General features: G+C 38.3%; 1 protein-coding gene and 1 pseudogene across 3 annotated transcripts; one reads left to right on the top strand and one right to left on the bottom strand.

Annotated features, from left to right (window-relative positions):
• Positions 1-209605: 209605 nt before the first annotated feature.
• Positions 209606-1131502, bottom strand: GRM7 (glutamate metabotropic receptor 7). Of its 3 annotated transcripts, none has more exons than XM_045989695.1 (11): positions 1130862-1131502; positions 846181-846397; positions 670138-670279; positions 664626-664780; positions 570774-570914; positions 514331-514531; positions 503702-503841; positions 389110-390045; positions 264597-264843; positions 258809-258900; positions 209606-210814 (listed from the first exon to the last, which is right to left on the bottom strand). In XM_045989695.1, the coding sequence occupies exons 1-10, from the start codon at positions 1131378-1131380 to the stop codon at positions 258830-258832; spliced, it is 2769 nt and encodes a 922-aa protein (XP_045845651.1). In that variant the 5' UTR covers positions 1131381-1131502; the 3' UTR covers positions 209606-210814; positions 258809-258829. The 3 variants fall into 3 exon arrangements, with proteins under 3 accessions (XP_045845651.1, XP_045845653.1, XP_045845652.1); XM_045989697.1 differs by lacking the exon at positions 1130862-1131502 and adding an exon at positions 853832-853842; XM_045989696.1 differs by lacking the exon at positions 258809-258900.
• On the top strand, positions 767525-769002 carry LOC123932752 (annotated as a pseudogene).
• Positions 1131503-1153433: the final 21931 nt, after the last annotated feature.

Genomic DNA, 1153433 nt, shown 5'->3' with positions numbered 1-1153433 from the left:
AGTAATGTTCTCAGAAGCCTTAAGCTTTGTATAAAAACATGAAAGTTATACACAAATTTTAATTTTTAGAAATTTAACATGATCTTCAAGATAAGGTCCCCAAAGGAAAAGACATTTCTACTTGACATGAAAACATCCATTTTAAAATAAACAAATCTATATAATGGCTTTAAATGTATATATGTTGTTGCTTCTTTGAATTAAGCATGCTTTAAAAAAATCCATATTGAAATATGAACACTATTGCCAATTACTTGATTCTTTTAATTTTAGAAAAAGTTATTTTCTCTCAGTATGTAAGTTAAATTATCTTACTTCCTAGCTCTCCACTTGAAGGAAATGTGTCTAATTCTCTGCCTTTCAGGTTAACTTCTTGCTGTTCCAGTAATTTCTTAAATAACAGAAGTGACCTGCAATAAGCCCTGAGATATGAGCTATGAGCTTTATAAATATGATCTATACCTTTGTCATTGCTGCTATTCATTGAAGTGCACAAAGCCATAACTTCTCCTTCTCTGACCCAAATCATTCAGTCAGCAAGTCCTGCCAATTTCTCTTTCTTGATGTCTTTCAAATCCATCTCTTTCAATATTTCTTTCCTTCAATCTTTTGTATTACACTGCTGCTCCAAGAATACTTCCAAGGCATTGCTATGCTTTTGTCTCTTCTTTCTAACAAATTTTTAACGACTCACTGTTGTTTTCTGAACCAAGTCTATTTGCACCACCCTCCCATTCCAGAATCCTCCTTCCTACCTCCTAAGCCAAAGATAACAGAAAGCTGGGAACGGAGAATAAAAAAATAAGAGGCAAAGCCTGGTGGGACTTTTTGTGGCTAGTTCAGGTAGTGAAGCTAAATTCCCTCAACCAAATGCAAATAAATCCCATCTGACTTTACCTGTTTTGGGTTGTTACACATTCTCAGTATTATACTCTTCTCTATCAACAGACTGGTCCCTGAAATGATGTCAGCCTCCCAGTAGCTTCTGAATGAGTCCTCACACTGCTTTGTCTCCTTATTTATACTAGATCACACTGCTCTGTTAGGGGATGAATCAGAGGCAAGAGAGAAAGATTTGATTTAAAAGCTTTTCTGCTTCTTCTCTTAACATACCTGGTTCTATAATAAATGTTAGTTTGCATTTGCTCATAAAGATATTTTATGGAGGGGGTGCTCTGCAGTTATTTCATTATTTTCCCAAGTATAGAGAAGATAAATTTTAATCTTTGCTGTTATGAAGTCCTATGTGTACATTTAAAGTTTTTTTAAAGAAAGAAAATGTAAACAAACAGAGATAAATTAATATATAATAGAAAAGAATCAGAGTCAGAAATTGCCCCTGGCATCTGCTTACGGCAGGGAATATATCTGTTTGCTCTGGAGTTACATCCCCCAGCTGGTTCCCAACCCTTCCTCTTGTTTGGGGGTGTGCATAATCACTTTGAAAACAACCGGTTTCTTTCTGGACGTCCCAGCTCCGCTCTCTTGACTTTGTAGTTTACAACTCTTGTGGATCTGATAGTATTTGCTATGGACCCATTCAATAAAGATCTATATCAAGCATCTACTATGTATAAATACTCTCCTAGGTACCAAAAACAAAAGTGAAGATGGTCATGAAAAAGTTTTTAACAGTTTGTTTAAACAACCTCAGTGCTTCTGTGAAAACTGGAGTAGGAATAAAACACTAGCCAAAAATGGAAGAGCCTGCAACATGACACGCAATCAATGCATGAACAGGGCCTTCAGCCCAGGAATGGAATTTATTTACTAGTGCCAATTTTAGGCAGAGAGGCTGTTGTCCAGGTGTCCCTGTAAAGTACAACAATCATTTACTGAGTCCCTACTTTGGACGCAGTGTCATGCTAGATGCTAGAGATATAACTAGGAGCAAGATATAACCCTTCCTTTCCAATGCTCACAGTCTCTTAAATTGTTTGAAGGGAGGAGGAATAGGGCACCTCTATTAACAAATAGATGTGTGGCCCAAGATAGTGTCATCCTCTTTCTGCCTTTCCATTCTTCTCCATCCTTACTTTTGGTGGAGGCGGAGTATCTTTTAGCATAAGAATCCATGGAATTTATCATTTAAGAAGTGATGAATATTTGTACTATTTTTAATCTGATTAATAATAATATTATCAAAACAAATAACAGCTTTTATTGAGCACTATTTACCAGGAACTCCTCTGAATGCTTTGTGTATGGTACGTCGATTATCCTCACAGTTACTCTAGGAAGTATATACTTTTATACTATAGAGATAAGGAAGCTAAGACCTAGGAATGTTAAACAACTTGTTCAATAATTCAAAAGAGAGTTGATCTTGTAAATGTGAGGCTCAACCATTGCCCCCCTCAGATGCCTGAATCCAGAGGTCTTGCTGCTCTGAAACAGAGAGTAAGGGCGCAGTTTGATGAAACTGGGAGCTTGGGTGAGGGCAGATGGGGTGGATTCAAGAAGGGAAGTGAAGGGAGAAGGATTTAGGGGTACTTATTGAAAGTGGGCACTGTCTGGTCTGAAAAGATTCCATGGGAGCAGTAGGAAAACCTTTGATTTAGATGCCAAGTACATTTGAACTTGGCTGGAACAAAGAATTATTTATTTATGGTAGGGATTACCAGTTTATTGTGGGACAAAACTCATATATATATATATATATCATCCAGCATCATAGTTCCAGAAACAGAATTTTTGAGGGAGAGGTATAAAAGGAAATAGCCAGTTTTGCTGATTGACAGTCTGGAGATAGGAAAGGCTTCTTGGTGGAGGTTAAGTTGAATCTTAGAAAGTAAGCAGGTATTTGACAACTCACCCATTCCTGCCCCCCACACCTCTGCCCCCAAAAAAGAGAGGATGAAGAAGGGCATTCCTGGAAAAACAGCACAATGACATAGTAGAAGATAGTCTTCAGAGAAATCACCAGAAATTTAACTTGGCTAGAGTCACCTTGCTGTAATGATGTGGCTCGAGATGTGGCCATGAACTGACAACCTTGTAAGTCATATCTAGAATAGGATATAGGAAACTGTTGAGGATGTCTTAGCAGAGAAGTGACCAGGTCAGGTGTGGTTTGTAAGGTTCACTCTAGCATGATACAGAAGATGGCTGGGCGAAAGATACATATTTCAGCATTGCTCCCAAACCCGCTATCTTTATAGAAATGCTAACTGTAGCTTGTATATCCCTTTAAACATAACCCGGCTGTATCAAAGGAGGAAAAAAGATATCTAACATGTGTTTTTGTGACTTTGAACTTTTCAGGAGAATGACAAACTGTATATTGCTCATGGAGCAGATGGAAGATCACTTGTGGTTTCTATTTACATCTGTGAGAAATCTTGAGGACTGAGTGGTTGGGCAGTACTTCTGTTGGGTGTGCTATAAAAATTCATTGGTCAAATCAAGTCTCTGTGGTGATTATGAAAATAAAATGTGTCACTCTATTTCACCTTTTTATTATTTAATTATGAATTTAATGTTTACTATGTGCTAGATGGATCTTATATTGTGAGAGATGCCAAGAACAATACAAATACTAATACTATTACTAATAATATGATAGTCACCAATATTTATTGAATGATAAATGGAATCAGGCATTTTTGTAGATGCTTTACCTGAATCACCTAGTTTAGTCCTCATGAAAACACTAAAGGTAGATATCATTATTATTTTTGTTATACTCATGAAGAAAAGTACCCAGAGATGCAGTATGAGATTACATAGCTCATTAGAGGTAAAGCTGGGATTTCAAGTTTGTCTGATACCAGAACTTAAGATTTAAAATTTTTTTAAGATTTATTTATTTATTTAAGAGAGAGAGAAAAATCATGAATTTTTAAAATCATAAATTTTTTGAGAGAGAGCAGGGGGAGGGACAGAAAGAGAGAGAGAAGCAGGCTCCCCCTGAGCAGGGAGCCCAAAGCGAGTCTTGATCTCAGGACCCTGGTATCAGGACCTGAGCTGAAGGTAGATGCTTAACAGACAGAGCCACTCAGGCACCCCAGAACTTAAGCTTTTAATGTGATACTCAAGGAATTTAGATTCTAAATGGAGATATGAGCCAACAAAATGGAGAACAATAAAAATGTCACAGGATAGGGGTGCCTGGGTGGCTCAGTGGGTTGAAGCCTCTATCTTTGGCTCAGGTCATGATCTCAGGGTCCTGGGATCGAGCCCTGCATCAGGCTCTCTGCTCAGCAGGGAGCCTGCTTCCCCCTTTCTCTCTGCCTGCCTCTCTCTCTACTTGTGATTTCCCTCTGTGTCAAATAAATAAACAAAATCTTTTTTTAAAAAATGTCACAGGATAGATACAAAATAAGTATAAATGGATCCAGAAAAGCAAGGTAACCATGTTTATTTTGCTAAGGTCCAGGAAAACTTTGTGGGGAGAAAGTGTGTCCTGGATTAGGTTTCTTTAAAAGAAACCCTGAGGTAAGGACTCAAGTATAAGTAATTTATTTGGGAGGTGATCCCAGAAAGCACTGGTAGGGTTGTGGGGAATTGAGAAGAGGAGGGAAGCAATAAAGAACATGACCTAGCACAGGTCACCACTATATTCAACTATAGCTTAATTCCACTGGGAACTCCAGGAGAGAGTATAGAACATGATTCTAAGTTGTACCATCTGCAAAGTAAGGAAGCTGAGGTATTTATGCTCCTGTTTCAATCTTTCAATGACTAAAGGCAGCTCCTAGCTTTGTTAACGCTCTGGAATTTCCAGCCAGTTCCACGCACATGCCCGCAAGGCAGTGAATATCCAGTGGTTGCAGTAAGATGAGGTTGGAATGTTCTGGATTGCTGACTGTGGAGTGTAAGTGGGCCAGACACCAACAGCATCAACTACAGAGTCTGAACTGTGGTCACGCGGTAATGAAAGGAGGCACAAGATATAGTCTTTAGTTTGGTCATCTGTGTGCTCAGCTAAAAATCTGGGGTACTACTTCTGAGGAAGAGGACATAGGTATAGGGAAACAACTCACAGTCTCTACCTTATTGCCCAGAGAGTTGTTCAAAGGAGTTGTAATCTACACAAGTAAGACCAGGGAAGGTTTCCCTGAAGAGTGTTAGCTGAGCTTAGAAAGTTGAAATCAACCAAATATGTTCTGGGGGAGGGGGAGCATGGTAACAGCACTGGCTTTGAGGTTGAGGGGAATGTGGTAAATGGGAAGATCTGAGGTAGGTTGTATCGCAGAAGTGGAGGAGTTAGGGTGAGAAGACGGTATAATGAGGTTGGAGAATAGGGAGGTGGGGTGCCAAGCAGAGCCAAGTTAACATGAACTAGACTGTTAACCTGATGCACTTAAATATCCCCCTCAAATAACATGTTAATTTGACCTAGTTGACTGTCAGGATTATTAGAAGATCATTAAGGAATGCCTCTAGTTTTAGGAACTTCAGGTGTTAGAGCAGATGATGGGTAAGATGTATGGAAGCAGTCTGCCACTCAGTGCCTCTGAAACCATACCAAGTAGGTGGCTACCTGTATTGTCAGGATGTCTTGGGCTATAAAGATACTGCAACTCAAATTGCTTTTAGTAGAAAGTAAGTTTATCTTTCAGATGGAGATAGGTGACCAGGGTCTAGTGATGAGGGATTTGGCTCTTCCTTGCTCTTCTCTTGCTTCTTTCCTCCTCTGTATCAATTTCATTCTCAGCTTGGTTCTCTTCATGGTCATAAGATGGATGCCATCTGTGACTCGGGCCGGGTGCTGCTTTGTTCTCATGGAAGAGAGATAATTCATCTTCCTAATTAAGGGATGAATTTCCTTCCTCAATCTTATTAGACTTCCTTACATGTTAGACCTACCTCTGAACCAATGATGATTACTGAGCGAACTTCCACAGCAGACTGGGGCAAGCTTGAAATCTAATCACCATCAAGGAGGACAGAAATACCACAATTGGCTTAGATTAATCAAAGATGACTTCTGGAGATGTGGGTGGAGTTACAGTCATGGCAGCAAAGTACAGACCTGAAAAAAATAATGATTTTTGAAAGGAAGAAGGGAAGAAAAAATGATGCTGCACTGATCACCAAAAATATCTACTCCACTAAAAATTCCTTCTGTTCTTTAAAATAGCCACAAAAATGTACAGGACCAATAACTGATACATTTCAGAGCATAGCTTTTCTTGAAAATATTCACCTGAGACAACACGGTATTTCAGTTAAAAGCCGAGACTCTGAACTAAACATTTGAGTCCAGATCCATGGTTCACCATTTATCAGATGTATTATTTTAAGAAACTTAAATTCTTGGTTTTTATTATCTGTATATTAGAGACACACAAAAAATCATCTCTATCACAAAGAGTAGTATAGATGTTAAAATTAGATAATATTTTATAAATCTTGGGACAGTGCTTAGCTCACAGTAAAACATCAATAAATTTAAGCTAATATTATTACTCATTTGCTTAGTACAAAATGCTTTTCTGCCAGTTATGTAAAAATAGAGTGAGAACTTGTGATGTGATTGGGAATTTCTGGCTTGAAGTTATCTTTGGGAATTGGTAGAATTGATATGAATTTAATATGTCTCCTTCTAAGTGTCCAGTTTACAAATCTGGGTTTTGAAATGCAATGAAGTCATTAAAAGGAGCTTTCCTGATATGAAAGCATAACCAGGATATTAGTGTTTCCATGTATAGACATTACTGAGTCCCTTCAAGGAACAGATGGACTTAAATATGAATGAATGAAGTGATAACCTAGGTATAATTAGTGGGAAGGGATAATGACACTGTAATTAGACCAGGGATATGAAGAGTTAGAGAAGGCTCCAAACACCTATCTTTCACTGCCCAGAAATCATTATAGGAGGTTGGGGCTTAGGGAATGAAGAGAACTTGCTTCATAAGGATGTTTCCGTTGCTAATGCCAAAACACATCCAGCCATTGTATAGTTTTGCAAATCTCTCTCCTGAGAGAATGAGAAGATAATTTTCAAGGCATCTAAACCCACATAACCACTAAAATGGAAATGAAATTAATGGAATAGTTTTTATATTCCCTTCTATACTCATCTGTAATAAATCATATGAAGCCACAGCTTTTCTGCATTTATCATACCAAGAGTTCCTCTCCTCCTAATGGCTGTACTTCTGTCTTTAAATACTAGAGAAATAGATTAATTGTCTGGAGTCTGGGAAAAGGCTCATAAGTAGCTATCAAAGGATAACGCCTGTGCTGTCCAACTGGCACGTACTAGGACTCTTGGGCAGTAGAAGTATGTTCAGGTAACATAAGTACAGGAACAGACTCATCTGTCTTCCCCACCCATCTCTTTTGTTTTGTTTTTTTGTTTGTTTGTTTTCAGTGTAACAGTACTCATTGTTTTTGCACCACACCCAGTGCTCCATGCAATACGTGCCCTTTCTGTTACCCACCACCTGCTTCCCCAACCTCCCACCACCCCCCCCCCCCGCCCCTTCAAAACCCTCAGGTTGTGTTTCAGAGTCCATAGTCTCTCATGGTTCACTTCCCCTTCCAGTTTCCCTCAACTCCCTCTCCTCTCCATCTCCCCATGACCTCCATGTTATTTGTTACGCTCCACAAATAAGTGAAACCATATGATACTTGACTCTCTGCTTGACTTATTTCACTCAGCATAATCTCTTCCAGTCCCGTCCATGTTGCTACAAAAGTTCCCTCACCCATCTCTTAAAGCACACTGTTCTGTTGTCAACATTGTAAGGAAAACCACACTGAGAGAACATCCCTTGCTTTGTCTTTGCTTTCATAACATATTAAAAACTGAAAGCTGATACATCAGGCAACTCAGGGGCTCTTGAACAAAAGTACATGATGAGTCCAGAAGGAAACAAACAGAAAAACTGTCTCAGAATGCCTACTATTCTTTGAGCTGTTACATTACCTGTTACCTTCAACCTAAAAAGCACGTTGCATATATGAATGTCACGGTCATTCCCCAACCAGAGGGCCAAGGTTAACTCAAACACAAAGGATAAAAGAATTCTCTTGTCCTTCTTAGTCTTTGAAAATGGTTGTGTTTTCCCAAGATTATGCTTTTTTATCTCCAGGGTAGGTGCCCCCTGAGATTGTGGCCTGGTAATACATGAAATCTTAGGATAAAGTTAGATCTGTTTTAGTGGAGCATGTTTTCTACCTGAGGGTTAGTATACCAATTAGGAATACACTGACTATATCAATTAGGAATACAATACATCAATTAGGAATACATTGAATAAATACGTATTAACAAATATATATTTGTTACAAATAACAAAAACAGTGGCTTAAACAAATAACATAATTTGCTTACATAACAAAATCTCTAACATTAGATGCTGCTTTTAGGGACTCACATTTTGTCTGAGATAAAAATGAAACTTTTAAGACCTAGTAGCCTTTTTTTCACCATCTTTTACATATTAGTTTCTGTCTTTTTTTTTTTTGCACCTGGTGTTTCAATACAGCTGCTGTACTTCAAGGGACAAGGCTACCTACAGTGTGGTTGGGCAGTGCTAGTTACCTCTGTCTCCTTTTGAAGCAAAGAAAAATCTCTCCAGGATTCTCTCCCTAAAGATTCCATTTACCCGCAGTTGCTGGAATTGGACAGTACTTTGTCCTTTCATGTAGGGACGGTACCACATCAGAAGTTACAATTGCCTCAATTGGCTTAGATTAGTTATGATCCTGTACTTGGGGTTTATCACATTGTTATCTTGAACAAAATCCTGATTCTGTCAACAAGGAGAAAATGCCTTTTTATAACTCAGTTAGTGAGGTTAACCATAGTCAATATCTGGAATAATTGTAATACTAAAACAAATAAGATATAGTGCATTAAAAACAAAAAATTGCATTAATTTTTTTAAAGATTTTATTTATTTATTTGACAGAGATCACAAGCAGGCAGAGAAGCAGGCAGAAAGAGGGGAAAGCAGGCTCCCTGTTGAGCACAGAGCCTGATGTGGGACTTGATACCAGGACCCTGGGATCATGACCTGAGCTAAAGGCAGAGGCTTTAACCCATCGAGCCACCCAGGCACCCCAAAATTTGCATTAGATTTTAAGACACTCTTTGAAGGCACCCTAGGCTTTCACAGTGTCCTTCAAGGTGGCCATAGCGAGTAACTGACTACCCATGCTCCTCCTCCCATTCACTTTCCACAGAGTAACAGGGAGATCTTTGGAAGGTACAATCTGAATGTGTTTCTCCCTGAATATGTACCTTATTTAGGTACAACCTGAATAAGGTCTCAACAGTGTTGGTACTGTTGGTACATAAGAGTCTAAAGCTCTTAGGATACCATTGAAAACTTTTCAGAGTTTGGTCTCAGACTCCTCCCTAACCCCATTTTTGCCACTCCTCCCATTTGCCTTTGGAACTGCTGCTCTACTTGTTCCATTCTTCAACAGAGCTAAGCAAACTTACGTTTGAACCTGGTACATGGTTCTCTCTGGATAGCTCTATTCCCACCTTCCATATGTCTTTTCCACTGCTAACTCATAGCCATCCTTCCAGCTGTTACTTCCTCTGAGAAGCCTTCCTTGATGGACCTATTAGGTTTGATGACTACTTTTTGTTCCTCTTAAACCCTCTCATTGCATTTAGAGTTCTTTATCAGAATTGCTATAAGTTGTCCAGAATATAGAATTTTTCTATCTTGTTCCCCTTGTTTACTCTTTGATCCTGACTTCCTCCTTATTGCCTAGCACTCAGTAGGAATTCCATAAATATCTTGAGTTTTAGTTGGTTTCGACTTACTTGAAGTTTGTTGAAGACCTTCCAACTCGCTATTGACAGCACACTAATTCTATAAAGGAAGACTCCATCCCTTCCCAAGGATTTTGAACAAAAATCAGATATTAAGGTAAAAAAATATGGTATCAGAAGCAGAAAGGCTTTTGACCAGTTGCCAAATATGATCCCAGGACCCATTTCATCAGGAAGATCTAACAGGTGAGAATTTTATCACAGCTACTCTTAAAAGAACTGCCTTTTTCTTCAATAAGTAAGCCTTTTATTTTGTTTTTGACTTGTTTTGTAAAGGTGTCTGTCATCTCATATTTAAGGACTTACTGATGTTTGTTTTGTTTTCCTCCAAGTTTATAAATGAGAGTGTGGGGCCTAGAATACTTATTAAGTTGGCTTTCCTTCCCTAAATTCTCTGATTCTTCTTGGTGGGTCTTATTACCAGCCATGTCAGGCCAGCCGGAACCGTGTAGCAGAAAAGATGGTACCTGGAAGCCAGGTTTAATACTGATACGTCCAGATTCATTGTTCGTATTTCAGGAGGAAGACAGGCAGAGAAAGTCATCTGAGGTTCAGACCCAGCCACATATAAACCTAGATGCTCCCTTGAGCTCCCAGGTTTATAAATCAGTCAATGTCCTTTTATTTAGGGGTTTTTGAGTTGAGATTCATAAATGAATAGTGAATGCAGGATTTGGCATCAGAAGTATAATGGTTGATTTGCTAAAATTATTAGCATAATCCTTGTAGCCAACAGTAGGAGGAGTTTTTCCCACCTAAATCACAGATTATTCTATTATCAGAGAAGAGGGATAGCATGCCAAGAGACAAAATTAAAAAAAAATAAATAAAAAGGTATCTATTTTGTCCATATCATGGGTCCCTTCATCTCTTCACCATTAGATAAATTTATGAATTGCTTTTATTTCTAAGATTGGAGCATCCTTCAGGATGGAGGAAGTAAACAACTTCTGAAAATTAATTTCCCAGATATCACTTTATCAAGCCAATTTGTTAAAAGTTAATTTTTAATTTTAATTTAAATTCAAAAACATATGAACAAATCAAAATTAACCAAAATACATCATATAATAAATTAGGATTAAAAGACTATTCCCATATCAACACTGAGATTTTAGTTCCAAATGATAAAATATGTTTCTAAATATTATATTTAATAGCCAAAGTTGAACGTATATATTAGAATTGCTGAATGTTTTGTTAAGTTTTTTTTTTCCAAAATTTTTCCATTTTATTTATTTTTTCAGCGTAACAGTATTCATTGTTTTTGCACAACACCCAGTGCTCCATGCAAAACGTGCCCTCCCCATTACCCACCACCTGTTCCCCCAACCTCCCACCCCTGACCCTTCAAAACCCTCAGGTTCTTTTTCAGAGTCCATAGTCTCTTATGGTTCGCGTCCCCTTCCAATTTTTTTTTTGTTTTGTTAAGTTTTATAAAATTACAATAAGTACTGACAAAACCAAATGCTGGCAAGTATGTGGAGCAACAGGAACACTCATTCATTGCTGGTGGGAATGCAAAATTTTACCACTTTTGAAGACAGTTTGGTGGTTTCTTAGAAAACTAAACATATTCTTACTATTTGATCTAGCAGTTGTATTCCTTAATTTTTAGCAAAAGGCGTTGAAAACTTATGTCCACACAAAAATTTGCACACACTTGGGGTGCCTGGGTGGCTCAGTGGGTTAAAGCCTCTGCCTTTGGCTCAGGTCATGATCTCAGGGTCCTGGGATCAAGCCCTGCATCGGGCTCTCTGCTCAGCGGGGAGCCTGGTTCCCCCTCTCTCTGCCTGCCTCTGCCTACTTGTGATCTCTCTCTCTGTCAAATAAATAAATAAAACCTTTAAAAAAATTTGAACACAGATGTTTAGAGCACCTTTTTCAAAATTGCCAAAACTTGAAAGCAACCAAGATGTCTTTCAGTAGATGAATAAGTAGAAAAACTATGGTATATTCAGACAATGGCAGGTCTGAAATGGCTCAGTGGGTGAAGCATCTTCCTTCAGCTCAGGTCAGGATATCCGGGTCCTGGAATGGAGCCCTGTGTCATCAGGCTCTGTGCTCAACATGGAGTCTGCTTCTCCCTCTCCCTGTTCTCTGCCCTGGCTTATGCTCTCTGTCTCTCAAATAAATAAAATCTTTAAAAATATAAAATAATGTAAAAAGCCTAGTACTGTACTTGGTAGTCAGAAATCAATAACATTAAGTGTTACTGTTATAATTATTAGAATCAATATTTATCATTAGTGTAGACTATCACATTGAGTAGCATCACCTAAGTCTTTTAAAAAATATATCTTATTTATAAGACCAGATTAATTAATTTTCATTGGAAAAAATAAGTTACATAACACAAAATTTCTTCTCCTTTCCTCCATTTTTGTAAATGACATCATTATCTACCCATTTATACAAGCTATAAATGTAAGCATTACCCTTAACATTTCATTTTTCCTCACCTCCCTAATTCAGTTAATTGACCAAGTCCTGTCAATTCTACTTTATGAATATCTTTCCATCTCACTGCCACCACCTGTTCCAAAACACCATCTTTTCCCTGGAACCGCTGCAATAGCCTCACAGTTGGTCTCTGCAGTATCCACTCTTCCTGTCCATCTCATATTTCACACAAGAGCCAAAGTGATTCTTTCTTAAAAATGCAGACATGAGGGGAGCCTGCGTGGCTCAGTTGGATGAGCATCTGCTTTTGGCTCAGGTCATGATCCCAGAATCCTGGGATCAAGCCCCACATGGGTTCCTTGCTCATCGGAGAGGCTGTTTTTTCCCTCTCCCTCTTCCTGCTACTCTGCCTACTTGTGCTCACTCTCACTCTCTCTATCAAATAAATAAATAAAAATCTTTAAGAAATGCAGACATGAATAAGCTTCTCTCTAGAGTATATCCTTAAGTGGCTTTCCATTTCATTTTTATCAAGGTTTACAAAGTTCTTTATGAGCATGGGCAGTTCTTCTACTTAAAACTACATTCTAGGTCTACAGGGATGAAAGACTCATCGAGTGTTTCTCTAATTTGCGTTCCCTGGGCTTTGATGCATCTGGCCAAAGTGTCTGGTGTATATCTTGCTTGCCACATGAGGTCATTCTGCCCTTTTCCAAGTGAAACTGCAATCAAAATAAAGTAAACGCAAAGGCCAATCCTGCCCCCTCCCCAAGGTGTTCGAAGAACTCTCACTTCCCTAGAAAGTAGAAATGAGATTATTTGCTTCCACTTATCAAAAGCCCCAAAATGGCTATGTGTCACCATAACTCAGAGGGTGTAAACCTCAGTGTGATTGCAGACTATGTGCCCATTTGAAAACTTTTATCAGCTTCTCTCTATTTTTAAGAGACCAGATAGACTCTGACACAAGACAAATTAAAAATGATTGTTACTCTTGGTTCTATCAGTCAACCCTGTGAATGTGATTCTAGGAGAAACAGGGGTTTCTACTCCCAGATGAGTCCCATTTGTCACAGCACGCAGTTCCAGCGGGTTTGGTGAGCCTGCAAACATTTGTGACTGTAGGCTTTTCTTTTCCCTTAGGCTAGCATGATTTTGTAAATCAACATTGTGGAGCTATAATTCACATACAAAAAATTGTGCAGCCTTTTAGTATGCAGTGTGATGAATTTTGACAAAAGTATACCCTCACGTAACTACCACCACAATAAAATCTGAGACATTTCCATTACTCCCAATGTTCCCTGAGCTCCTTTGTGGTTACCTTTTCCCTCCTCTGCTAAAGATAATCACTAATCTGCTTTCTGTTACTAGAGATAAGTTTTATTTGTTCTAAAATTTTACATGAATAGAACCACATGATATCTACTCTTCTGGATCTGGCTTTCTCTCAATATCGTGTTTTAAAAGTTTATCTATATTGTGTGTGTGTGTGTGTGTGTATCTTTGCATAGTATTCTTTTTTTTAAGATTTTATTTATTTATTTATTTATTTATTTATTTTAAGATTTTATTTATTTATTTGACAGACAGAAATCACAAGTAGGCAGAGAGGCAGGCAGAGAGAGAGGAGGAATCAGGCTTCCTGCTGAGCAGAGAGCCCGATGCGGGGCTCGATCCCAGGACCCTGGGATCATGACCTGAGCTGAAGGCAGAGGCTTTAAACCACTGAGCCACCCAGGCACCCCAAGATTTTATTTATTTATTTGACAGACAGAGATCACAAGTAGGCAGAGAGGCAGGCAGAGAGAGAGGAAGGGAAGCAGGCTCCCCACTGAGCAGAGAGCCCGATGCGGGGCTTGATCCCAGGACCCTGGAATCATGACCTGAGCCGAAGACAGAGGCTTTAACCCACTGAGACACCCAGGCGCCCCTGCATAGTATTCTATAAAGACAACATAGTCTGTTTATCTGTTCTCCTTTTTTTTTTTTCCCATTTTATTTATTTTTTCAGCGTAACAGTATTCATTCTTTTTGCACAACACCCAGTGCTCCATGCAAAACGTGCCCTCCCCATTACCCACCACCTGTTCCCCCAACCTTCCACCCCTGACCCTTCAAAACCCTCAGGTTGCCCCAACCTCCCACCCCTGACCCTTCAAAACCCTCAGGTTGTTTTTCAGAGTCCATAGTCTCTTATGGTTCGCCTCCCCTCCCCAATGTCCATAGCCCGCTCCCCCTCTCCCAATCCCACCTCCCCCAGCAACCCCCAGTTTGTTTTGTGAGATTAAGAGTCATTTATGGTTTGTCTCCCTCCCAATCCCATCTTGTTTCATTTATTCTGTTCTCCTTTTGATGCACGTTTGAGTATATCTAGTTTTTGGCTCTTCTATCGCTTCAGTAAACATTTGTACACTGGACTTTTCTGTGGATATATGTTTTTATTTCTCTTTAGTGAACACCTCACCTAGCTTAACATAATTTTTAAATTTTCCATGATGTTCTTAAAATTAAAAAAAATTCAGTATTTTTATTATGATATTCTAGAGATCTTGTTAGCAGTACTCCCTTTTAACTTGTGTCAATTTAGAACAAAATTTTAAGAAATATTCGAACTTGGGTACATTTAGGTCCGCCAGGTCCTTTGAGGCATAATTAAGTAACTCACATGTTTATTAACAATAGCAAGTAATCTTAAGTCAGCAAATCTGTATCCTATAGTACTTACCAATTGAAGTATATAGTATGAATAATGTCTGTGGGATACATAGAAGGAAAGTCGTTTCTACCATGAAAGACACTACAGTCTAAATGGAAATACTGAATCAATGTTAATCAATCAGAAACTTTGAAATAATGATGAAGTACTGAGTTGAGTGGTACATACAAGCAGTGAATCAGGAGAGTAGAGAGGTTGAAAGATGGATTGTGTTTACCTGGGTTGCAGGTGTAGATTTCAAAATAGGATCATCATAGTGGAAAAGATACCCTAGTCTCTCTCTCTCCAAAGCGTATAGGATTTGCTGATCTGTTTGGTCAGAATTAAGCTGTGTGGGCCTTTGGCCTTGTGGTTACCATGTGACAAAAGGCAAATGTCCACATTTATTTTATTCTTAGTCTATGCAATTGAATGGATAAATGGACATGGGGGTCCCAGGAGGTGGGCCCATCTCTCATCATGTGTATCCTGCAAATATAATTGAGCTTTCTTGGATTTGGGAAGATGTTGTAGTAGAACATGTTTTTCTCTGGAGGTTCCAACTTGGTCTTTATCAGAGACGCTCAATGACTAAGGTAATGTTACCTGATTTGGGTTTATGATTTGCCTTCGGTTTTGCCTTCGGTTTTGCACTTGTCTGCATCTGGATCCTCATTATTGAGGGGTAATGTTTGTCAGGTAGAGTTTAAGTCCTTTGCTGTAATGCATTAATAGGCTACCAAAATACTCACTGCTCAAATCCTGAAATTAAGATAAATATTTTTAGTAAGAAGTTGGAACATACTGTTGGTGTTTCAAACTATGGGAGGTTTAGTTCCACATTTACTTCTCACTGTTTAAGACAGGACTACAAACATAAATAAGTGAAAGATAAAGTTTAGAAATCTTATGGAGTATCTTCGGTCATAGATATTGGTAGCAAATTTCAGATTCCCTGCCTTGAATTTCTTTCTTTCTTTCTTTCTTTCTTCTTTTTCTTTCTTTCTTTTTTTTTTTTTAGTTTTGTTATTTCTGAAAGAGAAACTGAGGGGCAGGTAGGGACATGAGAAGTGGGAAGTTTTAAGGAAACTCATCCCCTGCCCCTTTTGCTCTCTTTCTAATTGAGAAGATCATGTTGCATCTTTTTAAATGAACAAGCAGTTCAAAACAGAACAGTGGGGATATTGTCTCTATTTAGCAATTTCAATCTGAGAGAAAGATAGCAAATGTCTTTCACTTCCTCCTTCCACTTCAATTCATTGCTAATGGCTTATCCAGAGACCTGAGAGGAAAAGGTTAAAAGTGGCCTCCTGTGGAAGGAAAAAAAAAATCATGAAAATTGATTAGTGATTTCTGCCATAGTCTCAATGTGAAAATGTATTGAGATCCATTAGTGAGGTCTGCCAGTGGTGAAGGAGGAGATAATTGTGATGGTGTTGTCACCCTGACCTGAGCCCTCCATCCTGGATGACAAGTTTCCTCTGCAGTCCTCGAAGTCATCTCCCTTTGAAGAACTTCTCAAAAAGCGCTCAAAGTGCAGTGATCATATACTTTCTGAGGGTGTCAGAAGGTTTAAATGCTGGTGGAATTTGGGGGAACCTCAGAGGAAAGCGTATCACAATGCTGGGCAGGTATGACATTCGTTTCATGTCTTGTACTCACTTTCACTGCTGGAGATAATTTGATTTCTCTCTTATGTGCCACAAGAGCAGCAACAATATTGGGTTCAAACAGAACCTTTTTATTCAAAAGCCTCACACTATAATGGGTAGAAACTTGGAAAATGCCTGCAGGAAATTAGCAGCACAAGTTGCTTACTCACTTTCAGCCTATTAAAATCACCCCGAACCTTATAAACTAGAGGATGTTTTCCTCCCAAAGGTCTGCATCTGTGTTGCTCCAGCTCTTAGAAATAATCCAAGAAAAGTAAACTCCGAGTCTGGGGAGACATCAGAAAACTTTCAACCCGGATGCAAAATTCAGTTACCTTCTTTTATTATTTTGTTTCCTTCTGAAGCCCATGGATCATACCACAGTGTTCCTTCTGCAAAACAGTTGAGAATTACCACTAATTGGAACTATTTACATTCAATGCCATCCTGACAGAAGCAGCTTTATTATATTACAGGGGGATGATTAATATATGACAGAGATTAAAGATTGCATCGCAGCAGGTAGGCTTCTTGTCTGATCTGTCATTTCGCTGATTACAAAGGCATGCAAATTATATAAACAGAAAAATTTTACTTTCTTTTATGCTAATTTTAGCTCAGCCCACCTGTGCATTAACTCATTTTCAATTAACTGGTGAAAGGTGGATTCTAATATGTTCACTGAGGTAGATTTCTGCCCTGTTGGCCTACCAGCTCTGATATCAAATGCTATTGTCATTTATCTTTATTTCTTTATTTAGTCTTTATTTCTATAACTTTATTAGTTATAGTCCCATATTTGTTCTTTCTTTCAACATGTTCTTTTTAATTCCTGAAAAGATAAACTTCAAGCAAGTGACTTACATGAACTGTAGTGATCTAAGAGGAGTTGTGCCCGTGTGACTTGCGTAAACTAGGCTTATCTTTTCCTAACAAACTGAGAAAATGAAAGTAATATTGTTGCCTACTTGAATGTTGCAATGTTCAGGCTTCCTAAGCTTGTGTCTGCGTGTCAAGAATCTTTAATGCCTGATATGGTTAGTTGCACATACTATCAATACCTTCCTATGCCTCTGTTATAGGTCAAATGTACATGCAATAAGGATTAACCATTTTAGATTTATTTCCACTGGAGCAGGAATGGAAAAAAAAAGTGCCATCTCAGCTCCTAATTTCAACTGATTGCTGGTGGGTTTCTGGAGTCCTGTGTGACACATAGGACTGGTCTAGGCAAGTAAAAAATGCCGGTGACTTGTAAGAGGGATTGCCACCCTTAAATCGGAATTTGCAGTCTTCTGTTAGGCCTCAAGCTTCTGAGGGCAAAGCTCTGTAACCCGTTTACCTGGCCTCAGTTCCAGGCACACAGCAGCTGCTGTACTTGAAGGTTAAGGGCATTGGGTCTGGAGTCAAACTGGGTTCAGGGGCTGTCCCTATCACTTAAGCTGAGTGACCTTTGTAAGGTTTTTTGGTTTGGTTTGGCTTGGTTTTTGTTTTTTACCTGAGGTTCAGTTTTCTCCCCTACAGAAATGTTGTAAAATGGGTTCTTAATTTGTAGGGTTATAGTGAGGGTAAAATGAAATAATGAGAACATAAGCATCTATGGAGTTTAGCTTAGTACCTGGGACATAGTAAGCGCTTGAGCAGTGCGTGCTGGAGATCATATAAGAAGAACATGTGTTGCTGATCTCTAGTTCAGTATTCATTTCCTTTTAAGAGCAAGGACCCTGAGGGCAAGAAAAAAAAAATAGTCCTGTTGGTTATAAAGTGTTTCAGATCAAAAAATCCTTAACCATTGAGATTTGGGTCGGAGTCGTATTATTCCAGGTTGTTATGATATGTGAGGCCATTTCAGAGACTGGAGCAAGAACAACACAAGGGTGGGCCAACAGGGTTACAAATAAGAACTGACGTCTCTGGGAACAATATCTTCCATGATCATGTATGCCATGATCATGCATATCCTCCTATATGTATTTACAGATGTGATACCAACGCGATACCAGTATTTCTCTCCTTTCTTGGACAACAGAAGTTAGGGCAGGCATGCCAGTGAGGGCTAAAACTACAGGTTCAGGGGCTGTCCCTACTGCCCCCCCCCAAATCACAGGTTACAGACACCCTTTCACCTGGAGGATCCTGCCTCATGCCATGCACTAAGCTTCTGGGTTTTTTTTTTTTTGTTTTGTTTTTTAAGATTTTATTTATTTATCTGACAAACAGATATCACAAGTAGGCAGAGAGATAGGCAGAGATGAGAGGAAGGGAAGCAGGCTCCCCGCTGAGGAGAGAGCCCGACGCGGGGCTCGATCCCAGGACCCCAAGATCATGACCTGAGCGGAAGGCAGAGGCTTAACCCACTGAGCCACCCATGTGCCCCTAAGCTTCTGTTTTATAGACATCATCTTTTTCTTCTCTGCAAACCTGAAGTGGGCACTTGTATCCTCCTCTTAGGAATAGAAAAGCTAAAGCCTAGGATGAGAAGCTATTTTTCCTATCCAAGAACCTATTCTTGCCAAGTTCCAAATGGGTAAGGCTTCCTGCCATGGACATCATGAACCAGCAGGTAGTGAGAGCTCCTGGACTGTCGAAGTGGGAGCTCACAGCAGGTGTCACATCACCAGGCCCTGCCAGCCTTGAAGACAGATAGTTCTTTGCCTGTTTAGGTGTCCTGTGCACAATTTTTTTCACCTAGAATTAGGGGTTAAGTGGATCAGGTAACACTTTAAATCAAGCTATGAACATTTGAGTACAGAACAGTTTTTAAAAGCTTGGTTCTGTCGTTCAGTGTTGGACTTAAGTCAGTGCTTTGCAAACTGTTAGGTGCAGAAGAATCACCTGGCGGGGGTGGGGCTTACTAATGTCCACACTGATTAAGAGGTGGCAGGGCTTAGAAGTCCGTGCCATTCTAAGAAGCTTCCAGGTGATGCTCATCGTGGTAAACAAGGACCACGCTGCCAGTGTCAAGGCTTTAGGCGAGGCTTTCTCGAAGTGCTTTCTGCAGATGACTTACACCAGCATATGCACACGTGAAGAGAATCGGTGTCACGGGGTTTGGCTCGAGACTATTTAATAAGCATCCAGTTGATTCAGCTACATACCAAAGGTCATGACATTAACAATGCCCTGTTTTCCAAACTAGTCCCATCATTAGAATCACTTGTGGGTGAAAAGGCACAGACGCCAAGGCCCCTCTTTCAAGAGACTCAAAGAAGTAAAAGGTGAACCAGAGGATGGGAAGGGAACCTGAGAGACGCCATCAGGAGGCACCTGAGGGCAGCCCTCTGCTACGTCGTCCACTGCGCCTGTGCTGGAAGCTGGTTCACCCTGGAGGACAGGAGGGACCTTCCTGTAGCCTGTCTGAGCTTCAGGAACACAGGAGCAGGTTTCAGACAGGTAAGATGTACACCCCACTGGAGACAGCCATATAGACTCATAACTAGCTTGAGAGTTTCACTGAGGGAATCCCACATTTCTAGAGTATCTAGTGTTTGTCATACTGGTAACCCCTGCCTTGGGTTGTAATTGGCCTGAAACAAACAAATGAACAATCTGCACAAAATGACATAACTGAAAATCACGTTATGAAAATAGAACTTTCACAATATTCCCCTGTGCTCCTGTATCAAGGTTTTTAGTCACTTATAATCTTTTTTTTCCAGTTTTTTTACATGCACACATACACACATATACTTTCCTAATTTTGGTAAAACTGTTATTTCTGAGAAGAGTTCACCTGCTTGCAGGCCAGTGAGCCCCAACAGATAGAAGTTAGTGGAAGTCAAATTTTTATTTAATTTATTTTTTAATTTATTTTCTTTTCTTGTTATGTTAGTCACCATTCAGTACATCATTAGTTTTTGATGCAGTGTTCCAAGGTTCATGTTTACGTATAACACCCAGTGCTCCATGCAATAATGAACCCTCCTTAATACCCATCACCGGGCTCACCCATCCCCGCACCCCCTCCTCTTGAAATAAGTCCAGCGGAGAAAGTCAGTTATCCTATGGAAGTCAGATTTTTGTGCACAGATTAAAGGATAATGGTTTAAAAATAAACGTGGGAATTAATTAGATGAGAGCTGGTGAAAATCCTTCATCTTTTATGCTAATCCCAATCAATTATTGGCCGCCTAGATAACTGTGTGGAAAGGATTGTGAGTTGACAGCATGATTTAGAGTTAAGAGTGCCCAGGTTGTTTCATAACATCCGTCCTGGACTCCCCAGAGAGGACTTGCAACACATTTGCTGGTTAGACGCTCTCGAACTCAATTCCACATAGCACCAGTATTTCGTTCAAAATACCGTATACCACCTGCTTTTTCATCTTGAGGGTGGCTGGTGGCATGAAAACGCAAAACCTTGCTGAGCAATGCCTAGTCCTTTGCTGTTAAGTTTTCTCCTACATCATTTTCATAGCCCAGTTGTATAAGCCAGGGGCGAAAAAACCTTCTATAAACGTCCAGGTAGTAAATATTTTAGGCATTTGGGGCCATATGGTGTCTGTCGCAACTGCTTAACTCACTTTGTAGAAGGAAAGCAGCTGTAGGCAATACAGTGTACACAAATGATGGTCCTGGCTGTGCTCCAGTAAACATTTATGTACAAAAACTAGTGGTGGGCCAGATAAGGCCCATGTACCGCAGTTTGTTGACCGCTGGCATAGAGAATTCTTAGGCAATTGTTACTTTATGGACAGTTGAGAGGGTAGGATTAGGAAATGATAGAGTTGAGTAAGGAGTAATTAAATGCTGTGGGAGTGTTCTGCTGAGAGCATCCTGAAGCTCTCCTTCATGTATGCATATGTTACTACAGATTTCTGTTGCAGTATGAGAATTGCCATGTGGTTTTCTAGATCGGATTTATCGTAAAAAGGCAGTAGTGAAGTGTTCTGGCCTTTGGTTCTGCTGATAGAGTGTTTGCAGCAGACAGCATCAGTGGTATCTGGTGGACACTGAGTGAAGACAGCAAATGGCTTAGCCAGCTATCCCATTCACTATTTTAAAATATTCAGCTTGTGGTGAGTGCTGGGAATTGTGTAAGACCGATGATTCACAGACCTGTACCCCTGAAACAAATAATACTTTATATGTTAATAAAAACAATTGAATTTGTCAGTCAACATTGATTTTGACTTTGACTTACTACAGATGTTTCTCTCCATTGTATTCTTGTTTGGATCTGAATATTTGCAAATATTTAAAACAGAATGCAATTCCTATTTACATATTCTTTTTGTAATATTGCTGGTTTTATTCCCTTAAGTGGTTTACCCCTGGGGTGCTTAGAGTGGTAGTTGTGTTAAATGGTGGGGTTTTGATGACTGCAGTGGCTATTTTTACTGTTTGCTAAGTTCTCAAAACTGACTTTAAAGGAATAATTTTTGATCAACTTCTTAAAAAAAGATCTTGGTGGCTGAGTCTTTTGTGTGTTAGATGGAATTCAAATTGTTTCCGATTTTTTTTCCCCATAATTGCGTTTTAATGGTTCTCTGGATGTTTAGAGGAACAACTCTCTAAAGTCCTGATAGATGAGGGAAGCCATTTTAGGTTTCTAGGTCAACCTTACTGTTGATAAACTTTGTTCAAGCCGAAGGCCTGATTTATGGCCCACCACGCGCACACACTTCGTACAGCTGATGGGGGAGCAGGAGGCTGGCTGAGGACAAAGCAAAAGCTGGCACCTTGCACCCCCTCTCCACCCACTCCCCTCAGTAATATGTGTGACATTCCTCAGGCACCCCTGACTGCCCTAAAAGAAAAACAAATAGTTAACTTGCAGAGATCACAATCCTGCAGATTGTGGAGTCTCCCTTGGTTTACCAATGTCCTAGAGCTTTACGACAAAGAAGCTGTCTTAACAATAGCACAATTTCCAGAGGCAAATAACTCAGTTCCTCAAGCCCTAAATAAAGTTAAATTTCTTCTAAACCCAAATCTCACTAACAAGGACACGTGATAGGAGAAATGTGAAACTTTATCTCTAGATCTCCAAGATAGTGTTGAGAATCATTCCCAAGCATATGGCCCACTGATATACATCTAAAGGGTCTCACAAGAAGATTTTTATTATTGGTAATAAATAACATTTCTCCCAACAATAGCTAGCCCCTCAAGGGCTGGAGACCTTGCTTCCAAAATTCCTTAGAGACTAACATCACCCTCTTTGTTCTCACCTACCCAACTCCTGTGTATATATAATCAGCCACTCCTCAGGATAACACAGCAGCAGCTCTTTCTGCCCACGGGTCCTGTCCCCATGCTTTAATAAACCACCATTTTGCACCAAAGATGTCTCAAGAATTCTTTCTTGGTCATCGGCTCCAGACCTCACCCCACCAAACCTCACCTAGGTTCTAGAACTTCATCACATCTGCTTTGTGAATGGGTAACTTAAAGGAAAACCATCTTGCCCTTGAGATATTGATCAATGCTCCTACCTCTTGCATTCCTTTATGATAAAACTCGTGATTCTTGCTGTCTGCTAATCTGTAATATTTTGAGCTTTTGCAAGAGAGAGAACATATATAACCTTGTAAAAACTGTTCATTCTCCATAACATCTTCTTCCTCGTGAAGAGTGTGTTTTTTGGGCAGCTGTCCTAACTTGGGCTCAAATAAAACTTCCTTTTAGAGATTCTAAAAGGTTTGTTCCATTTGCATTGACATGGGTGGATCTGCACTAGATTACGGGTGAATGCATTGTATTAACGTGTCTGAGGATTTGATGAGGAGGGACTTGTTATTCCTGGTTTTTTTATTAATATTATACATAAAGCTTGGTTTGTCATGCTTCGGGGCCTGGCTCTTGTGAAATGATGATTACAGAGTTTAAGGACTGCAGTAGAACAGAGGAGGGTTCTACCATAGACAGTCTTCCAGATGAATGAGGTCTTGCTTCTTGCCTGGTTGTTGGTTTACAACCCTTTAGGGAATATCCCAGATATAATCTGAAACTGGCCTTCCCTATGCGGAGAGCAGGAAGAGACCCAAGAAGTAGACCAGTCACTTCAGGTGGGTATGTGGCCGTTTTAATAAGCAAAGGAATCTTACATCTGAGGCTTCTCTTGAGCAGCAGGATGAAGGGATCCATGCACCCTCATGCCACATCTTAGAAGTTTACAAAGAGGCACCAACTAGGTTCAGTCCCATATATGTGCAGGTGTTTTCAATGCCACATCACTATCTCAAGGTTCAGTCCTTGGAGCAGCCTCTGGGAATGATCAAGGCAAGTGGAACCCACCTTCCTACGACAGGGAATGAGGAGCTGCTGAATGCCTAGGTCCAGCTCATAGGTCCATCAGTGGTCACAGTATTTCAGACCTCCCCCAACACTGGTCTTATCTCGTGTTCTCCACAGATCCCCCAAGACACCTCCCAGATGACCCAAGTGAGACTGAAGTCTCTATTTGTTACCTTCTTGAATCTACAGCTTCTAAAACAAAGTCCAGTTGGTCAGTTAATAACTGTGTCTTTCATTACTTTTATCCTGACTCTTCCACTCACCTCTCCAACCTCCTTTCCCTACACAGTCCCACTTTGCTGTGATCCTACTACTATCTTTGTCCAGTTAACGTATCCCTAATGATGATGCAAATCTTCACATAAATCAAACTCCCAATTTTGTTTTCTTCTAATTGTTCCATTCTCTGCTGTCCATGAGATTTTGGGACTCAGCAACCATTCCAAAGTTCTAAGTCCCCTTTCTTGCTGATCCATGCATAATTCAGATCCAACATCAATTTTAGAGGAACTTTGGAGATCTAGAAATTCAGAGGAAAATCTCTGTATTTTAAAATTTGACATTTTCCTATGTATTCTTAGTTTTATGAATCCTAAATTTAATAAAGAGCTTTATTCTCCCTTTGGACAACACAAGGATCTTTGGAAGTTTAAATTCTGATCCCCTTTGCAGGGCTTACATACTGTTACTGTTTGGTATTAAAATATTACCTGTTTTAACATTTCAAGGCACTATTACTCATTTACACAGCCATTGCTTATTTGGATTTGTCCACAAAATCATTGGTTTACCCAGCTCACCATTCATTACTTACATCTCAAACTTTTCTGTTTTAATATTTATTTCCCCAGAAGTATGTGTTTTAGAAATTCCTTTAAGAAAGGCTTGTTGTGGTGAACTCTATGTTTTGGTTTATCTAAAAATAACATTTTTATCTTCAGTGAGACTTTTTTGCTGGAGACATAATTCCAATTGACAGCTATTTACTCTAGAACTTTGAACATGTTACTCTACTATAGTCTGGTTTCATTCTTGCCATAAAGAAGTCTTTATTTAGTGCAATTACTATTCTTTTTTTCGGTGATCTTTTTTTTTTTTCTCTCTAGCTTTTTTTTTTTTTTTCTTTACTGTTCTGTAGTTTCACTATAAAATGTGGATTGTCGTTGATTTTTTTTTTTTCCTCAAAACTCCTTGTCCTTCCTGACTCAGCATATTCATGTTTTTCCAATTGTGAAAAATTCTCAGTCATTATCTATCTATCTTGGTGAATAGTCATGTGTAGTTCGAAAATAATCTGCTAAGTGTGCAATGTTCTGTCATGTTTGCTAGGTCAGGTTGGTTGATAGTGTTCGACTCCTCTGAATCACTACTGATTTTTCTGTCTACTTTGTTTACTGATCATTGAGAGAGAAGTGTTCATCTTCAACTATAATTGTAGATGCATCTGTTTCCCCTTTTAGTTGTCTGTTTTTGACATATGTATATTGAAATTCTGTTATTGGGCACATACACATTTAGGATTTTTATGTCTTTTTTCATAAACCAATCCTTTGTATCATTATGAAAACCACTGCTTTTTATCTGGCAATAAACCTTACCCCATAGTTTAATAAATATCTCAAACAGATAATCCAGTTTTCTCATAAGTAGTGTTTGCATCCTCTTCTTCCATTTACTTTTAACCTATCTTACATCTTTATATTTAAAGTGCATTTCATTATTATTATTATTATTATTGTTATTATTACTACTACTACCACTATTATTATTACTTATTTTCCAGTAGCCAACACGTCTGATAGACTGCACGAGGTTGGGACTTGATATAGGTTAGGACAACCTCTCCACTGTTTAGAGTGGCCCAAAGAGTGTGACCAATTTACTAGCTTGATATAATCTCCTTGCTTTGGTGATTAGGAACTTGGCTTGGAGAGAAAAAGGCAGTTGGTCAGGATCACATACCAAGCTGTCACAAACATAAACATAGAATTCAGGTACCTGATGCTCTACTCAGTTATTGTCTTCTGGTCACATTGACTTTGTCTCCTCATTTGCAATGAAACCGAGGTGGTTCCTCAGATATACTGCTTTTGGTTTGATTTCCAAAGAAACATTTCAAGTAAAGGTCAGTAGGATGAGTGCCATTGTTCTGGAGTAGTTGAAAGCTTTTAGTTTTGCCTGCTTCAGTGACTTGCTCATAATATGCAGTCCTTAGTACCAAGTGACTTCTTGTGAACTTCAAAGAATTTAGACAACTCTAAAACCTTTGTAGTGTGCAACTGGGCAGTTCAAAAGCCAAGTGCTCTTTTAAAAGGGTAAGAGAAATCTACCCATGTGCACACTTGCTCTTTGACCTCTTTTGATGTGCCCCCTTTGAGAAAATAGATCTTTTTTGCATTCCAGCCTCTCCATACTGATAGGGCTACAGAAATTTCCCTTGACAATGCCATGCCTCATCACATCCATTTAAAATTACAAAAACACTTTAAAAATTCTTCCTGAACATATAGGGTCTGCAATTTGGTTTGTTTAGGAAAAAAAGTGATAATGATGGAAATACAGAATATTTTTTCCCTTTCGAAGTTGGAATTGTAGATATTCAGGAATCAAGAGAGCTTATTTTGTATTTTGCCTAAATCTGTATGACTATACAGAGCTATAAATAAATATGAATTATGCATACACATGGATTTCAATTGATAGACTGTAAAGTCTTGAAAAGAGCTCAATCATGGAATGAGGGACACCTGATTTCTACTTTTGTCTAACCAACCACTTGACCTTGGGCAAGTCATTTAACTTGCCTGGGTCTCAGTACCTACAACTGTTAAATGTTTGGGATTTCCAGTCTCTGAGATTTCCTTCTTTAGTGTTGTTTCAGTGCCATTTAAATAAAGCCCAACATTTCTTTTTCTTTTGCACAATGATTTATGTAATATACGTGTATATATCTGTAAATTTTTCTCCATGCTGAGATTATGAATTTCGCAGAATCTCCTCTGCTATGATTTTTTTCCTTTGTGCTTTGCAAGTTTTATCCCCTAAATTCAATGCATTCTTTTCATGACTTTATACCCTTTAACTACCTTTACTTTGGGAGTGTGTGTGTGTGTGTGTGTGTGTGTGTGTGTGTGTGTATGATATTGTATATAGATTAGTCTGCATGATGTTCAGAAAACATACTTAATGAGTTTTTTTTTGGGGGGGGGTTGGTATATCATTGGCCTTTCCCAATGAAGCTGACCATGTTGGCCAATTTTCTGTGCATTGCATAAGGGTTCAGTGCCACAGATAAAGTCTGATGATGGGTTATTGCCCACCTGAAATGGGATTTGCTAAAGGAAAAAATATTTCATGTACTTCAAAACAATGGCTTCACTTACCATTTTGAAGGTCAATCATGGTAAGCTTTGAAGTGAACCATGGCTTGAAAGTTGATTCTGCCACAAATTTGCTTTAGATCAAGGAATAGAGACTTGGTAAATATGCTGAGCCATGCCTTTTTTTTAATATGCAAATGAAATAACAGAATCTAATTGTGAATGCAAGGTTAAATGACTTAGAGTATGGTAAAGCCTATCTTATGTCTGGCATATAGCCAGTGCTCCATTTCTTTCCTTTTACACCTTAAAAAAAAAAAAATCAAACATGATTCTGATCATCAATTGTAATGATCAACAAAGCCTTCTTTTTCTTTTTACATGACTTACTACTTCAGGATGATCTGGTTCCTTCTTCTGAAGTGATTATACTGTTCATAGGTACAGGACAGGAAAATCCTCTTGGAATATATCAGTTAAAGAGAATTTGTAGGAAGCATTGGGGATAGCATGCATCTCAACTGTAATAAATATAACTCATTATCACAGGAACTAGAACAATCAGGTGGCCTCTTTATGTCGTCTTCTTGACCAATCACTCTGTTAAAATTTACTTCTTGAGACTGCTCTGTTCTGCTCTTTGCAGATCTTAGATACAATTAACCTTATCTCCTTGACAGACATTCCCTCTCAATTCCCATGACACAATTTCCTGGTTTTTCTCCCACCTTACTGATGTCCACATCCCTTCTTCCTTCCTCTTGTTCCTCTTCTTCCTGCATTCTTTTCCTCTGCCCGACTCTTGAATATTGATGTCTTAAGTATTTGGGTCTAATTTTTCTTTTCTTTTTTTTTTTAAGATTTTTTTTTTTTTTTAATTTGACAGAGAGAGAGATCACAAGTAGGCAGAGAGGCAGGCAGAGAGAGAGAGGAGGAAGCAGGCTCCCCGTGGAGCAGAGAGCCCGATGTGGGGCTCGATCCCAGGACCCTGAGATCATGACCCGAGCCGAAGGCAGCGGCTTAATCCACTGAGCCACCCAGGCGCCCCGGGTCTAATCTTTCTTATTCTCTGAACACAATTTCCCTAAAAGGTTTGACATAGTGTTTTGCACACTGCCTCTCAAATTTTTTTCTATACTCCTTAGTTCTTGAGCTCCAGACCAGTAGTATCTCCAACCTCCTACTTGTTGTGTATACTTGGAGATCTTACAGACCCCTCACATTAACATGGTCAAAATAAATTTTTGGTTGCACAAGTCTATTTCCCCTTTGGAGTTTTTCAAGCCAAGTTTCAAGATAGTTCCTCAAGCCAAGTAGATAAGAATCATTCTTACCATCCTTACTCTTTCCTTCTGTTCACCATCTACTTGTAAGTCATCAATTCCTGTAATGATGCAAACGTGTATTGTGAAGACTTTAACCACTTTTTTTCTCTGTCCTAGTTATTAATCTGGACAAAATTATTGTCTGTCACCTAGAGTTACTATCGCCTCCAAACTTGTCTCCTTATTGCTCTTCTTGTCCTTTCAGCTGTCTATTTTCCATACTTCCTTTACCAGAGTTACAATTTAAGAATGAAAACCTTATCACTCTTATAGTTACAACTCTTCAGTGTCTTCTATTGTTTTGAGAATAGTAACTCAGTTTCTTATTCTTGCACACAAGGTCCAACCTGATAAGATTTCTGCTGACTTCTATAACCTGAAATAAAATGGTTTCTCTCCTTTCTTCACTATAATACTTCGGTCACACTCTGGAGTTTCACTTTGATTTTTTTTTTTTTAATAAGCCATGCTCTTTGAAGTATCAAGACATTTGAATTTGACAGTTTCTCTGTCTTGGATGCTGTCTCCATGGGTCTTTGCAGAGTTGTCTCTTTACATCATATGAGACCATTACAGAAAACTCTGAATACTGAAAGGATATACCAAAAACTAATAAAATGGTTATCTAGAGGAGTAGTCTGAGGGCATAAAGGCATAAATGAAAGTACTCCAAGTTTATTTCTAGTACTTTTACTTTGAAATATGTAAATTTAATAACAGAATTCTGTTAGTGGAAAAATGTAATTCCTGGGGCGCCTGGGTGGCTCAGTGGGTTAAAGCCTCTGCCTTCGGCTCAGGTCATGATCCCAGGGTCCTGGGATCGAGCCCCATATCGGGCTCTCTGCTCAGCGGGGAGCCTGCTTACCCCTCTCTCTCTGCCTGCTTGTCATCTCTGTCTATCAAATAAATAAATAAAATCTCAAAATGTAATTCCTAAAATTAAAAACAAGCAGAAGCTACTAATAATAAATGATGGGAAAATGAGGAAAAAAGCAATTATAAAGGTTTCTACTTCTGAACATGATGTAATAAGGAGGACCAGATTCACTGTGCCACTTTCAGTAATAAGACAGAAGACAAAGAAAACAAAAAACTTGGGAAATGATGGTTTTTAGTCATTGCACAACAGACAGGGCAAGGTTGTGAGGGGAAAAATTGAGGTGAGCCCAACTGCCCATAGGCAGTTTCCAAACAACATCATAAGAGATAGAATTCTGGGAGCCCAAAGAAGCAAGAATTTGTTGGGGGCAGAACACCGTAGATGATAGTGTTAACCAGTGAGAGAACTCTGGTGATTTGCAGAGGCATCCCTTCTGGTCTTTGACTGAGTGCTGGTCTTTTTTCTTTTTTTTTTTTTTTTTTAATGAAGTGTATTTGACCTACAACACCAAATTAATTCCAGGAATACGACACAGTGACTCAACAATTATGTACATTACAACATGCTCACCATAATAAGTGTATTATGGTATTGACTATATTCCCTGTGCTTTACTTTTTGTCACCATGACTTAATTTTGTAACTGGAAGTTTGTGCCTGTTAATCCCTTTGACCTATTTTGCCCACTCCCTGATCCCTCTCCCCTTTGGCAACTACTATTTTGTTCTCTGCACTTATGAGTCTATTTCTCTCTATATTGTTGTTGTTGGTTTGATTGTTAGTTTTGGTTTTCAGACTCCACACATACAAGTGAAGTCCTATGGTATTCGTCTTTCTCTCTTGGCATGCATGAAAGGAAAACTATGGAAGGTCAGGGAGAGAACCACTGGGTGGAGGCAGGATCCATGACTCTCACAGCTGCTTCTAAGTTAGGAATATTTTCTGTCGCAGTAAACAGTTTGGCGAGCCACACAAGTATAACGGGCATTGTTTTGAGTCTTCCAGTTATACACTTAATAGGATGGGATAACTTAGCCCTAGATGAAAGACTGCCTTAGATCGGCCCTAACAAAGGGTAGAGGCAACCTTTAACAGATTAAACTATTTCAAAGTAACTGAGACCTAGAAAACTGTTTATTTAAAGGAATAAAGCTGGATCGGACAACTAACAACACAAAATATCCAATGTTCAGAATCCAATCAAAAATACAAAGCATACAAAATAGCAAGAAAATACAACCTATAACCATGAGAAAAAAAATCTCTTAATTAAAAGAAAAAAACCCAGATGTAACAGATGATATTGCAGGTGATTACAGTTAACTGTGAAAAACCCACACAGATAAAATGATTTTTATTAGATGACTTCAGAATAAATTAATTTAACTACACATCATTAGTAGGGTATTTTTTAAGATTGCTAAACAAACAACTAAAACACCAAACTGGAACACATGAGCAAATGAATCTAAGTAAATATAAAACTGATAATATGTCCACAAAGAGAGACTCTTTCAAGTGATTTCTGATATAATAGTGACTGAGGGACTATATCCTTAGTGAGATTTGGTCTAAAGACCATAACTACAAGGTAATTTTAAAGCAGAGAGCAATTGTGTTTTTAGGAATGTTGGTTTTTGTTATCTTGAAACCATTATATTTAAATTACAGGGTAAAGTAAATAATTATGTTATTATAGTTAGAAACCATAATTTCCAATGCAAGAGAAAAGAGGTACAATTATAAATAACTGTTATGTAAACATTTCAGGGCTTAATTTGACTTAGAAGTTTCAGTATGTACTCATAATTTTGAAAAGATAATTTTGCCATCTCTGCATTGAAAAAGCCTGGAAGCAATAACTTTCTAGGACCAGTGAGCACCTGTGTTTAGTTTTTATTTATTTATTTTTAAAGGTTTTATTCATTTATTTGTCAGGCAGAGATCACAAGTAGGCAGAGAGGCAGGTAGAGAGAGAGGTGGAAGCAGGATCCCTGCTGAGCAGAGAGCCCCATGTGGGGCTCGATCCCAGGACCCTGGGATCATGACCTGAGCTGAAAGCAGAGGCTTTAACCCACTGAGCCATCCAGATGCCCCTAGATTTTATTCTTTAAGTACCATTTCTCAAAAAAAAAAAAAAAAGTACCATTTCTCACTAAAATAATTAAGGCCTTTTTGGAGAAATTGCTGATTTCTGATGGAGAGAAGGCACTACATGTCCCTGGGATGTCACACATGTACTAGAAAGGGGAAAACAAACAAAAAAACTACTATTGTCACTGAAAGGAGCCAGTTTTAGGGGATCTCAGTATTCACAGCAAGAAAACAATAATTTATTATAGCATAATTAATATATACTCATGTAATTACATGAGTCCATAGTCATTCTCAAAAAAAAAGAGAAATCTGAATGAAAGCTAAATAATGACAACAATAAAAGGTAAAGGGGTGTTTATTCTGCCTTTCCTCTGTAAGCTACATGTCAGGAAGATCAAGTAGCTTCCTTTGATAAAAGAAAGCTCTCCTTAGAAGACTGCTTGGCTAATAAATCTAGAAGAAGTAAAAGAAATAGAAAAATGGCCTTTTATTTTTATTTTTTTTAAAGATTTTATTTATTTATTTGACAGAGATCACAAGCAGGCAGAGAAGTAGACAGAGAGAGAGAGAAGGAAGCAGGTTCCCCGCTGAACAGAGAGCCCGATGTGGGGCTCAATCCCAGGACCCTGAGATCATGACCTGAGCTGAAGGCAGAGGCTTTAACTCACTGAGCCACCCAGGCACCCTGGAAAATGGCCTTTTAAAATTATCTTATGAAATAATTGAGTTAGTTAAGGATCATCATTTAAACTGTTTCATCAATGAAAGACTGATAAGAAATTGGATATGTGTGTTGTGTACTATCCTTGGGTATGACCTGCTGGTGCAGGTCAGGAACTGTCACTCTTTGAAGGCAGAATCAGACTGTCACCACCTTAACCCAGGAGGTTTAGGGGTCATCTAGATGTTACCTTCTTTTTGACATGACATAATATGAAGTGCACAATGTACCCTGTTAAGTAGTCTTATCAAAAATGCCTAGCTTGAGGGGCACCTGGATGGCTCAGTGGGTTAAAGCCTCTGCCCTCAGCTCAGGTCATGATCCCAGGGTTCTGGGATCGAGCCCCGCATCGGGCTCTCTGCTTCACGGGGAGCCTGCTTCCTCCTCTCTCTCTGCCTGCCTCTCTGCCTAGTTGTGATTTCTCTCTGTCAAATAAATAAAAATATTAAAAAAAATGCCTAGCTTGAATATAATCAAGCCTTCACACCTAACTTCAAGCTAATATGAACTGTAGCATAAAAAAGAACAAGTTATATAACACTGTGATTAAAAACTTTAAGCAAATCCAGAACTAGCCCAGTATCTTGAGCTAGTCAGTAACCTGGGGGAAAAAACATGGGGGGCAGGGGTGGTGGTGGCAAGTTTCTTCTAGATTACAAAAGATAGAACTTATTGTAAAGATGGGACCTTATTAAAATCTTGTTTTGAACAAACCAGCTCTAATAGGCTTTTGGAGAACAGCTGGATTGAATATGGTGTGGAGTTTGACATTAAGAAATGATCGTTTATGTTTAGTGTATTCATGGTACTGTTTATGTAGAAAAATTCTCAGGTTCTTCCAAGATTAGTTAAGTATTTAAGGGATGAACTAGGTCTGTAAATTACTTTAAAATAAAACCATATTAATAGCATACATGATAAAATATTCTCTCTACTTTGCCGAGCCTTTGAAAAGTTTCTTTATAAATTTTAGAAAAATCTATTATTTTTCATTATCACCCTAGCCAATTGATCCATCATATCACCTCTTTCCTCCATAGCACTAATCAAGTTTGTGAAATATTTTATTTTCTGAGGATTCTTACTTCCCCACTAGAATGTTGTTTTGATCAGAGCAGGGTCTTTCTCTATCAATATTAGCCAATGGAGTCCTGAGAACGGGTCCTGACCCATAATAGGTCTTTTTTTTTTTCCAGTTAATGAGAATAGAAGAAAGAATTATAACTACATAGGTAAGTTAGAGGAAGATGATGGAATGCCATGAAGGGTAATCTATAAGAATTTACCCTTAGTAATCAGGAAATGAAATGCTTCTGGAGATTACTCAGCAGCTCAGTAACATAATCCAAGTTATAACATGATCTTTCCACGCTTGTGAAAGGACTTTGCAATCTTTGATGATTCAGATGCTTTGCAGAGTGAATATGGCAGGCAGACAGTAAGTGTTAAATGTTCATGAATTTCTACCATGGCTTTGTGACTGACATGTAATATTTAATGGGGCCATAGCATTGTGTAGTGATTGACGTAACACATAGCCTAAGTAAATACTAAATTGAAGGGGACTTTTAAATATCCACTTGAAAAGCTGATGTAAGAAACAAATTGTATTTCAACATGAGAACTCCAGGTAGAGTTTCTGAAATTGTTTGCAGGTGTACTAGTCCCTTGAGATCCTTTATTAAGTTTGTGTAGTTGTGAAATGCCATATACTTTACTCCCTCAAAGATACTTTCATTTCTCTTTAGGAATTCTTCTGGGCATCTGTAACTGATTAATCGATTTCTGAATGAGTGCACATGGTCTTCCTGACCCCTTTCATTTCTCTGTACCCCACTTCATCCACCGTCTTTCCTTGAGAAGGCAAATGTGTTCACACTACTAAGGAAAGGGGGTTTTCTGGAATGGAGCTGGTCTTTGTTCAGCAATGTCTGTAACCTCAATAGGGAAGGCTCTATGGCTTGTGGCTAGAAACATCTACAAGTTTTGTCAGTTACTTACCTGAACTGACTTGGACTTCCCCACAGTGTGGTAACATTTGGGTAGCTGGGCATCTTAAATAAGCTCAGGACTCTAATACTTAGTGTTCCGGTGCCCAAGGTAAAAGCTATATAACCTCATGTTAATAATCATATGGTGTTCCCCCATTGTACTTAATTAGTTAAAGCAGCTGCAAGTCTGCCCAGATTCAAGGGTAAGGGACTCAGACTCCACCTCTCAGTGGGGGGAGTATCAAATAATTTGCAACCATATTTTTTAAGTCTTCCATGACTGAGAATACTATCCAGTCAGAAATACTTCACTAGAGGGACTATTTAAAATAATCATGCTTCTTCTCAGGCTTATGCTCAGATGCTGTGAGGCAGAACAAATTCTGCAGGGCTACTGAGCACGTCTTCATTGTTTTACTTCTTGTTCTTCTCATTCCATCTCATACAGTGTATGATAGTATATAAATGTGTTTTCAGGGCACCTGGGTGGCTCAGTGTGTTAAGCCGCTGCCTTCGGCTCAGGTCATGATCTCGGGGTCCTGGGATCGAGTCCCCCATCTGGCTCTCTGCTCAGCAGCAAGCCTGCTTTCCTCTCTCTCTCTCTGCCTGCCTCTCTGTCTACTTGTGATCTCTGTCAAATAAATAGATAAAATCTTTTAAAAAAATAAAAATAAAAATAAATAAATGTGTTTTCATATCTCAGCTAAAAACCTTTTCTGATTGTGCTGTATAGATGTAGATACCCCAAATTCTATAAAATTGAAGAGCTAAATGATTTGTAGATCATTCATAAAATGACCAATGAGTAATGATTCCTCCCAGCTCTAAACTTCAGTGATTCTGAACTCATTTTCTTCAGGACACATTTAGAGTTGATTGTATCAGATCACATAGCCTGGTAGTTGGGCTGTCCATGACCCAGTCATGTCGATTCTGGACTGTTGGCCTCAAGAAGCATGAACAGCAAACAGGGACGTTTCAAATTGTTCCGACACCCGGCCTAGTAAATTAATTATTGAACAGTCACTACCAAATGCTGTTGACATGTGTGCAATTTGACAAGTCTGCTATAACATCCAGCCCTTTCAGGAAAGTAATTCTGTAAGGAAATTGCCTGCAATAGAAGTTATGGGGCTCAGCTGGGTGACAGCCATGTCATGGCAATCAATACAGGAACGAAAAAAGATCAAATATTAATGAAAGATAGATTTATTCATGCACAGGATTGCTACTTTTTTTTTTTTAATGGTATTTTACTTCTACTGTCTACTTTCCAGCCAAGACTGAGTGTTAGCTCATTGACACTGAACTCAAGGTGACATTTCTCATTTCAATTATTTCTTAGAGTGTCTTCCTCCTCCTCTTTCTCCTACCTCTTGTCAAGAATTGCAGGCAACATAATGAAATACTCCATCAACTATGAGTCTACGGTCTAGAAAGGCAGGAGAGAGTTTTATTGAGATTGCTGGATGTAGAATACATCCTAATTTGAAAACCAGCATGAAGCTTGGAGGAGGATCATGGCCTCAGACATAAAAAAAAAAAAAAAAAAAAAAAAGGTATTGAGATAATTTGACCTTAAAAGAAATCTGAATTTCTATTTAGCAAATTAGCTGTTTAGCTAGCTATAAGTTGGAAACTTTCAAGATAAGATTCCTGGGGATGCTTCTCCTACTAGGTAATAATTCTTGCATACTTAGGCCAGATAGTGTTAAATAATCTCTTGTTTTCTGAGGAACTAGTACCCATTTCTAATCATTTATGTTTACAGAACCTCTCAAAGTTTTTCTCCAGATTGATAAGTAGATGCCACTTATCTTTGGAAACATGGAATACCTCTCAATTTTTGTCACTTGATCTATTTGCCAGAGATCTCTAACATTACAGCTTTTATCTTGTTTTGGAATAGATAATATAATTGCTCATTTTGCTCTGGAATACACCAAACATACTCATTCTTTAAGTCTTAAATAATGAAGGATTGTATATTTAATTAATAAAGAATGAATAAAAATTTGGACTGGTCAAGGTTAAGGCATTTTGTTAAACTCAGTCTGAACTCACAAAAATTGGGTTGAAGGCACGAGTGACCAAAAGATACAGGATACCAGGAATATTACAATGGAAAGTTTTTTCAGGTTTTAGGGATCAGGTTTTAGGTAGGACCTAGGATCCAAGGAGTGAGGGGTTAGGAGGAGAGAATTATTCCTCCTTTTTTTCGCCTTCCTTTCCTTCTCCTCCTTTCCCTTTCCCCCTCTATTGTAGACAGAATAATGAACCATCAAAAGTGTTCATATCCAAATCCTCAGACCTATGAATAAATTACCTTACATGGCAAAGAGGACTTTGCACATGCAGTTTAATTACGGATCTTGAAATGCTGTGGAGAGTAGCTTGGATTACCCAGGTGTGCACAATGTAATAACAAGGGTCTTTATAAGAGAGTGACAGGAGGGTCACAGAGAAGGGGAGGTTGAAGTTTTACCATTGCTGGAAGGAGGCCAGGAGCCAAGGAATGAAGACAGTTTCTAAAACTAAAAATGGCAAGGCACAGATTCTACCCCTGAGGTTCCAAAAGAAATGCAACCTTTGCTGGGATCTTAATGTCAATCATGTAAGACACATTTTTGGACTTCTGACCTGCAGAACTATAAGACATACATCTTTTAAGCCCCTGAGTTTGTACTAATTGGTACCTCAGAAATCAGAAATTAATACAACCTCTGTTCCCTTCCTTCTCTCTCAATCACAACTTCTGCTTCCCTTCATCTTCTCCTCCTCTCTTAGTCTTAACCATTTCCTTCCACCAATATTTCTCAAAATACACATTAGTGAAAAAAACAGGGCTTATGTCTATGTGGGATATATGTGAATGGTGGGGTGGGGGAACTATTTTAAAAAGGCAGAAAATGTTAAGTACTTTGTACAATTGCTTTGAAGGCAATAAGCAGGGATCCAGAGGAAATGAGGCTGTGTTTACATGGTAATTGGGGATGGTCTTGTTAAGAAGGTGACCTTTATACAGAGATGCCAAAATTGAAAAGAAGCTACGTGCTCCTTTTGCTAGGAATACACCAAACATATTCATTCTTTAACTAAAGATGATATATTTAATAAAAAATGAATAAAAATTTGGACTGGCCAAGTTGTGTGTGAGAGTTGTGTGTGGGTGGGGGTGAGTACCTTCTGTCCAGATAGTGAGACCAGTAGGAAGCAGGGAAGAGTAGGCAAAGCAGTTGAGGTTGCTTTCTAAGAGTAAGACTTGTCAAACCATAATCATTCTTTTAACCTCACTGAGTAAAAAATCAATACCTTTCATATGTGGGATTTCAAGCTCTCATCTAACATTTAGTTCAAGCTGCCAAGCTTCTTGTTCTTGAAGATATGGAGGGGTTTGATTAATTGGTTTGGCTCCAAGTTCCATCCTACATGGGATAATAATGTCTAGTAACGTAACCCTCTAAAAGCAGCAGAGTGCTGGCTTGGCTGGCTTGGCATTGGAGTCGGTTAAGGAGAATGTAGTTGCTGTGCATGGCCTCTCCTCTCATGTACTCTGCACAATTAGGGACTCAATGGATGGTGCAACTGATTATCTTTTTATCTTCTTTTCACCTTTAAATTTTAGTCCTCATTTGCGTTTGAAGTTTTTAATAGCACAACCTCCAGAAATCTCACCTTCTGTTGATAAGAGCTCTTGTCCCATTTATGGTTCCAGCCAAAAGATACTGAAGCCACTTATCCTTTTCTCCCATGGTGCTCTTAACTCCAGTCCCTGCTAACAGAGAATGAAAGATTGAGGGGTTATCATGGTAATTCAAGTCACAGAATGCTTTCCTTTGTATTATCCTTGCAGGTAACCAAGAGGTAACTTTTGGCTTGGATTTCCTGAATAATTCCCTTAAAATAGTGGAGGTGCCTGGGTGGCTCAGTTGGTTAAGCATCTGCCTTCAGCTCAGGTCAGGATCCCAGGGTCCTGAGATCAAGTCCCACATGGTGGGGTGGGGGATTTCCTGCTCAGCGGGGAGCTGCTTCTTTCCCTCTCCTTCTGCCTGCCACTCTTACTTTTTTTTCTCTCTGTTAAATAAATGAATAAAATCCTTTAAAAAATAATGTATTTGAGGCTTTGACTTATTTTTAAAATAGGTAGTAAAGTATAACACTTATAAATGATAAAAGGAAAAACTGAGATAACAATTGAAAGTAAATCAGGTCATTGGCTATATGATTTTATTACTGACCACTTGCTTTGTTTCTTTTAGCACAACAATCTTGAAATTGTTCTCATTTTTAAATTATCAGTCTTATCCACCCACCCTACTTCTCGACTACTTGTTTTCTCCAACTGCTTTCTCAAAGGTCCCTTAAAATCTTTAAGTAATTAATTCAATAACTTCCTGCTCCTCACTACTTTTTATTTCTCTTAGAGGAAAACATCCCTCTCTTCTTAAAATATTTTTCCAGAATAACTTCTCTGATACTTTAATTATTTGATGATTTTTTGGGGGGGTTCCTTCTTTCTCTCTAAATGTTGCTTCTCTTGGTCTTCAAACTTAGGTACAAAGATGCCACTGGGATCTGCCCTTGGTCATGCTTTCTATATTTTTATATTTTTGACTTGGCAATCTCAGAACATGTCATTTTTCTGTGTGTACCTTCTTTCTAAAGCTAAATTCTGTACGGAGCTGATTTCTAGCTCTGTAATAGAAATCTGCATCCAAGTGTCCATCTGGTGCCTGTTAGGAGCTTGTAAAATCTCTCTGCTGACCATGCTACTCCATGGCTCAGTCTTTTACCCCCCCCCCCCCATAGATCAGGAACATCATGGGGATTAAGTTCTAGGACTCTGAGCACCATGACCTGGTAGTTCTGCCACTGGAGGCCTTTACTACAGTAGTTCTTCTGGATTGATTTTGGGCAGAGTCGCTGGAGGTGATTCCAGGAGTTGTCCAATGTGACTCCGACAGAATTTATTATAAAACTGTGGCCACTCCCAGTGGATATATCACTGTCTTTATAGAGGAAGGTTCAGCCTTACCCAACCCATCCTTATGGAATATGTTTACTCTTTACCTGCTTTACTTCTCTAGCTGCTTTGGGCTGCAGGCTGAGAAAGCATGAAGGAAGTTATGACATGCTCTGTTATTTGCTTTTTTCCTGTATCTTCTCTAATGAATTAAAGAAATGGGACATAGATGTTGTGGACATGGTCCCATGGGGAGTTGGTGGCTCAGTCACCTAGAGGACTTCTAGCTATGCACATTTCAACTGTTTTCTTCAAACCTTTTCTTTCCCAGCTGGCTCTGTAAGTGTGTTCTTTATATTTTCTGGTGATTGCAATCACTGACCATCCAAACACCCAGGTTCTGTATTGTGGAGCTGCTTTTGCTTCTGATTAGAATACTATTGAAATAGCATAGTTACGATAATGAGGGTCTGTTGACCCAGAACTGAAGTCTTGGCTATGGGAATGGGGAGGGAGGGACAAGTACGGAAAATAAATGAATTTGATTCTTTATGAAGAAAAGGTGAAGGAGAGGGTGGAGTCGGATAACAGTAACAGTTAACATTCATCCAACCCTTACTTAGGTGCTGGGCATTATTCCAAGTCCTACCCATCGTATCTCCATTTAGGAGTTGTGAATAGGTTAATATTGAAGTTTGACTGGAACCAGCTGGTGGTACATGTTAGTGCCCTTCAAAGGAAAGTCCACAGATGGGTGTAGGCCCACAAACTGCAATTATCCATGTCACAGTGAACGTATAAAGTTAAAGTAAGGGTAAGGATTAGATGCTTCTATGGAAAATTGATAGAGGGACTGCATATAATAAAAAAAAATTGGGGCTTCTATGTTTTATGCCTTTGCTTTTGTATTTCACATAATTCAGTTCTGGGAGGTGTCAAGCCTTCTTCCCCACTGAATTCAGTTAGTTTGTTTATGTAGAAGTAGTAATATCAGTGATACTACTTCTTGGGTCTCATTTAAATAGTTTTGCCTTAAGCCCTTCTTCTTAGATACCAAATTGTTCCATATTTTTTAAGGGAAATATTCCAGAGAGGTCTGAGAGCTGAGCTGTATAAATGGAAAGGGCCTGTTGAAACTTAACTCATTTTTCGCCCATAAGGAAAGATCACAATCTAATCTGCTTAGAACTGGCAAAGGGGGATGACTTCATCAAGATCCATAGGGAGTACTGATACCACATACGAATCTGCTTACCTCGGTTCAGGACAGTCGAGTCTCCACCTGATGCTCCATAATTGTAGGCCTAATCCATCTGGACTTAGTCCCGGATTAGCTGAAAGGGGCCAGGATGACCCTTAGAGAAAGGAGAGAGTCTAAGAGCTCAAAGTCACAGACTCTAATGATAATAACACCTCATTTCTGTTGAACACTTAGTATACGTGAACAGTTTTCTAAGTTCTCCACCCGTGCCAACGTCTTGAACCTTCACAACAGACTTACGAGGTCATGATACCATGGTCTCTATAGATGAAGAGATTGAGCCACAGAGTTGGAGATGTGTACATCGCCTTTTTTTTTTTCTTCCTCAGTTGAATTATAGCTGACATATAATATTACATTAGTTTTTGGTATAAAACATAATGATAAGTATTTGTATATATTATGACTTTATCACCATAGTAAGTCTACTTAAATTCCATCACCACACATAGTTAGGAAAATTTTTTTTTAAGATGAGAAATTTTAAGACCTATTCTTCAAGCATGTAATTCTTTTTCATTTCATACACGTATCTCTCTCTCTCTCTTTTAAAGATCTTTTATTTATTTGACAGAGAGCAAGACAGTGAGAGAGAATACAAGCAGGGGAAGTAGGAGAAGGAGAACCAGGCTTCCTGCAGAGCAGGAGCCCGATGTGGGTCTCAATCCCAGGACCCTGGATCATGACCTGAGCCGAAGGCAGACGCTTAACAACTGAGCCACCCAGGCACCCCAATACATGTATGTGTACACATGCATACACACACACACACACACACACACACACACACACATATATTTAAAAAAACAGGGTTTCTGAATCAGAAAACAGATGGTTTATTCTTCAGAAAAAATGTCTTAGAACCCGATCCCTGAGCCCAAATCTTCTTGGAGTGATATAGTGAAGGCAGGAGAGGAACCCAGAAATTATGAGACTTGGAGCTTGTTTATGATGGATGGCATATTGGCTGATCCTCCCCACCAGAGAGAGAGAGAGAAACCTTTACTCTGGAACATAAGTAAATATTTCCCAGGAAGCAAAGAGAATGAGATCTATAGCTTCCTGATCTTGGAATGAAAGCCAGTGGCTCTAGGAGAGATAAGACCCTAAATCTCTTTGGAGCAAATACCATTTGTAGCTTCCAAGGGTCTATTTGCCATTAAGTTATCTTTTTCCCATGTTTTCCAGTTTTCAGAAAGTTTAGACCAAGCAAAAACATAAAAATTTTCATGGAACATTAGCTCGCAACAGTATCCATCTGAGACAGAAAGGAGGATTAAAAACATAAAAAGCCTCCCACCCCTGCAAAAAGAGTTTGGAAAGCACTAGCAAGAGTGATGCAAATAAGGAAATCAAAATGTAAAGCCACATTTGGTGAGGCCCAGGTTGAAGAGTTTGGTTGAGATGACCCTTCCTGGAAAGGTCATCCTATAGCTTAGAGGAGAAGGAGAGTTAATGACAAAGTTTTATAAGTCACCGTTAGACTGATATTTGAGACCAAGAGTGGAAGGAATTTCCAGTGGGCAGAGAAGAGAGAGGAAGAGAGAAGAGAGAGAGAACATTAAGAAGTAAAACTTGGCTAAACACTGGGATTTATGGAGGGAAGGGCTGTCTTAGAGGAAATGCTTGGAGGAGGTTATGTTGGGCATCTAGATGGCACCAAAGAGTGGTCTGAGGAAAGACTCTGGGTCAGCTTTAGCCAGGTGCTGCAGAGCAGTCCCCTGCTCTTACCTGGAAGGCCTCTCCCAGACACTTCAGGACACCAGTTACAATCCCCTTGGCCCATTTCTATAAAATCACCTCTCTTTAAAATGTTAAATCTTGGAGCACCTGGGTGTCTCAGAGGGTTAAGCTTCTGCCTTCAGCTCAGGTCATGATCTCAGGGTCCTGGGATCAAGCCCCGCATTGAGCTCCCTGCTCAATGGGGAGCCTGCTTCCCCCTCTCTCTCTGTTTGCCTCTCTGCCTACTTGTGTTCTCTCTCTGAGTGTTAAATAAATAAAATCTTTTGAAAAAATTAAAAAATAATAAAATGTTAAACCTGAAAATGAGATGACAACAGAACTAACATTTGAAAATCTAGAACTTTCTCATAGAAAAGCCAGAAATGTGAACTTCTATCTTCTCTTTCCCACCCTCTCCAAAAAATTCAGCCATATTAGATCTATATTTGTCCTTGTTCTTAGATACAGTTCCATAATCCCCAACATACTAACTAACATACCCTCCCTAGCATTGAGCTCAAACAACAGTTGCCCTTAACCAGTGTAAGCATCAATCTCTTCTCCCCCCTGACTGGTTTTCCTTATTCATTTAATGTTCCAGGTACCTGTACTGCACAATATATTTCCTTAGAAATTTTCTTTTGGAGATAGACTTCTGTATCTTAAAGATGGTCTTCCAAACAAAGTTTGGTGCCAGAAACTGATTCAGCGGAGGGTTTAAAGAGCTGAATTTCAAATGTAAGCTTGACCATGTGCTTGCTGTGGAAGAGAGGGAAACTGATTGCCAGAGCTGATGGCCTCTGCTCAGAATGGTGTATTGTTGTTGGAAAGTGGCTGCCCAGCCAAGCATTACAATTTTGAGCTCCTTTGTATCTAGGTGAGACCATTTTATTTTATGCTGGGAAATAAAATGTGGGAGGCAATGATGCATGTCACATCCTGACCTAGGAAGTTTCTAAAAATAGAGTTTGCTTTCTCCGTCCTTATGGTACCCCTGTGATGTTCTCACAGGACATTTGGCTCCATAGCTGCCTCTAACCTGGATTCCTGAGTTCTTGTTTGAAAAAGAGCCACCCAACAGGGATGGGGATGACTTGATCTGGGATATTTGACTTGGGCTTTACTTCAAAAAGAAGTACGTCCTGAGTATATTAAATTAACAGGATTTTATGATTACCTGATACATTAACCTCTTGACTAAAATGCCTGCTATGTGACCTTTGAATGGGTTAATTTACCTCTCTGTGCCTCAGTTTCCTCAATTATAAAGTAGAGCGGAGACTAGAGAATACCTCACAGAGCTGTGAGAAAGAAGTGGGGATAATTTGTGTAAACATTGAAAGTGCCTGCCACATTGTAGTCACTCAGAAAATAGATGTTGCCATTTGTACCATGGTTAGTCTTGTTAATGGAGCCAAAGGTGGTCTTTATAAAAAATGGGGTTCAGTCTCTTTCTTCTTAATAGATGGTCAGACCACAGGGTCAAATTAGGCAAAACCTAAAATCATCCTCCAGAAATCTGAGTAAAAGTAGAAAATCTACCAAGAAAGTAGAAGATCCTGTTGTCTGTATTCCAGTTTGACAAAATTATCTAGATAATTGGATAGGCCCTTCTTGAAATGACAATTCTAGCATTTCCTTCTTTTTCTTGGGCTGAGTCTATGCAGCCACCAAGCTAATAGCCAATGGTGGAAAATGTGGCAAATCCCACTGCAAAAAGATGCATCAGATCATTGTTTTCACTGTTGGGCCAGCACAGCATCCTGGTGGGGACTGGCTATTGTGTTGACTCTCTCTCAAATATGATCCTCCTTCTAACAGAGGCCTGCATTTATGAGGCAAGGAACTTAGTGCAGAGAACATATTTCTTACTGTGAGACTTGAAGGAGTGTCTGAGCCTCCTTTACTCTGGGTCTCCCACATTCCACCCTGCCCATGGGTGTTGCTGAGGGTTGAGCCATAGAACAGCACTCTGGAAAGCATCGTTGAGCTGGCCTGCCTTTTTGTGATGTGAGAAGACAAAGGAAGAGAGGACATTGGGAATGTTGGAGGGGTCATACCCATGAAACTCCAGTAATTCGTAGGAGACTTTGCTATAAGGCAAAATCTACCAGTTTCCCCCTTTTAAGCTATATCAGAGCGATGTTTGAGCTTTGACCCTCCCTTGTCTGCTCTCTTTCTCTCCTCCACATGTTGATTTGCATCCATATTGCTCCTTCATTAAAAGTGCTTCTCATTGCCTTGACTTAATTTAAACAACAAAACAGCAACAGCTCTGGCTTTACTTAAACTCAAAAGGAACTCTCAATCCATTACTGAATTATTTATTAATAAGACCATGAAGAGGACGCTTCCCCTACATCAGGACCCAAGGCACATCCCCCATGTCCTCTTCCAGCCTCATGCTTGTTCCCTTCCCTACACAGCAGTTCTGGAAGAAGCCTGTCAGCACTGGGAAGGAAACCAAGCAGATAATCAGGAAATCAAGTATTCACCAGGAATGATATTTGGAGTGCAGCAAGTTCAATTTGCCAGAAAATTTGCTTCCCACACTCAGCTTTACCTACAGCACAATGAAATACATTTCAATCTAAATTGCCTCCTAACTCCAATCAGCATTAATTTAATAATACATATTCAACAGATATAAACACTTTAAATGACTGGAAAATGAGTACAGATCCACATGTGTTTATGCTGATATTGGTGCCTAAATACAATATTTATCAGTGATGGCAATGGAATTTTTTTTCCATTTTATTTCCCCCCTCCAAGATGTGAATATAAAATCATTTACAAGCTGCCAAGGGGTGTACATATTGACAGAGCCTTCAGCTACTTTGCTTTGCTTTTCCGTGTGTTTGCTAAGATTTTCTCTGCTGGGCCTCTCTCTCATCTGAGAAATGTCTTCTCTAGTCCAGACACAGTACTACCTCTCTTGGTTGGTGTAGGAGCTCAGAGGTGACATTTCTTCCAATTTTGTAAAAGAAGAGGGGAAACTGATGACGCATTAGCACATAGGCAACAGGACCACAATAAAAGCCTTTAGAACAGAGAACATCTAGATTATTAAACAGATGGGGAGATTGAGCCTCTGAGAAAGACTGAGTGTTTCTTAGAGTGTTAGATAAAGCAAGGACCAGAAAGCAGGCTGCCTGACCTCCAGGTCTCTGGACTTCCCCAAATGCAGTCTCCTACTCTGGGGAAAAATGTAAAGGACTTATAAGTTATATGCAACTGGAATGGCCTTTTTTTTTTTTTTAACTGGTGTTCAAAAAATGGTTTAGCAGCTAAAAAATAATGAAAAGAAAATTTGAGACTTTAATATAAAAGCAAATGGTAGTAACAGTGGAAGGAATTTTACAGTATTAACTCTGTCAAAGGACAGTTTTCAAAATGTTAAAAACATGCCCCTAATACAAATAAAGTATGAACATGTGTCAAGTTGATTTAACTCATTAATAAGGAAACAGATGAGATGATGAAGCTGGTTGCAAGAAGGTTTGAGGAATTGAGCATTGATGGGCATTTAAAAAATGTTAACCTGGGGAGGAGTCAAGATGGCAGAGAAGTAGCAGCTGAGACTACATCAGGTAGCAGGAGATCAGCTAGATAGCTTATCAAACTATTGCAAACACCTACAAATCCAATGGGAGATTGAAGAGAAGAAGAATAGCAATTCTAGAAACAGAAAATCGACCACTTTCTGAAAGGTAGCACCGGCGGAGAAGTGAATCTAAAATGACGGGAAGATAGACTGTGGAGGGAGGGGCCGGCTTCTGGCAAGCGGCAGAGCAACGGAGCACAAAATCAGGACTTTTAAAAGTCTGTTCCACTGAGGGACATTGCTCCAGAGGCTAACCCAGGGTGAAGCCCACGCGGGGTCAGCGTGGCCGCAGGTCCCGCAGGGTCACAGAAGGATCAGGGGTGTTGGAGTGTCGCAGAGCTCGCAGGTATTAGAACGGAGAAGCCGGCTGCAGAGACAGAGCCGAGGACTGAACTCTCAGCTCGGGGTTACCTTGAACAGTCGCAGGCTGGGTGAGCTCGGAGTGCGGCCGGAGGCCGGGGAGATGGGAGTGATTGAGCACTTTTCTCTGAGAGTGCACTGAAGAGTGGGGCCCCAAGCTCTTGGCTCCTCCAGGCCGGAGACTGGGAGGCTGCCAGGCTGCCATTTTCATTACCATCCTCGGGAACTCTACGGAAAGTGTTCAGGGAACAAAAGCTCCCGAAAGCAAATGCAAATGGATTACTTAGCCCAGCCCCTGGTAAGGGTGGTGCAATTCCGCCTCGGGCAAAGACACTTGAGAATCACTACAACAGGCAACGCCCCCAGAAGATCAACAAGAAATCCAGCCAAGACCAAGTTCACCTATCAAGGAAAGCAGTGGAATTCTGGAGGAAGAGAAAGCAAAGCACAGAACTCATGTCTTTCTCCCCATGATTCTTTAGTCTTGCAGTTCATTTAATTTTTTAAATTTTTTTTCTTCTGCTAATTTTATTAACTTTTACCCTTTTCTTTTTTAATGTTTTTTAGCTAGTTTATCTTAACAATACCTTTCAAAAAAAATAATCTATTTTGAACCTTCATTATAGTAGTCATATTTTATCCTTCATTGTATTTAACATTATTTTTTGTATACACATAAGGTTTTTTCTTCTAAAAAATTTGGGGTACAACTTCTTCTAATAGATCAAAATATACCCTAAATCTAGCTCCAGGCTTGTTCTAGTCTCCAGCTCAAGCAAATTCTCTCCACTTTCTTCTTTTTCTCTTTTTTTAATTAATTAATTTATTTGAAGAGATCACAAGTAGGCAGAGAGGCAGGCAGAGAGAGAGAGGAGGAAGCAGCCTCCCTGACGAGCAGAGAGCCTGATGCGAGACTCAATCCCAGGACCCTGAGATCATGACCTGAGCCAAAGGCAGAGGCTTAACCCACTGAGCCACCCAGGCGCCCCTCCACTTTTTTTTCTTTATTCTCCCAACCAACTTACTTTATCAACTCCTTTTTTAGAAATAATATTTTTTCATCTTTATAGGCATATTCCATCACTTCATTGTGTTTATCCTTATATACGTTATTCATTCTTTAAAATTTTGGGAGGTAGTTTCTTCTAAGAGGCCAAAATACTCCCAAAATTAAGTGGGTGACCCTGTTCTAGTCACCAGTCTAATATATGTATTTTTTTTTATGTTTTTTTCTTTCTGAACTTCTTTTTATCCCCATTCCCCCCCCAACCCCCACAATTTGGGGTCTCTTCTGATTTGGTTACAGCGCATTTTCCTGGGGTCTTTGCCACACTTTTAATATTTTATTTGCTCCTTCATATACTCTTATCTGGACAAAATGACAAGGCGGAAAAACTCACCACAAAAAAAAAAGAACAAGAGGCAGTACCGAAGGCTAGGGACCTAATCAATACAGACATTGGTAATATGTTAGATGTAGAGTTCAGAATGATGATTCTTAAGGTTCTAGCCAGGCTCAAAAAAGGCATGGAAGATATTAGGGAAACCATCTCTGGAGATATAAAAGCCCTTTCTGGAGAAATAAAAGAACTAAAATCTAACCAAGTTGAAATAAAAAAAGCTATTAATGAAGTGCAATAAAGAATGGAGGCTCTTACTGTTAGGATAAATGAGGCAGAAGAAAGATTTAGTGATAAAGAAGACCAAATGACAGAGAATAAAGAAGCCGAGCAAAAGAGGGACAAACAGCTACTGGACCATGAGGGGAGAATTTGAGAGATAAGTGACACCATAAGATGAAGCAACATTAGAATAATTGGGATACAGAAGAAGAAGAAAGAGAGAGGGGAGCAGAAGGTCTATTGGAGAGAATTATTGGAGAGAATTTCCCTAATATGGCAAAGGGAACAAGCATCAAAATCCAGGAGGTGCAGAGAACCCTCCTCAAAATCAAAAAGAATAGGTCTATACCTCATCACCTAATAGTAAAATTTACAAGTTGTAGCGACAAAGAGAAAATCCTGAAAGCAGCCTGGGAAAAGAAGTCTGTAACATACAATGGTAAAAATATTAGATTGGCAGAAGACTTCTCCATAGAGACCTGGAAGGCCAGAAAGAACTGGCATGATACATTCAGAGCACTAAATGAGAAAAATATGCAACCAAGAATACTATATCCAGCTAGGCTACCATTGAGAATAAAAGGGGAGATAAAAAGCTTCCAGGACAAACAAAAACTGAAAGAATTTGCAAGCACCAAACCAGCTCTACAGGAAATATTGAAAGGGGTCCTTTAAGCAAAGAGAGACCCTAAAAGTAGTAGATCAGAAAGGAACAGAGACAGTATACAGTAACAGTTACCTTTTAGGCAATACAATGGCACTAAATTCACATCTCTCAATAGTTACCCTGAATGTTAATGGACTAAATGCCCCAATCAAAAGATACAGGGTATCAGAATGGATAAAAAAACAAAACCTATCAATAAGTTGCCTACACGAAACTCATTTTAGACCCGAAGACACCTCCAGATTTAAAGTGAGGGGGTGGAAAACTATTTACCACGCTGATGGACATCAGAAGAAAGCTGGGGTGGCAATCCTTGTATCAGATCAATTATATTTTCAACCAAAGACTATAATAAGAGATGAAGAAGGACACTATATCATACTCAAAGGATCTGTCCAAAAAGATCTAACAATTTTAAATATCTGTGCCCCTAATGTGGGAGCAGCCAACTATATAAAACAATAACAAAATCAAAGAAACACATCCATAATAATACAATAATAGTAGGGTTCTTTAACACTCCCCTCACTGAAAAGGACAGATCATCCAAGCAAAAGACCAACAAGGAAATAAAGGCCTTACATGATACACTGGACCAGATGGACATCACAGATATATTCAGAACATTTCATCCCAAAGCAACAGAATACACATTCTTCTCTAGTGCACATGGAACATTCTCCAGAATAGATCACATCCTGGGTCCTAAATCAGGTCTCAACCTGTATCAAAAGATTAGGATCATTCCCTGCATATTTTCAGACCACAATGCTTTGAAACTAGAACTCAAACACAAGGGGAAATTTGGATAGAACAAAAATACATGGAGACTAAACGGCATTCTTCTAAAGAATGAATGGGACAACAAGGATATTAAAGAAGAATTGAAAAAATTCATGGAAACAAATGATAATGAAAACACAATGGTTCAAAATCTGTGGAACACAGCAAAGGCAGTCCTGAGAGCAAAATATATAGCAGTACAAGCCTTTCTCAAGAAAGAAGAAAGGTCTCAAATACACAACCTAACCCTACACCTAAAAGAGCTAGAGAAAGAACAAGAAAGAAAACCTAAACCCAGCAGGAGAAGAGAAATCATAAAGATCAGAGCAGAAATCAATGAAATAGAAACCAAAAAAACCCAAAAACAAACAAAGAAAAAAAAAACCAATAGAACAAATCAATGAAACTAGGAGCTGGTTTTTTGAAAGAATTAATAAGATTAATAAACCCCTGGCCAGACTTATCAAAAAGAAAAGAGAAAGGACCCAAATAAATAAAATCATGAATGAAAGAGGAGAGATCACCACCAACACCAAAGAAATACAATTATAAGAACATACTATGAGCAACACTATGTCAACAAATTTGACAATCTGGAAGAAATGGATGCATTCCTAGAGACATATAAACAACCACGATTGAACCAGGAAGAAATAGAAAACCTGAACAGACCCATAACCAGTAAGGAGATTGAAACAGTCATCAAAAATCTGCAAACAAAAGCCCAGGGCCAGATGGCTTCCCAGGGAAATTCTACCAAACATTTAAAGAAGAATTAATTCCTATTCTCCTGAAACTGTTCCAAAAAATAGAAATGGAGGAAAAACTTCCAAACTCATTTTATGAGGCCAGCATCACCTTGATCCCAAAACCAGACAAGGATCCCATCAAAAAAGAAAATTACAGACCAATATCCTTGATGAACACAGATGTGAAAATTCTCACCCAAATACTAGCCAGTAGGATTCAACAGTACATTAAAAGGATTATTCACCATGACCAAGTGGGATTTATTCCAGGGCTGCAAGTTTGGTTCAACATCCGCAAATCAATCTATGTGATATAACACATTAATAAAAGAAAGAACAAGAACCATATGATACTCTCAGTAGATGATGAAAAAGCATTTGACAAAGTACAGCATCCCTTCCTGATCAAAACTCTTCAAAGTGTAGGGATAGAGGGCACATACCTCAATATTATCAAAGCCATCTATGAAAAACCCACCGCCAATATCATTCTCAATGGAGAAAAACCTAAAGCTTTTCCGCTAAGGTCAGGAACATGGCAGGGATGTCCATTATCACCACTGCTATTGACATAGTACTGGAAGTCCTAGCCTCAGCAAACAGACAACAAAAAGAAATTAAAGGCATCTAAATCGGCAAGGAAGAAGTCAAACTATCACTCTTTGCAGATGATATGATACTATATGTGGAAAACCCAAAAGACTCCACTCCAAAACTGTTAGAACTGTACAGGAATTTAGTAAAGTGTCAGGATATAAAATCAATGCAGAGAAATCAGTTGCATTTCTCTACACCAACAACAAGACAGAAGAAAGAGAAATTAAGGAGTCAATCCCATTTACAATTGCACCCAAAACTATAAGATACCTAGGAATAAACCTCATCAAAGAGGCTAAGAATCTATACTCAGAAAACTATAAAGTACTCATGAAAGATATTGAGGAAGACACAAAGAAATGGAAGAATATTCCATGCTCCTGGATTGGAAGATCAAATATTGTGAAAATGTCTATGCCACCTAAAGCAATCCACACATTTAATGCAATCCTTATCAAAATACCACCCATTTTTTCCAAAGAAATGGAACAAATAATCCTAAAATTTATATGGAACCAGAAAAAACCTCAAATAGCCAAAGGAATATTGAAAAAGAAAGTCAAAGTTAGTGGCATCACAATTCCGACTTCAAACTCTATTACAAAGCTATTGTCATCAAGACAGTATGGTACTGGCACAAAAACAGACACATAGATCAATGGAACAGAATAGAGAGCCCAGAAATAGACCCTCAACTCTATGGTCAACTAATCTTTGACAAAGCAGGAAAGAATGTCCAATGGAGGAAAGACAGCCTCTTCAGTAAATGGTGATGGGAAAATTGGACAGCCACATGCAGAAAAATGAAATTGGACCACTTCCTTACACCACACACGAAAATAGACTCCAAATGGATGAAGGACCTCAAGATGAGAAAGGAATCCATCAAAATCCTTGAGGAGAACACAGGCAGGAACCTCTTCGACCTCAGTTGCAGTAACATTTTCCTAGGAACATTGCCAAAGGCAAGGAAAGCAAGGGCAAAAATGAACTATTGGGATTTCATCAAGATCAAAAGCTTTTGCACAGCAAAGGAAACAGTTAACCAAAAGACAACTGACAGAATGGGAGAAGATATTTGCAAACGACATATCAGGTAAAGCGCTAGTGTCCAAAATCTATAAGGAACTTAGCAAACTCAACACCCAAAGAACAAACAATCCAATCAAGAAATGGTAAGAGGACATGAACAGACATTTCTGCAAAAAAGACATCCAGATGGCCAACAGACACATGAAAAATCGCTCCACATCACTCACCATCAGGGAAATACAAATCAAAACCACAATGAGATATCACCTCACACCAGTCAGAATGGCTAAAATTAACAAGTCAGGAAATGACAGATGCTGGCGAGGATGCGGAGAAAGGGGAATCCTCCTACACTGTTGGTGGGAATGCAAGCTGGTGCAACCACTCTGGAAAACAGCATGGAGGTTCCTCAAAAAGTTGAAAATAGAGCTACCCTGTGACCCAGCAATTGTATTACTGGGTATTTACCCTAAAGATACAAACGTAGTGATCCGAAGGGGCAGGTACACCCGAATGTTCATAGCAGCAATGTCTACAATAGCCAAACTATGGAAAGAACCTAGATGTCCATCAACAGATGAATGGGTACAGAAGATGTGGTATATATACACAATATTATGCAGGCATCAAAAGAAATGAACTCTTGCCATTTGCAATAATGTGGATGGAACTAGAGGGTATCATGTTTAGTGAAATAAGTCAATCAGAGAAAGACAACTATCATATGATCTCCCTGATATGAGGAAGTGGAGATGCAACATGGGGGGCTTGTAGGAAAAGAATAAATAAAAGAAAAGGGGTAGGAAAAGAATAAATGAAACAAGATGGGATCAGGGGGAGACAAAACATATGTGACTCTTAATCTCACAAAACAAACTGAGGGTTTCTGGGGGGAGGGGTGTTGGGAGAGGGGAGTGGGATTATGGACATTGGGGAGAGTATATGCTATGGTGAGTGCTGTGAGGTGTGTAAACCTGGCGATTCACGGACCTGTACCCCTGGGGATAAAAGTACATTATATGTTTATAAAAAAAAATTAAAAAAAATGTTAACCTACATTTGCTAGGTTGGATGCTAAATTGGTTAAGGTCCAATAAGGTTATAAAACCCTAAAACCTAGGTGTTGGTTTATGTTTATATGGTTAATGTGTAATGTCACCATGCCTGGGCTCAAGTCAAACCAACGAACAATGTCAAAAACAGGTACAATCTTCCAGAGAACTAACCCTTGAGTGGACCTGTTAAGACACATCTCGGTATGCCATTGGTTAAAAATGCCACTGTATCTGCTTATCACCTTAATTTACAGATTGAATGATAAAGCAGATTTCCAAGTTCTGGGTCATCATCACAATAGAACTTCATAATCACTTTTTTTTTTCTTAAATATACATCTTCTACAAGACTGTGCCTGTCCTGATCATTGAATCATTGTCAGCCGACTCAAAGCCTGTGTGGGCTCTTGTATTTGTGCTCTACCTCACTGAGTCCCTACTGCTCCTTCCTCCAACTCATTACTTCTTTCCATTTCCAATGTTAGGCCCACAAGGGATCTTTACACTTGTACAGTTCCTCCTATCATGGATTAATCTAATGATTCTTAAAATCAGAAATGGTCATGCTAGACAAAATTCCATGCCAGTGATAGAAGGGCCACACTCAGAAAGGAAAGACTAAATTTTCCTTGGGCAAGGAAACTGTGGGGAAACGGAAAGTACTCAAACAGTAGAGATCTTACCTTTTCCCTGCCACCAATAAAATTCCCACCCAGCAATAATTGTATCAGAGATTCATGGTTTTGGAAAATACACAAGGATTTGTCATTTTGGGGCCAATGTACCAACCCCAGGTAGCATTGACTCCTTCCCTGCCAGTGCTACACCTTCCTAAGGTATCCTAAAACCACTTGGAAGATTCCCAGCTTTCAGTGAGAAACATAACATGCATTGTTTTTCTTTTAGGGATCTCTGTATTTGTTTTCATGGATATATAATTATTATTAACCATTTGGCCTATTTATTCAGACACACATACTTCAATTGCAATACCAAGTTCTAATATTTTGAGGTTAAAAAAAAGTGGAGCTGACATTTCATCAAATTTCTCATAGGATTTAAGATATGGAACACATTTACTGGGTATAAATAATTAAAGACATTTCTATCTTCAATTGGAGTCAGTAAGTGTAGGATTTTACTTTAAAAATATATCAGAGACATGGAAAGCATGTGAGGCTTGAGGTTAGAAGACCCTGGTTGTCATCTGAAGATTCTTAAAGTAGCTGTGTAGCCTTGGGCTGGCTCTGCAGACCCTGAGTGTGGAAGTAACACTTGCTTGGAACTTTGAGTTACATAGGGAGTTTCTGAAGAGAAGTGTAGGGGCGGGGTGGTAGATGAAAATAGGAACAGCATGGAAACCTCCTTTCCTTTTTCTCAGAGCACAGCTTGTTTGAGTATTTGCACATAATATCTAGAGCGGTAAAACCTATTTCACTGCTTTGTTTTTTTGGTTTTTTTTTTTTTAACATACCTAAAGAATATAGTAATTCTCATTATTAACGGAGTGGCATTTTGATTAATTTGTAAAGGCTGTGGGTGGGCATTGAGTATTAACTCTTAGGGCATGAGTCTTTGCTCTTGCTTTTGGACATGTTACAACCTGCTGAAGGGGATGACCCTATCCCCTTCATTGTGAATTTTGTTAGTTCCTACTCCTAGAGAATCACTGCTATGAGAAAGGGGCTAGGGAGAGGTTCCTGGACTCATCTCAGAAAGCCCTTGAGCCTCCTGGACTGGGTGTAGTATTTGTGCTTGTTTATCAGGAGCCTCCCTATACTTGGGATGCCCAACTCCCCCAGTGGATTAGTTTCCCTTCAGAGAGGCTGTGGGCAGGGGATTGTTGACATACCCTCCAAGATACACACTGTCTCTGTAGCCCTCAGCCTCTGCCCCCACACAGCAGTTGCCCCTGAAGGCCTCTCAGAGCGGGTATTAGAACACAAGAGGCTTCCACCAATGAGTGCATTTTAAACAATCTCCTCAAAGGGCCCAGTGCATTTCCCAGAGATGTGAATGACTCATCTAGCTCAACAACCTGGGACTCACATTTGGTCCAGCAACTTTGGTGTAATTCACCTTTGCCCTGTGTTTCCTGCCATCTGATTACTTCTCTCATTCTGGAGATTCTGCATTCTGGCTCTTGACTAAATTTTGGTACAAATTTTGTCATAAGGTCTCCCACCATTTCTCTATGGCTGCATCTCTTATATGGGTTATCCATATCCTATAAATGGGATTTGTAAACCTTGAGATTTTATAAAGATTTGCACAACATGGCTTGGGAGTTCTATGTTCTTTGAAACTTCCTATGAGAAGTAAACACAAGCTCCCATATAGACCAGAGCTTCCCAAATTATCTATGGGGAAGGGTCAGTTGTATTGTTTTAATTATTTTGAATCCATTGCTGACTAATATATTAAATTTAATAAATTTAAATTTAATTTAAAATGCAATAAAATACATTTTTAAAAATGCAACTGAAAAGATACAAAGGACAAGCTCCCTTTTTATAGTATTAGATTCAACAAGTATAAAATGTGCTCTCAAGTCTCTATTACAGTTTCTGAATGTTTTCGCTCAATTTCAGCACTTACCTTGCTGTGGACCAGAAACCAGCAACTCGGACCAGCTCTGTTGTCCATCCACAGTTTGAGTAGTTCTAAGTGAGAGCATAAGTAGGAAGGTTCTCAACTCAGTGTATGTGGTCCTTTTTGTAGTGGAGGATGAAGACAGTATGTAGCTTCTATGATATTCTCAAAGTTGTGAGTGCCTCCATCCTCCTCATCCCCTCCCAAGAATTTAGGACCATGTATGGAAAGTCTTTTCTATACAACTCCCAGGTAGAAAAATGTTCATAAAAATCTAATCAGTATTTGAGGAGATTTTCTTAACAATGAAGATGAGAGACTTTCACCATCCAAGTCAGTCTTGATGTTAAGTTACTCATCATAGTATCTCTGGTGGACCTGAGATTTTCCTAACTAAACTGGAATTGCCTTATATTACCTTAGGACAAATGGCATAGATAAATGCATCAGGCGTCAGCTTAAAAGCCATGTAAATGAGACAAGCAGGAGTGCAAGTCCAGCAGAGGATAGAAGTCATTCTATGTTTTCCCAGCATGCCAATGTAAGAAGGTTCAAAAAGTATACTTACTGTTTATAGAAGGTCTGTGGAGAAGCTAGGAATGTTAAAATGAACATAAGGAAGCCAATGACTTCAACTAAGTGCCTAAGATAACAACCTAAATACTACATGAAATGAGGGGCAAAAGGGAGGGAGAGGGAGAAGGGAGAAGCAAGAATCTGAGTCTGGCAGAGCAGATGGCCTCAAAAGAGGTGGATTTGAGGAGTCAGTGCTAATCCTGAGGTTCAGAACATTTGCACTCTTAATAGCATCAAAATCAGTTGAATTCTTTTGTTACTCTATGGAGCACTTCTAAGATGAGTAAATTAAGGTATCATAGCATTAACCACCTTAAGTATGTTTTCTCATTGTCTGAAATTACTGCATCAGTCACCAAGATTGCCCCTGGCTTTGTATATAGTTGTGAAAGAGATTGACGTCCGAGATTGGAATTATGTGGACCAATTAGATGGAAAAATAATGCCATTATTTGAAAAAGTCACACAAGAGAAGCTACAGCAAAGCTATACGAGGAAGATTTGGGGACTCAGAGACAATTTTCTAGGTTTGCACATTGTGGAAGAGTCATTTAATGACTCTTTAAACTCTGATTTAATAAGAGTTGAGTAAAATTTAAACTCTGATTAAATAAGTCATTTAATCAGCCTTACTACTTGGCAAAACTTACTAGTACTGGAATACATAATGTCTATCTTGTGAATACCCTCACCAAAATGATAAATCCTTTCTCCAGTTGAGAGCCAGTTTGATACAATTGATGCAGGAAAATGCTATAATAGAATGAAGTGGGTTACATATTACAGTTGCCCATTTTTGTTGGGTATCAAAATTATCTGGGGTACTTGGCAGTAAGATAGATTTCAAGTAATAGCGGGCCCCAAAGGCAGATATTCTGAGCCATCAGACCTGGGAGAACATAAACTGCCTTCACAAACAACACAGGTTGGACTAGAAGACATTTTCAGACCCATACAACTTCTCATTGAATGAATGAGGAAATAGAGACTCCTTAGCTCTATGACCTTGATGAGGTCATTTAAATTCTAAGAGGCAGAACCAAGACTGAAACTCAGGGATCTGGTCCCACCACATACTGCCTTAAAAGTATTTGTGTCTCTGGCTGAATTGTATCCCTGTACGTTACCTTGGAAGCCAACACATCTTTCTCAATTTACAACTAGGAGGGTTTTGCCAAAACTGGGGTTAACTCAAACAAGACAACTTCTTAGATGGTCATTGAGAGTGCTTCTCAAATTCTACCTTCATGGTACCATATGCAGTGACTGCCTTGTATCTCCATAATCTCAAACAGAGCCTGAGAACATAGGGGGCAGACAATCTCTCTTTTTGCTCCAGCTGGGAGATCTGGGAATCACAGAGGAATCAGAAAAACTAGAGTTCATACCCAGTCTTTACCATCATGTGAAGGAAGGTTCAGAACCAGAGCAGTTGTCTCTTGCATCCTTCTAACAGTAATTCTCTGACGCCAACCAGGTGTCCTTTGGCCCCATTCAATTCTAACATTAACCACCCAGAGAGAGCACAGAATCACAAGATGAGGGTTAAGTCCCATGCGACTGCCCCTACTTCAAATGCCAGGCCTAAAGCCCAATATCCCTGACCACCTTGACCTCTGCTTGGCCCACTATAAATTGGGGAGTTCCCATGACCTCCCTTCAGATCTGATAATTCTTTAGAACATCTAACAGAACTCAGAAAAGAGCTCTACTTACCATTATAGTTTAGGATGGGGAGGAATGAGGAGGGGAGGAATGTTCCCATGCCCTCTGCATATATGCCACCATCCCAGCATATCGATGTACTACCAACATGGGTGGTCTCTGAACCTCAGTATTTCAGAGTTTTTATCAAGGTTGCATTGCATAGGCATGATGGGTGAGCTCATGGGTCATGTGATGAAACTCAATCTCTAGCCCCTCTCCCTGGACAGAGACTGGGGGATGGGGCCGAAAGTATAACCTTCTAATAACCTTTGATCTTTCTGGTGACCAGCCCTCAATCAGAGTCTCTCTGGGAGGTCTTCTCATTCACATAAACTCAGGTATGGTCTAATATTTTTTATAAGTAACAAAAGGTACTCCTACCATGCCAGGAATCCTAAGGGTTTTAGAGGCTCTGTACCAGGAACTCTGGACAAAGACCAAAACAGTTTTGTAAGGTTTTTTTGTTTGTTTGTTTGTTTGTTTTCCCCTTACATTACACCTTGCAATTTTGTTTTAAATAAAGATTGCTGTCAGAGAAGACCATTCATCTTACTGACTAATCTGCAACATTGTGAAAGGAGACATTTACTATCTGAGTCTGGACTGCAATATGTAAAAATATTAGAAGTGATTGTGTGCAGTTTGCATTTCTTACATTAAAAAGACAAGAAACAAGATGGCTTTACAGATTATTTTGTAACTGCCTAAATGCTGTTAGGATGTTTAAGGTAGAAAAGATTTAAATAGGATGGTATACTACCTTGTTAGGAATATTAGGCTGCAGTAATAAATAACATCCACTGGCACTTTACAATTTATAATGTACTTTTATGAGCATCATAATAAACTGCTAACATTTATTAAACATATCTTTGGGTCAAACTCTGTGCTAAGTGCTTGTATGCCTGATAACTCTGGCTTTTAGGCTTCATAACTCTATTAGGTAGACACTGTTACAATCTCCATTTTGCTAATGAGGAAACTGAGCTGTACCCAAGGTTAAATAACTTGCTCAAAGTCACAAATTGGCACTAGCATCAGAACTTGAAACCTGGTTCATCTGAGCTTAGAGCCCTGCACTATACTTAATAATCCTTACACTGTAAACTCAAAGTAGAGGAGAGAATCCTGGACTGATAGCTGAGATGGCCTGGGTACTAGACCTTATCACGTAGACTTGTTAGTTGACCTTGGCACTTCCGTTTGTTAACCTCTGATTTCCCCTTTGACCTTGTTGAGTGGGCAGCAAACTGAGGTAGATGCTCTCTGACATTCCACATTTGGCCATTTGGGACCCAATGCCTTGAATTTAGCTTTGGCTCATGTTTGGTCCTTAGCATTTAGAGAAGTGATGTTTTATGAATCTGGGAGTTTGGACTGTGAGGGGCAGCTTCTTTGAGAAATTCCAGGGCCAGTGCCCTTATTTCCTTTTATACTCTAATTCTGGGTTCTAACATACTTAATGCCAACATATTTATTTTCTCTGAATATAAATGAAGGCCATTTCACAGAGCCATATGGACAATGTAAATGCAGATTTAAAGATAAACAGAGTCCTGGGAAAATGCCTTCACAACTCTAGGCTAATATTGCTCTTATTTTTTTTTTATGAATGATTGAAATCTGAGAGCATTGGCAGTCTGCTTTTCCCTCATATTGTAGAGCACATACTTATTCATATGGATCTCAGGTTTTGTTTTCTGGCTCTCTTATTTACCAACAAGGCTGATCTTAGTCAAATGACATGACTGTTTAGAACCTCAATTTTTTTATGTGTCAGAAGACAATAACACCCACTTCGTGGGATTGCCAGGGGGATAAAAGGAAAGCGCCTGAGAATGACTTGCTAAATATTTCTTTTTTGTGGGTGTAAATTAAGTTTGGACCTTTTTGGAGCCCCCTTCCCTGCCCTCTCTCCCCTTTCTCTGCCTGAGCTTGGCAGGCAGACTGTTGGGTTGGAAAGCTTCCTGCTCTCACTCCTGCCTGCCTGTTTTATTTTCAGAACTTCCCCCACACATCTCAGCAGGGTTCCATTTGTAGATGGAAAGGAATATTTTGGAGTTAGGCAGAGAATTCCTCTCAATTCACAGTCTTTATTTCTACCACGGAATTGTTCGCAGAGCCTTGCAGTGGCCTCAGGAATAATACAAAGTCCTCAGGGCCTTGATTAAAGTTGGCACTGAAGCTTTTGTCCTTATAGTCAGTGTGACCTAAGTAGAGCCTCAAGTATAGGACACACATTCCTGTGGGCCTCTGGGACTCTGAATTCCTAAAGGTGTATGTGTTTACTTTGGCAGATAGCAGGAAGCCAGGATTTTGAGAGCTTCCTAATGATTCTTGGAGATACAGTGTGGTCTAGTAAGCATCTGGACCCTGATGACAGACTCCCAGTGTTCAAGCCCAGGCTGCTGCTGACTGGGCTTGCCCAAGGTTGGGCAACTTAAATTTCCTGTGCCTCTGTTTCCTCTTCTGTACAATAGAGATAATAGTAGCTATCTCATAGTGTCATGGTGAGAATGTCCGACATGTATTAAACACCATGTATTTTTTTTTTATTTCATTTCAGTGTAACAGAATTCATTGTTTATGCACCACACCCAGTGTTCCATGCAATATGTGCCCTCCTTAATACCCACCACCTGGCTCCCCCAACCTCCTATCCCCTGCCCCTTCAAAACCCTCAGATTGTTTTTCAGAGTCAATAGTCTCTCATGGTTCATCTCCCCTTCCAATTTCCCTTAACTCCCTTCTCCTCTCCATCTCCCCATGTCCTCCATGTTATTTGTTATGCTCCACAAATAAGTGAGACCATATGATACTTGACTCTCTCTGCTTGACTTATTTTGCTCAGCATAATCTCTTCCAGTCCCATCCATGTTGATACAAACATTGGGTATTCCTCCTTTCTGATGGAGGCATAATACTCCATAGTGTATATGGACCACATCTTCCTTATCCATTCGTCTGTTGAAGGGCATTTTGGTACTTTCCACAGTTTGGCGACCATGGCCATTGCTACTATAAACATTGGGGTACACATGGCTCTTCTTTTCACTACATCTCTATCTTTGGGATAAATACCCAGTCGTGCAATTGCAGGGCCATAGGGAAACTCTATTTTTAATTTCTTGAGGAATCTCCACACTGTTCTCCAGAGTGGCTGCACCAGCTTGTATTCCCACCAACAGTGTAAGAGGGTTCCCCTTTCTCCACATCCTCTCCAACACATGTTGTTTCCTGTCTTGCTAATTTTGGCCATTCTAACTGGTGTAAGCTGGCATTTCAATGTACTTTTGGACTTTTTGTACTTTTGGTTTTAATTTGAATCTCCCTGATGGCTAGTGATGATGAACATTTTTTCATGTGTCTGATAGCCATTTGTATGTCTTCATTGGAGAAGTGTCTGTTCATGTCTTCTGCCCATTTTTTGACATGATTATCTGTTTTGTGTGTGTTGAGTTTGAGTTGTTCTTTATAGATCCTGGATATCAACCTTTTGTCTGTACTGTCATTTGCCAATATCTTCTCCCATTCCGTGGGTTGCCTCTTTGTTTTGTTGACTGTTTCCTTTGCTGTGCAGAAGCTTTTGATCTTGATGAAGTCCCAAAAGTTCATTTTTGCTTTTGTTTCCTTGGCCTTTGGAGACATATCTTGAAAGAAGTTGCTGTGGCTGATATCGAAGAGTTACTGCCTATGTTCTCCTCTAGGATTCTGATGGATTCCTGTCTCACGTTGAGGTCTTTTATCCATTTTGAGTTTATCTTTTTGTACGGTAAACACCATGTATTTTTGTTATTACTTTTAATATTTACATTAATATAATGAATGGAGCCTATTTCCCTATTACTCTTGATATATTACTGTAATGAGGGTAACATTGTCAAGAATCAGGAAACTGTGGGCGCCTGGGTGGCTCAGTGGGTTAAGCCACTGCCTTCAGCTCAGGTCATGATCTCAGGGTCCTGGGATCAAGTCCCACATCGGGCTCTCTGCTCAGCGGAGAGCCTGCTTCCCTTCCTCTCTCTCTGCCTGCTTCTCCTGTGATTTCTCTCTGTCAAATAAATAAATAAAATCTTTAAAAAAAAAAATCAGGAAACTGTGACAATATTAGAGCTTGCAATACTCTGTTTAAGCCAGTTTCTCAAAGGGTGGTGTTAAAAAAGGATTTTGGATGACATAAGGACAGGCTTTATCTTTCTTAATAATTTTGAGCTTATATTAAAAATATTACAATATGTTATATTTTATAAAAAATATTAAAGTATATTTGGGAAAATGTGAAGACCGTATCAAGTTTGTGAGTCCATGGGTTTGCTTGGGATGAGACCAAGACCTGGAGGTGGGAAGATAAAAATCATTATATGTGAGGTACCAGGAAAATTTCCTTTGGAGAATTTCGGCATAGGAGATGTTAATCTGCATATGTGGCTATAAGTGCTTGCAGATCACGAATGCAAGTTGCAAAGGAGGCATGAATTGTCAGTGACTTGAAGTGAAGTGAGATTATAGGTAAGAATTGGTATTTTAAAATAATTTTGAAAAACACTTTGAGAGGAAAAATGTCTTCATATGACTTGAAAATAATAAACGTATTTTTTTTCTTTTTTCTTGCATAGTGTTTCAATGATGATGAACAGTTATTCTTCCCCCAGGCCTGGTTCTTGATTTACTTGATGTGAACCTGACTTGGTAGAGTCCCCTTGATTTCTGCTAAAAGGCTGTTCCTGAGTAGAAATTGCCATTCAAAGGGCGAAATAATGCAGCCGTGACTGACTGATGGCTGAAGAGGGCTTCAGGGAAGAGAGCCCTCTATGTTGATTGCTTGACTTCTACTCATTTCTCTATGGTGGCCCAGTTCTGGGCTCACCCTTTTGTGTTGGAGAAACAGCCATCAAGAAAATTGTATATGTTTCTCCTTTGAGGGCTATGACATAAATAAGGACGATATGAGCGAATCTGAGTTCTATTTTCAGTTCTGTCTCTTTCTAGATGTCTGACTTTGGGTAAGTTTTTTGTGTTATCTGGGATTCCATGCTTAAATAGGATAGTAAAGCCAGCCCAGAGCTCAGAGTCATCCACTGGTTTACCTTGGTTCCAGTTTGGATGGTGGAGACGTTTTTTCTGGTCTGTACTCTGTTTTAAATATGAGGAAATTTCATATGAAACATCTGCAAATCCTGCTTCTGTTTGAAACTTGGACGATCCAATGACTTTGATCTCCTATTTCTACATGGTAGAAATCTACCAGAGCTGAGTCAGCGATGCCCCTTGAGATGTGACTCCCTCATGGTTTCCTCTAGCTCTGTTGGCTTACACCAGCCTCCTGTGTTCATTTGCAGCACGTGCCTTGCCTCCGAAATGTGTCTAACTTCCAGAATTCTCTTTTGGTTGCTCACATGTCTTCATTTCTATTTTCTTGGCTGCTTCAAGAATAAGTAGGGTTTGCCAGATAAGCACTTTCTAGATAAGTCAAGGGCTTTTAATAACGTTTCAGGACTTTCCACATATATGATATTGATCATAGTTATGACTGTGTAACTTATGGTAAGTTTAGCTACATGTTGTTTACTCTTTTAAATCTGGAATAAATCCCCAAATCCTAAAATTGATTTTCTCTTTAAAATCGCTGGCTTTGGGACACTTATGTGGCTCAGTTGGTTAAGAGTCTGCCTTCCACTTAGGTCTTGATCCCAGAGTCCCGGACCGAGCCCCATGTCTTTCCCCTCTCCCCCCACTCATGCTTCTCTCTCATTATCTCTCTCTTAAATAAGTAAATCTTTAAAAATAAGATGACTGGTTTGGGAGCGCCTGGGTGGCTCAGTGGGTTAAAGCCTCTGCCTTCAGCTCAGGTCATGATCCCAGCGTCCTGGGATCAAGCCCCGCATCGGGCTCTCTGCTCAGCAGGGAGCCTGCTTCCTCCTCTCTCTCTGCCTACTTGTGATCTCTGTCTATCAAATAAATAAATAAAATCTTTAAAAAAATAAATAAAATGACTGGTTTTGATGTAACTTGGAAATAAGATCCAAAGTTCCTTTGTTCTCTTAAATTATCAAGGGAATCAGAAATAACTTTAAAACAAGGGCAAAAAAGTCCTGGTGTTCACTATTATTTGCTAATGTATGATCTACCCACCTTTAAAGAGTCCAAAGAAATGTAGTTACTGGGGAAAAAAGAAGAAAACCTAACAGATAAAAAAAATAAAAAGAAGAAGTGCTGATTTAATAATAAGATATTATTATGTATAATAACATAAGCTTTTAAAATTATAATATGAAGAATATAAATTATAATTATATAAAATTATAATATGAAAAAATATAATATGAAGAAGAAATGGAACCCACCATACTTCCAACTCTAATTCTAAAGTTCTGAAATTTTGCCAGCATGCCATATTTTACAAAGTTTTCTTCAGAAATTATTTAACTGTGTTAGGATTTAGAAGGAGAGAGTTAAATGTCTGACAAACTCTCTGATACAACTTTTTTTTATTTTCAAGTGTGATTTCTATAAGCCAGCACAACATTCTTGGAGAGTCCATACAGCTTGGCGGGAAGAATAACTGAATTTGTGTCAAATAGGATCTGGCTCTATGTTCTGGCTCTAAAACTTCCTAGGGTCACCAAAAAAAGTCCATTCTTGAGGCACTCAGAACTTCAGCTTCCTCCTTTGTAAAAAGAGAATAATGGGGCTTATTCATTAATGAGAAGGTCATTAAGACCAAATAAGACAATCTTTCTAAATCAGTATGGTGTCTGGCATAAAATAAACATAAATATTTTTGTGGGTTTTTTTTTTTTTTTTGGTATTGAAAATAATTATTAGTACTTGAATATTCCTTGAATCCTGATAAATCTTGAGAAATGATCTTAGATGTTTTGACTATTGTCTTTTTCATTTGTTTAAGAACAACACATGGTACCCACTGAAAATGGATTAGTGTTTCATTTCCCTCTATTAGTACATCATCAAGATGTATGAGCAGATGTATATTTATCCTGATATCTGAACTACATTTTATCATTTAACGGTTTCACGTATTCTAGAGTGAAAGGTTTTCACATGTACCCACTGCCAATGTTCCTTATTTTGTTGTTGTTGTTATTGTTGTTGTTGTTTACAAGACTGGCTGTTCGCACACAGTCCTGGCAGCATTGGTTGGTATGGTCAGGTGGGGAGAGACATGCAGAGCCTAGTTTCGTTGAGGTTGTTGCTCAAGGAGCCTGTGGTATTGGAAGTTCTTAGGTAGTTGTATGATACCTTGTAAGCAAAAGAGCCTCTTGACTGGGTCTTCTACCTCCTGTCTGGTTGATTTTGGTGTCCAGTAACATGGGATTATCCCCAGTCTTCTGGGTTGGTAAGAGGATTGCGCCCTTGGTAAATCAGTGTGCTATAGCATGAAAGCTGTTAACATCCTTAATGCAAAATGTTGGAAGTCCTTTAAGTAGTGAAATTCAGGGTGCCTGGGTGGCTCAATGGGTTGAGTCCCTGCCTTTGGCTGGGGTCATGATCTCAGGGTCCTGGGAGCAAGACCTGCCTCAGGCTCTCTGCTCAGGGGGGAGCCTGCTTCCCCCCACCCCCTGCCTGCCTCTCTGCTGACTTGTGATCTCTGTCTGTCAAATAAGTTTAAATAAAATCTTTAAAAAAATGAAATTCAGATGTGTTGCTCCCTTTGAGATGTAAGGCACAACACTTCATAGTAGAGGATGCAGAGAAAGGAAACCCAGTTCCAGAGAGAAATACACCAAAGCCCATAAAATTCACTTGAGAGTACATCAAGGCTTTTAACTCCAACCTTTTAAGTTACTGCTTGGTATTGTTCTCAACTTGATTCCTAACTTCCTTAAAGAAGGAGGGAAAAAGAACAGAAAAAAAAGAGTGAAACATTTATAAAGACAGAAGGAATTAATCCCTTCCTGGTTTGGATTTGAAAGAAACACATATTTAAATAATTCCAGTTTTTGTGGAACTATTAAAGATTTCTTTTTCTTTGTTTCTTCCTTTGTTGTTTGAAACTTTTCTTTACAGGTCATCTTACTCGTATTTACTTTTAGCATCAGAGAGCTGGCTATTATTTTGTCTTAATAAAAGGATGCAGCCATTCAACATTATTGTGACATATTGCCTTATTTCCTCCATATTTTTTATGTCTCTTTTTTTTTACACTTGCTTTGTTTTCCTTTTGTTTGCATTTATAAAATTAATACTTTTTATTTCCTGCCAATTTGGGATTTCAAATATATATTTAGTGCTTACCTTAATAGTTTAACAGTTGTATTTATACCAATCTCAGACTTCCTATATTTTTCCCATGCTTAATTTTGAAAATATTTAGACATAGTACAGCTGAAAGAATTTTACAGTGAATATCTGTAAATGCTCTACTGAGATGGTATAATTAATTTTTTCCTGTATTTAATTTATGAATGCCGAAGTTGCTTTTCCAAAACTTCTTTGCTAATGTTTGCAGTAGTATTAGAACATTTTAATTAACTAAAAAAGTACATTCAACCTTTTTAAAGCCCTTCCAGAAATAGAGGTGGTTGAGCTAGTATGACTTACTCATTCAATTTAGAGATGAAAACTTCCATCTAGAAGATCCAGCTTTCTGTCCAGTGATCTCAAAAAGAATTCATTATCTCAACACTGGGCCCTGTGAGCTAGTATCATGTTCTGATAACAGAGAAAGCTCCTCAAAGTTTTACCATATGAAGTTAAATTTGTATGCCAGATACAAATACATGGCATTTGCAGAAAAAAAAAAAGATGGTTGATCTAGATGTTTACTTGGATGAATTTGCCAGAAATTATTAATTTTTAAGTATACTCCCAGATGGTAAAATATCAACCTATTTTTTTGTTTGTTTTTTCTTGGAAATTTCCTCTGTAATAATTTGGAACTGATTTTATTCATTTAATCTCTCCAAAAGGCAACACCATTCGTTATTTAATCAATAACAATAATTTTAAATTACATTATTATTATTATACATATATATATTAATAGATACCTAATTATTCCCAGAACATGGGCCTCATCAAACTAAATCATCCAGTTTCAATATCTTGAAGCACAAACACATATTAATAATAAAACAAAATTAAAATTGTAGGGAACGTGAAGGAAAATGACATGTCACATATTACAAGAAACTTCAAAATATGTATTTTATAATCAAATATTTTGGCAATCTATTGTCAAATGATGACAGAACTATAAAGGAAGGATAAGCTGAGGAAACTTTGTAGATGGCTGTCATAATAAATCATCTGTACTAAAATTAATAAAATACCTAAGGATTTAAAATGTATTATGGATATACAGGAATCTCAAAGCTTTTGATCTGCAAAATCATGACGTATTCCAGATCACCATTCTGGGCCAAAGGTAGACTTGGGTTTTTCCCTATGTGGCCTTCTAACTATTTTGAACATAGCTTATACCATGTCTTTGAGCAATGGCTGGACTTGGCATAAGTATATTCTTTGTCAAAGTCAAAGAAAAAGTGAGAAAACAAGGGACAAATAAAGTATCTGTCTTCCATCCCATTCCTTCTGTCAAATACTGTTGCATTTTTCCCTTATTCTTTACAGTAAAATGCTCAAAGTTATCGTCAATATTCCTTGTCTCTACTTTCTCATCTTGCATTTACTTCTCCTTAACCCATTATTCATCTGGCTTTTGCGTCTTCAACCCCACTGAAACTGGTTTTCTAACTGGCTACCACTTTATCAATTTATAGTTTCCATTTTTAATCTTGTTTGAGCTCTCTGAGGCATTCCACACTGTTTTGTTTTTTTTTTTTTTAAGATTTTATTTATTTATTTGACAGAGAGAGATCACAAGTAGGCAGAGAGGCAGGCAGAGAGAGAGGAGGAAGCAGGCTCCCCACGGAGCAGAGAGCCTGATGTGGGGCTCGATCCTAGGACCCTGAGATCATGACCTGAGCCGAAGGCAGCGGCTTAATCCACTGAGCCACCCAGGCGCCCCGGCATTCCACACTGTTGATAACTACCTTATTTTAAAAATGTCTTCATTTTGGATTCCACATTACTGCCTTTTCTTGGCTTCCTCTAATTCTCTGCCCAGTCCTTCTTATTCTTTTTTTAATTGGCTTTGCTGAACCTTCAATAATGGTTTCCCCTCTGCATTCTGTTTTAGGCTGTCTTCTCAATCAACATTATTATTCTTGAATGAAGTCTTCAATTCTCTCTCTTCTATTGACATTCATTTCTAAATCACCAGCTCCAACTTCTTTCCTCATCTTGAAACCCATATATCCAAAATCCTACTGAAATTAACCATGTATGTGTGCCCGGGACTCCTGAAAATCCATTTGCCCCCAAATGAATTTACCTTCCATTTTCCTTAACCCCGAATCTGCTCTCTCCCTCTGCTTTACCACATGGTCTGTGAGGGAATCTGGGATTTTATGTGTGATTTCTCCCTTTCCTGTTCTCCTCTCACTTTGAATAGATCACTAAGGTCTCTTTACTCTGCTCCCCAAATATATCTTAAATACCTATCAATTCTCAGTCATCAAAATCCCCCTAATTCTCTCCCACTCCTCACCAACATAACGTATTAGTGAAATACTAGTTGACTTACTCCTGAGTCTCCCAACAGTTCTCCAGACTGTGTCCATTGTTGTTGCTGAAGTATAAATCTGATAACTCCCCTTGGCTTGAAATTCTGAAGTGAATGTTCATGGTTCTTGGGCATGTTCTCCCATATGACTTTAGCTCCTGCTTACATTTCCAGCTTATGGTCTACTATTCTGTTGCCCCTTCCCACCACCCCATTTACCATCTAGCTTTTACTCTACCCCTTCTGAATGTAGTTCATACCTGTAAACCTGATGTGGCCTCTTGATCCTCTAGAACTCTGCACATTCTATTCCCTTTTGCCTTGACCATTCCCACTCAAACTAGTTTTTCTCATTCACCATTCTGGTCTTAGTTGGGACATTGCTTGCTTTGGGATGACTTTTCTAGGTTTTCTTTTAAATGTATTTCTGTGTATCCTTGCATATGGCACTTTTCAAATTGTAGAATGTTTCTCTCTTGACTTTTCTGTTACCAACATTTATCATTTTGCTAATAATAAATTTATCGCAGCAGCTATTACTAACATTTACTAAATGCGTCTTTCATGTGAAGCACTGTTTTAAGAGCTTCACATGTTAGTATTAAATGAATTAAATCAACCAATATATGTAATAGCATTATTAAAAATTCTTACAACAATGATGTGTGGCAGATCCTGTTAATAGTATTGGACAGATGGGACAGGTACAGGGAAGTTAAGTTGATTGCCTAGTATTTATAACTAGAAGTGATAACATCAGTATTCAAGCCCAGGCAGCTGGATCTCAGGGCTCACATCTTTAACCTTTGAAGGTTGGAAATTCATATCTTATTTTCACATCTTGAGCGTCTAGCATAGATCATAACACAAGGTAGGTACTCAATTAATATTTGTTGAGAAGAGAAAAAAATGATTGATTAATTGGGCCCTGTGAAGTCATCCAGGGTTTCTGCATAAGTGAAGGAATTACTGCATATAATGTCAGATTGCCTCATGCTACTAGGCTGCTAGGCAAGCACCAGATACTATCGTTTTCCCTTACTTCCTCTACAAAGCATGTATTACCCCATAGGAAGTCAAACAACTCTAACTGCTTGTTGGCAATACTAACTTCTGCCAAATTATGCTCTTGTTTGTGAATCAATGGAATCAAATTTGATTAAATGACACTGAAAGGGGCCCTATTGGACCAGAACCAAGATATATGCAGAAAACAGATATGCATATGATCCCTCTAAGTAAATAGTCTTCATGAATTCACTTAAAATGCTATTGCTGGCATCTTCTCCATTGATCTTTGTCTACTATAGGACACTCATGGTGATATCACGAGAGTTTTGAATCTCCTATTGCCAGCTGCCACCACTTTGAAAATATTTTTACTGTGGCTGGGTGTTTGTTGTTTCTTTAATATGCCAAGTCCTTGCTGGGGACATCTGACTGGGTACCCTAATTCTTGGGTCTTGTCCATTCCTCCCATGTCCCAACTACTATTTTTCTCTTTTGGGGGACTCTCCAAATTTAGAAAAATAATTTAGATGCCTTTTACTCCCATAAAAAATACATAGGTAGAGAGTGTGCATTCTCTAAAATTAGAGGGAAAAAGTGATGTTTTAAGAAATCTTAGCACTGCTACCAGTTCTTACTCATTCTCTTGAAGTTAAGGCATTTAGTCTGAAATAGGCTCAGTATGGGAATCTTCTGTACGAAGTGATCATATTATATTCATTCACCTGTCACGCTTACTAAACAGCTACTATGTGTTGAGTACTACCCTAGGTACATAACGAAAGGAAAGATGGAGCCCCACCTTTCAAAGAACTTACAAATCCTATTAAAACACTAGCAATCACAAGTCAAAAAAGCTAAGCAGAGAACAGAAATTCAGAGTGCAGAGGGCTCGGAAATGCGGAAGGATGATGCGGCAAGGTACCATTCATTATTTTTTGTTTAGGATGATTGGGAGACAAGTTAATAGATTTAGTTTGACAAAGACTTTACAAGCTCATTTTTAGCTTCTTTGCCTCAAGGGAGCTAGCTCACTTTCTTCTCAGCAGGCTGGAAGCCATCTCAGCAGATGATCCTGGGCTGCGTATGCCAGCCACGGAGCATTTGCCTGGCGTGTTTGCATGTGGCTCTGTTCTTGTCCAAGCAGCAGGCTCTCAGTGCAGAGTGGTTTCCAGTGCTCTCCAACAGAGGATGGGGAGGGAGGAGGAATCCATGGGAGGAGATCCAGAAGTGGTTTTCTTTCATTTATGATGCTTTGCAAGCGGGCTTACTGCTTGACAGGGTCCAGAGACAGAACTGTGGGACTGACAGAACCCTAGAAACTCACGGCAATTGTAAAGCCCAGAATAGTACCTACTAGGAGACTTCATTGGCAACTGATCTTCTGAATGTTCTTGAATCTCTAATCATTTTGCTCCCATCTGAAGACAACTAAACGTTTAAATCCAGAAAAATACTGGTCAGTTACTGTCCATGCCTGCTTTCTCAGCATGACCACAGAGTGTCAGTTCCCCAGCTTGTCTCTTGCCTACTCCAGGGGCCTGGGCTATAGGACTTACTGTAGCATTACATTAAACTGCTATTTTTTCCCCTATAGTATCATCATTTGCCTCTGATCCAGGTTCCAGTCATGACCTTTACTGCATAATTTGAGCTCTTCCTTGAACTACTCTGAATTTCAGAGTCTATATGGATAAAATTAGGAGAAAAAATAATGTTCTCTTTGACTGGTGAGGAGATGGAAATTACAGGTGCATAAAAACATTTTGTGAACTACAGTGGCTTTTCGAATATTCATGTTGTAGTTATTATATGACAAAGGTGATATTTAGAAACCTCAGATATTACTAAAGGAAAAAAAATTAAATAGGTGAAAAGAACACAGGCCTCTAAACTATGCTGGGATTTAAACTAGTGTTATCTATAATACGGGAATGGTGATATGTAGGCTACAGGGCTTATGTATGAGGATTAATGAAGTTCAAGATAAGACTGACTATAAATCTCTACTCCCACTCTTTGTGGCTCTAGATAAGTCTGTTAACCTTTCTGAGCCTCTATCCCTTCATTTCAACAAGAAGGATAATACCTATTTTTCATCACTCCAGAAAGTACTAAATAAGATGATTTATAGAATGCATCTGGCCCAAAGTCGACTTTGGATGAATGTGAGCTATGTGTATCTTTCATTGTTATTTATGAGAGGATGAGCATTTCCAGAGTTTTCTGATTGTTCATGGGGAAAAGGGTGATGCAAAATCTCAACTTTCTCCTCCCCCAATTTTAAGGGAATAATTTGTTCTTAGTAAAGTGATAATAGAAAGAAATAGCAGCTTATTATTAATGGAATCTTTTTTTTTTCATTTCATTTTATTTCGTTTCAGTGTTAATGGAATCTTTTTTAGGTAGACTCTCTGAAGAAAGAAAAATTAGATAGAAAACATATCAGTTGGTGGTCTGTTTTGCCACTATTCTTCTAAGTCTCCTGTCAAACTCTTCCCAACTAGCTGATAAATTTTCTTGGTGTTTTTGAGTATTAGTCTAAGATACTATGGTTGCAAGACCCCTTGACAAGCCACTTCCAGGCCTCAGCTCTGACATTTTCTATAGGTTCCCATTAAACCTTCGTGGTTTTTTGTAAACAAATCAAGGCAGTTCAATGACCATTTTCTTCCATCACTTCAATACAAAATAGATGACACCAAGCTTCCAGTGAGCTTTTACCTGCCTTTGGCATCTCTTGTATTTTAGTGTTCAATCTCCTTTTTTGGAATCAGTTTCCTAAACCTTCTGGGACACCATCTTCCTCACTGTGCCCACCTTCCTTGTGCAGGCTTTGACCCTAATGACTTTTGAAAATAGAAAGGCAGGAGAGCAGGCAGGCAGGCTGGCTTCTAGATTCTTCATATGCTGGTATTTTAAAGCACTGCACTGCAAGGGATTTGACTCTATTTGTGTATCTGGCTCTTCCAGTCTCTTTTTACTTACATGCTGTGATTAGAGTGGAAGGTACCTTAAGGTATCTCCTTTCTCTTCCCTTCTTGTCGTTGGTTTTTGAATTTATGCCATTTGTGAGTCATTTCTTTGGAGTCTGCTCTTACCCTCTTCTTTGAAATGTGAACATCACTTCCAGGGGCCTCCTTTTTATAGTGTGTGATTTTTCATGTCCCAGATCTCAGGATATTGCAGCCTCCTTTTTACAACACTTAGTGACTTCTCACTTACAGCAGTGTTTTCAAACTTTTCCTTTATTGTATTTTAGAGGCAGATGTTCTTTTTCAAATGACATCATAGGCAGAAGACCAATTTAAATCATATAAAGGGCTCTTGCTTATGGCAAGGCAGGCATTCTGAGCATTATATGAGAACCCCCAGTCTGTGCCTGGGAATTTTCTGCTTTTAAACTGGTCCTGAGTTGGAACTGATTTTATCGTATTCCTTATTATTAATTATACTCTTATTACACTCAGTTACACTCATTATTAGTCTGTATATGATCTGTTTTTATATCTATAGAGTGATTTTTAGTAATAGAATAAGCACCCACAAACCACCCCAAGCAAACGCTACCCCTTTAACCTGCATTACCCCCATGACGTCCCACCCCACTACAGCCCCTTGTCATTTTAAAACTGAAAAACCAGGAATGCCTGGGTGACTCGGTCAGTTAAGCGTCTGCCTTTAGCTCAGGTCATGATCCCAGGGTTCTAGGATCAAGTTCTGCGTCAGGCTCCCTGCTTAGTGGGGAGGCTGCTTCTCCCTCTCTCTGCTGCTCTCCCTGCTTGTGCACTCACTCTTTCTCTCTCTGACACAAATAAATAAATAAAATATTGGGAGGGAAAAAAACCCTGAAAAATGACCATCCTGAATCTTGGGTTCATCAATTCTTTCCTTTATTCGCGAGTAGCTTTAATGTCTCTCTACACTTCTATAAAATATACTTTTATAAGTTTATAAAACTACAACATATACTTTTAGCTGGTTTTAACATTATAAAAAAGCATCATTTTTTCCCCTTAATATTACATTGCTAAGATTCACCTAGCTTTTCATGTACCCTTTTAGTTCATTTGTTTTGACTACAGCATAATATTCTATTGGGTGAATACTCCATGGTTTATTCTCCTATTCATGGGTGTTTGATGTAGTTCTATATTTACTATGTCATAAGATATAAGACTACTCTACTTTGTATAATATAGTGTTTCTTTAGCTTGGCAATACTGGCATTAGGCCAGATATTTCTCTGGTGTGGGGGCTGTCTTGTGCAGTGTGGGATGTTTGGCAGCATCCTTGGCTTAGACCTACTGCATGCCGGTAGCATCTGCACCCCAGTTGTGACAACGAGAAACAACCTCAGACATTGCCAAATATGCCTTGAGGTGGTGGGCAAAAACATCCCCAAGAAACACTACTTTAGAGGATGAAGCCACGCTAGTTTTTCAAATTACTTAGACTGCTTGATATTCTCACCAGGAATATAAATGAGATCCTATGTCTCTGGACTCTGTGATACTTGGTATCTTTAGACTTCTGAAATTTTGCCAATATTATTAGCATGGCAACTTAACCACAACCATCTATTCTCATTTCCAGCTATTCCCCTAATCCTGTGCTCTAACCAACTAGTCCATTCTTCATTGATTAAATTGGCCTAATACACATGTTTGTTAATCCTGAAAATATTAGCAGGAATTCATGCCAAAGGATAAAGATAGATGTTAGGCATAAGATACCATGGTAGTAAAAATGGGTGTGGTTCCTGCTGTCATTGAGCTTGGCCCTCCAGTGAAGGAAACAGACATGAATGAAATTGCCATCCTGTTCAATAGAAAGGGGCAGGAACGTAGCACTGATATCTTATAATCAGAAGATTTGACCAAGTTAGCGAAGTCAGGAATACCTAAAGGAGTAGAGAGGATTCCTATTTCTAGAGGCCATAGAATGAGGGGATTGTGTTGTGAGGTAAGGCAGGGGATACAGGTGAGAGTCAAACTATATAGGGCCTTGCTGGCCACAAGAAGTGTTTGGATGTCAGATTCATTTGGATAAAAAAACGTGGAAACTTACTTGTGTTCATGTGCTAGGGCTACAAAAACAAATACCACAGAATGGGTGGGTGGCTTAAACAACAGACATTTATTTTCTTACAGTTCTTAGGGCTGAAAGACCAAGATCAAGGTGCCATCAAGAATGACTTGGTTTGCAGATGGCTGCCTTCTTGCTGTACCCATACACAGCCTTTCCTTTGTGTATGTGCACTCCTGATGTCTTTTCCTCTTCTTTATGGATACCATTCATATTCTTCTTATGTGGGAACCCACATTTATGACTTCATTTAATCTTAATTACTTCTCTAAATGGTCTGTTGCCAAATACCATCCCATTGATGGCTGGGCTCCAACTTGTGCATTTGGAAAGGCCACAGTTCAGTCCACAGTACCTTTGAAATATTTCAAATAGAGAAATAAATTGATTAGTTCATTTTAAACGGAGATGACTTCACTGCAATATAGAATGTAAGGCAACTTGAAAGTTTAGTGTGGCGAGGACCAGGATGGTTCTAGGGATTCAGAGAGGTGTTACCATCAGTACTGATCTAGAAGCTAAAGCGGACCTGATGTATTGATGGGACGAGTACCAGGAAAAGGGAGATGATAACAGATCCTGGGTTTCAGGGTTGGTAACTAACTTACAGCATTGACATTCCATGAGTCTGGGAGGTTGGGGAGGAACAGAGAGAGGGCCAGGAACAGGTGTGTTGAGCATGTGTCTGTGATTTGGTTCAAGGAGTGTCTTCTGCCTAGAATGCTTTTATCCCCTTAATCTAGCTTTTCTGGTCCATCTCATGAAATTTTACTCCTCTCTCAAGGCCCACATTATATATTGTTCCTTTTTTCTCTGACCTTTCTTATATTTTCATCTCTTTACCTATCCCCTCCCCACCTTTACACTTAGGACTGTATGTATTTATTACTTGCCTTATCCTAAATGGACTGAACGCACAGTCTTGATGATATCAGAGTGCAGATAGTCTGTTTTGGGATCTCAGTTCCTCCCCAGGTGGAAAGCTCCTCCAATCCAGGACATATGTTTTGTTCATCCTTTTGGTCTAAGAGCTTATTAGTGTCTATTCCAAGGAGGTGAATCAAATGAATTGTTTAGATGTTGTTCTCAGCAAAGGGACAGAACTGATACCAGAACTGTACCAGAACTGATACTGGACAGAAGGGGAAAAGGATGCTCAATGGAGAAATGAGCCCCAGTCACAATCCTACTTGCTGGCATTTATGTATATTCTGGAGTCAGCCCTGGTTTGGTCCTTGCCCTTCTCCTTCCCGTTAGAGGCAAGTGGGTTTAGTGCCTGGAAGGCTTTACCAGGTTGTGTGTGGATCCTTTATTCCTACTCAAATCTATCTGCCTCTACTTTTTCATTCATGCGTCCATTTATCCCTCTACTCATTCATTTACTCATCAATTCATTCAATAATTCAGTCCTCCAGTATTTATTAAATAATAGGCACACTTCTAGAGGCTGGAAATAGAGAAGAGAAAACAAAAATACCAGATGAAAATATCTGCTCTTGGGGGAAAAACCTGCCCTAAACCTGAGCACAGCTTTGTCAGTGATGTCCAGCTGGAGGAAAGTTGAGGTTGTTGGCTTCCTCCTGCTTCTTAGCAACATTTTTAGCAGAAATAGGATGGGGTATGAAGAGAAGAAGTGGTGGGGGTGACTCTGGAAGGAAAAAGAAAATGTAGGTTTCTGGGACTGAGAGAGGGGGATATAGAGTGTCACTGCACGGAGAGGCAAGAACCAGCTATCTGTCCGTTTTGTGACTTTAGTTAAATGACTTTTTCTATTTTTTTTTCTGGTATTTGAGATTCAATCTGTTAAAAAAAAAAGGCAGGTTAGTCCAGATGATTGTAAGGCCCTTTATCCTTTGTAATCTGTGTTACATCTGTGGACACACTGCGAAGCTAAACAAAAAGAAAGTGGATTTACTATGTATATAAACCCACGCATTAGGAAACAATAGGGCCTAGAAATCCTACATAGTCACCATTTATATTAAATTTAAGTGTTTATTTCCAAATAGGTAAATAGCCAGCTTGGTGCTTTGATTAGTCCTATACTCCTAGTCGTTCTCAGCCAGAGCAAAAATCAAATGAAAATTGATCAACTATCTAATATTAAAACAATTAGGTTTTTTTTTAAACATACTGCTGCAATGATGCAATAAAGAGGAGGTATTTGAAATTCATTGCAGCATGAAACTAAATTAAGTAGATAAATGCCTATTTTTTATTTGAACCTATGTAAAGGCTGCTATTTAAGATATTAATTTTTAAATATAAGGGCTGCTGTCAGGGTCCTGACATAAATAGCAAATGTTCAGGGGTAAAAGGAAGCCCCAAATTAGACAAATTTAAATAATCTAGAATCTTCAAAGAAGACATAAATATGCATTTGCTTATATTTTCTGGGAAGTGAGATAAATGCCTCCAAGCTCTAATTCAAGAATGTTGACATTTTCTATCCATTCATGTTAACGCAAATGTAATTTAATACTTTGCCCCTCATAGTATAAATCTCCCCATCTGTTTATTTTACTCACTAATGTTGGTTTCAAAATCATTCCTTCAAAAACAAATACACCAGGTAGCACGCTCCATAATAATTTAGGGGGGAATACCTCTCCGTGCAGAAAATATAATAGAAATAATACACCCTGTAAATCTGTTTCTCGGTGATACATAAGTTGTGATGGGAAACTTCACCCTCGCACTTCATTAAAATAGTTCTTCTTTACCTGACATGACTTATTATGGGCTGGTGCAGTTCCCCAGACCCTGACTTTCTCATCTCCAGAAACACTATTACTTCAGGGTAGACTACAATACTTCATAGATAAATCCTGTGACTAGTAAGGTTAAGATTATTTTGCAAAAAGTGATGAGGTGGGGTGCCTGGGTGGCTCAGTGGGTTAAGCCTCTGCCTTCGGCTCAGGTCATGGTCTCGGGGTCCTGGGATCGAGCCCCACATCGGACCCTCTGCTCGGCAGGGAGCCTGCCTCCCCCTCTCTCTCTGCCTGCCTCTTTGCCTACTTGTGATCTCTCTCTCTGTGAAATAAATAAATAAGATCTTAAAAAAAAAAAGTGAGGAGGAACATCTAACTTCTTGCAGATAACAGAATCTACTTATGCTGGTTTGGCAGAAAGGAAATTACACAGAGCATTAGGAATCTTACAGCACTTCCAGGACCAGGATTGAAGCTTAGAACTATATAACCAAGATCATATGGCCAAGAGAAATGCTCAGTCATAGCAGGGAATGTTCTGAATGAAACCCCTCTCCTGTCCTTTGTTACCCGATACCAGTGATATTGGGGACTTGATCCTAAGCTGCCCTTAGAAGAATGATACATCTTCCCCATCATGCTTGGCAGAAGCTCTCTGCATGCTGTCACCTCATTAAATTGCTCATAATTAGATTGAGTCTCATGGAGGTATCTCAGCCTGACTGATCATAGGTTACCTGCAGAACTCACTGCAAAGGCATCTTGAAAATATCATTCCCTATAGACAGGAAGTCACGTCAGCAAATGGCTACAGTGGGAGCTATAGGAGCCTACCTGCCCTAGGTGAGTGGCTTTACCATCATGTTTGCCTATTTTTAGGTAATTAGGAAAGAATTAGACAAATTTAAATAACATAGCATTTTCAAAGAAGATGGAAGAATGTATTTGTCCATATTCTCTGAGAAATGAGAACCCTTTTCCATCTTAAGGTCCTCTTTTGAAAATCAGAAAATTAGTCCAGGTAAAAAGGAAGACCTTTGACCGTGTTAAACATTATGGTATTTGATAGACTTTGAAAATATTTTTAAATACACTAATAGAGAAAGCACTCACTTCTTAGCACTTACAGGTTCTAGGTCCAGATATTTATTTTCTAGCTAGTAATACTTGACGTTCATCCACTCGACAAATATTTTGAGATCTTTTGCCAGGCACCGTCATTAGATATATACAGATGAACATAACACAGCCTTGTTTACTGGAGAATAAAGTAAATAAATACATATTTATAGACCAGAGTGACACATGTTTAAATATAGGGTAAGCATGGTAGAATGAGAGCTTGCAGGAGATAAATTTTGCAATTTATCTTTGGGTCCTGGGATGACTTCCCAGTCATGTTGGAAGTTATATTTAAGCTGAAACTCAGATGCCAAGCTTGACTAGGAGCTAAGCAAAGTTGGCTTTTGTGCGTGCTATTTCCTCTCTTCAGAACACTCCCAGGGAACAGAAGAGTTCCAAGAGATTAGAAACAGTATATATAGAGCCCCCCTATTAAGAAGAAGTAGAAAGTGTTCAGGGGAAAAGCCAACACTTCTATGTGGGTGGCGTAAAGTGGGCTAAGGAATCAAGAGATTTGTCTGGAAAGGCAGTGGGGCCAGTCCAGGAGGGACCTTGGATGTCAGGTTATAGAGTATACACTATACCAACTATTTAACTTCTCCCAAACCTAACTTTTCTATTAGAGCTCTTTCAAATGAATGGACTGAAAACCACAAAATGAAACAGAGAAAGAACCAGTGAGAGAGATTGAGAGGATTTACTAACTTGTGGGCTAGGGAACATAGCCCACAGGATTTTAGGAATAAATTCCATAAGCAATAGTAAGTGAGCTTTGGCGACTAGAAATGGGATTGGAGATACTCAGGGCATGGATTCATATCTGTTTGTGTCTGTCTCTCTCTCTACCTGTTTCTCACTCTCACTGGTCTCTATTTGGTTTCACTTTTAACGACAGGCTTTTCTCACATGGCACATTAAAAGGGATCCAACACCTGGAAATCACGTGTTTCAGCTTAGAAATCTTATAGGAAAGGGAACCTCATCTCTTTAAGTCAACCCCAGGGTAGCACTCTGATTGACCCAACTTGAGTTATATGCACTTTGGGTTCAATCACTGTTACCAAGGGGATGACCAACCCTAATTGGCTAAACCTGGATTATATGTTTTTCCTGGGGTTGGGTGAGCGCAGTATTTTGTAATTGCTCCATGAGAAAACCCTATTTGATAGTTTCTTTCTCAGTGAATAAATAACATGGCTGTTGAAAGTTCTGTTTTTATATTCTTGTAGCTTATTATCCCCAGCACATAGTAGTAATAAGCTATATATTCTATACGCATATATATAATATTAATATATAAATAATATATACCATATAATATATATAATATTAGTAAGTTATATATATTATATCTACACATATTATGTTTTCAAAATATTTGCTGTGGGAAGATTATACACTTCCTGACCCATTGGTATCATATTTGGCCGTATGATTTGTAGTACTACTCTCTGTGGGAAAATTATATTTCTTCACTTCATTAACATCGTATTTGGAGCAAGGAAGAAATCCTGGTCATTGAAAGCCACTGAAATGGAGTTTGTTACAGTAGCGTAACTAAACCAGACGGTTACACACAACTTCTTTCTTCAAATATTTACATATTAAACCTATGGGAGAACTCCATTGGCTCTGTTGCCCAGACCTTGAGCCAACTGCCATTGCTGGAGGGGACAGAGATATGATTGGCCAGGAAGTAACATGTCCAGTTCATTGACCCACCAGGAAAGGGTTAGTGGTTTCCAGTGTGTTGTGCATAGCGCTCTGTTGGCACCATCGGAAATTATCGTATGGGGAGAAGGGTGTTTGGTTCTCAAAAGGAAAGAAAGAATAGACCGCTAAACACATGTGCCCCCTAGCACTTCATCCTCCCTCATCATTTAAATTCTAGAAAGTTCCCCACCTGTCACAGCTGCTCGTACCTCTGTAATTGTACGTAGAAGGTTGTGGACTGATGTCACTGAAAAGGTTTCTGGGAGTAAAGAGACAGATTACTTTGTCTGGGCTTGGTCTGTCCTGTGTTAAGAGACAGAGTTTATTTTCTACTTCTCCTTCAGGAATCCAGAGCCATCCTGTGCTTCCTCTTTTGATTTATATCAAAGACTAAGTGACTGTTTCATCTTCTTTTGCAAACAAGACTCATCATTACCCATTTCAGTTCCCAGAAGGCTTGATAAAAACTGTAATCTCAAATAGAGCGGCAGATAAAATCCCTTTACCTGCATAAATATTGCTCTGCTTTGTACCCAACCACAGACCTGTTTTACCTTGAGAAGCTCATGAGACTAGACTCAGCTGGGGGAGGGAATGTGTGTTATGTGCACATGTATGACCATCTTGCCTTGGTGACAAGTCTTCTGTTTAGTGACTGTGACTTAGAGAAATATGCCAGACTAATTTGGGGCCACTGGTTTGTGCTGACATGTGTGATCAGTGAGAAATTATATGCCAAACCTATTGAAAACACCATCTGTGATTAAAATCTGGGCCCTTGTAATATATAACTAAGTGAACATCACTATTATCTTGTATTGAAGTCTAACATGTAACATTTCCTCGGGAGCTGCCTTTGGGATTTTAAACCTGAATTGAATTATTACTGGTAAAATAAATCAAGACTTTTTTCCTGCAATTTTTAGCACAGTGTCTACAAGATAAGTCTGTTTTCCCAGCCATGTCATGCTTATTCTTGAGCCTGGATGATCAGATGACAGAATTCTCACTGCTATCCTATATCTAGTCTAGGTTTTTTCTTTCTTTTAAAACTGGTGCGGGAGATGGTAGTGCTTGATTGGCTCAGTCATTTAAGAGTCTGACTTCAGCTCAGGTCATGATCTCAGGGTCCTAGGATCCTGACATAGGGCTCTCTGCTCAGCGGGGAGCCTGCTGTTCCTCTGCCTCTCTCCCTGCTCAGGTGCTTTCTCTCTCTTTCTCTCTCTCAAATAAATAAAATATTTCAAAAAAGTCCTTAATCAAAATTCTAGCTATATCAAGTGTATTACTTACACTAACTTATACACAGGTGATATTGGATATCCCTGCAATATTTCAAAGGGAATCACAGACCCAGTACATAACATCATGGGATGTGTGGCTTCTTCGGTCACCAATCCACCTGACTGTCTAGATGGGAAAGTCAAGAGCCAGGATGTGGAAAGTCACTGGGAGCCAGAACCGGTGCTCCTGTGATAGGACAACTGAGAAGGAAGAGTCTCAGAGTCAGGAAGGACCAGGCTGGACACTGCAGAGGATTCTCCTTTCAATTCCCACCCCAGGGAAGGCAGGAGCTCTCCTCCTCCTATGGACGGGAAAACTCATACGCAGGCAGGTGAAGAAAATTCAAGTTCGGCCTGACCCCAAAGTCCCTGCATAGAACTGATTCTGTGTGAACATGAAGAGCGAAGAAGAAAGGTCATTTTTTTTCTTTCTTAATATTTTATTTATTTGACATAGAGAAATAACAACTAGGCAGAGAGGCAGGCAGAGAGAGAGGAGGAAGCAGGCTCCCTGTGGAGCAGAGAGCCCGATGCGGGGCTCAATCCCAGGACTCTGGGATCATGACCTGAGCCAAAGGCAGAGGCTTTAACCCACTGAGCCACCCAGGCGCCCTGAAGAAAGGTCATTTCTGAAAAGAAGAGGACAAGGAAAGGCCATGCCCATTTCACATCAGACAGTCTGCAGGGGCCAGGGTTCCTGTGCCTGCCCTTCATGTCCCCCTGAACTACTGACCACATGTGCACAGACAAGAATCTCTCATGCACATACTGATGGGGAGAAACTAACACGTGTGAGAAATCGCCCAGCAGCAGAGGCTAGCGAAGTGGGCCGCTGGGAATTCTCTCGCTTGTCTGGAGAGCACCTGAAAAACACGTGTCCTTCCAAGACAACTCTGCAGCCATGAATTTTCTAGGGAATTGTTTCCCCGGGCACATTCCTCAGTTGAAAGGAGTGTGACGTGAGAAAACTTGCAGATCCAAAAGGAGAGAACTGCTGGTGGTGAAGCTGCAGCTCAGAGCCATACCCGATGGGTGTTCCGTGCACAGCCCTACTGAGTCATCCCAGCAACGCTGCCAAGTAGATACTATTTCCAGAGAGGAACTATTCTCCCATTTCACAGAAGCAGATGTCAGGAGGGGAGGTTGCTCACCCCAAATCACTTAACCCAGCAGGCACTAGAACAAGGTTAGAAACATGAAAGCACAGTTCATTTATTCCTCCAGAACTCCAGGAGAAGCTTGACCTAGACTCACAAGCAATGGGAGGCTGGTTCATAAAAAATAAACACAAGCCTAGGACTCCCTATTGATGCTCAGTCTCTGTAAGAACTAAATCTTTCAGCACTGTGTTGCATTTTTACTTATTTTATCTTCCTTGGAAAACTGAGAGATGATAAATACCATAAGTTTTTGCCTGTGCTTATTGGGAATCAGTATAACTGTACATTATTTCACCTATAGATAAACTGAGGTCCAGAGAGAGAGAAAGTTCCTGCATGAGGTGGAACCGTGAATTAGTGATGGTGGAGGTGGCGAAACTGCCCGGTTTCTTTTCCTTCTCTTTCTGCTGCACTGACACCAAAGGGCAGGACTTTTACTGCTGATCCTTGAGAGGAGTTTAGAGGCTTTCATGCTGAGAGAGTCATTCCCTCTTTAATTCTCTTTCGTTCTTTCCCACTCCATCAAGGAGATGGTCTTGATTCAGGGTTAAACTGTTCCTGTGTGAACACTTGCTAATCCTGGTTGAACAGAGACACTGAGCCCCATCAAATTTTGCTCCATTTAATAACATGGGTTTGTTTCCATTGAATTTATTTTCACAGTTGCCTTCCCTGTATGAGAAGTGATACTTCTTTTCATGTTTACAGTAGCTGCATGAAATTCCTTTCCAAAATAAAAATTTTAAGTGCATTGAGTCCAAGGAAGTTAACATTAAGAAGTAGAGGTGGTATAAGGATATGGTAACAACCTAAAATTTCTCCAGAGCTGTCCTTTGGGAAACATGGGGCTGTATTGTCTTGCTTTTCAAATAGACTTCAAAAACAACTGATCACCAGTCCTTACCACTTTTGCATCTATCTTGCTATGTACTTTCTTGAGCCACAGTCAAATTTCTTCCCTGATTGGTTGAATTCTATCCTGTCTTGGGCTGCTTTACATAGTCGTCTTAAGACAACTTGCATCTGCAGGGCAGAACCTTAAACAAGCAAATAAATAAAAAGAAAATCCCAAAACTTCGATATATAATGGTTTTGATTTACTTAAAAAAAAATGTGCACACTCGGTGGAACATCGAGAACAGGAAATTGTGTGAGAAGACTCTTGCTTTCCAAGATCTGGGTTTCTAGAACTTTCAGTCAAAGTTCCTCTTAGCAGTTTTCTGGTCGAGTGGTTCTATTGTTAAGGATAACTGCAAGGAGCAGTGTCCCCAGTCTGGACTACTATCTAGTCTGCCTGAAGCTGTAAGAATGCTTCTCCACCCCTCAGGAAATAGAGGCCGCTCATCTGAATTTAGTAGGAAAAGAGTCTTACTTTGCCCTTTCTATGATAGTAGAACTAGAATAGAGCTTTTAATTAAGCTCACATAGCTAATGCTTCTTGAATGCTTAATGGTCCCATGCTCAGTGGTAAACACTGTATACATTGTTATTTTGTAAAATCCTTTCAACATTTCTATTCCATAGAAGGCTTCTATTCTTATAGCAATGGAAATAAAGGACCGTCTTGCTCATGAAATTTTTCTTCTTGTTTTCCAAAGACCACACCCTTATACATAAAGAATACCAGTTTCTAGATTCTGTGCTGGGAATTCACTCACCAAGCAAATCTAGGTTCTCTCCAGTTAAACAGTTTATTGAGCATTTACTATGTACGAGTAACTGGGATACAGAAAGAAGTCACAAAACCAAACTTCTGGTGATTTCCCAGCTGGTCTAAGACACATGCATGTAAACAGATCCATCATGATACTGATTGGGGCAGGGGAGTGAGCCAATTAGATAGAGGAACCTAGGTTTGAACTTAACTTTGAGGGGAGGAGAAAGCAGATCAGGTAAAAAAAAAAATCTGGGAAAAGCAAAGGTGCCAGCATGTATTGACTTCCCATGTCCAACAGACTTCAGCACTAATAATAGCGATAATAGCCATTTTTTGAATGTCAACTACTTGGTTGGCCTGGCATAAAGGGCATCCTTTAACCTCATTTAAGACTTTAACAACTACAGTTTTTATTACGGTAGTTATTGTCATACCCAGTTTTTATAAGAGGAAACTGAAAGTTGGAATAGGTGAAACAAAGTCGTCATTTGAGAAAGAAGGTACACCTGAGTGTCAGCAGAGGAATAAAGTTTATTTTACTAGAAAGTTGCTGATATGAATGAATGAGAGTAGCTTCTGGAGTGCTCTAAGGAGAGGCATGATGAGGCCATGTCTTGGCTCTCTGGAAAGCAATGCTATGACTATCTGGCATGGGCTTGGAGAGTGGAGAGCAGTAGTATGAATGCTGTGGGATCCCAGAGTAAATAGAAAATGTGAATGGTGAGTGGAAGATCTAAGATCCATGAAGGACACATGGCTCCATGAGAAGTCCGAGGAACTGAACCTTCCTTGAGCCACCACTGCCATTTTAAACCTTGTCATTTCTGTCCTCATGATTCTTGCTGCACTGATAAATCCCCTGCCCTCCATCCCCTGCCTCCTCTGTGCATTCTCCAGACCTCTACCAGCTTATTCTTTTATCATTTTACTTCCCACTGACAGCAACCTGGAGTTTGTACTCATAATACAAATCCTTGGCCCTCTTTCCTTTCGCTATTAAATGTCATTCTCTAGTACATTCTCAAGAAATTTGTTGCTTCTGAACATCTCCCCGCAGTTACCATAGAAACACAAAGTCAAACAAATCTTTAAAAAATTATCATATAATTTTCTCTTATTTCTAAAGAAAAGCTTTTGGTTGCACTTTGCCTTGATTTGACAGACATCATAACCTGTGATTGAAAGTCTAGTCTTTTTAAACTTGCAATTTCCCAGAGGTGATTCCTGTGTTATTGGCAAAGATTGTGAATTAATTTCCATGCATTAGAAAAGAACTATATGACCCATATCCTTCTGACTAATGTATACTTCATCAATAAAATGAGCCGCCCACCTCTGAGGGGTGGCCTTTGGCTTTCTTGCTCACAGCCCAGTACAGGGTAGGTAAATCTACCTAATTCAGGGCAATTATAGGGAACAGGTTTGCCCACAGACTGAAGTCATAGTTTCCAAAGAGCTTTCTCAGCAATAAATTTAATATTCTGATTTCTGTCAGTCTCCTTTGTCTTAATTTTCATTTGGTTCCCATTCTGGTCATTTGCTTTTTTTTTTTTTTTTTTTTCCCCCTGTTTTTGTTTGTTCGTTTTTTTCCCCTACAGGTCCTTTGCTTGCTGATTCCTCTATCTTCTTTACAGGAGGCCTGACCTTTCAAGCTACATTTCCAGCTATGTGGCTAACTCAGAAAAGATAGGCATTCGCAGGGTGTTGGAGGACAAGAAAGGGGCCGGGGGGTGGGGAGCCAGAGCATTTTTTTTTTTTTCTGTCTCTCCCTGCTTAGGGTAGGTGTGTTCCGGAAAGCTCCGGTGTTGCTGCTGGAGGCACCATCCTGCCGGCTCCTCTAACACTGTCTCGGTCCTTGGTCCATCCAGGCCTAGAGGGGTGGGAGCTTCCTGCAGATACTCCTCTCTAAATTGCAAACCCCTTCCACATTGTTGTTTTGTTTTGTTTTTCCCTCTTTTAGATCTCATTACAGCTAATTCCCTACTTTTAGTCCTCTTTGGTAACCTTTTGCGGTTTTGTTTTCCTGCTTGGACTCTGATGCACACAGCTCCATATGCAGAAGGGGGAAAGGGGACTGTGAATGTTTCATTGATCACCTGAAACACCATCAATATACCAGTCCCAGATGACCTCGCTAACTAAATACAATTACAGTCCCTTTCTCACACTGTATAAGTGAGTGGAAAAATGGATCCAATTAATGGCCTAAACACAAAAGTACAAATATAAAAATAGACTATGGAGAGTATTTATGTAATCTCAGTGAAAAGACCTGCAAGTCTTCATTTCATTTACATCTGAAGTGCACTGGGACTTGGTAATGTGTCTGAGAATAGAAACACCACTAGAATTTGAACCCCACAGGAGCAAGAAACTTACTTGTCTCACTTATGGCCATGACTTAAGAAATGAGAAATATTGAGTAGTGTAGTGTTCTAGAGCACTGCCAGCAAATGGCAGAATAAGAATTCAGGTATGGGGTGCCTGGGTAGCTCAGTGGGTTAAGCCTCTGCCTTTGGCTCAGGTCATGATCTCAGGGTCCTGGGATCGAGCCCCGCATCGGGCTCTCTGCTCAGCGGGGAGCCTGCTTCCCCTCCTCCCTCTCTCTGGCTGCCTCTCTTCCTACTTATAATCTCTGTCTGTCAAATAAATAAATGAAATCTTTAAAAAAAAGAATTCAGGTATAGCCGCTTAGCCTCTCAGTTTAGCATCTATCAATAGCATATTCCCAGGGGTTTCAGGTGGCCAGTGCTGAAGGCATGTAGGGTCATAGGATGCAGCACAAAGGCTTAACAATAGTGTAGTCAAGCAGGACTAGTTAGGATGTGGGAGGGTGTCATCACCCGGCACTGAGATGCAGTTGCTCCCTGGGTTTACAAAGCACTCTACTCAGGGAAATGGGACCTCATCACAATTGTTCAATGATACAGTAGAGATGAAGAGACATTAAGGTTGGTCTCACCCAAAATACAAAGTATACCAGAACACAGATGATATATATGTGTGTGTGTGTGTGTGTGTGTGTGTGTGTGTGTGTGTGTGAAGTCAGACTGCGTTCTAATTCATATGATCATAATTTGGCTCTTTCATAGGTTCAGTTATGATACTAGTGAGAAAATAAGAGAAAGATTATCAGCTTAAAAAAAAAAGTGATAACAAAGCCCTCTGGACTTGAGGCAGCACACTAGCTTTTAGTATATTGAAATGTTTCTGTACTGTTACCACCCGTGACCCTCCTCCCAACCATCCTGACTACCTGCCGTGGCCCTGTGCCACCAGTATCCCAAACCCTTGCTCCAGCATCTGTTCTGATGCATTAAGCTTCAGGTTGCATTTGTTTAAAACGGTCAATATTACCCCTGAAAGCATTTTTATAAAAAGCACAGCTAAATAATCAGTGTGTGATAGAAACCTTACCTCCACATGATCACTGACGTTACAGTTTTGCACAAAGAGTATTACGGATTGAGTTTTTTCCCTTCCCCCACCACCACCAAATCTGTACGTTGAAATCCTAATCCCCCCTGTGGCTCTATGTGGAGACAGTGCCTTCAGAAAGCAACTGGGATTAAATGAGTTTATTATGATGGGGTTCTAATCCAATTGGACTGGTGTCTCTATAAGAAGAGGAGACCCCAGGAGTGGGTACACACAGAGAAAAGGCCATGTGAGGGCACAGCAAAAAAGCAGCTTTTTGGAAACCAGGAGGAGAAGAGCTCACCAGAAACTAACCCACCTTGGTCTAGGAATTTCAGGCTCCAAAACCGTCAGAAAATAAATTTCTCATGTTTAAGCGACCCAATCTGTGATACTCTGTTATGGTAGCCCTGGAAGAATAATACAAATAATAATGAATTTCAAAGGGAAAACAAGTTTTCTTTCCATGGCCTAAAAAAAGGCGAAAACCTAGAAAGCAATAGATCAGGATGATCTACCTAACGACACGAAGACCCTGCCAAGGCAGTGCCAGTCCCGGACAGATCTGGTAGTCCGAAGCAGTGGGATGTGAAACACCGGGTCACTAAGTCACGTGTCTGTTGAGTGGGTGATACAGGGCTGCACCCTCAGTACCTGTCTGCCTGCATTCCTCAGGGCCCACAGTCATGAACGTTCAGTGACGGATCTGAGACAGAAAGATCACCTACATATTCCGCTTGAGAGGAGAGGGCCGTCAGTGATTTTCTAATAATAGCCTTTCAGCCTACACTTTAAAATTTAATTCTTGACACTCCAACATGTCTTTAATTTTTTATACTGATTTGGCTTTATGTATGCCAGGTGACACGCAGTAGGCAATATTAATTGGCCTCTTCTCTGGTGCAGTGGCTCAGAATTGCATTCCTTCCTTCAGCCTGAATACAAGTTGTGTATGTAAATATGTAATAATTATATAAATATATAACATATTTATATATAATGTATATATATTGTATGTATTTGTATGTATGTATAGATATTGTTTTGTATACATACTATACATCTTTTTTTAAACACTTTTTTGGGGGCACCTTGGTGGCTCAGTCGGTTAGGTGGCTGCCTTTGGCTCAGGTATATATGTATGTGTGTGTATATATACACACATAAATACATACATACATACATACAGTTTGCAAGTCACTGTGCTGGTTCTGAAATGAATCAAATGCTTGCTTTTCAGTGGGCAGTCTGTATTCTGGGCACTTAAAAGAATTGTTCGAGCTGCCTAAACATTCATCACCCACCCCCACCATGTGTACAACCCCCCCCCCAACTATGGAACAGTACATTCTTCTTATAATGAGACTTTGCTTTTATTTATAAGAGTGTTATGTGAGGGGTACAAATTATTTTCCCATTGCAGGCATCAGAATCTGGATTCTAATGATCAAATTAGAAGTTTACCTAGTTAACTGTGGAACTCTGTAAATATAATAAAAGGACTAGTTGCAAATGGCTGAATCCTTACTAGGGAGTCAAATGCATGTGATACATTATGCAACATGATAATTATTTATCCATGCAAAAAATGAAACATTTACAATTGCCTCCTCGGTAAGAGGTAAAGAAAACTTTTGGCACTGACTAGTGAGAGTCAGGACTGGATTAAATTTTCTTTGTCTTCTATTGTTAACATGCCACTATTCCTCTACTGTTACATTACACCGTTCTTACCCTCTTTTGTAGGCATTCAGCTGTCACATTCTTGAATTGTAAGCCTCCTTTCTTAATCTGTTTATTGAGTTGCCCAAAACATATTTTAAGCATATACTCTGATAACTGTATTGCTCGACAGAGTTCGTTTTTTTCCAGTTGTACACTGTGAAGTACCCACTGCTAGGCGTATATTTTGTGGAAATGGCTTCTTATTCAATTTCTGAGGCAATATGTGAGTTGTGCAAGACACACACGCCAAGGGAATGGTTATGGGCCTGTTTATTATGGTGGAAAGGGTAAGTTGAGATTGGATCTGGGCTTCAAATGTGTCCGTCTTCCCCTCCCCCAGGGTAAAGCACCAAGAAGCATGAAACATACCAGTTGTCATCCTGTCTGGTGGCAGTGATTTATTATAACTGTTTCATGCCCATCCAACATTCACATCTAACAACATGATAATGGTACCACCTATAGTCTATGGTGTAATAGTGCTGGTGCCTATTACTATTGTTGGTGATGCCTGTTATCTTTTAATCCATCAATGGACTTGTGGTTCAATATGTATTATATATATTATATATATAAGAGAGATATTTTCTGATCTCTAGTAGGTGTATAGAGCATCTTCTAGGTGCTGGGCATTGGTACAGATGCTAGAACCAGGGCAGGAGACTAGCAACCAATTGCTGTTCTTGTGGAGCTTACATTAGTGTGGATGTGGATCAGTTTGGCCCTGGAGGAAAAGCAGGGCCAGCTGATGGGAGTGTGTTTAGTGCTCACTTACCAGAAGCAAATGTGGCACCATGTGTTTACAACATGAAGTAAAACTGTAAATTGTGGGATTTAGGACTCAAAGGACTGGTTGAGGGCGGATTCTGGAAACTCTGGCATTGTATGAGTTGTTGGGGCTTCTTTATTTTTAAGCTGTTAATAATTTTTGGTATAATGAGGGAAGAAAGATGGTGACATTAATGGCATTTCCTTGGCCTTGACTTGGGTCGAAATTAGCAGATCAGTCTGATGACTGCCAATAGTTACTACAATTCATCCTTGAGCAATAGCTTACATCTTAATAGACATGACTTCAGGTGTATTTGCATAAAATGAATATTTGTGGCTTTGTGTTTCAAATACATGGTCAAGTAGAAGGCAGAGTTCTGTACTTGGCATTAGTAAAGCAATGTGCTTTATGGTGGATATTCCTGAATTACTGCTATTGAATTAATCTGTTTAAATGAGAACAGCAGGAAAATAAAGCCAAACATTGACAAGAATGTTAGTGTTTGGTTTATTTTGTATATATTTTTATTTTATAAATATAAATATAAGTGTATACATATATCTATGTGTATATATGTATACATATACAACACCATTCTTGTGGATATGCTCTTTGTTTAGTACCCTAAGGAGGCAGTTAGGGTACGTGATTGAAATCTGAAATCTGAACTCAAGTTAAAGCTGTCAATTTCAGAATAAAAAATAATTTAGGTACTTTCCTGGGCAAATTTTTCCTGCACATCGCAGGTTAATGAGTTGAAAAGTGACATATTCAAAATACCTTATCTCCTGTAATAGTACTTCAAATGTTTGGAAACAACTATCATATCTCCTCAAAGCTGTAATGTCAAACTGAAATACAGACACACGATTCACAAATTGAATTGCTGCTGTTTGACTTACCTACACAAGACATCTTGTCGTTAACACAAATCACTGAATATTATCTATTGAGACTCTGGCCTTTTCAGGTGATCCTTGTACTCCACAGAGAGCTATATGAACCCATTTCTAGAACTGTCCAGCTCACTGACATCTCAGTCTAATTTCAGGTTTTGAGCTTGTTTATGGATTTCTTATGGATGCCGTACATTGATGTTGCTTTTCAGTAATAATGATTTATAGTGGGAACATCCCTTTGCCAGGTTGACAGTATTTTGAGAACAGTGAGACCCAAGTCCTTAACTCTGGTGGACAGTAAGGCAGTGATGCAGAGTAAACATGGACTTTGGCAAGAGGGGAGACTAAGGCTAATCAAGGCACATAAACACCTGCTTGTTGTGGAAAGAGCCCGAGATTGATTTCTCCCCAGCTGCACAAAGGCAATTGGGCTGCAATTTTCACACTGTACTTGGTTTGAATTGTTGGGGAAAAATAAAGTTGTGTATTGATTAACATTTGAAAAACCAATTAGTACTTAGTTTGCTTGAAAGACAAAACAAGAGCACAGTGTCAGAACAAGATATAGGTGTTTCCAGGACCAACAAGCACCCCAGGACTCCTAAGTGGGCCCTGAAATTCTGAAGAAGCAGTTTCTGAATGGGGGCTTGATTTCCATCAGAACTCCAGGGCCTGTATTCACACTTTTCAGGGGGTTGGGAGGCACTTGCTGCTTCTTTGTTACCACACTACTATAGAGTTAATGTACTATGAATCTTTTTTTAAACAATACTTTTTTGGGGGACGCCTGGGTCGCTCAGTCAGTTAGGTGGCTGCCTTCAGCTCAGGTCATGATCCCATGGTCCTGGGATCCAGCCCCTTGGTTTCCTTGCTCAGCAGGGAGCCTGCTTCTTCCCTGCTTTCCATTTCCCCTGCTTGTTTGCTTGTGCTCACTCGCTCTCTCTGTGTCAAATAAATAAATAAAATCTTAAAAAAAAAGAAAACCAACAACAACCAAACTTTGTTTTTATTACATGCTTCTTCATAATGCTTTTCCTCTCCTAATTTCTTTCCTAATAGAACGGTGGAGACACAATTGCCATGAACATGCAAAAACATCTGGAAATCAGCCATTTCTAAAATCTACCCCATGAACACTAGTTCCAAGGGATTGACAAGTTTTACGAGGGATAGTTTGTAAGGGCACGTGAGTTGGACAAGTGTTGAATTCACTTACTTTAATAGAGAGCTTGGCGGCAAGACCTAGGAAAACTTTTACTATGCTAATGTAAATGGTGGCTCTCAAAGAAAAAAGAACTGAGAAGAATAGGCTGACCCATTTTTTTCCTTTCTTTCCCCACTTTGTTTGCCTGTCCATCTGTCCATGCATCCATCCATCAAACCAACAAACTTCTCTCATTCAATAAACTGCATGTAAAAGCCTCAAATGGAGCAAGGGACTGAAAAGACTTACTGTGGAATGGAGAAGAGAATGTAAGGTTAGAAGGAAAAGAAACTTGGCCTCATCTTGGAGATTTTTAGGACTTCTAATTTGGGGTTTGCCTTCTTATGTGGAACTTAAGTTTCGTGGGAATATTAAGAGGTATTTTTTCTCTCTCTTTTTTTTCTTTCTTATTTAGATTGTGATGACTTTTTCTTGCACGCACTGTTGAGACTGGAGATTAGAGGAAGTTGAGTGGGCCCAGAGGAGGGAACCTAGGGACTGACTGCCTCTTGTTTCCATGGTGGTTTAGTCAGCAAAATGTGCCAGGTCCTGGGGCATAAAGATGACTAACACATGGTCCTTTGATCACTAATAGAGTCAGGAGACTCTCTGTTGCCCAGCAAGGAGAGCTCAGCAGGGAAGTGAAAGTGATCCAGAGAGAGATCAAGGGCACAGGTGCTAAATATCTCTTTTTATCTCAGCTTGTCAGGGGGCACAAGGGAGGGGGCACCTTATGTTACACAGGTGAGCAAGAGCTACCTGCAAGGATGATAGAATAGTGAATTCTCAGGTCCAGGAGAAAGCTTAGCTGCCCTTCAAGAAAGTTTGGCAAAGGACATGCGCATGGACTCTTAAAAGGGAATGTCTTCAAGTGAAGAATTTAATAGCAATAAACCTGAAAGGGAGGAGTAGGGGCTGGCAAATTGCAAAACACATGAAACTTCACTATTATGAGCTTAAATCACTCAGTAATCCAACTGGCCAGAATCTAAATAAAGGCAGGAATATTAGCTGTTCAACCTAGGGCCTAGAGTTGCCCAAAGACACTCCTCCCTCAGGAGGGAGAAGAGTGGAACCCATCATGGACCAAGATCATTTTCTCCTGCGGAAACACCATGTTCTCTCTAGAATAAGTTGCATGTTGTCCCAACATTTTTTATTTGGTTACTAGCGCAAGAGCGGTGTATATTCGATCTCTCTGAAGAGTTTGGTTTTTGCTGAGTGGTTAATACCTCTGTGTGTCTTGTTGAGATGTGACAGAAATGCCATATTCTGAGCACAGTAGTGGCTGGGGAGAGGGCAGCCCCAAAGGTTTAGGGAGGATACTCTGATTCCAGGATTTGGGACCTTTGGACAGCACTGTGACTGTGGTATCTCTGGGGTTTTAATATGTTTGGGTCCTGGGGCCCTATAAAGCATCTTGGAATGGGTAATCACCTACTTGGTGTTTTTGCAGAGTTGCCAGTAAACTCCTCTTGTCCCTCCATAAATCTCTACTGGCTGAATCTGTAATTCTAGCTTCTCATCTTCATTCTTATAACTCGTGGCTTTGGAACCAGTGACAATGCATGTGGGCCTGGCTCTTGATAGAAAGCTCTTTTACTGGTCCTTCACTACAGAGTAAATGTGCTTCAGAACAATCAGTCCTCCACTCCGTAAACTCTGAATTTGAAAGTACATATTGAGTTTTGTCAGGTACCAGGTTAGGCACTTGAGGAAATGTGGAAAGCCAAAGAGATATAACTCCTGACTTCTTAGAACTTTTTGATTTTAATGACTCTTAAGTTTTCAAAACTGGGGTTGGTAAACTAGAGCCCTTGGTTCAAATCCAGAGGGCTGCTCTTTTTTTTTTTTTTTCTTTTTGGTAAATGAAGTTTTACTGGAACATAGGCACACAGTCCTTCATTTATGTATTTTTGTTTTATTTATGGCTGTTTTTGAACTATAATCGCAGAGTTCAGGTTGTCCTGACAGAAATCACATAACCTGCAAAACCTAAAATATTTATAGAATATTTGACCCTTTCTAGAAAAATCTAGCCCATTCCTATTTTAAAATTCTAGGTATTAGAGTCCCATTCTTAGATTTTTTTTTTCATTCTTAGATATTTTAAATCAGTAGAGCCACAGGCATGTACCTGCAGGCAGGCACAGACCTCTGCTCTACCCATTCTTCCCATGAAGGGTCTCTCTTAGCTCCATACAGGTGCCTTTGGTTTTTCCTTTAGCAGTTTCTCCTCTACTGTCCTCTTCTTTCTAGGGCAGGTGTGGATGTTCCAGTCATCACAGTGTCTGTCCTCTGCAGTTCTCCAATGTCATTTCATCTTGCAACTTCTTCCTCCCCCCTGGTATTAACTATTCTTTGATGATCCGGAAATCTGCATTTTCACCTCTGGTTCATCTCCTCGATTCCTCCCTATATTTCCAGTTGCCTAGATCATAGGGCTCTCTTTACTCAAACTCAGTATGTCTGAAACCAAATTCATCATCATTTCCTCCAAGCCAGCTTAGCCTCTGGACTTGGTGATTTTCTCTTATTGAGAGTATCAGTCTTTCTCTCTGACATCTCAGTCATTAATAATAATGGTCATATTTCTTTCAGATCTTACCTCTTGGTCATAAAAAGCAAATCTAGTTGAAATCAGGACCTAAGGGCAAATAACAAAGGGTGGAGGTTTATGAAAAGTTCACAAAGCTTACCTGATGTATAGACTTTCTTATTTTCCTATGGGAGAGGTAAGAAAAGGAAAGAAATTTACCAGGATCAGGTACCTGCAATGGGTCAGGCACTATGCCAGCCACCTTTTTTATGTAACATACAAAACACTCTGATTAATGCTGTAAGTATTTCTATCATTTTACAGATGAGAAAGCTGAGTCTCACAGATTATCCTTGCAAATGTCACACAGCTAGTGCATGGTGGTACTGGTAGCTTGATATAAGTTTTGAATATGATTTCCCATCCTCTTAAAGTATAGCAAATTGAGCTTCCACTCCTGAAAAATATCTTGGGATTTTATTGAATTGATGTTGGCTAAATTTCCTTTTTTAAGATATATCAGTCAACTGACTATGATATAATCAAGTAAGATTGACTATAGTCAGTATCTGTTCCTCTCTTGCTCCCCACTAAAAGGTAATAATGATGATGGTAACACTAACAACAGTTGACACTTAGAGAATGATACACTGTGTGCTATACCCTACCTAGCACACCGCATGGATATTTGATTTTTGTCTTCACTCCTACCCTGTCATCCTGACTCTTTTGTTATCTCCACTCGACACATAAGGACACTGACGTGTAGAGTGATTTTAATACCTTGCATACAATCACACAGCTACTAAGTGGTTCACACACAGGCAGTTAGACTGCAAAGTTCTTAAGCTTATTGTCTGTAACCGATGGCATGCTGTTACATATTTATCAACTGCCACTATTTTGTGTGATGGTGGAGGGGTGGGGAATTTGTAGCATTTCCCAATTTCTGTGGTGTAAATATCCCCAAGCTGGCTGATTTCAAACTATGTTACTGTGTTGCATCACTGCCTCACAGTATACTTGCTTCATGGTATAGGAATAATTATAGCAATGGGCCTTGTGATTCTGTGTTGACCTGCTCTGCACAGAACCAGATATAGGTACTTTAGTGCATTAGGAAAATTCATTCATTATGCCCAAACGGTTGAAATATTGGTGAAACAGTGCCAAGAGGTTAGAGTGGATAAGAATATTGTAAACTGGGGTGGGGGGGTGGCTTAATATTACAGTGAATGATGAGAGACATTCCAAGAAGTTGAAAGGGTATCCTGGTGCAAAGTCATGAGCAAATGGGAAATGTTTGGGAGGTAGCGAGATCACATTGACTCATCTGGAGCAGAGAGTAGCTTGGGAAGAAGAGTCTAGAAACATTGTTCAAATCATTTAGCCTTTAGTGGGTGGACAGTGGAGATTTCAGCCACTGGTTTCGAGTCTTGAAGGAAATAGTGCCTCAGACACCCAAGACAGTCAGTACCCAGGAATACTGGCATTTAATATTTTTCTGTAGATCATTCTGTGTACTGAGATTTGTAACATTGTTTTCAACCCAAATCCTCATCACAATAGGATTGCTTTTTATGAAGATTTGAATGATACACATTTGAAATTAGCTTAATCAAAAAAAAATTTTAGAGACTCAATGCCCCAAGTTTGATATAAGATATAGCCCAGAATTTTAAAAAATGCAACCTCAAAACTTCAAGGCTGTCAACCCACAGAAAGTGTATACCATGTTAATGTCCTATCTTGTGGGCATAGCTCTTGAGCTGTTGAAATGGAGAAAACTCATTCTCCTTTGTTGGAATTGTGTATCCCTGGTTTCTGTGCACTGAATATTCTGCAAATGATGTAACACTTAGGTTGTAACAGCAGGGATTTTTAAAATACATGGTCTTTATTATATGAAATAACTTTGTCATCTATGTGGCATTATTTATCTGAGCAGTGGAAAATATATCCATAGAATTAGTAGCCCGGGTCTACAAGTTGAATTTGATAAATCAGTAATGATATGAGATTGTTTTGCTAGAGGAATAAACATAACGAGAGATAATGCTAACATGAGTGATAATGCTAAAACAAAACAAAAATGGAATTAGAAAAAATGAACTCATTGTTGCATTTATATTCTGAAAAAATAAATGTAATCCTTCCATATTTGAGTGAAGTGTGATTATGATTATGATTAAGTTATATAATAAAATTTAATTTTGAACAGTAGAATTATGGGTTATGTGAAGGCCTAGGGATGCGTGCCTCCCATATGTGCCCACCATACACATTTGAGTGTTGGATTGCAATGGCTCCCCTAACAGATACCAATCTGTTAAAGATTTTGCCATCTTTCTCACAGTTTCCTTTTCTGCAGCGTAAGGATGAGGAACTTATAAGTGTGTACCTCTATAACACTTGCAAATAAAATGCAGATGTCTATAATGGAAATGTCTGTGGACTTAGTCCATTCGTTTGCCACCTAAAATATCTTTCTGGCATAGATCATCTAATATAAAACTATCCACAGTGTGATGTAGGAAAAATGTTAGGGTTTGAAGCTGATAGCCAGGACAGAATTCTTGAGACATCTTTGGTGCAAAAGGCGATTTTATTAAATCACAGGGGCAGGACCTGTGGGCAGAAAGAGCTGCAATGGGATCAAGAGGAGTGTCCCATTATACGCTTTTTTCAAATTAGGAGGGTGTTAGGGATCACATAAGTCTCTAAGGAATTTGGAATCAAGGTTTCTAGGACTTTGAGTACACTAGATATTGTTGGGAAAAGGTCATTTTTTAAATTAACATATAATATATTCTATGCTTCAGGTCTGTGAATCATCATGCACAGTTCACAGCACTCGCCATAACACATACCCTCTCTAATGTCCATCACCCAGCCACCCTATACCAACCCCAACCCCCCAGCAACCTCTTGTTTATGTCTGAGATTGAGAATCTCTTATGCTTTTTCTCCCTCCCCAGTCCCATCTTGTTTCATTTTTTTCCCTCCCTTCTCCCCATGAGCCCCTGCCCTATCTCCCAAATTTCTCCTATCAGAAAGATCATATGATAATTGTCTTCTCTGACTGACTTATCTTGCTCAGCATAATATCCTCCATTTCCAGCCACACTGTTGCAAAAGGAAAGGTTTCATTTCTTGATGGCTGCATAGTATTCCATTGTATATATATACCACCTCTTCTTTATCTATTCATCTGTTGATGGACATCTAGGTTCTTCCCATGGTTTGGCTATTATGGACATTGCTGCTACAAACTTTTGGGTGCACATGGCCCTTCAGATCACTACATTTGTATCTTTAGGGAAATACCAAGTAGTGTGGTATTTAATTTAATTTTATTTATTTTATTTAATTTATTTAATTTAGTGCTGGGTCATAAGGTAACTCTATTTTCAACTTTTTTGAGGATCCTCCGTATTGTTTTCCAGAGTGGTTGCACTAGCTTGTATTCCCACCAATAGTGTAGGAAGGTTTCGCTTTCTCCTCATCCTCACCAATACCTGTCGTTTCCTGACTTGTTAATTTTAATCGTTTTGACTGGTGTGAAGTGGTATCTCAGTGTGGGTTTGATTTGTATTTCCCTGATACCGACTTATGTTGAGTATTTTTTCATGTGTCTGTTGCCCATTTGGATGTCTTTTTTGCAGAAGTGTCTGTTCATGTCTTCTTCCCATTTCTTGATTGGTTTATTTGCTTTTTGGGGGTTGAGTTTGATAAGTTCTTTATAAATTTTGGATACTAGCACTTCATCTAATATGTCATTTGCAAATATCTTCTCCCATTCTATCAGCTGTCTTTTGCTTTTATTGACTGTTTCCTTGGCAGTGCAAAAGTGTATGATCTTGATGAAATCCCAGTCGTTCATTTTTTGCCCTTGCTTCTCTTGCCTTTGGCGATGTTTCTAGGAAGGAGTTGCTACAGTTGAGGTTGAAAAGGTTGCTGCCAGTGTTCTTCTCAAGGATTTTGATGGATTCCTGTCTCACAGTGAGGTCTTTCATCCATTTTGAGTCTTTTTGTGTGTGGTGTAAGGAAATGGTCCAGTTTCATTCTTCTGCATGTGGCTGTCCAATTTTCTAAACACCATTTGTTGAAGGGACTGTCTTTTTTCCTGCTTTGTCCAAGGTTAGGTGACCAGAACTGAGAGTCTATTTCTGGGCTCTCTATTCTGTTCCATTAATCTATGTGTCTGTTTTTGTGCCAATACCATACTCTCTTGATGATTATAGCTTTGTAATAGAGCTTAAAGTCTGGAATTGTGATGCCACCAACTTTGGTTTCCTCTTTCAACATTCCTCTGGCTATTTGTGGTCTTTGCTGGTTCCATATAAATTTTAGGATTATTTATTCCATTTCTTTGAAAAAATTTGATGGTATTTTGATAAGGATTGCATTAAATGTGTAGATTGCTTTAGGTAGCATAGACATTTTCACAATATTTGTTCTTCCAATCCATGAGCATGGAACGTTTTTCCATTTCTTTGTGTCTTCCTCAATATCTTTCATGAGTACTTTATAGTTTTCTGAGTACAAATTCTTTGCCTCTTTGGTTAGGTTTATTCCTAGGTATCTTATGGTTTTGGGTATTGTAAATGGGATTGACTCTTTAATTTCTCTTTCTTCTGTCTTGCTGTTGGTGTATAGAATTGCAACTGATCCCTGTGCATTGATTTTTACATCCTGACACTTTTCACTGAATTTCTGTATGAGTTCTAGCAGTTTTGGAGTGGAATCTTTTGGGTTTTCTAATAAAGTATCCCATCATCTGCAAAGGGTGAGAGTTTGACTTCTTCCTTGCTGATTTGGATGCCTTTAATTTCTTTTTATTGTCTGATTGCTGAGGCTAGGACTTGTAGTACTATGTTGAATAGCAGTGGTGATAGTGGACATCCCTGCCATGTTCCTCACCTGGGGGGGAAAGTTCTCAGTTTTCCCCCACTGAGAATGATATTCACTGTGGGTTTTTCATAGATGGCTTTTGTGACGTTGAGGTATGTCCCCTTTAACCCTACACTGTGAAGAGTTTTGATCAAGAAAAGATGCTGTACTTTGTCAAATGCTTTTCAGCATCTATTGAGAGTATCATATGGTTCTTTTTTCTTTTATTAATGTATAGCATTGATTGATTTGCAGATGTTGAAACAACTTTGCAGCCCAAGAATAAATCCCACCTGATCAGGGTGAATAATGCTTTTTTTTTTTTTTTTTTTTTTTTTTAAATTTATTTATTTGACAGAGAGAGATCACAAGTAGATAGAGAGGCAGCCAGAGAGAGAGAGAGAGAGGGAAGCAGGCTCCCTGCTGAGCAGAGAGCCTGATGCGGGACTCGATCCCAGGACCCTGAGATCATGACCTGAGCTGAAGGCAGCGGCTTAACCCACTGAGCCACCCAGGCGCCCCTGAATAATGCTTTTAATGTACTGTTGGAGCCTATTGGTTAGTATTTAGGTGAGAATTTTTGCATCCATGTTTATCAAGGATGTTGGTCTGTGATTCTCCTTTGTGATGGACTCTTTGTCTGGTTATGGGATCAAGGTAATGCTGGCCTCATAAATGAGTTTGGAAGTTTCCCTTCCATTTCTATTTTGTGGAACAGTTTCAGGAGAATAAGTATTAATTCTTCTTTAAATGTTTGGTAGAATTTCACTGGGAAGCTCTCTGGCCCTGGGCTCTTGTTTGTTGGGAGATTTTTGATAACTGCTTTAATCTCCTTACTGGTTTTGGATCTGTGCATGTTTTCTATTTCTTTCTGGTTCAGTCTTGGTAGTTTATATTTCTCTAGGAATGCATCCATTTCTTCCACATTGTCAAATTTGCTGGCATATAGTTGCTCATAATATGTTCTTATAATTGTTTGTATTTCTTTGGTGTTGGTTGTGATCTCTCCTCTTTCATTCATGAGTTTATTAATTTGGGTCCCTTCTCTCTTTTTGATAACTCTGGCCAGGGGTTTATCAATTTATTAATGCATTCAAAGAATAAACTCTTAGTTTCATTGATCTGTTATACTGTTCTTTTGATTTCTGTGATGTCCATCTGGTCCAGTGTGTCATTTAAAGCTTTTATTTCTTTGTTGATATTTTGCTTGGCTGGTCTGTCCATTTCAGTGAGGGCATTGTTAAAGTTTCCCACTATTGTATTATTGTCGATGTGTTTCTTTGATTTTGTTGGTAATTGACTTATATAATTTGCTGCTCCCATGTTAGAGGCATAAGTATTTAAAATTGTTAGATCTTGTTAGACCCTTTAAGTATGATATAATATCCTTCCTCATCTCTTATTTTAGTCTTGGGCTCAAAATCTAATTTATCCGATATAAGGATTGCCACCCCAGCTTTCTTTTGATGTCCCCTAGCATGGTAAAGTGTTTTCTACCACCTCACTGTCTTACAGACAGCATATCGATGGGTCTTGTTTTCTATTCTTTCTGATACCCTATGTCTTTTGATTTGGGCATTTAGCCCATTTACATTCAGGGTAACTATTGAAAAATATGAATTTAGTGCCATTGTATTGTCTGTAAGGTGACTGTTACTCTATATTGTCTCTATTCCTTTCTGCTCTGTTACTTTTAGGCTATCTCTTTGCTTAGAGGATCCTTTTCAAGATTTTCTGTAGGGCTCCTTTGGTGTTTGCCAATTTGTTTAGTTTTTGGTTTTCCTGGAAGTTTTTTATTCTCCTTTTATTTTCAATGACAGCCTAGCTGGATATAGTATTCTTTGCTGTGTATTTTTCTCATTTATTGCACTGAATATATCATGGCAGTCCTTTCTGGCCTGCCAAGTCTCTGTGTATAGGTCTGCGGCCAATCTAATATTTCTCCTGTTGTATGTTACAGACCTCTTGTCTCTAGCCACTTTCAGGATTTTCTGTTTGTCTCTGAGACTTGTAAGTTTTACTATTAGATGTCAGGTTGTAGACCAATTTTTATTGACTTTGAGGGGGTTTCTCTGTGCTTCCTGGATTTTGATGCTTGTTCCCTTCACCAAATTAGGGAAATTTTCTGCCATTACTTGCTCTAATATACTTTCTGCCCCTCTTTCTTCTTCTTCTGGGATCCCAAATATTTTAATATTCTTTCATCTTATGTTATCACTTATCTCAAATTCTCCCTTCATGGTCCAGTAGTCATTTGTCTCTCTTTTGCTCAGTGTCTTTATTCTCCATCATTAGGTCTTCTATATCATTAATTCTCTCTTCTGCCTCATTTATCCTAGCAGTAAGAGTCTCCATTTTTTATTGCACCTCATTAATAGCTTTTTTTCCCCCTACCTGGTTATTTTAGTTCTTTTATTTCTCCAGAAAGGGATTCTCTAGTATCTTCAATGCTTTTTTTGAGACTGGCTAGCACCTTGATAATTGTCATTCTGAACTCTAGTTCTGACATCTTACTAATGTCCGTATTGATTAGGTTCCTAGCCGTTGATACTGCCTCTTGTTTTTGGTTTTGATTTTGGATTTAGTTTTTGGTTTTTGGGTTTTTTGTTTTTGTTTTTGTTTTTTTTTTTTTTTTTTGTGGTGAGTTTTCTGCTTTGTCATTTTATTCAGGTAAGACTAGATAAATGAGAGAAAAAATACTAGAAGGGTAGTCATGACCCCAGGAAAATATACACTAACCAAATCAGAAGAGACCCAAAACTGAGGGGAGGAGAGAGGACAAAAGAAAGGACAAAACCAAACAAATATATATATATATATTTGTTGAGAGAGAGAGAGAATGAATTAGACTGGTGAATAGAACGGAGACACACATTGATTTTTGGGTTTATTTTGGTCTGTTAGAAGAAACTGCCTCCCAAAATTTTAAAGAAAGAAAAATTTATGTATATACAAAAATAAGGGTAAACATGATGAAGGGATGAAATATGACTATAAAGATGAAAATTTTAAAAGGTTCTAAAAGAGGAACTGAACGAAGTTGGTTGAACAAGGAAGGAAAAAAAAAAAGAGGAAAGAATGTGATTCAGGCTGGAGAGTAGAACAAAGCCATGTACTAGATTAAGGTTTATTTTGATCTGTTAGAAGAAATTGTATCCCAAAATTTTAAAAAAGAAAAACCTATATGTATACAAAAAATAAGGTTAAATACAATGAAGGGATAGAATATAACAATTAAAGAATTTTTAGAAAGGTATTTTTAAGATAAAATAATTTAAAAAATTATTTTTTAAAATAGGAAAGAGGAAATATTTTTGAAAAATAGAATAAGAAAAAAATTTAAAAATTTAACTTTAAAAGACTAAAGAATCATGGGAAAAGAGCCATGAATTCTATGTGTTGCATTCCACTAGCTCTGGAATTCTGCAGTTCTCATTGATGAGTGAACTTGGTCTTGGCTGGATGTTCTTGCTGATCTTCTGAGGGGCCTGTTGCCATGATTCTCAAATGTCTTTGCCCAAGGCAGAATTGCATCACACTTGCCAGTGGCCAGGCTAAGTAATCTGCTTGGGTTCACTCTCAGTAGCTTTTTTCCCTGAACACTTTCCGTACAGCTTTGGAGGACAAGAATGAAAATGGCAGCCACCAAGTCCTGGCCCAGAGGATCCAAGAGCTCAGGGCCCCACTCCTGAGTGCACTCTCAGAGAAAAGCTGTCAATCACTCCCGTCTACCTGGTCTCTGGCTGTGCTCCAAGCTCACTCAGCCTGTGACTGAGCATTTCTGTCTCTGGCACACAGCCCCGTTTGGAGTCTCCAAACCCAGCAGATTCCTTCAGTGCACACCCATGCCACTCCTACCAGAGGAGAAAGGAGGGGGTCTCCTTGGACCTGCTGCTTGTGGGGTCCCTGCTCAAAGAGCAGTCTATCTTCCCATATTTCTCCTCGATTCACTTCTCCACATGTCCTACCTTCCAGAAGGTGATCACTTTTCTGTTCCTAGAATTGCTGCTCTTCTTCTCTTTAATCTCCTTTTGAGTTTGTAGGTGTTCAGAATGGTTTGATAAGCCTTTTGCCCTTAGGACATTGTCAGCATTGAGGCAATTGAGTCCCTAGAGGAATGTCACTCTGCCTGTTTCAAGGACTTGTCAATAGGCTCTAGGTAGTAAGGAAACTTAATAATTTTTCTTCTGCCTTTGTTTCCCACATCACAATGGGCCAGGGAAGAGTTGGGATTCACACTGAGTTTGCAAGCACCTGCTAATCAGTTCATGGCTCATTCACCTATAGTGTTTCATTCTGGGAAGAGATCCTTGAACAGCAGGGCATTATAAGCCATTCTCTTCCTCTTGTAATTCCTGGCATTCTTTAACTATTAAATATATATTGCCCCGGCTTGTTAAAAACCATAAAATCCAAAGAAACACCATTTCTCCAGACTGAGTGATGGCCTTTTAGAGGGCAATGGTCCTGTCACTTCTACATTTTTGGATCTGTCCCAGAATGTAGCACTCTAGTACCTTCTCAAACACTGAGCACCTGGTGTTCTTCTCTATTAGTTGTAATTTCCCAGATAGAAGAGAAATGCTTACTGGTGTTTTTACTTCTTCACTTAAAACAAACAAACAAACAAAAAAACTATTCTTTTAATAAGCATTTGAATGAATAAGCATTTGAATGAAAGGGTGCTGGCTCACTCAGTGACTAACCGTGATATAGACATCTAAACTCTCTAGACCCGTTTATGCATTTGTAAAATAAGGTGGTAAGACTAGCTATTGCATCCGAGGAAAGTTGGTCTCTAGAGATGCCCTGTGGAGCTCCATCTGCGCAACATTTTCATGAGCCAGGAGGGTGTGGAAGGCGTACTAATCAACATTGCAGAGAACTTGGAGCTGGAAGGCATGGTTACTGTTTGATTGACAAAAGCCATAGACAAAAAGACTGTGGCAGCTTGGAGCAATGGGCTACAGTCCAAAGGTGAATTTTTCCTCTGAATGGCACGCCTTCCGTAGTGATGTAAAACATGTAAAGACAAGACAGGAAGGCTGCAGCTTCAAAACAGTACCTGTAAGTAAGACTTTGGAGAAGTAGGCTACAAGGTTGTATATGATATGGCTTCAATAAAAAAAGCTTAACTTTTGTGAGCACAGATCAAGGACGTGGGGTATGTTCAGATGAAGTCAGTTAATCTCTCTGAAACAGGGCTTCATCTCTAAGGTAGGGATAGTCATAATAAGTACAGTTCAGAAATGTCTCCTGTGAATCTTAAGAACTGTGCTAAGTGCTTTGCCTGGCACATCTCAGTAATCTTCATAAAAGCTCAATGAGAGTTAGGTATTAACAGAATACCTGTTTTATAGATGAAGAAATTGCTACATAGATTACATAGATCATTGTCCAAGGCCTCACACAGGTAGGCAGAGGTAGAGCCAAATGCAGCTCCTTCTGACCCCAAAGCTCAAGCTATAAAGTGTTATTTTCTATTGCTTCCTTCCATACTGTTTAAGGGGCACAGGGCTAATTGTGCCCACATAAATCCTAGCACAGTGCCTTGTGTGAAGGCATATAGTAAATGCTAATATCCTTCCCTTTTGCTCTTTTTCCCTTCTGTCCTGTGCCTTAATGGCTGAGGCCCAACCCAACCCAGCATGTAATTCTGGGGGTTATTCTGAGACTTCAAGGCTAGACCCTCTTCACAGTGGAATAATCATTCCATGACTTTGCCTACCTAGTTTTGTTTTCCTTCCTTTGTCCCATATAAATCTTTTACATTCAGCTGCAGTAGAGGCCATTTAATTACTCATCATCAGGGGCACCTGGGTGGCTCCATCATTAAGCGTCTGCCTTTGGCTCAGGTCATGATCCCAGGGTCCTGGGATGGAGCCCCATATCAGGCTCCCTGCTTGGCAGTGATGGGGTCCGTGATCAAAGGAGCAAGACTGATACAAAGTGAAGGTCAAGCAAAGCTTTATTTTGCACCAGCACTGAGAATCAAACCGACTGGCTGGGGCCATCTCTTACGGAGAGAGCAACGACCCCCAGCCTTACAGGCTAGCTTTTATAGAGCAAAAGGCCATGTGGTTGAGCCTGGCCAATGAGATTGTAACACAACAGAGAAAGTTGTATAGTCATGTTAGGTCACATGCAGGTGGCCAATTGAATTACAATTTACCCTATAGTAACAGTTTGAACTAGCCTATCACTCTAGTCAGAATTAGCTCCCAAAAGGTGGGATTTACATTCTTTGGTGGCTAGGGAGATAGTAGGTGCACTTTACTGATTGGATACCTCCACCTGGCCTGACTCGTCTTTGCATCTGGGCTCTGTTATATCTGCCTGGCCTGACATGTCCTGGTATCTGGGCTCTTTTATCAGGGACTGGTCAGCCATATTTTACTGGTTTCCCAGACTTGTTTCTAAGTAAGTTCCTCTGGGGGGAGGGGGACAGAGTCAATCTAAGTTCACTGCATAAACAACAAGATGGCTGTTTTATGGAGATGGGGTCTCTCTGGCTAAGTAGGCCCTTACAGGCGGGAAGCATGCTTTTCCCTCTCCTACTCCCCCTGCTTGTGTTCTCTCTCTCTTGCTGTGTCTCTTTGTCAAATAAATAAAATCTTCTAAAAAAAAAAAATTACTCGTCATCAGCAGCAGTGCTCACCTCAGCCTCATTCGTACTCAGGGCTTGCTGAGGTGTTTGGAAGGTTTGAATTTGTGTCACTGAAAACATTCCCTGGAGAAGGAATGCTAACAGACAAGTAAACAACCTGAGGAGAAAATAATTCATTTTTAATGCCACAGCAGAGACTCAGGTTGAGCCATCAAGCAGCATTCATGTCCTTGAAGAGGAGATCTGCTTGGGTCTGAGGGGCATGTGTCTTTTTAAGAATTTGTGGCACTACTTATTTTATAGAATTGACAAAATTGGTTTTGTCAGAAACGTGTATTACCCAAATGCCTGAGACACACATAGTTACCAGCAGCTTGATTCTCCCAGAGAGGCAGAAATCGCACTTTCTACTTACTCTTGTTTTAAAAAAAAAAAAAAAAAGTCACAGTCACAGATTGGGTCTGAATCCTGAATCAGTTGTGTTAACACTAACAGAGGTAAGCAAGTATTTGAGGTGTGGCTACACAATAGCCACTCCCTGTTGGAAATATGAGTAGAGCCAAATTTTCTCCAATAGCAGTGGGTTTGCCTTTACCAATTGCGCCCAAGATTGTTCTCTGGATTCAAACCTGGGAATAGATCTGTTGAAATCCCTTAGAAGACCGTGAGTTTCATGACTTGCCAGCTCAGAGGGTGAAAAAAAAAAATGATCTCATTCCCAAACATGGAAAACAAAACAAAACAAAACAAAAAACCCTAACTAAATTCACGTAAAGAAAATGAATTTGAAAAAAATAAAAAATAACCACGTGGTAAAGCAAACAACTATGCCATTATATGTGCCGTTGACCCTTGAACAATATGGGTTTGAACCGCATATGTCCACTTACATGCAGGTTTTTACAGTGGACTGCTGTGAATATATTATCTCTTCTTTATGATTTTCTTAATAATCTTTTCTCTAGCTTACTTCATGGTAAGAATCCAGCATATAATATATATAATGTAAAATATATGTTAATCGACTTTGTTATCAGTAAGACTTCTGGTCAACAGTAGGCTTTAGTAATTAAGCTTTGGGGAGTCACTGTTTAGGTACAGATTTTCCACTCTGCAGGAAGCTGGTGTCCCTAACCCCCTGCATTGTTCAAGGGCCAACAGTATATTAAAAAGACGAGAGGGAGGAAAACTGCAAACTCTTAGCAAGGGTTTTCCTTATGTTCGGAAATGATACATAGCTGAAATTTATTCCCCATATTTTTATTTTCTGAATTTTCTACAATAATAAGAATCTCTTTTATAATCACAAAGCACAAGTGTATTTTGAAAAAGAACTTTCTATTGTGACAGCAATAAGACAGTCCAGAGTATGTTTACCTGCATAGGGCCAGGGAAGTGGCCACAAAGGACCCAGGTGAATTAGATGTCTGCTTTGTCCCCTCTGACCCAGCACTGTCCTTGGAGCAGGAGCAAGATGTTACAAGGATGACTGTGGTTGTATATGCAAAGTCACTTGCCAAAAGATATTTAGGAGTGAAGATTTATTTTTCTTGAATTCTCTGGAGGATATAAAACATGGCCAAGGAAATTTATTAACATTGACCCTGCTTTTTTGAGACAAATCATGGAAATTTTTACGGAAGAAGACTTGTAGGTTTAAAGGAGATAAACTAACATTTACTTTATAGTATCTCTAGTTTGCATGATGTTAGAGATGAATTGCTGAGATTTTGCTCTCATTATAAATGAGTGTTTAACAAACAGGTGTTAAATCTTCATGTTCACTTACTACACTACTCAGTATGTGGATTGCAAAAAAAAACAAAGACCCTTCTTGTGGTTTCTCATAAATGGGTTTGAGAAGTCGAAGAAACCTGAAGAAAATGATATTGCAGTAGGATAGTTGTTATATGGGGGGTGTGCACAAGGAAGGAGTATGGAATTGGCACAGAGGGGGGTCACAGAGGACTATAAACTGTTCTCTCTCATTTGCTCTCTCAGGCTAGTTAACTAATACAGTATTTTTATATTCCTGAATACAACAGGAAAGAGCTTCCTACCAGCCAAACACTGTTCTGTTTTTAACATGAAATATTTGTCTATTACACTCCCCTCCCCATAAAAGCCGGGGAGGGGGCATCTTGTGCTTTTCTGTCCGCATTTTATGGCTGAGGAAATTGGATATAAAAACATTTAGTCATTTGCTTAAAATCACTGAGCTGGTAGGTGGTAAAACTGGGACTCTGATCAGGTCTTTGTCCAGAGTCTACTGTGGCCCCTGTCCTATCTTCCTCCCAGTGGAGAAATGAAGTTTATAGATGACAAGTGGCCATTCCAGGCCTCTCTAAGACCTGGTGTTTATCCTTCTAAATTCAATCTGGTGAAGCAAAGAGAGTGAGTCATGAACCCTCTTTCTCCTTTGACACATGGAATGTTTGCAGTTGGGAGAGAAAAATAATATATCTGTTAGAGATTGTTAAATTCCTGAAATTTTTTTTTTTATTTTTAACTTTATTAAGTTTTGTAAATAGACCAGAAAATAAAAAGGGGAGAAAGAAAGAAAGAACGAAAGAAAGAACGAACTTTTAAAAATCTTTTGGGCCTAATGACAAATCTTGCCACTAGAAGCTGATAGAGCATTTCCCAGGTTTCTGTCCTAATGCAATGGGAGGGAATCAATGTCCTTATGTTCTTACTCATGGGCTGTTAGTTGCCTTTTAAGGTCCCCAGCACATAAGTCATGAGAAGGTGGCGCTTGCTTTCTTTTTCTTCCATGACCTGTCTCTGGCCTGTCATGTGAATTTCAGGCTTCTCGGCCTGGTATTCGTGTAGTCTGCCCCAGATCCTTTGCCACCTCAATTCTAACTTCTCCCACCCTATGCCTTATACCCTCCTGTCACTCTGGCTTTCTTTCTTTCTTTTTTTTTTTTTTTAAAGATTTTATTTATTTATTTGACAGATAGAGATCACAAGTAGCGAGAGAGGCAGGCAGAGAGTGAGAGAGGAGGAAGCAGGCTCCCCGCCAAGCAGAGAGCCCGATGCGGGGCTCGATCCCAGGACCCTGGGATCATGACCTGAGTGAAAGGCAGAGGCTTTAACCCACTGAGCCACCCAGGTGCCCCTCACTCTGGCTTTCTTAATGCCTTTTGCAGGTATGTCCACATAGCCAAGTCTTATCCATCTTTTAAGGTCTTGCTCAGTTACTAATCTCTTCCTTGACCCCAAAGAAAGTTTTCCTTGGAAAGTTTTCTTGTAAGGATTAATATACTGACAAAATCTCACCTCTGAATCACAAAGATGCTGGTGAATATATTTAAGGTGAGGGGCTAAAAAATTTCTTCATGTAAAATGAGAAAAATAGCTCTCAAAATTGTGCATTCACTGTGGTGTTGACATGATAGAAATGTACGTACAGATCACAAGAGATCACAAGAGAACCCAGGAAGACAGAGGCCATCACAGTGGTGAGGTGGTGAGATATATTATTTATTATTTATTTATTATCAATATTATTCATGTGTTAAAAAAAAAACCTGTCATTTTATGATATTCCTTAATACTTCTATGCATGTTTCTTTTTAACCTGCAGTATTATTCATTCCTTCCTCTAGGGGACCTCTCTCCTTTTGCCTGCCTGGCATTTATTTTTCCTTCTGATAAGAACATCTCCCTTTGCCTTTGTGTGAGGTCCTTTCAATTCCATGAGGAGGACTACTAGCCTGTCTCTAGCCCAGGGACAGGTATGTGACTCAGCTCTAGCCCCAGTCAGTGTATGGATTCCACTGGCCTCTGTATTTGGTTCAGGGATATAATTCAAGTGGGTTTGGCAATACTGAGTTCTAATAGTTTCCATGGAACAAGTGGGAAAGAGAAGATCCATTTTCTCAAACTCTCCCACCCCCCCAACTCAGAAACTTTTAAACTTGTAAATATATGAGCCAGAAGCAATCCGTGCTCTATCTTCTGACCGCCACCACAAGAAAGCAGTAAGGAAGGACTACTAATGGATCTAAGGAAAGACCTGAGTCCGTGAGTCTGTAAGTCTTTATGATTCATGTTGTTAAACCTTGAAAGACAAGCTGATCCAATTTGATGGGCCTGAGTAGAGATACTGTAGCCTTGTTCATTACCTCCAAAAAACTTGACCAAGTATCCACATTAAACTTGAAGATGGAAAGTCTGTTGTTGGACAGGGATTGTGGATGTTTTCCCCAGTTGGTAGAACAATTCCTTCAAACCTGATGGTTCTGCAAAATATGGCTCTATGTTCTTCATGGCAATTGGCAGTTTGTTTCTTGCTGAGTAAATGGGGCCGTCTACTTTGACTACAGACTTTTATTTTGCGGCAAGCAGAGGCCTATTTTATCTCAGGAGACGGAGATCCTAGTTTCTCCTCGTTTCACCAAGCCACTTGAAGTTAGTTGTTCAACATCACAGTATTTGTTTCTTTACTGTAAAAATGACAGGATAATGTATCATGGCTTTGGACTCCCTTCTTGCATTAGTACTCTGTGAATCTATATATATGCACTGATTTCCCTGAAGCTGACCAATGTATGGTACATGTCTGAGGGATTGTTACAGCATAATTAACTCACTTTACCACAGTGATGTCTTAAGACTGTCATTGACTCCAAGTTTAAGTTTCACTGTGGGTAGGTGATGAGGGCACAAATCCAGTCCTGGTCAATGAATGTCAGAATCAGGTTTGCTTGCAATCCTCTCTGACCTATGAATCTCTCTCTAACCTGACCCATTGATTCAAAACAGATTTGGTTGTCATCCAGCTTGGCTCATTTTGATTTGCAAAATTTAGTCTGTTTTGGTGTATCTCGGAAGCATCATTTTGACTAATTATTCAGGTTTACTGAATACTTTTACATTGCAATTTTTTTGTCTAAGCCAATACTTAAGAAAATAGTGAGGGGCCAGTTTTTTGTTTGTTTTATTTTAGTTTTGATCTATTATGGACCTAGACTTAGGAAATCATATGCTTGAATGCTGTGGCAATTCCAAATTATGATATATCTTTCTAAATGTATGGTCTCAATTTTGTACATTTTGTTTGTATATATGCATGGATCTGTTACTGAATTTTCTAATTCTGTTCTGCTGGTCTATTTGTATACCCCTGTGCTGATACTGCAGTTTTATAATGAGTGTTCATATCAGCTGACATCCGTCTCCTCTGAGCCAGGCTTTTTGGGAGTTCCAGGGCTATTTTTGGCCCTTTGTGCTTCCTTGTAAACTGTAGAATGACTATGTAAATGTTCACAAAGAATTTAATTTAACTTGCTTTCTAATAATGTGTCTTCTTATCCATGAACATAGTTTATTTTACAAGTTACTTAAACTGAATAAATTTTTATAATTTTCTCCCAAAAAATTCTTGTATATATTTATTTTTATTTGTAGGTGTTTATAAATTTACTACTATTGTAAATGATATCATTAAATATATTAGAAAATATGTTTTCTAACATTTTGTGGCTATTTTATAAGTAAGCAATTGATGATGGTGTATTAATTTATATCCAGCAGCCCTGCTAAACTCATTCTTTAAATAATTTTTCCATGATTTTTTATACAGTTATGATTTGTGAATAATAACTGTTTCTTTCCAATCCTTTTATCTGTTATTTGTTTTCTTGTCTTATTGCAAGTATATTAAAGGATTGTATTAGTTTCTTACAAGTACCACAAATTACTACATTCTAAATGGCTTAAAACAACAGGAATTTATTTTCCCACCAACTAGAGACTAGAAGTCCTTGAGTGTCAGTAGGGTCTCCCTCCGAAGACTCTAGGAAGGAAGTCTTCCTTGCGTCTTCCAATATCTGGTGACCTCAGCACGCCTTGCCTGGTGGCAGCATAACTCTAATCTCTGCTCCTATCTTCACTCGGCTTTCTTTGTGTGCCTTCCTGCATTAATGGATGATTTCTTCCCAAGGTACTTAACTAATTACATCTATAAAGACCTTATATTCAAGGGAGGTCACATTCTGAGATTCTAAGTGAAAATGAATTTTGAGGAGACACTATCAAATCCACTACCAAGATCTTAACTAGGATAAAGAATAGAAGTGGTAGTTAGCATCCTCTTGCATTCATAATTTTTAAGAAAATGCTTTTAATACATCAGAGTTACCATGGTTTATGAATTCTGAAGCACATCACATTTCAACAAGTCCAAAAGGGTCATAAGCCTTACAACCAGTGATCACTATAGTTTAATGTGTAGTAATTTTTTCTTTATTTATAGTACATCTTTTAACAAATGGTATCTTAGATTTAATAGAATGAAAGTTGTTTTGCTTTATATTTGTTTTTAATGTTAACTTTTAGCAGATTGAGAAGTTTGCTTCTGTTTTTAAGGTAGTGATGGGTTTTTGTTTTGTTTTTCCTTTACATCATGAATGGAGGTTGAGTTTTATTGAATGTTTCTTTCCCCCTTCTATTGAAATAAATACATGATCCTTCTTTACTTTGTAAATAGGGTAAATTTTACTAATAGATAATTTAACTTTTTTAAAAAGATTTTTATTTATTTATTTATTTGACAGACAGAGATCACAAGTAGGCAGGGAGGCAGGCAGAGAGAGAAGAGGAAGCAGGTTCTCCGCGGAGCAGAGAGTCCGATGTGGGGCTCGATCCCAGGACCCTGGGATCATGACCTGAGTTGAAGCAGAGGCTTTAACCCACTGAGCCACACAGGTGCCCCAGATAATTTAACTTTAAACTCACTTTGCATTCCCCACTTGACTGTACCCTGTTACCTTTTTATAGGTATTGTTGGCTTCATTTTTGCCAATTATAAAAGTATTTGTAATATGCTCATGAATGAGATTAGCCTGTAATCTTCTTTCCTCATGTTATTCAGGACTGGTTTTATCAAAATTATCCTTGGTCATGATGTATCATCCTATTAATGTGCTAATAAATTCAATTCACTAATATTTTGCTGAGGATTTTTGCATCCATGTTCATCAGGGATATATATTTGGCTTATAGTTTTCTTTTATTGTGTTACCTTCATTTGGCTTTTTTCATTTGGTGATATTGACCTCTTATGTTAAACTTGGAAGTTTCCTCTTCTATCTTTTTGAAAAACTTTAAGAGACATTAATATTAATTCCTCAAATGTTTGGTAGAAGTTGCTTGTGAAATCACCTGCTTTTCTTTGCAGGGAGGGTTTTTTGTTGTCGTTCTTGTGTTTAGTTTTTGTTTGTTTGTTTGTTTGTTTTTAGCAATCCAATCTCCTTGGTTATTGGCTTTCTCAAGATTTCTGTTTCTTCTTGAGTCAGTCTTAGTTGTATGTTTCTAGGACTTTATTTCTTCTAGGTTACTTATTTATTTACTTAAAAATTTTTCTTTATTAGTGAGATCATGTGAGGGAGAGGGAGAGGGAGAAGCAGATTCCCCATTGGGCAGGGAACCATATGCCAAGGGCTTAATCCCAGCATTCTAGGATCATGTCCTGAACCAAGGGCAGATATTTAACTGACTGAAACACCTAGGCACCCCTCTTCAGTTATGTAATTTATTGGTGTATAACAACTGAAATAGTCCATTATGATCTTTTATTTCCATGGTATCAGTTATAATATCTCCTTTTTCTTTACTGATTGCAAATCAAAACCATAATGAGATATTATCTCACACTTGTTAGGATGATTATTACCAAAAAAAGTAACAAATGTTAGCTAGGATATGAGAAAAATAAAACATTTGTACACTGTTAGTAGAAATGTAAATTCATCCAGACACTATGGAAAACCTTACAAAGTTTCCTCAAAAAGCAAAAAGAGAACTACCACATGACTCAACGATCTCACTTTTGTGTATGTATCCAAAGAAAATGAAATCAACATCTCAAAGAGATATCTGCACTCTAATGCTCATTGCAGCATTATTCTCAATAGTGCAAATATGGAACCAACCTAAACATCCATCAGTAAGTGAATAGATAAAGAGAATGGGTTAATGCATGCAATGTAATATTATTCAGCCCCCCCAAAAGAAGGAAATCCTGACATTTGAATAACATGGAAGTTATTACGTCAAGTGAAATAAGTGAGACACAGAAGAACAAATGCTACATGACAGCTCTTAGAGGAGAAATCGAAAATCGTCAGTCTCATAGGAGCAGAGAGTAGAATGGTGGTTGGCAGGGGCTAAGGGAATGAGAAAATGGACAGATACTAGCTGAATGGTACAGAGTTAGATTTATACAATATGAATAAGCCATGGAAATTCATTTACTCTACTTATATGCTGTCTACTGTACAGCATTGAGCCTATAGTTAACAATATTTTATATTTAAAAATTTGCTAAGAGGGTAGACCTTATGTTACAAAACAATGACAATAATAAGAGACTTTTGGTGGTGATGGATATATTGTATAGATTGTGGTGATGGTTTTATGTGTCTGTATTTATCTCAAAACTGATGAAGTTGTAAACATTATATACATATAGCTTTTTACATGCCAATTATACCTCAATGATTTGTTTTTTAATATTAACAAAAATAATTGTCAGTAATGTCAATAATTGTCAATAATTTCACCTTATTCTTGAAAACGTGTGTATGTCTTAGAATTATCAGTACAGGCTTTCATTAAATCTTGCTTATGGATGTACCTTTTTTGTTTTGTGAGAATGTTTAAATTCTTGTTCGGTTTTTGCAACAGATAGAGGAATGTTGAGATCATCTTTTTCTTCTCAATTCACTTTTGTTAAATTAGACTTTTCTAGAAACACGTCTATTTTGTCTGCTTTCAAATAAGATATCATAGAATTGCTCATAAGAATGGTTAGAATTCCTGCTGCGTCTCTAATTAGGCCTCCTTGGTGGCTCCTATACAAATTTTTCTTTTACTTGTTATTATTTATTTTTAGTCAGTTTAACTTTGGTTTTTCACTACTTTGTATCATAATGACCCCAAAAGGAAACCAACTCATTTTCTATTATCTCCATTTCTTTCCTTCTTTCTGTTTAGCCATTAATCCTTTATATTGTTAATATTTTTAGTTATTCTAGTGACTACCTGTGTAATTTTAAGTGATATAAATATTTTACTATTTTTTTCTCTCAAATTTTCATCTGTGCTCGCTCACTGAGAGAGGTTATTGGAGATAAAGGCCCTTCCTTTTGTTCTTAAAATTGCTCCTTACAGGTTAATGACCCTGTCAGTCAGTTAAAATGATTGCTCCTGAATGACAGTCTTTGTCCCCTTCCCCATGTCTCCCTGAAAAGTGGTCCAAATACCCTCTATGCACTGAAGGTTTCCACTTACCCAAAATCAATCTGTATGTAAGTAGAATCTCATTTTGGCAGTGCACTAGCTGTATGACTCACAGCAAGTTTTTCACCTTTGCACTTTGAGGTTACTTATTTGTGAAATGGGAATACAGACAGTCCTACAAGATTGTTGTAAGAGTAAAATTAGGTGACTGTCCTTAATGTACCTAATACTGGCCCTTCATTGCTCAGGATATGTTATTTCCCTAGCCCCCATGATAACTTTTCTTTTACACAGCATGGTACTTTTAATGTTTGAAGATAGTACCAATGACCATGTATCAGTTATCCAGAATTTTCCAACAACTTAGCACATCACCCAAGTTGAAGGAATAAATGGACAGAGGTCTTTTCTCAGCCTATGCACCTATGTTGTAGGAAGTAGAATAAAAATGAATTGATAGAAGCTTTGTGAGAATCCTAATATCTACTTTTTAAAAAAGAATAATGGTTTATCGAGAATAGAATGGTGGATACTAGGGGTTGGGAAAAAAGGGGAGATGTTGGTCAAAGAGTACAAAGTTACAGTTGTTAGTTTCGTTTTCAGGATCTAATGTAAAGTATGGTAATTATAGCTAATAATACTGTATTATATACTGGAAATTACTGAGTAGGTCTTAAATGCTCTCATCACAAAAAAAAGTGATAATTGTGTGACATGATGCACATGTTAGCTAATGTCATGGTGGTTAACTATTTTGCAATATACAAAAGAATAGTTGTCTATAATCTCTTTTGTGTCATAGACCCCTTAGGGAATAAAGTGAAAATCATGGGCCCTATCGTCCCCCGAAACCACATTTGCACAATCTTTTACACAGAATTCTATATTTCATATATCCTTCAAAGTCTACCTGTGAATTGAGGGATAGGAATCTTTCCTTCAAAAAGTACCAGTTTTCGGGGCGCCTGGGTGGCTAAGTGGGTTAAAGCCTCTGCCTTCAGCTCAGGTCATGATCCCAGGGTCCCGGGATCTAGCCTCATATCGGGCTCTCTGCTCTGCAGGGAGCCTGCTTCCTCCTCTCTCTCTGCCTGCCTCTCTGCCTAGTTGTGATTTCTCTCTGTCAAATAAATAAAATATTAAAAAAAAAAGTACCAGTTTTCTTTAAGGTTAGTTGAATGTCATATATTTGACAACACCGATATTTCTATTCCATGCAGACCAATATATCCGGAGTTAGAATATGAGTTTGAAATGGACAGATAGATTTTTTTGACATTGCTATTCTTTTTAGTATCCATCATAATGACCCCAAAAGGAAACCAGAAACAGCTTAAGCGCTTAAATCAGAATGTGAAAGCATTTCTCAACTGTTAGGATTTTCTGAAGAATGTGTCCCCTGTGAAGTCCCAGTGAATCTTACATTGAATGCATTTAAAACTTCAAAACTTTTCCCCTACCCTTTCTTTTCCTTTACATGCCAAGTTATATTGGGATGACTTTGTACAAAAGTAGCGTCTAAGGCAAGAATATGCTTACTGTGTTAGTAATAAGATAAGAGCATGATGCCCTTTATCTTTGTTTCAAGAGCAAATAAGGCTTTGTTAGGCCAAAACATTATGAGAGAATCAAGTATCATATGGTTTCACTTATTTGTGGAGCATAACAAATGACATGGAGGACATTGGGAGATGGAGAAGAGAAGGGAGTTGAGGGAAATTGGAAGGAGAAGTGAACCATGAGAGACTATGGACTCTGAAAAAGAACCTGAGGGTTTTGAAGGAGTGGGGGGGGGGGGGAGGTTGGGGGAACCACGTGGTGGGTAATAGGGAGGGCACATATTGCATGGACCACTGGGTGTTGGGCAAAAACAATAAATACTATTACGCTGAAAAACTAAATAAATAAAAATTTTTAAAAAAATCAAAAGATCGAAAGGTATTATTGCGTTGTCAATAAGAAGACAACCTCTGGTTTCAAAACCAAAATCTAATGCTTGAGCATTGCCTTGCTAGCCGGGTGACTTTAGGTTCATGGCTTAACATGTCCAAGTCTGTTTCCTCATCTGCCAAAGGGGGTTGGAAACACCTGAACTTGCAGGGTGATGTAAGCTTAAAATGAGGCTCTGTGTATTTAAAACACTTACCACATTACATAGCACATAGAAAACACTAGATATTAGCTGATACAGTTTTTGACATTGTTATTGATCATTTGACTAAGGCATCCTCAGATCTCAAGGAAATTGGTTGAGAAAAACCAAGTTGATAAGAAGATAAAAGTGTTAATGTAGGAAATATGCTTATTTTTAGATGCCTGAACAAGAAAACAGGAACACTGCATAAATGAAGTGTTATGGAAGAAAGTCAATAGGATGAAGTGATAAAAGTCACATCATTTCCTGAGGTAGATGAGACAAGAAGGGAGAAGGGTCTTTTTCCTCAAAAGTGAGTGCCAGGAGGCATTTCGGGGCAGGGTCAGCATGGATGGCCCAAGACCTGTCACCATCCATTAGTTTTTCTCAGAACTACTTGAAAAATTCCTACTGTATAATTAGAGTGGCTGTGATAAATGATTTTTAATACCTTCATCAAGATGTGTGCAGTGGTATTTTTCCAAAGATCATTTTTCTGTCATCTTAAGGGGCAAAACCAGCTAGATATATTGGAAAACATAAATGATTCACTAACTCTCAAAGGAGAGTTGAGATAAATATTTATATTGGTCATTTATCATCCATTTAATACTCAGGAGCTACATGTACTATGTTATCTTTTAACTATTCCCACTGGAGTAATTTTTCTTAGCAGCTATAGAGAAGAGGTGGTAATTGCACAGACATTTCTCCATTTTTTTTCCCTCCATTTAAATCCCACATTTGCTGAGCAACTACATCCAGTGTTTCAAGAATGTGTATTGTGTTAATTTATGCACAGTGAGCTTCTTTGCTGTTCACAGATAGATTCTGGGTCTAGTAAGCATACCAAACAGAAAACCGCCTGACCGAGAAAGAATGGCACTTTAGGAGAGTGAGAAATTAATATAGTAGAAATCATAGCATTGGGGTTATAAAAGCCACCTTTGCCCAAGATCAATTATAGATTGAGATAGGCTATAATGGAATGCATACTTACAGGACACCTACAGTGTACTACAGAAAAAGCACATAGTGAAACATTGTCCTTATGTTCAAGTGGGCTATAGTCTAATCAGGGTAAAAAGCTTATAAAGTATGTGAAGTGATAGATAGATGCACAGTAAATAGCTGAAATAGGAAGAACTCCGTTGTCCAGGGGTGGTCACAAAAGTTTCGTAGAGAAGGAGAAACCCAGAAATGTCATTCTCTACACGATGTTACATTGACCTGTCACTTACAGATGTATTCATGATGCTGCATCTCTGTCCAGGGCACACAAGGTTTTAAAAACTTTGAAATTCATACATGAAATTACTTGAATTGAGTCTTACAGAAACTTGAATAGGATTTAGCCAGGTTAAAAAACAAAAAAAAGTTAAAAAGTATGGCATTGCAGGGCATTCCAGGCCAGGACGATGGGGTCAACAAAGGCTTGAAGTTCAGAGATGGCAGAATAAGTAGAGGAAATAAGAAACAGTTCATTGTTCCTGAAGCTTAAAGTATTAGGTGGAGCAGATAAAGCTGCTGATATAGTCATGGCAACATAATGGAGGTCTTTGGGAACCATTGCTTTCGGTGCCCTTCCCCGTGGGTGGCCCACTCCATTGATGCTCATCCACATGGATTATATGGCGAGTGGAAGGTGAACAAGAAGTGAGATAGGCCACATCCGAGAGGAAGATTAAAAGCCATTCTCTGATCCTGCCATCACTTTTCCATCTGCCTCCTATCAGAAGGCAATCCACAACCAACATGTAAATGAACGAGAAAGAGAAGTTTATTGTTGTATGTCATTTGTTTATTGTTTATTGTTGTGGAGTCGTTTGTTAATGTAGCAAAACTTGGCTTAAGCTGATGGTAACAGTCATATTAGACTACCTGACGGGCAGTATAAAGATTTTTGTATTCACATACACACACACTTTTATTGAGTTATAGCATAAGTAGAAATATGTAGAATTCATGAGTACACACTGAGGAATTATAATACAAGAAACATATTCTTATGATGTTTATCCTGATTAAACTGTAGAACATCACCAGGAGTCCAGATATTCTGCATACCTGTCCTTTTCATTAACATCCTCTTCCCTACAGATAACCACTTTCCTGATTTCTGATGCCATGAATTAGATTCAACTACTTATAAATGTGAAACATACATTATATACTCTGCTGTGCCTGGATTCTTTGACTTGGTGTAATGTTGGTGAGACTAATTTCCATTGCATGGTAGGCACTTCATTTTATTGATATATAGTTTACTGTTTTATGAATGTATCACAATTATTTATTCTGTTGATAGGTTGTTTTAACTTTTTGATTATTACAAATAGTGCTGCTATGAATATTCATGGTTTGTGAAAACTTATGTATGCATTTCTTTTATGTATCTACTAAGAAATATCAGAGTATGCCTACGTTCAGTTTTAATAAATACTGCAAAATGGTTTTCCAAAGTGATGGTAAAAATTTGTATTCCAAACAACAAAAGTGTGAGACTTTCAGTTGCTCCAAATCCTTGTCAATATTTGGTATTGGCAGTTTATTGTATTTTTAGTCAAACTGGTAGGTGTAGGAATAGAATTTCTTTTTTTTAAGATTTAATTTATTTACTTGTCAGAGAGAGGGAGAGAAAGAGGGAGAGAGCAAGCACAGGGAGACAGAGTGGCAGGCAGAGGCAGAGGGAGAAGCAGGCTCCCTGCCGAGCAAGGAGCCTGATGTGGGACTCGATCCCAGGATGCTGGGATCATGACCTGAGCCGAAGGCATTCTTTAACCAACTGAGCCACCCAGGAGTCCCTAGGAATAGAATTTTATCTTTGTTTTCATTTTCCTGGAGGCTAGGAAGATTAAGAATATTTTTACATATTTATGTGCATTTGGATCTCTCCTTTTGTGAGGCATATTTTCAAGTCTGTGGTCCATTACTTTATTGGATTTTTAACACATTTGTATTTTTTATAAGAATTTTGTACATATTTTGAAAACAAACTCTTCATCAATTACATGTTTTACATCTTTTCTTAAACTTTGACTTGATTTTTTACTCTCTTAATAGGGATTTCGATAAGTACCAGTTCTAAATTTTAATGTAGTACAATCTACCATTTCTCTCTGTGATTTTGCTTTTGTGTCCTGTATAAGAAATATTTGCCAAGCCCAGTAAGATCATATATATTTTCCTCAATTTATCTCAAATTGATTTTTGTGTATAGAGATAGAAAACTATGTATCCAGGGGTACCTGGGTGACTGTGGGCTAAGAATCTGTCTTCAGCTCAGGTCATGATCCCAGGGCCCTGGGATCAAGCCTGCATCTGGCTCCTTGCTCAGCGGGAAGCTCACTTCTCCCTGTCCCTCTGTCTGCCTCTCCCCCTGTTTGGGCACTCTCCCTCTATATTTCTCCCTCTTTCTCTGTCAGATAAATAAGATCTTTACAAAAGAAAAAAAAAGAAAGAAAGAAAGAAAACTGAATCTAGATTTTTTACTGGCATGGGAATATCTAACTGACCCAGTCATATTTAACCCAAGGGTTATCTTTCTGTCACCTCTCTCTAACAGAGCTACTTTTGTCATAAGTTAAATGTATGGCTATGTATGGATTCATGTCTGCATTCTGATCCATTGGTCTGTTTGTCAACATCGTACCAATTCTGTATCTTAATTATATAAGTTTATAACTCTAGTTATCACTTAGCATAAATCCACCAACTTTATTCTTAAAAACTGTTTGAAACCTGTGGCCATCTATATATCCATATAATGGAATCATTTTTCAGTTTGCATATCCAAACCTGTATTTGCCAAAATGTTATTATAATTGCATTATAACTTATATCAACTGGAGGAGGATTTTCATCATAACAGTATTGAATCTTTCAGTACTTGGTATGGCATATCCCTCCACCTATTTAGACCCTTAATCCTAACAATGTTCATTTTTTTGTTCTGGTTTGATTTGTAGCCATTTTCTATGTAGAGACTGTAATTTTTTTCTTAGACTAACTCTTTGATGAAGAACTCTTTATTATTACAAGATTTTTCAACTTTTTTTTTGTCACTGGTATATAGAAACACACTTAACCACACTTGATATATGTTTCACTCAACATTATTTTTCTGTGCATGTGGGAACACACATAATACTCTTTATCCAGATTCATCTCTTGTTAACATTTTATTTTATTTTATTTATATTTTTTATTTTATTTATTTATATTTTATTTATTTATATTATATTTTATTTTATTTATTTATATTATTTTATTTTATTTTCATTTTCTCTATTTCTCTTCCCTATGTGTATATAACATTTCTGTCTGTTCAAACTGACAATAAGTAGTTCATATCATGGCAATTTAGGTCTGAGTATTTGAGTGTGTATCTCCTATGAATAGACATCATTGTTTTCCCTGAGGACAATAATACGATTATCAACTTTACATCATGTAACCTTGATAGAATATTTTTTAATTTATGGATTGATTCTGATTTTGTGAATTGTTCCAACCAGGTCCTTAATAGCATTTTTTATTCCCCTCCAGCAGAAGATCCAGTCTAATTTCAGGAAAAAAATTTGGCATCCCTGTCTCTCCAGTCCCTTCTAACATGGAATATTTTCATAAAATTTGACTTTTAGGATATTGATAATTTTTAAGGATGTAGTTCTTACTTGAAGCAATAGCATTTCTCATTTTGTGCAGTCTGATTTTTTTTGTGATTTGATTCAGGTTACATAAGAGAAGTTGTGGGCTTCTCACAGTATCACATCTGGAGGCACACCGTGTTCATGTGCCTCTTGCTGGTAATGTTAATTTTGATCATCTTGTCAAGGGCAGGAATGCAGTTTTTCCACAGGAGAGTTACTGGTTTTTCACTTTTAACTACCAAGATTTATTTAGGGAGACACTTTATGGCCATTCAGATATTCCGATCCTTGTCAAAAATTTCCCCTGTGTTTCTAGCCTGAATCAGACCTTGCTGTAAAAGTTGAAAAGTGGTTATTTTTCATTTCTAGCATTTTCTCCATATTTACCAATTAGTGTTTGGTGTTCAACATTCCAGAGTATGAAAGAGCCCTCCCTTCTCCTCCATTTATTTATGCATTAATCTAGATATCTTCATTTAGACTTAAAAATTCTCATTCTTCCATTGGCTTATAATTTATTATTATACTTAATCATTTTGGTACGCAGATTATTCCAGATTTGGTCAGTAGGAGTACCTTCAACCTCTATTTTCAACCCCTAAGCTCCCTGGTGCCCTCTATCAATTGTTTCCTACATCCACAACCTTGAGGTGACAGATGAAAAGAGAAACTCTGCTTCTCTACTTACAGGTAATCATAATTATAATAAAGATGTCTGTTTCCTGGTAAAGTTGAAGGCAAAGCTTATATGTAGTTTGTGTTCTTGATTATTAAAGTCTTTTTTGGTGGGGTATGGGAAAGTTTCCAAATCCAGGAGCTTCCACTTTCCTCCAAATTTGTAGGTACAACATTTAAAATATATTTAATAATGACTATTTTATTTTTCCAACTTTTAATCTATTTTTGTATTTTCTGTACTACGTTTCAAATCACAGTGTTAATTAAGCATGAGCCCTTGTCTCATACAACCCTAAAAATGAAGATGCAAATATTTCCTCATTAAAGTTTCTTGTAGGTTTTTGGTGGATATTCATAATTAGGTCAGTAAAGTATCTGATCCAATTAAGTAGCCATTTGAATTTTGGAGTTCTCTTTCTGGCAATATTATTATTATTATTATTTTCCTGATTTACTCTTTTTTCTAGATATAATTTTACTCAGGTTGTCCATTTCTTCTTTTTCAATGTTAATAAACTTAACTTTTCTAAGATTTTGCCTTTTAATTGAAATGTTCAAACTCCTTCTAAATGTATAATTACTCTCCCCAGGGTTTGTAAATTTATAAGTTTCTTCAAAGAACCAATTTTTTGCTTTATTGATCATTTCTATTGTACTTTCATTTTCTATTTTGTTAATTCCCCCCCTAAAATCTCTTACTTCCTCCATTTCTAATTTCTTGGGTTTCAGTTACTATTTTTTTGTTATTTTTTGAAATGAATGCTCAGCTCCAAAATTTTCAGTCTTTCCTTTTTTTAAAATATATACCTTTACAGTTATAAATATTGTCTGGACCATGTTTTTAACTGAATCCCATAACTTCTGGTTAATTATATATTTGTCATTAAATCCAAAATATTGTCTCATTTACATTACAATTTCTCATGTAAGCCATAGATTTACAAGTGATTAATTTCCAAAGTTGGGGATATTCTAGTTATCTTTTTATTCTTGATTTCTTTTCAGTTACATTGTGGCTAAGACACCTTTTAGTATCACTCAAATTTTTAAAAATTTGTTGCGATTTTCTTTTTGGCATAATATAAGATTGATTTTTGTAAAATATTTACCGTGTTCTTGAAAAAATATGTTCTATGATTGTCCAGTGTAGTATTTTTATATGTCAATTAGGTCAGTTTAGTAATATTATTTTCAAGTATTTATTTTTATATTTTTTTCATATTCTATCAATTACTCAGACAAGCATATTGAAATGTCCATCTCTGATTGCAGATTTGCCCCTTTCTCCTCTAGTTCTGTCAGTTTTTGTTCTTTGTATTTTGAGGTGAGATTGTCACTGCCAAAAAACAACAAGAGAACAATTGTTTTATCATCATTGTGATGATAGTGTATCATCATACACTATCCCCATTGGCTATAATAATATTTTCTAGTCTTAAATTTTATGTGAGGGTAGTTTAAATTCATGAGCCTTCTTTTTGTTAGTAACTTAGTCTGCATAACAAAATACCATAAATTGGGTCTCTTCAAACAATACAACATGACTTGCTCACATTTATGAAAACTGGAAGGCCCAAATCAAGATATCGCTAGGGCTGGTGTTAGGTGAGAGCTCTCGCCTTTCTTACAGTTGGCAGCCTTTTCTCTATGCCCTCGTGTAGCCTTCCCTGGATGCATGTAGCAGAGAGAGCTCTCTCTCTTCCTCTTCTTAAAAGGCCACCACATTAGTAGTGTCAGATTAGTGTCCTACCCTGAGACCTCCTTTAATCTTTAAAGCTCTATAGTTAAAAGCGCTCACATTATGGGTTAGGCTTCAATATTTGAATTTTGTGGGGATAGGATTGAGTCCATAGCAGTTAATTTCATGTAATATAGCATGTTCATGCTTTCATTTCCAAACTTGCAACATCCTTATGTTTATTAAACATCTACTTAAAGAGCAATAGAATTGAATTTTTCAAATCAGTAATATTTAGTCTGGCAGCATTTGTCTTTTTTTGATAAAAGATTTATTTATTCGAGAGAGAGAGAGAGAGAATGAGCAGAAGGGGTAGAGGGAGAAGGAGAGAGAATCCAAAGCAGACACCATACTCAGCATGGATGGAGCCCAAGGCAGAGCTCGATCTCGCAACCCCGAGATGATGGCCTGAGTTGAAACCAAGAGCTGGACAGTTAGGTGACTCCCACCCAGGTGCCCCATTATTTGTCTTTTAACTAAAATATTTAATTTATTTACATTTAAAGTAAGTACTTAGCTATTCATGTAAACCTATAATTTTACCGTTTATTTTCAGTGTTTACCACCTATTTTATATTCCTTTTTTTCTCATTTTGTATTATTCAAGTAGGTTTTTATCATTTTACCTATTTCCCTCACTAGCATATTATGTCATTTGCTATTTTTTAGTAGTAACGCTAGAGTTTAGAATATGTATGCTTGTCTCTTTAAGGTGTGTAAATTGTTATGTTTACCATTTCCTTGGAAATATAAGACCCTTATATTTTAAAGTCATTTAACCCTGCTTGCCTGTTGTGTATTAGTGATTTTAATTTTGTATGTGCATTAAACTCCCCATATTATAGTAGTTTTATAAATTCTTTGTTTCGATTTACTCACTTATTTCTATTTCTGCTTGCCTTCCCATTAGAACAGCCTCTTTAAATATTTCTTTTGGTGTGGGTTTGTCCTTAAGAAATTTCCTCTCTTTGAAAATACTGTTATTTTTTTTCCATTTTTCATGGATATTTTTGTGGGGTATGAAATTGTACTTTGGATGTTATTTCTTTTCACCATTTTGAACATATTGCATTGTCTTCTGACTTCTGTTATTTCTGTTGAAGATCAGCTCCTTTTCTTGTTTGAAGATAATCAGGGTAGTGTTAAGATTAATCTCTTCTTGTTTTCTTTCCTTTCAGTATTTTTACGATGAGGTCCTAAGGGGTGTGTGTGTGTATGTATGTATGTATGTATATGTATGTATACTTTATATACAATACAATATAAATATGCATGTGTGTGTGTGTATATATATATATATACACACATATACATATACATCTATATATTTAGCTTAGTGATTGCACTGATGTTTGAATTTGTGGCTTAATGCCTTTCTTCCATTTTGGAAAATACTTTGTCAATATCAGTTCGTGTATCGTTTCTGCGAAGTTCTCTCTCTTCACTCTTTCTGGGATGTCTAATAACAAATATATTCTACTTTTTCACTGAATCTCAATATGACTTCTACTCTTTTTTCATCTTTAAAAAATCTCCTTATTGTTTTAGTCTTACTATTTCCTACTGACCAACCTCCCAATTTACAAATTCTCTCTTCAGCTGAACTTCAGTTAACACATTTTCAATTGTATGATTTCCATTTGATTTTTTTCCCTTTATTTTATTTTATTTCTTATCGGTGTTCTAGCGTTCATTGTTTATGCACCACACCCAGTGCACCATGCAATACGTGCTATTTGATTTTTTTTTAATAGACTCCAGTTGTCTTCTGAAATTACTCATCATATATTCTAATGTTACGGACTCATAGCTATTTTAAAATTTTTGTCTGATAGCTCCAGTATCCGAGTCTCTTATAAGAGTTTTATTTTATTTTAAATCATTTCTTTTTCTTTTTTTTTTTTTGACATTTAAACTTGACTTCTGTTAAGTTGAATGATACTTTTTTTTTAATTTACTGAATGTCAAATATTGTGTGTGAAGAATTGCAGAGATAGTTCGATGATCTGATGATGTTATCTTCCTTGAGATAAGATTTAACTTGGCTTTTAGCAATCAGTTGAGCTAAGGATATACGTCTTTAATATATTTTGGAGTTGAGTCGATTTCACCTTCTTTTGGTCATGGTGAATGTTAGTCTGTTTCTGCTAAGCCCTTATTTAGTTGGTGTAGTCCTTTCAGATACCCCACCTGAAATGTTTTCTTGTATCTTTCTGTCTCTATTAGTATCTGCTGCTCCGTTATTGACTTGTATACTGCCAAGCTGAACTGGCAAATGCCAGAGGCAACAAGGTGTCTCCAGTGTCAGGTTCATCTCCACGCTTGTCTTCTCTGCAGATCTTGACACCTGCATGTTCACTGCTTTGGCTGTTCTTTAATACCTTCAAATAGATTATTTAAAAAAAAATTTTTTTATCCAGAATTTCTACTTGTTTTCAATGGGATAATTGCTGTATTCCATCCAATCTAGTCTGGTAAAGATGAAAGAATTGCATATCATATTCTTGTGGAGGATTTTAAGCCCATTAATGCTAAGCCCATATCATGCTCTCAGACCATCATTTTAGAAAATATTAAGGATGACAACATTTGGAGCATAAGAGTACAACCAAGATGGGGGTAGAAGCCTTCACAGAAAGTCGCACTGCGTTTAAATTCATCAGAAGTGTTTTTCTTTAAAACAAGTAATTAAAACCATTTACAAAGTGAAATTTCCCTTTATAATTGAATAGTGCCTTATTTTTATCAATCTTGAGGATTTAGATTTTTTTTTTTTTAAGTGAGGCACACCTGTTATTATTCTGCCTATTCTTGGTACCATTCGAGGTTTTAGAAATCTTTTCGAGTAAGCAGAGAGCCTAGTGTTAAAAAAAAATTAAAACAAAATAAAGAATAAAATAAATCCACACAGGCCTGTGAAGATTTTGGAGAACCACATGACTTTCTTTTTTTAAACCAAATGTTCCAGGAAATATCCATTTTTAAAAGATGATTTGCTGACACTTCGAATCTTGAATCCAAGTTGCTGATTCATGCAGTTTGAAGCTCAGAGAATTGCTTAAAGTTATAGCTTCCCAGGAAATAATCATGTTGATGTCAGAGGAAGTTTGTAGAGCTATGAAGAATTGTAATTACATGGTCTGCGGCTATATACTGCAGTCTGATAGATAAAGGACAGATTTTACAATGGGGTTGACAGCCGAGTTGTTATCGATTTTTTGTTTTTAAAGCTAGCAATGATGTATCTCATGCTATAACTTCAGTTCAAACCCACATAAATATGAAATTGCTGAGGTGGGAGTAGGACACAGAGCCATCAGGTTAGAAAATGTAACTGATTATGTAAATCTATAAAAAGTACATCACTGATAGAATAAATTATTTCTTGAGGGCATTTTGTCATGTTTATAAGAAATTTTACCACACTCTGGTATGTGAAGAAAAACACCAGCCAATATATAATGTAGCTATATTATTAAGTCCTATATTGCATCCATCAAAAATATAATCTTTTTTAAATAAATTATTCCATATACCTAATGCCTTTTTAGAATGCTTTACAAGTGTCAAATTGACCATAGTTTATCTATTTCAAGATATATTTTTCAAGCATATTTTTTCCTTTTGTCACATCTTAAATTAGTACCTGGACTTGTCTCTTTTGTAATTTTTTTTTTCTTTTAAGATTTTATTTATTTATTAGAGAGAGAGAAAGAGCAGGGGGAGTGGCAGAAGGAGATGCAGACTCCCTGATAAGCAGGGAGCCTGGGGCTGAGCTTAAGGTGGGGTTCAAAGCAGTGTTCCATTCGAGGACCCAGAGGTCATGCCCTGAGCCTACGGCAAATGCTTAGCTGAATGAGCTATTCAGAGGCCCCTGTAATTATTTATAAATAAATGGTGTTAAATGAATCCTGCCCCACCCATGGAATAAATAAATTTAAAGAGTAAAAGGGAAAGTTTTAATCCTCCCCCCCCCATCACTTTAATTCTATTCATGAATCACCAGGTTGATTATTTTGGTAGGACTTTGAAGTTTAAGAAATTTATGTATGTATGTATGCAATAACATACATAAGCATAAATAAAAGAAGACACCTATCACTTACCCAATGGAAAGTTCATTTTCTATGCTTTGTCCCTTTCTCCTTCCTTAGGTGTAACTATTTAAGGTGAGGGACTGTCAAGCATATATGAAATTACATAATTTTTTTTCATTTTCTATATTACACAGAGAATGTTTTATACTTCTTTGACATACAAATATCTGTGCACAATATATAATATTATTTGGCATAATTTAAGAATTATATAAATGTGATTCTATATGCAACTTGTTCTTTGTTAATATAATTTTGAGATTAATTTATATGGATCGATGTACATTATTAAATTGCCTTATAAGATTAAATTTATGAAAAACAGGAATAGTATGTTTACTTTTGCTTTCCCTTAATTATAGACAATTAGGTTATTTCCAATTTTTTCACTGTTTCAAACTTCAGATAGTGAATATACTTACACAGATCTCCTTGTACACGTGTGTAAATGTGTAAGAATGTCTCAAAGCTATTCATCTAGAAGTGGAATTCAATTAGAAATTGCCAACTTATTCTCTGAAGAGTTGTATAAATTTGTATTCACACTGCTCTGATTTCTCATTTCCCCACATACTCATCAACACACGGCGTTATCTATGGTTAAACAAACAAGCAAACAAAAACAACTTTCAAGGCTTCCCTCATTATGACCATCAAGCAAAACATAAGGACTGGAAAAAAAGCAGTCACATACTTTAAATGTTAAATATTAGGACAAGACCACTCCTTCCCCAAGCATACCACTTCCCCCACATTGGAAATGCAATACCATATCTCTCACTGTTGAACCAAAAGCTAGGCATTGTTGGCCTTCATTCTCCCTGAGGTTATGTAATTTTTCTATGTAGCCTCAATAAATATTTCATCTGGGAATTTATCTAGCCAGTGCCTCCCCAAACTTGTTCAGAATAATAAAGAAATTTCCCTTGAAAAGTAAATTCCATCTGGAAGAAGATATATGCTGTATTCTGAAATTTAACAAGGCTTCTGATAAATTCCACAGTAAGAAAGCCTGTCTAACTGTATTTGACACAACTTTTCCCAATTATTTAAAACCCTAACCTCTACATTCGGAACACACTAGAGAATGCTAACTGAACCCCCCTCAAGCCAGTATTAGCATAGAGTTCCATATTAGAAACTTGGATTCAAATTCAGACTTTTATCATTCTATAATCATAGGCAAGATATTGACTGTTCATGAACATGAACTTTCTCATCCATAAAAGGAATAAAGTCTTCTTTACTGGTTATGAGAACTAATAAACTAGTCTCTACAAAGCAACTATCATGGCCTGGCTCACAATAGGCATTTGGTATATGCAGGGTTACTACTGTGTCTTCAACTCCTTGAGATAGCTTCATACGTTTTATTCTCCATAGTGCAAAGTGCTCATTTTATTCTCTAAATGTACCCCTGTTGTTCATGTCTGGACTCTCTACTGTACATAGGTCAGAATTTAGAAAATCATAATTGTTCATGATTGAGAAAATTATAGTGGTTCATGATTAAATAGACCTCAGTCATAAAAACATTAATCTCAGCCTATCCTAACAGGACAGACTCCAGGCCTTCTTGAATTCGATTTAGCTTCTGAAGTTTTCCTTTTGCTTCCTTACAAGCTGCTTGGTCTACAGCAATGAGGAATGCATGAGATTTTTTTTTTTTTTTTTTAGTTAGTTATTCCTTATTTTTTCAGAGCCTCATAGAACCATCAGGCTCAAAGATTCCTGCTCTGACCTTTTCCATTCCCACAGTGTTAGAGAAGTTGAAATTCAAGAAAGCTATGTGTGAATAGATATGTCAGGGAAGGATAACCAGTCCCACCTGCCTTGTGGCTTACTGCATGGGTCTTTGACAGAGACAGGGTTGGGTTCATATATTGTCCCTTTACAAATGACCCTAAGCAGATTAGTAAACTCTTAGTTTCAATTTCCTTATCTGTAAAATATGTAAAATGATATCATCTACTTCAGTTTGTTCTTGGAGTAATGGGTAAAGAAATACAGCCCCAGGCATGTGAGACGTCTTAACAGATACTCATTTCTTCCCAGAGATGCTTGCTTTGGAATCACCTCCTCTGCTCCAGAGATTGATTGAAACATTACTGTTTTGAAATGTTTATGGAGTTTAAGTTCCGTATCTATACAGTTCTAATTGAAAGAACAGTGCTGCATTGAAGCGAGAAGTGTTTTATGATCACTATCATAAAATGTATCCTCATCTTAATACTGCTTATTCTTAGACCAGCTGAAGGATGAACACATCTTTAGAGGATAAGACTGACCATCAGAGTCCTCCTTTCTCTTGTTAAATAGCTAAAATTTATTGAGCAGCTTCTATGTCCCAGTCACGGAGATAGAAACTTTGTTTGATTATAATTATCATTCCCAATGGTTTTGTAGAAATTAAAATATAGGGAAGATCTTATTATCATGGCACGGTGATGGTGTTTGAAGGAGTGCTTAGTAACCCTAGCACCGCCACATCCTAACATTTATTAAGTGCTTGCTACGTAACCCATGCTGTGATCAGCACCTCACAAGCTTTATTACATTTAACACATTCTAAAACCTGGGTATTTACTATAACCTGTCCTTTACAAATGGGAAAAACCAAGGGCTAGACAATTTATACAGTTGTTTGGTGTCGTATCGTTAGTAAATGTTGAAGCCAGGATTTGAATACCTTTCCCTCTGGACACCATAGCTCATGGTTAGCTGCCTCCTGAGTGTCCTTGAAAGACAGCATCTATATAGTCTTGGTGCTTTTTCCAGTCCTGTATCGAGCGCTTGGTCTCATGAACTTGGTAACTAGCTTCATTTATTCCTGGATGGACTTCCATCTCTCAGGGTATAGTCTTAGTTTAAACAAGATCACAGAGGGTGCCTGGGTGGCTCAGTGGGTTAGGCCTCTGCCTTCGGCTCAGGTCATGATCCCAGGGTCCTGGGATCGAGCCCCGCATCGGGCTTTCTGCTCCGCGGGGAGCCTGCTTCTCCTTCTCCCTCTGCCTGCCTCTCTGCCTACTTGTGATCTCTGTCAAATAAATAAATAAATAAAATCTTTGGGGGGGGGAACAAGATCACAGAATGATGGGTAAGTTAACTCATAAGCAGATGCCAGTTATCTTTCTCTATAGATACACACCTCTGAGACCAAAGTGTTTGGAAGGTTGCTTCACCTCTTGCCAAAAGTGAAGGTTGAGACCCAGTTGGGGGAGTGAGGCCCATGATTTTTGAGGCTAGGGATTGAATGGAGGTGGTGTGATGCATTCTCTATTTAAAAGAGGTAGACTTCTCTCAGGTGGTCAGTTTGGAGTCTGGTTCCCAGGACACAAAGGGCCCCGTGAGCCATCCTTGTTCTCTATTCCAAAGCTGACCGCCTTCTTTTACTGGACATTTCCTTTCATCAGCTAGAATACAACCTCATCTTCAGCTGGGCTAGGTTCTTAGGTTTAAAAGGAAGTACTTTTGCCAAATAATACCAGATATACATTAAATTGCTTGTAAAATATAGTACATACATTTATATATGATATTAGAAGTTAACATAACATCTCTGTTAATCCAGCAGCTTATTTTCCCAATGGAATTGGAACTGATTGTGTTTCTTCATAAAGTAGCAGATGTAGTTAGTGGTTTACCTCTGGGGGCAGGTAATGTAAAAATGAGCAGGAACTGATACTAACTATAGGATTGGCCAATTCGGGGCCTATTGTGTAGTTCTCACTCAGTGGAATGTGTTCATTTGGTGAATTGGCAGGTGGAGAATCACTGCATAATGACTATTGAAGTTCCTCCTCTTCTCTTTTATTCCCTGGAAACTGAGAAATGAATTCTGATTAGCAAAGTATGCAAATAATATCACTTTTCATTTCTCGACTTTCTTCCATTTTGCATCCGTTTTTCAGTTTATCACTTAAAGTTACCATATTTAGTTCCAAATTTTGGAGGAATGTTGAACACTGCCACCCAAGAAATGCTAATGCCCATCTTTGTTATCTCTCTGTTGTAGAAAGGAGAAACTAAAACTGAGATAGTTGCATGACTTGTCCCCATCATTGGCAGGAAGTGGTCATCCCAAGGGTTGATTCCAAAGCCTCTTCTCTTTCCACTGTAATCCCATTTTTCAAATTGTTTTTTTCCAAAGTGCTAAAATATCATGGCTGGGTGCTTACGATTCTCTCTCTCTCTCCCCCTCTGCCCCTCCACCCCCACCCGGCAACCCTTTCTCTCTCTCTCTCTCTCTCTCTCTCTCAAAAAAAGTTTAAAAAATATGGCTTGGCTGACTTGTGCTTTGAGGTCTAGAGGATATGCAGTTATATAGACAGACATTGAGAACTCCCATGTTTTTATATCAAAGTCTCTGTGTTGTATTTGAATGGTATTAGTGTGAATAAATGACAATTTAAATTTCAAAAAGAACAACAGAGATGGACTTAATCTAAAAATGTCTTTTCCTCCAGTGAAAGGTAAATGTAATCATATGAGGTTATGAAAAGAGATGTCCTAAGAGCATTTAAATGAAGAAAAGTGGTAAGCAAATCAGATCTCTTGGCAAGCCCTGTTGTAAAGAATGTCATAATCTTTTGAACCTATATCTCAGCACTAAGTACCACATTCACTTTTTGGATTTGAGTTGTTTTCAGGAAAACAACAGAATAATATTGTAGCAGTTTTATTTCAATTTTAAAATTTGATTTCAGAGTTGGAAAAGTTCTGTTCTAGAAACACAAGTTTGCATAGTCTTCTCTTTATTCGTATTTATGACACTTTGTATAAAATAATTTTCCAACTCAGTTGGAGGAGTTTTATGATTTTTTTAAAACTAAGGTACAAGCATTGGTCATATGTAGGAAATAATGCATACATTTGGTTTAGCAAACATATATATATGCACTTAGTAACACTTAATATGAACTTTGGCAATATTATTAGAACTCATCAATTCTAAAATGTTCTTCTTTTTTCCACATTTCTCCCCACATTTAATCTCTCCAAAATCAGTGTGTAATTCATTCCCATTTTCCATCCTATTGATATATAAAATATCAGTTCCTCCAGCATATTAGAGTCAAAGAAAGGTGGTAACTCATTTCATTTTCAAATTAACCCTTGGAGAATTATTATTGCCCCACTTTTGAGGTGTGAAAACTCAGGCACAAGGATGTCAATGAATTCATGCAAAAACAAATAGCTAATAAGCAGCGAGGTCAGTATTCCCATGAAGATAGTCTAATTAGAGAGAGAATTCCTGCTCTAAACAGTGCAACTGTAATGGCTGCAGCTAAAATGGTATCGATAATGTACAAATTAAAATTTTGCAATGGTTATTACCAAATTGCTACAGCTTAGCAAATTACATACTAAATTGGCTTGATTTCTGATTACTGTCCCTTGCTCTTTTTACCAAATACTGCCACTATATCGTCTTAAGACTGTGGAAGATTGACAAGTGTGCGGAGTACACTGAATTTCAGAAGATGCAACTGGGAATCCAGTTCTTCTAAATCCATAATGTGATGGAAAATGTTCTGTCTTCACCGATGATTAATTTATAATAACTAGGCTCATTTCAGTCCCTCGCTTAGGTTTTTCAGTTTGAGAAGCCAATGGAGTGGATATTACATATAGAAGAAATACAGAAGTCTTTGGAACTATTCCAAAAGGAACACAAAATCTTGAAGACCCACCAGAGAATTTCCAAGGGTGATAGATGTCAAAACTTAGCATCTGTTGTTGAGGACAAAGGGAAAGTTTATAGTTTATTGTAGTGTCTTTGTTTCTTTTTTGTTAGGAATTTCTTGGTTTTAAACAACTGGCCAAGACAGGAGGGCAGAGATTATGGCAGGAGCGAATGTCTTTGGGTCAATAAAGACCATAGAAATGGCTACTGGTATAAAAACTATTGAATGCAAGAACCTATGTTAACTCGGATAATTTACTGAGATAGTGTTTTGGCCCATGGCCATTTGTATAATCTGTAAGAAAAAGGAAATTCTCCTTTTTTGGTCTGTGTGATCTGTGGGTTACATTTTCTTAGATAGTTGCTAGCAAAGGTAACAACATCAGGGCCTGTACTGTTAAAAGAATGTTTGTGATGTTTATTTTTCAATTACTTTGCTACTTTGTATTTTGTCTATTTACTAATACTGCATATAGTTCCTTGAGACTGTTATAAATTAGCTGCAGACATAGCATATCATTTAGTTTTTACTGTGTAACAGACCACCTAAGATTTAATGGCTTTAAAACTATACCTATTTATTTAGTTCATAGCTCTGCAGATTGGCAATTTGGTTTACCTTTAACTGAGTGGTTATTCTGGTTTCACCTGGTTTTGGTTATGTTCCTGTGATTAGCATTGGGTTGGCCTGGGGCTGGCTAATCACAGATAGCCTCAACAATGACAGCTCATCTCTTCTCCCTGTAGTCTCTTTTATTTAAGCAGGTTAGCTTGAAATTTTCCCATGGTAGCTGGACAGGTTTCTAAAAGACTGAGTGAAAGCTTGCAAGTTTCTTTAGGCTTAGCCTTAGATCCTGCACACTGTCATTTCTGCCCCATTGTTTTGACTAAAACCAGTCACAATACCAGACCATAAACAAGGGGAAGGTAAGTTAGACTCCATCTTTTGATGGGAAGAACTGCAAATGCACCCTTGGGAAGTTCAAGGATACAAGAAAGGTTTGAGATGAATGGCCATTTTTGCAATATACCACATTTTGCCTTTCAGCTGTCTTGTAAGCTAATATTCTTTTTTTTTCCCCCTGTTCATTTTTAATACCATTGACGGGTTGATTCTACCACTACATCTACCTTCAGATTTTTTCTTTTCTTTCCTTTTTATTTTTAGGGTGGGGTGTGTGAGGGAGGTTGAAGAACACAAAGGCTGTTGTTTACCGAATGAGCAACACTTTCTGTAATACCTCAATACCTAATGGTGTCTGAGATTATGTGATACCTACAAGAGATCCTACCATAATTTCAGCCCTCTTATTCCAACCCACCATTGTGGCTAGCAGATTAAAGCACTGATTCAAATACAGAACTCTAAAGTAGATCATAGAAAATAAATTCTTGACATAGCAGAGGGATTAGGACCCATAAAATATGAAGGGCAGTGGAAAAAACCTAGTATCTCGTAGTTTAGGCAAAAGGTGTCCCAGATAAAATCCAGTTGTCCCTTGGGGTGCCTGGGTGGCTCAGTTGAGTGTCTGCTTGAGTGTCTGCTTTCAGCTTAGGGATTGAGCCCAGCATTGGGCTCCCTGCTCTAGGGGAAGCCTGCTTATCCCTCTCACTCTGCCCCTCCCTGCTTGTGTTCCCTCTCTCACTGTCTGTCAAATAAGTGAATATAATATGTATTAAAAAAAACCAGTTGTCCCCAGATAAATATTAGGTAAAGAGTAAATTGGTTTTATTTGGCTCCAAAATGCTGAGCTAGTACTAAGAGGTAGAAATTACAAGAGCCAGGTTATGGTTCATTATAGTGAAAAAAATTATTTTAGACTGTTAGGACTTTTCAGAGTTGAAAAGGCTGGTATCAGCTAGTAGTTAACAACTGATTAATCTGGAGTCAGACTGCCTGGGTTCAAGTCCTGTCTCTTGCGCTTCCTACCTGTGATCTTGGAACACTTAATTAACCTTCCTCATGTAAAATATAAGACTAATAAAAGTTTGTACTTTCCTTTTTTTTTGTTTCTACTTAATTTTTAAATTTTTTTAAAAGATTTTATTTATTTATTTGACAGAGATCACAAGTAGGCAGAGAGGCAGGCAGAGAGAGAGAGGAGAAAGCAGGCTCCCTGCTGAGGAGAGAGCCCGATGTGGGGCTCAATCCCAGGAGCCTGAGATCATGACCTGAACTGAAGGCAGAGGCTTAACCCACTGAGCCACTCAGGCGCCCCAATTTTTAAAATTTTTATTTTAAATTGCACTATAGTTAACATACAATGTTATATTAGTTTCAGATGTACAATATAGTGATTCAGCAATTCCATACATCACCAGGTGCTTATCAGGACAAGTATACTCCTTAATCACATGACCTATTTAACCCATCCCCCCACACACATCCCTTCAGGTAATCATCAGTTTGTTTTCTATAGTTAAGAGTCTATTTCTTGTTTGTCTCTTTCTCTCCCTCTTTTTTTTTTCCTTTGCTTGTTTTTGTTTCTTAAATCCCACATACAAGTGGAATCATGTGGTATTTGTCTTTATCTGATTTCACTTAGCAGTATAATCTAGCTCCACCTCCATCCATATCCTTGCAAATGGCAAGAATTCATTCTTTTTTTTTAAGATTTATTTATTTATTTATTCATTCATTCATTCATTTGGCAGACAGAGAGCACAAGCAGGCAGAGAGGCAGGCAGAGAGAGAGGGGGAAGCAGGCTCCCCGCTGAGCAGAGTGCCCGATGTGGGGCTTGATCCCAGGATCCTGAGATCATGATCTGAGCCGAAGGCAAGAGGCTCAACCCACTGAGCCACCCAGGCGCCCCAAGAATTCATTCTTTTTTTATGGATGACTAATATTCTATTGTGTATAAACACCACATCTTTATCCATTTATCTATCCATGGACACTTGGGCTGCTTCCATAATTTGGTTGTTGTAAATAATGCTACAATAAATGGAAGCACATGTATCCTTTTTTTAAAATCTTTTTTTAACATCTTAAGTTTATTTTTTTCAGTGTTCCAAGATTCATTGTTTATGCACCACACCCAGTCCTCCATGCAATACGTGCCCTCCTTAATACCCACCACCAGGCTCACCCATCCTCCCACCCCCATCCCCTCCAAAACCCTCAGTTTGTTTCTCAGAGTCTACAGTCTCTCATGGTTTGTCTCCCCCTCCAATTTACCCCAATTCACTTTTCCTTTCCTTCTCCTAATGTCTTCCATGTTATTCCTGTGTTCCACAAGTAAGTGAAACCATATGATAATTGACTTTCTCTGCTTGACTTATTTCACTCACCATACTCTCCTCCAGTCCCATCCATGTTGATACAGAAGTTGGGTATTTATCCTTTTTGATTGAGGCATAATACTCCATTGCATATATGGACCACATCTTCTTTATCCATTCATCTGTTGAAAGACAGCTTGGCTCTTTCCACAGTTTGGCTATTGTAGCCATTGCTGCTATGAATATTGGGGTTCATTTGCCCCTTCTTTTCACTACATCTGTATCTTTGGGGTAAATACCCAGTAGTGCAATTGCAGGGTCATAGGGAAGCTCTATTATTCATTTCTTAAGGAATCTCCACACTGTTTTCCAAAGTGCAAAACACTTTGGAAAAAAAAAAAAAAGCTGTACCAACTTGCATTCCCACCAACAGTGTAAGAGGGTTCCCCTTTCTCCACATCCTCTTCAACACATGTTCTTTCCTGTACTGTTCATTTTGACCATCCTAACTGGTATCCCTTTCAATTTGTGTTTTTGGTTTTGGGGATAAATGCCTAGTAGTGCAATGTCTGGATCCATAGGGTAGTTCTAGTTATAACTTTTTGAGGAACCTCCATACTATATTCACAGTGGCTGCACCACTTTGCATTCCCACTAAAGTACAGGGGTCTCCTTTTCTCCATATGCTCCAACACTTCTTGTTTCTTATGCCGTTGATTTTAGCCATTCTGACAGGTGTGAAGTGACCTCACATTGTAGTTTTGATTTGCTTTTGCCTGATGATGGGTGATGTTGAGGATCTTTTCATGTGTCTGTTGAGCATCTGGATGTCTTCATTGGAGAAACGTCTGTTCATGACTTCTTCCCATTTTTTTAACTGGATTATTTGGTTTTTTTTCGGTGTTGTATAAGTTCTTTATAAATTTTGGTTACTAACTCTTTAACTTTTTTATTGTTTCCTTTGCAGAAGTTTTTATTTTGATGTAGTCCCAATAGTTTAATTTTGCTTTTATTTCCCTTGCCTTTGGAGACATATCTAGAAAAATGTTGCTACAGCAAGTGCCAGAGAAATTACTACTTGTGTTCTCTTCCAGAATCTTTATGGTTACTGGTCTCATATTTAGGTCTTTAATCTGTTTTGAAAAAGTTTGTATTTTGTAATATTATTATGAAGATCCAATGATAACATATATGGAAGTTCTCATTGTAGTGGTTGGCAATGTAAGTGCTCAAAATGGTTAATAATTAATAAGAAAAATATCTATATGCTTGGAGCTAACTGAAGGCCTCAGTGAACAACACTGAACAATTAGGCAGTAAAGAATACTAGCACTCACATGCTTCCTGGGTAGATGACACCTGTCTGTGCTATTGGAGATTTTCTCCCACCCTGTTAGAATTGCCCCTGGCAATTCAGTAAAAAACCTGCTTTCCCTTCTGTCTATAAAAACACATTACTACTCTTTCAGTCCAGGCCTAATTACCATGGATTGTAACCTTATTTTCTCTTATGGAAATAATCGATAATTCTCAGTGTGCAAAGATATCTACTTCCAACTATGACTTTATCTGAAAAATCATTATTTTAATGATCATACCAGCTTGCTTTCTTCCTTTTTGCCAACATCATTTTTCACAAGACCATTGCTTTAGGTGACTTAGAAAAATCAATTCAAGGGAGAAAATGCAGTGTCCAGAGGAGGCCAGACTAATGGTAGATGGTGCCCAAAGCAAAGGCTTCTGATTACCAATCCACTGAAGTGGGTCTTGGGATTGAAAACAAATCATTCAGCCAATGGCTGTCTTATCAGTTTGTTTGTAAATTGGGTCTTTTCGAGTCACAGGGCATTTTGGAGCTTTAGCTGTACTCCTAATGTGCTTAGGAGACTTGGATGAAAGATGCTGATAGTGTTCCTGGGAGACCAGGTCATTTGAGTGATCACCTGCTGACTTTTGTTAATGTAGGCTAACAATCAGGAGAATTCAGTTGGAGGAAAAAAATCCATTTGCTGTGTCCAGCTACGCTGCTTAGCAGAAACACCTGTGAAAATTCCTACTTGGTACCTGTAAGAAGCTACTATAACAATCCTTTGAATAACAGCTGCTGAGCAAATCATTTATTATAATATTATTACACATAAATACTAATGTATATGATATACTCCATATATACATTATATATATGTATACCCATATGTATAGCACACATATAATTCACACATATGAGTAATATATATAGGAATAAATAAGGTGGAAATCAATTTAAAAGGATGTGAGAAAAACACCATAATTGTTGCGTAATCCTAAAATCCGCTTATCAGAAATAAAACACTAAAATTGAATTGTTTCAAGAACAGTAGCCAAAGTCTTAGATTTTGTAAGCATAACACTTCAATTCTAAGGCAACTCAGTGGGTAGAGCTGCTCTCTAGTACACCTGCATTGATCGTTGTGGTAGCCACTAGTCGTAAAGGGCTACTGAGCACTTTAAAATGTGGCTACTTCAAATTGAGAGGTCCTATAAAGTATAACATGCAGACTGGATTTTGTAGACTTAGTACAAAGATAAGATTGAAAATACCTCATTAATATTTTTATGTTGATTTTGAAGTAATATTTTGGATATATTAGCTTACATAAAAAATTTATATTTCAAAAGATTCTTTTTACTTTTTAATGTGGCTTCCAGAAAATTTGAAATTACATATTTGGCTTACATTTGTGACTCACATTTTCTTTCTTTTGGGCAGTGCTGGACCAGAATATCATTACTCAAAATGATGTCCTCAGACTAGTGACATCAGCATCCCCTGGGAGCTTACTAGAAATGCAGAATCTCCGGCCTTGCCCCAGAACTCTTGAATAGGCATCTTCACTTAACAGGATTCCCAGTTCATTCATATCTACATTAAAATCTGAGAATCAGTGGGCCATGTGTGGTGGAACTAGAGTGAACTGATTAAGAGGAAAGTACCTTGTCTTAACTGTAATGCCATTCTGACTTCAAGTTTCTTTGGTGTGTCTATATTATCATCGTTCAGAGAGGTCTTCCAAGATGCTCTGTCCATGATTTTACAATGGAAATTAATGGGAAAAATGTAACTCAAGTCGCAGAAAATTCACCTTATGATCAATTTTTTAGGAGTAACTCTTTTGGGAAGCAAAACTTTTCTGTAGTTGATGTTGACTTGGTTCTGCATTGTCCTGCTTGGTGGTAATTGAAGAAGGGCAGGACGAGGCCTTCATCCTCACCATTTCTCCCCCTTTCATCTTTAGTCTCAACTCTAAGGTGGGATAGGCTTTCCGTGATGGTACTCTCCATCTTCCTTCCCCCAGTATCTCCCCATCTCATTAACCTGTGCCATTTATGACACTTCTCCCTTGCTGAAATCCATATTACATGCTTACTGTCGCCTCCTCGGTCCACTAGAACACAAATTCCTGAAGGACAAGGAGATTTCCTCATTCATCTCTGTAATGACTCCTGACACCAGCCCCATTCAAGTTAGGCGACACTTCCCAAGTTAAGAGTATAGTCCCCCCCACCTTCCCATCATAACTGCTCCACTGCACATAAAGCTACACGTGTGGCAGTTCTCAGGCCACTTCACTTCTTACCACCTGGCTACAAATTTGAGGGTTCCCACTACCCCCCTCTGGTTTGATAATTCTCTAAATGTGTCACAGAATTCAGGAAGGCAATATACTTAGAGTTTTATTATAGTGAAAGGTTGCAAATTGGAACCAGCCAAAAGAAGAGACACATAGGGTGAAGTCTGAGAGGGCCCCAATTGTGAAGCTTTCATGTCCTTAGGGACAAGTCACTCTTGTGGTACATCGTGTGTGATGGTCTTCAGGGTATCGTGCCAACTAGATACTCTCCTGAGCTTCAGGGTTTGGGGTTTACACTGGGGTTTCATTATGCGGACTATGACAGACTCAGTTGGCCATGAGGTTGGACTCAATCTCTAACTCCTATCTTCTCCCCAGAGGCTGGCTGATATCCCATGGCTCAAAACCTTAATCTTCTAATCACCCTTATCCTGAGTCCTTGTTAGCTTAAACTATCCAGGGTCTCACCATAAGTCACTTTGTTAACATAGAGCCAGGTGTGGTTTATGTGGTTTCATATAGAGCCACGGTTTTAATAAAATACCCTTATTATCTGGGAAATTCCAAGGGTTTAGAAGCTCCGTCTCAGGAACTGAGGACAAAGGCCAGTCGGGTTCTTTATGGCACAGGAACCTCTTAAACCTTAATGTCTCTGGCCGTGCTTGGCAGATGGTGAGGACTCCTTCAATATTTGAATAAATGAGTTTTCAGTGTCTAACATGGAACCTGGCTCTGAGGGCTAATAAAACTTTGTCACTAAAACGGTCATGCTTTTAATTCTTCAGTTAGACATACTGTCTCAGAGTTTGGCCAGAGAGTCAACCTTCTTAGCAAGTAGCCTTCTGAAGCCTCACGGAGGTGCAGCATTGTGAAACAGATTTAATTACAATAATGGAGATGAAGAATATAAACCTTTCACTACTTCTTTTAATGTCGGTGCCTTGTTAATGGAGGGAAATGAGCTCTATAAAATGACTGCAAAATGGTATTTGAGATTTTCTCTTATAATTAATTATTGACAGTTTAAGCTCATTGCACATATTAGGGGGGAAAAACTCCAATTAATTCTTCAAGAACACTCCCATAGGTTAGCTTGTTCTTTTGATGATTCATTTGCTGTCCTTAGAAATAAAACAAAACAAAAAACACTGCTCTGTCAAGAAATTGTTTTTATATACTTTTTTGATTCCAAGATTATTGGTTGGAATAGCTAAAATGCTGCCTCTGTCAGCAGCAGTGAGGAGAGAAAAAAAAAAAAGAAGAAGAAGAAAACAGGAGTTTTCAGTTTAAATAAGATTAAACCAGGCATGAGATTGAATCGGTGGCCTAATGTAGGTTCAGAACCCCTGATGATTTCTGTGAAAATGAAGGAAGTTGGCAGAAACCGAGAGAGGATTTGGAGTACAGGATAGCGTACACTGCGCAGGGACACATAGGCTTGTGGTTTGGGAAGCAAGCTCCCATCTCTTGTGAGTCTAGGTCAAGCTTCTCCTGGAGTTCTGGAGGAATAAATGAACTGTGCTTTCATGTTTCTTTTTTTTTTTTTAAGATTTTATTCATTTTCTACAGAGAGAGAGAGATCACAAGCAGGCAGAGAGACAGGGGGAAGCAGGTTCCCTGCTAAGCAGAGAGCCCGATGCGGGGCTCAATCCCAGAACCCTGAGATCATGACCTGAGCCGAAGGCAGAGGCTTAACCCGCTGAGCCACCCAGGTGCCCCTGCTTTCATGTTTCTAACCTTGTTCTAGTGCCTGCTGGGTTAAGTGATTTGGGGTGAGCAACCTCCCCTCCTGACATCCGCTTCTGTGAAATGGGAGAATAGTTCCTCTCTGGAAATAGTATCTACTTGGCAGCGTTGCTGGGATGACTCAGTAGGGCTGTGCACGGAACGCCCATCGGGTATGGCTCTGAGCTGCAGCTTCACCACCAGCAGTTCTCTCCTTTTGGATCTGCAAGTTTTCTCACGTCACACTCCTTTCAACTGAGGAATGTGCCCGGGGAAACAATTCCCTAGAAAATTCATGGCTGCAGAGTTGTCTTGGAAGGACACGTGTTTTTCAGGTGCTCTCCAGAGAAGCGAGAGAATTCCCAGCGGCCCACTTCGCTAGCCTCTGCTGCTGGGCGATTTCTCACACGTGTTAGTTTCTCCCCATCAGTATGTGCATGAGAGATTCTTGTCTGTGCACATGTGGTCAGTAGTTCAGGGGGGACATGAAGGGCAGGCACAGGAACCCTGGCGCCTGCAGACTGTCTGATGTGAAATGAGCATGGCCTTTCCTTGTCCTCTTCTTTTCAGAAATGACCTTTCTTCTTCGCTCTTCATGTTCACACAGAATCAGTTCTAATCAAGGACTTTGGAGTCAGGCCGAACTTGAATTTTCTTCACCTGCCTGCGTATGAGTTTTCCCATCCATAGGAGGAGGAGAGCTCCTGCCTTCCCTGGGGTGGGAATTGAAAGGAGAATCCTCTGCAGTGTCCAGCCTGGTCCTTCCTGACTCTGAGACTCTTCCTTCTCAGTTGTCCTATCACAGGAGCACCGGTTCTGGCCCCCAGTGACTTTCCACATCCTGGCTCTTGACTTTCCCATCTAGACAGTCAGGTGGATTGGTGACCGAAGAAGCCACACATCCCATGATGTTATGTACTGGGTCTGTGATTCCCTTTGAAATATTGCAGGGACATCCTAATATCACCTGTGTATAAGTCAGTGTAAGTAACATACTAGATATAGCTAGAATTTTGATTAAGGACTTTTCTAAAAAAAGATTTTCTTGATTTATTTGACAGAGCACAAGCAGAGGGAGCAGCAAGCAGAGGGAGAGGGAAAAGCAGGCTCTCTTCTGAGCAGGGAGCCCAATGCAGGACTAGATCCCAGGACCCTGGGATCATGACCTGAGCCAAAGGCAGATGCTTAACTGACCAAGCTACCCAGGCACCCTTTCCTTAAGAATTTAGACTGTAGTGTGGTCAGCTACTAAGTATCGTTACTAGAAAATGTTCTACTCCAAGGATGCCACTATCTTTAGTTCTGAGTAACCCAATATTTTACCAATTGGTCCAATAAATAAATAAATTTATTGGTGGATATAGTTGTTTGTTAATCAACATAATGTTGATAGAAATGAATTCTCCTTTTTAAATTAACAGAATTCTGGGGCACCTGGGTGGTTCAGTGGGTTAAAGGCTCTGCCTTCAGCTCAGGTCATGATCTCAGGGTCCTGGGATTGAGCCCCGCATCACATCGGGCTCCCTGCTCAGCGGGGAGCCTGCTTCCTCCTCTCTCTCTCTGCCTGCCTCTCTGCCTGCTTGTGATGTTTGTCTGTCAAGTAAATTAATAAAATCTTAAAAATAAAATAAACAGAATTTAAATTGTATAGTTTGACTAAAATATCTTATGTATGATATCTATTTTTTATCTCATACTGTGATATTTCACCCAAGGCACACTGCTTATTTACGTTACGTGTATATGCATATGTGTGAGTGTGTGTATGTGTGTACATACAGTCCACCTCTTACAAAGCCAGAGCATAAGAATGTCAGTGAGGCTTGTTTGGATCCTCATTGAATGGCTTGAGGTAATCTGAATATAAACTAGGCATAGATATTAGATAAATATTGCTAGATGTCATAACGGTATTACAGTAAATTTTCTCTAATCCCTCACCTATTAGAGATATCCCTTTTAGTACTTACAAATCAAATGACGTACCTTGTATCTGGGACTTGCTTTTAAAAATTGCAGCCACATCTACCAAGGACAAAAAGAAGAGAGATGACAAAACTTAAAACACCAAATACCTAGGAGGATAGATAAAACAAAATTGACAAAATACAAATAGTTGCTGGCAATGGGCATGTAGGAAATGATTATTCTCTCTTCATTTACATATGTTTTAAAATTTGCATTAAAAATAGTCTAATGGGGAAAAATACTCTCGTGGGGTCTCCAATTTGAATACTTAGGGAAGGTGTGAGAAGCACCTGGTGCAACTCGGCATTTCTGGGTGCTGATGCTGACTTGGGTTATTGTCATGTCTGCTCTTAGTTAACCTTTTGTGAGAACCTCGCGGTTCGGATGTCTAAAACTGCGGTGAGCGGGGCTACGGGAATGTACAGAACAGCTGCGCAAACTAGTCTGGCCTGTTTGCTAACACATTTGTGCTTAGAAATGTGTGAATAAGGCACAATTTGACCTGAGACTTGTTTTTGTTGGAATTTGAAAATGAGGTTATGGGTGGGTAACTGGTGGCCACCCGAAAGAAGACCTCAGAACTGTGTACAGATGGGCTTGTGCCATTTCTCGGCAGCGTTGCTCAGAATGGAGGGGCTGACTTAGAGGGAGCTGAGCCTGAGGAGTTAGCCCCTGTGGCACAGGTCGACAGGGGGCAAGAGAGAGGGAAGGGAGTCATGGGGTCCCACACAGAAGTCACGAGGGAGCACTGCACTGCGACCACGGGTACAGCATGCGCCTGGCTAAGGGAAGTCTAGCCTGTGTGCAAACGGGGGCTCCACAAAAAAGAAGTAAGTTGGGAGGCACTGGGGGGCCAGCCGTGGGTGGATAGCTCAGGTTCAGTAGAAGAGAAGTAAGTGTAAGGCCTCAACAAGACCCAACCCCATCAGGGGAATGCACTTTATTTAGAGAGGAATTCTGCTAGCCAGAGGAATGCAAGCACCCCTCTACCCCTACTCAGTAATGACGTTTAATCATTGAAGGAATTTGTAGGGCATGAAGTGGGAAGGAAAGAGCTAGAACTCATTACTAGAGGGAACAAGGTGAGACTTATGTTCTGGAAATGACAGAAACTCAGTTATCCATGGGTACTCAGGTCAGAATGAATAAAGTATCCTGAACTATGAACCAGGTCTCCTTAGATCCCTCTCTGGCCAATGATCATATTGGTCAGTAGGAATTCAGGGGACCAAAGGGTAAAGCTATTAGGTGGATTCTAATTAGAACTTGCTTCCAGTTGCTTCTCTTCCACAGACCTCTCAGCGTGGCAAAATAATTTGTTGGGATATTACTTTGTGTTTTCTTTCCCTGCAGATTTCATTCTTTCCAGACCTTTTGTTTAATTCTTTTGGCTTGAACAGAGGTTGTGTTAGTAAATGATAGCATACATTTACTTGCCTTTTCCCCTTTCCCTTTGGATTTTTGTTCCCCCTAAAGGCCAAATCATTAAAAAGGTGATGCATTACCAAGGGAGATGTTGCCAAGCTGAAAGGAGAGATGCCTCCAGAGAAAAGAGAGATTAGGGGTCTGCAGAGCCTGTGAGCAGTGGAGACTTATGACTTGCTCCCTGATGTTGCTCTGGGGAGGTAAAAAAGTCTCACCAGGAAAGGCAATTTGGAATAAGCAGAAAAGAATGCTCGGAGACTCCATTGGAAAATTATGCATATCACTTTACAGGTGAAAGTTTGCAACTCAGTAAATTGTAACTAACAATATTGCAAAATAATCCTTGTCTCTATACATGCAAATTCCGTCCAGTGGGATTGTTGCTGGTTTAGATAATGGTATTTGTAGTTCTATCCATGGCGATCGCTGGAGTGTGACATCCTGGTTAGGTCCTTCAAATACGAAGTTCAGTCTGGCACACACGTGTGTATCACACTTTTTACTGATACCAGGAAAGGGAAGTTGCAGAAGGATTTCTGAACAGAGGAGTGACACGATCAGATGTGCACTTCAGGACAGTGCTTCTGCCACATTTTTGTCCATGTCAGTCTACTAAGGATTTTATTAAAATATGTGATCTTCTTCAGATTTCAAAATTTGTAATTTTAACAAAACTTTCAGGTGATGCTGGTATCCACTGTTGGTACCTGGCTCACACTTTTTGTACCAAGGGTTTAAAACAGGGATCTGCAGGTGTGCCTGGGTGGCTCAGTGGGTTAAAGCCTCTGCCTTCGGCTCAGGTCATGATCCCAGGGTCCTGGGATCGAGCCCCCGCATCCCTGCTGAGCAGGGAGCCTGCTTCCCTTCCTCTCTCTCTGCCTGTCTCTCTGCCTACTTGGGATCTCTGTCTGTCAAATAAATAAATAAAATCTTTAAAACAGGGATCTGCAAATTTTTCTGTAAAGGCCAAGAGAGAAAATATTATCAAGTTTGTATACATCACATTTGTTGGTGCTTCACTCTACGATTATAACATTAGAGCAGCTATCAATAATACGAAAATGAATGATTATGGCTGTGTTCTAATAAAACTTTATTTAAAAAAAAATACCCCAGAGTCTGGATTTGGTCCATAGGCAATAGTTTGCCAATCCCTGATTTAGAAATATGATTCTGGCAATACTGTGTAGATGGATTGAAAGGATGGAGGGGAGATAAGAGACAGGCAGCCCAGTTAGTGGAAGAGATTTTGATGGAAGCTGATAAATGCTTAGACTATGGCAGAACTTTGAGAAACCAAAAGCAGGAGTACAATTGATAGGACTTGACCGGGATAGATAAAATGTGCAGAGCTGACCTCAATATTGGATGGGTTTTGGGTCCTCCAGTAATAAAATAAAGTATGACTTTTCAGGGACACATTTTGGGAGGATTCGTTTTTTTGTCTGTTTTGTTTTTTTTCTTAGGATATGACAGCTTTTGTTACTGATGTCCTTGATTTATGAAAGCCCAGACAAATTTAGGTTCCTGTTAATGATGCAAAATTGGGAAAATTTTATATGAGGTTTCAGGTTTTAGGGGGAAAAAATCTCATTTCAATTAAATCTTTCTACTAAAATATGAACAGATTTGTTTTCTGTATTATAGTTTTTAGAGTTAAAGAATTGTATGCCACTTAGAAGTGAGTTTATCACCAGCTCAGTGACCTCTGGTAGGTGATAAGGTATATTCAAGAACAAACAGTATTACATATCTGTAGCAAGTATTTATGATTAAAAAGTGAACTCAACAGGGGCAGCTGAGTGGCTCAGTCAGTTAAGCATCCAACTCCTGATCTCATCTCAGGTCTTGGTCTCAGGGTCATGAGTTTGAGCCCAGCATGGAGCCTACTTAAAAAAAAAAAAAAAAAAAAAAAAAAAAAAGTGAACTCAGCAGACAGATCTCAAGCTTAAGACATGGAGTGTTTTTGGGGGGAGTATAATGCAATGCCCCTAAATTCAGTAATAAAAGAGTTAAATGATATCTCAAAGTAGTGTTGCTCCAATTGAGTTGTATAGAATAGTGAGAAATTAGTCTTGTCAAAAATTCAGGAAGCATTAGTTACCTACTTTCAGCATTCAGAATAAGGGCTTACTGATCCATGATCCAAAACCATTAGGAAACTGATGAAAGTGAAAAATCCCATCATCATATTTAATTTCTAGCTTATCTTCAATATTCTCCAGTTGTCCCTATAACATCTTTTACTGTTTATTGGTTTTAAAATCAGAATCTGATGGTAGTTCTGTTTGCTTGTTACTTCTTGCAGTTCTGTGTTCTCAAAATGGCATCCCTTGGACCTCCAGCACTAGCACCATCGGAGAAGTTGTTAGAAATGCCACTTCTCAGATCTTACTCCAGATCTACCAAATCCAGAACTCTGGAGATGAGACCGAGTACCCGTGGTGGTGATCCTGAGGCGTGCTAATATTTGAAAACCACTGCTTGCATACAGTTTGACTCTCAGTCTTGGTGATAGTATCACCTAGGAATCTTCGAATGAAGACACAATGTCAGTTAGAACCTCTAGGTGTGAAGCTCAGGCATCAGTATCTCTGAAGCCCATCAGGTGTTTCTCCTGTGCAGCCAAGACCCCTCCTTTAGTTTCTTTTGACTTTGAACTGCCTTCTTTTATTTAATGACATTGACTTTATCCTGCTAGGTGTTTTGTAGAAGGGTCTATGGTGTGTATTTGATAGGATGCCTACTTTTTGTAACTTTATTGGTATTCCCATTTCAAAGGAATGAAAGGGATAAATCACATATCTTTTCAAAGGCTTCTAAAAATCGCTTTGGGCTTGCATATTCCTTGTGGTAAAATAGATAATATCACAACCATGTCTTTGGGCTTGTTGTTATTGTTGTTTATTTTCAACCAGGTACATCTCTCTGTTACCTCTTTTCCCTGTCTTTCTCGGCTAGATTATTACCACTCTGGCTTCCAGTGCTATTTTTCATTTTTAAGGTGATTTTTTGTGTGGAACATCTCTTGAGAATTTTGCCCTTCTCTTTCTGGGTTTATCAGCTATCTGCTGATAGCATGGACTCACCCATTTCTCTTACTTTATTTTTCTATTTCACACTGTGTTTTGTTAGAGGATTTCTTTTTAGTATCTCATCTGGCCATCTTGTGTGTCAAGTGGTAGCTTTGTTGTCTTAGATTTTTTTTTTTCCCTCCAGCCAGTCAGTACAGATTTGCTTCAATGCCAGCGCTGAAACCTGTTCTTATGTCATCTGCCTGACAGTTACACTGAGGTTTTGGGGGGGGGTCTTTTCTTTGCTTATTTAGATTTGTAGGGCAAAACCTGTTGACAGTTAAATATGTTTCTGCATTCTCACAGAAATCTCCACCTCTCAACAGATTGACCCACTTTTTTTTAACCCAAGATGCAGTAACTCTATGATGTTACACATGCGTGTTACCTGTATATGAAAATAAATCAAGGCATGTGTTCTACCAGTTTCCATCTACTAATTTAAAGGCAATTGAATATAATGAAGTATTGATGACTCATATGCATACAGAATTATTGTTCAAAAAAGTTTTAAATTCTTTCTTAGTGACAATAAATAGTATTAAAGGATAATTTTCACACACAAAAAAGCAAGCATGAATACAGTAAAGATTTTACTAGTGCATGGTTAGAGAGCGAATCAGACATTTTTTATAATAGGCTCACAGGAGAAGTCTAAGAAGTACACATTTATGTGAAATAGAAGATTGAAAGGAGACTGCAAATGAACACCAAACAGGTTTAGGTTTTTGTGTTTTTGTTTTTTGATCCATGGGAGAAGAATGAAGTCAACTGGACCTGTACCAGACAAAATATTTGCAAGTCCTTGGGTCTGGTTTTTCAACACTACCAGTTATACCTAACTTGCAGAGCTGTAATGAAGCTCAAGGGCAATGAAAGGCTAAAAGCAGATAACCCAAAGGAGTATGCTCAAAACATTGCAGTGTTTTCTATTAGAGCCCAGTAATTTTTTGCAATTCCCAAATGTCCTTACAGAAATAACATTTGTAAAAAGCTTGATGTCCTGTAAAATGCTTACAAATACATGCTTTGGAGAGGCATCTCAAACTTGTGAGACAGCTTGGTGGTATCTTCTCATAGTTGACCTCAGGGAGACAAGCTATGATAGCACATAGTGTGGGACAGGTAGGTAGGTGCTCACAAATCTGTAGCTGTTCTTAGGGATGCAGCGTTGGTGGCGGTTAAGAGCTAGGACTCTAGAATCATGAGGGTTGTGTCTCAATTTTCTCATCTGCACAATGGGGACAAAATAATGCCAGTGTTCTGGAGTTATTATGAGGAGTAAAAGAGCTAATTTGTAGAAGGTGCTGAGGACAGGGACTGGCTCAGTAAATGCTGTCTTTGTTGTTACCATTGCTTGGCATTCACCTGTCAGAGAGGAGGTCCAAAAATGGTGCCTAGATCCTTCGCCGCCAAACCCATGTGCATCCTTTGCAAAGATGATGCATTGTGAAGGGTGACATATTTTCAAATTTGACATTTTTTTCCCCATTTTGGGGATCAAGCTTGTTTGCAGAGAGAAGGTTTCCTATTTGAAGCTGGGAATGTTGAGTGGTACTTGAGTAAATATTCCCCTCTGACTCTCCTTTCATCTTGCAGGTTGCATGAGTACTTGGTTTACTGTAGTCAGCCAAATCTGAGCTATGCTAATGCCCAGTCGTTAGCACTCGGTGTCTGCTTGAATGGAATCCGAAAATAAATATTTCTGAGCTCGCAGGCTGATGCTTCAGTGGCATCAGGAACCTGGCAAGAGGACAACAGAATGCCAGTGTCAGGTCTTGGCTATGAGCCGTAGGAAGTGCTTGCTTACAGCAATTCTATGAAGTGATGGTCATGTCCGTTTATGGATGAGAACAAATGTGGCCCAGGGAATAATTAACTGAGTAACGCTTGGGTTTCAGTGCTGGTCTGACTTTAGTAGATGACTCTCTGGGCTCTCCTGCCTTCTGCTCAGAATCTCAAAATAGTAGATTCCATATAAACTATCATCAATGTGGCTAATAAGGACGAAAGAGTAAGAGACGCATCCAGGAACAGAACCTATTTCCTAGAGTAACAGGCTTAGCTGTTGGCAACGGGGCCAGAGCTTTGGTGAAAGAGTAGACTTTGGTGCTGATCCTTTTAAACATTGAACTGGAGCTCCTGAAATCCTCCTGGATTAGGAATTGACAAGGCTTGGTGTGGTACTAAAACTGGGAGAGGGACCCACATGGCCTCAGCAAAGTTGGTCAGAGAATTGGGAAACTTCTAGAGCCAATCCAGGTAAAATGATAGGAGTGGAGAGTTCATGTGAGTCCCCCGTTCACCCAGCCCCAAGAACAGAGCTCACCAGAGGTCACCACTATGGTGGCAGGAAAGCCCACTAGTATCTTGGCTTTTAGAGCTCTGTTGCTTGCTTCATGGGAGTTTGGGGGCAAAGAAACCAATGTAAGAATTTCTTTTTCTAAAAGAATGTGTTATGCTGTACAGACGTCAGCAGAAAACATTTTCATTATCACAGCTGGGGCTCAAATATGGTGTGTTTTTGATTCCAAACCTGTATGCATCTCCATCCATTCAACATTCTGTCCACCTGTTTAGTTGCCTAGGGCTGCAGTAACAAAATACCACACATAGGCTGGCTTGAAAGACAAATAAACAAAAGTGTGTTCTCCCTGTGGTAGAAGCTAGAAGTCCAAAATCAAAATGTTAGCAGATCCAGACTCCCTTTGAGGGCTGTTGGTGGGGATCAGACTTCTGGAAGCTCCAGACGTTCCTTGGTCTGTGGCAGTACACCTCAATTTATGCATTGTTTCTTTACATTACTACCTTTCCTCTGTGTCCTTGTCTTCACACAGCATTCCTGTGTGTGTGTGTGTGTGTGTGTGTGTGTGTGTGTGTGTGTGTGTCCAGATGTCCCTCTCCTTATAAGGACAGTAATCATATTAGATGAGGGTCCATTCTAATGGCCTCACGTTAACCTGTTACATCAGCAAAGACCCTATTTCCAATTAAGCTTACATTCACAGTTACCTGGGGTTACGACAACAACATACCATTTTGGGAAATAGAGTTTAACCCATAACAACATCTATTCCTTTCTCTGGCTCCCTTTCATTTTCCAGGCCTCGTGTTTTCTCATCTGGTAATTATTTGTTATTTTGTCTGTGCATCCATCCTTCTGATAAAAAAACAAATAAACTAGTGATGGCCTACCATGTGTTAGGCATTGAGCCCACACAGGTGCATGCAAGCACTGGTCCATAAACCCAAAAGAGACACAAAAACAAGTAAACAGATGGATAAAAGAAACTCAAACCGCCCTTAGTATTATGAAGGAAGGAAATAGAGTTGAGGCAGGACAGGAGGTTCTCCAGGGTAGTCTAGGATGGTTTCCTGGAGGAGGTGACAGGTGAAATGAGACTGAAAGGACAGAAGTGATGCCATCCAAAGCCTGAGAAGAGTGAATCTGGCTAAAGAAGAGTGAGAACTAAGGGCCTGAGGCAGGGACCAGCTTGATACATTTGAGGACCAGAGAGGTAAGGAGTGTGGCCTGGGAGTTGGGGTAGGACAAAAGCTTGAGTTGGAGATTCAGGCAGACTACAGATCTTGCAGAGCCATGGAGGGAAATTTGAATTTAAACTTAAATTAGCAGCTGACCTACATCATAAGACCAACAACATGCTAGTAATAATGATGAGAATTTTTTATTATCGGCTATGTGCCAGGTAGGCAACGGAGTACTTCTCACATATCTCCCATATGGCCCCTCATCCTCAACCACAAACCTGCAAAGGAGGTATTTTGAGAATTGTAGGGTGTTGGCCCATGCTTCTCTATACAGAGCACGAGACCTATTCTAGACACAATGCTCGGCCCTTTGGGGATGTGTTGATGGTCCCTGCCCTCACGTTACATACAGTCTAATAAAAACATCTGTCAGTCGGTGACCTACTGGTAGCCTGATGGCACGACAGCAACCTCCTAACCACTCTGGGCTTCACTGTCTTCCGTGTGTCAAGTGGGGAAGTCACAGTCTCCTCCTTACAGGGTTATGGTGAGTGGGAGCCGTCCACAGTGCACACAAGGCGAAAGACAGCAGGACTCTCGGTAAAGCCTGTGCAATGTGAAATGAAAAGCCTGTGCAGAGGAGGGTGAGATGAGCCTTGGAAGAACAGTGGCATTCCTCAGGCAGACCAAGAAGGGGATGACACAATCTGATTGCTATTAAGACTAACACGTTACAATCCTTATTATTAAAATTAAACTTGAGGAACTAGTGTGCCTGCCATGATGGAAAGAGGTTATCTGCTGTAATTTGACTTCTAAACTTTGTATAATCCTTGGTAAGAAGCGTGTTACGACACCCCTTACTGGTCACAATTCTGCATCTAATTTTAGTAAAAATGAGAGGGCTGTAGTAAATAGAGACTCATTCAAGGCTTTCTGTTTCCAAGACTGTAGGGTTGTCTTGTCTTGTCTTTTTCTTTCTTTCTTTCTTTCTTTTTTTTTTAAGGTGTATATCAACTTGCCCTCTAGTGACAGTATTTTGAATTTCACTCAAATTTCAGAAGACAAGTCTCAGGCTGTCCGGCTCCTCCACAAAGTAATTTGCTGTTTATTGGAAGCCTGTTGTGTGTATAACTACCAAAGTGACCTCTGTGAAGCGTCGTTATTGTGGGGCAGTAGGCACCTGCCAGATGGCAATAGGTATCATCACTGGCAGATAAAGACCCGGGACTCTAGGCAAGTTGCTTGCATTCAGGATAGGGTCTCCTCACCCCTGAAATGAGGATCGTGTGTATTTACTTCTGTTTCCCCTACCAGAGTGTGAGCTCTATGAGGGTGGGTGTTTCCCTTGCTTCCCTACCAATCCCCAGAGCACAGAGCAGCACCCCGCGTGTCGGAGACACTTTCTAAGTATGGTGGAAGATGGAATGGGCAGAGAAAAGTCTGAAGATGGAAAGCCATCAGTTACAGAAATCCCTGGTCGTTGGGTCAGGCAGATCATGGGTGCTTCACTGCATGATGGCATCCTTCCTTCTCTGGCTATTATCCCTTCCTTTTTATTTTATCTTAGAGCCCAGGCTACTCCTCTGGGCTGTTTTCTTTGATCTTTCTGAGCAGAAATTTAGAAGAGGAATAGGGAACATAGAGTCGAGGATGGTACTATTTTATGTCTGAAAGACAAGAAGACATTAGTACTCTTCCTTTCTGGTTGATGAAATACTATGTTTAACCCTTTCCTGTAAATAATCATTTATTTATCTCTGTAAGGTGCTTTGCTGCTAAATCATTGGTACGTGGCTCATGAGGAATCCTACAAATTTAACTGCGTCTGTCTCCTATCTTTTCACTGTTCAGCGTAGCTTAACTCAGCAACATCTCAGGCTTTCAGAAAGAATGTTAGCTGTTTTTTTCCCCCTAGTCATCCTATTCATAATTGTTTTCTTCCTTTCACCAAAGATTTACTGCTAACTTATGCTTTGAAGACAGGACCTGGGAGGCCACAGAGATGAAAGAAATGTGATCACACTTTTCCCTGCTGACAGCAGAACGTGCTCATCACTCACACTTGAAAAAGCATCATCATCTTCAAGTGCCTTCTATGAGCATTCAAGCTATGGAATAAGGGTGAGCCAGGAGAGGAAGGAGGCAATTCTTAATGTGCTTTTTAAAGTCTTAAGAGTTGAAATCCTTCTTTAAACAGTCACCCCATTGGAGAGAAGAGAGCATGTCTTTAAAGTTCCTACCCAGCTTCTTAAACCTTTAAGAGTTTTATCACGTCGGGGATGATAGTGAAAAGATACCCTTTGAGAGGTAGGGGTGAAGAATAGATATGGATTTATCCTTTTGCTCCATGACATTCTGCTGTGCAGAAACAAGTAATGCTTCCCAGGGAGCAGAGGAAGAAGTTCAAACTTCTTAACCTTGCGTTTCAAAGTTTCTAGAGCCCAGCACCAATTTGTCTTTTTGAACCTATCTTCTAGTATCCTCTTTATGGTGTTCCAGTCCAACTGTCCTTCCCGCTAGCCTCCAGCTATGCTTTGTGCTTTCAAAATTTAATTACCTTTTTTTTTTTTTTTTTGGTTAGGGAAAGATAGAGTTATAGTTGTTGGAGGAGTGATCTGAAAGTACAAAATAGGAGATAGCATTTTAGTTCTACTCTTGGGAATTAATGCCTCTTGGTAGTTGTCATATTGTTTCTAGTTCCTAAATATGTCCATGTATAATTACTGTGTTTATAACTTTTTAAAAAAAATTACAAAAGTGAGGGGTGCTTGAGTGGCTCAGTGGGTTAAGCCTCTGCCTCTGGCCCAGGTCATGATCCCAAGGTCCTGGGATCCAGCCCTGCATCGGGCTCTCTGCTCAGCAGGGAGCCTGCTTCCCTCTCTCTGCCTGCCTCTCTGCCTACTTGTGATCTCTCTCTGTCAAATAAATAAATAAAATCTTTAAAAAAATCTTTAAAAAATTACAAAATTGATTAATCAGTTAATCAACACTGATTCCCTCTCACCCTCACCAGAAGTAACCTTTGGTTTCATGGCATAAGGTTAACTTTGTACATGGGGTTTTTATACATTTATTTTGGTTAAATAGCATCATCTGATGTGCATTATTCCATAATTTCCTTTTTTTCCTCAACTGTATTTGTCGATGTCTCGCCATGTTTTTCCAAGTAGTTCAAATTCATTGCCATTATTTTCACACTTTTGCAAAGTGGCAGAGAAGATGAATATAGTTTTTCTTACAAATGTGCAAGGATTCTCTTGTGTACCAGAGGTGGTCATTGTATCTATGCAAGTGTTGATGGAACTGCTGACTCTCCCTGTCCCTTTACTCGCTTACTTGCCTGAATAGAGTGAACAAAGAGAAACATTTCTCGGATACTCTCTCTCTTCTCCCTTAAATTTCGCAAGTGTAGGATTCCCTTTATTCTTTTCCTCTCTTGTGGACTCCCAATCTGTGTATCAAGATTCAACTGACATAACATATATTGGATAGTCTTCTCATTTGACATTTATGTTGATTTTGACTATTTTTGCTTTACTCATTCATGTTTCTGCCAGAGTGAGTCGATGACCTTAGAAGGCACATGGCCTGCACACTCCTTTGCAGTCTGTAGAATTCGTCTCTGGTCCATGGTGAGTGCCTCGAAGAGCAAAGTCTAGTCTTTCTTGAAGCTTAGGTACTAAAGTCAATTGAAAAGTGAATATCCAGGATAGTCAAAATCACCCTTGATTTTTTTTAATTGCCCACAATTTGCTAACTCGAAATAAGCTCACTCGGCTATTTTTTTTCCCTACTACATTAAACCCAGTCAACACTTCTTTGTTTGATCAACAGATACAGGCACTGGTCCCCTTGTATGACAAATATACATTGTAATTTTTAAACTTATTTCACCTAGCATGTGACATACACATGTTTCTCTGGGGAGAGGCATGCAGGAAATGTAACTGACAGTGGATACAGTAGATAACCTCTCATCTCATCCTTCTCCTGGGACATTCATGCTTGTGGACCAGAGCAGAAGGAATCACCTGCCTCCCCTTCATCTCTCCCACACCCCAACACACACACATGTACCGGGTATGCTTTGTCTTATGACCTTACCAAAGATGTTAAATAATGCTTGGACGAAGCAGGTATTCAGCACAATGACAGGGGGAAATAAGCTCCTGCTTCCTTGATGAGACCAAATCCAGCAAATAAGGCAATAGGGTAGCTGTTCTGTAATCAATCTCCTAACACTCCCTGGGATTTGACAGAAATAATTAAGTCCCAAACACTTTTCTGAAGGTCATTTATCCTCTGCTGTTGTGGGGACCATTTTATTTCAAAGTTCCTGGATCCAACCCTGGTGGGGAGTTGATAATAGAGGAAAAATTGCCTTGCATATGTACAGGCATAGTCTTCTGTGCCTCAGGCACACATAGACCTAATTTGTTCTCAAAGTACATGAGATTGCTCATTGATTGTTTTAAGACACAGGTTTTATGTTTATTTAGATATGGCAAGGCCCGTAGATGAGGAGATAACACGTTTGAAATGACAGTTTGTTGCTCACAGAGGAGGGGGCACACCAGGCCTTGAGGGTCCACCCAGGGGATGACTGGGAGCGATAGTTCAGGAGGCAGAGGGATTTGGAGAAACTGTGCTGGAGCCTTTACTGAGGTTTTTGTGGGAAGGAAGGAATGAGGCACAATAAGCAAGATTTAAATCGGCTAGGTTGAGTAATTTCAGTGGGCTCTGGAGTATAGAGGTCATACCTAGCAGTCTGACTCCTGCCCTGGGGTAATTATAGCAGGTGGATAGTGGGCAGAGTGTGGTAGCCCGTGAAGGCTGTGGCAGGGGTGCAGGCTCTGGATGGGTTTGTTTGCATATGAAAAGTGAGCTTGCCAGTGAGTTCTTTGCTGTCTTAGGGAATTGCTACCCTGGGAGGGTCAGCAAGGCCCCAGATATAAAAGCATTAGAAAAGAAAGTTTTTAAAAAATGGTTAATACAGTGATGATCTTCGTGGTGGTATTTCCCTGTGTGTGACTTGGTCTCAGGTATCCACACACTGTGTGACCTTCTATGAAGGATACAATGAGCTGCCAACAGGGGAGCAGTGCAAAACGCCACAAGTCTGGATGTCAGTGATATCGACGTGGGAAAAGCTACTGGGGAAGGCAAGCATCCTGAGTCCTACAGGTGTCCTTCAAGTTTACTCCCCTTCCAAACTTTCCCTAAGATGAAACTCTTAAAATGTTGTCCACTGTGTGGGTGGCTCAGTGGGTTAAGAGTCTGCTTTCTGCTCAGGTTATGATTCCAGGGTCATCCCTGCTGGGCAGGGAAGCCTCCTTCTCCCTCTACCACTCGCCCCTGCTCATGATCTCTCTCTCTCTCTTTCTCTCTCTCAAATAAATAAATAAAATCTTTTAAAAAATAAAAAAAGATATGTTATCACTTGCTGCCAGTTTAAGAAAAGCAAACAAAAAAACCCAACCTGGTTTAGTCTGCAAACTTGTGTTATTTTGTTACCCCTCTGTATTAAGATATTTACAGTTTGAATGCAAAACCAAGTGATCTTTGCCCTCAAATTGACTTCCTCTCTTGGGGTCCAGAGATTTGTAAAATGGCATTACCATCTGCCCAGAGAGCAAACACAGTAATTTGGGAAACACCTTTGACCCTTCCACCCTCTCTATTCCTCTTGTGATTCTACATTAAGTCCTATTACTGTCCCTAAGTCTTTCTCTTATCCATATGTCTGTGTCTATTTCTTCTCCACTTCAGGATCACTTCTTTTCTTGTCTGACTCCTTATAGCTTCTTGATAGTCCCTTCTCTTCTCAGGAAAAAGAAAAGAAAGCACAAACCACCAAAATTAGGAATAAAATTAGGACATTACTTTCAACCCTACAGATATTAGTAGAATAAGAAAAATCCTCTGAAGAAGATTGATACTAACAAATTAGACAATTTAGACAAAATAGAAAATTTCCTAGAAAGACACAACTTACCAAAAATATTAAGAAAAAATAGAAAAGCTGAATTGATTCTTATCAAATAAAGGCACTGAATCAGGCGGAAAAGAACCTTTTCACAAATAAAAGTCTAGGACCAGATGGCTTACCTGTTGAAGTCTATCATTTTTTTCTTTCGTAAGGAAGAATCCTAATCCTACACAAGCTTTTTCAGAAAGAAAAAGAGGAGGGAACACTTCTTATCTCCTTGAGAAAGCAAAATTAAGTCATCCCCAGAAAAGAAAGCTGCAGGCCAATATCCCTCGTGAACATAGACAAAAATTCTTTTTTTTTTTAATATTTTATTTATTTGACAGAGAGAAATCACAACTAGGCAGAGAGGCAGGCAGAGAGAGAGGAGGAAGCAGGCTCCCTGCGGAGCAGAGAGCCCGACACGGGGTTCCATCCCAGGACCCTGGAATCATGACCTGAGCTGAAGGCAGAGGCTTTAACCCACTGAGCCACCCAGGCGCCCCTAGACAAAAATTCTTAACAAAATTAGCAAATCACAGCTAGCGATATATAAGAAGGTTTGTATACCATGACTAAATGAGTATATGTAAAGAATATAAGGTTGATTGAACATTTGAAAATTAATTAATGTATTATAGTGTACTGATAAAGAACAGAAACACATAATCTCAATACATACAGAAAAACACTTGAAAAACTAACACCTTTTCATGGTAAGAGGAAAAAAAAATCTCAACAAACTTTGTAGAGAGGTCCTTCAAATTAATAAAGCCTGTCTATGAAAAGACCCTAGCCTACACATTTTTTAATGATAAAAATGGAATCCTTCCCCTTAAGTTCAGAAACAAATAAGGCTGTCCACCCTGACCTCTTCTGCTAAACATTACTGGATCTAGTCAGTGTCAGAGGAAGAAAAAGTAATTAAAGCCATGCAGTTGGGATGAAAACTCCTAAGAAATCTACCAAATGGCTAAATAAGCAAGCTTAACAAGAGAGCAGGATTCTAGATGTGTACACAAAACTACTGTATCTCCATATACCAGCCAAAAATCCAATCTAAAAATGACAACAATTCAATGTGATTATATCAAAATGAACAAAATAAATAACAATGATTTTAACAAAAATAAGTACAAGACCCGTACATTAAAAACTTCAAAACATGGCACGGAGAAATTAAAGAAGAGCTAAATAAAGACATACCATGTTTATGGATCGAAGTACGCGATATTGTTGACATGGCAGTTCCCAAATTTATATGGATGCAGTGCAATCCCTATCAAAATCCTATCAGACTGTTGCTGACTAGATATGTCTTGGAGTTGATTATTTTTGGTTAAATTAACTGGTACCCTGTACACTCATTTGAGAGTAGATTTGAATCCCATATTTCTGTAAGAAAGTTTGTTATATTATTGTTTTAAATATTCATTCTGTCCCATTGTTTGTTTTTTTGTTCTCCTTTAGGATCAATTTAAATATTTAACTTTGTCAACTTGTTATATTTTTGTATTTTTTTTCTCAGCGCAAACGTCAAACTCCTCCCCAAATAGCCTTCCTAACTGGAGTTAGTTGGCCTTAATGTGGACTTGCCTCTGATGTCTCTTTACTTCATTTACATGTTCTTCCTCACTTGTAAATGGCCATCCTAAGGAAAGGTCCCAGGACAGGTAGGGATGATATTTGCCTTTCTTGAAAGTGTTACTCTGCTAGGCCTGCCATAAAAAAAAAAATGCCGTGGAGTGGGTGGCTTAAACCCCAGAGCTTTATTTTCTCATAGTTCTGGAGGCTGAAAGTCCGTCATCAAGGTGTTGGTAAAGGTCCTGTCCCCTGAGGATCCTATCCTCAGCTTGCAGTTGGCTCCCTTCTCACTGTGTCCTCATATGGCTTTTTTGCTTTTTTTTTTTTTTTTTTTTTTTTCATCCCTGGTGTTTCTTCCTTGTCTTCTAAGGACCCTAGTCCTATAGGACTAGGATCCCACTTTTATGACCTCATCTAGTCTTAAATACCTCCTTGAAGGATCTATATCTAAATACAGTCACATGAGGGATTGGGTTTCAATATATGAATTTGGGGGCATATGAACAATTCAGCACATAATACTGAAGATACACCTTTTCCGGTAATACCCCAGTTGTGCTTTTGTCTCTCTTGCTTCTGGGATCAAAAGAACCCTTGAGTGCCTTCTCCTTGCCTTGTTATTCCTCTTAAGGGTTGATCAGCTTTACCCTAAATAGCCAACAGTTACCCTGCTCTTACTGTGCTCTTTTGTGCATCATAAATTCCCAATATGTTAAATCATTTCTGTTACTGTGGTGTTGATTGCTAGCATTTCCTTTGGATTCTTTGTTAATGTTTTCATCTCTCTATTCTCATTCTCCATCTGTTCTCGCATATTGTCTACTTTTTCTATTAGAGCCCTTGTCGTATTCATCAATATTTAAAATTCTCTGATATTTCCAACATCTGTGTCACATCTGAGTCTGATCCTGATGTTTGTTTCATTTTTTCTTGTCTGTTGGCATGCCTTGTCATTTTTTGAAATCCAGACACATTTTATTGAGCACCCGAGATTGAGGGCATTAGATTTCTAATGTGAAGTATCATGTTAATCTGACTGGTTGCAGGGCTGTGTTGAACACTTCTTCACCTTTAGGAGTGCTGGAGGATTGAAGTTCCCCTAGTGTTTTGGTCTTGAGTTTCCCTAAGCCCAGCCCCTCTTTCACCCATAATACACTGTGGTTAAATTAGAGTCCTATTGTTGTGGTAATAAGGTGTGGGGAAAGGGCGGTGTTCTTTGATCTTCTGATGGAATCTATTCTTTCAGTGAGCCAAGGTCCCTGGGCTGTGATTTTCTCAAGGGTCCATTCAGTGATATAGCTCTTATCCCCATCCTACCCCCACTCCCTTCTCTATCTGATAGAGTTCTGCACCAATTTCCTTGAATCTGTGATCCATGTTTACATAAGATTTTTGCCCCTCTAGGTAAGGCAGAATAGCTAGAGGGAACTTGGATGGGAGACATGCCTCTGTCTAAGCTGAAATAAGTTCCCTAAAATCATTTCTCCTCAAGAGTAGGCCTTTTTTTATGGACTCAGAATGATTATTCTTCCTCTCCCTCTGTTGCTTAGCCAGAGAGGATTTCTTGGATCATCACTTGAGAACCTACAGGATTCCAGGAAATAGAGCCCAGGAAGTGTACCTTCCCTCAAGGAATTTAAAAAGTCATAAATAAATGTCTCAGCCCCGATGGCTTCACTGACAAATTCTATTACACATTTGAAAAAGGAATAATAACAATCCTACAGAAAGTCTTAAAGGAAAAAAAGAGAAAGAGAGAGAAGGAAACACTTCCCAACTGTTATTACAATGCCAATATATAGTGAAAAGCTTAGCTTCCAGCAGTTCCTCAACATAATCTTCTGGGCATTTCTACCAGTTTTTGGTGCCAGCAACTTGTGCTTTGGGTGGATAGATCTTAACTGTGGCCCTGGAAATGCACTTGACTCTCCAGATTTCTGGGTGGCGGTTTGCCCTGTAACCTTCGTTCTCTGATGGAACCAAAACAAACCACTGATATTTAATGGATCTAGTTTTCTCCTGCTCTGAGGATGGGAGGGATGACTTCCAAGCTCTTTTCATGCCGCAGCAGACACCAGAAGCCCACATCTATTAAATTCCAACCCAAGAAGTCAGTATATTATAAAGTATATACTTTATAATATAATATATATATTATATTATATATATATATACATATATATATAGTATAATATGAAGTCATCATATTATGATGTCCATTTTACAACTGAGGAAACCGAAACCTTATGTTCAAAGACTATGTCTTTGTCCATGACAACACAGCCAGGCCGAGACAGAGACAAGTTTTAAATTAATTCAACTTATTTTCTTTTACTGTGTAACTCAAATACATTCCTTTCCTTTTACACAAGAGGTTCACTGTATAAATTTCTCCTTTGATCATTGATGCCTATTCAGTGCCCACTTTTTTCTAAAGGAGCAATCAATGGACTAATATTTGTAAATCACTTAATACGGTGCCTGACACAGATTAAATAAATGCTCAATGAATAATATAATATCTGTTGCTTTTACTATTAAATTTATTCCTCATGATGACTCTATGAGGTGAAGTCCTACACTTGCCATTTGGTACTGGAAACAGGTGCCACCCTGGGCATTCTAATACAATTGGGCTGGGGTGCAGCCTGGGTATTACAGTTTTTAACAACTTCCCAGGTAATTCAAGTGTGAAGCCAAGATGAAGAAACACAGCTGTAGAAGGCATGCTGATCAGCTCCAGCTTACTGATACCATAAAAGAGGAAGGGCCTGTGTTAACAGATTGTGTTTTTTTTCTTTCTGTTTTAAAAAAAGGAAGCCGAAAGGTTGAGTTACACTGTGACATTTCCTAATTGGAAGTTGTCTCAAACTTTTTGGAAACCATACACACTCTCCTGGTAATTCATGGTAGACTGATACTTTGCACCCAGTGTGTCTGGGGTCAAGTTGGAAACATCAGTGTTGCCTGACCGGCTGCTGTTTAGATTCCATCAGTGGTTCTCAACGTATGGTGGGTGGGCCAACGGTGTCAATACTACCTGTTAGAAACACAATTTCTCAGACTCAGGCCCAAACCTATGGAATCAGACATTCTAGGGGTAGGTCCAGTACTCACGTTTCAAGCAGCCGTCAAGGTGATGTTGGTGCTTAAGTTCGAGAACCTCTGGATTAGATGACCTTGTCCTTTCCTTCTCCCATTCCGTGGAGAGACCAGATGAGCATAGAGAGCCTATGGAAGACAAGCAAGACAAAACAGAGATCAGAACATTAAGATTCAACTCATCTAGCAGTCCATGGAAATGTGGAGTTGCACAAGAGACAGACTCTTCCTTTAAACCCAGTTTTGGGGCGCCTGGGTGTCTCAGTGGGTTAAGCTTCTGCCTTTGGCTCAGGTCATGCTCTCGGGGTTCTGGGATGAGCCTTGTGTCAGGCTCTTTGCTCAGCGAGGAGCCTGCTTCCCCCTCTCTCTCTGCTCACTTGGGATCTCTCTCCCTGTCAAATGAATAAATAAAATCTTAAAAAAATTAAAATAAAAAATAAACCCAGCTTTGAACCCAAATCAGGGAAAGTTGTGCTGATGTGGTACACTTTAATTTGTTTGGGTCTCACCTCCACTGCTTAAATCTTGACAGACCTTTTAAGTCAGCCTATGTAGGATCTGTATGAAGCTCCTTATCTTTTCAGCTATGTGAACTGAAGGGGGATGGGAGGGCGGTGTGTGACTCTGGTTAGAATAGGAAAAATTATTTATGCCGTAAAGGATGTGAGCCATGGAAAGGTGATTTTACAAGGTGAGTACTAAAATATTGAATGGAAAAGTGATATGGGGCTGTGTACTCCATATCCTTAGTTTTAGCAAATTCAATTCCCAGGTTAAATGCACACACAAATATATACACACACTCCTATAAATAGATGGTGTACATAAATGTGTATGTGGAGAAAGCGTGTGGAATATACTATAAGAATTATGGGCAGTTGATGTAAACTCCTCACTCCAGAAAAAGTTTCAGGGTATGGCATGAAAAGTGCTAATGAAATCCACACAGCAAACAAGAATGTGAATGGGAGAATACTTTGGGGAGATTGCCACTGGCTGTCCATAGCCAGGGGACTGTAGTGGATTGCACATGCTTTAGATTCAGACAGCCTGGGGTTGTCTTCTTCCCTAAAAAGTATTAGGGACTGGTCAGCTTAAGTGTTAGCGATCCTGCTTGAAGATCATTTATTTGGGAAAGACAGAGGCTAGACAAAGAATTCTAGGTGTACAGAGTATTTCTAAAAAGCAAGGTTGCTATGAGATTACATTATAAGGGGGAATGAATTAGGGAGTCTAGAACTCAAGAAAATGGAGTATTAGAGGATGAGTGGGAATTAGCTAGGTTGGCGGCTTTCTACCATTGGAGGTTATCAGACTGTCCTGGAGTACGGGTAGCAACGCAAAAGTCTGACATCCTCCTGTATCCCCACACCCATTGCCTAAGCTCTGGAAACCACCACTCTAAGAAGGCAACAGAATCATTGTGGTGTTACAACTGATTAGTTTCTTAACTGTGATGGTGCATATACAAACCTAAAAAGGGGATAAAATAATATAGAATGGAATACACACACACACAAAGACTAGCAAAACTGGAGAAATCTCAGTAAGGTGGATATTAATATCCTGGGAGTGATAGGTTATACCAGTTATTACAATAGATTGTACATGTTTCCACTGGAGGAAACTGGGTTAAGTACACTGAAGATTTCTGTATTATTTTTTATAATAGCCTGTGAATTTACAATGATTTCAATTTTAAAAATTTACCCCAGGGGCGCCTGGGTGGCTCAGTGGGTTAAAGCCTCTGCCTTCGGCTCAGGTCATGATCTCGGGGTCCTCGAATGGAGCCCTGCATTGGGCTCTCTGCTCAGCAAGAACCCTGCTTCCTCCTCTCTCCCTCTCTGCCTGCTTGCGATCTCTGTCTGTCAGATAAATAAATAAAATCTTAAAAAAAAAATTCACCCCAAATGCACAGGTTCAGTCTTCTCCTATTCCAGTGATGTGGGGTCTCTGTGGTTTGCTGGCTTGTGAGGGAATTCTACTCAACAGAGAAGGAGAGCCACTGAGCTAGGTGATTACTGGTGGGCATGGGGTAGAAGAAAAGCATCCTAGGCAGGAAGCACAGACGAAATAGGACTTGTGAAGCCCAAGGACAAGAACTCGGAAGATTTAAGATGCAGAAAGAAGCCATTATTACTAGAAATTGGCCAGAGGAATAAATTGTAGTCAATTTAGGAGTCTGGTAAACCCTTATGTGGCAATATCAGCCTTTAAAGAGCTTAAAAAAAAAATCTCCATAAGCAGGTCCTCACCCTGGAGATTTCTAATCAGTCGGGTGTCGTGGAGCTAAGGCATCATTTCTTTCTTTCTTTAAAGAAATGTGTCTCTGAGCAGTTTTTGGTTTCCAACAAAATTGAGAAGGAGGCACTAGGATTTCCCATATATCCCTGTCCCCATAAATGCATAGATTTCCCCATTAATAATAGCCCAATTATGTATTATAACCAAAATAGTACTTGATTTTTGTTTTGTGTTTGTGTGGGGTGTTTTTTGTTAATTTTTTTGTTAATTTTTTTTTTCCAAAGATGAACCTATAACATTAACACATCATGAGTATCTGAAGTCCATAGTTTAGTTTTCACTCTTAGTGTTATACAAGCTATGGCTTTGGACAAATGTATGGCATATATTCATCATTATAATATATAGAGTATTTTCACTTCCCTAAAATCTTTGTGCTCTACCTACTCATCACTCCCCACTCCCAACCCCTAGAAATGACTGATACTTGTACTGTCTCCATAGCTTCACCTTTTCTGCAATGTCATATAGTTGAAATCCTATACTGTGCAGTCTTTTCGGATTAGCTTATTTCTCCTGGTAATATGCATTTAAGATTCTTCCGTGTCTTTTCATGACTCGATAGCTGACTCCTTTTTAGCACGAAATAATATTCCATAGACTCTATGTACCACAGTTTATTTAACCATTCACCTAATGAAGAACACTTTGCGTATTTCCAAGCTTGGCCATTATGAATAAAACTTCTGTAAACATCCATGTGCAGCTTTTTATGTGGACACAAGTTTCCAGCTCCTTGAGGTAAATATCAAGGAGTGTGACTGCTAGATTGCATGGTGTAAGAATGTTTAGTTTTGTGAGAAGTCACCGAACGGTCTTCCAGAATTGCTATAACTTTTGGCATTCCCACCACCAGTGAATGGGAGTTACTCTTCCTCCCATCTTCATCATTTGGTGTCAGTGCTGTGGATTTTGGCCTTTCTAGTAGGTGGACAGTGGTGTTTCATTGCTTTATTTTGCATTATCCTAATAACATATGATGTGGAGCATCTTTTCATCTGCTTGTTTACCATCTTCTTTTAGGAGGTGTCTATTAAAGTTTTGGGCTCATTTTTTTTAAACCCAGTTGTTTGTTTCCTTTTTGTTGAGTTTAAGAGATCTTTTTGAGTATTTTGGATACTTTATCAGAGGTTTATTTGATAAACTGTCCTTTATTAGATGTTTATTTTGCAAATATTTTCTTCTAGTCTATGGCTTGTCTTCTAATTCTCTTGGTATGGTCCTTCACAGAACAGAAGTTCTGAATTTTAATGACGTCCAGCCTATCTAATATTTATTTCATGGATCTTGACTTCAGTGTTGTATGTAAAAAGACATCTTTATACCATAGGTCATTTAGATTTTGTCCTACTATACCTCCTAGAAATTTTATAGATTTGAATTTTCACATCTACATTTAAGTGTATAATCCACTTTGAGTTAATTTTTTTGAAGGGTGTAAGGGTTTTTTTCATGTGGATGTCTAGTTGTTCCAACACCATTTGTTAAAGAGAACATCTTTCCTGCGCTGCATTGCTTTTGCTCATTTGTCAAAATATTTTGCTAATTTGACTGTTATTTAAGGGGTCTATTTCTCGGCTCTCCATTTCTGTTCTATTAATTTCCTTTTCTATCTTTCCAACCATACTACATTCCCTTGATTATCGTAGATCAATAGGAAGTCTTAAAGTAGTATCAATCCCCCAACTTTGTTCTTCTTTAATATTTTGTTAGCTATTCTGAGTGTTTTGCCTCTTCATATAAGCTTTAGAATCAGTTTATTGATACCCATGAAATAACTTGCTGGGATTTTTATTGGGATTGCATTGAATCCATAAATTAAGTTGGAAAGAACTGACATTTTGACAATTTTGAGTCTTCCCATCCAGAACAATGAGTGTGGATTTATTTAGTTGTTCTTTGATTCCATTTACTTATTCTTTGATTTCATTAGTCAGATTTTTAGCATTTTTCCTATAGCTCCTGAGCAAATTTTGTTAGATTTATACATAAGTTTTATATTTTTGGTGGTGCTAATGTAAATGATGATTATTTCAAATTCCGCTGTTCATTAGCAAAGCAATTTTGTCTATTAACCTTATGCCCTTCAATCTTGCTATAATTGCTTATTAGTTCCAGAAGTTTTTATGCTGATTCTTTTGGATTTTTTTACCTAGATGATCATGTTACCTGCAGACAACTTTATGATTGATAGTTTTATGCCTTCCTTTCCAATGTGTATACCTTTGATTTCCTTTTCTTACTCAATTAGCAAGAACTTGAAAAGGAATAGTGAGAAGGGAATCCTTGCTTTATACCCGATCTTAGTGGGAAATTTTACTTAATAGTAAATTTCTCAAGATTTCTTCAAGAGATATAGGTCTGCTCAGATAGTCTATTTCTTATGTGTAAGTTTTGGTAGAATGTGTTTTTTAAGGAATTGTACCATTTCATCTAGGTGATCAAATTTATGGGTAGAGCTGTTTATACTACTTTATCCTTTTAGTTTTCACATGTGTATTGGTACCCCCCTACCCACCATTTCATTTCTGATGTTAGTAATTTGTGTCCTCTCTGTTTTTTTCCTTAGCCTGGCCAAAGGCTTATCAATTTTATTGATTTTTTTCAAAACACCAGCTTTGATTTTGCTGATTTTTCTCTACTGATTTCCTGGGTTTTTTTTTTTTTCCTGTTTTTAATTTCATTGATTTCTGCTCTTATTTCTGTTTTTCTGCTTCTTCTGAACTTAATTTGCTCCTCTTTTTCTAATTTCCCAAGATAGAAACTTGGGTTATTGATTTTTAAATATTTTCTAATACATCCATTCAATGTTATAAATGTTCCTCTAAATATTGCTTGTGCTGCATCCCACAAATTTTGATAATTATGTTTTCATTTTCATTTAGTTCAATTTTGAACTTTAAGGTTTTTCTTGAAATTTCTTTTTCCTTTAATCCTCATCACTTAGAAGTGTGTTGTTAAATCTCCAATTGTTTGGGGGATTTTCCAGTTATCTTCCTGTTACTCATTTCTAATTTAATCCTGTTGTGCTCAGAGAGCAGACATTGCATGATTTCTTTTGTTTTCAACTCATTCAGGTGGGTTTTATAATCCAAAATGTGGTGTGTCTTGGTGAATATTCCATGTGAACAAGGAAAACCTGTATTCTGTTGTTGTTGGGTGAAGTATTCTATAGATACCAATTATATCCAGTGGCTTGGTGGTGGTGTTAAGTTCAGTATGTTCTCTCATTTTCTGCCTGCTCGATCTATCCATTTCTGAGAGGTGTTGAAGTCTCCAACGAGGATAGTGGATTTATCTGCTTCTCCTTGAATTTTTTTCAGTTTCTCCAGTAGTTTAATCTCCTCTTATTAGGTGCATGTGAATTAAGAATTATTTTGACTTTGTGGAGAATTGACCCCTTTATCATTATGCAATACCTTTCTTTATCTCTGATAACTATCTTTACTTTTCTTACTTTGCAGTCTGCTCTGCCTATAATTAGCATAACTACTCCTCCTTTCTTTTGATTAATATTATTAATGGTAGAAAAACATAGTATGTTTTTCTTCAACCATTTACTTTTCATCTATATGTGTCTTTATACTTAAAGTGGTTTCTTGTAGACAACGTAGTTGGGTTGTGTATTTTGACCCACTCTGACAATCTCTGTCTTTTAATTGGTGCATTTAGGCCATTGACATGCAAAGTTATTGATACATTTAGAATAATATCTTCCATATTCACTACTGTTTTCTATTTGTTGCCCATATCCTTTGTTCTTAGATGCTCTTCCTTTATACATACATGAATTTTTGACCTATATTAATTTTCTCCTCTCCACGGAACTTTTAGTATTTCTTGCCAATCTACAGGCAACAAATTCTTTCAATTTTTGTCTTTATTTTTTTTCTTCACTTTTGAAGGATAATTTCACAGTTTTCAGAATTCTAGGTTGTTTTGTTTTTGTTTTTTGCTTTCAACACTTTAAATATTTAACTCCATCCTCTTCTTACCTGCATTGTTTCTGAAGAACAATCAGATACAATCCCTGTCTCTATTCTATAGGCAAGTCTTTCTTCCTCTCTGACTCCTTTCAGAATTTTTTCTTTATCTTTGATTTCTGTAGTTTGAAGATGATAGGCCCACATGTAGTTCCTGTTTTTATTTTTGTTTTTCCATTTATCCTGTTAAGTGTTCCTTGAGCTTCTAGGATCAGTGGTAGGTGCCTGATATCAACTTGGGAAATTTTCAGTCATTATTGTTTCAAATATTTCTGTTTCTTTCTTTATGCTTGTGTTCCCATGATGTATATGTTACACATTTTACAATTGCCCCACAGTTCTTGGATATACTGCCATATTTTTTTTGTCATATTTTTGTTCTCCTTGGTTTTCAAGGATTTTTATTTTTTTCTTTATCTTCCAAGTCAGAGATTCGTTATCAGCTTTGTCCTGTCTACTAATAACACCTGTCAGGCATAAAGACATTTTTCATTTGTTACAGTTTTTTTGTGTTTTGTTGTTTGTTTGTTTGTTTTTTTATCTCTAGTATTTCTTTTTGGTTCTCTTTTAGGATTTTCATCTCTCTTCTTGCACTGTCCATCTGTTCTTGTATGTGGTCTATTTTATCCATTAGAGCTCTTAGCGTACTCATCATAGTTGTTTAAAATTTCTGGTCTGAGAATTCCAACATTCCTGCCATGTCTGGTTCTCATGCTTGTTCAGTCTCTTCAAATTGTGTTTTGCCTTTTAGTGTGCCTTGTAATATTTTCTTGGTAGCCAGACATGCTTTAGCAGGTAAAGGGGGACTGCTATAAATAGGCCATAGTAATGTGAAGGTGAGGTGTGTAGTGAAAATAAGTGCTCTATTTTTTTTTTTTTTTTTTAAGATTTTACTTACTTATTTGAGAGAGAGAGAGATCACCAGCAGGGGGAGGGGTAGAGGGAAAGGGGGAGAGAAAACCCCAACCACACTCTCCACTGAGTATGGAGCCAGACCTGAGGCTTGATTCCAGGATCCTGAGATCATGACCTGAGCCTAAATCAAGAGTTGGACGTTCAACTGACTGAGCCATCCAGGCGCCCCAGAAGTGTTCTCTATTCCTATGATTAGATCTCAGACATTTAGTAAGTATATGCCTCTGAACTGTGAACTTGAAAGAATTTTAATTTTTTCTCCCCTCTTAGGTAGAACAGGATAGCTCCAGTGAGCTGAATTTGCTTATTTCTTTTCTCCCCAATGGAGTTAGGCTCTGATAATACTGCAGCAAGTTAGGCTGTGGTTAATTAGATACCCCTGAGGGCAGACATTGTTAAGAAAGCAGAGTGCTCTGGTGCATTCAAAATGTTTCCTTTTCTTCTCCTGCCAGAAGCCTGGGGAGATTTTTTTTTCTCCCCTATTTATTGTGGGAACCTGGCCAAGCTCCTGAAGGTAATTCTTAAACTATTGTATGGGCCCAAATGACTGGCTTTCCCTGAGGTTTTCAACTCTCAGAATTGTCTGCTCTGAACATCCAGCAACCCATCAATTACAGTTCAGGTTTTCTTACCCCAACATCACATTTTTTTTAAAAAAACCCCAGGTCACACTATATTGATCCAGAGTTGAGAACCAATGTAGAAAAGCAATGGAAAGCCAGTGAAAGTTTTAACCAGGGACATGACTTGATCAGACTTTTGTTTTAAAATCCTTCTGGCTCTAGTGAGAAAATGGGTGAAGACGGAGAACAAATGAGGATATAGGAGGGTACTGCCCTTGTCCAGGAAAGTGGATGTAATGGTGTCTTTCAAAAGGGAGTTGAGGGGCTGGGCACCTGGGAGGCTTAGTTGTTACGCATCTGCCTTCGGCTCAGGTCGTGATCTCAGGGTCCTGGGATCCTGCCCCGCATCAGGCCACCTGCTTAGCGGGAACTGGTTCTCCCTCTCCCACTTCCCCTGATTGTGTTTCTTCTCTCACTGTCTCTCTCTCTGTGTGTCATATAAACCAACCAACCAAACAAACAAAAAACACAAAAGGGAAATGAGAAATGAATATGTGAGCTTTAAGCTATATAACTAGAACCACCTAATAATTGATAGGCATGAGAACGCAGGAAAGGAGTTTTTGAGTCCCAGCTGCCAGAGATGGAGGGAAATGTGTGGTTGAGATGGTTCTAAAGTTGGTGGTGGAGCTGGACTTATCGATGAGGAAAAAAAGAAAGATCTACTTGTGAGCAGCCAACGCCACAATCAGACGCTTCTGTATAGCCATAAGCCAAGACAAGTGTTTTAGTAGACTTGAACTGTGCCCAGGGAGAATCCTGAACCTAAAACTTTACCTAGAGTCAAGAAGGGGGTGCAACATGGTGAAAATGCCCTATTAGCCAGGCTCGTTAAGGAGTAGGTTGCCCAGTGAAGTGGAGGGAAGATAACTAGGAAAGGGAAAACTGAAAGGGAAGAGAACTGTGGGGAAGCTAATTGCAATAGGGAAGGTATTAGGTAATTACAGATCAGGATTAGAGTGAGCACAGTGGGACTGCAGTGAAAGGGGGCGGGAGTATCACAAATTAGCTTATCAGGGACAAATCAACAGGACAGGATGGCTGTTTGAAAGTAGAGGGCCATGGACAATAAGGAGGCCCAGAGCAGGAGGGCATAGAATCATGGCAGAAATGGGGCTGAAAACCGTGTGGTAGGTTAGGGAATACCTTTGGGTAGAAAGATGCAGCTGGGATTGGAGCATGTTTAGCTGGAGGTGGTAGTGGGTGAGACAAACTAATGGCCCATTTGAGATAGTGATGGTAGAGAGGATGTATGGGGGTCGTGGCCAAAGGATGTCCTCAACACAATAGCCAAGGCAATCAAGGAGTACATAGGCGAAACTACACTGTTTGCTGTTTGTATTTAGTGTTGGTTTAGGACACCACAAACCCACGTAGGGCAGACTCACCAAGATAAAAATGAACCTTTATTATCAGGCTTCTGAACAGTCCCAGGATGGCAGTTGTTCAAGCAAATAAAAACAGGGGCTGTCATTTATGATGCAGGTCTTCAGTGAAGAAATGTTAAAGCAAATGTCAAAGAACTCTGGATGCTGATGAAAGAGGGGATTCCTGGTTTATGGTGCTGCTTCTCACGTGCTATTAATCATTGTAGCAAAACATGGAGTGTGGCTCTCTGGTTCAGGCATTGGATACGAACTACAGCCTGTAGGCCAAATCCAACACACCCTCTGTTATGGTAAGTTAAGTGTCATCCAACACAGCCCCACCTATTTGTTTTTATATTATGTGTGACTTCTTTTGTGCTGTAACAGCAGAGCTGGTTAGACGCAATGGAGACCATATGGGCCACAAAATTTACAATATTTACCATCTGGCCCTTAGCAGAAAATATTTGCTGACCCTTCCCCGTTTCACCATTGTCTACACCAGTATGTGGCTTGGAGAATCTTCCATAATCCTACCAACTACTACCAATATGCCGGGATCCATCTGTTCATTTTTCCCCACACCAGTATGTGGCTTGGAGAATCTTCCATAATCCTACCAACTACCACCAATATGCCGGGATCCATCTGTTCATTTTTCCCCACACCAGTATGTGGCTTGGAGAATCTTCCATAATCCTACCAACTACCACCAATATGCTGGGATCCATCTGTTCATTTTTCCCCATTTTTCATTACAAAGAATCCCCAGATTCTTTGTAATGAAAAATCTTACTTAATGTGCTATGCAGGTTTAATCTCCCAACCTGTGTTCGAGGAGCAAGCAGCTATCTCCCATCCATTCAAGCTCCCATCCAAGCAGCTTTCACCCATCCATTCTCTTTTTGAAGGGAATTGACCCCAGTCCTTTGCCATTTTTATTAATTTAGAATCAGCTGTTTTAACCATTACAGTTCAGTGTTTGAGGAGAGCGGAGGGACTTAATGTTTTCTCTTGCATAGGAATGTGGAAGGGTTTAATCCCAGAGCTGCTGAGGGAATCAAGACTGAGAAAAAAGGAGGGAAATGCTGAAATAATTTTAGGGAGATTGAGCAAGATTTCTAACCTTTAGAATCATAGGTTTGGATTGAGCCAGACTTCTAATCTGAATCATAGATTCACAATGAATCTAACGATCAGAATCATCAGAATCGTGGCTTTGACGTGACTCCTGTCCATCCTCAGGCCTCTGTGGTTATTAGATAAACAGATAACTTCCTTTGTCATTTAAGTCAGTCCGAACTGGGAACTAGGTTCAGGCAATGTAACGGGTCTGTAGTGACTTGTCCTGACATAGTTACTTGTTGGTTTCCTTAAGTGAGGAGACTTGGGGAGCCACATCCCCTAGTCAGTGGTTAGCAAGGGAATTTATGGCAGCTTCTGCACTTGGAGCCATCCTCACAGTGCTTTTCTTGGGCTCAGCTCTCATGCCATCTTCTCTGGCATCCATCCCATTCTACGAGAAGTTGTTGCTGGCCTACCTCCCCTGTGTCATGGATGCTAGGGCTCTGGTCAGTGTTCGGATGTTTCTCTTGTGTGTTGATCTTGTTGAACAGCTTATTAACAACTTTCACTGTTTAGGAACTTGGTCCTTTCATGTGATTAAGATATATTTGTTGATTTTTTTCTGTGGCTGTAAGGAACAACAATTACACCTGGCACTTTTTGGTAAAAAAGGGACTCTATTATGGAAGCATAGTGGGTAGCTTTTAAGATGGAGGGAAATGCTGAATTACCAGAACTTGGAAAGGACAGGATGCTTGCATCTCTTAGCCTAGTAAGCAGGAATGAGTGGACATGCTCTTTGGGGTCCTGCTACTGATGAGGCCACCCCAACCATCTTGTGCCCTATGCCTTCACTCAAAACCTATGTTCCTAAAAAAAGAGACTCTGGCCCCTTGTGGGTCAGCTCTTGGCTGCAGGAGAACAGGGACTTTAATGGATAGACTCTTCAGGACCATATGCAGTGGGGAATGAATAGCTATTCAAAGGAAAATCATGGTATGACCAGAGGAGGGAGGAAGAAGACCCATAGGAAAATAACAGCTGCCTTTTATAAAACTCGGCTTGGACTCACAGAGGCCATGTTCAGTGACACTTTTATCACTTAAATCGTTTGCAAATCTCAGTGTTCATCTGAGGCCTTGTTAGAACACAGGTGTTTTATTGGCGAAGAAACAGGGGTTCAGGAAGAAACATGCCCTCAAATCATACAAACCATTGAGGTGGGATCCAAATTGAAGTCTGCTGGCCTCCTAAATTTTTGTTACTCATACTTTGTATCATCTCTGATTAACTGGGCTAATTCTATGGATCATATCTTATTAAAGTAATATAGTGTACTTTAATATGGTGACAGTTTTTCCTCCCTTGAACAAAATAAAGTGACATTTCAAAGAGGAGGACTGGTCCCCTAAAGGATAATCACATCACAAATGGCATATTTACTTTTAAAAGTGAATTATACTTTATGGCAATGGCTAAGTTAATGAAATGATTATACTACCAGCTAAGTGGATTTTATTAGCTCATTCTTTTTGCAGGACACCTGAGACTTGACTGGTAGGCAGTGAGAGAATGGATTGCCCAGTGGGAGTCTGAGCCCTGAGCTTGCACTGCCCTGAAACACACCTCTATGTGTTTGACCCCAAATATTTCATTCAAGCGGGTGTTTTGTGTTGCTTTAAAAATTTATGCTTTGATTATTTAACTCAGTGAATCTCAATCTTTATATTACAATCATATGGGGGCCCTAAAAAATGAAATATCTAAGTCCAGCCCCCCCATTTATTAATTGCTCATTTACTTCAAAAAATATATATACTATTCTGGTGTGGAGGTAGCATTGGTAGAGTCTGTAAAGAATGCTTTGCCAGGGATTTGATGTTGGAAGGCATACACCCCTGAATTAGGATCTCCTTGGAAGCAGGCAAAATTAAAAATTTCTCACTTGAATGAACAAGGGAATTGCATATGATTTTGCATTTTCATTGCCCATGCTGTGTATCCATTTTTACTTTTCCTTATCAGCTGGTTCACATGCACTTGACTGTCTTAGGAAAAAGGTCAGAATAGTATGGATTAAGGTTATATAAAGTAGACACGATTAGTCATTGATTATCTGGAGAGGGGGTAAAGTGGGGATCATCCAAAGCTTGAAAGAAGTTAAACATTGTTTCTTAATTTATTAGATACAGAATTGCTGCTTCAGACTGACTAAGCATCCTTGCTAAAGTGCAGATTTCTGGGTCAGAACTTGTAGGGAGAAAGTCCTGAGAATGTGAAGGTTATTCTTATGTCGCCTAAGTTGTGAGAAAACAGTACGTTGAGTCGTATGTTTCTGTTGATGTGTGAATGTTCCTGTGGTGAAGGACATTCACTGTTCAGCTGACAGAGTGTTCCTCTGACATTTATCATGCGTACCTGCACATACGTGTTTACACACGCATGCACTTATAAGTATATTTCATGTGGCCAAGTACAACTGCATGCATAAATTTGTACTTGACATCCCTCTGCTTAGAATAAGATCATTGTGTATCCGATTCTTCTCATAATTCCTGTGTTAGCTCACATGTCACTCCTCCAGGGGCACTTATCTTTACTATCATGGTAGATTTATGGCAAACATTTCCTAAACTTCATTCCTCTTTGTATCTATGCCTTTTGCACAATGACTTTGCAGCTTCTTTGATCAAAAAGTAAAGGCTACTTTCCCTCCCCTTGAATCTGGGATGACTGTGTAAATAAATTGGACCAAGAGTATGCAACCAATATTCCGCTGTACCAGTTACTGACCTTAAGAGCCCTTGCATACTTTTCTTGTTCTCTTGACCCCTGATCCCACCATATGAACAAACCCAGTCCAGCCTCTTTGTTGATGTGATACGTGGTCTGGTCATCGATCTCATCATCCTAAGCTGACAGCTAATGTCCAGATGTAAGAATTGAAGCTATTCCATTCCAGCCAGGCACAAGCTCATCTGTCAACTGACTACAAATTCATAAGTGAACCCAACCTGGATTATTCATACTGGGTCCAGACAAGCAGAACTACTTGCCTTATCCTTCAATTTGCAGGAAATAATAGTTGCTATTTCCAAGATACTATATTAAGAGAAATACTTTCAGGGCACCTGGGTGGCTCAGTCAGTTAAGCATCTGCCTTCAGCTCAAGTCAGATCCCATGGTCCTGGAATTGAGCCCCACACTGGGCTCCCCGCTCAGTGGAAAACCTGCTTCTCCCTCTCCCTCGGCCCCTCTCCACTCCCCACTCATGTTCTCTCTCTCTCTGTCTTGAATAAATAACAAGAGTATTTAAGAGAAATACTTGCTATTTTAAGTTAGTATGTTTTGGGATGCTTTGTTACACAGCAATAGCTAACTGATAAAACCATTTTTTCAAAAGGCCCTGTCTAATTACCTCGCCATGCTGTATATAGTTTTCTGTTTCCTTTTCATTATCTGAAATTAACTGGTTTGTTTTTGCTTCACTTTCTCTATAACAATGTAAATACATTGAGATTAGAGTTTCTTTTTGTTTTGCCTGCTGATGAATCTCTGGTGCTTAGAGCAGTCAGTACCTGGCTGACAGACACTCAGTAAATATTTATTGAATCAACAAATATATTTGATATAGACATCCCTTACAGGTATAGTTTCATAGTCCTATTTTCCTAAGGTTTATTATTAGAGAACGGTAAAATTTACTCTCAGCCCATCTATAATGGGAGCTAGTAGGGTGGGGCAAGTGTTGATGATAAGTTGTTGGAAAATGCTAGCTTGGGAGATTAAATGAGCTGCCATGGGTGCGCAGAGCCTGTCATGATAACAGCAGTGTACTCACATACCTGATATCTCAACTGGGTCATGTCACAATTTGTTTTAGTCCCAAGCTCTGGCTGATGCTTTGGCTGCTGCTGTTAAAACTTGGGAAGTTGGGGAGATTCTGTGAAGATATTATTTCAGACAGGACTTCATATTTTCCAGACAATCCATTATCTGTGACGCTCTGTCCACAGGTAATGTTATTTGCTTTTTGTGCACTGAGAAGGAAATCCCATAGAATGGTTTGCCCTAGGGAAGAATATTAAATGCTGTGGACTGGTTCTGTTCTTTTCTACCGGCTGAATGTTCCTGACATTGTATTTCTTCTTTCTTCTCAATCTTTCATCTTCCAGAAGTGATAAACTGTAGTGGTTGGGAATATTCATTTCAGAAGCTGATTTCCAGGGTTGGCATAGGAGCTCAGGGCTAATCGTCTGTGTGACCTCAAGCAAATCATTTTGAATTTTTGTGCATCATTGAGGTAGGATAGCACCTACCTTGCAGGGCTATTGTAAGAATAAATGATCTAATACATGTACATTTTCTGGGCCAGAATCTAGGAATATAGTAAACACTATGTAAGAATTGACTGGTGATATTATTGCTCCTGACACTCATTGTCAGTCATGTAATCTTGAATGAAGCAGAAAATCCATCTTAGCATCAAAAGTTGGTTATCAGATTCTTACAGTAGGCTCATTAATAATCATTAATTTTAGTAATGATAACAATGGGTGTGATGACTGCTTAACCTCGTAGCAGACTGGGTGCTCATGCACATTTTATTGCCTGTAATCCTTGTCACAATGCTGTGTGGTAGGTATAGCTTATTATCCTTTTATGGGTGAGGACAGTAAAGGATCAGAGAAGTTTAGAACCTTGCCCACGTTTGCATAGATGGTAAGCCAGGGTTCAAGCTTATGCAGGCTGACCCAGTACACCACCCACTTCTAGCTCTGAATACCCATGAGAGAAACAAAATATAGTAAGTTAGAAGTCACTTAACACAAAAGACTGCTCTTCCTGATGGTGTCATTTCTGTAAAGCACTGGAAACATACTTTTGCATCAGGGTCAGGAATTGGTGAACCATTTCCATGTGTGCATTCTCATTCACTGCAGTCCTCCCAACAGTCTTGAGAGCTAAATGGCCTCCATTTTCTAATGTGCTGGGGAGCAGAAGTTGGAGAGACTCTATCATTTCTTTTAAATTCCACAGCACATTAAAAAATGGAGACCATTTGAAGTGACAGCATTTTGACATAATCCAGAAGTCCAAGGCCAAGTCCCACACTCTCTTGACAATGCTATGCTCACGTGATATCACTGACTTACTGATTTGTATTTTTCTAACTTCAGTCTGTGAGGTTTTAGGCATATACTAGAATAGAATTTTATAATTTAGGATAACAGGCATTCTTTAAATGCATAGAGGCTTAAAATAACTATAAATGGATGGATTAAGCTACTTAGAATGACACAATATTTTTGGATATTTTGGAGAAGTCATTGCCTCTATCCAACCAACATTTTATAGGAATTGATTTGTTAAATCTATTAATTCAACAAAATCTTTAGATCCTGAGTCACTTTTTGGTCATAGTGTAATTTTCGCATGGTATAGAGTTTTTTTTTTCTGACAGGTTACTTAAAATAGGTATTAGGTAAAAAAAAATAATTATTAAAACTTTGTAAGATGTACTATTAGATTTTTTTTAACTTAAGACTTTTTAGAGCCTTCAATATGTTAATATGTGCTATGAAACTTCGAAGAGATAAAGCATACAGCCTTGTAAGTGTATTTGGTCATGGAACTCCCCAGAATAGGGGTTGGCAAATTACAGTCCAAGCACCAAATCCAGCTATGACTTGTTTTTGTTTACCCTGTGAGCTAAAAATGTTTTTTACATTTTTAATGAGTTTTTCAAAAATAAATTTAAAAAAAGAATGTGGAACCACTGAATATGGCTTACAAAGCCTAAAGTATCTGTCAAACCAAATGCTGCAACAGCCTTATCCCCCCAAGATGGTCCTCTCCCCTTCCTTTGCCTCTTAAACATGCAGGCAAGTCACCCATCAAATGTGGGTCTGTTCTCCCACTCCTTGAATCTGGACTGGCCTGAGAGTTCTTTGACCTATAGAATGTGACACCCAATGACACGATGGCAGTTTTAGACTGAACCATTAAGAAACTGCAGTTCTTTGGTCTCTTGTAATCCTGAATACCCTCTAGAGTAAAAAAATTCAAGTACCCTCTAGAGAGATCACATTTAGAGGCCCTAAGACTCCTGGGAGAGAGAGAGAGAGAGAGTGGCCTCATTGAACTCAGTCTTCCAGTCATCCCATCAGGGTAACAGGTGTTAGGGAAACCAGCTTACACCCTGCAGACAAGGTCAGAAGTCAGTGGAATATCAACACGGGACACTCGCTGATGTCATGTGGCCGACTGAGCGCTGTCTGAATAGATCCACACAATTAGAGATAAGAAAAAAAATTGATATTTTAAGCTACTAAGCCTGGGGTTAATTTGTTGTACAGCAATAGATGATTGAAACAACTTCACGCTCATCTTCATCATTGCCATCATCATTTTGTAGACAGTCTCCCGGATGGCAGCTCAAGACACTCACTTTGAGAAAATCAGATTTTGGGAGTATAATATCATCTTCACAATTTGGTCTTTTTATTAAATCACACAGGGCTTCTGCAAATAGTGTCAATTAGTGAGGTTTAACCTAGTGATATAATTATTTTTTATCAAATATTATATGCAGAGGACTTTGTCAGGTACGATACACCTGCTGAGAAAAGATAGCAGCCCAAACCTCTGAGCTCTTTAATCTCCTATCACCAACTATATCTTACAGCCTGTACTACTGTCTAGGAGTGGAGATTTCATACAGCTAAACCTCTGCTATCTTAGCTGTAGTAAAATTTCTTTAGGGAGTTATAAGATCGTGTCAGGAGAAAAAAAAAGGATCTTTACCTATGCACCAAAGCCCAGGACATAACAGATGTTCAGTGATAGTATCTTGCGGATGTTCATTTCAAATTCAGGAGGGCATCATTCCTTCACTACTGAATGGTTGCCTTTTTCTCCCTGTTGTTGAGGATTCTGCTGCTCAAGTCCTGTGTCAGCAGCCAGATACTCTGACGGCTTGCTTTAACTTGTCACACTCCTTACTGCAAGTCGTTAATATGCCCACTGTCTACAGAATGCCTCATCTCTTTAGCTGTGCCCATATGCCCTTCCACAGTCTAGTCCCCCATCTTCTGCCTGAAATTTAATGTCACTGATTTCATTTTTCCCAAAACACACTGTGTCTTCTTATATATCGTGCCTTTGCCCATGCTATTCCCTCTTCCCTGAATGCACATCCCTGCTTTTCTGTATAATGCATGTCTTCTCACCACACCATCTCCAACTCTTACCTAATCTCCTTTGGTATGTTTTTCAGATTCTCCAGAAAAAGGACTATCCTGGCATGTATACCTCTGTTACAGTTTTTACCACATTGGTTACAATTTATTTTTCACAGATGAGCTTAGTTTCTCTGAGTCCCAATTTTTTGTTGTTTTGTTTTGTTTTCATCTATGAAATGGGAGTACCTTTTCTCCCTGCAGGCTTACTGTGAAAACTAAACAAGGTGGGGTATAAGTAGGCATCTGGCATATGCTAACAAAAAATATCTCACTGTGAATCTTTGTCTTCACTCTCTGTGTATGGATGATTGCTTTCCCCTTCCCCACCTCCTCCAATATACTCTGAGCTGGTCTCAGGCAGGCAGTGTGCCTCTGGTACAGTCCTATCCACAGTGCCTGGCAAAGACCAGGTGCTTGGTAAGTAAGTGTCATATGTATTGTTCTTACTGGTCTTCTCATTTACCTTGACTAGCTACCATCTTTTGGTTAGAGTAAATAGCCACCTGCAGAGAAAGTACTTTTTAAAAAAAGCATCTGCAAAAGGTCTTTAGTTTTGTGACTTTATGATGTGCAGAAAAAACCATGCGAAGTGTGGTCATTTGCCCATCTCCATTGGTGATGACTCTACCCAAGGCTATTTCTGCTGTAAGTTATATTTTTGTGATGGACACCCAGAGACAAATCTAGATCCAGTTAAGTTGTTCCCCAAAATGACTCAGGGCCCTTCTTGCAACAAAGGAAACACAGAAGATATTATGAACTCACATTGCTTGCCAATGTCAAATATAAGAATCTTCATTTTGATTTGTCATTGCTTGCTGTGTTTCTTCCACCTACATGCTGTATATTAAAACAGCAGATTGAGCTATGGTTCCATTTACAGGTTCCTACCTTCCCAATTGATTGATTTTGAGGTACTAAGTCTTTTTTCTTAATGTAATTTACTGTGAACTCAGCTGAGATTTTGTTTATAACATTTTGTTTTCATTGACATGTGAAATGACTTGGAGTGGATATCCGTGAGAGTCACTTGGTACAAGGTGGACTGGTAGGCAGAAAGCTTGTAGTCTTCGTGGACCTTCTGGTCCCTCCACATCCTTCAGAGAGGTGTGATTGGGCTAGAGCACATCTGGATGTGTCATGTAGCTGTGCAAAGACAGAAGGATCCCACTCCTTGCTATTCTCCCCTTTAATGGGCCAAGAATGATAGGACCAAAGACAATCAAACTGCTTGGACTCTTGGCAGCAGAGGCTTAGGCCCTGGATAGTTAGGCAAGTCCCATGGGATACCAGCTGCACAGCATCTGGAAACATAGGCCAAAATATTCTGCAGTAGGGGGGTTTATTAAAGCAAGATGGCAACTTGATGGCCCACAATCCTGTGGAAAGTTGAATTTGGCTGTGATCCCTCGAGATTTATATCTATAAATCCAAAGCAAGGTGATCAGTGAAACATTTGTAATCCTATAAGCTTTTATTACAAAAATCTATCCAAATGGTCAATATCCAGATGAAAAAATAAGCAATTTAATATTTTATACCCAAAATGGTACTATGATAAGGTACTAGAAAAGTGATAGATTTTAAAAAGAAATCTCAATATTTGAAGCTATCTCTTCCATTTTCAATTATTTTATTTTACCTGTCTATTGTATTGTCTCATTTCTATGATTTTTATGCAATAGTTTATCAGTATGGATTGCTAAATATCTGTATTATAAAGCAGGAAGTTACTTCTAGTAGTAGAACATATATACCTGAAGCACATATTCACATCTATAAATCAGCTAAGAAGATGGCAGGAAAAAGTGCTAGTTCTAAACACAGCGTCTGTAGCAAAAGATATCGGTGTTCTGCCCATATTCTCTGGACTCTGCCATTGTGACAACTCTGGCTGACTTTAGCCATCTGCATCTGGTTCTCTGTGTAAGGAGCTTTTTGTAGTGACTGAGTACATTCTGCTTCTGTGCATGGCAGACAGAAGAACCAGAAAGTAAATGCTTTCCAAGTTCAGTCCCCCACAAATGAGTAACAGAGACACTGTTGCCTCTGTGCTGGGATAATTCTGAGACTCAATTCTACATTGGTGTTGAGTTCACTAGTGAGATAATGTTCTACTTACTTCCGGGGTAACTTTCTTGACATGCCTTCTGCTGTCCACCTGCTTTTCTGTTTCTTTTTTTCCATCCACTACTGAATTTTCTCCCAAATAAATAACTAGTCCTCTTATTATATTCTCAGGATCTGCTGTTGAGGGAAACCAAACCAAGGCACGCTCAGTGAAAAATTTTATCTAAGAGTCCATATTTCTTGGCAGAGAGCCCAGAACCCCCCAAAATTGAGTGGAGAGGTCCCATGAAAAGATGACATGACTAGGATATCAACCTTTAAAGGAAATCAAAGAATTTGTACTGGTGGTACCAATAAACCCCCAATATAGCTAATTCTGAAGCTAGAAACCTTGTGAAATCACCCCCTTTGGAATAGCTTTGCAGATAGTTTCCTTCTCAGGATCAGACTCTAACCCTCTATTGTCTCCTGGGTCTTTCTGGTACCCTGTAGTTGGAAAGCAGGGTAGTACCTTTCCAATACTAAGAAGGTTCAGTCTTAGAGTTTGTACAGCATTTCCTTTCCCTCTTAATCTCTCCTTTTTGTAAAGTACACATGGTGGAAGGAAGGAGGTAAAACAAACATCTTTTAAACAGACCACATGTCTACTATTGGACAAAATTAAAGAATTTTAACTTGCATTTTGGTATTTGAACCTAATGATAGGGATATGGAATTAGAGAAACTCGGTTTTGGGGGGAACCTTGAGGATTCTCTAGTCCAAAGACCCATCTCATAGCTTCAAACATCTCTCAGATGTGCTATTATATAAAATGCAAAAAATAAATATTTCCCGAGTATCTGTTTGAATCAATCAACAGTCCTTCCAACAAACTTGAACATGGCTACTAACTGAGCCATGGTTTCCTTCCAGGGAAATCTTCTCTCCAATCTTCCTTTATCCCAGCCAGCAATACGTCCTTATGTCTCCTATAGGTTCAGTTCATCCATCCTAATTCTACTACTTGAGGCCACCAAAAAAGAGATTCACAACAGAGCCACCCTTCAGGTGCATATCATTTAATCTTCTCTTTTCAAAGACGACATCCATTATATTTTTCAGCTCTTCTTTCAGATAATCTGCTCATGAATCCTGTCTGGTTATCTGCTTATCAATCATTTTCATTGTATCCCTCTAAACAGCCCTCTCCATATTTAATTTTGCCTTAAAGTGAGTCTCCATGTATGAATGGAATATACTAACCAATCCAGTGGTCCAGATGATAACTGAAGTGTGGAAGTCTGTTGAAATCTGCATTGGGCTGCCCCTCTCTTTGTTCTTAGGGTACCAGTTATACAACTGCCTTTTCTAGCAAGCCTCTAAGTAGGTCTAACCATTTGGAAGTTATGAGTCTTACAGGGGGTAGATAGTTATTAGAAACAATCAGATGATGTTCAGAGTTAAGTCTAATTAGTAAGGTGATTAGTAGGAATTTTTGCTAAAAAGATGAGGGTTTATTTAAATGATTGATTTCTTTTTATTTGGAGGTTCTAAAAGGAATTTGTATGCAAAAGCAGACATTGTCCTACCATCTGCCTGGCCCCTTAGAGATGATTAGGAGCTAAAAATGTCAATCTCAGCACATGCCACTTCACTAAGAGTTGTATTACTTTTCATTAAAAAGATACATGGGGCGTCTGCCTGGCTCAGTCTGTAGAGCATGCAACTCTTGACCTTGGGGTTGTGAGTTTGAACCCCATGTTAGGTGTAGAGATTGCTTAAAACCTTTTTAAAAGAAGATGATATGTGCATAAATGAAAGCAGGGTCATGACTCTTACTGAGCTCCCCAAATATCCTGTCATCCCTGTAGAGTCCTCTGGGGTCAGGCATCTGAGTGCATTCAAACAATAAACCCCAGGGTTAATGATTGAGGTGACAAGTGGATTTTATGTCCACAGCCCCTCTCTCTCTAAACCCCCTACTTTCTTTGGGTCAGCCTTTCTATTATTTATAGTGTTGGATGACTGTTAACCAAAATGACTCATTATTTGTCAATTATTCATCATTGTCCATGCTATGTGATGTTTGCTCTTCTTTTGCTAACATGCAAGGAAGACTTATGATTAGCTCTTGGAGGGGTTTCAGACAGAAGAGAATGTATAGAATTGGATCTCGGGGATGAGAAATAGAAAGGCCCCAAGAATAATGCTGGGGTTCTAGCTTGTGATTGGTGGGATCATTCACAGGGAGAGAAAATATTGAAAGACCAAATCCAGGCATGATACTGTTGAGTTTGGTTTTGGATATGTTGCATTTGAGGTGTCTTTGAGAGATCCAAGAAGAAAAATGACAAATGGATTTGAATATGTTCTGAACTTTTGAGGAAATTAGAGATGTTTCTAATTTATTTTCAAATAGGTGATAATGGATATGATAACTTAGAGATAAAATATATAAAAGTGAGGTGAACAAATCTCTTAGGCCAAACCTTAATGAAATCTTGTATTTATTAGCTGGGTAGTAGAAAATGAATTTATAGGGGAAAATTGGTACGTTCAACAAGAAGGGTGGGAAGAAATCCAAGAGTTTACTGTATCATAGAAACTAAGGGGGAAAAAAGTATTTAGAAAATAAAGGACTGGTCAGCATTGATGAGTGTAGCTGAGAAGCCAAGTCAGAGCCTTTGTATTTATTTGGAAGCCTTGGATAAGCTGAATGAGGTCATCCTAGGAGATGAATGAATAATCCCAAGTTTTTGTGTTTGTGAATGTAAACTACTACAGTTCCAAAATTGGCTCTAAAATTTGATCTCAAAGAGAAATTTCCTCGATATTCAGACCTTGGCAATCTCATTTGAATCAAAATGCCAACTACTGTGAATTATTTTGCAGTTAGAGGACTCTTGTTATTTATAAATTATGGTGAATTTAGGAGTTTATGAATTTTCTACCTACCCTTCTCAAATCATGCTTGCCATTCTGCTGCCCAAAAGCTTTCTGAGACTCCCTTTTGTTCACAGTATGGCTACATTTTATAAAATTGTTACCAAGCGGCTGCTCGTGTTCCTTGCATTAGTCCCAGTAGTTCCCCAAATACCCCTTGTGGACAGAGTCATACTATGTTCTCTCATGACTCGGTGCATTTTCTCTTCTAGACCTTTTGCTAGGCATGCATGTTAGTTTTGCATTGTTGCTGTAACAAATTATCAGAAATTTGGTAACTTAAAACAACACAAGTTTGTTGTTTCATAGTTCTGTAGGTCAGAAGCCTGAATACAGCCTGCCACATCTACTCCTCTGCTTAGGCTCTTGAGGCTAAAATCAAGGTTTTGGAAGGGATGCTTTCCATTCTCTGGACTCTGGGATTGAATCACTTACAGGCTCATTCAAAATGTTGGGGAAAGTAATTTCTTTGCAGATGTAGGACGGACGTCTCCATTTTGCCATTTGCATCTTTGTTCCTGGAGGTCACCCACATTTCTTATGCTTCCCTCTGGTCCCCTTCCGGTAATGACAGTGTGAATCTTACTCAAGCTCCAGATCAATCTTCCTCTTCTCTCTTTTCTCTTGGAGTCCAGCCCGAGAAAAAGTCTCTGCTTTTAAGGGTTATTGCGTTTTGATTGAGCCCACCTAGATAACCCAAGCTTGTCTCTTGATTTTGAAGGTCTGCAGACTAAATTGAAAAGTCTTTTTTTTCCAAGTAAAGTAGCATAATTGCACTTGTTGAGGATTAGGATGTGCACATCTGGGTAGGAGGTGTTTTTCTGCCTACACAGCATGCCCATCCTCCTCCTTCTTCACCGGTGTGCTCCTGGGTAACCTTCAAACTCCAGCTAAATGTCATTTCCCTTCTGCACGCTATACTGAAGTTCCTACCTCCAGGAAGAATCAATTATACCTTTTCTGTGTTTCTACAAGCCTTTGGCAATAACTTTTAGTTTTAACATCGTTGCATTGCTGTTGGTGCATTTGCCTCTACCACAAGGCTAGAGAGGTTTAGAAGATAGAAATGATGATTTATTACTCATCTATGTCCCCCTGTTGATAAGTTCAAGCCTATATATGCAGTGAATGCTAACTTCCTTCGAACATGTGGAGTACAACCATATTCTAGAATAACCTGCTTCATTGACCTCTTACCTTTTCATTTTCTCATCTTTCTCTATCTTTACCTTCTCCTTCTTTCTCACAACAGCAAATCACCTGTGAGTGTCCACACTCAGAAAGAAGTGAATCAGTATTGCATTTCCGTCTCAGATTTTATTCAGATCAATATTTTATACCATCCACAGTCCCTATAATTCCAATGATAGAGAACTGGATCTGCAAACATATGTTGAGCATAGATAGAGATAGCTGTGCCTATATTCTCCTTTGAAATATTTGATATTTCAAAAAAACTCACATGATGGGGACGTTTCTGAAGGGGCTCAGAAAATGGATACTCTTAATCAAGCCCCAGAATTTTGGGTCCAGGGCTCTTCTTTCCATATTGCTTCAAAATGTATTATTTTTGAACTATTTTCTTCAGCTTCCAGAGACACCCCACTGAAGTGCCTCCTGTCCTCTCTGTCACTGTGTCATGTCAATTTCAAAGACGGTTTCCCATCTTCCTACCCCTGCTGTGCCTCCTGGCTCCTGGCTGCACGGACTGGACTGAGGAGCGGCCACCTCTCTCCCAGCAAGGACTTAAAGATACGTCTGGTTCTTCATAGTCTCCACACCCCAGTATATCAGATCAGAGTCTCTAGGACAATGGGACTTCATGGATGTTAGGGCAGACTTTGCCAGAAGTGAGAGAGAGGCATACAGTCCAGGCACGAGCCCCCTAGATCTCCTTAGAGAAGCCCTGTGTATGACCTGGAGCATTGTGAATACAGAAAAGAAGTGTCCAAGGGAGAGGGAAAAAAAAAAGAAAAAGAACAGAAGTAGACAGGGAGCAAATTTTTCGTCAAGATATCAGGCAGCAAGCTCCTCCTATTTGAGTTTAGAAAGAGAACTTTGCCTTCGGACTCTCGTAAAAATATTTATTTGCATTTAAATTCTAAACCTCTATAATAGGCAACTTTGAGAACATTTTTTTCCTTTTTTTTTTTTAACATATAAGAAGTCAGATTTTAAAAGATGTTTTTCTTTTAAAATAGTTCAACCGTCCTTGAATTTACATGCAAATTTAGTCATCATCTACACAGCTCGTTCTGTTTTTCATGGTATTGTAGGATCTGCAGGGCCCTCCACGTACCCCCATTTGGAGATGTGTTAATGCAATGTTGCTTACTCACTCTCATTCTCAGATCCTGTTGGTACTTCCCATATCAAAGGATATTCAGGGCAACATTAAAATTTGCCTCGGAAATTGCATTAACTGGCATTTAGGGCTTAAAAGGGAGAGATTAAATTGTTCTATTTTTTAAAAATCTGTGGTATTACTTTGCAAGGAGTACACCTTAAGGGAGGCAGTTTTCATGAGAGGAAGTCCTCCTCCCAAGTAAGCACAAGATCCTGTTGACTAAACTGAGCTTAAGGCGAGAACAGAGAGCAGAAGTCTATAAATTTTATGCTTACTGATGAAATTTCAAAATTGTTTTCTTTTTCACAGCATATGTTCATTTTTATGTGCCATCTTTTGTTATGGGACAATGGCATGCACTGAGGGGACAGGCGGGAGACTGATTCTCACATGTGGTTTGTCATTAATTAGTTGTGTGTGGCCTGGGTTCAGGCACACGCAACTTAATAGTGACAGAGCCAGAACGGGGTTCTCTCTCAGCCTCATTTTTCTTATATGGAAAATGTGTGTAATGTGGGGGTTGGATCAGACAGGGGTCTTGAATATTTATTGTAGCAGACTTTTGTTTCTTTGCCTTTAGTCTCTTCTTTTGTTAGCCCATCCCTGCTTCACAAGAATCTGTGCAGTAACAGTCATGAAACTCAATCACCTACCTTTAAAAATAAAATTTATGTGTACTTGGCTAACTCAGTTGGTAAAGCATGCAACTCTTGATCTCAGGGCCATGAGTTCAAGCCTCACATTGGGTATAGAGAGTACTTTTAAAAAATGCTTCTTAGATCATATCCAATAGTTATCATTGTACCAGCATGACTGTACTCCTGGCTCAGAGACCAAGACGGCTTTTGTATGGGAAGTGAAGATGGCCACAAACTAGGAGGGTGTGGCAGGGTTTGCAGACTATAGTTGAGCCTGAGAGTCTCCTTTCCTACAGTCTATGGCACTTCCATAGGAGGGATTGCAAACACATTAATGCCAAGAAGCCAGTTACCTGGACTTGCCAAGGGGCAAGTGCAGTCTTGTGAGGTTGGATACCTCCAAGGAACTGGGTTATGCAGAAAGAATGGAACATGGTTTCATGAAAGAAGTGGCAGTGTTAATATGAACTCGGGCCATGGAGGACAGTGTAAGAGATAGTGCTGGCTGGAGTTGGGAGGGCTGCATAGTGAAGCAGGCATTCCTGATTTCCGCAGCTGCCTTGGAGAGGCTCCCACCCAGACGTCACCCTGTGTGCTGTGTTCTGTCTCACTTCTTCCCTCATGTTCAAGGACTTACCTCTCACTGTCCAGCTCCTCAGCACACACAACAGACTCTTGAGCGAAAATAATCCCCTTAGGGCTTTCTTGGACTCTTACATGCTCTTTGCAGGCAGGCAGACCTCATTTCGAAGTGCAGCTCTGCCACTGGGCATGTTTTTATCCTATTTCTGGTTTTCTTCATTCACAAGGAGGAAGAAAGGCTGATAAATGCTTACCTGATGCTGGGATTTAGGGCAAGCAAAGCACAGAGATTTCCATTTAATTTATGTCTTAGAAAATCTATGTGGGAGATGCCTGGGTGGCCCAGTCAGTTAAGTGTCTGCCTTTGGTCAGGTCATGATCCCAGGGTCCTGAGATCGAGTCCCACATTGGGCTCCTCACTCAGCAGGGAGCCTGCTTCTCCCCTGCCTGCTGTTCCCCCTGCTCGTCCCTTCACAGTCTCCTTCTCTCTCTGACAAATACATAAATAAAATCTTTTTTAAAAAGATTTAAAAAGAGAAAATCTCTGTAGTAGTAAACATGATTATCTATATCTCACAAATGAGGAAATGTGAGGTTTACTAAGCTTGAGATAATTTATACAAGGTCATACACCAATGGAAGAGTTAGGTACAACCTGAACTCTTGGTTATTGTATTAGTTTCCAATGGCTGCTGTAACAAAATGCCACAAACTGGGTGGCTTAAAACAACAAATTTATCCTTTTTCTGTCCTGGGGGCTGGAAGTCCAAAACTGAGATGTCGACAGGGCCATGCTCCTTCTGAATCCTGTAGAGATAATCCTGCTTTGCCTTTTCTAAATTCTCCTGTGTGCTGGCAATCCTTGGTGTTCCTTGCACTACAGATGTATCACTCCATCTGTGTGTCTTCCGATGTCCTTGTCACAGTCTGTCTGCTCTTTCTTCATCTATTTCCAAAGTGCCCTTTTCTTATAAGGACACCAGGCCTATCGGATTAAGGGTCCACTGCACTCCAGTGTGCCTTCATTTGAACTAATTATATTTGCAATGATGACCCTTTTTCCAAATCAGATCTCGTTCTAGGGTACTGAAGGTTAGGGCTTGAGGACTTCACCCATTTTTGGGAAATACAATTCAACCTGTAATAGTTACAGTGTTGAAACAAATGCCTGTGGGGTCATCATGAGAAAAAAAAATGAAGCAATACATGTCTCCTATCTGGCAGGTAGTAGATCCCAGGAGTTGCTCACTTTTCCAATAAGATGATTTTAGGAGATAATTCATTAATCCAAAACATATATTAAAAAGATATGAATGAGAAGCAAGGTGGCTGACCACTGTGGAAGCAGTTTTTGGGCACAGAGCTTTTTGGATCCTTTAAAAATGTACTGACACCAGAAAATCCATTGCCTGTTTGGTTTTCTCTTCAGTTTAATTAAGGCACTGTAAGATTTGAACTGCAAGCCCATTTCTCTTGTCTTCTTTAATAATTTTCTTGGCAAAATTAAAAAGAGGAAAAACGAGGATGGGAACATGTTTCTTCTACCACATGATGAAATGTTTACATAATCATTCCAGAAGGGGAAGATTTGTAAAAACTAAGGACTCCTATGATCTAGGTTAAGAGTACTGCCACTGTAAAGGAAACATGGTCCAATAATCAAAAAATGATGCCCATATAGTCAAAAATTTTTCACCTGAGTGGTTTCTAAATTACCATGATGAAGGGAAATTGTCCATTTCATTAATTCTTAGAATTTTCTTTCATTTTCCATTTGTTTCCTTCGACCCAAGCTCCTGCACTCCTTCTTTTCTAAATTTCATAATTTCCTTCTCTCCAGGGGTTGGCCTAATGCTTCCTGTCCTCTCCTCCCAGACTTTCCAGGTTTGCTCCTTACTTTTGAGCTTTTGATTCTTCAGATTCTGCATCACAAACTAGCAAAGGCTCATTCTGACAACGACAGGACCATGAGTAAGAGTTGTGGATTAGAAGAAACAAATTGGGCCAAGTCCAAAAGCTTTTTGGTTAGCAAAGAACATGAGAGGATTGGTTAGACTTATTTTGTCTCCTCACATACGACGGTGAATTATTTTGGGGTGGAGATAATGTTAAGCTTGATTCATGTATCAGTCCTGCTAATTTTCCAGGAGGCTGAAAACAGAGACATCTGTGGATTATGAATCTGGTGGCTGTTTGAGTATTTTCTCTATGCAAGGCATGGTGCTAATCACTGGGGAAGTTTCGATACTTGATACACTGGCATAACAACTGCCAAGTCCCAGGCTTGAATGCACAGGGGGTTTCCGGAGCCTCCTGGGTGTGCCAGGGCTCAGAGCTAGCTCAGAGCAAAACGAGACAGGAGCAAATATTGAGGTCAGCTGTGCCACAGTGTGCAGCATTCCCCGTTTAGCCTGAAGGGGCCTGCTTTAGGCTTGGGTCACAGGGTCTTGAGTAAAGTTATAGACTTCGTGAATCATACATTATGAATATCATACATTTTGAAGGAATTATAAAAATATTAGATACTAGAATTAGGTTCTCAATAATTTCAGCTAGCTGGAATAAGATTCAGTTTAAGAAGGATGAGTGTAACTTCATGAGTATAGGTCCAAATAATACTCTAACTCCAGGTCCAGAATAGGGGAGAAGCCACTCATGGAGAGGCAGCCTGAGGGACAATGACAGGAGGTTTCAGTTTGCTGCTGGTCCACCAGTGTTGATTCATCAGTGTGATGGCAGCAGAAATGTAAATAATACCTGAGACGTCCTCAGTGTTTATAGAACTGATAAGTGATTTCTAGAGTATTTTGTTCAGTTATGTTTGTTATGCCTTATGAGATAAAAATTGAAAAAAGTTGGAGCTTGTTTACTGGGAGCATGCTGAGTGGCAGAAACAACATCATGTCTTCTGAAAGAGGGCAGCTTGGCCTGGAGAAAAGAAGACTATCTGCTGGGTGGCCACAGGTCAGAGAGCACAGTTTTTGGCTTTGTGTGGGTCCAGAGGGAAGAACCAATCTACCAATAGTATATGATATAATAATATATAATAATATGATATAATAAGGCAGATTTTAGTTTAGATGACACCATTTAAATATGACTCATATATTAACTAAGATTTTCCTGCCAATTCATGTCATTAGAAGCCCCTTCCTCTGCCTGTGAAAACATAATGTTCTCCCCAAATTTGTATGGCCAGACAGTTCACTTACAAGGCTTTTGTGTTCATAAGACTTGACTGAAGATTTGGAAAGATGAGGAGATTTAAATCACAGCATTTTAAAAATATTTAAAGGTCAGTGTTAGATATTCCTATTTTTAACTGTTCCTAAGTCACTTCCACAACTCAGAATCCAGTTCTCCACCCAGTTGCTTAACATTCTTTTCTTTCCTAGGCTGTTTTTTGTTTGTTTGTTTGTTTGTTTTGTTTTTTGTTTTTGTTTTTGTTTTAACCTCTTTCTCTTCTCATATGAAGTTATATAGCTGTGTTTTTTCTTGTCTTGGCTCCTACTAGCACCTGCCCACAGGGTCATGTCTTTCTTAGGTAAGGGACTTATTAAGTGTCTTAGTCCATTTGGGTTGCTATAACAAGGATAACATAGATTGGGGAGCCTATAAATGATAAAAATTTCCTACAGTTCAAGACTGGCTGCTTCAGTGTCTGGTGAGGTCCCACTTTCTGGTTCAGAGACAGCCATTTTCTTGTTGTGTTCCACATGTTGAAGGAGAGAGACAACTCTCTGGAGTCTCTTTTATACGGAATAGTAATCTCATTCATAAAGGATCCATCCTCATATTCTAACTCCATCCCAAAGTTCACTCCTCCTAATACTATCACATTAGCAATTAGGTTTCAACATGTGAATTTTGAGGGCATACAAATATTCCATCTATAGCCTGGAGATTTGTCTGAACACTGTTCTCTACCTATCAGAACCTCTGATACTAGCTGTTTAGCTAATCCATTGTCTTAGCCCACTCTCTTTGCAAGTTGAATCCCTGTGAGAATGAAGTGGGATACTCAGGAAATACTACCTCCCTTCTGCCAGGTGGTAAGGCTGGTAATCTGTCTGAGTGACTGCCCACCTGGAATCAGGTAGTTGTGCTCCAAGCTTCCACTGTAGCGTGGGACCTGGGTGTTCCCTCAGAAGACCGTTAGTTCTGATAGAGTATCCTCTCATTAGCACTACGTTGGGAATGGCCAGTAATTGTTTGGCGTGGATCCTAAAGCCACATGACAGGAGTCACTCTTAGGTTGATTTCAATTATTCCTTTAATAAGGATGTGTTGGGGCTTCCCACAGCCTTTAATAGTGCTAGAATGCAATATGGAGTGAAATCCAAATTCACACTGTCATGGAAATAAGAGTGTTGCTGCTGTAGACTGAGTGTGTGTATTGCCCCCCAATTATATGTTAAATCCGAGCCCTGAATGTGATGGTATTTGGAGGAGGAGCCTTTGGGAGGTGATTAGATAGGGATGGTAGGACCTTCATGAATGGCATCAGCGTTATAAAAGAGACCACAGGGGGGCGCCTGGGTGGCTCAGTGGGTTAAAACCTCTGCCTTTGGCGCAGGTCATGATCTCAGGGTCCTGGGATCGAGCCCCACATTGGGCTCTCTGCTCAGCGGGGAGCCTGCTTCCCCTCTCTCTCTGCTTGCCTCTCTGCCTGCCTGTGATCTCTGTCTGTTAAATAAATAAAGTCTTTAAAGAAAAAAAAAAAAAAGAGAGACCACAGGGATCTCTCTTGTCCCTTCTCTTCGCAAGCACAGCAGAAAGACAGCTGTCTATCAGCCAGCAGATGGGTCCTCGCCTGGCACCCCACCTTCCCCGCCTTCCAGTGCCATGATCTTGGACTTCCCAACCTTCAGAATAGTGAGAACTAAATTTCTGTTGTTAATACGCTATGTAGTCCATAGTATTTCTGTTACAGTATCCTAAACAGACTAAGACACTATATTGCTAAGGAGGTGTGCATGTGTGTCTTTCTGAAAGAGTTGTGGTAGATACTTGGAGGGAGAGAAACGTCGTAGGTACCTCAACTTCATGGAAGGATCCAGGCTTACATGGCTTCAGATGTTTGTTAAGGCTGTTGTGTCCAGACTCCCCTCTTCTTCCCTATGGGACATGGGATTAAGACCACAATGGCTAATGCTTCTCAGTGTCTGATGTCCTGCTTGTTCTCGGGTCTATGGCTATTTAGTGGTCTGCATTGAAGTTATAATTATAAGTAATAGTTACGCTCACCAAGCTTGCAGGCTGATACACTTGATGGTCTCATCTCTGAGTGTCCTCAGGTGCAGGAATCGTGAACATATTAATAGAGTAGAAGATGACTAGGTTCCTTGGGGAGAAACCCCATCCCTCCCGATAGAAGCATGGCGTAGGCAGCCTCTTCATAATGCAATTCCCAGTGGCAGGTGTTTGAAGAGCTTTGGAATAAAGGTGTGTGGTGAGGTAAAAAGACAAACAGAAACGGAAGGTACCCCTTTGTCTTAGGTAAGCGAAACACATCCAGACAGCTCATCTTGGGTTCCTAGAATGTTTAAAATGGCAGTGTTCTAAACAAGACGAAACCAGAGAGGGAGACAAACCATAGGAGACTCTTAATCTCCGGAAACAAACTTGAGGGTTGCTGGAGGGGAGGGTGGTGGGAGAGAGGGGGTGGCTGGGTGTGGGACACTGTGCTATGGTGAGTGCTGTGAATTGTGTTAGACTGATGAATCACAGGCTTGTACCCCTGAAACAATAATACATTATATGTTAATTTAAAAAAATGGCAGTGTTCTTCGGTGGAAAGAGAGGCAGAGACCTGAGGAAGGGGAGAGGATTTTAAAGATGTATCATTTAGGCTTTGGTACTGAAATCCCTGTATTTTGGTAGAAAAAGACTTAGTCTGGGGACATAGGTGTGCACAACCTCACTGGCCAGGGCTGAAGTTGCGGTTCTAGACGGAGCCCCAGGAATCACTCCCTCACCATGAGTTAATGAACTGTAGGTGCGGGGACTTCCACTTCCATGGCTTCTTCCGAGGCTCTGGGAGGTACCCTCGCAATTTTACATTGAAAATGTGTATTTGTTTTTATAAAGGTCCCTCTTCATAATAAAAGTCAGCATCAGCCCAGCAAAGCATGGAGTGGTCCCTGTTCCAGGGCAATAAGGACCAATAATCTTGCTCCTACCTCTGGTGCCGCTATTGGAGTTAGGAGCTTAAGATCTTTCCTCCACCGTCACAAAGACCACGAAGCAGGACTGAAGCAGGCAGAACTGTGACATGTCCTCGACTCTGAAACTGGCTCTTGGCATCCGGGAAAAGGAGCAACAACTGAAAAGCCATTTATAGAAAATGTGGCGATTCCATAACCTTACTTCCCAATAGAAAAGGCAAATGGAGTAGAAAGATAGCTTTGCTTTCTTTTCCTTTTACCTTTATGAAATGTCCCCTTTTAAGGCAAGACATTTGTATAGGTACCCCAGTTTTCTTTGGGTTAGTTTTGTAAGGCATATCATGTATAGTCATTTTCTACTGCAATTGTAACAAATTACCACAAACTGGGTGGCTCGAAACAACAAAGCTTATTGTCTCACTGTTCTTGAGTCCAGCAGTCTGGAATCACCAGGCTGAAATCAAGGTGTCTGTAGGGCTGCATCCCTTTCAGAGACTCTAGGGGAGAATCCCTTCCTTGCCTGTTCTAACTGCTGCTGGTCACCAGCGTTCCTTGACTCCTGGCTGCATCACCTCCCTTGTCTCCCTGATCATGTGTATTTCTCTTCTCTGTGTATCAAATGTCCCTCAGCTTTCCCTTTAAGATTTTGTTTGTTTGTTTGTTTTGAGAGAGTGAGAGCAAGTGAGCCCAAGCAGGGGGAGGGAGAGGGAGAATCTCAAGCAGTCTCCACACTGAGTATGGAGCCCACCATGAGGCATGGGGCCCAGTGTAGGGCTTGATCTCACGACACTGAGCTCATGACCAGAGCTGAAATTAAGAGTCTTAACTAACTTAACTTAACCAAGTTAAGTTGGTTAACCAACTGAGCCATCCAGGACCCCCTTCCCTTAGGCTTCTTTTTTTTTTTTTTTTTAATATTTTATTTATTTGACAGAGAGAAATCACAACTAGGCAGGGAGGCAGGCAGAGAGAGAGGAGGAAGCAGGCTCCCCGAGGAGCAGAGAGCCCGATGTGGGGCTCGATCCCAGGACCCTGAGATCATGACCTGAGCCGAAGGCAGAGGCTTTAACCCACTGAGCCACCTAGGTGCCCCTAGGCTTCCTTTTATAAGGAGGCATGTTAGGGCACTTTGTGCCCACCCAGATAATATGGGATAATCTATCTCAAAATCCTTAATTTACTCATATCTGCAAACTCTTTTTTTCCAAATAAGGTGACATTTACAGACTCCAGAGATTAGGACCTCTTCTCTTCAGGGCCACCATTCAGTCCATTGCACTATTCTTTGACTTGTAACCTTTCTGTGCCTTCTATTTAAGGTATGTCTCTTATAAGTGATTCTGTTTAAAAAAAAAAATCTGACACTCTGTGTCTTTTCATTTGCGTGCTTGTTTACATTTAACAACGTTGCTGATTTATTTAGGTTTCAAACCACCATCTTACTAGCTGTTTTCTATTTGTCCTACTCTTTTTCTCTTCTTCCTTACCTTCTGGATGGACAAAATATTTTTCCTTATCCATCACATTTCTTTGTCTCAGTCTCGTGTACATGCTTTTAAACTGAGCAAAAAAATTTGCATCCAGACTTTCAGTTGCAAAGGCATCTGGGAAGTGTGTCTTTCAGCTCTTCCACTCTTTGGTGCAGAAGTGTGCGAGGTGGTTGAGGTGGGAAGTCCGCCGTATCCAGCACACCTAGTGAGTTAACAAAGCTGTGATCCTTCCCCCACTTTTCTTTACACATCTTTACAATTCTTTACAATCTTCATTACACAGCATGAGTCCCTCTGTGTGTTCACGGGCTTTCCAGAACAAAATACGGAGCTTGGAGATAATGGGTGCTTGGATATAAGCTTGGGCATGGAACGTGGCCATAAACTTAAACACCATGACACCTTTATATCTTTATAACACTGTAGTAGTTTGTTGAGAGGACTAAACTGAGGAAATGATTTCACAGCTTCTGTCTTGATTTTGGAGGGCTGTCAGAAAGTCTGATAAGGTGATTAATAAATGGGAATCGAGAATACAAATCAGTAAAAGAAATCTGAAAATCTTTTCAGTCAGGTGATACCGGCAAAGATTGATGGAGGGTGTAGTGAAAATGCATTTTTTATTACATCTCTGATTAGTTCTGCCTTCACGGTAGATGGAAACATATCTCCACGATTTGGAATTATACTTTCTTTTTAGTTTTGGTATAAAGCAGATGAGAACGGAATAAAGCAGGGAGGGGCAAAATGAGATACTGGTTTGGTTCTGTTCCAAGTCAGTTTGGCACAGAAATTACAGCCAGAAATGGAGTGTCTCATTATGATTCCTCATGTGCTAGCAACAGAGGCTGAATAGATAATTTGCCTTAAAATACAATCCAGAATGGGAGTGAATGTGGGGACAGTTGCTGCTACCCAGAGAGCAAACAGGCTTCTGCAGCAGCCTAATGATCTATGCAAAATGGTTCGAAGTGGCCCTTGCCAGCCTTGATGTTTGCTGGGCTGAGTTTTAGTTAACCACTCCTCAGGGTGGTGCACATTTAAGTAGGCTTCCAGAGACGGATTTGTGGAGTACTCAACCAGGTGATCTCCTCCAGAATCTGTATATGGTCCTGTCTTTACCCTTACTTGGAACTCTTGGGACAGGTTTTTCAGAATTTAATGTTATGGACAGGTCTCTTAGAAATTTCTTAGTAGTAGTAGTGATTTTGTGTCCTAAACAGTCATCACTATTTGGAAAGAAAGTGCTAGAAAGTAGAACGAGTTTATATGACATCTCCTAGAACATTAGTTTGAGAGATACTGTTTTCTCAGCCAGGATACCTCCCCAGTAAATTATTCCTATTCTCTATTCTGCTTGTTGTTGAAAAGACTGCTTTTCAGAGGAGGCCAAGTCACAAGTTTCTGGCCAAAAAACTATGAGAACTTTGGAGAAGAGTTTCTGTTCCTGAATAAAAAGACATAGCCTCAGGAAGAGGACTGTAGTTTTTTGGTCTTTACTGCTTAATGTATGGATGTAATGCCTGGAGGTACAGTAGCCATTTTGTTAATGTGAGGATGAAAGTCATACATCAAGGTTGGGGGGCAATGTAGGAGAAGACAAAGAATTCAGGTTCTTGATATCATCCTTGATCAACTACAAGAAGCCACAACTGTCTGCCTTCAGACTTCATTTCTTAAGAAAAATAAGTCCCCATATAGTAGTTTTATGTTTGTTGAATTTCTAAATTTTTTGCCCCAGATTCTTCTTCTGTCGTGTGGATCGACTTCAGTGACACAGCTCCTCACCCACTTCTCCCAACACATCCTACCTCCATACTGACATGTACTTGAACCCACTGATAAACCAATACCCTAAGTAAATCAAAATTGTAGTTTAAAAATGTTTAAAACGTTAAACATTTTTGCACATCAGACCTATATTATTTACTTTATGTAACCCTTTGAAAGTACTGGGGAAAATTACAGTGTATTAACAATTAAGGAGTTTCCATATAATCCCAAAGGTGAGTGAAAAATTAGAAACTGTATTTTTAAAAATTCAGTGTAACATTTTGATGCATACATGTTTGGAAGAATTATCACATGAGCTATACTACTTAAGTTCAACAATTTTCATTTTGTTGTATTTGCCACATCACACAACTCTGATACCACTGGGATCTGAGATCCTTTACATGTGACTTATAATAGTTAAGTAAAATTCTGCATTAATAAGTTTTAAGGAATCTTTGAGAAGGAATTGTGTGCAGCTCTACCAGTTTCCCTCCAGAGATACAGACTTGGATGTGTCTAGATGTGAGACTGCTGGGCTTGCAGTAGAACATTGCTTCCGCACATTCTTACACCATTTTGGTCCAGGGGCCTTCTGAGCACAGTTCTTAAAGTATGGTCTATTGTGGTCAGGATCAAGAATGAGAACTGGGTGGAAATGCAGATTCTTTGGTTCCATTTCAGTGCTTCTAAATGAGAGATGCTAGAGTCTGCCCACCAACAAGGCTTTAGCTTTCTCACGAAAGTCTGAGAACTAGTATTTTTGAGAAATCAACTATATAGTATTAGAAGGTGGTGGTTGAGGGCTTGTTATCACACATTCCTTCTTACAGTTGATCTTCTTCAAGATATACCACATGCAATTTTTTTCCCTCTAAAAACACTATCACAAGGGACAATTTGTGACCACAATAGAGATAAAAAAAAAATAATCTTACTGGAGCCAGTGGATCTGTTGTAGACCAAATTCACTGCCATGGTCAGGTCTTTGTGGATGTTGATTACTTCTGTTAGTGTAATTTATCTAATGTACAAAAAAAAAACAACAGAGGAGCAAATTAATGTTTAAACTGCTCCCCCTACATTGCTCATGAACTGAGCAGAAATGTGACACTCCTTTCCTGATATGACAATTTAGGGGAATTCTTGCTGACCTAGCCTTTGTTTTTTACTTTCAAGTTTCTCGCCAAAGACACTGAGGAAATAAACGGTGTGTAATTGTAGTATTCAGTAATATTTATATTCTAATTCTTACAATGTCAGAAGCTTTGGTCTGGAAGCTTTTGTTCAAAATAAGTGTATGTGTATGCCAGGGGGTCATACAAGTCATTCTTAATGTGAAATCAGAGCCTTTGGATGGAGAAAATACAGATGAGTGTGGGAATATGGGGAATATTAAGGAATCTCTGAGAAAGATTCATGCACAGCTCTGCCATTTTCCCTTTGGAGAGATACCCATAGACTCATCCAGATAGGAAATCCTTAAGCTTTATTTTGACCTGTATTCTAAATTTCTTCCATTTAAGAGAGAATGAACAGAAAGTCAATGATATCAGAATGAGATGATTCAGTGAGTCAGGTTAGTGGGACCAACAGTCTCATTGTTCCTGGGATTGGGGGGGGGGGGGTTTCCTGGGATGCTGGACTTTATGTGATAAAACCAGCAAAATCTCAGGCAAAACTAGAATGGTTGGTCACTTTTATCTCTGTCAACTGAGAAAATTCCATAAAAATTGGTGTTTTCTAAATCTTTTATTTCCCTATAATGGGTTCTTGCTGTGAACATAAGGTCCCCCGCCCCAGCAGCCAAGAGAATCTTAACTTTTTGTCATCACCAGATAGTAGCACAGGATTCGTGTTTCTAAGTGAGAACCTCACAGAATATTAGGCTAATGAAACCAAGGTCTGAATCTTAGGAAGGAGCAAAATGTTATCTCTTCCATGGAGGAAAAAGCTGTAGCTTTGACTCTTCATGGATTCTTGATCACAAGGATGGAAGTAAGACTAGAGCAGTTGACTTAATTAGCTCTATGACTCGTGAGTTTTGTCTTCCTGAAATGGGAGTAGAGCCACCCGTCTAATAGAGTTGCAGATCTGAGTGAATGATTACTGATTATACGATGCAGCTTTGCTAACTCTGGAGTCACTGGTGGAGCGTGGCTCATCACATAAGCTACGCAGCACACCACGCAGGTCATTTTTAGGCCTATAGTAGGAAGATTGGGGTCTTAGTTGAGATGATTGTTTGCACATTTGTGTGTAGCCATAAAAGCACTTGAGATAGTTGTCATTGTTGATGCATGAAACACCATCCTTATTGATCCATGCACACTCTTCTTTATGTTTAATAATACAATAAACTACTTGCTAGACTATACACAGGCTAAAACCTCACCATTACTGATAATTCACTTCTCCCTTCTTTCTTATTTCATTCTCCTGTTTCCCTCAGAGGTAACCATGATCCTGAATTTTGTAAATTATCTTGTAGAGCTTCCTTTTTTGTTTTTTTTTTTTTCACTCAATATCATGTTATTAAGATTGATCAAAGTGGTCTCGTGGATTCTCTTGCTGCATAGTGTTCCGTTGTGTGACTGTACTGTGATTTCTTTGTCCATTTTTCTCTCAGTAGACACTGCAGTATTTCCAGAGTTTTGGAATTGTGAACAGGACTTCTATGAACATCCTCTGCGTGTATCCTGGGGTACCTGCAGAAAGATATTTTCTGAGTTGTTATGAGGCGGTGGAGCTGCCAGGCCATAAAGAACATAGATATTCAACTGTGAAGTGGAAATTGTTTGTCCAAGTGGTTGTAGCAGCTAACACTCAAATCAGAAATATATGAGCTCTCCTTTACTCACATTTTCCTGACATTGCCAGTTGGATAGGGTGGGGTGTCAAATGCTCTCACTGTGATCTCAGTTTGCTTGTCTCTGATTACTAAAGAAATTGAGCATCTCTCTCTTTTTCCTCAGTCATGTGATTTCCTTTTCTGTGAAATGTCTGTTCTTTCCACAAGTGAGTTGTCTGTCTTTATCTTACTTGCAGGATACATGTGACTTTTTATTTACATTTATGTGGATTTCACATTATGTGTATGTGTACACTTATTCCTAATACATATTTCTAATATGAATCCTTTGTTGGTTTATGCATTTTACATATCTTCTTACAGATTATTTTTTACCTCCACTTTCTTTACAGTATCTTTTGTTGAACAGTATTCTGGATTTTAATATAATCAAAGTCATTAATTATTTCTTCTATGGTTAGCCCTCTGTTCTTAAGAAATCTTTCCTTACAGCCAAGGTGAGAAAGACACTTCCCTGTATTTTCTCTTAAAGGCCTTTTTTTTTTTTTTTTCCCACTTCTGACACATCCTTAAAATCCATCTTGGATTGATTATGTTGTGTATAATATGTACAAGTGTTCCAGGTTTTTTTTCACAGACATAATGCTTTTTTCATCTCTATGGAAAAGATCCTTTTCTGGGCTATCATTCTGCTCAGTTGGGGGTATGAGCCCTCAGTCTGGTTGTGTGTGCTGGGGACAGGGGGAGGCAGGTGCTATGGTAGGTGGGATGGTTCATCATTCCTAATTCCTAGTATCCATCCAAGTCCTAATCCCTAACATCTGTGTTTCTCTCAAAACCACATTGTAAGGGGATGGGGTTAAAAATACATCAGTATCTAGGTGTCCCTCCAAAATTTGTTTTAATTAGTCTGGGGTGGAGCCTGTGGGTCAGTATTTTTCAAAAGCCCCCAAGGAGGTTCTAGTGTAAATGCAGGGCCCAGAAGAGCTGTTCTATGTTATGTCCAGAAATGATTTCAAGTGGGGAGCCAGCATCATGCTGTGCTACTTTGCCAACTTAGCAGAAACCCCTAGGATGATTTTCAAGCTAACTTTTCTCCCTATAAATCTACCATATCTCATTGCAAAGAAAACAAAAAGTTGAAAAATTTAAGAGTAAAAAATAATTCACAATTGCGTAGCTTAGTTTGTATTTTTCCTTCAAGCTTTATCATGGCATGTATATGTGCATTTATGTGGTTTAGAATCATCTTGAAAATCATTAAGAGCATTTTTCTACAGCATTCTTCTGAATTACTCTTAAAACTGTTTAATAGTCTATCCTATTATAATTATTATGTATTGTTCATACACACTTACCCTGCCCAAATCCTATTTCATTCTGCTTAGGGGCTGATTTTGCTTATGGTGATTGTATTTCTTATTTTGGAGTGAAAAGAAAGCATATTTTGGGCATTGTAAGTTAGCATTTAACAGTTTTGGCTCCAGCATCAATGAGATCTGGGTTCAAACATCACTTACCAATGGCATGACTTTAGGGAAATTTTTCTACCATTCTTTCTTTCCTCTTATTACACATTAACATGAAGATAATGCCAACCTCTCCCACACAGAGATCTATTTAAGATTAAATGAGGTGAATATGAGTTGCTGAACACAGTGCTGAGCACATGCCAAGTATCTGATGAACTTAGCTCTCTGCTAGCTCTATGCACACAATATCTGGTGGTTATCAAGGGCAGCCCTGTCCCCCTTGGCTCAAGGGCCAGTATGATTTGCCTGACCCAGTTTCTCTGGAAGTAAATGTCTACTAGGAGGAAGACAGTCACCACGATGGACTCTGTCATTGTCCAGCTCAATAGCCAGGTGCAGAACAGGCTGGAAAGCTATTTGTTCAAAGGAAAAGGTAAAAATGTATTTTTTTTTACTTATTTTTATTTTACTTATTTTATTGTTACTCTAACAATGGATGCTGCTCACTGACTGGCTGACTCAAAGTTAGAATAATTTCTCCCTAGGATTTTCCTTTATTGTAGTGAATAGGTCCCTGCAGTTGAGAGGCAAATGCAGTTTTGCAACTATGGAACCAGGTGTAAACACAGCTGGGGATCTGCCTGCTTGGATCTCCATATCCTCTTGGAGCCCAGAGGATCATAAAACACAAAGTAACAGCAAGCAAAATAAAGAGTCAGCGTGTCCACATTTTCTAAGCAGAAGAAAGAGTAGTGGGGAAAAAGAAGAAATGCAGTGAGAGAAGACGGATTTGGGTTGGAGTGCTGTACGGTGAATCTGGTTGTTATGTCCTGTTGAAGAGAGCTCACCTCTGCATAGAAGAGCAGCATCTGCACAATGTTGGACACCTCATCGGCAATGCTTGCTTTTTGAGGACAGGAGATTTGCCTTATTACTGCAGTGTCCCCAAGAATTTAGAGCAGTGCCTGGTATATAGCAGGTGCTCAAATGGTTGACTGAATGGTCAACCACTGCCCATTATAACACTCAAGGGACAGTGAAGAGAAAAGAATCTCTTTTCTGAACCAAATTCATATCAGCGGGAAAGACCTGGTGGGGAAAACACCAATGTCACTTGAGCTCATGAGCTGGGGGTAGCAGCCTGCCCACACAGAGCCAGGTGGACGGATGAGGCTTTGGAAAGACAGACTGCAAAATGTCGAAATATAGTCATGAACCCAAGATCAGAACTTGGGAGATGACAGACCCGAGAGCAGCAGAAGACACTCAGAATTCTGAATCTCTGGTCAGGTACCCAGGGAAGGAGAGAAAAATGGTTCCAAGAGACAAATGTGGGTGGGTGAGTAAACTGTCCATTGAGTTGGTTTTCAGCCAATTTATGCAAAAGCTGGAAGGTGGGCAAATGCACCACAAAATAGTGACCTCTAAGAGTAGTATTTGAAGCCTAAAATTCAGAATGCATGCAGGGGTGCAAAATGAGTCAGAGCTGATAAAAGTATCTTTTGCTTTGTTTTAGCCTTTTGTCTGTTCAAAACCAGAACATGAGAAAAGTCCTACAGTCCCTTAGATTTGACCAATGGCTTTCAAAGTATAGTCCTTGGACCAGCAGCATTAGCATCACTTGGAATAGTGTTAGAAATGTCAGTTAGCAGGGGCGCCTGGGTGGCTCAGTGGTTTAAGCCTCTGCCTTCTGCTCAGGTCATGATCTCAGGGTCCTGGGATTGAGCCCCACATCGGGCTCTCTGCTCAGTGGCGAGCCTATTTCTCCCTCTCTCTCTACCTGCCTCTCTGCCTACTTGTGACCTCTCTCTCTGTCAAATAAATAAATAAAATATTTAAAAAAAAATGTCAATTAGCAGCACCCACCCTGGACTACTGCTGAATTTGTAGGAGGAGGGAACGATTTAGCATTTTGTGTTTCAGTAAACCTTCCAGGGAACTCCGATGCTCACTAAATCTCAAGACACACTAGATTAGAACATCAATCCTCCACCCTACACATGGGAAGCTTGAAGAGGAAAAGAAAAAAAAAAAAAAAGTCCCCAAGCTTTACTCCAGAGCAGTTAAAACGGACTCTCTGTGGTGGGCTCTGGCCATGTGTGTATTTTAAAGTCTCTTAGTGAATTGAATGTAAAATCGGGGTCAAGAACCTAACTCCAGTTCAGGTACCAGCAGCGCCATCGTGTCCCCAAGGAGTTTATTAGAAATGCAGAAACTTGGGCCCTTCCTGCTGAAAGAGAATCTACATTTTTAACTAGATCCCAGGTGACTGACTGATAGGCACATTCAAGTCTGGGAAGCACTTGTATAAGATACAAGAGTTAAAGGAGAGAAATCAGGATTCGTATCTTGCCTCCACTTTATTGATTTATTGATTTACTAAAATCCCCTTTTAAAGAAAGGGGGAAAATAGGGGTGCCTGGGTGGCTCAGTGGGTTAAAGCCTCTGCCTTCAGCTCAGGTCATGATCTCAGGGTCCTGGGATCGAGCCCCGCATCGGGCTCTCTGCTGGGCAGGGAGCCTCCTTCCTCCTCTCTCTCTGCCTGCCTCTGCCTGCTTGTGATCTTTGTCAAATAAATAAATAAAATCTTAAAAAAAAAAAAAAAAAGAAAGAAGGGAAAAAATGACCCCAAAAGCCAGGATAAACACATTGACACTTGAGGCACAAAGTAAGGTTTGGAGTCAAAGAAAGGCAGATGTCAGGAATGCCATGTGAAGAGAGAAACAGGTGTTCTGTAAACCTTAGGTGCTTGAATTGCCCATACAACTCTTTTGACAATACTTTGGTTATTTGTTAGCCAATAAAATAAACACAGTAGGACAAAACCAGGGTCAGTAACCATTGGGTGATCCCAGGCCACGGTGTTGAGTTTGGGAGAGTAAAGATATTTGGATTGTGCTGTAGTTTCCAAGGCATGCCCTGTCCTCCCCTCTTCCCTTGAGGAGTCCTGGTGAGTGTGTCCGGAGTCTGGAGGTGGTACACCACAGCCAGAACTTCTGATGGGGAAGACCTTGGGAATAACTTCTGAACTTGATTTGATTCCATGGCAGGGAAGATGAGCAAGGCAATGACTTATTTATTAATAGAGAAACAAAACCCAAAAGCCACTCATGGTTCATGGAGTCTAGGAGTGTTGGTCTCTTAGGTTTTGTGACAAAGTCAGAAATAGTGTGGATACAGTGTGTTGATACTTACAAGCCATGACAAATGTCCCTGGCTCTGGTTCATTTCTTCTTATTTTTTGTTAGCCAAATAACACAGGACGATCATTCCTACAGCTTTGGGGTTTCTTTTTCTTTTTCTTTTTTTTAAGATTTTATTTATTTATTTGACAGACATAGATCACAAGTAGGCAGAGAGGCAGGCAGAGAGAGAGGAGGAAGCAGGCTTCCTTCTGAACAGAGAACCCGATGCTGGGTTTGATCCCAGGACCCTGGATTCGTGACCTGAGCCAAGGCAGAGGCTTTAATCCACTGAACTACCCAGGCGCCCCCTTGCGGGGTTTCTAATTAGAGCAATAACCATACTTCTGTTGACCTAACGCTGATTAATGCACCAAAGTCAGCCTCGTCATGGGTCTCTGGTGGAAACCTCTAAAGCCCTGCTCTGGGCTCTGTCATTTTCCAGAATATGATCACTACCTTGACTGAAAGTTAGTAAAGCAGCATTGATCACTACTATGATGATTGGAAGGGTCGGGAACCAATACAAATATCAGGACCTAACCAGATACTCAACTGAGGGCATGATAAAGCAAATTTTACAAAAACATAATTTATAGAAGAAAAATGTCAAATGAGAAACTGTACAGCAGCGGCAACTGGAGGAGGGGTTGAGGGATTTGAGTCCTTTGGAGCCTGATTGTTTTTGTCTGTGTGAAGTGGTAGCCAACAGTGCGGCCAGGTACCTTAGGCATGAATCACGCTGGCAGCAAAGAAGAGGCGCTTCTTCCCCACCTGGGGAGCCACCCCAGCTCTAGCACCGTTGTAAGTTTTTGTGTTCAGACGAGGTTAGCACGTTTCGATTGTGAAGTTAACATTTGGAGCAAGTTCATATGCAGGGGCCTGATGGATGGAAAGACCTGAATCTCTGTCCTGTTGATGTTATAAGATGAGGACATGAAGGGCCCCAGGAGCCTGTGGGTCTCCTAGGATTACACGGCTGATTCATCCTCCTACATAGGAGTTGTGATTCTGAATCGAGTACCTTCTTGCTGTCTTGTCTCTCTCCCTCCTTCAGATGGAAGTGTTTCTGATGTAGCATATCCAGCCATCCTTCTTGGCTTCCCACTTTCCTAGACTGGTTCCCACTCTGATGAAAAGAAGGACTGCATGGGAGGCATTGTTCTCTCCCTTACCTCAAAGGCAGAGAGTACAAAGGTCAGGTCTCAGCAGTCGCTTCCTCTGGATAACCTGGGTCTTCCCTGCCCTTACAGACCTAGCTCCAGCCCCTCTTTCCACAGACTCTTCCAGTCCTCCCTCTGTGTTCCTCTGTTCTTTACCTTCATCCCTCCATTCTTCCTTTCACTGACTGCTTTAGAAATATTTACGGAATGCCTGCTCCTTGTCACACCTTGGTCGCAGTGCTGGGATAGTACGAGGAACAAAACAGACAGTGTAGCTTTTCTCCTAGTCCTTATTGCTGGAAGGGACCAACAAAGATGAAGAAACAGATAAATAAAGCAAGCGAGTGGATTCCCTGGGATGGGGGGAGGAGGAGGGCTGCTCCGTTAGATGAGCTCCGAAAAGACCTCTGATGGGATGATGTTTAAGAAACTGGAAATACTGAGGCAGTGGGGTCATGTGGCTGCGTGGGGGGAGTTAGTGCTAGGCAAGAGAAGAGGCATTAGCGATGCTCAGTATATTTGAGGAAGAGCAGGGAGACCTGGAGGGGCATTCGTTCTGCTGCCTGCTATTGGTCCATTTTCTATCACGTCTGTCCTAGGGCTATAGATGAACTTCAACTCAGCTACCCTGTTGGGAAGGGAGGTTATGGAAGATGATTAGAACTGTCTTTTGAGGATTGTAAATCAAAGTATATAAAGCATATACGGTAATGCACATGATCTACATAAGGTATATGATGCATATAAAGGAAACGATATGTTAAATGTACAGATACATATATAATGTATATAACGCATATAAATAACAATTCCTTACATAGTGCTGTAGGTTTAACTTTTATCCTTGACATTGTCTTGATCACTGTTAATTTCAATTCTACCCTGAGGATCCAGGGGCGGAGTAAAGGTCCTTGGCAGTAGCTCTTGCCACTCCTCAGTGGAATTGCTTTTGTTATTTCGCTTGCACTCTTGTTCATACATCAGAATCATCGGGAAAGGCCGTTCCGTGATTTCTTGGTGAAACAAATTGTTTCTCCTACGTGGCCAGAAGCCAGCCTGGCTTACCCCATGCACTCTTTTACAGATTGTGTTTGCATGTCTGGAAGGAGAAAGCACTGTGCCCTCCATCTGATTTTTAAGACAAGCTATAACAACCGTGGTGGTACGGATGCTGGCTAACACAGGTGGCAGGTTAACCAGGGCCAGGCAGTGTTCTAAGCCCTTGGCGTGATGTTTTTCCCCTCTTAATCCTCCTAAGTCTTTGAGATACGTCGCAGTATTCCTCTGTTTTCCAGCGGAGGAAATGGAGGATTCAGACTGTGTCTGTAACTTTCCCCCAGGATAGCTAGGAGAAGGAGAGCCAGCTGGCATGCTCGGTTGTTTTGCTCTACTACTTGAAAGTGTTTATAATCCCAAACTCATATGTGCTGTAATTAGCTTTTTATCTCATTGGCCTGTTGTTTGAAGGGTATTTAAGGGATTGGAAAAGGTGAGAGATACTTTAATTTTTCTCAGGTTGATACTGAAATAAGATTTCTAGCTTTGTATACAAATTTCCTGGGCCAAGAGAGCAGCACGAGTTTGGTGGATTCTAGACGCAGTAGAAAATCAGTCACAAGTTGATCCACGATGGGCCATTTAAATCCATTGAAATGGATTTTGGGGTCCTTCCCTTGTGCTGAAGATCGGCATCACCCTCTGCAAATTGATACTCTTCTGTGCTCATGACACCCAAGTGAGTGCGAGTTTATCCATGAGGGGGTTTCTTACATAGGAGTTTGGGGAACCCCAAGTCTTAATCTTGCTATCAACATGGCCACCGTATTTGTTTGGCCGTATAGACAAATGCATTGTTGTAGTACTCTTATTCAGATCTTTTGGTTAAGTTTCACGGAGATATTTATCTTTTCACTCACTTGCCCCCAGATTGTTTATTGAAGCTAATATTCCTTTTTTTTTTCCTCTTCCCTTTGACACTTTTTTTTCATTTCTGCAGTTTTTTATTTTTATTTATTGTTAATTTTTTATTGTTATGTTCAGTTAGGCACACTTTATTTTTGATGGGTAACTTACTGAGTCAGTGTCTGAAGGCTGTCTGGTCTTTGATTTTGAGGAAACAAAATGCATGGGCTTTGTGATATTCCTTTTTTATGAGAGCATTGAGCCCTATAGGTTTATCATTTTAATTTCAGATATAACTTTACTTGTGAGCTAAGGCTTGTTTCTTTAACAAGTTTGGTTGTTTTCAGTATTCCCTGACTTAAGACTTCATGAAATAAGCTGTAACTAAAAGGGGATAAACAACTAAAAATATTTATTTCAGGAAATAAAAAAGTTAACCAAAGTATTTTATTGGTACATTCTTGGACAATATCACAGAATTGAAAGAGAATGGAAAGGGGGAATTTTTCAGCAAGGATGTTTTCCACTAAATTGGCACATAAGCAGCAAGATTAACGAAAGTACTTATTACAAACAGTAAAAAACATACATGCTTTTTTTTTTAAAGTCCTTATCACACTGGTCAGTCATAGAGGGGCATGAACAAAACCTCAAGACATGAAAAATCTGTATTCTTTTCTTCAAATAGCTTAATCATTATTAAAATTATTGCAAAATATCCATCTACCTTAATTAAAATAACAAAAGAGAACACAAATACGAATATTGAACATAAATTATTAACATGTACTGTAAAATACGTTACTGGCATGCATTCCAAAGAGCAAGACCTCTATTCAGTTCAGCCAACACATTCCTTTCACGGGACCTATCCTCATACCAAAGATAGGTGGGGCATACTTTCTCAGCACAGTTTTTGGTCTTTAAATATCGTTTTTGTCTTAAAAAAAATAACATGATTTGCAGTAGAATTATAATTATAATTATACAGTCATTACATACATGGTTTTAATTTTCTTTCTTTCCTTTTTTTTTTTTTTTTTTTTGTCTGCCGAGATCTTTTTAACATTTAACTTGTTGCAAAATTTTCCCACATATTCTGCCGTCTGAGAGAATAGGGCTCTATGGAAACAAGGCATTCAAAAACAAACAGTGAACCGAGGTACGACATCAGATGGCAAAGTGCAAAAGTCCTCACAAACTGTACAGAAAATTTCAAAACCTTGCAGTCTGGAAGTACATACGTAGAAAGACAGGTCAGCCCCAAAACGTTCACTGTGGCTCTCGGTGGTTCATCGTACAGAGCCTGGGTGGGACTTGAGTCTCAACGCTCCCTGTGGCAGGGAAGGTCCAAAATTGCAGCCGAGTTGGCAGTGCTGATACCAGTGACTTATTAAGCCAAGATAAAGTAAGAATATTTCATAAAGCAGCTGTGTAGGACACTTGGATCCTCTAACATTGGTCTCCTGGCTGGGGATGCTCCTCCAGTGATAGGCAGCGGGCAGGACCAAAAGAGTCCTATGCCAGGTTGGGTGACGAAATAACTGAGGGTCTTCCTTCTCCATGGTTCCATGGAATGAAACAGGTTAGATAACCAGGTTATTATAACTGACATACTTCTTTTTTGCAGCAGGGCCTGGAAAAAAAAAAAAATGTAAGAGTGAGTTGTAGCAATCATCTTATTTGCAAAGGTAGAAACAGACTTAGATCTGGATGACTTGGGTGCAATGTCAAGATGGAACCATGCCCCAGTGAGGAACACACATCACTCTGGATTCCTATGATTCTTTCTAAGGTTTTGTCTACTAACATCTGCAGTGCCCAGCAATTCTCAAGCCATCTGTGCTCTCTATTCTGAGATGTCCCCAACCTTCCCCTTTAAGGTTTATAATGGTTAGTAAATTAATTAGTGGATGTTGTGCTTTCTAATCAGCTGACCCTAAGCTGAAAGGGTCCACCCATGTTGCAGTGTATTTTGTTGTGTGATCTTCTCCCAAACCTTCTCATAATAAATGGCCATTGCTTGGGACAGGTCTGTCCTGGGTCACGGCGACTGATTTCAGTTGACTATAGATTAGGTCAACCAGTGCCTTCTTCAGTTCTGATTCACACAATCAAATTACTGGTGACTGACTTGCACAGAGTTATCATCAGTAAGTTATAAATAAGTTATAAATGGTAATTTATCTCACTTAAATCTTACCATGCATACCTTTTTGTTTGTTTTCTTTAAATAATAAATTACTTTTCTATCTGGTACAGTGCTTCTAGAACTCAGCTCTACTCATTCATTCATTCATTCATTCATTCAGCAGATATGCATCAGTTGCCTACCATATGCCAGACATGGGGCTAGGCACTGACGAGCAGATGATGAGCAAGTCAGACCCTTTCCTGTCCTCATGCTGGAAATGACACCAAGATCCTGAAGTATTACACTCTAGCTCTCAATACCAAGTAAAACAATTACTGTGATGTGACATGTTCTTTATTCACTAAATCTTAGTAGTTTTGCATCAGCTTCTGTTGGACACAAAGTAACTGTTAAGTGACATTTACTGATGGCTTATTTTATTTACTGTTTTTTATTCTAAGGAGTATTGTTCATTTACTATAAACAAGTAACAAGAATTCTTCCACACCTCTTAAGTAGGGATTTATATGGGAATTCAGGAGACTGGAGAAGCCACAATAACGTACTAAGAGTTTGTATCTGAACTTTGAGTAGGTAATGCAGCTAGTATATTACAGATACATACATGCATGTGTACACCATACGTAAAGACAGACTTTATTTCCTGGGTTAAAAATTCAGACTCTCCTGGTAAATTCAGATTAGAAGATTCCGACTCATTTCTCTACTAAATCACATTGCATTTATTAACTAAAACGAGGTTAAAGAAACACAGAGGTCCTCTGGAAAATCTAGTCATGAGCTGGGTCATGCTGCATTGTCCTTGATAAATACACGGTGTCAGTAATGCCCCGTTGTTAACAGAGGGCCCCATTGTTAACAGAGCCTTCACTGTCTTCGCTGATCTGCTTGGTTTGAGTATAAGGAGGAAAACTTTCTAAAAATGTTTTCTTTACTCCAAAGTCTACTTATAGTGTCATAGCTAAAAAACTCCAGTAGATAGTTAGAAATAATCACAGCCTGCCTTGTCAAATGGTAGTATAATATTCTCAACAAAAAGGGGAGATCAAAGAAAAAACCCAGAGGTTTAATGACCTAAATATCTGAGTTTACCACTATCATGTAATGATTGTGTGACTGTTATCCATATAAGCATAACTGTCTAGTGAAAAAAGCAAGACATACTTGAAATTCCTCGAAGAGGTTACTTGAAAACACCAATTTCTCCAGAAAAGTCTTCACCAAAAGAATAAGGAAGTTAGAAAATATTGTCCTTAAATTGTAAAGCTGAGCATTGTTTTGCATTAAACCATCATGAAGATGAGCTTATGTTGTAAAAAATTCAAAATGATAATAATAGTAATGGAAATTCACTGATGCTTGGCATGGATTATCTTCTTGTGTTTGTAAGCCTTGAGGTGAATGCTGTTATAATTCCTGCCTTACATAGGACGGGTTCGACGCTCAGAGGGACCAGCATTCTAAACTGGGGCTAATGTTTGAATCTACAGTTTGCTCTGCAGACTACAGTAGGAAGACCATGCTGCAGCTGGACTCACCTGACCCAGGTTCTGATTTAACTCTGTCCACTTATTTGTTTTGTTTTTGTTTTTTTTTTTAAAAGATTTTATTTATTTGTCAGAGAGAGTACACACAAGCAGGCAGAGAGGCAGGCAGAGAGAGAGGAGGAAGCAGGCTCCCTGCCGAGCAAGGAGCCCAATGTGGGACTCGATCCCAGGACCCCAGGATCATGACCTGAGGCGAAGGCAGTGGCTTAACCAACTGAGCCACCCAGGCGTCCCTCTGTCCACTTATTTGAAGTGTGACTTGACTAGTCCAGTGACATTGAACTTCTCTGAGCCTTTGTAGAAATGGTTAGAATATTGTTACCTTGTTGCCTATTAATGGCATAAATGTATGAAATATTTCAGTTTCTCATTTGGCAACATAATGGATAAAGGTATTTTTAAATTACAAAACTCTATACAAATGATTAGCTTCTATTCATGCCATCTTGGCAGAATAGCTGGGGAACTTTGCAGCAAAATGCTAATGGAGTTGTGTAGGTCCTGGAATGGTGATTTATGTTCTTTTCAGAGAAATACCCAATGTATTATAATGTTTATTTTTAAAATGTTCTGGCCCTATGAGTAAATAAGATAAGTACCAGTGGTGTCCGATAATTCCATTTATTTGAATACCAATGCAGTTTATGGCCTAGAAAAGAAAATTGCTTAGCTCAAAATAGTTGTGCAGTGAAACACTTTCTAAGGAAATGTACTTTTAGTATTTTAAAACGGTTAGAACTTTTTCTCTTGTAAAGTTACAAGATTTTCTTGGAAAGTTACAAGGAACATTAAGAATATACGGCAGGGTCCCTATAGAATTTTTAAAAGTTACCTACATCAGAGTTGATGTTTATGATGAGGCAGTATTATGGGTTCTAGTTTTTGGAATGAATACTTTTTCTCCTTTAAAACGTTAGACATTCCATCTTACTCTTGGTGTTTTGTCAAAATCAAAGTGGGCTTGACATTAACTTGAACTACTTGAACTACATTAACTTGAACTACTACAAGTGAACTACTTGTTCTCTCTTTAATTTCTCATGAGTCTTTTTGTTTCACGGAAGTTTAATTTCTCACTGTGTTCCATGGGATACTTAAAACCCAAACTATAGAAGTAAAGAAAAAAATAATAATAAATGGAGAAGAAAAAGAGTCTTATGGATAGTATAAGAAACATTGACTTATGGGAAACGTAAGTAAATAAATATATAATTTTGAATAAGAAAGATTAAATAAGCCTCTTTCTGTACCCATATTTAATTTCTTTATTTTTTACATAATAAAGAACTTGGGTAGTTCACTGACAATATCCATACATTTCTGTGAGATCTTGTTAAAATTTTAAATGCATATGAAAAAAATATATATATCAGTGTATGTATGAAGTGATTCAAATAGCCACAGAAAGTATAGACAATAGTTTATCACAGCCTTGAAAATAGCACATTGATATATTTATATCTTTACTTCAGGTGCCCCTCCACCCACCCACAGAAAAAGCACAATCTAACTTTCCCTACTTCCCCACCCCCACTGCAAGTGCTTCCCTCCTTCTCCCATTGCCGCCTGTTACCCTGATGTGGGCATCTTTTCCAGCGAGGTTCTTGCTGCTACTGTGTGTGTAGCTGCCCGTAAAATATAGAGAGTTTTGCTTTGCGTTTTTTCAGTTGTACAAAAATGGTATCACTGTGCATATCCATTTGCAACCTGGTTTTCATATAACATTGTGGTTTTAATACTTATTTATGTTGATTTGGTAATTGTAATTACTATATAGTTTCCTGTATAAGCTTAGCAAAAGTTTTTAGTTCTTATTTTTAATTGATGGGCCCTACTTACTTTATAATTGTTTTCAATCGCAAACAATGCTGGAATAAATGCAATTTGAAAACTAATATCATTTAGAAAGTTAAATGATAAAAAACTATAAGCTAGAAGAAATTATTTGCAGTATAATTAAGTGACAAAGGATTGTTAAACAGATTTTTTAACGTATACAAACTAATAAATAAGAGATCTAATTTTTTTAAAAAATGAATCAAATGATCTCAAAAAGTAATTTGTAGATTAAAAAAACACTTGAAAAATGCTCAGCTTCAACAATTGGAAAATGCAAATTAAAACAATAAAGGGTCGGCATTTCATGCCTAGCCACTGCAAAATAAAAAATGTATTCGCACTGATACATGTACTAGTGAGGGTGTGAAATGTGGATTCTTAGACCACTCTGGTAAGAGTGGAAGTTGGTATAATCGCCATGTAAGAACCACTTGGAAAGACCTAGAAAAGCGGAGGACACACATAGCGTTCATTGACTGAGCAATTTTGTTTCTACGTATATACCTGACACACATTTTCTCATGTGCACGTGGACATGTGTGGGGCTTCTCAGGGCTATTAACATAATGTCATGCTTTATGATTTTCTAAGAGGGAATTCTCCTATAGCGGGTGGGCGTAAAGTACAAATGAGCAAAGTGGGTCAATGTGAGATACTAAGGAACAGCATGAACCCTGATCCATTGGAAAACACTTGCCCCATGTGACAGCATAATCATCTATAGGATGCTTATCTTAATTTAGTCAGATATTTCGTTTTTTAAAGAGGTTGTTAGGTAAAGTTTCATTTTTTATTCATTTTAAATCTCTTTTCAAAATTTATTTTTCATTTATTGAGCACATATTAGGTATTGAGCTCTCTTCCAGGCATTATAAATGCCTATTTTTTTGTACCAGGTTCAAAATCATATTAAAACCTTGAGCAAGTCAAAGGAAAGAGGCCAGGGACTAGAGGAAGTCTCTGGGCAGCCACTTTGTAACTCACTGACGCTATCTGCATTGTTTTCCAAAACAATAGCCCTCCCCCCTGACCCCTTTTTAGTGGATCCCTTCACACTATACAAGAATGTACTTTTGGTTATTTCTTAAATGTTAGTCCTGCTTATTACTTCCATCCTTTGTAAAGCTTATCAAACTTGGAAACACTGGTTTATTGCCTGATAAAACTTGGCTCAAACTGACTTTTCTATGAACTTATTCTAAGTGGTATCTGTGCCTCCCCTGTCCCCTGCCATTGCTTTCCTGTCAACCATAATTTGCTGTTGTTGCTTAGTTAAAAATACTTTTTTTTTCTTACATTTTATTTATTTGTCTCTCAGAGAGAGAGAGAGAAAGAGAGAATGAGCAGGTGGAGCAACAGGCAGAGGGAGAATCGGGCTCTTCACTGAGTAGGGAACCCAATGTGGGACTCGACCCCAGGAACCTGGGATCATGACCTGGGCTGAAGGCAGGGGACTGAGCCAACCAGGTGTCCCTAAAAATACCTGAAATGGATGAAACTGTTCATATTATAGTTTACAGTTACTAAAACAAAAGGAAATACTTTAAGCTATTATTTCTGTTGTCACTAGCTTGTTTCCTGCTTGTTTGTTTCATTAGTAAATGTCCTTAGCCCATTACTTAAGGGCAAGTAAGTATATGTTACCTTCAATTGTTAATTTCCACTCAGAATTTCAAAAGAGCTAGTAAAATTCCTATACTATGATTTTATCTACATCTTTTTTTAAATGGATTGTCATCTAAAAGTAGCACATTACTCAGCCAAAAAGATGGAAATCCCAAGAATGGAGAATATGATTACCAAAAAATGAGGCATTCACAATTTTGCAAGTTGAACACTGATCTAAGAAAATCTGAGACTTTTCTACAACTTCTCTGTCCCACCTCTAGCTCTACTGCAGCAACTTGTCAGAAGGATGTTGGAGTATTTATCTTTATGTTAGTTAGCTGGACTTCTTGACACAAAGAAATTGGCAGGGGTGAAAATGCAACCAGCTAAATATGTCAGGATTCCACATCACCAGTAATTCTAATCTAGTCACCAAAGATCCAGAATCTGAGTTTCTGTCCATATATCCAACCATCCATCTAATGAAATATTATTTAGCACCTGGTAAAAGCAGTCACTTTAATACATGCTAATCTTGCAAAATAGGCTTGGAAGTTTGCAAGCTGTTTATTCGATTCTCTTTCATTGTAAATATGGATTCTTTGACAACATTTAGAGAAGACTGCCATGTGCCATCAGCAAGGGCTTGGTATTTCCTTTGTTGTTTTTCCTCTGTAACATGATCAGCATAAAGCAGGAGATCATAGGTTAGAATCCCACTGGGAGGAGTCCCCAAACCAAACTGGTACCTTCCCCAACATTGAATGAGGGAGGCTGTTCAATGGGTAACTGGACCAGTCTACCATATTAGCAGACAATATTAATCCGGTTCAAGAAAACAGAGAAGCAACATCCTAGAAATCCTTAGAAAAAGTGTGCAAAGTGTTTGCTCCAATTTCATTAGAAACAAAGATATGAGTTGGGTATAGTCCCTTTTGTTAAGGAATTTGTTTTATAGTTGGGGAGATGATTATAGGGCCTGGGATAAGTGTTTAAAGATATTTGATGAGGGCTAATTAACCCTGTCTTGAATGCGGGTGTTTTGTACTAAGCCTGGGAAGGCTTCTCCATGAAATGGGCACGTCATCTGGATGGCGAATGGGAAAATATAAGAAGGATGCAGGTGGTTTAAAAGTATACCATGTTCATATCAGTGTACAAGGGGAGGGTGTCAGTTCTGGATCTGAAGGTTGATAGGAGGGTCCAGATGATTATTTCAGTAAATATGCATGCTGCCATACCAAATTCAAGACACTGGAGGTAGTGATGAACAAGACACACTCCCTATGGTTATTTAGATTCCTATTTAGATTCCTCAGGTCTCTTGTTAAAGGCCTTGAATGCCAAGGTAGGGCAATGGTGGCTGAGAGGCCGTGGGGAAGCCATCGGTGGTTCTGAAGCTGAATCTTCAACTTGAAGTCCCTCTCTACAATGTTTACTAGCTTTCTCCTAAACTTGTTACCTCCTACTCCTGTTCTGTTTGTAGTTTCTCCAAGTCACTTGATTCAGGGAGCCTTTCCCGACCTCCTCCAGACTAGCGAGGTGTCCCTGCTCTCCTGTCTCATGGCTTCTCTACTTTTCCTTTGCCATATGCTTAGCACAGCCAGGGTGTGCCACTTACTGCTCATCACTCCTGTGTGTCTCAGACCTTAGCAGTGCGGGTGTAAGAATGGAACAGAGCCTTGTTTTCCCTGGTGCTAGTAACTGTGGGATACCAAGTAAGTGTCGGTACTGAAGAATCACTGCAGAGAGGCTTCTGCTCTCTGCAGTCATTGTCCGATCTAGGAGCCTTTTAGGAGAGGAGAGTTCTGATGGCCTCACCTCACCTCCCGCTCCCACCACAGAACATGTGGGAACTTTGTTGGCTTTGTCAAGCTTCCCCTCCCACCCGCCCCCGCTCAATGCCCCACTTGGTGCTATCGTGTACAAAGCTATTGCTCCTTAGATTTCATTTGTAACTTCTAAATCACAGTATTCTGTCTCCCCCTTTGAGAAGCCACAGAGGCCCAAAACAGCCTAGCTAAAATTGAGAAATCAATTTTCAATTGTGCCATGAAAACGGTCAATGAACATTCTAGTGTTTCTTTAAGAAATCTAATTTGTTTTTTAAGACGTAAAGCATCAAGCAGAGGTTTACGTGGTTCTTGGAAGATGTTTTGGAAGCAAATAGACTAGGTCTCTGTTAGGAAACATCTTTAAGCTTGGCCAAGTTAAAATCCGGGTAGCTTGATTGAGGTTGTATATGTTTTGCCCTAGAAACAAAAAGCATGTACTAAATTACTCCATCATAGATTCCTCCTTTTTCTAGTTATACACTTTGCCTGGGCATTGAAAAGCTTTTGTGTATTTCGCAATTTCAGTCTGTTACAGATATGAGCATTCTGGAGCATATTATGGATGCAGTGGTGCCTCCAAGACTGAAGCGGTGCGTGAAAGCCTGTCTTAGGGAAAATGTTACAAATAAGGCAGTAGTGACAAAATAGTAGCAGAGTAGTACTTAGTGTTCCTGGATGAAAAGCTCTAGCTAAAATCCAGGTCTTGCTATTTTGGGGGTAGGACATTCACAGTCCATTCATTCATTTATATTTTCTTTATTCTACCATTACTAAGAGCTTATGGTGTACCAATGGTAGTTTAGTTAAACACCAGTGGCTCAGAGGTAGTGGGTAATAGTCTCTATCTTTGAACAACTCCTGCTTCAGTGCAATTCAGCACATATTTATTGACCACCTACTATGTGTCAAACATACGGCAGGGAAATTTAGCCACATTACAGAGCTGCACAGCCTCTGATTGTATGGTGCTTACATCCTAGTGGAGAGAGAGAGTTAATTTTTTTTTTAAAAGGTAAATGCAGCCAATTCTTGTTATTTGTTGTTATATTCTATAAGGTTGCCATAAACACTGAATTATGGAATACTAAACCATTGCTCCTAGGAGAAATATAAGGTTAGGTTCCTATGAGACTCTGACCACAACATTTTATCAACCAATCAAGACATAACATTGATTTATGTTTGCTTCTGTTTGAAGATGCCTTATTTAATATATATTATTGATTGATATCATTTAACTCCTGGCCAATAGAATTATAATTATAATTCATGCCTGAACAAAGTTAAATAATACATGCATCCTGAATTCAAAAATACTAGATAGCACTGTTGTTTGGGGGCTATTTTAAACAACAAAATCACTGACAAAAACAGAACAATGCAAAACATAGGCATTAAGCAAACTACAAATTCACCCTTAGAGCTAAAACAAAGAAGAGCATCACCTTGTTCACTTTTAGCTAAGATTGTGTGCATTGAATGACTCAAATATTTCCCTGCCCTGAATATGTCTGCAAATGACTCTAAAAGCACAAGTAGTCATTTTGGAATTACATGTCAATTTCAGCAAGTAAGGGAGTTTGGAAGTAGAGAACCTGTGAATAACTAGGTTCACCTCTATGCTGATGTCAGGCAATCACAAACACTATGAAAAAAATGTTGACTAGAGGGTTAGAGGTTAGGCTGAGGTTGCTGTCCTAGGAAAGGTGATAGTTAAGGTCCGGAGAGGATGACATTTGAGCAATGACTTGAAGGGGATGAGAGAGAAACTATGAAAATTCTTGGATCATAGAGTCAATAGAAGGTTCAAAGCCCTGAGGTTGGCATCTGAAAAGCCAGAATGGCTGGAGTAAAGAGAGTGAGCAGAAATGGTAGTCTGCATGAAGAATTCCAACTTGGCAGAAGGCACCATCATAAACTCAAGGAAGGTTTCAAAGTGCAAGGAGTATCCTGAGCAGTTAATTGTGGACATTTCTCTGCCAGGGAAGCCGGAAGTCAAGGGTACAGGTATTGAAGAACATTCCATGTGGAGGACCTGCCACTGGCAAAGGCATGTTTTGTGAAAAGGCTGAGTGTTTGGAGAGAATGGCAAAATGTGCAGAACATTTAAAGAGGACAGGGTTCATGGAGAGAAGAAAGAATGCTGGGGAGGATGATTAGGGAATTTAATCTCCAGCTGGCAAGGGCATTTTATGTTACATGTAGTGTTTTGGTTATGAAGATGAATGGTGAGAATTTCACCAATATTTGAAAGAAGTAGAGAATGTTCTGATAGTTACCTGAAGGATAAGTTGGGGAGAAGAAGTGGATAGTAAGTGCATGCAGGGAGACCAGCCAGGAGTTGATGGAGTGATTAGGATTGTGTTTGTGTTAAGTGGAATTCCAAGACAATATTACAGTGGGGGTTCTAGATGAGGAAGCATCTCAGAGTTCCAGCAGTGCCCTTGCGAACACCTTGTTCTCTTAGGCATGAAAACATGGGAAAGAGCCTTTAAGGCCATTGTCATGGGGAAGTGCCTTGAGGCCAGAGCTATGTTGTTTATTTGACTGATGGATTGATTAATTGATATTTAATTTAGCAGGGAGTGTATGTGACATTGCAGACAGGTGTTGTGAAGTTCAGTTAGGTTGACTTTTAATGTGACTCTAGATCTTAGAGAATCCATGGGGTGCAAAGAGAAGAAACCAGAGAAAACCTGGCCACGGCAAAGGGAAGAGATAAAGACTTAACATTTCCTTCCTTTCTTGAAGTCCAACTCATTTTAACCTGGTAGGCAAAAGACAGAGCCTGAGAACTGAATCTCTGTTCAGGAGGAAGGATGCAGTATTTCATAGGCTGTATGTTTTGGCATACTGGCTTTGGGAGACAGAAGGATTGGAATTTGCTACAGATAACAGAAATCACCTAAAACTTCAGTTTAAAACAAATATAAAGCGAATGTCTACTAAATGTTGAACCCTGGTTGCTGGGGATACAGAGGGAATAAGACATATCCCTGTCCTCAAAGAGGTCTCAGTCTAATAGACCAGATTCCCCTGTGGCTAAATTAGGCATGGACTGTAAAGCTTGAGCATGTAACAGTGAAGTGGCAAACATCGGCTTCCATGATGTATAAAACTCACCAGCTCATATTCAGACCTGAGCCTTTTATGTCAGTTTCAACATTAGAACTTTGTAATGATGGAATGTTCCTTCCTTATTATTAATTTGGCATATTAATTTGCTCACTTATTTAACAGTAGTAAATTTTTGTGAGCAAAGACATTAACATTAAACAACAGTGAATTAATTTCAAGGTTTTTTTGTTGTTTTTTCAAGATAAATAACAAACTTTTAAAAAAGTAAAATAGTAAATTATGTGAATTAATACTAGGAAAATGAGCATTTAAACAAAAAAGTATTAAGAATGTTGATAGAAGATAATAAGGACCAAGCTATATGCACAAAGATGTTCAGGAAGAGGTAAAATAATATTTGCGGTTTTGAAGAATCTAAATCTCAAACTAGACAGGGATTAAATAAATTTTAAAGCATGGGACATTTAAATCTATCAAAGGTAGTGATTATATATTTTTTTGTTTTTTCAGTGTTACGATGGAGCAACTTGGGAAAGCTTAAGCCATAGCATTAATAATGTTTAGCACAAAGAATAGGTTACAGAATTGTGAGAGCTCTGTAATTAAAACAGTGTACTGGGAAGTCTGAAAGAAATGGATCAAATTATTAAAAGCTAAAAGAAAGCTGGTGAACTTTTCAAATATGTCAGTATCATAATGGACAAAAATAAGACGTGGGACTGTTTCAGATTAGAGGAGTCTAGAGAGACAAAAACACTAAATGCAGTGCCTGATCCTTGACTGGACCATGAATTAAAAATAAACAAAACCCAAAAAATATTAGCTGTATTGGGGAAAATGGGAACATTTGAATTTTGACTTTATAGTAAGTAATAACACTGCTTACAAGAGGGAACAGACAAGAGACTTTGTATTCAGATAAAAGATGGAGGGAACAGATGCCTAACCACACCATGCATGAGTAACAATAGTGGCTTCTATTGGAGGTGCTAGAAGAGAATACTGGAAATTGAATATGGCCCAGAGCTAATATAGCAAACTGGTTAACCCTCTGGGCTCTCATGACCAATCCAAGCAACATAGTCTGTGCCCAACCATGGCAGGTGTCTCATGGTTCCATACTTTCCAACCTCAGTGTTCTCTCTAGAAACATTTCTCTTCTCTTCTTTTGTATCGCACATTGCCAATCTGTTACTTTGAATGGGGTGGATTGATAATGACCCTTCAGTATGCAGATTAGTTCAAGGAGCTTAAGATGATTTAACAATCCTGAGATATACCTTTCAAATTCCTGATTTTAAATTGGTGGTTTACAGTCTTTGCTAAAACATTTTCTCTTTGCCATGCTAATGCTTATTGGAACCGTCCACACTGCCTGTTCCTCTTTGTTTTCAAGATCAGACCACTTGTGATGTAAATTAAGGCATTTGGACAGGAGACTGGAATTCTCATCTCTAGAAATCAGCAAGGTCTTGAGGAAATGAGCACTTAGATGGGTTCAAGGCATTGGGTTTGGAGAAACTAGATGGAGGAAATGGAAGGGTGCCTTCTCTCAGGAAAGACTGAGAGACTCTGAAGACTAGAGACCAGGAACTGAATGCTAAATGATGTTAGAGAATTACTGTGACCTTGGTTAGATAATTATATGATGGTAAGGTCGGAGAATGTCTGCATTTTATGATGAGCTAAATTTTTTAGAGTAAAGATTCGTGGTATCTGTAGTTTAAAACGGTTCAAGGCAAAAAGTACATAGGTACAGAGGGAGCAAGTAGGGGAAATACTAGTTGTTCAGCCTTGGTGGTGGCTTATACTACGTTCCTTCCACGTCTCTGAATGTTTGAGAAGTTTTATGATTAAATAGCTTGAGACCTGTCATCTCCAAAGAAAAGTGTATGCATCGCAACTTGTCTGAGAGCTGACCCTACCTTTGTCTCATACCACTTGCCGCCAGGAAGCAGTGCTCTCACGACAGTTTTATATCTCAGAGAAGAGATGAAAACAAATGGCAGTTGTTTCTGTGGCCGGGTATAGAACCCTGATGATCTAATTCAAGAGCAATCATCAAAAGAGCCACAAGAGTGAAAAGTAGAGCAATGGAAAAGATGGACAGATGGCCATACAAGGATAACCACCACTCAAGTTTTATGACCTTGGGCAAGTAACTTTATCTCTCTGGACCTGTTCCGATCTGAAAGATGGACGTAACAATAGTGTCAATGGTGTTAAGAGGATATAAGGTGTTAATACATGTGAGACACTTAGAATGGGATTTAGTATAATTTTAATATAGATTGGCTGTGATCTGGCTTTTCTCTGGATGTGTTTGGAGAATGTCACGCACATAACAGCGACTCGATTGTGTGTGTGCTGCCTTTCTCTTAGATGAAAGGGGGCCTTCCACAGCAGAAGGTCAGGCTCCCTGTAAAATGAAACCAAATTAGCTGTTCGGTGTTTGGATGCTCGTAGGGTGCCAACAACTTTCCTTGAGGAGGTTTAAGGTGTTGTCAGAACACCTAGTGCATTTCTCCATTCATTGACAAAGGAATCTGCCAAGTCACTGTCAACATGTCTCCACTCTCTCCAGCTGTATTGCCATCATTAGCCACTGCTTCATCTCTGCAAAAGTGTATCACCGAGCCCTTGTACTTTGAGAGATTGTGTTAGTCAACGGGAGCCAAAGAGGGAAGCAGGACTTCGGCAGGTTCTATTATGACAAAAATGACAGCTTTTTTTTAACTGTATGGACACACTTGTGCACATAATCAATGGCTGTTGCTACTCCTACATACAGTCCGTGACATCTTTGTGCAATATTGGAACTGGTACTTATTGATTCCAGGAACCTTTCCTGCAGTGCCATTATGTTATTGGCGAAATCAGTTACTAGAGCCTGTAAATGTGCATTTACTTATGTACTGCTTTTCTCTATTTTGATTTACTAATTGGATATCAACTGAGAAGCACATACCAAAGTCATTTAGATGAGCTGAAGTGACTTATCCTCTATTTATTTAGTCCTTAGCTTTGCAGTCAAGATTTGAGTGGTGTCTGTACTGACAAAGCAAATTGAAGACTGGGGCAACTACCAAATCGATTCTGTCAAAAAGACTGAGCCTGAAGCTATCTATGCATGTCTATGATACATGAATGTATAAGCACACTGGGTCCATATGACCCGGGTTGCTTAGCAAACACTTAGCAGTGACCACTCAAATTTCCATATTTTCCAGGGAGCATTTATGTACCCCATACCCAGAACAATCTGTTACATCCCAAGTGCAGTCATACAACTTGATCACAAACAGTGTAGGGTGAATCCTTAACCTCAGCAAACATTGCTGAGATGATGAAACACTATTTTTTTTTTTTTAATTCTCAATAGTTCTTCTTTCCCTGAAGTTAAGAAACATATGGACGTACGAATGCTTGTACTTTGACAGCCGTGTTAGAACTTAAAATGTTCTAGGAACTCTGCTGAGTATTTGGTATTTACAAACCCTTTTAATACTTTCAGCAAACCCTGCAAGACAGATACCAGTATTATCCCTACTTTACCAAAGGACATCTGAGGATTAGACAGATTAACAGACACATCCAATGTCACATCAGATATGGGTTTTGATAAAGCAAGAAAGGAGTAAGAGAGGTGGAGCTAATGTCAAGGGGGCACAGATTATCTCTTATTCAACAAACATTTTCCAGGTGCCTACTATGTACCAGGCAGGGAGGCATAGTCAGCTTCAATAAGTCAGGACAACGTCTCTGTCGCTCACTCTGTTTTACATCTAGCATCTGTCCTGCCTTGGTTTCTTCCCCAGAATTCCATTCTCTAATTCCCATGGATGACTAGCTTGTTGCAGGAGGCGCTGAATCCTGTGAGGTGCTTAGAAAGTCTCAGTGACTAAAGTGGCAGCATGGATGCTTAGGTTCCAGGAGGCTGAGAAGCACTCCTACAGACAGTGAAATACCCTGACAACAAGTCTGGCACGTGATAGCCCTTTGTTCACAATCACCTTCCTTCTCCCCAGAGGAACCAGTGCAGAATAGATACTTTAAGAAAGAAACGCAGTGTTTGTAGGAACTTAGATCTGGAATGGACAATGTGATCCTAATCCATTCTGTATATCTGGAGAAAAGTCTATGGCTGGAAGCAAAGATAAAACAAAACAAAACGAAATAAAACGAAAGTTGACAAATGTCCAGACTTTGCCTTCCCCAAAGAAGGGAAAGGTAGGATCACCCATGTCAGTGATGGGGCAGAGATGTGAATCTGGGTTAAGGAGAGGTCTCTCATGTCACACTTCAGGGATTTAAATCCCAGCTTTGCTCTGTAATCTGTATCTTGTAATATACCCCTAAGCACCAGCTTCCTTGCCTTTCAGTTGTTGGGAAAATCAGGATGGTGGTACTAGGGACAGTGCAGGACACTGAAGAAATTATCATCATCACCTTCCCCCCTCACCCCCAGCCCTAGCACCATTCACCTCCATCTCTTTCACTGTCCAACCAGCATAATTATCATCACTGAAAACTAGTCATCTGAACAAGACAGTGGAATTCAGAAGAATGGTTACATCTAAACTTAGCTGGTTACCTGTTTCACAGGATGAACACATCTCATAGGATGTGATTTAAGCACAAAACGGATATGAGACTTGGAATCGCCAGTTTTGCGATTATGTACTAGAGAGTGGTCAGTTCTGAACTCCAACTTCAGCGCAATCTGTTAGGCTCTTGGGGAAGAACATTCCCGGTCTATATACAGTGTGTAAGGAGATTATATTTTTGCAAAGAAAATAGAGGTGCATAGTTCAAAGGTAGATTTTGGTATCACTTCAGAAAATAAGAATGGTCTCTAGGTAAGAGAGCTTGGCTAAACAGATACTTTAATTTTAATTTAGTCAATGGAGTTTGGCTAAAGAAACAATTTTGGTTAAAGGAATATTTAAATATTTTAAATAAATCTAACTTAATTAAGAAAATTCTTAATATCAGGGCCATCTTAAAAATATGGGTTATTGTGTTGCTACGGAGAATAGCACTCTTGTTCCGACGAATACTTCCAAATAATTACTCTTCTTTAAGATAGTTACAGTCTCCAGGGTTATGTCACCTCAAACTGCCATAATGCGCACACCATTCCATCTCACAACTACCTGCCTCACTGGGAGGGGGTAGAACAGTCAGTAAAGACTTACCAAGTCCCTACTGTAGCTGTCTTCCATTCCAGATTCTAGGGCTGATACAGGTGTACAAACATATGAGATATAACCCTAGCCCTCAAAGAACTTCCAGCCTGGCAGAAAACCTATGAGAATCATGCACACAACAAGGTTGCCAACATTAGCAAAACTGCCACTAAAGGCTGCTGCTCCAAAGTCAGTCATTGCCATCTGTCAGTTTTACATGACCTTCTCCTCAGGGAATTATTTTCTGGAACAGATGTCAATGACATCCTCCCAAATAGGAGGTCCAGACTGTTGGCTTGGCCAGTGGTCCTTGCTCAGGTATCCTCTCTAGGTCTTCTGTGTGAGTAGATGCCTGACTTTTTTCATTTCCATTTCCAGTCCTACTCCTGGGATGCTTTCAGTAAGCTGCTTCAATTCCCAGTTCCCTGGTGTCTAAGTTAATCATTCTCTCTCTTTGTTGGATACCTTGCATTATGCCATTTTCTCAGGTCTGAGCTTTTCTGGAGGCTTGAGATAATTGTTCTCTACTCCTTTTAGCGCTGCCTTGTTCCAAGGCCTTCTTTTTCGTTACCTTCCACCCCCATATGATGATATGAAGATTCTTTTGTCTATTGTAAGAATAATGTACAGAGGAGGGAGTAGAGAATGATCATGTCTCAAGTGCTGCTAGAAACTGCAAAATGAGGGAACAATTTGAAATACTGATTAAAGAGAATTTGCTTAATAATGGTAATGGTTGACATTTATAGTGTGCTTCTGATGCCAGGAAATGGCACCAAGCATTATAGACAGATAATTTTCACCAGTGATCTGTGAAGATGCTTTCATTCTCCCCATTTTGCAGATGGGAAAAGAGAGGCACAGAGAGCTTAAATCTAACTCCCAAGATCACTGAGCTGATAGAGCTAGGTCACCCAACCTGAGAACTCATGTCTGACCCACTGTGAGTCTCTTCTTTATGTAGGAAACTTTGGTCTTGCTCATCTACTTCCTCTTAGAAAATGGAATTATTGCACCTCAGAAGAGTGGAGAAAGTGAACGAGAAAGGTGTGACAACATGTAGGTCCATTCTGCTGACATGCTCTAGCATACTGGGGTGCCACACTGAGGACTAATAAAATGTAGCAGTGGACTGTGAAAAGCTGAGAGGAGATTTCCATCCATAGTAAGCATCCTGGGTAGAATTTGCTGTCGCATATACTCTTCTTTTTCTTCTTGCCTCTGAAAAAGCTCATACCTGGAAAGAGATTCTCTTTTCTGCCTAGCACTGAAGCCCCTTCCCTCCTGTTGCTGATGGACCATTATACCTGATAAGCTGCTAACAGGTGTCCAGGAACAAAGATGTATCAGTTTTTTGGGGGACAAAAATATGATTTATCTTGGGCACTTGTACTTATATCGAGGTTTGCATTTATCCTACTGTAATTTCTGCATTTGGGCAATATATCCATTGCTCTCTAAAGACCCAAACAGGTGATAGATTGAAACATATATTGTGAGAAAATCCTATGGCTGAATGCCTGACTCTTCTTGGTCTCTGAGGGAGAAAAAAATACACCAGTAGTTTCCAGAGCTTCCATAACTGCTAATATAATTTTCTCGTCAACGTGATTTCACCTTTTTAAAACTACAGTCAAGCAAGAGAGCTGTGCTTTGCTTCTGTCTACTGGCAGAGAAATTAGTTTGATTTTGATTTTTTTTTAATCAAAGTTTTAGAGTATTTTCTCTCCATTTTTTTGGGTGATTTCAAAAAAAACCTCAAATTTGACCCATCTTTAAATCATCCATTTTTACATGCGGTGAAAGAATAAGGTTACCTAATCACCGCTTTGAAGAAGAATGGAAAAGAATAATCCATTTTTTGGAAATTAAGATAATCCCAGGAAGATATCCCACATTCTAGACTTCCACACCTGCAAGTATTTTTACAGTTAATGCCAATAGTCAGGAAAATGAACCCAAGGCCATTTCAGAACTCCCACACGACAAGAAGATGAAATAATGCTCAGCGTGCTTCACCAAGTAAACAGAGTGCTATGGTTTTGAAAATAAAAATTTCAACTGTAAAGATGAAACAAAGACATGTTGTCTGATAACCCCAAGTCAACCAGAAAATTCAATAAACTTCGAGGACCAGATTTCCCTGCTCACTGCTTAATTAGTGTTACTGGAATTAGTTTGAGTGAATCTACTTACTTTTCAACCAGCTGTTTAGATATCCTCTAAATACATCTCAAATATCATTTTTTGTAGCAGAGCCAACCATAAAAATAAAATAAACCAGCTGCATCATTCAATCCACAGGATTAGGATGTCCATATGAACTATATTATGTATCCAAGTTGGACTGGGGCCATTAATGTCATTCCATTTCTGCATCCTCTGTGGTACTGTGTGAGCAAATTCTGGCAATCCCTGTTCTTTCCATGCCGTATATTTCCTTTTTTATAAAAGCCTACAGATGTTTCTACTTCTTAATATATGCCCTAGGCTTTGAGATGTTGACATGTAAAGTACTGAGCATTGGTATCACTTTTGCTGGAAATGGAATTGGATAATGGTCAATTTACAGACCCTAATCTTGAAAACTATTATTTTCTCTGTAGGCAAAAGAAATGAAAATGAGGGCAATAAATGTATCCCGGCCCTTGGGTAGTGATGCAATGAGTGTGGGAAATTGCTGGCTAAAGGAGCAGTCATTTTAGAATGTATCCTAAGAAGGAGACAGCTTGTGTGCCAGGAGCAGGATGCAAGTGTACCTGGATATGCCCATCTCCTGTGTCTCTGAACTAGGAAAGCACCCTCTAGTGTGTTAGAAAGCTCTATATTGGCCAAAGCTCCAGACTCTTGAACTAGGCACAGGTTTTCTCAGATGCTCTTGCTCAGAGGGCGTGTGATGGGCTCCTTGGAAGGGAAGAGCCTAGTGGTGCAAGAGAGGGTACTACCAGGGATCAGGGGGAGGAAGGTCGCTATGAAGGGGAACTAGGAAGGGCTGCTGAGTTCCTGTGTTCTCTTTTGCAAGAGTAGCAGAAATGAGCAAAGGAGGACAGGAGACACTCACAAGGTCATGGGAGATGAAGAAGGAATAAAAGAGAAACAAATGACTTTTTTAAAGGAGGAAGGCTGAATTTGTGAGCTTTAAGCTCTGTCTTACTTCTCTGTATATGCAGAATCTGTGTGAGTAGAGTATGAGCGCATCTGTGGAACGAGGCTTTGGGAGTCTGAATCCATGTTCTGCCACTTACTGTGTGACCTTGGCCAGGATGATTAAATTCTCTGTGCTTCAGGTTACTTAACTCTTCAGTAATGATGGTAGAACCTACTCACTGAGTGGTTCCAAGGATTATGTCGGTAAAGTACTTACTAAACACTGACTATGCACTTGCTATGATGTCATCAGGCCTGTTGAGTATTCCTTTGTTCCCTTCTGTGTCTTTTATGGCTTTCTTTTTGTCAGAGAAACAGTTGCAGACATGGTATAGGCATACATTACATAGTGACTAACTGAACATAATAATAATAAAAAAAGAAATAAACTATTTTAATTACAAGAGATGAGCCACCCACTTAATGGGCATTGTGTGATGAATTCCTTTATAAGCTTATTTTGGAGTCATAAGGGATTGCAGAATCCAGGTCTGCTTATTAAGGACTGGACTTTTTAGTTCTAGGATGTTCTTCTTGTATTCCCAACCTTTGGCATGCGTGGTGTTTCATTTTGTAAATTATGCCATAGTGTGGTATTGACTGTTCTGCCTTGGGCAGCTGAAGAGTGGCTCTTAAGCATCCTTTCTACAGAAACAGGTGCTCTGAGAGCTGTGTGTTGTTAGACATGCTTGGATTTCATTCAGATTCAACAGGAAACATATACTGAACATCTAGCATTTGGGTCTGATACTCTGGGAGTGTGTCTCCAGGCTCCTCTCCACCCGATCTCAGTGTACCCCGCATCCTAATAAAGATGTGGACTATTTCTCAACATTGCCCAGAATCACAGACCTAAGAGATAGAGTTTCCAGAAGTTATCAGAAAGATTATCATGCTCTGGGAATGTGCCAGTTTGTATTTTCCTCTTCCCAAGGGCCCACAATGCTCTTCCTCTGTCTCTGGCTTCTCTTACTCTTCTTTCATGTCATCCAGAAAAACTGGACCAAGGGCTGCTGCCCAGGGAGGACAAGAGAGCCAGTTCTATCATAGGTCTCAGGAGAAATACCTTATTTCTTTGTGTTTTCCCCACCCCTAGCCTTGGGGGAAAAAAAAAATCCGTGGGCTTTTACATCAGCTATAACATATGGGTTGGTGATAAAAATCCAGCTAAGAGTAAATAATTCTGTTTTCCTGCTGTTTCGATAAACTATACAAGCATATTTCCCTTAGGGACCTTGCAGGGAGTCTAGATGATCATCATGATGTCTCCATCTCTCTCACTAGCCATCATCTCATTTTAATTCTGAAAAAAAGAAAATATTCTCCTTGCTCTAAAAGATCTCATGGCCTGGCAGTGATCTTTCATCATTCTTATTTAATTTTGGTCAACTAGGTCATGATCTCTATAGAGCAAATAGTATTTTCTTGTTACAGTCCCCAGAGTTCAAGAGCACATAAGACCATCTCTGAGTACAAGTAGTACTGACATTGAATGTGTGGTATATCAGGCTCTGAGACCCTGAAGATGCCTCCTTAGAAATGGATATTGATTATATTTGAGGTGCTGTGATCACTCAATAGATACAGATGCTTAGCTACTCTAGTAAATTACATAATGGCTCTCCTTGAGACTCTTATACCTAAAGAACGGTTTACTGCTCTGTTTACACAGAGCAATTGGGTCATAAGCAACACTTACAGCTGAAGCATTTTATTTGTATCCAGAATTCCTTACACATTCCTCAAAAAATTCCAAAGGAAGGGTATGCAATATTTTGCTAATCCCCTTACATAGAAATTTGTTGTAATGGAATGTTCATTTTAATTTGCAAGGAAATTTATTTTTAAGGAAACAATCTCCTTATAAACAGGTTTATATTTGCTAAGTATTTTTCTTTTCCCGAAAATGATTGTATAGGTCAGTAAGAAAACTACAAGATCAGAACTTGAGGATGGACAACAAAACAAAACAAATGAAAAGCCCATCTAGTGCTTAAAGGCACGGTCAGCAATAGATGGATAGTATGAGTTGCGATCAATGATAAATGCCTCAGCTAGCCATCAGGGTTTAAATACTGAATGTACATCTTCTAATAACACAGTCCCTAGGAAGTTCAAAATACTACATTTGGGGAGGGACTATATTTGACATCCATTTACTTACCACAAACCAGTTGTGATTAAGCAAGTTCACCCCTCCCCCAGCAGAGTGGAGCAAGGGGCCAGCATGTTGGAAATCAGATTGTCTTTAATTCTTAGTTTGCCTGAGTTTGTCATGGTGTTCATTTAAAGTTCTACAGCAGAATATCGGCCTGATCAATGGGAAAGGTGTCCTGTCTCAATGGAGTAGATGCAAAGCACTTTGACCCTTGAATAACCAGTTCAAACTTGACTTAGATACTGGTGGCTAGGGCTGCAAAATTCCCTGTCGGCCCTTCAGTGAGAATCCCTTTAAAGCCCACAGAGGCAGAAGATAAAAGAAATGGGCATTTCTCTCTGAAATTGAAACCCATGTTTATTGTCCAGGGAGAGCCTTGGAAGCCATGTTTTGGGGAAGGAGAAACCTAGGTTCAACCACTGTTTGGCTGGGAAGAGAAGCCACCAGCTGGGTGGCTGTGGATTTGCCACTGGCCTGGGATCGAGGCTGATTGTGCATTTTCCACCTGCAGATCTTCATTGGTGGGAACAAAGCCATGTTCAGTTCCTATGTTCTTCGTCACCACTGCCACTAACGAGCAATGTTTGCTGCGGATTGTGACGGTGTCTCTTTTGGATTTAGGAAGAGATGGACTGAGGTATAGCCTCTCACGGGCCAGCTAGTTCTTCAGTAGAGGAGTTTCATGGGGAGAATTGTGTGTTGGTGGCCCTTGGCTGGTACAACCGGGCTGCTGAGTAGATGTACACACACAAGAATCAGCATGAGGCAGGCTGGGAGAGCAGACTGGTACCGAAGGGCACTTTTCAAACTATGACGTGCCTCTGAATCACCTGCAGATCTTGTTTTAATGTAGATTCTGAGTCACTTAACCTGGGATGGAGCCAAAGTTGATGCATTTCTAACAAGCTCCTGGTGATGCTGCTGTTGCTGGCTCACACATCAAACACTGAGTAGAGCAAGGCATTGGGGGCGTTTCTAGAAATGTACATCCCTGTCGTGTTCTGTTTATCACTCCCGGGCGTGTTGGCACACACAATTAAAAGGAGTGCTGGCACTTTTTCCAAGGCTCATCAAGGTATAAAAGTTGAGATAGGGGCGCCTGGGTGGCTCAGTGGGTTGGGGCCTCTGCCTTCGGTTCAGGTCATGATCCCAGAGTCCTGGGATCGAGCCCCGCATCAGGCTCTCTGCTCCGCGGGGAGCCTGCTTCCTCCTCTCTCTCTGCCTGCCTCTCTGCCTAGTTGTGATTTCTCTCTGTCAAATAAATAAAGTATTAAAAAAAAAAAGTTGAGATAACTGAAATAGACCTGGGTTGGAGTTCGTTCTTCAGTTCGAGATACCGAAATGGTTGCCTCCTTTTCTGTTTTCTGTTCTTTGCTACGTATATTTAAAGATGGCCTGTGCAAACATCTTCTCGCCAAGTCTGGTTTGTATACTAAAGCATTCAAAATAATTCCAAGCTTTCTGAATGACACCATTCAGTTGTGTGTTTTGTTTTGCATTCTGGCTTCATTCACTAAGTAAGGTTGGCAACACATGCTCGTGGAAGCGGGACTCAGAAACTCGGATGGGCATGCTGAGCGGAGACTGGTTTCCCTGCCTTCCAGTTTTGTCACGGAACTGACAACAGAGGCCCCTCTGCCTAATTCCAGGGAAAAAAACAGAGACATTGGGGATGGTTTTTAGAACTCTCCTTCTGTTTGTCCAGACAGGCATCTTCACCAAGTTTTGAGTTTGCTTCCCAGGAACCAGGCACCGGGTCAGGCTGGTGAAAGGTTAACTCACACCACCGCCGGGGAAATAGTATCCATGGTTGGTGCTCCCCACGCAGCCAAGGGACAGACTCCATGTTGACAACTTCCTTTATTTAACAGTTGTAATTATCATCATCCTTTCACACGCAGTACTCAAAGAACTTTACTTGGCATTAATGCCTGCACACTCTCTGAGCCCAGTATTATTTGTCCTATTACACATATGGGAAAACAACAATTAAGATACCGTATTCAATGTCACGGTAGTAATCAGAAGTAAAAGTGGAACTCAGGCTTTTTAAAATGTTGATAATATTATTATCATTACTATTTAGAAATCACACTTTTAAATGCTCCAGAGCTTTGAACTTTTAGACCTGTAACCACTTGGAGTTCCATAGGGGACATGTTAGGGTTAAACTGCATCCCCCTGCCAAAGCTATATCGAAGTCTTAACTCCCAGCACTGTGAATATGACCTTATGGAAATAGGGTTTCGGTGAGGGAGGGACAAAGAAAGAAGGATGAGGGAGAGAAGGGGAGAGGGAGACTGTTCTGTCCTAACAAAAGAGACCTTTATGCAGAGTTCAGCCCAAGAGGTAACTTACTTGGGGGACTAGCATAATGTATCCAATAAATAAATAAATGGTATCAAGTCTAAATACTGTGTAAGTAGTATTTCAGACAATGCTCACACACACACACACACACACACACACACACACGTAAACATGGAAGAATCTATAAGAAAAATATCTTTCATTGTTTTCATATTATAGATGTGAAAATTAAGGTCTAGAGAGGTTAACTTACCCAAAGCCACCCAGATTATGAAAGGTGGAGCCCAGAGTCTCATCTGTCTGGTGCTGCTGCCATTGCCTGTCCCTAGTGTGATGGCCAAGAAGGCCTGTGCTACTTGGGGAGACTGAGGCTATCCTGGAGAGCCTGTAAATCGGAGGCAGAGGAGCTATGGACGCGGTATAGTCTCCTGAGTTTAGTTGTTCCGTTATGTAACTTAAGTAGGTGCAGAAAGAGCAGGAAGTACAGACTGTTTTTTCTCACTGTTTTAATAAGATATTTAAAAGTCTGAGAGTGACTTGTCAGTTTATGCTTTTAACAGTCATAGTCCTTTAGATGGAGTTGATCATTGAAAAGCAGTGAGATTTCACAGTTACCTGTGAGGGTAATGATGACCTTCAGTAGGCGACACCCAGGTGAGGTGTCAAGAGAACCCTGGGAGGGGGGTGCTGTCCCTTTAGCAATAGAGCAGAATGTTTCCCGAACGTCTTCTGTGTCTTTGAGACATCCTGTTTTTGAGAAATCTTATTCCGAATGGCAAGTCAGAGGTAGTTCAGTTAACATCACATGGTTGGTGATACCCTTAGAGACTTAGAGACATAATGTGCCCTGTTCCTACCTGCAGCTCTGACCTCATTCCCTTTCACTCCCCTGCTCCAGTATTATACTACCTTCTTGCCATTCTGGTGTGTGCCAAATTTGCCTTTACCTCAGGGCCTTTGTACTTGCTATATGCACAGTGTACCATTTCTGTCCTTCTGTCTTGAATGTATTCCCAGAGATGTGGCTTATGACTTGTCATCATTTAGCTCCATCTCCATGTCACCTCCTCAGGGATATATTATCTAAAATAGCAACCCTCTATCTCTCTACACCACCATGATGATTTTCTGTAAACATAACCTTTTCTTGCCTTTCTTTTCCACTGAAATGTAAGCTCTGCATGGGTAAGAATTTATCATGGATACTGTTGTGCTTGATACTTAAGAATTGTTCACCAAGAAGGGCCATGTGAGTGAATGAAACTGGGCCACGACATAAAAGTGTGAGAGGGTTCTGTATAGGGCTATGGGTATTCAGGAGGGGCATTCCAGTCTTAGAGAAACTCTCAGGAAGGGTGAGGATCAGTAGAGTACTTGGGCTAAGGTTGATGTTGAGATAAGGGAAGAGGGAGAAATGTTTTTGGAGAGAGGCTGGGACTCTTGAGATACTAAATGTTCAGCACGAATGTGGGGGTAGATTATGATACTGGGGGTTTGGAGAGATGAAACTGGGGCAAGATCTTTCAGGGGCTTTGCCCCCCATGTCGATGAGCCTGGACAAACAGATTCTGGAGTGTGGCAGAAGCTGAGACAAGTGAAGGCAAGAGCTGAGCATCTCCTGATACGTGTTGCTCACCTAGGCAGGGCCAATGTCCCGCCTTTCCCCCACCTTGTCAATACTTAGATAGATGCCGTCTGGCCTGGAATATTCAGTGAAGCCTTGGGTTTAATCTTGTGGGGCTGGGACTCTGGTTGGCTTCCTGATTTACTCCTTGTGACACCTTCTGGCAAGGTCCCAGGAATGTGAGTGACAAGGCAAAATAACACACCCTGAAATTAGCCATAATGAAAATGACTGGTAATCTCTAGCGATTACTCTGTGTGTGAGTGACAGGGTGCCGTTTCTGCGAAACCTTTTGCTGCAGCAAAAATGGGTCCTGTGGGACTTTCAAGTTGGAGATTTGTATATATATATATTTTTTCCAAATGAGAATAGCTTCAAAACTTTGGCATCATGTGTTCTTTCACCCATATAATGAGGCTGATTATGAATATTTAATAAACCTTATGAGGAGATACACTGAACCCCTTTTAAAAATGCAAGCCCAAGTTACAATAGATGCAATAGTATAATTCTTATACGGCAGTGGAGTGGGTCAGCAATTAGATGCCAGGGGTCCTATCCCAGGGCCTGAGTTCTTAGAACATCTACAGGTAACAGGGGAAAGAGGGAGCCAAGGTTAAATGGAGGTGGAGGAACAGCCAATGTGCCTCCTCAGGTGGCATATGGAGAATGAAAGTAGGACCCAGGACGGTCTGACGGCCCACCTGCATTGACACATTGACTGTCCTTTGTCGATGCCAGTTCCCTGTTAGGGAGAAAAGGGGGCTCAGAAATTATGGGGAAATGCCCTTCATCTAAGTTTCTCTAGAGCAATGCAAGGAATTGGAGAAATACTGAGGTGCTTGTTGAAATTAGTTTTCAGATTGTTTGGAACTCTCAGTGGAATGAATACTGCTTAGGAAGCCAAGATAGATGCCGGATGATGGAGAGGCTGCTCTGCTTGAGCCCACATGGCCACTCCCGCCCCCGATCCGCTGGGCCACTTCCTGGTGTCCCTGTGCCATTTTTAGAACACCATTCGTAAACTGGATACATGTACGTGCGTTTGACTTTCAAATTAGATATAATTTTATATATTTATGTGATATTTATATTTTTATTAATATACAACTATATATATATATATAATTTTTTTTTTAATGAGAAAAGAAGTCCAACCTAACTCATACCTGACTCCAAACTAACTCAGATCTGGCTTCAGGTAATTTTTTAGATCCATACCAGGTTACCGAGTGAGCTGGGAGATCTAGCCAACCACAGGATGTCAGGCATCATGCTATCAAAAAGGAATGGTTTCTAACCTCTGTTACTGACATCAGAGTCTCCATCCCGATCATGCCTGTCCTTCTTCCAGGCAAATGCCTTTGCTCCTATGACTGAAAGTTTAGGCTAGGTCTCCATACTCTAAAAGCACCTGTTCCTGTATCTATAAACATAAATGTATTGTACTTAGCTCCTTCCCTCCCTCTTACCTAATAGACTCTGTACTTCTACCATGATAATGCCTCTCAGCCTGTCAGATGCAAATTTCTGTCACCTCCCCCAGGAAGCCTTCTCTGACTACTTCAGGCAGAATTAGGTCTCTTCTCCTCTCTGCCCCTCTAGCACTCTGTGTTTTCCACGCAGTCAGCCTTTCTACCACCTCTTCCACTTTTTACCATATCTGTTTACTCTCTGTAGTATTGATTCACTGATTTCTGCGCATCAACCTTAAAACAATTCACTCAGAAAAAAAAAAAAAGAAAGAAACTAGGCCTCCTTCTGGATAACGATATACCAGAACGCATTGAAAAGTGAAGAAACCAAAATGCACTGAAACAAAAACTAGATATGTGTTGTTAGGATTGAAGATTAAAATGTAAAAATAAAAGAGACTTGGTGAGGGAAATAAAATGATAGAAGAGACTTGTTAATGTCCTGTAAAATCCTATAATTATGTGAAATTAGCCAAGACAAGTGCTCCATGAGATTCCCAATTTGATACATCCCCAAACTTCCACTTTCTGAATTTGGAAGTCAATAACAAGCTTGCTTTACAGAGCGTGGAAAATCAGGAAAATTAAAACCTTTATAGTGATCATGTCTTATCATAGTGCTACAAAGACCATATTTTGCAAAGAATAAAGTTAAATGGTAAGAGGGCCAAACCAGGAATAGATAGCACAGGAATCACTGTCAGAAGCCACTTATAATGGGTCTGTCTTGGAGAGAGAGCCCCTGGGGAATAGAAAAGATAAAGGGGTCTCAGAATTTCTGCAACAGAGAAAGCAAATATCAAATTAGTTCCTGGGAACGCTTTAGAAGCATCTGGCCTAAGTGATTTTGGAAATTTCTGGTGACCATGCTGCTTCTACCATCTGCTGGTATCTTATAAGTAATATTTTCATCTTCCTTTAGAATAGATGGCTTCAATTAAAAAAGTAGTAGATGGAATATCAGCAACAATGCCAACTTAACATGGGGCTAACTTAACATAGTACATAGTACCATCGTTTACACATTATGTCAAGTGTTACCTCCATGGAAACTGCCTGATTTTATTGAATGGCAAAGTATATGTAGGTGTGCCAGTGAAGAAACTGGCCTGCCTCTCCATTTCCTCATGGAGGTTTCCTCAAATATAGGAAGGGAAGTTATTAGGATCTAGCTCATTAACTGACTCAGCCAGAAATGACTCAACCAAGAAACTCATAATTTGGAGAAAGATTAAAACGTTGAATGGGGACCAACTTCCCTTTTAGGTGACGTAAAAAAAAAAAAAATGAATTTTCCCTTAAGTTGACCACAGGGGAGTAGATTGTGAGGGCAATAAGGAAGAACAGATAGAGAAATCTTTAGAAGAAGCTTTCTAACAGATACAAAGCTAGTTCTGGACAAGGTGGAATTTGACCTTGGTTCATTTAATTTGCTGCTTCTAAGAGAAATTGCATATTTCTACAAAGCCCATACTCCACTTCAATGCAATATTGACATTAATTACATTTCTACTGCTTGTGACATAAATCATCAATTTTTTTTATCATTGGCATATTATGCTGTAAAGAATTTAACCTTGTCCAAGAAGAAGTCTAGCCTTGTACTCTTGGTCCCTGGGATGTAACATTTGTTTGCCTTGGTGCCTCGGGTGAACCAGATAGTAACAGTGTGATTTTGGGTGGGGGCTTTGGGTCTTGCATGCCTGGTTGACCTGGAGACTGAGTTCAGTCACATGCACAGTCAACCAATCAATCTTGCAGATAGAATGGAGCCCCAGTAAATTTCTGAACACTGAGGCTTGGATGAGCTTCCTTGATTGACCATACTCTGGGTGTCTTCTCACATATGAATGCCAGAAAAGGAATGCAGGTTGACTCCATGGGGAAAGGACAATGAAAGTTCCAAATGTGGGCCCTTCTTCTGGACTCTGTCTTATGTACCTCTTTTCTTGGCCGACTTTAATCTGTATCCTTTCCCTTTGATAAACTTTCAGTATAACAGCTTTCAGTGAGTCTTTCTAGCAAAGTATCAAATCCAAGGGTGGTTTTGCGAACTCTCTAAGCTTGCAGTTGGTGTCATAACTGGGACGATTTTAAGGACTGCTCCCTTCTAACTTTGTAGCTGACCTAAGCTCATCACACATATAAACTACTTTGACTTCCTGCATGGGGAGGAATTAATTAATTCCTCAAAATTAATTGGCTTTGTGTATTGGAGAAATTGTCTTTTACTTCATAGTACAGATAAATGCACAAGAATAAAATCAACTGAATTTGAGTAAAACGGCTCTGTAAAGGTTAACCAACCTACTTTGTTTTTCCCCATCTGGAGACACAGAAGTCAGTGAGTACGTAGGCAAGAACTGCCATCCGAGTCACCAGAATTTTCCTAAGGGTGGAGAACCAAATCATTACCAGATCCTGTTGCTTTTACCTCTGACATAATTTATCCCTTCCAGTTCTCTCTGCCTCTACTACCCCCTATGTAGTCAAAGTCAACATTATCACCTCAACTTATAAATATCTTCAAGCCAAATTCTGGATGTTTACATACAGCCATTCCCCTACCCAGCTGCTGGAGTGATTTCTTCTAAAAATGTAAATCAGATCATGCTCCTTATTTTCTCACCTCTTTTGCTTAAAACTCTTAAATGGCTTCCTTCTGCTTTTAGAACAGATAAAATGTCTCATTTGTTCTAAAAATATCTGTGGGACTTGACACTTTTCCATCTCTCTTGAACCGTGTACTTCCCCTGGTTCTCTTCCTCTGGTCACACTGGCCTTTGCTCAACCTTTCCTCTTTTCCATGCTTCTGTAACAGGGCCTTTGAACATGCCTTTGCCTAGGTGGATTGCCTGCCATTTTTTGCTTGCTAATGTCCACACGCCCTTCAAGCAAACCTATCTTAAGAAAGCTACTCTAGGGGGCACCTGGGTGGCTCAGTGGGTTAAAGCCTCTGCCTTCGGCTCAGGTCATGATCCCAGGGTCTCGGGATCGAGCCCCGCATCGAACTCTCTGCTTGGCTGGGAGCCTGCTTCCTCCTCTCTCTCTCTCTCTGCCTGCCTCTCTGCCTACTTGTGATCTCTATCTGTCGAACAAATAAATCTTAAAAAAAAAAAAAAAAGAAAGCTACTCCAGGTCTCCATAGTTAAGTTTCATAGCTCCCTATAATTCTTGTTCAGAGTGTTTTCTGTTATCTACTGTTTTATAATCTGTGTCTCTAGTAGACTGAGTTCTTTGAATTTGGGGGGTATCCATGGTACTGCACTTTTGCCAGGAGCCCCTGATCATTTTGGTGTAGGTGGGCTTCAGACTGGACTCTCTTCAGAACGCACTTTTCAGGCAGGATGCTGGCAGCTGTCTCCTTGGGACTGAATATTGGTTGGAATGAGTGACTGCAGAACAAATATAGCCACTCAGGATCATCATTCGCATCCAAGAGGTGCTTGAAGATGTTTTTCCCTAGTGGATTTGTCCTGAGCCACTATTCAGAAAAGTGCCTTGCCTTTGATGTCCAAAATAATGGCATGGGTATGATAATTGGCCATCCTGTTGCCATCATGGGCTCCAGGAATGCAGAGTGTTGTAAGATACTGATCCTTTTAGACCTTGGGACAGCTATTTAAAGCTTGGGACAACCATGTCAGTCATGTCTAGCCACGAGGAGCATTTTCTGGAATCTAGGTCTCCCTTGAAAGCTTCTTAAACAAGAAGGAACTGGTGACTTGTCTGACTGTTTCTGCAGGTGAAGGGCACAATGAATGAGGTCCAGCCCTTGCCATTCTTCCCTGGTACATGGGCAATTAGGTGTTCTCCCAACTGGATATGAGATTCAGTATAGTGTGTGCCACTGCCATGGTGGACAAAGAACCCCACGAGCTTTAAGAAGACTTCACTCATGTGCTCAGAAAGCCAGGCAGTTGGGGAGAGCAGGACAGGATGGCTGAGTGGGCCTCCTGGCAAGTCCACATCCAACTGGTGACCCCATATGTTTGCGTTCACAAAAATAGTGGATACTTTTATCCATTTGTGACTGAGACGCCCTTTCAGTGGCAAACTGTCTCAGCTGCATAACTGCTCTAACAGCACATGTGTACCAGCAAACTAAAGCATCATCATTATGTAAAGCACTTGCAAGAAAAAGCTTGCACTGTATTCAAAATCCATTCACATTGTCGGAGGACATTTTAATACTACTTTTTTTTTTCAATAAAGGAGAAGCTACTGGACTCTTGAAATATAAATCCAAATGCTATGCATTTTTTGAATTATTATAAAAAATGCTGTCAAACTTTGTATCACCTACTTACACAAGTTTTTCTTTTTTTTTTTTTAAAGATTTTATTTATTTATTTGACAGAGAGAGAGAGATCACAAGTAGGCAGAGAGGCAGGCAGAGAGAGAAGAGGAAGCAGGCTCCCTGCGGAGCAGAGAGCCCGATGCGGGGCTCGATCCCAGGACCCCAAGATCATGACCTGAGCCGAAGGCTACGGCCCAATCCACTGAGCCACCCAGGCACCCCCACAAGTTTTTCATTTATGTTCTCTATCAAGAATTTGAAGAGATCATCATCAAACAGTCTCGACTAGAGATACCCACTTCATGCATATAAGTAGATAGGAAATACCTGTTCACAGAATTAAGTCCAAGTTATAAAAAAAAAAAAAAATGAAAATACTAGGTTTTGAAGTTAGATGCAAATTCAGTCTCTTCTATAAAACTTTTAATTATTTGGTAATATCCTTATAAATAACATGTAATTTTTTTCAGCAAGTCTTGCATAGATTTTCCCCATCCCACCCCAAATCCTCGTTTGCCAAGTATGCCTTACCAGTATTATCATTTTCACATGTGCCAAGACATGAAAAAACACTGTTCTAATGGAGAGATGGAATGCATAAACAGTCTATTAACAGTCTTGCTATGTAGTGTGCTGATCAATAGGACCCAGCAGGGATGATGAAGGGGCTAGGTACTGGCTATGAGGAACAAGGAGTATTTATTTTAGAGATAAGAGAATGTAAAATGACAGTTCGGTTTTCTTAACAACAGATTATTGATTATCATTTCTGAAAATGAATTCTCTATACTGCTTCAAGGCAAAGAACTTGGTATAAATTTAGTAAGAAACTGTGTGACCTTGCCCAACTGTGAAACTTCTCTAAGCCTCAGTTTGTGCAGATAGTGGGATCCATCCCAAGGGTCACTGTCACACATAAATGAATCATCTTTAAAAATACTTAGACTGTGTACCTAATAAGCATCTGAAGGAAAAGATTGGGCCATGTGGTAGTTCCTATCACTAGAGGTATTTGAGCGTATTATACATGATCTTATTTTTTAAAAGGCATAGTGGCAATTAGACCTTTAATTAAATGACATTAAGTTTCCTTCCATTGCTGAGACTCCCAGACTGGAAGTAGCAGAACCCACTCTAGAATTAACATTACAGCCCAGGTTGAGGGCCATCCAGAAGAGAAGTCTCAGCATGAGCTCTTTCAGTGGCCCCTCACAAGGATCTCTTGGGTAAGAATATTGGCAAGGACTTACCCTCTTCTCAGAAAAGAACTTCCAGTACCATGCATCAGACTCACCCAGAGGGCTTGTTAAAACATACATTGATAGACCCTGATCCCAGAGTTTCTGATTCAGCCCATCAAGGGTGGGCATGGGGCTACAAGAATCTGCATTTTTAATAAATTCTCAGGTGATGCTGATCCTGCTGGTTCTGGGACCAAATCTGAGAATCTCTGCCGTAGATCAAGGGTTCTCAGCCCTGGCTGCCATTAGACTCACCTGGGGAGCTGTTGGACCACAGCTTCCTAGACCCCATCTGATAAAACTCCACAGAGTGCTGGGTGGTGAGGTCCAGGGTTAAAGGCACTCCAGGTAACTCCACTGGGCAATCAGCGCCGGGAAGTACAGAGTCAGAGTGTCTTTATTTCAGTCGGGGAGCTCAGAGCCCCTTTCACTAGACTTCAGTATTGGATTAGTATTTGTGCTGTTTTTGTTATTATTTTCTCTTTTGAATTTTTTTTTTTTGAAATATCATAGTGACATTTGAAAAACAAGTGTTTTTTACTCTGAGGCTGTTCCAACCATAAGTCACACCCCTTCCTCCTGATTATTCAAGAGCCAACTCACTGTTAGCAATTAGATGAAAATCTACAGTCTGTAATTATGATCAGTATATATGACAGGGCAAACAGGGCCTGAATATTTTATTATTTAACCTTTTATTGCTTGATGTGTTTTCAACCATTGTACTTGCAAGAATAACCTAAAATGATTCACAGGTGAGATGATAACTTGCCATATTTTTATGTTTTCTCCTCAGACTAAAACACCTTCACATAGCAATAGTCAGTTGAATCATAGCAGGTTTTCACGTTCACTAACAATTCAGTGACTGTGTGAGGTTAGCTTAAAATGTTTGCGCCTGGTCAATGCACATCTTTTATAGGGGTTAGGTTTTAAAGTCGACAGGCCTGGTGAAAATTAGGCATGGTTAAAATTTTCCTGCGTCGTCCCTTGAATCCATGATACCTAGAGTGTGGTCCAAAGGTCATCGGCATGGGCATCACCCAGGAGCTTGTTAGAAGCAAGGAGTCTAAGAAACCTTTAGAGTCCACACCAGCATTTTAACAAGATCCTTGGATGATCACATGGACATTAAAATTTGAGAAGCACTGTCTTAAATTATTCATTCATCGCCAAGGCCTGGGACTGCAGAAGCTGAAAAGTCCAGAATTACTTATTTGGATTCTCTCTGCATTTTCGCTGAGGCTTCACTTTTCCCTAGGTGGGGACACCCGTCTCTAGACTGAACAAGAAAAGCAAGGAGAGCAATTTTTCTTTCCTTCTCATCCACCTCTCCTTCTACCTTTTTATTCTATTGGATCCATGTTGTTGAATTAATGTTCCTTGGAAATACATGTATTACAACTTTCATTGTATTTTATACATTAGCTCAAAATTGGACTGCCCATCTAGTGTGCACCAGGAACCACACTATCTACTGAAGCTATTACAGCAGGGAGGAAAAAACCAGCACCCAACTTAATAGACCTTATTTTCAGAAACTGTCCATTTAGAGATGTGATTAACAGTTCTCATCATGTGAGTAATACATGAGTGTGTTCTGAATAACTCAGTGTTTGGTTTCCAGAAAAATTTTAGTGAGGAACCTTTTCTGTTAGGAGTTCCTGTTAACTGACCATCCACATTTGAGGCTGAGAGGGCATTTTCGGAGGGAGGAACCTGCCATCAGTTTAATTAGACTCCTCCTGCAACTCATACAAAGGCCAGAAGGGATGGCTTGACATAAAGGCAACCACATGTCTGAGCTTCCAGACCCAGCCTCCAGGGGCCAAGGAGAATCAACAGTGTGGAGAACCAAAGCATCTTCTGGGAAAGGCTGGGCAGCATGCTAGCAAAGGTCCCATCTGTCACTCTGCCAGATCCTCTCGGTATTACTGTCCTGAGCATGTCTTGGGCTGCTGTCAGCACCAACCCCATGCTCTCCATCAGAGGTCCCCAAACAGTCTAAACAATTTTGTGCTCCTGCTCCTTGGAGGAAAGAGGGGAAAATGCTTCTTTTTCCCTGCCCGCTTCGGAATTTATCAATTGCACGTTCTGGCCGTTTGCCTTCTGTTGATAACATCTTAGTTGGAGAATGCTTTTTTTCACTTCTGAAGGGAAGGAAGGAGTCTCCTATGAGATATGGGCTGATCACCTAATCCTGTGATCTGAATTTCTTCCTGACATCTTAAAACTACTTACATCCATGCTAGATGTTTGCCATCCTTAAAATGCCACAAGGCATTGCTCAGTGTTCTCTTTTCCCAACAATGGCTGGCAGATTTTGGGGTTTGATGTCTTTACATGCCTTTCATCAGTACAGAAACTATACCTCTTCTTGGTTGTTCTTCCCGTACAACGGCTGCTGTTTATTGATTTATTGTGTTTAAATGAGAAATTGCAACTTGCCTCCAAATAAAAGGAACAAAGCACATATTACAGGATATTTATGTCTAAATCTATTTACTATTTATGAAGAATCTAAAAGCTTAGCAGTCTCTTTCATAGACAAACGGTGAAGCTTGAAAAAACTACAGCTGTTTAAAATTTCAAATCATTAGTTGAAAGCCGGATCTAGACTTAAACTTTCTCTTTGAGTACCTCTTTTAAAACAAAGCTGTTGAAGACAATGCGATTATGTCTTTTTCCCACTACAATGCAAGCTGAGGGCCTGATGTTATTCCCAGGAGAACTGCAGACTCGGAGATGCTGGGGTTCCAGTTTCTAGCCTCCAAGCCCTCCCAGCTAGCATTGAGCCCATGGTGAGATGGGCTATGGGGGAGCTTCCTGCCTTGAGTTGAGGGAGAGTCAGACAGTGGTTGGAATGTGCCCTGGCTGAAGCCAGGTCATTCCCCCATTTGAACGCAAGAAGAATCTCTAGGAGGTTCCAAGATAGATCTGATTTTGCCAAAGTCCTGAATGATTGTTTTAAGTTCTGGATTCGAAGGAATACTAATTACTGAATGTTGGGCATAGATCAGACCACAGCCTGGGGACTTAGCTTGTGTCATCTTACCCAACTTCAAAAGAGCCTCATTAATAAGGGGACTCAAATCCTTCCGTTGACAGACATGGCAGCTGGGGTGGGAAGATACTTTTGTCAAAGTAACACTGTGTCTAATTCTGAAGTCCATGACTCTCACTCTAAGGTGTCTTTATTGTCAGAGAGAGATGCACTGTTTTCTTCCCGTAGAATTAGATAACTTCTCACAGGCAATCAAGTTATACCTCTTAAGAGAAATCCATCTTCGAAACTCCGAAGTTCATTAGAAGCTTAGAGCTGCACTAGATTCATGATGGCCACGGCAGTCTTGTAAAGAAAGCTCAGAAAACATTCCTTCCTAATCCTTCCCAGTGACATAATGCACTGAAAGTCAAAACGGGGGATAGAAAAGAAAGCTGATGTTTGACGAACAGATGAAATTATGCAATTAGGCCAGTGTTTATTCACTGCCTGAGGCACAATTCTGAATTAGATCATTTGAGAGCCATCTTTTGTTTTATAACATATTTATTGTAGAATACTTAGAAAGTACGTAGATCTTTCTGGCTTCTAATAAAAGAGCTGCTCTGAACACATACCCATCGGTCTGAAATTTTGCCCATTTAGAGACTTGCAGGGAGAATACTTCGACTGTTTCCACTGTTGCTAAGTGTCTAGTATATCTTGCTGTAGAAATGGCCTCTCTGAAGTTGACATAACTATGTTCGCACTTAACAACATAGAATCTGATACTGGAGCTTCTTAAGAAGACTGACTGGGTGGTCAGTTTTTTCCCTCAGATCCAGAAGTTTTCCTACCTGAAATAAAACTGAGCTTTGAGCTTTCAGGTTAGGGATTGGCTGCATTCCATGGACCACTGGGTGAGACCGTTGCCTCAGCTTTTGGATTGTTCTTACAGATTATCCTTTGGTATCTTTAACTTCAAGATTTTTGAACATATAGTCCATAAAATCAGAGAAAACCTTCTGTTCCTAAGCCAAGAACTCAGAGTGGACATTGTATCTCAAAGAACCTACTGTTGTAATGCTTCTACAGGTTATCTGTTCTGCTGCCCTTCAGTTTAAAAACCCCAAACAGTGCCTTTCTCTCTAAGGATACATGCCCATAACCTTCAGAATAGAATTTGAGGATAGTCACAGTTTTAATATATTTTTTTGTCTTGCTTCATTTTCACACGTCATACTCTTGTCCAGTGGTTTCCAGCTGGGCGAACTGTGCCCTCAGAGAACATTTGGTGATGTGTAGAGACATTTCTGATGGATGTGTACAACCGTAGTATAGAACTACTGGCATCTAGTGGGTAGAGGTCAGGGATGCTGCTAAACGTTCTACAGCACAAAGAACGGCCCCCTGCAACAAAGATTTATTTGGCTCCAAATGTCACTAGAGCCATGGTTGAGAAGCCTTATGGTCTTGCTGTGCTGAAGAATGGCTCTTCCTCAATGTACCTATGTACTGGAAGGCACTACAGTGGTCAGAAGCAGGACCTCTAAGCCCTGATGACTGAGCATATATTCAAGTTCCTCTGTCAGTTGTGTGCTTTTGGGGAAGTCACTTAAAATCACCGTGCCTCACTTTCCTCATCTGAAATATGGGCTTAATGATCCATATACAATAAGGTAATTATAGTAAATGAGTTAATACACGTTAAGAACTTGAAATAGTGGCTTTTACATGGGAGGTAGTCAATACCTGTTACCCAGCCCTGTCACTAATATTGTTGCCACCATTTCACATACTTGGACTTTAATTAGGATGATCCATCTGCATGGAACACCCTTTCCCATGTTGGTTCATTGTTTAAGCCACAGTTAGAATAGCTCCTTGCCATCCATGAGAGCAAATGACTACTTTCCGTCCTCAGGACATACTTCTAGTAATGCATCCATGAATCACATCTGACAAGGAGTCATTCTTCCTTCTCCTTTGGGTTGTGACCTAGGGAGCTGCAGCTAGTTCTATCTGAGTGTTACATGTCCAGTCCCTAACAACAGTAAATATTCCATAAATCATGGCAGTTGGTTTGGGGTCAGGCTCTGTTGACAAGAAGACTAATAGACAAAAGAAATAGTAAACTTATCTTTCTTTTCAGACTTGGTTTAACCTCTTTAATAAGCTTCAGAAGCTTATAAAAAAGAAGCTTGAATTTAAATGGGGACATATGCATTGTCTTTATAACCCACTCATGCAAGACAGAATCCTCTTCCCTCCCATCAGACACAACACACTCCTCTCTAGCCTTGCCAACCTCCTAGCCTTGGAGAGATATCCAGCTTACGTTGTTATCTGGTATTAATACTTCATTACTCCTATAGCTGTCTATCTTTATTTCTGATTCTGGCTTGAGCTGTTTACCTTTCCATAGAAAAGGTGACCGGTGGCTACTCATTGCTGATGATCATCTACAGGTAGGAGGAAAGAGAGGCTTTTGTTGTTGTTGTTTTGTTTTGTTTTCCAGACTGTGCTATAAAAAGGAATCTTCTATAATGAGGGATTTGGGACCCTTCTGCTCTGGCGTAAAAACGCACTTGTTAGTCTAAAGATATTTCAACTCTTTAAAGAGTGATGGGTGTATGTAAAACGGGGTCAGAATGGCTTCCAAAGCTACCTTGTAAAAAAGAGCGAGGATGATGTCGTTCACCCCCATGAGCCACAGGCTGTAGGTCTATAGATGCTGTATGTGCAGGCACAGGGCAAAATAAAACTATAAAATGTTATATATGGGGTAGTTGCTTGTCACAGTTAGTTGATGATGATGCCGTTTTTAAAAATTCTGTGGATTTTTCTTTTTATCTTCTGTACTTCTGGAACATCAACTCATTATACTGTTCTGCAGACAATATTGAGAAATCAATATAATCGATTGTGGGTTTGTTGTTGTTGTTGTTGTTGTTGTTTTCCATTAGACAATATAGAGCTTGTCTGGAAAGTTCAAACCCAGAGGCAGTTTTTGTTTTCCCTCTCCCTTAGGCAGCCATTTTGTATCCTGAGTTCTGGAATGAGCATCCAAGAAGCTAGGAGAGGCCTCTCTTCATTTGCTAGAGCTGCTCTGGGATTTAGTATATTGCATGGGCTCTTGTTCCTAGCTTTCTGTGACAGTTTTGCAGTAAAAGTTCTCTAGAATATAAACTGATAGCAGAGACTCCTTTAGACATGCATAACATCACTAACTGTTCCTCCTTCACATAAAACGTCTGCTTGTTGAAAATGATAGACATCTTCATTTTTTCCTTGTATTTTTTCCTTATTCTCAAACATTCGCAAAGCACCTGCCAGGCAGCGTTTCCAAGGACTAACCAACGGATAGAACAAATCAAGTATCAACATGTGGGACGAATCAATCGTAGGCCATGTCATTCTGGCTCTGATGGGAAAGACCAATCATTTTTCAGCCAACACCAGAATTGCAAAGTTGGGTTATCACAAGTGAAAAGTGTCTGGAAATCTGCTATTTGAGTTTGGGTGAAGGCCTGTGCTCACATGCTTGAATACTTAAGCTGACATTTCTGCTGTGGAGCAACACTGATGTGGCAAAACGAATATGTACATTGCTTCCATTTGGGTGGCGATGAAGATCATCCTCTCCACTGAAACACGTGATGACTGCAGAGTTGCCACCGAGCTTGATTTTCAAGAATTATGCGCAGCTAGAGAATCAATAAATACAGAACATTATAAAAGAATGGGGGAAGCTTCCCACCTGAGAGAAAACCTTTTATGGCAATTTTGTTGTTTTTCTTCACAGTATTTAGTGAATATTCCACAGTGTAAACCACTCTTTACCAGATGCCACACAAAAATGGATTCCAATGCTTTCAGAGAGAGTCTTGAGACTATTTTCACAATCAGTGGAAAGTGCTAAGAACAAATGATATCACTTCTATAAAGGATGTTCCTATGCTCCTTTTTACTTTCTCTAGGCTGCAGTCCAGAGCTCTATCCAAGGGAGATCTTCCAGTGATGATGGCAGTGTTTTGTATCTTTGCCATCTGCTATGGTAGCCATTAGCTATGTGTGCCCACTGAGCACTTGGAAGGTGGCTAGTACAACCGAAGAACAAAGTGACTTTCTCTCATTCTAATTAGCGTACATAGCTCTGTGCAGCTAGTGGCTATCGTATGAACCAACCAGCTACCACTTAGTTGGTGATAGTCATAAAAAGAGTAACATAATTATGGAGTATAATATTATATATCAACCAGTGTATTAAGCATATTACATACACTAAGCCTAATCACAACCTGATGAGGTAGTCACTAAAGTTACATCCTTCTTGTAGGCAAGAAACTGATGCACAGAGAGTAAGCAAGGCCCCTACGTTGCAATCTAGAACAGGGAACAGTTGGATCGGGCATCCAGGAGTAAGTGGCACCCTCATTTTTAACCTGTGACCAGTCTGCCTCTCTTTAAGATCACATTGAATTCATTAACAGCAGTGGTAATTGAAACAATGGTTATCCTGATCTTTTTTGTTACCTGGTTGGGCAGAAAAGCATCAATGAAAATTTTAAAATATTTCATCTCTTTGAAAACTTTTGGGCTAATTAAATTCAGAGGTGACCTACTGAGTAGCTTAGAATTGTTGCATAAAGATGTGTTACCTCACTTTGCCTACAGAAGCCATGACCTGTGGCCCCGTTCAAGAACAAGAAACACTAACACAGCTTCTTATCTGGGGTTGTCATGGAGACTCAGCCTTAAACAAAGATGGTGCTATGTTTTCCGGCTCCAGTAATAGAGCTCAGCAATTGGCTTCGTCTTTATTTAGTTTGTAACACCAGTCTGGAAAACTCTCTCGAGAGGAGACCTTGAAATAGCTTCTCACAGTGCTAGCAGACAGCTAGAGATGATTTCTTGGGAAGATGGTTGATGACATGGTGTGACAAACCTGAGTATTTTTTTTTAAATCAGTCATTTTCATATTCTGGAAAACACTCTGCTGTATAAATGATCACCATCACATCAACACCATATTTTATGTGTTATCATGCAGAGTTTAAAGAGGGGAAAAAAAAAAAAAAAAAAAAAAAGTTCCCAAACCTGGATGTCTGGATGTGTGTCAGAACCCTGGGGAATTTCATGACATTTTGATGAGCACCAGGGGTAGGGAACAAAAGATATAAATTAGACTGAAGTATAAACTGAAATTCATTTCAAAAGATTTCTTCTTGGCAGATTTTCTGCCATAAATAGAATTTTTACATTGATCCTCGGTATTTCCTTAAATATCTTAGTACTAACAGTAATACTTTAATGTAACATTGCCACAGTGGTGACCGTGTTGAAAGTATTTATGGAAAGGAAATATGTGCTGTGTTATGAAATTAAACAGAAACGAGGTGTGTTTAAATGTGGCTTCCCAGTTTCTCTCTTGATAGCGCAGTGAACTTTCGGCTTTAAGACACCGTTGCTCCAGAAATGATCAATACTAAACAGGTCAAAGACAAGACCGGAGATGTATTGATATTTCAATCTGAAAATCCTGCAAGTCTTTCCAGACAAAACTCAGATACAGATGGATTACTTGACACTCTCAAACTTTATTATGTGTGGTACAAAAATAGAATGGGTACAAGAGATCACATGGAAAAGGATCAGATTGGAATCTCCAAATTCTTTCCTAGAGGAAACACAAATAGAAAAATTCAGTTAATGTTAGGGGAACTAATAACAACACCGATGGCTAACATTTGAATAATTATTGTGCCAAACTCTTTTCTTTTCTTTCCTTCTTCTTTTTTTTTTTTTTGAAGTAGGGCCTTGAACTCACAACCCTGAGATCAAGACCTAAGCTGAGATCAAGTGTCGGATGCTTAACCAACTGAGCCACCCAGATGCCCCCAAACTCTATTCTCTTTTATGTAGTTTTCACAACTATGAAAACTAAAAGGTTATATTTTACATATGAGGAAACTGAGGCACAGATGACCTTTTTAAAAGGGTGAGCATTTTGTCCACTTGGCAGAAATGGCAGGGTCTCACACACTGATCCTATTTCACTTTCTTTTACTTTTTTAGGGGAGTCAAGTAGGAGCCCCTACTGATACTGTCATACCTGCCACTTTATCCAGGATGGAATGAGAACCCAATACACAGGGAGGAACTGCCTTTGAAAGGGTCACATCAAAGCAAATCACAGTAGAGATCTCTTTCCCCATTTGCTGCTGTTGATGTCTTTCCTTAAAGAAAAAAAAAAAGTCCCTAGAGATGGGCTAAAGTCTAAAGTCTCCTTTGGTGTCATTTCTCCTGATTTTGGAATATTGAGAAGATAAGGACATTGCTGGTATGTGAGGAGGACCACTGATAGTTAAGCTTGTCCTGGAAATTAGAGAGGGTCTCTTCCTCACATTCCTTGGTAGGTTGGGTAGTCAAGCTTGCTCAGGATACTTAGAAGAATGCAAAACGATACTTGCCTTGGACAACGGCCTGACTGCATGCCCGTGCAGATGGCCACTTGTGGTTGCACTTTTCACCTGAATAGAAACAACAGCTAAAGTCTTAGTCTGGACTTTGGCAAACCACTGCAAATTAAAATGCAAATGAAATTTGCAAACATGGTCAAAATGAGGAAAAGAGAAATTAAGTTCCTAGAATAAAAATCTAGAATTTTTTGTGCCAGCCCTGGGAGGCCAGCTTAATCAAATTTTCAGCTAATGCAGTTGATCATGAGTCCAGTGGCCAGTTTCTTTATAGAGCTTCACTCTGGCAAAAGCAGACAGAGAAGGGGGAGGTGATGAAACTACGGTGGGAATTAACTTTCCACACGTTTGTGCCAGGGAAGTGTCATTTTTTTAATGTGAGCAAAGCCTTTTCTGAGCTTAATTTCACTTGCTGACGTTGTCATAGCACTGAAGGCAGAGGTGGAGTCTCCTTGCAGCCATCATTACCTGACGGCGCGGGATTTTAACTCTATACAGACCGCACTCACAGCCTGGGAGGACCACTAGGCCTTGAGTGTGCTATTCCGTGCATTTCAATGAGTTCTCAAGAGTTAACATTTTCAACTCTGGAAGACCATGTTCTTGGAGGCAAAAACTACAGTCTTTAATTTTTCAGACCACCAAAAGAATCCAAAAATAGGTAAAACACCACCAAATTGTCTTATCATTCGCGGTACCGTGCAGGAAGAAAAAACGAAAGTGGGCCCTTCTCATTTCAAAGTGGCCCTGAACTCATTATGCTTTCTATCTTGAAGCCCTTGAGGGCTTTTAGAATCAACTGATGAGAACAATAAATGTTGATGAGAGAGATTATGCAGACTGAAGTGTTGTGTTCCATCCTATTTAATTTCAGGAATGTTGATTAAACAGGACTCTGGCCAGAAGGCCGTGTTCAGGCATGCACTGTGCCACTGGGCACTGTGCTGCCCTGCTCTGAGCCTCAGTTTCTCCATATGTTAAGTGGGGACAGTAAGTCCTGTCTGAATGGATGGTTGAGCACTTTGTACATCTGTAGCAATAGGGATGATATGGTCCAGTTACTATCCTCTTCAGAAATGATAGTATTATTATTACTAATTATTAAATTGCTACAAAGCACCATGTGAGGTCCTTTGAAGAGTGAGATAAATGAGCCCAGCCCTTCAAGAAAGTTCTATATTTGATATAAGCTTGATAAATACCAACGAAGATCTCTGAGGGGTTTTCTTAATTGATTTTGTTGTAGTATCCTGGCCTTGAAAGGAAACAAAATGTGTTTTCACAAGCAAAGATTAAGGGACTCTGTTCCACTCAGTCATTATTCTGTCACTCAAGACATACCCCAGAATGATTATTTGTACTTAAAATGCTCTTCAGCTTGCGAGCCAGCATGGAGTTACCTGTCGAAGTTAATCATATGGAGTGGTTCATATATCAGGCGGTATGAGCCTATCGGTCCCACGGCAGCCTTGCTGAGTGACTGATAGCCCTCCCTGTCAATTTCACCAAGCTGAAAGACTATCACTGACCCATCAAAAGACCAAAGTGACCCATCTTGGAAACAGAGCTTGTCGTACCTAGAGAAAAGGTTTCCTGACTTCACTGGCAAACTAGATGTCATTTTTTTCCAACTTTGATGGTTTATGGAAACAAAAAATGTAACCACAAAAAGGAGGAGAAAGCAAAGCCAATTAAAATAAAACAAAAAGATGGGCAGGGACTAACAATGCTACGTCATATATGCATAGCCTTTGTAGAGGAAGGCTTTTATTTATAGGATTCCAGGCCATCTTCATGGTATCCCCTGGAGAAAAGCATGCTCCCATCTTCTACAAGGGGAAACCAATGATCACATAGGACAGGACTTATCCAGGATCCCAGAAGGCCATGAGGCGATAAAGCTTATGCTACCTCAAATATTGAGCAGAAACTTGGTGCAGTTTTCCTTATTCTTGGCCAGAGAAAAGCAACAGCATGCTCAAGGTCATAACTAATACTTGGACCAACACTTACAGGAAGAGGGGTTGCTGATTCATATCGTGTTCTTCAAAGGGTTTGAGTCAGCTCAGCAAGAACAGGCTGTGGACAAATTTCCTCAATCCTCTTAGTGCAAGCTGGGGTCCTTGGAGGTTAACTCTGAAAGAAGGCAGAGATATAATGGCATTCAAAACTAATCTTAAACTTGAAAAGAAAAAAAATGAGAATATTCATGTGGATCATAAAGAGAAATAATGATTACCTTTGATTCCTAGAGAAAGTTAATTTAAAATGCATCCAAGTTCCATTGTACAGCCAAAAACAACAAAAGAAAAAAAAACAACAACAAAAAACTCTGCGAAGCTGAGACATGTCTTTAGGAGGCAGAAATAAGAGTCAGCATCACTGTGTCCTGAGAGGATGTGCTTTCACGGTAATTGGGAAGAAGAAAGATTGTAGAGATTAACTGAGTTTGGTTTAGGATACATACTGTTTTCTTTTTAAATGCAAATGATACTTGGGGCCCAAAAGACAAAATCTGTTCCAAATGCCAGTTTCTTTAAAAAAAAAAAAGAAAAAAAGTACTTAATAATCAGAAAACTACCAAATTGATTATGTTTTTGTTTTTACCAAATTAGAAGCTCTAACCACTTAAATCAAGCCTGCACAGGATCCATTTCTAGTGGTAATTCTGAAGTTTCACATACCTTTCGAAAGACAAATAGAATAAATACCCATAGCCCATAAAAGGAAAGAAATCGGCTTGAAACTCAGTTGATTTTATACACAGGGTTAGCGCATCAAAAGAGACCCTGGTTAATTACCTATGTGCAGATGTAGCATTGACCGTCAATTTTAAGAGTTTTATGTAAGAGCCACAACCTAGATTTGAAACTTGTGACATCACGGTCAAAAAATTGCCTTTTCAAGGCAGTCCGCAATTTTTAGAGGTTTTATCTGGAAGACTACAACTCCACTTGCGCAGTCTGTAGATGCAGTATTTTCTTCTTATTAATAAATACTTAATATTTAATGTGTATATACCGTGTTCTAGGTAAGGTTAGGAGGCCTTGGTATGTGAGGTATTATATATACTCCAATCATCTCATGCACATTTTCTGAGAACCTGGTATTTGCCATACCCTGTGTGAAAGGCACAAAGATAAGGTGACTTGGTCCTTCTACACACAGGCCACTTTCCTGCATGTCATCCCCTACAATTATGTGCATCAAAACACAATACTTGAGCCTCACAGAACTGCTTTCTAATCCCAGCATACACCATATCCTTTTGTGCTTCTGGCTCTTTGTGCATACTTGTTTTCTGCCTTGAGTGTCTTTCCTTTATGCTTGCCTGGAGCCCTGCATCTTTTAAGACCAGCTCAAACAAAACCTGCTGGGTAATGCTGTCCACCTGCTGCTTGCTAGCTCCTGGTACAGACCTCGTCTAAGACCTACTCCTGTCACTTTGAACTCTAATTCCTTTCCTTTGAGTCTTCCATAAGATCTGGGCTCCCTGTGGGTATTTTCACTTCTGTCCCCATTCCTAGTCAGTTCAGGGCTGGCCTAAAGGAGTGGTGCTTGACAAACATGTCTTTGATGGACCCAACTTAAGTTCAGAAAGAGTTCATAAAGCCTGCTCGCATGGCGTAGTGCTGGGATAAAATGTAAAACGTAATTGTCATGGCTTTGGGGTACAATGCATATGTTTCTTTAATGCTAAGAAAATTCCAGCCATGTAAATGTTCATCCTGTTCTTTAAGTGGAACTGAAGTTGTAGAACCGAGGTGGCAAATACTGTGTTTTTTTTGAGGATGCTGAGATATCAAACCCCGATGGGAGAAATAATGGTGTTTCACGGAGCTCTTATGTAGAAAGAAATAGGCCAACAAGATTTATAGCTGCATTTATTTCTAAGGTGATTCTATGTCAAAGGTCAGGTAACATATATTCTGTGCTATGCTATACTTACAGAGTGTTTCAAGATGGATTTTAAATTGACGGAGTTTCCGGTTAGCACAGAAATATCACACTGAATGTTAAGGACTAGGGGGAGTCTCAGTATGATACAAAAACGTGGCTTACCCAGTTCTGCAAAGCTTTAAAATGTAAGATAACCCCATTATAGTAATTATAAGAGATGAGATTATTGATTTTTTTACCGTTTAATAAATTAGTGAAATGTCAATAATATTATAACCAATGTGCTTGCTAGGAAGACTGTTCCTTATAAAAACAAGACTCAGGGCTATTACTTGTGAGGCTGAATTAAACTGTTCAAGTTTTAAAATGAGAAGATTGTCCTGTAGCGTGAAAATTTACCTCCTAACAAAGCAACCTGTTTGCTGACCTGGCAATGACTCTAGACTGATTGTGTTTTTGTTGCTTAATTGCATTTTAAAACAAATGTCATTAGATTGATAACCCTCTGCAGAGTTTTAAAATCTACAAACATTCAGACAAGAGACGGCAGGCAGTGCTGATTCAGTGATGTCTGGCCTGTGGTGTCTGTGAGACAGAGCTGTTCAACGGAGGCAGGAGGTGGAGTGCATTTTCAAACCAGGTTAGGTCTGTTCTGCCTGAATTTGAACTTGCTTCCTTCAACCCATACAAGCAGGTGCTTGGTCTGCTTTGTAGATTCCACCTTTGTTGGGGCGTGGTGGCTGAGACTGAATTTCTTGCTAGCTCAGGAGTACAGAAGTTGACTTGAATCTACAAATTGCCCATTACTGTTTTGTCTGCCTACACACGACATAGAAATGGATTTGAATGCACAACTTTACGCGCCTTCCTTCCTTGTTCGAGAGTTGTCCTGTCTTACTGTCACCCGAACACGGTAAATCACTCCCCTCTCTGAGTAAATGTAACTTGGACTAATTTCCCAATTATTTTTTAAGTAGCAGTGTAAGATCATTGTCATTAACTTGGAAAGCCACCTTCCCATTGGCAGAAGAGGAGAGCACCCAGTCAAAATCTTTGAAACAAAAAAAATCCTAGCCAAAAGTTATTTGGAAACAGCACATCCTACAAGTATTTTTTAACTGAAAAATTGACTTAGAACATTTTCACCTTGCATCCTTTAACCCAAAAGGCATCAACTTAGAATGGAGCTAAAGAGAATTTTTAATGGATTGAGATTAAATCTTCCAGGGAAAATTCCCTCTCTTTTATTCTCAGAGAGTCTCATGTAAAAGGATGATTCAAGTGATGAGCTGCAGTGTTTTGACAAGCCCTTGGAGTACAAAACCTTGAAATCTCAATGGAATACCGTTATATATTCGCTGGGAGAAAAGAATGCCCTATTTAAAAACTAGGACAGATCATGTTGATATAGAAAAAGGACATAAGTGTGTGAACAGTATATCCCAAATGAAAGACTGAGTTGCAGGCACCTACCTAAAAATCAACAGGAAATATAATATAAGTGGATTAAAAAACACACACACAGCAATTGTTCTGATAAAAGTTCCATGCTAACAACATAGAAAAGAGGAATACTAGCCCAGGTTAGGAAGCAGTATTTCCCCCTCCCATGGCAGGACCTCTCCACTCTCTCTTGGAATCTTTCTGCAGGTAGGTTTTTCTACTTTCTAAGCACAATAGCAGATTTAAGGGGAATCAAAAGGCAACCTTTTATTCACAACCACCACACAATTTTAATAACTCTATGCCATGTTTTCCACTATTTTCCCACAGTTGGGAATACTTTGACATTCAGCTGGATAGGGATGCTTGTCAATACAAGGGTTCTTTTCCACAGTTTTATACTATTGTATAGGCTAAAGGAGGAAGGTAGTAATAATAAGAATGAGTAACAATAATAATAATAAATTCATACACAGCATATACCTTTTAGTGAGAGCCCCAAATAATAAACATCAGTGAAGAATCAACGATTATTCTTATGTCTGCTCATTCCCATGCCCAGTTCACACATCACACCATTCACCATTTCTCCTTAGTTATTTGTTTTAATGCCTTTGGTATTTATTGGTAATTCCTGGGTTTGACTAATGTTAAACTCATTATAGATTCTTGACACCCTTCATTGAAAATTTCCTTGCTCAGTGACATGACTGAAGTTGGTTCTGTTTCTCTAAGACAGAGCTCCGAGCCACAGTTCATCTTCAACACACTTCAAGCCCATCTAGCACGGCCTTTTCTATTTCTTTACTGTGAAGAAGGGACCGAGACTTTTTTGGGTTTGATATAGTAAGGCCATTCATTGTTTTTTGAACGAATACATTACTGGGAATATACTTACTAGAAATAAAGCTGAACAGATATTTTTGCTAGGTAAACCTCCCCCCTTTGTTCCCTTTAAGTTTCCACATTGCCTTCTAAAACCAGAACAAGACAACATACATTTAAAAATAATCTCTCGCCATCGGTCATTTTAAAGTAGCCCAAATACCAGAGTGACCCACACCAACTTCACCACTGTTGGCTACCTGATTAGAAAAGACAAATGTACACACACCCACATGCATGTTCTCCAGAAAAGAAACCAAGCATGTGACCCATAGCAGCTGTCTGCACTATGCTTAGCAAACAGATCATCTTTGAAAACACGTTTCATCATATAAATAGATTTACAGGTAATCATGCACAGTTTTCACAGAAACACTTCTTTTCTCAGTAGAGACAAGAACATACAAATAAATAAAAATGAGATTGTTTCTTACCTTTTAGAAAGCAGGCAAAAGCTATACTGTTGGTGGGATAGTGTACCAAGTAACAGACTTTTGTACACTCTTTCTTACTGGTGGTATATAGTCTACAGGAAAAGTAAATATATAGGTATGTATAAAATAAATGTATACACAATATTCCTTTATTTTATTTTTTTCCTTTTGGAGAAGAGGCTGCGATAGAGACCATAGACATTATGCTCACTCTTTCAGTACATTCAATAGCCTTTGGTAGACCAGTTCACCACAATTCAGGTACCTCTGAACATGGGAGTGCTGGTGCCTCTTGATTTAAGGCAATTGGGTTTTAGTTGCTAGAGCTGTAGCAGTTGAGGGAACCAGGTCCCAAATAAGTTATCTATCTGGTCAGAACTTTCCTTTCTTCCTTTTGCTATCCCCCCCCTCCTTTTTTCCCCTCCTTAGCCTAGTCCAGCCATGCTGACCAGCCTGCATGGTTAGTCCGGCAGGATGAAACAAATAGCATAATGTTGAGAATGTTAGAGATCCAAATAAATGAAGAAGCAAAACAAAACAAAAACCATAACAAATTAACACAGCACAGGAGCATGTTCCAGAGTTTTCTAGGCATCATTACTTATGTAGGTTTGGTAACTACATCCATTTTCCAGCTATATATATATATATATATATATATATATATATATATATATATATAATCAAATGTCTTCTTATATTAACAGTTCAACTATTTTATCTAGTAATTACCATCTTTGAGAACAGCACAAGTTTTCATGTATGTTTTCCTTATAGTAGGTGCAAAATGGTAGTAAAAAATGAAAAAAAAAAAACACCCAGCATCAGAATACAAACTTATATTTAAAATATATTATTTTAGATACAAATTATTCTTCTAAACTATGCTTCATCATAAAGTGTACTCACAGGTCTAGGGTAGGTCTAGCCTCTATGTCAGTCAGTTAATCATACATTCCCACATCCTAGAAAGAGGGACCCAAGCTGTCCACCTGCCTGACATCTCTAGCTGCTACTGACCTTTCAGAGTCTAAGCTATCTGCAACCCATGCAGGTATTTGAGGACTTTGTCTGCATTACCTGGGGACATTGGCTTAGAAAATGGATGGTAGTTTAGGACAAAAGTAGCTTAGGGCTACTCATCGCTATGCACTGCAATTCTTTATAAGGAGAGCATCTGGCCTGAAGATAATTCAAAGAATATCTTCTGTTTCTAGCCAGTCAAGCTGAGGAGGGCAGCAGTTTTTATCCACCCATCCCAATAAAGACATACTGCCTCAGTTAATACCATTCATCCAATTGGAAAAGGGTCCTAGTGGCCATCGATAAGCATGTCCCAAGCAGAACAGGTCCTCTTATTTATTTGTCATCTACACGTTTGCCATGAACAGACATCCACCAAGTCAGCAATAGAAAGTGTGGGGAAATGTGCTGAATTCAGGATGCAGATGCGAGAACCAGAGCTCGAGGTGCCCTTCTTCTTAGAAAGGAATGTTGAGAAGGCATCATGATGGCCATATCTAAAGCTGTCTGAAGTAGGTCAGGCTCTTCGGAGCCTCTAGCAACAGAAGTCTTGTCTGTATACATAATAGTTCAACAAGTAGCTGAGCTAAGCCCTTAGACGTCCTACTGTTTTTCAATCCCAATACAGCGGCCAACTAGCACTTGCCCAATGCTGAGTATCTAATGCCTGTAGGGTACAGATACATTAAAATTTTAAGATTTACTTTTTGTGCATTCCACATGGAAGTTTTTCTTTTAAGCAATGACATTTTGACAGAAGAAGCAACCTAAGAGAAAAACTGAGCTTCCTGGGGGAAAACTCAGGCAGTGCTGGGAGAGTTGTATTTTCTGCCCATAGTAAGCCAACAAGCAAATTCGTTGTTATGTGGACATGTGGTTGCAGTAGATGAGTAGAAGCGTGCATGCACCAGATGGCAAGCTGCAATGATGGAGCAGAGATGTTAAAAACGAGAACACTCAAGATTGAAATACATTGAGACTAAGTGTTTAGAGCAACAATGAATAAGGGGACACTGGTATTTCATTATTTACTTCAAGCTCATCCTATAAACCCAACTTCCTCTCAGATATCCTTCCTCAGAGAATAGTGTACAGAATTTTCCCTTTGGAAAGGCACATTGCTTTTTTGAATACATAGTGTGTGCTTTTGTTTCTTTTTTCACCAGACAGCTTAATTTCAGCAAATAATTCCTATGTCTCTGCTACCGAAGTTCAGGAATTTGAGAATACTTGAGCTATATTTGGTATCAATAGACTATAGTAATATTCCCTCCAGCAGGTGGTCTTACTATTTATTTTCATGAATTGAATTTTTCATTACTGCTCTTTGCCTACATACATACATTTTTCTGTTACTCAGGACTGATTTTCTGAATAAAATGACTATCTAGGATACCACTATTTCTGGATTAGATGCCCTTCTGGATCATTTGAAATAACTAATTGTATTTTTGTCTGATCTCAAATGTTTCATCCCTTTAAGCTGACTTTATCCCCGGTCACCATCACTGCTAAAACTTTGGGAGACATTTCCAATATGTGTCCTAGATAAAATCCTTGCCTCTTAAGACATATTAATTTCTAGAGATGAGCTTTCTCATAGAGTAGCCACAAACAGAGATGGCTATTTTGAGTGAAATTATTTAAAATAAACAACATTTTTTCCTCAATTAAGTGACCATATTTCAAGTGCTCACTGGCCACATGTGACTAGAACATTTCTACCACTACAGAAGGTTCTTTTGGGCGGATTTTGTTTGGATCAACTCTTTTGATTTTTGAGGGGGACCTTTGGAAGCTGGGTCAACAGAGACGCCAATGTTTGGAGGTACATGAATCTCCTCCTATGGTTAGGCAATTATCTATTCAAATTACTTATGGTATTTTAGGGAGTGTCTACACAAAACCAAACGAACTAAGACAATTTTTAAATTGTTTTGGACTGCTTATAAGACAAAGACTCTATTTGATTTCATTTTTCCCCTGAAATGTTTATTTTTGCTCTGTGTAGACACGAAAATATCATTGACAAAACTCAACAAAACTTTTTCATGGGAAGGTACCAAATGAATTCCAAATGGAATAGTTGTCATGACTGGCATAAATGATAAGTTATATAAAGTTTTGAGTAAGTAAGATGAGGCCTCTACCTGGGCAGCCTTCTTTGAGCTCAAGTTACAGCTATCTTTATGACAACACAGCAATAATAATACATTTCCCAGCACATTTAACTCAAGAGTCTGAAACACACATCATTATATGCCTTATATGCAACCTAAATTATCGGTTGAGGAAGCCAAAAGAGTAATTTCTGTTTTGGAAGTATGATATGACACTTACATTCTAAGGAACAGATCAGCAGAGAGAAGTAGGCGTGGATTTGGGAGTCAGACCTGGGTTTCAGTCCAACCTCTACTGCTAACTAGATGTGTGATTTTGGTAATGGCACTTAATCTCACTACGCCTGGGGTTTCTTCAGTAAAAAGAACAATTCTCTTACAGAGGTACTGTGAGGGTAAGAGATCCTGCACACGAAGCACTTTGGATAATGCCTATTTCAAAGGTTAGCTGATGCAATATTATTAGTAGTATTAGTGTTACTACTAGTACTAGTGTCAGTATTAGTGTTAGTATTAGCATTTTACAACCATTACTGTATCCAAAATAGCTGCTGCAAGGATAGAAACTAATCATTAAAATTAATAATAGTAGAAATGTTGCTTGAAAGCTATTTTTAAGAAGCAAAGTACTGAATTGTCCAAATTCAAAACTTCTAACGTGGTCATTTTTTTTTCAATATGTACAGATTTTTGACCATATGTTCTGCTTATTAATTTTGGGGCATATCTAGTTAAATTCTGTGCACGTGTATGTGCACACATGCTCAGATATAAATGTAAAATAATGGAATGTCTTTAGGATAAAGATTTAATAAAAATGCAAGTCTAGCAAGGGGTCCTAGAATAAAACACTACAGAAGTATAAATGTGCAGGTATATTTATCAACACAAGTATGCATAAAAATAGATGCTTATGCATATATTTTCATGGAAATATTTCTTTTTGGGCATCAGTTGCATCTACCTCCATACAGACCTGAACTCTACCATCACATCCACATAACCAATCACATTCAAATGTACTTTTCTGCCTTTTAAGGGATAAAAAAGCACAGTCACAACTGATATATTATTTTCTAGATGCATAACGGTATGACACACTTATGACATAAATATTTTAAACACGAAGGTGCTGAGCTTTAGGATAGCTCAGTGATTCTAAAAGCCACACAGCTGGGAAGTGGAGTGGTTGGGATTTGAACCCAGGTCTGTCTCAACCCAGAGCCTCTTCCAACATCACGTCAAATACCACAGGATTCACTCTCCACTTTCCCTCCTCTCAATTCACCATTTGCTCTGAAGACACAAGAGCAGAGGCTATACATTCATTCTGTTTCTCCTTTCTTTCGGTGTGGTCTTTGCCCTTCCTCTTGTCTTGTCCCAGAATCCTTTCTATTAAAAGGTCCAAGTGAAGCCCACAATATTATTAACAAGCCTTTGTAACCCTGTCTACGTATTCTCAATGAGTTTCACAATATTCACGCAGCCAACTGCTTAGAAATGGAGAGGAGCCAAGACCATGGATCTTAGCACAGTATTTGTCAGGAACAAACTCTGTTGCCTCCTGCTCTTCAAAGATCTCTTTCTTACTTGCTGAGTATAAAGGATTACCTCAGAGTCTTTAGAGATTCCTTTCTGCTTGGTGAGAAGTCTTTGTCTATGACAAAATGAGTTCATAACTGAAAAATGTCTTGAAGGATTTAATGGATGACCTGAATCCCCCTCTACTTTTTAAAACAAAGTATTATGAACACTCGGATCTGCCACAATGGATTTGGAACTGGTCAACTTGTTCCTAGAAAACAAATCCTGGAAGTAGTGTTTTTAATTTAAAATGCACTCTTATCACCATATTATTAGTAAAATTGACAAGTGGGAATTCTATGTGTTTAACCTCTGGTTAAAGCGGTCTTGTTTCCTTACAAAGTGGGATGTGTATGTCCATCTTTTTGGAGTCATTGGCAGGGGTGACTAGAGGCTACCCAGGAGTTGCAGATATGCAATGTAACATATCAGATATGACATTTCACCTTTAATCTCCTCCCTAATATTCTGTCTTTCGTGGAACAAAACTCTGCTGCGGTGCCACAGTAAATGTTTTTCCATGTGGAGATGTCACGACCATGGTGGTCTTCAGCCTGTATACTTGGGTGTTTTCTTGTTTCTAGAAAGCTTGCTTAGTAAAGAATTATAACTTTCTCTACATTCATGTTCCAGTGTAAAGAAGTTTTGCTTCCTAAGTTATTAAATATTCCAGTTTTATTCACTTTGCTACTTCAATCAGGTGTTAAAGCTTCCCTACTGGGAAGTTGTTCCCCTAACATGAGGAGACCTAGAAAGGTGGGTCACAACCCAACGGGTATGTTTCTGTCAATTGGAGGGTTTGGTACCAATGAGGATGAAGGATGAGATTTCACACTTCAGAAGCAGAGCTTCTAAAAGCTTTTTTCCCACAGGGAGTAAAGTGAAATCAGGCAAGAGTAAGACAAACTCTTAAGAGCAAAGGTTAGCATTCACCCAGGAAACCACTCCATTAAGACAAGAATGGACACCATATCTCTCCAAAGAAAGGCAAACTCATACCACAGTTCCTAGAGCTTCCTGATGTAGGAGGGGAAGTCAAAAAGGAAAGGAAAGTTACTTACTGTTTGGGTCTATGTTTTCACAGAGTTCTGTCTTTGCCTCACCGTTGGGTCTGTCACTGGGTTTGTGTGACAGCCGCGATGACATGGTGGCTGCCGTGACTACCGCCTTGAAGCTTCGCTTCCGCTTCTGGACATTGAGTTCAGGGTGGAAAATGATGATGTACACTTTCGGCATGTATAGCATCCCCAGAGCCACTGACGCACTTAGGTTCATGGAGATTGTAAGTGTGGTAGTTTGTATGTAGAGCTAGGAGACACAACACACAAGACACTATTACAAATAAAATGACTGCAAAGGAAGTCTGAATACTTAACACATGACATCAAGAATGACTTTGGCTAGGAGAGAAAGCATAGCCATCTCTAGGACCTTTTCATTAAGAAAAATAAAAAGGAAGTTGGTGTAATAACTTGGCACATTTATTGGAGATTTTTTGCATATATTAATTGACTGAATGCCTCTGGGTGAATCCGTGTGCATGCCTGCCCTGGAGAAGTCTCCTACATAGGAGTTCATACTGGTAATCAGAGTTGAAGTACTTTTGATCAGAACAAAGATGTGAAAATCACAGAAATCTGTAATCGTGAGTAAGGGTGGTTATTTTTTATTTTCCATATATGCACAGAAGGATTAATACTACATGATTTCTTGCTACGCAAAGACTCTGGGACCTTTGAAAGTTAGGTTAATATATGCCCCTTTTGTTGTATTATTATTATTATTATTATTATTATTACCGTTCACCTTCACCATACCTACAAAGTAGTGAGTAAAGTTGCCCTGAAAAGTAAGCTTTTCTTGCTTAGTTCTGATTTACAAAACACTGATGGCAAGGACCCAAGATCTTGTGATGCTAAGACTCTTTTATGTTGACAAATTGCTAATAGGTCAAAAACATCCTGACATTTGTGTTATTTGTGGTGTGGATGGTGTCTCTATAACTGTCCTTGTCTCCTTTGGCTCCCTTGAAAAATCAGTAAACAACTATTCATTTACTATGCAGTGTGTTAAATCACTGCCTTGGTTATAAACTTGAAAAGATGTTGGTGGAAGGGTGTGGGGAGTTGTAAGATAGTAAGGAGAGAACTACAGACATCTTGCCTTGGTCCAGTTGTGTTTATGAAGTGCCCTCTTTTCTGATCTGGAGTCCCACCCCTATATATTTAGATATGTTTGCCTTTTGCATGACTTCTAAAGGTTGTATTAAATGTGAGGTGATGGATGCGTTAATTAACTTGATGTGGTAATCATTTCTCAACTATACATATATTAAATCATCACATTGTGTGCCTCAAAAAGGATCATGTTGTATGAACCCGAATTATACAGCTTTTGTTAGTCATACCCTGGTAAAGCAATAAATAAATGAATGCATTTGTTCATTCATAAAATTTCAATTACATTAAAAAAATGAATAGATGCCATGGCCTTTTGTGTTAGTGGAAATCCAATGATATATTTATTCAATCATTGTGTTCTATAACTAGGTCATCCCATTGATCAGAGGATGAAATCCCCATCCTTAATGGAGTCTACAAGGTCCCATGTGGTCTACCCACTACCAACTTTTTCAGGCTAATTTGCCACCACTTTTCCCCCACCCTTCTCCCCAGGCCACCATCCATATGGACAGTCCTTTAGGTCTTGAAGATGTTGTGTTCATTCAGCCACAGAACCTTTAATACATGTAATATTACTTTACTTTCATTTACTTCTGTATGGAATGATTTTCCTCTGCTTCTTAGAACATCCATCCTAGGCTGCCCTCACCTACAGCCTCAAGTCTAGGACAGCTTCTTTACTTATACAGAGAACTGTTTTCTTTGTACCATTGGCCTCTGCTTGTAATTATATGCCCTTTTCCCCAATCATTTGGCTATCTCTCTCTGGTTAGGCCAGGAGTACCATGAAGGCAGGAACAAGTGTCTGTGGTATATTGTTGTGTCTGCAGTACTGACAAACAGGAAGCACTTAAATAAACATGATAGAGGAGCTCACTTGTTTGTATAATGGGTGTCGTTTACCTACCTGTGATTCAAACTGGTCTTTCTCTAAACATAGAAAAATCTCATCAGACCTATTGGCTGCCTGGAAATTTCTGTATTGTATTTCAAACTGAGGCTCTGGTGAAGAATTAAGAGAGACTTTGCCACCTCATGTGGAAGGAATGCAGTTTTACAACAAACATTAATTTGAATGTGCATGTCTTTGAATGGTTTTAAGGAGCTGCCAGCGACTAACTGTATATACATAATGAATGTAAAATAGAAAGACAAAACAATATTGAATTAATGATCCTTTTGGTTGTGAATCAGACTGTATTTTAAAAGCTTATCTTTTCCTACTGGAATACTTCTAGACTTTGAACTCCATTCCACCATGCTAACCTACACCATTTAAGCAAGGCTTACCATGTTCACAGGCTTTAAGGACCTAGGCAATGTTGCTTCCTTCCTTCATGATCCCTGCTGTCATCTTACTAATGAGGACTTTGCAAATCATGGTTTAGCAATCCAAAAAAGAAAATGATACAATTTAAATGATAAAATTTAACTTAGGGTTTTGTTCCTGTTTCTCTGTTCATGAGCAAAATTTTACAGTTAAAGAAATCATCCATAGTTTATTTAAACATAACTGTAAATTCTATACCTACATAAGCTTCTGTATGGGTATGTGTCTGTGTGTGTACACACTTTTTCTTAACAAAGACTACTTAGCAATTTAAGACCTCAAAATCTATGAAGTTTATTTTATGGAGTGTCTGATTTCATTATTCTCAAACTGGAGCCCATTGAGACTTGATATTTTGTGTTGAAAGTTTTGCAGTCTCTGGTGACACTTTAGGAGTATGTGAAAACCAACATGAATGCCACTGACCAGATTCCTGCTCCCACATTTCCTCCTTACATTGCATAATGTTTCAGAATGAATGAATGAAGCTAGCCTGAGTTCACTTCCCATTTCCTGTGACCTAGGGCAAAGAATTTAGCCTGTCTATGCCTTAGCTTTTACATCTGTAAATGGGGGTGATAATAACAGTACCTACCTCATAATATTGTGTTGACAAATTAGTTTTTGTAAAGTACTTAGGATCAGACCCAGCAATACTATAAAAGTATTTTTAGATAAGTATATACATCTAAAGATATGCAGGTTTTAGTCTACAGGAATCCCAGAGGTATTGGTTCACAAACATTCAACTCTACCAACCCCCAAAGAGAGGCCCCAAGTCACTGTCTCTTTGGCCTCTGGTGGGAGGCTCATCTTCTTACTGTGTTTATTCCACCATCAACTTTTAGTACATTCCTTTAATAAATTACAACCTATTTTAGTCTTGAGGCTATTCCTATTTTACCTGCTGCTTACTGTAAAATACATTATCCTGTTTATGTAACTTTGGGTATTTGACAATACGTTCTTCATAATTTCTTTAGCAAAGTCAAGGCATTGGTGATCACTGTTGGCCTTTCATCAAGGCATAGAGGCCCTTGACACATAGATCAAGACTCTCCCCAGGGCTGACATACAACTAAACCTCATCCCATTCTGGCTCTCTGAGGATCCTCCCCAGGGGAGCTAAGTCTCCCCACCTTGGCCAATCCTCAATGACTCAGGCCTGTGGGAAGGATGCAGATTGCCTTGGAAATTTCATGTGTTTTTATAATTAAGCCTTAATTTTATCATCACCCTAAATGAATTTCTAGAATCTAGTTTCTGCTCCTTGGTTAAATGTGGATTTTCTTACACCTATCATCTATAATTCAGCTTATATAACCAAACGCATTCAGGCAAAGAATTTACAGTCAAGCCAGGAAAAGTTTTTGCATATATTCTAGAGCAGTGGTTATTTTAAAGTCTAATCCCTGGAAGTTTGGACTATAACTCTTCTCTCTGTCCATCAGCTTCCTCATCTGTAGAATGAAGACAATAATTATTACTACCTCATATGGTGGTTTTGAAGATCTAATAAATATATGAAAAATGCTTAGCATAATGCCTAGGAAAGAAGTACCCATGAAACATTAACCACTTACTATTATAACTACTTTTTATTATAACCACTATTTATATTCTGCTTAATATTTATTTAGATTATGTTGTTGAGGTCTAGATCTCAAGATGAAGGCTCATAACCATTTTCATTTATTTTGAAATTTTTACATATGTCTTATTAATTAACTAGGTTGTAGTGTCTAAAACACCAGACCTAGTCATGTCTGGTCTGGCTGAAATGTACCAGCAGGTATATCGTTAGAGTGTATAGGTATATGCTTAATCTAATGCCAGGCAAAGCCCACCTGAATCTTTTTCATCTTGGTCTAAATTCATTATCAGATAAAATGCTAATCCATATTATGAGATGCCATTATTGTTTCAGAAGATAGTGTAGCACTATGATTACTTGAGTTCTCCTTGTCTAACTTTTTATTGCTAAGATATTAAGAAATTTGAAAAGTGGTCAGATAGTGCTCATGAGCAACTTTGAAATTTGCTAACTCTTCTGTGTAAATTTATTTTGAGAGATTTCAAGGCAAGCTATTAAAATTTGTAATAGTGATAGGCTTCAAACTTTTAACATCACAGCATTTGAGATACTGTCCAAAGAATAATGAGAAAAAGAAAGTAAAAAATTATAGGGCACAAAAGTTGACTAGGAAAAACTCACTTTCAGGTTTTTGAGTTCATTGAAATACTCTCATCATTACTACTGATGTCCTTAGAAGTATATACTACACAAAGGAACTAATACTATATTTATACTAATGAATTACCAGCTTTATCAGTAAAAATACTGTATTAGAAGAAGAGTCCTAGAACTGATGGTGTTAAACTGTAGATATAAGATGAACTTACATTTGAGAATGTAATTTCTTCAAATAAGAACTATTTAAAAAGGTGCCAAACCCATGCTGTAAATTCACGTTTAGTTCTATTTTCTAGACAGACTATGTGAAAGACTTAATTCTCTACTCTTGGTGCTTTCATCCATGTGCTGGTTCTCATTTTTACTGAGATACTACCAAATGCCTGCACCAGCCCAAACACTAAGTACACCATTGTGAAGACAACAGACATTCTCCCTCCATCAGGGAGCCATAGTCTAATGGCATTAGAAAGCCAATCAAGAATGAACTAATGCGGGGTGTCTGGGTGGCTCAGTGGGTTAAAGCCTCTGCCTTCAGCTCAGGTCATGATCCCAGAGTCCTGGGATCGAGCCCCACATCGGGCTCTCTGCTCAGCAGGGAGCCGTTTCCCCCTCTCTCTCTGCCTGCCTCTCTTCCTACTTGTGATCTCTGCCTGTCAAATAAATAAATAAAATCTTTAAAAAAAAAAAAGAATGAACTAATGCAACAACTGTTCACTAAGTCCTTTCCCCACAATGTATATCGTCCCCCATTTTCCCCTCCTCTTGTCCTTTCCTTTGCTGACCTGTTGTGCTTCTGACACCTTGTTTATATTTGATGCGTCATCCAGTGGCCCCTTCTACATAAAGCCTTCCCTATGTCTCCAGTCAGGGCAGTTCCCCTGTTGGCCTTGTCATAGGTACAGCTCCAAAGAGCACTTACCCTGGTCTGCTCAGAAAAGTATAGCCAGTTAGTTGTGCTTTAAGCCTTGTTTTGAAAATGCAAATGCATCCCAAACAGATGGCTAGGTTAGGAAACAATTTAAGTACAATACAAAGCTTGTGCATCTATAAATTTTTTCCCCAAGAAACACTAGATGAACACAATAAACTATATCCAGCTGTACCAAGCTGTGCAGGAACATACAAAAATGCACGCGCGTGCGCACACACACACACACACACCCCTCAAACATCCTTCTTTGTTCCCTTGCACAATTTTACAATAAATCACAAGCAGCAACGCTTCTGGCACTTCCTTCCACGAGCAAAGTTTACCTCCTTTTTCTTAAGGTAAAATGCCATATTCTTTGTAACATTTATGCACTGCTTAGCCATTTAAATTGTATAAAACCATGTCACCATTTTATTAGATTTTTTTAATGTCACTGGTGATGTTTTTGAGTGTTAGGTCCCTAAACCAATTTTTTCCCCATAAATCTTGTATTTTTATTGCACAATTTTCATAACATGGTGATTTTTAGAAGAGAACCGACTGGATAATAAACACAATGTCTGCTAAAAAGTGTATGCTTATTACATTCTGGTTGAAGAAAAAGTTCTATACTTGAAGCAGGCATTAGGTACCATAAATTCTTGGCGTTATGTTGTGTTTTGAGGAAAGCTGTTACTTGTAGTCTGTTAGTTTTATCGCTTTTATTTTTGAAATTATTTCTGTGCTCTGTTTCCTTATTCCTAGAGGGAGATAATAATAGTACCTCTCTTAGCAGGTTGCTGGGACCAAATGGTTGCCATTGTGAAATACATACAAGGGTAATGCATGTAGCAACCACTCAATCAAGTGTATTAGTACCACTGATTTATTAATTGGCTATACCATAAAATAGTTTTCTATGTTGCGTTTCTTCATATTAGTACATTTTGTAACGACAATGTTTCTTATGAAATCTGAATCACAGCCTTTTCAAGGAACAAGCATTTCATTAAGTTTGCTTCTCTTTTGTTTGAAAGTATTCTCAAACTCCTATTTTACCTTTCATTGAATCTTTTATGAGAAATAGTAAATTCTGTGCATTCCCAAATGACAGGTGAAAATTGGGACAAGAAGGCCTTAATGGAGACTTCAAGTGGGAAGGGACAAGTTTTCATAATCCTCACAATATCCCCAACGTCTGTGTAATAAAAATGAAAAATGTGTCTGATGGAGTCCCAGAAAATAGGAAGGATACATTATTCCCTGACAGATGCTTGGAACATTCATATGACTGAATTAAATGAAAGTTCCTGGCAGTTATGACCAGTGTTTACCATCCCTACACCTGTACTCCTTGCTTCCTAATTAGAGGAACCATATCTTCAAGAAGAAAAAATAACATATATTTGAGGACAGGACAGGATGTTTGCAATTGGGACTTCCTCAGTCATCGGGAGGGTCAGTATATTCTTGACTTAGTTATCAAATATTGCATGATGATAAAAGGATTCAGTATAATTATGGGGGAAAACAATTGTTTTTTGGGGTAGAGAGAGTTGCGTCTTATAGAAGAATGATGTAATAGAAAGAGTATGATCTTCGTTATATTAGAACTGATTACAAACCTTGGTCTCAGATTGTTGGTTGGTGACAGTGGGCAAGCTCTTTCACCTCTGGCAAGTGACAGACTCAAAATTCAGACCCTAGCGATTTGTTACCAGAGTCTCTGATATACAACCCCATCAAACTCTACCATTGAGATGTTCTCACCATTTGGAGTTATGTGTGAAAAGTAGTGCACAGTACCTAGAATATGGTGGGTGCTCAGGAAATGCAAGTGTTATACATTACATTTGATGGCCCCATCATCTGTAGATCATTGTCATGCTATTCTCTTTACACTTCCTATCTTTGATGAGGTAATAAAGAGGGAGGGAGGGATGGAGAAAGGGAAATGGGATATACATAAAAAGATACACACACCAAATAGTATAGCCACACTTTGTGGATAGGTGTCTGGCATAGAATTATAAATAATGAAGGCAACCAGACGGCAATTGGACAAAACCTAGTTTTACTGTGTTTTCTTTTTGTCATTAGTATTTCTAGGCAGACATGATATTACATGTACACACAATTACATTCTTTATTTGGATGGACCGAAGACAAGCACTCCAGGTGAATGTAAATCTGTTTCTAAAGTATGAGAAAGTGATTGTGTCATGCTTGAAATAATCTACATCTCAGTTCTTTCCGCTCCTGCGCAGAAGCCTGGTGTTGTGTCTATTCCAGTGGGATGCTATTAGTACAACTGACCACATGCCTGGGAAATTCAGTGTTTGGCTTCCCATGACATCCTCAAGAGCTCCAGGTCACCTCAATCGCCAGTTCTTCCAGGCGGTCACTTCTGATTTTGTTGGGCGTAGGAATTTCTTTCCTCCACCAGTCGACTATCCGACTCCTAAATTTTGATTTCAAGATATTTTTCCTCCATACCTACAAGGCAGATTTGCTCTTTTATATATAGCCAGTGCTGGCACGGTTCACGCTGTTGTGTTATCTAGAAGGATATTTACCATTCCTGCTGGGTTGAGAGTCCCACAACTGTTAGGCCACTGCCTTGCTGTGATATAACATACAAAGGCAAAGTGTTTTCTCCACAGTCAGCCTGGAGAATCACACTTCTGCCAGATTCCATTGGTTCCCTTTGAGCCTTTGGCCACATTCATCAAGAGTAAACTGAAAAGACTTTTTGTAGGAAGCAACCTCAAGTTCTTCCTTATATTATGAAAATGTTGTTTGTACCTTGCTGGGGAATACATCAGGTAAAAGACGATGATATTCTGTATTACTTTGCAAATAAAGTGAATGGATTAACAACAACAGCAAAAATTAAGTCTGGACTTAATGTATTCTTTTTTGTTATTTTTAAAAAAGATTTATTCTATTTTGGTGGGGAGAGGAGTATAGGACAAGGGAGAGGAGACTCTCAAGTAGACTCCCTGCTGAGAGCAGAGCCCAGTGGGGGGGCTTGATCTCATGACCCTAAGATCACGACCTGAGCCAAAATCAAGAGTTGGATGCTCAAGTGACTGAGCCACCCATGTGTCTAAAGTGTCTGTTTCTAAAGTTGTCATTAGGGATACTCCACTTCTGTAAGTGCAAAGCTATCTAATCTTGTCAACTTTTAAAGTCAGCTTTATGGTTCTAAAGAACATCAAGAGATAGAAATCAAATGAAAAAATTGATGTCAAATTAATAGCTGAAAGAAAGAGACGATCTTTGCATTTCCTAGGCATAGTCAATGTGTTTTAAGTTGGAGTTGTAAAGTGTTCATTAAAACTGGACCCCAGAGTGTCATTGACAAGACAAAGTCAGGCTCTTACTAAAATAAAGTGCATTCTTATCTCAGTTGTCAAAGCCACTGACGATGGCTTTCTGTTGAACTTTGACAAGTTCTAATCATCATAATCATACAGTTTTTTCCTTTCTCTTTTTCATTCTGGCTATTATTTCAGTTGATCTTCCCCTGTTCCTTTTGGACCCTATCTTTCCCATCTTGCTGCTGAGTTGTGCTACCTTTCTTTCTGCCCTTGAAATTCATTCCCCCTTCCATTAGCTCATAGCTTTCCATGTATCATTTTTACTCCCCTACTTTTGCCCTGCCCCTAGTGTGGTGGTGTGCACGCGGGTGGATGCAGGCCCCCCGAACTGTTGCTATGCTGGGTAGTGCTCTGTGGCACTCATTAGTGATCATGCCAAGTGCTGTCCCTGGCTGATGGACAAAACACTCCAACAGCTAGAATCTAGTCCAGCGGAATTGCCTGTCCAGAGGTAACTTAGGCTCTGAACTTCTCATCAAGGTCCTCAGCTCTTTAAGCCCATGGTTTAAGCCCCAAAGGAGCAAATAATTGCAATGAAACTTCACTCAGAAAATTGTCAACAAGTATTTGCTCAGACTATGGCCCTAACTGGAACAGTGAGGGCTCTGAGGTTGGGCAGGAAAATAACACCTCTCCTGCCAAGAGAAATGTAATAGTGAAAGGGAGGGAGCCTGGCTGAGGAGTAGGGGCTGAGTGGTTCATGGTTTTAATTCTGACTTCACAGGATCCTTTTGGTTTTGCTTTTGTTTGCAAGGTCTTGTGTCAGGGATCTCAAAACTGCCATTTCCTACCCACTCACTCTCTGAGCCTGTCATCCGACCTCCATCATCCCCTAGTCTGAGTGTGTCCTCTAAACCTTCCCAGACTCTTTGTCAGAAGAGGTTTTTGTTTTGTTTTGTTTTATTCCCAGGTGTCATTTCTTTTTACAATTCAGTGCTAAGGATAGCGCTCTTGGGGGTTTCTGCTGTCCTGCTGCATTTGCTCGACTTTCCATCACATTTGAAGTGAAGATAAAATCCTCAACGTGGCCCAAGGAACTCTGTAGGTGTCCCTTCTGTCTTCCCTCACCTTTTCTAAGTCCTTCAAGTGGGCAATGCTCTGTTTATCCCCAAAGCTTTTGTACATGCTATTCTGTCTGCCTCAGATGCTATTTCCACTTATCTTTACCTAGCTACTTCCTACTTCCTACCTGCCTTTCCTGTCTCAGACTTACTTCTCTGATTCTCAGATGTAAATTTTGACCTCCTTCTCTTGCTGGCATAAAGAATGCATCATACCCCTTCATTACATTAATCATGATTTGTGATTATTCATTCAAGTATTTATTTCCTAAGTATCTTGTCAGTAGACTCCCCCCTGCACCCCCCCCCCCCCCACCACACAACAGTGTGGCCCATACCTTTCAGATTATTGTGTGTAGGTCCTGGAACATAGCACGTCCCTAATTCATAGCAGTTAAACAAAGCAATGAATGGTCCAGGAGATAGATACTGTACAGCCAAGAACAATAAAATGTATGAGCAGTGCACTGGAATCACAGTCAGGAATTTGGCATTTGGATGTAGGCTCTGCTGCTTATTAACAATGGTAGGGGCGGGGCATTTTGAGTACCTCGCTTAGCCTTTCTAAGCTTGAATATTGCTACTTATGATATGAGGTGAATAATGGCAACTACTCTCGCTGTGCCAAGGAAGAAAAGACTTGTAAGTGGTCAGACTTCTTCAACTCTAAAGCCCTGGTCAAAATGCTGTGCTGGTAAAATTTATGTCTGTGTAGCACAGGATAAATTAACCATGTCCAGAGGCTCTTTCTCTCTGAACACTCATAACTACTTCCCATTTTTTCAAGTACTTTTTCCTTTAGCAATTTCAGTGGCTTCACTTCTGGCTCTACTCCTGGACCTGGGGCATTCCTGTGGCCCAGGCATGGTATTCAGAGCTAATAAATAGAGGAGATAAAATATAGAGATAAATTGCCTCATATAATAGGGAGAGAACCAGAATATTTTGTGGAAGTCAGGGAGGAAGAGAACAGTTAGAAGTGAGCAAATCAAAGGCAGGGCCTTCATGCCTGGCATAAGGAACAAATTCAATACATGTTTGATAAATGATATGGTCTTCATTCATTTGACAAATCAAAGTCAAATTCAAAGGCATTTATTCATTTTTATTTTACAGCTCATCATGTCTCCCTGTCTCCTGGCCTCTTTCATATCCCTGAATATGGCATGCTCTAGTCTGCCACAGGGACTTTGCATATGCTTTCCCCTTTTCCTGGAATGTTTCCCCACCCTCACCTACCTTGTTTAATTTATTCTTTAAATCTCCATGCAAGCATCGCTTCTTCAGCTGAGACTTTTCTAACCAAAACTAGGTAATACCATCCTGGCATAAACTCTCAAAGTAATCATACGATTCATAACTTAAATATGTGCATGAGTGTGTGTGTGTGTGTGTGTGTGTGTGTGTGTGTATCTATGTATGATAAATATCTGTCTCCCCCACCAGGAAGCATGTCTGTTTATCTCATATTGTATCCCTGCATAGCACTGTGGTGTGGGGGGGGGCCCATACAAGTGACTTCATTGATACTCACACTGTTAGTGAAGTAAGTCTTAGTGATAAGGAACTAAACAGTGTATTTCCATACCTTCTTCCACAGAGCAGAGTCAAAAGTGATGTTCTCATGGACTTAGACTGCCTGTAAAAAGTACTCTCCTAACTGGCCCAGGGAGGATAGGACTAGATTGTCCTGGGGTTGCCACCATTTCTTAAACCCTCTTCCATGTGTTCACCAATAAATAAATAATTAAGTAGGTAAAGTAATTGCCAATAATGACTCCTTTGGAACCAGAAGTAACGATGAAAATCAACAACCCTGCCCCTTTTGGAAGAATGAGATTTTTTTCTTTCAAAAAGTTTGTACTAACACCCAGGTTAGTACCTAATTGTCTCTTTATAGTGAAAATGAAATGGTTGCTATGACAATGCAGTGAAGAATGCATTTTGTTTTGTTTTGATTGACAAAAAGCTGCTGATTTTGACTTAACTGAGGCCATATATATGCATTTTGGTTTTGCAATTCTGATCCTTCCTGGAAATTTTCAGAAGCAGCACTAAAGATAAGTTAATGAATCCACCTTCTTTAGACAGTGCAAAAGCAATGAAGAGGATAAAAAAGGACAGGTGAGAGATAATATTAGGAGGGAGAAAAGAAAGGACACGGATGGGTTGGGTGGGAGGAAGTGAGAGGAAGTTACAACAAAGGATCATTTTTTTTTGCATTCTACCTCATCTTATGCAAACCCCATCAGAGTACTATCCTAAATTGAATCAACCTTGCACAAACCCTAGATGGAGTCTGATCGCTCCTAAAAAAAAAAAAAAAAAAAAAAAAAAAAAAAATGTTGGCCTCCCTCCCTAAGTAAGAGCAGATTGGCTAAACATTTTTCCAAGAGATTTAAAAAAAAAAATTTAAGGATTTTATTTATTTCTTTAACAGAGAGAGGGAGAGAGATAGGGAGAATCAGGTCCCCCACTAGGCAGGGGGCTGGATGTGGGACTTGATCCCAGGATCATGACCTGAGCCGACCTGGGCCAAATGCAGATGTTCAACCAACTGAGCCACCCAGGTGTCCCTCCAAGAGATCTGAAGTGATATTAGCCCCTTTGGGAGTGCTGGGACCCAGGCATTTATACCAGCTTCATCTCTCCCAATACCAGTGGAGCTCTGATCCTAAGCTAGCTGACCATGCAAAGCCAATCCTTCACCCTGAATTATTTTTATGGTTAAGATTTTCTCTCCAAGCCTCTACCCTGCATTTATTCCTAGTTGGAACTCCTAAACCACCTGTGTAAAATATATATATATACTTGTTTAGAAGGTACAAAAGAGATCCATAAAATGGTTAAGCAACAAGCATGTGAGTAGATAGTTGTCTCTCCACACCCCAAAGTATTGAGATTCGTGTATAATAATTTAAGAAAAAAAATTCTTAACAGTCTTTGTCTCATCTGAGTCTTGAAACCATTCCACAGCTGGATTATAATTCTAAGAAAAATGGATGAAGGAGTCTTAAAACATAATTTTAAAGGCAAATTCTCTCTTCAGTCTTGGCTTATGGAATCACCATATGCTATTTATGGGAAGGAAGATAAGACATGAAAGGTCTTCTCTACAGTTTATTCAATATGCCTACAGAGATTTCAGGCCCACATGTCAGCAGAAGGTTCTGAGAAGGTTATTCTTATTTATATGCAACTAGATGCTTATTGTCTTTAGTGTAGGGATCATCGCCTTTGCGATCCTCTTAGGGCTGATGACACAATCAAGCAGACATCTCAAATAACATTGAAAATGGGGATTTCCCTGCATCTTGCCTTTGCACTAATTTTCCTCATCTCAAAAAGTGTTACCCTCATCGACCTGGTTGCACAAATTGGAACTTTAAAGGTTATTCTTGAATACTTGCATTTCCCTCACATTGTACCATTTATATTCAGGCCATTAGCCAGTTAGCTAATATTATCTGTAAGAGACTTCTTAAATCTTTTCCCTTCTCTTACTCCTGCACTCCCCCACCCCAACTTAAATATGTTTAACCAGTAAACACAACTAAGTACAGAGAAGAGTGGTTACCATTTCTCAGTTATCAAATTTAGCAACGACAACGATGATGGTAAATGAGGATATGATGACACACTTTCACATTGTTCCTGGGGTGCTAGAGTAGTATCCCAACTGGTTTTACTACACCCATTTTTTAAGCTCCCTTTATGCAACTCTGCACAGACTAACCAGAATTATCTTTGTAAGAACTGCAAATCAGCTCACATGGTCTCCTGTAAAACATCTTTCAAAAGACTTTTTCCATTGCCTTATAGTATGGTATCTGGCCTGGGTACATTTCCAATTTGTTAGCTAGTCTATCTTGAATATGATCAATCTACAATGGCATTTTCTTTTATTAACTTATAATGTATTACTCGCTTCAGGGGTATAGGTCTGTAAATCACCAGTCTTACATAATTCACCACACTCACCATAGCACATACCCTCCCCAATGTCCATCACCCAGCCACCCTATACCTCCTCAACCCCCCAGTAACCCTCACATTTTTTCCTGAGATTAAGAATCTCTTGTGGTTCATCTCTGTCCCCCGTCCCATCTTGTTTCATTTTTTCTCTCCCTACCCCTCAAAACCCCGCTACCATGCCTCTCAAATTCTTCATATCAGAGAGGTCATATGACATTTGTCTTTCTCTGATTGACTTATTTCATTGAGCATTATACCCTCTAGTTCTATCCATGTCATTGCAAATGGCAAGATTTGGGGGGTTAAGGATGGCTGCATAGTATTCCATCGTATATATACCATATCTTCTTTAGCTATTTGTCTGTTGATGGACATCTAAGTTCTTTCCATAGTTGGCTATTGTGGACATTGCTGCTATAAAAATTCGGGTGCACGTGCCCCTTCAGATCACTACATTTGTATCTTTAGGGTAAATACCCAGTAGTGTGATTGCTGGGTCATAGGGTAGCTCTATTTTCAACTTTTGGAGGCAACTTCATACTGATTTCCAGAGTGGTTGCACTAGCTTGCATTTCCACCAACAAGGTAGGAGGGTTCCCCTTTCTCCACATCCTTGCCAGCATCTGTCATTCCCTGACTTACTAATTTTAGTCATTCTGACTGGTATGAGGTGGTATCTCACTGCGATTTTGATTTGTATTTCTCTGATGCCGAGTGATGCTGAGCACTTTTTTAAGTGTCTGTTGGCCATTTGGATGTCCTCTTTGCAGAAATGTCTGTTCATGTCTTCTGCCCATTTCTTGATTGGATTATTTGTTCTTTGGGGATTAAGTTTGATAAGTTCTTTATAGATTTTGGATACTAGCCCTTTATCTGATATGTCATTTGCGAATATCTTCTCCCATTCCGTCAGCTGTCTTGTGGTTTTACTGACTGTTTCCTTTGCTGTACAAAAGCTTTTGATCTTGATGAAGTCTCAATAGTTCATTTTTGCCCTTGTTTCCCTTCTCTTAAGTGGTGTTTCTAGGAAGAACTTGCTGCAGCTGAGGTCGAAGAGGTTGCTGCCTGTGTTCTCCTCAAGGATTTTGATAGATTCCTTTCTCACATTGAGATCTTTCATCCATTTTGAGTCTATTTTTGTGTGTGGTATAAGGAAATGGTCCAGTTTCATTTTTCTGCATGTGGCTGTCCAATATTTACAACACCATTTGTTGAAGAGACTGTCTTTTTTTCCATTGGATATTCTTTCCTGCTTTGTCAAAGATTAATTGACCATAGAGTTGAGGGTCTATTTCTAGGCTCTCTATCTGTTCCGTTGATCTATGTGTCTGTTTTTGTGCCATACTCTCTTGATGCTAATAGCTTTATAATAGAGCTTAAAATCTGGAATTGTGAGCCGCCAACTTTGGTTTTCTTTTTCAACATTCCTCTGGCTATTTGGGGTCTTTTCTGGTTCCATATAAATTTTAGGATTATTTGTTCCATTTCTTTGAAAAAAATTGATGGTATTTTGATAGGGACTGCATTAAATGTGCAGATTGCTTTAGGTGGCATAGACATTTTCACAATATTTGGCCTTCCAATCCATGAGCATGGAACATTTTTCCATTTCTTTGTGTCTTCCTCAATTTCTTTCATGAGTACTTTATTGTTTTCTGAGTACAGATTCTTTGCCTCTTTGGTTAGGTTTATTCCTAGGTATCTTATGGTTTGGGGTTCAATTGTAAATGGGATTGACTCCTTAATTTCTCTTTCTTCTGTCTTGCTATTGGTGTATAGAAATGCAACTGATTTCTGTGCATTGATTTTATATCCTGACACTTTACTGAATTCCTGTATGAGTTCTAGCAGTTTTGGCGTGGAATCTTTTAGGTTTTCCACATAAAGTATCCTATCATCTACAAAGAGTGAGAGTTTGACTTCTTCCTTGCTGATTTGGATACCTTTTATTTCTTTTCGTTGTCTGATTGCTGAGGCTAGGACTTCAAGTATTATGTTGAATAGCAGTGGTGATAATGGTCATCCCTGCCATGTTCCTCACCTTAGGGGAAAAGCTCCCAGTTTTTCCCCATTCAGAATGATATTCACTGTGGGTTTTTCATAGATGGCTTTTGTGACATTGAGGTATGTCTCCTCTAACCCTTCACTTTGATCAGTTTTGATCAAGAAAGGATGCTGTACTTTATCAAATGCTTTCAGCATCTATTGAGAGTATCATATGGTTCTTGTTTCTTTTATTAATGTATTGTATCACATTGATTGATTTGCAGATGTTGAACCAACCTTGCAGCCCAGGAATAAATCCCACCTGATCAGGGTGAATAATTCTTTTAATGTACTGTTGGAGCCTATTGGCTAGTATTTTGGTGAGAATTTTTGCATCCATGTTTATCAAGGATATTGGTCTGTAATTCTCCTTTTTTTTTTTTTAAAGATTTATTTATTTGACAGAGAGAAATCACAAGAGAGGCAGGCAGAGAGAGAGGAAGGGAAGCAGGCTCTCCGCTGAGCAGAGAGCCCGATGTGGGACTCGATCCCAGGACCCCGAGATCATGACCTGAGCTGAAGGCAGCGGCTTAACCCACTGAGCCATCCAGGCGCCCAGTAATTCTCCTTTTTGATGGGGTCTTTGTCTGGTTTTGGGATCGAGGTAATGCTGACCTCATAAAATGAGTTTGGAAGTTTCCTTTCCATTTCTATTTTTTGGAAAGTTTCAGGAGAATAGGTATTAATTCGTTAAATGCTTGGTAGAATTCCCCTGGGAAGCCTTCTGGCCCTGGCCTCTTGTTTCTTGGGAGATTTTTGATGACTGCCTCAATCTCCTTTCTGTTTATGGGTCTGTTCAGGTTTCCTATTTCTTCCTGGTTCAATTTTGGTAGTTTACCTGTCTCTAGGAATGCATCCATTACTTCCAGATTGTCAAATTTGCTGGTATATAGTTGCTCATAATATGTTCTTTTAATAGTCTGTATTTCTTTGGTGTTGTTTGTGATCTCTCCTCTTTCATTCATAATTTTATTAATTGGGTCCTTTCTCTTTTCTTTTTGAGAAGTCTGGCCTGGGGATTATCAATCTTATTAATTCTTTCAAAGAACCAGCTCCTAGTTTCATTGATTTGTTCTACTGTTCTTTTGATTTCTATTGCATTGATGAGATATAGATCATTTACCCAATCTTTATTATTTCTTTTCTTCTGCTGGGTTTAGGCTTTCTTTGCTATTCTTTCTCGAGCTCTTTTTGGTGTAAGGTTAGGTTGTGTACTTGAGACCTTTCTTGCTTGTTGTGAAAGGGTTTTATTGCTCTATACTTTCCTCTCAGGACTGTTTTTGCTGTGCCCTAGTGATTTTGATCAGTTGTGTTTTCATTTCCATTTGTTTCCTTGATTTTTTTTTTAATTCTTCTTTAATTTCCTGGTTGACCCATTCATTCTCTAGTAGGATGCTCTTTAGCCTCCATGTATTTGCATTCTTTCCAACTTTCCTCTTGTAGTTGAGTTTTAGTTTCAAAGCATTGTGGTCTGAAAATATGCAGGGAATGATCCCAGTCTTTTGGTACCAGTTGAGACCTGATTTATGACCCCGGATATGATCTGTTCTGGAGAATATTCCATGTGCAATAGAGAAGAATGTGTATTCTGTTGCCTTGGGATGAAATGTTGTGAATATATCTGTGATGCCCATCTGGTCCAGTGTGTCATTTAAAGCCTTTATTTCCTTGTTGATCTGTTCCTTCGATGATCTGCCCATTTCAGTGAGGGGATGTTAAAGTCCCCTACTATTATTGCATTATTGTTGATGTGTTTCTTTGATTTTGTTATTAATTGGTTAAAAAATTGGCTACCCCATGTTAGGGGCATAGATATTTAAAATTGTTAGATCTTGTTGGATAGACCCTGTAGGGATAATATTATATCCTTCCATATCTCTTATTATAGTCTTTGGCTCAATATCTAATTTTTCTGATACAAGGATTGCCACCCTAGCTTTTTTTGGATGTCTATTAGCATGATAAATTGTTTTCCACCCCCGCACTTTAAATCTGGAGATCTTTGGGGCTAAAAGGAGATTTTTGCAGACAGCATATCAATGGGTCTTGTTTTTTCTTGTTTGTTTTTTGTTTTTTAATCCATTCTGATACCCTGTGTCTTTTGATTGGGGCATTTAGCCCATTTACATTCAGGGTAACTACTGAATGATATGAATTTAGTGCCACTGCACTGCCTGTAAGGTGACTGTTACTGCATATTTTCTGTGCAATGATTCCAGAAAAAAATATACAGTAACCAAATCAGAAGAGACAGAAATGGCAGGGGGGGGTGGATAGGGAAAAAAAAGAAGGACTTCTAAGCATTGGCAATTAAAGCCAATGCTTAGAAGAAAGAAGAAGAAAGGAGGAAAAAAAGAAAAAAAATATATGTATATATTAGACTGGTGAATAGGGAGCCACACACTTGATTTTGGGTGTAATTTGATCTGTTAGAAGAAACCTCCTCCCAGAATTTAAAGAAAGATAAACATTTATATATACAAAAGTAAGGGTAAACACAAGGGATGGAATATGATTGTAAAGATGAAAATTTAAAAAGATTCTAAAAAAGGAATTGATAAGATGTTCATTGAAAAAAGAAAAAAAAAGAAAAGAATGTGATCAGGCTGGAGACTAGAACAAAGCCATGTATTAGATTTAGGGTATATTTTGATCTATTAGAAGAAACTGTATCCCACAATTTTAAAGAAATATAAACCTATATGAATACAAAAAATAAGGTTAAATACAATGAAGAGATAGCATATGATGGTAACAATGAAAATTTTAAAAGATTTTTAAAAGGTATTCATAAGATAAAATAGTTTAAAAAAGGTTAACATAGGAAAAGAGGAAAAATTTAAAAACTAGAATAAGAAAAAAGTAAAATTTAAAAAAAAATTTAACTTTGCATGGAGCACTGGGTGTTGTACAAAAACAATGACTACTGTTATGCTGAAAAAATAAATAAATTTAAAAAAAATTTAACTTTGAATTACTAAAGAATCATGGGAAAAGAAGACATGAATTCTATGTGCTGCATTCCACTAGCTCTGGAGTTCAGCAGTAATCACTGATCTGTGAACTTGGTCTTGGCTGGATGTTCTTGCTAATTTTCTGGGGGAGGGGCCTGTTGCTGTGATTCTCAAATGTCTTTGCCTGATGTGGAATTACACCGCCCTTGCCAGCAGCCAGCCTAAGTAATCTGCTTGGGTTCACTCTCAGTAGCTTTTGTTCCTTGAACACTTTCTGTACTGCTTTGGAGGATGGGAATGAAAATCACAGCCTCCTACTATTCGGCCCCATAGGAGCTGAGAGCTCGGGGCCCCTCTCCTCAATGTGCCCTCAGAGAAAAGCAGTCAATCCCTCCCTTCTCCCTCCCTTCCAAAAAGTGGTCGATTTTCTTTTCCTAGAATTGCTGCTCTTCTTCTTTTCAATCTCCTGTTGATTTTGTAGGCTTCAGAATGGTTTGGTGGCTATGTAACTGAACTCCTGGGACCTGATGATATTTAGGTCTCCTTCTCCTCTGCCATCTTGCTCCTCCCCACCCTGGCATTCGTGAGTGCTCCAAGTTCATGTCCAGCAAAAGGACATAACACATACAATTTTCCCTGCCCAGAATTTTGTTTGTTTGCTTATTTATTTATTTATTGCCTGAGTTCTTCACCCAGATAACTCTTAACTCATCTTTTAGGTAACTTCCGTGCATTTCTGACAGACTTTATATGACTACCTGTTGCTCCATGAATGAGTTTTCTCCTTCCATGATGTTCTGTCACTGCAGCCTGTTCTTTTTATTCATTGCATGTATTATAATCAGTAATGATCAACATAATCATGGATTCATTGATCCCAACTCTTAATCTCCTACTAGAATTTAAGCTGATGGCAGGAATACACCTGTCACACACACACACAAAGACTTAAAAATATATTTTTTAATTAATGAAGAAGGATAACAGTTAAAAAATAATCCCAAAGCAAGGCACAAATGTAAGCATCCTAATGAGTAAAACTGTTTTGAAGCTATAAATATATTTTGGGTAGATATTTGTTCTTAGAGTGAATATCCTCAGAGTATTAAATCGGAATCCCAAGTTTCCAGATTATCACAGTAATGAAGTACAAAGCTAGGATGGAAGTTGAGGTCTTTTGATTCTAAAGTGCACTCTACCATATTCACATCCAACTAAAAAGTCTGTTTAATAAAAGAATGGATCATAGAACTGTTTAAGGTTTTATTCTCCAAGGCTTTAATTGCCAATGCTTAGAAAACCAACAGCTCTAACTCTTTCTAAAGGGAACAGACAGAAGCTTCCCATTCTTTTTTTTTTTTTTTAAAGAGGGAGAAGCAGGCCTCCTGCTGAGCAGGGAGCCAGTTGCAGGGCTCAATTCCAGGACCCTGGGATCATGCCCTGAGCTGAAGGCAGAGGCTTAACCCACTGAGCCACCCAGGTGCCCCAGAGGCTTCCCATTCTTTATCACAGATTGCATATTTGTGTGCATTTTATATTTAAGACTATATTCCCCACCAAGAATAATGTGTAAATATCCCCTGCATATGATTGAAACTGTGTCCAACTTCCCTGCCAAATCCAGCTTCTTGTCAAGAGGATGCAGCATTGCTGTTGTTCCTCCAACTGTGCAGACAATTATACCCAAGGAGATGCCCCAAATGAAATGATAAAAGGTTTGCTTGAGCAGGCAGAAAAACAGGATGAAAAATAAGTAATATACAAATAGCATGTAAATATTATCTGAAGCACAAACAGGTTGCAATGTCTGATGAGTCTGCTGACATGTGTTTATTATGTGACTGAGTGATTTGGGAAGGTGCAGAGTAGACCAAGAAAACTGCACAGAGGAGAGGAAGGGAATTATGAGGAAAGGAAACTGGAATTCTTCGATTTTCAGGTAAACACTGAAGGTCCCAGCATCTTTGTTTTTTCTCTTAGTGGTAGGACAGGACTCCTTCTCCCTCCCTTCATTTTCTAACTGTTTAGCATATCATAAGGTGGAATAAATAAAGGGCAGTTAGCAATTCCCCTACAGGCAGGGTGTCTGTGAGTAACAACACAAAGAGATAATGCTAAAAGGAGACCCAGCCCTGCAGTGGGAAAGGTGTGGTCCCTTTAGGGACACAGGGCAAGCATCTGAAACATGGAGTATTCATACCAGAGGACAGGAACCAAGGAGTAACACCTTGGTGTCAGTGAGAAAAGGAATTAGGAAGGGAACAAAAAGGATTTATTCCCATGACCACAAAACAGGCAGTCTTAGGGGTGACCTCCAAAGGAAAGACCTCCCTGTGCCCAGAAGTTGAGGGGATTGGTTAACTAGGAGAGAGGAAACTTTGCTCTGGCTGGGAAATATGACTATAACCTTAGGATATGAACTATCTGTACCCCTCTCTGGACTCTGGGATATTTGGCTGGCTGAATATATAGTGTTTGATAATGAACTATCCCACCTGTTCCTTCCCCTATGAAGCTGTACTACGGGTTATACATACATTGGAGGTATTTTTGGGACAAGCGATCTTACGCTTATGGTTAGAAAAGCGATAGTCGGGGGAGGAGTCAAGATGGCAGAGAAGTAGCAGCCTGAGACTACATCAGGTAGCAGGAGATCAGCTCGATAGCTTATCTAAACATTGCAAACACCTACAAATCCAACGGGAGAGCGAAGAGAAGAAGAACAGCAACTCTAGAAACAGAAAATCAACCACTTTCTGAAAGAACCTGTTTTTATCCCCTTTCTCCCCCCCACAATTTGGGGTCTCTTCTGATTTGGTTACAGCGCATTTTTCTGGGGTCTTTGCCACCCTTTTAGTAGTTTATTTGCTCCTTCATATCCTCTTATCTGGACAAAATGACAAGGTGGAAAAAATCACCACAAACAAAAGAACAAGAGACAGTACCGAAGGCTAGGGACCTAATCAACACAGACATGGGTAATATGTCAGATCAAGAGTTCAGAATGACGATTCTGAACATTCTAGCCGGGCTCGAAAAAGGCATGGAAGATATTAGAGAAACCCTCTCTGGAGATATTAAAGCCCTTTCTGGAGAAATTAAAGAACTAAAATCTAACCAAGTTGAAATCAAAAAAGCTATTAATGAGGTGCAATCAAAAATGGAGGCTCTCACTGCTAGGATAAATGAGGCAGAAGAAAGAATTAGTGATATAGAAGACCAAATGACAGAGAATAAGGAATCCGAGCAAAAGAGAGACAAACAGCTACTGGACCATGAGGGGAGAATTCGAGAGATAAGTGACACCATAAGACGAAACAACATTAGAATAATTGGGATTCCAGAAGAAGAAGAAACAGAGAGGGGAGCAGAAGGTCTATTGGAGAGAATCATTGGAGAGAATTTCCCTAATATGGCAAAGGGAACAAGCATTAAAATCCAGGAGATGCAGAGAACCCCCCTCAAAGTCAACAAGAATAGGTCCACACCCTATCACCTAATAGTAAAATTTACAAGTCTTAGCGACAAAGAGAAAATCCTGAAAGCAGCCCGAGAAAAGACGTCTGTAACATACAATGGTAAAAATATTAGATTGGCGGCAGACTTATCCACAGAGACCTGGCAGGCCAGAAAGAGCTGGCAGGATATATTCAGAGCACTAAACGAGAAAAACATGCAGCCAAGAATACTCTATCCAGCTAGGCTATCATTGAAAATAGAAGGAGAGATCAAAAGCTTCCAGGACAAACAAAAACTGAAAGAATTTGCAAACACCAAACCAGCTCTCCAGGAAATATCGAAAGGGGTCCTCTAAGCAAAGAGAGAGCCTAAAAGTAGTAGATCGGAAAGGTACAGAGACAATAAACAGCAACAGTCACCTTATAGGATAATAATGGCACTAAATTCATATCTCTCAATAGTTACCCTGAATGTTAATGGGCTAAATGCCCCAATCAAAAGACACAGGGTATCAGAATGGATAAAAAAACAAAACCCATCAGTATGTTGCCTACAAGAAACTCATTTTAGACGCGAAGACACCTCCAGATTTAAAGTGAGGGGGTGGAAAACAATTTACCATGCTAATGGGCATCAGAAGAAAGCTGGGGTGGCAATCCTTATATCAGATCAATTAGATTTTAAGCCAAAGACTATAATAAGAGATGAGGAAGGACACTATATCCTACTCAAAGGGTCTGTCCAACAAGAAGATCTAACAATTTTAAATATCTATGCCCCTAACGTGGGAGCAGCGAACTATATAAACCAATTAATAACAAAATTAAAGAAACACGGGGGGAGGAGTCAAGATGGCGGAGAAGTAGCAGCCTGAGACTACATCAGGTAACAGGAGATCAGCTCGATAGCTTATCTAAACATAGCAAACACCTACAAATCCAACGGGAGAGCGAAGAGAAGAAGAACAGCAACTCTAGAAACAGAAAATCAACCACTTTCTGAAAGGTAGGACTGGCGGAGAAGTGAATCTAAAAATATGGGAAGATAGACCGCGGGGGGAGGGGCCGGCTCCCGGCAAGCGGCGGAGCAACGGAGCACAAAATCAGGACTTTTAAAAGTCTGTTCCACTGAGGGACATTGCTCCAGGGGCTAAACTGGGGTGAAGCCCACGCGGGGCCAGCGTGGCCCCAGGCCCCGCAAGGTCACTGAAGGATCGGGGGTGTCAGAGTGTCGGAGAGCTCTCAGGTATTAGAACGGAGAAACCGGCTGCAAAGACAGAGCCGAGGACTGAACTCTCAGCTCGGGGTTACCTTGAACTGGTCGCGGGCTGGGTGAGCTCGGAGCGCGGCTAGAGGCTGGGGATACGGGAGTGATTGGGTGCTGTCCTCTGGGGGCGCACTGAGGAGTGGGGCCCCAGGCTCTCGGCTCCTCCGGGCCGGAGACTGGGAGGCCGCCATTTTCATTCCCATCCTCCGGAACTCTACGGAAAGCGTTCAGGGAACAGAAGCTCCCAAAAGCGAGCCGAGCCGATTACTTAGTCCGGCCGCCGGTAAGGGCGGTGCAATCCCGCCTCCGGCAAAGACACTTCAGAGTCACTACAACAGGCCCCTCCCCCAGAAGGTCAACAAAATATCCAGCCAGGACGAAGTTCATCTATCAAGGAGAAAGCAGATTCAATTCCTAAGACAGCAGAGCAATTCCAGAGGAGGAGAAAGCAAAGCACGGAACTCATGGCTTTCTCCCCATGATTCTTTAGTCTTGCGGCTACTTCAATTTTTTTTTCTTTTTTCAATTTTTTATTTTTTTTTTCTTTTTTCAATTTTTTTTTCTTTTTTCTTTTTTCTTCTTCTGCTAAATTTTTTTAAAAACTTTTACCCTTTTCTTTTTTAACGTTTTTTGACTAGTTCATCTAAATATATATATTTTTTCTTTCTTTTTTATATTTTTTTATTTGTTTTATTTTTTAAATTTTTTTCTTTCTTTTTTTTTTTTTCTTTTTTTTTCAGAACCTGTTTTTTATCCCCTTCCCCCCCCCCCCCCCACAATTTGGGGTCTCTTCTGATTTGGTTACAGCGCATTTTTCCGGGGTCTTTGCCACCCTATTAGTAGTTTATTTGCTCCTTCATATCCTCTTATCTGGACAAAATGACAAGGCGGAAAAAATCACCACAAACAAAAGAACAAGAGACAGTACCGAAGGCTAGGGACCTAATCAACACAGACATTGGTACTATGTCAGATCAAGAGTTCAGAATGACGATTCTGAACATTCTAGCCGGGCTCGAAAAAGGCATGGAAGATATTAGAGAAACCCTCTCTGGAGATATTAAAGCCCTTTCTGGAGAAATTAAAGAACTAAAGTCTAACCAAGTTGAAATAAAAAAAGCTATTAATGAGGTGCAATCAAAAATGGAGGCTCTCACTGCTAGGATCAATGAGGCAGAAGAAAGAATTAGTGATATAGAAGACCAAATGACAGAGAATAAGGAAGCCGAGCAAAAGAGGGACAAACAGCTACTGGACCATGAGGGGAGAATTCGAGAGATAAGTGACACCATAAGACGAAACAACATTAGAATAATTGGGATTCCAGAAGAAGAAGAAACAGAGAGGGGAGCAGAGGGTCTATTGGAGAGAATCATTGGAGAGAATTTCCCTAATATGGCAAAGGGAACAAGCATTAAAATCCAGGAGATGCAGAGAACCCCCCTCAAAGTCAACAAGAATAGGTCCACACCCCGTCACCTAATAGTAAAATTTACAAGTCTTAGTGACAAAGAGAAAATCCTGAAAGCAGCCCGAGAAAAGAAATCAGTAACATACAATGGTAAAAATATTAGATTGGCGGCAGACTTATCCACAGAGACCTGGCAGGCCAGAAAGAGCTGGCATGATATATTCAGAGCACTCAACGAGAAAAACATGCAGCCAAGAATACTCTATCCAGCTAGGCTATCATTGAAAATAGAAGGAGAGATCAAAAGCTTCCAGGACAAACAAAAACTGAAAGAATTTGCAAACACCAAACCAGCTCTCCAGGAAATATTGAAAGGGGTCCTCTAAGCAAAGAGAGAGCCTAAAAGTAGTAGATCAGAAAGGTACAGAGACAATATTCAGTAACAGTCACCTTACAGGCTACTAATGGCACTAAATTCATATCTCTCAATAGTTACCCTGAATGTTAATGGGCTAAATGCCCCAATCAAAAGACACAGGGTATCAGAATGGATAAAAAAACAAAACCCATCAGTATGTTGCCTACAAGAAACTCATTTTAGACGCGAAGACACCTCCAGATTTAAAGTGAGGGGGTGGAAAACAATTTACCATGCTAATGGGCATCAGAAGAAAGCTGGGGTGGCAATCCTTATATCAGATCAATTAGATTTTAAGCCAAAGACTATAATAAGAGATGAGGAAGGACACTATATCCTACTCAAAGGGTCTGTCCAACAAGAAGATCTAACAATTTTAAATATCTATGCCCCTAACGTGGGAGCAGCCAACTATATCAACCAATTAATAACAAAATCAAAGAAACACATCAATAATAATACAATAATAGTAGGGGACTTGAACACTCCCCTCACTGAAATGGACAGATCATCCAAGCAAAAGATCAACAAGGAAATAAAGGCCTTAAATGACACACTGGACCAGATGGACATCACAGATATATTCAGAACATTTCATCCCAAAGCAACAGAATACACATTCTTCTCTAGTGCACATGGAACCTTCTCCAGAATAGATCACATCCTGGGTCACAAATCAGGTCTCAACTGGTATCAAAAGATTAGGATTATTCCCTGCATATTTTCAGACCACAATGCTCTGAAGCTAGAACTCAATCACAAGAGGAAAACTGGAAAGAACCCAAATACATGGAGACTAAACAGCATCCTTCTAAAGAATGAATGGGTCAACCAGGAAATTAAAGAAGAATTGAAAAAATTCATGGAAACAAATGATAATGAAAACACAACAGTTCAAAATCTGTGGGACACAGCAAAGGCAGTCCTGAGAGGAAAATATATAGCGGTACAAGCCTTTCTCAAGAAACAAGAAAGGTCTCAAGTACACAACCTAACCCTACGCGTAAAGGAGCTGGAGAAAGAACAAGAAAGAAACCCTAAACCCAGCAGGAGAAGAGAAATCATAAAGATCAGAGCAGAAATCAATGAAATAGAAACCAAAAAAACAATAGAAAAAATCAATGAAACTAGGAGCTGGTTCTTTGAAAGAATCAATAGGATTGATAAACCCCTGGCCAGACTCATCAAAAAGAAAAGAGAAAGGACCCAAATCAATAAAATCATGAATGAAAGAGGAGAGATCACAACTAACACCAAAGAAATACAGACAATTATAAGAACATACTATGAGCAACTCTACGCCAACAAATTGGACAATCTGGAAGAAATGGATGCATTCCTAGAGACATATAAACTACCACAACTGAACCAGGAAGAAATAGAACACCTGAACAGGCCCATAACCAGTAAGGAGATTGAAACAGTCATCAAAAATCTCCAAACAAACAAAAGCCCAGGGCCAGATGGCTTCCCAGGGGAATTCTACCAAACATTTAAAGAAGAACTCATTCCTATTCTCCTGAAACTGTTCCAAAAAATAGAAATGGAAGGAAAACTTCCAAACTCATTCTATGAGGCCAGCATCACCTTGATCCCAAAACCAGACAAGGATCCCACCAAAAAAGAGAACTACAGTCCAATATCCTTGATGAACACAGATGCAAAAATTCTCGCCAAAATACTAGCCAATAGGATTCAACAGTACATTAAAAGGATTATTCACCACGATCAAGTGGGATTTATTCCAGGGCTGCAGGGTTGGTTCAACATCCGCAAATCAATCAATGTGATAGAACACATTAATAAAAGAAAGAACAAGAACCATATGATACTCTCAATAGATGCTGAAAAAGCATTTGACAAAGTACAGCATCCCTTCCTGATCAAAACTCTTCAAAGTGTAGGGATAGAGGGCACATACCTCAATATTATCAAAGCCATCTATGAAAAACCCACCGCAAATATCATTCTCAATGGAGAAAAACTGAAAGCTTTTCCATTAAGGTCAGGAACACGGCAGGGATGTCCATTATCACCACTGCTATTCAACATAGTATTAGAAGTCCTAGCCTCAGCAATCAGACAACAAAAAGAAATTAAAGGCATCCAAATTGGTAAAGAAGAAGTCAAACTATCACTCTTCGCAGATGATATGATACTATATGTGGAAAACCCAAAAGACTCCACTCCAAAACTGCTACAACTTGTCCAGGAATTCAGTAAAGTGTCAGGATATAAAATCAATGCACAGAAATCAGTTGCATTTCTGTACACCAACAACAAGACTGAAGAAAGAGAAATTAAGGAGTCAATCCCATTCACAATTGTACCCAAAACTATAAGATACCTAGGAATAAACCTAACCAAAGAGACTAAGAATCTATACACAGAAAATTATAAAGTACTCATGAAAGAAATTGAGGAAGACACAAAAAAATGGAAAAATGTTCCATGCTCCTGGATTGGAAGAATAAATATTGTGAAAATGTCTATGCTACCTAAAGCAATCTACACATTTAATGCAATCCCTATCAAAATACCATCCATTTTTTTCAAAGAAATGGAACAAATAATCCTAAAATTTATATGGAACCAGAAAAGACCTCGAATAGCCAAAGGAATATTGAAGAACAAAGCCAAAGTTGGTGGCATCACAATTCCGGACTTCAAGCTCTATTACAAAGCTGTCATCATCAAGACAGCATGGTACTGGCACAAAAACAGACACATAGATCAGTGGAACAGAATAGAGAGCCCAGAAATCGACCCTCAACTCTATGGTCAACTAATCTTCGACAAAGCAGGAAAGAATGTCCAATGGAAAAAAGACAGCCTCTTCAATAAATGGTGCTGGGAAAATTGGACAGCCACATGCAGAAAAATGAAATTGGACCACTTCCTTACACCACACACGAAAATAGACTCCAAATGGATGAAGGACCTCAATGTGAGAAAGGAATCCATCAAAATCCTTGAGGAGAACGCAGGCAGCAACCTCTTCGACCTCAGCCGCAGCAACATCTTCCTAGGAACAACGGCAAAGGCAAGGGAAGCAAGGGCAAAAATGAACTATTGGGATTTCATCAAGATCAAAAGCTTTTGCTCAGCAAAGGAAACAGTTAACAAAACCAAAAGACAGCTGACAGAATGGGAGAAGATATTTGCAAACGACATATCAGATAAAGGGCTAGTATCCAAAATCTGTAAGGAACTTAGCAAACTCAACACCCAAAGAACAAACAATCCAATCAAGAAATGGGCAGAGGACATGAACAGACATTTCTGCAAAGAAGACATCCAGATGGCCAACAGACACATGAAAAAGTGCTCCACGTCACTCGGCATCAGGGAAATACAAATCAAAACCACAATGAGATATCACCTCACACCAGTCAGAATGGCTAAAATTAACAAGTCAGGAAATGACAGATGCTGGCGAGGATGTGGAGAAAGGGGAACCCTCCTCCACTGTTGGTGGGAATGCAAGCTGGTGCAACCACTCTGGAAAACAGCATGGAGGTTCCTCAAAATGTTGAAAATAGAACTACCCTATGACCCAGCAATTGCACTACTGGGTATTTACCCTAAAGATACAAACATAGTGATCCGAAGGGGCACGTGTACCCGAATGTTTATAGCAGCAATGTCTACAATATCCAGACTATGGAAAGAACCTAGATGTCCATCAACAGATGAATGGATCAAGAAGATGTGGTATATATACACAATGGAATACTATGCAGCCATCAAAAGAAATGAAATCTTGCCATTTGCGACGACGTGGATGGAACTAGAGCGTATCATGCTTAGTGAAATAAGTCAATCGGAGAAAGACAACTATCATATGATCTCCCTGATATGAGGACATGGAGAAGCAACATGGGGGGGTAGGGGGATAGGAGAAGAATAAATGAAACAAGATGGGATTGGGAGGGAGACAAACCATAAATGACTCTTAATCTCACAAAACAAACTGGGGGTTGCTGGGGGAGGTGGGATTGGGAGAGGGGGAGCGGGCTATGGACATTGGGGAGGGGAGGCGAACCATAAGAGACTATGGACTCTGAAAAACAACCTGAGGGTTTTGAAGGGTCAGGGGTGGGAGGTTGGGGGAACAGGTGGTGGGTGATGGGGAGGGCACATTTTGCATGGAGCACTGGGTGTTGTGCAAAAAGAATGAATACTGTTACGCTGAAAAAATTAATAAAAAGGGGAAAAAAAAAAGGAAAAAAAAATTAAAGAAACACATCAATAATAATACAATAATAGTAGGGGACTTGAACACTCCCCTCACTGAAATGGACAGATCATCCAAGCAAAAGATCAACAAGGAAATAAAGGCCTTAAATGACACACTGGACCAGATGGACATCACAGATATATTCAGAACATTTCATCCCAAAGCAACAGAATACACATTCTTCTCTAGTGCACATGGAACCTTCTCCAGAATAGATCACATCCTGGGTCACAAATCAGATCTCAACCGGTATCAAAAGATTAGGATCATTCCCTGCATATTTTCAGACCACAATGCTCTGAAGCTAGAACTCAATCACAAGAGGAAAGCTGGAATGAACCCAAATACATGGAGACTAAACAGCATCCTTCTAAAGAATGAATGGGTCAACCAGGAAATTAAAGAAGAATTGAAAAAATTCATGGAAACAAATGATAATGAAAACACAACAGTTCAAAATCTGTGGGACACAGCAAAGGCAGTCCTGAGAGGAAAATATATAGCGGTACAAGCCTTTCTCAAGAAACAAGAAAGGTCTCAAGTACACAACCTAACCCTACGCGTAAAGGAGCTGGAGAAAGAACAAGAAAGAAACCCTAAACCCAGCAGGAGAAGAGAAATCATAAAGATCAGAGCAGAAATCAACGAAATAGAAACGAAAAAAACAATAGAAAAAATCAATGAAACTAGGAGCTGGTTCTTTGAAAGAATCAATAAGATTGATAAACCCCTGGCCAGACTCATCAAAAAGAAAAGAGAAAGGACCCAAATCAATAAAATCATGAATGAAAGAGGAGAGATCACAACTAACACCAAAGAAATACAGACAATTATAAGAACATACTATGAGCAACTCTACGCCAAAAAATTGGACAATCTGGAAGAAATGGATGCATTCCTAGAGACATATAAACTACCACAACTGAACCAGGAAGAAATAGAACACCTGAACAGGCCCATAACCAGTAAGGAGATTGAAACAGTCATCAAAAATCTCCAAACAAACAAAAGCCCAGGGCCAGACGGCTTCCCAGGGGAATTCTACCAAACATTTAAAGAAGAACTCATTCCTATTCTCCTGAAACTGTTCCAAAAAATAGAAATGGAAGGAAAACTTCCAAACTCATTCTATGAGGCCAGCATCACCTTGATCCCAAAACCAGACAAGGATCCCACCAAAAAAGAGAACTACAGACCAATATCCTTGATGAACACAGACGCAAAAATTCTCGCCAAAATACTAGCCAATAGGATTCAACAGTACATTAAAAGGATTATTCACCACGATCAAGTGGGATTTATTCCAGGGCTGCAGGGTTGGTTCAACATCCGCAAATCAATCAATGTGATAGAACACATTAATAAAAGAAAGAACAAGAACCATATGATACTCTCAATAGATGCTGAAAAAGCATTTGACAAAGTACATCATCCCTTCCTGATCAAAACTCTTCAAAGTGTAGGGATAGAGGGCACATACCTCAATATTATCAAAGCCATCTATGAAAAACCCACCGCAAATATCATTCTCAATGGAGAAAAACTGAAAGCTTTTCCGTTAAGGTCAGGAACACGGCAGGGATGTCCAATTATCACCACTGCTATTCAACATAGTACTAGAAGTCCTAGCCTCAGCAATCAGACAACAAAAAGAAATTAAAGGCATCCAAATTGGTAAAGAAGAAGTCAAACTATCACTCTTCGCAGATGATATGATACTATATGTGGAAAACCCAAAAGACTCCACTCCAAAACTGCTACAACTTGTCCAGGAATTCAGTAAAGTGTCAGGATATAAAATCAATGCACAGAAATCAGTTGCATTTCTGTACACCAACAACAAGACTGAAGAAAGAGAAATTAAGGAGTCAATCCCATTCACAATTGTACCCAAAACTATAAGATACCTAGGAATAAACCTAACCAAAGAGACTAAGAATCTATACACAGAAAATTATAAAGTACTCACGAAAGAAATTGAGGAAGACACCAAAAAATGGAAAAATGTTCCATGCTCCTGGATTGGAAGAATAAATATTGTGAAAATGTCTATGCTACCTAAAGCAATCTACACATTTAATGCAATCCCTATCAAAATACCATCCATTTTTTTCAAAGAAATGGAACAAATAATCCTAAAATTTATATGGAACCAGAAAAGACCTCGAATAGCCAAAGGAATATTAAAGAACAAAGCCAAAGTTGGTGGCATCACAATTCCGGACTTCAAGCTCTATTACAAAGCTGTCATCATCAAGACAGCATGGTACTGGCACAAAAACAGACACATAGATCAGTGGAACAGAATAGAGAGCCCAGAAATCGACCCTCAACTCTATGGTCAACTAATCTTCGACAAAGCAGGAAAGAATGTCCAATGGAAAAAAGACAGCCTCTTCAATAAATGGTACTGGGAAAATTGGACAGCCACATGCAGAAAAATGAAATTGGACCACTTCCTTACACCACACACGAAAATAGACTCCAAATGGATGAAGGACCTCAATGTGAGAAAGGAATCCATCAAAATCCTTGAGGAGAACGCAGGCAGCAACCTCTTCGACCTCAGCCGTAGCAACATCTTCCTAGGAACAACGGCAAAGGCAAGGGAAGCAAGGGCAAAAATGAACTATTGGGATTTCATCAAGATCAAAAGCTTTTGCTCAGCAAAGGAAACAGTTAACAAAACCAAAAGACAACTGACAGAATGGGAGAAGATATTTGCAAACGACATATCAGATAAAGGGCTAGTATCCAAAATCTATAAGGAACTTAGCAAACTCAACACCCAAAGAACAAACAATCCAATCAAGAAATGGGCAGAGGACATGGACAGACATTTCTGCAAAGAAGACATCCAGATGGCCAACAGACACATGAAAAAGTGCTCCACGTCACTCGGCATCAGGGAAATACAAATCAAAACCACAATGAGATATCACCTCACACCAGTCAGAATGGCTAAAATTAACAAGTCAGGAAATGACAGATGCTGGAGAGGATGTGGAGAAAGGGGAACCCTCCTCCACTGTTGGTGGGAATGCAAGCTGGTGCAACCACTCTGGAAAACAGCATGGAGGTTCCTCAAAATGTTGAAAATAGAACTACCCTATGACCCAGCAATTGCACTACTGGGTATTTACCCTAAAGATACAAACATAGTGATCCGAAGGGGCACGTGTACCCGAATGTTTATAGCAGCAATGTCTACAATAGCCAGACTATGGAAAGAACCTAGATGTCCATCAACAGATGAATGGATCAAGAAGATGTGGTATATATACACAATGGAATACTATGCAGCCATCAAAAGAAATGAAATCTTGCCATTTGCGACGACGTGGATGGAACTAGAGTGTATCATGCTTAGTGAAATAAGTCAATCGGAGAAAGACAACTATCATATGATCTCCCTGGTGTGAGGACATGGAGAAGCAACATGGCGGGGTAGGGGGATAGGAGAAGAATAAATGAAACAAGATGGGATTGGGAGGGAGACAAACCATAAATGACTCTTAATCTCACAAAACAAACTGGGGTTTGCTGGGGGGAGGTGGGATTGGGAGAGGGGGAGCGGGCTATGGACATTGGGGAGGGGAGGCGAACCATAAGAGACTGTGGACTCTGAAAAACAACCTGAGGGTTTTGAAGGGTCAGGGGTGGGGGGTTGGGGCAACCTGAGGGTTTTGAAGGGTCAGGGGTGGGAGGTTGGGGGAATAGGTGGTGGGTAATGGGGAGGGCACGTTTTGCATAGAGCACTGGGTGTTGTGCAAAAAGAATGAATACTGTTACGCTGAAAAAATAAATAAAATGGGAAAAAAAAAAAGAAAAGCGATAGTCTTTGTGTTAAGACTTGGGGATGCCAGGTTTATTAATGGTATAGGGATGAGGTCAGTAGACTCAGGTGTCAGCAAACCTGGATGCTAGTTTCTGCTCTGACACTTAGTTAATGGATTTGGACAAGGCCATCTGTAAATATATTTGTGACAGTGTATTGTTATCTTTACCTTGACCCTCAGAAACATGTGTGTACTCTCTTTAACTACAGAAGAATAAATGAAACAAGATGGGATTGGGAGGGAGACAAACCATAAATGACTCTTAATCTCACAAAACAAACTGGGGGTTGCTGCGGGGAGGTGGGATTGGGGGAGGGGGAGCGGGCTATGGACATTGGGGAGGGGAAGCGAACCATAAGAGACTATGGACTCTGAAAAACAACCTGAGGGTTTTGAAGGGTCAGGGGTGGGAGGTTGGGGGAACAGGTGGTGGGTAATGGAGAGGGCACGTTTTGCATGGAGCACTGGGTGTTGTGCAAAAAGAATGAATACTGTTACGCTGAAAAAATAAATAAAATGAGAAAAAAAAAAACAAAAAAACAGAAACATAGTCTCTATATCATGCCATGAATTGAGGAAAGTTAAGCCATAATTTGAACAAAATTAGAATTTGGTAATCATTTGTATACTGACAATGTATAAAAGCGATGAATGATTATATGCCAGTTATTTTATAAGCACTGTAAACAATTAGTCATGCATGACTTGTACAAAAAGGAGGAAGAACCACAAGAAGCAGGGTGTTGCCTGCTGGTGGCTGAGGGGGCTCCTGTTGTCTAAGATTCTGTGCTATAACAACTGGAAGACCCCTTGCCCCAGGAGGGGGCCGCTTTGAAGGGCAGCTTCAGAGCTTCTCGAGAGGCATCAGCTGAGACCTTATTGATTCTGCATCATGGCCCAGCTTTTCCCTTATTTCGATCCTGTTTCTTTTCCTTCTACCTATAGCTGTTGATACCAGGTATACTTCGAAATAAACCTGCCCTTGGGCTCCCAAGGAGGCCAACTTGAGAATTGCCATATCAGTTATAATTCTTCTGGGCATCTCAGTTCCAATCACAATCAAGAATTTTCTCAGAACAATTTGTCCCATAGCACAGACCTCAAAGTCCGACCAAGCAGCCTACTGCATTTATAGCATGTGCTAAGCGAAGCCAGCTGATCTCAGACAAAATGTATCCCCTCCCCAGGACTTGTTCCCCCACTTCTATTGTGTATCCATGAAATGAGAATTTCCCTCGCTCACTTTTCACATCCAGAAACATGTATGTACTACCTATGTTGTCCCCCAAATCCTATTAACAACTTGAAAGTTTTCAGAAACTTTGACATAGGACAAGGACTATCTGTACAGTTCTCATTGAGGTCCACCACTTGTTAATATCCAACCCATTGTTTTCGCTTTGTCTTTGTGACAAACACTTTTGTATGCATCACCTAAGGAAATGGACATTTACTACATAACCACAATAATGTTATCACACGTAAGAAATTTAACGATTACACTGTATCATGTAATACATGATAACAGCCAAGTTCCCCCATTTTTCCCAAAAATGTCTCCTGTGATTTTTCTCCAATGCAAAATTCAGCCAAGGTTCATGCATTGCATTTGGTTATGTTTCTTCAGATTCTTATAAATTAGAGCAGTCTTCATGGCTTTTTAAAATAGCTTTATTGATATAATGATAAACTGCTCATACTTAAAGAGTAAAATTTGATATTTTGACAAATGTAAACAGTGAAATCATTACTACAATCAAGGTAGTAAACATATGCATCAGCTCCAAAAGTTTCCTCCCACACCTTAATCCTTCCCTTTCACTCCTCCTCTCCCCCATCCCCCAAGCAACCACTGATTTACTTTTTGTCATTGTAAATTAATTTGCATTTTATAGTTTTTTCTCTCTGTGTATACACATACATACATATATACACACTCCTCTGTCAGGCTTTTTGAATTCAGCATAATTACTTTGAGATTCAACCAAATTATTGAATGTATCAAGAGTTCATTCCTTTATATTGCTAAATAATACTCTACTGTATGGTTACATGACTGTACTCATTCATCTGTGAATGGACAACTGGGTTATTTCAAGTTTGGCTATTACAAATAAGGCTGTTATGAACATCATACCAAAATCTTTGTGTGAACACAGTTTCCACCTTATTTTGGGTATATTACTAAAAGAGGAATGTGTGGCCCATATAGTAAGAAAATGATTAACTTTAAAAAAAAATTCCAAAGTACAATCTAAAATGGTAGTACCATTGTACATTCTTGTCAGCTGTGTATGAGAGTTCCAGTTCTCAGAATCCTCTCCAGCACCTGGTGTGGTCAGTCTTGTTTAATTGTAGCCATTCTAATAGGTGTGTAGTACAATCTCACTGTCAATTTAATTGGCAATTTCCTAGTAGCCAACAATATTCAGAGGAATTCATAAGGCTATTTCCTATTTGTATATCTTCTTTGGTGACATGTTTGTTCAAATCTTTTGCCTATTTGTTTTTTATTGGGTTTTCCTATCCTTAAAATTTGAGAGTTTTAGATTCTAGATATAGGATCTTTTTCAGATATATGTTTTGCAAAGATTTTTTTACTAGTCTGTGGCTTGTCTTTTCATTCTCTTAATGCTATCTTTTGAAAAGCAGAAGTTTTTAATTTTGGTGAAGTGTAATTTTTTAATTCTTCTAGGGAATGTGCTTTTGGGGTGTGATATCTAAGAAATCTTAGCCTAATCCAAGGCCAGAGATTTCCTCCCTATTGTAGAAGTTTTAGAGTTTGGGGTTTTATGTTTAACTTTAAAATTAACTTTAGGGGTGCCTGGGTGGCTCAGTGGGTTAAGCCGCTGCCTTCGGCTCAGGTCATGATCTCAGGGTCCTGGGATCGAGTCCCGCATCGGGCTCTCTGCTCAGCGGCGAGCCTGCTTCCCTCTCTCTCTCTCTGCCTGCCTCTCTGTCGGCTTGTGACCTCTGTCTGTCAAATAAATAAATAAAATCTTAAAAAAAAATTAACTTTAAAATATGGTATTAGGTCTAGATCTAAGTTCATTTGGGGGGGGGGTGTCTATCCCTCTAGCACAATTTGTTTAAAAGGTTGCCCTTTCTCCTGCATTACCTTTGTACCTGTGCCAAAAATTAGTTGTCCATCCATGTGTTTTTTTAAATTAACTCTTTATTCAGTATCATTGATCTATTTGCCTTTCTTTACACTAGCATTATGCTATAGATTTAGAACAACTCTTAACATCAGATGGTGCCACCCCTCCAGTTAATAATTTCAGAATTATTTTAGCAGTTGTAGGTTCTTTGTATTCTCATATGGATTTTAGAATCGATTTGTCAGCTTCTGTAAGACTTTAAGGATTGTGATTGATATTGGATTGAATGTATAGAGTAACAATTTGAGTCTTTCAGCATCTCAACAACATATATCACTCCATGTTTTAGGTTTCTTTTAATTTCTCTCAGCAATATTATATAGTTTTCAATAGACATGTCTGTCAAATTTTGTTGTTTTTCAAGACATTGACTTTCTGGAAGAACCCAGGCCCGTACCAATGTCTTATAAAATGCCCCACATTCTGATTTATCTGTTTTCTCATAGGTTGATTGAGGTCAGAATGTCAGGGTGTTCTGCTACTGGTGATGCTGTTTGATCATGTGGTTAAGGTGGTGACAACCATACCTCACCATTATAAAGGTACGATTCACTTTTGTCATTGGGAAATCATTTAGGAGTAGTACTAGAAGTCAAAACTGTTTAGAAAAGTTAAGTCATTTATTTAATACTTATGCTTTGATATGTGATAGTTTCTTTTTAAAAGATTTTATTTATTTATTTGAGAGAGAGACCAGGGGCAGGGAGGAAGGGCAGAGGGAGAAGCAGATTCGTCACTGATTAAGGAAGCCTGACAGGACATGGGGCTTGATCCCAGGATCCTGAGATCATGACCTAAGCTTATTAACTGATTGAGCCACCCAGGTACCCCTGACACGTGATAGTTTTCTCAGTGAACACAACTCCAGTTTTCTCTCTAGGAAAAGTATTAGAAAGGAGGCACTTATACTTTGCTTATCCTAACTCTCTCCTAAAATAATTTACTACCAGAAATGATAGGCCACTAGGAAAGGTTTGCCTGCCCCCAGTACCAAAAGCCCAATGATGGATCAGGGGTGGGGTTAGTATGTATGAAATCTGAGATGAGCCCTCAAGACATGAGGATACTGCAAAAGCAAATCTTTCTCAAAATGTTGACAAAACAAGTTCAGCTCCTATCTCCATGAGATCTTGTCACTATGGAGCCAGACAGGTTTGGATCAATGCTGTAGGTTTATAAGCTCTGAACCAATTATATAGGCCCTCAATCGACATTAAATACAAACAGATGTCTTGCATAATGGCATGTACTACATGTGAACAGATGGGGTTTCCAGTAGGTGATCCCTTTCTTTTCAGACAGGGTGTATTTTATATTCTGTGAAGAATATACTTTATATCTACTTTATATCTACTTAATATCTACTTTATATCAAGCTTCGTGCTATGGGATATTACATGTGTGATTGCTTTAAAATAGTCACACACTAAGCATTATTGGAGGAACAGAAATGGACACATGGCCTTTTAATGGACATTGGGCTCTTTGCTTTCATCCAATGCACCTCTCTTCCTTCCTCAAAAGACTCATTTCCCACAGCTGGAAAGTATATTTCTGTAAAATACACAGTATACTCTACTATGCAATGTCTCCGCATTCCTTTGCATTCATGAAAACCTGAATAAACAGGTGTATTGAGATTTATGGAGAAGCAGCAGTATTTATTTTTGCTCATGGAGAAATTTGCCAGGATTCAGCAAGTTACAGTTAATGTTCACCTCATTTGCCTTGGATCAGAGCAAGTCTTGGTGGGAGATGGCTAGACAGAAATATGAGCAATTCAGACAAAAGAGCGTTTGGTTACTGGGTTGGAAAATAGTAATTACTTTTACTATTTTAAAAGCCAGTTTTTACATCTTTGCTTAAATGCAAAGATACATTTCACATGGAATACCCCCAACACTATATTTATTTAAAATGTGAGTGTTAACCCTTATAAAACTTTCATGCCTTCTTTTCATAAATTAAAAATGTAGCAAAAGGAAAAAGCTGAAATGTCTATAAATGACAACACAAAATGCATGGGAAATTGTTAGAATTGAAGATGCCTTAAATTACTTTGTTGATTTCATTTATTTAAGGTTTGTTATTCTGTACACTATATTATAAACAATGATAAGGATCATTCTAAGATACATTATTACTGTTAACAGAATATCCCCCCTCCAATAAATACTCTTTTTAAACAGAATATTCCCCTCTCCAATAAATACTCTTTTTAAACTGTTTATACAGCATTTATCACAAAGAGCATCATTAACTTGCTTTATATGAGTCTGCTCTCTAAAAATTGTGGGTCAATTTCACTGGATATCAGACATTTTTATTGCTGAGATCTCTTGCTGAGGCTACCTTTTATTGAATGTCATAGACCAAATGAGGTGGCAAGATAAGCAACTTCTTCTGTATAAACAAAAGGATACAAAATAATGACAAAAGAACCAGTCTTCATGTCCCAAAACCAAACCGTTCAAGTTTCATGCAATCAAATGGTTTTCCTCCCCTACTTTGTGGTATAGTCCCTATTTAAGTGATAAATAGTGAATGTTCCTTGGATGTTTTGCTACTGTATTCTCTAAATGCATTAGAAACTTATTAAACTAGGTTTATAAAATTCACCATGAGATTTAACACCAGCAGGGTTTACACCTCAAAGATTCATTTAAATTTTAGGGTGTGTTTATATGGATAGGTACACACATACTCAGTTTTCCTGCATGTATTCACAGAGAATGCCTTTTGATGCACATGAACCTGGGAATTTTAGAGAGATGTAAATCATGTTTTTCATCCTTAACAACTTTGGTTCCGCCATCATTTTTTGGTTAAAGTCCTTAATGATCTAATAGAGACACAGGTATAGGAGCTGAATGTTTTCCCCAAGCCTCACTTAGTTGGTTATTTGGAGGAATGAGTATTTGCTATAACTTCCAGCCTGATCTGTATACTGAGACTAGTGTTCCTGCTCTCCTTGGGTGTGTCCCTCAAGGTTTCTTAACTTTCCCTGGCAGAGTATGGTGCTCCTTCTACTATAATTGGTATAATTAATAGTTTATGTATCTGTCTGCCCCCTCTCAGACACTACTACACTGGACTTTGTGGTTTTCTAAGGTATATATTATTCACTCTGCTAGCCATTATTGTAAGTGGATTGGCTTTCAAAGTGATGGATACTAAGTGTATATTTGGGGGGGAAATGGAATGAAATTTTTAAAAAATATATTTTATTTATTTGAGAGAGACCATGAGAGGGGTGAAGAGAAAGGGAGAAGCAGACTCCTCACTGAGTTAGGAGACAGATACTGGGCTTGTTCCCAGGACCCTGGAATTGTGACCTGAGCTGAAGGCAGTTACCCAACTAACTGAGCCCCCCAGGCACCCCTGGAATGAAATTCTTATGACTGTTTTCTTTGTCTTGGTATTTCTCAAACTCTGCCTCAATGGAAATTAACATCAAATCAAACCTTTTGTCCTCTTCAAAAGCATGCTTTAGCTGCTTTAGTACTTTTCTTCTTCTGTGGACTGGGTATACAGCAACACAAGCCCATCACAAATAAGCCCTGCCTAGACGTTCATATGTGGTAAAAGATTTACCATTTCCATTAGATTGTACCCAAAATGTCTGACACTAAAAGGTATGGCCCACATAATCACTATTCCTTGAATAGAATATCCCCCCCACCCCACCCCACCCCCACCGCATGCTTGCTATTTTTTTCTACTTTTAATATTTTTCTTATTTGGAGGACTCTAGCCCAACACTGTTCACACAAGGGAATTGTGAACTCTACAACCACATATTCTGGTCACTTCTTCTGTTGACATATGCAGGGAACATGGAAAACGGACTTTACTTTCTGAGTACAAATGTGCCGTTCCTTTGGCACTCATTACCTGGTTAGCCTCATTAGTTCAGATAAAAACACTGAAGATTTTCCCCGGTTGTTTTCAAAAGATCTTTGTACTTTACCCAAAGTAAACACTTATTATGTGTTCAGTAGCCTAAGTGTTCAAGTGACATTAGGTAATGAGAATTCACTTACTAGCTCAATTGGTAGGGAATTAGGCCCATTTTAGGTGACCTAATACTTCAGTTGATAAAAATGTTCTGATATTTTAAGGCATAGTCTAAAAGGCCCAATTATTTCATTTATTTTTCTAGGAACGCTTCTTGACTATTTTTTTTTTTTTTTTGGATGCTTTGCTTTTCAAATGACATTTCTGAGGTAGGCTGTAATTTACAGTTTTAAGTGTAGGCATAAAGGAACTTGAGTTAAGTATAAATGAAGGCTGATGCTCAGAGAGATGGGCTTTAACCTGGCTGCCACACGGTATTCTGCTTCTCTATCACCGTACCTGCAGTCTATGTCATTTTGTATGTTCTAGGAAATGTACAATCACACAAACATTTTATCCTGTCCAGATAGTGACAGGATACAAAGAAATCCTATAGTAAAAACATGTACGCATCACTAGAGAATGACCAAACAATCTCTCTAGGTTGCTGTCATATGCCAAGCATGGTGCTAGGAGCTTTTACATTATTCTCATATTATAGATTGTAAGTCAAGTACTTTATGTAACATAAATATGGTCATATCGCACGTAAGTGTTGGAACCCAGATCTGTCTTGCATATGGTTCCTTTATAAAGAAACCCTGAAAACGGATGCATTTATTTTCGGATTTTTCCACATGTCCAAAATTTTTGAAGAGGGCAAGGATGAGCAGATTTCTATTCAGGGTGAGAAGTTGTTCCCACTCTTCGAATCCATATGCTACAATGGGAAAGCAGAATTGCATTCCTAGTCTCTTTCTCGTTTTGAAATTTTCAGTATCTAATAGTCATGACAACTAGTAAACCTAAACTGAGAAGATAACAAGGGCGAAGTCTCACCCTATATCCCATTCAGTGGGTATTGCCCTTTTTCAATGAGGCTTCAAGGCAGAAAGGTATATTTTCAAACTGAGAAGTCATCTGGAAGTAAGTCATCATAATCAATTGAAAAGTGAATTGAATATATACTATATAATACACAGACATACATCTAATGTCTGGAGCTTGTGAAAGTGGCCTTCTTTGGGATAACTATCTCCATAGAGGCTAACATTAAGGATCTTGACTTTAGAATGCCTTGGAGCAGGGTGCGTCACAGCTAACGACAAGTGTTCTGAGAAGCGAAGAGCAGAGAAGACGCAAAGTACTGTGAACGAGATAGCAGAGACAGGAGTAATGTGTTTATTTATGAGCCACAGAAGCCGAGGATTGCTGGCAGCCCCTAGAATCTTGGGGAAAGGCTTGAAATAGACCCTCTCCAAGGAGCCAACCCTGCTCACACCTGCATTTAGAACTTCTGTCCTCCAGAACTGTGGGAGAATACAAGCCTGTTGTTTGAAACCATCATGTTTCTGATAATTTGGCAGCCCTCAGAAACTACTGCAGCCAGTCTAAGGGCCAATGGAAACTAGTTTTGTCTTCCCTCCTCTCACCGCCCCCATCCCTTCCTTTGTTATTTTCTTTGTCAGCTATAGGGCTATCGTAACAAAACTCCATAGCTTTAGTGGCTCAAACAATGGAAGTTTACCTTTCACAGTCTGGGAAGTCCAAGATCAAGATGGTGGAATGTAGGCTTTGTTCTTAGAACTCTTTTCTTGGTTTAGGTGGCCTTCCCCTCACTGTATGCTCGCGTGAACTATTCTATGCATGTAGAGAGAGTGAGGCAGCTGTGGTCCATCTTCTTTGAGGACATTAATCCCATCAGCATGGTCCTACCCTCGTAACCTCATTTAACTGTTATTACCTCCCAAAGGCCCTGTCTTCAAATACATCACCTTGAGGGTTACAGCTTCAACATGTGAATTTGGGAGGAGGGCCCAAACATTCAGTCCATAACCCATCCTTCCTTCTTTCCTGCTCCTCTAGGTCAACCTTACTGACTGAGAATTACATACCATAAAATTCACCAATTTTAAATGCCCACAGTTATTACTACAATCATGATAGAATATTTCCAGCATCCTATAAAGTTCCTCCCTGCCCCTTGGCAGTTGAGTCTTTTTCCTACATTCTGGCCAACACTGATTTGCTTATCTTAATCACAACAGTTTTGCCTTTTTCATAACTTCATAGAAACAGAATCATACAGTATGTTGTTTTTAGCATCTTACTCCTTATTTAGCATGATGCTTTTGAGATTCATCCATGTTCTTGTATGTAGTCAATTCTAGATTAGTATTCCACTGTATGGATATACGACCATCTATTTATCCCATTGTGGGAGGCTGTGATAAGGCTTGAGATGAGGACCAAACCAGGCCCTGACTTGTGTCTCCTTTAAAGTCCAAATAGCCTAACAAAAGGCTTAGGATGGAAAAGTTGAGTAGCACTGAGAAAGGGTCTGTGCTATGTGTTGTGCGCTCGCCAACGTGACTTCCCACATGTTTACTAGTTAGATGGGAGCAAATTGATTGGGGTCATAAACACTTAACTGGTCCTTGCTGTTCCAGCACAGCTCATAAATCACTTTCAGGTTTGCTGTTACTTCTTGTATCAATATGGGACAATTGTACTAACATCAGCCATTGCCTGCAGGTGCACCTCGTTCGTTTCTCACTAGTTCTCACAAGAAACCAGAGGGTCTGCAATTAGACCTTGAGACGTAGGTAATGGGGAAGTCTGGAGGTTTTTTGTGCCTGTAGCAAATTCTTTTGTAACCAGCTGAAAATAGTTACTGTTGGCTATATAATGCCTCACTGCCCTGAATAAAGTCGGCACTGTTGGACATCCTCCTCAGTGCTCCTCCTGCCCCCATCTCTTTGTCTCTGAACTTCTTCTTTTCACCATCCTCTTACCGTCACATTCCTGGTCGATTTGTCGTACTGGCCGTGACATCCCATGAATAGTTGGGTTGTTTACAGTTTTTGGTGATTATACCTAGAGCTGCTATGAGCATCTATGTACAACTTTGTGAGGATATATGTTTTCATGTCTCATGAATAAATACTTAGGGGTGGAATTGCTATCACACAGTATTTAATTTTTATAAGAAATTTTTATAAGAAACCACCAAACTCGTTAATTAAGTGGCTCTACACTTTTGCATATCCATTAGTATGAATGTATTAGTTGCTCCATATTCTTGCCAACATTGGGATTGTGTTTTAAACTTCAGCCATTCTAGTGGGTTTGTAGTAGTCTCTCATTATGGTCTTATTTCGCATTCCTGAGACTGATTTTATACTTCTGATCCTGCACAGCTTCTCCCTCCAGTTATCCCAAGGAGCAGCACTGAACTCTTCATTTCATTCTTAGATTAAAAGTTGATAACGTGGGACCCTTGGACCAAAATAGTGTAGGAAAATGGATGTAACAACCATCGCACATAAGACCCATGTGCTTAACAGTGCTTGCCCACGCAGTCATCTTGGGAAGAATTTTTTTCATATTTGTTCAAGTTAACCATTATATATGCTTCTGATTCTCATGAGTAGGGGATGCTAGGTAATAGGCCTTTCTCTTTCTTAGACCTTAGTGTCCCTAACTTGAAAAGTATGGCCCACAATGGTGGTTTTTAAATCTGCATGCATACAAGTCACCCAGAAACTAAAATAAAAATGAAGATCTACTCCTAGCTTTCTTTAGTTGGGCAGATCTGGAATGAGACCTTGAATTTTGTACTTTTAACTGGCTGATTTTCTAGACTGCATCTAAACTGCATGCTGGCTGTTTAACTGCATTTCGGAAAGAAGCTTACCTAGTTGCTCCCAGGTTGCTTCTAAGTTTGATATTCTATGCAGAACATGAGATGACCTTGATCTGTGACTCAGGCCTTTCCTCAAGGTTATAAAAAAATACAGCGTAAATAGTAGGTGCTTGATAAATAAAGGTGGGAAAGAAATCATTGATAGGAAGTCAGTTTTAGGAATTCAGTTACTGCTTGCCTGGTTCAGAGCAGCCATCCCTGAGTGTCCAGAAAAGAGAGGTCTCCATTCTTTTTTCAGTCAGCTCTCTGATTTCCACCTGCTACCTTTCACCCTGCTCTACCACTCTCTTGCTGTTGGACTGTGGCCAAGTGCTTTATTTCTTGGAGCCTGTTTCCACATTGTAAATGGCTGTGGGGAGAACCTTCAAGGGCTGTTGGTTGTGAAATAATTGAAATAATACAGATGGAAGGCTGAATATAGCACTTGGCATTTAGAAAATAGTCAGTAAATAATAGCTATTGTTGTTTTGGTTACTATTATTCAGGGAAAATGATGCCCCCTCTCTCCTCTGAGCTATAAAAGCTGGCTTTTGCACTTCCCCTTATGCCCTCCTGCAAGGCTTAGAAACCAAGAAAAGATTTGGCAGCCCTCAGAAACTACTGCAGCCAGTCTAAGGGCCTGAAACATAATATAAATATATTTATAAATAAATAAATAAATTAATTAAATAAATATAAAATAAATATAAGGCCCAAACATTCAGTCCATAACCCATCCTTCCTTCTTTCCTGCTCCTCTAGGTCAACCTTACTGACTGAGAATTACATACCATAAAATTCACCAATTTTAAATGCCCACAGTTATTACTACAATCATGATAGAATATTTCCAGCATCCTATAAAGTTCCTCCCTGCCCCTTGGCAGTTGAGTCTTTTTCCTACATTCTGGCCAACACTGATTTGCTTATCTTAATCACAACAGTTTTGCCTTTTTCATAACTTCATAGAAACAGAATCATACAGTATGTTGTTTTTAGCATCTTACTCCTTATTTAGCATGATGCTTTTGAGATTCATCCATGTTCTTGTATGTAGTCAATTCTAGATTAGTATTCCACTGTATGGATATACGACCATCTATTTATCCCATTGTGGGAGGCTGTGATAAGGCTTGAGATGAGGACCAAACCAGGCCCTGACTTGTGTCTCCTTTAAAGTCCAAATAGCCTAACAAAAGGCTTAGGATGGAAAAGTTGAGTAGCACTGAGAAAGGGTCTGTGCTATGTGTTGTGCGCTCGTCGTTAGCTGTGACGCACCCTGCTCCAAGGCATTCTAAAGTCAAGATCCTTAATGTTAGCCTCTATGGAGATAGTTATCCCAAAGAAGGCCACTTTCACAAGCTCCAAACAGACATTAGATGTATGTCTGTGTATTATATTTATAAATATAAAAATAAATTAAATAAATAATTTACCCAATTTAGTCTGCAGTCGGCCAAGGTTTTGAGTGTGCATAAAGGGAGGAAGCTAATGTGGCTAGGGGTGAACTATGATGTCACAGATGGGGGTCTCTGAGGTCACTCCTTGGAGGCTTTAGAAACAAACTTTCAGCAAACATGGGGGCAATTCATTAGAGAAGCTGAAGGAGAAGCTTTGGGGATTTTGCATAAAACTTCCTGCTCTTCTATATCAAACTGAGGCAAGGCAAGGCAAAGCTACTATATATTTTTTTATGACAACAATCTAAAAAAAGTCTACCTGCTTTGCTGGTTTACTGTGAAGTAACCTAACCTGAATCCCCTTTTAGTTGGAGGGTCACAAGCTGGGCTTTAGCCAACTTATTATTATCTTTTTTTTTTACATGGGTCAATTCACTGATCTAGAACTCAGGATAACTGAGGCAGCTGGTAAGAGGTTCCTTATGCATGTTCATTGACATCCTGTTACAATGTAAGAAGACGAAGAAAGAGAGAGACAAAGGTAGGACCATGAGGCAAATTTCTAGTCTTCTGTGAGTAATAGCAATGACCATAAATAGAACATAAATGTGGGCCACCCTGTGGGATTGTTTTCTAACACAGACTTAGGAGTCTAGATAGGAACAGCAAATAATTCAAGACTACCATGTTTGAGCATTTACTCTGAGCCCAGCACTGTGCTCTATATAATGTGATTTATACATTAGCTAGTTTCAGCACCACGGTATCAGTCTCAGACAATTCTTATTTCTTCAGATGAGATCCATATACTCAAAAAGTGGGGCCAATCTCACACAGTTGTCTAATGGAAGAGCATAGATTGAAACCCAGCGCTTCCCCTTTCCAAAACCCAGGGCCCAATCTCTTCAGCAACCTGAAAACAAGCCTAAATCATGAAATGGAGGTGTTCTTTATAAAACAGTACCACTTCAGTAACTAATCCAGGAAAAAGAGCTTCTGGGTAGATTAGAGACCTTATTAATTTGAGAAGAAAAAAACATTTCTAGGCTCTTTCATTAATAAGCGAAAGACAGAGTCAGAAAGAAAGTAGAAATTGTGATTCAAACTGGTAATACTTTAATTGTCGAGATCACACAAGGGCTAAAGATGTCACCCGACAGATGTGGGAGTGATAGATGAAGCTCCTGCTTCATCTATCAGGTTTGTGCAAAGGACACAGTGAGGAGCAGGTTCTGGGGCATTCTCCAAGTATCAGTTAGTTTGCAACTTATTTATGTATCCCCTCTATTTCTACAAAGGTTTTTTATCAAAGACATTTTAAGGGGCTTACAATAAAACTAGATGAGTTCAGAGTGTATGGGGGCCGGCGGCGGGGGGAGACAAACAAGAGAACGGCAAACTTGCGGAAGGGAAGAGATGGTTTGAAGAGGGACCTAAGAGATAACGGCTACTTGCTATGAGTTTTTAGAGCATGATTCTGAGTTTCCTGCCAGGGAATGAGGGCAGAAGCAATGTCATATCAGGATGATTGAAGGCAGAGGGGTTGGGGAGCACTGTCGGAGCCAACAGTACCTGGAGGCCACACTGCTCCTATAGTCCTGACCCCATGTTTTAGGTGCTTCATTGTGTCTACTTACATATATTCAGAATAAGTCAGCTCCCAGACACTGATTGGGTACTCTGACCTAGACCACCACTGGTTCAGGTAAATGCACTGCCGTCAAGGATTTTATATTCTTTTACCCAGATGTTGTTCAAAATGTTCTATTAGGTTCTGATGCAGTTCCAAAGGAATGAGGCAGGAGGAGGCAGATGAGATACTCAAACTATTTATTATTGTAGGCATGGGCCCATAGGTTGGTCTGCGGGCCATGTTGTTACGCTTGGGCAAAGGAATAGAATCCTTTCCCTCCCTCTGTCTTAGGAGCTCCCTCTGGCTGGAGCTTTGTTCTGCAATGAACTTAACAGAAGCTGCTTCTTATCGCTGAGTTTGTTCTGTTTCTGTAAAATGGAGTAGGACTCTGTTATCTCTAAACGCCACCGCCCAGGATATCTGCATTTGGAGCCACACAGAATGAGCACATCTTTGGACCAAATGTCGTTGGTTGAAATTCCCCCCATGGAACCAAAGAGTGAATCTTTGCACAGAGCCAGGTCTGGGGATTCGTTCCCCAGAAGGTCTAATGAGATGTATGTAAATAGCTCTCCCTGCCACCAGCCTCCTCAATTACAGAACCAGAACTTTGCCAATTCACCCGACTTCTAGAAATTCACCTCTCCAGTCCAGCAAAATGGCATTAAGACGCCTATAAATAATCATCTTATTCCCACATTTCTGCAATAGCAGAGAGGCTGGTGTTGCAAACAGATAAACAGGCAGTTCATAGGCAATGGAAATGAATACTGAAGGGTGAAGCTTGCCTGGTGTATTTGGAAACAAGCAGCAGGTTGGGGTCTTTTGGTTTTATTTTGAGGAACAAAAGATACCCCCCTTCCCTCTCTCTGTTCTGTTTCAGTCTGTGGCTTTAACTCCTTCCCCAGCATCAGGTCCATGGCTAGGGTTTCCATTTCACATGCTGAAGCTAAACTTTAGGAAGAAAGAAATCCTCTGGGTCCCTGAACTGGGGGACCCTGTCATTTATCAGGAGAAGACAAGAGCGCCCTGTGCTATGAAGTTGCATGTATTGAATAATAAAGAAGCTGCTTTTGGTTCCCTTCAGTTTTCTTTCAAAAGCCAGGACCTACAGCCAGATTTGGCGGCTGGGGTGGGGTCGGGAGACTGTTTTCATGAATTTTCATTAGCACCCTTGCTATAATTTTTTAAGGACCCTCTGACTCTGTCCTTTTAATGAGGAGAAATTACTGTGGACTTGGAGTTTTCTCATTCCCTTCAAAGAAAATGACCTCTGCTTACTCTCAGTAACACAGGAATGAAGCCACATTTCACACTCGGTGCTACAGTAATTAATAATCTTACACATCTGAAACCGAGTTAGAGCCAGAGCCTTCAAAGGTGACAAGCAGAATGCCTTCTGCAAGGTGAAAGGGATACTTTCTTTACCAGCAGAAAGAATTATTTAAAAAGTTCCATAGGGACCAATGTGAAGAATTGTCATCTTTTTGGTGATTATAATAGCCAATGGTAGGCTCTCTCCTCAGTGCTTTTTATGCAATGTCTCACTTAGTCCCTGCACATCTTACGTGCTGGGCAGATGGGTGCCATCATTACCAGCAGATGTCCAATAGGTAACGAAGGCTCGGAGAACTCAAATCCTAATTCAAGGTCATATAGCGGGGGGTGCAGAGCGGAAGGCAGAGTCAAAATCTGTACCTGAGAGTGTCTTCACTTCATAGCTCATGTATTTATAGCACACAAGGCCTTAAGAAACACTAATCTTAGTTAATGTCATGGAACTTCAAATATCATTAAATCATTTCTCAAATTGCCCTCTTTTCTTTATGCAGCATAAAAGGTTCCCTCTCTTTACTGAACAAACTGGATTGGCAGACATAAGCATTCAAATCAAAATAATGTAGGAAAGAACATAAAAACAAATAATTCACCCTGTAATTAAGTCCTCAAATTTTCCATCTGAAGCCTAGATAATGATATGGTGTGATTATTATAAAAATAACAAACTATTATCACCACTATGAAATTACCAATTATTACAGAATTCATAGTGACTTGGGAACATCTCTCCTTGTTAAAGTAGTACACCCCCACTCCCCACTTTTTTTTTTTACCTGTAGTAGAAATAAATTTGTGCAGAAAATTACATAAGGCATATTATATAATGAGAAAGTTTTTGGGAAGGAGGATGGTAAACACTTTGATTCACTCAGCAATCATTTTTCATCTAAATGTCAATGCTGCTCATCTTCCCGAAAGAAAGACACATAAGTTTGTTAAAAATGGAGTGGTATGAAAATCTCATGCAGGTAAGCAAGGCGGGTGGTGGGGGTGGAGGGTGAACAAAGTGGGTGACCTTGAACCGCTTAACAAAAGAAAAGAAACACTTACCTCTCAACTAGGAGGCAGAAAATTTGTCTTTTGTGAAAAACTTTACCTAAAAGATTGGTTTTACCACCCTAGACCAAATGAAATATATAGTAACTTGAAAAGAATCTTAATTTCATCAGAGGCAGTCTCTTTCCTTGCAGAGTGAGGTTGGCCTGGTCAAACAGACACGCAGTGCCCCATGGTGGGGTGAGAAGTGCCTCCTTTGGTTTGTACCATTAACCAAAGAGCAAACCCTATGAACACCACACTCTCGCTCTCACCAACTCCCAGAAGACCTACTTTTCCCTAATGTCACTAAGTCTGTCACCTCGCAGGAAAGCACACGTGGTATGAAGCTTAGCTTAACCGAATCTGAAGAACTTCTGTACTTTGGCTATTAGAGGAAATCAGCTTTTTAAAAAATCCTCATTGTATCCCACATCTCTACGTCTTTCTTTTCTCTATTAACCCTTTTCCTCTCCTTTCTACCCCTTCCCCACAAAATCCCAACTATTTTCCTATTACAAACATCAAAACTAGACGTAGTTAATAATTTAAAATCATAGCCACATTGAAAAAGGAAGTTAAAGGATGCTCTCATTTCCTTCTTTCTCAAAACCTCCTTTGGGAGTCCAAAAACACTTATACTCAAAGAATAGAAAAAGATCATACATTGCTTTAGAGATCCTAACGTACAATTAAGCTTTGTCCCAGTTTATTTCTAGGTTGGTTATTGAGCTACTGGGATAGCATCATGAAATGGCAGTTATGCCCAGTGAGCTTCAGGAGCCCAGTAACTCCCATTGTGCTGAAATTCTCTTTTTATAAAGCCAAATAAACGAAAAGCAAGACATATAATAACAATCTCAAGTAGATTTTAGTACTTTTAATTTGTCCCCTTTCCTACTACCTCCCAAATCCATTTCTTTCTTGCTCTACCCCAAGTCCTTCAATAACAAGGTCATCCTCTGAAGCCAGTGATGGTCTTTCTATCCTCTCTTCCTCCCTCACCCCCCACCTTCAACCTGTAGCACGTCATGTCTGTTGATTCCAAATCTATGTCTATCCATTAACTCTGTCTCAGTGGCCACCATCATTTCTTACCTAAAGGATTCCTAAGTGGTCTTCGTTTCATTCTTGTTCCCTCTATAATGCAAAGAGGTTTTTGTTTTTGTTTTTACTTTAAATGAAATTATGTGACTCTCATACTTAGAATCTCCTATTGGCTTTCTCTTCTATGTGCAATAAATTCCAGACTCCTCAACATAGTCTACGCTGCTTCTGCACAGTCTGGCCCTAGCCTCCTTGCAGTTTCTCCAAAAATTCAGTCCCTCTTCTGGTTGAATTAGTTGGGCAAGGAAGTTCAGGTGGATGTGTTATTAAAAAACAAAACAAAGCAAAATAAAAAAACTATTTTTGAGACATGGGGAGGAGAAAGACAAGAGATGATGATGTGCCTGTTCTTCCTAAGAGTAAGAAGGGGCTGGTTCAAAGCTGACTGAGTAGGAGGTCATAGTCAGGCAGAGATACTGTGATTTGGAAGCAAGGGGTGGGGGGGAAGAAAGAGGTTCCTAGGCTGATTCTTACAAGATAGGCATCCACATGCATTTCATCATACCTACTTGGAGGCTTTCTTTTAGCCCATCTATGTAACCACACTTCTATCCACTTAGCAAACTCTCATGGAACACAAACTGGTCAAACAGAATGAAAAGCCAAGGAAACATTAGGACAAAAGAAGAATGCAGGTGGACAGCACTTCGGCTGGCCCCAGCATAACTAAAAGCACACGCTGGGGATGCAGCATGCGACTCAGGCCCTTCTCCTGTCTTGGTCCTTAAAAATGAACTCCAGAATACAGACTTCCCATGACTCCCTGATTAAACAGCCAGCTGTGGACTGAACCTTCTCTAGCCTAAGAAAGGGTCTTTTTTGACTTAAAAAATGCGGGGGGGGGGGGGGTTCCAATCTCAAACCATTTCCTATCATCAGAGATTCTAAGCTCACCCTCTCACTATAATATATGCAGAAATATACATATAACCTTCTCCCCTGCCTCCCAAAAATCATGAAGCGGAGGGAGATATGCAGCCAGTCTTGTTGGACCTGAGGACCTGAGGCAAAGGCTGTTGACAAAAACAAATTACAAGCATGGCTTTGGCCCCATGTGTACTCTGTGACACTAACAAGGCCCTTCAAAAAGTTGGATATTGGATCTGACAGGACCAAGTGGCCTGTGATGGCTTGAAAAGAGACTGTGCCCCTCCCCCCACACACACACACTGGAAACAGGGAAAAAGCAACCAGTGTTCCAGCTACGGAACACGGACCCTGCCCTGACACTAAGAACTTTTCTTTTTCCGTTAGATTGGGAACATGCTCATTAGATTTAAGTCCAAAACCAAGAGAGAAAGAGAGATAAAGAGATATGATGTTCTGATAGATTTTTAAACACATTTATGAGAGCTCAGCAAAAAGCACTTCTGATTTAGGGACGCCTGGGTGGCTCAGTTGGTTAAGCGACTGCCTTCGGCTCAGGTCATGATCCTGGTGTCCTGGGATCGAGTCCCGCATCAGGCTCCTTGCTCGGCAGGGAGCCTGCTTCTCCCTCTGCCTGTGCTCGCTCTCTCGCTCTCTCTCTCTCTTTGACAAATAAATAAATAAAATCTTTTAAAAAAAAAAAAAAGCACTTCTGATTTAAAACTACCAACCAGTTGCTCCCCAGACTATAACAAAATAGCTTATTTATGCAAGGACGGGGTGTGATAAAATTCTGTCTCAACGTACTCCTCTGTAGTGGAGGCTTTGGACACTGAAAGGAAAATTGGGGTCAGATTGGGGAAGATTACCACCTGCAGAAGCTAAATGCAAAGTCTGATAGCTCAGTCATAAACGGGGCCATGGGGCTCATTTTCAATTCTCCTTCCCAGCAACTCACAGAATTGTGGCTGCTTTTTCCAGCATTACATTTAGGGGGACCGAATTAAGACTGCCTGCCTATCTTAAGACTCAAAGCCTTGTGGAGACTGGCCAGTCAACTGGGCTCTGTGAGTCTAGAAGACAGAGAATGTAGACTTCCTAGTGATTCTTTCATCTTTTTAGGGGCTGGCAGCAAGGAATTCACTTCCTATAGACTCTTTGATCCATCTCTCTCAGTTCAAGAAAGCAGACCAGTTCTCGAGCAAGGTCTGAGTTATTCCTCTCACCTAATGCTATACACATTCATTTGCGGGAATTTGGCAGGGAGAGCCAGCCTGGAGGAGGCTTGCTCCTTTTCATCTTTCTCATCCTGGCTGAATCCATAGCTGAAAAGGGCTTCTGCAGAAAGGTGCATCTGGTGATAATGAGGGTTAGGACAGCCCTGGGAGAAAGGAATTCCAGGCAGGAAATGGATCAGTGAGAAACTGGGCAAGGTCTAAGAGGAGATTTCTACCTTCTAGATCTGACCCAAACGGGAGAATCAAGTCCATGTGAATTCCTCTGGAATAAAAAAAATTAATTTTCCTTGTAAAACAAAAAACTATACAGACTGCTTGTATAATGAAAAGTGGTAGGAGCAGTTTCCACATCATACGGGTCTAAAATTACCTGGAAAAATCCAGGTCGCTGAGACCAATTAAATTTCTATGGTAAATTATCAGGATAAATGGTTCATGCTATCATTTTCCCTAGGGGGCATTCCCCCGACTACCCTTTCAAAGCGTCTGACATGAGATACCATGTTGCAGTACTTAGCAGGATGAGGAATAAAGACCTAGGAATAAAGAATTGTTCCTCAGTTTCTGTTCCTTTTAGCATTCTGGGAATTTGTCTGGAAGGCAGCTGAATTGTTTAGATAATTTGACAAAAGGAATAACAAAAACTCATGATACTTTCTCACATAATGTATATCAAATGGCGACCGGGAGATGACTGAGGGATTAGGTCTGTGCTGTTAAAACTAACCATTTCTGCAAACTCCATTATCGGAAGATCTGTAGTCATAGAAACATGTTCAAGCACGTCTACAGCTTCATCTGTATTCTTTCTTGCATTCTATCACTATCTTGGCCCTCATACATACTTAACTATACTTTAGAACCATAATAAGGGTCATAATTGGCATATTTAAAAGCTGCCAATTTTCTCTTCAAGGCCACATATAGAAAGACAAGACCACAGAATGGCCCTGCCCCTCAGATCATCATTCGGGTACTTCTCACATAGGAAGGATGGATGTACTGCTTCTACTGTCGGCGGGTAAATGGACTTTACAAAGAAATAGCCCTCTCTCTCTCCCCTCATCAACATGGAAAACACTTAGGCATTGGGGTACAATGCTTAGGATGATGATAATGATATTAATCATCTTTTTTATGCTTTATGATTTATAAGTGCGTTTCACTTACATTATCTCTGACCCCTGCCACACAAATCCTGCCACTGGACAAATCCCAACCCGTGTGGCAGAACGCTTAAAATTCATGACGGAATCACATTTAAAAGTAACAGATTTTCATGTAAAACTCTGGATTTCCAATTTTGCTTTAAAAATCTCAAGATCTGGCCATAATTTTCTGATAAAGTTTGGTGGGGATGACCATCCTTAAGCAAAACAGAAAGGCTTTCATTTGTCACGGTCCCCACCGTGCCCTCTCACCCATGATGCCCTGGTTGTTCATTAGGCTCCCTAAAGTTCCTGTAGACACTAGAGTTGGCTAAGAAGTGGGTTCAAGATGAAATGATCAATAATTGGTGGAAGTGAAGACTGAAATCTGAAATCAGAGTTCTGATACTAAGTCTATCTCGGCTTCTGTTTCTTTGGTGTTCCTCTCAAATAGAATGACCGGATTTACATTTTGGAATCCTGGGCATGGGGTCCAAAAATCTGAATTTTGAAAAATCACCCAGGATGTGATGTAACTGAATGAAAGGAGCAACATCGTAAGGAGTATGAAGACCCAGGGATCCCCTTGGTCCTTTGACTAAATTAATCTGCCTCTCTGTCCTTCAATCATGAAGTCTTTGGACACCCACAGAGTGCTGTGCTCTCTGGATGATGTCATCTTTTTGGGACCTTAGCTTCATTACTTACTTGTCAAATGGGTTTGATAATATTTGCCTTCTCTCTGCCATTTGGATATTGATATTTTCCACACTTGTCCACTCATCAAGTATTTACTGAATGTCTACCTTGTGATAGGAACTGTGCTTGGCTGTAGGGATCCAACATCACAGTGTAGACATGGTTATTAAACCCAAGTGAGACTGAGCTATGGGTGTGTATTATACAATGCACTTCAGTATTTAACTCATGTTGGTGGTCGCAGTCTTTACCAGAGTCCACATTGAGCTCACATTGTTAATGCATTCCTATGACCATGCCCCTTTTGTTGTGGACTTCACTGAAAGTCTTTTTCAAAAGCAACTCCAGGATTTAATTTTCCAGACAATGCATTAAAAAAGTAGGCAGCTGCTCAAATGCCAAGTTTTAACTAAATATTTCACTTACTTGCATGAGATTGAGAATAATATTGGCTCTTGTCTATGAGACTATGTAGATGTATATACCTAAGTTATGTCTTATATATCTCTGACCATTTTTTAAAAATTTTTAGAGAAACTAAAGATGAATATATGCTATAGTCCTCTCTAAAATTCTGAAAATTGACTAAGTCCTTGCTACTGAAAATTTGGTCCCAGAACCCCTTGTATTAGTACTTACTGGGATTTTGCTCCAAATACAGTTTCTTAGGTCTAAATTTACATTTAATACAATCCCCAGATTATGACTATATATATTTAAGTTTGGCAAGTGCTGAGTTAGATTCCTAAGTAACAATTCCAATTAACCTCATTGTGATAATCATTTCCATATACACATATATCAAATCACATACTTTATATGAGTTATACACGCACACAATGTACTTGATATACATGTATCACAACATATCTATATAATCACATCATCACATTGTACCCCTTAACATTGCACAATGTTATATGTCAGTTATATCTCCAGAAACCTGGAAGAAGAAGAAAAATAGTTCCCAAGATGTGGGTGTTTTGGTATCTGCATTTATATAAGGACCTTTTAGATACAGAAGGCTAGGCAGTAAGTAGAAAGTGTCATTCCAGAGGCTCGAAAACTCTACTCTTGAAAGTTACTCTATAATTAGGATTCCTCTACTAAGTCTAAGTTGGTTTATGAATGGACAAAGAGACTGTCTGAGTCAGACACATCTTATGATAGTCACTGTCATGGCTTAGTTGAAAGTCATGGTCTTGACATTGTATTGGATAGTCCTAATTTCAGCTTGAAGACAAAACAATATGCCCTTTTCTCCATAAAAGCAGCTGACATCACTGAAAAAAGCTTTACAGCCTCAGCATAATGTTCTACGTATTCCATAATTTTTTTCCTGCCCCATTAAATTGGCACTCAGTCTTAAGACTTTAGAAGCTGGAAGTACCAGGCTCTAGTCATTGCTATAAATAATATCTCTGCCTCTCTTTAGATTCACTGTATACATAAACTAAAAGGGCAAACAGAATATGTATTCTCTCAAAATATTTGCTTGACTGGCATTCAGAATTTGAATTCTTCAACTTCATCACATTCCATTATTTGAGAACAAGTAGAATTTTTGACTTTTTCAACTTCATCACATTCCATTATTTGAGAACAAGAAAAATTTTTGACATTTTCATTTGAAATTTGTCGTCATAAAATCCACAGAATGCAGGACATGGTAACCTGTCCCAAGCATATGGTCATGTCAAAATGCAGAATTTCACTTCCCCAGACATTGCATATTTGATCAGTTCTCACAGAATATAATGAGGTGCTATAAATATTGCTCTACCTTCTGCTTTACATCATGCCCCATAAAACCCTCACCTCTATAAAGCACCTGTCCTGGGGACACACAATTTCACATAGGACAAGCTATCTGCTTACATTTTACTTTTCTGCTGAAGTCATCTCATGACCCAAGGAACGAATTGATCATTTACTCAATTTAATTCAACAAATATGGATCCTGTGTCAAATATACTTCAAATCCTGTGTGGGGTATTGTAGGAGACAAAATATAAATTGGTTGTGCTCTCTGCCTATAAAAGATGACTTGTTAGGGTGGAACAACAAAAAAAAAAAGATAAAGGCAAGGAGTTTTTATAAGATGTGGCAACAAAGTGCTCCAGGATTTAAGAACTGTGTGTGTGTGTGTGTGTGTGTGTATGTGTGTGTGTGTGTGTGTGTGTATATATATATATATATATATGTGTGTGTGTGTGTGTGTATGTATATATATGTATATGTGTATGTGTGTGTGTGTATATATATATATATATATATATAATTGAATCTTGAGGAAAGTTTAGAATAAAACAATCTAGACACAAATGAGTACGTACTATATAAATTCATCTATGTGATGTTTAAGAGCTGGCAGAACTAATCGATGATGATTGAGTCAGAATAATGGTTATTTGGAAATTGGTAATAACTAGAAAGAGACAAGGGGAACTTTTCGGGCAACAGAAATCTTTATCTTGATGTGAGTGATGGTTATACAAGTGTCCATATTTGTCAAAGTTCGTCCCAAATAGACGTAAGACTTGTGTATTTCACTTTGTTATTGAACAATTATATATGTCTGTGTTATAATTAAAAACAGAAATACTGTTGTACCAGAATATCATAAAAACTGAGATATCCAAACACTAGCTCCATTTTTTACTCAGAAAGAAGAGGGGGTTATTTCCCTGGGAGGCCTCCCTATACTGGGGTGGCTTGTGTGGGAGAGTAAGTATTTGAAGAACTGGTGGGAATCCCACCTCCATTATTTTCAAGTTGTGATCCTGAGGCAATCTTTTTTTTTTTTAATATTTTATTTATTTGACAGAGAGAAATCACAACTAGGCAGAGAGGCAGGCAGAGAGAGAGAGAGGAGGAAGCAGGCTCCCCGCAGAGCAGAGAGTCCGATGCGGGGCTCGATCCCAGGACCCTGGGATCATGACCTGAGCCGAAGGCAGAGGCTTAATCCACTGAGCCACCCAGGTGCCCCCTGAGGCAATCTTTTAATCTGAGCTTTAGCTTCCCCTTCTGAAAAAGATAATGATGTGTACCTTAGAGAGTTATTTTGAGCATCAATTCAATTAATTGGTGTCAAAATGCATTATAAACTGCAAATCGTTGAAGAAAATTGAGCACCTGTCATTCCGTGTCATAATGGTTAAGTCCCTCTATTTGGTGGAGCCTCTACTTCCTCCATCACTGAATGAATGTGTTCCCAGGATACTTTAAAGGCACAGTAATCTTTGTGCAGATTAATTTTTGATTCTGGAACTTGACCTTACCCCCTGCCAAAAGGATGAGGGTCTGTTAGAGCGAGGATGTGTGGAACTCATCACTGAACATGCTTTCAGGGCCATTTTCTTTGTCTTGGTTTCTTATCCTGAGTCTCCATTCTCTCGGATATGCCAGAGAGAAGTTAGCAAGTTTTCTCAAGGAGTCATCCAAGTCTCTGGACACTGCAGTGTTGGCAGGGGGCAGACGTAGCTTTTGGACCCTTAGGAGGCCTGTGTCAGAATTGTCAGAGCAGGTTCTGTGACTGGGGCCTGCCATAGAAGAGTGCCGCGAAGGCTCTCATGGGAGAGGATGCTCTCAGCACCACAGACTGTCTGTGCCTCGAAGTTTCTCTGCTGAGTTTGCACTAGCTGTTGCTCTCACTGTTGTATCAGGTGTCCATGCTGTGGTGACAGAGAAACACCACTGTTCAGCCTGACCAACCCTGTCACCTCAGCAAGTGGTCTGCCACGAGGGCTTCCCCAGTTAGGTGTCTTTGTATCATAGGAGTTCAAACCCTGTTTCAAATCCCCATATGACTCCTTTCTACCCAACGGGTGGCATGCTCCTGCCAAGCCCCAGCAGAGAGCATTTCTGCAAAGCAAGTTCAATTTCCCCACTGGTAGGTTTGTATCTGACTGATATTTTATTGGGGGTGGCACCTGGCACATCAGAATTGTCATTCTCAGGGACATGAACACAGTAAAGAAAGATTTTTTTTTTTTTCCTGACTAAATGGCTGGCTGAATGCGATCAAGTCTTTTGCAAAGGAACATACCCTGACAAACCGAATACATCTCTTCTAGAAGTTGAGATCCTCTTGTTTAGAGGAGGCATGTCTGCAACTGTTCTTCTTTCTTAAGTCTGCATCCCCCTCCCCCCCAAAACATGCTTTTCTGCTAAACATTATTTTGAAGCCATTAGGGGGAAAAAATGGAGCAAAAGTTTGGGATGTCTTAGTTCATCTGGAAAATTGTCATGCCATGACCACTAAGTTATGGGCTTTTTCCATAATCAAAGAAAAAGATAGTTTTGGAGTATGATCTTTGAGGAAATTATTATCTCTTCTAGAAACCATTGATTTTAGTAGATAGAATGCTTAATATTTTCATGATTTGTGAGAAATTATGAAAGGTTTGCAACTTGGCATTTTTACCATAGTACAGTGGTGAACCTTGGGTACTGGATGTTTATACATGATCTTGTCAGTTTGTACATGAGTGAAGTGGTAACTGACACTCAGATCACCATGAATCTGGGCTTCTCTCTGCATCTACACTAACCTGGTGTGTGGGGAAATATTCTTTCTATACATTAGGACCATAGCATTTAAGATAGGTCCAGATGTAATCACAGATGCCCTTTTAGCCATGAATTTTTATAAGAACCTGTATAGTCTATATCTCCAGTTGCTGTCCTGATATAGACAAGCAGATCTCTGCTTAGTACTTTCTTTTTTAGATTTTTATTTATTTATTTGATAGAGATCACAAGTAGATAGAGAGGCAGGCAGAGAGAGAGAGAGGGAAGCAGGTTCTCTGCAAGCAGAGAGCCCAATGTGGGACTCGATCCCAGGACCCTGAGATCATGACCTGAGCCGAGAGGCAGGCAGAGAGAGAGAGAGGGAAGCAGGCTCTCCGCAAGCAGAGAGCCCGATGTGGGACTCGATCCCAGGACCCTGAGATCATGACCTGAGCCGAAGGCAGCGGCTTAACCCACTGAGCCACCCAGGCACCCTGCTTAGTACTTTCATTGAGAACTGACCCAGGGAGTTGTTCTCCCATACTTAATGGAATTGTTCTCATAAGTTTTAGAATGAATATGTATTAATTCATCAAGTATTTGCAGTGTCTCTACTATGCCAAGACCCCATCAGAGGTTCAGAAAAATAAAGATGAATAGGACAGAGTCTCTGCCTTCATTTGGTTGAAGTCCAGTGGCAGAGAAAGATAAGAACACTCCTACAATCTCTGTTAGCATGACTGAAGCAAAGCATAGGTGCTGGGAAATGGGGCAAAAACAACAAAAACCCCACACACAAAAATCATAAAGTGAGGCTCAAGCTAAATCTTGAAGGATGAATAGAATTTACCCAAGTGGACATGATAAGAAAGGGTATTTCTGGCAAAAGTTAAGCACACATGAAGATAAACATAGTATCTATAGTTAAAATTTGCCATAAGCCGATTTTGAAGAAATCCCTTTTTTAAAATTTGATGGTTGTGATTCTGTATTTTTTAAAAAAAAATTTTTTTTAAGATTTTTATTTATTCATTTGACAGACAGAGATCACAAGTAGGCAGAGAGGCAGGCAGAGAGAGAGAGAGAGAGAGAGGAGGAAGCAGGCTCCCTGCCAAGCAGAGAGCCCGACGTGGGGCTCGATCCCAGACCCTGAGATCAGGACCTGAGTCGAAGGCAAAGGCTTAACCCACTGAGCCACCCAGGTGCCCCTGTAGTGTATTTTTAAAATGATGAAAGTCAGATATACTTTTTCTGGCAGGGCAGATTAGCTTGTACAGGTTTGCAGCAAATTTGGCTTTGGATTACAATAGTGTTACCCAGAGGACTCTGGGCCTTGGATCAGTGTAACTCCCAACAAGGATCAAAGTAATTATCTACTAAAGATGCTACATGCAAACGCAGCAGGGCAGGACATAGCATTCAGCTGAGAAATAATGAATTTCATCTTAAACACTAGTGACGATATCATCTAGAAAAGTTAATTAAAGATGCCATTTCATTAAAGAATTAGGCTGGTGTGACAGCCCCATGCCTCAAAGTTCTTGACGAAACAGACACAGTGTTGAACATCCCTCAAGTTCTGCTTGACTTCAGCCAAAGTTTTCTTAAGTCACTGGAGAGATTTAGTCCCTGTACTTCTGTTGCCACTTTTCAGGATTTTCAAGTCCCCTCTACTCACTGACAGTTGTTGTTTTAGGAGGTACAAATTCCTGGATTTTTCCTCTCACCTGTATTGCAAGAAAAATCTCTATAGTTGGGTCATGCTACATGGTAGCATGGAACTAGGAGACAGATGTGTTATTTACATTTAATTAAAATTAAGAATTTTATTCCTCAGTTACACCAGTCACATTTCAAGTGTCCAAGAGCCACCTGAGGCTCTGGATATCATACTTGGCAATGCTCATATAGAACATTTCCATCATCAAAGAAAACTCTACGGGCAGTGCTGATCAAGGAACGCCCATGATTATTCCAACTTAACCATATTACAAGAGTATTAGGTAATGCTCTTGAAGAGATCTTTTGTACCTCCTAAAAACTTTTTTTTTTTTAAAGATTTATTTATTTGACAGAGATCACGAGTAAGCAGAGAGGCAGGCAGAGAGAGAGGAGGAAGCAGGCTCCCCGCTGAGCAGAGAGCCCCATGTGGGGCTCGATCCCAGGACCCTGAGATCATGACCCGAGCTGAAGGCAGAGGCTTAACCCACTGAGCCACCCAGGTGCCCCAAAAACTTTTTTTTTTTTGTGAATAGAATATCCAAAGTCTGGACCATTTACTAGTAACCTTGAAAGATCTATACTTGTTTTATTTTCCTAAGTACAAAATCCAAACCAAACATTCCCACCTTTAATGAAAATTTGACAATGTGTTTAATAGCATATTCTTTCAGTTTGCAATGGGAAAAAGAGATGTAGATATTCTTGGTGCTATGTTTAGGAAATAGTTTCCTAATTGGCCCAGGAGAGATTAAGATGATTTGCGACAAATTACTTGAATATAACCAGTTGGCAGTGGTGAACAGATCAGAAATTTTGGTGAACTGCCTAGTATAGATTAAGATTAGCTACATAGTTCTGAGCTGAAACCTACTGCTTCTTTCACATTACTATTACGTTATCAGCCAAGTCATCCAAAAGTCACTCTACACATAAAAGTGAAATGGAGTGGACATTCGATATGATACCATATCAGAACTAAGCACAATGTTGGAGTTTCCACATACCTATGGAATGAGATCTACCATGTTTTTTGAATACTAAATTAATAGCAGTGTCTTTGTGAACAAAAAGCAAGCATAATGCATGGGACAAATTGGGATGTTTTCTCTTAGGCTGCTGGCAATATCTATTGTTATACACATATCCCAAGGTCAAGGAGTAGGACATTGCTAATTAAGAAAGAGTCCTATTTATTGGAATGTAATTAAGTTGATGAGAAGGAGCTATACCACAAGATGCAAAAAATAATTAAAAAGAAAAGGTCAGCTTGAAAGGGTCTTATTGATAATCATTGGGTTCATACAAAAAAGCAAAGTAATGGGAAGAACATCAATGATCATTTTGCTAGCACCTTCTAATAGGCTATTGTGCATAGCACAAAAACTTGAAATTAGTTTGGTGTGGTTTTAAGAAGCTGCCAGGAATAGTGGAGGATTACAAGAGGCTTCAGTATTGAGGACGATAGCAATTCCTGTTTTATTCCTCTTTCCTCGTAACCACCTCATCCTTATTCACATGCACCCTGCTCTGCACATCACTTTTCCTAATTTATTTCAAATCCTGGCTCTATCACTTGCTAGCCATGTATTTTTGGGTAAGCTACTAAACCTCACTAAGTCCTCTGTTTCCTCATCTATAAAATGAGGGTAGTAATAGAATCTAAGATCAGATACCTACTACATCAGGTTGATAAGAGTATTAAATTATTAACAGAATAATCATGAACAATTCCTAGCACATAGGAAGTGCATGAATGCCATCTTTAGCAAAATGGGCTGTCTTCGGGAAACCTTTAGGGCATTTGTCCCCAAATCGACATTTTAATCACATGATCATTATAAGAATGCATGTCCCCTCTACTCCTGCATTGGCTAGGACCATTCTAGATTTTGATGCCTGTTGTATCCCAACATCTAGTATGTACCCTCTTCATAGGAGGCACCAATCCAGATTTGTGGATGAATGTCTGCTTGATTCCACCATCTCTAGGTAATAAATCAGGATACCAGTATAGTTTTCTTCAAAATATTTACTTATTTATTTGAGAGAAAGAGCATGCAGGCAGTGTAAAAGGGAGAGAGAGTCGTAAGCAAACAATGTCCTGAGCCCACTCAATCTCATAACCCTGAGATCATGACCTGAGCTGAAACCATGAGTCAGGAGCTTTAACTGACTGAGCCACCCAGGTGCTCCCCCACCTTGGCTTCTCTTTCTATCAAAGCACAATCTTATTTTCTGTTTATAGTTCTTAGGGTTATTCTGCAAATCTCAAGATTGCCATTCAACACTATACATGATATTAAGGAGTAAAAATCGTTCCACTGCAGACTTTCCTTGCTCTATCATTAGTTAAAAATAGATTCACTAAGATCTTTTTTCAAACATACATAAGTTTAACATGAGTTAAATGCAAACTTTCATAACTAAATTCAGGCTAGGAAATAAACTGTAGACTTATGGTGGTCAAGAAGAGCAGGTGAATTTGAAAGACATGTAGGAGATAAAACATGCTACTTAACATGGAGGAAATTGTTTAAAATAAGACAACAGGCCCCAAATGGAGTGACTTACGCTAATCCCCACATCACCAAACCAAGAGTCTTTTTTTTTATTTATTTATTTTTTCAGCGTAACAGTATTCATTGTTATTGCACAACACCCAGTGTTCCATGCAATACGTGCCCTCCCTATTACCCACCACCTGGTTCCCCCAACCTCCCAACCCCGCCCGTTCAAAACCCTCAGGTTGTTTTTCAGAGTCCACAGTCTCTTATGATTCGCCTCCCCTTCCAATTTCCCTCAACTTCATTCTCCTCTTCATCTCCCAATATCCTCCATGTCATTTGTTATGCTCCACAAATAAGTGAAACCATATGATACTTGACTCTCTCTGCTTGACTTATTTCACTCAGCTTAATCACTTCCAGTCCCGTCCATGTTGCTACAAAAGTTGGGTATTCACCCTTTCTTTTTTTTTTTTTTTATAAACATACAATGTATTTTTATCCCCAGGGGTACAGGTCTGTGAATCATCAGGTTTACATACTTCACAGCACTCACGATAGCACATACCCTCCCCAATGTCCATAAACCCCCTCCCCCTCTCCCAACCCCACCTCCCCCCAGCAGCCCCCAGTTTGTATTGTGAGATTAAGAGTCACTTATGGTTTGTCTCCCTCCCAATCCCATCTTGTTTCATTTATTCTTCTCCTATCCCCCTAACCCCCATGTTGCATCTCCATATCCTCATATCAGGGAGATCATATGATAGTTGTCTTTCTCCGATTGACTTATTGCACTAAGCATGATACCCTCTAGTTCCATCCACGTCGTCGCAAATGGCAAGATTTCATTTCTTTTGATGGCTGCATAGTATTCCATTGTGTATATAGACCACATCTTCTTTATCCATTCATCTGTTGATGGACATCTAGGTTCTTTCCATAGTTTGGCTATTGTAGACATTGCTGCTATAAACATTCGGGTACACGTGCCCCTTTAGATCACTATGTTTGTATCTTTAGGGTAAATACCCAGTAGTGCTGGGTCATAGGGTAGTTCTATTTTCAACATTTTGAGGCACCTCCATGCTGTTTTCCAGAGTGGTTGCACCAGCTTGCATTCCCACCAGCAGTGTAGGAGGGTTCCCCTTTCTCCGCATCCTCGCCAGCATCTGTCATTTCCTGACTTGTTAATTTTAGCCATTCTGACTGGTGTGAGGTGATATCTCATTGTGCAAACCAAGAGTCTTAATCAGGAATCACCTGTACATCACTGGTTAGGAAATCTGATAGACTCCTGACATTCCCTAAAGGAAAATGACCTTGCTACAACCATCCAGTTTTTGCTAGTATAACTTCCTTGTCCCTGCTCCCTTCTGCTTATAAAAGTCTTTCATTTGTACAGTTCCTTAGAGTGCCTTTCCATCTGCTAGATGGGATTCTGCCCAATTCATGAATAATTGAATCAAGCAAAAAAGATCTTTAAAATTTATTCAGCTGAATTTTATTTTAATGAAGTTAATGTCATTGCTCTTGATAAAAGTAATTAAAATAATTGTGTTCATATAGAGTAAGGCTTTAGTTAATTATCTCATCTTCATTAACAGACGTTTAATACATTCTATTTTGATCCCCATCTTACAGATTGGAAAATAGTCTTCAACACATTTCAAACCATCTTATCACTCAGCCATTTTGATTTTGTACCATCATTATTTCTTTTTAAATAAAATAGCATCTATGATCAGATTTGACTACAAATTAATTTTGCCAAATTGATGGGATTCTTGCCATATTATCCATAGGACTCTGTCCCTTTACTTTGTTTTCCTTACAAGAACAAGTCAAACATACAGAGGGCCTTCCCACAGTAAATTGAGTAATAATGCTGACTTATCCTCTATTCCACTTCATCTCCACCAAATACATTTTAGGAACAACAGATTTCCTCCTACAGTATAGACTATGTAAGTCAAATAATGTTATCTTCATTCTTGAAATTCTCCAAAGCCTTCCCACCACACTTAAAATAAAATCCAAACTCCTATCCCTGCCCCGGCACCCTCTGTGATGTGACTTGTTCCCCCACCCCCAGTCCCATTCACACTGGCCTGCTTCAGTTCCATGAATAGATCAACATATGCTCCAAGCAAGGCCTGTGGATTGTTCTTTCTGAAACACTCCTGTATTCACTATGATCCTTCTTTAGGTCTAATCTTAAATATCACCCCCTTAAAGATACTGTCCTTAGCCCTTTAACCTTAGTTAAAATCCTATTCTATGAAATTTCTCTCTTACCTAGTGCCATATATGTCTCCCTTGTGATATTTGTAACTTAAAGATACACATATATGTATTTCATTTCATTTCTTAGTTTCCTTTTAGTCAGGTCAACCATGGGTAATTTTGTCCCTCCATTTATCTGGGGGTAAAAAGGTTTGAAGACCTTTTTATTGTTCCAACCAGGTTAAGAGGATGGCTACTGGCAGCTAGGCGGTAGAGGCCAGGGATATTTTTATAAAGATTTTATTTATTTATTTGACAGACAGAGATTACCAACAAGCAGAGAGACAGGCAGAGAGAGGGGAAGGAAGCAGGCTCCCTGCTGAGCAGAGAGCCTGATGCAGGACTCGATCCCAGGACTCTGGGATCATGACCTGAGCCAAAGGCAGAGGCTTTATTGCACTGAGCCACCCAGGCACCCCTCAGGGATATTTTTAAATATCCTATAATGCACAGACAGTTTTACTCCTCCCCCTCCCCCCAAAGAATTATCCATCATGAAATGTCAGTAATAATGAAGTTGGAAAACCCAGATCTAGATCCATCATTATCCTGAAAGCTTCACAGAGGCCATCCTTTCTCTGGCTTGTTCATCACTGTGGTCCCACAACCTAGCAAATCATCCTACTGGATGAATTAGTGAGTAATTTAAAGAAGGGGGGCAAAATGTGGCAAGTTCCGGAATCTAGAAGCTATCCAAATGCAGAGATCTCATATTCCATCAGGAGCTCCACTCCACTGAGATGTTTTCATTGAAATAAGTATCCCCAGCTGGATTCTCCAGTACTCAACATTACAGGTTACTTCTACCTGAGATAAAGTAGTCCCCTGTTGGAATCTTTGTCATGTATAAAGCCAGAGATTTGTAGCAGAAACAGACTTTTCCAAAAGTGAGGATCACAGGGCACAAAGAGAAAGCACAATGGGTCAGTGCCAGCTGATTGCCCACTGGTGGTCTGGTGCAGCAGAGCACCATCCACCTTCTACACTACATGGGTCATTGGAGGGGCCAATTGTATTCCTGTGGTCTGGTCCCCACAGCTGAAAAAAACGAATGGTCTCTGACCCAGAGGTCTGAATGTTTGGCAAGCAGTCAGCTATGAAACAGACTACTGATCCACAGGGGACTAAAATGAGGCTTCACAGTAATTTCCCCTTTTATAACACCCAAGTGTTGCAGTGATGATCATATTTGACATTTCTGGAAAAGTCACATCATTATTAAATAAGAATTCCTCCTTCGCCTATTGGACTAGACACTTGGTGGCAACATAGATAATCAGAAAAAAAATTTTAAAGCAAGCAACATACATCAAATGCCCCAGAATCCCAAATAACATCAAATACGCAGCTACTCTCTGAGGGTCAACAGTTTCATCCAAAATTCATATGTCTATGAAATTGGAAGATGTGACATAGCTTAACTGTTCTCAGTGAAGTGTTATGCTTTTCTCCTAAAAAGGAATTGCTTGACTTCACTGATAATGTCAAATGTTGTCATAGGAAACAGAGGTTATCTTACAAAGCAGGGAGGTAGGATGAGGATATGAATGAATTGCAAGGGACCAGCCAAACCTGGTCCTTCCAGTTCCAAGTGATTTCTAAAAGCCTTCTGTGAAGTAAGAGAGTACATTTTTGGATAGTAAACATCCACCCCTTTCCTGTCCCTATCTTCCCTCCATCCAGGAGGATGGACATCTGGCAATGCTGTCAGTGTGGCGGGTGAGCTCAACAGAGATGCAGGTCACCACCAAAATCTGATTTGGCAACTGACAGTCTTCTGTAAATTTGCACAACAGTAGCTATGTGCCAAAAATACTGAAGTAACTCAGTGAGCCCATTGTCATACTTGTTTGTGGCTGATCAGACATCTCAGGGAAGACGCTGTAGTCTGACAGAGCAGGTGAAAATTCTTATTCTATGTTCCGAAGGGGACTTTCATGAGTCCTCCCCCACCCTCAAATTATTGAAGCTTGATAATGGAAATCATCCTTGGCATAAAATATTTGGGGGCAAAAAAACTACAGAATACCAACCATACATAAAACCAACTGCACTTCAGGCTAAACTTTAGGTGTCAGATTATACTAACAAGGCAACTTGCTTTAAATACCACCTCATGTATAACTCTGAAGAGAGTCTAATGATTAATTCAAATTAACCTACTCCACAGCCAAAGTGGTATGTGTTATAAAACACGAAAGTGAATTGGCTGAAAATTTTTAATTTTCCCTACTTATTAGCTATCTGTTCTGGGAATAAATTGAAGGTGTTAATTTCCTAGGTTTCAAATCTATTTTAAAATGTGCTAGGCTGAGAGAAAGGGGAAAAAATGGAATGTAGAATAATCCTCTCTTTGAGATAGAAATAAGAAACATGGCTGTTTTTTCAGAATTGTGTTGGCTTTTTAGATACTATTTAGGGTTCAGATGCCTGGTCCCTTATAATGCTTAGCATAAGATAATACTTAAAGTGCTGTATCAACCCATTATGGATTGAATCGTGTGCCCCCAAATTTACGTGCTGAAGCCTTAACAACCCACTGTGACTACATTTACAGTTAGGGCCTTTGAGGAGGTAATTATGGTTAAGTGACGTTATCAAGGTTGGCCTTAATCAGATGGAACTGGTGGTTGCTTTTTTTTTTTTTTAAATAAAGAGACACTGAACAGTTCTTTCTTTCTATGCACACTCAGACTTAAGACCACATGAAGACATAGCAAGAAGATGACATCTGCAAACCAGGAAGAAACAGACTGCACCAAAACCCATGCCTGCTGGCATCTTGATCTTGGAATCCTAGCCTCTAGTACTGTGAGAAAATAAAAGTCTGTTGTTTAAGCCACCCAAACTATGGTATTTTGTTAGGGCAGCCCAAGCTTCTACACAACTTTACCTAATTCTCTGCTTTGGTCATCCAGTACTATATGTTACTACAAAGTCACATAAGGAGACCTGTTCCTTATGCAATTTCATCTTACTAGTGAACCCAGTATTAAGTAATGAAAACAGCAATCCCAACATCCATGTACTTTGAACTGTGATAGTCAGGTCACTTGCTTCCCTAACAGAGCCTTTATAAATAATATCCACCAACCCACAAGGATTATTCTACTTTTTCCAGATCGTTGCAAGCTTTAGTTACAAGATAGATGGAGATGCAGAATATATATCCCCATGCCTACTCTAAATAGGATGACAGTTGAAGGGAAACAATCACAAAGAACAGCCAGTATTTAAAAGCCAGTGACCTAAGAGGTCAATGGTGACACACAGCTAATTAATCACTGTCTTGTCTGAATAATGTCTCTGCATCTTTCTAGAGGTTCACACTTGGGTTCAACTACCCACATGGCATCTGGAACTTGGGTCAGGTTCTGGGACCACTCTAGGATTGGTGTCACTTCTGATCCTTTCACTACCCAAAATGTTCCTCTACCAACTCTCATTTATACCTCATGATGAAACTCAACTGCCCCCTCTTCCAAGAGGGCCTCTCTGACTCCCCAAACCTGAGTTAGACATAGAATTATTGAATAGGAAGTTCCCTTAGAGATTTCTGTTCCAAAGCACATTATTTTACAATTATGCAGTCGAAAGAAGGAAGGGGAATAGTTTGTAACTGAGTGTGGAGCACTGAGGATATGGAGGAGAAATGGCTCCAGTGATTTTTCTAAATTCATGGCCTGGACAAGTTGTGAACAAATATATTGGGGGCTGATACAGTAAGAACTTGATCTGAAGATACTGCCACAGCCCATGGACAGGCACACAGTAGGTCTTCAGAAGGGTGATGGGTGAATTAGCTAATATCTATAATATAACTGAAGTATACACCACTTATTTTAAGGCAAAGGAAAAAATGACTCTAATATCTTTTTTTCTAAGATTTTATTTATGTATTTGACAGGAGAGGGAACACAAGAAGATGGTATGGGAGAGGGAGAAGTAAGCTTCCCGCTGAGCAGGATGTGGGGCTCCATCCAAGAACATTGGGTGATGACCAGAGCCAATGGCAAATGCTTTACTGACTGAGCCCCCCTGGATGACCCCTAATATCATTATTTCAAGTAAAAGCTGCCTTAATTTTAGTATAATTCTTGGGAGCTATGCTTTAGAGTTCTAAAGTAAAATGGTAGCTATACTTTGCCTGTGAGGAGGACACTAATCTGGAGTGATCAAAGGGGAGAATGTAATGTGCTGATTATGTCCCCCTCCCCCCAGATTCCTATGTAGAAGTCTCACCCTCAGTGCCTTAGAATATGTGACTGTATTTGGAGTTAAGGTCTCTAAAGAGTTAATGAAGTTGAAATGAGGCCATTAGGGTAAGCCCTGCATCTGTTATGACTAGTATCTTTAGAGGAGGAAATTTGGACACAACATGTACCTGAACATGAGGAAGACCATGTGAAGACAAAAGGAGAAGATAACTGTCTGTAAGCCAAGGAGGGAAGCTTCAAAAGAAATCAGCCAGCACCTTGATCTTGGACTTTTAGCCTCTAGAATTGTGAGACAGTACATTTCTATTGTTTAAACCCCCCAGTCTATGGTACTTACTTTATGGAAATCCAGCCAACTCCTAAAGTAGAAAACACATACCTTGAGATAAAAGGACTTTCCAGCCAGCTACAGTGACAAGCTTTCAACTCTGACTAGTTGAGATTTTGTAGTTCTAATCTTATGCAAATATCTGTCAAGCTGACCTTTCTACACCTATAAAGGAAAATTTCTTATTGTCTTTATGAATATGAGATGCTACTCCTCCAATGGGGAATAATTATTTCTGAGATATCTAATCTTAATAAGCTAACAAGAACATCTAAAACAGGGACACGATCTCTGTTCTACATTCACAGAAAGGTGGAGTGTTAATTTTTACTCCAGGTAAGATTTTTGAGACTAATTTGCCACCTAAGTCCATGCGCTTGATTCAAACATTTGTTGATCAATAAGAGGAAAAACAAAAATGACTAGGTTTCTTCTTGGTTTTGTATTTATAAACGTGAAATGATAAAAAAATAATGTTGCGTGTGCTTTATAGCTCTTCTAATCTCTTTTTGCATTTTATTTAATTTGAAGCACAATCCCCTGACTTGGAAGGATGAATTTCTAATATGTAAACAAGCAAGCTGAGGCTCAGAGACTTATCACAAGCTGAACACAGCCTGATAACAGTTGAGGTGGGACTACAGTCCACACATTCTTCCTTTCTACCCAACTACTGATACTTTCAAGGCAGCTAAAGGGAACTTAGTTGTTATTTCAGAGTTTGTACGGAGTGCAAATGAAAGGAGGTGCTTGTGTAGGCTTCTAGACCTGAGCTACAACAAATCAGATCATGGTAATGCCAGATTCTGACATGATAAAGGTTTTGGTATTTCTTTTTCTTTTTTTTTTTAATATTTTATTTATTTACCTGACAGACAGAGATCTCAAGTAGGCAGAGAGAGAGGAGGAAGCAGGCTTCCCGCTGAGCAGAGAGCCCAACGCGGGGCTCCATCCCTAGACCCCGGGATAATGACCTGGCCCGAAGGCAGAGGCTTTAACCCACTGAGCCACCCAGGCACCCCAAATGTTTTGGTACTTCTGAATTCTGTCTCCCTCACCACAGATTCATATATGGAAGTCCTAACCCCCACTACTTAAGAATGTGACCATATTTGGGAATAAGGTCTTTGTAGATCTAATAATTAGTTACGGTGGAATCCTGCTGGAGTAGGATGGGCCCCAATCCAACATAACTAGGGTCCTTTTAAGAAGGGGAAATTTGGGAGCACCTGGGGGGGCTGTTAAGTGGCTGCCTAAAGTTAAGTTTTAAGTTCAGTTCAGTGGCTGTTAACTGGCTGCCTTCAGCTCAGGTCATGATCTCAGGGTCCTAGGATCCAGCCCTGCATCCGGCTCCCTGCTCAGTGGGGATCCTGCTTGTCCCTCTCCCTCTGCTGTTCCCTCTGCTTGTGTTCTCTCTCCCCATCAAATAATTAAATAAAAAAAGAGGGGGTGGAATTTGGACACAGACATGCATACAGATGAAATGCCATGTGAAGCTGAAGGCAAATGTTGGAGTAACATTTCAATAAGGTATGCCCAGGATTGCCAGCAAACTACCAGAAACTTTAGAAGAGACATGGAAAAAGTTGTTCATCACAGCCTCCAAAAGGAACCAAACCTGAGGACTCCTTGATTTCAGACTTCTAGCTTCTAGAAATGTGAGACAATAAATTTCTGTTGTTTAAGTTACCCAGTCTGTGGTCCTACGTTATCCCAGCCCTGGCAAACTAATACCGTCCTGTTACCACTGTTGCCCATCTGATGCTTTTAAAGCCAAGGAGAGGATATGCCAGTATCTGGTCCGAGAACTCCAGCAGCCTTCTGGACTTTTTATCCTCAAGGATCGGCTTTATCCATTTATCTCCTAAAGCTGTTATTTCCTATCAAGTAGAATGGTTAGCTTTTACCAACCACCAATTTGTGAGCTATACTGTCAAAGTGAGGCCCTAGGAGGAAGGGACCAGGGCTCAGACTAGAGAAGCCTCATTCAAAGTAGGCTGCCTGAGAAACCAGCTCCTGATATGGGCCACATTTTACCCCTTGTGGTCTAGCCTCTGAACCTTCCATTGCCCTAAGATGGCTCCCCTTCTCCTTAAAAAACATTTCCATGATGCTTAATAACATGCTTTCCATGTTGTTGTTGTTGAAAACTACCCTTTTCTCAGCTGTGAGGACAGTATGTAACCTGCATTTCTTCTCCCTTCTTGGGCCATGCCTTGTTCTCTTTTAACGCTGTGTCTTTGCTCATCTTTTTCTCTCTTTCTCCCTTGCTGATATTGTCAGCAAAATGCCCGGATACAAATGCCTCTTTCTATCCCTGGACTCTCTTTGATAATCCTAATATTTGAACTATCTACAGCATCTTTCCATTTGCATGCCCAATAATTACTTCAATCTGAGCCTATAAAGGCAGCCTGGAGAGAAGACAGAGGAGATAGAGGTTATCTTCTTGCTCTTACATCTTTACCACATGAGTTGTGTAATGCTTAACTATTTCTAAGCCTCAGTTTTCCCATCTAGAAAAGAAGCAAATGATTTATAAGGGCTTGTTCAGGTATAAAGTTCAGAGAGTTTAAAAAAAAAAAAAAAATCAAGCTCCTGTACTAGTTGACTTGCTTTTTGTTAGAGTTCCATTATTTTTCCTTCCTCTCCAGACTATGGACTTTGGACTCTCTTCATTCCTGATCTCTCCAGCAAATCCTGTTTCTTATTTCTTTGCTAGGTCCCTTGAAGGCATCTGACTCAACATTCCAAATGCCCCATCTCAGACCTGGTCCTTATCATAGTACGACAGCTATAAGAAGCCTCTACAGATTTTCTCTGGTCTGGAAACTTATTCCCATTGCCCACTATATCCAATGTTGTGTGTAAACTGGCCTTCATAAAGCTCTGCATTCCTTTTCTGCTCAAATTCTCCCAAGGTGGCCAGCCAAATGAAGTTCAGACTTGGGAAGAACAAAGTAGAGCCACAAAAAGATTACCACTAATCTAATCAATAGTGAGATTTCTAAGACAAATTAACGTTTATTGAGCCTCTAAAACTCTTTAGACCCTGAGTTAGGTATTTCCTGCACGTTATCTCAGTAAATCTTTATAACAACTCAGAAACAGTAGATTATATCACAGTTAGTAGAGATAATGGTTAATAGCTAAATTTATAGAACCCACTGTGAAAATTAGTAAAGGGAAACCTCACTAACATACAGTTGGAGTCTTACCACGCAATGTCAACTGTTGGAAGAACTGTCAATTACATACCCAACAGAACAATCAAGAGGGAAAAATAATCTATTAATTATAGGTCCCACCAGGGGGAGATGTACTTTACATCTCTTACAAGACACTAACTATCCCTAAACTCAGCCAGTGAAAAACTTTTCTCTAGTGGACTTTTATTCAAAACAACCCCTCCCCGGACACCTGGGTGCCTCAGTCAGTTAAATGTCTGCCTTCGGCTCAGGTAGTGATCCCAGGGTCCTAGGATGGAGTCCTGAGTCAGGCTCCTTGCTGGGAGGGGAACCTGCCACTCCCTCTGCCTATTGCTCCCCCTGCTTGTGCTCCGTCTTTCTCTATCTCTTTCACTAACAAACAAATAAAAAAAAAAACTCTTTAAAAACAAAACAAACAAAAAACCCCACCCAACTTTGTCTTTCTCCTCCATAAAATAATGTTCCTCTCTTTTGTTGGACTGGTCTTTGGTTTTCCCACAGTCCTTGCATGTGGTTCAAATTACAATTCTTTTATTTTCAAATGAACCCATTTTGCTGGTAAAATAATTGACAGTTTTAGTTTGAAGGTTCACAAACTGTTCTAGCACTTCCCATACATTAGGATTTTATAGTGTTTAACAAACGTTATATAAACTGAACTCAGTGTAGAGGTTTCATTAAGAAGTGTCATTAGAGGTGCATCTGGGTGGCTCAGTCAGTAAGTGTCTGACTTCGGCTTGGGCCATGATCTTAGGATCCTGGGATCAAGCCAAGCATCAGGCTCTGTACTCTGTGGGGAGTCTGTTTCTCCCTCTTTTACTTTCCCTGCTTGTACTCTCTCCCTCTGTCTCTGTTTCTCTCTCAAATAAATATTTTTTTTAAAAAAGTGTCATTAGAAACTCCTGTGTTATCAGATACTACAGTGCTAATATCCAAATATACCCACCTAGTTATTACAAAGCCAAATGTAAATGATCTGTAGTTTTGCAGTTCCTGAGTGTATTAAATTCATACTATAATGACTTCCTATGTAGAATTTTACTTCAGATCCTTAATTCCTGAGGATGGTATCTCTCCTGCTAAGATGGCTTCTTCTGGAAGAGGTCTTCCTCATCCCATATATGAGACATAAACAGCCCCACTCTGAGCTCTTAACTTGCTTTATTTCTCTTCTAACCAATCATCAACAGTTTACTTTCGATACCTTTGTTTGAAAGTAACCCCTGAGGGGCGCCTGGGTGGCTCAGTGGGTTAAGCCTCTGCCTTCGGCTCAGGTCATGATCTCAGGGTCCTGGGATCAAGCTCTGCATCAGGCTCTCTGCTGAGCAGAGAGCCTTCTTCCCCACCCCCCCGCCAACCCCCACCCTGCCTACTTGTGATCTCAATCTCTCTGTGTCAAATAAATAAAATCTTTAAAAAAAAAAAAAAAGAAAGAGAATGTAACCTCTGAGACTAGTTACTTTATTTCATTATTATACCTAGTCCTCAAACTCCTGGGGCTATCAGCCAAGAAGAGTTGCCAAGCACACACTCTCCTTTACAGCCCGTGTCCTACATATAACTTCATTATAATATATTTACATTGCAATTTCAACCCCCCACCCCCATGGAGGAAATGGCCATGAGGTCTGGTAAGAACTTCCTAAGGCCCAGAACTCCCCCTCCCAACTGGTAGGAGGAGTCCCACAAATGATTGGGAACAACCTCTTTCAGGGTCAGAATCAGCCCTAGTTATGACCCCACACCCTATGCAAACGTAAAAAGAAAAACCACCCCTAACCCAGGTGCAGTTGCTACCTCTGGGCCTACACCTTGAGAGTGTACTATTCTTGATGAAATGCTTTGTGCTTGATTACTTTCCTTCTGGCTGTCTTTACTGGAGCACAGATCCTCACGTAAATCTTTCGTGGGGAGTTCAAGAAAGAGAGCTCCATTCAAATAACTCAGACTCTCCCACTAGTAACATTACCTCTATATTGTAAATGGCTGCAGCCCAAAGGGCTGTCGTGGTTTAGGCCAAGATTCTAACCCCAATCTGATAAACTGGACCCATGGATGCTCCCATAGGACAGCCTGCTGCCCAAGATTCTAGCCAAACCCGTCTTGATTGAAGTTGATCAACTTCCTACATGGGAAATTGTACATCAGATCTGAGAGACAGAAGTGAATCATCCCCATTTCTTAGTTCCTGTCCACAGTTATCTTCTGAAACTATACATGCCACACCTTTTCCTGGATTCTCCTTCAGTTTCTTTGACTCATGGGCAGGTGTGTGTGTGCTTTTAGCTCCAGTGACGCATTATCAGGTCAGAGACAGCACACACTGACACAGTTTTCAGCTGGCCTTTCAAGGCTCCAGCTTGTCCTTGTTCTGCCCCATTTTACATCCTTCTTCCCTCCTCAAGGGCCTACCTTGTAGGCTCCAAGTTCCGGCATCAAATGCCAGGATGACAGGCTTACAGACTCTGCCACCAGCTCCCACAACACCCTGCCTGTCATACTGAACACCTGGCTAAGTCTTCTTCAGATATCAGCTCCATCCCTGCTTGAAACTGGATCAGTTTCACCCTAGTCCTAGTCCATGCCCCATAGCACAACATCTTTTCCCGAAGCACTTATCATTGTTGCAATTTCTCACTTATTTGTGGGGTTGCATAAAGACTGGCTGCCTCCCAGGGTGCCTGGGTATTTCAGTCAGTTAAATGTTCGACTCTTGATTTCATCTCAGGTCATGATCTCGGAGTCCTGGGGTTGAGCCCCATATTGGGCTCCATGCTCAGTGGGGGTCTCCTTAGGATTCTCTCCCTCTCCTTTTGCCCCCCCATCACCTCTCTTTCTAAAATAAATCAATCTTTAAAAAAAAATTTAAAAAGGAATGTCTGCCTCCCCTACCTGACCATAGTTCTCAAAAAAAAAAAAAAAAAAAGGGCCATGTCTATTTCATTCAGTATTGTATATACTTTGCACAATGTATATTTATTCCAATGACATATCTGTAATGTATAGGTATCGAACACATTTCTTTAAAGCCAAGGTGGTCTGTTGCATTTTGAATAAAAGTGCAACATGGCATAGGTAGGATGATATGGGAAGAGAAGTTTTATGGCAAGATTTTACTCTCTTTTTTTAAGATTTTATTTATTTGACAGAAAGAGATCACAAGGAGGCAGAGAGGCAGGCAGAGAGAGAGGGGGAAGCAGGCTCCCTGATGAGCAGAGAGCCTGATGTGGGGCTTGATCCAAAGACCCTGAGACCACGACCTGAGCCAAAGGCAGAGGCTTAACCCACTGAGCCAACCAGGCATCCCTCACCTTTTTTTTTTTAATCCCACATGCCTACCACAGTATTGGTTCTTAATAATTATGTTCATTGGATGTTTCAACAAACTGATACCCTAAAACCCATCCCTGAGCTATTTATGAAGCTCTGTTCTACAGTCTTCAGGGCAAGAAAGCCCTGGCTTAGTGATTTGCAGAAAATCATCTTATCTCTCCAAGCTTTAATTCTCTCTAACTGAAAAACGGAGATTGCATCACATTCTTTCCAGGACAGAGTGTATTAAGAGCTATATGAACAAACATTTACAGTGTCTGATGAGGAGAGAGTTGTTGTTTTAGCATTTCCCCAGATTCATAAGCAGAATTTAACAACCCCATCCCACTTTATCTCAATTCAATCTATCATGCTCTTTGCTTCTCTGTGCGAAGCGCCCACCAGGCTTTCGATGATGTCAAAACATAGCTGGGATGCCACAGTTATTCCCATGTCCATGTTTTCCATTACAAACTCCTATTTTCAGGAGCTCAGTGTGTTAGTGGAGACTCTATGATTTCATCATTTTCTGTAATTGCTGTGAGCTACTGCCTCTCTCCATGCGACCTTTCACATATTTTCCTGATATGAACAGCAACAACAAAAAAAAATGTTTCATTGATCAGTGCTATTGTATTTCATTTGAGAACATATTTAAAAAATAAATTATGAGTCTTGTAATGGGATAAGGCTAAGAAAGACATATTTAGAATACACAAGCACTTCAGCTCCCTCTCCCCCTCAGCTGGCAGGACTTACGCAATACACATTTTACAGGTGCATGCCAGTGGATGCTAATTTCATCCATAATTCTTTTGGCAGAGTCCAAGTTTCTGTTTAATTAACTAAATGACTTGAACCATCCAATTCTTGTTGCTACTAATGTATCACAATTAGAGCAAACAGTAGCCATGGAAACTAATGGCCTCGTCATAGTTCCTAAAACAAGGATGGCTTTACTTTTGAGCCCATCAAATTCACAGCTCTCTGCAGCATACGTTTATGGTTATTGCTAAATGGGGATGTGGTCACTCTGGAACGTAATGTGGAGCTCCTCGTTACAAGCTAATGTCATTATAAGGAGTCTGTCATTTCACTTGTATTTGCCAAGTTCCAATCATTCCCAGATCCCTCCTATTTATGTTCAATTAGGGAGATATTGTGGTTCATAAAAACAGATATTGTGGTTCACTGTGGGGGTGGGGAAACCCGGGCCTTGTTCCACAGTATAAAAAAGGCAAAGATAAAAAATGTGTCTTGGGCTAAAACTGTGACAGTCTTGAAATTAATCATTTACCTCCTCCTCTGAGATGGGTTGTTCTCCCCACTCCCTTGTGGCAAGAATATTAGTTTCCATAATTTAAGCACCAGGATCTGCTCCACCACTGGGAAACAACAACAACAAAAACAAACACACAAACAAACAAAAAAACCTAAGATATGCCATTGAAAATCTGGACAAGGCTGCTCTAACCTGACAGGCAAAGGCATGGAATCAGCTATTCCTGAATAGGGGTTGTTAAATGGTAGTTTACAATTTGGGTCATTCTAAAGCAATTTCTGTACTCTGTAACTGGCTATAAAAATGAAGAGAAAAGTAGCATGCCACATTCCTCCACCAACATAGAAAAGTCATTTTTAAAATAAAGCCACATATGTATATTTCTGTGTAGCACATATATAATGTTAGTGTTGGGCCCAATTGTCACTGTATTGTCCAGTAGGCTGCAAATAGAAACCAAGAGGACATGGTATCCTATCCATTTCCTGCAGTTTTGTTTCTGAAAATGAACTGTGGTTTTAAGCCATCCTAATTCACCGAGACAGTCACTTAATGCTTTATCTGTCTAAATTCCTGAAACATCACCTTCTTTCCCCCAAAGGTGTTATATTTAGCTAGGCAAACTCAGTTGCCAGATAAAATAGAAGATACCTACTTCGATTTAAATTTCAGACAAGATCGGGCACGTTCAGAGTGGTATGGCCCTAGACTCGATTTAAATTTCAGATAACAACAAGAGGCATTGTTAATATGAGTATGTCCCCAATAGTGTATGTTTTATACCAAAAATGATTCAGTTTAACTAATACTCAAATTTAACTAGGGGGCACCTGGATGGCTCAGTGGGTTAAAGCCTCTGCCTTCAGCTCAGGTCATGATCCCAGGGTTCTGGGATCGAGCCCCTCATCGGGCTCTCTGCTTCACGGGGAGCCTGCTTCCTCCTCTCTCTCTGCCTGCCTCTCTGCCTAGTTGTGATTTCTCTCTGTCAAATAAATAAAATAAAATAATTAAAAAAAAATTTAACTAGGCATCATATATTTTTATTGGCTAAGCCTGGCAACTCTGGAAGGAACATGTTTGTAATTTTTTTTTTTTTTTAGTCCTAAAACATTATTAATGATGTCAACAGTCTTCTTCTCTACTTTTTACTACTGATAAATACTCAGCTCCCTGCAGAGGCCAGGGGAGTGGACAAGGAGATTAGGTTGGAGAAAGCCTCAAGAGAAGGGGGTCACTGTGGTTTATAACAAGTTGGCTGCCATTTCTAAAAGAGTGCAAAGGCAGAATTTTTAAAAAATGGCATTGGATGGCTGAAATGTTTTGCCAACAGTTATCTCACTCATCATGGACAACTGAGGCCAGAAGTGATGAATGCTGAGGAAGGTGAACTTTTAGAACAGAAGACATAAAATGTCATGAGACTGTTTACAAAACACAAGGTTTTGCTGAGCATTAGTCTAGGACTCCAGGCCCCCTGTTCTGAGGGATAACTTTCTGATCACAGGTTGTATTCTTTAAATCTGGCTTGAGTAAGCCCTCCACACACTGAATCCTGCCATAAATAGACACATGTTTCATGGATAGATTTGCTTCCTTAAAAAGAAATTCCTGGATAATGCCCATGTTTTACTGTGCTTTTCAGAGGACATATGGACAACAGAGCAGCTAACGATGATCCTTGCAGGACGGACCCTTTTTGAAACCATCTCTGCATCTTTTACTTTGTTTCTATGTACTGTTTAGTACATAGGCCCTTCATGTCTTGCTTTTGGTCTTCATTCACAGTACCGAGACCAGGCAGATCTTTCTATGCAAAGACCAGTATTTCCCTGAAATCCGTGCATTTCTCTCTTCTAGGGGCCCACCTGATGACTCAGAGCCACTGCACTGTCCAGTGTAGACTTTTATTGACACCTGACATTTGACTAATACCCCAATTCCTCAATTTCATCATTTAGGGCCATTTAGTCTTCACATTACATTGATAACCTAAATTATTAGCAGAAGCTATGTCACCACTAGTGAGCAGAAACTTGTCTTTAAATTACATTTAATTACCTTCATTAAGGATGGCAGCATTTGGTGACACATATTTGCAAAGTGGGCAGACTAAAATAAGCCTGGTGCATCTCATTTCCTGAACATCCTAGGCTTTATTCGGCCTCTGTCCCGTCTGTGTCTAGTCATTGTCCGCTCTAGCATTATGCTCAAAGGCAAGATCGTCCACACACTTTCCAGACAAAGATATGGCCGTCTTCTAAAAATAATTCCTTCTTTTGATCCACAGACCTTTGTTGATAAAGACTTTGATAAAGGCAATACTCACTACAGACTGGTATTTTTCTAAGGGACTGTAGGTGGGCAATTTCTGCTTGTAGATGGGTACCTATGGTTAAGAGAATTGGATCTTCAAATGGCTTTTCTGCATTATTATCAGGAAGCCACTGATGCCATATCCAGCCCACTGTAAGTTCTCTTACATGAGTTCAAGGTATAAGTTCTCTTAAATGAGTACGTGGATTGAGCAGTGGCCTGACAGCTTCAGTGAAGGAGATATGGCTTTGTCCTGGTAAGTTATATAGGGGATTCTGGGTTACAAACAGTCAAAATAGACTTTTTAAAACAATATTCATCCAGACTCAGTTCAGTAGAGTCTGCTTTTATTTTATTTGTGATATTTAATTGGAATATTTAAAGTCACAGTTGGCAAGAGAAAATAAACTACCTAGGCCTACATGAACTAAAGGAAAAGAAAACAAAAGAACACCTTTGCTTCCCTTTTGAAAGTTTTAAAAGTTGGCTTTGGATGTTCCCTCTTGGGATCTTAACACACCACTCTCAGCAATACACAGATCATCTAAGCAGAAAATCAACAAAGAAACAAGAGCTTTGAATGACACATTGGACCAGATGGACATAATACGTATATACAGAACATTCCACCTTAAAACAACAGAATACTCATTCTTCTCGAGCACACAAGGAACTTTCTCCAGAACAGACCACATACTGGGTCACAAATTAGGCCTCCACTGATACCAAAAGATTGCAATTATTCCATGCATGTTCTCAGAACACAATACTTTGGAACTGGAACTCAGCCACAAGAAAAAGTTTGGAAAGAACTCAAGCAGTTGGAAGCTAAAGACTAACCAACTTAAGAATGTTTGGATCAACCAAAAAAATCAGAGAAGAACTTAAACAATTCATGGAAACCAATGAGAATGAAGACACATCAGTCCAAAACCTATGGGATACAGCAAAGGTGGCCCTAAGGGTGAAATACATAGCCATCCAAGCCTCACTCAAAAAAATTGAAAAATCCAGTTCTTTTTTTTTAAAGTATTTATTTATTTGACAGAGAGAGAGATCACAAGTAGGCAGAGAGGCAGGCAGAGAGAGAGGGGGAAGCAGGCTCCCCGCTGAGCAGAGAGCCCGATGCGGGGCTCGATCCCAGGACCCTGAGATCATGACCTGAGCCGAAGGCAGAGGCTTAAACCACTGAGCCACCCAGGCACCCTGGAAAATCCAGTTCTTTACACCTTAAAGAACTGGAAAATCAACAAAAAATTAAGCCAATCCCACACACAAGAAGGTAATTAAGATTAGAGCAGAGAACAATGAGTTAGAAACCAGAGATACAATAGAACACATCAACGAAACTAGAAGCTGTTTTTTTTTAAAGAATCAATAAGATCAATAAACTGGCCAAACTAATCCAAAAGAAGAGTGAGGACTCAAATTAATAAAATTATGAATGAAAGGAGAGAGATCAAGACTAACACCAAGGAAATAGAAATGATCATCAGAAATTATTATCAACAGTCATATGCCAATGAGTTAAGCAACCTAGAAGAAATGGATGCATTCCTGTAAACCTATAAACTTCCAAGACTGAAACAGGAAGAAATTGACAACCCGAATAGACCAATATCTAGTAACAAGATTGAAGCAGTGATCAAAAACCTCCCAAAAAACAAGAGTCCAGGACCTGACAGATTCCCTGGGGAATTCTACAAAACATTCAAAGAAGAAATAATACCTATTCCCTTGAAGATGTTCCAAAAAGAAAAAAAAAAAAACCAAAAAACAAAAACAAACAAACAAAAAAACAAACCGGAAAACTTCCAGATTCTTTCTATGAAGCCAGTATTACCTAGATCCCCAAACCAGGTAAAGACCCCACCAAAAAGGAAAATTTCAGACCAATATCCCTAATAAATATGGATGCCACGATTCTCAACAAAATCCTAGCTAACAGGATCCAATAGTACATTAAAAAGATTAACCACCATGGCGAGGTGGGATTTATGCCTGGGATGCAAGGGTGGTTCAACATTTGTAAATCAATCAATGTGATAGAACAAATCAATAAGAGAAGATACAAGAACCACATGGTCCTCTCAGTTGATGCAGAGAAAGCATTTGACAAAATACAGCATCCGTTCCTGATTAAAACGATTCAAAGTATAGGGATAGAGGGAACATTCCTCAACTTCATAAAATCCATCTATGAAAAACTCACAGCAAGTATCTTTCTCAATGGGGAAAAGCTGACAGCCTTCCCATTGAGATTAGGAATACAACAAGGATTCCCATTCTTGCCACAGTTGTTCAACATTGTACTAGAAGTCCTAGCAACAGCAATTAGACAACAACAACAACAAAAAATAAAATAAAACGTATTCAAATTGGCAAAGAAGAAATCAAACTCTCTCTCTTCATAGATGACATGATACTTTATATGGAAAACCCAAAAGACTCTACTCCCAAACTACTAGAACTCATACAGCAATTTAGTAATGGGGCAGGATACAAAATCAATGCACAGAAATCAGTTGCTTTCTTATACACTAACAATGAAACTATAGAAAGGGAAATTAAAGAATCAATTCCATTTACTAAAGCACCAAGAACTGTAAGATACCTTGGAATAAACCTAACCAAAGAGGTAAAGGATCTGTACTTGAGGAACTACAGACTCATGAAAGGAATTGAAGAAGACACAAGAAGATGGAAAAGCATTCCATGCTCATGGATCAGAAGAATAAACATTGTTAAAATGTCTATACTTCTCAGAGCAATCTATACTTGCAATGCTATCCTCATCAAAATTCCACCGGCATTTTTTCAAAGTCTGGAACAAATAATCCTAAAATTTGTATGAAACCAGAAAAGACCCTGAGTTCTAAGGAAATGCTGAAAAAGAAAAACAAAGCTGGGGGCTCACATTGCCTGATTTCAAGCTTTACTACAAAGCTGTGATCACCAAGACAGCATGGTACTGGCACAAAAACAGACATATAGATCAGTGGAACAGAGTAGAGAGACCAGACATGGACCTTCAACTCTATGGTCAAATAATCTTCGACAAAGGAGGAAAAAATATTCAGTGGGAAAAAGACAGTCTCTTCAATAAATGGTACTGGGAAAATTGGACAGTTATGTATAGAAGAATGAAATTTGACCATTCTCTTATACCATACACAAAGATAAACTCAAAATGGATGAAAGATCTCAATGTGAGGCAGTAATCTATCAAAATCCTAGAGAAGAACATAGGCAGTAACCTCTTCCACATTGGCCATAGCAACTTCTTTCAAGATGTGTCTTCAAAGGCAAAGGAAACAAAAGTGAAAATGAACTTTTGGGATTTCATCAAGATCAAAAGCTTCTGCATAGCAAAGAAAACAGTTAACAAAACAAAAAGACAACCCATGGAATGGGAGAAGATATTCGCAAATGACAGTACAGACAAATGGCTGATAACCAAGATCTATAAAGAACTCCTCAAACTCAACACCCAAAAAACATAATCATGTCAAAAAATGGGCAGAAGACATGAACAGACACTTCTCCAAAGAAGACATACAAATGGCTAAGAGACACATGAAAAATGTTCATTTATCATCAGCCATCAGGGAGATTCAAATCAAAACAACATTGAGATACCATCTTACACCAGTTAGAAAATCCCCAAATTAACAGGACAATAAACAACAAGTGTTGGAGAGGATGTGGAGAAAGGGGAACCCTCTTACACTGTTGATAGGAATGCAAATTGGTGCAACCACTTTGGAAAACAGTATGGAGATTCCTTAAGAAATGAAAAATAGAGCTTCCCTATGACCCTGCAATTGCACTACTGGGTATTTACTCCAAAGATACAGATGTAGTGAAAAGAAGGGCCATATGTACCCCAATGTTCATAGCAGCAATGGCCATAATAGCCAAACTGTGGAAAGAGCCAAGATGTCCTTCAACAGGCAAATGGATAAAGAAGATATGGTCCATAAATACAATGGAATATTATGTAGCCATCAGAAAGGATGAATACCCAACTTTTGTATCAGTATGGATAGGAATGGAGGAGATTATGCTGAGTGAACTACGCCAAGCAGACAAAGTCAGTTATCCTATGGTTTCATTTACTGGTGGAGCATAAGGAATAAGATGGAGGACATTAGAAGGAAAGAAAAAGTGAATTGGAGTAAATCCAAGGGGGAGGCAAACCATGAGAGACTGTAGACTCTGAGAAACAAACTGAGCATTTTGGAGGGAAGGGGGTGGGGAGTATGAGTGAGTGGTGGTGGGTATTAAGGAGGGCACATATTGCAAGGAGCACTGGGTGTGGTGCATAAACAATGAATCTTGGAACACTGAAAAAAATATTTCTTATAAAAATAAAAATAAAAGTTCCCTCTTTAAAAGTTGGTTCATTGAATTAAAAAAAAAAAGAATTAAACTATGAGATGAGGAAAAAAAAAAGTGGTCCTATTTCCCAAATGTTCCTTCTGACATTTAAGCACAGTGTTGATTGCTACAGATATTTTTGTCTAGGTAGAACCAGTTGTGCTCTTTTAACAAACACTTAAATGGCATTTAATGTATGCCTTACAAGTTCCATAGGCAACTGTGCAGTCTAAATGTTAATTCAGTGAATGGTCTTACCAACCCTACCACGTAAGTACTATTATTTCTCTTTACAAATGAAGAAACTGAGGCCAGAAAGGTTAAGTGGTTTACTCCAGATCACCTCCAGTTCCTTGATATGGGTTTTGATTCCTGACTCAAAATGAAGGTATGGAAGTAAAAAGTGTATCAGACAACAGCTACTTTGCACTTGTTTTATGCCTGCCACTGAGCTAAGCATTATCTATTTTCTCTTCAACAATTCTGTGGTATAGGTATTCCTATCCTGCCACCCCCACTTTGCATATAAGAAAACTAAGGTACAAGATCGGTTAAACGATTTGCCCAGGACAACTGCACAGGACAGGTATTTGGAACCCTGCTCACCCCCTGCATCCAACCCATTGTCCTAAGGTATTTATCGCAGGACTGAAATAGTTTGATTTACTGAGAAACAAATCCTTATTCTCTAATCAAGGGTCAACATTGGGAATTACTAGCCATGAAGACTCCCCAAAATGTCCTCCATACGTTCTCCTATCTCTGGTAAGATCGTATCTTGCTATTTTTCTCTGTCATTTGTTCACATGACTTTATCAACTCTGTCTATTCCAAGTTGTGGAAATTGTTTTCTATTTTTATTTTTCTTTTCCTTGATTTATTTTGTTTTCCTTACTTTCAGGAATCCTTTATATCTTCTTATTTCTTTTGTGTGCTAATAATGTTTGTGTCCATTCTGTCATTCTTTTGCTTTATAGTTTCTTGGTTCCTGTTCTTCTTAGAAAGCTCTTCCTGTCCTAACATTTTTCAAATTTATATTGTATTTACAGATGTTTTTCTTTTTAATTTTAGCTATTTTCCTTACCGACATTTCCTTTTCATGCAAGATGTAAAATATAGGTTGAAATAATTTTTCCTTTCATGAAGAATATCCAGTTCATTTCCTATTATGCACTGAGCAGAACACCTTCAGTTCATGATTTGCAATGACACTTGCGATATAAAGCAAATTCCCGTATACATGAGTTTGTTTCTATACTTTCTATTATGTTCTACTGAGTTATTTACTCACCCTTATAACAATACCACTAATTATGTTAGCCTTGATAGATATTTTGCCACATGATAGGTTAAGCCACTAACACTACTTTTCTAAACTTGTCTTTATTCTTTATTTTTCTCCTCTATTACTTTTAGAATCTTACCAGAATTACACTGAATCTATATATTAATTGGCGGCCGATAATCTTCTTCCTCTCCAAATCCTATCTTCTCAATTCATTAAGACCTCCTTTAAGTTTTTCTTTCTAAAGTCATGAATTACAGCAATAAAACTGAAGTAAACCTCTTGCTTCTGGCAGGGTTTCTAAACTAATCAGTGCTTATCCTTAGTAACTTTAGGTTTTCCATAGTTAGGATCCAAAGACTTGGAGGTCCTTTCATATGTCTTACCTACTCCTTAAGCAGTTTATTACAACTACATAGGAGAAACCAACTGTACACATGCGGTAAGGAAAGCCTATCATACAGAAAATAAACACATGGCCCAGCAGCTAATGAGCACCAGAGTGTGGTAGCAGGAAAGTTCAATATGACTGGGGTCATGAAGGGAATCTACATAGAGGAGGCGGGTCGGTCGCTGGGTCCTGATAGACTTATTCAAAGTTTCGATCAGGGAGTGACATGACTGCTCTATGTGTGTAACCAGTGGCAACATACGTTCTGGATTAGCAACCTGAGACTGAAAGTTTCAAGGACAGTCTGTGTTAAGTGTAACAAGCATGTAGATCACTTAGCTTTATAAACTTGAAAATATTCTAAGTTGTAAACTTTTTTTTGATGCTGAGGGAAGGGGAACACTTAATGTTGAAAGAGCCTTATGCTTTTCATTTTAGAAGCTTCAAATATTTGTGCAAAATGTCGCCAACAGTAAAGTCTGTTAGCATAAGACCTTGCATTTCATCACAGTAAACGTTTCTTGTTTGATTTTTAAGTAGTATCTAAATAAAACATCATTAAAAATTGGATTTCAGGACACTTCTGCTAATGGCATTTTGGGTATTTCAGATAAACCTTCCAATAAGGACTAGAAAAACTGAGCAAAGTTGACAATCTTTCTCTTGCTCACTCTCTCTTGATCTTTCTAATCTGTTCCAAGGTCTTAAAGAGAAGAATTGTAGGGAGAAGATCTTACAAAAGATGATAAAAAATAAGTAATCCTCACATTTTCAAGGGTTTTATGTTTTTCTTCTTCTATTTTGTATTTCCCCAAGAGCCATCTGGTTATTCTACAAAACTTCATATTCATTCAGGCTTTGGTTTGAGACCTTAATGGGGTATAAGCTAGGAATAAGGACTATCTAGAAGTATACTAGTCCTCACAGACATTGGTTTAGACTTACTTAGAAGCAAAATCAATCTTTTCTACTACCTCAAATTATCTGTACAGCGTCTCCTATACAATATTCAGCAGGGATTCATTACTAGGTATTCAAGGTAACTAGAGTAAAATGATGGTTAATAAAAGTAACTCAGAAATTACTGCATAGATTTAATGGCAGATTAGAACAGAGCTCAAAATATTAGAAGATGTGTCAGAAGAAAATAACCACAAAGGGAAAATTAAAAATAAGAGATTAACTAAGACATTATGTGTTATTTAAACTTCAAGTCTCAGTATAAACTGAAAGTGAGAATGTGGAAGAAGTAATATTCTTCTTGAATTTGGCCATTCATGCAAACTCCATTTGAGGAATGGACCAAAATCGTAGATTTGCATTTCTTATCTTCAACTGGATTCTTCTGTTTCTGCCATTACCCAAAACCTACTAAGGTGTTAGTGACAGGAAGGTGAGGGGGGTAGGAAGACCTGGGATGTTAGAAATACTCTAATTATGAACTTGGGTGCTATTTATCTGGATGTGTTCATTTTGTGAAAATTCACTGAGATGCTCTTGTATTTTTCAGGCACTTTATTTAAATTAATTCATCTACTAGTTAATTATTTAATTCTTGTTTTCTACAAGTTGAACAGCAGTATTATCAGGATGTCTAATAAAAGATTTCCCCAACTTTCCCTATCCTAAAACTTAGTTATTGCACTAGGAGTATCAGTCAAAATATCAAACGTGGGGACCCTGGGGTGGCTCATTGGTTAATCATCTGCCTTTGGCTCAGGTCATGATCCCTCAGGTCATGATCCCACGAATCCCCTGCATTGGGCTCCTTGTTCACCAGGGAGCCTCCTTCTCCCTCTGCCTGCCACTCCCCATGCTGTGCTCGCTCTCTTTCTCTTTCTCTCTCTCTCTGGCAAACTAAATAATTAATGAATTAAAAACAACAAAAACAAAATATCTAACTCAAGGCCCTGATGTCAGAAGTTGAGACTTACTATCACTGTCTTCTGAATTAGCTTTTATCATGCTACCACACATTAGCTCATTTAGAAGTGGTCACAGATAGGAAACCAAGGCTCACATCACCTGTTTTCCTAAACACAGGGCATCCGTGTTTGGGGGAATGCTGAAAGACATTCTCTCTCTTGTTAAAATGTAAATATTCTTCAACTTCAAGGGAAAAACAGCAACTCCCTTTGTACATTCAGAATATGTGGACATTTCCTTTTCTACTTCTCCACCCTAGGAGAGGTGGTTGCCTTATGTTTATATTCTGAGTGTCAGGGATGAATAATGCCACATATTTGGAGTGTTTCTCAAATGCCCAGTCACCATCTGGGCTGAAATCTAGATCCTTTTACAAATGTTTTGCCAGCTATAATTGAATCTTGTTGAAATATGCTGGACATATGTATGTTATGGTTGGAATGCTGAATGCATAGACTGAGCCCTATCCAGCAGTTGGAGGGCAATAGTAGAAACACGTATTTTACTGGTCAACCCAACACTTCCGCTATCTTTACCTTTATTATTTAAGCAAAATTACATTAGTCTGGTAGTCACTGATTCCAAATCCCCATTCATTCAGACTAAGTGAATCTGGCAGAATTTAGCTCTGCAGATGAAAAATATTTCCCAGGCAAACTGAGAGGGTAAATACACTGGGAGATTGTTTTTAAGATCTTTACATCACATAAATATGTTAAAGACTTAGAAACACTAATTATATATTCATGTTGCTGATAATTGTATGTTCATGTTATCTGTTCATTAAAGCAGCTCATTAATTTACTCTGAAAGAGTAATTGGTTCAAGTTACTGTGCATATTTGAAAGAAATGGAAATTCTGCTTCCTTAAAGATAAGCAATGGATCTTTTACTGAATCTAATTGGTCCTCTCCACAAGCTAATTCAAATGCATGCAGTTTTATAGAAGTTCTTTAAGAATTCTTCCTTGGTGCCCAAATAAGCTAATCTCTCCTCTAAACCCAAGCTTTCCCAGATATTAGCAAATATGAATGGTTATTTCCCAATCTTTAGTAGTCATCTCTCCAAAGTCCCTTCTACCCTTCATCTTAATTCTGCCATTTGATGCCACATGGAGACATGTGAGCCTTTACTCCATGACAGCTCACTCTTATTTTAAGATGGCTGCTACGTACAGTGTAGCTGTCTTACCGTCTCCAAGTTAAATAGATCCCATTTCCACCATGAGTTAAAGCTTAGTATTTCAATGATCCTTTTGAACTTGGCCACTCAAATCCAGACCTACCCCGATTCCAATAATTGCCAGCAATGTCAACCCAAAGTTCCCTCCTCAAAAGCAGGTATTCTTCTTTGCTGCACATGTTAGCCTCGGCCCGACATATTAAACACCTATTGTTCAATGGTCTCAAATACGTTATAAATATTATCTCAATTTAATTCTAAAAATAAACTAAAGAAAGTAGCTTTTGTTGTTTTCATGCCCATTTTAGAGATGAAGAAACTGAGACAGGTTAAAGAAACCTAACTAAGGGCATTGACACAAAGGTGGTGAGCTAGCTAGGGCCTGAAGTTTGGCTCTGGAGTCCGGGCTCTTTAATACTAGTCTTTAACCATTCTCTCATGCTATGTTATTAATGCCATCAATAGAACTATAATCCAATATTTTTAGAAGGGTCTAAGACAGTATCTAGCAATGCCACACAGAACAGAAAGTATATCTAAAATAGGGCAAGGGACTTTAGGGTGACAAAATTAGGATTGAAATTCCAGACTACTGTCTTTCAGTCCAAAGTTCTTCCCACAATATTCTTCATGAGCACTGTGAATTTCTCTAAGAAAAAATGTCCATAGTTTTTTTTTTATTTGCTTTTACTTATTTATGACTATGTGCCATCAAATTGTTAATTAACTTCAATGTTCCACATCTTTAGACTTTGCAAGAGTAGCCTCATAGGGCTGTGGTTTTCTACCTTTAATGGGCATATGTGTATCACCACGGTATCTTGATAGAATGCATATTCTGATTCAGTAGGTCTAGGGTCAGGCCTGAGATTCTATATTTCTGTAGTGCTCCCACAGGATGCCAGTGCTTTCAGTACATGGGTGTGAATTTACAAGCAAGAACACAGCTGTTCTAGTTCTTTGAGATCCAGTTTCCATTTCTAGTCATTGGAATGTTTGGCCTTGAAAATCACAAAGACCCCCTCCAGCTGCAGTAAGTTTATAGTAATTTTGTTACTCTCTGGCCTCTCCTAATTTCTCTATCCTCTTGGTAGAACTTCTAGCTTGTTAGGTGTGATTAGAATATGTAAATTGGGGTTGAGAAGTCCTTCTAAATAAACCTGTTTCTCCCAATCCTGGCTTTGGAATTTTGGAAATCCTCCCTCTCAGTTTCCTCACCTGCAAAGTGTACATGACCCCTTTAACCACAGAGTAGTTAAAAGGAGGGTTGGGTGGTGAATATTATTGTTTACACTGCCCCTGGTGTGGCAATCAACAGATCTTTATTTCCATTCCTCCATTCCTCTCTCCCACCACCACCACCACCTCTCTCAAGGACATTACAGATTCAATCACATCACCTTCTCAAAAACCTCCATAGGTTATTAGCATTTTCAAAAAGTTCCTCATACCCATTATCCTCATCTGGGGGGGATATAGAGTCTTCTCTCACAACCATACCTAAAAATAAATGTGCTTATCCTTCATCCACAAGTCAACAATAGAGGATAAAAATATGCAAAGCCACCTAAAGAGAAAGTGGCCCTGGCCCAGAAGATTAAAGCCAAAGAAGCCTTATAAGGCTGTAAGATCTAAGAATTTGGGAATGAGAGAGGGGTTTGGTCTGTCAGGCAAAGAACTTAGGGCAAAGCACTTTCTAAGAGCCTGATGCTATCAGCCTGTTGTATCTTGTTCTTCTGGCAAAAGCATCCTGAGGAGAGAAACAGTTACTAAATTAACTTGCCTGAAGCCCTTAACCACTCATCCATCTGACCCCCACCATTATTTACCTAACCATAGGAGAGAGGACATACTAGTTATGCCGAAGTAGATATGCTGGTTCCAGTGGCAGTTCTGTTTGGCATTGTAAATTAATAGTCTGCTATTCCATTTTTTGTACAGCAGTCTCCTGAGCTTGGATAATTCAAGTAGACCTAATATATAGGTGGTAATTGAGTCTGATGGTCAGAGTCCACATAAGCAAACAGAGTTCCTTCCACTGACTAAGCAGAACAATGTGATCTACAGTGACTTGGGAGAGAGTGGCCATGGAAGAAGGAGAGGCATTCTCCATAGTATAGTCATGGAAGGCTTCTCTGAGGTGATTTTATGTCAGACCATAGGTATGAGAGGTGAAGAAAGAGGATTCTGTACTGATCAGTCATATAGAAGTAAAGTACAATAAGGGTTGAGCATCACGTGTTCCAAGAACAGAAAGAGAAAGCTTGGTAAGGAAGATAATACAATGAATGAGCTTGGTTAGAATAGAGACAAGGACCATATCATGCAGTCCTTTTAAATTTTAGAGTTCCCACAGAGTACTGGGAACTCCAAACTCCCACAGTTTCGGTACCAACTGTTAAAACTTTCAATTGGGTAAAACATAATCCCTCACATTAAAAAAGAATGGGAGTAAAGAACCCAGTCCAGAGACTGTCATGGTCACAAGGAAGGATGGAGGTTTGTTTTCAGGTGGTAGCAATGCAGACGAGAAGGAAAGAGGAATTACAAACATATTTTGGAGGAGGCCATTTCCTCTTCCCTGACAGGGTTTTTTTGTCCTTTTTTTTTTTGATTCCCATGTTTCCTACTTTAATTCCATGTTTCCTCCTCACCACAAATAATTCATTCATTTTCATATCATAGCTTACTGTTCTCATTCTCACCATTCTCTACCAGATGACAGGGATCTTGATACAATAAGGGAACATTTTTTTATATAATAATTATTGGTCACTATTAGTCAGGCACTGTTCCAAGGAATTTGATGTGGATTCCTTCATTTAATCCTCACAACAATCTAAGGTAAGTACTACTAGCCTCTCTACTTCAGAAATGAGAGATATGAAGGTCAACAAACTAAAGGAGTGTGCGCAAGGCTTGGGATGTTCATATACATTTGTAGAATTAAATTGATTATGATCCATGAGGGAATGTACAAGTCAAGTCTACATATTCTCTAAGACTGCTTTGCATATAGATATATTTGAGGCTTGACAGTATACTCCATTGGCTCAGCTATATCTAGTGAACAAAAAAACTCTTGTTACACATTAAATATCTTCTCACTGATGTTTGTTTTTTAGTGGGTCAGCCAAGGGTGGTCTATGTAAAGTTTAAGCTAATCATATTCCTTCGCTTATAATCTTCCACTCCAATGATTGGCATGATAACTATAGGAGAAACCAAAAACAAAACCAAAAAATCTTTAACCCCTAAGAAAATGTGGCCTTGGGGATTATCTGGAGTCTGTGAAAGACTACAATTTCAATTGCTATGGGGACAGCAGAATAAGCCAGATGTAATGACCTGAATCATGAAAATAAGAAAAAAAATCACAAGATGCTTCTTTTGGACATATGTTGTACCTAATTCATTTTGCCATCTTTGCAATAGCTGACTTGTATTTTTCTGGTGTACTTCTTTTTGTTAGGCCAATTACCCACTGAAAACTGAAAATTTGTCCCCAAATATATTGCAGGTCGTTTAATTCTAAGTAGTAGTTTCATGGCCATAGCCAAGTATTTTAATAGAAATGAGAACATAAGTGAAAATGTCTTATGACATTGCAGAAATTAAAAAATCCTATCTGGTTGTTTCATCTGCTGGGTAATTGCTTCATCTGACTAGACTGAAACCAATGTCAGCAGGGCTACTGGAAATTCCTGTAATGGACTGTCATGTCAATTGGTGTTGTGTTGGAGGCAGGGGTGAGGGGTGGTTCAAATTACTTTGAAAAGCATCTCTATTATGGCTAATTCTTTATTCAGTAGACATTTCATGAACAGCCTTACAATTTAAAAAAAAAAAAAAAAAAGATGATTCCTGGAGATAACTACCACTGCTATGGACTTAAAATCCTACAGGAATTTGGACTTAAAATCCAAGAAACTTTTAGCCCAACACAGCCACAATTCTTCCAAGTCCTTTATATTCAATAAGATAGATGTTCACTCATACCAAAGAACAAAGATGTTCACTCTTTCCAAAAAATTAAAAAATTAAAAATTAAAATTAAAATAAGCAGCAAGCACAGGACAGCAATAGTTGAGCCTGTTTTAAGTAAAACCAAGCCAACCAAGAAAGAGTTAAAGGACTAGAAATCTATTTGATATGAATACCCAGGTATAAGTGGGACAGCTACATTTAGAACCAATTCCTTCCTGGTATCATTTGTTTAAGTTTTCTTGCTTAACGTTCTTGAAGAGGGTTTTTCAAGTTGGCTGATTTCACTTTAAATTCACTACTACTAATTTCAAGTGGCTTCTGGATGTCACCTAAACTTCAGACTGTAATGCTAGTCCTACCTGTTCTAACTCTCTAGGTGATGGTGTCTTACATTATCTCATCCCCTTAAAATCTCAACGTCTCTGCCCCCAGTACTCATTTGAAGTCCTTGCTTTCTCTGTAACAGAAAAGAAACAAACAGAAGTTCCCACCAACTTCCAGCCCACATCTACCCAGCTACCCACAAACTGTGTCATGCACTCTAACTCCTCCTGACGACACAAAAGAAATGTCCATCTTCCGTTCAGTCAGCTGTTCCAATGAGTCTCTAGGGCTCATCTACTCTCCCCTCCTCAAGAACATCATTCCAGCAATCTCTGACCCCCTCCCATGCATCATCAGTTTCTGTTTACTGGATCATCTTCATTTACATGCATGCGTGGTGTTATTTCTCCCAACATTCAATTTTCTTTACTGACGCCACTTCCTTTATCAACTAAAATGACATTTCCTGCTTCTCCATAGTTTTGGATATCTAGATTATTTCGAACTAAAGTACAGTACAATAGTATACTTTTGACTTATGTACATTTGTTTCTTACTTAGAAGCTCTATCTTTGGACTGTGCAAATGAACATATTCATTTTTGCCACTTTGAGAATCCGTATCAGGGGCAGGTGGGGTGGTACAGAGTTAAGTTTGCTTGTGAGTTCTGTGAGTTTGTTGAAATGCTGGTGGAGGACAATCAGTCCTCAATTATCCACCTCGCCATTTTGTTTTGTTTTTTTCCCCTGCAGTAGTGTCTATTAACAATTATAACTAATATAAGCATTTGATATTACACTTAGGACCAATAGTTTCAGGGGAATAAAACTGTGTGTATGCTTCTGTGTTTTTTCAAGGAAAAGAATATTGTATACTAAAGCAGTGGGCAATTGGGTTTCTTTTATTCCTCTTATATTTGTCTCCTTTCTGCTCTTTACACACCTTATATTCCTACATTCTTAGAACCTATTCAGGACTCCAAGGAGATTTTATTTGTAAGTTGTAACTATCAGTATGTACCAAGGTAGAAATACAAAGGGAACTAGTTTTACAATGCTTATATAATGATTCATGTGAAGATAACAAAAATGAAAACACCACATGTTAAAGTATCTTATTAAGAGTATAAAGTTAATTCTGACCTTGTATACTCTGAGATCTGTTCTAAAATAAAGTGTCAATTTGTTCCAGAACATCAAAGAACATAATGACAGATACAACTTAGAGAATGAAATTTATTTGCCTTTCTTAGAATACCTGAATCTGAGAAACTATAAAACGTGTTCGACTATCAGAAAAGCTTCTTCGATTTTGATTGACTTATTTTATTAATTTACTAATTAATGACCTCTGCTGCAATATGAAGAATTAAATTTTTCTACGTAACCTGTCTACGTAACAAAGGTATTGCTTTGCCAGATAAATGTCTGTGCTTTCTGTTGACTTTCTTATGCCCTTGATTAAGAAGAACAACAATCCTTCTCTTATTAAAAAGGCAACGTTCTTTACAATTGTATTACTTTGTATGCTTATTCACATGTCCTATTGTCAGATATTAAAAGTCCAAATCACCTCTGACATTATTTTTAATTTTTTGCCTTCCCCAAAGGAGATTCTTAATTAATAAAAAAGAAATAATTCAGGATAATTTTATCCCTAAACCTCTCTTTGATATTTCATAGAGGTCACCTGGAATCATAGCTTTGTTCTTCCACCTTATAGAAAGAGAAACTAGAAGTGATTAGGTTTATTTGCTATGTTACTGTTTATGGGATTGCATGGGAAAAGTCAAAATAAAAGAGGTGCTGAGTCTTCCCTAGATTAAATCTGTGTAAGGTAGATGTTATAAATATTCAGAAATCACATGCCTTATGGAAATTTCCTAGAAATGTGTCCGTGTCCTCACTGTGCATGGTATGTTTCTATTTCTCAGAGTCCTGGTTATGCTCGCTCTGATGATAGTAGATAATAATAGTATAATGCAGCCATATGGTAGGCACACCAGCCCAATATAGCCCACTACCTGTTTCTATAAATAAAGCTTTATTGGCACACAGACAAGCCCATTTGTTTATGTATTATCTATGGTTGCTTTTACCCTGTAATAGCAGAGTGTGGCAGAGACCTTACATCCTATCGGCTGAAAAGATGTACTAATTGGCCTTTTACAAAATAAGTTTGCTGAAGCCTGGTAGAGTGTTAGCCATAACTTTAAATTATTAAAAGTTAAAATGCTTACTTTGCCAAAACCTCATTTCTTTTACTTACCTCTAGCATTTTCTAGGACAATGGATTCCAATTTGGGGTGCACATCAGCCTTCCTTATGCAGTTTTATAAAGATGAAGATACTGAGAGCCAATTCTAAACTTAAGACATTTTTGACATATTCTTGGTATGCCGTGTGAGTTATGTCTCTAGATTATTATATGTTATACATCAAGATTTTGTTCATCTGTACAAATTGTGGTCACTAAGTTCTATAAATTATATCTAACACCCCCTATCTTCATTGAAAACAGAGTTAATCATTATTTTTAGAGAAGTTTTGTCCAAAACGTTTTGTGGATTAGCTTTGTTATCTGGTTGTCTATGCCACTGAAACAAACAAATTTCCTAGTTATTTAATTACACTTGATGTGAACTCTCATTAGGCATTTCACATTTGAAAATGGCCACTAATAAATGAAACACAGCTACCATAAGTCTCACTGTTTTACTGACTCTTCCCTGAAGGCTTTGCAATCAGCTACAGACCTTCTCTGAGCCCTAAGGTAAAGGATTACAGCAGAATTGGATGGCATGATTTGGACAACTTTCAGACTGTACCAGGACTTCCAGAACTCTTTTTTGTCAAAACAGGTATCTTCATGAGACTGCTACCCAAGAGTACAAATGAAACAAGAATTAATTACATAGGACTGAAGGAACTAATGAGGGAAATTTTATTTATTTGTTAGCAATACTGTTGATATTGGCCTAATGTCCTAGTTTGAATAGATAAGGAGGCTCTTTTCCTTCTTAAGCTATCTATAACTCATAACAATTTATTAGGTTTTGCTTTTGTAAACTGAAATGAAAATCTGAAAATGCTGTCATTTTCTTTTTTTTAACTCTCCTGCCCTGGCTCAGGAACTCTTTTTGAATCCTTACTTCACATGACTGTATAGTTGCACAGGTTCAGTTAAGAGTCCATTCCCCTTTTTTACCGGGATAGGAAATACTGGTTATGCAACCAAAAACTTGCCTGGTATACCATATTTGAGGGTGATATTCATCTAATCAGGTATGGCAAACCACATTTAAGGAAGAATAACTTTTACAGAAAACTGGCCCAGCACCTGGATTTATGGGGTTTCAGGTAACAGGTGGTAAGGAAGGCTGCTCTCAGACAGGCCAAAAATACTGAAGTAATTTAGGAAACCTGAGAAGAGAGAAAACCAAGTATTTAGATCCTGCAGGTGAAATCAGGTAGACCTTCTTGGGCTTGACCTCCTAGCCTCAAAATGACAAATGATAGAAAATCTTCAAAAGTCCAATATGAGATTCCTGATTGAAATTTCCAGCCAAGCAAACTTAGGCTGTCCTAGATAATAAATTAACACTTGCTGCACCTCTATAAATAACTAGGCTGAGCCTCATGAGGCCGGTCTTATTTTATAATCAAGAATAATTTTTTTTTTTGAGATTACTTGTGGTCAAAAGGAGGACTACAAGAAAATTGGGAATAAGTGTATAATTAATAAGTGTCTCTGTTGGAAAACTATGCATTTTCTTGTTTGTTTTTGTTTTTTTTTTTTTTTTTTTTTTGAGCAAGCCCTTCCAGATTATCTGATTTGAACTTTCATTGTCTTTGAGCTATTTCACACTCTGTAACTTGCAGTTAATTCGGGGTAATGCTAAAATATTCTTGTCTATAGACAGGTCAATTTTGTCCAGTATGTCCAGAAGTCAAACTTATTTCTCTGTTCCCACACAATAGTGAAAGTCAATTTTGTGTCTACTTGAACATCCATTTCAACTTTTTTTATTCCATATAAATTTGTGCTTCTTTGATTTCGCCTCTGAATTGGTTGTATTATGTGCTTGATGCCCTCATTAATAATGCTCTGAGTTCTACAAAAACAATCTTAAACATGTATTTATTAACATTTTTTTGAAATTACTTGCAAAGCTGGATTTTTAAAAACAGTATCAAAATAACTTATATCCCCCCCTCTCCTTGGCTGAAACCTATGATAAATATAATAATCAGAGTAAAGCAGACAAAAATCTAATCATCCTAGACCTGACACTCTGAAAGAATAGATACAAAATAAATACCAAAAGGGGAGAGCAACAAATAAAATGAATCCATAAATTAGTACATTTGAAAGTGACAGTATTATGAAAAAAATACAAGACATCACTGATATGAGCTGCTATTCTGGACATTTAACTCAGTGGCACAGTTTTTCTCCAGGAGCTAACAAAACCTAGAAGGATAATTCTTGAGATTCTAGTGCCATTTGTGGTATATCAGGGTCTTGACTTCTGTGACATATACTATAAAATGGCAGAAATTTCTGGGCTGGGGCACTTGGAAAACCAAAAGTAACAGCTTCAAATAAGTGACAATGTATTAACCAGTCATAACCTTCTTTCCCCTATAGGTTACCAAAGGCAGCCTCAAGCATGTGAGTTAAAGTGCTGATTTGACAGAGAGATTGATTTTTGTTTCCATTAAATAAGATTTGTACTTGACCATGTGTACATCAGGTCTTTGGGAAAGAAATTTAAGCTCTGTTGTACTAACTGAAAATGGACAAGTTTAACTGAAAGACGCATGACTGGGCATTAGTGCAATATTCAATGGCAGCTAGAACTAGACAGACTTTCTTTATGATGTACAGTCTACACCACAGATTTGTAGGAAATCAGACAGCACAATTTTATTTCTGATCTCCCAATACAACGAGGTCACGAGATATCCCCCATTTTTGACAGCAGAAGGTTGGCTTACCCATGGTAACCTACAACACTGAAAAACTGACTTTCTTAACTCATACCCAACAAACCAGCAGGCCTTTGGAAATAGTAGAGGCGGCTAGAATACTTACTGATAGGTAGTAGTGATAGCAGAATACCCAGATTTTCTACCAGAACATCAAAGACAAAACTTGCAAGTCTTCAAAGAATTCCACATTGACTACCAGCCTACCTTAGAGAATTCTAACTTATAAAAAGTAATTTCTTCTGAAATAACTTTCTTTATTATGAAACAGTAGCAGGCAAATTAACTGCAATTGTGTCTTCATAAAAATTTCCATTCCAAGAGCTAACATTTCAGGAAATCAATGGAGGGCTAATTATGCATGAGTAGTCCCTGATGCTGAAAGCAGGGACACAAGGGACAGTACCGGAGAGACATGAATTGTTACCTCCCTGAGATAGTATCTCTCCTTCTGCTGATAGGCATATGAATCTGTACATAATTATAGGAAGAAGATGACTTTCCGTTCTTTCTTTTTAATCTCTTCTGTAGATGATAATCAGAGAGACAGATACTGAATGAATATGAGGTATAAAATATGACAACAGAGAAGAACTGTGTTAAATTTTGTTGTGCATTTTGTGTCCTTTCTTTCATAGTGTGTAAAGCCTGACTCACAGTGTGCCACCTGATTTAGGGGAAGAAGGGAATTGATTATTCAGAAGCCTGAGATGCTTCTATTTCCCCTGCACATTCTTGAGTGAAATTCTACTCTAAATGCATAAAAAAAAAAAAAAAAGCAGGCTGCCTATAAACGTCATCCCTTTATAGACTTGCTCTCCCATACCTTCTTTTCCAAGGAAATGTGTTTAACAAACATAGAATGACATTTTTTTCTGCTAACACATGGCCTCTGATGGGCCTCCCTGAAGAGATGTGTGTCGTTGACTCCGCTGGTTCCCCACCTTGCATTTATCCCTTCCTATTTCTAGCATAGCTTATCATTTGCTAAGTTTTCAATCAGGCCCTCCTCAGCTGCGGACAAAGATGCTCATCAGTCTTACCCATCAATACATGATATTATGCTGGCAGGTCTTCTTGGTCTGGGCAATGACATTCATTCTAATTTGGCCCAGTGAGACTGAAGGGAAGATCACATTTCCCATGGTTAAAGGTGAGGGTCTCTTCCTTTCAACCATATAGAAACAAAGAAGCACACGGCCCCGGCTGCTACTAACAGCATCCTGTAAGCTTGACTGCAGACAGCAAAATTAAAGCTTGGAAAGAGCCCGAGTTTTCCAGGTTTCAGAGACACTGACCACATTGAACCCTAAAACTGATCACCTTTGGACTTCATTAGCACGTTTCTCCTTAGTATTCAAGCCGTCCTGAGTCAGGTTTCTAGTCTTTGCAGCCCAAATCATGTTAAAGAGAGAGAACTTTTTATGTACCTTTTCTCTAAGAATTAAACTTGAGCAGTCTATATTAAATAGCTAGATCCCTGAACAGTTATCTTTTCCAACTTTCTATTTTTTCACTTATTCATTCAACATATATTTATTTAGCATCTGCAGTCTGCCAAAAACTTTAATATACTGATCCAGCTAATTTATGATCTAATACAGATTATTTTAAGCTCTTAGGTGCCCAAGACCTCTTGACAGTCCAAGGAAACCTATGGACTCCTTCTTGCCATATTGCTTTTAGATGCACGGGACCAAAAAAAAAAAAAAAAAGCACTACAAAGAAAACCATGTATATCAATATACAGTTATCAAAATGTTTTTAAAAATTGTGACATGCAGAGAAGCACACAAATGCTTCTTTATTGATGATTTAAATAACAAGATCACGGCAGAAGGTTTAATAGCCAGCATAATTTAAAAGTAGTGATGAACATAAAAGAGATATTGAGATAGCTACAAGTACAATGTGGTTTGAATATGTATGTGTTTTTTTTTATGTGTGTGATTTTTAAAATGTGCGAAGATCCCGTGGCAGGACACAGTATAGTACGTATGGGGGATTAAGGCCAGTGTGGCTGGGTCACAGAAAGTTAGAAAAAAATGATATAAATAAGGTTGCTTAGGTGCATATATGTTGCTTTTCTCTCTCTTACGCTTTCCTTTTCTCTCTCTTTCCCTGTCTCTTGCACACACACACACACACACACACACACAACTATAGAAGGGAAAGAGCACATGACTTGGCTAAAATAGCACATGAGAAGGCAAAAATGGACCTGCATATGCAGTTTTTGAAACAAATGGGGCCACTTATCAATTCAGTGAAATGTTAATTTTCCTAAAGACACTATAATCTATAGTCAATTACAATAAAAAGAAAACCTTGGTTGAGATGCTATGGGCAAATGATAAGAGATTTTCCCAGTTCATTTAATAATCATAGACTTGAGGTGACTTTAAAATCCATTATATGGATAAGGAAACTGATGCCCAGAGAGGAGAAAGTAACAAATGAGGTTACATGGGTGGACAGTGGCAGAGCCCGACATAAACCCTGGTCTTTCACTTGAATTCATGCTACTCTGTTGCTTCGGAACACCCAGTTCAACACGACAGGCATAACAAGGTCATTTGTGCTGCTTACCAAGAGCTTTTATTGACAACTAAGGGCTCTAAGGAGAAATTCAAACAGAATTATCAAAATCTAAACTTGTCTTCTTGCCAGTCCCATCTCCCCACCTCAACTCCTGGGATTGGGAATGAGAATTTTATTTGATGTGTCTCTCATCTAACCGACATTTCTCTGTGATAAAGAAAATCCATTTCCCACTAAATTAAAATTGCTTTTTCATCCTAACAAACACGATACCCCTGGTACACGCCAGAATAAAAATAAATTGATTTTTAAGTATCCACTGGAAAAAAAAATAACAATAAGAAGCATAAAAACCATGGTGCCATTGTATGCCTTTTGAACAATTTAGCTACAGAAATGGATTCCTTTCCTGGAGACAGCCATTATATCTCTATGATGGCAACACTTCAGGGCAGTTCAGCAGCTTCATTAAAAACTGCAGTCTTCAAGATATTTTGCCTGAATGATGCCAAATGACCTGTTTGCTTAACATGTTGCCAAGGTGATAAGATAGTTAATGGAATATACCATTCTATCACTCAATAAAAGAGAATAACTTTTAAAAAGCATCTCAACAACCTTTATGTCCTTACTAGAAACCCTCCAACCATGTATGTCAGGGTTTTAAAAGCCAGCACCCATGGTGTGCTCCAGAAACAACAGATGATACCTAGGGATGCAAGGGCTCAGTTTGCCCCAATACCTTGACCTCTGGGAGACCAAGATCCATTTTTCTGTCCTTCTATCAGAAGGACAACTGTCCTTCTGACAACCCCTCCTCCAAAATGAGCTTGTAAAATACTTGCAGAATCATACAAAGACTGCTTCTCTGTGCAGTGCTCTGCTAGTCACTGGGAATGTATCTTTCTTTTGATACTAAAGCAAGCATAGACAGATGTCTTTGTGCCCACCTCTGGATCTAAGAGCACAGACTCCGTACTAAAACTCACACACCAGATATCGGTGCAGAACTGAAGCTAATGCTTTGAGGACCAGGATTTCTCATCACTCAGGTTACAGGAACTAAAGGTTAAATAGATGTCCATAATATATCATTAAGTGATGCTCTGAACCTTTTTGGAGATTTACAACAACAAGTAGGAAGTAAATGTATTTTAGTTTCATGATTAAAAAAAAAATCACAGAAGAATACTAAAAATCCCCAGTGTTTAACTTGTATGGAAAATATTAATTTTATAATAAAAAATCAAGTAGGTAGGACATCTCTGAATAACCAAAAAGCCCCTATGAAAAGATAATCTGGTACTCTAAGTGCATTGTAGGAAGCAAAATTTGCATTTGTCCCATTAAATGAAATCAGTGCTGCCACTGATGATGGGTCCCTAGACAGGTCCCTTCAAATCTGAGCCTCTGTTCTCAGATCTGTGGAATAAAAGAACTGGACTAGAGCCTATCTATAGTTCCTCTGGGTCAAATATCTTGAGAGTGGGGCATCTCTTCTAAGAGACATATATAAAATTTAAGGGAAAAAGTTAAGTCCCTGTATCCTTGCCCTTTGCTCTGATTGACTCTATATAACTTCACTATATCCAAGCTTGGAGTCCTTCTGAAAAGACATATGCATGTTTCAAGTCATCACTGCTCTATATTTAATCCACCAAAGTCAATTATTGATTATTTCACTATTGATGCAAATGCTTATTTTTTCATCATGGAGAAATCCTTCTGCTCTGTCAAGAATTATCTGTGTCTAGCCCACTTTGAAGTGTGTCTCATTAAATGCAGAATTGCCAACAGGATTTTCAGAAGCCTGAGCAAAGGTCGCAACTTTTAAGATTAATTTTACAATTGTTTCAAGGATTAAAAAGTCCTATTTGATTTAATATCCTCTGAAGGACAACTTCAAGACCCTTGTGATCAAAGCTTGGGAGCATGAGACCCTTTCCATGTAACTGATAAAAATGTTTTAAACAAAGTTTCTGTCCTCCACTATAGGGGTTGGAGCCATTTTGTCTCTATGAGGGAGAATGTTAGATAAATGGGTGGGGAGCATAAGGGGAGTGCACCTGCGTTATCGAAGGACACGTTGTTGGTGACATTGCCTGCTGTTGCAGAGATAGTGATCACCTTAATACCCATGTACTCCCTTCCATCTCAGATATTCATTCTCTCACCCCTCCCATGCTGCTGTGACCTCATAAGTTGTGGGTTACAGACAGCATCCCTGGAAGACAGAGAAGGGCTGCCCAAACTTTATCACACTTTACTTGGTCAATAACCACTAGGATATGGAGATTCATCATTTATGTCATATTCCAGCCTATACTAATACACTCATTACACTGACATTTAGCCAAGCGTTTCGTGATCACTGCTCCTCCCTCAACCCCCAGCTTTGTGTTCCTTATCTGTGATACACTGGATCCCAGAACTGAAGAACAGACTTGTGAGATTCAGAAAAGGTTCTGATTTGCATGCAGATTTTATGGCTGAACAAGGTTCAAACTTCAAACATATGCATCCCACAGTCCAGAGGAATTTGTCCTCTAGTCTTCCTGAGAATGAAACTCTCTCATTCTGTTCAGAGGAGTAGGAGGTAGAAAGAGAAGGGAGAGCCTTGTTGTCTCAGACAGACTGTTGTCTATCCCCTGATGGCCCCATTCCTCATCTGTGATGTGACCTGACTGACTGAAGACTATGCTACTTCCTGTTCTAGCTTTCCTTCATTCCTGGAATCTGCCAGCACTATTGATCTATTCAATGATAGGTGCAGTTCCAACTGCTCACACCTCCGTGGTTCCAGAAGATAACATACTTTAAAAATCTCATCCTCATGGAAACAAACAAACAACAACAACAACAAACTCAAGCTCCACCATTACACAAAGAGATCCTAGATCAGAAGGCTTGAGATATATTCCATCTAATGGATGGAGGCATCACACCTCCTCATACACAACAGTCCCAGGAATTGATGTGATAAAGCCAGTACATCCAATTCCAGTCAAGAAAGACAATCCAGCAGTCAGCTGGACTGCAGGCTCAGCAAACTATGGCCCATGGGCCATATCTGCATATTTGTGTATTGCCCACAAGCTAAGAATCGTTTTTACATTTTTGAAAGGTTGTATAAAACAAGTAAGCAAATGAACACTTATCACTTTAGTAATGATTAAGTTTTCTCTCTCTGCAAGACTGTCTTCACCATCCAAACATTGTCTTCACCATCCAAGCACTCTCCCTTAAGCTTAAGCTTCTAACCTCTACCTCCAACTTGGGTCTTTGCAGCTACATTTGGGTTGTTTATAGAATCCTTATAGTCAGTCCCGTGAAAGCCTTCACCGGGCTCACTGATGCAACTTTCTCCCCTCGCATCCTTTCTCACATCTACTTTAAACAAGCTTTTACCTCTGCCATTCCAGCAAACCACTCTCTAAGGTCTCCTGTGATGACAGCATTGCCCAAGCCCATGTTCATGTTCACATCTCAGTCTGCATCTTTCTCAACTTTTCAGTAGCATTCGGTCATTCTCTCCTCCTCCAAACCCTTTCTTCTATGTGTATCTAGGAAATGGTTCTCCTCCTCTCTAGCTGCAGGTTCTCATGTGCTTCTTTTGCCACCTTTCCTTCCTTCTTCCCTAGTTTTAAATATGGGAGCATCCTCAGGATCATTCCTCCACCTTCTCTGCTTATAATCATGCCTAAATGACCTCACTGAGTCTCAAGGTTAATGTATCATTTGTAATCTGCTAACTTCCAGCACTTCTCCTGAATTCCAGAATTGGCTATCCAACTCCTAACTCCTAACTTCACCATTTTTCATAGCGATCTCAAAGTTAACATGTCCAAAATCATACCCCTCCCTGCACCAAATCTGTCCCTTCCACAGCCTCTTCCTTTTCAGGAAATATCATTGCCATCCACTCAGCTATTGACACCAACAACCATGGGACTCACACAGATTTCTCTCTTTTGTTTATACCCCCTATAAAGACAGTCACCAAATTCTGTCCAGGCCATATTTGCTTCTCCAAACTCAAGCCACGTTCAATAATTCCAGCCTTGTTTCTCCAGGCCAGGAGAACATCAACTCTTACATGGATTTCAGTTATTATACCTGACTCACCTCCCTTCTTCAACTTTTACCCCTAGAGTCTGTTCTTCAAATAGCCAGGAAGTCTTTGTAAACTATAAATTGGATCATGTCATTCTCTTGCTCAAAACATTCCAATAACTTTCCATAAAAATGTAGAGTAAAATTGAAATTGCTTACCATGGCTCTTGGCTCCACTGTCAAATTCCTGCCTCTGTAAGTTCCCCTCCTACCTGCTCCACATCCAACACACTAACCTCCTGCTTCTTCCTCTTGCCAGTCATGCCTCTGTCTCAGCACCTGGCATTTGGTTGTCCCTTTATCTGGAGTATTCCTCCCCACCATCTGCTCCCCTCCCAGATGTATTCATAGCTTCTTTCTCCTCTTTGTTCTCTGCACAAATGTCACTCCCCAAAGAGGCCTTCCCTGACTACTTGCTCTCTCTCCAACCTATCATGTCACAACATTTAAGCAACTGGTATTACAGGTTCATTTTCTAATTAATTTAACATTGGCCTCTGCACCAGCATGGAAGTGCCATTAAAAAAGGAAATTTAATTCCTTAACTCTTTTATTCCCTAGAATGGATGCTCAACAAGTATTTGCCCCCCCCCAAAAAAAATGAAATAAAGAAGAAAGGGGAAAAGGAGGTATCTAGGCACCTCAGCGTGAATGAGTTTAACAGATTATGTTTGCCCTCCGGATCTTTCTCAATAGTAAGTCAGTGTAACTGTCACTTCCTCACTGAAGCCTTCCATAACTACCAGTCTGAAGGAGCACTGCTCTCCACAGCCACTCTCCATTCTCACTTGCCTGTTTTAGCTTCTTCAGAGCATGTATGACTATCAAAGTATCTGAAGACTGTTTTCTCTCACTAGAATGAAAGCTTAATCTTGTCAGTTGTGCTCCCTCTCCAAGGCCTGGATAATGACAGGTATACAGTTGGTAGTCCTAAAGCTACATTGAATGAGTGAATCAATCAATAAGTCAAATGACTGAGTAGATCATTCCTTTGCAGTAGAAGACACCACAGGATAGAATATTAGAAAATGTGGTGGCAACAGAAACATACAGAGAGGGAGGAGGGAAGCAAAAGACAGAAAGGTCAGGGAATAGAAAATTACTTTACTCTTCCTTCCACAATGATGTTGAGTTGACACTTTTAGCCCTATGAGAGGTTGGGCAACTCACCATCTGCTGGTTTCTCCTAGATTGTGTATCTTGTCTTGCTCATGGTGTGAGGGCCCGGAGCTTTGAGAAGAGCCTGCAGATGTTTCAGTAGAAACATCTCAGCTCAGGGATGTGTCTAGAATCTCAGAGGAGCTCTGGCTGCAGCTTACCTCTGTTACCTGCTTTGATCTGAAATGTTTCTGATGGGTTTCCAGAATGAATGCTGCCAGAAGCCTGTCTAAGAGACAGGTTTAGAGATTTTGCCTTTTTAAAAATGCACCCTGCTGTCAGTCCAGCCACTACTGTATTTACAGAAAAGATGTTAATAAACAAATGAACTCATTAGAATGCCAGAACAAGGATAATCACTATAATCTAGGTTCTCAGTAAACTGAAAAGTTTACCTCTTGGTCATCTATTTCCAGTGGATGGAACAGTGGCAGGCTACAAGGTACAGCTGTGCGGGCTACACACTGTACAACTCCGTGGAGGGACATTTCCAACAGAGTATGTATGAAAAACAGACCCTGGCATTGTGCAAGATATAACCTGCAAGACTCAACATTGTGATCCTGATTCATGGCATGTGGAACATCGAGGTTCTCTATAAAATGTGCTGAATGAATCAGGGAGGAGGATATACATGGGAGGCTCATTTGCTGTCAGGAACTATCTTAGATGGCCCCTGACCAGGTGGGTGGGGCCTGAAAAACCCACCTCTTTTTAGAAGGAAAAAATAAAGAAATAGGGTCCATAATCCTGGTGCATTACCTATAGAATTTGCCTACTTGAGGGAAGTTGTAGAACCTTGCCTACCTACCTGGTCTGATAAAGTGGGTTCCCCAAAGGGAGGAAAAGGAGGTGTTTATGCTATAAATCACTTTTATTTCAATTTTCATTCCATGGATTATGTCAAGAACATAGTTGCAAAAACTCTATCAAATATATGTGTGCTTCTGAAACTGCTGTCTACCTCTCTGATACTGCTCTGGGCTCTCTACAGTTTTCTTCTTCTTTCAAGCAACCCAAGTAATCTTTCTAAAACATTATTCAGGCTCTCAAGTCTCTTGTTGTTCCCAATCTTGTTCAGAATGGATTCTAAAGCCCTGCTCGAACATCCCCCGTTCTCCCTTCCAGAACCCATTTCCTACTTCCATCCTCTATAGTCCAGCTTCTATTTCTCCAATCATACTCTGAGCAACTCTGCCCATGCTATTCCTTGGCAACTTGGCCTCTGCTATCTCATTTCATGCAGATTTCTGCACCTCCTCTAAGAAGTCCTCACTGACCAGTCCCAACCAAAACAAGAACCCCTGCAAGGTCTATTCCAGACCTGTCTTTATTTCTCCTACTTCTTTCTGTTGTTACCCATTTATTTGAATACTGTCTCACTTTTCCTACAAGAATAGAATTTCTCTGAGGTCACAGATTTGTCTTATTCTCACTGTTTCATCCCTACTACATAGAAAAGTACCTGACACATATTAGACATTCAATAAGTATGTGTGGTGATGGATGAATGAATGAATGAATGAATCAATCAATCAATCAATGTTTGAAGTTGGAAACTGTCAGAAACAGCAAACTGGACAAACACAGAAGGTCAGGAGAAAAGAAAGCTATAAAAATGGGACCATTCTGGGGCGCCTGGGTGGCTTGGTGGGTTAAAGCCTCTGCCTTCAGCTCAGGTCATGATCCCAGGGTCCTGGGATCGAGCCCCGCATCAGGCTCTCTGCTCAGCGGGGAGCCTGCTTCCTCCTCTCTCTCTCTCTGCCTGCCTCTCTGCCTACTTGTAATCTCTGTCTGTCAAATAAATGAATAAAATCTTAAAAAAAAAAAATGGGACCATTCTTTCATAAGCTGCTGCTTGATTAAGCTGCACTTTAAAAATATCATAGGAGGAATCCTGTGGGGCAGTTGTGACATGCAATGATCTCATTAAAATTGTATTCTATATTTAATGTATTTATTTATTTTTTTCAGCGTAACAGTATTCATTGTTTTTGCACAACCCCCAGTGCTCCATGCAATACGTGCCCTCCCTATGACCCACCACCTGGTTCCCCCAACCTCCCACTCCTGCCCCTTCAAAACCCTCAGGTTGTTTTTCAGAGTCCATAGTCTCTTATGGTTCGCCTCCCCTTCCAATTTCCCTCAACTTCTTTTAAAATTGTATTCAAATGCAAAAATTTTATTGTTGAATCAGAGCTGGAGAGATGCACCCATTTTAAAAGGTCTTCTGTGGTCTTCCTAGACCCTGTATTTCCATTATTGCATAATTACATATGGGAGACCTAATGGTTGGTCCCAGGAAGTTATCAGCCCACTGAGGTCTGTTCAAACTTAATTGTTGTTAGGCTGAACACCAGGACAGGGTTGGTGCAAGTATTCAGTTTCCCTGTATTTTCCAGCACAAACTGCCTTCTCTTGAGCAATGAGGAAATGGCAAGTACCTGGTATATAAGGGGATAAGGAAGATGAAGTTTTTCTTATTCTTTTACAATATATATTAGTCCCAAAGAAATTTTGAAAAATATATTGAAACTAGATGATAGATGATGATGCTAATACCACAAATAAAAATGTCTACACTTTATTGAACATTTAACATGTATCAGGCACTGTTCTGTGTACTTCATATGAAATAAATGAATGTAACGTTAAATCTTTCAAAACTGAAGTCAGATCATTTTGCCTTCATACATAACCCTCTAAAGTCTTCCTATTTCAAAAAAAAATTAAAAAAAATAAAGTCTTCCTATTTCATCTATTCTAATGCCATATGAACCAGTACCTTGTTCTCTGTTCTTCAATCCCCTTTAACTACTATGTTCTTCCTTACTTCTACTGTCTTCCTTTTTATTTCTGAGCTATTCCTGACATGTTTCTCCCTGAGGACCTTTGCACTTGCTGTTCCCTCTACCTGGAATGCTCTTCCAGGGCTCCTCATGGTTTGCTTCTTTAAATTTCTGCCCAAGGGTTATCTTCTCAGTGGAGCCTTCTCTGAACACCAATTCAGAATTGCAAATGCCATCTCCCCCATCCTGGCACTTCTGTTTCCCTTGGTTTCTTCATATTACTTGTCATAGTCTAACATTCTCAGTCTCTTTTATCTATTTAAAGTCTAACTTCAGGGTACCTACGTGGCTCAGTCAGTTAAGCATCTGCCTTCAGCTCAGGTCATGATCCCGGGGTCCTGGGATCCAGTCCCATGTTGGGCTCCCTGCTCAGTGGATTGCCTGCCTCTCCCTCTCCCTCTGCCAGTCCCCCTGATTGTGCTTCCTCTCTTTCAAGTAAAAAATAAATAAATGAATTTTAAAAATGTCTATCTTCCCTCCACCACATTACTGAGTATAGACTGGGAAATTTATCTCCTTCATTTTCCTGATGCTTCCTCAACATATACAATAATGCCCAACCCGTGTACACATGTGCAATTAGTTAACTCATTCAATCTTCATGATAACATTTTGAGATACATATTATGCCATTTCTCATTTTACAACAAAGGAAACTGAGGCACACAAAGATCAAGTAATTTGTCCAGGATATCAGAAATGACTACTTCTATTGTCGATGTCCACACTCGTGATTATGGTAGTTATGTGAGACAGGCTTTCATTGCACATTTCTTTGTCCTTACCCAGCTCTGGGGCCAGAGTCACTTAACCTCTGTGAGCCTCTATTTTCTCATTTGTAAATGGGTGGGTGTTAACATCTATTCAGAGTTTGGTGTGGAGTTTTAAAGAGAAAATATATACAAAGCGTTGAGTCTAGAGATCGATGCATAGAAAATGCTCAACCATTGATACTCCAGACTTGATAATTTGCGCCATCATTTTTTAAAAATCCCAAGTAGTAAGTACATTGTATGATAGATCTACAATGCATTTAACCACTTTCCTTTGGCCAGACATTTCGATTCTGATGAATATTCGGATACCTCCATCTTTAGGGAAATTTCCAATTTCTTCCTTATCCTAAACTCTTAGAAATGGAACTACTATGTCAGAAGTCATTTATATTCTAAAAGCTCTTGGTGCATAGCATTAAACAGGCCTTCCTTATGACTTGATCAGTTTAGTGATGTGATAGAGGTCTTAAATATTGCTATGATTGCAATCATATTATAACATCCAGTATACCAAGTTAACATATTGTATATCTTAAATTTATACAACATTATATATCAAATATATTTCAATTAGAAAAAGGAAAAAAACAGATGTTATCATCCATTTGTAATTAATAAGAATATCCATTTTCCGTCACCACCATGTATATTGGATTTTTTCATCTTAAGTATTCTGAAGACTAAAAAAATGGTTTGAGATTGGGTATTTTTATAAATAATTTGGTAATTAATTAAAAAAAATAATTTCCACAATCAGTTCCTCCAATTTAGAAGGACTCTATCTAAGAGTGCCTGATCATCTTTGAAATTTGCCTTGTTTGTGCAGTCTTCAAGACCATACTGCTCCGGCCAATCCTTCTCATTTCTTTCAATGGAGCTACTTTGTAATGGTTTTATATTGAAGGCTGGGGTTGCATCTTACTCCAAAATAGATTCATTCATTTATCTCACCCACTGAAATTTACTGAGCATTTACAAATTCCAGTCCCTGAGTTGCCATTTGGGACCATAGAGATACAGAGTAGAGCCAGATAAACCAAGTGCTTGCACTCAAGATACTTACATTTATGAGGAGACACAGGCAAAATTATGTGAACAACAATTACTGATACTACTTATTGAAAAACAGGAAGAAACAGGATGTATTGGGCTAGAGAGAACTTTAGCTGGGATGGAAGAGTTAAAAGACCCCTTTGAGATGAGTCTGGAAGCTGAAATCTGAATAATGAGAAAGAAAAGTTTTGGAAGACAGCATTCTCGACAGATGGCACATCCTGTATAAAGGTGCTAGGAAGAAAATGACCACAGTATGTTCAGGGGCAGGAGTTAATATCAGCAAGATGAAGAGAAATCAGCAAGCATGAGAAGCATAGGAAATGGGGGTCAGAAAGATCCACTAAGGCAGGGGCAGCAAACTTTTTTGGTAAAAGACCAGATTATAAGTATTTTCTGCTTTGCAAGCCATATGATCTCTGCCACAACAGCTCAACTCTGTCATTGTAGCATGAAAGCAGCCACTGGCAGTATGTAAATGAATGATCGTGGCTGTGTTCCAATAAAACTTTATTTATGAAAACAAGCAGCTGGTTAGATTTAGCCCACCAGCCAGTTTTTGACCCTTGTTCCAGATCTCACGGACTCTAAGGAAGTTTAAATGCTATAATTTGCATGGTGACAAAGAGGCAATACTAATATTCACACTACTACTACTGCTACTAATATCCATGGGAAGCCACTGGGGAATTCTTTTTAAGAAAAGAGAGGAATAGGATACCCAATTGTTGGGGTGTTAAGGCTTGACATGTTACAGGCCCTGAAAAATCAATGCTAAGTAACAAGGGCCATTCTCAAAGACAAAGTATTTGAAAACTCTCTGAGAATATCCAGTTCAGGGGTGGTAGGCACTGGAAGAAAAAAAAATAGTGCTATTACGGGGAACATTTGCTGTTTTGGTGCATCTAGTAACCCGGTGTTTTTAGACCCATGCAATGGGAAACACTGGATCAAAAAATTGATGGTTGATTATAAGCCAAGCAATCAGTTGGAACATAAAGCTGAATGGAAGTACACAGACACGTTAGAGAGACAATTTTCAATTTTAGGCACCTGAGGACCCGTTAGACACCAGCACTTTTGTATCAGGCAGACTGATTGCTGGCATCACTGTTAAGGAATCATTCCCTCACATTTTCCTTTCCTAACAGCTGTAGTGGGAAACTGGATTTCTATGACAAAATGAAACAATAGGCCCCTCCATTTCCCAAAGCTCTTTATTAGGATCTAAAATTTAACGAGCTCACTTACCAATCATCCACACAGCTCAAACCCTAGCATCAGATGGTGAGTCTCCTCTGCCATAAGCATTCTTACAGTAGCCAGTTCATTTCCTGTCAGCTGTTTGCCTCTGTCTGTTGTTTTTTAGGTTTTGTGCTATTTTTTTTTTAAGATTTTATTTATTTATCTGACATACAGAGATCACAAGTAGGCAGAGGCAGGCAGAGAGAGAGAGAGAGAGAGAGAGAGAGAGGAAGGGAAGCAGGCTCCCCGCTGAGCAGAGATCCCGATGCGGGGCTCGATCCCAGGACCCTGGGATCATGACCTGAGCTGAAGGCAGAGGCTCCAACCCACTGAGCCACCCAGGCGCCCCTGTGCTATATTTTTAATAGTGGAAAATCTGAAGATTCTGAGCCTGTTCCCCACTACACTCTAACTGGGTATTGCCCCAATTTTGAAATTAACACACAAGTTCCAAAGTCTGATAAAACCCTTATCCCTACTCCTGTCCACCCAGCAAGAATTCTGGGAAAAAGAAATGAGGAATTAGATTGAATTTCACTATGCAAATTGGAATTATCTATGTGGTTCTTTGTCTCTTGGTTAAATTTCTTAAAAAAAAAAAGAAAATGCACAGGATACTTCTATACCTCTCAAGATCTGGAACATTGGGGCGCCTGGGTGGCGCAGTGGTTTAAGCTGCTGCCTGCAGCTCAGGTCATGATTTCAGTGTCCTGGGATCGAGTCCCGCATCGGGCTCTCTGCTTGGCAGGGAGCCTGCTTCCTCCTCTCTCTCTCTCTGCCTGCCTCTCTCCCTACTTGTGATCTCTATCTGTCAAATAAATAAATAAAATCTTTAAAAAAAAAAAAGATCTGGAACATTAAACAAAGAGATAATTATTTTATTTCTGGGTTAAAACTAAGCACTCAGTTCAGCTGGCTTTAGGTGCAGCACTAGATAGTGGCCCTTGCCTCATCAACAATGCAATTTGGCCGTGGTATCCCAACCTAGTCACTTTGACAGGGCACTGGGAAGGTTGCCAGAGGAAACACAATGGACTTGATCAAATTGGAAAATTTAGCCAGCTTAAATACCTAAATACTTGGATGTGAAAACCCAATCATTACAAGCTGATCTGGGGTTTTGGGGATGTTGGCCAGAATCTCCCAGGTGTGAACAATTGAATTCTTATATATAAATCAAGCCTCATTGGAAACAATTTTAGCTTCCTAAAAGTGATAAATCAGCAAATCATATCACATCGACATTTAAAGTGAAATTGGAAAGCCTGCAATATAAGAAAGAAAATGGGACTTGCTGTTTCAATCATTCAGTTGCCCTTTTTTACTGGTAACCAGTTGTGCCTGACTGAGGTTCCTCCTTCAAGTGCATAGGGATATTTGAGAATCTCAAGGAATTGTTAATTTAGTGGTGTTGATTTGTCCTTTACATTCCTTGCTATAACGTACACTCAGCCTTTTCCTGTAATTTCTCTGTTGATAGTTTGTATACCCTTCTCTTCCCCAAAAACTCCATGTACATGAGACCTGAATAGGGAAGGGTGATTTTGTTCAGAGTTGAGAGTTGAGAAATTCCACATGAGTCCTTTTGAGGTCTAACTTCTTTCTTTCTTTCATTTATTTTTTTTGTTGTTGTTGTTGTTGTTTTTGTTCTTTTTTTGGATGTTGCTCAATTCCTGATGCACTGACTTCCCAACAGCTTTATGGCCAAATTCAGCTAGACCTAGAGAGCCAAATGTGGTACTAAGCTGGGGTAGAAAGCTTCCAAAGGCACAGGTGAACAAACTTGGCCTTCTGAGATTTTACAACTCCACAGCAGATGGCAGGCACCGTGACTCTAAGATCCAAGTGCCAGTCAGTTGAGGACAGCTTTATTCATTGGGAAATGCTTACAATTCAAAAGCCAGAGACAGTTATTATCCTTGGAAGAAACCAGAGTAGCAGTAACACAGTCAGGAAACCCAAAACCAGGGAGACTATGTACAGGAAATATTTCTAAATGTGTATAGTCTTCAAAGCCATTCTTACCAATGCTCATAATATAAATCAACAAGTACTGTGTTGTAGTCTCTCCTATAGGTTCTTCTCTACATGGGGACGGAGAGTATAGACTGGAGGCAGTGTTTCCCAGTCTCCTCCCCACCAACCATCCTAGGAAGCAGCGAAGGGAACAGGATTCTATTTCTCAGATCCCAGGTAACACTCCCTGGTATGGGAGGTTTTTTGGCTCCTTTACTGAAAGGGAAGTAAAGGTAGGCACAGCTGGATACCAGCTCTAATCCAATGTTTTTCCCCCAAGAGATTTGTCTCAATCTTTCTCATCCTTTGAATTATATACTCTCATGGAACCAAAAGTCTAAATATAGGAAAAGTCCAGTTAAATCATCACTGATAACCACTGTCTATCTCTCCAGGTTAGCATTTCACATATAAATTATAAAATGTTCTGCACCCAATTCTAATGTGTGGATGTCCCCCCCCCACACACACCACCAGGCAAGGCTTTGACACCTACTGGGTGTCCTGTAATTCAACCCAATTCTGATTCTTTCTACTTGGAGATTGCATCAGACTCTGTAAGGGCTCAGTCCTGTAAGACTGCACCTTCCCACTTCCACTTTAAATGCCAGTCTCAAGTTCAGGTTGTCACCTGTGCTTAAGACCTATAGGTTATAGATTAGAGGTTCCAACAACACCCTCCTTAGCTTTGATTAATTTCCTAGACTGCTTAACAGAACTGTTACTTACAGTAACAGCAAACAGTAAGTAAACGTACTTTTCACTTACTACATTACTGGGTTTTGGGCTTGTTTTCTTTTTGTTGTTAGGCTTTGCTTTCTTTTTGTTGTTTGGTTTCTTTTTGTTATTTGGTTTTTGTTGTTTGTTTTGTTGTTTGGTTTGTTTGTTTTAAAGATTCATTTATCTATTTGAGAGAGACAGAGAGAGAGGGCACACAGGCACTCACGAGTGCAGGGAGGGGCGGAGAGAGAGAATCTTCAGCCTAACTCTTCGCTGACCATGGAGCCTGACATGGGGCTTGATCCCAGGACCTGAAATCATGACCTGAGCTGAAACCAAGAGTCATACATTTAACCAACTGAGTCACCCAGGTGCCCTTTGTTTTGTGGGGTTTTTTTTTGTTGTTTGTTTGTTTGTTTTTTTTATAAAAGGATATAACTCAGGAACAGCCTGATGGGAGAGCTGCATAATGCTTAGGTATGGGGAAAGGATGCAGAGATTTCCTGCTCTTGAAGCATGCCATTTTCCCTAAATCTCAAAGCATTCATCAACCTGGAGACTCTCCAAACCCTGTCCTCTTGGTTTTTTATGAAGCCTTCATTATAGGCTTTATTGATTAAGTCACTTGTCAGTGGCAATCCATTCAACCTGCAGGTCAGGGAGTGGGACTGAAAGTTCCAACTTTCTAACAACATGGTTGGCTCTCCTGGTAACCAGTCCCTATCTTTCAGTAGAGTCCAAAAGTCACCTCATTAACATAGCAAAAGATACTTTCATCTCTTCATAAATTCCAGGGGTTCTAGGAGTTCTGTGCCAGAAGTGGAACAAAGGGCAAACATATCTTTCTTATTATAAATCACAGTATCACAACTATCATGCAAACCATAACTAATAAGCAAAGAGGAATCTTTTGAAACCATAAATCCAACAATGTCCCACACATCGCTGCTCTAAAATTCATTGTAGAACATTTCCCCCTTGTTGACTAAAAAACAAAATCAAGCATACAGGGTCCTTCAAGAATTCACCTCTCCCTGCCTCTTCATAGTTCATTCCCATCATTCCTCTAATTCATACTAACGCCTCTACTTTCAGCTTCCCCAAATACAGGACTATTTTACCTTCTGCGGACTCTCTTGCCTTGACCTACAATACAGTCTTTGCTAAGGGGACCCTGGGGTGGTAGGATACAGTTCTCCCTTACTGAGCATCTACCACAGGCTATAGAGTATTTGAAGAGCTCTTATATTGTAACTCATTTATATAATTCTAGTTTCATTACTGATACAGTTTATAGTTTCAGTACTGGCACATAGACTTGTAGGCATAAGAGCACTTAATGATTAAGTTTCAAGAAACTAGAAGAGGAGCAGAGAAGGAAGAGGGTTTCTGGCAAAGCGATTTTTAATGGCTTTATCGATATGCAACTGATGTATGATAAACTGCACACATTTGAAGTATGAAATTTGATTAGCTTTAACATATGCATGTGTCTGTGAACCCACCACTACAATTGAGAGAGTGAACGCATACATCACCCTCCAAATTTCCTTGTGCTCCTTTGTAATTCTTCAGTTCCCCACCCATCCCCGGCAAACAAATGATCTGCTTTCTCTCACTGGAGATTAATTTCAAAGTTAAAAATATTTTGCTATAAGTAGAATTATACAGCTCATATTCTTTTTGTCTGTATTTCTTCAGCGAGCCTAATTATGTAGGATTTAACCATGCTGTTTGACATATCAATAATCCATTGCTTTTTACTGCAGTATTCCATTCCATGTCTAGATCACAATTTGTTTATCTATTCAGCTATTGATGGGCATTGGGCTGTTTCCAGTTTCTGACTATTAAAAGTAAATCTACAAGAAAAAAATTATGTGCAAGTGTGTGTGGACATATTTGTTCATTTCTCATGGGTAGAGAGACAGGAGGAACGGCTAGAGTAGTACAGAAGGTGCATGCTTAACATTTTAAGAAACTTCCCAACTGCTTTCCAAAATGGTTGACTAACTTGCACATTCCCACTAGCATTATGTGAGAGTTCCAGTTGTTCCACACCCTTACCAATACCTGTGATCATCAGTTTTATAAACACTGTACTAAGCAATTGAAATATCTTATTTTCTCCTACACAAACCTAGAAGTAGGAATGATTATACACATTGGGCAGATGGAGGAACCTAGGACGTAAAAGGTTAAGTGACATATTCCCACTATGTAGAGTGATCAGGTTCAGAGCACCACAGCATGACAGGGTATGGAGGAATTGCCCTCTAGGACCACAGGGCACCTGGGACCTGCAAAAAATACTAAGTAGAGCAGTATCATGGTCTGTGCTATGGGTAACTCAGGATCCCAAACCTGGATATGGCAGCCCCCTCACTGTTCATCAGCAGACTGTTCTGTTATGATTTCCCATGCTTTGAGAAGAGTTGTTTCTGAAAATAACAGGTGGCCTTTGATGCTCAGAGAAATGCCAAAGAACAGAGATTTGTCTGACGTCCATACTATTTATAAAGGTGAGGCCTGGGTCTTAGGGACTGTATCCTTTGGAGGCTGAGATCTCAAAGTGAAAGACACTTTGGACTCTCAGGGGACACCCCACGGAGGACTGGTTCAAGACTTGCTGAGTTTTTCGTTTTAGCAGCAATTTCTCTTTCTTGAGCATCTCTCTATTCAAACCTTTAATGGCAGGGCCTTTTCTTTTAATAAGTAAGCTATTTCCTTATTCTCACTCAGTTCAGTTTTACAAAGGCTCTTGAATTTTAACTGCTGAACTAGCTCTTCTGGCGAAAGAAAGGGACTAAGATGGTGAAGACTCCAATTATCCCAGGTGACTGCACTTGAAATTAGATGATACATTATGAGGGGAGTACAGGAGAGCATTATCCCAAGCCATTGACTAATACCAGACATGCAAACAGCTGGTTTCAGAGTGCTGTTTGGAGAGGAGCTCAGTTATCATCAAGGTCACAGCAGGAAGCAGAAAGGAGATGGTTCCATATGCTTCTGATATGAATTTGAACAGACAAAACTGAACAACAAAGCAAGACCTCAACCACCAGTATGCTTGCCCATCACAGCATGAGTACACAAATGACCTCAGCCTAAGCTATGCACTGAGACACTTTTCTCAATTATGTTTAGATGCAAGGTGAAGGTAAGGATTTTTGTTTTAAAAGACATATGTATTTGAGTATAAGTATGTGTATATCTATGTTTCTAGAAGACTGTTGGCAACAACTATATACAGAGAATGGGAGAGAGTCCTTTCTCTTGCCTTTAGTGGGCAAATTAAATAGTGGACAATTGCTACTTGCAAAATTCAAAAAAAGAAAAAAGTATCTCTAAGTATATCTCCATTTCAGGAACAAAGCAGCATAACACAAAAAGAAAGATAAGGCATATTATATTCACATATTCTTTTAATGTTCAAAATGTTCAAAGCAGCTTTCAAACCTGCTTTATCTTTTCCAGTCCCTCAGGCCTTCTTCAAACCAGCACCATCTTTGGTCCATCTATTACAAGAGCTACTTGACTTAGTTTTCTTAACTCCAGCTGCTTCACCTTTGCTCAAGTACTGTCCCTGCAATTCACATTCCAAAATACCCTGTGTTGATGTTCTTCCCGCCTTTATAAACTTGTCTTGGCTTACAGGGATAAATCCAAAGAGAGTTCTCTGAAATTTGGATTTGCTGCTCTTCACTACATCATTAGCTCTTTCGCAGAGCCCAGGCCTCCAAAATCAACAGGGGGCAGGATTGCATCAGAGGGAAGACCCTGCATAACTCAACGTAAGCATGAGGGAAAATTTCATCCTGAGAAAGGAAAGCAGGTATTTCAGTTTACTAGTTCTAGTATTTAAAATTAACTTGGCCCGTCACTTTGAAAAGATGAGATTCTTGCCAAAAGTTCAATTTGGGAATGAAATGTTGGGGTTCACTCTGTTTTAAAGTTTTCTCATAAAATGCAGTTCTATGAAGTTTTATTCTTACACCCTCATATTTGCAAGAATCAAAGTTGCATTAAGCACAATCTGTGTCTTCAGTCTCCGTACCATGTGGTGAAATTGCCATCCCATACTTTTTGACAGTGGATGTAATTTCTCACTGGGTTATTATAGTGCTTCCTCTGCCTGCTAACTTCAGTCCACTTGTCACTTTTCCATGAAGCAGAAGTGGAGTTCCTGTTTCTGGGTGCCCATCCTGCATGCCTTATGTGACAACTACAGGATGCCTCACAAAGTTGGTTTGAAAATATTACTCCCATAACAGTAAATCTTGGAACACTGCATTAAAAACTAATGATGTATTGCATGGTGATTAATATAACACAGAAAAAATTTTAAAGAAAGAAATAAAGAAAATATTATTCCCAAAGACAGCTAGGACCGCCCCTTTCTGTATGGCATTGTGAAAATTTAGAAGAGATGTGTAATCAGAGAAAAAATAAAGACTAATTTAAGCACACTCCCATTTCCCTATTGTTTATACTTAACCAGATTAATTTTAATGAGAGCCACCGAATGGCTCTTGCATAAGGACAACAAAGAGCTGAATGGGAAGAGATATCAAAGGTCATCTGTCAACGCCCAGTATTAATCAGAAGTGACACATGGATTTCAGATTCCTTCCAGTTCTGACTTATTGGTAGTGGCCTCCTAAAGACTGTGTTGATAAGGATTTTTAAAACTGCACCTGGGTTCAGAGGAAGCTCACTGTAATTGATTATCAACGTGGCGTAGGGCATGGATTAGGAAATGTTTACCTACAATATTTCTGATCCCTAATATCAGTCCTAGGTTGGTCTGCTTTTTGTTCAAATTCTGGGGAGCTATCTGCTACATGTGGGCGATCAAAATGCTGGTTTATAGTCCAAACCCCTCTAGAAATACTCCCGGGACATATTCTTCCTGTCTTCTTGCTACCCCTGGTTGCGGGGCCAATGCCTTGGTCCTGCCTTGTAAGGTCTCTGGCTATAACCTTGGAGTTAACACTTCATTCAGACCTTGTGAGTCTAGGCTTTGTCTTTGTTAATAATGTCTTTCTTATCTCCTGGTTCCTTGATGTCTGGACTTCCTAGTTGCTTGAGATGAGAGTTAATATATTCCTAAAGGCTCTAAAACTAGAGATCAGGAAATATTTAAATGACATATTTTGTAGGTTAGGAAGAAAATACTCAGGTAGTTTTAAGAAGCATGCTTGGTTTGCACTGATAAACTTCCAGCATGCTTGTTACAAAATCCAGCATTCTATGGCCATTCTGTTGCCCTATTGAACCAGTCAGGAGGGGCAGATACGGAATATTTTTAAAAACAAGTTGCAATGGGGATTATCAGAGAATTTTGAGAACCATGGGGTTAAGGACCCTGAGCTGGTTCAGAGATTGCTAACAGTAACCCTATTTCTGTCATCTAGTGAAACAATTCAATAAAAAACAAAGAATTCGACCATTTAAGTGTTGTAATCCATGCTGTTCTATTCAGCTGTGTGCAGAAGAATGGCCTGTGGGTGGCATTATAGAAGATACACACCCCTTCCTATATTGGACTACTCTTTTTCAGCATTTTCCTCTGAGCAGAAAATGCCTCAGTCCTTTACTTTCTCCTGTTCTCATCAACCTCCTACCTAAACAAACGCATACATACAGATGGGAAGACCTCTGAGACCCTCCAACTCCTTTCATGTTATATCAAGGTCTACTTTGTCTTTACTTTGTCCTTGCAGAGCTAAGTGATGTAGAGCTTGTCTCCTCATCTATGTGTAAAAAAATGATAAACTGGTTTACCTAGAAAGTTCTGACAACAACTGGATAAAAAAATCTGGATAATCATAGCATCTTCAGGGTTTCTCAGATTTTGGGAGAGTAGCTTATGTCCTCCCTACCTGAAGCATGCTCTTTTCCAGGTTGCATGCAAAAAAGATAGATAAGCCACAAACCAAGCCCTTGTGTTCTTGGAAAGTAATCTAGTCCTCTAACAGCTCTTACCGGTATATAGCCATGGGACATTACCACACTTCACTAGACCAGCTAACTCCTACCTTGCTATTACTCAACTATTTGCAGTGTTTCCTTGAATCATTTTAGTCATCTAAATAGAATTCCTAAAATCAAGGACTGTTCTCTTATGGCTAAAGTTTACCTCTTCTATCCCTGACCATGTTGCGTGATCCCCATTCTAAAAATCACAGGATTAGCAACAATAAAACAAGAGAACTGTAATCTCCTGCATCCTTCACAAAAGCAAAAATATACTGAGGGTTGACGTTTCACAAGAAAACAAACATTTCTCATCCTTTATGCTGTGCTAACAAACTCAAGTTGTAAGAAGTTTCACAAAGATATCCCTAGCATAATCAGAATGGAACTCAATTTCCTAAGACAATAAATAGTTATTACTGAACTCACTGCCTAATCTTTTTTTTTTTCCTCTTACAATGGAATTCTTCCACTTAAAACACTCAAACTGTTTGATCTAAACAAAAATGTAAGGGCTGTGATTCTGAATATTGCTAGCTTGGCAATGATGCCTTTGTCTGTTATCTCTGTTGCATTTGGCAATTTGCCACTTTCCACAATTTAAATTCCATGGTTTCGTGTACAAAAACTATTTTTAACTTACCACTCATGCTTCTGTAGCCATATGCCTATCTTTAAGATGTGTGAATTTCCATATAAAATTTACTGTTCCCATTAGGCAATTTAGTACCTTTAATTGTGCCAATCAACCACGTAAAACATCATAACCTACCCAGAAAATATGAAGAAAACATACATCTCTTCCCAATCTAGGATACCAAGCACACTACTTAAAGACAGCTTAATTTTTCCTGTGGTTCAGTTCTACCAGTTCAAGGCCTTGTCGAACAAGTGGAATCACTGAATTCAATTCCTGAAACCCTGTATCATTTTCAGGTTTTTAAGCAAGTCAATTATACCCTTGACCTTACTGAAAAGATTCATAGTCATGACTAGAAATGGCTAGAAATGACAAATGAAATGGTAGACACTTGCAGTGTCAAATATCATTACACCAAGGCCCATCTTTAAGACAGCTGCAGGTTTTCCTGCCTTTTGCATTCCCCAAGAATAAATTTACAAGAAAAGTATTTAATGTTTTTAGCCCGTTACATAAGCAATTGTGTTTGTTTAATAAAAAAATTATTATCTTCATAGGCTTTGATGATACACATGATTTCCCATAAAAAGTTCAGTGGTTATCAACTTACCAGCATACATTTGGGAAATTCTTTTTCTTTTCTCCTATTGCATTTCACTACCCTAACTCATATTTTACTATTCCTCTGGCCCAGGGATAGACGGAAGCAATAAAATGCAATTCAAGTTGGTTTCACAGACAGTAAACATGCATTATGAATTTGAAACATACTGTTGGAAACATACTATGCTTGTTGAACATATATTTTAGAACTTCCTCTATGACACTTTATGACTAAAACCATATCTGGAACCACTCACTGTCCTTGGTTGCAGAATTCTTTGTGGTTTTATAACATATGCATTTAAAAAAAAAGAAAAAAGCAGCAAAAAAGTCCCCCAAACCCACCCAGTCCAAACTGATAGCTTCTGAATCAAACAGTTTAGGTGAAATGTATCTCCTCAGGTGGAACACCAAATGCCATTAATTATAGGATTCTATGAGAATAGAAGTAACAAAGAAAAATTCAGATTCGACTAATTCCTAGAGGCACAGATTAGTGAATCTGTAGAGATTCCTACTTCAGTCCTTGCTTTCTTCATGCAGGGCACTAAGTCCTTGAATGTTTTATGGACTTCTCCAAAGTAACATGGAATCAGGCTAGACTCCCTGTGTTCTGACTTCTTATCAAGCCATAAGTGTGCTCTCTGATACAGCACACCAGTTTGGGCTCTAGGTCTTGGCTCTGGTTTCAGCTGTACTGCCTTGCCAAAGCTGACTTCACTGAATGAAAGACAATGCATCTTATTAAGACCAACATATTAAAACTGCCTAATTTGCATATCTACAAAACCATATCCAGGTGAGTATAAAAGTCAGATGTGTATGAATCTCATCTAGAATCAACACTTTAGTTTTGCCTAATTTGCACGCCTGTCAAATCCCAGCTAGACATGCATTCATAGCTTTAGGATTCAACACATTAGGGCTGCCTAACTTACAGATTCATACAAATGCATAACTATATATGGCGAACATGTATACTAACTATATCTGGGACAACACATTCAGGCTCACTCATTCTGAACTTTCATAGCTTGATGACACTTGCTCTACTGTATACTGTCCCTCCCACTGCTAGAAAGATGAGTCTCTGGTAACACCCTGAATCATTTGATGCGATTAATGTATATCTAGTTTTAGGGAGCTGAGGGTGGAATGACAACCAAAACTTCCCTATATTCCTCTATTATACACAAACATATATATGTGATCTGCAAATGGAAAATACGCAAATGGACAACTCATACATGGTGTTGCTCAAACACTAGATCCAATCCACAGTGACAGCCTAGATGGTCACTAAGAAGAGAGAGAGGGAACTAGTAATCACCATCCCCATCCTAATGAAGGACTGTGGCCTTTTTCTCCTATCCCAAGGAAACATATGTACAAGAGGAGAGGGTGTGTAACGAATGCATTGGAAGGTTTAATTTGGACAGTTCACACAATTTTATACTGGATAATCTCTCGCTACGTTGAATCATAAATTAGCATGAAAAATTTACCTTTGGTTGGTTTCCAGTGAAATAAACATGGCACAATTCCCTGTAGTTTTTAAATTTCTATAGAATTGATGCCTAGTAATTCAGGACATAAAAGTTCTCGTTCTATATAATCAATTTGGTTTCAGCATTTACAAAAACAAACATATTTCCAAAATGGACAGCGTGGTGTGCATTTTCACTTACCTTTTCCGCTGACTGCGCAGTGCCAAAAAAAATGGGAATGAAGGCAAGCCACACTATACATGTCGTGTACATAGTGAATCCAATGGGTTTGGCTTCATTAAAATTCTCTGGGACACCCCGAGTCTTGATGGCATACACAGTACATGTGACCATGAGAAGAATGCTATATCCCAAGGAGCAAATGATTTGGAGATCTGTAATGTCACATTTGAGAACTCCCCTGGCCTGCTCAGGGTTCATTGTCTTATGTTCATCATAGTCTATGATGATGTTGGGTGGGTCAACACCGAACCAAATGAAAACACCTAGAAGCTGAACTGATATTAAACTGGAAGTGATGGCCAGCTGTGATGTCGGGCTTATGAGTCTGGGAGCTGTAACTGATTTCTTGCCCTGCTCAAATATGCGATAAATCCGATTGGTTTTTGTCAAGAGGGCTGCATAACTGATGCACATACCCAAGCCCAAGAAAACTCTCCGGAAAGAACACACTGCCACATCAGGTTTGGCTATCATCAGGAAAGTGATAATGTAGCAAAGGAAGATGCCAGTCAACAGAACGTAGCTCAGTTCCCGCCCAGATGCCCGGACAATGGGCGTGTCATTGTAGCGGATGAAAGTGGCCATGACAAAGATGGTGGCGATGATTCCCAACATTGCTAGGAAGACAGGGATGACAGCCCAGGGGGAATGCCATTCTAGTTTGATGATGGGTATATCCTGGCAGCCAGTTCGGTTTTCATTGGGCCTCTGGTCGTAGGGGCAATGTTGGCATGTCATCTCATCAAACTGGTACTGGTAGCCGTCGCAAGGCTCACAGGTCCAGCAGCATGGAGTTCCCTTCTGTGTCTTCTTTCTTTGCCCGGGCTTGCATGGCAGTGTGCACACTGAGGAGGGGATCTCCCGGACTCCTTTACCCCACTGCATGTCCTCTATCTGCAGCATAAGAAATGAGAAGGGGTAACTGGCAGATTAGTTCAGAGAAAAAGAAAAGAATGGAACATAAGTGATAGCAGAAGCATTGGAGACTTGACAACATTAAGGGACTACTCCCCCCACCGTCCCCACAGTCAGTATGAACTACAACTAAGATTTGACCCCAACTATTCCACCCCAGAATCCTTACTTCTCACCACTATGAAGTATGCCAAACCTGCCTGATTCTAAGAATTCCCTGTGGAATCTATTAAAAGTACAAATCCCCTGTTCCTACCCTAGACCTGCCAAATAAGGATATGCTAAAAATAAAAATAAGTAAAAAGACCTTTGGCTCTTCAACATATGCCCAGAGGAGTCTTATGGTAAATCAAAATAAAAATCTTAAATAATGCAAAAAATTACACATCTCCCTTATTAGCTCTTTAAAAAAAAGAAGTTTTAAAATTATTTTGAATGATATTGCAATGTTGACCACCTTCCCTAAAATTCTGTAGATATCACTGCCACTGTCAAAGAGAATTTTCAAGGAAAATTCAGTCTAGTCTATTATATATCACACAGGATCAATAAGGTTCATTACTGAAGGCTATAACCGTAGTTGACTATATCTAAGTGATTAGGAAGCATTTGATTAAAAAAAAAAACTTTGGTCTAGAAACATTTTCTTTTTTTTTTAAGATTTTATTTATTTCTTTGACAGAGATAAAGAGGGAGAGAAACTGAGAGACAGTGCACAAGCAGTGGGGGCAGCAGGCAGGGGGAGAAGGAGAAGCAGGCTCCAGGCTGAGCAGGGAGCCTGATCTGGGACTTGATCCCAGGACCCTAGGATCATGACCTGAGCTGAAGGTAGATGCATCACTGACTGATTTCCAGGCATCCCCTGGAAATCCTTCAGTATTGGTCATGTACCTATTTGGAGATGAAATTTAAAACTAAAAACTATATCCCAGAGGAGGATGAATGTGGATTTACTTAATCACAATAGTGGTCTTCTGGAGGGGAATTCATAGTCAACAGTGTTCTGAGAAATAATACCATTAGAAACAAAGAAAAAGTACTACTGGGTTGAAATTTCACTGTAGCAGAGGTCTCTCATTTGCCAGCACAGCATCTCATCTTCCTCCTCCCTGACATCAGTTACTCAGATCTATTTTCTATGCGCTTGGTATAAGATGCAACTTACAGGGAAGCCCTGTTGCAGGGGGTAGGAGGGAGTGGGAGCTTTGCTCCCATGACCCAGTCTTCACCAATTTAGTGTACTGCACTGGTTCTCAAGCTTAAGCATTCATCAATATCACTAGGAGGACTCTTTATCACCCAGTGGGCTGGGCTCCACAGCAGGATCTTTTGATTGTTTGGGTATGGGAGGGGGTCTGAGAGTATATATTTGTAACAAAGTCTTAGGTGATGTTGCTGGCGGTTCTCTAGGGACCACACTTTGTTGAAAGCAAATACATTCCAACTTCCTAGCCATGGAATATGGGTCAGGGACAGGATCATTATAGAAGGGAAAGGAATTTAATTTTACTTTTACTAAGATATATAAAAATCTTTTTTTGTTGGACTGGTAGTTTCTAGGATGTAAAGATGCCAGTACTTATGGCGTTAAGAAGGAAGGAGTTTATAAGAGAAAGAAGTCAATGCAAAGGGAAGGATTACCGAAAAAGAGAAAGAGAAGAGAAAAATTACTGATGAGACTGTTTGAGCTACTTGATGTAGCCATTCCATGATTCCCTAGACCTCATCCCTATGCAAGCCAGTCAATTCTGCTATGCTGAAACATGTTAAGTGGCTTTTCTGTTACTCACAACCAACAGTCCTGAAAAACGTATGAACTCAATAAATACTGAGTATCTACTAGTGCAAAAGCTGTGCTGAGTCAGCAAATTAATTTACAGAATAAATTCCAAGGTCCAAATTTAACTGATATTCCCCATACCTTTTTAATACAGTTGGGCCAAAAAGTAGGTCAGAAAAATACTGGAAAAACCTGAGGCTTTTTAAAAATGCATAATTTTAAGAGATAAGCGGGAAAGAAAATGAATTCACTGTTCTTAGAAGTTTAGTGTCATATTAAAACAGGATGTAATATAGAGCAGGATATGATACTTCCATCAAAACTTGAATGAGAACTATATTCACAATATAGTAACTATGCAGGTAACTATGAAAAAAACGGCTCATGGATAAATTTCATAACATATCATAACCTTCTATGGCTGAATTTAAACTGTAAGCAGAGACCCAGGAATCTTCAGATGACTCGTGTAAACTCATTTGCCTGAACGCAAAGCCCAAGTCAGCACTAATAAATCTTACTAAATATAAAATATAATCATCTCTTTCTCAACATCATCATTTTGGAAGCAGTAAGTCACTGGCAACCATTCCAAAGTCATAAAATTAAGGAAATAATTTGTAATAAGAGAGAAAGAGATATGCATTCACTTTACAAATGTCAAGTTGCAAGAAGCTGGAGTCTTAAAAAACTGCTATCATTAATACAAATGTTCCCAAATGTCAAATTAAAAGGTCTTATTCGTGGTTAATAAGAAAGATTAAGCAAAAACAAACAAACAAAACAAAACAAAAACAAAACCCTCTATAAATAAATTTCATTAGCTAAACTTGAGATTGCCTGATTCTAACATTAGTAGATAGTAATACACCATATGATTACACTTGATCTATGGGAATAGAAGTAGGGCTTATACAAATGTAAAAACAAATTATCATTGTCTGTAATATTTTAAAGCCAATTTTAAATGTTGCCATCTCACTATTTTTCCCCACTTGGAATAAAATAAAATGCCCAGCAATGCTGAATAGCGTTCTTTCCCCCCTTAACTTATACAAATATATACAAGAGCTGTAACTACAAACATTATGTTGACTGATTACTTAATTTGTTTTCAATTTTCATTTAAAGTACGTCTCAACTCAGTTTAATTGTATACATTACAGCAACAAAGTTGCCTTTTGCACCAAATGAACAAAAGTCTAATTTACTTGCTTTGCCAACAAAAATCATTATTGAAAATATACTGTGTTCAATGAAGGTACCAACTAACCTTTAAAAGTTCTATTAAGTGAGAATTTTTTTAAAAGTGATACATTTGATTTGTGTGTATTTATACCCAATCACACAACCTCAGTGGCTTGTTTCATAAGAAGAAAGAGTCAGCTGCAAATGCTCATGGGTACTTATTGAAGGGAGAATAACCATTTAGGACTATGGCAACTCAAGTATAATGTCAATTTACTTTGCCAGAGGGTAGTAGGAATGCAAATTTCAATTTCATTTTGAATGCTGCATGAAACCATGTTTCAGCTAGGCATACTTGGAAAGCAAAAGTTAAGGTGCTGAAAGATTAGAAAAAAAAGGGCTAGGACGTTAACTACTATTTTCTTTAGAAGATATAGTCTAAATTCTAAGAATGCATTTTCTTCTGGATGCCAGTGTGTATGGGTATTGGATACTGGATCTGCTCAGTAGCTGGCTCATGGGGAAAAGATGTTGAAATCCTCGCTGTTAGCAAGAAAAGAGACCCTTATTAACAGAACTATCAATTAACACCATGTGTGGCACACGTAGTATATGGATAGGTAGATCAATGATTTAGGAAAGAGATAATATAGAGTTCTAGCCAATGAAAGCAAAAATAAGCCTGATGTAGCATCCTAGGAAAGTGTTCTTCACTCTTAAAAGAGATACAAAGAAGAGATATACTGTCTTTAGCCTCTGAACTTTGATGTGTGCAAATGCGATGTATGGAACTGCAGCAGCCATTTTTTAAGAGACGTAAGAGACAAGCTCCAGGAAGAAGCCAATATACTGAGGATAGGGGAAAAAATAGATAAAAAAAGAATTTGTGTCTTTGATGTTGAAATAACTTCTAGGACCAAGATGGAGCCACCCCTTCCCAGGTGACGTCAGCAAACCAAACTTAAATAGGCTGTGTGTCCCTATAAACAGGTTTCACTTGACCAGACACAGAGTGTATCCAGTCAGTCGGTCCCTAAATGCCAAGCCTACTCTGAACCAACCCCAAAAAAGACTGACTATATGGTCCCAGCCAATCAGGTATTTTCTGTTTGTCTTTTGTTTCTTTATTCTTTATCCTGTAAAAAGTTTTCCGTCTTCCAACCCATTTTGTGGTTTTCTGCAAGGAGACTGCCTAGTTCATGATGTGTTAAAATTAGTTTGTATCATCTAAGTTGTCTTCATTAATCATTCTTTAAAAGCAGCATGATGATATCACCAAATTGACAAACACATGTACCACTGTACCCCTGCATTTTGAACACGAAATGATAAACTTTCCTTAGTTGATGACCAATATTGCCGGGATAGTCTACTACTTGCAATGAAACATTGTAACAAATATACTTTTTCTTACTTCAGCATCTGGTATGTGAAGACCTTCTGCCTGTAGGCTATTAGCCAATAATTCAAATTCCAACAGGGAGAGTAGATAGCCCCAGAAGGAAAAGGGAATTTCAAAGCACATATGATCAGACACATGTGTCTTGTCTCTGGGGGATGCTCCTAAAAGAGAGTGGTACAGCCCTAGACTGTGACCATCAGCTGTGACTCCATTGCTTCTGGCTCAGAGAGAAACAATGAAAAAACACCTGTCAGCTAAAGTTCTGTAGCACATGTGACTGGCAAAGATTGGGGTCTGGCTCTAGTAGAGAGTTAGCTGCTCCACAGGGAATGTGCAGACCTTATAATCACTGGAATTTTAAAAGAAAACCAAATTAGTTGCTGTCTTACTGCCAAATGCAGAATTCAAACGGAGATAGAATTTTTATAAACACTGTTTGGTGTATCATTTTTATCTAGAAGGGATCTGTTCTTTTCCCTACATAGACATTTTCTATCTGAAAAAAAATTTTTTACTCCAGGGATATTTTCTTTAGTGAAATTCCATTTGCATGTTTCCAAAGCTTACTCTGTAGACCAAGCTGGCTGGTACTTTTATTGCATAATTCTCTACAATATTATTTTCTTACTTATTAAAACCCTAATAGAATGAACTAATTTAAAAGGAGCTTTCTTATTAAAATACCATTTGTTCATTAAAATACATTTGTTCTGTCTAATTTATGAAAAAGCCTTTTTTTAGGAAACATGCAAAGGAATGTTGAATTTTTGATATTACAAAAGAGCTAAGTTTTCATTCTAGGTGGAGAGGGCGGAGTGGGTAAAGTGGAGGGGCTACCAAGAGCTTCACAAGGAATTCTGTACCAGCACTCAATGACTTCCTTTTTTTTTTTCTTTCCTTTTTTCTTTCTTCCTTTCTTTTATAAGACTGAGTCTCTATTTTTAAGCCTTAAGCAGCATGACTAGACTATGAAACAGAATTTCAGGGCTGCTATATTATAATAAAAACACTTACTAATTCAGATTCTACCTCTTCAAATTTAATTATAAGAATCACCTTTTTTTTCAATGTACTCTAGGAAGAATGCTAGGAATGGCTTTTTACTATGGTAGACCCTGGGCATTCAGGGAGGAACCCAGAGCTTCATCTCACCACGAAGCCCCTGTAGATCCAAGATGTAGCTAAACTGATGCTGGTATAGCCTTTTGTTTTAATTAAGACAGCGGTTCCCAAACTTGCCTGCACATGCGAATCATTTGGGGATCCTCTAAAATTTTCAAATAGGCATCAGTGTGTTTTAAAGCTCCTTAGGTGAAATGTAGACAGGTTTGGGAACTACTGAATTATACTCTCTAAGGGGCTGGGGTTACAAAGAAAATCTCTGCATTTTTTATTTTTTTTTATTTATTTTTTTAAAAGATTTTATTTTATTTATTTGACAGACAGAGATCAGAGGTAGGCAGAGAGGCAGGCAGAGAGAGAGGGAAGCAGGCTCCCTGATGAGCAGAGAGCCCGATGTGGGGCTCGATCCCAGAACCCTGGGATTATGACCTGAGCTGAAGGCAGAGGCTTAATCCACTGAGCCACACAGGTGCCCCTCTCTGCATTTTTTAAAGAAGCTACTGATCACAGAGATTTATTTCCCTGGACTTTTATTCTTGACCTTATGATGCAGTATCTCATTAAAAGTCTGAATGGGTGACAGGGAATGCTCAGTGATACTCTGTTATGATTTAATGGGAAAGTATGAAGTTATAATGAAATTACAGATTTGCATAGTCAGTAAAGTCTCCAGACTTACATTTCATAATGTCATTGGCCAAACAACTTAAAATGCCTATAGCAGCAGAACATATGAAATAAACAAGTGACGTGGGTAGGAGTAATACAATTTTGCCCCTAAAACAACCAAGTCTAAAGGAACAAAATACAATTATGCATACTTATAAATATGTGTTAAATTATACATCAAGAACAGACTTCATAATAGTTCAGTCTAAATGATCTACATTCACTGTTTCAATGCCTGCATTTCCCTCAAACACAAAGCAATGGGGTGGGTGCTTATTTTTAAATGTATATATTTAAAACCTCCCAAATTAATTGAACGGTTGCTCCTCAAGTCAATCTAGGTTTCTCATTTCTTTATGCCACTTTTCTATACCTCTAACTAAAAGGAATGACTATACTTGGCTTCAGCACTTCCTTTCCCCACCCCCCAACAGCCTCATGTGAACCTTCTGATTTTTTATAAGGTTGATTGATGCCTTTCAAAAGATATCATGTGCTCTGAGGGCCAAACACCGCACATCTGCTAACACCAGCTAGCTGTCACTTTCTGAAACAATGCTGTCCCTGGAGGAGCCATCTCCTTAGACTGTACATGCTAACTACAAATGACCATTTACCTACTCTCCCTCTGGGGACACAACTCCCTAAAAGATCCTTACCAATCAAAGACAGATATTTCATCTTGTTCTAATTACTGAATACTTTTGTAAGCACTTTTCTTAACGGAACGATTTAACAATAATTAATAATGTGAACATATGCATGTGGCTGCCTCAAAAATCGCTCCAATTCCACTTGTTTAAAACTAAAGTCATGAGGGATGCCTCGGTGTCTCAGTTGGTTAGGCATCTGCTCAGGTCATGCTGGGATTGTCCCAGCTCCTTGCTCAATGGGGATCCTGCTTCTCTCTCTCCCTCTGCTGCTCTCCTTGCTTGTGCTCTCTCACACTCTCTCTCCCTCTCACACACAAATAAATAAATAATCTTAAAAACAAACAAACAAAAACTAAAGTTATGATCTCCTCAGGGACTGGCAACCTACTGTCCATGGGCTGAATCTTGCTGACTGTCTGTTTTGCAAATAGCGGCTAGAGCAGAACATCATGGCACCTGTTCATTTAAGTTTTGTCTCTGGCCACTTCTTTGTTACAGCCGCAGAAGCTGAGTAGCTGTGGGTACATGGGCCACAAAGCCTAAACTGTTTACTTTCTGGTCCTTTATAGAAAATAGTGACTGATTCGGATCCAAGGAAAGCAGAAGGACAAAGCCCTCACGCACGGCAAGCCTCTCCGCCTGTACAGCACGAGTTTTGTCATCTGTCACATCTTTCCTTCCCTTGCTCCCCCATATTTAAGTTACCAACAACTCATGTAGGTTTTACCTCTTGAAATTATTTAAGAATTAATTATTTCATATAACAAACTATATATTAAATACAGGCATACCTTGATTTATTATTCTTCCTTTTATGGACCTTAGCAGGTATTGCACTTTTCAAATTGAAAGCTTGTGGCAACCTTACATTGAACAAGTCTGTGGGTGACATTTCTCCAACAGCCTTTTTCTTCTTTTTCTTTTCTTGTCTTTCTTTTTTTTTTTTTTAATTTATTTGACGGAGAGAGAAAGAACGAGCATGAGCAGGGGGAACAGTAGGCAGAGGGAGAGGGAGAAGCCGACTTCCCACTGAGCAGGGAGCCCAATGCGGGGCTTGATCCCAGGACCCTGAGATCATGACCTGAGCCGAAGGCAGACGCTCAACCAGCTGAACCACTCAGGTGCCCCCGCAACAGCATTTTTCACTTCATGTCTCTGTATCATATTTTGGTAATTCTCACAATATTTTGAGTTTTTGAATATTTTGAATTGTTATGATTATCTCTGATCCTTGATCTTTGATGCTACTATTGTAATTGTTCTGGGGCTGCCATCAAGCAGTCCTATATAAAATGGCAAATGGGTTTATTTAATTGATAATTTATTTAATAAATAAATCTTGTGTTTGTTCTGGCTACCACGGCAGCCAGGTGTTTCCCCATCTCTCTTTGTCTCCTCCAGCCTCCCCATTCCCTACGACACAACAATACTGAAATTAAGGTAATCAGTAACCCTTCAATGGCCTCTAAGTGTTCAAGTGAAAGGAAATTTAATGGAGCAAACTTTATTATTCTTTTATTTTAAGAAACTGCCACAGTCACCCAGCCTTCAGCAACCACCACTGTGATCAATCAGCAGCCACTGACATTAAGGCAAATTAAAAAAAAAATTAAATGATATTAGATTACATTTTAAAAAATAATTTAAAAAATTACAACTCAATGAACAATCAGATGATGCTTAACATTTTTTTATTTTTTTAAATTCAATTTAGTTAACATATACTGTATTATTAGTTTCAGGAGTAGAATTTAGTGATTCACCAGTTGCATATAACACCCAGCGCTCATTATATCATGTGCCCTCCTTAATGCCCATCACCCAGTTACCCCATCCCCCCACCCACCTCCCCTCCAGCAACCCTCAGTTTGTTTCCTATAGTTTTTTTTTAAAATGACAAATGTCCAGCACAAGAGGATTTATTTATTTATTTTTATTTTTTTTTTTTATTTATTTTTTTTTTTTTTAAATATTTTATTTATTTGACACAGAGAAATCACAACTAGGCAGAGAGGCAGGCAGAGAGAGGAGGAAGCAGGCTCCCTGCGGAGCAGAGAGCCGGATGCGGGGCTCGATCCCAGGACCCTGAGATCATGACCTGAGCCGAAGGCAGAGGTTTTAACCCACTGAGCCACCCAGGCGCCCCTGTTTCCTATAGTTAAGACTCTCTTATGGATTGCCTCCCTCTCTGGTTTTATCTTAGTTTATTTTTCCATCCCTTCCCCTATGTTCACTGTTACTTAAATTCCACATACGAGTGAAATCATATGGTATTTGTCTTTCTCTATCTCATTTCCCTTAGCATAATACCCTTTAGTTCCATCCATATCATCGCAATTGGTAAGATTTCATTCTTTTTGATGGCTGAAAAATATTCCTCTGTGTGTGTGTGTGACATCATCTTTATCCATTCAGCTGTCGAAGAACATCCGCGCTCTTTCCATATTTGGGCTGTTAAAAACATTGCTGATGTTTAACATTTTTTAGCAATAAAGAATTTTTTAATTAAGGTATGTACCATTGTTTAAGACACAGTGCTATACTGCACACTTAACAGACTACAGTTTAGTGTGAACATAACTTTCATATGCATTGGGGAACCAGAAAGTTCATCTGACAATCTTTATTGTGGTATTTGCTTTATTGTAGTGTTTGGAACCAAACCCAAAATATCTCTGAGGTAAGCCTGCAAACTCATTGGGTGCGGTACCCTGTTTTAGTTGTTGGGAACAAAACAGAAAAAAAAGTGCTTTAGAAAAATGAATCTTACTTTCTCATCTTTGCTACCACAACTCCTCTGCAAAATCTTCCTGTGGAGTTTCCCCACTATCCTTTCCTCCTAGCCCCTTCCTAATTCCAGCACTAAAGCCAGAAGGATCCTTTAACATGCAGATTTGATCATGTCACCTTTAGGCTTAAGCTCTTCAGCAACATCTTGCCATAAAACATCCTAGATGATCCTGTACAATCTGGCAGGGACACACATCAATGGACTTTAGCTGAGTTCCGTGAAGGTTCCATGATGGTTACTACCCTACAGTGAGTATGGGGCTACAATATGCTGTTCTATGATTCTATTCTTTAGTTCACTGACTTCTTGCTTAGGAGTTCCCTACCCCACCAGATTGAATGTCCCTCTAATAAATTCTAAAGATCCCCCTTTAAAGGACTTAACAAGAAGTAACTGTGTGTCTAAAGAAGTGTGTGTGTTTATATGCTTATGATCATGTTCTGTGTGAACACAGAATGCATGCACCATGTCCTATCAGCTATTGTTCAGAATACAATAAACCAGGGATCCAGAGAGGGAAAAGCTACTGACCTCTCAATAAAGAGGTCATAAATCCAAAATAAATAGAACACAATTTGTCATTATGCAAATATGTTACTTCACTGAAGTCTTAATTTCCAATTTCTATGTAAGCTCCTTGAGACTAGAGCTTCTGTCTACTTTATTCACTTGTTGGAAACTCAGATATGGGAGGAGCCTGCATAGCCTTGTTGGATTGGATGGGTAAATGGCAGGGTGAAGGACAAAAAGACTGACTTCTCCTCTAGCCCAAACATGAGTTTAATTTTAACTAGAAATGAAAGATCCCTAACTGGGGTGCTTGGCTCAGCTGGTTAAGCCTCTGCTCTTAGCTCAGGTCATGATCTCAGGGTTCTGGGATGGAGCCCTGCATCAGGCTTCCTGCTCAGTGGGGAATCTGCTCCTCCCTCTGACTACTCCCCACCCTGTGCCCACTCAAGCTCATGTTCTACTCTCTTAAATAAATACAATCATAGGGAAAAAAAGAAAGAAAGGATCCATAATCACTTTCATGAGTCTTGTCTTGTTTTCTGGTCATTACTACACATCTATAGAGTGAAAGTTAATAGCTGAAAAGTCCTTGGCATTTTCTTCAGGGAAGAAATGGAATTAAATATGGAGCACTGAACTCCTAGGTAGAGGGAAAATGAAAATAACGCATACACCAAAGAAAGAGAAATAAGTCATGTACCCTTTGCAGCTAAAGACAGAACTTGATTTGAATAGGTCCCCATTTCACCAGCTAAACCCTAAGAGTTGGCCTTGACTGCCCACCTGCTTGTACTCACTTACCTTTGTCTTACATTTCCCCCAAAGCTCTTCTTTCAGGCTTTCACCGTAACTCAGACAAATGAAATACAAAACCCATCCCCAGGAGGGGCTGGCTCCCGGCAAGTGGCGGAGCAACGGAGCACAAAATCAGGACTTTTAAAAGTCTGTTCCACTGAGGGACATTGCTCAAGAGGCTAAACCGGGGTGAAGCCCACGTGGGGTCAGAGTGGCCCCAGGTCCCGCAGGGTCACAGAAGGATCGGGGCTGTCGGAGTGTGGCAGAGCTCACAGGTATTAGAACAGAGAAGCCGGCTACAGAGACAAAGACGAGAACTGAACTCTCAGCTCGGGGTTACCTTGAACTGGTCGCGGGCTGGGTGAGCTCGGAGCGTGGCTGGAGGCTGGGAATACGGGAGGGATTGGGTGCTGTCCTCTGGGGGCACACTGAGGAGTGGGGCCCCGGGCTCTCGGCTCCTCCGGGCCGGAGACTAGGAGGCGGCCATTTTCATCCCGTCCTCCGGAACTCTACGGAAAGCGTTCAGGGAACAGAAGCTCCCAAAAGCGAACCTGAGCGGATTACTTAGTCCGGCCCCCAGTAAGGTCGGTGCAATCCCGCCTCGGGCAAAGACACTTGAGAGTCACTACAACAGGCCCCTCCCCCAGAAGATCAACAAAATATTCAGCCAGGACGAAGTTCATCTATCAAGGAGAAAGCAGGTTCAATTCCTAAGACAGCAGCGCAATTCCAGAGGAGGAGAAAGCAAAGCACAGAACTTGTGGCTTTCTCCCCATGATTCTTTAGTCTTGCAGTTGATTCAATTTTTTTTTCAATTTTTTTCTTTCTTTTTTCTTCTTCTGCTAAATTTTTTAAACCTTTACCTTCTTTTTTAACATTTTTTGACTAGTTTATCTAAATATATCTATTTTTTCTTATTTTATTTTTTTAATTTTTTTCTTTTTTTTTTTGTGAACCTCTTTTTATCCCCTTTCACCCCCCCACAATTTGGGGTCTCTTCTGCACTGGTTACAGCGCATTTTTCTGGGGTCTTTGCCACCCTTTTAGTATTTTATTTGATCCTTCATATCCTCTTATCTGGACAAAATGACAAGGCGGAAAAAATCACCACAAACAAAAGAACAAGAGGCAGTACCGAAGGCTAGGGACCTAATCAACACAGACATTGGTAATATGTCAGATCAAGAGTTCAGAATGACAATTCTGAACGTTCTAGCCAGGCTCGAAAAAGGCATGGAAGATATTAGAGAAACCCTCTCTGGAGATATAAAAGCCCTTTCTGGAAAAATTAAAGAACTAAAATCTAACCAAGTTGAAATCAAAAAAGCTATTAATGAGGTGCAATCAAAAATGGAGGCTCTCACTGCTAGGATAAATGAGGCAGAAGAAAGAATTAGTGATATAGAAGACCAAATGACAGAGAATAAAGAAGCCGAGCAAAAGAGGGACAAACAGCTACTGGACCATGAGGGGAGAATTCGAGAGATAAGTGACACCATAAGACAAAACAACATTAGAATAATTGGGATTCCAGAAGAAGAAGAAAGAGAGAGGGGAGCAGAAGTTCTATTGGAGAGAATTATTGGAGGGAATTTCCCTAATATGGCAAAGGGAACAAGCATCAAAATCCAGGAGATGTAGAGAACCCCTCTCCAAGTCAACAAGAATAGGTCCACACCCCGTCACCTAATAGTAAAATTTACAAGTCTTAGTGACAAAGAGAAAATCCTGAAAGCAGCCCGGGAAAAGAAGTCTGTAACATACAATGGTAAAAATATTAGATTGGCAGCAGACTTCTCCACAGAGACCTGGCAGGCCAGAAAGAGCTGGCAGGATATATTCAGAGCACTCAACGAGAAAAACATGCAGCCAAGAATACTCTATCCAGCTAGGCTATCATTGAAAATGGAAGGAGAGATCAAAAGCTTCCAGGACAAACAAAAACTGAAGGAATTTGCAAACACCAAACCAGCTCTACAGGAAATATTGAAAGGGGTCCTCTAAGCAAAGAGAGAGCCTAAAAGTAGTAGATCGGAAAGGTACAGAGACAATAAACAGCAACAGTCACCTTACAGGATAATAATGGCACTAAATTCATATCTCTCAATAGTTACCCTGAATGTTAATGGGCTAAATGCCCCAATCAAAAGACACAGGGTATCAGAATGGATAAAAAAACAAAACCCATCAATATGTTGCCTACAAGAAACTCATTTTAGATGCGAAGACACCTCCAGATTTAAAGTGAGGGGGTGGAAAACAATTTACCATGCTAATGGGCATCAGAAGAAAGCTGGGGAGGCAATCCTTATATCAGATCAATTAGATTTTAAGCCAAAGACTATAATAAGAGATGAGGAAGGACACTATATCCTACTCAAAGGGTCTGTCCAACAAGAAGATCTAACAATTTTAAATATCTATGCCCCTAACGTGGGAGCAGCCAACTATATCAACCAATTAATAACAAAATCAAAGAAACACATCAATAATAATACAATAATAGTAGGGGACTTGAACACTCCCCTCACTGAAATGGACAGATCATCCAAGCAAAAGATCAACAAGGAAATAAAGGCCTTAAATGACACACTGAAGGAAATAAAGGCCTTAAATGACACACTGGACCAGATGGACATCACAGATATATTCAGAACATTTCATCCCAAAGCAACAGAATACACATTCTTCTCTAGTGCACATGGAACCTTCTCCAGAATAGATCACATCCTGGGTCACAAATCAGGTCTCAACCGATATCAAAAGATTAGGATCATTCCCTGCATATTTTCAGACCACAATGCTCTGAAGCTAGAACTTAATCACAAGAGGAAAGCTGGAAAGAACCCAAATACATGGAGACTAAACAGCATCCTTCTAAAGAATGAATGGGTCAACCAGGAAATTAAAGAAGAATGGAAAAAATTCATGGAAACAAATGATAATGAAAACACAATGGTTCTAAATCTGTGGGACACAGCAAAGGCAGTCCTGAGAGGAAAATATATAGCGGTACAAGCCTTTCTCAAGAAACAAGAAAGGTCTCAAGTACACAACCTAACACTACATGTAAAGGAGCTGGAGAAAGAACAAGAAAGAAACCCTAAACCCAGCAGGAGAAGAGAAATCATAAAGATCAGAGCAGAAATCAATGAAATAGAAACAAACAAACAAAAAAAAAAACAATAGAAAAAAAATCAATGAAACTAGGAGCTGGTTCTTTGAAAGAATCAATAAGATTGATAAACCCCTGGCCAGACTCATCAAAAAGAAAAGAGAAAGGACCCAAATCAATAAAATCATGAATGAAAGAGGAGAGATCACAACTAACACCAAAGAAATACAGACAATTATAAGAACATACTATGAGCAACTCTACGCCAACAAATTGGACAAGCTGGAAGAAATGGATGCATTCCTAGAGACATATAAACTACCACAACTGACCCAGGAAGAAATAGAAAACCTGAACAGGCCCATAACCAGTAAGGAGATTGAAACAGTCATCAAAAATCTCCAAACAAACAAAAGCCCAGGGCCAGACGGCTTCCCAGGGGAATTCTACCAAACATTTAAAGAAGAACTCATTCCTATTCTCCTGAAACTGTTCCAAAAAATAGAAATGGAAGGAAAACTTCCAAACTCATTTTATGAGGCCAGCATCACCTTGATCCCAAAACAAGACAAGGATCCCATCAAAAAAGAGAACTACAGACCAATATCCTTGATGAACACAGACGCAAAAATTCTCACCAAAATACTAGCCAATAGGATTCAACAGTACATTAAAAGGATTATTCACCACGATCAAGTGGGATTTATTCCAGAGCTGCAGGGTGGGTTCAACATCCGCAAATCAATCAATGTGATAGAACACATTAATAAAAGAAAGAACAAGAACCATATGATACTCTCAATAGATGCTGAAAAAGCATTTGACAAAGTACAGCATCCCTTCCTGATCAAAACTCTTCAAAGTGTGGGGATAGAGGGCACATACCTCAATATTATCAAAGCCATCTATGAAAAACCCACCGCAAATATCATTCTCAATGGAGAAAAACTGAAAGCTTTTCCGCTAAGGTCCGGAACACGGCAGGGATGTCCATTATCACCACTGCTATTCAACATAGTACTAGAAGTCCTAGCCTCAGCAATCAGACAACAAAAGGAAATTAAAGGCATCCAAATTGGCAAAGAAGAAGTCAAACTGTCACTCTTCGCAGATGATATGATACTATATGTGGAAAACCCAAAAGACTCCACTCCCAAACTGCTAGAACTTGTACAGGAATTCAGTAACGTGTCAGGATATAAAATCAATGCACAGAAATCAGTTGCATTTCTGTACACCAACAACAAGACAGAAGAAAGAGAAATTAAGGAGTCAATCCCATTTACAATTGTACCCAAGACTATAAGATACCTAGGAATAAACCTAACCAAAGAGGCTAAGAATCTATACACAGAAAACTATAAAGTACTCATGAAAGAAATTGAGGAAGACACAAAGAAATGGAAAAATGTTCCATGCTCCTGGATTGGAAGAATAAATATTGTGAAAATGTCTATGCTACCTAAAGCAATCTACACATTTAATGCAATCCCTATCAAAATACCATCCATTTTTTTCAAAGAAATGGAATAAATAATCCTCAAATTTATATGGAACCAGAAAAGACCTCAAATAGCCAAAGGAATATTGAAAAAGAAAGCCAAAGTTGGTGGCATCACAATTCCAGACTTCAAGTTCTATTACAAAGCTGTCATCATCAAGACAGCATGGTACTGGCACAAAAACAGACACATAGATCAATGGAACAGAATAGAGAGTCTAGAAATAGACCCTCAACTCTATGGTCAACTAATCTTCGACAAAGCAGGAAAGAATGTCCAATGGAAAAAAGACAGCCTCTTCAATAAATGGTGCTGGGGAAATTGGACAGCCACATGCAGAAAAATGAAATCGGACCACTTCCTTACACCACACATGAAAACAGACTCAAAATGGATGAAGGACCTCAATGTGAGAAAGGAATCCATCAAAATCCTTGAGGAGAATGCAGGCAGCAACCTCTTCGACCTCAGCCGCAGGAACATCTTCCTCGGAACATCGGCAAAGGCAAGGGAAGCAAGGGCAAAAATGAACTACTGGGATTTCATCAAGATCAAAAGCTTTTTCACAGCAAAGGAAACAGTTAACAAAACCAAAAGACAACTGACAGAATGGGAGAAGATATTTGCAAACGACATATCAGATAAAGGGCTAGTATCCAAAATCTGTAAGGAACTTAGCAAACTCAACACCCAAAGAACAAACAATCCAATCAAGAAATGGGCAGAGGACATGAACAGACATTTCTGCAAAGAAGACATCCAGATGGCCAACAGACACATGAAAAAGTGCTCCACGTCACTCGGCATCAGGGAAATACAAATCAAAACCACAATGAGATATCACCTCACACCAGTCAGAATGGCTAAAATTAACAAGTCAGGAAATGACAGATGCTGGGAAAGATGTGGAGAAAGGGGAACCCTCCTCCACTGTTGGTGGGAATGCAAGCTGGTGCAACCACTCTGGAAAACAGCATGGAGGTTCCTCAAAATGTTGAAAATAGAACTACCCTATTACCCAGCAATTGCACTACTGGGTATTTACCCTAAAGATACAAACGCAGTGATCCGAAGGGGCACGTGTACCCGAATGTTTATAGCAGCAATATATACAATAGCCAAACTATGGAAAAAACCTAGATGTCCATCAACAGATGAATGGATAAAGAAGAAGTGGTATATATACACAATGGAATACTATGCAGCCATCAAAAGAAATGAAATCTAGCCATTTGCGATGATGTGGATGGAACTAGAGGGTATCATGCTTAGTGAAATAAGTCAATCAGAGAAAGACAACTATCATATGATCTCCCTGATATGAGGACATGGAGAAGCAACATGGGGGGTTAGGGGGATAGGAGAAGAATAAATGAAACAAGATGGGATTGGGAGGGAGACAAACCATAAATGACTCTTAATCTCACAAAACAAACTGGGGGTTGCTGGCGGGAGGAGGGGTTGGGAGAGGAGGAGGGAGTTATGGACATTGGGGAGGGTATGTGCTATCGTGAGTGCTGTGAAGTGTGTAAACCTGGTGATTCACAGACCTGTATCCCTGGGGATAAAAATACATTATATGTTTATAAAAAAAAAAAAATTGGAAGGGGAGGCGAACCATAAGAGTCTATGGACTCTGAAAAACAACCTGAGGGTTTTGAGGGGTCGGGGGTGGGAGGTTGGGGGAACAGGTGGTGGGTAATAGGGAGGGCACGTATTGCATGGAGCACTGGGTGTTGTGCAAAAACAATGAATACTGTTACGCTGAAAAAGATAAATTAATTAAGAAAAAAAAAAAAAAAAAAAACCCATCCCCAGGTGATGGCGACTGCCCTCAGAAGACCTTCCTAGGATCCAGACCACCTAGACCTTCTGACCTAAACCTGACTCATGCCTGCACAGATGGATCATGGAGTGGCTTCTAGAATGACTTACAGTTACCTTTACCTCATTATAATGCTACAATCTCCACCCAGGAAGGAGCCTCAGCCTCATTTATATAACTTACAATGTCTGTATAGGCATGCTTCCCTTAAGGTGCATGTGTGACTTTATGCCTCTGCATAGGATGAGAGGGCTTCCCCATGTGAATATTCATCCTAACCCTAAACAAAGGAAACCCATTCACCCTCTCTCAAGGAGCCATCACTTTAGAAGGCATCCCCTGTCATCTTGTTATTTACCACAATTAAAAAGTTTCTTTGAGGGAAAACTCAACCTGGTGTAGTTTCTGACTCATCAAGGAGAAAACTCATGTTGGTTCAGTCACACCTGACTGTATAAATATAAAGAGTTAGGGTTCCCTGGGAAATGAAGACAAGGCATTGTTTTCTTGACATAGGAAAAGTCAATATAGGGGGCCCCTGAGTGGCTTAGTTGATTAAGCTTTCGACTCTTGATTTGGGTTCAGGTCATGATCTCAGGATCATGAGATGAGCCCTACATCAGGCTCCTCACTGAATGTGGAGCCTGCTTTGGATTCTCTCTTTCCCTCTACCTTTCCCCTCCCTCTGCTCCCATGCATGCTCTTCTCTTCCTCTCAAAGGGAAGGGGGAAGGGGAGAGGGAGGAGGAAAGGAAAGGAAAGCAAAGGAAAGGAAAGTGAAAAGGAAAAGAAAAGAAAAAAGTCATTTTAGGCCCCTGGCCATCTTGTGATTTCTCCCTAATCAACACTACTTGCCCAAAGCACATTTCTTGTAGAACTTCCTGGGATATGTTGAAATTGCAGAATAGACCCCAGTAGATAATGATTTTAAGGGAACAACCGAATGTTAGCCACTATTAGGCTAGGAGATAACCTAATTATATCAGGGACAATAAATCAGTGGTAAAAGCCCCAGTGCTGGCTCAAAAGTAAAGACTGACCTGATGCACATTCTTGAATTATCTTTGCAAGATTTAAGCCCCTTTGAGCACTCAAATATGGAACCAACTAAAGCTAGAGGACTGGTGATGCTGACCGTTGCACGACCTTATGACTTTGACTTGGACTCTGTTACCTTACGATGACTTTTGCCCCAATTCCATACTGAACTGCCTATCGTGTAAGCACCCTTAGTTTAAAACCTTCCCAGTATTGTTGTTCAGGGAGACACTGTTTTGGGAAAGATCTCCAGTGTTCCCCTTGACTTGTTGCACGATCAATGCGTCCCAGTTTCAGGTAACAAATGTTCTCTGAATACTACCTTCTGTTAATAAGCTTAGCTACCACTCAAAATAGAAAGAACACAATCTGGGAAGTCAGACTTTCCTGGGTTCAGAGACAGACCTCATCACCTTCAGACATGATACCCATAGGCAAATAGAAAATCCAAGTGTCTGTTTGCCAAGCTTATCGGTTATGAAGACTAAATGAGATAACATGTTTAAGGAATTAGCATGGTGCCTGACACACCATAGCTGCCTGAATAATCGTCATTAGAATATTTTATGGCTTCAGTGAGCAAGAACCTTCCGATGGCCATTGCCAATTCTCTCCAAACTCTTGAGCCCTGATTCTTCCACTGGAATATGACCAGCAATTTATGCCACAGGGGCATTTCAGACTCTCTGTGTCAAAAACCAAACATATCATTTTCCTTCCTCATCTTGATTTCACCCACACTGTCTGACTTGTCTTGGAATAGCAGAGTACTTAATGTGAGTGTTAGACTCAGAGGGACATGTGCTCAAATCCTAAGAGAAATCTTGGCTAGGTCATTTATGTTCTCTAAACTTTTTTTTTTTCCTAATCTGTGAAATTTAGACAGTAAGAACACCTCCTGGACTTATCAAGAAAATTAATTATCTGTGACACACATCGTTTCACAACATGGTAAAAGCTACATGAGTTATGTCTATTCAAATAATTATTACTGATAATACTGTTCATTTTTGATACCCCTCTCCATCTTGCTCCCCTCAAAAAATTACAGTTGCAAAGTCTGTTCTAGTCTTCTTCTGTAAACCCCTTTTGTCTTTGTTCTCAAAGACAAGGATCTATTATCATTCCTGTGTACTCTTAATGGCTTTCTCTGATTTTAGGTCTTCCCTTTCATTTCTTACTCTTTTCCTCTGGCATTCCTCTTCACAGTAGTCACAATCTGCAACGAAACATGTATGTGTTTGCTTCTTTGTCTCACTCCCCGTGAAGAGAGCACATCCCAATTGTTTCCTGATGTTCTTTAGAAGGAACCTGCACTTTGATGGGTGGCTTGGAAAGACTATTTGCCATGTCAAGGCCAGAATGCCCTCTTGGAAGGTGAGTGCGGGGCTACTGCAGCCTAGATTCAAGTCCGCTGCCCACCTGGAGGCAGTGCAGATACCTCATTATGGAGTCCTTCCCTGACCTGACTCTCCTCTCCAGCCTCATCTGCATTCACCACCCCAACATCTTAAGTTACTCTTTAGCAAAGGGCAGTGCTTATTTCCCCTGAATACCCTTTGATTCCCTACTTGCATTAGCCAGTTCACACTGTCCTTTAGCTGTCACGTGTTTGCCTAATTCTTCAAAAACCGGCTCAATGCCCCAAATCTTCCCTGATGCCTCTGTGCTATAAACACCCTCTCCCTTTGTTGACATCTCTTAGCATTTTGACCTGGACTATTCTACCTCTTAGACTTTGAGAACTGGGACCACCACATATTTTTTTAAACCCTTCAGAGCCTAAAAGGTGGGTCAGAACCAGTGTAAATTCTTTTCCAAGAAAGAATCCCCAGGATTAGAATGCAAAGAGATGAATCCTTGGGGGGCGGGGGTGTGTGTGTGTGCAGGGAATAGCTTCTTGTTATGCCCTTGAACGCTCCCCGTTCTTTCTTTCTGTTTGAGACTCCCAACTCTGCCTTGCTTAAATATGACAAAGTACGTAAGCAAGCATAATAGAAGTCCTCATATCACTGCTACTAATCTTCTTTTCTAACCAGACAACTTGCAAATTGCTTTTCACCCACTCACCTGGGGTGAGTTATGCTCTCTGCCAGGTAAGTGGGGAAGAATGCTGATCAGTCAGTTTACCATCTGAGACAAGAAGGATTTTGGTTTTCTTTTTTTTTTTTTTCTTTTCTCTTTTTGTAAGCCCCTAGATCTCTTTCTTCCCTTTTCTAAACTAGAGGAAAGAAACTGTTTTTATACAGATTTTTTTTTAAAGATTTTATTTATTTATTTATTTGACAGAGAGAGAAAGAGATCACAAGTAGGCAGAGAGGCAGGCAGAGAGGCAGGCAGAGAGAGAGGAGGAAGCAGGCTCCCTGCGGAGCAGAGAGCCCGATGCGGGGCTCGATCCCAGGACCCTGAGATCATGACCTGAGCCGAAGGCAGCGGCTTAATCCACTGAGCCACCCAGGCACCCCGATTTTTTTTTTTTTAGGATAGTTATCCTACATTTCATTCTGATGAATACTAGCCTTGCAATATATTCTTTTGAACATAGGAACCCCACCCCCAGCCACCTCCCATTAACCACTGCCATGTAGGGAGGAGCCATAGTACAGTTTATTAAAGACCCTGAGAAGTTTTGCTATTAAGGAGACACTAGGCTTTGATGCAAGCCAGTGGTTTCTAATTCATTTGAATATAGAACAAACATTCTTTACTGCTCTGTCATATCGATTATCTCAATATCCTGCAGAATTGTATCTGTCCAATAACATAGAGCGTCCGAACACTATGGAAAACAGTGACACTTCTAACTAATAACTAATTTGGGATTCTAGCATCACTTTTCAGATCTTTTCCCCTTCTTGGACGAGTGTAATCTGCCAGGTCATGGTAAGTCAGAGACATGAGCTGGATTGTCGATTCTCAGGATGTTAGCTGGATCATCTTAGGCTTCAGTGAATCTTCACTTCCTCACCGGTAAAATGGAGTTAGTTATTGGAGAATCAAATATGACTATACACTGGGGAGTGTTTTATAAGACTTAATATTCAATTAAAGTATTTTTATTTTTTCTAACTTTTTCATTAGAAGGAGAATAAACTATTATTTTGAGCCATCTTTAGCTTTCTCTTTTTCACTGCCTCCCTGCCTTTGACCACACAGCTCTGCTAATTGGCCAGTTAGGTTACTTGCTAACCTGCTCTCCCCTATGCAGGTTAGCAAGACTGAGCCAAATATGTCTTCCTAGGGAACACCAGGCAAGCCAAACTAAAATGTTAACTTCCCTATTACAGGGAACTAGGTTATAGCTCCCTACAAACTGAGCTTAAGTTAGTCTTATTTTTAAAGCCTATACTTTCCAATGATGAATTGGGAATTTATCACTTTAACAGACACCTCCACATCAATCCAAGGAAACAACTCAAATAACTACAATTACAGGCTCAGTTGGGAGCTCAGAAGATATGGAAGTGACATAATTGGGTAAGAAGCCTTTTGATATCCTTCATATACATCTAAGTAACTGGTCACCTACTGACTTTTATCCCATAAGTTTTGCAGAAGGCTGTTGAGACGTTAGAATAGAATCTATGAGGTCACAAATGGAAAGTCCACAAAGCTAAGAGACAAGTGGTCTCTAAACCAAACAGGACATGCTATTCTCCCCAAATTCCTACAGTGAAGAATTATCCCAATGGGATGATATTAGGAAGTGGGCTCTGGGAGGTAATTATGTCACTAGGTAGAGCCATCATGAATGGGATTAGCATTATCAAAGAGATCCCAGAGAGCTCTCTCACCCTTTCAGCCCTGTGAGGACAAAGTGAGAAGACAGGGGTCCCTGAACCAGGAAGCAGGCTGTCACCAGACACTGAATTTGCTGATGCTTTGATTTGGGACTTACCAGCCTCCAGAACTGTGAGAAATCAATTTTTGTTGTTTACAAGCTACCCAGTGAATGATATTGGGTTATAATAGCCTGCATGGACCAAGACAGCATATTTGTTTATTTCTACATTGAGAAGTTAGGTTATCTTTGGGAGTGAAACGAATGAAGTGTTTATTTGATTCAGCTTATCTTTCCAGGACTGCTAGACCACTAAATAAAGGGATATGAAAAGTATTTTTTCATCACAAGAAGTACATACAGGATTATAGAAACTATGATGTCTGGGAAGGAACCTTCATGGCAAAATTTTGAAGTTGACATGGGTGGTCTTTAAATCCTCCTCCAGATATCATTGTGTATTTCTCCTGTCTCATAATTCAAAGGCCATTCACTGAGACATTCCTGTGCTCATGCACTGCATTAAGCAATGACAACACAGACATAAGAAGCATCTATTTCCTTTCTCTCAGTTGAATTTTGGTGTCACGCTGGAAATTTGGACATAGTGTCCCTAAAATCCAATGTAACTCAAGATACAACTGTGGTCCAACTGGCCCTTTAGCTACATTTTCTAGGATATTAGTGCAAAGTATCTCGATGAATTGCAGTCTTTAGTGCGACAAGATGGGAAGAAAGCATTCAGGAAGAATAAACAGCTTGAGCAAATGCAAGAAAACATGAAAACACTTGGTTCACTGATGAGGATGAGGATGAAGAGCTATAAGTAGTTTAAACTGGGCTGAAATCTAGAATGCAAGGAAAGAAGAAAGAAGATAATGTTAGAGCCAGACATAGGCAGGCCCCAGATCATGGAAAATCAGTTTGCTCATAATGGATTCAACGACTATTTACTGGTCACCCAGTCTGCACAAAGTGATGTTCCGTAGGAATGGCTAATGATCAAATCAGGTAAGATTCCTTACCTTAAGGAGCTTAAGTTAGCAAAGTTAAGCTTTAAGTTAGTAACACAGACAAAACAGCAATACAGTTAAAATATATATTATAACAAGTGTGAAGCAAGAAATAATGGGCTAACGCAAGAGTAACAGGGGGGCAGCACCTCTCAGCAGATGAAAGAGAAAAGGTGAGCGCCTGGGTGGCTCAGTGGGTTAAGCCGCTGCCTTCTGCTCAGATCATGATCTCAGGGTCCTGGGATCCAGTCCCGCATCTGGCTCTCTGCTCAGCGGGGAGCCTGCTTCTTTCTCTCTCTCTCTGCTTGCCTCTCTATCTACTTTTGACCTCTCTGTCAAATAAATAAATAAAATCTTAAAAAAAAAAAAAGAAAGAGAAAAGGTGATTTTCAAGCTATGAATTGAAGGATGAGGTCACATGAATGGGAAATAACTGGGCAACTGCAAGGGCCCTGAGGCAGAGAAGACTGGCCCATTACAAAGGTGCCTTCAAACTTGACTGTGCAAACAAATCCCCTGGGAATCTTGTTACAATGCAAGTTTTGATTCAATTGCCTGGAGTGGGCCAGAGACTTCGCTTTTTTTTTTTTTTTTTTGGTATGTATTTTTTTTTCTCTATTTTTAATTTCTTTTCAGCGTAACAGCGTTTCATTGTTTTTGCACCACACCCAGTGCTCCATGCAATACGTGCCCTCCATAATACCCACCACCTGGCTCCCCCAACCTTCCCCCCCTCCCCCCAGACTTTGCATTTTTAACAAGCTCCTGGATGACAGTGCTGGTCTGGAAACCACACCTTAACAGCAAAGAAACTGAAGTCAGAGTGTGTCCACAGCTTTGCGGTGAGACTAACAACACTGTCTGTAAGCGTGAAGAGGAGGAAAGAGGTCAGCTCAGGACTGTCACAAGTCCCACCGGGACGCCTATGGTTACCAGCAGGACTACAATTTATCCTCCTCCAGTATGGAGTGCTGGGGGATGGTAAATGTGGGGGCATCTTCCAGAGGAAGAAAAGTAAAGTGCTGCATCAAATTTCCTTGCTCTAATAACAGACGTCCAGGAAAACAAACCAATGGTAGGTTGAGAAGCTTATCTATGAAATGCTTTTAGCAGGATGTACCTACTCTGTGTGAAATTGCCTTATGTTAAACCCACTGAAATCTATCAATCTACAAGGGTATGATTTCCTAGAAAACATCTTATAAGCTCTGTACCTAAGTTTAAAATAATGTTTCATATCCAAAACAGCTTTTCTCCATGTAGTCACATAAATTACTTAAAAACTTAATTTATCACCCTGAATCAAAAGTATGACCTGAGGGCAAGAAAGGACCCAGGGGGTGGTGTTGGTACTTCCAGATCTCTCCCTCCTTCCTGTGTCTCACAATTATTTGTAACTCTGGAATTCAGAGTAAAATGTCTGTTAGTGGGTTTTATGGACTGAATAATGTTCTCCCCCAAATTTGTAAGTTAAAGCCCTAACTCCCCCCTCCCCTCGCACCATGTAACTCTATTTTGAGATGGGGTCCTAAAAGAGATTTTTTTTTAGATTTTATTTATTTATTTGACAGACAGAGATCACAAGTAGTCCGAGAGGCAGGCAGAGAGAGAGGGGGGTAAGCAGACTCTCCGCTGAGCAGAGAGCCCGATGCGGGACTCGATCCCAGGATCCTGAGATCATGACCTGAGCCGAAGGCAGTGGCTTAACCCACTGAGCGACCCAGGCGCCCCCTAAAAGAGATTATTAAGGTTGGATAATCATGAGCTTGGGACCCTAGTCTGACAGTATCAATGTCCTTGTAGTCAGTGAGAGTCACCAGAAGTGTGTGCGCACACAGCAAGGAAGTGGGATATGCAGTCTAGGAAGAGAAGTCTCACCAGACACCAAGTCCGCTGGCACCTTGATCTTGGACTTTCAGGCTCCATATCTGTGAGGTAATACATTTCTGAGATTAAAGCCACCAAGGGTGTGTTATTCTGTTACAGCAACCTGAGCTAACTAATACAATGGGTAAAATTACCTACCATGTGTGGAAATCAGATTTGATCATCTAATCCTTTATGTTGACTCACCTTTGCAGAGAAGTTGCAAAATAATTCTATAGAATGACTGATGGCTCAAAGCAGTAGTTCTCTGCCAGGACATGTTGGGAGTTTTTGAAACATACCCATGTCAAGGCCCTAGCCAGAAAAGTTCTGATTTAATTGTTCAGGGCCTCTACGTCAGTAGGTTTTAAAAGCTCCCCCATATGATTCTTCTCTGCAGCCAGAGGTTTGAAATAGTGGCTTAAATTACAGTTGTAAAGAGATTTCTGAAGATCCTGGACATAAATGCGGGTCATAAACCTTGGGTTTTGTCCTTCCCCGACCTGACAGGTGATAAACAGCACAGTTTCCCTTCCTTTCAAACCTCCAAATGTTCCCCTCTGTCAGGGCACCTGATTTTCTGTGTGATGAGAAACCAAGCAGTTCTGTAAGGGCCACAGATCCTAACCATGCCCAGAGTTCCAGGCCTCGCAATAATTGCCCATTTTAATGAAAAAAGTAACTTTTAATATATATGCTTTATTAAAATGCACTCTCCAATCTTTCTTGCCAACCTGCACATTTCTATAATAAGCCATTTGTTCAGAGCTCAATTATTTTGTGATGTTTGATTAAACAAAAAAAGCACCAAAATAATTTTATTAGGGTTAATTGACATCTCTGAAGAAAATTAACCATGTTGTTGGTCATGCTTTCAATAACAAGCTTCCCAGATTTACATGGCCATATCTGAACACAATTCTTAAAGACCGCTCAGAAGATTGAATACAACCTCACAGATTGCTTTAACACAACAGTTACCATGTCAACAGATCAAACAATTATTCAGCCTTATAGATAGCACTATAATATTCATAAGACTTGGCAGCCAGGATTTAACTATTTAAGCCTTATAATTAGTTTCTTTTTTTTTTTTTTTTTAAAGATTTTATTTATTTATTTGACAGAGAGAGATCACAGGTAGATAGAGAGGCAGGCAGAGATAGAGAGGGAAGCAGGCTCCCTGCCAAGCAGAGAGCCCGATGCGGGACTCGATCCCAGGACCTGAGATCATGACCTGAGCCGAAGGCAGCGGCTTAACCCACTGAGCCACCCAGGCGCCCCTATAATTAGTTTCTTAATCCAGAACTTGAAAATGGTAATAGTTTAATGCCCAGACTACGTCAGTAACATTTAGGCAATGCAATCCACTGAAACAGATAAAATTCGAATTTTCTTAAGAAATACATGAGACAAAGATGAAGTTAGATTGGACCTGGATTGGATAAGCTTTCTGAGCATAAAAGTAATTAATTCATTGTTGGTGGTGTTGTTTATTACTATCCTCTTCCCTCCCATTAGGGTATGGTAGCTAGAATTGTGGAATTCTCCTATGACACACAAGCACTCTATCAGTGCTGGAGGCCTTCACATCTTTTCTTTTTCTTTTTTGACTACCAGGTTAATATTTTTACTTGTGAAACTGCTTTGGACCTAAAACTGAGCCAGAAAAAAAATTTTATTTAGCTATAACTTATCATAATAAGAATTTTACTCCTCAATAATATAGTTCTTGTTATTGAATATCCACTGAATGCCAAGCATTAAGTATACAACATCTCTAATCCTCATTATAAACCAGTCAAGGTAAGAATTAGTGCCTGGACTTGGTGAATGAGGAAATTGAGGCTCAGGTGTTAAGGGTCTGAGTCCACAACTTACTATTTATATCTTGGTGGCTTTCAGAACACAAAAAGATATTGAGTTACATATCTTTTAAAAATTCAAGAGGTTCATAATCATATACTACAGAAAGATAGTTTCCTTTCCATTTTTGCAGCCAGCTTCTCAGAGGCAAACACGCTTAACCAGTTTCTTGTACACGTTTCAGTGGATCTGTAAAAATACCTTCACTAATTGCAGGGCTTATGTTAATTTTCATGCTTTTCCCTCACCTCCCCCTGGGGGAGGAGAAGAGCTACAAGGGGTTCCAAACACCAATCATTAATTATAGATCCTGCTTATTTCTAAGGATTGTTCCCCTCCTCACTGGACTCTATGGCTCTTTGAGGTTATGCTCAGTTATAAAAAGAGCTGTCTTATTTGTAAATGGCTGGCTTAAGGGAACAAAAAGAAACTTTACATATTCAGGCCCTCGTTCAGAATTATTTTTAGTTATAATAATTATAAACTATTTGAAGATGGTTAATGAGCTTATGTCTCTTACTGTTATCAAGTATGTTTAATATGACTTTGGGTTACTGTTTTCATGAGCAAACTTGGATCTCTAAAGATGGCTGGGAATTCTAGTAGCTCTAACATGTCTTTGCACACCTTCCTTCTCTCTCCATTTAACGGATCTCTCCATTGCATCTCTTCCTCTGACCCAGCTCAGGGTTTCCCTTCTCCAGAAGGCACAGAGAAATCTCACAACTTCTCTTCTTTAGATCCAAGGCATCTTGCTTAAACCTCCACTGTGAAATTATAATTATCATCAAGATTTACATTTACATCTTCCTGTAAATTGTCCCAGGGTTGGAATGCAACATAAAGTAGGCACAGAGGAAAGATTTTTCTGGCGGAAAGCTTGTAGTAGATTTTCATCTCATATGAATCTGAGGCCCAACACATATTTTCCTGATCATTCATTTTGTATTTTTAGGCAAGTCACCAGGTCTTTCAGAAACTTTTTCTGATTCAGTCAATGAAGAGAGTGTCTGCCTTAGAAGCTTCTAGAAAGATAAATGAAGATAAATTTAAAGCACCTAAAACATAGGAGATGATGAATACATGGTAATTTCTCTCCTTTTTTCTCTCCTCCTTCAATCTATGTTATTTTTCTAAATTGACAAATATTGCCATTCTAGTTTTTATTTTAAATTAATTATAAAATATACCCCCAAACTTCGAAAGTAATTCACGATCTGTCTGGATCCGGCCCTGTCCCGGTGAATGGTACAGCTATCCACACAGTTGAAACAAGATTCCTTGGAGAGTCGCCCTGCATATTGTCCTTTCCTATCTAATCTATTTCCAAATCCCATTGATTTTACCTTCTGAATACCTATACCGGTTACCTGCTTTTCTCACTCTCCATCTTTATCCCTAGAGAGTGAGTTCTCTTCATTTCTCATGAAACCCTAGACTCTAGAAGAAACCTTGTGCAGGTCAGTGCACATCTGTCTGCTCAGTTCCCCCCACCAGATACAGAAATGTTTCGAAAGGCAAGTGTAATCTAATCGCAGCAACTCCACTTTTGTCCACTTAAAGCTAACAAACGGGTGTGTTTTCACTGTTCTTCAGCAAAATATCATACTTCTAACCGTGGCCTTCAAGACATGTTTTGTTGGCCTCATCCCACATGCCATGATCCCCTTAGCTTTCTTCAAAGGCTTATGCATATCTGAGCTCTTGGAGCACATGTGGCTCCCTCTGATAGCTTCCCCTTGCCAAGGCAAGCTGCTACTCCATCCTTCAGTCCTCAGCTCCCAGATCACTTCTTCAAAAAAGCCCATCATTTCCCATTTTGGCGAAATTCCCATATAATGGACTTAGAGCATTATTCATTGTCACAAATGTTGTGTGATATGGTATGTGAGAGAGCATTTGATTACCATCTTCCCCCCTCCCCACCACCAAGTTCAGTGAGGGTAAGGGCAGTGTTTTGGTTCACCATTGTGTCCTTCCCAGCCAGCAAAAGACCTGGTGTAACAGAACCAATAAATGTCAGTCAAATTAGTATGTAAACTATCACTATAGCTAACAACAGGTAGGAAGAACTCAGTGCTTACTCTGTGCCAGGCACTTTGTCTGGATCATAACAGATCTTTACAACAAGTATTTATACCTCTTGAACTCGACTTTAGAGAGGTGAATAATTCAAACATACAGCTTAATCTGTGTGGATTATCTAAAATGCGGATTCAGGCTGAGGACATGAGGATCTGCTGGTTGTTCTGCCATACTGAGCAGTGATTCTGCTCCTTAACTGCAACTCTCTGCCTTGAATATAAGTACCAATAAGTGCAAATACCCACCAATTCAAGATTTCTCCTGCCAAAGAGAAGAACTGGGATTTAGTCATAATAAGGTTTTATTTTTTCCATTAAAACGATACATAGGTTGTTAGAACTAAAGGTAACCTTCGAGAAAAGTTAGTTGAACTTATCATTTTATTTTTTTTATTTTTATTTTTTAAAAGATTTCATTTATTTATTTGATAGACAGAGATCACAAGTAGGCAGAGAGGCAGGCAGAGAGGGAGGAGGGGAAGCAGACTCCCTGCTGAGCAGAGAGCCTGATGTGGGGCTTGATCCTAGGACCCTGGGATCATGACCTGAGCTGAAGGCAGAGGCTTTAACCCACTGAGCCACCCAGGTGCCCCTGTACGTATCATTTTATAAGAGAGAAAAGCCACAATAGCTATTTGCAAAATGTGAGTCAAAATGAACACCACACATCTACCCTGTCAGAGTCCTGATTAGGAGGCAGGCGTGGGGAGCCTGATATAACCAGGTAAAGGGAAGGGAAGACACTGTAGACTACTCCAGTGCTGATAAGCAAAGGACCAGGTGAACTACCACACTGACACTGGAGTGGACATATAGTAACCAAGAAACAGTAGCATTTTCTGTCTCTCTGATTTCAAATTCTAATTCCTTCAGGTCTTGCCTTGGTCACTCATGACAATCCCAATAATAATTTAACTGTAATAATGTGCTTGGAATAAACTAATCAGACTCTGCGCTAACTGTTATTTATAGAGTGCCTCAATTATTTCATTTTACTACTCACAAAACAGTGCTCTGGTATTGTCATCCATGTTTTAGAGCTGACAAGAGCAAGGCATGCAGAGCCAGGATCACTAAATCCAAGATGGCAAGTGGCAGAGCCAGGAGGAGACCCAGGAAGGCTGATGCCAGAGTCTGCATTTCTAACCTAAGTCACTTGCTGGGCAACGCTGTACTTGACCAGCCTGTTCTCTACTTCTCCTTTGAGGCAGAGAACGACTCAAGACTCTGGCGGGCACCTAGCTGGTCCATGCTCAGACTCCCTTGCATTTATGTTATAAGGACAGTGGTGTGTTTCATCGGCAGACCTTCCCATAGAGCCTTCCCCTCCAACTGCCTGTATGCTTTCTGTCTGCTGAATAAGGGAGGAGGCCCTAGAAATGGCCACATGGACAAATGAAGAGGCTGGGCACTTAAAAGACTGAATGGAGCCCAGGTCCTACCATCTCCATACCAGCCCCAGTCCCCACTGTCCAGCCATAGTAGCCTGTGACCTAAGAGAGAAAAGAAACCATTATTATGCTAAGCAGCAGAGATTTGGAAGTGGATTATTGACCCTAACTAATTCAATGGTGTAGGTGTCCTGCACTGATCACAATTACAATTTTATTTGTATGTTATTCATTTACTGCTGTCTTCTTTGCTCAGTTGTAAGCTCTATGAGGGCAGCAACCAAATCTGTTTTACCCACCACCATAGCTAATAGCAAATACCCAGCCTGCAGTGATCCCCCAGTAATATTTGTTAAATATTGAGAGGGTGGGGAGTGAAAGCAACTAAGTGATCAGGGGCACATGCTCCCCCCCTGCTAGTGATATGGGAAGTGCTGAATGGAATTTAATTCAAGAACCAGGAATGCTAGTGTCTTTGAGCATATTCTTAAATGAAAGCTTTAGGTTCAAAGGTTGTATATCTCCTTCCCTAAGAGAGGTATTAGCATAAAATTAGAATTCAGCACCAAAGTATGTCCCTAGATCTGGTAAAATTCTACCTTGCATGGCTCATAGTGGCTTTGAACAGATAGTGGGGTCCTAGAAACCTACACTGAGGCATAAGTCCCCTATTTCTACTATGGTCTACGGGACCATGCTCTCTCAGCTGACTTACAAACTGGGAGCTCAAAACAGATTGAGAACTTAATGTAACTTTGTAGAGGGTCTGTGATCCCTCCTTGAAATCATAGCCTCCCCCAGATGATACACTAAATGAAAGAAAAAAAAAAAAAAAGAAAGAAAAACAAACGAACAAAACTCTGAGAGCTCACCATGGACCAGGCACTAATATGATTCACCTAATCCTACATCAATCCTCTTGAGCAAATAATGAAATAATCCTAACAACAATAATAATAACAATTCTAGTTTCCACCTACTTTCTAACTATTACAGACCAGTCATAGGCCGTGTCATATGTGCTTCAGACATTATTATATTATTTTTAATTTTTTAAGATTTTATTTTTTTATTTGGGAGATGGAGGGCATATATGAGCAGTGGGGATGGACAGAAAGAGAGAAGCTTGAGCAGACTCTGTGTTGAGCATGGAGACTGACATGGGGTTCAGTCTCACTACTGGGATCACAACGTGAGGCCAAAACCAAGAGTTGGATGCTTAACTGACTGAGCCACCCTGGTGCCGCATTATTACATTTAATTATCATAACAAATCTATCGTAACAAAACTATGACAAGTAATATCAAGGTTCTGAGATTTTACCCCATTTTCGAACTAGCAAGTTAGCCTGCAATGGTCTCATGGAGGCTGGCAGAAGCAAGCAAGCCTTGGGGAGAAACAAAGGACCGTTTACTGTTCACAGTAATAGCAATAGCCAGAGTCACATCATTTGCGCTGGTTTCTGGAGTCCCAGTTCCCACATGGCATTGTGAAGAAGGGCCTGATGTATGTACAAACTGGTTGCCTTACAAGTGAAGGACATGGAGTTTAAGAAACCCCAGTATCTCATAGGGACTGCACACACATGTTCTAAGTTCTGGATGGACAGACATTATTTTATTTTCCTGGACAGAGAACAAATTTGTCCTCTGCTCTATAAGGAGAAATTTATATCTTGCACATTATTCACAACATAAATATCCTAGAAAATAAACAGTATGAAACAAAAGCTTAATTCATTTGCTCACAAAACATGTGGAAATGTGACAGACCCATAGAAATTTGTTTCCCATTTTACAAATGTGATAACAGGTCTAGAATCTTTGGGTAATTTCTCCAACTAACTAACATAACTGGGAAGAAGAAAAGCAAGGATTCCAACTCGAGTCTAACTCTAAAAGCCACACTCCTAGCTACTATGCAACATTATTGTCAGGTTTTCTTGAGCAAGACTTGGGGAATTAAGGATTAAGTTCCTTAATGCTGAAGGAGATTGTGAGGAAGATGAGATTTGAGACTAAACCATCCAGCTCCAGACCCAGTGGTATTACCACTATACCACAGCTACTGACGAAACAGACGCCAGGTAGGAACTCAGGGCAATCCAGACAAAGTGAACAAAGCAAGGAAAGGTATGGAGAGAATGGGAAGCACAGTTTACTCAGGTGAGGTAGGCAGGCCCCATCAAGGTTAAAGAAGAGAGAGAGAGAAAAAAAAAATAAAGAGAGGGGGGGGGAGAGGGATAGAAAAGAAAAAAGAGAGGGGGAGAGAAGGATGGTGGGAGAGAGAGAAGGAAAGAGAAGGATAGGGGTGGGAGAGAGAAAAAGGAGCTAAGGGTGTGACTGGGCTTTAGTTTGAAGGTTGGTTTTTACTTTACAGTGTGCAGGTTTGCTATCTCATTCAAATGGAGATTGTGGGCTGTGTTTGATGGACAAGTATTTTGGGGACAGACCTACCTCTCCTTTTCAGTTAGCTCAACTGCTGCACAATATCACCTTATATTTGCCCCAGCTACCTGAAAGCTTAGCATAGCAGATGGAAACAACAAATAAATCTCACCAGTCATGGGAATATACACTCCATCCTAGGAGGCTTGTAGGTGATGCTTATAGGCTTTAAAATTAAAAAAACAAACAAACAAAAAAAATAAAACAAAACAAAAAAAAACCCACATAGGAAAATGAGCAAAGGATATGAAAGGACAGCTCATGGAAGGAAGGAAGGAAGGAAGGAAAGAGAAGGAAAGGACAAGGGAAGGGAAGGGATAAGCGATGAGACGAAGAGAAGAGGAGAGGAGAGAAAGTAAAAGGAAAGAAAAGAAAGAAAAAAAAATAAGAATTGTTTCTAAACCTATGAAAAAAGCTCAAGGCCACTCAGAATAAATAAAATACAATTTAAAATCCCATGGAGACACCATTGCTCAGCTGTCGGATTGGCAAAATCCAACACTTTGACCACTCCTTCAGTGAGCTGGGCTGCCAGGAAGGAGGCAGTCCTTATGTTGCTACCTTTACAAAGAGTTATAGCAGAATTATGCAACAGCAGAAGAATTGGCTACAACCTACCGGTCAAGGAAGTGACTGATGAAATAAATTCATATAATGGAACGCTCTTCAGCTATTATTTAAAAAATGAAGGAGCTCTTTATGCACTCATATGGGAAGATAACCAAAATCTATCATTAACGGTTAAAAAAAAGAAAAAAAAAAGAAAGTGAGTATATTATGCAACATTTTGTGCAATAAAGGGGAGAATGGTGGTTAAAAAAACATTTATATTTATATCGACATGCAAATAAGAAACAAAGGGTATGTAAAAAGAGCAGTAGGGGTACAGAAGGCGTGGGGTGTTAGAAAGATGGTGTTATGATCATTTCAGGAGTTTCTATACCTTCAGGTTGTTTGGACCACTTCACTGTAATTTAAAAACTCAATTAAAATGTAAACCCTACACATTTATAATCAAGATTAGCTCTTCTGCAAGATCAGGATTGGGAAAGTTGGTCTTGGATTTCGTAAGGCAGTTTCATAAGCTTCTGGCATCAACATCACTCATGAAAACAGGACTGATTTCACCATCAGGAAGCAGAGCATGGAGTCTACTGCTAGTTGCTGGATTTTTTTTCTCAGTATCTTGCCTGGTTTGCATAAGATACTGAAAACCCCACCTGGTTTTATAAGTACCTTTTGGGAAAGTCTTCTTCCAAGTTCTACCTCATCATTGTCCTTTGTGATGATAATCGAGGTGCTTCAACTGCACTCATCCCTTCTCCTCAAACAGTAACCCTACCCTAGAGGTATGCTGGAAAGGTTGCCAGCCAGGTCAGTGAGGGAGGAAAAAGGCTTGCTTTATAGCAATTGATGATTCCCACACTATGACTACACACTGTGGCTGATTTCAAGTCAACAATGTGATGTCATGGAGCAGCACAGTGCATAATTATAGAGTATTTCCACTACACAGACTCAACAGATGTACATGACCTCAAGCATGGAGATAACAGTAAAATGCAGTAAAATAATTAGGAAGGTTGAGTTTTGAGTATTTATTACTTTTGTTTCTAATTTATTGAATTGTAAGTTTATATCACTTAATTTTAACATTTGCTCAAAGACTACCTCACAAATTTCCTAAAAATTTAAGTCAGCTCTTATGAGTCAATATACAAGGTGAGAGCTAGGTCCAGCGTGCCACTTCCATACCCCAAAGCTCTTCAAAGATGTGTACTCTCGCCACACTCTGCTTACTAGTGGACTTCAGAGAAACTGTGTAAGACATCCCATGCCAGTTGATAGGCTACTAACAATCGTCATAAAATACCCAGCCTTACAAAGTCCCAGACACTGTGGAATGTGCTTTCCATCTTACCCAGCACTGTAGCCAAGCCAGATCCATGCCTGTTCTTGAACTCACCCTCAGCTCCTTGGAAATGTCTTCAAGAGAGGATTTAAATTGAGTTGGACAAATGAACCCAGTGGTCAGGTTTACGAGAAGAACCAAAGAGAAATGAGACTGACAGGTGGCCCTGCTTGCCACCCTAGAAGCAAACACATTATTCCTATTAAGATTTTTTCTTTTTTTGCATTAGGTTTTACATTTAAATGTAGTCAGATTTCTCTCAGAATATTTTTCTCACTCATGCTCTGGGATGCTGACTGGAACCTTTTAGAATCCAAACTTGACACACCTTTAACTCTGCTTTTCTTCCTTGATCTTGCCACCCACCCTTTCATCTTTCTCCTGCCCAGCTCCACCACTCTTCCTTCCTTGGGCATTCTTTTGGGATCAACAGTCTAACAATTGTCTTTTCCAAACTAGTTCCTCAGGAAATGATGTCCAGTTAGTGAAAGGGCTCACCTGACTACAAGTCCCCTGTATATATACCTTTCCTTTTTAAGATTTCACTTATTTATGTGAGAGAGAGAGAGAGTGAGAACACGAGTGGGCAGAGGGGCAGCAGGAGAGGGAGAAACAGACTCCCTCTGGGAGCCCAACGCAGGGCTTGATCCTCGGACCCTGAGATCACAACCTGATACAAAGGCACATGCTTAACGACTGAGCCACTCAGGTGTCCCTCAATTGTATTTTTAAAAGTCAAAGGAATGACACTTCTTACAGCAAGTATGTGGCTAAGGAGCAGTTTATAACCATACTTATTTGTTTTTTGTCTTCTTGTTCATTTTTTTTCTTCCCCTTCTTTGGGTACAAGTAGGTGTGAATAGGATCCTTCTTAGGCTGGTGTTTGGCAAGCTTTGCTACATATTGGAACAATCTGGAATCTTAAAAAGATATGCTGATCTCGGGGTCCCACCTTGGAATTTTTAACTGGTAAGAGATGGGGCCTGGGCACTGGGATTCTTTGAAGTGGCTTTGGTGATTCTTCTAAGCAGCAAAGTTTGGCAAACAGTAGCAATTAAAAATTCACCCTGTAGGTGGCTGTGATGAGAAAGGCCACTCTCCCAAAGGGCTTTCTCATCAATCTGATATAGGACAGGTCCATTAATTAACACTTCAATTAACTAAATTTTCAATGAGCCCTCTCTTTCTACCTTAGGCCTGGTGGATTCATGGTGTTTCAAATTCATGAGATGCAATTTGATTTAGTTTCCCAGCACCTCCTTGCTTTCAAATAAAATAAAACAAAACAACCTCTCCCCCAAAAGAGATGCTCACTAAATAGAATGTAATTCAGCTGACAGTAGAGAATGTTTTTCAATGGCTTATTAAGTTACTCTAACAGATGCATTTACACGCAAATAATTAATGGACAAATTATAAATTATTTGTTTTTGTTCATTAAAGCAGAACCATGATTTATTAAAGCAGGAACCAAAACAAACACTCTTATTGTACAAATGATCCAGTCATTATAGAAAATTTAGAATATAAAAAATCAGCATGTATGTAAGAGAAAAATATTTCTAGGCTTTTCAGTATTCATCCAAAGGAAAATATGACTAATTCAAGGTCAGTGTTAGTTCATGAATTCGCAAGCCTTTGGGAAAAATTTACATCTTCTGAGGTGTATGCCCTTGGCCAAGCCAATGTCACCCAAAGTCTTTGTTTTTCACTTGCTTTTGTAAAGGACACAGTAGCCTTGAAGCTATATTACCTCCATTTCCCACAGCAAGCTCTTTTGTTTATGGGCTGAGAGGTATAAATATGAAGGCCTGAATTAACTCAACATGAGACAGCACCTTCCAGGTAAATTCACCTGAGATATCTTCCTGATACTGGTCTATTGCTTACTAAGGTTCCTTAACCAGTTTCATCCCCGGGCTATGGTCCCTTCTCTGTAACAAAAGGTCCAACTAGGGTCTGAAGAATGGATCTATCACACAGACAATCTACCAAAATGTTGAGTGTAGAATGCAGGTGGTTAGGTCTAAAAGAAGTCACTGTACTTTTCATTTTTCATTCAATGTTCTTTTCATTTTTCTGTGTTTGAAAATTTTCATGATGAAATGTTGGGGCCAGGGGGAAGTCCACATCTTATCCTGTTTCTGTACCAAGACCTCCATTGCTCATGAGCTGTGGTGATGGAGACTTCTAACTCAGTCTCAGTAATCTGAGCTAAATGAATAATGCTAATGAATAACAACTAATTCATAATTACTGGTCATCAATGAACCAGACCCTGTGCTAAGCCATTTGTATCTTACCATCAAACCTGTGAGGTAGATGCTAATATTATTTTGGTTTATAAAGAAGGAAATCAGGGGCGCTTGGGTGGCTCAGTGGTTTAAGCCTCTGCCTTCGGCTCAGGTCATGATCTCAGGGTCCTGGGATCGAGCCCTGCATCGGGCTCTCTGCTCAGTGAGGAGCCTGTTTCTCCCTCTCTCTCTGCCTGCCTCTCTGCCTACTTGTGACCTCTCTCTCTGTCAAATAAATAAATAAGATATAAAAAAAAATTAAAAAAAATAAAGAAGGAATTCAAAGCTCAGAGAAGAAAAGTGACTTGTCTAAGTAAGTGACCTTTAGAAGGCTCAGACTGCATTTCTTGGTTTTTATTATTCTGTCTTTTGGTTGAATTATAATGCACATCTATAAAAATACACAAGTCGTTAAGTGTGAAACTGTGAATTATCACCACCTGAACATATCCATATAATTAGCACCCAGATTAGGAAACAGAAACACCTCAGAGCCCTCAAAGCTCCCTCTTTTTACCTCCCAATCACTGCCCCTGGGCCTCAAATTACCCCCTCTCCTAGCTTCTAAGACCCTAGATTCAATTTGCTTGTCCTTATTCTTGGTGTGTCAAAATTCTCAGGGCAAAGTTCTCTTTTTGCAAGGAATAGCATTCTCATCCCAAAGATTTCTGGTTAAAAAGTGAGCTAAATATGCTGCTATCCTAAAGTGCAAGGTTTCTTTCTCCTCTGCCTACAGAGGGCTTCCAGCTAAGAGAAATAAATCACTTCAGGGAGACAGAACTGATGGTTATGAACAAAGGTATTGTGCTCCACTCCTTCACTAGTGGAGAGATCTCTACACTCTTGGAACTATTACAACCCAGGATGAGTTGATCTACATTTTAATTCCTCCTTTCATGTGTTCATTCATTAAAATGTTAACACAAGGTTAGTGATACAGAGCAATAGGAAACATTTAGAGATGAAAACAAAGATCTGAAATAATTTCAAACAATGCTGTTGGAAGGTTTGGATTGATTTTCGGAAGTGAGAACAAATATGTTTCCAATTGCTATGTAGCAAGCATAAGATTAAGCAATTTTTTTACATTGTTCTCAGTTAATCCTCATCCCTCAACTGATAAATCACTCCCCCATCCAATAAATGTCACTGTGCATTTCTTATGTGCTATACACTAAGGATACTGTTGTAAATAAGACACATATCTTTTGCTAGCCTATAATTTATAGTCTGGGGCACGTATTCTCAACATTACCCCCGAAAGGCCAAGGGGGGGTGGGTGCATTCAAAGAATATTAAATCTTAAAATGTTTTATGGCCTTCCAAGGGACTACAGTATACAAACTGATAGAACATCTGTGATATTAAAATACAAAGGAGGGGCGCCTGGATGGCTCAGTGGGTTAAAGCCTCTGCCTTCAGCTCAGGTCATGATCCCAGGGTTCTGGGATCGAGCCCCACATCGGGCTGTCTGCTCTGCAGGGAGCCTGCTTCCTCCTCTCTCTCTGCCTGCCTCTCTGCCTGCTTGTGATCTCTGTCAAATAAATAAATAAAATATTTTAAAAAAATACAATTGGGAGGGGAGCACACCATTAGGAAAAAAATGTCAAAAATAATCCCAAAGGGACAGTAATATAGATAAGAAACGCTTGTCTAGAGGGAAGAACAACACCATGATAGATCATGGGTGGCGGAATAGCAGAAATATAGGGACTTTTGAAAAGAGGTAGCTAGGAGTTCTTGCAGGTGAGTACTTGGAAGTGACCTCAGGATGCCACCTGAAGGGATTTGTGGAACAACTGTAATCTTGGATTTACAAATGAGATACTGGGTTTATTTTGGCGGACAGCTATCTGAGATCTCCCACCTGGTCATGGAGAGGCAGAGGTGATTTCGGATCCAGAGCCCTTTGCTCCTGACTCTAGCCCAAGTACATGTATGCTTTCTGGTCCTGAAAGTGTGAGAACTGAGATTCTCTATCCAGTCTGTCTACTCTGGACACCAAACTTGAACTTGCCCCCTCCTGGCTGTAATCAAGCTGTAGTCAAGCTTCTTCACTAGATTTCTTCTTAATAAAATTATAGAATCCATACGACTGGCTTAAAATAGTGAAAAGCTCTGATTTAAGGAAAATGTAATAGCTTTGGCCAAAGAACAGCAAGCCTCAGCTTTTTTTTTTTTTTAAATCTTTTTTTTTATTTTTTTTTTAATTTTTATTTATTTATTTGACAGAGAGAAATCACAAGAGAGGCAGGCAGAGAGAGAGGATGGGAAGCAGGTTCCCCGCTGAGCAGAGAGCCCGATGTGGGACTCGATCCCAGGACCCTGAGATCATGACCTGAGCTGAAGGCAGCAGCTTAACCCACTGAGCCACCCAGGCGCCCAAGCCTCAGCTTTTACTGGGACAGTGTAAGCCCAGGGAGGGATCTGTGCCTCTCATTTAAAGCTAACTCAAGTGCGGTGCCATCCCCAGACCTGTATTTTGTCTCCTATCCCTTGCAGCAAGTGCTCACCACAGCTGAAGATCTGGTATTGATTTATGGCTTCCTAAAGACATATCCTAAAGATATACCCAAGGAATTTTCTTTTTCTATTATATTCTAGCCAATTTTCTCTTTACAGCTTCTTACTAAAAATTTCCTCCATAAAGTCACAAGGACCCTTCCAAATTCCTGCACAGCCATCTTCAAGGATTTGAACTATTAAGTGTAATGGGCAGTTCCCCAGGCCTGTTGCCTAGTGGCAAAATTGTTGCCGAAGCAATTAGCTTCATGTGAAAAGCACACACAAAGTGGCCTCGGGATAGTACTGTCCTCTATGTTTTTTTGGAGCTGGCCCATGAACTGAGTGAGACAAGATTGTTTCTTTGGGAACTTCCTGCCTGCCCCAACTTACATCACTGTTTTTTATAACCTTCCATTGTTGCCTACCACCCACATCCTTGCATTCTGCCTCCTCCTCAATGTTGAGCCAAGTGGGTACTATAATCACCCCTGTTCTCCACACTACATAACAGAGACTTAGAGGTGTCAAAGTCGAAGGTCATGTGATAAGTGATAAAACTGAAAGGTCTGTCTTATATTAACCTCTCTACTTTGAACCTTTTATGTAAGACTGACTTCTTGACAGAGATGTGCGTTTCCATATTTGCTTCTGGGTTATTCATTCACTCATTTGTTCATTCAATTATTCCTTTGAACAAAAACTTTGGATACTTAGTGTATGTCAAGCAGTGTGTTATAATTCAGAACCAGTCAAGATTTGTACCTTCACAGAATTTTATTTCGGGGGAGGGGGACAAGGAGCAAAACCCCAGCAAGTCAGTAGTTAAATATTTACAGACTGTTTTTTATTTGTAACTTAATTATAACTATCTACAAATTGCTATGAAGGAAACTATCAGAGAAGAAAGAAAAATAGAATAATAAAGAGGGATAAGGTCCTTTTTAAGAAAGGGTATGATAGGAAATACATCTCAGAGGGGGTATTATTTAAAACCAAGACCTAAAAACAAAGATGGAGAAAGCTCTAGGAATATCAAGGGAGTATACTCCAGGCAGAGTATATTCTAGACAGAGAGTGGTAATGCAAATAGCCTGTGGTAGAAACTAAGGAGGATGCTCCAGAAAGTCAAAGATCAGTGTAGTAGCCTAGTGGGAGACAGGTAATGGGTAATAGACAGATGGGCAGGTCTTGAGAGAGCTTTATTATGGGTGGAACTGTATCACCCTTAAAGATATGTAGAAGTCCTAACCTCCAGTACAAGGTGACTTTATTTGGAAATAAGGTCTTTGCACATGTAATCAAGTTAGGAGGAGGTCATACTCGATTAGGGTGGGTCCTGTTCCAATATAATCCTATAAGAAAAGAAAACAGAAGCAGACACAGGGGAGAGATGCCAAGTGATGACAGAGGCAAAGTTTGGAATGATGCAGCTGTACGGAAAAACGGGATTTCCAGCTACCACCAGAAGCTAGAAAGAAGCAAGTAAAGATTCTACCCAGAGACTCAGAGGCCCTTTCAATGGCTTGATTTAGGATTTCCAACCTCCAAAACTATTTTGTTCAAAATTCTGTTGTTGTTTTAAGCCCCCAGGTAGGTGGTACTTTATTATGGCAAGACTGGGGAACAAATACAACCTTGTAGATGCCAGTAAGGACTCCAGACTTCATTCTAAGTGACTAAAAGCAGGACAAAGGGGCAGCTGGGGAACACTGGAGAGTTGCAGCAGCCAAGGAAAAACTGGTGGTTGAGTAGAGGAAGGCTGTCACAGTGAAAATTAAGACAAAGGGATGGTTATGTTTTGATATTGAAGCTAGTATTTTTATGTAGGACAGTGTAAAAGATCCAGAAACTAGCATTCCTTACATCACTTGGGGGTAAGTTCTTAAAATAAATACATTATTCTGTAAAGTATGAGTCATAGACGTGTGAAGATTTACATTGCCAGCGCATAATAAACATCTAATCAGAGTTAGTCACTCTCGCTACTCTTGTTATTATTATTGTTATTTATTTATTATTTAATATTATTTATAATTGTTATTATCACTCATTATTACAACTCTTGTTATATTACTGCATCAGCATCTAATGAAGCCTGGTACAAAACTCGGGCCCCAAATGTGTATACCATGCTAAATTTAATGCCAGAAAGTTTGTGTCTAAATCTCCATTCTTCTATTTAGTTTAAAAAAAAATACTTGAAGAGGAAATTTTTGATATTTTATTTTTTTGACCAAGAAAAATTTCAATTTCTGATGGTTTAACCAAATCTCATAGTCACACGCAAAAGAATATTTACTATAATAAAATATAATAAATGTTGATCTCTACCATATTTGTCACTCAACAACCAGAATATTGCCAGACTCTTGTCTTTCTCTAACACATATCGCCACAATGACTATTGTTTGGTTTTATTTTAAAAAAATTGTTTTTTTGTATCTATCTATAGATACAAAAAGTTGTATCTATCTGCCTACCTACCCACCTACCTATATATTTTCTCTTACACATGTTATCAGCCATTTAAAAGAGAACCACAAACCCAAAATGGAGTCACTTACATGTAGATTTTACATCAGCAAATCAAGACTTAACACCTAACATAACTGTAGTCCCCACCTACCCCTCCCGCCAGGAACATAACGTTTAACCAGACAACGTGGGATTTCCCGGACAGAAGTAGTAAATTTTTTTTTTTTTAAATATTTATTTATTTGACAGAGAGAGATCACAAGCAGGCAGAGAGGCAGGCAGAGAGAGAGGAGGAAGCAGGCTCCCTGCCGAGCAGAGAGCCCGATGTGGGACTCGATCCCAGGACCCTGAGATCATGACCTGAGCCGAAGGCAGCGGCTTAACCCACTGAGCCACCCAGGCGCCCCAGAAGTAGTAAATTTTTTGATAGACCTCCTCTGTCCCTTTTTAGAAGGGCCTCCTTTCCTAAAAGAACACATCGTTTGCTAATAATTTCCTTTTCCTCTTGTCTCTTTGCCTTTAAAAACATTTCCCTGATTGTTTTTCACCAGAAATCCTTTCTGTTTTCTAGATAGGATGCTGGCTGATTCATGAATCACTAAATAAAGCCAACTTCATCTTCAAATTTATTCAGTTGAAATTCTTGTTATTTAACACAGTGCATGTATGTGTTTTCAAGCTTTATAAACACATGGAACAATCTTTGTATTCTTCTTCAACTACATTTTTTTCCCACCTGAATATGTTCTTAAGATCCATCCATGTCCTTGCCTTTAGTTACGGTTGTTTCATTCAGTGCTGTGTAATATTTTACTCTGAATATGCTGCAAATTTTTAAAATAATCCATTCTTCTGCCAATGGCCTTTCCTTGCTGGGTAAATTAAATCACTTTTCAGTGATCTTATGCTCTAGGTTTTTTTTTCTTACATATTTTTTGTAATGGAGATATAATCTGCATGTCAGAAAACCCTCAATTTTGAAGTTTAAGATTCAGCGGCTTTTAATGTATTTTATATATATTTTTTCTAATATTTTATTTATTTATTTGACAGAGAGAGAGGTCACTAGTAGGCAGAGAGGCAGGCAGAGAGAGAGGGAGAAACAGGCTCCTCACTGAGCAGAGAGCCTGATGCAGGGCTCGATCCCAGGACCCTGAGATCATGACCTGAGCCGAAGGCAGAGGCTTAAGCCACTGAGCCACCCAGGCGCCCCTTTAATGTATTTTAGTACATTAAATATATTCATCAACTTGTATATAGTGTCACCACTGACCAGTTCTAAAATTTCAATCCCAAAGCAAGCCCCAGACCCATTAGCAGTCATGCCTCGACCTGCTTTTCTCCATTTCTGGTCATTACTCTTTAACCTTCTGTCTCTATGGATTTGCTAATCCTGGACATTTCACATGAATGGGATCATACAGAAAGAGAGAGAGAGACAGAGAGAGAGATAGGGTGTGTGTGTCTGTCTGTGTGTGGTGTCTTTCACTTAGCATAATGTTTTTAAGTTCCATCACTTTGTAACATGAATCAGGACTCATCTTTTTGTGAAATAATATCCCATTGGGTGAATATATCACACTATGTTCACTCACTCATCAGCTAAGGATTGGGTTGTTTCATCATTATGAACAGTGCTACTATGAACATTCATGTACAAGCTTTTGTGTCGATGCACATTTTTAATTCTCCTCAGTACACACCTAGAAGCCAAGATGCTAGGTCATCACATAACCCCATATTTAACCTTTTGAGAAATGCCAAACTGTTTTCCAAAGCAGCCACTCTGGTTCACATCCCCAACAACATTAAAGAGGGTTCCATTTTTTTTCCATTATCGGTACTAATACCTATTATCATTTGCCTTTTGGTTACAGATAGTTCCTCATTTTAAAAATAGGCATATAATAAGAAAACACATTTGCAAAGTTATTAAGGGAAACAAATATGATAGGTATGAAAATGCTACTAAAATTGCTACATGTGGAACCAAGGAAAATAAAGAGTTAGAGACAGCACTTCTTTAGTGTGCCACAGAGACACACAAGATATTTTAAGGACTAAGTGAGACAAGCCATCTTTGAAATTTGACTCAGTGCCAATTCCATTTACAATTCTAATGAACTCTTAAAGCCAAAAGAACCCTGGAGTTGGAAGCATTTAATCTCTCTTGCATTCCACTGGTTTGCCTTTACCAGGCTTTCAGTGACTGATGAGGGACTGGCTATAAAGAAAGCAAGAAAACCTTCATCAAGACATTTAGGAGAACTTCCTGACTCGAAGGCAAAAGGCAAATTTGCTTTTTTTTTTTTTTAATTTATTTATTTTTATTTGCTTATTTACAGCATAACAGTGTTCATTGTTTTGGCATCACACCCAGTGCTCCATGCAGTACGTGCCCTCCCTATTACCCACCACCTGGTTCCTCATTTGCTTTTTCATGGCGTGACGCGTGCTGATGGTTGGGTCAGGAACTTGCATAAAACCCTGCCAGAGGCCTGAGAGTAAATGTTTAGAGTGAAGGCTTGGGGCAGAGTGGTGCCGCCTCCCCAGCTATTGTGCCCCCGTTCCCCACTGATCTAGACAAAATAAACCACCTCAACAGACACGTTCTACAGCCTTTGAGTATTTAGAATCCCAGTTCTCATCTGTAAGAATCAACCATCTGAAAGTTAATTTTAGAGGTCCATGAAGAGGAACCAAATTTTGCATCATTTGGTAAATGGACGGTTAGTTTGGGGGTGGAGGCTGCTGTGAGTTCCTCTCTGAAATACAAAGGCACAGTGGAGCACAAATTCAGTTTTTCTCTTACTAGCTGCAGTCAAGCATAAAATCATATCCTATTTGCCAAGTCCCTCTTCTGATAACCTGCTTAATAACTCAGGTTTACCTAGTATCTATTCACTTGATTTTGTTAGAAAAGGACAAAAAAAAAAAAAAAAAAACAAGAAAAACAAGATTCATGGTAAATAATCCTTCTAGAACAGCTGATATTCCTTCTGAATCTTCAAAACACTATTAAGTTGTATTTAATTGTATGTTCTTTTCATCACGTTAAGTTCTTTTTTTGGTTGCTGTGGAGCATTATATTGCTTTATAAGCCCCGAATCTGACATCTAGCTGGTACTCAGTAATATTTACTGATTTGAATATAATTTTGCCAATACTATAAAAACTGCCAACATGCTTATACACTATCATCAACCAACAGAGCTTATTAAATTAATCCTTGGTACTTTCCAGTCTTGTGGAAAGAATGTCCATTTACTGACATACTTTCTCCAGCCTGGCAGGGGGGTGCTCCTGCCCAGGGGCAGTAAGAGCCAGAGAGGGCCACAGAGAAAGCCCAGGTATCAAAATACATTAATGACAAGGGCAGAAACTCCTGTTGTAGTCATGAAGGCAGCAGAACCAAGAGGCTAAGTTTAAACCCAGTTAAATTGTAGATACAGCTACCCAGCATATTCCTTCCAAATACTAGTTTCATCTTGCCAAAACCAGTTTGGGAAGAAAACCCAAAACAAAAAACAAAAATGAAAAAACTCAACTGAACCCCTATCTTCTGTCCTGTTGATATAAACTGCAGATCATACCAGCCTCAATCAGTAGTTCTCACACTTTGGCGGGCCCTCTAAGAATCTGTCAAAAGCAATCGACTTTCACCTCTAACCATAGACATCTGCACTGTTAGTTGAAGCATATACAGGGAAATGATCCCTTCCTGGGCCACTCTGCCCACCTGCCTGAGTTCCAGAGGAGAGGAAGCTTACACATTCCACCTTTGAGCAAAACCTCTGCTAGCACAGGGCTTGCATGATCAGGCCTCCAATGCATTTACGGCAACTGACCTCAAATCTGAAGCTGTTTTGGGCAATGCAACATGAAAGGCAAGTGCCTGTGGCCTCTTGCGTTGAGAGTAGGGTTTAAATTGAATCAACCCATTTGCCTTTCCATGTACTTCTTTATTTTTTTGAGAGGTACTCTTCCAAGTCTCATGCATCTGCTGTGGTTGACCCTGCTGTTTGCCTCAAGCCACAGAGTTGGACTTGTGGAATTCTGAAAACAGCTTCTTATATGAACCAAAGACTCATTGTAGTCCTTCAGGGTTTGCCTGAGCTGACTGTCAAGAACCCTTTTTTTAAAAGGGTTCTTGATGTTTTTTAAAATTTTTATATTTTAAATTTATGATATTTTTAAAAATTTCTTATTGTTGCATGTTTTGGGTTATTTCATTTTTGGAGTGATTTATTTTTATTGTATTTTATACAAATAACATTATGTGCAAGATAAAAGATTAAAAGCTTATCCTTCGACACAGGTAATTAGTTTATAAGACAGTGTAGGAGTACTCTTCCATCCTTCCACCTCTCATTTCTCCCATCCTATTCTCTCTGAAACCCATTTCCTCATTTGAATAGCTAGCATGGCTGTGACCTGTCCTGACACATCTTCCCGAGGTCACCTGTAGCTTCCATGGACAGATGCAGTATATGCTATAGATACTGAAGAGAAGCCACCTGTGCTTCTCTTCCTCATGATTTTTTTCCGGCCACAGAAGCTCACCTGGCTCATGCAAGAAACAACTCAGAAGTGTTAGGAAGTTAATACCATGTATGAGTTATTACTGCTGCATAACAAATCACCCTGCACTTAGGTACTCTTCATTATCTCAGTTTCTGAGAATCAGGGACTTGTGAAAAGCTTATTGAGGTGGCCTCAGATTCTTTCTTGAGATTCTATCGAGGTATTGGCCAGGGCTACAGTCATCAGGAGGTTTGACTCAGGCTGGAGGATCCACTTCGTAAGTCACTGACTCACATGGTTCTGGGCAGGAAGCCAACAGGACCCATGTGAGCTTCTGCACTTGGCTTCCTGAGTGACAGCTGGCTTTCCCCAAGTAAGTGATGCAAGAGAGAAAACAAGGCAAAAGCCACAATGTCTTTAATAATCTAGCTTCAGAAGTAGCAACCCATTGCTCTGCCATATTCTACAGGTCCTGTAGACTGATGCTGATACAACGTGAGAAGGGGCCACACAAGGGCACAAATACCAGGAGGCAGGGATGGTAATTAGGAGGTTATCTAGTTAACTACTGCATGTTCCCAGACTCAACCATCATCTTTAGGAAATAGGAATCATAAATACCTGAGTTTTTGTTCCTTGGTGAAACAATTCTAAGTTGTGTCCTATAATGTTCTTAGATGGTTCCTGGTGGAATGAAGGCCCAGCTGCCAAGAGTGATAACTAGTATCAGCTTTCCTCTGTTCCCTACCACATCACCATGCTTCCTGGGGTCATCTACCAAAAAGCTACCTGCCCTCAAACTCTTGGCTCAGAAGGACAAACTTAGACAATAACAAAGAAACCAGCTTGGGGGCAAAGCTCAGGCATTATGTCTCCCTAGTCCATGCTCATAGCTATCATACATTTTTGGTATGGTTCTGGGCTGCAATGAAGGATTAAAACAATGTGTCTACTTTCCTGCACATTGTCTTGCATGAAGGCCCAGCAGAGAGGCACCAGTTTCTCACTGTGAGCCTCTTGAGGAGCTGGACTGCTGCTAAGCCACATGGTACTGGTGCCAATTTTTTAAAAGGTATTACTCTCCCTGTGCAGATGCTGACCCCTAGACTTTTGCAGGTGTGGCAAGGGATGATGTCTCTGTGGGATGATGTATTCCCTGGGCTGGTACAAGCATCTGCCAAGATGCACAGCTCGGTGAGTGAAACAGGGCTGGATTTAAACTCTCCTTAATGGCCAGGAGTGTGGATAATCTTACATCTATATTACATAATATCTTTACTGAGAAAAATTTCTGGATGGATGTCTTCTGTTCTATTGGATGCTTAGAGGAATACTTATTGTTGGTCTCCTTGGGCATGGGAAGCAAAGATCTCAAGTCTTTCACTCCTGACAAAGACTCCTGCTGTGCTGCCGAAGAGACAGAGTGCATGGAGGTTAAGTAATTTTCCCGAAAGCACATAGGGAGGAGATAGCAGAGCCGTCATTTGAACTGTTCCAGGTGAGTCCAAGTGTGTTCCTAAAGTCCAGATAGACCCCAAAGAGGTAGAGTTGTAGAAGTGCTTCTTCTTCTCATGTCCCTGAGCTTTCCTTGGGCATTCTGTGGCTTCCAAGGCATTCCCATAGCCAAGAGTAGTCATCCCAGCTGGCTCCTAGAACTACTTTATGATTATCTCAGATTTATTAGCATATATCTATATCTCCATCCTCCTTCACCTGCTTCAGCCCTGTTCCACGGGTCCTCTAAATCAGTCACAGTTGTTCCATTTCCTAAGACTTCAATAATTTAGGGGACAGAGATTACGTAGTTCTGGCCATAGACGCTCAGGGGTCTGTGGGGGAACATGTGGGAAAGATTCCTCATTCTCTCTCTCTCTTTTTTAAAGATTTTATTTATTTATGTGTCAGAGAGAGAGAGTGAGTGCACAGGCAGGGGCAGTGGCAGGCAGAGGGTGAAGCAGGCTCCCCACTGAGCAAGGAACCTGATGTGGGACTGGATCCCAGGACTCTGAGATCATGACCTGAGCTAAGGACAGATGCTTAACAGACTGAGCCAGCCAGGTGTCCCAAGGTTTCTCCCTCTTAAAAAACAGGCACATAGGAAGATATGGTATATCCTTTAGTTTGTGGTCATTTTTCAGTAAAATACCTAATACTCTCACAACTACCCTGTAACAGTGGAGGAGGTTAGCTTCAGAATAAATGCCAAGACAGGGTGGAAGAAGGAAAAGAATAACCTACATCTGCATCCTTATGCCGTTGAGATGCTGAATGACCCAGCCCCCAAAGCATCCTGTCTTTGGTCTTCATGTTATGTAAGGAAATATATTTCCAATGGTTTACGTCAATCTGAATCTTGGATTTCTGTTCCTAAAAGCCAAAGGTAGCTCAGTGGTTTCACCACCTGAGCCATGTCTGGATTCCCACACGCTGTGTTTGTTTTCACTTGTCATATTGCTGTCAACTAGGCCATACATTCTATAAGGACCAGGACTGTGTCTTTAAGTTTATATTCCCTAGAAGACTGACTACAGTACCTTATTCACTGTAGCTCCTTTATTAACAGGACAAATAGGACAACTGAAATTTAACTCTTGCTTCAGAGAAACTCTTAAAGGTGAAACAAAGTAAAAGTATCCATGTATTAGCTGCGTGTGGCCTGCCGATGTTATTTCTGAATTTCAGTTTACACATCCATGAAATGGGAGATGGTAACAAACAGTGGTAAAACACCCAAGATGTGGAATTAGCAGCTATGGGTTCAAATCCTACCTCTGCCATATTCTATCAGGGCAAGTTGCTTCACATCTCTGTGCCTTTGTTTGCTCATCTTTGAATCAGACAGTCACATATCTCAAAGTGTGGTAGTGAGGCTTAAATAATATATTTAAAGTATTTAGCACTTTCTATGCCCCATATTTAATGCTCAGTTAATAAATCACTTGTTGGGATTATCGTGTAGATGTAAGAAAATGTACTACTCATAGCACCTGACTCATAGTAGGAATGCAGGAAATCACTAGGGAAGAAATTATGTCGTAGTTGTGAGGCTGAGATGGCCGGGCTCTTATTACCCTTTGGAACTGGGGGAAGTTGGCAGGTGAACGTAGGCCATGGAAGTATCTCTTACCTGTGGGAATTAAATATTGATTTCATTTTCACTTCATTAAGTCTCCTATTGATTTCAAACAGGCAGTGTGGAAGATGGCAGTCAATCACTAAACAGACACTTAATAAATATCAGGAAAATTTGTTCTTCCTTCAGGATTGTGGCTCCCTCTAGATTTTGAGACCTTTTGTGAGGCCGCATGGTTTACAAGGCAGAGATGAATCAACCATTCTTGTTGCCCTCATGAACCTAACCTCTACTGGTCCTAATTGTAAGAAGTCATTTATCCATACCCTAGGTTAGGGTTTTGAGAATGACCATAATTCTTGTCACACCAGAAGTTGACATCAAAGGACAGCACAGGGAAGAAGGGTCAGAATCCAGAGTCTGGGGGCACCTGGGTGGCTCAGTGGGTTCAGCCTCTGCCTTTGGCTCAGGTCGTGATCTCAGGGTCCTGGGATCAAGCCCCGCATCAGGCTTTCTGCTTGGCAGGGAGCCTGCTTCCCCCCTTCTCCCTGCCTGCCTCTCTGCCAGCTTATGACTTCTCTCTCTCAGTCAAATAAATAAATAAAATCTTAAAAAAAATAATAAAGCATTCTCAAGCACTTTACCATATGGCACGTACTATGTGACAGGCTTTATGTATTTTGTTCAGGCCTCTCAACCACTCGGTGGTTAGTCTTAGTCTTATTTCACAGAAAAGGAAACTGAGGCTAGAGAGGATACAAAACAAACCCAAGATTGTACAGGCAGTAGTGGCAGTCAATACGCCAACTGAAATTCTTCTGATTCCCACAGTTCATGCTCTAAAGCTCTGCTATACTGTTTATCAAAAGCATACAATAACAGATTTCTCTAACACAAAGTTAGAGAGAACAAAATGGTGGAATGGGAAACCACACATACAGAATGGCAATAGCCATATGGGATGTATACAGCAAGCAGACCAGGGGAAGAATGCCAAAATGTACACTGAGGTAGAATCAGGCATTATGTTAAAACCTGCTTCTTCTTCTTCTTCTTTTATTCTATTTCTCAGAATAAGCGTGGGTTACAATTAAAATGGGGGAAAACATGCTGGGAAAACTTATACTTGCTTTTCAGTTATGTACTTCCAAGGTAAAGCCTCTTTATAAACTCTACCCTGGGGGTCAGAAGAGGTCTTGGATATTATTCCACCTCCAGAGGTATGGAGGTAGGGAAGCACGTACCAGAGCATGAGGTATGGAAGTACCCAACAACATTACAGGTTTTGTTTATCATATTTGCCGTCATTGTCTTGCTTTCTCTCCTGTATCCCTTAAATTTTAAACTATGCTATAAGCACACTCCCAAAAGCTTTTGGAGAGACCCTTGGAAAGCTGGAATGGGGAGGTGTGGAAAGATAAGCTTTGACAGTAGATAGCAGGTTTAATTATAGGACCTACTCCTGCTGCTCATTCGTAACCCCCTTCCCCTACATCTACTAGCCCTACCATGACTATTCTGGATGACCATACCTGGCTGCTGTTCATGTGTGTACTTCAATGTCCCTCAATCCAGCCCCAGCCTCAACAGCTCCAGCACCACCCCCTCCCCCACTACTGGTTCAGTGACTGCTCTGGCTATTCATGCAGGGCACATGGAGGGCCAGAAGGAAGTCTAGTTTCTACCTCATTTCTCTGCTGCTGCCTTTGTCCTGTACCCCCTTATAACTCAGATCTTTGTCCTTCAGCTGTGATTCATATTACTGACTCCCCTTCCAGCGGTTTGCTGCCTTGCCAAATCCTAGAAGTTGAATGAATGTGTAGATAGATGGCTAACTACTTGAGTGGATAGATTCTTTCATTCAGAAGCACCTCTTACAAACCAGAATCTATTGTAAACATTCATTTAAGATTATTTAATATTATCAAATATTTATTATTATCAAAGATTATTTAATATTATCCTGAGTCAGGAACTATGCTACAAAATGGGATCTGTTCCTTCACAGCAGTAATTATTTTGTGACTATTAGGAGTCAGAGACTGTATTAGACACTGGAATGCACAGGATAAAAGGCTTTCCAACTTGAGTACATAGCAATTTTCCCAGATTTTCCCTAAAAATTTAGTTTCCCAGACTCTATTCCTAAAGATTCTGATTTAGTCCACATTGGCTGGGATTGAGAAACTGCATTTTGAATAATACCAAAATATTTAATAACACATGGCTCAGATTACTTCTGAGAAACAGTGAAAGTGCTTCAAAGCATCTTCTGAATTCACTTAGGGTCCAAACTGAACTCATCCCAGCCCACTGGTATGGTCAGTGACCTCCATGGGAACAAGATGGAAGAAGAGGGGCTTTTCCAGAGACACCTAGAGTTCACTGCTTTGGAAAAGCATTGACAGGAGAACCCAGAACACTATGCTGATACCACCCCTAATTATCCATTTTTTGTTCTCAGAGTCAGGATATGTTTCTAGAATCCTCCCTCTCCCCATCATTGCATTTCTATGACTCTGTCTATTTATTCTCCAATGTCTCCCCAATCCAGCCACCTGCTAATGTGAGTATGACTGTGAAAGTGACTATGACTGTGAAAGCCACAAAGGCCAGAATCAGAGGACATACCTTTCTAATCCAGTCCCTTTTAGGATCCTAAAAAATTCCTCCCTTTCCCCAATATTTTTCTTCTGATGGTGCCACAGTCAGGAAAGCTCCTCCCTTGTAGTTTTCCCAGGTTTGCTTATTTCCCTTGAAGTTCAATGATGCACATTGTCAAATGGCACATTTATTATTTAAGTGCAATTGACTTCTGGTCTTTCATGCACATGGCAGAATACAGCAGGAGTGTACCCTGTTACCAGCTCAGAGATGTCTTGCTGGCCACATTGTTCTTTCAAAGTCCAGTCAAGCAAAATGGAGTGCACATGAGCAGCAAAACACTTCAGGTTCTCTTAGGCTCCATTTGTTACAGGTTACTAAGAAACTTGCTTAGGTGGGTTCAAGGTTTAATTAGGATAGAGGGGAAGGAGAGTGGGACAATTTCACATTGGAAAAAAAAAAAAACTCCTTCTATATGTCAACTATTCCTTCCTCTTCTCTGACCTCTTTACTTAAAAGGCCCTACAGGAAATAAATGGTGAAAAATAAATGGTGACAAATAGCTCTCTCATGGGAAAATATGGGAAGAAAATATGTTAAGTAGGAAAAAAAAAAAAGAAATACGAGAGCACAGAAATATTTTTTCTGTTTTTAAAAATAAATTTTGCTTGTAATAACTATCACTAACAATTCTATATTTAATCTTTACCCTAGAGAATATACAAGCATAGGCATTACCAGCTTTTAACATTTACTAAAAAGGTATACCTTATACTAATGCAAAAGGATAAGACTCCCTTCCCACGCAGAATCTCTTCTTTACTATAGAGAATTCTCACTGCATTTGAATTAAGATTCTAGAGCATTCAGCAGAGAAGCACTTGGGTATTAGTCAGCTCCATCTGCCATAACAAAGTGTCATAGACTGTGGCTTAAACAACAGCAATTTATTTTCTCACACTTACAGAGACTGAGAAATATAAGATCAAGGTTCTGGCCCATTCATTTCCTGGTGAGGGTCTTCTTCCTGGCTTGCAGACAACTGCCGTTGTGTTGTGTCCTCACATGGCAGGAAGACAGTGCTGGTCTCTCTCTAACCCCCTGGGCCACAAGCTCAGGACCTAATCTGAGCCTAACTACATCCTAAAGTCTCCATATTCAAATACATTGACACTGGGGGATTTAACATATGAATTTTAGGGGGATACAGTTCATAGCAATAAGCTATAGAGGCAATTCTGCCATTTTCAGCCTTCTAACCTCGACATGTGACTTACACTCTCTGAGTCTTGTCCTATAACTCCAAAGAATGTAAATTGAGAAGTAAAGCATTCTGGAAGTATGTGGCCTGAGCCCAAGGAATGTTTGAACAGGAATTTTCTGACTGCCAAGTATCCGTGCATGCATGTGTACATGGTTGTTGGTGGGGGAGGCAGGAAAATGATCTTCAGGAAATGGGGAGGAGGACAGGTTTTATAGCACTGAGGTCCAGCAGTTTGGGTCTCCAGATGGAGACAGAGCAGCAGATAAGATGGTATAAATGGGAACATGAGCCAAGGACACTTCATGATCCTGGGAGGACAGGTTAAGTGGATTAAGTAGCACAGGAAACTAACTACTGTTTCTGGCCTATTTGTAGGTTTCCAAACCTTAGGTTTTTTGGTTTTGTTTTTTAAGTTGATTGAATTTGTACACAAGGAAGGGATGGCAGAGTATGATAGGATAGTCAAATTTTGGCTTTCAAAAGCTAAGGTCAAGTCATATTACAATGGATTTAATTGGCAAGAACCAGTCTATCCCACCCTCTTCCCTTATCACTGGGCTGGATGAAGATTCCAGAAGCTACAGTATAAGTCAAACCTGAATAGGCTTATGGTCCACCAAGTTGGGCTAGAGGGGAAAGGCAGGTCTAACCCTATATAAACTGCTTCCCTGAATAAAGCCCAAGGTTGAGACGCTAGGTTCCACACTCCAGCGTGAAGAAGGAATCAGAGAACATAAATGTCCACATGACCTATGGAGGTGGGTGGGACTTGGGGGTTTTATCCAGCTCCACTGATTCATTGAGAATCAGGGAGCCTTCAATGATTTTTATACAGGAAAGTGATGATAACTTCGTCCCCACTGAGTTGCTAGGTATCCCAAGTAGCTCAAGAGGACAACTCAGTGTTTCTTTTATCTCTAAGGGGCATAGCAGTATCTAAAGAGGATCCCTGATGGAAGGATGATGATCAAGGCCTGAGGCCACACCCAACCACCACCACTGCTTTGAGGTCAGTGTCCATATACCACTGGAATATAGGGGAAAATGGGGAGCAGAGAGATTTTGGTCTGCTTGACATTAGGTTCTTTTACCCAGTGGAATGAGGCACAAACTAGGAGTATATAAATTTATTCATTCAAAAATAATTCTTTGCACACCTGAATTTTTGTCCTGATACTTCTTTCTATTCGTTACAGCTAGATAATCATCCTACTATCAATTTAACTCTCTCACCTCCTTCTGTGTTCTTCGGGAAAAATGAAACTTGGATCAGAACCCACCCATTACTCAGGATTTAGAAGGGCATGGGGTGAGAGGAAAACAGAATCTGGGTTATGTAAGGAAAGGAAATCTCCCAAGTTTTATATATATTAGAGGGGTGAGCAGCAATGAAGTAGAAATTCAAGTTGCCTTCACAATGAAGTGCAATATTATGCGCTGACAGGAATATTTCTGATGTCCCACTCTGGAAAGTAGGCCATTGGGATGATCTCCCCTAGGGAATGAAATCTGTTTTAAATGAGAATCTGAACGCTACAATTACAGCTCAATTGTCTATGTAACAGCATTATAAGCCTCAGACAAGGGCAAGCTATGAATTGGGCCCCAGGAAACAAGTTTTCCACACCCTCACACCCTCTGGGAAATAAAAAAGGAAATAATCCGTAGAACGTGAATTTGCATTGGGGTCAGTCTCAGTTGATTCTGGTTTTTAGATGCATTGTATCTTAATGGACAAATGTTAAGAGTCCCATGGTGGTGTTTTATTACATCCAGAGAGTCATTTGAATGTGGGATATAAAGAAGACAGAACTTAGAACTAAGTGATGCAAGGAAGACCAGAAATTAAGAGGATTAATAAAATAAAATGGACTCTTATGTGCCTAAACCAGACACATGCCTGGCTAACCACTAAAGTGGCTCTTAAACCTATTAATTCAGCAGGTACTTGTCTGCCTCCTTCTTGTGTTCTTACCTTTCCTTCAGGATTCTAGCAACCATGGCTAATCAGATTACCAATCTTTCATGGGATATGATGTGTTCCAAATATGGCCCATGTCACTTGCTCCTCTTATGATATAAGTTTTCTCCTTCAAAAGGTAAGATCTGTGTTTCCTCTTTGAGTATCTGGGTGGGGATTAGGATTGCCACAGTCAATAGAGTAAGGTGAAAATGATCCTATGCTTTTTCCTGAAGGTTGTGTCCTTGGACTATAGTTTCCACCTGTCTCTCTCAATCTTACTCTTAGGATGCTTGCCCCTTAGCAGCCAGCAGCCACACTTTGAGGAAGCACAACCTAACCCACAGCTAGAGAATATGGATAGGCTCACATGGAGTAGAACTGTGGTCCCAACAGTCTGCATCAACCACCAGCTAAGTCCATGAATGAGGCTTCAGATGATGTTAGCATTCAGTCTTTGAGCTGCCCCAGCCGATACTAAAAGTAGAGCAGAGTTGAGCTATCCCCACAAGACTTTTCTGAAGTTACAGACTCATGAGTAAAATAAACGTGTCTTGTTTTGAGCTACTAAGTTGCAGAGTAATTTGTATATTGCTTATAGGTAACTGGTACTTATGAATAGGTCCCAGGTACTACTATAGACTGGACTGTGTGCCACCCCCGACCCACCAATTCATATGTTGAAATTCTAACCCTCAGTGTGACAATATTTAGAGGTGAGCCTTTTGTAGATGATTAGGGTTAGATGAGATCATGAGGGTGAAGCCTCATAATGGGATCAGTGCCCTTATAAGAAGAGGAACTGGGGCGCCTGGGTGGCTCAGTGGGTTAAGCCTTTGCCTTCAGCTCAGATCATAATCCCAGGGTCCTGGGATTGAGCCCCACATCAGGCTCTCTGCTTAGCAGAGAGCCTGCTCACCGCCCCCCCCCCCCCCGCCTTTCTACCTACTTGTGATCTCTGTCAAATAAACAAATAAAATATTAAAAAAAAAAAAAAAAAGAGGAACACCCCAGAGCGCTCTCTCTTGCCAATGTGAGGATACTGAATGAAGGCAGCCATCTGCGAGTCAGGAAAAGGGCTCTCACCAGGAAAAAAACTGGGCCAAATCTTTCTCTTGAACTTCCCACCTTCCCGGACTGCAAGAAACAAATTTCTGTTGTTTAAAGCACCCATTCTATGGCATTTTATTATGGCAGCCCACACCAGCAAATATAAATGCCTAACATTACTGAGGCACAAAATGATAGTATGATTCCTGGATCATCAAGAAATTGATCCTAATTTTGCTTCACTGGTAATTGGAGTTATCTATGGCCTCTCTGACCTCTGGTCTAGGTAACTAGGAGTAAAAATAGCTATTATTTGAGTTGGATGTAAAGTAACATTACAAGTTCTATACAACAACAAAGGTTCTAGACTCAATCCAGGTTACAGATCCAAAAGGAAGGGAAATATAATGACTAAATATCAATTTTATTATGAAACACTTCTAGGCTCTGAGAGGTAGCTTGGTTTCATGAAGACTATTACACTTATAGCAAGAAAAAAACTGGATTGAAGTATTCTTGTCATTTTTTAGCTGAGCAGTCACTTAATTTCTCCAGACTTAGTTTCCCTTAATGCAAAAGTGGCTGAGAATTTTTTTAGCTGAGCAGTCACTTAATTTCTCCAGACTTAGTTTCCCTTAATGCAAAAGTGGGCTGAGAATAGTGTCTCCTTAGCAAAGTTCTATGAAGGTTCAATTAAGTGGGTTAATAGAGGGAAAGTACTCAAAATTATTTCATGAATGAGAGTTATGAATGGCAGTTTTTTAATGATTTTTTTAAAGGACCAATGTTAAAAATAGCCATCTAAATCTTAACATTAATCAGAGGTCCATTTTTCACTAAGGAAAATTAAAAACTTATTTCATTAACTTATATTCAGAAGTATTACATGAAAATTATTTTCCATATACTGAAAATCATCTTAATAATTTCTGCTTGGGCAGCTATAATTTTGAATTCCCCTGGCTTCTCAGAGTTTGATTGGCCAATGTTGGTCTTTTAGCCAAAACATAAGCTACAGGAATAAGCTGGGGAATAAGCTACAGGAAACCAGAGCTGGCAGCTGCAATATTATAATTTTGACGTTTAAAAAGTCCAACCAGTTCCAAGGTGTTTCTCTTAGCATTTTAATGTCAATGAGTTAATGGCTTAGCGACAGGAGCAAGGTAAAGTCAAGAATAGGAATCTTAGATGTGCAATCTTTTCCTAGGAAGACAGGAAAGAACACCGTGGCTGGCACCTTTTTATCCTCTTGCTTAAAGCCTACCATGCCTGAATTACATAAGGGGACAGGGAACACCCAGGCCATGCCAGGCAGAATGAGAAAGCTTTTTTATGATGCTTTCTGATGCACTTTACACAGGAGCTATCAAATCACATTTACTTGGAGCTATCTCCATCTGGGGCTTGATTGTGTAGAACTTCCATTGGTATAGTTAGAATTCCTCCACCCCTTGGAAGTGCTGCAAAGGTTCTCCAGTGGGAGACTATGAGGACTCTTTCTGAAGAAAGGATCACACCAAGCTGTTCTCTCTTGGGGGTACTTAGCTGCAAGGGTCCAGAGCCATCTTAAATCTGCATTTTGGGCACCTGTTCAAATCCTGCCTCTGTCACATGTCAGCTAGGTAAACTTGGGACAATTGCTTCACTTAAAGTCTGAGGATAGAAGAATTCTGAATTATTGAACCATTATGAAGATGAATTAGGGTAATCCATGTAAAGTGAGAAAGCTGCCACAGCCATGTCTGTGAAAGGAATTTCAGACAGGATCAGTGCACTCCAGCGAGGCTGGCCACAAAGAGGTTGATGTTCTAAGTGGTGGAAAGTGAATGGAATCTGCAGAGAGGTGCCTCTCAGCAACCTAAAATTCAGGTTCTTTTATAAAACAGGAGATTCACTAAGTCATCTCAGTGGAAATAGCAAGGCTCTAAACTAAACAGGACCGAGTTAAATCTGATTGGGAAAATGTTGAAATGCTCTGTCACTCCTCTGTATCACAGAGGAGTCTTAGCCATCAATGGAAGTAAAGAAAAGAGATTGTTGAGACAATGTTGGTAAGACCCATCAAAGAACTCAAAAGGGCCTCACTGGTACACATCCCTCCTGTGGGGTTCATTTGTGGGGTCTGGGGACTTGATGCCATCCAACCCTCTGGTTCCTCAATACATGCCCTTTGTTCTCACTGCATGCTCACCAGGTAACTTCAGAAATCTGTCTTCCCCTCCTTTGTTTTAGAGATCAACTGCACTGGTCAACCAAATTTAGCAAAGGTGGTCTTGATGATTTTATTTCTCTTTACAAATGAGGGAACTTACCATCTAATGTTTATATCTGTCTCATGAAAGAGTCACTGCCTCCTGTTTATGCAACAAGGAACATCTGGTCCTAGGTCAGTAAGATCTAGGAGATAAGCAAGGCTGAGAGCATATGGCCTTTCAAGTCTGAGAATCTAAGCCTTTCATGTAGCTAAATCATCAATTATATGTGACTTCTCCAGGTGGCAGGTCAGCTTCCCTTGCTATACCCTAATCGCACTATGAGACTTCATAATTCTAGGGAATTATTGCAACAGATAACCATTATACCTGGGTAATGCTTTAATGTCCCTTCTGATGCTAGTTTGATAAAATATTAGCAAGTATTGATTTCTGAGTCTTATTTTATCCTTTAATGCCTTAAAATCACAGACAAACTGCTAAGGCAGAGCTTCTTAGTGAAGTGATTTTTGCTCCCCAGGAAACATTTGACAGTGCCTGGAAACATTTCTGTTGTCAGAACCAGGAGAAAGGGCACTACTAGAATTTACTGTGTGGAGGCCTGGGATGCTCCTAAACCTTCTACAATGCACAACACAAACTTCTGTCTCTTCCCATCCCCTGCCTCCCCAACATAAATGCAACACACCCACACCCACACACACACACACACACACAAACACACACACACAAAGAATGAGCTGGTTCAAAGTTTCAGTAGTCCTCAAAATGAGAAAACTTCAGTTAAGAGAAAAGATGTGGGGTGCCTGGGTGGCTCAGTGGGTTAAGGTCTCTGCCTTCAGCTCAGGTCATGATCCCAGAGTCCTAGGATCAAGCCCTGCATCGGGCTCTCTGCTTCGCAGAGAGCTTGCTTCCTCCTCTCTCTGCCTGCCTCTCTGCCTACCTGTGATCTCTGTCTGTCAAATAAATAAATTTTTAAAAAATCTTAAAAAAAAAAAGAGAAAAAATGTGTTAGCTTTTTCTTCTCCATCTAATACTGTACTTGTGTTTCAAAGGGAACAGGCACTAACATTTTTTGAGCATTTTGCTTTCACATGGATTCTTAATTTTCACAACACCCTTTGGGTATCAATCAGTATCCCCATTTTACACATAGAGAGAATGAGAATCAGAAAGGCTGAATAACTTGCCTAAGTTCCCACAAAAACAATATTCAGGTCAGGCCTGTCTGCTACAGTAGATATCCTCTATGAATTAAGATTTATAATCTGAATTCAAGGGTGAAAAAACCCAGCTAACTCCTAAAGACCAACTGAGTTTTAGAGATATTAAAAACTAAGCAAAGTTTTACTGAAAAGGACTCTGGAGAATAAAAGCAAGTGCTTATGTCTTATGGAAAGTATTCCATTGAGTGGCACAGGAGGCAAAAGTTCTTACTGGCTCCTTTAATCATGGTATACACTTACATCAAAGTTGGGCTCATTCTGGATTTATATTGTACCATGCAGTGATTTATGTTCATTATTAAATCTACAAATAAGACGGTCTTATAGGACTTTCATGGGAGTTCTGGGAACAGTGCCCAAGAACTTCAGGAGATTCTCTGAAAAATCAATTATCCTTACTGTAATGACCAGAAATAGGACTGGGGCACTGACTGGCCATAGCCATCCCAACCAAGAACCCTCTGATGAGAAAAGAGGTGAAACATCAAACACAGGTATGAAAGACAGTATCTGGGCTTCGCCACTTAGTAAATTCAGGACTGACCATTTTTCTTTGACTAAAATTCTCAAACTTTGGCTTTCATCAGAGTACCTGCGAAGTTTATTAAAGAGGCAGATATGTGGGGTCCTAGTCCAGAAAACCTTATTCAGTAGGAATCTGTAATATTTACATATTCTGATGCAAGAGGTCCTTTTAACTACAGCTTTAGCCAACCTATTCCAAAAGTAACCTAGAGTGAACCTTTATCTCCAACCTCATTTTTGTCCCTCTCCGGCATTTTTTAATAGGAGAATTACATATTTTTTATATGTTATATGCGCATATTATTTCTTCAAAGAAAAGAGAAAAAAAAGGGTTGCTGGGTGACTCAGTCAGTTAAGTGGCTGCCTTTGTCTCAGTTCATGATCCCATTGTCCTGGAATTGAGCCCTGCATTGGGTTCCCTGCTCCATGGGGAGACTGTTTCTCTCCCCACCACTCCCCACTCTTGTGCTCTCTCTTGCTCTCTCTCTCCCTTTCAGATAAATAAATAAATAAAATATTTTTTAAAAAAAGATAAAAAGGTAATAAAAAATAGCAAACTAAATTCAATAGTACATTAAAGTGAGATTCATCCCAGGAATGCGAGGATGATTTCATATCCATAAACCAATCAACATGATATGCCAGTAATGAACCAAAGGATAAAAAAATCATATAATCATCTCAATGAACACACAAAAAACCCATCATTTGACAAAATTTAACATCCTTTTATGATAAAAACTCTCAATAAAGTGTGTACAGAGGGGCTACAACCTCAACAAAATAGGGTTATATATGACAAACCCACAGCTAATGTCTTACTCAATGAAGAACTGAAAGCTTTTCCTTTAAATGAGATACAAAACAAGGATGTTCACTCTCAACACTTCTATTCAACATAGTATTGGAAGTCCTAGCCAGCAATTAGGCAAGACAAAGAAATAAAAGGCATCCAAATGGGAAAGGAAGAAGTAAAACTGTCACTATTAGCAGATGACATCATTATCATACAGAAAACCCCGAAGACTCCTCCAAAAATGAATTAGAACAAATAAATACAGTAAATTTGCAGGATGCAAACATACAGAGATCTATTGCACTGCTGTACATTAATAGCAAACTATCAGAAAGAGAAATTAAGAAAATATTTCCACTTCCATTTGTATTAAAAAGAATAAAATACCTATGAATAAATTTAACCAAAGAGGTGAAAGACCTGTACTCTGAAAACTGTAAGACACAGATGAAAGAAATTGGAGATCACACATATAGGTAAGAATATATTCCATGATCATGGATTGGAAGAATTAATATTACAAAATGTCCATACTACTCAAAGCAATCCTAGAAAAATACCAATATCATTTTTCACAAAACTAGAACAAATAATACTAAAATTTGCGTGGAATTGAAAAAAGATCCCCAAACAGCAAAACCAATCAAAACCAATCTTGAGAAAGAAGAACAAAGCTGGAGGTATCACAACCCCAAATTTTAAGATGTACTGTAAAGCTGTAATAGTCAAAAGAGTATGACTCTGGCACAAAAACAGACACAGAGATCAATAGAACAGAATAGAGAGTCCAGAAATAAAGCCACACTTACATGGTCAATTAAGCTACTACAGAGGAGTCAAGAACATAAAATGAGAACAGTCTCTTCCATAAATGATACTAGGAAAACTGGCCTGCTACATGCAAAAGAATGAAACTGGATCACCTTCTTCTACCATATATAAAAATAAGCTCAAAAAGGATTAAAAATGTAAATGTAACACCTGAAACCATGAGGGATTAAAAATTAAATATATCATCTGAAACCATTAAACTCCTAGAAGAAAACATAGGCAGTAACTTCTCTGATGCCAGTCTAAGCTATATTTATATCTATATCTACATATCTGTCTCCTCAAACAAGGTCAACAAAAGCAAAAATAAACAAATGGAAGTATGTCAAACTAAAAAACCTTTTGCACAGCAAATGAAAGAAACCATCAACAAAATGGAAGCCAACTTACTGAATGGAAGAAGATGCTTGCAAATGATATATCCAATAAGGGGTTGATACCTAAAATATATAAAAAACTCACAACATGCAATGACAAAAAAAAAACAAAAAACTCCAAAACAAACAAACAAACAAAACAAACAAACAAAAAACCTGATTAAAAAAACTGGCAGAAGACCTAAATAAACATTTTTCCAAAAGAAGATATAACATGGCCAACAAACACATGAAAAGATGCTTAACATAACTAATCATCAGGGAAATGCAAATCAAAATCACAATGAGATACTACCTCACATCTGTCAGAATGGATAAAACAGAAAAGAAATAACAGGTGTTGGCGAGATGTGGAGAAAAAGGCACCTTCAGACACTGCTGGTGGGAATGTAAGTTGGTGCAACCCCTGTGGGAAACAGTATGGAGGTTCCTCAAAAAAATAAAAAGTACAATTATGGGGTGCCTGGGTGGCTCAGTGGGTTAAAGCCTCTGCCTTCGGCTGAGGTCATGGTCCCAGAGTTCTGGGATCGAGTCCAGCATTGGGCTCTCTGCTCAGCGGGGAGCCTGCTTCCTCCTCTCTCTCTGCCTGCCTCTCTGCCTACTGGTGATATCTGCCAAATAAATAAATAAAATCTTAAAAAAAAAATACAATTAGCATATGATCCTTTAATTCCATTACTGGGTATTTACCCAAAGAAAATGAAAACACTAATTCAAAAAGATGTATGTACTACTGTGTTCATTGCAGCATTACTCACAATAGCTAAGCTAAGATATGGAAGCAATTTAAGTGTTTATCAATAGATGAGTGTAAAAAGAAGATATGGTATGTGTGTGTTTGGAGGAGGTGAAGTGAAGATAAACGTTCTTGAGGAAGGTGAAAAAGGGGAGACAGAGACACACACACACACACACACACAGGGATATTAGACACCCACAAAAAGAATGAAATCTTGCCATTTTTGGCAAATGGATGTACCTACAAGCTATTATGCTAAGTGAAATAAGTCAGAGAAAGAAAAAATACTATATGATTTCACTTATACACAGAATCTATAAAAACAAAGCAAACAAAATAGAAAACAAACCCACTCCTTCATATGGGGAACACACTAGTGGTCACCAGAGAAGATTGGGGAGGTTGGGGGGGGGCAGGCAAAATGGGTGAAGGGGATTAAGAGGTATAAACTTCCTGTTATAAAAGAAACAACTCACTAGGATATAATGTATAGCAGAGGGAATACAGTAAAAAAGGAAATAACTTTGTGTGGTGATACACAATAACTAGACCTATTTTATATATTTCATAATATATAAAAACAGTGAATCAACTATCTTATGTACTTGAAAGCAATTTACATGTCAATTATAATTCAATAATAAAATAGTATTATCAGCTGCCTTGTTTGAGTTCAAAGTACACCCCAGAGCTTTTGGTAGAAGCTTCATTTAGAGTAACTTATTAATACTCACTCCAGACACTATTGCTACTCACATCCTACTGTTGAGGAAACTGATTAAGTTAGTCACTCAAGGCACAAGGTAAGTAGTGAAGAGCTGGGTTTAGCTCATTACTAAAATGAGGTATTGTTTTTGAGGAATTTCTAGACTAGTTAGAAGATAAATATGCATATAACTATAGATAGGAAAGATGAGGTCCAGTAAAAGAAAAGAAAGACTGATTATGTCCTGGAAGTTCAGAGAAACAAGAGAATGCCCAGCGAAGGGATCAGGTCAGAGATGGTCTTTGAGGTACGTCTTGAGGATTGAGTGTGGCCTTCAAGGGCTCACTAATGGAGAGTAGTGTTAATTTGTGAAGGTAGGTGCAGGGTAGCTGGGATTTCATTTCATTATTATTAAGGAAGACATTGCCTAGGACGAAGTAAAAGTTGGCTTAGAGGTGAGAAAGCCCTGGGTATGCATGTACAAGGAATTGTAACTTGGTGACTGGTAGGGGAGGTTGTAGAGGTTGTTTCTGGTGTTGTTTTTGATCCATGAACAACTATTCTGAGTGTGCACTCCTCCTAGGGAAACAACAGGAGGGAGAAGAGAATGTGGAAAAAGAAGACAGCTCTGGCTGCATAGTCCTAACAAAAAACACCACTTTGCAGACTTTATAGGTAATCTGTTTTCTGTGCAACAACCCTCCTAGGTTGAAGACTCTAATGCCTTCCCTGAAATGCTCCTAGGAATTGAAAACAATTCCCTACTCCCCGGACTCATTTATTTTCTCCAGGTTCTGCCTGGCAGCCATCTGTAACTATAAACAATAGTTCCATTTGGGACAATTAAAATTGATTTTCTATTATGCTAAAAACACTTAATTAGTATTCCTGCCTTTGTCACATTGATGAATTTTTTAAACACAGCGACCCCTTCTAGTGACTGGGAGGGAAAGGACATCCTCTGAGTCCAGACTGGTCAGTCACATGCCTCCCTTTCTTGTCTCTTTCCCACTCTTTTCCAGAATGTCTATCTTAGCTTCTCCCTTTCAGAGAAGTAGCCGCTGGGGCCTCTCCCAAAGGTCCTTTAGGTTGGGTAGAAATATTTTCCTCAGTATCAACTGATGGCTTTTAAAGAGCATTTTCTTCATTTCATATCCTTGATTTGAAGGAAAAATACCCAGAAACACTCCTGTAGCAATCCCTCAAATTTTCAAAAGCCTCTCCTCTATTCAAAAATATCCAAATGACAGCAAATAGATTGATAAACAAGAAGACTCAAAACAAAAAGCTACCCCCACATACAGATCTATATTTATTTCTTCCCCCAAAAGATACTTAAGATGTTTCTCTTCTTTTGGAAACCAGAAAAGGTTGACAAATGCCAAATATTTTACATCCTTATATACAAGACACACATGCACATGAACACCATACACACAGACCCCTTCTCTAAAACTATTGCATACCAGCTCTATAGAAGTTGTATCTTTTTTGTGGGGGGGGGAGGGGTGGGGGGGACTGACCCTCACACTGGAAGGTAATTTACCAATCTCCAAACATTACACTTAACTTTTTTAGTAAAATTCAATTTCACATTTTTCACCTTTGGGCATTAGCCAAATATGCATTAGTCTGCTTAACATGAACTTCTCACAAGAACAATAGCAAAATTGTTTTTGTGCTGAAAACGATTGCTCCGTAGGCAATCACTGACTGGTGCTGTTAATTTCATGGCAATAACACATGAGGGTTAAGGCTGGATACACTGAAGACATCACTCCGATGAGCCTCATCTTCCCACCACCACCTTCTTTCACCTTTGCAGACAGGCAATGATTCCTCTGTTAGTCTTATTAGACATCTTCAGTTTAACTTCATTAGAAAGTGGTTTATAGCAGTTCTAAAACTTGATTGGGAAAATCAAAATAAAATTTTTTAAGTACCCATACTTTCCTTGGTGCTCTGCCACTTTAGTATGAGATGGGGCATCACTGGGTATGATCATCTTAGGCAAAACGCAGCTGCAGAGATGAAAGTTGACACTTATGATGAATGAGAGCACACTAGGTAAGGAGGTGGCCGCTCAATCTTAATGACAAGAGGTCAGAGTGTCAGGTGTGTGCCCACCACTGCTCAGCAACCTCTGAATGTGACCAGGTAGCAAACAGATTCTGTTTATCTTTGGAAGGATACAGGAAGGGACTCGGCTATGATTTTATCTTGGCATTGATGTTCAAGTACTGTAATGAACATCTGCTCTTTTTGCTAACTTTCTGTATGATGGATACATTACTCAAGGTTTTCTCCATCCCCATCCCTACAGTCAAGGAGTGGACATGTAACCTAAAGCAGACCATTCAGGCTCTCTGTTTCTAGATTTTGAAAATGGAGCTCAAAGAAATACTGATGAGGATGAATAGATTTGGTGTGATGGTGGCAGCCTAAATGCCAGTCTCTTTCTGCTATCTAGATTCCCAGTAGTTCCCTGGTTTCTGAATTCCCTAAGTTCTGATCGCCCAGCTTGGATATCATGAGCTAATTTAGGAACTGGCAAACTTTTTCCCATAAAGGGCCAGGTAGTGAATATTTTAAGCTTTGCTGACCATAGTGCCTCAGTCACAATTCCACCACTGTGTTGTGGTGGTGCAAATATACCCATAGAAAATAATCAAATGGACATGGTTGTGTTCAGTAAAACTTTATTTAGGGACACTGAAATCTGAATTTCATATAATTTTCACATGTCAAGAACTACTCTTTTTGTTTTGAAATTTTCAACTCTTTGTAAATGTAAAAATTATTCTTAGCTCATGAGCTGTACAAACACATGCAGCAGAACCAATCTGACTTTACCCTTAACTACCCCTGATAACCCATCTCCTTCCTATAATTTCCTTTATTTTACCTAATCTAACTAGAGTCAGTTTCTGTTGCCCGCAAGGGAAAAAGACTGACCACAATGTGCACTGAATTAATTTGTATCCAAGAGACACTGGCTACAAGGTTCCTCAGCCAACACTATTCAGTTACTTATTTGCTCATTCATGGATTCAATCTGTGTTGAGCACCTTTTATGCTGCAGGGAATGTACCAGGCGCTGAAAATACAACTATAATTTAGGCCAGCACCATTTTGCCTTCCTGAGGGAGCTTTCCTGTGTGAATTGTACGGACAACCCTAATGAGAAATAAAGGTGGGGATTTAAAAGAATCACTATTGGCTGCACAGGACACTGTCTGGGGAGCCTGGATATTCAAAAGGCATGTTCTAGGAGTGGGAGGGGTGGAGGGAGGATTAAAAAATCCAAAATGGTAAGAGAGGGTCAAGATGACTATGCTCTGAAATGATTATTGAAAACAAGTTAAGGCCATCAAAGGAATTTAAAACTCTCATTTAGAAAAAGGAAGAAGAAGTAAGCAATCAAAATCTCAGAAAATCAATGTAAAGAAGATACATTTAATACGTTTTTTATTGGTTAAAAAAGGAAACAAATAGTAGAGAGGACATTGGCATGCTTTCATAATTTACCAAGTGTGGATGGAATCACACAAAAAAGCCGTCTAGTCTCGCTCTCTTCTTCTGCGTTGTATGCAATCAATGCCCCCAACCAGGGTTTTGGCTTTTCAAATCTTTGTTGATGATTCAATATCTTTGCCTTCACCTCATCTTGCTTTTATCCCCGATACTCAGGTCCAGGTGGTCCTTTTTAGTATTAAGGAAAATGTCTGAAGCTAAACATATATTCCTGGCCTCCTTGCTGTGTACTCAGAAGAAATGAACTATGGGGGCACCTGGGTGGCTCAGTTGATTGGGCATCTGCCTTCGGCTTGGGTCATGATCTCAGGGTCCTGGGATTGAGACCCACACTGGGCTCACTGCCCTATGGGGAACCTGCTTCTTCCTCTGCCTGCTGCTCCCCCTGCTTTTACTCTCTCTCTGTCAAATAAGTAAATAAAAAAATCTTAAAAAAAGAAAAAAAGGAATGAATTGTGGTTACCTTCTCTATGAAGGCTTTCTGAAATGCTACTAAGATTTGTTACTAGGATAAAAAAAAAAAGATTTGTTACTAGGTTGATCTTAAGATCATCATTTCCTGGGCTTAATTAATTTGGGTGAGTATACTTCTTCCCAAAGGGATTATGGTCCAAGTCCATTATGAAGTGGTTTATCAGAGCATAGGTTGGATCTACCTATTATGGAAGAGAGAGTTCCAAAGTAGTGCCTCTTTCAGACTTGGCTTGCCAGTGCAGATATAGTGTCAAGGGGATGCTGGCCATGTAGCAAGAGCTCAATAAATGCACTGCACTTTCATAGACATATTCTGAATTGACTTTAATAGGACATTACTGCTGCCTTCCCAAGGTTTTTGTAAATTCTGAATTTCGTCTTTTATTTTCCTAATTCTCTCAAGGGAAATGCCATATGAACCACTTTTCCAAAAACAACTTTTCAATCCATGAAAATGAAAACTGGCCAAACACAGGCACCTAAGAATACCCTTAGAAATACATTCCAGTCTCCTTTATCAAAGATTATTTGACCATAGAGTTGAGGGTGCATATCTGGGCTCTCTACTCTGTTCCACTGGTCTATGTGTCTAGTTTTGTGCCAATACCATGCTGTCTGGTGATCACAGCTTTGTAGTAAAGCCTGAAATCAGGCAATGTGATGCTTCCAGTTTTTTTCTTTTTTAATTTTCCTTAGCAATTCAGGGTCTCTTCTGGTTCCATACAAATTTTAGGATTGTTAGTTCTAGCTCTTTGAAAAATGCTGGTGGAATTTTTATCAGGATGGCACTGAAAATATAGATTCCTCTAGGCATATTGACATTTTAACAATGTTTATTCTTCCAATCCATGAGCATGGGATGCTCTTCCATCTTTTTGTGTCCTCTTCAGTTTCTTTCATGAGTGTTCTATAGTTTCTAGAGTACAGATTCTTTACCTCTTTGGTTAGGTTTATTCCCAGGTATCTTATGATTCTTGGTGTATAGTAAATGGGATCGATTCTCTAATTTTCCTTTCTATATTTTCATTGTTAGTGTATAAGAAAGCAACTGATTTCTGTACATTGATTTTTTTATCCTGCCATAGTACTGACCCTCAATTCTATGGTCAAATAATCTTCGACAAAGTAGGGAAAAATATTCAGTGGAAAAAAGACATTCTCGGGGCACCTGGGTGGCTCAGTGGGCTAAGCCGCTGCCTTCGGCTCAGGTCATGATCTCAGGGTCCTGGGATCGAGTCCCGCATCGGGCTCTCTGCTCAGCAGGGAGCCTGCTTCCCTCTCTCTCTCTCTCTCTGCCTGCTTGTGGTCTCTCTCTGTCAAATAAATAAATAAAATCTTAAAAAAAAAAAAAAAGACATTCTCTTCAATAAATGGTGCTGGGAAAATTGTACAGCTATGTATAGAAGAATGAAACTTGACCATTCTCTTACACTATACACAAAGATAGACTCAAAATGGATAAAAGACCTCAATGTGAGGCAGGAATCTATCAAAATCCTATAGGAAAACATAGGCAGTAACCTCTTCTACATCGGCCACAGCAACTTCTTTCAAGACATGTCCCAAAGGCAAAGGAAACAAAAGTGAAAATGAACTTTTGGGACTTCATCAAGATCAAAAGCTTCTGCACAGCAAAGAAAACAGTCAACAAAGAGACAACCCATAGAATGGGAGAAGATATTTGCAAATGACAATACCGACAAATAGCTGATATCCAAGATCTATAAAGAACTCCTCAAACACACACAAAATAGATAATCATGGCAAAAAATGGGCAGAAAGGAGCGCCTGGGTGGCTCAGTGGGTTAAAGGCTCTGCCTTTAACTCAGGTCATGATCTCAGGGTCCTGGGATCAAGCCCCACATGGGGCTCTCTGCTCAGCGGGGAGCCTGCTTCCCTTCCTCTCTCTCTCTCTGCCTGCCTCTCTGCCTACTTGTGATCTCTGTCAAATAAATAAAATCTTTAAAAAAAAATGGGCAGAAGACATGAACAGACACTTCTCCAAAGAAGACATACAAATGGCTATCAGACACATGGCAAAATGTTCATCATCATTAGCCATCAGGGAGATTCAAATGAAAACCACATTGAGATACCACCTTACACCAGTTAGAATGGCCAAAATTAACAAGACAATAAACAACAAGTGCTGGAGAGGATGTGGAGAAAGGGGAACCCCCTAACACTGTTGGTGGGAATGCAAGTTGGTGCAGCTGCTTTGGAAAAGTGTGGAGATTTCTTAAGAAATTAAAAATAGAGCTACCCTATGACCCTGCAATTGCACTACTAGGTATTTACCCCAAAGATACAGACATAGTGAACAGAGGGCCATCTGTACCTCAATGTTCATAGCAGCAATGGCCACAGTCACCAAACTATGCAAAGAACCAAGATGCCATTCAACAGACGAATGGATAAAGAAGATATGGTGCATGTATACAATGGAGTATTATGTCTCCATCAGAAAGGATGAATACCCAAATTTGTATCAACATGGACGGGACTGGAAAAGATTATGCTGAGTGAATTAAGTCAAGCAGAGAGAGTCAAGTATCATATGGTTTCATTTACTTATGGAGCATAAGGAATAGCACGGAGGACATTGGGAGATGGAGAGAAGTGAGATGGGGGAAATTGGAGGGAGAGACAAACCATGAGAGACTGTGGATGCTGAGAAACAAACTGAGGGTTTCAAAGGAGAGAGTGGTAGGTGGTTGTGTGAGCCTGGTGGTGGGTAATAGGGAGGGCACGTATTGCATGGAGCACTGGGTGTGGTGCATAAACAATGAACTTTGGAACACTGAAAAGAAATAAAATAAAATAAAATGGAGGGGAAAAAAAAAGAAAGAAATACATTCCAGCCTCACCATCATATTGTTCATTATCAAAAGTAAACAGCTTTAAGGAAATCATTTATGAGTACTGTGTAACAAACTGACCCCTTTTTATAATTCTGTGTATGTATTTACACATGTGTACACATATATACATGCATATAAAATTATACACTAATATCCTTTAGTGTAGAAATATTTTTTGAACATAAATTCTTTGTGTTCATATTTAAATATAAGCATAAGACACCACTTGAATATCTAAAGAACCACAACTTCATGGCACAGATCACTGCCTTCTCTCCAATATCTCAACTGCTATCTATCACACCCACACTTTTTTTTTTTTTTAAGCCTCACTTTCTTTACGTTTTTCCCACAGGGCTAATTGTAAATGTGATTTCCACTCCCAGCGCTATTTTATCACTGAAAGGGTTAGCCCACATATTCTTGTTTTGATGGTCTCACTACAGCTATAGGCTCCCCACTTCTAATCACTGGATTGCCCAGGATTAATTGGTTGACAAGTATCTGAGAAGGAAAAAATATAGACAAGAACTTTCAGCACCTAGACACTCAAAATTATGCATTAGTTTTGAATGTTGTATGTAAGAAAATAATACATATGGTCTTTTTCTGTTATCAGACTCTACAAATCTATTTCTGGGTGATGATATGGGAAGAGGAGTGATTGTCCCAAAGGAAAAATCAAGGAACTGTCACCAGAAGAATGGAAATAAGTGTTGAGCAAACAAATGTTAGCCAGAAATTGTAGATCTTTTCTGACCAACTTGAGGCATAACTATATTAGGAATTCCACCTTGTTTGAAAGATTACAGAACCCTATACTTTACACTATGAGTTCTTAAAACACACACACACACACACACACACACACACACACACACACACAAAATACAAATAAGCCTGAAAACAAGCATTTTTTTTTTTAAAGACTCAAAACAACTGGAATAATATAGTGCTTTCTCAGTCATAATTAACTATCAGGTAATATTTCAGGTTTGCTCCATCTGTCCCAAGTAACTAAAGTTAGTGGAATTACACCAGTTCTCCAATTGTACTATGCCTTTATCTGTTGATGGATTAATTGACTTCAGTTAGTTTGCAAACCTTTTCAGAACCACTCTAGTCCTTTAGTCTGACCAATCTTTGCAGAATAATGAATGTTTTCCCAGAAGCAACTTTCCCCATAATACAAACACACAATACTGTATCTGCTTTCTCTACTGGGACTTGGTTTGATTCCTATCTGCTCATATTTCTTTATTGGAAATAAAAATCCTCTAAGTGTTCAAGGACAAATATGCAGTTTGTGTTAACTGACACCACATCTGTGTCCTGACCAGATGCCCCCTGCCATGAGCTCGCTGCTGCAGTTCCCACCTCCAGGTCCTCTAGACTAGACTTTTTCCTGCCTGCTCCCAAGCTGGTTCTCCAACCACATAAGAGAAAATTTCATGTAACTCCCTTTTGGTTAAATTAACCAGAGTAAACTCCTGCTTTTTCCAATAAAATATCCTTATCTAACAAATCATTTATTCAACTGCTATTTTTAAAATGCCCGTGATCTGTCAGGCACTTGGGCTTCAATGATGGGCAAAACTAGTCTCTGCTTGTAGGAGCTCACACCATAGAAGAAGGGCTTCCAAGAATAGCAGTGAAAAATACACAGGATGTGAGAGGCACGTTGTGTCCCTTTAGATATGGTGACAGAGAGATGACTCTCTGAAGCTAATTTTAGAGCTCAGATCTAAGTGGAGAGAGGGAGGCAGATGTTTGAAGAGCTGGAGCAAGAACATTCCACACATAGGGAAGAACAAGTACAAAGATGGAGGAAAGAACTTGGCAGTTTTTGTTTTGTTTTGTTTTAAAGAAAAGCAGACTGCCACAGGCAGCGCCTCATTTGGATGAGTCTGGGGTCTTGGAAGCTTGACCACCCTATGTTCTCCTACAAATGGACCTTGAGTGTTTGTTTGGAAGTTCTAGCAAGGAAGTACAGCTACTTATATACTTTTGAGTGAAGCTCTATTGAGAGGGTTGTTCTCTTTGCCTGAGCCTACAGTTTCAGGAGGGGCACAGTTGGAACAGTGAGAGAGAAAGGGGACACCTGCTTAGCCAGTCAGATCAGCCAAATCAACCTTGGCAGTCAATGGGATGACATGTCACAACCAGATCATCCTCAAATCCAAGAACTTGGCAGTTTTAAGGGGAGTGATTGAACCCGTGTTGGGTATTTTCACCAATAGCATCTTTCCCGTAGACATCTTTGCCACAAGCATTTTTGCTGCAAATATTTCTGTTACATAACTAATAGGCTATATGGTAACTTGGCTGTAGAGGAGAAAAAACAACTGGTTGACAGTTTGGTTTCATTTCTCCACTGATGGAGTACTCCAATTTTTATATTATATTCATCTTATCTCCCATAATGGTCCTCATAGTGGTGCATAGGCTTGAACACACATTCCCCATAGAATGTTGAAATGTCCATCAGTGGACATGTGACAATACGCCAAGGGTGGGGGGGACAGTACATAAGGCTTTCATAAGATAGTATAAAGCTCAGTGACAAATGTGCCTTCTAGTATCTGGAACTAGTACCTCTCTTAGTGAGGGAAGAAATTTCAGCAAAGAAAAAAAAATAGAAAAAAGTGCAGTGCTAAATAGGGAGACAAATCAACTAACAAGAACAACAACAACAACAACAAAGTATAATACTATGAACAAACAACTGTGAAGATGAATGGTTAGGTACAATTCATAAAATAAAATCAGTTATTTGTGCAGAACTGCCATGAAACTATACCATTCATTTTAAGTGTATTCAAGTATTTTGCAATCAACCCTTTTCAATCTTGTTATTCACTTTTTATGTTTCATTATGCTCTTTTTAATCAATGCCCCCCTTTCTTCATGTGATTTCATATTTTATAGCAAAATTACCTTATAAAAAATTAGTTACAAGGCAAAAATATTTGTGGCAAAGGTGCTTTAGGTAAAACTACCAATAACAGGACCAACCATTTGATTCAGGTTAAGTGGGCCCTGGCCTCTCCTTAAATCCCTCCTGAGCCCCTGTGGCTATAAAATGCTTGTGAAGCAACCATACTCCAAAAATGATATCTCCTTTCTCTAAAATTATTTAACCATAAAATTTTTATTTATTCTCAACTTGTTTCATATATTTGAGGCTTGTTTCTCAATAAAATTATAAGCCCTTTCAGAACTAGGGACACGTTGGGCACTTTCTTTTTATCCCCATGCATTATAAAATGGTAGGTATCCCATAAAAGTACACCAATTGATATTCCAAGTGCCCATCAGGAGCAGAGTATTGTTAGTCTGTTACCATGTGTGGCAATCATGCTGTAAAGATCTTGCAGCATTCTCTCTATGGGCCGCCTTATTTCTGCATTCATTAATTAAAGCAATTAGGATGGAGATTCTTCATATATCCAGTCTAGCCTGAAAAAGCTGACAGTTCAATTGGATTCATCAGCTAAGTCCCTAAAGTTACAAGCTCTTATAATTAGCAATTGACTTAGAGGATTTAGTGAACAATGACAAACACGCGGACATTTTCAATCCCTGCTAAGACACAAAAATAATCATCTTTAATACACATATTAACACCATATACAGAGGGTGTAGGCAGTATACTACCAAGTGGGGATCCACTCTGTAGTAGATGATTAAAAGATAATGTTTCCAGCATAATTGATTAAAAAAAGAAGAAGAAGAAGAAGGAATAATCACCAGGGATGTGCCAAATAGTGGGTAAGTGATTTGCCTGGAATGTTTCTTGAAATGGAAAGAACTGAAATATATTACATCTGATGTGATGTGCAGGGATGTCTCAGGAAAACTGGGGGAAATAATTATTTTTTTTTCTTCTTGGTGGGGAGGCCATTGTCATCGAAGAAGGGACCTGTACTTTCCATTTGTTCCCATGGCAATGAAAAGCTGCGTAGTGGAGAGATACAGAGACAAAAAAGGCAGATGAACTTTATCTCCTCTCTGTCTTTCCTTGGAAAGTGTTCATTTGTTCACGAATTTCAGAATTTTTAAGGATGTTTTATCAAAAATAATGATATGGTTGGGTATCAGACTCTTGACTTTGCCTCAGGTCATGATCTCAGGTCCGTGATCTCTGGAGCCCTACTTTGGCTCCAGGCTCAGTGGGTACGGTGCTTGAGATTCTCTCCATTTCCTCTCCCTGCACCTTGCCTCACTTTCTAAATAAATACATATATACATAAATTTTAAAATTTAGATTTAAAAATTTTAAAAAATGATATGGGAGATTTACTTGTCCCTAAAAAAGCAATTGTGTAATCCTGTGTGATCTTCTCCTGCCCTGATTTCTAGACACTTCCTCTGATGCTAATTAGACATAGCATGTGACAGGCATATTAATATCCTATAGAACAAATTACATCTGTTAGTTACTACTAAGTCTTCTGTATGGGCACAGAAGTAGAGCAGAAATTTAAATTGAGAATCACAAGTCATAATTTACTGAAACACTGAATGGACTGTGTCGTTATGTGGACTTAGAGTTTCATCTGTAAAATGGCATGTATCATACATCAAGGACTACATTAGAATTAAAATGAATGTTGACGAATATTCAGTCATTACCACACTAAATATATTGACCTTGCATTTTGTGTGTGATTTTTTTACAATGAATATCCTCACCTGTTCAGATAGCAGTAACTATTTACTAATTAGTAGAAAAGGATTTTTCTGTATAAGTACCGCATACCATATATTTTCTCTGAGCTTCTCAGGACATACAACATTCCATGGGACAGGTAACAGTGAACCTATTCAGTAGAGGCAATTGGGAGCACTCAGCCACACACACATACACACTCGTATTTACTAGTATTTACTCAGATTGTTACTCTCAAATCATGCATTTTGGTTTGTTAGTTGGGTTTTTTAGGTTTATTTTTTTAATCTGGAAGGAATGAAAGTTGATCTAATGCAAACAGCTCATTTTAATGTCAAGGACCTGAGGCCCAGCAGAGGAAGAAACTTGTTGAGTTTCTTATGTCCACCTAACTAGTGTTGAAGATCAATTTCAAGAAGGTGCTCAATTCCGTGAAGTTTTAAAGAGTAATGTCTTCCAATCCAGGAGCATGGAACATTTTTCCATTTTTTTGTGTCTTCCTCAATTTCTTTCATGAGTACTTTATAATTTTCTGTGTATAGATTCTTAGTCTCTTTGGTTAGGTTTATTCCTAGGTATCTTATAGTTTTGGGTACAATTGTGAATGGGATTGACTCCTTAATTTCTCTTTCTTCAGTCTTGTTGGTGGTGTACAGAAATGCAACTGATTTCTGTGCATTGATTTTATATCCTGACACTTTACTGAATTCCTGGACAAGTTCTAGCAGTTTTGGAGTGGAGTCTTTTGGGTTTTCCACATATAGTATCATATCATCTGCGAAGAGTGATAGTTTGACTTCTTCTTTACCAATTTGGATGCCTTTAATTTCTTTTTGTTGTCTGATTGCTGAGGCTAGGACTTCTAATACTATGTTGAATAGCAGTGGTGATAATGGACATCCCTGCCGTGTTCCTGACCTTAATGGAAAAGCTTTCAGTTTTTCTCCATTGAGAATGATATTTGCGGTGGGTTTTTCATAGATGGCTTTGATAATATTGAGGTATGTGCCCTCTATCCCTACACTTTGAAGAGTTTTGATCAGGAAGGGATGCTGTACTTTGTCAAATGCTTTTTCAGCATCTATTGAGAGTATCATATGGTTCTTGTTCTTTCTTTTATTAATGTGTTCTATCACATTGATTGATTTGCGGATGTTGAACCAACCCTGCGGCCCTGGAATAAATCCCACTTGATCGTGGTGAATAATCCTTTTAATGTACTGTTGAATCCTATTGGCTAGTATTTTGGCGAGAATTTTTGCGTCTGTGTTCATCAAGGATATTGGTCTGTAGTTCTCTTTTTTGGTGGGATCCTTGTCTGGTTTTGGGATCAAGGTGATGCTGGCCTCATTAAATGAGTTTGGAAGTTTTCCTTCCATTTCTATTTTTTGGAACAGTTTCAGGAGAATAGGAATGAGTTCTTCTTTAAATGTTTGGTAGAATTCCCCTGGGAAGCCATCTGGCCCTGGGCTTTTGTTTGTTTGGAGACTTTTGATGACTGTTTCAATCTCCTTACTGGTTATGGGCCTGTTCAGGTTTTCTATTTCTTCCTGGTTCAGTTGTGATAAAGAGTAATGTCTTCAAATAAGAATATATGCAAATTCGAATGATCCAGATGGTGAGTGAACAAGACATAATTCCTTATTAGACAAAAGTGCCTTTTATTAAATGATTTATTATTTATTGAGGATAGTCATTGAGCTAAGGGCTCTAATACATTTTCATTCTTGACTCTCTCTGCAGCAATGTGAGGTTAGCTCTACACTTAAGATTGTGTAGATAAAGGTAGTGAGGCCTAGAGAGGTGACAAGCTTACCCAAGGCGTTAGGTAGCAGGCAACAGAGCCAGAATTTAGGTCCTATTTTATTTGACACGAAAATCCAGTGCTCTTTCTTTCTTTTTTAATTTAATGAGTAGGGGGAGGGGCAAAGAGAGAAAGAGGAGCAGACTCCGTGCTGGGCCAGGACCCTGATGCAGGCTGGACCCCAGGACCCCGAGATTATAACCTGAGTGGAAATCTAGAGTTCAATGCTCAACTGACTGAGCCACCCTGGTGCCCCCCAAACAAGTGCTCTTTACCACTATTCCATGCTTCATTGTCCATCAAATCAGGTAACAAGTTCCACAGGATAGAAATCTCAGTAGAAATTGCATGGAGAACCCATTTTACCTTATGTTCTATGATCATATGCAACAAAAGAAGACTGATTTCCAGTCCCAAGCTCCTTCCTTTATTCACTTACATTTCATTGCAGTGTCTGGCACATATATTCTCAATCAATACTTTTTCAAAGAACAATTGCAAAAAATGGTGAAGTCACTCAAAAAGGAAATAAAATTTTTCTACAAAGACAATGCTAGTGAACAAAGTAGTAAAATATGCTGCAAAGAGATTCTGCATTCTGAAAAAAGGTGACTTAGTGGAGTAGATTAGAAGTTAGGTGCTGTGTCTGAATTCCATTCGAGTCACCTACAAGCTGTGTTACTTTAAGTATATTACTTAACCTCTCTGATCTTTAGTTGTTCAAGTATAATATAGGAGGATGAAACAATAGCAGCCTCAGATGGCTATTGTGCACTAAGTGATATGATCAAAGCATAGGGTCTGACACAAGCAGTCAATAAATGGCACCCTTGATCACTGCTCTTACCAGATATGCCTGTGATAGTGTTTTCTGGCAGGATTTCACCAAGACCTATTCTTAAAAAGCAGAAGTTGTCAGTGTTCCAAGAATTTCAGAAGCACCTGCTTTTCTGATCTTAATAAGGATTTTCAAAATCCACTTTGGTGCCTTGTTCAAAGGGGGAAGCTTGATGAATCATTCTAATCATTTTCATCAAAGGCAAAGGTCTTTCTAAGACACAAAAATGGAGATAAGATTATATACTTCATAGGCTTGTTTTAGAATTAAAAGTTAATGCATGAAATGTGCTTAGACAGTACCTGATACCACATCTTAAGTACTTAATAGCAATCATTTTAAAACAATCAACACTGTTATGATTCTGACACACCAATTTCAATGTGTTTTTTTTTTCCTTCCCCAAAACACTGAACAAGTCCCCAACACTAGCATCCTCTGTGCCATCTCTTGAAAACTGAGCTTGTCCTTACGACTTGGAGAAACAGAACACTGTAGAAACTCCAGGTGCCTCCCAAGGCTAGGTTAGACAAGGTGTGCTGCTTCTGCAGTCTCTCCTGGGATGCTCTCGGGAGCCTTCAGGTGCCATGTAACAAGCCCAGTGATCTTGAGGCTGCCATGTGGTGAGACCACACCCCAAGACCACATGGAGAGTGAGAAATGCTGGAGTTGCTTCAGCTTTTCCACCCTGACCCAGCCAGAGAAGATTTCAAGATCTTCAAACCCCAGCCACCACCACGTGACTGCAAGTGCTTACAGAATCTAAGTGACAGCTGCCTCACTGGGTCTGGTCAACCTCAGTTTCAGGGGTAAAAATCAGTGACTTATTTTTTTCAGTCACTGTTTTCCCATAGCTTGTCATGTGCCAGTAGATACCCAGTTTGTAGTAATTCTGCAGTGCTCCAGTGGAATGAGGGAACCACTGGTATGAAGAGACCCAGGGCAGGCAGTCCCAAAATGTGCCACTATGACATATTGTTTTTTTGTTTTTGTTTTAATTTTTTAAATTTTATTTATTTGACAGAGAGAGAGACAGCGAGAGAGTGCACAGGCAGGGGGAGGGTAAGAGGGAGAGGAAGAAGCAGGTTCTCCACTGAGTAGGGAGCCCAATGCGAGGACCCAATCCCAAGACCCTGGGATCATGACCTGGGCTGAAGGCAGATGCATAACTGACTGGGCTACCCAGGTGCTCTGGCATATTGCTCATTTTCAGTAAAAGTTCCTTAGGAGACACCTGTGCAAAGAAGGACACTCAGAACTTCCTCCGTCCCCCTGAAACCAGGAAACACATCTCTTAAGGGAAAGATTCCCTCCCTCCCTATACCAGGAGGTAGAAACAACCTTATCACCAGAGATGGGACTTTTAGAGCTGAGAACATTATATAAATAACCCTTGTTACTTTTTACAATTTATTGCCCCCACCAAATTCTGTTTAGGATTCCTTACTAACTGAAGCTCCCAAGGTGAAGTTTGCTTTGTCCTGTCAGATATACTGTGTCTTTGTCTAAGAATTATAAAAAGCTTCCTTCCTTGGTCAATTCTTCAGGACTCAATTTCATTATTGGGCCTCCATGCACACATAAAACTTTTTTTCCTGTTCATCTGCTTCATGTCAATTTATTTCTCAGTCTAGCTGAAAGAACTGTGGACTGGGAAAAATTTCAGCTTCACCTTCATGAGCCAGAAAGGGTGGGGCTCGGCTCACCCTCTCTATGTCAATCAGAATAATTCTCCTTTATATACTGGATATCTCACTTTCTCTCTCTATATATATTTTTTCTTTTTTAATTTTGAAGGAAAAAAAAAAACTTTTATGGTTTGGAACTGGGTACTATCACAACCATCTTCTAGATCCACAATTTCAAATATGAAGTTCACATTAAATAATGACAATGCTTGCCTATGTACTATAAGCCACATACACTGTGCACAGTGCTTTATATACACTGAATCATTAAATGCTCATCATGTTCACCAGCCCAAGGTTAACCAGCTATGAAACAGCACAGCCAGGATGTGAACCCAGGCATTCTGATCTCAGGGCTCACACTTCTAATTAGATCACAAGTTCTAAGCTGAGCTGTACTGCTTAACAAGAAATAGTCCTCACGCTTCTTAAGGAAAGTTGTGAATGAGGGCCACACCTACTTTAAGTTGGGTGTCAGCTACGTGGCACAATTAGCTTCTAAAATATTGGTAACACAAATCACTGACCCCAACTGCACATTCTCTTTAGTAAAGGCTTTGCCACTGGGGAGAAGTGATTCATTAAGTCATTTACACACATTAATTTCTCCAGTGGACAAGCAATGTTCTATGAGGACTCAGAAATAAGAGAAGAGTGGCAAAGTTTATAGGTGGAAATGCCATGAAAATATTTTTTCCAAGCAAGGTATAGTGCCCAAAGTGCTGTTTGATGTGTATTGGCAGAGACAATGGGTGGTAGAAGAACAACCTGAGGAAATCTGACACTAACAGAATTAGAAGAGGTCCTCAAATAAAGATCTATATTTCTTTATCGAATCTTTCAAAGGATCAGTCTTACCAGAATAATAATCAGTAATAATATGATTTATGGTTAATACTATTGAGTCCCCAATATATACAATAATTTTAAAAATATTACATGTAGTTATTACAATCACCTTATCATTGTGTTTGCATTGTGCTTATAAAGAAACTGAGGTTCAGATGGGTTTAACACTTACCCCAGGCCACAGAGCTAACTAGAAGAGGAGAAGACAGAATTTAAATCTGAGATTCAGTGACTAACTTTGACCTATGCTCTTTCCTTAGAGACATAAGAGATATCTTAGGGGTGAGATTATCTCCCTGTAATTATACACAAAGGGCATATTTATATTTTTATCTATGTATCTACATAAGATATAGAAGAATCAGGAGTTTGATATATCTGACTCATATATACATTTATATAAGATTAACTACATGCAGATATATAGATAGACCAAACACCTGACTATTCTATCTCTTCTTTAAAATGACACAAGGAAAAATTAAACAAGACAGATTATGTGGTCATGCTTTGTAAACTGAAAGCACTACCATGTAATCTCCAAGAAAATGTGACTCTGAGACAAAAAAGATAAATCCAGGGGAGCGCCAAAATTTGTATGTTGTTTGGGCAGTGGCTACATGGAGAGAAATCTAGGATCAAAACCAATTGGTAGGGGTGCCTGGGTGGCTCAGTGGTTTAAAACCTCTGCCTTTGGCTCGGGTCATGCTCTCAGGCTCCTGGGATGGAGCCCCGCATTGGGCTCTCTGCTCAGAGGGGAGCTTGCTTCCTCCTCTCTCTCTGCCAAATAAATAAATAAAATCTTAAAAAAAAAATTGGTAGTAAATAGGAATTCATGAGGCATAAACAGATCCCAACAGGTGGGATTATGCTCCATGAGAGACATATATGTGGTTGCCAACACTCTATGAGAAACTCTGCCATATATTCTATTTATAACCACATGTCATGGTGTGGCAATGATTTGCTGTGTCTTAGACACCTCTAAGGCCCTGCAGGGTTTAATCTACTGAGGTGATATAAATTCCACACATGACTGAAAGCAGCTCACACCACACTATTGAACTTATGGAAACGTTCCAGGAATAGTACAGAAAACTTTGCACACTCTTTCACAAATTTTAACATTTTGCTGCATTCTTTATCTTATCCTCTCTCTCCCTTCCTCAGCATGTGTATGTGTGCACATGCATGGAAGTGTGCTTGTGTCTGTCTATCCCTTTAATCCTTAATGTCTTTTTCCTAAGCATGAGGACATTATCTTACATAACCAGTTAAGTTACCAAATCTGGAAATTCAACACCAATGTCTTTCATGACTTTGTCACTTTTGAAGAATATGGTCCAATTCTTTTTTTCCTCTTTTTAATAGATGTCTCTCATTTTCAGTGTTTCTGATGTCTCCTCATGATAAAATCTTGGTTTGGTATTTCTAACCAGAATACTATACAGATAGTAATATCTCCTTTCTCATGGTGTCCACCTGCATTTATTGATGATATTAATGATCACTCAGTCAAGATGCTGGGTTTCTCCTCTGAATATTGTTCTTTTCCTTGCCATGAATAAGTGATCTGTGGGGAAACACTTTCATAGTACTAACTTTTGATTCCATGAATAAGGGTTAGATCCCCAGCTGCCTATATCTGCCCCCAAACTTCCACATTCCCCTGCTGATAAGATGACTGTCATAACAAATATTTGGGCATTGCTTGATATAAGAAAGGGTAGCAAAAAACACATTTTATGCTTCTTCTCCAGATGGGCTGACATAAACCCATTTTTCCTTGCTATTTCCTTCTAACTGTAACTATCAACTCTGGAAATAGCTTAAGAGACAACAAAAGGAGACCTCTGAAAGTGGTCAGAAGAAGGTGATTTGCAACCACCTATGCAACTGAAGGCAACCCAGATCCATGGTTGCCCTATACATGATCTAGCAGTCAAAATCCAAGCAGTTTATTTCTCCCAAGAAAATAGGAGTATCTCTGACACCACTGACAAGGGAGATCTACTGGGAGTCCCACCAGAAACAAGCCAGCAGGGGAAACACTCCCTTTCTTTGCTGGGCCTGAGATTCTCTTTTCACCTGTAGAGATACTGAGATGGGCAGAGCAGGTCAAACCAACAAGGAGGACTCACATTTATCAAGGATTTGTAACCAGGAAGCATATTTGCCCTTATGGACCTGAAACTATTTTCCTCCATCCAGACACACAGAGGTAGGTAAGGGAGGGACCCCACTACAGCAAACATCCTGAACTGAGGAGCCTCTTTGTTCCTGCAGACTCATGACTTTCTTCCTTCCTCCCCTGTACAGAAAAATCAAGAGGAGACGGGAGCGGTAAAAGCATCTCACCACAACCCTCTTCCACCAAGACACCCACAGCCTGTCCTCTGGAAACCTATGTTTCTCCCTCAGGCAGCACCATCAGTGACCAATGGGAGTTGAAGTAACACCTGATAAGCCAAGCAGACCAAAATAGCACTGCAAAGACAACAAAAATCAAGCTGTTATTAGAACCACAATTCACAGAAATAGGCCAAGACCCACATGCTAAACTTTAATGCAGTGACTGCCTGCCTATCAAACTTAAAGCTTCAACTAAGTCCAGAGTCGAGTAATACAATAAATAATATATGCAGGATACAAGTCGAAATTATTCATCATGCCAAGAACCAAGACAATCACAACTCAAATGAGAAAAGACATCCAAATGATGCTAACACTGAGTTAATCAGATGTTGGAATTATCTGACAAAGATTTTAAAGCTGTCATTATAAAAACGATTCAGTGATTACTTATAGATTCTTCTGAAACAAATGAAATAAAAAAATTAAAGCCTCATCAAGGAAAATAGTAAGTTATTAAAAACAAAAAGGAAATGAGAGGACTTAAATTTATAATAATAAAAAATACTCACTGGATGAGCTCAGAAAAAGAGCAGAGATGACAGAGGATACAATCAGTAACTTTGAGCATGTATTTATACAATGCACACTATTTGCACAAAAGACAACAGACTGGAAAACAATGATGAGAGCCTCAGTCACCTATGGGATAATAACAAAGGATACAGTCTTTCTGTTTTCAGAGCCCCAGATGAAGAGAGAAAGAAAATGAGGTTAAAGAGCATCAAAATAAATCATGGCTGAAAGCTTCCCAGTTTGGATGAAAGATACAAACCCACAGATTCTAGAAGTTGGACTGACCCCAAACAGGATAATCTAAAAGAAACACATGCCAAGACACATCGTACTTAAGCTTCTGAAAACTAAAGACAAAGAAAAAAATTCCAAAAGGAACATTATCTGTAGAAGAATACCAATTTGAATGACAGGAGATTTCTTGTGGAAATGATGAAGGCCAGAAGGGCATATTTTGCAAGTGATAAAAGAAAACAACTGTTGGGGCACTTGGGTGGCTCAGTGGGTTAAAGCTTCTGCCTTCAGCTCAGGTCATGATCCCAGGGTCCTGGGATTGAGCCCTGCATCAAGCTCCCTGCTCAGCTGACTCAACTGAACACTGATTGACTCAGTGTTAGCATCATACCGGGATTGTGGAATCAAGCCTTACATTAGGCTCCCTTGCCCTCTGCCCCCCAACCCATGTTCATTCACTCATGCTCTCTCTCTCTCATAAATGAATGAATGAATAAATAAATAAATAAGAAAACAGGGATTTGCAGGATAAAAAAATGAACAAAATATATGCTGCTTAAAAGAAACTAAATTCATTTCAAATTTAGCTACATAGATAGGGTGAAGATAAAAAATAATAAAAGGATAGAAAGATGTGTACCATGCAAATATTAATCCTTCTAAAAAAGCAGGAATGGGGGCACCTGGGTGGCTCAGTGGGTTAAAGCCTCTGCCTTCGGCTCAGGTCACGATCCCAGAGTACTGCGATCGAGCCCCGCATCGGGCTCTCTGTTCCGTGGGGAGCCTGCTTCCTCCTCTCTCTCTGCCTGCCTCTCTGCCTAGTTGTGATTTCTCTTTGTCAAATAAATAAAAGATTAAAAAAAAAAGCAGGAATGGCTACTTATTTTCTCATAAAGTAGACTTCAGAGTAGAGATAATTACCAGAGATAAAGAATGATAAGATAATAAAAGAATCAATTTATCAGGAAGATATAATGATCTCATATGTATAATCACCAAAAAACAGAGCCTCTAGATAAATGAAACAACTGATGCAACTGAAACGTATAGACAGATCCACAATTATAGCTAGGAGCTTCAACACTCCCTTCTTAGTGACTATTTAAACAACTAGACAGAAAATCAGCAAGGATATTGAGATATGAACAACATAGTAAACCAGCAGGATCTAATTGACATAAATGCAACACTTGATCTAACAAAAGAAAAATGTACATTTTCTTTCAAGTGTCCCTAAACATTCACCAGTATAGACCATATAATGGGCTATATAAAACAAATTGCAACACATTTAAAAGGATTAAAACCACTCAGAGTGTTCTAGAATACCAACAGAATCAAATTAGGAATCAATAACAAAGAGAAAGAGGAAAATCTCTAAATATGTAAAAGTTAAACAAGATACTTCTAAATAATTCATGAGCTAGAGAGGAAATCTCAAAAGAAATTGTAGATCATCATTGGAGTGAATGGACATAGGCATTTCATATCAAAATGTATGGGACACAGCTAAAACACTCCCAAGAAGGAAACTGCTTACTAATGCTTACTTTAGATATGAGGAAACTTCTTAAATAAGTAACCCAAATTTTTACTTCAAGAAACCGGAAAAAGAACAAAATAAACCCAAAGCAAGCAGAAAGAAGGAAATAATAAAAGAAGAAACCACTGAATTTGAAAATAGGGAATGATAAGAGGAAACAAATCAATGAAAAAAATCTATCAAATAATCAATAAAATTTATAAACTTCTAGGAAAACTGATGAAAATTAAGAGAAGACATAAGCCACCAACATGGAATAAAATAAGATATTACTAGAAATCCTACAGTCATTAAAATGGTGAGTATGACCAACAACTTTATATTCCTAAATTCAGGTACTTACAAGAAATAAATCAATTCCTTAAAACTAAAAAAAAAAAAAAAAAAAAAAAAATCCCAAACTCAATTAAGATGAAATAGACAGAGGCTCCTATCGCTCTAATTTTTGCTCAAAATATTGCTCAAAATTCTCATTAAAAATCTTTTTAAAAATCTCAGTACGCAGAGGCACCTGAGTGGCTCAGTCATTTAAGCATTCCACTGTTGGTTTAGGCTCAAGTCATGATCTCATGGTAATAAGTTTGAGCCCCCAACTCTGGTGTCCCTCAGCTCACCTCAGCTAGGTGTCTGCCTGAAGATTCTCTCTGTCTTCCCCTTTCTGCACCCACACAAACTCACATTTGTGTTCCTTCTCCAAAATAAATTAATCTTTTAAAATGAATGATGAAATAGACGATCAAAATAGGACTGTAATAATCAAGTAAATCCAATCTATAATTTAAAATCTTGGGGTACCTGGGTGCCAGGGCTACTTAAGAGGCTCTCTGGAAAAAGGGCACATTCCTTCCAACACTAGAGTTTTTAATGAAAGGTTTCTTGTCTTTTAGGCATTTGTTGAACATCTACCAGGTACTGAGCTTTTTACCTGTTTTTTTTTTTTTATCTTTTTACCTATTCCTATATTTTATATTATTAAATCCTTATTGTCTTCACCTTTCAAATGAGGAAGCAGATTCCAAAAAGCAAAAACGATTTGCCTAGGGTCATACAACTATTTTATAGAGGATCTGATGTCTAAATCCAACACCCATGTTCATTATACCCTCCACTGCTGACTAAATGGAGGCTATCACAAAATGTGGTCATTTTAAAAACTGAAAGGAAATGTAGGGTTTAGAGGTCCAACTTCCTCACCTCATTAATGAGAGGTGGAGAGACAGTCTCAGAGCTTCCTTCCTGGGAGCCCAGAGTAATACCATAAACACAAACACCACACACCATAAACAAATTTTTATGCAAATACCAAATGAAAAATTAGGCTCAAATTCCAAAAGAAAGATTAGAAAGATCTGACATACAGATCGCATGTTCTATCTCAATAATTTTCTTTAATATTTTATTGCACACACAACTATAAAAGCAAAAGAAACCAAAACATGTAAAATAATTCACCTAGAGTTCTAACACACTGACAAATCCCTAACAAAGTACCTTTAGAAAAGCATTTTTGCATATTTCTCTCCAGTCCCTGTTTACCTGCCAGTGTTATCTTTATAAAATTTTTCACTCAGTCCTTTGATACTTTTAATTAGGCATCTCATATCAGGTAAGAAATTTGCTGGACTATGGGGATATAATGAAAAGCAAAAATAATCTCTGTGTCCTCATGATACTTAGTGATGAGTCCATTTTTATTATTTTATCATAGTAATGTTCTTACATGTCCACGTAATTTTATTTGGAGCTATGAGAACACATTCCATTTAGACAGAACATAATTTGCTTATTTTAAATGTAGAATTTAATTGTCTCTCAAATTTTTACTGTTTTAGATAATAATACAGGTTTTATGTTTGTCTACTTTTCGCTTTACATTATTTCTTCTCCTTAGGCTTCATAAAGTGGGGCTGTAGGGTTGTAAGAGTATGCATACCCATGTGGTATTCAAATGTATTTCCAAGTTTATTTCTGAAACAGCTGTCCATAGTTTATAAAGCTGTCAGGAAGATACATTGAGTTTTACCATGTATGTACTGAGATATTTTTAAAAACATTTATTTATTCATTTATTTATTTGAGAGAGTGTGTGTGTGAGCATGATGGGGAGGGGCAGAGGGAAAGAAATTCTTTCTTTTTTTTAAGATTTTATTTATTTATCCAACAGACAGAGATCACAAGTAGGCAGAGAGGCAGGCAGAGAGAGGAAGGGAAGCAGGCTCTCCACTGAGCAGAGAGCCCGATGTGGGGCTCGATCCCAGGACTCTGGGATCATGACCTGAGCTGAAGGCAGAGGCTTTAACCCACTGAGCCACCCAGGTGCCCCAAGGGAAAGAAATTCTTAAGCAGACTCTGGCTTTAGCATGGAGCCTGGTGTGAGGCTCGATCTCACAACTCTGAGATCATGACCTAGGCCAAAACCAAAGGTCAGACATTTAACCCATTGAGCCACTCAGGTGCCCCTAGGTATTGAAATTTTTAAAATAATTTTTAATGAGACTTTTGAAACATACACAAAATTAGAGAGAGAGTCTAATGGACCTCCATGTATCAGACAATCATTTTAATAATTACATACCATTTTTTGAACTATTTCTTTTATTGGAGTGGGGTTGAGAAAGAAAATTTTTTTAAGACTTTATTTTTTTATTTGAGAGAGAGAGAGAGAATTAGAGTGAGAGAGTGAGAGAGAGCACAGGCTGGGGGAGAAGCAGAGGGAGAGAGAGAGAAGTAGGCTCCCTGCCCCATGTGGGGCTCGCTCCCAGGACTCTGGGATCGTGCCCTGAGCTGAAGGCAGACACTTAACCAACTGAGCCACCCTGTGCCTAGAGTTATTTTTTTTTTTCACCCAATGCCCACTAAATAAATATGCTACAAGTGATATTTCAAGTTATAGTTTCAGAGTAAGATGAATCCAAATATTTCCTCAACGAGTCAGTTTCTAGTTGGTGAATATCATGAAGAGAAAAATTTGAATTGCATGCTACATCTGAATGAACTGAAAATGTAGCTTTGCATATTTATATCAAAAGGAAGATTTAGGGAAGGAAACTGTTTTTTAGAAGATTTATTTGAGAGCGAGAGAGCGAGTGAGAGAGAGAATGAATGGGGTAAGGGCAGAGGGAGAGAGAGAATCTCAAGCAGACTCCCTACTGAGCACAGCACCTGGCATGAGGCTCCATTTTCTGATCCTGCGATCATGACCTGAGCTGAAATTAAGAGTTGGCCACTCAACCAACTGAGCCACCTAGGTGACCAGAGGAAAAATTTTTTGGCTTGAGTTCATCCAGCACTTACCCTACTTCCATATTTCAAGTTTAAGTGCAAGGTGACTATGTGACTGCAAGGTAAAAATACTGGGAAAGAAAATGGTTCAGAAAAAGAGAAAAATAATGAATATGATAAATTTTTATTATATTTTTCATTAATCTTTATGTATAATGTCCACATATTGATTTCAGATGGCTGTTTATATAAATTTGTTTTTATTGTTCATTTAGTATCTTTTTCTGTTATAATCATTTATGAATCTTTCATTGGGATGGATTATAGCATATTTTTCATATTATAGGGTATATATTAATATCTGTGTGTATACATGTATATAATTTATATTATTTTATTATAGGGAATAATACATATTATTATATATCTTACTACTAATAATAATTACATATACATACACACAATCAGAGGATTCTGGTGCTACAGTGCATTCTTCCCAAGGAAACTGGCTATCTGCCTTTGGCTCAGGTAATGATCTCAGGATCCTGGGATCCAGCCCTGCATCGGGTTCTCTGCTCACCAGGGGGCCTGCTTCTCCTTCCCCCTCTGCCTGCCTCTCTGTCTACTTGTGATCTTTCTCTGTCGAATAAATAAATAAGATCTTAAAAAAAAAAACAAAACACTGGATAAATCGCACAAGCAGGGGGAGTGGCAGGCAGAGGGAGAAGCAGGCTCCCTGCTGAGCAAGGAGCCTGATAGAGGGCTTGACCCCAGGACTCTGCAATCATGCCCTAAGCTGAAGGCTGATGCTTAATCAACTGAGTTACCCAGGCACCCCCAAATTTAATTTTCTGAGCTACATTTGCAAAAGAGAAATAGCACATACATTAAAAAAAGGTTGTTGTGGTTACTAAATTATATAAAGTAAATTCCACTATATACGAATTCAACAGATGGTGGTTGTGGTAAAGGAGGAAGAACAGGAAGAGGAGGAAGGGCACAGCATCGATGAGTCTACAACCAAATTCTTAACAACAAAAAAAAGAATAAAAATACTTTTCTTTGGGTATGTTCATGTGTGTGTGTGTGTGTGTGTGTGTGTGTGTGTGTGTTGTCATATGAAATGTGTTTCTTGCATAAGCCACAGTCAAGTTTAAAAAAAAAAATCTGGGGAGACACTTTAATACTGTGAGGATGACACTAGTACCTATTTCATAGGGTTGTTCTTAAATGAGTTTAAGCAAAGTAATTGAAACAACATCTGCACAACGTAAACAACTGGTAAGAGTTAGCAATTATAACTAGTTGCTGAAGTTACAATTGGTATTGGTGACCTTGTCACTCTGTCTCCAACCATGTGAAGAGTATGTTTGATACGTACAGTCTGTCTACTATGCCATACCTTCTTCTAAAAGAACAAAGAAAGACCTTCTTGTATTACCAGTTTCCAGAACGTGGAACAAAAGCAAACAGTGGAGAGAAGAGTCTAAAATAAGACAGCCAACTTTTAATTTTGCCAAGGACATAAGAAAAACAACAACAAAATCTTCCTACATCTTATCATCATCACTACCACCACCATCATTACCCTTTACAAACCAAGTACATTTGAATACTTAAAAATAAAAAATCCCAGAATAAAGTTAATCACATAAATGTAAAATCATGAAAAATCTTATGGTATCTGACTTGCTTCTTAGAGCAAAGGGAAACATATTTCTAGATCAGATTCCATTCAAGAGGCAGTATTCAAGATCCACATTTTTCCTAATCCTTGGACTCTTAAACGTTAAAGCTATATCCTCAACTTCTGTGAGATTTGGTGTTTATTTCTGGAGAATATGATCACATATAACATACCTGTTTCAATATGTATGCACTTACTTGTGCATTCACTTATGTCTTAGCATGTTAACAGTGCCTCAAGTTCCAGCTTCTACTATTATCTACTCAGGGATTGCTGGATAAAATCCAATATTTAAGTTCTTCCAGCTTTCACTTTCATTCTACATGTGGGCAGAGTTTGTAAACATGGATTAATAATTTGTGCGGTAACCTTCCTATACAAGGGCACCGACAAAATTTTCTTGGTGTTGTGACAAATGACAAAGAACAGGAAATGCCTACTTAAAGGTTTATTTTTATAATCTTTGAAAAAACAAAAATTAAGACAACAAAGAGGCATTCTGGGAAAACAAGGACTGCTATGACACATGTTAAAGAATCAGCAACTCGTGAACTTCCTTTAATACTCTGATACTTTGGGATGAGTTAGTGTTTATCTTAGAGTTCTAATTTTAAAATCTCTTGTGTTTACACTTCTTGAAATTTTTTTCAACCAAACAGGAAAAGGTAAGTACAAACTAAAAGATACGTGACACTATTATGAACAGATCTATCCCCCAGAAACTGAAGGAATGATAATTTTAGGACTGAGGTGATACATTGTACACTTTCCTGACTAGATGTGTCTAAATGATGTGTCCAGGGCAGTCTTGGCAGGTGAACTGAGCAGCTCATGAAGGAACATTTCACTGTAAGTCTTAACTCCCTGGAGAATGTGCACATTTGAGGAAAAAGAAAGAAAAAGAAAAAGTTGAACCCAAGGGAAAGGAGGCATATTAGTTACCTACTGCTGTGTAACAAATTGTCCTAATGCTGACTTGAAACAACATACATTTTTTTTTCTCATATATTCTTTGGGTTAGAAACCTAGATACAACTTAATTAGGTCCTGTGGCTCACAGTCTCTCATACTGCTACATCCAAGGTGCCAGATCGGATAGAATCTAATTTCAAAGCTCAAAAGAGAGACTATTTCCTTCTAAGCTGTGAACACCTCACTGGCTTTGCTTATTTTATCTATTACAAGCTGAGTCTCTAGCTTTTGCTGACACACACAGAGAAGAGAGTCACAAAAGCATGAAACAAAGAGGTAAGGAGCACTTTGGGCCATTTTAGAGATCCCATTCCAAGATGTTAGAAGGCTCTATTTTATCATAAATTTCTCAATGTTGAAAGCAGAAAAGTAGGGGTATTCAAGTAGCTCAGTCAGTTGAGCATCAGACTCTTGGTTGTGGCTCAGGTCATGATGTCATGAGTCATGGGATCCAACCTCAGGTCAGGATCTGTACTCAATGGGGAGTCTGTTTGAGATCCTTGAGATTCTATCCTTCTGCCCCTTCCCCCCATTCTCTCTCTCAAAATAATCAAGCCTTTCAAAAATAAGAAACCAGAAAAGTAGAATTATAAGGAAATCATACAAACATACTAACACTGCAAATACTTTTTGTTTGTTTTGTTCCAAGTGCATTCTGGTTCTAAGAACAGTGCCTGGCACATAGCTGAATGAAGGAAGGTGTGGAGGATATACTGGGTGTGCCCCCTGTCTGGGCCTCCGATTTATACATCCACACAATCAGAGGTTTGGAGTGTGTAATCGCCACTCGATGATCCTTCCAGCTCTGGACGCTGGAGGAGACATATTTTCACATATCACGGGGATTGCCACTTACCGTGTATTGACATTATCCAGTGTAAAGCAATCCTCACAGTATGGACAAATGAATTTAAGAGAACCGTGGATTGAGCAAAATAATAATGTTCACTGGTGCCAGTGAACTTTAAGAAAATGGCAGAGCTATCAATGCTCTTGTTCCGTCTTCAGTGCCATTAAAGGGTATCAACTGCTCTGATCCAATTAAGTCTGACAAAGTCCACATGAGCACAATGAACAACATCAGAAAGACAATTGGAAATAAAGATTGCTCTGCTGTTGTTAATAACATACCTTACCATAAGTCTTCACTTTATATTTACATTTTGTTCCCTTATGAGGGAGCTTTCTCACTTGTGACTAACTATTCAAAAAAAAAAAAAAAAAAATCAGGAAATAAACTATTTTTGAGCCAGATCTGTGAATCTTAGTATCAGCATTTGTTAAAACACATTTAACAAAATAATAAAGTATACTGAATTATATTACTCTCACTAAAATATTAACGGTGTCTTAAATAGTAATATTTAGTGAGAGCAATATTTTACTTTTTTTTACTTTTAATGAAATAAATTATTTAAAAGGTTACTTTCCTCTTTAGCATATTTCTCTTTAGCAGATTTTAATGTATATTTTGTGTTTGATAATATTCCTAATATTGTAGTCCATATATAGTCCAATATAATACATTTTTATATATCCAAAAGTTTATATACATATCAATATAAGCTTATATTTTATCTATTTATCTACAGAAAGATTGGGAATGCTGAAAGTTATTTTTATTCTTCAGAATTTCCATTTGAAAGACTTAATAAATGGTCCCTCTAAACCTGGAATAATAAAACCAAGAAGCCTAAATAGCTTCCCTACTGCTCCTATCCCCTACAACTTAGTCTCAGTCCCAAAACCACAGATATTACTCAGATCATAATTAAAATCCTCAAATGGCTTCTGATACTCTGAAGAAAACCCAAGCTCTTCCCAAGATCCAAGATCCACTAGCCCTTGCCTATCACTGACCTCATTACCTGTCCCCTAATCTTCTTTACTGTCTCCCATCCTAGTGGCTCCTTCAGTTTCTAGGACACACTAGTGTCTCTCTCCTTGAGTTCTCTGTTCCTTGGCTGCTTTCTGTTTCATCTATCAAATCCATTCTGTCCACAGATTAGTATCCCTGGCTGCTTGTCACTCCCATGTCAACTTGACTGTCACCTCCACAAAGGACCTTTGCCTTCCAGTTTAAAGTATCCCTGTGTATCACAACAGGGATTTTCTTATTTTCTTCTCACATAGCACCTATGGCTATCTCTTTAGTTACTGGTCTATTGCTGTCTTCTGCATCTGTCATGCTCCACATGAGCATAAACATACATCTTTTTGACCAGGGCTGAATCCTCATTATTTAGAAAGACATTTTACACACAATAAGCCCTCAGTACCTATCTACTAGATGAATCAATGAATATGCTAGGAGACAGTCACAATACTCATGTTCTTCTTGCTCATATCCTTTTTGAAAAAGGGCAAGTCAAGAATCACACACTTTTTAAAAAAAGGATTTTTATTTTTTATTATTTATTTGAGAGAAAAAGTGAGAAAGAGTGAGAGCATGAGCAAGGGGTAGAGGGAGAAGCCAGCTCCCCACTGAGCAGCGAGCCTGATGCGGGGTTTGATCCCTCAGCCAGAGGCAGACACTCAACCAACTGAGCCACCCAGGGAACCACACTTCTTAAGTTTGTTAGGAATATCATAGATGATAAAAGTAAATTTTCAGTGGTAAGGGTGACATAGGAGACAAAAAATATATGTTTCTTCTTCCCCTTCTCTCCCTAAGGACCATAAAATTCTCTTAATGTCACTTATTTAAAAAATCATCACATGACACAACAGAGCACATGAATCAGAGGAACCATATCCTCAACCTTTTTCTAGAACACTTCTGAGAGCTCTCTGCTTAACCTTTCATCAGTAAGTTCTGCTCATTCTCTCACTTTCTTTCCTTAAATGTCTACAGAAACCTCTGTGATCTACTTTCTTCCAGAAAAGAATCCAGCTAGCCTAACTTGGTAGAGAGTCTTTCACATCTGGACCTCACAGTTGGCTTGTAGATATAGCACCACCTTCATATCACTCCAGACTCTCATTTCATGACTGTCTAAAGCCATGTTGCTCCGTCCTGGCTACATCTTCCTTCAGGGCCTTGGACACTGACTCCTCATTGACTTTCACCAGTTCTCACAGGCAGAGCTGAATTGCTGGCACATTAATAGGAGCTAGGTACCTATGTATCTGTTTTTCTTCCCATGTGCAGCTAAATGAGGTGGGTATTTTTCTTCAGGACATGCAAGTTTACTTAGAATCTATCAAATGACAGATTCTTTGTCTAGAGCACTGGCTATGGGATTGAGACACATTTAATCAAAATCACTGGGTTTATAGGACCCAACTTGACTGCCATGGTGTGAAATGTTAATTTCTAATTAGCAAAATGCTTTGACCTCTGAAGTGCTTTCACACCTTCAATGCTTTCTGTAGTTCACAGCAGGGCTTTTGCATGGTGCAGCCAGATGCTCAGCCCAGCTAGATGGAGAAGAGTTCTTCCATATTCTCTAAGAACCTCGGGGAGCCATTGTGCAGATCCAGTATCCACATGAATAGACATGAGTCCTTTTGCCTCCCTGAGACAGGTTTTTCTACCAAGTCATTATAACATACATCAAGGGCTCCGTTGAAACAACCTAGCTAGCTGGATATTATTCCCCCTTTCTCAACTGTGGAAATTGAGCCATGCAAGTTGCTCAAAGCCTTATAGCCATTACTTGACAAATATGAGATTCAACTCCATGTTTAGCTTACTAGCTGTCTACCATTTGCATCAAAATAAAGAATGAATTTCAATTTGTTTTGAAAAGCCTGAAGACCAACTCATCCTCTACCCTGATGCCCACATGCATGCCCATTCACTCACGTACTTTCACACTTTTACCATCTAAGTATCCATTCTGGACTATAACATAATGCCATTTTTTAATGTCTCCTCTTTAAATGCACTTTGTAAATGCATGGGTAATCATTTAATTGATCATTTTATTAAATTTAATGCAGCTCAATCTTGGCTCTCTCAGTAAATATGGGTAATGCATTCCAAAATGCATTCCATTCTTCAAGTATACCAGAATTACCTCTAATACTAAATAATGTTGTTTTAGAGGAATCAGAATTTCAGAGGTGGTGGTGGCCTGTGGTAATCTCTATCTCAACATTCACACCAGTAATAGGAATATATGGCAAATCTTGAAGCTCACAGCTCTAAACTGTACATTTCATATCTCCTATCCTCTACTAGCTGTAAGTCTGCAATACTCACAATGAACTACTATTCCCAGAGTGCAAGCAAAGAAAGAAAAAATAACATTTATGGACCATCATTTTGCTAGTTTGCTTTTTAGTTAACCTTGCAACACACTGGTAAAGTGGATATTATGGGGTCTATTTCATACTTTGAAGTTCAATCTCTGAGCGCTTAAGTCATTGTTAACAGAGCTCCAAACCCAATCCCAATTTGGTTCCAATTGCTTTGAGGTATGTTTATATATAACCCACTTTCCCTGCTGTAAGTGAAGAGGTTGGTCCCTCCCGCTCTATGACTTTTTTTCTTATTATGTTGCTCTAAATCTGCATTTTCACCAGCTGGAACCTGGAAAACACTTTGCAGGCAAGGAAGAAGAACCTCTCTGCTACCTTAAGGGGCCTAGCCGAGTTTTGCAAGCTTAGTTTTCATTTCTGCCACTTAGGTAGGGAATCCTGGGCATCTGTACTACCTGGTTAGATTCAGTGATGGATGAGACTGTCTCCCCCACTTCCTCTCTAACTCCCAGCAGCTCTGAGAACAAAGCTCTGTGCAAAAGAAACCTTCCATAAATGCTCTTGACTAATGCTGGCCTCTGTGTCTGACAAGCACAGCATCCGATTGTGTGTAGCAAACGAATGGGCCTCGTCTAAATTAAGCAAAGTGTCAAGTCTTTTATCCAAAGGTCTGTTTTTGTAATCACATAAATGGCCTGAGTGGCAAGGTAAAAAGATAAGGGTTAGAGTTAGTTAACGTGTATGTGAATCTAAAGATGTTTGCAGTCATTTTCTGTTTCCTTTTACTCATAGAAAGGAATAACACATCGTGTTTAGACATAGTGGTTAGACACAGAGACTGTGAAGCTAGATTGCCTGGGTTTGTTTATTACTCCCACTTAGTACCTATGGAAACCTGACAAATGTTGCTGGGGAACCTGTGCTCCTCATCTGCAAAGTGATAGTAAAAATACCCTCATTAGTTAACTGTGAGAGTTAGCATGTATATAGTGACTGGCAGACAATAACCATAGGTGATCAAAAATGTTATCTAATTTCATTATTAATCAAATCTCTATTGTGAAGGCCCAGTGGGGTAGACATGGAGCTTGTTCCTCTATATACCTCACTCCTCTGTATACTCTGAGAAGAAGGTATTTATAGCAAATGTCCGTGCTCTACTTTTACAAATGTAGCCCACCTCAGAGGCTCCCTTGTGGATAGTTGCAGTATGTGCTGATTTCTTCCCAACACACTGCCTGACATTCTTTGTTGCCTTGCCCAAGAGAGTTTACTGGCCATTTTTAGGTGGAAGCACTGGGGAGATAACGCCCAAGGAACAGCCCTCAATCTATGAAGCATGCAGTTCCTTGCCATGATTCTGAAGCTATTCTGAAACTCAGAGTCTCAGTGAGACTTCTCTGCAGATGCTCTCAGTGATCACCTGTCAACACACTCTGTACTGGTCTCTTCTTGCCTCACTCCCTTACCCCCTTACATGTTTGCTAAGATCATCTCCCAAATGTGGAGATGTAAAACCTTGTCTCGTAAGCTGCCTTTGGAGGAATGTAGTAGACGAGGACGGCACAAATATCCTCACTCTACACATGTGTGCACTAATGCCAGAGAAGTTCACTACACTCCAGAAGTCACACTCTTTTCTCTTCTATGATGTAACTGTCTTCCAGTGCTTAGCATGAGACTTTAAGTATTCTGAAGATTTTTTATTTATTTTTTTGACAGAGAGAGAAATCACAAGTAGGCAGAGAGGCAGGCAGAGAGAGAGAAAGAAGCAGGCTCCCCACTGAGCAGAGAGCCAGATGCGGGGCTTGATCCAGGACCCTGAGATCATGCCTGAGCCAAAGGCAGAGGCTTAACCGACTGAGCCACCCAGGTGCTCCGAGACTTTAAGTATTCTAAAATCATGGTTAACAGTGCTCTAGGGACATGGAATCCATTGGAAATTAGGGAAGGTTCTACAGAGACAGTGACATCTGAACTACCTGCAAAAATGAGTAGGCAAGTGCATGCCTGGGGGAGGTGGTCAAAGATGGACTAATAAGGAATCATATACACAGGAATGATCTTGTGAGTTGTTAAAATACTAAAATTCCTTCATATATCTTGGTGAGTAGGACTGAGCCCTTCCTCTGGTATTCCCTGCTGCTCTACATTCCTGGCCTTTCCCTGTGAGACCCTGAAACTGTCTATGACCCAGAAACTTATGGAGTAGCACAGTACGGGGTTTCCAGGACTCTAGACTAGCAAGAGCTGGTGACTGTACTGTAACTGTACTGGCTAGTTGGTCCCAGATCTTACTGGTTATTAAATATTGGTAATAAACCCTCTTGGAAGAAGGAAGAGCAAAGATATTTACTTTTCAAATCCAACGTTCTTTCTCCCCTCTTCCTTTTCAAGTGCCCCATTCATCTCACAGATTAAAAATAAATATCTACTTGATACGTTGGCCAACATAAATTTTTAATGCCATGAGCAATTACCCAGCGAGTACATTCCCCAGAGCATACAAGCTGATGAAACAGAGCCCAGTGCTTAGCTGAGAAGACTTCCAACTATGATGGCAGAAACATATGGTCTTGCAACAGGCCAGTAATTCCCCAGATCTTCCAGTTGGCTTGGGAAAGACCAAGCATACATATTCATGGTTACTGAAGGACACTGTCAGTGTGAGGTTCGGTGAGCTGAGGAAAGGAAAGTGACTACAAGGAAAGAACAAGCACAACAGACAAAGGACTGCCAAGTCCATGTTTCTAGTTGGAAAGCTGCATTTTTCACATTAATGAAGTCATCTGTTCTGACACCCTGAACTTGATCTTCCAAGGGGAAGGAACAAGGGGTCATGATTAAAGACAAAGACTTGGCAACTTAACAAATGGATATCAAATGCCCTTTTGTACCACACTCTAGATTAGACATTGATATGTATTAAGGTTCTGAATATATTTGTATGTAATTTTACTTTTTAATTGGAAGATACAGAGATTACAGGACAGGGAGGAAAATTAGCAATCCCATGAGAAATGGGAAATGGGAAGAAGGGATGCAAAAACATTCAAATTAAATCTCAAAAGGCTTATTTTAAAAAGGAACACATGATGATTTTTCTTTGTCGTGATCACAGCAAAGAAGAAAACAAAAGGAATAAAGATCCACATCTCAGAATGAAACAACCAAAATGAGAGGCAAGCTAATAATAGCCCCGAAGCCATGTCCTCAGAGGGTTCATTGTTAAAGAAGTTACCTAACACAGCTGAATCTGTTATCTCTGGCCACATGTCTGTGGATGCCTTTTTGAAAATAACCATCATGGATAGTAACTGATCTCTGCCTATTCCTTCTGAAAGCCAACTGACAGTAGGGAGTTAAAAAGATAAGATATCTGAAGTAAACCTCAGAGTTGGGAAGGGTAGGAGAGGAATGGTTAGTGCTTTCTTAGTCTCTGTCTACAGAAGACTTCCTGTGCCCTCTTCACCCTCTCGCAGGGTGAGGTTCAACTCCAAGGGTTTGGGTGATTTACTGCTCCGGGCAGCTGAGCATCTTGCTCTGTCAAGTGCATTTTATGAACTTTGGCCAGAGGTGCTTCTGCCAGCTTTAATAATAACCCTTCCCTTTACACCACAATTGCAGAACTCTCCAACAAAAAGGAAGTTGGTGGCAGGAAGGAGATCCAAGTTTTCAATATTTTACTGTTAATAATTTCATTCTTAAGTAGCAATTTTATGCCTAACACTGTGCTGGTGAATTTGGTTAGAGAAAGGAAGGTGCAGGAGAAGGACAGTCCCATCTGGAGTGGAAAAGGAAGAGGAAATACTTGATATAGGGACTTCCCAAGGAAGTTGGAGTATGTTCAGGGGCCAGTGTTTCAGTTTTGTAGTGGACTATGGCATTCATTTCAAGTGACTTGGTAAGATGCAGAAATGTCAGAGAGAATGTGACAGATCTGGGACACTTCAGGGAGGTCTGGGTGACAAGAGTATAGCAGGGAGGCTACCTGGGAGAAGGCAGAAGCTGAGAGGAGGGCCCACCCTGACTCTGGAGGAAGGAGAGGATGGTGTACAGTTCTGACAAAGAGTAATGACAAGGCCAAATTGGGTTTTAAGAAAAGCTGCAAGAACAATAGTAGTCTTAGCAAATAGTGAATGTACTGGCCACCATGGAAAGCACTTTTCATGTAGGTGATCTTGCAACAGTCCTTGGCAGTAGTTCCCCTTATTAGTCCCATCTTACAGATAGGGTGAGTGAGGCAAGTGAGATGAAGCAAGTAGTGGTACTAGTAAGGGGTGAAGCTCAGGTTTAAGCCTTCATGGGCCTCCGTGGTCCATGCTTGCTAACTCTATGCCATGTTGCCTCTTCATAAATGACCTTCGCCAGTATACCTGCTCATTTGACCTATTCCTCTCCATTTTTCAGCAAGGAAAAGTAAGGCAGGTAACACAAATCTCTTTCAGGAAAGGTCACCCAGATGAATCAGTAGTATATTCTATTTAAAAATATTCTCATCAGTCACTTTAGCTCTAGGTATCTTTAAAAAGCAAATTTAAACATAAAGCCAAGACCAGCAAAAGTAGGATGATTTCAGCAGGAGTCCCTAAGTCTTGTATACTCCTTTATAAAAAAACTCTTAGAATACTGGATATGCCCAATAAGAGGCTTGACAGTGAAATTCGCGAGGCATCCAGGAAATCTTCAACAGTTTTCCAACAATGCTGCAAGTTAATGACTATGAAGCAAATCGGCTAGTCTTCCCCTCATTATGGGCAGTCCCTTCAAGTGGTGATGACACCCATTTCTGTAATAGTAACAGTGATGAGAGAGAAGAGCTACTGGTTCCACCCCTTCTCGCCAGACTCCTGACAGTCTAATCTGCCACTCTTGATTGAATCCTGTACCTGGCATTTATAGCCAAGGTGATCTATACCTTGAATGGAAAAAGTTAACTATTGGGAAATATGCACACAAATCATGTAACTGACTATTTACCAACTTCACTGCTAGCTTCTTACTGAAGCATAAACGATTTCAGGGCAATTTCAAAGAGCCACTTACCTTTCCAATGCATATCCATCAATGTGTTAAAGCCGGCTTTCAGAGCGTGATTTCAAATGGCAGGCTTCATGTTCCCTGCTAAGATAAAGGCCCTCATGTCCTATTCAGTCATTGTGAAGGCTGTGTTACAGTATCACCACACAATAAATCAAGAATGCATTTGTTATTTATGAGAAATTTGGAGTTCTTTGTATTTTCCTACTGCATCTTTTCTGTCTTCCTTGTTCTGAGCTTGTTACTCCTTTCTCACTGTCATACTGAGGAGGATTATTCAGTAGGGCAATTGAAAAACACCACCCACATCTGAATAGTTGAGTGTTTGTTGAAGAGGTTGTAAAGAATGAACACCTATTCGCCAGAGCACTGTGCCTGAGTGGCAGGCAAGATAACTCAAAGAAAGAGGACAAAGGCTACAGCTGGAAGACCACCGCTCCCAGGCTCTCCACATCTCATTTTCCAAGAACGACAGAGATTTCTCATGGGCTCCACAATCAATCAAATGAAAGAGGGTAAGCTCTGGGGTCAAAAACTCAACTGAAGCAACTTTTATTCTTAACAATGGGAAATAATCTGTGCAGCCGTGGAAAGACCAGCTGGAACCTGTTCCCAGGCTTGGGAAACACATTTGTAAACATGCACAACATCACTGAGGGCTGGCAGGGTCTTTGCTCATTCAGATTTTTTGTGGGGAGGGCTCGCTACTCTGAATTGTAGAATTTTGGGAGGTGCTATTTGTAGACATGATGCTACATAAAATGCTAGAAAGAAAGATGGCTTTAGCAAAGTATCCCCAGGAATTGCAGTGCTTACCAGAAAACACTGGGGGTGGGGTGGAGGGAGTTTACAGGGGAGCAACCAGAAAAGTGAACTTTTTCAGACTAGAGCCCCTACTTAGGACACAGACACTAACTTAAACAGAGGATGACTTGAATAGCATCAGTTATGGAGGTGGCTTCCATAAGCAAGTAGAGTAGGTTGGGATGGCATATAGCTCAGTGTCTATGCTATTTGGGTTCTGAAGATTGGGAGAGAATGGAAAAAGCAGACAAGTTTGACTTTCCACCATGGCCTATGACATTTGGGCAAGAATTATTCCTATATCTGAGCAGAACTGATAACACAAAACAGCCCCTTGCTAGGTGTCCGAGAACTCCACTGAGGATGACTCTGCACACAGCGGGCTTATTGTAGGTGAAAACATTCTAACTTGGTCCATCTCTTTAGAAACTCTTGCATGCAAGGATCAAGGACACATCAACTGTCTACACTAATAATGGTTCCATAATCCCAGCAATTCTTGATCAGGAAGATAAAGTTATAAATCTTTTTGAGGTTTATCATAGGAATTTTCTAAAAATCCATCTATTTCAATATAGGATTTGATCATCCTATTTCAAGGAAAATAAATTGCCATAGGGGAAGTTGTCTTTTTTCAGGAGGATTTATCACTCTATCTGCTCAAATCCTCCAATCAAATGACTGCTTACTCAGAGACATGCTCCCCAGCCCTCCTTGCTGTGTCCACCAACATGAAACTGTAATATCATACACTTTGCTCAATTCTGATCAAGCCAGCCTCACCCATTGCAAATAGTGCCTTAGTTCAGAGAGCCAAACTGTAGAAAAGATCTGCCTTTGCCGTTTCTCTCCTGAGAGGCTGTGAAGACTCTATTTAATGGGTGTCCTCTTTACTGCAGTAATGGTACATATAACTTTGGTTCCTCAACAGGTTGTGACGGTAGCTCTGTCAGGGAGCTGGCAGCCAACACCCCACATTTCAAGCTGGTACTATAGTCTATTGCTTCGTGGTCTTTCACGAGCCACAGAAAGTTGGAGTTAAGTATATGCCTAAGAGTGGAATTGCTATTTCACACGGCAACTTGATGTTTATCTTTTTGAAGAACTGTTTTTTCTCTGCATTTCTGCTTTGCCAATTAAAGAGAACTAAGGCAATCAAAAACAAAGTACTGGGGAATTGGGGGGGGGCAAAATAGGAATAATAGGTTAAAATAATTGATCTTCTAAATTAAGAATGGGAATTAAAAGATTAATTAATTGGGGTAGGATGATTGGGAAATATCAGTACTGTCAAATTATTATCCTCTGACAAATGAAAAAAGAAAATGGGTTATTATAAGATGAAACCTCATTTCTCATTACCCTTTTGGGAGTTTCACTTAATTTTAGCAGGTTGGGCCATATTGTCTGCCTAAGAAAGAGTTGGTGGTCATAGAGTTCCCTCCTGGAACTGAGCTAAATCTCCTGTTTTACTGGCATCACTTATCCTTTCTGTTAATCTTTGATTTTTCCCCCCTCTTAAAGAGGATTCTGTCTGCTTCTCATTAATCCAGGGTTCTTGCCCAGACTTTTCCAGAAATATGATTAGAACATTTATCAGTCAAACAGATAAGCTCAATTAGATACCAAAGTTGCTTAAGTATACAGAATGGCATAAAACTCCTATACATAACTATACTAACTATCTACTGATGAATAATGGGAATTTAATATGGATGTTATAGACCTCATAGAAAGAGCTATGCAGTAAAAAACTGTAGTTAGGCAACTTAATCTGCCCCCACCCCAACCCCAAGATTTCCACAACCTAATTTCTTAAACCTGTGAATATGTTCCAATACCTGGCAAAAAGGGGCTCTTGTGGATGGAATAAGGATCCAGACCTTAAAAATAGATTATTCTGGATGATGAGGATGGGCCCTACATTGGCCCTTCAAAGTGGAAAGGAAGACACAAGGGTTATTGAGAGAGATTCAACTATGAAAGAGAAGGCAGGAGAGACCAGAGGCATGAGGAAGGCTTGACCTGCCATGGCAGGCTTGGAGGAAGGATGGGGGTCACACACTAGTACATCAAGACAGTCTCTAGAAGATGGGATCGACCCACAGCTGCTGGCCAAGAAAGAGATCCCAGTCCCATGCCACAAAGACCCAAATGGCTGCCAACTACATGAGTGAGCAGTTAACACATTACCACCTAGAACCTCCAGAAAGAAACGCAGTGCTGGTGACATGGTGATTTTAGGCCAGTGAGAACCATATTGACTTCTGACCTCTAAGAGGATTCATTTGTGTTGTTTTCAGCCACTAAATTCCTGATTATTATTTAGGGCACCGATAAGAAAACTAATGCAAGAAACGCAACCACAAATGTTGTAGGCGTTCTTGTATCAGGAAAATTATTGAAATTTACTCTCAAAGTGTTCTTGTGAAGTAGCTGTTTTGCTTGACTTCACTTTATTTTAAATACATAAGGGGACTGTGGTTCAGGGATGTTAAATGATTTGTTTAAGCAGTAAGTGACAAAGGCAGGACTCCAGCTCAGACCTTCTGACACTACCTTCCTTTGTAAGACTATCTCCCACTTATTGAAAACCCTTCATATCTAATTCTTATATTTTAATTTTAACATAATCAGGTCATTCTAGATTTTTTTGGTTTCATAGTGTGAAAAGTTGGGTAGAAGGTACATATAAACTCAGCTCTTTCCTTTTTGTAATTTTGGATTGGTGGTGATTGCTAAGAGCCCCTGTTATAACAGCTGAACTTTCTCTACTTGTCCTGATTACTCCTTCTTGCTTATGTATTATGCCTGAGTTCACAATGCACATACTAATGAAATTGACAATTTCCCCATAGAACATAGTTGTATGTTCATAAACATGAAGTGGTTTGCATGAATGCCTATAATGCCAAACAAAAAAAAAAAAAATGGGGTTTAGAGTTCTCTATTTAAATGTTTGTGGAGCCATAAGGATAATTATAAATGCTATTAATCTTCCAGACATTCATAGACTGAACAGTTATACACCATTGACTCTAGAAAAAAAATGCTGACAACAAAAGGGTGAACCATTTCTTTCATTTTCAATGTTTCAGAATATGAACAAATACACATTTCCGAACAAAAGCACTGTCTTTACTAAGGCAGCCTTCTCTTGCAGGCTGTATTTCCTGAGCCTTTAAATAAAGTGTTTTTACATATTACTAGGTGTTTTGGGTCATTGATAGTATCGATATATTATTGTTGATTTTTAAATTTCCAGAGAAAAACATCCAGCATATGCTCAAATTAAATTAGTGGAAATAAATTAGAATGTATTCTAAATATAGATTGGGTGAATGAAACACACTGCTGATGGCAGTAAGGTAGTGGTGGGTTCTGTGGAAACCTGCTCAGTGGGAAGCAGCTACTTAGGTCCAGACACCTGTTACAGCATGGGATAAAGATCTGTTATTGTTAGGTTTTCTGATTTTTAAAAGAACAGCCCAAAATACAGTTTTTCTTATGAAATTTCTTGATTTCTAAAATACTGCCAAGTCAGTAACTTCTTAAACCTATCTGCTGTCTGTATTCAGTTTGCGACTTCTTGTCTCAAGCTGGCTGATAACTGGAAAACAGTAGTTATTGTCAGTTTCAGAAATGCTAACAAATGCAAAGAACTCTTGTTGCTTTGGTTTCAGGTGAAATGTCATCTTTTCAGGGAAGCTTCCCTTGTCCTGGTTTATAGATCTAGGAACTACAAAGAGCATGATTATAAACTAGATCTTCAGATCCCAAATTCTCTGCTCTTTGGCTCCATCACTAGGGTAGCATTAGAGGGTAGAGAAGCAGATGGCAAATGGAACCAACTTTAATGGTTTGATTTTTAAGTTACTTTCATCAACACAAAAGTAGCCAATGACTCTCCCACTTGATCCCTCAGGACCGTAATCCCACTGTTCTCAATAGCAACAGGTAGGTTTATAAAATGAAAAAAAATCAATGGAAACCAAATAAAACCATCTTCCATCCCCCTTTTTCCAAAGAGACCAAAACAGTCTATCTTTGCAATTTTAACAAGCCTGTATACCACTTATAAAATGGAACCTGGCATCTGTCTGGTGAATCAAGTTCTTGGATGGATCTCTAAATCATACAGAATTTCTGACTAGGGTTGAACTCTGGATAAATCCTCCTATCCATTCATCTAACAGACACTGGAAATTCTACATTAAAAATGAAAATCCTCACTCCTAGGTAATTTATGGTATAATTCAATGGTCTGTTCATCTCCTCATCTAGTTAATATAGAACAAGCCATTTTTATATGCTAAACATTATGTTGGGTACTAGGGTATAAAAAATAGTGTAGCTAAACACTAGAAAGTGACATTTTGAGCAGTTACAGATGATGTTATAAACTACGGATATTAAATTATTGTTGCTGTTATGGCTAACATTAGCTGAATACTTACTTTGTGCCAAGCATTGTTTTAAGTATACTCCATATATCACTACATTTAATTCTAACAATAACCTTAAGCTATTTGTGCTACTGTAATCCTGCTTCACAGCTAGTAAGTAGTAGAGCAGAGACTCAGGTCCATTTAATCAGGTCTGCTTAGAAACCTACAGTCTTAATAAGAAAACAAAAAATTGTAAAAGAAGTGCTATTAATTATGATGAGCACTAAGGTGATTCTATAAAAGAAGACCATAAGTTGAAGCTGAAGAAATTCTAGGTTTTGACAACTTACATATATTTTTTCCCTTGTCAACATTGCTGTGATTATGGCTATCCATTACCCCATAGCTCAGGCAATACTCTAAATTATCAGTATGATTAGATTTTTGAAACATTTTTACTGTTGCAATTATGAACAATAGCGTGATTAGTAGTTTTATAGGCAGGTGTAAGTAAGTATTGATTGTGGCCTATGTAATTTGATTAAACAATGATTTCTGCAATCAACTGTACTTTTTATGACTTTGGATGCCTCTGAGAGCCAAACTTCTAAGTGCTGTGGAAGACTCAATATTTAACAAAATCTTTTTTTTTTTCTTTTTTTTAAAGATTTTTATTTTATTTATTTGACAGATAGAGATCACAAGTAGGGAGAGAGGCAGGCAGAGAGAGAGAGAGGAGGAAGCAGGCTCCCCGCCAAGCAGAGAGCCCGATGCGGGGCTCGATCCCAGGACCCTGGGATCATGACCTGAGCGAAAGGCAGAGGCTTTAACCCACTGAGCCACCCAGGCGCCCCAATATTTAACAAAATCTTAACATTTAAAAATTACATTTTGATCATCTCAATTTAATGAAATGTGGAAATAACTCTGCTTATTGAGGGTAGGTGCTTTTTCTTTTCTGATCTAGGCATATTAAGAGAAATTATTTTTAAAATTTTTGGTGGCTACAGTGAATGATATTGCAATAAATAAATATCATACTTAAATTCCCTTGATTTATTGATAATGGAAGAATCCAGACACCATTCTAAGTGGCTTCCAGCAGGGGTTTCCTAGGGCTCAAAGACAGTGAGCTGGACCTAGTTTTTCTTTCTAAGTTTTGACTCTGCTTCCCTAGAACTTTGGGGCCTCCAAATGGCTCCCTGTGGCTCTGAAGGGTCACACCTATTGGATAGGAGCTTCTTGGTACCTCAGATTACCCCCACGTCCCCCTTGGTACTGATAGATTAGTGATTCTGTTGGATGGCTTAGTTCGGCATATATCCTATTACTAAGGTCCTGGCAATTGGCTTAAACAGAATCAGATCTCAGCTCCGATCTTGGGAATTCTCCAGGGCAAACCATATGGCTAAAAGGAAACCTGGGATCCTCCCAAAGAGAGGAAGTATGGTTGCTTGCTGTAGGTCATGTCTGTCATTAAAAAGTGTTCATATTCCCTTTACATGGTTTCATATATTAACAAAACCCCCAAATGCCTAACATGTGCCAGGTACTTGCTAGTAAGTATGAAAAACAATGACTTAATTTGGGGTTCTGCCTTCCAGGAGCTTTCAGTCTCTAGGCGAAAAGTAAGTTCAACAGCGAACAAATCACTTAAAAAGCTAACGAGGCTCAAATACCTCACAAGATCACAAATTTGTACTATTTTACAGAATGACAGATGATTGAGGATCCAGAAAAGGTTAAGTAATATTCATTCAGAGCCTTTTCTGTAAAAGGAGTGCAATTCCCTGTAGGAAGATGCCTTCTAAGAATGCTTGTTGTTTTTAAACTCTAATTACCATTTTGGTATTTGAAATAATTTCAGGTATTTGAAAATTTAACATTTTGGGGGCACATCTAATTTCCTACTAATTGCAAATAAATGAAAGATGACAAAAGTCACCTTCATTTCTCATACACATAATAAATGCAGAGTTTACTTCACATCATACATCTCAAATTTTTAAAAACATCTACATTTCATTTTTGCTTTTCTCCTGACATAGTCCCTGATGCCAATTTTTAAATGATACTGCATTATGCATTTTAAAACATGTTTTTTTCTTCTCTGTCCTGGTAACACTACTTATCCTTCAAGTCCAACTCAAATATAAATCAAATGTAAATACAAAAATTAAATTATACAATATCTAAGCCTTTTAGATGCAAGATCTTCATTACAGACCCCTTATCCTAGTCCATGAACACCAAGTACAGGGCCAGCCCCTCCTCTTATCCCAGCATCTCCATTAGCTATCATCCTTTCTGACACACTGCAGATGTCTCTTTGTTGCATTATCCCTTTTTCTGCTTTTCTGTTAGGCAAAATGTTTTATGGAATCTCTGTATAGTAGAATACAAGCCTGAGAAAATAAGTCAGGATTATTTCCAGGGAAGTTGCAATGGGGAGAATAAACAGCTTTGCTCTTTATGATTTCCTTCTGATGAATTCTTGTTCATGCAGAAATATCCTAGAAGCAAATCATGTGCTCACCTCTTAGCCCACAGAGCAGACAGACCCCTGGACCTATCCAACAGGCAGTCAGGATGCACGATGGCATTCCCTAATGAGCAGCACACTCTTAGGCACCTAAAGTCCAGATAAAAAACAGCAGAGCTGTCTGGTCGATAGACTGGATTCTTAAAACTCTGATTTCTTGGCTCAGAAACTCATTTGCAATCACTGACCACAGAAACAGCACTTGTGAAAATTTCATTTGCTAGAGATTAGATCTAACTGGGGATTGCAAGAGTACCCCTGAGTCTTTGTAAATGAGAAGTACACTTGTCACTTGAAATGCTTTGTTTTGTTCTGTTGACTGCAAGAAAGCAAACCTATGAAACTAAGTTTGCCTGAATTACACTCTTAATAGAATTTTTAACTGAGAGTAATTATAGCAAAAGGAACCTTATGGACAGGGTGGTGCTGGGTAAGATATCAACCATTGGTAGGCGCCTGGGCCTAGCTCTGGCTGTCCAGGATAGGGTGCAGGAGTCCCCTCTGGATATTCTACTTATCCCCTCTTTTGTCAATTTACTGATATCCTAAGAATCCCATAAAAGGTGTCAACAGGGTGATCGCCTATCAAGGCCAGTTATTCTAGCAGCCATCCTAAACTGAATTAACAGCCTTTCACCATTCTGAACACCCTGGCCCAGCCATCCATACCTTCAGGTTGCATGTAGGACCAAGCATATGCTACTGGGTCCGCGCGAGAATGGAGGTGTCTTGCCTGCTCTTTATAACACAGCACTTTCAGCATGAAAAAGTAGAATTAAAAAATGTTCCCACTTAATGCTATATCTCCCTGATCAGCTTCCAGTAACAAACACAAAACCAAAGTGTGTGTTTGTCCTAACTTTCTGGGCTCATGAAACAGTATTTCAAGTTGTGTAACATTTGGAGTAGTTGGAAAGAACCTGTACCATTTCCTATGAGGTTTTCAAGACCTTGGGTTCTTGGCTATTCTCTTTTCTCTTTCTTTAATGGCTTAAAATGTTATTTATAGGTTAACAACTAACTGGATTTTGGTGGGTTGTTTTGTTTTTTAATAACTATAGACCAAAATTGTTTTCTGAGCTTCAGATTTCTATCCAGTTCATTTTGGCTCTTGAACATTTAAGAGCACTAACTCAGGATTCTCAGTTTTACCCCCCTTTCCCACCCACTCTGAGCAGCCTTCCTAATCTTATGTGGCTATCACCCTCACAGCCTCTCAAACTATCAACACGGGGTTCACTTTTGACTCTTATTTTTCCTTCAACCCCAGCACTGAATCCATCACTACATTTTACTATTCTTCCTCTAAGATACATATATCTTAGAGGAAGAATATATATTTATATATATATATATACACACACACACACACATATACATATATGTAAATATATACACACATGTATTTTATGTGTTATCCACACATGTGTTTCTACTTACTTCATTACAACACTACTATCAGCACACTCTCTAAGCCAGTGACCTCAAAGTGCCATCAGCATTACACAGAGGCTCTTAGAACGGCAGATATTTGAGCCTCTTTGCACTCTGAGACCCTCTGAGTCACAGAGGCTGCTTTCAGGCAGCCTCACTGACCAATGGACTGTTTACCACCAGGCACAGTTCCCTAAGTCCCCATACCTCCTCACATTCCTCTTTTAAAACAGTCCCACCTACTGCCCCATTGCAGACAGTTTCTCCTTTGCTATCCTTCCCATAGCTCCCTTGTGGGATATTCCATAAATTTCTATCTCCTTTGCTCTGCCTTGGATAAATCCTTTCCCCACAGGTACCACCGGCTTCCACTCCACTGCTGCCCCACATCTGGGGGCTCTCTAGGTGGTCAAGACAGATACCACATGAATTAGAAACTCTGGCCGGCAGGAGGGTGGGGGGGGGTCTGGAATAGCAATCTGTGTTTTCACTAACGCTCTGGATGATCCTGCTACCTGCTAAGGTTTGAGAACCCCCTTCATTAACCATCCTATTTCACTTGACAGCTAAAATCAACTCTCAGTTGGTCTTCCTCTTCCACTCTTAACCCTTCCAATTCATTACCTTCTTAGTAGACAAATTAATTATTCCTAAATTTGATCTAGTCACTCCCCTGCTTAATGGTTCTCAATGACTTTTAAATTCACTCCAAATAAAATTTAAAAACGTTTTAGCATAGCCTGCAAGGGGCTTCATGCTATGTGTCTTAGCAATGGTTCTGACCTCTACTACCACCTCTCTCTCCCCTCTCAATTAGTCACGCCAATGCCACAGCAGCCTCCTGACCTGCTTGGTAGATCTTTCCTATTCCTCACACTGCTGGCTTCTCATCTGGGAGGGCTCTCTTCACCTCCATTACTCTCCCTGCTTTATGCCTCTTCTCACACTTTCAAATCTCCATACATACATCTGTTTACTTGTGTCTCATGCACCTCCAATCCAAGACCATCATCAATTTTGTGAGAATAGGGACCATGTTTGTTTTCCTCCCCCACTGTGTACCCATTGCCTCCGAGATGCTTATCACATCACAGATGCATTAGAAACAAACCAACAAAAACCTGTTAAATGGCTAATCAAATGCAATTTTTATGAAGGACAAAATACACACCAAATAAAGAAAAATAAAATAGGTGTTGATGTTGGTTCTTAAAAATTGTGGGCTTAAGAATTTCCTAGGTAATATCTGGAGTTGGCGAAGCATGGTTGGGATTCTTTTGTATGGACAAACTACACATGCCAGGAATTTAATACCGGTACAGGGGTTATGCTAGCAAAGGTAAATGCACCTATATGACCTTGTGGGTCTTATAATAAGCATTGAGAAGTTCATATGCATAGCACAGACTTTGATTCTCTACCTTTAGTTCAGGCTGATCCATCTTTGTATCCCACAGGCAACACCCATTCAAAACATACTATGGCTATGTCAGCCAGGTTATGCTACTTTGATTCCGCTTTTGATTACTACCCCTTGAGATTACCAGCTGAATTTTATTTGCTTGCTTTGCTTTCATGGTCTCTTTTTGCTCACGAGTTTAGTATGCTTTAAATTCAGCATAACTTTAGCTTTTTCTTTGCTTCTCAGCACTTATCCCAGCCATGGCTTGCACTGGCTGGTTGGCTCCATCCATTCTCAGATGCCGGATCACAATCCTTTGGACCCGGTCATTGTGTGAACTCACCTGGATAGGAGATCTCAGGAGAGGGAGAACTGGACAGGTATAAATAGAGCTAGGCCAGAGCAATGTGCAAATGAGGTAACTGGCCTCTGGCGGCCTCACCAACCCCCACCCCACCCCCCAGTTATGAGAAATCCTCTCTTAGAAACTATGACCCAAAATCCCCACCCTATGACATTAATTCTGTATTCTACTCTCAAGAAACCCTTCTCTCAATAATTTCCAAAGTGCCTTCTAAAGGTATGGATTGATAAAAGCTAACAACATAATTCCCAGCTTTGTAAGAGATATTTGAAGGAATTTTCTGAGATAGGGCCTGTGATCGTTCATTTTGTGTACATGGGGTACCCAATCATTTGAGTAAGCAGTATTTTAGGTGTGTCTGTAAGGGTATTTCTGGATGAGATGAATATTTAAACTGGTATAGTGAGTAAAACACATTGCCCTCCCTAATGTGAGTAGGCCTCAACAAACTTGAATGCTGAAATACAACAAAAAGGCTGAGTCAGAAAGAATCCTCTCAGCCTATCTTTACATTGGAACATCAGTCTTCCCCTTACTTCACATTCAGACTGGAACTTATACCATTAACTCTCCTGGGTCTCTGGCTTGCAAGTTAGACATTTTGGGACTTCTCATCCTTCATAGCTGAATGAGCCATTTTCCTATAATCTAACTATCTATTATCTACTCTATTGGTCCCATTTCTCTGAAGAAACCAGGAACCTGCTGGACCGAAGAAAATCATGTATTTGTATATACTATAATATTTATGAAGCTGGGATGTTCTGCCCAATTTATAAGTCTTTCCCAGTGTAGCCACCCACCATGCCACAGCAGGAAGGGACGTGCTGCAGAACCTCTTGAAGTGTAACCCTCTCAAGTACACCTGAGCACAGAGGCCCCATAATGCCCTTCTCCAACTTCTGCTGCACAGGGTTCCAGGACCCCAAGCACCAGGCTGGGGCATGACCTGTTTAAGAACACTTTCAGGAGAGGAGGAAAATCATGGGATACATGAGTTGCTGAGCTCCAGCTGGGTTTGGCTCAGCCAGGGTGGATGTACCATAGTTTGTGTTCTTTACAGTCTGTGAAGATTGGTAGATTTATTTAAATTAATAGTAATTTCAAGTAGGATACTATAAATATTATGTATGAGAAGCACACCAATGAATGTTGAACCTAAGATATTAAGAAATGGAAAAAAATTTTTTTAAATGGCAAGAAAGCTGTTAGGTAACATGGAGGCGGGCCCATTCCAAACAGAACCTCAACAACTTCTGCAGAATATAAATGATAATCAGACAAAGCCACTCAATGACTGTGGTGGAGCAAGACAAAAACAAGGCCACTCTGCAACTGGGTCTGAAACTAGACAGAAAGAAGGATACTCTGCAACCACAAATATAACTTCTCCCTTCTTCAGTTCTCCAAAGTGCCTATTATTTCTCTTTTAAGTGACAACTCTTGATTAGCTTTTATCTCCCCATCTCCTACACAAAAATCACGAAGGTGTACTATCATCAACTTGTGTCTATTTCCTAAGAGGGCCCAAATCAAAACTAGTCATTTCCCTAAACCTCTTGAAAATCATCCACCTCAGCCCCAAACATATAATAAATGACATCGAAACTCCTTCATCATGAAGAGATTTTGCTGGCAGGAGCAAATTTCATGCAACTAAAAGTTAAATAAACCTGTGTCTGACTACAGATGACCAACTGATGGTCTCTGGCTGGTGCACTTTGACCTAACCTTGCACAAGGAAGTGGCCGCTTACTCAAGGTCATGTTTGACCAGAAAAGGAAGAGGTTATGGATGTTAACATTGCAATTACTCAGAGAATCTCAGTAAAAACCAAAGTGACTCACTAAAATGCTCTAAATGAAAAAAAAAATCACCATATGAAGAAGAAAAGAAGACAGAAAAAAGAAAATCTGACCAAGAGATGGATCTTTTAAAGTATTAGCACGGAACTTGTTTGTTAAGCAATTCAGGCCTCAAGCTAAATGAGATCATTCCTGTAAGAACTGAGTATAATACCCAGTACAAATTCAAAGCACACTTTTATCATCATAATCATCATCACCATCACTCTTACATTATTATGGATTATCAATCCCTGCAGATGATTTTAACAGGATGCATGCCCACATATATATCCACACAAACATAAAAACAAGAATTTTTGCCAGACTGAGCACATTAAAAGTCTGTCCATTCATCACATGAGCAAAGGAAGAGGGATAAGTAGTACTCACGTTGAGCTGAAGTTCATCTGTCCACTGCCCAATCAGGCGGTAACCAGGGTTGGTGGTGTTTGTGGTCTGGTACTGAAAGATGTCGTAACGCCCAGGAGCATCCCCATTTTTGTTAAACATTACTGGGGTGCCTGCACTCCCTGAGGAAGACAAGAAAATGCCAGATTTTATCATTGAGATTTGCCCTACCTCTTATGCCAGGGGTGATGATCTGGAAACCTGCCGATAAGCAAGGTAGCTAGTAGATAATCACATTGTTTAATAGGTTCCCCCTAAATGGACAATGGGTAACCCCATGGGCAAATCATCACTGTGGCCTGTGGATGCTTACTAGAGAAAGTGGGCAGGTGGTCATTTGAATAGTTCTATATCTCAATATTTCTTGATGTCTTATGCTAATCTTCTCCCCTTGTGGAGAAAATTAAATGCATTATTTCCCAGAGACCATCTAAAGTTGTATTATTATTTTAGTTTCCACTTAATTATCAAATATGGTTAATAAAGAATAATTTCAAAAATAATACATTTTATTTTATTTTTTTAAAGATTTTTTTATTTTTTATTTGTCAGAGAGAATGAGAGAGGGATCACAGGCAGACAGAGTGGCAGGCAGAGTCAGAGGGAGAAGCAGGCTCCCCGCTGAGCAAGGAGCCCAATGTGGGACTCAATCCCAGGACGCTGGGATAATGACCTGAGCCGAAGGCAGCTGCTTAACCAACTGAGCCACCCAGGCGTCCCTCAAAAATAATACATTTTATGTTGCTGGGGGGAGGTGGGATTGGGAGAGGGGGAGCGGGCTATGGACATTGGGGAGGGGAGGCGAACCATAAGAGACTATGGACTCTGAAAAACAACCTGAGGGTTTTGAAGGGTCAGGGGTGGGAGGTTGGGGGAACAGGTGGTGGGTGATGGGGAGGGCACGTTTTGCATGGAGCACTGGGTGTTGTGCAAAAAGAATGAATACTGTTACGCTGAAAAAATTAATAAAAAGGGAAAAAAATTAAAAAAAAAATAATAATACATTTTAAACAAGAAATCTAAGAGAATTAAAAAGCAACTAAACCAAAAAGTTTACTTAAATATGTACATGGATATTGATCGCATTTAAACATTTATTGCTGACCATGTCTAATTTATATAACCAGTCTAAAATGCTTAGCAATGTACATGGAAAGTATTTAGTAAATTTTTTTTTTCAATCTGCTATGTGGGTCTTCTTTAAAATGTGAGTCTTAGATGAAACCCATTATTTTGGCAGAATTAGGCACTGAAGTCAACTTAAAAAGACGAATACATTCATTGAGAGAGAGAGAGAGGGTGTATGTCTGTGTGTAACCTTTGAAAGTTAGATGTGAGTGAAAAGCTCCTTAGTGTTAACCATACGGACCAACTGGCAAATCATACACAGAGAATGAAAGATGTGGGTTTGGTTACTTTCAGCAACAGTTACAAAGGATTCAAGAGTTGGCAAACTGAGTGCTGTTTCTCTCATGATCCCTTGGAAATAGGATAAACACCACTGGCCTGAGGGTATGTGACTGGTATCTGTACTCTAAGTTAATACTGGATTGATATTTCGCAGAGGAAACAATCTATTTCCTATCTTTTACAAGGAAATTAAGGATCATTTATAAGCTGAAAGAGAATCACTAAGAATAGAAGTTCATTTTGCTATTTTTTGTTGGGGGGGTAGGGTAAATTCAGATAATGAGCATGAAGCCCTTTTGATAATTTTCATTATAAATTTAAGACCTAATGACAAAGTTCTGCATTTGATTAGCAAAGTCATTACCTTCTGCAGAAGCTGGGCCAACATGGTATTTGCATCAATAACATGCACAGGGTGGGGGGTGGGGGATAAAAGACATGTTAACTGGAAAAGAATAATCAAGCTTAAAACAGGAAGAAAAAAAAAGCACCTATACTTAGGGAAGCAGGCATGGTGCTGAGTGGCCACACATGAATAATCACTCAACACAAGAACAGAGTTAGGAAATGGGTCCAAAGACAGTGACAATATATTAGGTCATCAGAGACCTACAGAATTGCAATCCTATGCTGAAGCTTACCTCTAGTGGAAGAGGGAATTCAAAATACAGGCAGGATACAGAAACAGCTAAAGAACTCCATACCATCCTACAACTGTCGAGCATAGGATTTTATGATACTTTGTTATTGAAAATGGAAAAAAAAAATTGGAGCTTATAGTAGTCTCAGTCCTGGCTCCCCAAATATTTCCATGTACTAATCCCCAGAACCTATGAATGTTATCATACAAAATGAGAGACTTCTGGAGATATGATTAGAAATCATGAGATGGAAGAAAACTATCATGGATCATTTAGGTAAACTTGGAGAAATCATAATGATCCCTGTAGGATCGAGGGAACATGACTCAGAGGAGGAAGGATTTGTGATGGTCAAACCAAGAAGTTAGAGTGATGTGAGGAAGTGTTCATGATCCCAGAAGGCCAAGTGGGCCCTCACAAGCTAGAAAAATCAAAGAAATTTCCCCTACAGCCCACAGAAGGAACCAGCCCTGCCTTCACCTTAACAAAGCCCGGTGAGACCTGTATCAGACTCCCAAACTATAGAACTGTAAGATCATAAATGTATGTGTTTAAGCCACTAAATTTATGGTATTTTTTAAGGCAGCAATATGAAACCAATAAAGAGTTGAAGAACACAGAACATCAAACTTGCTAATTTTACAGGTGACAAAGTATACTTAGGTTTAAAAGGGGGAAATTTCTTGCCCCAGAGTGACTCAGCTAACTAAACTAAAATAGTGCTTAATAACCGGCTTTGGAATCCCCAAGAAGGGGTTTAAATTCCAGGAACCACCTTCTAAGTGTGACTGTTATGTTATTCAGTCTCCATCAGGTTCTGAATATCCCTAATGTTACCTTTCTCATGGGGTTAGTGAGGATTTAGTGTAATTAAGTATATAAACTGCTTAGTTCCATGTCTCTTATGTAACAAATGCTCAAGAGACGGGAATGATTTTGTTTATTGTTTTTGTTTTAAAAACAAGCTCTGGCCAGTTTTATTAAAGAAAAAAATTGTGTGATTTACTTTTCACCAGCCTGTCCTAGCATGCTTCTAATGAGAGCAGAATCACCTGGATTAGAGTGTACTCTCTAGTATTTCCCACATGCTGTGCCCATCTCGATATTATTACCACTGTAGTAATAATGTACACCAGTTCTAGTCACAGGGCATAGTACTCTATTTCTGATTTCCTTAGAACTGGGCAGTTGGTGAGGATGGCCAGCTTCGCTTTGCCATGTCTGATTGTTTTGAGAGTCTGCACTTCCCACTTTTCACAACAAGCTGGAGCCTAGGTTTATTGATCCCAGTGACTTTTTCATTTTCTCATGGCCACCATCTTCCTGCCTTAGGTGAGGGACAGCCCCACAAAGAGTAGATGCTAAGGTGGCCAGGAGTGAGAATTATCATTGTTTTACTTGTTGGTATCTCAAGACCAGAACACCCATCTTCAGATATTCAGTCTGTCTTACCTAAACACTATCCCCATAGCCCACAAAGGCACCCAATTTTATCACAATAGAAAGCTCTTAAGCCCTCTCTGTATGCTAATCAACCTAAGCTTTTCCAGTAGAGAGGGGAAAACACACACACACACAAACATCAATAACAAAAACAGCTTTTTAATACTGACTTTCTGCTTTCAGTGAGCATTCTAAGTAAAAGGAGAAGAAAGAAAATCTGGATTCCACATGTTATTAGCAAGAAGATGAGAATCCTATCATTTTGCAGGAAGATATTAATATTCATATGTTCACCTTTCTTTTCTTTCACATTGGATACTAGGATTCATGTTGTGCTTTGCTGTAATTCAACAGCTTCTATTCATTAAATAATATGACTTGAGCTTTTCATAGTCTTTGAGAAGAGAGAGCAAGAATATTGGAGGCCTGGGGCTCCAAAGGATCTCTAGCTCACCAGCTAAATATTCATCAAAATGAGACACACTGCCTAATCTTTCTTCTTACAGTCTTTGTTAGGAGAAATGATTCTTGTCATGCCCTTTCCATTCTCATTAAAGTTCATGCTTTAAAAAAAAATTAAGGCAGAAGAGCTGAATACTTTATCTAAGTGATGACTTGTAATAGCATATTGTGTGGCTTTGACCTTTTTGATGGATTCTATAATGCAACAGGCTTATTATTTCCAAGGTTTTCTTGTGCCATAGCTCCTATTTAACAGCATCCCTGAACTTCTTGAAAGAGAATAAAGGGGATTATGTTTAATGAAGACTTGAAGACTATATTTAAAAAAAAAAAAAAAAATCAAAGAAGTCCAGAGAAGAGAAAGAAGTTATCAAAAGAGAAGTGATCATCTGCAGAAATGTCCACAGCTATCAGAGCCAGGACACGAGCATAGAATGGTGAAGGAAACAGGGCCCCTTGCCAAGCTAGGACACTGAGAGGAAACCAGATGACAGAAAGTATTTGTCATCAATCCCCTCTACTGAATTAGAGTATCTGAATGAAATTCCTTTCTTCCAGAGCAGAATTTGGGATCTAGATTGCCCAGATGACAAGAGTCCTTTGCATCAAGGTATTTACATTTTTCTCTCACTTTACTACCCCATACCCAGAGTCCAGAAATGCAGCACTGATTTGTGTTTAATCATCTATTGCTACTCAACAAACCACCCTAAAAATTAGGGTTCCAAATAATGACGACCTGTATTTTGAATTTTGAGCTGGGCTCGGCAGGGACATCGCCTCTCTGGTCCTCATGTCAGTGGGGGCAGCTTGAAGCTCACATGCCTGATAATTGATGCTGGCTGTCAGCTGGGATCTCAGCTGGGGCTATGGCTGCCATACCCTCATATGGCCTGTTTGAGTTCTTGGCTTCCTCCCAACATGCTAGCTGCTTCCATAATACTAATGTGCCAAGAGTATCAGGCAGCAGTCCCGTTACTTTTATGCCTCAGAAATCACATGGTGTCACTTCTGCATTAGTCATAGGCTCACTCAGATTCAAGGGGAGGGAACCTAGATCTTACCTCTCAACAAAGGAAAGCTAACCTCATTTTTCAAGAACACGTGAGATGTGTCTTTCTTACAAAACATAGCCCAATCAGATTTGTTCTCTGGAAACTAACACATGTAGCTACAGACACATTTCAGGTTAACTACCTCACAATACAGCAATTCTCTAAGATTAGATATGTGAGATAACAAATTTGTTAAATTTACATGGGCAAGTAGTGACATTGAGTTGGATGGGCCAACACAGGGATAACTAAATCAAATTTACTTAGGCTCAGGTCACTGCATTCATTTGGGATGCAGGAAAAAATGGCTGTAAGTAATGAAGAAAAAATTAGCCATCTTTTCTCTTGGTGCATAAAAGGAGGTTAAGTACTTAGTGAACCTATAACAATACTTTCAGAGCATTTTCTCACTTCCTAAATTGATGCTTTGGTAAATGTGAATTTCAGAGTTATTAAATTGTACTCTACTGGTCTGGAACAAAACTCCCAGGGGTACAAAAAACTTCAAACTAAAGTAACATAAGAGCACAATTAAGCTTACTGAGACAAAGAAAAATCAAAATCCTCCATAAAACATGCAAAAAAGTCTCCATTCTGTCAGCAGGAATGATGCAGTAAACCCTTCTTCTCAGACACTTAAATAGTAGTCAAGGGAGGGGCGCCTGGGTGGCTCAGCGGGTTAAAGCCTCTGCCTTCAGCTCAGGTCATGATCCCGGGGTGCTGGGATCGAGCCCCGCATCGGGCTCTCTGCTTGGCTTGAGAGGAGCCTGCTTCCTCCTCTCTCTCTGCCTGCCTCTCTGCCTACTTGTAATCTCTATCTGTCAAATAAATAAATCTTTAAAAAAAAAAAATAGTAGTCAAGGGAGAAAGCTGTGGAGTTAGGAACTAGGGACCCAGCATGTAGCATCATCACTACACATGTGTCTTTGAACATCATCGTTCTTAATTTCTCTATGAATTTCCTTATCTATAAAAAATTAAGGAAAACAAGAGAATCTAAACAATTTTGTGTTTTGAATATTAACCCAGCCAATATAAGTGAAGTACATAGCACAGGTTTCGATTCATAGTAATCATTTGAAAACCCTTTGTCCAGTCCCTCTGGCTCATCAATGGGAAAGACAGTCTTAAGTAAATGAGTCTACAGAAACCTAGAAGAAGAGTCAGGGCAAAGTCACAAATGACACATAAAATCAACTTTTTCGTTAGTAGGGTAAGAATGGCCAAGTACATCCGCAGACCAGAATGCAAAACCACAAACTGACCACAACACATATGATAAGCAGCCCTGTTTGATAAATAATAGAGTTTATATGCATTTAGTTCTGGGAAATTATATAGTTTAGGAGATTCTTAGAATTTGGAAAAAACAATAACAAAAGATTATTTGTGGTTAAACTGTTTTTCTGGTTTTATGTATGGTCATTTTTGTCTCCATCTTAACTAAGAAACTATTAGTTCCAAAATTGGATATGGTTCCCCTTCGTCCACCTACAAGGTAACTCCTGAATGACTGACACAGTATTGTGAGCTTAAATGGATTATTATTTATAAGAAGAGAAGATGATTTTTTCAACCATAATGTAATAATCTAATTTAGAAAATAAACATTGATTTAATACTATTTGAAACATAAGCAATTTTAAAAAGTTCTCACAGTCAATAAACTAAAAGGCAATCTATGGATGGGAGAATATGTTTGAAAATGACACATCCATTAAAGAATTAGTATCCAAAATATATAAAACTCAAGACTCTAAAAATAGTCCATTTAAAAACTGGGCAGAAGACATGAGCAGACATTTCTCCAAAGAAGACATACAGATGGTCAACAGACGCATGAAAAGATGCTCAACATCACTCAACATCAGGGAAATGCAAATAAAAATTTCTCATACCTGTTAGAATGGCTAAAATAAGAAAAAAACTCAAGAAACAACAAGTGTTGGTGAGGATGTAAAAACAAGGGAACCCTCTTGTACTGTTAGAGGGAAAGCAAACTGGTTCAGCCACTGTGAAAAACAGTATGGAGGTTCCTCAAAAATTAAAAATAGAACTACCCTACGATCCAGTAATCTCAATATTGGGTATTTATCCCCAAAATACAAAGACACTAATTCAAAGAGATACATACACACCTATGTTTATAGCAGCATTATCGACAATAGCCAAATTATGGAAGTAGCCCAAGTGTTTATTGATGGATGAATGGAAAGAAGATATGGTATGTACATAGAATGCAATATTTTTCAGCCATAAAAAAGAATGAAATCTTGCTGTTTGTAATGACACAGATGGACTAGAAAGTATTAGGCTGAGTGAAGTAAGTCAGTCAGTGAAATAAATGCCAGATGATTTCACTCATGTGGAATTTAAGAAACAAAACAAATGAGCAAAGGAAATAAAAAAGAGATGCACACCAAGAAACAGAAACAAGTGATAGTTACAGAGGGGAAGTGATGGCGGAATGGGTTAAATAGATGATGGGAATTAAAGAGTGTACCTATCATGACGAAAAGAATAAAATAAAATGACAATTAAAAAATTCTTCATTGTCGGGTGCCTGGGTGGCTCAGTGGGTGAAGCCGCTGCCTTCGGCTCAGGTCATGATCTCAGGGTCCTGGGATCGAGTCCCGCATCGGGCTCTCTGCTCAGCAGGGAGCCTGCTTCCCTCTCTCTCTCTCTCTCTGCCTGCCTCTCTGTCTACTTGTGATCTCTCTCTCAAATAAATAAATAAAATCTTTAAAAAAAAAATTCTTCATTGTCCCATTAATGTCCTTTAGTATAGGATCAATCAGTGTTCCCACATTACATTAATAGTAATGTCTCCTTAGTCTCTTCCAGTCTGGAATAATTCCTCCTCTATCTTTATCTTGACTTGGAAAGTCTTAAAGAGTACCCATCAGTTATTCTAAAAAACATCCTTCAATTTGGATTTCTGATGCTTGTGATTAGAGTGAGGTTACCCATTTTTGGCAATAAGACCTCAGAAGTGATGTTATAACATTCATAGGGTATCAAAGGTAAGTGATGTCACTAAGGTTCATTATTGGTGATGTTAATCTTGATTATCTTGTTAAGGTGCTGTCTGTCTTCCAGGTTTCTCCACTGTTAAGCTATTCTTTTCCCCTTTGCATTTAATGTTTCTTGGTGGAAGGTACTTTGAGGCCATGCAGAGGCCTTGTTTCTGATCATACTATATCCCAATAATTTTAGTATCCACTGATGATTCTTTTTTTTTTTTAATATTTTTTATTTATTTGACAGAGAGAAATCACAACTAGGCAGAGAGGCAGGTAGAGAGAGAGGAGGAAACAGGCTCCCTGCGGGGCAGAGAGCCCAACGTGGGGCTCGATCCCAGGACCCTGGGATCATGACCTGAGTCGAAGGCAGAGGCTCAACCCACTGAACCACCCAGGCGCCCCTCCACTGATGATTCTTGCTTGGAACAATTAGTAGAGGGGTCTTTGCAAAATGGTGATTTTGCACTGCCATCTATCATTACATTATACTTCTTCTGCACTTATGTATTCAGTTCAGTTATTTATTTCTATCAGTATGGACTCATAGATGTTCATTTCATTCTGTTAGTATAATCCATTATAGCCCTCCAATTGGCAAGTATGGTCTCCTTCAAGTTGGTTCCTGGGCTCTTTCAAAATCCCCCCATCAGTTTTTGAGCACTCTCTTACTTTCTGACATAACATGATGCTTCAGACTCATCTTTTAAATGTCCTGGCCCTTGAATCTACAGTTATTCTAGACAGCCCTCATGCTTTTTAACGGATAGTGTCTATATAAATAGGATGTGGGTACTAGGTGTCATCTTTTCTACCAGGGTGTCATTGCTCCTAGCACTTTCAGTGGCCAGAACTAGGCAACACAGATATGTATACATATATAACATACACACATCTATTTCTCTATCTACTTATCTTCAGGCATATTAAAAGCTATGAGTTCTGGTGCATCTGGGTGGCTCAGTGGTTGAGCATCTGACTTAATTTCAGCTCAGTTCATGAGCTCAGGGTCCTGGGATAGAGCCCCATCTTGGGCTCCATGCTCAGTGGGGAGTCTACTTGAGGTTTCTCTCCCTCTGCCCCATCCTTCCCCCATAATCCCCCACCTTGCTCAAACACACACTCTCTCTCAAAATAAATAACTCGAAAAAGAAAAAGAAAGAAAGCTATGAGTTCACGCAGGTTTCTCCTATCCAAACACAACACAGCGTTCTTCCAGTTCTCTCTCTCATTCTCACTAGTAATTTTTTTTTGACTGTAAGAAACCTACCACTCACTATCCACAATATGCGTCATTATTCTCTGAGTCCTCTTACATACATAAATTATTTTCAGAATTGTGAACCCACGAGTTTACTAGCTAATGTACAATAGTTGTGTATAGCTATTTTTGTCTTTGGTCTTATATAGCATATAGTCAAACTGGGTTCTGAAACAACCTGTGCTCATTTTTTATTCCTCAAACCCCTCAGCATGGTTACATCACTCATTTGTGACACAGTTAAATTTATTTATTACTCTCTATATTGAATTTTGTGTTATACTTACGTGATGGTTAACTTTCTGTGTTGCCTTGACAGAGACGCCCAGATAGCCAGTAAAATACTATTTCTGGGTGTGTCTATGAGGGTATATCTGAGTTAGTATTCGAATTGATAAACTGAATACAGCAGGTGTCCTTCCCCAAGGTAGGGGGGGGCATCGTTCAGTCTCTTAAGGCTCTGGCTAGAGTAGTAAGACAGAGGAAGGGCCAATTCACTGTCTCTTCTTGAGGTGAGACTTGCGCCTTCTCCTGCCCTCAGATACTGGTGCTCCCAGGTGTCTGGCTTTTGGACTCAGATCAGGACTTAAATCACAAGCCCTCCATTTCTTAGGTGTTTACACTTGGACTGAATTACAATACCAACTTCCCTGGTTCTCCAGCTTGCAGACTGAAGGTAGTGGAACTTCCCTCTCTCCATAATAATGTGAGCCAATTTCTGTAAGTTAATCTCTTCTGTATATCTACATATATCTTATTGGTTCTACCTCTCTGGAAAACTCTGACTAATACAAGCCACACTGGGTTTATTTTAACTGTTTAATTTTTGATACATGATGTGTTTAAATGTTATAAGAGTCAACATTATATGAAAGATACTATCAGAGAAGTGGTATTTCTCCCTTATGCCTTCTACCCTATTTGTCCATTTTCCCACCCTTTTAGGTAAACAATTTCTAACTGGAGTATGTATAATCTGGAATGTAGTTATTGTGGCAATTCACATTCATTTCAATTGACACAGACACCTGGAGCAATGGTTCCTTTTCTTTCCTCTTCCCCTTCCCACTCCTATGGATATTCACTGAGGAAGAATCTAGCTTTCTGCAAGTATCTTTCTATTTTGGGGAAGAGAAGACAAACCATAGCTCCCAAATATTCACTCATTCATTCATTTACTCATCATTCATATATTGAATTAGCCATTTGAAGTCATATAAACAACTGGGTTTTTGCAATAAATAATTCAACAACATAACTTAGGAAACACACTATGCCAACACTTAGAATTCCAATAACATGGTTATTTAGAGACTCACCATTGAAATTAACATTGCGGATATACTTCAACAACTTCTTGCCCCCAGCTTGCTCCATCTCTGGACAGACGCCTCGGTAGTCAGCACAGAGATCTTTGTTCATATGATGGAGGGCATGAGCCATCGCATAGACTGCATCAATCACAAACTGAACTTTACCTTCCTGTTCATAGTTGGAATCTTTTCCAATTCTCTCCTGTCCTGCACATTAAAACAAGAAACACACACACAGAAAGATTGGTGTTGAGTAAAATGTCTACATTTGCATTTACTTTCACCTATACTTGAAACAAACAATGTTTTGGGGGATACAATTTTGCAAACTACATATCTACATTTGGCTACTATATTAAGTTGTTTTGATAGTGTTTGGTATTTGACTTGGTAGCATTAATCTTTTTCATGTAATAGACAAATTTTAGAAGCATACTCCAAAAGATCACAATGACAGCTTTTGTAATAAGCCAACACACTGATCAAACATAGCAGTACCATAGAATAAAGGGATTGCTGGGATTAAAGACTGGACTTCAATATTCAAATCTTCAAAGTTCAGTCATTCTATAAAGGTGATAGATCAAAAAGAAAATGATAAAAAACAAACTGAATTCCGCACCTAAATTTCAATCTATTTCTATATACCTACTCCATCTTTTGTCTGGCTCGTGTTTGGTATTACTGGCAACTCAGGTGCTCGGGCTACAAATTGTCGTTTTTTATTCCTTCCTTTCTTAATCTCCACCCTCACATTATCTAATGAGGAGCCAAGTTCTATGAATTCTAGCTAAGTAATACTTAACAGTTGTAGCCACACTATGAGTCCCATTATGCCCTTCTCATCTTCCATTAGGATGCAATGCTAGATGCCTCTCTTCATCTATTTATTCCTCCATATTCATCTTTCCAAATAACAGAGCTTATCACCTCACCCTCATGCTCAGAATTCTTCCATGGTTCTTCATTGCCTACAAAATAAAATTCAAATTCTTTCCCCTGACATCACTTTGCCCTGATCTGCCTATAAGAAGTGACATTAAATGCCCTTCACTGTGTTAGAAATATTATGTTATTTTTATTTCATTCTTACTTTATGAGTTAAATATTATTTATCCTTACTGTACAGATAGAAAAGGTCAGCCTTAATAGAGATTAAATTACTTCCCAAGACCACTTGGGAATAATCACTAGAGTGATTATGACAGGTCAAATTTGTCCAGCTCCAAAGCCCATATTCTTCTTACTAGGATGGACTTACTAGGATGGACTTACCCAAACCTTTCCCTATAATTTTTTGTTGTCGTAATTGTTCCAGACAGATAGGGTGCTCTTTTTTTTCTGAATACTATTGACTCTAATGTTAAATTACATTTGCTCATGTTCTTGTCTTTGCCAGAAACATCCTGCCTCCTGCTGTCACTCATCACAACCTAATTTTCTTTCTCAGGCATGATGCAATGGTTGCCTACACTTAGTCCCTCAATCACATTTAAGGATTTTCAAGAAAAATTTCAAATCTTTATTATAAAATTAATAGTAGCACTATATGTTTTTTTAAGATTTTTATTTATTTGACAGACAGAGATCACAAGTAGGCAGAGAGGCAGGCAGAGAGAGAGAGGAAGGGAAGCAGGTTCCCCGCCGAGCAGAGAGCCTGATGCGGGGCTCGATCCCAGGACCCCGAGATATGACCTGAGCCAAAGGCAGCGGCTTAACCCACTGAGCCACCCAGGCGCCCCGATAGTAGCACTATATTTTAATGTTCTATCGGTTTCCCAGAATTTTTTCTTTCTTCCCCTTATGTCACCAAAAGCAAACGCAGTATTTAATATTTAGTAGATTCTAAACAATACTTGTATTAAATTATGCAATCATTAACCACATGATACCAGGAACTCTCTTTAGACTTCTTGATCCTTTAGGAAAAATAATTATCCACAGATTGAATTTCACTTTCACAGCAATATTTCCCAAATTGTTTTCTATGGCACACTTCTATAGTGAACAAACAAAAGGAATTCTACAACCCCAAAACTTACCCCTGCAAAAGAAAAGATTCCTGATAGACACTGCATTACATATTTTTAGATTTGTCAACAGACTTTTCCAAAGCATTTAATGTTGAGAAAAATTATAATCTCTAAGAACAATTTCCCAAATTTGCTGGAATTTGTATTTTTCCTTTTCAGACTACACATTAGTATCTCATAAGGCAGCCACTCAGTTTAATATAGCTATAGAGACATAAGTATCTATCTATATATAAATATATCTCTATATATCTCATTTAAATATCAATCAACCTCATGCTTACTGCTTACATGCTTACTGGTTCTTAATGATACCGTTCTGAAGATTCATTTGCTCTATTCAATACTACAATGTTCTTAAATTATCGTGTCTAACACTCTAAGTATGTGAATACCCTTTTGAAAATTGTTTTTTGGGGTGCCTGGGTGGCTCAGTGGATTAAAGCCTCTGCCTTCAGTTCAGGTCATGATCCCAGGGGCCTTGGATCTAGCCCCGCATCAGGCTCTCTGCTTGGCAGGAAGCCTACTTCCCTCTCTCTCTTTCTGCCTGCCTCTCTGGCTAGTTGTGATCTCTGTCAAATAAAAAAATAAAATATTTTAAAAAATTGTTTTTCAATTTTTTACTTATTTTGGTGTTAGAGTCTGAGATAGAGAGTGGTTTGTTAAAAGGTAAGTTTATATGTATTTTTTGCTAAATATTGACACATTCTCTAGCGTGAAACTATACGATTTGCTCTCCTACCAACAAAGGCCGAGAGTGATCATTTCCTAAGGACCTCAGTCAAAGTATATTGTGGAACCTGATTTTATCAATCATATAGATACAAGTGAAGCACCTCTACAGTGTATTTTCATTTGCAATTTTCATAGTATAAGGAAGGAAGAACATTCGTGCATATGACTAAGAACTATTGTATTTATTTTTCTGTAAACTGTTCATAAAGCAACCAACTTTTATAAAACTTGGTCATTTCCTTGTCTATTTTATAGGCTTTTTATTAATTAGAAACATTAACTCTGTGATTAACTTGCAAATCTTATTCCTAGTTGGTCATTTTTTATTTACTTCATTTAAATACTTCTTTTCCAAATAAAATTTTTAGATATAAAATTTTCTTTTCAGTTTTGTTATTTTAATTTAAATTCAATTAATTAACATATAGTGTAATATTAGTTTCAGAGGTAAAGAGGTCAGTGATTCATTTGTCTTATAAAACACCCAGTGCTCATTACATCATGTGCCTTTCCCTTAAAACCCATCACCCAGTTACCCCATCCCTCCACCACTCTCCCTTTCAGTTTTATTCTTGTGATTAAGAGTTTTTTATGGCTTGTCTCCCTGATTTCATCTTGTTTTATTTTTCCTGAGCTTCTTTCTTTCCTTTCCTTTTTAAATTTTATTTCTTTTTTATTTTTTTCAGTGTTCCAGAATTCATTGTTTATGCACCACACCCAGTGCTCCATGCAATACATGCCCTCCTTAATATTCACACCAGGCTCACTCACCCCCCTAGCCCCCTCCCCTCCAAAACCCTCGGTTTGTTTCTCAGAGTCCACAGTCTCTCATGGTTTGTCTCCCCCTCCAATTTCCTCCAACTCACTCTTCCTCTCCATCTCCCAATGTCTTCCATGTTATTCCTTATGCTCCACAAGTAAGTGAAACAATATGATAATTGACTCTCTGCTGGACTTATTTCACTCAGCATTATCTCTTCCAGTCCCATTTATGTTGATACAAAAGCTGGGTATTCATCCTTTCTGATGGAGGCATAATACTCCATTGTATATATGGGCCATATCTTCTTTATCCATTTGTCTGTTGAAGGGCATCTTGGTTCTTTCCACAATTTGGCGACTGTGGCCATTGCTGCTAGCTATGAGCATTGGGGTACAGATGGGTTTGAGAACCAGGAACATGCTGTATGTTCCGTTCTTTGATGTGCTTATTGATGTTCTCAGGCTAGCACACTCCTTTTATCCATTATATATTCCATGGAATTAGTGTCACTGGGTTGCTTCATTCTGCTGTTGTAATTATGCCAACTTTTGTGCACAAACTTGAGCACAGAGGCTGGAATTTGAGAGGAAGAGTGTCAGTTTGAGTCCTTGTCATTCTGAGGTAAAGGCGTGTTGACTTGGCATTGAGCAGGTGGCAGACAGTGCATGCAGACTTGGGCAGGAGGGTGGCTAGACTGGATTTGGGACCTGTAGGTCAGTGGCATCATGTGTGATGTGGATGTGGCTGGTTTTGCTCCTGGTCATGAATTCTTTTACTTTTGTTTTTCTGGGGAACTATCTCTCCTTCTATTCTGAATGAAAGCCTTACTGTATAGAGTACCCTTGCCTATAGAATTTGGTTTTTTCCTTTTAGCACTTTGAAAATATCATTCCACTCCCTTCTGGACTGCAAAGTTTCTGCTGAAAAATCCACTCATTGACTCATGGGGTTTCCCTTGTATGCAACTGCTTTCCTTTCTCTTTCTTCTTTCAAAATTCTCTTTATTACTACTTTTGACTATCTTATTTACTCTGTGTCTCGGTGCAGATGTCTTTGGGTTGGTTTTGTTGAGAGCACTCTGTGCCTCCTGGATCTGGATTTCTCTTTCCTTCCCCAGATTCAGGGAGTTTTCAGCTATTATTTCTTCAAATATTTCTTCTGCCCCCTTTTCTCTTCTTCTTCTGGGATCACTATCATCTTACTCTTATGCTTGACAATATTACTGAGTTCTTTGGGTCTATTCTCATCTTGCATATTTTTTTTTTCCCTCTCATCTGCTCAGCTTGATTATTTTCCATCACTCTGTCTTCCAGGTTGCTGATCCATTCTTTTACTTCCTCTTGTTTGTTACTTATTCCAGGTGGTCTATTTTTAATTTCAGTTAGTAAGTTCATTATCTCTAATTGCTTTTTTTTTTTTTTTTTTTTTTTTTAGGTCTCCTATCTCTTTGTGGAGGGTCTCATGGAGGTCCTGCACTCCTTTTTCAATTCTAGTGAGTATCTTTATGAGCATTATTTTAAATTCACTGTCAGACTATTACTTATCTCCATTTTGTTTGGGTCTCTTGCTCTGATATTATTTCGCTCTTTCATTTGGGACATATTCCTCTGACTCCTCATTTTATCTATTGCTGTATAAGTTTCTATGTATTAGGAAAGTCAGATATGTCTCCCGCTTTATGAAGTAGAGGTCCTGTAGTGCCCCACAGTGTAATGTCTCCATTTCACCGGAAAATGATGCTTCAGTGGTGTCTCCTATGTGTGTTACTACAGGGGTGTCCTACTATTGTGACAGAGCTGTGCTTGTCCAGCCTGTGATGCTCTCTTGCTGGGCAGATGCTGTGCCTGTGGTGTCAGTGGGCTAGTATAAGGCTGCCTTGGGCTTGAGCTGAGTCAGACCAGGCATTTACCAGAGATAAGGTAGCACCAAACTGCTGTGCACTTTCCCTGTGTTGTCCCCTGAGAAGATTTATTGGTGGGTGGGGTCTGTAGTCAGGCCAGCTGCCTGCCCTAGGCCACTGCTGGGGTTGCAGTCAGACTGGTGTGTGGTTATCTTCCCCTCATCTCTCCTTAGAGTGGTGCTGGCCCTTGTCTGGGCTGCTTGCACCCTGCCAGGTTTGAGGCACTGCTTTGATGGAATCCTGCCAAGGCATATCTGAGGGGTTGAATTTCACTGTGGCCTCCTATCTATATCTGGCAGCTGAGAGTCTGTTCTGCCAGTCTTCGGGTTGCTTTCTGGGTTATTTATGCTGATGTCTGTGTTCTCTAGGTGGCCACGCCACATATGGTGAGCCCAGGGTCTTCCTACCCCACCACCTTCCCAGCAGCCTCTCAATATAAAATTTTTTAAAACAAGCTATCTTTTTTTTAACTTCTAGGTTATGAATTCCCACTCTCAGAACAAAGAAGATTCCACCCATATCTTTTTCTAATACTTGCATAATTTTGCTTCTAAAAGTTAGATATTTTAGGGCTCCTGGGTAGCCCAGTTGGTTAAACATCTGCCTTCAGCTCAGGTCATGATCTCAGGGTCCTGTTTCACATTGGGCTCCATGTTCAGTGGGGAGTCTGCTTCTCCCTCTGTCTCCCCTGCTCATCCTCTTTCTCTCTCTCAAAAATAAATAAATATAATCTTTAAAAAAAATGTTAGATATTTAAGGAGCACCCAAGTGGCTCAGCTGATTAAGCATCTGACTCTTGAGTGTGTTTCAGGTCATGATCTCAGGGTTGTGAGAACAAGCCCCACTTTGAGCTCTGCCCTGAGTGTGGAGCCTGCTAAGATTCTCTCCGCCTCTCCTCCCCTACCCCGCTCATGTGCATGATTTTTCTCTCACTCCCTCTCCAAAAAAAAAAAAAAAGTTAGATATTTGATCCATTTCAAATGTATTTGGTGTACAGAGTGAAGAATAAATCAAAATTTTATCTTTTTCCATATAGCCATTCACTTATAACATACAACAGCTTATCTTCTGTCACAAATTTGAGGTGGTGCCTTCACTCTAAATTTCTGTATATAATTAGGTCTATTTCTGGATTTTAAAAATCAATTTCATTGTTTGGTTTGTCTATTCATGCACCAATGCTAGGATTCAATTATATGGGGTAACAGTTTTAGAACTGGTAGAGTTAGACATTTTTACACATAATTATTCTTTTCTCTTCAGATTTTCCTGATTATTTTTATTTATTGAAATGAACTTTATTAATCACTTATATAGCTTGAGGAAAAAACTTGATGGTACATTTATTGGGTTTATACCGTATTTATAAATAAACTAGAACAAATCTTTATGAAGGTGAGTCTCCCTACCTTTTTCTTTCTTCTTGGTCAAGTCTACTTTGCTTCCTTAAGTGTTTAACTATTTCTCAAAATAAAGGTTTTGCGTGCTTCTTGAAAAGTTAGCCTAGGTATTTCATCTCTTTTTGCTATTATAAATACAATTTTCTTTGCTCTGTATTTCCTATTGGGTTTTAGTTGTATATGTAAAAGCTATTCTTGGTTTTGTTGTGGTTTTATTACTTTCCAACTTTCTATCATAGTAAAAGGTTGAAAGAACTTTACAGTGAACCCACCAACTAGATCCTCACATTAACATTTTACAGTACTTACTTTACAAGGCAATTCATTTTCTCATATTAACTTTATAACCTGCTACTTTACAAATTTGTTATTTTTTATAGTACTTAAAAAAGGCAGTCATGAAGGCATTATGACCATTATAAAATATGTACTATGGAAGAGGTTCAGACTAATAATTCAGGAGATTAGTTTCTAACTGTATTCATAGAGACATTTATCCCAGAAAGGATATCTTGAAAAATAATAGCAATATTTTAAATAATATTATTTGTGGAACACTGTAGGCTTTATGTCTTTCTTGGAGAACCACCAGTTATATTCGCTTATTTTTAAAGGCTCTATGAAGACTTAAGAGATAAGTTTGTCTTTGGTGCTACCAGGACTTGAAAAATGTAATTCTATATCAAGAGTATCAGAAGTGGAAAGTTTGTTAAAATGAAAAAAAAAAAAAAGTTCAACTTTATTTTTCCTAGTGTCAGAGACACAGCTATTTGCCAACTTGCTCCCCTCCTTCTTTAACTGAAATCTGTTCTCTTCAGATACTGACACCACTAGTGTGTGTCTGTGTGTGTGTGTGTGTGTGTGTGTGTGTGTGTGTGTGTGTGTGTGTTGGGAGGGTAGAGGGAAGCAGGGAGATGGGAGAAAGATAAGGAGAAGGCGAAAGAGAGAAAGAGGGAGAAGAGAGACAAGTGTTCTGAACCTTCCATGAGCCTCACTGAGTCCGTTCTGATTTGTCTCACTAATCCCATTTCTTCTGCAAGGGCCAGTTTAGAACAAGCAAGGGAAGAAATTCTAGCCAGTGAGAAAGAGGAGTTTGGTGGGGTACTCCTGAGAAAGTTTATTTGCTCTTAAAAAGCGATGTACTCAATTTTATAAAAAATTGTTATCAATACATACCCTGCAATTACTCTGGTCCTAGGGAAATTACACAGCAAACAAAAGACAGCATAACAATATGGTGGGTATATGAAAATATAAATGAGTTTTGAGTTAGCCAAGCCTGAAAGCACCCTATGTTTTCTCCCTGTGACATATTAAACAGTTAGTCCACTTAACTGAAGCTTAATACTCAATATTTTCCATGTTCCTATAATGCTACCCTTCTAATTCATATAGCACTTATATTATCCTAGCATTAAGTATCCTCCCCCACCAAATACCACAAAATGCAGTTTTAATAAATACTTTTAACATAGACTGGAGTAGAGGGAAATAAGAACATTTTCTTCTTTTTTTAAGATTTTTTTTTTTTAGAGGGAGAAAGCACACCCACAGGTGGGGGGAGGGGCAGAGGGAGAGAATCTTTAAGCAGACTCCTCACCAAACATGGAGCCCAAATTGGGGCTAGATCCCACAACCCATGAGATCACAACCTGAGCAGAAACCAAGAGTCAGACACTGAACTGACTAAGCCACCTAGGTGTCCCCAAAATAATATTTTCAATTAATTGTTAGTTAACAGCTCATTCTTTCCATCTTTTGGATTAGCTAAGATGTTGTCATATTCTTTTCTTGGATGAAGTTCATCCCTTTCAACATGTTTCCCAGGAAAGGGTCTCAGGTTTAGATGAGTAAGGAAAACTCTGAAGCATTATCTTTTATTTCTCCAGCATGCAAAGAAGCTTTCTTTTAAAGTCTCGTGATTTTCGGGAAATGGATAAATTCCTAGAAACAAAATCTTCCAAAATGCAATCAGAAATAAGTAGAAATCTGAGCAGACTAATTACAAGTAATGAAATTATATTGGTAATTAAAAATCTAACAAAAAATAAAAATTCAGGACTAGTTGGATTCATAGCTGATTCTACCAAAGATTTAAAGAGGAGTTAATACCCAAATTAGTAACTTTTCTCAAACTATTCTGGAAAATTAAAGAGGAAGGAAAAATTCCAAATATATTCTGGAGGCCAGTATTATCGTGATTAACAAAACCAGACAGAGAGACCACTAAATACATACATACATACATACATAACCAAACTGCCAATATCTCTGATGAATATAGGTGCAAAAATCCTTGACAGATTATTAGCAAACCAAATTCAATAATACATTAAAAGGATCACTCACCATAATCAAGTAGGATTAATTTGGGGATGCAAAGATGATTTAATATTCACAAATCAAAGTGACACACTTCATCGCAAAATGAAGGATAAAAATCATATGACCATCTCACTAGATGCAGAAAAAGCATTTGACAAAACTTAGCATCTGTTTATATTAAAAACTCTCCACTAAGTGGGTTTAAAGGGAACATAATTCAATGTAACAAAGGCCATATATGAAAAATACAGAGCTAACATTATACTTAATGGTGAAAAACTGAGAACTTTCCCTCTCCTATAAGAAACAAAATAAGGATATCCTCTCTCACCACTTTTATTGAATACCATGTTAGAAGTCTTAGCCATGGCAATCAGAGAAGAAAAAGAAAAAGTGGACATATGGATAAAGAGGATGTTAAAATATCATTTGCAGATGACATGGTATTATATATAGAAAATCCTAAAGATTCCATAAAAAATGTACATAATAAATGAATTAAGTAAAAGTGTGTGATACAAAATTAACACTGAGAAATTGGTAGCATTTCTAACCACTAATAATGAAATAGTAGAAAGAGAAATCAATAATTCGATTTACAATTTCACCAGCAAGAATAAAATGCTTAGTAATAAATTTAACCAAGGAGGTAAAAGACCTGTACTCTGAAAACACTGATGAAAGAAATTGAACATGTCATAAACAAATGGAAAGATTTGTTTCCCATGCTCATGGATTGCATGAATAGTTACAATGTCTTTATTACCCAAAGCAATCTACAGATTTAATGCAATCCCTATCAAAATACCAACAGAAATATTTACAAAACTGTAAGTAGTAATACTAAAATTTGTGTGAAACCACAAAAGACCTCTAATAGTCAAAACAGTCTTGAGAAAGAACAAAGCTAGAGGTATGAGGTATCAAAATCCCAGATTTCAAGATAGACTGCAAAGCTGTAGCAATCAAAACAGTATGGCATTGGCACAAAAATGGCACACAGATCAACAGAACACAATAGAGATCCCAAAAATAAACGCATGCTTTATAGAGTCCATAACCTATGCCAAGAAGGAAGACTTGACAGAAAAAGACCGTCTCTTCAAAACACACTGCTGGGAATGCTGGACAGCTACATGCAAAAGAATGAAACTGGACCACTTTCTTATACAATATACGAAAAAGAACTCAAAATGCATTAAATATCTAAATATGAGACCTAAAATAAAAAATATTCTAGAAGAAAACACAGGCAGTAATTTCTCTGATATCTGTCATAGCAACATTTTTCAAGATAGGTCTTCTGAGGCAAGGGAAACAAAAGCAAAAGTAAACTATTGGGACTATGTGAAAATGAAAAGTATTTGCACAGCAAAGAAAATCATCAACAAAACAAAAAGGCAATCTATTGAATGGGAAAAGATATTTGTGAGTGATCGATGAGACTTATCAGTGATATATCCAAATATATATATCAGTTAATATCCAAAATATATAAAGGATGTGTACAATACCAATACAACAATTTGATTTAAAAAATGGGCACAGAACCCAAACAGACATTTTTCCAAAGATAACATACCGATGGTAGCCACATGAAAATATACTCGACATCACTAATTAACAGGAAGTGCAAATCAAAACCACAATGAGATAGCACCTTATACCTGTTAGAACGGCTAAAATCAAAACAACAAGAAATAACAAGTGTTGATAAGGATGTGAAGAAAAAAGGAACCCTTGCACACTGTTAGTAGGAATGGTAAAGGGTAGAGCCACTGTGAAAAACAGTATGGAGGTTGCTCAAAAAATTAACAGTAGAAATACCATATGATCCAATAATTCTACTACTAGGTATTTATGACCCCCCAAAATTGAAAGTAATAATTTGAAAAAATATATGCACCCCTAGGTTTACTACAACATTATTTACAATAGGCAAATTATAGAAGCAATTGAAGTCTCCATCAGCAGATGAATGGATAAGGAAATGTGGTGTGCACATACACACAGGAATATTACATAGCCATAGGGTGGATGAAGAACGAGAAAAGGATGAAATTGTGCCATTTGTGACAACACGGAAGAACCCAGAGGATATTAGAATGAAAATAAGTCAGACTGAAAAAGAAAAATATTGTATGATTTCACTCATATGTTGGTTCAAAGAAAACAAAAAGCAGAATCAAACCTATAAATACAGAGAACAAATGTGATTGCCAGAGAGCAGGGGAGTTGGGGGTTGGACAAAATGCATGAAAGGGAGTGGGAGGTAGAGACTTCCAATTATAGAATCAGTCATGGAAATAAAAGGGTGCAGCATATGGAATCTGGTCAACGATACTGTAACACTGATGTATTGTGACATGGTAGTACACCTGCAGTGAACAAAGAGACTTGTGGAATCACTATGATGTGCAACTGAAACTAATGTAACACTGTGTGTCAACTCTATTAAAAAACGTTTAAATGAAAATAATAGTCTAGGGACTCCTGGGTGGCTCAGTGGGCTAAGCCTCTGCCTTTGGCTCAGGTCATGATCTCAGGGTCCTGGAACTGAGCCCCACATTAGGCTCTCTGCTCAGCAGAAGCCTGCTTCCTGCCTCTCTGCCCCCTGCTCTACCTACTTGTGATCTCTCTCTGTCAAATAAATAAATAAAATCTTAAAAAAAAAAAAAAAAAAGTCTACTGATATTCTGCTCCTTTTGCATTTTTCCCCAAGATTCTAGTATTTAGCTTCAAAATGCACAACTTTTAACCTTCCATTGAATAAATGCTCAGCTACACTACACAAAAATAATCCATAAACTCTTCTACTATCAGAATTTCTAGTGTTCATTTTGCTGGTGAAGTAAGTCTTCTCTTTGAAAGACCTGCTTATTTTACCCATTGTGGCACACTTCTTTCTCAGAATGTATGCCTTAGTATGCATAAGCAAATTCTTAGAAGGAAAAGCAATTTTAGAAAATGCAAGAAATTACATATTTAAATACGTAATATAAACAATCCTATTTCAGTGGGGAAAGCAAAAGAAAAAGACTGGGTGGGGGGCAGAGAGGATTCAGAAGCTGTTTGTTAACTCAGCCTGAAAAACTTACCAGACTGGTTCAGCAGCTTTGAACAACTGGCCTAAAGCTTACCATATGTTTCTAAAAGAGTAAAAAACTAGTCCTTATTTTGATTTCACATATTGATTGAAATTATTTGCTTTGGAAAGACCTCTCTCAAGTAATGCATGCTTTGTGCTGACCATGCTTTTAAACCATGCATTATACAGATTTATTTTATTGAACATAGAGACTCAAACTTAAGTAAATCTTGAGGCTGAAGTCCTGAGTAGCACACTACATAATTAACTATAATACTAACATTTGGATTTATTGCAAATGACAAATACCCTAATCAATCAGAAAAGAGTGTATCACAGGAGCTCTCCAAATAGGGTCAGGGCAGATTTTGTTGGGATCATGACCTGAGCCAAAGGCAGACGCTTAATGACTGAGCCACCCAGGAGCCCCTTCTTTTCATTTTTAACTTTAGAACCACAAATAATCTCTAAGTTTATGCTAGCCATTATTTTTACATCCTCTTGTCCCCACTGAGTATTTCACTATAGACGTTTTTCTTGCAGGAGGGGAAAGGGTGATTTTGACAATGCCATCGTATCCTTCCCTGATCTCTCCTTGAGTGGAAAAAGTTAGCATCCAGAGAAATGGCCAAAATGCTGGCAAGAGAACAAAGAAAACAAAGGAGAAATGGCAGATCACTTACCAACTGATTTCTTAGATGACCAAAATTTGATTACAAATGAACCATTAACATCCTAATGTTCTGCCGTGGATACACATGGAGTACTTTGTTACAGATTCATAAAGAGTTCCAGCAAGGGAAATACACAAGGTCTAGACACAAACTCTCATTTGTAATCATTTTTCCATGCAGGATGCTTCCTGGAGGACTATTTAATTGTCTATTAAAACTCAGTTTTCTTCTGCAATTCTGTTTCCAGTGTCCAGGTAAGTGCCAATAAAGATACATGCAGTGAATCAATGTATGTGTGTGGTGGGACAGAGGCAGGGGATAGTTTTCATAGAGTGCACTGGGGCACAGGAATAAAAGGGAGGGGTGTTTTAGTCCCAGTGTTCACACACCCCAAATGTGTAGGTGGTGTTGAGAGACTCAACCAAGGACTTTCTTCACTGCCAAGAGCAGCCTGTTGTAGGGAATGAGAGCCAATTCAGCAAAGGTAACAACACTACTTCTGAAACTCACACCGGGAAACCTGCTATACCAAACAAGAAAAAGATATAGTTTCTTAAAGATGAGCGTGGATCCAGTTTCAATTTCTCACATAGCTTTCTTCTCCGATTTCTTAAGCTGAATTTCTGTTCATGTACTTTTTATTGTTTCTTCATGTAAACTGTAAAAAACACTGGTGAAGTTTCCTTTCCAGAACAGACTTAAAGATTAAGAAAATATATGGTATAGATAAGACTATCTTTTTAACTCCTTCTTCAAGGGGTTTAAACTGCTGCAGTAATGGGGTTCTGTCCCTCTGAAATTCTGTGTATGTCATTCCAGGAATTGTACTCAGGTTGAACCTTCGGACTATTAATTAACCAACTTATTAAAAATACATTAGATACCAGGTGAAATAATGGATTTATGCAACTGCCACCAGGAGCTGCTAACACCATGAATGGAAAAGCTAACGGACATTTTATAGTGGATCTGGTGACAACATGGCTAACACTGCTTAATCTTTCCCTTTCTTCTCTTCCCTTCCAACCTCTTTAGCTTGCTCTCTCTCTCATTTTTTTTTTTTTTTTGGCTTTAGACATTTCACGATTTTTTTTTTTAAATTTAGAAATCAGCACTGTGTATGTATGTGTGAGAAGAGATGGAATATGTAAAACTAAAAACTTCACAACACACAAATTTTCAGAGTAAAAAATGTCAACTTCGTTCCTTTGTCCCCCGTTGCTCCCCTTTCCAAAGACAGCTACTCTCACTTATCATCATCATCGTCGTCGTAATGTGTTACAGGTCCTCTGAATGATGCAATAATAAATGCACCGCTTGGGAAACATTTTGTCAAACATAAGACTGCCACATAGAAAAAGAAATAAAAAGAGTGAAAGAGAAGGGCAGAAAAGGACAGAGAGAAAGAAGGAAAGATCTGAATCTGATCTTCTGAGTAAATGAAAGGAAATACAGGAAATGGAACAACAAGTAAACTGACATTACAGAGATGTGAAGAGCAAGATCCAAATGTGAGAAATTCTACAGAAATAGTAATTAAGCTGTTTTATTCAACAAAGGCAAAAAGTAAATCAATGGAGAGGAACATTTTTTAAAATATTTTATTTATTTTAGAGACAGAGCATGCGTGTGCATGGGAAGGAGCAGAGGAAGAGGGAGAGGGAGAAGGAGAATCCCAAGTAGGTTCAGTGCTCATTGCAGAGCCCAAAGAAGGTCTCGATCCCAGGATGTGAGATCATGACCTGAGTCAAAATCAAGAGTTGGATGCTTAACTGACAGAGCCACCCAGGTGCCTATGGAGAGGAACATTTTTAGATAAAAAGAAGATACATCAAAAATGGAGTGTATGGGGGCGCCTGGGTGGCTCAGTCATTATGCCTCTGCCTTCAGCTCAGGTCATAATCCCACGACCCCGGGATCAAGTCCTGCATTGGGTTCCCTGCTCAGCGGGAAGCCTGCTTCTCCTTCTCCCATTCCCTCTGCTTGTGTTCCCTCCTTCGCTGTGTTTCTCTGTGTCAAATAAATAAATAAGAGTTATAAAAAAAATAAAAGAAAAACAATAAAAATAAAAATGGAGGGTCTGGATTTTGTTTAGATATACATGTGAACAAACCAACACAAAAGACATTCATGAGAGAAGGGGGAGGCTATTTGATAAGGATCTAGTGTTTTTTGTGTGTACGTGTTTATCATATATTTTTAATAATTTCGCAGAGATGTGCACTGAAAATAATTAAATGTCTGGGTTTATTTTAAATGGGCCAGCAGTGAGAGAAAAGCACATGCTGGATATATGAAAATAAACCACATTGGTACACATGGACTACTGCTGAGGTGCAGAGATAGGCACATGGGATTCACTATACTATTCTCTCTGCTTTTGCATTTGTCTGAAAGATCACATGCCAATGAAAATAAAAATAAAAGGAGAAGAGGAGTAAAGGAAGAGCAGCAGTGGAAGCAGGGGTATGTGAAGGGGTGCAGGAGGGAAAGAAGAAAGAAGAGAAAGAGAAAAAAGAACAAAAAGAACATTATCGCCAGGGAGGCAGGTTAGTTGCATCAAAATGGCACCTACTACGTGCCACACACCCTATAGAGACAAGGGATATAAATACAGAACCCTTTCCTACTGGAACTTTTCACAGTCCCACTCAGTCTCCAGCTGAAATGCAGTTTCCCTCATCTCAGGTCTTACAGAATGATTCTGCTTCCCAGGTGTTTTTTCAAGAGCACACACACTGTAGATGCTAAGGCATATGGACAGGGTTGCCTGACTCTCCCAGTCTAGCGTCACTACCTGCGAGCACAATGGCCAAGTTGCCAGGATGGAGCCGTTCCAGCTCAATTGCACCTTGACCGACACAGAGAAAAGTGCTAAGGGAATTCGTCCCACTGCAGGGTTTGAGAGAACTTCTCTAAATCATCCATCCAGTGAAAGCTTATATAAAAAGAAAAAGCTATTGTTTAACTGCATGTGTGCTCCATATCCAGTACTAAGTGACTCTAAATAAAACAAACAAAAAACCTACATTTACGTTCAACTCCCCAGAGACAAGTCTGGAGACTTAAAGGTTCCCATATGCCTAGAACCCAAAACAGTACCTGGAATATAGTGGATATCCACTACATGTGTGTTGAATAAAGGATGAAACAATGAATGAATATCTTGGAAAGGGAAATAAAATAATGAGCAAGTAAGTACCTTCCATAAAAGAGTAGGAAAGGAAGGTAGTAATCCTTCACTCAGGGTAGTTGATGGTGGGAATAGAGAGTTTAATTCCATATAAGAGGATTACATATAAAAAGGGAGAGAAGGTAAAAGCACAATGAACCCTGATGTTTGGTTTTTTTTTTTTTAACTGAGTTTTTATGGGGCCAAAGACTTGACTTATTTATTTCACTGGAGTTGATCATTTAAGTTGAAAAAATACAGTTAGCCTTTTTTTTGAAGTCAATATTAATTTTACACTAAACAAAAAACATATGTATTTACACATACTTCTTCATACAAACTTTTAACCTTTTAGCTATTATAACTCAAAAATAAGGCTCAATATGAAGAAACTGGTCTTAACAATATCCCTAACTGATGAGAAATAAAGTCAACAGGATTCTCAACTCAGAAATTCTGAAGACTCTGCACTTCTTAGCATTGCCACATCACACCAGCATTAAGAAAAATCAGACGCACTGAATAATTTGCCTGAAAAGCAACTAGCCACATCCATGCTACCTGTGGAGGGAAAAATCAGTCATGTAATGAAGTGGAACTCATCACAGAGAAGTACCAAGAAGATTCTTGATGTTAAGTATCCAAATCCATGCTTAGTTAGTAAAATTTTATTTGTCAGAGAGAGAGAGAGAGAACACAAGCAGGATCCTCACCGAGCAATGAGCCTGATGCGGGGCTCAATCACAGGACCCTGGATTCTCGACCTGAGCCAAAGGCAGATGCTTAACAGACTGAGCCACCAGGTGCCCCTCTATGCCCTTCCAACACATGTTGCCAGTAGGACTTAACTGGGGCAAAGTCAAAACACATTTTGAAGCCATTATGTGATGGCATTTCCATCTCTCCCACAAGCAACCCAACAACTACATGAGTTAGGAGTATGTAGGCTGGCATCAGACAAACCTGGGTTGAAATTCTGCCTCTCTATGTATTATAGTTGTGACTGAAGTGAAGTTACATAACCTCTCTAAGCTTGTTTCTTAGTCTATTAAAAGGTAGTCATTATGAAAGAGAAACTGGGTACATTCTCCATGTGGCTAGATGACGTGAGAAATCTTGTATCACTGCCAAGGCCTCCAAGCTTACAGCCAGAAATAAGCTACCGAAATAGAGATCATGATTTACCTTAACCCTATGGGGATTCTTGATTCCAAAGTTCACCTGAATCTTCATAGGCTCAAATGATCACCCTCCTCCAGAACATTTTCAGAACTAAACTCTTCATGCCTCCTCTCTAAGATTTACCGGGTACTGCCCATAATGGCAAGCTTCTCTGAAGGCTTTATTTCCCACTGACCTTTTACTCACTCCCATATGTTGCCTTAGTCCTTGACCAATGACCAGCCCCTTCCATCTTCACATCTTTGGCTGTGCTCTCTGGATTTTTTTTTTTTTTTTAAGATTGTATTTATTTATTTGACGGGCAGAGATCACAAGTAGGCAGAGAGCAGGGAGAGAGAGAGAGGGAAGCAGGCTCCCCACTGAGCAGGGAGCCCAATGCAGGGCTCGATCCCAGGACCTTGAGATCATGACCTGAGCCAAAGGCAGAGGCTTAACCCACTGAGCCACCCAGGTACCCCTGAATTTTTTAATCCATATTGGTCACTCCTCTATGTAGTCTTACCCCAGTGTTCAAATACTTTTCCTTAAATAAAACCTGGCCATTTCCTGACACTGCTTACCCCATGGCTCTATTAAGTGGAGATCATCTTCTTCCACTTACACAACCCATGTATCTTGCTGCCTTCTTTGCTCCCCAATAATACTTGCATCCTGTTATTTCTCCTTTTGTAAAAACATTCCTGCTCCTTTGAGTTTCATCCCCATGGGTCTTGACTCACTTGTCAAGAACTGTGAAGAGTCTGAGATTTTACAATGCCTGCAAGCCTACAAGTTACATACATGATGGCAAGAGACAGGAGACTCGTGGGTCAGTGCCAAAGGGCTTTATTATTCACAGCAACAGTATGGAGTATCAGCATTTGCTGGCCCTGGCTCTCTGACCCCAAATTCATACACAAACAAGGTAACAGAAAGAGGGCCAAGTGAGTGATAAAGTGTGCTAAGCTACAGGAAAGGAGCCTGTTGTCTTACACCAGACCATAAACGTACCTGACCTTTGTCAGAAGAGAGTCACTACTTCCACCTTCCAAGATGGTTTGCTATATAAACTTCCTTGAAAAGGTAGTCTGGAAGGAAGGCACTTAGTGTCCCTGCCTGTACAAAATGCAGAAATAGGAGAGACCTACAGAAAATCACTTTCTGATAGCATTCACTCCTCTCATCATATCATTGGTCTCTGGGTTTGAGATCTGTATTTCCTTTCTTGGGCAATCATATTCATTCAAATGACATTACCGATCATCTACTGACAAAGCTATGCTGTGTACTTCCAGTACAGACTTCTGAGTTCTACACTGATGCACTGAATTGCCTTCCTAACCTTTCCAATTGGATGCCTTATTGCTGTACTGAACTCAACATGTCCAAATGAAATCAACTCTTGCCTTTTCCACCTACCAGATGTTTCCCACCTAAATACTTGAGATCTCCTGCACTAGAATATATTGTTTTTCTCCCAAGATCTACTCAGCACCCTTCTTTATGCTCTGAAAAGCTAATGTTGGTAGACAGAATCACAGAATTCTCATCCAGTCAGGTTACCAAATGGACATTACAAGCAGGAAAATGGAGGACAAGATGATCTGGTTCTCCAAAGAGTACAAGTGAATACATTTCCCAACTCATCTTTTGAGATCAACATTAATCTGGTACCACTGCCATAAAAAGACACTATAAAAGAGGCAAACTATAAACCAATACCTATGATGACCAGAGATAGAAAACTCCTTAACAAAATATTGGCAAATTTCATGCATCAATACATTAAAAAATACTAGGATTACAAATTTAATATTTGAGAAGTCAGTATAATTCCTGGTAACAAAAAAAAAAAAAAAAAAAAAAGCATTACATCAGCTCAACAGATACCAAAAAAGCATCACATCATCTCAGCAGATGCCAAAATGAGGAATTTATTAATGATAACAGAACTCAAAACTAGAAGGGGATTTCTTCAATCTTCTCAAGTAGGTCTACAAACATTGACACAAAATCCTAGAGCTATGATCACATTCACTGGTGCAAGACTGCTTTACCATAAGACTAGGAACAAAATAAGGTACTTTCTTTTTTATTTAGTTTTTCATGTAGACTGACTGGGTGATTTTTTTTAAAATTTAAATTCAATTAATTAACATATAATGTATTACTTTTTTCAGGGGTACAGGTCTGTGATTCATTTGTCTCATTACAACACATACCCCCCCAATGTCCATCACTCAGTTACCCTATTCCTTCCCCTACCTCCCAGCAACCCTGAGTTTGCTTCCTATGATTATGAGTCTCTGGTTTTATCTTGTTTTTATTTTCTCCCCACTTTCCCTGTGATCCTCTGCCTTGTTTCTTAAATTTCACATATCAGTGAGATCATATGATGATTATCTTTCTCTGATTGACTTATTTCACTTAGCATAATATCCTCTAGCTCCATCCATGTCATTACAAATGGCAAGATTTCAATTTTTGATGGCCAAGTAGTATTCCATTGTGTATACACCACGACTTCTTCATTCATCTGTTGATGGACATCTGGACTGTTTTCCTAGTTTGGTTCTTGTGTACATTGCTATTATAAACATTGGAGTTCAGGTGCCCCTACATTTATATCTTTAGGGTAAATACCCAGTAGTGCGATTGCCGGGTCATAGGGTAGCTCTATTTTCAACTTTTTGAGGCACCTCCATACTGTTTTCCACAGTTGCTGTACCAGCTTTCATTCCCACTGACAGTGTAAAAGGGCTCCCCTTTCTCTGCATCCTGGGCAACATCTGTTGTTTCCTGACTTGTTAATTTTAGTCATTCTGACTAGTGTGAGATGGTATCTCATTGTACTTTTTGGGTACTTTTATTATTACTTCTAGTTAAAATTCTATTGGAGGGTCTCATCAGTGCATTATAGGACTAACAAAATGCACTGAGATCAGAAAATATAATGTCACAGATGACATGCTCATTTACATAGGAAATCCTAAAAAATCTATGAAAGCTCCTATACCTAGTAAAGTAGCACAGCAAATTTGTAGTATTCAAGCTCTGTATACAGAAGTCAATTTTACTTCAGTATGATAGCACTAACAATTGGAAAAAAGTACAAAGCCACTATTTTGTAGTAGCATAAAAATATGAAATACTTCAGGTTAATCAAAAGTTTATACAAAACACAGAAATAGTTAAATAAACAGAGAAGCACAGGATGTTGATGGATGAAAGACTATTATTAAAATGTCCATTTTATTCAAATTGATCTACACTTTAGTATAATTTCAGTCAAACTCTGTTGCTGGTCTCAGTTAAAAGTACACCCAAAACAAAACAGATATGACAGGATGACAGAAGTTTCATCATGATATGACAAAATTCTATTTTTAATGCTATTTATTGTAAACCTTTGGAGGGCACTAACCATCGTTTAGGGATTATCCCTCAGTTATGGTGATACATTTGGCATGGGTATCCTTTACCTAGAGCAGTCTTGGAATAAGTCTGCTCATCAGAAGAGATTTGAAAACACACTTGGATCATCCTTGGACTTAGATCTCATTCACTTTCATAGTATTACACACTTTCATAGCATTACGTAATTTTCACCAAGAAACTCCTTTGATAGCGGCATAATATGACAATAGGACAGCACTCACTCGTCTTACCACATACTCTTACACTAGAAGTCCTGGTGTCATAAAATGTCATACGACCTTATCAAAGACTCAGTTGCCACACCAGCTGGTAGACAGCACATTGATGATAGGGATGGTATCTCAGAAGAGGAGACAGGTTCTTGTTAAAAAAAAAAAAAAAGGGGTCTATGTGTAGTGTTGTTTCTCCATCACAGTGCTGGTTATCTTGAAAAGATCATCAAGGCCTCTGTTCTCAAGACAAGTAGAAACATAAGGGACCCACAGAGGACTGCCCCAGTCAGACAATGATGAATAAAGCTACGATGAGCATTTCTGCATAAATGTTTTGAGGATATGTATTTTTATTTCTCTTGGGTCAATACTTGAGAGTAAGCATTGCTGTATCTTAGGCTCATCCATGTTTAACTTTTAAAGAAGCTGCCCTGTTTCAAAGCAGTTATACCATTTTACATTCTTTTTTTTTTAAGATTTATTTATTTATGTATTTATGGGGGAGTAGAGAGACAGAGATAGAGAGAGAGAGCATGAGAGAAAATGCACACACAAGTGGGAGGGGCAGAGAGAAAGGGAGAGAAAATCTCAATCTGCTGAGTGCCGAGCTTGATCTCGGGATCCTGAGATCACAACCTGAGCCAAAACTAAGACTCAGAAGGAAGGGAAAAATGAAGGGTGGGGTGGGGGGAGGAATCAGAGAGGGAGAGGAACCATGAGAGACTGTGGACTACAAGAAACAAATTGAGAGTTTCAGAGGGGAGAGGGGTGGTTAGCCTGGTGGGTATTAAGAAGGGCACATATTGGGGCGCCTGGGTGGCTCAGTGGGTTAAGCCGCTGTCTTCAGCTCAGGTCATGATCTCAGGGTCCTGGGATCGAGTCCCGCATCGGGCTCTCTGCTCAGCAGGGGACTGCTTCCCTCTCTCTCTCTGCCTGCCTCTCTATCTACTTGTGATGTCTCTCTGTCAAATAAATAAAAAATCTTAAAAAAAAAAAAAAAGAAGGGCATATATTGCAATGAGCACTGGGTGTTATATGCAAATAATGAATCATGGAACACTATATCAAAACAAATGAAGTACCGTGACTAACATAATAAACATAATAACATAATATAATAAAATCTTTGGAAAACCAAAAAGAAAAAAAAAGAAACTCAAATGACTGTTCTACCTTGGTGCCCGTACCATTTTACTTTCTAACAGCCATGTATAAAGTGCAGGTGTCTCATCTTCTTCAATACTTGATGTTATCCACGTGTAATCTCCCTGTGGTTATAATCTGCAGTTTTTTCGTGAGTTACGATTAGGTGCATCTTTTTCACATGCCTATTAGCCATTTGTATCAGGTCTGCTAGCCTCCTTTGCCAGGCATCTTAGCATCTCAGCATCCTAGACTATCCAAATTCTCTACTAGACCAGTTCAACAGTCCAAGAGACCACAGGGTTAATGTCTGGATGATGGTCAAATTATATTTATTTTAAAACTATCTTATTGGCTGCAGCCACCAAATAATACTGCACAAGACAACGACCTCTGAGTTGTAATTTGTAGCTAATTCTTTGTCGTTTAGTACATCTTTCAAGGTCAGAACATAGAGTCTCTTTACTGGTTTCCCGATGAGCTACAGGTAGCAGCTTCTCTTATAAGATATCTAAATCACATTTTCCTATAGGCTTAATTCAGCTTTTTAAATGTATTTTTAAAGATTTTATTATTTATTTAGTAGAGCGCGAGAGAGCGCGAGAGAGCACCAGTGGGGAGGAGAAGGAGAAGCAGGCTCTGGAGCCACATGTGCAGTCAAATGCTCTACCACTGAGCTATACCCCCTCTGGAGCCACATGTGGAGCTCGATCCCAGGACCCTGAGATCATAACCAGAGGCAAAGGCAGTCGCTTAACTGAGCTACTGAGGGTGCCCTGTGTTAAATAAACTTTTAATAGGGAAAAGTTAGACATTGTTTGTTGTTGTTTATTTTATTATTTTTAAATTTTTATTTATTTATTTGAGAGAGAGAATGAGAAAGAGAGAGAGCAAGAGCAGGAGCAGAGGGGAGAGGCAGGGGGAGAGGGAAAAGCAGATTCTCCATTGAGCAGGGATCCTGATATGGGACTCAATTCTGGGACCCTGGGATCATGACCTGAAATGAAGGCACCCAGGCACTATGTTGTTTTTTAATGTGGCATTTAATGTGGCATTAACCCTTTTATGCCAGGAGATGCCACTTCCATGAGTCATAGTTTACTCTAGTAAAAGAAAATGCTTTGGTTCAAATCACAGGTTTGCCAGATGCTAGCCAAGTGACTTTGGGCAAACCACCCAACAAATCTCTAAGAACTTTCCTTTATCCTTTTCTTCCATATACTGTAAATATTACCAGCTCTGCCAACTCTGCTGAGTTGCAGGGATGATCATAAGACACAAGGGATATTAAAATAATTTAAATACTCTAAAGTCATCTCATAAAAAAGATAAACCAGGACCCAGACATATGGAAAAAATACTCAATCTTGCAAGTTATCCAAGAAGTACAAAAAGAGAAACAACATTTTAGCAGTTATTCTTGTGGATGAATAAATTAGTATAAATCCTTTCAGAAAACAATTTGGCAATACATTTCAATTGTCCAAAAATACTTATATTTTGAGTCTAAAATGACTTTTAAAAAAGTAATATGTGCTTTACTAGTATTTATCAAATGCTTCCTATGTGTTGCACATAGCACCAAGCACTTCACAACTTTATGTATGTTAATTTACTTAGTGCTTCTCCTTAAAACATAAAACAAAACCAAATTCTATCAGGTTTTATTATCATCTGAATTACAAATTAGGAAATGGGCACAGAAACCCAACACCATTTAGGTTAGACTTCATGCTAGTATAGAACAGTGATGGAAATTGATTTAAGGTGATTTGGCTTCAAAGTTCTTGCTCTTTATTACTCTATGGAGCAACTTCTAGAAGTTCATCCTCAGAAAGTAATCCAAAAGAAGGAAAAAGCAAGGAGTTTAAAGATGCTGTCTTAAGTATTTTGTATATGCCTGCAAACAGGTGGAGCAATGTAAGTAAAGATTTAGGAAATGATGGCATATCTGATTAATTCATAGAACTATCATAGAACATTTAAAATAATCAATGAAATGCTAAGTACAGTATTTATGATGTAGATTTAAAAAAAATTAAATCATCTGAATTCCTTATTTTTACCATGTTAGGGTTATCAGATTGCCAGAATTTTTGCTCAGCCCTCACTAGCACTATAAGTTTTCTCAAGGACTATGAAGTAGCACAAAATGGTCTCCTTCCTATGACAAGATGAAATTCACAAATCCGAGTGATGTCACCAGGAATTCCTTGTTTCCATGAACACTAGTCAACAGCAAAGAACCAATGAGACGTAACTCACTATTTTAAGGCAAGAACACACATTCTGGTGTTAAACTCAGAAGAAAATTAGATACAGATGAGCAATTAAAGATGCTGTCCCAGGAGAAGGGAAATAGTCTTAGTGGAACATTTGCCTGGAGTGGATTATGTTACAATCTTCTCCATTAGAGAAGTGAAACTCCTTTCAAGAACAATTTCTTTTCCTTTGTCCATTTCTTTTCTCTCCCCTTGGGCAGAAAAAGAACTCAATTATTAAAAGATAGACACACGCTCCTTTGGTGGGCCAACTCAGTAGTCCACAAACCCAAAGTAAAAAGCTCCAATCAGACACCCAAATTTAAAGCAAATGCTCAAAAGGACCAGAAGCCCGTGATCACACGTGGAGCTCTATTGCTCTTCAGCCATAGTAGTGGCTACTGCTGGATCCTGAATGCCTCGGCTTTATAGCATTTTCACTACGAGGTGTCTCTATTCAGGAGGAAGGTTTGGAACAAAAACAAAACAAAAACAAAACCAAATAGTGACATAAGGGTGTGGAGGTGGTCAGACCTGGCTTTCAATCCTGTGTCTGCTACTTTCAAACTGTGTGACTGTGAGAATGTGGCATAATGAAGCTCCCGAAGGCTCAGCGACCCTCCTGTGCTATGTGAGCCTGGGCCGGTCACTGCGGCTTCCTGGCCTTCCATTCCCTCATTCACAGAACAGTGAAATAACTATCTCAGAGGATTGTTCTGAGGATTACAAGAGTTAAAATTGGTTTCCTCTTCCTCAACTACAAATTGAGGATAAAAATGTAATACTCATTTTGAGGATCATTATTGTTTATGATGAGTGCTTGAGCTACTGGCTCACACATGACAAGCACTCAATAAATAGTACTTATGGTAATTATTTTTAAAAAGATGTTCGAAATTAGAAATCTTAAATGTAAAACTTGCAAAAAAACTAATGTGTTCATTTCGGTATGTATTCACCGATTTGTTTGGTGGGATGAGAGACTATCATTTAAACATCTAATAAGCATTGCCTATTTTATTCTTTTTATTACTATGGTTTTAGACCTGAATCTCATTTCTTCCTCCTAACATACAAAATGCAGGAATTCTTCATTTATGAGAATTGCAACGATCAATAGAGGGAAGGATATGATCAAAGCTGAGAGGCTGATGTGTTCCTATTCCTCTGCTCCTGTGATTTTTTTTTTTTTAAAGGAAGGGAGGAATGGTTTATATATTATAGTTTATTGGATTTTGGAGTTTTCACATTTTTACTTAAAATGGAGCATTTGTCAACTCAAATAAATGCAGATCTTGCTATTTTCTTTTTGTGTCTTGTAAAAAAAAAAAAACCAACATAATGGGTCTATGAAACATGTAACAGGGGCAGCCCAATAAATCCTACAAAGCCCTTGATTCAATCCATTTGCCCAGGCTGACTCCACAAATCGGAGATTGTGCTTCAGTTGCCTTACATGCAACAAGCTGGGCACCTTTAGGACAACACAGGCATAGAGGATCTGAACACCACCCCAAACCCTCCCTATGACTGCAGGGACATGTTTTATGCAGAGCAGTTTTTTGTTTTAAGCACTGGAAGTTAATTCTTTGACATCTCCTACCCCATGCCTGTGCTGAGTTAGGGCCAGCAGTGTGAAGAAAGCCATCAACAGGGAAGTGAACACCGGGTATCATGGAGCTCACAGCTGAGTACAGGATGGAGACATTCACCACTTACATGATCCAAAAGAACACCATCACAAACATACGCAATGCCATTCAAAGGAAAGAAAGGAGGGAGAAGATATCAAAGACTCTGACCTGCGCTGTGGTGGAAGCATCAGCGGAAGCTTCTCATAGAGCTGACACTGTGAGATACGAAGCATGTGTGAGTGTTAACTAGTCAAATTAGTCCACTGTACTGAAGAAAGAATTCCAGGCAGATGCAACAGCACATACAAAGGCCCCATGGTAGGGAAAAATCCAGGTGCCTTTACAGAACTGTAGGAAGTTCAGAGCTGCAGAAATAGGAGATGGGACCTTGCTCCAGGGGGCCTGGAGATCAGGCTTAGAGTTTTAGTCTTTTTTCGGTGAATAATATATGGACACTGAAATGTCATAAATATTGGTGTAACATGATTACCGTACGCTAAACATAGCACCAACTTAGGTTGTGAGCACTTCTTAAAATTCGTTTAACACTTTCTCTGCAACCTCAAAACATGTCCAAGGAAAGAGATCTCTTGAAATACCAAATTCCATGTTGGAAGTGTGACTTAGGAAGTCACGTTAACAATCAGGCTGTTGGACATTACAAGCCCAATAACGATCTGCCCTAATGATTTGTGTACACTTGGATCCACAGAAGGGGAACTGCTTCAGATTGGCTCTTGGCATAGTTGTCTTTTCCTCTTTGTGGTTTAAAAAAATTTTTTTATTCTAAAATGTAGCCATTTGTTACAAACTTGCCTGAAACTTGCTCCTGACAGTTGCATTTTCCTCAAATGAAAAAGCAATATCATGTTGTAATTCAACATTTTCCTTCCGTAGTAAATTGCCTACTTCTGCCAGATCATCAGACCATTTTGGTAGCTCAATTTGTAACTGCTTCTCCAATATTGGTATTCATCCCTTTCAAGGTATTATTTTGTTCTTACTCTGTTTCTCACTTTCAGTCTCCACCATCTGTTCTGTAAGGCTGCAGGCCCCTTTGTCCCACCCTAGAAGGACAGGGAATCCCACAGGGGTGAGATATATTCCAAGAGAATTTTATGGTTGTAGCTGCAATTCCCTGTTGTATAATTATGGGACAAGGAGTTTGAATCCTGTGTCTTTTCTCTCTACACAGCTACTAGCTTGTCATCAATAAAACAGAGTTTGAGCATAAACTGGAAAATACTGCTCTATTTTGAGTTCGGAAGAGGAGATAAAGAAATGAGGTCAGCTTGCTTCTTCACTGCACTGTACTGTTTATAAGGGAGGACCAAAGGGATCAATCCAGGATAGTTTTCAGATAAATTCTACTAAGAGTCCTTCTGTGGCTGGGTGTCACAATGCAAGGAAATTGCTCTATAAACAAAACCACAAAGTTACCAAAATGACAAGTGCCTGGTCACACTCAGTTTTCCAGGAGTCCAAGAAAGTGACTAGGTCTTAGAGAAAAGAGCACTGGGAGAGATTAGCTGCCTTCATCATTCTCATCTGCGAAATGGGGATAATAATCTTTCAGAGACAGCCAGCACTGTTTCGGTGATCTCTGGCAATGCCACTTTCCTGTGGCAATTCTTTCCCATGGTTTTCTAGTTCGGCCCCTTGTTTGTTCTTTTCACAGGATTAGTCACAATTTACAATTATTTTATTCATTTGCTCTTGGTTTTCGTCTACCTCTTGCATTGGAAGAGACGCCCCTGAAAGCAAAGCCTATATTCTCACGTCCAGCACAGGTCTGGCCCAGTGCAGCTACTGCACACACATTTACTATGGGAATGAGGGACAGAATTCATGAGGAAATCAATGTAGGCCACTGGGGTTATTTTATTTTTCTTATTAGCAGCCACGCTCCCATGGAAGTCACAGGATTTCTCCAAGCTTCACTTTTGTTTTGATCTGTAAAAGGGGGGATGATACCAGCCTTGTCTATTTCACAAGGTTGACACAGGCATCAAATTGGATGATATAAGCACATAAAAGTGTCTCAATACATGTATAGCTACATATACCATGGAGGGCATGTAAAGGAAGAACAAGTCTGGGTATGGAAATAAGGAAAGGACAGCGATTCTAACTCATGGAGGAGTTTTTTGGGACCAGGGGTAGTGTGCATCTTCACCACCAACCACCACAACAATGGCCGCTGAGTTCTGAGGCAGCAAAGTCCTTGCCCTTGCGCATGATACTGCATAGTAGGGACTATTTTTATCCTGGTTTTACACGTGAGGCTCAGGATGTTTGAGTCACCGGCCCACGGCAACATAGTGAGTCAGCCAGTGGGAATTCAGCGGGCAGGCTATCTTGTTTCTACCTAACAGCCACTATCCTTCAAGTCGGCACAGAGCTATCTGTGCTGAGGAAGGGGAAAAAGAAATACTATTCGAGGTCAAAGGAATGGGAAACTTCCCCATGTGTTTATCCACACACCCAATCTACTGTCATTGGAAACAGTGAGACAAAGTTAGAAGTTGCTCTTCCAGGTTTTGATCTGGGTTTATATATATGGTAGCTATTTAACTGGTGAGCACATTTTTATTCTCGGAAAAAATGAATATGATGCTGCACATGCAATAAAAACCTAAAACGCTTTTAGTATCCATATTTCTCTTTGGAAGTGGGAAGGGGGGGAGAAAAAAAAAAAGAAAAAAAAAAAACCTGTATTATTAGAAATTCTTCCTAAGGAAAGCTATACTCCATTCTAAGTTGCTTGATGATACTTGATAAGTCATTCAACAGCACTTGCTCATACCTACTAAAATGACTCTAAGCATCCAATTTATAATACTTCTATTGCTTAGAAGAGGTACTTTGTTTACAAGGACTGATGCTGAGAAGACGCACACACATCAATTCTCCTAGTTCAGGAATTCCTTCTCATTAACTGCCTAGCCTGACAGACTTTCTGAATCTGGAAAGGCTTAACTACCATTTTTAAAGCCATTGCCTATCAGAGCTAATGAGAAAGAAATGACACACAGCTCAAATAATTATGGCTTCTAACATTTATGGGAGCCATTTTTCCCAAGTACCCCTGGGCTTTCAATCTGGTATTCCACTGTCTGGCTTGATTCTGCACAGAATTAAGGACAACTCCTATAGATGCTTTGGTGTGCTATCCGGCAAGAGGAACTTGAGGGAACACGACTTCAAGTACAAGGGTATTTGGTAGTGACACTTCTTTATACTTTGAAGGGTTTGTGGCAGAAAGAATTCATTTACTGTGGCCCTATAAACATCTATTTCAGAAGGCTGAAGATAGCCAGCCCCTCACCTGGGTATCTGGTCAAGGATTAGGAAAATGAGCTTTAGGAGTTTAATGCTATATTTGCACTATTTAGTGGAGACAAGGACCTGGTCTGCCATCCACACCTCTTATACTTGGGTTGCGCTAATATAGTGTTATATGGCAATATTCTTCTATGTTAATATGCTATTTTATTTTATTTTTTTAAGATTTTATTTATTTATTCGGCAGAGAAATTACAAGTAGGCAGAGAGGCAGGAAGAAAAAGAGGGGGAAGCAGGCTCCATTCTGAGCAGAGAGCCCAATGCGGGGCTCAACCAGGACCCTAAGATCATGACCTGAGCTGAAGGCAGAGGTTTAACCCACTGAGCCACCCAGGCACCCTTAATATGTTATTTTAATGTGCCTTTCATTTTCTTCCTTCCTCTTTCCCTCCTTTCTTCCTTCCTTTTTTTTTTTTTTTTTACAGTTTTCTCATTTTTATTCATGCTTCAATAGTGTTTTAGTTTTTTTTAAAGAGTCCCTTTCCCCCCTCAGAGCTTTTTTTTTTTTTTCCCTTTTTATTAATTTTTTCAGCGTAACAGTATTCATTCTTTTTGCCCAACACCCAGTGCTCCATGCAAAACGTGCCCTCCCCATCACCCACCGCCTGTTCCCCCAACCTCCCACCCCTGACCCTTCAAAACCCTCAGGTTGTTTTTCAGAGTCCATAGTCTCTTATGGTTCGCCTCCCCTCCCCAATGTCCATAGCCCGCTCCCCCTCTCCCAATCCCACCTCCCCCCAGCAACCCCCAGTTTGTTTTGTGAGATTAAGAGTCATTTATGGTTTGTCTCCCTCCCAATCCCATCTTGTTTCATTTATTCTTCTCCTATCCCCCTACCCCCCCATGTTGCTTCTCCATGTCCTCATATCAGGGAGATCATTTCTGCAAAGAAGACATCCAGATGGCCAACAGACACATGAAAAAGTGCTCCACGTCACTCGGCATCAGGGAAATACAAATCAAAACCACAATGAGATATCACCTCACACCAGTCAGAATGGCTAAAATTAACAAGTCAGGAAATGACAGATGCTGGCGAGGATGTGGAGAAAGGGGAACCCTCCTCCACTGTTGGTGGGAATGCAAGCTGGTCCAACCACTCTGGAAAACAGCATGGAGGTTCCTCAAAATGTTGAAAATAGAACTACCCTATGACCCAGCAATTGCACTACTGGGTATTTACCCTAAAGATACAAACATAGTGATCCGAAGGGGCACGTGTACCCGAATGTTTATAGCAGCAATGTCTACAATAGCCAGACTATGGAAAGAACCTAGATGTCCATCAACAGATGAATGGATCAAGAAGATGTGGTATATATACACAATGGAATACTATGCAGCCATCAAAAGAAATGAAATCTTGCCATTTGCGACGACGTGGATGGAACTAGAGCGTATCATGCTTAGTGAAATAAGTCTTCCTTCCTTTTTTCCTTGTGATTATCTCTCAGCCTTGGAAGCTATCACTCTTACTCACTTTTTAGTCAGTTTATAAAATAACACAGGAGAACAGGAAAAAAAAATATACTGACCTTTGAATTTTAGAAGCCAGCATCATACGGTCAGTATTAGGCCCTGAGCTTCAAAAGTTGAAGTCCTGAAAGATTCAGGACACACACCGTGTATACCATACACAAGAGGACTGGAAGGATTAGATTAGATCTAAGTTAGCCTGTTCCCCCAGCCTCTAACAGACACTCAGGAATGGAAGAGGAGAAGGAAGAGACCAAGGGGAAGCACAAAGGTGAATGCTGGCTTGTGTCCCTGGAAAGGGTCCTAAGCTTGTCATCTCCCCCACCATGGTCACAGAAGGGCTAAGGAAGTATTCAAAATCAGGACTGAACCTGGAGAAGCTTTGAGGCCAGGACCAAGAATCAGCTGTAAATTTACGTCTCTACTCTTAAGGGCCAGAACAGGCAAGTACATTCCTGCAGGTGGATTCATGCCAGTAAGGAGTCATGGAGAGATGCCCAAAGGCACAGAGCAAAGGGACCTCGTAAGCAACTCCTTTATGCTGGCCTTGGAAAAGCCCTCTCTAACTATGGTTTAACCCCATTGATCAGTGGATTGAGGGACTCTAAACATGGATTAATTTTTGACAAACTATTAGAATAGAGTCTTGTGAACAAAATGAAACTATAGAAAACAATCAGAAGTTACATTTTTTTTTAGCACTACTCATTTTGTGACCTGAGAGTTGTACCTACTTTAATAGAGAACCATGGGTGAGGCTACACTAATCATTGCTCTCAGAATCAAGAATTGCCACCATCTTGCTCACCTGCTCTCAAATTTATCTGGTGAAATAATGGACATAGCTACTGAGTTTCTGCCCATCAAAAAGAAGCCATATTTTTGTTCTTAAATTCTTTGAAAAAGATAATCGCATTGATTTTAAAATAATACAAGAAGATAAGTTTTCATATCTAAATGCATTAAAGACAAATCCACAGAACAAACATGGCATTTAATGTCATACTAAAGCACTAAAGCCTCCCCTGACTTTTTTTTTTTTTTTGATGATTTCATATGGGAACCAAATGTCCAAAAATGTAATTGTCTTTTATGGACATGGGATTTGTATCCAATACTCCTTTTCTAGAAAGAATTAAAAGAAGTTTTCCAAGAACAATAAGGACTTCAGATGTGACATTCAGGTAATTCTAACTTGGGGAATTCTATATTAATTATTGCTTCATTTAGCTAAATTCTATTGGTAAATGCACTCAAATAGATGCTATAAAATGCTGTACTAGAGCCACAAAGTCATATACTTGCAGTGTAAGTCTTGACAGTTTATTTTTTTGGTTTTGTTTTGTAATTCAGACACAAGCTTCCTGATGTACACTTTGCAGAGACTTCAGCTTTGAAGATGGTGATCTCCAATAAATGCATTACCAGCCACACAACTAGATAAAAGAGACTGGACACCTCTCTATATTGAGGCTCCTCTGTTTTAGAAATTGCGGTTGATTAGGTAAGTGACCATTTGGGCCACTTTTGTGCTTTATAAAGAGTGAGACTATGAGACCTTATGCCCCTACCCTCAGCCCTAATAAAAGCAGAACGCCAAGCCCATGTGTGCATGCTCACTTTCTCTTGCTCTCCTGCAACCTTGCTAGGTAGCCTCAGGTGTGTTGTGTAATTTCCAGTCTTTTAAGTAACAAAGATATCTAGTCACAGTTTCCTCATGGTTGTTGATGAAGAGGCCTTGAAATCAGAGTAAGAACCTTAATGTCCAGTCCAATCACAACACTGGTAATTGACGGTCTGACACCAGCAGAAGAACAGTTGGTGTAATTGGCAGGATTGCATGTTTACTCTCACAGTTAATGGAGGGGAATGCACTATACCTGCAACTGGCTTACTAACCACCTAACTCAGGTGGGTAATGCCATCTAGGAAAGGAGCACCATTAGCCTGGGGTGTGTCTTGTTGCTGTGCGCGTGTGCATATTGCCTGTGTCAGGCATTGCCTGCAGTGTCCAACCCAAGAGGTTACAGCTGCCACAGAAACCCAATGATCTGCCCAGAGCATTGTGATCAAGGCCATATGGTCTAACGAGACTGTTATACTACTAATTAGAAGGACTTAATTGACTATTAATGTGTGTAGGGGTCCTGAAGACCTCAAGGCCAAGGAGAGCTAAGGAGGGTGAATTGGATGGCAAGGGTTTTGTCACCACCCAGGGTGAGGCTCTGGGCCAAAGACATGAGGAAAAGATCCCCCTAGATGGAGGACAGGAGTCCTCTACCTGAGACTACTGAGTTTGTGGTTCGTGCCCAGGCTACGCGTCCTAACCCAGTTAGTGAAATAGCCTAATATCCAGACAGCTGCAGCACCACAGGAGGGAAAATCTAACAAAAGCCTCACAGTCTCTGTGTCACCACTTTACTAACTACTATTTATTGCTCTTTGTCCTCTGGCCAGATGAGATTTTTCTGGGTCCACCCTGGGTATCACATTTCTAAAACCTTAATGGTCAAATATAAATGTGCTGAACATCTGGTGCCAGTGGCTTCTATGAACCACGAGGAGGTACACCAGCTCCTTGATGAATGCAAAACCCAAGGGACACTTCCCAGGTGTTATTCAATGCCATGCTTACCAATGTGTCAGGACCCCGGTTTATGCTCCAGAGGCCTAGGGGCTTTCCCCAAAGACCCTGTGCATATCTCACTAGTGGAAGAAGTCCAGAGAAGTCTCTCAGGACAGCCTGGGAAATACAAGCAGCCACTTACAGAGAGGTTTCACTGTGGCATTACCTAAAATGTTCCAGCAATAACACATAAGATTAAGATAGGAGAAAAGTCAAGAAGTAGAAAATAAGGGAAAAAAAAAAAAAAAAACCTTACAAACACAAACCCTACAAATCTCTCCTCAAGATTTTATGCAACAAGAAGAGAGGGGAACTAACTTGGTATTGCAGGTTTTCTTCTTTGTTTGGAATAGGCTCTCAATTGTCACGGCTGCTGAAATGCATCAACTGACTAGTATCTCTTAACACTTTAAAATCTGTAAAAAATTAAAAAAAAATTTTTTTTAAAGATTTACTTAGAATGAGAGAGAACACAAGCGGGGGGAGGGAGGGGGCAGAAAGAGAGGGAGAAAGAGAATCTGAAGCAGACCCCCTGCTGAGCCCAGAGCCAGACACAGGGCCCAATTCCTGAACTCTGAGATCATGACCTGAGCTGAAATCAAGATTTGGTGGCTCAACTGACTGGGCCACCCAAGGGCCCCTGTTACTTTCTTCAAGATCCATCAGGGCTATCTGCTCATTTCAACCAAGATACAGCACATTCTGAGTCCCCTGAGCTTTCCCTTGATCAGGGCAGAACTAAGAAACGCACCTCATGAACCATTCCTGCCATGAAGGGAAAAGCCAACAAGGTAATGGAAGCCTCTAGTGAGGAAGAAGGGAAATGGAAGACAAACGTGTCTGGAGTCACTGATATTCTTAACTGGGCCTTCCTTCTCCTTCTCCTCACTTGGATATTTATTGTCTGACCGCTTGCCCTTCCTTCCAAAAGAGCAATTACTGTATGGCTCACAGTGAATGGAAAACATTAACATAAAGGCTTTCTCCCGCTGTGCAAAATTGGTGTGGTCCAAGGGGTTTATCATGTCCATGACCAGAGTGACCCGGAAGACCCCTTCTTCATTTCCCACCCTGAAGAGGTCCCATCTGACCCTCAGTCCAGAGAATTATTCTCTATAGAGTATTCCCCGTAATTACAAGGCTGCTACATTTTAATTGGGACTTCCAAAGCTATTCAAAAGGCAGTCAAACTTCTAGGAGGAAAACTTACATTTCCTGTCTCTGTTCCTTGAAGATAAAAGTCCTACCATGTCTTTGAAATGTAAACATCCCAGGAGGGAACTAAACTTGTTGAGGAATGAATAAAGAAAAAAAAAGAGAGAGAGAGAGAGACCTTTTTAAAATACAAACGGGTAAGTCAGTCAGAGAAAGGCAAATGCCATTATGATTTCACTTATATGTGGAATTTAAGAAACAAAACAGATGAACATATTGGGAGTGGGGAGAGGTAAACCAACCATGAGAAGACTCTTAATGACGGGGGAACAAACAGTTGATGGAGGGAGGTGTGTGGGGAATGGGCTAGATGGATGTGTGATGAGTATTAAGGAGGGCACTTGTTATGATGAGCACTGGGTGTTGCTTTAAGTGATAAATCATTGAATTCTACTCCTGAAGTCAATATTGTGCTGTGTGTTAACTAACTAGAATTTAAAATAAAAATTAAAAAAAAAAAACAAACAAACTGATAGAAAGTCTCTAGATCACAGGCCCCTTAATTAAGATTGCTTGTCAAGGATAAATTAAAAACTTAGAAGTCTTCCCACAAACATTAACGAAAAGCTTTTAGCAGAACTCCTTCTGCCTGCAAGAGACACAATTACTTAGCAACTGCTGAGTTTTGGATGATGCCTGCTTCATGGCTGCAGTTTGGAATGAAACCAAGAGATCGGTATCTGCCTGCTTCTGTAGGTCCATATTACAGATATGGTATTTTCCCTACCTCTGGAAAGTATTTCCAAATTTTGTAAAAGCTCTATCTAATGGCTTAGAAATAAGCACAGCTATGAATTAAGTATTTCTAAATCCCGGAAATGTGACAGAAACTAACCCAAATGTTTTTCACATTCATGTCATACATCTTCAGAATTCATGAGGCATATTCATACATTTGCCGATCTAAAGAATGCTAGTTTAATAGGCAGTTCACAATTACTTTTCACAAGAAAGTATTTTGAGGGTTAAAGAATTCCAATATATGTCATTAAAGTTACTGGAAATAAGGGAAACAGTTGTATGCAAGGAAAGTAGGATCTGTTTTCGCCTGAGAACAGATAGGAAAAAAAGAAAAGATATGAAGATACATTTTTGCTATGAGGAAAGAAAAGTAAATTTGTCCTAAAAGAGAACATTCTTTCAGCATAGGAACAAGGACAACGAAGGACAAAATGGTACAGAAAATTAGGAAGAAAGAAATTTACCTTATAAAAGGTAAATTTGTGGTCATATTGGCTAAAAACTATTTTGTTATAAGGATTTGAAAATTAAGCTTTAATACCAAGTATATTCATGTAAAATTAAATTTCATTTTCTTCTGCTAAAAGGGTAAGTTTTCTTAGACTACTGATCTGCTCTTGATAAGATATTGTGAGAGCAAGGTTTTTTGTTTTGTTTTGTTTTGTTTTTACCCTTTGAAGTAGTAGTCTGCCTGGAAAACAAAGATTTTGTGTCTTGTCAAAATACTTCCCTGTGTTTCTTAATAGATCTTTGATTATTTAAGAAGGTCTGTCCTTCTTGGGGTGACTTGGTGGTTTAGTTGTGTGTCTGCCTGCCGCTAGGGTCATGATCCTGGGTCCTGGGCGAGACCCACTCAGGCTCTTTCCTTCCTTCCTCCGTGGGGAACCTGCTTCTCCCTCTCTCTCACTCTACTTATGCTCTCTTTTGCTCACTCTAATAAATAAAATCTTTAAAAAAGAAAAAAAAAAGGCTTCCTTCTATATTAAAAGAGCTAAGTTGCTTTAAAACATACACACACACACACACACACACACACACACATACACACACACCTATGTAACTTTGTGTATTTGTCTGCAAAGTTGTCAATGATCACTTTGATTACATGGAAAACTCTGTATTGTTTCAAATTGACCTATGATCCTATCCCACCTAGTATCCAAATACTTTGATATTTTTGACAAACTTCACTCAAATAAAATTTTAACTTAAGTTGTCTTGACCTTCACCTGAATCTAGGGTTTTCCAGAGAACCCCTGCTATGTGTCACAATGTCTTCTTTCTCCTTATCAGAATTGAGAGACAGAGAGAAGAGGATGTTACTTGAATTAAGCCTATTTGATATGTTAATTTATATGGGAAGTTGTCAAATAAGGGATGATAAACCTAAAGTTATATGGGGAAATGTTATTAATATAAGTATCTTAGAAAGTGTATAAAATTCCTAAAAATCTGACATATCCTGGGACATTTTCATCACTTCTAATTCTATTTATCATCTTAAAATGTTTGTGTACCAATAACAGCCTTATTTCCTTTTTAATGAACTCTTCATCATTCACCATGACCATTCTTAAGTCTTTATTATTTACAGTTATTATTACACTGTGATGGTTTTGTAGAGGTGTTTCATCTTAAAGAAAAGTTCATGGAAAGAACTCTGACAAGTACTCTAGAGTAAGTTTCTGCTTGCTTCTGGATATTACAAGAACTGGGTAAGAAATTACAGAATTCTAAGGAAACAAATGATTCATAAAACTGCCAACAAAAGATCAACAAGAATTACTTTGGACTGAATGAACTGATAAGGAGGATTATAACTTTCATGACTTTTTGTGTGAAATATAGCTGATTCTTTAATCTTTTATTTCCCAGATATAAAGAGACCTGTCCTCCTAAGCTATTTATAACTTAAAGTAATTTAGAATATATCTTTGTGAGTGAAAATGAAACATTTATGTCTTTCTCTCTACCTGATCCCTCCAGACTTTGGGAACTCTCAGTGAATATTCTTATTTTCATGGTAATATAGTTATTTGCATAAGTTCAATAAGAATCTGTTCTCCTTGTAACAGGACTCCATTGGAAACACTGGTTTTATTACCAAGGCCTTGATTGGAATGCCCTATTTGAGAGAGACATGCATGATTTAGGTATGACTAGACTGCTTTAAGGAACTAAAATTGCCTTGAAGGAGCCAATAGGGCCCTCTGGAAAAATAGGCTGGTACCTTGTTTTCAGGATTTCCCAGCAGCCTTACCAGGTGAGTAGGGAAGGTCACTTCCTGACAGGCCCAGGAACCTCAGGATATTTGGGGACCTCAAGAAGACAGAAATCCACCCACATCTATAGGAATTCCAGGCAGTTTGATGGCAAGTTTTTGGTTTGGCTTCTTAGCCTAAGGAGGCTGTTAAAAGTTCAATCTGGGGCACCTGGGTGGCTCAGTGGGTTAAAGCCTCTGCCTTTGGCTCAGGTCATGATCCCGGGGTCCTGGGATCGAGCCCTGCATCGGGCTCTCTGCTCCGCAGGGAGCCTGCTTCCTCCTCTCTCTCTGCCTGCCTCTCTGCCTAGTTGTGATTTCTCTCTGTCAAATAAATAAAATATTAAAAAAAAAAAGTTCAATCTGAAATTCCTTATAAGAGATTCCAATAAGGCAGACTTTTAAAAGCCTACATAGACAATCATTACTCTTGCTGCACTTACATAAGTTTATGTGCAAAGGCCAAAGTTAACTGAATGAAACTGAACTTAATTTGCAAACGAATTAGTCTTACTACAGCTATCTTCGATAGAAACTGGGGTAATTGTAGGTGGAAAGACAGGTCAGTGGGAACTATAAAATATGCCTGTGGATGTCAACTCTAGTTCTGCTAATTACTGTTGATTTTTTACCTGTACACTGGACTGTATAGTGAATTGTTATTTCCTTTAATATCTGGCTACAATTTTCCAAACTAAGGTTTCCGATTTTTGGCAAATCCTCTGACTTGGAATCATTGACAACTAAAACTCCTTTTTTTTTTTTTTTTTTTGAATTGCAAACTGAAGTGGGACAACTTGAGGGGCACCTGGGTGGCTCAGTCAGTTACATCTGCCTTCAGCTCAGGTCATGATCTCAGTGTCCTTGTTGGGCTTCAGGCTCAGCAGGGAATCTGCTTTTCCCCTCTCTCTGCTCCTCTCCCACTGTGTTTTCTCTAATACACAAATTTAATTAAAAAATAAAGTGGGACAACTTGATATCAACTTCAGAGCAATCACAACAACTCATGTATAGACAGTCTTCACACATGTTGCTGCATGGGCCACTCAGATCAGCAGGGACCATGAACTGGCACAATCTATCGGATTGACAGTGCTTGCCCTCACTCTATCTGAAGTTGCTTTGAGGCTGACATCTTTGAAATCTTCTCCAACTTAGAAACTACAGTTCCAGTATGTCCAGATCTTAACCCTTTTTTTAAAATTTGTTTTCATAAAAATGCCTCTTATTGGGGCATCTGGGTGGCTCAGTTGGTTAAGCATCTGCTTTCAGCTCAAGTCATGATCACAGAGTCCTGGAATTGAGCCCTACATTTGGCTCTCTGTTCGATGGGAAGTCTACTTCTCCCTCTCCCTCTGTGGTCTCTCTCTCTCTCTCAAATAAATAAAATCTTTTAAAAAAATGTCTTATTAAATACTTGTAGGAGAAAGGCCCAATGTGGGTTACTATACAGTTGCCTCCCTTAATTGAACTGACCTGTTCTCAGGATTAAGAAACACATTTGTTCATAGATGGAATCATCTATTAACTCAGGACAGGTTGAAATGTACTTACACTAAATGGCCCAAGATAAAGTATTTCACAGTATTACTCAAATCCTTAAAAAGACTATCAGGGTAGGCCCCAGAGATCAGGGACCTATTTTCATGGATGAAACCTCCTTGTTTAGGACAATGATTACAGACTGGATTTCAGACTCTTACCTCTGTAATTATTAAAGGGTTTGTTACTATAATCCTACTTTGATGTATATACTCTCTGGGTTATCACATGCTCTACCCCTAACATTCAGCTTATCAGCTATCCAAGAAGTTAATGTCCACATTGACTTTGATTTCTTGGCATCACAGGGTAGATTGTAGTAGAAGCCCTGACAGGTTTATTTTTGTTTGTTTGTTTGTTTGTTTCTAGTAATGCAAGTACCTGCCTTAAGCTCTGATTACAGAGCCATCCTTTACAGAGGGCTATCTTTGTAACACATTGCTAGCCATAGGGACAGATCATGAGTCCTGAGGACCTTTCCCAAGTGAGATTCCTTATTTTAGATCTTGGTTGGTTTCAATAACTGACAACTTGGGTCACTTCCCTTTTCTCTTTCTGCACTTCAAATTCCCATTTTTTTTTAAGATTTTATTTATTTATTTGATAGGCAGAGATCACAAGTAGGCAGAGAGGCAGGCAGAGAGAGAGGAAGGGAAGCAGGCTCCCTGCTGAGCAGAGAGCCAGATGCAGGGGTCAATCCCAGGACCCTGGGATCACTACCTGAGCTGAAGGCAGAGGCTTTAACCCACTGAGCCACCCAGGTGTCCCTATTATGTTTTTAAACTCACCAATGAATAATAAGCCAAATGAAACCATGTGCCCTACCATGGCTCTTAATTTAAAGTGGCCAGGAGCATTTTCTTTCTCTACACACCAGCCCACTATGTGGCCCCAGGTGTGCTGCGTAATCTCAAGGTCTTCTAAGTAATAAACCCATCCATTTGTTTAAGGTTTCCTGATGATTGTTGCAGAAGGTCTTCCAAATAATAAAAACCACAAGGACTGGTCCATTCACAACACTGGTTGAGACCAGTGGAAAAACAGTAATACCCTAGCCCTTCTATGATTCTGAGACATTTAATACTTACTTAATCATCACTTTAAATAAATAAATTAGAAAAAAACAGGTATTTTGAGGAAGCAAGATGGCAGAGAAGTAAGACTGAAATATCACCAGGTCCCAGGAGTTCAGCTAGACAGTTATCAAACCATTCCGAACACCTACAAACTCAAGAGGAGATAGAAGAGAAGAACAGTAATCCTAGGAACAGAAAATCGACCACCTTCTGGAAGGTAGGACATACAGAGAAGTGAATCCAAAGCAACAGGAAGATGGACTGCAGGAAGAGGGCCTGGCTCCTGGCAAGTGAAAGAGTGCAGAGTACAAAGTTGGAACTTTTAAGATTTTTTTTTTTTTATTTATTTCTTTGACAGAGAGAGACATCACAAGTAGGCAGAGAGGCAGGCAGAGAGAGAGGAGGAAGCAGGCTCCCTGCTGAGGAGCGAGCCCGATGCTGGGCTCGATCCCAGGACCCTGAGATCATGACCTGAGCCGAAGGCAGCAGCTTAATCCACTGAGCCACCCAGGCGCCCCAAAGTTGGAACTTTTAGAAGTCTGCTCCACTGAGGGACATCACTCCAGAGGCTAAGTGGGGGTGGATCCCTTGTGGGGACAGTGTGGTCTCAGGACCCATGGGGTCACAAAAAGGAGATACCTGAGTGTGGCAGAGTGCCCAGATATTGGAGCAGCGAAGCCCACTGCAGAAACAGAGCCAAGGAGTGCTCTCTCAGCTCCAGGTTACCTTAAACCATGATCTGAGGCACACTTGAGCACTGCTTTCTGAGCAGGGAGCCCACAAGCAGCAGATCCGGGGAGACCCTTACTTCCTCCTCCGGGAGGAGTGGCCCAGAAATGCATGACAAGAATATGCTGTGTTTGAAGACTCCAAACGGGGCCGTGGGCCAAAGATAGAAATGCCTGGTGATAGGCTGGGTGAACTCAGAGTGTGGCTGGAGACCCAAGGAGACAGGAGTGACTGACTGCTTTTCTCTGAGGGTGCACTGAGGAGTGGGGCCTCGAGCTCACAGCTCCTACCAGACAGAGATTAGGAGGCTGCCATCCTCATTCCCAGCCTCCAAAGCTGTATGGAAAAACATTCAGGGAAAAAAAAACTATGGAGAGTGAACCTGAGCAGATTGCTTAGCCTGACCCATGGCAAGGGTGTGCAATTATGCCTTAGGCAAAGGCATTTGAGAATCACTGCAACAGGCCCCTCTCCGAGATCAGCAAGAACATCCAGCCAAGACCAAGCTCGGAGATCAATGAGAACTGCAGAATTCCAGAGTGAGGGGAAAGCAACACATAGAATTCATGGTTTTCCCATGATTCTTTAGTCTTTCAAAGCTAAACTTTTTTAATTTTATTTTTTTCTTATTCTATTTTTTAAAATTTGTCCTCTCCTATTTTAACCTTTAAATATTTTATCTTATCAATACCTTTTTAAAAATCTTTTAAAATTTTCATTGTTATAATCATATTCTATCTCTTCATTGTATTTAATGAATATCTTTGTATACATAGAGGTTTTCTTTCTTTAAATTTCTTTCTTTAATAGATCAAAATATACCCTAAATCTAGCTCATAGCTTTGTTCTAGTCTCCAGCCTAATCATATCGTCTTTTTCTTCTCTTTCCAACCAGCTTCTTATCTTATCAATTCCTTTTTTAGAATCTTTTTTAAAATTTTTAAAATTTTCATCTTCAAAGTCATATTCCATCCCTTCATCATGTTTATCCTTATTTTCTTGTATGTGTGTGTATACACACACACACACACACACACACACACACACACACACACACACGTTTCCTTCTTTAAAATTTTGGGAGGTGTTTCTTCTAAGAGACCAGAATACACCGAGAAATCAAGTGGGTGGCTCTGTTCTACTCACCAGTCTAATATATATATCACCCCCTTAATTCTCCCCCCTGGTTCCATCTCTTCGGATTTGGTTAGCATATTTTTTCTGGGGTCTTTGTTACCCTTTGAGTATTTTGTTCTCTCTTTCATCTATTCTTATCTGGATAAAATAAGAAGGCAGAAAAACTCACCACACACAGAAAAAGAAGAACAAGAGGCAGCAACAGCTAGGAACATAATCAATATGGACATTAGTAATATGTCAGAACTAGAGCTCAGAATGATGATTATCAAGGTACTAGTGGGGCTCAAAAAAAGCATGGAAGATATTAGAGAATACCTTTCTGGAGAAGTAAAATCCCTTTCTGGAGAAATAAAAGAACTAAAATCTAATCAGTTTGAAATAAAAAAAGCTATTAATGAGGCACACTCAAAAAATAAAGGCTCTTACTGCTAGCATAAATGAGGCAGAAGAGAGAGCTAGTGATATAGAAGACCAAATGATGGAGAATAAAGAAGCTGAGCAAAAGAGAGACAAACAACCACTGGACCACAAGAGGAGAATTCGAGAGATAAGTGATACCATAAGATGAAACAATATTAGAATAATTGGGATCACAGAAAAAGGAGAAAGAGAGAGAGGGGCAGAAGGTATATTGGAGTGAATTATAGCAGAGAATTTCCCTAATATGAAAAAGGGAACAAGCATCAAAATCCAGGAGGTGCAGAGAACGCCCTTCAAAATAAAAATAGGTCCACACCCCAACATCTAATAGTAAAACTTATAGATCTTAGTGACAAAGAGAAAATCCTGAAAGCAGCTCAGGACAAGAGGTCTGTTACATACAATGGTAAAAATATTAGATTGGCAGCAGACCTGTCCACAGAGACCTGGCAGGCCAGAAAGGACTGACATGATAGATTCAGAACACTAAATGAGAAACATATGCAGCCAAGGATACTATATCCAGCTAGACTGTCATTGAAAATAGAAGGAGAGATAAAAAGCTTCCATGACAAATAAAAATTAAAAGAATTTGCAAACACAAATCAGCCTACAGAAAATATTGAAAGGAATTCTCTAAGCAAAGAGAGAGCCTAAAAGTAATTGACCAGAAAGGAACAGAGACAATATATAGTAACAGTCACCTTACAGGAAATACAATGGCACTAAATGTATATCTTTCAATAGTTACCCTGTACATAAATGGTCTAAATACCCCAATCAAAAGACACAGGGTATCAGAATGGATAAAAAAACAAGACCCATTGATATGCTATCTACGAGAAACTCATTTTAGACCCAAAGTCACCTCCAGATTTAAAGTGAGGGAATGGAAAACAATTTACCATGTTAATGAACATCAAAGAAAGCTGGGATGGCAATCTCTATATCAGATCAATTAGATTTTAAGCCAAAGACTATAATAAGAGATGAGGAAGGACACTATATCATACTTAAAGCATCTGTCCAACAAGAAGATCTAACAATTTTAAGTATCTATGCCCCTAACATGGGAGCAGCCAATTATATAAATCAATTAATAACAAAATCAAAGAAAAACATTGACAATAATAGTAGAAGACTTTAACAACCCCCTCACTGAAATGAACAGATCATCTAGGCAAAAGATCAAAAAGGAAACAAAGGCTTTAAAGGACACACTAGACCAGACGAACATCATCACAGATATATTCAGATCATTCTATCTGATCTGAATCAGATCAGATATCCAAAGCAACAGAATACACATTCTTCTCTAGTGTACATGGAACATTTCCAGAATAGATCACAACCTGGGTCACAAATAAGGTCTCAACTGCACCAAAAAACTGGGATCATTCCCTGCGTATTTTCAGACCACAATGCTTTGAGACTAGAATTCAACCACCAGAGCAAAATTGGAAAGAACTCAAATACATGGAGGCTAAAGAACATCCTACTGAAGAATGAGTGGGTTAACCAGGAAATTAAAAAATTTAAAAAATTCATGGAAACAAATGAAAATGAAACACAATTGTGCAAAATCTTTGTGACACAGCAAAGGGGATCCTGAGAGGAAATTATATAGCAATACAAGCCTTTCTCAAGAACAAGAAAGGTCTCAAGTACACAACCTAACCCAATACCTAAAGGAGCTAGAAAAAGAAAAGCAAAGAAAGTCTAAACCCAGCAGGAGAAGAGAAATCATAAAGATCAGAGCAGAAATCAATGAAACAGAAACCAAAAGAATAGTAGAACAAGTTCAATGAAACTAGGAGCTGGTTCTTTGAAAGAATTAATAAGATTGATAAACCCCTGGCCAGACTTCTCAAAAAGAAAAGAGAAAGGACCCAAATTAATAAAATCATAAATGAAACAGGAAAGATCATAACCATTACCAAAGAAATATAATTATAAGAACATATTATGAGCAACTACACACCAGCAGATTTGACAATCTGCAAGAAATGGATGCATTCCTAGAGACATATAAACTACCAAACTGAACAAGGAAGAAATAGAAAATATGCACAGACCCATAACTAGTAAGGAGATTGAAGCAGTCATCAAAAATATCCCCAAAAAACAAAAGCCCAGGGCCAGATGGATTCCCAGGGGAATTCAACCAAACATTTAAAGAAGAACTAATACCTATTCTCCTGAAACAGTTCCCAAAAAATAGAAATGGAAGGAAAACTTCCAAATTCATTTTATGAGGCCAGCATTACCTTGATCCCAAAACCAGAAAAAGACTCCCTCAAAGAGGAGAATTACAGACCAATATGCTTGATGAACATGGATGCAAAAATTCTCACCAAAATACCAGCCAATAGGATCCAACAGTACATAAAAAGGATTATTGACCACGACAAAGTGGGATTTATTCCTGGACTGCAAGCATGGTTCAACATTCACAAATCAATCAATGTGATACAATACATTAATAAAAGAAAGAACAAGAACCATCTGATACTCTCAATACGTGCTGAAAAAACATTTGACAAAGTACAGCATCCTTTCCTGATCAAAACTTTTCAAAGTGTAGGGATAGTGGATACATACCTCAATACCATCAAAGCCATCTGTGAAAAATCCACAGTGAATATCATTCTCAATGGGGAAAAACTGAGAGCTTTTCCCCTCAGGTCAGGAACATGGCAGGGATGTCCACTATCACCACTGCTATTCAACATAATACTCGAAGTCCTAGCCTCAGAAATCAGACAACAAAAAGAAATAAAAGGCATCCAAATTGGCAAAGAAGAAGTCAAACTCTCACTCTCTGCAGATAATATGATACTTTATGTGGAAAACACCAAAGACTCCACTCCAAAACTGCTAGAACTTATACAGGAATTCAGTAAAGTGTCAGAATATAAGATCAATGCACAGAAATCAGTTGCATTTCTATACAATGGCAGAAAGACACAAAGAAACAGAAATTAAGGAGTCAATCCCATTTACAATTGCACCTTAAAGCACAAGATATCTAGGAATAAACCTAAACAAAGAGGTAAATAATCTGTAAATTATTATAAAGTACTATAAAGTACTCATGAAATAAATTGAGGAAGACACAAAGAAATGGAAAAAATTTCCATGCTCATGGATTGGAAGAACAAATATTGTGAAATTGTCTATGCTACCTAAAGCAATCTACACATTTAATGAAATCTCTATCAAAATCCCAACCATTTTTTTTCCAAAGAAATGGAACAAATAATCCTAAAATTTATATGGAACCAGAAAAGGTCTCGAATAGTCAGAGGAATGTTGAAAAAGAAAGCCAAAGTTGGTGGCGTCACAATTCCGACTTCAAGCTCTATTAGAAAGCTGTCACCATCAGGATAGTATGGTACTGGCACAAAAACAGACACACAGATTAATGGAACAGAATAGAGAGCCCATAGATAGACCCTCAACTCTATGGTCAACTAATCTTTGACAAAGCAGGAAAGAATGTCCAATGGAAAAAAAGACAGTCTCTTCAACAAATGGTGTTGGGAAAATTGGACAGCCACATGCAGAAGAATGAAACTGGACATTTCCTTACACAACCCACAAAAATAGACTCCAAAATGGATGAAAGACCTCGATGTGAGATAGGAATCCAACAAAATCCTTGAAGAGAAAACAGGCAGCAACCTCTTTGACCTCAGCCATAGCAACCTCTTCTTAGAAACATCATCAAAGGCAAGGGAATCAAGGGCAAAAATGAACTATTGGCATTGGAAACAAGGGCAAAAATGAACTATTGGGATGTCATCAAGATCAAAAGCTTTTGCATAGTCAAGGAAACAGTCAAAACCAAAAGACAACTGATAGAATGGGAGAAGATATTCGCAAACGACTTATCAGATAAATGTTTAGTACTCTAAAATCTGTAAAGAACTTATCATAGTCAACACCGAAGAAAAAATAATCCAATAAAGAAATGGGTAGAAGGGCACCTGAGTGGCTCAGTTGGTTAAGCAGCTGCCTTCAGCTCAGGTCATGATCCTGGAGTCCCAGGATCAAGTCCCACATCGGACTCCCAGCTCAGCAGGGAGTCTGCTTCTCCAGCTGACCTCTCTCCTCTCATGCTCTCTAATTCGCTCTCTCTCTCTCAAATAAATAAAATCTTAAAAAAAAAAAAAAGGAAAGGAATGGGCAGAAAACATGAACAGACATTTCTGCAAAGAAGACATCCAGATGGCTAACAGATACGTGAAAAAGTGCTCAACATCACTCTCCATCAGGGAAATACACATCAAAACCATAGTGAGATACCACCTCACACTGGTCAGAATGGCTAAAATTAACAAGTCAGGAAATGCCAGAAGTTGGCAAGGTTGTGGAGAAAGGGGAACCCTCCTACACGTTTGGCGGAAATGCAAGCTGGTGCAGCCACTCTGGAAAACAGCAGGGAGGTTCCTCAAAAAGTTGAAAATAGAGCTACCCTATGACCCAGCAATTGCACTACTGGGTATTTATCCTAAAGATACAAATGTAGTGATCTGAAGGGGCACATGCACCTGAGTGTTTATAACAGCAATGTCCACAATAGCCAAACTATGGAAAGAACCTAGATGTTCATCAACAGATGAATGGATAAAGAAGATGTGGTATATATATATACAATAGAATACTATGCAGCCATCAAAAAATGAAATTTTGCCATTTGCAATGATGTGGATGGAACTAGAGTGTATTATGCTGAGCGAAATAAGTCAATCAGAGAAAAAGAATTATATTTTCTCTCTGATATGAGGAATTTGATAGGCAGAGTGGGGGTTGTTGGGAGGTAGGGAAGGAAAAAATGAAACAAGATGTGTTCTGGAGGAAGACAAACCACAGGAGACTCTTAATCTCATTAAACAAACTGAGGGTTGCTATGGGGTGGGAAAGAAGTGATAGGGTGACTGGGTCATGGGAAAAAAATGTAGCTAGAATGAATGCTCAGTAAATTTTAATTTGTTTTAAAAAACTTACCATATAGACAGAGATCAGCCATTCAGAAAGAAGGTAGGGTCAGATTTAAGTGTGATGGTAGCAAGAGAAATGTCAACCAATATTTTGATTTCTAGAGGTAAGTCAGACTACAAATTTCAACAAAGAACCTAGTAACACAGAATTCCATCATGGTTGCTATATGTAAACTAAGTCATAATTAATCTGCCTTGAACTTTTATTTAAAAAGGCACTAGGGTATAAAAATGGTATTTTACATTGCTTCTCATCAAAAGGACTTCAAAAAGTCAGAGCACCAAGTGGTTAGACTTTATCTGTAACACTTTGATGTGGATTCCTCAATCATGCTGGGTATATTAGGTGTTGCAACAGAACATCTATATAACAATTAAAGGTCAATTCAGAATAAGATAAAATGGCAGGAAAAATTAATTAGTATAGTCAAATGCTTTCTGCACATATATTCTCAAAGCACTTGACTTACTTAAGTGTTCTTCCTTTGTCTTGATAGACTTGTTAAATTATGTAGGCTCTGATGGGCCTGGATCCCATGAGAAATGAATGAAAACTTGAGAAATACATGGTTTATTCATTAACAACTTTTCTTAAACTTTTTTTTTGCTCCACCAAGAAAGCGACCTTTACTTAAACTATTAGATTTGAGAAGTGAGGTGTAAAGAAAAAGATAGTTTAAGAATTCTCCCAAAATGTGATCATTTACCAGAGTATGCTCTTAAGCCTCTGATAGCTTTCCACAATAACCACTGATTGATTAGGGACTCAAATCAAAATCGAATTTGCTTTTTGTAGCACTTGCAAGCACTAGCATGGAAAACAATTTTTTTTTTCAAAGTCATCAATTTATGCATCCTCTGTCATTTCAAAAGGAAAACAAATCTTTGAAAGTCAAATTGTCCCTTCATGGGATGATGGATTTCTAAATGCTGAGTTCCTTCTGTTCAGTAAAGAGGTAACTCTGATGAATCAGTATCCGCAACATGGCATTTGGCAGAAGAGTAATGTTAGTTAGACAAATGTTCTGTGTAAGTCATAAGATATGACAGAGTGATAATTTTTATGGGCTGCAATAGGCAAGCGCATGCAGATTCTCAGAACACCCTTCTGAGTTTAAAAAATGGGCTTGAAAGCAAAGACCTTAGAGATGCTGCCAACCACATAAAGATACAGCACGTCAGAGATAAAATGGCACAAAAGTTGGACTTGCCAGACACCTCATGTACCAAGTCCCAGGGATGCTTGGACACACACTCTACATTATGGCACTGAAATTTTTGAAGCCCTGAGCTTCATATTCTATCACAGCATGAAGTTACCTGCCTGTCTGTAAACTTTTGCTATCTCGTTATATCACTATGTAATTTGTATCCCACTGAAAAGTGTCTGTCCATATTTACATTCTTATTCAATTCCCTGGCTGTGTTTTCCTGGAAAATTTTGATATACAGCCTGATTTTCTACAGCATTAACATGAGGCAATAGGATCTTCATGAAACCCTCACAGGCAACTGCACTCAGCCCCAAATGGCAGGTGATTGTTACAATTAATCAGTTTTTTTATATATTCTTTCAAGATTTTATTTATTAGAGAGAGAGAGAGAGAAAATGCACAGGTAGGGGGAGAAGGAGAGAGAGGAGAGGGAGAAGAATCCCCACTGAGCAGGAAGCCCAATGTGGGACTCTATCCCAGGACCCAGGGATCATGACCCGAGTGGAAGGCAGACACTTAACTGACTGAGCCAATCAGGCTCCCACATTACTGAGCTTTCATATGCCAGTATCATTTTAGATGCCAAGGTACCTAATGTGCTTCCTACAACAACTTCAGGTGTAAAGCTTTATTATTCCCATTTCAAATAGGAGAAAATGTTTTGAAAAGCTAAATAATATCCAGTCTCTCATGAGATCATTCAGGGATAGCTCTGAAACATAAACACAGGCCTCTTTCATGCCCAAAACTGGTTTCTTAAACACTTTGGTAGAGTGATTTTTTGCACTCCAGGATGGCCCCAACTTTCTTTTTCAGGAATATCACCACCTGGGTACTTTCCCTTCTTCCCTTAACCTTGGTATCTCCATAAAAAACATGTCATTCCCCCAAAAGATCATATTCTAAAGAGGATCAGTGTCTTCTTCCTTTTTTTTTTTTTTAAAGATTTTATTTATTTGACAGAGAGAGAGATCACAAGTAGGCAGAGAGGCAGGCAGAGAGAAAGGAGGAAGAAGGCTCCTTGCGGAGCAGAGAGCCCGACGCGGGGCTCGATCTCAGGACCTTGAGATCATGACCGAAGGCAGCGCTTAATCCACTGAGCCACCCAGGTGCCCCAAAAGATCATATTCTAAACTGGTCTTTGTGTCAACAATATACTGCTAAGTGTTAAGGATAAACACATTTAGCTAGTGGGGTAGGAGTGGTAGGGGTAGGAGTGGGGAAGCACAGAAAAGAAAAATCACATCTGACCTTTCGGTTCCCAAACAACAAATAGTCTACAAGTATACTTCTAGAAGTATTGAGAGAGACTTACTTTATTCTGTAGTCTATCTAGAAGAAGTTACTTTATTCTGGAAGTATCTAGAAGGACATTAGTATGCGTAGCTAGCACTATGTCCCTGAAAAAATCTAGGTCTACTATGAAACAGCATAGTATCTTTCAGAGTTTGTGTTTTCTGTGAAAGTTTAAACCACAAAAAACTTAACATGTCCCCGTGTGGGATGTCAGTCAAGCTAACCCATGAGCAGGATGGGTCACCAGCAAATCTTAGTTTGTATCCATATAAATCTGGCAATCACCAGGGAAGGTAGGATGAAGAAGGACTAGCTCTTAAGGTTGAGAGAACTAGGAATTGGGTATCAAGCAAAGTTGGATGTTCTTAAAATATTGAAGACTATGGCAGCTTTCCTTGTTTGAAGGAGCATTTAAATGCATATGGATCATTTATAGCAATAAGAATTGCCTGGTTGCTCAAGCTACGTTTCTATAAGAATTCAGACACATCTATCTCCAAGTTAAATTATCAAGAGTACATATCTTGGAAGAAGTTGCTATGGCTGATATCAAAGAGGTTACTGCCTATGTTCTCCTCTAAGATTCTGATGGATTCCTGTCTCACATTGAGGTCTTTTATCCATTTTGAATTTATCTTTGTGTACAGTGTAAAAGAATGGTCGAGTTTCATTCTTCTACATATAGCTGTCCAGTTTTCCCAGCACCATTTATTGAAGAGACTGTCTTTTTTCCACTGTATATTTTTTCCTGTTTTATCAAAGATTATTTGACCATAGAGTTGAGGGTCCATATCTAGGCTCTCTACTCTGTTCCACTGGTCTATGTGTCTGTTTTTATGCCAGTACCACGCTGTCTTGGTGATCACAGCTTTGTAATAGAGCTTGAAGTCCGGATTTGTGATGCCACCAACGGAATTTTGATCGGGATGGCATTAAAAGTATAGATTGCCCTAGGTAGTATAGACATTTTAACAATGTTTATTCTTTCAATCCACGAGCATGGAATGGTCTTCCATCTTGTTGTGTCTTCTTCAATTTCTTCCATGAGTATTCTGTAGTTCCTCGAATACAGATCCCTTACCTCTTTGGTTAGGTTTATTCCCAGGTATCTTATGGTTCTTGGTGTTATAGTAAATGGAATCGATTCTCTAATTTCCCTTTCTGTATTTTCATTGTTAGTGTATAAGAAAGCCACTGATTTCTGTACACTGACTTTGTATCCTGCCACATTACTGAATTGCTGTATGAGTTCTAATAGTTTGGGGGTGGAGTCTTTGGGGTTTTCCATATAAAGAATCATGTCATCTGCGAAGAGAGAGAGTTTGACTTCTTCATTGCCAATTTGGATACCTTTTATTTCTCTTTGTTTTCTGATTGCTGTTGCTAGGACTTCTAGTACTATGTTGAACAAGAGTGGTGACAGTGGGCATCCTTGTCGTGTTCCTGATCTCAATAGGAAGGCTGCAAGCTTTTTCCCATTGAGGATGATATTTGCTGTGGATCTTTCGTAGATAGATTTTATGAGGTTCAGGAATGTCCCTCTATCCCTATACTTTGAAGCGTTTTAATCAGGAATGGATGCTTCGATATCAGCCACAGCAACTTCTTCCAAGATATGTCTCCAAAGGCAAAGGAAACAAAAGCAAAAATAAACTTTTGGGACTTCATCAAGATCAAAAGCTTCTGCACAGCAAAGGAAACAGTTAACAAAACAAAGAGGCAACCCACGGAATGGGAGAAGATATTTGCAAATGACAGTACAGAAAAAAGTTGATATCCAGGATCTATAAAGAACTCCTCAAACTCAACACACACAAAACAGAGAATCATATCCAAAAATGGGCAGAATATATGAACAGACACTTTTCCAATGAAGACATACAATGGCTATCAGACACATGAAAAAATGCTCATCATCACTAGCTATCAGGGAGACTCAAATTAAAACCACATTGAGATACCACCTGACACCAGTTAGAATGGCCAAAATTAGCAAGACAGGAAACAACGTGTGTTGGAGAGGATGTGGAGAAAGGGGAAACCTCTTACACTGTTGGTGGGAATGCAAGTTGGTGCAGCCACTTTGGAGAATAGTGTGGAGATTCCTCAAGAAATGAAAAATAGAGCTTCCCTATGACCCTGCAATTGCACTGTTGGGTGTATTTACCCCAAAGATACAGATGTAGTGAAAAGAAGGGCCATCTGTACCCCAATGTTTATAGCAGCAATGGCCACGGTCGCCAAACTGTGGAAAGAACCAAGATGCCCTTCGACGGACAAATGGATAAGGAAGATGTGGTCCATATACACAATGGAGTATTATGCCTCCATCAGAAAAGATGAATACCCAACTTTTGTAGCAACATGGACGGGACTGGAAGAAATTATTCTGAGCGAAATAAGTCAAGCAGAGAGAGTTAAGTATCATATGGTTTCACTTATTTGCAGAGCATAACAAAGAACATGGAGGACATGGGGAGATGGAGAGGAGAAGGGAGTTGAGGGAAATTCGAAGGGGAGGTGAACCATGAGAGACTGTGGACTCTGAAAAACAACCTGAGGGTCTAGAGGGGCGGGGGGTGGGAGGTTGGGGGAATAAGGTGGTGGGTATTAGTGAGGGCATGTGTTGCATGGAGCACTGGGTGTGCTGCAAAAACAATGAACACTGTTATGCTGAAAAGAAAAAAAAAATAAAGTGATATATGTTTAAAAACAAAACAAACAAAAAAATTACCAAGAGTACACAGCTTAATAGTAATATTTTTTTCATCATTCTTCCTACCATGACTTTTTACCATCTTGGCTTTTCAGAACTCACTGTTATTCCCTGACTGCAGAAATCTGCTCTCTCCAACTAGTATGGGACCCACTCCTCATCTTCAAAGTTGTCTGGCCAGGTGACTAACTCATTGAATGTCTACTTGGAGTTACTATATAATAAGTACCTCATTATGGCTAAAGAGGCTATGTAAAAAAATACAGAGAAACAAGTTGGCATTTTAATTTGTGCCCAAATCCTAGAAGCATTTTAAGGCTTTCTTATTCTTTAGCAGAACCCAGTTAGAGACGGAGATCTACAAGGTGGGCTGCTGTCTGCAGTCCTCAGAACATCCATGGTCTATGCTGTCTAGAGCCAAACTGTTTGCAATGCCAGACTTCTTAGCCTGCTTCCTCATCAGGGTATTTCTTTCCAATGTGACTATTCTTTCTGTTTTCAGAATCTCATTCCCAAAGCATCTTTCCCTTTTATCATCTACATCCTTAAGCTTATCAACATTTCCCTCTCCCATCCACTCTTTTCCATCATTAAAACTTATTTTCTCACCATGGTTTCAAGAACTCTAATCAATACAATAAGATTGGTCCTGTCTCTCCATCTCTTCCTTCCGTCTAGTCTAGCAAATCTCAGCATACTTTTTCTTTGATTATTCCACTTCCAAGTTGAAGCACACAGTTGACTCTTCAACAATGTGTGTGGTTAGTATTGTCAACCCTCTGCATAGTCAAAAGTCCACCTGTGAATTTTGACTCCTCCAAAACTTTACAAATAGCCTACTGATGCAAGGAGGCCTTACCAGTTATGTATTAATGAACACATATTTTGTATGCTATAGGCATTACATACTGTATTCCACAAAGTATTCTAAAGAAAATGTTAAGAAAGTTATAAGAGAACACATTTATAGTACTGTATTTATGGAAAACAGTCAATTTAAGTGGACCCATGCAGTCCCAACCCATGTTGTTCAAAGGTCAACTGTTTCTAAAGATCGCAATTTTTAAATAGTAATTTGTGAATACTTCCAAAGAGGAATACAGGATTCACTGGATTTGGGGAAAGGTGGTACAAACAAAACCAAACATGACCACCCATGTACTCATATCCAGTAACAGGAATAAGAGACACAACGAGGCTAGTAGTATTTATCTCCACTCAATACAGTACATCTTACAACTGCTAAAGTGGTAAGGAAGAAAAGAGAACAGAGACAGTATTCAAATAATTTTGGGTCACAGAATTTAGTAAATGTGATCAGATATTTTACATGGAATGAATGAGATATTTTTTGAAGTTAATGATTTTGATCATGAGCTTATTTTTATGAACCTGAATTCTTGATGATCAACATGAAAATGTCACTACAGATAGAACAGTGTTGTTAAAACATTGGAAGTGTGGGGTTTGGCCTTAGAACAATCCTAATGGCCACAAAACGATCCATCCTACCTTCTCGACTATACAGAATACAAAATGTCAGAAGGAACCAAAAAACTTCTATCATTAATCATATAGATGCTTCTAGTGTACCTGGATGTTTGTCATACAGACAAATTATCCAGATGTCTAACTCATTTTTTCAGTTTCCTCTTGAGAATTGTTTCACCCAGTCTAGTCAATATTGAAATAATTTTTCCTCCCTCCCTTCAATATTATAAAGATCATATTTTTTTAAAGATTTTATTTATTTGACAGAGACACAGGGAGAGAGGGTACAGAAGCATGGGGAGTGGGAGAGGGAGAAGCAGGCTTCTCGCTGACCAGGGAGCCTGATGAGGGGGTCAATCCCAGGACGCTGGGATCATGAGCTGAGCCGAACGAAGGCAGATGCATAATGACTGAGCCATCCAGGCATCCCTAAAGATCGTATTTCTGAAAACACTGTTGCTATATACCATGGCATTGAGAATATAGTTCATATGGAATTGTAATTTATTGAGTTGTTTATTTAATTATGTAACATTGATTTTGCATCATTATTTTTTCTCATACCTCTGTTCCTATCTTGTCTCTCCTTCACAAAAACACTTTGAGGAAAAACCATCTTCATACCATTCCTGATGTTTTTAGAACCATGGTTTGCATGCATTATTCCTCATTAATAGGTGTTTGTCGAATGGTTCAATCTACCATATCTGGATGGCCAATATTCAAAGACTCACACTGCAATGATAAACTAAGCAACAGTATACCTAACATGAGTGCATTGTCTAGATCATTCAGAATAACATTTTGGGGTTTTGTGGTATTTCAAGGTCATCGCTACAAATGATAAAGGTTACTGAAGTATGAAATTGGGTATTGCTATGTAATATAGGAGTAGGTGATAAGACGGTAGAACACGTCACACGCTTCTGTAACCACCCCCACCCCCACTCTTAGTTCCAGTATGCTTAGGATAAAGACCAAATTCCATGTATGTCCACACATGGCTTATTCCTTGTCCACATCTCTACACTAGCAGCCTTAGCGGACATACTCATCCTATTCACTGTACTTCAGTAAGGTAATGTTGCTTTTTCTGTCCTCAGAGGTACCATAATTTCTCCTGCTGCAAGTCTTTTGCCAGGTTATTCCTCCATGAGAAATTCTCCTATCTGTCCTTCCCTCTACCTAACTAGCCGGTGCCTACTTCCTCCTCAAGGAGGTCTTTTGAGACAGCTTCTGCCTTCAATATAAGTGAAATTTCTTGGTTATATGCCCATATAGCCCTCAGAACACTTATTACAGTTTATAATTATGTATTCATGGGGAGCTCCCAGGAATAATGTCGATTTTCTACCACTGTTCTCTGAGCAGCATGAAAGCTAGGTCTTTACCTGGCTTGCTTATCAACAGAGCATGGTGCCTAGTATTGTGTAGAAGAAGGAGTTGCTCAATAAATATTTGTGAATGCACCACTGAATGTTTATCCTCTGACTACTTCATACATGTACGTACATATGCTTAGCATACACACATGTTTTTTAATTTGGAATTATTATGCAAGTTTACCTATGAGGCTGCCTATGGTTTTTTGTTTGTTTGGTTTTGTTTTTTGTGTTTTTTTTTTTGGTAAACTCTAAGCCCAACATGGGGCTCAAACTCATAACCCCAATATCAAGAATCACATGCTCTATTGACTGAGCAAGCCAGGTGTCCCATTAAGTATTTTTAAGCATATTTTAAATAGCAGCGGACTCATTAACTTGGATATTATGGAAATTATTGAAATTCTCATCACTCTAAACCCAAGTATTTTTGTTTCTTTAATCAAATACACAGTACGGTCCATAAGAACAGCTAAATCTGGTGCTGAGAGGGATTTGCTGGATTTTTGTCTATGTGAAAATGACTTCATACTCCTGGCTAAAACATGAACTAATATTTATCACTGAGAGCATTCAAAGCAACATGACCCTTTTGAATTCCAAGAATCAATGAAAATGTCAATTACTGTTAGATGGACAGGCAGAAAAGAATACAATTTTGTCCGTTCTACTCTTGTCCTGCAAGACTTATGCTCCTGTTCCATTTTCTGAACAATCTAGTAAAATTCAATTTACTTTTTCAATTTGTCTCCAGCCAAGCTTCCTTCTGTCAGCTATGCAGACATTTCAATGCTGGCCACGTAGAGTACCAGGAGAAGAACAACTGGAATGAAATTACCTGTGCATTTGCGATCTGTGTCTTCTTTCTTTGACCCACTAATCGTCAACTTGCAGTTGAAGTTTTCCTCCCAGTATTCAGCAAACCATACATTTCTTCTGTTGTTTTCAAGTGTGCGGGACGTAAAATAGGCATCAAACCCTAAAGAGAGTTAAATGAAAAGGTCATTGCTTGTGGGGCACTGCTGGGACGTTTAGAAATAAAAATACCAGTGATGGTATTTCTTTGGTTTAGATTGTATGCTCTTTCGGGCCAATTAAAAAAAAAAAAAAGACAGACGACAGAAGAAGAAAAAAAATATTCCAGGACTAACCTATGGCTAAATCCCTATTTCAATCTGTCAGGCAGAGATGTGACCTACAAATGACACAGTCACAATGACCTTAGAGAGGACATGATGATCACAGCTTGTCTTGCATCTCCAGTGATGCAGACCAGGGACAAAATGTCTTCTTCCTTCTCACCAAGATAATTGGTAATTCCAGTGCTTACTATAGATAAGATTTTCTGCTTCACATAGATTCTTTTATTCACCTCAACAACCAATACAGCAACTACTATCATTCCCACTTTGCCAATAAGGAAATGAGGCTCAGATGAAATAGAAGCATGCCCAAAGTCAACCACTAGGCCATGCAGTATCTGGGACTATGTGAGCTACTGACCTGTGAATATCCTTTTAACACCTTCCTTTCAGTTAATAAGGCTCCATTGTGTCATTGATATTCTAATCAAATGAAAGCTTTTGAAAAGGCCAGAAGTAAATAGGAGTCTAACAGAAAGCTCAGTGCTGCTCACTGAGTGCAGTGGTGTATGTGAGGAGCAGAAACTCACAAGGCCAGGTCCCCAGGAAATCTCTTGCTACCTCTTTAGGAATGCAGCCTCAAATGCTCCAATGGAGCCTCAAGGTCTTAGGAGAATCAGATAGGATTCAGTAACATGAGGGAGGTGGGCTGGGGAGCTCCTAAGTCAGGGGAACTTGAGCAAGTGCATGCTTCCCTCATCATTCTTTCATCTTTCTGTAGAAATGAAGACTACCCTGCCTCCTTCCTTCTCAGTAATTTGTTTGGGATGGGGAGAAGACCTTGGAAACTTATAGAGTTCAGGGTCAGCAACAACACATCCATCCAGGAGATGGACTTGAGAAAACTGAGTAACTGTTATTTAAATTACTCAGTTTTCTCATTTTAAGGCCATTAAAAAAAAAAAAAAAAAAGCTCCAGACTCTCAGCTCCATGAGAGGACCATATCAGGTTAACTATATTCATTACTAAGCGGCCAACACCAAATTCATGGCCTGACATATATGAAACCTACTATAAATGGAAAATCTAAAGTAAATGAGACAGTAAAACAAAAAAATATAAAGCACAAAAGATTATATAATATTTTAGGGAAAATAGAGTATTTTGCATCTCTTATGTCATTTCAGGCTCTTATCAGTACATGCTGGCCAACTGTCCTTTTATCCCACTACCTTAAATGATTTGAAAGTAATCTGGCTAGAGTATGTGATTCCATTCCATTATCAATACTGATTAAGCTACCTGGCTGGCAGTCTTCCTGCCTCACTGTTCTCCCACAGCCCTGCCTCCAGATGACTATAAAGGAGAACAACACAGTATTCTTCAACAAAGGAAAATCTCTGGGGGAAATACACATGAGTCCCCGATGTTTCCCAAGACATTAAATGTACGCCTTCGGTCATGTATATACATACACACATGCACACATGGTGACTGAAGACGGAGCTTTCATTTCTTTTACCATTTTGCCCTGCGTTCCCCCTCCCCCCTCCCCCAACCCCAAACCCATTTAATCAACAGTGGTAGATTATGACAATGACCCCTGACTAGACCTGCTTCCAGGGCTTCATACCCAAACACACTTTCCCTTTTCTGTGGGTGCAGGCAGAGTCTGGGAAGCCCTGGCCTCATTGTCGCTTGTTGTTGTGGAATTCTCTTTCTTGGAATCCAGCTGCCTTGCTCTAGACATTTGACAGGAGGACGGTAGGTCATGTGGCAAAAGCCCAGCTTGTCTCAGCCAAACTTCTTTGGAGATTGCAGCCCTCCAGCAGACGGCGGGAGAAGAACCACGCTGAGACCAGCTCCAGTTGCACAATGGTGGCTGTTCATTAAGCCAGTAACACGGGAGTTAGTTTTTTGAGTAGCTGGATGACTGAAACTCTTCTTTATCACAGCACCATAATTCTCTCTCTGTGCAATACTGAAACAACACACCCTTCACGAAGAAGAACCCTCGACAGAACGTGTCCAAGTTTCAAGAGTAAACTCTCCTGCCACATGTCACAGTTCTAAATCCCCAACCAGCCTCAAAACAGGAACTACTAAAATGGCTCAGATTGTAGCAAGGGTATATCCCTTTCCCAGCTCAGAAAAAAACCATCTTTAAAGGAAACCTCATCACTGAAAATGTCTACCGCTTCAAAATGCTTCTCTCCGTCCTGTGTCTGCTGGAAATGCAAAAGCCCATTGAGGAAGGAAGGACTACTATGGTGGCTAACATGCAGGTAGGGGACTGTGGAACATTTAAAAGAGAAGAAAAAGAAAACAAAGCAGCAGTCAGAACTTCCCTCTCATCTGAGCAAGAACAAACAGACTTCGGGGGGAAAAAGCAAGCACCATTAACGCTGTCTGTATGCACTACAGCACAACGCAGAAAAGGAGCAGAAACCCTGAGCCACAACCCCTCTCCTTTTCACTCACACATATAGCTGGTGCTTAGCTTCCTCCTCTTTCTCTTCCTTGTGAGCCTGCCAGCTGCCTGCATCTATGAGTTGAAAACTGCTCTTGCTTCCCAAATGCATGTATATATGGACTTCCGGAGTATCTCCTCAGATGCAGATTTGGGTGGAGGAGGTCTTGGGTGGGGCTAAATACATTGCATTTTTAACAAGCCCCAGGTGATGCTCATGCTGCCTATACTTTAAGAAGCAGGGCTCCAGGGCAAATCCTGCATTTTAACAAGCTCCTCGTGATCCTCATACTGCCCCTACTTTGAGAAGCAGGATTCTAGAACAAATCCTGAACTTCAGCAGGTGGGACTTGAGCAGTTCCAGCCTAATTTGTGAGATCTTAGTATTTTCACCCTCAAATATATGTCTGGTTCAGATGAGAGGGTCTTTGCTTTGCTTCTGTAGTTGTGACATTTGCTCAGTACCCGGCTCAGTATGGCAGGAGCTTTGCCTTACCGTCTTATTGCCTTGCAGATGGCCTGGGGAGGTAGAACATGCTGGCTTAATTGTTGGTGAATTTTCCTAATGTGCTCACTATGTCTATATACCCCTGAGCATGGCTTCTCTGGGCCCCTTTGCAGCCTCCAAAGTTGTTTCTCACCTGTATGCCCTGTCACCACTCTGGGCTCTCCAGCCTGGCATTTCAATCTAGCTGCATGTCTTAGTGTTGCTGAAAAGATAACCTGAAATAGCCCAGTGTCTTCACTACCTCCTCTGAAGGTCCTATGGGCTCTGAGGGGAAAACTCAGAGCTCTCAGTCAAGTAGTAAAATGTAGCATACATTTGCTTTTGAGTGGTGTCCTGAAGACCTCAACAGTTTGGCTTTTTTGGTACGGAAGCCATAGTGTACTGGTGAATATAGACATCAGAGACACACTGTGTGGGTCTGACTCTAACATTCTGATTTTCTACCTGTATGACTTTGAGCAGATGACTCAGCTATTTTGTGTCTCAGTTTCCTCATCTGTTGAAGGGGATTAATATTAATATCCACCTTCGTATTGTTAGAAGGATTAAATGAGCCATTGTGCCTGATGAAGTAAAATGCAAACTGTTGGTTATAAAATAACCATAGTCATCTATTAAGTATTTCTTGAACACTTACCCTGTGACAGGCACTATTCTCTACACTCACTAATCTTGGGTTAAAACAGGTGGCCCCTCATCAGACTGATAGCTAGCCTGGTGGGGAAGATAGATTTTGGCAAGTATCATTTAAATAAATATAAAATTACAACTGTCATTATTTCTATGAAGGAAGAGTACATAGTGTTTGAGGAATACACACACATGCCCAGAGAGAGCGAGAACTGTCTTGGAGTGCCGGAGAGGGCTTCCTGGAGGGAGTAAACACAGGTGAGAAAAGGCAAAAAATTGATTTTAACCGGAAGTGTGGGAAGCAAAGAGACTGGACATTTATTCAGTGGAACACCATGTGCTTTGTCTTAAGAATATTGAAGTCATGCAAAAGATCAACAAGGAAATAAAGGCCTTAAATGACACACTGGACCAGATGGACATCACAGATATATTCAGAACATTTCATCCCAAAGCAACAGAACACACATTCTTCTCAAGTGCACATGGAACATTCTCCAGAATAGATCACATCCTGGGTCACAAATCAGGTCTCAACTGGTATCAAAACATTAGGATCATTCCCTGCATATTTTCAGACCACAATGCTCTGATGCTAGAACTCAATCACAAGAGGAAAGCTGGAAAGAACCCAAATACATGGAGACTAAACAGCATCCTTCTAAAGAATGAATGGGTCAACCAGGAAATTAAAGAAGAATTGAAAAAATTCATGGAAACAAATGATAATGAAAACACAATGGTTCAAAATCTGTGGGACACAGCAAAGGCAGTCCTGAGAGGAAAATATATAGCGGTACAAGCCTTTCTCAAGAAACAAAAAAGGTCTCAAGTACACAACCTAACCCTACACGTAAAGGAGCTGGAGAAAGAACAAGAAAGAAACCCTAAACCCAGCAGGAGAAGAGAAATCATAAAGATCAGAGCAGAAATCAATGAAATAGAAACCAAAAAAACAATAGAAAAAATCAATGAAACTAGGAGCTGGTTCTTTGAAAGAATCAATAAGATTGATAAACCCCTGGCCAGACTCATCAAAAAGAAAAGAGAAAGGACCCAACTAAATAAAATCATGAATGAAAGAGGAGAGATCACAACTAACACCAAAGAAATACAGACAATTATAAGAACATACTATGAGCAACTCTATGCCAATAAATTTGACAATCTGGAAGAAATGGATGCATTCCTAGAGACATATAAACTACCACAACTGAACCAGGAAGAAATAGAAAACCTGAACAGGCCCATAACCAGTAAGGAGATTGAAACAGTCATCAAAAATCTCCAAACAAACAAAAGCCCAGGGCCAGACGGCTTCCCAGGGGAATTCTACCAAACATTTAAAGAAGAACTAATTCCTATTCTCCTGAAACTGTTCCAAAAAATAGAAATGGAAGGAAAACTTCCAAACTCATTTAATGAGGCCAGCATCACCTTGATCCCAAAACCAGACAAGGATCCCACCAAAAAAGAGAACTACAGACCAATATCCTTGATGAACACAGATGCAAAAATTCTCACCAAAATACTAGCCAATAGGATTCAACAGTACATTAAAAGGATTATTCACCACGATCAAGTGGGATTTATTCCAGGGCTGCAGGGTTGGTTCAACATCCACAAATCAATCAATGTGATAGAACACATTAATAAAAGAAAGAACAAGAAACATATGATATTCTCAATAGATGCTGAAAAAGCATTTGACAAAATACAGCATCCCTTCCTGATCAAAACTCTTCAAAGTGTAGGGATAGAGGGCACATACCTCAATATTATCAAAGCCATCTATGAAAAACCCACCGCAAATATCATTCTCAATGGAGAAAAACTGAAAGCTTTTCCGCGGCAGGGATGTCCATTATCACCACTGCTATTCAACATAGTACTAGAAGTCCTAGCCTCAGCAATCAGACAACAAAAAGAAATTAAAGGCATCCAAATTGGCAAAGAAGAAGTCAAACTGTCACTCTTTGCAGATGATATGATACTATATGTGGAAAACCCAAAAGACTCCACTCCAAAACTGCTAGAACTTATACAGGAATTCAGTAAAGTGTCAGGATATAAAATCAATGCACAGAAATCAGTTGCATTTCTGTACACCAACAACAAGACAGAAGAAAGAGAAATTAAGGAGTCAATCCCATTTACAATTGCACCCAAAACTATAAGATACCTAGGAATAAACCTAACCAAAGAGGCTAAGAATCTATATGCAGAAAACTTTAGTACTCATGAAAGAAATTGAGGAAGACACAAAGAAATGGAAAAATGTTCCTTCCTCCTGGATTGGAAGAATAAATATTGTGAAAATGTCTATGCTACCTAAAGCAATCTACACATTTAATGCAATCCCTATCAAAATACCATCCATTTTTTTTCAAAGAAATGGAACAAATAATCCTAAAATTTATTTTGGATTTATTTTGGAACCAGAAAAGGCCTCAAATAGCCAAAGGAATATTGAAAAAGAAAGCCAAAGTTGGTGGCATCACAAATCCGGACTTCAAGCTCTATTACAAAGCTGTCATCATCAAGACAGCATGGTACTGGCACAAAAACAGACACATAGATCAATGGAACAGAATAGAGAGCCCAGAAATAGACCCTCAACTCTATGGTCAACTAATCTTCGACAAAGCAGGAAAGAATGTCCAATGGAAAAAAGACAGCCTCTTCAATAAATGGTGCTGGGAAAATTGGACAGCCACATGCAGAAAAATGAAATTGGACCACTTCCTTACATCACAGATGAAAATAGACTCAAAATGGATGAAGGACCTCAATGTGAGAAAGGAATCCATCAAAATCCTTGAGGAGAACACAGGCAGCAACCTCTTCGACCTCAGCTGCAGCAACATCTTCCTAGGAACATTGGCAAAGGCAAGGGAAGCAAGGGCAAAAATGAACTATTGGGATTTCATCAAGATCAAAGCTTTTTCACAGCAAAGGAAACAGTTAACAAAACCAAAAGACAGCTGACAGAATGGGAGAAGATATTTGCAAACGACATATCAGATAAAGGGCTAGTATCCAAAATCTGTAAGGAACTTAGCAAACTCAACACCCAAAGAACAAACAATCCAATCAAGAAATGGGCAGAGGACATGAACAGACATTTCTGCAAAGAGGACATCCAGATGGCCAACAGACACATGAAAAAGTGCTCCACGTGACTTGGCATCAGGGAAATACAAATCAAAACCACAATGAGATATCACCTCACACCAGTCAGAATGGCTAAAATTAACAAGTCAGGAAATGACAGATGCTGGCGAGGATGCGGAGAAAGGGGAACCCCCCTATACTGTTGGTGGGAATGCAAGCTGGTGCAACCACTCTGGAAAACAGCATGAAGGTGCCTCAAAATGTTGAAAATAGAACTACCCTATGACCCAGCAATTGCACTACTGGGTATTTACCCTAAAGATACAAACATAGTGATCCGAAGGGGCACGGGCACCCAAATGTTTATAGCAGCAATGTCTACAATAGCCAAACTATGGAAAGAACCTAGATGTCCATCAACAGATGAATGGATAAAGAAGAGGTGGCATATATACACAATGGAATACTATGCAGCCATCAAAAGAAATGAAATCTTGCCATTTGCGACGACGTGGATGGAACTAGAGGGTATCATGCTTAGTGAAATAAGTCAATCGGAGAAAGACAACTATCATATGATCTCCCTGATATGAGGACATGGAGATGCAACATGGGGAGTTAGGCAGATAGGAGAAGAATAAATGAAACAAGATGGGATTGGGAGGGAGACAAACCATAAGTGACTCTTAATCTCACAAAACAAACTGAGGGTTGCTGGGGGGAGGGGGGGTTGGGAGAGCGGGAGGAGGGTTATGGACATTGGGGAGGGTATGTGCTGTGGAGAGTGCTGTGAAGTGTGTAAACTTGGCGAGTCACAGACCTGTACCCCTGGGGATATAAATACATTATATGTTTATAAAAAAATAAGAAATAAATTTAAGAAAAAAGAATATTGATGTCATTTAGCATTACAAAATCCCCCAGGACAACCAGGCCTTAAAATCAACAAATATAAAGGAACCATCTCCCATGTGTATGCAATCTAGAATTTCTACTAAAATTCTAATAAACCAATGGCTTAAATGTTAATTTTAATGAAAGAATAAATATATGAATAAGCTATTCTTGTGAGTGGATGTCAAAATCTTTGTCAGATTTCAATTTGGTCATACAAAAAATTACATTGATTGTTACAAAGGTAATAAGCACTTCATCTTCATTTTCTCAATGAGTGTCACATAAATCCTAAGAAGTAGGTACTAATCATATCAACAGTTTTGAGGTAGAAACTAAAACTAAGAGAAATTTGGACCCAAATCAGTTTGCTTTTAGACCCTTGTTTTTGACATCCATACAGAGTGGTGTTTCACACATTTTGGTGAGAATCACAATCATCTGTAGAGTTGATGAAGAAAATAGAGATCATGGAGGCAGGTCAGCCCTGATTCTTTCTCCCTCAAGTTCCCCCAGGAGATTCTCGTACTCCAAAGATTGAAAACTATGCCTATGATGTATTGCTGGGGTCGACTTATTATGCTACCTCTTCCCTCTCTCTAATAAACGTCCTATCACCAAGCTACAATATCAAACACAACTCCATTAGGCAACTGGACAGTTCAACAGGTGGAAGAACAAAGCTATTCTATGATCAGATGCTGGAATGGGTGAGCCAATCCAAACGGTAAAATTGGCAGCATGGCCTCACCAAGCTGGGGCAAAAACCAGTTTCAGGAAACAGAGCTCCTCTCAGACAATTCAATGAAGCAGAAGCAGAGGTCAATAGCTATTATTCAATCAAGTGAATCTTGCTGATTTACCTCAGTTGAGTCAAATTTCTTGGACCTACTCTTTATTTCACTTTAGCAGGGCCATGGCAAGAGATAAATTAAGTCTCACTGGTTCCCTCATTTTCATCCATATGGAATGAAGCTATCCAGGAAATATTCAAATTATTAAAAGAGACCTTGCTGTAGTCATCTGTTTACAATGCCTTGGAATGCTTTTGGTTGCCTTTTGGCTTAGGCACACATCATACCTCTGTTTTATTAACAGACAAGGAGCTTCTGCTATGGGGTGGTTCAGAACTTTCCCTCCAGCTGCAGGCACTAACTCCACACTCTTGGTCTGTCATTACAGTTTCTGCAGCCTAGTGATTTTACATTTGTTTTAAGTTGGTTCCACACCCAGCATGGAACCCAATGTGGAGCCTGAACTCATGACCCTGAGATCAAGACCTGAGTCTAGATCAAGAGTTAGATGCTCAACTGACTGAGTAATCCCAAGAGACCCAACTTGCTTTTTTTTTTTTTTTTAAGGAATAGGGTATTTAATATAAGATGTGCAGTCACTGAGGTGCAACAGAATTAGGGACAGAAGCAGAAAGTAGAATAACTAATCTAATAATATATGTATACAGGGGTATATATGTGTATTCCAGTGAATTGAGACTTTATTCCTATTCTTATGGGAGCTCAGAAGAAAAGTGATCTGGACACGCATGCCTTACTATTGGTTAAATTATCAGTTTTAAAATTTAACCAAAGGCACCAAGACTGGGATTTCATCTCACAGAAAACGGAATAAGAATTATGTTAAAGGAGAAGGTCATTCTTGTATGTAAAGCTGAGGAAATTCTTAGCATTAAATTATTCCTTTTGTTGAACAGATTATTTTAATTTCAGAAATTAATCTACAGGTGATTCTAAGGCAAATGTCTCACTGGGTACATGTTGAACAAAATTCATATAACCTTCGAAGTAAACTTAAAACAACGTGGAAATAACAAGCAGGGTTTTAGCTGGCATTACAACTACATTTATATGGTTCTTTTCTCTTTAACTGGGGTGCTGCCTTCAAATGCTCTCTAAAATTTGTGGCTGAGACAAGAGTGTGCAAATCAATAGACACATAATTCATCCAGAGCAGGATGTTTAGAAGGTGACCTTTCCAGCTGAGGAGGAAGAAGCTCGTACAAGTGTGTGGCAGAAGAGGAAAGCTATCAGTGTCAAGAGGGGGTTAGAGGACACAGCTGCCTGTTCAACCAGGGTGAAGGGATGCTGACAGATACTAATGGGGCTTTGTACAGTCTAAGAGAGTGACCAGTAAGTAGCCCTGATTGCTGATTTAACCACACAAGTCATGCATTGCAGCTTAGAATATCAGTGTCAGCCTAAATGGCAGGGAGCACCCAAGGCTTCCTTCTACCAGTTCATAAAGGAGAGGTTCTCAGCTCTTGCTGAGCCACATATGTTCTTTGTTCAACTCAGGAAAGATGGCTAATGATTTCGAAACAAACAGGTTCTGGCACATCATAGGGATATGATATTAACAGAATAAATCCATGAATCAATGAACAAAAAGACAGAGAGTGAGAATGACAGCGAGAAGGAGGGAAGGGGAAGGAAGAAAGAAGAGGAGAAGAAAGGAGAAGAGAGAGGGGACAAGGGATGGAGGGGAAGGTACGGGTAGGGGAAGGTGAGAAGAACAGAATAGAATAAGAACCAGGAGAACTCACATTGTCTGCTACCAAGAGGGTATATCTGAAAAACAAATTTTGAGAACCAGTCTTTATTTGTTTAGCCCTTTTTCTATGTCTATTCTATAACTCATAGGGTTTAAATTGTAGTCCTCAAAAAGATATGTCCATATCCCAGCCCCCTAAACTTATGAGTGAGGCCTTATTTGAAAAATATTTTGGTAGTGGATAATGAAAAATTATATGGGAAATGGAATTAAGTTAAAGATCTCTGAGCAAGATCATCCTGCATTGTCTGTATTGGCCCTAGATCCAATGACAAGTACCCTTGCAGGAGAAAAAGGGAGCAGGAGTCATGGGGGAGGTCATGTGTAGATGCAGGCACAGACTTGAGTAATGGAGACAAGCCAAGGAATCCTTGGAGCCACTTGAAGCTGGAAGAGGCAGGAAGCATCCTCCCTCCCACCCCCGACAGCCTTCAGAGGAAGCAGAGTCAAACTGACATCTTCATTTCAGACTTCTGGACTTCACAACTGTAAGATTATGATGTTCTATTGTTTTTAAGCCACTACGTTTGTGGTCAGTTGTAATGGAACCCCCAGTAAACTAATGCACTTGTAATAAGTAAAAAAGTCTTATTGGTAGGTACCTTTCTACGACTTTTCTCTGGTCGTTTCTCAGATGTTGCAAACTGATGTCTTGCAGAATATATTTAACCTATGGACTTGTCCTTTATATTTCTTCCAAAAGTATTTCATTTTATTTCTTTTTCCCCAGGAGTATTTTAAAACTAATTTAAAAATCATAAGATTTCACTTGTAAGTCCAAATTTTTGGCTTCACTTGTAAAGTCAGAAGATCCTTTAACACAGACCCCATTCCCATGTGGCAGCAGTCAGGTGCCAAGGAAAGTCTGTTCCCTTCAGATGAGCCTGCTTTCTCCAGCTCACAGTATTTCCCCACCACCTCTGATGGCTTCCACCCGGCCTCTTTTTGCATTCATAAGATGCAGGTTGTCATGGTTGACACTGAATTTTTCACTCCCAAGAAATGCATCGCCCCTTTGCTGCAACATGAATGGTATACAGTCTCCACTGAATTGAGTATCTCGGGCCCCTAAGAATATATCCATAAAAAAGCTACTAAGAACAGAGAGAAGTCGGGAAAGAAGCAGGATTTAAAATTAACACAGAGTGCACCTGGGTGGCTCACTCAGTTAAGCATCCAAATCTTGATATTGGCTCAGTTCCTATTCTCAGCATTGTGAGATCGAGCTCCACCTCAGGCTCTGCACTAGGCATGGAGCCTGCTTAAGATTCTTTCTCTCCCTCTCCTCCCACCCTAAAGAAAATTAACACAGAGAAATGTATTCTCATATGCACAAACAATAATCACTTAAAAGAGCAAAAGAGAAGACCACGATTAAAAACATAACACTAAAAGAATACCCGTTGAAGAACAGGTATACCCTTCTACATAATCAAGTTGATTTTTGCCCTTAAGGAGTTTTGCTTTAATTAATTAATGTTTCTCTTAGGCCAATTCTCTTGAAAATTGTACATTTTACATGATCTTTATAAAAATATTAATATATTTTTCCCCCTAGCGCTAGGCAAGTTACCTTCAGAGCTCGTATGGAAAAATAAAAGAATGAGGAGACTACTGAAAAAGAAGAGCAACAGAGCATGAGTGTTTGGTGGGGTGCTGAAGATTGGAGGTCAGGACGAGGGGGGCAAACTCTACCAGTAATATATTGTAACAACAGATTGTAAACTCTCTATGATTAAAAAAGAAGTCCTAACACAAGAATAAAGAGATCAATGGACCACTGAAATCCAACAGAAAGTCCAGAAAGACTTGATTGCACACGGGAATTTCACATAATAAAGGTAGTGTTTCAAATCACTAGAAACATGTAACCATTTTAATAATCATGTCAATAAACAACAACTTGTTGGATAACTGGTTAATGACCTCTTTGGATCCCAGTTCAGAACGTGACATTGTATTAGCCTACCAAAAAATATGGGTTGTAGCCCCCCCAAAAATATATAGATTTAACCATAGTAAGTGAACATCTCTTACTTTCTCTGTAAGAGAAAGGACTTTGTACAGTTTCAGAAACTGGAGATCCTCCACACTTGGTGTGTGCCACCTGCTGCAGGACATCCATGGTAGGGTCCAGCGGCATGTGGCACACTCCCCAGATCCTGAGGACGTGGCCCTGACTGCACTTGCACAGTGCTGCGGGGATCATGTCCTTGTCTGTCTGTATCTCTCTGGTGACTCTGAGCTCTGACCATGAAGAGACTGCCCAAGTGCCTGTCAACATTTACTGAAGTAAATCAAAGCTAGAAACACGTAAATAAGTTTGGCAAGAATATCGTTAGTGATCTAGTGGGATAAGTTAGGCTGTCAGATGCACCCCCAAATTTGCTGGCTGAATCTATTGAGAGTGGTGGAAACCAGCCATTATTTTTGAGAAAACAAATAAGAATTACTGCGATGGAAATTATCCCACAAAGAACAAAAATCTCATGGGAAGTGTTTATGGATGAGGTAGAAGGAATAATGTTTGCAATATGCCTCCAAAGGGCTGTTGCATATTATATAATGCTAGAAAGCTTGCCATTTTTCACTCTTTTAAACTGTCTGGGACACAGAAGGGCATTTTATGTAACCTGAGTACACTTATATAGGAACAAATGTGGGTACAAACAATACATATTAAACTGATAGTTTTAGCATTACAATGGATAAAACAAACTCCTTCCTAAACTGGAATTCAAGGGTTCAATTCCTAGTTTTGTCACTTCCTAACTAGATGACCTTGAGCAAATGACCTAACCAGACTAAATTTTTTAGTCTGTAAAATGAGGATAAAATGATGATAATAGGGGTGCCTGGGTGGCTCAGTCGTTATGCATCTGCCTTCAGCTCAGGTCATGATCCCAGGGTTTTGGGATTGAGCACCACATCAGGCTCCTCACTCTGCAGGAACTTCTCCCACTCCCCTTGCTTGAGTTCCCTCTCTCGTTGTGTCTTTCTCTATCAAATAAATAAATAAAATATTTAAAACAAAATGATGATAAAATCTATTCCATAGGATTTGTAAGAAGTATCCGTGTGAGAATCTATGCAGTGTTGTGAATAATGCATGGCATATAATAAGAGTACAGATGTTAACTAAATGAAAAGAAAATGAAAACAGACATACATGTAAAGTGCCAAAAAAAAAGAGAGAGACTACAAGAAGAGGAAATTTAGAAAACTTTGAACTTGAACACCAGAAATTCTCAATGAAATAGTCATTTATCAAGGTCCTGGCTCCAGAGTCAGAAAGACCTGAGTTTGAATCCTACCTTTGCCAACCACCAACTCTTTTATTTAACTTCTCTTATGCTAAGTGGATCACTTACTATCCATGTTTTGTTGTTGAACTTGATATCCATTCACTTCTTTGCTTCTCCATTCATTTACACATGAATATATGCATTCATTCTTTCATTTATTCCAGAAGAAACTTAAAGTGGTATCTTTGTTTCACCTGTTAAATAAGTACAGTTGTATCTACCTTAGAGATGGGTGGAAAGATTTAAAATATGAAGGCTAAACCAGCTAATATCTTATAGTTGCTCTGTACCTGGTGGTTCCTTCCTCTTGTTAATGTAAGCAGTTTCAGTGGCATCTCCAGATAGCATAAAACAATCACCTTCCCTCTGAGAAAGCTCCTCCTTGATTTCCTATGCCATGTGCAGCATCTGTGAGCTTAACAGTTGGAATAGATACTGCTTTGCAGCAACTTGGGATACACAAGGTCAGTAGACAAGAAAGATGCAGGGCCATCCCTCAAGTGAGTGCTTTAGGAGGTGAGATTTGAAGAAGTCAATGTTCTAGAGGCCACTGGGTGTGGTGGAAGTTTCCTGCTCTTCTTTCTTCTACCCCACCTTCATAATGATGCTCAATTTAAACCCCTGTGTTAGTTGGTAAAATGTTCTACACAGAATGTTGGTCAAGGGCCAAACTCAATGATCACTCACACAGGTTACAGCATTAACTTGGCCTTGGGTTTTTTATTGTCATTCCTATAATTTCTTGCCTTCCTCCCCTCTGGCCCCCTTTATCTTCCCCTTCATCTGTCCATATTATGTTATTTTCTATTTCCATGTCTTTCTTTCCTGTCCAGTAACAACGAACCTACGAATCATGGTGCTAAATTTGTGCAATCTTGGCTGTGACACATATTAGTGCTATGTGTCAAAACTCATTAAAAAAGGGTGCAAAGTCTTTGATCTAGCCATTTTATTTCATGGTATTTACCTAGTGAAGTAAATATATGCTTTTTTTAGAAAAGATGCAAGAAGTACTGGATGATATTAAGAAATCATTAATTTTATCAAATGTGATAATAGCATTTGATTATATATATATAATATATATAGGTTCTTACCAGTTAGAAATACATTCTGAAATATTTTAGATGAGAAGTCCTAAAGTCTGGGATTTGATCTGAAATGTCCCTTCACCATAAAAGTTCAGAGGGGATAGTTAAAACATGGAAAAACACATGGTGCTTTTGCTCACATTTTCATAAAGGAAATATGGTATATTGTAGGGATTGCCTTTATAGAAATCAAGAACAGCAGGGTGTGTTGCAAATATTGTTTATTGATAGGTCAGTGTCTATGGCTTAATATTGCTATTCGCATCATAAAAACTTATTCTTTTTTTCTGTAGGACTCAAAAGAGTTTAGAATTCACTATGATTTCCTATTAGGCCACCAAGAGGCTTCCTCATGGGAAAGAAGTACAAGGATGAAAGGGAGCATATCGTATATTCCATAGAATACACATCCTGGTATTGCCCTCCTGCTGCCATCAGGGTTGAAAATCTACCATGTGATTAGTAGATTCCAGGGAAGTTACTTCTTTTTTTTTTTTTTAAAACCATGCCTTTGAGAATCCATCTCCAAGACCCATCTCAGCTTCTATTACTTTCTCAACATCCAGGAATGACCACGACAGTAAGTTCCCAGACGAGCTGTTGGCCCAATTACCTAGCTGGAGAAGATCATGTTAAATCCAAAACAATCACTGAGGATCTTCCAGGGAGTTCCCCAGCTGAGATCTGCCTATCATAAAATATAGCCTTTAGATAAGAAGAGGAATACTTGCCAAGTCCTGATGCATCTCCCTAGGGCTGTGCTATAGTGCCCCACAAATACTCATGTGTGTACAGTTCCTCTCTCGAGGAACTCAGCCTCTGTTCTGCATGAGGTATTTGGAGAATATCTATGTCTGCAACAGTAGTTCATAACCCTGGCTACACCCTGGAATCATGTATGGAACATAAAAAAATAAACACACACACACACACACCCCTAGGGCTGGACTCCAGGCCAAACCAGCTAAATCAGTGCTTCCATGGGTGGGCTTAGGCATTAGCATTTCAACTTCTCAGGTTATTCTGAGCTGTAGTCTAGAATATTGCTCTAGAATATTATGTGATTTTGTCACTCATACGTACATTTTACACACCATCCTAGAAGAGTTGCCCAAGGCACACCAGAAACACAGAAGACAAGGTCTCTTAACTTGAATGTATCTGTTTTTGGTATATATATATCATGATTACTCAGATAGTATCTATTCTTGGTATATGCATCATGATTACTCAGATAATATCACTTGCTCAATGTCTTTTGAAACATCAAATAAAAGTTGAGTATGTTGTCATAATTGACTACATCTCAGTGTCATTCTTTTAAAATTGGTATACATTACATGAAAGCTTCCCCAAATTTTAATTAATAAACTCTGCCATATAGAGAGTATACATATATTTATTCAAGCTTGATATTATTCTTTTTTTGGATATTATTCTAATTAATGATTTAAGCTTCCATAGTAAATTTTGTGGACATTTGTAATACATGATTTTTCTGCAGACATGTTTAAGAATTTTTAAGATCATATTATGATTACACTTGTGTGTGCCTATAGTTTTCCAACAATCATAACATTACAAAGTAAGGAATTTAACCCACAGTAGGTATTGAACTTTAACTACTGGAACTTACCCATGTTTCCAGCCAACAACAGAGTGAAACCCAGACAAACTTGTTAGAGAATTATTCTACATTGTAGAAGCTTCACGTTTTATTTTTAATAACTGTACAAAACCATGTTGCCTGGTTACCATCTTCATTTTGTACCCTGATCTAAAAATGTCTCAGCAGCCAGAAGTTTTCAGTGAGCTCAATACCTAAACTTATATAATCAAACATCTATAATAGCCCAGAAACAATTTTACCAAAATGATATTTCATTTTCTACCTAATCACAGATTCAGCCATTGCCTAAAGATTGGGTAAAATTAATAATAATAATAACAACAACAACAACAACAGCAGTTTGAGGTAAGTACTTTCCTTATACAGATCTGAGAGGAAGAAGAATAGTGTAAGGAAACAAAAGCCCTTAAAAAACAATACCAGTGGGGCACCTGGGAGGCTCAGTCCTTAAGCAGCTGCCTTGGGGGCTCAGGTCCTGATCCCAGGTCCTGGGATCCAGCCAGGCATCTGGCTTCCTGCTCAGCTGGAAGCCTGTTCCTCCCTCTCCCACTCCCATCCCCCTGCTTGTGTTCCCTCTCTCTCTCTCTGTTAAATAAATAAACAAAATCTTTAAAAAAAAACAACAAAAAACAGTATCCCAAATGTTTGACCATGTATTATTTCAATTCCCATGGAAATATAAAACCAGAGGAAAAAAATTGGAGGCTCTGAAATTCTTAAATTGATTTTTAAAACAGCACCTAATAATTGCAAATAAATAAATCCCTTCTTGAGGTATTTTCAGATTTGAGGAGAACTGTCTAACATCCTGCATTTTTTTTTTTTTCTCATTTTATTTATTTTTTCAGCGTAACAGTATTCATTCTTTTTGCACAACACCCAGTGCTCCATGCAAAATGTGCCCTCCCCATTACCCACCACCTGTTCCCCCAACCTCCCACCCCTGACCCTTCAAAACCCTCAGGTTGCCCCAACCTCCCACCCCTGACCCTTCAAAACCCTCAGGTAACATCCTGCATTTTTTATCCCTATGCCAGCAATTCCTAAAGCAATTTATTTTGATGCATATTATTTATTTGTGTATTATTTGGCATATAAATAAAGACATTATACTTTCAGAAATGTAAAAACAGGATGAAATAAATGCCCCTAATGTCTTCATGTAAGAATCAAGCTCATGAAGCAAAGTCAGATTATTTAATTATTTTACCACCCACGTTACTAAGTTATTTTTGGGGTGAAGACACTGCATCAGGTAGTGTAATAGGAAAAGGTTATCTGTTCTGTACTTTTCTCTCTTTCACTTTTGGGCAGCTATATCCTATTTTTCAGGAATCCACTTACACATTTATATGTTTGTACTAGGTGTGACTGACTGAGTTAGGGGTAAGCACCTAACCCAATCTGTGTCAATCAAATTCCTGTCCTTGGGAACCTGAGATTGGAAATAATGAAATTCCTGAATCAACCCAAATAGCAGAGACATAAACTTAGGACTGCTAACAGCAGTCATGAAGACTGGGAAGTAGAAAAAGTCAGTTTGCATTGGGAGCAAAGAGTGAGTCAATCAGAGGCCAAGAAAGAAGAGACATGGAGGAAGAAAAAAGAAATGTCTTGCATTTCCTATAAGGATCAAATATATGATTCCGATTTTCTCTAGACTTATATATGTTCCCTGTCTTTGGATTCTGTAAGACATCTTTTTAACTTTATTATAAGTTATTCCCCCTTCTTTGCTTAGGCAATTCCCAATGTGTGTCTGCCATTGACTGGTAACTATAAGGGTTGTAACTAATACTGATATGGGGATATGTCAGATTTGGATCTTGTTTTCAAGGAAATTACTAAGTAGGATACACACAGATCATTTTTTTTTTAAAAGAGAGTTTTAGAAGTTGTAGAGGTGTGATAATAGACATTTTCACAGGAAGAAGCAAAGTTTCCTGGTTCTGAATAGGTAGATCAAACAAAAAATGTTTTTCCGAGCAGTGATAATCAATGCTTTTGAAAATGTCTAGAATGATGAACAACACTATTTTTTGCAGGGAATCAATGTTACAGGAGTACAAATTTGATTTTATGGCATTTGGTTCAGATACAGAAATCCTTGTTTTTCCTCTCAATGTGAAATACCTCACAGGAGAACTCCATGCTCTGTGTATTTCGCATAAGCAATGGGATGAACTGGATATTCAAACCATACAGCAACATAGTAAATACGGTCTTTCCCTGGACATGGTATTTCCAACAACAAAATATAGTTGGCATTATCTGTACCACAGCCCTACTGATAACATTCTCTGTAGAGCGCCAGAGGAGAATTTTGTGACAGTAAGTGGCAGAGCCTGTGACAGCACTAGGTCACTGACATTATCCAGGGAAATGCAGTCCCATTTCATTCACCAGGGTTTGCTTCTTTGTTACCCAAATTTCGAGAGTTTTGGATGAAAACAAAACAAAAACAAAACACGGCAGAGCAATTAATCACAGCAAAAATTAGTTACATTAATTAAAGCAAGAGGCCCCATGGTAGGGAGATTATGAAAACATAATACACAGTCACTACCTCCAAGACATTTTCAGTTTGGGGCGGTAGGTGAGAAAATACAAATAACAACAATAACAGTAAAACCGACCAATGCTTATTGAAAAAAAATTATACTGGGCTCAGGGTCTTAAATGTATTAATTCAATCTTCAGAAACATCCTATGAGTTAGCCATCATTATTATCCCTATTTGGTGACTGAATGAACTGAAACTTATGTAGTATAAATAACTTGCCCAAAGGCTTATAGTTAATAAGTGGAAACTGAACATAGTCTGCCTGATTCCAGAGGTAAGCTCTTAACCACAATGCAAAAAGAAATAAGAGAAGAAAGCCATATAAAAATTTCAAAGGTACTCTTTAAATGTTACAGGAATTCAGGGGATGAAAGGGAACAGCATGCTGCAGTTCCATGTGCTTATTCCATGGCAGAGCTGTGATCTGAATTTAGCCTTGAAAATGCACAGTTCATATAGACAGGAAGAGCCAAATAAAATAGACGATGATAGCAAGAATAAAGGGGTGATGTGGTTGTATCATATGTGTTTCTGGGTGCTAACTGGATGGATTTGACTATAATGCTTTATTCAGGGAAGAACCTTATGTAAAGTTGTGATGGAACTAGGCTGTACAAGAAGTTTGCATATTATCTCTTGGGCACTGTGAAGTCACTGAAGGTCAGTTCTTAAGAATGCATGCCATGATAACAGAAGGACTTGAGGAAGAATACACCAGCAAGACTGGAAGGAAGTTTCATATATGCTGACTGACATTGTGATAGAAGCATTAATCTGTGTGGTCTAACATAATTCTTATAACATCCTGAAATACAGAAACTGCCATGTCCATACTTGCTTATCAGGAAAAATGCCTCTTTCAAGGTCACCAAGCAGAAAAATTAGACATAATATTTTAGTCTCATCTGTTTAAAACCCAGACTCTTAAAAATTCAATATGAAACACTCTAAGCAAAGAGACATTGCAGAGCTATAATAAAAATAATAACTAACATTATTAAGCATTTACTATTTCTAGATTCTAACTGATTTACATTAAATAAGTTATTTAAACCTTCCAATAGTCTGAGATAGGTACTTTATTATCTCCATTTTTCACATGAGAAAAGTGAAGCAGATGTAATATGGGGACATTTGCCCATGGAGATGGGAAAAATCTTTCTGTCATTACTGAGGGAGATGGGATTGCAACCAGATTTTCTGGCTCTATAGGCCATGCTCATGGTTCTACTTGGAGCCTCTCAATTACAACAGCAGGTGACTATAAAATGATATGCATGCCAACTAGAGTAGAAAGTTTTCCAAAGACAGGTTGAAAACAAGGAGCTTGATGGAGAAAAAAGGAGATTTGGTGATGAGATCTAGAGTTGGGGGGAAAATTGATGGAATAATTTTGTTTTGTCTTATTTTTCATTTTAAATAGAAAGATGGTGTGATTTCCCAATCACTGAACTTTAGGTAATGATTGGACCATGAAGGAAAATGCTCTCAAGAATAAAGCTATAGGGGCGCCTGGGTGGCTCAGTGGGTTAAAGCCTCTGCCTTCAACTCAGGTCATGATCTCGGGGTCCTGGGATCGAGCCCCACGTCAGGCTCTCTGCTCAGTGTGGAGTCTGTTTCCCTCTTTCTCTCTGCCTGTCTCTCTGCTTACTTGTGATCTCTGTCTGTCAAATAAATAAAATCTTAAAAAAAAAAAAGAATAAATCTATAGATTCAGAAGTCAAAGAAATGCATGGGCTACTTGGAACTAAGAGAAAGGATAAATCAAAAGGAAGAGGAGAAATGAAGAAAAGAAAATATATAAAGGAGAAAGGCACATGAAGAGAGGAGTCATGAGAAATACCCACATTTAAGGATGTCAAAGAGAAACAAAGAAGCCATCGATGGAAATGTTAGGGGGATTGTCAGAGAAATAGAAGGAGGCCACAGGGTATTAGTAAAAATCCACAGCTCCATAAGATCTAGGGTTGGCTTTATTGGCATATGCTCCTCAGAACTCCTCATATGAGTAAATTTCATTCACACAGGACTTTTTTTTTTTTTTAAAGATTTATTTATTTGACAGATAGAGATTACAAGTAGGCAGAGTGGCAGGCAGAGAGAGAGAGAGAGGAGGAAGCAGGCTCCCCACTGAGCAGAGAGCCCGATGCGGGGCTCGATCCCAGGATCCTGGGATCATGACCTGAGCTGAAGGCAGAGGCTTTAACCCGCTGAGCCACTCAGGTGCCCCCACACAGGACTTTAACTGTAGAAGGGCCTCATGCTTTGGCTTCATGCTCTCATGTCATCATTCTGGAGCTATTAATTTTTAAACAAGGGCCTTCACATTTTTATTTTACACTGGGCCTCACACATAATATAGCCAGTACTAGAAAGATCTCAGGGGTCATCTTTTCCAATTCTCCATTTAATGATAATATTTCCTTTCAAATTTTCCCAACCATATACTATCAAATTTCTTAATAAATTATCCAGTCACAAGGAACTTGGGGAGGGCCTGTTGCCTTCTCAAACATTTAAGAAGAAAACAAAGTGTCAGTATAATTGTGCTGTCATTTTTTAATCTAACTTTCATGATTTACTAGATTTCAAATGTTTTGGCCAATAAACCCCATAAATTCTTCACTGCCAATTGCCAAGAATGTCGTTAGCACATGGTAGGCACTCAGTAACTACTAATGAATTAAAGTGATTCTGAATCACATATCCTAGATGGTTGTTCATTTTCAGAAAAAATACTAAAATGCACTTATGGGCCAATTTAAAATTTCTGAATATGTCATTTAAAATTTAAATTAATTCCCACACGGTAATTCTGAAAAATTTTAGAAAGCAATGGTCATATTTACACAGAATTTGCTCACTTTTTTTCAACCTTCCCTAAAATTTAAGAGAGTTTCTTCATCACCTGGGTCAACTATAACTTGGAACATAGCCAATGTTGCAGATGTTTTGGGTCACCTTAAAGCAGGGTTCCTCAACGTTGGCCCTATTAACAATATGGGCCCATTAATTCTTTGTCATGGGACTGTCCTGTGCATTTTATGATATTTAGCAGCATCTCTGTTTTCTACCCACTAGATGCAAATATGATCCTCCCCTGCAAACTGTAACAAACCAATGTCTCTAGAAACTGTCAAATGTCTAGGGAGGGGCAAAATCACCCTTAGTGAAAACCACTGATTTGAAGTATAACAACTCCAGAAAGAAAGACAGACAACTCCGCACAATGGCTTTAACTGGGTGTGTGGCATTTGTTTCAGTGAATTACATTCATTTATTTATTTACTTGTTTGTTTGCTTATTTATTGAGAGAGGCCATGTGCCCTGCATGTGCCTAAGCCTTTTGGGGAGGGGAATGCATAGGGAGAGTGAGAAAATCTTCAGCTGGTTCCACACTCAGGGCAGAGCCCATTGCAGGGCTCCATCTCACAACCCTGGGATATGATCTGAACCAAAACCAAGAATTGGATGCTCAATCGACTGAGTCACCCAGGCGCCCCATTTATGTTATTTTTTAATATTATGAGGCTTGGAAAGAGAGTATTAAAAATTTCATTATGGTAAACTTCCCTGGGGAATGAGCCTTAGTTTCTTCTTTATACTTTTTTGTGCTTTAGTTATGTCTTCGCACTTTCCATACTCTTTAAATTATTAACAATTAGAATGAATGCTTTTTATAAGCAGAGAAAAATGGTGTTTTCATCTTGAAATCCAATTAGGAACATGTGGGTAGTAAGGAAATGGAGCCTGTGGGTATAGAAACATTTAAGGAAGATTCATAAGACAGACTTTCCCCCACTTTGCGTCCCAAGAACCCATATCCTACAGTTTATAGGAAATAGGAATAATAATAGAGTCCATGAAGTTCTACTTTATGAGGCAAAACTATTTTATAAACACACAGGAAAAATAGGCTGATTCAGTAAGTTGGGATAGTACTTTAGAATGAAGAAGTAGCCAGTCACACCTAAGTACAGTTGCTCCTGAGGAAGAGGAAAATGGTGCCATCAGCATCAGATGCCATCACAAGAAGAGCTTGAGAGTTTCTTGGGAAATAGGCCACCAAACTGAATTCCTTTTATACACTCACGTACTCATGCTTTTAAAACACTTTCTTAAACAAGTACTACTTTTTATCGTGATGATATAGATATAGATATATTGATAGATAAAGCATGAGACACTACTCTTGGATTTCTCCAAACTTCATGTAGGCATTTATACCAAAATAACAGCAACTAATATAATAAAATATGGATAATCAGAAAAAATCTCCAATGTTAATTCATAATGTAAAAGATGAGAATTTTTTTTAATTGATGTCAGTTTAAGTGGTAAGGATTTAACAGCTATCTCTTTTATTTTGTAGCATCTTTTTTTAAAGAAAATAAAAGAGTGACAGAGAGGTTTTTCACTACCTCAGACATCTCTTCTCAGATACATCATTTTTATTTTGTGTGATTGACTTTTATTCCACTAAAGCTTCTAATAAAGAAGCTCTTTATTAAAATATATTTTCTTAAAAAAATATATTTTCTTTTCTTTATAAACCTTATATAATATAACCTTTATAAACCTTCTTATATAAATATATATAATAAATTTGTATAATATATATATATAACAGAATATTATTCAGTCATAAAAAGAATGAAATTTTGTCATTTGTAATGACATGGATGGACCTAGAGGGTATAATGATCAGTGAAATAAGTTGGTCAGAGAAAGACAATACTGTATGATTTCATATGTGGAATTTAAGAAACAAAGCTAATGAACAAAGAGAAAGAGAGAGAAAGACACATCAAAGAAAAGATTCTTAACTATAAAGAACAAACTGTTGGTTACCAGAGGCGAAGGGGCTCAGGGATGGACTAAATAGGTGTTGGGGATTAAGGAATGTACTTGTCCTGATGAGTACCTAGTAATGTAGGGAAGTGTTGAATCAGTATATATTGTATTGAATCAGTATATATTGTAATGTAGGGAAGTGTTGAATCAGTATATATTGTATACATAAAACTAATATAACACTGTATGTTAAGTAATTGGAATTAAAATAAAGATTTTAAAAGCCCCCAGGAAAGTTTTATTGGACTACAAATAAATAAATGTATTAAATCCAATATGTGGTTATAAGGATTTTTAAAAAAGTATTACTGGAAAAGTTTTTATTTTATCTCCCAACTTTTCTGTAAGTTACTTGGGTCTCACTAATGTCTTAAATAATTTTGGCCAAGATGGATCCTCTCAGAGATGAGAATCATGGTAAAAAAGGAACTGTGATATTTGGGGTTTAATTTTTGTTTTCACTGAATGGAAACATGGGGAAGAGAGACAATAACTGAAAGTGAACTCTATACTAGACTGGAAAGAGAATAAAAGGTAAGTAAGAGAAGTTATTTTCAGGGTGCCTGGGTGGCTCAGTGGGTTAAGCCACTGCCTTTGGCTCAGGTCATGATCTCAGGTCCTGGGATCGAGCCCCACATCAGGCTCTCTGCTGAGCAGAGAGCCTGCTTCTCCCTCCCTCTCTCTCTCTGCCTGCCTCTCTGTCTACTTGTGATCTCTCTCTGTCAAATAAATAAAATTTAAAAAATCTAAAAAAAAAAAGAGAGAGAAGTTATTTTCAATTTATTATGAGAACTAATGTGTACCCTATTTGGTAAATATGATATAACTTACATGGATGACAAAAAAGTAAATGAGGTTGTTTATACATGAAGTGGAAGAAGAAGAAAAAAATCATAAAATAGGAACAAGGGGCACCTGGGGGGCTCAGTGGGTTAAGCCTCTGTCTTTGGCTCATGTCATGATTTCAGAGTCCTGGGATCTAGCCTTTCATTGGGCTCTCTGCTCAGCATGGGCTCTCTGCTCAGCCTGCCCCCCCACCTGCCTCTCTGCCTACTTGTGATCTCTCTCTCTCTCTCTGTGTCAAATAAATGAAGAAAATCTTGAAAAAAAATAAATATTTTAAAAAATAAAATGGGAACAAAATCTCCAACCAAATTAGTATAGAGAAAAAGGGCATTTTGTCATTCTTAATGAGTTCAAATTCAGGTCCAACCAATTGTACTATGAACATTCTGGCAAGACCAAAAGAATACAGAAATTGATGAAAATTATAAAAATTAAAGTGTTTTCAGGTCTCACACTGGAAAAAATGTTTTTCCTACCTAGAAAGGGAGGACAAAGGAAGACAAATTATGGAAAACACTGAAGCCACTTTCTGGAAAATTTCCATGTACTTATATAACAAATGATAGTGAATACAAGAAAAGAATTTAATGATCATTGAGAGATTGCTTGACAAAAAGAAGGTGACATCAAGTCCCTCTTTCAGTGACCAGGCTCCATAAGCAGACAGAACATCTAGAACACTTTACATATCCTCATTGGACAGGTTTTTTCATTATAATCTTTTACAGATTCTGTGAACAAACAAAAGAAATGCTGATTGAATCCATCATTTGCAAAATGTGAGTAAGGCAGATTTACAGCTGACTGAAATAAGATTGTTGAACAATGGCTTAAAACAGAGCCAGAAGGTAAGACTGTGGAGAGAAGCAGTTTTTGAATCAGGTATATCTGGGTTCACATTTAGGTTCTATTCTCTCACAGATACGTGCGCTTGGGCGTGCTATTTAAATTTTCTAAGCCAGGGTTCATTTATCTCTAAGATGGAGGATAATAATGATGACTTAGAAAGGATTTAAAATAATAATGCTGTGTAATCTCGTGTAAAATGATATATGTAAAATATATGCAGAATGTCTAAGCTGAAGAAATGTTACCATCTGATTATTATTGTAACTGCTACTACTACTACTACTACTACTACTACTACTACTACTACTACCACTATAATCTAACGGGGGGTATCTAAGTGGTGTGCTACGAGGACCTCTTCTTGCTGCTGATCTTTTCATGGTTTTAATCAACGCCTTGTGGAATGAAGACTTAGTTGTTACATTTACCAAATTCTTACCCAGCCTGAAATGTAGAAGAAAGTAAATAGTGTGACAGGAGATACACAATAGTCTATAATAAATGAAATGGAATTTAGTGAAGCAAATATGTATATACAGAAAACCATCTTAATTGTGAGTTATAATTCACATAAAGAAAATTCTACAACACTTAGTTGCATGGTAAAATGAATCATTATAAAGCAAGCAACCACTTAACCAACAGCCAGGTTAAGAAGAATGCTGTGAGCACCCAGAAGCTATCCCCTTTACTCCCTTTACTGCGACATCCCCTGCCTCTCATGAATTAATCATTACCTTGGTTTTTATGAGAATTAGTTCCATGTTTTTCTTTTTAGTTTTAGCACACTGTACAACCCACTAAACAGGACAGAATACTATTTTGAACTTAACATAAATGTAATCATGTTGTACATACTTTGGGCTTCATATCTTTTGCTCAACATTTTGTTTCAATATGAACAGTCATTCTTATTGATGAGTTCATTTTCATTGTTGTGTGGTTTCCAGGATAGGTATACATCACAGCATCTTATCCTTTCTGTCACTAATGGATAATTAATTTGTTCCAAAGTTTGACTTTTGGCAAGAAGTATGCTATGAATATTTTTGTTCATATCTTGCAGTGCACTTGTGTACACATGGAAAAGTATTCATGAAAAATATATTAAAGTTACTATTTAAGTTATTTTCTATTTTCCATTGCTAAGCAAGCATAATTTAATTCATGTAAGTTAAATCTATCCTTTTGACATTTCTGCACATAAAAAGATATGTAGAGATACAATTTGAGAAAATTTAATAATAATAGTTGAACGTAGTTTCTATGAATTAAGGTTCAGCAATGTATCTTGACCACAAGTAAGTGTTTTTTTATCAATATGCCTAACACATTCTTTTCAGAAAAACATAAATTATATTAACATAAATAAAAGTCACATTCTATATGGTCAAACAGAACATGATTTAATTTCCTAGAAATGCATTTTCCTTTCTCTTGATGAAAAAGGATTTTTAAGATACTGTATGGATTTTTTTAAAGGGAGGTTTTAACTTCTTTCTTTAGCCCTAAGGGGGTATGTGAAATCTGAATATTGTTTAGGGGTTTTACAGATGAAATATTCTCCATTTAAAGGTGGTTTACAAAGGAAGGTAAAATATTGTCTTAATTTTTTAAAAGGTGGTTTACAAAGGAAGGTAAAATATTGTCTTTTTAAAAAAAATTTTTAAAAATTATCAGTCATGTGTACTGTGTATAATCTATTTGTAAGACATTTGATCTTCATAGTACATTCCTCAAGTTTCTGACACCAGAGGAAAGAGAGAAGGGAAGGGATGGACAGTAAAAAGTTTGGTTCAGGCAAAGATTATACCTTCCTAAATATTCCTGATACCCTGTGGGGCAGTTAGAGGTTAGCTGTTTCATGACTGCATATATCTATACTGTCCATGTTGGTAGCTAGACGTGGCGATTGAGGGATTGAAATGTGGCTAGAGCAACTTAGGTGTTCTCTAAATTGAAACTACATCCATGATTTTGAAGACTTAGTAAATGAAACAAGATGGGATTGGGAGGGAGACAAACCATAAATGACTCTTAATCTCACAAAACAAACTGGGGGTTGCTGGGGGGAGGTGGGATTGGGAGAGGGGGAGCGGGCTATGGACATTGGGGAGGGGAGGCGAACCATAAGAGACTATGGACTCTGAAAAACAACCTGAGGGTTTTGAAGGGTCAGGGGTGGGAGGTTGGGGCAACCTGAGGGTTTTGAAGGGTCAGGGGTGGGAGGTTGGGGGAACAGGTGGTGGGTAATGGGGAGGGCACGTTTTGCATGGAGCACTGGGTGTTGTGCAAAAAGAATGAATACTGTTACACTGAAAAAAATAAATAAAATGAAAATAAAATTAAAAAAAAAATAAAAAATAAAAACAATAAGATATCTCATTTATAATTTTATATTAAATACATGTTAAGATGACACTATTTTGAGTATATTGGATTAAATAAAACATATTGCTAGAGTTAACTTCACTTATCCCTTTTTACTTAATACTAGAAAATTTATAATTACATATATGTTTGCATTATATTTGTATTGGACAGCACTGGTATAGATCCTTAACAAAATAAACTATGCCAAAAGATCGTGAATTTTTTTTCAGATTCATGGATTTATTTCATGATACTCCTCAAATGGATATAAATGTAATATTTTTTGGTTTCTAATGTTATAAATAGTTCACTTTTACACATAGAGTAGCCACTATGTGGTTAGTTTATTCCTAGTGAGAATTATTAATAAAATTAGTTATAAAAAATAAACTTCAGAAAGCTAAAGAAACACTAGGAAAATTGTAGTTCTACATAAAAAGGTAAACATTAATGTTAATTAAAATAAACCTTGGGGGTGGGAGGTTGGGGAACCAGGTGGTGGGTAATAGGGAGGGCACATATTGCATGGAGCACTGGGTGTGGTGAAAAACAATGAATACTGTTACGCTGAAAAGAAATTTTAAAAAAGTGAAAAAAAAATCTTGAGGTAGACTTCATCTATTCCCACTGTGGTAGGGGTACACATACTTATGTATATTTCATTGGGTTAATATTTGGATGACTTAAACACAGATGTGTTTCTGTTTGTGTATCTTTGTCTTCCAATGTAGTAGAGAAAGCCAAAGGATTAGCTTAAGAAGTCTCTTGGGAAACTATGATATTTCACATTGACCTCTTCCTTGATGATGAGTCTTAAAATTATTTACCAAAATCTGCTCATCCCCAGAGCATCTAATTTAACAGGTAAATACTAGTCTGGAATAATTCAATAGGAAAGTATGTATGCGAACAGTGACTAAATGTGTGTCCTTTTTTGGATGGTTATTTCCTAATAGCATGGAAATGGCCTAAAAGTTCATTTTCTTTTTTATCTCTTTGTATCACAAAGTTTATAGTTTCCACTCCTCCATAAACCATTTTCCTACCCATTTCTTTTTTTTCTTTTTTTTTTTTTTGAAGATTTTATTTATTTATTTGACAGACAGAGATCACAAGTAGGCAGAGAGGCAGGCGGGGGGGGGGGGGGGGGGAGCAGGCTCTCTGCTCCACTCAATCCCAGGACCCTGGGATCATGACCTGAGCTGAGGCAGAGGCTTTAACTCACTGAGCCACCCAGGTGTCCTGTTTTCCTACCCATTTCTATTTACACTATGTCCCCTCAGCTACTGCAGTTCCACAAACCAAAGAACCAGAAGGAAGATAAAACACACCCAGCAGTATCCAGCTTTTTAATGTATCTAAATGAAATACCTTAAAGCATTTTCCATGGACTCCCATAGGAGAGAGGAAAAAAGGATATGATACCTCCTTCAGGATCAGTGTCTTGGTAACCAATGGCTTCCATCTGAAATTTGTACAGGAGGGTCTTGACGTTGAGTCTGGTTTGTACTGATATTTAAGACCACTTATGAATAGCACATGATCAGTGCAAACACATTACTGACTTGGCTTGCTTAAAACAAGTTCCTTTCTTTAGAGTTATAGTCTGTGAGTGGTAAGGGCACGGGGTCTGTGTGTTATGATGGAATAAATATATGTGAAGTGAGGATTAAATAATCTGCTCCAAAGTCCCTGAGTTGAAGTTGGGCAGAGCAGTTTGATTACTTGGACTTAGAAATCCTGCCATCTTCAAGATCTGTTTCCTTAATGTAACCGAGAAGGTGGTGTAGTAGTCTTCCTGACTTCCATCAAATGTCATTTTAGGTTATCCACTTCTAAACTATAGACAAATACTCTCAGAATAACTTGTTTTTATGTATCAATCTCTGCTCTTGCTTTTTATGTACACTTTTAATTCAACAAACTTCTTTGAGTGTCTTTTATAGGCTAGTTACTGTTCAAAACTCAGACTTTGGTGAACAGCTTAGGTGCAAATTTCTGCTCTGTACAGTTCACATTCCTAAAGAATGTCAATGGATTCTGTTGTTTGCAATAGTAAAATTCTGATGATTGGAAGAGGATTCTCAGTAAAGTTTAAGAATAAGGCAAAGACAAGTACCACCACTGCCCTCTCCTGTACCACAAAGGACAGCTTCTCTAAAATAAAAAAAAAGAAAAAAAACAAACAAACAAGAGATATATGGATTAGAAAGGTGGAGACAACATCCTCCTGGTTTACAGCCAATGGACTTGTAGGCATAGACATTCCATGGTGATCTAGAGGCATTATGAGTTCACAACGGTGCTTGGTAAATATCAACAACTTGCAATCATATCAGTTAAACACTATAGAAATCTCAATAAAGATCCAATTTACAACAGCAAAAGAAGCCATAAAGTAACCAGGTTAAAAAAAAAAGCATTTTAAAAAGAGAGAGATAAAGGGTTATTATGGAGAAATTCATAAAACATTTTTGAAGCATGACTTTTGGTTTATTGTTTGTTTTATTATTTTTTTTTTTATCTGTCTGCTGAAGGGTTTGACGGTTAGTGATTCTTAACTTATTATGAGTAATAGACTTAATTTTTTTGGACATAACTTATGGTTTCTCATCCTGGAAATAAATGTACATACATAAAATGTGGTGTTTGAGTGTTTGGTCAGCCTCTTATGTCCACTTATTCTAAACTGTATAATCTCCAGTGTCCCACCAACTCTAAAATGATTCTGTTTATCTTATCATTGCTCTAAGATAATATTAATAGAATATAATAAAAATCACAGTAGCAGAGAATATTTGAGTTAATGAGATCCTATTCTTTGCCAACAGTATATTAAGCACTTAATCTACAATGTAACATTTAATCCGTTCAATGCACCTATGCTGTAGTCACTATTACTATTTCTACCTTATGGATAAGGACTGGAGGCTCAGAGATCAAGTAATTCATACTTAAATGTGGTCAGGCTCTTTGGATATAGCTTCCCATGAAACTAACTGATTTATCACTTGTTTTTTCTTTTTCTAGAGAACTTATCTCAAATTATACTTATATACCCCTCAGTATGATTGTTTGATTAATGCTGGTCTCCCCCCATTGGACTGTAAACACCAAGAATAGAGGCTTTATTAGTTTTGTTCACCATTATAACTCTATAATTTTTCATAATTTTTCTCTATAATTTTTCATAATATTTGCACATTATGTAGGACTTAGTTATCACTAGCAAATACTGGCAGAATAAATCAATGAATAGGTAAAAAAATGAATGAATGAAGAACGAAGCTGTCCAAACCTGCAAGACTTTTGAGTAGGAAAGTCTGAAGTCCTGTCCAGATCTACATGATCCCAGAGCCCCACACATTGTAAATGAAGTGATAAAACATATAAAAAAATGAAAACTATAATATTTTAAGAGTAATGAAGTTGAGCATCAAAAAGAAATCTACTAAGTAATAAAATGAAACAAGGAAAGTAGATACAGCTGGAGCACAGATGTGTATGTGGGGAAAGTCAAATTGGTTCTGAGATATCTTCTGGCCCAGAGCTAAGAAAGAAAAAAAGATGAATCACTTCTACTTTCAAATTTGAGTTTTTTCATCACCTTATACCTCCTGTATTATAATCCACCATTTTTGTGCACCTTGTCTTATGACCTCAAAACACAAAGCCTTCCTTTCATACTCTTCACTTTAATACAAAATTGTCAAGAGACTGTGAATATTACAATGGAAAAACACCAGTTTCCCCAGGGTTGTACCCTGGAAAAAATAATGTAAACAGAAGGAGCAGAAATGGATCTGGCTGAGCAGTTCCATTGAGCATAGTGAAATTTTGACCCCTGATGCTGAATCCTCCTAAGCTAGAACGGTGCAGAAAACACATACTTTTAAAGTTATATTCAGCTCTACTACCTTCATATAAGTTAGCATGTTCAAAGTGGAGCAGGCTTTGAAAGATTGAATTTCATGATTAATATAGACCCATTTCCTCACCCCCTCTTTCTAACTCTGGTGCAACATCTCAGCAGTTAATAATTCATCGATTTACAAAGCAGATGTTTACACTGTCAACATATGTTGCATCTTAAGCCAGAAAAAAAGGAACAGAGAGGTTGAGAGGAAATGAGTGTGCACAGAACCCATCTGATGATGCTCTAATTCATTCTCTCAGGAAATTCATCCATCTGATATTTCAACTCTCATGGGTGCCTATGTGACACAAAATATCTACTGAATATGTATTCTGAACAGAATATGATACTCGGGGTACAGATACTCTCCCTCTTATTCTGAACTGAAACTCTTAGCCTCAATAGCACAGATCTTCCACAGTGGAATATTAAAACTTAAGGCTGTGTCCAAACTAGGTCATTCAGACCGTTGCCTGCATTCATGTGGGACATATAAGACTTCTCTGAACAATTCTTTGTTTCTCTCAAAAAGTTACCACCATTTATTTGGTATAAGTGAATAGGGGCTCCCACATTGCAAGTCACGCTAACCTTCCCTGCTTGTTTCTTAAATTAGTTTGATTAGTTTTGAAATACCATTTAGAGCTGGAGTAGACACAAATTAGGTGTAAGCCCTTTTTCCACAGGGTCATCTGTCAGTGAAAAAGAAAGCAGGGTGAGAAGGTTGGGAGAGTTGGAGACCCAGGGAGAGGACAAAAGACAAGTGTTTGAGGTTATGCTTAGGAAGCAGGTAAGGGGAAAAAAAAATCTGCTTTAGTCTCTCTGGAAATAGTGCCCTCTGTACAGTAAAGATTCAGAGAGCAAGAAGGAGCCAGCTGGGAGACGCTGAACAAGAATGTAGGGCGACCTTATATTCTTAGGCACAGAAGGAACATATGTAAAATAGATTCCCAAAAAGGGTTTGCTTTAAATTTTAAATCTCTAGCAAGGATACATTTCTTCCTGAAAATTAACATACTTGCATTTTTTTACAGATTTATAAAACATTTGGTCAATTTCACTCCAAAAAGATGAATAAAAATATCAATTTCACACCAAAAAGAGAAACAGAATAACCCACTCTTTTGTAATTTTTAAGAAAGTAAAAGAGGAAAAAAAAGATACTAATAAAGGTTTGAGAAAACAATGGAGGTGGTATTCTTAGCCATGTGGGGCTTAGGATATTAAGTTTGAGTACAGTACTGAGGCAAGTCATGGAACATCCCTAATCTGTAGAGACTTCAATGACAATGCATAAAAAATGCCAGAGTCCTGCGATGTAACATGTGTTCAAGAAATAAGATTTATCCAAAAGAAATAAGATTTATCCAAAAGCTATGTTACAAAGATATATTTTAGCCAATCAGGAAATTTGATACTTGAATTGATAATGAAATGTCTATTATTTCTGTTAGATGTGAGAACAGTACTGCATTTATGTAAGAGAATATTCTAAATACTTACAGAAGTATACTTAAGCATACTTAAGGAGAAAAAGTGCGATGGCTTGAAATGCTTAAGGAAGGAATAAAAACACAGAGGAATCAAATATGACAAAATCCTATAATTGTTAAAAGCAGGTGGTTTACATATGGGAATTCATTTCATTATTTTATCCATTTTGACTTTGTGTAACTTTTCCTGGAAAAAATAAGTTTAGTCATTGTTAGTTAATATGTGACATTGTGTTATACTGCAACATATTTTATTATATTACTATTTAATTAATACCAGCTAATATAATGTTATTAAATATACAGCTAGCTCTTAAGTGCCTCTAAAGTCTTAACTGTCCCTCTTATCACAAACAGGATTCCAGCATGATATTTCCTATAAAGAGAAGTACAGGAGATGAAAGATTCATCTTAGCAGTTGATGCACGTGGGGGCAGAAGATCCCTTAACTCCAGGAACAGAAACAAAACTTGAAATTCTTTTCTCTCAAGAGGTAGAGAATCCAGCCTAATCTGGCTAAAGCCAATAGAAAAGTTTCACTTCATGTAAATTTACATGTCCAGGTGTTCAATTACCTTTAGGCTTGGTAGCGTCAGAACACCAAATATCACGCAGGATCAATTTCTATTTTTCATCTCTTTTACTCTGAAGTCTCAGATTCAGACTTCATATAGTAACAAGTTGGTGGTAATGATTCCAACCTCTATAACTTTTCAAGTTTCAGGACGAGAAGATACTAGGAAGAGTCTCTCTCTAGAAATTCATGAGTGAATGGCTCTACCTGAGTTGTGCTGCTATTCCACACCTAGTTATAAGGAGGCTTAGGCTTGACATCAGTTGCTTTTGCCTAGAATTGAGATTAAAATCGGCTTCACTAAAACAGCATGGATTGGAACGGGAGAGGGGTCTTCCCAGGAGGAGATAATAGTAGATGACCAGACTCTGAGAAATGAAAGCAACAATCATTTCATATAACTGAGAACCACCATTTTGTCGTCCACAGAGACAGAGAAAACCACAGATTTTTTGCAAAGACATTTCAGCACTAAGCAGCAACTTCCAATGTCTTTGAGACTCTAAATGCAAGATTTTCGTGTTCTATTAGCACAACTAGTGTCCAGTATTTTTGTCTCTTCTTATATAATCTCTTATTACGTAAGTATTTCTATTTGGTCTCTTACAGAAGCTGCTTGAAGAATTGCACCATGTCTTTCATCAAAAGACCTAGTTCACATCTTAGGGGATGCAAGCATTGTCTTTAAACACATACTCATGGCAGGGATTCCTCTGTCCCTTTAATGTTTTTTCAACCCCGTCACATTATGGTATTAGTATTTCTTTTTTTTTTTTAATATTTTATTTATTTGACAGAGAGAAATCACAAGTAGGCAGAGAGGCAGGCAGAGAGAGGAGGAAGCAGGCTCCCTGCGGAGCAGAGAGCCTGATGCAGGGCTCGATCCCAGGACCCTGGGACCATGACCTGAGCCGAAGGCAGAGGCTTTAACCCACTGAGCCACCCAGGCGCCCCTAGTATTTCTTTTTATTACTTCAGATAGTGCTTTGCACATATCAGTTTCTCCCTCCATTCCTTCTTCTTCCCACTCTCCCTCTTCTTCCTCCCTTCCCACTTCTACCACTACCATTCCCATCTTTGCCACCTCTTGAGCACTCATTAGGTGCCAGGCACTCTCCTAAATGTTTTCTAAAAACATGATCTCATGTTAATTCTAATCACATTTTACAAATGAGGACATTCAGGATCAGAGAAAAAAAATAATTTGCTCAAATTTATAGAGTTTGTATGTTGATGAGGCTCAGACTTAAACTCAGTTCTACCAGATGCCACAGGATGTGCTCAACACTTTACGGCCATACTACCCATCCACACACGTGACTTGACTTGAACTTCCAGTGGAAGGATCGTAATAGAATGTGACTAGAAAAAATCTTAATATTTTTCCCCTCCTAACCACACAGACATAGCTATATTACCCTTAGGTCAGTAAAGTTTGTGTAACGAGTTTGCCAGAAGAAAGTAGGTGATACATGGGACTCCTTTGCATTTCTCATTACCTGATTGACTCTTGCTTTCTTCTAGAAATGTGTTTGTGTCTACTGTGTCTGGAGAGTGGTTCTCAACTGTAAGTGGTTTTGTCCCATAGGGGACATTTGGAAATAATTAGAGACTTCTTTACTTGTCACAAATGGGGAAGATGTGACACTAGCTTCTAGTACGTAGAGACCCAAGATGCTGCTAAATATCCCACATTGTATAGGACTGCCTCTGGCCACATCACTTGTCCTCCCTCAAAGGTAATAATTCTGAGATTAAGAAATCTTGCTTTAGAACAGAATTTAGAAAAAACTTGCCCCGTAAAAGGCAACATAGTAAATATTTTAGGCCGATGCAACTAGCAACCCCGCTGTTGTAGTGTGAAAGTGACCATAGGAAAGCCATAAACAAATGGTCAGACTGTGTTCCAATAAAACTTTATTTACATATACAGAAATACAGGGCAGTGGGGTTTGTTGTGAGAGCCATACATTTGCCAAACCCTGGCCTAGTGTCCCTGAAACTGCCTAACCTCAGCCCAAAGGTAGCTGAAGGCTCTAAGATGAGTCTTCTGAGGAAGACTCTATTTTCAGGTACTCATCCTGTCTCAGGGTATCAGGGAATTCTAGCTTGTTTGAAATCCTCCTCTTTGTTCTCCTCAAGGAGCTTAAAGACATTTTGCAGAAGAATGGGGAAAATATGCACATGACATTTATTAGGAAAACAACCTGGTCTGAAAATTATAGCATTTATAAGAGACTATCAGCAGAGTGTTGGCAGCAATGGGCTATGAACTAACAAGTGAGAATCAGAGGGAGAGGAAGCATCCTATTTGAAATAGAGTTGTCTGGCCCACATGGTGAGAAACATCCAGACAGCTAGAACCATGGTGTGTGAGCTCTTCGCTTGTCCTAAAGCTGGTCAGCATGATACAGACACCAAGTCAGCAGGAAAGTTTAATTAAAACAGTGCCACCTTATATCTTTGAAATGCTTTGCCATTTTGAAAATGCTTTCACCTACATTAGTTCATGGGATCCCTGGGACAGTCTCATCTCCTCAGTATAATTAATAGGCATTTGGGTTACAGAGAGAAGTGAGACTTGAGTTTTTCTTTCAAGGAGAACTTAGAGTAATAAAGGGAAAGACAGACATAGAGACGGAGAACACCGCCCTGTCTTTAAGGAAAGCAATCGTCATCTAGAAGAGGATGGTGACCCAGCCTGGCTTTGAGTAAAGCTAAGGTAGATGTAGTCAGGGAGGTTTTCCTAGGTTGTCTTGCTTGAATTGAATACTAAAATAAAGAGAAGTCAATCTAGAAATTGGGATGGGGAGGGAGGTAAAAAGGGAAATGGTGTATGAAGAGTCAGTCAATACAAGGATGAGCTGTGATGAGATGGAAAGGAAAAGGACACTGCAGGCACAGAAAGAGCAAAGCCACAGAGGTGAAAAACAGCAGGGCACAGAGCACTTGACAGGGCATGGCAGGGAGTCTGGGGAGGCCAGAGGGGGCTGGATTCGATTTGGAGAAGAAAGCAAATACAGAATAGATGTTTACAGAAGTAAGAGTGGATGTTTAAGTGACAGCCAGTTCATGATTTGTCCTTGGTTGTTAAGGAGGGGTATGGACTTGATCCTTTAGGGGATGGAGAATTCCAAATTTTGAAACTCAAGTTGTGATACAAAGTCCATATTTGCAGACAGTCGAGGCAACAAGACCTGGAAGGAGGTTGCTGTGTCATCACAAGAGATGAGGCGGTGATAGAAGAAGGAGGAAAGGAAGTAGACTCCAGAAACACTTAGGAGGTAAGAGTTTCAGAACATGAAGGTCTCCTCAAATAGGCAGGCCAGGAATTATCTCCTTTGACAAATGAGGTAACAAACTCAAAAATCTTAAGTCATTAGTTCACTGTCTCAAATACGGATGCTCAGGTTTAATCCAAATCCTCTATCACGTGCTCTCTGTATATATATACACATATATTTAAAGATTTTATTTATTTACTTGACAGAGAGAAAGAGAGATAGAGAGAGGAAACACAAGCAGGTGGAATGGAAGCGGGAGAAGCAGGCTTCTTGCTGAGAGTAGAGCCCAACACGGGCCTCGATTCTGGGACTTAGGGATCATGACCTGAGCCGAAGGCAGATGCTTAATGACTGAGCCACCCAGGCACCCCTCTGTTTTATATTTTTTAAACTAATGCTTAAAAAGTGTCTACATGTACTAGACCTCAAGAAAGTCCATGTCACCCATGCTCTATCTTACTAATGCTTCAGGCGAGAAACAGTTTTTACTTTTATTTTTTCCTGGTGGGGAAAATGAGGTTAAGAGACATATGTAACATTATAGCACGTCTAAGGGCCCAGAGATATTACCAAAAGAGGCTGGATTTTCACTACACCATGTCGTGTCTCCCAAGGAATGTGCCACTGAGTTGACCACTCTTCAGAACTGTCCTTCCTTGACAGACGCCACTAGTCACCTGGGCTATTTCAATTTAAATTACTTAATATAAATAAAGTAAAAAATGCAGTTCCTCAGTCACACAGATTTCAAGTGTTCTATAACCACATATGGCTAGCGGCTACCATATTGCACAGCACAGAGAATGACTTTCATTATGGCGGAAAGTTCACTTAAATAGTGGGGCTACTTCAGAATATGGAATCCCAAAAGTGTATGCCACACTCCAATACCATTAAAGCAGAAAATTCAGAGCCAGCTTTTGATGTCACAAACCCATGGTCAAGGGGAACTGTTCCCATTTTGTTTTCTTTCTCTTCATCCCTCAGTAGCAGAGGCCCATTTTGGATACAAAAGTTTCACCATAAAACAAGAAGAAAGCATAGTGTTAATAACAAAGAAGAGCTTTGGTTTTGATGCTCTAGATTTTTCTTGTAAAGAACTGGTTTCTTGGTGCTGTTTATTAATGCAATTTAGTGGAAACTGGAGATTAACTAGAGGAGGCTGATAAATAGGGTCTACCAAACAGATACTCTATGGGGGATTAAGGATCAGTCTAAGCAGCCTCATAATCTGATTTCTCTATATTCCTTTGTGTATAGAAATAAAATAAAATGGCCAAACTGGCACCATTTGGGATGATATCACAAATAAACTTGAGTTAACCAAATTAGACAGCTCCGAAAAAAATGAATGACCCAAATTCTTGGGTACCCAGTGTAAAAGCAGTTTGTGATTTTGAAAGACTTGGCAAATGAGATTTAGAAAGCAGGGTACCAGTGGTAACAAAGATAAGGTACCACAGATAATTAAAGTATTAAGCAGACAGTGGTAGCTTCCCTTTGAACTATAAGTCCTTATGCTGAGTGTCCTTGAGAGAGAATAAAACAGTGTGAGTGCCTTTGGATTTCTTAAATGGCCAGATCATAATTCCGAGTTCCAGAAGATTTCAAATATACTGCTCTAATTATGCCTTCCAAATGGCAATTTGAATTGTGTTGGCTTAATGGTACATTATATAATGTTTTTCTTTTCTCAAAAAAATATAAAATAAAAAGAGAAAATCTCTCATACATGTCCTTCATTGTCAAGGACACATTTTCTTGTAAATTTTTAAAAGATTTTCTGCTGTTTCCTTTTCTCCCCTCCCCCCCCCCACCAACACACTCCTCTCACACATAACAAACATAAAATTTGATGCAGGTAAAAATTGTTGTGGTAAGATATAGCATGGATTAAAATAAATGATGGAGTCTTCACTGTCCTTGATGAAGACTGTAAGTATTAGCAATTACCTGTTTTGTACCAAAGTGAAGAATTAAAAAACACCTGCTGCCTTGGGACCTTTTATTCTGAGTCACCCTGCTACATGTGAGAAGGAGGATTCATTGCTGAAATATTAATCTAAACTGTGACCAAAGTTAATGGCATACAATTAGGGGTCACAAAGTATTCTGTATGCTTGTAGCCTCAGGGCTAATTGGGAGCAAATTTCATGTACACAGACCACCCTCTACAATTCTGGTTCCTAAGGACCGTTAGATTTAAGAAACACTTCACTTTAGACTCTACCCCTGAATTTCTCAATGTTTACTGAACATTATTAGTTGTATGCAACCTGAGAATGCAAGATGAGTGTTTCTAGCACCCAAGAGTGTCTGAGACATACGAGGAACTTGAGAAAATCCATGTGTATGCATCTCTACATGATTGCCTTGCCAACATTTGAAACTCGGCAACTCCTAGCAGGAACACTATCTTCTGCCCCCACACCACTGCTCTTTACCTAGCTATCCCTTACTTCACTTAGTGCCAGCAGCTTCCCGTCACCATGCCGAGGCTCCTGCCCACCTTTCCACCCTACTTCTATAGATTCTGTAGCATTAGGTGAGGCCCTTACCTATACCTTCAGAATATCTGACTGGCTATCTCTTCCTTCAGACTCTTACATCTCCCTATATCTGCCCTTCCAGCAGATTCAACTGCTTCTCACTCCTGAGCATCTTCTACTTCTTTAGCGTGATCTCCAACTATACTCTTAGGGTCTTCTGTTTTAGAACACTAGTCTACACACACCAAGATCACTAACTACTTGATTCATACTTTAGCTCATTCTCTTTGGTACAACTTTCTCCTTTTTCAAAGTTCAATTCTTCCTTCAAAGCATTATACTGAAGAGAGTGGGCCCATGGGCTGTTTGCTTGAGTCCAACAGATTGACCTAGGTGCAAATCTGAGATCTACTTAATTCTAGTGTATATGTGTGGGAGGGAGGGTCCAGGGGGTACAGGAGGAGACAGAGACAGAAAGAGACAGGGACACAGAGAGACAGAGACATGTCTATCTCTCATCTATAGCACTGGTTTACCAATACAATAGTAACTACCTGCTCATATCTTTTCAGGTATTTCCTTTAGCCGTAGGATCCTCAATCAGTTTAGAATAAAGATAAGGAAAATGTGAGGAAATACACTGTAAAATAATGATGCTATTAAGACAAACAAACAAACAAATAAAAAAACAAACAGAAAAGCCAAAAACTTTTACCATGTATTTCCAATAAATTTGTCTTGATTCTGGCATTGTTCATCCATTTAAAAATATTTACTGAGCACATACTATATATCAGGGACTATGAGCAGCATTCTTGACAAAATGATGGATGAAATGTATTTCCTGTCTTCAAGAATTCTAGACCATAGTGAAAAAAAAAAAAAAACAGAAAAAAATGAAATGACAACTAGTAATGTAAGAGGGAATTATGAAAACTTACATAGCAATAACTGCTAATCATACCATAACATCTATCTCCCCTCCTTTCATAATCAAATTCCCATGTTTTAGCTATCACCATGGAAACCTAGCTAAAAATTACATTTCCCAGCTTCCCTATAGTTGGGTGTGGCCATGTGATAAAGTCAGGCCAAGGGAATGTGAAGAGAAGTAAAGACTGCCACTCTGGGAAGGAATGCATATGTGTTCCCCTTTCCTGGGCCTCTTTACTCCCTTCTCCTGACTGAACAGGACAACTGTACAGACATAGAAGACAAATGTTGATGACACTGAGTCATTCCACCAGGCCTGACCATTTACCTCTATCCAGCTCCACAAGAGAAATGGACGCTTATCCTGTTTAAGCTACTTCATTCTGGAGTCTCTTTGTTACAGCAGCTTAGCATATACCCTAACTAATACAGTACAGCTTGGGCACCTGACCAGGTTTTGGGTATGTTCAGTGTAAAGGATAACAGAGTATGCAGAAGCTTGTGGTTAAAGAGATTTTGGAGTATAAGATGGGAGCTCTGTCATCTTGGGTCCTGAAGCTCGGAAAAATTTTGGACTTTATCTTAAGAATAATGTTTAAGATGCTTATGTATATTATTTACAAAGATCCTTCTTGTTGCCCTGTGCAATATGGAGGGGGAACACGAGGAAAGATAAGTTGAAATAAGTGAGAATTAAACATGGTTGGAACTTAGTGAGATTAAAAAAAAAAAATGGGAACAGTTTGGTGGATTCAGAGTAAGCATGGAAAACACCGATTAATATTATACATTTTTCTTATTCAACACATTATTACCAGACTACTATTCAGTGACAAGCACTGTGCTTAATTTCACAAATACAATGAAAATAAAGAATAGAAAGAGTCCCTGACACCATCAAGCTACACCAAGAGAAGTTTTGTCCCATGCATTGCCCATATATAAGATCCCTACTATAAGCAAATTGCAATATTTATTATCACCATCACACATTTACTGATTGGAAAGATGAAGTTCAGAGGGTTTTTAAGTAACATGATCCAAATATGGCTTCTTTTATTGTTACAGCCTACATTTTCTCAAATAAATCAGGCAACTCCCTGTGGAGTACCATAAAACAAAGAAGGAAATATATCATCTCTATTTTCAACAGTAAATGCTGAAGTAATCCAAAGGTCTGAGTTACATTTTGAATGAAAAAGTATGCAAGATAAATTATCCATTACTACCAATAAAACGTTATGAGTCTCATTTTACCTGTTGTTAATGCATAAACTCTAAGAACTTTACTTAATTAAAAAAAAATAAAAACTTACAAAATAAGCCCTAGAAAAGGAAAATTTGGGGTTCACTTTGGAAGATGGTAAGGAAATATAATTACATATCACTTTGGCTTTGCAAATCACTTCCATTTTTAAATTAGTGGCATATTTGTATGTTGTAGCTTAACAAACCCACCATTATAACTCAGGGAGCAAAACTCCCCAAAATGCCTGTTAGTCCTTCCAAGCCAGTCTCCAGGAAGATGAATCCACTCAGGTAAAGTATTTTCTTAAGGTGTGATGGTCTTGCATTTTATGTACACCTCTTACACTTATTTTTTTTCCAAGTAGAAATTATTGCTTGGGTTCTCTTAAGTCCTTATAGAATTCTTATTTTATTTATCGCTTATTTCCCCTCTCTCTCTCTCTTTCTCCACCCCCTTCTTTTTTTTAAGGGATTGGTGTTCCTTTTCTCTTAATGGTCAGCTTTGGGGAATAATTACTGCAAGGGGAGCAATGTAGAATGTGAAGCTTTGGAGAAATGTTTGGACCAGCTGTCTACAGAGCCCCATCCTAATGGATGACAGAAGATCACAAGGGGATTTTACTATCCAGACCCTTCCAGACTAATTTCTTTCCTTTTTGTCTATCTCTTAGAGCAACCACTTCACACTGCATTGTTAAAATACACTTGGGTTTCTTGAGAAGATACTGGAGGTTTTTATTTTTTGTTTTTGTTTCTTTTCTTTCTTTCTTTTTTTTTGGGGGGGTTGTCAGATGTGATTGTTGTTCAGGTCCTTCTTCCCATCCCACCCCATTCTCCTAGAGTAGTTCAACTTGGTCTAAAGAAAACACAAGAGGGAAAGATAGGATAGGATAAATAATATTCACATTCCACTAAAAGCATTCTTTCTAGTATCTTGTCAGTAATCCCTAACATATTTTAACAATGGAATTTGTATATAAAATAAATCATTCTTCTTGCATTTATAGTTTAGACTATTACCAGCTTACAAAACAAAACAATAACAAAAAGCTCCAAAAAAAAAATCCAGTGATATCAAAACCCGTTTTCAAGATGAACCTTTGGCAACAATCATTAGAAATATAGCAGTGATGGTGTACATGCAGACAAACAGTTAAAAACAAAAACAGAGAACCATGAAGGGGAATAAGAGAAATACATTATATTCCTGATCCTTCTTCAACAAGATTTTAGAATTTTTATCTAGAAAGCATATGGAAAAAAGTGCCAGCACTCTTGGAGTAGGGATAGAACCATATGATGTAAAAATAGATGGACCAATTTCAGGAATTATACAGATGACCTATAAGCCACTTAGAATATAACTTTATTATGTTCCTACAAGCATCCTTAGGGAGATCCATAATAAATGTGTAGAAACGTACTTCCAAGATAATTTTAACATTAACTTAAAAACCCATTAATAAACATAGCATAATCAATCAGTATGATGTATCTGACCAGTTCTTATTAAAATTTATTTTGATTAATAGAAATCTCAATTACCCATGGCTTTTGTTAACACATTACTTTTAGAGGAAAGACTCAAAAACGATAAGAGAGTTGAGTGATACTATGTACTATACAGAAATTCTAGTTATTGTGATTCAGAATACATGCAGCCATGTCTCACATAGCTTTCTTGATCTTCTCTTTTATACAGTGAGAGATGATGTTGTAAATGGCATGCTGGAGACACTGCAAATATCTTCAAACTAGAGAAAGATTAGGTATTCACTTACAGAAAAGTATGGAGAGCAATTTTAGATAATTTCTGATCAGAGTTAACATAAAAAATGAGTAAGAAAATATCATTTCCCAAATTCATTAATTAAACATTACTTAATTAAGCATGTTCTTACTCAAAAAAGTGTGAAAACATTGAAAAGAGCTATACTTCTATTTCTAGCAACATGGTGGACTAAGAATATGCAAACTTTCCAATAGTTTATTTTTTAAAAAGACACTTAGAAAGTATGGATGGCATAAAACTTAACATTTTTTAGATATGTAGATAATTTGAGAGTGTAAAGAGAGTGTCAAAATTACCAGTGAAAATTAATGCCTATAATGCCACAGAGGCTAGAGGGGAGAGCAGAAAAAGGTAGTATTATCTAGATATAAGCCAGAACCAGTACAGGCTGAGTGTTGAAGTCCTCCTGGGGATGGGAGACACAACTTTGGGTCCGTAAGAGTCAATAGGACCTCTGTATAAACTAGAACTCAGGAAAGACAGTTCCCTCCATTACAGTAAAAATAAAACAAAATGGCCCCTCCAGTCCAGAAAAGTAACAAAAGAAAAACATCTCCAGCTTGTACCCCATACTGTTCTGTGGTCAAATTCACTCTACTAGTGTAGTGTAAGAGTCTTACACTGAAAACTTAAAAAAACTGGTCCTAGACAGCTGAAATCCCCAGTTGCCTGGCAGATATTATATATTGATCTTCTCTGTAGTCAAACCTTCACAGAACAAGTCATCCAACCCTCCACATAAAGAGCAATCCCTACCAAAGAGAAGTTTGAAAACAAAAATTAGAGTTAGTGAAGAGAGCAAACAGCTAAATTAATCTGAAATAAATTGGGTAATACATTCATGTAAAGGAGGGGATAATATACTGGGTCTAGATGATTAAGGACATTAAACACATTATTGGTATAATATAATATTAGAACACTATGAGAATCAAGAAAGACAAGGAAATAGTATCATGTGGTTAATCTAAATAAAACTTTGACCCATAAACAACACTAGCCATGATAAGTACAAGGATTAAAAAATTTATAAGCCCTGGAATTTAATAGAAATAGACATATCCAGGGCACCTGTGTGTCTCAGTGGTTTAAAGCCTCTGGCTTCGGCTCAGGTCATGATCTTAGGGTTCTGGGATGGAGCCCCACATCGGGCTCTCTGCTCAGCAGGGAGCCTGCTTCCTTCTCTCTCTCTGCCTGCCTCTCTCCCTACTTGTGATCTCTGTCTTTCAAATAAATAAATAAAATCTTAAAAAAAAAAAAGAAGAAATAGACATACCCATGGAATATGCAATTAGATGAGCAGGGTTATTCCCTTCAATAAAAAAACTCTATTGCTTGAGTGGAGAAAAGATATAATTTTTAATTTTTAAGTCAAAGTGAATGTTATAATTTCAGAAAAATAAAATGCATAATTTCCTAATATAGGGAAGAAAAATTAATGAAAAAATTTAACATTTTTTCATTAATTTTTCTTCCCTATATTAGGAAATTATGCATTTTTAAAGATTCTAGAATATAGAAAACAAAAAAGAAAGTAGTAGAAATAAATCCAAGTAATCGTAGTAAAGAGAACACAAGTAAAGTTACTACTAAAAGGATATAAATCCTCAAATGCATTTTTAGAAATCTAGATCGACACTATTTATAAGAGATTTACCTTAAATTTAATAATGAAAAAAAACTGAGAAATATATCAACTAAACTGAGAGACCCTACATATGAGACAAAACAAAATTTAAGATAAAAATCCTTAAAATAGTAAAGATGTCATTATGAAAGGAAAGATTAACCAGGAAGAATAAGGAAATCAATATCATCTCTGAATTTCCAACCCTGCCCTCTGTCAAAACTGATAAGATTACTAGAGAAATTAAAAACACACATATACAATCATGATGAGACATTTTACCACAACTTTCTTGGAAACACGTGGATCAAACAGTATGATATCTATTAATAGTAAAGAAGTTTTTAATGACACAATTAATAAGCCTTATATATAATATATATAGAACCCAACTTCTTTTTTTTTTTTCCAACTTCTTTTTTTTAAGTTTTTAAAAAATTTGTATTTATTTGACAGAGAGAAATCACAAGTAGGCAAAAGTAGGCAGAGAGGTAGACAGAGTTGGAGAAGCAGGCTCCCTGCTGAGCAGACAGCCTGGTATGGGACTCGATCCCAGGACCCCAAGCTCATGACCTGAGCCGAAGGCAGAGGCTTAACCCACTGAGCCACCCAGGCGTCCCATAGAACCCAACTTCTAACAGTTGGAGAATTCTCTGATGAGTGGGAAATCCATCAACAGAAAAATGAAAAAGAATATGAAGAGTCAGTTTGCAAAAGATAAGATTAGAATGTCAAATAAAGAAATGAAAAGTATACTAATAATCAGGGCAATGCAAGATAGAATAGTACTTTTGCCCATCAGATTTGTAAAAATTAAAAAATCTAATAATATTAAGTGTTGGTGAGGATATGAATTAAGAGGAACTTCCATTGAATGTTGGTGGGATAAATCATTTGACAGCTTATTTGATATCAGTTTGATTGAAGATAGCCACATAAACCATGCTCCAGAAATTCTCTTTTATGTGAATTTTTCTAAAGAAGCTCTCACATATATATATCAAGATGTTCATCATCTTTGCAAGTGGTAAGAAGGAAAATTTGGGAATACACTAAATGCCCTTACATGTAGACTCTACATGCAAATGGATAAACAAAGTCTGGCATAATCATAAGCATAATTAAAATGAATAAATAGGAACTAAATGAATTCAGATAAATTAAATCTCTGAAACATAATGTATCCCTGACAAGTAATATTGACTGAGACAAAAAAATAAAGAAGTGACATAAGACATTTAAAAGAATACATGTAAAATTTAAAACCATGTAGGATTTTACCATATGTTTAAATATAAAAATACAGAGGTGCATGTTAGACATGATTTCATACTATTGGTTCTTATTGGGGAATGGTTCTCCAGAGACAAATAGAGGCACCATTACTAGGAAATGGATATGGGGGGGGGGAAAGATGTGTATTATACACCCTTTGTTAATCTTATGTAGAGAAAAAAATAAGTTTTGTAGGTGAGTATTATGAGATGCAACTGATGTTCTGGTTAGTGGATTATGGGGAAAATTATACATGAGCCAAGGAGAAGGTCTAGAGGGTGGTTGTGTTTCCCAAAGTCTCTCATAGCTTTGGTTATTAAATAATGTTCATTGTGCTGCATACCTTGCTCCTTTGGTCATACTGGCCCAAGTATTAGATCAAGTGGATTTTCCCTATCTTTATTTATCTTGACTTCTGTCTTCTTTGGAGTCCTTAGTGTTGGACAAGTCATGGAATTATGCTAACAGAGCAAACATGGCTTTTTCTACTTTGTGTACAGTGTCATATAACTATCACAGTGACCCTGTGAGATATATTATATCACTGCCACTATTTTCAGATATAAGAAACTGAAGCCTGGAATAATGTGGGCTGACAAGTAAAAAGCAATATGATTGATATTTGAACAAACACATCTTTTTATTACACTACCCATAAACTTGGACATATAGGTTTAGGGCTGTTATGTATGTTACTTACAAAAAGGTTTCTAAATAAACAGACATTAATTATATTTAAATGAGTATAAAAACTGTATGATAGACTAGCAGTTGTGGATATCACCAATATCTGTTAATTGGACCACATGCATAACAACATATGGGAGAGTTCACATAGGAATTATATTACAATAATTGGCTATGAAAAAAGAGAAATATTCTCCCAATGTTTCTTAAAAATTGTGTATCTCATATCAATACCACTTTCAAACTCTGCTGAAATAATAAACAAAGAACAATTATTCTCAAGCATGGTCATTCTAAATCCATTTTATTTTTTTTAATTTTTTAATTTTTTTAAAAGATTTTATTTATTTATTTGACAGGCAGAGATCACAAGTAGGCAGAGAGGCAGGCAGAGAGAGAGGGGAAAGCAGGCTCCCTGCTGAGCAGAGAGCCTGATGCAGGGCTAGATCCCAGGACCCTGGGATCAAGACCTGAGCCAAAGGCAGAGGCTTTAACCCACTGAGCCACCCAGGCGCCCCTTAAATCCATTTTAAATGGATTTTGGTTTTTGACCCCATATATATAAACTTCTTTAGTATCTGACAATAGGCTTTTTTTTTAAAACTAGGATGTATCTTTGATTATGGGAACCTGCTATGCTATATTTTAAAAATGTCCAAAATAATTATGATTACATTGCTTCTTGCTTCCCACTTGAGTGCTGATAATATACAGTTTCAAATTTCATTCATCTATGTCCCAGTGTACCTTAATCATGCTCTTACAAATGACTTGAAAAAAAAAAGATCATTTAAAAAAAAAAAGTATTTCAAATACAAAGACATGATATAACTCTCCATTTCTTTTTATTTATTTATTTATTTTTTATTTTATTTTTTTATTTATTTTTTCAGCGTAACAGTATTCATTCTTTTTGCACAACACCCAGTGCTCCATGCAAAACGTGCCCTCCCCATTACCCACCACCTGTTCCCCCAACCTCCCACCCTTGACCCTTCAAAACCCTCAGGTTGCCCCAACCTCCCACCCCTGACCCTTCAAAACCCTCAGGTTGTTTTTCAGAGTCCATAGTCTCTTATGGTTCGCCTCCCCTCCCCAATGTCCATAGCCCGCTCCCCCTCTCCCAATCCCACCTCCCCCCAGCAACCCCCAGTTTGTTTTGTGAGATTAAGAGTCATTTATGGTTTGTCTCCCTCCCAATCCCATCTTGTTTCATTCAACTCTCCATTTCTAGTTGTACCCTTTCATCTCCCAGATTATAATGACATATAAAAGCATTGCAATATATATGACTCTACCATCAAAGTTGAAACTTAGGACTTGAATAACCTACTTGTCAAACACTTGTTGATATGTGATATCCCTTAAAATCACCAGAAGTCTTCCCTAGTGATCCTCCAATTCTATAGTTACCAAATCTTGAATTAATTCTGGACTCCTAGAGTTCTCTATATGCAATATTTATCCAACCTTTTCTCCTTCCTTCAACATAAGTTTGAGAACTCATTTGGGGCCAAGTATGTATTGAGCAGCCAGAAGAAAATATCCATAGGCTCCTAAATCTTCTGAGCTGTCCTACTTCCTGTCCCTTTGGGTTTTTTCCCCTCCCCATTTCTATAAGCCATACATTTTCAATATACATTTTTCTTAAATTAGTATGTACTAGGAGCATCTGGGTGGCTCAATAAGTGTTTGACTCTTGGTTTCAGCTCAGGTCATGGTCTCAGAGTCCTGAGGCCCCATGTCAGGCTCTGTGTTCAACACAGAGTGTGCTGGCCCCTGTTCCTCTGGTCCTCCCCCTACTTTCTCTCTCTCATAAAATAAATAAGATCTTAAAAAAATATATTATGTACTGGTATGCACTAGTTTCTGTTGTTTGCAACCGAAGAGCCTCCTGAATAATACAGTTGTGCTTGAGTGGTTTCTTAACTTCCAGAAACAGGACAAGGTAGCCTATAGGGTATGATCTGAACCACAAACACACGCGCGTGCGTGCGCACACACACACTCAGAGATGCGAGTCTTAGCCAGAATACTTTAGAAAGCCAGGAAACTAAATAGTAATGTCAAGTACAAAGAACAGAAATGAAATCATGCACAAGAAATAGCCAGACAATGGGGGGTCAAGAGAAACAAGCCTGCAATAGCATATGGTTAGCAAATAAAGCAAGGATGACCTTGAGTGACTTTGGATCTAGACTTGGAGTTTTTAGTTGTCTGGTGTTCGGAATGCAGGATAACAAAAGCGCACAGAGTAGAGGCAGCTTGATGAATTTTAAAAGCTATTTTCAAAAAAAAAAATTAAACAGAAAAAGCATATACTTATTATTTATAAGTCTGAAGTGGCTATTTAGAATACCAAATTTCTGCTTGCATCAAAGATAGATAATAAATAAAATAAAACAAGTGGCTAAGCAAACACATAAACAAATAGAAACACTAGTTATATCATGGCACTTGGGAATTCTAACTTATCACTGAAATCATCAAAAGAGGTTTTTTGTTTGTTTGTTTGTTTTTAGAATAGAATTTTGGGGTTAGATACTATGACAAAGACCACATGTTAGATATATTTTCAGAACTTCTCAAAAAATATGCTCAGGATGGAATTATCTTGCAACATGACTGCAGAGAATGTCTGACCTTTTAAAATATAGGGGCATCTGAGAAATGGAAATTAAAAAGAAAGGTAAAGAAAATCTTTGGAGACTTAGTGATATTAGTTCAACCCAGCATGCTATACAGGAATTTTATTTATTATGTTTTGATGATTATCTACTTTTAATCGGCCTACATACTTCTAGCCATGCTAATCATCACGACATCACATGACATTTTGGCCCACCAGAAAACTTCACAGATTGGGAAAAACAGCCTCCATTGATGCAGACAAATAATTTAGCAAGCCCCATTTGTTTGGTTACAATATTATTTGACACAGATGGATTAGAATTCCTATAGTTGAGCTAAGCAAAAGAACTGAATAATAGAGATATCAGTGAGCAAGCAATATTAGGAAAATATTCAGTATAAATGACCAAAAATATGGCTTTGTAGAATTTTGGAAACATTTACATAATTATAATTTATATGGTGATCCCAAATGGTTGTTACCTGATGTATTAAAGTGTAATTTAACAAATACACACTTTGTCAAGTTTTATTTCCCCAAAGAGTATACTTGTACATTTTTATAACTTTTTTTTTTAAAGATTTTATTTATTTATTTGACAGAGAGAGATCACAAGTAGGCAGAGAGGCAAGCAGAAAGAGTGAGAGGGAAGCAGGCTCCCCGCCGAGCAGAGAGCCCGACGCGGGACTCGATCCCAGGACCCCGAGATCATGACCCGAGCCGAAGGCAGTGGCCCAAACCACTGAATTGCCTTTTGTTCCAAATAATCTAAATGCATACAGATTTTTAAAATGTAAACTCTAGGCTTTATTTCTTGAATATTTGGTGATGTCACTTTCTTCTCAGATAAAAATGGTTTGTGAATAAACTACATGCAGTTTGATCCAAAGATCTATTCATTCATTCATTTATACAAGTAGGTACATGTGCACACACACATGCACATAAACAAATATAAAGGCATCTTCATGCTTGCCAACATTACAAAATTGAAATTTCAGGATAAAAACAAGTTTTCCCCAACATCAAAGAAGGATATCAATCATTGTAAAATAGTTCTCTATCAACAGCCAGATTTTCACTGGCAAATTAAAAAGCTCAGTAACTAATAAAGACCTTACTTGTCTGGCTGACAAGTAACTCACTCTGAGAACTCACTTCTCAGAGATCAGAAGAAACCTTGAGGACAATCCTGTTTGAGACTGAATTCTAAAAGAAGGAAGAAAAGATAAATAATGGGAAAATAACAGGAATTAGAGAGTAAATGCCTTACTTAGCATGAAGTTTATATTCAGCTCAGTATAGTTCCACAAATATTTTCTTCACAGCTAACATGTGCCATGTGCTGAACTCATTTATAAAGATACAAGTCAACTAAAAGAAATTGTGCTACAAAAAAGAAAGTCAGAGAATAGAAAATACATTTCTTGGATGGAGACATTCAAAGGGATATGCTTGTTATTTTTTAGTATCTATTAAAAGGAAATTTTGAGTAAAAACTGCAAAACACACACACACACACACACACACATCGTATAAAATGGTAAAGGCAAAGTCATTTTGAAATAAAATATACAGACCTAAGGAAATTCTCTGAGTTCAAGTTTATAAAGTACATATGCAGTAGAATGAGGGGCAGGCTCATAAACAAAAAGAAATGATAAAAAGGGGCAATCACCTATAAAAATAATCTGTATTCAATAATGCTTATCACAAAAATAATGCTTATCACAAAAAATAATGCTTATCTATTAGGTGGAACTTTAAGCCCACAAGAAGTTAAAAATTATTGCTTGAAAGAAGAGTGCCATGGAGAAATAAATTTTGGAATCAGTATGTTCAAGTTAAATTGGTTTCTTTACTGCAGGACCTCTCAGAGCCTTTATAGAATTAAAATATACTTTGAATCTTCCAGGCATTAAAAAAAAAATAGTAAACTATATTTTCCAATATATTTGGCCACAGGATCCTTTCAGTACAGAGATCTTTAAGAATAGTGCTCTATGAAAAATATCAGAAACTCTGGTCCATATGGTCATTGAATTCCTTCAACTTTTTAAAAAGATTTTGTTTATTCATTCATTCAAGAGAGAGTGACGGAGTTGGGGGGAGGAGGAAGAGCAGAGGGAGAGGGACAAGCAGATTCCACGCTGAGCAGAGCCTGATGTGGGGCTCGATCTCAGGACCCCAAGATCACGACATGAGCTGAAAACAGGAGGTGGACACTAAACCAACTGAGTCACCCAGGTGCCCCAGATTTCTTCAACTTTTAAGAATGTTTATTGTTAACTGAATGACTGGGTGGTGACCTCCTGGGATTTGATTAATGTATTCTCGCTGATGGACCTAAGTAACTAGATTTCTGGTAATAAGCTGATGTCTGTCCTTTCTTGCCGAACCATCACTTGGACTCCAGAATAATAATCTCCACATGAGAAATATCTCTTCTTTTTATTCCTGGACATTTTATAGATCTAACTCCATCCCCCAGCTCTCCAAATATCATCCCTAAATTGTGAATCTGATTTTCAACTTCCAGGCCTCTCAGGAGAGTTGCCTGTAATGTGAAATCTTAGACTAGGTTAGAGGAGAAATGGAGCAGAGGAAGACAGGGATGTAGCACAACATTAAGGGATCTATACTGAGGTTATCATTTCACATGCCTTCAGGGGCCAGACAGGTAACTGATATGAGTTAAGCTGTGCGAGTACTGGTTTATTGGGTTGGAAGCAGTATTTTTTCATAGCCACAAATAACTAATTTTCTTATTAACTGCAATCCTCCTGGCCAGCATTTCAATGTCCCACTTTTGATAAAGAGATGAAGACAAAGAAAGAGTACCTTATTATGAGGAAGCACAAGAGTATAACAACTAGGATACATGGTAATCAGTCAGGGTGAACATCAGAAAGACTAGTGAGAGCAGGGACATGATACATGTACATGAGAAGGATGTATGTCCTTACCAAAGATGGCATTCTCTGCTACAGAAAGCTTTCAGCTGTGACTTTCACCTGCCAAGAAAAGAGGCAGTGCAGCACAACATTATGATTTTATTTTAAAGGATGCCAGAGATAGAGATGTTATGGGAAATCTCTGGTTTTAAAATATTTTCTCAATATTTGTATAGCACCCTGCAAAAGGAAACATGTTTTCAGGAACTATAACCTGGAGAATTCAGGTGGAAAAGAAGGTAAGAGGAGAAATGAAAATCTTATGGCAAGGACAATCCTGAAGAAGTTTTTTGTAATTCAGTACTGAAGAGTTTCTTGTGAGAGAAAAGTGGCAAGAATGGAAGAAGGGTAATGCCACAAAGCTTTGTGAACTGCATTGCATTTTCTTGTGTATCCTTAAGGATATGTGTAAAAAAGTAAAATTCTTTGTTTATTTTCACCTGTTTGGACAGTTCAGTAGCACTGAACCACAGCTTCAGCGGAGTTTCAAGATTATAAAGGTGCTGTTCTTATGATGATGGGGGCGGGGTTCAGCATACAAGGCAGCCAACTGGATGGTGGGGGAAAAGGACCTGAAGATGGTGAGAGGATAACATGAAGTTCCTATATGATTTTCTTAGTTTTCTGGGATACTAGATGAATGTCTTCTCTCTGATATGCAATGGCAATTGAGGGAAATCACTTTCCTCTGATGGAAAGGAGCCTCCTTGCAGATTTCCCCTTGAACTTTATCATATGATCATATATTGTCTTTTCCTTTTGTGTCACACCAAAGGGAATTTGCTTATAATTGAATTAATATAAAATCATTCGTACAACTGAGCATTCTCTGGTTTACTCTGGAATGTCAGGACACCATGAGAAAAGACTCTAACCTGTAACAACATCAACCTATGCTAGTTTAGGGCATTACCAAGTTCCACTAAAAAAAAAAAAAAAAAAAAAAAAAAAAAGAGCCAAAAATAAGTGTAGCACATAGCTATGAATTACTCGCAGTAGAATAAGCTAAAAGGGACAAGGATTAGCAACCTTAAAAATAACCTTTTCTAAGTCATTTTAGAAAGCAGTATGTACATGACTATATTGGAGAAGAACACTGTGAACACTTAAGGAATGAAGGAAACTTTAAACAAGATGAAACAGTATTGTTCTTATGTTTTGTGATTAAGCACTTACTGTACTAGGATCAACAATTCCATCTATGGCCCCCTATCTACATGGAATAAAGACTATATTTCAAAAAAGGTAAGAGGAAGTCAAGATGATGTGCTCAGGAAAACTACAAAATGATTCAAAAAGTAGCCTAGAGAAGACAAAGGAATTGTGCTCAAACATGCTTATGAAGCACTTGAGCTTAATTATTTCATGAAAAGAAAAAGAATAATTCTAAACAAGTATGTCATTCTTCATGTGAATTAAAAATGTGCATATAAAATCCATAGATTAAGAGATACTTGATTAAAAGTGCAGAAAGTGTACAGATATTTGGTTATTTATAAATAGTGTATAAATAGATGCTTGATTATTTAAGCTATATCCTTAGCAGGCCAAAAATAACCTTTTTGAATCTTGTTATAGGGAAAACGGAAAGTTGTTTTATATGAGGTAATAAATAAAATATCTGGTTTCATAACGATTTGGTCATTCCCTAAACTATGGAATGTTCCCAGGGTCTGAGCCTAGTCATGGCGATGAGCTTGGCTTCTTAAGTTGCACAGAGCTGAGGCAGACAGCAAAGTTTCAGTTCGCCTACTTTGATACCATGAGTTAAAAAAATATCCCCTCCTGTCCAGGGAACAACTTCAAGACTTGAGTGCCAATGAGTATCAGCGCAGAATACATGTGGAGAAGACCAATTCAAAAATAAAAATGCTCATACTGTGCTTGAGGAATAGCTAGCCATTATGTTCTGAGCTTTACACAACAAGCCCATCAGCTGGACCACTTTATGCTAATAGGAAATAAGCTGACATGTTATAGCAACCTGCAAAGGCAAGTTTGCAATGGCCGGTCTCTTAATGAATAGAGAAAGAAATTTATGTCAGGCTGTAACCAAGCAAAATGATGAAGAAAATCAAAGTCCAATAAAGAGGGAAAAGGAATAAAAATATTCATTGTGAGGAACTAAACTGACTGAGCCACTGAAACAGACTTTAAGAACCTGTCAGGCTGTGTTCTAAAGCATGCTATATGGAAACCAGGGAGAGAAGATGGTTTCTTACAAGAACCTGAACTCAATCTGTCTCTGTCTATGTAATATACTACTGAGAAGAGGTCTGCAGACACTACACGTCACACCCCAGGCCCCCTTGCATGGAGGTAGAACTGTTTAATTAGCACTCACCAATAAAATATGGATGGAAGAGAGGTGTCTGGTTGGCTCAGTTGTTATGTGTCTGCCCTCGGCTCTGGCCATGATCCCCAGGTCCTGGCATCGAGCCCCACATGGGTTCCCTGCTCAGCAGGGAGTCTGCTTCTCCTTCTCCTTCTGCCCCTTCCCCTGCTCATGTTCACTCTCTCTCTTTCAAATAAATACATAAAGTCTTAGGGAAAAAAATAAAACATGGATGGAAGTGATGTGCATTGCTTCCAGGACAATGCTTTTAAGGTGCAGGTGTATCTAGTCCATAGTCTCTGAATTTCCATATTCTGGGGGCAGGTGACTATGAGGCTGTAAAATAGTGATTCTCAGGCTTGGTGTACATCAGAACCACCTGGAAGCTTTTGCAAATATAAATTTCTTGGCTTTTTCCCTTGGTTTCTGATTTAGTGCCTCTGGGATGCAGCCTTTAAATCTGCATCTCTAACAAGCTTTCAGGTAATGCTGATGTTACTGGCAGGAGGACCAGTCTTTGAGGAATGGAGGGGCCATGTGGTTGAGAGGTGTCTGGGCCTATGAATCACTGTGTGGACAAGGGCCACTTGCTGATCGTGGATATATTACTCTATTATAATTGCAATTTTATGTATTTGGCAACCTATTTGCTAGAGAAGCTATCACTACCATATGAACAGTGGGAATAAATGAATAAGGAACATTCCAGGAACCAGTGTTGGGGGAAACAGAAGTGAATTAAAGTTGAGTGTGGAGATAGGGTCAGAGTTGTGGGGTCAGGACATATCAGTAAGGAGAATGACCTAGTTGGAGTAAAGAATATATATTAACAACAAAAAGTGAGGATCTAACTCTCAAGATATAAATTGGAGTAATATGGCCTAGAATACCAAATAGATGGTATTTGGCCTAGATGGCCTAGAATACTATTGCTTAAGAGAATGATTCTATGAAGTTTAGATTAGAGGGCTGAGGACATAGACCACAGGGCACCGTGTAGATGAATCATAACAAATTTACTAGTATGGGACCTTATGACGAGGTCACTTGATCAGTCACAGCCTCAGTTTCCTCTGTAAAACAAGAATAATGACACTCAGGTTATTATAAGAAGTAAATGCAAGTGTGTATGGAAAATATTCAGCACAATGCTTTGCTGTAAACCCACAATAACTATTAGCTATAAGGCCAGAATTAAAATGAAAGAAATGAAAGGAAAGGATAGACCAAAGGATAATATCAAAGAAGCCCTCTGAAGACTTTGTAACCAATTACATGCATTGAAGAAGGGATGGATAGGACTCATTAGCATCTCTAACCTAGGATACCCTTAAAGAGTGGGATAGAAAGAAACTCTGAAGAGAGGCAGGGACAAGATAATGAAGTGTTGTATCTTTTTGTTTTTGTTTTTATTCCTTTAGGTCTGGTTCATGTGTGGTCAAAGGTAGATTTGTGGAAGCCTTTGAACAAAATGGGCTGTTAGGATGTTTGGATGGTTCTATGATAGAAATATTTACTCCTAATTGAATTTGCAGCATTTGAGAAAATATTTTCCAAGTTAAAATGATTCATTCTCAAAAACATCTTGTCAGCATACCTGAAAATGTTGCAGGTGACCCAAGCAGAGTTCAGAAAGTGGAAGGATCCACTTTAGGAGTTATCTATTGCTGTCCAGTTAAGGTCCAAATATCTATTTATACAAGAAAATGGAAAGTGTGTCAAAGGTGTCAGTGTGTGTTGTCTTAGACTCAAAGGCATTGTAAGGATCAGGCTTGAAATATTTTTAAGCGTGTTGTGATAGCACTCTAACAACAACACTCCATTAAAATTTCAGAGCCATTCTTCTCTCTAAATATACTTGAAGTCTTTTTTGGAACTGCAATGACATTTTATCGATTTCATTAAGTAACCTGGATTGATTGAAAACTTGGGGAAACTTAAAACACTGAAAGTTCCTCAAGGGCATTGATGTCCTGTTTATTTTTAATACAGTGTTTTCCCTTCATAACCCATCTGTCTGACCATTTTATGTGTCTGGTTTCTTTTAGAGAGTTTAGGCATAGCATGAGATCTCACTAGCTGTGAGCCGAAGTCAAAAGTTACAAAACAGGTGTTAGGGTCTGTCACATAGGTTTAAGCTTTCATGTTTTAGACTTATGGTCTTTCTTGGTGCCAGAGCTCACCTAGAATTCCTATATTACTACAAGGTATCAGATTAGATTTAATGGATATGACTTACATGGTGAAATCACACACACAAACATGGGAAATACATCTTACAAAGGGTACCAGTACGTGCCTTTAGCTCACAGGTGATGCATTTACCAGTGGGTGCTCTTACTACTCACTTGATAATAAAATGAGAGTAAGGAGACTAAGGGAATTATGAATCTTATAATTACTCATTTCCACAGGAAAAATAAATGAAATTTCATTTCTTTCTTTTCCCCCCCACAATCACTGTTGCAACTAGACATTTCTGGGACTAATTGTTCTCTTTGCATCCCCACAGAATATGATTTTTCTCACAAGGAAATGATTCACTGGAGAAATCAAACAAGCAATCCCAATGAAATTCATGGAATTTTTATTAGTATTTCAATACTTGGCTTAGTTCTAAAGAAGTCATATCATCTACTTTCCACACAGACTAAAAATATGGAGACCTTCTGATGGCTCCTGAAATTCACCAAATCCAGCATTCAGAAAGTTGAGGTGGGCTATTAGAATTGCTACAGGTCATTCTGGGACACATCAGAGTTGATATGGCATATACCACTTGCAGACAAATATGCTATTAAAATCTGAAATCTGTGGTTTCACATTACTAAAATCACCATGCACACAGAGCATAGCTGATAAAAACCTTATTATAAGCATGTCCTCACCTGGCTCTGGTGACCATCATCCAATTCAAATTAAACATAATGAGAGTCTTTGTCACATGTATGCTAGGTGCATAAATATCAAGATTAATGGCTATTAATTCGTAGCTTTTATAGTGTGTGGTCAATATATATGAAGGAAAGTAGTATGGTTTGATTCATGGTTTATAATTACTTCTTTGTAATGGTATTGCTAATCATATCTTTATACTGTGCTTGAAAGTTGCAACTGTACCTTACATAAACATACCAGCATTCTTAAAGTTGATAAACATCTTCTTCCAAATTGAACTTGATTTAGTTTTTGCAACTCTATGTGCATAAATACATCTTATCTCAGCCTCCTGCAGGTCTTAATTTCTTCTGATGGCTGTAAGAATGATAAATGAGGAGCATCTGAAATCTGGTTTGATCTTCACCCATTGTAGTGGCTGACCATAGCTATAAGAGTTGACATTTATTCAAGTGCTTCTTATATTCTAGACACTGCATCTAAAACAGGCTGCAAAGAAGTCTTGCTGGTCATCAGAAAGAATGATCATGAAGACCTGAATATATATGACAAGTCACAAGTGGAAATCATTATCATTATTTAATAGGCAACCCCATGTGATATGAGTTCAGATGAAGTTCAGACTTGGATATTTATAATGGAAAATTCAAATGCCACTTCAATAGTAGATCAGTATCTTTCTATAACAATTACATATTCTGATTTTTCATCACTCCCCATTTTATGCATTTTCTTATTTTCATTAAACACAATTTGATAAATGTACAACTAAAGTTACATTATATATATGTGTATATATATTTATTTATTCATGTAGACATAGATATATAGATAACCTCACAAGCCAGAGGACAGACAGCTTTGTTAATTTGAGTGCTCCGATTTTACACTCAAATAGTCAACCCTTTAGTTGTAGCCTCTACATCAGGGCACCAGATTCCTGAGTCTCTCCTTCCCTACCTGCTGTATGCAATTTGTAGCTGAGGGGCTGTGAAGGAATTTCATGGCAATGCATAACTGTAGACACATGAAAGAAGAATACAAAAAGCAAAATAATTCAGATGACGGATTTCAATCATCATCATGGGAAATGCCAGTCATAAAACCAGGCCATGGTCTGGTGACAACACAATTATTTCCAAGCTATTGCAGTTTCTGGAAAGAGGCATCCTGTTCTACCTTTACCAAGAGGCAGCGCTGAAGACATTTCAGTGATTTAGTCTTTCTTCCCTCTAACAAATGTGTGTTTTTGTTGTAAGCATCAATCTGTGCAAAAGTCTGCCTCTTTGTTCATCAATTTGATAATGAAAAAACTCAAGCAATGGGTTAACACAGTCTATGAGTAAATACTCCAACTGAAAATGGCCTCTTAAAAGAGCTGTGAACTGCTGTAACCTCTTACATCCTGGTGCCTCCTGATGCTTAAAGGAATCCCATGTGAGATAGGTCTGGATGTTGAATTCCAATAAACTGAGCATTTGAGCACCTGCCATGTATAGAACACTGAGATGAGTAAATACAATGAATAAATAATATTGGCTAACACCAAGTTCCAGGGCTCTTTTAAGCACTTAACATGTTTAAACCTCATTTAATCTTTGTAAAAACCCCATGGGGAGGTATTGCTATTACCACATTTTACGTATGAGAGATTATAGGCACCTTGAAGTTTAATAATGTGTCCAAAGCCACACACCTCTTAAATGGTTGGGCTGACATATAAGCAGGCAAACTGGCTCCAGAGCCCATGATCTCAATCATGATATTACTAGTTAAACAGCAGTGGTTCTTAAAGTGTGGTACTTGGCCCAGTGGCATCAGCATCACCCAATAACTGGTTAGAAACAGAAATTCTTTGGCCCTGTCAAACATAAGGAGTTGAATACTCTGGTCTTGAGCCTTGGAATCTGCTGTAATGACATTTGGCAGGTAATTTGGAGGCAGGCTAAAGCTTGAGAATGACTAGCACAGAGGGTAGACAGACTTGAGCACAACACATTCTGCACTCAATAAACTCTTGAGGTAGAAAATAAAATTACATTTCTTATGTTAATCACAAAAGTGATAATGATATATATCATGGATTCAGACATGGGAGGATGGATGAGTAGTAGGCAGACTGCATCCTTTTCATTCTACAGCAGCAAAGAATATAGGACCTAGACACTTTTGATGTTTGCTGGCACGTTTAGAAGTCTGGATTGAGGATCCACTCTCCCTCTGCCTGCCTCTCTGCCTACTTGTGATCCCTCTGTCTGTCAAATAAATAAATAAATAAAATCTTTAAAAAAAAAAAGAAAGAAAGAAAAGCAACTGAAGCCAGGGTGAATAAACTTATAGTTTGTCTTACAAATCACCATGCAAAGAAGTCAGGGAAAATACCGTTTCTGGCTCCTTGAGTCACTGCAATGTCATTAAAGCAAAATAATTTCAGTGCCTCATGGAGAGGTAGGGCAGAGATCCTGCAGGGGCTTTATTTAGGGGACTATGAATTAAAGACAAAGGAGTACAATAAAGGAACACTGTTTCTTTTATATCCCATAGTCTCACATATTTATTATTTAAGAAAGCTTGGTGCCTAGTATCATCTACCTCTCCTAAATGACCTTCACTTTAACCTTCATATTCTGTGAGTACAGCCTTCGCTCTTCAAGGACAGAGGCAATAAATTAATGGTTCAGAGTACTGGTTTGGAATTCACACAGCCTGAGTTCAAATCCCAGCTCTTGTTTTAAATTCCTATGAAACTCAAACAAGGCTTTAAACTTCTAACCTTTAGTTAATTCTAAGTATAGTTAGTTCTAAGTTAGCTTTACGTTTAGTTAGTTCTAAGCTTCAGTCTGAAGCAATATGAAGTCCTATCGAAAAGGTTTTATCCAGAATTAAACACATGCACAATACATAGTAAACACTCAATAAACATTAAGCCTCTAAATTAGACAATGAGTTCACTGTCGGGACAGACAAATCTCTCAGATCCCACCATGTGCTCTTTGAATGAAATGGATTCAAAAAGGCAAAAACTTCTGCCTGAGGTAGTTTTGTAAATCTAAGCAATGTGCAGAGTACACTGCATACTGAAGTTTACTTCTATCCACTAGATTCTAAGCTCCTATAAAAGAAAGAATACTTTATGAGCCTTTGTAATGGCCTAACTCATAGTAAATGCTGAATAAATGTTTGATAAATAAACAAGGAAAACATGCTCTGAATTTTACCATTATTTGCAATAATATCTCTACAGCCCCTGAACAAACCCACAATCTCCTTTAAATTATGTTCTCCTATTGATGCATGAAGTTAAATCAATTGAATTTTTACCCTAACATGATCTCTAGAAGCGCTCTCAAATCCGAGGAAATGTTCTTTTCCATAGCATTCATTAACTATGGCCTTTGGCTTCCACAGAGATATTAGATATCTTTTTTAGTAAGTGATTCTTCTCTAGCTAGAAGTTGGCCAAAATTAACAATGCTGAAGAATAAAGAGAATCATCCGTCAGTGTGAGCTTTCTTCATTTCTAGAATCTGGCTGTGTTTGATTATGTTTTCTTCTTGCTGCAGAAAGCTGTGGGAGTTGCAGGCTGCCTCTGCTGGTACAGTACACACACAGGGGAGGCAGAATGCATTGGCCTTCAGGCCTGTGCAAATCTAGATGCATGCACACAACTCTCATCCTTGAGCAGTCTGAGCTTGCTGCAAACCCAACTGAGATTTATGAAAAAAATCTTTTTCGAAAAACCTTCATTTCACTTAAGCCTCTTGATCAGAAATTGGGAGTTACTAATTCTATCGCTCTTCACGGATTTTTTTCCCCACTTCTCCAGAAGACATTGATGGAGAATGTAGTACTTTCATGGAGGCACTGACCCTGGATACAGGAAAGCATGCAAAAAAGGTGTGACATCATTCTTGCTTGGAAGAAGCTTATTGTAGAGAAAAAGATCAAAAACCATCCCAGCAGCAATAATGTGAGAACACATTCAACATATAATGTAACTTAAATGTTTATATCTTAGAAGATATATATTATCTTATCCCTAAATATTTAAAATTATCCTTAGGAAAGTTATTTCTCAGTCTCACAAATATCTGGACTTTCGAATAACAATCTTTAGAGCCAAAACATTTTCTTGTTCCCTAGCTTGTATTTTTCCTCTCCTGCTGTCCAACAGGTATAGTCAGCAGTCACTGAAGTCATTTTATATTTAGTAGAATGTGGAAAAATAGTCCCCAAAATAATTCCTCCAAACATATAGGGAGTACTCAGCAGAGCTCTTCAATTCAGTCCTCCCATCCTTAATGAGATAAGCCAGACTTTGCTCCTTGCCATGAAGTAGCCCATTTTTCCTTTTCTTTTTTAAATTTTTTAAATTTTTATTTTTTTTCAGTGTTCCGAGATTCACTGTTTATGCACCACACCCACTGCTCCATGCAATACGTGCCTTCCTTAAAACCACCAGGCTCACCCATCCCTCCACCCCTCCCCCCTCCAAAACCCTAATTTCTCCTTTAAGTCAATTCCTCTTAAACATCAAGCACACTCATCTTCTAGGTGCTCTCTGCTTGACTACTGTTTCGGCTGACTCTAAAAGCCAAAGATGCAGGAGTTCAGATGCTCTAGGAGGCCACTCTGAAATTCTGACAGTGCTTTAAGGAAACTAACAATCTCCTAATTCAACAGGGGTTGGTAAAGATTCTGTCAGAGACCAGTAAACCTAAAGCATTGTATTCACATGAAATGCCATGTCAGCTAAAGGTTATACCCTGTGGTCAATTACTGTGATTACTGAAAAAACATATTCCCCATATGACTCGAGTCTACTTGCTAAAAGGAAAAGGTAGCATGCTAGAAATGGAGGGTAAAAGTTGGCACCTACTAACTGCCTTAATCTTTGTTCTTTGGATTGCTGTCCAATCTGTTACAGGTCTATATGCCTAGCCAAGTGGCCTTGGAACAGTCACTCTGGCAATTTACAAAAGATGAATGGATTTTTCCAGAGCTTTTCTTCAGAGAGATTCCAAATATTTAACCATACCTCTGCCTACTACATCTTTGAGATAAGACTCTTTTGATCCAACTTATATTATTAAATTATTGTTAAATACAATTCTCTGTGGCTTGAAGAATTTTGATCTTTTAACTGTTATTTTGTGGGGCATCCGGGTGGTTCAATCAAGCATCTGACTTTCAGTTTCAGCTCAGATCATGATCTTGGGGTTATGGGATCAAGCCCTGCATCAGGCTCTGAGCTCTGTGGGGAGTTTGTTTTGCTTTCTCTTCCTCTACCCTTTCTCTGCTCACCGTCTTATACTGTCTTTCTAAAATGAATAAATAAAAACTTTTTAAAAATATTATTTTATAAATTCTGATGTTCTTCTGAACTAGTTATATGTGAAAAGATAATATTATGGGCAGTCAATATCAGGAGTTTTTCTGACCTAGATAGGAAACTCTTTTTATGAAATTATGCCAGGTGCAATGTTCAGCTGGTAGAATGCCAAGCTACACTATAGGCCATAATTTATTTCTACAATCATAAAATCAAAGAGATAATTTGTTGGTTTCAATACTCAGCTTATTTGGGGGCAATGATAAACTGTTATTTCTATAATCATGATATCAAATGAAGAGAGTTTACTAGTTTTAATATTCATGGTCCAGTGATTTGAAGTAATATAGACATTTACATACAGCATCCATGATAGTGAAATTCAAAAGGCAAATATTCTCCACATAGTCACAAAATGCTATTCAGATTCCCTAAATATCCGCTATAGGTACTTATTGCATTTGAAGATTCATGTGAGGGAAATGTGATCTTTTTTTTTTTTTAAAGATTTTATTTATTTATTTGACAGAGATCACAAGTAGGCAGAGAGGCAGGCAGAGAGAGTGAGAGGGAAGCAGGCTCCCTGCTGAGCAGAGAGCCCGATGCGGGGCTCGATCCCAGGACCCTGAGATCATGACCCGAGCTGAAGGCAGCGGCTTAAACCACTGAGCCACCTAGGGGCCCCGGGAAATGTGTTCTTAATTGAAAGAAGAGATCTTTGAAGACTTGGTTATTATTGATTATGTTACAGATTCGTATATGACCCAGAGGGGAATTACACAAAGGCATAAATCCATGATTTTAAAGTTTATTTAAACTACTTAGAATGACTATTTGATACAATGAAGATAGCTTATTGCCTTTCTCAATATGGATTTTCTTTGAGCATAGCTTAACTCCTTTGGTCCCAAGAAACTATATGGAAACAGGAGGCTTCAGTTCTAGTCTGACTCTCATTGATTTTTTTTTAAAGATTTTATTTATTTATCTATTTATCTATCTATTTATTTATTTATTTATTTATTTATATAGAGCAGGGAAAAGGGCAGGCAGAGAGGGAGAGAGAGAATCTCCAGCACACTCTGCACCAAGAGGGTGCAGGGGTCAATCCCATGACCCCAAGATCATGACCTGAGCCAAAATCAAGAGTTGGATGTTTAACCAACTGACATACTCAGGCACTACCTGACTCTGACTATTAATTCTAGGTAATCTTAATTTTATTTCTTTCCCTATAAATTAGATGAATTATATATACTTGTTCCATCTCTTCTCCCCATACAGAGTTGTTGGGGAGACCACATTTGATAATAAACGGAAAAGTGCTTGATAAACTCCAACCACTATATAAACTCAGTGCAGCTGTAATTAATGGGATGCTGGGTTGACTTCCACTTTTATTGTATTTAATGCTACAAGGATTTGAAGTGCACTTTAGACAAAAGGGAAATGTCTGTTGGATACACCTTCAAAATATAATTTGATGACTTTTCACCATTACCTCTACTACTGATCTAGTCTGGGCACCACCCTCTCTTACCTCCTTTAAGTTTTTTTGTTTTTTTTTTTTTTTTAAATTTTATTTATTTACTTGACAGAAAGAGACACAAGTAGGCAGAGAGAAAGAGGGAAGCAGGCCCCCGTTGAGCAGAGAGCCCAATGCGGGACTCGATCCCAGGACCCTGAGATCATGACCTGAGCCGAAGGCAGCGGCTTAACCCACTGAGCCACCTAGGCGCCCCCCTCCTTTAAGTTTTAATATCCTTTTCCAGATACATCCAATGGGATTGCTTTGGGTTGGTTTACTTGCCAGTGTGGTACTGCATAGAACCCTTCAAAAATATTCTTGAAATTTAATTCCTTGATTCTTATGTACTTCTTTATTTTTTTAAGATTTTTAATTTTTTTATTTGAGAGAGAGAGCACACGCTGAATGGGGGAAAGGGGTAGAGGGGAAGAAGAGAGAGAGGAAGAGGGAGAGAATCCCAAGCAGACTCCCCACTGAGTGGAGAGCCTGACGTGAGACTCAGTCCATGACCCTGATATCATGACCTGAGCTAAAATCAAGAGCTAGACACTTAACTAACTGAGTCACCCAGGTTCCCCAGACTCTTACCTAATTTTTGAATGCTGAAACCAATGGAACCCTCAGAGAGCTATCTCTATACCTTTTTACATAAGGGGAAACAGACTCAGTAAGACAAGAGACTTCTTTTATGCCATACAAAAACTATGAGGCACAAGACAGGACCACAATGGGAGGACCTTGTTCTACGACAGGCAAAAGCCTCTAGAAGACTGGAGAGTAATGGGGCCAATACATCTATGACTTAAGTTGCAGGGCTTCTGGGACTTCTGGCTATAGAATCCATGCTGCAGTCTCACAGAGACGGGTTAAATAGCTATATGAAGAAAAATGTAGCATGCTTTGAGTGTGATATTTTGTTTCCTAACATATTAACTTAACTGGTGGTGTGTCCACTTGGAGTCTCTGCTTCCACTACATTTTCAGAATCTTCCCCAATTTGTCTTTTGATCATATGATTCTCCTTTTCAAGAAAATTCTCCATTTTTCTAACTCTGCTTGTCAAAATTCTGCCAAGTCCATCATGAAATTTTTACTGATTGCCTCATCAGACAAGTTCATTCCACTACACAATGTTTTTGTAGTTGGGCCATTATACCTGCTTTGTATTCATTTATTTTAAAATGTTTGTTGAGTACCTAGACCTTATTTAGACCTTATTTTTCAAATTTTAGTTCAGAGGGAAGATAGTGTTAACTAAGAGAGACATAGTCCCTGAACTTATGGAGTTTTTTTTTCTATTGGGAAAGACAGGTAATAAATAAGCAAGTGAATACAGAAGTAATTTTCTGATAGTGGTTAAGTGTTTTACAGAAAATAAACAAATAAAAAAAATAAGATAGAGAGTAAGTTTTTGTAGGGGCTCAGCAAAGAGAGACATCTCTGAAGCAGTGACAATTCAAGGAAGAATTGAATGACTGGAAGAAATCAAACCAACTGAAATGAAAGAAACAAGATACCAAGTAGAAGCACCACTTTGTTTGCAGGTCCTGAAGTGGGAACAAACATGGAACACTGGAGGAAAGGAAATGAAGTCAGCATGTCAGGTACAAAGTTGCAGATAACAGAAGGACAGAAAACAAGGGTGGAGGTCAGTTTGTAATCCTCCTAACCCAGCACAGAAAGGTGGGTTTTCTTTTCTTTTTATTTTTTTAAAAAGATTTTATTTATTTATTTGACAGAGAGAGAGAGAGTGAGTACAAGCCGGGGAGTGGCAGGCAGAAGGAGAGGGAGAAAAGTCTCTTTACAGAGCAGGGGAAGCCGGATATGGGACTCAATCCCGGGACTCTGGGATCATGACCTGAGTCATGAAGGCAGTGGCTTAATCGATTGAGCCACCCAGGAGCCTCAAAGGTTTTCTTTTAACAGGGACAGAAGTCAGTGGAGGGTTTCTTCCATACATCTCTAGAGAATCCCTGAAACCATCGAGTGTTTCTTAGACATTTTTGTGATTTTAGTAGGACTAAGACAGTGTCTTACAAATAGCAGGAATTCAACATATATTTGACAAGCTGACTATGAAGTGCAATTTATGAGATGTTTTGAGTTCATTTAGGAAGGATTCCATTTATCTGAAGTGGATACTCCATGTCACAGCCTCTCAATTGACTAACATTATCTTCTGTGTTGCAAAATTACATTTTCTTCTTCCCAGTGGCGTTCTTAGAATTTAGTAATTAGTACTATATGGTGTTTCCAAAACACTAGTCATTCATGCACTTTCAATATTTTTTTTTTGCTAAGTCCATGTACCATCTATACAATTGAATAATTAATATATTTCTCTAAAACAAAATACTTTTTTATGTAAATAAGCCTATTTTAAAGGGAAATATATCATATATTTATGTGTGAATACACACAAGCATACACACATACAGACATATGTCTGAGAGAAACAAACATGCACACATAACACTACTGAGTATACATGAAATCATGGATGTGATATGCTAAATATATTTTAAATCACATTAAAATGCATGATTATTAAATAAAATTTAAATGTTCATTTATGTACACCCCAAATCACTTCATTAATGGTGTCAATATCATCCTTTCAGAAACTATGGTCTAATCAAGCCACCTGGCTTTATTCTGAATATCCTCAGTCTCTACTCCTCAAATCAGGGCAAGGAGAAGAGTAGCTAAGTGGTAGGTGGTTACACACACCCAATCAGAAAGAATAAATCAGGCTGCAACTTCTCAATTACTGGCAATGCTGTCTAGCCCATCATGGGTCAAATAGATTCTCCAGGGTTGAATGTGACTGAACGGCAAGGTAAAGCAACTTATGGTGAAGCATGGTTGAAGGGACCTGCTTGCCGAATGATGGATCGAGCAGTTTTCAATATAGCTGTCCCTATTAGAATGAGCCCCGTGGGAAACTGTCTTTGTCCTAGTGGAAATCACAGCAAAGTAACAAAGTTTAGGAGATAATTTGTCATCATAATGTTCCTCCAGTGACTCGTGGCCCTGGTTTGGATATTTTGATGATATCTTTTGCAGCAGAAGGCAAGTTATGATTAATGTTAATGTCACAGAGCTAACGTCCTTAATATAAGCCAGGTTATAGACATCAGAGGGCTTGGGATCTGGTTTTATTTAGGTTCTTTACCAAAGCTAACTCTCACAGAACTTTAATTTATGTTCAGAAGGAAGAACATCTGCAAAAGACCAACAGGCCCTGTACCACAGAAAGTAGACATCCCGAAACTTTAAAATAGACCTCACACATAGCCATCCCCACAAAAATGTCCCTGTGTTTCTCACATATGAAAAACTCAGTTCTAGGCACTGTGGGACTAAGTAATAAACTTGATCTGTGAGAGGTTTCACATGTAGCTTTCTCTATCTAGTACAAATCATGTCAAGAGATGAATGCATTTAGCTTAAAGTAATAGCATTAATGACTTACGGGACCATAAACAGATAGAATGCAATTTTTGTTTCCTAACAAGTCCTCTGAGGGCTGAAGTTTAGAGTCGGTGTCAAGGCTTAACAATATCAATAGAGACCTAGGTCTATTTTAAATGTCTGCTTTGCTGTCTTACCATGCTGACTTATTGACTGAAAGGTGAATGATGGTGGCTCCAAAAATCACATCTGCATGAAGGGCATAGAGAGGGGTCAAGGTGCAAAGGGCTGCTCCATTGCTTGTATTTTAGGGACCAAAACTCAGCTACCTGGCCAACTGTGATCAGCAGAGAAGCTAAACTATTAAGCAAAAGGTGGCCTATCAGTGAGTGATTAGAAATGATTTGAGGGCATACAAATCAAGTTTCTATTACATCAAATCTTTCTCCAGAGACTTTGGAATTAAGCCATGTGATTACAGTGTGCACAATATCAATAACAATTTTATTAAGTAGCACAGGGCACAACAATCATGACAAAGAGTCAATTTTCCCCAATCTGTTATCCTCAGTAAATCAACCATGTATAGGGCTATTAATAGGCAAATCTTTATGAACCCTAGAGTTCAGATGAGCCACAATGACTGGATATTAGTAGGTAGCTCTATGGTATGAGAGAAAAGGAAGGGTTTCATCATTGAAGAGCCCTGGGTTTTATTCCTGTCTTGGCACTTGGTAGCTAACAGCCCTAACCATAATCATATGATCTCAAAGTATTGTTTTCCCTGTCTACAAAACATCACTTACCTGTTTATAAGTTTCTTGTGGGAGTTATAATGTGTTTGTACATTATTTAGAACAGTGTGTGGCTCAAGATAGAAAAATAAATGGTTGCTTCTGGAATTAGATCTGCTTTTAATATCAGTTTGAGTTACACATCAGGGTCACCGGAGAAATTTGTTAAAAGTTAATTCTGATGAGATTTTAGACCTGGTCAAATCGAATTTTGGGTAATGAGGATCAGGAATTTTTATTTTTTGATAGGCTTCATTGGAAGTTCAAGTACAAAGTTTGGTGTGAAAAATCAAAGAGGTCTGACTGCTTTTCCACTGTGAAAATATTTTCCACAGGGGAGTATCAAGATGACTTTTTGAGGCTAAATACAGAAAAATAATTCTGCACTTAGAGAATATTAAGGTCAAATATGTATTGAATATGTTATCTTGAGGTTTTTAACCATTTTTCCCTTATATGTCCCAACAGAATTCTGTATCACTGAATTATATCCAAACTAAAGAAAAAGAGCTAGAATGCCCCCTCTTTCCTTCCTTCTTTCCTTTCCTCCTCCATTCTTTTTTCTTTTCCTCTCTCTCCCTCTCCCTCTCTTTCTCTCTCTGTCTCATTCTCTCTCCTCCTCTTACAAGAGTCAGAGGGGAGTTGTCAGTATTTTTGCCTGGTAAATAATAATGGGGAAATGAACATCTAAGAACTGGTAATAAAGGAATAAATTCATGGACATTAACTGTAAGCCCATCTTTAAAACCCTCACAATAAGACATTTTCCTCATAATAAGTTTATCCTTATTAGATAAAAGTTAATTTGAATAATTAAAAATGAATTCACAAGTATCCTCAGGATGAGTTTTAGGTCCAGAGCTACTGGCTAGTATAGAAAAGTACTTTAATGAACAAATCAAATTCTCTAACAGTTTCTTCAGCTTGTATTATATTCCTGGCACCATGCTAGGGATGAACTAGAGAGACACAGCATGTGTTCTCAGGAAGCTTAAACTCCAGGAACACAGACAGATATTCTATACATGATTATACAAATAGTTATTTAAACGTAACTGTAATAATTGTGGTGAGGAAAAAAACTTAAGTCTCATTGAGCAAGTATAACAAGGAGGCGTGGGCAAAAGAGCTGGGAGAAACCCTAAAGGTTAAGAGTTAACATTATAGGCCAATGCAGAAAAATAAATGAGTAAATATGAAGACATACTATTTTGGAACCAAAGAAAAGTTTACAACCTCCAGGGAAAGCTAATGCTTCTGCAAAGCTCAATAACTCAAAGGAGCCATATTTGTGGCAAAGGGGAAGCAGGTCAATTCATGCAACGCTCTTTTGGCCTCAGGTGAGAAAAAAACAAATTCTGACAACTCTCTTCTCAGTGACTTTCATGTCCCAAATCAAATGTCATAAAAATTAAAGAAAGGAAGGGGAGAAAATATGTCCCCATTTCAGAAAGCAGAAGAACTGGTAAAGATTTCACAATAGTGAACGTGTAAAGTGTATCTCAAATACTATATGTTATGTATGCCCAGAAGCATACCTGCTCAAACACCTGCCAGAGAGACAAGGAAGAGAATGACAATGGAAGGCTGTTGAGAGTGCTGTGCAAACCTGCACAGAGACGAAGGATGATGAAAAGAATGGACGGATGCACAAGCGTGTGGGGGAGTCATTGCAGAGACAAAATGGATGTAGTCACAACAGTTATGGTGGAGGTACCTGCACCAATAAAAATAGCATTCGAGTATTTACAATGTGCCAGGCACTTTCCCATGCACTTTACATGTATGAGTGGTGTGCATATTAAACTGAAAAGCTACAACAAATAGGTTGCTACTACAGACGGGTAAAAAACAAAAAACCAAACCAAAACAAAACAAAAACTACTAACCTAATACTTTCCAGGTGCACTTCCTCCCCCAAACAGAGCTGATCACAGTATTGTTTCTATAAAGCTGCCTGGAAGAACCCATCTCTCTGCAAAAATGAGGACTGGCCCCCTCCTAGCTGGAGAACAACAATGCCATTCTTGGAGGCCACTGTGAAACAGCAGGACCGAGCTCTGTGAGCACCTCATAAGGTAAGGCAACCAAAGGAAAGGAGAGATTCATAAGGTCTCAGGCTTGCAAAGCTAGTTTCATGTTAACCAGGAAAGACTGGATTCAATATGTAAAGAAAAAAATAAATGCTATTCTTTCTCCACAACAGTGGTTTTTGTTTGAGGATTATGTTGCTCTGTAACTGGATTCATATTGTATATTCCATCTAGAAAATTTCCTCCATCTTTTAAAGCACACACATCTTCTCCCTCTTTCCCCACCCCACACTCCACACTACCTTTTTCCATCTGTTTCCATGTCTCTTTTCTGTCTTTCTGTTTCTTGCTCCATGCATCCCTCTCCCTCTCCTTCCCACTGTCCTCTCAGCTTCTTTCTAACTCTTGAGCTTCCCCTCAGTAGCTTCCTCAATGGCCTCACACCTTTAGGCCCTCACCTCACTCTCTCAATTCCCTAGTTATTCTGCCTTCCCGACATCAGTCCCAATCCCTCCCTCTAAATGTCCTCTACTTCTCCTCAATGTGTCTTCCTTTCTCCCTGACACACAGAGTGCTTAATTCAACCTTATTATCTAACGGTATGACAATTAACTGACAAAAACATTGCCTGGAAATCCACTTTAATGTTGAGCTCTTTACAGCAAAAGTGCTAGAATCACTAAAATGCATCATCATCTGCAGTTACAAAGAGGATCAGGAACGTAGTAACTCACCTGCAGTTGTACCTAATGAGTTCTCTAGACTTAGTTAGCTCAACACTGACAGAAAGGAAACAGCTATCCAATAATTATGTGAACTTTTAAGTAGGCCTCCTTATATGAAACCACATGATTAGGTGGTTGTTTTCCCCTCAAAAAAAGTAATTTTTTCCTACTGTTGTTCAACAGATGTTGGCACCCTTGATTACTATGATTCTCACTTAAATCTAATTTCAAAGCTCTTTTCTCTTTGCTAAGAATCAGGTGGTACTCAAGCTTTTGGGAGAATAGAAGGGATCATTTACTTTCTTTAGACAAGTTGGATTTCATTTTACTATGATGTTCCTACAAGCAATGGCTCATTAAGATAAAACACAGACTCAGGCACGGTTTTTGTGCATGGTTTTTGCCTACACCCATGTAATGAATAACTAACTGGGGTATATAAATATCTCTTCTTCTTGCCTTAGAGTGGGATCAGCTCTCTGGATAAATTCATACTTTAGAGATCCCTTGGAATCATGCGAAACTATGCTCCAGTGGCAGTCATGTCCTCACTTGGCGCCTTCCCCTTATCCACCTTGCTTTCTTCACTCCCCTTCTCCCATGAGCATTCTCTCAGTAAAACACATGCATCAGAATCCCTGACTCGAGATCTGCTTCTAAGGAATTTAATCTAAGACACTGATGTCATCAAAACAAGCACTTTTCTAACATCCAAATGACACATTCAATATTTGCCCAAGCTCCATTTTAAAAAATAATAATAATGAATTTTATACAGCAACTGGTCAATCTACTCTTCACTAAACAGAATATAAAATGGTAGCTAAGAAAAAGTGCTAGTACTCAAATAGCTGTTATGGTAAAATCCCAGTTTCAGCATATATTATTTTGTTTAAGTCTGGGCAAGTTATCTAATCCAAGCATCCATTTCTTCACCTCTAAGATGTGGATAAAAAAGTTTTTACTTTCAAGATTGGATTTCATAATACCTGCATATTATAAGTGTTTAACAGAAGTTCATAACTAATGTCATTCCTGTAAACATCAACACATCATCATCATCATCATCATCATCATCATTATGATAAATAACTCCATAAAACTATATACTCCCCTATCCATGCAGGAAAAGGAAATAAAGAAAACAAACATCCAGATGGCTTTTTTATATTTTTACTATTTACATAGCTAATTTCAAAGTTTTATTAATTTCAAAATTAATTTCAAAATAGTTTTATTTCAGCTTTTGATATTCTTCAGTTCTTTCTTGGACTGAAACACTAACTTACCAGAAGCTACTCATATTGACATTGACATATGGAGGCCAGATATAACCTAAGCATAGCATAAGTCACTGACATCTGCATGAATGATGTTGAGAGTTGAAATAATCAATTCAAGACAAGAACATTTTTTTTGAATCCCATGGTACCCAAAAGTACTGGGTATGTGCCAACATGCTGTGCTTCACTTGGCTTATGTATAAAAAATTCCATAAAACCTTTTTAAAAACATCAGACAGAAATTTTTAATGCTCAATTTATTCCTAAAAAGTAAATTCCCTGAGGTTAGAATAAATTAGTCCTCCAAATGTCAGTGTCAGAATGATTGGCTTTTGGCAAACTAGTATTTGATTTAAATATATATATATATATATATTTGTATATGTATATTTGTATATATATGTATATATATATACACATACACACACACACACACACACAAAATACACACAAAACCCAAGTGTGTTAAACAATGTAAAATATGAATAGGGAAAAAGAATTTTGTTCTACCATGAGTTGTTGTATAAAAAAAGATGATAAAATGTAGCAGAGAGATCATAAAAAAATGCTATCTGTTTCCTAAGGATGAAAATTATGTGATTAATTACTCTACTCTTTAGACTAGCCAGAGGTTGGTTTCTATATTCATCAAATTCACCAAAGAACTAGACTCTCTACTTACATATATTGCTATGTATGTACACAGGACATGAGGAACTTGGTCTAAAAGTAGAACTGCAAATAGAAATCTCATTTAAATGTAAAACCTGTTAGTATCAACATTACTCTCAGAACCTCATGAACTCTATAGTATTTGTATGACAACTCAGATTTAGATCATATATGATATTAATACTTCTCACATTGTAAGCCATATCTTTCTGCATCTCTGACTTTCATTTCCATCCATACATATTGTTTTTCTCTGTGACTTTACAACTGCATCAAGAACTCATCAAAGGGGCTCAATGACAATGAAACAGATGATGAAAAAAAGCACTAGGATACTTTGCTAAAATGGGCACATTAGCTGAAAATGTACAAGAATATCAATTTGCCCAGTAAATTTTTCTTCAAAAAGTAATAAAAGATAACAGGGATATTTGTGCCTTGATACAGTCTTTCAGCTTGAAATTGGAAGCATCAGAAATTACATTGGCAGAGCACCATAAAACAAATGTTTATGATGTATCAGTGGATAAACACATTGCAATGTTTGTACAATGGAATATTACATAACAATAAAAAGAATAAACAATGTTATATGCCACAATAGGGTTCTATCCCTAAAACAGTATATTTAGGGAAGAAATTAGACACCCACAAACATATACACTGTATGATTCCATTCTTTCACATATAATTCTACGGAATTCAGAGGCAAAACAGATCTACTGTGAAATTAAAAAAAGTCTATACAAAGTGAAAGAGAAGACAACATTAACCCTTTTGAAGATGGGAGAATAAGTGATAGGAAATGAAACCAGGAGAATTCATTTGGGGTGATGAGAAAATTATATGTCTTGATTTGTGTGGTGGTCACTTTGGTGTATACATGGAAAAAAGTCACTGAATGGTGCATTTAAGATTTACATATTCAAGCCAATGGAGATTATACTCCAATAAAAATATTTTAAAATAAAGTTTAAAAAACAAAGCAATAGAATACAAAAGGAAATCAGATTTAAAATAGGAAACGCATCGAAAAGAACAATAAGGAAACAAGAATGGTGTGGTATAGGTAAGTTTTGTCAGTTTTTTGTTAGTCATAAGTTAGAAAAGCTTTTGGGTTTTGGATCAAGTTCACTAGTAGCTTCAGGCAGGCTGGAACTAAATACCTTCAAATAGCCAGTCAGATGTGGACCTTTTTGTTCAACCATGGTCATTCTGGTTCTCTGAAGATAAATTTTGGTGTCCGTAAGAAATCTAAGAAAGACCAGTCTGAGTTCTGTGTTGATATCAGATCCTGGGATCAACATCTCAAAGATTCAGATTGGTCCATTTTGTTGCAAGTCTTCAAGAAAACGTGCCCAGGGTGCTGTTTATGGTTAAGTCCCTGCGAGTCTCTCCACCACTAATCCAAATCCCTCCATGGTCTTCAGTTTATTCTAACATGTTGAAATACTATTTGTTACTTCTGGCCCCTTATAAATCCTGCTGTCACTGAATGGAACCCCTCTACCTCTTATTTTGTAGGTCAACTACTATTTGTTCTTTAAAGATTACCTCTCTTGACACCTACTTTTGTCACTCAATGCCCTCTACCTACTGATGTTCACATATACCCCCCTCCACCTGGCTTATCTCATGAGCACAATTCATCCTCTGCCATGATGATAATCAGCTATCTTTCTCCTGATTGTCTTTACTGACTCCAATACGCCATGAGTTTTTTTTAGGGAAGGCATCAGGCATCGTATCTCTTATCCCTGGAGCATATCAGAATTTCTGGGCTGTATTCAACTAAAGTTTGTTGAAGATATGTTTAATGAAGGGACTTCAAAATACATCACAGACTTCCTAAAATTCAACAAGACAAAGTGGTATTTTTATCTGAATTGTGAATTCTAAGAAAGGTAGTCAGCAATTTTACAATATTAAAGAGGTTTGAGTGTTAGAGGTTAGGGAAGTAATTTTCCAAGTCAAATTACAAATAGCACAGTAGACTTAGTGCTTAGGAAACTACAAAAGAACCCCTTTAACAACTGACTGGGAAAAAAAATTCTATTTAAAGTTAGAAGGTCATTTTAACTTGAAAATTTCAATTAACCTAATAGCACATATCTAATGTCATATATACAGTGCCTGAAAAAGCCCTTATCTGATTTAGTAGGGTTTTTTTCTCTTCTCCAAATGAGGAGAGATTACAAACATCTAATTTTTGTTAAGAACATTAAAGAAACTCCTTCAACCTCTCAATTTTTATAGCTGATTTTTCTTCCTGCCATCCATTTGGCTAACTTAACGACCCTTTAAATTCTTACTACTGCTTTGCTTTCATAGTCGGCCCTGAGTTTAATAGTTTCAAGTACTTCTGTTCATGCTCAATCCAAACTCATGACACTTTTTAATTTTACTAGGTGCAGCTATTCAAAGCCTTTAGTGAAGTCTGCGGGTTCCTGCAATGACCCACTGCCCATAAAGAAGGGAAGCCTTAGTCTCAGTCTTGATTTAATGGTCTTCTTCTAGGCAATGCACCAAGTCAATGCTCTCCTGCATGCTGAAAACAGAAACTGTTTCCCTTTCTTTCTGTTAAGGAAATAAATAGCTATTGTTCTGGAAAGAGGAGAAAAAGCTATTGTTCTGGAAAGAGGAGAAAAGTTGGTTTTGAACAGTTCAATTTCAAAAATAGGGATTTTCAAAGAGTTACAATATTTGTGAATTTCCCCCCTCCTTACTCAATGTGTACATTTCTTCCTTTCTTTCAACTTCTGATTTTAGACTTCACTTCTCCCAGATTCCCTTTCTTATTTTTCTTCTTCGGTGTCTCCTCCAATAATTTCATTATTTTCTATCTGTCTTCTATATGAGTGAAGTAAAGATGGGTATTTTTAAAAATATTTTTGGTCTATTTTACAATTTATGACTGTTCTGAAATTTTGCTATACTTGTGATTTTATTTCTTTATTTTCTCCCCTGGGTGCTTACTCAAAGCAGGAGTTATAGTTCTTTCTATCTACGTTACACACACTAACACACTTAGACACACACTCATGTAATTTTTCCTCCAGTGGATAATCAGAGAACTCTAGGGCATTAGCAGTTCTCACTAATCATTTAAACCTATTCTCTCATTTTCTATAAGAAAACACTGAAGTAGGAAAAAAAATGATTACTCAGCACCTAACTAGTTGGTGGCACAACAAAGGAACTGATGTTGATTAGCTCTGTACTCAAATCCATTGTGTATGCATTTAGCAATATTGTTGGTGATGATTATAGCACACACACTCACACATACACATACATTTTCTACCTGCCAAAATATAAGTACAAGTATATGAAAAAAATGCCTACAAGTAAATTCATCCTGTTGAAGATACCAAATACCTGCCTTGTTAAGTGCCTCTGAGGCTTTTGCTCTATCTACGTGTTAGGAAATGGTTTCAGATACAAAATTAGCTTGATATCCTGAAAGCAGGATTATTATTTGTCTTAAATATATATGCCATTTTTAATGGCATATCCTTTGAAGATACTCCAAATATCTTTTGTATTTGGGTACAATATGTTGTGACATGGTACCATGTTGTGACCATACCCCCCTTCCTCTAGGTCTGTGGTATAAACCTGGGGAGACATTGCTGTGGGTTCTACCGGATAGTATTTATCGACTACAGACACACCCCTACAATACTTTCATCCAATAATTTCATCCAGGATTTTGTGAACATCACTCAAATGTAACAATTTGTCAGAAATCACCAAAGAACTTCACTTTGCCAAACTGACTGGCCAAGCATGAATAAACGGTAGTATTTTGATGAAGCAGATGACATTCCTCTACTCTGAAATATTTGCTTGACTTGATTTCCAAAAAACCATAGTCATGTTATTTTTATCCTAGCTCACTGGTCAATCTAGTTTCTCCCCTTTGTAGTCTCTTAATGCTAGAATGTTTTAGCAATCACTATTTCATACCTTTTTACTCTCTAAAATATTTCTTCAAGTATTTCTTCAAGTAATGAGTCCAGGAAATTAAGAGGCTTCCAAAAGTCTCTCTTAACTTTCAGATTCCTATAATGAATTTTTCATTTCATATCTCTACTTGGATGTGTAAGTATCTCTAATTCAGCACATCCAAAATTGATATTGCTGTTTGTTTCCCTAAAATCTGCTCTACTGATGGTTTTCCCCATGTCAGGGGATGACAATTCCATCCCTCTCGCTGCTCAAGTAAAGAACTTTGCAATCACTCTTGACTTATCTTTCCTTCTGTCCAAAGTCCTATTGGTTTCATTTTCAAATTATATTTTAACTCAAAACACTTCTTACCTTCACTGCTACCCCATGGTTCACCCTACTATTATCTCTCACTTTGTCTACTGTAAGAGCATCGTAACCATAATTTTAGACTTTATCCTTGTTTTTCTATATTCTATATTGAACCTAACAGTATTATCCTCTTAATATGCATGACATATCATGCTATTCCTGTGCTCAAAACCTTCAAAGGTCTTCTATTCTATTCATAATAAATGGCAAAATCTTTACAATGGCTTCCAAGGTCCTATATGATCTGAGCCTCCCATTATCTCTTGACTTCATCTCCTTCTTTCTCACCCTGTTCCAGGCTCATCACATTCCTTGGTCTTCACATACACCAAGCATGCTCCTGCCCAGGACAACTGCACTGTTTTCTATAGGCAGTTATAAACTCTTGTCCCTCCAAAGAAATACCAAAAACAAGCAGAAACTACTGAAACCAACTATGTCAGAACTCTTGAAGACACTAAAAGGTTACAGCAACCAAGTGAATGCTAAATTAAGAAAAAAGCAACTTGAAAGTGTTAGAAAAGCTTTGTGGCTTTTTTATTTGCTTTTCCCCCCACCCACTCCCTGTCTCAATGGCAATCTTCAAAACCTGAAGGCCACAGCCTGCATTCTAAGAGTGAGACTGTCATACTTGGTTCTGGGGAGAAAGATTATTAGAAAAAAAATCATGTTTCTTTATTTTAACCTTTCTGGGGGCTACCTGAAAGATTAAAACCACATACTTGTTTCCATTTTGCCTAACTTAGAAATTATTCAAGGTGTAAAAGAGATATACATTGTTCATAATCATTATAAAATGAATGGAAAACCCATAGTCACCTGGAGCAAAAGATTATGATTGAAACATAGACAGCCTAAAGCCTGGGAGAAAATTCTGAAAAGAGAGTTCCTTTGGGAATTTGGACATTCACAAGTGCCTGTATACACTGGGGAATTTAGAAAACGACACAAAAATTCAGGGCAGGATTGGTGCTCAGGAAAGACCTACGACCTTAATTTCTCATCCTTGGCTAATTTCTAGGCTCAACAAAGGCAGGAAGTAAAGGCTAAGGCAGAATTGTACATGGCTTGTTTAAGCCTTGAATGAGTGCCCCAGAACAGAGCCAATTCACAAAGACTAGATGGTATGTCTTATTTGGATTCTGTTAAAATTTATTTGAGGTCTCTACCAGTATCTCAAATGTGAATGTATTTGAAAATAAAACCATTACAGATATAATGCATTAAGATGAGGTCTTTAGGGTAACCCATAATTCAATATAACCCATAACTTTATGCAAAGGGAAAACTGGGACAGACAGGGAGAACATATGTGAAAATGAAGGCAACCCAAGGAATGCCAGATTCACAGCAAATTATCAGAAACTACACAAGGGGGCATGAAACAGATTTTCTTTCAGACCTCTGAAAAGGAACAACCATGCCAACATCTGGATCTGCCAAAACAGCTTCCAGAACTGCGAGACAATAAATTTCTTTTGCTTAAGCCACCTATTTTCCAGCACTTTGCTATGAGACCCCTAACAAACTAATTCACCATGAAAGGTATGTTTTGGGTGTTTTGTTTGTTTGTTTATTTGTTTGCTTTAGGACCTGGCCTTCAAGGAACTCTCCGTCAAAACACAAGCTGAATATAATAAGCTAACAGAGTGGGCTGAATGTCAGTGATCATACATGACAAGTAATACAGTCTTTTCATATTTGGAAAAGTCACTAAGCAAACAAACAACTGCAGTCTTGAATAATCAAGACCATCAAACCATAGGGAAGATGTAGAATCTCATTGCCAGAGTTACCACATTATAATACTCAAAGTTTTCGTTTTCAACAGCAGCAACAACAACAAAATCAGAAAACAAACAAAAAAATTAGTAAAGGACAGGCCATTCAAAGAAAAAAAAGAAGGACAGAAATGATCCCCTAGGAAGCCAAGACATTGAACTTACTAGAAGAAGATTTTAAACCAACTGCCTTAAATTTACTCAAAGAGCTAAAGGAAACCATGGAGAGAGAACTAAAGAAAACTAGGAAAATGATGTGATTATGCTGAGTGAAATAAGTCAAGCAGAAAAAAAGAAAAATGATGAATGAAAAAATGAGAATATCAATGAAGAGACAGAATTTATACCACTTACCACCTGCATTTATCTATCTATCTATCTATCTATCTATCTATCTATCTATCTATCTATTTATCTGTTGATTATTATCTATTTCCCTCTGCTAGTGCATAATCCATGAGGGCAAGGGTCATTCTTTTCCAGTTACCAGCACCTAATTTGTGCCTGAAAGATAGTAAAGTGTCAAGATTTGTTAACTGACAATAAATGGTCAAACAAATGTGATATACAGAAACATTAATGATTATGTGATGACAGAGAAAACAATTTTGGAGTGGGTAATAGAAAAAAAAAAGAGGTACATTTCTAAAGTGAAAATTCCTACATATGATAACTTAGGGAGGAAAGCTTGTAGTGACATAGTTGGATGAATAGTCTATAATCCTGAGAATATATTACAATCAGTTCTCATTTGGACAAAGATCACATAGCAGTTGTAATTTATTTTAAGGAATTATTCTCTATAGTGTAGAAGGTGCTAATTCAATGAAACTCTAAAATAATATTATCAATGTCATATTTGCTTAGCCTGAAAAATGCTTTTACAATTCTGATATTTGAATAAAAATTAAAATTAGGTTATCAATATTTATGTATTTATAATTTCAACATGGAAGGGTATTTGTTTGCAATATTAATTCTATCTCCATTCCCCATTCTACAATTTTATCGTCAATCAATGACCAGAAGGTGTATTGATTTTACAAATATAAAAGCATTCCTTACTTTAACACTTCTCCTTCTAGGGTAATTCTTGTATGGATATTTTCATATAATCTATAATAGTTACAAAACAGCTTATGAAATGACTATACTTCATAATAAAATTAAAGTAATAATATTACCTGTGGTGAAAAATATAGGCATATACAGTGAAAGTAACAATCTTTCTTGAAGCTATATGAACTTTCACTCTACAGTAATATGATTTGCCATATATATATATATATTTAAGACATTATATCTACAAAAATCCTACAGCTGACATCATACTTAGTGTTGAGAAACTCTTAAGTTTTTCTACAAAGATCAGGTACAAAGCAAAGTTATCATCTCATACTAATCCTTGCTAATGAAATTAGGCAAGAAAAGGAAATAAAAGTTATATAGATTTGGAAGAAAGACATAAAACTGACCTTATTCACAGATGACGTAATCATCCATGCTGAAAACTAAAAAGAATCAACAACAACCACCACAACAAAAAACTCCTGAACTAATAAGCAATTATAAGAAATTTACAGGATTAAATGTTAGTATATAGAAATAAATTGCTTCCCTACCTAACAATGAACAAGTGAAATCTGAAATTAAAAAGAATAGCATTTATATTAGCACTTCAAAAAAGATGCAATTATGGGGCGCCTGGGTGGCTCAGTGGTTTAAGCCACTGCCTTCGACTCAGGTCATGATCTCAGGGTCCTGGGATCGAGTCCCGCATCGGGCTCTCTGCTCGGCAGGGAGCCTGCTTCCCTCTCACTCTCTCTGCCTGCCTCTCTGCCTACTTGTGATCTCTCTCTGTCAAATAAATAAATAAATAATCTTTAAAAAAAAAGATGTAATTAGGTATATATCTATTAAATATTTATAAGTTCTATATGAAGAAAACTATAAAACTCTGAAGAATGAAATCAAAGATCTGTAAAAATGGAGAGATATCCCATGTTCATAGATAGGAAGGTTTCATATTATCAAGATGCCAGTTCTTCACAAATTTATCTACAGATATGCAATCTCAATGCAATACAATCCCAATAAAAATATCAGCAAGTTATTTTATGGATACTGACAAACTGATTCTAAAATTGACATGAATAGGCAAAAGAAACAGAATGGCTGACACAATATTGAAGGAGAAGAACAAAGTTGGAGGACTGACTCTTCCCAACTTTAAGACTCACTATCAATCTATAGTAATTGCAATAATAGGGTATCTGTAAAATAACAGACAAAAAGATCAATGAAATAGTCCCTCATAAATATAATCAACTAATCTTTCACAAAAAAGCAAAGGCAACACAATGAAGCAGATAGTCTCTTCAACAAATAGTACCAGAACAAGTGGACATCTACATTCAAACCAAATCACATCTAGATACAAACTTACACCCTTCACAAAAATTAACTCAAAAATGCGGGCTATGGACATTGGGGAGGGGAGGCGAACCATAAGAGACTATGGACTCTGAAAAACAACCTGAGGGTTTTGAAGGGTCAGGGGTGGGAGGTTGGGGGAACAGGTGGTGGGTGATGGGGAGGGCACGTTTTGCATGGAGCACTGGGTGTTGTGCAAAAAGAATGAATACTGTTACGCTGAAAAAATTAATAAAAAGGGAAAAAAAATAGATAATAGACCTAAATGTAAAACACAAAATTAGAAAACTCTTACAAGATAACAAAGGAAAAAATCTAGATGCCCTTAGGTGTGTTGATGACTTTTAAGATATAATATGAAGGTAATAATCCATGAAAGAAAGAAACTGATAAGCTGCACTTTATTAAAATGAAAAACAAAAAACAAAAACTTCTGTTCTACAAAAGATAATATCAAGAGAATTAGAAAATAAGCCACAGATGGGGAGAAAATATTTGCAAAAGACATATGTGATACAAGGCTCTTACAGAGAGTAAAGAGGAACCTCAAAACTCAACGTTAAAAAAACAAACAAACAAACAAAAACCCCTGATTTTAAAAATGGGCCAAAACCCTTAACAGACATCTTACCAAATAAAATATACAGATGGAAAATAAGTGCATGAAAAGATGCTCCATATCATATATCATCAAGGGAATGAAAATTAAAATAACAGTGGTAGGATACCACTACTCAAAGAGCCAAACTCTTTTTTGACAGACAGAGAGATGGCAAGTAGGAGAGAGAGAGGCAGAGAGAGAGGAGGAAGCAGACTCCCTGTCGAGCTGAGAGCCCAGTGCGGGGCTCGATCTCAGGACCCTGGGATCATGACCTGAGCTGAAGGCAGAGACTTAACCCACTGAGTCACCCAGGCGCCCAAGAGCCAAACTCTTGAACACTGACACCAAATGCTGGGAGGGAAGCAGAAAAACCGAACACTCACTTCTTGCTGGAGGGAATGCAAAATGATAAGGCCGCACTGAGAGATAGTTCACCAGTTTCTTATAAAATAACATAGTCTTACCATACATTCTAACAATTGTGCTTCTTGGTATTTACCCAAAGCAGTTGGAAACATGCCCACACAAAATCCTACACATGGATGTTAATAGCAGCTTTATTCATAATTGCCAAAACTTAGAAGCAGCCAATATGTTCTCCAGTAGTTGAATGGATACATAAACTGTGGTATATTCAGACAATGAAATATTAGTCAGCACTAAAAAGAAATGAGCTATCAAGCTATGAAAAGACATGGAGGAAGCTTAAATACATATTACTAAGCTGAAGAAGCCAATCTAAAAAGGCTGCTAAGTATTATGATTCCAGTGATAAGACATTCTAGAGAAGGCAAAACTATGGAGACGATAGAAGATCTGTGGCTGCTTGTGTGTGTGGTAAGGGGATTAATAGGCAGAGCCCAGAGTATATTAAGGGCAGTGAAAATACTCCATATGATATTATTATGATAAACATGTATCATTATACATTTTTCCAAACCCATAGATTATATGACACCAAAGATGAAGCCTAAAGTAAACAATGGATTTTGGGTGGCTATTCTGGGTCAATGTAGAGGTAAGCAATACTGATAATTGGAAAGGCTACACATGTATGGAAAGGCTACACATGTACGATACTGATAACTAGAAAGGCTACACATGTGGATAATCTCTGTTACTCCCTCTCAATTTTGCTATAAACCTAATATTGCTCTAATAACATAAAGTATTTTTTTAATTAATTTATAGGGGTGCCTGGGTGGCTCAGTGGGTTAAGCCTCTGCTTTCAGTTCAGGTCATGATCTCAGGGTCCCGGGATCAAGTCCCGCATCGGGCTCTCTGCTCGGCAGGGAGCCTGCTTCCCCTCTCCCTCTGCCTGCCTCTCTGCCTACTCATGATCTCTCTCTCTGTCAAATAAATAAATAAAATCCTTTTACAAAATTAAAAAATAATTAATTTATGATATCCAATCAGTCAACAAATATATTATGCGAGTTGAGATTATTTCATAGGCCTATTTCAAGTGCTGGGTATACAGAGTGAGTAAGCCAGATGAATGATTAAGGGCACCTTAGGCTGCATGTAACAGAATACCTAGCTCAACAGTGGCTTAAAGATACGAGGCAATTTTTCTCCCATGAAAGGAAATCCTCAAGGTAAATAATTCCAGGATTGTTTCAACAACAAATAAGTCCTTACGGACCCAGGCTTGTCCATCTGTCTCCTGTGCTTTCCTTTGTTGTCATTTGCTCCCCTCATTAAGAGGACTGCCATCACTCCAAGTATCCTATCTTCACAAGCTAATATGACAAACACAAGAAGAGAAGAAGGCAGGGTTTTTCTCCTTATGAAACAGGTGACCACATACTCTGCTTTGCCTGGGACATCTACAGTTTATGCCCTCTTTTACTTCTAATTTGTCCTGGATTGGATAATAACTTGGACTGTCACTGTAGTAACATGACTTTATTATTTTTTTAAGAAAGGAAAATATTTATGAAATGTTCTCTCAGAAAATGTTTTCATGGGTCCCAAAATGGTAGGATTAGGTCACCTGCTCATCCCCTAACTGCAGGGGAGTTAGGTAAGTGAGCATTTGGCATCTTTAAACTTCATAGAATGGCGAGGCTCCCACTGGTCAAAAAGAAGGGTTAAAAAAAAAAAAGAACTACTGGGTGAACAGTCAAGAGCATTGGTCGGAAAATGACAAATCTGCATTTTCAGAGGTAACTGGAATTTTCTCAAGACTTACAGCATGCAGGAATAAATCGAGTCACATTATCTGTGCCCTCTCACCGACACCTTCCCATGTGGTTCATGCACAAACTCTGTTCAAGGGTATTGCCTACATTCTCATAAACAAGTCTGCCAAGTATCTTACTATTTCCTAGGAATAACTTTCTTCGTCTGGACTATCTTCTGGATTCATTAGAACTTCCAGGGCTGGGACACCTGGGTGGCTCAGTGGGTTAAAGCCTCTGCCTTCGGCTCAGGTCATGATCCCAGGGTCCTGGAATCGAGCCCTGCATCAGGCTCTCTGCTCAGTGGGGAGCCTGCTTCCTCCTCTCTCTCTCTGCCTGCTTCTCTGCCTGCTTGTGATCTCTGTCTGTCAAATAAATAAATAAAATCTTAAAATAAAAAAAAAAAAAAGAACTTCCAGGGATCTGCCAAGCACCATATTTTCCACTGACACCAGGATCCCCTACTTTGGCTTGCTGCCAAGGCAGTGCTACTGGTGTCAAGTTATTCAGAGGTCTGGGGCAAAGTAGCAGAGAATGTTATTCTCCTCATATTCTGAACTCTTGTTAGGACATTCTAAAGTATTATTACGAGTGTCCTTATAGCTGACAGTTTTTAGTCAAATGGAATTTGAGATAGACACAAGTTGATTTCTGCAATATTCAGCTTTCTTTTAGTTCTATGCAGGATTTCCCTTGAAGAGAAAACTTGCTTTGGCTAATGAAAGTGAAGTAGGAATAATGCGTATCCCTTCCAAACTAAAAGCATTTAAGCATAGTTTGTGAACGTGCCACTCTCTTTTTGGCAATGCTGCACAGAATGTGTTGATATGGATGTGCCGGAAGACAGAAACAGCCTAGAAGGCTGAACGAGTACATTGAGGCCAGCTGCCCTGGAATGTCTCCTAAAGTCACAGCAGATTTCACATGGGTGAGCAATATTCGTTTGTTGTCTCAGTTTTTGAGAGTTTATTTGTTACCACAGCAGGAGATCTACTTTCTGCGTAGTCTGCCTGTTCCCTATGGAAATAATGTATGATTTCAATGAGTTCCGGCCTGGGAAGAGGAAATTTGTCTCTTTCTCCTGACAACTAAGACTTTCTTCCTGGGTCAGACTCATTTTGTCATTCTTCCTTTAGAAGGGCTTCTCTTTCAACGGTGTCCTGAATTCTGAAACAGATTTCTGGAGCGTGATCTGATAGTTCATCTGTATTTCCTAGAAATAGCTGAAGCCACACTTAGATTCCAGTTAGCATTCTCTGGATATATACAGAAAATAACTGATTATGTGGAAGATGCTTCACAAGCAGAAGAGCCACTGCATGCCTGAGAGGATGAGATTAGGAACAAGGCTGAGGCAACAAGGGAAGGGAAACACCATGGGGTTGATGAGACCAATGGTCTCCTAACAGAAGAATGTACAAATTTCACAGGAGAGGGATAAAAAAAGGGAGAAAAGGCAGGGACATCCAGCCTTTCCAAATAGCACTTGGAAAGGTTGTAACTCAGAGCAGATACAACATCTAACAAAAGGCCTAGCAGAAGGCTGTCCTAATAAACAATCATTTTTGTTAAGTCATTTGAGATGTGTGTTACAGAAACCCATTCTGAAGGATCTTACATCATTAACAGAGTTCCGTAGTGTATAAAGATGAGAAATCCTGATCCAGATTTGGAGTCAGGGGTGTGATATGAACTCCATGCCCTATCACAGAGCCAAGGGTTAGATCCGTGTCACTTGAGTCACATGTGCTGACGGAAGAGTGGGGGGTTCCCCAGGTGTGAATGGGGGGGCTGCAGTGAGAAGAGAGAATGGATGCAGGGTAGGCAGAAATTTAATAGACAATCATTCCCACAATGTTCCTCCTAGAAGGAACCTTTTGGGTGATATAATTTCATTTATAGGTGAAAAACTTAAGTCCAAGAGAGGGAAAACCCAAATTAAAGTATATTGGAAACTTTATCATGAAATATAATTGGGATGCAAGATTGGTCAGTTAATCAAAAATCTCTATCTTGGTAATGAATCACTAAAAATACATAAATATATTAAATGTTTTAACTCAAAATCCATCTAGGCATGCACACACACACACACAATTCTCTAGTCAATTCTCTAATGTGGGATCAAGATATTTTTTGTGTAGTTGGCTTCCCTGTCATAATCTTGAAAAAAAAATCAACTGTAATAAAATTCAGTATTGTGGTCTTTTTTTTTTTTTAAGATATTTATTTATTTTGACAGAGAGAGCACAAGCAGGGAGGAGTGGCTGGCAGAAGAGAGAGAGAAGCAAATTCCATGATGAGCAAGGAGCTCAATGTGGGACTCAGTCCCAGGACCCTGGGATGATGACTTGAGCTGGAGGCAGATGCTTAACCAACTGAGCCACCCAGGTGCCTATTGTGGTCTTTGGGAAATGAAATAAAATCCTAAAGTCAATTGCACAGTAATTAAGTGCAGTATGTTTCTAGTGTTTATGATTTCCCTCCAAAATCATCACCATATTTAGCTGACAACTAACAGTGACAAACTTACCGATCTTTCCAAAGAATTCAAATGTGTCTTCTTTGAAACAGCAGCTCTCTCTTTTACTCTCTTTGCACTTACTTCACTGGTTTACACAATTTTAATACATGAAATAATTATGGTAATACATATCTCTGCAGTAAATACGTTTGGAATCAAAACTAGCTAGTTCTTAAAAAAAAACAACAAAAAAAACTAGCTAGTTCTTTGTAGCCAAGAATTCAGCCAGTGAGACATACTAAAGATCCAACTATTAACTATGAGTGTTCAGGGTACTGGGGGCATGAGACAGCCTATCAGGCCAACAGAATGGATATTTTCTTGTTGATTTCCATACTTGCTGGCTAGGAAATGATGGATGGCCAGTTAAGTGAAGCCCACTAGGAAAGTATCTATCCTAGGAGATGGGAGACAGCATGGCTCAAAAGCTGGGCCTTTATACACATAAAGCGAATTGTTCTCAGCTCTCCATAGTTATTTAGGTTACAGGTGTCTCTGTTTAGATTTCTTACCACTTGTTCAAGGCCAACAATCTCTAGTTTAAAAAACACAAGATGAAAAATAAGATGGTATTTTTCTTCATACACCTATTCTTCTCACCCTGTGACCTGCCAGTCCTCTTTTTTTCAGTCTGTTCTATTAGTAGAAACAGTACAGTCTGGAAAAGAACTTCCCACTGGAAGGTCTAACACAAACCTACTTCCTACTCTCTGAGGAGTCAGAGCTGAGGCTTCCCTTCTGTATTTAGAACACCCTAACAAGTCACCTAATTGAGCCATGGTGCTGATCCTACCCAGAACGTCTCTTCAGCCTTGGAAAACAAAGGCAAGAAGACCAAGAAGGCAAGAGGTGCTCCAAAGGCAAGCAAAAGGAAAAGTGTGCAGACCCACTTTAAAATTCCTGGAGCCATCCCGAATGAGATCCTGGGAATTCCTGAAGTGGTCTTTCTACTAAATGTCTTAGAATACAAAGTCGAAGAGAAACCATTTTGGACATATCTTTCCCCATCCTGAGAAAATTTTAAATTCCCATAAAAATGCAGTTGTTTGCATATTGAGGTGTTACAGATAGTTTGAGATAGAAGAAACAGAAAGACAAATTCAGCTTTTTAAAAATTTACTATGTCTCAGATCCTCCAGTAAATGCTAAGGAAGTAGAAGCAAAGATGGCTAATCTCAGGGAACCCATGGGCTGTAGGCACTGGCCTCAAGGTTCAGATTTTAGATCTAAGTGTTACAGTGAGCATGGTATGTTTGGTGCTTGCTATAAAGGGCATATGTGATACATTTTGGACTTGGAGAGCAATGAGCTTGGTTTTTGCAGGGTAGAGTAACGCTGGAAAAATTAGGTAGTCTTTTGAAAAGATTAATGATTTGATCTATCATGAAGAAAAAATTATTTTCCAGATCAGTAAGAAATAGGGAAATGGGAAACCTTGGTGGGTTTTAACCAGTGAAAGAATCTGATATGAATATGAGCCAGGAATCTAGAGTAGGCTAGAGAGGCTCAAGCCACTGGCCTGCACCAACATCCTCCTGATCTTTGTTTTGACCTGTATTGTGTCCTGGTCTTTCTTCTTCCTTTGTATCTCCATAATTTACAGGCTGGCCTTTCATGGAAAAAATATGGAAATTGATCTAATATGATATTTTCTTATTTATATTTTTCTTCATCATCATTTATCACCTCTATATGAGTGCAGGGACCTGGTCTAGACTGTCACTTGCTATATCTCACTGTTTAGGTTGGTCCCTGATGCCCTGCTAGAGTTTATAAACTATTTGTAAAAGATTCAATAAAGAAATTGCTATGACATAAAACAGGCAATCCTCTTACTTCTTTCTTATTACACAGGTGATAGCTCTAAAAAGCAGATGTGTTACTCAGAAATAGCCCTGTGATTTAAGGCAATGCTTTCTTTCCTGTCGTTTTCTCCCATTCCCCTAACAAAACCTTGTGATATGTGTGGAATGTTCCAGGTACTCAAGGAAGGCTAAAGTAGGACACATCTAAATTGGAGCCAGAAATATTTTAGTTCAGCTCTTCATAGCTTTGATCTCTGGCTTTAGGAAAAATAAAGAATTCATTTCAATCTTGAATTAAAAAAGCATGAAATAACCAAGTTTTTTATGCCAGGTCCAGAGCACTTTTTGTCTCTCCTACATATATTGCAGATTTAATTCAGGAACCAAGCTGTTCTGCAGCCCCATTTGAAAATATCACCAATAGTCAGAGCCATTTTAGTTAGCTTTGAAAATCCACCCTTCATTACGCTAGCTCCCTAATGTTAATGATGATGACTGAGATGAAAAGATGCTGGTCCATGATCCCTGTTGACTATAATTAGCGGATGCTTTGGACACCTATTCTCAGAGAAGCAGAGCGCTTTGTAGAGCAAGGAGTTGAAGGCAACGTGGGCATTTTTTTTTTTTTTTCTCTGAGAACTTGTTGGGGGCTGGAGAGGATGACAGAGAATCCTAGTTAATGGGGCAACAGAAGAGAGAAACATGCCAGGGATTCCTTGGCTCATCAGACAATTCAGAGAAACTAAATATTACAGAAGTGTTTTGGCTCAGGAGCTGGAGGAAAGCTGCCAAGTTGTGGAGACATTCTCCAGATATCCTCTGACTGCCGGGCAGCCATTGAGGCCACAGCTGACCTTTCCTGGGCACAATTCCTATCATCACCCAATTGAAAGGGGGAAGAACAACACACTTGGCTAGCAAACACAGAGGCCCTTTATTCTATAAATGAAGAATAAATACAGATAAAAGATAAAAGAAGATGAGCACTACTTTCACAGAGACCGCGTGCTTGCTAGCAATTTGGCCTAAAGCAATTTATTGTTAATTATTCATGGAGATAGAGAAGAGACCAGCCAAAAATTCAGAACTTTGCTGAACATGTTCAAAATATAAATCTAAAGAAAACAATCATGTTGATTACTGCTTGGCCTCCTCCTGTTCACATCTGTACATATAGCATTATAAAACACAAAGATACAGAGATATAGCAGTGTTATAAATATTTGGAGGATGTTCCATGGCAGTAGAAATCAATACAGAACATTCATCAGAAAGAAAAAAAAAATAGACAGGAGAGGAAAACTTATTTGCCAATACAGAATGTGCTTGATTATTAGTTTCATTTGTGATATTTCATAGCTTGGTTCAGAAACCTTAGTGCAAGTGAATGCATTTCTTTTTTTATTTCCTCAGGAGTGTGTCACTGTAAATGCACAGCCACAATCTTGATGTCTCATCTCCTGGGTGAACAAATCCATGCTGTACTTTGTAATAATGTACATAGACAATATTGGTTAGACAGAAGCCACACACACTAGCTACCAAAAAGTCCTCATTTCTATCTGGTTAAGGATGGAGAGTTTTATATAAAGAGTTGCTGCTCCATTACATCCCAATGTTTCTATTGCTAACAATATTTCTCTTTCATTTTGTTGTTTGGGATTCTCTCTCTCTCTCTCTTTATATGTGTGTGTGTGTGTGTGTGTGTGTGTGTGTGTGTGTGTGTGTATAAAATTTCTTTTTACAGATTTAGGATGCTGTTTGTGTCTGATTTAAGAACTCTGTGTATCCAAGAAAGAAAGAAAACTCTGTGCATCCCAAAATACATAAATATATAGCAGGAAATTTTTTTCAAAAATTTATTAAAAACTTCAAGATACAGAGTAATTTCCATAAATATCATGAAACTGGAGTTGGTAACCATGGAGTATGGGCATTTGTGTTTATGTGGCATCTACAGCTGAGGAAAAAAGGATCTTAGTCCTTTCTTGCTTGCTTTGGCTCTCACCCAACTCCTACTTACCACCTCTTCATAAAGTCACCTGAGTGAACTTTCTAACCCTTTTGATCACATCCACTTTTCAGATGCTGCCCAAACGTTCAGAATAAAGAACACATTCCTTAGTATAATTTCAAGACCCTTCATAATCCAACTCAGGTCCATTTTTCTACTATATTTTATTCGAGGACCTGAGGTAGTCTATGATATCTCCATCCATTCCAGCATCCAACCACATCCATCCACTTAAAAATCTGCCATATGCAGGCCAATTTCTAGGTGCTGGGGGTACAATGGAGGGGGTGCATAAGAGATATGTTTCCAGAGAGAGACAACTAAAGAGGTGCTACAATGGTAGGGGTTATGTAGGATGCTGTAGAAGGAATAGAAAGGGCTACTAACTGGGGCACCTGGGTGGCTCAGTGGGCTAAGCCACTGCCTTCGGCTCAGGTCATGATCTCAGGGTCCTGGGATCGGGTCCCGCATCGGGCTCTCTGCTCAGCAGGGAGCCTGCTTCCCTCTCTCTCTCTCTCTCTGCCTGCCTCTCTGCCTGCTTGTGGTCTCTCTCTGTCAAATAAATAAATAAAATCTTAAAAAAAAAAAAAAAAGAAAGGGCTACTAACTCACTTAGCTGCAGTGGAATAGTCACTTGTAGCCTCCACAGAAAATTAATATCTCAGCAGAGACCCAAAGGATAGAAAGGAGCCAATTGGGCCAATGGTGTAGTGACTGAAACTCTGGGGGAGAAAAGAGTTCTCCCAATGCATTGTAAATGGGAACACTTTAAAAGAACTTTAAGAATTTCAGAACCATAATGCAGGACTATTTTGCAGAATGAATTATTTACTGTTATCCCAGTGTGTCCTTCACTCTTCTGTTCCTGTCCCGTAGGTTGGGAGTACAAGATATTCTTCTCATCGTTTGCTGGATGAACTTCAAAGTCATCATTTTACCTTCTCTCAGGAATATCCCCCAACCACACCCTTACCACTGGAGAGAAACAGTCTTTCCTTTGTGCCCTGTGGTATCCAGTCCATACTGCGCTTACACAGTATCTCATTTGACCTAGTCATTAGCTATTTTTGACACCTCTCAGACCTGTATGCTTTGAAGGTAAGAGTTTTGTCCTTATCTTGTTTTTTTAACTTTTGTAATAGAGCAAGACACACAGCGGATACTCAAAATTTTGAGTAGAAAGGAGTGGAGAGAGTTAAAATGTTGTCTTTTATTTCTGCAACCCATCTGCAAGTGCATTGGTCTATGTTATAAGATAAGCAATCTTCTCAGGACACGTACTGCAGAATGAAATGAATTCAAAGACTCCCAAGGAACACATGGGTGATTCATGGGATCTTTATCTCCCCCAGATAACACAGAAAGGCAACAGTGACAGAACCACAACCTGGCTTGTTTAAAAAGGTCTCCACAGACCATGCAGTCTTCTAGGGGAATAATTAATCATATTGCAGTGGAGACCGAACGGAAAAAAATGCAAATATTTGATCCCCTTTTGAGTAAGAGGATAGAGGCTTTTTTAATGTGCAAAGCCAACATGTTTTAGGGAATCTTTGGAGACCTGGCCCATCAGAAAAGAAACACAAAGAAGAACAGCAGCAGAAGAGCTCCTTTTCTTTACAGTATCTTCTTTTAGAAATAAGTTTTCTTTTCAAATTAAAGGAAAACGTAAATTATAATCAGCAACTTTTGTTAGATCAGAAGGATGCCAATAAAAGCCCTCTCCTCCTTCTTCCTCTTAAAGAATCATGAAGCAGCAAGGAAGGCAAGGAAAAGAAAGAGGGCAGTGATTTAGGAAGGCACAAGAAAGAGAAAGAGAAAGTGAGAGAAAGAGAAAGAGCAAGAAGAAGAGACCCATGAAAACAAGGTGGTGTTAGTGTCCAAGAGAAATGGTATGTTTTGCCATCGTGGGCACTGGAAGAAACCCCACAAGGTAAAGAGGGAAAGGATCCCTGTAGTTATCCTGCTATAGAATGGATAAATTGCAAAGGGAAAATATTCTCTCAGAAAATGCAGTTCACTTAAGTACACTTGAATTGTGTTATTATTTCACTTATTAATGGTAATGTTCTTCTCTCGGAAAGCTCTGGTGCCATAATGAAAAAAAATATGTTAATTTTTATAAAAATACATGATCTCTTCAAAAGAGGAATATCAACAAAAGAACAGACCAGATATATGGCTTAATTTGCATTTCATGCTACATGTTTGAAATTATACTGCATAAATTATGTAAAAAACACCAAACCCTCAAAGAGGCACATGATTTAGCCATCCTGCCTGGCACAAACCACTCTCTTAGCATGCTTTACAACTGAAAAAACCCATACCTTCTACAGTTGCTCGCTTGGGCTGAATGGTAATGGCTCCTTCTGCAATATCTTCATGCTGGTGCAGTGGGTTGATTTTGGATCCCCAGCTGTCTGATCCTACCCAAAGAAAATGGCCCACTTGGTCAGCTCTCTTGGCTGCTGCAAGGATCTGCCTGTGAAAAAGAACATGAAACGTTATATTAATGATAAGGAGCAGCTGCTGAGCATATATGTATTAGTAATGAAGCAGAAGAAAAGCAAGCTACCAGTTTTCAAAAAGTAAGTAATCAATGGCAAAAAAAAAAAAAAAGTATGCCTCAGGATTTATATCTTGCTTATATAAAGAGATCTTATAAACCACTAAGAAAAATAATCAGTGCAGTTTGAGGAAAATACACAAGAAACATTGAAAGTCAAAAGAAAAAAGGAGAAATATAAATAACCATTAAGCCGGAGATAAATATTCATACAGATTAGAAAGGAGGAAAATATAAATTAAGGAAAGATAATTACATTTGGTTCTCATGTTGGCCAACAGATTTCTTTTGTTTTGGTTTGGTTTGTGAGTTTGGGCATGGGGCTAGAGAAATGAGTGCTTGCATTCATTGCTGGTGGTGTGTATAATTTCTGGAAAGCAACATGCCAATCTAAATTAAGGGTCTTAAATTATTACAATAAACATGTATGTTATACTTGAAAATTTTACAGCCCATATTCATAAATAAAAATAGTACACAAATAAAAAGGGCAACAAGGCAAATAAAACAAAGGGAAACTAATCATTCATAGTAAAGTTACTAAAAAATTTTTTGAAAGAAGAAGTAGATAAGAGGTAATTGTAGATCAGAAGAAGCTGTAACTATAGCTCCTTTGGTGGGCTGTACCACAGGAGTAGTGGTTTCTTTGTTTCTCAAGACTTGGAGATACTAAGTACCACAAAGGTACATGGCCAGATAAAGGAAAATCAGTTGAAAGGTTGTATATAAAATAGCAAAACCTTAGGTTTCTTTCTTGTTCTTCCAGGCAGAAAATGGAATGGTAATTCAGTAATAAAATTTTAAGGAATAGGTTCTGATATTGTAAACATCAAAATACCAGAAGGTTGTGAGTTAGAGATGGTGAGTTGAAGGTGAAGGGCAGGAAGGTAAGTTAAATTTACCACTAAGTATTGAAATGGTAAGATCCTCTACAAAATCTACACTTCTGCTGACAATGTTAGAAACTAAGAGAGTGTCACCAGAGGTAGAAAATAACTTTTCTGGAAAAATCTGGACCACCCTAGACAAAGAATTCTATATACTGACATAGAGAGATCCTCTAATGGATGGCAACTTGGATGTCTGACCAGTCCACCAAAGGTCTGAAGTCTGAAGGGACAGGACTCTGCTGTTTGCATCAAAGTATTTCCAGTCATATTTTAATTTTTTAATATGTGCATTTATAATTTTAATAAAAATAAATGTAATCAATTATATGTACCCTTGACCTAGAGATATGATTCTACTAATCAGTCCAAAGGAAATGATCAAATACTCTCTCAAAAACATATTTTCATTACTGCAGACAGCCTCAGTGCAGAGCAGCAGGGAACTGTCTGAACAAATGACAGGGAGGATGGACTGGGAAACAATCCGAATATACTGAGTAAGATTTCCACAAGCACTTGTTAAAAAGAAAAATCAATTTAAAAAACTGCAAGAGATTATACAACTCATATATAAGAAAATAGCTGCCTAGATGTTGCTTGTACGTGTGTATATACACACAGGAGTATAGAGCCATCTGAGAGCACAGAAAAATAACGATAATGCACAATGTATTGTCAACCTAATATTCCACCTTCAAGACACTGCTGAGATTGAAGAAGTTGCAAAGGTGGCCAGAAGCCAAGTACAATATGAAAAAAGACAAAACTACATAAATGCAAAAAGTGGATGTTCACTTTAATATAAATGGAAAGGTGTGGGTTTATTGACAACGATAAACAAGATTAAACCATTTAAAAATACTCATGGCATCAAAAGTGACATGTGAATTACAAAAAAGTGGGAGATAAAAAGCAGGAACTTGTTTTGGGGGGAAGTCCATGCATGTTTAGAAAAAAGTGCTGGCAGAGCTTAACCCAGAATTTGATGCCGTCTCTGAGTATTGGGATCGCAGATGTCATAGGAAATTATTTGACCTTTATTTTTTCTAGATAATCAGGGGACAAAGTAAACTTAATGGCTCCTTTCAATAAAGAACAACAACAACAAAAACCTTTTCCCTTTTCTAGTAGATATACAGTAGCTAGGTATTATTTTTATAATCAGAATAAAGTATTCCAGAAAAAGGATTCACCCTTGTCTTAAATCCAAATTATCGGTACTCATGACTTACTTTGCATTTATTTTAGCTTTAAGATATAGACATTACTGTCTTCTCACTGTCATTCTCTTACAAAGTATTTGAAGTTAATGTTCTAAAAAATCTCAAATTTCCCATTTACAGTGTAAATCTTCTGAAAAAAATAAATAATATAACACTGTGAGTTAACAGTACTCTTCAGACATCTGTGTATTTAAGATCATGCTTTGGAAGGAAATTATATATGTACTTAAATTTTATCACTGTGCTCAAGAACTATTTCTGCTATCACTGCTATGAATCACAGTATGCAATAATATTCAGCACACAAACCAACCCCAAAACAAAAGAATGAGCATACTTATTGAGCAGATCGCATGCATTTTTACATCCTAAATTAAAACCTCACATTACCTACAAGTCAGGAGTATTAAAAAAAATTAGTCATCAGAGCTATTTGTGGTAATTTTTATGTGACATGTACAACATATGTGGAGATAAACACAAAGCCACACTTATCAATGTATTACATATTTGGAAAATACATAAAATATTTATGAAAAGCATTTATGAGATAAGAAAGATATCAACAGAGATGAATAAGATATAAGCCAAAAAAAAAAAAAAACCCACCAAAACAACAACAACAACAACAACGAAACAATGACCCAAGAGTAATATTATGAAAACAAAATCTTTTAAACAACTATAACTCAAAGTGTAGATGAAAAATGCCCTAAGAGCAACACTGGAGAATTTTTAAGGAGAGAAGTAATACATTTAAGGAGTGACCAGAAACAGTTTCATGGAGAAGGGCATGTTCAAGTTAGACTTTGAAAAGCAGACAATTTCAACAAGTAGAGAAGGAGAGAAAAAAACACCATGAATAAAAGCCATGAGGAGGAGAAATCAGGACTGTGCAGGACCAAAGCCATGTATTCTGGGTGTGGTAGTGGGTGAGTGGAAGTGGGGTCTAAATGTTCACTTAGGAACACATTCTAAAGCATTATGAAGTCCAGACAGAGAAGTTTGTATTTAAATTACTAAATAGAGTTCATTAGCATAGTGACTTGACTCATTCATTTATTCAGTACAGTTCCTTGAGCATTTACTCTGTACCGAACACCATGATAGGAACTGAGGATACAGAAGGAAGTTAAATGAGGCATCAGCTCTGCCCCAGAGATGCTTTGGGACTTGCAGAGAAGGTGGACACTAAGCAAAGGATGAAGTGATGTAAAATAACATCAGTGCATTCACTATGAAGAAAGTGCCAAACCGGCATTGTGTATAGACATCTTCCCTCAGAAAGCCACACTGGAGACGGCACCATTATGAGAACGGAAGAAAGGAAAAGCCTTCCAGGTGTGTGTGAGAGAGCACACAAAGACTGGGAATGAGGAAGCACAAAACGTGAAGGAACAGGGAATGAAATCGGTTTAGAACGGTAGGATGAGGCTGGATAACTGCAAAAAGAGCTCGGAAGGATTTTCATTTGGGAGAACTGAGGCTCAGAAGTTGGGAAGCAGAAGAGGGAACAGTGGGGCAACTTCCCAAAGTGACACAGTGGTCATTAGTAAAACACCGCACAGGTATCTCAATGTCAGGTTTCATTAGCTTTCAGTTGAATAGTCCTGCTACCTGTGATCAGAGCTGAATGCTGGGAAAATGATGGATGGATTCAGGGGCAGCATTTATGGTGCACGTGGAGGGGAGAGACACAGAACTGGGAGGCTCGTGGTGAGGACAATGCAGTAATCCAAGCCGGATGCAATAATGGCCTGGGCTCGTAAACGTTCTCTTAATAAATGATACCCCCCTTCAAATTAAGTATTATATTTTATCTAAGACAAATACTGAATAACTCCATACAGTTTGTTCACATCAGTGGAGATGTAAACTAGCACAAACTCTTTAGAAAACTATAATCATATTGGGATACACCTTGTCCTAGAAAAGTCTTTTCTGGGGATTTATGTTAAAGACACGTAAGTAAATATATAAAATTATATAATTCCATATTAATATATAATTGTGTTATATTAATATTATATATCCAACTCTTGCATAGAATGTTTATATTAACATGATGTATTTGTATATTTATATTTGGGTGCACAGATTTTTGGAAAAGGAAGTTTACCACAGTGTTATTTATGATTGCAAGTCTATAATCAAATGTCAATCAATAAGGGAGTGTTTAGATAAATAACAACATGCATGTAAAATGAAATTCTGCCTAGCTATGAAAAGACTGAAGAGATAGTTACTGACATTCATAGACATCCATGATAAAATAGTAAGTAAAGGCTAGCAGGGAAGAGAACAAGATGTACACACAGTATGCATCACTGTGCAAAGAGATGCAGACTGTCTCTAGAAGAATATTCAAGAACCTAGTCATTAGCCATTGCATTTAAAGAGAACTTGTTAGCTAAGGGCAGGATGAATGGAACTTTTTTTAATAACCTAGATTTTTAAAATAGTTTTTTTAAGCAGGTGTAATTACTGTTTATTTTAAATAAATAAATATTCTGGAACAAGGTAGTAGTGGGCAGAGAAGAAAACAGGCACATTTGTTTCTGTCTTAGAAACACATTCTGGGCATGTTATCTTCTAGAAACAAAGGTTAACTCTACCTGGCTTGGCCAAGAATGCAAAGAATGAGGAAAAATGGGGAGTCGAGATTCCAGTCAAATTTTTGACTCCAGGGAGGATCAACGTAAGAATAGAGAGGAAGAAATGAATTAGAGACATACTGGTAGACAAGGTTGGTTTGGAACATACTGGGCCTAAAGCGGTAGCAATACAGCCAGAGTTAAATGACTTTTTTTTTTCTTTCCTTTTATATTAAGAGGAACTATTCTTTGGATAAAAGTCTGTTACATTTGGATATATTTTTAATAAAAGAATCTTTAGAAGGTCTAGTGGTTTTCTCTCTTTACAAGTAATTGAATACATTTATTTTGCTAATAGAGGGGGAAGACATGACAGCAACACAGTGCTGCTCCCATGGTTTGCTATAACTACTCATGTAAGGGAGAAAGCACGAACAGACTTTGCCACTGTGTAATTATAGATTTGCTTCTGTGCTATCTTTTCCCCTTTCTCTGCCAGTATCCTGATCTTTCTGTCTCCTAAAGTTGCAGCATGCATATTAATGAATTTCACCAGTCATCCTTACTTTATATCCTCATCGTTGGCAAAAATCACGACGGCCCTGGAGTTGGGGGTGTCCAGGAGCTGTTTGATAATTCTATCAAAGTCAATAGTTCTGTCTTTGCGTTCTTGGGGGATTCTCACAGACTGTGCAATGCAGAGCCCACCTGTTTAAGAAAAGAAAGCAGAGTGTCAATAAAGTTCCCTCAGACATACCAAAGGAACCAGGGTGAGTATCTGGGGAGGAGAGAATTTTGAATTCTGAGTGCATAGCGCTCCCTTGGTGATGCTGAATGAGGAAGGCTTAAGATGTCATGCTAAGTCCTGAGCTGTTATTCATACTTGGTGCACCTTCCATGACATTGCACAGCCTGATTTTCTTAGCACTGCACTTGTAAATGACTAATGATGCCCAGGAACACCAGTGATATCCATTGTGGGGAGGCAGATTTAGGCTGACAAACTGGGTGGGGGAAGGTCTTTAAAATGAATGCAATATACCACAAGAAAACTGCAATCAATACACTACAGTATAAATGTACTGAAAGACATAAAACTCAGGTGAATTTCTGTGGCTTTTCTGGTGTTTGCATTCCCAGGACTTTTTTCACCTTCATAGTCATCCCAGCTTTTAAAGGTCAGAGCCAATGGAATAAATCTAAAAATAAAACAACAACAAGAACACCAACGACTGTAAATCAGAGCAACAAACTATTAGTGACCACATACAATGTGTCCAACCTTCAAATATGTGTTTTATGTACATTATCCCATATTAAAAATTTTAAAAGTTATTTAGTAACATATTTTTGGTTAGAACATAAGGGGATTAAATAGAAAATAGATTTGTTGACTCCAGACTTCTCAGATCTGTGATGATATTAATTATCATTACGAATTTCAAGACAGGGTAACATGTAGCACTTTACTAAGCAATTGATACAGTCCTCCCTACCCCACCTCTTGCTTAGTAGCAGCCCCTGGATCTAGTATTTTATAAAATACACTTAAAAAAGGCTGGAATAAGTGAAGGGGGTAGAGAGAATACTTGTAGAAAGGTAACAAAAGCCATCGAATGGACAGAAGACCTAGAGGCCAAGACAAGTGGATAAACTTGTTCTTGTAATGTGCTGGGGAGGTAGTTATTATCAAGCTTACACCTCGAGCATGGACAGCTGGGTGAATGGTACTAGGCTTCCACAAACAGAAAACTGTGAACTCTAATCCAAAGTTGAGCTCCATTACACTTAGCTCAATTAGTGTTGGCTCTCTGTAAGTGGCTCTTTTCAGTATGCATAAAATCTCTAATGGTCATTTTTCAAAATGAAGAGTTTCAATAACATTATCAACCAACTTGACCTAATTGACATTTATAGAACAATCCATAGGACAACAGAACAGTATACATTCTTTTCAAGTGTAAATGGGACATTCATTAACCACACTCTGGGCCATTAAAAAACAATAATAACAAATTTAAAAGCATAGAAATTGTACAAAGTATGTCAGCATGCCTAACAGAATCAAACTAGAAATGAATAAAACTTGGAAATTTGAAAACACACTTCTAAATAACTTGTAGGTCAAAGAGGGGTTGTCAAGGGAAATCTAAAATATTTAAAACTAAATGAAAATGAAAGTGGAACACACAAAATGTATAGATTACAACTAAAGTGGTATTTAGCAGGAAATACATAATCATCAAATGCTTATGTTAGAAAAGAGGAGACAGCCAAAATAGAAACCTAAGTGTCTATTTAAGAAATAAGAGGGAAAGAGAGCTAACTAACCACCCTCCCCAAAAAGCAAAGAGACATGATAAAAGAGCAAAAAACAATGAAACCGAAATCAGAAAAAAATAAGAGAGAAAAATCAGTAAAATTAAAAGCTGCTTCTTTGAAAAGATTAATAAAATAGATAAATCTCTAGTCAAAGCTGACCAAAAGGAAAGAAGTCACAAATTATCATGTCAGGAATAAGAGGGGCTAACCTTACTGACAGATCCCACAGACAGCAGAAGGTTGTAAGGGAATATTATAAATTATTTGATACCAATATATTTAGCAACTTAAATGAAATGGATGAATCTCTTGAAAGACACAAACTATACAAACTGAGGGCAGAGTGGATAATATTAATAGTTCTACATATATTAAAAATAACAAATTCATAGACACACACACACACTTCAAAAAAAAAAGATCCAGGCTCACATGGTTTCACTGATAAATTCCACCAAACAGTTAAGGAAGAAATAAGACATGATTTATATATAATTTCTTTTTTTTTTTCTCTCATTTTATTTATTTTTTCAGCGTAACAGTATTCATTCTTTTTGCACAACACCCAGTGCTCCATGCAAAACGTGCCCTCCCCATTACCCACCACCTGTTCCCCCAACCTCCCACCCCTGACCCTTCAAAACCCTCAGGTTGCCCCAACCTCCCACCCCTGACCCTTCAAAACCCTCAGGTTGTTTTTCAGAGTCCATAGTCTCTTATGGTTCGCTTCCCCTCCCCAATGTCCATAGCCCGCTCCCCCTCCCCCAATCCCACCTCCCCGCAGCAACCCCCAGTTTGTTTTGTGAGATTAAGAGTCATTTATGGTTTGTCTCCCTCCCAATCCCATCTTGTTTCATTTATTCTTCTCCTATCTCCTACCCACCCATGTTGCTTCTCCATGTCCTCATATCAGGGAGATCATATGATAGTTGTCTTTCTAACTGAAAATAGGAAAGGAGAGAAAATAACTCATTTCATAAGGTTGCTGTTACCCTAATACACAAATCAGATGAAGATATTATTAAAAAAAGACCAATATCATTTATGAACATACTTGCAAAACTCTTAAGAAATATTAACAAAATAAATCCAGCAATATATAAGAAATAGTAATACATCATACATAACCAAGTGGATTTCACCCAAGGAATGCAAAGTTGATTCATTATTTGAAAATCAAACATTATAATTTATATATGTTTAAATTAATAAGAAAAACCATATGATCATCTTAATACATATGGAAAAAGCACTAAACAAAATTCAATATACATTCAACCGAGGATTAGATGAGACCTTTCTAAGCCTAATAATAGACATCTACAAAAAGCCTACAATAAGCATCACATTTAATAGTAAGAAATGACAAGGCAATTTTGTCCTATCTTAAAACTCTTATACAACATTGTACTGGATGTCCTTGTCAGAGGAATAAGGAACAAAAAAGAAAAGAAAAGAAAAGAAACAAAGACAAACAGCTGGCAAAAGAAAAAAGATAAAATTCTCTCTATTTGCAGATGACATGATTGTCTATGTAGAATCTTCTAGAATTAAAAGGTGAGTTAGGCAAAGTTGTGGGATATAAACTCAAAATACAAAGATCAATGATATATCTACAGATCAGCAATGAACAACTAGGATTTTAAAGGAAAACAATGTCATTAACAATATCACCTAAAATGTGGTGTTTATGTATAAATCTAACAAAATATGTAAAGGAGTTATATTCTAAAAACTATAAAACATGGCTGAAAGAAATTTTTAAAATTCATTTAAATAAACTCTCCCTGATTTTATCTATAGATTCAATGCAATCTCAGTCAAAATCTCAGCAAGCTTTTAAAAATATGTATCATCAAAAGAAATGAAATCTTGCCATTTGCGACGACATGGATGGAACTAGAGGGTATCATTCTTAGTGAAATAAGTCAATTGGAGAAAGACAACTATCATATGATCTCCCTGATATGAGGACATGGAGATGCAGCGTGGGTGGTTAGGGGGATAGGAGAAGAATAAATGAAACAAGATGGGATTGGGAGGGAGACAAACCATAAATACTCTTAATCTCACAGAACAAACTGGGGGTTGCTGGGGGGAGGTGGGGTTGGGAGAGGGGGAGGGGGTTATGGACATTGGGGAGGGTATGTGCTATCGTGAGTGCTGTGAAGTGTGTAAACCTGGCGAGTCACAGACCTGTACCCCTGGGGATAAAAATACATTATATGTTTATAAAAAAAAAAAAAATTGGAAGGGGAGGCGAACCATAAGAGACTATGGACTCTGAAAAACAACCTGAGGGTTTTGAAGGGTTGGGGGTGGGAGGTTGGGGGAACAGGTGGTGGGTAATAGGGAGGGCACGTATTGCATGGAGCACTGGCTGTTGTGCATAAACAATGAATACTATTACGCTGAAAAAAATAAATAAATTTTAAAAAAAGATAGAGAAAAAAACATAAATAAAAAATAAAAATATGTATCAATACTTGATTCTAATATTTATACCAAAAATGAAAGGAGCCAGAGTAGTCAAAACAATTGAAAAAGAGCAACAAAATCAGTGAACTTGAACTACATAAATTCAAGACTTACTATCAACCCCAAGCTGCAGCTGCAGTAATCAAGACAGTGTGGGACTGTAAAAAGGATAGACACTTAAGATCAATGGAACAGAAAAGAGGTCCAGAAATAGACCAACACAAATATAGTCAACTGATTGTTGGCAAAGGTGCAAAGGCAATCAGTGGAGAAAGGAAATTCTTTTCAAAACCTGATGCTGAAAACAATGATATTCATATATAGAAATAATCTTGACAAATACTTCATGCTGCATGTAAAAATTAACTTCAAATGGATTGATAGACCTAAGTCTAAAATATGAAACTATTAAACATTTAGAAGGAGAGAAAGGGAAGTCTGCAGTGGTCTTAGCTTTTGCAAAGAGTTTCTGGATATGAGATCAAAAGCACAAACCATAAGAAAAAAAAAAGATAAATCAAATTTTATGCAAATTTAAAACTTTTGTTCTTTGAAAAATAATATTAAGAAAATGAAAGCACAAGGCAAAGAGTGGGAGATAATCATACTCCTAATCAAAGACTGGTATCTACAATATATAAAGAACTGAAACTCAGCAATAGAAAAAAAGAGGAAGTAGGCAAAACATCTCAATAGACACACGCACAAAAATAGATGGCAAGTAAGCACAGGAAAAGAAGCTCAACACCAGTCATTAGGGAATTGTTAATTAAAACCACAAAGATATACTACTACAATACCTACTAAAACAGCTTTAAAAAACAGCAATATCAAATTCTGGAGAAGATGCAGAGCAATAGGAATGTCTGTTCATTGCTGGAAGGGATGTACAACGGTACAGCCACTGTGGAAATCAGTTTGGCAACCCCAAAATGTTAAATACAGAGATAACATAACAAGCAGCAGTCAGTTAAATCCTAGGTACTTATCCAGATGAACTGAAAGCTTGTGCTCACACAAATGTGCACAAAAATGTTTATAGGAACTTTATTCATAATCACTAAAACTGGAAACAACTAAGACATCTGCCAACAGGTAAAGAGATAAACAAGCTAGTATATGCTTACAACTGAATCCTACTCAGCAACAAAAAGGAACTGCTGATTTGTGGATGAGCATGAATACATTTTTAAAAGCATTTTGCTAAGTGAAAGAAGCCCCACTGAAAAGGCTACATATTGTGTAATTCTGTTCATACGAACTTCTAGAGAAAGCAGAACTATAGGAGTGGAAAATAGATCCATGGAAGCCAAGGGTTGAGAGGAGGGGTTGAGTACAAAGGGATCCCACAAAGGAATTTGGGGGTAACGGAGAAGTTCCATATGGTACTCTGGTAGTAGACGTATGACTCCACAAAACCTTAAAAACAACACACCATGATAACTGGACTTATGCAAAATTTTAAAAAATCATCCAGGATGTCAGGGGATCCTAGAGTAGAATGTGGACTGTGACAAATGAATTTAAGTGTATTACTAATATATGAGGAAATTTTACTGATGGAGATGAGTAGAAAATAAGTTGACCTAAGTAACTTAAAAATTGTGTTTTGACTGGAAACTCTAAAGCTAGAGAGTAAAAGAACTGAACATAAAATGGTACTCTGATTTGTATATTGTTTGCAGGGATATGAGTTAGGAATTCTGGAACTGCTTTCCATGCTCGAGTTGAACAAAACAGTACAAGCAGAAAAGTAAGGCTAGCATGAACCATGTGGTGCCAGAAAGGGTCTGAACTATCCATGGAAACTCACATTTTAGATGGATGCTTGTATCCATGGGTTACTACACAATGTTCACTGAGAGAGCCTAGAAGCAATGACATTCCAGAGCAACCAGCTCTCTTAGGGCCCCAGTGTTGGTTTCGAAATCCCACCTTTCAACAAAAAGATGCTTCTTTCTCTTTGAAGAAATGGCAGATTCTAAGGCTAGGGCAGGGCAAACACAAGATGAGCCTACAGTGTCAGGAAGTAAGAAGAACACAAAGGAAGAAGAAAATTATGGGCACATCAATAGGACACAGGCGCCTCCTAAAAGAGTGTCCAGTGAGCAAAGCTAGAATATGAAAAACAAAATAACTAGTGAGGTATTAAATGATTATCCAAAGAATACAATACAGTATTTCAGTATGAGGCCATACTGGAAAAAAAAACCCACTAAATAAATATATAAATAAGAGAGAAGGAATTAATTTTTGTACACGACAATTCCAAATAATAATTGTAGAGAAATGAGAGAAATGCAATATTACCCTGAGAACACGATAATAATAACGCTGCACAAAAGAGGCACTGATGGGTGCTCAAGTTAGTGTGGGAACCTGTAAGGAGATGCAGAACATTTATATAGCTTAAATGTTATTTCCCCCAAAATATTTATTAATTACTCTGGTGGTTTTAACATATGCCTACAAATTCTTTGATCCCCTTCCTTCAAAGAGGTGGGGATTAATTCCTCTACCTTTGAGTTAAAGCCACAGTTGGTGACTTGTTTCTAAAGAATATGGGAAAGGAAAAATAGTAACTTTGGAGTAGAGAATTTCCAGACAGTGGATCACTTTAACTGGATCATTAAGTTAACAGCACTACTAAGTAACGAATAAGGTGCTGCTGGCTGATTTCGCGTCATCCCTGTGATGATAAGGGCACTCCATTTGTGTTTTAGTCTTTCCCCAAACCCATAACCTTCATCTAATCATGAGAAAATATAAAACTTCAAACTGAAGGACATTCTGCAAAACACCTGACTTGTGTTCTTCAAAACTGTGAAGGTCACAAAATAAGATTGAGAAACTGAAAACTGAATTGGATCTTGGGACAGAAAGACATTTGTGTAAAAACTAGCAGCATTGGGGCGCCTGGGTGGCTCAGTGGGTTAAAGCCTCTGCCTTCGGCTCAGGTCATGATCCCAGGGTTCTGGGATCGAGCCCCGCATCGGGCTCTCTGCTCTGCGGACAGCCTGCTTCCTCCTCTCTCTCTCTGCCTGCCTCTCTGCCTACTTGTGATCTTTGCTGTCAAATAAATAAAAAAAAAAAAAAAAAAAAAAAAAAAACTAGCAGCATCTGAATGAAATCTGTAATTGAAGTAGTAGTATTTTTTTCCATTGAGTCATGTACACTGGCTATTTAAGATATTAATATTCGGGGTAACTTGGGGAAGGGAAGGGTAGAGGGCAATTCTATCTTTGCAACTCCTCTGTACATCTAGAATTATTTTGAGGTATATATATATATATATATATATATATATATATATATATACCTATCTACCTATCTATCATCTATTTATGTAATCTACCTAACTACAACATACCTGCCCAGGTCTTACCTCTGGAATACTTATTTAGTAAGTAGTACAGCAAGTCTAAGAATCTGAATTTTTAGCAAGAGCTTTAGGTAAGCTTTAACTTTAGTAAGTTAGGCATTAGTTCACCTAGAGGACTCGTTAAAACACCCATTTCTGGCCACTTGGAGAGATTCTCATTTGGTGGGTTTGATAAGGCTTGTGAATTGTGCTTCTAACAACTTCTCTAGTGAAGCTGCTGGTCTGGGGACTACACTCTGAGACCACTGCTCTGGGTGAGACAGCTGCAGGAGGCTAGGGGAGCAGGTTCTGAGAAGCACTGGCTTGGGCACTCCAAACTGGCTGTAACCAGCTTAGGCAGAAGTAGCATACTTGTATACATATTCTAGTCAAACGTTTTTAAAGATTTTATTTATTTGGGAGAGAAACAGTGAGAGAGAGCATGAGAGGCAAGAAGGTCAGAGGGAGAAGCAGACTCCCCATGGCGCTGGGAGCCCGATGCGGGACTCTGGGATCATGACCTGAGCCGAAGGCAGTTGCTTAACCAACTGAGCCACCCAGGTGCCCTAGCAAACGTTTTTAGAGAGCTCTTAGGAGGGTGAGATAGGGAGAAGGAAGGAAGGGAAGGCTCATTATGCTTTGTTACAAGGTTTACAATAATGCAGAGGACTATTGTCTCCATGCCATAATTCCTCCAACTCTGGAAAACATCATGGAGTATGGAGAAATGAACCATCTGCAAACTGTCCTGGGGCTGCTAGGGAGAAGAAATGGCTTCTTTACCCTCCTTCTCAGCAGGAGAAGGGGAATAATTCTGGATGGAAACCCAGCTTCCCATCAGGATTCAATTACAGCTGAGTGATTAAGCAAATTAGAGCAAACTCCATTTGGAGATGTGATTAGTGGAGGGGCGGTCTGCACTCACGGATTTAAGGCCTACCCAGTGCACACCGGAGGAATCCATGCATGGAGCTTTGCGATTGCAGAAATGAGCTACTCACCCCCTATCATACAGAACTGCCCACAGGTGTGCAAAATCAAACAACTCAACAGAAGAGAGAAATTGGTATTAACACATTAACGGGAGTGAACATCTTCATAAAGCTAAAATCTTAAAAAAGAAAGAAGATTAGAAAACAAAGGATGAGAGATAAACAAGCTGTTTTGATCTTCTGTTCTTAGAAGGCCTGAGCTGTGCCTCATAGAAAGATGGTCACTCCATTTGCTTCAGATTTTTAAGGAATGTGGTAGACTGAGAATTTCATGTATATTGTACATAGATGACTTCACCTCAAGAATTCAATCGAAAGTGTATCATGCTAGAAATGTGTCATTGCGAGAAAGTAATGCAAGTCTTATTTCTATTCCAGCAAGGAATGAAATGGTCTGCACAGATGCACATGCATGCCCACACGCTTGAGGTGTCCTGATATCAGTTAGCTCATTTTTCAACAACGGTGGTAACTGAGCAGTCTACATTCTCCTCTGACCTGTGACCGTCTTTTCTTCCTAAACTGCTGCCCTACCGAATGCTCACTTTCTCTCTATGGTTTGTCTTTCAGCTTAGACCCTCACAGGGGATTCAGCTTGCTTGCTGTTAACATCTCAGATGTAATTTGGCCACCAAAGTATATAAGCAACCTATATCCAGAAAAATATTTGTTCAACATCAAGAGCTTAAGAATCTCACTTGTGAGGGGCATTTCATACACACATGAGAAATAACTGGAGGTTTATGGTACAGGTTGGCATTGCAACTGTCAAATTAATTTTCACTTCCGTGGGGAGTAAACATATAGGAAAAATTGAACAGTTTCATCATAAATCGTGCAAATGAAGATTTATCACAGACAGGATAACACCATTCATGACATGCCAGCTTTATCTAAGAAAGCCCACTGTCAGTGGGTTGAGGGGGGAGATACAAGCCACTGAGGTAATGGAAAGAATTTCAGAGTCCCGGAAATCAATCTGCTTCTCAATTTGAAGCTGGAAACTGGTCAGTTTTCTGTCTGCCTGTGGTAGCTAGCAATCTGTAACAGCAAGAAGAACGTCAGAAGTTAGACCACAAATGACTTCCATTAGAAATATTTTTCTCTCTCAAATGAGAATGGATACTTTTCCATCTAATAAGCAGAAGCAATAGGAAACCATTTAACATTTGCAGCTCAATCCTGTCAGAGGTTATACATGATACAGTTCTACTGATGATTTGCTCTATTATTTAGGTCCAATTCAATTCAAATTGCCAATTCAATTTAGAAAATATTTATTGAGACTCTTGTGTGAAAGGCTCTCTAGGATTTTTTATAGGAATAATATATGAGAGCAAAAGGAGCCTGAGAAATAATCTCATCTAATTCCCCATTATGAGGGGAGAAACTGAGGTCCAGAGGGTTTAACAGTGATAACAGCAATCATAGTTGAAGGACTGGAAATCACTGAATTCTATGTGTCATGTACCATTCTAAGTGTGTTACGTTACTGACAGAGTCCATGTTCATACAACCCTATGAGGCAGGTGTGCTAACATCCCCATTTAGACAGGAGAAAACAGGCATTCTGAAGTTTAGTAACTCATCCCAGACCATAAATTTAATGGCAGAGAAGTACTACAATTTTCATCTTCCTATCCTTCATGCTAAGTGATAATACAGCATTCTTGTCCAAATCAAGAGGAGGAGAGGAGGGCAAATGTCATATAAGAAAAAAAAAAAAAGGTGGACATCTTGTTAGAGGAATCATCAAAGGCCTTATGGGAGAACTTAAGTCTTACATGGGTTGTTTCACATCTGGGGGGTGGAAGAGGGCATCAATGGAAGAATAGAAGAATATGTAATGAAGGGAAGAGAGAGATCAACTGGAAAGGTAATTTTGGAGAAAACTGTCCAACTGTCCATTCCCTTTCTTTGCTGACAGATACCTGGTGCTAAGGGAAGTCAGCTAGCCATTCCCAAGCAACAACCCATCATTGATCACCATCAAAGGTGCCTATTCTGTTTTCAAATCTCTAGCCTCTTTTCCAATAGGAATGACCTTGCTACTCATGAAACAGACTGCACTTTTCCGGGGACAGTTCTGAAAAACTAAAACTGAGGGGGCTGTGGGGTTAGAGGGTGTGAGGGAGAGAGATCGAAAGCCTGTGCTTCCTCCAGCATTTTGGATATCATGTCTGGAACGTTTATTGTCCTTTTGGCATCATTGAAAAACATGAAAAATGATGAAAATGAACACAGTAAAAGTAGTAAAACAGAAAGCTAGAACCAGAATCCCTGAAGTCATGCATCCTTGGGCAGAAGAAATAGTGTCAGTAACCACTGACTCAGGGACTTCCTGATACAAACCACCTTTTTTATTTAAATTACCAGCAGTAGGTTTATGTTATTTGCAATTGAATACATTACTAATTTATCCTTGCCTTCTAAGAATTCTCATCCTGATATAGAATGGGGAGAAAATTCCCAGAGTGAAAGAATTTCAAGGAAACACATCAAGCAGAAGAGAGACCAGGGCTCACCATGGCAGTAGAGAAGCTGGGGAAAGGGACTGATTGGCACCTGCACATATTTGTGGATGAATTTTAGGTAGGAGAGGGAGACAAAGGGAAAGAGTAAGGATTCCTATGGAAATTAGAAACAGCACCCAGGACTGGAGGAGGGTTGAGCAAAGATAAGGTGATGGAGGTATATCTGGTGGAAGCCCGGGGGTTAGGACTTCAGGGTTCTTGTTTTTCTTAGCCAGCAACTCTCTACTTAATCTTTTTTTTTTTTCTATGTAACATTTGAGATATCATTTTCCTTTTCAGGATTGAGAAGGGGGAGGAAGGAAAGGAGGAAGGCAGGAAACAAGGACAGATGAACACCCCAAGAAAATGCTCAGCTGCCAGAGTATAAACAGCACTTTGGGGAGCCCGGAGAGATTAAAGCCAAGCATTCATTCACTCTATTAAACAAAATATTTACTAAGCATCTGCCATTTTTTTAAAGACTTTATTTATTTGAGAGAGGTAGAAAGAGCACAAGTAGGCAGAACAGCAGGCAGAGGGAGAGGGAGAAGCAAGCTCTCTGCTGAGCAGGAAGCCCAATGCAGGGCTTGATCCCAGGACCTTGGGATCATGACCTGAGCTGAAGGCAGACAGTTAACTGACCAAGCCACCCAGATGCCCCAGCATCTGCCATGTTTTAAGCACTCTCTTAGTTGCTAGTGATATAGAAATCAAAACAAAAGACAAATATCCTATTCATTCACATGAGGATACATACTAATAAGACAACTTTTCTTTCTCTGCTGGCCTCTGAGAACCCTCCGAGTTTAGTTTACAACCAAAATCCCAACATGGAACTAGTTTTTCTCAACAGCTGGCATCTTGGCAGGTTGTGAGTGAGTTAATCGAGAAAGTGCTCTGATTCAGGAAGCTTTTAGAAGGCAAGTTGTTCCTTTCCTGGAACAAGAACTAAGAAATTGGCTGATTATTTTCAGTGACTGCTTTTCCCTGTGGCTTGAGTATGCCCGGGGGTCAGAATCAATTGTCACTTGTCTCCAAGCAGCAACTCTGTAAGTATGTTCCACTATGCATCTCTGGACAATAACAAAGGAGGTCAACTCATGAGTCTAAAACATGACTGATATTTCTGAACTACTATTTGCATTTGTTCAGTTCTCACTTGGGCGTGTAGTCAAAATGGAGCAACGAAGCAGGCCAATTTCATGATTCATTTTAAATCTTGAAAACAAGGACGTAATAGGATATCATATCTGTGTGGGAATCCATCCAGAGAATTCAAATTTAGTGGAAATTTAGGGCAGGCATACACACATGCACACAAACACACACATACACATACACAAACTAGTTCATATTCTTAGGACAGTAGTTCTAAAGATATGCTCTTAGCTTTGTGAATTCTTTGTAATCTGTGTGTGTATTTCTTGCAGTACTATACTCTAGTAATTAAAAAAATCATTTCCATACGATTATCTTCCATGAATAAATTAGTAAGGGATTTCTGTCATTCTTCATTGGTCATTTCATGAATTGGTTACTATCTTTTCCCCAAAATGATCCTTTTTATTGGTCCAAAGCTTTTTTAATTCATCCATTCTTTTTTTGAATACCACCAAGTACTATAAGACATAGATAGAGGTAGAAGTACTTATAGATGAGGGGACAGGAGCTTGGAAATTAAGTCTATTTGCATACTATATAGCTAAATACAGTACCAGGAAAAAAACTAAGAGTTCTTGACCCTTAATCCAGAGCTATTTCCCAACCTGCTCTCAGGAATTCTGATGAGATTTCCTCCACTTCTGGGTCCCTCACTCTCTCCTCTATCACATTTCTCTCAGTGAATCTATCAAATAAAAGAAATGGGATTCTTATAGCTCCTGTGACTTTCTAGTCCATCAAACTCTCCTGAATAATAAACATTTTTGTGAACACTTTTACATTAAAGTCTCTTCATTTAATGAATGAGTGCTGATGTAGGAAAGACATTAAGGTTCAAAGCCAATGGCCAAGAAAGAATTCTTGAGATGTCTTTGGTGCAAAAAGGTGGTTTTATTGAAGCACAAGGACAGGACCCTTGGGCAGAAAGAGCTGCACTGGGATCATGAGGAGTGGCCCATTATATACTTTCAAGTAGGGAGGGCCTTTAGGGATAGTGTAAGTCTCCGAGGAAGTTTAGAAGCAATGTTTCCTCCCCAATGAGGCGAACCATAAGAGACTATGGACTCTGAAAAACAACCTGAGGGTTTTGAAGGGTCAGGGGTGGGAGGTTGGGGGAACAGGTGGTGGGTAATGGGGAGGGCACGTTTTGCATGGAGCACTGGGTGTTGTGCAAAAAGAATAAATACTGTTACGCTGAAAAAATAAATAAAATGGAAAAAAAAAGTCAACAAGGAAACATATATGAAAGCACTTAGTAATCAAGAAATTATTTTGAAATAGATTTTTAAAATTCAGCAATAAAATGTAATTCTATGGAAAAAAAAAGAATGAATACTGTTACGCTGAAAAAATAAATAAAATGGAAAAAAAAAAGATTTCTAATGGGGGGCAACTGGGTGGCTCAGTGGGTTAAAGCCTCTGCCTTGGGCTCAGGTCATGATCCCAGGATCCTGGGATCGAGCCCCGCGTCGGGCTCTCTGCTCTGTGGGGAGCCTGTTTCCTCCTCTCTCTCTGCCTGCCTCTCTGCCTAGTTGTGACTTCTCTCTGTTAAATAAATAAAATATTAAAGGAAAAAAAAAAAAAAGAAGCAATGTTTCCATGACCTGAGGGGGCTAGCTATTTGGAAAAAGGTCATTTATTTACCATCTAATGAAATCTTAGTCATGAGACCCTTCAGATATATATTGGTGGGCCATATGCTTGGGGATGATTGCCAACATTTTTCTTAGGGGGTTTAGAGATAAAGGAAATTTCTAAAGGAATTTTTATATGTTAAAGTAGACTTACAGGATTATGCCTCAATCAGAAAGGATGAATACCCAACTTTTGTATCAACATGGAGGGGACTGGAGGAGAGTATGCTGAGTGAAATAAGTGAAGCAGAGACAGTTAATTATCATATGGTTTCCCTTATTTGTGGAGCATAAGGAATAACATGGAGGACATTGGGAGACAGAGAGGAGAAGTGAGTTGGGGGAAATAGGAGGGGGAGACAAACCATGAGAGACTGTGAACTCTGAGAAACAAACTGAGGGTTTTGGAGGGGAGGGGTATAGGGGGTTGGGTGAGCCTAATGGTGGGTATTAAGGAGGTCATGTATTGCATGGAGGACTGGGTGTGGTGCATAAACAATGAATTTTGGAACACACACACCAAATAAAATTAAATTAAATTAAAAAAATTAAGTAGACTTACTGGTAGGGGAGAAGGGGCTAGGATTCCCTTTGGCCCTTAGAAAAACATTAACATGGGCCATTGAGTCCCAGAGGAATGTCACTTGGCCTATTTCAAAGACTTATCAATGGGCTGTAGGTAGTAAGGAAATTTTTTTTCAACAGTTTTATTTAATAAAATTTTTACATAGTATTTATAGTGTTTCAGATACATTATAGTATCAACTCTCTGAAGCCTCTATGAGCTTATACTCATTTTATAGATGAGGAAAGCGAGCCCTTCAGAGGTTAAAGAACTTGTCAAAGTTCTCTCTCTTGGTAAGAAGCAGGGCCAGATTGGTAGTAAGGAAATTTAATTTTTCTTCTGCCTTTGTTTCCCACATCAAGTGCCAGATATTTTAACCCAATATCTTCAAACAAACAATTTTATCTCTTTTGGTATATCCTTAAAGGATTAAAAAAAAATGATTGAGTCTTATCTTGTCAATAGGAAAAGAATAAATTGTACTTAGATCTCTAGGCTTGTTCTTCATGATTGATGAAATGTTTAAGTACACATAATTCAACTTTGTAAAGAAATATAAAGAAAGCATTACTTTTATATGAGTAACCCCATCGATTTGGATAGCAGTTTGCCAGACTGGATGACAAAATTATAATTATATGATATGATTAGCTATCATTGAAATAGTGACCTCTACATGAAAATGATAAATTGAACTTTAAGAATTATGCTACTTTTCACATCTTTTTCTACAGCTCTCTTTCCTCTTCCCCTTAGTATCTCTGCTAAGATATATCAGTACTACAGCAAACTGTTATTCTTTTAACAGTTGGAACAGTACACATATCAATAAAACACATTCTTAAAGAATTTTAGCATCTATCATTATTAAATAATTCTTGTTACTTATTAATATTTATGTCCAAACCAAAGAAGTGGAAACACACTGAATCTGACATTTGGTGGCTTTAGAAATGTGTCACCCTCACCATGTTTCACAAAGCCCAGAAAAAAAAATTTTCCCTCTTCACTGAGAAGAAGTGTGATACTTAAAGCTTTATCCCATCTGACACTTCTTTAATCACAAGAGGTAGATGAAGATGCTGGTTAACAGCACAATCTTCACCTATGTGACCAAACCAGGTATCTTTGTATAAATGCTTCCCAAGGCCCAGGAGATGAACTGAGCTATTGACAGTAAGGAGCAATGACAGTAAGGAGCAGAGATGAACTTTTCAAGCGTCTTAGATAGAGTGAGGCATTTGAAGTAGACTCCTTCAACTTTCAATTGGTCTGCCTTTGGAGCAGTCTTGTTCCCTTCCTTTATATTTTCTTTAGAGAATTCCCACAAGAAGTCATACTATGGAATGGGCCAATAAGTTGGAAAATTCAATACTTTCTGAGTTCTTAGGTCACTTAAGAGTTTGAAGAATTTATCCTCCAGATATGCTCACTTATCCTTTGCAAATGAGATAAGATCTTACTGAGAGGATACTTCTGGAAATCAATCTCCTTCCACAACAAACCACGCTTAAGTCCTCTGTCTAGAAATCAGGAAACAGATTCCTCTACAATCATCTTCCAAGTGATTTACCCAAAGCTGCACCTGATAAAGACAAGGTTCTATTCTGGGAAGGTGCTGTTAGTGTTAAATCAAAATGACATTTTTTTCACCATATTTGCAAATATACTTATCTTTTGTGACATAATCACTTTTTTATTAGTTGATAATAGTAATGCCAAATTTTCCATTCTCAGAGTATATTCAAAAGAGAAATAAATAAAATCACACCTTTAATGACCTCAATATAAATTTGATCAACCATTTGCAAGTCTTGAAAGAAGAGAAGGCATATAAGCAGATATCCTCAAATCCTAAAAAGAGACAGGAATGATTAAAGAAAACATGACCAGCTTTTAAGGCTTTATGTTTTGGGTCACCAAAACAAGTATCACTTTCACCTTTGACTCCTATATATTCTCAAAGGGTAATTGAGATAAAGTAAAATATATAAAAATTAAGTGTTATGTTCCATGCATGAAAATAGAACCAATGATTCTGAAGAAGCTGGGCCTAGAAATGAATTGCTTCTGATAAACTGAGTTTCAGGCTGGTATGAGAGCAATGCCTATAAGAAAAGATATTGTAGAATAAATATTTGTAGCCATCACACAATTTCTACCCAGGATGAGAAATCTGCAATGACAAAATCCTCAGGATTATCAACTGGCCCAACAAATGACATCTTGAAATGTGATTACACAAAATACAGTCTAATAAATGGAATGCTAAATGTTTAGTGTAAAATGTTAAGAAAACACAAGTAATCTTGTGACAGAGACTAGGGGTCTTAATTTAGGTTGAACCTTTGTGATTATGTGAGTTCTGAGCATTCCCTAGAGGGTAAGGCACACATTTTGTCTCATTCAAATATCTTAATTAGAGGTTAGGATCAGATGCGGGTTGCTACCTTTTTGACAGTGCTGTGACTTAAAGGAACCAAAGGAACACACATCTAAAGAATATGCTATATTCACACATGGTCTGGATTCAACCAATGTTACCTGCAAAAGACACCATGTGGACCTGGGCTCCAAAAGCTTTATCCACACTAAAATCACCCTTGGGCTTCAGGAATTACTTGAAGAGGTCAATGGGAGGAGGAAAAATCCATAAGGAAAGATGCTAACTAGAAAGGTACTCATATATAAAGAATCAATAATTATTTTTGTCCCAGTCCAAAGTTAGTGTTGGCTTACCAATAGGGGATAGATATCACACGGCAATCAAAAAAGGCAAAAATACTACCTGAAAGTAGAGGCATCTATAATTTCAGCAGGCCCCTGAATAGATACTTAACCTAGCCTGGCCCTCTGGGATATAGGAGTTTATATATAGATATTGCAAGTGTATGCATACTATGCCATACATTTCATCCCCAGTTTTACTACCTGTATGTTTGTGGACTACCTCCCCTTATAAATTGTGGTGTTGTGCTCTTGAAAGGGAAAGCATACTTATAAACATGGAAGGTTTATGTTATATTAGACTCTATTTGGTACTCATGTATAATCTTTATTCCGTAAGATGACTCAAAACACTACAGGTTGAACCTGAGATAAACCAAGATGGCATAGTGGGAATAGTCAGGCAATAAGATGTGCAATGTCTGTAGTGGGAATTTAAAAAAGAAGCCATTAAAAGTCATCTGCTTTTTATCACAACCATATGGTAGCAATTCTAAAAAATAACAGGTAAAAAAAATTACTTTTTGCCCCCAAAACTTTGCTTGATCTATGTCAGGAGTCAGCAAACTCTTTCCATAAAGGGCCTGATGGTAAATATTTTAGACTTTGCAAGCTGCATAGTCTCTATCATAGCTACTCAACTCTGTTATAGCAGAAAAATAGTCAGTTTCCCTGGAAAATACATTTAAAAAGTGGTCAATTAAAAATATATTTATAAAAACAGGCACTTGAACAAATTGGGCTTGAAGGTCAAAGTTTAGTGAATTCTGGTTCAAGTTTTAAACAATCGCTATAGTTACTACTGACTTCTAGTTTTATATACGTGTGTGTGTTCTAAATTCTAAATTACCGCCATTTTTATGATGTATCATTTAACAAACATTGTATTCAACATGTAAGTGAACCCAGAGACCCAAATTATGCAGTTGGCCTCTGACACGTGCAGATTCAGTACACACTCTCATTTCAAGAGTAAGTTCCTAACACCTGTAAGTCATTCAAGCTCACGTCAGGCATAGTTCATCCCTCCAACTCCTACAGTATTGCATATTCTTGCATTTAAACAGTGCATTTGCAGTAATCAGTGATAGCACAGTGATTGCAAAGATGAAGAAATAACACTGAATATTTTGATTCTGTTAATTATTCTAAAGCAGTGGATTAATGTCAATAATTAGTATCAGTTACCATTTTATCTGTTTTTACAGAAAATGTTGATACAAAATATAATAAGCATTTAAGATGAAGTTGTTGACAAAGAAGAATTTTTTCCAAATGTGGAGACATTCGAAAAATCATTTCCAAAGAAATGATGGATGCTATGACAATTTCTGAAATATCAATGACACAGGAATTTCATGAATTTTGGCCGAACTTATGCTTATCTTCAAGAATTTTCCAAATTCCGTATCTGTTGCTCTTATAAAAAAGAAACTTTTAGGGGCGCCTGGGTGGCTCAGTGGGTTAAAGCCTCTGCCTTCGGCTCAGGTCATGATCCCAGGGTCCTGGGATTGAGCCCCCCATCGGGTTCTCTGCTCAGCAGGGAGCCTGCTTCCTCCTCTCTCTCTCTCTCTCTGCCTACTTGAAATCTCTGTCTGTCAAATAAATAAAATCTTAAAAAAAAGAAACTCTTAAAAATAAAATTAATAAAAAATATTTTCTTTGATCAACTTTGAACAAATATAGATTGACAAATCTGGCTAAGTTGTCCACTGAACATGCAATATATAAAGAATGACTTCTACAAAGTAGTTGACAAATTTACAGAAATAAAGCCTACAAACAAAAACTATATTACTTGCTACTGTAACAAGCCAACCAACATGAAGATAAAATGTTTTTCCCCTATTTATTTTTAGTTATTTATTTATTTTTATTTATTTATTTATTTATTTTAAAAATTTCTTTTCAGTGTTGTTGTGAGCGGCTCTCCTAGAGCGAGTTGAGCAGGTGGTAGCAAAGGCTCCCTGGTCCTCGGTCGGAGGGCACTCATGGCTAATCCCCTGGGCTCGTTAAGGCCCTGTTGTTTGCCTTAAGATTATTCTCCCATGTTCTGCTGTCATTCCAAAAGCGGACCTTGTGGTCTACCCTGCAGTTGCATTTTCTATAATTATGACTGACACATCCTGTACATGAGACATGTCTCGTCTTTGCGCAAAAATGCTGTGGTAATCACTTATGAAACAGAAATGTGCTATGGTAATCACTTATGAAGCAGATTATAAGAGTATGTGCTTAATAAAGAACTCTGTCACTTGCGTCAATCGGCCTGGTGTCCCTCGCGTGTTCTTCGCATTCCCTTTCCCCCGGGACTCTCCCTCTTTTTCCCCTTTCTTTTCCCTTTGCTGTTTGTCGTGCGGGCACGACACAGTGTAACAGAATTCATTGTTTATGCACCACACCCAGTGCTCCATGCAATATGTGTCCTCCATAATACCCACCACCAGGCTCACCCAACCTCCCACCCCCTGCCCCTTCAAAACCCTCAGATTGTTTTTCAGAGTCTATAGTCTCTCATAGTTCATCTTCGCCTTCAATTTCCCTCAACTCCCTTCTCCTCTCCATCTCCCCATGTCCTCCGTGTTATTTCTTAGGCTCTACAAATAAGTGAAACCATATGATAATTGACTCTCTCTGCTTGACTTATTTCACTCAGCATAATCTCTTCCAGTCCTGTCCATGTTGATACAAAAGTTGGGTATTCATCCTTTCTGAGAGTGCAGATATGGACCATCAACTCTATTTTTATTTTTTTAAAGATTTTATTTATTTGACACAGAGAGAGAGATCACAAGTAGGCAAAGAGGCAGGCAGAGAGAGAGGGAGAAGCAGGCTCCCTGCTGAGCAGAGACTCATGCAAGGCTCAAACCCAGGCCCCTGAGATCATGTCCTATGCCAAAGGCAGAGGCTTAACCCACTGAGCCACTCAGGCCCCTGTTTTTCCCCTTTAAAAAAAGATTATGTATTTAAAATTTATCTCTTCCAAATTCCTATCCTGAAATTTCTGTGTATTTATTTATGTATAATTTTATTACTAACATGTACATATGAAATGCAACAAAATAAGATTTTTACCACTTGCATTTTCCCCATTACCAATATTACTATTTTTTGCATCATGATTATTATTGAAAATAATTTTATCATACATGAGAGAGAAGTTGCTAAAAATTATTTACTTTGAGAGTCAAACAGGTTAAGTATGCCTCTGGTAAATGGTAGTTTTGTTTCATAAATGGAGGAAAAGGTGAGAAGTTGATTTGCCCAAGATCAGCCAGGAGGTAAATTAAGCCTTATTTCAAAACTAGGTTTAATTATATATCACAAATATCCTATTATTTCATAACAGACAGCATATAACAATGACCGTGGCTTAGAGTAAACCTGAGCTAGAAGAAGAAAAGCTGCCCTAGGATTCTCAGCCAGTGCTCTACTGAGAGTAGGATTACATCTAAATTGCAATAAAGAGGGCGCCTGGGTGGCTCAGTGGGTTAAGCCGCTGCCTTCGGCTCGGGTCATGATCTCGGGGTCCTGGGATCGAGTCCCACGTCGGGCTCTCTGCTCAGCAGGGAGCCTGCTTCCCTCTCTCTCTCTCTGCCTGCCTCTCTATCTAATTGTGATCTCTCTCTGTCAAATAAATAAATAAAATCTTAAAAAAAAAATAAATAAATTGCAATAAAGAGGTAGAAGGGGAGAAAACTTTTAAACTCCAACCTCTCCCAAACTAGATTTCTCTATTCTAAGAGATGACATATTCCATCCTATTAATTATGTGAGGTAGTGCTGATATTTTGGTAATATATCTGTCTATATATTTGTGATTGTACCTGTTAATATGTTCATATTGACTGTTAGCATTGGTTCTCCGCAGTAGTGTGAAGATCCCAGAGAGAACACATGTACACACAGTGACACACATACCATATACATATATCACATACATCACACATATATGCAGCACATACACATGGCATGCATAGCACACACCACACACACACACACACACACACACACACACACACACACACACATCACACATCACACACCCCTCACTCCTGAAGCTAACCACTCTGGTACTTTGGTAATCAGCATTTTGTAACTATGTTTATCTGTGATTACAAGTATTGTGATTTCAACTTAGCTAATTAAACCTGGGGAAATTAGTGTGTTTCTCTCAACTTCCTACAAAGCTCATTTTTCTATCACAACCTAATTGAGTTATTAGGCTGCAATAGAGACAAATTATGATTCCCGATTATGTTTTCCTCTCTCAGGAAAGACTGACACTGCATTTCCAGTTATATTTGAACTGTCACTGTAGAAAGGTATAGGCAGCACTTTTAATTACAAGACCTAATCTTCTGAATTGGTTTGATTAATATGTTGCTGGAATCAGCTTTCATATACATGGGTTTTGTTTATAATTTTAAAATAAAATACCAGGTTAGGAGCCCATTTATTTCTTTCAAAAGAAAAAAAAAAAGAAAAGAAAACTTACTAAAGTGTTTTATGTGTGTCAATAATTCTTTGTGAAATGTTTAACTGCCAGTACAAATCCATGTGTAGAACCGGAAAGAATCCCATTGATTTGGCTGAAGTAGCCTAGATTTGTATAGATAGTCAACTAAAATGGTACTCATGATAAAAGTATTTCCACCATATAATGTACCAAAGCCTTTATTTTTTTTTAAAGATTTTATTCATTTATTTAGTTATTTATTTGTCAGAGAGAGGGAGCACGACAGGTGGAGCAGCAGGCAGAGGGAGAAGCAGGCTCCCTGCTGAGCAAGGAGCCTGACTCTAAACTCTATCCCAAGATTCTGAGATCACAACCTGAGCCAAAGGCAGACATTTAACTAACTGAGCCACAAAGGTGCCTCTGTACCAAAGCCTTTACACTTAAATCTTATTTACTCAAACAAATGATACTCTAAACTCTTTTCTCTGGTTTGCATTTAACAGTAAATCTTAGAATTTCCCTCGTTTTTGTGTGTGTGTGTGTGTTTTTAGAATCAAAAGTACTCTTTCATACCCATTAAACCAACATCCCTAATGAAGAACAGGGCTTATCCTCCTTATATTATTTACGTATTTGCATAGGATCTTAGTATTTACATTTATTTTCTATTGATAATAATAATGATAATAGTAATAACCAAAAATTAAAACCCTCATCAAAAGTACTTAATGTGTGTTAGGCTTTGTTTCAAGTCTTTTATGTGCATTATCTAATTTAATTCACAGTTTTATGAGGTTGATTCTACTCTTGCCCAACAGATGTGAAAGCTAAAGCACAAAGAGATCAAATACATTTTTATAGGTCATGTAGCTACAGCATCAGCAGTCTAACCCAGACAGTCTGACTTTAGAATCCATTTTGTTAACATTTCCCAAAACTCAGAACTTGGAATTAGAGAGATTAAAATCTAAAAAAGTAAGTGGTTGGTCCAAGATGTGAATGTAACTTTCTTAATATACCAATCAGAATTAAAACAGAAGAATAAAGTAATCTGCCTACCATTGCAATAATTTGAGATTAAGTCCAATAAGGAAAACCTAGTCCTAAATCTAGTCCTAAATCTAGGCCCATATTTCCCAAAGTCTAGGAGGTCTAAAAAAAAAAAAGAGTAATGGGGACAAAAACATTTGGGGATTATTACACAGTATATCTCATTCTCAGGGCTTCATAATGTGATTTTAAGATTTTGAGAAGTCCTGCAGAACAGACATTTTCTAATTTATATTTAATCAGTGTTACCCAAATTTACTAGGTCAAAGATCCTATTTGTGAAAGCAGATTAATGACACCCTGAAGATGCCCAGTTTTCAATTCCCAAGGCCTTTGATCAGGTTATGTTTTATGAAAGGGAAAATTAAGTTGCAAGTGGAATTAAGGATGTTAACCAACTGATCTTAAGATGTGGACATTATTTTGGCTGTCTAGTGAGACTATAGTATTCACAAGGGTCATTGCAAGTGAAAGAGGGAAGCAGAGTCATTGGAGTCAGACAGAGATGTGAAGGTACTAAACTACTGGCTTTGAAATATAAAGTGGACATGAGCCAAGAAATGGGATCAGCCTCTAGAATTTGGAAGACATAGGAATATCTTCTTCTTGAGTGTTCAGAAGGAATATAGCTTTTTTGACACCTTGATTTTAAATCACTGAGACCCATTTTGAGCTTCAGACCTCCAGTATTATAAGATAATATATCTTACGTTGTATTGTAAGCCAATAATTTAAGGTAATTTATTATAGCAGCAAATATGAAACTAATACACCATTTTTTCTTCTAACATCTATTGTCACTTTGAAATACTGATCTAGTCCATCATCCTGGTTGAAGAGACACATCTTATAAGCACAGGGATCATGAAATTATGATGTTTTAATGAAGCACTTCTCAAATTATAATATGCGTAGGAATTATGTAGGTACATTTTTAAAATACAGATTCTGATTCAGTGTATCTTGGGTGGGGCCCCAAATTCTGTATTTCCAACAACTTCCAAGGTGATCCTGAATCTGATACTGGTCAGATGTTCATATTTAGAGTAGTAAAGTTTAAAGAATATCTGAAAAAAAAAGTCCCCAGCCTTCTTCAGAAAATTTTAGTAAAAGGAATTCCACGAAGTTTCACAAAGGAAATGTCTGGCTTCAAATAAATGATCTTGGAAATAGGGTGCCTGGGTGGCTCAGGGGGTTAAGTGTCTAACTTTGGTTCAAGTCATGATCTCACGGTCCTGAGATCAGGTCTCATGTCAAGCTCCTTGCTCAGCAGGGAATCTGCTTTTCTCCCTCCCTCTGCACTTCCACGCCTCCTGCTCTCTCTCTCTCTCTCAAATAAACATAAGAAAATCTTTAAAAAATGATCTTAGATTTGTAAGAATTGCCCCATCCATCAGTATTTATGACAAAGAAAAATTTCTAAGGAAAGGGGGATAGAGGAGAAAAGTCACAATTCATTGAGGTCTCCCCTCTGTGACAGTTTAGAGACAATCTGCCTCACTCACTAATAAAACACAAGAAATGTAAGGCACAATAGGAGGTTTTATAAAACATTCTTCATTCGATAACAAAGTCATATAAAATACCTGGTGTAAACTATAAAAAGAACTAGATTTATAGAATAAAATGATAAATTTAAAAAAAAATCTGGAAAGCTCTGCCTTGTTCTCTTTTAAAAACTATATTCTAGGGGCACCTGGGTGGCTCAGTGGGTTAAAGCCTCTGCTTTCAGCTCAGGTCCTGAACCCAGGGTCCTGGGATTGAGCCCTTGGTTCCCTGCTCAGCGGGGAGCCTGCTTCCCTTCCTCTCTCTCTGCCTGCCTCTCTGCCTACTTGTGACCTCTGTCTGTCAAATAAATAAATAAACATCTTTAAAAAAAAAAGCAAAACTATATTCTAAAACAAACAAAAAAATTTTTCCCCAATGTTTCATACTTGCTCTAGAAGCTCCTGAGTGCATGGAACCAGAAAGCATCATCAATTATCTTACCTCTTCTCTGCCTGGAGGGAGGAAAATAGAGCTTAAGTAAATTTGAGGGTGCCAAAGAGAACCATTCTCCACTACCTCTGCAAGCAAGAAAAGAACAGATGCTTTTTCTTTTTTCTTTTCAGAGTAAATTTAGTGTCCGTGAAAGATGCCAAGTTAAAGTCCCTAAAACAAATGCATTCTCTGTACCTGCAAGTCTGGCAATGATGATAAAAGCTTTTTTATATACCTGCTCAGTCCTGCAGGAGAGCTCATTTCTAGACCATTTCTATTTAAGTGGTCTTTATACAAGGAGACAGAAATTACAGATTAACCTATTAGCAAGTTGCCAGTTGTAGGTGTTTTTTTTTTTTGATTTTTTTTCCCTTTTTATTTATTTTTTCAGCGTAACAGTATTCATTCTTTTTGCACAACACCCAGTGCTCCATGCAAAACGTGCCCTCCCCATCACCCACCACCTGTTCCCCCAACCTCCCACCCCTGACCCTTCAAAACCCTCAGGTTGTTTTTCAGAGTCCATAGTCTCTTATGGTTCGCCTCCCCTCCCCAATGTCCATAGCCCGCTCCCCCTCTCCCAATCCCACCTCCCCCCAGCAACCCCCAGTTTGTTTTGTGAGATTAAGAGTCATTTATGGTTTGTCTCCCTCCCAATCCCATCTTGTTTCAGTTGTAGGTGTTTTGAAGATTAATCCAAAATACATCGTTTTGTGCCTCAAGAAACCTTTGTTTAAACATCACCACATTATATACAATGCTGTAGAATTTATAAAGCATTTTGTAATGGCAAACACTTAACTATAAACACTTTTCTGAGCTCTTAGTATGTGCTGGGCACTACTAGGCTTTGTATCCGTGCTTTATATGTTCTACTGTATTTACCTCTCACAGCAGCCTATAAATAGGTCTCATTGTTATTTCAATTCTGCAGATGCCCAAGGTGATGCACAAATAAATCCAATATGTTGCCTATGGTCATATAGCTAATCAGTAGAGAGGCCAGGATTTGAATTTAGGATACTGGTTCCAGAACTCACTCATTTAAGGATTATAGGACATAAGTATCACAATTCCAAGAAACAGAAAATTGTACTTACCAAATGATGAAACCAACACCCAGGGATAGCATGATAACCAACTCTTACACAGAAAGTATAAGTCATATTTGAATGCAGCACTGCTTTCAGGGACCAAGGACTTTCCATCTTGACCTGATATAGTCACTCAAAGTGCTGCCTTTTAATAAGTTTTGCTACTGTAGATTCAATTTTTCCCATAAGAATAAAGGGTAGGTAAAGCCTTTTATGATTAATGAGGATATACAATGCTCAATATTTCTGGCTTTCAAATTAAACAGTAGGTTAACTTTTATTTTAACAAAGCAAGCACATCCATTTCTGATGGAAATATTTCCTAGGCCTGGGAAGAAATTCAGGCTCAAGAGGTTTCCTTGTAGTCACCATCCTTCCATCTTGACATCCAGCCTACAGTGAGGTTTTATAAGGAAGCGCATGGGACACTGTTCTCAGAAGCAAAAGAAGTAGTCCAAATATGACCATGTACTTGGCACAACTGTCTCTCAGCAGGAAGAATGATAAGGACAACCTGACTGGCCTTTGAGAATGGCAGGTACTTTGGTTTCAAGGTCTACGAATCAACTCAAGTTTTCTTTCTCTCTAACACACACAGACATAGACATACATACAGAGGCACACACTAGTATGGGATCCTAGAGAAGCATGTGTACCACTGAAACTGTTCATCTGGGTCTTATGAAAATGGAGCTGAAAGGCATGAAGATCTCAGCTAGTCCTCATCTACTCTTCCATTTTAGGTTTTCTTGATTTCCATTCATCTGCTGTACCCTCCTTTCCACAGAGAACTTCCTCTGCTTCCTCATAGTTTCTGCTGCCTCCAAACTTTAGCTTGCATACTTCTACTGGTGGCTGTGGTGCTAACTCTGAGAGCCCATACCAAAGCTCATTGGCTCCATCTCTCAGTACTGCGGCATTTGGGTTTGGTCAAATGTCCATTTCTCACACAATTAGTTGTGCAGTGAGGGAAAGGAGGATCCTTCTTTGCAACATATTATATATATTGTACACATGCATACATACATATGTGCAAAGGTGTATGTATTTTTTATATTTTTTAGTTGGGACAGTGATTGAAGTAAGTAGAGATGTTGGTAATACAGGCAAGCCAAAATTTGTCTACTTCCATCATGTTAAAACTGATTCGGGTATGGCCCCCTGTTTGTTATTTAGAGTAAGTGGAGATTTGTTTACAATATAAAGCTTTTAGATAAAATGATTTAATATCCTTATTTAACAAGTCACTCTAATATTTGATGAACCTCAACAAATCCATTATATCAACTCACTTGTTAGTAAATCTGTAATATAATGTTGTCTTATTTATGCTGAAAAACTAAAACATTGTCATGCAGTATTTAATTTTTGCACCAAAGTAGATATTAGAATTATAAATTGTCAGGTTTGAAAAGGACCACAGAAATAATCTATTTTGGGCATGATATTTTCACAGTTAGGTTTCAATAATATTGAAATTTCTAATCTTGGGCCTACCAAAAAGCTAAATGATAACTGTGTTTGATATTTCTTATTTGCTTGGAAAAGACTCAGTTTGTACCTAACCCATTCAGCAAAGACCTGCGAAGTCTCTGTATTTTAATTATACCTCAGTCCTTTTATCTTAATGCTCTTGCAGATTCAATTCTATACTTTATCATGGCTGTTATACTTCCTGAATTTGCTTATGTACTTGTTGTACCAATTAAATAGGGAGTAGTTGATACCAGCAATCACATCTTATTCATCACTATGCCTTTAACACCAAGTAAATATCTATGTAAATAGGTGCTCAATAAATGTTTGTCAAATCAATAAATGAATGCATCAATATATACATTAAATGATCAGTGAATAAGTTAAGAAGAAAGAAGAGTAGGAGAAAGGAAAGCAGATGTTCTTTTCTCTTAAGAAACTTAACAAGTGAAATAAAACAATGACATTACTTCTTTAAAATATGAACATACTACGCAGTTATTAATTAAATACATATTTTCATTCACCTGAATATTGATTCGCTCAAATAAGACAAATCACAGAGTTTGAGCCTTATCACACTTTTATCTCTACCCTAAATTTAGCTAAGCCATGATAAAATTAAAGTCAAAGACAAAATAAAACTGAGGGCCCAATACTAATCGTTAATAAATTAAGATTTTGTATCCAGAAATTTCTTTTAAGGTATCTTTTATTAAACACAGTCTTATAGTTTTAAGCATATCTTAAATATGGTTTTCATGCTATGTATCCCTTCTAGGAATATTTTATTATGTTAACTAAATCAAACTCCCTATTCTATAGAAATGTTACTGTAAACTTAATTTAAAAATCAAAATGATATGGCAATTGAAAGGCAAATATTAAAAGACAAAATATCAAAGCCAGAATTATTTGTTTTCAGCAATAAAATAAGACTTCGAATCCTTAACATCTTGAAAAATCATCAATTATTCCTTAGTCTCAAAGTGGCCTAAGGAAGAAATAGATTCAAAATATAATACATAAGTACCACAACCATCTTCCCTAGTTAATAGCTATGACAAATGTAAAATATGCCAATAGTCCCTCTTCCTGTCTATTTTTTTTGTCTTCATCTTGTTCTCTATAATCCTCTTCCTTTTTAACATTCATTAAAAAAAAAAAAAACCAGAACTCTGAGTATAGAGGACACAATATTTCAAATGTATAGGAACAACCATTTCCTCTTAATGTAGGTCTAGACAGCTAGACTGGTACCATGTGTACCTGTACCCCAGCCCACTAGTGGTTGGTTCAGGACGGGAATGTTGATCAAGTGTAGCCAATAAGAGACACTCATATTTTATAAATAATGTGGATAGTAAATAGAAATGGATTTTGTTTTGAGTGGTCTTGGCAAATAAAGTATTAGTAATCTCACATTAGCTCACAGATTTTTGTTTTCTTAGAAAATTGCCTGGTCTATGAAATCCAACATAATAGAAATCACCTACCCAGTTCAGTGTGGAGGGACAAAGTCTTTATGAGAAAGAAAATAAGAGGTTAAAACCTGATCCTAGAGTTTTGATCATTACTCTTGTGCATCAACTTGGACTGAGCGCTACAATGCTGAAATTAAACATTCTTTCTGGGAGTGTTTCTGGATGAGATGAATATTTGAATCAATAAAGTAAGTAAAGCAGACTGCCCTCCCCAAAGCACCCCACGTGGGTGGGGCTCATCCAAGCCTTTGAGGGCTTGAATAGAATAAGAAGGACAGAAACAGAGAACTCACTCTTTCTGCTTGATTTCGGAGTTGTGACATTGTTTCTCTTATACCTTTACACTCAGACTAGAAATTATACCTTCAGTTCCTGATGTTCTCAGGTTCTCCGGCCTTTGGACTTAAGACTGAACTAGCCACCAGCTTTTCTAAACCTTCAGCTTTCGGTAGATCGTGGGCTGTCTTAGCCCTTCCATAATTTCATGAGCCAATTCCTTATAATAAATTTCTACATATAAATACATATGCATGTCCATATATATATATATATATATATATATATATATATGCACACACACACACATATATATATATGAAATTTATAATTCAATTTGCTCTATTTCAGTTGAAATCTCTGACTAGCACAAGGGTAAAGTGGATAACAATCCATCAGTGACAAGTTTGGTCATGTGATAGATTAAGTGCCCTTTCTTTGACTCGACTAATTACCAATTATAATATTGCTGTTAATTGTTTCAAGCTGAAAATAAGCAACTCTTATCACAAACCTAACTAAATTGGAAAGTAATTGGACATTCATAATAAATTGTCATTGAGCATAATAATGACAATATATTACTGTACCCACAAAGCACTTTCCTATAAATGATATTGTGTATATGGTTCTCACTGTACAATAACGAAGAAACAAACAAATGGCAAAGGAGACTTAGGTGTCACTAATTCCAAGGGCTAACTAGGGGTGTAATTCACTGGGCCCAAAAAGATGAGTTGGTAATCATCTGGCATTGTGCATCGCTTGGAATAATCTGAAAAATTATCCATAAAGAACCTCACAACTAGAATTCTTAGGCATATTCTATTTCTCTATATTAGCCATTGAATCTGCAATAATTTTCATCTAAGCTCATTATGGAGCATGTAGTAAAACTAACTACCGGGACAGATCAGGAATGGGAAGTACTCGAAGGAGAGTAAGTCCAGTTTGTACCTTAGAGAGGCTCCTTCCTAGGGGAGACTGCCATGCAATGCCTCTTTGAGCAACCTCTGTGTATCTTGCCAGGTTATCAAGAGAGAAATTAAGCAAATTATTCTTTTTTTATTAACTAGGTTGGAGATGGAAGTCATGATTTTGGAAGGACAATACTAAAATTTAGAGACTGTTCATTTTCTTTTAGATTGAGGCAATATTTTCACAATAAAGGGACAATTTTATATACATATATTTCATGACATATAGTGGTTATAATGACAAACATTTCACATACAGTGTAGTGGTGTGCGATCTTCTGCATTCACCTATAACATGCTCTCCTATGCAGTCCTATTTCATGGGGATACATGCTCAGCAGAGATTAGGTTAGGTCAAAGTCTATTTATAGAGGAAAGATCACTGGATTGGGCATCAGAAGCTGGCATCATTCTTTCCTAGGTTACTCATGAGGAAAATCAGAGTGCCTGCATTAAATGGAAGTTGAGACTCCAAATGAGATGGTTTACATTATAAAATGATGTTATACAGATGTCTAATAATATGAGAGGAAGAGGAGAACGGGTCATGGAAGGAAAGAAGGAAAGAGATGGGGATGAACAACCAAAAATACGACAATGGAGAAATAAGAAGATGGGATGTGAGACTAAGTGATGGAATCCTAACTACATAGAAATGGATTTCTTCCATAAAACGTGTGTATGATTTAAAGTTCCCTCATAGGGCTTTCTTCTCCACAAATCTGTCACAATATTTATGATTTCTGTTTCTTTCATCCTTTTAGATGGGAGTTGGAAAGACCCTGTTAAAACAGAATCGCTGATCTCTGAGGAAGGGTACGAGAAGCAGTTACCAGCTGCCAAGAGCGCAACGCAAATGTGTTGACAAGATTCGATAAGCACTCCGCTAAGAAGGCCCTGAGAAAACAGGAAGGAGCTATCTCAACTGGCAGATTTGGGGGACTGAAGATGCACTTGGGCTGATGGAGAGAAAAGTGTTTCTTGAACTTTAAAGTGCAGAGGAATCATGTAGGGCCCTTGTTAAAATGTGATTCTAATTCAGTGAGTCCAGAGAGGGGCCCGAGAGTCTGCATTTCTAATAAGCTTTGAGTGACGCTGAAGCTGCTGGTTCTCAGTCACATTTTGAAGATAAAAATATGCAACTTAGAGAAGGATCCATTCTCAAGCCAAGCTGAGGTGTCACAGAGAAGACCTCCAAATGGCTGGAAAGTAACATAATATATTAAGAATTGAGAAAAAAAATAAAGAAAAGGGGTGTATACTGAGAAAAATTTACATTTTAAGCTGAATGCTTGACGAGAAAAAGTCTATCCACAATTCAATACTTAATTGCCCGTCGTGCAATACAAATGTTAAAGATACTATGATGCGTGCATGCACAAAAGATTTATCCTCATGAAGTGCAGCCTAGCTAAAGCCTAGTGGAGAGCCAATCAGTTATCAAAACCACCAGAAAAGAAATGACAGCAAGCTAAGATTTAAAGAAGTGGTTCTCAAAGTGTGGTCCCAGGTGAGCAACATCAGCGTCACATACGAACTTGTCAGAAATGTAAATTCTCAGCCTTATCCTACATCTACTAGATCCAAAAGTCCAGGAGGTGGGACCCACCACTGGGTGCATTAACAAGCTCTCCATATACTCTGAATGCACACTACAATTTGAGAAATAGTAATCTAAAGAAAGTGTAGAAGTTACTACACAGAAGACAGAGGGAATGAAGGGTTAGCATGAGAGAGTAAGAAGGTGTTCTTAGTTCAAGAGGTCATGAAATGGCAGCCCAGAGAACGAATTTCTTCACAGTGCTATCTTCCTTAGCTAGCAGAAAAAAACAAAACAAAACAAACAAACAAACAAAAACAAGTTTAATTTAAATGAATAAGAGGAACAGGATCTTCCTACATTTACACCATTAGCCTGGCCCCCAAAGACCTTCAGTTTTGCAACCTTGGCTAACTCATCACAATAGAAGTAGTTGAGAAGTCATACCCGTATCTGCAGTGCATTAGTTCTTAGCATGGCTACCTATTAGAATTACCCAAGGAACTCAACCATATATAAGATGCAGGCGGTAAACCCAGAACAATTAAACTGGATCTCTGAGGCTGGGTCCAGGTCAGATTTTTTAAAGTTCCCCAGGCTGTTCTAATATGCAGCAAGAGTTGATTGAGCACCACTTAGTTTGGGGGGGGGGGGGAAGGGGTCAGTAAAATCAGGGTTCTGGTAGATTTTCTTTAAAGATGCTTAAAGCAACGGGGCTCCTGGGTGGCTCAGTGGGTTAAAGCCTCTGTCTTCAGCTCAGGTCATGATCCCAGGTCCTGGGATCAAGCCCCACATCGGGCTCTCTGCTTGGCAGTGAGCCTGCTTCCTCCTCACTCTTTGCCTGCTTCTCTGTCTACTTGTGATCTCTGTCTGTCAAATAAAAAAAAAAAAATTTAAAGATGCTTAAAGCAGCAAAGAATATAGGAATGACCATTTTGGTTTTCTTGTTCAATCCCCTTTTGTTCCCATTGGAGAGGCTTTCTGTTAAATTGTAGACTCATTTTCATGAGCAGAATGAATTATGGATCGCTACAAATAATAGTAATGCAAATTGTGCTTTCATGGAAAACTATGCCTTATTTAGAGAACACTTTTCCTTCTAGGTTATCTGATTCTGGTTTTGTGGGGATTCTGTCCCTTCATTGCGTTTGAGCTATATTACAATTCTATGAATTGTAGATAACTGATAGCAGTGGGAAATAATTCTTGGCTAAAGACAGGCAAATATATTCTGTCTGTTGGAGGTTCAACTGACTACCCTTCCTGGGAGCCAATTTTGCATCCATTTACAGTACATTTCAATATCCGTGATCTAAAATGTGTCTGTTCTTTGGATTTTCCTGTGAATTGGTTATAACATCTCTGGTTCCTTCATTAATAATTAGTTAAATAAAATTTTTAATGGGCTCATTTTATATCTGTATGAGAGTCATAATTTTACCTTTCTTGAAAAATTATACTTGATACAACCTTGACCTAAATTAGTGCTAAAGACACTTGAGAAATGTGGAGGTATGATAGGGTTTCTCTATTAGGGCTAATGAAAAACAGCAAGGGGTATTTATAATAGTCACTAACTGGGCATTTACTCCATTCTTTCCCTGGTTTTGCAAAAATTAAACTATCACAAAAGTACAATTCTAACCCCCTGCCTCCCAACTTCTCATTAGAATACCAATTGAAACAATTTTCTTATTAGTCCATTCCAGTAAATTAAATCAACATTTCTAGAAGGTCTTGTGGTAAAGCATGTTTTCATTAGGGGACATAGAATACACATCCTCTTATTGAACATTTTTTTGCTAAAAAGGGGGAAAATTAAAAAAAATGAAAAAACAAATGAAAGAAAAACCAACCCCCAAGCCCGAGCTTTCTTTTCCCCTTGCCAACCAAAGATAGTGGATTGCATATAATCAATAGTTGCCAAAATATATAACACCTACAACTTGGAACTTTTAAGTTTCTATAATCAGTATCAGTTGGTACATTTCAATTTTTCCCAGAGAAGCAATTTCCACTTTTATAAAAACAAACAAATAAATAAGCAAATAAATAAATAATAGAGACAGTCAACCATAAATTCCAAGTGCATAATAATAGTTACAGTGAGTTTCCCTCAAACAACAGACAACACGAGAATCATATCAGCAAATACCCCACTCTTCATGGAAAACTACCAAATGCTGTCACAAAGTCAAATAAATGGCCTATGAAAACCTTGACAGGGCCTCCAGGCAATCTCAAAGTCAAAGGGCCAGTTGAGTAGATATAAAATAAGTAAAAGTCATGTCTAAATATAGAATAAAACTTATTTTAGGATACACGGTTAGCTTCTTTGTTGAAAAAAAGTGAATTATCCAAATTCAAAAAATGAAAGTGATTTTATTTATTTTTTATTTTTTTAATGTGATTTTATGATTGTAGGTACAAGCAACTTTAAATGTGATACAATGCAGAGTTTCTATTTAGATTGTCATAAAATAAATATATTTTTTCTAAGTTATATTGTATTTACACCAAAAATCCTGAGTTAGATGTTTTCACTAGGTTGAAAAATAAAATAGAAATTAAACAAACAAGTTGGCACATTGTTTTGTTTTCCCCATTTAATATTTTCAAAGGTGAATAAATATTAGAGTTTAAGTACTCCTAACTCACAGATATTTGTTGTCTGCCTGTAATTTCTGGGTACAACTCTGACCACACACCAGCAATCCATTCTGATATCACTTGAGATACCTTACAAAAACCAATCTCTAGGGACCTCCACCTATACTGAGCGGAATTCCATATTCCATGACATGATTTTATTTTCCAAAGCCATTTTTTTATAATTCAAGGCCATTTTTTTTATAATTTCATGCAGTAATATAGGTGATTGCCAAGCATATCTATTAAACCTAAATGCTCTCTTTTGTGAAAAGTAACATTTTGCTATATTGAACCTTCCATTTCTAGCCAGAAAAACTGAGTTTTAATAACATCTGCTTTAACTTATATTTTGGATTTCCCTTTTGCTTTCTAATACAATAGACTAGTATTTTTTTTTCCTTCTAGTATACTATTATACCTACCATACCTTCATTTTGTCATTTCATCATGGTGATGCTTATCAGAACTTTCTATCACTTTCTATCTTTCTTTAAGCCATTTCTCCCAACACTGTTGTGCAGACCAAGGTCCTCCTGAGCTCAGATTATCATACAGCTCCCCTGGAGTCAGGATAAAGACACTACCACATGCCCAACAATGACCCTTGCTGAGCAGTCCCAAGGAAGCACCAGGTGGCCAGATAGGCTTTTCTCCAACCCTGCCTGGCCTCCCAGAGCATTTAGGAGGATTAAAAAGATAATGTCATCAAAAGATTCCCAGCTTCTCAACAGGGCCATCTTTAGAAAATGAAAAAAGAAAATTCAGGCAGCTAAGAAAGGAAAAAGGAGAAGTAGCCTGGTATGTTTAGAACTGAGCCAGAAAACAAAGCACAGTTCCAACAGAACTTCAGCAAACAAGAGGACAAGCTCCCTTCACTCTCCTTAAGCTCTGCCCACCGTTCCCATGTCCACCCTTTCCATGTTCCCATTTTGTACAGTACTCAGTGTGCGGAAATCCAGGCTTGAAGAGTTCTCTATCTCCAGTGCCTTTATTTGTCGTCTTGTGGATGTAACTTTAAGTTACATATTGTCCACTGATCTTTGGACCAAATACCTCTAAAGAGAATTGTGACCTCCATCTAAAACTCTCTCTCAAGGTCACAAACTGCTTTCCCCTATCACACACACGCACGCACACACACACACACACACACACACACACACAATCACACATGTTACTTAAGCTTTTTTTGCCATTGATGCTAATGGGTAAAATGTGAATAATATTAATAATAACATTTATCTCATCATCTCATAGGATTGTTATGAGTTATGATCTATAAAGTTCTTAGAAAAAGCATCTGGCACATGGTAAGTGTGATACCTATTTTTTAAATAGGTAAATTACAAAAATAGATATTTTCTCCAAATGGTGGCTCTTAAAGTTAAATGAGATCAAAATTCTCCTTTTTTAAAGATTTTATTTATTTATTTGAGAGAGAGTGAATGCAAGACAGAACACAAAGCAGGGTGGAGAGGCAGAGGGAGGGGGGAGCAGACTCCCTGCTCAGCAGGGAGCCTGATGTAGGGCCCTGTCCCAGGACCCTGAGATCAGGACCTGAGATGAAGGCAGACATTTAGCCAACTGAGCCGCCCAGGCACCCCAAATGAGATCAAAATTCTAAGCTGAAAAATTTTCTATTCAATATACGCTCATAGATAGTTAGAATGTTAGATACTAATAAAGAGGGACATGGGCTGTGTCATTTTTTATATTCTACCTAGCATAGGGTAAATTTTAATGTGAACCCAGCCCTTGGGAATGAATTTGCAAATATCCAGCTGTCCACTCAACCAGAAAAGGTATCCATTAAGAAGTGTATCAGTGATTTGAAAGTTAAATATAAATATTTGCTTCTCCACTAACCACTAAAAATAGATCCTCATGGAGAAAGGTGCATAGAGATCCAATGAAAATAAACCTATTAAAAATTAACTCAAAATCAATTAATTATTCACTAACAACTCGTGGCAGCTTTAATGCAAGCTGCTTTAAATACATTTGCTCATTTAATCCACCTGCATATCAAAGGTGAGGAAACTGAGTCCAGGGGAGTGAGCTTAATATATTTTGACACACACCTGATCTTAAGTGCTTTTCACTTTTCATATGCTTGGTCTTCACAGCAACCCTTAGCTACAGAACAGTGTACTCTTTCAACTCCAAGAAGTCACTTAACTGGTAAATCCACATTTTAGTCTCTGAGACTGCAGTGATTACGGTATTTATAACCACAACATACACTTGACCACAGCCCTAGGAATGCAAAGAACCAGATTCAGCCTTTGCTCCTGGCAACTCTGTTAATCCCTGGGAGTCTCAGCTCTTCATCAGCAAAATGAGATTAATGTACCCCAGGACCTCGAGGGGCCTTTGTGAAGCTAATGTTCTGTAACTGTTGGAAATCAAAATCTCTGACCAGAACCCTTCCGGAGTAAAACAGTGAAGCAGGGAGCAGTGCTATTGAGCCCCTCTACCACCAACTTCCCTACAGATTCCTGGCCCACATTTCTCCATGATATCCACTTTGTTCATAACCATTTTATGAGGCATAGAGCTCTTCTATGTGGCTTGAGTGTGTTGAAGACTTCTACTTTACGTATTAGGTAACATTCTTGAAAAATTTCAAAATTTATCAAGCAGTCAGCATAGGCTTTAGAATTCCAATTCACCAGTGTTGTCTTGCTTGCCAAATGGTGTAGCAGAAAAGAGACAGGAAAGAGACCGCACATGAGTGTATGAAAGGCTGTGATCACAAACGGATCATTTACACTGCCAGCTTTATCTTCTCCATCTGGCTCCAACCTAGCAATAGACCAATGCCAATGCATTCAACTGGAACATCCTGCAGGGTGCACATATTTTGCACACATACCTTAAGTGACTCTAGTAAAGTAGTTTTACAAAATTCTTGGACTTTACCATATTCACTTTGGATTGCCACATTTATGCAGCTTTTCCTTTCTGCTCCTTCAGTATCTGTGTGCATATTCAAGACCACGACCTTCCCCCAACTACCCTTTTGTCATTTTCTTTTCCTTCTGATTCTTTACAAGCTATTGGGATGGCAACAACACACTGAGGATTTACAGCACAGGTGTCCTTGAAATAAGTAAGAAGGATATGATGGATTGTGGCAAGCATTCATAGCTCTACAGTTTAACCAAGAGGATAAACTTGTGGTGCCTATTCCAAACACCTGCAGGAATTGTTTGTTTACACATCATTTTAAAAAGATTCGAATTAGTGGCCCCATTTCAAAACTTGGAACTTTCTTACTAGGACCTGCATTTCTGGCTTTCATTGGAGAACAGAGGATTTAGCCACAATGGGCCCATTTGCCCAGGACTAAATAACAGCTCCCTTTTCACAAGGATTTGAACTCTTCAATTACCATTGAGCATACTAACCCTTACTGCTTTTATGAAATAAAAAATACTCCACCTGCTTTTTTGGTAATCTACCTACCTAGATTCTAGGCCTTTGGGTTTTTGAATCTAGACATAAAGCCTACTTTCTCAACCCACTCACCCATTCCACAGTCCTCTATACTCTAGATTTAAGTATGCTTCTGTGCAACCTCCAGTGACTCTAGAAGACATCATGCAAGTGGAATGAGAAGAAAAAAAGCTAGCCAAGAAATAGGATAATAAGAAGGCAGGGAGAGAATAAGATTTTTACTTAAAGAAGGATGTTGGTACAGGAACACTATAGCATAGTGTTTAAACAACAGAATTAAAATCCGGCTATTGTCATGTGCTGGAGGTAATTTGTGAACTATTGTACTTTTTCTGGGAGACAGGGCATGAGCATGTTACAGACATTAACTGTTCACTATGGGAATCCCTTAGGAGGGTCAAGGAATGAAACGTAAGTAAAAGTTTACAAGACTGTGTGGGATTTATGGAAGAGGTGGACATGTGAAGTGCTGAAAGCCAGAACACTGCTAACAGGAACGGTTTAGCAAAAGCAATCATTATCCTAGTTAAGAATGAGTCAGAATTAAATTTGCTTGCCATTGCTAGGTTTCTACTAAGGTCAGTTGGACAGAATAAATAGATGCATATAATAGACATGAGTAAACTATACACCTGGCTCAATCTTTATGATATATTTGTGGGAGAAATAGAAAGGAGTCAAAGCTAAATTAGAGCTCTCTAGATACCTCCACCCCTGAGGCACTGAGTTTCCTAAGTTAATTGGCATGGGGTAAGCAGATTTTAATGGCCAGTCAGAGAGATTCTCTCTGCTACTTAAAGTGCTAGGTTTCTCTTTATCAAAAAACTCTTTTGATCTTGAGTGATCAAGATATCCCCAGAGAATGCCTTTGTGGGTGGGATGGGGGATATAATGATGGACATGGAGACAATGATGTAAAAAATAAATAAATAAAAGGATATGGCTTTCTCGAGTCATTTACTTACTGGTAGGGTTGCCCTCCACAGAAAATTTTATAAGGTCCCACACCTACCATGAGCCTACCTCAAAAGCCTCCCTCATTTAGGACTCCCCCAAAAGGCAGAATCTGAGAATTAATTAAGGGGCGACCTATACCACTCAGGATGGAAAAGAAAATTCCATGTCCACCCAACAATCATACCTTTGCTTAAATAGATCCCCAGCTAAAATGGCATTCTCTTCCCTGCTTGGCAAATTCTATTTGTCTTTGGAGACCTAGTTACCTAGTTAAGGCTTCTCAAATACCTGTGAGAAACTTAATCACTCTATCTTAAGTCTTCTCAGCAATTTTTAGTCGTTTCTACTAAAACATTTATTGAACTATCTTTATCCTCTACAAGATGATAAATTCCTAAAGGATAAGTGCCACACTTAACCACTCCCCCCCCCACCCCATTTCCAGTGCTTGGAATAGTCCTTGGGATATAGTTGGTGCTCAGTTAATGGAACCTGAGCACCTTCCTTTAGGGACTTGACATTACTTATATTGTGTGTATGTGAGGGGAGGGCTAAAATAGCTAAAATAGCCAGCACTTCAAAGGGGTTACCTAACTATAAAAACTCTGTGACTATAACAATAGAAAACCATAGAGACACTCCAATAACCATCCAGCATTTTCTCTGACACTGAAATGATAAAATGGTGCGCAGGAAAACTATTCTGATTTTTGAAATACATTCTTTCAAACAAACTACAAACAGAAATCATTCTTATTCATCCATTCAATAAATACTTATTTAGTGAACACCTAACAGCATCAGGCAGTGTTCTAGGGACTGAACAGAACATGACAAGCCCCTCTTTCAAAGTGATTTCCTTCTGGCAGGGGAAACTATAAACTAATGAATAAAACAAATAATTTTCTAGTGTAATAATTGTTATCTGATGTCTGAGCTGATCCCTGAAGAATAGCAAGCAGACAAGCATGCAAAATTCTGGAGAAGTGTTGTTCTAATGGAGGAAATGGCTGAGCTGGGGCTCTCAATGTGAATTAAACACAGTGTGTTGGAGAAATAGAGAAAAGGCCAGCATCATGAATGAGGGGCAGAGTGGGCCAGGCAGGAACATCTGTATCAGATCTGTGACCAGTGGAGAGATGTGCATTTTCGCCAAGGGCTAATGGAATAATTTGAGGTGAGGAGTAGCAGAGTTTGGTTTCTAGTTTTATATGTTTCTTGTACAAAAGTTTTATTTGTTTCTTGTGCTATGGGGAAACGGACTGCAGGGGAGCAAGAGTGGAAACACATAGCCCCTTGGGAGGTTATTGTCCTAATCCAGTTGGGGATGACATTTTATTGCTGGTTAGGGTGCTCTGTGAAACCCAGACAGAATTTGTGTTAATTACAAGAAAGTTGCATAGTTCTCATTAACAGTCTTCAAGGGAGAATGCAAACTATTATGGTTATGAGTTTCACCCAAACAACCTCTCCACCATCCCTTATATAAAGAGCGTATACGACTTAAACACCTTGAATGAGTAGAACGATTGTTTTTAGGACACTTTGGTTTTCATCCTTATCTAAAAAATATTGAAGCAAATATATGGTGTTGCCAAAGGACCTAATTAAAATGGGAACATTTCTGAATGTGCTTTTGTAATGCATCCGCTTTAATTCAGAGTCAGATTTGGTTGATAAGAAAATGTGTTGATTCCTTATTTTATGCATGAAGAGATCTGGCAACTAAGAAGAAAGTGGGTAGACCATTTACACTGGGAGCTGGAAAAGCTGCAGCCCCTCTGAGACTCAACAGAACATCACAAGCTAGAGACTAGCGGAGACAGGCATTAAAGCCAAATGCAGTTCCAGAGTTTAACTGCTGATTACCTACATAATGAAACCTCTCCAATTTAAAAAGGGTGTAGGGCAGAATTCTAGTTGCAGCCCCTTCAATTTGTAGATGGGAAACAGAGGTGTGAAGTCGGTAGTTCCCTTGAAAGAATAACCTGGGCATTTGCCTCTTAGTTGACTAGTTCCAGTGAAATGGATCCTCTACAAAGACCAAATCATTGCTTCCTTACCATGAAGACTTACAAAGGAAAGTAGAGAAAGATTGTTTAGTCGAGATATTTAAGAATATGTGTGCTTTTTTCTCAAGACTGATCCAGCAAAGGGTTTGATTAAATTATCCCTTATGTGTTTATTATTTGCAGAATGCATAGAGGTCTGAAAGTCAAGCAGTTACTAGCAATGACTGTAAAAGTAGTATACATAGTAGTTCAAGGAGTTATCACATGTTGAACTGTGCTAAGTGTCTTTTGTGCACTGACTCATTTAGTACTCACAACCACTCCATGAACACAGTATTTGTATTATCCCGGCTTTGCAGAAAAATAAACTGAATCTTAGAGATGTTAAGCAACTTGCCCAAAGTCACAGAGTAAATGGTATAGCCAGGGTTTGAACCTGAGCCATCTGACTCTAAGCAAGGATTAGTAAACTGAAGCCTATTGGTCAAATCAAGTCCACTTCTTAACTATATAAAGTGCTTTTTTTTTTTTTAAGACTTATTTATTTGAAAGAAAGAGAGAGAGGGAGAGAGAGAGCTAGCAGGGAGAGGGGCCGAGGGAGAAGGAGAAAGAGAACCCCCAGGGGTTTCTATCTCAGGATCCTGAGATCAGGACCTGAGCCAAAATTAAGAGTCTGACACTCAATCCACTGAACCACCTAGGTGCCCCATGTATAGATAAAGTTTTATTGGCACACGTTCACACTCATTTTGCCCTCTATTGCCATGGTTGCTTCCATATTAAAATGGCAGAGTTAAGTAACTGCAATAGAGATCATTCAGTTGGCAAAGCCAAAAATACTTACTATCTGGCTCTTAAAAAGTATTCTGACCTAAATCCTGTACTCTTAACATTCTTCAAGAATATTTACTGAGGGGGATACCTGGGTGGCTTTGCCAGTTAAGCCTCTTCCTTCAGCTCAGGTCATGATCCCAGGGTCCTGGTATTGAGCCCTGCATCAGGCTCCCTGCTCAGTAGGGAATCTTCTTCTTTTACCCCTACCCCTGCTCTGTTCTGTCTCTCTCACTAACTCTCTCTCAAATGAATAAATAAATAAAATCTTTTTTTTTTTTTTTAAGAATGTTTACTGAGTGCTTATAATGTCAGGGACACTGTTCTCGGTGTTTTGAAGGTCTAATAAGGAAAACAGATAAAGATTTTTGCCCCTGTGGAGCTCTACCCTAAAATATTCTAGGGCTCAGTGAAAAATGAAAATGGGGGAACTTCATTAAAAAATAATAATAAGAAGAATACCTTTGGATGGCAACAGCAGAGCATGATACCAAACAAAGGGCCTTTTCTAGGCATGGGGTACTGTGGGAGTATAGGCTACATTCCCACGAAGCTAGCCCTGCTCCTTATATAGCCTTGCTGTATATGGGTTATGATACAACTGTGCCCAAGAGAGCCTCACAAAGTAATCTCAATGCATAAAGAAGGAACACTCTTCTCCTTCTTGCCTAGTTGACCTCCTGGGATGGGTGGCGGAGGTCTGTGTAGCTCTCTAAATGGGTCACATCCCACAGGGTTAACAGTATGCAAAGCTATGTTCCTTACACTTAGCACAAACTCACCGTGCATTCTCCTTTTTAAGCAATACTTATGCAGCCATCATTTGTTAGAGTGCATAAATGCCAAACAACTTCAGTTTTCACGTTCTGATTTAATCAGTCATCATACAATAGGATAATGAAACAACTCAATTTTTAGCTGCCATAAATATCTATTACATGATGAACTTGAAGTGTGCATTTATAAAGCATTCTCTGAGAGGGCCATAACCAACCCAATGGCCAAGAAATCTTTGTGGGATCCCTTAAAGAGGTGCAGTTCACCAATATAATCTGAAATTGGTGGGTGAACTCATGAATGTATGTTTGAGAGTTCATTCAGGGTAGTTTAAAAGCCCTACCTCCAGAATCTGAATGCCTGCTCCTGACTCCTTTCTCTACCACATCCTAGCACTGTGACCTGGAACAAATTCCTCAACTTCTCTGTGACTTGGTTTCCTCAGCTATAAAGTGGGAGTAGAAACGGGATGCTGTGCAGATGAAACAAGTGAAAATGTATAAAATGCTAAGAACAGGGGGCGCCGGGGTGGCTCGGTTGCTTAAGCGACTGCCTCGACTCAGGTCATAATTCCAGGGGGGTCCTGGATTCAAGCCCCACATCAGGCTCTCTGCTCAGCAAGAGCCTGCTTCTCCTCTCCCTGTCATTCCCCCTGCTTGTCTCTGTATGTGTGTGTCAAGTAAATCAGATCTTTAAAAAAATTTAAAAGGTAAAATGCTAAGAACAACATCTGGCAATGCTGAATACTACATAAATTTGAATATCATTATTAATTATTGTTATCATTATTTCCGTTGGGTAGGCTATAAGCAAGAGGTCATAAATTAAAATATCTACCTAGATCACTTTGAGTTAACAAGGGATTGACATAAATGAATGAAGTTGGCATTTTAAAACACTGGTGGGCAACTTCTGAAGTGAGGAATGCATGCTCATCAGAAGGGCCTTCTACCATCCAGCTGAAGCCAGTTGCTGCCACATTCAGCACTATTTCAGTGCAGCTTTTTTTTTTCCCAAGAAAGAAAAACAACTAGAAATTTGAATATATATATATATATATAAGAAATCTCCCAAATGTTCGATGTTGACAATGACTTCAATTTCATTTAAATGCTCTGAGTAGCCCAAACAACATCTAAGCTCATCCTCCAGACAAAGGTTTCGCACACTTGGCTCTGTAGCATCCATCAGATTCTCACAGAAGTGTGAGCTTCCCCAAAAGGGTAAGAACTCCCATTCTAGAGCATCAGTGGACCATCCATATATCTCAGATCGGCGCAGACCATTCTATTTGGGAAGGTCTTCTGAGAAGTTGTGAAGCAGTGCGTTCAAAAGGACTCAATGGCAAGGGAAAGAACAGGTGAGCAGGGACATAAACCTTGTTCTGTTTGAGGCAGCCATTTCTACAGCCAACACCAGAACCATCTCAGACTAGCCTTACCATATAGGAGAGCTTGGAGTTCATGCATCTGCCTTTCTAGAACAAATTCTGTTCTCCCTGTCTGGTTTCCTATCTATGATCTTTTTTCCCCTCTTTCACTATCAAAAATCAACCCAGGGAATAGTTATAATTTAATATGAATGGAAGTCAGAGATCTTCCATTTCCCATGGATTTTTTGTGAGGGGCATAGGGAGCTTCATGTAGAGTGGATTCCCTGTGTTCCCTCTTGGTTAATCATATTACTTCTGGTAGCTGGAAAAAAAGGGGGGGCATTGTCTTCTGGATAATGGAGTTTACTTATCCATTCTGGGCCTCTCACTTCAAGCAGCAGAAATGGAAGAGTTAATAACTTTAATAATTTTCACATGACTGAAGGTTACTGTATGACTTTTAATGCATACAGTGGATGTAAAGGCCTTAAATCTTATTTTCCAGGGTCTATTTTGAGGATTCACTATATTTGCAATTGTCTTACAGTGATTGGGTATGCAGACTGAGTTCATTGCAAGGACTGGATGTTTTGGAACTGAACTCCATGGTGGCCAATGTACTTTGGATATTTTTGCACTGCCACCATCTGAACAAGTTACCTGTCTCACAACAAGTATTAAAATAGAAGGATCCTAGGAATAAATCCCACTTGGTCATGGTGAATAATCCTTGTAATGTACTGTTGGATCCTACTGGCTAGTTTTTTGGTGAGAATTTTTGCATCCGTGTTCATCAAGGATATTGGTCTATAATTCTCCTTTTTGAGGGGGTCTTTTTCTGGTTTTGGGATCAAGGCAATGCTGGCCTCATAAAATGAGTTTGGAAGTTTTCCTTCCATTTCTATTTTTTGGAACAGTTTCAGGAGAATAGGTATTAATTTTTCTTTAAATGCTTGGTAGAATTTTGCTGGGAAGACATCTGGCCCTGGGCTCTTATCCTTTGGGAGATTTCTGATGACTGCTTCAGTCTTCTTACTGGTTGTGGATCTGTTCAGGCTTACTATTCCTTCCTGGTTCAGTTTTGGTAGTTTATATGTTTCTAGGAATGCATCCATTTCCTCCAGCTTGTCAAATTTGCTGGTATATAGTTGCTCATGATAAGTTCTTATAATTGTTTATATTTCTTTGGTATTGGTTGTGATCTCTCCTTTTTCATTCATAATTTTATTAATTTGGGTCCATTCTCTTTTCTTTTTGAGAAGTCTGGCCATGGGTTTATCAATCTTATTAATTCTGTCAAAGAACCAACTCTTAGTTTCAGCTGTAAGGTTAGTTCAACATCCACAAATCAATCAATGTGATACAATACATTAATAAAAAAAAGAACAAGAACCATATGATACTCTCAATAGATGCTGAAAAAGCATTTGACAAAGTACTTCATCCCCTCTTGATCAAAACTCTTCACATTGTAGGGATAGAGGATACATACTTTAATATCATCAGTGCCATCTATGAAAAACCCACAGTGAATATCATTCTCAATGGGGAAAAACTGAGAGCTTTTCCCCTAAGGTCAGGAACATGGCAGGGCTATCCACTATCACCACTGCTATTCAACATAGTACTGGAAGTCCTAACCTCAGCAATCGACAACAAAAAGAAATTAAAGGCATCCAAATCGGCAAAGAAGTCAAACTCTCATTCTCTGCAGATGATCAGATACTTTATGTGGAAAACCCAAAAGACTCCACTCTAAAACTGCTAGAACTCATACAGGAATTCGGTAATGTGTCAGGATATGAAATCAATGCACAGAAGTCAGTTGCATTTCTACACCAACAATAAGACACAAGAAACAGAAATTAAGGAGTCAATTCCATTTATAATTGCACCCAAAAGTATAAAATATCTAAGAATAAACCTAAACAAAGAGGCAGAGAATCTGTACTCAAAAAAACTATAAAGTACTCATGAAAGAAATTGAGGAAGACACAAATAAGTTGAAAAACATTCCATGCTCATGGATTGGAAAAACAAATATTGTGAAAATGTCTATGCTACCTAAAGCAATCTATACATTTAATGCAATCCCTATCAAATTAACATCAATTTTTTTCAAACAAATGGAAAAACAATCCTAAAATTTATATGGAACAGCCAGGGGAATGTTGAAAAAGAAAGCCAAAGTTGGTGTCATCACAATTCCAGACTTCAAGCTCTATTACAAAGCTGTCATCATCAGGACAGTATGGTACTGGCACAAAAATAGACACATAGATCAATGGAACACAACAGAGAGCCCAGAAGTAGACCCTCAACTCTATGGCCTACTAATCTTCGACAAAGCAGGCAAGAATGTCCAATGGAATAAAGACAGTCTCTTCAACAAATGGTGTTGGGAAAACTGGACAGCCACATGCACAAGAATGAACCTGGACCATTTCCTTACACCACACACAAAAATAGACTCACAATGGATGAAAGACCTCAATGAGAGACAGGAATCCATCAAAATCCTTGAGGAGAACACAGGCAGCAACTTCTTCGATATCAGCTGCAACAACCTCTTCTTAGAAACATCACCAAGGGCAAGGGAAGCAAGGGTGAAAATGAACTATTGAGACTTCATCAAGATCATAAGCTTTTGCACAGCAAAGGAAACAGTCAACAAAACCAAAAGACAACAGAAAGAATGGGAGAAGATATTCGCAAATGACATATCAGTTAAAGGGCTAGTATCCAAAATCTATAAAGAACTTCTCAAACTCAATACCCAAAGAACAAATAATCCAACCAAGAAACGGGCAGAAGACATGAACAGACATTTCTGCAAAGAAGACATCCAGATGGCCAACAGACACATTAAAAAGTGCTCAACATCAACTCAGCCTCAGGGAAATACACATCAAAACCACAGTGAGATACCACCTCACACCATTCAGAATGGCTAAAATTAACAAGTCAGGCAGGGACAGATATTTGTGAGGATGTGGAGAAAGGGGAACCCTCGTACACTGTTTGTGAGAATGCAAGCTGGTGCAGCCACTCTGGAAAACAGAATGGAGGTTCCTCACAAAGTTGAAATAGAGCTACCCTAAGACCCAGCAATCACACTGTTGGGTGTTTACCCTAAAGATACAAATGTAGTGATCTGAAGGGCACGTGCACTTGAATGTTTATAGCAGCAATGTCCACAATAACTAAACTATGAAAAGAACCTAGATGTCCATCAACAGATGAATAGATAAAGAAGATGCCATATCTATATATATATAGATAGATAGATATAGATATAGATATATAGAGATATATATATCTATGTCTGTCTATCTATCTATCTATCTGTCTGTCTACACACACACACACACACACACACACACACACAATATAATACTATGTAGCCATCAACAAAATGAAATCTTGCCATTTGAAAAGAGGTGGATAGAACTAGAGGGTATTGTGCTAAGGGAAATAAGTCAAGCAGAGAAAGAAAATTATCATATGATCTCTCTGATATGAGGAATTTGAGAGGCAGGGCGGGGCTTGTAGGGGCTTGGGAGGGAAAAAATGAAACATGATGGGATTGGGAGGGAGAGAAACCATAAATCTCATGAAACAAACTGAGGGTTGCTGGCGGGGTGGGAGGTAGGGATAGGGTGGCTAGGTTATGGATATTGGGGAAGGTATATGCTATGGTGAGTGCTGTGAAATCTGTAAGCCTGATGATTCACAGACCTGTACCCCTGGGGCAAATTAACATTTATAATTAACATTATATGTTAATGAAAAAAATAAGGATTCTAATAGCCCAAATACAGAACTTTAATGTTATTCTATATTGTTTGTTGTATTACAGTGATTTCAGAGCAATGATTCAAATTATTTAAGCATATGGGATTTGAACAGGATTTAGTATTTTTTTTTCAGGTATTCTCATTATATTCCTATGCTATCTCTGCAAAAAAGATAACATTCCCCTCCATTATGTTGATACCCTGACAAAAACAACTGATGTAAGGTCAGGCATTTGAGAGAATAACTTAATTCTCTTGACTCCTAGCCAAGTACACTTTTATCAGGAAATGAACCATTCCCTTTTTTCTTGCTTTGAAAGCATTAAAATTCTTCCTGGTTGTTCAAATTTTTAATAGCTCCTTGTTGGACTGCATCAACTATGGCTACTTTCCTTTCAGTATATCATTAGTGAAGACTTAATAACATAACATTCACCTTATGTCTCCCAATTGCCTACAGAATAATATCCAAACTCCTTACTGAGCTTTAGAAGGTACTTCACAATCTCACCCGAGTCAACCTCTCTGCCATTATAATCTTCCACCTTTACTCTGTATTTCCATGTTAGCCAAATTGATCTTCTCTCCATCTTTCTTTTTCCTAAGCTTCCCTAATTGGTATCTCTCACTCATAATCAAGTGCACTATCTAATGCATTCATAAATGAACTAGACTTACTCCCAACTTCCTGACTGCCTACTATGCAAAAATTTTAAAGATTTTATTTATTTATTTGACAGAGAGAGATCACAAGTAGGCAGAGAGGCAGGCAGAGAGGGCGATGAGCAGGACTCTGCTCCTGCTGAGCAGAGAGCCCGATGCAGGACTCTGAGACCATGACTTGAGTCCAAGGCAGAGGCTTAACCCACTGAGCCACCAAGGCACCCCAAGAGTTTTAAAGATATTTTCCGGTATGCCAATTATTTGTAATTTTTAAAATATTATTGAATGTTTAGTTTTTAAATGAATCCTTATTAGTATGAGTTATTTCTATTGTTAAATAACATAAAGTAGTTCTCTCTTTTATCTACTTCTAAGTTCTTCTTGCCAAAATAGAAAAGAAAAAAAAAATTATGTACTCTGGTTCCCAATAATGGTCATTGGCAATTACAAGGAATGATACAATCCTTTGAAAAAAATGCATAAAGGAAAAGGAAACTTCTGATTTTTTGTTCCCCTCCTTGTAGCTTTGATTCTTTAGGGATATCCAGTTCCAAGTAAGTTTTTCCATCAATATCTACTCTCCCTTTTTAGTACAGAATATTCAGCTAAGCCTTTGGCCCCAAAGAATACTGTGACTAACTTCTGACCAAGAGATATGAGCCTAAGAGGGCTAACAACCTCTGGCCATGCCCTTAAAATGAAAGAGTGTTTCCTGGCCTTCCCATTTCCTCCTTTCTACCCTCTATGCAGACACGGTGGTATGACATCTTGATTTTTTGCAGGTGAGGGCAATGCCCTGGGTGTTGTAGAAAAAAACAGCATTAATTTGGGCCCCTGCTGACTTGTAGATAGAATCACATTAGTGAAACAGAGGTATACTTTTCTCTTGTTTTGATTGTGTTATTTTTGTTTTCTTTCACACGCAACTATATCTCTATTATAACAAATACAGAAACATAAAATCCTTGTATATTTCCAAAGATTTTTCACATGGCAAATTCAGGAAGCAACCTTATTCTAATGTGGTGATTTGTCTATGCCAATACTTTTCATTTGGCTGATTAAGAAGGGCACGTTTTGCATGGAGCACTGGGTGTTGTGCAAAAAGAATGAATACTGTTACGCTGAAAAAATAAATAAAATGGAAAAAAAAAAAAAAAGAAGTGATTTGTTTAGTCATGCTCTTTTTTACCTCTAAATATAATTTCATGTCCCTTGTCAGAGTCAGTTTCTATATTATTGACTCATATTTAATTTTTTTAAAATTATGTAACACAATGGTTTTGAAGATAAACATTCAAAATCATTGCTACCTACATTTTCTAATCGTCTCTAGGTATATGGCTGATAGCACGTAAAATTATTCTGTCCAAAATAATACTGAGAATTCTTTTCCTCTCTCTCATTTACCTTCACTCTAAGAAATGATGGGGTATTGTAAAAGCTAAACAAAGCCCAAGGAAAATAATGCAGAGATCTATAGAAGGCACACTCACATTTACATCTATGCTCTAGGGACTTTTTGCTTTTACTTTCACAAGCTAGGTAACTGCCTGGAACAAAAGCACATCAGGGAAGATAATTCTGTGAATAGGTGTAATGAGTTTTGGGGGGGAGGTCACAAATTTCCTTTGAGAATCTCAGGCAAGTTATCCCAGACTACCTATCTATCTACACAAACACACACACACACACACACACACACACACGTGTACATTTAGCATATAATTCAGTGAATTCACTTTAAAGACTTCTAGAAGACCATATGTGAATTCCAGAGTAAAATCCTAGACTTGAGACTGATATCTAGATATCCATACTCATATCTACGTCTGTGTCTATGTCTATGTCTGTGTCTGTGTCTATGTCTGTCTATCTATCTACCTATACTTTTCATCCCAGATTTTTAATACATTTAGTGTTTAAACTGCTGTGTTCTCTATCTATTACTTATGAATAATGATAAACATAATAAAACAATAAGATCAGCAACTGCTTTTATTAATGACCTCCCATGTCTCAGCTATTGTGTACTTTTTCTTTCATTTAGTCTTCAAAATAAGTCTTTTACATAGATGATTTACTCTCAATGGTATATCTGAAACATTGAATATTTGTATCACTGGTCAAAGGTCTCCCATAGAAAGTAACAGAGTTATTATTTGAAGCTAAAATTATCTAATATGAAGCCAGAACTCAAAACAACCTAATTATGCCAGATAAAACCAACCTACATGGTTAATTTCATTCTCAATCAACTTTTTTCTTAAATTGAAGAATAATTTACATGTCATAAAATGCACAGATTTTGAGTTTCAATGAGCTTTGACACATGTGTAACCACTGACATAATAAAAAAAAAGGAGCATTTCTCTAACCCCCAAAATTTCTTTTTCAATTAATCTACTTCCTCCAAATGTAAGCACTGTTCTGATTTTCAGCACCACATAACAGCTTTGACTATTCAAGAATGTCACAGAGGTGTGCCTGGGTGATTCAGTGGGTTAAGCCTCTGCCTTCGGCTCAGGTCGTGATCTCAGGGTCCTGAAATCCAGTACGGCATCAGGCTCTCTGCTTGGCGGGGAGCCTGCTTCCTCTTCTCTCTCTCTCTACCTGCCTCTCTGCCTACTTGTGATCTCTCTCTGTCAAATAAATAAATAAAACCTTAAAAAAATGTCACAGAAATGAAATTATTCAGTATGTTCTTTTTTATGTCTGCCCTCCTTTAGTGGACAGATTTTTTTAAAAAAATCCATCCATACTGGTCATTCATTCCTTTCTATTGCTGAATAGTATTCCCTCACATGAATATAGCACAATTTGCAATATCCTTTTTGCTCTTCATGAACATCTCAGTGACTTATAGTTTTGACCATAATGAATAAAGGTCCTATGAGTATCTATGCACAAGTCTTTAAGTGCACCCATGCTTTCATTTTTTTTTTTTAAATAAAAACTAGAAGTGAGATTGCTGGGTTATAGTCCAGGTATGAATTTAAATTTATTAGAAACTACTGAATATGTTTCTAAAATGACTGCCATTTTATGTTCCCACTAGTAATATGAGAGTTCTAGCTTATAGACAACATTGATACTGTCAGTACTTTTTTCCTATTTTTTTTTTTTTTTTTAGTTTTAGTTTTAGTCATTCTGGTGGCTGTAGGCTAGCATCTCATTGCAGTTTTATTTGGCATTTTCTTGATGGTAATGACATCAAGTACTTTTTCAAATGCTTATTTCCTTTTTGTGCTTACTTTTGTGAAATTTTCACTAAGTCTTTGACCTTTTCTTACTGGATTCTTTGTCTTTTTATTATTGATTTGTAGGTATGCAGACATTTTTAATTTATTGAAAAAATATGAGGTGTATATATTATTTTACATACTATCATATTTTTTCCTTCTAGGTATGTAGCTTATCTTACTAATGAGCAGAACTTCTAGGTTTGACAAAGTTTAACTTACCCATTTTTTTTCTTTTATAATTTAGTTAGTGCTTTTTATGCCATATGAAATCTTTTCTTACACTGAAGTCATACATATATACAAGCTGACCCTTGAACAACATGGGGTTAGGAGTACTGACCCCCCACAAAGTTGAAAATCTGCACATACCTTTTGATTCCCTAAAATCTCAACTGCTACTAGCCTAATGCTGACCAGAAGCCTTACCAGTAATATAAACACTCAATTAATACATGTTTTGTATAATATATGTTATATATTACAGTATTAAAAAGTAAGCTAAAGAAATTTTACTTGAAAAATCATAAGGAAGAGAAAAGACATTTGTAGTACTATATTGTACTTACTGAAAAAAAAATCCCTCTTTGTGAACCCATACAGTTCAAACCTATGTTGTTCAGGGTTAATTATACTCTCACATATTTTGCTTTCCTAAAAGCTTGATAGTCTTAAGTTTTATAATACATTTATGATTCTGATCAATTTTATGTATGTTGAGAGATAAGGTTGAATTTTTTTAAAAAAATATAGATATATAGTTGATCAAGCAACTTAGGCTAAAAAAAAAAAAAACAACAAACCACCAACTTTCCTGACACTATTGAATTATCTTGGCACTTTTGTAGAAAATCAGTTGACATGTGTGGATCTATTTCTGGGTTCTATTATATTGCATTGGTCTATTTTTCTATTTTTATGCCAATGTGATATTGTCCTGATTACTATAGCTGTATAATAGGTCTTGAATCTGGCATAGTAAGTTCTCCAACCATGTTCTCATTTTTCAAGCCTGTCTGGGCTATTGGCTGTTCCCAATCACTTACATTTCCATACAAACTAAGGAATTAGATTTTACAATCTCTACACAAGAAAATCCTTCTGGGAGTTTGACTGAATCCTTCTGGGAGTTTGTATTGAATCTACAGATCAGCCGGAGAATTGACATAGGGAGCTGTCTTGGATCTATTCACACCTTATTCAGACTCACAAGGTGTGAGTCCACAGCTGGTACCTGTCTATCCACAAGGATTCAAATCAGGTAAGAACTTGGCAGCAGTACACAGGTCAGGATTCCTGCTGCATGTAGTCCTTATTTCTGTACAAATAACCATCCAGGAATTACTGTCTTTAATCTACCAAATGATGACAGCTGAGGGAAGAGGAAACAGGATCCCCACTGTGGATGTGAGGCTCACCTTTCTTAGCCCTATGCACATAGAAGCCAATATCTCTTGTAACAATATCATGGATTTAGTTTCCAGACTTCTGCAAGAGATATGTCAATATATAGGATTCACTTTACTAAGAGAAATCAAAAGTTAAGTCTTTCTATCAGGAATTTATATTACTTCCTAGGCAGATGCTATTCTGGGGTCACATTTACCATATAGTTAATATTCCATGTTTTTCATATTTGCAGGGGAACAGAGCTAGAAAACTCTGTAGAAATCTAATTTTTTTTATCTAATAAATTTTCCTGTTAGTCCAATACCAAATTCCATCTTGATACTAAGTTCAAGTTCTCACGTAGAAGGAAAAGATTTTCGTTTAAGATGCACTTAAGGGTGAACTAGTAATATTAAGTCTTTCTAAATATAAACAAGTTATAATTATCCAGTTATTTATATTTTTCTTAATTCTTCTTACCAATGTCTTGAAATTTTCAGGGTAAAAGTCACATACATATTTTGTTCAATTTATTATAAGTATTTTATTATTCTGATGTTATCTCAAAGGCCCTTGCAGTTTAAGAAATGTTTAAATAACTAATTAATTTACTAACACCATAATTTTTATTTTCTCTGTGTTATAAGGACCTAAACATGTTGCTATTATTTTGGTCTGAATACTCAAAAGTAATTCAAAGAATTTAAGAATAGGAAAAAACAATGATTTCTATTTGTCTGCATATTTACATTTCTAGTGCTCTTTATACCTTTCCAAAGATCCAAATTTCTATTGTTTCATTCTCCTCAGACATACAGAATTCTCTGTGTTGGTTCCTCCTGTGTAGGATTGTTGAGATTAATTCTCTCAACTCTCATATTTGAAAATGTTTTTATTTTACTTTATTTTTAAAGTATATTGTATTAGTCAGGGTATTCCAGAGAAACAGAACAAGATCAAAAGGAGACATACTTCTCACTCTCTCTGTCTCACCTCTTCCACTCTCCTTCTTTCCCTCCCTTCCTCTCTCTGTCTGTCTAAATGAGTATACAGGAATATGCATACAGGAATGTGTGTGTGTGTAAAGAGGGAGATGATTGATTTATAGAGAATTAGCTTATGTGTTTGTGGAGGCTGAGAAGTCTCATGATCGGCCATCTGCAAACTAGAGTCCAGAAAAGCCCATGGAGTAATTCCAGTCTAAACCTGAAGGTCTGAAAACCAGGGGAGCCAATGGTATAAGTCCTAGATCAAGAATAAAGGCCAGAGAACCAGGAGCATCAGTGTTTGAGGGCAGGAGAAGATGAATATCTGTTTAAGAAGAGAACAAATTTTCCCTTCCCCATCTTTTTGTTGTATCCAGGCTCTTTTTTTTTTTTTTTCCATTTTATTTATTTTTTCAGCGTAACAGTATTCATTCTTTTTGCACAACACCCAGTGCTCCATGCAAAACGTGCCCTCCCCATTACCCACCACCTGTTCCCCCAACTTCCCACCCCTGACCCTTCAAAACCCTCAGGTTGCCCCAACCTCCCACCCCTGACCCTTCAAAACCCTCAGGTTGTTTTTCAGAGTCCATAGTCTCTTATGGTTCGCCTCCCCTCCCCAATGTCCATAGCCTGCTCCCCCTCTCCCAATCCCACCTCCCCCCAGCAACCCCCAGTTTGTTTGTTGGCTAAAATTAACAAGTCAGGAAATGACAGATGCTGGAGAGGATGTGGAGAAAGGGGAACCCTCCTCCATTGTTGGTGGGAATGCAAGCTGGTGCAACCACTCTGGAAAACAGCATGGAGGTTCCTCAAAATGTTGAAAATAGAACTACCCTATGACCCAGCAATTGTATCCAGGCTCTTAATGGATTGGACAGTACCAACCCACACTGGTGAGGGTAATATTCTTTATTTAGTCCACTGATTCAAATGCTAATCTCTTTTATCTACAACCTTACAGACATACCCTGAAATAATGCTTTACCAGTTATCTAGGCACCCCCTAGGCCAGTCAAGTTGATACATAAAATTAACCATCACAGATATTTCCCCTGGATATAGAACTCTAGATTTATGGCTTTCCTTTTCTCTTTTCTAATTCAGCATTTTAAAGATTTTTTCATTATTTCTCACAAGAAGTAGGACATTGTTTATTCTTCTTTACATTTTTCTAATGCTTCCCTTTTCTCTGTCCACTTTTGATAAGTTTCATCTTCTTTGGTTTTCAGCAGTGTGACTGTGGTGTGCCTAGATATGATTTTCTTTGCGTTATATTGTATGAGGTTCAATAAGATTCTTTGATCTACATATAATTGTTATTCATCATTTTAAGATATTTCTGCCACTACTTATTCTAATGTATTTTTGCCTCTCTTTAAAAAGTTTTAAATTATTTTTATTAACATATAATGTATTATTTGCCCCAGGGGTACAGGTCTGTGAATCATCAGGCTTACATATTTCACAGCACTCACCATAACCCATACCCTCCCCAATGTTATTTTTTGCCTCTTTTTATCTCCCAACCCTATTGGGAGTCTAAATATATATGTATATATACATATACATATACACAGATATATGTGTGTATATATGTGTATGCGTGTGTCTACACACACACACACACACACACATACATATTATTTGATGTTATGCCACAGGTGATTGAGGGGTTTTTTTTTTTTTTTCAGTCAATCTGAGCTTCATTTAGATGATTGCTATTTATCTTTCCTCAAACTGATCAAAGAATCTTATTTCCAACGAACTGTTACTCTCATTTAATAAGTGTATGACTTTAAATACTGCATTTTTCAGTTCTAGATTTCGATTTAGTCATTTTAAAGCATTTTTTTACAATTCTCTTGAAAATAATGTAATAAAAAATCATAGTGATATAGAAACCAGAAAATGTAAGTTAGAAATCAGAGTACATCTATTATTTTACCAGCCATCCATTCTCTCTTCTTTTGGTAATTATACTTTTACTTTGTAGGATGTCTATTTTATTTAGGCTCATCCTGACTCAAGAGTGAAGTGTATGACCTTAGCTTAAGGAAATCAGTTATTTATAGTTCCCTGGGAAAACTGATTGCTTTGGGTATAGGTTCATGTTTCACTCAGAACCAATGAGATATCAGAAGAATTTCTGCAGGAATTCTGGGAAGGGACTTCTCATTCTTGTAGCATTTTATCCCAGAACTCTGAAAAGTCTAGAATTGCTGAAACCATTTTGCCATCATGAGATGATCAACCTCCTAAAGATGGGGTCAACATACAATAAGACAAGAGAAAACTTCAGCTAAGGAATTGAAGGTGAGGTCTGATCCAGTGCATCAAGCCTCAATCCTGCCTATATTGCGTGAGGCAATATACCATTTTACCTTAAACTGATAGAGACTGGATTACTGGTTAACTCTAATGCCAGCTGAATTTAGGTTGGAGCTTTGAAAATGATGAATTATAGATTATGTCATAAGTGAGTAAAAAATGTGTTTACATCTTAATCTTTCAGGCTTTAGGAAAGCCAGAAAGGTCTGCAGCCACTAGAGTTGTTCAGGTGGTCAGCTATGCCTACTAACAACCTCAAAAGGTCATTCCAGTTTGTAATGGGCATATCATTATCTTCCATCTGCGCAGTGCTATGAAAATGTTTGGAAAGCACTGCCTTATGCAAATGATTTAATATTTCTAAATTTCATTTTGACCATATGTTAAATAAGAAAGCTATAAAGGGGTATCTTTAAGGGATTTTTAATCTATACCATTTTATGAATCCACATTGTCAATTTTGGCTGCAAAATTCCAACAGCCAAGTCCAAAACCATATTGTATAACCCTGATGGGAAACGGATTATGTCAACACTAAAAGAAACAAAAGGAAAGGCATAATTAACAAATGGAGAGACACTGAACACACAATGCTGGGACACACCGGGTCATTAGAAATGAGTGTGCATAAAAAACTCTTTCTAAAATGGGTCAGATCACTTCACCTATAACCTAGATGGTAGCACCCAGTTTTAAGAAAATTCTACACCTAAAACTGCAAACACATCAAAATGGATAAAAATACATTATATGTATATAAAAAAAAAATTGGAAGGGGAGGCTAACCATAAGAGACTATGGACTCTGAAAAAAACCTGAGGGTTTTGAAGGGTCAGGGGTGGGAGGTTGGGGGAACAGGTGGTGGGTAATAGGGAGGGCACGTTTTGCATGGAGCACTGGGTGTTGTGCAAAAACAATGAATACTGTTACGCTGAAAAAATAAATAAGTTAAAAAAAATAGATACTGAGTCTAAAGGCCCTATCAACATTAAAGTTTCCATCATTTGATTACTGTTCAATAATCAATGATTACATTCCCATGTGCAAGAAAATTGTCTGAAGTTGCAAACAAAAAGCAATGGCATTCAAAAAGTCTATAGCAGAAAGCAAGACATAGACTGAATGTGGGCACCTCCAGTTTCACAAAGAAAAATACATTGCATTATGCTGGAAGAGGCCTCATTCATTCTCTAGTACAAATCCATCATTTTAAAGATGAGAAAGACCATGACAAATCTGATCTTTTCTAATAAACCAAATAGGTTCTTTTGCCACATGGCACTCAACCACGGTCATCTAATTTGAGGTGTACACCCTGTAAGAGATCCCATATTATGAACCTCCATGGCTTCCTTTCCTGGTAAATAAATAGCATGTGCTATCCCTCTGGGCCATTTAGCTCCTGCTAGTCAGAGAATCATTACTTAAGTTGAAACCCTTGTTTAATAATCTCACGATGCTAAGATATATCCTGCAGGGAATCAGATAAAACTTTTTAGCTCAGAAAGGATTATAAGTTAATGGCTCAGTTGGTGGTACCTGTGCCTGTTGTGCTTTCTCAGAGATAATGATGCTGCTTCCATCCCATTTCATTGATGCTGTAAAAAAGTTCCATGGGTAGAAACCAAGAATTTCAGCAGGTGATACAGGAAAAACAGGTGTAGTTACTGTCACTATATGCTAGCATTGCTGAGAAACTTACTCCTGGGGCATGATGAAAAAGCTGGGACCCTCGAAAACTGGCAGATCTCTGAAATGTTCTAACAACCAAAGCATGCATCTGTGCATAAATAGGAATCTGGAGGGATGCCCTGGAAAGCTGGTTAGAGCAACCATGTGACTTACTCAGTTGGCAAAATTAAAGTACCACCAGCTTCCTAAGTCTCCCATTTTTCATGCTGATGGGAGTTTATAACATTTCTGAAAATCCAGAATCAGCATCTCATCTGTTCACATCTTCACTAGCTAGTCCACCCAAGCCTGCAACCTCGTGTCTAGCTGAGCATTAAGCTCAGAGTGGGTAACAAATATATCTTGATTGAGTATGTTTAATAGAAAAGTAAATAATCTTTCCTTTAAGTTTTCCTTTCCCTTTCTTTTTTAAAAAGATTTACTTACCTGGGGCACCTGGGTGGCTCCATAGGTTAAGCATCTGCCTTCAGGTCAGGTCATGATCTCAGGGTCCTGGGATCGAGCCCAGCATCAGGCTCCCTGCTCAGCGGATTTTCTGCTTCTCCCTTTCTCTCTGTCTCTCCCATCTGCTCATGCCTGCTCTCTCTCTCTTTTTCTTTCTCAAATAAATAAATAAAATCTTTAAGAAAAGATTTACTTACCTACTTGATAAAGAAAGAGAGAGAAAGTGTGAGAGTATGTGTAGGGAGGGCAGAGGAAGAGAATCTCAAGCAGTCACCTTGCTTGAGCCAGAAGTGGCGAGATCTCAGGACTCTGAGATCCTGACCTGAGCTGCAATCAAGAGTCAGGCACTTAACCAAGAGCCATCCAGGTGCCCCCATCCTTTTCCTTTCTTGACCTCAGGTTTATGGGATGGCTTTTTCAGTTATTTCACATTAAAAAAAAAAAAATCCTAATTTAAACATTAAAATAAGTTCCTCTATAGATAGCAAATGTCAACAATGAGTATAAAGTAAACTGATATGTGCAAAACCCTCAACGAAGTGCATGGCACATATATAAGCACTGTTACTTACTCATTGTTGTTCTCGTTATTATTACTATCATGAGTAGTACTAATATCACTACCATTTAGATACTTGTAATCTACAGAGACATCTTCATTCACAAGCCCTATAGAAATCAAAATCCAACATTTTTGATCAAATGATCAAAATTATTTGATCAAATGATCAGCATTTGATCATTTTTGATCAAAATTGCCATTTTGTTCATTGATTAAGGTTCTCTCAAATTGGAGATCAAGCAAAGACCATCAATATTGAAGTAAATTTTGGCTAAATTATGTTTTATTTAATTAATTTAACAACCATATGCTGGCTGCTTATTTATGTGCCAAGCTCTGTGTGAAGAACCATGTGAGAGCGAGTGAAGGGAATAAGCAGTCAAAAGCAAGACTGACATTTTCCAGAAAGGCAATGTAAAAACCAGACTTTTAAATCCCATATCAATGTTACAGATGGGAGACTTATGTTGCCGATGGAGATACATGGTTCTTAATAACTAGATCTTCAAATTATGCCAAGATCTAACCATATATTAGTAGTTATGTAATTCCCTCATTCATTATTTCAAATGACTTTCAATATCTTCTTGCAAACATAAAAAAAATAAACTATTTTACAAGTCACAAATTCTAAGTTAGTGGGCTGAATTTACTCATAAAAGACATGTTTATTTGGAGCATTTTAAAATTGGGAGCTTTCAGATTTAAAATTTATGCCATATGTATAGACGCTTTAAAAAAGTGGAGGATGTTGCAATGCGGGGCCTTCATTCCTGTATGACCACGGCTAGCTAAAGAGGAATAGCACCTGCCTTCTTTAGAAAAGGTTTGTCTTCAGGGCACCTGGGTGGCTCGTGGGTTAAGCCTCAGCCTTCCGCTCAGGTCATGGTCTCAGGGTCCTGGGATTGAGCCCCGCATTGGGCCCTCTGCTCAGTAAGGAGCCTGCTTCCCCCTCCCCCTCTGCCTGCCTCTCTATCTACTTGTGACCTCTCTCTGTCAAATAAATAAATATAATCATTAAAAAAAAAAAAGGTTTGTTTTCTCCAGAGTGTCCGGGCCCCACTATTCACTCCAGGATGAATGAGCATGCACTTAGCTCACTTCACGTCTTCATAGTGCCTTGCTTGAGCAAGTATTGAATGGTATGACTTCCCCTCTATATCCATAGATTTCCAACATGCCTCTAGATGACCACAATGCCCTGTGAAGTTAATGATGCCTAAGGTCAGAGGACCCTCACTAGCACAGATCCTTACAATTGCCCTATACCTAATTTTATATATTTAGAAGATCCAAGTTTCAGTAAGTTTCAGCCCCATTCCACCTTGATCTGCCTCTGTTATCTCTAAAAGATTGTCAAACTAAAGTGAAATTAAACCATGAGAAAAAACCAACACCAAAACCCATACATGCTGAAAAATCGCTGCCACTCCTAGTTAATGGATATTTGATGGGAAACAACTGGGGAGGTCGGTTATCTGCTCTCGTTGGGCATTATTTCTGACTGGATATGGAAAATTAATTGATAAAATGACAAAGTGCCTTTACTCTTAGAAGGCTTGTTAAAATCTGGGGGATTGCTTGCAGCCAAAAGTAATTGAAATTGTGATCAAAGGTTACATCCAGACCACTTGGTGTAGTGTATGATGCTCCGATTTTAGAAGAGCAGAACTAACTTGTGAATTAAAGCCTTGCAAGAAAACCCTGATTCTGGAAAAAGGAACACAGTCTTAACCCCTACTTCTCTTGCTCCCAGACCTCTGCTTTCAGGAAACGAGTTAAACAAGTAGAATCTTTGAGAGTCTTCAGGAAAATTTTCCAGACCAAAAATGTCTCCTGTGACCAGACCTTTAAATCATGTTCTTAACAGATGGTGGTGGTGAGTTAGGGACAGTCATGAGGGTCTCTGCAGGAACTGCAAGGAGCAAGAATGGATAGCCTGCCTGAATTGAAATGCAAGGGGAATTGTCAGAAAGGCTCAGCCTAGGTTGGGCTCCATAGAATTTGGAAATCCAGCCAAAACAGTAAGAAGCCAAAAGAAAGGCAAAACTGAGACACGACAGTCAGTAACATATCAAACTCTACATCAGCAGTTCAACACACCATAACCCACAAACCACTTGCCTCTTTTACTACCTGGGCTAGGCCCATACGTAGGGGGTACAAAAATATAATAATTATCTATCAGCTATTCATTCTGTAGACTTCCTAGAGCATCCAATAGTGACTACTTGGAGTTGAAGCTTTGTTAAAGCAACTACTAAACATCGTCATTTTAAAGGGATGGGGGACAAGAGAAATACGAAAAGAGAAAGAACAGGGACTTTAGTCTTGTGTTCAGATGCTGGCATTACCACTTAAGATCCAACTGACTTAACTTTTCTGAACAACAGTTGCTTCATATGTGAATGGAGGTAAGATTGTTTTGAAGCTAAGAAGTTCACTGAGGACCAGATGAGTTTACTTTTGTTCTCACAGAGTGGCACGTCAGGAAACATTTAATAATACTTTTGTCCACTTTTTTCATTAGTAGCATCAATGCACTGGGTCACTGAAGTAAGAGTAATAAAAGGAAGAAAGCCCTCTATATCAGATAACCATTGTTGTGTGACAATCTGCTCCAAAGCACAGTGGTTTGAAATAGTACACATTTATTGTTGCTCAGGAATGTATGAGTGGTTCCACCAAGATTCGCTGATCTTTAATAATAGAATCCTGTGTCTCTGGTCAGCTGGGTCAGAAGCCGGGTGTTCTAGGAAAGATATCACTTATACGTTTAGTGGTTATTTGGCTGGCTCTTGACTATGGCAAGGATAGGAACTGGTTATGTATCTCTTATCATCTACTAGGTTAGCCTGGGCTTAGTGCCACGACATCTGAGCAGGGTTCAAAAACACAATATGCAAAAAGAGGCAAAGCCTCCTGAGAGTCAGATTGGAAACTGGCACATTGTCAATTTCTGCCACATTCTCATGGTCAAAGCAAGTCACAAAGGCAGTTCATATTCAAGCAGCAGGGGAAACCCTATTTTTATTAAGAGTTGCTATCAAAGACGTTGGCCAGGATGCAGAGAAAGGGAACTCTCTTATACTGTTGGTAGGAATTCAAGCTTGTATAGCCATTCTGGAAAACAGTATGGAGGTTTCTCAAGAAGTTAAAAATAGAGATACCCTATGACCCAGCAATTGCACTACTAGGTATTTACCCCAAAGATAGAAATGTAGTGATGCAAAGAAGGTCCTGCACTCCAATGTTTATAGCAGTAATGTCCACAAGAGCGAAACTATGGAAAGAGCCCAAGTGTCCATCGACAAAAGAATAAAGAAAATGTGGTATATATATATATACACATATGGAATATTATTCAGCCATCGAAAAATAAAATCTTGCCATTCACAACTATGTGGATGGAACTAGAGGGTATTATACTAAGCACAACAAGTCAATCAGAGAAAGACAATTATATGATTTCATTCATATGTGAAATTTAAGAGACCAAACAGAGGAGCGTAGGGGAAGGGAGGGAAAAATAAAATGAGATGAAATCAGAGAGAGAGAGACAAACCATAAGAGATGATTAATCACAGGAAACAAACTGGGGATTGCTGGAAGGGAGGGGGATGGTTGAATGGGGATAACTGGTTAACAGACATTGAGGAGGGCACATGATGTAAAAAGCACTGGTGTTACATGCAACTGATGAATCACTGACCTTTCCCTCTGAAATAATAATACATTATGTGTTAATTAGTTGAATTTAAATTGAAAAAAGTTGCTGTCAAATTATACTGCATAGGGCATGGATATAGGAGGCATAAAAAATTAAGATCTTAACCAATCTACCACATCTCCTTGTTCTGAAAAAAAAAAAAAAAGAGAGAGAGGAAACAGTATTTGTCCATGTTTATGGTAAAGATAAAATGAGACAAAGTATTTAAAAGATCTAGAGCAATGGCGCATCATAGGCACCTGATACAGCTTTTGCTATGTGGATCAACCTTATGCACAGAATTCAATCAAACATTTTCTTTGCAGCTTGTGTTTTTCTTTCAAAGAAAAGCTAAACTCCAAATAGATTTAATTCTGGCTGAAAAACAAATTATATGTACATTATATTCTTTACATCTAGTTTAGAAATGAAGAATATTATCTGCGTAGGCAGCTCAAAAATAGTGTTTCCGTTGCGAGTTGAATGAATTTGCATCTTTTCTGTGATATGTTAAATAGAGAAGCAAGCTATAAATGCCAAGTGAGGGTTTTGCTATCACTTGCTATGAAGGATCTGCTCAGTGGCCGAGGCCACATGCCTGGAGGTGTTGGTGTAAGTCTGCATGAGCACAGTCCTTGGAGGCTAGAGATAAAGGCAAATATTACAGCATAATGGAGAGTCTAGGTATATTTAAGAGTACTATAGAATTTTACACAAGTGTTGGTCAAGTTATAAGGATAAACAGATCTCTTCAGAAAAGGTTAAGAAGCAAAAGACTATACTTACCCATGCATGAAAAGTGCTGTACCAAATACAATGAGTATCTTGACTTACATACTGAGAGCTGAAAAATGCTATTTACGGGAGCAGAAAACTGCAGAGGCACATTGCATGAAGGACTATGTACAAATAACGGGACACAGAAAACGCAAATAGAAAGGAAAGGAATCACTGGCCATTCCTGTTGTTTATTACCTGATGGATTAGAGATGATGAGCAAGATAATGCAGGTTTAAGGCAAAAAGTGTTAACTAGTTTTCTAACTTTAAGACTGGAAACTTTATTCTAAGGTAGGAAGTGCTTAGATAATAATTAGATACCAAATGGGTCAATAGAAGGGTGATATAAATAAATAATATAAAGAGTTCAGTCTTCTAACAGCCAACAAAAAGATAGATGAATGCCATATTGCAGAGTCCTGTCCTAAAATAATTCAAAGAAAAAAAAAAACCTTTAATGAGTGCAATGAAGGAATCTTTGATCTGGCACCTGTCAAGAATATTTAGTAAAAGCAAAACAGCATCTTTACTGGAGAGTATATTCTACAAAAAATTCACGAATCTTTCTCTTAGTTAACAAATTATCTCTCGGCAACAGTATTTTGCAACTAAATAGTGTTTTGTAAACTAATGATCTTTATCCCAAAACATAAAGAACTATTTTCTTTTGCTGTTGCTAGAAAAATATATAGAAAAATGCAAGTTTTAGAAAATATTTTATCACGTAATGTTATTTTTAGAATCATGCCTTAAAACAGTATGGGGTTCCTCAAGAAGTTACAATAGAACAAGCCAATGATCCAGCAATTGCACTACTAGCTATTTACCCAAAGGATATAAAAATACTGATTCAGAGGGATGCATGCATGATGATGCTTATAGCAGTATCCTCAAAATAGCCAAATTTTGGAAAGAGCCCAGATATCCATCAATCTATGAATGGATAAAGAAGATGTGGTATATGTATATGGAGTATTACTCAGACATAAAAAAAGAATGAAATCTTGCCATTTGCAATCAGATGGATGGAGCTAGAGAGTATTTTGCTAAGCAAAATAAGTCATTTAGAGGACAGATACCATATGGTTTCACTCATATGTGGAATTTAAGAAACAAAACAAATGAGCACAGGGAGAAAAAGAAAGAGAGGCAAACCAGGGAAAAGACTATTAACTATAGAGAACAAACTGATGATTGCTGGACAAGAGCGGGAGGTGGATGGGGGAAATAGGTCAGGGGATTAAGGAGTGCAATTGTGGTGATGAGCACCAGGTGATGTATCTAAGTGATGAATCACTAAATTCTACACCTGAAACTAATATTTCATTGCATGTTAACTAACTGGAATTTAAATAAAAACTTGGGGGGAAAATCACTCCTCAGATAAGATACTTGATATATGTATCATCGATGGACATATGTTGAATGACAATTCCAGTGAGTGTTTTTTTATGGACCAGGACCATTGCTAAGTACTTTATAAACATTGTCACAACCATACAACAATCTTACGATGTAGGTACTATTATTACTGGTTAGGAAACTGAGGCCCACAGAGGTAAGCAACTCACCACAAGTGGTACAGTTACTAAGTGGTAAGGATGGGAATCTAAACCATGCAATTGGAATCCACATTAACCACTACCTTCCTTTCTCCAGGTGAAGTAACAACACTGAAGAGGGAGGTACACATTTTCTAAAGAACCTCAGAATCCAAGTCAAAATATCAAAATCAGTTTCCATTTCTGAAAGTTACTTTATATTTTCGTATTTTATAAAAGCATTGTTTCTGGGTAAATATAGGGCATAATTTTGAGTTCTTCAATCCCATTCAGTTTGCTTAAGAATCTCTTTTCTTTGACTATCATGAAGGTTTATATTTTAAAGATCTAAAACTGTGTTAAAGATAGTAGAATATGGAACAACTAAAATTAGAATTAATGGGTAGAAGTTGCAGGAAGAAAACTGAATGTTCCAAAGTACTTGAAAATGCTCTGAGCTGCTACAGGATATAACACTCACGCAGGAAGTATTCGAGACAAGGTTAGCTGCTCAGAAGGAATGCTGCAGGTTAAGGGATATTCAACAACAGTTGAGAGGGGGGGAGGATTAAATGGTCTCCCTTCCAACCTAGAGAGTCCAGTAATTGGATTTACTCACTGCAATTTGAAATAATTTTATTTGCAAAAAACAAAAAACAAACGAACAAAAAAAAAACCCCCAAAACTTCTGACCTGTTCAAAAGTCATAGCCTGTATGAAAACTAAATAGAGCAGTTCCATCTGACACTTTTCCTCCAGCAGAGTGTCTCACATGGAATAGATATTCCACAAATGCCTATTACTATATTGACCATAGTTGGTACAATTACACAGACTATATGGTTTTCAAAATAGCTATTATAGACATTTATTCTCACAACTCAGATAAATAAACTGCAAGGCTTTCAGAAACCTCAGTTACAATAGCTGGTACAACCTGATATCATAATCAGAACTCTATGTTATTCTCTGCATCCTTTTTCCTGTATTTCCTAACAATCATGGCAGTGGTTACTTCCCACTATATGAGAAGATTAGTCACTGATGTTTAATCAGTGAAAGGATCATAATTAATCAAAGCATCCATTTAGAAGAATTTGCCAGTGGTCAGGAAGACTTTTTAGCCTTCTGACAAATCTTATCTTGGAAGACTGCAGTAAGCAGATTAAATAAATCGGGCTTTTTCAATACAAAATGTAATTCTGTAACTTCAATTACTTACAAAGTTTCCCAGAACTCTGAACTAGGACATATATATTCCACTCTCTATTTCAAGAACATATAATCAGTCTTTGAAGTAAAAGCAAAAAAAAAAAAAAAAAAAAAAAAACTCCTTTGAAGCAAAAAAAGTCCAAACCAAAACTTAACAGCTTTAAGTTCATTCAACACAAAGAACTATTTCAATATCACTCTCTCATCAGGGGACTCATAAGTATCCATAAATACCCGTCCTTCACTACTATCTGAAGATCCACAGAAGACAGCCATCTAGAAGGGGTCATGACAAGGCTACCTTAGGAGGCTTGCAAGTTCATCTTTGTCAACTAGAAATTGAATCCATCAGGCCCGAGTTGGAATCTCTGCTCTGCTTCTTAGCAAGTGTGCTACCTAGAACTGCAAAATGTTTTGAAGAAAAGCAGTTCTTGTGTTCAGGTTGTTGAGTGGATCAGTTGAATTAAAGCTTGAAAAGCACTCAACAGTGCTTGGCACATGGAAAATATGGCCCAAAATATTCAACAGTGTTTCACTACATACTGTGAGCAAGTGTCCTTCATCAATGTCTCAGGAAATTCGAAAGGATGTGGATTGAGTTATATTCTGCCATATGAACTGATCCCAAGAAAACCTTCTCCCACTTTACATTTCTCCACTTATCATCTGACATTTCAGCCTGTTTTCCCCATCCAAAGAGATCCTTCTCACCTAGACTGATCTAGAAGGGAGTTGATGATGGGCATAAGGGAAAATAAAGGTTCAGTCTGTCTTATTTTTTATCATATCTCTGTCCCGACTCAGTCCCTAATGATAGATACATGTCATTATACCTTTGTCCAAACTCAAAATGTACAACTCCAAGGATGAACCTTCAGGTAAACTGCGGACACTGGGCAGTAATTATTAAGAAATATACCACTCTGGTGGGAGCTTTTATTTTTTTTAAAGATTTTTTAATTTATTCATTTGACATGGGGAGAAAGAGAGAGGGGGGATCACAAGTAGGCAGAGGGGCAGGGAGAGGGAGAAGAAGGCTCTCTGCTGAGCAAGGAGTCCAATGTGGGGCTCTATCCCAGGACCCCGTGATCACAATCTGAGTCAAAGGCAGACACCCAAGTGACTGAGCCACCCAGGCACCCCATGGTGGGAGTTTTTAATCCCTGGGGAGGCTAGACATGTGTAGAGCAGAGGTTATATGGGAAATCCCTGGATTTCCCTCTCAATCTGTACATTCCTTAAACTGTGCTAACAATGTTTTAAATAAATGAAGCATTAATAAAAGAATAATAACTTTAAAAAAGCTCAGTCTAACCTTTTAAAAAGTTGACCTACATTTTGGGAAAAAGTGATCTATATTTTGAGTCAATCCAGAGCCAACACTGTGAATTTGACTTTTTTTTTTTAACAACATTTGAGTGAGAAAAGATGTTGGAAAAGAGTTTTCCCATATACAGGAGAAAGCTGTCTCATGCCTCCATACTGCTCACAGGTGCTACTTCCCCTGTCTGTTAACATCCCTTCCCTTCATTTGTCAAAACTGCTACCCATGCATCAAAAGACATCTCAGATGTTGCCATATCCGTGGAGTATTTCCTTTCCTGATTCTTCACAGTTAATCACTTATTTCTCTGTCCTACTTGATTATCCCTGACATACTTCTGTTCAGTGAGCTGCACATAGTTATTTGTTCACATCCCCGTTCCTCAGCAGCTCCTATGGCTGAGACTCCTTGCACCTTATCAGCACCTCCTATGGTGCTCAACATAAACCGAGTCTTGATACACGTTGAAATAAAGCCCCATGGGAGGGCGGTAGCTAAGGGGGCAGATTTAGAGCTGGACTGCCTGCTTGAATCCAGATCTGCCTCTTCCTAATTGGGGGTCCCTGGGCAATTATTCAAACATTAAATGCCTTAGTTTCCTTATCTGTGAATAGTTAATCATATATAATATGTTATAGAGATGCTGTGAGAATTTAAAAAATCGGGACATGGAAATTCCTCAATCAGTGAGTACTACATAGTATTCTGTAAATGCCTGGTGTTGTGATGATTGTCGCTGTTATTGGTGGTTATAGTGATTTGTCCATAGATTTGTCATGTCCTCACCCCAGGAATATCCTAGCAAAGATAATTTCATTGGTTAGCCTTGGAACTCTATCAATATAAACTTTTTGATAAAAAATCATATACTCCCAATATACTCTATCAATATAAACTTTTTGAGAGAAAAATCATATACTCCCAATTTAAAAAAAAATTTCAGATAAAAATATTATAGAATGCCATCTGTTCATATGTTGGAGATGACCAATTGGATGAAATCCTAAAGAAATATATTTAAGTGCTGACATTGTACTATTAGACACCTTTGATTGGGTATCGAGTTTACTCAGGTAATCTTCGTAAGGCATATTCATAGGAAGGATCATGCGGTGTATGCAACAAGAAAAATGACTGGTGTCTAGGAATCACCAACTCATATCCTGATTCACAGAGTGCTAATTCAGTGTTCAAGGCTCATTCCCACAGCCTTCCAAGGGAAACATGACAGAGCTGGTGCACAGAGCTCTCCTCTCTGCCTCTAGCTGACTTTCTATCCTCTCTGTAACACACACATACACTCATGGACATGCTGTTTTGCAATAGCTCCAAGTTTGAGAGTTTAAGCCTGTTGGGTGGGTAGTTTTTCAATGCTCCTGTGAATAAGTGAATGGATGGGTAGGTGTGAATGGTGTTTCTTGCGGTCCAGTTGAGGTGGTAATGGCCTATATCACTATTCCATCACTACAAGGCTCATAAATATACATCAGGTCTTAACCCAATAGCTGATTCCCAGAAGTACTCCTACATGAACAACCTTGGTTTGCTCCATTATTTCTTCCCTGTAGCACACTTAATACTGTTTGCAAAAAATCCTTAACACATAAGTTTTCCAGGTCACTGTCAAGTCACACAATGCTGTTCAGAAAAAAAAAAAAATCCATTCTTATACAAATAAAATTTCTCTGAAACTTTCTTCAAGTTACTGGCCTACATTCAACTTGTAATCTATGTCCAAGTTTCTCCTTACCTTTCACACTGCTCTCATAAGTTCAGATGAATCTTGAATATTTGCAGGAGAAGAATCAAGTTGCACCAAATGCTCCCCTTACTAAAAAATGAACCTTCACTCAGAATTGGACAGTAAGAAACACTTACTGGTATATACTTAATCATATGACTAGAATTCAAGTAACTTATACATAATATCTACCTGTTGACCATTGACGGTGTGAAAACCCAGCATGATGTAATCCTGCCCACTTTTTTTTTTTTTTACTTATTTATTTGACAGAGATCACAAGTAGGCAGATAGGCGGGGCAGGGGAAGCAGGCTCCCTGCTGAGCAGAGAGCCACATGCAGGGCTCCATCCCAGGGCCCTGAGATCATGACCTGAGCTGAAGGCAGAGGCTTTAACCCACTGAGCCACCCAGGTGCCCCTAGGAATGTGTATCTTAAGAGAGGGCAGGGGGTGCCTGGGTGGCTCAGGGGGCTAAAGCCTCTGCTTTCAGCTCAGGTCATGATCTCAGGGTCCTGGGATCTAGCCCTGCATGGGGCTCTCTGCTCAGCAGGGAGCCTGCTTCCCGCCCCCCCCAACCTCTCTGCCTGCCTCCCTGCCTACTTTGATCTCTGTCTGTTAAATAAAAGAAAAAAATCTTTAAAAAAAAGATACACATTCCTTCAAAAGGATAAGCATCTCCATGGTGCCTTTTCTACTTTCGTTTTTAATTCCTTCCAAGTGTTGGGTATAAAATTGTGTTACTTTATATTCTAAAACATTTGTGAATATATATTTATTTCACTACTAATTTAATCAATCAGAATAGATATTTTTTCCCTACATAAGGGTTCAAGTAGAAAATAGAGAATTGCTGATCCATAAAATACATAAATGTAAAGAAGCATTAAACATCTGACAACAGGGGTGCCAGGGTAGCACAGTCCATTAAGCATCCAATCTTGGTTTTGGCTCAGGTTGTGATCTCAAGGTTGAGAGACTGAGCCCCATGTTGGGTTCTGTGTTCACCATAGAGTCTACTTGAGACTCTCTCTTTCTCTTCTCCTATTCCCCTCTCTAAAATAAATGCATAAATCTTTTTAAAGAATCTGACAACTAGAAAAAAAATGTGTCTAATGTGAGCTGAGCAGGGGAAGGGAAGAACTTCATTTGTTTTCTGTCTTTTCCATCATTGTTCTGTTTTTTTTTCCTCTCCAGAGAGAATTTTGCATTAAAATCCATCTACTTTCCAATTTTTCTCAGACAATATTTGAACCGTCACAAAAATTTTCAAACACCTAGACTCTACTAAATAGGATAATTGATAAATAACTAGCATCTTCATGTGCGGTGAGAGGCAGTTTAACAAATATGTATAGAGTAGTTGGTTTCTATCCTAGTTCCAAGGTTGTAGATGTAAGACACTGGACATGTTTCTTAGCTCTCTGTGCCTCAGTTTCCTTAGTTATAAGAAGGAAATAATAAAACAGCCTACCTTATAGGATTGTTATGAATAGGAGGTGAATTAATAAAAAGAAGTGCTTAAATTGGTGCCTGTTACATAATCAATGCTCAAAAAGTTATCTAGTGATAAAAATATTTCTGTGAGAGTGACCATTTTGTCTTTCTCCTCTTCCTGTTTTATTGTCGTAAGTATTAATACCACAAGGTAAACATAAGATCTGTGAGTTTCCCCCATACCAACTCTTCAGTTGAAGCCAGGAAGATAAGGTCACTTTTAAGTGGTTCTTAATCACAGTGGACATCAGGGAAAAATACTCAAGTCCACTTTTTCTTACTCCATGACTCTTTCCATTGCATGACACCATGAGGTATTACAAGAAAAAGTCTGATATTTTTCCTTTTGTATAAAAATAAATATTCACTATAATGTCAACATTCATCATATCATTTAATAAAACTACTAATATCTTAGCTAATTAATAGGTAGCTGATGATAGCTTCATAACATCATTCTCAAAGCTATTATCCTTTCCCATTCTTGACATATAAAATGTAGGTACCAACACTATCCACACTGAGAAAGGCAAGGAATGGAAATGGTAAGTAATGTATCTAATATCACATTCATGGGAATAGACCCATGGTTAAAACCTTGTACACTTAATTCCTGATTCCATATACTTCTACAAAAAGGACTCTACCATGAGAATGAAGAATATGCTTCTAGAGCCCTCCTCTGTATTCTTGTGTGCCAAATATCTATTTCCATGCCTTTTGACAGCCCCTCAAATTTTGATTTGGGAAGTTGTTCTTCTCCCACTGGACACATTACTAGTGGGGCTGCTGTACAAGATTCTCTCATAATTCCCCCAATCCTAGACAAAGGATGAAGACATGAACCAAGTTAGGGGAATAATTCACTTTTGTTCTAGAATTTGATTCTCCTTTCAAACAAATTTGTCATAAATTCTCAGAGATTCTTTAAGCAACAGCCTGAGATTGAATTCCTAATGATGCTGTGTCCTGAAATTCCTGAATCCTGTTTTCCCCACCTAGTTTCTTGGATTTTATTTCTGACCCCTATCTTAATAGATTTTTTTTTAAATATTTTATTGATTTGACAGACAGAAATCACAAGCAGGCAGAGAGGCAGGCAGAGAGAGAGGAGGAAGCAGGCTCCCTGCGGAGCAGAGAGCCCGATGCGGGGCTCGATCCCAGGACCCTGAGATCATGACCTGAGCTGAAGGCAGAGGCTTTAACCCACTGAGCCACCCAGGCGCCCCTATCCTAATAGATTTGTGTTTTGTTAGTGTTAGCCAAGAACAATATCTATTTCTTACTAAAAAATGTTATAACTTACACAAACACAGATATTCACCTTAAACATAGTTGTACTGAACACCTGCTCTTTTGTTTTCCGGTATAATATCTAGCATTGACCCTTCCCACCTTGTGATGTCAACAATTCCCCTCATCCATTCATAGACCATGTGCCTCAGTTTGGGTTGGCCTCACCCACGGTGCTAAGATTGAGCAACCTTGGCACTAAATTCACCTCATCACAGTTACATGCTCAGTGATGGATTCACCACATAAATTGGTAACATCATAACTAACCACAGTTATTTCTGTGAAACAAATTGTGAAGGAACACCTTTCAGGTTGCTGTGAGAGAATCAGTGACTCAGTGAATATTTTCATACTAAAGTAGGTGGTAGATTGTGGAGAAAACCTAGTTCTGAATGTTTTTAAGCCCAAGAACACAACTATCCCTAAAGCTAAGAACTGTCCTGAACTTTTGAATCATCTAAGCCACTATGTTGCTTATCTCTCTGGTTTGGGGAGTCGTATTTCTGTCAGTTGCAATTAAAAGTGTCTGATCTAATATGACAACCAGTGAAAATTCCTCTCACAATTTTGTTCTGATGCTAACTAACATATGATAGTGAAGCTGTCTCTTCATGCCTTTTAGAACTCTAATTTTTTAAAAAAACCTCCTACTTGTTTATTTCTTACTGTGTGTTTTTTTCACTTTGGTAAATATTTTATTTTTGCCATTTCATTTTAACACTAAGAGCCACATGGGGAAGGTAATGTTATTATTTCCATTTTGCAGATGGGAAAATCAAAGGAGCGGAAAAGTTTAGTACTTTATCCAAAGTCACACTAAAAGGTAGGCAGAGGAAACAATTCTAGGTTTCTAAGAATTCACTGCTCTACCTTCTTTGGGAAAATATGGTGAATTTATTGAAAAAAGAGATGTCAAACATAGTCGTATAGGTACTGCAAAGGCAATAGTTACTCTACTATCTGCTAGAACTCTAAAATCCATGTTGTACAGAGTTGCCCAATTATTCTAGAATAAATGATTGACTCTTATTTTCTAAATGTCTAAACTGTAAACTTTCATTCAATGGGGATGAATATGAATTCAATATGAGTCCTTGTAATTTCTCACGGATTCATAAAAAATGGTAAAATTACAAATGGTAAAAGGCAATCCAAAAAGAAATTATATCTAATATAAAAAAATTGATATATGACCAAGTAAGACTTCTACAGTTAAATAGGCAGAATACTGCAAGAGATTCCTTAATTAATATTAAAATAATTGAAATAAAAATTATAACACATATTCCAGTTGAAATCTATTTTCTTCTAATCTGTAGGTGACTCTTTAACCTCTGTCAAGTCTTAGCTAAATCCGAATGCCCTTGAGAATGCTCTCTGAATATGCTTAATAGTAAGTGAAATTTATTTATGGAAGCAAATTAGAGTAATGCCACTTTTAAGCTTTGTATGATTTGATCCTGAAACAAATGTTTGTGATGAAATAATAAAAACCCTTAAAATAGAGTTTTATTATCATGCAAATTCCCTGGGAGCTGACTATGGAGTATCACACAACATGAGGACTTTCACAGTTACAAAGTAGATAAATGAGAGAATCAATTGAACATAATGAAAAATAGGGAAGAAAGCTTGTTTTGTACAATTTCAAATAGGATATTCACTTTTCAGATTACCTTATTCAGTAGACACACACTGAATAATCCATACCCTTGAATAATTCCCTCCCCGAGTGCAGGTAAATCCTTTGACTTGCTTCTAATTGATAGAATATGACAAAGTTAATAGGATATTGCTCCTGTTATTATGTTATGTCAAGTAGGGCCCCATGTTAGCCAAATGAGTTGAGAAAATTTTTCACTGTCCTTGAAAAAGCAACAACCATACAGAGCACAAAATGGCAAGAACCTATGGAAGGCCTCCAGGACCTAGGGTTGGCCTCTAGCCCCACCACAAGAAGCTGGCACACTGAGTCATACGGCCACAAGGAAATCAATTCTAGCATCAAACTGAGCCTGGAAGTAGATCCCCCCCGTCAAGCCTCAGATGACACTGTAAAGGAAGCTGATACAGTAATTGCAGACTTGTAGTGTTGCCCTGACTTCTGACCTGTAAAAACTGTGACATAATAAATGAGTACTGTTTTGGGTTGGTAAGTTTGTGGTAATTTGCTAAACAATAATAGAAGGATCAATATACTTTCTGCTCTGAAATTCATGTTCTCCTATATTTTTGATGAATCTCAGGACCTGCCATATAATAGATACACAGTAAATATTTGTTGACGATAGATGTGAAAGTCATTTGTTTCTTAAGCCAGAACTGGGACTACTGCCCTTACTAATAGAAGACACTGGTAGTCTTTATTTCGAAAAAGGCCATGCAGATCTGAAGATGTGATATGAAGCTTCTAAATTTTTCACAACTGATTTTGTTATTCTCATAGACACCCAAATAAGTAGTCATTATATGTGGATTATCAGATGAGGTTGATATTCCAGCTACCATTTATAAACCAGCATTTGGATTTCAGAAATTCAAAATCTCTCCTAAAATAGTTTATGAGATATCACTAACTTGCAAATGAAATAAACTGAGAAAATTAGAGTCCTCAAAGACCAAAATGTAAGGAAACTGAACAATTCCTAAAGCCAAATATATGAAAAATTCCTGAGTGCAGATGCAGAGATCTTGCCAATTAATTGGTGAGATTAATAACAAGAAATCACCCATATATATATTTTAGTCGATATACAAATTTTAAGAACAAATATCTAGATAGAAAAACAATATGGAAAAAAGGGGGGGAAATGCTGTTTCCTCTTCAGCATTAGTTTAGTAATGTGAATAAAATTATGAGAAAGAAAATGCATGATTCCAAAATTCACTACCGATATGCTGTCATTTATGTTGATGGCAAGAGATAAATACTCTTACATATACAAGTGCTAAGAAAACAAACTGGATAAAATTACTGAAAGACTGGCTTTGAACAAAGAAATAGTTTAAAAATAAAACTAATCCTAATTAACACTTGTGAAATGTAATGCAAATCTCAAGATCACACCAATAAATCTCAGATAGAATGGTGTGTAAAGGAAAACTGAGGTTGAGCTAATCTCACTGCCTGCTGTATTAATTTTGCTGTTGCCACCATGACAGACTCACAAATGTAGTGGTTTAAAACAATATGCATTTATTATCTCATGGTTCTGTTAATCAGAAGGCTGGGGGGCTTAGTGCTTCTCTGCTTTGAGTCTCACAGCCTGAAACCAATGTGTCAGCATGGCTGCATTCATTTCTGAGGTCTCTGGGAGAGATTCTACTTGAAGCTCAATCAGGCTCTTGGCAGGATTCAGTTAAGACCAAGGTCCTGTTTCCTTGCTGGTGTCAGGAGTCATTCTCAGCTTCTGGGGCTTCCTGCATTTCTTACGATCCTTTCCTCCATTTTCAAAACCAGTCCTATGGGATGTGTTTCCCCACTTGAAATCTCTTGCTTCATCTGCTCTCCTTCTTCCAAACTCATCTCTCTAATTCTTTTGCCTTCCTCCTCTACTTCTAGGGGCTCAGGTGATTTCACAGGACCTGCTTTGATAATCTAGAATAATCTCTCTATTTTAATATTTTATGACATCTGCAAAATCTCTTTCTAGCACTACATCGATTATTGTTTGATTGAATAACTAGGAGATGGGAATCTTTGAAATTCCTTGAATTTTTTGAAATTTTGCCTACCATACCTGGCAAAGGAAACATTCAGAAATACTGTCATATTGTTGGTGATGATTCATAAATACAACTTCAAATAAGATTATTTTTAAACTGAGAATTAATTATTAGGGAATGTAAAAATAGGATGTATCTCCTCCAAGCACTAAAGAGAAACGAGAAAAGTTAAGTAGCAAAATATATAAAGCAAAGAAAAGTGGAAGGAAGAAAAGAAGTAAAAGACTAGAAAGAGATAAATTTAAGAATTACATTAGTTTAAAAAAAAGAATTACATTAATAAAGGCAAAATGTGAAAATAAATGCAAAAAAAAAACAAAAACAAAAACAAAACAACCCTATACAAGTATTAGGCGAAAATGTGGAAGACTGTTCATATAACGTGAGAGTGGGAAGTCCTTATGATTATAAGATGTGGAATCTATGGGGGAAGAGACTGGCTAAGCCAATTAAATAAAAAATATTTCCAAATACCAAGAAGCAACAAAGTCAAAAGACAACAAAGCAGAAAACTACTTGTTGCATGGCTTCTCTAAATCAAAGAAAAAGAACAACCCAATAGAAAAATAAGCACAAGATCTTGGGGCACCTGGGTGACCCACTCAGTTAAGTGTCTGCCCCTGGCTCAGGTCATGATCCCGGGGTCCTGGGATGGAGCCCCCTTAGCAGGGACCCTGCTTCTCCCTCTCTTCCTTGCTTGTGCTCTTGCTATCTCTGTCTTTCACTCTCAAATAAATATATAAATAAACAAAAGAAAAATAAGCAGGAGATCTGGATTGAAAGTTGACAGAAAAACATACAAATATTTTTTTAAAAACCAAACCAGTTTTCGACTATATCATAAGAAGGAAAAACAAAATTATCACACTGATGGATGATGACTGCCTTTATCATGGTGAGCAGTAATGTACAGAACTGTTTAATCACTGTGTTGTATACCTGCAACTAATATGATACTGTGTGTTAACTACAGTTCAATAATTAATTTTAAAAAGGGAAAAAATACACTGAGATTTTATTTTTAATCAGAGTAGCAACATATAGAATCTCTGGTAAATATTTTGTAAAGGAAACTTCTCTTAAACTGCTAGTGGAAGTTTAGATGGATATAACCTCAATGTAGGGGAGATTGGGTAATGTCTCCCTTTTTTAAAAAATAACTTGAGAGTTCTGGACTGACAGAAAAATTGTGAGGACAACTGCTTTCCCCAGTTATTAGCATCTAGCATTAATAAAGTACATTTGTCACAATTAATAGCCAATGTTGATATATTATTAAAATTCCTACATTATTAAGATTTTGGGTTTTTTTCCCTAATGTTTCCCATCCAGGTAACAATTTTACAGTTAGTTATCATGCCTCCTTAGTCTCCTCCGGGCTATGGCATTTTCTTAAATTTTCCTTGTTTTTTTATGACTTTGAAAAGTTTGAAGAGTACAGTCAGGTATTTTGTAGAATGTCCCTCAATTAAGATTTTTCTCTTGTTTTTCTCATGATTCATCTCAATCTGTGTTTTTGAGAGGAAGAGCATGGAAGTAAATTGCCAGTCGCACCAAATCATATCAAGATTACATACTACCAGCATAAGTTACCACTATCGATGTTTGCCTTGATCACCTGATTGAGGCAGTGTTTGTCAGGTTTCTCCACTGCAAGTTACTCTCCTATTCCACAGTATACCTTTTGAAAGGAAATCACTCTAAGCAGCCATTTAAGGAAAGGCAAATGATGTTCTGTCTCCTTGAAAGTGGAGTATCTACAGAAATTATTTGCATTTCTTTCATATGGGGACTTTGCCTATCCTTCTCATTTATTTATTTATTTATTTACTTACTTACTTATTTAGTAACTTATTTATATCAGTATGGACTCATGGATATTTATTTTATACTTTAGGTTATTATCTGATACTATATTATTCTGTTGCTTCAAAACATTTTTAGCTTTCACCATTATGAACTCTTTTAGTTGGTTCTTGGGTCCCTTTGATTTACTTTCATCATCATGGCTGGATTTTTTGTTGTTGTTTTGTTTTGTTTTTAGTACTTTACTTTCTAGAACTATAGGATTTCCAGAGTCATTTTTCTTATTTCCTCTCCCAAATATAAAATCAACCATTTCTCTAAGAAGCCCTGATTCTTTTTACTGAGGAATAGAATAGAAGTCAAGATCTGGGTGCCGACCATACTTGTTGACATTAAGACGTAATTGCTAACAGGTCTTCTCTGCTAACAGAGCAACAAAATATATGTGTACACTAACCCATGTATATACAAATATCTATCAATATTTCTATATGTGTATGTATATACCTATTGTAAACTAAATATGAATTCATCTTGATGCCTCCATATCTAATCCATCACCACATATAATTATAGCCTCCTTTTGCTGTTTACTATAACCTACCCTATCAGTTAAGACAGTGTCTTTTAAATAAAAAGATACATCCAACACTTTCAGTTACACAGACCAACTCATACAACTACAAAATGACATATGTACAAATACACTCATTTCAGCACAACTTATAATCAAGATATGAAAATAATTAAACCATCAATTGATGACTGATTAAATAAATTTATTCCATAGGTAGATTTTATGGAGGTACTGTATGGTCTGACTGGAAAAGATCCCCAAGTGATAATTTTTAATAAATTAATGAATAAAAGAATGAGTGAATAAATGAATAAATGGATGAGTGGGTAAAAGATGAATAACAGAAATGAAGAAAAAAATCACTGGACATTATCAGAAAAATTTATTTATATGTAAGAGAAACCTTTTAACTAAGGAAGGAAATTCAAGAGCTGGAAAAAAAAAAGTTTCTCCTCAATCTGTATGCAATAATTAATCTCAGAAGGATTAAACCTTTTCAGTGGGAAATTAAAAACTTATGTGACCATATTATGTTTAATGATCAAAATACAATACAATTTATAGCACGAATGCTAAAAATACCACATAATTAATAACATAGCATAAACACCATGAATTTATTTTAATGACAAAAATTGCAAGTATAATGTGAATAGAAAAAAAGTACTTTGAAAAACAATTTTAAATTTGTAATGCACATGACAAATCAGTAACTATAATATTCAAAGAAAGCTTACAGTTGATATGAAAAGACAACACAATAGAAATGAAGATAGAAAGTATGAATAGGTAAGTAATAGAAGAGCAAATTTAAATGGTCATACATATTTGAAAAGATTTTCTACCTTCCAAAGTAATCAGGAAAATGCATTAAAAATTACATGTGCCTCTGTACCAATGAATGGATAGAAACCAAAATATTGATAGTTTTTTCTCTTAAGCTTATATATATTATTTGATCTTCCCTCACAACAATTATGTATGTAAATTATGTATTATTTACCTAATCATACAAGCAAAAAATTTTCTATTAAAAAAATAGAAATAGAATAAAATGGGAAGAGGAAATTCAAAGAAGAAAAACGAAGCAAACTGAAAATAAACGTTTGAAAATTTTTAATTTTACTAGAAAGCAAAGAATCATTAAATAAGGCAGTATCTTCCACCACCTAAGAAATTTCCAGTGATGAAAAATATTGATAATGCTGTACTATTGAGATTTTAGGTTGGTAAGAGCTATCTGTAGGGATTTGAAAATATCTATCAAATATTTAAACATACATACTTTTTAAAATTTTTTAATTTTTAAAAATATTCTATTTATTTATTTATTTGAGAGAGAGGGAGAGAGAGAGCACAAGCAGGGTCGAAGGGCAGAGGGAGAGGCAGAAGCAGACTCCTCACTGAGCAAGAGCTCCACTCAGCGCTACATCCTAGGATCCTAAGACCATGACCTGAGCCGAAGTCATATACATGTACACATTTTTTAATCAACAACTGAACTGCTAGTAATTTATACTAAGGAAATAATCTGGGATTTTTGGGGGTTTGGCTGTAAAATTGCTACAGTGTTAGTCCCACCACCCATTGTTACATGCTCACAACTGTTCATATCCCTGTGTATTTATGAACAATGATTATCTCTTGAATTTAGGAATTTTAAAATATTTAAAATACTAAATATAAATGTTGTCATAAAATATTTGTACCGTATAGATAACTTCTTATTGATATTTTAAAGATTTCATCATATGCATATATTACTTTTCCAATTAGCATATACATGTGTGTAGATTAAAAAAACTCATAAAACATGTTCATAAAACATGAACAAAGGACCCTGGGTTATTGTTTTCCTTACAACTTTGTTATTATTGAAATGTCTTTTAAATAAATAAAAAGTAATATGGGCTTAGTGATTTGTAATTTTTTTCTTCATATTTTAGGACTGGATAATCATTACTATTTAAAAAGTCAATAGTAAGAATCTGAACCAGAGTGGAAAAATCAATTGTAGGTAATAAAGCTGAAGAAGACAGCCAGGAACCCACAGGGAAATAATAACAGCTCTACAGTTTGCCAGTTGAGTGGGAATTAGGTCAGTCATTACACAGTTAAGTCGATCTGCCATTGGAACAAAATTATAATTTGCTTGAATCCCATTATCAGGGTCACTGGTGGCCCATTTGTAATTCACTTGTAGTTCATCACATCCTTTCTCAATCTGGCCATCATAATCCCTCATTCCTCTCTCAAATTAGCTGCCTTCTGTTATGAAAGACATTTTGTCGTTTTGTTTATTTTTTCCTTTCTTTCGATTTCAGCAACAGTTAAGCAAACCTCAGAGGTACACCAGTTTGCCTAAAGATAGGGACCACTTTCTCAAGATGCAAAAACCAAATGATGTGATTATATAAATTACTAGAAATCTTTCCATTTGGCTGGTTACAGAGATGCCTGAATCAAATACCAAAGACAGATGCTTGCACTTACACAAATACCCTAAAATCTGTTGATGTAGCAAAGTTTAATATTGGCATATCCAACACCATCTATAAAGCTGTCAGTTGGGTCACTTGTGTCTCTAATGAAAGCAAACCAGCAGAGAGGACAACACACACACTCAAACAAAACAAAACAAAACAAAACCATAAACATTTTTCAGATGTGTCCTTTCAACCTGATATATAAAAACATTTGCTAGCAAATTTCTGCAGTAATAGAGAATAGATTTTTTCAGGAATTTTCTTTTTAGATTTATTTATTCATTTGAGTGGGGAGGAGCTGGGAGAAGAAGAGAGTCTTAAGCAGACTGCACACTGAGTGCTGAGCACGGAGTCCACTGAGGTTCTCAGTTTCATGACCCTCAGATCAGGACCTGAACCGAAATCAAGAGTTGGAAGCTTAACCCACGGCACCACCCAGGCACATCTATTTCAGGTATTTTTAGGAAAGCAAGGGGCACTGATATTACTAATCTGCATATATAAGAATGTAGGCACAAAAGATTTATTATTTTCCAATTTTGAATAAGCATCTTAAAGCAATCTCCAATCATTATATATTATGTAGAAGAGAGACAATCTCATTTTTTTACAGGGTTGGCAAAGACGGTATTACATTATTCTGTCATCAATTTTAGTGTGTAATTTTATTATTCTAAGGAAATAAAAATTACAATATATTACATATTCTGTACTCAAAGCCTATCACAGACATGTTACATGTACACACATGCACACACACACACATTTAATCGTTTCCTATTAATTAATAATCAAATATTCTCTATTATATTATCACAGGATAATAAGACAAAGACATGTTTTCCATAGAAAATTCACACCCTTTGCTCTTCTTAGCTTCTAAATTATGAGTATAGGGATATGACTACCTGTTTAATCAGATATGTTCCTTTGAAGTGAAAGGACTAGGAGAAAGAGGTAAATTTCCAAGGCATTTCTAAAACCCTTTGGAAATAAAACAGAATCAGACCTGGGAAAACATTCACTTTATTATTTTAAAAAGATTAGAAAAATTAAAAACCTTTATGTAGAGCTAGGACTAACTGTCTTTTTATTTTTATTTATTTTTTTTTTTAGATTTTATTTATTTGACAGAGAGAAATCACAGAGAGGCAGGCAGAGAGAGAGGAAGGGAAGCAGGCTCTCCGCTGAGCAGAGAGCCCGATGCGGGACTCGATCCCAGGACCCTGAGATCATGACCTGAGCCAAAGGCAGCGGCTTAACCCACTGAGCCACGTAGGTGCCCCTGTCTTTTTAAATGGTGAATATTTGACCATTTGTATTCCTGTCCTCTGACATGGGATATCATTGCCAGGAGGGTTTTCAAAGGGATCAACAGCGAGACACCAAGCATTCTCTAGGTGGGAAAGCTGAGCTTTGTCTAATTTTCCAAAAGCTGTGTTAAGGATAGTGACTCAGAAAAAAGCATTATGTCCAGTTCTTCAAAACTTCATTCACAGAGACACTGGTCTAGTCTATAAGGTTTATAAGCCACCTTCACACACACTCAACTTTTTAAATGCACATTACTAAACCTCTGAGGGTAGAAAAGAAATAACACTTCAAACACTGAAGGAAACTGAGGCACAGATAAGTTCAGGGGTTTGCCCAAAGTCATAAAGTAAGGATCACAATCAGAAGAGATTTCATTTTAGACTCCAAAACCTTTGTTCTTTCCAATATGTGAAACAATTTTGAATGCTCAGAAACATTAGATTACAAGGGGTTGTAATCAGAGTTTCAGAAGATAAAGCGTAGGGAAATGTATTCCTCAGCAAATCCACCAAGTGATGCATGTGTGCTACCAAGTATTTTACACTTTGTTAAATTATTTGCCCATTTTTGTGGAGGTCACTTTTTAAAGGTCATAACAAATCCATAGTTTCATGAAATACAGAAGATACATTTTCTCACTATGAAAGAGGTTTAAATGGGAGACATATCATTATTTGCAAATCAGGCTTTCAGGTCTTTCTAAACACTAACCTCAGAAAAATCCTGGAGTGTATCAGGAATTCAATGTTACAACCTGGGTAACTTTCTTAGGAAGAGTCTGTAGATGGCTGAATAATGATGCCAAGAAAATAACAACAACAGCAACAACAAAATCAGGGCCAAGATTATTTTTTCCAGTGACTAGCAAATCATACTTTTTTTTCCCTGTATTTATTTTTCAAAACTGGCAGGGTTTCCTTTCCTTCTAGTCTCCACCTCAGGAAGATTTATGAGATCTCTGAAGTCTGGCTGAAGATGAAATATTTGGGGGATAATTAAATATTTAGAGGTATGAAGTTTGAAGCTCAAGTATTTGTCCATGTGTGTAGAATAGTCTGTTACTTGCTTCATTCTACAAACATTTATATGCCAGGCAAGAAGGCAGTAGAGATATAAAGAAAAATGTCACCTTACTGTATCCTCCAGAAATCCACAACATGGGGCAAAGACCTAAGACAATACAACAGAATGACCTGCAAGAGATGAGGTCATAAGAGCCAGGGCTTTATTTTGTTTGCTGCTCAATCTTCTCTGGGGTCTGGAATATCACCTGGGACAGACTGCTGAATTAAGAATTTGAAAAACAATACTCTGGTTTCTCTTCAGATCGTATAAATCTTTCGCCTTTTACTAAAGAATTTGAAAAACAATGTTTTTTAATCCAATTATCAGACAGTTACTAAAAATGATTTTCTTACTTTCCTGTAGGCATATATTGTGACCTCTATATTTATTGTACTGCCCCAGAAAAGACCTTCAGAATCTTCATTTAAATAGTTGCTGATGCTTTCATTTCTAAGGTTTCATCCTCAAGAATCATCACTGAGTAAAGTTTCTTTTCCTCCTCTTCTGTCAATTAGCTAGGACAGACCCTATGGACATCCCAAACTAACTTTGAATGATATTTTGCAGGTGAATATAATATCTTCAAGTAGTGCCTTTTGTACAAAATATGGAATTTAGACACCACCCAGTAATGAGAAACTTAGTAAAGAACCAAATTTAAGGGGAGCCTGGGTGCCTGGGTCAGTTAAGCATCTCCCCTGGGCTCAGGTCATGAACCCAGGGTCCTGGGATTGAGCCCCATATTGGGGACTCCCAGCACTGCACTGGGCTCCCTGCTCCACAGGGCCTACTGCTCACCCCTACCCCCCGCCTGCTGCTCCTCCAGCTTGTGTTCTCTCTCTTTCAAATGAATAAATAAAATCTTTAAAAGAAGGAATCAAATATAAGGCTTTTTGTCCACATTTACTGGGAGATATTTTTATGAAATTATCCTCATCCTATATGGCAAATACTGTGGTGAGCTGCTGAATACCCCTTGAGACCAAGTTCATCATTCTGGCAGGTGCTGAGAGTGTTGGAAGGTGATGGCTTTCCTAAATCTGCCCTTGTCCAAAAACTTATTTATGTACCTCCAGGCAGGACAACTCTAAGGGGCCATCCTAACCCAGAGTCCACAGTGGGATCATTTGAGGTACTTGTTGTGGCTACATGGAAATTCAACGCCTTCTTTTGCCTTCCTGATCCCTCTACTCCCTCACAGGTGTTTCCGAGGGTTCTCCCCAGTAAAACTGCACACACATCTCTCATAACCTATATCCCAGATAACACAACTTTAGGAACCATCTACTACAGTATGTATGGCATTTGCAAAACTATGATCAACTTGTTTAACATCTGTGAGCTTCATTTTTATTCTACCTGCAGCCTGAAGATATGGCCCTGTGATCTCCAAAGGCCTTCCTACCTGTAATGTTGTATGCCTCCACTACTGATAATGTTACTATGAGAAAAATAAGTGGTAAATTCTATAGATGTTGGGAAAAAAGAAAAGCATAGTGATTACCAATCTTTTAGAGCAGTATTTGGATAATACTGTTTAAAACCAATTTTCATATCAAGATGACACAATACCTTATTTTTCTCCTCTAGGGAAGAATAGTCTAAGAATTTTGTTCCTGACTTGTTGAGCTGGTATCTAAAGGGGTCTTTGTAGCCTTGAGCAGGGACTGATAGAACGAGCTAGTAATTATCTTACTTGGAGCTCAATGACATGAGGAATTAAACCTGCAAAAATGGAGAATCAGGATGGTGAAATCTAAGGCTTCCCAATAGTTAAGAGTTTTGTTCCAAGTTTTTTGGTAATACAATAGTAGTCACTGCTACTATAATTTTCTAGCAGCCTCCTCAACCTGTTTCTGTCCCCTCCCAAGCATCATTCACTGGACATACGTTATGTGTCAGACATTGTACTTACTCCTACTTAACATGAACAATAACTTGGCAAGTTTATCCCTTCTCCTTTTTCGCTGGTGATAAAAATGGAGTCAGAGGTCAGAGAGGTTGAGCCCCAGCACACTGTTCCGTGAGTAGTCACGGCCTGACCTAGGACTTCAGTTGAATCTGTCACCATGGCTTTTGCGCTTTCACTCTGGTACACTGTGTTCTGGAGGGAGAAGTTTCTAGGACAAGGAAATACACCAAGAGACAAGTATGTACCAAAGCACAAAGACTGAGTTAATATGTGTCATGAAGGACCGTAAACTGATTAACTTTACTTCAAGAAAAATGGGCAATCAAATATGATATGATTGGTGTAGCCCAAGAAGTCTCTTTTAGAAAGTCTGGATTGGTTACACTGAAGGCACTGGCAGATCTTCATCAGATAAAAGGCATGTATCTTTGCAACGATACCTGCATGCTTGAGGAATGGAAACTCAACATGCAGTATCTTGTCAGTGGCTGGCATCTACAAGATAAGTGATAAAAATCTGTTGAACTGTTGAAGGTATTGCTTACAACTGAATCTCTTGTTTTAAGTACATCACCAGGCACCAAACATTCACTCAAATAGTATTAGCTGGCGGATGAAGGAAGGCATGAACAAAAACAGAAACAAAACATTAGAATGTTCTTTTCTTGCTCCCACTCAGCTTTAGCCACATATGTCCCCTCTGTTCTTTCAGCAGGAAATGATCTTTCTTAGAAATATCTTCCTCCGTCTCTTCCTGCACACTTATGAGATCGGTTCTCCAGACAAATTTATAGTATTCTGAACATTACCTTCCTGATGGTGATCAAAGTTTGCAATGACATATTTGTGTAATTATTTCATTAACCTATAATCATTAATGTTCCATACATGCTAGTATGGATCCATACTCTCTCATTGTATCTCTGGAAATTAGCATAATGCTTGACACATAGCTGACAATAAGTATTTGATAGGTGGATGGATGGATGAATGGATGAATGGATGGGTAAATACCTAGTGAATGCAAAGAAAGAGAGAAAGAGATGGAAACTGAAAGGAGAGAAAGAGAAAGAGAGAGAGGGAAACCAAGGAAAACAACTAGAAATTTCAGTTTTTCTACCATTTAGTGGAAATGAAAAAGTAGAAGATCTAAATCTCAGCGCAAAAAAAAAAAAAATCACAAAATCAAAAACAAAAAATACCCAAGGAAATGATAGAAGAGGAGTTTGGGAAGCTATGCTACATTTAGAAGGGGTGGATTAATTCCATGGTTTGACATAAGAACAAGGTATTTAACTGGAAATTGTATAGGATTTTAAGTTTGTTGAGGTCAAGACTTGGAAGGTAGTTTAGGATGGGATATGCAGGCCTGTTAACAGTTGATCCTATTCAAGGAAAGTGTTAAGCCTGAGGAGGTAACATTTGTTAATTGGGAGAGAAGTGCCACCCAAAAAAAGAGAAACCAGCCAAAAAGTGGTCCCAGGGCCAGCAGCGGGACTGAAAAACTCTGAGTCAGGGAAGTCAAGAGTGGGAAAGCTTTAATATAAGCAGCCACCATTGGTGATGTCAAATTCAGCAGAGAGTTCAGGGAAGAAAGGTAGTTCCCTTATGTCTCTCATTAATAATCTGTGCTATTAAATTCAATGTGAAATATGAAATACAAATGAATTTCTGCTCATACCTGCCTTCTATAGATATTCCTAGTTTACTTGCACAATAAAGTTTTTTCTCCTTTGGGGTGCCATTTTTTTCTTCTGGAAGCGCAGAAGGAATACTGGGGATTTATTGGTTCCTTCTGTAAGTTTATGTAAAAATCAATCTCCCAAATAGATTCTACCTGTTGAAACTGAATAGATGATGGGTTTACCTTATTCTACCCAGCAAAAACTAGAGCAAGGTTTTGCCAATTAGGGTTTCAAGGCTATAGAGCTCTCACTCAGGAACCCGAGATGACCATAACCCAAATCCAGTTTCTCTCGAGGTCTGGTTCTCTTCCTACCTGAAACAGATTCCCAGAGGGACTGGGCCTTACCTATAAGGCGTCTGATTTAGAAGTCCGAAAAGGAGCTTCTACAAATGCAGCAAGCACCTGGTACTCTGGATGCATACCACAGTTTGCAAAACTACATTGGAATTTATGCAAAATCCATCTTCCTGCATTTGCCTTTTAGAAAATGTGGTCAAGTTATACATACATTTTAAACAAAGGTACAATGCTTTAATCTAAGGTGAAGTAGAAAAGTCTACTTCTTTTTTCCTTACTCATGAGAAATACCATCATGTGAAAATGCCTGACAACCTCAGTAATAAACACAATAATACATATCTTGTGACCTTTTTTTTTTTTTTTAATTTGTGGAGTTGCCTTTTCACTTGGGGATAAAACTGGTGGATATCACTTCACATGATTTAGTACCACCAGGGAGTAGAAACTTCTCCATTTAATAACCAAGTGGTTTCCATTTCTAATATTGTGTAGCCTCCTTGTTATTTATTACTTATACTGTTATTCATCACACCAGTCCTTCCTCTGGAAGTAACATCATTTCAAATTTTATAAGGGACAAACAGGACACTGTAATTCCTCAAAACCCCAATATACAATATGTACATAATCATCCCTACTGCTGTGTCATTTTGTGTTTTCACATACTATACCTAGAGCACGTGAGCAGAGGGCAGGTCATGGAAGTCTTTCATGGTGAACACTGTCCTCAATTTCCACTTTGATACTGAGGTTTTCATTTTATTTCCTTTACACAACCTTTCTTGAGTATTACCTTTATCGTGCAGACAGCGAGATCTTAAATTAGAAGGAAACTTCCATTAAAATCCCATCTGTGGTGCTTCCAGCATTTCTGTTCTTGACTTGATTCTTATAAACACATTCCTTCTGTAACACCTGGTCCTATGCTTCCACATCCCTGCACTTCCTAGAGTTTATCAGTTACAAAAATAATAATAAGGTTCTACTTTCAGGATAACAAATCCTCCAAAGATATGCAAGTCTCATTCATATGCTGAATGGGATGTTAAGATTTTATAAGGAAGTAGTGGGAACGTTTCTTCCACACATTTCTAATGGCTGTGAAGCCACTGCAGCTAATAGATGAGAACTGAATAAATCCTCCATTTGTTTAAGCTGATAATACTTTTGCCAGCTCCGTGCAGCAAAAGCTCTGTGTGAAGTTCCTTAGCTAGGATTCCTTGACTCAGCACCCAAGCCACTTCCAATTACCTTGAAGAATGTGGCAATAGTTGAATGCAAAGAGGTATTTTATGTGATCAGACTGTGAAGAGCTGATGAAGATTAGGCTCCTAAGTAGACCAGAAGGAAACGCTTAATTATCATGCTTAAAGTATCCTCTCTGCAAGGATGGTAATGAGTTAGTAGGAGTTGTGAGTCCATCTTACTCTGCCTTCGGCTCAGGGTCCTGGGATCGAGCCCCACATTGGGCTCTCTGCTCAGCGGGGAGCTTGCTTCCTCCTCTCTCTGCCTGCCTCTCAGCCTACTTGTGATCTCTGTCTGTCAAATAAATAAATAAAATCTTTAAAAAAAAGTTTAAAAAAAAAAAAGTTTTACTGTCTAGGTTTTTTCACTTCCCATCTCCACTCCTCTGCCCTTTGTTCCTAAGACGTAAGACACGGATCTCCCCTGCCAAGGTCAAATCATTGCTCCTCTAAACTCCTATAAAAAGTAAACAGAAAAATTATGTTTCCAGGCCCATGTCTGCCAGCTGCACCTTCCTCTACTCCTACCACCTCATCTCCTGGCCCACAGTACTGTTCTCAACACCTTGCTTCAGGATCACACTTTTCTTTAATTTTACCCTCTAGCTCTTGGATGACTTCCAGGGGCCTTTGAACTCCATCCTCAACACAAAGTTCCTCAGTTGCCTTTGTTTCCCCTGTACATTCCACATTACCTCTACCTGTCACAGGACAGTGCCTACCTGGCTCTTGACACTTTTCTGAATTGCACCATCTTTAAAAGCTTTAAATCAGGGGCGCCTGGGTGGCTCAGTGGATTAAGCCTCTGCCTTCGGCTCAGGTCATGATCTCAGGGTCCTGGGATCGAGCCCCGCATCGGGCTCTCTGCTCCACGGGGAGCCTGCTTCCTCCTCTTTCTCTCTCTGCCTGCCTCTCTGCCTACTTGTGATCTCTCTCTCTGTCAAATAAATAAATAAAATCTTTTAAAAAAAAAAAAAAAAAGCTTTAAATCAACTGCCTGGCCCTCTGGCATGACCTCCTGCGCTTCTAGCTCTCACACTCCCTCCCTCATTGCACACTGTTTCTGGAGATTTCACCTCCCTATTTCCTCTCCCTCGATGGGGCCCCTCCTCTCATGTCCTTATTTCTTAATCTTGCCAACTTAGATCCTTCCCTTGATTCATTTATTCATTCAACTAATTCTTGATTTCCTACTATTTGCATTATTTATCCCCGAGAATATAGCAGTAAATAGCAAAGACAAGATACCTGACCTTGTGCAAGGTACATCCGACCATGCTCCTGCGGAACCCTGAATCGCTTCATTTCTTATCTATCACATCCTCCTGGAAAAATTCTGTTCAGAATTGTGTTAAATATTTATCATCTCTGCTTTTACACCCAGATTCCTGGGAGCTGCTAACAAAGACAAATTGCAGAGCTCTAGGAAGTGATGCCACAAATTTGATTAAGCAAAATAAAAACGTGTTTTATAAATCAGATATATTTGTGATCACCGTCGTTCTGAATCCCTTGCAGAACCCCGTGCAGTCCTGTGATAATAAAAACAATGACCACTAGTGTTTACTGTACTAGGTGCTATGTAAAAAACACACCCCTTAAAAAGGTTCCCTCCTGTCTCTGCCCTTCTGTACCTCTGTCACCTGGCACCAGGCCCAACACACAGAATTTGCGAAGGTAGATTTGACAAATAAATCTATATCTTACAGATGAGAAAACTGAGGCTGAAAGCAGCTCAGTTACTTGCCCAAGGTCATACACTAGCAAGTACAAGCCCAGCACCGCCAACCTGAGAAGTGCAGCTCCAGGCTCCCTGCAGCCCCAGTCTATCATGCTGAAGGGACACTGCTTGTGTCATGTCATCACCACTAAGGAAGGCATCATGATAGCCTAGTGAGGGCTCAGGCTGTGAAAGAAAAAAAAAATGATGAATGAATGAATGAATACTTAGAGCGAGAGATCAGATGGGGAGGGGGGTAAAATATTTATCTTCTCTGACTGTGAGGAGTAACTGGCTAAATATGCTGTTGTCAAAAGTACTCATGCCTTTCCAAAGTGCCTTCTCGATTTCTCTTGCTATAGTTGGGTTTAAGGCAGCTATACTAAATATAGAAGTCCCAGGATCTCTAAATGACCTATTTAGTAACATTTCTCGCTTGTGCTCCAGACATTTCCTTAAAAAAGAAATGGGTTTGAGTAAATAAATCCCATTTTCATGGCAATAATTGCAGAGGCATCTGAAAGATAAAATGTGCCATTTTCATCATGTTTGTGAACAGATATAGCAGAGCCAAGATGATTTGTAAAAGATAGCAACATGTTCTGAAATACATACTAGGAGTGTCTTAAAAATGTTAAATATCTATTGTAATTCTACTGTTTCCTATTACAGATTTTAACATCTTACACATTTAGTGTCCAAAGCTGAAGACAAGGAGAGGAGATCCTCGATTTGACATAGAAATCTCCACTTATGGAGACACTACTATAAAGAATTTGCTGGGGTACCTGGGTGGCTCAATGGGTTAAAGCCTCTGCCTTCAGCTCAGGTCATGATCTCGGGGTCCTGGGATCGAGCCCCGCATCGGGCTCTCTGCTCTGCGGACAGCCTGCTTCCTCCTCTCTCTCTCTCTGCCTGCCTCTCTGCCTACTTGTGATCTCTGTCAAATAAACAAATAAAATATTTAAAAAAAAAAGAATTTGCTTCTACAGCTAAAGTGTTAGGATATTTTATCAGTTTATCTAGATTTCTGTTGTGCTGAGACTATGTATGCAGAGGAGAGAGGGTGATGGGCAGGATATATAAAGTGAGCCTGCAGATGGGAAGGCAGCCCCGTGAGAGAAGGTGGCATTAAATGACATCTTCATATTCCAGAGCCGTGGTTGGCTACCTAAGAGGACTGTACAGTAGAGTCACCAAATGTAGAAGCCCCATCGTAGACCAATTCAATCAGTATCTCTTGGAGTAGGATGGAAGCATCGGCACACTTTCAAATTCCCAAGGTAATTGCAAAGTCCAACCAAGCTTGAGAAATGCTCTTCTGGTGTTTCTGGCACAGACACAGCTGTTTGGAATCGGAGGTTACAGCAGCTCATCTGAGCAAGGCCAAGTGTGTGCCTTCATGCTCTGTATGCCTCACAGCAAACCTTCTGTTCCTTTGCATTTTTCCCTATTTCTCTTTCAGGATACATTTAATTTCTCATGCTAACTTTCTTCATTGCTGTTACATTCTCTCCATCCAAACAGTCCATGTGCAAATTATTTTTAGTCAAAAACCCGACTTCATTTTTTCATGTATATATTTTGTCCATATTTTTTTGATGTTTTATTTATTTTTTTCAGCGTAACAGTATTCATTGTTTTTGCACAACACCCAGTGCTCCATGCAATATGTGCCCTCCCTATTACCCACCACCTGGTTCCCCCAACCTCCCACCCCCGACCCTTCAAAACCCTCAGGTTGTTTTTCAGAGTCCATAGTCTCTTATGGTTCGCCTCCCCTTCCAATTTTTTTTTTTTTTAATAAACATATAATGTATTTTTATCCCCAGGGGTACAGGTCTGTGAATCGCCAGGTTTACACACTTCACAGCACTCACGATAGCACATACCCTCCCCAATGTCCATAACCCCCTCCCCCTCTCCCAACCCCACCTCCCCCCAGCAACCCCCAGTTTGTTTTGTGAGATTAAGAGTCATTTATGGTTTGTCTCCCTCCTAATCCCATCTTGTTTCATTTATTCTTCTCCTATCCCCCTAGCTCCCCATGTTGCATCTCCACGTCCTCATATCAGGGAGATCATATGATAGTTGTCTTTCTCCGATTGACTTATTTCACTAAGCATGATACCCTCTAGTTCCATCCACGTCATCGCAAATGGCAAGATTTCATTTCTTTTGGTGGCTGCATAGTATTCCATTGTGTATATATACCAAATCTTCTTTATCCATTCATCTGTTGATGGACATCTAGGTTCTTTCCATAGTTTGGCTATTGTAGACATTGCTGCTATAAACATTTGGGTACCCGTGCCCCTTCGGATCACTATGTTTGTATCTTTAGGGTAAATACCCAGTAGTGCAATTGCTGGGTCATAGGGTAGTTCTATTTTCAACATTTTGAGGAACCTCCATGCTGTTTTCCAGAGTGGTTGCACCAGCTTGCATTCCCACCAACAGCGTAGGAGGGTTCCCCTTTCTCCGCATCCTCGCCAGCATCTGTCATTTCCTGACTTGTTAATTTTAGCCATTCTGACTGGTGTGAGGTGATATCTCATTGTGGTTTTGATTTGTATTTCCCTGATGCCGAGTGACATGGAGCACTTTTTCATGTGTCTGTTGGCCATCTGGATGTCTTCCAGATGATACTCTCAATAGATTCTGAAAAAGCATTTGACAAAGTACAGCATCCCTTCCTGATCAAAACTCTTCAAAGTGTAGGGATGGAGGGCACATACCTCAATATTATCAAAGCCATCTATGAAAAACCCACCGCAAATATCATTCTCAATGGAGAAAAACTGAAAGTTTTTCCGCTAAAGTCAGGAACACGGCAGGGATGTCCATTATCACCACTGCCATTCAACATAGTACTAGAAGTCCTAGCCTCAGCAATCAGACAACAAAAAGAAATTAAAGGCATCCAAATTGGCAAAGAAGAAGTCAAACTATCACTCTTCGCAGATGATATGATACTATATGTGGAAAACCCAAAAGACTCTACTCCAAAACTGCTAGAACTTGTACAGGAATTCAGTAAAGTGTCAGGATATAAAATCCATGCACAGAAATCAGTTGCATTTCTGTACACCAACAACAGACAGAAGAAAGAAAAATTAAGGAGTCAATCCCATTTACAATTGCACCCAAAACTATAAGATACCTAGGAATAAACCTAACCAAAGAGGCTAAGGATCTATATGCAGAAAACTATAAAGTACTCATGAAAGAAATTGAGGAAGACACAAAGAAATGGAAAAATGTTCCATGCTCCTGGATTGGAAGAATAAATATTGTGAAAATGTCTATGCTACCTAAAGCAATCTACACATTTAATGCGATCCCTATCAAAATACCATCCATTTTTTTCAAAGAAATGGAACAAATAATCCTAAAATTTATATGGAACCAGAAAAGGCCTCGAATAGCCAAAGGAATATTGAAAAAGAAAGCCAAAGTTGGTGGCATCACAATTCCGGACTTCAAGCTCTATTACAAAGCTGTCATCATCAAGACAGCATGGTACTGGCACAAAAACAGACACATAGATCAATGGAACAGAATAGAGAGCCCAGAAATAGACCCTCAACTCTATGGTCAACTAATCTTCGACAAAGCAGGAAAGAATGTCCAATGGAAAAAAGACAGCCTCTTCAATAAATGGTGCTGGGAATATTGGACAGCCACATGCAGAAAAATGAAATTGGACCACTTCCTTACACCACACACGAAAATAGACTCCAAATGGATGAAGGACCTCAATGTGAGAAAGGAATCCATCAAAATCCTTGAGGAGAACGCAGGCAGCAACCTCTTCGACCTCAGCTGTAGCACATCTTCCTAGGAACATCGGCAAAGTCAAGGGAAGCAAGGGCAAAAATGAACTATTGGGATTTCATCAAGATCAAAAGCTTTTGCACAGCAAAGGAAACAGTTAACAAAACCAAAAGACAACTGACAGAATGGGAGAAGATATTTGCAAACGACACATCAGATAAAGGGCTAGTATCCAAAATTTATAAGGAACTTAGCAAACTCAACACCCAAAGAACAAACAATCCAATCAAGAAATGGGCAGAGGACATGAACAGACATTTCTGCAAAGAAGACTTCCAGATGGCCAACAGACACATTTTCTCCATATTTTTAACCTCAAACCTTCCCTGGTGCTCCTTCCACTCCGCCCCCCCCCCCCCGCACCTGCGTTCCAGGATCTATCACAAAGCCAGCTGTTGGAAGCGAGCATCCAGTAGAGCACTTCTAATGATAAAAGAAGGCTGAAATGGCTTCATATTTTCTTTACATCACCTGTTATTTAAACCAATTAGAGTCACGCTATCACAAGCAGGGCCCTGCAAGCTAGCAACACCTCTGAATTTTCTCAGATGCTATCTCTTCTTTTGCTTTTCTTGCCAAGGTTTAGCAGATATATAGATAGACTCTCCTGTCTTGCACCTCAGAAACAACAGGGTTATTTTTGCTTTGTCCAAGATGATTCGATGTAGCCATTATTAGCATTGTTATACATCTCAGAGAATAAAGGAGGTTGGCTTTGTGAGATCGTGGACCTTGCTTTATTAAATTTGAGTTTTATTAAATATATAATAATTGGTATCTTTTACAGTAAAAACTTTTAACTGTGAGCAAAGAAAAAGCACATTTGCTATAATTTAGTTGTGCAATAAATTGGCTGGCTTAATTTAATGATCAATTATTAATGAATTAGTAACAGATAAATAAATTCCATAGATTATCCCTAAGCTTCCTTTTAGCTAATAATGATAGCTTCTTCTCCCACTGAACATTTAATAGGAGCTGCTAACAAGTTGCAAAATTAGCAGATTTAAGTTTCATTACCTTTTGATTTCCCTATCTGCCTTCTAATGAGAGATCTAATGAGCAAAGAAGTGGCCAGGAGGAGGCAGTGAAAAAGAGAGAAAGATAATAAAAGCAAAAGGACTGAGACACATAGAACTAAATGTACTTCATTCCCTACTCACTATTTAAGAGTCTCCTCTCTTTAAGACTTTGGTGTATGTCTGCGTTAGAGCTACAGCACTAATACAATGTCATGAACAAAGACAATCATGTCCAATACACTGAGGTACCTTAGGGAAATTCAAGAATGATTAAAAGACACACAGCACAATTCTATTCATTCCTATTTTATTTAGCCAGGATATTTGAGTAAACGTCAAAGTTAAAGCTCTTCAAATGACTCTTTCATCAATTTGGTACAAATGAGCAGATTATCAACATACATTTATTTTTTTTAAGAATCATCTTCTTGGGCAGTTTATCATAGCATGTGAAAATTACTATTATCACTCCATACTCACATCTTGCTTTTGCCTTTCCTACCTCCACATGATGGGTCACCATACTCACATAATAAACCTGCTACTGTTCTGAATGACTGTTGTATTTTCAAATATCGAACCCATCTTCAAATAAATTTGAACCCATCTCACAGAATATTAAAATCAATAAGTCTTGCTATTGGAAAACAATTTTGAAAGGAAACATGATGTAAGACTATTAAATAAAAATAGCATGGCTTGACAATCCTGCTTTGTGTGTGATTCTGGGTGAATTATGTGTCTCTGAACCAACGACAACCCTGAAAGGCAAACCTTCCATTTCCTGGTGCCACCAGGCGTATGTGTTACTTGGTTGACTGAGCTATGGAGTTGAAATGAACAACTTCACAGTCCTAGTTAAAGTTCTTTCCAAATTATTAATTCAAAGTTATAAGAAAATGGTGACACTAAGTCTAATGCATATCCATAATGCAAAAGTCCCCAGATCTTCAGCTTCTTTGAAATTATTATTATTATTTAAAAACATGTTTCTGAACAAACCAATTCATCCAATTCAGAAAAACACTGATGTTAACTTATAAGGGCGTAACATAATGTTTGGGAAAAGCTATCTTACACTGTAAAAAAATAAATAAATAAGAGTAAAAAACATATTTGGGAGTCTAAGACCTTAGTCCTCCTAAGAATAGGATTCAATTTGAATGTAAAAACCATAGTCACTCTTCCACACTACGACCCTTTTTCCATACTTATTTTTAGAGCTAATACTTAAATAAGTCACCCAGAAAGCAAGATGATTATTAATTATTTACTTATTTGGAGCCAAACCATTTTAGTTTTCACTGAATTACTTATTTACAAATGAAAAACAGTTCAGAAATCCCCAAATATTGACCTAGAACATAAATCGCACATTTTTTCCTCTTACAAAGCTATTTTTAATATGAGCAATTATTAATGTATTCATTTCCAAATGGAGGGAAAAAACACTGCTCTACAGTCAATGTAGTGTTGGGTCCAGTATTTTTCCACTTCTGTTAAAAAGCAACAGACTGTCCAGCACTCGCAATGGAGAAGAAGTGAAGATGTGACGTTCAGTGCAATCAAGAACACTTCTAGCACCAGAACAAGACCTTCTTCCTATCTCTACGGTGGTTCTTTGCCCACCCAGCATCCATTTCTCAGTGTTTTCACCCTTTATTATGAGGTAATCCATGTGCTTCAGGGAGAGCTGATCTAACCTCCAGACCTGATTAGGTTCAAGGGACTCTTTTACCCTGTGTCACTGACGAACTCAATAATGCAGGACTAAATCACTCACTTTCATGAAACATTCTTGGCTAAAGGGATTGGTGAAATAATTGGCAGATAACCCATTATTGTCCAGTAAGACATAATTAATTATTGCTTAGGCCACTGAAAAATAGATGTCTTTGCTTCTCTTAGAGAACCACCGGAAGAATCATCAGTCCTTCTCTGAACTTCAAATACTACATGAGGCTTCAACATGTCCCAGGCATGCCCTTCTGTCTGAGGATAAAGCTGCCACAGCAGGGAGTGGTGGCTGATTCAGGGAAATAGGGCAGGAGTCCTGAGCAAACACGGTCTGACTTCTGTCCCACACCTGAACTTTTTCCTCTAAGTGAACAATACATGTTCTGTCTTTTGTTAGTTTGAATTTTTTCCTTCCTATTATATATAACCCCAAATACTTTTTTTTTGACATGTCCAAAAATGTTTTTTATAGGACTCTTCCTAATATACAAATAGTGGAAAACAACCCAAATGTTCACAAACTGTAGAATAGGTAAACTGTAAAATTCAAATGGAATATTGTACGGCAATGAAACAGAACAAAGTATTGCAACAGGTATAATTCTCACAGAAATAATCTGGAGTTAAAGAGGCCAGATATAATGGAGTCCACTTCCTGTGATTCCATTTATATCAAGCCAAAACCAGACAAACTAATCCATGTTGGCAGAAGTCTGCAGAATAGTGATTCCCTATAACCCAAAACACTTTGACCTTCGATCATAATCACAATACTATTCATGAATTATATCCCAGCTTTCTCCATACATTAAAAGGCCTATCCCCTTACAACTGCCTATTTATTTTTTTTAACAGTTTAATTTCCTTTTTCCCAGCAAGTCTTTCTTGCTTTACCTGGAATCAATCTAATTTCAAATATCTAAATTTACCGGGGAGGGGCAGAGGAGGTGGGGCATGGATATGAACACACATGAGTATTTATTTTCTATGCATCTCAGTACAAAATATGTTTATACTATACAATGCCTAACATACTCAGAAGTTTCATAATTTAAAAAATAGTCTGGACTCAAAAAAAAAAACAACAACAACAAAAACACCTCATGATAAGAATTAGTTTCTAAGATATCAGTGGCCTTCTAAACTACTGTAGCTCAACATCTAGATTATGATAAATGTAGAAGCTCACACTGTCCGAGGCATTACCAAAAAAAGCAGTCTTTTAAACTGGAGATTTTGGACTCAGAAGGTCTGGGATGAACTTAAGATAGACGAGTATATCTTTGAGAAAGTTGAGAACCAGGAGTGGTATTTTTTAAAGTAGCAAAAGAAACCTTGTATGCTTGTTATTGTTTTAAGAATATTTTGTATACTTTTCCAGGCCCCCAGCTTGGGGAGTGGGTTCCCCATGGTGGAGATCTGGCTTTGCACTTGGCCTTCTTGCCCCTACTGGGGGTGAAGGCAATGGGCCAGGAGGGCTGGAGCCTTGCTGGGTTTCCAAGGCCCTCCTGGCAGGTCAGGAATCAGACTGAGGTGTGGGGGATTCACCCGTGCCCCGCCATATGAGTCCCGGGGTGGGATTTTATACTGTGAACCTCAGGTTAGAATAGGGCTAGTGGGGGCGCCTGGGTGGCTCAGTGGGTTAAAGCCTCTGCCTTCCGCTGGGGTCATGATCTCAGGGTCCTGGGATCGAGCCCCACATAGGGCTCTCTGCTCAAGCGGGAGCCTGCTTCCTCCTCTTTCTCTCTGCCTGCCTCTCTGCCTACTTGTAATTTCTGTCTGTCAAATAAATAAATAAAAATCTTAAAAAAAAAAAAAAAGAATGGGGCTAGTGCCCCAAGGTGGCCTTGAGACCTGGGAGCAGAAAAGCAACCCCGAGGGGTCCTCCCCCGACCCTGTACTATCCCACTAGAGGCTGTGAAGCTGTCAAGGAGAAGTTGGAGCAAATCCCTGGGAGTCCCAGAACATCAAAGTTCTGCAGAAAGACCTGCAACAATTTGCCAAATTCCTGAAGCAGAAGAGGATCACCCTGGAATATACTCAGGCCAATGCAGGGCTCATGGTGAAGGTTATCTTCTGGAAGGTGTTCAGCCAAATGACCATCTGCTATTTTGAGGCTCTGCAGATCAGTTTCAAGAACATGTGTAAGCTGCAGTCCCTGCTGCAGAAATGGATGGAAGAAGCTGACAAAGATGAAAATCTACTGGAGATATGCAAAACAGAGGCTCTCGTGCAGGCCCAAAAGAGAAAGTGAGTAAGTCTGGAGAACCGAGAGAGAGGCAACCCAGAGAACATGAGCCTGCAGTGCCTGAAACCTACCCTACAGCCAATCAGCAACATGGCCGAAGGACGTGGTTCAAGGGTGATTCTGCAATCATCCCCAGAAGGGCAAAGGATCAAGTGGTGAGTATTCACAAGGAGAGATTTTGAAGCTGCTGGGTCCCCTTTCTCAGGGTCACCAGTATATTTTCTTCTGGCACCAAGGCCCCATTTTGGTGGTCCAGGGTATGGAGGCTTTCACTTCACCAGGCTGTACCCTCAGTCCCTTTCCTGGAGGGTGAAGCCTTTCCCTCTGTGTCTTGTACCACTCTGGGGTCTCCCATGTATTCAAACCAAGGTGCTTGTCCTCCCCAGGAAATAGGGTAGGGGTGGGGGGTTGCAGAGGAAAGGGGAGAGCTAAGGAAGGAGAACCTGGGATTTGTACCAGGCTTTGGGATTAAGTTCTTCATTCCTGAAGAAAGGATTTGGGAACACAAAGGGTGTGGGGGCAGGGAGTTTGAGGGAACCCTTTGGAAGGAAGATGAAGTTCAAGGATGTTCTTGTTTTTAATCCCTGCGTCACTCATCACTTTGTTCTTAAATAAAGAAGTCTGTGACAAAGTAAGAGGGGAAAATGTGTATTTGACTTAGGAGTAGAAAACTGATTAATGGCGATAGCAAAAGGCTACTTGAAACTTTACCTGAATGCAGGTTTTTAATGAAAGAAGATGACATAAATGGGGAAAACACTTCCCACATATATCATAGAACAGAGAACAAGACAATCCTGAGAATTACATTTAATTTGAGATGACATGACTACAGACTTTCTCAATTAACCATGCCAACAAGCTAAAAGACACTACTAGGGAACACAGAGCTCCAAAAGCAACAGATCTTAGGAGAAAGTTAAGATAAATACATTAAAGTTTCAAGAGGGTTTAAAAAAAATAGCTGGTAATGTAATTAGTAGTAAAATGTTGTACAAACTTCAGCCATGTTGAGGCAGTATATAATCTTGTCCCAAAATTATTTCACCTATTACAGAGAGATCATTCCATTTTAACTGTTGCTTTACATAAGAAGTGTTCTTTTTTTAAAAATTGCATTTAATACAGATGCTTATATCCTGCCTGTTATTCATCTATCAGTTATCCTATGAGACAATGTAAAACTCTGGCTTTGATGTTAATTAGTTATATGATCTTGGGCAAGTATCTTAATTTTGGTATGCCTCGATTTCCCCATCTAACCATTGGGAATAATAGTACCTGCTTATGAAGAGATTATCTGTGTATTACATTAGATACATAAGAGATTATCTGGTGTATTACATTAGATAGCTTTTGCTAAGTATTTATATAATGTCTAGTACATGGCAAAAATCCAAGAAAGTTAAACTGTGGCCATTACTATTGATGTTTTCTCTCTAAGTTGACAGCAGCATACAAATTGCAGCTGCTACAGAGAAGGAAAGTGCAGGGACTCACAAAGAATTGAGAAACTATACAGGAAGAAAGCACCCTAGTATATAATCCATGGCAGCCTTCATAAACAGAAAATTTTTCTCTACTCTTTCAATGCTATTTGATATTTCAAAATAAATTAAAAATGAGAATCAGAAGCAAATCAAACCAATTATAAAATTAAATGTGTTTTTCTGTGATTTGCCCAGGCCCCTCCCATAAACACTAGATATTCTAATATGTTCTAGGACAGTGTTTCATAAACCATGGTCCTATACCACTAATATTAGAATCACCCCAGGTGAGGCAACTTATTAAAATGCAAATTATTTGGTTCCCAGCCCAGAATGAAGGAAGAAATGTAGTGGTGAGTGGGGAGAGGTTCTGAGAACCTTCAATTTTTGCAGTTGCCCGAGGTAAATTTTTATGTACACTTAGATGTGCAAAATAATAATCTAAGGCATTGGTTCTCAAGTGTGATTCAGACTACTAGCATTAGCATCATCTAGGAATTTGTGGGATATACAAAATCTCAGGCCACACCCTAGACCTGCAGAATCAAACCTAGGCATGTGCCTTCTAGGTTATTCTGATACATGCAAAAATTTGAGAACTACTGCTTTAGAGTCTTGCTATTCAAAGTGTGGTCCAAGAAGCAATGCTTAGGCATCACCTAGGAGCTTGTTAGAAGTCAGAAATTTGGGACTGCAATACCATCAGGTTTGTTCTTTCCCAAGATTGCTTTAGCTATTTGGGGCTTCACCCTAGTCTACATAAACCTGATTTACAAATTTTAAATGATGGCCAGATTATTTCTATGCACATTAAAATCTGAGAAATTTGGGGCTAGGTCAGTGTTTTTCAAACTTCCATGAAAGCAAAAATATAACTTTCTAAGCTCCTTCCCTAGAGATTCTGACTTTGAGGGTCCAGAATGATTTTAAGATTTCATATATATTAACATGAATCCTAGGTAATTAATGTTATCAGCGAGGTTTAGGAAATATGGCTTTGAAGACAAATTCCTGGGTACCACCGACATTATGAATCATTGCTCTATATCAGGTTATCAATTTTGGTATTATAAATATTATGGGTCAGATCATTCTTTGTTGCAAGGGCTGCTCTGTGCAGTGTAGGGTGTCCAACAATGTCCTTGGCCTCTCCCCACTAGATGTCAGTAGCAGCCTCTTCATTTATGACAATTAAAAATATCTCCAAACATTGACAAATGTCCCCTATGGGAAAAAAATCCCCCCATTCTCCACTGAGAGCCATCACTCTAAAAGGCAACTGTTGTAGTTATCTATTATTTTATACACACTACTCTGAAGTTTAGGAGCTTAAAACAAAAACCATGTGGTTTTTCTCAAAAGCCAAGAATTCAGGGCAGGGTGGGCTGAGTGGTGGTTCTTTTGCTTCACGTGGCATCATCCCATGATACTCTCTTGGTTGTCTTCTATCAGCAGCTGAACTGGAAGATCCATAAACACTTAACATCTGGTCATTTAGAGCTTTATCTTTCCACATGATGACTCAGCATTTCGCAGCCCAACCCAAGGTTCTTTAAAACATGGTAGACAGTTTCCCAAGAAATAAAGCAGAGGTTTCCAGGGATCTTAATCGCTAGGCATGGAATTGTCACAGTGTCATTTCCTCCATGTTTTATGGATTAAATTGATTTGCAAAGGCAGCCCAGATTCAAGTGGAGGCATATGGACCCTATATACTTATAGGATGGGAGAGGTTGATAGCAGTCACCTTAAGAGACTACCACAGTAAATTTTGCAGGTACAGTCCACCTTAAGAACACAAATTGCTATAACATGTGTGTGGTTTTTTTAACACATTTCTAGTATGTTTAGCTAAAATATTGAGAATTCAATATCATATTGTCCCTTAGTATTTTTTTTAAATTTAGGTCTAGTATAATTAACATACCATGTTAAATTAGTTTCAAGTGTATGATGTAGTAATTCAACAGTTCCATATATTACTCAGTGCTCATCAAGATTAGGGTACTCTTAATACCCATCACCTACTTCATTCATCCCTACCCCACTGTGGTCCCTTTGGTAACCACTGGTTTGTCCTCTATAGTTAAGTCTACTTTTTGGCTGGTCTCTCTCTTTTTCTTTTTCTCCTTTGTTCATTTGTTTTGTTTCTTAAAGTCCACATATGAGTGAAATCATATGGTATTTGTCTTTCTCCGACTGACTTATTTCACTTAGCATTCTACTCTCTAGATCCATCCATGCTGTTGCTGATGGCAAGATATCATTCTTTTTGATGGCCAAATAATAATCAATTGTATATACCACATCTTCTTTATCTATTCATCTATTGATGGATATTTGGGCTGCTCCCATAACTTAGCTATTGTAAGCAATGTTGCAATAAACAGTGAGATGCATATAACCCTTTGAACTAGAGTTTTAGCATTTTTTTGGATAAATAAACAATAGTGTGATTATTGGATCATAGAGTAGTCTTATTTTTCAAATTTTTTGAGCAACCTTCATATTGTCTTCCAGAATGGCTGCACCAGTTTGCATTCCCACCAACAGTGCATGAGCGAATATTCCTTTTTCTTTACATCCTCACCAACACTTGTTTCTTGAGTTTTGGACTTAGCCATTCTGACGTACGAGGTGATATCCCATTGTGGTTTTGATTTGCATTTCCATGGTGATGAGCAATGCTGAGTATTTTTTCATACTATGTCTATATATTCCATTAGACTTTTTATTTTTTCTCCTAAAAGATGTACTGTGGAAGGGATTTCTTCTGGCTTTCCAATTCCATTTCCTTTACTCTAACCTCATCCCCATTTTGGGGCATAGACTTCTTGAATTTTTATATACTATAAAGTATACATAACTAAATTATAGAGCTAAATGAGTTTTTACATCCTGGACCAGGATAAATGTTATCAGCACCTCCAGAGCCTCCCAGTCACTATATCCCTCCAAAAGTAACCACTGAATTCTATCACTATAGAATGTTTTGCCTACTTTTCAGTTTCATATAAATTGAGTTATAGCATATCACCCTTTTGTGTTTGGCATATTTTTCTCAATATCATGGTGGAAGATTCATCTGTGTTGTATAGAAAGCCTGACCCTTATCTCCCCTTGATTATCTATTTATCCTCCATCTCTTTTATTTTATTTCACCCTTTATTCCACATATTTTTTAAAAGCTGATTCTATAAGTCTTCTGATAAAAACTCATCACCAGACCCTAGATCTCTACTACTTTCAAAATGAAATCTAAATGCTTAGCCTTAACAATCTCATGCCAACCTATTTTTCAAATCTTACATCACTTACTAACCAGAATACCCAACTGGATCCCACTTAATCTTTGATGTCCAGCATGTTTTCACTCAGCCTTTTACCAGAGTCCTGATGGAGAAATGGACCTCCTCTCAAGGTCCTGCCATTTTTGTTTTTCCTTACTCATTTGAGTTGGTTAGGCTTTCAATTATGATTTTTTAAGCACAAGAGTAACTATACACTCCGGTAACTGGTCAGTTGAGATCTAATAACACTAAGAAAATTGAGACTGTTTCTGGCTAGACTGGGAAAAAACCTTGAGGTAGAAAGTATTTCTCCTTTGAGATATCACCTCAGAAACAGTAATTCTCAAAATATAAAACTTGACTAATATTTCAAAACATTACATGCTCAGGAACAGGTAAAATAGAAGAGGTTCAGAGAAACAAGTGAACAGAGGTATATTTGAATAGAACTGCACTATCTTAATTAATCATCTTCCATACTACAAATATGTCCGGAGAAAAAGTGTTGGTTGAGTGTCTAATAAACTACTTGGAGGGACTATCTACTAAAGAATCAAAGGCATCAGAGAAGGCGAACAGTCCAGGAAAAAGTAATTATCACTGACAGAACTGTAATTTTTTTTGAACATGAAGTAATAGTAGACATGAAAGATATCTTTAGTTATTTGAAAGAACATGATCTCTGTTTCTACTTAGTCTAGAATTGGGTCTAATCCATGTGTGTCAATATGACATAAACAGCATATGCACACAATGAACTCCCATTATCAGGGGTGGGAGCCCTGACTTAGGTTAAAGTTTGATCTAACATAGGTAGTAGTTCCCAGCTGCTGGTATACTAACTAGAAGCCCAAGAGTCACTGAGGTACTTTTTACAAGGCAAAAACGTCTAATATCACTTCCTAACCTAGTGAATCACATAGGACATAGTGTCAAAGAACATGCATTTTTAAGTTAAGTACCCATCAAGCTTTAAGATCTCCTTTAACTGAAGAAATATTTGCCTTTGATACCAAAAGGTATAAGGAAGCATTTCAAATTGTTCCTGATTCTAAAGATTCTTTAGATTTCTAAGCTTAATATGGAAAATATATTTTTTTCAATTTCCTGAAGTTTCATCCATTTATTTGGAGGCTACCATGTGTACTGACATGGAGTTAACACAATGAGTCAGGTCCATGAACTCACATAGTATCCAAATTGAAAGGGAAAACAGACATGAAACTGGGAGATACAGAAAATGAGTTTATAATTACTACTATGTCAAGCCATATAAAAGTGATGAGTATAATGAAACAAACTATGGCTTGATGCAGATGCTAATAAGGAAGTCTGATTGAGACTGGAGGTCAGAAATATCTCCACTAACAGAAAGGATATTTTAGCTGAGGCTGAAGGATGGGAGAGGGCTTTTCAGGCCATGAATGAGTAGAAGGGCATTTCAAGCAGAGGGAATGGTACCTACGAAGACCTTAAAGTGGAAAGAAGAAATTTGTGTCTGTGAGGAACTGAAAGAAGGCCTGTGTGTTTGAAGAAGAAAAGTGGTCTAAGATGAAGTTGGTAGTTAAACAGGAGCCAGATCATGCTTAGTGTGAAGCTTAATTTTATAATTAGGTCAAACATTATTCTGTATGTTTCCCTGAGGGTGATTTGAATGAGACTGACATTTAAGTAGGTAGACTTTATGTAATGCAGATTGCCCTTCTAAATGTAGGTGGACCTCATCTGACTGAAGTCCTAAACAGAGAAAAAGAAGGATCTCACCAAGAAAGAGGGAATTCTGTCAGAAGACAGCCTTAGGACTTGAAATGCAACACTGTCCCTTCCCTGAGTTTCCAGTCTGCTGGCTCAACCTTAAAATTCAGGGCTTATCAGACTTTTATACACACACACACACACACACACACACACACACACACACACACACACACATATATCCTCTTGGTTCTATTTCTCTAGAGAACTATGATTAATGCAACAAAAGTTGGAAGGTTTATAATATATACTTTATTTTGCTAAACATTAGAATGGGAAGCCATTTCAGAGAAGTAGCTTTAGCAAATAGTGGTCATCACATATTTAGTTTTTGTAGATACATTTTTACCCTGGTATCTCCATATAGAGACTTCTAGAAAGGGCTACCAGATTCATAGTTTCCCCTTAGGCCCTTTTATCTCTTTAATATACTCTCCCATGCATTTTATATCTTTCCTTTATCCTCCTATTATTTCATTAAGTCCAATCTCAAAAGTTCTGCACTCCTTGTTTTAAAGGTTTTGCTGGGGAAATCACTGAAATAAAGCAGCTGTGAAACCAATTTAACTCCACTGCTCCCAACATATCAACTACGTATACTTCCAAAATCCCAATATTCTTTCTCTAGAATTTACACTGAATGACCAAAAAAATCCAGCCCAGATCCCCAAGTTAAAAGAAACACTAATTTATTTCCCTTTCTAGAAATAAATCTGTAAAGAACTTTCTTTGAATTGGGGTGCATGGGAGGGAAGTCTTCCTGTAACTTATTTTCATAGCTCCCATCCAAGGGAAGTCACCAAACTAAATCAAGTGAGACAGAGGCATCCTGACTGACTCACTAAAGCATGGAGGGAGATCAGAATCTTCTTGAAGGATTCACACAATTCAAATAGCAATTATAGCTCTCAATTTTCTCACTAGGCAATACCTGCATGACTTGGTTTAAAAAAAATCATGAATGATATTTGGGCTTTCATCATCAAATATATTTTTAAGAACCTACTATGTACAATTTCAGGTCTTAGGAATTACATGATTGATAGCATACACTATTCATTCAACAAAAACATGATGCACATCAAGCCCTGTTCAAGCCTCTGGGGATACAGCAGTAAACAAGGAAATATGAGGCATGGATCTTTCCTCTTTGATTGAATCCTTTTTTATTCTGGAGGGGGTGAAATAGACTATAAAATTACAATAAGCAAGATAATTTCAGAATCCAATAAATGCTATGACTATAATCATAAAAAGAGCAAACACTTAACATATATTTTGTGCCAGAAACTGCATGAAGAATTTTACTCACATGAACTAATTTTACCCTCACAACAACTCTATGAGACAAGTACTATTATTATCTGTTTAACAGATTAGGACCCTGAGTCATCAGGAGGTTAATGAATTTGGCTGAAACTAGGTAGAATCAGGATGTGCCTCCGGGCCTCTCTCACTTCCATGTTAGGTGAATGGCTAGGATGGGAAGGCACTGGGGTCCACTTAGAGGAAATAGTCAGAAAAGGCCTCCCTGAGGATTGATGTAGCTCTAATACATAACTAAAGGATTCAAAACATTCCAGAACCCAAAAAACTCAAGGATTCAAAACATTCTAGAAGTCAAATGACTTAAACCATAAGTAGAAATATGATGTCTAAAATAACACAACAGGAGCACCCAACATTTTTGGAATGTTCCTTATTTGCCAAACTGTGTTAAGTGCACTCTCAGCTCAGTCTCAGTTAGTCCTCCAAATGCTCCTACGTGGTAATGCTATACATACCCCCTTCAATGAGGAAAGCAGGAATTCAGAGATAATAGACAGCTTGCCTTGGGTCAGCAAGAGAACAAGAGTGATTCTGTGTACAGAATACAGAGTACAGAAACATTCGGTGACTGTAAAGGCAGGTAAATTGGAAACCACAAACTGAAAGAGGAAAGAAGAGTGACTGAAGTGAACAGAAAATATATTTTATACACAGAGTTTGGTTTTTTCTTTATTAATGGAGATGAACTATGTGGTTTACTAGAGACTGTCTCAAGCAGCGACAACACCATTTTGTGAAAAGAAATGGAGAACAGAACTAACATTTATTGATTATCAGTTACATATTAGGCACTGTATTTAGGGCTTTTTGGAATTACAACTTCTAAATTTGAAGTAACCAAGATTCCCACCAGTAGCTCAAGGTACTAAGTTTGAATCTACACTAACAGCTGTCATCTCACTAATGCTTGATGCCATGAGGTTTCTCACAGGTGTCAGAAGTCTGATCTCTAGTTGTATATTTATGTGCCAAAATTTCTATGATTTTGTTGTAGCTGGAGCTCATATTTTATTTCATTTATTCTTTTAAAGATTTTATTTATTTATTTATTTATTTATTTACTTGACACACAGAGAGAGATTGTTTCAGAGAGAGAGAGAGTACACGCAAGGAGAGTAGCAGTGAGACGGGGAGAAGCAGGCTCCCCGTTGAGCAAGGAGCCTGATGTGGGGCTTAATCCCATGACCCTGGGATCATGACCTGAGCCAAAGGCAGACACTTAACTGACTGAGCCACCCAAACACCCCTAGAGCTCATATTTTAAACATACCTCTTATTACCTTTTTTTAAAAAAGATTTTATTTATTTATTTGACAGACAGAGATCACAAGAAGGCACAGAGGCAGGCAGAGAGAGAGGAAGGGAAGCAGGCTCCCCACTGAGCAGAGAGCCCTATGCAGGGCTCCATCCCAGGACCCCGGGATCATGACCTGAGCCGAAAGCAGAGACTTTAACCCACTGAGCCACCTAGGCACCCCTTTTACCTTTTAATTTAATAAAGTATCCCAATATCTTAAGTTATGTGAGTGTATGTGACTAAATGAAAAAGAGAGCAAGAAAGAATAATAGCAAGAGAGAAAAAAGAATGAAATAGAGCAAGAGATAGAAATAGAGAGATATAAAGAGAATGCATAAAAATGGGTTTGTCACAAAAATTTTAGCTGTCACAGATGCTTCAAAGAAGTGGTGTCCATGTATTACCATTCATTACCTTAGTATAATTCAGAACCTTGTTTGTGTGTTATTAATTTGCACAATAGAGTCAGGTCCCTGGAAGAAATACAAAAAGGAAGAGGTCCACTGAATCCTTGGTCTTCCCAAAGTAGTCCAGTGTTCAACAAGATTTCCTGTTCTATCATGGAACTTCTAAGATAAACACAATTTCATATTCTAATCATCTGGAAGTGATGAAAAAGGGAATAATGAAAGCAAATAAACAACTTAGAGTCTGTCTCTGCTTATACGCAAACCCATGCAATCAGAAATCAGTGACCTATTTCTTTCAACTGTGGTGTTTCTCCAGTTCATAGATATTAGCTCAGATATCCATCCTTACATTCACCCATTTATCCTCTCAACAAACACACATTGAGCACCTATAATTACAGGCCTATGATCTTAACCAGAGGTACAGTTACAGATATCACAAGCTGATGATGACTAAAGTCATAGACATAGAAGAGATTTCCCAGAGGGGGAGAAAATCAGTGAAAAGAAATGAAGGCCAGTGACAGAACCCCCTGGATAAAGCAGACATTGAAGCATAAAGAATTATGAGCCAGGAAAGGAAACTTAGACGAAATGGTCAGAAAATTAGGAGGAGAACAGAAAAAGTCTACTTTTTAATAAGAAAGGAGGGCCTGACAAAATCAAATCAGATGAAGACTGGATTAGTCCAGAGGCTTAGGTATCTAGGAGGTTATTGGCAGATTTTCACCAGTGACATCTTAGTGCAAGGTTGAAGGTAAAAGTCTGATTACTGTGAAGTGACAAGTGAAGGATAGGCACTCAGTGCAAACTGAAATGGGAGATCTACCTGAGGAATCCAGCTGTGAAGAAAAACAGAAGGGGTGAGCAATAAAGGATATTCTAAGTCAAAGGAGAATTTCTAGTATAAGATGGAGGTGACAAGCACATTCACAGGCTGTGTGGAAGGAACCAGTACAGAAAGAAACATTGGAAATGCGGGAGAGAAGGATCAGAGAGTCACGAGGCACTCAGATCAAGATCACAGAAGCAGAGATATGTAACCTTTGCCAGTGAGACACAGCTTTTCCTCAGGCACTGAAAAAGAGAATGAAATTAGATGCAATTCCATATTTTAAAGTATAAGAAGAGGAATTTGAAGGAGAGCACATCTAAAAATACTGTTTTTCTAGGTGACAAAGGCAAGGTTCAACTAACTACTGGGAGAGTGAGGTAGAGAATTTGAGGGAGCTGGTGTGGTATGAATACCTATGCTGGAGAATGGAAGGGGAGGCAAATCAAGGACATTTAGAATTACTGAGTGGACACAAAAGAACCATCTAAGTTTGACATTCACTTCACAGTTTTGAGCTACAGTGGATTTTCTTAAAGTCTGTCCCACAAGCCACCTGAATTAGATTTTCCTGAGGTCCTTGCTAATAATGCCAATTTGTGGATCCATTTCAGACCGTACTACATCTTCTCAGTCAATTCTGGTGTTCTGTGAAGTCTGCAACCACTGACCTGGACAGTTTCTCAAACTTTCTCAGTCCCCCAAATCACTTAAGCTCTTGTACAGATTCTTAGACTTTGATCAGATCTATTGAATCAATATCCTCAGTAGAAAGTTTTGGGGGTCTTTACTGTTAATGAAAGGCCTGGATGTTTCTGATGACCAGTCAAGTTTAAGAACACTGACCTCAAGTTCAGATGTGATGGAAGTTAGAAAGGAGTATTAATAATGGTGTATGGGGGTGCCTGGGTGGCTCAGTTGGTTAGGCATCTGCCTTCAGCTCAGGTCATGATACCTGAGTCCTGTGATGAAGCCCTGCAGCAGGCTCCCTGCTCAACGGGGAGTCCGTTCCTCCCTCTCCTTTTGTCCCTTCCCCCACTTGTGCACACACTCTCTCTCCCTCTGAAATAAATAAATAAAAATCTTTTAAAAAATAATGGTTTAATAGTTCACAGAGTATGATATTTTATTTTATTTTTTAATTTATATACAGTAAAATTGATATATTTGTGTCCAGTTATAAGAATTTTGGAACATATATAAATCTGTGTAATGATCACAATCAGAGTAGTTGAATAAAGCAAAAGTTTTCTTGTACATTAAAGTAAAATTCTCTCCTAATTGCTGGCAACAAGTGACCTATTTTCCATTACTGTAGTCTTGTCCTTTCAAGAATGTCATATGTTATCATAAAGTGTGTAACCTTTTGAGACTAACTTGTTTCATCCAGCATAATACTTTGAGATTCATCCAAATTGTGCTTTTATCAACACTTTGTTGTTTTTCTAGCTGAATAGTATTCCAATATATAGATGTACCACAATTTATTTATACATTTACCCATTAAAAGACATCTGGGTTGTGATTTTAGTTTTTATAATTATGAAAAATTCTGTAATGAAAATATGTGTGCAAATTTTTGTGTTAACATAAGCCTTCATTTCTTTAGTATAAAGAACCAGAAACAGGATTTCTACAAGACGAATTCTGAATTCATTTTTTTTAAAGGTTTTATTTATTTATTTGACAGAGAGAGAGAGATCACAAGTAGACAGAGAGGCAGGCAGAGAGAGAGAGAGGGGGAAGCAGGCTTCCTGCTGAGTGGAGAACCCAATGTGGGCCTCGATCCCAGGACCCTTAGATCATGACCTGAGCCGAAGGCAGTAGCTTAACCCACTGAGCCACCCAGGTGCCCCACGAATTCTGAATTCATTAACAAATAGTTATTGAGCAGTCATTGTGTATAAATGAAAATTATAACTGTCTAGTTGTAGAAGAATTATCATAATGTTGAATAAGATGCAGGATGACTTTCAACATGAGGTAGAGGAGATGGAGATACACATGATAATTGCAAAGGAGTGAAGTATGGCATAAAGGGTAAAGGCTCAGGGGGAAGCAAAGACTGCGGGTTGAACAGCAACATATTCAACTTCGAGGTTGATACAATTATATAGAAAGACCAATTTCTCCACTCATTGCCATGGCTAATACTATAGAACTCTGTGGACTTGAAAGCTATAACATATCTAAAGCAAGTAAAACAAAAGAAAAAACAAAAAACAACTTTCACTGATATTTTTGTCTACCACTATATATGAAAAGATTAGACTATAGTATGCAGTCAATGAATGCTTGGTAAAGGAAGAAGAGCCATGCACAGGTATGCTGGGGACCAGAGGGCACGACTATTTCAAAGGAAGTGGGTTAGTGAGAATACAAGTTGTTAGTGCTATAGAAAAAGAAATCAGATGCATTTAAATACTGTTTATATTGTGAAACCTTGTTTGGGGATGCTGGGAGATAGATTCCCATATACTAGTACAGCTTTTGTTGGATGTCTGCCTTACCTCTAGCTGGGATGAGCCAGGGGCTATACTTGTCTTCCAAGTCTAGCAGGACACTCCACTCAATGGCATGTGTTAACTGAGGATTCAGCTGTGCCTATATGCTTTACATGGGGGACGCATCGTGAAAAACAATCCAAGAGTAACCTTCTCACAGGAGAGGCAGCCAAAGCACAGTATCGAGTTTACAAAATGATGGTCTCTAGAGCCATAGCCCATGCCAGCAATCAGAACTGGCGAAAACAAAGCATCATGCTAGTATGAATTAAACTCTTTATGAAAAAGTCTGTAGAATAAAGCAAAGTTGCTCAGGCAGTAAGCAGAAGGGATCAAGGGCTATCAGATTCTATTTCTAAACAAGAAAATAGCAGACTTAGATTCTTCCTTGGCTTTAAAAATAGGTCCAGGAAGCACCTTTGTCTAAAACCAGTCCATACTTGTTTTTGAAATTCACTTCTGAGGTATTTTGTTTTGTTTTGTTTTGACCAAGACAGCATCCATTTAAGGAACATTCCCAGAAGAGACACTGTATGTGGAAGATAACTAAATGAGAGCCTTAAGTTTGTCAAGGGATATACTGGCTTACTTATATGAAATGAAGGCCAAATGCCTGCTGTCCTTTAATCAACATGCTTCTAAAACTGTATATTAAACAAGACTATCAAGAATGCACAGAGAGAGGGTATTTGCAAATAGCATCAAAGACATGTTACTTGACTAGAGGATAATCACAGTAATGACCATGGCTCCTGGTTTAGGACATGAGTCAGAAACAATACAGACATGAGGACTTTATCACTGTTCAACAACCTCTCAGAGAAGAATAATTTGTTTAATATTTTTGGTAATTTTTATAATTTTCCACAAAGAACATGAACTTTCTTTGTGGAAAATGTGTGTGTGTGTGTGTGTGTGTGTGAGAGAGAGAGCAAGAGAGCACGCATTGTGTGCATGTGTACATGTGTGTATAAAACATGCACTGCAATAGTCTCAGCAAAAAGGATGATGCTTAGTCCTATTCTAATATACCACTGGAGGAATAACGATTCCTTATCCTGCAATGTTTTTCTATGATGCTTTATATTTGATTTGCAACCAATAAATTCCTGAGTCCCTGAGGAGCATATAGGTGCGGAAATTATTTTTATCACTGCTTTTGCTTGCTGATGGGCACCTATTTTAAATTTACCCTGCAAACCAGCTTCCCTGGATCCATTATCCCATTATACAAGACAAAAGTTTGAGGTCATTGTGCTTTATGTCTCTCTTTCATCTATCCATAGTCAGCTGTTATTAAACTCCATAAACATTTCTTAGGATATTTCAAGAGAATAACAACACTAACTGAAAACAACAGCAGTAGCAGACATCTTTTATTGAGCATTTAGTATATGTCAGATGACCTAAAGACTTCAAAGGACTAACCCTCACTACAAAGCCAAGAGTCAGATAGTCCTTATTTGAAAGGTAAGAAAATAAAAGTACATTAGAAAGAATAACATCTTGCTCAATATCATAACTGGAAGAAAGAGCCAGGAGTTGTAGGACAAAGTTGAAAAATCCAGAAAGAAGCAAGCAAGCAAGATCAGTCCTAGTCTCCAACCACCTTTGATTCATTGCCTCCTCATATGTGTGTGCATGTGTGTGTGTGTGTGTATTATATGTATACATATACATATAAATGAATATATACGTGTGTATACACACACACATTTACATCATATATATCTGTATATATAAGCTTTATCTATATATCACTATATGGCTTCTGGTTCCATTATTATGTAAAACAAACACTTTGCAGCTGAGTTCATTGCCACAACCACCTCTCACTCTAGCAGAAATGGTTAACACGGAGCAGGTGGCGATACCACAGATCTATGACTGGAAAGGGGCCACTCAGCCAGGAAGTTCAATTCCCCAGATCTTCTATTTTTAGTTTAGAACACATAAAGAGCTACTGTCAATAGAAAGTAAATGGAAGGGATGGGAGTCACTTCAAAACCAAGGTTTTTATGAAGTAGGTACATCTGTCACTCTATTTCTCTTTTCACTATTTGGATGCAATAATAATGGAATCCTATGGAATGTGAGGGACACAAGATTATAAGAGCCTGAGTCCCAAAATCACCACAAAGCTTGCATACCACTACCAGCAACAACAACAAAAAAACAATGAACAATCTTTTGTATGAATGAGAAATAAACTAGTTGCTCAACTGTAGAAATTTATTAGTAACCAATGTCTTTCCTTCCCTACACATTCAAGAAGATCCTTTATTCCATTATCTTTACTTATCATTTCCTATCATTTTCCCATGCAGGGACCAGAACATTTTTTTCCCAAATGGCAGAGAGTAAATATTTTAGGCTCTGAAGGCCACAAAATATCACTGTGGCATATTATACTTCATTTTTTAATGATTCTTTAATGTTTCAAATAAAAGCCTTGGAGTGCCTGGATGGCTTAGTGGGTTATGCATCTGACTCTTGAATTCAGCTCAGATCATGATGATCTCAAGGTTGTGAGATTAAGCCCTCCATTGGGCTTGATCCCAGGTGTGGAGCCTGCCTGGGATTTTCTCTTTCCCTCTGCTCTCCCCCCAGATATCTAAAAATAAATAAAATAAATTTTTAAAAGTTTTCACTTGAGGGCTTTACAGAAGCATGCTGTGAGGTGGATTTGGCCACAGTTTGTCAACCCCTAATTTAGGAATATTTGGTCAGGCTAAAATTTTAATTACAAATTATGTCACATACCCACTAAAAAAGTTATTTGGGTCTGTACTTCCTATTTTATCAGCTATGAAGTTTTTCTCCTAGATTCCAGACTCTTCCTCATGCTGGTTATGCTGAATCCCCATCTTCCAGTTACTCTATAAAACAAGCCCATTTCCTCATTCCCCACTTAACACAAATCCCTTGTCCCATGTGTAGACCTCCTTGTACAGTGCTTATTCATGCTCTTGCCCAAAGTTCAATGTCAAGTACATGACCAGTCAATGCCCACTCTATGTCTTTTCTTCTCCAAAAGCCTTCACCATTAAATTCTAATCCTTCCAGTTTTCCCTTTCTTCTGAGCTCCTGAAAGAGGAATCCTGCATTATATTATTTGGTGCTTAATTATATTCTTGGGACTCAACTATGCACCAGTATTGTCCCAGGCACTGAGATTGCAAGAATGCATATGCCATAGGCCTTGCCCTTAAGAAATTTATGGAGGACTAAACAGACCAGCATGCAATGGCAATACAAGGTTATAAGTGCTACCAATGAGAATCAGACAGCAGCGTGGGAAGTACATAGTGAATAGTTTGTCTCAAGCTTCATGCCTTTTTAAAATTTTGTTTCAAAGGCACATCTTATTGTTAGCTTGAGAAAAGAAGACTGTGTGTGTATGTGTGTGTTTTCTCCCTTTTGCTTAGTGCTGAGCATATTTCAGAAGAGCATTCAGTTGATGGAAATACAAGAATTCAGACCAAATCAATTCTTAATTTTGGCATACTTATATGAAGGGCAGTGTCTCAGATACTTCAGTATACTAGAAGAAAATAAAACATCATATATAATTATACCAGTTTCAGAAAATCTTTGAAATTACTAACCATAGAAGACTAATTAACACCTGGATCATTAAAATAAAAATAAAAATGGAAAAGTAATATAGTACAAGGGAGATTACAATTATTCCAGAAAGAGAGGCGAAAGATCATTATTACAATCGCATATTAAATATGTCTCTGAGCTACACAATAACCAATATAAATATACACAATAAAGAGAGAGAGATAGACAATGTTATCTGATGAAAGAGAGAGAATCAGTTAACCAGCCTAGCTGAATTATCTGGTGAAATATTTATTTTTAAAAATAACTATGCCCTGAACTTACTCATTTTAATAAATCAAACCAAAATGTTTTTAATAGCCAATTAGGAATAATATCAAGGTAATGAGTACAAAATCTTCCAGGCAGTAAAATTTAAAGGGAATGTATTGCCTGGATTCTTAGACAAGGAAATATTCACATGTAACAATTTTAACTAGAAGAAGCCTAAGTTTAAAGTACAGGTCTATACTTGAATTTCTTAAGGAAAAAAGAAAAAATAAAACTGTGTGACAAACACTAAACCTTTTGTTGATTTGAACTGATAAAGCAGGGCACCTCAGTGGCTCAGTGAGTTAAAGCCTCTGCCTTCGGCTCAGGTCATAATTTCAGGGTCCTGTAATCGAGCCCCACGTCGGGCTCTCTGCTCAGTGGGGAGCCTGCTTCCTCCTCTCTCTCTGCCTGCCTCTCTGCCTACTTGTGATCTCTGTCTGTCAAATAAATAAATAAAATCTTTAAAAAAGATTAATTGATAGAGCAAAAGACAAAAAGTAAAATTTGAAATATGGATGATTGTTTAAGTCTATTATACTGCTCCTCCTGAATGTCAATGGGTATAGGAAGATTTTTGGCAGATCCTGAGTAGCAGATGTTTAAAGAGTCAGCTCATTATGGAATGTCTCCTGGTTATGGGAGATGTGCCTCTGCTACAGCAGCCAGGCATGCCCATTGCAAAGTCGGCATTTTGTTAGAAAACTTAAAAGTTCTTAACTCATATCTTTGTTGAGATGGAAGGCCATATCACTTCCATCTGAAGATGGGGGAGAAAGGGCAGGCCAACTTCGGTTTCATACACACAATTTGCTCAATTTTCTGGTAAAGTATTTAGATCTGGCCCCAGAAATGAAAGCAATGGCATGATTTGGAAACTTTGAAAGGTAGGTGCTCCCAATTGGCTGCATAAACCATAATACATTGGTTCTCATGGGTTGGCATGTATCAGAAGCTCCCTGAGGGTTTGTTAAAACAGATGGCTGAGTCCCTCTCCATAGTGTCTGAGTCAGTAAGTGAGATGTAAAGCCCAAGAATTTGCATTTCTCATAGGTCATCGGTTACTTTTGATTTAGGAACAACACCTTGAGAAATAAATCAATAATGAAATACTCGGATGCCTAGACAACATCTCATATTAAACAGTACTGCTTTTTAAATGGGCTCATTCCTACTGGCTAGCTGCAAAACAGCCACAGAAAATTAATTAAATTGCCCAAATAGAGTTACATAGTAGGATCCATCTGAAAAGTAAGGAAAACTGGCTAACATGATTATTTTCTTTGGGACATAAACTGTCTTCAGGACTTCTCTGAGGTTTTTAATTAGTTAGTATGCTCAGATGACAATGACATGACAAGACAATGAATAATAAAATGGAGGCCAAACAAATAATTTCTTAAATCCCTATGTACCGTGTCATTGTGACATATAACCAGTCTTTTCAAACCCTCTGTGAAAGTGTCAAGGTTTATTTTGGAAGATGTTAATATCAAAGGATAAAAGTACTTTCTTTGCCTTCATTATAACATAGTCTAGTAATTAAGGCTATAGTGGCCTGCATTCAGAGGGACCAGAGTTTAAAATCTTTACTTCAGCACTTACTAACATATCAAATTAAGCAAGTGTTTTGTTTTGTTTTGTTTTAAATTGCCAAGCCTCTGTTTCCTTGCCTGTAAAATACTTGTAATGCCAGTTAATCCACAGCACTTTTAGGAGAATAAAACTATAAAATGTTTTTAAGAGAATGAAAAGACAAGCTGCAGAGAGGGAGAAGATATCTGCAAAGATACATCTGAAAAAGGATTGTTACCTAACTATACAAAAAACTCTTATACCTTAACAAATGAAAACAATCTGACCAAAACATGGGCCTAAGACCTTAAACGACACCACACCACTGAAGATACACAGATAGTGAATAAGTGTATGAGAAGATGCTTCATATCAGATGTCACTGGGGAAATGCAAATTAAAGCAGTGATATACTACTCTACACATTAGGATGGCCAAAATCCAGACCATTGACAACACCAAACGTTGGTGAAGATACATACAGAACAACAGAAATTCTCATTCATGGCTGGCAGGAAGGCAAAATGGTACAGCCACTTTGGAAGACAGCTTGGCAGTTTTTTATAAGTCTAAAAAAAATAAATTCTTACGATATGATGCAGCAATTACACTCCTTGATATTTACCCAAGGAGCTGAAAACTTATGTTGATACAAAATCCCGAACACAAATGTTCATAGCAGTTTTGTTCATGATTGTTTAAAACTTGGAAGCACACAAGATGCCCTTTAGTAGGTGAAGGGTAAGTACACTGTGGCACATCAGACAATGGAGTACTACTCAAGGCTAAAAGCAACGAGCTATCATATCATGAAAAGACAAGGAGAAACCTTAAATGCATATTAAGTTAAGGAAACCAATCTGTAAAGGCTACATATGGTATGTTTCCAATTATATGACATTCTGGAAAAAGAAAAACTATGGAGATGGCAAAAAGATCAATGGTTGTCAGGAGCTAGGGTGGGAGGAGGCATGAATGTGCAGAACACAGAAGACTTGTAGGCAGTGAAAATACTCTGGGGGCATCCGGGCAGCTGATTTGGTTGGTTAAGCATCTTTCTTCAGCTCAGGTCATGATATCAGGGTCCTTGGATGGAGCCCTGTGTTGGGGTCCCCACCCAGTGGGGAATCAGCTTCTCCCACTCCCGTTGACCCTCCCCTGTCCCTCTCCCCCCACTGGGTCTCTCTCTCTCTCAAATAAATAAATTAAAATCTTTAAAAAAAGAGAAAATACCCTGTATGATACTATGGTGATAAACACATGTCATTATATGTTTGTCTAAACCCACTAAATGTACACAAAGAATGAACCCTACTGTAAACTACGGTCTTTGGATAATCGTGATGTGTCACTATAAGTACATCAAATGTACTACTCTGGTGGGGTATGTTGATAATAGGGCAGGCTATGCATGCATGAGGCAGGAGTTTATAGGGAATCTCTGCTCCTTTCACCTAATTTTACTGTGAGAATAAAACTGCTCTAAAACATTTACCTTAATTAAAAAAATACAGAATATATCAAAACAGTATAGTAAATGACATACAGTAAATTCTCAATATTGAAATTATTTTTCTTATTACTATTACTATCATTGACAACTGGGTGAGCACAGAACACCATTAATTAGAAGAACAAGAGTGAAACGGAAATGGATCAACAACAGAAATGCCAAGGCGGAACAGGACTACTACATTAATAATGTAAGAGGCATGCATCACAACATGGTTTGTAAAAGCAAAAATACTTGAGTATATTAATTCATCAAGAGTAGGCTGCTTAAATATATTAGAGTTCAGGTAATGGGATACCATATAATCATTAAAAATGATGATGTAGCTCTAATTCATTTATATGATAAGATACCGTGATGCACTAAGTGGAAAACAGAAAGTAGTTCACAAAATAGAGTAAAAGACACACATAGGAAGAGAGACAACAGAGAAGAATTATATCAAAATGTATCCATACACACAATGTTAACAGTATTTATCACTGAGCAGTAGAATAATTAATGTTGTACTGTCTTATGTATATATTTTTCTTTTATAAAAAAATAACCATACAAAAACATGTCATAACTACATGTATTTTACAATTGTAAACATCATTTTTTATTTAGAAAAAATAAAACTAGACTTATTTTGGAAATTGATACACAAAATCAATTAATACAACTAATATGAGGAGCTCTATAAAAAGACAAGGATGACAACAGGGAGCAATTCTCTAGAACAAGGCTATGGAGCGATACTCGTACAGTTCTTTTGTTTGTTTGTTTTTACTTTTTCAAAGAAGGAAATAGATTATTTTCTATACAAAGCTGGAATATCCTGCTATAAAATTGTTTTACATAATACATTATGTACTTAATAAAATGGTTCTGCCTTTGGTCTCAACTTCTCTCTCTCAGTCTCTCCCTTCCTTTTCCCCCATTTAGTCATCATACCCATTATCATGAAATCAATTATTCCAAACCAAAAATTTGATGTCACTGTTTTTGCCATACATATTTACTGATTTTCTTTTGTGTGTGAAATTACTTTTTGAAATATGACATACATGCACTTTTATTGTTTCATGTAATTATCATTTTTTAAATAGGTTCCTCACCCAACGTGGGTCTCAAACTTATGACCCCAGGATTAAGAATCACATGCTCCACCAAATAAGTCAGCCCAGTTTTCATGCAATCTCCTAAATTGACCTTATTCTCTAAAGATTTCCTTAATTTCTCTACCCTGAATTGTTTTGTTTTTGAGTTCTTACAACTATGTATGTATGTGTGTGTATACAACTGTTGTAGCATTTATGATAGTCTGCCTTGCTAATAGCACCAAAAGCAACCACAATGAATACAATGGTACAGGTAGAAATGAACATTTAGTGAGTACTTACATAATGCCAAACCCATGACAAGAGCTTTCCATGAATCACCACTTTCAGTTCCCCATTAAAATATAAAGTTCCAAGGAATAAATGAAACAAGATGGGATCGGGAGGGAGAAAACCATAAGAGACTTTTAATATCACAAAACAACTGAGGGTGGCGGGGGGGGAGGGCGGTAGGCAAAGGGTGGTGGGGTTATGGACACTGGGGAGAGTGTATGATCTGGTGAGTGCTGTGAATTGTGTAAACATGGTGATTCACAGACCTGTACCCCTGGGGCTAATGATACATTATATGTTTATAAAAAATTTTTTTTTAAATATATACAGTTCCATGTGTTAAAAGCATGAAGTATATTTCCCCCTGGCACATGACTAGGAAGTGTAATAGGCAGAACTTAATTATGTTTTTTCTTAATCTGGAGTCTTTGACATTAATGACCATAATATTGATAACTATCCTTGAATGCTCATTGGGTTTATGGAAGGAACTTTAAAAAATATGGGTGCTTGCCTACAACCTATAACTGCAGAACTGGCATCTCTTAGAATAAGGCAAGGATAAGAATATGTGTGTGTGTGTGTGTGTGTGTGTGTGTGTATGTTTGTGTAGTTATTGAAACATTTTAAAAGCTCTGTTTAACTGATTAGAATTTACCAAGAGGGAGGAGTCAAGATGGCGGAGAAGTAGCAGGCTGAGACTACATCAGGTAGCAGGAGATCAGCTCAGTAGCTTATCTAAACATTGCAAACACCTACAAATCCAACGGGAAATCGAAGAGAAGAAGAACAGCAATTCTAGAAACAGAAAATCAACGACTTTCTGAAAGGTAGGACTGGCAGAGAAGTGAATCTAAAATGACGGGAAGATAGACCATGAGGGGAGGGGCCGGCTCCCGGCAAGCGGCGGATGAACAGAGCAAAAAATCAGGACTTTTAAAAGTCTGTTCCACTGAGGGACATTGCTCCAAAGGCTAAACCAGGGTGAAGCCCACGCGGGGTCAGCATGGCTCCAGGTCCCGCAGGGTCACAGAAGGACCGGGGGTGTAGGAGTGTCGCAGAGCTCGCAGGGGTTAGAACGGAGAAGCCGGCTACAGAGACAGAGCCGAGGACTGAACTCTCAGCTCGGGGTTACCTTGAACTGGTCGTGGGCTGGGTGAGCTCGGAGCGCGGCTGGAGGCTGGGGATACGGGAGTGATTGGGTGCTGTCCTCTGGGGGCGCACTGAGGAGTGGGGCCCCAGGCTCTCGGCTCCTCCGGGCCGGAGACTAGGAGGCCGCCATTTTCATTCCCGTCCTCCGGAACTCTACGGAAAGCGTTCAGGGAACAGAAGCTCCCAAAAGCGAACCCGTGCCGATTACTTAGTCCGGCCACCGGTAAGGGCGGTGCAATCCCGCCTCGGGCAAAGACACTTGAGAGTCACTACAACAGGCCCCTCCCCCAGAAGATCAACAAAATATCCAGCCAGGACGAAGTTCATCTATCAAGGAAAGCAGGTTCAATTCCTAAGACAGCAGCGCAATTCCAGAGGAGGAGAAAGCAAAGCACAGAACTCATGGCTTTCTCCCCATGATTCTTTAATCTTGCAGCTAATTCAATTTTTTTTTCTTTTTTCAACTTTTTTCTTTTTTTTCTTTTTTCTTCTTCTGCTAAATTTTTTAAAGCTTTTACCCTTTTCTTTTTTAACGTTTTTTGACTAGTTTATCTAAATATATATATTGTTTCTTTCTTTTTTTATATTTTTTCTTTATTATTTTTTTTTTAATTTTTTCCTTTTATTTCTGAACCTCTTTTTATCCCCTTTCTCCCCCCCACAATTTGGGGTCTCTTCTCATTTGGTTACAGCGCATTTTTCTGGGGTCTTTGCCACCCTTTTAGTACTTTATTTGATCCTTCATATCCTCTTATCTGGACAAAATGACAAGGCGGAAAAAAATCACCACAAACAAAAGAACAAGAAACAGTACCGAAGGCTAGGGACCTCATCAACACTGACATTGGTAATATGTCAGATCAAGAGTTCAGAATGATGATTCTGAACATTCTAGCCGGGCTCGAAAAAGGCATGGAAGATATTAGAGAAACCCTCTCTGGAGATATAAAAGCCCTTTCTGGAGAAATTAAAGAACTAAAATCTAACCAAGTTGAAATCAAAAAAGCTATTAATGAGGTGCAATCAAAAATGGAGGCTCTCACTGCTAGGATCAATGAGGCAGAAGAAAGAATTAGTGATATAGAAGACCAAATGACAGAGAATAAAGAAGCCGAGCAAAAGAGAGACAAACAGCTATTGGACCACGAGGGGAGAATTCGAGAGATAAGTGACACCATAAGACCAAACAACATTAGAATAATTGGGATTCCAGAAGAAGAAGAAACAGAGAGGGGAGCAGAAGGTCTATTGGAGAGAATTATTGGAGAGAATTTCCCTAATATGGCAAAGGGAACAAGGATCAAAATCCAGGAGATGCAGAGAACCCCCTCCAAGTCAACAAGAATAGGTCCACACCCCGTCACCTAATAGTAAAATTTACAAGTCTTAGTGACAAAGAGAAAATCCTGAAAGCAGCCCGAGAAAAGAAGTCTGTAACATACAATGGTAAAAATATTAGATTGGCAGCAGACTTCTCCACAGAGACCTGGCAGGCCAGAAAGAGCTGGCATGATATATTCAGAGCACTAAACGAGAAAAACATGCAACCAAGAATACTCTATCCAGCTAGGCTATCATTGAAAATAGAAGGAGAGATCAAAAGCTTCCAGGACAAACAAAAACTGAAAGAATTTGCAAACACCAAACCAGCTCTACAGGAAATATTGAAAGGGGTCCTCTAAGCAAAGAGAGAGCCTAAAAGTAGTAGATCAGAAAAGTACAGAGACAATATACAGTAACAGTCATCTTACAGGCTAATAATGGCACTAAATTCATATCTCTCAATAGTTACCCTGAATGTTAATGGGCTAAATGCCCCAATCAAAAGACATAGGGTATCAGAATGGATAAAAAAACAAAACCCATCAGTATGTTGCCTACAAGAAACTCATTTTAGACGAGAAGACACCTCCAGATTTAAAGTGAGGGGGTGGAAAACAATTTACCATGCTAATGGGCATCAGAAGAAAGCTGGGGTGGCAATCCTTATAGCAGATCAACTAGATTTTAAGCCAAAGACTATAATAAGAGATGAGGAAGGACACTATATCCTACTCAAAGTGTCTGTCCAACAAGAAGATCTAACAATTTTAAATATCTATGCCCCTAACATGGGAGCAGCCAACTATATCAACCAATTAATAACAAAATCAAAGAAACACATCAATAATAATACAATAATAGTAGGGGACTTGAACACTCCCCTCACTGAAATGGACAGATCATCCAAGCAAAAGATCAACAAGGAAATAAAGGCCTTAAATGACACACTGGACCAGATGGACATCACAGATATATTCAGAACATTTCATCCCAAAGCACAGAATACACATTCTTCTCTAGTGCACATGGAACATTCTCCAGAATAGATCACATCCTGGGTCACAAATCAGGTCTCAACCGGTATCAAAAGATTAGGATCATTCCCTGCATATTTTCAGACCATAATGCTCTGAAGCTAGAACTCAATCACAAGAGGAAAGCTGGAAAGAACCCAAATACATGGAGACTAAACAGCATCCTTCTAAAGAATGAATGGGTCAACCAGGAAATTAAAGAAGAATTGAAAAAATTCATGGAAACAAATGATAATGAAAACACAACGGTTCAAAATCTGTGGGACACAGCAAAGGCAGTCCTGAGAGGAAAATATATAGCGGTACAAGCCTTTCTCAAGAAACAAGAAAGGTCTCAAGTACACAACCTAACCCTACACGTAAAGGAGCTGGAGAAAGAACAAGAAAGAAACCCTAAACCCAGCAGGAGAAGAGAAATCATAAAGATCAGAGCAGAAATCAATGAAATAGAAACCAAAAAAACAATAGAAAAAATCAATGAAACTAGGAGCTGGTTCCTTGAAAGAATCAATAAGATTGATAAACCCCTGCCAGACTCATCAAAAAGAAAAGAGAAAGGACCCAAATCAATAAAATCATGAATGAAAGAGGAGAGATCACAACTAACACCAAAGAAATACAGACAATTATAAGAACATACTATGAGCAACTCTACACCAACAAATTTGACAATCTGGAAGAAATGGATGCATTCCTAGAGACATATAAACTACCACAACTGAACCAGGAAGAAATAGAAAACATGAACAGGCCCACAACCAGTAAGGAGATTGAAACAGTCATCAAAAATCTCCAAACAGGGGCGCCTGGGTGGCTCAGTGTGTTAAAGCCTCTGCCTTCGGCTCAGGTCATGATCCCAGGGTCCTGGGATCGAGCCCCACATTGGGCTCTCTGCTCCGCAGGGAGCCTGCTTCCTCCTCTCTCTCTGCCTGCTTCTCTGCCTAGTTGTGATTTCTCTCTGTCAGATAAATAAAATATTAAAAAAAAAAAATCTCCAAACAAACAAAAACCCAGGGCCAGACGGCTTCCCAGGGGAATTCTACCAAACATTTAAAGAAGAACTCATTCCTATTCTCCTGAAACTGTTCCAAAAAATAGAAATGGAAGGAAAACTTCCAAACTCATTTTATGAGGCCAGCATCACCTTGATCCCCAAACCAGACAAGGATCCCACCAAAAAAGATAACTACAGACCAATATCCTTGATGAACACAGATGCAAAAATTCTCGCCAACATACTAGCCAATAGGATTCAACAGTACATTAAAAGGATTATTCACCACGATCAAGTGGGATTTATTCCAGGGCCGCAGGGTTGGTTCAACATCCGCAAATCAATCAATGTGATAGAACACATTAATAAAAGAAAGAACAAGAAACATATCATACTCTCAATAGATGCTGAAAAAGCATTTGACAAAGTACAGCATCCCTTCCTGATCAAAACTCTTCAAAGTGTAGGGATAGAGGGCACATACCTCAATATTATCAAAGCCATCTATGAAAAACCCACCACAAATATCATTCTCAATGGAGAAAAACTGAAAGCTTTTCCGCTAAGGTCCGGAACACGGCAGGGATGTCCATTATCACCACTGCTATTCAACATAGTACTAGAGGTCCTAGCCTCAGCAATCAGACAACAAAAAGAAATTAAAGGCATCCAAATCGGCAAAGAAGAAGTCAAACAATCACTCTTCGCAGATGATATCATGCTATATGTGGAAAACCCAAAAGACTCCACTCCAAAACTGCTAGAACTTATACAGGAATTCAGTAAAGTGTCAGGATATAAAATCCATGCACAGAAATCAGTTGCATTTCTGTACACCAACAACAAGACAGAAGAAAGAGAAATTAAGGAGTCAATCCCATTTACAATTGCACCCAAAACTATAAGATACCTAGGAATAAACCTAACCAAAGAGGCTAAGAATCTATACGCAGAAAATTATAAAGTACTCATGAAAGAAATTGAGGAAGACACAAAGAAATGGAAAAATGTTCCATGCTCTTGGTTTGGAAGAATAAATATTGTGAAAATGTCTATGCTACCTAAAGCAATCTACACATTTAATGCAATCCCTATCAAAATACCATCCATTTTTTTCAAAGAAATGGAACAAATAATCCTAAAATTTATATGGAACCAGAAAAGACCTCGAATAGCCAAAGGAATATTGAAAAAGAGAGCCAAAATTGGTGGCATCACAATTCCAGACTTCAAGTTCTATTACAAAGCTGTCATCATCAAGACAGCATGGTACTGGCACAAAAACAGACACATAGATCAGTGGAACAGAATAGAGAGCCCAGAAATAGACCCTCAACTCTATGGTCAACTAATCTTTGACAAAGCAGGAAAGAATGTCCAATGGAAAAAAGACAGCCTCTTCAATAAATGGTGCTAGGAAAATTGGACAGCCACATGCAGAAAAATGAAATTGGACCACTTCCTTACACCACACTGAAAATAGACTCAAAATGGATGAAGGACCTCAATGTGAGAAAGGAATCCATCAAAATCCTTGAGGAGAATGCAGGCAGCAACCTCTTCGACCTCAGCCATAGCAACATCTTCCTAGGAACATCGGCAAAGGCAAGGGAAGCAAGGTCAAAAATGAACTATTGGGATTTCATCAAGATCAAAAGATTTGCACAGCAAAGGAAACAGTTAACAAAACCAAAAGACAACTGACAGAATGGGAGAAGATATTTGCAAACGACACATCAGATAAAGGGCTAGTATCCAAAATCTATAAGGAACTTAGCAAACTCAACACCCAAAGAACAAACAATCCAATCAAGAAATGGGCAGAGGACATGAACAGACATTTCTGCAAAGAAGACATCCAGATGGCCAAAAGACACATGAAAAAGTGCTCCACGTCACTCGGCATCAGGGAAATACAAATCAAAACCACAATGAGGTATGACCTCACACCAGTCAGAATGGCTAAAATTAACAAGTCAGGAAATGACAGATGCTGGCGAGGATGTGGAAAAAGGGGAACCCTCCTCCACTGTTGGTGGGAATGCAAGCTGGTGCAACCACTCTGGAAAACAGCATGGAGGTTCCTCAAAATGCTGAAAATAGAACTACCCTATGACCCAGCAATTGCACTACTGGGTATTTACCCTAAAGATACAAACATAGTGATCCGAAGGGGCACGTGTTCCTGAATGTCTATAGGAGCAATGTCTACAATAGCCAAACTATGGAAAGAACCTAGATATCCATCAACAGATGAATGGATAAAGAAGATTTGGTATATATACACAATGGAATACTATGCAGCCATCAAAAGAAATGAAATCTTGCCATTTGCGACGACATGGATGGAACTAGAGGGTATCATGCTTAGTGAAATAAGTCAATCGGAGAAAGACAACTATCATATGATCTCCCTGATATGAGGATATGGAGAAGCAACATGGGGGGTTAGGGGGATAGGAGAAGAATAAATGAAACAAGATGGGATTGGGAAGGAGACAAACCATAAATGACTCTTAATCTCACAAAACAAACTGGGGGTTGCTGGGGGAGGTGGGTTGGGAGAGGGGGAGGGGGTTATGGACATTGGGGAGGGTATGTGCTATCGTGAGTGCTGTGAAGTGTGTAAACCTGGTGAGTCACAGACCTGTACCCCTGGGGATAAAAATACATTATATGTTTATAAAAAAAAAATTGGAAGGGGAGGTGAACCATAAGAGACTATGGACTCTGAAAAACAACCTGAGGGTTTTGAAGGGTCAGGGGTGGGAGGTTAGGGGAACAGGTGGTGGGTAATAGGGAGGGCACGTTTTGCATGCAGCACTGGGTGTTGTGCAAAAACAATGAATACTGGGGCGCGTGGGTGGCTCAGTGGGTTAAGCCGCTGCCTTCGGCTCAGGTCATGATCTCAGGGTCCTGGGATCGAGTCCCGCATCGGGCTCTCTGCTCAGCGGAGAGCCTGCTTCCCTTCCTCTCTCTCTGCCTGCCTCTCTTGTGATTTCTCTCTGTCAAATAAATAAAATCTTAAAAAAAAAAAACAATGAATACTGTTAAGCTGAAAAAATAAATAAATTAAAAAAAAAAAAGAATTTACCAAGAGTCAGATGATTTGTGTCATTGATACTTTCCCTGTTGAACTAAGCCTATCATTTTTATTTATCTATTCTTTTATTTGCCATTAAGATTTTACTTTTTTAAAGACATTTTAGGCTCACAGCAAAATTGAGGGGTAGAGGCAGGGATTTCTCATATACACCCATTTTCCACACATTATCAATATTCCCTAACACAGTAGTGCATTTGTTACAATGGACAGACTCACATGGACACATCATAATCATCCAAAGTCCATACTTTACAAAAGAGCTCACTGACAATGTTGTACGTTCTCTGTGTTTGGACAAATGTATAATGACACGTGCCCATCATTATGGTATCACACAGTGTACTTTCACTATCCTAAAAACTCTCTGAATTCCACCTATTCATCACAGGGCCTCCACCTCAGGACCCTGAGATCATGGACCTGAGCTGAAATCAAGGGCCCCATGCTTAACCAACTGAGCCACCCAGGGACCCTGACATGCCTTTTTATTATTGGTGAGATCGGGGAAAGTTTTTCTTCAGAAGAAATGCTTATTCCAATTAATTGAACCTCCCCTACTTGAGAATTTTGGGGAATAAAATACGCAAAGACCCTTTGAAGGAGCTGGTGCCATCTTTCTGAACTTGACCTCTGTAACGGCAGCTAAGAACAGAACATAAACTACTAGATTTATCATGTTGTAACTTCGTCTTTTTTCCCCTGAGGTCTTTCTTCCTTTATTGGGGAACAAAAGGTAAAAAAAAAAAAAAAAAAAAAGAAAGAAAAAAAGAAAGAAAGAAAAATACAATACACAAAAACAAAAGCAATTCTTTCCAAAAGATTTCTATTGAAGCAATAATGTTTAAAAGCTTTCAGAAAAGATACAAAGGGAGGAAAATCTGCAAACTACACAAAATAGTTGATTACAGCTCAGTTTTATACAATGCTTGGATAATGGCACATTAAAGGGTGAAAAGCTTGAGGCTATCTAAAGTTAAAATATATTAGGATTCTCTTTTACTTAAGTAGGGTTTTTTTTTTTTTTTTGCATTATCAGTAAATTCTGAGAGGTTTTTATTACCTGCATAATTCAATGAATTTGAATGTTGACAATATGTAAGAACAAGAACAATGGACAAAAAAAAAAAAAGATGTCAAAGTAGAAAACAGTTATAAGTGGAACAAGACTATTTTTGGCCTATGCTATTCTTTAGCCATGAACTTGGAAAAGAGTAATAGATTGACATTGTATCAAGGCCACTGCTAATTAGATTTATATATACATATATATGTTAAGTGAAATTCTTACATCTTTTCTTAAATTTTATGTAATTTAATATTATTTAAAAGCTAGAGGAAAAGGTATTTCCCTTGTAAGAAATGACAGAGCATAGTTTATAAAGCATAGGCTTTTACTTTTGTTGTTATTTTCAGTGTTTTGTTTTTTTTTTAAGAAATGTGAGAATACAGGGAATTACTAATTGTACAGTCATTAAGGGTCAATAAACGGAGTCTAGATTTTGAAACTTTGGCTAAGGCTCAAAAATGATGGATTCTTACATAGGAAAAGACTGGGGAAAATGGATCTACAATGAGAGACAAATCCAATGAAAGAATCTCTAAATTAAATCTGAAAAAAAAAAAAAAAAAAAGGCATGGTGACGATTAGAGCATAAGAAATGCAGGAATGCCTCATGCCCAATCATTATGGAAGCCAAGAGGTATGGCAACAGGGAAATGATACTAATTTATTATCGTTATGGAAATACATCCTGGAAGATTGGGGAGAAATGTAAAATAACATTTAAGATATTCTATGATTGTATATCCATGCTCAAAGCATCAGTTATAAATAGAGAATGAGACTAGCAGAGAGGAAAATGATCTCAGCAATCAACAATACTTTGCCAAATGGGACTTTTTTTTTTTTTTTTTTAATGATCATGGGAAGTTTTTCTAAGTTCAAATAAAAATGACTTGCTAGAAATGGAGGTCAAACAGTAGATGCATTAAGGATAAATGGACTGGCTCAAAATTTTAAAAAACCTAAAGGATAGTATAAATATGATAAGCAAAGTTCAATAAAAATAATAGGAGCCAAAAGTTGCAAGCTGTAGACTCCTAGTCAAATGGAATATATTGTTACTTTATAACTGAAACAGAAAACAGACTTAAGAGTAATGGAAGATGTAAGTTTGCCAACCATCTGCTAATGTGTTTCCTTGCTAAAAAGAAGTACCTAATAAACCCTTGACTTGACTTGGGGTCTATCAGAAAAAAAGTATGAACTTTGGGGTCAGCTCCGGATTTGAACTCCAGTTCTTCAAATTAGAAGCTGTGATGCGAGTTACACCTGCCTGCGGTAACTGAGTTCTGTGTCCGAACTGCATTTCAACTGTGGGGATACATTAAAAAAGAGATCACCCTGAGTGTCGCCCTGTTTTGTACTTGTATGTAGTCAGTCAGTGTACGCCCACAGGCTACTGTTTGGGATGCACTAGGCTATTAGGAACAGCAAAAGATACTAAAATGTATAAGCTTCCTGTACATAACAGCACAATGTACATTAATTTCATCATTTTCTTTGCAGATAGGGACATAGAAGCTATTTGCTGATAACACTGGTCAAGATTCTAGTATAATTAAACAAAACTGTAAACATTTAAAAGTAAAGTATTACCACTAGATTCCAGTCGGTTTACTACCCCCAGCAAGTTGTTACAAACAAATTTCTCAAATAATGCATTTTAAAATCAATTGATTATCTCTAAAAAAATGGTGTTTTGAAAATAGAAAAATGGAGTATCCACATACAAAAGAAAGAAATTGAATCTTTATAATATATAAATATATATATAAATATACATATAAATATATATAAATATATAATATATAAAAATAAAACTGAATCTTTATAATATATATAAAGTTAACTCTTAAAGTAACAAAGACCTGAACAAAAGATCTAAAGCTATAAAATGCTTAGAAATAAATTTAGGGGAAAACTTTGCAACATTGGGTTTGGCAAGGAATTCTGAGATGAGATACCAAAGCATAGACAACAAAAGTAAAAGAGACAAATTTTTATATCAAAGATCACAATCAACAGCGCATAAAGGCAACCCACAGCATGGGAGAAAATATTTGCAAATCATACAACTGCTAAGAGGTTAATATCCAGAATATACAAATAACTCCTACAATTCAACAAGAGCAAATAACTCAATTTTTAAAACAAAGAAACAGCTTGAATAGACACTTCTTCAAAGATGATACACAGTTTTGAAGGGGCAGCGGTGGGAGGTTGGGGGAACCAGGTGGTGGGTAATAGAGAGGGCACGTATTGCATGGAGCACTGGGTGTTGTGCAAAAACAATGAATACTGTTACGCTGAAAAAATAAATTAATTAATTTTAAAAAATGATACACAAATGGCCAAGAAGCAATTCTGACATAGGCTACAACATGGATGAACTTCTAGGACAAAAAACACAAAAAAACAAATATTGTATGATTCTACTTATATGAAATACCTATAATACACAAATTCAAAGAAATAGGAAGTAGGATGATGGCTGCCAGGAGATTGAGGAAGGGGAAATGGGGAGTTAGTGTTTAGTGGATAACTGGTTTCAATTTTACAAGATAAAAAAGTATTGGAGATTATTTGTACAACACTGTAAATATATTTAACAATAAGGTACTGTACACTTAGAAAAGATTAAAATGGCAAATTTTATGTTATGTATTTCCTTGCCATGATAAAAATGTGAAATATTGATTACTAGACTACCATTTAAAAACTATTTTCTGTGAGGGTCAAGAGATTTTAACTTAGGGGCGCCTGGGTGGCTCAGTGGGTTAAAGCCTCTGCCTTCGGCTCAGGTCAGGATCCCAGGGTCCTGGAATCGAGCCCCACATCGGGCTCTCTGCTCAGCAGGAAGCCTGTTTCCTCCTCTCTCTCTCTCTCTGCCTGCCTCTCTGCCTGCTTGTGATCTCTGTCAAATAAATAAATAAAATCTTTTTTAAAAAAAAGAGATTTTAACTTATAGGAGGTAAAAACAAAACAAAACAAAAACAAAAACAAAACATGGAAAAGAGAAAAAGAATTCCAAAATCAATTAAGTTTGGAAATTGCCTTGTTAACCAAGTTAAAGATTTTCTACTCAGACTTTGCAGAGCTATTAACATGTTAATGTGTAGTGAATCTCTGAATAGGGAATAAGGTATGAAAAATTTCCCAAACTTTTATTTTTTTGTATAAAGTAAAAAAAGCAGAGGTAAATGGTGTTTTTCACACTGTTACTTGGTTTTTTTCTACACAAAGTGAAGTTAATCCCTAGCTAGGTCTATTCTCCCTTCAGTATGAAACAGCTAGGGACCTGAAAAAAGTTTAACATGAAACTAACATTTCTTATTTAGTACTAGATATATTACAATCCCCAAGCAACTCTATTATATCTGAAAAATAAGACTAGATCCACGTTTTCTATTTGGAGAGTCCCAGCTTGCCTAAGTATTGGGGTTGTAATATTAATTAATTTAATTAAATATTACAGATGCTTCTACTTGCTCCTGCTCTGTGATAAATGTTTTTGTGAATGTTGGGTTGGACTGGGGGGTGGAGATATGAATATGACATTCCCTCCACTGACTTTAGATACCAAGTTCCTCTGTGCATAATGAAGTTTGAACTGCATGTACTAAGTTAGATTCTAGAGTACAAAGATACTGGTTTTTGAGGAATGGTGTATGTCAACTATACTTAAATTAAAAAAAAAAGAGGGATGCTATGTTGTTGTTGTTGTTTTGTTGTTGTTGTTTTATAACATCCCTGAAACAAAGCACAACACACTTATTTGGTGTTCAATTGAAGAACTGGATATCTGTTTCAAGGTTAAGGAAAAAACCCAAATGTGTTACACAATTTGCAACTTCTGTACTTTAGTATGGGATTCTCAAGGATAATTTTGGCAATATGCAATTCCTGCCTTATGGGCTGGCTCTTGAAACCAACCATTAAACTCATTTTCTATGTACGTACAAACCTAAAGGTTTAGGAGAGGAAAATCAGAGCGGGGGTTGCAGTGCGCACAAGGGCTCAGCATGGAGCTATTCTCATCATACAGCTTCTAGGGTGATGGAGATCAACAAGAATGTGATGTACCTAACAGAAGTACAAGATCATTGGGCCATTTAAAAGTCAAAGTGCAGGAAAAAAAAAAAAAAAGTCGCAGTACAGAAAAGAAGGGAAAATCTAATTATACCGTATAAAACAAATACTATGTAATAAGTCAGGAAGAGAATGGCAGAACTAAGGCAGTGGAAGAAGAATTTAAAAAAGGTTTCTGAATCAATTTTTATCTTGGTCTTAATGCCCAATACATCAGAGATGTTGCCTTTAGAGTAATTTCAATTAACGACTAAATGTCCTTAGGCATTCTGTCTAGACTTTCTGATGCCATGATATGACTCTGGCTTCAATAAAACAACAGAAAAATTATTCTCTAAGAAGCCTTGCTTTCATATGAGCTGAAAGATATGCTTAACCAAAATGTTAAATTCATTAAAGTCATCTGCTAATAAGAAAGGCAATTAATCAGCAAATCTGAGGAAAACAAGAAAGAAATTAAGTAAAAAAGCAAGCTACTTTAACATTTAACATAGGACTATATATTTTGAACAAGATTAAAAGGAGTTATTTCTTGGAGGCAAAGGACATTACTATTGGAATGAAAAATTTCTATTTTAAAAGTACTCTCATTTGTGATAGGTTTTAATCAAACTTGACGACTTAAGTAACAGTGAATTATAGGTAACAATAAAAAAGTGTCACTCTTGAGTCCTAAGAGCATACATGAAGACAAGTGGTTTAATAAGTAGTAGTATTAAAAACATATTATATGGTCCACAGTCTCGAGATTTAAAAACAAAAATGGTATTATTTCCCTCCTTCCCTCCTTCCTTCCTTCCATTTATTTTAATAAACACAAGATACCAACTGGATACCTAGATGAATCAGACACTGCCTTTCCATAATTAAATGCGGGGGCAAAAGACATAACAGGACACTTAAACACAATTAACTAAATCCTTCAATAGCTCATGTTCAAAGAGTAAAAATAACACCAGTAGTAAGATAGGCAAAATGGCACCTGTTATCCTAGAAAAACAGAAAAAGTGGGAAGAGAGAAAAGATTTTTACTTCCATGTTGATATTTTAACCTCAAAGAGCTCTAAAGGCTATATATACATTTGGGGGCATATTTTAACAATGAGAAAGCCAAGGCCCCAGAAGTTTAAGTGGCCTGATCAAGTGCTTTGCTAAAAAGCGAAAAGAGCACTGGAATCAGAATGCTAGGACTCTATCTCAAGAATCCATACTCTTGAAGATTTGGTTGAATCCTGACTTGTAGAGATCAGAAGTTAAGGGAAAAGAGAACAGAGTCAGCAAAGAGAGGGAAATTTGAGGTCTGGGTGGAGGAGCATAACAAACTCACTCTTGCTTGAACTTTGATTTCACTGAATGGCACTAGTTGAAAGTTAAGGACAAGGGTAATGCAGTATAAAATAATTAAAAAAATAAAATAAAAAATACAAAGATGAAATAAAACATCTGACAGATGGAGGTACAAGGGCTGGCTCCAAAAGGGGTTGTCCAAAGCTAACAGCCCACAAGCAATAATCAATATGTTTCAGCCCTTGATTTGCCTAATATGTCCTGAAGCAATAGGTTTTCCTGATAAATAAAAAATGTTAAAAAAAAAGTAATGCTTAGCTTCTGTTCTTCTATAGGTAATAATGAGTCACAGAACTTTGAGTGACATGAATAAAGATGATTCATTAAGTCAGAGGTATAAAATGGAAGACTATTTGTGTGAATTGGTTATTTTATAATCATTGAGGTAAGAAGACAAAGAGAGAGAGATGGAGGCCAGAAGGATAGGATGTGGCCAAAATAAAATTAACTCAAAGACATGACCAATAAAATGGCTCAAGGAAACAAGAAGGAGACACGAGTGGAGAATAACTGCAAGGTTTCCAGTTTGGCCTCCTGGAAGAGTCATTTTTAGTTCTTTATCTTACTTTTCTAGGATTCACTAAAAGTTAAATGATATTTAGTAAGTCTTGGAAAGAGGGACATAATATTTAGTTTTCGCAGGTCAATTTAGTAGGTCAGTTTCATTTATTTTCTTGAAAGAATAAATATGAAAGGATGAGCCTGCACAATTTTAACATGAAGTGTTAGGTTTTGTGGATTTATTTGACTTTTTTACCTCATTTACAAATGCAAATCCATCTCTTTTTTTTTTTTAAAGATTTTATTTATTTATTTGACAGAGAGATCACGAGTAGACAGAGAGGCAGGCAGAGAGAGAGAGGGGGGAAGCAGGCTCCCCGCCAAGCAGAGAGCCCGATGCGGGGCTTGATCCCAGGACCCCGGGATCATGACCTGAGCCGAAGGCAGAGGCTTTAACCCACTGAGCCACCCAGGTGCCCCCAAATCCATCTCTTTTGAAGTTTTCCAAGGCACATAGTATCATCCTAGTCAAGTCAAAGTCAAAAGTAGGAAACACACTGAAAATGTTATACTTAAAAATGCATAATAATCTCTTTCAAATGCATGTATATAGATAGATGGATGGATGGATGAATAGACAGATAAGACAGACAACAAAGATTAGCCAACAATGAAGATACCACTTTTACTTTTAATGCTTTTGTGCTGATTTCTCTGCAGCATTTTTTGCCTTACTTTTGATGATGTTTATTAGTAAAATATAAGGTTTCAAATTGGTTCAAGTTGTTCTTAATTATTAAATTGTTCTTATATTTGTTCAGTGTAATATATTAAATACTAAAATAATTCATTTATATAAGCAAAACCCAATGTTTATTTCATTGAGCCACTACAAGAATGTCAACTAATCTTTAATAAAAAATAACTCGGAATGAAAACTGCTGAAGATTATAAAATCATGGCAATCTTTGAATACTCTGCTAACTTGAGAGAGATGAAGGGCTATGATATTTGCATAGAATAGAACTGCTAGGAGCAGCTGTTGGCTGCATTACAGAGTTGTCTCTAGCTGAATATGGGAAAGTTATCATTTTCATTCACGTTCTCAAGAGTTTAAATATATGTTCCAAAAGCAAAACTGAAAACATCAATTTAGAACCAAGTTTAACACACACTTTTCTTGGTTTCTCTCATTTTTTTCCTTTTCCTCTGTCTTCAGTGGAGTTTCCTCCCTGATCTTCTTTCTATTTAATCCAAAACAATGGATCACTTATGTTCTTGATACTATGCTGGGACATTTCACATATCCTTATTCCTCTATAAAAACCTATGTTAGTTATTATTGCCAGCATCATTTTACTGAAAAAGAAGTTGTGGCTTAGACTGTGCAAAATAATTGGTTGGATGCCTGCCAAAATTTCAAACTCCTCTTTCCACAGTGTGAAGTTATGTATGTGGTATGTGGCCACCATATGGAGAATGAACTGAAGTAGGAGAGGAGATGGAAAAAGCAGCTCTCACCCATTGTAATGGTCCAGCAAAATGTGAGACATTACATTGATCTGATACAAAGTAGTGACAGTGGAATTTAGAAGTGGCTGGATCCAAGAAGATCGTGAGTAATAAGGGCAAGAGAATTTGATCATTAATTTGCATGTAGTTGGCTGTTTTCTTCAAGTGCTTAGTCTTTCTTTTGGAAGGCATAAGAGAGGACCTAGGAAACCAAACTAACAATATTCAAATACTGGTTCTGTCATTTCCTAGCTCCGTAAACTTAAACAAGTTATTATACTATACCCCAGTAGCTTCACCTGGAAGACAGTTTTGAGAATGACATTATAGATGTGTATGTGTGCACATTTATTGCCACGGTTGTGTTATTATTATTATAGATAATTTACACTCCTCTAGTAAACAATTATTTTTTTAAAGGTAGGACTGACACAGAACATAATACCTGCATCTATTAGAGAATCAATATATGTCTATTAAAGATCCAGTTAACTACATATATCAGTTTTAAAAATCAGTATAATAAAAACAGACACATTGACCAGTGGAACAGAGTGGAGAGCCCAGATATGGACCCTCAACTCTATGGTCAAATAATCTTTGACAAAACAGGAAAAAATATACAATGGAAAAAAGATAGTCTCTTCAATAAATGGTGCTGGGAAAACTGGACAGCGATATGTAGAAGAATGAAACTCGACCATTCTCTTACGCCGTACACAAAGATAAACTCGAAATGGATAAAAGACCTCAACGTGAGACAGGAATCCATCAGAATCCTAGAGGAGAACATAGGCAGTAACCTCTTCGATATCAGTAACAGCAACTTCTTTCAAGATATGTCTCCAAAGACAAAGGAAACAAAAGCAAAAATGAACTTTTGGGACTTCATCAAGATCAAAAGCTTCTGCACAGCAAAGGAAACAGTCAATGAAACAAAAAGGCAACCCACGGAATGGGAGAAGATAATTGCAAATGACAGTACAGACAAAAGGTTGATATCCAGGATCTATAAAGAACTCCTCAAACTCAACACACACAAAACAGAGAATCATATCAAAAAATGGGCAGAAGATATGAACTGACACTTCTCCAACGAAGACATACAAATGGCTATCAGACACATGAAAAAATGCTCATCATCATTAGCCATCAGGGAGATTCAAATTAAAACTACATTGAGATACCACCTGACACCAGTTAGAATGGCCAAAATTAGCAAGACAGAAAACATGTGTTGGAGAGGTTGTGGAGAAAGGGGAACCCTCTTACACTGTTGGTGGGAATGCAAGTTGGCGCAGCCACTTTGGAGAACAGTGTGGAGATTCCTCAAGAAATTAAGCATAGAGCTTCCCCATGACCCTGCAATTGCACTGCTGGGTATTTACCCCAAAGATACAGATGTAGTGAAAAGAAGAGCCATCTGTACCCCAATGTTTATAGCAGCAATGGCCATGGTCGCCAAACTGTGGAAAGAATCAAGATGCCCTTCAACGGATGAATGGATAAGGAAGATGTGGTGCATATACATGATGGAGTATTATGCCTCCATCAGAAAGGATGAATACCCAACTTTTGTAGCAACATGGATGGGACTGGAAGAGATTATGCTGAGCGAAATAAGTCAAGCAGAGAGAGTCAAGTATCATATGGTCTCACTTATTTGTGGAGCATAACAAAGAACACGGAGGACATGGGGAGATGGAGAGGAGAAGGAGTTGAGGGAAACTGGAAGGGGAGATGAACCATGAGAGACTATGGAAAACTCTGAAAAACAACCAGAAGGTTTTGAAGGGGCGGGGGGGGGGGGTGGGTGGTAGGATGAGGAACCAGGTGGTGGGTAATAGGGAGGGCACGTACTGCATGGAACACTGGGTGTGGTGCAAAAATAATGAACACTGTTACACTGAAAATAAACAAATTAAAAAAAATTAGTATAATAGTACCACTGGGTTTAATCCTTCAAATGAAGTATCAGTTTTCAAGTAAAACTCCAAACGTTTGCTATCATGCTACCAAATTCCCAGAATGTGTTGTTCTTTCCCCCCAAAAAACAATAGACATTAAGTTTATAGCCACTGACACAGGCCCAATGATGTAATCTGGTGATAATATGCAACATTATATTATACAATATGTGTAGAAGACGATGTATTGACTTTCACAGATGTCCTAGGGATTGTGAGCTGCAAACGATGTGAGCATTGTTTTCAGGACTTCTAGCATGAAGAAACAAGACTAGTTCAGCTTTTGAAAATAGGCACAGATTATTGAAATTGCAATTGTCTGAATTAAGACCACAATGTCATACAAACATGTCTGGAGAATCATATATTCCTTTCATCTATCTATCTTCAGAAGGACTACAGCTAATGCTTAAGTGATAGGGGGCTATGAATAGCTATTTAATTTAAGAATTTTAAGTGTCTACCACATCACTCTTCTAATTTTACCCCTAGATTTAGCTTGCAATTTTGTTGCTTAAAAAAAAAAAAAACAAAACAAAAAAGTAGAGCTCTATCATTTCAAGCCCCAGAGGGGAATCTCATATGTTCCTCTGGCAAATCCTTTGGGTGTTTAATAATTTATATCTTACTGGCATTGTATATTTGGAAAATCCTATGCTAAAAGAATGCATGTGGAAATGGAGTACACTGACAATTTCAAATACCGGCATGGAAATCCTTTTCCAACAGTGCTGAAAGACACACATATTTCTAGGAAGAATATATATTCTAAACCTGCTTCTACAGCCAGGGAATCAGTGCACTGGGAGCACTGCATGCTGTTTTCACTTCATTGCTGATGTATTATTTTCCTAGGGGAAGTTGTAAAGAGAATGCTTTAAACTGTGAAGCCTTCCGGACTGCATATAACCCTCGCCTGAAAACACGTGATGCACTTGGCATTTGCTTGTGCTAGTGTTCAGGGAGGAGGTGGTGTTGTCATTTTCTAAATCAGAGTTTTCAACAAGTCATGCCCTGTATCTCATGGCTCACATGAGAAAGACCAAACAACTCAGACGGGTGGGCAGGGCTCTTACCTTTTGTTTATTTAACACATACACATTGGAACTCTAAGAACCTGACCTTGCCTCCTTGGGAATATGATCTAATGGTGGGGACAGACAATCACGCCACTGCATAAATAACAGTGACATTATAACTGTGATATAGTCTACAATTGGAAATCCATGGTGCTATGAAACCTATTGTTATAGTTTGAATAGAGTCCGCCCAAAAAATATATGGTGGAGTCCTTACCCCCAGTTCCTCAACATGTGACATTATTTGGAGATAGGATCTTTATGGAGATCATCAAGTTAAACTGAGGTCATTAGGTGAGCCCTAATCTGACTGATGGCCTTATAGAAAGGAGAAATTGGGACACCAGACACAGACACATATATCCAGTGACAATGATGCACACATACAGGGAAAAGCCTTAGGTCTGCAAATCATTGATGGGGGCTTGGAACAGATCCCTCTCTCACAGCCTCAGAAAGAACCCTGACAACATCTTAATTTCAGACTTCACAACTGCAGAACTGTAAGATAATACATTTCTGTCATTTAAGTCACCCAGTTTGTGGTCTTCTGTCATGGGAGTGAAGGAGGTTGAGAGGGTCACAAGAGGAGGCAGCTGAGCTGAGAGCTGAGCATGAACCAAGCAAAAATAAAGAGGTTATCGAAGCAGTCCAGACACAGGGAACAGCATGACCTAAGACATACTTTAGCACATTTGAGACAGAAGAACCGCAGACATTGGTGGAGATGAATGACCAGGAGGAAGTGAAAGACAAGATGAGGCTGGAAATGGATGTCAAAGCCAGATCACAAAGGGCCATGTAGGTGTCATTACGGATATTCTTTCTTTTTCTCACATCCTCTCCACTTTATAAGACAGGCCACCTTTATCCTTTTCTTCTGAGTGGAAGCAGCCAAATATCTATAAAACTTCCTTGCAGTGGGCCTGTTTTCCCTATGCTTAGTCCCTTATGAATCATCTTGCTGTGTATGATGATAAGATAAGGCTTGTTGGTGTCACTTCCCTGGGTCCCTCCACATTTAATGCAGGACTGGGTGACAAGCATCCGCCAATCAGATTTAAGCCTGTGACACTATGCCTCAAAATCAAACAAGCTGAGGAAGAAGGCTCCAAAAAGAATTCAAGAGTGGAAAAACATATATTACATTCTGGGGATGATAGTAGTTTTCAGAAGTGGTGTCCGTGCAGGCAAAAATCACAACTATAGCAAGTGAAGTTGTGAAAGTACTGAAACCGCAGCAAGAATCCCTTGCTAAGGTCTTATGGGCCATTTAGTCCTCAGACCATTGGCTTGGTGTCGTTTAGTAACTGTTCCTGGAAAATTGGCTACCACAGTGATTCCACTTCAACCAACCAGTATCTATTTAATATGTTTCTATTTAAATAGCTAAAATCTGATTTTTATAATTAAGAATGCAAATAATTGATTTGTTGCTCTAGTCACCCCCAAGGGTGGAGACAACAGTCACCAATCATGCCTTCACAGTTTCCCATGTCATTGGTTTCTAAAGCTTGGTCCTCAGACCAGTAACACCTGGGAATGAAAAACACAGATTCTCGGCCCCAGACCCACTGTGGGCATGGGGACAAACAATATGTGTTTTAACATGTCTATTAAGTGACTCTGATACAGACTAAAGTTTGAAAACCATTGCTCCATATATACCTCTATTTTTAAATATTTTAATATCTTAAAAATGTCTTCCTCCCTACCAGACTGAGTTCCTTGGGGAAACTACCACATCTTACTCATATTTAGATCCTGAGTGTTTAGATTGAACCGGCACAATAATGTGATGACTGGCAAAGACATTTCCCACTCTTCTCTTCGTCAAAATGGGCTAATCAGTGCCCAAGAACTTTGTCTACTATAGCTACACCTAAAGGGGATGAAGAACAACAGATTTTCTTTCCATCAACAGTATACACATAACAACAGGACAAGAATCAAAAATGTTATGTAAATGAAGCTTAGATGTTTACCTATGGTTGTACCTACTTTGATTGCTATCTGCTACTACATTCTTCAGTTTTCAAAGCTCAGATAACATTACTCTGCATCTCACTCAATGATATAATTTTCACAGTGTGGCACAGTATCTCACATCCAATTTTTTGTGGGTATTTTTTGATGTGTGTGTGTGTGTGTGTGTGTGTGTGTGTGTGTGTATGTTTCTGTGTTTTGCTGTTGTTGTTGTTGTTGTTTGTACTTTTATTGGTTTGGAAATTTAAGGACACTTGTGAATAATTCTTCAGACAAGCAAACCCATGATAGAAACAATGAATTGAAGCCTATACTTCAAAGGGGCTACCTCAGTTCTTTATTACACTAGGGGATTAGGTGCGCAGAGAGCTGGAAGTCAGTGTTGACTGGAATAAGTAATATGTATGAACAAAGACACAATGTTTTTCTCTGACATGGATGCCCTGATGTACAGAATGGAAGCCAGGAGAAAATCTGTGGTACTCCTATACTTCCACCTCAGGAGAGAAAGATTTCCAGGAATCAGATGAAATGTTCATCCAAACCAAAGGGAAAGTAGAGTGGGTCCTGGCAGGGGGTGGGTTGGGGGTAAGGTCCTGAACACAAAATGTGGTTATATAAGCAGTTTGTAAATCCTCTGAATACATATATACATACAAATATACTAAAAAAAATGTGTGAATATTCATGCACACATAAAAATATACTTTTTCTTTTCTGCTTTAATTTTTTCTTCCTTTTTCTTCCTTTATATTATACAATCCTTTTTCTTCCTTTATATTATACAAGTAATGTAGAGATAATTCGATGGGATACTTGTCCAAGTATATACAAGCTCAATATCAGGACAAGATAAAATCCTACCAAGGAGAGGCTAGTCATCTCCTAACATCACTTCTGAATGTACCTTCTGGGTATAACCATGTATGTTCTCACACTGGAGAAAGTCAAATAAATGTTTAGTGCTGTATGGGATATTTGGATCAAGCTAACAGGAATATTTGAATGTCCTGAATAATAACAACAATGAAACAATTATGTAACCATCACCAAAATAATAATGGAAACTTAGCTGCACATTTATAAAGTACCAGGCACTAAGCTAAGTGTTTTCTATGAAAAGTGAATGTTTGTATATTCTAAGAAACTAAAAGGTGGGAATATAGGAGGCATTCCTGGGCTGACTACTTAGCTCATAGTCCATCCCCCCCCACCCCCTGCCTCAGAGTCGCCATGTGATCCTGATCTAAGAGTGAATATCAGATATTATTTGGACCAGATTATCCCAAGAATTTGGGTTATTATTATTTTGTATTTTATTTATTTATTTTTAAAGGATTTTATTTATTTATTTGACAGAGAGAGAGAGAGAGAGAGATCATAAGTAGACAGTGAGACAGGCAGAGAGAGCAGGAAGCAGGCTCTCCGATGCAGGGCTCCATCCCAGGACCCTAATATCATGACCCAAGCCGAAGGCAGAGGGTTAACCCACTGAGCCACCCAGGAATCCCTTATTGTTATTATTTTAATAAAATAAGTTAGACTCTTGGAGTCACTGTAGTTGATATGGCAGATTCTACATGGATGATTCATTAGGACCCACCTCAAAAGGGGGTGATCTCTTTTGATCTTATCTTTTCAAAGGCTGCTTACGCTAGCCTGCCTTGAATGCTATGATGTAGGCAAATACTTTTCAGTAAATCATCATTTTCCTTAAGCTCGTATGAATAAATCTCTATTATTTGCAACCAAAGGACTTTTAGCTAACCCCAAAATGGCACTCTGCAAAAGTACATGCAGGGATGTGTGAAAAACTGTTGATCTTCAATCTGAAGAGGGCTAGGGAAAGTGAAGCTATCATCACAATATAATGATTAGAAATAGTGTGTCACAGGCTGCACAAGCAATCAAGTTTTAAAACTGAATTCTTACAGTGTGTGGCTAATGCAGATTACACTTATCAACCAATAAGTTTCAAAACTGAATTCTTACTGTGTGTGGCTAATGCAAATTACACTTATTAGGGTTAGTGTTTCTATTTGGGCAATAATGTAAACAAAGAAAAGGTGGTATAGTATTTTTGCTTAGAGTGCTAATGAGGAAACATTTGATTGAAAACAAAATCACTTCCTTAAGGTTCCATTACCAATAAAATAGTGACTATTAAAATGCAAAGAGCCATATTATCTCTGTTATTAAAATACTATTCTATCTTTTATCACTTCATTCGTGGTTTCCCATTCAGCTGGGCAAAGCTTACCTTATTTCATAATAACTGAAATATAATAAAACACAGATTGCCATGATTTACAAGACATTTCATTTAAACACAAATAGTCAAATTTTTTTCATTTCCTAAATCCTAGATAACTGCCCAGGCAACATGGGCATTTATTATTAATAAAGCAGTAAGCAGGAATCTTGGGACAACGCTTACAATAGTGACTTTTGCACTGCCCAGCAACTGATTCAAAGCAGAATCATTTTCTCTGATGAATGTCAGTGCCATCGAGTGACATCTGTTTGTTAATAAGCAGCTGCCCTGGAACTGGCTGAGGAAATGTAGGGATTTGGTGTCCACGGTCTAGCAGTTAGAACAGCAGGCCGAGAGTGCACATTTCTGGGCAAGAATCCCAGCTCTGTTACTGTCACTTCAGGCTGCCTTGGAATGAAATGTAATCTATATGGCACTAAAACAATCTCCTAATTTGGGTGGAGGCAGTGGTTGGGAAGGGGTAAGGGAAGTTTCATCCCAATTTGTCATCTGAGAGAAAACATTCCCTGCTAACTATCAGATTATTCATTCATCCACCGATGAGGGGGACAGTTCTAAAACTGAAATACATGAATGGCTATTATCCAAAATGCTCATTTAGGCTATTGGTTAGGTGGATACATAATTCCACTGTCATGAAAAAATATTACAATATTACAGGCATAAGAACAGCAAGAATAATTCACCCATGCTACTGCTAGAAATTAAAAAAAAATATTTCCCTATTTAAACCCAGTTAACGGGGTACCTAGGTGGCTCAGCAGGTTAAGTGCCTGGCTCTTAATTTTGGCTCAGGTTGTGACCTCACAGTCATGGGATCGAACCCCACATCAAGCTCTACATTCAGTGAGTAGTCTGAGATTCTTTCTCTCCCTCTCCCCCTGCCTTTCCTCCTGCTTGAAAGTGCACACACACCCTCTAAATACATGCATACATACATAAAATCTTTAAACCCAGTGAAAACTCCTTTCTTCAAAAGAACAAAGTTTTATAATTTAATTACCAACTCCAACGTTTTGCTTTCCATGTAGATAGACTGCTAAGTACAAAATTATATAAGAGCTCTTTGTCTCAGTTTCTTTAATTCTAAAATTGGTACTGATAACCCTTAGCCAATTCAGACAAAACTGGTACTTTGTCTCAGTTTCTCTAATTCTAAAATTGGTACTGATAACCCTTAGCCAACTCAATGAACTTTCCAGATAACATATTATAAATAACAGTAAGATAAAGAAAAGTTAACATTCACATTGGTGAAAATTAACTTTTGCTCTTGACATTAGAGTAAGAATATATTTCCAAGTACTAGAGAATTTAAAACTACTTTAAAAGCAAAATTAATTTGCAATTACTGAAAAAATTCATTGAGAATGAAAAATTAATTGTCAACGCCAAATATATAATACAAATGTTGGTATTAGCATGTAATTTTAGAAAACCATATGGCTCAACTGAAATTTTAAATATTTAAATAGAGCTTTCAAGAGTTTACCATTAATATACATTTTTAAGTAAATGTTTTTAAGTAAAATTTCCTGAAGAGACTTGTCGTAACCAACATTTTTCCCCCTAATGTCATGATCACACATATTTAAGTCCTTGTATTTTGACAAGCTGTACAGATAATGAATTTATTAAGTATACTCTATTAAAATTACTCAGTATATACTATGGTTCTAATATTACTCTATATTAGCAAAAGATTTTCTTCTTTTGTGGTGTATCTGGAGTCCATTATTATAGAAAATAATATGGAAGTTTGAACCAAAATATAAACTACTTATGGTCCAAGTAAAAATACACATTAAAACACATGTGTATACTCAAACAGTAAAGCGAATGGGCCATAGAAAATAAAACATTCGATTCTAAATTACTCAAATAGTTTAAGATTTTCTATTTTTTTCTTCTTTATCACACATAGTACCACCCTAGAGGTAGGCACTGGCCTTTTACAACCAAATGTAGCTTATGATAGCTTGCTCTGTAGAGTACATTTATTGACGGATTCACTGAAGATACTTAAGCAAGAAATGCAGTTGCTGGGATGGGCCATGGGGTGGCTCATTGGACAGCTGAGCTGGGGGTGGTGAGGAAAATGGGAAGAATGGAACCATGGAAATGTGGAAAATGCTATCTCAGTATCTCAAGTGAGGGATGATAAAAACCTAAAGTGGACATCAGTTATGTTTGCTCCTGGATGCATTCCCCATCTCTACCAACATCCTGATATGGCCATGAGAATATGCCTAGTGCTGGTGGGGCAATAAATATAGATGTCTATCCTCTCACTGTGGGAATAATAGGACTCTCACAGACTCCTCTTACTTTCTTTCTTCCTTCCTTTCTTTCTTTCTTCATTTCTTTTTTTCTTTCTCAGCTTGTCCTCATATTACACTGCTATCACCTTGTGATGGGCAAGGGACCCAGTGGGCCCAACTGGATCCTCTCTCTTAGATTTTGCCTTGAAGTCAAGTGTTAAAAGGACTGAAGATATCTTTGAATGTATTCATTCCAATAGCAGGGCCAATAACAAGTGGGTGACTCTTACTGAGTGTTCAGTTCTTTTTTTTTTTTTCCATTTTATTTATTTTTTCAGTGTAACAGTATTCATTGTTTTTGCACAACACCCAGTGCTCCATGCAAAACGTGCCCTCCCTATTACCCACCACCTGTTCCCCCAACCTCCCACCCCTGACCCTTCAAAACCCTCAGGTTGTTTTTCAGAGTCCATAGTCTCTTATGGTTCGCCTCCCCTTCCAAAAATTTTTTTTTTTTTTTAATAAACATATAATGTATTTTTAACTCCAGGGGTACAGGTCTGTGAATCGCCAGGTTTACACACTTCACAGCACTCACGATAGCACATACCCTCCTCAATGTCCATAGTCCCCTCCCCGTCTCCCAATCCCACCTCCCCCCAGCAACCCCCAGTTTGTTTTGTGAGATTAAGAGTCATTTATGGTTTGTCTCCCTCCCAATCCCATCTTGTTTCATTTATTCTTCTCCTATCCCCCTAACCCCCCATGTTGATTCTCCATGTCCTCATATCAGGGAGATCATATGATAGCAGTCTTTCTCCAATTGACTTATTTCACTAAGCATGATACGCTCTAGTTCCATCCACGTCGTTGCAAATGGCAAGATTTCATTTCTTTTGATGGATGCATAGTATTCCATTGTGTATATATACCACATCTTCTTTATCCATTCATCTGTTGATGGACATCTAGATTCTTTCCATAGCTTGGCTATTGTAGACATTGCTCCTATAGACATTCGGGAACACGTGCCCCTTTGGATCACTATGTTTGTATCTTTAGGGTAAATACCCAGTAGTGCAATTGCTGGGTCATAGGGTAGTTCTATTTTCAGCATTTTGAGGAACCTCCATGCTGTTTTCCAGAGTGGTTGCACCAGCTTGCATTCCCACCAACAGTGGAGGAGGGTTCCCCTTTCTCTGCATCCTCGCCAGCATCTGTCATTTCCTGACTTGTTAATTTTAGCCATTCTGACTGGTGTGAGGTGATATCTCATTGTGGTTTTGATTTGTATTTCCCTGATGCCGAGTGACGTGGAGCACTTTTTCATGTGTCTGTTGGCCATCTGGATGTCTTCTTTGCAGAAACGTCTGTTCATGTCCTCTGCCCATTTCTTGATTGGATTGTTTGTTCTTTGGGTGTTGAGTTTGCTAAGTTCCTTATAGATTTTGGATACCAGCCCTTTATCTGATATGTCCTTTGCAAATATCTTCTCCCATTCTGTCAGTTGTCTTTTGGTTTTGTTAACTGTTTCCTTTGCTGTGCAAAAGCTTTTGATCTTGATGAAATCCCAATAGTTCATTTTTGACCTTGCTTCCCTTGCCTTTGCCGTTGTTCCTAGGAAGATGTTGCTACGGCTGAGGTCGAAGAGGTTGCTGCCTGCATTCTCCTCAAGGATTTTGATGGATTCCTTTCTCACATTGAGGTCCTTCATCCATTTGGAGTCTATTTTCGTGTGTGGTGTAAGGAAATGGTCCAATTTCATTTTTCTGCATGTGGCTGTCCAATTTTCCCAGCACCATTTATTGAAGAGGCTGTCTTTTTTCCATTGGACATTCTTTCCTGCTTTGTCGAAGATGAGTTGACCATAGAGTTGAGGGTCGATTTCTGGGCTCTCTATTCTGTTCCACTGATCTATGTGTCTGTTTTTGTGCCAGTACCATGCTGTCTTGATGACGACAGCTTTGTAATAGAGCTTGAAGTCCGGAATTGTGATGCCACCAACTTTGGCTTTGTTCTTCAATATTCCTTTGGCTATTCAAGGTCTTTTCTGGTTCCAAATAAATTGTAGGATTATTTGTTCCATTTCTTTGAAAAAAATGGATGGTATTTTGATAGGGATTGCATTAAATGTGTAGATTGCTTTAGGTAGCATGGACATTTTCACAATATTTATTCTTCCAATCCAGGAGCATGGAACATTTTTCCATTTCTTTGTGTCTTCCTCAATTTGTTTCATGAGTACTTTATAATTTTCTGTGTATAGATTCTTAGCCTCTTTTGTTAGGTTTATTCCTAGGTATCTTATAGTTTTGGGTACAGTTGTAAATGGGATTGACTCCTTAATTTCTCTTTCTTCTGTCTTGTTGTTGGTGTACAGAAATGCAACTGATTTCTGTGCATTCATTTTATATCCTGACACTTTACTGAATTCCTGTACAAGTTCTAGCAGTTTTGGAGTGGAGTCTTTTGGGTTTTCCACATATAGTATCATATCATCTGCGAAGAGTGATAGTTTGACTTCTTCTTTACCAATTTGGATGCCTTTAATTTCTTTTTGTTGTCTGATTGCTGAGGCTAGGACTTCTAGTACTATGTTGAATAGCAGTGGTGATAATGGACATCCCTGCCGTGTTCCTGACCTTAGCAGAAAAGCTTTCAGTTTTTCTCCATTGAGAATGATATTTGCGGTGGGTTTTTCATAGATGGCTTTGATAATATTGAGATATGTGCCCTCTATCCCTACACTTTGGAGAGTTTTGATCAGGAAGGGATGCTGTACTTTGTCAAATGCTTTTTCAGCATCTATTGAGAGTATCGTATGGTTCTTGTTCTTTCTTTTATTAATGTGTTCTATCACATTGATTGATTTGTGGATGTTGAACCAACCCTGCAGCCCTGAAATAAATCCCACTTGATCGTGGTGAATAATCCTCTTAATGTACTGTTGAATCCTATTGGCTAGTATGTTGGCGAGAATTTTTGCATCTGTGTTCATCAAGGATATTGGTCTGTAGTTCTCTTTTTTGGTGGGATCCTTGTCTGGTTTGGGGATCAAGGTGATGCTGGCCTCATTAAATGAGTTTGGAAGTTTTCCTTCCATTTCTATTTTTTGGAACAGTTTCAGGAGAATAGGAATTAGTTCTTCTTTAAATGTTTGGTAGAATTCCCCTGGGAAGCCGTCTGGCCCTGGGCTTCTGTTTGTTTGGAGATTTTTGATGACTGTTTCAATCTCCTTACTAGTTATGGGCCTGTTCAGGTTTTCTATTTCTTCCTGGTTCAGTTGTGGTAATTTACGTGTCTAGGAATGCATCCATTTCTTCCAGATTGTCAAATTTGTTGGCGTAGAGTTGCTCATAGTATGTTCTTATAATTGTCTGTATTTCTTTGGTGTTAGTTGTGATCTCTCCTCTTTCATTCATGATTTTATTGATTTGGGTCCTTTCTCTTTTCTTTTTGATGAGTCTGGCCAGGGGCTTATCAATCTTATTGATTCTTTCAAAGAGCCACCTCCTAGTTTCATTGATTTTTTCTATTGTTTTTTTTTTTGTTTCTATTTCATTAATTTCTGCTCTGATCTTTATGATTTCTCTTCTTCTGCTGGGTTTAGGGTTTCTTTCTTGTTCTTTCTCCAGCTCCTTTACGTGTAGGGTTAGGTTGTGTACTTGAGACCTTTCTTGTTTCTTGAGAAAGGCTTGTACCGCTATATATTTTCCTCTCAGGGCTGCCTTTGCTGTGTCCCACAGATTTTGAACTGTTGTGTTTTCATTATCATTTGTTTCCATGAATTTTTTCAATTCTTCTTTAATTTCCTGGTTGACCCATTCATTCTTTAGAAGGATGCTGTTTAGTCTCCATGTATTTGGGTTCTTTCCAGCTTTCCTCTTGTGATTGAGTTCTAGCTTCAGAGCATTGTGGTCTGAAAATATGCAGGGAATGATCCTAATCTTTTGATACTGGTTGAGACCTGATTTGTGACCCAGGATGTGATCTATTCTGGAGAATGTTCCATGTGCACTAGAGAAGAATGTGTATTCTGTTGCTTTGTGATGAAATGTTCTGAATATATCCGTGATGTCCATCTGGTCCAGTGTGTCATTTAAGGCCTTTATTTCCTTGTTGATCTTTTGCTTGGATGATCTGTCCATTTCAGTGAGGGGAGTGTTCAAGTCCCCTACTATTATTGTATTATTATTGATGTGTTTCTTTGATTTTGTTATTAATTGGTTGATATAGTTGGCTGCTCCCACGTTAGGGGCATAGATATTGAAAATTGTTAGATCTTCTTGTTGGACAGACCCTTTGAGTAGGATATAGTGTCCTTCCTCATCTCTTATTATAGTCTTTGGCTTAAAATCTAATTGATCTGATATAAGGATTGCCACCCCAGCTTTCTTCTGATGCCCATTAGCATGGTAAATTATTTTCCACCCCCTCACTTTAAATCTGGAGGTGTCTTCACGTCTAAAATGAGTTTCTTGTAGGCAACATACTGATGGGTTTTGTTTTTTTATCCATTCTGATACCCTATGTCTTTTGATTGGGGCATTTAGCCCATTAACATTCAGGGTAACTATTGAGAGATATGAATTTACTGCCATTATTAGTCTGTAAGGTGACTGTTACTGTATATTGTCTCTGTACCTTTCTGATCTACTACTTTTAGGCTCTCTCTTTGCTTAGAGGATCCCTTTCAATATTTCTAGTAGAGCTGGTTTGGTGTTTGCAAATTCTTTCAGTTTTTGTTTGTCCTGGAAGCTTTTTATCTCTCCTTCTATTTTCAATGATATCCTAGCTGGATAGAGTATTCTTGGCTGCATGTTTTTCTCGTTGAGTGCTCTGAATATATCATGCCAGCTCTTTCTGGCCTGCCAGGTCTCTGTGGAGAAGTCTGCTGCCAATCTAATATTTTTACCATTGTATGTTACAGACTTCTTTTCCCGGGCTGCTTTCAGGATTTTCTCTTTGTCACTAAGACTTGTAAATTTTACTATTAGGTGACGGGGTGTGGACCTATTCTTGTTGACTTGGAGGGGGTTCTCTGCATCTCCTGGATTTTGATCCTTGTTCCCTTTGCCATATTAGGGAAATTCTCTCCAATAATTCTCTCCAACAGACCTTCTGCTCCCCTCTCTGTTTCTTCTTCTTCTGGAATCCCAATTATTCTAATGTTGTTTGGTCTTATGGTGTCACTTATCTCTCGAATTCTCCCCTCGTGGTCCAATAGCTGTTTGTCCCTCTTTTGCTCGGCTTCTTTATTCTCTGTCATTTGGTCTTCTATATCACTAATTCTTTCTTCTGCCTCATTGATCCTAGCAGTGAGAGCCTCCATTTTTGATTGCACCTCATTAATAGCTTTTTTGATTTCAACTTGGTTAGATTTTAGTTCTTTAATTTCTCCAGAAAGGGCTTTAATATCTCCAGAGAGGGTTTCTCTAATATCTTCCATGCCTTTTTCGAGCCCGGCTAGAATGTTCAGAATCGTCATTCTGAACTCTTGATCTGACATATTACCAATGTCTGTGTTGATTAGGTCCCTAGCCTTTGGTACTGTCTCTTGTTCTTTTGTTTGTGGTGATTTTTTTCTGCCTTGTCATTTTGTCCAGATAAGAGGATATGAAGGAGCAAATAAAATATAAAAGGGTGGCAAAGACCCCAGAAAAATGCGCTGTAACCAAATGAGAAGAGACCCCAAATTGTGGGGGGGAGAAAGGGGATAAAAAGAGGTTCAGAAAAAAAAAGAAAAAAATTTAAAAAATAAAACAAATAAAGAAAAAATATAAAAAAGAAAGAAAAAATATATATATTTAGATAAGCTAGTCAAAAAACGTTAAAAAAGAAAAGGGTAAAAGTTTTAAAAAATTTAGCAGAAGAAGAAAAATGAAAAAAGAAATTGAAAAAAGAAAAAAAAATTGAAGTAGCCACAAGACTAAAGAATCATGGGGAGAAAGCCATGAGTTCCGTGCTTTGCTTTCTCCTCCTCTGGAATTGCGCTTCTGTCTTAGGAATTGAACCTACTTTCCTTGATAGATGAACTTCGTCCTGGCTGGATATTTTGTTGATCTTCTGGGGGAGGGGCCTGTTGTAGTGACTCTCAAGTGTCTTTGCCCGAGGCGGGATTGCACCGCCCTTACCGGGGGCCGGACTAAGTAATCGGCTCGGGTTCTCTTTTGGGAGCTTCTGTTCCCTGAACGCTTTCTGTAGAGTTCCAGAGGACGGGATGAAAATGGCGGCCTCCTAGTCTCTGGCCCGGAGGAGCCGAGAGCCTGGGGCCCCACTCCTCAGTGCGCCCCCAGAGGACAGCACCCAATCACTCCCGTATCCTCAGCCTCTAGCCGCACTCCGAGCTCACCCAGCCCGCGACCAGTTCAAGGTAACCCCGAGCTGAGAGTTCAGTCCTCGGCTCTATCTCTGTAGCCGGCTTCTCTGTTCTAATACCTGTGAGCTCTGCCACACTCCGACACCCCCGATCCTTCTGTGACCCTGCGGGACCTGGGGCCACGCTGACCCCGCGTGGGCTTCACCCTGGTTTAGCCTCTGGAGCAATGTCCCTCAGTGGAACAGACTTTTAAAAGTCCTGATTTTGTGCTCTGTTCCTCCGCCCCTTGCCGGGAGCCAGCCCCTCCCCCCGTGGTCTATCTTCCCGTCGTTTTAGATTCACTTCTCCGCCAGTCCTACCTTTCAGAAAGTGGTTGATTTTCTGTTTCTAGAGTTGCTGTTCTTCTTCTCTTCGATCTCCCGTTGGATTTGTAGGTGTTTGCAATGTTTAGATAAGCTATCGAGCTGATCTCCTGCTACCTGATGTAGTCTCAGCCTGCTACTTCTCTGCCATCTTCCATGTAAAATGAGTGTTCTGTTCTTAGAAGCTACTTCCCTCCTGTTGATTCCAATACATTTCTTTATATGTAAATTGATGATAGTTTGGTTTTGCTACTTGCAACCTAAGAATTCTGTCTGATTTCTGTGGCAACAGCAGTGGAAGAGGATATGGTCTAGCAACTAATAAGGCTTGAAAGGGAGAAGTGAAACTGTGACTCTCTTAATGATGATGCTGGAGACGGAATTAGACATGTCATGTGAAACATGGCTTGGGGCACGGGTGATAACTAACTGTGGAAATGCCGCTTTCAGAAGAAAGTCTTGACATTCTTTGTTACTTACTTCTACAAGTGTCCAGAAGTCTAAGGAGACTAATTTGAGTCTAGGTTGAGATTTTATGTTTTGATAAACAATGAAGTGAGATGATCTAAGAGGAGGCCATCTGAATGCTTACCACAGGAACTATAAGGAAGCCACCTTAGGTAGTGTAGCTGTTAAAATGATTTCTGTATTGTAAGGGACGTTATACTCATACCCCAGGATTTAGCCTCTTGTTCAAAAAATTCTACACCCAACTTAGAAAGTGATCGAGGGAACTTTTTAAAGTATGAAGTATGACACAGATGTGATCACAACTAAATCATTACACATAGTGACATCCTTTCTTTGAAAGTAGTAAGATATTCCTACCTCAAGCTCTTTGAATACTGCTGTTTCCTCTACCTAGAGCCTCCTAAATCTTCATATGATTCAGTACTTCATTTCATTCATCCTACTGTTCAAGCGTCAGCTCCTCAGAGAGGTTTTCCCAGCTATTCTATGTAAAATGACATCCAACACGCATGCTTTCACTCTCTCCCATTACTCTGCTTTATTTGCTTATTGTTGATTGTCTTCACTCACTAGTATAAACTCTATAAGGACAAGGACTATTTACTATTGATGACTCAAAAACTCTAACAGCAATGAGCACAGAGTATGTACTCATTAAATATTTGGTTAATGAATAAATAAAATGAAAATCTCTCTCTCCTTTTTGAGTTCTGCACTTGTTTACTTCAAGAGAAAGGAAGAGCAGCTGGTTATAATCTCCAAGTAAGACTGTTTTACATTTCCATAAAACTCTCAATCAGGAAGCAAGTGTTCCTCAATATTGATACAGACACCCTGGCTGCACCTTTTGGGAGACCTAAAAGATCAGGCCAGAAGTCTAGTCACTGCTGCTGACACTCTGAGCCTGACCTAGAGCAGTGCACCTTCTATACCACTCACCTGCTCAGGACCTACACAATGAGCTTTTCAAGAGAAAGGCTGAAGTAGTCTCATATTTGCATCCTTAGCCTAGTATAGTCTAGAGCAGCAACAGTTTGGAGAAGGAGGGAGATGAGAAAAAAAGGGGGTGAAAGGGCTGGAGGAAGTAGAAGAACTGGAAGAAGAAACATGGGAATAGGGAGTAAGGTGAGTGTGAAAAATAGACTCTCCAAAATGCTATCCTCGACTCTTCCCAACTCTGACAGCTGTTGCTGTCATCTCTATTATAATTCTCCCCTATTAAGTTCTCCACTCACTTTGTTCCATTTATTGGCCCCCATTCTTGCTTAAATTTATTTTATTCAGGTTGTGGCCTCACTGTCCCACCAAAACATCTCTTTCAAAGCCATTAATGACCTCCATGTAACAAAAACCAATGGTCAATTCTTAGGTCTCATCTTACTTGATTTTTCATTCATCACCCCTGCTTGTTGAAACACTCTTTTAACTTGGTGTCTGGGTCACAGTACTTCCTGGATTTCTTTCTACTTTTTCAGACACTTCTTAATTCATCTTGGTGGAACCATTTCCAATTCTGGACTTCTAAATATTCTGTTGGGTCAGTCCTCCCGTGTTTTCTCTGCTAAAATGATTACATCCCATCTCAAAGCATTATGTACCATTTATATGCTGATGATTTTTCAAAATTAGATCTCCATCATGGACCTCTCAAATGCCAGATCAGCCCTTCTACTTGGGTATATTATAAGTATTTCAAACAACACAAGAACAAAATAGGGATCTTGATTTCCACTCTAATCCTCAAATCCCTCCTCAGTACTGGCTCTACTTTAAAAACATAACCAAGCATTTGTGACGCTTCACTCCCCTTCACCCTGTTTCAAGACATGTATGTCCCCATGTAAGCATCAAAAATAAAAGGAATTTAACAAAATTCATTGTTGTATAAAATAACTCTCGGAATTTCCAAGTAGTAATGACCATGTACATGATATATTGCAGTATGTGCAATAACAGCATTGTGATATGAAAGTACTTGTGATCCTTATAATTTACAAAGTTACCAGAACTGTTTTACTACTATGGTTCATTTCTACATTTATAATACAATGAAATTCTGATTTCAGTTATAAATTTGTTAAAATAAAGATGTATGAGAAAAGTGAGAAGAATTTTTTTGTTGTTGTTCAAAGAGAGAGAGATAAACCAAGAAACAGACTGTTGACTATAGAGAAAAAACTGATGGTTGTTAAAGGAGAGGTGGGTTGTAAGATGGGCAATACAGGTGATGGGAATTAAGGAGGGCACTTGTGATGAGCACCAGGTAATGTATGGAACTGCAGAGTCACTATATTGTACAACTGAAATTAATACAACTCTGTATGTTAACCACCTGGAATTAAAATAAAAACTTAGAAGTCAAAAATTTTAATTCTAATTTAATTTAATCAAAAAATACATCATTTCTCACATTCTCAACACTATATGGTTATTTGTTTACTGTATCTTCTTATCTCTTTAGAATGTACAGGAAAGGTCTAGATCTATTTTGTTCAACTCTGGCATCCAGAATCGTGCTTGAAAACCAACAGACCCTCAGAAATATTTGTTGACTAAACAAAAATTATAGAAGTATAAGAAAGGAAGGATTATTATTATGGAAGTACTAGTAATATCTATCATTAAGGTAAAGATCATTCTAACAGCTAATGTTTATAAAGTATTTAGTCTGTGATAGGTACTATAAGCAATTTTATGCTTTATGCATTTAGCATTAAATTATTTTATTTATTTCACATTAAAGTCTTCTAAACTAGTATTATTCTTGTTTTATATACAAGGACATGGAACCTTTGTGAGGATAAGTGACCATACATTACTTTTTTTAAATAAACTTTTTTTTTAAGATTTTATTTATTTATTTGAGAGAGAGAGAGAAAGCACAAGAGGAAGGAGGGTCAGAGGGAAAAGCAGACTCCCTGTTGAGCAGGGAGGTTCATGTGAGATGAGATCCTGGGACTCCAGGATCATGACCTGAGCCCAAGGCAGTCGCTTAACCAACTAGACCATCCAGGTGCCCCTCTGACCACACATTTCTGTAAATGACTAACTTCCAAACATGCTCTTAACCATCATGAAACAGGAATATTCAAGTGTTCTATGGATGTTTGGGAAAAGGATGACAAATGGAAAGAATAAAGAAAGAGAAGGAAGAAAGCTTGATTGCCAGGTATTGAGTATTTGCCCACTTCCTGTTGGTAAATCTCTGTCTTCCTCTAAAAAAGTAAAATGAAGTTTGATCTTTCTCCCAGACTGATTCCATTTACAGGGGAGAGAAATATGAAAAAGGAAGTCAGTTGGACCCTTTATTCTCTTCTCTAATGAATGCATTCAGACCTTGATTGCTGCAAAAGCTAAATCAAATTTATCCTGTCCTATGGGAAATATATTTCTCCTGAAATGTAGTAGTTTATTGTTTGTTCCTCTTCTATCTAACTTTTCTTAATTTAGAAAAAAAAAATCATGTTTTAATCCCCCAACTCAACAAAACCTACTTGCCTTTAATTCTCTGGCTCTAAGCATATATAATTGTCTCTATTTTAATTTTGATCTTTCATACATACACACACACACACACACACACACACACAAATCTATGAAAAATCACTTCATGTGTTGAATGCATAAAACAAACCCTTTAATCTACGTGCAAAGTGAGTTTAAGATTTAAGAATGTCATTAGATTAGGTCTTGTTTTAACAAACTCAAAGGCACTGACAAAAAGAAAATCACTAATAGGGCAACCATAAAACTAGTGCTAACTTTGTATACCTTTCCTAATCCATCATAAACTCTTACCTAAACCAACCTTAGGAAATTGTGGGATACAGGTTTCTTTACCAGATTGCCACAGCAGCTTGTCTCCAGTATTACACAAGGTGGGACAAAAGGCTCTTTAGAGAGGTGAGATTTACAAAAGGATTTGAATGAAAAGGGCAAGTAGATTTATGGATTATAGATGCCAGCATTTCACTACATAAACAAATGTTTATTTAGTACCTCACATTTCCATGGGGCCGTGTGTTATAAGTTCTGATCAGCACCTGGACTGGGGAAAATGTCCAAGAATTTTTAGTTCCCCTTCACCATGTTAATATCTGAGCCTGCCCCTATGGAGTTCATAATCTTTCCTGTCATAACAGTGACAAAACAAAATAACTATCACCACAGAGATATGTGGAAGTGCAAGGAATAGTACACAGGAGTAGAGATGAGAAAAGAACATACTGTAAAAACTTCACAAAGAGAGGTATATGCCAGTCAACTGAGCTTGGGAGGGGATATTCCAGGCAGAAGAAAGTAATTGGATGAAAGCCTGGAGGGATGCAACATTTGGTATTTGGGGTCTAGCTTGTCAAAGGAAAATAAAGGACAGTGGAAACTAACCAAGGGGTCAACCTAAAACTGAGAGAAGGGAAAACAGATTGAAAGCAGAATGAAGTGTCCTCAATCCTCTTTCTCTATATTAGTTTATGCATTGGACTTTGCTTTATAACAGAATAATAACCCACATCTTATTTGCTTTTCATTTCTGCACTTTACAGGGTTATTATGATTATTCACATCTTGGAAAAGTAGATACATATGTTAAATACTCATCTTTCACACAGTTAACATTTTCCCAACCAAACAATTAATGGCGGGCTCTCTAAAGCTAGCTTTCCTAGAAATGCTTCTGTCTCCCACGTAGTGTTTGAAAAGTGTTTTCTTAGGCTCTATGGCAAACACAGCCAGAAGCTTCTCATCCCTGTCCCAGCATGCAATGGGCCCCTGTCATTTTCCTTCTCAACAAGTTTTGTTTCTCCTGGGCTTCAACACAGAATTTTCAGCCACCTTATTAAACTCATGCCCCTGCAGGGAAGAACTCAGGAACAAGGCCTGTCTACCACCACTTCTACATTTCAAAGGGAGTTTGTTTATTCCCATTATCAAAAATTCTCAGCCACAGAGGCTGGCTTGGAGGAATTCTGGGATGTAAAAAAAGGAATTACATCACTTTTTCTAAACTGCTCAGCACAAATGAGCAGAAGCCATTCTTATCATGTAAAAATGCCCCTTTTGACCCTCTATCATTAGAATGAGTGCTCAGATTCTGTGAAATTTTCCAGTGGTGGTGAAATCTCAACGCCCCACTCTCATTCTTTATATCTCAAGTCATGGAGTAAGGTAAAACTAATTGGATCACCTGATGTTTGAAATCTGACTCTTAATGAATCCTGTCACAGGTGTAAAGCTTGGAAAATTACATTCCCTATCTTTTTAGAAAGCCAGTGGTTTGGGGAATATTCTACAAGTATTTAAAATCATAATGGTTTCTTTAGAAAATCTCTTTAAAGGAAAAAGAAAAATACTTTTATTTTAGAAATATAACAGAACTGATTCAACTAGAACATTTTACATTGCTATAAATTTTATTATTTCCTTCGAATGTGCAAGGAAAGACATTATAGGGACTGAGAAGAAAATACACCATATCACATCTGGTAGGACACATTTGTCACCAGCACCTGTTTGGATATTAGGATCTGATGTTTATCTTAGACGTCTACGGATCTGATGTTATCTTAGATGTCTACGGATCTGATGTTATCTTAGATGTCTACATCCAAAAAAACTGTCTGGTATAATTGTTAATCAACTGTCAAAGGATGGGCACATTGCAGAATTCTGGGATGCTTTCTACTAGATCCTATTTGGAGCACAAAACTGAAAGTCTAAATGGAGTTGGAATTGATTCGTGTTATTGGTGGTGTCATGAAGAGTCAGTTCTTTATCTCCTACTACCTGAATTTTCAGAGTGGTCTACTTTCCTGTTTCAAGCTTAGTTCCTTGGTTTTTCCTCTATTTCCTTGAGAGAGCTCATAAACTTTCTATACAATCTTTTTTTTTTTTTTTCCCCTTAACGACCCATAGTTAGTTCATGTTACCATGTTTTTTTCCTCCTTTTTTGGTAATTCTCAAAAATTTTCAACCAAATGATTTAAATATCTAATAAGATTAAACAAATAAAAACCCCACCAATAAAAAAACTTCCAAAGTAACTAGAAATTCTACTGGTCTGTCTCATGGTGCCAATTCTGTCCTAGAGCATAAGACAAGGTCAGGATATAAAAATATATGTACTCATTTTGCTGTGTACTAATTCAGGGATTTTGTACATAGAAAACTGACTTTAAGACAAGTTGTTCGGGGCACCTGGGTGGCTCAGTGGGTTAAAGCCTCTGCCTTCAGCTCTGGTCATGATCCCGGGGTCCTGGGATCGAGCCCCGCATCGGGCTCTCTGCTCCGCGGGGAGCCTGCTTCCTCCTCCCTCTCTGCCTACCTCTCTGCCTAGTTGTGATTTCTCTGTCAAATAGATAAAATATATAAAAAAAAAACAAGTTGTTCAGTACATATTCAACTGTAAATACCTTTTTGTACTTTCCCATAATAGATATGAGGATGACTTACCCCTTTAAAAGGAATGGATATAAGCTAGGCAGCAAATAATAATTATCAGCCAAAAGCCAGTCAAACTAGGAATCAGACAACTCTTCAGAAGTGTTGTTTTATTATTGATTCAAGTTGCCACCAAAGCCATTACTCTAATATAGATGCAGTAATCTAAGGCTGAGTGAATTTATTCAGAGAAAATAAGCCACTGTTAAACCTTAATTCACATTATAAGAAAATGGAAACTTTCCCTTTGCTCAATAACATTAAGGGAGCATCTTAGAAAACTGTAACTCCTCAAAACAAAACAAAACAAAACTGTGAAGGAGTTTATATTCAGAGACCCTCACCTCTTAATTATTCTCTGCCCCATGACTTCATTCTTACCATCCTGTGATCTTGACTCCAATAATCTTCACCACTGATGCTTAGCTTCCAACCAGTATCTTCTGTCAGCTCTTCTGTCTTCTCAACAATGGGTTTTATTTAGAAATTTAAAAGTGTTTGCAATTTAGTATTACCATTTTTTTGAGTGCCTTATATAGAGTTAGCAAAAACATACAGAAGAATAGAAAAATATATTAAATCTGATTCAGTCCAATTCTTTAGAAAGGCAATTACTTAGTTAACACATATTTTCATTAAAAATTTTGCTTATGCTATCTTTTTCCTTTCAATTTAGATTTACTGTACCCAAGTATAACTTATATTCTGTTCTTTAAAAATATAGTGGAGGGGAGTGACATCAGCAACATGGCTGAGTAAGATATTCCTTTTTGTATCTCCCGTCAGTACCAAGTAGAATCCAACCACAGACGAAAGTACCTTTGTAGGATCTGTAGAATGGTACACCATACACCAAGGGACTGAAGAGGAGTATTACCTACCCGTATATTGGGCAACAGATGTACAGACCTTGAACATGAGCCTGCAGTGGCCTATGAACTTGATCCTCTTGGCCATGGTTCACAAGTCCTTGGAGAATACTATCTTATGCAATCACTCATGGATATGTAAGCTGTTGTGGTAGTCCAGGTTTCCAGTGGAGAAGTCCCAACATATAATTGGAACCAAAATAAATAAACAAACAAGCAAACAAACAACAACAACAACAAATGAACCAGTTTGGATGCATTGGAGAGGGTTAAAAGGAGGACTTGACTTTATTTGCATTGCCTCTGCATTTCACAATTATACTGCAATTCAATGCAATTCATGCCAGATGAAATCTCAGCACATGATATCTCCCAGGAGGTTAAGTGAGAGCAGGGGAGTGAAAGCCTGTCTTCCCCAGCTATGGGGGACATTACCAAAGAGGCTCAGTTCTATCTCACCCTATCTAATGAGTATGATGGAGTCATGAATCATGGAGGGGTTGGTAGAAGACAGAGAAGTATCTAAGGACTCTTAGATGATATTAGATGTTGATCCTACCAACTGCATTGTGGACTCCATCAAGAAGCACACTCAGGAGCTGCTAGGAACACCTTGTCCACGGATCCTCTCAACTGGCCCACAGGCATCCCCACTGCTGTGCATACCTCACCCACAAACACTCCTAATCTGTTACTGGATCTCAATGCAAGCTGCAAAATGTGTCAAGCATGAACCTAAACTTTGGCAGATATCTAGTGAAAATATACAGAAAGCCATCATGAATCTGTGGGCCAGAAACAGACCACAAACTTGAGCTTTAGCTCCACCCTTGGGAAAGCAAATGACAGGCTACAACTACCGACATAGTGTACTGAAGGATCAAGAAAAGACACACAGACCTAAGTATCTTGCCACAAGAAGAAGCAAGAACCATAAAGCAGACATATCCATAGAAAGACTGAGAAAGCCTCAGACTCCCTACCAGAAGTAATGGAAATAATTTCTCTCAAGTCTGTTATTAATGACGAGAGAGGTGACTGCTATAGCAAATTCAAAGACAGCAATGCAATACTTCAAGGAATATGAAAAATCAAAGAAACAAGACGCCACCAAAGAATTACAATAATCTTTCAGTAATAATCTTAAAGACATGGAAACCTACAGCTTATCCAATAAAGAATTCAAAATAGCTTTTTGAGGAAACCCAATGAGCTACATGAAAACACAAAGACAATTCAATGAAATCAGGAAAACAACACATGAACAAAATGATAAGTTTAACAAAGAGACAGAAATCACGAGAAAGAGTGAAACGGAAATTCTGGAGCTAAAGAATACAACGAATGGAACAAGAAATGCAATGGAGAGCATCAATATCAGAATGGCCCAAGCAAAAGAAAGAATCTATAGATTAGATGACAGGAATGTGGATAGTATCCAGGCTGAAGGGAACAAAGAAAAAAAAGCATGAAAAAGAAACAAAGAAAGCCTATGTGATAATAAGATACCTTCAAAAGAAGTAATTTCTGCATTTTCAGAGTATCAAAGGGGGAGGAGATGGAGAAGAGGGCAGAAGGCTTATTTAAATAAATTATTGCCTGAGAACTTCCCAAATCTGGGGAGAGATTTAGAAATACAATTTATGAAGCTCATAGATCACCAAACTCAATTTAAAGAGATCTTCCCTAAGAACCATTATAAAGATCAAGGGAACCCTTGTAAAACAATCAGCAGATTTCCCAGGAGAGAGTGGGATGATATATGTGAAGTGATAAGAGAAAAAAAAAAAAGTCAACAAAGAAAGTTTTATCCAGTAAAGTTGTCTTTCAGAAATAAAGAAGAGATAGACTTTGCCAGATAACCAAAAGCTGAGAGAGTTCATCATCATTAGATTTTCCTTACAGGAAAAGCTAAAAGGAGTTATTCAATTGAAAGTGAAAGGAAGCTAATTAGTAATAGGAAAATGTATGAAAATATACAACACACTAGTAAAGGTAAGGTTGTATCAATGTCAAAATATTCCAACACTGTAATATGGTATGTTAACCATTTAACTTAAGTATAAAGTTTTTAAAAAGTACTAAAAAACTATAATTACAATAGTAGGCTAATGAATACACAATAAAAAAGAGGTCATTGTGACATCAAAAACATAAAAGGGTGGGGGGAATAAAAGAGTAGAGTTTTTGTATGCAATCAAAATTAAGTTGTTATCAGCCTTATGTCATATATATAAGATGTTAAGCCTCATTGTGGTCACAAAGCAAAAACCAATAGTAGATACATAAAAGATACCAAAAAGGAAATCAAAGCATTCCATTGTGAATTGGAAAACCACCAATTCACAAAGGAAGGCAGAAAGAGAGGGAGAAAGAAACAAAGGAAACCATAAAACAGTCAGAAAATAATTAATAAATGGCTTTAGTCTTTGCCTATAAAAATTAATCTCAATGTAAACAGGTTATAAATTATTGAGTCAAAAGGCATAGTATTGCTCAATGGATTTAAAAAACAAATAAACAAACAGAATATGCGTATGTTATATGCCTAAAACTAATAAACTATTTCAGAAATAAATAAATAAATAAATAAATAACATCAGCAAGCTGAAATTAAAGCACACTAAAAGAATCGTATATCATAATCAAGTAGGATTTTTCTTTGGGATACAAGAATGGTTCAGTAAGTAGAAATCAATAAATGTTATATACTAGATTAATAGAACAAAAGTTAAAAAAAAAAGCATATGGTTACCTGAATAGATGCAGAAAAAGCATCTGACATCACATCCTTTCATGATAAAACTATCAACAATTTGGGCACATTAAATAAAAACTTTTAAAAAACTGGGTACAGAAGAAATGTACTTCAACATAATAACATGCTAAGCCTACAGCTAACAGCATCTTCAATGGTGATAAAGTTAAAAACTTTTCCTCTGAGATCAGGAACAAGAAAAAGGTACCTACTCTCAAAACTCCCATTCAACTTAGTACAATAAATCCTAGCAGGAGTGATCAGGCAATAAAAAGAAACAAAAGTATCCAAATAAAAACAGAAGTAAAATTGTTTTTGTTTACAGAAATTATCTTACATACAAAAAGTCCTAAAGACTCCACCAACACAAATAGAACTAATAAAGACTCACAAAGACTCTGCGTAGCCAAAGCAATCCTAAAAAAGAACAAAGCAGGGAGCATTATGCATCCTGGTTCCAAACTATATTACAAAGTTACAGTAAACAAAACACTAGGATATTGGCTTTAAAAACAGTCACATAAGTCAAGAGAACAGAATAGAGAGCCCAGAATATAAATCCTCACCTATACATTCAATTAACATTTGAAAGGGAGCCAAGAATACTCAATAGAGGAAAAATAATCTTTTCAATAAATGGTATTGGGAAATTGGATAACCAATGTAGAAAAATTAAGTTAGACTCCCATCTTACACCACTCACAAAATTTAACTCAAAACAGATAAATGACTTAAACAAAAACCTGAAGCTGTATGATTCCTAGAAGAAAATAAAGAAAGTTATCCTGATACTGGTCTTGGCAGTGTGTTGTTTTGTTTTGTTTTTGTTTGGTTTGGTTTTGGTTTTGTTTATTTTATTTTGTTTTGTTTTTTGATATTACATCCAAAGCAAAAGCACCCAAAGCAAAGATAAGTAAGTGGGACTACATCAAACTAAAAGTTTCTGCACAGCAAAAGAAATAATCAGCAAAATGAAAAGACAACCTACAGAATGGGAGAAAATATTTGCAAATCATATATCTAATAAAAGGTTGATATCCAAAATATACAAGGAATTCATTCAACATAATCGGAAAAACAAAAACAAAGAAAAAAAACACTCTGATTAAAAAATGGGCAGAAGAACTAATAGACATTTTCCAAAGAAGATAAACAGATGGCCAATAGGTACATAAAAAGATGCTCAACATCACTACTCATCAGAGCAAAGCAAATCAAAACTGCAATGAGATACCACCTCACACCTGTTGTAATGGCTATGATCAAAATGACAAGACAAACATGTTGGTAAGAATGTGCACTACTGGTGCACAATTTGTAAATTGGCACAGCCAATTTACAAAATAGTATGGAGGATCCTCAAAAATTTAAAATTATAACCACTATATAATCCATCAAATAGACTGCTGGGTATATACTCAAAGGAAATAAAATCAAGATAAAATCAAGATTGCAAAGAGATGCCTGCCCACCCATGCTCCTTGAAGCATTATTTACAATAGCCAAGATAAGGAAACAACCTAAGTGTCAATGGATGAATGGATAAAGAAAACTTTATATATACATAAATTACAACATATACACCACATATATCTATACACACACACATACACTGAACTATTACTCAGTCATTACAAAGAAGGAAATGCTGCCATTTGCAACAACATGGATGGACCTTGGAGACATTATGCTAAGTGAAATAAATCAGACAAAGAAAGACAAATACTATATGATATCACTTATATATGGAATCTATAAAAGCCAAACTCATAGAAACAGAGAATAGAATGGTAGTTGCCAGATGTTGGGAGGTAAGTAACTAGGGGATCTCAGTCAAATGGTGCAAACTTTCAGTTAGAAGATGAGTGTGTGCTAGGGATCAAAGGTACTGCTTGTGGGTGTGGTGAATAAACAATGAATCTTGGAACATTGAAAAAAAAATTAAATTGAAAAAAATAAGGTACTGCTTGGTGATTATAATTAACTACACTGTATTACATACTTGAATGTTGCTAAGAGAGTAAATCTTTAATGTCCTTACCACAAAATGAAACGGTGATCATGCGAGGTAACAGGTGGTAACTAACCCTACCATGGTAATTATTTTATAATAGATAAGTATCAAATCATCATTGTATTGTAAACTTTAAACTTCCCCCATTGCTGTATGTCAATTATAACTGAATAAAGCTGGGAAAAAATATGGTGCGAGCCCCATAAATAAATGATGCAAACTGTTGAGAAGAAGACAGTCTGTGAGTATAATGCAAGCCATCCCAGTTTCTACTTCCTATCTTAATTATTCACAGGTTACAGTTGAACAAAACTTCTGTAAGAAGAGACTGATAACAAAATTTACATTAGTTACTCCAAAGTGTGGAGAATGGAATGTGTACTAAGTGCTTTACCATATACCAATATTTTAGAAAATAGCACTCATGATCCTGATATAAAACTAGGTATTAATATTTGTGCCAAAAAACTTTGACCAGAAGAATATGTCATTTCTGCCCCCTTTAGTATTGAATTTGACAACAACACATTTCTATATAATCAGTCATCACTCATCAAAATTTCTGTAATTATAATCCTAACAACTTCAGCATTCCCAAAGAAAATTTACCTTCTTTGAAAAGAAATATAACAGGTTTGTACATATAATATTGATTTTTTAAAAATTTAAATCCAAAGGGTCACTAACAGCCTAAGAATAATAAAGCTTTTTCATAAGTGGACACTTAAAATAAGCATTCTTTTATTTTTAGGCACTTCTAATATATACCTCAAATTTTTCTCTTAAGACTTGTATCACCATCATGATGATTTTACTTTTAGTATCTACCCTTGTATGTAAAAATCTATTATAACTATATACTAGTTTCTCAAAGGATCACCTAAATAGTATGGCTTGTAAAGAGTGATGACATCTCATTGATAGCTATCAAAAAAGGAGTTTGCATGACAGTTAATGTCAACTCTAAAATATTAATAGGATAATACCAGCTAATCATTATTGGCAGTGTGTTTAAAGTGCCTATTATTTAAGATACCCAGCCAAAAGAAACATCGGGAATAGGCAAATTTGGAGCTACCCAAAGTCCAAGTATTTCAAAGTCTTAAGGTAGTATGTATTTAGGATGACGGCTGACCCTTCAGTTTGCCTGAAAGTGCTAATGCAGCTGATGGAAGGCTTTGTAGAATTTCCTATAATCTCTTGAAAGATTTAACAGCAGGGATCCATTTGCGAAATAAAAGGAAAACAGATCCCTCAGTGCGAGCTTGCCTCAAAGAGGCTCCACTTACCCACATCAAGTTGTTCAAAACATAATTATTTAGGAAGGAGCTGGAGTCCAGTAAATAGATATTTCACAAGCAACCAATTATTAATTTAAGGTTTCTTGAACCAGAGTATCTATTTTCTAGAACTATCCATTTACCTAATTCCAGTGCCTGTCTCCTTGCCACTGTTTTGATGAATATGGCACTTTTCGGTGTGGATTCTGTTCAAAACTCCCTCCCCTTTTTACTTGCCTATCCCAGTGGAATGAAACACTGAGAAGCCTCTGGCAAAGGCAACCAAAAAAAATAATATATTTTGGAGTATGACTACCCCCAACTTTTGGTTAGAGCACTGAAATTACTTTGGGAAATGTCTCTTCCCCACTGTGCATAGTCTTAGTGGGACTCAAAATCAAGTTTCCTACTTTCCCACAACTAAAACATAAGCATGTCCACTAAGCACTTGAACTCTATATGTTTCCTTCTAGTTTTACAGGCAGTTATTCTATTTTTTTTCTACTGCAATTTCTCTCTCTTGCTAACATCCATCAAAACCTGTGAGATTCAAGCTGAGAGTCTCTTCCAATAAATACCAAGACCAAGAAAGAAAAGACCAAGACCAAGAAAAGAAAAGACCAAGAAAAGAAAGCCTCACTTGAAGGCAGAATGCAGCATCACTAAGTAGGGAGAATAAATCCAATCCTCTGCCTCTAAGGTTTAGTGGGTATATTATTATGTAAAAGCATGGTTACTTTCCAAAATTAAGTTCTGGGGTACATACTTACCGCAGAACAACAATGTTCTTCTTTCCTACCCAACTCACCAAGAAATTCTATTGTTCATTAGAAACCTCTACTTTTGAGTCTCTTCTATATTTTAAGTTACGCTATGTTCCTTTTTCAATACATCTTTAACCTCAGTACCAGAATCCTATGTCCTTCCTCTACAAAGCATGTGCAACATATGGTAATCATACCAAGTAGGTGAGAAAAACAGGAATTCCCTTTATCTTCAGATCCTTTCATATGCCTACATGATGCTCAAGTGCAATGAAGGTAGGCTGAAGGGGTGAGAAGGAATTGCTGAGATGTCTTTTCTAGTGTCTATTCCTTCATGCAGCAAAAAACACTCTGTCATCATCTATTTCCAGTTGCACATCCACAGTGACAGTCCATTTTTGCCTGGAAGAAACCTACCCTTTGCAATCTGGATGATAGGCATCTGAGAATCGTCAGAATCAAGAAAGGCCAGTTTTCTCAATAAACGTGTGATGACTTTACAAAGCAAAGGAGCAGTATGTTGACTCCCAGTCAGTTACTGTAGGACTTAGGGCTGAAATGAGAAGTTTTTGGCCCAAAAGCCAGAGCATTTTCTGCAATAGTTTCCATGTTGTGTGGAAGAACATTTTATATCATAGTAATTCAAAATGCATTATTTTTTTCAAAGTAATGGTATTTCTTCTATTCTTTAAAAGTTAAAATACCATTACATATATATATATATATTTTTTTAATATGACTCTCTCTTCCTAAAATGACATTCATTGCCCCATTTAGGTCAACCTTCTCTGCCAACTCCTCTGAGGCTTAGCTAAGCATCTATTTTCTTCTAGAGTTCCCCCTTACAGCATGCCTCAACGAAGCTGTTTGCATGGCTCTACTTAGGTATTTCTACTCTTAGAAAGCAAAGATTATTATTACTATTTCCTTGTGGTTGTTACTACTATAATTATTATTTATAACTATTATGCTGGAACAGTATCTGACACAAAGTACTCAGACATACACTGTATGAAGGAAGGCAGACCAGCAGATATTTTATGCCTCTTTTTCCTTTTATAAAATCAGTTTATTACAACAGATTAATGATAAGTTTAGAAAGCTTAACTGGAAAAACTTCCCACAGTTTCACTGTGTCAACTATAGCCATTAAATCATTACCTCTTCCATTATTAAAAGACTATTTTTAAATTAAATATGCATTTATTGAGCTTACTCTATATTGGACATTATCCTGGGTATAGAGTATTGAAAGACAAAACATAATGCCTATCCTCAATAAATTTACATTATAATGGGAGAGGATAATTAGACAGATTACAATAACATGCAATCAATTCTATGACAGAGTTATGCAAAAGGTATTATGGAACTTATAGAGGAGACACTCTCAATTATTTTAATGAAGGTAAAAGCCAAACAACTGAAGTAAAGCCTGTCTAGATTAAGAAGAAAATAAATTATAAATTTAAATTATTATTTTAAAGTGGGGGTTTTTTTGTTTGTTTTTTGTTTTTTTGTTTTTGTTTTTGTTTTTTTGAGAGAGAGTGCACATGCACATCACCCACACAGGAACAGGAAGGGAGGGGCAGGAGGAAGGAGAGAATCTTGAGCAGGCTTCACACCCCCCAGACAGCCCGATATGGGTCTCAATCTCATGACCCTGAGATCATGACCTAAGCTGAAATCAAAAGCCACATACTCTGGGGCGCCTGGGTGGCTCAGTGGGTTAAAGCCTCTGCCTTTGGCTCAGGTCATGATCCCAGGGTCCTGGGATCGAGCCCGCATCGGCACTCTACTCAGCAGGCTCTCTGCCTGCCTCTCTGCCTACTTGTGATCTCTGTCAAATAAAGGTTGGGGGAACAGGTGGTGGGTGATGGGGAGGGCACGTTTTGCATGGAGCACTGGGTGTTGTGCAAAAAGAATGAATACTGTTACGCTGAAAAAATTAATAAAAGGGGGAAAAAAAAATAAATAAATAAATAAATCTTTAAAAAGTCACATACTCAAACTGGCTGAGCCACCCAGGTGCAACCTTAAATTATTATTCAAATTATGCTGGACACCCCACAGAATCCCTGGGGAGGCCAGTGAAACAAAGTCAGAAAAGGAGCCAAAACAAAGAATGACTAAGCCATCAATATCAAAGCCAAAAACGGTGTCACAGAACCAAGTTAGCTAGGGCACTGTTGCTGCAACTCTTGGAAGTTGGAGACTGTCCTTCTGCTGCCAGTTGATGCTGGATGCCACCTCCAGCCTGAGAACATGGATATCACTGCTGTCACTGTCAATGATATGGGTTTCCATTGCTTCTGCTTCCATGCACCCCCAGCTCTTGATTCACCCAGGGTGTGAATGTCTGATTAGCCAAGACTGGGTTGCAGAGCTAAGTCTTGGCTTCAAGGGAGGCTTGGGATATGAACACCTAGCAATTTTAGCTCTACAGGGAGATGAGGCTTGTTTTCTCCTTAAGACTTATGCAATTAGTTATTCTCCATGAATTTGTTCAGGGAAGTAGACTTAAAATGGAGCACAGTTAAAATAGACATATATATACACTGCAGTCTGAAATAGAATCACAAAGATTAAGTCAGGGATGGCTTTTCCCAAGGTGTTCCGTTTTGAGAAAATAAATTGAGAGTTAGCAGAGGTATAGCATTTACAAAGGAACAGAGTATCCTGATACCTACAGAAGGTTATTGTGGCAGGGTAAAGAGAGTATGTATGGGGGTTTGAGGTGAGAATAAAAGAGGACAGGGACAGTATGTGAATGAGACTGGTGACTGAAGCACACACTGGATCAGAAAGGACCTATATGCCACACTAGGTCTGTTTTACTTAATATTCTGGGGAAAGGGAGACCAGAGACAGATAATGAAATTTCTATTTTAGAAAGATTATCATCATAACCGAATGAATACTGTATCAGAGGGGCTAATCTGGAGGCATGGATAGCTGTAGCTATGAATGAAAGTGAATCAAATGGGGCCCAGAAGTTAACAGCAATGATGGGGTGCCTAAGGGGTCACCCTCAAGATGTGCTAAGAAAGGGAGTCAGGGTTAAAATCTAAAATGCTGTGCTAACCCCTGAGAATCCAAAAAATGAAATAAAAATATAGAGCCTTTTCTTGGGGAATTTACAGTTTAGTTTTAAGCACAACTGAAGATAAATGATGTCACGGGAGTTCTTGTGATTGTATGTTTTGAAAATTAGCCTTTAAATGTTTAATACTTGTATTTAAACTAGGACCACTGAACACTTCATTCAGGAAACAATGCAGTTAGGCTTTAAAATGCCTCTGAGTTTTCTGTATTCACCATGACACAGGCAGCAACAAAAACAAAACAAAACAAACAAACAAAAAAAAAAAACAAAAGGAAAAGAAAACACTGAAATCCATCCTAGATGGAGAATTGGGAATTAAAAACATGTTGCATCACACTGCTTCAAGTTCTGTGACGAGACCATAAGACAGAAGAAGGCAGCAGAGTCAGAGAGAGCATCTGTAATAAATCACAGTAAACAGGTATAGGATATCATTTTTATGACCCACAGGCCACAAAATTATATACCATAAAATTATATATCATAAGTGCTTCATCTACAGGCTTTGTTTTTCTAAAAGGCAAAGGAAGACGTGCAATTTCTCCTTCCTCCTCTCCTTCCCTCAAATATTTATTGAATGCCTTCTATATGTCAAATACTATGGTAGATTATAGAGTCACACGGCTAAGTTCTTGACCTTATAGAGGTTAGGGTAGGGTGGGGAAGACTGAGAATTTCCACACAATGAAAGAGAACTCTGCATCTCTGAAAGTGAGAGAAGCACAAAAACCTATAAGGAAAACAAAATCCCATAATAAGCAAATCCAACTAGCTCCTGAGATCTAGGAAAAAAAAAAAAATCTCAAAAAACAAAAACAACTGAGGGTTGTAAAATAGTTATTAATAGTCAATTAAATCTCACTTAAGTATTCTAGGAAAGAATATTCTAGATTAAGATAGAGTACTAAATAAAAATAAGCCTATGGTTTATCTGACTCATAATGGCTAATTACTTTATAAGACCAATTGAGAGGGGCGCCTGGGTGGCACAGGTCATGATCTCAGGGTCCTGGGATCGAGTCCCCCCATCGGGCTCCCTGCTCAGCAGGGAGCCTGCTTCCTCCTCCCTCTCTGCCTGCCTCTCTGCTTACTTGTGATCTCTGTCTGTCAAAAAAATAAATAAAATCTTTAAAAAAAAAAAAAGACCAATTGAGATAACTGTACTAAGTAACTGGCATGAAATACCAAAAGGATAATTCATCTGTTTATTTCAGATTTTGAAAAGTTGACATCTGTCATAATACCATGGGCAGTAGCAAATCATTACTATTTGTGTCATATGGTGAAGCAGTGGTCATGGGATTCTCCTAAAAATTGTCTGACAAACTTGAAAGTCATAGTGATGTACTTGTTCTCATAATCTTTGAACCAAATTTGATTCGAAAGTCTAGGATATATTAATGCTGTAAATGCTATCATAAGTATTTACTTTTACCTTCGTTTTAGAAAGAGGAGTCTGTATGTCTAATTTAGGCTATTGAGGTTATTATGTTGACCTGAATATTAAAGTGCATTGGGAGTGAATAATCTCTCATTCTTATGATATGAAACAATAAATTGTTTTTGTTGCTATTGCATGTGAATTCATTCAAATAAACAGGGCAATTTATGCAAATATAACTGTTTTACAAAAATCTCATCATCTGAGAAAATCATGTTACAGTCCTCTCTGAAAGTTCAACAAGGAGCAGCATCCATGCATATTTAAATGTCCAATGACTACATGAGAGAATTACTGAGGTTTTCTTTGACAATTTAGAGAAAGTCTGCCTAGGCTTCCATGTTCCAAATGAATTATATGGCCTCCTGATGGAGGATGGCTCTTTTCCTCAGAGATCATTGTCTTGACTTGTTCTATCAGAGTATGATAAAGGATTGTTCACACATGTTCTTGACTATGTGCCTGATGGATACACCTCACACTCTAGTTCCATAAGTAGAACTGCTTTAGGACTTAAGATGAAAGTAAGGTTTGGAACTAAGGTATCCTGAAAGGGTAAAACTCTTTTTCTTAAAAGATTTGTTTATTTATTTGAGAGAGAGACAGCGTGCATGGGAGGGCAGAGGGAGAGGGAGAGAGAGTATCTCAAGCAGACTCCCTGCTGAGGCACAGCACCCACGCAAGGCCTGATCCCACAATCCTGAGATTATGACCTGAGCCGAAGTTCATGGTATAACTGACTGAGCTACCCAGGTACCCAGGGTGAAACTCTTAAAGACATTTATAAAAGAGAAGAATCCTAATCTTCAAAGTCAAACTGTTCAGGAAGAATGGAAATAATCCCTTCAAGCCTTCTAGCAGTACACAGAAACATCAATGAGCTTATGCTCTCTCTCACTCGCATTCTGTCCTTCCCTTTCTCTCCATACACACACAATACATACATAGGACAATATGAATACTTAACCTCCTTTTCATCTTATGCTTCTTATCTAATGAAAGCACGTTAGCAAAAATAGCAACTCAGCTATTATATACACTTACAGTTTATATTATATAATTATATGTAATATATAAAACCTTGTAGTTCTGGCTGAAGGCAAATTCATCCATCACTTATATTATTTTCAAATTTTTAAAACTCAAACAGTAACTCTACTAATGAGTAAGGGACAGGTGAGGCTAGGGAGAGACAGGTTGGGGACTACCTAACCAGGTTCACAGAAATCCCAGATGTGGAGAAATGTTATAGACAAGATATTAACCAGAGAGAAGGAAACAAGAAATCCACCTTGTCTGTTCTAAATATTGGGAAGATGTTTTCATATTTACAAGACACCTGTTTGTCTTCAGTGTTATAGACAAGGTATTTGCCAAGTGCCCTGGTCAGTTTTCTATAAAAGACTGACCATAAAACCCCTCAATGGCAACCCATTCAGGTCTCCTCACTCTAGAGAACTCCTTTTCTTTCCTTTCTGTTCTCACCTTCCCTTAATCAACTTTCACTTCACTTCACCCAGTTGTCTGACAGACTCATTCTTAACTCCATGAGACAAGAACCCTGCAACAGTAATCTATGGAGAACAGAACTGTGTGAGGAGGCACTAATAAGAATCTGGTATTGTGGGGTGCCTGGGTGGCTCAGAGGGTTAAGCCTCTGCCTTCGGTTCAGGTCATGGTCTCGGGGTCCTGGGATCAAGCCCCACATCGGGCTCTCTGCTCTCTCTCTCTGCCTGCCTCTCTGCCTACTTGTGATCTCTCTCTCTGTGTCAAATAAATAAAATATTTAAAAAAATAAAGAATCTGGTATCGTTAGGTGTGAAGTGATTCCCTATGTATAATCGTACTTACATTACTAACCTAATGAAGCAGGTATTAATTTCATTCTCTACACGAGGAACCTGAGACCTTCAAAGTTAAATCATGTATCAAAAGTTTTACAGCATCAAAGTAATAGTGCCTGTTTCTCAAATTCCCATTCTCCTGACATCAGAGTGCTTACTTTTCTCTGTGCCCCACTACCCCTCCTACACATGCATGTGGACCCAAATCTTTCTTTGGGGACAAGGTTCTACATTCCTCAGACAAAAGGAAAAAAGTAGACATTTAAAATTACCCTTAAAAATTCCTTAAGCATATATACTTCTAAGAAATTCCAATAAAGCGATTTTTTTTTCTTTTCTTTTTTTGTTTCTGAATTAGAATACATCACTGTTTCTTAGGCTGAATATCAGAGAAAGCAATTGGATTATTTTAGAGACTATGGCATATGACTATGTATCTGTCTACTGAAGCCATGCTTGGGGTAGGAAGATGCTCATATTATGAGGCCACAGAAGTGAAAACAGCTGAAGAAGCAATACAGTCATGTTTCCCACCTTAAGTTTCCTCTAAGGAATGTACACATTGGAGAATAAAGGTCCTGCATGCCATTTAAGTCGTAATATCCCCTCCTTTCTTCTCATTAAGAGAGGAACAGGGGTGTTTGTTAAGCACATGAGTGCATTCACTTATTTAATTGCACACGTGTTATGGTTTCAATGAAATTTATTATAAATATATCGTGAATATCATAATACTTGCAGGAAAAGAACCAATCTGTGAGGTATTACCTGAACCCTCAATATTTTCTTGCAATTCTGCAACTGGCTTTTTAGTTACTCTCATCCCCAAATTCAAAGGCTCTTAAACTGAAGAATCTCATCTGAAATGCCTGCCAATGATACAATTTTTATTTCTGCACAGGGTCATTTCACTGTATGTTTAACTAAAATTATGAGCTTGGAGTTCGTGCCATATTGCAACAGCTTTTTCTTTCTGCAGTGTCATTATAAAGCAGACTCTGATATTGTATCTTAAGTTTTCACCAAGTGACACTAGGAATAAACAACCATATGAAACTCACCACTGACCTATCTATAAAATATAGTCTTTTATAAAAGATCCAAAGCAAACATTTGTCTTGTTCCTGTCGTTTACTGAAAAATCAACATGATTTTGACCTCATGGACACTAAATTTTGTAACAAAATAGGTACTGCTCTTTGCTTTATCCCATACAAAGATCAGCATTAAATCTGAGACCAACTTGCATCAATTACATAGAATAAGATGATATCTGAACTGTATCTCCGAGCCTACTTACTATTTTACCCATATTTTCTCTTTATCTTTTATATTGGCTTTTATGCTCATATTTTAGTTATTTCTCTAAACTGGCTTCTAGCATTTGGATCAAAACAAGAGTCCAAGAAACAAAGAAAGAAATTAAAAATGCAGTTATCAAAACTGATAAGGTATTTCTTTAGAGATCCACAAAGTGAATGATGCCTATAAATCAAAGCATGCATGACACAAGCCCAGATTTAAGGTTTCTTTCCTAATCAGAGATTTTCTGGCTGAATTATACTGAGTATGTTTCCCTTAGAAACACAGTGGCTGAGACTGTAGTAGTGAATGAGACAGACAGGATCTCCTCTTAGAGTCTATGGGGCAAGACAGAAAACATCAACAACAACAAATTATACGAGTATGTGACAAGTGCTGTGGGAGAAGACACTAAAAATACAACCAAGTGGATAGACCTAAGGAAGTTTGGAGTACGTTTATATATAAACCCAGATATGGCATTTAGGATGAGACCTGTCAACAGTCAAGAGTATTCTAGTCAAAGGTATGAAGAGTAAGAACACTTTAGTCAGAAGGAAAGGTATAAAAAGGACCCAGTTCTCAAGAGAATTATTCACATTAGAGCAAACAGTAAGGGACTGAGTTAAAATCATGGGATTTATCCAAGCCCTGGCTCCCTTTTTCAGTAGTCACATGCAGATATACCGTCTATCCACTAACACATGACGCGTCTCGGTGAAACTGCAGTCTGACAGTCAAGTGTTACAAACGTCAGGATTTATGACATCTTTCCTCATGAAAAGGACCTTTTCTGTGTGTGTGTTTGCCTTAACGGGCAGCTAACTATTCCAGTCAATAACAGTTTAGATTAGATGAAAGTCTTACAACCCAAACTGAGGGCCTACCTTTAGCATGAAGAACTTTACAAGAATATCCAAGCCTGCATTTTTAAAATACATGTTTACTGTATCCAATACTTCCATATGGGGAATCCTCAATATTTATTGCCAGAATTCCAAAGTGTGAAGATTCTATCTCATTTTTCAAAATCTCCCCAACGGAAACCAGCTGGCCAAACACTTGAACTCATTACTTCCATGAAACATGGAAGAATCTACTACAAGTACTATTTAATTGAACTGTCTTTGTCAAAATAGAGTTCCAAAGATTATTTGACTAAATACAGTCTACTGTCCAGATAATTTGTTTAACTTTGTTGTGGATAAGTCATTCAGAGTTGTCACTGTCATTTTTCTTCAAAGCAAAGAGCCCCCCATGATTAGAGTCTCATAATTCTAAACAATTCGTGCATTTTAGAGAGGGGCAGAGAGGAAGGACCTGCACACTCAGCAGCACCGCCTCAGGTTTCTGTATGCAGCCTGCAATCCACACCATTACTCATTACACAGAAGTAAGGTACCAGATTAAGTGCATATTCTCTTGTCTTCCTTTCTGCTACTGAAACTTAAAGGACTCCAGTTTCACACTTTTGAAAATATTCTCTTCAAAAATGGCAAAGTGTTATAAATGAATTCTTTACCAATTTACTTAATAGGCAGAAGGGAATGCGAGAGTAGGGGTATGGTGATTATCTACAGTGTTGGTTTGATATGACGAAGATTGGAAAGGACACTACAAGCCACAGACATGTGAAGAGTGTCATTTGACCAATGCAATCTTTTCCTACCTGCCTCTTTGGAAATCTGCGTGAAGGATTCCACACCTTTCTCTCCATAACTCCCTTCAGATGCGAGGGTAGACACGTAATTCCAGCCTAGGGCCTTTACAATGTCCACCATAGCCTGAGCTTGGAAGGAGTCAGGTGGGACCACACGAGAGAAGAAGTCGTAGCGTCGGTCATCACTTAACTCAGGTGCTGTTGATGCATAACTGATCTGGGGGATCTGGAAAGAAAGGAAAGCACCACATGAGAGAGCACACGACCAGGACATGAGAGATTCATTTATACTTAGGATAATTCGTTCAAAATACAGGGCTTGAACTCCAAAGAGGATGTGTGTTTTAGCAAACAACACCCTGTAACTGTGAATCATCTAAATGCAACCAACTACTTTCAGACAGCCCAAAAGGGTGTACTTTTGTGCCTTGGCCTTTTGCTTCCTCCTCAGAGAGAAAGAAGATGGCATGGAAATCACATGAGTCATGGTGCTTAGAAGAAAAGAGCTTGCAAACATTCTGACCAACACTTACAATCATGCTTTACTTTTTTTTTTTTTTTACTTACATATTTATTTGAGAGAGAGCATGCAAGCAGGAGTAGGAGGGAGGGGCAGAGGGAAAGGGAAAAGCAGGCTTTCTGCTCAGTGGGGAACCAGTCATAGGGTTTGATCCCTGGACCTCTGGGATCACGACCTGAGCCAAAGGTAGTCGCTTAACCGACTGAACCACCAAGGTTCCCCCATGCTTTACTTCTTAAAAACTATTAGACACCACCACCACCACCACCACAAAAACACAACTGCCTAACTGGAATTTGTATAGAGATTGGTTTAGTTGATCCAGCTCATGAATATTGGTGGCAGTCATTAGACATCTAACATTGAGTACCAACCATCTGTGAAGAAATACCTAAGCGAGCTGCATGCATTATTTCATGTATTATTCACAAGAATATTATGAAGTAGCTAAGTAACACCCTGAGAACCAGGCCAGGGGGTTCCTTGCCACAAAGCCTTCACTTCAGTAGTCCCCATACTCTGGAGGACCTTCCTCAAAATTTCCTAAGCTCCTCTTTGGGTGATGATAGAGGACTGGCAGTTCTGCTTGTGTCAAGCCCATAGTGGTGTCTGATTCCCATTTTTCCATTTAGACAGTCCTCCAGTCCCCTACCGTGCATGGTATTAACCAGGTGTCCCAAAAGCTCTAGAACTTATACCTGTGAGGATCATCCTAGGACCCAATTGCAGCACCCTCGTTCCAGAAGGGTAGCCTAACATGCAGATTTCTCCCATTACCTGATATAGCACTTGTTTCCTAAGAAGGCCTGACATCCTGATTTTAGCTCAAATTATGTATACATAAAGAGGCCCTACAAAAAATGTTTGCTTGGGATTCCACATACCCAAGAGGAAACCCTGAATTAGCCATCAGTTAGGACCCTGCCATAGGTCCTAACTTCAGGACCTCTAAACCACTTACAATTACAATACATTGCCCCCTTGGTCTTCTAACCTCAGCATGCAATAGACTATGATTGGTACCATTAATCTGCCTGTAAGAATGAGCAACTTCACAAAATTCTGCTTGCATATTCTCCCAGAACTTACTCTTGCTTTATCATATGGTTTTCTCAAGTATCTACAGGCCAGTTTTGATCTTTGCTCTGCTCCAAAAATGCCAAAGCTATACTCAAATCGATTCTTTGAACCCTGAAAAATTCTACTCAGTGTTGATCTATTCCTCTCCTTCCAGTGCAGTTTGCCTAAAGCAAACCCATTTACTGTTGTTTAAAGCTGGTTACCACCTCTGTAAAGCTCATTTTTCTAAGAACGTTTCTAGGTCATCATTACTCCCAAGTCAGACAGCCCCAACAATAGATATACCCACCAGGCAGCCCATCCTTGATGCATTTTCCTCCTTGTCCACTGGGGGCACTGTCACTAATTCAAAGCCCAAAACCAGCTGACAAAGTCAGCTGATAAGGAGAAACTCTTTGTAGCAGTAGGTGTTGTGAGGTGTAACGGAAATAAAATGGGATTTAGTATTGACAGGATCTGGAACCAAAGCCTGATGTTTCTCTTCATGACAGTGTGTTCTTGTGAAGTTGTTTTTTTGTTTGTTTTAAATTCAATGAGGTATCATTAATAAAAGGTTGTTTTGAGGGATAAAAATAATGACTATACTATGCTTAGCGTAATGCTGGGACGGACTGGTTGATTCATACATGGGGATGATGATAATCAAAACAGAGAACAGTGCGTCTTTCCTTACTAAGTTGACCCATTACTCATATTTGACTTTCCAAGTACTCCATGACACATCATCACATACATTCCCCTTACTAAGGGAAGAATATTTTTTTAATATATTTCTGTCATTTTTGCTTTAGAAATAATGCCTATTTATCCAACTCTTTCTTACAGCCAGTTATGTTCTAAAAGTTTCCTACGTATGAGTTTAACCAGCAGTAAATATTCTTTACTATGTTAGATTACTGCCTCATTTTATATAAGTGGAAATTGAGAGTTCAAAGTAGAATGTGACCTTGCCTCAAGTCACAAAATTGTAAGAAAGAGAGCAGTACTCACACCTGAAACTAGCCTGTGTGAACTTCTGAACTCTTAACTATGACACTTTGCTGTATTGCTGGTAAAACATTTAAATAAGAAGAATAAAACAAGGAAGGCAAGTAGATTTCTGGAGTCCACAGCACTGACTACAGAGCCACTAAATGTTTTTTAGTGATCATTCTTAGACTGTTACTCAAACATTTTATGTAAACACCTTGGTGAAACCTATACAGATATCTTAGTAAAATGAGCTCCATATGTTTCATTTATCATTCTAAGGTTATGAATTTTAGGTAAGGAAAACATAAAATGAATAAACACTTTGGGTGGAAAAAAAAAGGAAGGGATTAAAGGGAGGGACGAAGAGCGAGGGAGAGAGGAGAAGAGTGGGGAGGAGACAGACTTTTTCATATAAGAAATAAAAAGGAAAGAAGCCAAGCATGTCAATACATTTCCATCAATTTCAACTTGTGGAAATGTGAAAGCTTCATGCTGTTGCACAGATGCCTTTGCTGCCAAAAGCCCTTTCTACCTTTGAGACAATACTAATGAAGATACATCCAGCCCTCTATACTTGAATTTGCATTTATGTAGCTGCTGTAAAAAATCAGAATTGTAAAGCGCTCCCAATACAAGTGCATTTTCTAAACTGTATTCCAAATTTAGTGATGAATATCCTGGTGAAAAAATTTCTTCCCTCACTACCATGCATCCTTTCAAAGTGGTCACTATCTGGGGTCTATCTCTTCATCATAAATAAGACATATCTCCTGGTTGAAGACTCATATGCACCTTTAGGATCATGCACACAACTTATACACAGTGTACTTATTCCTACATTATGCATATTTAGAATAAGGACTGAAAGAACAAATGGATTTCATTTCTGTGATTAAAAATATAGCTGCATAAGGTATGCCTCCTCACAGTAAGAGGGGAGAGACAGCAAGAATTTATGTAACCTATGAAATATGATGCTACTTACTTAAGTAATGTGTTGCATATTTAGTTACTTGTTTTCAAAATAGTATTTAAGCACACCAAGTAATTATTTTGAAGTGTATGTTATAATTGGTACCTACAACTGGCCAAATTATTTTTAGTCCTCTCCCGTAATTGACCTTCACACTCTCCTTGATACCTTAGCTATACCTTCTCTTCCTGCTACTGAAACCCTCCTGTCTATAGTAATGCAGAATTGATCTTTTGATGAAGAAAATTTAGTGTAATAATACTTTGGCTATAGAAAAGTAGATATTCGATTTCTCTTTGAGACTTCCTTTCTCTGATAAAACAAAAAACAAACAAACAAAAAACCCCACTAACGCATTTTTTAAAAGATTTTATTTATTGATTTGACAGAGAAAGAGCACAAGGCGGGTGGAGGTGGGGCAGAAGGAGAGGGATAAGCAGACTCCCCATTGAACAGAGAGCCTGGACCTCGACCTGGACACTGGGCTCAATCCCAGGATCCCGGGATTAAGACCTGAGCCAAAGGCAGATGCTTAACCCAGGTGCCCCAGGCACTTTTAATCTTTATCATAGGACTAAATTTTCATTTTATTATTTCATTATTATTTCATTATTATTTCATAATAATTTCATTATTATTCTCTACTGTTCATAAAAACTTGCCTGTGACATAAATATGGTTTTGTTAATGATGAGTCCCAAAGAGGATTGAGGACATTTGTAATCCATTGTAATTGTTTAGAATGAACTTATACTTTTTCTTAGAAATGTATATTATTTGTGAAAAAATAGAGAAACAAAAGGAAAATAACTTTAATGTCTTCATCCCTGTTAACATTTTATCTCTTTACCATTTTTTATTTGTGCATGTAGGTATGCACATACATATTATAAAGTATGAAAATGTGAGTCTTAATCTCTTCTTTCCTCCTCCCTTTACCCCCAGCCTTTCATTTCTCTTTCTCATTCTTTTTGGTTGTATAATATGCTCAGCTAAACCTAATCTAAGCCTAATGTTCACTGTTGCGTGCTTAAACATTTTCCAAGTTTTTGCTACTAGAAAAAAAAGAAGAATCCTCAAAGCAATTTTGTGTAAATATCCATGAGCATTTTCTTAGAATACTGTTCAAGTCCCTACTCTCACCAATGTGACAGAAATATTTGAAGCTTACATTTAAATATTTCCCTATATGGGAATTATTTGGGATTATTATAGAAGGTAGACCAGCAATCTATAGTGACTTCTCTTAAATGGTTAACTACTTGCCCCAGCACCATATATTAAATAATTAATCATTCTTTATTGATGAGAAAAACCATCTCCTGTCACATATTAAATTCTTAAGCATCCTTGGATCTTTGGAGTATATTCTCATTTCACTTTTCTATCTTCCACGTCTTGGGGCAGTATTTTATTATTTTAGTTCTTATAAGCATAGAGGATTTAGGGCTCTATTAGATGGAACGTATCCTCTCTTCATAGCTGTTCTTTTAAAAATGACCACAGGCAATCACACATGTTTAATTTTCTAGCTGAAATTTTAGCATAATTTTTTTCAAGTTCATAATAAAGTTTCATTAAGATTTTGATGAGAATTACATTATACTTATAAATTAATTTGGGAAGAATTGATACATTTATAATATTTTATTTTCCCCCATGAGAAAATAATTACTTTCATCCATTCTGTTGTTCATTTTTTTCTCTTAGTAAAATTTTATGACTGTCTCCATGTAGGCACACTGTTAACTTTATTTCTAGATAATTGGTATTAACTTTATTTGTAGATAATGTTTATTTTTATTGCATTATGAATGATATAACATTTTCATTTTGTTTTCTATTTATTGCTGGTATACAGGAATCTATTAATTTTGTATATTTACTTTGTGACTTACACCCTTGTTAAAATTCTTATTAGTTTTAATAGCTTTCAGTTTATTTCCTTGGGATTTTCAGGTAGGGAAGTTATATTATAAAAATTCATTTAGTTTTATTTTCTAATTACATCAGCTAAAATATCCAGGAAAACAAAAATGATAATGGTGAAAACAGTGTCCCTTTTTCACATTTCTCAAGCTGAGCATTTAAAGTCGACTAGTGTTTATTTTTATTTCTTATCTTAAAAAATATATAGTCAAATGAAGAATTAAGACTATCAGTTAAAATCTTATTTTGCAAAACAAAACAAAACAGTGTTTAGATAGAACTTATAGTACTCTAAGTGTCTTTAAAGAGTAGAAAAAGCATCCACCTCCACCAAGTCTCTTTTTTAAAGAAAATCTCAATTTCTCCAATTATTTCTCCCAAGGTATAAATCAGGTGACAATAATCACAAGATGGAAACTAGTTTCAAGTAATCAAGTTTTTGTGCTATTCTCACACCTGAAAATTGTCATTTGAAAGCTATGTAGAAGCCAAATTCCTTGACCCTTTTTAAACACTGAAAAGCAAACAAAATAAAAACAGCAATAAAACCATCATTCTTCAAGTTATCAGATGCGACAGTTCTCAAACCCATATATTACTCTTAAAATAGAAAAGAGAACAACAACCAAACAAAATCCCAATTCACTCTGGTCTTACTTTAACCTTTAAACTATGTATGCAGATTTAAGATTCTAAGAATTCCTATAAGTCTAAGAGAAGTAAGACCAGGGGGAAACTAATATCAAGAATTTTCAAGAATAATTAAATGGGCACTTAAATAACATATCCTCTTTATCTTCTAAAAAATTCAAGTTCTTAACACTCGTATCTAACAAATACAGAGACTGTGGTACCTGATTTGCTTGGCATACAGAGTAATCGCGTTAATTCACATCCGTTTCCTGGCACTCACAATCACAAGGAGGCCCACAAAGCTCTCTCCTAGCCTCCAATGTTCTCCCTAGAAAACCAGAGTTCATGGGAGGGTCAACTGATGAGTTCTGAAACACTGTGGTTTTTCCTTTGGAAATAAGTGTCACAACTTTCAGTATGCTATTAGTGTAATTATCTGTTTATTCTTCTCCCTTTCTGGAGAAAACTTACCCCCATGGGGAACAAGGACCTTGTTCATCATTGACACTAGATAGCACTGTGAATGACTAAGCCAGTAAATGAATGAATAGAATAATCATAAGAGAACAGAATCGTCATCTACTTGGTTGGTGTGGGCTGAAGGACCAACAGGAGTTGGGAGGTATCCAAGTTTCGGTGGACCTGTGACTGACAGGTTTAGGCATGGATGCAAATGCCTTCTTTTGCCCTTTTCCCCCCTTGGCACACTATTACCTAGGATTTCCTTCCTCTTCATTGGAATGTAGAACAAGCTGACATTGGCTGGGGATTCAAAGGTAAAGGGAACTTAGGAAATCATTTAGACTGTTCATTCTGTTTTTTTCTCTTAGACCTAAGATTTGATAATTCTGGGAACCACTGGGCAGTGCCCAGAGCTCAGTCTAACTCTGCAAAATATACTTAAATTTATCATTTTAAATAGGGTCATTCTGCCCTGATGTCTCCTTAGCTTTTCTCCCTTCCCCAACTAGGCTTGGATGTCAGATGCAAGAAGCAATTAGTATTTGTTATCCCATGTCCTTGGTTCTAGTTAAATGTCTTTGCTCAATGTTAACATTGTCATAAGCAAATTAAAATAGGGGTAAAAAAGGGAATAAATTAAACAAATCTAGAGAAAATAATTCTATGTCGTGTCTAATAGAAAATCAAATGAATGTGTGATGCACTTTCACTTTTCAAGTGTTGACAAGATTGAAATCTACTAAATTTAATTTATCCCATAATTACTGCAAAGTTAAACATTTCTAGGCAAAGGGATACCTTGGGCTTGGAATCAACACTCTTTTAAGCATCACCTTAGTGTCCAAATCTGCCAAAATAACTGAAAACCCAAATCCAGATTTGGACTGGATTGCTCTAATGTTTTTAATCAAACTGTTACCATTAATCCAACATAAACTTGATACTCTTTAAAATAAATTCTTAAATATTTACAAAATGAAAGACCCATTTCACTTATTTAGAAAAAACAAAAGATCTGAAATTGGTTCAATGCATTTTGAACTTCTTCTTCTTTATATTAGAAGGACAGTGCCTATGACAAGGTCGGTTACCTGGAAACTTGTTATTTTTGTAAAACTGAATGACGTTCATGGTTCCATGTTCCTGGGAAATCTGCACAGCAAGGAAAGGAAATACAAAATGTACTAATGCTTGTTCCAGAGGGCAGTTTCCACAAAACTTCTTAAAGACAATTTTTGAAAGTATCATGTGCAATTAAGATAATGCTTCAGTGTACCTGTTGAGATATTAATGAACTCCCAGTGGGGCATTATTAAGTTCACAGTTAGCAGTAATTTCACTCTTAGTTCTTATTAAGCTTTATTGATATGGATCTGAAAAAAAGGAAAAATGAATGAATAAACCTTTCAGGTTCATTCTTTGAAGCATTCTCTTCAATTTATACTTATCTCTTCCCTCGATAATATCTCAGCTCATATAAAGATGGTTGGACTTCAATCCTGATTTTTGGCGGTATTTATTTATTTCAAAGTACTGAGTAATGATTAATAACTTTCAATTTGTCTAATATCTGGAGTTTCATTCAACTTGAAATTACTCAAAACAGAGATAATCATCAAGTATTTCAACTGTTTTTCCTTCATCTATCATTTCTTTAATTGCATAACACCAAACACCTTCAACATTCCGTGGGTGGTAATAACCATCTTGGCCACCAAGTAGTTCTGTGTGTGGATTGCAAGCCAAATTTGTATAATACATGTTTCAAGAAGTTTATCTCTAATTTGTTTTATTACAATTTCTTTATTAATCTCTCTCTATATTGGGCTTTTAGATGTGTGATACTTTACATATGTAACCTCATGAACTTTGGCAACAACCTTTAATAGATAAAAATATTACCATCATGAATTTCATTGTTTTGCCTCTCTTCTCCAAGTTTTTAGAATTGCTGTAAAGATAACTGTATTTCAGAATCCAGATGTTGGCACATGTGGCCAAATAGAACATGCGACTCATATAGCCATTGAGTCGAGGGGAACAACATGACCTGATCTAGACTAATGTGAATAAATGAGATGTAATATAAAGGCAAAGTGGGGCAACCTAATATTTTACACCTCTCATAGTTGGCAAATGTTAGGAATGGTTAGGAGATGTCCTTGGAACGTCTCTGTGTCACTTATAACATGTCTATCCACTGCATTTTAAATTCAAGTTTTAAAATAATCCTCATTTTTAAATTTCATTATTTTTTTCTTTTCAATAATTTAAATTCAATTAACTAACATATAATGTATTATTGGTTTCAAAGGTAGAGGTCAGTGAGTCATTAATCATATCCAGTGCTCATTACATCAAGCGCCCTCCTTAATGCCCATCACCCAGTTACTTCATTCACCCACCCATCTCCCCTCCAGCAACTCTCAGTTTATTTCCTACGATTAAGAGTCTCTTATGGCTTGTCTCCCTCTCTGGTTTCATCTTGTTTTATTTTTTCCCTCTCTTCTCCTATGATTCTGTTTTGTTTCATAAATTCCACATACGAGTGAGATCACATGATAATTATTTCTCTGATTGACTTATTCCGCTTAGCATAACACACTTTAGTTCCATCCATGGCACTGTAAATGACAAGATTTCATTTTAAATGGCTGCATAATATTCCATCACATATCTATACCACTTCTTCTTTATCCATTCATCTGTCAATGGACATCTGGGCTCTTTCCATGGTTGGGCTACTGTGGACATTGTTGCTGTAAACATTGGGGTACAGGTGTTCTAATCTTCAAACTCTATCTTGGCACAAGGTCATCCAGCATTCAGGACTTCTGTTAAGTAGCTATGCTCTTTTTTCCTTCAGACAATGCTTTGAGGATTTAGTTAACTTTGGACCAAGCTGATCCACACTTTCAAAGGACTCAGTGATTGGTTCTATGATGGACTTTCTTTTTTTTTTTTTTAAGTCTAAATCTGGAAAATATATACTAGTTTAGTAATTCCTATCTACTCTGATCTTCAAGAGTCACCCATTTACCTCCCCAGCCATGTTCCAAGTGGGAAACCCTACTTTATGTAGACATGAAAACATCAAAGAAGGAGAGAAAAAGGATCTAGATTGGAGCCTCTCCTTATTTTTCTACCTGTTTGTATTCACTTCATTCTCTGCACTGCCTGGATGCGCACAAGGGAAACAGGGGTGATGGTTTCTTAAGGGTCCTGAGGCCATCATAATTATGTCAAAGTCACATTCTTGACACCTTGATTCTAATAAATCAGTGTGTAAAGTCCCTGGGGGCGGGGAACATATCTATCCACATTTCTTATGACCATAAATACTCAAGAAGGCACACCTGGGTGGCTCAGCGGTTAAACATCCAGCTCTTGACTTCAGCTCAGGTCATGGTCTCTGGGTCATAAGATCAAGCCCTGCATCAGGCTCCACACTCAGTGGGGAGTCTGCTTAAGATTCTCTCACTCCCTCTCTAAAATAAATAAATAAATCTTTAAAAAAAAAAAAAGAGAGACAAAACAAAAAAGAGACAGCTGGAACTTTTAGAACTTTTACAGCAGCCAAAACAGAAATAACACATGTAATTTCCATCAAGGTAGAAAGCTCACCAGGGTTATTTTTCTACCCATAAATTGGGGTTAATCAAATGAGCCCAAGCTACATCACAGGGTAAAAGTGAAAGAGCTACAAAACAAAAATTTGACATGTCATACATGGCATACAATGCTGTTTTGTCTGGTGATAATTTGCTTCAAGGAGCATCCTACTTAAAAATGTGTCTGGGCACTTCTCCAATGAGGACATACAAATGGCTATCAGACACATGAAAAAATGCTCATCATCACTAGCCATCAGGGAGATTCAAATTAAAACTTCATTGAGATATCACCTTACACCAGTTAGAATGGCCAAAATTAGCAAGACAGGAAACAACGTGTGTTGGAGAGGTTGTAGAGAAAGGGGAACCCTCTTACACTGTTGGTAGGAATGCAAGTTGGTGCAGCCACTTTGGAGAACAATGTGGAGATTCCTCAAGAAATAAAAATAGAGCTTCCCTATGACCCTGCAATTGCACTGCTGGGTATTTACCCCAAAGATACAGATGTAGTGAAAAGAAGAGCCATCTGTACCCCAATGTTTATAGCAGCAATGGCCACGGTCGCCAAACTGTGGAAAGAACCAAGATGCCCTCCAACGGACGAATGGGTAAGGAAGATGTGGTCCATATACACAATGGAGTATTATGCCTCCATCAGAAAGGATGAATACCCAACTTTTGTAGCAACATGGACGGGACTGGAAGAGATTATGCTGAGTGAAATAAGACAAGCAGAGAGAGTCAAGTATCATATGGTTTCACTTATTTGCAAAGCATAACAAAGAACATGGAGGACATGGGGAGATGGAGAGGAGAAAGGAATTGAGAGAAAGTGTAAGGGGAGATGAACCATGAGAGACTATGGACTCTAAAAAACAACCTGAGGGTTTTGAAGGGGTGGGGGGTGGGAGGTTGGGGAAGCAGGTTGTGGATAATAGAGAGAGCACATATTGCATGGAGCACTGGGTGTGGTGCAAAAACAATGAATACTGTTACGCTGAAAATAAACAAATAAAAAAAAAGTGTGTCTGGGGATATATATGTATATAGTATATAGACAGGATCTCTAACGACTTTTGTAGATTAGATAAATATCTCCACCCACATTTCCATAACATTCAATGACAAAGTTAATGGAGACCTTTCTGATACCCCTAACATGGTACCATAGAAGTCATCAGCATATGCTTTACTAGAGAAACAGAAGAAAATGGGGGGTGAGTTTTACAACCTTTCAGCCTTCTTCCTGATCCTACACATCTATGAGTTACCTCTGGCCAGTATTCCTGCAGACAACCACATATTAAGAAAAAAAAAAAAAGTAACCAAAGTAAGCGTTACTTCAACATTTCTCATATTTATTAGATATGATCCTAGGTCTCTTTAAGGCCTTGGCGGCCAGAGTCTCACATCTAGAGTGTGGTTTATCAAACACCAAAGACTGACTTTTGAGGTATTCCACTAGCAGCATAAATGTCAACCGTCTGTAGAATGGGATTCCTTAACTTTGCTGCTATTGACTTCTGGGATCAGATAATTCTCTCTTGTGGTACAGGGAGGGATCATCTTGTGTGGTGTAGGATGGTTACTGGCATCCTTGACCTCTGTCACTAGGTGCCAGTAGCACAACCTGCAGCTGTCACAGTCAAAGATGACTGCAGACAACACAAAATATTGCCATCTGTGTGTGAGTATGTGTTGGGGTGGTCAGAGGGGGCCAGTGCAGGGGTGAAAAATTGCTTCAGTTGAACCAGTTGAGGTTTGTGTGTGGAAAGGACAATTGTAGTCACAGCACTGTGGTCACAAAATAAAAATGAAGAGATATTTTTAATGTCCTGCAAACTCAGCTTTACATATTTCCCACTCTACCTGCCAATCTTTCCCAATTATCAAAGCTCTGTGCATTTCCCTGTCACCTTCAATTATCTGGTCTCTCAAAAGAATGCATGGAGATAAGCAACCGACATGCTCAGTCCTTCACATGGACATGGCCAGAAACTTCTTAAAGTGAAAAAGAAAATAAAATGAAATCCAAACTTATTTTCTCTCTGAGAACCAATGCCACCTTTATAATTATGTTCTAGTCCAGTAAAATGGAGTATTGAAAATGGACTACTACAGTTAATTGATGTTGTAGTAAACTATGTGTCATGGTCTATGTGAATTTCAGTTTTCAAGAAGTTAGGGCACAATAGTGCACTACACAGAAATGCTATTGAACACGATGAAATCTTTGCTTAATGACTTAGGAGCCTTTTCAGGGTCTGGCAGGGCTCTAGGTACATTAATTCTCATTGTACAAGACTACAGATGTAGATGTTTTAGAAGGTGAAGTTAAATCTGTGCTGATCCTTTGATTCCCTGAAAGAGGCTTACTACACAAAAATTCCTTATTTACTTTTTTTCTCTTCTACAAGGGAGGAAAAGCTATGATGTTTATTTTAACTTTTATATGGCTTATATTCTGAGTAAATAAGAATTTAGGAACTATTTATTAATACAAATAGGATGATTCACCAGATTCCTGCATAATAAATATCATTTAATTTAGGTAACATGATACTATACTAGTACTATATGACTAGATTTTTTTTTTATTTGTAAATTTAGGAATTGTAGGTATAAGAATTAAGGAGATAGACCAGCTTTAGGGAGTGTAATGATTTAATATGTAAATATATTTGAAACCACTTTGGTGGGGGAACTGGTCTAAATGAAATACTGAAAGGTCACAGAGGAGAACACACCTATTTAAATTCAAAATTTGGTGGGGTGCCTGGGTGTGCTCAGTGGGTTAAAGCCTCTGCCTTCAGCTCAGGTCATGATCTCAGGGTCCTGGGATCGAGCCCCGCATCGGGCTCTCTGCTCAGCAGGGACCCTGCTTCCCTTCCTCTCTCTCTGGCTGCCTCTCTGCCTACCTGTGATCTCTGTCTGTCAAATAAATAAATAAAATTTAAAAAAAACCCTTTAAATTCAAAATTTGAAGATATGACCAAGATGGGCTGTTTAAGCTAACTGGAAGACAGGAGGCAGATATCCCCCAGCAAAGGAACGAAAGAAAGTCTGGTGAAAATGATGCATAGAGTAAGACATGGGATTCTTTTGAAGAAAGCAGAGGAACTTGCATGACTTGAGAGTAGAATCCATAATTCCACTTGCTTTAAAGCTGGAGAAAGAATAGGGCAGAATGATGAAATAAAATGAATACCTGTGTGAGTTTATTTTGTTTCTTCTATTATAGTAATAACTTTTACACACTAATAAAATACACAGAACCTTTCTGACATCCATTATTGCACTCTCGGAACAATAATAAGGTGATACAAAGGGAGAAATCTCAAGAGTTACTAAGTCCCAGGTACCTGGTGTGTAATAATTGAGATGTTCCTTTCATCAACAATGTGTCACTGATCCTTCAACAAAGTCTCTGTGACAAAAGTTTTTCATGGTTTCACCTGACACCTGAAGAGGGGTATTCCCTGTTGTTTGGGGAAATGAGGAATTTGGTCACTTTGTTAGTAGCTATGTCTCCTGCCTATAGAACTCAAGCGTTGGAAGAAGCAGTAAAGCTGAGCATTTGTCTATTTTTTTTTTTCTTTCCAGTCCTTCTTTCTAGTTCCTGGATGGGCATGGAAGAATAGAAAAGGAAAACAAATGGTAAAGATTTTGGAAGGACAAAGTCTCAGCCAGAGGTCCAAAATGTTGGTGAAGTTCATCTGTGGAGTTAGTAGATGTTGATATAATTGTAAACTATTTGAATTCATATTAAACAGAACTGTCAACCATAAGTAAGTAGAACTTGTACTGGTTTCTGCACTCATGTCTTTCATTGACCCAGATATCTCCCTCTGGAAAGAAAAGTACTGCATTCATCTCTATGTTAGCTTCAGTTTTGGGGACCTGGAACCAGGTGACTAATTCTTGGTTAAGCATATGTGTGATAAAATACCCCTGTAAGATTTCCAGGATATTTTGCAGACTGAAATAGCCTGGTAAGTTCTCTTCACTCTACATTGTTGCAAATATTGATTTGTTCTGGAATTTACCATTTTTAATATTTTTTCCCTATATCCTGCAAGTTCTACTATCTCATCACCTGCCACCACATCATCATCCAATCCCACGATTGCATATTTTTTTACATGTAATTATATTTTAGGTTGACTGCTTCCTGTGGAGATTGAGGGAGAGAGAGAATATCACCAAATGGCAGTACCACACCTGGATTTAACAAGGTTGCTTCAGGAAAGATCTGCTAATCCCCTCCATAACGCATGGATTCCTATTAGAGGCATGTTTTGCCTGGACGTGGGCATCATATCCTTTTCCTGATCTTGTCCTTTAGATGCCAGGTTGCAAATGGCAAAGGATGTGATGCTGGTACTAATGGAGTCAGATCTCTACTTCTTCCAGGAAAAAAATAAAAAGATACTCAGGCAATATAATTTGTGAAAAGTCACCTTGTCACAGTGTTACTGAAAAATTATTAGAATCACATCTTTTGACTAGTCTTACAGTGATGTTTCAAAAATCCATACTGTTTTAAGTGCGTGATCCCTCTGTACATTATATTTCAAAATTAAAAAGACTCATTTTGGCTTTTATCCAATACCAATTATTAACTGGTTTGGTTTCAAAAATAGAAAACTCAAAATAACAGCTACTCATAAACATGTGTTTTATATGAGTCATATAAAATGTTCTATATGTTTATATGTTTAAAATGTTTTATATGAGTCATATAAAATAAGCTGATAGGTAAACAGCCCAGAGCTGGCAGAATGGAAGGACAGTCCCATTGTTACCAGAGAACTAGGCACTTTGTAGTTTTCTGCTCTACCATACCAGCATATCAGTTCCATCTTCAACATCACTTATGGTTCTGAAGGGTATCAAAGCTCCAGCAATGATAGACTCATTTGAGGCAACAATATGGGAGATGTGGAAAAAGACAAAGGGGCACATTTTCCAGTGAGATGAAGTCTTTCTAAGACATATTTCCAGCCTTGCATGTAACATTTCCACCTATGTTACTGTTCAAAAGAGTCTCATGATCACATCTAGTTGCAAGAAAAAAAAATTTTTTTAATGTAGTCTTTTAGTCATGTACATTGTCATCTCAAATAATAATGAACTTTTTACTAAGGAAGAAGAAGGAATATAGACAGAGTGGCCATTACCTACCACAATCTTGAAGGATGGATAAGTTGGCCATCTGCATCTCTAGGCCATGGGACTGGTAAGTAGATACAGTCGACAATTTAAGTCTGATTAAACTAATCTCCAAAACAATTGTGGACAAAACAAAGAAGACAAAGTAGTAATCAATAATTAATTCCCTAGTAGGATATTAACTACATATTGACCATAGGTGATAAAAGATGTTGGGAGTACATTTCTACTAACATTATCCTACAATGACCTCCAAGTAGTATTCTTATTCCACGAAGAGAGTCCAGCCATTAAATTGGTGTGTTTAATGGCATGGACTTTATAATTTCCCAATTCTCCTGCTAGAAATATCCATGAAAGTTCACTAAACTTTTCCAAACTTCTCCCACCCACGACTCTTTTCAAATGCTTTTAATATGAGTAGGTTTACTATTCATTCAAAAAAAAGTTTCATTTTATTTTCTCTCAACTTCAGCTTAAAGGCAACATTGTGATGATTTGGGGGCTTTTTTTTGGTCATAGCAATCCTCCACGGATTGTAAAGATAGCTCCCTTTACTTATTGTGCTTCGAGTAATTAAGGAAGTTACAATTCTTGATTTCTGTGCTATAGGAAAACAGCTATAGCTATAAATCATCATCTCAAACGAAGAACCCATGAGAGTAGGTGTCAGCATATCAGCCCAAGTATCTTGGATCAATGAGTTACGGATACTTGGTATCAGGTTTTCAGCAGTCAGACTTTCATGCATGTTTATATTCATGCATAGAAAGTAAAATAAAATGAATGAAAAGATAATTTCCTAGCTAAAATGCCAAGCAGAGTTATGAAGATACATTTCATTTCTTATAGTGAATAAATATACTTTAAAAGAAAGCCACAATCAAATTTCAAATGAACTCAAGAAGATCTACACTGTAAGTAATTTATTTTGAAAGTTAAAGAACTACTATGCTAAGTAGAAAGTTTCTTCTACTTTCTATCCAATAGCGGTCACTTTGTTTTACATCTGCCAGATTTGTTGAAAGCAAAGGACACCATATGGTATTTAATTTTGAAATCTTCTAGTCTTCCCTTAGCCATCTTTCATCTTATCTCTCTAAAATTACAATGGATAAAGAAGATATGGCTCATATATACCATGGAGTATTATGCCTCCATCAGAAAGGATGAATACCCAACTTTTGTATCAACATGGATGGGACTGGAGGAGATTATGCTGAGTGAAATAAGTCAACTGAGAGAGTCAATTATCATATGGTTTCACTTACTTGTGGAGCATAAGGAATAACATGGAGGCCACTGGGAGATAGGAGAAGTGAGTTGGGAGAAATTGGAGGGGGAGACGAATCATGAGAGACTGTGGACTCTGAGAAACAAACTGAGGGTTTTGGAGGGGAGGAGTTGGGGGGTTGGGTGAGCCTGATGGTGGGTATTATGGAGGGCATGTATTGCATGGACCACTGGGTGTGGTGCATGAATAATGAATTCTGGATCACTGAAAAGAAATAAAAAATAAAAAAAAAATTAAAAATTACATTGTGTGTGCTTCTACTTAAAAAAATCCTCTTTACCCAGGCTGTCACTATTATACCTCAGAGAAAAAGCTCTGTTTTCATTCTGATCTAATCTATCTCCACACCCATATCAACAAACATATTAAGGAGCTCTGGCTTCTCCACTTCTTGTAGAAAACTTGACAGATTTGAAAATTGGTCATTTGGATTAGGCAAATGATATTGGAAATACCAAAATTGTGAGAAAATCCCAAGATAGTTTCTCTTAGGTTTTAGAATAAAATACTCATACATTTCCCATGCATGTGTAGTATAAATAATATTTACTACCATTACTCTGTATATATTACTAATGACAGTACTGTATATTACATGTGACTTAAAGGATACATCTTCCTAGTTAGTATTAAGAAAAATAAAATTAAAAACCTGAATCCATCCTAAGGAATACTCTAACTGATGCTATTCTGAAGACCATTAACACTGGAGTAGAAGGCAGCCATCTCGAAGTTAACAGTTATTGGCAACAAGGTAATTAGATGATAAAGCACTGACTCTAATTTATCTGAGGAGATGCCACACTGTTACTGGTGTTAGATGCTTTGATCTATTTTCTTTGTAGTGATGGTTTCTCTGATCAGTTCCGTTCACCTAACATTTCCCTGGAACCATCCTGTGGGAGATGTCAGGGACACAAAGAGATAAAATGTCTCTTCAGGCATTTAGTGGGGAGAGAACTGTGACCTTATAAATATACAGTAGAAGTGGCTGCTCTCTAGAAATGCAAATAGAAGAATATCTTTTCCAAATATTGCCTTCCACATGCTCAGTAAAATGCCAGTCTTAGATAATTTTACAAGTGACATCATTTTTTTCTAGTGAAGTGATAACTCCTTCTAAAATTAGTATGAAGCCAATTTGGCAGAGTTTGTGGCTTCTGAACATTACCCACCTTTGCATAACTTCTTTGAAATAGCACATTTAGATAACTGAAGTTTACTTAATTATTAAAAGCAAACTGTGTGCATCTTGCTCCCAACATCTCAGAGAAATGGTGTCCCAGTGCATTTTTAAAAAAGCCTTATTTATTTATTTTAGGGAGGGAGGGAGGAGTAAAGGGGTGGGGAATGAGTGGGGGAGAGGCGAAGAGAGAATCTCAAGCAGACTCCCTGCTGAGTTGTGGAGCCCAAGGCGGAGCTTGATCTCAAGACCAAGGAGATCATGACCTGAGTCCAAACCAAGAATCTGGTGCTTAGGGGCGCCTGGGTGGCTCAGTGGGTTAAAGCCTCTGCCTTTCGCTCAGGTCATGATCCCAGGGTCCTGGGATCGAGCCCCGCATCGGGCTCTCTGCTTGGCAGGGAGCCTGCTTCCTCCTCTCTCTCTCTCTGCCTGCCTCACTCCCTACTTGTGATCTCTATCTGTCAAATAAGTAAATAAAATCTTTAAAAAAAAAAAGAATCTGGTGCTTAACCAACTGAGCCACCCAGGTGTCCCATGCATTTTTTTTTTTTTTAAACAAACTACAAGTAGTCTGGCCATGAGGAAAAAAAAAATGAAGGAAAGCCACAGAGGTTAGAGACAGAGATATGCTGACAGTAGAAATGAAGAGATTGATAGATAACAAACAGAAGGACAAAGTAAAAGAGAGGTAGAGGAGGGGGAGAAACAGAAGGGGAGGCCATAACCCAAAACTTGTTTTAAATGGACAAAATTTTTTATCTTGGAATGTTGAACTTTTTGTGAATTAAGGGTTCCTCTAAGTTCCCCATAATGCAAAGAGTAATTAAACTGGTTCCCCTCCAAACTCCACATAATCCAGGAAAAAGTGGAAGGTTATATAGGAAACAAAACACTGACAAGCCAGATGCCCAGGCATTTCTAAGCCTGATGATTTTTCAACCACCAAACCATACACCCATCAAACTTGATAAACTATCAGGGTTTCATATGTGACTAGTGGTTTCCCATAGCAATTTAAAATACGTTACGCTGTCTAGAGCACGGCAATTAAAACATCAGGGCAATTTTAATTCATTGCTCTCCAACTGAGTGTCACACATTTGACCTCCACTGACTACTTAAAAGTGGGAGTTTGAGTGCAGAGTTACGGTAATAGATGCACTTTCAGAAAGGTAATTTCAAATCTTAACAAAGTACCAGAGCACCAGCCTATTCTGGGATAGAAATCACGGAACCCATCATTAGTCAAGTTCACTTAAGGCTGGAGGCAATTTGAAGCACCTGAGTAACCTTCCCGAAAAGCACATCTTCACCACCAGCCAGCACCTTTGAGCTATTTCCAATATGACTTTTCCTCAGCTCCCAGGCTGCCCTGATCCCCTTTGCTTTGCAGCAGTAAAAGAGATTCTGTTTTTCTCTTCTTCTATTTCCTGACACTGCACAGAACAAATTATAATTAGGAAACCACCTGAGGGGAAGGTGACAATTCAGTTGTCAATTTTCATGGATAAATCCCATTTCTAACAACACAAGCAAGGCAAGCCTCTTACCCTCAAAATAGATACTTAGGGGATGCTACTGTTAGCTGGTTCACTGCCCTGAGAAGGAAGCAAACACAAAGATGACAGCAACTGCAACAACAACAGAGATGTGAACAAAAAAAAAAAAAAAGCCTCTCACTATAAATATTTTCACTGTCAACAAGTTTCCAATGTGGTATGACGGAGTCATGCGAAACAGCCATGTTGCAAAGCACCCCTTATAAGGCTAAAACTAAAAGCTGTCCCATCAACGCGCTGAACACAGCCCAACAGGGCACTAGGAGATAAATGAGTACAAGTGTCCAAAAGGCAGAAAATAAGCAAGTGTGTAGCTTGTGGTGGGAATATTTATACAGCCCAGCCTCATGTGAGATTTTAGCTCAGAATGGATTAAGGAGATGTTTTAACTGTCTTATCTTTAATCATGTGGATGCAAGCTCTGAAAATCTGTTAGCCAAAGAGATTTTTTAAAAAATCTCAGATTAATTTTTCTTACAACATGCTATCTTTATTCTATACATGCTCCACGAAAATCTACCCAGAGAGTGAGACACATATGCTAAAGGTAGGATGAGACCAAAAGTAAAGCAAGTATTAGAAGTAAAAAGAAGGACATTAATCTTAGGCTTGCACAGGAGGTCTCAGATACAAAAGCCATCATTAGCCTATGGGACTGAAACAGGTATATCTAGTTATTATCTTAAGTTATTATCTTTCTTTTGGACCCATTTTTCTTTCTCTTCACAAAAGTTTTTCATTTGAGGGGAAAGAGCCCTGGAAAGAAGTGGGTCTATTAATAAATGACTGTGCCACTCCCTTTTACTAAGGGAAAATATAGTTGGTATGACCTGAGTAATTAGAAAAGCTCCATATTGCTTATGTCTACTGTGGCGAAGTAATTAATATCTTATCAGATAACTTTAAACAAAATTGTTCTGGGTTTATGAGGTTCCAAATCTGTGTCCAGCACTCCCCATCCCAGTCCATTTTATTCTCAATTACCATAGTTCTCCTCTGGGGAAGTAAAAGGCTATATACTCCCACATTTCTTCAAATCTAAGGCTTCTATATTTCACATGTTAATTTGCCTGAAATTGGGATGTTTCTTCAATCATGAAGTTGTCAGAATCAGAGGATACTGTCACTGATTAGTTTATAAACTTCTGATTTAATAGTGCCTTTTTCAATTATACCCTTAAAACACCAGAAAAACAATAGTTTCCACAGCAGCTTCATCACAAGTCATTATGTATCACAATAGGAGATGAGCAGTAGCAGATTAGGGGTGTGGAGAAAGGGGGAAAAATAGACAAAACTTTCTGGATGAGAACAGGCAATACGTCAAGATAAGGGCAGGGCATCAGGGAGAAAGACTGGGTCCAGGACACAATCCATTCTGAGTGAACCGTGAATATACTCAAAGTAGAACTGAGTAAAATGGAGACCCTCAAATTCAGGGTCAGGAAGCAGGATAACAAACGGATCTGCAGGAACTGATGACTAGAACAAAGGACAAAACAAGACTTAAGTGGCAAAGACAGATTTTATCAAGAAGGCAAAGGAGACCTAAATACAAAGGCATTTCTATTGTCTTCTTTTTTTATTTTTTATTTTTTTTTTAATTTCTTCCATTTTATTTATTTTTTCAGTGTAACAGTATTCATTCTTTTCGCACAACACCCAGTGCTCCATGCAAAACGTGCCCTCCCCATTACCCACCACCTGTTCCCCCAACCTCCCACCCCTGACCCTTCAAAACCCTCAGGTTGTTTTTCAGAGTTGAAAATAGATCTATTGTCTTCTAATGCCAGGAAGCATTGATCCCCAAGGTTGATGACAGAATTACTGTTGTGTCCCATTGGAATGGGCAGTGGATGAATCAGAAAAATAATCACTGATGTCCTATTATACAACAAGGCAACCTATTTCCTTAAGAAGAGTATATGACAGTCACTGTAATGGTAGTTGGGACACCTCTGTTCAAATATGCCACCTTCCCTAAGTCATTGGTCATCCTCATCTAAGCAGCTAAAAGAAAGAAGAGAAAAACCTGTTTGAAAGTTCCTGCCAAACATTACTGTGATGATAAAGAGAAGGAAAAAACCTAATCATCATTATTTTTAGTTTCAGGTGTACAATGATTCAATAATTCTATATATTACTCAGTACTCCTTTTAACAGAGGTGGGAGAAGAAAGAAATGAAAAGAACACAAGATGGGAAAATCATTTGTGAATCACACATTCACCACTGACATATTCAAAGATGAGAGGTTTCTGACTATAGTGATTCTGATTTACCAATTCACTTTGGGAAAGGGTGCATAATTTCCATCTGTGTCTCCACAGGGAAAATGGAACCTTTTCAAAAATTCCCAGAGATGCTTTTTATACCTACTAAGTTGTTCCTACTGCCGATTATTCAAGGTTAAACAGATGTCCCTCCTCATGATAAAATACTTGTGAAGAACTTACGAGCTGCTTTCAGTATTTATCTTACATTTAAAAGCTAACTATTATTTTTTGTGAAAAGTAATTTGTACCTAATGGCAGGTATCTACCCCAGCAGATGTTTGCTAAATAACATGGCTAGATGCATAAAATGTTCTTTTACTATTTTCAATAATTTAACATGTTAGCACTTAAATACCTTTAGCTCACAAGTACTTTCAAAGTAGAATAAAAGTTGAATAATCATTGTATAAGTAAGTCAGCCATGGTTTTCAAATTATTTTCCTACCATTTTCTGTAAAAGTCATACTGGTAAAATATGCAGTTTCACAAAATTAGTTTACACAGTTTGAAGAGCTAATTACATTAAAACAAAGATAATACTATTTTGATTAATTATTACTATGGGTCTTAACAGTCATTTTATCTTTCGGGGAAAAAAAATGGTTTCTGTGTTTTGACAACATGTAAGTTTACTATATATGGTAATCAGTACATTTTGAGTCATTACTTAGCCTTCAAAATGTATGTAGTTTGTTCTTTATGGCTTTTTACTTCTTCAGTCAGGATAAAGAACTTTAAATTTTTGGCAAAAGGCTCATTATTGCAGAAATGGCTACCAAAATGTCTACAATTGGGCTGCTGTGCCTCACTTTCCCAGTTGTACATACCTACAGCTACGCAGGACCTATTTCGTACCACGCTGAGGTTTGGTTAACCACATTGGTATTGTTCTCAGCATTATCCATAAATTCCATCTCCGCTCCCTCATTGATCTCTCCACTATGATAGAGCCACGCACCTTATGTTCATAGATATTCAGTGCATTTTCAGTAGCTCTTTGGGATAAACTGTCCTTTCACTGGGACTTGGTAAGAGATAGAAAAGAATGAGAAACAAGAGAAAAGATGGATTATGTTGAAGAGTTTGTGGTAAGGGTCTCTGGGAAGCTCAATCCATATCTGAATTTGGTAGTTTCTATAGACTGAATACTTGTGTTTCCCCCAAAAGTCCTATGTTGAAATCTTAACCCTCAATGATATGGTATTAGGATTTGCAGCCCTTGGGAAATGATTATATCATGAAGGCAGAGCCCTCATGAGTGAGATTAGTGCACTTGTAAAAGAGACCCCAGAGAGCTCCATTGCCCCCTCTGCCATGTGGTGACACAGTACGGTATGTAATGAACAAGGAAATGGGCTCTCAGCACACGCCAAATCTGACAACAACTTAATCTTGAATTGTTCAGTCTCCAGTATGGTGGGGAATATTTTTTTGTTGTTGTTATTTACATGCTGCCTAGTCTATGGTATTCTGTTGTAGCAGCCCAAACAGACTAAGACAGTACTTAAATACACTAGATTGGGTCACAGGTTTTTGAAAGAGTATATCAAAGTGACTTTGAGAAGGTAATTCACAAATTCATTAATAAATCCAATATGTGACAAGGAAAGTAAGACAAACATAAGTCTATAAAATGGATGAATGGATGGATAGATGGATGGATTGATGGATGGATGGATAGAAAAACCACACAGATAATCTCAAACTATAGCAAAGGTCAAATGGTCCTTCTTTTGTATGTGCAGCTGGGACACATGGTCATTTAGTCACTTCCTTTTAGGGAAACCTGCCACAGTGTACAATGAGTTCTTGGGCCAAGACCAAATGAATATTATGGAAATAGCAGAAAGACATGATGATAATACTCTTACAGTTATAGTTCGACTCAATAAACATGTTATGAGATCTGTGTCAGGAACTCTGCTAGGGCTTGGAGCATGTGATGGCTAAGAGGCTTAATATGGAGCTTTGGAGAGAGGGAAAAGTCACAATACAAAAGCATGATAAGTGTGGTGATTCTCTAAGGGCAGGATGTCCTTGGAGGCATAGTGAAGAGCACATAAGTTATGACAGAACCTGGTGACAATTTAAGATTTTATTCTACTTAAGTTTTATAATTCCAACTGTCCCAACAAAATCTACATTCTAAAGATTTTATTTATTTATTTGACAGAGAGAGGGATGGGGGAGAGAGCACAAGCAGGGTGAGCGGCAGGCAAAGACAGGGAGAAGCAGGCTCCCAGCAGAGCAGGGAGCCCAACACAGGGCTCAATCCCACGACCCCGGGATCAGGACCTGTGCTGAAGGCAGACTTCTAACCTACTGAGCCACCCAGGCACACCTAAAAACTACATTCTAGAAAGTTATATCGGACACCTTACTGTGGCCTACAGATAAAACTAACTTCAGAAATATGGGATATTATAAGAATGGTGTTTTGTTTTGTTGTTGTCATTATTGTTTCATGAGAAAGCAGAGCAGGACTAAGGGTGGGGGGAGAGGGAGAGAGAAGGAATGAGAAAGAATATTGAGCATGCTGAGCATGGAGCCTAATGTGGGGCTTGATCTCACAACCCTGTGATTATGACCTGAGTCGAAATAAAAAAAGTCAGATACTCAACCAACTGAGTCACCCATATGCCCCTATAAGAGTTTTAAAATTATGGATCAAATAGTTTTTTTTAAGGATTTTATTTATTTATTTGATAGACAGAGATCACAAGTAGGCAGAGAGGCAGGCAGAGAAGGGGGTTGGTGGGAAGCAGGCTCCCTGCTGAGCAGAAAGCCCAATGCAGGGCTGGTTTCTAGGACCCTGAGACATGACCTGAGCCGAAAGCAGAGGCTTAACCCACTGAGCCACCAAGGCGCTCCAAATAAATAGTTTTGATCCAAGAACTTTATGGATTTGAGATTTGGGTTGGTTTTAGAAATGGGAAATAGCCTTTAGTTAATACATGTTGTTGAAATTGTTTGTATATTTAATGTAATTTCTTTCTTTCTTTTTTTTTTTTTTTTTGCAATACATCTAAATACGTGCAGTAGAATCCAAATATAATCTTGTAAATTTGCCATGGAGTTGATTGTTGCATAGCTCTTATGTTCCCACAAAACTATAAATGCATAATAGAAAATGTTTAGTACCTAAGGGCATTAGTCACTTCTATAGCAAGATAAGTATGCTGTGCAATCATCTGGGAAACATTAAAATTAATATTGACTATCATTATGATGAAGAATGAGTACCAAAAGTATTCCCGCTTTTCACTCCCTAAACATGCTTTGTCAATTAAGGTAGAGTTGGACAACTACATACTAATTCAAGATCTGGGAGCTTGAGATCTTAGAAATGCAGAACTCAAGTCCCCTATATGAATATCTCAATTTTTCCACATTTCACTCAGAGGTTTTTGTTTTTGTTATAGTTTCTCTGGCACATGAATATTTCAGTCACTGCATGTATCAGCTTTTTGCAGTCCTAATGGTTTGCTTTCCCCTTTCTTCCTATTTTCATCCAGTGTTAAGTATCTCAAAGGTCTTCTATGTTCTTAAATATTATCATGGATTTTTTGTGCTTGTTTACTTTATCTCTCACTTGCCTGAGATTTATTTGCAAGACTCTGGGGGAAAAAAGTCATCATTCGCTACCTCAATCAAAGATTGTCCTCTCTAGAAAACCTTACAAGGAAAAAACATGTTAAATGAAAACAAGACAAATGTCATGTAAACACATTTTACAATGGGAGGAAATGAGCTATGTTAACCAGGTGCACCCATGATTTTGAAATGTGAGCTGAAGTCACCTTCTCAGATATTGACCTGATTTTGCTCTTCTTGGAATAAATCTAATCTGAACAAATCTACAAAAATCATAAAATTATGTTTGTGTATAGATAACTAATTCCTGATTCTGGAATGTAGGAAAAGCTCAGAGGCCAGTTTTGAAAGGTTTTAGGGAGGTAAAAAAAAAAAAAATTATGGACAAAATCCATCCCTAAAATGATAATGTATCATAGGGAAAATGATCCTGGGGGAATTCATAAGAAAATGTGAGAGGATGTTACACAAAATTATACACAGCTCTGGACTGCTAGAATAATATGACCGATCAAGCATGCACACACACACACAGGCACAGACAGTTTCTAATAAGGGATCAATAATAAAGAAGTAGAAAATTTAACTGATTTTTTAATGAGAATTTAGTAACAAAGTTGTTTAAGTTTTAGAGTCAAGAAATAGCAATATTAATAGTTATTTAGGAGAGAAGAAAGAGATTATTATTTTAAGGTAAACCAAGATATTATCATAAATTTGACACTTCAAAGATATGAGTGTAAATTCCTAGGTGGAAAGCAATGTACATATGCACAGATTTTGGGAGGTAGGCATGTTAATATTCTTGTGATTTAAAACAAAACAAAACAATAACAACAACAACAACAAAAATACCTCATTTATTTATTAATTGTCTGCGTTTTTAAATCTGAAAAGCCAAAAACTATCTTTAGGAATTTCCAAAGGCACTGGTTCATTATCTTCAGCTGGTACCACAGAAACCACATGGAAATATGGGATTTTTAAATCTCACCATTAGAAGAAAAGAATCAGTTTTTTTTCTCTTGTTTTTAACTATTTTTTTTAATAGGAATTGTAAGGACAGAACTGGTCCAATACCAAAATTAACTATATATAATGTCACTTAATGCTACAGCAAAAGCAAACCATTGTTTTCTGTAGTTTATATTTTATGGGAAAAGCCTAAAGTATAGACTAAATTGTATTCCTTACCTCAAAAAGGTTCTTTTTAAAAAGGATTTTATATATTTATTTGAGAGCGAGAGTGAGAGCAAGAGAGAGGGAATATGAGTGTGGGAGGGGTAGAGGGCAAGGAAGAAGCCGACTCCCTGCTGAGCAGGGAGCCTAACATAGGGCTCAGTCCCAGGATCCTGAGATCATGACCTGAACTGAAGCCAGATGCTTAACCAACTGAGCCACCCAGGTCCCCTAGTCAAAACTTTTTCTTTTTTTTTTTTTTAATAGATGATTATGCATAAGGAAAATATTCTTCCTTTTGACAGATATTTTTCCTCTTTTTTTGTAATCCATGGTGATAGTTAATCTTCTTTCTTTACTGGCTGTTATTTACTTCTGGGATCTGAGGGAGAATCAGAATCATCCTACAGCTTTGTAGACAACAAGAAACTGGAGTTTCAGCTTTAGGAAAGAAAGAAGTTAGTCCTGGGTAATTTCTATGAGGCTGGCATTTTCAGAAACTCATTTACTCTTTAGCACAAACAATGTAGGTAGTGACTGAGGCTTTAGTTTACAATTTCATCACTGAGGACCAGAATAACCAAAGGTATGCCCAACTCTACACAGTCTCAACTGTTGAATTGGGATTTTTAAACTAGGCTTTCTTTTTTGAACTATTGTGGTTGTTCCTCTGTTTGCTTTGAGATGGTGGAGTAATTCACCAAGAACACATGAGGACAATTGGTGGTGGTGATGGGCTCAGTATCAAGTCTTCGGATGCCTGGGAAGTCTAGTGTTCTAGTCTAGCTCGAGCCACCCTGGTGAAGGAAATTAGATGCCACATTCCCCCCAGAGCAAGTGCTACAAGGCAAGGATGTTTTCTTCTGTGGTCCATGGCTATAGAGATGCAAGTGGTTTATTACTTGGTTCCAAGAACAGACAGTCAAAGCCTTGGTTCAGAATTTTACTGAGACCAAGGATTCTCAGGCCAAGAACCGTGATGTTATTTCCTCTTTTCAGATACTGTTAGAAAAGACAAGAAAAAGGAAAAAATCGGGCACTGTGACATGGATTTGTTCTGTCCACGTCTGAGTTCTGTGATAGTGAAGATCACAGGGAAGTGTCCAGCACAGCATCATCTTGTAACACGTGACTCTTTTCCTCATTAGGCTATCGTTGTGGTGTTCTTCCACGTCCCCTACCGGACTGCAAGGTCTTTCAGGACAGGGATTTACCTCTCCCTGTACTCCCAGAGCTGACAAAGCTCCCTGACATATGATGACAGAAGTGCTCGTCCCCCATTACTATGCCACCTACTCTTAATTTCTTCTTACAGATTTTTTTTTAATTTTTTTTTTAAGATTTTATTTTATTTATTTGACAGACAGAGATCACAAGTAGGGAGAGAGGCAGGCAGAGAGAGAGAGAGGAGGAAGCAGGCTCCCTGCCAAGCAGAGAGCCCGATGCGGGACTCGATCCCAGGACCCTGAGATCATGACCTGAGCGAAAGGCAGAGGCTTTAACCCACTGAGCCACCCAGGCGCCCCCTTACAGATTTTTTTTATGGGAAAAGTATCAAATTGCTTGATCCAAAGCATTATTCTCCAATACGGGTTGAACTTATAAAATGGCCAAATGTTGCTGGGTAAGTCAAATTATCCATTTTCACAATCACAAGCGATTGAAATAGTAAACACGCATTTATGGCCCAATTTCTTTTTCAAAAGGTACCCAAGGTAGGAGTATTACGCTCTGTTGATGATGTTATTTTACAGCAAAATAAACCTTGACAATGTTTTAAGGGTGGAGATAAAATAGAGGCATATCAGAGAAGATTTAGATTTTGCTCCCAATGACCAAAGTCTGCAAAGTACAGTAACTGCGGCAGAATTATTTTTTCTTGGCCCCATTCCAAGTCATCCCTTTTCTATTTGCTCCTAAAGGTATTGCTTTCTTATAATAGCAAAGTAACCCCATCACTTCTTTACAAGTGCAATGGTGGTCCACTTTTTAAATAAGGGTATAAATAGAAATAGAAAGGGATAATGGTAAAGGACTTAACTCTCCAGAGGGAGAGCACCTGGATGCAAATTTGTGTCTTTCCACTTATCAGGTGCATCTCTCTAAGCCTTAGTTTCTTCATATGCACAGGGGCATGATGCCAGGCTTTTGTTAGATGTATTCAATGAGCAAATACAAGCCAAGTGTCTAGAATGGTGCCTGGCACACAATAAGGCCTTACATCAATTTCAGCTGCAATGCAGTTGTTCTGTGACTGAGGATTTTTAGCTTATGGGAAAACTGACAGCCCCTCGAGAATAAAAACAGATTAGGCAATTGTTCTGGTGAACACCAGGAGAACAGCAACCAACTCTACAAAGGATATTTTGCCACCATTACCACACTATGTTGGCACAGTTTTTGAGCAACCCTATTGAACACAACAAACTCACACCCTTGGAAGATAGTAATATCAAATGTATCACCTCATGACTTAGGACATGTTTAAATCCTTACTTGTAAAGTCTCCAGTTTGATTGCAGGAGGACTATGTGTAACAGTCTTCTGGAAAAACCTAACTATCCGGAATGGCCATGATAAGACACTTAAAAGGCAATGTATAAACCAGATAGGGGAATCTGGGTGGCTCAGTCATTCGAAGTTATCTGCCTTCGAATCAGGTCATGATCCCAAGGTACTGTGACTAAGCCCCACATCCGGCTCCCTGCTTGGTGGCAGGAGGCCTGCTTCTCCCTCTCCCATTCCCCCTGCTTGTGTTCTCTCTTGCTGTCTCTCTCTGTCAAATAAATAAGTAAAATCTTAAAAAAATAAAAACAAAACAAAAGCAAGATAATTTTCTGGTCCCTGTTTTCAACTTAAAGCAAAGCCAGGGGGCACCTGGGTGGCTCAGTGGGTTAAAACCTCTGCCTTTGGCTCAGGTGATGATCCCAGGGTCCTGGGATCAAGCCCCACATCGGGCTCTCTGCTCGGCGGGGAGCCTGCTTCCCTTCCTCTCTCTCTCTGCCTGCTGCCCTGACTACTTGTGATCTCTGTCTGTCAAATAAATAAAAATAAAATCTTTAAAAATAAATAAATAGGGCGCCTGGGTGGCTCAGTGGGTTAAGCCGCTGCCTTCGGCTCAGGTCATGATCTCAGGGTCCTGGGATCGAGTCCCATATCGGGCTCTCTGCTCGGCAGCGAGCCTGCTTCCCTCTCTCTCTCTCTGCCTGCCTCTCTGTCTACTTGTGATCTCTCTCTGTCAAATAAATAAATAAAATATTAAAAAAAAAATAAATAAATAAATAGAACAAAGCCAGGTTAATAATTTGTGATAGCGAGGAGGCTCTGGAGATTTAAAAATTCATTCAACCCTCTGACGTACCTACTACAGTCACTGATTCAAGTTCTCTCTTACCAACCCTTCCATTTGTTCATAATAATTAGGAATTTTTCTGGAATGGGACGAATGTATTGCATTCTCTTCTGGTCTCTCTCCATGAGTACTTGGCGCAGATACCATTTAATTAGATGATCTGAATAACTCTGGTATAGCTACCTTTCCTGAATAACTTCCCACACAGTCTCCAGGAAAGACTAACATTTATAACAGATTAGTTATTTTCTACGGTGGGAAAATAGGCAGGGAGTTATCATCCACTGGCCTCTTATTGACTCTAACATGAGAAAAAGACTCTCAGAAGTACTTTTTAGCATCCATCTGTAAGTTCATTGCTGGCGTGAAGGGCAAAATGTCTTAGTTATGAAGATGGCATGTTTCTCTTAGAACTACTCAGGAGAAAATAAAGTTGGGAAAGAAGATAGCATGTCTAGGAACATAGGATTTTTTGAGGCACTGATTTAGTTGCTTGGCTTACGTTGTCTTGGAAGTTCCTTCCAAACTTCAGCAAGTCTGTTATTGCTAGTTTTATAGATTAGGAAACTGTAGCATGTCCACTATACTTGATATGCCACCAGGAACAACAGTAAAGGTAAAACAACAAAATAAAACAGTGCAACTAAACTATGATGCAGCGTATTCTAATCATGTAGAATTGTTTTGCATTTATATAAAGAATTCATTTACATATATTGAAACAAATACTTTATTTTTTTAATGCATACTTGATAGTGTAATCAAAACCAAGCCAAACCAAAAACGTGGTAAAGGTAGTCCTAAAACTTCATCCTATTCAGGATCTAACTCTTCTCAATCGCTTTTCACCCCAGAACCCACTGACATCTGTGCCCCATTACTTTCTGCAGAATGTGCATCCAAGTGCATCTTGCCAATGTTGAGGCTGGCACTTGCGTACCTTATCAAACTTGGTTTGGTCTCTTCCTCTGTTGAGCCACAGGCCACTGGAAGCAAAGGAGCTTCAGTTCAAAGTCAGTAGGGAATTGTACTCCCGTAGTCTGTTGTGTTAGCAGCAGTCCTGGGGAATCAGTCATGCCAATCGCTTGTGACTTTGGCCATTCTTCTATTCTGAGAGAGGGTTAATTTCTCCTCCCTTTAGTGTCGCCACATGTGTGGCAGCAGCAGAGCACATAACTCCACTGAAATGATGACAGCCACCACTCAAACGGGTGCAGCATGTGAGGGCAAAGGCAATGGGGTGGGAGTTGCCCCAGACGAGGTTGACAGTGTCAATAATGCAGCACCAATTGTACTGTACATCTCAATGTCAGAGATACAATAATATGGGAAAATGCCTTTTAAAAATGATAAAATATGGGATCTAGATTGGCAAACTATTAGAGAGAAATTTATCTCCTTCCATAAAAATGGCTATCCAAGTCCCTACTATTATCAGTTCCTGGACTAACAACATACCCGTTCCTTTTTCAAGATTTGACCTTTGCCATATATAGTATTCAGAACTTTGATGAGCCCCCACCTTTAGAACTCCTGCCAACTTAAATTTCAACTTCATCCATTTTTGCCCCTTACAAAAAACACTAGGCAGCCTGAAAAATATAACTTTTAGGGAAAGTCAATCTCAGGCTTAAATTTAAAAGGCCCTGAAATGAGGCTTTTCTAGGGGACCAGTGATATATTCTTTTTGATCTGAGGTACTGTTCATTCTGGAAAAAAAAGTGGGGCCCTGTACAAATCTTCAGTTTAGAGCTTAGTGGTTGTTTGCAAAGTAAAAACACTAGGTATCTATGAAATGTGCCCTTTTCTGTGTGCATATTATAATTCAATTAAAATATAAAAAATAAAACAAACAAAAAGACCTTAAAATATTCTGAAGAAAAACAAGTTCAAATTCAATAATCAGTTTATTTTATAAGTCTGTGTACAAGCAACACTCTGATACTTCAGATCTTGTTCAGACCACCACAATAAGTGAATATTGTATTAAATGAGTCAAATTAATTTTTTGTTTCCCAGTACACATAAAAGCTACATTTACCCTATAGTATATTAAGCGTGCAATCGCATTTTGTGAAAAAAAAAAAAAAAATCAATGTACATACCTTAAATTTAAAAAATAATTCTTTATTGCTAAAAAAAAGGCTAATCATTATCTGAGTTTTCAATGAGTCATAATATTTTTGCTGGTGGAGGGTCCCATTTTGATGCTGACGGCTGCTGACTGATCAGAGTGGTAGCTGTTGAAGGTTGGGGTGGTGGTAGTGATTTCTTAAAATAAGATAACAAGGAAATTTGCCACATGACTGAGTTTTCCCTTCACAAATGATGTCTATGCAGCCTGCGATGCTGTTTGAGAGCATTTTACCCACAGAAGAGCTTCTTTCAAAATTGGAGTTAACCCTCTCAAACCCCACCACTGCTTTACTGACTAAGTTTGTGTCATATTCTAGATTCTTTGTTATTATTTCAACAATCTCCAAAGCATCTCCACCAGGACTAGATTCCATCTCAAGAAACTTCTTTCTTTGCTCATCCTTAAGAAACAACTCCTCATCTATCCAAGTTTGACCATGAGTTGCCGCAATTCAGTCATGTCTTCAGGCTCCACTTCTGATTCTAGTACTCTTGCTGTTTCCACCACATTTGCAGTTACTTCCTCCATTCCAGTCTTGAACCCATCAAAGTCATCCACGAAGATTGGAATCAACTTCTTTTAAATTCCTGTTCATGTTGCTATTTTTACTTCTTTCCATGAATCATGAATATTCTTAATGGCATCTAGAATGGTGAATCCTTTCCAGAAGGTTTTCAATTGACCTTGCCCAGATCCATCAAAGGAATCACCATCAATGGCAGCTATAGCCTTACAAAATGCATTTCTTTCTTTTTTTTTTTAAGTTTGTTTGTTTTTTAGTTTGTTTGTTTTTTAGTTTGTTTTTAAGTAAACGTTACACTCAACATGGGGCTTGAATTCACAACCCTGAGATCAAGAGTTGCATGTTCTTTGAACTGAGCCAACCAGGCACCTCACAAAATGCATTTCTTAAATAATAAGACTTGGAACTAAAAATGACTCCTTGATCCATGGGCTGCAGAATGGATGTTTTGTTAGCAGGCATGAAAGCAACATTAATCCCACTGTACATCTCCGTCAGAGCTCTTGGGTGACCAGATGCCTTGTTAGTAAGCAGTAATATTTTGAAAGGAATCTTTTTCCTTTTTTCCCAAATTATAGGTCTCAACAGTGGGTTTAAAATAGTAAGTAAACTATGTTGTAAACAGATGTACTATCATTCAGGCTCTGTTGTTCCACTTCTAGAGCATAGGCAGAGTAGATTTAGCATAATTCTCAAGGGCTCTAGGACTTTAAGTATAGTAAAATAGGCATTGGTTTCAACGTAAAGTCACCAGCTACATTTGCCCCTCAGAGAGTCACCCTGTCCTTTGAAGCCAGACATGGACTTCTCCTAACTATGAAAGTCTTCGATGGCCTCTTCTTCCACTAGAAGGCTGTTTCATCTGCATTGAAAATCTGTTGTTTAGTGCAACCACCTTCATTCTATTATCTCAGCAAGATCTTCCGGATGATTTGCTGCAGCTTCTGTAGCAGCACTGGCTACTTCTCCTTGTATTTTTATGTCACGGAGGCGGCTTCTTTCCTTAAGCCTCACGAACCACCTCTGTCAGCTTCGCACTTCACTTCTGTAGCTTCTGCACCTCTCTCAGTCTTCACAGAATTGAAGGGACTTAGGGCCCATCTCTCCATTAGGCTTTGGCTTAAGGAAATGTTGTGCCTGGTGTGATCTTCTATCCAGACCACTCAGATTTTCTCCATAGCAGCAATAAAGCTGTTTCACTTTCTTATCACTAAAGTATTCACTGGGGAAGCACTTTTAATTTCCTTCAAAAACTTTTTCTTTGGCTAACTGTTTGGTTCAGCTTCCAGGCTGTCTTGGCTTCAGACATGCCTTTTTCACTAAGCTTGATCATTTTTAGCTTTTGTTTTAAAGTGAGAGACATATGACTCTTTCACTTTAACACTTAGAGGCCACCAGAGGGTTATTAACAGGACTAATTTTAATATTGTTGTGTCTCAGGGCATAGGGAGGCTCAGGAGAGGGGAGAGACGAGGAGAGATATGACCAGTGAGTGGAGCAGTCAGAACACACACGTACAACATTTATCGATTAAGTTCATTTCATATGGCCGCAGTTCATGGTGCCCAGAAACAACTGCAATAGTAATGTCAAAAATCCCTGATCACAAATCATCACAACAAATATCATAATACTGAGAAGTTTGAATTTTGGCCATAATTACCAAAGTACGACACAGAGATACAAGGTGAACAAATGCTGTGGTAGAAATGGTGCCTATAGACTTGTTCAATGCAGGATTGCCACCAACCTTCAATCTGTAAAAACCACAATATCTACAAAACACAAAAAGTAAATGCAACAAAACAAGTTATACCTGTACTGATCACAAATACCGTTGCAATTAAGTTGATTCTTTAAGCAGAACCTCTACTTCTCTGAGTCTGTCAGTTAGAGGCAAGGCCATCTCTTAGCTACTCATGGTTCCTGCTCCTTTCTTCCATTCTCCCACCCCTCCCAATCTTTAATCAAGTGCCACGTCGTGCAGAGCTCACTTTGTACAGGCACCTTGACTTGGTGCCCTTTTATCTATCTCTTCTCGGTATCAGGCCCTCATAACTCCCTGCCTGTGCCTCTGCAATAAAATACCATCTAGAGCAACTCTGGCATCTAGTCTTGTCTACTTTCAATCTATTTTGTCACCATGTCACCATGTATCATGAGGTACCTGCCAGGCCATGAGTCTTCCTGAGTAAAAGCCTATTTCAGTGCTCATCCATAGGGCAGTGTCAGCAATCCTTCTAGAAAGGGGCCTGGATCAATCCCTATAGCCTATGTGAACATCACCCCCGCCTTGCACTATACCCCCTGACACATGTGGTTTCCCTGGACCAGGACATTTCTCCAGTCCTTGCAGCTACTCAGACTGGTGTACTTCTTTCCTTCATTTTAGCCCTTCCTCTTGCCTCTTCTCCAGCCCAGATCTCTTCTCCAGGCTCACTACTGGCACTTAATTTGTATCTCAGACATCATTTCTGGAAGACTCTCCAGAACTCTCTTTACCCAGGCTGTGTTGAATTTCCCTCATCTGAGCTCACTTCCAATGTACACACTTCTCCTGCAGATCTTGTTATACCTTGTTACTGCTTATTCACAAGCCCTTCTCCCCTCTAGACCATTCCACAAACATTTCTATGGATCTTATTCATTCTGGCACACTCATCCTAGCATCTGGCACTTAGTAGGCGATCGACTAATATTTTATGAACTGAAATGAATGCCAAAGGACTCATTGAAATGGGAGGGCACAACTAGCAAGAATCTAATTATAGCAATTAACCCGAGGCTAAGTAAGCTAACATAATTAACTTCCCTTTACGTATTTGTGAGATTTTTGGCATACTTCTTATTCATTTCTAACAATTAGTGCTATATCCTACATTATAATTTCCTATAAGGAATAATACATAATCAATACTCACATAATATGAATTGGGAAAACATCTGGAATCAGAGTTTTTGAAAAGTTTTCACCATAATCAAAACCTGTTGGAAAGGGGTGGCTCAGTGGGTTAAGTCCTCTGCTTTAGGCTCAGGTCATGGTCCCAGGGTCCTGGGATCGAGCCCCACATCAGGTGCTCTGCTCAGCAGGGAGCCTGCTTCCCTCTCTCTCTGCCTGCCTCTCTGCCTACTTGTGATTTCTGTCTGCCAAATAAATAAAATCTTAAAAAAAAAAAAAAAACCTGTTGGAGATTTAGGTAGTGCGTTAAATTACTTGGCCACTAAATGATTTTGCACACTCAATGGATTCAGATTTTATAGTTTCAATGTTTAAAATAAATAATGAGATTCAGTCTTCAGGGTAGAAAAACTTCACGTCCCATGTAATTTTTTTTTTTCAATATTGCTATTTACAGTCAGAGAACGATTGAAGTACATTTGTAGCTAGAACAGTTTGGCTTTGATTTTTGTTCATCTAATTTAAGGGAAGCCAAACAGATTTAATTTAAAAGTGGGAGATAAAAACATAAAAAAAGAAAAATCAATTCTAGATGAGAAGATTACATTTATAATGGAATCACGGGCATGCTCTTCACAATGGTGGGTAGAATGGGGAAATTGTAATAATTGCTTGCAATGGTACTGCTTTTCTCTAAATTGATATTACCTGCATACTATTTCAAAAATAATCAAAGAAAGATATATATGAAAATTTCCTTTTACTGGTAAGTGAATTGTTGCATTTGTATATTAAGCCCTTATTTTTAGCATGTAAAGCTGAATAAAGCGGAAGAAATGGAAAAGAGTCCAACCTTCTCCATAATGAATTGGAACAGCAGAGGAAAATGCTAGAGAAACCCGAACTAAGCAGCAGTATATTTGGGTCACTGTTTGGCCATTCCTGGACAATAAGTTTATGGCAATGATTATTTTTCCTATAGATGATCACATGTCTCAGCAAAAATTGAGCTAAGAGAGGGGTGCCTGGGTGGCTCAGTGGTCTAAAGCCTCTGCCTTCGGCTCGGGTCATGATCCCAGGGTCTTAGGATCATGTCCCATATAGGCTTTCTGCTCAGCAGGAAGCCTGTTTCCTCCTCTCTCTCTCTCTGCCTGCCTCTCTGCCTACTTCTGATCTCTGTCTGTCAAATAAATAAATAAATAAAAGCTTTAAAAAAAATAGAGCTAAGAGAATAGCTAAACATAAAAACTTGTGAGATTTAGTTTAAACCCATATTGTGGACCACAGGCTGATAAAATGGAGGGAGGGGCACAAAATATTCATCAGAGTTGGCACAGAATTTAGCAAAATCAGTAGCCGTGTAGCAACATTTATACAACATGAATTATACAAAGTTAAAACAGAGAATGATTTCGGCTTCTGAGTGTTCTTTATATTTATTTCTCTTCATAGCTTTTCTTACTGATCAAATTTCAAAATGACCACTTCCTTGAATATAAACTTGCTACTGAGTTCTGGTTCAAATTAAACATTATAGTCAATCAAATGTGAATGCAAGTGTATCTCAGCAAAAGGAACAGGCAAGAAGGAAAAGGAAGAGTGTAGCTTCCTTCCCATTTCATATTAGCCTCTCTAGTGTTCAGTGCTTAGACAAACACACTTGCTGAGGGCTCTGATGGCGCAGACCTTTTATCACTTACCCAGTATCTGAGAGAATATCATAAATGAAAAAAAATAATAATAACATTACTCTTTAGAAAAAAAAAATTATAAAATCCTCAATTATATGCTACCCCTGAGACAAATCTGCTTATGAGTTTTGCTATTATGTTGAATCTTATCACTCTGTAGAAACTTGGGAACTTAACCTGCATTGAACCAGGTCCCTCATATGATTGCCACCTCCCTGTGAGAAAAACAACCCTGGATATCCTTTCAGCAGAAGTGGCCTTTTCTGTATGGCATGTGATTCTTTTATTTTGGCCTTAAGTAGCTATAAGAGTGCAAGAGCCTCTAATATGGCCTGGTATAAGAAATCAAATAGAACTTGTCCATAATGGAGGGAGGCCGATTACACTAATCTTTTCTATTGCATTATGTTTAATTTAAGACACAGAGGAAAAACAGTACAATAATAGGTAAGTAGAGATGTCAGAAAGATAAGAAACAACAAAAAAACCCCCACAATATGGCTAAGTCCAAGATACAGCAAAATCACAGTAGAAACAAACACCTGCTTCTAATGGACTGCAAAATCATTGGATCTTCAGAGTCACATCAGTAGGTCTATACTCAATAAGGAATCAGTAATTTGTCAGTTCTCCAGAGAGCCTGGCCATATATTTGTCCAGACTCCTTCATAACCTCCATCACTGAAGGCCACCCCACCATACAATCAGCGAGCTAACACAGGCCCCTTACATGGTTGCTGACAGTCCATTTTCACCCTAAAATACAGATTGTAGAAGACTGTATGGTTTGCTGAACACCATATCAAGCAGTACTTACTCATCAACTTAAAAAAGCTCCAATCACAGCACAAACACCATTTCCACTAAAAATGGCACACTATCCAAGCAAACAACCCTACAGCTTGGTTCAGTGAATAACAATCGGAAAATTACTATTTCTTTTTTTTTTTTTTTAAGATTTATTTATCTATTTATTTGACAGAGAGAGAGAGAGAGCACAAGCAGGAAGAGAGGCAGGCAGAGGCAGAAAGAGAAGCAGGCTCCCCACTGAGCAAGGAGCCCAATGTGGGGCTCAATCCCAGGACCCTGAGATCATAACCTGAGCTGAAGGCAGCAGTTTAACCCACTGAACCAACCAGGTGCCCCAGAAAATTACTATTACTTAAAGGGTCATACGCATGCATCTCTTTTCTACCTGCACTTAAATTGTTCTCTTTGCCCATCTTGCTTTCACTGGCAAGCATTTTATGAATATGCAACACGTGTTCTATCTCTTTTTTCATCTTTTATCCTAATTTTCTGATTCTGAGTTTTGGCAATATCCTGCAACTTAAACTGGCATAGTAAAAGACCGATTAACTCCTAATTTCCCAAACCTAATTTTTATCTCTTCAGCTCCCTTCTTGACTGACCTTTAGGTAACATGGTAAAAATGACTATCCTTTCTTTTAAATTCTCCAAACAACTGTTATCTTCTTGCAAACCCTTCTTACCAATCTATTTGCAATTAAGTGTATTATGAACTAAAATTACACTGACAACCAATTTTACTGGTGTCTCTTCTTAAAATTTAAAACTTCAAAATTATTGGCTTTGCTGGAACTTTGAGTCCAGCATCTATTTCGCGGAATTTATGTTGGATTTGTGCTATCCCATAGGATGTTTTTCCAGGGACTCCGCTATAGCAAATATCCTGCCTGGTATATACCTTTCTTATATCATTTATAGCAAAGTACATGGTAGAAATATGCAGGCTATCCTTGAGAAGCTCCCCTTTAAAGAATTTTCATCCATATAATAGATTTATAGGACATGACCACTTGAGAAAACTGGCACAGACTTTACTGTAGAATATATTACATAAATACTCATTCAGCAAACATTTACCAAGCTCCTGTGAGGCACTAGGCACCTATCTAACTGGTGAGAGAACTACAATTTATACTCCAGAAATTAATAGGAACCATGTATTTGAGTTACAATCTCCACTATTTGCTCAGTGCATGGAGAATATCACTATTTTGGGGGAGCTCAGGAAGAGTTTCTTAAAAGAAAGAAAACAAATGTTGCATGATCTGGGCTTCTCATATTCTCATATTCTACCAGTCTCCATGCAGGCTATCTTATCCCTCATGCCCCACATCCCATGGGCCCAAGGTGAGTTTGAAAGGGTTATTCCTTTCAAGTTGACATTGACAATGGTCAATTGACATTGACAATGGTTTGTTTTGGTCATCATTAGATCCCTAGCATACTACCTTATATTAGACTTGACATTCAATCATTTGTTCAGTGAATGGAGTGATTTTCTCTTTTCATTTGCTGAATAGAGTCTTGGAGAAACAATAGTTGTAAGACTTCCTCAACTGTCAGACATATAGAATCCATCTGCTTGTAGACATTCAGTAAATGGGTAAAGAAAAGACACAGTATGGCTTTGCTTTAGTCCACATCACCATTCCAACTTCATCCCACAAATAGTCAAGTGTCTAAAAGCAACAGTGACAAATGCAGGTGGAATTAGGTCACTAGGAGAAATCAAATGTCCAAATGCCAGAACAGAAATGGACGTAGTGCCAAATTAATCCAATTGTAGCCTTTGCTTCAGCTGGATCATCCTGCATTTGTTCCAACTCAGCTGTTGCCATTATCCATTTGTTGATTGCTGCCCCATTCTTGGAAATACACAGGCATCCCATTCATTCAGAGCTTTGTTTTCTTGAAAATTATCATCCACATTTGAATTTTTTTTTTTTTTTTTTTGTAGCTGCCTAACATAGCAATGCCCAAGAAGTTTGAAAACTCAGGCATTTGATGAAAAAAAGAATTGGACCACCAAAGAGGCCAATAAGGAAGCAGAATGGTTCCAAAAAAGAACAAAAGAAGAAAAAAATTTTAATCACTTTATTAAAGCTGTTACTGACCTTCTTCAACTTCTAATTTAATTTTCTCAGAAATTTGAATTTTGAAAAAAAATACCTAATAATTTTATTTTAGATATACATTGTGATTTTTAGTTTAAAAGCATTAGTTGGATGTGACCATTAGTTGGATGAATGAATGGACAAAGAAGCAAATGAACTGAATTAAGTAGGAATTAGTTGAATGGGAAACATAAAGCCTATAAACATTTTCCGAATAGAGATCTGGAGAAGTTAATGATTTTTCCAGGCAGGATTGTACTATATAATTTGAACCATGAGAAAATCACCAATAAATACCACTATAAATTCCAAATGGGTCCCTTTGAAAGCAAATTCAACTTACTCCAATATTATTATTGAACAGAAAAATATTTATAATAATGGCTTTTACATAGTATTAGTGCATATTTATTTTTTTTTAAGATTTTTATTTATTTATTTCACAGACAGAGAGAGATCACAAGTAGGCAGAGAGGCAGGCAGAGAGAGAGGAAGGGAAGCAGGCTCCCTGCTGAGGAGAGAGCCCGATGCGGGGCTCGATCCCAGGACCCTGAGACCATGACCTGAGCCGAAGGCAGAGGCCTAACCCACCAAGCCACCCAGGTGCCCCTAGTGCATATTTAATAGTAACTAAAACCCTCTATTTAAAAAAATCTTAAATACTATTAACAGAAAATCATTTAAGTTTATTCATCCCACTCCATTCTAAATTTTTGTTCTAACTTTATAATTCCACCTATTTTGCAAATACTTGACAGAATTCAAAGGTAACAAAAAAAATGAAGATAAAGTAGATGTAGCAGATGACAGAATCAATGAATGAGAATTATCAACATTTCTAAGATCTTAAAAAAATTAAAAAATTGAGGGAGGGAATAGTTTCTATAAAAGAAAATTTGAAAGATTTAAGAGGAGCTTATTGGTTCCTAAAACTTTAGATGTTTGCTCAATTTAGTTAATTAAATGAAGCAAGGCAAACCCCTGAAAAAACATGGAGGATCGGGCGCCTGGGTGGCTCAGTGGGTTAAGCCGCTGCCTTCGGCTCGGGTCGTGATCTCAGGGTCCTGGGATCGAGTCCCGCATCGGGCTTTCTGCTCAGCAGGGAGCCTGCTTCCCTCTCTCTCTCTCTGCCTGCCCCTCTATCTGCTTGTGATCTCTCTCTGTCAAATAAATAAATAAAATATTAAAACAAACAAACAAACAAACATGGAGGATTTACTAAAATATAGTTTGTGTTCTGTTGCAACTGATTGAACTGATTTCCAATAATGTGGGAAAGGGATAACAGCCAGTAGGTAAACCCAAAGTAGGCAAAGCTGCTACCAGGATTTACAACTTTGTAGCTAGATCTCGGGAAGGAGATGTCAGTGGTTTTCATTCATTTTGGATAACCAAATCCCTGAGACAAATTTGCCAACTAATTCTAAGCCAACAGCAAATTTTCTGGATTTCCTAAACTAGGAAAATTTTTCACTTTCCATATAAGTTAAGCTTTTTACTATCATTACAACATTGTGATGAAGAATGTTAAGGCTGAATTAAACAATATGACAGGATCTGAAATCTAGGTATTTCAGAAATATGGGCCTGAATAAAATGAAACACATTAAGTATTTATGGAGAATCTCTTGTGCCTACTGCTTATGGGTAATAAAATAATGCCTTCATACTCAGAGAATACACAATGAAACCATATATTATTAGATGGAAATATAGAATTATATAAAAAATAGAACTCAAAGAATGGCAAAATATTTTCTTTACTCTTTCCTTTTAAAAAAATGTTCAATCTAATTTATGTTCTTTGAATGGAATAGAAGTAAATCACATAGCTTTTTGAAGTTAAGTCATCAAAATTTTATCTAATTTCTTCAGTGGAGGTCAATGGAACCTGATAGAGTAATATTGTTATAAACAGAAAAAGATTGATAAGGAAACATATTATAGAAGTGGTTAGTAGTCAGCTCCAGCTGCCATAACAAAACACCTTACATTGGGTGACTTAAATGATAGAAATATCTTTTCTCACAGTTCTGGAATGTAGAGGTCTGAGATCACAGTACCACCATGTTTGGGTTCTGGTGAAAACTCTCTTCCTGGCTCACAGCCAGGAACAGTCTCACTTTATCTTCAAATGGCGGAGAGAAACAACATGAGAGCTTACTAGCTCTCTGTTGTCTCTTCTTATAAGGGCACTTACTCCATCATAAAGGCTATACTCTCATACTTCATCTAAACTTAATTTATCTCCCCAAAGGTCCCATATTCAATACCATCCTACTGGAGTTAGGACCTCAACATATGAATTCTGGTGGCACACAATTCAGTGCATTGTGTGGAGACAGAATTTGTGAAGTTAGACAAAGTAAGAACTCAATGTTGGAATTCAAAAAACCCAGAGCAACAAATCACAATGATACAATAACTGGATATATTAAAAACACTGGCTGTGAACAATTTTAAATCGGTGGGTTCTGGATTCCTAGACCTTCTTATCATGATAGCCATCTCTCAGGGGAAAAAAAAAGGAGAAAAAAGAAAAGATCCAAGACTAAGAATCAAACAGATTGGTGTGAAGAATCCAAGCAATTAAATGTTAGTAAATATTTGATTGAAGAGACATGGAATTATCCCTGTTCCTACACGAATGACCTGGTACAGAACTATTTATTATAGACTCAAGTGGGACAGACTCTTGTTGCTCCAAACCTCTGACTGCCTAAAGGAAATAACGGGCTTGCCTCTATTTGAGGCAAAGCCTCTCCTTGCCTCTCTACTCTGTGTTTTGTGGTGTGTGTGTGTGTGTGTGTGTGTGTGTTTTAACTTCTTAAACTTGGTCTTGATCTTCCTTTGATTTATTAATATCTTTTTTTTTTCTTCCTGGCTGAAGTTCTTTTCATTCTCAACAAATAGTTTGATTTTCTTTTAAAGGACAAGTGAACATGGGATAATTTTACTTGTAAAAATACAAAGCTGAATGAAACTTGAGCTGGAAGGCATCAACTATAGGAGGATTGTGCTCTGAGTTTAACCATATCCCTCACAAGAGAACTTTAAGAATGTTAAGAAGAAACAGATAAAGGTTAACAGGTTAATTGCATTGCACATGTTAGTGATTAGATTAATCCGCAACTAATCTCTAGAAGGACTAAGTTATAATGACCCTCATAAGGCTGGTTCAGTTGCAATTACATGTGCAAGAATCCATTCCCTTCATTAAAAGGGACCTGCATACAATGTTTGAAGTGTCCATGGTAATGGCAGAGATTTGGAAAAAAGCCTTAAGAAATCTCAAAATTTAGAATGAGAAGAAGTTTAGTTAGGGATATAACACACATTGAAAAGTTCAGTCTCTAGGTAAACAGGTCATCTCAGGAAAAGCCTGCATAATAACAACAGTTGAAACACTCGTTAAGGATTGTCAGATGACAAAGCTGAAGCTATGTTTTCTCAAAAATATTATCCCTGTAATGGCACATTAGCTTGTGTTGGACTACATTCTCCACAGTCAAAATTATAAGGGGCACCTGGGTAGCTCAGTTGGTTAAGTGTCTGACTTTTGATTTGGGGTCAAGTCATCATCTCAGGGTCCGGAGACTGAGGCCCTGTGTTGGGCTCCATGTTGGCATGGAATCTGCTTAAGATTCTCTCTCTCCCCCTCTCTCTCTGTCCCTCATTCCCACACATGCAAGCACTCTTCTCTCTCTCTTAAAAAAAAAAAAAAAAAAGATCTGGGGAAAATAAAGTTTGACTTACTAGAGTAACCAAAACCAGACAGACACCAGAGAAAATTACCAATTAAAGGAAAGAACTCTACTGATAAAGACCATTTGTAGACATGATTTACCACCTGAGGACATTTACCAGTCCGCACTGAACAACAGCTAGAGATGTCAGAAACTAGAAGTCAAGGGTCCCAGAATGTCTGAAAAATGAGTGGGAAGGAGGATTTTTGCAAAGAAGGGAATAAATAACAGTTTAGGAAGCCCCGTGTCTGCACAGGTTTATAAACATGGAAAGAAGAAAGAAATGAGATTATAAAAGTGAAGATAAGAGAAAATAAGGATAAATTAGACAAATAGAAGAACCCAATGTTGAAACTCAAAAGCCTATGGAAACAAAACCAGAATGATGTAATGTCCAGGTGTGTTGGGAGCACAAGCTCAAATCCTTACTGAACCCTGGGCTATATATATGTGGAGTAACCTTCAAAGATCATAACAGAAAGCAATAGCTGGACATTTAAAGAAGCTGAGCAGAGACTTAAGTTTCAACCCATTATAGGGCAGGCAGAATTCAGAGTCTGAATTCTACAAAAAAGATAAAAGCTTCAGGATCATACCTCAAGGACAACCTTAAGGGTTCACCCTCAGACTAAAAGACAAAACTGAAACAATATATGAAGTAAAGCCTTTGTAAGTTCAAGTTAATTGTCCAGCAATTTTTTTAAAGATTTTATTTATTTATGTGCAGAGAGAGGGAGAAAGCACAAGCAGGCACAGGAGGAGAGGGAGAAGCAGGCTCCCCACTAAGCAGGGAGCCCAATGCAGGGCTTGATCCCAAGATTTTGGGATCACGACCTGAGCTGAAGGCAGACGCTTAACAGACTGAGCCACCCAGGTGTGCTAATTACCCATGATTTTTAACAGCATATTTGAAAAAAATCCCACAATATTCTTAATAGACGGATACTAAAGTCCTGAATTAATTTATGTTTAGAATTATTAAAAAATATGCAAAGAAACATAAGAATGTGATCCAAAGTCAAGAGAAAAAAAAATCAATAGAAAGAGGCGCCCATTGGCACATGGCTGGCTCAGTCAATTAAGCATCTGCCTTCAGCTCAGGTCATGATCCTGGAGTCCCAGAATCCAGTCCCGCATTAGGTTTCCTGCTTGTTGGGGAGTCTGCTTCTCCCTCTGACCCTCCCTTTCTCCTGATGTCTCTCTCTCATTCTCTCTCTCAAATAAATAAATAAAATCTTAAAAAAAAAAGGCCCCCAAATTACCCAGTTGTTGGAATTAGCAAGTAAAGTTTTAGAGAAGTTTTTATAATATATCTGAAATTTAAAGGAAAAGATGGTAAAATGAAGGAAAAAAGAAAAATCCAGCAGAAAAAAAGGAAACCGTATGACATAACCACATAGAAATTCTAAAACACACACACACACACACACACACACACAGTATGTAAAATAAAATTTTATTTACTGGACTGGCTTAACAGAATGCTGCACACAGGCAAAAAAAAATTCACTGTACTAGAAAACAGATAAATAGAATTTATCCAATATAAATATGGGAGAGACCAAAAAGTTGAAAAAACAAAATGAAAAAACCTTAGTGAGCCTTGAGACAATCCAACACAGCCAAACACATGTGTAATTAGTCTTAGAAATAAAGGGGAGAATGGTCTAGAAAAACATATTTGAAGAAATATTAGCTAAGTATTTTCCAATTTAAGGAAAATGCTTTCACTTACAGATCCAGGAAGCTCAAGAAACTCCAAGCAGGAAGAATATAAAGGAAACCAGATCTAGGCACATCATAGCCAAAGTGTGAAAATCAAAGATAAAAAGGGAATCTTGAAAGCAGCTAGAGAAGAATAGCATGTTACATAAAAATGAGCATTTATTTGGAAAAAACAAACAAAACAAAAACCTGACCTCTCTTCAGAAACAATGACAGCCAGAGTACAATGGATCATCATCTTTAAACTGCTGAAAAGATAAACTTTTAACTAAAATTACACATTCAGGAAAAAATATATTTATATGAAGTCAAAAAAAAAATAAACATGCAAAAACAGCAACAATAACCAAAATAAAAAAACTACCAGGCAAATAAAAACTAAGACAGTTGGTTGGCAGCAGAAGTGTACTCAATAAAAGCTAAGGCAGACATTTTTCAGACTGAAAGCAATAAGGATGGAACAGAAAGAGAAATGGTGAATAGGTGGATAAAGACTTTTCCCCCTAGTTGCTGCAAATGATAACTGAATATTTAATGCAAAAATGTTCACAACATATTATGGGACATTAATATATGTAGCTATTAAGTAGTTGACAAAAGTATGACAAAGGATGGGAGCAGGTTAAATGAATTTATAATTTTGCAAGTCTCTCACATTTTATGTGAAGTTGTACAATGCTATCTCCAAATGGAATATGATATGCATATGGATATTTCCAGAAAAAAGTCATGGAAACACATACAAAAAATTATAGGCAAAAGCCATGAGAACAGTTTAGCCAAATGCCAACCATCTAAAAATATATTTCGTTAACCCAAGAGAAGGTGTGAAAAGAGGGAAATGGAATTTAAAAAACAAACAAAACAAAACAAAAACATGGCCTAGACTCATGAAAGAATGGTAGAATAAACCTTATTGGTGATTAAACTACATGTAACTGTCTTAACACTCAAATGAACTGAGTAAAAAATACACAATTATATGCTATCTATAAGGTCTGCACTTTAAATCTAAAGACACAGTAAGAAAAATAAAAAGGTAAGTCAGGCAAACCATAAGCATATAAAAGCTAGTAGGCTATATTAATATCTGACACGTTCTCAAACAGAGAAATGTAAATTAAAACCAAAATGAGATATAAATATACACTATACAGAAAAGCTAAAATTGTAAAGACTGGCAACATCAAAAGTTGAGAAGCTGTGGAGCAACTGGAACACTTATGCATTGCTTGTTGGAATGAAAAATGGAATAATGACTTTGGATAATAGATTCAGAGGGTTTTTTAAATAAAGTTAAACATAAAGCTACCTTATGGCCTAGTAATTCCACTCTTCAGTATTTACCCAAAATAAATGAACAATTGTCTACAAAAAGACATATAAAGAACATTCATGGGATTCCTGGGTGGCTCAGTCAGTTAGGTATCTGACTCTTGATTTCAGCTTGGGTCATAGTCTCATGGGTTGTGTGATCGAGCCCCATATCAGGCTCCTCACTCAGACTGAGGGGTTGGGGGTAGGATCTGCTTGAGATTCTCTCCCTTTGCTCCTCCCCACAGTCATGCTCACTCTTTCTCTCTCTCTCTCTCTCTCTCAAAATAAATAAATAAATTTCTTAAAAAGGACATTTATAATGGCTTTTTTCACAATAACCAATATATGGAAACAACATAGAATTCCATCAACTACATAATGGCCTAACAAATTACGGTCTACTTAGATGATGGAATACAACTCAGCACTGAAAACAAGTTACTAATAAACAACAATATAAATGAATCTCAAAAGTATACATTAAAAAATGTTAAGCAAAATAAGATAAAGTACATAATGTATTATCACTTTTATAAAAGCTTCAAGAACAAACAAAATAAATCTGTTCTGCTAAAAATGAGAACATGATTTGTCTTTGGGGTGGGAAATGGTCAGAAAAGGACACAAAGAAGTTTTTTCCATTGATAGAGGTTGAGTTCTTTATCTTCATGGGGGTAGTGGTTTTCTATCTTGATAGGAGAAATGGTTCTTATGTGTGTATATATTTATCAAAACTCAAATAATGCTACTTTCACAATTTGAGAATTTCACTGAGTTTATTTTTTTTCAATGAGAAAAATCACATTTCCAAATAATAATAGAACAGGAATTTTAAGGCTCATCTAGGGGCACCTGGGTGGCTCAGTGGGTTAAGCCTCTGCCTTTAGCTCAGATCTCAGGGTCCTGGGATCAAGCCCCACATCCGGCTCTCTGCTCACCAGGAAGCCTGCTTCCCCCTCTATGTCTGCCTGCCTCTCTGCCTACTTGTGATCTCTAGCAAATAAATAAATAAAATCTTTAAAAAAATAAAAAAGAATTTAAATGTTTAAAAAAAATAATAAAGCTCAGCTAAACACAAGTCTCATGTTTTTTTCACTATTCCACACTACACTCATTAACATTAAACTGTGTCAGGGATTTTAGACTATGATTTCGGTTAGTATTTTTGGCTTATGAAAAACTATCCTATTTTTGTTTTTTCTAACAATCTTCCTTTTGTACAATTTTCTTTCTGTGGGAGAAGAAGAAAAGTGATTCCCTTGAGAGGCTGCATCAAGCTCTTTAAAACTGCAGGAGTGTCAATTAACAAAGTTTCAGCAAGTGTCTGAGCTTAAATCCCAGAGTGACATTCCCTTATCACCCAGTACAAAGTCCATGAAACACCATGTTGTTTCCTAAAGCTGATATATTTCAATAGTCATCTAAAGGAAACAATAGTTATACAAAATATAAAAGCTGATGAACCCAATATGTCATAAAATTTTAGTTTTTTAACTCTGTCCCATTTTTCTTTTTTTTTTAATATTTTATTTATTTATTTGACACAGAGAGAGAGAGATCACAAGTAGAGCAGCAGGCAGAGAGAGAGGGGGAAGCAGGCTCCCCGCGGAGCAGAGAGCCCCATGCGGGGCTCGATCCCAAGACCCTGAGACCACGACCTGAGCCGAAGGCAGCAGCCCAACCCACTGAGCCACCCAGGCGCCCCAACTCTGTCCCATTTTTCTATTGCATTTTTATATCTACATTGAAGATTTAAGTGAGTCAGTGCCTATGACTCTCTGTGGAGAAAGTAAAGAATTTTTTCTTCTTTTACAATTAAATCTGTGAATTTAATTTAAATCTGTGAAAGGCCCATGTCTTTCTCCATTCTTTGTTCATGCATGCATGCGTTAATCCATTCATTCTAACAATCATAACAATTACTAAACTATTACTATAAAAGAATATTAGGTCTGAAACAAGTTCAAGGGCAAATAATGTATAGGTCCTGGCCTTAAGAAACTCATAGTCTCATAGAAATGAAGGATAATTAAAGGATAATGCTAAAACTGCATAATGAGTGCTGGAATAAAGAAAGGCACATGAGCGTCAGGGAGCATATTTCACAGCTATTTAAATATGCCTGTGCATGTGTACTGTGTCTCAATGGGAGAAAGAAGGCGATGTTCATCTAACATGTGTACACAGCAAATGTCATTTCTTCCCTAAATGGAAAAATGCATCATACATATAGCCCATATCTAAGGAGCCCAGATTGTGACATCTTCTTACAGTACTAAAAAATTAAGCCCAATGAAGGTGTTGTCCATCTTAGATGTCTTTGTGTGTTTTATTTCGTTTTTTTTTAATGGCACCAAAAATATTTCCTAAAGCTTTCTCCACTAGAGCTATAATTGTAGTCTTACTGAAGAATAAAACTAAAAATTAAGAATATGTATTTTTACCTTGAAACACTTCTTTAGCTGATGTCTTCCTTGCTATTTAGTCAACTACATAAAGATGTGGGACACAAAATATATGAAATTAATTCACAGATGAGGAAAAAAATGTCATATCTGATTCTGAATTTTAGGGTTGGTCATTTCTTAATGACATCATCTTCATTTTTTTGATAGCTCAAAATGACCCTAGAAACCACCAGTTGAACCAAGGAATTGTATTATATAATATAAATGGTGAATTAGATTTCCAAGGTAGTTTAATGCATCCTTCAGAATCGCAGATGTAGCTTTTATTATTGTTATTTTAATACAAAAAAAGACCCAACAAATATACTAGATCTATTTGAAATTGTTACTTCATTGATCAAGCTATTCAAAGTGCCATGGATTCCATTTCCTGGTATACCATTTCACATTCATGACACACAAAGTTGAATCACTAGAAGACAGAAACATCTGTTACTGGGGAAATAAGGGAACTCTATAAAGGATTTAAAAATTATTCTGGGTAATCAGTTTCAATTTTGGAAATTAACAGCTGCTTTGAAAACACAAAATCTATACGCTTCAGGCTTTATTTTGCTTTTGTTCCTTTGCCATTTTAATGTTTGTCATCAGGGTATAACAGCTGAGAATACGCAATATATTGGGTTTTCATCAGTTACTCATCTCCTCAAAGAGATTCAAAGGCTCCTATTGATTTCTATAAGTCATAAGCATGATAAATTTAAACAGTGTTGGGTTAATAATTACAAGAGAAAAAGTTTCCATACAAAGGGGGAGGTTGCAAATGTTAAATGATTCAGAAGAGTCAAGGGTTTTGAAGTGTGTGACCAGACCATGGAACTTGTCAGTTGGGAAGTTCTGAAAACCTCTCACAGAACTCATCAAGTGTATAGTGTCAAGAGTATAGAGACAAAGCTCTAGCAACATGTTGAAGGAAAGGAAGCGGAGGAGAGGAGTCTATCTATAACTCTTAAGTGAACGGAGGATTCTTTATTCCTTTAATTATTTTACTGATGCTAATACTCTTATATTTCATACCACTCTACTGCAATTCTTTGTAGATGAGTTCAGTGCTATATCAACGTTTCACTGAGTAGAGGATCCTTCTTCACTACTCCATAGGAGACAGAAATATTTTAATGACTGGTTATAGTTCTCCATATAATACTCCTTTCAGGCCAAAGTTGTAAGAACAGTGAATTTGATTGAAAAAAGAGACTAGCATCAAAAGTTCATATTTTTTTCACTAAGATAGATTGTCATTATATTGAAAAACATAGCTGTAGCCATTTTCTGGTTGTTTCACATCATTTTAGGCGTGCCTATGTGTAGGTATAATGTTCACCTTGATTATTGATATAAGTGGTGAGGGAGGATAAAGTTTCCAACAATGTCTAGAGTAGAGGTATCTACCATTCTCCATTTTGTTTACCTGTCACAGGGTAAGTGATCAAACTGGCTTTGTTCTGCATGCATGAGTGGCTTCAATGTAAAGGAAAAGTTTTGGGAACATGAAATCAGGCCTCAGATTCATGTTGTATGCTCATTTGTTCCACATTTAGGACTTTCATGTTTCTTATTCATCACTTATAATTTAGATGGAAGGATGGAAGGTAGCATAACTCCACTATTAATATACATTTGCCTTTGCCTTTATTTCCTGACTAAATGTTGATTTTGAGAGAGGGAATCTGTAGTATGTATGTGTGTGTGTATCTTTGTCCCTGTTTCCTAGCAAGGGTCTTAGGGATCTTAGAACTTTTGGCATTTCCTGAAAGGTAGCAGTGTCTTTGGTATGCTAATGAGAGAACTCAAGGTAGGCCCCTGGATGGCTTCAGAATAAAGGTTTGTCTAGAAAAAGATTAACCATACGATTAGGACATTGGAACTCTGGATAATCTCAACCTCATGGGAGGACAATGGGGGTTAAAGATACACCGTGACTCCACGGAAAAGAGCATGGAAGTTTTGTACTCCCTTCCTGATTTTACCCTATATGTAGCCTTTATAATAAAACTGTAATCTTAAGTATAGCACTGTCTTGAGTTCTGTGAGTCATCCTAGCAAATTATTGAACCTGACGGAGTTACAGGAACCCTCAAATTTATAGCCAGTACATAAGAAATGTGGGTGGTCTGGAGGCCCTCCAAGTGCTGCTGGTGTGTGAAGTAAGAGCAGTCTTGTGGAAAGCCAAGCCCTTAAACTTATGGGGTTTGTCCTAACTCCAGGTGGTTGACATTGTAATTGTATTACTGTATGCCCTGTTGATGTTGGCCAGTGGGGAAAGTACAGAATAGATCCTTAAGGAGGCAGCTGGTTTGAAGGACCTTTTGGATAGGGAAGACCAGACTGTTTTTGCAGGATTGACAGAAGTTTATAGAGAAGATACTTGAAAGAGATCCCCCCAAAATAACTGATTCACACTATAAAGTCAATATATTATTTTCAAGATTCTTAGTTTCAAGCAATAGAAACAATAAAGCATATATATATATGTGTATGCATAGAGACACAAGTAATTTATATGTATAAAGTATATATATAGCTATATTTTTACTATATTACATATGTATATGTGTGTATAAAATGTGCATACACACATTCACACACTCTTACACACTTATACACACAACTCTATACACGTATACAATATTCATATACAATATTCTATACACGTATACAATATTCATATACAAGATGCAAACAGGGATATATTCATATATGCATACACGTGTATTCTCAAAGGGCACAGGACATTAAGTAGTTCCAAGAATGCCAAGAAAGCCAGAGAGCAGGAAATGGACATTTTGAAAATGAACAGTTAAAATCATCTCATAGATACAGCTCACGAGGAAGGCTATCAACAGCTGCAAACATTTGCACCAGTGTCACCACCAGCATAGGACACAGCTGTCCATCACTATGACCACACTGTCTTTGGAAACTGGTTGGTGCTGCTTAAAGTAAGTTCTCAGCCTGTATTTTTGATTTGTGAGCTTGAAATTCAAAGCTTAAGATTGGGTGAGTCTGACTGGCTAAGCCTTGAATTCTTATTATCAAACTTGTAAGGGTCTTCAACCAAATTGCAGGGAAGCGTTTTTAGCTTCTTTATTGGAAGTTAGGCTTTGCCTTCAAACAAGATTCATGTGGTTTAGAATTTCCTATATATAATGAGTGTTTCTTTTTCAAGCAATCAAAAATTTACAAATCTGTATTTCAGTTATCAAGAATTTTTTTTTAAAGATTTTATTTATTTATTTATTTGACAGCGAGAGAGAGATCACAAGTAGACAGAGAGGCAGGCAGAGAGAGAGAAGGAAGCAGGCTCCCCGCTGAGCAGAGAGCCTGATGTGGGACTCCATCCCAGGACCCCTGAGATCATGACCTGAGCCGAAGGCAGCGGCTTAACCCACTGAGCCACCCAGGTGCCCCTCAAGAACTTTTATAAGTTAAATAAAACAGTTGGGAGTATATAGCTTCTGAATCCTGAGTCCTCTTGAAATCCAACCCCTTGTAAATTCCTCATTCTCCCACTTTATTTCACACACAACGAATATTTTATTACAGATGTTTTCAAACATGTAGCAAAGTATAAGAAATTTCACAGTGAATACCCATATAGCTACTACCTAGATTCTACTATTGGCATTTTATTATACCACTTATCACAGATATCTCAGCCTAAAGTATTTTTTTTTAAGATCTATTTACTTATTTTAGAGAGAGAGAGGGAGGGAGCACAAGCATGAGGGGCAGAGGGAGAAGGAGAAAGAACTTCAAGCAGACTCCAAGCCAAGTGCAAAGCCCAATGCAGGGCTAGATCCCACAACCCTGAGATCACAACCTGAGCTGAAACCAAATGCTGGACACTCAACTGACTCTGCCACTCAGGTGCCCCTCAGTATGAAGGGTTTTTAATGCATTTCAAAGTAACCTATAAACATCAGTACACTTTTCTCTAAATATTTCAAAGTGCATATAATTAACTAGTGTTCAATAATTTTCAAAATTTATGTAAAATTCAAATACACTGGAATATAAAAATCTTTATTTATTCATTTATTTGAGAAGGAGAGCATGAGAGAGAAAGAAAGAATATGAGATGGGGGAGGGTCAGAGGAAGAAGTAGACTCCTTGCTAAGCAGGGAGTCTGATGCAGGACTAGATCCTGGGGCTCCAGGATCATGACCTGAGCTAAAGGGAGTCACTTAACCAACTGAGCTACTCGGGTGCCCCTGAAAGACAGAAACCTTAAGCGACAATTGAGTTTTGACAAATGCATACACCTACATGATCCAAGAAATATATAACCTTACAATCATACAAATGTCCTGATTCTCTCTTCAAAGCCCCAAAAGCAACAACTATTATGATTTTTTCCAGCATATATTAGTTTTGCATGATATAGAATTTTTTATAGAAGGAATTATACACTATTTATTATTTTCAGATAAATCTTTTTTCACAAGTATTTTGAATTTTTAGTAAGTCTCCTACTTTTCCTTGAGAAATTGAGCATCTTTTTTTTTTTTAAAGATTTTATTTATTTATTTGACAGACAGAAATCACAAGTAGGCAGAGAGGCAGGCAGAGAGTGGAGGAAGCAGGCTCCCCACGGAGCAGAGAGCCTGATGCAGGGCTCGATCCCAGGATGCTGGGATCATGACCTGAGCTGAAGGCAGAGGCGTTAACCCACTGAGCCACCCAGGCACCCCGAGAAATTGAACATCTTAAAGGATCAAAAGAGAAGTGAAGAAATTTAACCATCAGCAAAAAAGAAATATGGCTAAATGAACACAGAAGAGATAACTTCCTCTGAAACCAATATGCCAACCACATTTTTATGATATTTTGGATTTTATCTCATCTCTGTATTCCATGAAGATGATATAGAATACATTCCAAATGAAATATGAGAAATGTCTATCTCCATATAAAATAGAAACATGGAGTTATTCTTCAGGCAACCAATGAAAAAGAATGTTGTTTTGCATCTCCCAAAGTCCCAGGTTCCCCAGAATATGTGCACTCAATGTGAATGAGTTCTGTTGAAAGAAATGAAGGAAGGAAGAAAGACAGAAAGAAAAAATTCAAAGCAATGACAGACATTAAGCTTGAAAATTTCTTAAAGAAGCGGCATCAATTTGGTGATTAATTTCTCACTGAGGAATTCCTTAAAAAAGAAAATACAAAGTATCGAATTAATGAGTTTATAGAAAAAGTCAAGCCATTTAGTAATCTCAGAAAAAGAATAGAATCTGAGGGCTCATTATTTATATTCATCCAGCTGTTTGATAATTAAAGTTATTTAATTCTGAGAGGTTTAGGGACAATTAATTTATTTCTTCAAGTAATTTGAAGGTGAAAACTCCATTTCTTTTTAGCAAGTCTCTTCCTCATATTTACTAGATTGGGCATGACTATAAATCATTACTAAAGACTAAGAGATTCTACTACAGCAACCCAAAAATATAGAGGATGGCAAGAAACTAAAGCAAAAGGCATTGGCCCAGACTCACAAATTTAAAAATATACATACCTTTTGGTACCTATTAAAGTACCATTCTTCGATCTTATTCATCAAACATTAATAAATGTCCCTACATAAATATTATAATGAACTTATTAGAGTTCCTTGATTAAATCAAGATTTAATAACTTTTCTTTTTTTTTAGTTTTCAGCGTAACAGTATTCATTGTTTTTGCACCAAACCCAGTGCTCCATGCAATATGTGCCCTCCCTATTACCCACCACCCGGTTCCCCAACCTCCCACCCCCTGCCCCTTCAAAACCCTCAGGTTGTTTTTCAGAGTCCATAGTCTCTCATGGTTCAACTCCCCTTACAATTTCTCTCAATTCCCTTCTCCTCTCCATCTCCCCATGTCCTCCATGTTCTTTGTTATGCTCCACAAATAAGTGAAACCATATGATACTTGACTTTCTCTGCTTGACTTATTTCACTCATAATCTCTTCCAGTCCCGTCCATGTTGCTACAAAAGTTGGGTATTCATCCTTTCTGATGGAGGCATAATACTCCATCGTGTATATGGACCACATCTTCCTTACCCATTCGTCCGTTGAAGGGCATCTTGGTTCTTTCCACAGTTTGGTGACCGTGGCCATTGCTGCTATAAACATTGGGGTACAGATGGCCCTTCTTTTCACTACATCTGTATCTTTGGGGTAAATACCCAGCAGTGCAATTGCAGGGTCATAGGGAAGCTCTATTTTTAATTTCTTGAGGAATCTCCACATTGTTCTCCAAAGTGGCTGCACCAACTTGCATTCCTACCAGTGTAAGAGGGTTCCCCTTTCTCCACAACCTCTCCAACACATGTTGTTTCCTGTCTTGCTAATTTTGGCCATTCTAACTGGTGTAAGGTGATATCTCAATGTGGTTTTAATTTGCATCTCCCTGATGGCTAGTGATGATGAGCATTTTTTCATGTGTCTGATAGCCATTTGTATGTCTTCATTGGAGAAGTGTCTGTTCATATCTTCTGCCCATTTTTTGATATGATTCTCTGTTTTGTGTGTGTTGAGTTTGAGAAGTTCTTTATAGATTGTGGGTATCAACCTTTTGTCTGTACTGTCATTTGCAAATATCTTCTCCCATTCCGTGGGTTGCCTTTTTGTTTTTTTGACTGTTTCCTTTGCTATGCAGAAGCTTTTGATCTTGATGAAGTCCCAAAAGTTCATTTTTGCTTTTGTTTCCTTGGCCTTTGGAGACATAGCTTGAAAGAAGTTGCTGTGGCTGATATCGAAGAGGTTACTGCCTGTGTTCTCCTCTAGGATTCTGATGGATTCCTGTCTCACGTTGAGGTCTTTTTTTTTTTTTTCATTTTATTTATTTTTTTTCAGCGTAACAGTATTCATTCTTTTTGCACAACACCCAGTGCTCCATGCAAAACGTGCCCTCCCCATTACCCACCACCTGTTCCCCCAACCTCCCTTGACCCTTCAAAACCCTCAGGTTGCCCCAACCTCCCACCCCTGACCCTTCAAAACCCTCAGGTTGTTTTTCAGAGTCCATAGTCTCTTATGGTTCGCCTCCCCTCCCCAATGTCCATAGCCCGCTCCCCCTCTCCCAATCCCACCTCCCCCCAGGAACCCCCAGTTTGTTTTGTGAGATTAAGAGTCATTTATGGTTTGTCTCCCTCCCAATCCCTCTATACGATCTGAAGAGAAACAATACTCTGGTTTCTCTTCAGATCGTATAAATCTTTCGCCTTTCACGTTGAGGTCTTTTATCCATTTTGAGTTTATCTTTGTGAACGGTGTAAGAGAATGGTCGAGTTTCATTCTTCTACATATATCTGTCCAGTTTTCCCAGCACCATTTATCGAAGAGACTGTCTTTTTTCAATTGTATATTTTTTCCTGTTTTGTCGAAGATTATTTGACCATAGAGTTGAGGGTCCATATCTGAGCTCTCCACTCTGTTCCATTGGTCTATGTGTCTGTTTTTATGCAGTACCACACTGTCTTGGTGATCACAGCTTTGTAGTAAAGCTTGAAATCAGGTAACGTGATGCCGCCAGTTTTGTTTTTGTTTTTCAACATTTCCTTAGCAATTCGGGGTCTCTTCTGATTCCATACAAATTTTAGGATTATTTGCTCCGGCTCTTTGAAAAATACCGGTGGAATTTTGATCAGAATGGCTTTAAAAGTACAGATTGCTCTAGGCAGTATAGACATTTTAACAATGTTTATTCTTCCGATCCAAGAGCATGGAACAGTCTTCCATCTTTTTGTGTCTTCTTCAATTTCTTTCATGAGTGTTCTGTAATTCCTCGAGTACAGACCCTTTACCTCTTTGGTTAGGTTTATTCCCAGGTATCTTATGGTTCTTGGTGCTATAGTAAATGGAATCAATTCTCTAATTTCCCTTTCTGTATTTTCATTGTTAGTGTATAAGAAAGATACTGATTTCTGTACATTGACTTTGTATCCTGCCACATTACTGAATTGCTGTATGAGTTCTAGTAGTTTGGGGGTGGAGTCTTTGGGGATTTCCATATAAGGAATCATATCATCTGTGAAGAGAGGGAGTTTGACTTCTTCATTGCCAATTTGGATACCTTTTATTTCTCTTTGTTGTCTGATTGCCGTTGCTAGGACTTCTAATATTAGAAGAGTGGACAAGAGTGGTGAGAGTGGTGAGAGTGGGCATCCTTGTCCTGTTCCTGATCTCAACGGGAAGGCTGCAAGCTTTTTCCCATTGAGGATGATATTTGCTGTGGGTCTTTCATAGATAGATTTTTATGAAGTTCAGGAATGTTCCCTCTGTCTCTATACTTTGAAGCGTTTTAATCAGGAACGGATGCTGGATTTTGTCAAACGCTTTTACTGCATCAATTGAGAGGACCATGTGGTTCTTCTCTCTTCTCTTATTGATTTGTTCTATCACATTGATTGATTTGCGAATGTTGAACCATCCTTGTAACCTAGGGATGAATCCCACCTGGTCATGGTGGATAATCTTTTTAATGTGCTGCTGGATCCTGTTTGCTAGGATCTTGTTGAGAATTTTTGCATCCATATTCATCAGTGATATTGGTCTGAAATTCTCCTTTTTGGTAGGGTCTTTGCCTGGTTTGGGGATCAGGGTAATGCTGGCTTCATAAAAAGAGTCTGGAAGTTTTCCTTCTGCTTCAATTTTTTGGAACAGCTTCAGGAAAATTGGTGTTATTTCTTCTTTGAAAGTTTGGTAGAATTCCCCAGGGAATCCGTCAGGTCCTGGGCTCTTGTTTTTGGGGAGGTTTTTGATCACTGCTTCAATCTCATTACGAGATATCGGTCTATTCAGGTTGTCAGTTTCTTCCTGGTTCAATTTTGGGAGTTTATAGTTTTCCAGGAATGCATCCATTTCATCTAGGTTGCTTAGCTTATTGGCATATGACTGTTGGTAATAATTTCTGATGATTGTTTCTATTTCCTTGGTGTTAGTTGTGATCTCTCCCTTTTCATTCATAATTTTATTAATTTGGGCTTTCTCTCTTTTCTTTTGGATTAGTGTGGCTAATGGTTTATTGATCTTATTGATTCTTTCAAAAAACCAGCTTCTAGTTTCATTGATATGTTCTACTGTCTGGTTTCTACCTCATTGATCTCTGCTCTAATCTTGATTATTTCCCTTCTTGCGTGTGGAATTGGTTTGATTTGTTGTTGATTCTCCAGTTCTTTAAGGTGTAGAGACAGCTGGTGTATTCTGGATTTTTCAATTTTTTTGAGGGAGGCTTGGATGGCTATGTATTTCCCCCTTAGAACCGCCTTTGCTGTATAGGTTTTGGACCAAAGTGTCTTCATTCTCGTTGATTTCCATGAATTGTTTAAGTTCATCTTTGATCTCCTGGTTGATCCAAGCATTCTTAAGCAAGGTGGTCTTTAGCTTCCAGGTATTTGAGTTCCTTCCAAAGATTTAATAACTTTTTAACATAGTATTCTATGTTATACTATTCTATAGTAGGCTATGTGTAAAGTGACTTATATGTATGAATTTTCTTCCCCAAATTTATAGTATATCTAATACATTTTATTACTACCATTTACAAATTATGGCATTGAGGCTGCATGAGTTTAATTTTTTCCCCAATTTACATAGCAAGAAGTAGCAGAGCCAAAATATAAATTCTGTAGCCTATAGTTTTAAATATATTGCCTACAAAAGCTATTTAAAGTATTTCTATATGGTAATTTAGTTTAGGCAAAAATATAGCCCAGATGGGAGTCCATCTGGTGCAAGGAACAGATAGGCAACGTATTTTAAGCCTAGTTCTGCTACTACCTATCTCTTTGGTTTTGATCAAGTTAATTCCTCGTTTTCTATTGTAAACTAATAATGGTGTGGGAGATTTCGTGTCTCTTTGTGTTCTATGTCATCCTTTTTGAGGCAGAAGCCATTTCCTATGGGAAACAATATGCCATAATGTGGTATAAGCCTTGCATAAGTGAAATAGTTTGTATGATCATTTATGTAGGTAGAATGTAAAGAATGGAACAATATAATGTGCTACACTTATTCTTCGCTTCAAGGCATTGTGCTTTGCTTAGCCTACTTTACTTGTGTACACAGCCACCTCTACTGTCTGATGATAAATTAGTGATCTATTTATTGTTTGTCTCTTCCAGTGGAATGAAAGCTCTTTGAGGACAATAAATTTATTTATACTGTTTTCTGCTGTATCTCTAGCTCCTAGAATAGTGCCCATCAGACATTCAATAAATAAATACTGTAAGAAGAAAATGGATAAAGAATTCAATGACAAAATATTGTTTTCTAACTCCTACATTTGGGCTAACAGCTCATTCTCTGGTTATTAATTTCTAACCACACTACTTTCAATGATACAGGATGGGTGACAACATCTACAGCAGTCCCTGGTACACGGTTGGTGCTAAATAGGGGTTAAATGACATAAAACTCTCTACCTGGTTCCATTATCTTTTCACATTTATTTTATTTTTTTAAAGGTTTTATTTATTTATTTGACGTAGAGAGAGAGATCACAAGTAGGCAGAGAGGCAGGCAGAGAGAGAGGGGGGAAGGCAGGTCCCTGCTGAGCAGAGAGCCTGATGTGGGGCTCGATCCCAGGACCCTGGGATCATGGCCTGAGCTAAAGGTAAAGGCCTTTACCCACTGAGCAACCCAGGCTCCCCTCTTTTCACATTTTAAAAAGCAAAAGCAATTATTTTTAACAAAGAGTGTAAGAATGATCTCTTTCCTCCTGATACGCACACACACACTCACCCCTATGCCATCAGCCCAGTAATATTTACCTTCTCTGTCATTGTCTGTCCATATAACTTAGGAATATCAATTAACCAAACTTGGTTTTAGTTGCCTCACTGGAAAATTAAAAATATTTTAACTGCCTGAAGTCTCCAAGCAAGGGAGAGTGATTGCTCATCTTCTCTGTGTCACTCCCAAATCAGAGTTTAAAATTTCAGTAATTTCCTTTAAGTTTAATATTGACAGTAGGAGACAGTCCACCTTTCTGACTAAGGTTAAATATTCTATTAGGGCTTTTATCAACATGACAGCCACCTTTCTTATAAATGTTAACAGTTCTTCTGACCTGGTTATAGTAGCTTTCAGAGTTTACAATGATACTTCAGGATCTCAAGGAATTTATGAACATATCAGATCCCCAAATTCAAGGAATATTATTGCAACTGAAAACAACACAAAGAACAATCAATAGGGCCCAATATTTAAATGTTCCTAAAATGTCAGCCAGCTTCAATCATTTAACACAAATTATCTTATCTAAATCTTCAATAAGCCGTTTTACAATAAACAGAAGTACAATATGATTGTTAACTGACCAAAAGCATGAAACTAGGAAGCAGTGGATCACAGATTAAACTAAGAAATTACAACTGTAACTAAAATCTCTGCTGTTAACATTATAGATCGATCAACAAATGCATCTAAGTTAAGATCAAATAAGGAATTATTATCTATTAAGAATTCCTGTCCTAGAGGAGGAGCAAGATGGCAGAGTAGTAGGAGACCTTAATATCATCAGGTCCCAAGAATTCAGCCAGCTAGTTATCAAACCATTCTGAATAGCTACAAACTCAACAGGAGAGAGAAGCAATTCTAGGATTCTAGCAATTCTAGAGCAGAGTAGCAATTCTAGTAGGTAGGATGTGCAGAGAAATGAATCTGAGGCAACATTCGTGAAGATAGACCTCGGTGGGGGATGGGCCCGCTCCTGGCAAGTGAGAGAGCAGCCCAGCACAAAATCAGAACTTTTAGAAGTCTGCTCCACTGAGGGACATCACATCAGAGTCTAAGTGGGGGTTAGGAGCCCTTGCAGGGACAATGTATTCTCAGAACTAGTAGGGTCACAAAAAGACCAGGGGTGAGGTAGTGTCAGAGTGTGACCGAGCTCCCAGGTATTGGAGGGGGGAAGCCAGCTAAAGACACAGAGCCAAGGAGTGGGCTCCAGCTCAAGGTTACCTTAAACTGTGATCCAAGGCACAGTTAGGCCACTGCACTTCCAGCAGGGACTGTACAAATGGCAGGTGCAGGGAGACTCACCATCCTCCTCCAGGAGGAGTGGCATAGGAGCATGCTACTAGAATCTGCTTTGTTAGAGACTTCAAACGGGGATGTGCACCATAGATAGAAATGCTCAATCACAGGCTGGGTGAGATCAGAGTGCAGCCAGAGACCAGGAAGATGGGAGGAATTGCCTGCTTTTCTCTGAGGGTGCATTGAGAAATAGGGCCCTGAGCTCTCAAAACCTACGAGGCCGAGGCTGGAGATTGGGAGGCCGCCATTTTCATTCCCATCCTCCAAAGCTCTACAGAAAGTGTTCAGGGAACAAAAGCTCCCCAAGACCAAAACTGAGCAGATTACTTAGCCTGGCCCCTGGCAAGGGCAGTGCAATTCTGCCTCAGGCAAAGGCATTTGAGAATCACTCAAACAGGCCCCTCCCTCAGAAGAATTAATAGCTATTCTCCTGAAACTGTTCCAAAAAATAGAAATGGGTGGAAAACTTGCAAATTCATTTTATAAGGCCAGCATTTCCTTGATCCAAAAACCAAACAAAGAACCCCTAAAAAGGAGAATTACAGACCGATATCCTTGATGAACATGGATGTAAAAATTCTCACCAAAATACTAGCCAACAGGATCCAACAGTACAATGAAAGGATTACTGTTCATGACCAAGTGGAATTTATTCCTGGGCTGTAAGGTTGGTTCAACATCCACAAACCAATCAGTGTGATACAATACATTAATAAAAGAAAGAACGAGAACCATATGGTACTCTCAATAGATGCTGAAAAAGCATTTGACAAAGCACAGCATCCTTTCTTTATCAAAACTCTTCAAAGTGTAGGGATAGAGGGTACAAACCTCAATATCATCAAAGCAATCTATGAAAAACCCTCAGCGAATATCATTCTCAATGGGGAAAAACTGAGAGCTTTTCCCCTAAGGTCAGGAACACGGCATAGATGTCCACTATCACTAGTGCTATTCAACATAGTACTAGAAGTCCTAGGCTCAGCAATCAGACAACAAAAAGAAATAAAAGGCATCCAAATTGGCAAAGAAGAAGTCAAACTCTCACTCTTTGCAGATGATTGGATACTTTATGTGGAAAACCCAAAAGACTCCACTCTAAAACTGCTAGAATGCATACAGGAATTCAGTAAAGTATCATGATATAAAAACCAATGCACAGAAACTAGTTGCATTTCTATATACCAACAGCAAGACAGAAGAAAGAGAAGTTAAGGAGTCGATCCCATTTACAATTGCATCCAGAACCATAAGATACCTAGGAATAGACCCAACCAAAGAGGCAATCAATTTGTACTCAGAAAACTATAAAGTACTCATGAAAGAAATTGAGGAAGACACAAAGAAATGGAAAAATATTCCATGCTCATAGATTGGAAGAATGAATATTGTGAAAATATCTATGCTACATAAAGCAATCTACATACTTAATGCAATCCACATCAAAATACCATCACCTTTTTTCAAAGAAATGGAACAAATCATCTTAAAATTAATATGGAACCAGAAAAGACCCTAAATAGCCAGAGGAATGTTGAAAAAGAAAACCAAAGTTGGTGTCATCACAATTCCAGACTTTAAGCTCTATTACAAAGCTGTCACCATCAAGACAGTATGGTACTGGCACAAAAACACATAGATCAGTGGAACAGAACAGAGAGCCTAGAAAAGACCCTCAACTCTATGGTCAACTAATCTTTGACAAAGCAGGAAAGAACGTCTAATGGAAAAAAAGACAGTCTCTTCAACAAATGGTGTTTTGAAAATTGCACAGCCAAATGCAGAAGAATGAAACTGGACCATTTCCTTACACTACACACAAAAAGAGACTCCACGTGGATGAAAGACCTCCATGTGAGACAAAAACACATCAAAATCCTTGAGGAGAACACAAGCAACAACCTCTTCGACCTCACCTGCAGCAACTTCTTCCTAGAAATATCGCCAAAAGCAAGGGAAGCAAGAGCAAAAATGAACTACTGGACTTCAAGATGAGAAGGTTTTTCACAGCAAAGCAGTCAACAAAACCAAAAGACAACTGACAGAATGGGAGAAGATATTTTCAAATGCCATATCAGATAAAGGACTAGTATCCACAATCTAAAAAGAACTTTTCAGGTACCTGGGTGGCTCAGTCATTAAGCATCTGCCTTCAGCTCAGGTCATGATCCCAGTGTCCTGGGATTGAGTCCCACATCAGGCTCCCTGCTCAGTGGGGAGCCTGGTTCTCCCTCTCCGACTCCCCCTGCTTGTGCTCCCTCTCTCACTGTCTCTCTGTCAAATAAATAAATAAAAATCTTAAAAAAAAAAAGAACTTATCAAACTCAACACCCAAAGAACAAATCATCCAATCAAGAATTGGGCAGAGGACATGAACAGGCATTCCTGCAAAGAAGACATCGAAATGGCCAACAGACACATGAAAAAGTGCTAGACATCAGGGAAATACAAATCAAAACCACAGTGAGATATCACTTCACACCAGTCAGAATGGCTAAAATTAACAAGTCAGGAAATGACAGATGTTGGTGAAGATGCAGAGAAAGGGGAACCCTCCTACACTGCTGGTGGGAATGCAAGCTGGTGCAGCCAGCTTTTCTCTGGAAAACAGAGAAATGAAACAAAAAAAAAAAAAAAAAGAAACAAGATGGGATTAGGTGGGAAACAAACTGTAAGAGACTCTTAATCTCATGAAACAAACTGAGGGTTGCTGGGAGATGGGGGTAGAGATAGGGTGGCTGGGTTATGGACATCGGGGAGGGTATGTGCTATGGTGGGTGCTGTAAAATGTGTAAGCCTGATGATTCACAGACCTGTACCCCTGGGCAAATAATACATTATATGTTAATTTAAAAAAGGGGGGGTAGCTCAGTGGGTTGGGCCTCTGCCTTGGCTCAGGTCATGATCTCAAGGTCCTGGGATCAAGCCCCATGTTGGGCTCATTGATCAGCAGGGAGTCTGCTCCTCCCCCCCACCACCACCTCTCTGCCTACTTTTGATCTCTCTCTCTCTCTCTCTGTCAAATAAAAAAATAAAATCTTAAAAAAAAAAAAAAAAAAAAAGAATTCCTGTCCTGAAGGTGTTCAATTAGCAATGGAAAAAGATGATTTAGGGACTCATAACTAGATTCTGGTTTGCTATAATACTGTATCATGATTCCTTTATTTCATGGCTTAAAAGCAGTTTTATTTTATTCAATATATTCATATTCTTCCACTTTACAAATAAGGAAATCGAAGGTCCAGGTAACAAGTGACACCATGTGACTGCTTTGAGTTAGATAATTGCAATACAGGTCAAGAAAGAGCTTTCCTACATTGCGTGAAGGCAAAAATTTCACTACAAAGTATAAAGCAGCAGAAAGTAGCTACCATATCATTTCAGCTTCAAAAATTATTCCGAGTTTTTAAACTCAGTCTGCATCATCCTATCAAAAATATTCATACTGACTTTCAATACCTGGCTTTAATTAAGTTACTTATATAGGCTTTACTCCAAACGTGTTTGTCAAAAAGGCAGAACATATCAAAAACAAATAGTGAGATTTTGCTATTCATTATTGCATCTCCCCTCCTGCACATAAATGATTTAATGAGATAATGGGACTCTAGATGAGAGCGCAAATCCAAAAGGGAACAGACGCTGCCAGAAAGGTCATTTTTTGATGCCTGTAGCAAAGGAAAATGTTCAAAATGGACTAGTGTAAACACACCAGGAGGCACAGCACAATGGGCTCTACAGTCATTTATAAGGTATTTTATGTGTTATGTCTGATGGAAATAATAAACATCTTATATTCAAAGGTGGAAATGATGTTGTATGTTTCTGTACTTTGTTGTAGTATCTCTTTCTGTGGCTGGAGAAACCTAGAGGACGTTTAAGTCCCAGGAGAGTGCCTTTAGTCTTCAGCATTTAACAAATGCCCTGGCTGTTTCATCACAGGTCCTTCCAGCAGGTCAATGCTGGACCCACACACAAATCCCTTTGATACCCATTAACCTGTAAAAGTTCTATACCCTCTGCAGAGCTGGAGAATTTGCATCAATTAATTTGTACATCACACACATTCCAAAAGATGGTCCCAAATAGGAAACATACAAGGTCAGTATCTTGGGACAAATAAATAATCACAGATACATTTAATATGCTAATCATTTTGAGTTAAATTCTTAATGTTCAGCTCAGCATGTAATTACTATTCTATTTTTTAAACTCCATGTAATTTTCTTAAGTAATTGTTTGCAAAAGCTCTGTAATGGGATCTCATGACAGTTTAAGATTTTTTTTTAAGAAGCCAAATGCATTTTCTTAAGGACTTCAAAGACTCACTGCTGACCTTGAGTTAGTTACTCATGTATAACAAAGAATCACTTTCTCAGTCTTAGAGGTTCCTCTCTCTATATATTTTTTAATATTTCATTACCTATCACTGGTTCCCAGTCTGAGTTCCTTAAAAATAGTAACTGGCAGATACAAGAGTTCTCTGCATACAAGATAATTAAATCTAATTGTTTATCTTCAGTTTGGAACACTATCAACTCTCTGTGGCCATACTAATCAGAAGTTTTAATTGGCTGTTGACATTATAAGAATAAACAGGCATCGGGGCGCCTGGGTCATGATCCCGGGGTCCTGGGATCGAGCCCCGCATTGGGCTCTCTGCTCAGCAGGGAGCCTGCTTCCCTCTCTCTCTCTCTGCCTGTCTCTCTGCCTACTTGTGATCTCTCTCTGTGTGTCAAATAAATAAATAAAATCTTAAAAAAAAGAATAAACAGGAATTATCAATAAATTAGGCAGTTATCAGAGTAGAGTGGCACTTGATCAAATCTTCAATGTGTTAAGAAGAAAGTGGAGACATCTAGTAGCAACACTGTTAGGAACACTCTTGCATTTTGAATGAAAACCATGTTCTGGAAACCATTCCTTGTTTCATATATCCAACCCCTACACCAATCCTAATGCCACTTCACTCAAGCCAACATGACACTCATACAACCTCCTCATGGGTCTACATTTCCAAATTGATCTGTCCTCAGTCCAGTTACATTTTTCAGATTAATCTTCCTCAGTGGCTGCTCATTGTTCACACATAAACATGCACACATTCAACACACACACACACACACACACACACACACACACATACCATCCCAAACCCTCATTACGTTTTTCAAGTTCTACTTATTGCATGCCTATTCTTTAAAAAATTCTCAAACTCTACATTAAAAGAGATGTAATCCATCTCTTTTAAATCAGGATTATACTTAGCTATGTTTTCCATCATTACTCTGGTCAGGCCCACATCTCAGCCTCTCTTGAAATGTACTTATTTTCCAACAGCCAGCACTTTCTTTATGGGTGTCTTCTTCTTTCTCTAGCAACTGAAACAAAAGGTCTTCAAAGATGTAGCTTAGGTTCCAAACTCTCAAAGTTTACAAGTCAATCCATATTGATAACCTCCTTCCTGAATGTCTATATGATTCAGGGCTTTTATCAACTATCATGGTGGCTCAGTCACTTACCGCCTTTGGTTTTAATTTCCCTATACATATAACCTCCCCTCCTCCAAATAAACAAAAACAAAAACAAAACAAACAAAAAACAACAACAACAACAAAAACCCCACACCACTACTTAAAGGGCAGAGATAATAAACACAATTCTTCTGATGTTCTCACAGCTCACGGTCAACATTTTGGTAGACTACATACTATTTAATGAGGAGGAATATATGTCTAGAGAATTATGGAAGTGAAACAAACAGCTTAGAAAGAACTGGATATACAAAACACTCCTATTTGGAATCCAAAGCTGATGCAAGAAAACTACAGAATATCAGAAACCTACATACCTTTCTCATTGATTTTCTGACTTGATGTTCTATTTATATTATTTCTTTATCCCACTGCGTTCCTTATGATTTTATAGTATCTCTGGTACTACTGAATTCTGTGAGGCACTGGGTAAATACTTTGAGATAAAGTAACTCTACCAAGGGAAATTGGAATTTCTCAAAATATATACCTTTTTTAACCAAAACCATTAGAAAACTGGGAGACTAAACTGAAAGTAATGAAAAGTTCACATGTGATTTTTGTCACTGACATTTGATTTTGTTTGGGGGAAAGCTGTATTTTTCTTTCTGAAGAAGAGCAATAACAAACAGATGATGGTATAGTGTCTTGCTTTTAAGAGAACAGCTGTACGTCAACACTGAAACACATCTCCTTGGGATATCGGCTTCACCAAATAGCTTTGAGAAGCTCTGAAAAAGTTTCTTTTGAAAAGCCCCTGTTCCATATTTTACATGCTGCTCTAAAAGTAATTTCTAATCCTTCAATCTTTGGCTCAAAAGGACAGGGTCATGGGGGTGTTGTCCCTGGAACCATCTGTTTTACAGCGCTCCTGCTTCGCACATTAGTCCTCCTATGGAATGAGAAATCAGTAAACTTCTGGGAGCCACCAAGGCTTTAGGTGACTTTCTGGGGAAAAATGAACCAAATGATCATTCAGCAATGCACATTTATGTGCAAGCTATGACCATGAACTTTCTGAGGCCACACATTTAGAAGGTCACTGACCTCCATCCTTTACTGGTACACTATAGCCATTAACAAAAAAGACAAAACCAAAAAAAAAAAAAAAAAAAACAAAACAAAAAAACCAAACAAACCCAAAACCCTTATTCTAGCTAAACACCCATTTATAATCATGTGCCATTTTTGCTATTTTTTAATTCCATATAAATCTTAAATTTTTGACTTCATTTTACAGATGTTTTGAAGAATCTCTCAGCTTCTCTTCTAGATATATTTGAGTCATAATTGGTGATCAGTTCCACACACCTCCCAGATTTTGGTAACCATCAAGAAAGGGAGAACTGACTTTTTCTTCCAGCACGAGTCCCCCACAACCCAGTCTATGCCCCAGGAGTGAGGAAAGGGTGTTGAACTCTTGGCAACTGAACTGAGTAATGAATGACAATAATAGTTACTTTTTATGGCTCTGCCACAGGTTTATTGCTAGATTCTCCACGTTAATCTTCCCAGTATGACTGTTAACTAGGGGTTGCCACTATTATTTTAATAGATATGAAAAATGAGGGTCAGAGATGTTAACTATTCTGCTCAATGACACAATTATTAAGCAGTACAGAATCCACACCTGTCTGAAAGCAAAACTTATGGTTTATGCCATTGTTTTGTGCACTAAGCCATGTTGTTGCTCTTGTAAGTATTAGCCAATGTTGGCCAACTAGTAGAATGTTTTTATATCAATACTAATAAAGTCATTTCACATTTATATACCATTTAATTGCCACACCCTTTGGTCAAGGTATCATTTGTTAAAAAAAAATTAATTTTAGAAACTCTAATGCCACAGAGTCCTTGTATTTCATCTACAAAACATTGTCTCTAGGGAGATTTTCAGCTCTTAGATCATTCATTCACTCACTTAATCTCTTTCATCTCTTTACTCAGGGATTTAGAACTAAGTACTGACTCATAATAGCACTTAAAATTTTGATTGTGTGAATCAACACAATCAGGAAATACAGATATTGAAAAGTATATGCCTTCCTCATCCCTCAGCTGTCTCTCTCAAGTCCACAGACCTTGAAAGTTTTCTTTCTCTCAGCTGTAAATAAGCTTCTTTTTGTCTTTTCAATTAGAAAAAGGTCATAACTATAAATAATTGTTTAGTTAGGGTGAAAAAATTGAGTCTATTCCAACCTAAAAGATACGCAGTCACTAAGCGGAGAATTTGGCACACATCAGATAGGACCATTAGGTGTACCCAAAAACTTAATGAAATTAAGATAACCATTAACTTGTAGAAGGGGAGGGATATATTCCAAAATGTTTAAGCTCCCAGAAAGGTTATTTCATTTAACAAACTTAGAATAACTCTTCATAAACTAAATCTCTAAATCATTAAATAGATCTCCTTTTTTAAATTAACATATAATGTATTATTTGCCACAGGGGTACAGGTCTGTGACTCACCAGGCTTACACATTTCATAGCACTCACCATAGCACATACCCTCCCAAATGTCCATAACCCAGCTAGATCTTCTTTCTTAAGACTGTTTTTAAACTCCAGTTACATAACATACAATGTAATATTCATTTTAAATGTACAGTTTAGTGATTCAATACCTGGTGCTTATCACAAAAGCCCTCCCTAACCCCCATTACCTGCTTAACTCACCTGCCTCCCTGCTGCTAACGGATTCCCACTAGGTATGTGTCCTGAGGCAAGGGAAACAAAAGCAAAAATAAGCTATTATGACTTCACCAAAATAGATAGATCTCTTAATCATTAAGAAGAAAAGGCATGGCTATCAATGAGATATGTTGGGGATTTTTTAAACAGCCCCTAAACTTAAAAGTGATCATTTTTTACTTCTATTTGCTTTCTTCTTGACCTCCTGAAATGCCTTCCTTTATTTAGCACTCATTGCCTCACCCAGGAAATGTGTCTCTTTCATGTCCTTATTTACTTTTGGAAAGAAGCACCAGAAGGGCAGCTCCACAGACTGAAATCCTCATTAGCCTCAGAAATAGTAGCATGGGCTCTGCCATCTGACAACAGCCAGGAGCCAGAGAGTCACCTCGACCTGAAGCAACATTTCCACTCCTGAGTTCTTGAGCCTGGATCTTTCCTCTTCCTATTCTTTTATCTTTTTCTTACATAAATGCAACAAGAAAGGACAAAACGGAGACTGATCCTTTATGTCTTTCAGTTCATTGACACCTGCTAAGGCCTGGTGGCCTTCTGTTCTTTTACCTGGTTAGGTTCCTTGGCCACTTCTCCTTTTAAAAAATCAACAAAGTGCTGAACAAGAGAATAATATCTAGCTTCCAACCCCTAGACCTTCATATCAACAGTTTTCTGTACAGAAGTCACCAGGGTATTGGGCAACTATCACGAAGTATGTGAAATATTTCTTTGGAAATATTTTCCTTCCTTCATATCCCTTACTTTTGTCCTCTAGAAACCCTATGCACTCACATATTCCTCTACTTTAACAAAACTTTTGAATGCTCAAAGCCAACCTAGTTTGACTGACCTATGGTTAAAAAGAATAATAACTTGTGTCCTAAAGGGCTTTTTAAATTTTAAGATAAACATTTATAAACACATAGATTTACACACACACACGCCCTCACACACGTATTTTTTAAATTTATACTGATAAAATGCCACTTGAAGGATTATTCTAGATAAATTCAAAACCCAAGTAGCTGCAAAATGTAAATGTATTAAATAAAATGCCTCTGGGGTATATTTCTCCATCACTGGAAACAGTCAGGAAGAAGTCTTACCAACTACCTACCAGGAGTATTGAAGGGATTTGGAGAGGATTGGCCTAGATAATTTTGTAGATTTCTTACATTACTAAGATTCTGGAATTGTTTAAGTATTTGGATTTTTCTAATAACTGAGGTAAACAAGAGCTAGGATTTTCATTCCTATTTAACATTTTAAGAAAGACCTCAACGGTAATGTTGAAAGGCTCAAACTCTACACTGGCAAAGCTAATATTCAGTTCTAGCTCCTTATGGTTCTCCAAAAATATCATATATCCCTTTTCTGCTTTGACCCAGCAAAAACTAAAACTAACATATTCACTGTTCGACTAGATATTAGAAAGAAAACACATTGCTTTTAAGGATAATCTATTCTATGTTTGTCCTCCCAAGGGACACGTGTATTTTTAAAAAAGGAACACAGCAGTGTAAACTATACATACTGATAGATAAAATGTGGAAAGCAGTAAGGAAATACCCATCTATGACGAAAAAGAAATCACCCCAAATTTAAAGTGATTTTCTTTTTCGTTATGAGTTCAAATTTAATAAAATAAAACAATTATTAGCCACCTCAACTTTATATGCCATATGTACACAACATATTTTATATATATATATATATATGTTTTGAAAGGTTTTGATCATATATATGCAATGGTGGATTCCTATTTGTATTTATTTACCTAAGGTTGAATATTTAAAACATAAATAAAAGTATATATGTATATATTAGATATATATATATGTCTGTATAGAGATTTATTTATACATTTATTATTTTCCTTCCCAAGATTTATGAAACAATTTTTTTAAAAGATTTTATTTATTTGACAGACAGAGAGAGAGATCACAAGTAGGCAGAGAGGCAGGCAGAGAGAGAGGGGGAAGCAGGCTCCCCGCTGAGCAGAAAGCCCGATGTTGGGCCCGATCCCAGGACCCTGAGATCATGACCTGAGCTGAAGGCAGAGGCTTAAACCACTGAGCCACCCAGGTGCCCCTCATGAAACAATTTTATTTAAATATATATATATATATTTGTGCCTTCAAAATTAGCCTCTTTATCTTCACTAGAGCAATGTCTTTTAGTACATTTTTCTTCAGTAAATTTTTTCTTTCATGGTTTTGAAATACAATGTTTATTCAATTTGAGTATAATACTATTCCTAAAAAAACTGTATCCCAAACTGAAACATAGAATTCCATAATATTGGAATCTCTCATTTTTTGTATCCACCCCATAAGCATATAACAATGATTTCTACAACATAACTGCTTACTACCTTGTAAAAGTGAATTTGAAGACATGCTTAGAATGGCACCAAATATCTCTAATTCTGAGATAATATTTTCATGAGTATATATCAAATCTGTCTTAAGTTTTCTTCCCAATTTTTTTTTATTCTTGTTATATAACCTCCTTAAGCATCCAAAATAAGCATTGATTCGGGTAATTTCAGGCTACGGTGTATTCTCTAAGCAGCAACTTGTTCCTTTAAATAAAGAGCCTTACATTATGGAAGAGTCTGTAAGAAATCCAATACAAGATACTTATCTTTTTGGGAGATGTATTATTAGTACTGTTGTTATTTTAAAACTTTTTCTGACATTCGGGCATTATGATATTTATGCATGCTAGACCACACTTCTGCCTAAAACAGCAGAGGCTAATATTTGACACGTCACTTCTAAAACAAACCCTCCTGCCATAGCCCTTGTTCCCATTTCCAACTAAACCTAAACCTGAGCCTTTGCAGGTCCACAAAAATAGAGAGCAAGGAAGAGGTATGCAAGGCACATCCGTCACCTGAAGCATTTTTCACAAACATCACTTCTCAGTCTCACTGCACACTGAATGACAAGACAGAATCACCTAACAGAGTCAGCTCAGCAGCACAGAAGCGATCTTTTCTGCAAAACATGAACCAGAATGCCAGCTGCATGTCCAAGCAGCTAATGTCAAGTTGGAGAAGCTCTGAGCTACACTGGACGTGAATGAAAATGTTAGAGGACACAGTGAAACACAACTGCAGAGTACATGAGGTTAACCAGGATCTGCAAGGGCCATGAACACGCACCCCTAGCAATTACTGCACACATTAGGTTCAATGGATCTCTCTCCATAGACATTAATTCTAGCAAGTTTCCGATCCAGGAAGAACGTTATCCTGACCAACTCAAAACTAAGTCATGAGGACTCAAAGTTTGTCAACACAGTTTTTATCACATGCTTTATTTTAATTATGCATATCACACATTGTTTTTATGCCTGATTCATACATTTGCAAAATTAAGGCATGCTGACATTTCTATTGGATTTGAATAGTTTTTAATGACTTTAAACAAGTGAACAAAATCTGTATTTCAGTGAGTTGGGTAAGTTCCACATTTAGATGAGAAGGTAGATATTTTTTCCAGCTACCTGTGTCCTTGTGAGAGTCTCAAAGGGGCCTTGGAAAGCACTCCAGGTTTTTAGCTTACTAGCTTCCGCCTACAAGGCCAACCACTCAATTCGTTCTTGGGTACTCAGCAAAACAATTAGTTGAACTAAACAAATCTGTGTTCCATCTTCAATACGCCTAGAATAATTAGCTTGAAAGTTTACTCTACTTTCCAGCACTTTTCTTAAAAGTTTGTAATTCTGAAATTCTAGAACATCAAAATATATCAAAACCTTAATTAAGGACATAACTAGGCAACTACTGTTGTTTATAATTAGGTAGAAAGTAATGCTATTACTTCAGATTCTTAATTCTGTAAAAGGTCTAAATATAACAACTATCCCACTATAATTCAGGTATATTGTTAGTTGAAAAATAGCAAACACTTGATCCTTTAAATAGAATGAAAATGTGTTATACTTCAAACAAAGGGGAGACTAAGTAACATGATACATAATTCAGACATCCAAATTTTACAAAATAATAAATTATGTATCAGCAGCCAATATAACTTTGAGCCTGGGTTGTTCAAAATTAAATTGATTGGTGCAAGTTAGGCCTAGCAGATTCTGAAAATATCTGATGTGAAACAGATTTTACAGACTATTAGGATCACAAAAAATTTCATTCTGTGGACTTCTAAAGCAACTCAGCCCTTCAGCAAGCTGTTCAATCAGATACAGAAAACTACCTGAAGATCTGAAATGCTCATGACATCTTTGTATTTTGAAACAATATAGAATAATTTTAATTTCTGGGTTCATTAAAAAATAGTCAGTTAAGAGATTCTATTAGCTGATCCTAGCATATGACAAGTTAGAGGAATTAGTCTCAGGAAAAATTTAAAAACTCACTTTTCTTTTAGAGGTAATTTTAAAAATGTTGCCCTACATAGTTCTTTACTATCTATGGATCCCCATCTAGTTTTACTTCTTGAAGAAAAAGAAAAAATCCAGAATAGCTATCGAAGTCTCCATATAATGAGATAGACTTATTAAAGAGAAAAAGAACTCCAGACATGAATGCCCAACTGCCTATTCACAACTTCACTCAGACGCCTGATGGACACACAGAAAAGAATATATCGGAAGGAAAGTGATCCCCATTCCAGCTGATCCTCTCGGGATTTATCTCAGTATGTGGTAACTTGATTCTACCAGTTTCTCAATCCAAAAACCACACAATTATCCATTTCTTACACATACCTCACATATAATCATCAGTCAAACCAATCAGCTCCAGCTTCAACATATGTCAGGAATGGGATGACTTCTTACTGCTTCCAAAATCATTCATGCCCCAGAGTGGTGGTTCTCAGATGTTGGTGAGCATCACTACTTGCTGGAAAACTTGCCACAATGCAGATTTGGGCTCCACCTACTTCTAAGGTCTCTAATTCAGAAAGTCTGGGGTGGGACCTAAGCAATGTTTGTTGCTCCAGAAAATACCCATGAAAATGACTGTCCTATACTAAGTCACCAATACTTCCTGACTAGACTTTTTCATAGACTCCTCTCTGGTTTCCCTTTTTTCAACCCTTATTTCCTTGAGGATTTCCTCCTATAAGTGTCACAGATGATCTGCTTTAAATCTCAGTCAAATTATGTCACTCCTCTTCTTACAATTCACTCACGGCTCCCATCATGGCCAGAGAGGAATCTAGAGTATCTATAATGACCTGAAAGACCGTACAACATTGATATTCCCTTCTCCCTCTCTAAAATCACTAACTCTTCTCTGGTTGTACTGGGGGATGCACCATGAACATCCGAATGCCTTCCCACCTTAATGCTGTTCAGGTTGCTGTGGGTTCTGCCTGCACTACTCACCTCCACCTTGTGGCATGATACATTCTTTCAGAATGTTCCAAAGACAGATTATCGGAACTACTATTTATTTCCTCTTAGCATTCACAGAGAATATATGTAAAGTTTAGTAAATGTATTCACTTATTTTATATTCGTCTCCCACTACGAAACTATAAGTAATCATAAGAGTGGAGATGTGGCCTATTTTGTTCACCACTGGATTCTCAGCACCTGAAATAGAACCTTACATACATTATTGGGTCAATAAGTGAAAAAAATGAATATAAGCCTAGAAAAGGAGTGACAGATTAACATAAGATCATATACTATGCTTTTATATCAGGCACTATAGTAGACACTAGGTGACATCATTTATATCCTTACATGGATTCTGTGCTATAGCTGTTTTTATATATTGTAGTAAGATGACAAGAGGGGTTTTTAGACATAATAATAAGGTGACAAGAAGGGGTTCAGAGAAGATACATAATACAATCTAAATTGTACAGATATAAGTGGATGCCTAGGAATCCAAGTCAAGTTTGTGTGAATCTGAGCTTCGTCTACGCTTTTGTCACTGAACTAGTTTAATCCACTATACTAAGTATTCTGAGTGCCAGTTATATGCCAGTTTCTGGTAGAGGGTAAACTGGGATAATTTAAGATGAAGAAAAGGATCGAAGGGAGGAAGGAAAGATGGAAGGGTGGGCAAGCAGGAGGCAGTGACCGCAAAGAAGTCTCTATTTTATAGTCCAGTAGAGGGAAAAGACAACATAATCACTATACATTTTAATGTCTAGTTAAAAGAGGAGATGAAGCAAAATGGAATATTAGAATCCTAGGAAAGTTCAGTTTATAACGAAGAGCTTCTTGCTATATTCAGGAATTTAGACTGGACTTGTTATATTTCAGTTGCCTAGGAAACAGCTAAGAGGCTGAGTAGGTGTTACCGCCCATCAGTGTGAAGATGAACATCTGACTGAGGGGTCCACGTCTTAGACTTGTCATCGGAGAGTTGGTCAATAACTTCATGACTATGAATGCTATTTCCAAAGCAAAGTGTATACGGCGAGTTTGGCAGGGAACCAAAAATCACAAAAGGAGACTCTGGTATTATAGCGTCCATGGAAAAGTGTTCTTTGAAGAGTGGATGTCTAGTGTCAAAAATCCTGAGTGACTTGATATGATTAGACTTCAAGAAAATGCCTTTTGATCTCAAAGGCACCAAAGTGGCTGGTGATCCCATTTTTTGGAGTTTGTGGAGAAGGAGGCAGTTTGGAGAAGTTTGTAGAGTGGGAAGGGGAAGAGGTAAGGGAAGAATAGAAACACCATAAAACAGGTTATAAAGGGATAGCTGAGGGATGTGCTGGGAAAGGGATGTCTTTCAGAAGCTTCACTGGAATGGGGAGAAAGAATTAGAATGGGTCTCCTAAGGAAACCCAAATTCCCTAGGGTTTCACACAAATGTCATTCATTAAATGAACACTAGCACAGAGTTTCCAATTGTAAGAACAAATGAATAAACATCTTTGAACACTTGTTCCCTATCAGGAATTATGTTAAGGTTCTCCCTTGCTCATGACCACCTGGGATTCTCACAACACCCCAAAATGCACAGTTATCAAAACCATTAAATAACTTAATTGTGCTAACTTTTTTTTTTTTGTAAATTACTTTCCAGCATGTCTATTTCACATGCATTTCCAAACTCCTGCTCCATCAACTCCAAAATCATAGGCTGGGTTAGCCTGATCCATCTCTCTTACCAGTTACACTTTTCTCCTGCCCCCTCACAGCCTTTTCCTTGGTACTCATACTCAATCAGACTAAATGCCCACTAGGTGTAATGTTTAATCACCCAACTCTGACTGGAAAACTCTCTCCAGTCACCTTGGATTAATTTTTTAAAGAAAAAAAAATGGGATTTGTTTCAGCCTCCCAGTCATTGGACAAGTCCCCATTTTTGCTTCTAATAGTCATCGCTGCCTGCTTACAAGGTTGAAATCAGATATTTCACTTTTAATGTTATGTTGGATTTATATAGTGCCATTCTTTCAGAGAGCATAGTGACCTTTATCATCTGTCCTCAACCATCTCTGTGGAAGAACAGGCATTATTCTCATTTAAAGGCTGACAAAGCCACTGTGCAGGTATAGGGACTGTTTGACTATGTTCTCTCCCACTCAGGCTTAGCAGTGGACTAACCACGTAGAAGTCTTTATAGAATGTACACTCCTTAGAAAAAGAGGCATTCAAGTTATGATCTGGATCATTACTCTAACATAAACCACAAAGTTAAATTCATATGGAAAGCATAAGTCACTTAATTATGACGGCTACATCTCACATAGCAAAGTTAAAATAATGCAGTATTCATGTTTACTTAAATTCTGATTAACACTCCTTTGTTTGGTTTTAGTCTTTAAAGCAAAGTTTCTCAAACAGTAATATGTTTCCATTACCTTTTTTCACTTCAAAGATGACATCTACCTCATTCTGATGACATCTATTAATCCTAATTACCACAACCAAGTAATGGGGGAAAAATACATCAGGATTCCAAGAGGACTAAGAAAATGCCAGCAGGAGGTAAGCCTATCTTTCTCCCATTAATTGATTTCCCAAAAATGACTTACTTATTACTGAGAGTATAGCCATGACTTACTGGCTAAACAGTAGCACTAATATGCTACAGCTCATATCACTCCATGATTAAATCCTGCTCATTATTCAAGGGCAATTTCATATAATACTTTCCTAAACCCCACTAGACTCTGAGCTCTCTGAAAATCTTAGAAGAAGTATGAATGAGTAAAAAAAAAAAAATTGAGGAAGTGATTATGTTAGTATTAGCATTATGGTAAGTACTTCAAGAGTATCATCTCAATTAATCATACAACACACAGGCACTAAAATTATCAGCATCACCTACCGCACAGCTCCTCCAATTGTAAGTGCAAAAAAAAGTACCTTGTTTGTACTTTTTAAAAAAGAGCTTGTTAAAGAGCAGAATCTGGATCTCCACCCCTGGGGCAAGGCCTGAGATTCTGCATTTTCGAATAATTCCTAGGTGATACCTATTGGGATCTCACTGAAGAAACGAAGGCTCAGAGAGCTGATGGAACTGGTACATCACTACACACCTGGCATTGATACTAGAATCTGTTACCTAGTGTGATTGCAAAGCCTGTTACTCTTAATAAGGGTTCAGCGAGCCACAGGCGGCAGGCATCACTGTGACACAGACAGGCTAAGTGGGTTCCGTGTTGCCTCACGCTGTCTTCCTTCAAACTACTGAAGGCAAAGTTGGGCTGATTGAAGACAATCAGCTCTGAGAGCCTCAAGTATTTATTTTCAGGCCACTTTTTAGAGAAATTACGCTGAGCTCTGCTCTTACTCATTTTACTACATGTCATACACATTTTTTTTTTAATTCCCAGACCTAGGTGCATAGAGAGAACTGTGAAATAAATGATTAGAATCCATTCAATTTGCAGTAATAGCTCCCATTTATCACTGTGTATCATTACTTTTATAACTGTCATAATAAGTTATATTCTACTTTGTGATGTATTTACATAATACCTGCATGATCCCACCTTTGAAGAGTGGTCTTTACAGTAGTACACTTGTCTAAGGAGTATTCCAGGTGACCCACAGGGATGCAAAAAGAAAACACTAGAAATTCTATTTGTAATTATTTCATCTTATTCTACTTTTATTTGGGTATGTCTTAGAAATATTCCTAAAGCGCATTACAAGGACCTTCTCAATGCACACTGAAAGAGTCAGTGACCCATATTTGTATGCTCTCTGTGTCCAGCAGAGAGGCCTGCACATAGCAGGTACATGGTAAATCTGTACAAAGTACTCATTCATTTAGTAAAGGATTTTTCTTTCATTTTAAAATCCTAGATGTGATTACTTTCATATGGTTTCAGAATCTGAGATAGAGGGCCACAGCCAGAAAATAAAAACTCATTTTTTAAGCATGGAGGAAAAATTCAATCTTCCAGGCATATGGCAGAGAGGATTACTCAAATATGCTGGCATTCAGACCCAAAGATTCTATGAAAGACTCTATAATATTCTATGAAAGATATATGGAAATTCAGGTCTTAAAAAGAAGGAAGTTTTGTAGGGGAGGAAGATTTAAGAGGAAACCAGCCCTGTGGATTTGAAGGAGGGGAGAGAAAGGCCTGGGAGGCACAGAAGTTACAGAGAAGAAAGACCTTAAAGGTGAACCTGGCAAAACAGCACATCAGGCTGAAATTTCTGAAAGACAGCAGCTAATGCTGCCTCCTTGCTGCTCAAAATCTTCCTGTTTGCCTCTAGTGGGGAGGTCTGGGCATGGAGCACCAGGAACTTCCCCTGAGCAGTTGAAAGGCTCCAAGTGCTCGCGTCATCATTCTAAAGCACTAGTTCTCATTGTAAATGACAGAAGATGGATCTGAGTCCAACCAGATTCTAAATTCTTTACAAATTGTTTTTGGCATAAATCCCTTACAAGGCCCTTTTTCTTCTCATTTGCCCCCGCCCCTAGGATCAAATCACAAAACTAGACTGGCTAAAGGAGGCTCTGCTGAAGAAAGGAGGTTCTGCTTCAGGACCCTTCCCCTGACCAAAATGTTCACTGGAGTGAAATGCAATGAAAAAGCTGTTAAGCAATTCTTGGTTTTTATTCTTGTGGTAACATGCTTAGCTGGCTGTGACTGAAAATCTACTACGTGCTAAACACACTGCTAGATGCTAGCTACTACATTCCTGCTTTTACGTTCTGCAGCAGTCTTCCGAGGCAGGGACTAAACCCACTGAAAGAATAATAGAAATGAACAGAAATCAGGATGGCCTCAAACTACATACAATGAAATATCCGTTGGCTTTGTTCTGATTTTAAAATTTCCAATCTGTTGTTGATCGTTACTTATAACATACACCAAAAATAAAGTCCTGGAAATATGAAATAAAAGTGTAAGATGCAAGCTTGATTTATTATTATTATTATTAGATTCAATACACATAAAATTACTGTCAAATAGTTTTGAAGTATTGATTCTTAAATTTTGTATTTATATTGCCTCAGCACAGTAACATATATAACTAGCAGAAATTCACTGACCACACCTGGAGTAGCGCTCTTTACATCCCTACGAAGAATGTTTCCATCCTTAGCTCCTCTGGAGAACCTCTCTGTATCTTGTGATTCAAGCAAAATGGATTTAACTCCAGGCTGACACTCATAGGATTTACTGGATCTGTAGGTGAGCTCTACCACTCACTGACTGTGTGTAACCTGAGTCAAGTGCTTTAACTACTCAGTTTCACCTTCCTTTGGCTACAAAATTGCAACAATGATAGAACCAACTCCTTAAGTGCTACTTTGCCACCTGACAGAGAACAATGCATATAAAATGCTTAGAATACATTTTAGTCCATTGGAAACACTCAGATATGTGTTGTTGCTACTCTTAATAATAAACATAACTGCAGAAATACCTAAACATAACCACAGAATTACCTTTATCCCTGTCCTTCCTCTCTTGCCATATGCATGGCCAGAGTCCCTGCTGTGTAGCCTATCAACACTATCTGGCGCTCTATATCCTTAAACATATCTGCGAGATTCTTTTCTAAAAATCCCATAATAAGGAAATGTCTATGGAATGTTTCATTTCAGTGACATTTCCTTTCCATCTCCCTCAGGGAGGGTGGCTCTTGTCTAAGGCATTACTTACCCCTTTATTTTCCGTTGCTCCAGGCCTTTGTAGATAAGGGCAGGGAAAACAAGACCTCTTCACCTTCATCAGAAGAACCTAATATACCCTGAACTTAGAACTCAATAAATACTTACTGAAGTAAAGTCTCAATAACCAGTCAAACCTGGAAATTTTAGCATAAACTCTCTACAATACCTATCATGTAAGCTTGACAAAACTCATCAACAGCAATAATTCTTTTTACATTAGATGAACACAGCCTTTTTCTTTTTCTATGATGAACTATTAGCTTATGCAACATTCATTTGGGAATCAAGGATTTTTTGAAACGTGACCTGACAATCAACTATTCATGGAAGATTACAATTGTTTTTACCTTCAAATAAAAAAGAAGATAGCCTACTTGTCAGTAATACTAAGATACAACTGCTGTCTTGAAACAAGGGGATTAATCAGACTTTCTTTATGAATTCCTTCCAGCTCCAAGGATTTCATGGAGTACCTGAGCCATTATTGCATTGCCTTTAGCTAATCAGCATCCATTCTGACAAGGCATGAGGTGTTGTACAAAGAGGAATTATTCTGAGATATGAAACAAAGTATTCTAAGTGTTTCTTCATATCTTGGATCTACTTAACTATTTTATCACCATGTCAATGTGAAAGGATTTACCACACTGGTTATGCATTTTATATGTTTGCCATTAAAACTGAAAATAGTAGCACTTGACCCTTTGTTATATGGAAACAAGTAACATATAATATGAAAAAAATATGTAGTCCTTGGTATCATGGGAAAATATACTTCTCCTTCACTAGATAAAATACTATAAAGATTACTTAATAGAGGGGACATCAAGTTCCACTTTTGAACCGTTAAATCCTTCTTACAGGTCTGCACAAAAGGGATATGACAGCAGGCACATTGAGGAACGTTCAATATCACAGTCTAAATTTAGTCAGACTTTAGCCAAGATGGTATGATTCAGGAAAACAGCAATCCTTGAAACATATTTTAAAACCCTTCAAGCATTAGTATCCTTCCACAGAGTTTCTAGACACATAAGGGAAATTTTACAACTCAGTTAACTTGAGGTAACAACTTTAGATCTGATATAATTTGGCAGAAATATGAATGTATAGACAACTTAAAAATATTTAAGGGTTCATGGGCTCACTGAACCCCACCTATGATAGATGACCTTTCCAGTTCCGCTGTGAGAGTTTGAAATAGCTAATGGGGAAGGGATTATATATACATCTATACCACATGCTCCTACAAGAGATGGTACAGATTATTCTCACACAGGAATCTTTCCTCGATACAAACTGAGCATCTTCCTGTCACATGGAGTTATCCAGGACTACCAGGGGGAGCATATACTGAAACATAATGTGAATTCATACATGAAAGGGGAAGACAGACTTCTTTTCCTTGCAGTTGTCATAGTAACAGTGGAACTGAATTTAACATTTACGCAAGCATTTTTTTTTTTTGGTAGACAGTTCTCTGAGATTCAGATATAGTTAGTAAATAGTAAATGTTATGACAAATGAGTGTTAATGCTATTGTAGTTTTAACATGACCAAATGGAATTCATTCCCACATGATTCTAACACTAACTTGACAAATCAGCTAATTTTAGAGGAATTTTCTTTAGCACTGACTGATACCAAAAATTGTAAAATAATTGTCAAGAAAGTAAATGTTGTGTGACTTTGAATTAATACGTATTTTACAAACATACTGCAAAGGACCTAGCCTCACTATGAGTCTTTTTTTGTCCTAGGGTTCCTTTTATGATACATCTTTTTCTCCTCAGTGTGGGAAACAGTTTTTCATTTATTTCTTGGACACTAATCAGTCTAATGCAAAGATAGTAAGTCATTAGAGCATTTCAACAACTGAGAAGAAAACAGAAAGAAAGTAGAGTAAAAAATATTTAGAAAGCAGAGGAAAGTATGCTCTCTCCTCTGGAATGTCTAGAGTATGTTCTTCCTTAATACCAAGGACAGAACCTGGAAGTTTCATGCAGGTGAAACTAGTTGGGTGTCCAAGTCTTGGATGTTTCTTTGAAAGGGGTTCAAACTTATTCTAACAGCGACTTTAAAAAATGCCACCTTTGGGATGCCTGGGTGGTTCAGTCCATTGAGCATCTACCTTTGTCTCAGGTCATGATCCCAGGTCCTGGGATTGAGTCCATATCAGGCTACTTGCTCAGCTGGGAGTCTGTTTCTCCCTCTGCCTCTCTCTCTCTCTCTTTCCCTCTCCCCTTCTCTCTGACAAATAAATAAAATATTAAAAATTTAAAAAAAATTAAAATGGCACCTATTTCATTTCTATCAACTCTTTCCAGGCTCTTTTTATGACTGAAGTATGGAAAAGCATCTAATGTGGAGAACCATCGTAAAACCAAATGCCCATGCACAGGCAAATTGGTGTAGGTAAGAATCAAACAGAACAAAGTCACCATCCCTTGCTAAGCTTCACTCCAGTGGGGCCTGTGAGTTTTGTGACCCTCACAATGGGAGGCTGAGTCTTTCAAATGAACACACAGTCACTATTTTCTGTCTTCCTAAAGGGTCTCGAATAGAAAACAGTTAGTACTCTTCAAATGGAAGCCTTAGACAATTTTAAAAAGCAAATTAAAGAAAAATAAAAGGTCATTTCGGTGACATTAAACCAGGTGACCATTCATGAACCAGTTGTTATAGTAGGACTCTTCAAATATACATATATAAATCAGTATGCTTCTGTCTACCAGATATGTGTAATTTCCATTAGCCCTACTTGTATTTCTTAGTTCTTCCAGTTAATCAATCATTTCAACTTGCATTCTCATAATACAAAAAAGAACTTATAAGCAACTGATTGTATCTAGATGGTCAGAAGCTCTCAAGATGCAAATTGCTGTGATAAAAGAGGATGGACAGGGAGAGAAATCAGCTTGATGTCCATTATAATCTCACAGGACTGGTTTGTTGCTTTGTTTTGTTTTCTCTTTTTTTTGTTTTGTTATATGCCAATTTTCACCTAACCAAAGGAATAATCCTACTTGAAAAAGAGTTTAAGTCCTTATACTGGAAGAGTATTTACAAATGGCTACATTTTTCTGTATTGTTAACTATTAAAATAGATGCTTTAGCAGAACATGATTTCTATGTTGAACATTAATTTAGAATTAAGGTAAACCTTCATTCCATAATGGAAAAAGTTTTCAGCATATGGAGTGTGGATCTGGATCCTACATGGTCAACAGCAGGTAACTTTCATTTTCCTCAGCTACCTGGGAGATTGCAAACATAATATAGTTTAGAAACTGTTGTTCAGATAATCAGCCATTTCATAAAACATTTATTGATCAGTTAGTCTTTCTCAGGTCTTGGGTTACACTTTGAGGATATAAATATTTTTTGAAGTATGAGGAACTATCCTCTTCTTCCTTCTTCTATACATCCCGCCCCCCAAAAAAACCAAAACAAACAAATAAAAACTTAGCTCATCTTCCCAAAGAAAAGTACTATGTTTAAAACACATTTTTTTCACTCTCAGTATTACTTCTTCCTCCTTCTCTGTGGAAAAGTGAATTTTTAAATTGCTGTAAAGTACAAAGCAACTGGGATTGACTGGGCTTTCTCACCTGTAGGGGAAAACATGCATCTTAAAAACCAGATAGAGAGTCTACTATGCCAGCTTCTTGGAGCTATAAAAGTACTTTGTTTGAATACTCCTCCCCATACACAAGTTATTGGCCAGTTGTTAATCATATTATCTAGACACCAATACTGACAAGGTTGTACAACCAGAATACCACATTTCCTTGGCTACCCTGTGTGGACATATGGTCCATGGAGGGCCAATGAGAACTTCCCCTAAAAATTACATCTGGCCACGGGAAGAAACCCTATCTACTTACTCACAGGGCTAAATTGGGCATGTTGGAGACCCCCCATTTTCCCTTGTGTACTAAATTCCCACCTTGCTCTGTACCCTTGGAAGTTATCCTCTAGGGGCTGCATCACCTGGATTCTCTTACATTCAGTTAGATTTGGCTCATAGGAGACATTTGAAGACTAAGAGAGAAAGAAAGAAATTTTGATATATTTATTCCTTCAGTTCTCTCCCTCTGGGCTGCAGTTTGGCAGTAGCTGTGTTTTTCTACTACCACAGTTTATGTTGAGGGGCCCTTTCTTACAACAACCATAATCACTGGTTCTGATAACTCATTCTTCTGTTTATTTCTTCAGCATAGGAGTGCAAACATTCTCACCAAATCTTGTAGCTGTCTCTAGACCTGCCTGAAACTTGCAAATATCTTCCATATTAATTCTCTTTGATCATCCTTTTGATTATGCTATTTTTCTCTTGCTAACACTGATACACACACACACACACACACACACACATATATAATCATGACACCATGAACAAGCCTTAGTCTTAATAAACCCCCTTAATCTGCCTTATAGAGAAAGCCTGCATTCAAACTAAAGTCCAGCTTAGTTTGAATTGAGAGAAGTCCAGCTAAGAGATAAAGAAAAAGAGCTGAATACTTTAAATCCTATTTGGTTTTTGTTTTGTTTTCTTCTATTTTAAGGCATGGCTACAGATGTGCTTGAAGCCAACAAAACCCTTGAGCAATCCAGTTACATGAATTAATACATTTCCATTTTCTTAGAAGTAGTTTTGACTGCATCCTTGACACCTGTAACTGAAAAGAGAGGTGTATTTTCTGTAGCAGAATATATGCAGTGCTGAGAACTTCACATTCTGCAACATCAGTAAAAATAATATAGTTTGTAAAGAAAAGTAGGTCTGAGAGAGTGTTCAAAACCTCCACAATTACAGCTCTGTATCTCACTCACTAGCTCAAACAACCCTAAAAAAAATACATTTTATCATTTTTTTAAGACATACTACATTTCCAGCAAAATTAGCTACAGTAAGCACTGTTGCATATAACACATAATAGAGAGCATGGTCAAAAATAGTTCCTGCAAAAATGGTGAAATACAAAGGTGTCTTGGACAGAATATTGTTCTCCAGTTTACTGCAACCAGCTGTATTAATATAGTTTGTGTTTAACTACTGTTACTTGATGGCAAAAATCCTTAATGGGCTGAGAGAAAAAAAGTGTATAAATCAGTGTAACTTACATATTATGCTGACATCATTATCCTATTTACAAATAACAAATGGGTTAATACAAACTATAGAAGCATGCACTGTCCCAGGATAGACAGTAGACCTGTAAAACTATATATTTTTTTCTTTTGCTCAGTTGTTTAACTGATTTAGAAAGATGTACACGTTGCCTTTATTTTAACAGTAATTACCTCTAAGTTTTCTAAGAACACATCTGAATGTTTTCTATTTCCATGCAATCTCCCAGTCTCAGATGATTTGTCATAAAGACTTCTACTTTCAGCAACCAGATTTAGTATCTTTATGTATTGTGAATTAAAGCATATCTAAAATGTTCTATTTTTTTTTAATACCCACATCATAGGGTAGCAGTTATTCTGAATAGGCTGGATGTGGGTTATTTCCTCAGTATTTATATGATCAGTATTACATTGCAGTTTGACAGAGCAGGTATTTCAGGCAATAAAATATCGGAAGTTGAGATACTACAGCACAAAACTGGTTGTTCACAAAATTTATTTCCTTTCCTTCTAGACACACAACTAAATGATGCCCCCAAGTTTATTTTCCTTATCATTAAATTCCAGCCAATGGACTTTAGGCATGAGTACTATATTATCTTTCCAAACCTAACCATGGAGCTCCTTTCTGGTCTCCCATTTTTCTCTTCACCTTGTCAAGAGGAAGCCAGTCATCAAGACTTGCCAATCATCAGAGCATTCGTAGGAGTCATGCACTAAAATGGGACCCCCTCTACCAGATTAGGCCCCCAAATGACTGGGTGTGTCAGAGGCTTCACCTAACACAGATACCACTCTACATGGAAAAGAAATCGTAAAATTTGTATGGAATCAGAAGAGACCCCGAATTGCTAAGGAAATGTTGAAAAACAAAAACAAAACTGGCGGCATCACGTTACCTGATTTCAAGCTTTACTACAAAGCTGTGATCACCAAGACAGCGTGGTACTGCATAAAAACAGACACATAGACCAGTGGAACAGAGTGGAGAGCCCAGATATGGACCCTCAACTCTATGGTCAAATAATCTTCAACAAAACAGGAAAAAATAAACAATAGAAAAAAGACAGTCTCTTTAATAAATGGTGCTGGGAAAACTGAACAGCTACATGTAGAAGAATGAAACTCGACCATTCTCTTACACCGTACACAAAGATAAACTCGAAATGGATAAAAGACCTCAACGTGAGACAGGAATCCATCAGAATCCTAGAGGAGAACATAGGCAATAATCTCTTCGATATCGGACACAGCAACTTCTTTCAAGATATGTCTCCAAAGGCAAAGGAAACAAAAGCAAAAATGAACTTTTGGGACTTCATCAAGATCAAAGCTTCTGCACAGCAAAGGAAACAGTCAACAAAACAAAAAGGCAACCCACGGAATGGGAGAAGATATTTGCAAATGACAGTACAGACAAAAGGTTGATATCCAGGATCTATAAAGAACTACTCAAACTCAACACACACACAAAACAGAGAATCATATCAAAAAATGGGCAGAAGATATGAACAGACACTTCTCCAATGAGGACATACAAATGGCTATCAGACACATGAAAAAATGCTCATCATCACTAGCCATCAGGGAGATTCAAATTAAAACCACATTGAGATATCACCTTACACCAGTTAGAATGGCCAAAATTAGCAAGACAGGAAACAACATGTGTTGGAGAGGTTGTGGAGAAAGGGGAACCCTCTTACACTGTTGGTGGGAATGCAAGTTGGTGCAGCCACTCTGGAGAACAATGTGGAGATTCCTCAAGAAATTAAAAATAGAGATTCCCCATGACCCTGCAATTGCACTGCTGGGTATTTACCCCAAAGATACAGATGTAGTGAAAAGAAGAGCCACCTGTACCCCAATGTTTATAGCAGCAATGGCCACGGTCGCCAAACTGTGGAAAGAACCAAGATGCCCTTCAACGGACGAATGGATAAGGAAGATGTGGTCCATATACATGATGGAGTATTATGCCTCCATCAGAAAGGATGAATACCCAACTTTTGTAGCAACATGGACGGGACTGGAAGAGATTTTACTGAGCGAAATAAGTCAAGCAGAGAGAGTCAAGTATCATATGGTTTCACTTATTTATGGAGCATAACAAAGAACATGGAGGACATGGGGAGATGGAGAGGAGAAGGGAGTTGTGGGAAATTGTAAGGGGAGTTGAACCATGAGAGACTATGGACTGTGAAAAACAACCTGAGGGTTTTGAAGGGGTGTGGGGGTGGGAGGTTGGGAAACAAGGTGGAGGGTAATAGAGAGGGCACATATTGCATGGAGCATTGGGTGTGGTGCAAAAACAATGAGTACTGTTATGCTGAAAATAAATAAATAAATTTAAAAAAAAAGAAAAGAAACAAACTTCCATTGTGTTAAGTCACGAGCCTTCCAGAATTATCTAGGATATCAGCTTGTGTGGTTTTAACTAACATGTAGAGCTTCTGTCGGTCATCTAGGTTATTATTCAAAAACTGTAGACCCAGATAGATGAGGGGGGGAAGAGGTTTTTGTTTTTAATTTTTCAGTTACTTTGTATGTAATCCAGCACTAAAGTATATAAGGACCAATTTGGGGGGGGGGGGGGTGTTCCAGTAAGAAGTTTCACTTATATACCAACCAGTTTCTCTTTTCAGTTGGTAATGATTTTTTTTAAGGTTTTTATTTATTTATTTGACAGACAGAGATCACAAGTAGGCAGAGAGAGAGGAAGGGAAGCAGGCTCCCGGCTGAGGAGAGAGCCCAATGTGTGGGTCAATCCCAGGACACTGGGACCATGACCTGAGCTGAAGGCAGAGGTCTTAACCCACTGACCACCCAGGCACCCCTCAGTTGATGATGTTTTAAGACATTTTTGGTTTCAAGGATTGAAGACCAATCAAAATTATCTCACAAAGAAAGTAATTATTTTAAGGTATAGAGTCTTACTGAATTGATGAAGAATGAACTTTCTGCATAGAAGTTAAGGTATGTCAAGACCTGAGGAATCTACTACCTCAAGGTATAGCTAGTACTGTGTTTCTCGTCTTTCTGCATGTTCATCCCATCCTTTAACAACCAGCTATTAGACTCATGTTCTAATACTTACTCATTAAACTCATGGTCCAATATGGCCACCAACCCAGCATTTACCAACATAGCTCAATAGTCTCTGAGTTCTTGGCAGAATTCTTGACAGAAGGCAAGTGAATGGATATGAATGGAGCTGATAAATTAAAATAATTGCTCATTCAGTGAATCTTGCATAACACACCTTAATTAGGTCTTAACTTTCCTTAGCTTAGTCATGTGTTACTCTCTAGACTAATTAGTCATGGGCAAAGAGGGCTGGGATACAAGATCAATACTCATGCATCAGAGAGTAGGTGTAAGACAGACAACAGTGAACATGTTTGGAACAAAATGGCATCCAGATGAAGTAACTGCCTGTCTTACTTTGAGGGGAAGCAGGAATCAAATGTTTCCAAGTACTCTCTCCTCAGTGTGACTTTCTGGTGTTTATCGTGACTCTCCAAAACATCAGTAGGAAACAGATGATTTCTCAGACAATAGTTATATCTTTCAATTATGACTGTTAGTATAGTTCTTCCAATGATATTTCCAACCATGAATTATCTCTCTTATAGAACTATTTCTCTTTAGAACTATCTAGGAAGAAGCACAGATAAAATAAATACTTTTTGAAATTCAATCTCTTATGTACCATATTTGACAGAAATTACTCAGATTTTTTTAGTTTATTGATGACAACCATCTACGGTTGATCTAGATTGTCTCAATTCTTGCAAATCTATAATTTAATTGAATTTAGATGTGAAAAGGTGAGGTTAGACAAATATGCTAAAAGTCAACTTTTACTTGGAATTTTCTATTATTCTTATCAATACCAAATGATGGGCTGACCCATTATCTTGAGCACATTTTTTCAAATGGCTAACACCTTGGATTGACTGGCCAATTAAAGATACTGAATTATAGAAACCCTATTTGATATTTCTTTGTATTGTTTCTAAAGTTTAGCTTAATGTTGTACATATAATAGGTACTCTGTTTCCTTTTTCTTAAAAAGATTTATTTATTTTGATAGAGAGAGAGAGAGAGAGAGTGTGTGTGTGTGTGTGTGTGTGTGTGTGTGTAAGTGGGAAGTGGGAGGGGCAGAGGGAGAAGGAGAGAGAATCTCAAGTCAACTCTGCACTGAGCAGCCTGATGTAGAGCTTGATTTCATGACACTAAGATCATGACGAGCCAAAACCAAGTGCTTAACAGACTGTGCCACCCAGGTGCTCCATAGGTACTCTATTTTTTAATTTATTTTGATTCTCTCTTTTCAGAATGAAATTCCCTCTTTTTTTTTTTTTGGCTCTTCATTTCTTCCTTAATTTGTGGATGGGTGCTCTCAAATTTAATCCACAGCCCTACTCTCTTCCTAAAATTCTACCTCATCACTTTCATGTCCACTGAACATAAACTCTTCAGTATAATGTCCCCCATCCATTAACCAACCCATCTCCTGATTCCCATTCATTTCTCCCTCATCTCCTAAGATCCCTGTACTCTGAAAAACTCAAGATGCTTGATTCTCACCATGTTCATACCGGTAAGAGTTCCCACACCATTCTCCTTCCTACAAGACCCTTCAGCTGGACAGATAAGAATAGTGGAAAATCTGCTATTTTGTATTTTAAAAGGCTGAATTTAAATCCCAGCTCTTAAATTTACTCTTACTTTGACAAGAAAGTTATTTAATTCCCTTGTGCTTCAGCTGCCTTGCTTAAAAATTCAATGATAAAAAACTATTTTGCTGGGTTGACTTTTTGGGAGGGGGTATTAAATGAGAACATACACATAAAACACTCAATGTTAGTTCCTGATCCTCTCTTTCTGTGTCAAGTCCGGGTTATCCCATCTAGCACACAGATCAAATGTCACTATTTCTCATTAAATCTATGCTTAATAATTTTCTTCACTGAGTATCTAATTCATGTGCATGCCTGGCTGTTTCAGTAAAGAAAGGTTGAAATATAAAACTTTCATTCTTTTTTTATCACAGTTCCCAAGTCTCAGCTGGGAGGTTTTACAATATAGCAAATAACAATGGTCAGCTCCAAGTCTGAATTCCAGATTACTCTCTGTGTAAACATAGACAAGTTAGCTAACATCTCTTTTTTATTCATCAGTGAATGAGATTATGTTAGTAACCCACCTCATCCATTTTCTATGAAGATTAAATGAGTTAATATATGTTATAAAATTGAACAGTATATAATATATAGTGAAGCCTCAAAAATGCTGGCTACTATTATTTTTACTATTACTAATATTATATTGCCATGTTTCATAACCAACAGTCACTCTGCAAGTACCTAAAAACAATTCAACCAATATGAAAGTGACGCATCCACATTATGTGGAATTTTCATGCACAGCCTTACATGATTTATCTTACCCCAAATCCTAACATGAGGGATTGCTTTTCAGCACATATAAATCTTAGTATTTTTATGAAAGCGTGTCACGAAATGCCTGTACTAACACGACAGTGAATTCTAAATAAAGCTTAAAGGGCATTATATTACATTCACAGAAACAGCTTGGGAGAAGGCTTATGGATTCAATGGCAATGTGTTCTATAAATCAGTCACCCAGTATGACAGTAGGCATGAAAAAGGGGATGATACATCTCATGTGAGATGGGAAAATTGCTTGAGAGATAAACAATGATATGCCTTATAAATATAAACACATGCTTCAAAGACACTGCCTTTATCTCTCCTCATGACATTTTTTTTCTTTTCTACTTTCACAATAAAAATAAGACTATTTCTTCCTTTATAGACACAGAGAAACATCTAGGCAGTAAAAGGAATAAGCATATTATTTTTATTTGACATGATTAATCCAGAAAGCCATTTGAGTCACTATAATGTTAGTGGCTATAGCAAATAAACACCAAAACTGAAGTGGCTTAACATAACAAAGGTTTATTTATCATTCTTCTAACAGCTTATTAAGGATGTTCCTTAGGCAGTTTTCTTTCTGAAAGTGATCCCTTCCATTCTGCACACTGGTGACTCCTACAGCCAGAGATTCCTCTGTGCCTCAGTCAATGAAGAGAGGGAAGGTAGCAAGGCACATTGGTGTCTCACCGTCTTGTCCCTGCAATGATATATCCTTTCTGCTCTTACACAGTTAGCAAAAACTAGTCATAGAGTCCCACCCAAAGGCAAGTTTGTTGTCATGGTGGTGGCGACGGTAGCTATAAAGTTAGCAGCCTCCTAGACAGCCATTTCCAGGGACTTTCTACCAAAGCACAGCAAAGACAGCCTAGATCTTGGTAAACACTGGTCTCTCTGTTACGATTGCACTTGAAATTATGAACCTAAGGGCCTTGCCAATCATCTTAAGGCATTTATGCTTAAAGACAGAAATAAAGGCCAGCTGGAAGGAAACCCCCAAAAAACTGATCCACCTTCTTAAAGGTTCACTTTCTTCCTTCTGGTTCCTCAGTCAATTACAGGGTACAGGGAGGGAATTGAGGCTGCATTTCTCTAAGCATATGTACTTTCTACCTTCTCTAAGAATGGAAAATAAACTATTTGGGGAAGATTTAAGTTTCCTTTCAAGAAATCTAGCAATTTTCTGGGGAAAATTTAGGACTAGCAATGGTCAACAGAGCTAATACAGACATATTTCTTAGTCTTTACAGATGTTCTTTCTCTTTTCTTACAAAAGATAAAGATTAAATAGAAACTTTTCTCAAGACCTTTCCAGTTGTAAAAATTTGTGAATTAAACAATGGCGGAGAATGAAGGAGAAAGAGAAATAGTGTAAAAAGAGGAAATATATACTAGCTCTTTAGATCCTATTTACAAGTATGAAAACTTTTGCTTTGGAACATTAAAAAAATAAAACTCAGTCTCTCAGTCCTATGTGAATTCACTTTGTTCTATTTTAAATAGATATCATTAAAACACTAATAATTAAAGATAAAAATCTAACCAAATAAATGACGACTGAAATTTCAGTGCAACTGGCACTTAAAATCATAAACACATGAAAAACAACAAAAAAGTCAGTAAAACAAAATTGAGCCAACTCTTTCCAAACCTGTATTTTAATAATAATCAGCGTGATATTCCAAACTAACCAATTAACATGGAACAGAAGGCTTTAATATGATGTTTGTGTTGAACATTTTTCAATTGTAAAATGCATAAACATAAATATGCAAGTAGAAAATTATTTAGTTCACACTTTCTAGAATTAGTTTATGGACTCGCATTGAGCTAGTTACCTAGAACTATGGGTAGCCTAAAGAAAGAAAATTTGATATGATCAATCATCTCACAAAGGCCAAAAATCTCAACTTCTGAATTTCAATAAAAAGGTATCTGAACTTACAAAATACAGAATGTTTCACTTGTTTATTTTCATAGAAGTTAAAGACAGAGTGGTTCACACACAATTCAAACAAGGCTATCACAATATCCCCAGGAAATTTAACTAGGTCACAGAGGGGGCACTGACCACATACTAATGGAATGTCCAAGAACTAAACGCATATTATATAAAACATATCCTATCTAGATACTTGATGAATCCATGGCCTTACTATGTATCATTCATTTGCCTATGCAAGTCAATTGACTAACAAGATATTAAGCAATAAAGCATGCAATAGAAATAGAAGTGACCTAACTCATGACTTAGTAAGCCATAAACTACATACTATACACTAGCCATTCAAAAATCTTGTTGAGCCTTAATTTCTCCATCTGGAAAATTCAAATTGGAAAAGATTTTAGAGATCAGCTCATCTAATCAAACATCCTAGTATTCTAAAGCAGATATGCTGTGGGCTATACATTCTTTAGAAACATTTTTTTTTTTCTTCAAAATGCAATGACTTACCACAACTCAATTATGAAAAAGAAAATGTTTGATTTACTAGAAAGGAAGCTCTTGGGTATTTTTATCTGTAAGTTGGATCAGAATTAATTGTTTAGGGAAAGGGTTATTAAATATATTTTAAAAATAGTGAAGTAACATCTAAAGAGAAAAACTTAAATGACCCATATTTCTACACCTAGTGATAACCACTGCATTACTTTTGTATTATATCAATTTAAAATAAGTTACTTGAAATGAAGGATCATTTATAAACAAATGGTATGTATAAATACAGAGGTAAACAGATTTCAGATGTAATACTCACAACTATTGTTGAGTGTGAACCTTCCCAACATTCCCTTAAGTGACTGAGAAACCTTTATTTGCATAGAAACAACCCATATGTTAATTGAAAATCATTCCAATCTACCAATTCAAAGAAGTTTCCTAGGGATCTACCACTGACAGCACTTACATTGTCAGCATAGCTTTTCACATCAAATAGTTTTAAAATGAACTTAATTGAATTTCTTTTAATATTTTCATTAATTTATACCACATTTATACAGACTCTTCCTACAAATTCCAAATCAGTAAGTTTAATTGTACTATAGAATGACTTAGAAAATTAATCAGTTAAGAAAAACAAAATCCCATTTTTAAAACCTTGTAACAAATACAGACATCTATGAGGTTTACAGTAAAAAGCATTAAATTATGATATTAATGTAATATAATAATTCAAACTCAATTTAATGATATGGTGAAATATAATATTAATTTTAGGAGGAAAATCATTAAGATATTTTTCTCTTTGTTGTTCCATTATTTGAAAACAGACATGAAATTTTCAGTAAATGTGGATTATATATCCAACAAATATAGGTAATATGGTACACACAGTTTCCTTGGAGGACCCCATAATGATTTTGTTGGGGTGATAAATGGACCTCAAAGAAATAAGCTATCGTCTTCCACAGCAGGTTCAAAAACTGAGAAACTACCAGGCTGCTTCCCATTTGAATAACTGAAAACACTTGCTCTGAGGTGAGTATCAGAGGGGATTTATTTAACAAGTTCTAATGATTCTCCTGATCAACAGTGAATGGACCATGAAAATACATATACACATACATATGCCACATACATCTTTAAGTTCTCGATTTGAATGCACAAGAGAGACAATGTAGCATGAATTCAACAAAATAGTTCACTACCTACCTATAAAAGACATGACCTGAGTAAAGATGCACCCAGCTTGTTTGGCTCCCTAAGACTGGCTACTGATTTTGAGAAATAGCTAATGACAAGTAATAACCCTCACCAGCTGACAGAAAGAAAGAAAGAGAAAAAGAAAGAGAAAGAGTATCCTAATGAATTGTTTGGTATATTACTAGAACCCTAGAGAATGAAGTAAAACATGACTCAAAGATAATAGATTTGTATTTGGTCCAAGTAAAAAACAAAACAAAACAAAACAAAAAAACAGAAAAAGACCAAAAAATGATACAAAACCAATAAATAGACTTCAACTTTGGGGTCACAACAGGATAACAGAGGCCCGATTTATAGTTTATATACTCACTTTAAACAAAGGAAAAGTAGAATATGTATATAATTCTTCTAAATATATGTGAATATGTACACATATAATTTGCATGTGTACATCTATATAATATGTATACATGTACTCATATATATATTTTTTTCAGACAATAAGTATAGGCAGGAAGAGGACAGTGACCTCTGAGATGGAAAATGAATTAGATGAGCCCTACAGTCACCCCAGCTCGTTTTCTCGACAGAGATTCTAGGATATACCATATGGAGGAGTAATCTGAACACAGCCTGGTGCATTTCCTGAGTTGGAGAGTCAGACTTTGTGCTTCAGGGAGCCCAAGATGTCTAGAAATTCAAGAACAGAAGGGAGGAGTTGGCACAAAGAGGAGGGAGATACACAGAAAGGCCAGTAGTTGACAAAGGCAAAGGAGTCCCCTTGAGTCTAGGGCCAAATAATGATCTGCGCATGAATGTGTGGAAATCAGCTAGATTGTGCAAAGTACCACGGGGAAAGAGTAGATGGTACAATATTCCGAGTCTACAATAGGACTGAGGTTGTGTTCTGCACAGGGCATCAAGTAGCATCCTCAGAAAAGTACTACTTTAGCTGCAGAGCCAAATTAGCCCTAGTCTAAAGGCTACACAGGATCTGACCTAACAAAGTTTAAAAGCAAACCTCAAAAGAATAAAACTGTGTTTCAAGCAACTTAGCTGTGCATTAGAACAAAATCCTACAGTAATGAAAAGGATACAACAAACCCAGTGACCAACAGAGTAAAATACACAATGTCAAACATCGAACCGAAATTGGAAAAACGAAAACAAAAACAAACAAACAAAAACAAAAAAACAAGGTAAGCTGACCCAAAATTAGGAGGAAAAAACTCAACAGAAACAAATTTAGAAATGATGGATCTAGCAGACAGGGAGGGACTTGTTATAAAGACAAGGACCTGAGGGTTTTGAAGGGTCAGGGGTGGGAGGTTGGGGCAACCTGAGGGTTTTGAAGGGTCAGGGGTGGGAGGTTGGGGGAACAGGTGGTGGGTAATGGGGAGGGCACGTTTTGCATGGAGCACTGGGTGTTGTGCAAAAAGAATGAATACTGTTACACTGAAAAAATAAATAAAATGAAAGTGAAAAAAAAAAAAAAAGACAAGGGGATTTCTATTTCTACCTATTCTCCACGTATTCAAGAAGAGAGAGGAAAGAATGCCCATGAGATGAAAGAAATGGAATTATAAGAAAAACATCTAGATGGGACTTCTATAGATAAAAAATATAATATCTAAAATGAAAATTACACTAGATGGAATTAAAAGCATATGAGGAGCTTAATGAAAATAAACACATTATAATAAAAATTATCCAAGATTAAATAGTGAGAGAAAAAAGATTTGAAAAAAGCAGACAGAGTTTGTCAGTGAGCTGTGGGAAATTACCCAGCAGTCTAACTTGGTGGTTATTAGAGTCTCATAAGGAGGTTTATTTAGTTTTGTTTATTTGTTTTTTCCTTGGACCAAATACAAATCTATAGTCTTTAAGTGATGTTTTTCTTCCTCTCAAGAGGAGGCACAGAGAGGAAAAAAATTGATAAAAACAATATTTTTTAATTTGATAAAAACTATAAAATAGAAATTAAAAAACTTTATGCAAAGGAGAAAGAACCAAAAAAAAAAGTGGCACATCATCAGCAAAATGCTGAAACTACTGATCAATAAATTTTAGAGCAGCAATAGAAAAAATATGTACAGAAAAACAAAAATAATAATGATAGCAGACTTCTCTTCAGAAGCAGTGTAAACAGATGGTTACTGAGTGAAATCTTTAAAGCACACAAAGTTTGTGTTGGGGGGGAAGCGGGAGATGCACACCCAGCAAAAGTATCTTTCAAAACTAAAGATGAAACAAAGATTTTTTTCAAACATACTGAATTTGAGATTTGATTTCCCATATCTATACTTCAAAAACCCTTAGTAACCCAGACAGAAGAAAAATGAGACCAAATGGAAATCTGGATATACACTAAGTATTAACACCAGAAGATGTAAGAGAAAATATTAAAGGCTTGCTTTTCATTGTTTAAACTTCTTTTAAAATTGTAATTATATGGTTAATGTAAAATGAAAAGTCTCAATATATTTGAAAAGATGAAAGTCATACAAAATATGTGAATATATGAGAAATTGGAGCAAAAAAATAGAGGTAAATGAAAAATACCTAAATATTTAGAAATTAAACAGCACATTATAAAAAGATACTAAAGCCAACCAAGATATCACAAGAAGAATTATAAAATTCCTTCAATTAAATGAAAGTAAAACTGCCATATTTACAATTTGATGGATACATGCAAATTAATGAATGTGTAAAGGGAAATTTCATAGCATTAAACACTTATTTTACAAAATAAGTATACAAAAAACACTTATTTTACAAACACTTATTTCACAATTTTTTCTTCACTAAGAAGATAAAATTGATAAACCCTTAGTCAAATGAACAGGGAAAATAAAAGACAAAAATTACCAGTATTAGTAATCAAACAGACGATGTCAGTAGAGATTCCACAGAAATTAAAAGAGCAATGACATATGCAGAAAACCCACTGAACTTCTGCATTAAATTTCATTAAAAGAATTGTAAAAAGGACATAGTAACAACTTTATGCCAATGGCTTGGAAAACTTAAATGGACAAATTCCTTAAGGAATCCAAACAACCAAAACTCACTCAAGAAAAAATAAACAATCTGAATAACTCTCCAAATAAAAAAGAAAAGAAACCTACCTTCAGCCAATTTCCAGTTCCACATGTAAAAAACTTGGAAGCCACCAATCTATCTTAACCAGCAAAAAACCTGAACAGGCTGACCAATCAACAATTTTCCTTGGATCCTTAAGAGAAGGAAGGACTCAGAGAAGCCTAAGGCCCCCAGAATAGAGAGTCAGACAACAATCACAGTCCTGCCTTACCAAGAGCAGAGACTCACAAAATGAAACTGGCGGGGCTTGGGGGGGTGGGCGGTACAAGGACTTGGGCTGGGATAGGAAAACCTAGACTTGCTGGAATTGCTGGAATATCACTGTAAACAACTCAGAACTAAAAGCTCTAGGAACCCAGAGAAGAGGAAGAGGAAGCCCGCAATATGGTGAGATTTCCCTCTTGGAGCTTCACTAGGTTAAGTATCAGTAAATGCCACCACAGTAAAGATCAAAAGAAAAAAACAACAGAACAAAACAAAACAAAACACCTAGTAATTCCAGCAGGGAGAGGAAGAAAGAAGCCACTTTGAAATCTAGGAGAGCACTCTTTCTAATAAGGCCCGCACTCAAGGGGAAACTAATTAACCACAGCCTGACCTGTTGGGGGAATTATCAGAGCCTAATTCACCTGAAAGAAGGGAAAATGATGAAATCCAGTAGGGAGAAGAAAAGGGAAACAAACAAACAAACAAAAACCCAAAAACAAAAACTGAGAATTCTTGTGAAGCTCGCAGTCCAGAGGTGGAGGCTCACTAAAATAATGAGATCTAATCTGTCACTGGAAAGAAAGAAAGATATCCTGCCATTTGCTACCGTATGGATGGAACTTGATTGAGGGCATTATGCTATGCTTTGTCAGCTAGACAAAGACAAATACTGGTTGGTTATCATTTTCACATGGAAGCTGAAAAAAACAACAACAAAAATAACAAACAACAACAACAAAAACACAAGCTCAAATACACAGAAAGTAGAAAAGTGCCTACTAGGGCCTGGAGAGTGGGGAAAATAGGGAGAGGTTGGTAAAAGGATACCAACTTTCAGATACAAAATGAATAAGGTCAGAGGACCTTATGTAAAACATGGTGACAATAGTAACACTGTATTTTGTTATTGAAATTTGCTGGGAGAATAGAGTTTAAATTTCTCTCACACACACACACACACACACACACACACACACACACACACACCCCCAAAGAGATAAGAGATGTGTTAAATAGAAGGGGAAAATCCTTTCACAATGCTTACATATGTCAACATGATGTACACTTTAAATATTTTACAATTTTGTCAATTATACCTCAATAAAGCTGGAATTATAAAAATAAAATAAACCTGATTAAAAAATGAGCCAAAGACCTTAGCATATATCCCAAAGATAAGATCTATAGATGGCAAAGTAGCCTATGAAAAGATGTTCCCCATCATATGCCATCAGGGAAGTGCAAATTAATACAACAATGAATTTCACTACATACCAATTAGCATGGGTCCCAAACCTGGAACACTGACAACACCAAATGCTGGTAACGATGAATAGGAAATTTCGTTCATTACTCGCGAAAATGCAAAATGGTAGGGACACTTTGGCACGCAGTTTGGTGGTTTCCTAGACAAGTGAACTCTACCATGTGACTGATGGTGAGCAATGAGTAACATATAGAATTGTGGAATCATTATATTACACACCAGAAACTAATGTTTGTTAATGTTGTATGTTAACTATACTTCAATTAAAAAAAAAGAAAGAAAACAAACAAAAAACTAAACATACTCTTACCATAGGATCCAGCAACTGCATTTCTTGGTATTTACACACAAAAAAAGTTGAAAATTTACTTTCACATAAAATTCTGAACAGTTTTATTCATCATTGCCCAAACTTAGAAGCAGCCAAGATATCCTTCAGTAGGTGAATAGATAAATAAATTGTGGTACATTCAGACAATAGACTATTATTCAACTCTAAAACAAAATGAGCTATCAGGCCATGATAAGATACGGAAAAACTTTACATGGATATTACTGAATGAAAGAAGCAAAACTTAAAAGGCTACATGCTGTATAATTCCTACTGTATGGCATTCTGGAAAAGATGAAACTATGGAAAGAGTAAAAAGACATGAATGGAAAATAAGCACATGAAAAGATTCTTAATATTGTGAAACCTTAGGGAAATGCAAATTAAAATCACAATAAAATACCACCACACACCAAATCGAATAACTAAAATTAAAAAGAGAAAAAGCAAGTGTCATTGAAGATATGGAATAATTATACTCTTACATAACACTGGCTGGAATATAAAGTGGTATGGCCACTTGGAAAAGCAGTTTAGCAGTTTCTGGAACACCTGGGTGGCTCAGTTGGTTAAGCATCTGCCTTTTGCCCAGGTCAGGATCCCAGGGTCCTGGGATTGAGTCCCACATTGGGCTCCTTGCTCCACCGGGAGACTGCTGCTCTCTCTGGCTCTCACCCTGCTCATGAGCACTCAATCTCTCTCTCTGACAATAAATAAACAAATTCTTAAAAAGGAAATGCAGTTTAGCAGCAGTTTCTTACAAAATTAAACATACACATAACATAAAACCCAGCAAAACATTACTAGGAATTTACCCCCAAAATTAAGACATATGTCCACTGAAAGACTTATTCAAAAGTGTTTATAACAGCTTTATTCTTAATAGCCCCAAACTGAAAGAACATAAATACCCATCATCTAGGGGATCTACAAATAGTGGTGTCACTAAACTACTCAATGATATAAAAAAAAAAAATCTTCTGATATTTGCAATTACAAGAATGAATATCCAAAGCATTAAAATGAAGGAAAGGAACCAGGCACAAAGATTACCTACTGTTTGTTAAGAGGCAATAGAAAGCAATCCAGTGGTTACTAGGGTCTATGGGTAGGGAAGAAGACTAATTTCAAAAGGAGTACAAGATAAAAAAATTTAGGGGATGATAGAAATGTTCAATATTTTTATTGTGGTGGTGATTTAAGTTTTCAAAACATATAGAATTGTACATGTATGTTGGTGAATTTTGTCTCTAAATTATACTTCAGTTAAACTATAAATAGAGGGGCGCCTGGGTGGCTCAGTGGATTAAGCCGCTGCCTTCAGCTCAGGTCATGATCCCAGGGTCCTGGGATAGAGTCCCGCATCAGGCTCTCTGCTCAGCAGGGAGCCTGCTTCTACCTTGCTCCCTCTCTCTCTGCCTGCCTCTCTGCCTACTTATGATCTCTGTCTGTCAAATAAATAAATAAAATCTTAAAAAAAAAAACTATAAATAGAAAAAATATCTGAAAGTTAATTTTTCTTAATGCTTAGATTTGGATAATTCTCAGAGTCCCATGCACAAACTAGTACAGGGAATTTTTTTTATATTATTGTTAATATAAAACTGAACAGGATAGATAAATAGTTTAGACCAGCATGGTGTCTCTTAGGGAATGAAGTTCCCATATTAAAAATCAAGATAATGAAACTCAAAGACAATCATTCATTCATAAAACATTTTTGGTCCAAATATTGTGTTACCTCTTTGTAATCTGAAAGGTCCAAAAGTAGACTCCTGGAGCAAAGTATAAGAAAAAAAAAACAGAATTTCTAAAGCAATGAGATGACTTTGTTAACATGATTTATTAATTTATAGGTTAAAACTGTGCTTATATGAAGAGAGGGAGGGCTGGTATTGCCTTGCCTTCTGGCACAAAGAATTAAAAATTAATTCACATAAATATTTTTTACAGCTTAGCAACTTAATTAGATCAGGTTTATTTAGTTTCTAAACTATTAAATAAAGTTGCCCATTGATGTAGAGATTATAGTTGATCTGACAGGTCAAGCCTCTCTTCCTGTTTTCATTATATACACTGAATCCTTCTAAAAATATTGTTCTGGTTGAAATCAATAGAAACTATTGCAGAATACAAGAAATACTCTTGACCTTAAAAGGCACTTTAAATTGCTGACTTCATTTGAATCTCTAAAAAAGAAATCGATCTTTTAAATTACAGGCATAGGGAGGGCAAAAAGGAAAAAGCTTCCTGTTTACCTAATACCTTTGGACAATTTTTAGTCAAGTGGGATTGGGCCAACTTTCTCAAAGATTCCAAAGGATTTTCCACATTTTTCAGTCAAAAGGAAAAACTTGCCCAAGACTCATTGCTTATATGTTCTCCAGCTAGACTCTCTTCAGACTGGAGAAATGCTACCTGAGAGTCAGAAAGATAGAAGTGAAGGTTCTCATAGACAGCCACATGGGTTCAGTTTCACAATTATTTACCCTTACAATTCATTAGGAACTACATGATCCCATCATGCTGAGCAGAAATTTATACTCTTGCAGTCACTGTACTTGAATTCTCTCAAGTTTAGGCCAACCACTGTTTTCAATTAATGAATCCATCTCATAGGGTTGGGTGGAGATTACATGAGAAAAGAATTTGAGAATTTTTTTAAGGTTCAAAGAAGCTTTTATAAGGAACTTTCTTGTACAAGACGGAGCTTCTGATTCTGGACCTTAAAGTGTAAAACCCCATGTATACTCATCTGCAAACAGATGTCAGATTTTTACCTTAAATTAAACCACTGATCTCCAAACTCCAAAAAAATGTGTGCATGTGCATGTATGTGTGTGTATATACATATATGTGAGAACTTTTTTTAGATCAGGGAAAATAAATTTCTAATACTTTTTGCCACACTTCCCTGAGGAGTTTTCCCAGGTGAATGCTAATTTAATCAAATACGAAAGAAACAGAATTCCAATTTCAGAACAATTAAGTTTTCTTTCAACTGGCATCCAATTGGTGATCAAACACTGTGTGGAAAGGAGGAGAACTTATAAGTTGAATCCTACTGTCATAATAAGAGATTGCGGGTGCTTATCAATATATGCAACTCCAAATCCTAGTGGATGATCATATTACATAAGCAATATTCAAAACAAAAACATTTTTCTATACCCCTGGGTAGTCAACTGGAATGAACTTTTGAGATTTACCTCCTGCATTTGTATAGGTTATGATTTAATTTAGCATTTAGGTTTTCAGCTCTACCTCTGAAAAGAAACATGGATTTACTTTCTGAAACTTCATTACATGTTATTAAATAATCTAATTGAATATTGATCCCTATTTAAATATTTACATTAGGAGAGGACTCTAAGGTGACTGTATTGGATAAATCATGGGTTTAGTGGTGAAACTGTCATGGATTAAAACTTTGTTCCCATGCTAAGAAGCAGTGTGACTTTGAGAGTCACTCGAGCTTTGTAAAGCTTGACTTCATGCATAGAATAAGATTCTCTTATATTTGTGAAGTTGATGTTGAACAGTCTGATGTATGTAAGGCTTTTGATTCAGAGAAGATTTTCATATTAGCATTCCTCCTCCTTCATTAACAAAGAAATCTTCTATTTCACAAACAGTTATATGGGTGAATTCCATAGAGAATTCCATGGTTATGAAATTGTGGAGCATAAAGAGACATCCCATTGCACAAGTCACTTAACACAAACTTCGCCCAGGTCTTGTATCTTTCTTTCTTAGCCCTGCTCCAGTTCATTACAAGCCAAGCACCAGAAATGGTATTTTCAATTCTTAAATACAGCTACATTACCTCCCTAGTGAACACTTCACGGGTTGTATTCCTACAGTGAAGCCATACTCTTCACTGTGGTGAGCCTAGTGTGATCTCTATTTTCTATGTCCACTCCCTCTATACTGAAATAGGCTGGTGTTCATTTTGTTAACCAGCCATTATGCTTCCTCTTCCATGACACAATCTTTTTTACAGGCAGCTCATTTTGTTTGGGGCATTCTCCCTCTGTCCTCCATCCACCTTGAATTAACTATTTGCCTATCACTTAGCTTTCAGCTCAAATAAACTCTGAGTCCCCAGTTTATAACAGGTTTCCTTTGTATAGTTTTTCACAGAATCATAGAAGTATTATCTTTTCCTCTATAACACTTTTATCAGGGAGTAACTCTACATTTACTTTTGTGGGATAATTTCATTAATAGCTGCCTCCCTCTCTATAATATAGTATGCCTCAGGAGAACAAGACAAGTGTGTGGTTTGGCTCACCATTTATTTCAAGTGCTTAATTGAGAGTAGGAGCATAGTGAACTGTCAATAAATGCTTGTTTAACAAACAAGTGTGAGAAGAACAAATGGACATGGATGAGTAAGATGCTTCATTTCAAAGTTTTTTTTTTTTTTTTTTTTTTTTTTTTATTTATTTTTTTTCAGCGTAACAGTATTCATTCTTTTTGCACAACACCCAGTGCTCCATGCAAAACGTGCCCTCCCCATCACCCACCACCTGTTCCCCCAACCTCCCACCCCTGACCCTTCAAAACCCTCAGGTTGTTTTTCAGAGTCCATAGTCTCTTATGGTTCGCCTCCCCTCCCCAATGTCCATAGCCCCCTCCCCCTCTCCCAATCCCACTTCCCCCCAGCAACCCCCAGTTTGTTTTGTGAGATTAAGAGTCATTTATGGTTTGTCTCCCTCCCAATCCCATCTTGTTTCATGTATTCTTCTCCTATCCCCCTACCCCCCCATGTTGCTTCTCCATGTCCTCATATCAGGGAGATCATATGATAGTTGTCTTTCTCCGATTGACTTATTTCACTAAGCATGATACGCTCTAGTTCCATCCACGTCGTCGCAAATGGCAAGATTTCATTTCTTTTGATGGCTGCATAGTATTCCATTGTGTATATATACCACATCTTCTTGATCCATTCATCTGTTGATGGACATCTAGGTTCTTTCCATAGTCTGGCTATTGTAGACATTGCTGCTATAAACATTCGGGTACACGTGCCCCTTCGGATCACTATGTTTGTATCTTTAGGGTAAATACCCAGTAGTGCAATTGCTGGGTCATAGGGTAGTTCTATTTTCAACATTTTGAGGAACCTCCATGCTGTTTTCCAGAGTGGTTGCACCAGCTTGCATTCCCACCAACAGTGGAGGAGGGTTCCCCTTTCTCCACATCCTCTCCAGCATCTGTCATTTCCTGACTTGTTAATTTTAGCCATTCTGACTGGTGTGAGGTGATATCTCATTGTGGTTTTGATTTGTATTTCCCTGATGCCGAGTGACGTGGAGCACTTTTTCATGTGTCTGTTGGCCATCTGGATGTCTTCTTTGCAGAAATGTCTGTTCATGTCCTCTGCCCATTTCTTGATTGGATTGTTTGTTCTTTGGGTGTTGAGTTTGCTAAGTTCCTTATAGATTTTGGATACTAGCCCTTTATCTGATATGTCGTTTGCAAATATCTTCTCCCATTCTGTCAGCTGTCTTTTGGTTTTAATATTTATTTTATCCTTGAATAATAACACTATGACAATTCACTTTTTAAATTCTAGAGATGCCTTTTTTTTTTTTTATCTAGCTGAGGAACAGAATCATTAATGGAAAGACATAGTATAAAACATGGAGAGAGTAAGGATTGTCTTTCTAAACCTTGAGCCTCATTTAATTCTAATTAAGTTAAGTCTCACCAATGTATTTATTTTGTTCTCTTTCTTTCTGTCTTTCTCTTTAAACATGATAACCCCTACTTCCTTTGGTCAGCAAAACAAAAATACAAACATCAATTTAGCATAAAATTCAATTAACTATTATTTAAAGTGAAACTCAAGACACTGATTTTAATGTCAAAATATCGATTTTATGTGAACACCTCAGTGCAGGCAAAATAACAATAAGAATGAAAAATCTATTCAGTTCTTTCACATCAGATGCTAACCCAACTCTGAGTTATGTGCTCTGACATATAAAAAGACAATAACTCAGTTATGCTTGGATCAGGAAGAGAAAACTTTGAATGTAATCTGTTACTTTGCTTATCTATTATGCTTGACAAATGCAAGTCAGAGATAATTAAAAATATAGGAAATCAAACTTTTGTGGAGGACTTTAATAATCCAAGAACTCAATGCACAAATCTGGCTGTGTTCCATTTTGTCACAAAGTTGAACTCCAAATAAGGATTATTAATTACGTTCATGTCGGAGGGTTATTTAACATCAAAATCTTCACATTGGCAATACTTATCATGAAGAAAGCACAGCTGAAAAGAAGGATAATTAAGCACCATGGTCTGAATTACATTAGTAGAACTGGGAATTCGAGGTTTCGTAGAAATTTCCAAAATAAAGAGCAAAATTATCTTTTGAATCAATAAAAAAATCTTTGAAGGATCACTCAAGCTTTATGATAATGCTGACCCAAAAGTTACTTCCAGGATCTTATTAAACAAGTCCATGTTATAGACCAGTGGAACAGAGTAGAGAGCTCAGATATGGACCCTCCCCTCATCTCTATGGTCAAATAATCTTCAACAAAGCACGAAAAAATATACAGTGGAAAAAGGACAGTCTCTTCAATAAATTGTGCTGGGAAAATTGGACAGCTATGCATAGAAGAATGAAACTCGACCATTCTCTTACACCATACACAAAGATAAACTCGAAATGGATAAAAGACCTTAATGTGAGGCAGGAATCTATCAAAATCCTAGAATGGAACATGGGCAGTAACCTCCTCAATATCGGCCACAGCAACTTCTTTTGACATGTCCCCAAAGGCAAAGGAAACAAAAGCAAAAATGAACTTTTGGGACTTCATCAAGACCAAAAGTTTCTGCCAGCAAAGGAAACAGTCAACAAAACAAAGAGACAACCCACAAAATGGGAGATAGAAAAAGGGCTGATATCCAAGATGTATAAAGAACTCCTCAAACTCAACACGCACAAAACAGATAATCACGTCAAAAAATGGGCAGAAGACATGAACAGACACGTCTCCAAAGAAGACATACAAATGGCTAACAGAAACATGAAAAAATGTTCATCATCATTAGCTATCAGGGAGATTCAAATCAAAGTCACATTGAGATATCACCTTACACCAGTTAGAATGGCCAAAATTAACAAGACAGTAAATAACATGTGTTAGAGAGGATGTGGAGAAAGGGGAACCCTCTTACACTGTTGGTGGGAATGCAAGTTGGTGCAGCTTTTTCTTTTTTTTCCAAGCTGTTCTCCACTTTGGAAAACCGTGTGGAGATTCCTTAAGAAATTAAAAATAGAGCTTCCCAAGACCCTGCAATTGCACTACTAGGTATTTACCCCAAAGATACTGATTCAGTTAAAAGAAGGGCTATCTGTACCTGAATGTTCAGAAGCAGCAAGGGCGACAGTCACCAAACTATGAAAAGAACCAAGATGTCCTTCAAAGGACAAATGGATAAAGATGTGGTCCATACATACAATGGAGTATTATGCCTTCATCAGAAAGGATGAATACCCAACTTTTGTATCAACATGGACGGGACTGGAAGAGATTATGCTGAGTGAAATAAGTCCAGCAGAGAGTGTCAAGTATCATATGGTTTCACTTACTTGTGGAGCTTAAGGAATGATACAGAGGACATTGGGAGATGGAGAGGAGAAGTGAGTTGGGGGAAATCGGAGGCAAAGACAAACCATGAGAGACTGTGGACTCTGAGAAACAAACTGAGGGTTTTAGAGGGGATGGGGTGAGGGTATGGGTGAGCCTGGTGGTGGGTATTAATGAGGGCACATATTGCATGGTGCACTGGGTGTGGTGCATAAACAATGAATTTTGGAACACTGAGAAAAAATTAAATTAAAAAAAAAAGAAAAAAACGAGTTCATGTTATAGTCAGGTCTCCCTGTTATTACCAAGGGTTAAATCATCTTTAGGTAGTATCCAGGAGACATGAACAAACATTCCATTATGCAGCAGTTTCCCAAACTGTGAGTGATTCCTGTCAAATACTAATCAAAAGGGACCAACTTAGCTATTCAAATTCATAAAGTAAACTTTCTTTATCAATTTCTAGAAGCTGTATTGGCTGGAATTGTAACAGCCTGGAGGTTTATTCTCTTTTTTTTTTTTTTTTCCCATTTTATTTATTTTTTCAGCGTAACAGTATTCATTCTTTTTGCACAACACCCAGTGCTCCATGCAAAACGTGCCCTCCCCATTACCCACCACCTGTTCCCCCAACCTCCCACCCCTGACCCTTCAAAACCCTCAGGTTGTTTTTCAGAGTCCATAGTCTCTTATGGTTCGCCTCCCCTCCCCAATGTCCATAGCCCGCTCCCCCTCTCCCAATCCCACCTCCCCCCAGCAACCCCCAGTTTGTTTTGTGAGATTAAGAGTCATTTATGGTTTATTCTCTTTGTCTCTTACTTGCTGTGCAACCTTGGGCAAGTCATTTCACTTTTCCTGCTCTTGGTTTTTTACTGGGCAGGAGAGGTAGGTGTTAAACTGGATGATCCCAATGAACCTTTGAGCTCAATTTTAAAGTCAGACACATATTTCCCAGTGCCATGGTAGTTCTAACCATTCACATGGGATTTTGGTAACAACAATTTCCTAGTTTTTAAGCATTTACTATATAAAGCAGGTGTTGACAAAATTTTTCTATAAAGGCCTAGATAGTAAATAAATATGATCACTTTTTCAGGCCATACAAACTCTGTGTTGCAACTACTCAAATCTGTCAATGTAGAGCAAAAGCAGCCATAGAAAATACGTAACTGAATTGTTTTTCCAATAAAACTTTACTTATAAATATGGGTATTGGGCCAGATTTGATCCATGGACTGAATTTTGCCAGCCCCTGGTATATACCATAGCAATTACAACTAAGGAATTAGGACTAAAAAAAAAAGCCTTCTTAATCCTATCTCTAGACTTGCCCAAAGGGTTTCGACTTATTAAATAAATAATTCCATTCTTTTTATCAGAGTTTATTTTTAATCCTTCTGTCTTCGCCTGGGTGGCTCAGTGGTTTGAGCCACTGCCTTCGGCTGGGGTCGTGGTCTCGGGGTCCTGGGATCAAGTCCCGCATCGGGCTCTCTGCTCGGCGGGGAGCCTGCTTCCCTCTCACTCTCTCTGCCTGCCTCTCTGCCTACTTGTGATCTCTCTCTGTCAAATAAATAAATAAAATCCTTAAAAAAAAAAAAAAAAAAAAGAACTACTTCATTGTTCCTATAGTTTCTACCTCCCAGAATTTACTTTGTACCCAGTTCATGGCAAAAATGCAGTATTTTCTGGCAACACGTCACATCAGATTCTCCTTTACAGAAACTAAAGTTTTATCAATCAGGATTTTTTTTTAAGGACCCTCACGTAAGTATCCATTCTACCTCTTGTCATAATCTGACTGCTTCTAGTTTCAGTTATTAGCTGACTTTGCCTCCCAGAACAAAACCCTCAGGGAAAATAACCTAATCACCCACATAATCTATATATGTCTCTTGAACAGGAGTGTCTTGTGTAAACAACCTGAAAATGACAAAACGGCAAACCAGAAAATGCAACAAATGTGGCTATTGTTGGATTCTGCAAAAGATAGTAAGCAAAGACAAATTCTAGAAAAGTAGTCTGTCTTCCCACCATATCAACCAACCAACGGCAAGCAAACAGCAAACAGCTTTGTGTGGTTTACCATGTTGAAGACATGTTGATATTTGTATAGAAGCCATAAACATGGTGACAGTTAAGCTCCTCAGAATGAGTCCAGCTCCAGCTCATCAAGATCCCCAATTCTGCCAACTGCTCACACTCACCTGTTTAAACTCAGCTTAGAGTCCCATTTAGAAATGTCTACCAACAGTGCAAAAGTGAGCACTCCTAAATTTTAATGAATACCTCAAGAGCAAGGTCGCCTGCAGTACTATCACTCATAAGGGGCAACAGAAAGGAAAAGAAGAAAGATAATTTACCCGGTTTTTTAGGGAATTTTTCCTCAAACACTTGAGTTAGTTTGTTTCAGTTATGAAGATTTTATCCTAGGATACACATACACAGCGTGATGGGTATTACAGAGGGCGTGTGTGGCAATGAGAACAGGTGTTATATGCAACTGATAAATCATTGAACACTACATCAAAAACTAATTATGTACTATATGTTAGCTAATTGAACATAGTAATAAAAAATAAAATGAAATAATAAAAATTCTTAAAGATAAAAAAAAGAAACATACAATAAGGCTCAAAAGTCAAAAGATAGAATGCTTCCCCTGCTATCTTTCTGTAAAGAAGCAGTTTATAACAAAACTACCAAATAAAATGATAAAAAACCATGAGCAAATCATGGTTACCCTGCTAGCAGCAATATGGACAATAGTGTGTATGTGTGTGTGTGTGAGATTATGCTATGTTATGTTATGTTATGTTATACTATGTTATGACATTTCCATAACATGAGGTGAAATTCAGCATTCCTGGCTTGCATTAGCCTAAGAAATAATCTGAATAGAAGGGTAACACACTGCTTTGTCCAGCCACCCAACTGGGAGAGGATAATGACAGACAGTTGAGGCGGAAGTCCATGAGGTCTATGCCCACCTACGTTAGAAATACTGATGACTTCTGTGCGTGGTGTAAGGATGGAATGGAGAAATGAACAAAAGATGGAATCATCCAATTATAACCAAAGAAGATAAACATGTTAGAAACTCTTAGCAGTGTGCTAGGACATGTGCTAACCAGTGAGAACAATTAAAAAAGGCTTTTCTCCTATGGTTAAATCTGGCTAGCAGCTCAATGATTCCTCTTTTCCCCTCCTAGTGTTAAAGACAGAAGTCATAGCCTCACTTTCATGCAAGATGGGACGTTGAAATGTGATGCTTCTTGTGTCCTCTCTTTACTTATTGTCCAGGCAAAGGCAGAAGATTCAGAAATCGGTCTTAAGTTGGATGAGATGGAACTTTCCATGGAAGGCTGACTGCCAAACATCTGATTAGACTGTATGTACTTTGATGCTACACCATGAAGATTTTGTGCAGTTTATTATAGCCGATGCCAACAGACTGAACACAGCTCGTGAAATTCAACCTTATAACACTTCACAGATATGAACAAGGGCAGGCTCCACGTCAAAAGCATACCACCTTTCCTCACGCTAACACACAGCTTCAGCAGTCACACTCACACCTGAGAATAGCTTTTAGAAAACATCATCTATTGTATGCAGTCCAGTTTCTATATTAAAAACAAGAAAGAAAAAGAAAAACAGGACTTTGTGACAATGCTTCAACAATAAATAGAAACAGGATGGAAATGAAATGCTTCCACTGATTCCACCCAAAAATTTTTGACAAGAAGTAATAATAATAATAATGATGATGATGATGATGACAATGATCATTTTTTAAAAAATGACCTGCATACTGGCCTGGGTAAAATAAATATCAATGTAAGTTCAGTGAAAAGATGGAAAGAATCAGGATCTTTATAAGTATGGGTGATTTTTTACCAGATAAGGTCCATCTTACTGCCAGGAGGCAATTAGATATCAAGAGATATCTTGAGTCTTTACCAAAAACCTGAATGATATCAGAAATGTTTTGTGTTTTTAATGCATAAAAATGTGGATTTAATGAAATTACTAATTGTAGTTGTCTCCTGCCAGTGGGACGAGAGATGACCTTTGCTTTTTATTAGTTTGTTTTTATATTTGTCTTTGGAGTATATTTTACATGGACATCAAGAATTTGGATATCTGGTAATGATGGACAATGGTCTCAGAAAGATAAAAAATAAATGAGGTTGAGTCCAATGATTGACTCAGCTTACTGAATGGAAAGAGTTTCCAAGCTGTGACACAGAGGGGAAATGCAGACAGAGCCCAGGGGACTTCATCAATTGAAGAGACAGAGTTGAGAGTCCAGGGAGACAAAGGCTCTTAGAGTTCCAAGACAGAGTATCATAGACAAAAGAGGAAACTCAGAGAGAGAACTTTGACCATGTTCAGAGCGACCCACAACTGCAGTACATAGCTTAGGACTACTCATTTCATTAATATGAAGCCATTTTCTGAAGCCAAAAGAAGAACCACTTAAAAGTATTTGAGAGAATAATAACAGGTCTCACAAAGCTAAAACTAGTTTTTGTTCCCACTATCCAAATTGGAAAACCTCACAACTCATGGGCATCAGATAGAGTACTCAGAAGAGTGTTTTTCTCAGCAATGAAGCAAAAATTAGCTCTTTACTTAACACCAATCTGGTTCCATATGTCAAAGCTTAAAAGAAAAATGAGAAAAGATCAAACTGGCTTCAAGTAACTGAAATATACCCTAGAACAAAGCACAAGAAGACTTGCAGAAATACCAAAATATCTGGTACTCAGCAAATAAATTCACAATTTTTGACAACCAATAAAAAATTACCAGGTAAAGGTCATATATGACAAACTCACAGTTAACATCAAACTCAATGGTGTAAACCTGAAAGCTAAGATCAAGACAAGACAAGGATGCCTACTCTTGTCACTTTTATTTAATTTTGTACTGGAATTCCTAGCCAGAACTAGAAGGAAAAAAAAAAAAAAGGCATACAAATTGGGAAGGAAGAAGTAAAACTGTCTCTATTTGCAGATGGCATTATATTATAAACAGAAAACCTTAAAGACTCTACCCTAATTTGATAAAACTAATAAATGAATTCAGCATATAAAAATTAGTTGTGTTCCTATACATTAATAATAAACTATCAGAAAAAGAAATTGAGAGAACAACCCCATTTATAACTGCATCCATTAATTAATTAATTAATTAATTAAATACCTAGGAATATATATAGCCAAAGAGGAAAAAGGCCTACACACTGAAAACTGCAAGACATTTGTGAAAGAAATTGAAGAAGATGCAAATAAAATGAAAAGATATTCTGTGCTCAAGGATTGAAAGAATTAGTATTGTTAAAATGTCCACACTACCCAAAGTATTCTATAGAGGCAATTCCTATCAAAATTCCAATGGTATTTTTCAGACAAATGGAACAATAATCCTAAAATTTGTATGTAACCAAAAAAAGACCCTAAATAGCCAAAGCAACCTTGAGAAAGAAAAAGTTACACTTCCTGATTTCAAACTCTAAACTTCTAAAGCTACAGTAATCAAAATAGTATGATCTTGACATAAAACCAGACACAAAGAACAATAGAACAGAGTAGAGAGGCCAGGGAAAAAACCCCACATATATACATTCAATTACCTTACAACAAAGCCAAGAATTTACAATGGGGAAAGGACAGAATAGACTCCAATAAATAAAGGGAAAACTAGACAGCCACGTTCAAAAGAATGAAACTGGGCCATTGTCATATATCATACATAAAAACCCACTCAAAGTGGATTAAAGACTTGAACATAAGACTAAAATCACAAAAGTCCTAGGAGAAAACAAAGAGGGTAAGCTCCTTGACATCAACCTTGGCTATGGTTTTTTGAAAATGACAACAAAAGCGAAGGCAACACAACAAAAACAAATGAGACAAAAATTACCATATATGCAAAACGAAGGAAAATATGGCCTACAGTGAGGAGGAAAACCAGTCCATTGAAATAAACACGGGAATGACATAAATGATGAAATTAACAGACAAATATGTTAAAACAAATACTATAAATGTATTCTACACGTTCAAGTATCTAGAAGAACACATTGCATGTTAAGTGGAGACCTGGAAGATGGAAAAAAATCCAAATAGATATTCTAGAGATGAAAACTATTATCTCTAAGATGAAAAATATTCTGGATAGAAATTAAAATAGATTAGAGATTATAGAGAATATTTTATGAATTCGAAGATTTTTTAAATGACAATTCAGGGTCAGTGGTTTGACACATGCCTGAAAGCATGTCTAACATCCCACCCAGTGAGGACCACACTGGTGGTTTCAGGACAATCTTTTCAGTAGCAAGGGATCAGGTCTTACTTGAGACCCCAAACAACAGAACTAAGCAATTAGGTTAAGATTTTAGGGAGGAAGAAAAGATCAAGTTATGAAATATACCCCACTATTCCATTAGAAGTGTTGAGTCATCAGCGTTCAGTTATGTGGAGAAGATGGAACTGGAACATTTCTGAACCTCCTTCCAATGCTAAAATAAGAGGATTCACTAAACTTGAACTTCAAGTATGTTTTATAAACTGGCGATCTTGGGATATGGCCACAGAAAGGATATACTGACTTTGTGAAAACAACACAAGGGCAGCAGTCTGGGGAATAACTTCACTGGTGGCAGCATTGTCCACCTCTCCAGTGGATACTTATTAAGCTATTGCTATGTGCCTAGTACAATGGATACAGTGGATGGCAAGACTGGCATTCCTGAACTTGGCAAAATCATTGTTTTAAAAATGACATCGCTAGGACCAGAGAAGCCAGATATGGTTTCCTACTCATAAACATTCCAAAACACTGAATAAAATAGGAAATAACCAGTTTACATATTCACAAGAGACACTTAGTCATGAAAGACAGATTAGCAACAACAAATCAAATCCACAGTCAGTGGAACAGCTTCTAGTTTATCTAGGAATTCTCAAAGAATTTTTTCTCAGTTGTTCTGCCAGAGCATTACAAGAATGACACTTTCTCTGAACTGAATTTCAACTTCCTATTGATTGACATTTCCTAGGTGGAAATTATGTCTTTTACTTTCTCCTATCATGGCACATCCAATATTATCCATGTAACATGCGTTTGCTATATTGTCATCTTTGCAAGCAAAATGATGCCACTATAGATTGATTAGCATAGGCATTGCTCTAATCCCTTGAAAGGGAATAAGCTGTCACAAATGTTCAGGATAAAGAAGGTTACTTTTTACTTCAGTGCATTTAATTAGAGAAATAAAGACATAAATGTAATTTCTTGATCCATAAAATACCTGTCACAAAACATAAAAAACACTTTCTCGTTTAAGATCAAGCCAATTTTCTCCACGTCATCTGCCTTCCTACATAATTAGGATCATAAGTATTATGCTACAGGGTGACAGTAACTTGGAAAATTTGGAAGGTTTGTGTGTTTTTCCTAAGTTTTTCTTGACAACTTATTCTTTCTTCAAAGGAACCGCACAAATTCCGCAATTTCAGGCTTATAAAAACAAAACAAAACAGCAAGCTTAGCTGGGTCTATGAGGTCATTTTCTAACATTAAACTAAGACTTCTTTTTTTTTTTTTTTAATGTGGGAGAGTACAGCACAAAGCAGTGGTCCTCAAACTGGACATCAGAATGACATCAGAATCGCTGGGAGCTCAGTGGATCCATAGATGGGTGGACCCCACCCCCAGGGTTTCTAACTCTCAGTAGGTCTGGGATGGAGCCTGAGAATTTGCATTTCTAATTCCCAAGCCATGCTCTTGTTGCCTTCTGGCAGCATTTCAAGAACCACTAGCAGCAAGGTTAAGAACATGGGCATTGGTATCAGAAAAGGGGGGTTGAGTCTTTATTAATCAATGATGACCTGTTTACAACCCCGTTGAGCAAGTCACTAAAATTTTCTAAGCGTCAGCCCTTTTACCAGCAAAATAAATATAATAACTGAATCAGTATCTTTTTATGAATGAGAGAAATATCTAGAATAATGCCTGTAAGAAACTTCTCATTGGATGTCAGGCTCCAGGCATAAAGAAAAGTTAGCCAACTAGCCATCATTAATAGCAGTTAATAATATAGGTAGGGAGCCTTTGGGGAGAGTATCCTGGGTCTTGTAACCAGATGAGTATTTTCCTAGCTCTTCACTCTATAAAGCTTCTCCCTTCTGACCCTCAAAGCAAAGGGTTCTCTTGGGCAGCGGCTAAGTCAATGAGCTTTGCTTTTGCTGTCCCTCACCTGGTGATAAGATCTGCTTGAGTTTAGTGCCAAAAGCTAGGGAAAGGAAGAATTGAGCAAGTCTGTCAATAGTTTATAGAGTAGCAAGGATTTGGGAGGTAGAGATTCTTTTTTATTTTTTTTTTAAGATTTTATTTATTTATTTGATAGAGATCACAAGTAGGCAGAGAGGCAGGCAGAGAGAGAGGAGGAAGCAGGCTCCCCGCTGAGCTGGGACCCTGATGCCAGGCTCTGTCCCAGGACCCTGGGATCATGACCCCAGCTGAAGGCAGAGGCCTTAACCCACTGCACCACCCACGCACCCTGGGGTTAAGATTCTTAAGACTGTGTGCTAATGAATACCTCGGAGCCTTCCTTCCTGGCTAGTTGTTGAGTGGAAGTTGGTCAAGCAAAGATTTTTACTAAAGATAATCCAAAAGAGCTTAAGTTTTAAAGAAAAATGATAATATATCCTCAAACATGTCACGGGGGCACTAGGCAGCAATGACCTGGTTCCTAGTTGAGGATAGTGCTATGGTGAAGCCAGACTGGATAAGCCCATCTTTAGTCAGCAGAGGAGTTTGTATATAGGAAAAGAAAACTTTTCTCACTTCAGATGTCTTTTTTTATTGCCTAAAATTATATTATTTATTATAATTCATCAGCAAAAGAAAGTGGCAAGGTGAAAAATAAAATAGTAGCTATCTGTTTAATATGGAAAGCAATTAGACTTTGGTTAAATTAGTAGAGCAGAGCTTGAGTACTTTATGTTTGGAATACATTTCCATGCTTATGAGGTCTCAGTTTCTTACTTAATAACTAGAGACTTGGAAATCTGCTTAAAGTATAATTTCCCCTTTGTGGTTTCTATGACTACTCTCCCTTTTATTTTATGAACTCCTTGTCATTAGATGTACGGCTGTTGCTGCAGTAACAGGTTCTATTTCTTCAGGCAATTAAAATATTTGTACCAAATATATTTTCCCTGTTCCTAAAGGCATTTAGCACAATATTAAATATATCACATGCTTGTTGGTTCCTTCGTTCAGTCAGACATGGTATGTTTAAATTTCTTTTCAGTTCTTCAAGAAGTGTGGGAAAATATTGCATGTCTCTGCAGAAAGGCACCCCCCATTCCAAAGAAGGTGAGAAAAGTAATAGCAATGCTTATCTAGCACTTTCTGTGTGCCAGGCACTATTCTAAACCCTTCCCATACATGAACTTACTTAATCCTTAAAACAAGCCAAGGATGTAGTTTCATTATTTCTATTTTTAAGATGGGAAACATGAGACAAGAGCACATTAAATAATTTGTCCAAAGACACACTGCTATGAAGTGGCAAAGCCAGGTTCTAAAATCCATACAGTATGGTATCCAGACTCTTCATAACTTAGTATTGTATAGAGTATATTTCTTCCCACCCAATAAGGATAACTTTGTTCTAAATGAGAATGGAAAGCCCATTAGCATCCTGTCAATTGAGTCAGCTAGTAAACTGCAGTAAAACACTGCTGTTTTCCTTCTGCTTTGGGAAAAACTCATACAGCTGTTGAAATATTTCTAGGTATTTACCCAAAGCCAAAGGTATTCTTTGGTACTTAGTGAAGCATCATTAGAAACATTAATAAACATTTCAGCACCTAAGACATACATCTACTGATTACCCACGCCATCATGCCATCTGTATCACAGGTAATTCGGGGGTTATAATGGGGAGATTGTTTCATGGATGAAGACATCTGAGACTCAAGAAACACCGCTCATCCATGGATCACTCGCTCTGCCACACCCTCTTCATTTCATAAATTTCAGAAAACATTTTGGCCAGACTGTTTGCGGATGGAGCAATTTGAAACATAGGACAGTTCATGATTTCTCTGAATCTTATTCAAAACTTGTGACTGAGTTTGTAACTGCTCTACAGCATGCTAAAAGGCAGTAAAGATGTTCCTAAATCTTTAGAAGAACAGTGATTTAAACTGCAAAATTGTGGGGCAATAACAAAGAAATAGGAGTTTACTGTAATTTCTGTATTAAATAGGGAACGCTTTCTAGTCATTCAGTGGAATTAAAGTATATAAGATTTTAAAGAAAAAAAGTCAACCAAATAAAATGTCTATTTTATAGTTCAATTAGCTCTTCATTGACTCTAATTGGATTATACTCCACATTCACCCCTCTCCCAGATGATATTTTTAATGAATTAGATGTATAAATTAGAGATTCCATAATCATCTCTGAGCTTGATTATCTGGATGTTATTCTGAAGATTATAACCTCCAGAGCTCTTCTCATTTTCAAAATTATCATCTGGGCGGTGGTCAACAACATGAGGTACATTCTCACCCCACAAAGCAAGTAAAGTAAACTCACTCCCATAAATAAAAGTAGCCATGAAAATTACATTGTAATGTCATAATGTTGTAATATGCTTCTTACTCTTCGCTTCTCAAACTCATTCCAAACCAATGGCCACAACTCAGTGTCAGAGTCTCCTATTTATCTGCCCTTCTCACTGATATTTATTATACAATCATAGTACACTAACCTCGGTAGTTTTACCCACAAAGCATGGGTAATACAAACAACTGGTTTGAAGTTTGATAGACTTGAATTCATGTCCCAGCTCTGTCCTTCTCTGGTTCGCTGAACTTAGATAATTTAATTCACCTGTCTCCTTATCTGTAAAATGGGAGTAATAAAAATACCATATTTGTTGTCAAGAATAAACAAAATGATGCAAACTGAAGGGAGTGGAACATTTCACCCCAATATATGATGCAGGAATTCAGAACATGCCACCCCCAAATAAGTCACATTGTTATACTGGTTATTTTGAGCTCTAGGCACTACAAAAACAACATATGTGGAAAAAGGCATTGTCTGAACTCCTCTTATCTACCTAAAGAGACAAATCCTCCAAAAAGAAATCAATTGCCATAAATTCTCCCTCTGGGGATTTTATCCATCAGAGAGGGTCAACTCATCACAGCAAAGGAGACTAAAAATGGACACAACTCACACCCAGATAAACTTCCCATCTATTCTTCTATGGGCTCATTCAATCTTTCCTAAAGATCATTTATTCTTCCCTGAGAGGCCTACATCCTCCCAACGCCACCCCCTGCCATCCCACCCCCACCCCCCACTTCCTTTTCCCTATTAAGATGGTATTTAATCCTAAATTCTAAAGCCATCTCTTTGAGAGTCACTCACTTTTCCTGAATCACCCATATACACATGAAGGATGCATGTTAACAATATCTCTGTGTGTTTTTCTTGGCAATATATCTTTTATTATAGAAGTATCAGCTAAGAGCTCAGAAGAATAGAGGAAAAATTATTTTTCCTCCTCTACAAAGTCATAACTTTAGTGACAGAGCCTAACACATAGTACAAGCTCAATAAAATGTTAGCAAACAGAGAATACTGATGCTTAACCCCATGTGTGTTTTACCTGGGCTAAAACAACCCATGAATATTTTTTTAAAATTTTTTTTATTTGTTTATTTTCAGCGTAACAGTGTTCATTGTTTTTGCACCACACCCAGTGCTCCATGCAGTACGTGTCTTCCCTATTACCCACCACCCATGAATATTTTTAAGACAAGGGGGCTGAGAGGGTGATTCTGAAACTAGTCTCTGGAATGTCCCCACATCCTTGATGTTTTCTCACTTTACATGTCTACAGGCTCATGGGAGGCCAGATGAACTGCTATCTTCTTTTTTTAAAAAACATCATTATTTACTTGACAGAGAGTGAGAGACAGCATGAATGGGGGGGACAAAGAGAGAGGGAGAAGCAGACTCCCCACTCAGCCGGAAGCCCCACATGGGACTTGATCTCAGGACCCCTGGGATCATGACCTGAGCAGACACTTAATCAACTGAGCCACCCAGGTGTTCCTGATACCTCCTTTTAAATGAGTTCTAGGAGGACATGTGACATTCAGGTTGTCTCTGACAGGTGGCACCCTCCTTATGCAACTCCGTATGGGACTTGAAACAGCCTTCTCTATTGTGTATTTGCTTTCCCACCCTTAATAGGACAATGTTTTATTCCAATGGGATTCTTTCTAAGTCACTGGCTAAAGTATCCAAAACATCTTCTTTCCTAATTAGGAAGCAAGAAAGAAACCCTAATGAGGCTCTTCTGCTTCCATTTTCTTCTGCAGTCATTTCCATAGTCCAGGACTCTGGAGTCTCAGGCACTGCATGTCTCTGAGGTCAAAGAAGTATATTTTCTTTGACCTGCCACAGGGTGCACCCACAGTCCCTCAAAGGGTGCAGACGCTCAGTCTCCAAAAGGTGACCAGTGCTAACACTCATACCTCCACTTGATCTTCTAGTTCTAGCCAACCCAGTATCCACAGACCTCCTCAGAACCTAACAAAGATCAACCCCCCCATGAAGCCAAGTGTTCTGTACAAGGTGACTCATCCAGACCGGGAACCTCAGGTTTCTTTTATTTCGTCTGGTCCTATCCTTTCTGAATACCTAAGAGATCTCCCTCCATACTGCCACACTGTCCCCTAGCTGCTATCACAGCCCTCCCCCTCCTGAGCTAGGGAAATCAACACAAACTGTCAAGCTGAAGTGGACTCAGCCAGTCACCTTCTAATTGTTTGGGGTCCTGGCTACTATACACAGATCATTTGACTTTTTATTGCTCTTCATCACAAACATCTGTCCCTGATTCCTGGTTTATATTTGCCAATGCTGAGGACACAGCGTAATTTGTGATGGACTGAAAGTTTTCAAATTACATGACTAATAAAGTCTAGAAGGAAGTCATAAGATTTGAGTTTTATTATTTTTATGCTTTCTTCTAGAGTAGCTACAAATCAAGTAGTGATGCAGTGATGCTTTTAGTGGTGAGAGTTATTTGTCCAGTTAATGCTTTGGTGTCAGTCCTTTTGTTGATAACTCAAACACAGGCCAAATATTTCGGTCATTTATTTTTCCCAAACTCAGTTCATTAGGGTCACCTGGAGTGTCTATTGGTAAACACAAGTTCCCAAGCCCACCAGAGACCTCTTAAACTTCTGGATATGGGGTCAGAAAGAACCTTTTTTTTTTCTCCAAAATGATCCCCAAGTGACTTGGGTAATGAGCCCAATTTTGGAATAAACAAGCAATGATGGAATGACACCATTCAAGAAACCTGGTCCAGCCTTACCCAGAGGAAAATCCTCCCCTCAGCCCACCCTTAACTAACTCCGGTATCATGCTGTATGTCTCTTCAGCTGACAGGAGAACAAAGTATTAATCAAACTGAAGGGGACAGCTAGATGAAAGATTCAAACTCTATGTCCTATAATGATGCTGCAGATAATCACACTTGAATATTTTAATCATTGTGGGTTTTGTTTTGTTTTTTATTTATTTGACAGAGAGAGAGAGAGAGATCACAAGGAGGCACAGAGCCAGGCAGAGAGAGAGAGGAAAGCAGGCTTCCTGCTGAGCAGAGAGCCCGATGCGGGGATCGATCCCAGGACCATGACCTGGGCTGAAGACAGAGGCTTAACCCACTGAGCCACCAGGTGCCCCATTCATGGTTTTATCATACAAGTAAACTAAGGCAATTTCCAGAAGCATGCGCTTTCAGAAATATAATAAATTCACTAATGAATACTAGTTAAACTTCTTCGTCACTTTAACCCCCTTGGGTCACCTTCCCACAAGACCCCCTGCCACGGTGACCAGCTCTCCCAGTTTGCTAGGGAGTAAGGGGTTTCCCCAGGATGTGGGACTATCAATATTAAACACAGGACATCCTGGGAAAATTGGAATGGTTGGTCCCCCTCATCAGCTCATGTTTCTTAGGCAGAGAGAAAGAAATCAAAGAGACCTGGGGCAGAGGGAAAAAGTAAGGGGGACAGCCCACCAGCAGCCTTAGGGGGCAAATACCTTTCAGAAGCCTTTTGTATATGCCTGGGCGGTGAAGAAAGCACATCTTGGGGAAGAATAAATCTGAAAATATATGTGTTTAGAAACTATAGTTTTAAATCTGTATTTTGAAAGTGGTTTTCACAAATATTACTGCTTTCTAATGTTTATTACTAAGTAACATAAACAGAAAAAACTTGATTTTTACACTCATTTTATTTTTTAACAATTCAGGATAATTTTCTGTATTTTGTGAGTTGAATAGCGTACTCCAAAATTCATGCCCACATGGAACATCAGGATGTACCCCTTTTGGATATACAGTCTTTGGAGATTAGTTAAGTTCCAGTGGATTCGGGTGGACCCTTCATCCAGTGGCTGGTGTCCATAGGACACAGAGACACAGACACACAGAGAGGAGGAGACCATGTGATGACACAGACAGAAACTAGAGTGGTGTGTCTATAAAGCAAGGAATACCAAGGATTGCCGGCAACCACCAGAAGCTGGGAAAAAGGCATGGAACAAATCTTCCCTCAGAAGCTCCAGAAGAAACCACTCCTGTTAACACCTTTATATCAGGCTTCTAGCCTCTGGAATTGTGAGAGGAAAAATTCCCACCCAGTTAGTGGTGATTTGTTATGGCAGCCCTTGCAAATGAATCCACTGTAGATGTGAGTACATTGTAGAGTACTCCCCTAGAAAAGAACACTGTCTAGGTTCTAATCCCAGGATTGCCTTTGACTCACTTTGATACTTTGAACAGGTTACTGGACTCTAATTTTTTCATTGTAAAATGAAAGAATGGATTAAAACTAGATGATTTTCTTTCTTTCTTTCTTTCTTTTTAAGATTTTATTTATTTACTTGACAGACAGAGATCATAAGTAGGCAGAGAGGCAGGCAGAGAGAGAGGAAGGGAAGCAGGTTCCCTGCCGAGCAGAGAGCCTGATGCAGGGCTTGATCCCAGTACCCTGGGATCATGACCTGAGCCGAAGGCAGCTGCTTTAACCCACTGAGCCGCCCAGGTGCCCCCAAATTAGATGTTTTTCAAAGGGCTCCCCGCTCCCCAAAAATCTGTGATCTGAGTATCATGAGTCTTTTCTATCATTTTTGCATCATTTGTACAGTTTACAAGTCACTTCCTACTTATAACCCATACAATAGTATCTCTGAGGAAACAATTTGAAATCCCGAAGATCTATCAGACCCTGTTATAAAAAATATCCTGGGGAATGGATCCAAAACATGGTTAGGGAAACAATACTAAGCATGAAAGTAATAATAATAATAATAATAATAATAATAATAATAATAATACTTGTATCTATCATCTCCTTTAACACTTATACCACCTTATAAAATTGTAAGAAAATATTATAGAATTACCTACATTTCCTGCTCACATCTAATGAATAACTTACAGACCATATAAGCACAGTTTGGGCTAAAAGCCACATTTTCCCACAGCTACTTAATCAGTCATGCATTTGGGTATGAAGTATAGATTCTACATTTCTCTCCAGCAGAAGGCCTACATACATTTTTGAGAGAAAAATCATCACTTAAAGTATAAGAACATATTGTTCCACAAGATGGCTTACCAAATTAACTCCCATAGTGGCTGACAGCTATGTAAGATATCTTTTACATATTTTAGGAGATCAGATGCTTCAAATGTAATATTCATCTGCAATTCCTTCCCTTAGACATAGAGGCATTGATTACCATTTCCCTCAATGTTAGAGGCTGAGAGGGTTAACGGAGAGGGCACAGGTAAGTTAGTACATCATGGTAGTACACTCAGCTGTGTTTCCTTGGGCAGGGCACTACCTTGTTCATCTCTGAGTTTGACTGGTTGTTTTATTTTCACTAGAGATTTACTAGAAGCCTATGTGTGCTAGATCTTATACTACACTCTAGGGATAAATTATTGAACACAATGGAAACAGAGCATATGGTCTTGGAAAGACAGAAATTAAGCAAAGTCAGATACTAATGTGTTAACATTAACAAATCAACAATAATTACAACACAAGATATTAGCAACATCTATAAAGAAAAAAGTATTCAGGGTAATACTATAAAAGAGAGTCCAAATTCAATGGCATTCAAGGAAGGTCACTCAGCAGACATGAAAGTAGCATCCAAACAAGGGGAAAGTGTCCAAGGAGTATGATGTGTGAAGGAACTTAGCATTTCGAAGAATGCTATAGGAGTTAATTTGGTAAATTTATTTACAAACTTCTAAAGAAAGGCAGCATATCAGAATAGAAAATACAAGGACAGTGGCATGGTATGAAGTGACTGCATTTTTTATCCCGAGTTTAATTTGCATATAATGAAATTTTAAAATCTCTAAAATATGGACAGAAGTATTTACTACATAGTATTTTTTTTCCCTACCTAAGGAAGAAAGTGATAGTATTAATGAATATGCCTTGTACAAGTGTCATACAAAATAAGGTACTTCTTACTACACATCTTTTTCAATAAGAACAACATAGAATCCGTTCTTTCATCTGTTTCAAAAATTGTCCAAAGAGGGCCAATTGAAGAGGATGCTTTAACATTACACTTCAAAAGAGTTAAGAGTTTTTGGTAAACTTGATTCTGAATCATTTGCTTCTAAATAATAGATGCTAGACAATTTTATGACATACATATTAATTATTCATTTGGATAATTTAAATTGATTTCAAATTATACTATATCATTTTCTATTAAATTTCAATAAGCCTGCAAGGAATCCATTAAATTCCAAATCATTATCATTAATTTTTATTAAGATGCATGGACAACAAATATATTCCATTTCTTAGAGTCAGTAGTTTCCATGATCTATCCGATTAAATTATTGAGAATAGCAGCCAGGTCTTGGCTTGTGCCCTTCATAAATAACAATGGCTTTCAGATCAGACGCATGTAGATATTGTGATAGTTTAAAACCGTTTATTTGGGTATAATTAAAATACAAAAAACTTCACATATTTAACGTGTTAAATTTGATGAGTTTTGATATAAGTATGCATTTATTATAATAGCACTACAATCAAGTTAATGAACATATCCTCCTCCAAAAGTTTCCTAGTGGCTCTTTGAAACGCCTCCACCTCACCTTGTCTTGACACCACCCTTGCTTTCCCTCACCCGCATACAAATCTGTAGGCCATCACTACTCTCCTTTTGTCACTATAGATTAGATTGTTTTCTGTACGTTTTTCTAATGTTTTCTATAAATTTTCTAATGTTTTCTATAAATGGCGTCATAGAGTGTACACCTGTCTTCTTTCACTCCGCATAATTATTTTGATATTCATCAAATTTGATGTGTGCCTTAATAGTTTATTTCTTTTTACTACTGAGCATTATTTTATTGTATAGATGTACCACAATTTGTTTATTCATTTATCTGTTAATGGATATTGAGAATGTCCTCAGTATTTGGCTATTATGAAGAAAACTGCTATGAACTTTCATAAACAAGTCTTTGTATAGATATCTATAATTGTGACTATTCTACATACCTCATACCTCATATAACTAGAATAATAAAATATTTGTCCTTTTTTTTTTTTTCATCTTTCCACACTTTACTTCAATCCCTGGCAAGTGGGAATGAGGGACTTCTCTCACATATTTGTCCTTTTGTGTCACATTCATTTCACTTACCATAATGCTTCAAGTTTCATCTAAGCATGTACACATTTTGTTCATCCATTCATCTGTCTGCAGGTATTTGGCATATTTCCCATATTGTGAAAGACTATCCTGAATAGTGATGCTATCTACAGTGGTATACAAATACCTTTTCAAGTCCTGGCTTTCAGTTCTTCAGGGTACATACCCAGAAGTGTAATCAATGGATCATATGTTAATTCTATGTTCAATTTTTTGAAGAACCACCATATTGTTTTTCCAACAGGCCATACCCTTTTACATTTCCACAAGCAATGTACAAGAGTTCCAATTTCTTTTGTCTAGCATTTTAAGAAACTGCCCAATTGTTTTCTAAATGATTGCATTATTTTACATTCTCACCAGCATTTCCAGTTTCTCTGTATCAGTGCAAACATATGGTATGGTTAGACTTTTTCATTTTAATGATTATAATCATTGTGTAGTGGTATTTTATGGTGGTTTAATTTGCACTTCCCTAAATGGCTAATTCTCTTGAGCACCTTTTCATGCATTTATTTGTGCAATAAGCTAACACAAACATAGGTATCACACCTTGCTTTTTTTCCCTTCCCTCAGGAATCTTTGTCCTTAGTTGCTCAATTCTTATTGTCTTTAAAAGACATACAAGGGGCATCTGGGTGGCCCAGTCAGTTTAGTGTCAGACACTTGATTTTGGCTAGGTCATGAACTCATGGGTCCTGAGATGGCTCCACATTGGGCTCCATGCTCAGCAGGGAGTCTGTTTGAGTTCTCTCCCTCTGCCCCCCTGCCCCTTGTGTTTTCTTTCTCTATCTCAAATAAATAAATCTTTTAAAAAAAAAAGAAAAGAAAAAGAAAAAGACCTATAGATGGCCAAAAGACATATGAAAAGAGGCTCAAAGTCACTAATCATCATGGAAATGCAAACTGAAACCACCATGAGATATCACCTTATCCCTGTCAGGACAGCTAAAATAAAAAACACAAGAAATAACAAGTATTATTTCCAAGGATGTAGAGAAAAAGGAACCTTTGTACACTGTTGGTGGGAATGCAAGCTGGTGTGGGTGCTGTGGAAAACAGTATTGAGGTTCCTCAAAAAATTAAAAATAAAAATATCATACAGTCTAATAACTCCACTACTGGGTATTTAACCAAAGAAAACAAAAACACTAATTTGAAAAGACAGATATACCCCTTTGTGTATTGCAGCATTATTTACAATAGCCAAATTAAGGAAGGACCCCAACTGGTGCCCATCTGTAGATGAATAGATAAAGAAGATATGATACTATGTATGTATTACTCAGGCATAAAGAAGAATGAGATCTTGACACATGGACGGACCTAGATGGTATAATGCTAAGCAAAATAATTCTGTCAGAGAAAGACAAATACCGTATTTGGAATGGGGGGCAGAGGCAGAAGGAGAAAGAGAATCCTCAAGCAGGCTCCCTGCTGAGCTCAAGGACTCCATCCCAGGACCCTGAGATCATGACCTGAGCCAAAATTAAGAATCACATGTCTAACTGACTAAACCACCCAGGCACTCCAAAACACTCTTAACTGGTGGTTGCCAGAGGGGAGGTGGGTGGGAGGATGGATGAAATACCTGAAGGAAATTAAGAATATACTTACTGTGATGAGCACTGAGTAATGTACAGAACTGTTGAATCACTATATACTACACCTGAAACTAATATAACACTGTATGTAATTATACTTCAATAAAAAAAGAAAAAAAACATTACTTCATAAATGTTATGGGATTTGTCTTTAAACGGTTGTTTTAAACAAGAGGGTAAATATGGAACCTGTTACTCCAATCTTGGCCAGAAGTGGATATCTGAATTGACCATTTTTAAGCTGCAAATGTCATTATCTGGAAGTTTTTAAACTGACGTAATTAGCACATTTTTTTTCAACCTGGTCTTTTAAATCTATTCTTGAATCAATCTATAAACATATTGCCAAATGTCTACTGAACATCTATAAAGAAGTAACTACTTTATACTTTAAAAAAAAAATTAGCAGACAGGTATCCACTTACAAGATGCTTACAAGCTCATTGGGCAGGAAAAGCACAAGTATCTGTTCTATGATGTTATAAACCAGGAGTCAGGTAGGCACAAATATTCAGTAAGCTGTTCACCTATGATTGCTATACTCCATGATAGGCCCTGGGAAAACTGCAGTGAAAAAGATAGACATGGTTTCTGACGTCCTGGGGCTTATAGTCTAGTGGAAGGAAGTAGAAAATATAAGGATTCAAATACAGAAATAGAATCATGTTAGATATATAATCAAGGAAAATAAGATAGGGTAAGTGGGCAAATATGATTTGGGAGGGAGAATGAGAGTGACTTCATCTGGGTGATAAAATAATTACTAGCACTTAAATAATGAGAAGAAGCCAACCATGTAAACATTTGGAAGAAAATCTTCAACATTACTTATAAGTACAGAAATGCCAATCAAAGCCACCATGAGATATAATCTCACACATCTTAGAATGGCTATTGTCAAGAGGATAAGAGGTAAATAATATATATGGGTGAGGATATGGAGATAAAGGAATCTTGTGCACTGTTGGTGGGAATATAAACTGGTGCAGCCACTATGGAAAGCAGTATAGAGGTTCCTCTAAAAATCAACAATAAAAAACTACTGCATAATCCAGCAATTCTACTTTCGGGTATATATCCAAAGGAAACAAAACTACTCTCCTAAAGAGTTATCTGGATCTCTATGTTTACTATAGCATTATTTACAATAGCCAAGACATGGATAACCTAAGTGTCCACCAACAGATGAATGAATAAAGAAAATGTGAAAGGTGTGTGTGTGTATATTTGTGTGCATGTGAATTGTATTCAACCATAAGAAGGAAGTAAATCTTGCCATTTGCTACAATATGGATGGACCTTGGGGGTGTTATGTTAAGTGAAATAAGCTAGACAAAAACAAACAGTACATGACCTCATTTATATGTGAAATCTGTAAAACAAACAAACAAACAAATAAAAACTCACAGCAAAAGAGGTCAAATTTGTGATTGATAGAGGAAGAGGGTAGAGTGGGGCATAGGGGATGAAGACGGTCTAAAGGTACAAACTTTCAGTTATAAGATACGTAAGTAATAGGGATATAAGTACAACAACATGATGACTATAGTTAACATGGTGGATGGTATATTTGAAATGTGATAGAGAGTAAATCCTAAAAGTTTTCATCATAAGAAAAAAAAAACATGGTTTCTGTTTTGTTTGTATCTATATGAGATGATGGATGTTAACTAAATTATTGTGGTAATCATTTCATAACACATGTAATCAAGTCACTACACTGCACACCTTAAATGTATACAGTACTGTGTTGATTATATTTCAATAAAAATAGGGAAAAAAGATTTGAAAGAAAAACAAATTTATACAGATTGAACAGCTTGGCATATTCAAGGAAGAGAAAAAAGGGCAATGTGGTTGATGCATAATGAGTAACTGGGAAATGAATCTCAGGTAAGGGAGGGTATCATAGGAATATGCAATTTATCTAAATTCAATGGAAAATCATTGGGGGAGGTGGATTAATGGAAAGAGAACAACCATTTATGTACTTTTTGTTTTGTTTTTCTTCCTTTTAAAAAGATCATTCCACCTCCTACATAGAGAGTAAGCAGTGGGGAGGCAAAATAATGAATATGAGAAAAACAAACAACAACAACAAAAAAGGTAAAGGCCAATGTGTGTGTTATGTCATAGTCCTGGGAGAGATAATGATAAAATAATAAAAATGAGTTAAGTTGGCCGTATAAAATCAAAAGGGAATAGTGTCTAGCAAACGGAAGTAAGTATCTGTATGTATGAGGAATGGCTACCACTCAGTTCTATTGGATATTTGCCACATTAAATGTAGGCCCAATGTTGCCAGCTGTTGTAATTTTTCAATGGTCCAGACATCCAAAGGTTTAAGATATTCTAACTCAGAAATACTGTATGGAATGCCACAAAAGGTCTGTGAGATAAATGGATACTGTGGACCGAGTTTGCAGTCCTTGGTATCAACTGATAATACAAAAGTTTAAAGGCAGGAAGATGCCCAGGAAAAGAGAAACTGATGTTAAGTTTTGTGATTTCTGCAAACTAAGAGCCCACCACCGGGATGTGTGTCAGGCTCCCTGCTCTGTGGGGAGTCTGCTTCTCCCTCTCCCTTTGCCTCCTCACTCATGCTCTGTCTCTGTCTCTCAAATAAATAAATAAAATAAGAAAAAAAAATGAGCTCACCACCAGATAGATGATGGGAGTCAGGAATGGCTTCGTGGGAAAGTTGGAGGCATTTTTGAAAGAAGCCATAGTATGAAGTAAGGCAATGCGTTTTGAAAAGCCTAAGAGCGGTTGGGGGAAAATGAGTCAACTAGCCAGCACCAGGAGTTTGGTAATGGAGCAGAAGTAAATCTAGCTGGAAAGGTAGATTGGGGTCAAAAACATTAATTTGGGCATTATTCTTATATGGATATAATTTCTGGGCACGCATTATCATAAGTGAGCATTTTTTCCCCTCTCTTCTCCTGAGAACCAGGAAGATGTTTCTGTTTTATATATGTGTCATGGTGATAAATATTCCAAAGTACTTTAGTAAAGGTAAATTTACCCCATTTTCAAAAACATAGCAGACAAAACTCCCAGTGTTAGAAAAGCCCTTGGACTTTCAATGTAGTGAGTCCTATATAGGCAGGAATAAATGATAGGATTCTAAAACAGGCATTCCTTTCAGGATTCAGTCATCCTCCTTTGAATGCAATGACGAAAGCAATTCACATGATGGCATTTCTGTTGAACAGCATAGATCTGTCAAGCACTGAGTTGTCATTCCTGGTCCTACTGACTACAGAATTCCTGGCAACTTAGAGGTGGTCCTGATTGATAACAACCTTGGCCACTGCCTATAGTGCAACCCAGCTTGTCTTAGGGAGGCTGCATGAATCGTGTTCCCAAAATCACCAGGTTATGGCAGGGCCCATCATGCTCTCTGATATGACTGATATGATGCTGCCAGGATCCACTCCCACTGCCTCAACCCCCTCTTGCTTAGTGTATAAAGTGATCAGCACAGAAAAACTGCAATTTAGTCATTGTCAGGGGGCTGGGGGGATGATAAATAGTCACAGATAGTCACCTAGCTGCATTCTCTCAGCCATGTAAGGCTTTGCAAGGTATGTGTCATGAGATAGAAGGGATATAAATACATCGGTACAATAATTCTGATGCTGGAGACTCCTACTACTTGTAACTAAATGATAGATTGCATCAGAATAGGTTGTGCCTTTTAAATACAGATGCTACAAATGTCATTCTCTCAGTCATGGTCATTTGCTAATCCTCTTTAACCTAGATCTTTGGGCAAGGAGGTTTCTAAAAGAGCACAGGAGGTCAGGGTTAGAATAAGAGGCAGGCACAGCAAAACACACATGTAGGAAGGCCTTAAGTGGAAAAACCAGCAAAGACACAAGAGAGAGAAAAAGGGGGCAGGGGAGTGTTCCAACAATTCTGTTATTGAAACATACTCATGTGCCCTGGAGCATGACTCGGGGAGTTGGCATCCCAGCCTTCACAGAGATGATTGAGAGCAGAGTTCTGGGGATACTTGAACGTCACATCTTAAGACATTTCTCAAGATCTGCCCCCAGCTCTGCATAAACAGAGAACTGCTGACACCCTCTCTGCTATATATTAAATCCTAAAATGAACTACCCTTCAACTTCTTCACAGAGATGTGTTGCACCAAAGTCTGTATTTTAGCATCTCCTAGTGGTAGGCAGAAAGGTGTCTAAACTGTAACCTCTGACACCCAGGTATGTCTATTATAAGGCAAGGGAGAAAGATTGTAAATGGACTTAAGATTTCTAATCAGCTGACCTTGAGGAAGGGAGATGATGATGATCCTAGTGGGTCTAATGTAATCACCAGGGTCCTCATAAGTAGAAATGGAAGGCAGAAGAAAGTGTCAGGGTAATGGAACATGAGAAACACTGGACAGGTCATGGCTGGCTTTAACGACAGAAAGGGACATGGACATGGACAAAGGAATGGGGCAGCCTCCAAAAGCTGGAGAAGGCAAGAAAACATACTCTCTCCTAGAGCATCCTGGAAAAAACACAGCCCTGTCAATACCTTGATCTAACCCAGTAAAATTCATTTCAACTTCTGATGGTCAGACCATAAGATAATAAAGATATATTGTTCTAAAGCCAATGAGTTTGTGGTAATTGTTATTATGGCTGCTGTGGAAAACTAATACATTCCTAAGTCTACCCAGGAGCATCTGCACTCTAATGCCACCTTTATGTGGGGAGATTCCTAGGAAAAGGCAGTTGTAGCTTTTCAGAAACTGCCCACACAGAGTCCAGTAAAATGATGTCTAACAAATAGCCCTTTATAGGCTCAATCTTATTCACCACACACTGTAGGCTGGTAGCCACACTGGACAGTTATTTTGTGAACATGTCACCTGTTGTCATACTTGGGGTCTTTGTTCATGCTGTGGTCTCTACCTGGAATGCTCTTCCCACCCACTTATCCCAAAAGCTATCTGTTTGTGCCCAGGGATCTTCTATTTGTCTATTAAGTCCCAGTCCCAGCACCACCTCTTCACAGAAGCTTTCTATGTTCACCATCTTCCTTCTAAAAAAAATACTAATTTTTCTCTCCTCTGTAGCATGATACTTATGTCAGGATATACATGGTCAGTTTGCCTCACCTTGGAAACGTAGAGATTGCATTTGGTTTGGGGGGTCTGAGTTGGCTTCTTTGCCATGGGGGGGGCGCTATATATTCCCCTTCCCTCTTGGGAGGATTTAAATATTAAAACTTCCTCAGTCTAAATGAGAGGAAACTGTTTTTGTTTTTGTTTTTTTTCCCATTACTTAAGTTTTAGACTTGGAATTATATAGGTCTGTTGCAAATAAGACAAAAGGAAAATCTGAGGAAATACCACCCCTAAAAGAAATAAAAGGAGGTGATATGATTTCCTCAGAATTAAAAAGATACCGAAAGAAAGAAGTTTTTGCAGCCAGGAAGTAGGCCTGTAGGGTTTGTGCTCCCTTTGCTAGATCACACAGCTTGCCAGCAGACAATACGCTGGGCTTTCATCATCAGCAGTACCTATGAAGACTGTACTCACTGTAAGGACCTATGTAACCAGAGGCTCCCATTAAGGTTAAACAACAACCTTGTTTAACCTTTAAACTGTCCCTGCTCCCCTTCCCCCAGGGGACTGACTTAAAAATAAGTCCCGGAAACCAGCCACAGGTAACAAGGCCCAGATACAAGGGTGGGTCAGGCCAGGTGGAGATATCCGATCAGTGGGGGGTTGCATACCGTCTCCCCAGCTACCAAGGAGTATGGGCCCCGCCCTTTGGGAGCCTTTTGGGCGCCAATTCTAACCAAAGTGATAGACTAGGTCAAATGTCTACTATGGGGTAAATTGTAATTCAGTTGGTCACCTAGCATCACTGTGGAGTTTCCTGTGTGTGTTACAATCTCATTGGCCACTTGTGCGTGGCTAGGCCCTACCGCATGGCCTTTGCCCTTAAAAGATAGTCTATGAAACAGAGAAAGGTCGCCCTCTCTGTAAGAGGCACAGCCCTGGCCGGTCAGTTTGATTCTTGATGCTTGGCATGAAATAAAGCTTTGCTTGACCTTAGCTTTGTATCAGTCTCGCTCCTTTAATCACGGACCCATTTTTGCGAGGGCATAACACTCACCACCTCACCTGCCCTCAGGAGGGATATCACCAAATTTCATTTTGTCCCCTTCTGATCATCCCACAGAAATAATCTGTACAGTTGAACTATGTCCCCCCAAAAGATATGTTGAACTCCTAACCCCCACTACCCATGAATATGAACTAATTTGCAAATAGGATGTTTGTAGATACAATCAGGTTGAGATGAGAGCATTAGGGTGGATCCTAACCCAATATGACCGGTCCTATAAGAGGGAAATTTGGACAAAGACAAAAAGGGAGAATGCCATGTGATGACAGAGGATTGAAGCAAAGCAGCTGCAAGCCAGGGGACAGCAGGAATCACCAGAGTCGTAAGAAGCTGGGAGAGAGGCATGGGATAGACTTGCCCTCAGAAGGAACCAACTACCAAAACATTAATTTTTGACTTTGAGCTCTTCGAACTATGAGAACAAGTTTCTGTTGTTTTGAGCCACCCAGACTGCATACTTTGTAGAGCAGTCCTAAGTAACTAACACACAATCCTTCAGAAGGAAGCTTATAAGCTGAAAAAAGAAAAGGAACCCCCAGGACACCTAGTGGGGTAAGAGTGGGAAAGCCCCCGCATTTCTGCTGCCATGGCTGCATTATGACATTCATGGGCTCAAGGCACTTTTGCTTTCATGGGTCTCTTCCTCCATTAAAAAAATAAAATAAAATAAAATAAAAATCTATTATATAATGTATATATTTTACAACTAAATTGATATGCACATTAATGTATTACTATATATTCAAACATTTTCTAACCTAAAAGTTTAGTGTTTTCCTTCTGATTTGAAAAGAAATAAAATATTTTATTGCGTCCCTAGAAAGATTTGGACTCTGTAGAACCTGAAAAGAGATGGGACAGGATATGGAGAAATACATCTCCATACAGACTTTTATTTTTATATCTTTTTAACAGTTTTCTCTTAGGTCATATTATATTTGGCTAACTATGTAGCTAGCACTGTATATCATTTTTTCCTTTATGAAAGCTCCTCAGTGTTGTAATGCATTTGATGACGTTGAGGTCACACCAAATGCTAAGTGGTGCTAATTGTTACAGAAACAACTTATGCTGAATTGCAGCCACTTCATAAATATTTGGCCACTAGTATTAACAAGCACAAAAAAGATAAGAAGACAAGAAATTGAAACATACTTTGTTTTAAAACCTTTCAAGTCAAGGCCTGCTCTAAGAGTTCCTAGACAGGGTTCACATCTTCAGTTCATTCACCAGAAATGTTCTTCCTCCTGAGGGACAGGTTGCAGAGTGGGAGGCAGCAGGGACGCTGCTCTGAGAATGGCATCCTACCGTGCTTCTGAAGTTCAGCTTCTTGATCCTCTAGCAATTATCACATAAGTGACCTTTCCTAGGTAAGGAAGGCACTGCCATCACTCAAAGGTCTAGTAACTTAAAGTTCATTCACTTAATGTTCTTTTTGATGTACTAAGTGGACAACTATGAGCAAGTTACACCTATTCCCACCCCAGGGGGTAAAAGCCAGATTAAATTAGTAGCTTCTCCTCAATTATGATGAAATTATTCTAGTGCATTCCATAGGAATTTATTATTGAGTCAGTTGGATAACGCATGGATGTATATATATACTGCCCTAATGCCCCTATGAACATATAGGAGAAATAGAGAATTCATCAGCTTAAGTTCCATACAGTTATTTGGTAAGAAAAGGAAAATGCATATAATTAGTAGCTTTAAAATAACGATTTGGTCATTATTTTCATATTCATATTATTAACAAATCATTAAAAAATTGTGTCTAGGAAACATACAAATTGGTGGTTTATTAAAGTGATCTGCTCTAAATACTTCGCATGCAGCCTTTTTTTTTTTTAAGATTTATTTATTTATTTATTTATTTGACAGACAGAGATCACAAGTAGGCAGAGATGCAGGCAGAGAGAGAGAGAGGGGGACGCAGGCTCCCTGTTGAGCAGAGAGCCTTATTCTGGGCTCAATCCCAGGACCCTGAGATCATGACCCAAGCCAAAGGCAGAGGCTTTAACCCACTGAGTCACCCAGGCATCCCAACACATGCAGTATTTTAAAAACAAGTCTCCTTCCTTCTTAAAAGGCCCCATCCACCATCATAGCTAGGGATGTCTTCTGGAGTCTGAGAACATATTTTACATATGTAAACTGACACTCATTCAGCTTGAATGATAATCTATGTTCTGTCAACCAGACTGAGCACTTTCAGACAGGAGAGAGTATCTTATTTTATCATAAATTTTCCAGCATCTAAACAGACTTGCACATAGTAGACACCCAAAAATGATTAGATAAGTAAACCAACGCATAAATGAAGCATGAATAAAATAAAATTCCGTATTTACACACAAGATCATTTGGGATGCTTTTTTTAAAAAAGATTTTATTTATTTAATAGAGAGAGATAGACAGGGAGAGAGGCAGACTCCCTCATGAGCACAGAGCCAGAAGCAGGGATCCATCCTAAGACTCTGAGATTCTGACCTGAGCCAATAGAAGCTTAACCTACTGAGCCACCCAGGCACCCCAGGAATTTTATAGTGTTGTATTTAGCCTACAAAAGAGGGTTTTAAGTAGTAGATTTCACAGCAGCATTCCTCGGAACTGCAGTTTTCAAGCTTTAATGGGTATGCTAATTGTGTAGGTAGTTTTAAAATTTAGGAGCCTGAACCTAGTTTCAGACAGTGTGATTGTAGTAGGAGTGAGGTGCACCACAGAAATCTACATTTGAACAATGAAGCCCAATGTCTGTTAAACAACTTGAGAAACTTTTCTCAATAGGGAGATCTCCTATGATACATTTGACTGAAGGTCTTAATTCACTTAATAGAAATATACCTATTTTATATAGTGAAATAATCACACAGGTGTCTTAAACAATTAATTGATTACATCCTGGTGCAGTGCACTATTTTTGAAACTTCAGTATACTTATGAATTGCTGGGCACCTTCTTAAAATACAGACTCTCAGTGAGTCTGAGGTGGGCCTGGGATTCTGCATTCCAAAAACTTCCAGGTATGGCCTTTCAGTTGATGGTACCTCTGTCTCCCTTGTATGTGCCCAGTGGCATTTAGGCAACGTATGTAACTGCATGTAGAGGCGGCTGGTCCAGGAAACACACTTTGAGTACAGCATCTCTCTGTAAAATGTGATTCATGATTCACTCATTATAAGATACACCTCACCAAAAGTGAATACTTGTGCCTCCAGCTAGACCCCAAGACCTGGCCCTTACTGCCTACCTGCCTGTATTCATTAACCTTTGCTTTACATTTTCCCCTAAGCTCTCCTTTCTAGATTTCCTCTTTCCACACCTCAGGTGATGTGATGGTGACTGTCCTCACAAGGCCATCTGTTGGCTCAAACCACCCAGACTCTGTGAGCTAAACCTGCCTCAAGCCTCTGCAGATGGACTATGGACTGGCCTCTGGAATGACCTACAATTACCTTTACCTCATTATAATACTAAAATCTTCACCCAAGGATGAGCCTCATCCTTATTTACATAACATACTGTGTATATATTGGCCTGTTTCCCTAAAGCACACATGTGACCTTATGCCTGCCTCTACATATACTGACAAAGCTTCCTGATCTAAATATTCATCCTAACCCTAAACAAAAGAAATCCATTCACCTTCTTTCAGGTGGCTTTGGAAGCCATTCCCAAGAGCTCCTTATTTGCTATAGTTAAAAGTTTCTTTGTGGGACAACTTAATCTGGTGCAGTTTCTAACTCACCAAAGAGCAAACTCACTTTGGTTTGGTTACACTTGGACAAATAAACATTCTCAATGCTATATGCTCTAGAATGCTCTTAAAAATATCACAGTACATGGGAATGTAATATATTAGAAGTTGTGGCAAGTCATACAACACGTTTAAACAATTTCAAATTCTCAAAATTTATTTTTAAGCAACACTGCCAACATCCTGTGGAATTGGTATCATCCAGCCTGTAGGACATCTCTTGTGCCACTTAGAGCCTCTCAGCCCCACCCCCACTCCAACCCCTGCTGCAATGACTATTCTGGGCTCTACCTACCTCAGGAAACTTATGGAACCTGATGTGGGGAACAAAGGTAAAAGAAAAATTTAATTTCCTTACTACCTACAGCTCATTGACAAGTCCTTGAAACTGGCAGAGTGACATTCCTCAAAGAATTCTGCTGAGTCCATGTTAATTAATACTTCACTAAGGGCAAAAGACAATCTTAGCCTGACCCTCAGGATGCTGTAAGTCTATTTTAACATGTGAAAATTCCTTTGGAAATTTCGTTTATCTCTCCCCCTCACCAAGATACAGATTGGCAATCATCCCCCAAGCATATGACCCATTGATGTATATCTGAAGAGTCTCAGCACTGAGTTTTTACTGAACAATAATAAATGACTTTTTCCTAACAATAACTGGCCCTGTCAAAGTCCTGAAAGCCTTGCTTCCAAAATACCTTGGAGGTTTCTGCTATCCCTAACCCCATCCCAATGTGAAAGTATATAATGGGCCACCCTTCAAGACCCCAATATTCCTACATCAGAACCTGCTTGGCCCACAGGCATTGACAACACAGAAATGTGGGGCTCTTAGAGCTATGGGGCCACCCTTGTCCAAAAAGTGATGGATCAAACTTTATTTATCAACCCAGCTGAACAGTTCTCAGATATATTTAATAAGACTCCTGAGAAGTATCAAAAGCCAGACACCTGTAGGGGTGGCCGTCATGGTAACACATCTCTGCCACCTTCTCTGTAATTCTACTCTTTCCCTCATTCCAACTCTCTGGTATTATTTTTCAAATGAACTGACAGGAAATGTTTGTTAGTCTGAATTTAGTTGTACTATGAATACAAAATACACACTTGATTTCATAGCCTTAGTATTAAAAAAACCCAAATATCTTCTTAACTAATTAATTGTGTTGATTACATATGAAAAGTAAAATCTGAATATATTCAGTTGTGATATTGTGATTTATATAATGATAAACATATATTTGGTCTTTATCCCCATTCCGGACATAAAGCTCCTAAAAACCTTGGTATTTTCTAAGTGATAAGAATGATAAAGGTGACCTGTGTCTTTTGTTATTCATAACAAGCCTCTTTTAACTACAACTGAGTTTATGTTAGTGAGGTGACTCTAGAGAGCTTCCAAGGGGGGCTGGTTGCCAGGGGAAACAACCACCTAATTAGAGGGTTGGAAATTTAACTCCTCTCCCCTTTTCCCCAGTCTCCTGGGAAGGGATATGGGCTGCAGATTGGGTTCAATCACCAATGGCTCATGATTTTTATCAATAATGCTTATGTAATGAAGCCTCCATAAAAAATCCCTCAGCTCAGGGTTTAGAGTTTCCGGGTTAAAGAACACATGGCGGTTGGAAAGGTAGCCTGAGTGGAGAGGGCATGGAAGCGCCACATCCTTCCCCCATACCTTGCCCTAGACATCCTTTCCATCCAGCTGTTTCTGAGTTACATTATTTTTTAATCAATCATCATTTTTTAATCAACTAGATAATCTAGTAAGTAATTTTTTTTTTTTCCTGAGCTTGCTTGAGCTATTCTAACAAATTGTCAAACCTGAGGAGAGGTTTTGGTAGCCTCTGATTTATAACTAGAGGTCAGAAGCACAGATAGCAATGTGGATTCTGAGTGGCATCTCAGGGGTGTACATGCGGCGAGCAGTCTAGTGGGACTGAGTCCCTAACCTGTGGGGTCTACAGTTTAAACAAGGTACTTAATGTGTTGAAAAGTGCTTGACATGGGAAAAATCCACAAACATCTGATATCCAATGTATTGAGAAGGGCATAGAAATACAGAAAAAGAAAAAGCGAAGGTTTTTTTTTTTTAATCTGCTAAATAAAATATATTATTGAAATTAAAATCTTGCCTGTATTTATTTATTCATTTACTTATTTATAAAAAGTACTACTAGAAATGTAAAATCAGAGATGTGGTTCACATCTGTGTTGGACAGCACCGTCATCACCTTGGTGGACTACCTCAAATCCTTCCAGAAAATTCGCCCTCACATTTATTAAGCTTGTATGTGATTAAGCTGTTTGCAGCCTAAAGATCCAACCAGTAACTCCAGTAGGACAACAGATAAGATGTTATTATGGAACTTTTCATTATATCTCCACTTATGCTCACTGAACTAGCACTAACTGAACAATCAAGATGGACAAAGATTAGAACTCACAGAAATTCTCTAGGTCAATGGTTCTCAACTCAGATTTTAAATTAGACCTATGTGGATGGTTTTTTAAAAACTTCTGGTAATGGAGCCTCATGAAAGACCAATTAAGTCAGAATTGCTGGGGAAGAGGCCCAGGCATCAGTATTGTTTCAGGAAGTTCCCATGTGATCATAACGTGTGGCAGATGGAGAATCACTAGAAAAGCCTATTAGACAGCACATCTTATCTACTTCAGATTAGGGGAAATATGACTATTACTGACAGACCGTGGGAGTAGCATTACCTTCTGCATAGTTGCTTTTGAGCACCTAAGGTAATGAAATTTTCCTCAATTCCTGTACGATTTCATTCAATATCAATTAGCAGAATAGACTTGCCACTTGTTGAGTTGATACTCAGTGGACTTAAATTTCATTCTCTCTTGGGTATGGAGAAAACTGTCCCAAGTCCCTGTATTATTAATTACTATAATTATTAAAAGTACATATCAAATTGGTCCCTCTTTGTAAACCCTGAATGGTTCTTCTTTTTTTAAAAAAAGATTACCTATTTATTTGAGAGAGAAAGTGTGTGTGTGCACCCATGCAGTGGGACGTGGCAGAGGGAGAGGGAGAAAGAAACCCAAGTAGATTCTGCACTGAACACAGAGTCCAAAGTGGGGCTCGATCTCACAACTCTGAGATCAGACTTGAGCTAAAACCAAGAATAGGACACAACCAACTGTGCCACTCAGGCACCCCCAAATGGTTCCTCTTAATTTTGTTGAAAATTGTCAGGAAAGGGGAGATGTGTTAACACCAACAATCTCACTATAGTAACAATTCAAAAGTTTCATTTTCTTTTATGTACATATCTTCTACATGGTTATTATATGTATAGAATTTAGAGTTATTTTTATGGCCATAAGTTTCCTTAGAGATATCAGTAGCATAGTCCTTTTAAAAAATGCTTCTCAAATTTTAATGTGCATCTGAATCAGTGGGAGCTCTTGTTAGAAATGTAGACACTACTTCGGTAGGTCTGGAAAATATGGCCTGAGACTCTGCTTTTCCAACAAGCTCCTAAAAAATGATGCTGATGCTACAAGGCTACAAAAAGACAAATCAAGAGGCAGTGTTTAAAGTCCAGGGTATAAACTGAAATCAAAACTGCTGGAGTCTGAATTCTGTCTCTACCAGTGGGTGATCTAGGCCAAGTTACTCAATCTCCCTAGGCTGGATTTCCTTATCTCTTAAACAGAACAGTAGTGGTTACCATGATAACTGAAAGAGGTACTTCATCTATAGCACTTAGAATTTCAGTGCTCTAGTATGTGATGTGGGAAATAAAGGTAGAAAAAAAATTATTAGATTTCCTTACTACTTATAACCCATTGACCAGTCCTTGAAACATGCAGAGTAACATTCCTCTAAAGACTCAACTTCCTTGATGTTAATACTTTGCTAAGGGCAAGAAGCAAACTTAGCCCGATGCCCAGGATCCTATAAATCTACTTTAACATAAAAATTCCTTTAGAAATTTCCTTTACCTTTAACCCCCCAAGATACATGCTGGCAGTCATTCTGTAAGCATATGGTCCAATGTACATCTGAAAGTCTCATGACTAAGGTTTCATTAGACAGTAATAAATGGCCTTTTCCCAACAATAGCTAGCCTCCCCCCCCACCCAAGGTCCTGGAAACCATGCTTCCAAAATTCCTCAGAGACTTATACTATCCCTAACCCCCTTGAAAGTACATAATGGGCCACTCCTCCTGACCCCAGTGGAGCTCTTTCTGCCCAAGGATCCTGTCCCCATTCTTTAATAAAATCACCTTTTTTGCAGCAAAGACATCTCAAGAATTCTCTCTTGGCCATTGGATTTGAAACCTAAAGTGTTTCCTACCTCAATACGTACCTGATAAATGTTACTTCATTTCATTGTTGTTATAGCCAAGTTCAATTCCAAATTTTTTCAGTTATGAAAAGTGTGACTCAAAGGAAAATAAGAATAAGAATAATAATTTGCCAACGCTACCAGTTTAGCTTGTAACAGAGTTAGCCAGGATTTCGACTCAGATTTCCAAACTCTTATTCATTGCTTATTCTTCTGCTGTGGCCTCCCAAAGCTTCTAGATCCACTTTGGACATCTCTCTACAATAACTTTTCCTATACATCATGATAATCATTATTTGTGGTGGTTTAAAAAAAATGTCCAAACATCCTTTGTCACTTTCTTTAAAAGACGTAGCCTAATTGTTGAGTGTGGACTGGAATTAGTGACTCATTCCTAGTGAACAGAATAAGACAAAAGTGAAAGTGTGTGACTTCTGAGATTAAGTCATAAAAAGGCACAGTGGCCTCCTTCTTGCTCTCGCTTAATCATTCACTCTGGGAGAAGTCAGCTATCATATTGGGAGGACACTCAAGCAGTTGTATGGCAAGGTCCACATGTCAAGGAACGGAGGGACCCTCCCAACAGACAGCAGGGAAATGATATCTGCCAACCACCACATGAGGGAGCCATGTTGAAAGGTATCCTCTGGCTCCCATCCAGCATTCAGATGAATACAGCCCTGAACAACAGCTTAACTGCAACATTCTGTTAACTAGTTAAGCTTCTCCTGAATCCCTTAACCATAGAAACTATGAGATAATAATTTTTTCTTGTTTTAGGGTGCTAAAAGTTTCTGTGTTAATTTGTTGTGCAGCAAGAGATAAAGGATACATTATTTACTTAACTGTGTTCTTTAATAGACCAAAGCACAGTGCCTGGAACAGCATATAGTACTCCATTCCTTCATTGAATCACTCATTAACTTTCATAACCATCCACCTACCCATCAAATATTTATCAAGAACCTATGATGTGTCAGGTATCACTTCTTGATATTGGGGATACAATGGTTGAACACAGTACAGATCCTTAAGGAGCTTACAATTAAGGCAAGAAGACAGGTTAGTATTCACTAAATAACTGATAAATGACTTGAGGTAGAACATAATAAACAATGTAAAACCCTGACAAATGTTAAGTATTTTAGAGATATGCTAATTTTGCTGATTTAATCACACTGAGCCAAACTGTACCTACTCTCCAAGTTCAAGGTAAGCAAGAAATTCTAGAGCAGTCATAAACTGATGATAGTACTTAGAGTTTTTGTTTGTTTATTTAAATACCATAGTAAATTAATAGATGTAGGCATTGATTACTAAGAGATATAACATTCCTATAAGACAAACATCTAGAACTCATATGCATCTAAATGGAAGAACACAAAAGCATAATGGTTCCATATATTCTTGAAACAAACTACCATAATCTGTTTAAACCTTTATATATACTAATAAATATACTGAAAATTCAAGGAAGGGACACACATGTTAATACCACAAAGAACAAAATCTAAATTGTGGAAACCTACACAGGAAAAACAAGTAAATTTTTTCTACAAGTTCTTTACAATAAAAACAAATAAATAAGAAAAGGTAGGACATATTAATAGATGAACAAATAAAATACTTAAAAGACATAGCAACCAATTACAATTACTTTTATTTAGCTGTCAGTGAAAACAAACTTTTAGATGAGACGAAGAAATAAAAATAGGTAAGCACTTAAAGCATTCAGGAAAACTATGAAAATATCAGAACTTAAAACACTGACTATATATTTTTTTAAGATTTTATTTATTTATTTGACAGAGAGAGACACAGCTAGAGAGGTAATACAAGCAGGGGGAGTGGGAGAGGGAGAAGCAGGCTTCCTGCTGAGCAGGGAACCTGATGTGGGGCTAGATCCCAGGACTCTGGGATCATACCTGAGCTGAAGGCAGATGCTTAAGGACTGAGCCGTCCAGGTGCCCCGGTATTTGGAGTTCCATTAAAAACTATCTTCTGCCTTTATTTGTGTTTGATATATAATGAACATTTTGTTTAAATTAGGAGATTTCAGATAAAACCCCAAGTTTTCAAATCATCTTAAAATATCCAATTATCAGGCAACAAGGAATTGTCACTGAGCACGCACTGAGAGCTGGCACCTCTTCTATAGATAAGCCCTGCTTACCTTACGCTGACCATAGCCCTCCCTATTTTCTATTGTCTTTGTTTAACTGGCTTCATTTACATACAGTGTTCTCCTCTGCACTCACTCAGTGCATGTGACCTCTGGGGAAACTAGGGCTTTTCTGCAGTGCCAGGTTGGAAACCAAGTGTACCCAGGTACTCTAGTGGCAGGAAAAGAACATGCAGCCCAAGTAACAACTCAGAAGCAGGGTTAATCTGATTCAACAGTTTAACCTCCTTCAAAGGTTAATTCAAAAGCCTTATCTTAGAGGAAAGCTCTCTTCTAGGAATCCTCATTTGCAAGACAAAGGACAGAATAAAAATGAACCTAGTAGAACCAAATGGCTGATAATGTTATTTCCTAAGGCTTTTGTAGAAGCTCACATATAAAATGATACCTTTCCCACTGTTTCTATTACAAATTCACTTAACATTTTAAAATCTCTTTTTAATCCTTTAGGAATGAAGAAAAGAGACTCCTATTACCATACACATGGCTCTCAGTAGAGGTAACTCTGCCTTTTTTTTTTTTTTTGTGGTTTCTAGGTTTGCTTTCACTTGTTAGTCAATTGTAGGAATAAGTTCTTGGTGGTATTAAGTGGATTCCATTTTAGATAAAGCAGATTTTGCGCTGCTAAAACCACTGGTACTGAGCGATAGCTATGTAAATGAAAAATAGGAGATAATTACTCTGGCTTTGTTCTCTACATTAACTGGAAGGGGGGCAGCATGCAAAGACTAAAAATGGCCCAAAAGCACCCCATGGTGGTCACATGTCACCAAAGAAATATAAAACACTCATTTTAAAATTAAGGTGTTTAATGAAACAATTTATAAATACTTCTAAAGAGAAAACTCGGCACTAATAACATCAGAGACTTATCAATAAACTAATGGTAATAAAGGTTATTTTCTTCTATCTATTAATAGCTCTTTTATATATGGGCTTTCAATTATGTCCATGTTAATAATAATATTAATTATTTTTGTCATTGAAAATGTTGATATATGTGCCAGGTACCATTCTAGCCATGTGTATGGATTATCTCATTTAATTCACGTAACAATCCTACAAATTAATTATGGTGATTACCTATTCTTCCCTAACATTTTTGCCACATAACAGAACCAAGTCTTTGAAGGCTAAACCTTCATAAACTGTAGAGTTAACCCGAAGGGAAACAGGATGCCAAGCTAAGAAATCTGACTTGATATTCTAAGCACTCTTGACAAGTCTTGATGTTGTCCACTGCAGCATTTTTCTTAAACTAAGTATCAAGAATATGATCTGAAGGATCTGGAAGACCCTTCTTCCCCTGACTCTGCTTCTACAGTCATTTTCCTGAATGTTCAATTACAAGGAAAATGCTTTTGCATTTTCTGGAAGTTCCATGGTCTCAAATACCCATAGTCTTGTCCAACAAATTCCCTAAAAAGACGACTGAAACTTGAGGGTTAGTTGCTGCTCTTTGCCTCAAGCTAGGATTGTAGGTGTAGCTGGAAAACAAATTCTTTTTAATGTTGAGTCTAAAGAAAGGGCCCCTTTGATAAAAATGAAAGTTGCTAGATGTAATTTAGAGTATCTTCTTGGGTCCTGGCATTCTGGACTCCAACTTGAGAATCTGTAAACTATTCACCAGCTACAGGTTGCATTTAATTCCTGAGATTTCTCAGACTCCCAAAGCCTATTCAAAGGATTTCCTGGATGGCCAGGGATTGCTGGTTAAGAACTCTTTCTCTTATGACTACCCAACACACAGTGTCAAAAAGATGACGTCGTTTCTAACCACTAAAAGCAGGCAGTGTGCACAGGATCAGGCAAACAGAACTGGACATGGAACACACTCTGTCACTTACCACCTTTATGACCTTGGACAATTCCACAAACTCCAATTTCCTCATTTCTAAAGTAAGTTTGTTTATAGTTCTTGTGTTATAGTTGTGGATGAATTAATTGTACTATGTAGTTTAATGTTTAACACACAGTGAATACTCAGTACATGTCATCAAAATGACGACTATATGGTGATACAGATCCTATTACTATATTACTATATGACATAATAAACCTTAATAAAACAGAGGTAAGGATCAAGAAGAGTTTAGGCACCAGATGTTTTATTTCTGAGCACAGAATAATAGGAAACTGGTTTAACTGAATAAAGCGGTATCTATTTGCCTTGGGATAAACAAAGGTCCTCATGACACAAGAATTAAGAAACATTAAAATTATTTCTTTAAAGAAGTCACTAGATCTTAGTAAGACTTACAATTTTGGAGAAGATCCTTTCACATTTATTATTTCATCCAATTCTCACACAAATTTTTTGAGATAGTCATTATTATCACCTGCATTTTTCACATAAGAAAAGCTAAGTTTCAGAAAAGTGAGGTGTTTTATTTAAATTCATTTAAATTCAGCAGAAACATAATTTGAATATCATTCACTGGTTCTAAACTCACTGCAAGCAAAAAGGAAGGAAAAAAAAGAAGGAGGGTGGAGAGGGAAAGAGGAACAACAAGAGGAGGAAGGGAAGACTAAACCATAGAGGAGATTTTCAGGTAAGCCTAGTCAAGCTCTGAAGTATACCTCCAGCCCTAAAATGAGGTAAATACAACTAAATGCTTCACTTAAAATTTTAGATATAAACTTCTATTGGAGAAACAAAATCCACCACGTAGTAACTGTAAGTAGTGTAGTATGTGTCCACAGGTTTCCCAAGATGATGTGAGTTGTCATCAGAGTCCCCATTAGTTAAGCGTGTTTGCTTGGAACCAAATCAACTACATAATTTCTTAAAGGCCCAGGCCCTAAACAAAGGATGAGCTTAGATCCTCAAGGATAACTATCCTTGATAAAGACAACAGATAACGGAAAGACAACTCCCACTGATGCTCCAGCTCTTTCACAGATGCTTCAGAGTCAATTCAGCTTTATAATTCTTTCTGATCAAAGAGGCACCTTGTCACAAGGAGAGAATCCATCCATTTTAAGTGACCCCAATAAAAAGGTCAATAAATAGCTATAGATGAGGGCTATATACTTACTACTTAAAAACTGCATTCGAATTGTTATTTACAGACATCTCTAAATGAATAATGTATCATCTTGCTAGCAAGTCTGTACCATATTTCATTTCCTTGTGACAAGCTGGACTTTTCACTTAAAAGATTATAAGTTACCTTCAATTCAATGTAGGACAGGAAGAAAGGAATGTTCTAGATAATTCTTGTATTTCTCGTTCTGCAGGGGCAGTTGAGCAAAGGACCAAATCTGCTTCACATCAACAGTCAGTTAATGGGTATAAGGCCTATATCCCAATATTAAAGTCTGTCAAAACGTTGTGCAGTTTCAGTTTGGATTTAATTTGAAGCCACTGCTAACCACTGTGTATAAAAACTGTTTTCAGTTTCAAGAAAGGAATAACCCATGAATGAACCTGAACTTTTTGTGGGGCATCAGATAACTTAAAATTATTTCATAATTATATCAAAATTTCTGGTAAGTGGGAAGTACAAGCCAAATTTTTCAGGGCAGAGGAAACTCAGATAATCCAGAACTTTTCATTTTAGGCCATGAGGTTACTTCTAGGCACAGGTGTGACTGGGAGAGTCATGAGAGCACGAGATAATTTGTGCTTAGAGACGTTGAACTGTTCCAAGTATTGCGACATACTTGTTCATTGATCTATCTGAATCTTTGTTAGTTGGCAATATGGCAGATATTATCTCTATTTTGAGGGATAAATATCTGCTACAAAAAAAGTTAAGATTGCAGAGAAGATCTCCAAGACCAGTAATATCAAGAGCTAATATTATATTGGTATTTGTATTGCTTTGTATAAACTGTGTCATTTTATCTTTGCAACCACCATATAGGTTAGATGCAGCTTTCATTTCCATTTGATTGATGGGGAAACGGAAACATAAAATGCCAAAGTGAATGAGGGACACATAGCAGCTGTTAAATGGCAGAACAGACACTTGAGAGGTCACCTGCCCAGTTCTGAGCTTTATCTTCATCAGCCTCACTGTCACTAATTATTTGAGAAATTTACTGTAAGTTGGAGACACAAGTAAAATTACCTCCGACTAGTATATTCAATCTATCCAGAAATAATAGTCAAATTAGTTCTATCAAGTTGTCTGTCAAAAGTTTGTTACTCTTTTTTTTTTTTTTTTTGACAGATAGAGATCACAAGTAGGGAGAGAGGCAAGCATAGAGAGAGAGAGAGAGAGAGGAGGAAGCAGGCTCCCTGCCAAGCAGAGAGCCTGATGCGGGGCTCGATCCCAGGACCCTGGGATCATGACCTGAGCAAAAGGCAGAGGCTTTAACCCACTGAGCCACACAGGCGCCCCTTAAACTGACTTTCTAATACTAGAGATAATCTGTACTATCTGAAGTTACTCACATGTCTTATCAGTATTACTTGTCAAGGCTTTGAAGGAAAGTCCCCTCTTTTCTATCATTGTATTTTTCTCAGATCCTAACACACAGTAGGTGCTTGACAGTGCTTGCTTAACTTAATTCATTAAAAATAGTTCAGGTTTGTAAACTGAAATCCGTACGTCTTATGTTCTTTCAGATCTATATATACAAGCACCCATACATGTCTGTATATTCACACATACTATATATATATATATATATATATATATATATATATATATATGGCTTTATATAATACTAAAATTTCATAAAATATTTTTCTAATTATGAAAATCAAGGATTTTTTTTCTAACTTCTCCTTCCAGTATGATTTAGTGTGGCTCCTATTATTGTAAAATCAAGCAATGAAAAACAGTCATGAGGAAAGGAGAAAAGATATAATGACCACAAAGACTACTATTATTGCTATGGCAAAACAACACTTTTTCCTTTGAGCTTCCTTGCCTTCAGAGTAAAAAGATAATGATAATTGGATAAGCAATCTCTCCGATCTGATGGGAGGAAATACATCAACTCATCAAGAATTGATCAACAGGAATTTATCCATGGCCATTCACACTGAGTGACACTATGAATTTCTCAGACTACAGTTCCTAGCAAATAGAGATGTTCTTCACACACTTCCTGGTGATCTAATTGGTATGACTTTGAAGCTCAGGGTATCTACTGAGTTTCAGTAAGGATTAATGACCCAATTAGTTTTCTGTTATCCTATCTATCTCAAAATGAAAAAGGCTGTAATATAAAGCAAAACAGTGCTTCCTAAATTCCTGGTGAACTCTTCCAAAATAAAAATTCAAAGCCCAACTCTTTTGAAATTCAGGTTAGCAGATATAATGTATTTGGGAGAGGGGACAGCAAAAGGGTGGCCAAATATCTATTTTCCCTTTCTGATTATAGCATCTCATTTTTCCTTTAAGGAATCTGGCCTCTCCTATATCTTACGATGTAGTTTGAATGAAGTTGGCTCTATACCCTTCATTACATGAGTAGGCATGTGACACAGTCCTGGCCAGAGCAATTCTCTCCTCTGACTGTACAGCCTAGCTTAGCAACAGGAAAATGAGACTCAATACTGAACCCTTTGTTAGAGCTATTAGGAAAGAGACAACCTCTATATGCTAAGCATAGAGTGAAGATAGGAAATAAGCCTCCTGCTGCCTATACATAGAGCCATTAGAGAGAAATTCAGAGCTCCAGTGAATATTCTGATGCCATTTTTGGTACTCCTGAATTTTGGTGCTGAAGTAATCCTGAACTTTTAAATTTAAATTCAATTACTCATAGTTGCTATTGCAAGGGTAATAACCAACAATGTCTAATCATCATTATTTTTAAATAATACAAACAAACCTTCCCAGATGAGTTTCATGTTCAGCTAAGGTAGATAAACAATGCATAAAATATTTTTAAGAACCACATCTTAGTATATCCGCAAATACCCAAATCAGTGTACATTATTATTAAATTTAAGCTCATTCAAAAATACAGTATTACTGAAAACTTTGAGATGCTTTCTCAACTTCAGAGATGCCAGGATTAGATTATAGGATCAAATTCATTTATCAGACTCTTAAAATATGTTACTCCCATGCTATGAGTGAATCATAATTTTGGCAAGGCATAGGGGTCCCATGTACTTGTGGGGGGTAGAATTAGAGCCAACCAACATCTAATAGGACAGAGCCACTGGGATGGTCACCTCCACTTGTGAGTACAGTCTAGGCATCTATAGAAGGTAGCCCTGAGAGGACGTATACTGGGTAAAATCATTCAGCCCATGATGGTCCTAAGTGGCAGTGAAAATGGTGAACAATATCTGACATCAACTGCCTCTCCATGTTATGCTTGGTCAAGGACATGACCTACTACCTGGGCATCTACCTCAACAGCTATCTGACTACCAAATGTGGACCCTTCCATGTGGACATAGGATACTATCAAGCTTTTTGTAAAGCTTGCTGCATAGACAAAGGACAATCTGTAGAGGGGACTGTGCATGGGGATGACAAGCAGGACTTCTGATATACACAACTTCAGACAACAGCCTGAAATATAAGGCCTCTTGAATATTAATTTGTCTTCTAATGTGTTTTTTAGAGGCATTTGTCCTTTTTTCCCCTTTTTTAACAGGCATTGAAGCTTGTTGTAGGACTCCTAATCTAATAACACAGTGTATTTCATAAATTAGGGTTTCATCATTACTTTGAAACACTTGACATAGAAAAAATTTGATTAGATTTGAAATCCATTTACATTATCACAATAAATTGAAAAGACCTGTTACAATCTGAAAACATAATTTTATATAAATTCCAAATGGGTATAAAATGATTTTAATTCTTTCAGTATCTACTTGTGTAAATGAAGTTTCTTATTAAAGATGCCAATCAAGAATTTGAAGAGATCATCATAAAATAGGCTTGATCACAAATTCCATGTAACCATTTAAAGCATAAAATTAGTTCTTAAATAATTTTGCCCTCAAAGAAAGTTCAAGATTCTTATTAATAACTTAAATAGATTTTATTTAAACATTTTACCCAATTCAGTATTTCATATCTGTCATCTTACTTTTATAAACCTAACCAAAATTATATAATATATAAAAAATAAATATTTTCACCAAACCTAACTTGTATACCTTCAAATTCTTCCAGTTTATCTTAGTGCACTATAAATATGTAACTCTTCTTTTTCTTTTTAACTCCTTTAGCCAGGCTCTAAGATGGGCCCCAATTATTCTCACTTCCTTTTATTCGCTCACCTACTTAGTCACCTTCTCCACTGCATATAAGTGACATTTGTAACCATGAGGCACTGTATAAATGACGGAGTGTGACTTCTAAGATGAAGTCATAAAGGTCTATGTGGCTTCTGCCTTAAGCCCCTTGGGATTACTTACTCTGGGGGAAGATAGCTGCCACCATGTGAAGACACCAAGCTTCCCTAGATAGCGGTCCACCTTGCAAGAAATTGAGGCCTCTCTCTTACAGTCGGGGCTAACTTGCTAGCCACTTGAATGCACCTAGAAAGTGAATCCCCCAATTCTAGTTGAGCCTTCAGCTCTAGTTGACACCTTCACTAAAACCCCATGAAAGATGATTAGGCACTTAAGTAGCTCCAATTATTCCTGACTCACAGACACTGGGTGAAATAATAATAATAACAACAACAGCAGCAACAACAATAATAAATGGTTATTGTTGCTTTAAGCTGCTACAGTTGAGGGGGAAATTGTTACACAGAATAGATGCATATAACATTGTGTTATATCACTATGCTAACACTACACTGCATTAATTACTAGTATAGTAGCAATCACCCATCACTTAGCTAAAATTGCAAAATAAAACAATACTGGAGCATGTGGTTGACACAGATCTAGACTCATTCACTAGCTCAGTGACTCATTTCCACATGTCAGTCTTAAAATGAACAAAATTCATGGTTCCCCAGCAATATCTATGGGTTTTGCATACTATAATCCTGTGAGGAGTACCCAAAAATGTAAAATCATTATACTTCAATGGTCTATGGTGTACATTTATTACAGAACACTCTAACTCCTACTGCCTCTCCCATTAAGCTAGGAACCATTGCTGTTTTGGCACATCTCTGTATGTCCAGTAGCTAGCAGAGTGCTCAGGATAAAGTAGGCATTCAATAATATCCTTTCATTGATGTACTCAAAATATAATTAGGCATCTTATATGTGTATATTAGGGATTCTTTGCCAGTAACCTGTACATTTGAATATCATGTAATCTCTGGAATGGTGCATAATATGAAAGCTATGCTTTAATGAGGAACACTATCTGCTAGGCACATTAGTTATAATTTAATGATTAGAGCAACCCTGTCACTATCCCATTTTTCAGATGAAGAAAAATAAAGTGTAGTAAAGACTATGCAACTTCCCCAAACACAAATTGGGAAAGTTGTGGAGTAAGATTAGAGAAAAGTAGATCTGTCTGACTCATGGTCCTTGCTCTTAACCACTGTACCCTCAAGGTATCAGCCTCCCTTCATAATTCTTAATGATTCAATCTTCAAATCAAATTATTTGTCATTTTATACTTCTGATTTTTTTAAGTTGAAACAATAGATATATAAGGGAGTATCTCTACTTGTCCGTAATGTTTCCCATTAAAATGGGATATTGATACTATATAATTTAAGATTATTTCCACCATTAATAAAATGTATATAATTAAAGATGAAATGAATTAAATGTCTCAGGTTAGTAATTGGTTTGGAGCAGTTAGTGCATCCTGCAATAACAGAGCATGTAGTGTGGGACTTCCACCTGCAAGTGGTGCATAATTCATGTTTATTGCAGAGAAAAGTTTGATGCAGGGCAATAAATGTGAAAAATAAAGTTTTAAAATAAGTTTGTTTTTCATTCAAAAGAGGCAGTCCAAAGACAAATTAATAAAACTTATATTGAGCACATTTTCTTCAAAAATAAATTAATTTCAAAGCTCTTAATTCAGTTTTAGAAAGTGAAACTAGTCTAGTAATTCAATTTATCTATAACTTACTCTTTTTTCAACTCAATTTAAAAGTTAACCTTATTATATTTTTAAACTCTAAAACAAGCTGTTCTTTGTATGTGGGGAGGAACTTCTTCCCAGCTTACAGATAGATATGTTTTTCATTTGGTCTTAACAGATTTATGAATAAGTTCATAATTTAACTAGTTCACCTATAAATTACACATGCATAAATTCAATATGCATGCTCCTCTAAAATGTAATATATCCACATGCAAAAAAAATAATAGACTTTATAAAGCTTTGCATGGATATAAATTGTCAATAGTTTGGTTTAAAAAATATTACTATTGTTTTTCACCTTATTTTGGGTTATGTTGGAAGGTTTGGTTATCAATTACCACCATCATGGATTTGAGGACTTTCTGAAGAAGACCATTACTGCACAGAGTATCCCCTAATTGGTAGTAGCCCTGAGGCATGTTACATAATTCCTAATCATGGTTTCCCCTTTTCAGCCCCACAGATATATTGAAGTATGCTTTCAAGGACCCTTATAGTCAGAGTGCACATTTCCGCACAACTATTAGGCTCTATTATGTGACCCATTCTGGCCAATGGCATGTGAGCAGGGGTGACATAAAGCAATGCTGAAGCAAAAGTCTGGCTTTGTCTCTTGCTTTTTTCACTTCAGGAGAATGACTGTCCCAAATAGTAGCCGACCCTTGAGCCTGGGTCCCAGGGAAGGAAGAATCATGGAATTGCATTAGTCAGTACACAGCTGCTGATAACTTGGCTTATACTTGTGGTTGTAATCTACTAAGATCTGACGATTGTTAATTAAAGTACTTGGCTGAAACAATCATCTTTCAAAATTATCTCATTCAAATGAGACAGTATCTTTAAAAAACAACAGATACGACCACTGATGAACTTCCTACTTACCCATTTAATTCATATAATGCTAAGTGGGGTAGGGATTTGTATCCATTATACAGAAAAGGATACTAAGGTTCATAGAAACTAAATGTTGCAAATCACAGAGCAAACAAGTGCAGAGAAGGAGATTAAACTTAGTTCTAAAATGCTCTACTTGTACCTGGAAACCTCAGAATGCACTTTGTAAAATATCAGACCCTGTATCATTATTGTTGCAGCTGCATTCATGTTAATGAAAAAAAAAATACTTGCACATAGAAGAGGCAAATCCTGAACAATATTATGTAAGCCACTCTACTATGTGCATAATTAATCCAATACTGTTTATTATTAACAGTACTTATTATGGCATGAAGTTTGATTTTTAAATAAAATTAATACACCTTTTATTTCAAATATAGTAATCATATTCACTTAAACTATTAAGATATTAAGCCAAAGCTTCAATTAAAAGCAGATAACATAAATTATTCCTGTAGAAAAGCAACTTCAGTCATGGCACCTGACCAAGATGATGGTCCAATACAGCTAATAAAACCAGCTTCAAAAGACAAAAAAAAAAAAAAAAAGAAAGAAAAAGAAAGAAAGTGGAACAAGAGAACCCAAGAGTTATGGAGTAATGAATTAAATATACCCATATTCAATTTTTACTCTCACATACAGTAAGCAAATAATAACTAAAAGCAGGATTCTAAAATTATTAACATATCTGTTTTTGTGTTTAAGCACAACTTCTTATTATGTTGCCACTACATGAGAATTTTTCATTCTGAAGTGTTTCATCTGGGTTTGTCGGTCAGGGAATTGGGCGTATAGTTTTCCTTCCAGGCTGTCTCTACTCTCTCCCCTTCCCTGAATTTATTTGCCACGGGTTTGATTCTGGTGAGGAAGATCCTCTCAGCTCCCATCTGGAATACCTGGCTCAGGCTTCTGTTTACACAAAACAGGAAATCATCCACATGAATGACAGGAAATAAGACATAAAGGCTGAAGGAAAGAAAGATACCCTCCACCTTTGCAACAGAAAATGTGAAGGATGTAATAAATTTGTCTGAAATGGCCCTTGCTGTTAATGGAAGGAGAAATCTGGTATGCTTTCTCACCAGAAGCATCGGATCCTTGTGAAGTTTACCAAGAGAAGCACTTATTTAGAAAATAAGGGAATTCAGGAGCCAACTCACAAAGACAGCCTTGCCTAAGTCATTACTGTTACAGAAAGCTGAAGTTGATTGATGGCATAACAATCACACTTTACAAATCACCCTGAAAACCAGACTGTGCACTTATTATGTAGCATTTCAAAACTGATTTCCCTCACTTTAGTTTTTTTTTTTTTAAGATTTTATTTATTTATTTGACAGACAGAAATCACAAGTAGGCAGAGAGGCAGGAAGAGAGAGATGGGGGAAGAAGGCTCCCTGCTGAGCAGAGAGCCTGATGTGGGGCTTGATTCCCAGGACCTGAGATCAGGACCTGAGCCAAGGCAGAGACTTAACCCACTGAGCCACCCAGGTACCCATTTTTCCCTTTTTAAAAAATATTATGTATTTAAAATTTATTTAACAATTAGTTGTAAAATTTTTTTTAAAGATTTTATTTATTTATTTGACAGAGCAAAAGAGGGAAGACAGAGCACAAGTAGGGGGAACGCTAGCGGGAGAGGGAAGAACAGACTCCCCACTGAACACAGATCACATGCAGGGCTCTATCCCAGAGTCCTGGGATCAGGACCTGAGCTGAAGGCAGCCACTTAATCCACTGAACCATCCAGGTGCCCTTGTAAAATCTTTTTATTGAAGTAGAACATAAATGCAGAAGACATCACATACTGCATATGTACAGCAGTACACATTTTTACAAAGTACTCTTCACAAAGAGCATCTCGATGCAACCAGCACTGAACTTGAGAAATAGAAAATTATGAGTATCCCAGAAGTCTAATTTTGTCTCTTTATAAACTTGATAATGATCATTTAAGCACAATTTCTGGGCTCCTGGGTAGCTCAGTTGGTTAAGCAACTGCCTTCACCTCAGTTGATCCCGGAGTCTCAGGATCAAGTCCCAGGATCGAGTCCCACGTTGGGCTCCCAGCTTCATGGGGAGTCTGCTTCTCCCTCCGACCTTCTCCCCTCTCATGCTCTCTCTCTCTCTCTTTCTCTTTCTCTCTCTCTCTCATGAATAAATAAATAAAAACTTTAAACCCAATTTCCATTCGTATTGGGGTTTAAGTGATATGGAGGAAGTCAGAAAACCTCTTCCCATGGACCCTTTCTTAGAGATCATTTGTTTCTGGGTATTATTTCTCTGACTATCATTACAACTGCTCAAAGTGGCTTTCTTTTTTCCCATCTGTGTTCAAATTGGAGAAACTTTCTAAGTGTTTGGCCTATTTTTTTCTTAAATAGCTGTCCTAAATAGATATTATATCCTTATTTCTTTAATTCCTAATATGACTCATTCAGATTAAAGATCTGAAACCCAAGTGATTTTATACAGTCCCATTTTAACAAACATTCTCCCAAGGAAGTACGAAATGCCATCGACTCTTCAGGTCTCACATTCCCTTTGTGAAGTGTAGTAATAGTTACTTCAGACAGTACAGGCTGGGTGATGCTGCCACAACAACCTCAACAACTCAGTGGCTTGAAGGAGATGCCAATAAATTATGGCTCGTGGGCTGAATCTGGCTGCTACCCGCGTCTATAGATAACATTTTACTGGAACACAGCCATGCTCATTTATTCACTTATTATCTATGACTGTCTTTGCACTACAATGGCAGAGCTGAGTTGTTGATGACAGAGACCATATCACCCACAAAGCCAAAAATATTATCCTTTCCTTTTCAGAAAACGTTTGGTGACCTCTGCTTATAAGCAATACATTTTACTTCCACTTATACCTCATGAAGGACGTAGGCTGGCTGACAGAGACTATGCTCATTGGGTCATGCAGTATTCCAGGAAGAATGAATCTCCATTCCTTTATGATGCCAACACAGATTTACCAAAGGAGAACTCTACAACAACTCCTGAATGCATCTTTTTTTCTGCGTACTTTTTTATTAGCTAACACAAGTTATGCAACCCTGACTAATGTCAGGATGGCGGGGAGTGTAACCTGTGTACTCTGGGTGGGAAGAACCAAAAATAGCAATTACCCTCAAATAAAATTCTCCTTCTAAATATAGAAATATAAAAGCTAACTTAATCCAGCCATTCAGACATACAATTCCACCACGGAAGACTTCAGAAAAACACTAAGAATTATTTTTAAACATTTACCATAGGACCAGGAAATATGATTACTGAAAAGATAACAAAACTATTTTATGTTACTATCACTGGCTAAGATCTAATCATAACAGCAAATAGTAAGTTGTCCTTAAAAAAGAAAAAAAATACTGTATTTTAAATTAAAGAATTAACATGTTCAAGAGAATTGATTCCCTTCTCCCTGCAAATATGCTCAGGTCTTCTCTGTTAGAGAAACCAAAAACCACATTCCTGCCCAACCACCTCCCTGCATATGGTCTTACTCATTCTGCTCCTTGACCATCAGAGTCTGTAAGAATAATTTACATAATTACACAATCCAACAGTTTTTCTTAGCCCTGATTCTTATTTGAAATATTTTACCTTAAAAATGCCTCTTTCCATGGATTCTAGTGTTCCAGTATTTTACACCTTTCTTTCCCTACTTCCGTATCTTGTATTAAACTTTATATAGAATCACATCTACTAAAATGCTATTCACCAAATTTCCACTAACAAAGGTGTTATTATTTTCTATTCTTAGCAACCCAATTCACTCTTAGGCAACTGTCATCTTCAGACAGTTGACTACCAAATCTACAACTTCATCCCTTAATTCATTCCCAAATCTTCACCCCCTGCACAAGTAACTAAAAATGAATTCATCACTTTCTCCTTCAGTTCTGCTTCTTGCTGACTTTTCCTTGTGCTATACTACAATACAGGTTACCCAGGTTCAAGTCTTCATTCTTATATTTCCTTCCATATTAATCCATATTTAATCCTGTGCCTCTAGAACCATAATTTCCTGCTTTCTCCCCACTGCCAACATCCTTTCCAGACACTCATAGTTGTTCGCTTTGAACACTGCAAATATGCTCCTGAGTGGTTTCTCTGCATAGTTTCCACCACCTCCCACTTACCCTGACATTAGATTGTTTCAGCATGCCATTCTTTTTAAGTCAAAACCATTCAACCACCCACCACAGTACAAACCACCCTGCTAGGCATCTGCGTCTTCTCTCTATATTCCTCTCCAGACCACTTACTTACACATGCCATCTATTAGCCAATGTGAATGATCATATTTGATTTTCCATTTCCTTGTCCCTTCTCAATGTGTTCACATTCCTGGAAATGCCCTCCTCTGATATTAACCATATCATTTATGCCCCAAATCTTATACCATTATGTGACCTGCTCTTTTTTGACACCTCCAACAAGGACTCTCTATTTTCCTCCTCATCCTCAGTTCTGTCTTTTTTTGCCTGTGCTGATCTGTGTCCCAGAAAGCTAACCTCATTGACTGCCTTACTCAGCCTCCCACATCAACACACTTTGAATTTGCTTGACCAATAGCATGCACTGCAAGAGATAAGAGGATCAGAAGAGAGAAAGTTGCAGGTGTTTCTTCCTCACTCTCTCCTTATTCAAGGCTTTATTTTCTGGCAACGGTCACTTTTCTCAATGACTACAGCACCTGTAGGGCAGCTCTCATACATGCCTCTATTCCTTACCAGGCTCAGTAAACTCTTCTCTCTCCTGGCGCCTTTGGGGCCAAAGATGAAGCTTCCCATGACTGTTAGCCTCTATAACCTCAGCATCCCTTGTTAGTTCCTTGGAACCTATTCACATTTCTATGAATAGTATTTCATTAAATGTTTCTAAACAATTCCGATTAGATTCTTTCCCCGTTGGTAGTCTTAGTAATATGAAGAGGTGTCATTACCCACTTATTAGCCCCCAAAGGCAATCTGCCCTTGCTTTTGTGACCCATGTCCAATTCTGCACTGCATTTAGGTTATTTGTATGTGCGCATCACCTCTTCCACTTGACTCTAAGTGGTTTCTGGTTACATATTTATCTTTGCAGACTTCAGATAATCAATACCCAGTCTGGCATATGTAGAGACTCAATAAATACTTGTTGAATTGAGTCTATGGAATAGTAGTAAATTATGTCAAAGGTGCACACAGCACAACAGACAGAAAAGGAATACTAAGAGCAATTTTCCTCATTGAATGCCCATTTTCAAAACAGTCTGTGGTTGTGCCCCTATCTTCCCATTACTTCTTTCCACTTCGGTCTTTCTTCCTGTGACCATAACTCTTCTACCTTTCCTTCTTATCTCCGAATCCTCCTCAACTTTCCCCTTACATGGCACAATTATGAAAACTGAATGTTTGTTAACATTTCTGTTTCCCACCAGTGACTTTATAAACAAGGAGAGTAGTTATAACTTTTAAATGCCTCAGATGTCTGCTGTTTCGGTAACAAAGAAAAATGAAGAAAAAAAAGAATTCTTTTTTATATGTAATTCCAAACCACAGATTCCCAGTCCAGGATTAATGGACTTTCAGAAGTAAAGAGATGTTCATTTGTTGAACCCCCAAAGGAGTCCATAAAGTTGTACCATTGGGTTTTATTTACTTGTTTCTAAAGTTTTTATTTTCTTCTTATGGAACTTCTAAATGTTAAGGAAGCAATGGATTAAAATATATGTCCAGAGTACACATATCTTTCAGAAATTTTAACAAAATAATGATCAGATTCAGAATACCACCACTAGCCTTCAATTTTCAATTAGTTCAAGATAAAAGGGGAAAGTCCAGAAAGCCCACAGAAAGCCCTGATCAGTCTAAAAAATAAACACCTCTATTAACACAGCCTTTTAGAAATGGAGGAATGAATATAGGTAATTTAGAAAGGATTTGGAGAGTCAGCTGGCATTGTGTGCTCTTGAATGTCACAGGATTTGAGCAACTTAGGGAATAGAAGCTCTGAAGGTAAGTGGAAGCAATTGTTGTTCACATTTCTGAGGGCTTAGGCTAATGCTCCAGGAGAAGACTAATTAGCACATATGGGTCTTCCTCTTTCATTCTGGAAACTCTATTTCTGTTCATGCATGCAAAGATAATATGAGCTCTTTTAATGGCTATGTTACACTGATAAATTCATATTCAGTGAGTGGTCAATTAAGACCACTTCATCCGTCTAACCTGCAATACTCCTTAGGTCATATGAACTATCAACTTTTTGAAGTGAAAAGTAGGAATTTTCCTTCAACTACAACCATTTTTGTCTTCTTTAGTTGGGTCAATTTCTCTTAAAACACTTTTTGGTTCTAGATTCAGATGTCTCATGTATTTGTCATCATGACCATTCACTGTAAGCTCCAGAGTGAGAATTTGGGGGGGGGGGGGAATAAGGCGGAGGGGAAGGAGGAGAAGGGGGAGGAGGGAGGAGGGGGAGGAGGAGGTGATATCAGCCTTTTAAATATTCCAGATATCATGGATTTATTAATCTATGTTCATCTATACAGTACTAATAGTATTAGTCAATGTATCCAAGTATTTGAAGTCAATGAATGCATAAACGCGTATTACTTCTTTTGGACCAGAAAATAACCTTTTGAATTGCTATTTAAACATAGAAGCAACTTCAAGTGATATCTTTTGATGTGTAATTCACAGAGCACTACTTCCAGAAGCTTTTCATAATAGGAATATCTTGTCCATTTGCTTTGAGAACTGTGGTACATTCTACTCACCTGCTCAGTTAGAAAGCTCAGTTAGAAAGCCTCAAGACACATTTGCATCCTGAAGGATTTGCAAAATCCCATTCTAAAGAAAACTGATTTTGTTTGCTTATTAAAAAAAAAATAGGGGGGGCGCCTGGGTGGCTCAGTGGGTTAAAGCCTCTGCCTTCGGCTCAGGTCATGGTCCCAGGGTCCTGGGATCGATCCCCATATTGGGCTCTCTGCTCGGCAGGGAGCCTGCTTCCTCCTCTCTCTCTCTCTCTGCCTGCCTCTCTGCCTACTTGTGATCTCTGTCTGTCAAATAAGTAAATAAAATCTTAAAAAAAAAAAATAGGGAAGTAGGAGTTTCTCCTGGCAATAATATCATTAACATCTCAAGAACAAGTTGAGCTTTTAGAAAACATGCCTTAGGAAGACTTATTTACATGACCTAAGAAAAATGCTAACATCGGTGTGTATGGAATAAAGAAATTGCAAACTTTCATGATGGTTTGCATAGAAAATGTAAATGATTTGGAACTTTTGGTCCAATGAAAAATTTGGCACAGTGGAAGTACACACAGCAGAAGATTTGCAAATAAAAATTAAATTTTAAGAACTCAATCTCTAGTGCTATCTTGTGAAATGGGGAAAAATGATATGAAATATCATGATGTTCTGGCACAGGGGGAAAAAAAGTAAAAGTAAATGTATTTCACAGTGTATACCTGAGCTAGAGCAGTGAGGGTTGATAATTTAAGGCTTCAGAGTTAATAATTACGAGAATAACATTAAGACATGTCATTATGAGACTCAATCAGTAGAAAAATAGAGTGTTTTAAAAAAAATTATTCCCTCAGTGATTGAACAGCATTCTTGGAGAATACTGGGTCCATCTGGTGCCTGCTGGAATTTCTGATGGCCACCCAAGAGGTCCACATGTTAATTCCTGAAAGAGTGGTCCATGATGACCAGGAAAGCTGGAGCTGATGCAGCTTCCCTAAACACCAGACTAATTCCCAGGCATAATTCACACAGGGACAGACCCTCTTTCTGTGGCCCTGAGTTTAATCCTTTAATGATATGTTGTTCTTCTGGGATGAGTGCAAGTTAAAGAGATGAGTCTGCCTCAATCACTATCAGCCTGGCCCAGACCACTGTTAGGTGTTTCCTGGACCATGTCCATAGCCACCTTCTGGTCTCCCTGTTTCCAGAAATCTTCCAATATAATTGATTCTTCATAGATCAGCCACCATGATTTTTTAAATATGGGAGTTTGATCATTCCATTTTCCCATTAAAATCTCTCTACTGACTTCCCATTGCACTTAAAAAACAGTGGTCTGGGGCGCCTGGGTGGCTCAGTGGGTTAAGCCGCTGCCTTCAGCTCAGGTCATGATCTCAGGGTCCTGGGATCGAGTCCCGCATCAGGCTCTCTGCTCAGCAGCTAGCCTGCTTTCCTCTCTCTCTCTGCCTGCCTCTCTGTCTACTTGTGATCTCTCTCTGTCAAATAAATAAATAAAATCTTTAAAAAAAAAAAACAAAAAAACAGTGGTCTATAGGCAACTAGCACAGTCTGGCCTGGAAAAGCTCTTGAACTTCACCTCAATATAGTTCTGCTCCTTTTCATTCTGCCTCTTGAAGATATCACACTCACTCCTGACTCAAAACACTTGTACTGTCTTATTCCAGGTAGGTCTTTTTCCTCTCATCACTCAAGCCTCAACACCAACAGCTATTTATTAGACAAGTTTACCCTAACCACCTTAAAGTAATGCTAGCCACTTTGCCATAAATTTATCTAACTTTCTTTTTTTTCTTTTCTTTTCCTTCCTTCATTTTTCCCTTCCTCTTCTCCTCTCCTTTCTTTTCCTTTCCTTTCCTTTCCTCTTTCTTTCTTTCTTTCTTTCATTCTTCTTTTCCTTTCTTTTTTTATTTTTGTAGCACTAACAAATTCTTTATTTACCTTTCTTTATTTACTCCTTGTTTGTTGCTTATCTCCTTTCCACTACTAGAATGTTAGTACCCTAAATTCATGGAAATTGTTTGCATTTTTTGCCATTTTGCACTTGGACCCATACCTGTCCCTGCTACAAAGTAAGTGTTCAAGAAACACTTGACATAAACTAGAAAAGAAAAGGCTTATGAGAGGAGGACAACAAACAGAACTGTTGTTGAATGGGTTAAGAATTAACTGAGTAACAGAAGTTGGGATTAAATTTTTGAAAAATATGTCATTCATTTATTTATTCATTCACTTATGTAGCATATGTTAAATGCTTATATAAAATGCTGCTGAATGCTAAGATGGAAACATGCAAAGAATGGCTGTGGAATTCCAAAGAGAAGCCACTACTTTCATGTATCAGGAGAACCAGGGCAAGTTTCCTGGAAAAACAGCATTCTCATAAAAAGCAGAAGTTAGCCAAGTGAAAAATGGCAAGAATCTATTCCAAGCAGAGGGCACAGAGGGGAAGAAGCAAAGGCAGCTTAGAAAATCATTATTAGTTCCAAGATTAAGAAATAACAAGTTAAGGTATGAGGCAGAAGCCAAGTATGAACCTCAAGAGGGTGATCATAATAAGTTAGGAAAACAAGGAATAAGTTTCAGAAACTAAAATACTGCTTGTAGGGGAATTACTGAGAGTTTGGAAAGCCCTCAAATAGGTGAATTTGAGTCCTGATAACCTTACTGGTGGGGCGCCTGGGTGTCTCAGTCGGTTAAGCGCTGCCTTTGGCTCAGGTCGTGATCTCAGGGTTCTGGGATCAAGTCCTGCATTGGGCTCCCTGTTCACTGGGGAGTCTGCTTCTCCCTCACACTCTCCCTCTATTCTTACCCTTTCTCTCAAAAAATAAATTTTTAAAAATCTTAAAAAAAAAACCCACAATATTTGGCAGGGTTTTCTTACACATTATTTTAGAAGAAAATATTAAGATACTATATATGTCTTTATAATTTACTCCCTTTGCAATCAAGCCCATTTTGAGAATTAATAATACACCCTTGCTATATGGAGGCCAAACTGCTTCTGCCATTATCTGCATCTCTTTCTTAACACCTAAGCACCAGCAGCTATAGAATAATGGGAAGATAAATGGAAATTCAGTTGGAAAATAGAGATTCACATCCAAGGTCTACCTCATATTGGCCGTGTGACATTGGGCAAATCATTTAAGCACGGCAAGCTTCAATTTCTTCATCTGTAATATGGGATTCATAAGTTATACCTACAAGTGTGTTGTGTGGGTTAAACAACATGATACTTGTGAAAATGATTTGAAAACAATACATTAAGAGTGTGATAAATTATAGAAACACAGTAAGCTATGAGCTTTGCCCACACCAGTGTCTGTAGCCTTTTTAATCTCTCTGAAGCTGAAGAAAAAGATGAGGCACCAAAATGGATTGCTTCTTCACTTGAAGCATAAATAAAAACTTTTGTTTTGGCACATGAATGCCTATCATAATGAAATACATTAAGTCAGCAACCTACTTTCTGTGCCCCAATGGGAAATGGCTTTGTTATACTCCAGGAACACTTTCTCAACAGTCCTTGACCTTACTTTTCTTGCACTTCATTTTCTAACAAACACTGACCTCACAACCGTCACTGGATATATCAGTGTCCCAGAAGGGTGGTCTGACAATTTCCCTCCATAAAGGCTAAAGATGGCATTCAGGGTGACTGCAGTATCCACAAGAACAGTTGGTCCACCAGAAGACAGATGTAAATATAGGTTAAATTCTGCTACAATGTTCACAGAAGAAAAAAAATAAATCGCTGTAGCATAGATATGGAACTTTCTACTGTGATTACTACAAAATACCTGGCAATCACTCCTTAATGAAAAAAAGAGATTACGGAGTCCAGTAAACACTGATGGAATGAAATCTATGCAATCCTTACTAAGGACTGCCTTTGTAATGCATCAGCCTTCAAAAGGATTGGGGGATACATCTTAGACAGCAAGATTATCAAAGCAAGACACTTTAGCTTCACTGATAGAGTATTATTCCTTCTCCTAACCTCTTCTGTGCTCTGCTTTTTGTCACGAGATAGGTACTAATTGGCGAGATAATAAGGATGATAATAATAATACAGTTATATTCATTTTGCTCTTGATGTTACAGTTCTTTTTCTTAACTATGAGGCTCAACCGTCTCCAAGATGATGTTCCAAGGAATTTATATATATATATTTTAGTGGGGGTTAACTGGGGATAATGTCTTAATTTAAAGACCGTCTAAAATATAGTAGATTCGTGGGAGAAATATTTTTTAGCAGTTAAGCTTTTGATTTGTCCTTCAAGTTATTCCATGGAAACGACTACCTATCAGGATTCTATGCCTGACTTAAGTTCTTTGTTTCATGACAGAAAAAAACAAAGCATGCAAGGGTTATTTTGGCTGTTTTATGGGTTAAATAGGATGGTCTTTTCAGTGAAATCTATTAATTTTTTGGCACTCAGAAAACTGAAAGAGAAGAGAAGAGGACAAGAGAGGGGAGGGGAAGGAAGGGGAGGGGAAGAGGAAGAAGGAAGTAAGAAAAGGTCATTTGAGGGTAAGATTGTAGGAAGAAGTTTAATGCACTTAAGTCCATAAATAGGAATTCTGTAAAATTTGGGTTCTTCCACAATGTTTAATTTGTAGATGAATTGCATTGTATAATGTCAAGCCAGAAAACAGAAATGTCCCAGAATAATTTACAAGTTTACAAGTTTATAATGCCCTAGTCAAACATGAAATTTTATATCTTTTCATTTTTATTCTTCTGTTTTATTTTATTTGGGGAGGAGGGTAAGGGAAGAGAGGGAGAGAATCTTAAGTAGGCTCCACACCCAGTGCAGATCCTAATGTGGGGCTTAATCTCACAACCCTGAGATCATGACCTGAACTGAAATCAAGATTAAGATACTTAACCTACTGAGCCACCCAGGTACCCCTGAACATTTATGTCTTTTTAGTAAATGCTGTATAAAAATTATGATAAACAATGAAGAGACCCTCACTAAATATCTAATTCACACAGTATCACTGATGTATCCCTATATTACTCTTGAAAAAAAAAAATCAGTTTCTTGAAATCTTTAACTAGAGTAAGCTTTCCTTCTATCCAGTCCTTAAAGACTCTGCAGAAACCTGAGAAATTTTCTTTTGTGGATTTATGACAGTTCCTTTTCTCCCCGAGGCTAGAAATACCAGGCCTATTTTTTTTCCTGAAAATGAATGAAACTGGGGTGCCTGGGTGGCCCAGTCAGTTAAGCATCTGCCTTCAGTTCAGGTCATGGTCCCGGGTCCTAGAATGGAGCCTGGCATTGGGCTCCCTGCTCACTGAGAAGCCTGCTTCTCCCTCTCCCTGACCCCTGCTCATGCTCTCCTTCACGATCTCTCTCTCTCTCAAATAAGTAAATAAAATCTTAAAAAAAAAAAAAGAAACTACCCATTTTCTTGAAAATAAACTATGTCACATTCATTATCATTGATTTATTGATTCCCCTCTGCAGTCAGTTGGCAATTTTTCCCCCAAATATTCTTGGATAATCAGAGACAAGTGTGACTTTTTACTGATTTGTGATAGTGTCTAAATTCTCAAGGATATCTTGTTTTTATAATCTTTCATCTTTGCATTGAGCACAAAGATTAAAAAAATCAATAAAAATAGAATTTCTAGAGGGAAAGTGGAGATTTGTTAGAAATAATTTGTGAATATTTTCTCCCACTACATTTTCCCCCACGAAAGTCTTAAATGAATAATTCCATTCCTGATGATTTTCTCTCGAAAAATGAAAATATACATTCATAGAAAATCCTGTGCATGAGTGTTCCTAATAGTTTTATTTGTAATATCCCCAAACTGGAAGCAACCCAAACGCCCTTTACTGTGTGAATGAATAAATAAACTGGGGTAAATCCTTATAGTGGAATACCACTCAGCAATAATAAAGAATGAGCTATAAATACAAAGAACAATTTGGATGAATCTCAAAGGCATGTTAAATGAAAAATGCTGAGTTTCATACTGTATTGTTCCATATTTATAACATTTAAATAGGCAAGACTAAACTGATGGTGATTCGATCAGTAGTTTCCAAAGGTTACCTCCTGGATGAGAATCTAATTATAAAGGAATAAATAGCACCAGGGACTTTGTAGGGTGGGGGGTGGTGGGCGGGGGAAAGGCAGATAATGGAACTGTTCTGTGTCCTGATTGTGGTGATACTTCCACAGATCTATACATGTGCTAAAATTAATATAACTGTACACTAAAGGTGGTTATATTATGTGATAATTTAAACAGTAAAATTAGAGAAAGATGTCCTAGGTATTTTACAGTTGTTTTTATGTTACACATTCTATTTTCTTCCCACTGACTTCCTTGCAGCATCCTCTTACAAACCAAAATTTGATTTTAGCAGAAACCAAGGCAGTCCTTCCCTGCAAGCTAAAAAAAAACCCAGAATCAGGGGCTATCAATTTGAGGGTGATCAAGTAGCTAGAAAGTCACCTGTGAGGGAGATGACTCCCCAGCCCATTAAGGGGAATGGTGGGACCCTGAGTAATTATCCTGCAATGCAATTTTTACATTCAGGAGGAATGTAGCCAGGCCTTAGCCAACACTAGCCTCTGGATAGAGACAATTATTTATAAAAAGAACCAAAGACACTTATGGAGCCTCATTTAAGTAATTTTGAACAGGGATAGAGAGCTTCCATTGCCTTCTTCCAAGTGCCTTGTTCACCTTCAACTACTAGAGAAAAACACTCACAGCAAAGAAAGCTCAGAAGTTGTGGGGAATTACATAATATGCCTAAATTTAGGCAGTACATGTAACTATATTAGAGTTCTCAAAGCCAAGAAATTTCTCCCTTAAAAGAACACATCTGAATTATAAATGAATCAAACATTTATAATTTAAATATCAAAAATATGCAATCTGGAAGTCAGTTAGGTCCCAACACCCTTCAGAGTCTTAATGAAACTTTGAATTCCATTTCAGGCCCTGCACAAGTTTCTATAAATTCTTTCCAGAACTCCCTGTTTTTACCTCTGTGTCCATTCTTTCTTACTTAGTTCTCCCCAAGGCAGGCTAAAGATAAAATTTAGCTTCCTTGAGTCTTTGTATCAGAGAAAAAGAATCCCCTCCTAATCTAGCATTTTGTACTTCAATAATTTTACCAGTTCACATAGGCTGGATCATGGATAGGGGTCATCCCCACAAATCTGTAGCCCTTTCCAGTTCTTCTAGCTTCACACTTTTCCCTTCGTGTACTCCCAGTCCTTCTTTGGGGTAGTAAGCAAGTTCTTTTTTTTTTTTTTTTTCTTTTTCCAGCAGGGAAACTCACCCAGGCCCTCCTGAGTAAGTTTCCCTAACTTGTCTCTCTAGTTGAATTTAGGTACGTGTGACTCATAGGAATTTAGGTATGTGTGGCTCAGAGAATGCTAAACGTGTCATTATATGTACATTGGGTGTGGCTTGCTTAACATTGAAAGTGATCACATATTCTTGTTGTAGATAGGTGGACACAGATAGGTGGACATAGATATGTATCATTTATTTAATACATATCCTCATAATCAAACAATGGAAGTTCTCATATGAACAATTTATTTCTTTTATAAGTAAGTTAGTTGGAAATCATGGAGATAGAGCTACACATCCAAGTTTCCAGAGTCTGAAACAATCAGGGAGAATTGCCATTCAGTTTTTTTCTTTCATTATAAGGATTTGTTGCAAAGATAAAAAAGTGACTAGTGCCATGAACAGACAAAGATACAAATCCGACATTTGTCTTAGTCTAGAACACAACTAGAAAGTATCTCAAAGGTTATTTAGCCAAGGAGTTCCTAATCTGATCTAAGGAAAATGACTTGTGACAGGCTTCAAACAGTTCATGAACACCACTTTCTCCCCAGAATTGTATACAAAGTTTTATGTATGTGTATTTTTCTGGAGAAAAGGTGAATAGTGCTTATCAGATTAGATATAGGTCTGTGATGCATATAACTGAGTTAACCATTAACAGTATGAGATGATTATTCAGTAAGGGTTTTATTTGCTTTTCCTTCCCAAGGTTTCTTCTTCATTAGAAGTTAAATAAACTAACAAGGAAACAAACAAACACATTATGAAGTTGAGGTTAGCAAAATATATTCCTTTCTAACATTTGGTCCTATAGAGCATTAATCACAAAACACCAGAAGTGGGATGGTAAACAAAAGAAGCCTTGTTGAGATTCAGCGTTGTTCAACAAGAATGATTAATTGTTATGTGTTATTCCCATGTCTTAGCCACATGCACATCAATATATATAATTGGTCAGACTGATAATCACACATGACCTAGTAAATTGGTTCTGGTACAAATAACAATGTTGTAGCTAGTGGGGGCAGGTTGGAGTGGTACGGGGAGGGTTTCCCATAACAACACTTATCAGGACACCAACTGGGTGTCCTGCAGTTCAACTCAGTTCTGTTACCATCTACCTAGAAATAACCAGTTTCTACAGGTTGAGAGCTCAGTCTTACAAGATGGCCACCTTTCCCCACTTCAGACACCAGTTCCAAGTCCAGTACTTCTGACCAACTGACTATAAATCAGAAGTTTCTAGAAATTCCTACTTAGGTTCAATTAATTTGCTAGAGAGGCTCACAGGACTCAGAAAAACATTATACTTACTAGATTACTGGTTTATTTTTTTTAAAAAAAGGATAATTGGGGGTGGGAGGTTGGGGGAACAGGTGGTGGGTAATAGGGAGGGCACGTATTGCATGGAGCCCTGGGTGTTGTGCAAAAACAATGAATACTGTTATGTTGAAAAAAATAAATAAATTTAAAAAAAAAAAAGGATAAAACCAGGAATAGCCAGATGGAACTGGTACATAGAGCAAGGTATAAGAAAACATACAGAGGTTCCATGCCCTCTCCAGGTGCACAATTCTCTTCAACCCCCATGTGTTCACCAACCCTAAAGCTCTCTGAACACTGTCCACTAGGGTTTTATGGATGTTCCATTAAAGAGGTATGATTGATTAAATCTTTGGGCATTGGGGACTGTTTCCACTTTCAGGCCCTGCCCGTTCCCTGGAGGCAGGGATAGGTACTAAAAATTTCTAGCTCTTTAATCACTTGGATGATTCACCAGGCAACCAGTAACTATCCTTAGCTTACCTATGGGCTTTCCAAAAGTCACTCATTAACATATTAAAATACACCTTTATGGTCTTTATCACAGGAAATTCCAAAGGTTTTAGAAAATCTGTGCCAGCAAGATAAAAGGCTTCTGCACAGCAAAGGATACCATCAACAATATTAAGAGGCAACCCACCAAATGACAGAAGATATTTGCAAATGACATTACAGATAAAGGGCTGGTATTCAAGATCTATAAATAACTTACCAAACAACACTCAAAAAACAAATAATCCATCAAGAAACAGGCAGAAGACATGAACAGACACTTCTCCAAAGTAGACATTACAAATGGCTAACAGACACATGAAAAAATGTGCAACATCACTGGCCATCAGGGAAATAAAAATAAAAATCTCAGAGATGCCACTTTACACCAATTAGGATGGCAAACGTTAACAAGACAGGAAACAACAAATATTGGCAAGGATCTGGAGAAAGGGGAACCCTCTTGCACTGTTGGGAATGCAAACTGGTATAGCCACTCTGAAAAACAGTCCAGACCCCAGCAATTGCACTACTAGGTATTTACTCCAAAGATACAGATGTAGTGAAAAGAAAAGGCACCCCTCAGCAATGTTCATAGTAGCAATGTCCACAATAGCCAAATTGTGGAAGGAGTGAGATGTCTTTCAAAAGATGAATGCATAAAGAAGATATGGTTCATATATACAATGGAATATTACTCAGCCATCAGAAACGATGAATACCTATCATTTGCATCAATATAAATGGAACTGGAGGGGATTATACTAAGTGAAATAAGTCAAACAGAGAAAGACAATTATCATATGGTTTCACTTCATGTGAAAAAGATGGACTCACACAGCAAACCATAGGAGAAGGGAGGGAAAACTGAACAGGAAAAAATCAGAGAGGGAGACACACCATGAGAGATTCTGAACTCCAGGAAACAAACTGAGGGTTAGAGAAGGGAGGGGGTGGGGGGATGGGTTACCACATGATGGGTATTAAGGAGGGGACATGTTGTGATGAGCACTGAGTGTTATATGCAACTAATGAATCATTGAATGCTACAAAATATAAAAATTAAATTTAAAAAAATCTATTACAAGGGGGTGCTTGGGTGGCTCAGTGGGTTAAAGCCTCTGCTTTCAGCTCAGATGATCCCAGGGTCCTGGGATCAAGCCCCACATCAGGCTCTCTACTCAGCGGGGAGCCTGCTTCCCCCTCTCTCTCTGCCTGTCTCTCTGCCTACTTGTGATCTGTCTGTCAAATAAATAAATAAAATCTTTAAAAAAAAATCTATTATAGGAACTGGGTCAAAGACCAAATATATATTTCTTATTATAAATCACAATATCTACATAGTATAAAATTTTCTAGTCTATTTTTTGTGCATGTATATTTTTAACGAAATTGAGATGATGCAGTAATTAATACTTTTCAATCTGCCCCTTCAACAGCTCAATAAATATAGATCTCTGTAATTGTTAAAAAACGATTAATTTTTCTATAACCTAGACAGGTAATTATTTAATTAATCTCCATATCAGGATGTTAAGTTTTTTAGACCTTTCAGTTACTAGTAAATACCATTGAGATGAACATCCTTGTAGATAAATCTGCATGCATCACCATGCTTACCATTACTCCTCTGTAGGTGAGCAATATTTCCACCCCAAAATGTGTCTCTTTGGCATGTGGGTTATTTTAGGCTGATTGTATTTAAGAAACAACAGAGGTTCGGAAAGAAAATCTAACCTTCCCCAAATGCCAAGAAGAATTTATCTAGATAGATAATCTGATACAGAAAGAGCTATTACAATAGAGAACTATAATATATTATTAACTAAGTGTGTAGATAGGAACTTAGCAAAGTCTTTTTGTTAAAACTCCTTTTTTCCCATTACTGCTATAAAACCCAGCAAACACTTGTTTACCAAACATTTATTCTGTTCATTATTCCTGTGAATTTTCTTCTTTCTCTTTAAAGCCCCAGACCACTACCTCCTTCTACTCAGTCTAGAATCTCATTTTGCCCGACTGCCTTTGGACACTCATGTTTATGCAGATTCCCCATACATACATAACTAAATTTTATTTTCTCTTGTTAATCTTTCTCATGTCAATTTAATTCTCAAGAGCAGCTGAAAGAATTTTGAAGGGTAGGAAAAAAAATGTTTCTTCCCCAACACCAGGAAATATGGCTGTTGGATCAGAAGGGTTGCAAAGAACACAATATTAGTATGTTTCCATAAGGCTCATGGTGAACATCAGAGGTACCAAGTGTTTTCCTATACCCATTGTCAGGAAAACCTTGGCTCTCAGTGTAGTCCAGATGGTCTTTTCCTTTTGAACATCTTATTGAGCATAGTGTCTTAAGATCATGACTACTGACATGTCCTACTGTAGAAATTTCTCCCCTGCTATGTTTAGATTCATTCCATTATCATTAATAGGAAACATTAGAAAATTTCCTATTAAAAAGTTTTGGGGTGCCTAGCTAGCTCAGTCAATAAAGGATGTGACTCTTGATCTCGGGACCATGACTTTAAGCCTCAAATTGGGCATGGAACCTACTTTAATTAATGAATTAATTAATTTTTTAAAAATTAAGTCAAATGATGGGTCTTTTTGGTTGACTTTACTGGAAACATTTTAGTGCAAATACTTGCTATTCAATTAGTCACTTTAAAGAATGAAATGGCTATATTGGAATAATCTGTTTTATCTCCTCACTTACTACTTGGCAGACACGCTACTCTGAAACATCTATATACTCACCCAGAAGCTTCTTCCTTTAAGAACTTGGGTAGAATGAAAAGAGATGTGTGAACTCTTCTTTCTAGGTCCTCCTTTATTTTGAGCCACTATCAAGAATGAATGTTTATTCTGGAAAGTATTTGGATGTCTGCCTTCCACCATGGAAGAATAATACTTACAAATGCATAACAGACACATGAACTCTGGGTTAATAAATTTCTACTTAATAGAGTCTTTCCTTTTATTTTTTTTAAGGTTTTATTTATTTATCAGACAGAGACCACAAGTAGACAGAGAGGCAGACAGAGAGAGAGGGGGAATCAGGCTCCTCGCTGAGCAGAGAGCCCAATGCGGGGCTTGATCCCAGGACGCCGGGATTGTGACCTGGGCCGAAGGCAGAGGCTTTAACCCACTGAGCCACCGAGGTGCCCCTTTCCTATTATTTTTAATAAAGAAAACTGATGCACAATAGCAACTTAATTGTTGGATATAGTAGGAGAGAAAACAACAATTCTCATTGCCCTTGCTGTGTTTGTTTATGACTGGTGCAGCCATTAAAATTTTTTTTCCAAAACTCAGTAATTCAAGACAATAGAAAATGATTCACTCATAGTTCTGAAGGCCACAAGTCCAAAATCAAGATATTGGCATAACTGTACTCTCCACAGCCTCTAATGGAGAATCCTTCCTGGACTTTATTTGGTGGCTCCAGAAGTTCCTTGGCTTGTGGCTGCATCACTACATCTCTGTCTCCGTCTGTACATCGATTCTCCTTTTCTCTGTACATCTCTTCTGCTGTCTGTGTTGAATCTCCCTCTGCATTTCTCTTAGAAGATGTCTCTTTTTCATCAATGGATTCAGAGCCCATCCAGATAATCTAGGATAATTTCATTCTGAGATCATTAATTATGTCTGTAAAGATCTCTTTTCCAAGCAAGCTTGCATTCCCAACTTCTGAGGATTTGGACATGGACATACTTTTGGGGGAGCCAACACCATTCACCTCACTCTTCTTGCTCACCTGAAGCTTTTCAAATAAACCTAATAAGCTTATTAACATAGGATGAAAGCAGAACTTTATTTTTCCCTGTTAATTTTTCAAGAAAAGTTTATCTTCCTCGAATCACTCAACCATTGACCAAAATACTATCTGATAGGATAGTAGAAAATACCAGATAATATCACATATAGGAAGAATAAACATTGCTTTTTAAATTTTTAATATTATTTATTTAAAGACTCTATTCATTTGACAGAGAGAGAGAGAGAGATTGAGAACAAGCAGGGGGGAGCAGCAGGTAGAGGCAGAGGGAGAAGCAGGCTCCCGGGAGCCCGATGCAGAAGTCAATCCCAAGACCCTGAGATTAGGTGCCGAGCCAAAGATGCTTAATCACCTGAGCTACCCAGGTGCCCCAACATAGCTTTTTTAAACTTTGGTTGTGTAAGTACATGGGTCTACATCAGCATGTGTCTTTAACGGGTCTAATACAAAATGTCTTAAGATGAAACAAAATGTCTCAAAAAGAGAGTTCTGGTCAAGAGGTGCCTGGGTGGCTCAGGTTAAGTGTCTGCCTTCAGCTCAGGCCATAATCCCAGGGTCCTGTGATCCAGCCCAGTCAGGTTCCCTGATTGGCGGGAGGCCTGCTTCTCCTTCTCCCACTCCCCTTGCTTGTGTTCCCTCGCTCTCTGTGACTCTCTTTGTCAAATAAATAAATAAAATCTTAAAAAAGAAAGAGAGAGAGAGAGAGAGAGAGAGAGAGAGCACATTCTGGTCAAATAAATGTGAAAGCCCTGATTTTTTTTTTTTTTTTTTTTGTCTGATGCCTACATGCTATAGTCAAATATACAGAGGCCAAAAGAGGTGAAGTGATTTTACAGATCTCACAGTTAGAAAAGGAAAGAATTGGAACTCAAGTTGAAATTCACATGTATCTTCTTGAAAATCTCCAGTGGAATCTTTTTTCAGAAAGGAACTATGATCAGAGATGTTGCGCTGAGATCTTTCAAGTGAGGATTTGAGATCTCCTGGTAGATTTCATTCTGATCATTACTCTCTCTTCTCCAAACTCAAGGACATGTTCTACCACTCCATTCAACACTCATGAATTTTTACTCAGAAGGCAGAAGAAATCCAGAGAGTCTCCACATATTCTTCCATTGCAGCTACGCATCTACATGCATTTATACCCTCAACTATGCGTTCCAACAAATGTACTGCCTTTGCTCCTAAAGGCAACCACTCTTTGTGCATTAAATCCTGCCCCTTGCTTGTTGAATAACTTCTCTACTAAAACTGTCTCCATTTTCCCCTGCATGAAGATTATCTGTCTCTACTGAATCAAATACATTAATATGTAGCATGCATTGATATTCCCCAATATGTCTCCAAAGCACTATCCCTTCTATCTCTCCCTCTGCCATGACCTCTTTCCTACCATCCCTTTCCAGCAGAAGTCCTTGCATAACTACTGTACACAATTTCCAATTCTTCTCTTCCTGTTTTCTATAAGCAAAAGAAATCAAAAACCAAAACCAAAACAAAACAAAACCAATCAGGTTTCCACCTCTATCTTCTACTCCTCCAAAAGATACCTCATCATGGTTATAAAATAACTTCACTGTGATAAATCTGATGGGCCATACTCAGTCTCCATCTTACCCTGATGTAGCTGCAGCTCTCAACACAGCTGGCCACTCTGTCTTCCCTGAAATACTTATTTTACTTTGTTTCCAGGATGCCACTTTCTCTTTGTTCTCTTCCTGCTTCACAGGAGACTCCTTTTCAGTATTCTTCATCAATTCCCCCACATTCTACATATTGCTAAATGATGATGTCTAGGGCCCAGTCCATCTTCTATCTTTAACCCAGACTTGCTCCCTTAATAACCTGAACAACTGATTTCTCTACACATGAAATACCATCTTTAGGCTGGCAGCTCCCAAAGTGGTATCTTCAGTTGGATCGTCAGAGACCTTCTACTTAGTTGCCTATTCAATATCCACACTAGAATGATTACTAAATCAATTCAAACTTTGTCCCAAACTGAGCTCTGAATCTTTCCCCAAACACTGCCTTCATTGCCCCTCCCCCCAGTATGTTACTCCTATCATCTTTTCCTATGTCTGTAAAAGGCTATCCTCCTTGTCCACAGTTAAACTTTATGGAGTCGTCCTTGCTCTTCTTTGACTTTCCCATTTCGATCCTCTCCATCTGTAAGCACTGTTGACTTTAAATTGAACTCAGGTTTAGAAAACAATCACTTCACTTCAAAGTTAAAAATCTGTGCCTTGGCCTGAGCTGTCATCATTCCACCTCATGGATTACTGTAGGGCCATATAACTGGTCTTCCCATTCAGCACTACTCTTCATACACTCCATTCTTAACACACCAGCCCAACAGATTATGCCCAACTCTGCTCAAAAATAGCTTCCCCTCTCCTCAGTCAACAACAAAATCTTTAAGACAGTGATAAGTCTGCACAGTATCTACCTCTCAGACTTCAACCCCTTTTATACTCCCTTCGTTCACGCACTTCAACAACATGTGATGCCTTGTTATTCCTAGAACATTCTAGGCACATTCCTACTTTAGGGGCTTTGCACCTGCTATTTTGCCAAATAGTTCCTTTCCCAAAACTCCTGACTCACTTTCACTTTATTTTTATCTTGGCTCAGACAGCACCAGATCAGAGGTCTGTCTTTACCGCCATATGTAATATGCTACCTTCATTCCTCCTCCTGTATCTTGCTTCATTTCCTCCTAAGAAGTTATTGCCACTTGGTAATTATATATTTATTATTTTTTATTGTCCACTTTTATTCCAACTGGCATGTAAGCTCCTTGTAAACAGGGATTTTGTTTGATTTGTTCGCTGCTATAATCTCAATGCTAAGAAGGCGCATGCTACATAATAAGTCTACAATTAATAGCTACTCAACAAATGAATGAATAAATTATTATCTTTGATAGTAATAATAATAATAACTACTTAAAAATTCAAGGCATTTATAAACCCACAATAGTCTCTGCATGTGCATGGCCTCATTTTTGCCTTTCTACCCCTCTTAATGGTTGATGTATATCATGTTCCCATTTCACAGAGAAAGAAAGTAGGCTCAAAGTGCCATAGCCAGTACATAGAGAAACCCAAATTGACACCCATATAATCTGGCTCTACTTCAGGTTCTAGTTCCCAGTGACATGGCTCATAACTACATCACTCTGTTGCAGACAGAGAAACTTGCCACTGAGATTGCCCCTCAAGAAATGGCTTGCTGCCTAGCTACAAGGAGTATGATCTGCTAACTGCCATTGGCTTCATTAGAATTCCCCTCAGCTTTTGATCTGAGAACAAAAGGTTCTCAGCTTTTGGGGAACCAAATCACTGGGGGACCTAGGGGACCAATCACTGAACAAGGTGGCAGTACAAGGTCCTAACCATTTCTGATGGACACAAATGCTTCCAGGCAACAATGTATACTTCAGAGCTGCCCACTGGCCTGGCAGAGACTTTCTCAGATCTAAGCCACAGTCTGCAGGCTCTCCCTGCCCATTCTTGCTTCCTCTCATAGGCTCCTCTATAATAGACCTTTAAACTTCTGTCTTCACCTCAGCATCCACCTGCCAGAAAATCCAAACCGCACACATGAACAAATGATACTCAACACCCCAGGGATGGCACTGGATCAAAAGCAAGAAAAAGTGAAAGATTTTACCAGATATGCTTTATCATATATTTCTCCCAACATTGCAATAACGACATGTTTTTATCTTCCTCATCTTCATCTTCTGCTTTCTATCTGAAGACTCAGGGACAAGGAAAGTCAGAACCCTCTCAATATGAAAAACTTCAGGACTGCAGAAATTTGAGGAAGGGCCTGTGTATTCAAAATCTAATTCAGAGAAAAGTCACAGAAGTCTTTTCATAATTGAGCTCCTTCCTGCCCTCGGAAGCCAACACATTTCAAAAGGGAAAGGCACTACTTGTTCTGACATCAGTGAGGTGAGAGAACAGTATCTAATACAACTTACATGTGTCTCAGAAGTTTGTGCTGATACTACAAATCTCCCTTTTACACATTTAGCTAGAGATAATGGCAGATAGATAGATACTTCAACTATAAAATAGGGACACTAACAATAATAATGGTTGTGTGGGAATTAAATGAGATAATACATTGTAAAGAGGTTAGTATAATGCTCAATAAACATCACTTGCTATTATTATTATTATTATTACTGTAACTATTATTTCTACACCAAAAATGCAATAAAAACTATCATTTAAAAAATCACATTTACTTCTAAATTGTATTTTTAGTTTAGTAAAATACCTGTGATGAGTCCTGTAGAATATTATTGCTGCTTTTATTTTATTCAATTTGACTGTTTCTCTGCATTGCTTTAAGGTGTCTCTTAACCCATGATTATCTCTTTCTCAATGAAGTAAATGAATGAATACATAAATTGAAATGTGTGGCAAGGAAAAAAAAAACAGAATTTGGGGCTAAATATGTATACATGCAAATACGTATATGAAAGCTGCTTTTCATCTGGTTCAAGTGTATCAAAGACAAACATTTTGCAATGCACGAACCTGCACTAGATTTTTTTTTTCCCCTCATAAAAGATACCTCTGAAAAAAATCACTGAAATTTGATGGGAATAGGAGTAATGTACTAGTGTCAATCTCTTGATTTTGATGGCTGTATTGATGTTTTGTAAGAGAGATGTCCTTTTTTGTGGCAAATGCACACTAAAATATTCAGGGATGATGGGCATAAGATAGGTAAACTCATTCTCAAAGGGTTTAAAAAGAATAGGAAGAAAAGCTCTTCCTGCAAACTTCTGTAAGCTTATGATTGTTTCAAAATAATTAAAAAAAGGTTAAAATACCATCATTTTCTTTTTTACTTTTCTTTTGTCAATACATACGGATTTAAGCAAATGTTTTTTAAATATGCATCTAAATTAGGACCAATTAAAATAGTGTCTTATTGTTATTTTTGATGTCTGTCTGTTTTGAACACAAGCAATTAGCTTTGAAGACAAAATACTCAGTTTGAACACAGTGATTTAGCTGGGAGGCCTAGCTGACTCTGGCTTGATAAGTTAACAACCCCTAATTAAACTGCAGGTGAAAAGGAAAAGTCCTGGAGCTGGTTTCAAAAAAGGACACTGGTTTTCTAAGCTGAAAGATGTCCTGGGTCATTGTTGGCTAAGAATCAGGTGGCACAGAGGAAATTTCTCTTTTTTTTTTTTTTTACCGTTTTATTTATTTTTTTTCAGCGTAACAGTATTCATTGTTTTTTCACAACACCCAGTGCTCCATGCAAAATGTGCCCTCCCTATTACCCACCACCTGTTCCCCCAACCTCCCACCCCTGACCCTCAGGTTGTTTTTCAGAGTCCATAGTCGCTTATGGTTTGCCTCCCCTTCCAAAGATGTATCTAGAATTAAAATTTTACTAAATGAGGTAACTTCCATCTCAGTTCTCTTCTCAGTTTTGGGAAGAGGTAAGGGGAGTATCTGTTGTGTTCCTTCTCATCTCAGGCAGGAATTAATTCCTTCCACTTCTTAGGAAAGGATACTTGCATTTCTGCCTTACAGGTTCTGAAGGTGCCATTGAGGAAACAAGAGCTGACAATTCTAACACTATCCAGTACTCAGTTTTCCTGCTAACACCCTTGTATGCTAGGAAAATACGATGTGCCAAATGTACTTGGGGATTAAGACCTACCATGTCACCAACCAACCACCACTACCTTGTATCTTTGAAGAGTATGGGTTAGAATTATCAATTTTCCAAGAGAAGGAGTGCTCAGGGTGAAACCATGGTGATGTTACACAGCTTTCCCATGAACTCCTAAAAACAGATAAATTTGCTTTTCTCCAAGCCATCCATTTATTCACTCATGACCTACTGTGTTAGGTCAGAAAAAGAGGTCTCACAATCTTTGATATTTCCATTACTCTTTAAAATCCCTAAATATGAAGTGAGTCATGGTGGTTGGAATACTGGTATAGAGTTAGAAGTCTTGCATTCTAATATATATTCTAGTATTTATTCATGAATTCACTAAACATTAATTAACTGTGTGACCTCAGGAAGTTTAATAAACTTTTCTGAGTAGTGTACTCATATGTATAATGGAGATAATGGTGACTACTACCCATGGCTATATAGAAGATGAAAACAGGTTATGTTCATACAAATATTTCTATGAACTGCCAAGGGACTATACTTATATATAATGACCTCCTTTAGTCAGGAAGGGATATATAATTCTTATGACATAATTATGACATACTACCTACCCTACCCTGATGGGGCCAAATTCTAAAACTATAACTTTAACAAATTTTTTAAAAAATCAACCACAACAATAAAAGGGGTGTGCTTTAAATTTAATTATTGGCTCACCAGAAACCGAAGGCACAAACACAAACAAAAAAACTCTGATTTGTAGTGTTTGCTGAGGTCAGTGATGTAAATACTCCCACGATGGCCAATTTTAAGCTACCAACATGACGTCACTGATGTTGCAGTTGAGTAGAGATCAAAATAGTTGCCAACATTTATAGTTGGTAGATTTCACATACAAATTGAATTTTTGGCGTATTCGAGAAAATCTGACAATCTAGACCCATATCTCACTAAACTGCCATTGTTCCCTGGTGAATATATAGAATGTGCAGCTTCTTGTTATGAGACACTTATTATGTCTCAAAAGATAGGGAGGAGAACTCTCTTCAGTCAGCTTCTACTTCTGGACTCTGTAATTAAAAACCACCCCTAAGCCAAAGAAACCCAGAAGTATCACCTATTTCTTTTAATAAGGAAAAGGAAAATAAGGGAGGAGAAAGTAAATAATAAAAAGACCCAAAATATCACAATAAATGGTTCTGAGAAATAATATTAAAATAGTGTATTTTGCAATAAGCATTTTAATGATCCCACCTCATTGTCTTAACAATATAATGAAAGAGGTATTATTACGTACATTTTCCAAATACATACACTAAGTATATGGGTTAAATTGTGACTTCACCAAAATATATTTGAAGTCCTAATCCCCAGTACCTCAGAATGAGAATGGGACCTTTTAATCATGGTTAAATGAAATCATTAGGATGGGTCCTAATCCAATATGACGGGTGTCCTTATAAAATGGGGAAATTTGGACACAGAAACATGTGCTGAAGGACGATGACTAAAGAGGCACAAGGAGCAGATGATCATCTGAAAGCTAAGGGATACCTAAGGCTACCAGAAGCAAGGAGAGAAGCATGAGGCAAACTCTTCCTTTGACCCTTCAGAGGAAGTTTGGCCCTGCTTGTCGACACCTCAATTTCAGATTTCTGGCCTCCAGAATGTGAGAGGATACATTTCTGTTATTCTAACCCAACCGTAGTGCATTTTTATAGCAGCCCTACTGACTAAGTTTCAGAGAGGATTAAGAAAATGGCCCTAACTCAAATAGCTATTAAATCCTCAAACTGACTGCAATGAACTTGTTTGTGTTGTTGTTTAAGCAAATACCAATGCCCAAATCTCCTTACCTCCTTCCCTACTGAAACACGGATTTAATTGGCCTGTTGGCCTGGTGTGACACAAAAGAGGATTCTGATGTGTAGCCAGATTTGAGAACCACCATATGAGGTGGCACAATGGGGATTCCATCCCATACCCCCCTCACTCCCAAGCACAGCTTTGAGATAATGCACTGGCATTCCACATTTTATGTAGGACATAAGAGTTTTTCTTTTACATTTGTTCTGTATCAGTATCTAATAGTATCCATTCCAACTGATTATGAAGATAAAATACTCCCCAAAAAGTATATCCCTCTTCAAGAAGATGAGACAAAATGATAATTTATAATGTATAGTAACATCAACTCATTTCGACTTCTATAAATGATGTGAGAAGATATCCATGTCTTCTCACTTTAATTAAGAGTCACTTAATTACAGGAAATCATGGAGAGCTTGTTAAAGTCTTATTGTAGTTTAGCAACCTAAAGTAATGCCTATAGTGATGACTAATATTATTTGAGAGCCAGTAAAATTCCCTACTTACTGCGCTTTCACACACTCACATACCCAATAGCATTTAATCAACTATAATCCTCACTGTAATTCTATAAACTAATATTATTATTCTTCATTGTAATTCTGTAAATTAGTTCTATTATTCCTCTTTATAAGACTTCAGAGGATAAGAGGTTAAGTCTCACGTGGCAAAAGATCACAAAATTATAAATGGCAAGGCCAAATTTTACCCCCTCAGATCTCTAGTCCAAAACTCTCACTAACATCTGGGCTCCCTCTCTTTCATCTATTAGCAATTACAGAAACTCTCTTGCTTTACTGGCCAGTTACTGTCACAACTTCCATATTTGACTTTAAGAACATCACCCTTCATTTTGACCCTCCCCCCCCATTAGAACTAATAGATGCACTGATTTATCACATATATTGAACTTAAAACAGAAGGTTCAATGTTTAAAAGTGTTTTTGCAGGGTGAGGATAGAAAGACTCTTGCCTGACTCAAAGCTAATGAGCAGCCTTTAGAAGTTTCACTAGTTGGCAAAATCTGACCCTGCTTTCTAAGAATATGTATTCATTGCAAGAAATGTAAACTTCAAAAATACAGCACCTTCCATTTATAGCTGGAGACCCCAGGAAATTCCCAGCCTAGAAGGTCTCCATATTACTCATCCAACCTTGCATCTTCACATCTTTCCCTCCTATTTAAGGTTATTCTATTTTAATCTTCAACAGAAAACCATCAATTATAAAAGAGGATTATTTTGTCACAACTCTTTCACCTCCTGCCTACTTTAATTATGCGGTCTGGTAGAGAAGGAGATTAAAATGATGCCACCCAAAAACATAAAATAAATTCCAGATGTCCAAACAATTCCCTGAATCTAATTAGTACTGGTGGAATCACAGTAAATTATTATTATCATCACAGGAACCTGGTTTGGGGGAGAACCTAAAGGGTATAGCACCAATGATACTTAAATTTCCTTTACAACATCCTTGTAAAATAATTCCCCTCCCTTTCAAACCTTTAGGTTTGAAAATCTTTCAGATCACCTTAGTGCAAATCATAGGGTATAGTAACATGGATTAATCAAAACACTATTTATTTTCAGTATGGACAGGATTTCTCAACTTCCTTGTGACCTGTTTGCAGATATTATGAAGAGCTGCTGAACTCCTTTCTGTCTGTCCGCTATTAGCAGAAACTTTGACTGATGCAAGTAGAACAGGGCTCACGTATTCCCCAGAATGCACTGAAAAGTGGTTGTTCATAGGCAGAATTTTGGCTGGGAAGGAGTCAGAGCAGCCTAAGATTTTAAATTTAAAAGGAATCTCCTCATAGCAACTACTTGAGCTATCAGATAGGAAGTGAGAATAGAAGATGCAGCTAACAAAACTATCTCCATGAGAAAGTGGAGACAAAGAGACCCAGTATTGTTCTTTTTTTTTTTTTTAAATATTTTATTTATTTATTTGACAGAGAGAGATCACAAGTGGGCAGAGAGGCAGGCAGAGAGAGAGAGAGAGGGAAGCAGGCTCCCTGCTGAGCAGAGAGCCCCATGCGGGACTCGATCCCAGGACCCTGAGATCATGACCTGAGCCGAAGGCAGCGGCTTAACCCACTGAGCCACCCAGGCGCCCTCAGTATTGTTCTTAAGTAACTTTCTCTTCTCTGTGCTTCAGCCACATTGGCTCCAAATCATTTCCTGACAAGTGGCAAACGGCATGCTCCCTCCAACCCAAGGTCTTTGGATATGAGGTTCCCACAGTTAGGGATGTTCTTCCTCTCTCCTCACCAGTCAATACCTACTCGTATCCCTCCAATCTCAGCCAAAGTAACACTTTGTCAATGAAGCCTTCTTTAAATACACCCTTGTATTTCAGAGCCATTAAGTAGAAGATCTCTTACATTTCCCTTATAGCTCTTACTGTTTGTGCTTCTACATGTGTATAGTAATGTGATTTCTATTAGTCTCCTCCACTAAACAACAGGATGGACAAAAGTAGGAACAGGGTCTGTTTGTTCATCATTTCCTCAGTTCCTAGCTTAGGGTCCAGCATATGGCAGATGCTCAATAAACACCAACTGAATGAATGAACTCATTTATTCATTTTAAAATGGGTAAAATATGGTTGCCTGGGTGGCTCATTGGGTTAAGCCTCTGCTTTAGGCTCAGGTCATGATCTCAGGGTCCTGAGATCAAGCACCGCATCAGGCTCTCTGCTCAGCGGGGAGCCTGCTTCCCTCTCACTCTCTGCCTGCCTTTCTGCCTACTTGTGATCTCTGTCAAATAAGTAAATAAAATCTTTAAAAAAAAAAGAAATAAAATAGGTAAAATCTCTCCCTCCTATGCCTTCTTGTCATCATGCATGAAATCTCTCCCTTCATTTGTAAAGCATTTCTTTTTGATAATACATGACATTTAACCTAATTTAAATAGTATCACTTTAATTGAATACTATATGAAAATCTGTCAGTCCAGAGAAGAAAAATAACAAATAAAAGTAATTTTACTGTAAATAATAATTATTAATATGTTATTAATATATTTGTGCATATCTTTTAAGATAAATACATGCATATGTACATAGACAAAACAAAAATCATATTGTTATAATATTTTAATGAATTTAATAATATTCACTAATATATTTCCAAGTCAATGTCAATATACATTGTAATTTCTTTTTTTTTTTTTTTTTGGTTTTGTTTATTTATTTGAGGAAGAGAGAGAATGTACTTGTGCATCTAAGTGGTGGAAAGGGGCAGAGGAGTGAGGAGTGAGGAGCCCAACAAGGGCTTGATATCACCACCCCACCCTAAGATCATGACCCAAGCTGAAACAAAGAATTGGATGCTTAATCAACTGAGCCACCCAGGCATCCTTATGTATCATAATTTCTAATGACTGGATAGTATTACAACATAAAGAATTCATTTAACCAGTCCCCCTCCCTGAGTTTTAATGGAATTAACTTCACACAATGGAACAATTAAAAATGTCCCCATATGGGGGCTATTAAGTTTTATAAAACTGAATTAATTCTACATAATGGAATATTATTCAACAATTAGAAATGTTCCACATTTTTGACACTTAGATTGTATATAATTCATCAACCATACTGTTCAATATATTGCATTTAAACAAAAAGAAATGTGTATGGGTATATATCTTGGGAGGTCATGTTAGCAGTCATCCACTGACAATTAATGTGAATTAATATATCAGTTCACATCCCTCAATGTCACCTAGATAAGAGTTAGTTCAAAACTGAGTTGGGGTATTTATGAATCCAAGGCTAAAGGGAGATTGGGATTATTTCTGGAGAAGAAAGGAGAGGAAAGGAGAGGATAGGTTTATAATCATTGGAAGAATTTTGGTTTAAAGAAAATGTCAACATCATATGTTTTCATGTGGATCTTGAAAAACAGGTAAAAAATGAACAATAAACTTTCTCTGCTTCACAATTCTCATATAATAGGGTTCTGAATTAGAAAAGATGAAATTAGAAATCAGACTCATTTTTTTAAATTAATTTATTTATTTTCAGCGTAACAGTACTCATTGTTTTTGCACCACACCCAGTGCTCCATGCAATACGTGCCCTCTCTATTACCCTCCACCTGGTTCCCCAAACTCCCACCCCCACCCCTTCAAAACCCTCAGGTTGTTTTTCAGAGTCCATAGTCTCTCATGGTTCATCTCCCCTTCCAATTTCCCATAACTCCCTTCTCCTCTCCATGTTTTTATATTTATTAACTGAGAAGGTCTTTATAAAGTAGGTATGGCAGAGTTTATAATCTTCATTTTAAGATAAATTAAATGAGGTTGAAAAAATGTGGTATATATACATATAACAGAATATTATTCACCCTTAAAAAAAGGAAATTCTGCTATTTGCAACAACATTGATAAACCTGGAAGACATTAAACTAAACAAAATTAATGAGGCATAAAAAGGAATACGGCATGATTTGCGACAATGTTGATGGAACTGGAGGGTATTATGCTTAGCAATTGGAGAAAGACAACTATCATATGATCTCCCTGATATGAGGAAGTGGAGATGCAACATGGGGGTTTGGGGAGTAGGAAAAGAATAAATGAAACAAGATGGGATCAGGAGGGAGACAAACCATAAAAGACTCTTAATCTCACAAAACAAACTGAGGGTTGCCAGGGGGAGGGGGGTAGGGAGAGGGTGGTGGGGTTATGGACATTGGGGAAGGTATGTGCTATGGTGAGTGCTGTGAAGTGTGTAAACCTGGCAATTCATAGACTTGTACTCCTGAGGTTAATAACACATTGTATGTTTAAAAAAAAAAAAGATATATAGTGAAAAAAAAAGAAAGAAATATGGCATGATTTTACTTATATTTGTCATATAAAATAGTCCAGCCCTTTAAAAAGAGAGAGAGAGAGAGACTATAACAATAGTTACCAGGGGCTGAGAGGTGGGAGAAATGGCGAGATATTGGTTAAAGGATACAAACTTTTACTTATAAGATGAATAAATTCTGGAGACCTAATGTACTGTGTGGTAACACAAGCTAATAATAATGCATTGTATTACTTGAAATTTGCTGAGAGTACAACTTCAGTATTCTCACCATTAAAAAATGGTAACTATTTGAGATGATAGAGATGTTAATCAGCTTGGTTGTGATAATCATTTCATAATGTATATGTATATCACAACATCGCATTGTATGCCTTAAATATATAAAACTTGTTCTTCTCAATTATACCTCACTAAAGTTGGGAAAAATTAAATAAGTTTCAGCTGAAATAAGATTAAAAATCCAGTTTGTGGGGTGCCTGGGTGGCTCAGTTGTTTGGGTGTCCAACTCTTGATTTCAGCTCAGCTCTCGAAATGGGGGTTTTGAGTCTGGGTGCAGTGTGAAGCTTACTTAAAAAAATAAAATAAAATAAAATAATAAAAATAAAATCAAATAAAATCTAGCTTGTGAATGACAGTGAAATCTCATATCTTTGACTACAAATATAGGGTTATTTTTGAAAGATTTTATTTATTTACTTATCAGAGAGTGAGAAAGTGCAGGCAGGGGGAGCAGCAGGCAGAGAGAGAAGCTGGCTCCCTGTTGAGCAGAGAGCCTCCTGTGGGACTTGATCCCAGTACTCTGGGATCATGACCTGAGCCAAAGGCAGATGCTTAACCAACTGGAGCCACCCAGGCATCCCAGATATAGAGTCCTTTTCATAAATTTGTCTCAAAATTTCTGTAAAGTTGTCTGAAAACCTGAAAGGTCTTGAAACTGAAAGACATTGAAATTTTTCAAGAATCATGTTTAGCTTCTAGAAAATTAAAAAGGAAGTGACTTTAGTAAGGTTGAGAAAGGAAGAGAAAGGGGTGAAATTCTTGCAGCGTTTGGGGTCCATTACTTCTCTGACTCAAAACTGATGTCTGATGACCATTTGCAGCTGTTTTTCCTGCTTTCATCTGCACCTAAAACCAAACTTATCATGGTTATTTCACACCAGCCCACCCTCTAGACTTCTTGGTATAACTGTCTGCAGTAATACCCATCATCCTCCCCCAGTCTCCAAGGCATCCTAACTCTTTGCTGGTTGTCATGACACAATTCAATGAGACAAATGGTATTGATCCTAAATCTTTGGGGATTATTAACTCAGAAAATACAGGGGAAGGTGGGGAATTTGTTGATTTTGGTGGGAAGAGCAGAGAGTTGAAGACTGAATCTTAAGATGTGTTTAGGTTATAGAAGCATGTGGGAGAAGCAGAGTCAGCAAAGAAGGAACCAGATATGTTGGAGAAGTAGGGCAAGTCACCGTGGAAAGCAAGACAAAGTTTGAAGAGGAAGCGGGTGCTTAATAATGTCAAAAGCTATCAAGAGACTTTTAAATTTGGTGATTAAGGCATTGTTGCTAACCTTGAAAAGTGCCAGGTTCACTTAAGCATTGTCTAAAAATGTGGGGGTGGGACTGGGAAATCAGTGGTGACAACATGGGGGCAGCAAATAGATGGTCTTGCAAGGAAAAAAATTAAGTGGTAAAATGAAGGTGGTTTCCCGAAGGCAATGAAGTGTCAAAAACAAATGTGTGTAGAGAAAATTCCAATGGAACTTAAGTTTGGCAAACTCTGATGTGCACAATAGAAATGAAAAATATAAGCTTGCATTTTCTAATTCACACTAAGAAAACCCTTAATATTAGTTTTGATTCCTCTGAAATCTGGATGCTATCACATAAACCATTATTGTTTTACATAAGGAAAAAAATGCTACTAGTTAAAATACAACCCACATTAATTGTAAGTTCTACCCTGATTTCAGAAATGCTAAAATGTTTGTGTAGATGAGCTTTAGTGTTAGCTTTACTTTCTCTATTCTTGAGTCTATGCTGCTGTAAATTGCTAGCAGGGGCATATTTTTTAATGCAGGAGTCTACCCATACATCCTCATGCATGACACAGCCCCAGAAACATCTGGATTCTGGCAGTCTTATTACACGGATATTGTCTCAGTTACAGCGTAGGTATTTGGGGTTGCTGGGCTCAAGAAAGCAGGAGTAACAGTCAATAAAAGTTCTTAAGAACCTTCAACTTTTGAATTTTGTCCTTGGCTTTATTTTGGCAAATAATTTACTTCTCTCCTGGAAAAATCGCAAAGCTCCATGTTTATGCTGAAGCAGCAGCTATATCCACTTTACAGAACACCGACCACCTAAAAAACATCCCTGACTTATTTCACTAAGCATGATACGCTCTAGTTCCATCCACGTCGTCGCAAATGGCAAGATTTCATTTCTTTTGATGGCTGCATAGTATTCCATTGTGTATATATACCACATCTTCTTTATCCATTCATCTGTTGATGGACATCTAGGTTCTTTCCATAGTCTGGCTATTGTAGACATTGCTGCTATAAACATTCGGGTACACGTGCCCCTTCAGGGGTGGGAGGTTGGGGCAACCTGAGGGTTTTGAAGGGTCAGGGGTGGGAGGTTGGGGGAACAGGTGGTGGGTAATGGGGAGGGCACATTTTGCATGGAGCACTGGGTGTTGTGCAAAAAGAATGAATACTGTTACGCTGAAAAAATAAATAAAATGAGAAAAAAAAAAAAAAAATCCCTGAAGAAAATAAGGGCTCCCATAGACTATCTAGACTGTTTTTAATCTTATTTATAAAAACTGCAATTACATACTACAGAAGAATAAAGTGAACATGGGTCCTCTGGCAGTTTTCCAGAGATGAAGGCAGTTTCCCCCCTGCTTTTAACCTTGAAGCATACTTCCTCACAATCACGGCATCATTGATAATAGCTGGAGACAAGTAAGCAGCTTAAATTTAAAAAGTAAAATGATTACAGTGTTTGCTGGGGTTTTTGTATGTTTGTCTGTTTTTTGGAAGAAATCCCCTCTATTCTCCTGTGGAGTTGTTAGTCTTCTGGATGCAACGGGGACTATCCCTCTCCACTGCTTTGGTAATGCTATTCTTGCTACAGTGGGGCACAGTGGTTAAAAGCAAGCATTCTAGTTGGTTGTGGGTTTGAATCCCAGTCTAGGTACTACTACTTATTTGTATAACGCTAGTCATATTACTTGTGTTAACTGATCCTTGTCACATTTAACCTCTTCTTGCCTGCTTTAAATGCATCAGCTGGACAGGAATAAATATACGTCATCATTACTCATCATTTCAATATTATTTTTGCTTTGACTGACTACTGAAGGAGGTTTAATATATTCATTTTCCTCAGGTTTTATCTTTGTAGTTCTAGCTATTTTTTCCTTTCATTACCTATGTGAGCCCTCCCCCTTTTCATCCTTTTCACTAATTCTAGCATACTGTTCTTTTTACTTTTTCATGTTCTCTGATCCCCTGAATCCTGGGTCAAGTGTCTATAGATGTACATTTTATGGATACTATTATCCAATGGGAGAACTGTTTTTATTTTGCCATGCATTCATTCAATAGAAATGTATACAGTATCTACTACATGCAAGGATTGCACAAGACTATGCAGATGCAAAGACAAAACTCTGACACAGCTTTAATGTCCCCAAAGTTCAGTGGGAATAGACAAATAGTAATCATGAAACACCAAAACAAGTGCTAAGGGACATTTAGCTCAGAGAAGTCAAGAGGATGCATAAGATGATGAATGGGAATTGACAGCCATATTAGGCAAATTGAAGATGTGGAAATGAAAACTCAACTGGAATGGAGTAAAGAAAGATTGAAGGTTGAAGATGTTGGGCACATTTTTCAGGAAATGTTGCTCTAAAGGGAAAAGGAGATATGGGGCCCTGGCTATAGGAAATTTGTAGTTAGGTGTTTGTTTGTTTGTTTTGTTTTTTTAGTTTTAAATGGAATATAGTACTGCATGATAGCTTGTTTATACTGCAGTAGGGACAATCTAGTGACAACTGAGAAGTTGAAGAGGAAAGACTCAATTGGCAGACTGGTAGGTGAGAGAAGGGAAATAATTGCATGAGCAAGTGCTGATATGTAGGGGCGCCTGGGTGGCTCAGTGGTTTAAGCCTCTGCCTTCCACTTAGGTCATGGTCCCAGGGTCCTGGGATCGAACCCCACATCCAGCTCTCTGCTCAGCAGGGAGCCTGCTTGCTCCTCTCTCTCTGCCTGCCTCTCTGCCTACTTGTGATCTCTCTGTCAAATAAATAAATAAAATCTTAAAAAAAAAAGTGCTGATATGTGACAGGGAGGAGGTAAAGGGACTGCATACACAAATGGATTGTTTGTCCCTAGTTAGCAAAGAGATATCATCCATGGTAAAGTGCAAGTGGGTCAGTACACTTAAAAAGAGAAAGACAAAGCAGTTTTCTTCTCACAATATTTATTTTTCAGTGAAAGAAGCAGAATCACTTAGAGTAAAAAAGAAAGAAGGATGTACATCCAGTCATTTAAGTAAAGAGGAGAAGGTATGATTGGTGGAGGGTATGGGGTAGGAGTTCCAGTCAGTGTAGAGGTCCAATGAGAACTGTCTGAGACCGGTCAGAACACCTATGCATTTTCCTCAAGCCATATTCTACTCCTGGTGCAGGAATCTAATAGGTGGAGAGTTAAGACAGGATTGTCAGGTGAGAGGAAGAGATGGAAAAGAGGCAAAAGAGTTGAAGACTTGAGCAAGGAAGTGATTATGACAAGAACTGTAGTCATTAAACTGAGGAAGGAGGAATTGACTTGCATGGGGGTTATTGGAGATCTGAAAGGGTTAAGCAAATTATAAGTGAGATTATTTGTGTGATATGGAAAGTTGGGAGGCAGCTGTGAGAATGTGAGATGTTAGCAACTAAGATTTGGGAAATGTCACTCTTCGGATGATTCTAAGTTCTAGAATGCATCCAAAGGAATGAGCAACTTGAGTCAGGTGGAAAAGATCACCAAATGCATAGAGGCCATGAAACCGGGGTTTGGGGTAGATTATTCATGTGACTTTTGAAGCCTCCAAAAATATAGGCAAGAATAATGGCAGAAAGACAGAAGACTAAAAGCAAAAACATTCAGGAAATAAAGAGACATGAATGAGATTTAATAGATCATGACACCCAGGACAGCACAGACTGTTGGCATGTACTTCAAACAAGCTGAGTTTTTTGAGACTGTGCCAGATTAAGAGACATAAGAGATTGTAGGTCTAACTCACTATGGGCTTTCAATATGCTCAAAATGAAGTCATGGCTAGGGAAAGAGAAGTCTATACCAGAACCACAGAAAATTCTTCAGGTTCTTCTTGAATACAGAAGAGTACAAGATAATCAAAATGAGGGGAGCCTGGGAACCAGCCACATGAAGAGGTTGGGGACAACAGAGGAATGGATTGAGGGCAGACTGACCTTGAGTTATTGTCTGAAGCTGGAGCTTGCCTTAAAAGAGAGAACCAGCGAGTAGATATTTGCCTAATGTAACAAGAGAATTAATTACTTCAAGCAAAATGCATTCAGGAATGTAGGAGTCTATCACTCATGAGTATGAAAAAAAATTAACCTCCCATTACAGAAACTGCATTTTAAACCTACCATAAGGAAAATAAACATTGAAGGGGCCTGTATGATCAAAGGCTGATGATCCATAACTCATATAGTTATAAAGATAAATGGATTCTAAATGGATCTAGTGATAGATTCTATTTACACTTCTGGTACCTCTTATTAAAAAAGACTACAAACTCATTTTAGGAATATATGCTCTCTGCAATTAAAGATGATAACCAGGCTCCTTAATGAGCCCATATGGGGTAATACATTGTATAGTACTAGCATCATGCTCTTGCCACTTTTCAGGAAATGCTATTCATTGCTCACTAGAATCTTTTCATAGACTCACAGTTAATCATGAAGTATAATGTAATCATGAGAAAGCATTTACAAAAAACTTCATTTATTTGGCATGATTGGGAAATAATTGTTTCCACCCTAAGCACTATTTTAGATGACTCGAACACTCTCCTTAAGAATCTAAAATTTAGGGGTGCCTGGGTGGCTCAATGGGTTAAGCCTCTGCTTTAGGCTTGGGTGGTAATCTCAGGGTCCTGGGATCGGGCCCCACATCGGGCTCTCTGCTGGGCGGGGAGCCTACTTCTCCCTCTCTCTTTGCCTACCTCTCTGCCTACTTGTGATCTCTTTGTCAAATAAATAAATAAAATCTTAAAAAAGAAGAATCTAAAATTTAGAGCAGAAAATCTGTTTTAGATGGAGTCTTTAAAAAACTTGTTATTTCTTTAAATGGGGTAAAAGAACATCAAGTAATCCTTTCCTGATTACTTAGACTAAGCAGGCTGGAGTCATAACTAAAAGCTATGTAACTAAGGTCAAGATATTTAAGTTCTCTCAAATTTTTTGCTTCCTTTACAAAATATATCAATAACTACTTTATAGGTCATCATGGGAATTTAATGAGATAATGAATATAGGGCTTAGCTTCAATTCTGGCATATAAAACACAATCAAGGGTTCCTATCATTATCAGTAGCCTCATCAGAACATATTTTAATTGGTGAAATCAAAATTTGCTTCCACTTTAATCAAGTGATGCCATCAGGTGACAGGACCCTGGACAAAGTGGTCCAGGACTGCTGTGGTTTTGAATTATAATTTTATGTTTTCATAAAATATAATTCTATGTTTTCACTTTTTCTTGCAGTGTGTGTATGTGCCCATATCTGAATTAATTCTCTTCTTTTCCACAGGATTTTCTGCTTCTGATATAAGAAACTTGATACCTGAATTTACTATGACTGTGTAAAGTATAGAATAGATTTTGAATGAAAGCTAGAGAATCTCTCTTATAAGCAAAGTCACAGATTTTCTGTATGAAATTGGTGACATCCATATTGGTAATTGGGAAACTGTTCTTGGATTTATTTCAACTTTTCTTCTCAAATATTTGCAAGGGATCTGTTACATAAGGTCTAGATCAATGTCACAACCATTTATTGAATGATCAAGTGTGTTAGAGGACTTAGGGCGCCTGGGTGGCTTAGGTTCAATGTCCAACTCTTAATTTCAGCTCAGGTCATTATCTCAGTGTTGTGAGATCAAGCCCTGCATCAGGTCAGGATCAACACTAGGCATGGAGCCTGCTTAAGATTCTCAGTCTTCCTCTGCCCCTGCCCCAATTCCACTCAGACAAAGTCTCCCTCTCTCTCTCTCTCTCTCTCTCTCTCTCAAAAAAGAGGGAAAAAGTGCTATAGGACTTTATATATTTAAGATGTACTGCTATACTAAGTATTAGGGATGCAACCATAATGAGTTAGGCCCTACCTTTAATTAGGGAGGTGGACCAGAACCTTGGATATCATAATAGCTTAAGATTGGTATCGAGTGTTGAGCTAATAAAAGTTATTTTACGGACACCTGGGTGGCTCAGATGGCTGAACTTCTTTCTTTGGCTCTCTCAAGTCCTGCATCAGGCTCCCTGCTCAGTGAGGAGCCTGCTTTTCCCTCTGCCTCTGCCTTTCTCTCTCTTTCTCTCTCTGTCTCTCATTAATAAATTAAAAAATCTTAAAAAAAAGTTATTTTACCTAGATGTGAACTCTCCAGAGGAAACAATATTTAAGTTGATTAAGTAAGAGTTAAACAAATAAATGGACAGAAAGGCAGAGACATTGAGAGGGGAAAAGTTCAGAGGTAAGAAAGAATCTGGAAAGCCTGATGTGACCTAAAAAAAGCTTATTATAAGAAAATACTTCAGGAAGAAAATACTGAGTCATAAAGTTAGAATGTGCATTAAATGGGAACATGGATATGCAGACTATGTAAACCATGTTATAGACTTGGGGCTTTTTTTCCAAGAATTATGGCAAGCTATTGAAAGGTTTAATCTGGAGTGATATACTCAGGTTTATTTCAGTATACAATTTTTAAAAAAGATTTTATTTATTTATTTGCAGACAGAGATCACAAGTAGGCAGAGAGGCAGAGAGAGAGGAGGAAGCAGGCTCCCCGCAGAGCAGAGAGCCCGATGCGGGGCTTGATCCTAGGACTCTGGGATTATGACTGGTGCCGAAGGCAGAGGCTTTAACCCTCTGAGCCACCGAGGTGCCCCTCAGTATACAATTTTTTGAAGGTCATTCTGTCTTAACTGCAGATATGGATGAAGTGTGCAAGTCAAGGGATGGGGGACCAGTAAAGATGCTGCCCTAGTGTTCCAGGAGGCAGAGAGCAGTGATCTATACAAAAGCACTGGCAGTGCAAACAGTAAAGATTTTCATGAGAGAAAATTGCAGGACTTAAAGACCAAGAAAATAAAGAGGGTAGAAGAGGAACAGGTGTCAAGGCAGGCTTTCTGTGTTGCTAACTCTACAGATACTGGTACCATTTACTAAACTAAGGAATACTGACAGGGAACCATATGAAAAATAAGATCAAGAACTGAAATTCAAAACTTGCCAAATTTGAGGTGCTTTTGAAATATATAGTTAGCCTTGGTCGGGAACCAACAGAGAAATCCCAACTTTCCTCCTTCAAAGATCCACTTCTTTGTGTACTCCAACTTCTTGCACTGTTTTCTTGCATCAGTTAAAGTTCTGATATTATATCACAGGAATTATACTCCTAGATATTTACTCAGGGGAAATGAAAGTACAACGCCCACATAAAGACTTGTAACCAGGTATTCATAGCAGCTTTAGTTCTAACAGATGAGACTGGAAACAATACAAATGTCCATCAGCAGGTAAACAAATGAACAAATTGTGGTATGTTCTTGCAATAAATGAGAAAATAAATAGAGATACATATCACAGCATGGATAGATCTCAATATCATTATGCTGAGTAAAACAAGGCAAACCAAAGAAAACCAAACAAACAAAAAAGAGCATGATGCCATTTTTTACAAAGTTCTAGAAAATGCAAACTAATATAGAGTGAGTAAGGCATAGAAAAGAGGAGAGAGTGCAAGGGGGTACAAGAAAACATGGGGGAGGGCAGTAACATAGTTGGTCTTTTGATTGTGATGATAATTTTGTGTGTGTGTGTGTGTGTGTGTATATATGTCAAAACTTATACTATTTAGTATACTTTAAATAAGAACAAAGTATTGGATGTAAACTGTATCTCAATCAAGTTATAAAAGAATCCCAACTGTTACCCCGATCACTTACTTCCATATCAGGTGAGCACTTGTTCCCCATTCTATTTTCCATTATAACAACCTGCACTTTGGCTTTAAAAATGCATCCAATTGTGTTTTGTAATTAGTGGCATATCTCCTTGCTTAATGTCTTTCTTCTCCTCTAAACTGTCAGTTGCATGCAGGCAAATTATATGCCCCTCTTATTCACTGTGCTTCCTACATACCCAACACGTTAAATAAATAGATGAATCATTGATAGTCTCAGTTGTGCTGGTAACTACCTGGGAATGAGTCTCCTTTCCTATTAAATCGGGTCTTCTGAGGACAAGGCAACAGGAGATGGATCAATGGTGAATGTGAGGAAAGTTGTCTGCTTACAGTGATCTGGTAAGCAAGTGAGACATGGAGAGTGAACAGTGGTGGATAGGACATAGGGCAGAAACAATGCTTTAACTTAAGACACACACAGAAAACCAGTGAAAACAAAACAAAACAAACAAAACCTTCACAGAGGTAAAATACAATTTAAAAATATCCCATGGGGAGCCTGGGTGGCTCAGTTGGTTAAGCAACTGCCTTCGGCTCAGGTCATGATCCTGGAGTCCTGGGATCGAGTCCCACATCAGGCTTCCTGCTCCACGGGAAGTCTGCTTCTCCCTCTAACCTTCTCCCCTCTTATGCTCTGTCTCTCACTCTCTTTCAAATAAATAAATAAAATCTTTAAAAATATCCCATGGAGGGGCGCCTGGGTGGCTCAGTTGGTTAAGTGCCAACTCTTGAGTTCGGCTCAGGTCATGGTCTCAGGGTCCTGAATCCAGCCCCATGTAGGGCTCCTCACTCAGAAGGGAGTCTGCTTGGGATTCTCTCTCCCTCCCTCTTTGCCCCTCCCTCACTCATGAGCATGCACAGGCACTCTCTCTCTTTCTCTCTCTAAAATAAATAATCTTAAAAAAAAAAAAAAAGGAGAATGTGCTATCTATGGGACACCAAGGGATAATGCTTGCATTTTACAACTGGTGTCAGAAATACAAGTACAAAAGGATACTTCTGTGTATGTGTTAGATGCAGCCCTCAGGAAATACCCACTTTGAAATGAAGTGGTATCATGTAGCACTTTGGGTTTCCACTGCCATACAGCTACCTTTGGAGCTCACTGTCCTCTCCAAGCTGGCAGGCTAGACACCTTAATTGAGAATGGAAAGCTCTGAGTCCTGGGAGATAGTCCTGCAGTCGAGAGATTAATTTTAACTAAATGGAAATCCCTCATGAAATGAAAGCAAGCGTGGGGCTTAATGGAAAATTTTAGGATTGCACATGGTGGCAGTCCTAAGATGAAACACCAGGGTCCAAAGGTAATCTTAAAAAGATGGTTTTAGGGTCTCTTAAGGCATCTGAAATGACCTACAGTGGAAACTAAAATTCTAGTGGGCAAATCTTTATACTATATATACCTACAAATGGAAGGTTAAATAGTCATCTAGCTATTTTTAGATATTCAATTTGATGCAACCTTGATGTTATTCTCAATAGCATCTTTGCAAAGCCCTCACTGAATGTCATTTTAATTGAATTTATATTTATTTAGCCTATGTGTTCAGTACCAGTGGGTTGTAAATTGTAATTTAAGTCATAATCGATGCCTGCCTTCAAGGATTAGCCTCTCCCTTCAAATAAAATTTCCTGCCCCTGTGCTACATGAACTAGATATAGTAATATAATTGAAAAATATGAAAGAAATTCTGCAATTTAACTCAAGTGAGAGACATGAACACTGTTTCGAGGGGGTTAGAGAGAAAAGAGGTCTATGTGAGCAGTACTAAATAGGTAACTTTTCATTGAAGAGAAGGACTTTAAGGTTACTCTTGCAGGGTTCTTAGATTAGCGAAGTGATATCAGATAGAGGAAGAGCATCCACATAGAATAGGATAAAGAGCATGAGAGAGATGCCAGAGAAAGCTCTTAGGTTTTACTCTTTATTAAGAAAATGTTACAGTTGCTAAGTTTGTCCAAAGTCTCAGAGAAAAGCATCCAAGAGAGCAGGGCTTCTGGGCAATTACTTAATTATCTAATCTGCATTAGAAACCACCTCAGAACAGAGAGAGAGTAAACAGACACACTCCAACCTCCTCCCACCAATGCTCATTGACATTACTCATCAATTAAAACCCTTTTTGACTGTGGACTTCAGAGGTAGGCTGTCTAGGAATATGGGCCTATGGTGTTCAACATCATAAGCTACCTTTTATCTGTTTCTGAGTTTACTTAAATGTTTTCTAAACATTTGTAGTGAGAGAGCTTCTAGCTGGTTACTAAGTTTCTAAATGGAATTAGTCTTTACTAATGATAATAAAATTAACTTGGGGTAATAGGGCTTATAAAATCATAGATATTAATATTCCCCTACTTTGTGATGAAAGCAATCCATGCCATGTCATGCATTTAAGAAATGTTGCCACACAAATCCAGCGATGGTTTTCATACACAATTCCAGTGGTCAAATGCTTCAGGAAAAGGATGCTATCCTGTTTTTAAATAATAATGTTAATAAATTTTAATAGCACTATTCTTTACAGTTGCTTGATGTTTGTTTGTTTGTTTTCATCTTAACTATAACAGGACATATAGAAGGCATAATTTATGTGAAAGGAAGATCAACTTGCGTAGGGCCACAGATAATGAAAACGAGAAGAATTTTAACAGATACTTCACATTGTGCAGGTTCTAGGCAAGGTTCTATGCAATTTCCCATACCTTATAATCACTCTATCAACCCTGTAAAGAGAATATTATTAGCCATATTTTATAGATCAGGAAACTGAAGTTCAGCATTAAGCAACAAAGCATGGATATAAATTTAAGTTATCTGACCCTAATCCCAATATTCTGCCTACTGTATTATAATACTTCATTATAATCACACTAAGTATAAAAATATTTATTAGGCACTAACTTATATGCCATTTCTTTGTCTAAATGGTTTATGTATTTTTTTTTTTAATCTTATTCCTAACCTAAGGTCCCTATGAAGGTAACACCACTGGCTAAAATGCACAGATTCAGAATTTAGGATGTTCAAGGTCATAGAGTTTATAAGCAATGGAGTGAGAGTTTAAATACTGACTTTAGAACCAAAGTTCTTTGTTAGTATACTTATTGCCTTTTGTCAGGTAGTAAAATTCTAAAAGCAGCTTCAAGGTATTCAGCCCTTATTCAGGTAATATCTCTCTGACAAGGTGAGGGGAAAAATTCAGTCTCTTGAGAAATCAGACAGCAAGCACCTACTAAAATCTTATTAATTGTTGCAGAAAACAATACAAGTTTAAATTTTTCTATATATTATCACCATCCCCAACAAGGGCATTTCAGTTTTTGCTTAACATTCTATCCTTAACTCATAATTATAAGAGCTTCAATTATCGCCTTCTATATGTGCCTTAGAACAAAGTGCTAAGTAAGCACTTTACATAAAATATCTCATTTTTAATCCCCACTTAATAATTTAAGCCTGTCTGATCTATGATTTCTTTATGTAAGTCAAGGAGGCAGTCTACAAAGCCCTGAAAACTCCAATAGGTACTAACCTAACTGGTTATGGGGAACAAAACAATTCTGGCCCATAATGCCTTGGAAGCTAATTATCCTTTCCTTTATATGGATACCAGAGTTGGAGATTATTCAGCAGTCACTTGGTGAAATGTAATGCATGGTTTTGATCCAAATGTGGGAAAAGTACTATGAAAAGAAACCCTCTGTACTATCCTTCTTGTGCAAAAGAAGGTTCCCTTGACAGTGAGAGTGAATGAACCACTAAAAATATATTTAGGTTGTTGCCTATGATCAGAATTTGGGAGATGGAAAAAAATAATAAAGCATACATTTTAGAAGCAGGTAAAAGGCCACAGAGTTTCTTATGTTTGTCAAGAGATGGTTTCTTTGTATCAAGTTGTTGCTAGAAGTTAGCCTGCCAGGACTGCATGTCCCAGCACAGCCTGCATCTAGATCTTGCCTATGAAATGTGAGCTGAGGTAATGAAGGTCACTTCTGAGTTGGGGTGATTAGGAACAGGGCCTTCCATACTCTCTTCTCTGTCTTCCAGCTGTATTTCAAAGTCTCTGAGGCCCTAGGAAATGGCAGAGTCAGGACATAGAAGTGTGGGGCCCCTAATTCATTTCATGGAAAAAAAGCCCTCAGCAAATCTGAAACATCATATTGGATTATTATGTGAACAAGAAATAAACCTTCTTTTTAATGTCGAGTCACTAACAAATAGAGATTTGTTGTTACACCAACTCATATTACCCTCACTAATACAATGTAGAAATGTGAATCTTTTTTATTTCATTAAGAACAGATGTTGTATTGTGCAGTCAATTATCCGTTGTCATTGGAATTTTGCATCATGACTACATCGTAGAAATCCACAGAGAATCGTGAAACTTCATTTTCTCCATGAGGATGTTGGTAGTAGAGTAACACAGAAAGGAAAGTCATTAGCTACCATTAATTCAATTTGGTATGCTCAAAAACTCCCAATTTCCAGTTAAAATGTAATACAAGGACTACATTTACTCTTTTATCTGAAATGCTAAAAAAGAAAAAAAAGTAGAACATATGAACCAAATGTTTAAGAAACTATCAGGCAATGAAGATCAGTGATCCCTAAGAGAGAGGACAAATGGGGCAAGCCCTATGATTGCCCCCAGATTACTGCATTAGTAGAATTTTCAGACCACAGGGCAGAGAGAGGAAATAATGCAGAGCCTGGCCGACTCCTTGAGCTGAAGACCCAGAGATGAGAAATCAAGGCCACTACAGTTGACAGGACAGAATGCCAAAAAGGAGAGAGCCGCATACAGAGGGAACTCCAGAGATCTGCAAAGGGTCCTCCTTAAGTGTTTAGCACTGTACTGATTAGTACATGCATGTAAAAAAACCACCAAGCAAGAAAAGAATATTTCAAAGGGATTAGCAGTAACAGTGCCTGGTGCACACAGGACCTGGAAGAGCGCCAATTCCTACTACCCAGTCTAGCTAATCTCATAATTCATGAAATGTTAGAGGACTTGGGAGAGTCTAGCCTCGGTGTGTGGAATAATTAGACCTACACTAAATGTGACTCTGGTCCTTCCTAACAATGCCTAAAAGCAAGACCAGAATGAGACTGTTTCATGTAACATAACTTCATCCCAGGACAAAGCTCCAGAACATTTGAAACCTAAAAGTCAGAACAGATTAATCGAAAACATGTAGCAAGATAATAGGCTTAAACCTAACAAGATCAATAACTGCTTGTAAAAGAAAGCTGAGGGGTTATATTAAGACCAGTCAAAGTGGATTTCAGAGCACAGAATATTACCAGAAACAAAAAAGATCATTTCATAATGATAAAGGGGTCAATTCATCCAAAGGACATCATAGTCCTAAATGTCTATGCAAACAAACCGACAAAAAGAGTTGCAAAATGCATAAAGCAAAATAATCAAAAGAATAAGCAGATAGGAAAATCAGTAGGGATATATTAGACTTTTAAAACATCATCAACTAACTTGCTAATTGACATTTGTGGAACTCTTCATCCAACAATAGTGGAACACATACTGAAGTGCATTTGGAACATTCATCAATATAAGCCATATTCTGGGCCATAAAACAAGCCTCAAAAAAATGTAAAAGAATTCAAGTTCTACCAATTAGAAATCAATAAAAGAAAGATCTCTGAAAAAAAAATCTCCAAATATTTATAAACTTTAACACACTTCTAAATAACCCATAGGTCAAAGAATAAATGAAAAGGGAAATTAAAAACTGTCTTGAACTAAATGTCAATGAAAACATAACCCATCAGTATTTGTGGAATGTCACTAAAGCAAAAGAGGAAATTTATAGCAGCAAATACCTATATTGGAAAAGAAAAAATTATTTCAAATCAATGACCCCAAGTACCACATTAAGAGGCTAGGAAAGAGAAAATTATACCAAATGTCAGCTTAAGAAAGAAATTTAAAAAAAATCAGACTGAACTAAAAAATACAGAAAAGAAAATAATACATAAAATCTATGAGACCAGAAGTTGTTTAAAAAAAATAAAATTGATAATTTCCAGTCAGATGAATTGGGGGGAAAAAAAGACACAAATTATCAAGATCAGAAATGAGAGAGGTAGCATAATTACAGATTCTACACATATTAACTGTGTAACAAAAGAACATTAGAAATTAGTATTTTTGCCAACAAATTGATACCTTAGAAGAAAGACATGAGTTACCAAAGCTCACTTAAGAAATAGAAAATCTGAATAGATATGCATCTATTCAAGAAATCAAATGAAGAAAAAAGATCTCACAATTAAAACTACAGGGACGATGACTTCATTGGCAAATTCTACCAAGTATTTAAGACAGAATCAATACCAATTCTAAACAAACTCCAGGAAATTGAAGAGGAGGGAATACTTCCCAACCTATTATATGAAACCAGCATTACTCTGATATCAAAATGAGAGAGAAAAAGGCATTAGAAGAAAATAAAACTACACATCGATATATCTCATGAATACAGATGAAATATTCTAAACCAATTTTCAGAAAATAAAATATAACTATTAAAAAGCATCATATATCATTTCCAAATAGGTTTATTCTGAAAATACAAAGCTGTTGTAGCATTTGGAAATAAACCAATGTAATTTAACGTATTAAGATACCAGTAGAGGAAAGCCATATTTAGTTGACCCTTAAACAATATAGGTATGAGCTGCATGGGTCCACCTATACATGGATATTTTTAAAAAATTAATATAGTATAGTACTTTAGATGTATTTTCTTAATAACATTTCCTCTTCTCTAGCTTACTTTATTGTAAGAATATCATATGTAATACACACAATATATAAAACATGTGTTAATTGACTGCTTATGTAATCAGTAAGGGTTCTGGTCGACAGAAGCCCAAACTGATCAATAAATTCAACACAATCCCAAAGTACAACAGGTGATATTGTCAAAATTGACAAACTGATTCCAAAATTCATGTGGACATGCATAGTACTCAGGATAGGCAAAATAATCTTAAAGAAGAAAGTTAAAGATTGTTATTATGCAACTTCAATACTTATCATAAAGCTAAAGTAACTGAGAAGTGTGGTATTGACATAGAGATAAACAAATGAACCAATTTACAGAGTCTGTAAATTTACCCAGAGCAGTTTTTTGACATAGACAATTTAACGGAAAAAGGAAAGCCTTTTCAACAATTGTGCTGGAAAAAAAATATTTCCATATGCAAAACAGTGAATTTAATCCATACCTGACACCACATAAAAAATTAACTCAAAACAGGCTACAAACCTAACTGCAAGTCATAGAACTATAAAGCATTTAGAGCAAAACATAGGAGAAAATCTTAGGACTTTGATTTAGACAAAGGTTTCTTAGACACCATATCAAAAAAATGTCCATAAAAGAAAAAATAATAATAATTTGGACTTCAAAAAATAGAACACTTATACTTTTTGAAAGTCCTGCTAAGAGAATGAAAAGATATGCCTCAGCCTAATTTTTTTTTTTTTTTGCAAAGCGTATGTCTGACAAAGGACTTATCTCTAGAATATATGAAGTATTCTCAAAAACTCAAGAAAACAACAATTGAACAAAGATCTGAACATACACCTTATTAAACAAAGAAGTATGGATGACACAAAATAATCTAGAGATAATCAAAATCATTAGTCATTAGGGAAATATAAATCAAAACAAAGATATATCACCACACGCATGTTAGAATGACAGAAATAAGAGACTATACAAAATTCGGGGAAATGTAAAAGAGTTATCACTCTTTCACACTGCCAGTGGAAATGTAACATGGTACAACCACTTTGGAAAACAGTTTGTCCATTTCTTTAGAAAGTTAAGCATACCGTTACCATAAGTTCCACCATTCTACTCCTATGTATCTACCTGAGAGCAGTGACAGTATCTACCCATACAATGACTTGTACATGAATATTCACAGCAGTTTTAGTTTCAAAAGCTGAGTTAACTGGAAATAACACATATTCCCATCAACAAGTGAATGGATAAACAAATATGGTATAGCCACACAATGGAATAATACTTAGCTGTTAAAAGAAAATAAACTATTTACACGATCTCAAAGTAATTATGCTGAGTGAAAGAAGCCAAATGCTGACTTTATGAGTTCTTTCTTATTTTATAAAATACAAACAAATCTATACTAGCAAAAAAAAAAAAAATGTATGAAGGAACTTTTGTGGGTGTTGGATATTGTGGTGACAGGTTTCATAAATGTAGACGTGTCAAAACTTACCATATTGTGCATTCTAATCACGTTTATTTTATGCCAAACATACCTCAAAAAGCTGTTCAAAATCAGGCCTTTAAATGCATTATTTCTTTTAATCTTCACATTTTCTTAGTGGTAGAAATTGTGGTAGTATTGTCACTCTACAAAAACGAAATCCATCCTTTTGGAGAATGTTGGGAGGGATCACAAGAAATAGCTGAATATATATTCAATTAAAATATAGTTCATGCATGTGAAGCATATGAACATAGTTACTTGCATGTAAAACATCTGAGGCAATGCAGGTAAAATAAAAGTAACTAAGACATGTATGGTGCCCTTAAAAGCACAACCTCTTAGGCAGGTAAATAGTCAAATATACAAATATACACTGAGACTAAATGAAACAGCCCTCTTCTGGTATTCTGTTCATAAGACTGCAGTGGTACTTGTCCAATTGCATGATTATTATGTGTTAACCTCTACGACACCCTTCAAGACTAGGAGAGCGTCCAAGGTGATGACAATGCATTTTTTACCTTTCCAGTCCAGCTAGGTCAATACCAGGTAAAGTCTACACAAACAAAAACTTGGTAAATATATGAATGAATATGTAAATGGATTAGGGACCCCTGGGTGGCTCAGTCAGTTAAGTGTCTGCCTTCGGCTTAGGTCATGATCCCTGGGTCCTGGAATCTAGTCCCCCATCAGGCTCCTTGCTCAGCAGGGAGTCTGCTTCTCCCTCTGCCTGTTACTTCCCCTGATAGTGTTAAAAAAGTAAATGGATAAATACGTGAATACAAGAATGACCAAATGAATGAACAGACAAATATACAGAAAAAGAAGCCATTATTTCCATATCAAGACCATTTAAAATACTCATTTACCTTAGAAAGCCTTTTTGAAGTTATATTGAAATGTGGATGTGTCTAAATCAGTTCAAAATCATTAACAATAAAGTTAAGTCAAATGGTTAGAGTATAAATCTAGCAGAAAGAGCTTGTTTGTTTTGCTCTTGTTCCTCACTTTCTCACCATAAACTTTCCTGGCTGAGGAAAAATGCCAACCTAACTTGTATTGCCCTTTTTTGGTTCAAACTGTGTTACCTTCCAAATTATTGTCTTAAGTGGTAGACAAAGAATAAATGTGTGTTCTCAGTATGAAAAGCCTGTTTTCAGCTCCTTTTCAGCTGTAGGTTTAGTCTAGCTAAGAAAAAGTAAAATAGAAAAATCTGCCATTTAGAATACTACTTTGAAATTTCTAAGGAGCTATTTAAAGTCACATAACTAAAGCAGAGGGCACAACCATTCTGCTTAGGTATATCATTGTGAATCTAATACTTATAAGTGGGACATGAGGCAATGATCCCTTTACCCTTGGGACTGTCAGGTGAAGCCTAGGTTACCTAAAATCCTGGAGCTCTTCACATTCAACCATGAGCAGCATCTCTGGGGTCTCCCAGGAAGGTGGCCCTAGAGAGGCAGAGTCTGAAAAAGGGTCAAATTGATCCAAAGTGTTCTCATGGCAGGCAAAATGAGAAATATCCACACCCATGGGTCCACCACAGTTTGCTCAACATTGAACCACTGGGCAACATTTCTGCATCACCTAGCTGCACAGTATGCCAATGCTCATAGTGAGAAGGGGGGGAAAAAAAAGATTGTAAGATTGCTGGAAGAAGAACTCATGTTTCAGGGCATGGGTACAACATGTCAGGGGTGGAATTTCAGGGAGAACTTATCAGCATAGTTTTAGGTAGTTGCTCCATATCTCTGCCTTTACATAAAGATGGTATGACTGCGTTACAGATGCGGGCACTGTAAAATAGCAGGTCCTCCCACCATAATTACTGTGACATACTTATAAAAGCAACAACAAATTGGATTGAATTCAATCTCATACACACTGTAAGATGGCATTTCAATAATCTTTTCATGTGAAAGAAAAAAAAGAGAAACTGAATTCTTTTTTCTTCAAGATTTTATTTATTTATTTATTTGAGAGAGAGCCAAAGAGAGGACGGGAGAGGGACAAGCAGACTCTGCACTGAGTGTGGAGACCGATCCCAGGACATGAGATCATGACCTGAGCTGAAACCAGGAGTCTGATGCTTAATTGACAGAGCTACCCAGGTGCTCCAAGAAAAACTAGGTTATTCAAAAATAATCAACTCTTGAAAATTTTTGAATAGTTGCAAAAATGATTAAAATTTTCTTGCTGAATGTGATTATCAAAAATTGTAATCTAATATTAAAACATCTTGATTAGAATTACAGTCATCACTTAAAGTATAAAATCTGATGGAAAAACTTATGTTTGTAGAAGCAAGCACAAATTTCCTAATAAAAAACATGGAAACGTTATTTGAAATTTTTATGTAAATTAAGTATTTAACATCTACCCAAATACTTTGCATTTTATTGCAGTTGTTTTGTTAAAAATTTTATTTATATTTTAGTTTTTTATTTTATTTTTATTTTCATTGTTTAAAGAAGGATATATAGTTTTTAACCAAGCTCCACTTTGATTCCCCCCAGATTACCCTAGTGTGGCCATACAACTATCATTTTATAAGTGTGCCATGATGTGAAACAGTAGGTATTAGTATCCTTATATATGAGCATTATATTAATATTCACAACTAGACACTATGTTTCAGATTTGAAAGGGGCAGAAATCAGAAGACTCCCTTAGCTGTTGATTAGATAAATGCTCAATTTTAGACTATATATTCCCTAGATGACACACACACAAAATAAACACCAGGATAATGATGGGATTGGAGAGGTGTAATTTCATCTGGCAATGTAATCCTTCGGGCAGCAATTGCCAGTGTCTGATGTACTAATTGCTTACCACAGAGCTTTTTGACGCAGGATAGAAATTAATTTCATATAGCTCCATACTATAAAACTTACTTAATTTTTCATGACACATGCAGAATCTAAAGATTTATAAATATGGAATAGATATGTTTTCCATTTAAAAGTGGTACCAACCTATCACTCTGAGCTGAAAATAACAATGCAAATAATTTTGGTTTTAAAAAAATTCCAGTTACTTAATGTTTGCAACTATTTGTTCCTTTGCCCACTTTTTAAAAAATCTTATTCTATGAAGTCAAGCCAAAGTATTCTGTATTTGAAGAATCAGATTTATTGATTGATGGTGATGTAGATGAATCATACAATGAGGAGGTAGGACAACTAAACATTTCTAATTAAAACGATTTTACATATTTTTTTGGCTGTGTATGGATCCAGTCACTTGAGCTAGAGTTTCCTCATCTCTAGAATGAAGGTTTACATTAAATATTTATTGAGTTCCCTTAGGCATCCTGTGATTTTTGTTATCTTGTATGACTTGTAATGGAAAAATAAATAAATATACAGAACCTTAGAAGTATTTATTCTCATCATAAATTCAAACATGGGGTTGGGGATTTCAGTTTATACACTGAGTTCTTTTGATTTAATGCCATACTATCTGCTAATAAATAAATACCAAGTGCCCTGACAGTGATTAACATTTTGGGATTGAGAGCTTGGATTCACCTCCCCCGTTTATGTTACCTGCACTGTCTCCTTTAATCGCCAGTCTCCTTCCTTTCTTTGCCAGACTTTGTTTTTGTTTTTGTTTTTAACACCAAGAAAAACCTTCATGGTACAGATTTCCCAGAAGTAACACACATTTGAACAGCATAATTCCAATTAAGAAACTCAGGAATGGGCCACACTCAGCACTCCCTGCTGACATATTCTCCCCATCTCACTCCTTTCTTCACTGCCTTGTGACTAAAGGGATTTTTGGCAATGGTGTTAATGCCTGTCTTTCCTAGGCTGTCTTATTATTTTTAAATCCTCGACAAGCCTACCACAGGTTCCAGCTCTTTACATGTTAAAGGTGCTCAAGATACATTTGTCAAGCCATCACATCTCTCTCAATTTCTCTAGACTATAGGTCCTTAATTATAGACCCTAGGACAAGCGGGAGACAAAGGAATGGAGTTGCAGCTGGCCTGGTAGAAACTACAGACTTTTACTTACAGTGCTTTGTGTATTAATTCTGGATAAGCACATGATAGAATGTTGTACATGTGAATTTTATTTGTTAGGTGTAGTGATGGTGGGAAAGAGGTTGGTAATATCTATTCTAGACCATATTGCACTATAAAACATCTGATAAATTCAAGCAATTCCATTCAAAATGGTCAATTAAGGGGAAAAACGTAGTCATTTAACTTGATAATTCTACATGAACATTAAGTCCAACAGAGACTTCACTGAAATGAAAGCTGAAAGGAATTGAAAGTGGAAAAAGGTTCTCTTTAAAGTCTGATTTCTTTAGCTTCAAACACATGGGAAGCCGTAAAGCAGACTGCTTGGGCCACTGTATTCATCTGATCATGGAGTCAGACAGTCTCATCTGTGCATTGAGTGAATGGATGGATAACTGTGTGATCAGAGGCAAATTTCTAACTGTTCTCCTCCTCAGTATCTTCATCTTTAAAATGGGGATATGATTGGTACTTACTTATTAAGAGCTTCATGAGGATTCACTAAATGAACCCATGGACAAGAGGCATATCGTCTTCACAGTAGGTGCTCAATACAGTTCTTGTGTTGTTTTGTTGATAATGACCATGACAACAATGCTGCTGTTTGTCTATCTATTTTTATGATTATATTGTGATTATACATAATACATATTACATCTCCATGTTCTGAGATTAGCACATCCTCCCTTGCAAACCATCATATGACTCACCAAGTACCAGTATTTCTATCAGTTCGTTCAGAAAACATCAGTGTTAAGTTGAAAGCAAATGTTGAATTAAGTCTCTGAAGTATGTCTGGTTCTAGAAGGCATTGCCTCCATGTACTTCCTGGTGGGAGGGAAATTCCAATAGCTGCCGGTCATGATGGGGCCCTTAGTTCAAATTAACCTGAAAGATCCTCAATAGTTTGGATATGTTCAGCTCAATATCAGAGATTATTTATACTTGGCATGTCAAAAGAAACCAACAATGGACCCAGTGATTTGGGGTTTCCAGCTGAAGCTACAGGGGTTCTTTTCCACAAACACTGGAAATCAGCCAAGTTCAATTTGTTTAAGACATTCAGGTTAACACTTTTCTTTTTCAAAGCACTCCAAGAACCACCAAAATATTCTGAATCATTTACTTCACCATTTGATGAGGTGCATTCCCCAATTGTATAACACAGGAAAATATTTAATCAGAGAAGCAGCTAGAAGTGATTTGTGGTAATTGATTTTTAATGGCTCAATCTCAAATCTAGTTTCAGTTCTCGTGCTACATGAGAGATTTTTCAGATTCTTGCTATGAATGCTTAGCTGAAGACAATAAAAACCATGACTTCCTCACTTTTTTCTCATGTTTTATTATTGCACTAATATGTTCAGTGTTCTCGAAAATACATACATCACTTAATGTGATATGTTCATCATTTACTTCTGATTAAAATGTCCAAATGACCAGGAGTTAATTGTAATAAAATCATTATGGATATATGTAAACAATGTGTACAAAGATGTTTACTAGAGAATTGTTTACAATTTTGAAAATGGAAATAGTGTGAGTAGATATATCTGTGTGTAAAACAAATGAGATGAAAGAAAAAAATTAAATTTAAATATAATTTACTACTATATAGACTACTATACAACCATTGAAATAATGATGCAGAAATTCAAGACTGTTGTGAACAAAGGGGTTCACAATTCTTTTAAAAATTAAAATAATAATATACATTCCTGTATTAGTTGGGGAATTTAGTCATTATTCTGGGTTCAACCAAGAGGGGAAAGCCACACAGTAATTTGAGCATGGAAAGTTTAATTTAAAAAAGTATTAATTATGACAGGATTAGGGTAGTAAGGGCATAGCTGGTTATGAGTAAAGAGAACTCTAAACTATATACAGATAGCACATAGAAGGAATAGCCACGAACTTTCCCAATGAGAAGGAAACTTTCCTTTCTCCTCACAGGGCTGAGGTCCAGATTAGGTTAGAGATAGCTTAACCATGGATTACTGGATGGTAAAGAAGTTGTTATGATGCCTCACGGGGGGAACTTTCTGGAAATATGCCCTCTATAACTTGCTGGAAATCCACCTTCTATAGTTCCAGGGAAATCTACTCATGGTGAGATTTCTCACTGGAGGCACACCTTTGCAAAACTTGTTGAAAGGAGGTGCTGGGGGGGAAGCTGCTGGCTGCCAAGTACTGCTGTGCACTGTGGGAACTGGACACTGAGAAGGCCCTTAGGGTTGTAGGAGGTGGGTGCTAGAGAATCCTTGAATGCTAGAGGAAATTACATGCATTGCAGAGCTGGCTACTGGGAAACTGACAGGTGTTGCAGCAACAGGACGCTGGAGAAGCCACCAGGAGACTTCGAAGGAAGCACATGGGTATCACAAAGCAAATCCTTTCTCGGCAATGCTCCTTCAGTGCCATCTATGAGTCAAGGCCAAAATCACTCCAGATGGCAAAAGAAAAGCTATTTAAAGGGCCCATACCTATTTTCACAGAGCAGGTGAAAAAAAGTGAATTTAGAGCTGAAAGGCAATAAACTTTAAAAACTGGAATGAACAGTATATATTAAATTGCTAACAACGGATCTCTTTGGGTGCGAGATTATAAGTTAATTTCACATTTTTCTTGGAGCATTGCCATATTTCTGCAATATAAATGTAAATAAATAGATTTCCTTTGTAAAAATAAAATGATCAAGTCAGCTACCCAGTAAACTTACTATTAATTTAATAACATTTACTTTTTATTTAATTACTCACAGCATAAAGTACAAAGTACAATGTGGATGCTGCACATTTAATGGAACTCAGTCTTACTCACTTTATGTAATCAAGAAAAAAGGATCACTGAATTGTCTATCAAGTTCTCTTCCATTCTACCACCTAAAATACTCCATCGAACAGGGGGAATAATGTGGATCAAGTTCTAGTTCTCCAAATAAACTAAGTTTAATGTATGGTCTAGGTATATTGGTTGTTGTGGGCAGGTGGAAGGTGGGTACAGGGTGAAATACTTTCAGGGAATGATCAAGGAACTAAAAGAAATAGGCTTACATACTACTGAGCTTCTCAGGATGTGTAAAATGCTGATGTACATTGAGAATTCAATTCTACATGGGGGCAAGAATGTTAGGGTTTTAAGGAATGAATCAGTAGAGGAAACATAAATGAAATTGGCACAAAGCAATGGGTTAAATTAATCAAAACTATTATTTTAACTATATTTCAAAAAGAAGGCACAGAGATAGGGTAGACTGGTTTTTATGTTTGTTTGTTTGTTTGTTTGTTTTTAAAGGATTTTATTTATTTGACAGACAGAGATCACAAGCAGGCAGAGAGGCAGGCAGAGGAGGTGGGGGAAGCAGGCTCCCCGCTGAACAGAGAGCCCTATTCGGGGCCCAATCCCAGGACCCTGAGATCATGACCTGAGCAGAAGGCAGATGCTTAAACCACTGAGCCACCCAGGCACCTGAGACTGTTTTTATTTTTATGTGTTCAAAGTTGTTACGTGTAAGAGATGGGGCAGGGTATATTTGTAAGGCCTAGCAGATGGACAAGAACAGAGAAAAGAAACTTGCTTGTAGCACTGCCAATTTTGTGATGGAAAGTCTATGAATATTATATATGGCAAAGGAAAATATACAAGAGATAAGGCTTCTGCGCTCAATATCACATTCACCTATGAACTGTTTAGCAAACAAACTCTATTCATTAAGAATATTTGCCTATAAATGTTTCTGGGATGAACCTTCCCTATCCTTAAAGTTGTAGGGTGGAGTTTTTCTACAAATGGGAAAGAAATGTAATTCAGAGCCCAAATTCCAGATTAGTGCCCTGGGTTTGAAACAGATGGCAGAGGTGAAAGTTCTAAAAGCAGATGTGACATCCAAAGGTAATGGAAAATCCACAGAGCAAAAATTTTTCCTCTAGAGCAGTGATTCCTAAACTTTAGGATGAATTGCAGTCAACCAAGGAACTTGTTAGCAGTGAAGATTCTGGGGCTCTATTTGGAGAGTAGATCTAGAATAAGACTATGGTATCGGTCATTTTTATAAAACACACCCAGTGATTCTGATGAACTGGGGCTTTGAAATAAATTTTGAAAATTTCTTCATCATGGTAGGCAAATACAGGCATTTCTTCCTAATAGTTCTTCACTGGAATTGACCCTCCCGCTCTTCTATCCATATGGGATTATAGGCACAGCATGTCTGTACTGTGCCCTCCAGCTGGAGGGGACTGGGCCTGATCCCACTCAGGAAATGACAAGAAGTCCTGGTATATGTGACAGCAGGGTTGAGAGTTTCCTCTATCAGTCTGAATGGCCTTTTGAAACAAGAGGTAAACTTACAGTAATGGCAGTTTCTACTTTCTAGCTTGTGGGCAAACAGGGGAAAAAAGTCAACCTAGGAATGAAGCAGATACGCAGAGAGAGTAATGAGGAAACAAAGAAGGGACTTCCAGGTCTCCAAGTAGGATTCCATTCCTGGGTTTTCTAAGTTTCTGAGATGAGCATATATCTTTGACCCGGGATTTTGAAACGCCCTCTGTATCCGTATATTTGAGCTTCTCTTTTGATCAAAGGTAAAGCCCAAAGAGCCCTTATTAATGCAAAGAACATGCCTCCTTCGATTTACTGACTCTCCTTAATGACTTCATGCTCACTCTCCCATTTACTCTATCTGGTTCCTAGACTTACTACTGGATCAAAACAGTGTGTGATATCGCTGATATCTTCTTCCTTCAAGAAACACACCATCCTCATGGTTATCTTCCTTACAACTTTCCTTCTATTTCTCCAATTATTCTAATGTTCTTTGGGAGCCCAATTTGATAGCCTAATTACTAACTGTTGTGGCTCATTAAAATTCAGCTCTAGGCACTTTCTTTCTGTCCTTCTGTAGTTTTACACATGACCACAATTTCAGTTTCCACCTATATATCAAAAGACTCAACTTTTGTGTAAAATTTTAATCTTACCCATATTCACATATATCCATTTACTTATTCAGTATATTAAAGCTTTGGGGTATCTCAAACACAAATCAAACTCAACATGTCTAAGATAAAACAAATTATATTAACCCTTCCACCCTAAAAAATGTTGATCATCTTTCATACTCCTTTTTCTCAGAGTATGATACAAACATTATGTGAGGCTAAAATCTAGGGGTCCTCCTTGAAAACCCTTCAGTAAACCAAACTTCACCAAGTCTTATTGCTTTAATATACCCTAAGTATCTCTCTAATCTTGTATATCTCACTTTTGAATGGCCACCATCCTTATCTACATTAGAACATCTCTCACCTGCATTGCAATAACCTAATAATCTCTACAGCCACACTCTTCTCCCCCATCTCCCTTCTCCACAACACCAATCTCTTCCAAAGACATAACCAGTCAAAAACAAACAAACAAACAAAAACCACAAAGATATAGCCAGTCCCCACCCCACAGAGACCTACAAATTACTAACATACACTTAAAATCTCTCAACATCTTCATACCAAGTTGAGGGTAAGTATTACAGTCTCTAACATGAACTAACCTTGGATTGTAATTTTATATTCTTTTTCAATATTGGTTTCTCTCAATATCATTAAATTCCAGGAGGGCAGGGGACAGTTGCTATTGTTGCTATTGACATTACTTTCCTCAGCATGATCCTGACACAGAAGTGGCATTAAAAAGAAAATTTGTTGAATGATAAGTGAAAAGAAATGGATGAACAAATGTCACTATGTGTCTCTTAGTAAACAGACTCTCTTATTGTGCATTCATTCATTCATTCATTCACTCCACAGATATTTATTGAGTACCTATTATGTCCTATATATACGCTGTAAGTTTTTTTTCAGACCTTGCATCCTAGTGAATGAATGGGTAATAGACTGCAATCAGGCTAGGACATAATGACTGAGAAACCCTATCCTCGTTTTTGGAGAAGGAACCACAGTATCCACTGGCAGACGGGAAGAAGGATTCTCCCCATACATACAGTGCATTTGCCAGCCACTCACTGGCACCGGCTTACCTCTGAAAACTCCTTACTTTACCCTTTTAGGCCCAACCTTGTGCTTACTTAACTTTGCATCTCGATCTTGTTGGCTTTTCCTATATATACTCCCTCAGCTGGGGGGAAAAAAAAGTTTGTAAGTCTATGTTTCCTATCACTTATATTGACCAATAAATAAAATAGTTACTATCCTAGCTTAATCTTTTCTGAATAACATCATAATTTTGGCATAGTTTTGTACCTGACTTTGAGAATGACTAACAATATTTTTCTAAACAATGTTTTTTTTTTTTCTAAAATGACACATTTGCTAAAATGTAGCCTGTTTGATTACAAGATAGGTATTAGGCCCAGAATTCATCTTTATTATTTTAAGAATATGATGACCAACACTTCTGGTTTGATCTTGTAAGACAAGGCTTGCAATTACTTTGCTTCCCCCTGCTCCTGTTTTAGTTTGATCTGAAGCAAGTTGCAAGATGCATTTACATCAGTGGCCTCCTGTATTCCAAGTAAAATAGGGGCTGAATATGGCACTGACTGCATAAATTCTTCCACTTTAATTTAAAATTCATTGGATAGTTTTCATTTTAAAGTAAGCAGCATCCATTTGATTTAAACACTATTTCTGCTTCTATTTGCACATGACATATGGATTCACATAGAACTGCAATAGAGGATCCAGTTAGAGCCTAGATATGCTCCTCATTTACCAACCCAACAATGAAACTCTTCTCTGCACATGACTGAGTCAAGGTGAATGAGTATATTTGGGAGAAATTTAGAAGCCTGCCAAGTCCTATAGCTCTTTTAAGTGCTATACTATAATTATAAGAGGTTTTTCTTTCTTTCTTTTTAGTGACTTTTACCTTTCTACCTCGGTTAAATGTGATTTAAAGAAATGTTTTACCCCGTGCTTTTTTTTTTTTTTTTTTTTTTAGGATTTTATTTACTTATTTGTCAGAGAGAGAGAGAGTACAAGCAGGCAGAATGGCAGGCAGAGGCAGAGGGAGAAGCAGGCTCCCTGCGTAGCAAGGAGCCCAATGTGGGACTAGATCCCAGGACGCTAGGATCATGACCTAGCCAAAGGCAGCCACTTAACCGACTGAGCCACCCAGGCATCCCTGCCCCATGCTTTCCTAATTTATCCCTCCTTTCCTTCATCTCTATCTTATATGTATAAATAAATAAATAATCAATCTAGCCAAAAATCTCCAGCTTATTTCTAAAAAGGCTTCAACAGCAAAGGGGCATGTTACCTCCTGCTACAATCAATATACCTAACAATTTATCAGTGAAACTATAAGAAAGTTAATGGCATACCTAAAGTCATCTTTTATTTTAAATCTCCTTTGCTGTACTAGTCATGACTTTTTCTTTATTACCCCCAAGTCATATATTTAAATCTAAAAAGCCAAATGCAATTTCATTTCTCTAAATTGTTCTACTATAACCCCATGCCCCTTAACTGTAGAAGATGCTTGAGTCATTCCAGAAAACTTGTGGTCACATAATCCCCACTGACCCTTTTGCAAATGGGTCACAAGTTTCCATCAAGGTCACTGGATCACATCAGTTAGTGAATATATCCGTAAAACACAGGATAAAGGGTTAACATTAAGAATATCCTTAAGGGAAAAGCCTAATTGTATGTGCTCTGAAGGCAAAATATTCATTATATTTATTTTAAAATGCTTTCAGGGCCATGCAATAGGTACATGCTGATATCGCTGGAATTTAATTTTAAAAAATCTTTAATGGTGGAACATATCACTCAAACAGATAGCAAAAGTTGAAGTGTTGTATTTTTTTAAACAGATTTATTGAGGTGCATTTTTACTCGGTAATCTTCAAAACCCAATCTTAATATCGCCTCTGGGATGCTTCCCCAACACCTGTTCCTGCCCACCCCCCCAGGGCAGTGATATTCCCTTACATCTGTAACTCCTTTATCACATTGCATCATAATTATTTACTTAATAGGCTTTCTCCTTTACTAGAATATGAGTTCTGTGAAGCTAGGATCCCTGTTTTATTAAGTTTGAATCTCCAAAATTCAGTGCATCCATTTTTCAACAAATATGTATTAAATGTCTACTCTCCCAGATATGTGCTGGGTACAAGTTGGCTGGCCAGAAAGAGGGATTTATTGGGGGCAACTGGGTGTGGGCTCTATGGTGAGGATCCTCAAGCAGTGAGTCTGCTTGAGAGTCTCTCCCTTCACCTCTCTCCCTGTTCTTTCTCTCTCTCTAAAATAAATAAACAAGTCTTTAAAAAGAGAGAGAGGTTTCATTCTTGAGCTCATAGGGTTTACAGTTCAGTGAGGGAAATAATACACATAGAAGTAAACATTCCAATAAATAATTACAAATTCATAAAAGTTGTATGGCAGAAAAAAGAAGGATGTCACAACATGTAATAACCTGGGGAGTTTCTTAGGATAAACGGAGGGCTTTCCTGTATGGACCACTTTGGAATAGGGGGTGCTCAGCAGAGCAACCAGGCTGAGGGAATGGAGTGTGTGAAGTTTCTGAGTCAGGGAAGACTCAGCAAGAGGAAATGGAAGATTGAAGGAATAAATGAATGGTCTAGAAATGAGCTGTGCAGCAATGTGATAGACAACAGAAACATTATCTCTAGCTCCAAAAAGGTTAGAGAGAACAAGGAAATTCATGGACCTGAGAATCACCATCTTCTCAGCCTTGTGTGTCACACATCCTATGTCAATTCTTTCTTCTTTCCTCCAAGACAGACATTGCTAATCAATAATGGCATTCTTTTTTTTTTTTAAAGATTTTATTTATTTATTTGACAGAGAGAGATCACAAGTAGGCAGAGAGGCAGGCAGAGAGAGAGAGAGAGGGAAGCAGGCTCCCTGCTGAGCAGAGAGCCCGATGTGGGACTCGATCCCAGGACCCTGAGATCATGACCTGAGCCGAAGGCAGCGGCTTAACCCACTGAGCCACCCAGGTGCCCCAATAATGGCATACTTAACTCACTAAGGCTACACAGAACCTTGAAATTTTTCTTGACTCAGTGCTTCTGGCAGCCCCTGCAGATCATTGTACTTGAAATGATACTGTTTTGCCCTGATTTAAATCATTAATATCATTTTTACCTAGTGAATAAGGGATTTGATATTCTTCTGAGGAAGACAAGAGCTAGCAAACTGAGCTAATATATATAAAGCAGTGACCAATGTCAATTGATATGAAGTCTGGCTCATTATAGATGTTAAATTGATAGGAGTGATTATAATGATGGTGGTAGTGAAGGTGATGATAGTGGCAAAATGTGGGGCATCCTAGTAACTGATGAGAGTTAGCATTTGAGGTTGCTCCTGAGGGGGAAAGAGATGACCAGCAGGGAACCACTGAGTGCCCTTTAATTTAGACTTCATAGTATTCACTTGGGACAGCTGAGCTAATGTATTCTCAAAAATTCAGAGAAAGAAATATTCTTACACTAAAACAGAAGGGACGAAGCTCTTGGCTTTGCTGAGTCCACCCCTTAGTCTGCATACTAAGACCAGAAACCCAGGAAGCCAGAATCAGCATGACCAAAATGTTTATTTTCCCCTACTGCACTGAGTGAACCATGGATGTTAGGTATAAAATGATAGCATTTATAATTCAGTAAGAGCTGAACTCAGAAGTACTCTAATGCATTATTAAGGTTAAAAAATCAAACACTTAGAAATCAAAGAAATACAAAGGTTGCCTTCTTACGATCATATGAATTGCAAATATGTTGCCTATACTCCATGGTGAGAATCTCCTTGGATATGAATTCATGTGTTGGGACCTAGCCTTGGAATTTAGTCACGCAATCAGTTAACCCTTGTTTACTTATAAGTTATTGTGAATAAGTTTTTATTACATATTATTTTGCTTTAGGACTACCTAAGTTGGATAGAGTACTTTTCTTGGGTTAGAGTAATAGTCATCACTTTTAGGGTCTATTATATGTCAGTACTATGCCTTTTACATGTATTATTTCTTTTTTTAAAAAAAGATTTATTTTTTTGGTATAGAGAGAGATCACAAGTAGGCAGAGAGGCAGGCAGAGAGAGTGGGAAGGGGGGCAGCAGTCTCCCTGCTGAGCAGAGAGCCTGATGCAGGGCTAGATCCCAGGACCCTGGGATCATGACCTGAGCCAAAGGCAGAGGCTTAACCCACTGAGCCACCCAGGCACCCTACATGTATTATTTCTAATGTGTACAGTAACCCAGCAAAGACTGACTCTATTTCCATTCTACAGATAAGGAAACTGCAATTCAGAGAACTTAGGGAACCTGTTCAATTTACATAACTAAGTGAATGGTAATGTTAGAGTTTTAAAGTAGTTCTGCCCTATTGCAGAGATCCTATCTATCATTTTCATTACCCTTTGTTTGTCTGCACATTAGCCTTATTTTATTCCAAAGCCCCACATGGGTTAGAGAAAATTAGATAATCACTACAGACACCACATTTACAGGGGCCTGCTTTACAGTAGGGTAAGAGTGGGTTATCTGTGAGGGAGAGAGTTGTCCCCCTCTAATGCTAGAAAGATCTAGGACTCATATACCCTCCATCATCCCTGAAATCACTCTGACCACACCTAAGCAGTGTGTGCAATCCACAACTTCTACGTTCTCTATGGCTGCTTATGATGCTAATCAACTTTTTTATCTTCTTATAGATGTTCATTTTTGTTAGTCTCTCTTTGTAAACAGGGCCAGGTGTAAAGCCTGGTTTTTGCTCCATCCACCCTCTTGATGCCAAATACTCCATCTGTATTCTCCCTTAGCTTTATCTCAAAGTTATGGACAATATGCACTGTGAGTCTTAAGCACGAATTGATAGACATGAATCTATTCTCTCTTCCTTGGAAGAAAAAAAGAAAGAAAAAAAGAAAGAAAGAACACCTGCTGGGTGATAATATGGCCAGGAGGCTGCTGTATCACCTTTACAAGCAGGGTACTCTGGTATAATTATTCAGTACTAGTTTATATACCCTTTCACTAATTTCCTGACTCTCTTTTTATTTTGTGCAGCTCATAAAAGACTGATTCATTTTTGCAGAGAGCAGTCCTTGTGCTTTCTCTCAGCGCTGTCTCCAGAAGACATTTCAAAGCAAGTACAGAGAGGAGCATCTGGTAAGATGGGGGAGGTGGTCAGAAAGGCATGGAGACCTAAACAGATTAGTAATGGGGATAAGGAATGAGAATGGAAGCTTTGTGCATTGCTTAAGATGAATATGAGTCCGGGCACGTTTTGCATGGAGCACTGGGTGTTGTGCAAAAAGAATGAATACTGTTACGCTGAAAAAATAAATAAAATAAAGATGAATATGAGTCCTCTTGCCAACCAGATGTACCATCTTCATATAATTGAAATGACCCCTTCCCCCCACCTCCCTACATGGGCGACTTTGGCTCTGATTTTTATTGACAAGTCAGCATGTGCTATAATAACAATATCACACTGAATAGAACAGATCAACAGTGCTAGAGATACCAACATCTCTTTCCACTGTTTTCCCAGCTTTCTGAACAGGCTGTGGGTATCTTGTGCAGTTCTCTCATTTGCTAGCAGAGGACAAGTGGTACAAGTCATTACCTAAGCACCTGAACAGGGTTTCTAACCAGCAAAGCAGATAGAAAAACCACTTTAAAATACTATAACTGGCATTTTACATGCTGGTTCAAACATGGGGAACCCAACAATTGTGAATGATAAGCAAGTGCTCACAAATCCAGTACTTATTAGCACAGCACGTTCCATTTAAAAGGAAATTTTCTAATGATAAATACAGCAGAAGGCTACAATTACAACCTTTCAATGACTGCTATCCATGAAAAAGCCATTTAGTTACAAATTGGAGGCCAAGAGGAGATTATCACCTGCTTAACTATGCTTCTATTGATTCTATCAAGTTGTTTGCCTGGCAATATCAGGATTATGATGAAAAAGTTGAGAAAACTCTTTTTTTCCCTTATCTAAATATTATTCATTACAAGCACTCATTTTGAAAGGTATGCGGTACGTTGGCAGAAAAGGATCTGCTTGACAACTACTAATTATGCTTACTAATAAATAGTATTTATCATTTACATAATTATTTTCATATATAAATACTTTCACAGATGTTGCTTGAGCTATACATGAAATATCAATGCAACTTCACTGTACAAGTAATGTTGTGATATTCCTGTGGATACAGCCTCAAATCGTAAGCTCTCACTAGAAACATAGTGGGACTTACTCGCATCCATGTTAACAAACATTAACAAATCATAACAAATCATTGGAACTGCATTTTCTCAGTACCTAAGAGGGGGGCAACTAGCTTTGAAAAAAATTGAACTGATTTTGACAAAATGCTTAGTTAATGCTCAAACTGTGCAAATGTGGTTAGATGTGGCACAGGTATGAGGCAACAATATCAGTGAGGGGTGTGTTAAATTAAAATATCTATCATATATCATCTATTATCTATTAAGGAGGTAAAACAAAGGAGCACAACAAATAAATATAACTGATATAAGTGTGAATGTAAAAGCTGACTTAGGTTTCTTTAAGACTTATATGAGTACAAGTTGGATTTTTGACCTAGTGACTACATATATAGGAATTTACTCTGAGAGTATAAACATAAGAAGTCAGAAATCTGAGTACAATGGCATTAAGTGGAACATTACATATAAAAAGAAAAATGTGAAAATAATTTAAATATTTAACAAGAGGGGATTATTTAAATAAGTGATCCTATAAGTTGAAATATTAAAGAACTTGCAAATTATCTAAACGAAGAATATATTAGATATGGAAAATAGTCACAATATAGTGTTAGGTAAAAATGTAACAGAAATAAATATTATATAAACAGTATACCTTAATATTATTAAATAATATATACATAAAATATGACTTTATGTAAATATATGTGTATATAAATGTATATGCATATATGTGGATAAAATAAAAATGGAAAAGATAAGTTATGTGAAATTTCTATGAGTATATGTATGCTTATTTTTTCCTTTATATTTTTATATATTTTACAATTTTTCTACAATTGCAATAAAATATTAGTATAATTACTATATAATCTTGAACACTTCCATTTCTTAAATTTATTTTTACATATATAGTGATCAAATTTTTGCTTAACACAGTGCAAGGACAAAAATGCTGTTTGACTCTTAAATAAAGAGCACAGGGCTCCTGGGTGGCTCAGTCAGCTGAGCGTCCAACTCTTGATTTCAGCTAAGGTCTTGATCTCAGGTCCATGAGTTCAAGCCCTGTGTTGGGCTCCACACTGGGTATGGAGCTTACTTGAAAGAAAGAAAGAAAGAAAGAAAGAAAGAAAGAAAGTAAGAACACTCTGGAAAACAGTATGGAGGTTCCTCAAAAAGTTGAAAACAGAGCTACCCTATGACCCAGCAATTGCTCTACTGGGTATTTACCCTAAAGATACAAATGTAGTGAACCAAAGGGGCACATGCATCCAAATATTTATAGCAGCAATGTCCACAATAGCCAAACTATGGAAAAAGACTAGATGTCCATCAACAGATGAATGGATAAAGAAGATGTGGGGTGTGTGTGTGCGTGCGCATGTGTCACACACACAATGGAATACTATGCAGCCATTAAAAATGAAATCTTGCGATTTGCAATGACATGGATGGAACTAGAAGGTACTATGCTAAGTTAAATAAGTCTATCAGAGAAAGACAATTATCACATGATCTCAATGATATGAGGAATTTGAGAGGTAGGGTGGGAGGGAAGGGATGGAAAAATTAAACAAGATAGGACCTGGGAGGGAGACAAACCATAAGAGACTCTTAGTCTCAGGAAACAAACTGAGGGTGGCTGGAGGGGAGGAGGGTGAGAGGGATGGGGTGGCTGGGTGATGGACATTGGGGAGGATATGTGTTATGGTGAGTGCTGTGAATTGTGTAAGACTGATGATTCACAGACCTGTACCCCTGCAACAAAAAATACATTATATGTTAATAAAAAATAAATACATATATTAAAATAATATTATTAAAAATTTCATAACCTAAATGTGAGGCAGGAATCTGTCAAAATCCTAGAGGAGAACGAAGGTAGTAACCTCTTTGACTTCGGCCACAGCAACTTCTTTCAAGATATGTCTCCACAGGCAAAGGAAACAAAAGTGAAAATGAACTTATGGGACTTCATCAAGACCAAAAGATTCTGCACAGCAAAGGAAACAGTCAACAAAACAAAGAGGCAATCTAGAGAATGGGAGAATATATTCACAAATGACACTACAGACAAAGGGCTGATACCCAAGATGTATAAAGAACTCCTCAAACTCAACACACAAAACAGATAATCACGTCAAAAAATGGGCAGAAGACATGAACAGACACTTCTCCAAAGAAGACATACAAATGGCTAACAGAAACATGAAAAAATGTTCATCATCATTAATCATCAGGGAGATTCAAATCAAAGCCACATTGATATACCACCTTACACCAGTTAGAATGGCCAAAATTAGCAAGACAGGAAACAATGTGTGTTGGAGAGGATGTGGAGAAAGGGGAACCCTCTTACACTGTTGGTGGGAATGCAAGTTGGTGCAGCCACTTTGGAAAACAGTGTGGAGATTCCTTAAGAAATGAAAAATAGAGCTTCCCTATGACCTTGCAATTGCACTACTGGTTATTTACCCCAAAGATACAGATGTAGTGAAAAGAAGGGCCATCTGTACCCCAATGTTCATAGCAGCAATGGCCACAGTCGCCAAACTGTGGGAAGAACCAAGATGCCCTTCAACGATGAATGGATAAAGAAGATATGGTCCATATATACAATGGAGTATTATGCCTCCATCAAAAAGGATGAATACCCAACTTTTGTATCAACATGGACGGGACTGGAGGAGATTATGCTGAGTGAAATAAGTCAAGCAGAGAGAGTCAATTATCATATGGTTTCACTTACTTATGGAGCATAAGGAATAACACGGAGGACATTGGGTGATGGAGAGGAGAAGTGAGTTGGGGGAAATCTGAGGGGGAGACAAACCATAAGCGACTGTGGACTCTGAGAAACAAACTGAGGGTTTTGGAGGGGATGGGGGGGTTGGGTGAGCCTGGTGGTGGGTATTATGGAGGACACATATTGCATGGAGCACTGGGTGTGGTGCATAAACAATGAATTCTGGAACACTGAAAAGAAATAAAATGAAATGAAAAAAAATTAGAGCATTCTAAAAAGAATCTCACACACACACACACACACACAGAGAGAGAGAGAGAGAAAGAGAGAACAAACTGACAGTTAACAGAGAGGAGGTGGGTAGGCGATGGGTGAAATTAGGTGAAGGAGATTAAGAGTACACTTAGCCTGATGAGCACTGAGTAACGTTCAGAATTGCTGATCACGATATTGTACACCTGAAACTAAATATAACAGTATGTTAACTACACTATAATATAAAAAATTTTTTAAATGTAGACTGTTTTTGTGGCCCTGATGATGTTTAAAGGACTAGAACAAGTTCTAAAACCTCTAAGTCTATTTTGGCCAAACAATTCCTCATCTAGTCTAGGAGTTTATCGTAAAATTATCAAGCAACTGGGTAAACAAACTGTACAAAGATGTGTTTTGCAACACTATTTATAATGGGAGAAACATGGAACCAACATTAAAGTCAACAAACATGTGGCATATCTATTCAAATGATGATGTTCAAGGAACAACTCACCCCTCGAGGGGATGTTATTGTTTGAATGAAATAGTTGATGCTGATTGATGGCCATGCCCACTGGAGAACACCTGCCCAGGGAAAAGCAAGCACCTGCTATTCTGCATTTTAATTTTTGAAATAAATATCTATATTTTATGATTTAAGAATTATACTTAATTGAAATGTAGTTTTCAGGGGCACCTGGGTGGCTCAGACACTTAAGCATCTGCCTTCAGTTCAGGTCATGATCCTGTGGTCCCTTTGTTGGGCTCCCTTCTCTCTGGGGAGTCTGCTTCTCCTTCTCTCTCTGCCCTTCCCCCTGCTTGTGTTCTCTCCCACTCACTCACTCACTCTCTATCAAATAAATAAATAAAATCATTTAAAAATATATATATATAGTTTTCCTTGTGTGTGTATGTGTATGTATGCTTTGTCTCATTCTGTCTCAGATAGACCATATCAGGAGCACTAGATCAAGTTCCAAGTACTACCTTTTTTGAATTAAACAAAAGCAGTGTGAACATTAGTAAACAAGATGATGGAGGGCTCAGACATACTTCCACAGGATTACTACCAAAAAAAAAAAAAATTACTGGTGTTTGTCCTGAAGAGAGGTCTTCAGTAATGTGATAATGGACTACATATATCTCAAGTGCCAACATGGTATTCAAAACTGAAATATTTTTCTCTGTAATTCAAACCAGTATTTTTCTCTATAGATCAAACCAAGACCAATGGGTGGGATGCTTCAGGGAGGTGAATATAAGGAAGTACTTTATATAAATTATAGCTGTTTATATATAGGATGATTTAGCTCAAACAAGTAGAACATTCAAGTGACTAGAGGCTGGATGACCAGTACCTGGTTGAATACAGTAAATTCCTACATTGGATGAGGTGACCGAACCAATGATCTCAGCTTCTGAAATCAAATTACTTTTCCCTTTGAGACCAATGGTATTTCAGTATAGTCTTCTCAAAGCAAGTAAGTGATTTGAGAAGGGTACTGAGTTTGAAGTCACATTGACCAACTGACTGATTGATTCATTCATTCATTTATTCACTCAACAAACACTTACTGGGGGACACCCTGGGATCTCACAGAACAAAATTCCAGCAGAAGTGAATGTCTTTAATGGAACTTAAAATATGTGGAAGACAAATCATTTTATGCTTATATATAGTAAAGCATGCAATGTATCCTGAAATAGGAAATTTAGATGATTTTATATCCAAGGCTTTCTCTAGGAGCAAGTCTTCTCTAAATAAATTACTTTGCTTTTCTCTTTCTTTCCCCTCTCTGCCCCACTTACATCTCTTTTTCTTGGTTCAGTGAAAGACATTTGTCCTTTTCAATTCTAGCTGAAAAGAAGTCTCAGGTGTCAATTTTCTATATAATTGTGTGTTCCTCTTTATATTATGAAACAAGTCCCAGGGGCCAATGAGTCCTGATATCATGACCCTCAAAAGGGTAACAAAAGGTTGCTGAAAACTGCAATCATTTTGGGGTCTTCCCTACGTTTCTCCCAATGACTCAGGTATGAAAACTTCCACATCACAGGCCTAGAATCCCTAGAATCACTGGAAATATGGTTTTAATGATAACATACTGTAAGTTCCTTTATATAGTGCCTGGTAGTCTCCCAAAGTACTCCCAAAGTAGTTCCATATATGGAAATATGGTTTTAATGATAACATACTGTAAGTTCCTTTAATTAGTGCCTGGTAGTCTCCCAAAGTACTCCCAAAGTAGTTCCATATATCTGATAAGCCATCATTAAAAAAAAAAAACAACCACAAATAAAGTCCACATTGCTACTCATCCTCATAGAATTACCCATGTAAGAAGCAGAACTACCCTGACAGAGCATCTCTTTTGTAATACATTAGCCACAGTATTTTAAGTTATATAGTAGTTCTTAATCTTTCCTGTGTATTGATTATACTGAGTATTAGGATTCGCCAGAGAAATAAAATCAATAAGATATGCACATATACATATATATGTATATTAACGTATAAGAACATTAAATTTATATTAAATATTAAATATATATGAATAGTAAATGTAAGCTGGAGACCAGGAAATCCTGAGAGCTGGATAGTCCATTTCATGTCACCATGAGAGGGCAGAGCACTGACGTTCCAGCTCAAGCTTTCAGGCAGAAAGGACAAATTATCCCTTTCTCTGCCTTTTTATTCTAATCAGGCCCTCAGCAGATTGGAAGAGGCCCACGTACATTGGAAAAGATAATCTACTTTAATCCATCTAACAATTCCAATGCTAAACTTATCTGAAAAGACCCTCACAGACTGATCCAGAAATATTTCGCCAAGTATCCTGACACCTCATGATCTAGTCAAGTTGACATATAAACATAACCATTGCATTCTGTAAGAATTTAAAAATATGCCAATGTCTCAGCCCAATTCCCTAGAAATTCATATTTAATTGATGTAAATTATGGCCTGGTCTTTACGATTTCTAAAAGCTCCCCAGATTTTTTTTTTCTTGAAGATTTTATTTATTTATTTGACAGACAGAGATCACAAGTAGGCAGAGAGGCAGGCAGAGAGAGAGGAGGAAGCAGGATCCCTGCAGAGCAGAGAGGCTGATGCGGGGCTCAATCCCAGGACCCCGGGACCATGACCTGAGCTGAAGGCAGAGGCTTTAACCCACTGAGCCACCCAGGTGCCCCAAAGCTCCCCAGATTTTAGTGCATTGCCAAAGTTAAGAGCCACTAATATCACAGATTATCTCTCCCCTGATGAGAAGTCAAAATGCTTCTCACTTTGTCTTAGTTGTTGATGGACCTCTTTGAGTGCCTCCAGAGTACACCTCTGTACTCCGTGTAGTCAATATTTTCAAACAGACCATTGCAAACATGTGCTTCCAAATCTGGTGAAAATCAATCCAATTATTTTTCCCTAAAATGTTAGCAGATGGGTAGAATTTCTTTTATGTTTACCACATTGTGTGGTAGTCATAATTATCCCCACACAGAAGGTGAACTGAGATTCAGAGAAAGTAAGAGCTACAAATTATCATGAAGCTAGCAAATTTTAAAAGGCAGGAAAAGATAAGGGTTTTCTGACTTCAATTTAAGTGTTAGGTGTCATTATTTTATTCCTCAGACACAACTGTCATGAGTGAGCAGAAATAAAGCGCTTAGTGAAAATGTAGCAGGCTTCTGAATAGGAAGATAGCTAGCATCCTTCACACAAAAGACCTGGTATGTGTTCAGCCAGTAGAGAGGTTTAGTCAGCTGTATTTACAGCCTCATAAATGGGAAGAAACATCAGGACAAAAGGAAATTCTATGAATCCAGGGAAAAACACATCAAATTAAATAAATGATTCATAGACAGAGCAAAGATCACAGAGTTGGCTCTGATAACAATGTATCTAAAATAAGTCTTATGTGCTTCTCCAATCACCCAGTCTGTCAGTCCAGGTGCAGAGAAAAAAAAAAAAAAAACTGCTATAGATCTAGTAAGTTAAACAGAGAATAAAAACCAACAGCAGAGGGGCACCTGGGTGGCTCAGTGGGTTAAGCCGCTGCCTTCGGCTCAGGTCATGATCTCAGGGTCCTGGGATCGAGTCCCACATCAGGCTCTCTGCTCAGCAGGGAGCCTGCTTCCCTCTCTCTCTCTCTCTGCCTGCCTCTCTGCCTACTTGTGATCTCTCTCTGTCAAATAAATAAATAAAATATAAAACAAAAAACAAAAAACCAACAGCAGAGATGAATTCTAAATTGATGATTCTTTGAACAACCCTCAAAAGATTTCCATTGCTATGTTAATGCAATGTCAAGGCAATTTTAGAAGTAAAAGAACATTTGCCTTCTTGCTAGAGTTTAGGCACATAACTCCTCAAACTGTACTAAATCAAGATGCTTCTAGATTCATACAATTGAAGATCATCAAGGATTATTAAAGAACTATAGCTCCCCCCCTCATTTGACAGGTAAAAACAAACAAACCAAAAAACCAAACAAACAAAATCCAAGGTAGTAAATGAATGTGTGATGGACTTAAAGTCAACATTATTCCTGTCAGTGGCCAAGACAAGATTATAATGCAGGTCTCCTATTTCCTTTTCACATAATTATTCAACATTCTTTACCCATTTGAGCACAACTAATGCACTGCTGTTTGAAACCTGACCATTCTAATGACAGTCAAAAATATCATATTTCAACAGTGCTTCCAATGTCTTTGGACAGAATATTAAATAACTTGGCAATCACGTTCTGATAATTTCCAGGTAAATTATGTGTTAAGCTCTATTTCAATATTGATTTATAATATACTTTCTAGCACGTTAGTCTTCCTCTTGTCTCTTGCAGTTCTGTGCTATATGCATGCTAGAATTTCTAAAATGGGATTTTCTGAAGGATATGGCTTTCTCTACCATGTCCAACAACCCAACAATAGTCACTGCTTGTAACTAGGGGAAAAAAGTTGATAAATTTACAAGTGAATCTTCTATCATTTACTTTATGAAAAGTAAACCTATTTGATCTAGAATCCAAACTCTAGGACCACATATAGGGCTTAAAGGAATATATAATTCCTTATATATTAATATGTAATATATTACATTGTTATAATTATTATAATTATATTCTTAATGAATATATAATTCTATGAAATATTACACTGGGGGAATTCTTGTCTATTTAATCAATTAAAGCACATCATTAGTCACTCAGGTCACTAAAAAAAAAAATGGAAAAACTCACTTAGAAGAAACAAGTGACCACCTTACCTAACAAAAATGTAAATGCATTTCAGTCTTACTTATAGTTGCTCATTTCTACCCTGAATGTGGCTCATTTCTCGGGACATCACTATAAAAAGGCAAACTGACAGGTGAGACGGATATGCAGAATAACAGAGAGGTTAAAAGCATGGACTATGTGACATGGACAAGCTATTCAGCCTTTCCAATCTTCTATTGGCACATGTACAAAACAAGGAATAAAACATGTTACAAAGAGATATGCTTCTCCTCCTCCCATGCCTTGGCCTTTACAGGTTTGGGAGGAAACAGGAGATCTGACCCCTTCTCTTTCATCCTGTTCCCGGAATAGGAATTGTTAATGTTATTGGTTAGTAACCAGAACAACTATTGAACACTGAGTAGAAATATTGCACTGGAAAGTGACAAATGTGCCTCACTGTCCCAGTAGGTCAGCTTATAATTTAGAGAGTAAGGCAGGTTAGCTTGGACTTGTCCTGTGATCTAGTCATCTGGGATTTGGGGAGAAGAAAGAGAGAGAAAGCAATGGGTCCAATTTAGAATTTCAAAATGAGATAACAGGGGCTAGCTCACTATTAATAAATAATACTTTGGTCTTTTCTTGCCATGTTCCTTATATACAGAGCCCTTGGCAGGAACCTTAAGCATCCACTTCAGAGGTCTGTCATTAAATAAGACAGAGTATGTAAACTGCACAGTGCTGTGCCTGGTACACAATAAGTTGTCAAAGAATACTGTCTACAGAGCCTTGGATTCATACTTAAGCTTTTGCTGTTAAATCAGTTTGTGTGGGACTGGGCATCCTGAGCCTCAGGATAAAATGGATCTGTATGTTCTAATAAACGAAAGGCTCTTTTAAATTCTAGATGGCAGTTTGTGGGAAATCAGGTAAGTAGAAACTATTGGTTGGGCATTCCCTCATGACACAGGTATTGACTGAATGAGGACTTAGGGTGTAGAAACCGGCTTGGCAGTGGATGGTAAACCATCACCCGGGCACATGCTGCCTCCTGTTAAGCAGAAGGCTCTCATGCAAATTGCTTTCTAAATCATTAGCTGTCATCACCGCCATTTCTCCTCCTGCAGCTGCTCTTTCTGATTCTGCCTGCAAACTTTTCACATTGGGAAGGTTCCCAAGCCAAACAAGCTGCCTCTCAGCAGCCTTTGTTCCTGCTGGGAGCTAGAACTGAACCACACAGATAAGCCCAAGTAAGGATGCAGCATGGGCTGATACACTTGCCGAAGGAACAGACTCCTCAAAGCTAAGGAGATGAGTGCCTTTGAAAGTGATTTTCATGTTGGCTCACCTGAGAATGTCAGTCAGTCTCTAGAAGTTATAGGCCATAATTTAAAAATTATCTGCCTCTTTAGGCTTTTCTAAAGCTGCCATCAGCTAAGAGGTACCTTTAGATCAGACTGTATCTATTAGATAGAAACATGCTGATAATATCCTCAGGAAGGTATGATTCTGAGATCACATCAGGCCACTCAGGAAAAATGAAATGAGAAGCTCATGTAGAGACCACTCCTCAGGAACAGGGTTTTCACACAACAGCAGCACATGAAAAACAACTCAACTGGTTCTGGAAACCTAAAGGGAGAGGTAGGCCCAGCCCCAAATGATGGCAATCATGAGTAGTGGAGTCAGTAAAAGTAAGCTGTCAATTAAAGCCCACAACTCATGAAAGGCTACAGTAAACTAGTCTGATTTGACCTGTAAAGACATTATTCTCCATATTTGTGAAAAAACTCATCCATGTCTATTTTTCTTGAATTGAGGATTGATAAAAACGTATCATTGTTGTATCATTTATTATAGTTAAACAATCTCAAATCTCTTCTCAATCTCAAATCTCTAAATAAAGAAGAGTATGAATACAATTGAACTAAAACAAACAAGAAAACACTGTCTCACATTTGTATCGTATTCTATAATGTTTAGTATATATATATTATATATTAATTGGCAGGGCCAAGGAATAGAACACAGCTTTGTCTGACTCTTTACCACTATGTTATACTCCTCCCTATAAAAAAGTATATGCTATGAAAAGACATGGAGGGAACTTAAATGCATAATATTAACCGAAAGAACCCAATCTGAAAAGGCTAAATGTTGTTTGATTCCAACAATATGACATTATGGGAAAAGCAAAACCATGGAGGTAGTAGAAAAATTAATAGTTATCAGGGGGTGAAACTACTATGTAAGAACTTGGATACATGCCATTATAAATTTGTCTGAATCCATAGAATGTGCAACACAAAGAGTGAACCCTAATGTAAACTATAGATTCTGGGTAATAATGATGTATTGGTGTAGGTTTACTGATAGTAACAAATATACCACTATGGAGGGTGATGTTGATAATGGGGGAGACTGTGTCTATGTGGGGGCAGGGGGTATGTGGGACATCTGTATGCCTTCTACTCAATTTTCCTGAACATAAAACTACCCTAAATAAATAAATAAGCACATATATATTTATGTATATATAACATAACTGTATATGTAAATATACAGATACATATATATAAATTCTGAGCAATATGAGGAAATAAGATCATATATGTTTTAAGCCTTTAAAAAAAAACCATGAAAACATTTGCTGAATAAGCACCATGGCATTTGGGTTAATTAAAGCAACAGAAACGAAGCTTCACCTATGATTTTAGCAACTTAACTGGGTGAAAAGCTCACGGCAGAGGCATAAGCCTCTGTGAACAACCAAGGTACATGGAGAGGAAGGAAGGATGTTTTAGTCAAATCCTAACTTTCTATCAGGGATAATATAATATCAGAAATGAAATAATTTGGGATCTTCTCAAAAGTAACTTTCTCTATAATGTCCCCCTAAAATTGGCAATTAATAAAAATCTAAATCAAGTAGGGAGAGGCTCCCCATTATCTTCTATCTGAAATCAAATTTTTAAAATGTTTTCTTCAGAATCTCTTTTACCTGGTTGCAGAAGGAAAAGAATGTGAGCACTGCATCCAAATAATGAAATCATGTATTTTCTACATTTTGAATAAGAAACCTGAAATATATTTCTTTAAAGATTACTTCTATCTGTGTCCCCATACTTTAAGAACCAAAATTAAAAGTAAATTATATTAGAGCAGAGGGACAAAAATTTCTAGCCAACCAAAAGGGCTGCCTTATATGCTGGCTGAATAAAATTACAAGTCCATATCCAGACTCAGCTGGAAAATTAAAGAGTGCTGTAACCACTCGGTGTGGAAAGAGGTCATGGAGATTTATTTCATTTATACACACCCTCATATATAATAGTTTCTCACTTTCTTCCCCAGCTAATTTCCATGCTTACTTAATCCTCATTTAATTCTTACCAAAGAAACTCTGTGAGACACGCTTAATCATTATTCCCATTTTCAAGAGTGAAAAGAGGCTAGAGGTGTGGTGCAACCACAGTCACCAACATTGTCACTCTAAATGTCTCCAGGTTTATCTGTTTAATCCGTGTGCTGGTCCTCTCCGTTGTCTCTGCCGTCTGAGCTCTTCATCGTTTCCTGATGTCAATCAAAGTTTTGACCTCTCCTGACCTCTCATATCCACTGAAGGATGCCTTCCGGCCTCCTAGAGAAGTTGAACCATTCAGAGTACGTGACATGGAGCAAGTGCTTTGTGCACTGAATTAATTAATAAACACGGGGCGCCTGGGTGGCTCAGTGGATTAAGCCTCTGCTTTCGGCTCAGGTCATGATCTCGGGGTCCTGGGATGGGGCCCTGCATCGGTCTCTCTGCTCAGCGGGGAGCCTGCTTCCCCCTCTCTCTCTGCCTGCCTTTTGGCCTACGTGATCTCTGTCAATAAATAAATAAAAAATCTTAAACAAAACCCAAAATAAACATGTAAGACAGCATTTGAATTGCCATGTAATGGAAGGAGAAACAGCCTCTGAACAATCAGGTAACTTCTTTCGTGTAAGCAACAGAGTCGGAATTCAAATTCTAAAACCCATGTGATCAGCCATGAGAATAACTGGAGTTATCTTCATCAGGATGGAATTTATCCCTCATTAGACTCTAAGTGACATGAGGAAAGTTCTAGGTACCTAATACGCTTCATTTTGCATAAATTTTTCATTCACACAAAAGTACTATTTAAGGATGGACTGAAGGATAAAGCTTCCCCCGCTGGCTTCCCTGATGAACTTTTGAGAATTACTGTGATGAAATCCTCATTTAATTCATTGAATGACCTTGCACCAGCAGTTTCCCTCTACAGCCACAATTTCCCCTGCTGTAAAAGACTGTTGACAGGACTCGTCCTACCTACCTCACAGAGATGCATATATAGAGCACTTTGGAAATTATGAAGCTTTCTTCAAAAGCAAGCAGAATCGGCATTGGTGGTATAGTGGTGAGCATAGCTGCCTTCCAAAAGCAAACAGATATTGTAAATGTCATTGCCATAGGACCCCTTAAGCAGACATTTTTTTATGGTAAAAAGAAACCTTAGTTTATCAACTGCAAAGCTAAACAATACAAAATTTAAGGCAGAGCATTCTGATACAATAATAATTCCAAATAAATCCCTCTGATGGTTAAGAGTAGTCAGAATTCTTTTCAGCACTATTTTGATTTAATATGAAAGGTATCCCTTCAGAAGCTATGGAAGGTTAGATACAGAGCCTCAAACTCTAAATTGCAATGTGATTTTTTTTCCCCCTAAACTTCTGCTGCCAGTCTTGCTATCAGTTCTGTTGCAATGTAATATATTACTGCATTTCATTTCTAGGCAAGAACATTATTTACTCACAGGAGAAATACTTTCGTGTGGAAAGATTGTCTTTGGGAACTTTCAAGGACATTTGAGAAATGCTTCAACCCAAGCCACAAAATTATGAGCATTTGTTTGTGCCTCTGTGTTCCCAAGGAACCATTTTTTAAAGTCTTTCATTTAAGTTTATTACCAACATCCATCTTCCCTTTCCAAAAAAAAATAGCAATTAACAAAAATTCACTGATTTCTAGTTTTCATAGGTGTCATTTTATAATGCATATATTTTAATCAGTTTACATCATCATTTTTGCCTCTTTTAACATTTTCCTTGTGTCCCTATCTGAATTTTGACATTGTGTAGAAAATTCTGTTTATCACTTGTAACCACTTTGACTGAACCTAATGTCAAATTTCATCATTATTTAATTAGGTTTATTTTCTTTAATCTGCTTCTAAGTTAGCAGACTATGGGTGAAAATATCATATAGTTGCTAATATTTATATAGAGACATAGTCCTAAAGGCTTATGAAATCCTCACCAAATCCTTTAAGTTTGGTGCTATTAACCTTATCATTTGACAGATGAGAAACTAAGGCATAAAGTGGTTAAGTAACCTTCCTGAGGTCATACAATTAATGACTGGCATAGCTGGCATTCTTCTGAATAGTCACTAGTAGTATCTGCAACCTCTCCTTCCCAGTCAAAAGAGGACAACCATGTCTGAATGGGAAAATCCTAAGGATTACATATAGTGGTTACCTTGAATCAGCTTCATCTTGCAGCCCTCGCTGTCTCCCCTCAAGAAGTGAAGTGGTGTTTTTTCCCCCCCTGACATCTCATGGCTGAGAATGGTATAGATACATAGTAGGGTTCAAATGGACAAATAAATGAATTAATAAAGTTTTATCTCCCTGCATTGCTCTTCTCCAACACTTCTCATCACTGATATCATTTAGCCAATACACCCCTCTGATCTCAGGTAAAATGGCACTGACATAGGGAAATAGTTCTTTCTCAGACCTCCTGAAAATATTGGCTTGCCATTTATTTGCTTTCACAGCCTCATGTTTATTATTTATATTTCATATATATTTGTGTCATTATTTAATGTCTGACCCCTAATTCTCGTGGGAAACTTTAGTCCCGTTGTGCTTTCTAAAATATAAGATCCATGACGACAAGGGCTATGTCTTTTTTGCTCAACACTGTAGTTTCTCTATTTGCTATGTAGTTAAGTACCCAGGAAATGTGTTGAATGAATGAATAATAAATGGCTGGATCAATAAATTCATTGGATCATAACATAAACAACAGCAGTGCCATGTTGAAAAATTTACTCTGGGTCTACAACCAGAACTCTTCTTAAAGTGGGTTCCTGGTTGTTGTCTACACTATCAACTAGAAGAAAGAAAAGCCAGTCGATGACTTTGTCATTCTGCATACAGGATGAAACTGATGAGCTGTATTGAAAGACAGGATGCTGGGGCGCCTGGGTGGCTCAGTGGGTTAAGCCGCTGCCTTCAGCTCAGGTCATGATCTCAGGGTCCTGGGATCGAGTCCCACATCGGGCTCTCTGCTCAGCGGAGAGCCTGCTTCCCTTCCTCTCTCTCTGCCTGCCTCTCTTGTGATTTCTCTCTGTCAAATAAATAAATCTTTAAAAAAAAAAAAAAAGAAAGAAAGACAGGATGCTGGGGCGCCTGGGTGGCTCAGTGGGTTAAAGCCTCTGCCTTTGGCTCAGGTCATGATCCCAGGGTCCTGGGATCGAGCCCCACATTGGGCTCTCTGCTCCGCAGGGAGCCTGCTTCCTCCTCTCTCTCTGCCTGCCTCTCTGACTAGTTGTGATTTCTCTCTGTCAAATAAATAAAATGAAAAAGAAAAATGAAAGACAGGATGCTTTAGAATAATTCTGCTGCTGGCTGAACTATATATATAGAAATGAGTCTTGGGTTAAAAAGACCTACTTTTAATATGTTTGGGTGAAGAATGAAATAGAAGGTTCAAACCCATAAGTTGTGATATTTATTTCTATTGTACATTTCCACATCCATTTCCATGAATTTGGATCCCTTTAGGTCAAGCTCAACCAAGCATTTACACTACCTTGATGAATAATGAAATATCAATGGATACACAGAGAGAAATTTTCCAAATTTAGCAGAGAACACATTAGCATGAACTTGTAAATTTCTCATTCAAGTTCATTGGCATGCATAGAACCAAGTAACTTCTTTTAAAGTAGGAAACTTTATGACTATATGAGGTGATGAACATTGAAAAAGTGCTTGCTATTTTTGAATCACAAAATTATAAGTATTTTATTTTTTTTCTTTATTTGACAGACAGAGAGATCACAAGTAGGCAGAGAGGCAGGCAGAGAGGCAGAGAGAGGGGGGAAACAGGCTCCCCGCCCAGCAGAGAGCCCGATGCAGGGCTCCATCCCAGGACCCTGAGATCATGACCCAAGCCAAAGGCAGAGGCTTCAACCCACTGAGCCACAGGTGCCCCAAATTATTTTAGTGAATCACATGTTTTCATATCTGTCAGACAGTGACAGCAAAATTCAATATTTACACATGAGATTCTTAAAATATTGTATACTTATGTACAGAATATAAGAATATATATGACATATATAAAATAAAAAATATATTATATATTGACTATAAAATCATAACTTTATAGAATGTAAGTTATCACCTTAATATTTCCAAGGCACAATATAGAATAAAACAAACAGAACAAGAAAACCAGTTATAATATTTTGGCTTCTCTTAAATGTAAAATGATTACTATATTCAGATGAATAACAAGATAAAACTATAAAGGATTGTACTCTATAGAGTATATAAAATATTAATGACTATTTTACATGTGATTCATCACAAAATCATAAAAGTGCAATTCTCCATTGTATGTGTTTAAGAATATTCATGATGATGGATAACAGCCTCATATGGCTGTGCATATTGGCTTAGATCTTGGAACATGTAAACTTTTTCTTACATTTCTGTCAAATACATCTGCTCAACTGCTAAAAACGAGTAATGCTATGGAGAGAAAGACGGGGCCCATACTTATTGTGAATAGAGATGGGTAGAACTGGGAGAAGTTTTCTTTATTCTCTAAATTTTCAAAGTCAAATTTACTAAATAAATAAAACAATGTAAAAATAACCATCCCAAAGAAGAAAATGATAGTAACATTTTAGGTAGCAGACAGTCAAATTAGTGACTTCAAACACATTTCTATGGGAGAAATAGATCTATTATTAATAAAAATTAACAACTTTATTTGGATCGGGAGGAAAACTTCATTGAAACAAACTATGAACCTATTAATAGTTTAATGATGAATTGACTTACTCATTCTGGAAAGGATTGTTTTCTTAAGGCCAGGTAACAAAGGTAGTAAAGGAAAGGACAAGCAGGATTTGGGACTCTAAAGAATTTGAAGGGACTTTCTAGCCAGGGGAAACAGGGATACACTGGAATACAAGAGGAGGAAAAGAACTTGTCTTCCAGATAACTGAAATCAGTCAAGTGAATGGATATTCAGCACATGAAAAAAGTGGAGAACAAGAGGTGAAGTGGGTTTTGGAGGATTAAAGTATGCAGTATCTTGAATACCGGCATACCATTTTTGAAAAAAAGGATAACATGACCAGAAGTCTAGGGTTAAGAAGTAAACTGCTAGTCAGAGTTAGGCACGCAATCATTCAGTCTGGTTATCCATTTTTCTATCAGAGGGAGTTGATCAGAAGAGGGTTAGGGAAAAGACTGTGGAAGACTACTAAGACCACCGGAACTCTAAAACCTGAATGGAACAACATTCTAGCTTGACTAAGAATACTACTTAATAAATCAAGGATGAAATCAGAAGGCTCACCAGACTTGGAACTAACAATAGGGAGGTTGATGAGGAGGCCTGCAAAGAGCCAAGAATTCAATAGTGATGGGAGAATTATAGCTCCCAGAACTAAGGATGTGAGAAATTAAAAACAAAGCAAAACAAAATCACAGAGAATATAAGATTTGGGAGATTCATTCTACCTACTTTCATATAGCAGGAGTTTTTGGTCACCCATGTATTCATACTCTATATCCACATGGTTTTAAGTTGTTCACAGATTCCACCTTTTCTAAGTTGGCAAACTACCCATCTTATTTCAGTCAATTACTTTTTTATTGATGAATACATAGATAAACATAGTATCACATTAGAGAAATAAAATTTAAATCAACTTCAAAGTGAAATCCTAAATTTTAAGATAGAAGATCATTAAGACTTTGTAAATAATACCAGAGATCTGCTAGAATAAACATACAAAGCCACCGATAAATGAGAATCTGGCAAATATACATGGTTAACAATTTTAAAAAAGAAAAAGACACTGTTAAAGAAAAAGAAGAAGAAATGTTTTTGAGTCTCAAATGATTAAGAGAAGGCTTTAGGAAAACTGATGAACTCCTTGGATGAATTTTTGCCAGAATTACCTAGTTTGATTCAGATGCTAACATTGAACATGTAGTGAAGGGCAGAGCACTGTTCATATAATCCAGTTTGAAAGAACAGCTCAAAACTATATGTAACCCTTTTTTTTCATTCTAGCAATTATGCATAATTATAATTTTGCCTAAATTTTATTAGATACAGGAGAAAATTTACTGATACTATTTATGTAATGACAACATATTTCAACTTAAATATCAAGTCAAAATAATTTTTATAAGTATTTTCAATTAATCTGTGGTCATTATTATAGATAAATTTAAGTATTTGTTTTTTTTTCATGTATGAAAGAAAGATTTTTTTTTACCTGTGTAGAATTTGTCTTAATCCAGAGATCACCAATGGAAAAAAATTAAAAGTTAGAATTTTCTAATAGTAAAATGCACTTAAAAATTTAAAACTTCCTAACAGAAGAGCATTCCAACTATAGAATCATCAGACTTAAGGTAGTGAGCATTTTGTCATCAAAATATGCATCCACAGCCAAATGAGTCTGTACACGGATATAGTGTAGATTTCTGTATTGGATTTTGGATGAGTTTGCCTATGGGCTTCCTTCCAAATGCTAAGATTTCAACAGCACAACTGAGATTAGAACAACATTTCCAAAGTTGCTAGAAACAAGAGTCATTTAAAATGTTCCATCGGGGGCGCCTGGGTGGCTCAGTGGATTAAGCCGCTGCCTTCGGCTCAGGTCATGATCTCAGGGTCCTGGGATCGGGCCCCGCATCGGGCTCTCTGCTCCGCCGGGAGCCTGCTTCCTCCACTCTCTCTGCCTACCTCTCTGACTACTTGTGATCTCTCTCTCTGTCAAATAAATAAATAAAAAAAAAAAAAAAAAAAAAAATAAAATGTTCCATCGACAAGAAGTTGAATAGCCAAATAAAGCTTAAAAATACTTCATATGGCAAAATGGGTAAAGGAGAGCAGGAGATACAGTTTCAAGTTATGGAATGAATAAGTCAGAGGAATAGAAGGCACAGCAAAGGAGTAAAATCAATGGTATTGTAGGAGCCATGTATGGAGACAGATGGTTGTTACCCTTGTGGCGAGACTAGCATAATGTAAAAACCTGTCAAATCACCATATTGTACATCTGAAACTAATGTAACTGTGTGAGAACTACCTAAAAAAAAAAAAAAGGAACAAAAAACCCAAAACAAAAACAAACACTTCACACCAAACCCTACTTAACATGGAAATTCACATTACAGTTCATTACACATGTCCAAAGCGTTCCAGTCAATAAGCATGTTTAATTTTATTGAATCCAGCAATTCTCAGATTTTATTTTACTTCAAAATTCTTTTTCCTATCTTCTTTTCTGCTTCACATCAACTAACGGTCTCATGGAAGCATAAATGATATACATAATGCTTAATAACCTTGAGGTGAAGACACTAAACAATCAGGCAGTTAACTAGATTCTTTGGATCATATTTGGGGATGGGGAAAATTTTGTGTAATACTGAAATCTCATTTAATAATCTAGTATCATCAATCTGCAAAGTTGCCTTCATTATCAGATTTTTTTGCTTCCAGTTGCTGAACTTGCTTGTAGTTGACATGATGCAAATCATTTCACAAAGATTGTATATATGATTGTAACATGCTCCCTCACATCACAGCCACTGTTTTAAGTCTAAACTAGTCTCCTTTTTAAGTAAACTTTTTTTTTTTTTACTTCGGTAGGTTTAGTCCTAAACTAAACAAGCTTTAAGACAATTTTCAAAAATTAAAAAAAATAAATACAGAGTAGAAACAGGTAATAAATAAAAGAGAAGGTGTTTCCATTGGCCTTAAAAAAATCTCTTTTTAAATCTGATTTTAAACCTTTGAAATATATATATATACACACACACACACACACATACATTTGCCTATGTCCATAAAAATATTCTGACAGATACATAAGAAATTATGACAGTGTTCAAGAAAGGGGAAAAGAACTCTAAAACTGGTTGCATGAAAGCACAAAAAAATCCCAGAAGGAATTTCCACTATTTATCTTTTTTTAAGGATGATTATTTCATTTCTATTTCAGAATATCTAATGAGATAACATATTCCAAAATCACATAATATAAAAAGACTATAGATAATGTGGTTTTATAAACTTTGGCAAAAAGAAAACTGAGGATGAATTTGAGTATAGTGTTCAGCAGGCCAAGAAATAGGAAGGAAGGAGGAATTATTAGAATGTGGCCAGAAAATGCTAGATTTAGGAGAAACTTTTAAATTTTTAAAATATTTTATTTATTTAACAGATTATTTTTTTAATTTTTTTATTTAATTATTTAATTATATATTTATTTAATATATAATAAAATATAATTATTTAATTATATAATTATTTAATTATATTTATATATTTATTTAAATATTTTATTTATTTATTTATTTATTTATTAAATATTTTATTTATTTGACAGAGAAATCACAACTAGGCAGAGAGGCAGGCAGAGAGAGAGGAGGAAGCAGGTTCCCCGCGGAGCAGAGAGCCCTGGGGCTCAATCCCAGGACTCTGGGATCATGACCTGAGCCGAAGGCAGAGGCTTTAACCCACTGAGCCACCCAGGTGCCCAAAAAGGAGAAACTTTTTGATAAGAGCAGTAAACCTTCTCATTTTTTAGTCAAGGATAGTTAGAGGCTCCCACAAGAGGGCTAGAGGGGGCTGGTGTCCACACTAAGTGAATTGCTGAGATCCTGATACCAACTACTAGAAATCATCCAGGGCGCAGGAGGGGGAAAAAAAAAAAAAAGGTAGATTGCAGTTGCCAGTACAGTGGTTGGTGGATGCAAATATTTGTTGGTTTACTAAATAAGTGATAAGACTATAATTCTTGCTATCTGTTACACAAACTGAATTGGTAGTTTTCAGTGGATGATTTAATTTATTATCATTCAGAAGTCTGTTAGATGGGACAGTGCTCCTCAATGATTAAGAAATCAATCTTCCTCAACCTTCATGCATCACCATCTGCAAACATTGCCCCCTGCCACAGATTACTCATCTTCAGCTGTGACTGAGACAGTGACATGCATTTTATTTTTCTGTTCCTGGACAGACACATAATAACTGCCTTTTCTAAGCTCCACTGTAGTTGGGTAGAGGTCATGTTTTTGCATTCTGGCTAAAAGGGTATGGGTCCAACACTCCAAGGCCTGATCAATAAAACTTACACATTACTTTCCATGTTCCCTTCTGCTGTAGTTTAAGAGGTCATATACTTAAGACAACAACATTGTAAGATGGAGAAGGTATTGGTTCTTGATTTACTACTGAAAGGCAATCTGCTAAGAAAGAACTACCTTATCCACACTGGTCTTGACGTGACAAATAAACATTTGTTGAGTTAAAACATCTGACTTTAAGGAGTGTTTGTTATAGTACCTAGCATTGCTCACCTTGACTAATTCATTGCTAAATGGATACACTGGTAATCACCAGTGGATTAGAGATGAGTCTACTCAGTACTGACCCTGTCCATTTCTTATTGTCCATTTCCTCTATCTACCAGAAATTATTTTTCATACTACCTCTTGATGACTATGTCAGTCTAGAATTATCCATTCTACCTCCCTATCTAACTCTTTCTCCATCCCAACTTCCCCAAAGGGAAGCTGGCATTAACCCTCTATATAGATATAATCATGGAGGATCAGGTCACAAAGAGATCATATCTAGAAAGGTCCTGTTCTGCAAGCTTTATGGTTTGTTTCACTATACTTTGGCACCATATGTTTGTTTAAAATCAAAACTGGTATGACTTTTGAAGGAGGAAGCAAAGTGGCTGAAAGAAATTTCTTTATCAGGTACAAATATATTTTTCCCCTGAAGTTTATACTAGGTCTTCTCTTTTTTATTATTCTGCAAATCTGTATTTTTACATAAAAATCAGTTTTTATCCCCAGTGTATGTCATGGATAGAAAACAGGATTCTTCTTGTGTCTCAACTCAAATCAAATAGTGAAGGATTGTTTATACTGTGCTAGTGGCTTATATTGTACAAGGATCCTGAAGTCATGTCTAGTCCCAAAGAGAAGAATCTCATGATAGATTAACAAGTACTATAATGAATATAGGAGGGATATGTATTGGCAGATGTGCTAGGCATTCATTTCCCTGACCAAAGTAATTTCCTTATTATAACAGTAAAAATCGCAATTCTAGTTGTTTGTGAGCTGTATGACACTGACCATCCATCCACCCACCCATTCAACTAACTTTTGTGAGAACTTAATGTAGACCAGGACCGTGTTATCTGCCCAAGAAATAGTGAAAAATAATACTGTTTTTCCTTATGAAGCTCAAAGAAGAAGACCTAACTTATACCTGGATAGTATTTGACACAAGATAATGGGCTGAATGGGTGGTTTCTTTTATCGCACACTTGAGAAATAGAAAGCAGAGAGAAAAATATCTCCAAAGAGTTGGACAGTTTTATTGCCATTGATTTTTGGGTAACCACCAAGCAAAGGGCAGACTTAGCAGCTAGAAATGAAGACCTCATTAGATGACTACAAGAGCTATACACTTTCAAACATTTTTCTTAATTTTTAGTTCCATTTTCATTTCGTAAAGAGTCAGCTTGGTAAGTCGAAGGTCATGTTCTTATATGTCCAAAACAGAGATGATTTAATGCAACTAGCAAGCTACCTGCTGGGCTGCCACCTGAGGTCATAAGATTTTGAATCATGGGGGGATTTAATGACTTGGGCAACTTTCTTTCCTGCAAATAATGTGCAGGATGGGTGATGAATAGTATTGAAGTATAATAGATGGTACTAATTATGAAATTTAAATTCTCTAAGAAATGGAGGAGAAACAATTAGCAAAGGGCATTCTTGACTTACCTGAGCAGCAATGCATCTCTGGTTCCTGAGACACTCGTTTTAGCAGTCAGGCCCCAAGATGTATCTTTAATTTCTGCAAAATCTAGTTCTAGCTAAAACTAATGGGAACATGATCTTAATGGATGTCTCATGTTTCTCACGCAGTAGGGCTATGAAATTTTATGGGATGAAGTCAACAAAAAAGACTGTACCTTTTTTACAGCATTCTTTGTGTCTGGTCAGTGTTGTCATTGTCTTAGTGTCCTAACAAAAGGACATCTCAGGGACTGTGAGGACAGGTACAGTGCATTTTTAGTCAGAGTAGACTAGCAGATGGAGAATCACATGAGAGTGGACAAGAAAATAGGGGCGCTATTCCTGGCTCTGGTATCACCTCAAGAATGACCTTGGTGAAACCATTTAACCTCTTTGAACCTCAGTTTTCTCATCTGTGAAATGAGGGAAAGAACATCTGCTCCTTTGCTCCCTCCCAGGATTGTTGGAGAATTAAACAGGTCAGTACCATACCTGAAGTACATTAAGCCCATGAAAAAAAAAAAAAGACACTACTAAGTGCATCATATTCTTTTTATCATTGTGAATTTCCAAAGGTAAAGATAATCTTGTAAAAGGATTGTATAAGCTGACTGTATTTTTCAGAAAGCAATTAAAGGCTTAGCTTATATCCCTGCATTAGAAAAGAGAACTTGGAATTTATTTCCAAACCTACTTTAAGATAAATAGGACACAAAAATTTCCTTCCACTTCTATAAGGTTCTTCTATTATACACACACACACACACACACACACACATATATATGTATGTGTATACACATATATATAATGTATTTTATATATTTGCATATACGTATATTATATATTGTATATATGTGTATATTTGTATATTGTATATTTATATACAATATATATATTTGTATATTGTATATTTGTATATTGTATATACAAATATATATATTTGTATATTGTATATTAGTTATTGTCCTCCTTAAAAAATATTCATTAGGGGCGCCTGGGTGGCTCAGTGGTTTGGGCCACTGCCTTCGGCTCAGGTCATGATCTCAGGGTCCTGGGATCGAGTCCCGCATCGGGCTCTCTGCTCGGCAGGGAGCCTGCTTCCCTCTCACTCTCTCTGCTTGCCTCTCTGCCTACTTGTGATCTCTCTCTGTCAAATAAATAAATAAAATCTTTAAGAAAAAAAAAAAAAAATATTCATTATATTTCCGGGTCTTGCTGTTGCATAGTTTAGCATATATAAGGTAATTTTTTTAAATTCACCAATAGAAAGGAAGTAAGGGAGAGGGGAGAAAGAGAAGAAAGGAGGGAGAAACAGATAACAAGCCTATATGGATAAAAGAAACTGACCTAAAAAGACAAAACAACTTCATAATTTAAAATACTATGTAATACATGGGGTACCTAGGTAGCTCAGTCATTTAAGCATCCATCTCCTGATTTCAGCTCAGATAATGATCTTAGGATTGTGAGACTGAGCCCCATGTTAGGCTCCACACCCAGCGCCCAGAGCATGAAGCCACCTTGGGATTCTTTCTCTCCCTCTTCTTATGCTCCCCTGCCTTTCCCCAGAACTCATAAATAAATAAATAAATACTTAAAAAATAAAAGAGGGAATAAAGTTCTATGTAATACGAATGAAATTAAAGACGTGTTTGCCCAGAAGAGGGTTCCCTGGAACTGGATTGATGTGATTTTCTGGATAATGTCCTGTACTTCCCTAATTTAATGAGGCACCTGGTTCTAAGAAGATCTCTATCCACCAGGACATTATGAGAGGAAAATCTTCTTTTTCCCATGATTTCTTAAAACCAAAATGATCTTACTCCTTCTCATTGTTCTATAAAATAATATTCCAGATTACTTTGAAGAAATTACAGATTATTCAATGACTCTTGATTTCCAAGTTTTTTCATATGAAAAATAAGAAATTGGACCTCAAGATCCTATCTTTTTCTTTGGTTCTAAATGTAGTTCTCTGGGACCATATTGTTAGAGCACTATTTCTTGTTTTTGCTAATAACTTCTGGGTTGGAAATCAAACAGTTACTTAACTTCTTCAATGTACCCTGCAATAGTCAAATGTCTAAGGACATTTAAGAACTGTTTTCATCTTGTAAATATTTTAAAATTGTTAACTTTATGGTAGTTTTAGTAGTACTAGGGGTGGAAGACTAGTGGATGATGAGTTTTTCCTTCTTTGTATTTTTTAAAGCTTTTATTACTTTTTTTTTAATTAAAAAAAAAAGAAACCCAGCACAAGAAGGGTGCACATCTTTAGTGTACTTTTAGTAGGTATTGATTATAAAGTGTGTCAAGGTAAGAACCTAATATATACTCAAAGAAACACTTTTTAACTTTAGATATACTCTCAATAAATTTTAATTCCTTGTACAGTAACTAAACACTTAGGAGAAAATATTAGTAAGGTACAATGAGATATACTGTGTGATTACGTGATTCTTGAACAAGAGTTCAAGAATCCACTATGAGAGTAGAGCCTTCTGAACATCTTCAGTGCATGCAGAGAACAACTTGTCCAAGACGATGTGATTTAAAATGTAATACTCAGGGGCGCCTGGGTGGCTCAGTGGGTTAAAGCCTCTGCCTTCGGCTCAGGTCATGATCCCAGGGTCCTGGGATCGAGCCCCGCATCGGGCTCTCTGCTCCGCAGGGATACTGCTTCTTCCTCTCTCTCTGCCTGCCTCTCTGCCTAGTTGTGATTTCTGTCAAATAAAAAAAAAAATTAAAAAAAAATTTAAAATGTAATACTCATTTCTATTCCCTTCAACATATTAAGTACCTTAAGACAGAATGATAGCACTGGAGGTAGAAGAAGAATATTGTGCCAAATAGGGGCACTACAAAAAAGTCAAATTTGCTTTATGAAACAATAGCCAAAAACCTGAATATAAAATTATTCCACACTTTTAAACTGTATTTTAAAAATTGTGATAGGACTCTTCGAAAATGATAATAAGCCCCCTTCCTGACCCTCATTCCTGGGTTACCACTTTAGCAGGACTCTGGGCTTTGGCATATTATCTTGCTCTACATGGTGAGATAATAGTGAAGGAGCTTGACCTCTCAGCTACCATGGACTACACTACTAGGTTCTGAAGACAAGTGTACCAGATTTTTCCATTGCTCAAGCCACCTACCAAACATGTGAATGGCTCAGGTCATGATCCCAAAGTCCTGGGATTAAGTCCCAGCGGCTCCCTGCACAGTAAGGAGTCTGCTTGTCCCTCTCCCTTTGCCCTTCTCCCCTGCTTGTGCTCTCTCTCTCAAATAAATAAAGTCTTAGGAAAAAAAAAAAAAAAAGAAAGAAAGAAAGAAACCAGAAGTAAAAAACAGCCCAGATGAATCCAGTCCCAAATTGGCAAGTGACTGTTATCTTAAGCCCCTAAGTTAGTAATGCAACAAAAACTAATTTATACAATAATACAACATGGTCACTTGGTTTTTATTCTAGAGAATTAAGGTTAGTTAAATATCAGAAAATCAATCAATGTGATTCATTATATTAGTTAAATAAAGAGAATCATATGATCCACTTTATTACATATAGGGGATAAATGTATCCCGTAAAGTTCAAAACCTATCAAGTGGGGTAGATTTTATAAAACTATATCCAGATAATAACTATCTTCCTTGATAAAGGCTATATAAAAAATACATGGCACATGTACACAATAATAAAAATTATCATACTTAATAATTTTTTAAAAATTAGCATTTTTAAGGAGAAAATTGAGATAAAGATTTCTAACATAACTGTCGTCACTTAACATGACCTATTGCAACTGACCAAAATAACAAGATGTACATTTAGAGAAATACAAAGAGAAAGAAATGGTTTAGAAGAATACAGATTAAAATATCATATTTATAGATTGTTTTGATCATTTATTTGGAAACACAGGAAATGAAATAAAATAAAGAATCTAAGAAAAGAGCTCAACAAAGTGCTAGAAAAAAATCAATAAATACCTAATTCAACTGTATTCCCAAATAACATTAATAACCAGATAACATATATTTGCCACAGCAACAAAAAATAGAGCATATACAGCTTCACCTAGTAAATAATGCAAAAAATCTTCATCTTTAACTCTATTAGGGGACACACAAGTAAAAGAAATATATACCACAGTTATAGTGAGATGACTTACTATAATAATAACAATCTCCTTATATTAATCTATAAATTAAATGCAAATACAATAAAAATCCAATATTTTCTCTTCAGGACAATGTGAAAAAGTGATTCTAAAATTTATCTGGAAGAATAAAGTTCTTCATACAGTTAAGGAAATTTTGGAAAATAAGACCAACATGTAAGAACTTGCCCTACCAGATATTAAAATACATTGGCAAGTCATGATGGATGAAAACAGTGCAATGCTGTTGGAAGAAGTGGCAAACAAGAAAAGACTATCAGACAGGCTATCTAGAAATAGAGCCACATACAGATAGAAAGTTGGCACACAAAAGAAATGCCATCACAGTCTTGCAGATAAAACTGAATTATAACTTTTGGGGAAACAGGCTCATTATACAAGGAGAGAAAACTGGATCATGGCCTAATGATATATGCCTATTGTGCACAGTCTTATACAGCTCACTTAATACTCACAAGCAGTCCCCTGTGGCATAAACTACTTTCCTGACTCGACAGGTGAGAAAACTAAAATACAAGACATAAAATGATTACTTAAGAAGTGCACGGCAGAGCTGGAACTTAAACCCATACAGTCTGTCCCAGAGCTCCTTTTATCAACTGCTATATTGTATAATCTCATACTATGTATAAAACAAAAATATAAAATATTTAATATCTAAATGTGAAAAATACAATCTAAATAAGAGAATATCTGTGAAATCAGGGAAGGGAATAAAATTGATCTTTGAAAAGAAGCATATTATACAAAGCAAAACTGAGGAATTTGACTAAATTAAAATTAGAGGTTTATGTACAATAGAGGACACACAATTCAGACTTAGAAATAACTGATGAATAGAAGGCATAAGCAATACCTAAAAATCGATAATGGGTTCATATTTAAATGCAAAAAACTCCTACAAATCTAAGTAGACATGGGGCATTCAATAGAAAAATGGGCAATGGTCATGAATAGGAAATTCACAGAATGAAAAATATGAATAGCAGAAATGTATACGAAGACTCAACGTTCTCAGTATCAGAAAAACGCAGAATTTAAAAAAATATATTACATATGAATCTACATATGTCAGATTTCCAAAAGTTAAAAAGCAAATTAATATAGTGTGGTGGCAAAAGATACAATGAGAGAGAAATTTCAAGTACTACTGGTGAGAAGTAGATAGTGCAGCTTTTCTTGGGGGTGATCAATCCCATAAGATATGTGTGTGACCTCTTCCTCTGCCACTGCACGTCTGAGCATAAGCCGCAGGGAAACTCTGCACTGTTCCTCAAGGCGACATGCAGAAATAGGTTATGAATGCCTTATGGTCGACTATAAAGTGTTGAAAACAATGTAAGTATAGATCACTAGGGTAAAGGAGAAGCAAAACATGGTACTAACATACGGCAAAATATTAGACAGAAGCAATAAGCAATAAATTTATAGGAAGCAACATAAATTTTATTTTTTGAGGCAACATAAATTTTAAAACTATAACTCTATGGGGAAATTAAAACATAAAATGTGATTTGTCACCAGTACTATTTTGCAAAAGTTAGAAAACACAAAACATTCAATCCATTTTCCATATGTGTGCATGTGTGTATGTGTGTGTATGTGTATTTAAAATAAGTATGAAAGGTAGTTGGGAAATTACATACTAAGTGACAAAAGTGGTGCTAAGTAGGGAGGAAGAAAGGAATTAAACCCGGCAGAAGAATGTCAGGACTAAAAAATAATAATCAAATATTAGAAGATAGGAGACCATATGCATTGATGATAGAGTAACATGAGTTGAGGTTTGCTGTCCATTTTGTCTAAATGTCTTCAAAACAAACAACAAATATCGTTAAGTTCTAAAGAATTACAAAAATATTTAGTGCTATTGCAATACATAGCAGAAACATATAACCTTTGAACTTAAACAAACAAAGACTGATTAAATATCACCATTGTTCCTATGGTATCCATGCTAAAGAAGCAAAAGGAAATCAACTTTTGGGAAATTTTTACCATGAAAGATAAACAAAGAAACAAAAATCCGAACTGCTTACTCCTCTAAAGGGAGAAAAATCAATTTGACAAGCCAGAGTAGAACTCCTTTGGGATAATATTAAGCACATTTCTTTAAAACAGAATTTTAAGAAGCTGGTTTACAGAGTTTCTAATTAGCATACCAACTAAATACAAGGTCCATTTAATCCAGAAGCACATAAAAAAGTTCTAACTCTTGGGGCGCCTGGGTGGCTCAGTGGATTAAGCCCCTGCCTTTGGCTCAGGTCATGATCTCAGGGTCCTGGGATCGAGCCCTGCATTGGGCTCTCTGCTCCGCAGGGAGCCTGCTTGCTCCTTTCTCTCTGCCTGCCTCTCTGCCTACTTGTGATCTCTCTCTCTGTCAAATAAATAAAATAAAATCTTAAAAAAAAAAAGTTCTAATTCTTAAAATTCTAGGCCCCAGAATAAGTGCATTCAGGTGTGTGTGTGTGCACACGCGTGTGCATGTGCTCACATAAGCGTGCATGTGTGTTCAATAAATTTGATTATGCAACTAACAGAATGCAAACCTCAGCAATAACCAAGAGTTTACAAAACAATAATACCCAAACATTCAGGACAGTAAAACTCTAGATATAGATTTTAGCCAATTTTACTTGGATTTTCTACAACTCAAATAAACTACAGGTATATACTATAATAACCCTAAAAACTTCTGACTTTGTGGTTTAAGTTTTCTCTGTAAGTGACTAAATGGTGTAACCAGATGTTGGACTTGTCTACAGATTTTCCTTTTGTGTTCTCACAAACAAATGTTCAGCTTGATTTTTGGATAGCTGTCATTAAAAAAAAATGTGCAAAATCTAATGCCTTTTGCTAGAACACAAAACAGTTTCCCCTGGACATGCAGTCATACAAGGCCGTGCCGTGTACTGAAAGTAAGTGCTTTGTACAAGACATTAATCTGGAGGTTAAGAGCTCAGTGGTCTGGTTAGAGCCCACAAACTATTTCAAACATACATATAGTGTTAACTCACTTTGTTTAAAAAAAAAGCGCTTTTATTTTCTCATATACAAATTATTTTTTCTTCCTATTTTAAGCCCAAGGAAAGTCCCATAAGTCTGTCTCCTAGGGGAAAACATAAAGAGTTCTTTTTTAAAAAAAAATATTTATTAATTAATCTCTACACCCAACATGGGGCTCAAACTCCCAACCTCTGAGATCAAGAGTCACCTGCTCCACTGATGGAGTCAGCCAGGTGCTCCTATAAAGAGTTCTTAAGATGGAAAAGTTCCTATAAAATATGTAGAAAGCTAGAAATGGGGGCACCTGGGTGGCTCAGTCATTAAGTATCTGCCTTTGGCTCCAGTCTTGATCCCAGAGTCCTGGGATCAAGCCCCTCATTGGGCTCCCTGTTCAGCAGGAAGCCTGCTTCTCCCTCTCTTACTCCCCCTGGTTGTGTTCCCCTCACTCGCTCTCTCTCTGTCAAATAAATAAGTAAAATCTTTACAAAAATAAATATAAATTAGAAAGCTAGAAATGTATCAACTAGACGAAGATGTTGAGGTAGTCTAAGAGAAAGTCCCACAAATAGAAATTTAAGATGATTTCACTGAAATTTCAGTCCTGAGAACAAATAAATTATTTCTAAATGAAAAAGTAAATGGAGATAGTAAAGATTAAGAGCCAAAAGGAAATATTTAAAGTAACAAAACTAGAAGCCAATACAAAAGTTGAAAACTTATTAATTTTATTGTATTATCAAAGGCTTCACAAAACTTCTCATAAATATTACAAATTAGAATAAAACAAACAATAATTGGAAGTTTTTTTTCCCCCCAGAATTGTCCTATGAACTGCTTACTGCTAAAGTGGTAGGAAGACAAATTCCCTTTAACAACTGGATTTTATACCTATCTATATTTTTAGCTCTTAGGTGGATCTTGTTATATAATATGCATGATCTTAAAAGAAAATTTGTTGATTATCTATCTATCTATTTATTTATTTAATTTTTGGCATCTGCCATTCCACTTCATACTTAATTACATCACCTTAATCTTAATAACCTTAAACCATCTTAAATTGTTCCTAAATAAAAACAAAAGCAAATAGTGTGCTTCACACCATTAATTTCAGGCTTCTTAGAGTTGGAGAAGCTCAACCTAGAGAATAAACTTGAGTTTTATTGAATGAAGAAATCTACCTTCTAGTTTAGGAAGAGGAAAGGACAGATTATCCAGTTTCAGTGGAGGAGGCAATCACAAAGACACAAGTGGAATGATCCTTTTTCCGTGCTAATGCCAGAAATACCGTGAATGTTGCACTAGACTGTGTAAAAATACTCACTGGTCCAGCACTCACAGGTCTAGGTCATGGTATGTTAGACAAGCATTACCTTGACCTGATGGTACTTCTCTGGGCCAAAAAGCTTTATTCCATTAACCTCAATGCATTGCATTGCATTGTTACAGGAAATGTGTTTACTTTTTGAAATGACATTGAAATATATCTTTTAAAGCACATTTTAGGTCTCTACAAGTTTCTCTTATTTTCACGCAACACATTCCATTTTATAAACCAATAGTTTACTTCTCTTTTTTTAAAAATCATCATATTGCAAAATTGTAGCAGGTAATAAATGTTAATGTATTTTTTCCAAAAATGTTAAATTTCTATGCCTCCACCTTAACATGTCTTCTCAGGGCAAAGGTTATCTTTCCATTCCTTATAGTATTGTCAGGATTATGCATTCTGTTCATTTTTTAAAGTGGTGTTTATGGACATTAATTAATACAAATATAAAAATATCTTGTATTCTTCACCAGCTGATTGAATTAAGTGATATGCTTTTAAAACAACTACTTTACTGCTCACCCACTGGTTCAAATATACAGAAATATATTTTAAGTTTAGACTGTTATGGCTTTTCTTCAATGCTTTCCTTCCAGGCTGAGGTCCACATATCAGCCTCATATTTTATTCTTAACTTGTTGCTGTTGTTGTTCAATCTATAAAATCTCTCTTGAAGCCTCTGAAACTGCGTATAATTTAAACTTCTACTTTTGGTGACTCACTGTTTTCAAATTGCCATCTCTGACCATATCCCCCTTCCAGCTGAATTTACGCAGTCTTTTAACTAATCATTGCTTTACTTTTTACCTCTATTTTTGGATTCTTAAATTAGCTGTTACATCAGTATCTTTTCTTGTCCAAATTATTTTGTTCTTAATTCTTTTTCCTGGAAGTAAGTCCATTCTCTTTTTGACCAGCAGATATTTAACTTCTGAAAGAATACCGAACTGATAATTTTAGAAATGGGTTTATGTCCTGAATGCACAACTAAATAACTGTGTCACCCTGCATAAAAGCACCTTTAATGTATCAGGTGCTCTCTTTGCTCAACTCCAAAAGTGAGTTGATTAAAAGTCTGAATATCTTGCTGTTTATGCTCTTTAGTTTCAGTTCAGTTACTGAAACTCTCAAAAGTACCTCATATTGTCATGATTTTTACCATTAGTCCATGTGTCTAAAATAAATTACTGTTTATGAAGAGAGTATTTTCCTTTATTCTTGCATCTGATCATTGTAAATATTTTCGTGGACTCTTTCTTAGAAGGCCAATAAGAAACCTGGCCTCATACTGATTTCCCCTTTGAAGTCTTAGTTACTTGCCTTCCCCAATAGCTTTCAGAGAGAGCTTTTCACCCTCTCCTTGGTACTCTTTTTGACCTTCAAAGACTATAGAACTTTCAAAAGACATCACACTAGTCATAGATTACCACATACCCTCCAAAAAGCCCCAACCTCTTTGCGCCTATGTATTAAGTTAATACTTTATCAAAAGTTTTCTAATTGAGTTCTTTAACCACAGGTCTTTGTCAGATATTTTACATGCTCTGTGCTATAAAGCCCTCATGATCATTAAGAATTAAATTTAGTATATATTCTCTCTGATACTTTCCTCATGCCTGAGCCACTGATTGTCTCTTGTCTATAGAAAGAGAGCTAAGAGAGAAGAAAGCTACATGAGAAAAGACATGGAAAAGAACTGGCACAGTATCAGGCATATGAGTGTTCAATAGGTCGTAGCTATGATTCTTATCATAATCACATTTGTCTATATGTATTAAGAATGCATTACTGGACTCTCCTCTTACTTTCATTTCTCATTTTTTAAAGACTTCATTTATTTATTTGACAGACAGAGATCACATATAGACAGAGAGGCAGGCAGAGAGAGAGAGAGAGAGAGAGGGAAGCAGGGTCCCCACTGAGCAGAGAGCCTGATGTGGGGCTCCATCCCAGGACTCCAAGATCATGACCTGAGCCAAAGGCAGAGGCTTAACCCACTGAGCCACCCAGGTGCCCCATTTTCCTTTCTAATTTGATCCTCACAGCAACTCTTGAGAAAGCTATAGGAACCCTTGAGCAAGCTATACCCTATGCCCATCTCATAGACTGAGAGTCTGCAGCATAGGAGGTTTGAGTACCTTGATGGAAGGCATATCACCAGGAACTGAGCCTGTATTTGTCACAGTCACATGCCCACGTTTTGATGGAATGATGCCACTCATCATTATGCACCTGCACTAAGGTATTTTCTACTCTTACTCTCCTCTCTGTTCTTTATCCTGCCATTGCTCCCTCCCCACTCAAGCTTCACTCCCCCAATTGTAGTGAAGAGAGTAAAAGGTAAAAAGTGAGACTAGAGCAGGGAAATTTCATGTTATTCAAGTACTGACTTCATCTTAATTTCTAGCCATTGCCTACCCATTCCCTGCTCCAAAAAATATTTGCTCTTCTACCATATGTCTTGGCTTCTCTTATCTTTATACCATTGCCTTTTCTCCACTTGCAACAAATCTTTCCATTTCCCCTCATTCTTCACCAATTCTTACTCTGCACTTTCCATTAAAATCCAGATCTTCCTTTAAAGCCCAACTCAGTTCTGCTCTGAAGTATCCTGGATCAGCCAGGTCAGAACCAACCACTTGTTCTGCAATGCTTCTACAATGGTAGTTATATTAAAATGGCAAGTGGTTTTATAGCTTGCTCACCACCTGTGGCCCTTCCAGATTCTTTCTCTATCCAACTCCATGATATAGATGGCTTATATGACCTTCCTTAGTAAGTGCCTTCGTTCTGTTTAGCAGTGAAAAGGACCAAAGATTATAGGGAATGAAGGAGGAATCTGAGGTCAAGATGTTAATTCTTCTAGATTCCACCTTGCTAAGTTCACGAGGGCTGGTTACACCACCATCCCCAACCGAGCTAATGTACAGCTTCTATGACAAGTACACAGCTTCTATGGTGAACCCTCTATCTAGCAATGCCTCCCTTCCCCTTCCATTCTTTGGCCTGAAGTGATAAAGTCACCAAGCCTCTACTAAACCCAAGATGCTGCACTACCTAATTTTCTACATTCTGCTCAAATGGACACCTGATTTCCTGTAAAGAACCTGTCAGATAAGCTTGTTAATATACTTTACTAAGCTGTTAATTTTTCACACTGCATGATTACACTTATTAGAAGAGTGTCTGCAGGATGAGTCCAAAAGTTCTGATTGATGATAATGGTTATCAGCTAGAATTTATTGAACATGTACTGTTTCGGTCACTCTCCTGAATGCATTGCAAGTATTAATCTAATTTAATTAAATCACTATAAGCTAAATAAGGCACAGAAAGCATAAAAGTTTAAGAAGTAACTTGATCATGGTCATCCCAGTGGCTTAGTTGAGCTTAGGATTCAGATCTGTCTAAAGCCTAAACCATAAGTTCTGCATCTAAGCCAGGGTTTCCCAAACTGTAACATGAATGAACCTGGAGGGCTTATTAAAACATAGATACTGGGGCGCCTGGGTGGCTCAGTGGGTTGGGCCGCTGCCTTCGGCTCAGGTCATGATCTCGGGGTCCTGGGATCGAGTCCCACATAGGGCTCTCTGCTCGGAAGGGAGCCTGCTTCCCTCTCTCTCTCTCTCTGCCTGCCTCTCTGTCTACTTGTGATCTGTCTCTGTCAAATAAATGTTTAAAATAAAAAAAAAACATAGATACTGGGCTCCACCCCAGACTGTCTGAATCTTTAGGTCTGGAACAGGCCTAAGAAATTGATATTTAACAAATTCCCAGGACAAGCTCATGTGCTATTCTGGGTATCACACTCTGACAGCCACTGGTCCAGGAAAACCGCTTCCCATATATAATGACTTAAGAAACTGTTGGACTGTATGAAGAACAGAAATTTTAGGGGTAGTTTCTGGTTTAATCCCTAGCTGAAAGTCAGAAGAACAAAGAAGGATTATTGTCCATATATTATCAATACAGTGCAGTCCAATTCAGCCACCATTTTAGGTGTTAGAATAATTGGCTAGTGATAAATGTCAAAGAGAAACGCACCACACTCAAGAATTTATTCTGAGCAAGAAAAACTTAAGTAAACAAGTATGACTCAACATGAATAACTATTGTAATAGAGAATATATGATAAGTGTGTCTGCACACACACACACATGTGTGCGTGTGTATGTGTGTGTGTGTGTGTGTGTGTGTGTGTGTACATATACCAGGGGAGGAGTACAATTCAAGGAGAAAATAAATTCTCTTCATAAGGAGGTAATAAATTCTATCTCATTCCATAATGGACTATACTTTGAAAAAGGAGAGTTATCCTCCCAGAAAACAGGAGGAGATGGGCATTCAAGGAGAGAAAATGTCCTTTCAGAAAAACTGCAGAGAGAACTAAAGAATAACATTGCATGATTCTGGTACTCAATGTTCATAGAACACAAGTGTGGATACTCTGCCTCTCTAAAATGGGAAGCCAACCTTTGCTGATTAGATCCACACATTATTCAGTACAAATTCTTACTGAAAATGGCATTCTCTAAATGCTAGACACTGAGCTCAACATCATCACTATACCAATGATGCAGATATGGTACCTGCCCTCAAGGATCTTTCATTTATATAATGCACATCAGTTAGATACACTGCATCATGGAAATGTACTGGATTCAAACTCAGTCTCAAGCAAAATATATTCACGAAAGTGATCCAGGAGTCAAACAGCAAAAGACCTCACCTCAGAAGCAGTGTCTGTTTTATAAATGATAGGTTAAAAAGTATATGCCAAGATAGACTTTGCTTAAAAGGCATAATAGTCTTCTATATATACTATATGAGCCAGCTTATAAGCGTGTGACTTTTTCTGGAAGAAATTTTCCCTACTTTCCCGAGAAGCTGAAAGTAGGGGTCAGAGGTGGGAATACTTTCATCGCAGACAAAACCTCATTCCAACTGCTCAGCACAGCTCCAATTCACATCCTTCTGAATGGTTTCCAAACTATGTAATTTAACAAAGTGATGATGAAAAAATGGCCCATTAATCTTATGCTGTGTGTTATAATTTAACTCTGGGTTTAGCATAGGAAAAGTATTATTTGCATTGATTAGAAATACGCTTTATGGCTGCATATATTACCAACTCTGAACATTTGAAAATTATTGGCTGAGCTGACATGATGAACTACACAGGAGCACTTCTAGATGGCACCTCAATGTCATCTGTTACTCATATCATATTGGTATAGAAATAAATACATATTCTATTCAATGTGAGATTTTATCCTGAACCCCAAAATACGCTCTTTTCTATTAAATGGTGGTGATGAAGAAGCCATCAGCTAAATGCCATTTAGAAAATTCAATGCAAGTAAATGCAGGTGTTAATTATCCAACTATTATTATTATTATTATTATGCCATTTCCCACTCTGCTGAACTTAATGACCTGATTATTGTGACTATAAGGACTTATTTATTAATTCATTCAAGTGTTCTTAGATATATTTTGAAGAACTGTAGGATCCAACAGAAAGAAAAAAAAATCCACAGAAAGCTGTGCAAAGTTATCTTACTAGCTGTGTGATCCTGGCCAAGTGATTTTGCATCTCTGAGCCTCAATTTCATAATCTGCAAAATGGAAATAATAATAGAACCCAAGTTGTAAAGCCAAAGAAAAAAATAAATGTGGTAATGCATTTTGGCACAAAACAGCAGTTAATCTAGCAATCATTATCATGAATATGGTTTTTAAGATTACTGAAAACCTGTTGTATGTTGGGACCTGTTCAAGGAGCTGGAATTTCAATACTGTTCTCCAAAGTTATCTCAGTTTTACCTCTAAAGTTCTGCCACACAGTGGGGGAAAAAATAACGACAACAACAACAACAACAAAGCCCATAATGGCATTTTTAGGAAAGGGGACCACTGGGTGATATCTTTATTCTAACAGGTATAGAAGGTATACAAAAGTTGTAGCATATCTTTGGGGTCCTTCTTTGGATTTCTAATTACCTTTCACTACAGTGAGCCCTGACATCCACCCTGCAGCTATCTGTGACAAGGTCAGTGATGTTGGCAGCTTCTCTGCTTCATGAGCAGAGGGCAGAAACACAGGAAGAAAAAGTATCTCTTTCCCACTCCTCTAAGAACCATCTTGGGATAATAATCTTAAACAGTTTGCCACCTTGTTGCACACTATAGAAACAAGGCAGTATGCAAAACAAATAGCAATGGCCTCTATTATACTTGTATTTCACTTGAGATTTGACTTTCCAGACTGTGAGTAAGCAGATGTTTCAATACTTTCCAGGTACTGGAATATTACAATCTGGCAATTTCCAGCACTGCATGTTTGTTCATACTATTCCCTCCAGATGGAACGCTGTTCCAATAAGGTCAGATTGACCAGTGGAAATGCCTGATTTTATCTTACAGTCAGGATCAAATAACTTCCTGAAATTCTGCTCAGCTTATTCTTCTTTCTGTGTTAAACCTGTTGTGAGCTCCCAAATTGAAAACAACTTTACCTTCTTCAAAAGACATTGTGTACTATATAAAATGTATCTTACATAGCAATATATGTATATGTGTGTGCATTTCTTTGTTAAGTTAAAACTCCTATGTGTTCTTCTAATGAAACTGAACTCCCTTATAATCCCACTGTTCATCATTGTACATCACTGCATCCTCCAAGAAAGCCAGAGTAGTGCCAGAGATTCAGTTTACAGTTGCTTAGTAGAAAGTAATTAAATAACTGTTACAGAATACTAGCATGTCTTCAAATGTGTTCAGGGGATCACAAATCCCGTGAGAAAGTCCATGGAGGAAAGGGTTCATTTCAAACAAATTTCGGACTGCCAGTCCACTACATCTTCTTCTCAGAGATTCATAAGTCACAAGACTCTAAGGACTCTTTAAAAAAAAAAAAGAAAAAATAAAACCATACAAGATAAATATAGTATATACTATATACTATATTAATGAGAATAATAACAATGATGGACATATTTATAAAAATCATTTAGAATGATAAATGTAATACTTTTTTGGGAAACTTACACAATAGCATATTTATTTATTTATTTATTTATTTATTTTTAAGCTTTTATTTATTTATTTGACAGACAGAGATCACAAGTGGGCAGAAAGGCAGGCAGAGAGGGAGAGAGGAGGAAGCAGGCTCGCCGCTGAGCAGAGAGCCCAACGTGGGGCTCGATCCCAGGACCCTGAGACCATGACCTGAGCTGAAGGCAGAGGCTTTACACCACTGAGCCACCCAGGTGCCCCCACAATAGCATATTTAGTGATGATAACTGAACATATTTGCTTCAGAAACCTCACTTAAAAAGATGGCTACTAGAAACTACAACTTGAATCCAAAACAACTAATTTTTTTTTAAAGATTTTATTTTTTTACTTGACAGAAAGAGATCACAAGTAGTCAGAGAGGCAGGCAGAGAAAGAGAGGGAAGCAGGCCCTCCGCTGAGCAGAGAGCCCGATGCGGGACTCGATCCCAGGACCCTGAGATCATGACCCGAGCCGAAGGCAGCGGCCTAACCCACTGAGCCACCCAGGCGCCCCCAAAACAACTAATTTTGTTCATTTGTCCCCACTCCTTAGCATTTTCAGGATAGAGAAGAGATGCATACATTTATTTTCTGCCATAATATAACATCACTAAACACATGATATTTTATTACCTAGAAATATGATCTTTTGTTATTTTGTATATTCGGTAACATAAAATTATTCCTAGATTTTTTTCCTTCATGCGACTTTCATAGCATCCCCATCTACAATCTACTTGGGAGATTTAGATCAAATGCCATTTTAATTTCTTAACCTGCTTACTATGTGATTCTACTGTAGATTTAATGTCAATGTAGCAAAAGGGAGAAAAAAAGGCAGAGAGAAATGAAATAGGGGTACTAAGCACCAGTCCCTACTAATGAAATGTCCCGGAATTTTGTGGAAATTTGTATTTATAAATAGAAAGATTTTCCATATGGAACATATGGTAGTTGAACTTTCAAGAATTTTTTTTTCATTACTGAAAAGACAACGTTCCTGATTTTATCATAACCCAAAATCTTTCCATTTGCTTAAGGTTTGCCCTCAAGACTGCTATTTGCCCTAAGAGAAGTCACTCATTATGTACCAAGGAAAGAATGCACAATTTAAGAGGAATGCCAGAGAAGTGATACTAAGATTCCTCTCATCCCACCAATAAAAAGATACATGTCGATTTTTCACTCTCCACCCTATTTTCCACTTTATTTTCATAGTTTTGCAATGAAAATGTAGGGCCTGATGAGTTTGTCAATATTCCATAATTGATAGTGTTATTAAAAAGAATATAAATAATAAGCCGTGTGTAAAAATGCAGTGCAAATAAGATATTTATAGAAAAAATACAAATTAATGAAAATTAGTAAATGCTAAGAGAGATTAACAATATAAAGGATATAAAAATGACAACCATATTTCATATGCTGGGAGATTTATCTGTGGGTCTTTTTTCTCTCTTGCCCTTCCTCAGCCCTGAATAAGTAAAGGGATGTATTTATAAGATGGTGAGCATGGTTTGGACATTCAATGGGTGTTTGTGGAAATGAACAAAGATAGTTACCTCAATCTGGTTATGTATTATGTAAGAGATGAGCAAGGCTAGAGGCCAAGGAAGGATTTGTGTTAGTGAGTTACTAAAAATGTGAACAATCACAGATATGCCAGCACAGCACAATAGGCAAATACACTTTTAAACACTTTTAAACACACTTTTAAAACAGTTCTAGACTTCCCTTATATTATTTATGGTCTGTAAAGACATCTTAGTTCAATCATCCTCAACTGCTCTGCACTTAATTCCACAGCTTCTGAGTAAGAATCTCAAACATTTAAATGACTCTGTATCAGACCAGATAATTGCTGAGATCACAAGCTAGGGATATAGGCAGAGCTACTGTTCTGTTCGGGTTGTTCTACCACTCACTGGTGATCTAGGGTATATTCTGAATTTTTTTGAACTTTGAAGAATCTAGAATAATTTCTCCTACTTCGCAGGGTTGTAGTGGGGGTAAAAAGTCATTAGAATGATGTGCTTTTCACTGAGGAAACATGAAAAAATTGTTACCATCATCATCAACATCATAACAGGTCAAGGACATATTGCCGCATGGAAGTTCAACATTCCCTCAGCCATGCACACCTTTCCTTTCAAGTACTCATAGTCTATGTGGGGTCCTAACATCATAAAATATCAAAAACATAAGTCCTTATGCTTTTTTTCCCTTGTAGCTAATATTGGCATCTTTCACCTCTATCTATTTATGTCTTGGTTCAGCATATTCTTGTCACACACAGAAGCTGCTTCCAAAACAGACCCCAAGGTGGTGTCAAGTGGCAAAGACACTGAGTGAAGTCTTTCACATCTTAGACTGTACATGATACAGCTCCGTGGGCCTCCGAGTTGGCAGCACTGGGTTGACTTCACCTGTGTGTGACAGGTGAGGGACATGGTACTTAGGCGTGTGCTCTGTGCAACAAAGGCAGTGGCAGATAAATTATAGCACAAGCAGAGGATTCATTTCTTCCCTCTTGGGTTGTTTTCCCCAAGTTCAGATGTTCAGAGGACTTTCCTGCCCTGTGCCCCTGACAAGAATATGTTACATCCTACTGGAAAAGTAGGTCACAACTGTACATCAGGAAAGTTCTTATTTGTAAGCAAGACGAACCAGATATGGCTGATTTAAGCAGAAAAGGAAATTTTTGGAAGGTTGCTGGTTAGATCTCAGTTACTAGAAGCGGACTGAACAACTGGAAACCACGACTATTCTATTGAAATCAAGTAATCATGCCAAGCGATATTATATGTCCCCACTTGCCTTGCTGACCCGGCAGGAACAAGATACAGGAGGCTGACACAGACACTGGTGTCCTTGATTCTTCATATCATTTATTTCTAACTCAAAATCTAGGACATCAGTGTAACTGGCCAACTCTAGGTCACTTGACTGTCTTCCAGCTGTAAGGGAGACTCTGGTAAGAGAGTAAACAATGTATCTGGTATTTCCAGCTTGTATAATGGGAAGTTCTGTTTCTCACCAAGACTCACAAAGTGGAAAATTCCCTAAATAAAGAAAGGAATTTCAGATCAAATGCTTGGAAGTTAAAAACAATAACATCCAACAAATTCAGATGAGGAATTATACACACAGAGTATATTTTTGGAGTGATTCAGACCTAAGCTCATACCTTGAGCAAGCTACTCTTTCAGAGCTTCAATTTCCTCTGAAGGAAAAACTGTGGAAGGTAATATGTATATAGTAACTTGTGGTTATAGATTAAGTGAGATAATATAAGGAAAGTGTCTGATATAGCCTAAGCATTTTACAAATTTATTATTATTATTATTATTATTATCATCATCATAAAAATTAACAGGGAAAGTAATAATAAATGTTAATGCAGTGCTAAGGGGTACTTTTATTATTTCAACTAAACATGGGCTGACTCAGCAAATATTCCACATATCAGAAAATAACTTGTTAGTATAGTTTTTTTTATAGAAAAAAAGGCCTCAAAGTCATAAAAAATGTACCCAAAGTCACTCAGTTTATTTTTTTTATTTTTTTTTAATATTTTATTTATTTGACAGAGAGAAATCACAACTAGGCAGAGAGGCAGGCAGAGAGAGAGGAGGAAGCAGGCTCCCTGTGGAGCAGAGAGCCCGATGTGGGGCTCGATCCCAGGACCCTGGGATCATGACCTGAGCCGAAGGCAGAGGCTTTAACCCACTGAGCCACCCAGGCGCCCCAAGTCACTCAGTTTAAAGGTAATGGAATACTATTCAGCTTTTTAAAAGGAGAGTCTGTCATTTGTGACAACATAAATAAACCTGGAGGATGTTATGCTAAGTAAAATAAGCCAGATAAAGACAAATACTGCATAGAATAATTTATATGTGAGAAAAAGAAAGAAAAGAATGGAAAGAAGGAAGGAAGGAAGGAAGGGAGGTAGGAAGGAAGGAAGGAAGTTAGTTAAACTCATAAAATCAGAAGAGTAGAAAAGTGGTTGCCAGGGGCTGGGAGAGAGTGGGGAAAATAGGGAGAAGTTACTATAAGGGTACAAACTTAGCTATAAGAAAATTTTGGTGTGAGGATTTAATGTATAACATGGTGGCTATAGTTGATGATATTGTATTATATAATTGAACTTTGCTAAGAGAGTAGAACATAAGTGTTTTCTCAAACACACAGAAAAGGTAAATAAATGAAGTGTTGGATGTGTTAATTAACTCAGTGGAGAAAATAATTTCACAATGTATGCATGTACCAAATCATCACAATGTATATTTTAAATATCTTAAAATCTTGTTTGTCAATTATACCTCAATAAAACTGAAAAAAAGAAGAGGTAATGAGGGTAAGATTCCAACCCAGGATTATCTAGCTCAAAAACCACACTCTTAACCATTACAATATATCCCTCAAAATGTTATGACTATAAAATGCTTAACACAAGGAAGAATTAAGTGATATTTATTATAACTATGACACTTATTAGGTATCAATTATGTGTTATCATTTACTTCTAACTACAAGGCTGTAAGGTGGGAATTCCTGCTGCATAACTTAAAAGCCCCTGTGGGCAGCTGTGAGGTAAACACAGCCTGGAATGACGTCTCTCATTTCCCACCCCAGAGTCTCCTCAAGTTTGTTGTTCCTCACACCACCTTCTTAAGATATGGGAATAATGGGTTTCTCACATTAGCACTGGGCATGGAAATCCATCCATACTTCCAGGTACATATTAAACCTTAGTTTCTCATCACCTTGGAGTCAATATATATTCTAATAATATATTAATATTAATATAAAGATCCTAGGAATAGTGAGATATATATGTGGAGTATTAGAGGAATCCAAATAGCTTTCTGAATTGCTAAAGTTCTCTACCTTCAGGACAAAGGTTAGGGTTCCACATATATAAAGATTAATGTTTAGAAATGAAATTTAAAATAAAATCAATAACATTTATAATTAACCAAGTAGGTATTATGGGCCAGGCTATATACTAGGCACCACTCATCTTTCTGGAGTCCTTCAAAGCATACATTATTCTTCCTATTTCATATAACAAAACTGTGTCCAAGCAGGTTAGGGACTTGCCCAAAACCACATAGCTAGGTTACAAGAGAAGAAAGGCAGGTTTTATTTATTTTTTTAAAAGATTTTATTTATTTATTTGACAGAGAGAGACACAGTGAGAGAGGGGACACAAGCAAGGGGAGTATGAAAGGGAGAAGCAGGCTTCCCCGCTGAGGAGGGAGCCTAATTTGGGGCTCGATCTCAGGACCCTGGGATCATAACCTGAACCAAAGGACGATGCTTAACAGCTGAGCCACCCAGGTGTCCTGAAAGGCAGGTTTTAATGGTCAAAATGGCTATGGAGGGTATAAGAAGAGTATACCTAATCAAACATGTAAAACTATCCTAATGCATCATTAGGATTTCCTTTCCTTTTCTTTTTTTTTTTCCATTTTCTCTTTTCTTTTCTTTTCTTTTATTTGACAGAGAGAGACACAGCGAGAGAAAGAACACAAGCAGAGGGAGTGGGAGCAGTGGGAGAGGGAGAAGCAGGCTTCCTGCTGGGCAGGGAGCCCGGTGTGGGGCTCAATCCCAGGACCCTGAGATCATGACCTAAGCCAAAGGCAGCCACCTAACAACTGAGACACCCAGGCACCACTCGTTAGGATTTCTTTAGAGTAACTTGGATGCCCTAGTGAATACAAATAGTTGTAGAGATTAGAAATAGTTTAATTATTTGATTATACACATCTACTTTAATATTCTTGGTGACAAGGAACTAACTACCTGACAAGGCACCTTCCTCAACTTTTAGACATCTCTAGGAGTGAAACGCAGTAACATCTTACTGTCCACAATGTCACCTGGTTCTATCTAGGGGAATAAAGCAGAACAAGTAGCCACTATTCGTGACAAATGGATACAATTTCAGTTTTTCAAAATGTGAGTGTTCCATTCATTCATTATAATAGATACATCTGTCAAATAGCTTTGCCTATTTACCAATGGACAGTATACTACAAAAACACGGTAGGTCATTTAAAGGACTAAATGTCACCTCATTGATACTGTTATCAATATAATTTGTATTGGCATTTTGTCTCACACTGACTTGAAGGACTATGGAGGGAGCTCCAAGTCTGCAGATGACGGCTTGATCACCTCTGCTTGACAATACTCTTTGCTCATTTCCTGAAAGGACCAAGGATAAATGCTTGGATTTCTCAATTTACTCATCCTACCTGACAGGACACACTATCTAAGCTGATTGGATCAAGACACTCCGAGCAGGAGACCCAGAGTTTAAACTCCTAGTTGTTTTTAGAAGGAAAAGCTGCCCCTCACTGCTACAACCCTCACTTGTTGCTGCTAGCCCTATCGTAGTTCTTAATAATTCATACTAAAAATTAACACTGCTTATCTGATGGCAAGCACACAACTTCAAATGTCATTTTTATAAATAAGGCAAGATTCTTCAGAGGGGTAGATTCTTTCCGACAATATGAGGCAAACATTTACATTCTCACACTGCCCAAAAGGAAATAAATTCATTATAAATTCAAGAGGGTAACTGATGATGTTCTGTATGCCTGTGTTCATTAAGGGGTTTTTTAATAGTCTTGACAGTATTATATTTCTATACGAATAAAATAAAAATTAGTAAGTGAAATCAAACTGCATTATATAATATGTAAAGAATAAATACATTATTATATACAAAGGTGTTACAGATCAAATGAAGAAAGATGGATAAAGGTCATAATGTCATTAGAAGAAGGGCAGCCAGTTAATATATGAATATATGTTCAACCTTACTATTATTAATCAAAGAATTACAATTAAAATAATTGTCATATTTCACTCATCAGAATGACAAAAACTTGAAATATTAATAATAATAGTATTGTCGAGAGTGTAAAAACCACACAGGATGTAAAATTTCTAGCAGAAAAGTAAGGCAGTGTAACCTTTCTAGAAGGCAACATGTCAGTACGTACCGAAGTTGACAGGCAGTCATCCATGTTCTAGAAATCCATTCTAAGGAAATAAATGAACAACTGCTCAAAGAAATGGGAAGAAGGATGTTTCTCTCATTGTTTAGAGAAGCAAAATGTTAAGCAGTAGAAGACTGGTAAGATAAATAATGGAATGCTGCTCAACCATTAAAAATTATGATGCAATGTTTTATTAAGTGACATGGAATCATGTTCATAATCTAGTACTAAGTAAAAATATGTTTGCATTGGGTTTGTGTTCACCTTCCCTCACAAAGAAGTCTCAAAAGATACCTTTAAAAATGTAATAGAGATGATTTATCAGAAATGGAAATTTGAGGGTTTTTTTTCCTTTTTTTCTCTGTATCTTTTCCACTTCTGTAGTTTTTGTACTAAATACTAATTTAACAATTAAAATACTTTAATTTTCAACAAGAAGATAGATTTTTCTAATTTCCCATTCATTTTGCACCATGGCTTAGGGTATATGTTTAAAAGAAAAAAACACCCCCCTTTTTGTCTGGTCCATCTCAATTTACCTTCCATAAATTTATCATGTGAAATTGGTAAAAATTGCAGAGTAAAACTTTCAGGGTTTGAGTATTCTATTACCTTTCAAAGCATTGGAGACTTCAGAATAATTTCTTTCAGCTTTCATTTGATACAGAGATGGGGGTGAAATAGCAGGATGGAAGGAAATAGACAGGAGTCATTTGGAACTAGGAAAGACAGCAAGAAGCAATTTGTTCTGTTTCCCTCTTTTAAGATACAAGCTCCCACGTTTCAGCTCATATTAAAATGTACACACACACACACACACACATACTTTCTCTCTCTCTCTTTCTCTCTCTTTCTCTCTCTCTCTCTTAATCCACTGCCTTAGGCTGATCACTTATTGTGGCAGAATTAACCAGCTGTAGACTAGAGCTTGTAATTAACTCCTCCAGATTATAAAGGCATCATTAAAGCCAAGCTAGGACAACATTCTCCATTCCCGCTTGCAACTATCTGTGGCCATATTACTAGTTCTTTCCCAAAGAATGTGACCAAAAGTTATATGAAAAGTTGACATTTGGGCGCCTGGGTGGCTCAGTGGGTTAAGCCGCTGCCTTCGGCTCAGGTCATGATCTCAGGGTCCTGGGATCGAGTCCCGCATCGAGCTCTCTGCTCGGCAGGATGCCTGCTTTCCCCTCTCTCTCTGCCTGCCTCTCTGTCTACTTGTGATCTCTCTCTGTCAAATAAATAAATAAAATCTTTAAAAAAAAAAAGTTGACATTTGAAGGATAATGAGTTGATAATTGAGTTTGCCTCTCCCTTTTCCCTTTTGAGACAAATGTAAAGCCACGTGTTGAATGTGGTGGGTTCCCGAATCACTGAGCAGAAAACAGACGTTAGAACTACAAAAGACCATACTGGATTACTGAGTGGGTAAGTAATAAAACTCCAATGAGTTACACTACGGCGATTCATGGTTTATCACCTGGAGTTTAATAACACCTTTTTTTTAGGCCTCAATGTCCTCATTTGCAAAATAAAGTATTTGAACAAGACCAACTCTCATTTTCTTTTAGTGCTTTTATTTTTCTTACTTTTTAATTCTCAGAAACGGTCCATGTATTGCTTACTTTCTCAGTTTACCAGCAAGTCTACTTTTTTCTTTCCTTTTTTTCCCTCCTACAGAAGCAGGGTCTTCAAAGTAGGGAGACATCATAGCAAGACTGTTGCTCTAGTTTGAGTTCTGAATCCAAATATGGGATAAGAAGAAACAGTGAGGACCCAGAGAAATGCTTTTGACAAAGAGGTGTGAGAGATAGCAGGCTGAAGAAAGTTCAGTAATAAAGAATTCAGACAAAAGAAATGGGTACATAGTATCTAGCAGATTTGTTCAGAGATACTTCAGAAAGGAAAATTTGTCAAAATATAAAGATGAAAAAAAAATAGCAGGCATGAAATGCCTTTTGGTCCCTAAATGAATTTTATTTTGAAAAGATTCATATCACTTATATATGTACCATAAATTTATCTGTCCACTTCTTCCAGAATTTTCTAAAACCTGACAGAACATCTGCAGAAAGAGGATGTCATTCCAGGATAATCAACTGCAAGTTACTAAATTAAGATCAAAATGTCCTCAACCTTGAACAGTTTTCAAAGAGTTTTTAGAAGAAAGGAGGTCTCTAGAGGATTGTATAATTATGTAATTGTACCCTTTCTAAGAGCCTATTTACAGATAAGTAAAGTTTCCCATTATTCTTTAAAGTAAAATACATGAGATAAAATAGAGTTGGTGGGTATTTGTTTGGGATAGTGGGGAGGAAGTCTGTTCAGACTGCTAGTTATCTAATCAGTAACCACTCTCTCCCTATTCCTTACTGTCGGAGCCCTGGTTTAGGGGACCTCATTATCCTTAAGGTTAAGATAGTCAAGTTAAACCTTTAACTGCCTGAGATCTAAATGGAAGTCTGTTGAAGACCTATAAGAAATAATTTGCTGTTTCATTTCAGACAGTGCCTGTCTGCTCTCCACCCCAGATACTCTTCCCCTGCCATAACACACACACAGCACACACTCTTATCTTGCTTTTTTTTCCTCTTCTTTCCTTGTTTTATTTTTTTGAAGATTTTATATATTTATTTGACAGAGAGAATGAGAGAGTACAAGCAGGGGAAACAACAGAGAGAAAGAGAGGGAGAAGCAATCTCCCAACTGAGCAGGGAGCCCTATATAGGACTCAATCCCAGGACCGTGGGATCATGATTTGAGCCAAAGGCAGACGCTTAACTGACTAAGCCACCCAGGTGCCCCTTTTCTTTCCTTTCTTCCTGCCTGAATGGTCAGAACACTGTTTGAGATTCAGCAGCCACCTTGCAACAATGGGGATCACAGCGACATGGTAGAGATGCAGGAGCTAAAAGATGAACAGAACCCAGTCCCTTGCTGACATTCTCAGCAGCAGAATTAACTAGAGGGACTATCTCCAAACTTCTTGTTACATGCAAAAAGTAGGATAAGCCACTCTTATGTTCCGTTAGTTCAGCAAAAGCCATTACTAAAAGATACAGAATTCTAACCCCAGGTTTCTAGAATGCTACTCAGCATCCCATAGTTATACTCTTGTTTTAGACTCCTAATTACCAGATTTGCTTAGGGTAGGTGTGTGGGGAGGGCTGGTTCCTCTGGAAGACCTGATATTCTCCTCTTCCCATCACACACTCCAAATGAGTGACATATTTGCATCCACTCATCCTTCTATCTACACCTGGAGGCCAAGGAGACCTTCATTAACGACCTTTACTCCTCTCAGAATGGTTAAGAATGTGGGTTCTGGAATCAGACTTTCTAGATTTGAACTCTTAAATTGCTACTTACCAGTTTAGGACTTATACAAGTTAATCACCTCCTTTGGGCCTCCATATAAAATGGGGACATGACGTAGCACCTATATACTTTACTGAAGGGATTAAATGAACAAGCAAAGTTCTTAAACAATGTTTTCTGAGTCAATCAATTCTAGCTACTATTGTTACCTCTGACTAATTAGGGTAGAATCCCCTTGCCTCCATGGGTCTCTGTCCATGTCTCTTCCAAGGCACACACAATCCCATACTGCAGAACGTTGAAGATGTTTTCCATAAACAAGTGGTAAGTCGTTCTTTAAGTGTTGTCCCTGGACTAGCAATATCAGCAACACCTAGGGATTGATTATAAATATAAACCCACTGATTCAGAAAATCTGCAGGTAGAGCCCGCAATCTGTGTCTTAATACTCTCGGGCAAATCTGATGCTCATTAAACGTTGAGAGCAACTGAGAAGATCCATCTCAGACTCTCTTGGAGGTGCTCACCAAAAAGAGTTTCCTGGACCTCATACTTGACCAGTTGGAGAAGGGGATCAGGAATGGGCATGATTAGCATGCCTGCCATGATTCTTCAGCACATTAATATTTGAGAATCACTGTCATTGTTAACGTGAGGCTCACTCTGTTTTTCCCGTGGACTGCCAGACTTCCTTGCAAGGAGGGTCTGTGAAAATTTGTATTTACTATTATTACTATTCTAGAATCTCTAGTGCATAGTGCATTCTTGGGCGCAAAATAATTGTTCATTAAATGGGTCTCTGAAAAGTCTCCGGTAGAGCGTCAAGATTAATTCCTGCAGAAGAAGAAATACCATGCACTCACAAAAAAAAACACACACAAAAAAAGCAAAACAAACAAAAAACTGCTTAGAAGTTTAATTCTTTGAATTTCCTTGCCAATTCTTAGTTTTCCTCATTTTGGATAATACTTTTTATAATTTTAATTTTTTTGTGTTTCAGGCAGTATTTTCCTTCTTCAATCAGAGAGACAGAAACATAAATACAATTAAATATTTCCTTTTTAAAATTTCCAAGAGTAAATAGGTATAAGGGAAATGTAAATAATTAAACCATCAAATTACTTTTTGGTTAAATCAATTCAATCTTGTGTAAAGTGGTAGAAATATTTTCTTCAACAAATACATCTGCAGATATAAAATCACAACTACAAATCTACAAAAAAAAAAAAAAGAAAGAAAGAAAAACCAAACCAGCTACTGAATTAAATCCAATTGGTTCTCTTTCTCTGCTATGTGTGTGTATCTGCTAATAATTTCATTTGCTACTGGCTAGCAGAAGCCCAAATTTAAATATAAATATATATATTTCCTCAATTTAAAACTCCTCATATGTATGAGCAATTTTATATATATATATATACATATATATATATATAATGTATGTATATCTGTGTGTGTGTGTGTGTGTATAACTGGATATATGTGGATAATTTTAAATTTAGGAAAGTATATCTTGTGTCCTATTCTTTTCTCTATGAATTCTAAGGGAATATCACTTTCTGTTCTTAACAGTTTCTTTCTTTTTTTTTTTTAATATTTTATTTATTTGACAGAGAGAAATCACAACTAGGCAGAGAGGCAGGCAAAGAGAGAGGAAAGGAAGCAGGCTCCCTGCGGAGCAGAGAACCTAAAGTTCTGTTTAGATTCCAAGGACATTCTGTTCTTAACAGTAAAATGTCTGTTGACTTCAAGGGTAATTTAAAGTTTTATTTATTTATTTATTTATTTATTTTGAGAGAGACAGAAACAGAGGCAGAGAGCATATGCACAGGGTGGGGAGGGGCAGAAAGAGAGGGAGAGAGAGAATCCCAAAAAGGTTCCAGCTCAGCATGGAGGCCCGCACAAGACTCGATCTCATGACCCTGAGATCATTACCTGAGCTGAAATCAAGAGTCAGATGCTTAATCAACTGAGCCACCTAAGTATCCCAACTTCAAGGGCAAATTAATCAGCATATTTGAAAAACCATTGGTTTACCCAGTGATGTACTTACTGGGGGATTATAGGCCCTAGTGCCATTGTCAAGACCTTATCCATAGGAAAGATAAGAAGGTACTTGTTTGGTTTGTAAAAAGTAGGAGTAGTGGGAGATGGTGAGTAGCCTTCTGCTGATGATACCTGATATCCATATATTTGTGTAACTAATAAGCCCACTTTCTGTATCTAAATCCAAAACTTTTATATCATTAATGCCAGGCAAAAAAAGTAAGATTCACGTGTCTGCTATATCATGATATCACAATGCCTGTGAACTCATGTGAGCATGTCTTGGCTTTGTCAGTAGGGCAAACTAGGGCCCAGGACCAACTACCACCCCAGACTAGGCAAAGCAGTCCAAGACTTCTTTAAATGTTGTGAGAGAGTCTCTGGAAGAGGTGCTCATTCTACTGTGATGTCTATGTTCTCAAATACCATTGTACATAGCAGGCATTCAATATATGTTGAATGAATAAGTGAATTGGTGTCATAAAACAGACCTTATACTTAACATAAGGAAAATTCCATTCATAAGCTGGAATTCCTCCCTATTCTTCCTCACCCCCTATTAAACTTGCGACCAAACAATTATAAAAACTTAGAGCTGAAAAAATTTTAGAAACAATCTAGACACCACTCACAAAGTTATGTAACTTTAATTTAGTGGTAAAAATCACCGATTTAGGAGTCAAACAGATGTGAATCCAAGTTCTACTTCTACCATATTTCAATGAGCAAATAACTATTTCTGAGGCTTTATTCCATGTGTGCATTGTGGGGGGATCATAATAATACATATTTTTACTGTATGACTATCAGGGGATTAAATGACACAACCCATTTACAATGGTTAGCTAAGTGCATTGCACCTAGTAAGCACTCAAGACATAAGCTAATAGAGGAGAGATGAAAACAAAATAAAACCTCAGTGATTGACTACCATCCCAGTAGTCCCAATGGTTACAATGACTTTCCATTCAGCCTACTCCCTTTCCATTAAGACTAAGGAGAGAAGGATGCTTAAAATTCTTGATCTCATTGGGGAGGGGAGGCGAACCATAAGAGACTATGGACTCTGAAAAACAACCTGAGGGTTTTGAAGGGTCAGGGGTGGGAGGTTGGGGGAACAGGTGGTGGGTGATGGGGAGGGCACGTTTTGCATGGAGCACTGGGTGTTGTGCAAAAAGAATGAATACTGTTACGCTGAAAAAAAAATAAATAAATAAAAAGGGAAAAAAAAAAATTCTTGATCTCTGCAGAAATATGAAAGGTACTCTCATTCTTTATATTAGTTCTCTAGAAAACCAATTTGTAGCTCTAAGATGTATCTTCCCACCCAGCCCCACACCTGCCAGGATCATATAATGTCACAGTAAATGGAAAAGTCAACAACATACAACCAACAAGCTAAGTTACAAGGCAGTGAAGATTTATAGATTTGATAGAGAAAATATGAATATATCATTATACATTAAAATAAGATAATATGAAGTACTTAATCTAAAAACAAAACAAAAACCTGAAGACCTATAACTTCCACAATAATCCTTATAAAAATAACCAGCTAAAAATCTATTTAGGAGGTTTTTTTAATAAAAAGGCTTTCTCTATATGGTTTGTCTCTTAATCTCACAAAACAAACTGGGGGTTGCTGGGGGGAGGTGGGATTGGGAGAGGGGGAGCGGGCTATGGACATTGGGGAGGGGAGGCGAACCATAAGAGACTATGGACTCTGAAAAACAACCTGAGGGTTTTGAAGGGTCAGGGGTGGGAGGTTGGGGGAACAGGTGGTGGGTGATGGGGAGGGCACGTTTTGCATGGAGCACTGGGTGTTGTGCAAAAAGAATGAATACTGTTACGCTGAAAAAATTAATAAAAAGGGGAAAAAAAAACAAACAAAAAAACAAAAAAAACAAAAAAAAAGGCTTTCTCTATAACTTTTAATGCACAATTAATGAGGACAATTCAACAAGACTCAAATAAATATTTGTAGATGTACTATTAGAAGAAAAGAACAGAGTTAGATGCTACAGGCCTAAAATTATGTTTCAGGATAAGACTCTAAACTTGGTCTCAAATAAATTAACATGTAATAGAGTGGATGAGCCATGTACAGAATGTAAGAATCCTAAAAGGCCAAAGCAAGTGCTGAAAATAATATGTAGGGATTCTTAAGGAAATTAAATATTGGTTAATTGATTCAGCAATGGCAAAAAGGAGCAATTTCCCTTTGACCAGTCTTTGAAGAGGTCCCTTTCTCTCCCTGCTAACACTGAAGCTAGGGTAGCATGGGGAATACAGGAATATGGGGATGAAGAATTTTCTCTTACCTAAGTGGCTGGAAGCAGATTTTCTTACCAGGATATGGTATAATAATATTTAAGGGCTGTTGAACTCAGAGAGATAGGGGTTTAAATATGCTGGCTCCATCTCTTGCTATCCGTCAAGATGCTTATTTTTTCAACACCTCAGTGTCTTTTATCTATAAATTGGGAATGATGATAATCAGGTCTCCCACCTGAATATGCGAACATGATATGGTGCATATACAGGGCCAAATTTGGTGCCTGGCACACCGGAAGCGCTCAGTATGGTCAGTTAAGGGGCACCAATGGCAATGGTAATGGTGGTAGTGGTAGAATTGAGCCAACCTCCCCCACTCCAGGATGGGCTCTGATGAGGAGCAGAGTTGAAGGACTTCTGCCATCATGAAGCTTTATAACAATTCTTAATAAATGTAAGCTGATTATTCAAATGGTTATGTGCAATTTAAGAAAAGGAAGGACATCCAATTTGTTCAGCTACTTAACAGTATTAGTAGTGATAGTACTTACGGAATTTAAAATGTATTAAGTGATTACTATATGCCAAATAGTGTGCTAAATGCTTTATTAAATTACTATAACAATACTATGCAGCAGGTCATGGTAGCTTTGTATCAGCTATGAACTCACCATACTTATAAAAACACCTAACATCTCACAGTCAGCATATAATGGAAAAGAGTTCAAATTCAGTCTGTCAGATTTGTTCTTAAGTACTAAGTATGAAATTAACCATTTTGCCCTTTGCTGATTTCCCTTTTGAGGCTTGGGTATTACTCTCAGTCTCCTGGATGAAGAAAAGAGAAAATTGTTGGCCTCAACATTCAGCTTCCCTTTTCAAATCAGGAATTGTTTCAACAAGCAGCAGTGAATGCTATCTCCAACTCCAGTCACTTTGATGACCAGGTGTCAGATACCAGTGGAAATAAATGCTCTGTCACAACCTCACCCTTGTAGAGAAACATTACAGAAATGGTAGGGAGCAGCAGGTAATAGAAGAATGCATAGGAGAGATATTACCTGGCCTGGTGGTAGCAGTGGTGATGATGATGATGATGACAATGGCAATGATAAATAGACCTCGCTGTGCTCTAGGCATTGTGTTAAGTGCTTGGCATGGGTAACTTCACTTACTCTTGAAAACAGTCCTAAGAGGATGGAATATTATCATCATTTTATAGACGGGAATACTGAGGTGCAGGTAATCAGGTAAACTGATCAAGTTTATACAGTTAGCAAGTGAAAGAAGGAATGTGAACCATATCCAGTGCCTGCAATCTTATCCATTATGCCATACAGCCTTCTGAAGATAAAAAAATTCCAGTGATCTTTACCATAACCCACTCCTGCACTGCAAACTTAAGTGAGTCCGAGAGAAAGAGCCAGCAAGCTTGGAGCGTGGCAGCTGAGAAAGTGTCAGTCATTTCTAAACAATGTACTTTACTCATAAGATATAGTTTCTGAGATAATCTTCTCAACCAATACTCAAAAAAAGGAAGCAAAGATTTGAGTGTATGTCCCAATTTACAAGGAAGGTAGGACTGCATATTTGACATCGGGTTTAACTACTCCAGAAAATGTGGTCCCAGTAGACATACACGCTAGTAGATCTTCCCCACGTACCAAATCTAAAACCAATACATCATTTCCATGTTGCTTTTCATAATCCCACCCTTTTAGTGTCTGTCGTTCATCCGCTAGCGTCTTACTCCCTCCATTTCTGTACAGAAAGATGCTAAGTGTATGTTCTCTGATGTTAAAAGGGTGTGTTATGACAGGGATCCATGGTGCCTCAACATTTTATTTTGTTTTTTTTTTTTTCATCTTAATTCTATTATGCCAACTCCACTGAACTTAATTATAGGAATACAGAATTACACAATTACCCTCTGTTCTGTTCTTCAGATGCTATATTTTGATAAAATTTACTACATGCTGTTCTCCCCCTGAACACTAGAAATGGATGTGTGTTGATATAAAATTTATTATAACTACAATTAAAATATAGTTTACATAATGACAGTGTTAAAATACAATTATAGATGTGCAGAGACAACATGGCCATGCATTTTTTTTTAGTATAAGGACATGCTTAGACCAGTATCTGATAGTCTAGTGAATAAGGAATAGTATTTTGGTTAAGCTACAAAGGGCATTAAAGGATTTGCAAAAGCCTAAAGGGAGCTTGCAACCAGTAAGATAAAAATCCCCCCCACCATGTTTTCAATTGAAAAGTGAATGGAAGATATGAAATGCCTTGTGAAATTGTTCAAAGTAGGTGCCATAATGGGATATTAAAAGAAAACCCTATTATTTTTCCTTGAATACCTAGGTCATTGCATAAATTCTCATGTACAACTGACCCTTGAACAACATGGGTTTGAACTATGTGGGTCCACTTATACATGGACTTTGTCGATAAACACAGTACAGTACTGTAAATGTCTTTTCTCTTTCTTACGATTTTCTTAATTATATTTTATTTTCTCTAGTTTATTGGGAGAGTACAGTACATTATACACATAACATACAAAATATGTATTAATCAAATGTCTATGTTATCAGTAAGTCTTCAGGGCAGTGGAAGATGATTATTAGTAAAGTTTTGGGGTATATGAAAGCTATATGTGGATTTTCAATGGTATGGGGTAAGTGCCTTTAACCCCACATTGTTCAAGGGCCAAATGTATTATCAGCAATGCAAATTCTCAACTGAGTTTTAAATTTTACACACACACACACACACATATATATATATATACATATACATACACACACATAAACATATATATATATATATTGCACTGAACTAGATAGTTCAAAATTATTTTTCATAAAATAGATACTCTATCCCAAACTAACTTAAACCTTACAAAATATAGTTACTGCTACATTACCACAATGAAAGGTAGGAGATTGAAATGTTATTATAATGTTTGTAGTATGGTGTTTTGGCTTAAAATAATTGTCACAAATACTGTTAAAATAATTGTGATATCATTTTGTTCAGTTTTATTGCAAAAACAAACTATATGATTTGTTTTCATTTCATGTAATTGTCTTTAACTAGGAGCTATTAAATTTTTTGAGAACACACAGTGTTAACTGTATTATGTCTTTATTTTTATTTTTTAAAGATTTTTATTTATTTATTTAACAAAGAGTGTGAGAAAGCACAAGTAGGGGAACGGCAGGCAGAGGAAGAGGAAGAAGCAGATTCCCTGTGGAGCAGGGAGCCCTATGTGGCTAGATCCCAGGATCCTGGGTTCATGACCTGAGCCAAAGGCAGATGCTTAACCGAATGAGCCACCCCCCTGTATTATCTCATTTATTCTTTTTTAAAAAGATTTTATGTATTTATTTATTAGTGTGTGTGCATGTGTGTGTGTGAGAGAGCGAGAGAGAGAGAGAGCGTGTGCACAGGCAGGCAGAGGCGGAGAAGCAGTCTCCCTGCTGAGCAAGGACCCTAATGTGGGACTCGATCCCAGGACGCTGGGATCATGACTTGAGCTGAAGGCAGCAGCTTAAGTGACTGAGCCATCCAGGCGTCCCTCATTTATTAAAATAGCACTTCCATGTAATTATTCTTAACATCACTATTTTATTAAAATGTATCTCTAGTCAGAACTTTCTTCATAACTGCAGACTCGTATTTCCAACTGTGCATTCAACATCTCTGTTTATATGTCAAAAATTTCTCAAACCTCATACCTCCAAATCTGTTCCTTAATTCCTCAGTTGTGCTCCACTCCAGCTGAAGTGATAGTAACCCCACCTTTCCAGTTGCTGAGGCCCCACATCTTGGATTCACCTTGTCCCCTTTCTTCCTTTCACAGCTCCCATTTGATTCACCAGAAAATAGTCATAATCTTCCAAATGTATCACTTCTTGAAGCACTTGTTGTACAAATCACCAACAACCATCTTCAGAGACATCTGTAATCACCTCCTGAGATTATCCCTGATTCCTCTCTTTCCCTCATCCTCAACGCCACAGATGAAATTCTTTTAAACCAAGAGAAAGATCATGCCCCACCTCCACTAATATCCTACCACACTGCCTACACTTAAGCTAAGACAAAATGCATGTGATGGTTTCCAATGAGTTCCCTCATCTGCCCCCTCATATCTCTGACCTCAAGCCCTCCTGCTGCCCCTTTCTCTTCCTGACTTACTCAACTGTAGTGGCATCCCTGATATTCCTCAAACCTGCCAGGCATATTTCTGCTTTGGAGTTCTGACACTGGTTGTTCCTGCTTGAAGGGAGTGGTCTTCCCCTAATCCATTCTGACAATTCCCACGCTTCAAGTCTTTGCTCAAATGCCACCTTATAAAATTCATCCTGACTACCATAGTTAAAAATAGAACCCACCTGTACACTCCCAAACCAACACTCTTTAGTGTGCTTCACATTCTTTCCCTTGTCCCAAAGGGCTCATCAACTTCTAACATACTCTAGGACTTATTTATAACATTCATCTGTTTCCATGTGAGAGTGCAAACTGAGAGACAGAAGAACAGAGATAGAAGGAAGGGAAGAGGAGAGAGGAGGAAGGACAGAATGTGGGGGGGGTGCTCTTGTCTATTTTAGTCACTGATATATCCAACCATATAGAACAGTGCTGAAGGGGGAGGCTTAATAAATGTTCCCGGGGAAAAAAGATATCTATAAAACTAGTAGTAAAGCTCAAAAAGTTTAAATAAGTTCTTCACGGTTCTGCACTAGAAATGGGTCACAGTGGACTTCAAACTTGGGGCTGGCTAACCTCAAAGCCCACTGCTCTGAACCTGTCTGGTATCTAAACCCATGGCATTCCTGATTCACCTGAATCAGTGCCATAGAAATTCTAATTCCACTGAATACTATCACTAAACTGTGTTCTCTCTCTCAATCTGTGTAATATTTTCCATTTTTAAAAAAAGATTGTATTTATTTATTTTAGAACACTAGGACTGGAGCTCAAGTGCCTGGTGGGGAGGGGCCAAGAGGGAGGGAGAGAGACAAGCAGATGCCACAAGAGCAGAGAGCCTGACAGGAATCTCAATCCTACCACCCAGAGATCTAAGGACCCGGAAATTATGACCCTAGCTGAAATCAGGAGTCAGATGCTTAACTTCCTGAGCCACCCAGGTATCCCTAATATTTTCCATTTAAACAAAGAAACAGAAGAGTGAAATCCAACATGGATTATTATGGTAATTTTACAGTAAATTTAGCAATAGGGACATTTAAGAAATAGTGATATTTAATAATAGTGTAATAATAAAATAAAAGCTTTTAAATGTATTAAACACTCATCACATGCTAAACTCGGTGCTAAAATATTTCCATGTATATTTTGTGCAATCTTTATAATTACTTTATCAGACAAGTACACTTGTATCATTCCCATTTCAAAGATAAGAAAATTGGTGAAAGGTATGATACTTGTTTGATCAAGGTGAGACTGGTAATAAGTGGCGAGTATGAATTTAAATTCAGATCTAACTCCAGAATTTTATTCTTTTTTTTAAAGATTTTATTTATTTATTTGACAGAGATCACAAGTAGGCAAAGAAACAGGCAGAGAGAGGAGGAAGCAGGCTCCCTGCTGAGCAGAGAGCCTGATGCAATGTGGGGCTAGATCCCAGGACCCTGGGATCTGACCTGAGCCTAAGGCAGAGGCTTTAACCCACTGAGCCACCCAGGTGCCCCCAGAATTTTATTCTTAACCCCACATGAAAATTCTATGATTCCTTTGATAAAAGTATGTTTTCTCCAGGAAAATATCCCACATTATCTCTGTCTGTGCTAATACATTCAGAACATAGTCAAGTTTAAAACATGATAAAAATGTTTAAGTAGTGCTTTAACAAATGGAAATATTTTCATCTAAACAATAATGCAGAAAAGCAGGCTGAGCCTTTGAAGTGGATTCCTTGCTATCTTCCAACAAGAACAAGAGAAAGAACTGGCAGCCATAGAATGAAGAGAGCACAACACCCAGAGATGGAGAGTTCTGTAAATGACCAATTATAAAACTATTTAGCTGCAGCACTTTTATAGCAAGAGGCAAAATAATCCATTAAACTGAAAATTCTCCTACCCCTCACTCCATGGCCCACACAAACATTAATGTTGCATTTATTAGGATGTATTTCCTGTGCTCCATCAACTTGACTTTCAGCAATTGTATTAATACAGTCCTATCACTTTGCACATATATCTGAATGATGGATTTTCCCACTTGAGGTTTGTAGAAAGAGTGGAGTGAATGAAATAAAGTTCAGGAACAGCCATCATCATCCATAATGATGGGCACTGAATCAGGACAAGAAGAAGCATCTTTTCTCATTTGTTTGAGAAAAGCCTACTATGTATTTATTGCCTACATACAGGGTTATCTGTTGAATAATGGAAAACAAGCATCATTCACTTGGAGGTGAGGATTTGTGTGCTCAAGTCTCAATAGACAGAATTAATCTCATTGCGGAACTGTAATTTTTTTTTTTTTTCTGAAAACGGATGTGGTTAAGGAATCAGCAACTCTGATGTTGTCCTCAAACCACCACAATTTCAGGGTAGGTGAATCTCTGATTATTGTAAGTATTTCTGCATAGGTGCAACAACTGAGCAGCATGCATAGTGGTTAACAACCAGGGTATGGTCAGGCAAACCATTGTGTGAATCTAGACTTTGCCACTTACCAACAATGTGACTTGGGACTCTGAGAATCACTTCCTTCAGCTGTACATAGGGACGATAACATGCCTTTTGCAGAACTATTGTAAGAACTAAATAAGATGAAGTATTTATAGTGCATGGCATAATGGCTCATAGCAAAGATGAAGTTATTACTGTGGTCACTACTGTTACTGAAAAGAAATAAGAACTTCTGCTCTTACAAAATGAGATATGTACTGTAACTGTATCATTGTAACTTCATATTATTTTATTTCGACATAATAATCCAATAACTTGATCCAAGAAACATCTAGTAGTAAGGATAACTGAAAGGAGGTTACTTGTCAAACACGGAAATGCCGTCACAGTAATGGCTGGCATAATGCTCTTCTCAGATATTTGCCTGTAAAAAGATTTTGTTTTGCTTTTAGTAAGTGCATAAAACACATATATTTGCTGTGCCAATTGACAAAAGGTCCATGAATTAATCAGTCTGACTATATGTTGCATAACTGTCTCTAAACAGTGATCATATAATATATACAGACATTGGGAAAATGTGTTTGTGACTCTTCTTTTTTGCCTACAAAAAACAAGTAGTTAGGCTGGATGCTTACTGTAGAGTAACGCAGGAGTTTAATATACTTTGTACTCCATTATACCATGAAAAGTGCTTCTCTGCTCTGGAGACATCAACAAAATATTTGTTTTAATGAAGGGAGCCAAGTAGGGTTCTAAAGTTTCCAAATAGGAGGACTCTATGCTGCACTCTACATCAGAGGTGTTCACCTTATCTCTCAACTGCATCACGTTGTGATAAATGTTTAAAGTTAATACAGCAAATACTGGGAAGAGTGAGGAAGAATGCAGAGTTGTGAATATCCCAGACCTGGGCTAGAGGATTATATTTAAAGTAAAGAAAATATCATATATAATTTTTCACTTAATGAATGTCAGTCAGCAAACCTTACATTAACATAAGAAATCACGTGTTTTGGCTAGGAGGCTTTTAATTGCACAGGCCTGAAAACAAATTCAAAATAGTAGAAGAAATTTTTTATTAATTTATTTATTTTAAGAACAAGTGCTGGAAATTCAGGGATGCAGCTAGATTTGGATATAGCTAGATTTGAGAGTTTCAGAATATCTTCAGTGCTCTGGCTTTCTCTCCGTCACTCAACCCTGCTTACTTCCCTGTGACTTTATTCTACAGAAAGTCTTGTGACTTTATTCTACAGAAAGCCATTGGGAGTCCCAGAGTCATATCACCCTAGCTTAGAAATTCCGGAGAGAAGAGCCAATTTTCCCATTTTCCTCTGGCAGAAAAGTCCTGGGAAGGATTTTGATACGTCTAGCTAAAGTCCAAAGTCTACACCTGAACTCATCACCTGCTTTCCCTGAGTTCAGCCAGGGGACTCATCCCAGGGGCCCGGGAGGAGGCAAGAAGTCACTGTCTGGCAGCATTGCAAAAGAAAGTCTGGGGTTTTTGCAAGATGAAGGGAGAGAGAACACTGGATAATAAAAGTAATATCTGCTACTATAAAGCCCACAGTTCTTGCTCCCTACCTGTTGTATTATAACCATGCAGTAAGCTGACCCAGGAAGTCATTTTCCTCAGTACCAGCCTTGATACACATGATGAAGACACACACTGGCAAAATAAGGGATAAGGTTTAAGTATGGGAAATCAGCCAGACTGATATTAACTAAGATATCCGTATGAAAATATTCTTTAAAAGTTTTCCCAAACTCACTCTAAGTTCAAAGTGGGAGCTGGAAATTCAATGTCATGGGGTTTGGATAAGAGCAGGTTTTCTTCAAGCAAGCTATGACCCAAACAGATTAAAAAACTTAGAAATTACATTTGTTTTTAAAGAAAAAAAAATCGCATGAAGTAATTGAGGCCTAGAAAGTTTAAGTGACTTATTTAGGGTAAGAGAGTTAATTCATAGCAGGACTGAGATTGGAGTGTACTTTGTATAATCCAGCTATGGTCTTTGAAGTCCATGACACAATCTATAGATGTAGGAAACAGAGCATTTATGATTTGTTATACTCTCAATGTTTATGAAATTGAAGCAAAGGCATCCATTATTTCAATTATTTTTGAAGAGAAAATTCCCCAAAGACATCTTAATGTTATGGGCACATATACATAAAATACACATGTAGAGGTATCTTCAAATATAGTATATGCCTGTCTCTATTCCTTCCCTCTCTGCTTTTTTTCAAAAATGTCCCTTTAAAAATTGCCTACTCACCATCTGTTAGGTAAATTTCCTGAAACACAGTAAATGTGGAGGCAGAGATTGTTATAGAGCCTATTCCAAATGGCACTGACACCTGTATTTATGAAATTTTGTGAAGAGTTAGGTTAGAGTTATTAAAAAAAAAAAAAAGTCCCCACTATAGTAATACCACACTAACTTAGGTACCCAGTTCTATCCAATTACATAAGATAGAAAGAGAGAAGAGAGGGAACAAAAGAGAGGAGGAAGAAAACTAGAGAAAAAAAATTTATATATATATATATATATATATATATATATAGTCCCCAAAGTTGGAGATTATATTCAAGCTTCAATGAACAGGACAACATTTAGAAATTTACAAATGTATTTCATTTATGATATAAGTTCCACAGGTTTAGATTTGCAATATGCCCCAACAAGAGTCAAGTTGGTCACTTTTTCCATTTAGTTGCTTTTGAAGGGACAAAGCAACTGAAATAGACACCATCCAACTCCAAGTCCATAGTTTAGACCATGTCACTGGCCATGAAATTATTGTTCATTCAGAGTCAGGATGTAGTGAGAGTAATTTATACGCTCAGAGTGTTTGCTCTCAAGTAAATAACAGAGAAGCCTTGAATATAAACATGCCCATTACTTTCCACTATAATATATCTTACTTATAGCCCACAAAAGAGTGGTTGGGAGATTTATCCTTTGGACACCATATTATATAAGCTCTCCACTTTAAGCCATCCCCACTCTCTGATTATTTTTTAAATATGTTACTCATAGTCAAAATTAATTTACATTTAATCTTTCTTAGCATTAGGAAGGTATTATTTTGTACAGGCTCAGAAACAAATCTCCAGAAATTCCTCCCTGATGCTTCTTTGAGGCTGAAAATGTATTGCAGTGTGGTTGCAGTGACTTAATTCTAGTTGGCAGAGCCCTGGCTACACACTAATTTCATTAGCCTCAAATTCCTAGATTTGAAAGACCCAGCAGACATCATTCCTGTCCTCTGACATGTCACTTACTAATCAATTCAGTGTGCATAGAAGAGAGAGAGAGAGGACCTGCTTAACTCATATCTTCAGTCTGCTTCAGTAGACAAATGAAAATTCAAAGTCATAGACACTATTTACATCTGAGGATTCATTCTTGCCCAGGTCCTCATTCTCAGGAAAGAACTACACTCTAGTTTTTGCTGGCAGCAACAGCACTTGCTACATTTATTACTATTTCATTACTCTTTCCTGTCCTCAATCCCCACCCGCAATGTATAGCACTCCCCCATTTAAGTCACTAAGTATTCCTTCTCTCAGCCCAGAAGCTTATCTCACCATAAATTTTTATCTCAAATGATAGGCTTCACATGGTCCCCACAGCAAGCTACAGGGCTCAGGAAAAGAAAACTCAAATATCTGGAGAGCTAAGAATTCAATAATTTAGAGGAGGGTTTTTTGTTTTGTTTGTTTGTTAGTTAGCTTGTTTTTTTTTTTTTTTAATATAGGGCAATCTTAATTGAGCTGAACCCTGCATTCCCAGCAAAGATTCACCTACCATTCTTTTCCTCTCTCTAAATTGATTGTGCCTTTGAACAATGGGTCTGTGTACCACTATTCTCGCTATTCATTTTGCAAGCTTTCAGAGGCTGGGAAACTGGGGATTAGACTTGCATGCCAGGAGCTCCTATGATCACGTGCAAAAAAGGCTACTGGAAGAGACTGTTGGAATATAGAAATATATATTCCAACACGGGCAATGGTTAAGCATGTTGCCCACACTGACAGTTATACCCAGCTCAAAGCACAAGCTACAAGTTGGTGCATTCCTCCTACTACCAGCCTCTTCTCCATAAATGCAGGTGAAAACTGGGGGCTCTTTTCCCCTCAGCTGTTCAATCCAACATGAATAGCTGCAATTTGCAAATTAGAGGAAAATGACAGTGTTTTCTCTGAATGGTTTTAGTCCCAGCCCACACTGCTAACACTGGCATTCGCTTCCTTTCCTTCCCAGCCCAGGGAACGAATGGGGGAACTAAGCATAAGGCAAACCACTTCTTTTCCTCACAAGAGCCTCAGGTTCACACACCAGAGGAAGAATCAGCTCCCCCTGGAATCTTTTTCAGCAAACACAGTCCCTCAGCCTAGTCTGCAATCCCTCTCTTGACTTTAACATTTCACTCTTTTTTTGACAGGCAGGCCCATCTGCAGCACTGCCTGTGCTCTGAGGGAAGAGAGAAACAGGCACCAAAATAATTAAAAAATGTGAGACACCAAATGTGCCTTCAACCCCCAGGGCTCAGGGCTCACAGGGCTGTGAGTCACCCCAGTGGTTCTCAGGTGATCTCTGACCTCACTTCATCCTGCTGCACTGTCCTCTTAAGTTGTCTGCCTTTAAAAGCTCAAGCAAGAAGGAAAGGCTTCTCGGTTTTGCTTACAATAGCCTCGCCTCTTCCCAAAAGCACCATCTCAGAATTAAGGGTGCCCCCAAAGCATTTCTGAGTTTGCAAATAGGGATTCCTAGGGATTCCCAGGACAGAACACACAAGAAGTGTTAGGGATGCTCAGAAGATCAGAGGGGCCACATCAGGCTGCAGCCTTTGGCAGACACCTCTCCTGGTGCACACACAAACTTCACACTCCTAAGAGCTGATGTAGTGACAGCTTGAATCTCTCAAGGAATCCTCTCCAGAAACCCAGTACCCTAGGGAAAGCATTTGGAAGGGACCCAATTCTTTAGATATAGGGAGCATAAGGGCACCAGGGTTAGCCAGAACATCTGGAGAAGGGATTAATTGGGTTTGGACACTATGAGGCAGGGAGAGGGCTGTGTATTAGGAAATGATCATCTCAAGACAGAGATGAACAAAAAACTTGGGATGGGGGGAGAGGGAGAGGAAAAAAAAAAGAAGAAGAAGAAATTGAAAGAGAAGGAGCGAAAAGGAGAAAAACAAAGAAGGAAGAAAGATAAAGATATACACCGGAGAAATAAGGGAACCCACAATCACACAGATCCTGAAACTCAATTTCTTAAAATCCGAAATCCATCCATTTATACCCAATGCAGCACAGGAGCCACGGGGCACAAAATGCAGGAGCAGGCAGAGAAAGAGCACTGCAGTAGAACCCACCGCTCAGCTGCCCCGGATCCGCCTTCCTCCCATTTTCGGCATTGCCCTCTGGCGCCCAGAGCAGGAGGACCGCCGGCTTTACTCAGCGCACCCTAGTGCCTCCCTCAAGAGCCTTCTCTCCTGGCTCCGGGAATCGTCCGCGGAGCCGAGAATAGGGGCTGAGGGTCTGTGTTAGGGAGGTCGTGGGAAATGATGGGCGGAGGGTGGAGGCAGCGAAAGCGATTTTGTTTCGCAGTTAGTATGAGCTCATCTCTGGGCTCTGAAGTGGCTGGAGTAGAAAACTGATCGCCCAGCTCCTGCCAGTGGCCGGAATGCAAACACAATTTAGACGGTGCAAACAATTGCCCAGAGTAAATCACCCGGGGGTCGCGTCTGCGGGTGGCATCTCCCCATTTGGAGAGCGTCCCCGTGCCTTCCGCCCCATGCCCTCGCGGAGACAGGCTACAGGTCGGGAGAGCCAACCTGAGAGACATGGGCAATTAACATCCACATGTAGGTGAAGACCTAGCCCTCGGTTCAAGATGTGCCCCCCTAAGCTCTTCTCGAAATTTTCCAAGGGAGCTGCGGCTTGCTGGGCGGCTTGGGGCTGGGAAGGAAGCTGGGGAGTTGAGAAATGCCCAGTTTCGAGGCGTCTTCTCATCTTTCATATTCCATGAGCCTAACCGGCTCTCACAGGAGCCCGGCACTTTTACAAGCCTGTTTTGGACCATATTTCACTCTAATGCAAACCCATTTAAATCATCGCCTTGTTTTTCGCAGATTGCTTCTTGTAAATGGGGCCATAAATCCAGGATGTCAAGCCGGATGGAGTGGAGCGCGGACAGGGGAGAGATGGAAGGGAAATGAACCAAGCAGGGAAGGTACCTCCTCGGGTGGGGTGGGAGGGATTCGCAGGATCTCCAGGGTGGAAATGAGTGAAGGCTGACCTGACCCCGCACCCCTGGAGTCCAAGCCAGCTTTTGGAATTAAGTGCGCGGGGAGCTAAAGCGCGCTGTGCCCCGGAGGGAGCGCCTCCCTACCTGGAAGAGCCTCAGGATGTTGGCTACCATGATGGAGACCGAACTCCCCGAAGCCCCAATCACTCCAACTACTTTCTCCGGCTTGACGAAAACCGGAGGTTCGCCGTTGGTGCAGCGCACGTCGGAGGTGTCCTTCTGGATGAGCGCCTGGACGAAAGTGAGCGACTGTTCGAGCGCGTAAGTGTCCCTGGAACAAGTGTCCAGGATCCGCGCGCCCAGCGTCACGTTGGGCAGCAGGTTGGGATCGCTGTTGATCTGGTCCAGGGCGTAAAGCATCGCTTCCAGCCTGTGGATCCCGTTCTCCCTCTTGATGTCGCCGCAGGGCACTCCGCTAGAACCCTTGGCATGCACCGGGAACAGCCCCCCGAGGGTGACGTCCCCCTCGATCCGGATAGAGTGCGGGGCGTACATCTCCTGGCCGTGCGCCGCCGCCGCCAGCGCGCACAGGAGCACCTCCAGTACGCAGCAGGGGAACTTCATCAAAGTCAGGACGCGGAGCAGCTTTCCCAGCTGGACCATGCTGCTCCCGCTACTGCGGTGGTGGCGGCGGCGGCGCTGGAGGAGATGGTGGCGGGCTTGCTGGGGTCCGGGCCCCTTGGGGTGAGGTCCTCCGGGGAAGCCCAGAGGCTCTTGCAGGCACGGAGGGTGGGGGCGCCCGGGAAGGGGCCGCCAGAGAGGCTACGGGGTCCCGCGGCGCCTGCCAGACTGGGGCTCCGTGCGCTCCTGGATTCGCCGGCTGGCGCGCCGCGCTCGCGCTCCCCGGCTTACCGCTCGCGCTCTCCAACAACCCAGCACTGGGGAGAGGGCAAGGATTGCTATCGCTTTAAATGGTCGTTCTGCTCCCTCTCCTCCTCCTCCCACTCCCTCCCTCCCTCGCTAGCTCTCCGACTCTCCCCACCCTTCCAAGCGCCCGCCCTCCCCACTGGTTTGCATCATCACGCAGGGAGGGGCTGCGTGCTGAGGTAAGGAGGGGGGGAATGGGTGGGCGGCTAAGCAGGGAGTGCCTCGGACTGGGGAGTTTCGCGGTCCCCAGGGAATCTAGGATTACAGGTCTCAGGCGAGAGCTGAACTCCTTCTCCCAGCTCCCGGTATAAGCCTCCAGCTCGCCCGCCTGCACCCACACGCACCTTCTAGGCACGGGTGTCATCAACCCCGAGAGGGGGCGGGGATGTCTGGAACCGACTGCTCCCAACCCTGAGGTTGGGAGTCCTAGCTGTCAGATCCAGGAGAATGCGAGGAAGTCGCTAGGTGGAGAACGCAGTGGTGAAGGGAAGCAAGGAGATCCCACTTTCTACTACTGATCAGTCTATGCCAGTTTTTCTCAAGAAAAAAACACAGAGACGGGGACCTGATTGACGACTTAACCTTTACCCTGAGACTTCTTGGGGCGAGGCACTGAACTAGCTCTTAGGAAAACACGGCAAGAAACGCTAGGAATGTAAGTGCACCCTTGATCTTCAGGAGTTACTGGAGCCTGAGACGGATGGACTAACTGCGGTCTCCAGCAAATCTGTGGCAGAAACCCCGGACTCATTGCTTTCCTTCCTTTCATCGCCAAAGATATAACAACTGAGAACTCTGCAGAGCGCACGTTCTTTGGCACTGACAGGTGCAAGGCTCCCTCCTACCCATTTCCAGAGATACTTCTGGGCTGGTGACAGGTTTCTGCGGGCAGGAAACAGCAGGAAAGAGGTGACAGTAGGAGGAAGAAAGAGAGGCAGGTAGAAGTCTCCCCAATGATCCAGATGCCTTTCTTTTTCTGGCTGGAGATTTGGTAGTTAAATCAGGATGCAGTGCAGTTAGGAAGCTGATTTTCAAAGGTGTCCCTTCCTGCAGGCTGAGACCAAACTTGAGCTATTAAAGCAACAGGTGGCCCTAGTTCTTATATAAAGGAAGGATAATGTCCTGTCCCTATAAGGAGTGAGTGGACTTATGATGATTAACTAAACTCTAGCTGACGTTTTCTGTTGGAATGCAGCAAAACTACATTATACAGATTTAAGAATGAAGAGAAACCAGAACAAGGCTATACTTTCTGTTGTTGTTGTTGTTGTTACAAACCAAAGAAAAATGTCCTTGTACAAAAAGCAAGCAAACACACACACACACACACACACACACACACACACACACACACCACAAAGTCAGAAGATAGGTAGTGAATTGTCTCTGCCATAAACTACCTGTAAGTCCTTGGCATTTCTGTTTTCCTTTCTGCGTTTTAGTTTCCCCCTTTATAAAATGATGAGATTGAACTGGGTGCTCTCCATGGTATCTGTTAAGTCTCAAATCCTTGTTAAAATAGGCCATCCCTTTGGCCACGGGGCTCTTTTTAGGCCAATACCCTCTGTTCATCTATGTGTAGGAGACAAATTTTTTTTGATCTCCAAAGAACATTACAAACATTTTCCGGTATAGAGGACTTTTTTCTTTTTCTTTTTTCTTTTTTTCCCCTTGCTCACCCTCTGTTCTTCTTCCTTTTAGGGATAGCCCAGTCCAGTTTCTTTTCCTCCATGTTTCATTACTTATGATTTGAGAACGGAACCCACTTCTTATAAATTAGGACTGGTGACTGGCTACAGTGATGAGTTAAAGGATGAGAACAGAGCCCAGCCAGAGCCATCAAGAATTGATCCCTGGGCATTTGCTATGGTACCTAGGATAGTGACACAAGGTCACCACTATCCAAAAGACAATCTGTGAGTGAATTAGGGGGAAAAAATCTTCAAAAACACTTCATACATATCCTTTGGAAAATGTTATACTATTCTTATTATCTAAGAACACACATTACAGAGTCTTCTTCAAGAAAACAGTGCTGTAATTAATATACTAATCTACTTCTCTGTACAATGTATCGATCTATCTTAGATGGGATACCCTGCCACAACCTTACGCTATCATAACCCCTACTCTTCCCTGGAGCTGTAAGGATACAAGCTGATAGCTGTGCCAGGAGCTTCCACAAAAACAGAGGGATATTTGAATTCTATAATAAGAGATATAGGAGGGGGGAAAGGAAAGGAGAAAGATAAAGAGAGTTAGGGACTTAATTTAAACATTTGAAGTCTTGGATCTAGACATGCCATCAAGATTGCCTCTGGATTTTTTTTTTTCAGCTTTATACTATTTTCTTTCTGTTGTTTGAAGCCAAAAGGATCTTGTTCTAATTCACCTGTTCTAAAACACCAGCTCAAAAAGGATGGAAGACTTGAAATGGGTATCTTGAGGTACCATCAGCTAATGTGGAAAGGGAAAGAAAAGAAAGCAATAGGAAGGCATACTTGGGAACACAAGTACTACTATCCCCCTGTTTAAGCGTCATTGCCCCAGTCTGTATTTCAGAGAACAGTATCTTTATTCAGCTTTTAATTTAAGGATATGTATTATGAACTTGGTGACAAAAAACATATTTAGAAAGTTGAGTAACAAGTCATGTCACCTGATTTTTCACCTGCCCATTATCCCAGTCCACATTTTACTCTTCCATGTCCATTTCACATCTTGTGATTGCTCAATAAATATTTCTTGGCTGACTACTGAATGTGTTCTCTCTTTGCTCATTCTCCCTAAACATCTGGCAGCAATCACTATCTTCATTTTATTGCAGTCATCTGTGTTCATGTCTTATTTCCCTTGCCACGTTGTAAGACCCTTGAGGGTAAGGGCTGGTATTATTTATGTTTTTCTCCTGGACAATGTTTAGAATGCTGCTTTGTACCTAAGAAGCGCTCATGTGTTGAATGAATCAGAACTGGTTTTGCCATTCCCCACTGCCTTTATCTGACAGTGACTGAAACACAATGTGGGCAGAGCAGAAACGGTATCAGATAATTTGCTGCCCTCTTAGTCATGAAATGAAATTTCTAGAACTTAAAAGATAATTAGATTTCAAAATAATTTTGTTTTACAAAAATTGCCAAAGACTGAAATACTCTAACCTTAAAGCTTTTGATTAACTATAAAAGAAGTCTTCCATTGGTTCTTCCTGAGTCCAGTGTTAATTCTTGGACCAGTATCATAGTCTGGTTGAGGAAGGGCAGAAGCCAGACACTAGCACCATTTTAAACAAATGGAAAGAGTGATCTGTTACCAGAGAAACAGGGAAGTGATGCTGAGCTTGCAAAACCTTCAGACATCCAGTACTGATAGTATATAATTCATCTTTATATCTTTAGCCACAGAGCATAGGATCTGGAACCTAACAGGTGACACAGTATTTGTTTTTTGTTTTTTTGAGATTTTATGAATCAAAAATCTTATCTGTAAGTCTGGTTAATCTAAAACTGGGCCAGGCCAGTCAGCATTCTAGCATCATACTTAACTGGAAGAGAAATCTAGTTTTAGGCCCAAGGATCATACATCATAAAGTGTGTTCACAGGCTTGGTTTTGTGTAGTCCTTAATCTGTCCTCACCCAAGGATTAATTTAAAAATGTGTAACTCAAGTTAAGGACTCAGTCCTAATTTTATCTTTTCAGCACTGTGTTTTCTTAATCATCTCAGTTTTATTTTTTTCATTGTTCTCCTCTGCCCATCATATTTCTACAGAAAATAATGTCTCCACTTCCAATTCCCTCTCTATTTAAATCCAATTAGTAATTTAAGAAGTTGTCCACCTTACCTGCTGCTACTCCTGCTATTACTGCTAAGATAGTCTGGCTATCCTTCCATCCTTTATCTAAATCTTCAGCCATAATTGTGTTTTGTTTTTATTGTTGTTTGTTTTGTATTGTTTTATTGTTTTGCTTGTTTGTTTATTTAATACAATCTTACATGTGCATTGCACTACTGAGTGGAGGTCATTTCATGGAAAGAGAAAGAGGAGAAAGAGAAAATATGTTCTCTTTTATCTGCTATACTTTCCTGTCATACTTATTTGAGTAGACATCTTGTGTCACCCAACATCTACTTCCTGATCCCTGATCTGATTTTTTATACCCTCTATGATGATAGGGGAGGAAATTCCTGCTGTTCCTTTGGTAACATCAACTATTCTTTTGGAAAAGAACGCTTTTCAGCCTCTATGAGTTGGGTTGGAGCTATCAATCATAATACCTTACCAACTCAAACTCAGATACTGGGTTGACAGAAGGGAGATCTCCCTTCCCCTGATGAGGTTGAAGAATTCAAGGACAGGTAAAGGACCTGTGATTTGATGAATAATTTGAAAGAACGCAGGTCTATTCCTCTTGACTTCTTATCTATGAAGATAGAAAGTGGAGATTCCCATTTTCCTACCACATGAACAAAGTCTGTATGAGAATAAACTAATCCACACAGGGAATCAGATTAAAGGTGTAAAGAAGAACATAGAACCCTTATGAGATCATCTGGAACCCTAGATCCAGCACTGCCTGAAGCTGCTTTTGTTTCTGAACATTCCATTTTGTCACCCAATATATACCATTCTCTGCTCAGACTACTAATTCATTTGAGTTGGGTATCTCAAAATTAAGGATGTTAATTTAAATCATTACTGCTTAACGATAAGCACATGATTAAAAGAAAAACAGCTACTGATTTTTAGATTCCCATGAGAATGATCTATAGAAAGTTTTGAACTCTGACATGGGAGTGTATTAATTTAAGAGTTAGCTTTTTTATTGGGAATCCAGACCCTGACCATATGATATCAAGCTCCAAATGATAGTGATTTCAAATGACCAGTTGAATGAAAAGTAAAATTATAACTGATAGATTGTAAAATTCTCTTCAAAATATAACTTATGTTCATCTCTGTAGCAATAGTACAGGTTTTTGCATGTGTGTAAGATATATAGGGTGTGTTATTTTACCAATCTACAGCTAGTAGTAATCCTAAAGTAGTAGAATTTGCTTCATTACTTGGAAGAATCACACCCTTATATTCCTGACTCCTGCTTATCTATGAGCAATGGCGCATTTGAACCTAATAGTTGAATCTCCTATATTTCTTGAATCAACCATGACCAACGTGTGAGGTTTAGTCTGTTTTATTAAGCACCTACTATCTATTAGGCACTAGAATGGGCAGTTGATATGCAGTGACTCATTTAAGCTCTGTTAAACCTATAAAAGAGCTACTATTATTATTATCCTAATTTTACATAAGAAATAATTAGAATGGCTAATACTTACCTTGCACTTACTATGCCCCAGGTACTGTTCTAATGGTATACATATGTTGGTTTATTTAATCCCATAATAAACTGAGGATTTATTTAATCCCCAGTGCATGTAAGGTAGGTATTAACATCACTCTCATATTTCAGATAAAGAAGTTAAGGTACAAATTTAAGAGACTTTCCAAGGACATAAATCTAGGAAGCACCAGGGATAAGGAAGTCTACTTCCAAGGTCTGTGTTTTAATTATTCTGCCCCCTAACTCATGGGTACAAAAAGCAGAGTTTACATCCATCTTTAAGTTGACTAATCATGCTTTTAACTACTATATTCTTTTGTCTGTCTATGTATTAGACACTGATCCCTATCAGCAGAGTGTTTTTAAGATTGTTCCTCCTATGTGAAGTATCTTCAGGGTGTGTCCAGTGGACAGTAAGTACTCTTTTGCCCAATACCTGCCTTCTACCCCTTCCTACACTCATGTGTACAGTTATAACAAGAGGTAGTGCATATCTGTTCTCAATCAGCCATCTAGGTATTCATGTGGCTATGAATACCTATACTGTATATTAAGATCCTGAACAAGCTGCCCTATTTTTGTCGGGACTTCCTCCCTGTGTAGCACTCTATTACATCTTACTGAGCTGCTACTCCCAACTAGTCGGAGCCCTATCCCTAAACTTTGAAACTGCCAAGTACAACACTTGCCTACATCAAGTTTCAAGTTCAACACCTCATTTGAAGTAAACCAAGGGCATGTCCTCCTTCCTAATTTCCAAGTATCTCTTTTAATACAGTATTAGTGTTTTCTTTAACCCAATCTATCAAGGTATGATATGTTTCAGTAAATATTAACTGAGTATTTTATATTTTATAATAGCTCTATTTTCAAAATCCCAGAACACAGCCATCTTAATGAACTCCTGTGTCCTTCAACATTATCCAGGTGAGCCTAACTTAATCACATAGGTCCTTTAAAGGCAGATACTTTGCTTTGACTGCTTGTAAAAGATTAAATCAGAGAGACTGTAAGTGTTGAGAAGGATTCAATATGATGGAGGTTCTTTGTTACTGAAAGGGAGGAAGCCATATATATACTTGAGAGTGGCCCTAGCATCTGTCTGGCCCCTGGATGATAGCCAACAAGACGAAAGGAACATCAGTCCTACAATTGCAAGGAACTGAATTCTGTTAATAACATGAATAAGCCTGGAAGTAGATTCTTCCCCCAGAGCCTTCAGGTAACTGAGTAGCCTCAGTGACTGCTGCTTTGACTTGAGACTTGTGAGAACCTCAGGAAAGAACCCAGTTGAGCTCACCCATACTTCTGTATCTACAGATCTGTGAAATAAATGAATGCTGTTTCAATGCCACTGAATTTGTGGTAGTTTGTGACACAACAAAGAAAGGAATATAAACATCTCATGTAAGTATATTCAAGAATTTAAGGAAAATATGAATACAATGAGGAGAGAAGTAGAAAAAATATAAGATGAGCTAAATGGAAGGTCTAGAGCTGAAAAATACATTATTTGAAATTCACTGCAGGAGTGTAACAGCAGGTGCACACTGCATAAGAAGAGAGATGATCTTGAAGAAAAACAAGGTATCAATCAATATAGACCACATATTGTTCCACAGACAAGTCACAATACATTTAAAGTACTGAACTCATTCTGATAATGTCATTAACTTAAAAACCAGTAACAAAATATCTGAAAAATTCCCCTAATATATAAAAATCAAACAATACACTTCCAAATAACAGTTCAAACAAAAATACCCACATAAATTATTTTTAAATGATAATGAAAAATAAAATATTTTAAAATGATAATGAAAACATTCTGTCAAAATTTGTTGAGTATAGCTAAAGTAGCCCTTAGGGAGAGATTTATAACTTAAATCCTTATATGAGAATATATATATATTAAATTCAATAATCAGATTTGGCATTAGAAACTGGAAAAATAAAATAAATTAAAGCCTCTGTAAGTAGAAAGAAATAAAGAATAAAGAGCATAAGTCAATGAAATAGAAAGGGGCAAAAAGAGAAAAATCAATAATGCCACAAGCTATTCCTTGTAAAGATCAGACAAATTCAGTGTCTAGGTAGGCAGATTAAGAAAAAAGTAAAAAGAGGGGCACCTGGGTGGCTCAGTTAGTTAAGCAGCTGCCTCTGGCTCGGATCATGATTCCAGGGTCCTGGGATCGAGCCCCTGCTCAGCAGAGGGCCTGCTTCTCTCTCTCCCCCTCTCCCTGTCACTCTGCTTACTTGTGCTCTCTCTCTAGCCCTCTGTCAAATAAAAAATAAAATATTTTAAAAAAAGAAAAAAGAAAAAGAAAGAAATGACTAATATAAAATGAAAAAGATCACTCTAAAAAGCCCAAAACAAAACAAAACAAACAAACAAACAAAAAGGGGGGGGCAGGCAGGGGGCAGCACTTAGGTGGCTCAGTCAGTTAGGCATCTGCCTTTAGCTCAGGTCCTGGGATCTAGTCCTGCACTGGGCTCCTTGCTCAGCGAGGAACCTGCTTCTCCCTCTGCCTGTGGCTCCCCCTGCTTGCACACTCTCTCTCTCTCCCTTTCTCTCTGACAAATAAATAAAATCTTAAAAAAAAAAAAAAAGAAAGAAAGAAAAAGAAAAAATCACTCTAGATCCTAGACTCATGAAAAGAATAAGGAAATGTACTGAAAAATTTATATTAAAAATTGTTAATTTAATGGACAAATGCATTTTAAGAAACAATAAAACTGACTCAAAAGGAAAGAACAAATGGAAAAGCTTGTCTTTCAAATTTCCTTTATGATTAAAACCTTCATGTGATTGCCTGGGGCAGTGGTAGGAATGTAGATTAACTTGAAATGTGCATAAAGGATCTTATCAGGGGGAATGAAAATGTTCTAAAACTGATTTATGTTGATGTTTGCACATTTATTTTGATGGCAAAGTTACTAAAAATGATTAAGTCATATACTTAAAATTGGTGAATTTTATAAGTAAAATTTTTCCATGGTTGTGTGTGGTAAAATTGTTACATACTGATTTGCTATGCTTCTGCTGCTTCTTTTCTTTTTTAAAAAATTATTTATTTATTTTAGAGAGAGAGAGCATAAGCAAGAGAGGCAGAGGGATGGGGAGAGAGAGATTCTCAAACAGACTCTGTGGAGTTCAGAGCCTGATGTGGGCCTCAATACGAGGACCCTGACATCATGACTTGAGCCAGAGCTGGATGTTCAACCAACTACACCATCCAGGAACCCCTACTGCTGCTTCTTTTAAATAGTATCAACCATAGTGTATTAAACTTTCCATCCTGTATTTTCATTTGTGTTTTACTGAGCCTTTAGGGGTTGCATGGGGGTCTTGCAAAATGAGGAGTCACCAGTAGAGAATATGTAGCAAGTTTAAGAGGGAGGGAGAACATGAGAAAGAGTTTGAGGCTCCCTCAATAAATCTATTTAAATAAGATTAATAAAATAATATGTAAAAATTCTTCCACACAATCAAAATTCAAGATTGTTTCTCTGGTGAATTTAATCAACAAATGATCCTACTACCTATTAAAAAAGCTAAAATTTAAGGGGCGCCTGGGTGGCTTAGTGGTTAAGCTGCTGCCTTCGGCTCAGGTCATGATCTCAGGGTCCTGGGATCGAGCCCTGCATTGGGCTCTCTGTTTGGCAGGGAGCCTGCTTCCTTCCCCTCTCTGCCTACTTGTTATCTCTCTCTGTCAAATAAATAAAAAAAAAAATCTTTTAAATAAATAAATAAGCTAAAATTTAAAAATTTAAAATTAAATTTAAATTAAAATTTTAAAAGACTAGACATTCGAGTTAGCAAAAACACATAAGAACTAGTAATTTCATCCACTGCTAGTCAAAATGTAAAATGGTACAACTACTTTAGAAAACTCTTTCTCAGTTTCTTATAAAGTTCAACATGCAACCCCCACATTTTCACTTTTACCCAAGGAAATAAAAAATGTATGTCCACAGATATTTATGTTTATGGTGGTGTTATCCAAAATAATTATAAAATGGAAACAACTCAGATGACCATTAAAAGGATAAGTATACTGTGGAGTTTCCATATAACAGGATACTACTTCGTTACAGAAATAAAGAAACCACTGATACACATATCACAAATAAATCTTAAAAATATTATACCAAGTTAAAAAATAAAGACTAAAAAATGAGTGCATTCTATATTGACACCTTTTATATGAAATTCTAGGAGACTCAAAATTAGCAAGCAGTGGGGGCGCCTGGGTGGCTCAGTGGATTAAGCCGCTGCCTTCGGCTCAGGTCATGATCTCAGGGTACTGGGATCGAGCCCCGCATCGGTCTCTCTGCTCTGCGGGGAGCCTGCTTCCTCCTCTCTCTCTGCCTGCCTCTCTGCCTACTTGTGATCTCTGTCTCTGTCAAATAAATAAATAAAATCTTTAAAAAAAAAAAATTAGCAAGCAGTGATAGCAGATCAGTGATAGCAGATCAGCCTGGGCTTTGGAACCGGGACTGGATTGAAAACATAGGGGAATAAGGGATATTTCCAGGGTGATGGAAATGGTCTATATCTTGATTGTAGTGATGTTTCTCATATAAAATCATACTTAGTTGGTATGTTTATAAACTCATTAGCCAATATATTAAATATGCATGTATTTTTGTTTATTTCAATTATACCTCAATAAAGTTTATATAAAAGGTTAAAAAAATTCTATGATCTGGACAAATTATGCAGCTCTTCTCTTATCTATTTTTAGCATGTATAACCTCAAGAGATTTTTTTTTTACTTTCTGAATTTTAACATTTCTCTCAGTTTAATTATATGCCATGATTTTATAATTATTGATAAAATATAAACTTGCATAATGTCTCCTCATGAACTTTTATATTTGTGTTGCTTCTTATAAAAAATGATTTTCCCATAAATTGAACAGTGGTTAATGTTGTAACAAATACTTTCAAAACGATATTGATAAAAGTGCTTTTAGAAGACACTGATAAAGCCTTACTCCTACTTCAGGTACACTCTTAGAAATTTTTTTAATATAAAATACCATTGGATTCTCTTGCTTGACATCCTTGTTCTTCAGGAAGTGGTATCCCATGATTTGATCCAAAATAGTCTTCTTTATGCTAGATTTGTCAAAGTCATATCAGACTTCTTCACATCTTGTCACATACTCAGCAGTTATGAAGGAAACCATTGGTTCCTTGTGATTTTTTTTTTAATCTCCTTTTCTTAGGAGATGTGTTCATGCTCATGTTTCTACAATGGGATGAGGTTTTAAGCCCATGGGATGGTAAATCCTGCATGTCCTAATTATTCCATTCAGAAAAAAATATATGGAGAGACAGCCACTCTTAAAAAGTAACCTGGTAGAATCAAATATAGTTAACAACCCAGCTATTTGTTTTCAGAGCAATTCAAAATTGTGTAATATGTCTGCTACACTTGGAATATTTCTGGCTCAATTATAACTCAAAGAATTCTTGAATTAACAGGAGTTACAACAATTTTAGAGGGTTCTAAACCTCAATTGTGATAGTAGTTACATGGGTTCATGTATCTGTCAAAGGTAATGGATTTATACACTGAAGATGAGTGCATTTTCTCTATGTAAATATACATTGAAAAGCTTAATAATCATTTTAAAAAAGTAACTTCACAGTGAAAAAACATGTCCAACAGCACCTCATCCAGGTAATCCAGGTTTACATCAACACTGGTAAGCCGTGTGGATGGAATTTACCCTTGATTTGATGTAATAAAATTGGTATTTAACCTCTGTGGTTTTTTTTCCCCTAAATCCACAGTCCCATTCTAATAGTGAGAAAAACATCAAAAAAAATTCCAATTATGAAACAGTCTACAAAACATCTGAGCAGTACTTTTCAAAAGTGTCAGTGTCATCAAAAACAAGGACAGGGTGGCTGGGTGGCTCAGTTGATTAAGCGACTGCCTGCGGCTCAGGTCATGATCCCAGAGTCCCTGGATCGAGTCCTGCATCAGGCTGCCAGCTACTCGGGGAGTCTGCTTCTCCCTCTGACCTCTGTCTTTCATGCTCTATCTCACTCTCTCTCTCAAATAAATAAAATTAAAAATCTTTAAAAAAGGACAGCCCAGAGGTGCCTGGGTGGCTCAGTTGGTTAACCATCTGACTCTTAATTTTGGGTCAGGTTATGATCTCAGGTTCATGAGACAGAGCCCCACACCGGACCCTAAGCTCAACGGAGAGTCTGTTAAAGATTCTCCCTCCCTCGGCCCCTCCCCACCGCTCTCTCTCTCTCTCTCTCTCAAATAAATATATCTTTAAAACAAAAAAACAAAAAACAAAGACAGCTTGAGAGACTGTCAAAATTAAGAAGACCCTAAGGAGACATGACTAAATATAATGCAGCGTCCTGGATGGGATCTTGTAACAACAATAACGACAACAACAACAAAAGACATACAATAAAAACTAAGAAAAAAATGAATTAAGCATGGACTTTAGTTAATAAAAATATGTCACAACTGGTCATTAGTTGTGACAAATTATGTCAGATGCTAATAATAGGGGAAACTGGGTGTGGAGTTCATAAGAACTCTCTGTACTAACATTGCAACTTCTCTGCAGATCTGAAGCTCTTCTAAAAGTTTTGCCAAAATCATTTTGAAGGAAAGGCATATATATAAAATATATGGGAGTTCATATATACTAATGAGGGAAGCAGAATTAGGGTGATCATATAACTTACTGTCAAAATCTGGGCATTATTTTATTTTATTTTTTTGTAGTAGAAGGGAGGCTATTAATAGTTACATGAAGATAAGAGGCCTAAGCTAAGATGTATGGTCACCCTAAATACAAAGTCATATTAAATGAATATTAAATATTCAAATTCTTATTTCATGCTTCCCATGTTTCAATCCATTCTCTATCACTTACTGGTTGGGTAAATTTACTACATTCTCTATCACTTACTGGCTGGGTAAGTCGCTTAAACTTACTGAACATCATTTGCAATTTGAGAAGGAGAGTAATATTTACCTTATAAAATTTGGGAGAACTGAATGAGATGATCAAATTAAAGAACTTAGTAAATTCCTAGCACATGATCAATACTCATTAAATGATAGATAATATTTGTGTCTATGTAGACATCAGTGAATTTTGCCAAAACTTGCCTAGCTAATTATGCTGAATCCTCTATACTAATACATCCTCTTGTTTTTCAGCCTAACTCAGTGGTGGTCATATAAATACTACACTTCTAAACAGTTAGTTCAGATGTCACCTAACAATTCCCAGTTCCCACCCAAGATGGGTTAAGAGACTGAAGCCCAGGGGCACCTGGGTGGCTCAGTGGGTTAAAGCCTCTACCTTCAGCTCAGGTCATGATCCCAGGGTCCTGGGATCGAGCCCCATATCTGGCTCCCTGCTCAGCAGGGAGCCTGCTTCCTCCTCTCTCTGCTGCCTCTCTGCCTACTTGTGATCTCTGTCTGTCAAATAAATAAATAAAATCTTAAAAAAAAAAAAAAAGACTGAAGCCCATCTACAATAACAATGTTAATTAACATGATAACATTAAAAAAATGATCTTGACTATACAGCTTCTTTTTTCTTCAGATAACACTCTCTCTCACACTTCTCCTTATCTTGGAATATCTGTTAGTCTCATGGCCCAAGCACCAAACTGCAGAAGCAGAACATGGACAAGGCTGCCACACATTCACTTAGATACAGGGATTGGTCCAAACATGGGTGTTAGACTAAAGCAGAGTCACTCTGTATCATTTGGGAAAGAGAGGTAACTTTTACCTTTGGATTCATGACCTCTAATGATGTTTAACCCAGAGCTACCAATGGTCCTTTCCACGCATGAAAAGACATTTCCTGAGGGTAAAGTCAATACACAGACAGAGAGAAGAGAGAGTTCTAGTGTCATGGTTTGAAATCCTGAGTTCAGCTGTACCTGAATGCATGTCCACACAAGAGTTTTTTCTTACTTAAGTTAGTTTGAATTGTTTTCTGTCACTTACAGCTGAAGAAGCCACAACAGAAGAGTGAATTTCCCATTACATTTTGTGCTTGCCTACACCACAGTAGCTTTCATGCTGTACATGATTTCTTGAATTTTCTTTTCTCCCTAGACTAAAATCTTTTATAAAGACTGCAAAGACTCAATCTTTATCAAGTTAGAATCCCTCCCTCTTAGTTGTTGACTTGGAAATGTTGGGTTGAATACATGTTACAACTCTTATACAGGTGAGTTGAACTCTTTGTCCTCCATCATTAGAATTTGCAAAGAGCAGGTGAATAGAAGGACAAAGTCACTGGTTTTATTCTGGACATTTTCCTCCTCCATTATCGTCTCTATTTCAATCTGTTATGAGGTCATTTTTCTCTGATGCCTTGCTTGTCCTTGAGGAACAGGCTTGCAAGATAAGTCACACACTCACTACTTTTTTCATTATTCATTGCATTAAAGTTCAAGGGGTTTTCTACTCTTTGCTGTTATCTGGTTGATCTTTTACTTCTTTAGCTGCCACTCTGCTGTCTCTCTATTTGCAATGCCTTGCCCACATTTGCTCACTGGGAATATTCACTATACTGAACAGAACTTTTTCAACTGTAAATGATGGAAACCTAACACAAACTAGATGAAACAACAAAAAGAGATAATTTTGTTGAGTCATACTGTTGGATGTCCAAAGGGAAAAATGAACTTCAGATATGGCTGGATCCAGGTACTTAAAAACGTCTTGGGGCTGTTTGTCTTTCAGGGTTGTTTGGCTTTGTATCTCTTTGACTGTTGGTTCTATTCTCCCCTGTTGTGGCCAGGCTCCTTGCACTGGCAGATAAGACAATCACAGATTGCCACCTTTACAGGATAATTAAAGGTCAAAATCTAAAAGTAATAAAGAGATCTCTATGCCAATGGCCATAAAACAAACACAAAAAACATCTAAAAGTAGTAATATTGGGCAAAACTGAGTCATGCTTTGTACCAGGAAGTGATCATCCAGGGGTTGAAAGACTCAATAGAACTATGTGGGCAAAAGAAAAGCAATCCATGCTGTAAATAATAGTTGCTCACTAAATACAAAGAGGAGGAGGAGGAGAGGAAGGTGGAAGAGGAGAAACCAACATATAACTCCTTTTTATTGTAATAACGGGAAGCTAATTTACAGATCTTCTTGTTTTTAGGTAGCAAAGGAGTAAGTTCAATACAGAAGTTACATAGAATATCATAGTCCATTCCTCAAGATAGCACTTTCTTCATGACTTTTTCCATTTTCCACTCTGAAACACATGCATGCATCAGAATGGCAAGCTTAAAGAAATTCTGTCACCATCCCCATGCTCTCAAGTTTAATTGCTTTGCCAAGGGGTCACACAAGTGTTCGTAGTAACTGAGTTCTATTAAATTACAATATCAAATATTTTGGTTGACTCACCATACCTGCTAGGCATATAATCAACTCACATGCATCCCACTTCATTTCTATACATTAAGCCTTGACTTCCACACCTACCTCACTTCTTATTGTCCCAAATATTTTCCCTAGAATTTTGAAAATATCTGACTGTACTGCTTAAAATCTGGGAACACATGTACATACACAATAACTAACATATGGTAGCATATCTTCAATTAGTTCTCTCAATTCTGAATTAGATGCTCTAGATCACTGGTTCTTACCTGTAGGTGATATTGCCCCCCAGTGGATGTTTGGCATTGTCTGGAGATATTTTCAATTGTCATGATTGAGAGATCTCTTCACAAATCTAGTTGGTTGAGGCCAGGGATGCTGCTAAACATCCTATAATGCACAGGGAAGAAAATAAAATAAAATTCAGTAGTGCTGAGGTTGAGAAATCCTGATCTGGATTAATAGGCCATGGATTTTGGGCAAAATTCTATTATTTAAATTTTTTATCACTTTCAGTATCTATAATGAAGTCAAACAGATGAAGAAAGAATTTCAATCTTCTTTGTAATTTTTTTCCTATATTCTATCTTTTTTTCTTTTCAAGACATCGTGTCCAATACATCATGACATTACAATTGGGTTCTTAGATCTTTAATAGAAAAGTGAAATAAAAAACACAATGCACTTAAACTCAAGAAACCACGGTCCTAGTTTCAATTATGTCTTTTATTAGAGTTATGATGTAAGAAAAATCATTTAATCCCTTAGAAACTAATTTTCCACCTTTTCGATATAAAATATTTAGATCATTGATTACAAATATTTTTTCATCTAATAAAGAAGACCACAGTGTAAAAAGAAACTCAAAGAAATGCCATAGGGGAAGAAAATTGAGGAGCCAGGAACCTTGCTAATTTAGCTTACCTCCTTTCTCCACAATGGTACCAGAATGTGGATTTTTCTAAATTCATTTTACTAACCACAGATTTCAATTAACTCTATTTTCCTTTCAGCACTAATGTTTAATGACTAAAGGAAAATTTATCTGTCCTAGGCCCCATTTTTATAATTCTTTGCTCTCTATCAGGGATTAAAGTTTGACCTAACAAAATAACCAATATCTATCCTTTTAGATACCAACATGTAGAAACATTTTGGAGATAAACACAGAGCGATCTCTTTGGGAATTATTCTGATACTTGTATTTCCAAGCATAATGCCAATCTAGTGCAGGTGACATTTTAGGTGAGGGTACCATTTTACTTCTGTCAAATAATGTGAAAAGATAGCTTTTTCAAGACTTGCCGAAAAAGGACAGCTCTAAAATGCCAAGCCACAGAGCAAACCATGTTCCTGAGACAAAGACAAGTGATGGAAGGTCACTCTCTAGAGAATCCACTTGCTATAGGGGGGAAAAAAGAAGCCTCATAAACAGAAAAATACTTTTAATTTTTTAAAAAAGGAAAAAAGTACAAAACAATATTTTAAAAAATATTTTATTTATTTATTTGACAGAGAGAGACACAGTGAGAGAGGGAACACAAACAGGGGAGCAGCAGAGGGAGAGGGAGAAGCAGGCCTCCCACTGAGCAAGGAGCCCAATGTGGGGCTCCATTCTAAGACCCTGGGATCATGACCTGAGCTGAATGCAGATGCTTAACAACTGAGCCACCCAGGCACCCTAAAAAACAATCTTTTTGTTGTTAACAGGATTCTTCTAACAGTGTTTAAACTAAAATTTGCAAATAAGGTTTGGGAGGGCCAGAAAATGAGCAGGGATATAAGGAAGCAAAGGCACTTACTAAGAATTTATCCATCTTTTCTAGTCCATCCCAATTCGTTGATGTATAATTGTTCTCAGTAGCTTTTCATGTTATTTGTATTTGTGTGGTATCAGTTGTCACGTCTCCTCTTTCATTTATAAGTTTGTTTGAATCCTCTCTCTTTCTTCGTAAGTCTAGCTAAGGGTTTATGTATTTTGTTTTCTTTTCACAATACCAGCAATTAGTTTCATGGATCATTTCTACCGTGTCTTTAGACTCTTCTTCATTTCTTTCTGCTCCAATCTTTATTATTTCTTTTCTTCTTTTAACTTTGACAATAGTTTGTTCTTCTTTTACTAGTTCCTTGAGGTATAAAGTCAGGTTGTTTATGTGAGATCTTTATTTTTTCTTATTGTAGGTGTTTGCCACTGTATAAACATCTTTCTTAGAACTGTGTGCTACAAGTTTTAATATGTTGCATTTTGCTGTATTCCATAGGTTTTGATATGTTGTAATTTCATATGTATGAAGATTTTTGTTTGTTTCCCTTTTGTATCTTCTTTGCTCCACTGGTTGTTCTGTAGCATGTTGTTTAATCTCCACATATTTGTGGATTTTTCAGTTTTCTCTTTATAATTGATTTCTATTTCTATACGCTTGTGGTCAGTAAAAGTGCTTTAATGATATCAATCTTCTTATATTTTTCTGAAGAACACCTACAGATGGCCAACCGGCACATGAAAACGTACTCAACATCACAAATCATCAGGGAAATGCAAATCAAAACACAAGACATCACCTTGCACATGAGAATGGTTATATCAAAAGCCAAGAGATAACAAGTGTTGGAGAGGATGTGGAGAAAAGGGAATACTTGTGCACTGCTGACGGGAAGATAAATTGGTGCAGCTGCTATTGAAAATGTATGAAGGGGAGCCTGGGTTAAAGCCTCTGCCTTTGGCTCAGGTCATGATCCCAGGGTCCTGGGATCAAGCCTCACATCGGGCTCTCTGCTCCATGGGGAGCCTGCTTCCTCCTCTTTCTCTGCCTGCTTCTCTGCTTACTTGTGATCTCTGTCTGTCAAATAAATGAACAAAATCTTAAAAAAAAAGAAAGAAAGAAAATGTATGAAGGTCCCTCAAAAAATTAAAAATAGAACTACCATATGATCTAACAATCCTACTTCTGGGTATATATAAAAAGGAAATGAACCTGAGGGTTTTGAAGGGTCAGGGGTGGGAGGTTGGGGCAACCTGAGGGTTTTGAAGGGTCAGGGGTGGGAGGTTGGGGGAACAGGTGGTGGGTAATGGAGAGGGCACGTTTTGCATGGAGCACTGGGTGTTGTGCAAAAAGAATGAATACTGTTACGCTGAAAAAATAAATAAAATGAGAAAAAAAAAAAGGAAATGAAAACAGGATCTTAAAGAGACGTCAACAATCTCATGTTCAATGTAGCATTATTCACAGTAGCCAAGACATGATAACAGCATCAGTGTCCTTCAATAGATGAAAGGATAAAGAAGATGTAGGATGGATACATACAAAAATATTATTCAGTCATTAGAACGAAGGACATCCTGCAATTTGTGACAATATGGATAGACCTTAAGAGCATAATGCTAAGTGCACTAAGTCAGACACAGAAAGAAAAATACTGTATTATCTCATTTATATATGGAATCTAACAAACAAACACACAAACAACTTGTAGAAAGAGAGACTAGAATGGTGGTTACCAGAGGCAAGAGGGTTGGGGGGAAAGGGGAAATTATAACCAGAGTACAAACTTACAGTTTTAAGATGTAAAAGTTCTGGGGACCTAATGTACAGCATGGTGATTATAGTTAATAAAACTGTTTAATATATTTGAATGTTCTCATCACAAAAAAGAAATGGTAATTATGTGATATGAGGGAAGTGTTAGCCAACACTATGGTGGTCATCATTTTGCAATATATAAATGTATCGAATCAACACTGTATACCTTAACTGTTACATAATTATATTTCAATAAAACTGGGGAAAAGTTCTTTTCTAAATCCTGCTCTTTCTTTCCCTTCTCTCTCTATTAATGTTAAACATTTAGGTTTCTTCTTTTTATTACAAAACAAAATTTCCCAGGTGAATAATGTAGAGTATTAATCTCAAAAAGTGTTAATTTTTTCTTTTTTATTTAAGAAAGTAGATGACCAAATATATCCTTTTGTCGATAGTCCCCATTCCCATTGCCAAATAAATTTTCTGAGAAATTCTACAGCAAAATTAACTTTTTAATTGTTTCCCAAAGATATTTCACCATTGAGCTCTGCCCCAAACTTCTTTACATTTTTCAAGTAATAGCTATTAAAACCTATGAAGCTACTAGCAGAACAAATTCTGGAAAATGTTAATCTTCGACTTTTATTTTCCTGTCTGTCTCTTCTTTTCAAAATTCTTTGCAATCTGGATTGTGGCCCTTAACATACTACTCCCTTAGTAGCAAAAGCACTTCTGCAAGAATTCTTGAGGATTCTGAATTTTTTATTTCAATGCTGTCTTTTAAGTCTCCATCATGATTGGCTTTTCTGCAAAGTATATAACAGAACCCATCACTCACTCCTTGATTTTGTAAGTCCATTCATTTTCAAAGAACTATTATTATCTTCTGATTTTCCTCCTCCTAAGTGTTTTTTTTTTCCCCTTGACTCTTTCATCTTATAAGCAAGTCACCACTAGGATTCCACCCTTAGTTCAACTATTTCTTTTGTTTTATTTTCTTTTCTTGTGTGATCTCATTTACCACATGCATTTAGTTATAACAACTGGTTATCAGTAATTCTCAAATCCATATCTCTAGCCCAGATTCCAGTTCTGTGTTGGAAAATTAAATCTCAGCAGTTCCCAGAGTTTATGAACTCTTTGTGGGTAGGAATGTTGTGTTTCATTCCTTTTTTTTAATTTAATTTTTAAAGCTCAGCACTTCAATTACAGTGCTTTCATCATTACACATACTTCATACAACTTGGTTGAATCAAAATTTTGAGCTAAATAAACCACATGGTTCAGTTATACATCTTAAAAATGTGAAGTCAGTTTAACTTGCCATTTGTTAAATCACTTAATTTCTTTGGCTGTCAGTTTCATCTGAAAATTGGAAAAGATGGACTAGATAATTGCTATGGTTCCTATTAGCATTACTTTTTTGTTTCTAAAATTCTCTATTATCTTTCTTTAAAAATGGAAAACATCTTATTAAAAAAGCCACTTAAAACAAGAGAAGTCTTACATAAGCAATTATGTTACTTCAGTTACATTCATTTAACAAACTTTTCTAAGTGCCAAGTATATGTCGGTCACTGAATTTGCAATTTTATTAAGATGAATAAAAAATGCAAGGTATAAGCACAAAGATGAGGCTAACAAAGGTGATTTACATTTCCTTTAAAGTCTTATATTCTCTTGGGGCACCTGGGTGGCTCAGTCAGTTAAGGGTTTGCCTTAGGCTCAGGTCAGGATCTTGGGGTCCTGAGATTGAGCCCCGAGTCAAGCCCTGCACTCAGCAAGGACTCTGCTTGAGATTCTTTCCATCCCTCTTCTACCACCCACTCACATTCTCTCTTTCTCTAAAGAAAATAAAATCTTAAAAAAAAAAAAGTAGTGGTAAAATACTTTCCTAATTTTGAAATGTAACAAAACTGAATCTAAATGCAAAGACTTAAAAAAAATTGCACTATGTTAACCATCAAATAATTATTCCATTTTGTGTTTACTACAAACTTCAAAAAGGTGAAGGAAAATCAGAAAAAAAAAATAGCATTGGCCAGATATCGCTCAGAAGTACTGGAAGGCCAAATAATGGTGTCCAGTCATGGAGTGGAGTTATGAGTGAGGCATATGACATATAGACGTTCATAAGTAAAGAGCCATCTGCTAAAGCACTAGATGCTATCCTGTTCAATTTTTTTCAGAGATACAGGGATGATTCAGAAATCTCAGGAGAGTGAGAAAGATTTAAATTTAACCCTCCTCACACTTGAGCGAAGAACATTTAAAACAGAGTTGTAACTAATGTAGACTAACAATTAGTGATGAGGGCACACACTTTCATCTAGTTGCTCTTATGTCTTTAACACTTACTCTAGATTATACAATAAAACATTACATAAAATACTGGAAGAAAAGCTAACATAAAAATAATGGCATGGGGGCCTATTCCTAATAGGTAAAACCATTCATTATTAGTTTTTGCACTTGGTGGAAAACATGGATGGCTGTTTGTGATCCCCTTTGCATGACCCTTTTTGCATTCAGAGTCCAGTCCCCACTCATCTTGATATTCCCCATATGTAACTGAGTACGTTACTCCACAAGTAGGTGGTTGAATTCAACTAAGTGAAGAGGAAAAAGGAAACATATAATATATGTATGATTGATATTACCATATTTAAAAATGTGTAAATATGGCAGGAGCCCTTTTAACTGGACTCTACTTAACTAACCTATTAGATTAACTAAGGATCCCAATTTCCCTTGCAAAGCCCATAATTTATGTTCATCACCCAAGCCCTGCTCAAGGCTACTAAATTATGGTCTAATATTCTCTTATTTCTGCTACCACCAGAAAAGCTGCATGCTTACTAAGAACAATTTGTTTTTTTTCCCAAATCTTTTTTTCTCCAGGTGTACTTTTTGTTACTTCTTTCATTATTTATACAACTAATGGAATATGAACATGGAAGAGAACAGTTCTTTAGAAAAGAACAAATTAACAATTTAACAAATTGTTTAAAAAAAAAAAAAAAGCCCTGAATCATGTACAGAAAAATGCAAATGGAAAAGACTGGGAAGGAGATTTTTGCTTATATGTTTGAGTTCTTATTTCACTTTAAAAAGACAACCTGGAAATTAAATACAATGCATTATGGATATAGTTTATAAAAGATAAAGAACACAGTCATTCAATCAGCAAACTCCCATTAAAAAAGCAAAACAAACAAAAAAACCAATAAAATGTAATCCTACTTCAAAATATTGGAAAATGAAAGACAGTTGAAGCAGTGCATTAAAAATATTAAACATTTTGGGGGCACCTGAGTGGCTCAGTAGTTTAAAGCCTTTGCTTTCGGCTCCGGTCATGATCCCAGGGTCCTGGGATCAAGTCCCTCATCAGGCTTTCTGCTCAGCAGGGAGCCTGCTTCCTCCTCTCTCTCTGCCTGTCTCTCTGCCTACTTGTGATCTCTGTCTGTCAAATAAATAAATAAAATCTTTAAAAAATAAAAATAAAATATTAAACATT

Source organism: Meles meles, chromosome 20 (assembly GCF_922984935.1).
Source record: "Meles meles chromosome 20, mMelMel3.1 paternal haplotype, whole genome shotgun sequence".
NCBI classification, from domain to species: Eukaryota; Metazoa; Chordata; class Mammalia; order Carnivora; family Mustelidae; genus Meles; species Meles meles.
This window is presented reverse-complemented; position numbering and strand designations above follow the sequence as displayed.

Excerpts from the sequence above, each read along its gene's own strand:
- GRM7 (XM_045989695.1), bottom strand. The coding sequence starts at position 1,131,380 with ATGGTCCAGCTGGGAAAGCTGCTCCGCGTCCTGACTTTGATGAAGTTC. Across the intron at positions 503,842-514,330 it reads CCGCAATGTTAATTTCAATG|GGAGTGCAGGCACCCCAGTA; the intron begins GTGAGTCTCTAA and ends TGTCTTCCTCAG. Across the intron at positions 390,046-503,701 it reads CAGATGAACTTCAGCTCAAC|ATAGAGGACATGCAGTGGGG; the intron begins GTGAGTACTACT and ends CTTATGCTGCAG.